At 38.2% G+C, this 916720-nt stretch overlaps 81 protein-coding genes, 1 long non-coding RNA gene and 16 other non-coding genes across 156 annotated transcripts; 46 read left to right on the top strand and 52 right to left on the bottom strand.

Moving 5' to 3' along the window:
* Positions 1-3328: 3328 nt before the first annotated feature.
* LOC123314316 (sortilin-related receptor-like) lies at positions 3329-16696 on the bottom strand. The gene is made up of 9 exons (XM_044899502.1): positions 16324-16696; positions 7722-7878; positions 7517-7648; positions 5321-5610; positions 4724-4898; positions 4416-4621; positions 4176-4359; positions 3823-4113; positions 3329-3574 (listed from the first exon to the last, which is right to left on the bottom strand). Exons 1-9 carry the CDS (start codon positions 16360-16362, stop codon positions 3540-3542), a joined length of 1509 nt encoding a protein of 502 aa, XP_044755437.1. The 5' UTR covers positions 16363-16696; the 3' UTR covers positions 3329-3539.
* A 5402-nt stretch (positions 16697-22098) lies between these two features.
* LOC123313850 (interferon-related developmental regulator 1) lies at positions 22099-25107 on the bottom strand. The gene is made up of 7 exons (XM_044898923.1): positions 24854-25107; positions 23613-23859; positions 23355-23556; positions 23034-23275; positions 22671-22911; positions 22385-22615; positions 22099-22327 (listed from the first exon to the last, which is right to left on the bottom strand). The coding sequence occupies exons 1-7, from the start codon at positions 24882-24884 to the stop codon at positions 22250-22252; spliced, it is 1272 nt and encodes a 423-aa protein (XP_044754858.1). The 5' UTR covers positions 24885-25107; the 3' UTR covers positions 22099-22249.
* A 1529-nt stretch (positions 25108-26636) lies between these two features.
* LOC123314552 (transcriptional enhancer factor TEF-1) lies at positions 26637-29920 on the bottom strand. The gene is made up of 2 exons (XM_044899901.1): positions 29695-29920; positions 26637-29632 (listed from the first exon to the last, which is right to left on the bottom strand). The coding sequence occupies exon 2, from the start codon at positions 29394-29396 to the stop codon at positions 28314-28316; it is 1083 nt and encodes a 360-aa protein (XP_044755836.1). The 5' UTR covers positions 29397-29632; positions 29695-29920; the 3' UTR covers positions 26637-28313.
* Positions 29921-30460: 540 nt separating this feature from the next.
* On the bottom strand, positions 30461-33146 carry LOC123314551 (arrestin domain-containing protein 3-like). Of its 2 annotated transcripts, none has more exons than XM_044899900.1 (5): positions 32954-33146; positions 32480-32767; positions 31943-32410; positions 31576-31884; positions 30461-31507 (listed from the first exon to the last, which is right to left on the bottom strand). In XM_044899900.1, the coding sequence occupies exons 2-5, from the start codon at positions 32754-32756 to the stop codon at positions 31263-31265; spliced, it is 1299 nt and encodes a 432-aa protein (XP_044755835.1). In that variant the 5' UTR covers positions 32757-32767; positions 32954-33146; the 3' UTR covers positions 30461-31262. The 2 variants fall into 2 exon arrangements, with proteins under 2 accessions (XP_044755835.1, XP_044755834.1); XM_044899899.1 differs by having other exon boundaries at positions 32958-33144.
* A 400-nt stretch (positions 33147-33546) lies between these two features.
* Positions 33547-34980, top strand: LOC123314553 (transmembrane emp24 domain-containing protein B). Its single transcript, XM_044899902.1, has 3 exons — positions 33547-33976; positions 34068-34334; positions 34474-34980. Exons 1-3 carry the CDS (start codon positions 33761-33763, stop codon positions 34699-34701), a joined length of 711 nt encoding a protein of 236 aa, XP_044755837.1. The 5' UTR covers positions 33547-33760; the 3' UTR covers positions 34702-34980.
* Positions 34981-35172: 192 nt separating this feature from the next.
* LOC123312852 (phosphatase and actin regulator 2) lies at positions 35173-61158 on the bottom strand. 6 transcript variants are annotated; one of them, XM_044897390.1, is made up of 13 exons: positions 60909-61158; positions 58580-58678; positions 56550-56582; positions 44493-44657; positions 43920-44021; positions 42832-43065; positions 40294-40464; positions 39247-39489; positions 38901-39186; positions 38721-38759; positions 37463-37821; positions 37132-37408; positions 35173-36924 (listed from the first exon to the last, which is right to left on the bottom strand). In XM_044897390.1, exons 1-13 carry the CDS (start codon positions 61006-61008, stop codon positions 36909-36911), a joined length of 2124 nt encoding a protein of 707 aa, XP_044753325.1. In that variant the 5' UTR covers positions 61009-61158; the 3' UTR covers positions 35173-36908. The 6 variants fall into 6 exon arrangements, with proteins under 6 accessions (XP_044753325.1, XP_044753330.1, XP_044753331.1 ...); XM_044897395.1 differs by lacking the exon at positions 60909-61158 and adding an exon at positions 59420-59480; XM_044897396.1 differs by lacking the exon at positions 58580-58678.
* Positions 59753-61225, bottom strand: LOC123312853 (F-box only protein 7-like). Of its 3 annotated transcripts, none has more exons than XM_044897397.1 (2): positions 61092-61225; positions 59753-60663 (listed from the first exon to the last, which is right to left on the bottom strand). In XM_044897397.1, the coding sequence occupies exon 2, from the start codon at positions 60659-60661 to the stop codon at positions 59831-59833; it is 831 nt and encodes a 276-aa protein (XP_044753332.1). In that variant the 5' UTR covers positions 60662-60663; positions 61092-61225; the 3' UTR covers positions 59753-59830. The 3 variants fall into 3 exon arrangements, with proteins under 3 accessions (XP_044753332.1, XP_044753334.1, XP_044753333.1); XM_044897399.1 differs by lacking the exon at positions 61092-61225 and adding an exon at positions 60790-60912; XM_044897398.1 differs by lacking the exon at positions 61092-61225 and adding an exon at positions 60785-60899.
* A 344-nt stretch (positions 61226-61569) lies between these two features.
* LOC123313539 (40S ribosomal protein S21) lies at positions 61570-62410 on the bottom strand. Its single transcript, XM_044898466.1, has 4 exons — positions 62268-62410; positions 62139-62208; positions 61887-62078; positions 61570-61636 (listed from the first exon to the last, which is right to left on the bottom strand). Exons 2-4 carry the CDS (start codon positions 62186-62188, stop codon positions 61627-61629), a joined length of 252 nt encoding a protein of 83 aa, XP_044754401.1. The 5' UTR covers positions 62189-62208; positions 62268-62410; the 3' UTR covers positions 61570-61626.
* Positions 62411-62517: 107 nt separating this feature from the next.
* On the top strand, positions 62518-63555 carry LOC123313538 (60S ribosomal protein L27). 2 transcript variants are annotated; one of them, XM_044898464.1, is made up of 3 exons: positions 62518-62677; positions 62959-63184; positions 63335-63555. In XM_044898464.1, exons 2-3 carry the CDS (start codon positions 62966-62968, stop codon positions 63521-63523), a joined length of 408 nt encoding a protein of 135 aa, XP_044754399.1. In that variant the 5' UTR covers positions 62518-62677; positions 62959-62965; the 3' UTR covers positions 63524-63555. The 2 variants fall into 2 exon arrangements, with proteins under 2 accessions (XP_044754399.1, XP_044754400.1); XM_044898465.1 differs by lacking the exon at positions 62518-62677 and adding an exon at positions 62710-62728.
* An 88-nt stretch (positions 63556-63643) lies between these two features.
* Positions 63644-66271, bottom strand: LOC123313537 (cell cycle control protein 50A). Of its 2 annotated transcripts, none has more exons than XM_044898461.1 (6): positions 66052-66271; positions 65433-65716; positions 65100-65289; positions 64681-65034; positions 64401-64566; positions 63644-64353 (listed from the first exon to the last, which is right to left on the bottom strand). In XM_044898461.1, exons 1-6 carry the CDS (start codon positions 66107-66109, stop codon positions 64311-64313), a joined length of 1095 nt encoding a protein of 364 aa, XP_044754396.1. In that variant the 5' UTR covers positions 66110-66271; the 3' UTR covers positions 63644-64310. The 2 variants fall into 2 exon arrangements, with proteins under 2 accessions (XP_044754396.1, XP_044754398.1); XM_044898463.1 differs by lacking the exon at positions 66052-66271 and adding an exon at positions 65783-65982.
* Positions 66272-66501: 230 nt separating this feature from the next.
* Positions 66502-68888, top strand: LOC123313027 (anaphase-promoting complex subunit 7). The gene is made up of 6 exons (XM_044897689.1): positions 66502-66688; positions 66743-67189; positions 67277-67510; positions 67564-68019; positions 68131-68411; positions 68496-68888. Exons 1-6 carry the CDS (start codon positions 66620-66622, stop codon positions 68695-68697), a joined length of 1689 nt encoding a protein of 562 aa, XP_044753624.1. The 5' UTR covers positions 66502-66619; the 3' UTR covers positions 68698-68888.
* Positions 68889-70214: 1326 nt separating this feature from the next.
* On the top strand, positions 70215-337833 carry LOC123313852 (myelin transcription factor 1). Of its 3 annotated transcripts, none has more exons than XM_044898928.1 (19): positions 70215-70264; positions 80595-80736; positions 207518-207581; positions 278431-278474; positions 297510-297553; positions 313276-314402; positions 318907-318979; positions 319063-319103; positions 320327-320518; positions 323073-323943; positions 325555-325732; positions 327137-327282; positions 329318-329439; positions 331339-331588; positions 331650-331844; positions 332948-333010; positions 333418-333689; positions 334280-334431; positions 336023-337833. In XM_044898928.1, the coding sequence occupies exons 1-19, from the start codon at positions 70218-70220 to the stop codon at positions 336290-336292; spliced, it is 4293 nt and encodes a 1430-aa protein (XP_044754863.1). In that variant the 5' UTR covers positions 70215-70217; the 3' UTR covers positions 336293-337833. The 3 variants fall into 3 exon arrangements, with proteins under 3 accessions (XP_044754863.1, XP_044754860.1, XP_044754862.1); XM_044898925.1 differs by having other exon boundaries at positions 329189-329439; XM_044898927.1 differs by lacking the exon at positions 332948-333010 and having other exon boundaries at positions 329189-329439.
* Positions 337834-338595: 762 nt separating this feature from the next.
* Positions 338596-344023, bottom strand: LOC123313715 (PR domain zinc finger protein 10-like). Its single transcript, XM_044898698.1, has 12 exons — positions 343675-344023; positions 343229-343625; positions 342868-343164; positions 342717-342812; positions 342492-342656; positions 342308-342438; positions 341906-342252; positions 341569-341836; positions 340907-341501; positions 340298-340770; positions 338987-339155; positions 338596-338933 (listed from the first exon to the last, which is right to left on the bottom strand). Exons 1-12 carry the CDS (start codon positions 343804-343806, stop codon positions 338914-338916), a joined length of 3090 nt encoding a protein of 1029 aa, XP_044754633.1. The 5' UTR covers positions 343807-344023; the 3' UTR covers positions 338596-338913.
* Positions 344024-344189: 166 nt separating this feature from the next.
* Positions 344190-348167, top strand: LOC123313648 (U4/U6.U5 tri-snRNP-associated protein 1). Its single transcript, XM_044898615.1, has 7 exons — positions 344190-344507; positions 344568-345028; positions 345871-346116; positions 346205-346646; positions 346722-346925; positions 346984-347238; positions 347623-348167. Exons 1-7 carry the CDS (start codon positions 344330-344332, stop codon positions 348093-348095), a joined length of 2259 nt encoding a protein of 752 aa, XP_044754550.1. The 5' UTR covers positions 344190-344329; the 3' UTR covers positions 348096-348167.
* On the bottom strand, positions 348157-348847 carry LOC123313650 (BET1 homolog). The gene has a single exon (XM_044898616.1). The coding sequence runs from the start codon at positions 348729-348731 to the stop codon at positions 348399-348401; it is 333 nt and encodes a 110-aa protein (XP_044754551.1). The 5' UTR covers positions 348732-348847; the 3' UTR covers positions 348157-348398.
* Positions 348848-349471: 624 nt separating this feature from the next.
* Positions 349472-369537, bottom strand: LOC123314454. Of its 5 annotated transcripts, XM_044899758.1 has the most exons (21): positions 369291-369536; positions 365903-366013; positions 365192-365823; positions 364365-365131; positions 363425-363651; positions 363118-363367; positions 362770-363059; positions 360130-360287; positions 359652-360071; positions 359316-359596; positions 357591-358057; positions 357339-357537; positions 357134-357282; positions 356859-357073; positions 356586-356802; positions 355186-355304; positions 354790-355125; positions 352917-353139; positions 352746-352856; positions 352053-352625; positions 349472-351472 (listed from the first exon to the last, which is right to left on the bottom strand). In XM_044899758.1, exons 2-21 carry the CDS (start codon positions 365916-365918, stop codon positions 351417-351419), a joined length of 5706 nt encoding a protein of 1901 aa, XP_044755693.1. In that variant the 5' UTR covers positions 365919-366013; positions 369291-369536; the 3' UTR covers positions 349472-351416. The 5 variants fall into 5 exon arrangements, with proteins under 5 accessions (XP_044755693.1, XP_044755689.1, XP_044755691.1 ...); XM_044899754.1 differs by having other exon boundaries at positions 363118-363651; XM_044899756.1 differs by having other exon boundaries at positions 357134-357279; positions 363118-363651.
* A 1206-nt stretch (positions 369538-370743) lies between these two features.
* Positions 370744-373552, top strand: LOC123313735 (coiled-coil domain-containing protein 191). The gene is made up of 2 exons (XM_044898723.1): positions 370744-371812; positions 373185-373552. Exons 1-2 carry the CDS (start codon positions 370811-370813, stop codon positions 373479-373481), a joined length of 1299 nt encoding a protein of 432 aa, XP_044754658.1. The 5' UTR covers positions 370744-370810; the 3' UTR covers positions 373482-373552.
* LOC123313734 (guanine nucleotide-binding protein-like 3 homolog) lies at positions 373521-376216 on the bottom strand. Its single transcript, XM_044898722.1, has 8 exons — positions 376056-376216; positions 375640-375926; positions 375327-375582; positions 374650-374977; positions 374349-374565; positions 374190-374290; positions 373911-374133; positions 373521-373827 (listed from the first exon to the last, which is right to left on the bottom strand). The coding sequence occupies exons 1-8, from the start codon at positions 376072-376074 to the stop codon at positions 373579-373581; spliced, it is 1680 nt and encodes a 559-aa protein (XP_044754657.1). The 5' UTR covers positions 376075-376216; the 3' UTR covers positions 373521-373578.
* A 438-nt stretch (positions 376217-376654) lies between these two features.
* On the top strand, positions 376655-381442 carry LOC123313736. 3 transcript variants are annotated; one of them, XM_044898725.1, is made up of 9 exons: positions 376655-377083; positions 377888-378093; positions 378514-379028; positions 379119-379218; positions 379528-379647; positions 379886-380038; positions 380185-380518; positions 381102-381307; positions 381365-381442. In XM_044898725.1, exons 2-7 carry the CDS (start codon positions 377914-377916, stop codon positions 380260-380262), a joined length of 1146 nt encoding a protein of 381 aa, XP_044754660.1. In that variant the 5' UTR covers positions 376655-377083; positions 377888-377913; the 3' UTR covers positions 380263-380518; positions 381102-381307; positions 381365-381442. The 3 variants fall into 3 exon arrangements, with proteins under 3 accessions (XP_044754660.1, XP_044754659.1, XP_044754661.1); XM_044898724.1 differs by lacking the exon at positions 376655-377083 and adding an exon at positions 377494-377631; XM_044898726.1 differs by lacking the exons at positions 376655-377083; positions 380185-380518; positions 381102-381307; positions 381365-381442 and adding an exon at positions 377494-377631 and having other exon boundaries at positions 379890-380032.
* Positions 381395-385174, top strand: LOC123314135. The gene is made up of 7 exons (XM_044899256.1): positions 381395-381879; positions 382068-382167; positions 382436-382555; positions 382616-382768; positions 383812-383911; positions 384391-384596; positions 384656-385174. The coding sequence occupies exons 1-7, from the start codon at positions 381395-381397 to the stop codon at positions 385172-385174; spliced, it is 1683 nt and encodes a 560-aa protein (XP_044755191.1).
* A 2094-nt stretch (positions 385175-387268) lies between these two features.
* LOC123314134 lies at positions 387269-388835 on the top strand. The gene is made up of 5 exons (XM_044899255.1): positions 387269-387753; positions 387871-387970; positions 388059-388178; positions 388539-388691; positions 388758-388835. The coding sequence occupies exons 1-5, from the start codon at positions 387269-387271 to the stop codon at positions 388833-388835; spliced, it is 936 nt and encodes a 311-aa protein (XP_044755190.1).
* A 242-nt stretch (positions 388836-389077) lies between these two features.
* Positions 389078-390325, bottom strand: LOC123313645. The gene is made up of 3 exons (XM_044898612.1): positions 389902-390325; positions 389531-389651; positions 389078-389424 (listed from the first exon to the last, which is right to left on the bottom strand). Exons 1-3 carry the CDS (start codon positions 389997-389999, stop codon positions 389230-389232), a joined length of 414 nt encoding a protein of 137 aa, XP_044754547.1. The 5' UTR covers positions 390000-390325; the 3' UTR covers positions 389078-389229.
* A 268-nt stretch (positions 390326-390593) lies between these two features.
* LOC123313644 lies at positions 390594-393819 on the bottom strand. The gene is made up of 6 exons (XM_044898611.1): positions 393576-393819; positions 392606-392811; positions 391797-392311; positions 391360-391459; positions 391171-391290; positions 390594-390977 (listed from the first exon to the last, which is right to left on the bottom strand). The coding sequence occupies exons 1-6, from the start codon at positions 393634-393636 to the stop codon at positions 390687-390689; spliced, it is 1293 nt and encodes a 430-aa protein (XP_044754546.1). The 5' UTR covers positions 393637-393819; the 3' UTR covers positions 390594-390686.
* Positions 393820-401933: 8114 nt separating this feature from the next.
* On the top strand, positions 401934-419661 carry LOC123312858 (probable chitinase 10). Its single transcript, XM_044897411.1, has 31 exons — positions 401934-402079; positions 404402-404502; positions 408392-408582; positions 408981-409420; positions 409550-409750; positions 410025-410518; positions 410586-410891; positions 410963-411086; positions 411139-411440; positions 411499-411667; positions 411726-411988; positions 412043-412270; positions 412339-412650; positions 412707-413370; positions 413424-413921; positions 414001-414137; positions 414193-414601; positions 414654-414865; positions 414935-415213; positions 415278-415663; positions 415723-416138; positions 416190-416401; positions 416480-416758; positions 416819-417004; positions 417061-417797; positions 418074-418207; positions 418264-418475; positions 418579-418857; positions 418921-419106; positions 419167-419292; positions 419346-419661. Exons 2-31 carry the CDS (start codon positions 404458-404460, stop codon positions 419508-419510), a joined length of 8592 nt encoding a protein of 2863 aa, XP_044753346.1. The 5' UTR covers positions 401934-402079; positions 404402-404457; the 3' UTR covers positions 419511-419661.
* Positions 419662-419864: 203 nt separating this feature from the next.
* LOC123313296 (ubiquitin thioesterase trabid) lies at positions 419865-425239 on the bottom strand. 6 transcript variants are annotated; one of them, XM_044898117.1, is made up of 11 exons: positions 424898-425239; positions 424444-424629; positions 423891-424318; positions 423628-423796; positions 423344-423572; positions 423086-423285; positions 422704-422974; positions 422207-422451; positions 421098-421327; positions 420881-421033; positions 419865-420725 (listed from the first exon to the last, which is right to left on the bottom strand). In XM_044898117.1, exons 3-10 carry the CDS (start codon positions 424311-424313, stop codon positions 420881-420883), a joined length of 1920 nt encoding a protein of 639 aa, XP_044754052.1. In that variant the 5' UTR covers positions 424314-424318; positions 424444-424629; positions 424898-425239; the 3' UTR covers positions 419865-420725. The 6 variants fall into 6 exon arrangements, with proteins under 6 accessions (XP_044754052.1, XP_044754054.1, XP_044754048.1 ...); XM_044898119.1 differs by having other exon boundaries at positions 419865-420721; XM_044898113.1 differs by having other exon boundaries at positions 420885-421033.
* Positions 425240-425290: 51 nt separating this feature from the next.
* Positions 425291-469175, top strand: LOC123313298 (tetratricopeptide repeat protein 8). Of its 3 annotated transcripts, none has more exons than XM_044898122.1 (6): positions 425291-425565; positions 467450-467736; positions 467798-468267; positions 468418-468652; positions 468710-468884; positions 468938-469175. In XM_044898122.1, exons 2-6 carry the CDS (start codon positions 467456-467458, stop codon positions 469145-469147), a joined length of 1371 nt encoding a protein of 456 aa, XP_044754057.1. In that variant the 5' UTR covers positions 425291-425565; positions 467450-467455; the 3' UTR covers positions 469148-469175. The 3 variants fall into 3 exon arrangements, with proteins under 3 accessions (XP_044754057.1, XP_044754056.1, XP_044754058.1); XM_044898121.1 differs by lacking the exon at positions 425291-425565 and adding an exon at positions 453944-454441; XM_044898123.1 differs by lacking the exon at positions 425291-425565 and adding an exon at positions 453949-454379.
* LOC123313295 (kelch-like protein 10) lies at positions 425680-430718 on the bottom strand. Its single transcript, XM_044898112.1, has 6 exons — positions 430567-430718; positions 430190-430412; positions 429201-429830; positions 428638-428889; positions 427512-427738; positions 425680-426608 (listed from the first exon to the last, which is right to left on the bottom strand). The coding sequence occupies exons 1-6, from the start codon at positions 430604-430606 to the stop codon at positions 425902-425904; spliced, it is 2079 nt and encodes a 692-aa protein (XP_044754047.1). The 5' UTR covers positions 430607-430718; the 3' UTR covers positions 425680-425901.
* Positions 431388-435718, bottom strand: LOC123313299 (mitochondrial basic amino acids transporter-like). Of its 2 annotated transcripts, none has more exons than XM_044898124.1 (3): positions 435561-435718; positions 432921-433111; positions 431388-432340 (listed from the first exon to the last, which is right to left on the bottom strand). In XM_044898124.1, exons 2-3 carry the CDS (start codon positions 432952-432954, stop codon positions 431478-431480), a joined length of 897 nt encoding a protein of 298 aa, XP_044754059.1. In that variant the 5' UTR covers positions 432955-433111; positions 435561-435718; the 3' UTR covers positions 431388-431477. The 2 variants fall into 2 exon arrangements, with proteins under 2 accessions (XP_044754059.1, XP_044754060.1); XM_044898125.1 differs by lacking the exon at positions 435561-435718 and adding an exon at positions 433785-433943.
* On the top strand, positions 436198-439168 carry LOC123313297 (maltase 1-like). The gene is made up of 3 exons (XM_044898120.1): positions 436198-436592; positions 437244-437380; positions 437435-439168. Exons 1-3 carry the CDS (start codon positions 436385-436387, stop codon positions 438956-438958), a joined length of 1869 nt encoding a protein of 622 aa, XP_044754055.1. The 5' UTR covers positions 436198-436384; the 3' UTR covers positions 438959-439168.
* LOC123313292 (protein expanded) lies at positions 439624-464173 on the bottom strand. The gene is made up of 4 exons (XM_044898110.1): positions 463896-464173; positions 452111-452374; positions 441956-443083; positions 439624-441858 (listed from the first exon to the last, which is right to left on the bottom strand). The coding sequence occupies exons 2-4, from the start codon at positions 452337-452339 to the stop codon at positions 440051-440053; spliced, it is 3165 nt and encodes a 1054-aa protein (XP_044754045.1). The 5' UTR covers positions 452340-452374; positions 463896-464173; the 3' UTR covers positions 439624-440050.
* Positions 469176-469612: 437 nt separating the features above from the next.
* On the top strand, positions 469613-473911 carry LOC123313293 (WD repeat-containing protein on Y chromosome-like). The gene is made up of 9 exons (XM_044898111.1): positions 469613-469948; positions 470007-470939; positions 471559-471828; positions 472107-472521; positions 472585-472857; positions 472907-473147; positions 473202-473373; positions 473452-473649; positions 473738-473911. Exons 1-9 carry the CDS (start codon positions 469763-469765, stop codon positions 473861-473863), a joined length of 2814 nt encoding a protein of 937 aa, XP_044754046.1. The 5' UTR covers positions 469613-469762; the 3' UTR covers positions 473864-473911.
* A 536-nt stretch (positions 473912-474447) lies between these two features.
* On the bottom strand, positions 474448-477244 carry LOC123312790 (probable E3 ubiquitin-protein ligase MGRN1). Its single transcript, XM_044897279.1, is given in 9 exon segments — positions 474448-474896; positions 474955-475111; positions 475168-475296; positions 475351-475557; positions 475690-475929; positions 475987-476138; positions 476188-476372; positions 476434-476869; positions 476930-477244. Coding segments are annotated over 9 exon segments (1833 nt in total). The 5' UTR covers positions 477018-477244; the 3' UTR covers positions 474448-474657.
* Positions 477245-477622: 378 nt separating this feature from the next.
* LOC123312792 (leucine-rich repeat flightless-interacting protein 2) lies at positions 477623-491865 on the top strand. 7 transcript variants are annotated; one of them, XM_044897288.1, is made up of 9 exons: positions 477623-477936; positions 479125-479240; positions 488985-489215; positions 489366-489475; positions 489529-489824; positions 489982-490146; positions 490201-490385; positions 490469-490613; positions 490702-491865. In XM_044897288.1, exons 2-8 carry the CDS (start codon positions 479157-479159, stop codon positions 490577-490579), a joined length of 1182 nt encoding a protein of 393 aa, XP_044753223.1. In that variant the 5' UTR covers positions 477623-477936; positions 479125-479156; the 3' UTR covers positions 490580-490613; positions 490702-491865. The 7 variants fall into 7 exon arrangements, with proteins under 7 accessions (XP_044753223.1, XP_044753224.1, XP_044753222.1 ...); XM_044897289.1 differs by lacking the exon at positions 479125-479240; XM_044897287.1 differs by lacking the exons at positions 477623-477936; positions 479125-479240 and adding an exon at positions 483567-483728.
* A 38-nt stretch (positions 491866-491903) lies between these two features.
* LOC123312791 (pancreatic triacylglycerol lipase-like) lies at positions 491904-503911 on the bottom strand. Of its 2 annotated transcripts, none has more exons than XM_044897281.1 (12): positions 503682-503911; positions 496559-496800; positions 495346-495500; positions 495095-495205; positions 494873-495025; positions 494572-494709; positions 494252-494339; positions 493726-493956; positions 493464-493664; positions 493187-493312; positions 492899-493103; positions 491904-492035 (listed from the first exon to the last, which is right to left on the bottom strand). In XM_044897281.1, exons 2-12 carry the CDS (start codon positions 496710-496712, stop codon positions 491927-491929), a joined length of 1671 nt encoding a protein of 556 aa, XP_044753216.1. In that variant the 5' UTR covers positions 496713-496800; positions 503682-503911; the 3' UTR covers positions 491904-491926. The 2 variants fall into 2 exon arrangements, with proteins under 2 accessions (XP_044753216.1, XP_044753217.1); XM_044897282.1 differs by having other exon boundaries at positions 493726-493938; positions 503682-503909.
* Positions 503912-505899: 1988 nt separating this feature from the next.
* Positions 505900-519608, top strand: LOC123313877 (coagulation factor VII). Of its 4 annotated transcripts, XM_044898963.1 has the most exons (7): positions 508822-509026; positions 509187-509781; positions 516506-516704; positions 517409-517622; positions 517682-518274; positions 518342-518868; positions 519251-519608. In XM_044898963.1, exons 3-7 carry the CDS (start codon positions 516506-516508, stop codon positions 519449-519451), a joined length of 1734 nt encoding a protein of 577 aa, XP_044754898.1. In that variant the 5' UTR covers positions 508822-509026; positions 509187-509781; the 3' UTR covers positions 519452-519608. The 4 variants fall into 4 exon arrangements, with proteins under 4 accessions (XP_044754900.1, XP_044754901.1, XP_044754899.1 ...); XM_044898965.1 differs by lacking the exons at positions 508822-509026; positions 509187-509781 and adding an exon at positions 505900-506054; XM_044898966.1 differs by lacking the exons at positions 508822-509026; positions 509187-509781 and adding an exon at positions 506231-506252.
* Positions 519609-519736: 128 nt separating this feature from the next.
* On the bottom strand, positions 519737-521344 carry LOC123313334 (replication factor C subunit 2). Its single transcript, XM_044898180.1, has 7 exons — positions 521175-521344; positions 521009-521120; positions 520749-520957; positions 520493-520688; positions 520140-520349; positions 519966-520079; positions 519737-519915 (listed from the first exon to the last, which is right to left on the bottom strand). Exons 1-7 carry the CDS (start codon positions 521285-521287, stop codon positions 519805-519807), a joined length of 1065 nt encoding a protein of 354 aa, XP_044754115.1. The 5' UTR covers positions 521288-521344; the 3' UTR covers positions 519737-519804.
* A 171-nt stretch (positions 521345-521515) lies between these two features.
* Positions 521516-524248, top strand: LOC123313793 (glyoxalase domain-containing protein 4). The gene is made up of 4 exons (XM_044898809.1): positions 521516-522140; positions 523053-523309; positions 523603-523758; positions 523838-524248. The coding sequence occupies exons 1-4, from the start codon at positions 521998-522000 to the stop codon at positions 524122-524124; spliced, it is 843 nt and encodes a 280-aa protein (XP_044754744.1). The 5' UTR covers positions 521516-521997; the 3' UTR covers positions 524125-524248.
* On the bottom strand, positions 524245-527105 carry LOC123313787 (peroxisomal acyl-coenzyme A oxidase 3-like). Its single transcript, XM_044898802.1, has 9 exons — positions 526758-527105; positions 526398-526703; positions 526020-526339; positions 525688-525967; positions 525392-525635; positions 525095-525328; positions 524879-525033; positions 524522-524812; positions 524245-524471 (listed from the first exon to the last, which is right to left on the bottom strand). Exons 1-9 carry the CDS (start codon positions 526878-526880, stop codon positions 524358-524360), a joined length of 2067 nt encoding a protein of 688 aa, XP_044754737.1. The 5' UTR covers positions 526881-527105; the 3' UTR covers positions 524245-524357.
* Positions 527106-527649: 544 nt separating this feature from the next.
* On the bottom strand, positions 527650-529043 carry LOC123313791 (retinol-binding protein pinta-like). Its single transcript, XM_044898807.1, has one exon. The coding sequence runs from the start codon at positions 528575-528577 to the stop codon at positions 527729-527731; it is 849 nt and encodes a 282-aa protein (XP_044754742.1). The 5' UTR covers positions 528578-529043; the 3' UTR covers positions 527650-527728.
* Positions 529044-529621: 578 nt separating this feature from the next.
* On the top strand, positions 529622-531509 carry LOC123313789 (retinol-binding protein pinta-like). The gene has a single exon (XM_044898804.1). The coding sequence runs from the start codon at positions 529965-529967 to the stop codon at positions 530862-530864; it is 900 nt and encodes a 299-aa protein (XP_044754739.1). The 5' UTR covers positions 529622-529964; the 3' UTR covers positions 530865-531509.
* A 136-nt stretch (positions 531510-531645) lies between these two features.
* LOC123313790 (retinol-binding protein pinta-like) lies at positions 531646-533433 on the top strand. Its single transcript, XM_044898806.1, has one exon. It carries the CDS (start codon positions 531973-531975, stop codon positions 532867-532869), a length of 897 nt encoding a protein of 298 aa, XP_044754741.1. The 5' UTR covers positions 531646-531972; the 3' UTR covers positions 532870-533433.
* Positions 533434-533871: 438 nt separating this feature from the next.
* On the top strand, positions 533872-535118 carry LOC123313792 (retinol-binding protein pinta-like). The gene has a single exon (XM_044898808.1). The coding sequence runs from the start codon at positions 534176-534178 to the stop codon at positions 535019-535021; it is 846 nt and encodes a 281-aa protein (XP_044754743.1). The 5' UTR covers positions 533872-534175; the 3' UTR covers positions 535022-535118.
* A 157-nt stretch (positions 535119-535275) lies between these two features.
* On the top strand, positions 535276-537726 carry LOC123313788 (A-kinase anchor protein 10, mitochondrial). Its single transcript, XM_044898803.1, has 3 exons — positions 535276-535486; positions 535550-535681; positions 535738-537726. Exons 1-3 carry the CDS (start codon positions 535462-535464, stop codon positions 537204-537206), a joined length of 1626 nt encoding a protein of 541 aa, XP_044754738.1. The 5' UTR covers positions 535276-535461; the 3' UTR covers positions 537207-537726.
* Positions 537727-537987: 261 nt separating this feature from the next.
* Positions 537988-539556, top strand: LOC123313724 (xylosylprotein 4-beta-galactosyltransferase). The gene is made up of 4 exons (XM_044898710.1): positions 537988-538308; positions 538367-538793; positions 538860-539006; positions 539060-539556. Exons 1-4 carry the CDS (start codon positions 538158-538160, stop codon positions 539328-539330), a joined length of 996 nt encoding a protein of 331 aa, XP_044754645.1. The 5' UTR covers positions 537988-538157; the 3' UTR covers positions 539331-539556.
* Positions 539557-539778: 222 nt separating this feature from the next.
* Positions 539779-542906, bottom strand: LOC123313725 (nicotinamide/nicotinic acid mononucleotide adenylyltransferase 3). 3 transcript variants are annotated; one of them, XM_044898712.1, is made up of 8 exons: positions 542725-542906; positions 542541-542629; positions 542259-542482; positions 541987-542169; positions 541795-541896; positions 541588-541742; positions 541171-541324; positions 539779-540195 (listed from the first exon to the last, which is right to left on the bottom strand). In XM_044898712.1, the coding sequence occupies exons 2-8, from the start codon at positions 542614-542616 to the stop codon at positions 540175-540177; spliced, it is 915 nt and encodes a 304-aa protein (XP_044754647.1). In that variant the 5' UTR covers positions 542617-542629; positions 542725-542906; the 3' UTR covers positions 539779-540174. The 3 variants fall into 3 exon arrangements, 2 of the variants coding, with proteins under 2 accessions (XP_044754647.1, XP_044754648.1); XR_006537765.1 differs by having other exon boundaries at positions 541171-541247; positions 542725-542904; XM_044898713.1 differs by lacking the exon at positions 541171-541324 and having other exon boundaries at positions 542725-542903.
* Positions 542907-543258: 352 nt separating this feature from the next.
* Positions 543259-547209, top strand: LOC123313706. Its single transcript, XM_044898689.1, has 10 exons — positions 543259-543630; positions 543740-543969; positions 544106-544372; positions 544427-544638; positions 544717-544902; positions 544957-545229; positions 545324-545577; positions 545634-545784; positions 545849-546172; positions 547038-547209. Exons 1-10 carry the CDS (start codon positions 543430-543432, stop codon positions 547169-547171), a joined length of 2232 nt encoding a protein of 743 aa, XP_044754624.1. The 5' UTR covers positions 543259-543429; the 3' UTR covers positions 547172-547209.
* On the top strand, positions 546284-546367 carry Trnal-uaa. The gene has a single exon. It is a non-coding gene; the product is annotated as a tRNA-Leu (tRNA).
* A 373-nt stretch (positions 547210-547582) lies between the features above and the next one.
* LOC123313676 (equilibrative nucleoside transporter 1) lies at positions 547583-560476 on the top strand. 3 transcript variants are annotated; one of them, XM_044898648.1, is made up of 10 exons: positions 547583-547740; positions 550198-550283; positions 557196-557425; positions 558187-558326; positions 558597-558745; positions 558804-559036; positions 559107-559284; positions 559345-559466; positions 559531-559733; positions 560104-560476. In XM_044898648.1, exons 2-10 carry the CDS (start codon positions 550232-550234, stop codon positions 560228-560230), a joined length of 1434 nt encoding a protein of 477 aa, XP_044754583.1. In that variant the 5' UTR covers positions 547583-547740; positions 550198-550231; the 3' UTR covers positions 560231-560476. The 3 variants fall into 3 exon arrangements, with proteins under 3 accessions (XP_044754583.1, XP_044754582.1, XP_044754584.1); XM_044898647.1 differs by having other exon boundaries at positions 557178-557425; XM_044898649.1 differs by lacking the exons at positions 547583-547740; positions 550198-550283 and adding an exon at positions 556913-557053.
* A 1124-nt stretch (positions 560477-561600) lies between these two features.
* On the bottom strand, positions 561601-564637 carry LOC123313867 (UDP-glucosyltransferase 2-like). Its single transcript, XM_044898948.1, has 4 exons — positions 564191-564637; positions 562467-563264; positions 562112-562331; positions 561601-561972 (listed from the first exon to the last, which is right to left on the bottom strand). The coding sequence occupies exons 1-4, from the start codon at positions 564420-564422 to the stop codon at positions 561693-561695; spliced, it is 1530 nt and encodes a 509-aa protein (XP_044754883.1). The 5' UTR covers positions 564423-564637; the 3' UTR covers positions 561601-561692.
* Positions 564638-565466: 829 nt separating this feature from the next.
* On the bottom strand, positions 565467-567073 carry LOC123313076 (E3 ubiquitin-protein ligase Hakai). Its single transcript, XM_044897771.1, has 4 exons — positions 566758-567073; positions 566520-566707; positions 566229-566468; positions 565467-566111 (listed from the first exon to the last, which is right to left on the bottom strand). Exons 1-4 carry the CDS (start codon positions 566966-566968, stop codon positions 565635-565637), a joined length of 1116 nt encoding a protein of 371 aa, XP_044753706.1. The 5' UTR covers positions 566969-567073; the 3' UTR covers positions 565467-565634.
* Positions 567074-568836: 1763 nt separating this feature from the next.
* On the top strand, positions 568837-570476 carry LOC123313434 (putative ankyrin repeat protein RF_0381). Its single transcript, XM_044898319.1, has one exon. The coding sequence runs from the start codon at positions 568893-568895 to the stop codon at positions 570144-570146; it is 1254 nt and encodes a 417-aa protein (XP_044754254.1). The 5' UTR covers positions 568837-568892; the 3' UTR covers positions 570147-570476.
* Positions 570477-570757: 281 nt separating this feature from the next.
* On the top strand, positions 570758-572967 carry LOC123313435. The gene is made up of 5 exons (XM_044898320.1): positions 570758-571183; positions 571239-571543; positions 571663-571861; positions 572095-572291; positions 572366-572967. The coding sequence occupies exons 1-5, from the start codon at positions 570984-570986 to the stop codon at positions 572731-572733; spliced, it is 1269 nt and encodes a 422-aa protein (XP_044754255.1). The 5' UTR covers positions 570758-570983; the 3' UTR covers positions 572734-572967.
* Positions 572968-575771: 2804 nt separating this feature from the next.
* Positions 575772-583377, bottom strand: LOC123313205 (integrator complex subunit 1). Its single transcript, XM_044897965.1, has 18 exons — positions 583032-583377; positions 582750-582979; positions 582410-582685; positions 582151-582343; positions 581763-582079; positions 581474-581707; positions 581087-581371; positions 580876-581032; positions 580367-580790; positions 579796-580113; positions 579448-579713; positions 578231-579306; positions 577772-578173; positions 577400-577657; positions 577103-577318; positions 576838-577048; positions 576487-576778; positions 575772-576412 (listed from the first exon to the last, which is right to left on the bottom strand). Exons 1-18 carry the CDS (start codon positions 583204-583206, stop codon positions 575854-575856), a joined length of 5889 nt encoding a protein of 1962 aa, XP_044753900.1. The 5' UTR covers positions 583207-583377; the 3' UTR covers positions 575772-575853.
* A 114-nt stretch (positions 583378-583491) lies between these two features.
* Positions 583492-586690, top strand: LOC123312901 (F-box only protein 21-like). 2 transcript variants are annotated; one of them, XM_044897478.1, is made up of 5 exons: positions 583492-583760; positions 583829-584101; positions 584153-584591; positions 584654-585097; positions 585483-586690. In XM_044897478.1, the coding sequence occupies exons 1-5, from the start codon at positions 583609-583611 to the stop codon at positions 585975-585977; spliced, it is 1803 nt and encodes a 600-aa protein (XP_044753413.1). In that variant the 5' UTR covers positions 583492-583608; the 3' UTR covers positions 585978-586690. The 2 variants fall into 2 exon arrangements, with proteins under 2 accessions (XP_044753413.1, XP_044753412.1); XM_044897477.1 differs by having other exon boundaries at positions 584147-584591.
* A 47-nt stretch (positions 586691-586737) lies between these two features.
* On the bottom strand, positions 586738-590390 carry LOC123312899 (protein white-like). Of its 3 annotated transcripts, XM_044897471.1 has the most exons (14): positions 590267-590390; positions 589945-590202; positions 589832-589870; positions 589464-589689; positions 589171-589409; positions 588947-589018; positions 588555-588892; positions 588317-588485; positions 588107-588265; positions 587884-588015; positions 587595-587823; positions 587433-587538; positions 587203-587371; positions 586738-587016 (listed from the first exon to the last, which is right to left on the bottom strand). In XM_044897471.1, exons 2-14 carry the CDS (start codon positions 590008-590010, stop codon positions 586915-586917), a joined length of 2046 nt encoding a protein of 681 aa, XP_044753406.1. In that variant the 5' UTR covers positions 590011-590202; positions 590267-590390; the 3' UTR covers positions 586738-586914. The 3 variants fall into 3 exon arrangements, with proteins under 3 accessions (XP_044753406.1, XP_044753405.1, XP_044753408.1); XM_044897470.1 differs by lacking the exon at positions 590267-590390 and having other exon boundaries at positions 589945-590246; XM_044897473.1 differs by lacking the exons at positions 589832-589870; positions 590267-590390 and having other exon boundaries at positions 589945-590246.
* Positions 590391-590902: 512 nt separating this feature from the next.
* Positions 590903-594331, bottom strand: LOC123312900 (protein white-like). Of its 3 annotated transcripts, XM_044897476.1 has the most exons (12): positions 593968-594331; positions 593553-593775; positions 593206-593444; positions 593073-593144; positions 592677-593014; positions 592405-592573; positions 592195-592353; positions 592011-592142; positions 591703-591931; positions 591424-591529; positions 591201-591372; positions 590903-591067 (listed from the first exon to the last, which is right to left on the bottom strand). In XM_044897476.1, the coding sequence occupies exons 1-12, from the start codon at positions 594022-594024 to the stop codon at positions 590966-590968; spliced, it is 1998 nt and encodes a 665-aa protein (XP_044753411.1). In that variant the 5' UTR covers positions 594025-594331; the 3' UTR covers positions 590903-590965. The 3 variants fall into 3 exon arrangements, with proteins under 3 accessions (XP_044753411.1, XP_044753410.1, XP_044753409.1); XM_044897475.1 differs by having other exon boundaries at positions 590903-591372; positions 592195-592350; XM_044897474.1 differs by having other exon boundaries at positions 590903-591372; positions 592195-592573.
* A 599-nt stretch (positions 594332-594930) lies between these two features.
* On the top strand, positions 594931-608918 carry LOC123314133 (ABC transporter G family member 42). Its single transcript, XM_044899254.1, has 26 exons — positions 594931-595182; positions 595886-596108; positions 596196-596434; positions 596703-596774; positions 596859-596938; positions 596991-597248; positions 597524-597692; positions 597748-597906; positions 597961-598092; positions 598249-598477; positions 598535-598640; positions 598700-598886; positions 600758-600926; positions 601112-601160; positions 601210-601259; positions 601323-601459; positions 601511-601681; positions 601885-602123; positions 602178-602370; positions 602677-602705; positions 602767-602872; positions 604993-605220; positions 608191-608326; positions 608377-608482; positions 608569-608669; positions 608727-608918. The coding sequence occupies exons 1-26, from the start codon at positions 595132-595134 to the stop codon at positions 608900-608902; spliced, it is 3795 nt and encodes a 1264-aa protein (XP_044755189.1). The 5' UTR covers positions 594931-595131; the 3' UTR covers positions 608903-608918.
* On the top strand, positions 599124-599195 carry Trnap-agg. Its single transcript has one exon. It is a non-coding gene; the product is annotated as a tRNA-Pro (tRNA).
* Trnap-agg lies at positions 599355-599426 on the bottom strand. The gene has a single exon. It is a non-coding gene; the product is annotated as a tRNA-Pro (tRNA).
* Positions 605249-605322, bottom strand: Trnan-guu. Its single transcript has one exon. It is a non-coding gene; the product is annotated as a tRNA-Asn (tRNA).
* A 1138-nt stretch (positions 608919-610056) lies between the features above and the next one.
* Positions 610057-739196, top strand: LOC123312832 (calmodulin-binding transcription activator 1). 5 transcript variants are annotated; one of them, XM_044897347.1, is made up of 25 exons: positions 610057-610314; positions 611132-611348; positions 650224-650256; positions 684481-684661; positions 686358-686704; positions 716804-716895; positions 727621-727688; positions 727748-727883; positions 729800-729871; positions 730052-730243; positions 730323-730664; positions 730790-731138; positions 731271-731903; positions 731990-732219; positions 732281-732556; positions 732648-732970; positions 733027-733278; positions 733350-733444; positions 733742-733825; positions 734533-734600; positions 734746-734912; positions 734964-735145; positions 735405-735732; positions 735920-735994; positions 736170-736334. In XM_044897347.1, the coding sequence occupies exons 4-25, from the start codon at positions 684492-684494 to the stop codon at positions 736246-736248; spliced, it is 4560 nt and encodes a 1519-aa protein (XP_044753282.1). In that variant the 5' UTR covers positions 610057-610314; positions 611132-611348; positions 650224-650256; positions 684481-684491; the 3' UTR covers positions 736249-736334. The 5 variants fall into 5 exon arrangements, with proteins under 5 accessions (XP_044753282.1, XP_044753283.1, XP_044753281.1 ...); XM_044897350.1 differs by lacking the exons at positions 611132-611348; positions 736170-736334 and adding exons at positions 736561-736668; positions 736728-739196 and having other exon boundaries at positions 610060-610314; XM_044897346.1 differs by lacking the exon at positions 611132-611348 and having other exon boundaries at positions 610058-610314; positions 736170-736333.
* Positions 612472-612543, top strand: Trnap-agg. Its single transcript has one exon. It is a non-coding gene; the product is annotated as a tRNA-Pro (tRNA).
* Positions 615249-615321, bottom strand: Trnak-uuu. The gene has a single exon. It is a non-coding gene; the product is annotated as a tRNA-Lys (tRNA).
* On the bottom strand, positions 622138-622210 carry Trnav-uac. Its single transcript has one exon. It is a non-coding gene; the product is annotated as a tRNA-Val (tRNA).
* Trnaa-agc lies at positions 646576-646648 on the bottom strand. The gene has a single exon. It is a non-coding gene; the product is annotated as a tRNA-Ala (tRNA).
* Trnaa-agc lies at positions 646739-646811 on the bottom strand. Its single transcript has one exon. It is a non-coding gene; the product is annotated as a tRNA-Ala (tRNA).
* Trnaa-agc lies at positions 646902-646974 on the bottom strand. Its single transcript has one exon. It is a non-coding gene; the product is annotated as a tRNA-Ala (tRNA).
* Trnaa-agc lies at positions 647065-647137 on the bottom strand. Its single transcript has one exon. It is a non-coding gene; the product is annotated as a tRNA-Ala (tRNA).
* On the bottom strand, positions 647228-647300 carry Trnaa-agc. Its single transcript has one exon. It is a non-coding gene; the product is annotated as a tRNA-Ala (tRNA).
* Trnaa-agc lies at positions 647391-647463 on the bottom strand. The gene has a single exon. It is a non-coding gene; the product is annotated as a tRNA-Ala (tRNA).
* On the bottom strand, positions 676638-676709 carry Trnap-agg. Its single transcript has one exon. It is a non-coding gene; the product is annotated as a tRNA-Pro (tRNA).
* Trnaa-agc lies at positions 682702-682774 on the bottom strand. The gene has a single exon. It is a non-coding gene; the product is annotated as a tRNA-Ala (tRNA).
* Trnak-uuu lies at positions 683998-684070 on the bottom strand. The gene has a single exon. It is a non-coding gene; the product is annotated as a tRNA-Lys (tRNA).
* LOC123312833 lies at positions 692119-692392 on the bottom strand. The gene is made up of 2 exons (XR_006537688.1): positions 692315-692392; positions 692119-692239 (listed from the first exon to the last, which is right to left on the bottom strand). It is a non-coding gene; the product is annotated as an uncharacterized LOC123312833 (long non-coding RNA).
* A 3704-nt stretch (positions 739197-742900) lies between the features above and the next one.
* On the top strand, positions 742901-767043 carry LOC123312811. 2 transcript variants are annotated; one of them, XM_044897311.1, is made up of 10 exons: positions 742901-743172; positions 745754-745978; positions 756324-756456; positions 757019-757337; positions 759064-759523; positions 761668-761821; positions 762402-762490; positions 764481-764601; positions 765355-765534; positions 765591-767043. In XM_044897311.1, the coding sequence occupies exons 2-10, from the start codon at positions 745918-745920 to the stop codon at positions 766930-766932; spliced, it is 2859 nt and encodes a 952-aa protein (XP_044753246.1). In that variant the 5' UTR covers positions 742901-743172; positions 745754-745917; the 3' UTR covers positions 766933-767043. The 2 variants fall into 2 exon arrangements, with proteins under 2 accessions (XP_044753246.1, XP_044753247.1); XM_044897312.1 differs by lacking the exon at positions 742901-743172 and adding an exon at positions 745638-745656.
* Positions 766929-801209, bottom strand: LOC123312813. 3 transcript variants are annotated; one of them, XM_044897313.1, is made up of 8 exons: positions 801109-801209; positions 779285-779567; positions 777451-777705; positions 776106-776493; positions 770950-771198; positions 770593-770895; positions 767994-768120; positions 766929-767177 (listed from the first exon to the last, which is right to left on the bottom strand). In XM_044897313.1, the coding sequence occupies exons 1-8, from the start codon at positions 801152-801154 to the stop codon at positions 767038-767040; spliced, it is 1791 nt and encodes a 596-aa protein (XP_044753248.1). In that variant the 5' UTR covers positions 801155-801209; the 3' UTR covers positions 766929-767037. The 3 variants fall into 3 exon arrangements, with proteins under 3 accessions (XP_044753248.1, XP_044753249.1, XP_044753250.1); XM_044897314.1 differs by having other exon boundaries at positions 767994-768114; XM_044897315.1 differs by lacking the exon at positions 801109-801209 and adding an exon at positions 786221-786370.
* On the top strand, positions 781642-782851 carry LOC123312815 (venom allergen 3-like). The gene is made up of 2 exons (XM_044897319.1): positions 781642-782061; positions 782125-782851. Exons 1-2 carry the CDS (start codon positions 781729-781731, stop codon positions 782803-782805), a joined length of 1014 nt encoding a protein of 337 aa, XP_044753254.1. The 5' UTR covers positions 781642-781728; the 3' UTR covers positions 782806-782851.
* Positions 786858-787820, top strand: LOC123312816. Its single transcript, XM_044897320.1, has 2 exons — positions 786858-787184; positions 787243-787820. The coding sequence occupies exons 1-2, from the start codon at positions 787170-787172 to the stop codon at positions 787768-787770; spliced, it is 543 nt and encodes a 180-aa protein (XP_044753255.1). The 5' UTR covers positions 786858-787169; the 3' UTR covers positions 787771-787820.
* Positions 789485-790297, top strand: LOC123312817. The gene is made up of 2 exons (XM_044897321.1): positions 789485-789622; positions 789844-790297. The coding sequence occupies exons 1-2, from the start codon at positions 789605-789607 to the stop codon at positions 790084-790086; spliced, it is 261 nt and encodes an 86-aa protein (XP_044753256.1). The 5' UTR covers positions 789485-789604; the 3' UTR covers positions 790087-790297.
* On the top strand, positions 791667-828336 carry LOC123312814 (tyramine/octopamine receptor-like). 2 transcript variants are annotated; one of them, XM_044897318.1, is made up of 7 exons: positions 791667-791805; positions 815939-816000; positions 822871-823158; positions 824556-824784; positions 826391-826574; positions 826639-826730; positions 827483-828336. In XM_044897318.1, the coding sequence occupies exons 3-7, from the start codon at positions 822873-822875 to the stop codon at positions 828003-828005; spliced, it is 1314 nt and encodes a 437-aa protein (XP_044753253.1). In that variant the 5' UTR covers positions 791667-791805; positions 815939-816000; positions 822871-822872; the 3' UTR covers positions 828006-828336. The 2 variants fall into 2 exon arrangements, with proteins under 2 accessions (XP_044753253.1, XP_044753251.1); XM_044897316.1 differs by having other exon boundaries at positions 822861-823158.
* A 1818-nt stretch (positions 828337-830154) lies between these two features.
* On the bottom strand, positions 830155-830667 carry LOC123314132. Its single transcript, XM_044899253.1, has one exon. It carries the CDS (start codon positions 830665-830667, stop codon positions 830155-830157), a length of 513 nt encoding a protein of 170 aa, XP_044755188.1.
* Positions 830668-830778: 111 nt separating this feature from the next.
* LOC123314131 lies at positions 830779-831291 on the top strand. The gene has a single exon (XM_044899252.1). It carries the CDS (start codon positions 830779-830781, stop codon positions 831289-831291), a length of 513 nt encoding a protein of 170 aa, XP_044755187.1.
* Positions 831292-832704: 1413 nt separating this feature from the next.
* LOC123313274 (E3 ubiquitin-protein ligase TM129) lies at positions 832705-835526 on the bottom strand. The gene is made up of 4 exons (XM_044898093.1): positions 835169-835526; positions 833728-833930; positions 833289-833673; positions 832705-833149 (listed from the first exon to the last, which is right to left on the bottom strand). Exons 1-4 carry the CDS (start codon positions 835409-835411, stop codon positions 832877-832879), a joined length of 1104 nt encoding a protein of 367 aa, XP_044754028.1. The 5' UTR covers positions 835412-835526; the 3' UTR covers positions 832705-832876.
* A 196-nt stretch (positions 835527-835722) lies between these two features.
* LOC123313275 (tetraspanin-33) lies at positions 835723-838348 on the top strand. Its single transcript, XM_044898094.1, has 5 exons — positions 835723-836121; positions 836180-836383; positions 836568-836741; positions 836801-836980; positions 837054-838348. The coding sequence occupies exons 1-5, from the start codon at positions 836011-836013 to the stop codon at positions 837240-837242; spliced, it is 858 nt and encodes a 285-aa protein (XP_044754029.1). The 5' UTR covers positions 835723-836010; the 3' UTR covers positions 837243-838348.
* On the bottom strand, positions 838161-840415 carry LOC123313276 (CD63 antigen-like). The gene is made up of 5 exons (XM_044898095.1): positions 840214-840415; positions 839776-839964; positions 839030-839188; positions 838726-838956; positions 838161-838624 (listed from the first exon to the last, which is right to left on the bottom strand). The coding sequence occupies exons 1-5, from the start codon at positions 840277-840279 to the stop codon at positions 838559-838561; spliced, it is 711 nt and encodes a 236-aa protein (XP_044754030.1). The 5' UTR covers positions 840280-840415; the 3' UTR covers positions 838161-838558.
* A 1217-nt stretch (positions 840416-841632) lies between these two features.
* LOC123313646 (leukocyte surface antigen CD53-like) lies at positions 841633-844296 on the bottom strand. Its single transcript, XM_044898613.1, has 5 exons — positions 843932-844296; positions 843059-843247; positions 842828-842998; positions 842101-842334; positions 841633-842023 (listed from the first exon to the last, which is right to left on the bottom strand). The coding sequence occupies exons 1-5, from the start codon at positions 843992-843994 to the stop codon at positions 841967-841969; spliced, it is 714 nt and encodes a 237-aa protein (XP_044754548.1). The 5' UTR covers positions 843995-844296; the 3' UTR covers positions 841633-841966.
* Positions 844297-845374: 1078 nt separating this feature from the next.
* Positions 845375-846509, top strand: LOC123313360. The gene is made up of 2 exons (XM_044898219.1): positions 845375-845618; positions 845730-846509. Exons 1-2 carry the CDS (start codon positions 845600-845602, stop codon positions 846296-846298), a joined length of 588 nt encoding a protein of 195 aa, XP_044754154.1. The 5' UTR covers positions 845375-845599; the 3' UTR covers positions 846299-846509.
* A 681-nt stretch (positions 846510-847190) lies between these two features.
* Positions 847191-852654, top strand: LOC123313671 (ATP-dependent RNA helicase DHX8). 2 transcript variants are annotated; one of them, XM_044898643.1, is made up of 15 exons: positions 847191-847367; positions 847426-848002; positions 848083-848263; positions 848321-848482; positions 848963-849214; positions 849294-849469; positions 849529-849686; positions 849746-849921; positions 850005-850252; positions 850327-850751; positions 850807-851048; positions 851120-851413; positions 851616-851941; positions 852082-852261; positions 852342-852654. In XM_044898643.1, exons 1-15 carry the CDS (start codon positions 847256-847258, stop codon positions 852562-852564), a joined length of 3732 nt encoding a protein of 1243 aa, XP_044754578.1. In that variant the 5' UTR covers positions 847191-847255; the 3' UTR covers positions 852565-852654. The 2 variants fall into 2 exon arrangements, with proteins under 2 accessions (XP_044754578.1, XP_044754576.1); XM_044898641.1 differs by having other exon boundaries at positions 847192-847367; positions 847426-848023.
* A 117-nt stretch (positions 852655-852771) lies between these two features.
* LOC123313711 (lethal(3)malignant brain tumor-like protein 4) lies at positions 852772-857520 on the bottom strand. Its single transcript, XM_044898694.1, has 7 exons — positions 857382-857520; positions 854965-857088; positions 854421-854652; positions 854036-854347; positions 853745-853964; positions 853160-853418; positions 852772-853100 (listed from the first exon to the last, which is right to left on the bottom strand). The coding sequence occupies exons 2-7, from the start codon at positions 857086-857088 to the stop codon at positions 852894-852896; spliced, it is 3354 nt and encodes a 1117-aa protein (XP_044754629.1). The 5' UTR covers positions 857382-857520; the 3' UTR covers positions 852772-852893.
* Positions 857521-858953: 1433 nt separating this feature from the next.
* On the top strand, positions 858954-865675 carry LOC123313468 (guanine nucleotide-binding protein subunit alpha homolog). Its single transcript, XM_044898364.1, has 2 exons — positions 858954-859541; positions 863675-865675. Exons 1-2 carry the CDS (start codon positions 858969-858971, stop codon positions 864299-864301), a joined length of 1200 nt encoding a protein of 399 aa, XP_044754299.1. The 5' UTR covers positions 858954-858968; the 3' UTR covers positions 864302-865675.
* A 2198-nt stretch (positions 865676-867873) lies between these two features.
* Positions 867874-878015, top strand: LOC123313428 (CAD protein). The gene is made up of 11 exons (XM_044898310.1): positions 867874-868036; positions 869960-870101; positions 870166-870442; positions 870660-870973; positions 871149-872118; positions 872180-874354; positions 874662-874766; positions 874826-875059; positions 875123-876832; positions 876966-877349; positions 877522-878015. The coding sequence occupies exons 1-11, from the start codon at positions 867937-867939 to the stop codon at positions 877750-877752; spliced, it is 6642 nt and encodes a 2213-aa protein (XP_044754245.1). The 5' UTR covers positions 867874-867936; the 3' UTR covers positions 877753-878015.
* Positions 878016-878938: 923 nt separating this feature from the next.
* On the top strand, positions 878939-880715 carry LOC123314287 (luciferin sulfotransferase). Its single transcript, XM_044899460.1, has 4 exons — positions 878939-879389; positions 879581-879680; positions 879895-880048; positions 880105-880715. The coding sequence occupies exons 1-4, from the start codon at positions 878972-878974 to the stop codon at positions 880618-880620; spliced, it is 1188 nt and encodes a 395-aa protein (XP_044755395.1). The 5' UTR covers positions 878939-878971; the 3' UTR covers positions 880621-880715.
* Positions 880716-880879: 164 nt separating this feature from the next.
* On the bottom strand, positions 880880-882124 carry LOC123314288. Its single transcript, XM_044899461.1, has 2 exons — positions 881627-882124; positions 880880-881573 (listed from the first exon to the last, which is right to left on the bottom strand). Exons 1-2 carry the CDS (start codon positions 881904-881906, stop codon positions 880987-880989), a joined length of 867 nt encoding a protein of 288 aa, XP_044755396.1. The 5' UTR covers positions 881907-882124; the 3' UTR covers positions 880880-880986.
* A 1209-nt stretch (positions 882125-883333) lies between these two features.
* On the top strand, positions 883334-885637 carry LOC123313289 (troponin C). The gene is made up of 6 exons (XM_044898107.1): positions 883334-883465; positions 883630-883657; positions 884673-884816; positions 884886-885005; positions 885065-885196; positions 885462-885637. Exons 1-6 carry the CDS (start codon positions 883463-883465, stop codon positions 885491-885493), a joined length of 459 nt encoding a protein of 152 aa, XP_044754042.1. The 5' UTR covers positions 883334-883462; the 3' UTR covers positions 885494-885637.
* A 342-nt stretch (positions 885638-885979) lies between these two features.
* Positions 885980-889002, bottom strand: LOC123313286 (NCK-interacting protein with SH3 domain). The gene is made up of 8 exons (XM_044898105.1): positions 888849-889002; positions 888091-888777; positions 887777-888030; positions 887405-887607; positions 887175-887278; positions 886898-887119; positions 886405-886577; positions 885980-886347 (listed from the first exon to the last, which is right to left on the bottom strand). The coding sequence occupies exons 1-8, from the start codon at positions 888871-888873 to the stop codon at positions 886159-886161; spliced, it is 1857 nt and encodes a 618-aa protein (XP_044754040.1). The 5' UTR covers positions 888874-889002; the 3' UTR covers positions 885980-886158.
* A 108-nt stretch (positions 889003-889110) lies between these two features.
* LOC123313288 (rRNA methyltransferase 3, mitochondrial) lies at positions 889111-890493 on the top strand. The gene is made up of 4 exons (XM_044898106.1): positions 889111-889518; positions 889572-889819; positions 889872-890018; positions 890075-890493. The coding sequence occupies exons 1-4, from the start codon at positions 889157-889159 to the stop codon at positions 890488-890490; spliced, it is 1173 nt and encodes a 390-aa protein (XP_044754041.1). The 5' UTR covers positions 889111-889156; the 3' UTR covers positions 890491-890493.
* Positions 890494-890568: 75 nt separating this feature from the next.
* On the bottom strand, positions 890569-892136 carry LOC123313359 (protein rogdi). The gene is made up of 7 exons (XM_044898218.1): positions 891922-892136; positions 891788-891859; positions 891593-891727; positions 891376-891539; positions 891203-891323; positions 890943-891152; positions 890569-890887 (listed from the first exon to the last, which is right to left on the bottom strand). Exons 1-7 carry the CDS (start codon positions 891955-891957, stop codon positions 890816-890818), a joined length of 810 nt encoding a protein of 269 aa, XP_044754153.1. The 5' UTR covers positions 891958-892136; the 3' UTR covers positions 890569-890815.
* Positions 892137-892774: 638 nt separating this feature from the next.
* On the top strand, positions 892775-909505 carry LOC123313632 (transcription factor RFX3). 5 transcript variants are annotated; one of them, XM_044898595.1, is made up of 15 exons: positions 892775-893036; positions 893202-893305; positions 893372-893496; positions 900763-900921; positions 901525-901693; positions 904966-905065; positions 905342-905555; positions 906215-906328; positions 906535-906716; positions 906772-907068; positions 907133-907279; positions 907341-907498; positions 907557-907977; positions 908200-908359; positions 908837-909505. In XM_044898595.1, the coding sequence occupies exons 4-15, from the start codon at positions 900796-900798 to the stop codon at positions 908957-908959; spliced, it is 2211 nt and encodes a 736-aa protein (XP_044754530.1). In that variant the 5' UTR covers positions 892775-893036; positions 893202-893305; positions 893372-893496; positions 900763-900795; the 3' UTR covers positions 908960-909505. The 5 variants fall into 5 exon arrangements, with proteins under 5 accessions (XP_044754530.1, XP_044754529.1, XP_044754531.1 ...); XM_044898594.1 differs by lacking the exon at positions 893202-893305; XM_044898597.1 differs by lacking the exon at positions 893202-893305 and having other exon boundaries at positions 892776-893036; positions 905354-905555.
* The last annotated feature ends 7215 nt before the right edge of the window (positions 909506-916720 follow it).

Genomic DNA, 916720 nt, shown 5'->3' with positions numbered 1-916720 from the left:
ATGGAGATGGCCACAATTGCATATGTAGAAAAGGTTAAAATAGTCTCTATCCATAGTGAACAATCGAATGAAAGCCAATTCTTGAACATTTTCAAACAAAAGATGCATAGAAGAAAAACTAGCAACTCTCAAATCATGTTTGTTCGAACTTAGTTCAGACTTTGCCAAATTTCACTCCTCCGGTAAGCGTATCGCATATTTTGGAATTAATATTTCGCATGTTGTTGAAACAGATGCATTTTCTAAAGCTGCCGAAACAGTTTTGGACCATATAGTTACGGGATAGTCACGAACGAGAAACAGGCTTGGTGCAGCAGCACTCCACAAAGAGGCAGCTGTCCTCCAGTTTTCATGGTTACGCCCATGTTTGGCCCGCTCAAGAGCATTAATTTATCCTTCAAAAAGGTTGCCTGACACCTGTTGTTTTCAGTTAGAGTATGGTTTTTATTGATGAGGAGCTAATGAAGCTGCTCCCAAGAATGCTATTTTTCATTATCTCCACGTCCCAACTGGTAGCAGAATTGATTTTGTGAAATTCTTCAATTTCAATCTGAATTATTCGCGGGTGACGTAAAATACTTTGGTGTGAATAACATAATATACAGTTGCGATAAATTGCAGTGTTTCCTTTCCATGCTATTTGTCTTCATCTAGCTGGAACCCTAGCTGGTTTAGAAGTCATAAAGTTACACCGTGAATGTGATTTATTACTTTATTGCCTCTCCGCCACAAAATCCTTTTGATGTCCTAAAATTCACCGATATGGGTTCGACTTCGACAGACTATGGCCTAATATAATATAAGGGTAACTGTCACCAGTTCCAAAGCGACATAAACATCCACAATTTACCTGCAAAAGCAAAACTACCTCGTGATTATTATGGTCGAAAATTGACGTATCCTCCCCATCAGAAGAACTGAGTGAATCAGACAAAGAATCGACCGAACGACGTCATTCTCAATTGGATATTTCTTATTATTAATTCAGAAAATTGATTTTAATTTCTGCATCGGTCGCTGATGCACCGATTCGATGAATGCAGCAGTTAATAAGTTCCCTCGAAGAAGCGGGTGGAATGGACTTTGAATGGAATATTTCAATACGGTAACCCATTTTTTTCTTTTCACACCGCGGTCATTATTTCGGAGGACTACTCATACCGCCCGCCTGTTTCCGTCCAAATGACTCCTAAAATATTCATTACGATACGTTCCGTAAAGGTAGTGGGCATCTTATCTTGTCTGAAATCTCCACTGAAACCGCGTCCTTTTATTATTTGTGGGATTTCAGATTCAAAAGCTGAGAATAACCTACATTCTTTGTGTTCAGTGGACCGGTTGTATTCATGAAATGTTTCTTACTAGAAAGTTTGTTGGTGTTGTAGCTACGTAAAAATCGATGTAGGCTCATTCTCTCTTTCGGCAGTTCATCAGAAAACTACGATGAAATCTCCGTGTTCAAGAGCACAAAAATTAATTTTTTTCTGAATGTTAGTGACATCTTTATTTTGTTATTATGATTCTTCCATCGATAGATATAATTCATCATTAACTTGAAGTGAACATTTTCATATTAAAAAATCTCAATCTCATATTATGTACTAACAAAAAGTGACGATGTCAATGGGATCCACATTTCTAAAAGAAATTGATTCTATTTTACTCTTTGCTAGTCACAGTTATTGTTGTACTGGGTTGACAAGAACTTTGATTGTCTCGTAAACATTTCGTTCCTACTTACTGAATTATTCCTCCAGTATTCAAAAACCTCAAGTGAAGACCTTTTGATCTCAAAAAATCAGTTCCTTACTTACTTTAATATTGAACATAGAAATACTCTAAAACAAGTTTTTTATCTTAATGGAATTTTGCTTCCACCAAACTTCTGAATAAGAAGTCTATGAGGGATTGGTGAAGGCAACCAAAAATACACAACCGTGTATCAAGGTATGCTCGAGAACAGGGTCGAACCAAGAGATGGCGCCACTAATAGGTTCAAACAAATTTGTGTTTTATGTCAGAGTATTAATCCTTTCAGCGAAATTCTGTTTGCATATTCGTAATCGACATCCTCGCTTCAGTAAATACTCCCATTTTGGTGGAAATCGGAGAGATCGAAAATTTTTCAAATTTCTTGTAAATCAAAAAAATTTTATTTTTCGAACGATTTCAACCCGGGTCATTTTTTCGACTAATTCGAGCACGCAGATTACGAATATGCAATGAGATCTTTCCTAGGATCAGTACTTCGGGAAAAAAATCACTTTCAGTAGAAAATTTCGGAAAAATTGTTCAACTTTGAGGAGCTGTAGCAGCCAGAAAAGAGGCACTGCACATAAGCTGATTTCTTTGGTGATACAATGGTACATTGCGAATAGAAAAAACCGACTTTCATCCATCTACTGCGAACTGTTTTGATTTTATGATTTTTTCCCAGAAGGTCCAAAATTTCCGATTTTTCGTCGACCATAACTTTAAAACTAATCCTCTCAGCGAAATTCTGTTTGCATATTCGTAATCTGCGCCCTCGATTTAGTAAATACTTCAATTTTGGTGGAAATCGAGGAGATCAAAAATTTTTCAAATTTTCCATGCATATATTATGTATGGAAAAATTTCGATTTTTTGAAAAAAATTTTTGGTCTCCGATCAAAACCAAATTAATAGTGTACCCTAATTCGAGGGCGTAGAACACGAATATGCAAACAGATATTTTCAAAAAAAATTATTTCTCAAGTTATGGCCGATAGAAAATTCGAGATTTTGGACCTTCGCGTAAAAAATCATAAAAACTAAAGTGTTCGCGGTAGGTGAATGAAATATGGTTTTTTATTTTCGAAAAGAACCAATCTATGACCAAAAAAATCAGCATATGACAAGTGACTCTTTTCTGGCTGCTGCAGCTCCTCAAAGTTGACCAATTTTTTCGAATTTTCGATTTGGGATTTATTTCCCAAAATACTGATTCTACAAAAAATCTAATTGCATATTTGTGATTTAAGACCTCGAATTATTAAAATGACCCGGGTCGATATAGGTAAATGAATAAATTTTTTCCGCAAACGACATTTTTATAAATCAAAAATTTTTCGACGATTTCAACCCAGGTTGGATACTCAAAGGTTTTATAGAGGCTGGTCAATCGAAATCTTTACAAAACCAATACGAAGGTGATGCTATTATACATTCTACAAATGCTAGAGAAATTCATATATCAAACATCGAGGCTTCCAAGCGAAAACAATGGAAAAAAAGTAGTTATACAGCTCTCTTGATCGAGAAAGGAAAGGAAACCTGGATATATTGAAAAAGGTACTATAAAAAAACGTGAATGGAATGGATTTATTAACTAATCTACTTCAGATACTCCAGATCAAATATAAATATAAAATATAAATATAAAATACAATAGAATATTCTTGAGCATTACAGAATCTTAAATTATCAACTATCAAATACTAAAAATCACATAGGTACTGAAGAAAATGATATACACAAATTTTGGCATTCATTGTCGATTGATATCGATCCTTCTCGAACTATAATAGACCTCGTCCTTTAACAATTGGACACCCTGCAAAAGAAAAAAGTTTCAAGACACTCAAAATAAGGCGTTTTCCAAGTATATATATTATGAATTTGTGAAAAGGGGCTCTCAACGAGAAAATGAAAACCTCTTGAGTTATAGACATTGGAGAAAAAGTAATGTGCATGGATAGTTTAGTGTTGAAGAATGGTGACAGAAATAGATAGAGTTTTGAGGCAGTAGCAAATACGATGTTAGGTTGAAGTAGAACTTTTTGCAATGCAGCTTCTACTTACTACAGACTGAACATCTACGTTCATCAGTTCCATCTCCACAACCATCTCTTCCAGAACAAGCAACCGCGCTGGATCTGCATCTGCCATTTCCACACCTTAATGGGCAATATTCTGATAGCCTTCTTCTGGCCCTTCCCCTACAAATATGGGCAGGTTCATCGCTCCCATCGCTGCAACTTATAATGGCGTTGCAAAATTCGTATTCTGGCAGACATTTTCCATCGCCGCATTGGAAGGTGTCCGGAGGACATCCTTTCTTTCCTGAAGCCTGACAATCGGCCTCGTCCTCTCCTGCGAAGCAACGAAAACGCCATTGTAGAAAACACGACACCAACATGTCTATCAACACTCACCTTCTGGGCAGTCTTTGACTCCATCGCAACGTGTTGCTTTGGAAACGCATCGCCCTGTCGATTTGCAGAGGAAACTTTGGGCGGGACACTGTCCAAAGGAGCAGTCCTCGTCTGAACCATCGATGCAATCTTTTCGTCCATCGCAAACGAAGAACCAGCTGATGCAAGTGCCGCTGCTTTTACACTGGACAAGAGAATAAGAAATGGATTGACCGAAAGTTAACAGAAAATTCGGCATACCTGGAAGGTACCTGGCAGACATTTCGTGTTTCTGGCGGAGCAGGCTGAGGTTCTGTTGTACCTGAGGATGCAGTCGCACACTCCGTTCAGGCATTTGGAGAATGGGTCCGCTGCTTTACATTGAAGGTCTGTGACGCATGGAAGTCCAAGACTGACGCCTTCGCCATCGTCTAGACGGTTTCTGATTCCTGTCGTGAGTGACAACTCTGGAAAAAACAAATGTTATTCACGATTCATCAACGATTCCGTAGAAAATGGTGGAAACTCGTTTGTACTAAAATATTTCGGAACAAATCAAGAGTTCTCACTTGAAGTTGAGGATGAAACTGGTTCATATAGGGGAGAAGCTGTTGGTTCTAGCGATGTTGTTCTCATGGTTGATAATCTGGTTGTTGTATCGATTGGCTGTAACGTTCTTTCATCGATTGTGGTACTTGAAGGCGTCGTGGATGATTGCAAAAGTTGCGTTGTTATCGGTGGTTCCTGAAAATAACATGTGGGCATGTTAGAGGGAATCGAGGAGAAAATCGACGGTTTGAGGTGGTGAAACACAAATAGATTGATGAAAAAAACATCTCGTAATCTTATTCTCAGATTAGGCATCAGGAAACTCGCTAAAATATACCACTACAAGGTGAGGAGATGACAAACTGCGCAGAATGGCGGATGCGCTCAGATGAAATATCCCATTGCCCATGATGCAAAGCTACTGATATTTCCGCCAAATATATTTCCAGAAAGTTTAATCGGTACGAAAATAACAACCTCAGTTGATGTGGTGAACACGATTCAATTGTTTTCTAATGGTTTTTAGCGTCGACCACAAAAAAATGAAACTGCTGAGTTTTCGGGTGAAATTTGCAGTGTTTTCTTGTAACAATCGGGAAACCTGAGAAATTACTGACTTGTACAGTGCTGGCTTCGCCCTTCGGAGATTGTGCCACGGCGTTCTTATTGATTAAATTCACGCTTATGTCCAGCTCCGTACTGGACGGTACTTGCGAGGTTGTAGTGGCAGCTGTGGTGGTAGTTGAAGGTTGGAAAGCTTCCCTCACGCAGGAATCGCCGATCTGTTTCAGGGGCGAATTGCACTGGCATCTTCCGAACAGATTGGGTATCAGGAAGTCGCAGTGGCTGTCCACTGTCCATAGGCGACAATGGGCATTGCTGTAGCACACGTTACCAGGTCTTGCAGCTGCGGAAAGGAAAAATTTATCGATTTCATCGTAGCACTAAATGCGTGGACTTCAAACTGCTACAAAACTGGGTTATGAGGGACGGGAATACAAAAGTTTTCTATAAAATTGAAGCAAAATATAGAGTGAATTCAAGGCAAAAAATTAATGAGCGTAAATAGACTGATATTCTTGACAAAACGTAGAAGAAGAATTTTTTGCCGATGAGCTCGGAGATGGATTTCAAAATCCAGATACTTCTTGTATCTTGCAGTGTTAAAACTCCCAAAGAATTTGTTTTCTTCGACAAATTGTCAATAAAGTGTCAGAAGTTTTTTTATTTTCTTCCCCGTTTTTTCAATTTTCTACTGAATAACCACTGGTATATCTATGGGAGATGATTCCCCAATATAAGGGTCCTCTAGCGTTCCTCGAACAACTGAAGAATAGAAGAATCATCACTTGGAAGACTGGACCTGGTCGAAAGGCCCTCCCAGTCAAAAGCAAGTTTTGGCTATTATTAATTTGAGTACTGAAGGCATTTCTAACGACGAGGGTGATCCTCCACCAAGATCAGCAGAAGATTTTTGACGCAGAGATGATATTCCTCCCAATGCAATTGAAAAACAAGTTATGTACCTATGATTTTATTTATTTTTTTCTTCAGTCATCATCAAGTATTGAAATAAGTTTGGATGAAGGCTTTATTATTCGCCTTTTTTCTCGTTTTCTGCTCTGTTTCTTTGTTTCAGATATTATTCCGAAATGGAAAGAGGATGAAGAAATTTTTATGTCAATGGAAAGGAAGCCCTTCAGTATTTAAAGCTTATTCTGTAAACAAATTTGTTATCACTACACTTCTCACGGGGAGACAGGGTTTTTTTACTGAGGTTTTTCCCTAAGCTCTTGTATCATACTCTAAATTGTATGGTACCCCGTTACACTAACCTTTGCTAAAACTCATACATATGCTATATTGTTTGATAACTAAAAATGTATTGCTGACATTCAAAAGAATATATATATCCTGTATACGTTCCTTAATGTTTCAAATCGAGTTCTGAATCACCCTGTATATAAAGAACGAACAAAGTTCGGTTTAAAATACGGAGAGTCTCACTTAAAAGAGAGTAGTAACACGATATACTGTTTTTCCTTCAATGTCCGACGAAATTCCCTGGTAAATCATCGGTACCAATTATCACGTATCAATAGTATAGTGACGCCATAATAATAATAATGAACGACAATATCCGGCCCATAAAGAGAATATTCATGACCAACGGGACATCCATGGGACCGCGGCAAAATTCCCATCGAAAAGTGTGAACGAATGTGATACTTATAAGAATTAGAATATAATTTTTTATTTCTTCGCGGCGATGTTGATGGAATAATTCTAGCTAACGGCATCAAGAGCCATTCTAGTCCGTTGGGAATATCAAAAAGATGACACGGGCTTTGTGAATGATGGATTAGGTAACTGCGACTGTAGAGGAGCTATGGGAATCTTGAATTTTCGTCAAACACGAAAGAATTCTGATGTCATTCGCTGGAATGTGTTTCGGTTTAGATGTAAAACCGAGCTTTTTGAAGTACTTCCTTCGTTTTAATAAATCAGCCACTGAAATGGTTCGCTTGATGAATATAATTCAAGAATATGCAATTGAATTAGACGTTATTCAACAAGTAGTCGTTAAAGATTGTTCAAAACACGTAAAATGGATTTAATTTTCACTAAAGCCCAGAGATGTTTGCATTTTCAGCAGTATTTTTTCTTGGGCCAACCGCTACCTTCTGACTTATTCTTAGCAAGAGGCAGAGGTTGATAAGCAGTTTCGAGCATACAACAATCCATTTTACGACTGGTAGACAGGTTTGCTAAACCAACAAAAGCGCCTTAAACAATAATACGCGTTCACTCACGTCCAAGACAGGTATGCTTCCGGAATTGCAGGAAACCATCGACGCAACGACAGGAACCGTTTATGCAACTGCTGTTCGATACCTTCATCGAACATTGCTCGGGCACAACACAGTCGTAGCCCAATAAGGTCGCTGAAAAGATAATCTATCGTCAATAACCACTTCCATCGAGAATTTTGCTATTTTCGAAAATTCAAGTACTCACACTGTATACACGTCGTTTGGTTAACTCTAGCGTAGAAAGACTGGCAGGAACACCTTCCCCTGTTACACATTGATCCGGGTATGTTTTCTTTACATTCCCAATCGCTATTGCACTCATCTCCCAATAAAGTGGCATACGCTGAAAACTGATGACTTATCTGGAACGAAGAAAAAACGATCTCAAACTCTGGATATGTTTCAAAAACTGCCTTGGGATTCTCCCCAATACGGACTATATGAAAAAATTGATTATTTAAGATAGATTTGTTGTATTGGCATTACTGTTGAGTCAAAAATGTTATTTCCATGAAATTTATGGAAAGCTGTGGAAGCCATGAGTTTTTTAAATGAATATATCGTCCGTTTTGGGAAATCTCGTTGATGTAGTGTGGTTGATGATCTTGAATTTCTGCTAAGCATCATGTGATTTACAAATAATGGATCAATTGATGAGTTGTTCAACTGATGAGAAAAGATTTGAAAGAACCGTTTTATCCTTAATGATTTGGCCATTAAGGCGAATGGGTGATGAATTTCATTGTCTCCAGAGAATAATCCATAATTAATTCAATTGAAATGATTCACGAATTCGAGGAATTTTTTCGACTAAATAGAATAATGGGTTAATTTCGGGATAAATGTTTATTTTATCTGGAAAATCTTCATGATTAACTAGAATTCAGAGAAGGCAATGTCTCTTTTATTGTGCCATCTTGCAGTTTTAGTCGTATTAAGCTTTTTCAAGGTGAGAATAATCTTCAAAGACAATGATAAATAAAAATTCAACTATCACACGATTCAACCAACTTAGATCAAAGTTTCGACCATCTTTCGTTAGTTATTCCAGTTGAAAAAATATTATAATAAGCCCATATAAAATGATCGGTGACACGAAGAGGTAAGAAGAGAAAATCAGCAGATTTGGAGGGTTGGGTTGGGAAATCTCTATCTGTTTGCGAACCGCTGCATCTTGAGGGCTGCAGAAAATGCCAAATGAAAGACGAATAACCGGAACATGCCCAGAAAATTATCCCGAACAGGAAGCCAGATCGAAAATTAGAAAAAAGCTATCTATTTGAACTTTCACCATCATTTGAAAGACCATAATTCCAATACTAAGGCACTCACGTAAAAATGGACCAAATGAGCACGTGGATGAGTTAAGTGTGCAATTTCAATCGGCTAATTTAGACCTAATATCACGACTTGAACCGTGAAAATTCCAGAGGTCAGCAGAATTCAGAGTTTGGTTGGCAATTGCTCGATTCTGCACAAATTTTCCATTCTGTTAACTATCACCTACAAACCGATCGGATCTATTAGAGCACCAGAACCGTCCAGTTATATCAACATGATCCGGTGGTTATCTCTCGACTCTGAGGTGAAATGAACTTATTGGACGATATGATTGCATGGAGCTGGAATAAGGCACCACTTCCTGAACTGACTAATAACAGACAAGAGATCATTCAGTCTGCTTCGATCCGCGTCATAAATCAAATTCCGCAATCCTCTGGTTATCCTAACAAGATGATTGGACCCCGGTACGCCCACATTTTATTACTTTGCCGATTTGACCGATCGCCAATGTCAGAATACGACATGATGAACGTGATTTCATCCTGCCAAACACAGACGGCCGGTATGTCACTATTTCACAGGATATATTGAAAAATTCTCAGCCTACTATAGAATCAAACAAAATTTCAATATTTTATTACTCAACATATTCTCCTCTCAATTGGATATATTCATTACAGCGAACCTGCAACGTCTCTAGACGTTTCAAAAAAAATGTTTCTTCCTGCTCTTCAAACCAGATCTCCACAGCTTTTATTACCTCCTCGTTGGAAGAAAATTCACAACCTTTTGAACTTTTTTCAGTTGAGGAAAGAGAAGATAGTCGGGTGGAGCCAAATCTGGTGAATAAGGGAGGTGTTCTAGTGATTCAAACGCTAAATCACGAATTTTTTGCATGGCAACATGAGATTTGTGTGCAGGGGCGTTGTCCTGCAAAAACAAAACACCTTTGGATAGCTTTCCGCGTCTTTTCTCTTTAATTTTTACTCGTAGAGTGGTCGGTAATGTCGAATAGTAATCTCCGGTTATTGTTCTACCCTTATCCAAAAAATCAATCACGATTATTCCATGGCAATCCCAAAAAACTGAAGAACTTTTTCAGCTTCTTAGGTCTTGGAGAACCAGGGTGTCGCCATTCCATCGATTGTTGCTTTGTTTCTGGATCGTAGAAATGTACCCAAGTCTCATCCATAGTAACAATTCGGTTTAAGAAGTCTACATCGTTTTCAAATCGAGCACAGATCGAACGCGATGCTTCTTCCCTTGCACGCTTTTGGTCAACATTCAAACATTTGGGGATCCATTTTGCAGCAATTTTTCTCATGTTCAAAGTGACGTGAACTATATGATGAACGCGTTCGTATGAAATATTCAGTGCTTCAGATATCCGTTTTAGCCCAATTCGACGGTCTGATAAAATCATGTCATGAACTGGCCTTCTCGATCGGTCATCATCTTCAATGGAAAATTTACCTCTTTTGAAGCTTGCAGTCCAATTTTTCAAAGTCGCATATGAAGGACATTGATCACCAAGGGTATTAAGCATATCTTCGTAAATCTGCTCACCTCTAAACCGTTTTAAATTCAGGTACTCGATGATGGCTCGATACTCCAATTTTCACAATTTCGGTTCATCTTTTTCTTTTAATTTATTGCGTAACTTTGGTTTACTTTTTTAACCTTAAACTTCACATTGACACTTCTAATGAGTTATTGTTCTTTGGTAACGCAATACTTTTTTTTAGCATGTATGCATTGTCGCGTAAAATTGTTGTGAATAATCGTAGGAAGAAAACCGTACATTTTTCCTACCAGCTTACAGAACGTGTTCATATCTAGGCTGTAAAATCACTAGATGGACATGAAATTAATAATGAAGACGTAACAAATTGCAGACGAGCATAAAATGTGGTTCACTATGGTTAGGAACCGCTATTTTAACAGTTGTCTCGAAGGCCTCAGTCCGAACTGTACCATTTGTAGACGGCACAAAACTTGTTTACCTGCATTTCTAGCAGGAACGCTGTGTGCTACGTCTACTCAAATTCATACCGTCTGAAACTGGGTGAGGCTCCTAGTTAGCAGCAGGAAACGCTGCATCTTCAAGTTATTCTTAGGGGCGGGATAATGAGTGCTACTGAAAGATGGTACGTAGGAATTATAGAGCGTAACGTGTCGATTTCACGGGTTCCTTTCAAGGACGGTATTTTAAAACGACAGTTGTGTGTATCACAGTTTCTAACATTATTGATTCGCTGTAAAAATATCCACAGCCTCCTTTGTCATTATTCCACAGGTGGGCCCATAACCTATAGGTATTACACTCTCGATAATCCATCTGATCCATCGAGAATTATGGAGGTCCAGCGTAAGCCGCATTTTGTGGATTCAATCGGCCATTCCATTATAATGTACATTTTAAGCTCTATGGTAATCGTAGCTTTTATATCCTGGCTGTTGTTCACCTAAATTGCCCCCGAAAGATTAATTCGTGGTTGAAGCATCCTCGTTCAGTTATGAAGGTACAAGTGTAAGCATCTATTGAAAGAATTTTTGCGGGTATTCCGAAATTGTCTCTCAATGTTTCTGTGGATTTCTGCAATGAACTAAGAAGGCTTTGATAAGAGAATTTCCCTTTTAAATCTTTGGATCACTTTGAATTATCAACTTCTAAATCGCAACTATTCACAGAAAAATATTCTGTTCATTCATCGTTCAAGATTCTGTTAAAAAATTACTGGAGATAATTCGATGAAATATAGGTATACAAATACATATTTAAGGTACAATTTAGTCGCTTTTGGCATCGCTCGACCAAATAAAAAACATACAAATTGTCTAAATCGTAATCAATGACAACTATGAAGATTGAACTGCGTTAAATCTTTATTTCAATGGTTGTAATGCGAATCAATGGGAAACCATAATATTATACCAAACCTAAAATTCATGACCGACCATATAAAGTTTGAATCTCACAACGGCACTTTTGGGACATCATCATACAGATATTATATAATGTTTGATGAGCTTTTGCCAATCTACTCCTTAGTTAATAATTAAAGCAGTTTTCGAAGTAATTTTCGTTCCATATGTGGAGCATGAATAGCTTGATGAATAATTTCTATGTGGAATATAACCGAGATTACACTCGAAAAACAACAATTTGCTAGTTATGTTAAGGTTTGCCTAGTTTCATGAAGATGTTACTCAACTTAAGCGATACCATTTTGAGATTCTCACTTACTTAATCTTAATAATACCCTTGTTTATATGACAATTCATCATGGCCAAATGAACAATTCAGCAGCGTTTGATTATTACCAAAATTTTCGTAATGAATAAGGTCCAAAATATTAATCTCGGATCAGGGACGTTTCTCAAGCTGTATTCAAAATTACATTCCGCTAAAAATCGTGGGTTTGGTGATTTCATATTTCACAAAACCGAAAAAAGTGGTCACAGTTCATCGAACTCCCCATTTGCATATGAACTACTCAGATGGGACATTTATATTCAGATAATATTCTCCTCGAGTTGTACGTTATGTAACCACAGAAATATCTATCCTTGTTCAACAAACACCTTCCGAAAAATAACTGTATACTGAGCGGAAAAGAATTTAAGCGCCATATGGTTCGCAGGTAATCAAATTAGGGGAGCCAGCAACGTAATGTACAAGAAAATGGTGTTAATTTTGAGATAGTGAGAAATTACCTGGACAGGAAAACACTGAGCTCTTCTCGGTATGTTACTGAGGAGTTTCGAGCGTTTTTTGTTGATTAGGGGAAATAATGAACCCAAAATCGCAGTGAGAGAAGGTTTTTTTCATAAAGCACTGTCATAAAACACTTTTATGTGAAATATACTAGTTGGAAAATTTTCATCAATATTTCAGGGAAGAAAAACGAGACTAAGCTAATTTTTAGAGGCCTTTGAGAAAATTCATGAGTCGAATGACACGAATCAGGGTTGTTGATGGATATCGAAAGTGATTACCGATTCAATCTTGGGTAGACGATGGGAAAGAAATTGCTTTTTGTTCGTCAAAATTACGCGTGTCAAGAGCAGGCATTCTCCAACGCTTGGGGGACGTAAAATGCGGTTTACAGAACCGTGTTCGACGAAACTTATTCATAGACTTGGCTATCGTCCCTTCCAACCAAAAAAAAAAAAGAAAATTACAAGAAGGTCAGACTCAATTTTGTCCTAAAGGGTGGTGTTCTTTTTGTACCATCATATTTACGAAATACCACGCATGAATAAGACTTTGAGGGAAAAAATACTTGTAGATAGTGCCTGGCACTAACGTTAATTTTCAACATTTCTTAGCCTACTTTACAATTGCTAATTATACGAAGTTCATTCGCTTTTTGGGAGCAGCAATCTTGATTTTTGGCAAAGATTGAGCAGTGAACCAGGTAGTGCAGCATATCCCGCTGAAATTGGGTTCAAACTACCGTAGCGGATCTCATGCAACAATTAGTTTAGCAGAGAACGCAGTCTAAGCCATAATAATGCTTGAATATCAAATTAAGTGCATGTGGATGCCCCGTCTAGGTGCGAATCAAGATCTCATTGACTTCCTCGTGTGTACTCTTCTTCAGTCTTTGAACCCATGGCCGCCAGTCGATGAATGGAGGATGCTTCAGTTACCACCGACCGCGATGCAAATATCCCAAAGCACATGCATTGTATCGGAGATGAGAATATCAATTACGGTAACGGTCTCTGTGGATCCGATCGAACAGTTAACAAATTACTAACAACAGATCGTTTGATGGACGGATTGATTTCCGTACGTATTTGGGAGCTGACGTTTGCTAAGGCCTATTAGAATTCTGCTCCCAGCTCCAACGAGTTCAGAAAGGGTCCAGCACATGCAACACAATCCAACCTAACCCATCCTAACCTAACCTACTCACAGGGAAATAGACATAGACTCTATGTCTATGTATATACCAGAATGTCCTTTCCATTATACTCTATGTTTGCGTTGACAAACTGCTGGAAGAAGAAAAATTACGTTTGTGATCGTTCGAGTGATCAGAACTCACTCCATGGTTTACTCAGGTTCGCTATTGTTTACAGATGTAAATATTTGAGGCATTGAAATGAAAATTGACATATTTACTCTGGATTGTCAAGCCAACTCCAAAGAGTCATAGTTGCTTCTCCTTTTTTCAAGTAGAGCACGAATGTCATGACTTTTTGACGCAAGGAAACTATTGAAATCCGACAACAAATCAATTTCAGTTAATTTTTCCGTAAAAAGTGTGGGTAACAAATTAAGAATGAAGCATGATAAAGTTTTGATGAGTAGATTTGGACTTTTTCTGGATTTTCGCGATGTATGTACTTCTTCATTTTGTTGAAGAATAAATGCCAACCATAGAAAAATCCCAATTTTCCTCGTCATATTTGTCAGCAATTCTGTCGCTGCCCTAATCAGGGTGGACCCAACATTTGGCGCGTTATAAATCTCATGGGCATTGTGAATTTTCGGCGAAATAGACGAATCTTGCGGCCATTGTCCGAAACGCAATTGTCGGATGTTTATATGTAGAATACATTACGGTAATAACTACGCTCGATGGGGGATGGAGTGGAGTTAGGAGTGACACATGACTATGTCGACGCATCTGTTCATCCCTATTCAGGCTGATAACAGAATCGAATTTGATGTAAAATTAATTATAGATCGATTCTTTCGTGGGGCACGTTTGGCCGTGATGTTTACGGGCGGTTCGTGCTGTAGTTAATTTTGGGATAGAATTCATCAGATGATCCCAGATTTTAATGTTTTCTGGGGCATGCTGGATAATATAGTGTATCAGAGCATTAAACAGCTTAAACATCCAACAGAGGATCCTTATGTCTTCTAGATGACACATGATCACAGAACTAGATAATTTTTTCTGTGTATTCATTACAAAATATTGGTCATATAAGTTGAGTATACCATCAAAATGATAGGTAACTCTTCTCGTGGTGCAATAATGAGTCATAATTCAACAGAATCCTCTCAGTTGGCGGGAAGTTTTACCCCCATCTAGTAGATACTACCACTAGAGAGGAAATTACGTCTCAACTTCCATAAACACCCCTTTATCTAGTTATATGATCTAGAACTCCTCGTAAAAGTATTGCTACCCCTCATCGTGCTGAAGAAATATCGGAAATAAGCTTAATGAATAATCGATTGCAGATGTTGCAAGATCCAGTTCCATTTCGGTATCCTGTACAAGAAAATATTCGTTCATAAAGTGAATATTCCAGAATATTTAAAAAAATTTACATTTTAAGGTTTTTAATACAAAACTTAAAGACAAAACCTATATTAGCTGAATAGTGTTTGATTGGTTATCGACTCATACTACTAATGTTGGACAGAATGGTAGCGAAAGCTTAGGAATTCAATAAAGAGTAAAAGAAATTGTTAAAGGCCTTTAGGACTCCTATACCCGATAAAAACCTCCAATATTATATTAGCTGAAACAGGGAAAAAATTTAACTGTTCAATATACAATATACGATGCATATCTTGAGGAACTTTAATAGTGTTTCTTCCCTGGAAGAATAGGAAGGAGTTTATTCTCTTGCCAGTTTCCTCCCCTACCATCCATCCCTAAATAATCCGAGTTGAACTGTAATTGAAATAATCGTTATCCAATTGAAGGATATGAAAAATAAATTTTTTCGTCAGGAAAATCATAGAACTTGAAAAAACTAAAACTAGGTAAACATATCGATTATTTGGAATAATCCAATCGTTGAAGATTCTGCCTTGTAAAAAAATTTTACGTTCAAACTATAAAATATTGCGGTTCGTTCGATTCTTAAACGGAATTCCCCAAAAAGACAGCATCATAAATACTTGAATTATTCCTATAACCGTTGGATCTTTCCATCAAACCACTTCTGAATCATAAATACCAAAAGGATCATAAGCAATTCTTCTCTTATCTCTCGGATCCTCAGTATTGCAATGCCATTTCCAATTCATGAATATTTATGTGAATACTAATGTTGCGAATTGAATGTTAGCTCGTGAAAAAGAACCGCTAATATCCTTTTATGATCAAATTCACGAATAAACATGACACCTACGAATAATTTATTCAGACGATGTTATAACATTAAATTTTTATAGATAAAAAAACGAATTTTTATTCATTTTTTCCAGAATCATCAAGAAACTCTGCAAGTAGTATCACTAAGCTCCAAGAAAAAATACCTCCACAAATATCATTCAACATTTAATGATAGATTTTTTTCAAACAATCTTGAAACATGCAATTTTTTTGAGATGAATAGATCTTTTGACTCGATTGTTAATTCAGGATAAGTTTTCATCATTCTTCTCCTAACAAACATATCAAAAGTGCCATTTCTATGCGATATAATCAGAACAAAAATGAAGAAATTACTTTTGGAATCACAAAAATCTACAAATTTTTTGGCAAGGTCAAAAATCCATCTTTCACCTGAAAATCAAAGGAAAAATCTTCTGTAAAACTCACCGTCAGGACTGCACCGAAAACCAGGGTCAAATATTTCATCTTTCAATGCTAAACCTCCAGACAACCGAAGAACATTTATGATCGAGTGAGTACAGCTCGAAAAAAAAAATAAACAACTAACACGCGACAAGCCGAGAACAATTCGACGGTAGAAAAAGAACTGTTTTTATGCGAGTCTTTGAACTCGCACGCGAATGAATGAAAACACGCGCTGCCACAGAGCGAAGGAGACGTAGCCTACTACGATCTCTATTCTGAATCTGTGCAAACAAGGCCTGCTCAAATCGTGCTGCAATCATCAGCAGGAGAACGAGTAGAATAAACTAAGTGGCAAGTGGAGTTGTGTGCGGTTTATACTGTGTATAGCGGGCGAAGTAGCGGCACAAGTAGGGGTCTTGCTATTCTGTCACAGAGTCGGTCCCTATATTGAGCCGGTATAGCTTGGATATGTCTTCATCCTCGCCCACAGGTGCGGATTAGGATTTCTTCCTCTGGCAACGAGGGGAAATTTTGATTTCTGGCAACATCGCACTTTGGAAATTTTGACAGCTGACAGACCGTTTACACTCCCACCCATTCAGATTTCTGATGCAAAAATTATCAGGAGGACTCTCATACTCTCCCTCATGAGCTCATGAGAAAGTTTGTGGTCCATGAGAAACTAATTCGAACTAATCGAGCTCATAAGTAACTCATCGAGCTCGTAAGTAATTCATCGAGCTCATAAGTAACACATCGATCTCATAAGTAACTCGTCAATCTCATAAGTAACTCATTGAGCTCATAAGTAACTCATCGAGCTCATAAGTAACTCGTCAATCTCATGAGAACTGTCACTCCTATAACATTAGGCTCATAAGTAACTCATCGAGCTCATAAGTAACTCGTCAATCTCATGAGAACTGTCACTCCTATAACATTAGGCTCATAAGTAACTCATCGGGCTCATAAGTTACACATCGGGCTCATGAGTAGCTCATCGTGCTCATAGGGAACTTCGGTATCCTGAGGAACTCTTTGAAGCTCGTGGTGAAATCTTTTGAGAATCCAGAAGAACACTTTCGAGCTCATGAGGATTTTAGAGAACCCATGAAAATCACTTTCCTGCTTATAACGAACTCTTTCGGGCTTTGGGGAACTTTGTACGACTCATGAGAACGTTTTTCGAATCCTTGAGCACACGGGCAAACTTTTTTATGGCTTATAACGAACTCTTTCAGAGGATGAAGGACATTGTCACACAAGGAACTCTTTTTCGCACTTTAAGCTCTAGAGGAACTCTTCTTATGGCTCATAAGGAACTCTTTAGCACTCATAAGGGACATTTTTTCAGATTTTTGAGCTCTTGAGGAAATATTTCCGGCTCATGAGTCATGACGAACTCTTAAGAACTCACAAGAAACTTAGAGCTCATGAGGAATCATTTTTATGTCCCATAACGAGATTTTTCTGGCCGATGGACATTATTGAGCTCATGAGGGACTCTTCTTGACTCATGACCAAATCTGTCAAACTCATGAGGAACTCTTCTCATTCGCGACTTAAGATTTATAACTCAAGAGGATCATCTTATTCGGACTCATAACAAATTCTTTGAAAAAAGTCATGTCAAATCTGTCCAAATATGATAAAATCAATTATTTATAGACTGAACTCTTGTGAGGTGACTCAAATTAATACATTGCTTGATGTAACTTCAAAATGCTATTGAAATAACGGAAAAAAAACACGCATTAGTTATATCTACGGTACCCTGACCTCAACTGGCACCTTCACCATTTCGCAACCAAAAAGTAAGCTAGTAATTTGGTCTAAATATACCTACGACTTTTCACTTGATATTGAGGTTATTTTTTATGGATGCAGTCTTCAATAAGAAAGTTTTTGACACACATCTCCTTCGCTTTGAAAACTGTTAATTCAACAGTAGTTGCTCTTTGCGAATTTTATAGAATGGCCCTAAAAATTTAAAATATTTCGTTTTATACTTACCTTAGCAAATCTTTCATTGATCAAATTTATCTTGAAGCAGTTTTATAGTGTGTGACTAGTCTAGACCCATTGATGTCGATGAAAGGCAGTATTTAAGATGGATTATAGAAAAAATAAGGAACAAATACATACGTACATTATTTATAAAAACATTTATTAATCTGGGAACTCAATAAGACACGCAACATCCATCCCGAACAAAACATAGAATCATTTGTTGATGAAACTCGGTCCAGCAGGATTGAAAGGAATTATCCTGTGCGGTTCGTACAGACTCAACCTGGATATAATGGTCCTTATGACACAGTTGGCTCTACCAAGACATTCCTTTGGTGCCACCCTCAACCAGACCGACTTCCCCTTGGCCTGACCGTAGCAGCAGGACCTCAGCAGACACGGATCGCAAGTTCGGTGATATCCACATCCTGTGGGATTTCCCATATCGTTTGAAACACTGGAATTTTGAATTTATCGCCGGAGAAGGTTCGACACTTTGTAGTGTCAAATTCGAAATGTTTGACAATTATCTAGTTGTCGTTGAAATGGAGCACATTACAACTTGATATTCTTCGCTAGATACAGTTTTTTTATTTGAACAATGGAAAGGTTTTTTTAATACTTTCATTTATGAGCTTGAATTTTCAGTAACATCAGATACTTTCGAGGCTGACGAAACTCCTTGTGCGGTCACATATTTCAGATAGTTGGAATAAAAACTGACGACCGCCCTAATGAAAGATGTCTTGTAAAGATTCTAAAGCATAGCGTGCGAATACCTCATTCATCTTCTGGCATTCTGCTAATGGATAAAGTACCTACACTAATTCGGTCATTATAAAAGTGAATGCAGGTACTACACCACTTGGATGAAGGTAATTATGGAAGTGAAATATAATTCGCACTCATTTTCACTGCGTTGATCGTAACATTGTGTACTGTGTGAATTTTTTATCTGCATAAAGGGAGCTAGCGGAAAATTATGACTAGGTACACGTATTTTCATGAGAATGGCTCATTATTGGGTTCTAGTCTTTTTCTGGTCATTAAAATGTTTCAGTTGCAGGAATAATCACTGTTTCTTCAGTTACCACTTAATCGCAAAAAATCTGCGTTGTTTTGTCCAACCACTGTAAAACGATCTGAATTAAAATTCAAGAATGCTAGATCCTCTGCTACACAGTCTGCGTCATCAATGACATACAAGGTGTGCCCTTAGGACATGCTGATACTTAAGGGGGTGATTATTTGGCTCATTTTAAGAAAAAAGAGGAAAAAAAATTATCATCCTGTACCTCAGACGTTTAGGACGTTGGACTGAGTTAAATTTAGGGATTACTGGTGAAAATGGGCATAATTTTTGAGTAGTAGACTAGAACATTTCGCAGTCACCAACCCATCAGTTCTTAACCACCCAAAAACGGTATAACGTGCCTAAACAGGTTTTCACTTCAAAAACGCCCCTAAATCACGATTTCTCGTGTTACCACAAAAGTGTCACTTTTCCTTTTAAACGCCCAAAGGGGCTATAGAAATCCCGTCCGTCCAAACCGCCCATTCTTCGCCCCAATAGCGTTCTGGGTAAACCGGGAATAATCATGTTTCGCAGTTCATTCTCCCCAATTTCCCCCGTCTGAATAATATCGCCGCCAATACACCCAATAAATAACAATGCCGGTGGTGCGACAGGAAAGAAACAAACCACCACCGTCGTCTGCGACGCACCGTCGAACGGCAAGCGGGGCGAGATCGAAAGTGAAATGTCTATCGATCTGTTTCAAATTCAATTGTCATGTTGCACCGAAAAGTGGAGAGATGAGACATCCAATAAGGACGAAGAGAATTACTACGATGGTGCTATACGGCACAAAGGGCAGAGCCGGATTGGGGTTATTGGAGGCGGCGACGTTTCACCGTAGAATAGGGAGAAATATCAAAATTCATTCTTCAGGTCTAATTAAGCCCAAAAACGTTTCTTCAGAGTTGCAGTTGTTTGAAAACAAGTAAAGTTTGCGAATAATTTGAAAACTCCCGCGCGTCCACAGACCCTCATTCGTTGTCACAGTCACAGAACACTAATGTCAAAACTCTATGGTCAAAACCTCGGATATCATAGAATGGCATATTATGTAAAATCAAAGAAATTGGATCACAGAAATCTTGAGGAACAGTACAGAAACTGTTGCCAAGTGGGAAAAACTCTGAAACTTTTTTTTTTAATTATATTTGTCTTTCAATTCCCTAATCATTTAACCATCCTTGGGATATCTCCATGCATGAAATATTTTTCGCTTCATTTAATACGCATTAGGAACGATACAGAATATTTGGAAAAACACTTATTCTTTTTCTTCCTATGACCTGATGTCTACTAGGCCGTGTGATCAGGTGTATTATTGTTTTGATGGAAAAGTCTAGAGGATATCTGGATTTATTTCCACATCCCGATATCCGTCAAATGGGCTCCCTTCAATTTCAACTTTTGTTCTCCGTCTCTGTTTGATATTTTCTGTCTCCTTCCAATCATAGAGTGGAAATACAGATATTTTCTATCTCCGTGCGTTTTTACCTACTTCTCCGCACTCATTTCACTTTTGCGCACCGCAGTGCGCTCGGAAAATGGAAAAGTTAGGAAGTGAGTAAAACGCACCGGATAAGAAAACAATATTGCTGTTAGCAAATTGTCACTATACAAAGATATTATGTAATATCTTTGTCACTATATGTCAATGAGTTTGTCTGGTTAACGCAATTCAGCCTTAAAAAAATCATGATAGCAGAGACGGAAAATGCAGAGAAAAATAAGATATTTTCAAAATTTCTTTTTTATTTCAAAATATACTTCAACATTCACGGTCACTTGGGATACTTGAAAAAAAACTGGTTAAGACTTGTTCACTTGTTGCAAAAACACGGCCCCATAGGATTGAAGGGTATCTGGCGGTGCGGAGATTGCAGGTCTATCCTGGAAATGATCCTTTCGACGTAACTAGGACAATAATTGGGCGGTTGATGGTACCCTCTAGCCCACAACGTAGCTCGAGTCACCACTTTACCTTTGGGCTTCGGTAGGTAACAGCAAAACGGATTACATTCGGTCGTCACGTCATTGATACGAAGAGCAGGTCCTTTAAAATATCCACACAGAGGATGTTGAGGATAATACGGCCCACAGCCCGAACTGCCAACGCAACAGCCACCGAAGCATCCCATGTTGTGAAATTATTCGAATTGTATCACTAGAATTTGGAATCGTTGGGTCGAAATCGGCAGAGAGAAATTTATGACGTTTATTCGGGATTTATGATGACAGTTGTTTTTGGTTGAAGCAGATATGATCATCCGTCATGATAGTTGAATGTATCAATAGATTGCATTGTTGTATTATCGATCATGCGAAAGAAAATTTCCCTTTTTCAAACGACTTTCGAAGCAACAATTTGTCAAGATAATTCAGTTTGTCTATGAGATAATTTTTAAAGATCATAGAAATATTCAATGGCGTCCACAAATGGCACCTCTGACATACCATAGAACTAGTCTCTAGGTCTATGATTCAATCTTCGAATAAAGAAAAAGCTTTAAAAAGTATGCCTCTCTCTGTTACTTGTCAGTAAATATTAGGGCGAGTTCCGATATTGTTGGTGTTATTATTTTTGTTCTGTCTGTGGTGTTACTGGCCTCATTGAACTACTGCATAGTGTTCTGTGTCAATGACAGTATTTTTATGATATTAGTCAACTTCTATCAGGGGGAAACTGGGATAGACTACATAAAAAACACCTGAATTTTCCACACAATTTATTAATAAGAAGAATTGATTAAGATTATTTACATCTAAGATAAAAACAAGACGAAAATATCGAAAATATGTATTTGCCTTGTTTTTGGGCTAAGTTAAAATTAAATAATACATAATAACTATGTTGTTTCACTCTCAATATTCCAATCGTTTATCTCTGGTTGCTCTTCTGGCAATCGACCTCGCTTTGAAATTAGCTGCATTTTGTAGTTTCTGCAGAAAAAAATAACGAATTCAAAAACAAAACCACAAAGGACCAATCTGACATACCCTTCTGAATCTCTCCATTTGACTCTGAGCATGAAGGTTATTTGTTCCGGTTGTAATAAGAGGATCGGATATCTCGAATAATTCCCTGAGAAAATCGTTTTCTGCTAAATGGATATTAATGCCAGGACCCAAAATTGTACATAGAGTATCATATTGTTTTCTTTTGGTCCAGGAATCGAGTTCGAGTACTTCTTTGCCGAATTTTACTCGGACCTCTGGCAGAACATCTTCCTGGAATCGAACCACTAAATCAGATTTTCTACTCTTTCGTTATTCAAGAACTTACCTCAATATACATCAAGATATCTCTGAATGAAGCTCTTTGTTGCTTTCTGTCTTTCTTGGCCCTGTACTTGTGAGAATCAGTAGCCAAACCTTTCAAACTGGCTATGATTTCATCGAAGTCCTCACCGAAATCATCAGGTTCCATTTTACCAACTTCGTACAGTAGGGCAAGGACATCGCCTGCTGTCATTCTCACTTCCAAATGTTGAGATTCCAACAATTCCGCCAGCTTCTTGATGGATCTGCAACAAACTCAGTATCTTCAAACCGTTAAGGATTCATTTTTCACTCCTAAATTGAATGAGAACAAATACACCCAACATCTCAACCTAGCCTAAAATAAATGCACCTCAAGAACACTTACATCAAGGATTTGGTCTCTAACATCATGGATACAGAACTGGAATCTATGGTGGTGAGTAAAAGACCCCAGGCGCTCAGAGCTGCAGCGTGGAAATTAGCCTGCTCTGGAGTTACATTGTTGTTTGACCCATCCCCTTTGTGGTAGCTACCAGAGAAGAAACTTTCGAACTGACGCATCAAACTTAAAATATCGCCCACTTCAGAGTTTGCTAAGAAACTGATGAGACCAAGAGTGGCACAACACTGAAAATTAATGTTTTGTTTATTCTTCTTCGCAATGGTCTTCCAATTTTGTAAGGCAAATTTAGGAAGTTGTGTTTACCTTTCCTCTTACAGCCGGACTGACAGAATTATCTGCGGCGGTTGTCATCAAGACAGGTTTCAGAGCTTTGCAGACTTCTTCACAGCCAGATTCGGCACCTAACTGGACGCAGATAATAGAGGCCAATTCGCTGGCGGCGCTCCTTTCTGCCGTAGAACCTTTTTTCAAACATCTCTCGATACCGTCGCATAAGGTGAAATGTCTGAGAAAGAATATTTCAGTTGATCGAATTTCAAACCGAGAAAACGACCTACTAACCTATCTGACACAAATGCTGGAACATATTTCGATACCAGCGCTTTGGAGATGTTGAGCAAGCAGTTGGTTCTGCCTTGTGAAGATTTCTGGGTGAGTCCATCCATCAACTCAATCAGTTTTTCCTCGAACTGGTCTTGAAGAAATTCATCCTCACCATCGTCGCTCGCACTCTTGGTTTCTACACTGAATACTGAAGCATTGTCGCAAGACTCATCGTCAGAGTTTTGCATTGCATTCTCATAGCGCTCTAAAATGCGAACAAAGAATAATATCTCATTTTATACACCATTCTATCATTAAATAATTATAGTAGCGGATGTCAACATCTTGATCAAATAATTTTCATCGCCATACCGTGAATATTCTATTTAATATGACGCCTCATTTTAGATTCAAACCCTTCTCTACCTATATTTATTTTCCTCTCAAATCGATTTTATTCACTCTATTCACAGAACAAAAGAGTAAAGGAGGGATGAAGCAGGGGCATTTATGTCAATCACCCTGTACATTAATTTAGCTCTTAGTTCAATTATCGAGGTGAAAGTTTATATTAGCGCATACCTCAGATTTTTCTCATTGAAAACATTGAAAATGAGCTGAAGTGAACAATGATTTCTCTTTATGGAATATTTAATGAACGATAAATGGGCGATGGACATTCATTAAAGACATAAATCTGATTTATCTGCATTTGGATTGTACCATCCTGAAGTACCTATCGATATCAACTTGAATTCAAAGTTTTTTTGTCAGAAATTGTTCAACCTGCATAACCTGATCCCTGATCCTTTATCTGTCATTTCCAAAGGAGAAAGCACATGTCGCAAGATTTAAATGGTGGACTTCAAATCCCTAATCCCTTTAAGATACCGACATTATTGTGGATCCCTCGATAAACTTCCTGTATCTTAGAAATATAAATTGTTATCGTATTTCCTGCATTCTTCGATCATCTGATAAATTGAAACGTCCTTGAATTACACAATCGGAAATTTGTAAAAACTTGCGCAATTTCACCCAATATTAGAGATTGAAACATATGGAAACATGACTCAATAGAACAAAAATATGCAATTTTCATCTCTGATCAAAGGAAATTGTTGAATTCCGATAAGAAAAATTATTCGTATTGGCAGAAATAATCTGGAACTGTCATACAAGATTATAAGACATCAATATTTCAAATGTCTTATTTGGATCATTAATAAATAACAAGACAATAACGCTGAGGGGCTTACCAGATTTTGCTCGTCGTTTTCCTTTCGGCATATTGGAAAATAAACTTGAAGGTACTTTTAAATTTGCTAAACGAAACGGCTAATTTAACACTTGATCAAGAAGGTAAACTATTTCTTCTTTTGTCACTTATACTGCACTCTTGACATTGAACTATATTTAATTTATTGTAAAAGCTCAATATCATGATTTTTTCGGGCGACCCAAGTTTTCGTCAACTCACCGAAATGAGTTAGCAAGGACGTATGATCAAGTTTGACGTTTGATGTAGGCAATTTATATACGCGCATGTCGAACATAGACAATAATATTGTGACGTCAAGGAAATTAAATGCTTTTGAATTGAAGCATCTCCTAAAAATAAAAAGGATTTCAAATTCATATCAGCGTATTAGCCTCTAGTGCAGCAAGCAATCAAATCTAGATGAAAAACTGAGATTAACGACCCGATTGTTTCAAAAAAAGTGAATCGATTTTGCTGTTTTCGAGAATTTTCTTAAATTTACGTAAGCTACGCTGCTGGAAATTATGTAGATTTCCCAGACTTCTACAAATTTTTAAAAATCAATTTTCATTAGTGGAAAATCATTTTGGTCAGCGCTTCTTGTCGAAATGCGGTAGAATCTTTAGTTTCTGCTGATAGAGTGGGATTTCCGATTACAAATTCTTTCGTCACCATCAAATCAGTTTTAATTGCATAATTAACTGTATAAAATTATTCCTCTTGCGCTGTTGTTTTCCCTGACACTATTTGAATTTTTCGAATATACTTTTCCTTTTTCTCAGGTAATCCTATATAGGATTTGCAAGAAATTTGAAATTCTTCTCATAAAAAGCAGCTTCCTACCGTTGATTTGTAATTCAAATATATACAAATCAAATTATAAGCTTCAATATGCAAGTGCAAACAATATTGTTGAAGAATTATAAATCCATCATTAAACTGAAATATTGAACTTTGAACAGCTGCAGCTTGCTTTCAATAGACTTGCAAGCTTCAGTGGACGAGAAATACCTTTTGTTCCGCCCACGTACAGCTTCACCCCACAGCTGTCAGAGAAAAAATAGGGATAGCATTGACGTGAGTCAGAAGTTTTCGCGCGCCTGTTCAAATTCAGATATACCGAACTACCCTCATCAGAAAAACAATATATTTTCCTAATACTTCCGAAATTTTTTTAGTAATACCATATTCAAAAAATTTTGACAACCTTCCAAACTTGAATTCACGAGAACATAAATTGGCGTAAGACTCCAAAACTATCGTCTTAACCTGAAAATTTCAACTTTCCAGCTCTTTTTTTAAGAGTTCAGACTTTGATTTTTTCATTTCACTTCAGGATATAAATCCAGTCTCAAAAATGATTGACGAAATTTTTTTCCATAAAACTTTATTTGCAGCCACCTTTTTTTCGAGATATCAGGCATTTGCTATACAAATCACATGGCAATTTCCAAAAATCACTAATTTATTTTAATTACATTCAATTATCGAAATCAATATAACATTTAACCCAAGGGACAATTGAAAATAATTTTGGGCTCTTGATTATAACAATTGACTAAATTTTATATACACAACGAAATTGATCAATCTCATAACAAAGAAAAACTCAATGAACATTTTATAAAACTGCACACATTTCTTTGTTACAACAGCAGGTGGGTAAAGTGAAATTACAACTTCAGTCAGGTGCTATTTTACCATTGAAACATGTGTATTTATAAAAATTCATGGGGAAAAGTAATCTAGTCATCAATTTCATAATGGATTTTCATCAAGTATTGGCCACATCTATTCAATAAAACAAATTGATCATTCATGTTCATAAAACTTCCCATAGAAAAGAAAAACTGAAAGAAATAGATGTCTGAAATACCAATGAGACAATGGACTGTACTCTATCTCTCAAAAATGGAAATAATATTGATAATAACAATCACATACTGGTCCACTGTCTTCTGAAAACAATCATATTTTCTATGAGGAAATTTTTGAACTATATCATCATTTGAAATCTGAAATGGTATTTTTACGGTTAAGCCAGTTCGTGAAATACTTTTATTACCCAGATGTTTTATGAGATCAATTTAATATCATTGAATAAAATAATTTAAAATAAAGATAACTCTTAATTTCTATAGAAACCCTTGGGATGAATGTTTTCATATTGCAACATAGCCTAGGAAATAATAAAATTATAATGCACTCAAATAATTAAGTATGTATATTCGGATCCTTGGAGAAAGTACATGAATCTGAAAACGAAATTCACAGTCTTCTCTCAAAACTCCATATTTTTCTTATTGGATATGATTTTTTCAGGGATTGCATATAATAGCACCTTGAGATCACCCAACTCAATAAAAAATATGATGCATGTCATATACATTCTGATTACACATACATATTATCTATATATAAGGGATTTTTCCTAAAGACAGAAAAAGGCAAACTTATGAAGTCAGAATTAAACCTATTGGGTTAATATGATAAGATGTTATTGTCTAAAGCTATGAAGGTAAAAATATTGAATTCACCAAATAACTACACTCAAGACCAGAAAAAATCCCTTTTTTGAATTTAATGCATTTCCAAATGAAAAAACAGAAGTTTAACCATGAAAAAATGTCATGAATTAAGAATCCTTTCTTTTCAATACTGTACATTTCATCATAATATTATCAAGATGAGAATTATTGAAAAAATCACTGATTTGTATTGTTAGTATACATATAAGCTTAGATTTAGTTAGCTGCATTGTAGAAAAATCTACAGGCAAAAAATAAATAATATTAAAAATTATTCATTAAAACTCAAATATACAAATAAAATAAAGATCTCTAAGTATATAATAATAAAGATTACACACAAGGTAAAAATATAATTTTATAAATAACATCACTATTTAAAATACCTTTTTTTTTCAATAATTTGAAAATATAGTTGCAATTTCGTCAACATTCAAGTATACTTTGAGCCTATTGTCAACAATTAAGCATGTTTAAACTAAAACACCTGCTGCCTATCAACTATTTCTGAATAACTCTTGAGTTTCCTGTTCTTATTTGAATTTCAGTCGGTTTTTCATCAAAGAAAAATCTGCACTGGTTATCAGTTGGCAATAAAGCTTTAAGAGAGAAGACAAAAGGAATTCCATCCTCTGTTTAAAACTATACTTATGTTTACATTATTAATAATACTAGTTTAGTGTAGGCACTGAAGTGAATGGAGCATCTTTTTGATCAAAAGGAGCATCCCACACAATCTTTCAAAATTTCTAAGGTAGAAAATACTTCATAAAATAAATTTTAAAGGGGATTTTGTACATTACAATGGTTTTTTCCACTTAGCTACTCAATATTTTCAGATTTTCAGTATTTGGCTAAAAACCAAAGGAACAAAATTTTTAATACTTTCAGATTATGCAGGGATCTTAAGAGCCCCAAAGTTTTGGCCCCTCAATCTTTTATGAGTCTGTAGATATGGTGCTGGGCTCCATGTTCTGATGTGGACACTTCAAATACATAAGCTGTACAAAGGAGAGTCTCCTGAGTATCACGATTGCTCACCACTTGTAAAATTGTGAAGTTCTCCAAAACGCTGTTCATCATATATTTTTCTGGCAAGTGTTTCAGTTTATGAATGAAATTTATCATATATTCACACATTGGACTCCTATGAATCCTGTATACAAAACGGCCATTCTCAAATCTAGCATATTCTGTCTCGACCTTTTCAACAACCTGTTTCCCAAATGAACAAACTTTTGTAGAACATGTAATGATCATATTCTCATTACTTTCATATGAACTAGTCACACCATAAAAAGCACCAGCCTCATCTTGAAAATTAGAATTGAGATCAGCCCAAAATTTCACAAGGAAAAAGGCATTTTGAGGTCCTTTATCATATAATTCTTTCAGTCCTCCTTTTTTTTCTGGAAATTTGTCATATATTTGCCGAACATCAACAGCTTCTAATAAGGGATCTGAATATGATAAAGCGGGTCCACCTATGTGAACAAAGAGATGACGCTGATATGCTTCTTCTCTATTTTGAGACTCCATGAACGCAGAAAATTCAACAAGTCTTAATTTATGTGTAGCTATTGCACGACCTTCCCAAACTGGAGGTGGAGGCTCTTGAAGAGCACCAACTTCACCTGCAGACACAGCTGTTGCAGGTTTAGTTGGGTAAGCTGCCTGCGTGAAGGGTTTGACATCTTGTGATGTCCCTGGTTGTAAGCCAGGCTGCCAGAATTGCACTTTGAGTTTTGCTTGAATTTCACGTAATTTTCTCCGAGCTAATACCTGAATATGGGAACTAACCTGTTTTCGTGTTCTCGTTTTGCCAGTCCGAAGTTTTATGTACCTTGCAATCAGTTCATTTCTTCCATACATTTTTCCTTCATCTGATAGAATAATTTTTCTTCTACCACAAGGTGGGTATATAGCTAGAGCCTCTTGAAAACTTTGTTCAATATCTGGACTCCATACCCCCTCTGCATCAGCTGCAGCCAAATCTCTCTCATCATCACTCATATCTCCAACATCAAGGTTTTTTCCATCTGGGGCCCCCGCCTTTGTATCGGCGGGGCCGGTAACTGGAGTCCACGGAGACGAAATTTTGTTAGTTGCAGGTAGACAGGATGAAAAAACTTAATTGACCTTTAAGGATAAAGTGTAGCCTACTTTTGGTTCAGCAGTAGAATGGTTTAATATTCCTCCAGTATGAAATTTGATGCAGCAAGGCAAAATTCACTTTCAGCTTGCGAGAACTGAAATTTTTGAAACTTTTAAGTAAGAATTTCAGTCATCCAAAATGGTGCATTATACCTACCTAAGAATGCTAGGAATGCTGGATTACTAACATATCTTGAATATTTTCGCGAAAAATACACATCAACGTTGGACCCACATTTGATTCAAGTCTTCTTAGAAGTGCTATATTTACTGCTTAATATAGTTGGGCTTGCATTTCTTTATTTTTATCACAACTCTAAGCATAATATCGCAATCATGACGCGTTATCCAAAGACAAAAGTGAAAGCATCAAACAAATACTATGTTCCAGAATTAGATCTAAGCGCTGCTGATGTATTTCCGTCTTCTTCTAGTTCATTAGGTAAAACAAAGATGAAAATATCAACATGGCCTAAGGAATGCCAAGTATGCAAGTTTTAACCATAGAACGGCCATTGCTCATTCCAATCAAGTTTTAGCAAACTGTGAGATTCACGGTATAATGACAGGAAAAAACAAGAATACTTATTGGATCATTTCCAGATCTAATTAAATATCTGAATCGATCGTCTCGAATTATTCTCTTTTTAACAAAGGATTTCTCATATTCTTAAGTATTATGTAAAACAATAAATGATGCTCTAATTTTAGTACAAATACAGAAAACTACAATAAAATGTCATATCTGATATCAAAGAAGAAATCTTTTGTCGCTAAACTCCCCCTAACGACCATATTACTAATCTCGCATTTCAATGAGTTTTTCTTCTGCAAAATATGATTTCAGCAGAATGACGAAGGAATGGAATGTTTCTGATTTCAAAGATGTAGATTGAGAGGATATCTATCGATTCTGAGATGTATATATATATATATATTTATTTCATGAAAACATATTGAAAAAAACTGCCAAAAAAAAACATTGTTGAAGGAGTACATACATGCAAAATTATGTCGATGAAGCTTCTTATGCAATCAAAATCAAGTATCAATATTACAAAAAAGCCAACAAAGCTTTTTCGTTCGTTAAGATGTAAAAACTCATAAATTTGAGTCCAATCTCAATCATGAATGGTTTGCCTCCCCAAAGTGACGATACAAAATATACTTTACTCTTATCACATATACGTTTGAGTAGAAAAAATATTATATAACTACAATGTTTCTGCTAATTCTAGTATACAAAAGACAAAGAAATTTTAGGATTTTCTAGGAATCAGCAATTAACATCACTTTCGTCTTTATCTTTTTCAAACAAATTTTTTCAACATTGACAAGTTGAATGTGATGTGTCTAAAATAAATATAATCAAAATTTCGCAATCAACATTAAAATAAAACTTTCCAAAATGACAAACAAACAAAAATGAGTTAACAAGTCAAAACATCACTGGGATCAATTGAATCAAACATGAATAAAACCTGTATGAACTTGACATAATATCATCAAGATAACCTTAAAATATATTTGTTCTTATAGCACCGTTGTAAAATTTAAAAACTTGCAACATATCTAAATATGAGTTTTGTGCCAGTTATTTAAAATTCGAGTCAGATTCAGAATTAACAGTATAGGCACATCATATATATATATCAGTAATTGAAACGAATTAAATTCGAGAGAAATACATATCGTATAACTTGACTGGAATTCAGATTGAAAATTTTACTTATTCTCATTTTTAGATGCGTACTCATAAGATGGGGGAAGCTCATTAGTAGCTGGAGGTGCTGAAGGGGCCTGCTTGACTTCACCGAAAGCTTCTTGTTCTTTCAAGTTAGCAAACGATGGTGATTTTGGCGGACCTCCCGGATAAACTGATTGGTAGTCAGGAGGGTAGGCAGCTCCAGAACCAGAGCCGGTGGGGTATGGTGGACCAGTTGGTTGAGATATCTGAGGGTATGGGGCACCTGAAAATAGACCAAACCGACCAATGTATCAATTCAACTCGTAAAATATAATAAAGGCATTTTCTCACCTGCGTTAGGTCCTCCAATGATAGGCGCTGTAGGCTGGGAGGCTGTTGGATACGGATATGCTGGTGCAGTATTAGGATAAGGAGAAATGGTTCCTTCAGTCGGAGGTGGTGCATAAGACTCAGCAGTTTGGCTCTGATGTTGAATATGGCCGATTTCCACATTGAAACTAAGCTCCATGTTTGAATGGCAACCACTGATGACAGCACATATTTCTATGTCATAGGAAATTTCAAAGAGACTGCTTCGATTTAAGTTTGGATATGGGGCTGGAGCTGGGATAAGAAGTTCCATATCATACTTATTCTCACCTAAAATCAAATCGCAGCTCCTTAACCATGATTAAATTTTTTAATGTTTTTATCTCACCATGTGCTCCGACTCCAGACAAACTTTTGCGACTAAACTCAAACTTATCTTCCTTAAAATCATGCTTGGGAAGCTCAACTTTGCTTTTAAGGTACTGTTGAAATATTGCGTTAACTTCTTCCACATTTGAATTTGACATGTTCGTTAAAGTCAGAAACAACTTTACACTCTCTCCAGGTATAAAAGCAGTTTTATTGATATTTATATCAAGACTGATATCACCTTGCGAGCAACACCAGCAACAGACTGTTTTACTATCAGATCTAGAGACGGGTTGAAAACATTCCATTGGAAAAGTATTCAAGTCGATCGGAGAAACCAACTCAAAGTTCTGTGTGCTCTCATAGTCCAATCCCCAAGGAATATCAATAATACCTCTAACACCATAACGGATGTATCCGTGTTGATTGGTGAAGCTAGATGGTAGATTCGGAGGCAATTGGAATGAAAATGGATAGTTAAAAATTCCTAAAAGGAAAGTGTTGACTGCATCTTCAAAAATTTATATTAGAAAAAACTAAAAAAAAAACACATTACCAGGTCCTAAATAGGTTTCTCCACTACCACCAAAAAGCATAATTTCAAAATTAAACAAATTGTTGTCCCCAGTACAAGGATAAGAAACTGTTATATATTTTTTCAGGCTTTCATCATAATGGTTCTCGGTATCAATCCATTCTGTGTGCTCCTCTCCAATAGCACGTATTTTTATACCCCTGACTTTTTCAGATTTGTGAAAAGAACATTCAAGCCTGCCACGAACTTCTCCACCCGAATAATGGGGGCCGCCATCCAAGAAGACTGTACAAGACATTCTGATTTACCCTGTAAATAAAGTGGATCAAATTCATGATATTATATTATATAATTCTTCTAGATGATACTACTTTGATTCAACGTAATTGCGATAGAAAACTGAGCGAACAGCTAAACGTTATTTTATTGTAATTATAATATACACTGCAAGAGATTTTCAAATCTAATCTTAATCCTGTGAAGACGCAAATATACCTACGAATAATTATGCTCTGTTGATTTAGTTCAATGATAATACAATATTTTTTCAACTCTGAAACACTCAAAGCGAAAAGTTTTATCGTTTTATTTAAGCAGACTTCGATAAACAATTTTGGTAGGCGACTTTTTGGTTTTGGTACAGTGAAAAAATAATTTCAAGGTTATGAAAATACGAAGATCAGCGGAGGGCGGAGGCAAGAAGATATTTTATATCTTGTTTGGCAGGAGCTGCTTGCTGCTTCTGTATTTCATACTAATGATGTTTACATTTTTTTTTCATTTATTGAGTTTAAGTTACAATATAAAATATCTATAATAATTATAGACGTCCTCGTCATTAATCTCAATCGCTAATGCGATAATAACTAATCTAAATCTGAGAACGTTGCAATTTTCAAATGCATTTTTTGGGTTGAGTATCAATACAAGAAATACCAATTGTTGTTTTCATTTAATTTAGTTTTAATTAATTACTTAACCACAAAATATTGAGATGTTATGTTGATTGTTGTGTGAACCTGAAATGGACCTGATTCTGATTCTGAAGTGAAAGTTGTCAGATCAGAAAATTCAGAAAGTCAAGTCAACAGAAAATTACTGCGTGGCAGCGCAGCTGTGGGTTCATAACTCCGAGTTCAATTCGAAGTTTCAAATGAGCTGAGTTTCAACAAGAAATTTTTTGACTAATTTGTTTACCTAAATAAAACCATGCACGACCTTTCTGTTCTGTATCATTTATCCATTTAGTGAATTAGTGCACTGAATAAATCGAAATATCTTCCATTTTTTTTCCCGTGAAAAATGGCAAATATGTGTTCTTGGAGTGTTCACAACTTTGTGATATTTTTCTTCATTTTATGTATTTTCATTCAAACTGAAACGCAAGAAACTACCGTACCATGGTATGAAAACTTGCCTGCAGTTGCTATGGATTATAAAGTTCACATTGATCCAGGCAAAGAAGATTGTTATTATCAATATGTTAATCCTGGGGCAGCTTTTTACGTCAGTTTTCAAGTAGGTGTTATACATTTTGTGTTTTTCTCCAGTTTTCAATAACATGAAACAAATCCATTAGATTTTTAATCCAATCTGAATCGATCAACAGGTTGTTCGAGGGGGAGATGGAATGGCTGGTTTTGCAGTACGAAACCCCATTGGACAAATTGTACATCCTTACCAGTGGAAGCCTAGCAGTGAATATCAAGAGGAGAAATCAGTTACTGGGGGTTATTACTCAGTTTGCATCGATAACCAATTCTCTAGGTTTGCTGGTAAATTGGTGAATATTTATATGACTGTAGTCAGGTACAATTTATGGGAACAGTATACGAAAGAAGTGGAGGAGCTTAACGTCAACATGGAAAATTTCACAGTGAGTATATTTCCATAGATTTTTTACGTAAAGCCAAGTAGATGTGAATTTATCAGCTAAATTATGAAACAATAATTTAAAGCTTGAGTTAACTCCGAGCACTACTTCTTTCGGTGATTTCTCATTCATTTTCTTCCAGAATACCATTGTAACAGTTGAGAAAAACATAAATGATATGCTGCAATTCCAACATCACAGCAGGGGCCGTGAACAATGGGATCACAACATTCTGAAAGCCAACAATTCGTATGTTGTTGTTTGGTCCGTTGTTCAGATTGTTGTCATTCTCATAGCCTCCTCACTTCAAGTCTATTTTGTCAGAAAATTATTCGATATTAAAGTGGGAAGAGGCAAAATGGGGATATAAGACTGTACATATTTGAAATCATCCATTTATTTTTGCAATCATGAAGTGAAAAATTAAACTTTTTTTCATTTCCATATCGAGACAATGAATCAAGTTCAACCTATTCCTTGTATATGTCGGTAGAGTAGACATCGATGTATGTATGAGATTAAACAATCATTCAATATTTTTTTAAACATATGGACTTAAAATCCAGAAACAGTGCATTTATACTTTTTAAACCATGTCAAAAAACATGTAAACTGTTTTCCAAGACAATAAAATATTTATTTAATTGTTTCTCTTTCTTTTATTTTCCTTGCAATATTATCTGAAACTTTACAGTTTTACCAAATTTAAAAGATACCTACCAAAAGTTATAGTAGAAGCTAAACATTACCTTCAAGAGCAGAATACCAACTTTCAAAATTCCATAGCCTATTTGAGGAAGAATTTTTTTTGGACGCAGGTTTTTTAAGTGAACCAACAAAATAGGTAATGGAAAATTTTTATTTCAAGTATATGGGAACATATTTTTTAATACATTCTTCAAATGAGTGTAGAAAAATTTCAGTGTTCAGAGAAATATATACAAAATTCACCTATGTACAATACAGATATGGGTTCCTGAAAGAAAAACTAAAGAGTGCACAAAATTAAAAGCAATTATATTAAGAGGTCATCGGTGACTCTTCTGTTAATTTGTATATTATTATTGTATCATTTGGTTCTTGGATAAAATATTCAGAATATATTAGGTATTTTTATCTATACACATCAGTTTTATCCTTCAGGAAAGTATGAAAAAAAAATGGTGAAAATCATCTATTGAACATCTTCTTATTTTGAACTTTAATGCAGTAGTTTTTAACACTTATTTTCAATTGAAAATATCTAAACTATAGAGCAACATCAGAAAAACGGTAATCTCAAACAAGCTTGCTTGAACATTGGTGTTATTCATCATAGTCAAACTGCTATCGTGAGATTTACTTCTGACGATCTTCCTAAGATTTTCTAAGCTACTTTTTATCATGCAATTTAGAAATACTTCAAGTTGATTTTTTCACGTGTGACCTTTATTAAGCAACCAAGTTTACAAGAAATTTAGAAACAAGAAATGTTCAGATTATCCAATTCTTATAGTAGTTGTATGAAAATAGCTATTCCTTTGTACTTCCACTTTCGTGCAAACTTGGCAACAGGGTAACTTGGAAAAGTAATCAATTTAGAGCAGGGTTTTTGAGATCCATATTCTTATGTTTGTTAATCAAACAAACAATACAAAGTTAAAATTATTCACAAATTCATATAGCTTCAATGTATCACAGTTAACCTAGAAAAAATTAAAACCTGAAATATTCCTAACAAAATCTCAGTCAACATCACAGGGTTATGTCCTTAATTAAGATCATCATAAACTATTAACTCTGCTAGCGTTCTATCTGGGTGTCTTAAATTACTATTTAAATAATAGATGATATTCACAAATGAGTACACATTTCCTAAGATGCAAGATAAACCAGAAATAACTGAGACAAAAACAACTGTGGTACAATAACAATCAAATATAAAAATGTTTAAACAATTAACTTCATATAAAAAATTTTAAAATGTTCTCCGAAATATTCAGAGAAAATATACATAGGTTATGCCAAATATATTTTCTCAACTTTTTCCATGATATAAATACGAAATAATGATTTCATTATCAATTATCAGATCAAAATATTTTTTTTTTGTTATTTTTTAATGGTATACTTTTGATTTTTAATTATTTTCAGTTTTTCAATGTTGTAACTTATGGAAGATGAAGGATGAGAAATTACATTTGAGACACCATATAATATACAATTAAAGTATATCTCAATTTTCTCTGGACTGATTTTCGTATGCTACATTGCACATCAAAATGTATTTGACAATATAATACATGTTATGCACGTTCACATAAATTTGATCAATCATTTCTCTTCAGTAGAGATCATCCGATAACTAAAATAGATGTAATGAGTCACATGATCCGAGTAAAAAAACATCACTTATGTACAAAAATTAACAAATAAAACCTACACAATCACAGGCATACACAATGCAGTATTAAATCAATGGTACCGTGTTAATTAAACGTGGTTTTGTGACAGACGCAAACAAGGGGTATACTTGAAGATTGCTAATTCTATTTTCATCACAGTGTTTATAGAATTCTTCCTTAACTTTGTCAATTGTCAAGGCCTATGGAACCTGCAAGGGAAATCTGCATGAAATACTAAATTCTCGCCAGAGGAACAAGATGCTTCCATAAAAGTAACCGAAATTCCGGTAAAATAAAAAAACTACAGCTTCGAAGCAAAACAATTGCTTAACCTACCCTTTAGCCACCAGGTGGCTTGGAGATGACCTTGAATCGCCAAGAGGCGTGGCCTAGTGACATAATGACAATCGACTTACCTTGTCAAATGTCTACTTTCTTCATGGACAGCCATCTCGGCGCTCTTGAATTCGTTCAATTCTTTTCTTATAGCCGCTTTATCCTTCTGTGTCAATCTAGTCCAAGGTTTATCGGCCCTTCTATCGTAATCATGCGCTTGCGTCACTTCAATGTAATCGTTGAAGCGAATGATCTTCTTCTCCTTCAATTCCTCCACTGTAGGTCTGAAGCTCAGTTTACGCAAGAGGAATCTCTTCTTTTCTTCCTTCTCCTTCTTCAAATCCGCCGGTGTTTGAGCTGAAAGATGAAATAAGTAAATTCTGAACTGCCCAAAAAAAAAATAAAGCTCACTTTTAAGAATATTTCTGTCCACGAGTTCTTCAGCCGTTGGTCTCATACTCAATCTCCTAATCAGTCTGGCTCCAATTGCCTCCTTCGCTTCCAGCCTCTCATTCTCGCTTTGTACTTGTAGAATGTTCCTGTTTATGAGTTCTTGCCTGTCCGGCCTCAGGGACAACTTCAAGGAGAGGCTCTCCTTTCTGGCAATTTTCAAAGCCAGTCTATCGGCAGATGAGAGTTCGCTGTCATCCCTATAATTGATGGGGCCATCATTGGAATCGCTGTCGCTGTTGTCTTCAGTGATAATGATGGTGTTCTCTTTGTTCTCCAAGGTGCACGATAAACCGATCGAGAACTTCACAGGCTTCGTACTGTAATATATGGATAACGTGTAAGAGTCGATTGAAATGATGAAAACGACGAATCACGAACACAAAGACACATTCAGTGAAGTTCATATGAAAAAAAAAAAAGAAATATCAAGACCAAGTACCATCTTAGGCGAATTCATAATTTTATCATTATATACAACATAACCTTGAAGTATGTGTAATTATATCACCTAGGAAATCCCCATGAAGGTTTTATTTACATTAATAATAACTCATGCGAACTTTTTATACTGTATAATTATTCTTCCATTCTACAAAATGATGTGGAATGTAGGAATTGAAAGAGAATCAAAGCAGATCAGAAGATGATGTGTATGTCTTTTGTCGTTTATTCGAAATCTGGACCAGGGTGCATCAATATTTCACCCCTAATGAATCTTGTAATTTACCATTCTTCTCTTTAGCAGTAAGCAGTAAGCCTTTTATCACTTGATCAGTGAATATATCTTTTACGAGACGAGTTAGGGACTTTCGATGATGTAGCAAAAACTACCGACAATTTATTGATTCAGTCCACTTTATTACGATGGAAGACAGAATATTTCACTTTTCCATCAATCGGAAATACGTAAGAAAGACTATCGATATTGAACCATGCAAATGAAAAATAGTCACAATTTGCAACAGTCAACACATGGGATGAGAGTACAAGAAGCAGGTGAACTGATCGACTCGGTGACGTCGAATATTTTCAAATGAAAATGAATGGTGATATTCACAATCTGCATTTATGTGAAAGCACAAAATGGCGATTTCGGTGAGTCAAACTCAAAACCCTTCAAAGGTGTATGATGTAGCGGCATTGAATATGGTCTGATCTATAACTAAAATATCTACAAATGTCATTGAACTTCTGAAAAGAATGTTATAATAATTACCAGAATCGAATCCGAGCCCTCTGTTGCGACCCTCTAAAACTGACAATAAAAATACGTTTGAACAAATAGGTCAGGATAAAGTTCAGTAAGTTTTCTTCAAAAACACCAATGTGATGAAAAAAGTTTCACTAGCAATAATCGACGAAGGTTAATCGAAGATGAACGTGAGGTGCGACTTACCCAGAGCTTGAATCGCCCATGCCGTGCTTCAAAACAGATCTATTCTCCTGCGTTGGCGTGCTTAGGGGTGTACCGGTGGAGCCGCTGTTGCTCGGTTTCTTCTTGAGGGCGGATTTGAGGGGTACCGCGTTGAAGCGGGGCTCTTTCGCCGGTATCTCATCAATCCGATTCGTATCAATTGCGGGATCTGGCCTCGGCATACGGAACATATAGGAGACATGCTCCTCGGAGTCGTCATCTTCGTCGAAAACGGCGTTGTTGATGTCGTCCTCGTCGTCTTCCGCATCTGTTGTCGGTAATGAGTATAAAAAGGGGACTATTCAGTAAATATTTCAGGTGGTTTTACCTTCATAATCGTAGTCGATATGTTGGTTGATTATTGGCGGGGTTGTTACTTGTCTTCGGGGCATCGGACTCGGAGAACTGAACATAGGTGGGGGCGGTATGGGTCCAATCTCCGATAGCGGAATGGGAGGTTCAGGCAGCTCGGGCAGGATGAAGCCCGCCGATGAAGGAGGCGGCGGCAGATGCTCACCGTGGACATCCTGCTGCATGGGAGGGGTACACGTTTGCTGCTCTCTATCATTGACTGAAAACACAAGAAAACGTCCATAAAAAAATAGTCACATATACGCCGGGCTTGGGATCCTCAGTGAACCAAGGTCGAATTTATGCAAGTTTTTCCAACTTTGGAACACAAAATCTATGTTATTTGCATAGTAACATAACCTCATTGGACTTAACGATCTTAAATCGGTCCTAAACACCTATTTCTACCCCAAATATGAAGGCTATGTTCGGAGAATCGAGAAATGAATGGAATGAAAGGAACGAATAGCCCTGATTATATGTCGAATCTAAGGTCAGCCTATTGGGGTTAGACGACGAACATTCCAAAAGCCATTTACGACGAGTTTCGGGACCTAATAGAGGCGAGGGTCAAAAATATAACGACCGCAAATTGTTACGTTGGCATTCAGGACAGCCCCTGATGAATGCCTGTATCGGGGGAGATTACTACTCGGAAGTTGGAAGGCGCTGTTTATTTCCTTCGGTGAAGTTTCGAGTTGCCTGAATCATGGAGTTGACAAGCCGCGTTCTATATGGATTCTAGGCTGAAATGGGGGCTAATCAAAGATGGTAGGAGAGCAAAATTCACATGTTTTCCAAAATATATTAGCAACCCTATACCTTTCGGAAGTTTTCGTTGTCAACACTTCACTATGTTGCTGTTATTGCACATTCTTGTTGTGCTAGCTTATTTATTCGATTTGTATCAGCGGTTTTATGGTAAGTAGAGAGAAATAGTACTGACAGTATGGCAATAATGTTTTAAGAGCGATCCCTGACGTCACGCCATTGCTAAAACGAACAGACTATGTTAAATACTCACAATGTTCGCTATGGTAGCAAAGTAACCTTCTGGTGAGCTTTCCATGGCCCAGAGTGCTAGGCCTCTCTGGTTTATCTTCGAAGGAGGACTGTTGAACGTGCATCGGCATCTCTGAGCTCGGGGATAGGGCACCATTCTGGGTTAATCCATCAGTCTTTTCTTTTTTTGGTTCTGCAACAAATTGCCGATAGTAAGTCAAGAGATTATCGATCTTTCAGTGAAATTCAATCGATCTTATACGAAATATTAACCAATAGAAAGCGATGTTGATTGCGACGTTATACAGTTCCGCCAGTAAGGTTCGTTCGAAATGGACAAGTCGAAAAGGAAAAAAACAAAGAGACGCAAAATTCTAATTATATTTTTTCGTGGAACGTCCATCATAGTATGGCTGAAACTGTCAATTTGTTTGTTCCTCAAAGAATGGATGATGGGATTTTCTCTAAAACCGAGAAACTGCTAATTTCACAAGGGATAAGTTGGAAGGACCAACTCCAAGAGTTTTTGAAGTATGGTGCTCAATTATATACAGACTATATTACATTGAATGGTGGCGCAGAGGTCTCTCATTATTGAACCTTCACATAAAATCGTATATTGTTCAACGAGATTTACCAAACGAGACTGAGTAGATGCTTCATCCACCGTTGTGAAAAAATTCCGAAAATTTTGAGGCAGTCAATTTTATCTTACGAAGAGCCAACTTTGCCTCAGGCACATCATTTCGGCATGTAAGCTTCGCGTGTATTGACATCTTGAAAACATATGACCTTGTAACTCGGCATATCCGAATTCTCTCGAGCTTCAAGAAGTGAAACTACATACGGACTTGATTTTCTGCATAGAACGTATGAATCATGATGTTTACGTAACGGTTCTGGCCGAGACCCGAGTTATCGATCAGACGGCGTCACGACCAAGTCGAAAAAAAGGTACCTTTAAAGCATGTACAGCCCATAATATAGCCCATCATTGATGACTAGAGGACTGCACGGCCAAGGCCATGCGAACCCAGCTGGTTCGATGAGCAAAGATCGGGCTGTAGCCCCCATTCGTACTGGTGAATTAATCTTCAACGCCCCACACGCCTTTTATCGTCCGTCAGCATCGCGAAGGCGTCGAACACTACATCGCGACGCGATCGATCGACGACGGGGTTTTCCGATTATCGACGCCTAGAGACAGTAATCGGAAATTTGCTCTGGATTCGCCCAAAATTAAGGGTTCATCCTAGCGGAGAGAAGGGTGCTTTCGGGGCTCTGCCGACCGTGGAACTGCACGGAAAAGACGCGAAATCGTTTTCGGCGCATCGGCGCAGGTTCGTTGGCTCGCTTCTTGCTTCTTGCAGATGCCACAACCTGGTTCTATGGCTAATACGACAAGATTGTTAAGGCACTTTCGACGATTTCAATTAGGGTCGTGAACTACGAACTGGGGAAGTAATTTGACGGCCTTTCCACACAACAATAAGAAAAAACTTATCGTTCTACATAAATTCTTCGAAATATAACAAAATATTCATTTTACTAGAGCTCGCCTAGTGCTCGTTATCTAATGCTTTGTTTATGCTTCCTATTGGCAGATGGCCATCAAGGAAGGCTGTGTGAATCCACCATAAAATTCGCCAAAATCTCATCCTCTGGGTATGAGGGAAATTTTTGTCATCATATTGGCAACGTCGTCAAGTGTCATGAAGACCGCGAGCCAATAGAGTGAAAGTCTGAAGCTTCTATGTCCGGCTTATGTCGTTATCACCATAGTAACGTAGTTCCACGTTGCCAATCGAGGTTCACGAACGACGGAACGGAAATGTTTATATTTTTTGACTTTTTTTGGGTTTAAGGTCGGTTCTCATTAAATTTTGGCAGCAATATAGTACACGAGTGGGCAATTTAGAAAATACCATGGGATTTCATAATAGAACAGGGTGTAGGTGGAACACCGAAGACTTTCTTACAGCGTTGCCAATCAAAATGTCATGGCACAATCGTTGTGTGGATCCAACCTTGTTGGAGTCGAAACAAAGCCAACTTTGCCATATCCTTGAGATGGACATTTTTTTAAATTCATGGAGTACTTCAAATAATGACATGTAGAATGAGAAATGGGAAAAGCATCGACGTAAATTCAGAGCTTTTGTGCGCTCGTTAAATTCGCGAAGAGAGCGATCGCCCTTCCAGGTACTTAACTCGATCAAGATTGCTTTACTCTCAGGAAAAACTATTTTCCCAATATTTCCCAAAATACATATCCAGTTGAGTTGAAAACGAGTACTTGGCTGTAAAATAACGCTTTGAAGGTTACTCCAAAATTTAGGCGCAATCTGTAGATTAGTTTCTGGGTTAGTGAATTGTCGCTGTAACGCGCTCTGATGACGAGTTAATAATCCCGAAACCAGTCAGCCGACTGGTTTCGGGATTGGTTACTATCGATAATTCCGCCATTTCTGGAGTCACGTGGGTCGATTCATTATTGGATTAAGCTGTAGGAGACAATCTTCATTGCTCCGACACTCAAAATTTCTTGTTTTGGACTTACCGTTGCCGTTGTTGTTGGCGGCGTTCGCCTGCGCGAACTGTGGGTTCATGATCAGTTGCTGTTGCAGCAGCTGGTGGTTCATCTGCATGTGATGGTGCATGGCCAAGGGTGACATCGAATAGGCGGGTGGTGGTCCCTGAGGTACTGGTAAATTGCTACTGGTCACTGGGGCCGAATGAAGGGGTGGGGTTTGGGAGCTCTGCGTCGTATAGCAGGTGGATGAGACATTTTCTTCTAAAAAGAAAAAAATTAAATTGTGTTTATATTTTTCAAAGTATTAAACATAAGTGTGCAGAGAGAACAATATATCTGCCTGTGATAAAATTTGATATCCAGTTTTCTCGCAAAAAGATTGATCATTAATCTTTGGAGAATTCTGAGCATCCGCCAATAACCGACCGAAAATAAACAACCGTGAGGTGGCACGTTTCACTCCACTCAAAATCGTATTTTCTCACGCTACAAACAACAATTCACGTTCGTTTTCAGACTGTGGTTATTAGCGGACGAATATAAACAATTACGCAATTTTACCTTCGTCAAGAAACGATAATAAACACGGACCAGTACTTGTTTTATTCATGTACACGACGAGACAAAAGATAAACCGCCATTTTCAAATCTGAATTACACGGTCGTTAAAGAATTGTACCAGTTAAAACTTTTTCCTTCAATTATTGGTTTCGGAACGTTTTTTTCATTCTTAAACTTTAACCTTGAGGGTTAGATCGTCGAAAACGAAGGTGCGATCAAGATTAGGGAGATTTTTCCTGTTGTAATGTTAGATAATGGATAAATAATTCATTTAAGGGTTTAAAACTTTTCGTTCCTCAATCACTATCAATATTATTACAAGACCACTTCATATTCTTATGAGTAAAGCTGTGAAATATAAATAAGAAGAACTCCTCAAAGAAACAAAGATCCCTTTGAAATTAAAAGTTAGGATTTTCACTGAAATTAAAATAAAATGATATAGTTTTCCCCCGTGACACGTGTTTGAAATAATCATTTCCACTAAACTTGAGGCTGAGCTATCCAGTCCGCATTTAGGACATTTCCTTTTTACTGAATCGTGGAAAACTCACCTGGCTCGGATTTTATGGGGCTCAGAGGGCTTTCGGGTAGAAGAATTCCTTTCTGCACCAATTCATCCCTATTAGCTCGGACAGATATTTTTCTTTCTAAGGCTGGAAAAAAAATTAGACTTGCATTTTTCACAGTAACAACAGAAACTGAAGAGGAAGTTGGATTTCTAGGTTGGCACCTAGAGTTTTTGTTGGTTCTAATCTGTAGAAGCTGCGTTGACATATACCGAGTGATATTGAAATAAGAACAACTAGGAAAAGTTTGGAATATTCCAACAATTTTTGGTAGGCATGTTTCTTAGATTAAGATGATTAAGAAAAATCGTTCTGCAGACACAAAAATTAAGGTATACTCAGTAGAAATTTCAAATTTTCAACAGGGTTTTCGAGGGGGATAGATGTGCGGTGGTAAAAGAAGATTTTGTAGCTGTAGTGTTTATTTTATAAATCAGGGCATGAAATTTTCACATCATTTTCAATTCTTGAGTGATCCTAAAAGAATCACTGAAACTTCTTTCAGAATGAACCTTTGATGTTTTTGAATTCACAAGAAAACTACCGAAAATAACTTACTTCTAGATACTGCTTCCAACTTCTCTGACTTCTTTTTTCGCTTCCATTTCCACGGCCTCAGTAGTTTCGATATCGAAAATTTACTTTTTCTTTCTAAAGGAGGTGTCCTACCACCACCACTACCTAGGCTACTTGTCCGGAATGCTGAGCCATTCTGTTTTTTAGCTGAAAAAAAAAGTTGAATAAATTCAAAGCTCAAAATCAACCATGCTTTTTCTGATTATTTGTTGGAAACGCACTATCAAAGACCTTGAAATTTTCAGTTTAGACATGTACATTCCGAAAGGGTAAAAGACTTTTTACTATTTCCCAAAGTATATATCATTTTTCATAGAATATTTTCCATAAATCAAGGTTCTCAATTTTTGTAACCATGATTTAGCATCCGATCAACCGATATCAAGGACTGAAAATCGGTTCAGCCTTTCGGGCAACATTCATAGTTATATCAGACGAAGCATGAGTATTCTGCAGCTCTGTGTTGATGGGCGGGATTTGAGTAGAAGAGACAATAATATAATAATTGCAGGAATGAATAGAACGAGAAATCTCTCAGGCAACCATTACATGAATAATTTATGCTGTATGAATATGGATGTCTCTATCCGCATCTTGTGCGGATATTATTCGTTGAACCGTCTTTTCAAGCCTCTATGGAATTTATGAAAGCATTACCGATGCTAATGTTAGAGTTAGAGGCGTTAAGTTATTCCAGATATGCAACAAATGCCTCACAGATTATGAAAAAGTGCGTTCAATAGGAACTTTTTTCTGCCTATATTTCAATCCCTTTTGCAACTCCCAGTAAAATTATTGTAGGGCTTAATGTGAAGAATTCTAAAAGAGCAAGTCTTCAAACAAATTATCCGTTTTTAAGCTTGAGAAGAGGACTTTCTTATTCAGAAAGAGCGTGGGCTTGAAGGCCCATGAACACCCAAACCATAGGTCCTGATCTGTTGAACTTTCAACATTCAGCAATGGTATATTTGTTGCCTTCCTTTAAATGGGATGTTGTTTTGGAGTGAACGGTCGAATGAGTCATGTGATCATTGCAAATAATTACCAGTAGTTTTGAGCGATTACGTGAGTTGTTGTTCATCAATCTATTCGATGAATGTGATGACGTAACGAGTTATTAGTATTTTTTTCGACCATTTAGTCAATCAAGTCCACGACACTGCAAATACTCGCATGCAATTCGGCGACATTGAAATGACATTGGTACTGCTGTCAATTGCATCTGAATCTTGAATATTATATTTGGAGGTCTTGTCCAAATTTCAAGAGAATCAAAAACCCTCTCCGGTTGAAGAAAATCGACGTTACTTTAACATGAATCATAAAGTTATGTTGAAGATTGGAATATCCCATTGCTGATCTACAGGTGATGCTGTTCGAACACTATCTTGAACAGACATCCATTCAATCTTTCTGTACCTTCGAAATCAGTCAACCATTAACTGCACGCAAACAATAACAGTTAAAGCTTGTTTTATTTTATACATTATTCTATTTCCATCGGACATCGATAGAATATCTTGAAGGAAGTGATAATAACGGTTAAAATTGGTACACTAGGAAGAAACGCTGATTCTCCCAAAGATCTGATGATTTTTTGTAACGAATGTCTGATAGTTTTTCATGCTCAGTTAGTTACTACGTAAGCTTTAATTTTATATGAAACGATCATGTGATTTATTAGAGGATGAAAAATAATTCAAAATGTTTTATTCACGACCAAAACATATTTACAATTGTTGCTGGATTATGCGAATGACGTAACGTCTAATTGAAGATTGCGTTGCACGATGAAAAATATTATATCCTGAAGAAGGATACAACCAAAATTTCGAAGTTTTTTGGTATGCCCAATTTCCTCCACTTGAACGTGTCTCCAAGATATGTATTCAAATATATTCAACGCTTTACCACATTTACAAAGAGCTTCCAATGTATCTGTTATTAGATATATAGGGTATTTCACAATTCATTCAATATCGAAAATTGATCATAATATAGAAAGTTCTGAAACACATTAAAACTACTTATAGACGCCGATGTGTTCAGTTGGTATTTCGAAATTCACTGTTTAGAACGCCTCTGCTGGATTGCAAGGTATAAGTGGTTTTGTTGATGAATCAGGTCATCATGCCTTCGTTGTGATTTTTCTGGATACAGCACTGAAATTGTACCATTTCCGAGGCGAATGAAAAAATCAGATACCTAATCGAGAATCAGCGCGGAACCACGTTAAGAGATCGTTATTTCAAATGACTTGATTCGACCGGAAAATTGACCATGTTAAATTGCCTTCCTAACACTCTGCAAAATCAACGCTTCTATGTAATTGGAAGTGATTATGAAGGTGGAAGAAAGTAGGGTACATCGCTTAACGCCATCCTGAATTGTCATTTCTTCAAATTAAAAGCGAATTGCTCGATAACTACGTATCGGTAATGACGTTCATCCGTATTAGTTGACACGGATAGGTCTCAATTTGAAATATGATCCATTTAGAACCTCAATAACTTGCATGCATTTAATGATTTTCAATAGGATGACTTTCTTCGAAGTCAACTCGAAGATGAAAAGTGGAAAAACAAAAAAAATATTTTCTCCTAAACTGGGCCAGATATTTGAAAGTTTGGTATGAAAATATATGTTTTCGAACACGCTGAATCTATTGCGAGCAATTTCGAAAGCCTATCTCTCTTCGTTCGGATTTTCATCTCGGAAATGGCATTTTTCAAAAATGGCAATTTTCAATCTGCGATATCTCCTGTTATATTCGTCTGATCCAATTGGGATTTCCGGTTTTGTAATCAGCATTGCCACGGCTTCCACCCAAGCACGGAAAATCGATTTCGAAAATCTCGATTTTTTGGGTCAAAAATGAGCAAGGGGTTAGACCCCCCTAAAATGACATATTTGCTACTCTGTCTGAAAATCAGGATGTTCTATTACTGTCTTAGGCTATGGAGTACGTGGAATTTGTTTTGAAGATTCTAAAACACCAAACAGTTGATGATTTAATAGAGAATTGCACTCCAGAGAGCTCTTCTCTTCGAAGTCAACTCGAAAATGAAAAGTGGAAAAACAAAAATAATTATTTTCTCCCAAACTGGGCCAGATATTTGGAAATTTGGAATGGAATGGAATTTTCTAATACGCTGAATCTATTGCGAGCAATTTCGAAAGCCTATCCCCTTTCGTTTGAATTTTCATCTTGGAAATGGCAATTTTCAAAAATTGCGAATTTCACTTGAGAATTCATCAAGTCGATATAATTCATATCAGAATAGCTTCTTCAGTTTATTGAATATAATAATTATAATATTCAATCATACTTTCCATTTATTCAATTTCAACAAAAATCTCTTGGAGAAAAAAATAACTGGTAAAATCTTGACCCAAATTTTTTGAACAGAAATATGAAGTATTTTTCTGACTCACAAATCACCTTGTTTAGTTATGCCTCTCTCTTTCTATTCTATGAAAATTTTCAAGGAGATTGTTGAATTTGCATTTCAGACTGGGCACACCTTTGAAGGCTATTCCAGAAGAAATAAAGTGCCATAATGAATCAATCAATCGATTATTATCAATTTTTCTAGCTGCATCATATAACGTCAATATATTCCTAAACTTGAACTCATTAGGTGTGGACAATGTGTTAGCTACAAGCTAGGTAGTGATTTTTTCCACAACTGTCAAGATAAAATCATTATGCGTTTTTCCCAGCTTCATTTGCATTATTCCTAATGAAATTCTTGATCGAGTGGAGTCCACAAGTGTTTCAGCTGATGAGTCAAGACTATCTAATTGGGTTGTTCGGTTTACAATTTTTTTATTCAAACATTCCTGTGAAAGGAATAGTATTTATTCAAGACACACCATTTGTTCACATTTCAACAAGGAAATAAATCCAATTTGGTCGAGATACAAGATCCTTCCGTACATTCCACCAAGTTTGAACAAATTGGGCGACGCGTATTTGGTAGTACACACATCATAAACGCCAAGGAAATCCTTGCTTTCATCGAGATCTAAATATACGAAACGAGTTCTACCTCAATGTTTTCCGTCTCTATCTGGCTACATCAGAATCATTTTTTCACGTCCTATCCATTCAAATTTTTCAATGTTACCCATTCACCGACAAAATTGAAATACTTTCACTTTTATCACAGCGTCTTCCAACAGCTGCTTTGTGTTTCATTTTGGCAATGAACACCCGAACCTAATAGATTCGGAATGAATTGCTTATTATATATTAATTCGGAGAGTGCATTGAACACGAGAGAGTATATTGAAACGATTGAAGAAACTACGAGGACATAAATAAAGGCGTTTTAATGAGAGCGCTAGACTTGAATTTCGCGACAGTTTAGCCTCCATCATGACACATTGACAGATCGATAGGTGATATGGAAGTTTAACTCCTTTTTGGTGCGAATTGTGGTCTAAAGGAATTATTGGACAACCTTTGGACATTTTTTCACTGCTCAGTCAAATTTCCACACCCATCTGCGTTTCCAGCAATAACAAACATTTAAAAATTAATTTTCGTCGAAGAGACGAAAAGCATTTTTTCCAAGCGCTCATTGTCCCTTTGAAACCCCCTAATTGGCGTAAAGTTTGTCTTCCTGAAACTACGAACCGTAATTTTTCCTTTCTCGGAGGAAATAAGGGCAAGACATAAAAGTGGATGGAGAATCTGTTGCCCGTCTAATGGCGCCTGATTGCAAAAGTTTTCTCGAGTTAATTCCCTTCTAGTTGGTCGAATCCAGGTTCAGGTCACGTGCAAGCTCAATTTTTTCCACGGCCATCTCCGGTGTACATCGAAGATGAAATCGATTACGCCGAAACAAAATTGTGCGTAGAAATGCCAACCTGTACGGGTTTTCAACTGTAAAGGGTGGTCGAAATTGGACAAACACTGAAGTAAGATAATCAAGAGGGTATCTGTTAAACTCTTCGGGAATTTCAGCTATTTCACTCGATTTAAATCTGTCCCCAAATGGGGAATTGCCTAAAGGACAGCGTATACGCATTTCAGTTCCTTAAATAACCACTCCTTTCATGTTCATGTTCTGGAGATTTATATACGTCTTTCATGCCATTTGTTTTCATCGCTCAATCTAATTTTAAAAGTGGAAAAGAAAGGGCCTTCGGACAGTTTTTTTATTTCCGTTTCCTGCATGCCATTTGAAGCCAAGTACGGTTAACATTCTGTCAGTTTTTTATTTTTAACATGCTTAAGCGTAATTTTTAGCCCGATACTGTTGGATTGAAAAATATGAATTGATTTAGGTCCTGAATTTTAAGAAATCTGCATCCACTGCTTGTAGATATACACTGCTCAACACTTGATAGGGATCAAACCCAAAATTTTCAATTCATTTTCATTTATTTAGAGAAAAAAACAAGAATATCAACTGAATATTAATAGGTATTGGTCAGTGATCCCCATCAATTGTTGAGCATTGTATATGGTAAGGTTTGAAGTGCCGTGAGTTGTTTGGAATGTTTAAAAAAAGATCAGTCAAAAGTAGTGTACAGGGTGGGCAAAATTCGTTGTCTACTGAGGGTATCTCGAGAACTATAACTGCTAGAAGAAAATGGATGACACATTCTCTAGCTCTTTTTTCATGACTGATCCAAATCTGAAAGCAGAACTGGCCTATCTTTTCTAGACTTTAAGTTATAAACAAAAATTGGGATTTTCGAAAAGTTCTCATAAGTTTTTTGTGTTTGAAGTTACAGATCTGAAATTTGAACCATTTAAAAAAACGAAAGTTTCGAAATGAAAAAGTATTTGATGCTCGTCAGTGGATTCTAGATGAAAAAGGGCCTGAAGAATATTCAAGATTCAGATCTGTAACTTCACAGACAAAAAAGTTATGAGAACTTTTCGAAAAATTTCATTTTTTGCTAATAACTCAAAAACGGTTTTCACCATTCTTTGTTTCTCTGAAACAGAGCTGTGAAATGTGTCATCCGTTTTCTTCTAGCTCTTATAGTTCTCGAGATCCCCTCAGCAGACAACAAATTTTGCCCACCCTGTTCAAACTAAGTAGTGTGAGGTCGAAACTACACGAAAACAAGGAAACGGAAATAATATTGAAGGAAGATTTGTGCCAAACTCTATAAAAACTGGTAATTACATTAGAAGTGACTCTAAAAATCGTTGGAAATGATTCAAAAACGTGTAAACTGGACTCCGTAAGACCTGAAACTTTGGTGGTCGAAAAAACCGATAATTCCCACAGAAACGGCGATACTATCTACGGAGAAATTGAGGTAGTCAGACCATGAAATAATTTCCTACATCCATGAATAATAACCGCTCAATTCTACAACGTATCGGCTTATATTATATTAACGGTACACGCTTCATTTCCCGGACACGCTGAGGAATTCCGTAGATCTGGCAACGCCGCCAAGATTCCGTATTATGAGGTGAATTAGAAAAGAACTAATGGGAAATATCGCAGGACATTTAAAAGTTTCGAAGTAAACAGTCGTCCTTAAACACGGCACGATTTGATGGATCACGCCACTCCTCTCTGTATTCACGGATGCTGTGATAAAATCCGCTGGGCATAATGGCCATTGCCGAATCAGGTACAAAATACGTTATACGATACACCTGACCGAGGGCCGTTGTGGGAGAATGCAGCTAGGGGAGAACAGAGAACATAAAAAGAAGTACATAAAATGCACGAGGGGGGCTTCAGGTTGAATAATGAGGTAGCGAACAGTGGCGTGCACTCTGGATGCATCGTAGCCAGAGAGAAGACGAAAATCAATAATTCTGATACCAAACAAGCCAGACGTGGAGGCAATATGTGGCGTCAAAAAAGAGATGTGATTTATACTGAATCACGACGAAACCAAAGGGATCAAGTGTCTGTGATGCAAGATTTAACCTGAAATTTACGTTTCAAGACCCAAAAAGAGACAGATATTTTAGATCCTTTTTTTTTTCATACCACACAAAGTAAACTCGACGATTTGAGGTGTTTTTTCCGGGTTCGATTTCAACTGTTCATTGTTCGAAATAACGAACTGATTATTCCTACTCTGTGCGAAAACTTGCAATAGATCTCACTTGTTCACCTAATAATGGAATTACATGAGAAGAGTATTCCTTTATTTCCGGCTGAAACATTCCTCAGCTGTCATTCTACGAGAAAAAGTACTCTAGGTGGATTTTTCACCCATAACGTTTTTTTATTAATTATCTAAAATAATGAATAAATAATATCGAAAACATATGCGAGATATTCTTTCAATTTTCACGTTCTCATAAGGATCGGATTGCTCAATTCTGGACTACATATTATGTATTCAGATGAAAGCGTGAGATACATATTTACGTTTCCCTCGTCTGATCTAATCATCATTTTGACAGTTAAAATTCGAATTTTAATTTCAATTTCATTCGAATAGGTACCGAAAAATTGAATTTTACGACACGTTTCTACCAAGGATAATGAAAATACGTAATTCTAAACTGATTATATCCGTTCATTTAATAATTATCATCACGAACTGTAAAGAATCGGTTTTAGGTAACAATTAGGAACGATTTCATCGTTGCATCGATGAATCATTTGAATAATAGAACATTTTAACGCCATTCGATTCGATTAGCGATCGGAGACCATTTGCATATTGTTCAACAATTGTGTAACTCGAAAAATTAGCATCGAAATCTGGTCGGTATTAAAAAATGTTCTTATCGATATGGAATAATAATGTACTGGTGTGTTAGGTATGAGAATAACTTTCCTTTCACCTTGCAGGGTAACGTATATATGACATTTCGTTCAAATAATTGCTTCGAACACATAGATTCGAGTTTTTCTTATTGTTGGAGCGAGAATGGTCCAATGGTTGCAAGATTTTCTCAAGACTATTCTTTTTCTTGGTCGAAGGACCAAGAATGAATGTAAAATTGTATCAAATGAGAAATCTTCACAGGTGCCTTTGTATTCCTTCGAATGTGCAACATCTACCGAGTATTTTGAGAGAGCATCACTTAATGGGTTCTTTGATGTCGGGTAGACCATGAAAATTGATTGTTTCGGACATAAATATGCCGGAATTCCTCATGTACCTTTTGCAATATAGACTTCTCATCGGAATTGTATTGGCACACGTTCAATTTACGATTTTGAAGTCAAATTCCGAAAGATCGACTGAAATAGGCAAGTCAAGAAAAATCCACAGCATCTTTCGTGAAAAGCATGCTGAAAATTCCTCTGGAACAAGATTTTCAAGACGTGAGTACGTTAAATTGAGCTCACCTATGATCAGACTCGTAGTCTCCTTCAGTTCTTTCGATGCATCGGTACCGACGTTCAAAAAATCCGATATGGAGAGAGAAGAGGCTATCAGTTCCCTCTTCTCCTGGAAATTCAGATAATCCAGACTATTGCTGCGTTGTGGAGCCACTATGGCCACGGCCTTAGTTTTGACTTTGCAGGGAGACTGAGGGGGGCAGTCTTTGGTCATCATTTTTCCGCTTAAATCTCGCACTATTCGGTCCTCAGTTTCATCGCCGTGGACCGTAAGGGGTCTGCGGACACGCGGATGGCACTTATCGATTGACAACTTCACTCACACATCACGGAAGGAGAGGAAAACTCTGGCGGCCAGATTGACGGCGATCATCTGATGGAGCCGGAGTCAGATGAACGTGATGTACAGGACGACAGACGCCAGAATAGCTTGCGAGGCTTTGTTTGCTGTGGGAGATCGACTCGCAACTCGCTCAATTTGGAATATTCACGGAGTGCGGCGTTGCCGGCTCGTCAACGGAAATCCCGGACTCTTTTCCTGCGTTCCCCCGTCCTTACCGAACAAGGGCGCAACGCTGGGGGTTGCGAAAGGGTTGTTTCGTACGTGTACATTCATAAGAGCGATACTAGCTTGGTCGGATTTATTTATAATAAATTTCGAAAAAATCGGTCAGCTTTGAGGAGCTGTAGCAGCCAGAAAAGAGGCATTAGACATAAGCTGATTTTTTCGGTGATAGATTGGTTCTTTCCGAATGGAAGAAAACCACTTTCATTCATCTACCGCGAACTGTTTAGATTTTATGATTTTTTCCGCGAAGGTCCAAAATTTCCGATTTTCCATCGACCATAACTTGAAAACCAATCCTTTCAGCAAAATTCTGTTAGCATATTCGTAATCTACGCCCTCGATTTAGTGAACACTTCAATTTTGGTGAAAATCGGAGAGATCAAAAATTTTTCAAATTTTCCATACATATGTATGGAAAAATTGCGATTTTCAAAAAAATATTTTTGGTCTCCGATCAAAACCAAATTTATACTGTAACCTAAATCGAGGACGCAGAACACGAATATGCAAACGGATATTTTTTTAAAAATTTATTTTTCAAGTTATGGTCGATGGAAAATTCGAGATTTTGGACCTTCGCGGAAAAAATCATAAAATCTAAACTGTAAGTGGCAACTGAATGAAATGAGGATTATTCTATTCGCAAAGGATCAATCTATCACCAAAAAAATCAGCATATACCCAGTGCTATTTTTCTGGTTGCTAGAGCTTCTCAAAGGTGACCAATTTTTTCGAAATTTTGCACTAAAAGTGATTTATTTCCCAAATTACCCACTATCTAACCAAAGAAACCAAAGTATATATACGAACCATACCATATACACACATCTGTCACCAACAGTTCATAACTTGCTCGATTTAAATGTTGGGTAGAATACCCAACATACACTGCCGCGCGAAATTTGAATTTCGCTTAGTTTTCTTGATTTAACGATTTTCCTAATCAACTTTTCCGAATTTTTCCTCCGCAAAAACCGTCTACGAAGAACGAGGAAGGTTTCAAAGAAAAAATAAATAAAATGGTTCAACCGTTTCTACCAGATTCGATGACAACGCAAAACAAAGCTTCAATTTTATTTATAAAGAATATTTGATATTTGATAATCGAAATACGGAGACTTCGAAAAACTTCGTGTGATTTTTGTCTCGTATTTCACAAAATTCAGCTATTCCGAATATGTTTGAAGATCAGTTACATGATTTTGTCCCGATCCCTTCATGGAAGTAACATCAGAAAAATTGTTGTAGGAATTAAAAATTGGTCAAGTTAACTGGCTAATGCCCGTTTTTGAAAATTACACCATGGTGTTTCAGCTAGAAAGTGGGTCAGAGAACAAGAAAAACAACATTCTTCGATAAAGAAATATTGAGACATCTCGACGCAGATTACAAAAACAAGTGATTTTGTGTGTTGTTCTAAAAACAAGGAATGAGAAGAATACCTCAAGTATCTTTGCGATAGAGGTTCAAGAAGATAACATGAGTTATCTCTACAGGGATGACTAAGAAAGGCATTCCGTTTACCTGACCTGACAAGGTGATCATCCAACCTTAAAATCACGAATATTTTTGCAATAGCGGTTGTTTCGGAAGAGAAAAAAAGACACAGTGAAGTAAAGACCTGGATGAAATTCAGCACAAAAAATCGGATACAATAAACAACGAATCCCCTAAGTTCATGTCTCCAATCTGCTGATTACCGAATCGATTACAAGCTAATTATTGGCCGTGAAAACGCGATTTTCATAAATCACTGAACTTTTAATCATTATCACAGGTAGTAACAGTTGCGACAAACACAGATCGAAATCGATTTTTAATCCAAACTTATTCATATAATTGAAAAAAATTTAAATCAAAACTGTTATTCTGTAGACAGGCATATTTCGAGTATTTTCCCAGATGTTCAGATAAGATAACCTCATTAAACGAATTTCCTAATAAAGTCACACTTTTCAAAATAGTTATGATAAGAAATAATGAATTCAGGAATTAGGAACTCTCCAGCTTATGGCATATCTTGTTAATTTTATTCTTTATTTTTTTATTGCCATGCGGTATGGGCTCTACAAAATGAACTGCAAATAGCTGTTATGCTGAAAATCTCGAGAACTGTCGATAATTTCGAAAAAAAAATTCCAAAACTTGATGGAACCGTTGGCAGGTAAAATTCAATTCTGAGGAAGGTTATAAACATTTCATAAAAACTTCAAACGTATACCGGCGAATTCACCATTTTGTAAAATTGACAGATCTCGGTTATGTCAAAATTGGACGATTGAATTGCAAGAATTAATGAATATGACCAGTAACATATATGAATTCAATAAGTGGCATTATTCTGGGGTCTTTCTTCCTCCTCTTCCTAATCTTTCGATTTCCTGATAGAGTATTTCTAGTATATTACTAGTTTATTATGTAATTACCACAATTTTCCTAGTGAAACTCGATGGAATCAAACTCAATGATGAATGTTTACCTGGCATACTTATCCACAATATCGCATCATTCGTTCGTTCTATGATTCATAAATGTAGGTACACAGTCATTAATGTCTGATAAACGTAATGAATAAGTGCAAAACTATCTATATTTGCGAAAATCGATTGATACACGCGACCCAAATAGATTCGCAATCCTTTTGTATAGAGAGAAACTGAAAAAACTGCTCAGCTGTTTCCTGATGCCAAATCAGTCTTGATCATCAATGCTCAATATTCAAAATGAACATTTCTTCAATAAATCTTGTGGAATCGTCCTAGTTCAAAACTACTCCCGAAGCCAAAATTCTCGTTATTTTTTCCACCCTACACGAGCTGAAGAACAATGGGGGAAACCCATGTCTTGATCGGGTAAAGATCCATTGAATAAATTGAGTTCTATTAATAGAAACCTGTAACTTAACCAAGCGCGCTTCAATGGACAACTTGGGTCATTCATCTAAAACTTCGTAGTTATCAAAGTTCGTAACTAGGAATAGTACTCGGAGGACGAGATGAATATACGCCAAGGATGCAATCCGAGCAGTGGGATTATTAAAACTGACCTTTGCATATTGTCGTTCGCCTATAATATGTGAGCGACAGGATGCATCTATTTATACCCATATTGACTAACAAAACCCCAACAATAATAGGCTGAATGAATTACATTACGAGAATATTCAGTGGGAGGACTTACCATCATTATCTCTGCATTCATTTGACGGATTGTCTGCAAAAAACAGTTTGATTATTAGCGTCAAATTCATCCAAGTTAAATAGTTAAATGTTTTTGATCTTCATTGGATAATGCTCTGGGGAACACTGATTCAATAGAATTCAGGATTACAGAGGTCAAAATATAGAAAAACCCACATACACCATGTAGGGTGTTACAGCGCCTTCAGCATGACCCCCAAAAATATGTTTTCTCACTTAATTCTCAATCTTTTCCTCATAAACATTTAGCAGGGGTACAAGGGATCAAATAAGTGTTGTAATTCGTCCGACTCTATATCTGTCTATAAGCATGGTCGCTGTAATTTTCTCTGAATTACAGCGGCCATGTTCAAAGAGAGTTTAATATGTAGAATAAGGAGAAAAGTGTGAAATGGTTCCTAACTATCAGTTTTTCTTGAAAAACCGCTCGTTCAAAAACATCAATATATTTGTTTTTAGTCTGAATTTGAGTTGATGAACGAACTGAAATTATGACTTATGACAGGAATCACCTTTTTTCTGTATTATATGTATTGAATATGAATCGATAAAAGCATTATACTCTCTTTCGGCGTTAAAGGAAATTTTCGCTGTAATTCTTCATCGTATAGAGAAAAAATAGCGGTAATTGGTTATTAATTTGTATTCAATAGAAGTTCTTGAATTTGGGAATCAAAAATACGAAAGAAATAGTAGCTGTGATCTTCCATAGTCCAATACTCATCACAAAAATTACACTAAAACTGTATAATATATAACGATATATTTTCGCTGTAATTTTCGATCGCACTGTGAAATAATAGCGGTAATTCATGGGAAACTGTTTTTTAAGGAACTGAGTTTGGATTGAGAGGGAAATATGTGGTTTATTTCTTCATCGAGTACTTGCATTTCCGCCCTGAATCGAAAACTACATTTCCGATGAAGCAATTTTTGTGCACTAGGAAATATTCGCGGTAATTTTTCATGTGATTACTTGAAAATTAATATCTAGGAATGTGGTTTGGAGTAGCAGGGAAAATTGTTGTAATTTCTCATCATTTAGGGTAATTATAGCGGTAATTTACTGAAAAATGATACGTTTTCGAGGTATAAGATTTTCTCGTTGCCATTTTCACTGCGAAATTATCGCCCCATCTAGTGTTACCGCGACCGAACATCAAGTGGTCTCGAAACCCGAAAAAATACATACCCCCACCAACTTCTTCGCTCTTATCATCTTCACATCCACTCCGCAAATCAATCGAACTCTCAAGTTCACTCCCGTCTTTATCGGCCACAATTTCCCCATCACGAATCCTCAGGTTGTTCCTGCTGCGTGTCCAGGAAATTCTTCGGAAAAACGACGCCATCACCCAGCGGATCCTCTTAAAGGCTAAAACGTAGACATTTCGCACCCGGGGGCCAATACACTTTACGTCGAATGTTGTTCGTCCAGATTATTTTCAAGTAGTGGAATCTTATCGTCCTTATCTCCTGAGTAAACAGCGAATTATTTTTCTGTGTCGGCGGTGACGGTTCTCCTACGGTCTTTGAAGATTTCCCAGACATCGGGAAAACGATCCTGGAGAGATCCGTGTCGTGGGAAACGATAACCGGGAAAGCTGGCAGCTTTGAAAAAAATCAATCGGTTCGGTCGGTAAAATGAGATATACACCTAATCCCATTTGTTCCGTAAGGATTCGCGAGATTCGATTTAGACGCGCGCGAGGACAGGAAATCTCCACTTTTCCGGGAATCGATTGGTATGAACAACAGACGAAGCTGCACTTTCTCCTTATTCAACAATTTTTGGTTCATTATTACCAAAAATTATATAAAATAGGTATATTGTTCAATGAGTACGAAATGATACTTATTTCCTATGGGTATGAAGTGGGAAATGAACATTTCGAGGGAGAGGATCATAGCAATAGATACAAATACCCCAAAAAAAGATGTTTCTTCAAGATAAAAATGTTAAAAAAATCTTGGCTTCTCTGTTCGAATACCCAGCTATTAAACACTTACTTTTCTCTTTATTGAGTTTCGGAGAATTGAGTAGCCTTCCTGTTGTTCCTGTAGAAGTTGCCTGTGGAATTTCCACACGCTGGAAAAGCTGTTCATTTCCTGCAACAAGCAACATTGAACTCTTTTTCCTAAGGAGCATACGTTGACTTGATAGATGTTGGAAATTTTCGTTTAAAATTATAAAATTTTTGCATTTTTCCTGTTTTTTTACTACCATACCTTTTTTGATGGAAAAATTTTGCCGATCACTAAGCTATGACAATTTTACTGTCAATATTCAATGAATATCTATGTTCCAAGGTCTGAAAGTAGTGCTAGCATATTTCCCAAACTCTAGAGTCATTTTTAATTCATATATGAACTTTTCTAGAAGAAACTAGGTACAGGCTGATTCTTGAGTAATAAGTAGTTGATATCAAATCAGAATTTTGAAGTAAAATCTAAGCATGAGGTTCAAGCACAGAATAAAAAATTTTTGCAAACCCTGGTTGAAAATTTGCATGCAAATTTTTCTTCACCAGGACTTTAGGCTATCAAAAAATTATTAATAAATAATAGTAGTAAAATACCTTAAATATGAAGATAAATGTAGATAAAGCAACAACTACATCATGCTTCGAATTTTCATTTTCACAACACTCAAAACGATTCATAGACAAACCTTCGAATGCTAATCTTTAATTTCATAACATTATATGTAATTATTTATAACTACATCAGCTACAGCTCCGTTCAAACATTTTAATCATCTTATTACTATTGTAGTTTTGGAGAAAGAAAACTAACACCAAATTTTATACGAAAAATGCTTAGAACTTACATGCTTGAAGATTTTCTCACCTGTTGGGACCAGTGATAAGTATAATGAAGGGTTGAAACACTTCATTCCTCGATAAAAATAATTATTTTGGGGAAATGATTATATAGTGGGAATTGTTGGCATTTTCAACACTTGAAAAGTTAATTTTGGTCAAATTCAGAGAAAAGTTGCGCATTTGGCGCCATCTAGTGTAAAACAAGCGAATTAGCGATTCCATTTGCCTTAATTTCTAACTTGTCTTTATACCAAGTGAATAAACCTCAAGAAACTTTTCTTTCTAAACAAATCATATAATTTCAATCCAATTGTGTGACTACAGGAGGGATAGTGTGAATATATTAAATATTACTAGCTCAAATAAACATAAATGCATTTCCTCATAACAAGAAATAATATTCTCAAAAATTCCAAGTTTATTTCATAACCAACACTCAAAACAATGTATTCTCCGTTACTCGATAACTGTATCTTGATGTCCATACATCTTCTTGATCATTTTGTACTTTACGTCGCTGAGCGAGTCCATATTTTTCAAATAACTCTTTGTAATCATCTTTCTTCATACAAATATTGAAATCTCTCTTCAGAAGATATTCCCACAGCTTGGCTTCTTGCCTCAATACATAAAAACGCTTGCAGGTAGTAGTTAACCTGACTATATCAGTGCCATGGATGTATTTGAAGATGTAGTAGATAATTTCTAGGGGCAAATCTTCCAAACATGCATGCCTATGTCCCACTGTACGTAATATTGCATGTTTAATAGGATATGCAATTTGATCTTTAAATAATGCAGACATCGCTCTCAGATTCTGCATCCTTTTCACATCTGCTTCCATATTTACACCGTCAGTATAATATGTCAAAATATCAAGCATAACAGTACAATGGGCATCTTCAATGTTTCGCACAAAAGCATTAATAACTAAATCATCGCCCATTTTTATGCATGAAATTTTACAAACATATAACTGGTAGGGCACTAAGATAAATGATAAATTATAGTTAATTTCATCACATTTTTTCCATCCATGTACTGGAATAAGCTCTTCTATTCTTTTATAACAAAATTCGCTCTCATTGTAAGCATTTTCTTTTTCTTGAGGAATAAATCCATACTCCAACATTAAGACATATATACATCCTACCAAAAAATCACTCTTACTTGGTTTTATGCCTTGCTCTTCAAAAACTTTCATTAGTTTGATCAAATTGGTAGGAATGTTACTCCTATGAAAATCTTCCAAAAGTAATGGCTCCATCACTGAAATGAAAGGTCCATTTATGACTTTCAGAAATTTCAAGAAGGATATGCCCTTAATTAAGAAAATCTTTCCTCAAGAAGGCTGTTTACAAGGAAATGCATTCATGTATATGATTCATACCTAACCTCTAATTCTAATGATTTTCAAGTACGAATAAAATTAATACAATTCAAGGTATTCGGTGTTTTTATACACTTATCGGCAAACCTCTCAATTAAGCTAAAAAACAATAAAATGACAATACCTTCTTCAGTCTCAACTTCCTGACAACTAGGCACATCACTAGACTGTTTGGAACTACTATTAATATTTTTATTTACTTCACTAACAAAACATTCAGCCATTTTATTCTAAAAACATTGATGCAAACATGCATTAACAGAACAACATATAAGGTCCACACAAAAATGTAAATTTTAATATTTACATATTTACAAAAATGCAGTAAGGTTCATTCTTCCAGGATTTGACAATTGTTTGTTGTCGTGTTTTGACAAATTTGACGCACGGTTGCTTCTTTTTCTTGGTTTTCGGATAGATTTGAACATGTGGATAAAAATTACTCAAGTATCAAATATAAATTTAAAATTTAACAAAACAGGTACATATCACTCCAAGCTTAACAAAGATTAAGGGGTATTTCCGTGAATCTTTACCCTTACGAAATACCTGGCATACGTCAAATGTCACCTAACCTGCAAGATTCCCAAATATTTTTAATTTATTATAAATTAACGATGGATTAGAAAATAACTTGTATTTATTTATCTTTGAATTAATGATGACCAAAAACAGTCCAAATACTTTAGGCTAGAAACCATTCCCCAGATTGGGATTCACCTAAACGAAAATACTATTGAATCCCAATTCTGCCCATTAAATTTTGGTTTAATAAAAAACAAGGGTTTTACAAAATTTTTTATTATATTAATTTAATATTACATTCACTTAGCATGTTGTCCTTAGAAATTCCTGAAAACAAAAAAAAATGCTTAATCAACAAATAGCAACACAATCATTGTTTATAATTATCTCAAACCCCATAATAATCCATTCAGTTCCTCCTCATATAGCATAGATCAAATATTATATCATGTATATGCCATATGCACAGTTAAACAAAGATTCAAATACCAAGTGATGAGTTCAACTACATGTAAAGATACTTTAGAAAATTAAGCTGAGCACAAAAAACATCTTAAAAAACTTGCAAGCAACTTACTTAGCCAAAATACCGTCTTTTTTGCATAACCTGACGATGCAATCATCAGATTCACCCATACGTCTGATTGCCCCACACAGCGCATAACTTTTGAAAGTTTCGGTCATTCTTCCAGTTGCTGGATCAACATCAGCAATGCTCAACTGAATGGAGGCATGGTCTTTGGCGTGAATAATTCTGTTGCTTGCAGAGCTAGACAAAAATTTTGGCAAATTTAAATTTCAATCATTCTAAAATAATGTACTTCCTCACCATTTCCTTGGGCAGTACAGATCAACCTTTTCACCAGCGTCGTTTTCCATTTTGGATTATGAAATATCAACTAAAAAACAAATAACTTTAGAATTTTAGCCCTTGTGTATGTAAAATTATAAAACTTACAAAATTTCTGAGAACACGCGGCTGCGAAAGTAACCTCTCTAAAAAGAAGTTCAAAAAAGAACCACACAAGTCAAGTAATGGATCTTTCTTCTGTCACAGAAAATGTTTCTTTTTCTTGTCTTATCTGTAGTACAAAAAATTTTTAAATGAAAGAAAATGAGAATTTTTTGAAAGCACCAAGAAATAGAAAGTAATGAGAAAAATGGATATTCTGAATGATTTGTCCTTTGCTCCGCAGCTATTACAGACGGTACGGTACACAAACAGCAGAGAAACAGTAGAAAGAAGAAGTTTTTCGGCATGTCTTCTACAAAGAAGTTCAAATGAATTTTCACATGTTGTCTATGGTTCCAGCGATATTCTTTTACGTCGGGGACGGGTGATTGTTAAGGTTAAAAGTTGACGGAATCGTAAGTAAATCTAAAAATATTTGTACAATCTCAGTTAATTTCACTCAGAAGGTTTGAGGTTTTCTTTTCCCCTTTGCTAAACTTCTTTACCTCTAGATATTTTCATTTAATTTTGCCTAGAATTCAATTCCTGTCGATGACCAATTGTTGTTCTTCAGTCTACAACGTTGTGTAGGACCGTACTGTATTTTTGAAGATCTTATAAAATAGTCCATAACATACCCTATGATTGAAATGAAAGAGAACGTTTGATTATATTACTAATTGAATTTTTTTTTCAGATACAAGATGGGTAAAATAATGAAATCAGGTAAAGTCGTACTGGTCCTTGGAGGTCGGTACGCTGGCAGGAAAGCAGTTATTGTAAAAAACTACGACGAGGGCACTTCTGAAAAACCCTATGGACACTGCTTGGTTGCTGGTATTGATAGGTACCCAAGAAAAATCCATAGCCGAATGGGCAAAGGAAAGATGCACAAGAGGTCTAAAATTAAGCCTTTTGTTAAGGTGAGCATAACTATACCTTTGAGTCATGTTAATATTGATGGACTCTCTATGTTTTCACCTTTGTTAACTGTATTACCAGCCAAATAATTATAGTATAGATCTAGTGACTGTACGATATTATTGTATAATAAAGAATGTTTTTTTTTTCAGGTAATAAATTACAATCATGTTATGCCAACTAGATATAGTGTTGACATCATATCCGACTTGAAAGTCCTACCAAAAGACCTCAAGGACCCAATGAAGAGGAAGAAGGTTAGGTTTCAGACTAGAGTAAAGTTTGAAGAACGTTATAAGCAGGGAAAGAATAAGTGGTTCTTCCAAAAATTAAGGTTCTAGTTTGTTACATATAATAAAGCCAAGTAAAAATATTCGTTATTTGTTTCAATTTTCTTTGTCAATTACTATCCCTTGATATTTGTGGTATGGTAGAACAAAAATAAATGATAAGACTTCAGAAAAAAAGCAACACTTTATTTATGGTTTGCTACCCAATAATAGTGAAGAACAATGAATATACCGAAAGTTTGATCCTAAAATACCAGCTTATAAAATACAAATTTGAAGGCACTTGTAAAAAAAAATATAAATTCATTAAAATTGATTATGAAATGACCCTGTTGGGATGAAGGAGGTCTTGTACAATTGAAATATATTTCTAAAGTTAATAAAAATATCACAAATAAAACAGCAACTTTGCCACTTTGAAGAAGGTCGTCAAAGGATTCCATTGCAAACATTCCTTTACAGAGTTACCTGATGTGATGAATACATCTATTATAAAAATACTGTTGAATTACACGATATGGATATAAAATGTATACAGCAATTTTCACATCATCATAAAATATAACAAATATTTAACTTAGATGGATTATTGAAAGTATTTCTAGAGATGTTCTTTGGTTCACACTAGTTCCCTTTAAGAAAATGAATTGCATTAGTTTCTCAAGCTGAAATCAACGTCAATGAAGAAACAAATTCACAATCATTACTAATTTTATAATTTCAATAAATAGGTGTAGTTCTAATTCTATCCAGAACTAACAAACAACGACCGATAAATATTTTTAAGCTTAGCATAACACGAAGATCAACAACTGAAATTTTTTATCCTTCCGAAATATCAGTAGGGTGTCCTTGGGTTTACGTTTATCATCTCGCTAGTGCTGAAATTACTTCGTTAGTTATGAGTATTATTTTATCAAATCCTCACCTTTTTCCGCATTTTATATGTACGAACAGCAATATTATGCCCAAAAGTAGACATATACATCCTATCGCTATGTACGCAATCCCTAAAAATGGATTTTTTCCTCCAAGTAGTGAAGTTGTACTCAGTATCATCCGTTTCGTACCATCGAATTCCGAGACATCGTATGCTGCAAACATTGGTAAACTGTCAAATGCTGATTAAATTCATCTTGATAGATAGTAAAGCAAATATTCCATTTGCCTAGTCCCATTATTTTATTTCTCAATCAGTTGGTACTTACAATATTCTACCTCCAACTCATAGGTTCCCTTGATTAAACCATTAGCAAGTCCCGGTTGGCTGTGATTAACTCTTCTGTAAAGTTTCCGAAAAGTGGGCAGAGCTGCAGTTCTCATCCACACAATGAAGTCTTCGTTTTGAAATCCGTTATTGTCTGCATTTTTTAAATCCAGCTCATAAATATTCTGTTTCCAAGCTTTAGGCTTGGTGAATCCTTTGAAAGCTTCCTTTAAATCTCCTGGAGGATTCCTGAATTTGATGTTCTTATCAGAATCCCAAGCAATTCCCGTCCTCAACAATTCAATTTCTACTTTGTTGTTCTTATCATTCGTATGTCGGTACAAAGTGAATTTATCTGTAATATAGATCTCAAAATCAAGGAGCATGTTCAAAATTAATCTAAATGTACTTTTTACTTACCACTGAACATAGAATTAGCAATAGCCCCACACGGAGCAATAGGTATTCCATTATCTTTATGAAATGGCATACAATCAGTTGATACCGGATTTTCTAATCTTCCTAACAACTGATTATCATCCCTAGATTTTACATATCTCCTATGATTCTGATAGTAATTACTTAGTCCATAGTACATATAAACCTTCCCCTGAAATATACCAATTATAATTTCCTAGTGTTGTGCTATAATGAACGTTTATTAAAAAACTTTAGAGCATACAAACAAATGCAAACCTCTATAGAGGGACACCCTGTATATTATAAATGAACTGCAAATTAAAATGTACCTACTTCAAAGTTACTTTTCAAATCAAAGACTATATTACATCTGCATATATTGCTTGAATTCTGTTTCACAACATCAGCACAAATTTTTCCAGTTAAGTGGCCTGCCCCATCTGTTTCATTACAGAAGGTGTAGTCGATAACATGCTCCTTGACTTTATCAGAAAAGTATAGCAGTCCTATTCCTACTGGAATGAAGGCAATACCTATAACGAAAAAAGTTGGTAGGACTGTTCCTGCAGTAAGTATGGGTTGCCAAGCAGGAAGCTTTTGCTGTTTGAATGCACTGTCTGAAAAATAAATCTTGAAATTATTATATTAAGAAAATTGTATTATCATCATCAGTTCATACTCACATAACTTAACCATAATAAAGGATAAAAATAAAAATCAGATGAATAAAGAAGTGTGAGAGGAAAGTATGATGGTAAACGAAGATTACATTTTATTGACTTCATAATCAATATACTAAAATATTCAAAACTGATACCTTGAAACTATAAATTGATTTTATTCCATTTCCCAACGTAGGTGATTAACGAAATATCAATATATTTTCTTTGACACAGATATAAAAATTGATAATCAATAAATGGGTTATTGAAAGACACAGGGTGAATTTTACCTGCTGGTTTTTTAGTCTTTTGAGATTGAGACTCCGAAGACTCTGCATTGGTAGACATAATAGTGAATTATTTTGCTGTCTTTGAATTTTTAATTACTAGAAAAGATAAAAAGAAACATCAACTTTTAACTTTTTGTTGTGTTAATGTTTATCGATTTGTCTTTGGCATATTTTATTTTCATATTTGACAGTTAACATGTGATATGTGTCAACCATTGAAAAGAGTTGAAGCGAAAAGTTTCATCATTTTTCCGCAAACACAACAAATATTTATCACTTCAGATCACCGTCCCTAACTATATTTACTAAGTATTATTAGTACAACATTTTCCATTTCCAGATCTAATGTAATTTAATAGTAGTAATAGTAGTAATAACAATAAAGAAAAAAAGATAAACTCTTTGATTTTGTCAGACCTAACCAAAAAACCATCAAGATCTTCTATGCCGATCGAACGTAAAAATCAAAAACAAACAACCCCTTGATTGACTGGTAAAAAAATCAAGCAATTCGAGTACATGTATTTTTTTTAGAATAGAGGAAAAGATATATTCATACCATTTCGAAATGAATTCCATCAAGCAGAAGATTCAAATTTTATTCGAAAATGAACTATATTCCAACGTAGTGAAGATTGTAAGTTGAATAGCATTTATACTCAAAATTTCTAAATTTGATTCTCATTTTCAGTGCGATTTGATTCTCACATCTGGAGATAAAAAGCTTGATTATTTTGATGAACTGCTATTGAGTAGTTACCACGCAGATTCTTTATTTGCTCTTGGTCAATTTGTCAATGCCGAAAAGTATTTTAGAAAATGTATTACAATGAGAAAAAACATTTCTAGGAACAAGCATGTGAAATCCTCAGATAAATGCAATGAATTACCTAGAGATGTAGATTTGAAGTACAAGGTTCATTTATGTCTTTTATCAACCAAAAAGAAGAAAGAAGCTTTGGAAGTCTTACAAAGTATAAAGGGTAAGCATAGAACTGTCAAGATAAATATGGCTTTGGGTTCGTTATTGATGGAGGTTGGGAAAGATCGACTCGCTACGATAGCTTTCAAAGAAGTTTTAGAAGAATGTCCTTTTGCTATTGAAGCAGCTGAAAATTTACTGAAACTTGGTGTGAAGGTAGGGTTTAATCATTAATTTTATTTTAATTTTTATCGATGTTTTTCCACAGTAATATGATTTTTTATTGAATATTCTGAATTGTAGGGTGCTGATGTCAACTCTTTAACTGTAGAAGCAACAAATGATGTTGGCTGGTTACAAATATGGTTGAAAGCTCAGGCACAGCTGTATTCCAAAGATTTTTGGAATGCTATAGAAACTCTAGAACAATTAGATGTTCCACAGTATTTGAAAGACAATGTACATTTGTTAGTTACCATAGGATATTGTTACCATTATTTATGTGAGGACCAAAAAGCTATAGATGTCCTACAGAGAGTGAGTATTTCTTAAAATGATTTCACCTTGATAATTTCACAGACTTTTTTTAGGCATATAAGTTAGATTCAAATATGAGAAGAGGCTTAGATTTACTTTCAACATTATTAGTTGATACTGAAGATGAAACTCAATCCGATTTCTTAGAGAGTCTTATACCACAAACTGATATGAGTTCATGGTATCCCGAGCATTGGATTGTATTTGCTAATTATATGTGTAACTGTAAGAACTATGAAAAAGCAGGATTATTTGCACACAAGGCTTTGTTGGTAGGGGGAGAAAACAATATAGAGGTTTTATACGTGAAAGCATTTTGCTTTTTTAAAATGGGAAAATATAATGATGCTGCAGCACTGTGTTTGGAAGCACTCCAAATTTGCCCTTATCGACTAGATGTTTATAAGATTCTTGTTGATTGTTACTTGAAAATAAATAGGATCACAGATGCCGATGCGATGGCTTTGAATGCTTGTAAGCAGATGAATAATTCTCCCCACGCTTTGAAGGTGAGTTTAATTCTGAATGTGTGTGAGGTTGGCCTAGCATATCTCGATTTTTGAAGAAAAGAATTATTTCACATTGCAAATGTCAGCTTATCTTCCATAACCTTTTTTTAGCTTCATGCAAAAGTTCTGTTGAAAGACCCAGCAGCAAATGCTAAAGCCATAAAAAAAATCTTGGAAAAGGCAGTATCTGTGCCTCATCAGTCATCAACCAACACTGTGATCATTCTAGCGCTATTTTTGCAACAGCAGTCTCAATATGAATATGCTGAACAGCTATTATTGAAACAAATCAATTCACAACCATCTTCCCGATTATACCTTCTGCTTGGTGATTGCTACGTCAATTTATCGAAAGAAGAAGATGCATTTGAATGTTACACCACTGCTCTAAGGTAAAAATACTTACTCAACTTTTTGAATACTTGGAATCGAATTTTAGGCTTTACACAGAATATATTTTGTTTTTATCGTTTCAGGTTGGATCCGACAAATCAGAGAGCTGTGGAATGTCTGAATATGTTACTTCCTAATTTCTCCAATAACAAAAACGAAAGTTACTACACTACATGTGAAGGAGGGACATCTCACCCTTCTCAAAGTACTCTTGCCTCAGAAAGAGATGTGGAAAGCGATCCGGAATATTGGCCAAATAACTCAGAAATCATAACGATAGACTAGCCTGACTGTAATGTAGATACTCTACAACTTGTGATATTAGTTATATGATCTGGCTGTTTTAGAATAATTTGTATACAGTGTGGAATATGATAATATTTTCAGTGTTGAATTATTATTGTGATAATTTTTATTTTAATTGATTTTTTCATTGTGTGAAATGTACTGAATAATTTACTCAAGAAATGGAGAATATTTTTATTTTTCTTCCTTCCAACAAGCCCCTTTATTTAATAAAAAATAGCACAATGCGAACATGTTTGGTATTCTCTTAACGCCGAATGAAATTATAGAATGCGATGGAGAAAAGAATAATAAGAAGGTTAAAAAGAAATTCAGATTAGAAAATAAAATAAAATCCACAGATCCTTCAACGATTTGTTTGTCTATGGATGCAAAGAAGAAGAACGGCCCTTTGTCAGAATCATAGACAGTAATGCTCCTGATCATAGACATCTATCATAGAAATCACTGTTCAATGGCTTATGGTCAAAACATTGAGTACGATAAAGAATTGATTTCTTTATTGAATTGATTGACCCATATAATGGGTCAAGATAAAGTACAAAATGGGCAGGTTATCTCCTTCGGTACCGCAGGTACTACTTCCTTATAGCGAGGTCACCCAACCAACCTATAAGAACCAGGAAATCCCTTTCAGAAAACCTCTCTATTCCTGAAACCATACCGAAATACCAGAAATTCGCCAGGAAAAATTTAAAAACTGGCTAATATTGACAACTCTCCAGAACCCAGAATTAATTCGGTAATTTTTCGCTGGTTCTGGCAAAGAATAACAAATCTTGTTACTCTTTAGTTCTGGTCTGATTCAAGAAAAAAGTTTTAGCTCCTTTGGTTTGATGTTAACATTGAAATATTGTCAGATTTGAATCTTCCGAACATAATAATGGCACTGTAGCGTAATTCAAGATATTTTTCAGAGAAAACGGGGACAGGCAAAATCCGAAATGCGATCTTGCCACATTGCATAAAACTCGAAAGATAACAATTTGCACTGATTCGGTTTGTTTTGCTTTCTGGGGATAATGGAATGGAGTAGGGATGAGTTTTCTTTTCTTCAGTTCTCAGAATCATGGTTCAGAAATTGACAGGTCCTAGATATCCTGGATATTTCAAATTAATACGAATGAATTCTTACCATAGATCGGAATCTATGCTTCTTATGTCTTACGAATGTGTTGTGTTTTTAAGCGATCATTTGTGTGTGAAAATGTCTCAGATTCTAGAAAGAGTGTATGGAATTTTCATGTCTTGAGAATGTTGTTTGGTTTTCTGTGCGGACAGTCGAGATCTGCAGTTTAGAATTTGGAGTTGTTGAATTATCACCCATTGATGTTGGATTTGGATTCAAGATTCAAATCAACATCGAATATCCCCCCCCCCCGGTGAATATAATTTGTCCACAGAAGGGATTTTGATGATAGCATTGAGTATTAGTTTAATACTCAATGATGATAGAGAATTTATTTCGAAAGTGTTAAAATGTCTTCCGAGAAAATGATATGGTTCATTTGTTGATCCCGTTTATCGATCAAGATTACAGATGTAGGTGAGTACCTACATATATTTGTTTAAGTTTCTTGGGATAATATGAGTGTATATAATCTTGAAAGTTAAATATATTTCGTTCATTCATGGAATATCGGTGATCAGAAGAATGCCATACTTTACGTGAGGATAATTTTTTTAACGTATGTTGTAAGCTAAATTCTACGTTTAGACATCAAATTTCAAAACTCTTTTATTTCTTTCTACTTAAGCCTATTTAATACTTAGCCTACATGAGTAATCATATATTTCATAGCAGGGTATTTTTCGTGGATATGATCAAGCCAAAGAGTAGAAACGTCATACTCTTCGACCAAGCAGCCATTTTAATAACGTAGATACGGTACTTGCTATATATCTTCTTGCCTGAATCATTCCAAATTCTTACAATTCCCAAACAAGCTAGCATGTCTATTGCCCAGCCTGGCCATAGTGAAAATTCTAATCGGTAGAATTGCCTTTTAGTCCGTCTCGCTCCCAAGGTTCGCATCTCCCTTTTAAACTTCGAACAAGTCTTCAGGGAACCATAGAAGACACCGATAGAGACGTAGGTTTTCCTTCGATCGCCCCAGCAATTTATGAACAAACAAACGGAATATACGACATTATTTCGTCTATCCAGTTTCTCCTTTTCCAACAGTTTCCGGATCCCGGGACTGAGTTATGTGGCCGTTGTCGACTCCTCTCCTAGGTGACATTCCAATTGGATCAGACACCTGACTTGAATGGCTATGGGTCATTAAACTAACTTCATCTGTTTTATGGTCTCAATTTCGATGGATTTGTACTTTTTATGGGGACAACGTTCAAAACCCCTCGACTTCGAAAGAATTATTATACGGAAGGGGTGACACGAGCGGAATGCGGGGTCGGTGGGACACAAACGAGCAATAATTGTCACTTCAAGAGGGATAGTGAGTCTTTTAGTTGAGCTGAACTGATAAACAGTGTTTTTAGTCATAAAAAAATCCTTTTTTCAATTGGGTTGGCTCCTGAAATTCGAAGGATGAATTTCATGAATACCGAGGCCTAAAACACTACTCTTCACTATCGATGAGTTGACTCGGTACTACCCACCCCTGTCTGTGATCGGTGCTAACTTCACTCATCAGTTTTGCCAAAATGACAACTAACATAGATTTTTTGACTTTTTCGTTTCCTAAATGCCAAAAATTCTCGAATATTTGATTAAGGTTATAATCTATGTTCCGAAGCTCTTTTCCTATTCCCCGATTTGAAATATACAAATCGTATTCGATCAATTTCATCTTTGCTCCTGCGAGTTCTTTTTCCTTTAGGCTATCAATACCACGTAAGATTCAGTTTTGCGGAGACAAAACGGCCTTGTCACATCCACTCAACGCCCTTCCAATCGTGTGGGTCCCAGAAGAATCGAAGAAAGAGAAATAGTTGTATCAAAAGCGGACCCCGTGGGAAATATTCGTCCGGCCATTAGTTATCGACAAGGACGACATCACGTTCTGGTAGCCAACCCTAGCGACTCCTTTTCGTGACATGGAAAACACCTAAGTGGACACAGGATCGATCTTCCGATCCGCCGGAGGGCTAATACCCGGCATCAAAAGTGTCACCGGAGCGGACCCGGAGCTAAGTGGCCCCCATCAGAAAGATGGCCTTCCCGAAACGACGGAAAAGAATGAAACGAACAGTTTGATTTTTCCAGATGATTTCGGGGTCTCTGTAACAAGAGTTGGGTCACTGAAACAACGTATGAGAAATGTCTAGAAGCTTCTATGATTGTGTGGCGTTACAAAAACTCATGGAAATCGCGAAAAAAAACTGAATTATTTCAGTGACATTCGAATGACTGGAAACTTCTATGAACGTGTGACGTTCCAATCAAAGAACTGATCTGACTCTGTGAAACTCCAAGTTCTTTGTTCATAGACATAGAGACTTGTTTTTATGTCTATGTCTCTGATACACAGAACCATAAACATAAAGAATGTCTTTTCTATGTCTATGCACAGAGTATATGCCATGAGTGAGGAACATAGACTGATTGAACTGAGGTAATCTATGCGAAGGATGTGGCTTAGCTGACGCTTCCAGACGTATTTAAATATCCGAACAAAAATAGCGGCCCTTCCGAACGGAAAAAGGCCCTAACGACGAGGAATCGCCGTCGGGAAGGTTTACGCGCCAAAGTTTAAAACTAGGATTGCCCGGTCGATTCCCCCGGGATATCGCAATCCAATCACATTCAGATTTCTCCCGAGGAAATTCGTGAATACCTGATTTGATGCGGCCCGTGCTTTTCTATATGCATATTAGTTCAGACAGTTACAAATCCGCCCGGTCAGGACACATGCTCGTCATCTGCATGTGCCGGCCCGCGGGTCATCCGCTGTCCGTTTTTGGTTTTATTTCGTGGATATTTGCGGCCGACGAACGGGGGGGAGCTCTCCCCTTTTCTCCGAGACGTCCCCGAGGGCTAAAGGGTTCGAAGTTCGCAGGCTACGTGATGGATCGTCGCTTCCTGTACGATATTTTCGGTTATTTTTCCACTTTCGTCTTGGGGAGTTTCGCCCCCGTCGAAATTACTGAACCAAAGGGTTTTTCATCGTCAAGCGCGGTCGATGTTGAAATGGAATAAAACAAAGCGCGTGTGGGGTATTAACGACATCCTTTTTCTGCTCCCTAATTGTCGAGATTGCCCCAAATGCCTGTAATTTTCGAATTTCCAGCGGAAAATTGTAGAAATGCCAAAATTGACGTAACCATAGAGTCGAATAATTCAATAATTCTTCATTTTCATCCGAACCAGAGAAGTAGTCCGAACCAGAGAAGTAGGGTCATAGATAATGACTCAATTGAGCGATTTCATTTGAAAGAATTCACAATATGGGAATCTCAAACAAGCTATATCGTAAAAAAACAGTTAGTCTATCAGTACCAACCTTCTATCAACTGAGAAAAAAGGATTTGTTCGAAAAAAATCTCAAAACCCCCTTAAAAAAATGTCAAAAATTACTCTACTAATGATTTGGTTCGACTTATCATCCACATGGCGCTACAATCTACATTTGAATTCTCAATAGACGAGTTCAGTACCTGAATGAGTTTTCCTAGAAACGAGAGCATTATCAATGTTATCATTTATTGATACCATTGTTGGAAGAATGCGAAAAATCAGATGAAGAGAAGTTCACTGGAAGATTAAGAAGGACAATGAAAATTAGTCTAAATAGGAAGAATCTTAACGAGCGACTAATACCAAGGCTTGCTCACCACCGAGCAGTACTCATCCGGTATCATATCTTGGACCACCATCGATTTAGCAGCCCTACAGTGAAAAATAAGAAGAATGTTGACAAACATGGTAAAAAACACCCTAGAAGCAAAATAGAACGACATCTTGGTAGTTGAGGACTTCGAGAATATTTCCTGAACAATTTGATTTAGTCGTCATCGACCAAGTGCGTGTTTGTGAAGAAGTTCTGATTTCGTCCAATAGATTAACTTGTTAATTTTATACAGGAGTTTCATTCAAACTTTCTCCCAAGAAAATACAGAAATTAACTTCAAGACCTGTCCTTCGCGCGACGGGCTAAATCCCCAATATTCCCTTTCAGAGGAATCATCCCTTGTCCACTCTTCCATTTATATCGACACGGAGTACATTATCACATTGGTGACAGCGGTGGGATCAAGAAAGAACTAAACGAAATATATCACCAAGGATGCCTCGGAGGCTGATCATAGCTGTCGTTATAGATGTGCGACGTATGAAACCAGGAGACAAAGGAAGTTGGAAAAATATCAAGACCATCCCTACTGTCATTCCATCAACAGGCCAGATACCCAAGAAGCAAAATAAAACGACACCTTGGTAGTTGAGGACTTCGAGAACATTTCCTGAATAATTTGAGTTGATCGTCATCGACCGAGTGCGTGTTTGTGAAGAAGTTCTAATTTCTTCCAATAGATTTACTTGTTAATTTTATACAGAGAGTTTCATTCAAACTTTCTCCCAAGAAAATACAGAAATCAACTTCAAGACCTGTCCTTTGCGCGACGGGCCAAATCCACAATATTCCCTTTCAGAGGAATCATCCCTTGTCCACTATTCCATTTATATTGACACGGAGTATTACATTGGTGACAGCGGTGGGATCTAGAAAGAACTAAACGAAATATATCACCAAGGATGCCTCGGAGGCTGATCATAGCTGTCGTTATAGATGTGCGACGTATGAAACCAGGAGACAATGGAAGTTGGAAAAATATCAATACCATCCCTACTGTCATTCCATCAACAGGCCAGATACCCAAGAAGCAAAATAGAACGACATCTTGGTAGTTGAGGACTTCGAGAACATTTCCTGAACAATTTGAGTTGGTCGTCATCGACCGAGTGCGTGTTTGTGAAGAAGTTTTAATTTCTTCCAATAGATTTACTTGTTAATTTTATACATGAACTTCATTCAAACTTTCTCTCAAGAAAATACAGAAATCAACTTCAAGACCTGTCATTCGCGCGACGGGCCAAATCCACAATATTCACTTTCAGAGGAATCATCCCTTGCCCACTCTTCCATTTATATTGACACGGAGTACATTATTACATTGGTGACAGCGGTGGGATCAAGAAAGAACTAAACGAAATATATCGCCAAGGATGCCTCGGAGGCTGATCATAGCTGTCGTTATGGATGTGCGACGTATGAAACCAGGAGACAATGGAAGTTGTAAAAATATCAAGATCATCCCTACTGTCATTCCAAGAAGGGGATGTACCCAGGGAGTATGGGAGGCTAAAGTCATAATATGACTGAAATGTTCGATATGAGGGTGCACCTGTTGAGAAACGTCCAGTGCACTCTCCGCGCTCCAAAAGCGGGCTCATCCACGATGGATTTTTTCCGACGAATCCAAACGTCGACATTTTTCCGTCGAGACTTTCGTTCGGTGGTCCGTCACAGAAGCCGCGCACTCCAGGAAACTCTCCATCTCCACGCCCGAAGTTCCCAATTACAACTTCGCAAACTTCCCAAAGTACTTTTAATAAGGCATAAAAACTTTATCAAGCAAGTCATAAGATTATTGATTTTTAAGAGGGTTGCGCGGAAACCCTCCGCACGGTGCAACCCCCATATTGGATCATGCCCGCCAGTATGCCGATTCCGAAAGTTTTATACGTGTTTGAACACGGCGTTTGTTTCGTAAACTTTTTCTAACTGGACGAATATGAAAAACGCTCGGCCGGTGTGATTTTTCGAGGTGTCTGAGGGGTGCTGTGCGGTCCTAGTGTTCGAAAATCGGGGTGAGTTTTACTTTTCAAACTTTCAGAATGCATGCGCTCGCTCTGTTTATCATCTGTTCTTAAGTTGTTAGGTTAGGTTATGTTGTGTGACGTAGAGGAAATCCGAGCATATAGCGTAGACAAGTTGTCGATTTTCCTTGACTGTCTCTACTGAAAAAACTGGAGAAGAAAATTGCCTAAGGAATTTGTTACAAAAAAAATAGTGAAGGTTTAAAGTTGAATTCTTCGTTGTGGTGAATTAATGACAAGTTTTAGGCAGGTATCGCAGGACTGATGAATCACAAACAAACATTAGTTATCTCTCTCTCTTTCCATTTCTTCATACGAAAGTTCAACCTTGAAAAGTTTTTGATTTATTGGGATATTCTCAATGATTCTGATTTTCACCTTTGACGTTGTTGAAGATATGCAACTGGCCCTGAAAAATCATTAAATGAGTTCTGACATTACCTAACCTGATATTTTCATCTTTCTTGAAGGTGTTACCCATATGAAATTTGTTGTTATTTTTTTTTTTGTATACATTGAAATTTTCAGTTTTATTTACTTAAATTTTTTCTTTATTCGAAATATTTCGTCAGTGACAAATGGAACTTTAGTGGGATAAATATACAGGGTGTAAATATATTAATAGATGCGAAAAAAATTGTCAAATATGGATCTTTCACGTGAATTTTATTTAAAGCAGCTCCTAAAGATGGTACCTGACTAGCAATTCTTCAATTATAAATCAACTGAATTCATTTCGACAGTTTTTTTCTAAAAAAAATTGAGAGCTGACAATTTCATTAGGATACACTTCTAGTCAACTGGAACTGTATTTCATTTGGGAGATTTATAAAACAAACAACACTCAGAAAACATATTTATACACGTAAAAGAGTTAATCAAAATAATGATAATTTCATAAGCTTGTTGCTAATGCAGCAATAGAGGGAGAGGCAAAATTACAGATTTGAATAGGGAATTCGAAATTTCTTTTGAATTTCTCGTCCTCTACTAAATCTTTAGGTTTGTACATCCCTATGAGGATATGAAAAAAGCTTTCGATGACTTTGAAACTTTTCTGTGGCATAGAGAAATGCACGCAAAGCAATGAGGTACATTCTAGCAGAATCTTCCAGGGCTGTCAAAAAGTTCCTTAGGAAATCTAAGAAATACACTGCTCAACAAGTAGTACGGATCACTTATGAATTTCTCTTCATTTGTGACTCTTGTTGAGTTATCTGGAACATATGTTCTTTCAAGAAAAATTGAGATATTTCAAGTTGTTTTTACCATATTCGTTCTCTACTTTATGAAGCTGTTGCCCTCTGAAATCAATTGTAGAAGGCTACAGATGTTGGCTTTGGCTAAAAAAAACCATGCACGTTGTATCTGTTGCTAAACCTATTATGATGTGCAGAGATGCCTAAGCCTAGTCAACTGTCCACAACAATCTGGAGCAGTTTCTTACGCTTTTCTGGAGATTTGGACCCGTTTGTCCGAAAATTTCATAGACTGTCTCATCGAAAGTATGATAATAATCGTGTTGAACATCGTGAAGATGGAATTATCCGATCTCCATGAAATCTCCTTCCATACGAACCTTGGAAACAAACACGAGACTCCACTGCCGGAATTTTTCAACCCTTCGATTAATTAAAAGCGGGCAGGAAGTTCGAGATTCCAAACCGATGATTCCGGAAAAGGTAGGATAAATAGAAATTACCTCATCCGTTCTTGAGAACCGTGTAAACACGGCCGCGAACGTTAAATCTGTGGGACGGTGCGAGAAGTTAAGGATGGAGCCGCCGAGACGAGCAAACTTTACCAACTTTGCCGTCTATATATCAGGAGGAATAAACGGCCACAGCGCCGTTATAAAATAGAAGAGAGCTTCCGTTAAACGAATCTGGGGCAGAGTTATACTCTTCAGAGATAAGGTGTTTGGTATATTGAACCGGAAGAGGTTCGGAGGGAGGAAACTTTTTGGCTGTGGTTCAGTCTTAGGTACATTAGGAGGGATACGATAATATTTGCAAGAAACTAATAGAGTCATTCGGGACAACTGTGCGCACTTTTGCCTTTCAAGCCATACCCTGTTTCAAATGTTGAAGCTAGGAAAATTAAAACATATTCATAAGATAGAGAATTTTCTGATCTATAAGAAAACATCAAAAAGCAAACAAACAAAAACGTTTTCTTTTCGCAAAAAAGAATTTAATAGAGAAAGTCGGAGTGCGTTCACATGCCCCGTATTGCGGGTAAGTGTGCGCACCCTAACGGGGTAAGTGAACGCAGTGCTTAGTGAACCACACAATCAAAACAAACTACAAAATAATGTCATCAAAATGTTACAATATTAGAGAAATACTGTTTATTTTCAATACAGAAGCGCTTTTTTACAAGCAGTGCATTATTGTTCGTGCCACAATTCTTGGTGAACACAACACTTGATACATTCCCCTGTTGGTGGCTCTTCATATTTTTCTGAACAAATAGGACAATATATATCGAGTCTTAACCAAGAAAATCAACAATGTCATAATTTATTCCTCACTGAACTAATGCCCATATAATGAATCTATGCGCACACTTACCCGCGCACACTTTCCCCAGTAAGCCAAAATTTGAATTGACGTTCTTATAGAGTTAAGCAGCTAAGAGAACCTAAAATTTTTTATTATACATTTAGATTAATATGCCCATGATCGAATAAAATATTGTTTAACACTGTCGGACTCGGTACTTGGACCTGGCAGAATTTGCAGAGATGCTAAAAATTAACAAGAAAACTAGTGAATTTGATTGATTGCAAATAAAAAGTTAACGAAACGTCGCACGGCGCACTCCTATGAAAAACTAATTTGGGGATTCTGCGCCCTTGCTTCACCCAAATGAACCCCTCTTTCATACATTGCATAGTCGAGATATACGCACTGCGCACACTTACCCACTGCGCCCAGTTACCCCGAATGACTCTATGGTTTTGTGATTAAGTAGTTGGTAGCTTTAAGTTCACGTCTAGGCTGGCTTGTGCCATTGTGTGGACCAAAGTGGACAGTCTTTTCTACTCACAAGTTTGACTTTCGATATTCACCTATGCTTCTTGGAAAAACCATAGTTTGACTAGCAATATGGGGACTTGAGGTGTTTTTCTGATACGAGGATGTATTGATACCTAGTTAGCTTAGACCAGTTCCATGCATACAAAAAATATTGCGTTACCACAGCAACGATCAATAACTCATAAGAAGTGTCAGTGTGAAGTTTGAGGTCCAAAAAGTAAACCAGAGTTACGCAATGAATTAAAGGAAAGGAGATGTCCACCGAAATTATGAAAATCGAAAAATTGGAGTATTTAAAAGGGTTAAGAGGTGGGCAGATTTACGAAGATATGCTCAATACCCTTGGTGATGAATGTCCTTCGTATGCGACCGTGAAAAATTGGACTGCAAGCTTCAAAAGTGGTAAATTTTCCATTGAAGTTGATGACCGATCGGGGAGGCCAGTTTCTGTGTCAGTCCCCGAAAATATCGATGCAGTTCATGACATGATTTTATCAGACCGTCGAATTGGGCTAAAACGGATATCTGAAGCACTGAATATTTCATACGAACGCGTTCATCATATAGTTCACGTCAATTTGGACATGAGAAAAATTGCTGCAAAATGGATCCCCAAATGTTTGAATGTCGAACAAGAGCGTGCAAGGGTAGAAGCATCGCTTTCGATCTGTGCTCGATTTGAAAACGATGTAGACTTCTTAAACCGAATTTTTACTATGGATGAGACTTGGGTACATTTCTACGATCCAGAAACAAAGCAACAATCGATGGAATGGCGACACTCTGGTTCTACAAGACCTAAGAAATTTCGTGTCTAAAAATCTGCTGGAAAAGTTTTTGCTTCAGTTTTTTGGGATTGCCATGGAGTAATCATGATTGATTTTTTGGATAAGCGCAGAACAGTAACCGGAGATTACTATTTGACATTATTGACCACTCTACGGGAGAAGTTAAAGAGAAAAGACGCGGAAAGCTATCCAAAAGTGTTTTGTTTTTGCAGGACAACGCCCCTGCACACAAATCTCATGTTGCCAAGCAGAAAATTCGTGATTTAGGAATTGAATTACTAGAACACTCCCCTTATTCACCAGATTTGGCACTATCCGACTATCATCTCTTTTCTCAACAGAAAAAAAGTTTAAAAGGTCGTAAATTTTCTTCCAACGAGGAGGTAGTGAAAGCTGTGGAGGTCTGGTTTACTGAGCAAGAAGAATTATTTTTTTGAAAGGTATGGAGACGTTGCAGGTTCGCTGTAATAAATCTATCCAATCAGGAGGAGAATAAGTTGAGTAATAAAATATTTGGACATTGAAATTTCGTTTGGTTCTATAGTAGGCTAAGAATTTTTCAATATATAGAAGATATATGATGATATATAGGCCAGTCTAGGGCATGTAGATAAGGCAGACGAAACCATGGTCAGCATCTACTTTTTCTCGACGAAATGGTCTTTCTGTTGATACTTGAAAAACGTAGATATTGAAACTGATTTCTATATGTCTACATGACTTCCATGTGCCCTATGAGAATAGTTTACAGAATTGAAAACTCAATATACCTAGGTATTCAGGGCTCTTATTTTATCGAATTGATGAAAATAAAGAAAGAAGGCTCAAAAGGAAAGAAATTCTGTTATTCTTTCGCAATTCAGGCGGAAACAAGCACCAATGGCGAAAATAATAAATAAGCCAAAATTACACCATGTTCTCATAGACATAAAATCCGATTCCTTCGTCCCATTCGTCCAACACCAAGCGCACAAACAAGAAAGCGAAGACTATCCCACGACCCCGTTGAAATGACGGTGCTGCACAGCGTAGCCCTCAATCAGTATCGCCCTGTTTACAACGGTATCAGAAAGCTCTTATTTATAAGAGTTTTCGAACTGCCTCCAAACTTTCGTAATAAGGTATCGATTTTCAACTTGGGAAAGTCTCATCCTGCCCCAGCACGAGCATAATGAGCCCCACTCTCATTTCGTCTATTTCTTTCAGCGGCGAAAACTTCCTAGGAGATAGGATGGCGAATAGGCAGAAGAAGCAGATGCATACGATCGAGCATCTGTTGCAACTGCCGAGAACTGGCGCTAAGCGAGATGAAATTCTTGGTGATAGTCAAGGGAGGCCTCCGAAAAAGGTGAGTATCAACTTGTCGATTGGATGAAGGTTTAAAGAATACTGTGTTGAGTAGCTTGTTTGTTATTCGCTTTTTTTGGCATCCACAGGAAGATCGAAAAGAAAGTTATCCATTTGGCTTTTGCGTAAGGGGAATGTTTTGAATACTTCTATGACTCGAAAAGAGAGTTGACGTGAAGCTATAATTATGGAGTGGAAAAAATAGAAATAACTGTCTCCTGAAAATGAAATTTTTTACCCCATCTTTTGGCTACGCCTATGGACGTCCAGATAGGTGGAAAGAACAACTGAAAGAATAAAAACAATATCCGCATTTCATAATTTTTGAACCTAGAACTTCTTACCGGAAATATTCCACCAATATCACAAATCTTCAGGTTTATTTTTGCATAGGGTCATCATTGAATAGTTTTCGGGATGCGTAAATCATAGTCGAAGAACACAGAAGTAGGTACTTACTTATCGTAATAGATAATTAACGATAATCCTCAATTAACCCTCTAATACCCAAGTCCGCCTTGAGACTGGTTGCATATAAGTGGATACAAAATTATTCTGCCCATGTCCGCCTTCAGTATAGGTTCATTTTGTGAGTATACAGGTGTTAATGTAAATCAGTTAACTATTTGCGAAAAAAAGATGTAGATTACATAAGCTAATTTGAAACTATACGGAAATAATTTTAAAAAAGAAAAAAAAACTTGGGCATTAGAGGGTTAAGGGCTAGCACTACCCTTCGGAAAGGAATCTGCACATTTCGAAGGGTTTTCCGTTCCTTGTGGATAGAGGGACCTACCAGTATATCTTAGACGGGGAAAAATGGATAAGGGGTGCATTGTCCAATCTGAAAATGAGGATTTGACGGAATAACTACATTTCAAAAAATCATATACTTAGAGGAACTAGAATACTGAAATGAAAAAATGTTGCACTATTAAGGATACTTATTTCGGTGATGTAAATTCTGAACCCTTATGCTGGTGTAACTTGAATTTATTTTTTTCATGAATCGTCACGCGAACTTTGTCATTTTCAAAACGAAACGTTCAGATTTGACAACTGCCTTATTTTTTCAATATCTTCAATGCAGGATCCCATACTGCAATGTCTTCATCAAGATATCTGATCGATGAACTTATTGTAAATTCTCAAGAATTTGAATCTAGATCAAAGTGGTTCCCGAGAAACATTCCATTCTTTATCTCTGCAACGCAAAAAATTCTGATTGAAGATTAAGATTGACCTCTGCATCTCAGATTGGAAATTGCAATTTTCGAAAAATGCCATTTCCAAGATGAAAATCTGAACTAAGAGAATAGGCGTTCGAAATTGTTCGCAATAGATTGAGCATGTTCGAAAACCTACATTTGCTCACCAAACTTTCGTGTATCTAACACTGTTTACCAGAAAGTCAAATTTTTAATTTCTCCATTATTCAACTTTCGAGTTAGGTTGTATCTAGCAGAAAAATCATAGTAGATTTAAACGTGGTACATACTCTGAAAAAGCAACCTTTCTAGTGATAAATCTCGACATTTCATCCACCAACCGTTCGATCTTGAGGAAGTTTTAACTGAGCCCAACTTTTTGGGAATTTTTCGAAGGTCATCTTTAGAGTGATTTATCTTCCAGGAAAATTATCGTAGATCTAAACGTGATACATATTCTGAAAGAGCAACTCTTCTAGTAATAACTCTGAGATCTTCATCCATTTCTGTTCAAACGTTCGGTCTTGAGGATTTTGGAATTTTTCGAAGGTCATCTCAATGAATGTCATTCAAATTTTTTAGATTTCGATCTGAGGTTCAACTAGCGGAGGTAACGAGCTGGAAAGGATCTCCTCAATTTCAAAACCGTGTTTTGCCACCTCACGAAATGCATTTATTATGTAGCTACCGCGTTGAATGTTTGCTCGAGATTTATGGAACTCGTTTGCAAAGGGCACGTTAGATAATTATCATCGTAAAGTGGACTTTACGAGCACTCAGGGCCCACCGTGAAGAAATGCTTCATTCGGGACGACCCCACAGAAACACGGTTCAACAAATTGCTATCTAGAGCTCCTGTTCTTCGAAAATTAGTTTTGAGCTGGAACCATGGAAAATTTGAATGAATATCCTTTTTTGTCTTTCCTGGACCCGCTAGTTCTCTTTCTCATCCTAAAACATATGAAACATATTTGCTTTCCGGGCTAAGTGCATCCCTGGACGTCCCTTTTCGCCCACGTGACGCCGTTCTGGAAGAACTGAAGGCTCGCTACAGTGGCTTGCCCCAGGACTCCGGGCACCTAAAGTCATTATGGATGTGATGAATTCCGCTTCCTTTTAACTTTAATAAAGTTAAGCCCGTTTTTGTTCTGCTAAGCACTCGGAACAAGGATCAATTTAAATTTCGTCCGGTGTTGAGTTATAGTATATTCGGTGTAAGAAAGAAGGGTTTCTTTAATATCTACCCCTTTTAGGTATGAAAAACATTCTATTAAATTACGCCGTGGACCACGAATTTTGGACGTGAATCCAGATAATAGATGGTGGGAGTCGGGAGAGACGTTATTAAAATTTTCGCGATTGTTTTCGATGGAAGGAGTTGAGAGTTGTTGAATGAAATGCAGGTGTTCATGGGCGTCGTTTTCGTAGGGTGCTGTATTCTCTAGGATACGACTAGGAAGGAATTCTGATTGATGGTCCACTAGTTATTTCCAACAATATGTAGCCAGAGCACACATATCTGTAGAAAACATAGCTACTCTTGAGATTGTTTTTCTAGATCAGCTCATAACCCTCAATCATGATTTTCCTCCAAGATCCTGCGATCTTACACCATGTAATTTTTTCCCTTGGCTTCGTTTGGGGAATTCTATTTCTCAAATCCCTCTTTTTATTTGGATCTACTGCAGACCAGAATCATCGGGGATGATTCTTTCATTTTCGAATATTTTTCGGACGTCAATCACTGTCTTAGTGGAGGAGTTTGGGACCTGTTTCTCGGCAATACGGAGGCTGCCTATAAGCTTTCTTGAATTCGTCCGCATGCATTCGGGGTTCATTGAGGCGAAAATTCAAACACAGGCAAGTTTGCCTGCGAGTTGTTTCGTCCATACCAGCACTAGGTAACGAGGGAGTTATATTTGATTTATATAAACTTGCCGAACTCGGCATATTCCGATTCTGGGGGTCCTGTCTGCCGAGCCCGAAGAATTTTTGAGTGTTGTTCGTGCAGGTACGGTTTTCGTTTCCATAAATTATCGAGAAATTCAGAAGAATTGCAAGTTCTGCCTCACTTGACGACATAACCTCAAGATTATCATTGCTAAATCTCGTTACCGAGAATAAATCTACAAGAAGACTCAATATCCAAACTATCGGTGCTATCAAACTTATAATTTCTTAGGGGTACTTACGATTGTGTGCCCTCCTGTGACTGAAGAGACCCAACCGTGACCTACAGATCCTTCCACACTCCGGGCATGGATAGTCACCAACCAGGTCTGGCCGTCGCTGTATTCTTCTCGAGTCTCCTATATAACTGTGGACCAAAGACCGCCATTGTGACGCAGCCAAGACCCACATCAAGAGAATACAGGCCACTGAGAATAAACTCCTTAGAATGGCGATGGACGTACCCTGGTTTGTTAGGAACAAACAAATCTACAAGGACTTGGAATGGGAACCAGTTACAGAATTTATGAAGAGAAAGGCGGAAAGGATATTCGACAAAGCCAAACAACATCCAAATGAGGAACTACGAAGATTAGTCGACTACGATCCAACGGAAGAAGCTAGAAGGTCAAGAACCTACCACCGAAGACCGAGAGATCAGTTAAGGATTTAAATGTAACCAAGGAAGAGCTTAACCTATAAAAGCTATAGGCAGCATACAACTATCAACACGACTATGATCGTGTGAGAGTCCAGAAACCATAAGAGTCAACTGGTTAATAGGCAAAATGCCCGGAACCTATGAAGAAGCAGTTAAGGGTTTTTAGTGGGTCTCGAGCTCAGAGAGTGAGAATCCCCACACTGTTTCCCCTCAGCAGAGGGTGTATTCGTCTGTTTTGCAGATTTTCCCCCTGCTACACCAAAAAAAAAAAAAAAAATCCATTGTGATCTGCCTAACGCTAGTTGTTCCCAGTTATGATTGGCATTAACTGATTTTAGGGATTGATGCAGTATATCCTCAAACCGCTCATACTGGCCTCCTGGTTTCCGAGCTCGCTCTGTGAATTCGCCATGCAGAGCCATTTTGGGGAGTCTTGTGTCTTGCATCCTCAGAATGTGGCCGCTCCATCTGAGTCAGGCCCTCGTTATTTGAGTCTCAATTGTTGTACAACTCGCGCGTTGCAAGACTTCTGCATTTGAAACTTTGTGAAACCATCTGATGTGCATTATTTGTCTTAGATGACGTTGTTTCGTTTGTTCAAGCTGTTTAATGTGTCTCCTGTAGGGCGTCAAGCTTTCGCTTCCGTAAAGAAGCGTTGGGGGAACCACTGCTTTGCAAACAGCTGTCTTGGTCTTGATTTTGAAACACTCTGTTCTTTAGCTTCCAGAGTGCCCGTGTTGCTGATGCGGTTGTGTATTTCTGTGTCCCAGATCCATCCTACCTACGAAATAAGTAGATGTACAAAGAGGCTTCTGGGACAGAAGTTTAGTGACAGTTATAGCTTGCGGAATCTTATGCCAACCAGATTGATGATTGAGATCGAGAATTTTTCATGGTACCAATGTGCTATCTGAAAATTTTCGTTCATTTTTGAGGGCAACCTTTGTTCTCTGCTCTTCTACCCCCTGCTCTCCGCCAATGGACGAAACGGAGTGGTATGCTCGCGAAATTTGGCGTGGAACAGGGTGGTCCCGGTCCCGTTATTTTTTTTCCCGGATAGTGCGCCATAAACTGTTCGAAACTTTCATTAACGGATTTTATTCCTGCGCCCCGCTAAGTACCAGGAGAATACAGGGACGTGTCGTGGCCGTGGACGCGTAGCCGTTCCGGGGATAGTTGAATTCGACCCGTGGGGGCCGTAAGGGACCCAGACTCCGAGATTTATTCTTGCGCGCCACCGTGTCCTACTACACTGATGAAATATTGTATTCATAGTGAGTTTCTCTCCCAGCACCTTTTATCATCCCAGAAGACATGTGTTTATTACCGGACGTTTCCATTATGCAGTGACCGGAAGATTTTCCTTCGGTTGCGGAAATTCGAGCCACCGAAATGATGCGTTCTGAAAGAGCAACTTTTCGAGTAAAAAATTTGAAAATTTCATCCATTTCGGCACAACCGTTCGGTCTTGAGGAAGTTTCAACTGATACCATTTTTTTGGGAATTTTTCGATGGTCAAATTGCGAGTGGTTTTTCTTTCAAGAAAATTATCGCAAATCTGAAAGTGATACATACATATTCTGAAAAAGCAACTCTTTTAGTAAAAAATCTGAAAATTTCATTCATTTTGGCAAAACCGTTCGGTCTTGAGGAAGTTCCAACTGGCCCCATCTTTTTGGGAATTTTTCGATGGTCAACTTGCGAGTGAATTTTTTTCCAGGAAAATTATAGCAGATCTGAAAGTGATACATATTCTGAAAGAGCAACTTTTCTAGTCATAAATCTGAGAATTTCATCCATTTCGGCACAACCATTCGGTCTTGACGAATTCTCAAGTGAAATTCGCAATTTTTGAAAAATGCCATTTTCTAGATGAAAATCTCAACGAAGGGAGATAGGCTTTCGAAATTGGTTGTAATAAATTCAGCGTGTTGAAAAACTTATATTTTTTCTCCAAAATTTTAAATATCTGGCCCTGTTCAGGAGAAAATAATTTTTTTTGTTTTTCCACTCTTCATTTTCGAGTTGACTTCGAAGAGCTTTCTAGAGTGAAATTCTGTATTTGATCATCAACTGTTTGGTTCTCTAGAATCTTCAAAACAAATTCTATGCTCTCCATATCCTAAGACAGTAATAGAACATCCTGATTTTCAGACAGAATAGCAAATTGGTCATTTTAGGGGGGTCAAACCCCTTGCTTATTTTTGACCCAAAAAAATCGAGATTTTCGAAATCTAGTTCTTGTACTAGGGTGAAAGCCTTGGCAAGGCTGATTATAGAACTGGAAATCCTAATTGGATCAGACGAATATAACAGGAGATATCACAGATTGAAATTTGTAATTTAAAAAAAAATGCCATTTCAACGATGAAAATCTAAATGAGGGGGGATAGGCTCACGAAATTGCTTGGAATAGATTCAGCGTATGCGAAAACCTATATTTTCATACCAAACTTTCCGATATATAAGGATGTTTACGAGAAAATCGAATTTTTTTATTTTCCACTTTTCATTTTCGAGTTCACTTTGAAGGGTTCTATGAAGTGCAATTTTCCATGGAATCATGAACTGTTTGGTTTTCTGGAATATACAAATCAACTTTTATGCATTTCATATCCTAGGACAGTAGTAGAACACCCTGATTTTCAGACAGAGTAGCAAATAGGTCATTTTAGGGGGGTCTAACCCCTTGCTTATTTTTGACCCAAAAAATCGAGATTTTCGAAATCGAGTTTTCGTGCTTGGGTGAAAGCCTTGGCAACGCTGATTATAGAACTGGAAATCCCAATTGGATCAGACGAATATAACAGGAGATATCGCAGATTGAAATTTGCAATTTTTGAAAAAATGCCATTTCAACGATGAAAATCTAAACGAGGGGGGATAGGCTCACGAAATTGCTTGGAATAGATTAAGCGTATGCGAAAACCTATATTGTCATACTAAACTTTCCGATATATAACGATGTTTACGAGAAAATCGAATTTTTTTATTTTCCACTTTTCATTTTCGAGTTCACTTTGAAGGGCTTTCTGAGGTGCAATTCTCTAAGGAATCAGGAACTGTTTGGTTTTCTGGAATCCACAAAACAACTTCTATGCATTCCATATCCTAGGACAGTAGTAGGACACCCTGATTTTTAGACAGAGTAGGAAATAGGTCATTTTAGGGGGGTCTAACCCCTTGCTCATTTTTGACCCAAAAAATCGAGATTTTTCGAAATCGAGTTTTTGTGCCTGGAAGGAAGACTTGGCAATGCTGATTATAGAACCGGAAATCCCAATTGGATCAGACGAATATAACAGGAGATATCGAAGATTGAAATTTGCAAGTTTTAAAAAAATGCCATTTCAACGATGAAAATCTGAACGAGGGGGGATAGGTCACGAAATGGCTTGGAATAGATTCAGCGTATGCGAAAACCTATATTTTCATACCAAACTTACTGATATATAACGATGTTTACGAGAAAATCGAATTTTTTTATTTTCCACTTTTCATTTTCGAGTTCACTTTGAAGGGTTCTATGAAGTGCAATTTTCCATGGAATCATGAACTGTTTGGTTTTCTGGAATATACAAATCAACTTTTATGCATTTCATATCCTAGGACAGTAGTAGGACACCCTGATTTTCAGACAGAGTAGCAAATAGGTCATTTTAGGGGGGTCTAACCCCTTGCTTATTTTTGACCCAAAAAATCGAGATTTTCGAAATCGAGTTTTCGTGCTTGGATGAAAGCCTTGGCAACGCTGATTATAGAACTGGAAATCAGGAGATATCGCAGATTGAAAATGGCAATTTTTGAAAAATGCCATGTAAACGATGAAAATCTAGACGAAGACTGATATCTGACCCTGTTTACGACAAAAAAAATTTCCAATATGAATTCGTTCACTTCGAAAGGCTCATCGGAGTGCAATCGACGATCATTAACCGTTTTATTTTCGGGGAAACAACTGGGTCGCGGAAAATGAATCGGCAATTCCGGTCAGAACTCATTACATTCAAATTCGGTCGATCCGGGACCGGGACCGCTAATAAAAAGAAATTGAATTATTCCCAAGTTCTAAATACACGAATCGATGATATCGAAGGGGGCCCGCTTTGTTTGAGCGTCGGTCCTCTCGACAGCGCCGGGGAGCGACCCCTCGTTAAATATTAATATCTGTTTGCTGTGTCCACAAGCTGCGATTGATTCTGCGGTTTTATTATTTGCCCCCGATTCTATTTTACATTTCATTGTGGGGTTTCGCGGGGCGGGGGGAATCGAAATTCTTTTATTGGAAGCCGGACCGCTCCAACGTTTCAATATTTCAGTCGTCGGACGAAGGTAATAAAGCCGGAATTGACACAATTTCTACGGACGTTTTCGTTTTTGATTGCAGCATATACAGGGTCAGTTTTTGACTCGTATGAATATTTAACAGTAGATTCTTTAGGTCAAAATAAACACTTTATTCCCATACCATTTTTCCCGAATCGGCTCGGTTTAAAAGATACAGGGTGTTGGAAAACCAGAAAAATTTTTTTTAGCTCTATCTCCTAAACGGTTGTATCGAATCAAATGAATTTCGGAATATAGTTTTTTTATTACTGGATGAATCTTTTTCGAACACAAGATATCACCCACGTCTTCCAGTTTTCTCATTATGACCATTACGTACCATAAAAATACCAAAAATTCAAAGAACTCAAAACTTGAAACCAAGTTGGACCTTACCTGATGAATATTCGAACGTTTTATAAAATAAAAGTATTCTTCATATTTTCTCGTATAATTCGCCGTTTTCGGGTAATTTGATGAATCTGTGAAATTTGAAGAATTGGGTACTTTGGCTGCAAAATGGATCCCCAAATGTTGAATGTTGACCAAAAGCGTGCAAGGGTAGAAAGATCGCGTTCGGTCTGGGCTCGATTTGAAAACGATGTGACTTCTTAAACCGAATTGTTGCTATGGACGAGACTTGGGTACATTTCTACGATCCAGAAACAAAGCAACAATCGATGGAATGGTGACGCTCTGGTTCTCCAAGACCTAAGAGGTTTCGTGTCCAAAAATCTGCTGGAAAAGTTCTTGTTTCAGTTCTTTGGGATTATCATGGAGTAATCATGATTGATTTTTTTGGGTAAGGGTAGAACAATAACCGGAGATCACTATTTGACATTACTGACCACTGTACGGGAAAAAATTAAAAAGAAAAGACGCGGAAAGCTATCCAAAGGTGTTTTGTTTTAGCAGGACAACGCCCCTGCACACAAATTTCATGTTGGCATGCAAAAAATTAGTGATTTAGGGTTTGAATTACTAGAACACCCGCCTTATTCACCAGATTTGGCTCCATCCGACAATCATCTCTTTCCTCAACTGAAAAAAAGTTTAAAAGGTCGTAAATTTTCTTGTAACGAGGAGGTGATAAAAGCTGTGGAAGTCTGGTTTGCAGAGCAAGAAGAAACATTTTTTTTTGAAAGGTCTAGAGACGTTGCAGGTTCGCTGTAATAAATGTATCCAATTAAGAGGAGAATATGTTGAGTAATAAAATATTTTGACATTGAAATTCAGTTTGGTTCTATAGTAGGCTGAAAATGTTTCAATATATCCTCGTATGTGACAAGGAAACTGTTATTTAGCTCCTGAAACTCAATGTTGGTTTCTAATCGCTGTTTTCGTGAATCTTCATAATGAAAAACACCTGTTAACAGATGTTGGAAATGCAAACATCTCATATTGAGATTTTAGGTTTAGAAAAGGGTCTTGTATTTTTGGAATCGGTTTTCAAACTCTTCAAAAAGGCATTTCAAAGGCTGCTATCTTATTGTTTCCAGAGGAAGAAGGACTGCAAATGTTTGTAGTAGGCCGGGATCAAAAACTATGTTCTACAAACACGAAAAGTTGAGTTTGGTGTCATATTATAACACTGGAACCAACCTACCGACTCAAAACCCTCGAATGCCTTAATTGAACGAAACAGGGTGGCCATTAGAGATCGAATCCAGCCTTCCAAGGCTCCGCGTTCTCCCCAAGGAGCTTCTCATATTCCAATCATGCAGGGGAAGCTGCGGTTTCGGTGTCCGAGCATAAGAAATCCCGCTCAAAGGTGGTACAAAGTGCGTTAACAGACCTCGTGGCTCCAATTCCAACTTGTTCAAAGGAAGGGATCACGTCTACCTGATCACTATTCCGACCGCAGTCGCCTTGAGCCCGGCGTCTTAGCAAGTTAAGACTTGTCCGCCAGTTTCTGTGCGTTGCCTTTTCTTAAGCGCCCTGCCGCCCCCTTCGTCGAAGACGTGCCTCGGCAGACTGCATAAATACATGCGGGATGTGTCCTGCCTCCCGTCTCAGAAGTTTTCGCGGGGATAATGTATAGTGGAAATCAGCGGGTCCAAATGGAAACTGCAGGTTGGAATTCATGGGGTCTTGGGTGATTCGAACACGGAATCAGATATGTGAGAGACCAACTGGAAAAACGCCGCCAATTTTCCAAGAAAATTCTTTACTTTTCAAATATCCCGAACATACTCTCAAAGAAACGTTGCACCACATTAGAATTGCAGATTTAAAGTAAGTCAAACTTGGTATTTTTATGGTTCTAGTTTCCCCAATATGATTAAGTTAGTTTGTTCAATGAGTGTGAGATTTTTGATGCCCAACGTAGGGCCATTTAAACTATAGCAATAATCTGAATATGGAATCCAGAAGCAAGATTTCAGCTGGAGCAAAAGAAGAAAAAACGAGTACAAAAGAAAACACTGTCCCTACTATAGAACCAAACAAAATTTCAATGTCAAAATATTTTATTACTCAACATATTCTCCTCTTAATTGGATACATTTATTTCAGCGAACCTGCAACGTCTCTAGACCTTTCAAAAAAAATTTTTTCTTCTTGCTCTGCAAACCAGACCTCCACAGCTTTTATTACCTCCTCGTTGGAAGAGAATTTGCTACCTTTTAAACTTAGTTTCAGTTGAGGAAAGATATGATAGTCGGATGGAGCTAGATCTAGTAAATAAGAAGGGTATTCTAGTAATTCGAACCCTAAATCACGAATTTTTTACTTGGCAACATGAGATTTGTGTGCAGGGGCGTTGTCCTGCAAAAACAAAACACCTTTGGATAGCTTTCCGCGTCTTTGCTCTTTGATGTTTTCCATAGAGTGATCAGTATTGTAGAATAGTAATCTCCGGTTATTGTTCTACCCCTATCCAAAAAATCAATCATGATTACTCCATACCAATCCCGAAAAACTGAAGCAAGAACTTTTCCTGCAGACTTTTGGACCCGAAACTTCTTAGGTCTTAGAAAACCAGAGTGTCGCCATTCCATCGATTGTTGCTTTGTTTCTGGTTCGTAAAAATGTACCCAAGTCCATCGATAGTAACAATTCGGTTTAAGAAGTCTACATCGTTTTCAAATCGAGCACAGATCGAACGCGATGCTTCTACCCTTGCACGCTTTTGGTCAACATTCAAACATTTGGGGATCCATTTTGTAGCAATTCTCATGCCCAACTTGACGTGAACTATATGATATTCAGTGCTTCAGATATCCTTTTCAGCCCAATTCGACAGTCTGATAAAATCATGTCATGAACTGCATCGATATTTTCTGTGACTGACACAGAAACTGGCCTTCCCCATCGGTTATCATCTTCAACGGAATATTTAACTCTTTTGAAGCTTGCAGACCAATTTTTCACGGTCGCATACGAAGGACATTGATCACCAAGGGTATCAAGCATATCTTCGTAAATCTGCTTACCTCTTGAACCATTTAAATACAGGTAGATTGATGATGGCTCGCTACTCCAATTTTTCGATTTTCACAATTTCAGTTGACACCCCATTTCCTTTCCGAATATGTATATGCGAAGATTTTCAGTTTAGAATTATAAGATTTCAAAGAAATTTTGTATTCAAAGTCATGAAAAGACTTTTTTGTTTCTGGCTATGGTCTGTGTGCACCAAGGGCTTTATGCTGCTCGATTTGATTTAGGTTAGGGGTTCTTGAAGGTAATGCTGGATATGGATACTCTAGTTCTGTCATGCAGTAATCACCTGGTGAGTTATCAACTGATGTGTGAAATTGTGATAGTTCCACAAACATATTTGTGTGTTCTTGGTTCTTGAAATACTCATAAATTCCTTCCCCTGAAACTGTTTTTCGTAGGTACATTTTCCTAGTATCACCCTGTATAAACATAATGAAAACGAAACGATAAATCATAAGGAAGCCCCTTGAAGTATTCTTCCTACTATCCCCCGTGTTATTCCCGATATTTGACGGAAACTATTCACTTATCGAAAGCTGATCGCCGAGGGTGAAAGTATGCCACTACCGAAAGGTCTCTTCTTGTATCGAGATCAGAACCGAGGGGGGAAACGAGGACCCGTCGACCTCAGGAAATCCCATAAATAGAGGAGTTCATGAGCCGTTTTATAAGTTCCCGGAAAAAATCTCATACGCGACATAATTTGGGAGCGAATAAAATACTTTCGGATCCATTTTTTATTCACCCTCCTAGTTTATGAATAAGCGAGAAGGTTCGTATGTTTATTCCTTATTCAAGTTTCGCCCCGTTCGATATCGGATTGTTTCAATATTTGGCCGGTTTGGGAGTTTGTGTTTCATTCGTGAACGAAAATATCCTTTGGTAGTAGAAGAATTGCTATGAATCTATCAGAAAGTTTTTGAAGTCAACTCCATTTCCTTACTTGAAAAGAGGAGCCATGGTATGAACCTTGATTTGAACGATTCTCTCAGGAAGTTGGAAAAATAATTATTAATATTACTAGGTCTGCATGTCCAACTAAAAAACTTTGAATAGGGAAGATGTGGTTAGAAATACTCAATTTGAGAGGCCTTTCTATTCTAAGTTCAGCATATGTATTTAATTTTTTCCTCATTCAATCCACTCGTTTTTGAGATATTATATTCAAATTGGTTCAGAATTGGACATTTCGTTAAACATGCTAACATGTTACTCAGATTTTCAGTTTGAATATGGATTTTCATCAAGTATCGAACACTTTACGAGGATATATTGAAAAATTCTTAGCCTACTATAGAATCAAACAAATGTTCAATGTCAAAATATTTTATTATTCAACATATTCTCCTCTTAATTGGATACATTTATCACAGCGAACCTGCAACGTCTCTAGACCTTTCAAAAAAATGTTTCTTCTTGCTCTGCAAACCAGACCTCCACAGCTTTCATTACCTCCTCGTTGGAAGAAAATTTACGACATTTTAAACTTTTTTTCAGTTGAAGAAAGAGATGATAGTCGGATGGAGCCAAATCTGGTGAATAAGGGGGTATTCCAGTAATTCAAACCCTAAATCACAAATTTTTTTCATGGCAACATGAGATTTGTGTGCAGGGGCGTTGTTCTGCAGAAACAAAACACCTTTGGATAGCTTTCCGCGTCTTTTCTCTTTAATTTTTCTCCGTAGAGTGGTCAATAGTGGTCGAATAGTAATCTCCGGTTATTGTTCTATCCTTATCCAAAAAATCAATCATGATTACTCCATGGCAATCCCAAAAAACTGAAGCAAGAACTTTTCCAGAAGATTTGTAGACACGAAACTTCTTAGGTCTTGGAGAACCAGAGTGTCGCCATTCCATCGATTTTTGCTTTGTTTCTGGATCGTAGAAATGTACCCAAGTCTCATCCATAGTAACAATTCGGTTTGAGAAGTCTACATCGTTTTCAAATCGAGCACAGATCGAACGCGAAGCTTCTACCCTTGCTCGCTTTTGGTAAACATTCGAACATTTGGGGATCTATTTTGTAGCAATTTTTCTCATGAACGCGTTCGTATGAAATATTCAGTGGTTCAGATATCCGTTTTAGCCCAATTCGACGGTCTGATAAAATCATGTCATGAACTGCATCGATATTTTCGGGGACTGATACAGAAAGTGGCCTTCTCGATCGGTCATCATCTTCAATGGAAAATTTACCTCTTTTGAAGCTTGCAGTCCAATTTTTCACGGTTGCATACGAATGACATTGATCACCAAGGGTATTAAGCATATCTTCTTAAATCTGCTTACCTCGTAACCCTTGTAAATACAGGTACTTGATGATGGCTCGATACTCCAATTTTTCGATTTTCACAATTTCGGTGGACATCTTCTTTCTATTAATTAATTGCGTAACTGTGGTTTACTTTTTTGACCTCAAACTTCACACTGACACTTCTAATGAGTTATTGTTTGTTGCTGTGGTAACGCAATATTTTTTTATGCATGGAACTGGTCTAGGCTAACTAGATATCAATACATCCTCGTATTTTATGTCAATGGATGTTATGTATCTGAATTAATTCAGATAAAAAAGGGTTATCATTCAGACAGAGTAACGCACCGATGATTCACGCAGAAATAGGGCACGAGTGAACGATTTTCCACTCGTAGGAAGTTCGGGGATCCTCTGCCTGACTTATTGGCTGAAATTCCGAGTCGGCCTCAAAGCTAGTGTCAGAGGAAGAGCTCCAGTCCCGGAATAAAGAGCTGATAACATCGTTCCGTTCACCTTATCGTACTCGTTCGTTATTTCTATTGTCTCGGCTGAAATTCACGGACAAAGGGTTTACCACTACAGAAGTTTATCTGTCCGTCAAAGAACCCTCAGACGAATCATAGAATACGTGGCGTAGTGGGGGCCGAAACAAGAGAGCATCCCTTTCATTCCGCGATATTTTCGGCCAAACCTGAAATGTTTGAGGGTTCCACAAGAGTAACTTCATTCTCGTATTTTCCCTTCACAGAGGAGGCGCACATATTGTACTGGAATACTCTGATTGTTGCCCGGCTGATGTATGGAGGATAGGAAAAACAATAAAACCTCCAAGTGGGAGATAAAGGGCTTTCGGTCCCTTCAAAGAGCTTCATGTTCCGTTTCCGTGGGAGATTTCAAGATTTCCTAGATAAAGGAATTTATTTACGATTCATTGCTTTTTATTAGTTTGACGTTGTTTCGTTCTTTGATGCTGATCTGTTTCGATTTGATCGAATTTCCAAGTGGAAGACGACAATTTTGCTGGTGGGACACGAAGTTTCACTCTACAAAATAGGGAATTTTTGGAACTAACTTGCGTTCAGAAAACTTCTTTACCATTTTCCGATTCGCGTTTGATGAGAAGGTATAGTCATTTTAAGTTTTCATAATGAGCTATGCCACCCATGGAAAAACAAAATTACCATCAGAATGACTAGCTAAATCTGAGACACTACACATCTATGGATCTTTCAAAAAATTACTGATCCCAGCAAGAAAATTTGCATGTTAAATTTGCAGAACTAACTAAAAATTATCAAACGAGGAGCAAACAAATCTTCAGATACAAGAGAATACGTCTTGCTGCGTTTTTCAAAGAACGAACCTCGAATTTTCAGATAATTTATCCTTCTGGAAATTGGTGTTTCTTCCTAGTAACCTAAGACAGTAAAATGATGAAGATTCATTCAATCCGAGGAACGCAAACCTCTACCTTCCACGCAACGCGAATATTTCAATCTTCACGACAAGGTATGCCATAGGCCAGTATGTCAAACGAATAACTTTCAAACGATCGCCCGTTGTAATTCAATTGATTGCTTAGACAAACAGTGCACTCAAAGAGATCCAGGAACATGGTCATTCTGACATTCTACCGTCCAGTCAGACTTGCGAAAAGGCACAAAGGCATTCCTTCCCCAATCGTCATTAATTAAATTCAGGGATTTGTTTTTCTCCCTCTCCGCTCTCGTGCCAGCAACGTGCCATCGGATTTTGGGGTGGTCCAGAAATAGAATAAATGGTATTCTGGATTTCTTTCCAGCGAAGACTCCTTCCGTTGATATTACGATGATGTTCGACATTACATTTGTACAAACAAAATTGAATTACGGGGATGTATTGATATCTAGTTAGCCTAGACCAGCTCCATGCATAAAAAAAATATTGCGTTACCATAGCAACGAACAATGACTCATTAGAAGTGTCAGTGTGAAGTTTGAGGTCCAAAAAATTAACCAGAGTTAAGCAATTAATCAAAAGAAAAAAGATGTCCACCGAAATTTTGAAAATCGAAAAATTGCAGATTGTAGTATCGAGCCAAAGTTGTTTTGTTTTTGCAGGACCACGCCCCTGCACACAAATCTCATGTTGCCATGCAAAAATCGTGATTTAGGGTTTGACTTACTAGAACATCCCCCTTATGCTCCATCCGAGTATCATCTTTTTCTTCAACTGAAAAAAAGTTTAAAAGGTCTTCCAACGAGGAGGTAATAACAGCTGTGGAGGTCTGGTTTGCAGAGCAAGAAGAAACATTTTGAAAAGTTCTAGAGACGTTGCAGGTTCGCTGTAATAAATGTATCAAATTAAGAGGAGAATATGTTAAGTAATAAAATATTTTGACATTGAAATACTGCATTAGAAATAACCATCCCAACAATGGATGTAAAATGTTGCCGGCCTGCACTATCAAGAAGTTATCAGATCTCATGTAGAGCTTCTGTGACTTGGCGTGAGGCGAAAAGTTTAGTCATATATTTTGACCTAGGTGTAGAGTGAGGGCTCACTACCTTTCACCATTATTCCGAAATTATTTGAAGAATTCAATTCGTTTAGCACTTTTCACAAGCATCATCAAAACGTGTATCCAGTTTCCGGGAAGAAATTCATCCCTGGAACCTCCCAACCGATCTCAGCGTGGCAAATTCACATCCATTACCCAGAACCACGAATTCCAATCTGGAATGATCCAATTGTTCATCGGAATAAATGGCGGAATCCATATCCCCTGGCATATTCCTACCGAAACCCATAATTAGAGAAACGATAGGAGGCACTTAGCGTCGTTTATTGAAACAATATTCCCCCATTAATCCTTGGATATTGTCAGGTAATATCGTGGAGATCATTTTTATCGCATATTAGGAATTGTTCTGGACCGTTATCGTTCTCCGTTATATTGTGAGGATGATTAGTGGCGGAACATAAGCCGCGTATTCAGGAAATGGTCACGGTATACCTGTTGTGCAAACTTTGGCCCAAGTCTGCTCTGAATGAGATCCGAAGTTTGCCCCGTGTACCTGACAAGATTTCATTAAGAGTTGTTCCGGACGCGGCCGGCTATTAATTGAGTTTTCTATACCGAAAGATGATGAATGTGGGGTTGAGGTGGATTCTGCAGGATCAAAACCGTTGCGGACGAGGAAACAATAACGATTACGTTGTTTTTTCTGCAGGGATTGTGCCGGAACAATACTCACAGCCTACGATTCAAAACGGCAGACCATTTCGTTGTCAAAATCTTGTAAAACGGTGTCAATCGAATGAAACAGTAATCGAAAATGCGATCCATAACATCCTGCGCGGATAAATGATGACATACGCCTCTCCGAGTTCTTTTCTCATTCGCTGCATACCGAGGAAGTTGTGGAACTTCGATTGGGGAGAATGAACGGGAAACAGCATGAAGTATGTATTAAATGTAGCGGAAAATAATGACGAATCGATGCTGTCTCCTGCCCATAACAGCTAATATGGAAGTCGTTTATTAATTTCGAGAACTCCCCGAAGTTCCAAAGACTCCGAAGTTCATTAATATAAGTCTCACCTTGCACAATGGCCCTGGGAAATGACTGTCTGACGAACTGAAGTGTGTGATGTACATCTCGTGTGAAAAATAAATGTCAGATGCCAGAATAACTAACGAAAAGTTGGACTTAGGGTGCATCTGAAGGGATTTAATTTTGAGCTTCAGACATCTCGATAACACAACACTATTCCTGCATGAGGTGGCATAAAAACACAGGGGCAAAGCATCTCCAAACTCGTAGAAGTTTTATATTAAAAGCAGGATTAGCCTAAGCAACGAAAGCACAGAAAAAAATATAATAATTGCACCTTGAACCAAACTGCTTAGATCATACGTACAAAAAAAGTGAATGCCATTCGGAGGATTCACATTTCGTTCATAATCGTACCAAATTAGTAGGATTTCATGCTTGTTATGGAGGAATATAAATTTCAATCCTTGGCGAAACGTCAAGTTCAATGAAACGCCAATAAATCCACCGCAGCAGAGTCCCAGTTTTTCAAAGCCGCAAGCTTACATGACACTGTCATATTAATGCCTTTATAACGTGATATTTTTACCATCCCAGATACTGGGGCGGATCATAAATCGTAATAGAGTTCTCAAACAAACTCATTTAGCCGGTCTACAAATATACAGCAATCACGCATTCCCACTTTTTTATGTAAAGTTTGATTATGTCTTATTCCGACGTTTCAGAGAGGCGTGACTGAAGTTGTTCCCAGTCTTTCTTTATTGTTTCCATTTTAATCAAGTTATGTGGGACGCGGGAATTTTCTTCGGCGAAAAATAATTTTGTTGCGCCAGCCGAGGATCCATCAGTACTGGGTGGTTCATTTGGGAAATTGCTTTGCTCGGGAAGAAAGAGATTTTTATCGGAGCTTTCGTTGTTTCGTGAGCTGAACTTGTTTTTATTACGTACGAATAGAGATGGATTTTTTGTCTTGTATATCACTTTTGGCATAATCGATCAGAGCTTGATTATTATGGTACATACAGGGTGAGCCTTCGTTTCGAACAAATATTTTAAATACTGTCGTAAAAATTTTCTTCATTGAGTTATATTACTAGAATCTAAACAATCTGAGGACATTTGAAATATTTTTGGTAAAATTTCGACCCTGATTTTCATCTCTACTTGAAATCAATGTACGAATCCAGCGAAGCAAAGACAAACCGACGGAATATCCTGTATATGACCAGACAAAGGCCTGGAAGTCAGCTAGCACGCAGTCAGAATTGCAGCAGTTATCCATGCGGAAAAGACAAGATTGACGAACGATGTTCGGGATCGGCAAGCCAGACTTCCATTGTCACATATTAATGCTTCTTTCCGAGTGAAATGGCTCCTCTCGGTCGAATCAAAGATTCCTCCTTTCACGGTATATCGAGCGAAAAACGAAGCCGGCGTCTAATAAATATAAAAAGAGGACGAATTGAAACATTCACGGGGGGACGTATGAGAGAGGAATAATGCGGTTTATAACGGCGTTTTACTGCGGTTAAATGATAAATTGATTGAGTGACAGTCCGAGAAATTTGTCAGTGTCAGAGGTTGCGCGCTCTGTTTCCATATTCTCCGAGTAATCAGTGTTTTTTTTTCCGGTGTTTTTTGCGGAATTGCTTATGAATAACTTATTTTTCGAATTTAATTGGAAAACGGGGGAGGGGTGATTGATTCGTTTCGAATAGAATATGAAAAAAATCGTTATCTACTGAAATTTTAATTTTTCGTTTTTAGGCATGTGGATGTCGAAAAATTCGACAAATACACAGGCGTGAAGTGGCAATCTTTTGCCCCTTTGTTAAAATTTATAACCAAAGCGGTCACCCATTCATATACCGACCTCCCATAACGATGCTTAATGCCTCCCAAAGTCTTCTTAAACTTTTCCATTTCTAAAAATTGTTTTAACATCAAATTCAAACTAGTACTTGGCTCTTAAATAAGAAGGTTACAACTGAGAATAAAAGTAGGTACTTGTAGGTAATTTCTCGTAAATATTCAAGCTGGAGATTCAACATTCAACTGATCAAATTACGTATTTCCGCAGAAAAGTTGAAGGAGTATTCAATAATTTGAAAAAAAGAGACTTATATCTGAAAATTCTGGGATTTTCAGTGTTTTCTCGATGAGTATAAACATTAGGACATTTTAACAACAGTATTTCTGTTTCATAAACCTATAATGATCTTTAATGATCACTAAATTTTCTTTTTTCCATTTCAGGTAAGAATTCTTCATCAATATGAGTGAGTAATTAAATGTATAAGTCATATACCTAACCCAACCTAACCTAACATAAACTAACCTAACCTAACCTTGTGTACCTACGTAACTGAATTAGTTTGTTTAGTTAGTACCTATGTAGCTGAATGTCGAAAAACCACACTCTAAATGTTTTTAAGATAAGACATATTTGAAAAAAATGTGTCTTCATTAAAATCCGAAAAAGATCTAGCTTTGAATCGCATCATATACTTATCTTGACTAGAATTACGTTGCATTGTTAACATCCAGAGAGAGTTTCACGAAAGCAAAATCTAGAAAATGCCTAGAAAAAAAGCTTAACATAATGGTTTGAATTTCGTATATAAAACATAAGTAGGTACAAGTGATATTTTTCGAACGTATCTATTCCTAATGAAGACGGCGGAGAATCGACGAAACACAGGACGTTCACTCCCGAAAGATTAGCATAGTCCTGTTTCAGGACTACCATTAAACTAAGTTGTTCAGAAGTAAAAGTTATGGAGTAAGGGGTGGAACTTTTAAACAGTTTCCGGAAAGTATCTCAAGTAGGAGTTAGATCCTCCAGACAGACTGTTTTATATTTATGAAAGTGCAGAAATTATTTCTCGAAATTGCTCTTGTATTCCGCAGCTTAAGAAGTCTACATTGCTCGTCGGAAGGTCCATGTTAATTGTTGGAATTAACAGGTTGATTTCTTCGTTTTTGATAGGAACGCGTTTTGAAATTGGTAGATTAGGCTACAGGAATAGAAAAATATACTCATCCGCTGGAACATTTTTCAGAATATTTGGACGACCGTGAAAAATTGGGCTGAAAGCTTCAAAAGAGGTAAATTTTCTATCGAAGATGATGACCGATCGGGAAGGCCAGCTTCTGTATGGATGCTGTTCATGACATGATTTTATCAGACCGTCGAATTGGGCTAAAACGGATATGTGAAGCACTAAATATTTCATACGAACGCGTTCATCATATAGTTCACGTGAATTTGGACATGAAAAACATTGAGGCAAAATGGATCCCCAAATGTTTGAATGTTGACCAAAAGCGTGCAAGGGTTCGATCGCGTTCGATCTGTGCTCGATTTGAAAACAATGTAGACTTCTTAAACCGAATTGTTACTATGAATGAGACGTGGGTACATTTCTACGATCCAGAAACAAAGCAACAATCGATGGAATGGCGACAATCTGGTTCTCCAAGACCTAAGAGGTTTCGTGTCCAAAAATCTGCTGGAAAAGTTCTTGCTTCAGTTTTTTGGGATTGCCATGGAGTAATACTGATTGATTTTTTGGATAAGGGTAGAACAATAACCGGAGATCACTATTCGACATTACTGACCACTCTACGGGAAAAAATCAAAAAGAAAAGACGCGGAGAGCTATCCAAAGGTGTTTTGTTTTTGCAGGACAACGTACCTGCACACAAATCTCATGTTGCCATGCAAAAAGTTCGGGGTTTAGGGTTCGCTGTAATAAATGTATCAAATTAAGAGGAGAATATGTTGAGTAATAAAATATTTTAACATAGAAATTCTGTTTGGTTCTATAGTTGGTTGAGAATTCTTCAATATATCCTCGTAATCTTTAGCTTATCATGTGAATCTGTCTTTGGACCAAGCTTTCATCGAACTCTCGTTGTTCGAGAACTGGCTCTGCTCCTTGGAGAGTCTTTCGATCAGGTCCGGTCTTCCACGTGATGATTTTTGTGTTATTTAGGTGTTGGGGAATCATTTCTCCCCCACATATTTTGGTTGTGATTCATCAGAAGTGAATGGTAAAGTTGTTCAGTTGGATACAGCTATCGGATGATGGCGCAGCATCTTTCCAGGTCCAGAGGTCATCTTCGCCCACCAAGATCGCCTCCGTATGACGGATTTTTCTTCGCGATTGACCGTTGCCAACGGGAAACACGGCACCTCGGCTATTTTTTCGAGCGTCGCCTGCGTCGATGTGAACCGCCCAGACCTGCCGACGCCCGGCGTCATTGGCGTCCTCCGCGCCGCCTTCCGTCTCCCAGCCGACCGTCGACGAAACGTGGGTGTAATCCAGCACGGACGACGCCTCCCCGTGCACCTTCTGAACGTTTTTTCGAAAAATCGGAGAGGTCCGCGGTGCATCGCGAAAAAAATCCGCGTTTTTCCGACATTTTTCTAACGCTAAACGGCGAAATTCCCGAGTCCGAAACTGCTCGGTGCAGTTTTTGCCGAGTTCGCTCGAAGTTAATCGACCCCTCGGAAAGTTTGGGAAACTTTTTCAGCATTGAAATTTGTAGGGAAAGTTGGGCGAGCCGAAATGTTTGCCTGAATTTTTGCCGGGATAACTTGGATAATATTTTATTTCGTGATTAATATGAGGAGTACGTCGCGTTTTTGATCATCGTGGTGGCGTTTTTGTTTCGGCGTCGAAAAATTTTATTCGGCAGGTATCGATTTGGCATTAACCGAAATCCTGAATCGTAAAAAAATAACCAATTCTTCAAGGACGAAATGATTGCTGTTATGGTACTCAAACACGAAGTGAATTCGTCACAAATACTTTGTGTTGGCTGATGCAAAAAATTACACTTTTCGGATACAGCATCCTCGGCCAACTTCAGAATTTGGGATGAGATTCGAAACTATTCTGAAATATCGATGTTAGATAAGATTTTGAACTATAATCGCTATATCCATGTCTACAAGCCCGGTTGTACAGGGTGGGCAAAATTCGTTGTCTACTGTGGAGATCTCGAGAACTATAAGAGATCGAAGAAGACGGATGACACATTTCCGAACTTTTTTCAGAGAAACAAGGAATGGTGAAAATCGTAACCTCCTACGATTGTTCGTTTTTGAGTTATCAGCAAAATATGTGATTTTGACGATTTCGAAAAGTTCTCATAACTTTTTTGTTACAGATCTGAAACTTGAACCTTCTACTTTTTACGTAGAATCCACTGATTTGCTCAAAAGATTTTTCATTTCGACTCATTAGGCAAACTTTGTTAATAGATTCTCCGTTTAAAAGTATTTAAGAAGTTTCAGATCTGTGACTTCAAACACAAAAAAGTTATGAGAACTTTTCGGAATCACCAAAAACCCAATTTTTGCTGATTATCCAAAAACGGAGGATCGTAGGAGGCCACGGTTTTCAGCATTCTTTGTTTCTCTGAGAATTACCTAGGAAATGTGTCATCCGTTTTCTTTCAGCTCTTATAGTTCTCGAGATCAGCTTGAACTTGCACAGTGCAACTGGGCGTCAAAATCAGATGTCCATTCCATATCTGAGTGCATTATCGATGAAAATTTCCTATGGAATCTTGTCCTTATTCAATTTTTTCAGAGGGAGAAAGATAAACAAAGGAAATTTAGTAATTTTCGAATAGAGATACACCCAGAACCCAATTTTTCACTGATTGTCCATTGCCACAAGGGGCTGGAATCGGTAGCCTTTTTTTTATTTTCCACCATAACTTATCATTCGGGCTCATCGAAAAATATCTATTGAAATGACGATTTTTTTCTGAAGAGTTCATTGCCTTTTAACAGTGTGCGTAAGAGAATAAATTAGATCCTTTGGCAGGGCCGGCGCGAGTAATTTTGGCGCCTGAAGCAAAAAAATTTTTGTCGCCCCTGCCTAAAAAAGAATTTTTTCTTCCTTGAATGAGTGCGTAAAAAAATTAAACTCGAGTGAATGAGGAATATTGAAATGTGCTATTATATAATACATATTTCACTCAGTGTTTCCAAGGTTTTTGAATGTGATAAAACAGCAAAAAAGAAATCTAGTTTATTCATACATAATTAAAAAATATCGTACACATAATTTACAAAATAACAAAACAAAAAATTAGTTTATTTATAACAAAGCATGAAAAGTAAAACAAAATCACATTTGTTAATGAGATAGGAACTGTAAAAAAATCGTCATCACATAAGCATGTTTAAACCTACAAACATGAAATATGAAAAAGCACATGGAATTTGTAGAAACTAAATGCAATAAATGCATATAGCATTAAAATTTTATTAGGATTAGAACTAAGATGAATCACAGTATTTGTACCTTTCTAGATTTAATCCTGGAAAAATAATCTATAAAATATTTTCAAAATCTTTTTCTGAACTAATTGTGTGTTCAGAAGATATTATTGCCAGGCCTGAAAGTCTCTCCTGATGCATCGCGGAGCGCAAATAATTTTTTATAATTTTCAATTTAGAAAAAGAACGTTCTCCACTAGCTACAGTTACCGGCATTGTAATTAGTATCCGAAGAACAATAACTATATTAGGATAATTTTCAGATAGATTACCCCCCTCCAAATAATTCAGCAACTTGATAGGTGACATTTTAAATTCCAACGTGCTGCTCAAAAGAAGCAATTCTGTGCTGAAATTTCTGGGCTCAATGTCATTTCCTAATTGCTCGAAGAGTCCATTGCAATTTTGCATTATGTGCTCTGGTGATTTTGTAGCTGATGCCTTAACGTCGTATAAGCATTCAAACAATGAGCTATGTTCTTTCAGTTGTAGGAAGCGTTCATTCAAAGAGTTAATGCAAATATCTAATAAATAATTAAAAAAATCTATCTGAAATTTTTTTTGAGGGTCTGCTATCGTTGTATCTCTTCCTTCATATTGAAAAAGCCTTGTTTTCCTACGAATGCGGACTTCTCTCTCAGATTCAAATTCAGGGTTTATTTCCATATTATCTGCCATTTCTTTAGCAGAGCAAAGCATTTGCTCGAAACCATCAGCTCTCAAATTTGCCAAATATTCTGAGACTTTGTTCAGCTCGCTAACGCAAACATTTATTATCATACCTGGACTTTGCAATTGCTTGGAAACGTTATCGATACGAACTAAAACCTCGTACCAAGTAACTACTGAACAAATGAACTTGAAACATGAAATTTTCAAAGCCAAATTTTTGCTCTTCGCTGCTATTCCACAAAGAGCATCATATATTTCCCCTAACTGATACCTTAGCGGCGTAATAGCATTTATTCTACTTTCCCATCTAGTGGTACTGAGACCTTTCAGAGTTAGTGCTAAATTGTGTTTTTTCAAAATCCCCCACCTTTTAGTTGAACTAGAAAAAAATACGAAGATTTCTAGGACAATTGAAAAAAAATTTGATATTTCACCAGATTTACTAGTTGCATCGTTAATAACTAAATTCAAAGAATGACATGAACAAGGAACGAAGAAAGCTTTCGAGTTTTCATTGAGAATTCGTTTCTGCACGCCAGAGTGAACTCCTTTCATATTAAAGCCATTGTCATAACCCTGTCCCCGAATATTTTCCAAATCTAGGCCTAAAACTTCAAGTTCTCTTAGTATAATACTGGTTAGTTCCTCTCCGGTGGTTTTTTCTACTGGTAGGAATTCAATAAAATATTCTTTAGGTGTGAATTCTTCCCCAACTTCTTTTGTAACCATCCTAATCACTAAGGACATTTGTTCCGTACGACTCGTGTCAGGTGTGCAATCCAGTATTATACTGAAATATTTAGCTTCCTTGATTTTGCGCCTAAACAAACATCTGTTCCGCTGAATCTGAATACATCTGGCAGTAGCTTCGAATTCAAAATTGAAGTAATTTTCCATGTGTTAAATCTGTAAAAAACGGTTCCCAGAGCCAAACTGCCAAATAACTGGCAAGCGAAGGAAATTTTGATTCTTTGCAAAACAGCGATATACATATTTGTTTTTAAAAATTGAGGATGAAATTCCAAAAGGCGGCCGGTAAACTGAGCCGATATGCCGCCCCTCAGACAGTGGCGCCTGAAACAGTCGCTTCACTGTTTCACCCCTAACGCCGGCCCTGTCCTTTGGTCTGTTTGCATTCAGCCAAAATACCCAAATTCCGAATATCACAGATCTTCTTTATTTTTGAACATCAAATTACTAGAAAACGGCTCATTGTACGAGAAAATATTATGGTTTTATTTTACAAAACGTTCAAATATTCATTAGATAGTGTCCAATTCAGTTTCAAAAGTTGAGTTCTTTGAATTTTTGGTATTTTTGTGATACGTAATGGTCATAATGAGAAAACTGGAAGACGTGGGTGATCTTGTGTTCGAAAAAGATTCATCAAATGAATGAAAAACTCTATTCCGAAATTCATTTCTTTCGATAAAACCGTTTGTGAGATAGAACTGAAAATAAATTTTTTTCTGGAATTTCAACACCCTACATCTTTTAAACCGGGCCGAATTGGAAAAAATGGTATGGGAAAAAAGTGTTTCTTTCGACCTCAAGTATCTTCTGTTGAAATATTCCTACGAATCAAAAACTCACCCTGTATATGTCAACGACAGTTCCTTCGGTATGCCATCTCCTTTCTACCCTACCACTCCGAGCTTTCAGCACGAGGATCGATAAGTTTCAATCAATGCACCCCTCTTCACCTTCCAATTTGGGATATTTATTTATAGATATGGTAATTACCGCCTGGCTCTCCAAGGACCCGTGTCACAGCTTGGACAAAGAAACCTGAGGTCCAGCACCGAGCAATTAGGGTACGCTAATGTCTTGTCCGTTGAACACTTGGCAAGTATTTTCAGATTCGGGAAGGTTAATGACATTAGTGAATATCGGACGGACAAATTACTGCGCTAATGCTTTGCCGAGGTAGTTTTGGAAACCTAAACGGAATTGAATGACCGGATCGTGAGGCAAACATGGCGGTCGGGACGAGTAATTAGTTATGATTTTGAGTTGCCACGAAGCAACTTTGGTTCCTTCACTTATTTTCTTGTATATACAAGGTGAGTCTTTGACTCGCACGAATAATTCAACAGTAGATTCTTGAGGTCAAAAGGAACACTTTTTCCCATACTAATTTTTCAGATTCGGCCCTGATAAAAAGATTTAACCATTGTAAGTTCCCATAATGAGCAGTGCCACCCCTGAAAAAACCGAGCCATCATCAAGTACCTGTACTTAAAAGGGTTAAGAGGTGAGAAGATTTACGAAGATATGCTTTATACACTTGGTGATCAATATTCTTCGTATGCGACCGTGAAAAATTGGACTGCAAGCTTCAAAAGAGGTCAATTTTCCATTGAAGGTGATGATCGATCAGGAAGGCCAGTTTCTGTGTCAGTCCCCGAAAATATCGATGCAGTTCATGACATGATTTCATCAGACCGTCGAATTGGGCTAAAACGGATATCTGAAGCACTAAATATCATATAGTCCACGTCAATTTGGACATGAGAAAAATTGCTGCAAAATGGATCCCCAAATGTTCGAATGTTGACCAAAAGCGTGCAAGGGTTGAAGCATCGCGTTCGATCTGTGCTCGATTTGAAAACGATGTAGACTTCTTAAACCGAATTGTTGTTATGGATGAGACTTGGTTACATTTCTACGAACCAGAAACAAAGCAACAATCGATGGAATGGCGACACTCTGGTTCTCCAAGACCTAAGAAGTTTCGTGTCCAAAAATCTGCTGGAAAGTTTTTGCTTCAGTTTTTTGGGATTGCCAAAGGGAGTAATCATGATTGATTTTTTGGATAAGGGTAGAACAATAACCGGAGATTTCTATTCGACATTACTGACCACTCTACAGGAAAAATTTAAAGAGAAAAGACGCGGAAAGCTATCCAAATTGTTTTTGCACGACAACGCCACTCCACACAAATCTCATGTTGCCATGCAGAAAATTCGTGATTGAGGGTTTGAATTACTAGAACACCACCCTTATTCACCAGATTTGGCTCCATACGACTATCATCTCTTTCCTCAACTGAAAAAAAGGTTTAAAAGGAGGAGGTAATGAAAGCTGTGGAGGTCTGGTTTGCAGAACAAGAAGAATTTTGTTTGGTTCTATAGTAGGCTAAGAATTTTTCAATATATCCTCGTAAATACACCATATTCCACCAAATAAATGACCACTTAGGACATATATTCGCTGATATCGATCCTAACTTCCGAAGAAAACACATTCCATGACATAATTCTACACCCACCAATCGATAAAGTACCACCACCAGACCACACATCCAAACTTACCAACCCAAGAGTCCAATATCTATAATACAACGTGATGTACTGAAATTATAATGAATCCAGAAAGCATCCCATGTATCGCGTTGAATTTTTGATCCTCACCGAACTTTCTGGTCTTTACGCGATAAGGACAACTGACACATCCAAGGAACGGATGAAGTTGGCAGCAGGTCTTGGATCGGACGTTTTCTATCTATCTCATTATTCATATTGTGTACAGCATATTTCAATTAGCCAAGAAGGGCCGAAGAGAGGGGGATGCGTGATTCGGCGAGAATTTAAAACGCCCTGGAAATTATTCAAGAAGAAGGGTTAATTTTAACTTTTCGAATATCAGACGAGAGAGGTATTCGGTGTCCCGGCAGATTGAAAGCAGGATTTTCTCGTGGTGCGTGAGGATTAAAATATTCCATAGTATTACGTCTGAGGAATATTTAGGTTGGGAATGGATCTGACAACTTTTGATTTAATCGATCCTTCGCTTAGAATCGTAGCAACCCTTGAGGGCGTCCGTACAAAAATTCGCTCTCGGAAAGATCCTCGTCAAATTAAAAACGCGACGACCCAAAAATAATTAAAAATGATTACAAGTTCCCTCCTCAAACGATGCCCATTTATAACAATAGACGTCAACCTTAATTTCGATTGAGTTATTACGCGGGGAGAAAAATGAAAAATTGCCGGGACAATGGGGCAAGAGTTGAAAAACACCGTGTATTGCACCTTCAATTAGTACGTCGGCGAGGAATAAAAGACGGCGGCACGCCTCAAAGCGACGGGGTTCTCGCCGGAACAACGAAGAATAATTACCGGCGTCAAGTGGCCTGTGAAAAAAACAAACGAAAACACAAAACAAATGGTGCTTGATATTCCGCGGTGGTAAATTGATAATTTCGAGCGGGCAATGAGGAGAAAATCTGGGCCGTTATTGCTTTTGTTATCGCGCACGGGGCAGGTCCGTAACGAGCTGGATTTCGAGGGTGTATATTTGAACATACGAGGATATATTGAAAAATTCTTAGTCTACTATAGAAACAAACAAAATTTCAATGTCAGAATATTTTATTACTCAACATATTCCCTCTTAATTGGATACATTTATTACAGCGAACCTGCAACGTCTCTAGACCTTTCAAATAAAATGTTTCTTCTTGCTCTGCAAACCAGACCTCCACAGCTTTCATTACCTCCTCGTTGGAAGAAAATTTACTACCTTTTAAACTTTTTCCAGTTGAGGAAAGAGATGATAGTCGGATGGAGCCAAATCTGGTGAATAATGCTGGTGTTCTAGTAATTCAAACCCTAAACCACGAATTTTTTGCATGGCAACATGAGATTTGTGTGCAGGGGCGTTGTCCTGCAAAAACAAAACACTTTTGGGTAGCTTTCCGCGTCTTTTCTCCTTAATTTTTACCCGTAGAGTGGTCAGTAATGTCGAATAGTAATCTCCGGTTATTGTTCTACCCTTATCCAAAAAATCAATCATGATTACTCCATGGCAATCCCAAAAATCTGAAGCAAGAACTTTTCCAGCAGATTTTTGGACACGAAACTTCTTAGGTCTTGGAGAACCAGAGTGTCGCCATTCCATCGATTGTTGCTTTGTTTCTGGATCGTAGAACTGTACCCAAGTCTCATCCATTGCAATAATTCCGTTTAAGAAGTCTATATCGTTTTCAAATCGAGCACAGATCGAACGCTATGCTTCTACCCTTGCACGCTTTTGGTGAACATTCAAACATTTGGGGATCCATTATGCAGCAATTTCTCTAATGTCTAAATTGACGTGAACTATATGATGAACCCGTTCGTATGAAATATTCAGTGCTTCGGATATCCGTTTTAGCCGAATTCGACGGTCTGATAAAATCATGTCATGAACTGCATCGATATTTTCGAGGACTGACACAGAAACTGGCCTTTCCGATCGGTCATCATCTTCAATGGAAAATTTACCTCTTTTGAAGCTTGCAGTCCAATTTTTCATGTCGCATACGAAGGAAATCGATCACTTAGGGTATTAAGCATATCTTCGTAAATCTGCTTACCTCTTAAATACAGGCACTTGATGATGTCTCGATACTCAAATTTTTCGATTTTCACAATTTCGGTGGACATCTTCTTTCTTTTAATTTATTGCGTAACTATGGTATACTTTTTTGACCTCAAACTTCATACTGACACTTCTAATGAGTTATTATTCGTTGCTATGGTAACGCATTATGTTTTTATGCATGGAACTGGTCTAGGCTAACTAGATATCAATACATCTTCGTATAGTACTCCAAACCCAAATGAAAATGAGTGAAATATGATAATTACATCTGGTCCTCTCCATTTCAATGTCACTCGGTATATTTCGACTGCGATCCGGGGTCCCCTAACTGATATCTCATCGCACGAAGATCAAACATTTCCTTGGTTGCTAATTCCTTCAATGGGGAGACCTGATCATGCCATATTTCCCACTATGCATCTATTTGACGGGGCTAATCCTTAGTAACGAACTGAGAAAACCTTCAATCGTCCGTTGGGTCACGTTTGTGAATGTTAGATCGTTAAATATTCCGGATGGAGAACTTGTAGATTGAGTGGAAGTTCTGGAAAGGCAAGAGATTCGATTTTCTCATCATACGATATTCTAAAAGCTTGTGGTTCTTTGTCTTTGAGTTTTTTGGGGGTACAGAGATAGGCTTGTCTCCATTGCTGAAATCACAATACTTGTAGACCATTCCCTACATGATTCTAATCAGTTGAGGCATTGTCACCTTCTACAAACGTTGCAACTGCACATTTCTTCCAAGCAGAAGACTAAAACCTCCCACAAATGCTATTCAGTTAACACAACACATTAAAAATTGTGATTTATGTACAAAGGAACTGTCTATTTTATTCGATATCGATTGAAATTCAATCTAGGAAGACTCTGCATCTTCTGAAATTCGTTAGGGTTTTCACTGCCAGTCTCTGAAACAAAATAAATTAAAAAATTGAAATAATCGAATGGCTCCTGCCTAAATTCTTGCCTGGACTGAAGTCCAACCTATTTGAAACTACCAAAATCGGATGCTACCATGAGATATTGATGAGAGTCAAAGCAATTTTTCAACTCCAAGGGGGTTTATTACCCAAAATAATAAACCGAAATCCCTGGATTATTTATTATATTATCCGCATTCTTCCCGTCCACTAGAGCAAATGAAATATGTCTGGATGGCCCTCTGATTCGCATCTATATCGAACATATAAGTGCAATAAATCCATTGATGTCGAGGAACATCCCCCCAGGAAACATATCAATAAAGAACGTGTAAAACCTGACATAAATGCGGAAGCACCTCTTCGGTCAAGCAATAAATTTTATGGGCAAACATCCTGATTTTATCGAACTATAACCTGACCTTACAAAGTATGCGATGATTCCTCATATCCAGTTTGAATGTAACGTCAGACGATATTTCAGGTATGATGAACCCTGCTGAAATGCAACAAACTGAACCAGAAACTTGTTGTGAAACGACGATACTAACACTTGTGCACCATTTCCTGATCATCGTATCGCTAAAAATGAGGAAGAGTTGTCTTTCCTTGTATCTCAGAAGACATTTCCATTCAAACTTTACCAAAACACTTACAATTTATTTTCTTGGTAGTAAATCAGCTATGGGCAAATTCAACACATGGATAAGTGGCCATTATGGTTACGATTGAAATTTGAGCGTGCAGCACAGCAGACTCTTTCCATCTTTTTGGTGACTTTAGATTGCTCGTCACTTATGGTCTATGCTCGCACCCAATTTCTTCGAGCTCTAACAACATCCAGAAAACACTCCAAGAGTTCCCTTTCATCGAACCGCCTCCTTGCCGTCCGAGAATCCCTCCAGTTCTGCGAAATTACCTGCATCCTCTAATTACCAAATCAACATCGGTAAAGTTTGCAGTGTGCGGTCATTCATTAAACTTTAGGAACTTGGCAAGTTTCTCTGCCATCTCAGCTCCCTACCCGGCGAGCCCACCACATCATGCAAAATACTTTAGTAGGCAAGGTTCTCGCTCCGGTGCGTGAACTCCTCCAGGAGGTGTGTGTATAGATTTCGAATTTTCTCCAATTAGGCCATTAATCCGCTGGGAACTTCAACAAGGGGGCACAGAGGGCGATAAAAGGAGACATATTATTGATGTTATCCCCGAGTGTGGGGTAGCGCTTTGAAAAGAGCTGCAAGTTTCTCTGCTCTAACCCTAAATTGAGGAATATAAGTCGTAGACCTGCAGATTTCCTCCCTATAGACTCCAGTAATCCACGGTACTGCAAATTGCTGCAAAATGGATCCCCAAATCTTTGAATGTTGACCAAAAGCGTAAAAGGGTAGAAGCATTGCGTTCGATCTGTGCTCGATTTGACAACGATGTAGACTTCTTAAACAGAATTGTTACTATGGATGAGACTTGGGTACATTTCTACGATTCAGAAACAAAGCAACAATCGATGGAATGGCGACACTCTGGTTCTCCAAGACCTAAGAAGTTTCGTGTCCAAAAATCTGCTGGAAAAGTTCTTGCTTCAGTTTTTTAGGATTGCCATGGAGTAATCATGATTGATTTTCTGGATAAGGTTAGAACAATAACCGGAGATTACTATTCGACATTACTGACCACTCTACGGGAAAAATTAAAGAGAAAAGGCGCGGAAAGCTATCCAAACGTGTTCTGTTTTTGCAGGACAACGCTCCTGCATACAAATTCCATGTTGCCAAGCAGAAGCACCCCACTTATTCACCAGATTTGGCTCCATCCGAATATCATCTCTGAAAAAAAGTTTAAAGAAATTTTCTCCCAACGAGGAAGTAATAAAAGCTGTGGAGGTCTGGTTTGCAGAGCAAGAAGAAAGATTTTTTTGAAAGGTCTAGAGACGTCGCAGGTTCGCTGTAATAAATGTAACCAATTAAGAGGAGAATATGTTGAGTAATAAAATATTTTTAGATTGAAATTTTGTGTGGTTCTTTGGTAGGCTAAGAATTTTTCAATATATCCTCGTATTGTTGGAAAACTTGCATTCTTCAGTTCATCGAAGATATACTCCATCAAGACTAATTCCTAATAGACATATACACGAAGAATGGTTGCTACGTATAAGGCACCTAGAAAAAACTATGATCGTGCCAGTGCAACTCATTTGGATATCTGGACAGTCTAGCTTCAGAGACCTGTTCGAAATCTGTTATAAGACTTTTCAAATCTAGTGAAGAAGTGTAATATCACTTGAACGTAGCTTCTCTATCCTTATACTGCAGGTATAAAGCACATACTTATACCTAAGCATGATATCCTGGATTAAATCCTACACAAACTTCGTCTACACGAGTTGTGACTGAATTCTTCACGTCTGTGAAGTGTCTGTGTGTCAAGAATGGATTGCTTTGGTGTCTTCAGAAGATCCCAGGAATTTTTCACACCCTTTCCTTGAAAAATTGGATTGGAACTAGAGGGTGAGATTTAGCTGACAGGGCTTGTTAGCTGGTCACAATAGAGCGGCTGGTCTTGTTGTCTGATCTGTCGAGGAAAATCTAATGTATTGCTTCGAGAAATCAGTCACCCTTCATTAGGTATTTGTCTTTCTTATCTCTCAATAACCACAATAGGTTCACTTATATCTCCGGAATTCATTTCAAGTCTTCGGGATGATCTAATATAGGTTTTCCCATGACTTCCACTATTCCTATGCCCTTCTGTCCAATTTGGATCGATCTGCAGACCAATGAATCAGTGGTAGCAGAAACGAGGCTGTAGATTAGGTAGGGCATTAGCGATATCAATCTAGAAATGTCTTCCTCGAATCGCGCATTTCCATCTGCAAAAATGAGATTATCCGTTTGGGGCAAGAAGTCGAAAGTCTGCGGAAGGGTTGGATCGCAGATACGACGTCGGGGAAGCCTAATGCCTGCTCCTGCCGGTCGAATTAAAGATGCCCCAGCATCCAGCGGGGCTCAAAGCGGCCCCGGCTTAGTGCGGGGTTCCTGCGAATTGAATAATTAGATCAACTGAAACCGACTCGGGTTAATTCACATACGATGGCCGCCGGAAGAGCAAAGTTGAAGGGGTAATTATGTAAAAGAAAAGACCGGATTCAATTTCATGCCGACTGATGTACAGTGGAAACGTCACGACGTCACTCCAGACACCCGGCCAACTCGATTAAGGCGTCCTGACTGGACGGGAAATCTGAAAACCTCAAAGGACGCGCGGTTTGCTTTGGAACGGCGGAAATGCGTTTTATATTTTAATTAACCGGACTTTTAATTCGCCTGGGCTTGTCGTCCTGTACTTTTCGCATTTTTGCCGCGTCGACGGCTTTTTCTGTCGTCTGGAAACAGTGGTGAAAATCGGGAATTTTTCGATCCACGACGAAAAATTTAGGGAAGTTCGGAGGTGAGGGTATCACGGGTTGGCTGAAATTGAACATTCAGCATCGATTGATATATCAACTTCGAAATTATTTTCACAAACTATTCATGAACGATTCAAATTGATTTGCAACTTGACACTTTTTCAAGAGACCCTTCTAAAGGCTGTGTTTTTCCCTGAATATGGTTGAGATCACAAATTAATATGCACAGATTCTTTCAGAGACTAAATCACACTCTGGTTAAGTGATTAGTAACCCAATTATGTACAGGAACAAGAGACAATGTTATATAGCAGGTCCTCTTCTCGTAAAGTGCAAAATGACAATAGTTCGATGCCTTTTAGAATGTTATATTCTTCTCCCATTCGAACACGTAGAAACTTCCTGAGATACATGGGGTCTTGGAGAAATATGGCCCAAATATATGTAAGAATTCTCCTGTTTCTCGTTTCTATCACGTATCTTAGTCATATAGCCCCCTTTGTGGGGGATAACAAGGTGCCCGCCGCCGTAGCCATCTGAATGAAGAACTAAAATCAGATTTATGCATTCACAATTCCGTGGCCGAACCCGAATCTACATATATTTGCTGGAAAAGGTTCCCGAAAAAGGTTAGAAGCTGGTCTCCACATCCGAATTCTCTTCGTTATGAAGTTATTCATAGGAGCTCCCATTGCTCGGACTGAATTTCGAAAGCGTACGATGAAAATTGTGGAAGTGGGCCCAGTATTTGAGCTCGGTGGAGCGAAATATTGGTTTTTGGTAAATAGAGGGACAATGTTGGTCTACAGGATATTTTTCACCTTTTGTTCGGTAGAGTATGAAAAATATTGTGGAATGCTTATCGAGAACTCACCAGAGATTGTGTCAGTAAGTATTTACATCATATTCATATTTTTTCTCGAAGCATTTTTCGCTTTGGCTTGGAATGACGAGGCATTCTATCTCCAGGTGTTCTGGAATTTCATCCTCCTACTGTTAATCCCATTCTCATTAAGTGCTTCCTGAGGCTACAATGCATTATAAGAAATCCAGTGAGGATGTGAAGCTTATGCTTGCTCACAGTGTTGAAGTTTCTTCGAGACAGAAATGAATTTGACCACAACTTCTTCATTAGTTTCGACCCTAAAGTGTTGTTGGCATTTCAGGATTGGAGTAAATCAGTCTGCGTCTAAAATTTTCAGCTTTTCATCTCGCTGTTGTATCGAACATCGATCACAAGGCTCTGACTCACATCTTACATTTATGAATTTTCCCAGACATGCGTCAGCATCCTCTCCCGTCCCCATTTCAAAGTCAAATGAGGCCCAGAACGAGCCTCAGGCTGAATCCGGTATGTGAAACAATAAACCCGTGTGATAATTATTGTACGGAGGCATTCCGAGTAGCTGAAAGACGTGCAGGACATCGCGGCCAGCATTAATAGTAAGCCGTATAGAAAGTCAGGCGGCTAGGGGGCGGCGGGACCCCGCCGAGGGGATCTGATAGCACTAAGACCATCCCCAGTCATTAGAGTGCAACACATTAAGTCGAGGCGTGCGTAGCCCCGGATCAAGCGAGGCCAACGTTGATCCTAAGATGTACACCCTATTACATACTAATGCCTTCGGATGCAATTACTTGGAGATTTTCGGGAATTCTCGTTGAAATCCTCGGTACTCTCTCGTTCACTCTCGCTCTCGTCGAACGGTATTTTTATTATGCACTTACGGCAAAACTGACTGGAAGTTTTCGGTGAAGGGATTAACACTTGATTTAGTCGAGAAACATGAAAATATCCGGTTGAAGAGGGTTCGAGAGACTGAGAATCTCCTTGTTGATTGCTTTTTGCAACCTTATCGCTATATGCCTCTTCGGTATTTAGTGTAGAGTAGAATCAGATGTTTGTCTTGTCATCCGGCTCGAAGGACCAAATGCAGAATCAAATGTTTGTTATCCGGCTCGAAGGACCAAATGTAGAATCAGATGTTTGTCTTGTCATCCGGCTCGAAGGACCAAATGCAGAATCAGATATTTGTTATCCGGCTCGAAGGACCAAATGTAGAATTAGATGTTTGTCTTGTCATCCGGCTCGAAGGACCAAATGCAGAATCAGATATTTGTTATCCGGCTCGAAGGACCAAATGTAGAATCAGATATTTGTCTTGTCATCCGGCTCGAAGGACCAAATGTAGAATCAGATGTTTGCCTTGTCATCCGGCTCGAAGGACCAAATGCAGAATCAGATGTTTGTTGTCCGGCTCGAAGGACCAAATGTAGTATCAGATGCTTGTCTTGTCATCCGGCTCGAAGGACCAAATGCAGAATCAGATGTTTGTTATCCGGCTCGAAGGACCAAATGTAGAGCAGCGTTAGAAAATGAAAATATAGGTACTGTTACTCATCCGGATTGAGAGATTACAACGACTCTAACCATCCCATTTCCAGACGGCTCGAAACGCCATATCCGTCCACCAAGACCGCCATAAACGCATTTTTCGGCCGTCGTCGTCGGTCCAAGAAACTAATTAAAACAAACATTCCGCCGGGATGGAATAGCTTAACGAATCATCCGACCGTCCCTTTCGCTTGGCTGCAGTTTTCTGCCGCGTATCAGTCTCTTAAGACTTCGTAATTAGCAACCCGAAAGCAAATAGACACGGTCCAAGTGAATGGCCGACCGAAGTTTCCGAGATTCGCAGCCAGATGAAAAGGCATTCCGTTGCTCGTATCACGTGTTACGTGATTTGGGTCCGGACTTGGGGGGATGGTCGAACGTCTTGGCGTACTATCCGATCAATTTTGTCTATACTTGGCTATGGGACTAAGACGTTTTCGTCGTTCGCGAAACGACCAAGCATACTACACATGCCAAATCTATTGCGAGCAATTTCGAAAGCCTATCTCCCTTCGTTGAGATTTTCAAACAGGAAATGGCATTTTTCAAAAATTGCGAATTTCATTTGAGAACTCGTCAAGACCGAACGGTTGTGCCGAAATGGACGAAATTCTCAGATTTATTACTAGAAGAGTCGCTCTTTCAGAATATGTATCACATTTCTATCTACGGTTACTTTTATTGAGAGAAACTCGTAAACGACTCGAAAGCTGACCTTCGAAAAATCCTGAAAAATATGGGTTCAGTTAAAAATTCGTCAAGACCGAATGGTTGCGCCGAGATGGATGAAATTCTCAGATTTATTACTAGAAGAGTTGCTCTTTCAGAATATGTATCACATTTCTATCTACGGTTACTTTTATTGAAAAGAACTCCTAAACGACTCGAAAGCTGACCTTCGAAAAATCCTGAAAAATATGGGTTCAGTTAAAAATTCGTCAAGACCGAATGGTTGCGCCGAGATGGATGAAATTCTCAGATTTATTACTAGAAGAGTTGCTCTTTCAGAATATGTATCACATTTCCATCTACGGTCACTTTTATTGAGAGAAACTCGTAAACGACTCGAAAGCTGACCTTCGAAAAATCCTGAAAAATATGGGTTCAGTTAAAAATTCGTCAAGACCGAACGGTTGTGCCGAAATGGATGAAATTCTCAGATTTATTACTAGAAGAGTTGCTCTTTTAGAATATGTATCACATTTCCATCTACGGTCACTTTTATCGAGAGAAACTCGTAAACGACTCGAAAGCTGACCTTCGAAAAATCCTGAAAAATATGGGTTCAGTTAAAAATTCGTCAAGACCGAACGGTTGTGCCGAAATGGATGAAATTTTCAGATTTATTACTAGAAGAGTTGCTCTTTCAGAATATGTATCACGTTTAGATTTAGGATGATTTTTCGTTGATTGATTATGACGAGATGCTAGATATCTCGGGAGAATGAGTGAAAACTAGGGGCGTATCGCAGGAGATGACGACAAATGACGTTGTTAATTTCTTCAAGCGACTTTGTCTCAGTTTCTGGGTTGCTAGAACAGAGGGAACACGGGGAGTCGGGTACGGGCTTTATCCCCCGCATTATCCACCCTTTAACGCACAGCCACAATGTGGCGGAAGCGCCTGGCTGCATTGTGTCCAATAAGGTGCTGGTCTTTGTTTCGGACGAGAAAGCGGCCAAGCGTGACTACCGCTCCCAAGAATCCCGGGGAAATTGCTTCGAATGTAGCCGATATACAAAAGAAACGATGTTAATTAAAATTAAAATCTCCACCGACGTCGAATAATGAACCTTTATGAATAAGACCCCGCCTATGGAATTTATTAGGGGATTTCGAGGTATTAATGACGTCCAAGCAAGCTAACCCTTTATTACGGACACAAATGAACGCGAAATTTCTCGAGATTACACGGGAATGCTGCATATTCAATAAGAATAAATCAATTCGGCAGTTGGTACCTTTGAGAGTCGTGATTAATTCCGTTCTGCGGAATCTAATTGTCGGAATTTCCAATGTTACTAGGTACATTCACAATGGAACGGCGATTTACACATTCTGGCAACGGTGGAATTCGATAGTTTTCTTCGTAAATCAACGTCGAAGGTTCGATTCCGAAGGTAGGACTTGTCTAAATGGAAAAATTGCACCGAAAAACGCTCATATAAATTAACCAATATGGTGGGGCTCTCATCCGTCGAAGTCCAATGCGATTCCGTTAAATCACGAGTACGGGACTGCTTTTTACCGCGACAAACGCCACCCAATCAATGACACCAGAGGCAACGTCGCAAAATTTTGATTCATTCATTGCTGTATCTCGTTACCGAGAATAAATCTACAAAAAGACTCAAAAACCAAACTATTGGTGCAATCAAACTTCTAATTTCTTAGGGCTACTTGCTACTGTGTGCCCTCCAGTGACTGAAGAGACCCAACCGTGACCTACAGATCCTTCCACACTCCGGGCATGGATAGTCACCAACTAGATCTGGCCCCCACTGTATTCTTCTCGAGTCTCCATTATAACTGTGGACCAAAGACCTCCACTGTGATCTGTCTAACGCTAGTTGTTCCCAGTTATAATTGCCATCAACTGATTTAGGGTTTGATGCAGTATATCCTCAAACCGCTTATGCTGGCCTCCTGGTTTCCGAGCTCCCTCTGTGAATTCGCCATACAGAGCTATTCTGGGGAGTCTTGTGTCTTGCATCCTCAGAATGTGGCCGCTCCATCAGAGTCGGGCCCTCGTCACTTGAGTCTCAATTGCTGTACAACTCGCGTGCTGCGAGACATCTGCATTTGAAACTTTGTGGAACCATCTGATGTGCATTATTTGTCTTAGATGACGTTGTTGCGTTTCCTCAAGCTGTTTAATATGTCGCCTGTAGGACGTCCAGCTTTCGCTTCCGTAAAGAAGCTTTGGGAGGACCACTGCTTTGTAAACAGCTGTCTTGGTCTTCAGATTGAGGTCGTGATTTTGAAACACTCTGTCCTTTAGCTTCCAGAATGCCCGTGTTGCCGAATTGATACGGTTGTGTTACACTGATGGATCAGAAGCACAAACCCAAATTTTCTGAACAATTCTATGATCCCTTTTCCTTAAACGTCTAATAGGCCACCTGTATGGGATACCTGGTATGTTATAAATGTATCGTTTTAATTCCGGATTATGACTTTGGACGGCATTGTTGATGTATTTCTTCTTCGAAGATCCATCGATAGTAACCTTAACTTAAAGTACCTATCGTTGACGAATCATCTCTTGAAGAAGCACAAAATGGGGGAATGCCGGCACCTTGTAAAAGAACCTTCTTCCTGCACCCACGTACGCGAAGTGAACCGGAAAACCCGAAGATTCCGGTCGTACAACATTCGGGGCGTCGATGATTGCCCTCGGCTCGGAGTGCCCCAACAAAGCAACCCTGCCGAGCACAGAAAGGTGTATTTATTATGCGGCAAGTTATTCGCAGTCGTCAGTGATTAGTCTAGACGGGTACCTGGAAAGTTTAAGTGGTCAAAAGCAAGGAGTGTGGAATGGAAATGGCTCCATTCGAAATGAATCTGTCCGATCCAGCTGTTCCCGCACTTGGGAACCATTAAACTATCGCAGGTCTCGCTGGCCAAGGCGGACTAACTTATTTATTCGCCTATAATTACGTTGCAGAACGAACCTGTAACTTGTCCGAAGGGAAGGCTGTGATTGAATCGTGCGAGCGTTGCGAACTGCCGTTCGGATTTTATGTTTCGATTGAAAATTGGACGGAAATGCGAGGCAAACCCTTCAAATTAGGGATGTGTAGTTCGTTCAATTTCGAGGAACCAGATCGATCTAGATCCATTGCTGAGAAGACCCGGTTCAAAAGACCCGTTCAATTGACCCATTGGTTCTTTTAGGTAGTTGGGTTTTGGGTTGTGATCCAAACATTGCGCATGGTTCGAATTCGGATCCGTAGTCCCGTCTCGATCAGTTCACTGTTCTGTTAGGAATTTCAATTCAGTTCAATTCAGTTGAATTAAATTTTGATAGAATAGAATATGGATGCTTCTTTAGTTGCAAACAGCTGTGTTTTGTGGGCCATAATATTTTTGATCGGCTGAAAATAGTTAGTTGAGGTCCAATTCGTGAGAGAACCGAGAGAAATATTGACCCCAGTGTAGAAAAAATTCAAAAACCAAAAGTCTTTCGAAAGGAAATGGATATCGGACGATTCAAATTTTAAAATGGAGACGTCAATCATTGATATACAGGTTCGAAATTCGTGAGATCTAGTCTCATTAATTTCGTCAAAAACTGAAATTTTTGAAATCAAGATTATGTTATTGCTGCGAATCCAAATATTTTCCTCAAATTAATCTGAAAAAAAGCTGTAGAATTGACCAATCACTTAAAATTTACTTTCATCAATATAGCCATAATAATAGAAATATAAACTTGTAATTTCTAAATTTCTACTAGTCCTAGTTCCTAAATCTATCATACTTTCTTCAACAAGGATCCGTTGATTCACTTGCGAAATGCAAGTAATATAAGTTCATTTTATTACGATCGACTACCATCTGTTTCTTTTGGGTCAGTCTGAAACCCGTCTAACTATTCGGGTACCTGGGTAATGAAGAGACGGAATTATGAATCATTCTTTCGATTCCAGATCTTCCGATCTCCAGATCCCATATCGATTTTGTGGGTCGCATGGAGCCGTTTGGCTCATTCGACCCAGTTGAACGAACGGGTCATTTTTCGGGTGAAGAACTGAACGAACCATTGGTTCTAACGAACCGGGTCTTTTGATTCGTTCGTTCGTGAACGACACATCCCTACTTCAAATCACAATCGGACTCCATCGTGGAGGCATTATGAACCGAAAGCGTGATACAGGGTGTCTTTGACTAGTACAAATACACTGCGCAAAAAAATTAACGCACATTCTGAAAATCTCAATTTTAATGAAAGTCAACTCTACATTGACTTTATAACTTATTTTTTATGTTCCCTCGGGAAGGTTTTGAACGAAACAAGACACATTAAATGGAAGAAAAATTCAGGATTTCACCGAATCTTATGTGAAAGAAGAGAAATGAACAATTTTCAAAATACTGAAATGCTGATAAGTGATTTAATTCTTGGTATATCCACCCCTTGCGTTAATTACAGCTCGGCAACGACGGTTCATACTCAAAATGAATGATCTAAAAATGGTCTAATCTAATCCTTCCCAGATATCTCCGAGTTGGATTCCCAAGTCATTAAGAGTAGCTGGATGATTTTCTGAACTTCTCAGCCTTCTATTGAGGTTGTCCCAAACCTGCTCAATCGGATTGAGATCTGGACTTCTTGCTGGCCATTCCATTCGAGAGACTTCAACCTCTTCAAGGTACTCCTGAACGATGCGCGCACGATGGGGTCTGGCATTATCGTCCATAAAAATGAAATTTTCACCAATGTATGGGGCAAATGGCACTACATGCTCTTCAAGAATGTTCCTTATATACTTATCAGCATTCATAGTTCCATTATCAACGACCACTAGGTCTATGCGAGCAGTCAAAGATATTCCACTCCATACCATAATCGATCCTCCCCCGAAACCAGTAGTATTCAGGAAATTGCACTGAACATATCTTTCATGTGGACGTTTGTATACAAGGGAACGTCGATCACAATGGTGGAGGCAGAATCTAGACTTATCTGTGAAAAAAACTCTTTCCCAATCGGCCTCTTCCCAATGGATATGCTCTCTCGCAAAATCCAAACGCACCCTTCAATGGGCTGGGGTAAGAGCTGGGCCTCTTGCCGCGACACGAGGCCTTAAATCATATTCTCTGAGGCGATTTCTTATTGTCTGGGAGCTAATTTGCACCTCATGAGTTTGCTCAAGCTGAATTTGAAGGAGGCGAGCGGTTGCAAACCGTTGTCTCAACGAAGAAACTCTCAAGTAACGTTCTTGAATGGCAGTTGTTACCCGTGGTGTACCCTGTCCTGGTCTTCGGACATTCATACGTGTCTCCTTGAATCGCTGCAACATTCTGGACACACTTGTATGGGAAACTCCGAACCTTTCTGCAATTCTTGTGTATGTCCAGCCTTCTTCTCGCAAAACTACCGCTTGGGCACATTCCTCTTGGGTCAAATTGCGTATTTCGCGTTGCATAGCGATCCAGTGTAGAAAATCAAACGAAAGAAAAACTATTGATCACTAGAATTTATCGAGAACAACTGATTTTAGAATGGAGCCAATACATTCAAAATCTGATAATATCATCTCTTTTATTCCTGCTGGGAAAAAACATCTGTTTTGAAGAAAACCGTTGGAAGTGGATAACATATGCATGCATAAATCTGAAAAAAATAATTATCATTGAGAACACCTTCAGTTGTAGAATAAATTTGAGATTTCCATAATGTGCGTTAATATTTTTGCGCAGTGTATTTTAACAGTTTTAATAGTAGAAGCCAGCGATTGAGCATTGGGTTCGTTCATTTTTCTCTGAAATGAATACACTTTTGACCATCAAAAAACATACCGAACTGATCTGTACTCCCAATTAGGTCTATTTCTCTTTGATACAAGAAATCTGTTCCGTGCCATCAGGCTGAGAAATATAAGTAATATCATCCAGTACATCAGTATTACTCCATTTAGCAAATCGACCCAATACCGCCCGAAATGAAACAACTTCTGGTAGCGTCGGAAGCTTTTAGTATCACATGGTATACACGGCGGCGGCCGCAAAATGAAAGTTACCGAAGTCATTTACAAAGGGACACTTGGCAGTATCTTCCCTGATAATATTCGCGTCGTTGTGTAAAGTGGTGTTGGTCAAGTCGCCTGCTGTTGCAGCAAGATTTTCACGGACCACCCGGATCCATTTGTCTATCCGGCTAATGAAATTATAGTGGATGTCGGGCCTTCAACCGCAATCTTAACAATTTCTCTTCTGGACGTGCGAGATTACGAAATTACGGTCGATCCCAGCCTGTCAAATTTGTTTCTTCTGATGCTTGTTAGGTTACCTCATTTGTTTTGTCGGTGGGGTCGCTAATATTTCGTGAGATGGATTCGTGAATCAGCGTCTCATCCATAGTAACACTTTTGAAGCTTGCAGTCCAATTGTTCACGGTCGCATGCGAAGGACATTGATCACCAAGAGTATTAAGCATGTCCTCGTAAATCTGCTTACCTCTTAACCCTTTTAAATATAGGTACCTACTTGATGATGGCATGCGTTGATCAATGGTTCACACACCATCAAATGTCCATGGAAGATTTAGCTTGCAATCCATCTTTGAAATGGCCACATTGCCTAGAAAAAACTTCTTCAATTTAACACTTCGAACACAACGTTTTTACACGATTCTCCTCAACTATCAACCCTTACGTGAGCCAAAGACCTTCATGGTAGTGGGAACTAGTTTTCAAATAGACATTCTTGTTGATTTTAGCTCGAAATTCAAAGAATATCAAGTGATCTCAAGGAAAAAAAACACAAATGTCCTTTTGAATCGACCCATGCAAGGAACATCAAAAAGTATCCCCACTGGTTCAAGTTCACAACAAACTTCCCCGTCTCAGCGTTACGGGTGCCCAACTCCGAAGAAAGAAAAACACGGAAACGACACTTTCATTGTCTATCCTTCGCAATTTTCAATTTGAATAACGATGATTTTATTTATTTTATGGGGTCTAACGATTTATATCTCCCCCGCATGCGGAAATAAGATCGGTACGAAGTTAAACTCATGAATCTGTAATAAATCTGACTTTTTCGGCGGCACACACGCGGGATGGGATCCTGCTTGTTCCAATATAATGTAGATAATGCAATATGGGATCCGTATGCACACAATATGAATTTAAAAGGCTTTCGCAGACTCCGACCTTGTCGCCCGTTATTGGGGCTGTTCACTGAACCGCTCTCTCTGGGAGAGTTATGGGTGGCTTACGAGGTAACATGTGAATTTCTATTAGCCTGTTTGAGTTTGTATAGGCCGTTTCTCGCGGTTTCAACTCGAAGACTATAAAATTCGCATTACAAGCATCGGTTCATTTGTATCAATGGTTAACATAAAAAGTACCAGGATATATTGAAAAATTCTTAGCCTACTATAGTAATAAACAAAATTTCAATGTCAAAATATTTTATTACTCAATATATTCTCCTCTTAATTAGATACATTTATTACAGAAAACCTGCAACGTCTCTAGACCTTTCAAAAATAATGTTTCTTCTTGCTCTGCAAAACCAGACCTCCACAGCTTTTATTGCATCCTCGTTGGAAGAAAATTTACGACCTTTTAATTTTTTTTCAGTTGAGGAAGAAGATGATAGTCGGATGGAGCCAAATTTGGTGAATAAGGGGGGTGTTCTAGTAATTCAAACCCTAAATATCGAATTTTTTGCATGGCAATATGAGATTTGTGTGATGCGGCAGCTTTTCGTGTCTTTTCTCTTTAATTTTTCCCGCAGGGTGGTCAGTAATGTCGAATAGTAATCTCCGGTTATTGTTCTACCCTTATCCAAAAAATCAATCCTGATTACTCCATGGCAATCCCAAAGAACTGAAGCAAGAACTTTTCCAGCAGATTTTTGGTCACGAAACTTCTTAGGTCTTGGGGAACCAGAGTGTCGCCATTCCATCGATTGTTGCTTTGTTTGTGGATCGTAGAAATGTACCCAAGTGTCATCCATAGTAACAATTCGGTTTAAGTAGTCTACATAATTTTCAAATCGAGAACAGATCGAACGCGATGCTTCTACTCTTGCACGCTTTTGGTCAACATTCAAACATTTAGGGATCCATTTTGCAGCAATTTTTCTCATATCCAAATTGACGTGAACTATATGATGAACGCTTTCGTATGAAATATTCAATGCTTCAGATAAACGTTTTACCCAATTAGACGGTCTGATAAAATCATGTCATGAACTGCATCGATATTTTCGGGGACTGACACAGAAACTATCCTTCCCGATCGGTCATCATCTTCAATGGAAAATTTACCTCTTGCAGTCCAATGTTTCACAGTCGCATACGAAGGCCATTGATCACCAAGGGTATTAAGCATATCTTCGTAAATCTGCTTACCTCTGAACCCTTTCAAATAAGGGTACTTGATGATGGCTCGATACTCCAATTTTTCGATTTTCACAATTTCGGTGGACATCTTCTTTCTTTCAATTTATTGCGTAACTCTGCTTTACTTTATTGACCTCAAACTTCACACTGACACTTATAATGAGTTATTGTTCGTTTCTATGGTAACGCTATATTTTTTATGCATGGAACTGGCCTAGGCTAACTAGATATCAATATTTTTTGGATGTGAGATTTTCATGTGTGGCCAGCTTGCTTCGAACATGAATTTCTGCCTCGAAAAACTGACAATTGACCAGTTTGATACCTGATTGAATTTGGAAATAGTAAACTCATCTGTAGAATTCTGTTTTCTAACGTTGATCTCCCCGAATAGCCTCTTTAATCGCAGCCTTAATTCTGGCAATGAAACCAAAGTTTGCGCTGTGCACCGTTCACGCCTCGGGACGTCCCCGTGTCGGCAGTAGATCAAAGGGGGCAATAAGAGAGCCCGGGGCGTTCCGGGGGTATCATTAGCTGCCCAGTGGCCGGCGCTAAACGTTGGCCGTTTATCACCGGCCACCTTTACTCACAATTTGTCATCCCCTGTTCACGCTCCGGAGAGGTAAACACCGGTTAGATATATCGTTATGTTTACATCGGCATCCAGATTGTTGGCTAATATCCCCCTCAGACTCGGGATACGGAAATGATGAATATACTTTCGTTTCTAGTCCGGGGGACTAGACCGGACAGACCCACGTCGTATATCACACGTGCGTGGCCTTCGGAATTGATGGATGCGAACCCCGATTTAGGCCTTGAAATCTCGACTCATTCGAGCCAACTGCTGATGAGTTGGTTCCCCAACGTCCGGAACAAAAATCTGCTGTAGAACCTCAACTTTCGTTGAGAAATTAAGAAGATAAGATTTTCAAAAATAATCAGCGCATTCGCCAATTTGTTCCCCAACTAATAGTTGGGGAGCCGAAGAGGGAAACTCGGGATTTACTCGAGCGTGTCAGATTAATATATGGACCCTGTAGAGTACCTCTACCAAAAATTAGACCTGTATATAGGGGGAATTGTCTAGGACAGCCTGTCAGAATAGTAATAAAAAAACGATCGTTGTACATACTCGAGCGTGTCAGATTAAGATATATGTGGTTAATTACATGTTGAAAAGTATATATTCTCTTAATCTGTCAATCTAAGCGTTTCGAAAATGTGTGGGAGGGCGCCAAAGTTGCAAAAAAAACGTCACGTGTACATTCTCGAGCGCGGTGGCGTTTTTTCTTATTTTGTAGGTAATGATTCAAGAATAGCGGACAAAATATAATCTGGCAGTTTTAGCAAGCCGGAACAATAAAAATTGGCCATAAATGTTACAAAAATCAGTTTTTTTGAATTATCTCCTTCCCTGGGCTTCAAATCTTTTTCGCATTCATTATAAAAGTTGTAGAGCATAGCATTTTCTACAAACTTTGTCCCAAGCAATTTTTTCTACGTTCAAACGTTTCTGAGATATATGGCGATTAACGCGAGGTGTTTAGCGATACATGCTGAAGCGAAAATTCACTCGTTGGAAAATAGTACATTCTAAGGTTCAGTCACAGACAACACTAAAATTTTTGTGACTAATTTCGATATTGTCATCATAGAAATACCTTGTCATTTTGACAATTGTAGATAAGACTGGGATTCTACATTGACCTTGCCCTTTCGCATGTGTGGCTAAGCTTGTCGCCCTTATCGCCCTTTAACTCGAGAACTGTTAAGAGTATATAAAATTTATTCAGACAAAAGTTGTGTAAAATCTTATTATCTACAACTTTCATTATGAATACAAAAACGATTAGTGGTACAGGGAGGGAAATATTCGAAAAAAAGGGATTTTTATCATCTTCAATGGTCAGATTAAGAAAACCCCTCCTGATTAGTGTTCGATTAATGGGTCAACACGCCTACAGATTAACCATCTGTATGAAAATCTGACACGCTCGAGTATGATTTTTTTTTACATTTTCAAAGGACCGCTGTGACCTTGCGTCACGTCCAAATTGTTAGTCCCTTGAAAAGTAGCTTCCTTTGGGTCCAATCAACATATCCAACACGTAGAGCATATACAGTATCTTAATCTGACACCCTCGAGTATGTACAGCTGACGATTTTTTTTTACATCTTTGAGACCCTGCAGAAGCTTCCCCCACCGCTGAAAGTTCATACTTTACTCAGAACCTTTTTTCTTTCTACCATCTGATCTTCGAGATCCACTAGGTCTCCACGACGCTAAATGTAGGTCGAATAATATGGTTGTTTCTTATTCTTCGATAAAATGTTCACCCATAAATGAAAAAGTTTTTCTTTCGATATTGAGAGAAGGAAAAATTTAAGTTTCATCTCAGATATTCATAAGGTTTATCGTGTGGATGTTATCTCCAAAATTCTCCCCTTAAAACCACTACAAATTCATACTTAGATAACTTAGGAAATGGAGTTTCAACCCACTACTGGGTCAAACTTCATGATACGACGGTAAAGCTGAAAATTCAGCGAAGAAACCCGATATCTGTCGGTATTTTCTACCACACCAAAATCCCCCGTGCAATTACCCGACAAACTTCGCTTTCCTCATTATACGGGACGTGGAAACATAATACAAACATGATGAGTGCAGTATTAGAGTAATTTCCGGAAAAGATGACAAAACCAGTCGATTTTTATTCGTAGGCCAATTTCCACCTCGCCTCCGGCAACGGGACCACTTTAAATGACAAACGAGAGTGGCTTTTTCAAATTTCGACCCTCGTTCCTTAGGTATACACTGTCGCGGGGAGAGAAAAGAACGAATTATACGAAAAATAAAAAAGCCGGGGGAGGGTGCATGAAACAATGGCAGAGATCAGGGCGCGAAGGCAGCTCCATCTAGTCGCGGGCGTTGATTGCCGCGTGGGGGGTCCGCGGGGAGGGGGCAATGAACGGTGCTTCAACACCTACTAAAGAACCTGTTTAAAAAAGGTAGGGGCAGAGAGGGCGATTCGCAGAACAGCCCGGCTAAGAGGGTGTTTGTTTTTAACGAGATTTCAGCATAATCATTGCTGCCACGTTTTATGTACTTCGAATGCCTTTTTTCCGTATACAATGAGGAGGAAAGAAGGCAGGCATTAAGCGAAACATTATTATGGACTTCCAGTAGAGCTTGTTTATTCGCGATTCATTTGCAGGCATTAATTTAACGGGGCTTGAGTGTAAAGTACGCTTTTCGTACAATTAAAATTCGAGCGGTTTTAAGCCCGGGATACCCCGGCATTGTGTTCTCAGTTTTACCGCGAAAAGTTTTTTTTCAGACCATTATTCGCTCAAAGTTCGATATTTGAGAGCGCAGGAATAACTCCGCTTCCAACATAACAAATATACTCCATTCACTTTTATTTTAGCAGTCGGTTGGCCATGGAAATTTGACACATTTCACCCTGTATAGTACGAAAATGTGGGGTTATGACGCTTGTCAAAACATTTTTGGGTTTTAAATCAACGCTATGTTGCCCGTTCTACGTGAAAGTTTCTGTTATTACGTATTTTATCACAATGTCGAATCTCTTCGGAAAATATGTGACGAACATAATTGAAGTTTATACAAACTGATTGAAGGCAAACCAAATCCAGTTATTTTCATGGAAAAAACAAGAGATCAGTATAATATCATAATATGCACTAGCTTGAGGAGAGTTAATGTTTGTTATCTTCTTGGCTAAAGTTTGAATACGTTGCATCAGTTGTAGATTTCAAAAATATTAACCCGAAGATGAAGTGCAAATGATGCAGTGGTTGGGAATGGGTATCTCCCGAAGGAATTAACAGATAATTACAAGAATGTTGAATTCTTCAACAAAAATCATCTTGCATCAATATAAGTAAAAGAAATTAAAGGAAGTTTCAAGCCAAGATGAACTTCACATGAATAAATAATTAACAGGACAACTGGCGCGTATTTGTGGCCGTTCATTTTTATACATTGATATAATAATAATAATTAGGTATTTATTGGTACATTAAGACATTTACTATGTATAGGACATGTCAAATGAAAAATAGAAAAATCAATTTTTCGGGAACTTATTCTACGATGACATTCATCGAAAATCCTGTAGTAAACAGGCATAAACATAAAAACATAAAATTCTCATATGCCACCACTTTTTTGGGTCTCCCAATAAAAGGAAATTCTTTGTCATCCTCTTCATTCACAATCTTTCTGATTGTGGAAATATTCAGCTGAAATATAAGTCGTTTAGATTCAGATGAAACATTATGTATATAAATTCTCTTACATTGAATATGTTCGCTATTGTCTGACGTATTGTGGATTTTAGAATGTCAGGGTATAACTATTTGAATGAGCGGGCCTGAATTCTAAATAGCACTTCTTGAAACCCGGTCCCTTTTTTCAATCACTTTCGGCATTTTCGTAATATTAATTGATATAAGTTGTGGCAACGGCGTTATGACATTAACGACATTTCATGAGCGCCAACCTTACTCAGTTCTATTTACAAAAATTTGCTAAAATAAATGTGAATGCAGTATAGAATTGAAGACATACCATCAGTTTTGAACCAATTTTCCAACAATGTGGTAGATAGTAGAATTCAAATCCTTCGGAAATCCTTCGGAATTTTTAGTATAACACTGAAAGAACTTGGCTTTCACAGCCCTAGTGTTGCGAGCAAATTAGGCTGCGGATAAATTAATTAATTCTGGTTGTTCCGTTTTCTATGTCACTTAGTATACGATCGCGAGTGAACCGGCCACATGACGGTGTTTACATCATGAATTTCGAAGTATCTATCGCCGGCGAAGATTATTTCCATCATTCGATCAGAACTTCATCGGAAAGTGACGAATGTTTTTACGTGATCACATCGGCACCTCAATTATCCGACATCGAACTTATATCAACCTGCGGAGGGTCGAAAAATTGCGATTCCATTTTCCCTCGTCGCATTTCTAATTTATGTGGGAGTTATATTTGTCAAAATATTTGCTATTAATCAGGATAATCCGGAAAGAGGCACGGATGTGGAAACAGCCAGTCGCGACGAAGAACGAAAACAAATAAAGTAGCTTAATTGAATAGTAGGTATCAGCTACTTATGATGATTAAAACATCACACGTCTTGTAATGTAATTAAGTGCAGTGTCGTCAAAGGGAACTATTCGTATTCGGCGTATGCTCGCCGAAATGAGCAGTTGAATCGTTAAAGAAAAAAAACAACAAATCTCGTACCTACAATTTTAGATGAACGTACTGAAAATCATCGTAGATTGAGAGGGCGTCGTATGAGAAAGATTTCTACATGAGATTCATTTAGGACTAGGCTTTTTCAAATTGAAATAGATCTTCAGCAATTCCAATATTCATTTCATTCATTTCCAACCAGAAATGAAACCTAACCTAACCTAACCTAACCAGAAATGTGCACTAAACTTAAGCTAAATTTCTGTCAAAACGAACAGTACTATTTGTAAGTTCTGATTAAATAATTCTTCTTAGGTTTAGCGATATATAACAGGAGTTTTTGTAGAAAAGACAGTTTATTCATTATGAAAAGATTGAGTAAGGTTAATTGTTAATTTGGTCTGCATAAATGGTAATTTGTCACGTGATACTTCTTGAATGAGGATGCAAGACACAAGACTCCCCAAAATAGCTCTGTATGGCGAATTGACAGAGGGAGCCCGGAAACCAGGAGGCCAGTATAAGCTGTTCAAGAATATTCTGCATCAATCCTTAAAATCAGTTAATGACAATCATAACTGGGAACAACTAGCGTTAGACAGATCACAGTGGAGGTCTTTGGTCCACAGTTATAATGGAGACTCGAGAAGGATACAGCGGCGGCCAGATCTGGTTGGTGCATATCCACGCCCGGAGTGTGGAAGGATCTGTAGGTCACAAGAAGGCACACAGTCGCAAATAGCCCTAAGAAATTATAAGTTTGAACGCATCGATAGTTATGTTTTTGAGTCTTTTTGTAGATTAATTCTCGGTAACGAGATTCAGCAATGAATGACAAGTGTTATCCAGCCTCTGGATGAGAGAATCATCCGGCAGTATCATCCCTGCGCTTCTACTCTTCAGAATTAACCCTGTTTCCACCGTCGCCTTTTGTCCGTCGTGTAAACCGTCGGTAATCAATTGAAACCAATCCCGGATTCGAACCCGGTAAACAACGGGGCAACGCCATCAGCATTTCCATCAAAAACGGAGACCTCCGGATGAATTAGTACAATCTAACCGAAATCCCATAGTCGGGAGGGCTAATTAACGACGTCAAAACGATTCAGAGGCATCAACGCGACCGACGCTCGTCGGCTCATTGAAAAGGAGGCACCCAACGAAACTAACTCTTCGGCGACGCTTTGCGACAATGGCACTCCGCAGTGCCGTCGGACTAATTATGAAAATTTGACAAGAACACATTGCCGGCTAACGATAATTGATCACGAGGGACGCGCACCTCGCTTTTCTTCTTTTCATGGTGACTAGAGCCCTTGTGACGCGATACTGCCAATGCGAACAAATGCGTGGCCACAACTGTTCAACATTCGCCTGTTTTAGTCGAGCTGGAATACAGTGCTTGCGCTAGCATCTCAGATAGACAACGATATTTTCGTTTTTGAGAGTTCTGCATACGTTAGAAATTAATTACGTATACAGTTTCCACAGCTACACTATAAATAAAATATGGAAATTTGTCAGTTGAGAAGAAACAGCGCATTCACCATTTTGCAACGAAACTATGATATTTATTTACCTTGCTTCTACACTGAATAACTCGGTGAATGTTAGTTTTAGGTTTCGATGCAGAAAAAAGTAATATTTTAGTAAATAGTTTTCCCTGAAATTCGGCTGCATTATCAGAAATAATGAGCGAAAATCAGATATTTGTGTTATACTACCGGAGATTGTAATTTCCAATAATTGAACAACATCTATATGAAACTCTTGATAGTAATTGGTGTTAAATCCCATCCCATATAACCTACAAACTTGTAGTAATCCGATGAGAGCGTTTAACGAGATATAAGGACCTGCACACACGTCACGTCCTGTCGATCATAAAAACACCGTGATCACGGTTCGGATTACACATGTTACATATCGTCGGGTAAGTTAGAGCCAAGATATCACGCCGAGATTAGCTTATGTGACATCCAGTCGATCGAAGGAGGAAAACAGAACGGAGACATGGCAAGTTAACACGTCTGTACAAGTAATCTGCTGCGACAGCTGGAAGCGTGACCAGAAAGCATCATGGCAGTAACATAAACCAGCGAACTTATCGCATGTACTCGAATAATACTATTAATCATCTTGATGTGACGACGTGGATTCGCGAAGTATAAATTTCGGGGTTATTTACTCGAGAAGTCCTCATTTTATTGCTCATCGGGCTTGACTTCCAGGCATGCCACCGTCGTAGCCAGCTTAGGAAATCCGACACTGACGCGAATTTCATATCTTCAACTTCACAACTTCAACGGAAAAGATACTTGAAATTCAGAAATTGGAGTAGATTATTCGAGATCAAAATCAGAAAAAGGATGTTGCAATTTCGAACAATTTCTTTTTTGTGATCTACTTTTTGTGATCAGTCCCCGAAAATATCGATGCAGTTCATGACATGATTTTATCAGACCGTCGAATTGGGCTAAAACGGATATCTGAAGCACTGAATATTTCATACGAATGCGTTCATCATATAGTTCACGTCAATTTGTACATGAGAAAAATTGCTGCAAAATGTTTGAATGTTGACCAAGAGCATGCAAGGGTAGAAAGAAGCATCGCGTTCGATCTGTGCTCGATTTGAAAACGATGTAGACTTCTTAAACCGAATTGTTACTATGGAGAGACTTGGGTACATTTTTACGATCCAGAAACAAAGCAACAATCGATGGAATGGCGACACTCTGGTTTTCCAAGACCTTAGAAGTTTCGTGTCGAAAAATCTGCTGGAAAAGTTCCTGCTTCAGTTTTTCGGGATTGCCGTGGAGTGATCATGACTGATTTTTTGGATAAGGGTAGGACAATAACCTACCCTTAAATTAAACAGAAAAGACGCGGAAAGCTATCCAAAGTTGTTTTGTTTTTGCAGGATAACGCCCCTGCACACAAATCTCATGTTGCCATGCAGAAAATTCGTGATTTAGGGTTTGAATTAGTAGAACACCCACCTTATTCACCAGATTTGGCTCCATCCGACTATCATCTCTTTCCTCAACTGAAAAAAAGTTCGAAAGATCGTAAATTTTGTTCCAACCAGGAGGAGGTGCAGGTCTGGTTTGCAGGGCAAAAAGTTCTATAGTAGGCTAAGAATTTTCCATTATATCCTCGTATGTTTGTCTGTCTGACACGCAACAACTACAGCTCGCAGTCCCGCGAGATTTTCGACGTTTTAATGCCTGATTATGAACATAAACGCTGTCTCGTGTTTCGTCCTGATTGATTGGATAGATTCGGATTTACAGCTCGATTTCTCCATCGAGATATTCTGGTTGGATGTCGAACAGCATCCGACGCCCATACCTGCAACTGGCGCCCACCTCGAAAATCCTAATGAACCGAAACGACTCCATCCCGACCCCGAATCATTCCCGGCATATTTAGATGAATATTTCGGGATTTCCGTTGTCTTTAGACGTGGGTGCCACTGACATCTCCGCCGTCAGATGGGGGACGAAACAGCCCTGCGGTAAGAGGCAGCGATGAGGTACGAGGGGGAAATTTATTAAATTATATTCGGGAAAAAAGGATTTCGACGGGGATAGTTCTTTGCTTTCGCGGTTTCCGCGAGATTGAAAACGTGGATTGGCTTCGATTTCGATATAAGGAGTTGAGAGATCGTGTGAGAATTTTTTTTGAGAATCTCCCTTTCTTGGCTCTCCGCAGGGCAGTTATTTTATTTCGAACTTTATCGACCTGGGTCATTTTTTCGACTAACTCGAGGTCGTAGATTACGAATATGCAACTAGATTTTTCCTAAGATTATTATTTTAGAAAATAAATGACTTTTAGGGAAAATTTTCGGATATATTTGTCAACTTTGAGGAGGTGTAGCTGCCAGAAAAGAGGTACTGGACATATGTTGATTTTTTTTCTGATAGAGGATCCTTTGCGAATAGAAAATTCTAATTTTTATTGACCTACCGCGAATAGTTTATGTTTTAAGGATTTTTCCGCTAAGCTAAGAATTTTCGAATTTTTCATCGACCATAACTTGAAAAATAAATTTTTAAAAAATATCTGTTTCCATATTCTTCATCTTCATCCTCGAATTAGTCAACAGTATAAATTTGGTCTCGATCGGAGACGAAAAATTTTTTTCAAAAAATCGCAATTTTTCCATACTTGGATGATGACTTAAATCGAGGCCGTAGATTAAGAATATGCAAACAGAATTTTGCTGAAAGGATCAGTTCTCGAGTTACGGTCGATGGAAAATTCGAAATTTTGGAAATCATAAAATCTAAACTGTTCGCGATAGGTGAATGAAAGTTGAATGTTTTCATTCGAAAAGGATCAGTCTATCACCAAATAGGTCGTAGATTACGAATATGCAATTAGATTTTTACTAGGATCAGTATTTTGGGAAATAATTCACTTTTAGTGAAAAATTTCGAAAAAATTGGTCAAATTTGAGGAGCTGTAGCAGCCAGAAAAGAGGTACTGGACTTAGGCTGATTTTTTTTAACGATAGATTGATCCTTCGCGAATGAGAAAAATCCAACTTTCATTCACCTTTCGCAAGCAGTTCAGATTTTATGATTTTTTCCGCGAAGGTCCAAAATTCTCGATTTTCAATCGACCGTAACTTGAAAACTAATTCTTTCAGCAAAATTCTGTTTGCATATTCGTAATCTGAGCCCTCGATTCAGTTAATACTGCGATTTTGATGGAAATCGGGGAGATCAAAAATTTTTCAAATTTTCCATGCATATGTATGGAAAAATTGAGATTTTTTGAAAAAAATTTTTCGTCTCCGATCGAGTCCAAATTTTTACTGTTGACTAATTCGAGGGCGAAGATAACGAATATGCAAACAGATATTTTTGAAAAAATTTATTTTTTAAGTTATGGTCGATGAAAAATTGAAAAATTTGGACCTTCGTGGAAAAAACCCTAAAACCTAAACTGTTCGCGATAGATGAATAAAAATTGGAATTTTCTATTTGCAAAGGATCAACTCATCACCAAAAAATCAGCATATGTCCAATACCTCTTTTCTGGCTGCTACAACTTCTAAAAGTTGACAAATTTTTTCGAAATTTTTTTCTAAAACTAATTTATTTTCCAAAATACTGACCCTACAAAAAATCTAATTGCATATTCGTAATCTAGAATCTCAAATTAGTCAATGAAATGACCCGGGTCGATATATTTTGTACTATTTAATGAAACGGGACCGCACTGTTCTCACAACTGCTCCCTCTACAGCTCGCCTCAAGCTCCAGAGTCCCAATCAACTCCAGTATCTGATAGGGCTTCAAGGAGGCTCATTTCTTCTATAAGGCCAGGCGCAAATAGAAACGCAGGTTAGTGGGGTGAAGCATCGGAAGTTTTTGTAAAACATAGAAAAGAACAAGCCCGCGACAGTGACACAGATTACATCTCTATAATCGGTGCAGTGACTTGTCAGATAGTACGTGCAGCGCAGGAAAAAGCTGCGTCACCCTGCTTCACCTCCTCAACTAGCGTGTCTATTTGCGCCTGGCCTAATTTTCAAGTCCAAGAGATTTCTTCTTCAATGGCGAGGCATTCTATAACCAAGTGAATAGGAGTTTCCTCCTCTCTTCCACAGAATCTACACTCTTCAGTCTCTGATAAACCCATTCTCATGATGTGCCTTCTAAGGTGACAATGTCCTATGAGGAAGCCAAAGAGGAGGCGTAACTCAGATCCAAATCTTGCAGAGATCTTGGAGTCTTAAAATTCCGAAGGAATTTTTTGGAATGATCCTGGATTCCTGAAAGATTCCTCCAGAGTGTTTCTCTTGTGGTTTCTTCCTTCTCCAGAAACTCTTTCCTATACCACAGAAAGGCTCTGGGCTAGTGAGTGGCGTTTGTGTTCCCTTTATGGTTAGTGTGTTGGCTGCTTGATTTCCTCTGATTCCAGATTGACCCAGACTAAAGAGACCTTGTTGTTCTTGCCTATTTCACTCTGAGTTTCCTTCGGCACTCCCATGTCATCAGCATTGAGTCGATGGCATAGGAGTTGCTTCCTCGTTTCCTTTAACAGTTACTCGTTCCAGAAGAACACCCTGCTTCACCTCCTCAACTTGCGTTTCTATTTGCGTCTGGCCTAATTTTCAAGTCCAAGAGATTTCTTACACAGAGTCTTGCAATGGCGAGGCATTCTGTAACCAAGTGAATAGGAGTTTCCTCCTCTCTTCCACAGAATCTACACTCTTCAGTCTTTGATAAACCCATTCTCATGATGTGCCTTCTGAGGCGACAATGTCCTATGAGGAAGCCAAAGAGGAGGCGTAACTCAGATCCAAATATTGCAGAGATCTTGGAGACTTAAAATTTCGAAGGAATTTTTTGGAATGATCCTGGATTCCTGAAAGATTCCTCCAGAGTGTTTCTCTTGTGGTTTCTTCCTTCTCCAGAAACTCTTTCCTATACCACAGAAAGGCTCTGGGCTAGTGAGTGGCGTTTGTGTTCCCTTTATGTTTAGTGTGTTGGCTTCTTGATTTCCTCTGATTCCAGAGTGACCCAGACTAAAGAGACCTTGTTGTTCTTGCCTATCTCATTGAGTTTTCTTCAGCACTTCCATATCAGCTTTAAGTCGATGGCATAGGACTTCAGTTCATCCTCGTCTCCTTTAACAGTTACTCGTCTTCAGAAAACAAGGACTCCTATTTAAGTCCCAAACAATAGACCTGCGTCCAGCATTCTACGAAAACATCGCTCTATCGACTCGCCGCCTCACACCACCCCCCCCAGCCGACCAAATAACAGCGACCAATTTTCAAGTCCAAGAGATTTCTTACGCAGAGTCTTGCAATGGCGAGGCATTCTGTAACCAAGGGAATATAGGAGTTTTCTCCTCTCTTCTCTGGAAGAGATTCTGTGGAATCTACACTCTTCAGTCTCTGATAAGCCCATTCTCATGATATGTCTTCTAAGGCGACAATGTCCTTTGAGGAAACCAATGAGGAGGCGTAACTTATTCTTGCTCAGATCCAAATCTTGCAGAGATCTTGCAGTCTGAAAATTTCGTAGTATTTTTTTGGAATGATCCTGGATTCCTGGAAGATTCCTCCACAGTGTGTCTCTTATGCTGTCCTCCTTCTCCAGAAACTCCATTTCTCTATACCACAGAAAGGCTCTGCGCTAGTGACTGGCGTTTGTGTTCCCTTTATGGTGAGTGTGTTGGATTCTTGATTTCCCCTGATTCCAGAGTGACCCAGACTAAAAAGACCTTGTTGTTCTTGCCTATCTCATTGACTTTTCTTCAGCACTCCCATGTCAGCTTTAAGTCGATGGCATAGGACTTCAGTTCTTCCTCGTCTCCTTTAACAGTTACTCGTCTTCAGAAAACAAGGACTCCAATTTAAGTCCCAAACAATAGACCTGCTTCCAGCATTCTACGAAAACATCGCTCTATCGACTCGCCGCCTGCCACCAACCCCTCCAGCCGACCAAATTAACAGCGACCACCTAGAATCGTCCCCGAAAGATATATATATTCAAATATTCGTAGTCGGCCGGTTTTCTTAATTGAAATATCGGGCCGCCTCCGGAGTTTTGCGGCGCGGAAGGAGCGGTGCATTAATGGTCTGAAAGACAGCGGGTCCTCTTTTAAAATCCGTCGAACTTCTGCGTGTCTGGAGGGGCAGATCCGGGAGAGCGGCAACCACAGCGGCCCTCGCCGCCGTCTTCGGATCAGATGCAAACCGCCCGGTCGGGCCGGCGGCGTTTCATCCACGAGAACGGGCGAAGGTTATCGTGGGGACGGGCTGCCCTCGGGGCTAATGTGGCATCATAGCCCGTAATTAGCTGTTCAGACAAGATAATGTACTTCATCATCGGTGTCCAGGCTCTTCGATTTGGGGGCGGGCGGTCTGAGGGGTCGGGGGAGATGGATCCGAGATGGTAATCTACGAAAATTTGGTTGGATCAAGGATATACTGTGAAACGATGTCTTTTAACCTCCGATTTGTAGGAGGAGAGCTTCAAACAAAGAGAAACCCGATGGATTTGATCCCTTCGCAGCTCAAAAATACCTATTTGGTATGCTGTTCAATCTTTATACATTTTTTGAGGCCTGGAAATCGAAGGAACTTGATCCAGAGAGTTTCTGCGTAGAGAAAGAGGGTTTTTTGGCACACAGAACATAGAACACATGCTATTCTGTAGGAGATATCGTTTGGGAAGGTGATCTTTTGCGAGCCTTGTGTCTCCTTGTGATTTTTTAGGATCTGATGTTCTCAAATATCGTCCAATGACTCTGGATGATCCGAAGAGTTTACAGTTTATAGTTTGATGAGAGGGTAACGTTTCACTGCGACCTCTAGGTCTATTGTGCACTGTTCCCAAAACTGTACCTTCTTCAGCTCGCCCTCCAGCCCCAAGAAACTCAGAGGGCTTCAAGGAAGCAAAGTCCTCAGTCCTCCAATGAGTTTCTGGTCCAAGACTTTTCTTGCGCAGGCTTGCAATGGCGAATCTTGCAGTTTCAAAATCTCGAATGAACGTTTTGGAACATTCCTACAGAATTTAGTCTTCCTTTTCCAGAAACTCCTTCTCATATGCATTTCCCTGTTGGCTCCTTGGTTTTCTCTGCTCCAGAGTAAAGAGAACCTGCTGTTCTTGCATATTTCATTGAGTTTCCTTCGGCACTCTCATGTCAGCTTTGGGGGCGGGCGGTCTGAGGGGTCGGGAGAGATGGATTCGAGATGTTAATCTACGAAAATTTGGTTGGATCAAGGATGTTCTCTGAAACGATGTCTGTTAACCTCCAATTTGTAGCAGGAAAGCTTCAAACAAGGAGGAATCAGATAGATTTAATCCCTTCCCAGCTCAAAACTCCCTATTTGGTATGCAGTTCAATCTTTATACATTTTTTGAGGCTTGGAAATCGATGGAACATGATCCAGAGAGTTTCTGCGTAAAGCAAGAGGGTTTTTTGCCACACAGAACATAGTACACATGCTATTCTGTAGGAGATATCGTCTGGGAAGGTAATCTTTAGGTGATTCTTTAGGATCTGATGTTCTCAAATATCGTCCAATGACTCTGGATGATCCGAAGAGTTTATAGTTTATAGTTTGATGAGAGGGTAACGCTTCATTGCGACTTCTAGGTCTACTGTGCACTATTCCCAAAACTGTACCTTCTTCAGCTCGCCCTACAGCCCCAGAGTTCCAAGAAATTCTAGTATCTCAGAGGGCTTCATGAAAGCAAAGTCCTCAGTCCTCCAATGAACTTCTGATCCAAGACTTTTCTTGCGCAGGCTTGTAATGGAACATTCCTACAGAATTTAGTCTTCCTTCTCCAGAAACTCCCTCTCATAGGTGCATTTTCCTGTTAGCTCCCTGGTTTTCTCTGATTCCAGAGTGAACCAGACTAAAGAGAACCTGTTGTTCTTGCCTATTTCATTGAGTTTCCTTCGGCACTCCCATGCCAGCTTTGAGTCGATGAGTTCAGTGATTTGATCACCTTGACTATCATGTCACATCGTTGATAGTTTCTTTTCAGGTTTATGTCCACGCATCTTTCGATTTTAAGAATTTCTGCCTGAAAAACACTCGCAGGAGCCTAACCTAACCTATTTTTTTTTGCCCACGAGGTAGGGGGAAACCGATACCGGCTTCTCCGCAGCGGGCTGTACAATACTGCGCATTCGTGTGGGGCCAAAACCCCCTCCTCAGCAACGAAGTCGAGGTCTCAAACCTAACCTAACCAAATCTAACCTAACCAAACCTAACCTAACCAAACCTATCCTAACCTAACCTATCTTGGAGCTTGCCCTGTATATGTGAGTGCCAGCCCCTGCGGTTTTTGAACCATCAGTATGATCCGTGCAATGGAAGCAGGAATCCAACAGGTCTTTTTTGATACATGGCCATCATTTGAGAGTTCTCATCATAAGACATGGCTACGCTATACTATTAAATTTCTGGGGGGGATAGGTGGTCTAGAAATTTCTTCTGACATACCGTAATGCAGTCAGTCCATTTCTTCCTCTCAGCATTGGTTTTACATTCGTCTTATTGATGACTGGTTGTCAAACGCTATACAGGTTCAGTCATCATCTACTCCAGCTCCATTGTCCATGGGAACCGTCGATGGTGTTTTCTTAGAAGTTCTTAAATTTTGACGTTAACCAGAAATCACCCTCAAATAAGCCTTCAATCATCTTTGATGCTTCTTCGAAGAATAAATGCCATTACTTGCTCAATTTTTTTCGGACATAGGTAGGGTGAATTTTTACCACCACAAAAGGCCTCCAATGAAAGTTTGCAGGCATACAGGGGGCACAGAGTTTATCTATTCCTTCGATTGTAAACTAAGCAGACACTTGTTAATCTGTGCAAGTAGGCAAAAGGAGAAACCTTCCTCCAAGCAGGTGACAGTTTCCCCTGTAAACCAAATATGGATCGAACCTGTACAAATCATCCATCTTTTCGAATAACACATTCGAATTGCCCCTCAAGCTGGCTCAACAGAATTCTTCGACGACCATCCTCCGATAAATCAATAGCACCCGAAATGAGAGGAGAGTCCTATACGGAATCCCCTTCTCGTAAATCAGCCGTTTATATCGCTTGTTTGTTGTTTGTGCGTGGATTAAGTGACATCTCTACGACTTTTGCAATGATTCGTTTTATCTCTTTCGCTCGACACTATCACCGCGGAGCATGATAACATCCCCATGATCAGGGAGATAATGAATTGCCATACCGCGTTTCCGGCTTTCTGGAAATTGGCGAGATAAGGGCTTTGGGGCTAATCTCTGAACGCTAGGAGAGGAGGAGAGAGTGGGTTAGAGGAGGGCAACTGATTTTTAGGCTTATCTGATCTGAGCAGGACGAATTATCAGTTTAAATGAAAAGTCGATGTTTTGTGCCTGAATGTTCTTCCCTGTTCGAACCACGATTGAGATCAGATAAGATTATAGAAGGGGTAATAAGACCATACAAACCTTGACCTAAAGCCTTGTTGTGTTTACCAGTCAGTCAGCAGAAACTCTAAGAACTATGCCCCTGGGTGCTATATCTACCTCTTCTAGGGCCAATGTGTATGTTGTTTCCTGTGTTCTAATTTACTGAGCGAGATAGCCTTTTTGGGCCAGCTATTGAAGAACTTTGTGATGCTGTTCTGTGTGCCAACCTTACTCCGTTCTAGTTACAAAAACTTGAAAAAATCATTCCACCTTTATAAAAGTGATTGGGTCATACTTTGTCGTTAGCCCATTGATGGCGACTTGGGAAGTCAGAGTTAGGATCTAGAGGAGGCAGGTGCTTGGAAAATTGGCAAACTACTCAACATTGTTCGTTTTTGAAGATGTGAATGACATAAACCTTTTGTCCAATCTTCAATATGACATTTCCCTTGATGAATGACGAAAAAACAAATTGCTAGAGCATATTTAAAAAAGGAAACTCTCAGAAATAGACTAGAACATTTCTTTCTCATTCTGTGTCTTCGGCAGATCGACTTCAAAGGTGGAAATAGCTCCGGGACTGAAGCAAAAACTGCTGAGTGAACATTCCAACTATTAAAAACGGGGAACTTCTCGAAACTTGGCCAGTGACTGCGAGTTAATTTACGTCACAGCACCGGCACCAGAAACTAATATATCAGCCGATCTCAGACGGAGCTCTCCCCAATAAAATCTTTCCATATTAAGAACATAATCGGAAATTGAGACGCGAGTTTTCCCCGTGAACTTTTCTTTCCCCCCCGTGTTTGCCCGGTAGCCAGCGAAGCATTTCAATATACTCGCTTCCAAACGTCGCCATTCATCATAGATCTTTGATTCCTACAAGACCGATTCGATATCGAAACAAATATGCAGAAACTTCTCGCGCCCCGTTTCCTACCCCGATTTCAGATGCCGGAAGGATGCGGGGTCCGGGAAAAATGGCGGTTTTCACTATTCCGACTCATATTTGACGTCTGTATTTTTTCTCAAAGTGAAAGATTGCTTTTTCTTCCCCAGAATCGTCTTTGGAGCTCTTGTATATGATTATTTCTGACCTAAAAACATTTGTAAATAGTGTGACGAATGAGTAGTTGACTGGATGAATTAAAGGTGATCAAATTTCCAAGACTCGATTGCATTTTCCACCTTCGGAATAGAGAGAGATAAGTCAAGTCTAACGGAGATTTCCAGTTAATGTTAGGTTCTTGATTTCGTCTCATCCTCTGGACCTGAAGATGACCATGGTGAGGACCTGATTTGCATGAAATAACGAGCTCGAGGCCCCAATCACGGATGCTGTGTACACCTGACCCTATCCGCGATAACACGCCGATAAGACTCCTATCTATCCATGAGGACAAGAGGGTTCAGGGCCGGCTTACGATGGTTTCGACAACTTATGGATTTCGTTCAATATTTACTTGAAGATTGATTCCTTTATGAATCGCCGTTTTCATTGATGGTCCTACAAGCTTGAAATCAAAGATCCATTTGGATAGAGTGGAAATACTCTTTCATATTCGTCGAAACAGTCTGTACATGGAAAAATTTAGCGTGATCGGCCAGATATGTTCCTGGAAATAATCCGGAATGCTTTGTCGTGACGATGCAAGATAAACAAACTCAGGGTAGCGGTACCTGCCTAATTATATATGAATTTCTTTAATAGTCGGGACACCCCGGCATGTCACGTGAGTAAAAAGTTGCACGCATTGGATTTCCGAGCGAAATTGTTCACGAATTTCATTTTTTCCGGAAGAAACATACGAGGATCGATAACGCCGGAGATCTCCGCAAGGAAAAAATCATTTTTGGACTGTTCTTCAAGGGCTGAAAGTTTCAAGCCACTCAGGGGATACTGCAAGTTGAAATTGCCCGTTCTTCGAAATCAGAAGTATACCTATAGATATTGGCGAGCAATAACAACGTAGGACACTTTGATATTTCCGGCATTTTAAGTCCCACATTACTCTCACATATTTTTGTACTCCTACCCTTACAATTATATCAATGGAGACATGAAAAAAGTACCTACTCCATATCTCTGAAAGGATGCATATCTGATCTCATAGTTCTTCGCAAATTTGAGATGTTTTCGTCCAAGGATTCATTTCCTAATTTTTTTCCGCGCCTCGAGTGAACACCCTGTATACCGAGACCGCGAAAATCGCGACGGAGACCCGGAAGAAATTATAACCGAAGGCCCCGTCCTCCAGAGAGCGTACACAGGAAAAATATCGGCCCGATATAAAAAACTTTTCGGGGATTTTACTTGTTACTTCGGCGATTACATTCATAAATCTAAAAGAAAGAGATTGCGAGTCGTTGCCTCGCCTGGGGCAGAAAAATCCCCGAACTGGGGTCGGCGTTAACCGATCACTTACACGAGGATTTATGCAGGAAAATCCGGCAGGCTCCGGCAGGATGGAAAATCTCTCCATATAATTATTTTATTACGGGATATGACGGAGAGTGTCTTTCTCCCGTTTTTCTGGTTCATTAAGGGTCGGGTCTTGTCATGATTTAGGGCTGGGGGTCTGGAGAAGTATGACAAAGGGATTCGAAGTGTTCGGTTGTCCATATGACAACAAACTGCTGCAAACAGTAGGAAAAACACACGATAATTTATTTAACTAAATTATCTCTTCAAAAATTTCGCAGTTTGAAGTGAATTAGAGCTGACAATCGCTCATTTCTTGCACACGCAAGGAATAGAAGAAAATAATGGTAGAAACTTTGACACCGACTGGAAAAATTCACCAAAATTAATCTGAATTATTCATGCTCAAAGATATCATCATAAATTCGATATATGCACTTTCTTAGGTGGCGTAAAAATACGCTAGCCAAAGCTTTCATTTAAATTAACTCCACCTTAGAATCATACATAAGTCTATGCATGGAATTAAAGGAAAATGAGGGAGATTAACCAAATATCATTCTGGGTAGGGGAAAATCCTCCTATGGTGCAACATAATCTTCCTACAGAGTCGAATATCGAGAAGCTTCTCGCCGAGAGAAAAACCTCATAAGTTCTCCCCGTTATAAATCACCTATTTGTGAATTCACCTCAGCATCAGTCGCCAATTGTGGAGGTAACTAATTTTCAATTTGAATCTTTTCTTTTCTTATCGTGTCGGGGCCAGGAGAGACAGACTGTCGCGCGAAGACCCTACATTATTCATGAAAACTGCAGCCGAGCTCCACATTTATATCTCGTAAAGACTTGGCAGACTTCAAGGGTGCATTATAAAAGATACCACCGCATTCAATCATGTGCGGTGTTATTTTCGACGTCTGAAAAAACCGCCCAAGGGTCTCGGTCTGTTGATATTGCCATTTTTCGATAGGTTTTACTTATTTTTTCGTTAGGAATTTTATATTACAGGGAGAAGGAATATGGAATATATTCATGTGTTGACTATCAATTTTATTCCCTTATCATAATGATGCAAAGTCTGTTTTGATAACCCTCTCGCCCCTATAGAATATCAGCCCAATTTCTGGTTCCCAAGAAAAAATTTTGAAAATGACCCTTGATTTTTGTTTCACTATTTTCTTTCACTCCCTGTATAGCGATAGTACAAACTAGGAAATACTTTCATGCAAAGAATATCTCGCATAGAAACGCTTGAATTGCTTCAACTGCAACAAATACATTCATTTCGTCCAGAATTCTTCTGGAGAGCGTAGGTGGAATGAAAACATCTGTAAAATTTTAAGGCCATTCTTCGAACTACGAAGAGTTCCCTTCTCTCCTTCCCGACAGCTCGATAAGGACACCATCCTTGGAGCTATCGATTCGAAGAACTTTCCAAAGTTGGAAAACTTTCCAAGGAGGTTGTTGTTCCATTGCTCGATTCCCTTTTCCTTGCACATAGAAGATTTCGTGAGGACTGTTTTTAAGGTTGTGAAAATTAGATACGTTTTTCGTAACGATGAATTGACGTATGCTCCATTCACATTGATTTTAGCTGTCGGTTGGCCATGAAATAATTTTCTCAACTAAAACGGAGTAAGGTTGGCATGAAACGTTAATGTCATAACGCCGTTGCCACAAATAATATCAATTTTTTTTACGAAAATGCTGATTGAAAAAAGAGACAGGGTTTCAGGGAGTGCTATTCAGAATTCAGGTCCTCTCATTCAAATAGTTATACCCTGATATTCTAAATTCCACAATACGTCAGACAGTAGCGAACATATTCAATGTAAGAGAATTTATATAATGTTTCATCTCAATCTAAACGACTTATATTTCAGCTGAATATTTCCACAGTCAGAAATATTGTGAATGAAGGGGACGACAAAGAATTTCCTTCTATTGGGAGACCCAAAAAAGTGATGGCATTTGAGAATTTTATGTTTGAGTGAATTAATGCGAAAAGTTTAGTACAGGATTTTCGATGAATGTCATCGTAGAATAAGTTCCCGAAAATTGATTTTTCTATTTTTCATTTGACTTGTCCTATACATTGTTCCTGTTGTGAAATTTTTGTTCAAAGGTGAAGTTAATCTTCACTTGAAACTTCCTTTAATTTCTTTAACTTATATTGTTGCAAGATGATTTTTGCTGAAGAATTTAACATTCTTGTAATTATCTGTCAATTCCTTCGGGAGATACCCATTCCCAACCACTGCATCATATGCACTTCATCTCCGGGTTAATATTTTTGAAATCTACAACTGATGTAACGTATTCAAACTTTAGCCAAGAAGATAACGAACATTAACTCTCCTCAAGCTAGTGCATATTATGATATTATACTGATCTCTTGTATTTTCCATGCAAATAACTGGATTTGGTATGCCTTCAATCAGTTTGTATGAACTCCAATTATGTTCATCACATATTTTCGGAAGAGATTCAACATTGTGATAAAATACGTAATAACAGAAACTTTTACGTAGAGCGGGCAAACATAGCGTTGATTTAAAACCCAAAAATGTTTTGACAAGCGTCATAACCCCACATTTTCGTACTATAAAGAGTGAAATGTGTCAAATTTTCATGGCCAACCGAGGGATAAAATAAAAGTGAATGTATAGTATAGTTTCCTCAAACTATGCTGGAAAATTTCTATGAATATGCATAAAAATAGAGAGGCTTCTCAAGGTTTTGTTGAAAGTTTTTCTTTCGAATATCCACTTCAATTTTCGAGTAGTATATGAGGGGTTCATAGCTGAAATGAACCAAGTCCATGCAGCCTAGTTTTGAGATGAATGGCTTAGAAGTTGTTTATCACCAATTAATTCAAAAGTGACTTCTTTAGATTTAAAAAGTTTAGAATTTAAGAAGCTTACATTTGCTAACCTTTTAAAATCTAAAGAAGTCATTTTTGAATTGATCTCAAAACTGGGCTGCTATGAACCCCTCATATACAGGGTGAGTTTTTGATTCGTACGAATATTACAACAGGTGATTCTTGAGGTTGAAAGAAACACTTTTTTGATGATTATAACAATGAATGAACAATAAAAAAGTCCATCATTCCCTTCCTCTTCCGAGGAAACAACTAATAATTCTTCGACAACTAATATCGGGGAACAAACTCAATCTTCGGCATCCTTCTGGCGGCTTTCGATATATTACCCGAATGAAAACAGGCAGAACTTCAGGTGGAATCGCGGTAACAATTTGCCATGGTAACCCATACTTTATTATATAGACTAGTCTAGGGACTGCTCGCCTCAGTGTACTTTTAATGAAGCCGTGTTTATTAAACTTGATATTATTCGTGGAATAATAATATATGATACTTCAACAAATTTTCCCTTATGTCAAAACAATACTTATGAGCAATATTAGAAATCTGCCGGGAAGGTCGCAAATTACGAACGGTCGGATTATCCGAGATGCCTCATTGTGTGTGCTAGATATCAGGCATTAATTTTCCTCCTATCTTGTAGGTCTTCGTGTGCCCCTTTTTGGCGTTGTATCGACTCGCGTTGATGCATTATTTCGATGGTTTCGACCCAAAATCGAGAGAATTTCATTTTCAATTAGAGGAAAGGGAGAAAAGAAAAGAAACAGAAAAGTAAAAACTGCATAGTGATTTATTTCCCAAAATACTGATCCTAGAAATTGTTTTATTGCATATTCGTGATCTACGACCTTGTATTGATGAGTAAAATGGCCAGGGTCGATATAGCTAAATGAGTAATTTTTTGTTCAAGATAATTTTGGGTGGTGGAGCGCGGGTAAACACAAGTAGCAGATGAAATTATTCTAAATCCGAAAAAATTTTATTTTTCGAAATATATCGAACTGGGGTCATTTTTTTGACTAATTCGAGGTCGCTGATTACGAATATGCAATTTGATTTTTCCTTGGATTATTATTTCAAGAAATAAATCACTTTCAGTGAAAAATTTCGAAAAAATGGGTCAACTTTGAGGAGCTGTAGCAGCCAGAAATGAGGCACTGGTCATATGCCAATTTTTTTGGTGATGGATTGATCCTTTTTGAATGAAAAAATTCACTTTTCATCCACCTACCACGAATAGTTTAGATTTTCTGATTTTTTACGCGAAGGTCCAAAATTTCGAATTTTCCATCGACCATAACTTGAAAACTAATCCTTTTAGCAAAATTCTGTTTGCATTTTCGTGATCTACGCCCACGATATAGTGAATATTTCAATTTTGGTCGGAATCGAGAAAATCAAAAATTTTTCGAATTTTTCCATACATATGCATGGAAAAATTGCGATTTTTTGAAAAAATTTTTTTGTCTCCGATCGAAACCAAATTTATACTGTCGACTAATTCGAGGGTGTAGATAACGAATATGCAAACAGATATTTTTTTAAAAATTTATATTTCCAGTTATGGTCGATGAAAAATGGGAAATTTAGGACCTTCGCAGAAAAAATCATAAAATCTGAACTGTTCGCGGTAGATCAATGAAAATTGAAATTTTCTATTCGCAAAGGATCAATCTATCATAAAAAAAGGAATAGCTTACGAAATAATAAATTAAGTGGGGTGAGTCTTTGACTCATACAAATATTTTAACAGCAGATTCTTGAGGTCGAAAGAAACAGTTTTTTCCCTCATCATTTCATCCAAATCGGCTCGGTTTGAAAGAAACAGGCTATTGCAAAACCATAAAAAAATTTATTTTCAGTTCTCACATGTGTATTGTCACAGATCAAGCTAGTCATTCAGTGGGTGATTTTGTTTTTTTAGGAGTGGCACAGCTCATTATGAAAACTTAAAATGGCTATATCTTTTTTTCATTAATCTGAAGAATCTACCGTTGAGATATTTGTACGAGTGAAAGACTCATCCTGTGTATTACGGTTCTGCCGACCTACAGAGGCACTTTTTCGTTTTCAATCTATATGAAAGATTCGCACTATTCTATTTTGTTAACATCACTAGAGAAACCTCTATAACACTGCCTTCTCTGAGTATGAATCCATTTATTCCAAACACTGAGTTATGTACAATCGTTTTCAACAAAATACGAATTGCTTAAAATCATTTCTGGTTCTGTAGGATAAATGACGAAGGGTTAAAAAGGGATTAAGATTGAGGGATGTAATCGAAGAATCCTTGGGAACAGGGAGAAGTCACTTCGTCCCAACAGCTCTCCCTGGATTTAAAATTTGAACTGATTAGATTTCGATGCTGACATCATCTGATGAGAAAGATCAACTAATTCCTCTGTATGGAAACACTTGATTAGATAGATTTCCATTGAACTCTGTTGTAGGAAATTTTTTTGGAATAATTGGGGGACATCCCAATATTGAAATTTGCGGCCTATAATGATCATAATGAAAGTGAAAAGTCGAAACTTTCGGAAAAACAAACGAATCGAATCCAAAATCCGCCAAATTAGGGAGTCGACCTACCGTAATATTTGTCGTGGACAAACGCCGCGTTAGGGTTTGACTTATCGGATCTTATGTTCAACATGGCTGAGCTGAAAGGGTTGGGCAGCATCAGGAGCTTCTTGGCTTGAATCTATTAAGCGGATTAGGTCCCGATGAAGCCGTCATTCCGATGCCCCGCTCCCTTCCTGTGTGTATCTAAAGAGTTGGGCTTCTTCATTATCTGCGGTCGCAGGGCTACGCCGAGCGGGGGATATACCGTCTAATCGGCAGAAATATAAAACGAACAGTGACCTTAAATTAGAATAATACATTTACTGGGTAAATATTGCGGACTTCGTATCTGATTTGGGGGATTTTGTGCGAGAAAGTTCGCGACTAATTGACGCGTGTGTGGATGAAAGGGATTAGGCCGACAAGGAAATGAAAATGGATGGTCCATGTCGCTGATTGTATTCCGAAGCGTTTATGGTTCTTCGAGGAAGTTCTTTCCGATAATTGAGGAATCTTGATTTATTTGCAACGAACATTTCTGCTTCGAATCAATCCATTTCCGTCAATTCTTGCCATGGAGAAGTTAGACCACGAATTTCAATATTGGGATGTCCCCTAATTCTTCCAGAAAAATGTCCAACAGCAGAGGAATTAGTTGAGCTTTCTCATCAGATGATGTCAGCATCGAAATCTAATCAGTTCAAATTTTAATTCCGGGGAGAGCTGTTGAGACGAAGTGACTTTTCCCTGCTCCCAGGGATTCTTCGATTACATCCCTCAATCTTAATCCCTTTTTAACCCTTCGTCATTTATCCTACAGAACCGGAAATCATTCGAAGCAATTCTGATTTTGTTGAAAACGATTGTACAGAATTCAATGTTTGGAATGAATGGATTCATACTTAGAGAGGGCAGTATTATAGAGTTTCTTGTACAGATCGGCTCTGTAGGTCAGCAGAACCGTATTACACAGGATGAGTCGTTCACACGTACAAATATTTCAACAGTAGATTTTTGAGATCAAATGAAACATTTGTTTTCATACCATTTTTTCTGATTCGGCCCTGATAAAAAGGTATAGTCAGTTTAAGTTTTCATAATGAGCTGTGCCACTCCTAAAAAAACAAAATCACCCTCTGAATAACTAGCTTAATCTGTGACAATACACATGTGAGAACTGAAAATAAATTTTTTGATGGTTTTGAAACAGCCAGTATCTTTCAAACCGAGCCGATTTGGATGAAATGATGAAGGAAAAAACTATTTTTTTTTACCTCAAGAATCTGCTGTGAAAATATTTGTACAAGTCAAATACTCACCCTTATTATATTTTCTTATTCCGTAAGAGATTTCTTTTTTATGATAGATTGATCCTTTGCGAATGAAAATTTCCAATTTTCATTGATCTACCGCGAACAGTTTAGATTTTATGATTTTTTCTGCGAAGGTCCAAAATTTCCCATTTTTCATCGACCATAACTTGAAAACTAAATTTTTTAAAAAATATCTGTTTGCATATTCGTTCTCTACGCCCTCGAATTAGTCGATAGTTCGAATTTTGTTCTGATCGGGGACCAAAAATTTTTTTCCAAAAATCGCAATTTTTCCATACATATGTATGGAAAATTTGAAAAAAAATTTATCTTCCCATTTTCCACCAAAATTTGAGTATCCACTAAATCGAGAGTGTAGATCACGAAAATGCAAACAGAATTTTGCTGAAAGGATTAGTTTTCAAGTTACGGTCGATGAAAAATTCGAAATTTTGGACTTTCGCCTAAAAAATCATAAAATCTAAACTTTTCGCGGTAGGTGAATGAAAGTTGGATTTTTTCATTCGCAAAGAATCAATCAATCACCAAAAAAGTTATCATATATCCAGTGTCTTTTTTCTGGCTGCTACAGCTCCTCAAAGTTGACCAATTTTGTCGAAATTTTTCACTAAAAGTGATTCATTTCCTGAAATAATGATCCTAGGAAAAATCTAACTGCATATTCGTAATTCACGACCTCGAATTAGTCAAAAAAATTACCCGGGTCGATATATTTTGAAAATTTATGGATTCGGAATAATTTCGTCTGCTACTTGTGTTTACCCGCGCTCCACCAACTGTCATACACAAGGTTCTAAGGTATAAATGGTTCATTCATCGGCAGAAAGAGTTGAACTAAACGAAACATATGTTCGATAATTAAGTTCTTCCTTTTTTTCGTTTTAACTTTCCAATGTCTCTGGATATCCTTCAGGATTGGAGTATAGAGTCATTCGGGATAACTGAGCGCAGTGGGTAAGTGTGCGCAGTGCGTATATCTTGACTATGGAATGTATGAAAAAGGGGTTCATTTGGGTGAAGCAAGGGCGCAGAATCGCCATATTAGTTTTTTATAGGAGTGCGCCGTGCCACGTTTCTTTAACTTTTTATTTGCAATCAATCAAATTCACTAGTTTTTTGGTTAATTTTTAGCATCTCTGCACATTCTGCCAGGTCCAAGTTCCGAATCCCTCAGTGTTAAACAATATTTTATTCGATCATGGGCATATTAATCTAAATATATAATAAAATATTTTAGGTCCTCTTAGCTGCTCAACTCTATAAGAACGTCAATTCAAATTTTGGCTTACTGGGGAAAGAGTGCGCGGGTAAGTGTGCGCATAGATTCATTATATGGGCATTAGTTCAGTGAGGAATAAATTATGACATTGTTGATTTTCTTGGTTAAGACTCGATCAATATTATCCTATTTGTTCAGAAAAATATGAAGAGCCACCAACAGGGGAATGTATCAAGTGTTGTGTTCATCAAGAATTGTGGCACGAACAATAATGCACTGCTTGTAAAAAGGCGCTTCTGTATTGACAATAAACAGCATTTCTCTAATATTGTAACATTTTGATGACATTATTTTGTAATTTGTTTTGATTGTGTGGTTCACTAAGCACTGCGTTCACTTACCCCGTGAGGGTGCGCACACTTACCCGCAATACGGGGCATGTGAACGCACTCCGACTTTCTCTACTAAATTCTTTTTTGCGGAAAGAAAACGTTTTTGCTTGTTTTCTTATAGTTTAGAAAATTCTCTATCTTATGAATATGTTTTCATTTTCCTAGCTTCAACATTTGAAACAGGGTATAGCTTGAAAGGCAAAAGTGCGCACAGTTGCCCCGAATGACTCTATTGGAATTTCTGACAGGCGCATTCGCCAATTTGTTACCTATTTGATTCCGACACTAATCTTACCTAGAAAAACTGAGAAATACGAAATGAAACAAAACAGACATATAATTTCGACCCTTTCATTATTGAAACTCGAAGAATTAAGTGGAATTTTCAATTTTTTTCCCAATTTTCAACGCGCATTACCCCAATGAAGACATTATGATGTCGGGTGAAATTTTCCTGTCGACCGGCCTTCGAAAAACCCAGAAACGAATATCGAATAATGATCCAGGTGAAAATACGGACCCCGTCGAGTTTCCAGAGCCATCGCCGAGGCCCCGGCGACTACGACGCAGAGTTGGAAAATTGGAACAACAACTTTTTCGAACTTTGCGAAAGTTTTCCGAATCGATAGCCGGCGAGGAGAGGGCTGGTGGTCCTTGTCGGAGCGGGCGGGTCGTCATAGCGTCCACCCCACATCTCCTCCAAGATCCGCAAAGTGTGCTAGTCGTTTGCTACGTCCGGACGTCGCCGGCGTCGAAGTACCTCCTCTCCGGACGTTCGGCGCCCGTCGGCCCTGCTCGGTTCTGGAGTTTTCTCCCTACCAGGTCCGTGGTCGAGGTGCTGCCTCCGGATGCTCATGCCTAGAATTATCATCGCCAGGTAGGCTGGGATTTTTACTCTTGGGGTCGCTCTCCAAAAAAACAAAAATCACCCAAAATATTTTCCGAATTCAAATGATACGTGAAAAAAAAACACTTCCGTTAAGAGTACTCAGGATTCTCCCGTAACTGTTGCTGATTTTGGGGAAATTTCCTCCATTGTTCTCGAAATATATGTAGAGTTTTCGGTTGATGAAATGAGGCAACAATTCTTTGGAATTTTGAGGTCAATTACCAGGTTCTTTTACTTCCGTTCATGAGGAAGGGTATTTTAAGTCTCAGAATTTATAGAAACTAAACCTTCATTACCTCTGTTGGTGATCAAAATCGTGAATCACTACGAAACATTCAGCCATTTTGTATTTATCAATTTCCTATTCTAATGAGAAACCTACTTGTGCAAATGTCAACGAAAACATCTTTTTGGCCGATAATTACTCAACTTTTGTATCAAATTATACTGAAGAAATACGAATTATGAAAGGCCCTTCATTATCTAATGACCAAATTCAAACAATAACTGTTTTTTAAATATCTATATGATTTTTTCACCGAAATTGGAACTCAATCGTAATTTATACAATCGATTTATCCTACATAATGTATAATAAATTCGTTCATTTGATATATTTTATCATTGAACGTCGTTTGATTGGAATATTTTCTGAAACTTTCTTCGCTAAAATCTAATTTTTCAATTCTTCATTTCTTAGTCCAATATGGAAGGCCAATTCAATCATCAACTACTCAGTTTCAAGGGAATCTCAGAACCACTCCTATTTCTTCATATCCTTCCATAGAATGCTTTAGTAAAGGGAATCGAATATGTAGATTCAGGAAGGCCTAACCCCTAGCTCATTTTTGACCCAACATATCCTAACCTAATCACCAAATATTTCGTTTAACCTAACCTAACCCCTTGCTCATTTTGACCCAACATATGCTAACCTAACAACCAAATATTTCGTACCTAACCTAACCTATGCCCTTGCTCATTTTTGACCCAACATATCCTAACCTAATCACCAAATATTTCGTTTAACCTAACCTAACCCCTTGCTCATTTTGACCCAACATATGCTAACCTAACAACCAAATATTTCGTACCTAACCTAACCTAAGCCCTTGCTCATTTTTCACCCAACATATCCTAACCTAACAACCAAATATAGGGAACTCTAACGATTTGTCAAAATCAGCTAAGCGTTCGCTGTCGTGGGGCACACAAGCTTTTCCCTCCATTGATTAACATGCTGTTTTGGTCGAGTATTGTGTTTTGTGCATGTTTTTGGAAAAAATGTTCTTCCCTACGTTAAATTAGAGTGATTAGACTATAACTTTCTAAGAAATGCCTCTTTACACTGATAATAAAAAGCTTTGTGTGCCCCACGGTAATGAACGGTCAGCTGATTTTGACAAATCGTTAGAGTATTCTATTTCGTACCTAACCTATGCCCTTGCTCATTTTTGACCCAACATATCCTAACCTAATCACCAAATATTTCGTTTAACCTAACCTAACCTAACCCAACCCCTTCCTCATTTTTGACCCAACATATCCTAACCTAACGACCAAATATTTCGTACCTAACCTAACCTAAGCCCTTGCTCATTTTTGACCCAACATATCCTAACCTAATCACCAATATTTCTTTTTTCGAAACATGCAAACCAACTTATACATTCATGTCCTCAGACAATATGTTTTTGGCTAGAGTAGACCAGAGGAATTTTTTGAATTTTGATTTGAAATTCAATTTAGAACGAATATGGTATTCAAAATCTTTTTCAGTTAAGTAACTGCACCTTATATGGTGCTGGAATGAAATTCGAAACATAGAATAAATATTATGTCAAGTACCTGAAACAAAGACTTACAAGCGGTGGACGTATAATTTGTGTTTTTTCGAGAATTTGCCTTTTATATCGACTCACGGTGTGTGGTCTCTAGTTTTCGGAAAACTTTCAAACTACTGTTTTGTTTCTTGTGTAGCCATGCACAAATGAAATGTGTCTCGCACGTCCTCTAAATTTATGAAGATTCGTTCGAAACTTCTTCCGTAATGACTCAGTTTTTCGAAAAGTTTACTTGAACGCGACAGATCGATGGCAAACTCCAAGTTCAGGACAGTTCGATGGAAGTTTTTTGCTTAACTTCAAGGTTTTAATCGATTTCGCCTTCACTTTCCGCAGAGGCCAACTTTGGAGTAGAAATTCTTGAAATAGAAGCGGCCGAGCATTTTTTCCGAGGGGTAGGTTAGTTGAAACAATAACAAGATGTTGGGTAGATTTTTCTAGTTTTTGGAGTTGTTCATTTTTGGAATGATTTCAACTTATATGTTTCATGACTGGGATCATTCAGTAGGTATATATGCTCCATATATTTATTATTTTTGAGATGAAATGCAACAGCAGTATTTTCAAAGATTCATTTTTGGAAGAACGAAATGAAAAGTTTAAATATATGACAAATATAAGAATATTATAGAGATGTTCATTGAGTTCATACAATTCTGTGAGTTCATCAAATTGAATTCGCTCTTTATTTCTCAATCTTCAAGGATCAACCAAACAAGCTGTATCCTATCGGTGTGGAACCATCAGTGAGATATCACTAGATGGTATATCTGGATTAAATAATGTCTATTACCCCCTAACAGAGGCAGATAAGGAGATGATCTCTCACAGAATCGCTCACAATAAGCAACGTATGATGTTTATGTGGTTTAATTTCCCAGATGCCATTAAAATCCATGGCACGGCCATCTAATATGTCGAAGATCAGGGTGGGACGCATAAAATTGGCCTAACCGGGATAGGATCCAGATAGCAGACTCCGGAATCGAATCTGCTGATATATCAGCCCTGGGGAAGAATACTGTTATTGCCGGCATCGAATTGAAACATAATTTCTAAGGTCGACAATTATACTTCAACTTTCTAACAAGCCTCATCGGCGTTTTTGATTCCCAATCCCTTTCTTTATGATTCACTGTTGGTTCCTCTTCTGCAGGCAATATTTTCTTTTAGCGTAAACATTTCTAACTGGTAAAATTAACGTCCTGCTAGTGAGAAATTAGTTCTACAGTACCAGAACCTTATAATAATCAGTTTCGGATGGAAAAGTGATTAATTCTTCGTAATTTAACAACACTGCCTTTATTTTCATAATCCGCGCCTAGCAGCTGATGCAGATCGATATTGCAGATGTCGCAAATTACAATCAGGCATGAATTCACAGAATTCAACCCTTCCTTGATTCCTTCTATTCCTTCATCCCCGATTTGAATGGGGGGAGGGGTTAATATTGCGTTTCCGGATACAGATGATCGACTGCTTTCATATAACGAGGCAATATTTCCATTGTTGGAATTTTTGACGATTTCGATGGCAGTCCATTCGGAAAATTGCGAATTTCAAGTCTGATTCCTCGAAGGGACTTGATTGGTATCGAATTTGATTAATATTTTGAGCATTTGGATCGAATATTCGTGTATTATTTAAGATAATAGCATAAGTTGTCTTTTATTTTCATATTTAATTATTGCGATGAATCGAAAAACTGTTGTCCATTCGAGTTCGTCAGGAAAGTTCCATCGAACGAATGAATTCGCAATAAATTGGGTCAATCTCACTTGCAAATTGATATTCCCGTTTCGCGCAAATGGAATTGGACCAGAATATCTGCCCTCTTCGAGCGTTATCAAGTTTATTTCTTCCGCACATAGCACAAAATCGAATTAACGATGTTTTTACCTTGCAGAACCATTCGGCGAAGTGCATTTAATTGTTCCCCGTTTATCGAATTAACATCCTCTTAAATCACATTTATATAAAGTACTGCAGAAATGGAAGACAACGAGGAAGACTGATCTTGTTAACGGCTTTATTTACCAGAGATACAGGCACTAATTTGTATTAATTATTGCACTAACAATTGCCCTCTTTTATAAGGCAGCCTCTCTCCCCTTTTACGCCAACATCTCGACTAATCGAATTTCAAGGATCGACCTCTGATGTTTGGATCGAATATTCTCAGTTCTTTCCTGCCAAGAAAAACGGGATGAATATGAAGAAAATTGCATTGCATTGAAGAATATGAGACGATTATCTATTAATTACCCTTAAGTCTGTAAGCCTAGCACGTACACGCATTGGTACCCATATTACACATTTTTTTTAAAACTATTTCGTTATCGAAACATATAGAATATGTTTTGACAAAAAGATCGCGGGTTTCACAAGACCTTGGTTGTCGATACATCGTGAGAGTAGCTAGTGAGAATCATTTGATAGACGTATGTAGATCTACTGAGTGTTATTTCAATACTCGTAAGGTAGATTATAATTTGATGCAAGAGTCTGGATGATCATAGCAATAAGAGTTGACTCTTCGATCAAGCTTTAAGGGATCAAGATAATGTTGAAATAGGACATCTGACAATTTCCTCCACAAAAAATGGGGCATTTCGATCTAGACTAACCAATCACTCACCCAACCTAACTGAACCTTAGCCAACCTGACCTTTCTTGAACTAACATCAACCAACTTGACCTAACTCAACCCAACCTAACCTAACTCGACCTAAAACAAATTAACCAAGCCTAACCTAACCTGACCGAACCTAACCTTTACTGTCAGTTGTCAAACTGTCGTTTTATTTGACAGTTAATTCGAACATTACGTGAATTTTGTGATACCATGTGATACCATGTGTTTGATATATCAGAGAAAATCCCGAAACATCCAGTGAAAAGTTTAGCGTTAACTCTTTATTTCCAGTATTTCGCTTGAGAAGTGATTTTTTCCACTGAATTCTCTTGACGAAATTGTGTGAAATATTCCCGAACTGATCCTTTTGCATCCATTCTTCGTGAACCGTCTAATCCCTGCTCTCCAGAACGTATTGCAGATGTCAGAAATTGCAATTGGGGGCCCCCGCTTTCTAACCCTTTTCCCTCGCACTCCCTCCTCGCTTATTTCAACACATGCTTGCATAAAATTACGATTTTAACGACGCTACTGGGTACCCTAAGTCCTATACCTATCCATCGGATTTTGCAATTATATCGCACTCAGGCATATCAGCCGGTGGGACACTCTCGCAGGAATCTTCAATTTATTCGGGTTGTTCCAAGGGCCAAATTTCGATAGGTTGGGATCGATAAGATTCGGTGGAAAATTAAACTTGAAGATGACTCTTGGTATGGATGGATTCCTGTGGGTGAAATCGAGAATTTTCCGGGTGTTTTTTCAATCAATTTGGTGGTACGGAAGTTCGAGCCATGATTCGCAAGTTTCCAGATGCAGAATGCCTCCGCGGTGTTCTGCGTTTATTTGGAGTAACCTCATTTCCATCCGTTCCAGAGATGAAACTTTCCCGTTCTTATGCAAAGACCTAATCAAGCCGAAGAATGAAATGGAACTGAAAATTAAGGCCCTTCATAGAGCATCCGCCTGAAAATGATTAACTCCGCGATTGCTTGTCGATATTTTAAAGGGAAACTTTCTAGACTGTACGCCCGGATGCATACGGGCGTAAGGGAAAAGGCGAAAACCCTCAAAACGACGCGGAGCTGGTCTTACTCTAGCATTATGCTCCGTGCTAATTATATTTCCTTTCTAGTCTAGCCCGGCAACGATTTTCCGTCTTAACAATTATCAACTTTTCCGTTTATTTATACCGTATCTGACACGTTGCACATATACTTCTTCCAATTTTCATTACGTTCTCGTGTTTCCCGCGTTCTACGCTAGAGATAGAGGTGAGTCGGAATATTGTTAATTGAGATAAAACGGAGAAAATTTATGAGCTCGCGGAGTAGATCGGTTACACGAGTTCCATTTGTCTGATATCAGTTATGTTCCGAGGAATTGTGAATTCCTTTATTACATCTGATGCGCCTTTCCTTTATGAACTCCTATTTATCCCCATCTCTGTCGCTGGAAAGCGAGCTGATGGATAATTTTATCAGAAATCTTCAATGCACCTTTTTTCTTTGATTTTTGTTGTTGCTTTCTTTAGAGATTGTTAGAGTCAACGTATTCTGGAGTTGAATGAGTTTACAGACAATAAAGTAGGTACTTATTCAATACATTTGCCAGGAAAGGAGCATAAACTCCTCTCATTGTATCTGTGGTATAGGAAAATTTACCTGAAAGAAAGAGTTTCAAGAGAAGAACAAACTAAAAGAGAATAATACTCCAAATAGTTTCTTAACACCACTACGAGAAGTACCTGGATCTTAGCGACGGTATGCTACACCTTGTTGCCTCATGAAGTACCTAATAAGAATGGGTCTGGCATAAACTCATGAGTGCAGATTCTGTGAGGACGCAGAAGCCTAACCATTTCTAGCCTTGGACGAAAAACTTGTATCAATTCGGCATCGCGGCCACTCTGGAAGCTAAAGGACAGAGTGTTTCAAAAACAAGACCTCAATCTGAAGACCAAGACAGCTATTTACAAGGCAGTCGTCCTCCCAACGCTTCTTTACGGAAGCGAAAGCTGGACGCCCTACAGGCGACACATTAAAAAGCTTGAACAAACGCAACAACGTCATCTAAGACAAATAATGCACATGAGATGGTTCCACAAAGTTCCAAATGCAGAAGTCTTGCAGCGCGCGAGTTGTATAACAATTGAGATTTAAGTAACGAGAGCCCGACTCAGATGAAGCTGCCAGAGGATGCAAGACGCAAGACTCTCCAAAATCTGTTTGGCGAATTCACAGAGGGAGCTCAGAAACCAGGAATCCAGTATAAGCGGTTTAAGGATGTACTGCATCAATCCCTAAAATGAATTAATGCTAATCATAACTGGGAACAACTAGCGTTAGGCAGATCACAGTGGATGTCTTTGATCCACAGTTATAATGGAGACTCGAGAAGAATACAGCGGCGGCCAGATCTGGTTGGTGAACTATCCATGCCCAGAGTGTGGAAGGGTCTGTAGGTTACGGTTGGGTCTCTTCAGTCACAGGAGGGCACACAGTCGCAAGTAGCCCTAAGAAATTATAAGTTTGATCGCACCGATAGTTTGGTTTTTGAGTCTTTTCGTAGATTTACTCTCGGTAACGGGATACAGCATTAAATGAATGAATGAAGATTATGCCAAATTTCTTTCCTAGGGCTTTTCACTTCCTCCAGCTCGTAGCAAACCACCAGAAGAGTTAATTAACTCCGCCTTGGGGGTGATTTGTTTGGAGCAACGTCAACGGTTCACACAGCATCCCGACACATGTCAACCCGACGTAATACAACCCTGTCTCCAAGGCCCTGAGCGAGTCAAATGCTACCTTCGTGGCAGTCGAAACAATCAACAACCTCTCTTGCACCCCTTTCAGCGCCCCCCATGTTTCTGGAGCGTCCATCTATGTGGTGACGGGCCGTAAATTAGTTCCTAGGCTCCAATAAACATTCCTTGCATAAATTACCCACCTGTATTTTCGGATTAATTACGCACTGCACAACAACTTCTCCTCCAACTTAAGAAGTTGCGGATTTCTTACGTGGCAACGGAGTTAATTAACTAACTCGATATGGGGGCTGTAGTCTGGATGATTTCTTTGGTCTAATTTGTTTTTTTCTCAATTTGGGAATCTCTGTTTTATCGAATTTTTATTGAGATTGGAAAATAATGAAATTGAATCTTCGTATTTTATTATTTGGAAAAAATGTTGTTCGAGCTGGGAAAACCGCGGAAGGAACAAATACATCATCGAAAACAGGATTTTTTTCCTCCATCAACGGAAGAACCGGACAAGATACGAAGGGACATCCCACACAGATTAGCAGCTTCCGCGAAAAACAAGATCGTAACTCATCTCAACGATAGAGACAGACGCACTAGGCCTAATATACCTAATAATTTGGCGAGCTGATCAAATGGCTCGGATGATGCGTAGAAAATAACAAAATCTAATTTCGGAAACTGCGATAGATGTAGCCATGTTGTGTGACACATTAGGGAAAACTCGATCGGACATATGGTGCGTGCATCCTGCCAGAAGGCCCATACTAGATGAACGCACGATTTACCAGAGGTCCTAAATTATACATGAGCGGGCACGTAGTGGGGGAACGCGAAATATATTGGTTTTCTTAGGATGTGGAAGAAGTCACCGTGGTGGATTTCGTATGCCAATTCGTGGAATTGCTGAATTGGAGTGTGAGAAAGTGATAACTTTCATACAAAGGGTGAGTCTTCGACTCCTACAGATATTTTAACAGTAGATTCTTGAGGTCACAAGGAATACTTTTTTCCTTTACCATTTTTTCCCAATCAGCTCGATTTAGAAGATATAGGCTGTTGAAAAACTAGAAAAAAATGTTATTTCTATAGATCTATCTCACAAACGGTTTTTTCGAATGAAATGAATTTTGTAATATACGTATGAAATATTCAGTTCTTCAGATATCCGTTTCAGCCCAATTCGACGGTTATGAACTGCATCGATATTTTCGGGAACTGACACTGAAACTGGCCTTCCCGATCGGTCATCATCTTCAATGGAAAATTTACCTCTTTTGAAGCTTGCACTCCAATTTTTCACGGTCGCATACGAAGTACATTGATCCCCAAGGGTATTAAGCATATCTTCGTAAATCTGCTTACCTCTTTACCCTTTTAAATACAGGTACTTGATGATGGCTCGATACTCAAATTTTTCGATTTTCACAATTTCGGTGGACGTCTTCTTTCTTTCGATTTTTTGCGTGACTCTGGTTTACTTTTTGACTTCAAACTTCACACTGACACTTCTAATGAGTTATTGTTCGTTGCTATGGTAACGCAATATTTTTTTCATGCAAGGAACTGGTCTAGGCTAACTAGATATCAATACATCCTCGTATGATCAAATAAAGTTATCCTTCGAAGCGTTTTTTCCATAGCTGCCTCCTTCTTCCCATCTGACAGATGTCATTCAAGATCTAACATTTTCCGGTGCACCCCTTCCGGCGGGGTCGAAAGTTTCAGTTCTCCATCCCGGAGTTTCCCGGCTCAGAAATAAAATACCTCTTTGCGCATATTTGTGGATTATCCCGCAGAATACCTACAGGCACAATATGACGTCTACCGTCTTCAAATAATATTTAGTCAAAGGTTGTGCGGTCTAACCCGCTCAGAGTCTACGATCGATGCTGGTAAACAGCGCAAGAAGGCTCTGATGTGGTCTGTGGCGAACTTCATGAACCGCCTTTTACCCTGTCCGTCAACTAATTTCGAAGCCGGTTCCCATTTCGCGAACAAACAATAAAATCCGTATATTGTGGCGAGGTCGTGTCGCATAACGGATAGGTCCCCGTACCTCAGGGCTGTGTGGGGGTACTTGTTTGAAATTTCTACTTGACCCTTATTATTTGCGAACGGCATATGCGGTCGTTATTGGCGCTTTCTAGTCGAAGTTCCACGTCCTCGATTCGAAAATGAGAAACGTCGGTAGCTTTTTGAGCGGTCGCCCATCCAGATCCTCAACTGGACCGACACTGCTTGGACCTCTGAGGGCCATCCAATATATCCAAATATTTTCGAAACTACAGATCCGATCTAGTTGGGAACCACAGTTTGGCTCTGAAATAACGTTTCGAAAGTTCTACTGGAATTTGAGCATCATCCGGTGAGGCGATTTTGAAATACAGAATCATTGTAATTTTTTCCTATTTACAATCTTTTCAACAAGACCTAGCATTGAATCTCTACTTTACAGATAGGCACTTGGTACTCCTCAATTGGATTAGTATTTTTCAAAACATCAAGAATATTCTGCCCCGGATTGTCTGGAGTTTTTGAGGTTGTTTGGGTTGGTAAACAGACAGTTTGGGTGAAAGATCTGGGGTTTGGGGTGGCAACGATAACCAATCGATATCCTAGAATCCTTCCCTTCTGGAGTACTCTGCATTCTTCGAAGTCTAGTTCCAAATGTGGACCATGATCCTCCCTCTTGCAAGAGGAAAATGCCAGGGGTATCTAATCTGGCTAGAAGTATCCTCTCTAGTTGACCGAATACGCATCGCAATCCTATAAACATACCGAAAACGGCAAATACCCCTGAAAGGTCGAAGATGCCGCCCTCTACACCGACCCACAGTCGCCCCGTGCGATCTCTTCCCTTATTAATACCCTCCCAAAGTGCCACAGAGAGTCTACGTCCGACCTGTAACACACGTGAACTTCCCTGCCCTGCTGCATAGCGCTAATATCGGTGATACCCGGTGCCAGGGCGAACGCCACCCCCGCCCACCCCATCGGCTTATCCCTTCTGTCTAATTAACCCCGAACGATGCACATTATGCACTGCTGTCGTCGCGCTCGAAGGCATTAAAATTCGAAATGGCTGGTAATGTCCATACGTCTGCGAGGTGCTCGCTTCTTGCACGAAACGTCTCGATTTCCTTATCGAGCGACGCGTGGCGTTGCCGGGGCGTCCGATTACGAAGGTACAGGGTGTCCCATCAAGAAGTTTGTGTTTGATTGAGCCATGAAGTTGAGGGGGGTACTTTGGCCAAGAAAATAGCTGTTTTATGGCGTAGATAGGAAACTTTCTTCGAATACATTCATTTTAAGAATCTTTTAGGTTTGTTTTTATATCGCATGGTCTGTAAGTCCCTTTGTCTGTTCGTCTCTTTTTCCGTTTGTATCTTCATTTTGTTTGTTTCCCTCTTTGTCTGTTTAACCCTTTGTTCATTTCTTTTTTGGTTTATTTCCCATTTTAAATGTTTCATCTTTGTTTGTTTTGGTAAACTGAGTGAGTTCAGCTTCATCAAGTAGCTAAGAGCTGGACTCTTGAAAAAACAGACTTGTTCACCTATTTAGTGAGTTAACCTTCACTCACCTGACGATGCGATTGTGATAGCATAACACGCCTAGTGTTTCAAGAGTCGAGAAGATCTTAGCTGCGTAGTGAAGGTAAACTCACTCAATTTACCTTTAACATCTGAGTGCGTTTACCTTCACCCACCTAAAGATGGAAAACTAACTCAGTTTACCTTCACCCATTGAGAGAGTTTAACTTCATCCACCTGACGATGCTATTGTGATAGCTTTACAAGATTAGTATTTCAAGATTCGAGAAGATCTTAGCTGAATGGTGAGGGTAAACTCTAAACTCACTCAATTTAGTTTGGGTTCATATTATCATCCATCGTTATCGAATCAATAAAACTGATAATCCAAATACCTGATAATAGTTTTATTGATCACTCAATTTAATTTCACCGCATGAGTGAGTTCACGATCTTCAAGTCGGCGAAGGTAAACTCACTTATTTTACGTTCACCACTCGAGTTTGTTTGACTTCCCCTGATGATACTATGGTAATAGTAGTACACGGGTCGTATTTCAATATTCGGGTTGATTTTTGCTGCATGGTGAAAATAAACTGACTCATTTTTACCTTAACCACATGAGAGAGTTTACCATCTTCAGGTCGGTGAAGGTAAACTCACTAATTTTACCTTCACCCCTCGAGTTTGTTCGACTTTACTTGACGATAGCAGCACACGTCTCGTATTTCAATTTTCGAGTTGATTTTTGCTGCATGGTGAAGGTAAACTCACTCAGTTCACCTTAACCACTTGAGTGAGTTTACTATCTTCAGGTGGGTGAAGGTAAACTCGCTCATTTTACCTTCACCTCTCGTGCGTGTTTACCTTCACCAGACGATACTGTTGTAATAGCAAAGAAGTCTAGTGTTTCAATAGTCGATAATATTGTAATAGCAGCACACGTGTCGTATTTCAATATTAGAGTTGCTATTTGCTGCATGGTGAAGGTGAACTCACTCAGTTCACCTTAACCACTTGAGTGAGATTATCATCTTCAGATAGATGAATGTAAACTAACTGATTTTACCTTCACCACTCGAGTGCTTTTACCTTGACCCACATGACGTCTAGTTTTTCAATAAATGGCAAGATCTTATCTTTAGCTACGTGTTGAGAATGAAATCACTGCATGAGGTGAAAGTAAATTGAGTGAGTGTACCTTCACCCATTTGTTGGGAAATTTTAATGATCTTAACATGTTATCGTTTTGGTCGTTCCAATAGATAGCTTTTTAATTTGCCTCCTCTATATAAAGGCGTGATTCTGAAAAACCTTTAAAATTATTTTGAAGATGGGATCTACTGACATCGTGAAAACTACAGTTTGGTAGCAGGAGTATTCTTCCGCATACTGTGTGGCAGGAATGGAAGAACAATACCCCGAGGAACAAGTCTGAGAGCCCTATTTCGCGACGTTTCCAATAAGCCCGAATGTAATATCCCACGTTCCCCATTACAAAGACAACAGAGGTGGCAATCGCACATAACACATTGTCCCGATTGTACATAGGAAACGGAGCAAAGATCCAAATTAACTGCGCCCGAATCAACACCTTAGAAATTGTTATAAATTCAGCGATTGCTACGGGGATTACAAACTGAAGATGCGAATTTAACTGCTATTCAATTACGCGAACAAGTTGACACTTTAGCCTTTTCGCTGCGCTGTAACGTTTCCTATTTATCTCAGGCTCCTGCCTGATGAACGTGTGGGTGGGAGTTCAGGGATGTGACTTTTATTCGTACAGGTTGAAAAGATCCTTCGTATTCAGGACCCCCGTTTCGCGTTCCTGAATTGCTAATATGATGAAGTGTCTGAAATTTACATTTTTTTTTGTGTCACGTCGAAAAAATTAAGACGATTCGAAATAATAAATGTTTGGTTGGGTTTCATATGCATATCCCGTCCTGTAGTCATGGAAGGAAAGTTGCCTGAATGGTATCGAAGGCCTAAATGAGTCTACGAACTCCAAACAAAGTTTTGAACCATTACTTTTCACTACCCAACTTTTGGATTAGTTCGTACAAGAGTTTCGAACCCTGACCTAATTTTTCCCGACAACTTCATCAGAGTTGAGCATGCATTTCGTTCACTTCAAAATGCGATTTTTGAGACCCCCCCACCAACTAATGGGTTTTCCCAACTAGAGCCCTAATACAACATGAAAGATGCATAAAAAGATAGGTAGAATATCACTGCACGAATGTGTGGAATATATCGATATTTTTATGAATAGATATGGAACATTTCTTGAATTATTCACCCATGTGAAGGAACCCGGTGCTTCTATCCAGTATGTAATGATAACTTTCAATTTCCGAAATTATATAGGTAGGTTGTATATGAGCTCCATGCATGAATAAGTGAAGCGAAATGAATTCTACCCAGGAAACCACCTTTCGTTTATTAAACATATATAAGTCAACTTATTCCGACGTATAAATACGGTTTCATTAGACCAAAATCAGAAGGACAAATGTCCGCGTGGTAGACGTATAAAATCAATCCTGGATATACGTCTCCTATTCGTATTTTATATACGTCTGATACTCGTATTTCATATACGTCTTTTAGACTACTTAAGTAATTCAGAAATTACGTCGAAAACCAGTCGTCTATAAACGTTCACAACTCATATATTATAGACTATATTTCAACGACTTCAACGCACCAAAAATAGATGTTTAATAATCGTATTTTGTACTACAATTAAGTATCAGTAATAGACGTCTCTGAACAACGTTAGACCTACTGTTCATGTATACGAAATCCGACGATACGATGATCCGAAATTGCATTAATATGTTTTGATCGATGATTTCGAATATAATAAATTGAAAGAACAATAAATGCACTTTCGGATCATCGTTTATATTGTCGAATATCGTATGAATGAACATTAGGCTTATTTGTTGTTAGATATTACTGTTCTGAATATAATCTTCAACATTTATTATAACAATCTTACCCTCTTCCATACTTATCCTTTTCATAGTTTCGAATAAGACATAACGTAGTGTCAATCGGATTTTAGGAAAACTAAATTTTAAACTATTTAGGTCTCAAACCAATTTATTCAGAAAATAATAAAATAGTAGTTTTCAAAATTTAGGTATATACATTGAGCACACCCCTTTAAATAAATATAATGGTCTATTCCTATATTTTTAGATTGCTTCAATCAGATGTACCCACATCACTACGGCCTCTGCAAAATATTATTTCAGTTAGTTTTAGGAGAAAAAAACATTTCGAACAAAACATACCAAATATCTTTTTCATCATATTAGTAGACTTGAAAGTGGAGAGCTTTCTTCAAAATCGGTTATGTCATTTTGTTTTTTAGCAGATGTTTAAACATGTCCATCACTATGTTGAATCAGAATCCATTTCAATCACTCATGACAAAGTACAATTAATTTCCACCAGACAAAACAAACACAATAAACACACACAGCTTACGAAACTATTTCAAGATGGACGACAAGGAGAACGAACTACGAACAGCGCATGCCGCATAGTAACACGGCCGTGACTGCCACATGCGTGTATTGTAACGATAACTAATAATTCCCTATTGGCCGGTCGGGCCTGCGTAGATCCTCAATCCTCTGCCTACGTAAACATGGCACCAACGTTGCCAGGCTATTAAAAATGTAGTAGATCTTGAACATTCTCATAAATCTGCTAGGCTTGTTTCCTTGTTTGAATTAGAACTAGTAGACTGCAATTATATCAAGTGAATACTAATTGAAGAGGGCTCATTCAGTTTTCCAGATCACAAGTATAGACAGCAAAATCTTTGATGGTTGAAGCAATCAGTGTATGGACAGGACATTATTTCATTTCATGTGACAACGCTGTGAATTATCGAATTGGGGGACTTTTAATCAAAGATATTATATGTGTAATATCTTTGCTTTTAATTGGTTGACGACCATCAATCCGAATGAATTAAACTCCATTTGGCGAGGAAACTATAGAAAAATATGCGCATTTTTTTCGTTCAATGTATATATTTTTTTTTTCATTTATTGCACCTATGGTTGTACCCTCTATTCAAGAATATCTAGTATGAATGTTATACATATAAATTATTCCTGCCACGGTTCAATCATTTATATACAGCTATCATTTGAATGGTGATTTTTATGGAAAAAGATTAAGTTCGATGTGAGCTGATTAATTAGCTACCTGGTGAAATCAGTTCAAACAATTAAAGCAATTATATACTGAATCGCTTTTTCAACTTCAAAAAAACTTGAATGTTTGGAACTATATGTACTAGGTGTATAAAACTCAGAAACATCGATATGACAATAATGAATAAAGGACCAGTATTTTTTTTTCTCCCTGATAACTAGAAGTAATGTAGTAGGTATCTACATATGGCTTATAATAATAGTCATATTTGAAACCTTGCATATATTTGTCCAGTGTAGACCTCAATGATGAGTGTTAAAAAAATTCGCTAATAGACAGATTGAAAACCTACCATATATCCGTTTAAGATACCTTAGTTCATGGAGTAGGAAGGTAGGTTGAAATATGTACGACTTATAGTCGTATAATTTGTGGAACTTTATAGACCTAGTTTATAAATTATGAAAAATTATTAAAGCTGGGAAATAAGCGATATATATTGTAGGATGCATATTGTTCCAATCGTAAAAACACAACTGGGAGACAAAATAGACCTCATTATGTATATATGACTTCAACTTATAGACATTTCAAAAACCTATCACATATTCGTTTAATATAGGTATAGGAAGTACGTCGAAAAGTACAATATATTCGACGTATAATTCGGAGATCTTGTAGACTTCGTTAATAACTGATGAATATGACGAAGAGTTCAAAATAATTGAAGTATATAAACAAAAAATAATCTTCAGTTCTTGAAAAAACTATTGATAAGCAAAAAACATATAGTGTGGTATATATAGCTAACGCTAAAAGACGTTTTATAAACCTACTACAGAAAAAATGGTATAATATAGACGTAAAATACTTGTACTGTGATAGACCAAAACGAAAAATATACCATCAGGATGAATATTAGACGTATACTAAACCAAGGTGTGTTTCCTGGGTAGGTTCTCTCCGCTATCTTTTGGAAACATTTTTGGTATATATGTTCGATAATGCTTAGGGTAAAGTTTCTCCTCAAAGTATTCGGGTCGAGGGATCAGAAATAAGGTATCGAATGGTTTGTGAAAGCAAATGCAAGACGCAACCCTTAATATTTCTTAATGGCTTTTGGGGAACCAGCATAATTACCGGTATTTATCAATGTATTTCAGTAACGTTGTTGTGCGGTAACGACTAAATGAATTATAAATCGAGGAAGAGACTATTTGATCAACCGATCTATATAACGGCTCATTAAAAGGCATAAAGACCATACGACCCTCATCTTCCGAGCACGCAACCTGCAATTACCGCTACTGGAAATTAATTAGTGAATATTAAAAGCAGGAAAATTACCGGTTGAATCTTTCGAGTTGGATTTTGGATGCGAAGGAAGTCTGGGAAGAAAAACCTGGGCGTTTCAGTGAAAATCTCAAGGATGCGGCAGGACAATATGAAAAATTCAACCATACAGTTGATTTGAATGCGTATGTGTTCGAAGTATTCCTTGCATCCTGAAAAGGTTGCAGAACACATTGGATATTTGAGAAATATCGAAAAATAGAAGGCAACAAGAAATATCGATTTCAATTTATACTTTCAGCTGCCACTGTGAGTTCTAAAAAAGAAATAAGAGGATATATTGAGAAATTCTTAGCCTACTATAGAACCAAACAAAATTTCAATGTCAAAATATTTTATTACTCAACATATTGTCCTTTTAATTGGATACATTTATTACAGAGAACCTGCAACGTCCCTAGACCCTTAAAAAAAATGTTTCTTCTTGCTCTGCAATCCAGACCACCACAGATTTTATTACCTCCTCGTTGGAAGAAAATTTACGACCTTTTAAACTTTTTTTCAGTTGAGGAAAGAGATGATAGTCGGATGTAGCCAAATCTGGTGATAAGGGAGATGTTCTAGTAATTCGAACCCTAAATCACGAATTTTTTGCATGGAAACATGAGACTTGTGTGCAGGGGCGTTGTCCTGCAAAAACAGAACACCTTTGGATAGCTTTCCTCGTCTTTTCTCTTTAATTTTTTCCCACAGAGTGATTAGTAATGTCGAATAGTAATTTCCGGTTATTGTACTACCCTCATTCAAAAAATCAATCATGATTACTCCATGAAAATCACAAAAAAACTGAAGCAAGAACTTCTCCAACAGATTTTTGGACACGAAACTTCTTATAGGTCTCGGAGAACCAGAGTGCTGCTATCTATCGGTTGTTGCTTTGTATGGGTTGCTTTTGTAGGGTATTAAGCATATCTTCATAAATCTGCTAACCTCTTAACCCTTTTAAATACAGGTATTTTATGATCAATGATGGCTCGATACTCCAACTTTTCGATTTCCACAATTTCGATGGATATCTTCTTTCTTATAATTTATTGAGTAACTGTGGTTTACTTTTTTGACCTCAAACTTCACACTGACACTTCTAATGAGTTAATGTTCATGGCTATGTTAACGCAATATTTATTTATGCATGGTACTGGTCTAGGCTAACTAGATATGAATACATCCTAGTAAATAGTAGGTTCTTCTACTTCTACGTCTGTTCTGCAAAACTACCGAAGATTACTCGATGAATTTGATACCATTCTGCCGGCTCTTAGCTCCAATCGACCAATTTTAAGGGCAATTTAAAGTAATATTCCCCTCCCCGTCGAATAGCTGACGAGAAGATGCTATACGTCGAGTGGCGTAGGCACATTCTAGCCCCCGAATTACCAGCAATTACGTTCCCACAAATTTGGCATAATCACCATTAAATCAGTCATAAATCATTCAACCCCCGAGAGTCGTATTGACATATTAACTTTCTGAGCTCATTTATTATTGAACGTCTAGAAAGGACTCAAGGAACAAACCAGGTCTGCTCGACTTTCTCCCTTAATTATTAACGTTTTGGAGGGATGTACCATTGCGATCGAGTTTTTCGGAATTCTCAAACCAAAATCTGATATTTTGACGCGGAATTTCAGACCTTCCTATTGTATATTCAATTGTGCTCGAATCACGAAACAACTGCGCCTCTGGCCGGCCCTCCCGTATCTTAAACTTATTTCTCTTGACGATAACAAGGGCTCCAGATCCAGGCCCATACATGAACCTATTTATCTAGGCAAACCCCCTCATTGTTTATTGAAACGAAATAGCGCTGTTATGATTAATTAGTCGAGAATGAACCCACGGTTCTGGTCAGCTTGGCGAAGCACATTAGAGCTTTCGCAAACATTGAATCTGGTGTTAGTTATGGTCTGAATCCCCTGGATGGTTTTCTGTTTCACGCAATAAATCTGCCAGGGATAAGGCCGTGTCGGGATAATTTTCTTCACGTTATGGAAACGCTAATGAAATATGGAGGTGCCAGTTTAGTTAGTGGAGGAAATGCAATGTTTCTAATGCTTCAGGTAACTTGAAATATTCAGAATTTTCGCATTGAGCACAAGTCACAAAGCCAACGAACCTAATTAGTCCTTGAATAAGGATATTATTCGGATCTACAATGATTTCTCTGGAAGATATGTGACTCGAAAAGACCCCAAAAGATGGGGTCAGTTAAAAGTTCCTCGAGACCGAACGGTTGTGCTGAAATGGATGAAATTCTCAGATTTATTACTAGAAGAGTTGCTCTTTCAGAATATGTATCACTTTCAGATCTCCGATGATTTTCTTGGAAGAAAATCGACTCTAAATATGACCTTCGAAAAATTCCCAAAAAGATGGGTTCAGTCAAAACTTTCTCAAGACCAAACGGCTGTGCCGAAATGCATGAAATTCTCGGATTTATTACTAGAAGAGTTGCTCTTTTAGAATATGTATCACATTCAGAACTCCGATTATTTTCCTGGAAGAAAAACTACTCGAAAGTTGACCATCGAAAAATTCCCAAAAAGATGGGGTCAGTTCAAACTTCCTCAAGACCGAACGGTTATGCCCAAATGGATGAAATTCTCAGATTTTCTACTAGAAAAGTTGCTCTTTTAGAATATGTGTCATATTAAGACCTGCGATAATTTTCCTGTAAGAAAAACTACTCGCAAGTTGACCATCGAAAAATTCCCAAAAAGATGGGGTCAGTTGAAATTCCCTCAAAACCGAATGGTAGTGCTGAAATGGATGAAATTCTCAGATTTTTTACTAGAAAAGTTGCTCTTTTAGAATATGTATCACATTAAGACCTGCGATAATTTTCCTGTAAGAAAAACTACTCGCAAGTTGACCATCGAAAAATTCCCAAAAAGATGGGGTCAGTTGAAACTCCCTCAAAACCGAACGGTTGAGCTGAAATGGATGAAATTCTCAGATTTTTTACTAGAAGAGTTGCTCTTTTAGAATATGTATCATATTAAGACCTGCGATAATTTGCCTGAAAGAAAAACTACTCGCAATTTGACCATCGAAAAATTCCCAAAAAGATGGGGTCAGTTGAAACTCCCTCAAAACCGAACGGTTGAGCTGAAATGGATGAAATTCTCAGATTTTTTACTAGAAGAGTTGCTCTTTTAGAATATGTGTCATATTAAGACCTGCGATAATTTTCCTGTAAGAAAAACTACTCGCAAGTTGACCATCGAAAAATTCCCAAAAAGATGGGGTCAGTTGAAACTCCCTCAAAACCGAACGGTTGAGCTGAAATGGATGAAATTCTCAGATTTTTTACTAGAAAAGTTGCTCTTTTAGAATATGTATCACATTAAGACCTGCGATAATTTTCCTGTAAGAAAAACTACTCGCAAGTTGACCATCGAAAAATTCCCAAAAAGATGGGGTCAGTTGAAACTCCCTCAAAACCGAACGGTTGAGCTGAAATGGATGAAATTCTCAGATTTTTTACTAGAAAAGTTGCTCTTTTAGAATATGTATCAAATTAAGACCTGCGATAATTTTCCTGTAAGAAAAACTACTCGCAAGTTGACCATCGAAAAATTCCCAAAAAGATGGGGTCAGTTGAAACTCCCTCAAAACCGAACGGTTGAGCTGAAATGGATGAAATTCTCAGATTTTTTACTAGAAAAGTTGCTCTTTTAGAATATGTATCACATTAAGACCTGCGATAATTTTCCTGTAAGAAAAACTACTCGCAAGTTGACCATCGAAAAATTCCCAAAAAGATGGGGTCAGTTGAAACTCCCTCAAAACCGAACGGTTGAGCTGAAATGGATGAAATTCTCAGATTTTTTACTAGAAGAGTTGCTCTTTTAGAATATGTATCATATTAAGACCTGCGATAATTTGCCTGAAAGAAAAACTACTCGCAATTTGACCATCGAAAAATTCCCAAAAAGATGGGGTCAGTTGAAACTCCCTCAAAACCGAACGGTTGAGCTGAAATGGATGAAATTCTCAGATTTTTTACTAGAAAAGTTGCTCTTTTAGAATATGTGTCACATTAAGACCTGCGATAATTTTCCTGTAAGAAAAACTACTCGCAAGTTGACCATCGAAAAATTCCCAAAAAGATGGGGTCAGTTGAAACTCCCTCAAAACCGAACGGTTGAGCTGAAATGGATGAAATTCTCAGATTTTTTACTAGAAGAGTTGCTCTTTTAGAATATGTCTCACATTAAGACCTGCGATAATTTTCCTGTAAGAAAAACTACTCGCAAGTTGACCATCGAAAAATTCCCAAAAAGATGGGGTCAGTTGAAACTCCCTCAAAACCGAACGGTTGAGCTGAAATGGATGAAATTCTCAGATTTTTTACTAGAAAAGTTGCTCTTTTAGAATATGTCTCACATTAAGACCTGCGATAATTTTCCTGTAAGAAAAACTACTCGCAAGTTGACCATCGAAAAATTCCCAAAAAGATGGGGTCAGTTGAAACTCCCTCAAAACCGAACGGTTGAGCTGAAATGGATGAAATTCTCAGATTTTTTACTAGAAGAGTTGCTCTTTTAGAATATGTGTCATATTAAGACCTGCGATAATTTGCCTGAAAGAAAAACTACTCGCAAATTGACCATCGAAAAATTCCCACTTGAGAATTCGTCAGGACCGAACGGTTGTGCCGAGATGGATGAAATCTTGAGATTTATAACTAGAAGAGTTGCTCTTTCAATCTGAAAATATACACAATACTCACAGACAACTTGAATGTATCTTAACAAAACCATTTCACCATAATTGAAATCAGTTCTTGAATAATTCGCGTGAGAAGAAATCAAAACAAATCGAAAAGGAAATGTAGATGAGACGGTGAATTTTCACACAGCTATATTCCATTCCTGGCCTAGCAATATCCGAGTAGTCCTGCTTTCTAATAATATCAGGAGAAAACCCCGACGCTTGTCAGCTTTAATTAGTTGAAACCATGTATGCGAGGCGAGACAAGAAAGATTGTCGTAGACGCAGGGAGAAAACTGAAAGCAACAGCGATCAGAAGCAGGTTTGTTTTAATAAGTGCCTACTCCTGCGAACGAAGAACGAGGCAGCATGACACTCATCCCTTCTGCTTAAAGACGAGAGTGGGTTAGGATTAGGCCAATATTTACAGATGAAAATTGACTAAGAATGGGAAACGTAGAAAGCTTTTTCGGTCGGATTAGACGGCGAAACCCCCATCCGTTCGAGATTTATACACTTCTTGCCGGTCTTTCTACACTTCTGTCCCCCCTTTTCCACCCCCGCATGCGGGAGGGCGATGCAGGTGTAAGTTATACGTCTTTGGAAATAAAATACGAAATATGGTCGGAAACGTCTGCTTGTTTGATTTATTCGGTGGGTGTTCGTTAAATTCGGCTTGCTTTTCACTTGCCGCGGCGTTAGTGAGCTTCGTTATGTATTATCATTAAGAAATTTTACTGCCTCGGCTTTCTGAAGCAGATGCAGGGCGGATGGGGCGGTAAAAAATTCGCCCGTTCGAAATTTACGCGGTAGGATATCAGGTCTGCCACGGTCTGGATGAGGAATTATACCCGCGGTGCATGAGACAGCAGACGATGGAGATGGATCCTCAAATGTTTGAATGTTGACCAAAAGCGTGCAAGGGTAGAAACATCGCGTTCGATCTGTGCTCGATTTGAAAACGATGTAGACTTCTTAAACCGAATTGTTACTATGGATGAGACTTGGGTACATTTCTACGATCCAGAAACAAAGCAACAATCGATTGAATGGCGACACTCTGGCTCTCCAAGACCTAAGAAGTTACAGGTCCAAAAATCTGCTGAAAAAGTTCTTGCTTCAGTTTTTTGGGATTGCCATGGAGTAATCATGATTGATTTTTTGGATAAGGGTAGAACAATAACTGGAGATTACTATTCGACATTACTGGCCACTCTACGGGAAAAGAATTAAGAGAAAAGACACGGAAAGCTGTCCAAAGGTGTTTCGTTTTTGCCAGGACAAAGCCCCTGCACACAAATCTCATGTTGCCATGCAAAAAATTCGTGATTTAGGGTTTGAATTACTAGAACACCCCTTTTATTTACCAGATTTGGCTCCATCCGACTATCATCTCTCTTTCCTCAACCGAAAAAAAGTTTAAAAGGTCGTAAATTTTCTTCCAACGAGGTGGTAATAAAAGCAGTGGAGGCCTGGTTTGCAGAGCAATAAGAAACTTTTTTTTTGAAAGGTCTAGAGACGTTGCAGGTTCGTTAAAATAAATTAATCCAATTAAGAGGAGAATATGTTGAGTAATAAAATATTTTGACATCGAAATTTTGTTTGGTTCTATAGTAGGCTGAGAATTTTTCAATATATCGTCGTACTTAAGCATTTTCGAATATGTTTTTCGCAAATTTTGCCTTTCAACGTCTCAGTACTCTTAGTTCAATTTGCCTCTTAAGGAATCTCCCCTCTACGTTTGTACTTCCAATTTCTGGACACCCTGTATGTTACACAAGAAAAAACTTGAACTTTCCAAAGAGAATAAAGGATAAATTATATCATCAATATCAAATAGATCGAATTCCTTTTCAAACACAACTAAGAAGTCTGGAAATCTTCTCCAAAAGACTAGTAATGTCATTTCACAATCTGGCATCGCCCTGATTCTCGAATTTCCATCAGCGATCTTCGTATAAAAACGAATCTCGCGTCTTTTTTCCAAGACGAAACATTATTATTCAAGAAATCCAATATTTGTCGACCCCAATCGGAAGCCGTAACCCCAGACGGGGATGTCCGACCCGAAATTAATTAAAAAATGATCTGTCAAAACGCCATTAATTAGCTTGTAGACGACAACAATGTAAATGTTGACTCGAGCGATTCCTGGAAATTCAATTGGGTGATCTGGTCGGGACGGTGAATTTTAAAAATCTGTCTTCGATCCCGTCCGCGGTGGAGAGGGAGAGAGGGTGGTCTTCGCCCCTATAATGGGGAGCCTCTTGAAGATGAGGGTGAATCGGGAATAACTCTAACTCGACGTTAAATATTTAAAGACCCCCGGGGAATGATAACCGAATAGTTTCGAATGGAGGAGTTGGTCATTTCACTCGGTATCGATTGGGCAAATCAACGGCATCAACGTCACGTGGCTATTATGGAATTTCCAAAGTGGATTTGCTTGACTCGAAGAAAAATATTTTTAAAAGATAGCTTTCGTGAGAGGAGCCCATGTATACTCCATTCACTTTTATTTTAGCAGTCGCAGTCGGGTGGCCATGGAAATTTGACCCATTTCACTCTGTATAATACGAAACTGTGGGGTTTTGACGCTTGTCAAAACATTTTTGGCTTTTAAATCAACGCTATGTTGCCCTTTCTACTTAAAAGTTTCTGTTATTACGTATTTTATCAAATGTCGAATCTCTTCGAAAAATATGTGACGAACATAATTGAAGTTTGTACAAACTGATTGAAGGTATAGCAAATCCAGTTATTTGCACGGAAAATACAAGGGATCAGTATAATATCATAATATGCACTAGCTTGAGGAGAGTTAATGTTCGTTATCTTCTTTGGCTAAAGTTTGAATACGTTACATCAACTGTAGATTTCAAAAATATAAACCCGAAGATGAAATGCATATGATGCAGTGTTTGAGAATGGGTATCTCCCGAAGGAATTAACAGATAATTACAAAAATGTTAAATTCTTCAACAAAAATTATCTTCATCAATATGAATAAAAGAAATTAAAGGAAGTTTCAAGTCAAGATGAACTTCACCTTTGAACAAAAAAGACAACTGGAGCGTATTTGTGGCTGTTCATCTTAATACATTGATATAATAATAATAATTAGGTATCTACTGGTACCTTAAGACATTTACAATGTATAGGACAAGTCAAATGAAAAATGAAAAAATCTATTTTCGAGAACTTATTCTACGATGACATTCATTGAAAATCCTACAGTAAACTTTTCGCATTAATTCACTCAAACATAAAATTCTCAAATGCTACCACTTTTTTGGGTCTCCCGATAGAAGGGAATTCTTTGTCATCCTCTACATTCACAAACTTTCTGATTGTGGAAATATTCAACTGAAATATAAGTCGTTTAGATTCAGATGAAACATTGTATAAATTCTCTTACGTTGAATATGTTCGCTACCGTCTGACGTATTGTGGATTTTAGAATATCAGGGTATAACTATTTGAATGAGCGGACCTGAATTCTAAATAGCACTTCCTGAAACCCTGTCTCTTTTTGCAATCACTTTCGGCATTTTCGTAAAAAATATTGATATCGGTTATGGCAACGGCGTTATGACATTAACGACATTTCATGAGTGCCAAACATACTCCGTTCTAGTTACAAAAACTTGAGAAAATTATTTCATGGCCAACCGACTGCTAAAATAAATGTAAATGGTGTATATGTAGGTAGTTGCAAAAAATGCAAGGCTGATTACTTGTCATATACAGGATGAGTATTTGACACGTACAAATATTTAAACAGAAAATTTTGTTCTTCTTCAGGATAACTGAAATCCTTGGAGAAATACCATTCCGATATCAGTGATAGTCCTGGTCTGTTGTTCAGGTGTGAAAGTCTCTTAATGGATGTTGCCTGCAAATTATAATTCGAAGGAGAATAGGGGAATTAGCAACGTTTCGCGTTTATTCGGGTCGGTTTGTCTTGTTTGCTTTAATTGAACGAAAACCAGAACAGACGTCGGAAATCTCTAGGAGTTCATGTTCTGTAATGAACTCTAATGCTGATACCGACCGTCTGGGTTCGCAACCATCCTCCTACACGAATGTGAAGTAATATTCCCGCGTATATACAGGGTGCTCACCTTAATACAGGCTACCCTCAAACACTCTTTCAATCTTGAAAGTTATTGGACTGATCCTTCGGATTTCAAGAGATTTCAGTGGAAGAAGGAACCTCGATTAGGTTTTAGCATAATGGTTCGAAATTTCTAATTTGTATTAAAGGAACCGATCCTCTCGCAAATCTCAATTAGGTGACGACGTCGTCATTTTTTGTTCGCAACGTATAAAAAGGATGTTATCGAATTATCGCCCACATAAACTATAATTTATATTCGATTGCCAGGGTTTCCCGTCGAGTGCTTATCGAAATCTGGAATGGTTCATTTGCGAGGGTTATAAACAGGATTGGTCCCTTGAAGGTCGTAGTCTAATGTCGCCATCAACTATATTGCCCTTCTCTCGGCTAGACCTCTCTCTGTTGGTCCTTCTCATCCACTTCACAAAAACTTCTCCCCAACGGCGAGGCCTTTATGACAGCTCGGTGCTCAAATTCTTGATCCAGTCGAAAATTTTGAAACACAATTTTCTTCCGGGGTAAATTGTTTCAATGTGAATACAAAGAAAAACGTTTTCAACAATTTTTGCTCTCTCATTTTTCCAAATTTTCCCTTCTAAAAACTCAAAATTATCCCTGATATTCTCAATTTTATTATGTTACCGCGAATCGATAGTTCCGCTCTGCTCTGAGGTGTTCAGTATGCGAATCAACAAACTTCCGGGACACATACGGCAACTTTTTATCGAAACTTTCGTTATCTTACCACAATAAATATTACAGCGTTTAGAGCGTTTCTTACAATGTCGGTTCGGTTATCGGGCAAAACTGACAGGAGATAAAACGATAGAACCACACATAAATAGGCTGCCCGGGGCCCTGAATCTCTGTTTTTACTACGTTTTAACATAAGCCCGGGAAGTCAGTTTATTGGTTGTTCAGGGCGATGTTTTATTAGTATGTGCCTGCGGTAGGAAGTTCTTCGATGCTTTAATCATGCCCCTTGAAATGGCTAATAAACGCAAATCATCCTTAATATACCTCGCATTCGAAATAAGGCCGAAACTTTGCGATTTTCCTGAATATTTCGGGAAAAATTGATCAAGTCATTACAAATGACCAAACCTGCCTGCACGTGCATCTCTTGAAAGAGTTTACGACAAGCACCTGCCTAAGAAAATAAGGAGTAATAAATTCAATGAAGTGTCAGGACAATGGTAATTGAAAATTGCACAAATGCCAGGCAATCACATAAAAGTAGAGTGATATATGGACGGAAGAATGGTCAATAAATGTCCAATTTCTTCAAATCAAATCCATCTCACTGTTGAGATCATAAATATGTACAATTTTCAGAGTTTATTCTATACATACCAATGTCCTCTTGATCCATGTTCTTTCACACTGAAATTCGAACAAAAACAAGGATAATTTATCACATCTATCTTGAAGAAGGATAATATGAGGCAGTTCATTCCACGAAATAGGCAATAAACCACTCAGCCTAGTACTCGGATGAATTAATAAATGTCAGCGTTTTTCGTAATTTATTTAAAGTCGTAAAAGGGCAAAAAACTCAAGACAACTCAATTAAATCGTAGTATTTGTTGATCACCATCTGTCTCATCTTCACCGATGTCAACACCTGTTTTTATTTTTATTGAGCCCATTTCATGCATCGCTTAACAGGAGCGTTCAAATAGGTATGGTCCTTGCGTTTTTTACATCGAATAAATTATCGTTTGAATTCTTATGGCTTTCAACCTGTCCACTCGAACCTTTTTTTGCAGTAATAAAAAAGACCTCCGTCTGTCGACTAACGATGAAAAAACTTGTTTAGATTATCGTAAATAATGATCTAATGAGCTGCGGACATGTATATGGGTCGTAAATATTGTGAAGTAGGTTTTTTTTAATGGAATTGCTGATCTGTGAAATCAGGCGACTTGAGAAAGGAGATGTTCTGAATTTAATTTCCAGAAGATCTTTGTGAATGGAAAACAGATTTTTTTTCGGTTTCTACAAATGAAAATTTGAAATTTCAAGAATATCGTTTGAAATTTGAACGATGATATGAAAAAAGCAATGTACGTGATTTAAGCATCCACTTTTACCTAAACTTTTTCATTTTAATCTTCTATTTCCTTGAGATTTGATACACTGGTATTTTTGATGGAGCCCTTTGTCTCATTTTCCTCGATTCAAATGAGTGGCAACGAAAGTTGCAACATAAATGCCAACTTGGTGACATGAAGATGAATTTCTGGCCCATCAAATGTTGGTCCCGTCCTAATTTGATACGAAAGACGCTTTCTATGTAGATGAAGGAATTATATTTGTATTTAAGGTTCAAATATATCGCATTATAGTGTGATTAGCCTCTTCTTTTGTTGCCGAATAATCTCGAGCCGCGGGCTCGTCAGCTGTGTTGGATTTTAATACACGTTAAATTAAAATTTGGGGTCGATTTGCATCTTGTAATAGGAAAAAATGGGGAAGTTTTTTTAGGAACTCGGAGTGTCCTGTGTCGGATGATGGTAAATCAATTTTATCTGCGGATAGCGAAGTTTGTTGAGGAGAACTAAAAGAAAAATTTACGAGGTTTTGTTTCGTGCAAATTTATAGATTTTTATACTCATTTTGAATTGAATCCTTTGAAGCTATTAACCTCTAGGGAAGTCTCAAAAGACCACTTCATTGTACCCGACATGAATGAGGAAATTGTCAAAGACTACGTCTTGGTTTATTATAAATACTTGCTCGAAGTTTCTTCTGTATAGGAAGTTAAAGGGGATTTTATCAGCTTCATGCAAAGTTCCTTATATGTGACTCACAGACCATAGGAGATTTCTCCCTTATGTGGTTTCTCCCTTCTTTGATGAAGGTTTCTCATAAGATGCCTACGATTACGGAGTTTAATAAGGAAATGCTTCTTCGACTGAATACAGTGTGTTTCTCTGTCGATGACGGTCTGGATCAATATCATTCCCGTTTTCATCACTAAATGCAATTTGTGAAATTCTGATTTCATCATGATCAACAAATTGAAGCAGTTTTTCATGGGATATTATACGAGGATCATGAATTCGAATTGAATGTTGAAAAACAGGAAAGAAATTATAATTTAGGAATGATAATCAAGCAAAATGCTCCACAAAAGTTGAGGAAACTCAGAGTTTTCGTGACCGTTTTAAAAATTGTCGATTCGTGTTCACCAAATGTTCATTTATGAGTAATCAAATGCTCACTCTCTTATACCTGAACGTTTTCAGTTTTAGGCAAGTTCTTGTCAACGATTTTTGGATCAGTTTTAAGTTCTTACTTCGATTCGTAATCTGAATATTTTTTTGCAATAAGTAGAATGGGTAAGAAAAGTATCCATTCTGGAGAACATCAGGATTCATTCAACTGAAACTCTATGACAGCAATTAGTTATATGTAAGTGAGAGGTTAACGACAGAGTTGAGCTGGGAAATGAAATAACTGATTCAAATTGATGAGATGAGCATGATAAGACAATAAATCAGCATTTATTATTAAAGGGGAAGACATGAGAAAGTTTATTTCCATGTGAGAAACAGAGAGAGATCTGAAAATCTAGGATACGAGAATGTATTGATATCTAGTGAGCCTAGACCAGTTCCATGCATAAAAAAAATATTGCAACGAACCATAACTCATTAGAAGTGTTAGTGTGAAGTTTGAGGTCAAAAAAGTAAACCAGAGTTACGCAATAAATTAAAAGAAAGAAGATGTCCACCGAAATTGTGAAAATCGAAAAATTGGAGTATCGAGCCATCATCAAGTACCTGTATTTAAAAGGGTTAAAAGGTAAGCAGATTTACGAAGATATGCTTAATACCCTTGGTGATCAATGTCCTTCGTATGCGACCGTGAAAAATTGGACTGCAAGCTTCAAAAGAGGTAAATTTCCCATTGAAGATGATGACCGATCGGGAAGGTCAGTTTCTGTGTCCCCGAAAATATCGATGCAATTCATGACATGATTTTATCAGAACGTCGAATTGGGCTAAAACGAGGGCTAAAACGTATATCTGAAGCACAGAATATTTCATACGAACGCGTTCATCATATAGTTCACGTCAATTTGGACATGATAAATTGTTGCAAACTAGATCCCCAAATGTTTGAATGTTGACCAAAAGCGTGCAAGGGTAGAAGCATCGCGTTCGATCTGTGCTCGATTTGAAAACGATGTAGACTTCTTAAACCGAATTGTTACTATGGAGGCACATAAATCAATTGACTTGAGTGAACAATATGAATTGAGCAGTACTAGTATTAAGGATTATAAATCTGTTTGAAGATTCACACGTGGACGCATTTCGTACAGAATGATAGCATGAAGAAAACATGAAAATAGAGTAATTAATAGTTTTGAGAAGACTGAGAGTACATTACCTTTCGAGTAGAACCATAGTTAGCACCAGAATTGAACGAAATGACTTTAAAGAGGATTACTTTGATGAGATGAACTGATAGAGAATTTACACAATGAGCCATTAATTCATCAGCTGTTTTCGAAGAACCATAGAATAAACGTATAGTAATAAGTTGACATTTGGAACTAGGCAGTAGCGTGGACAAGAGCAATTTTGAACAGAGCTTTAAAAAAATACTTTTAAATGAGATGAAAGTAAGGTATTTCAGAATTAAGACAGTGACACCAACTTGAAGACATAAATTACAACAAAACGAATGGTATATTTACCAGTTCCCATGTTACCGAGATCGGTCGACTCATAACCGAGATCAGCCATCAAATTCGCCAGTTTTTCGTGATATCGAAGGACGTCGTTCTGCCCCCGAACCATCACAGCCGCCGCGTGTTAATTCAATCGATTGGAGATAATTGCAGCGTCCCGCAACTTGTCAGAGATCTTTACGGATCTGATGAATGGCGAAAAAAGGCGTCCTCCCCCGCATTATTGCGCTATTAAATATCACGAAGAGAGAAAGCCGTGGACCGGAGTCCTAATGAATTGAATTCAGTACTGGCGCTGAGTACGTGTCAGGATAAGGCTCCGGGAAAGTTGTTAGAGCACAGAAACGGCGTTCCCTTAATGGTCTGCCGGTAATTGATGTCGTATTGTGAGGAGACACGCAGTCCGGGATGTGTATGCACACAACGGACACACCCATCCACCTTTTCTTAACGCGGCGCGAACTTTGGCAACGGGCGTGATTTGTGTTTCAAGTTCTGTCGCCGCCGATGACATCAATAATATAACCTCGCCCGCAAGATGCCCGCAGATTGGGGAAGAATTCGTGGAGCTCCATATACTCCTAATTCCCCATTGTTTTCCCGTGCTCGATAAATAAGGCGCGATGAAAAGCGAATATAATATATTTCGATTGAGGCGGAAGACTCCACCTCTGCTGGATTCACAAAAATTTATTGCCGGAGCATTGTTCCAGCGTTTAACTTTGCCGTGAATGGGATGCGTGGTTTTGTTGTTAGTTTTCGAATACGGTGGTATTATTTATTCGTTCTTTCCTATAAATGAAGCCGAGGGTTTGAGAAAGGTCCTCGAGCAGAAGGGTCTAATGAACAAGGGACGTATAAAAGAGTGATATTGGGAGTAAAAATTTCTTCGGTGAGGTTTTTCATGATCAAAAATGCTTCAATTTCAGATCAAAATGATTGACTGATTGATTTGTCCCGTTTCCAGGCAATTTTCGAATTCTATCTCGAAAAAATGCCTCGCCTTCCGAGGCGATCCAAGTTGGCAGTCAATTTTCGATTTCCGCGAAAAAAGTGTGCCGCCGAATTGTCAAATCGTGCTACATTTGTTAGAGCAAACAGTAATCAGAAAGAGCACTGGCTGGATAATAGGGCTGCTGTGGTAAAATGTTCTATTCGAGCGTTTATGAATATTTTTTTGAAACTTTTGCGTTACTGAGTTTTCAATGTCTCACTGATCAGTTTGCCTTGTTTTAGAATGATTCTCAAGGATTTAAATTGTACGGAAACTGCTTGTTGAATCAGCCCACATTTGAGATGCAAGCGTAGGGGACGCTTGCATTTGACTTTGATCTTCATCGAATAAATTTTTGTCGTCTAGTTTTTCTGGCTGTCACCATAGTGACTCTTCTCAAACGCTCGAATCATCATTCTTGAAACGTCGAAAGCATTCCCGGCATGATTTATCAGTTGTAGCTTGTCACCAACATTTCAGATACACCTTCATTTCAATTAGAGCATGAAACTACACGTTTCGAAAATTGAAGTGTACCCTATATTCGAGAGATGACTTACTTTTTGCACTAGAATAAGATCTTCAGCATTGCTGTACATACAGAGTGAGTCTTTGACTTGTACTAATATTTCAACTGTGGATTTTTGAGGTCAAAAGAACCCCTTTTTTCCTTTATCATTTTTACCGAATCGGCTCTGTTCAAAAGATACAGGCTGTTGAAAAATCATAAAAAACTGTTATTTTTAGTTTTATCTTACAAACGGTTCTATCGAAGGAATGAATTTCGCAATATAGAGCATCCATTTACTTGATGAATCTTTTTCGAACACAAGATATCACCCACGTCTTCCAGTTTTCTCATTAAGACCATAACGTACCATAAAAATACCAAAAATTCAAAGAACCAAACTCGTGAAACTAAGTTGGACACTATCTAATGAATATTTGAACGTTTTGCAAAATAAAAGTATTCTTCATAAATTCTTGTACAATGCGCCCTTTTCGAGAAATTTGATGTTCGAAAATAAAAAATATCTGTTATATTCGGAAAATTAGGTACTTTGGCTGAATGCATCTCTGTTTGAAAGATCCACAGATGTGAAGTGTCACAGACATAGCTAGTTATTCTGAAGGGAATTTTGTTTTTCCAAGGGTGGCACAGCTCATTTTGAAAACTAAAAATAGCTATATCTTTTCATCAGGGCCGAATCTGAAAAAATGGTATAGGAAACAAGTGTTTTTGTTGAACTCAATCTACTGTTGAAATATGTGTACGAGTCAAAGATTCACCCTGTATACCATAAGTGGAAAGGCGTATTTATGCGTTTGACACACAACAAAATATGGTCCTCATGCGTCACTATTGCCACTTGGTGACTTACCGTTTACACATTCAATTTTCGAGCAGTGTTTATTCCTATTTCTGATAAATTCATTGATACTGGACGTTCTGATTTTTTATCCTCTTTGATACTTGATCATCCTGGGTGACAGTTTCTCCTGCATCGTTAGGTACTGTGACTCCCTAACCAATAATCTGTATATAAATGTGCATCCATTTACTTGATGAATCTTTTTCGAACACAAGTTATCACCCACATCTTCCAGTTTTCTCATTAAGACCATAACGTACCATAAAAATACCAAAAATTCAAAGAACCCAACTCCCGAAACCAAATTGGACGCTTTGTAATGAATATTTGAATGTTTTGTAAAATAAAGGTATTCCTCATATTTTCTCGTATAATGCTCCGTTTTAGAGTAATTTGATGTTCCAAATCCAAAGTGATTATTCGGAAAATTGGGTATACTTTGGCTGAATGCAACTCTGTTTAAAAAAGATACACAGATATGTAGTTTCGCAGATTTAGCTAGTTATTCTGAAGGGAATGTTGTTTTTACAGGGGTGGCATATCTCATTATGGAAACTAAAAATGACTATATGTTTTTATCAGGGCCGAATTGGAAAAAACGGTAAAGGAAAAAAGTTTTCCTTTTAACCTCTAGAATCTACTCTTAAACGATTTGTACGAAAGACTCATTTTGCACATCTGCACAACTGTTTTCTATGTCATTTAGTATATTTTCATTAGTTTTTCGTGTGCAAGTCAGCTTGTTCATCGACATTGGCATTGGCTCGCCTAATTTTCCAGCCGGATAAACTAAATACGATTAACGCTTCTACCTTACGTTACAGCCTCCATTTCGCCACATCTCGCGAAAGCGAACAACAATAAGAATAAGCATACGAAATTGCCGTCTTGCGAGGGGAAGTTTAAATAGAGCAAGAAATAATTTCGGAGCAGGAAACAAATTAGCAACTCCTCAAAGCGACCGCCAACTTGTTCAAAGGCAACAGTTCTGGTGGAGGTTCTGGCTCATTCTTACCAGCCAGTTAAGGCTGCGATAAGTAACACTTTGATATTTCTGTTTTCAGCCCCCGCTGGAAGATGTATGGTCGTATTGTTCGAAGAGTTTCGCGCGGTTATTAAGGTTCTAAAGTTCGGTGCGGCGGCAGGAGCATATAAATATTGTCGTCCGACACGAAAAACGGGCAGCAGAAGCTACAAAAATTTCTGAGGAGAATTGGTGCCTTTATTCGAATGTTTCAAATTTTGAGATCACGTTAAAGTTATTCCTTCTTGAAAGATGCACTTATCTTTCATTAAAATTGAATCACTCCAAAACTGTACATTTTTTGAGAAAACTCAAAGAATGTTTTGTTGAGACCCTTATATTCTCCTTCGATTTTTCCCTGAGTCTCTGTGGGTATTTGAGAAGTAGGTCCAACCCTTATCCCTTCCCTTATCCTACTTCGATCCCCGGATCATCCATCTAAATTTTAATCCGTCCCAATTTTCCCATCTTCCTCCGCATATTTATCACCATCGTCATCGCCAAATCCCCCCTAGCTCGCGTAAGAAATAGCCTCGCGGAGAAAATAAAGGAAACCGTCCCCCCCTGCTGAAGGTTGTCTATCACATATCTTAGCCCGCGGTATTGTTAATCCCATTAGTCGAGTTCAACCAAAAACCTTTGTTCGGTGCCATTGTGGATGTCTTCGAGGAGCAACGGTCGAACCAGGAGCGTGACGCCAGTAACACGTCGCTAACTTTGAATTATGCCACTGCTCCCGTTCCCGCTGCTCTGCTCCACCACCACGACTACCCACCGTACAGAAACTTTATTATCCCTATCCGAATGTAAAGAATAACCCCCAGACGAGATTTGCTCGTTCGGATCGACGAATCATGGTCAAAACGAAAGGGTGGATGGGAATAAACGTCCCAGATAGAAATTTGAGCGTTTGCTAGGGTATTCACAGGTCCCTCAATCAGTAATCTTCCATTTTTGTCCCATGATTCATTGGACTCGTTGCAATTGACCTCCAGTATAGACCATTAGCAGAATAACGTCGAAGCACCCTGTATATAGTAAGTTATATAGTTAACAGGACACCCAGTATTAACTTCTATGCACTCCTTCGATTAGGACACTAATAGAACACCCTGATTTTCAGACAGATGGCAAATAAGTCATTTCAGGAGGGTCTAATCTCTTGCTCATTTTTGACCCAAAATATTGAGTATTTTACTAGGGTGAGAGCCTTGCAATTTTTGAAAAATGCCATTTCCAAGATGAAAATCTAAACTAAGAGAAATAGGCTTTCGAAAACCTACATTTGCTTAACAAACTTTCCTACATCTAACACTGTTTACCAGAAAATAAAATTTTTGATATTTCCATTATTCAACTTTCGAGTTAGGTTGTATCTAGCAGAAAAATCATAGTAGATTTAAACCTTCTACATACTCTGAAAGAGTAACCATTCTAGTGATAAATCTTGACATTTCATCCACCAGGGCGCAATCTTTCGATCTTGAGGAAGTTTTAACTGAACCCAACCTTTTGGGAATTTTTCGTAGGTCATCTTTCAGGTGGATTATCTTCCAGGAAAATTATCGTAGATTTAAAATTGATACATATTCTGAAAGAGCAACTCTTTTAGTAAGAAACCTGCGAAATTCATCCATTTCGGCACATCCGTTCGGTCTTGACGAATTCTCAAATGAAATTCGCAATTTTTGAAAAATGCCATTTCCAAGATGAAAATCTAAACGAAGAGAGATAGGCTTCCGAAATTGCTCGCAACAGATTCAGCGTGTTCAAAAACCTATATTTTCATACCAAAATTTCAGATATCTGACCCACATTAGGAGAAAATAATTTTTTTTTTGTTTTTCCACTTTTCATTTTCGAAGTGACCTCGAAGGGCTCTTTGGAGTTCAATCCTCTATTGAATCATCAACTGTTTGGTTTTCTAGAATCTTCAAAACAAATTCTATGTACTCCATATCCTAAGACAGTAATAGAACATCCTGATTTTCAGACAGAGTAGAAAATAGAGATTGAAAATTGCAATTTTTGAAGAATGCCATTTCCGAAATGAAAATATAAACGAAAATAGATAGGCTTCCTTTTAGATTCACCGTTTTTCCATTCTTCATTTTCCACTTCACGTTGAAGGGCTCTTCTAGAGTGCAATTACCTATTGGTGCTCTAGAATCTACAAAACAACTTCTATGCACTCCTGCTTATCCTAGGATAGTACAAGTAATAGTATGCTCGTTGTCTACTGAGGGGATCTCGGGTATAAGAGTGCCTAAAAAGGTTCAAGTTTCAGATGTGTAAGTTCAAAGACAAAAAAGTTATGAGAACTTTTCTAAATCGTCAAAATCTCATTTTTTCGTAATAACTCAAAAACGAAGAATCGTAGGAGGCTACGGTTTTCACCATTCCTTGTTTCTCTGAAGAAGAGCTTGGAAATGTGTCATCCGTTTTCTTCTAGTTTTTATAGTTCTCGAGATCCCCTTAGTAGAGAACGAATTATGCCACCCTGTACAAGTAAAGGACAAGCCTTCATGTATCCACCTAGATTCAAATAAAATAAACCCAAAATCAACGTCCCCCTTCAAGAATTTCCCCAGATAAGTCTGCATCGTCGTTCGATAATGAATAGAAACCTCAGGCGAACTCCTTCCACCCATGTCCTTTCATCGGGTCCTGCATATGTATGCGGTTTCTTTTCAGGAGTGACAGCAGTTGCCGACACTGTCTCGTTTTTGAATATAGTCGAGTCTTTTTATGTTGGCCAAGCTGACGCCGACCTCTGTCCAGTATATGCAAATACGTCCCGGATTCGCGTATATATACGATGCCTTTCTTGACTTATAAAGCATCCCGTATCAAATTCGATATTATGTAAACCTATGCAAATGGTCCATTCCCATACTTTGGGGGTGTATTTAAATACTAAATGACGTACAGGGGGCAGGACGATCTGTATAGGAACTTTCGGCGTCTAGAATTTACGAGTTATTGGGAGAAACGGGACAATGCGGTTTTAAAACTGGATTGAATTGAAGGAATTGAAGATTGCTCAATATAGGCAACGTCATGAGCTGAAACTCTCTGGCGGTATTTTTCTAGTGTTTGTCTATGGTTTGCCTCGAGAAAGTTCAACTGACAACTAATGCCAGAATCATTAAAAGATGTCATAGAAGGGAAGTATGAAAATCTCTGATTCTGTCAGGGATGGGTACAAAAGAAGACGACGAATCTAGTTGCAGGATTAACTTGTCCTGCCATTTCAGGGCCCTGTTTAGAGTTTGAAATAAGAAAGATATACTCGAGATAAATTGCCTTTAAGTAAAACCAGTAGTGCCTGTGCGAACAACGTCCACCAACGAATTTCCATATACCATATTTTTATCCATTCTAAAACCGAATTTTCATCCGAGGAAAACGTACAGAAACGAAAACAAAAACTCCATTTCAATCCTAACGAATAGTTTTCGCAACGAACAACTACAGAAACGGGCCATTGTTAGCAGACGGGGGCAAGAAAACAAAACGAAATGACGTGAACAATCCGAAATTTAATTACGCTAATTGAAATCAATTGGCAGCGCAATTGAAAAAGTTCGAACTCTTTCGGTCCGTCGAAAGAAGTTGGAGGTATAGAGGGGTTCGGATGGGGGCCATAAGGATTCCGTCCGTTTTGAATAACACATAAAATTAAATCGAAAAGAGCATTTCTTTCCGACGCTTTTCAGGTACAATCGGGCGCGGCCGTTACGGAAGAAAAGAAATTTTAGGTAGGGTTGTGAAGTTCGTTCGAATTTTAAGTTTTGGGCATTTCACTAACTGAAGATTGAGAAATTGCTGGGAGTTTGGTGCATGCCGAATCAGAAGTGCGGATGAAATCTATGAAATTAGGAAATCAATACTGATAACCATAAAAATTTGCTCGCCATAGGGTAATTTTTGACTCGTACAAATATTTCAACAGCAGATTCTTGGGGTCAGAAGAAACACTTTTTTCCTTTACCATTTTTTCTGAATCGGCTCGGTTCAGAAGATACAGGCTGTTGAAGAACCATAAAAGAATGTTATTTTTAGTTTTATCTCCCAAACTTCGGAATATAGTTTTTCATTTATTTGATATTTATAACACAAGATATCACCCACGTCTTCCAGTTTTCCTAGTATGATAAGGGACACAATAGACCTTAAGATCGAAGTAAAATTCAACCCTCCCACCAAACCATAACAACCCTATTTATTCATTCTAAATGTTGCAGCATTCACTATCCTTCTAAAGAATAAAAAAATTCATGACCTCTTTAGAGTTTTGCGAGATAATTTCAAAACTAGACCTGGACTATCGATTCCATCAAAAACCTCCTAATTTGAAGTCGGAAATGCCCTTTTTCCCTCCTGTCCCTTGAGGATCATAGACACGGGCATTCCCTCTAGTTTCGTGCCGTGAAAGATCTTGATATGTCAACGAAAGAAAACCGTTATTTGTCACATTCTTCGAACTTTTCGCAGAAACAGAATTATGTCTGAATCAACCTTGATTACTGAGAGCTTGAAAATAATGCTGCTGGATGAAATGGAGTAAACGTAATAAACTCAACGTCTATAGATAATTGTTGACTCGTCAGACAAACTATATATTTGGAATTCAAATTGGTTGAGTTCGCTTCGTTGGAAGTTTTATTTTTCTACTATACTACAACTGAAAGAAAAGTATCCATGGCTGAAATGCATCATAGGCTTGAGGGAGATTATGGTGACAATGCCTCAACTGATAAATCATGCAACGAATGCTCTGGACGTTTCAAGAATGGTGATTTTTTCAACTGTGAAGACAAGACCCTACCTGGATAGCCTTAAACTGGAAGACAAAGAATTTGAAGCATTACTCCTGTACTTCCTGTGCAGTACATTTGGTGTTCTATTTTCCTTCCTCATTTCTCAATAAAATATTGTGAGATCGATGAAAAAATGTTTCGAAATCTGGTTAGCAAAGAAAAGATCTCGAATACGCTCAATGGATAGTGGAATTGAATCCTACGCGCATTCAAACGAAACCCCTCATCTCGTGTATTAAGCCAAGATTTTTCGAGAGCACAGGACGAACACTCACTCCCAGCTCGGACCGCATGAACAATGAACTCCTCAAAAGGGACGTGTTGGGTAGACGAGGGCTGTCACGATAAACATGAGTGGAACTATTATGAACGCAGCTACCTGCAAATAGCCGACGGCGTCCCAAGAGTGACCATCATGATCAGAAGGGAGTTTATTTCCCCATCTTTGCGACCTAACGAGACTCCTTTGTGTTCTGAGAACTCAGGAAGTGGTCAATGTTCCAGAGACGAACTATATATGCCGGAGAGCGCATTTGATTACGGTGAGATTCTTGAATTATTGAGATATGGAGAAGCTGGAACTTCTGGAGAAAGTGTTGGGAGATGGGGAAGGGAGGGTTTCGAGAAAGGTTAGCGGCTAGGATGAAATTGTCAGAGGGTTTTTGGTCTTGGGGATTGAAATTATCAATATAGACCTGTGTTTACACTTTAGGAGTGAAAATAGCTGTTTTTAATGGTCGAAAATGCCATTTATTTTGGAAGAAATGCCTCGTGGTTCGAGGGTGGCCAATTTTAGACTTCTGCGGAGGAGAAGAGTGGTATGCCACAGACTCTGACAAGTCTCAAGGACTGATGCCGATGTTTCAACTCGATCGAGCTCACGAGTTTCCTGGAATCGGTGAATGCTGAGAGGTTCTTGTTATTTTTTCGTATCTTGATGTTCAGGATGTTTCGTAGTGTTGAAAAAACCCATCGTGAGAGAAAACCAAGTAATTTAGCCCTTCAGCGAGTTGCTGAACGGCATAACCCTAAAGCGACTTTTCCCAATTCCGCATTAAAACCGAAATTGTTGCGAAATCACGAACATCTGAAGACCGCCATTCCCGCGAAATATAACCGTTCCTGATAAAACATATTGCCATACCCCGGGTCTCCGAAATTGCTACGCAAAACGCAGCAATCAACTAATTACCACAAAAATCACGTCCGTCGGAGCCGAAGTCACGAAAGATAAAGGATGATGGGGGAGGGTGTGCGGTGTGGGGCGGCCCAGGGGGAGAACGGTGGAATCGTAGATAGAAGGCAATATTATTCTCTAGGATTTAGTCATAACTTTGACGAAGTAATCCTCAGCTACTCAAGTCGGGAAGATTAAAGAGCTTTTCGGATATTCGGACGCGAAATAATGAGGCTGGAGAGCCAGAGATATGCCGATACTAACTCAAGTTGACATCCGAATTCGCAGACATGTGTTAGCTGCCCGTGTAAAATTATAATGGCGCCCGACCGGAAGATACATGGCCGACCGGGATCTGCTATCGGGCATTCCCGAAGTTTCGCCCGACAATGCACCTGTTCCTCATGCTCGCCGGGAAGTCGACGTCTTATGCTCCATACTCTGATTGAATTTTGATTTATCGCTTTAATAAGTGAGTGCCCCAAATCACCAATGAGAAACGTCTGACCCTCCACGAATAAAAACTTTTCGATTCAAGTTAACATTCGACTAATTCTGCACATTTATATACAGATTATTGGTTAGGGAGTCACAGTACCTAACGATGCAGGAGAAACTGTCACCCAGGATGATCAAGTATCAAAGAGGATAAAAAATCAGAACGTCCAGTATCAATGAATTTATCAGAAAAAGGAATAAACACTCCTGTAAAATTGAATGTATAAATAGTAAGTCATCAAGTGTCAATGGTGACGCATGAGGACCATATTTTGTTGTGTGTCAAAACGCATAAATACGCCTTTCCACGCATGGTATACAGGATGAATCTTTGACTCGTACAGATATTTCATCAGTAGATTGAGTTCAACAGAAACACTTTTTTCCTATACAATTTTTTCAGATTCGGCCCTGATAAAAAGATATAGCTTTTTTGTGTTTCCATAATGAGCTGTGCCACCCTTGGAAAAACAAAATTCCCTTCAGAATAACTAGCTAAGTCTGTGACAGTACACATCTGTGGATCTTTTAAACAGGAATTTATTCAGCCAAAGTACCTAATTTTCCGAATTTCACAGATATTTTTCATTTTCGAACATCAAATTTCTCGAAAACGGCGCATTGTACGAGAAATTATGAAGAATACTTTGATTTTGCAAAACGTTCAAATATTCATTAGATAGCGTCCAACTTAGTTTCAAGAGTTGGGATCTTTGAATTTTTGGTATTTTTATGGTACGTAATGGTCATAATGAGAAAACTGGAAGATGTGGGTGATATCTTGTGTTTGAAAAAGAGTCATCAAATAAATGAAAAACTGCATTCCGAAATTCATTTCGTTCGATGAAACTGTTTATGAGTTAGAATTAAAAATAATATTTTTCGATGGTCTAGTTATTTTTTAAACTGAGCCGATTCTGAAAAAATTACAGAGGAAAAAAGTGTTTCTTTCGACCTGAAGGCTCTAATGTTAGAATATTTGTACGAATCAAACACTCACCCTGTATATTAGGTTAGATTAGGTTAGGTTAGGTTTAGTCTAATTATCTTTTAAACTGAGCCGATTCTGAAAAAGTGACAGAGGAAAAAAGTGTTTCTTTTGACCTCAAGAATCTAATGTTAGAATATTAGTACGAATCAAACACTTACCCTGTATATACGGTTTGATTAGGTTAGGTTTAGTCTAGTTATCTTTTAAACTGAGCCGATTCTGAAAAAATGACAGAGGAAAAAAGTGTTTCTTTCGACCTGAAGGCTCTAATGTTAGAATATTTGTAAGAATCAAACACTCACCCTGTATATTAGGTTAGATTAGGTTAGGTTAGGTTTAGTCTAATTATCTTTTAAACTGAGCCGATTCTGAAAAAATGACAGAGGAAAAAAGTGTTTCTTTCGACCTGAAGGCTCTAATGTTTGTAAGAATCAAACACTCACCCTGTATATTAGGTTAGATTAGGTTAGGTTAGGTTTAGTCTAATTATCTTTTAAACTGAGCCGATTCTGAAAAAGTGACAGAGGAAAAAAGTGTTTCTTTTGACCTCAAGAATCTAATGTTAGAATATTAGTACGAATCAAACACTTACCCTGTATATACGGTTTGATTAGGTTAGGTTTAGTCTAGTTATCTTTTAAACTGAGCCGATTCTGAAAAAATGACAGAGGAAAAAAGTGTTTCTTTCGACCTGAAGGCTCTAATGTTAGAATATTTGTAAGAATCAAACACTCACCCTGTATATTAGGTTAGATTAGGTTAGGTTAGGTTTAGTCTAATTATCTTTTAAACTGAGCCGATTCTGAAAAAGTGACAGAGGAAAAAAGTGTTTCTTTTGACCTCAAGAATCTAATGTTAGAATATTAGTACGAATCAAACACTTACCCTGTATATACGGTTTGATTAGGTTAGGTTTAGTCTAGTTATCTTTTAAACTGAGCCGATTCTGAAGAAATGACAGAGGAAAAAAGTGTTTCTTTCGACCTGCAGGCTCTAATGTTAGAATATATGTACGAATCAAACACTCACCCTGTATATTAGGTTGAATGTGATGTGATGCTTGTCCTTTCTTCTAATTTCCGCGAGCAGGATAACCGAATAAATTCGCCAAGAAGGAAAGCCATCCTCGGCAGATGAACGAGCGTAGGGAAAATCATAAAGGAGTGCCCCCTGGAGTACTGCGGACCGGAGCAATCCGGGGGCAAAAGATATAAAACAATCCGGACGCGCGGCTCGAAGAATAAATTATCCTTCGGGCAAATTATCGGGTTATTAATGCGCATATTAAGAGCTGCTTAGCGGAGTATCGGGAGGTAGTTAATCAACCCCCTTTCGCCGTCCTAATTTGAAAAACCAATCCGCTTACCGTGTCTGCCGCCGAGCATAAGGCGGCCAACAATGGGACTAAGGTTCTCTCTTGTTCTCCACTTGTTTACATGAAAGTTTATGAACCGAGGATCGCCCCTGGCTATCTGGCCGGGAGGAGAGAGAACAAACCCAACCACCTCAACAGATGCTCACAATTTCATTACTTCAGGTCGGCTGGACGTAATAACATCGTCCCATGGCATATCCAGCACATTCGACGGGATACGCGCAAGAAACGGGGATTTGCGTGCCAAAAACTGAAGACTTTTCGGGGGATTTTTCGCGGTAGGTTAGGTCGATCTCGTTCATAACAATTTATATGATTTACCCACCCCTAGAATGTCATACCTTCCTTCTGTGACATATGTATGATGATCCACGTGTCTATGTTTCTGGCATCTGTTTTCTGTGGCTCTCTTACGTGAGTTTGATTGTATATTTTAAAGGAGGATGCGTTCATAGACATGGAGAAATGAACTGAGCATTCCCTTTCCATCTGTGCATGAAATTCGATATAAAAAAGTGACAGGGAGAGAATGAACATCAGGTTGGCTAGTTGATTGGTCCACACTCACGTCTATGTCAACAGAAAAGAGACAGGTACTGGCCTAACGATCATTTTTCTCTTTCTAAGAAGTAGGCAATTTCATTTCTCTATGTTTAGTGTCTCTGAGGTTAGAGCAGAACCACAGATTTTTCATATTGTTATAGAGTTCTATTCGATAAATTATTAGCTCGGATGTTCATAGAAATGAAGTTCTTCTGCCTAGGCAAAATAGGTGTCTACTTCTTCTAACATGGCAGTAAAAGTTAACCTTTCAACCTTGACGACCATCATACTGTCGAAATATTTGTACGAGTCAAAGACTCACCCAGTATAATTCGGTTCTGATGACCTACCTAGCCGCTGTTTCGTTGTTAATGGCCCACTCTGTATATTTTGGACTGTTCCTCTCATGGTTCCTTAAATTCGACGAAAATAATTTCGAAAAACCATAAAAACTATGATCGGTCGTATTTTTTACCCCATTGCGTATTTCCAAGTCCTAGAAACTATCCAAACCATTGAAGGTCCAACCAATAAATCCCCATCGATTGGTATTCATAGTTATTGTGAGCGACATCCTCTATCGCATGTGAAAAAGTCGGTCCAGTTCAGAGTTCCATTTCCATGAAAATATCGACGGAAATGCCTTGTAAATAATTCAGAGTGACCCCTAATAGAGGCTTCAGATCCCAATACTTATAAATTGTAGGCTATGCATCCCCTCAGATGCGACGTCCGCATTTACATACGGGGGGTAAACACGCCAATTTTTGTGACTTCTTCCCTGCTTCCGCTGATGCCGGACCTTCTGAAATAACGTGTCGCAGTGGTCTTAGAGGCTGTGTCTCCCGAAGCACGAAATTGAATATTGAATTGATAGGATGGACGTGTATCGGAAGGATATTAAGGGTTTGGTATGATGGATATTGGTTGATACTATATGACTAGGCGGGTGATTTCAATCGAAGAATTCGACTCAGAGAACTCCATCCATCCATTGCTGAATCTCAAATTTATAATTTCTTAGGGCTACTTGTGACTGTGTGCCCTCTTGTGACTGAAGAGACCCTACCGTGACCTACAGATCCTTCCACACTCCGGGCATGGATAGTCACCAACCAGATCTGGCCGCCGCTGTATTCTTCTAGAGTCTCCATTATAACTGTGGACCAAATACCTCCACTGTGATCTGTCTGACGCTATTTGTTTCCAGTTATGATTGGCATTAACTGATTTTAGGCATTGATATCCCTTAAACGCTTATACTGGCCTCTTGGTTTCCGAGCTCCCTCTGTGAATTCGCCATACAGAGCCATTTTGGGGAGTCTTGTGTCTTGCATCCTCAGAATGTGGCCGCTCCATCTGAGTCTGGCCCTCGTTACTTGAGTCTCAATTGTTGTACAACTCGCGCGCTGCAAGACTTCTGCATTTGAAACTTTGTGGAACCATCTGATGTGTATTATTTGTCTTAGATGACGTTCAAGATGTTTAATATGTCGCCTGCAAGGCGTCAAGCTTTCACTTCCGTAAAGAAGCGTTTGGAGGACTACTGCTTCGTGTTTACAGCTGTTTAGCTGTCTTGGTCTTCAGATTGAGGTCGTGATTTTGAAACACTCTGTCCTTTAGCTTCCAGAATGCCCGCGATGCCGATACGGTTGTGTATTTCCGATTTTGTGTTCGTGGAGCACCATAGTTTGTGACCAGAAGCTGAGTGAAGAATACTGACTGCTAGAAGCATGGTGGGAAATTTATTTTCGAACTCTGTGCAGCTCATTCTTTTCGGCGAGGTGCGTGACCTAGCCAACGCACCAATAGGTGGCGCCTCCGTCTGTATAGTATCTTAAAGGAGCCTTTCCATTTCAATGATATCGGGTTGCTTTTGTATATTATGTATGTGTTTGGCAGAAGGAACAAGGTGATTCCTTCAGGCAGTTCTGTGTTGAAACACTCGTATTATAAGAGGGAATTGTTCTCAGAAGGTTGCAGACACAGACAGAGTCAAATAGGTGATCTTTCTGTCGTTTTCCTGGTATCCAGCCATTCTACAAACCCTTAAAGCCACCAATATTGGACGTTGTTCAGACGCAAGTATCATCTTATCTTTCAAGCCAGGGTGTTTTAAAGCGATGAATATCCCATCAGAAGATCTTTCACACGTCCCCCATGTCCTCCTTCCAAACAAGTCCCTCACGCTCGTCCGTTTTTTCTCCGTGTCATCACGGTCCGTTAAAAATTAAATTTCATTGTGACAGCCATCGGAAACGACGACCGCACGTCGTCTGAATGCTAATGTCGGGGGAGTAGAGGCGGCGGGGGAGAAACAAAAAGAAGAGCGTCAGCCGCCAGAAGTGGACAATGGCCGATGGATCTTATTTGTCACGAAAGTTCTGGCAGTTTGACGCCACATGTTAGCATGTTTTCCCCCCCGCTTGTTTGTATACACACGAATTCCTCAAAAATTGAAAAATGGAGCGCCGTCCCCTAGCCGGCCGCCTGATTTATAAGGCAGGGCACGCACTTATATTGAAAAGATAAGTCCGGTTGTCAGATTTATATGTCCGGTCAGCGAGGCGGACGTACAGGCTCCCGAGGAATTATGTTTGGGCGGGGGCGATTCTGGAGAAATGTATCTGGGAGATATTGATGATAATCGATATCGAAAAATATGGACGATTTGCCGATGTGTCCATGTTATTTTCGGTTGACAAAGGAAACAATTCCAGCTTAATGTTAAGTGTTTAGGATATCCCATATCTTCCGTATCATCTTTAAATTTTTTCAAACAACTCAAACTTATAACGACTACCGGTTCATTGTGAAGCAAATTTTTATTCAGTTTAATAATTTTTGTTCGATGTGGGTCAGAAATGCCTCGCCTGCCTCGGCTACGTCTCGGCTTTTGAATGTTGACCTAAAGCGTCCAAGGGTAGAAGCATCGCGTTCGATCTGTGCTCGATTTGAAAACGATGTAGACTTCTTAAAACGAATTGTTACTATGGATGAGACTTGGGTACATTTCTACGATCCAGAAACCAAGCAACAATCGATGGAATGGCGGCACTCTGGTTCTCCAAGACCTAAGAAGTTTCGTGTACAAAAATCTGCTGGAAAAGTTCTTGCTTCAGTTTTTTGGGATTGCCATGAAGTAATCATGATTGATTTTTTGGATAAGGGTAGAACAATAACCAGAGATTACTATTCGACATTACTGATCACTCTACGGGAAAAAATAAAGAGAAAAGTTGCGGAAAGCTATCCAAATGTGTTTTGTTTTTGCAGGACAACAGCCCTGCACACAAATCTCATGTTGTCATGCAAAAAATTCGTGATTTAGGGTTTGAATTACCAGAACACCCTCCTTATGTATCAGATTTGGCTCCATCCGACTATCATCTCTTTCCTCAACTGAAGAAAAGTTTAAAAGCTCTTAAATTTTCTTCCAACGAGGAGGTAATAACAGCTGTGGAGGTCTGGTTTGCAGAGCGAGAAGAAATATTTTTTTTTGAAAGGTCTAGAGACGTTGCACGTTCGCTCTTATAAATTTATCCAATTAAGAGGAAAATATGTTGAGTAATAAAATATTTTGACCTTGTTTGGTTCTATAGTAGGCTAAGAATTTTTCAATATATCCTCGTATGATAGACTTAAGTCCTTAGTACATAAATAACTATTATTAATAATTGAGAAATTTTGTATCTTCTTCAATCAATATAGGGTAAAAAATTCTAGGAAAGTTCTCCGTTCTCCGTGTCTGGAAAAACGGATCGTCTGAGGTACCTACGTTCAATAGCGTACGTATCCAGGGATATTCCGGCAATTGGCGAGGAAAGCGCCAATCTGCTTTGAAACAACGCGAAAAATAAAACGAGACGTCTCGGTAAGCTGTTACCGAGCGAATTTTACACCTATTTAACTTCGAACGGCGCTAAGAGAAGGAACCGGTCCCGATCGGGGCCAGGATACACAGGACAATGGAAGGATATGGCGTGTCTGGGACCTGATCATGTTCGGAATTATTTCGGAACCATTTAACATTCTGTTTTTCGCAGTCACGAAAAAACTTCGTCGAACTCGATCGGAGGGACTTTTTTCTTCTTCTTACCGGGGAATCGATTGGTCGGGTGGTCCCTTTTCCCCACCCCCGGTGGTCCCCAGCGGATAGACGAGCGTTGTCGTGCTCGTCGCAAACTTTGGACGACGCCTCGCGTTCATTTTCGGCGTTCGCCTTATTTTCCACCCGCCGGCGCTAACTGATTTGACCAATTTCGTGGGGATTATTAAAAAGAATAACGGGATGGCGGGTCATCCTGGTCCTGTAGGTGATTGGACGGCAGGATATCTCCTCGGTGTGTGCCGAGGAACTTTTTCTTTATGTTCTATCGTTTCCGACAATTTCTGTTCAACATCTCGTATGGATATACGAGAATGTACTGATATCTAGTTAGCCTAGACCAGTTCCATGCATAGTGTGTCAGTGTGAAGTTTGAGGTTAAAAAAGTAAACCAGATTTGAGCAATAAATTAAAAGAAAGAAGATGTCCACCGAAATTGTGAAAAATTGGAGTATCGAGCCATCCTCAAATACCTACCTGTATTGAAATGAGTTAAGAGGTAAGCAGATTCACGAAGATATGCTTAATACCATTGGTGATCAATGTTCTTCGTATGCTACCGAGAAAAATTGGACTGCAAGCTTCAAAAGAGGTAAATTTTCCATTGAAGGCCAGTTTCTGTGTCAGTCCCCGAAAATATCGATGCAGTTCATGACATGATTGTATCAGACCTTCGAATTGAGCTAAAACGGATATCTGAATCACTGAATATTTCATACGAACGCGTTCATCATATGGTTCACGTCAATTTGGACATGAGAAAAATTGCTGCACAATGGATCCCCAAATGTTTGATTGTTGACCAAAAGCGTGCAAGGGTAGAAGCATCGCGTTCGATCTGTGGTCGATTTGATAACGATGTAGACTTCTTAAACCGAATTGTTACTATGGATGAGACATGGATACATTTCTACAATCCAGAAACAAAGCAACAATTGATGAAATGGCGACACTCTGGTTCTCCAAGTTTTGTGTCCAAAAATCTGCTGGAAAAGTTCTCGCTTCAGTTTTTTGGGATTGCCATGGAGTAATCATGTTTGATTTTTTGGATAAGGGTAGAAAAATAACCGAAGATTACTATTCGACATTACTGACCACTCTACGGAAAAAAATTAGAAGAGAAAAGACGCGGAAAACTATTCAAAGGTATTTTGTTCTTGCAGGACAACTCCCCTACACACAAATCTCCATGTTGCCATGCAAAAAATTCGTGATTTAGGGTCTGAGTTACTAGAACACCCCCCTTATTCCTCAGATTTGACTCCATCCGACTATCATCTCTTTCCTCAACTGAAAAAAGTTCAAAGGTTGTAAATTTTCTTCCAACGAGGCGTTAATAAAAGCTTTGGAGGTCTGGTTTGCAGAGCAAGAAGAAACATTTTTTTGAGAGGTCTAGAGACGTTGCAGGTTCGCTGTAATGAATGTATCTAATTAAGAGGAGAATATTTTGAGTAATAAAGATTTTGACATTAAAATTTTGTTTGGTTCTATAGTAGGCTAAGAATTTTTCGAATTTTTCAATATATCCTCGTATGTCCTTTGAAATAGGATTGGGGAACAAACAAAAATGGTCTACAAGAAGCAATCTCTCCTTTTCTCTGCTGTCCATAGAACCTTTTCTAACCCCACAGACTTCACCAGGTGGAATCTTTATTGTGTAAATTTCTCTTCTATGTGCTCGCTCTAAAGCAGTCTTCTCGTTTACTGTTGTCATTTCGGGCATCTGAATTTTTCAATCGAATCAGGGGAAGAGAAAGGATGGCAAACACATATCCAGAGAGAAGCGAGTCAATTAGACAAATGGAATATCTCAATAGAACCTCAAACGTGTCCGAATCCGCGAAAACAACTGAATCATTTCCGATCGCATCGACCGTAAAGGAAATAGATTAAATATATAGTGTAAACAAAAATAGGGCACCATAAAAACCCGTCGCGGGTATAAATCCGGCAGGATCCGGAGAAAAATAAAATAAAGTAGTATCATCGCGCGCCTCCCCATCACGTATAAATCTCCCCAAACATAACAATCACAGGTAATAATGCCATAAAACAGGCTCGTTTTCCGTTTAATGCCGCCCCCGTCCCGCCGAATAAAGAGAGAAAGGATAGACAGGCAGGCAGGAGGAGAGATTTCTGGGAGTAAACCCAATTTATTTGATGCGGCAACAAGAAGTCCTTTCGAGGCGACAAAATGGTGATGGCTTGGCGACTTGTGAAGCACTTGGCCCCATTACAATGCCATAAATCTGCTCAAGACGCCCCTTGGAAGGACCCGGCGAGAATGTCTACATTTCTCGCCTTCGCCCCAAGAGCTGGTTGCCTTCTTTAACATGTTTACACTGACGTATTACAAGGGCAAGAAACGCGGAGACAGAGCCCGTTTGCGACGACGTTCTGCATTCATGCGGCTAGATGTATTTCGGATCATTTGTATTCATCAAAGAGATATGAATTAATTTCGCAATTCACCCAGTTTTCACACAACTATACGAGGATGTATTGATATCTAGTTAGCCTAGACCAGTTTCATGCATAAAAAAATATTACTTTACCATAGCAACGAACAATAACTCATTAGAAGTGTCAGTGTGAAGTTTGAGGTCTAAAAAGTTACGCAATAAATTAAAAGAAAGATGTCCACCGAAATTGTGAAAATCGAAAAATTGGAGTATCGAGCCATCACCTGTATTTAACAGGGTTAAGAGGTAAGCAGATTTACGAAGATATGCTTAATACCTTTGGTGATCAATGTCCTTCATAAGCGACCGTGAAAAATTGGACTGCAAGGAGGAAAATTTTCTATCGAAGATGATGACCGATCGGGAAGGCCAGTTTCTGTGTCAGTCCCCGAAAACATCGATGCAGTTCATGACATGATTTTATCAGACTGTCGAATTGGGCTAAACGGATATCTGAAGTACTGAATATTTCATACGAACGCGCTCATCATATAGTTCATGTCAATCCCCAAATGTTTGAATGTTGACCAAAAGCGTGCAAGTGTAGAAGCATCGCGTTCGATCTGTGCTCGATTTGAAAACGATGCAGACTTCTTAAACCGAATTGTTACTATGGATGAGACTTGGGTACATTTCTACGATCCAGAAACAAAGCAACAATCGATGGAATGGCGACACTCTGGTTCTCCAAGACCTAAGAAGTTTCGTGTACAAAAATCTGCTGGAAAAGTTCTTGCTTAATGTTTTTGGGATTGCCATGGAGTTATCATGATGGATTTTTTGGATAAGGGTAGATTGTTGCAATTTCAGTTTTCAATAGCGAACCTTGTTCGGAAATCCGAACAGCCTATCTAACTCAATTTCCCTCTGCAGGCGTAATCACCGATCGCAGTGGAAAAAATCACTATTAGACCCGTATCCACCCCCTGCGCCACATATTAATGAAGTAATTTAGTTATATGACAAGATAAATACCAAGATCCCTACGAGTTGATCCCGATGCACTTCCCCGGAGGATATTGGGCCCGGAGACAAGGGACTCCTTCGGCTTCACGGCGGGCCTAAAAGGCTCGATCAAAAACAAATTAATTACTCAACGGGCGAAACCTTGTCGAAAACGAAGCTCCTTGTCGGCCCCAACGGGGAGTATGATTTGTGTGTTCCGTAATAGCCCATGTTCTGGAAAACGTAGCGTGGAGACTGCATGGTACAAGATGTCTAGCTGTGATATGTTGATAAAGCGTGAATAATGGCCGGGCCAGACTGCATAGAGACTGCCGATAATCGATTCCCGAACCACGGACGCGTTTCGTCGATTTTTGGCGGAACCACTTCGAATAGTCGGGTTTTTCGTGGATGAGCTACTCCCTGTGGAAATTGGCACTTAAGGAGCTATCATAACAAGATATGTATTTCACTTTGAACGCCCATTACGGACATAAATAGCATATCAGATATTACAAAATTTCTGTTAATTTTAACAACAACAAAATAAATATGAAATGTTTTGCATTTTTCCAAAAATTCTTGTCGAACCCATATAAGCTAAAATGAGCACTGATCCGTAAAACACATATCGATCACAGAACTGAAGTCAGCGATCTTGAAACAATCGTAACTTATCAGGATAGAATTTAAAGAGATGATAGTCGGATGGAGCCGAATTTGGTGAATAAGGGAGGTGTTCTAGTAATTCTAACCCTAAATCACGAATTTTTTGCATGGCAATATGAGATTAGTGTGCAGGGGCGTTGTCTTGCAAAAACAACACCTTTTGATAGCTTTCCGCCAAAAGATGGATTCAGTTAAAACTTCCTAAAGATCGAAGGGTTGTGGCCAAATGGATGAAATTCTCAGATTTATTACTAGAAGAGTTGCTCTTTCAGAATATGTATCACATTTAGACCTATGATAATTTTCCTGTAAGATAATCAACGAAAGATGACCTTCGAAAAATCCTCAAAAAGTTGGGTTCAGTTCAAACTTCCTCAACCTCAAGACTGAACGGTTGTGCCGAAATGGATGAAATTCTCAGATTTATTACTAGAAGAGTTGCTCTTTCAGAATATATATCACGTTTAGATCTACGATAATTTTTCTGAAAGATAATCACCTCGAAAGATGACCTTCGAAAAACTCCTAAAAAGTTGGGTTCAGTTAAAACTTCCTCAAGACCGATCGGTTGTGCCGAAATAGATGAAATTCTCAGATTTATCACTAGTAGTGTTTCTCTTTCAGAATATGTATCACGTTTACATCTACGATGAGTTTCCTGGCAGATAATCAACTCGAAAGATGACCTTCGAAAAATTTCCAAAAAGTTGGGTTCAGTTAAAACATCCTCAAGACCAAACGGTTGTGTCGAACTGCATGAAATTCTCAGATTTTGAACTAGAAAAGTTGCTCTTTCAGAATATGTATCACATCCAGATCTACGATCATTTTCATTATTCGTAGCTCATCGCTGAACGACCACCAGGAAATGTTTCACTCCAGAATTGCCCTTGAAGCCAATTCCTGTCTAGGAACTCCGCATGAATCTGTCCAAAGTAGATCATCGCCTACTTGCCAAGTCATAAGCATAGGAAAATTCAATTCTAATCCCATCATCTGCCGAATTTATGCCGGCATAGTCGAACGGAAGCGGGGGTGCGCCCCCAACCCCTCGCGGGAAAGGGTTGAAAGGAAGCATTGTGTGTCGTCGTCATCGTAGGCTCTTCCGAATGTTGCAAATTTCGCGGGAAGACCCCCTCCGATAGCCCGGGGCCCAGTACATCAACCACGAACAAGAGAACGGCTCTGCGGCGGGCTCCCCAAGCAGCCAGCAGGAGACGATAAGATAAGGTACCGCTAGGTTATGAAATGGCACTTTAATTACACTAATGGGAGAACCAAATGTTAATTAGAATTCAAAGTCGAAAAGAGAGGAGCTAGATCCCGATTTATGGGCGTCGCGACGCTACGCAGCGCCGTCCGTGCGAAGGGACGGAATTAGGAGCAGCTGCGTCCGTCAATATCGCTAATGGAATTTCTATGTTTTTCTTTCGGTTTTAGCGACTTTGTTTTCCGGGGCGCTGTACAAGATAGTCGCGGTATCGCCGGTTTAAATTTATTGACGAGATCGATCTTGCCGAATCCTGATGCGAAAGAGGAGGTTGATGTTTGGGATGTCAGGAGGAAAGATCAATCTTTGGATTTTTTGTCTTGACTAAGATCGGTGTTGACTGATAAATTGGCGTGAATAGTGTCTCATGGGGGAGTTCGTTGTTTCAGTTTTTGCATATTATTCATTGTTGACAATAGGAAGTTATCAACGAGACTATACTTTGAATATAAATTCAAATGGTTACGTAGGAAACTAGACAGAAGGACTTATGAATTCTATGGAAAATTCTATTGGAAGTATGAATTAGTTGGGTCCTTTTATATTCTGGTCAAAAATGCAGTTATTTTAGAACAAAATTGATAAATATACGAAGATGTATTGATATCTGTTTAGCCTAGACCACTTTCATGCATACAAAAAATATTCAATTCAATATTCAATTAACCAGGCAATCATCGACTCTAAAATAACTTTAATCGTTTCATGTTCTTAGGACAGTAAAATGATGCCATAATTTATCGAGATAGCTCCTGTCTTCAGTTATTGAACATATGATTTTTCTATAAATAATTGTTCATAGCTTCAAAATCGTACAAGATATGAAAATTTCAATTACACCATTTCCTTAGAATATTCTTCATATACAATATTATTGAGAAACTCTCATAAATCTACTCGTTATACATGGGTGATGAATCAATGAAACCCCTACGTAAAGGTTAACACTCAATCGGTAGCAAATTGATGTCAGAGTTCAAGCAAGGGTGAATGGTCCATGTTCTGTCCGATCGGTGTGAGCTTAGGGGGTGAAATGGAGAAGCACATGATATAGTCATTCAACAAGACGTCGAACAGATATTCACCGTCACAATCCATTGAGCTCAAAGGGTACAGGCATAATATTTCATTCGTAATGTGACTATACGGAATAGTTGTTTCAGAGGGAATGGAATTGAGTGTGAAATTGAAGATTCTGATCTGGATTGAATGTGTGAAATTATGAACTTTATGTTTTCCGAGACTTAACGCTTTAACTTTCCTTTCAGGTGTATCCTCGCGCCCGTATCTTCCAGCACCACGTCCAAGACGGCTCGTCTTCGAGAACAGAAGGTGAGTATTAAGCCATAGGGCGAAACACAATTTTTTCCGCATTATTGATTCCACCCTCGACGTACCTATTCTCGGATTCTTTCCCCTCTCTCCACCGTCCTCTCGTAATAGCATTAAGAGCTTATTTCGCATTCTCATTTCCAAACTTCATTTTTGCCTTGACTGAGGGATTACAAAAATCGAGAAAAGAATGTGTATACCTTCATTGTGAAATTTCATCTCGAAAGTTACGAAACTTTAGATAACAATCTTACTAAACAAGGAATGCCGTTATTTAAAAAGCTCGCCTGATGAGGCGTCTTACGTTCTCCGGCTTCGGATTCACCTTTGAATATTAAAATTCGAGATTGTTTACGAAAAATCTCTCCCGGATTCTTTTCGTTGGGTGGAGATGAATGGCAGTCGGAGACGGCATTCCGGATGCAAGATGAAAAGGATTACAGGGTTCTGTACGCGAGTTTCTTTGCGCGCTTCAGAACTGCACATTTTTAACGGTTGGTTCTGATATCTGCGATATTGGTGTGATATGAATACATCAAACTATAATTATAGCACAGTTTTAGCAGAGGTTAGCATAAACGGGGTACCATACAGTTTTCGTATAATACAAGAGCTTAGGGAAAAACCCCAGTAAAAAAAACCAGTGCAGTGGATTGTGAGCGATGAAATTGTTTAAAAATAATCTGAAATATTTCCTATTGCATCTCGCACTGCAAATATTGATCCTTTCCTCGAAGAAAAAGAACCAGGAAGCACCAAGTTACCATAAAATCTTATCTGAAATGAAAAAAACAAAAGCAGAAAAATGTAAGATAATAAAATTGACCTCTTTATGTCAGATTGAACTAAAATTCACAAACCAATTGTACAAAAAGATTGTATAGCCCCTCAACTATCCTCGAATTGATAAATGGGACAATGATTAACCGATGATTTATGGTTTCTTCTGGTTCCCCGCATTCACAACTAGGGCCCTCAACTGAATTCCTTCGGAAAAGCATACCATCGCAACGTCTGTTCTTAAACGATTCAGAATGCACCATATTTTCCCGGGATGATCTAAACCTTGTTCAAATTTTTGACAGATTAATATCAAAGTTGAATATTTTTCGAACGATTTCAACCCGGGTCATTTTTTTTAACTAATTCGAGGTCGTAGATTACGAATATGCAATTAGTTTTTCCCTAGGATCAATACTTTGGAAAAAAAATCACTTTTAGTGGAAAAATTGGGGAAAAAAAGGTCAATTTTGCGGAGTTGTAGCAGCCAGAAAAGAGGCACTAGACATAAGCTGATTTTTTTTCTGATAGATTTCTTTTTTGCAATTAGAAAAAACCAATTTTCATTCATTTACCGCGAATATTTTAGATTTCATGATTTTTTCCGCGAAGGTCCAAAATTTACGATGTTTCATCAACCCTAACTTGAAAACTGATCCCTTCAGCAAAATTCTGTTTACATATTCGTAATCTACGCCTCCGATTTGGTAGATGATCCAAATATGGCGGAAATTGGAGAGATCGAAAATTTCTCAAATTTTCCATGCATATGTATGGAAAAATTTCGATTTTTTGAAAAAAATTTTTGGTCTCCGATCAAAACCAAATTGATACTGCACACTAACTCGAGGGCGTAGAACACGAATATGGAAACAGATATTTTTTAAAAAAATTAATTTTCAAATTATGGTCGATGAAAAATTCGAGGTTTTGGACCATCGCGGAAAAAATCATAAAATCTGAAATGTTCGCGGAAGATTAATGAAAGTTGGTTTATTCTATTTGCAAAGAACCAATCTATCACCAAAGAAATCAGCTTATGTCTATTCTTATCTTTTTGGCTGCTACAGCTCCTCAAAGTTGGCCAATTTTTTCGAAATTTTCCACTAAATGTGATTTATTTCCAAAAACACCGATCTTGCAGAAGATCTAATTACATATTCATAATCTACGACCTCGAATTAGTCAGCAAAATGACCCAGGTCGATATAGCTAAATGAATACTTTTTTTTTTTGGTTGGATGATTTTTTCCGCGAAGGTACAAAATTCTCGATTTTCCATCGACCATAACTTGAAAACTAATCCTTTCAGCCGAATTCTGTTTGCATATTCGTAATCTACGCCCTCGATTTAGTAATCACGTCAATTATAGTGGAAATCGGAGAGATCGAAAATTTCTCAAATTTTCCATGCATATGTATGGAAAAATTTCGATTTTTTGAAAAAAATTTTTGGTCTCCGATCAAAACCAAATTGATACTGCACACTAACTCGAGGGCGTAGAACACGAATATGGAAACAGATATTTTTTAAAAAAATTAATTTTCAAATTATGGTCGATGAAAAATTCGAGGTTTTGGACCATCGCGGAAAAAATCATAAAATCTGAAATGTTCGCGGAAGATTAATGAAAGTTGGTTTATTCTATTTGCAAAGAACCAATCTATCACCAAAGAAATCAGCTTATGTCTATTCTTATCTTTTTGGCTGCTACAGCTCCTCAAAGTTGGCCAATTTTTTCGAAATTTTCCACTAAATGTGATTTATTTCCAAAAACACCGATCTTGCAGAAGATCTAATTACATATTCATAATCTACGACATCGAATTAGTCAGCAAAATGACCCAGGTCGATATAGCTAAATGAATACTTTTTTTTTTTGGTTGGATGATTTTTTCCGCGAAGGTACAAAATTCTCGATTTTCCATCGACCATAACTTGAAAACTAATCCTTTCAGCCGAATTCTGTTTGCATATTCGTAATCTACGCCCTCGATTTAGTAATCACGTCAATTATAGTGGAAATCGGAGAGATCGGAAATTTTTCAAATTTTCCATGCATATGTATGGAAAAATTTCGATTTTTTGAAAAAAATTTTTGGTCTCCGATCAGAACCAAATTCATACTATACACTAACCCGAGGGCGTAGAACACGAATATGCAAACAGATATTTTTAAAAAAATTTATTTTTCAAGTTATGGTCGATGAAAAATTCGAGATTTCGGACCTTCGCATAAAACATAAAATCTGAAATATTCGCGGAAAATGAATGAAAGGTGGTTTATTCTATTTGCAAAGAACCAATCTATCACGAAAAAAATCAACTTATGTCCAGTGCTTTTTTTCTGGCTGTTACAGCTCCTCAAAGTTGACCAATTTTTTCGAAATTTTTGACTCAAAGTGATTAATTTTCCAAAAAACTGACCCAACGAAAAATCTACTCACATATTCGTGATCTAAGATCTCTAATTAGTAAGTGAAATGACCCGGGTCGATATAGGTAAATGAATAAATTTTTTCGGAAGTCAGTTTTTATATTCCAGGCCATGGAGAGGGTGTTTACTAGAGATAAAATTTCCGAGCAAAAACAACTGTTTGTAGAGTATTATCACCTCAAAAGAGGAGCCATTTTTTCGAGATGGAATTCGTAAAGATATTGAGAATATTTTGAATCATCTATTTATTTATTTGGTTTTGAAACCAAGAGGAAAGTTTGATTTCAGATAAGTTGAGTGAAGGACCATCCAATAAGATTCTCTCTGTAAACAATGGAGAATAAGTGCTGGAATAACAGTTACAAATTATCAACAATGTCTTTAAATTAGTAATTCTGAAGACAATATCATTCGCGAAAGATCCATAATTTCAAAGTGTCGTTAGCAGACAGCGATATAGGAAGGGGAAAGCGATTTTCAATTCTCGAAACGAAACCAGCAGCAACTTAGCTAACGGAGTATAAGATTATAATCGTAACATAAAAATTAACGATGTTATTAATACGCTCTTATGGCAAAATAAGAGCAATCGGATGACAACGCCACAATAAACCGGCGATGAAGTAAACATTAAAATCGTAAAGTTCAGTGACAGAAAAAATACGCCATAAAGATAACTATAAAACGTAATAAAAGCCGGAGAAATTCGGCTGAACTCAATTAATCAATAAAACAGTAAAACGCTCCCCCGCCGCCGTTAAGAGTGTAGTGAGGGGGTGGGATGGGGTTAAAGGGGGTGGCTCGGGGGTTGAATGTGCGGTTTCGAGACGATGGCCTAGGAGAGAAGCAGCCAGCGCACGCGGGTTGCGGTCGTCGAGGAATCTCTCGTTATTATATTGAACACTGGCTCACTATTACTCCCGTTACGGAGGAGCTCAGCTCTGCCTGCCTGCCAGGGAGACTTATTTCCGGTATGCCACGCATACATGCCGGATAAGAGGAGGTGTGGGCAGCCCACGCAACGGATGGACACATGCCGATCCGTTTATTCATCCCCGATTATATGGGCTTTCTTCCCGTTCCCGAACATTCCAGGAACATTCTTCGACAGCGAAATTTCGGAATGCCACATGGCAACGAAAACAGCATATTCAATACGTAGTATCTCATTCTGACCTTGAGGCAATATCAACTAAGCGTCCAAAAATATCAATAATCGAAAGATTTTCGGCTTCTAATGTAAGATTTTGTGGTTACCCTCTTGATCTGCTAATAATACCTGTTATAGTTTGGGATTATTACACTGTGACTTCAAAGTCTACTGTGCCCCCATCATACGAGGATATATTGAAAAATTCTTAGCCTACTATAGAATCAAACAAAATTTCAATGTCAAACGATTTTATTACTCAACATATTCTACTATTAATTGGATACATTTATTACAGCAAACCTGCAACGTCTCTAGACCTTTCAAAAAAATGTATCTTCTTGCTCTGCAAACTAGACCTCCACAGCTTTTATTACCCCCTCGTTGGAAGAAAATTTACGACCTTTTAAACCTTTTTTTCAGTTGAGAAAACAGATGATAGTCGGATGGAGCCAAATCTGGTGAATAAGGGGGGTGTTCTAGTAATTCAAACCCTAAATCACGAATTTTTTGCATGGCAACATGAGATTTGTGTGTAGGGGCGTTGTCCTGCAAAAACAAAACACCTTTGGATAACTTTCCGCGTCTTTTCTCTTTTTTCCCGTAGAGTGGTCAGTATTGTCGAATAGTAATCTGCAGTTATTGTTCTACCCTTATCCAAAAAATCAATCATGATTACTCCATGGCAATCCCAAAAAACTGAAGCAAGAACTTTTCCAGCAGATTTTTGGACACGAAACTTCTTAGGTCTTGCAGAACCAGAATGTCGCCATTCCATCGATTGTTGTTTTGTTTCCGAATCGTAGAAATGTACCCAAGTCTCATCCATAGTAACAATTCGGTTTAAGAAGTCTACTTCGTTTTCAAATCGAGCACAGATCGAACGCGATGCTTCTACCCTTCCACGCTTTTGGTCAACATTCAAACATTTAGGGATCCATTTTGCAGCAATCTTTCTCATGTTCAAATTGACGAAACCATATGATGAACACGTTCGTATGAAATATTCAGTGCTCCAGATAGCCCAATTCGACGGTCTGATGAAATCATGTCATGAACTGCATCGATATTTTCGGGGACTGACACAGAAACTGGCCTTCCCGATCGGTCATCATCTTCAATGGAAAATTTACCTCTTTTGAAGCTTACAGTCCAATTTTTCACGGTCGCATACGAAGGACATTGATCACCAAGGGTATTGAGCATATCTTCGTAAATCTGCTTACCTCTTAACCTTTTTAAATATAGGTACTTGATGATGGCTCGATACTCCAATTTTTCGATTTTCACAATTTCGGTGGACATCTTCTTTCTTTTAATTTATTGCGTAACTCTGGTGCACTTTTTAACCTCAAACTTCACCCTGACACTGTAACTTTTCCTACCCTTGAAATCAAAGGGAAAGACCACCCATTTACACTATGTGTATTGGCATTTCCCACTTGATGACTAAGAAATCAAAACAATAAATAATATCAATATAGGAAGTCAAGTGATATCAACCCGAGGAAGAAAAACTGGAATACCCAACTGGAGAAACGTTTCCTTCAGACGTACGCTAAACGTCCCGCATATTTATGAGGGCGAGTAATATAATTTCGGCTTAATTTATGGCGCACCCAGAAGTGCCACACATAGCAATATGTCGACATGATTTAGATAGAAAACGCGACTTTCCTAGCTATTTATATCATCATCTGGCTTGTAGATATGAATAAATACATAGCGAACAGCCTTCGCGCTACAGGCGGTAAGGGTCGCGAAACGGGGGTGGATCAGGGGGGTGTCTTTCCATCCCAGCCCCCAGCTCACTCCCTCGCTCAGCCACAACGTACACACTCGGCAATTCCGTCTTAGAGGCGTATGCCCATTGCGTTCTCCAATTAAAATATTTGTTTTTCGTCTGACTCGGGCACCGACGAATTTCTTGATTATGGAAAAACAGAGTTTAGTCAAGGCGAAGTCTTCATTAACTCTGTGTGTATCCCGAGGACGAAGGATGTAAGCAATTTTTGTTTGTTTTGCGTTGGATACGGAGGTTCCGGGGCTCCGAAAGCAATGAAACAATGATTTTTACTCGCCGCGTGTTTGCGAGAAGGATTTCAGGCGAATTAGAGCTGGAATGATGACTATATTACATATATACAAGATGGTCCAGATCGTAACCAAAAAAATTTTAACCACGTATTCTACATGAAAAATAAGCCCTAGTATGTCATATAAACATATGTCGAAAAATGTTTCCTCTCCGAGATACGGGGTGTTAAAATTATAGAAAAAAAAATGTTTTTTATTAATAACTCTCCCACTGCTTGAAATATTTTTATGAAATTTGAGAAATAGGGTTTGAGCGTCGAGGAGTACTTTTTGCATAATATCATTTCTTTTTTATTTTACCAGTGGCGTCCATACTGCAGCGAGACTGAATATTTTCAGATAAAAAAATTATACGCCACTGGTTTTTCCGACAATAAAAATTACTGCTTAAATCCTTATTCAATTTGGAGCAAATTCGGTCTCTTGACTTTTTGCTGTACGAGGCACCGTTTCTGGTTAAAAAATAAAACACATTCTCATGCATGAAGAAATCGCCAAAATTTGATATGGTAGGTACACAAATAATAATAAGACTATTTTAGCTATATCAAATTTTGGCATGAGAATCGTGAAAACCGAGCCCAAGACTCATTTCAACGTACCAGAAACAGCCAAAATCCAACAATTTTGGATATTTTAGAAAATGTTAAACTTCAAGCTGACGATGGCAATACCAGTGTTGGTATTTCTCAATACGTAAATAGAAACCCTCGTAATTGACATCCTGACTGCATAACTGATCTGGCATTGATGAAATAATTACTTTTCGTTTTCCTAAAATTGATTTCGGCAACAAATATCCTTTTTTCCAATAGAGACCATGTGCCAATTGGGAAAATTCTACTAATTTCCAGAAGAAATGAACCGATCAAACCTCAACGAACGGATACCGATAACCACCGAAATATTATCCCTTGAAATCATGCAAAACCGCAACTTTTCCTGATGAAAAAAGTTGAGAAATCAGCAAATACGGTATTTTATTCAGGAATTTGTTTTGGGCTTGAAGCATCGATGACCGCACAAAGAATCTCGTGTAACTATGTTCGGAACATTTTTGTACGCATATATGGCTGAAACTTTATTTTTCTCGCTCAAAATGTAACGTATAGGTTATTCCAGGTGATTTTGATGAAATTTCGCAGGTAATTCGTCGAAAATTGTTTTCTGTTGGGGATAGCGTTCGTAGCAGTCGAATCATCGCTGCCTGGTCCGACCAAATTGAGCCAATTTCCGATACACAATCAATCATGTCTTTGGGTAATCAGGTGCTACTATCCGTCACTCGAATTATAAGCAGGCTGAGGGCGTCGGTAGGAAGAGGAACCCTTATGGCCTCAAGTAGTGGCTAGGAACCCACTGTTACGCCCGTAATGACTGTATTAATGTTGCCGGAGGCTCTCTGTAATTTCTTGCTGAAACTTTACCTAATTTATGCGTAAGATATTTCATGCTCTTAGCGACCAGGGGCTTTCGCAGGTCCACCGTAGTTGGATCTACAAATTTACCAACCTATAAGGGGTATCCCCCTATTTGTACATGCTTAGCTATGCCCGTAATATAACATTAGGGAATTTATTGCCGAGATTTTGAGTGTGGGGACTAATTCGCTGGGACTTTATTGATGTCTAACAGCAGTGACTGTTCTGAATTGAATGTCCTAGTCGTATGTTATATGTGCGAGATTTATTAGAACTGAACTGGATTAGTTATTCCTAATACAAGTGTAGAAGGCACTAATATATTCTCAAACAAGTTCAAAATCGGAAAAAATGGGCCACATAGTAGCTCCTCCTTCAAGGACAAGTATCATAATGGGTATCATCCGAAATATTGCCGATTCTAGTCCACCAAATATTCGAAATAGATGTTTACTCTCTAATATCTGAATGGTTCTTTTGCTCATCGTTTGAAAACTTTTTCAATTCCGAAAAGATCTTGTCGTTTGAGTTTCTGAGATTACTGTCACTTAGTCAACTTTGATTCGAACTCTGGTAGAAACGTGACCGAAAGATAAATGACGCCCAAGATCTGCCACTCTTGCACAAGATCCGTTTCTGACTGTGCCTACCCTGAGAAAGCTTTCGAGTTCTTGTCGAATCATGAAGCATCGGCTTTGAACGCTTCTGGTGATTTGGTTTCGATTGAATTTCGACGAATGCTTCAAAAGTATGAGTTGGGGCTCAGTTTCAAAACTACGGGATTTAAGATTTGGGAGGAAACGGTTCTCTACTCTGTTTTCTGCTTCCAACGGGTTTCCACGCCAGCCAGAAATCGTACTTCCAGCGAAGAGAAACCCAAAAGGATGAGTGAAAAGGGTGCACTATTGTTCACCACTCTGGTTTTTGCTTCCAACGGGTTTGCACACCAGCCAGAAAATCGTACTCCCAGAAGTGGTAGAACTAGGTAGGTTTAGGGGTTCAAACTGAGGTTCCCAAGTAGAAGTACGGAGTGCAGTCTTACCTCTGGACGGGGTCTACTGAAGTTGTCTCCGGCGGTTATTCTGGCACTAGTTATTGATTGAGCGGTTGTTATCACGGTGGCGCACCTCAACTCAAACGTTTGAATAAAAGCAACTTCAAGGATCACTCGTACTAGCAGCCCAGGGGATCCACAGATAATGCTGGACACCTATAAACATATATACGAAGCTTTAGGCCTTAGACTCAATATCGACAAAACCAAAATCCTGGTAAGTCCGCCAGAAAACCTTCAAACACATATCAGCCTGGAGGATGAAACTCTAGAACAGGTCAAGCAGTTCAAATACTTGGGGAGCTTCATGAATACTAGGGCTAACCTAGACACGGAAATACACAACCGTATCAATTCGGCATCACGGGCATTCTGAAAGCTAAAGCACAGAGTGTTTCAGAATCACGACCTCAATCTGAAGACCAAGACAGCTGTTTACAAAGCAGTCGTCCTCCCAACGCTTCTTTACGGAAGCGAAAGCTGGACGCCCTACAGGCGACATATTAGACAGCTTGAACAAACGCAACAACGTCATCTAAGACAAATAATGCACATCAGATGGTTCCACAAAGCTTCAAATGTAAAAGTCTTGCAGCGCCCGAGTTGTATAACAATTGAGACTTAAGTAACGAGGGCTCGACTCAGATGGAGCGGCCACATTCTGAGGATGGAAGATACAAGACTGCCCAAAATAGCTGTGTATGGCGAATTCACAGAGGGAGACAGAAAACCAGGAGGCCAGCATAAGCGGTTTGAGGATATACTACATCAATCCCGGAAATCAGTTAATGCCAATCATAACTGGGAACAACAGGTCACAGTGGAGGTCTTTGGTACACAGTTATAATGGAGACTCGAGAAGAATACAGCGGCGGCCAGATCTAATTGGTGACTATCCATGCCCTGAGTGTGGAAGGATGTGCTGGTCACGGTTGGGTCTTTTCAGTCACAAGAGGGCACACAGTCGCAATTAGCCTTAAGAAATCTCTGTCTCTGTCTGTTGGCATCGTTTTTTTTTGTCCTTTTGTAGATTTATTCCCGGGATACAGCAATGAATGAATGAGCCACTATACAGAATTCAGATTTAATTAGAATGAATATCAGAATTTGAATCGCTGATACGAAACCACTACTAATTACAGACTCTAATACTTACCATAAACTTAATCTAATGAATCAGAATTAACACTAGCTACCGCATGAATACTAGAGACAGAATGATGGACCAGTGGTGGACATTTTCTTTTGTACCCACTGGTGGGATGTGTGAACGGAATGTCCCCCATGTGCCGAAAGTCGGTTAGATTCCAGTCGATGAAAATGTCTTGACTCTGGATTGTCGGTATTGGGGAACAAAAACTCGGTAACCTGCCAACTCGGAATATTTTTCAAGTTGCTACATCGTTTTTCAGATCTGAAAAGGGATAAAAACGTGCCGAAATGACAAAATAAATCTGCATTTTTGTGAAAAAAAAAAGAAATGAACCTTCATTACAGTACTATCAAGAGTCCTCCTCTCAAACATCACAGACACCCATAAGTCAAAATGAGAAACCGACTGTTAATGCTCTCTCAATCCACTGAGGGTGCTCACGCCACACACGTAACAAAATTCAAGAAAGGAATTGAAATAAAGTGAGCATAAAGCACCAACATATGTCGGTTTTCTCCCGGAAAAACCCTCAGAAATTTATGTCATCCACTCCGCGCCCGAAATAATTTCCCGAGATATGTAACGCGAAAATTAAATGGTCTACGTGTGAGAACGTGGCAATCGCGGCCGCGCCGCCCCCTGAATGCGAAATAGCTCGCCGGAGAAAGAATATAAGAGGGCCCCTAAAAAATCCTATCTATGTCGAGGGCCACCTGTAGAACGTCCTTCCTGAAAAAGCGCGGGGTCGGAAAAGCCGACGACGGAAAATTCAATGGATATATCGCTCGTGTGAATGCGTGCGGAGCGTGTGGCGTAGCAGCGAGTGTTACGGGGGGTGAATGAGTGGAATCATTTGTAAAAATATTTGTCAGCTGCTAGTCCTTCCGATGGCGGCGTAGGCTTTCTCGCCATATATCTCGCAGCGCGCCCGGATTCTTTCCATTCCGCCGCAATAATGGATATGTTTCGTACGGTTTTCGATGCAGTTTTCAACCCTTTTTCCGCATGATTAATTCATCCGATTCCGACTTTGGTTTATTCATTAGCGGGGTGGTTTTCGACGATTCGCATACAGATACATCAGTTATGTATGTGTAACGGTCGTATTTACATATTGCCACTTCTGTGAGCAGTACTGGGGTTCAGAGGATCTCGATGTCAATTAGGTTGGGATCTTTTGAAGATCGCTATCATACCCTTGCTACTATTGGGAGTACCTACAAATTGTTCAGTCCTTTTTTATGGTCAAAATGAATATGAGGTCTTACTGTTTCATAGAGCATTCCATTTTGGCTCGTTTCTAAATGGTGCTCATGGATTTAAGCTGAACGAAAACTGTTTGTCAGTCAGCCCATATGATTCTGAATGTTGCGTTAGACATGGGACTCCATCCAGTAATGACTCCAATTCTTTGTCTTCGATGTTTTTTGTATATCCAAATAGGGACTCGTCTTCAATGCTGCAATCGCTGTTTTTGATATGTCGAAAGCTTTACTTACATGATCTATCAGTTGGAGCATTGTTATTATTCGATGCATTTCAGAAGAAAACTTTAATTCATTGCTGAATTAATCCACGAAAAAGAATAGAATTATAATTTCTTGGGGCTAATTGCGACTGTGTGCCCTCCTGTGACTGAAGAGACCCAACCGTGACCTACAGATCCTTCCACACTCAGGGCATGGATAGTCACCAACCAGATCCGGCCACCGCTGTATTCTTCTCGAGTCTCTATTATAACTGTGCGCCATAGACATCCACTGTGATCTGTATAACGCTAGTTGTTCCCAGTTATGATTGGCATTAATTGATTTTAGGGATTGATTTAGCATATCCTTAAACCGCTTATACTGGCCTAGTAGTTTCCGGGCTCCCTCTGTCAATTCGCCATACAGAGCTATTTTGGGGAGTCTTCTGTCATCCTTAGAATGTGGCCGCTCCATCTGAGTAGGGCCCTCGTTACTTGAGTCCCAATTGTTATACAACTCGCGCGCTGCAAGACTTTTGCATTTGAAACTTTGTGGAACTATGTGATGTGCATTATCTGTCTTAGATGACATTGTTGCGTTTGTTCAAGCTGTTCAGTAGGTCGCCTGTAGGGCGTCCAGATTTCGCTTCCGTAAAGAAGCGTTGGGAGGACGACTGCTTTGTAAACAGCTGTCTTGCTCTTCAGATTGAAGCATGGAATTCAGAGCGATATGAACTGAATATCATGGACCCTGAAGCCATCGAAGTTAGCTATCATTATGGCTATTCTTTTATGGGATCCAACTAAATTATACACTACCATAATACTTTTAGAGTCGATACAACTTCTAATTGATATTATTTTCATTTATTTCGAAAATTATGCTGGAAATTCAATTCATTGTCCTATTTACTCATTTCTTATCTTCAAAACTTGTGGTAGTAACCTTCAAAATTTTCTACTCCACTAACGAAGTTGAATTTCCACCCAGAAGGTGAAAGTTCGAGAACCTATAGTACTTGGTTATTTCAAATTGAATGGAATGGTCTTGGTTGGATAGAGTGTGTGAGTGCAAAATCAGAGACAACCCACAAGATGGTTAAACCGAGAGAAGATTTAATTAGATTAGATTATAGGCGGGTTATAAGGCCATAGAAACCTCCCAAACACCTTGACCAAACCAGCAAAATCTTCTTGAACTTCAGTACCTACATCCATCACTAGTTCTGGTTTCAAGAACCGCAGGCCAAGATACCGCAGCTCTTTATGATTGACAACCTCGCAAAGCCTTGCAAAACAGGTGTTCAATTGTTTCAGTTTCTTTTTGACAGAAGCGATAGGTTTAATCGAGAACCTTTTTCTAGTTCTGCAGGTGAATTCACAGGATAGAGTTCAGTGAGTATCATTCTTTCCCTCAGATCTAATTCTCTGAGGAGGGAATATTTTTGGTCCAGCTCAACGAGTGAGGAAGGCATTGTCCTTTGGGCATACACCAGAAAACTTTCTCTTTCGTTCCAATTTCTTAACTACTGCAGCTTGTCTTACCATGCACTCTAGAATGACCAGAGAAAGTTAACTTTTTCTGAACTAAATGGGAGTCAAGCGTTAGCTCTGCTGTCAGATACTTTGTACCTATATTTTTTCAGTTATTTACGTTTCTCACTAGAATACTGATAAAGGGAAAACCATTTGGTATGGCTGATTGGATATAAACCGGCCTCAACTCATCCATCCACGGTTTTCGAGCTATCAGGTACTGCAGGGTATATCACTTGGTCGTTAGCCCATTGATGGAGACATGAAACTTCACGTTGTTATGTCTTAGAGCTAGGCTATCTGTGACCACAACCATGATCTCCCCATGTACTTTTAAAATGAAAAGGTACCCAGTGTAGTCGCTAGTTTCCAGATCCCTCACGCCACAAAAGTATAAAATAGAGTTGGTGAACCTTACCCATAGATGAAGAGGTTTCTAGTCCTTAAAATATATATGAAAAACATCTGTGTTACACCCATTTCATCCTGGGATGAAATCAACTCAGCAATTCTGCGGTATCCACGAAAAGCCCCAAGATTACCCGATCCCACACAGGAGCGACATTAAAATACCAAATCCGTCTAATTCCGACCAATTTGTCATTTCTGCGTATGTGTGTGTGTGTGTGTTGTTAGATGCGGGGGCGGCTGGGGAGTATCTCTCTTTGACGGGAAACAGTCTGTCGCGGTCTGGTACATTCAGGCGCCTTCAATCAGCCAACAGATGCCGGTTTACCGCATCGCAAACCCGTCTGATACCGCTACCTGAGCCATTATATTCGGCGTGTCGTCCTCCATCATCACCTGATGAGTTAAAACGCCAACGTGTGCCGTCACCAGAGAGCGGGTGATATACAAACTGACAATCCCCCGTGCCGCTTGTCGAGCACGTCTTCCAGATTTCCTTGTTGTCTAATTGGGACGATAAACTATCTCATTTCGAGCCCGAATAGGCGCTAATGTCTTCGCGGATCTTGGATTCTGGGACGGGAGGGAGAGCGAAAGATAAAGGTACATGCAGCTGGTTCAATTGAGGTTTCCAAAGTTTGAACGAAGCCAAAATATCATGTTATATCGCGAGATTGGACATCCGGTAAAAGAATGAACTTTGACATATGAGTTTTGTATCTAATAAGCGCAATTTACAGAAAACTTGGATTCCCATTTACTATTCCTAACCTACGCTGTTGGCTGTGGGCATTATTCCTACTTAGAAATGAAGGGGACATATTCGGTTGGGCAAAATCGTTCTGACAGTCTCTATCTACGAGGATGCATTCATATCTAGTTAAAATTCCAAAGGTACAGGAAGGTTATAACGGCTCTCGTATCTAGGGAGAGAAAGAGCTTTGAAAAATTGTGCCGGAAATAATGGCTCCTTCACCATTTTGCAACCATGAATCGAACTGCCCGTTAGGCTTTGTTGCGACTAGGGACTTATTCATATTTATCGCGAAATACGAGGATGTATTGGTATCTAGTTATCCTAGACCAGTTCCATGCATACAAGAAATATTGCGTTACCGTAGCAACGAACAATAACTCATTAGAAGTGTCAGTGTGAAGTTTGAGGTCAAAAAGTAAACCAGAGTTACGCAATAAATTTAAAGAAAGAAGATGTCCACCGAAATTGTGAAAATCGAAAAATTGGAGTATCGAGCCATCATCAAGTACCTGGTTTAAAAAGGGTTAAGAGTTGAGCAGATTTACGAAAATATGCTTAATACCCTTGGTGATCAATGTCCTTCGTATGCGACCGTGAAAAATTGGACTGCAAGCTTCAAAAGAGGTAAATTTTCCATTGAAGATGATGAACGATTGAGAAGGCCAGTTTCTGTGTCAGTCCCCGAAAAAATCGATGCAGTTCATGACATGATTTTATCAAAATGTCGAATTGGGCTTAAACGGATATCTGAAGCACTGAATATTTCATACGAACGCGTTCATCATATTGTACACGTCAATTTGAATATGAGAAAAATTGCTGAAAATGGATCCCCAAATGTTTGAATGTGGATCAAAAGCATGCATGGGTAGAAGCATCGCGTTCGATCTGTGCTCGATTTGAAAACGATGTAGACTTCTCAAACCGAATTGTTACTATGGATGAGACTTGGCTACATTTCTACGATCCAGAAACAAAGCAACAATCGATGGAATGGCGACACTCTGGTTCTCCAAGACCTAAGAAGTTTCGTGTACAAAAATCTGCTGGAAAAGTTCTTGCTTCAGTTTTTTGGGACTGCCATGGAGTAATCATGATTGATTTTTCGGATAAAGGTAGAATAATATCCGGAGATTACTGTTCGACATTGCTGATCACTCAACGGGAAAATATTAAAGAGAAAAGTCGTGAGAAGCTATGCAAAAGTGTTCTGTTTTTGCAGTACCTACAACGCCCCTGCACACAAATCTCATGTTGCCATGCCAAAAATTCGTGATTTAGAGTTTGAATTACTAGAATACCCTCCTTATTTACCAGATTTGGCTGCATCTGACTATCATCTCTTTTCTCAACTGAAAAAAAGTTTAAAAGGTCGTAAATTTTCTTTCAACGAGGAGGTAATAAAAGCTGTGGATGTCTAGTTTGCAGAGCAAGAAGAAACATTTTTTTTGAAAGGTGTAGAGACGTTGCAGGTTCGCTGTAATAAATGTATCTAATTAAGAGGAGAATATGTTGAGTAATGAAATATTTTGACATTGAAATTTTGTTTGTTTCCATAGTAGGCTAAGAATTACAATTAGTCATCTTTGTGTTCAGTTTTGTCCAAAATACTCCCCCTCACCGCATCCCCAAACCGTAAAGGAAATTAATATCGTAAATAGGAAGTTGCCGCATTACTCACGGCCTTATATATGAATTTTTGCCCAAAAACGGCGCCCGCAAATTATCGCAAACACGTGGTCGTGGCTCCGGGCTGCGGATCCCAGATAATTTACTCCGTTTAGCCCGTATTTATGAACAGGTGAACACGGAAATAATGAATTTATATCTCTGATTTATAGTGAACGCTCGGAGGCGTCCAATAAATTGCATTTGTATGGAATCGCTTACCCCCGAAATCAGATCGCAACATCCTAATTATTTGCTCCGTATGCTCGTGTAGCCCCAACGCGGGCGGCGGCGGCTGGGGCGGTTTCAAGATAAAATTATCGAACCATCGCTATTTCCTACTACGCTGAGGGCTAACCCGGTCGGGTATGTATATATATCGCGTCATATCGGATCCAGGTTGTGGGGGTTCGTACCGGGGGATTTCGCGGTTGACGACATTAGCGAAATTGACGGATTTCTGGAGAATCTTGACTATGGGATTCTCCGCGAGATGCGAGGTGAAATTACGGGAATTCTGAAATATTCTTCGAGTGAGCTATGAAATATTGAATAGTGAAAACCACACCATCTCGTGGTCATCTCTCAGATTTGATACGAAACGTCAAGTTAGCATTCAGGATTTTGCAAGGACAAATCAGTTCGGTCCTTTGAAAAAATGGCTTTGGCAGCTCATTTTGGTGGGTTCAATTCATAGAGCATTGAATTTCGTATGACATAACAGCATTTGGAAAAAGTTTTGGTTTTCTACTTTGATTGAAAAAAAAGAGCAGCTGAAATGCATCGAATGCTCCTGGAAGTTCATTGTGAAGATGCTTCAATTAATAAATCATGTAGGGAATGCTTTCGACCTTTAAAAAAGGCGATTTCCTCGTGGAAGAAAAGAGTCTCTGTGGATACTCAAAAAAATCCTAAGGACAGACAATTGGAAGCAATACTCGACAAGTGCAGTACAAAATATATCGACCCGGGTCATTTCGTTGACTAATTCGAGATCGCAGATTACGAATATGCAATTAGATTTTTTGTAGGATCAGTATTTTAGAAGATTAATCACTATTAGTGAAAAATTTCAGCTTTGGGGAGCTGTAGTAGCCAGTAAAAGAGCATTGGACATATGCTGATTTTTTTGATGACAGATGGATCCTTTGCAAATGACAAAATCCAATTTTTATTCATTTATCGCGAATAGTTGAGATTTTATGATTTTTTCCGAGAAGGTCCAAAATTTCCGATTTTCCATCGACCATAACTTGAAAAATAAATTTTTAAAAAAATATCTGTTTGCATATTCGTGTTCTACGCCCTCGAATTAGTGAACAGTATAAATTTGGTTTTCATCGGAGACCAAAAATATTTTTCAAAAAATCGCATTTTTTCCATGCATATGTATGGAAAATTTGAAAAATTTTCGATTTCCCGGATTTCAATAAAAATTTAAGTATTTACTAAATCGAGGGCGTAGAATACGAATATGCAAACAGAATTTTGCGGAAAGGCTTAGTTTTCAAGTTATGCTCAATGGAAAATTCGAAATTTAGGACCTTCGCGTAAAAAACCATAAAATCTAAACTGTTCGCGATAGGTAAATGAAACTTGAATTTTTTCATTTGCAAAGGATCAATCTATCACCAAAAAATCAGCATATGACAAGGACCTCTTTTCTGACTGCTACATCATCTCAAAGTTGATCCATTTTTTCGAAATTTTTCACTAGAATTGATTTATTCTCTGAAATACTAATTCTAGAAAAAATATAATTGCATGTACGCAATCTACGACCTTGATTTAGTCAAAAAAATGACCCAGTTCGATATAGTTCGAACAGTTCCACAGATTTGAAGTGTCACACATTCAGCTAATTATTCCGAAGGTAATTTTGTTTTTCTAGTTTCTAGTTTTCTATTTTATAGAAAAAAAGTGTTCCTTTCATTTCAATTTCTCGTATAATCAACTTGTGAGCATTTATACAAAGTGATTTCGGAATTCACCGGATAAATTTGAAAATTCTATAAACGAAACTCCGGAAATGATGAATCGTCACTGTCTTCCAGGGAATATCCAGCAATTTGAAGAGGGCGCCCTCAGGATCGTTGGGTCGGGAGCACCCACCCACCTCTGCACGCTGCTCATCTTATTTCCATTTCCAAAGGGGGCCGCTCTCCGTTTTCTATAAGAGCGGAGGCACATAACACCTCGCGCCATTTGCATACTCGTCAGCTGTTACGCGTCAACTTTTCCAGGGATAAAGTTGAACTAAAAAGGTACTCAGAGAGATAAACTATCAGGCCAAATGTGATGCATTCGAAATATCCTTTACATATTCGCGTGTGCTACTCTGCTCGCAAGCTGCCAGTGTCGAACTCATTTTGTATGGATGAATATATCAGGGCAATCGGATGCAAAGATTTCACCACCCCATCCCCCGTATCCTTCGCGTCTTCCACCGTTCCGCTTTTGTTATTTTTCGCATATATTAATTATTATGGAGAATATTCGGAAAGATTATTCGTGAGTTGGTGGGTACACAGAATGTGGAATAAGTGGATTCTCGGCATAATGATGTGCCGAAAAATTGGATGGATTCGGATGTGAGGCGATTGGGGTTGTTTAGCGACAGATTGGGATGCGTTCCTCGAAATTTTTTCGCAGTGGGACGAAACGGGTCTCTACGCTTACTCTGTTTGAGATGATACTAAAGATGGACTGAAAATTGTACTTTTTATTCTGCCTGCCACTACTTCGTCCACTCAATTTGGATTATCATGCAGTTATTTCGAAGAGAGCAGAACTGAAAAATGTATGGATATGAAGATATAATCAGCTTATGTCTAGTGCCTTCTTTGTGGCTGCTACAGCTCCTCAAAGTAGACAAATTTTTTCGAAATTTTGATTTATATCCCGAAATACTGATCCTACAAAAAATCTTATTGCATTTTCGAGATCTACGACCTCATATTAGTAGGTAAAATGACCCGGTTCGATATAGGAAATTGAGTAAATTTTTCTTTATTCATGAAGCGCGGGTAACCATCGGTAAAAGACGAACAAAAATTTATTTTTTTAGCTATATCGACCCAGGTCATTTTACTTACTAATACGAGGTTGTAGTTCACGAATATGCAATTAGATTTCTTGTAGGATCAGTACTTTGGGAAAAAAATCCCTTTTGAATTGGGTCAACTTTGAGGAGTCGTAGCAGCCAGAAAAAAAAGGAACTGGACTTAAACTGATTTTTTTTGTGATAGTTTGGTTCCTTACGAATAAAACAAACTAACTTTCCATTTATCTACCGCGAACAGTTTAGATTTTATGATTTTTTCCACGAAGGTCCAAAATTTCCGATTTTCCATCGACCATAACTTGAAAACTAATCCTTTCAGCAGAATTCCGTTTGCAAATTCGTAATCAACGCCCTCGCCTTAGTGAATACTCCAATTTCGGAGGAAATCGGAGAGATCAAAAATTTTTCAAATTTTCCATGCATATGCATGGAAAAATTACGTTTTTTTGAAAAATATTTTTGGTCTGCGATCGGAACCAAATTTATACTGTACACTAATTCGAGGGCGTAGAACACAAATATGCAAACAGATAATTTTTTAAAAATTTATTTTTCAAGTTATGATCGATAGAAATTCGAGGTTTTGGACCTCGAAAAAACCATAAAATCTAAACTGTTTGCAATAGATGAATGAAATGTAATTTTTTCTTTTTGCAAAGAATCAACCTATCCCAAAAAAAATCAGCATATATTCAGTGATTTTTTTCTGGCTGTTACAGCTCCTCAAAGTTGATCAATTTTTCAGAATAATCCACTAAAAGTGATTTATTTCCCAAAATACTGATCTTACAGAAAATCTAATAACATATTCATAATCCACGACCTCGAATTAGTCAGCGAAATGACCCAGGTCGATAAAGCTAAGTGAATAATTATTTTTTTGGTTAGATGTTTTTTTCGGGAAAGTCCAAAATTCTCGATTTTCCATCTACCATAACTTGAAAACTAATCCTTTCAGCAAAATTCTGTTTGCGTATTCGTAATCTACCCCCTCCATTCAGTAAATATTCCAATTTTGGTGGAAATTAGGAAGATCGAATTTTCCATACATGTATTGAAGAAAATTGCGATTTTTTGAAAAATAATTTTGGTCTTCGATCAGAACCAAATTTATACTGTACACTAATTTGAGGGCGTAGAACACGAATATGCAAACAGATATTTTAAAAAAAATTTATATTTCACATTAGTCGATAGGAAATTGGAAATTTTGGACCTTCGCGGAAAAAATCATAAAAACTAAATTATTCTTGGAAAATAGATTAAATACGGTTTTTTCGGTTTGCAAAGAACCAATCTATCACCGAAAAAATCAGCCTATGTCCAGTGCCTTTTTTCGGGATGCTACAGCTCCCTACAGCAAACAGTTTTATTTATGACAAATATTTTAAAGAAGTAAAATATGGAACGTGTTTGGAGTAACTCATCATTTCAAAATATCTCTTCTTCACTCTTCATTATGGCTTCTGATGTTTTTAGCTTTTAGCTAATGCTGCATTTACTCAAGGGTGGTCCTAATGCCTAACAAGCCCCAGCATCCAACCGAACCGATATCGATATCTACCGATGAATTTTTCAGCATCTGATCCTTGGAGAAAATAACCGTCTTTATACACTCGGCGCAAATTGACACGGCCGGAAAAATTCCCTAATCGGCATTTATGATTCATGAAGTCGGCTTAGCGCTGAATATTTCCTAATTTCACGGGTGAGGAGGGCACCGGGGGAGGCAGGGAGAGGCGTCGGAGTGAAGCCGAATATTTAGCAAGTGGGGAGATTCTTCTACACAAACAGCGCTAATCAAGATACACGATTATGACTTCCCTCTGCGGCCGCGGGGACATGCAGTGTGAGGAGACATAAAATTTTCTTGGTTCGTTGCCGTTCTCCCACATTCGCCAGCTTTATTCTTTGCTGTTATGGGGTTTTACTGTACTAATGAACGAGAGGGGGATCGAGAAATCTCATCCCGATATTATCCAGACAAGAGTCCACAAATTCAGTGATTATGGTTGTGTATGGATCCGAAACTATATATGGTGATCTATGCGAACGATGTGGCGAATGTATGTGATTGGATCTGCTAACTATACAGAGTGAGCCTGAAAGAACTAACCTGATGATCAAATTCATTTTTTTTTGACGGAAATTCAACATGTGAGATACAAGGTGCCAAATTAGAGAATAATTTACTTTTAAGAGTTGAGTTCTTTGAATTTCTGGTGTTTTTATGGTATGCAATTGTCACCATGAAGAAACTGCAAGATGCGAGTGGAGGTCTGTGTTGGGAGAAGATATATCACATAAATGTAGAACATTATCTCATTCGATAGAATCGTTTGTGAAATATAACTCGAAATCAATTTTCCAGGTTTTCTACAGTCTATGTCTCTTGAACCCAGTCAAATTGGGAACAATGGTAAAAGTGTTTCTCTTGACCTCAGGATTCTTCTCGTACAAATATTTTAACAGTGAATTTTCGAGGTCGAAAGAATCACTTTTTTCATTTATCATTTTTTCCGAATCGGCTCGGTTTGAACCATATAGGTTGTTGAAAAGGAACTGGCATTAGCTGATTTTTTTGGTGGTAGATTGGTTCATAGCGAATAGAAATAACCACATTCTATTCATCTACCGCGAGCAGTTTAGATTTTATGATTTTTTCCGCGAAGGTCCAAAATTTCCGATTTTCTATCGACCATCACTTGAAATATAATTTTTTTTTTAAATATCTGTTCGTATATTCGTGTTCTACGCCCTCGAATTAGTGTACAGTATAAATTTGGTTTTGATCGGAGACCAAAAATATTTTTCGAAAAATCGCAATTTTTCCATACATATGCATGGAAAATTGGAAAAATTTTTGATCTCTCCGATTTCCGCCAAAATTGGAGTATTTACTGATTCGATGGTGTAGATTACGAATATGCAAACAGAATTCTGTTGAAAGGATTAGTTTTCAAGTTATGATCGATGGAAAATCGAGAAGTTTGGACCTTCGCGGAAAAAATCATCCAACCAAAAAAAAAAGTATTCATTTAGCTATATCGACCTGGGTCATTTTGCTGACTAATTCAAGGTCGTAAATTATGAATATGTAATGTAAGATTTTGCAAGATCAGTATTTTGGGAAATAAATCACTTTTAGTGGAAAATTTCGAAAAAATCGGTCAATTTTGAGGAGCTGTAGCAGCAAGAAAAAAACCACTGGACATATGCTGATTCTTTTGGTGATAAAATGATTCTTTGCGAATAGGAAATACTACATTTCATTCATCTATCGCTAACAGTTCAGATTTTATGATTTTTTCCGCGAAGGTCCAAAATCCCGAATTTTTCATCAACCATAACATGAAAAATTGATTTTTTAAAAAATATCTGTTTGCATATTCGTGTTCTACACCTTCGAGTTAGTGTACAGTATAATTTTGGTTTTGATCGGAGATAAAAAAATTTTTTCAAAAAATCGAAATTTTTCCATACATATGCATGGAAAATTAGAAAATTTTTCGATCTCCCCGATTTCCACCAAAATTGGAGTATTTAGTGAACCGAGGGCGTAGATTACGAATATGTGAACAGAATTTTGCTGGAAGGATTAGTTTTCAAGTTATGGTCGATGGAAAATGAAAAAATCAGTGGTTTTTTTTTCTATTCGCAAAGAATCAATCACCAAACAATCAGCTTATGTCCAGTGCCTTTTTTCTGGCTGCTACAGCTCCTCAAAATTGACCAATTTTTTTTCCAAAGTACTGATCCTCGGAAAACTTAAAATTTTTATGGTATAGAAAAAAGTGTTCCTTTGAACTCAAGAATCTACTGTTGAAATATCTGCTTGAGTCAAAGACTGACCTTGTATATGTACAAGTGAAACAAGCTCACCATGTAAACTATGGAATTTCATATGTCTGATCAAGCATGTGCAATACCCGATTATCCGGGTTAAACCAACCCCCTGTAGCCGTAAACAGAAACCGCGTTTTCTAAACGACTTGGCTCCGTTCACGGCGTAAATCAAGGAATGAAGAAGGAAACGGTAACGGTATTAGAAACTCGCAGATGAGCATCCGAGGAGGGCCGGTTAAGATTACACTTGAATTATGGGTACAAAGATATCTAATTGTAGCCTAAGGGCTGCGAGGGGGCGCAACTTGACCCCGCACTCACCCCTGCGTCAGGAACTGAGAGAGCGGTTTCGTCTCACACTCCTTACAGGCCATTTACCGCCTCACTACATTTGCCAAAACGGCAGCTCATTATTAACGCCACCGCCGCCACCATAGCTAAGTCAACGTTTGCTGAGGTGCGCTGCTTACTAATTTCAATAGATTAACCGTGCACATTTAACCCATTCGCCTAAATCGAGTTATTTGTAATTAACTGGCTTCTATTCGTGTTGCTCTCTCGCGTTTCCGCCTCCTTGCGGACCCGCGGCGAACGGCCTCGTCTTGCCGCAGCCGCAGATTAATGCTCATTACCGGAATATCGGCGGCGATGCTGCTTGCTGCATGTGCCCGGATCGGCAGATGTGGAGAAGGGCCACTCGGAGGTTTCGTTATTGACGCCGGGATCGATCTTGGGCGGTTTCGGGGGCCTAAAGTAGCGTCACTTCTGAAAACGCGCGAGGCAGTTTTTTGCCTCGCTGGTTTCGCAGTGCCAGAAGTAGCTTTTGGCTCTACGGAGAGGCTACACGTCCACAAGGTCAAGATTGCTGACTAAATCTGGGGATATCTTGTTTGGTTGACCATTTCCTTTTTTTTGTTTGACGAAAAACGATACAATACTTTGAAATGATTAAGAATCTATACTCCGCATTCACTTTCATTTTAGCACTCGGTTGGCCATGGAAATTTGACACATTTCACTCTGTATAGTACGAAAATGTGGGGTTATGACGCTTGTCAAAACATTTTTGGGTTTTATATCAACGCTATGTTGCCCGTTTTACGTAAAAGTTTCTGTTATTACGTATTTTATCACAATGTCGAATTTCTTCGGAAAATATGTGACGAACATAATTTAATTTCATACAGACTGATTGAAGGCATACCAAATCCAGTTATTTGCATGAAGAATACAAGGGATCAGTATAATATCATAATATGCACTAGCTTGAGGAGAGTTAATGTTCGTAACTTCCATTTGCTTGAATAGGTACGTTACATCAGATGTAGATTTCAAAAATTTTCACCCGAAAATGAAATGCATATGATGCAGGGGTTGCGAATGGGTATCTCCCGAAGGAATTAACAGATAATTACAAGAATGTTAAATTCTTCAACAAAAATCATTTGCATCAATGTAAGTAAAAGGAATTAAAGGAAGTTTCATGTCAAGATGAACTTCACCTTTGAACAAAAATTTCACATGAATAAACAATCAACAGGACAACTGGCGCGTATTTGTGGCTGTTCATCATTGATATAATAATAATAATTAGGTATTTATTGGTACCTTAAGACATTTACAATGTATAGGACAAGTCATATGAAAAATTGAAAAATCAATTTTCGGGAACTTATTCTACGATGACATTCATCGAAAATCCTGTAGCGAACTTTTCGCATTAATTCACTCAAACATAAAATTCTCAAATGCCACCACTTTTTTGGGTCTCCCAATAGAAGGAAATTCTTTGTCATCCTCTTCATTCACAATCTTTCTGATGGTGGAAATATTCAGCTGAAATATAAGTCGTTTAGATTCAGATGAAACATTATATGAATTCTCTTACCTTGAATATGTTCGCTACCGTCTGACGTATTGTGGATTTTAGAATATAGGGGTATAATTATTTGAATGAGCGGACCTGAATTTTTAATAGCACTTCCTGAAATCCTGTCTTCTTTTTCAATCACTTTCGGCATTTTCGTAATAAAAATTAATATTAGTTGTGGCAACGGCGTTATGACATTAACGACATTTCATTAGTGCCAACCTTACTCCGTTCTAGTTACAAAAACTTGAGAAAATTATTTCATAGCCAACCGACTGCTAAAATAAATGTGAATGGAGTATAGTCAGTAGTTCCAGAGAAATCCTTCAATATCTGGGATGGCTTGAAAGTTCATCATTCAACGCATTTGGAAGAGATTTTCCGAAGGAACACTGTTCTTTTCGCCTCAAATGATATGGTTGATCTTCGAAGGAGATTCATCGAATATGCAACAACGTTAACGAAGGACAGCATCCCTACTAACCCCTATTTTTTCCCCTTTGGTAACAGTTCCCCCGCTGTCATCGTATCGTAGCAATGTTGATAGAAGGAACCCTTCCGATATTTCTTTCGCGAACTTGAATACAAATTATTCATTTCATTGGAAAATTAACTTTTTCGCAGCCGATCCAATCGTTGCCGAATTATTACGCGCCAAGGTCTCAAGCACGTCGCCATGACGACGGCATAAAGGGGCATTTCCGGTCGGGTCCCAGTTAGCGGGCGGTTTTTCGAGATGCTAAAAATTAAAGTTGTGAAAAAGCCAAACGACGTTTTGCGACAGAAGCTTAATTAGGAAACGTTTTCGGGACTGCCTTAAATCACGGACCGTAGAATTAGTCGGATGAACGCATCAAAGCGAACCGGCGCGGTTGGGGGGTGCGAGAGGGGCGCTTTTCCACGGAACCGTCGGTATTTACCCTGGATGAATGTGAACTATTCAGTATACAACTTTTTTCGTCGACTGCTATTAGACAAAATTGTCCCATCAGTTTGGCGATCGGTTTTTCGTGCATAGCAGGATTTTTATGTTACACCCAATGAAAAGGGGTGGAAAATCATCGCTGATATCTCAAAGTCAGACATCCACTTAGAAATAATGTTAAATACGTTTCAGGGTTACTGTGAGTTACCGATCAAATCCAATCGTAGGAAGAAAAGGTGTCTTATGCTTTCAGAAACACGCAAAGGCATATATTCCTAAAGATGGTTGCTTTCCTCTTAAGGTATCTCATCCCTAGAAAATTAGTTTCTCTAGAATCTATAAAGAATGGGTAAACTGAGTAATTATGACGCCTTTCATAACTCAATGGAATTTTGGCGGTATGTGCTGGGGTGAGTTCACGCCATTTGAAGAATGGCGTGCTCTTGGGGTGATTGTTTCGTCCCACTGCTAGGGTCGGACTCATCAGGTAGGTTAATGAACCCTAGCAGCTACCTACGACAATCGCCGAAGCAGCGTAGTTTGTGCCTGCTATAAAAGCCGGTTACGTCGAGGGTATAGAGTGTTGCGTCGCCGGTGGCGCCATCGTTTGGCGTATGCTGCACCGCAATAGACGTATAATCTACCCTGTGATCGCAACCGTCGTGCGCAGTGATGCCATCGTTTGGCTACCCTTGGTACCATCATGGTGAGATGAAGTATTCCTCTACCATGGGTACAACTACGCCGCCACAGAATATTGATGATTAGTCCAGTATCAATTTCCAATAAGATGAAGCCAGATCACACATAGCTGCAGAAATCACTAAGTACTCTATAGTGAATGTATTTCGGACCACCTGAGGACTATTTAACTATAATTATCTGACTTTCTCAGATACTACGTTCTATAAACCAGTTGTATTATGTGTAGGGCTTGGCCTTACCTACAATAACTCAATCCTGAGCTTAATACACTATTTAAAGCATTTATGACCTGAAAATTTTCCTCGGCTAACATGGTGTTCTTATTCAAATGTCATATAGTGTAGTTCTCACGATGCTCCTCGCCATAAATCACAATTCCAGCAGGAACGTTGGAAGGTAGAGCTGCTCAGTTGTCTCGAGGCCCGAAATCATGGTAGGCAGTCACGAAATATGGAAAGGAGGCATAAATGGCCGTATAGAAAAGGCAAAATTCGCATTGTGTATCGCTGCCAGTGTTCGGCTCGCCTCGCTCCAGGAAATTGCATTAGTAGGCAGATCCATAATTTAATACTAAATAGCTCGGATTTGGCCCGATTCATCAACCCCTTCGGGGACACGGATATCAGTGATTACCCCCCGATTTTCTGATATATTCCTGTAGCTACACGGCTGATAGACCTTCTGGAAGAACCAGAGGCGTCGTACGCGACGTAGAAAAGTCAGAGGCAGCTAGAATTTTCCCATATCATTTGAAGGATCCCATGAGATTATCGAATTTTGTATTTGTTGTATTGACAGTCGAATAGTAGAGTATCTTATAAGTTAGACAGTTTCTTTCTAGGTTCAAATCCAAATCTGTCGATCCAAAATATTTCTGCCTCGAAAATTCTCTGATATTTGGTGTCATTCCATTGGCGGTACCATGCAATAAGAGTATTTCTTGGGACAATCTTCCTTTCCTTAGTTTTGAACTGAGTATGTAGTAGGTACTCTCAAATGTCTGATTTCTTCGATATATTTCCGCATTTTCGAATAAGATCAGCTGAAACTGGTAGTTTTAGCCCCTAGTTGCATGCTTCTGGAACGTTTCTAGTTATAAATTTTTTTTACCTTGAACTCAGAATAGTTTCAGCTTAATTCGGTGATGGGGGTGAATGTGAACCCTTGCCTGAAGAGATTGGATCTCTGGGAAGATTCAGCCTATAATATCGTGAACTTTCCCCATTTTTAGCGTGAAAAGTTTCTGATTAACGAACTCGTTCACCCTTAATTCAAGAAACGGAGATAACGGTTTAGCCACGAATATTGTTATATAATTTTTGAGAGAAAACAGTATTGGTCGAATGTGATATTCTTAATTACATTATCAAATTTGAATCTACCATGGTTTTTCTGGGAGGTACTATCGAAATATCCCGAAAAAGATGGGGTCAGTTAAAAATTCGTCAAGAACTGGAGTCGATGAAATTTCGGGATTTATTACTAGAAGAGTGGCTCTTTCAGGATAAATATCACTGGAATAAATTACTAGAAAAGTTAATCTTAAGCACTTGAGAGAAATACACTGCGCAAAAAAATCAACGCACATTATGGAAATCTCAAATTTATTCTACAACTGAAGGTGTTCTCAATGATAATTATTTTAATCAGAATTATGCATGCATATGTTATCCACTTTCAACGGTTTTCTTCAATACAGATGTTTTTTCCCAGCAGGAATAAAAAAAGATGATATTATCAGATTTTGAATGTATTGGCTCCATTCTAAAATCAGTTGTTCTCGATCAATTCTAGTGATCAATAGTTTTCCTTTCGTTTGATTTTCTACACTCGATCGCTATGCAACGCGAAACACGCAATTTGACCCAAGAGGAATGTGCCCAAGCGGTAGTTTTGCGAGAAGAAGGGTGGACATACACAAGAATTGCAGAAAGGTTTGGAGTTTCCCATACAAGTGTGTCCAGAATGTTGCAGCGATTCAGGGAGACAGGTATGAATGTCCGAAGACCAGGACAGGGTAGAGCACGGGTAACCACTGCCAATCAAGAACGTTACTTGAGAGTTTCTTCGTTGAGACAACGGTTTGCAACCGCTCGCCTCCTTCAAATTCAGCTTGAGCGAACTCATGAGGTGCAAATTAGCACTCAGACAATAAGAAATTGCCTCAGAGAATATGATGTAAGGCCAAAGGCCCAGCTTTTACCTCAACCCATCGAAGGGCATATCCATTAGGAAGAGGCCGATTGGGAAAGAGTTCTCTTCACAGATGAGTCCAGATTCTGCCTCTACCATTGTGATCGACGTTCCCTTGTATACAGACGTCCACATGAAAGATATGCTCAGTGCAATTTCCTGAATACTAGTGGTTTCAGGGGAAGGATCGATTATGGTATGGGGTGGAATATCTTTGACTGCTCGCACAGACCTATTGGTCGTTGATTATGGAGCTATGAATGCTGATAAGTATATAAGGAACATTCTTGAAGAGCATGTAGTGCCATTTGCCCCATACATTGATGAAAATTTCATTTTTATGGACGATAATGCCAGACCCCATCGTGCGCGCATCGTTCAGGAGTACCTTGAAGAGGTTGAAGTCTCTCGAATGGAATGCCCAGCAGGAATGCCAGATCTCAATTCGAACAGCAGATTTGGGACAACCTCAATAGAAGGCTGAGAAGTTCAGAAAATCATCCAGCTACTCTTAATGACTTAGGAATCCAACTCGGAGAAATCTGGGAAGGATTAGATAAGAACATTTTAAGATCACTCATTTTGAGTATGAACCGTCGTTGCCGAGCTGTAATTAACGCAAGGGGTGTAAATAACGAGTATTAAATCACTTATTTCAGTATTTTGAAAATTGTTCATTTCTCTTCTTTCACATAAGATTCGGCGAAATCCTGAATTTGTCTTTCATTTAATGTGTCTTGTTTCGTTCAAAACCTTCCCGAGAGAACATAAAAAATAAGTTATAAAGTCAATGTAGAGTTAACTTTCATTAAAATTGAGATTTTCAGAATGTGCGTTAATTTTGTGGCGCAGTGTATTTTGTCGAAACTTTTTATTCATCAATTAAATGATGATCATAATAATTTGTCATCTCAGAACCAGTGGAATGAAACATCCTGCTGTCTCTGCTGTTTTCTACATGGAATCTCCACGTAGCGTTCGGAAGGTGCGAAACCGAAAACGTCATTTTCTTATTACGCCGAGCGGCAGTTTCCTGCAGCAACGTCTGCCCATTTTGTATCCGAGTAATTACATTAAAAATTAAAACCGGGACGTGGCAGAAACAATGTTCGGGCGGTGGCGGCGCGTATGCGTTCTTTTATTAAAAGTGTGTGCCCACAGAGCCGCGACAGGATGAAGTTTTAATCACCAGATAAAGGAAATCTCAGGGCGGCGGTGAAAAACAAAAACCGGGAAAGCTGCGGGGGCCCGGAGCCATTCCGGAGACGCGGATTTAAATGCGGGGAGACGGAATTCACCTACAGCATTAGCATGGTGTCTTTCTCTAACCTTACTTAATTATAAAACGCGCCGGGCTAGCGACCATGTCGGGATATTACGACGCGGAGCTTTCTCGTCCTCTTTTTTTTTTTAAATTAATACGATTTCGCTCCAAGATGAAAAATAAATTTTCGAAGGGGGAGAACGACTCCCTCGCAGGTAGATACGTTGCCTTGTCACAAACAGCTTGACTTGTTGGCCCTGAAGGAGAGATATTTCAAGGCTCCTTTAGGTCTTGAGCTACGATTTTATCGTTCGGATAAGGAAAACATAACCTAGTTTTCTTTCTGTTCGCCTTACTTCCTATCCCAGTTATGCCTGACTTACGACTATCAGAGAAGTAATTCTCACATCGTTTTCCCACGCTTTTTCTTGTGACTTGAACACTATATCTTTATACCTATATCAGGATATTGTTGTTCAAGTTATTTGGAGTTGGAAAAGTCCTTTACAAGGATATATCGATTCTAGTTAGCCTAGACCATGCATTGCGTCACCATAGCAACAAATAATATCTTATTAGAAGTGTCAGTATGAAATTTGAGGTCAAAAAAGTAAACCAATGTTAAAATAAATTAAAAGAAAGAAGACGTCCACCGAAGTTGTGAAAATAGGAAAGTTGGAGTATCGAGCCATCATCAAGTACTTGTTTCTAAAAGTATTAAGAGGTATGCAGATTTACGAAGATATACTTAATACCCTTGATCATCAATGTCCTTCGTATGCGACCGTGAAAAATTGGACTGCAAGCTTCAAAAGAGGTAAATTTTCCATTGAAGATGATGACCGATCGGGAAGGCCAGTTTCTGTGTCAGTCCCCGAAAATATCGATGCAGTTCATGACATGATTTTATCAGATCGTCGAATTGGGCTAAAACGGATATCTGAAGCACTGAATATTTCATACGAACGCGTTCATCATATAGTTCACGTCTATTTGGACATGAGAAAAATTGCTGCATAATGGATCCCCAAATGTTTGAATGTTGACCAAAAGCGTGCAAGGGTAGAAGCATGGCGTTCGATCTGTGCTCGATTTGAAAACGATGTAGACTTCTTGAACCGAATTGTTATTATAGATGAGACTTGGGTACATTTCTACGATCCAAAAACAAAGCAACAATCGATGGAATGTCGACATTCTGGTTCTCCAAGACCTAAGAAGTTTCGTGTACAAAGATCTGCTGGAAAAGTTCTTGCTTCAGTTTTTTGGGATTGCCATGGAGTAATCATGATTGATTTTTTGGATAACGGTGGAACAATAACCGGAGATTACTATTCGACATTACTGAACATTCTACGGGAAAAAATTAAATAGAAAAGACGCGGAAAGCTATCCAAAGGTGTTTTGTTTTTGCAGGACAACGCCCCTGCACACGAATCTCATGTTGCCATGCAAAAAATTCGTGATTTAGGGTTTGAATTACTAGAACACCTCTCTTATTCAGCAGATTTGGCTCCATCCGACTATCATCTCTTTCCTCAACTGAAAAAAAGTTTAAAAGTTCGTAAATTTTCTTCCAACGAGGAGGTAATAAAAGCTATAGTGGCCTGGTTTGCAGAGCAAGAAGAAACATTTTTTTGAAAGATCTAGAGACGTTGCAGGTTCGCTGTAATAAATGTATCCAATTAAGAGGAGAATATGTTGAGTAATAAAATATTTCGACATTGAAATTCTGTTTGGTTCTATAGTAGGCTAAGAATTTTTCAATATATCCTCGTAATATTCCCAATAAAGAAGGGTATGAAGAACTTTCATTCAAAAATAGAGGTTCAATCGTCCCCTTCCGAGCTATAAAGCATTAGCAATCAGAGATCGGCATAACTATTTCATCGGGACCGTCATCCACCCCTTTCTGCGTTCGCAACGAACCGAAATAGGGCCGAAGAAATTGACGGTGGCGTACTTTCAAGAAAGGAGAAACGAGGGGAGTTTTGAATCAATATTTGATTGCGGGAATTAGTGCTTTATCGGGATTCAGCAGACCTCTTCGGCTTGATGAAGGTTTCTTGATTGTTTGACAGCGGCCATGTATACGCGTGAAGAATTAACGAGGGCCCCAAAGGTGGCCCCGGTCACTGCGGACGCCCCCTCGGTCATCCAGGAACAAGCTGGTCATTAACTATTCGATCTATTGACGCCACGAATAGATTGCCCACAAGAATCCAATTTCGCCTTCGACGGTTGCCACTGCGTGTCTGGAAAATTTGCCGCTACACGAATTGTTTGTTTGGGTTCCCTGACCTGAATGTATGGGGCGTCCATGGTAATCGGGGTCGTTAACAACGTTGCACCGATGCTCTTCTAGGAGGGCTCTAGACTCGACTCGTAGGCCTTTTTGATCAGGATGGATATGGGGAGGGCGTCGGACCTTTCGTCATTAAACTACGTTCTGGATGATCTTGCAGAATAGATCTTGGTTATCCCAGAAATAGCTTTATTCTTCTAGCACCGAAAGTCATTCTATTTAACCGAGATGTCTCTTGAATGAAATGGTCTGACTGAGATATCCTAGAAATATCCACAACAAATACCTGCTCAAGATCATTTTTGACGAAAGAAATGATTCTTGGATATCCCAGAAACGTACTACAAATGTCTCAAGTAAAAGTAACTATTTCTGGGACATTTCTGATTCCTGAGGGGCATTGGTGGTAGAGTACCCTTGGAGCAGGATATCCCTGGATAACTTTTTTCACTAGTGATTCCTAGGAGCCCTTTCAAAGGATATCACTTGTGTAGATTTTCGAGAAAACCCTGCAGTAACTTTAATGACCAGAACAATCCTAGGAGGCTTCATTTGGAAGTAACTGGGTTTTTTTGTAATCAAATGTTTGACTTCGACAAGAAAGTCTAAAAACAGAGACTTCCTGGAATATACCAATATACATGGTGATTTTTGAGGTCCAAGGAAACATTTTTACCTAAACCATTTCTTCCGATTCAGCCCTGATAAAAAGATTTAACTATCTTAAGTTTTCATGAGCTGTGCTTAAAAATGAATAGCTGAATCTGTGACACTACACATCTGTGAATTTCTAATTCAGCCTTGTACCCAATTTTTCAAATATCACAGATACTTTTTAATTTTTGAACATGAAATTACTCGAAAACGGCGTATTATACGAAAAAATATATGGAATACTTCGATTTTATAAAGGTTCAAATATTCATTAGATAGCGTCCAATTTAGTTTCAAGAATTTTTGGTATTTTCATGGTAAGTAATGGACATAATAAGAAAACTGGAAGACGTGAATGATTCTTGTGTTCGAAAAAGATTCATCAAACATATGAAAAACTATATTCCGAAATTCATTTCATTCGATGGAACCGTTTGTGAGTGAGAACTGAAAATAACATTTTCTATGGTTTTTCAACAGCCTGTATCTTTTGAACCGAGACGATTCGGAAAAAATGGTAGAGGAAAAAAGTGTTTCTTTTGACCTCAAGAATCCACTGTTGGAATATTAGTACGAGTCAAAGACTGGCCTACAAACTCAGATTTTACATGACTCCAATACAGCGCGGAACTCGCAATCATCAGACAAAACTCTCACGGATCTCTTCTTCGCTCGAAACTTTTCGCCGGGACATCTCACCCCCTCCCCTCCGCGGATTCTCAATCAGGATTCAATCTCCAGCTCGTTTGTATTCCGAAATAAGCGAGCGTTTTACGTGATCACACACAACGAATCGGTTGTGGCGGTTTCTTCATCTCCTGTATCAAACGTTGACACTTAATTTCCTTTCGCTTTCTAATTTCAAATCGCTGCTCCCGGGGGTTCATCATCCCCTTTCCCTGCATTCTGCGCCGTCTGCGCCACATTTGTCGAAAATATCTTCTTAAATGGAACTAGAGTATTTCATTCGACAGAAAAATTAGCTTTACGCCTTCGATGATACATACAGGGGAGCCTTTGATCCGTACAGATATTTTAGCATCAGAATTTCGAGGTCAAAAGAGACACTTTTTTCCTTTTCCATTTTTTACGAATCGGCACGGTTTAAAAGATAGAGGCACTTGAAAAACCGAAAAAATTTTTATTTTCAGTTCTAACTCACAAACGATTTTATCGAATGAAACGAATTTCTGAATACAGTTTTTCATTTATTCGAAGAAAAAAGCATATTGCATTTTCAATATGTAGCAACACTGCTTTTGAGCTCTCGGAAAAGATCTGTTCATAAAGAGAGCTCGAAGTTGAACAATTCTAAAAACTGCAATTTGTTGGTCCTTCGATGAGGATTTCACCGCCGACAATATCCCAAAATGGCCCTTGTCACACCTAAAGGCATGAATACAGAACGGCATCATTCCGGAATTACGGGCATCTGCAAGAAACTTTTCGAATTTTTCATTTTGTCGTCATACGTCGGGAGTTTCCACTCCAGGGACCGCGCGCCGGCAAATACGGCGGGCAACGTGGCGTGTGCACTGCGTGATATATTGACATTGAGAGGGTCCGCATAAAGGGCGAATAAAGTGACCGGAAGCTACACACAGAACCCGTTCGACCTGCAAATAAGATGTTCTACGACAGCGCGCGTCTTCCCCTGCGGATGTATATCGGCAAACATCAATAAGACGCTTATAGGTTACCTCAATATTGGCCTTTGACACACGAGAAGGGTTAATTGAATCAATGGATCGCCATAATGGTCTTTCTGAATTCGTAAGTAGCCGGATTGGCCGGACCGGCGGTCGTTAGGGTGTTTGCCGGATGTCTGATGGTGGTATGTAGAAGTTTTGGTTCGATTTCGACTTTGAGAAGGAAGAAATAACGCGTCTACGGAGTCGTCCTTGGAATATTCAGTGCTTCTATCTGACTTGAAACATCACTAACTAGTGAGGCAAGAAAAGAGGTGCTTTTTCCTGGTGGTTTTCCTGGAAGACTCAGATTTTAGACTGCCAGAAGTCTGTTGGAATGTATCGCTATGTTGCATTTCTTATAGTTTCATTCTAGGTTCATTTTCACTCATTTTTCGATCGCGCATACCTTTATGAGTTGAAAATCTTAAATCATTATTCCTTGGAGGCAAGCCTCTGTACCCCTATGTAATTAGGAGCCTAGTTTTACTAGGAGACTTCTGCACCATCATCGTGGCCTTCAGCTATCTCAATAACCCCATTTCAAAACAGCTTGCTGTCTAGGATAACTACAGATTTCCAGTCTACCCTATGATGTCTCCATTTAAGAGACGGTTTTCATAGTTGGGAGTTGCTTTTTCCAGGTAAATAGAATTGGAATTGGTTTGGTTAATGTTTAGCCCTACTGACAAACACCATCGTTCAATACTTCTGAGGACCCTCCACATTGAATCAGATAAGGTGCTCTCGAATTTTCATCTTACTTATAGAGCCTGGATTAAGATTTGATGGTGAAAATTATCGCGGAACTTCAATATGCAGACGACTGCGCACTTATAGCTAGCAGCCAGGGGGATTTACAGATAATGCTGGACACCTATAAATATATATACGAAGCTTTAGGCCTTAGACACAACATCGACAAAACCAAAATCCTGGTAAGTCCGCCAGACAACCTTCAAACAGACATCAGCCTGGAGAATGAAACTCTAGAACAGGTCGAGCAGTTCAAATACTTGGGAAGCTTCATGGATACTAGGGCTAACCTGGACAAGGAAACACACAAACGTATCAATTCGGCATCACGGGCATTCTGGAAGCTAAAGGTCAGAGTGTTTCAAAAACACTACCTCAATCTGAAGACCAAGACAACTGTTTACGAAGCAGTCGTCCTCCCAACGCTTCTTTACGGAAGCGAAAGCTGGACGCCCTACAGGTCACATTTCAAACAACTTGAACAAATGCAACAACGTCATCTAAGACAAATAATGCACATCAGATGGTTCCACAAAGTTTCGAATGCAGAAGTCTTGCAGCGCGCGATTTGTATAACAATTGAGACTCAAGTAACGAAGGCCCGACTCAGATGGAGCGGCCACATTCTGCGGATGCAAGACACAAGACTCCCCAAAATAGCTCTGTATGGCGAATTCACAGAGGGAGCTCGGAAACCAGGAGGCCAGTATAAGCGGTTTAAGGATATACTACATCAATACCTAAACTCAGTTAATGCCAATCATAACTGGGAACATCTAGCGTTAGACAGGTCACAGTGGAGGTCTATGGTGCACAGTTATAATGGAGACTCGAGAAGAATACAGCAGCGGCCAGATCTGGTTGGCGACTATCCATGCCCGGAATCTGGAAGGATCTGTAGGTCACGGTTGGGTCACTTCAGTCACAGGAGGGCACACAGTCGCAAGTAACCCTAAGAAATTATAAATTTGATAGCACCGATAGTCTGGTTTTTGGGTCTTTTTGTAGATTTATTCTTCGGTAACGAGATTTAGCAATGAATGGATGAATGGACGTCAGCATATCTAGAATGCTGAACAATATACAGGCCAAGTCTTTGACTCGTTCGAATACAGTACATATTATTGAGTTCCAAAGAAACTCCTCTTTTCCTGTAACTTTTTTTCCGAATCTGCTCGATTTAAAAGATGTAGGCTGTTGAAACACGAAAAGAAAAAATAACAAATTACTGGATATTAGGTGACTTATCTTGCGTTTATTCCTAATTTCAAAAAATACGAGTGTCATCGAGCGTCGCCGGGCGGTTCGTCGTTCAGAAATTGGAATTCGCAGGGCCGCGAACGATTCTTTCGGTCGCTTCCCGGGAGAAAAGCACCCGAATGAAAAATTTAGATTGCATTAGAGGGAATAAGACCCCTTGAGCCACTACAAATCAACTAATTAGCGTGCTAGCTGAGTGACTCCCCCTCTTCAACGTTTCCCGGGGCGCTGCTTGGTCGGATTCGATCGCCATTTTTCCGTTTCTGTCGCATTTTTTCCACAGGGCCCTTCGATGGGATCCGGGGACATTACCCGGGAGAAAAATGAATAAAATTAAACAGGATTGCTGGCCGCGTTTCGCCCGTGATCCGCGACGAGGACTCTGATTCTGCCGATAACCCTTTCGGCTTTTTTTAGAATTCCTCTCGGTGTTATCACGACGCTAAGAGGGGCGATAATTCTTAGGGACAATTCTTCGTCGGAATCCGGACTTGAGTGGTAATGTTAAAGATTCTTGAACAAATCTGGTCGGGAGAATTTAGAAAAATATGTGTAGCTTTTTTTTGGCCAACTTGGAGATCACAATTCACTGTGATCAATTGATCTACTATGTTCTTTTTGGCTTTCAGATGCATACAGGGTGAGACAAACGAAAAGGGGAGATTCCTTAAGTGAGTTTAAGAAAAAAAAGTCCCATAAACATGGGGTCGCAAATGTTTCGTTTTCGAGATACAGAGTGTTGAAGTTTGAATTTTTTTCAAGTTTTTTTCTCATAGTATCTACACTTCACAATATATTTAACTGAAATTTGGCATAGATATCACATTTTAGAGTTCTCACCACGTGATATGGCAATTTCGATAGAAGATCTACAGGGTGATATTTTTTCTGGAACACTGCCACCTGTTCTTCTGCAGAACTTTTTTTTGGTGAGCAACTGTTAATTTGAAACTAGCTAAATCTATGATCCTACACATGTTTGGATCTTTCAAACAGAGTTGCATTCGGTCAAAGTACCCAATTCATAAAATTTCACAGATACTTTTTAATTTTTGAACATCGAATTATTCGAAAACGGCGCATTTTACGAGAAAATGTGAGGAATACTTTTATTTCACAAAACGTTCAAACATTCATTAGATAGCGTTCAACTTAGTTTCAAGAGTTGGGTTCTTTGGATTTTTGGTATTTTTTTGGTACGTAATGGTCATAATGAGAAAACTGGAAGACGTGGTTGATATCTTGTGTTTGAAAAAGATTCATTGAATAAATGAGAAACTATATTTCGAAATTCATTTCATTCGATAAAACCGTTTGTGATTTCAAAAATAACATTTTTTATGGTTTTTCAACAGCTTGTATCTTCCAAACTGAGCCGATTCGGAAAAAATGGTATGGGAAAAAAGTTTTTTTTTACCTCAAGAATCTACTGTTGAAATATTCGTACGCGTCAAAGACTCACCCTGTATGGGTTTGATGAAATAAGCGGATTGATGAATATCCTTCGAAAAATCTCCGATGTAGACTCTTGCCTCGCGAAAATAATCGTGAACTCGAGAAGTTCCATCCGCGGACAATTCCCCAAAAATTAATTTCCAAAACAATGAAAATAATCCCATCCGAGGTGAAGTGCACTGAAGAGGAGGACTCTCTCCGGTTCAGTTTCTTGGTGAGGGGATTGTCGGGATCGAGTGTTTGTTCGGCAACCGGGAGCTGTTTTAAATATCAGCCGATAATTTAATTAAGCCAGTCCCTCTTAAACGTTTCTTTTTGTTCGAGTAAGCAAAAGAGCCGAAAGAATCTGCGGCAACGACTTTCATTGTATTTTTATTGGGGCACTCTTTGAGGGGAGCCTTTGTATCTGCCCGAACACGAATCACCTGATTTCCTTTGTTCAATCTGATATAAAAACAGCCTGTTTAAACTGTTTCCTCCAGGTGTTTTCCGTATTTATTACGGGGAAGGTGATGGTTTTATTAAATTTAACGTCGTCCATTGAGAGGACTTCGAGCAGGGGATTCAGGGCTCCTGACGTAAAATCTGGAGCTTTTGTGCTCTTGCATAACCAGAGAAGTTCATTCATTCATTCATTGCTGTATCCCGTTACCTGGAATAAATCTACAAAAAGAAGAAGAAAAAAATTTCGAACAGACTTGTAATTTCTTAGGGCTAGTTGCGACTGTGTGCCCTCCTGTGATTGAAGAGACCCAACTGTGACCTACAGATCCTTCCACACTCCGGGCATGGATAGTCACCAACCAGATCTGGCCACTGTCGTATTCTTCTCGAGTTTCCATTATAACTGTGTACCAAAGACCTCCACTGTAACCTGTCCAACGCAGTTGTTCCCAGTTATGATTGGCATTAACTGATTTTAGGGATTGATGCAGTATATCCTTGAACCGCTTATACTGGCCTCCTGGTTTCCGAGCTCCTTCTGTGAATTCGCCATACAGAGCTATTTTGGGGAGTCTTGTGTCTTGCATCCGCAGAATGTGGCCGCTCAATCTGAGCCGGGTCCTCGTTACTTGAGTCTCAATTGTTGTACAACTCGCGCGTTGCAAGACTTCTGCATTCGAAACTTTGTGGAATCATCTGATGTGCATTATCTGTCTTAGATGACGTTGTTGCGTTTGTTCAAGCTGTTTAATATGTCGCCTGTAGGTCGTCCAGCTTTCGCTTCCGTAAAGAAGCGTTAGGAGGACGACTGCTTTTCAAACAGCTGTCTTGGTCTTCAGATTGAGGTGGTGATTTTGAAACACTCTGACCTTTAGCTTCCAGAATGCCCGTAATGCCGAATTGATACGTTTGTGTGTTTCCTTGTCCAGGTTAGCCCTAGTATCCATGAAGTTTCCCAAGTATTTGAACTTCTCGACCTGTTCTAGAGTTTCATGCTCCAGGCTGATGTCTGCTTGAAGGTTGTCTGGCGGACTTGCCAGGATTTTGGTTTTGTCGATGTTGAATCTAAGGCCTAAAGCTTCGTATATATATTTATAGGTGTCCAGCATTATCTGTAGATCCTCTGGGCTGCTAGCTATAAGTGCGCATAACCAGAGAGATACTGAAATCAACGTTCCTGGCTAGTGAAAGGAGTTTGCGCTTAAATTTCACTTTTTATTCCTTTTGATTCCCGAGTCATCGAGAACCCAGGTTAAACAGACCTTGTAATTCTTCCTAATTCGCTGAGTTACTCCTTTATCGTCTTAAAATCGATGACTATCTCAATCTTTGGGTAGCAACCTGACGACTGTTAAATGCGAATCTAATCTTAAAATGACTATATCTGTTTATCAGGGCCGAATCGGGAAAAATGGTAAAGGAACAAAGTCTTTCGTTCTAGCTCAGGAATCCACTGTTGAAATAATTATACGAATCAGACCGAGACTCACCCTGTATAGTAGTAACGACAGTCCTGGATTTGTTTGAAATTTGAAACGAGCAGCATCGACGCCGATACGCCATCGAAGAACCAACGAAATCGAAGCTCCACTCCAGATTTAACTCGTTTAATCTTAATTCGATCTGCCGAAGTTTCGTTACTTAGCGTCTGGCGGTGATCCTCATTTATAACTTCGCAATATAATAATGAATCTTCATAGAGAAAGACGTCGCGCCGACCGAGAAAATTCCCGCAAGACGATCCATTGTTTAATGCTAGTTGGCGTTTTCCTAAAGTGAGAAGGCAAGCGCCTAGTCATTTTCATAAATCACAAATCATTCTCGCCTTAATTCTGCGGCGGCGGAGAGCGAGCATGGGGGGCACAGCGAGTGTGAAGTGAAGACCGAGCTAAGAACTCATATTGGCTACTTCCAGCTCCCCCGACACAGATTAAGCCGGCTCCGTTGTTAAATATTCATGCGCCAGAAGGGCCGATAAAAATAAAAACGGAGCACCGTCTAAGGAGCTCGAGCAGTTGGCGAGTAAACACCAGAGAATATGATAGGATAAGGTGACAACCTCGGGGGATGCCGATACCGGGAAAAATATACTAAATGTTGCAGGAGGCTGCGAACTTCCAGGCTCACTGAATGAAAATGAGCACTGCTTTCTAGATGTAGAGTCATTCGGGGCAACTGTGCGCACTTTTGCCTTTCAAGCCATACCCTGTTCCAAATGTTGAAGCTAGGAAAATTAAAACATATTCATAAGATAGAGAATTTTCTAATCTATAAGAAAATATCAAAAAGCAAACAAACAAAAACGTTTTCTTTCCGCAAAAAAGAATTTAATAGAGAAAGTCGGAGTGCGTTCACATGCCCCGTATTGCGGGTAAGTGTGCGCACCCTCACGGGGTAAGTGAACGCAGTGCTTAGTGAATCACACAATCAAAACAAATTACAAAATAATGTCATCAAAATGTTACAATATTAGAGAAATGCTGTTTATTGTCTATACAGGAGCGCCTTTTTACAAGCAGTGCATTATTGTTCGTGTCACAATTCTTGGTGAACACAACATTTGATACATTCCCCTGTTGGTGGCTCTTCATATTTTTCCGAACAAATAGGACAATATTGATCGAGTCTTAACCAAGAAAATCAACAATGTCATAATTCATACCTCACTGAACTAATGCCCATATAATGAATCTATGCGCACACTTACCCGCGCACACTTTCCCCAGTAAACTAAAATTTGAATTGACGTTCTTATAGAGTTGAGCAGCTGAGAGAACCTAAAATTTTTCATTATATATTTAGATTAATATGCCCATGATCGAATAAAATATTGTTTAACACTGTCGGACTCGGAACTTGGACCTGGCAGAATTTGCAAAGATGCTAAAAATTTACATGAAAACTAGTGAATTTTATTGATTGCAAATAAAAAGTTAACGAAACGTCGCACGGCGCACTCCTATGAAAAACTCATCTGGGGATTCTGCGCCCTTGCTTCACCCAAATGAACCCCTCTTTCATACATTGCATAGTCGAGATATACGCACTGCGCACACTTACCCACTGCGCTCAGTTACCCCGAATGACCTCGAACATGGGAAACCAACACTGCGTTTAGTGAATTGAAGGGTGATTCAGAAGAACATATCATCGTCTAATGAGTAAAAAAGGCGTGATTGCCCACCTGGAAACCTTTTTTTCGATCCAGAACGTATCCAGAATCCGAACAAGGCATTAAACCTGAAAAGATCATGTGACGTTTCTCAATGAAAGTCATGTGAGTGAGTCGGGATTGCTACCATTAATGGAAGCAATATTAAATGCTACAGCTGGCTCTACACATACAACCATAGCAACATTGTATGAAGACGTGGTTGTGATGGATCTAGCCATTCGACAGGGAAACTTTTGTACCATAGAAGGTATTATCTTTATACTGAAAGTAGATGAACAATGCAGGATCTAGACCACATTTTATGACTTTTAACTAGGAAAAGCTCAGCTTATGATTTTTGATACTCTTGTCGGAAATTTGTATAAATTAAGTCTGTATAAATAAGAATTCATCGTCTATTCCTCACAATATACAAATTTATCGATAACTAATCAATTTGAGACAGCAGCATCAATTATTTACTCACTAGGCAAGTTGCTACACTTTTAAATCGTCATCAACGTAAATAAACTATCGGTGTCAAATTCCTGACGTACGGCCTCATTGAAACAAAACGCATAAATGGGTCGGTCCTCTTGAAACCTTACACAAAAACCTAACCAATAGATCTAACGATGAATTATCCGAATCTTCAGCGCCTCCAGAGGTCTGATAGCCAATAGGAACAAGGTGAGGGATTTGTATAAAAACCAGTGGTCTTTATACAATGATGGCAACTAGAAGTGTCAGTGTAAAGTTTGGGGTCTTTCGTATGCAAGCTTCAAGAAAGCTAAATTTTCCATTGAAGATTATGATCAATCGGGAAGGCCAGTTTCTGTGTCAGTCCCCGAAAATATCGATGCAGTTCATGACATGATTTTATCAGACCGTTGAAATGGGGTAAAACGGATATCTGAAGTACTGAATATTTCATACGAACGCGTTTATCATATAGTTTACGTCAATTTGGACATGAGAAAAAATGGCTGCAAAATAGATCCCCAAATGTTTGAATGTTCACTAAAAGCGTTCGATCTATGCTCGATTTGAAAACGATGTAGACTTCTTAAACCGAATTGTTACTATGGATGAGGCTTGGGTACATTTCTACGATCCAGAAACAATGCAACAATCGATCTCTGGTTCTCCAAGACCTAAGAAGTTTCGTATCCAAAAATCTGCAGGAAAAGTTCTTGCTTCAGATTTTGGAATTGCTATGGAGTAATCATGACCGATTTTGTGGATAAGGGTAGAACAATAACCGGATATTACTATTCGACATTACTGACCACGCTACGTGGAAAAATTTAAGAGAAAAGACGCGGAAAGCTATCCAAAGGTGTTTTGTTTTTGCAGGACAACGCTCCTGCACACAAATCTCATGTTGTCATGCAAAAAATTCATGATTTAGGGTTTGAATTACTAGAACTCCCCCATTATTGCCCTGATTTGGCTCCATCCGACTATCATCTCTTTCCTCAACTGAAAAAAAGTTTAATAGGTCGTAAATTTTCTTCCAACGAGGAGGTAATAGAAGCTGTGGAAGTCTGGTTTGCAAAGCAAGAAGAAACATTTTTTTTGAAAGGTCTAGAGACGTTGCAGGTTCTCTGTAATAAATGTATCCAATTAAGAGGAGAATATGTTGAGTAATAAAATAATTTGACATTGAAATTCTGTTTGGTTCAATAGTAGGCTAAGAATTTTTCAATATATCCTCGTACAACTACAGTTACACATGAAACTACATATACTAGCAATACTAGGTCGTCTACAAGACGTTTCAGAGTCGTCCTGGTTAGTGTTGACCTCTTCGTTGTTGACTGTAGAAGCAGCTTTGTCTTCACCGTAGAAACAAACAAAGTTTCTGGTTTCAATTGGGTTTGGATTTCTGCAAATGGTTCAAATAAATGTGTTCGTTCAGGTTTTCCGAGAAATATCAAACCTACTGGTCCTCCTCTACCTCCCCTATCTACCAACAGCGTGATCGGCTAAACACAAGCATACGTTACTCTCTAACTCGCATCCAAACGGATATGCAGCTTCGAGAGACCTTTGGAATTCGCGGGGGAAAAATCATCGAAGGGAATATACGCGACTACGAGGGGTAGGAGGGAAACGGAGGTACTCGCTGTAAATTTCATAAGCCGCTTTCTTCCATATGAATTTGATAAACGGGCTCGCGTTAGCCATATCGGCAAAATAAATTCGAGTGACGCTTCCTGGACCTCAAAGCGTGGTTGCGGCCTCAAAGGATGAAAGTATTCAGCGCTGAAACGGGCACCGCTGAGAGGCGAGAGAATGATGTGGATTGCGTTTTTAGGCACTTATTCATTTTCTATGGATTCGACTGGTTTGATATGGACGGAGTCCTCATCGTTCGGTGAAAAAGAATCTAAACTAAAAAAATTAAAGGCTCTGGGTATATTCATCTGGAGAACGACCTCGTATAGAACTTCAGGCTCTCGTTCTGCAAATGAATTAGAAAAAATCATGACATATAGGATGAAGAAAGTGGTGGCCAGGTATTTTGGATATCCAATATGTTGTTTCGCCCATTGTTAGTCTTCTAAGGCAAAAGGAGGCTCTAATTTATGAGTCAGAAACTACATCTCTGAACATTCATCCACCATTTCGTAGATTTTAATAAAAATGGATAAAACTAACACTTTCAGAACTAAAAATTATACCCCCACCCTCTCAAAATCTTTGCTGGAACAGCCACTGCATTAGGAAAACAGCACATCAATTAGAGGACTGACATATAATCAGGAGAGTGCAATGAAAATAGAAGATAATCGTTGAAGAAGAAACAAATAACAAAAATGACTCATTTTTCCCCAGATTCTAAAGTTTAATTATAGGGTGTGTAAGAAACCCCATTCATTCGATTGCCTTTCACCCTCCAACGGAATATTTTCCGATATCAATCCCGGATCCTCATTGAAGTTCGTTTACTCGTTACGAAAAAGTCCATAAATTGTAAACAATCCTTCACAGGATGTAAATAAAAAAGCTCGGAGAACTTGAAAGGGCAGCATTTTAATTAAAGACCTTAATTATGATGCGCATTTTCTAATATAGGTTCGGCCGATCCCTCCTACACAAGGGGCATCCCTAACTAGTTTTCCCCTACTGTGGATCTCCTCCTAAAGTCAATAAGGCGTACCTTGCTCTCTTCCTTACGTATATTGAAAATGCAACATCCTCCCTACCTCCGCCAAATCTTCTCATTATTACTTTCGTAGGTCCAATGTTGGATGATTTGAAATCGAGTTTCAAAATTGGAATGGTTTCCCAAAATTGGAAAAAATTTGAACTGCCGGACTTTCGAGACTTCAAACTCAATTTTTAGCTACTTATATTCACTGAACTATAACTGGACGAGGCTGTGATTCTGAATAGGATCAAGGATCGATGTTGAAAGTTATGAATGGCTTCTTGTCTTATACGGCCCTGGAGAAGGGAGTAATTAACTAAATAAGCCAGAGGGACATTTAATTATCATAATTGCTTGCTTCTTAAAGCCGGAATGAGGCTATTGCGATGCTTAGTGTCTTTCACAGGTGTTCAAAATTAATGTTTCTTTGCTAGTTACTTTTCGTATTTTACTTACACTCATTGTTAGATTCAGACTGGCCTTTTTCTATGCTCAATACTAAGTGGAGAGAGTTTTATGTATGAGATGAATGCAGGGGTATTGCATAAGTGCGGTAATCAATCTAAATATACTAAGTTTCCCTAAAAATTTGAAGGGTGTCTCTTTTTTTGATTCTCTGAATTTGACCTAACCACGAAAAGATTCTGAACGAATAAACAGAGTTCTAACCTTTTTTCTGAACTACAAGTTTTGTTAACACCTAAAATTCAAAAATAATGAGTGTTGAATCAGTAAATCAAGAAAAATCAATAGCTCGTAATGTAGATCAGTGTGTTACCTTGAGAAATATCTCATTCCGAATACATTCCCTGATACTCATTCAGGCGAAAGGCAGAATGTGAAGGGGGATGACCGGGAAAACCGTGAAGAAAATGGATGTTTTCAATTAGTCAGCGGACCCTACGCAGGATGTGACAAAGTGCTCGTTTCACCGCCAAAAATATAAGCTGCCAAGTAGCGCCCAACTGTCTGGAGGGAAATATGCAAACATGATGGAAAGATCAAACTTTTTCTTCTTGAGGTGACAAATATGGAATTTGCATTTAAATAGGGTATTTCCATCTGTGATACGCGCATATTGTGCCTCTAGACCTTCCGCCGAGGAAACTCTTAACTTCCTGCCGCATCCTAAAAATTAAACATCTGGTTGAGGGAAGGATAATTCTGGGGGATATTTTCATCTGCTGTCCGCATATCCTTCTCGAATGTGAAATTTGAATATTCGATCGGAGGATTTCCGAAACGTTTTCTCATCTGTCGTCATGGGGAGAGTGATAAATTATAGAGAAAAAAGATTTTTCATCGCTGCATTCCAATCTTCATGCAAAATGACTTAATTTTTCTCACAACATCAGTGGTGAAGGTACTCCATCAAGTGTATCCACAATGAATTCATATGTTTCAGTAGTCGAGAGGTTATCCATAAGTTGATCTAGGTATGATCTTTGCTTAGAGCTGTTGGAGAAAATGTAGGTACCTGTAGTATCGAACTGATTGTCTCATGAAAAATCGAATGTTATCACGGGAAATAAACACTTATGTCCAACAACACTAAGAAAGAAGAAGTTTTCATGGCAATTCAGCCATGTTTCTGTGAATCCTGTTACATGAAAAATTCTACCTCTACAGATAAATCCTTTATTTCGGAAGACTTACATAAATCTTGAATTAAAATCAATTTCAAAACACCGTACCATGATAAAAATTATTCATGGATCTCAAATTACATCCTTGAATCCGGAAAATGAACTTCAGATTTCCCCAATTGAAAAACCGAATGATTATACGTTCCCTAATGATACATTTTCATCGGATCATTAGCATCGAACCCCCAATTCTTACTCCCTGTTAACAAACAGCCCAAAACTATCATTTGGTAAATTTTACGGAATGTACACAATATGTATCATAATGAAATTCCATTTTTACTTCATCAAATTGATGGTGTCACTGTTATTTCTCTTATCATTACCGACAATCTTGAGGGGGACAATTTGAAAGGTCGTTTTGATGATGAATACCAGGAAAAAGTGTATCTGTCTTCAATTCGTGAAATTGTTGATGTAATGACTGAGCTTCAAGTGAGTCTCAAGATTCATTTATGCTGAAATAGTTTGAATTTCAATTGGAATTCTTGAAATATGAATTAATTTCGAATTATTCCATCGGCAAGCAGTAGATCTCATCGCTCCACCGTATTTTCAGTGCTACACTAGATCAGACCCAATCAAATTTCAGCCATCCTTCTCCGCTCAACCAAGTGTTCATTTTACCTGTCCCGAAATATGATGGATTAGCTTGTATCGAAACGAGTATTTCAAACATTTTATCTGAAAGCCAGGAGCGGATAATTTCGAGTTTGTAAAGTTTACACTCGTGTCAAGTGGTGTCGATAGCGTAGGTGGAGGAGCGAGTTTACGCGTTCTGTTGACAAAGGGGATCAAATCTTAATATCCGAGCTCAGAATCTCGTGGCATTATAGTATGTTGTTGGATGAGCGGCTGGGAAAAATGAAAAATCACCGATTCATCCTTCACGGGAGGCAATTTTATCGATAGATGTGTAGACTGGGTTTAACGACAAACAAATGGGGAGAAAATGTGAGGGAATTCCGATAAGAAGAGAAGCTTCTTGTTGAGAAATTGTTACAACTTCATACAACAACCTTTCTGAAGTTTGTGGCCAACCCATTGCCTCCACAGGGAGTTTTGGTACTTGGTCTGAAACATAATGAGGCGATATCGAGGAGAGACTCTCTCAGTTTCTGAAACTGGCTAGTTTTCTAGCCTCAACAATGTCTCGTCGTTCAGACACTAAATCTTGTGATTTTCTACTGAGTGGAGAGACTAGGTTACTATTCTTCATTAATTTGCAGTTTCAATTACATATATTATGAAAGAAGAAGTTGTTAGGTACGTTTGGGTGCATCCTTGGACACAGGATAACATCAAACATCCTATAAGCTACTTGACGAAAACTCTCGAATTCATACGAGTGTATTTTTTACCAAGATTCTAAGAAGAACCCATTTCAAACCGGACCTAATAGAACGAGAGAAGCACTTTTATAATTCAAGGATTTCCGTAATTCTAATCTGATGAAAACGAAGTTATAATGGAGCAACTGCAAGTGAATAATAATGGTATTACTGGAGGAGCAAAAAGAGGTGAAACACGTCCGCCTTCAAATAAACATCGTTCTCCACTCACATACAAAACACCCGTATGCACTAATCTGGCTCCATTAGGGGTAACAGCGACACTCTAGCCAGAATAATCTAAGCCGAGACTTGACCTGAACGTAAAACATCAACTGATGGCCTTTTCTCCCTAACGAGTTTTGGAAAAGAAAGGGTGGATGGTAACGTGTGGAAAGGGATGGCTCGAGATGTTAGCTCTCGTATAGTTCGAAGAAATATCAGGAGTAAAAATGGATTTTTATCAAAAATTTCCTCACTCAAGTTATGTATGCCCACTTAAGCTTCGTTTGCAGGAGAACCCAATGTTAACGATGCATCTAAAGCTTTGCTGGAATGGTGCAAAGACTCCAATTTTTCTCACAATATGAAATCAAATGATGTTCCATTTCTGGAATTTATAGATTATCCATTCAACAGAGGAACACTATTTTGATGAATTCTGGATAGAAACCAAGGTCGTTTGAAGGGTCGTGATATTTCAGAGTGTGGAAAAAAGGATCTTTGGACCTAAATCTAGTCAGACATCTGACTAAAAGTGAATTTGCTGCCATCAGCAACATAGCCTTGCTACTTCAAAGTTTTTTCGAACTATTTCACGTAGAAGGTTTTAACCAATACTCAAAGCTTCAGTGATATTTCTTCTAGTATATATTCTTAAAGAAATCACCACTCAACAATATCTACGTAGGATATTCTTCCTTCTTAATTAGTGCGGGCAAATTTTTCCTCCAAAATATAACTTTCCGGATTTTTCGGGCAATATCAGCAGCCGCGGCTCTAAATCAGAAAGCTATATTATTCATGAGGGAGGAATTAAGGTAAGAGTGGCGTGGTCGTATCTTAAATCCCTACTTCGTTTCGCCCACAGCGCTCCTCCGTCGTTTCTTTAATATTTCAAGACATTGCTTACCTCCATTCATTCCTCATACTTCACATTGGGGCCAGAATGTTAATTAAGCGAAGCTAGATTCGAAATTAATTATTTGTTATTATTTATTGATAAAAGGGGTTCCATATAAAATCTCAACGCTTCGGTCGGCAAGAGTTCGGTGTTTTAATTCATCCGTTATGGAAGTTTATCGGAAGTATTTCACTTCCGAAACTGTCTGAGTGAAATCTGCGATGGTTAATCGATACGCGGGAAAAGGGAGTTAGTACCTGGATCAACGAGAGTGTTTGTTGCTTCATTGAGAACATATTTGAAAATTTTTATATGGATTTTTGATAGATCCTTTTGCCAACCTAAAAATTGTGGAAACGTTGCACATGTCACAAGATTTTGAAAAGAGACATCAACTTGTTTCTCTATGCAGTAACATGTAATCAGGAAATTGAAGTAGTTTATCGTAGAATGGCTTCCTGCCAGTGGCACTGAATATTTCATACGAACGCGTCCATCATATAGTTCACATCAATTTGGACATGAGAAAAATTGCTGCAAATTGGATCCCCAAATGTTTGAATGTGGACCAAGAGCATGCAAGGGTAGAAGCATCGCGTTCGATCTGTGCTCGATTTGAAAACGATGTAGACTTCTTAAACCGAATTGTTACTATGGATGTGACTTGGGTATATTTCTACGATCCAGAAACAAAGCAACAATCGATGGAATGGCGACACTGTGGTTCTCCAAGACCTAAGAAGTTTCGTGTACAAAAATCTGCTGGAAAAGTTCTTGCTTCAGTTTTTTGGGATTGCCATGGAGTAATCATGATTGATTTTTTGGATAACGGTAGAACAATAACCGGAGATTACTATTCGACATTACTGACCACTCTACGGGAAAAAATTTAAGAGAAAAGACGCGGAAAGCTATCCAAAGATGTTTTGTTTTTGCAGGACAACGCCCCTACACGAAATTCTCATGTTGAAAAAATGAAAAATGAATGAAAAAATTCGTGATTTAGGTTTGAATTACTAGAACACCTTCCTTATTCACCAGATTTGGCTCCATCCGACTATCATCTCTTCCCTCAACTGAAAAAAAGTTCTAGAGGTCGTAAATTTTCTTCCAACGAGGAGGTTATAAAAGCTGTGTACGTCTCTGGTTTGCAGACCGAGAAGAAACATTATTTTTTGAAAGGTCTAGAGACATTGCGGGTTCGCTGTAATAAATCTATCCAATCAAGAGGAGAATATGTTGAGTTATAAAATATTTTGACATTGAAATTTTGTTTGGTTCTATAGTAGGCTAAGAATTTTTCAGTATATCCTCGTATGTTGTCTTACTTAGGTTTATTTAATAAGAAAAATCTGTCAATATCAGGAGATATGACACAACTGTCAGACATCGAGAAAAGATCTTCAGAAATAAAATCTGGGGCTGTTGCAAACAAACTTCTGGATCTCCTGTGCGAACCAGTCAACTAGATCGATCAAAATCACGTCAAGTGGTCCGTTTTATTAGTGAATCTACTGCGTAAATTTCCTCACTTTGACAACAAAGACGGCGTGAAGCTTGATGTGTAGAGGAATACTCGTTACAACACGTTGAAAGCAAGGAATAAGGCAAGGGGTGTCGCTCCAGAGTGTCGACTTCACAGGGGATCGTCTTTCTTAAGGAGTATAATGAGATCACGTTTATCCCTCTTAGACGGGATCAGGAAGTCTTAACTCGCCATACTTTACTCCTTTTTCCTCTTTCTGCCGCAACGACGCTTGTCTCCGGGTATTTAGTAGCTCTCGGCGTGTTTTTTAACAGGACCGGATGGATACTCGATACTGTCCCGATTTAATCTCGATGAATCGAGATCGATACCTCGGTAAAAAAGTAAGGGAGTTTCGACCTTAAGGTCGAAGTGAATTGTGACTGGAATTTCATAACATTCCTAATACGGAGTAAGTGAGAAGTAACCCATAAAATCATATCTTTGTGAAGGTAAACCTTACCTCACCAGGTTCAACCTGAATTCACCGAGAAAAATGCCTCTTTGGCAGTCTCTGGAACATGGCCTCGCCATACACAATCAATGCATTTGCGTAGCGGAAATTTAAGACATTAGAAGCAGAAACACCAGTCTCAAGGCATTCGGAACGAAGTAATGGACTCCCTGATGTGAATCAATCCGGCAGCTGATTGCATCCAGTCGGTCCTGCTTAATGGGATAGAGAATCCACGATTTAGCGGCTGAGCCAGACGCAACCGATTCGATAATTTACTATCTCCCTGGATAACGCTCTTGCAAGATTGTTATTTTGGCTGTACGCGAAAATGGAGGAGACAGTTCATGCGGTCCCGTCGTTTGTGAGGCGGCTGAATGTGTGTACCTAGGCCAGGCGAAAAGTTAACCAACTGTTTCTGGTGGCTAATGTCCAAAATTTCTGGAGGGAACTATTTGTGGAATCACATGTACAAGGATATATTGAAAAATTCTTAGCCTACTATAGAACCCAACAAAATTTCAATGTCAAAATATTTTATCACTCAACATATTCTCCCCTTAATTGGATACAGTTATTACAAAGAACCTGCAACGACCTTTAAAAAAAAATTTTTCTTCTTGCTCTGCAAACCAGACCTCCACAGCTTTCATTACTTCCTCGTTGAAAGAAAATTTACGACCTTTTTTCAATTTGGGAAAGAGATGATAGTAGGATGGAGCCAAATCTGGTGAATAAGTGGGGTATTCTAGTAATTCAAACCCTAAATCACGAATTTTTTGCATGGCAACATGAGATTTGTGTGCAGTGGCGTTGTCCAGCAAAAACAAAACACCTTTGGATAGCTTTCTGCGTCTTTTCTCTTAAATTTTTTCCCGTAGAGTAGTCAGTAATGTCGAATAGTAATCTCCGGTTAGTTTTCTACCCTTACCTAAAAAATTAATCATAATTACTCCATGGCAATCCCAAAAAAACTGAAGCAAGAACTTTTCCAGCAGATTTTTTAACACGAAACTTCTTATGTCTTGGAGAACCAGAGTGTCGCCATTCCATAGATTGTTGCTTTGTTTCTGGATCGTACCCAAGTCTCATCCATAGTAACAATTCGGCTTGAGAAGTCTACCTCGTTTTCAAATCAAGCACAGATCGAACGCGATGCTTCTATCTGTCTATCGATCTATCGATTTTGGTCAACATTCAAACATTTAGGGATCCATTTTGTAGCAATATTTCTGATGTCCAAATTTGACGTGAACTATATGATGAACGCGTTCGTATGAAATATTCAGTGCTTCAGATATCCATTTTAGCCTAATTCGACGGTCTGATAGAATCATGTTATGAGCTGCATCGATATTTTCGGGAACTGACACAGAAACTGGCCTTCCCGATTGGTCCCTAGTCCCTAGTCACAACAAAGTCTAAAGGAAAGTTCGATTCGTGGTTGCAAAATGGCGAAGGAGCTAATATTTCCGGCAGAATTTTCCAAAGCTCTTTCTGCGCTCTCTCCCTAGAAACGAGAGCCGTCATAACCTTCCTGTCCCTTTGGAATTTCAAGCAAAAAAGGCTGATGAAATAGTCAAATTCTATTCCAAAGACCCTCATCATAAAGTGGAAGTGTGGAGTTAAATATCTGAGAATAACCCTAGATAGTAAGCTTCTGTGGATTGAGCATATTGAGATCGTATGATTCATGAGAGAGTTTCGATGATAAAAATATCTCCACGATGTTTCACTCACCTTTCTACCTTTTTGTAGAACATGATCCCGAGACTGTATAATTCAAAACAATCTTCCACCCCCTCCCCTTTCTCTCAAACATCCCCCGCCATATCAAATCTTGAATTCCCGAGGCGGAAACAATAAGAATAAACGGAATAAATGCCCATCCCGTATAAATTCTCTAAACGTCCCATTAAAAACGTCTCTAGCATAATTTTTCCCTTCCTGTAACGTGCGCCATTGTTGTAGAATAGATCTAAAGCTGAGAATAAGTAAATTAGAGGGTGTGATAACAATCTCCCCTTTTTTCAGAAAGGAATTAAGACTTCCGGTGATCCGCGTAAGCAGCCTATACGCTTTACAAGAGGTCCCGCGGAGCCTTCCATCTCGCCCTCTTTCTACTCGCGTTTTTTTAAGCGCGCCTTGGAGATATGAAGAGTCATTCGGATTTCCTTGAAATGCGCATTCAGACCGGGACCGGCTAATTGCACTTCAGTTTGTTTATCTTATTCGACGATTTTTATCCTCATCGAGGAGTTTTTTATCCCTCCTTAAGAGGATCACTTCTGATTAACGCAAAGTGGAGGTGTCGAGAAAGGGGATGTTGAGGGGTATTTTCACGAATTAAATCTGCGTAGTTTATGACTTTTTTCGATATATTTGGACGAATAGCTTATTCAACAAATTTAAATATTCGGAATTTATCATAGGAAAAGGTTGCTTCTTCTCTTTCAACTAGAAAAGTAGAAAAACAGATTTTTCTATTTCTATTAAAAAATGAGATACAGAGTGAGGCAGAATTTAAATATGGTACTTTCTGAAGGTTAAACCACATTTTTGATCAGTTTTGTGGAATTAACAGTTACTACAATCATTCCACTTTTACTTGGTGGTCGGGAGAACATATTTTTTTATACTTATTTTGACTGTCGAACTGCCACGACCAGCAACACACAAATGCGCGTATAATCCGGTGAAAATTGCCGAACTCGAAAATCAATTATCACCACCCCGCTAAGGACCGAATCGTATAATGGAGTATAAGGATTAAATATAAATATCGAATTCATTAACGGAATCAATGGGCGGCGGAACCAAGAAATTTTGTTCTCGCATCCTTTGAGATTGGAGAACTCCCGACATCCAATTCGAATTCCATTGTTCCTGCAATTTCTTTATTCGTCCCGTGGGTCCTGTTTCGCTGATCCGGGGCTGAAGAAATTGTGTCCTTAGACGGAATTCGCTCAAAGAGAGGACATCGATCGTTTTAATGGGAAATGTTCTTATATTGTCCCCATCTACTTAAAAAAATATATCAATATGACATTCATCATGTAGAATTCACCACAGTTTAACAAGAATTTGACCTCATATAATTATTTTTGTGACCACCTAACCAGCAGTAAAAAATTGAATTAAACTCTTGCAAATCTTGAAAATACTTCAGAAATGTTTCAGAATCGAAACGTCTTCTATTCAAATTATATTTGTGCCTGAACCACTTCACAATCTTTTGAACTGTGCTGGCTATAAAATACCAGTTGTATTATAGGAAAAGTTTTCAAAGTGAATTTTGACATGAAACTAATGAAACTAATAGGTGAGTATAGGTTAGGTTAGGTTTCGATAGGCTTGGTTAGGTTAGGTTTTGATAGGTTAGGTTAGGATAGATAAGAATAGATTAGGTTAGGATAGATAAGGATAGATTAGGTTAGAATCTATCCTAACCTATCAAAACTTAACCTAACCAAGCCTATCAAAACCTAACCTAACCCAACCCATCCTCACCTGAAAAACTACGTCAATAGACGAGTTCAAAAGCACCTTGTAAATACTCGATAAAACTCTCAAAATGGAAACATCGTTTCGTCAGACAACAACTACTGAAGTGTAAAAGTGTGTTATTGAAAATAGGGTTACTTCACATAGATGTGATATAAAGCTTCGAACACATAACACCTTAGTATTTTATGTTGGAACCATAAATGTAAGAACAGGACAAGAAAATTTCCCATGTCGGAACTTTGAATGAACTATAGATCTCTAATCTTATATCCACTTGCTGAGTTTAGAAGATAACCCTTAGAATAGAGCATCCCCGTTTAAAATTCCATGATAAAATACGATGGCATATTATTTTCATGCACCTTTCGTTGAAATCTAACATCGCACACCGATAATGACATTCCAAACACCCTCACCAGCGGTGAAAAATCCAGCGCGGAATATTTCGTTAACGAGAAACGCGGGGTGATTTATTTTAATTTCGGGGATACGCATTAGAAGTCGATAGATAGGATTGTGGGGTTGACATGAAAGCAGTTTTCTCGGAGAGTCATCCCGGCCTGCGAAAGCGGGTAAGAGCATTAAAAGGACGCTGATGCTCTCCCGCTTTCCTTTTCCCGTCAGCTACTTTGCCGATCCAACCCTTAAAAGCAACTCTCCCTCCCCATACAGGACGCACTTCATAATTTATAGTAATTTAACAATGCACAACAAGAACACGGACAGTCGGGAGTGCTTGTATTTTTGAACGCCGTCCGTCCTTCTCTGCCAACCGTGGGGGGTTGGAGAGGCTTCGGATTTTGCCGGTGTAACCGCGTAAAAATTATTTTTAAGAGGATTTGGGAAAATCTGGTCTCGTTAAGTTTGTACGCGCGATTTAAAAATGTTTTATTCAATGGAGCTTGGAAATGTTACAGAATGAATGACCCGTTTAATTCACCTTTTGTTCCGGTTTTTCTATAGGGTAGTACGTTCATCCCTTTCATGAAAATTTAGGATTTGCGCCCTCATGAAAACGTTCTCTTGAAGCTCTTTCTATGGACCTCTACGAGTAGGCAGAATGCGAGTTACTATTCAGAAAAGAAGGTTGATGCTATACAAGGTGATTCATTGGTAGATGGGTGTAAGCTGAGAGTAGATATAGGACAATGAGGAGAGTCAGAATAACCTTTCATTCATTTTTGGTATTTTCATGGTATACAATGGTCATAATGAGAAAACCGAAAGACGTGAGTGATATCTTTTTTTCGAAAAAGATTAATCGAATAAATAGAAAACTATAGTCCGAAATTCATTTCATTCGATAAAACTGTTTTTTCAACAGCCTGTATCTTTTAAACCGAGCCAATTGGGAAAAGAAAGTTAGTGGAAAATATCCTTTTTTTGAGCTCGAGAATCTACTGTTGAAATATTTGTACGACCCAAAGATTCACTCTCTACTTATAGGGTGGTTCGAAAGTTATGGAAGAAATTGGCAAAATCAGTAAAACACTCTGTATCTTGATTATAAAGAGAGATAGATCATTTAAACTAAGTTATTCTGACTCAACTCCGTGCCCTTCATCTACCCTCAGCTTTGAGCCATTTACCAATGAATAATTATGTATACTAAGTTACATAGAAAACAGAACAGAAGAGAAGAACAGAAAAATTCAGGCGAAAAAACTTTGTTCATCTTGACCGGTTGTATAGATAAAACAGATGGTACTTCCCCTCAATCAATGTTAATAAAATAATAACGAAATGTCACGGTTATTTGATAATTTATATCAGCACGCAGAAAAATTCGAATCAGGAGAAAAACAAGAATACTCTGGGGGTGAGCTCATCACCTTTCCGGGACGGGAGAAGCGTCTTCAATCACTCATCCGGGACGAAAACTTTTTAACGTCACCTCTCCGTTCCAGAAATTGGAATAATGAGATATGCCATAACAGGAGGAAGATCCTGAAGGAGGCGATGAGTGAAAGAGCGAAATCGGGGCCGTTTTCCTAGGCGGACGACGACGACGACGTTGGCGGTATGCAGATGAACAGATGGATGAGCTTGTAGCGGGGGAGGCAGGAAAAGGCGAATGGCAGAGGATGATTGATCGGACCGCTAATTGGATGATCGATGGCTCTAGTTCATCAAGTATCGCGCGCTCCACGGTCGGCATCCCCATCGGATGACTGAATGCTCTCCCCGGTTTTTACCGGGTCCATATGCGTCAAATCTCGCAATTTATTTGGCAAGTGGTGTTCACGTCCGTCCGCCACTCCCGTGACATAACTGTTCTCTAACTGACTTTCTGTGCTTCATTATCGGACTGTTTTACGTCCGCGCTTTCGGTTTATCGATGAACGACCCACAATCATTTTCTATTCTGTTAGGTACGAGGATGTATTGATATCTAGTTAGCTTAGACCAGTTCCATGCATAAAAAAAAATATTGCGTTAACATAGCAACGAACAATAACTCATTAGAAGTGTCAGTGTGAAGTTTGGATCAAAAAAGTAAACCACAGTTACGCAATTAATTGAAAAATAGAAGATGTCCACCGAAATTGCGAAATTCGAAAAATTTGAGTAGCGAGCCATCATCAAGTACCTGTATTTAAAAGGGTTCAGAGTTAAGCAGATTTACGAAGATATGCTTAATACTCTTGGTGATCAATGTTCTTCGTATGCGACCGTGGAAAATTGGACTGCAAGCTTCAAAATAGGTAAATTTTCCATTGAAGATGATGACCGATCGGGAAGGCCAGTTTCTGTGTCAGTCCCCGAAAATATCGATGCAGTTCATGACATGATTTTATCAGACCGTCGAATTGGGCTAAAACGGATATCTGAAGCACTGAATTTTTCATACGAATGCGTTCATCATATAGTTCACGTCAATTTGGACATGAGAAAAATTGCTGCAAAATAGATCCTCGAATGTTTGAATGTTGACCAAAAGCGTGCAGGGATAGAAGCATCGCGTTGGATCTGTGCTTGATTTGAAAGCGATGTAGACTTCTTAAACCGAATTGTTACTATCTATGAGACTTGGGTTCATTTCTACGATCCAGAAACCAAGTAACAATCGATGGAATGGCGACACTCTGGATCTTCAAGACCTAAGAAATTTCGTGTCCAAAAATCTGCTGGAAATGTTCTTACTTTAGTTTTTTGGGATTGCCATGGATTTTTTGGATATTCATCTCTTTCCTCAACTGAAAAAAAGTTTAAAAGGTCGTAAATTTTCTTCCAACGAGGAGGTCATGAAAGCTGTGGAGGTATGGTTTGCAGAGCAAGAAGAAACATTTTTTTTTGGAAGGTCTAGAGACGTTGCAGGTTCGCTGTAATGAATGTATCCAATTAAGAGGAGAATATGTTGAGTGATAAAATATTTTGACATTGAAATTTCGTTTGGTTCTATAGTAGGCTAAGAATTTTTCAATATATCCTCGTATGCAGGTTGAAATATTTCGTTAATCATGTCGGAAATAACGAACCTTGTGTAGAATATGCAACCTTTTTACCAGTATGGTATATATAGCTGGCTAGGAAGAGCAAAAAACGTAGGTGACAATAAAATCCCATCCTAAGGCCGTTTGAAATGAGAGAAACCCCCACGAAAGGGCGCAGGTTAGTTTATATCACTCCGGAAACGAAAGTGAAACATATACGTATCCGAGAAAATACAAGAAAAGCCCTGAGGTCTTCAGGGATGGTTTTACGGCCTTATATATGTCCCGCCGAAGCAACATTGGAATAATGGTCGTATTATGCATTCATGATGCCGAAAAGTGTCTAGCCCCGCGTTTTTCCCTCCCCCTGCTGTAAACTAAAGCAGGACAATAAAAATGTTCGAAGGTGATGAGTCCCGCTGTAGCCACATACTGAATAAATCCGAAAATTTGCAAGTTAAATGCCATAAACGGGCGCGGAAATAAATTCTTTGTTTCATTTTTTATCATTTCACGTGGAGACCCTCCGGTTCTTATCGTTCGTTTTCCTTCGCCCGGCGTCCGGATCCCTCCAAGATTTCCCATATCAACATCGCATTAGGTTTCTTTTATTTCCTCCTTTACTGGCAATCATATCAAACCGAAATAAAGTTGTTTGTAGTCTGGGGAGTAAACAGGATCGCGATGAATTGTGGGAGATAAATGACCCGGAAATTATGTGGTTAAATATATTTTCATCCGGTTGTATTTTATGCTTTTTCGATGCCGCACATTGTACGATGATACCCCCTATAGAATTCTTCGGTAAGTCATACACGAAAATGGCTTTTCAGTTTTCAGATTGAAAACCGGGTGACTAACATCTCTCACGTCTTCTCCGAGCATTTTTTCATAAATTGGTCTTTTCGTTGAGGCACTCAAACTTTAGAATTCTTCAGTTGATTCTTATACAAGAAGTCTAGGCTAAGTGGATATCAATACATCCTCGTAAATCTGAACCTAAGACCGTAGCTGCGAAACCGACAGTAAAAGGAAAAAAGCATTCACCAATGCAGGAAAATGGTTGGTACTAGTGGCAATACTGACAGAAAGAAATTCTCTTATTCTTTCGAAATTCAGGTGGACAAGTGTCTGCCAAAATAATAAATGAGTCAAAGATATCTTGTTGAAATCTTGGTATCGACATAAATTTCTCGTGTTGTCTTGAAATTCTGAAGTCACTTCATGATTTCAAGACAAGATCAAGACAAGAAATTTTCGAAAACTTTGCGTCTCCTGCTGGTTTTACCGAAACAAGTGTAGTAATTCGAACAACAATTCGTATAAGGGGCCGTATAACGTTATATGACGAATTGAATGGTTGTAGTATCTCGTCGTGGATTGTTCAGGAACGTTCGATCGAACAGACAACGAACTGTTGATGTAAATTTCACTGGATATCGATCCGAGTTCGTGTGGACTCAACGGCAAAACATTGGAAGTTTGGCGCTAGTCAAAATGTTACCGAGATTCGCACCGAACTACAGTAGTTTATAAGGACTTGCAGAAATTATGCCATAACTCCTGAACTATTCGTCGCAGAAGTTCAACTAGGTAACATCATTGAAAACTTTCGAGGTCAAATCCGTTGAAAACTCCACTGAACTTCTGCCGACTGTTAAGACAGATCCGCGAACGCGTATTCTCCCATGATTGAGCTGAAATTTGAATTGATTTCCACCGGAGGAGATTAGACTAGTCAAAATCTACCACGTACTTCGACCACGTAATTTGATGAAAATCGAGTTTGTGCAACACACAATGTTGAACAAATTCAGTCGATTTGATGAATTTCTGTGGAGTAAAATCCAGTGGTAGAAATTTCCAAAGACGGTCGATGTCCCAGAAGCCGTGCCTGTACGAATTCATTAGTCTCGACCAGTTGTGGACCCTCTTCATTAAAAATCTGATACGGTTCCCTAATAAGAGTTCCATTTAAAATCATATTAAGGGTTTATTTTCAACTCGAACGATAAGAGAAATACCCTCGATTTAATCTGGGAGAGTCTGGTGGAAGTAACTGCAAACAAAATTATTCTTCATCTCATTTCGATGTTGTTGAACACTAGGATCGGTGAAATTGAAGCAAAAACAAAATTCTAGGCAATTCACTTCACATAGCAAAGCACACAAACTTGTGGATATTGAGAGTTGGAAGATTTCCAAAAATAAAAGTAAATTTTATTGAAATTAGTGAAGATCCTGGTGTGGAAGTCATCCTCAAGAATAACTACATTTTTCCAGATGAATTGGCGAGGTATTCGATTCCATAAATTCAGTATTGCCAGCTTTTCGGGATTTGTTACATACACGGAAGACCGAGTCTCTGGCAATTTAATCGAAATAATATCCTATTGTTCATTTAATCGAATTCCTCGCCATCTAGAGGTCTTGATAGATTGTCCACAAGATGTCTGAGTAATATGTTCGACGGAACACCATACGGTCCACCAAACAGGGCAACAAATCCTGTCTTGAGGTTACCGAGGGGCATTTTGATTGAGAAATATCTTGTATATCATCGCTCGATTTATATATGTTGTCGTTTGGTTGAACGCTCTTAAAAAGAAGTCTGTGAGCATTTTTTCAAAGCGTCGATTGAGGGAAATCCAACAGTAGTTGGAAGTAGAGCTTTTTTTGAGCTGAATAGCTGGAAGAAATCTCTGGCTAACTAAAACTACAAAGAGTCTCAGAAAGCTTGAGATTTGCTTACTAGGACACAATGAAGATGTCCACAGTTATCTACACAAAAAACGGTTAGATTGAGTTTTTAAGCAGAATGGCTGTCATATCTATGGTGACTGACGTATCCATGTACCTGTTATTTCGAGAATTTTTGATATTTGTCGTCGTTCCATTGAAGATTCAAATGATTCCCCCCCTAGTTGAGCCCCAATCTGGAGTGAAATGAAACGAAAGTGTGCAAACAAGCCCGATCGGTAAATCGAGCTCAATTTTCTCATCGGTACCGGCTTAAACAGGATGTATAGTATCCCCATACGAGCTAATTTATCTGTAAAAGACGTTCTCCCTCGCTGCGGAACACACTTGTTGATTAATGATGGGAAAGGAAGAAGGCGCGCGAGGCAACACAATAAAAACGGAATTTCTTCCATGCGACTTATTAAGGAACCGGGCGTTTTTTCGTCCGCCCGGCTGCCTCTCGACGCCCCGTCGTGGCGCTTTTCTTTGATGAAAAGAAGTGAGAAAATCTGATTCCAAAAGGGTGTCACCGACACAAACACTTGATTCACTCGCCCCGTCTGCCAAGTCAACGTCATTTGTGGGTTATCACTTTAAATCTTTTTGATCTCTGTAGACATTAAGTTGATTCGATTTCGCCCTCTTTTTTTTCGGAGTAGCTCCTCCATTTGTTCTTGGTTTCGGGAATTTGTCGGGCCGGGGGGTTTATTGGGGGATGGATGGGTCATTTCCTTGATTGTGCTCAGTTCCAGTTCATTTTCTGGAAATTGGCCTGTGAGATACTCGATGCTAACTGGTACAGTGGCGGTTCCAGTTCTGTGAGGTGTTTGTTGATATAAAATAGGTACTTATATCTTTATAATTGTGATATATACTGTAGAATGCAAAACCAAATTTCTTTGAAACTTATTCTTATTTGAAGAGGGAAATTTCTAGTGATAAATCTTGAAGTTTCATCGAAGTCGGTGCAACCGTTCGATCTTGAGGAAGTTTTAACTGAACCCAACTTTTTGGGAATTTTTCGAAGGTCATCTTTCGAGTCGATTATTTTCCAGAAAAATCATCGTAGATCTAAATGTGATACATACTCTGAAAGAGCAACTCTTCTAGTAATAAATCTGAGAATTTCATCCATTTCGGCACAACCGTTCGGTCTTGAGGAAGTTTTAACTGAACCCAACTTTTTGGGAATTTTTCGAAGGTCAACTTGCGAGTCGATTTTCTTCCAGGAAAATTATCGTAGATTTTAGTGTGATACATATTCTAAAAGAACAACTCTATTTCGTAATAAATCTCTGAATTTAATAGAGTTAGATGCAACCATTTGATCTTGAAGATTTTTCAACTGACCCCCTATTTCTGCGTATTTTTCCGAAGTCAAATTTCGACACGTGTATTACCCAGAGAAATCATCGTAGATATGAATGTGATATACATTCTGAAAGAATGTAATAGATTTTGAAATTTCATCGACCTCAGTGTAACCGTATGGTCCCGACGTTTTTCTGAGTGACCTCATCTTTTTGTATCATGAATATTGTTCTTGTATTGGACTGTGTCTCATTAGGTGGAAATATATACCATTTAGTGATAGTTATGGACTGAAAGGAGGGACATCCCTAGTTCCTCGTCCGAAAGTAACTCCTGGGAAAACCCTCAAAAATGTTCTACCTAAAGTTCCCGAACGTGATTGCAATCCGGCAATGAATAGACCAGCCCTGGCAGTCGAGCAGACATAAAGCCTGGCAACTTATCATTCCGCCAACTCTAAAACTGTATCAATTCAACAGATCATACAGAACGGCATTCCTGGCAGCCGCAGCACCTGACAGAAATTCGAGCGAACGCTTAAAACGACATCGTAATATCTTGCGAAACATCGGCATATTCAGAATCGAATTCAATCATGGCAGAGGCATTGACTGAGTCCGGCAATCAACCAGCGCAGCAGCTATGGCTTCCATTCAGCCGATATGTGTGTGTGAAGTTGGTCACGTTGCAGCACGTCCATTGTGAACCGGTCTCTCTGCACTATCCTGAAAGGAACTAACTTTGCAGGTGTTTCGTGAATGCTTATTGGAAACAGACGCAGACGTCGTTTTCAGTGCAAAAAGGGCGCTGAAATTCCAGACACTCGAGCTTTCAGCCACTTCCGACAATTATTAACCATGCATACGATATCTAGTTAGCCTAGACCAGTTCCATGCATAAAAAAATATTGCGTTACCATAGCAACGAACAATAACTCATTAGAAGTGTCAGTGTGAAGTTTGAAGTCAAAAAGTAAACCAGAGTTACGCAATAAATTGAAAGAAAGATGTCCACCGAAATTGTGGAAAAATTGGAGTATCGAGCCATCATCAAGAGGTAAGCAGATTTACGAAGATATGCTCAAATGCCCTTGGTGATCAATGTCCAAAGGTGTTTTGTTTTTGCAGGACGACGCCTCTGTACACAAATCTCATGTTGCCATGCAAAAAATTCGTGATTTAGAGTTGGAATTACTAGAACACCCCCCTTATTCACCAGATTTGGCTCCATCCGACTATCATCTCTTTCCTCAACTGAAAAAAAGTTCGAAAGGCTGTGAATTTTCTTCCAACCAAGAGGTAATAAAAGCTGTGGAGGTCTGTTTTGCAGAGAAAGAAGAAAAATTTCTTTCGAAAGGTCTAGAGACGTTGCAGGTTCGCTGTAATAACTACATCCACATAAGAGAAGAATATGTTGAGTAATAAACGTTCGTTTACTGAAAAGTCAATGTCACTTATGGTAAAATAAGACAACCACTTTATGATAAATCAAGAGTAGGTATAGAAATAAGTTGCAATTAAGTTCGAAACTGATTGGAAGGGTTCAATTGACAGTACTGGTTTTCTACAAAATTGTACGTGATCATTTTTCTTTATCTCTCATAGTTTACCAAATGTCGGCCGTAAAAGCTAGAAATCACCAAAAATCGATATTTTTTTCAGCTCTTCAATATATAGGAATGAATTTCACACAATATGTTCATGAGTTGTAGCCTTAGTCTTAAATCCGATGCATGTACTATATCACTGTAAAGTTTCATTGAAATTCATTCAGTAGTTTCTGAGTGAAAGACTGACAAACATTCACATCTGTACAAATATTCACATTCATAATATCTATACAATTTAACTCTTATTGGAGGAAGTATTTATCACGATTCCTCATAGGAGTGAAAGAGTCTACTGGGTAGTTCGACAGTCTCCAACGTCGACACAAACCATGCAAAAGCCATTAAGAACCTCATGCCCCTTGGTCGGCAGTCCCTCGCTCTCGAGGGGTACGAAAGGAAAGAAAAATGCTCAATCTCGACAATCTGCATACCTCCATTATTGTCCCCTGCCCCCAGTACGTTTCGCAAACGAAAACAGAGCCTGGCCGTCGTTTATTTTCATTCGAAACGCAAATGCGATTTCGCGTATTAATGTGATATTTTAATAATGTTATCCCCAGAAACTGAAAATGAATCGTTCATAAATGAACAGCAGCCAGCAGCAGCAGTAGCGGCAAGTATCCGAACGTATATGAAAGCGGGGGTGAGATGGAGGGACTACGGGTTTAGGGGGCGATCTCCTGAAGTTGAGGGTCCTGCATATTGGTCTAGGGTCCCTTATGTGTGTCCGCCACAGATTCCAACTCCTAATTAAGACTGGGACGAGGGGGCCCAAGGAGGGATATTGATCAAGTCGGTTGAACCGACGGGCGGGAAAAAGAGAGATAGTGCCTTGGACGAGGACCGACGAGTTATTATTTGGCCGACCGCGCTCGTTCTGTTTGCATGCGCATGACTTTCTAGTGAGAAAATTAGCGCTGCCTCCGCGGAAGCCCGATCCCACGTCCAAGAAAGAAAATCACCATGTCCGGACCCGCAGATGTGCCAGATTCTAATTTGACACCGACCAACGGGTTCGGAACAATTTTCAGCCATCCTCGGTCGATATTGCTGGAGCTCATCCCTTTAAAATTCATCCAATATTGAGAAGGATTAAAATCCAATGTGTTAAATTGGCGTCGTGACCAGGACACGTTTCATTCGATCAACTGATGAAGCTTGAATTGAAATCGATTCGTTAGTCGTTCACTCACGTATAATATCTGACGTGGCAGATGTTGGCCAGCTACATTGAGCGAATCTTTAGTATCTGGTAGTAAAATGAAGGAGAAAAACTTGTGTAAGATTGGCAGGAAAAGCTTTTATTTTGAACTTTTTGTCAAAGAAATGGACCCAACATACACTTGCACGCGAAACTTGAATTTCGTTTAGTTTCTCAGCAACTCGGCAAGTTTTCTTACATGTAAACTTTCTACAAACTACGATGAAGGTTTCAAGGAAAAAGTGAACAAAATCGGTTCAGCCGTTTTCACGTGATGCTATAACAACGCAGTAAATCGAAAAAATATAGTAGATTTTATGCTTCTTGTTCGTTATATCAGAACCATGCAGCATAGCAATTTTTGCCGCGTCTCGTTTACGACACAAAACGTGATATTTCAACCCCAAGTAATTAACTCCATCCTGGAGATTTCAACGAACTTCAGGAAGACTTAGACGGGCTTAAAGTGAGTGAGGAGGATGTCGCGGACCTAGAGAGAGCAGCGGCAATTCGCACTCAGGAAACCACATCACGTAGGAATCTTCGTTTGCGGCCTTGACAACAGCCCTGTAGATGTCAGAAGGGATTTTAATTAACGTACTGTAAAAGTCGTCTACTATTTAATGGATAGGTTTTAAGTATGCCGGAATTGACTGTGATTTCTCAGGCAGTTTTGGGGACAGAAAAGATTCGAGAGAACATGCAAGTGTAGGCTTTATTCTTCTCACTAATTATCTCAACAAAAACTGTTTATTTTGACTGCTTTATAAAGAAAAATTCATAGTAGGAAAATACCCATATATTGCTGCCTAACAGAAAAGATATAAAAGAGCAAGTTTGAACCACAACGAAAGTTTATCTGCCAACTATGTGTTAGGTTAGATACCACACATCATAGACAAAGAGACATGGACGGAGCAATACTAGCATGAACTTTTTTATTTTTATTGAAATAGATGAATGTACGTCGGGTCATAACCTGCCTCTTTTCTTTTGATAAAAAAACTTATGATTTCTTAGGGCTACTTGCGACTGTGTGCCCTCCTGTGACTGAAGAGACCTAACCGTGATCTGCAGATCCTTCCACACTCCGGGCATGGATAGTCACCAACCAGATGTGGCCGCCGCTGTATTCTTCTCGAGTCTCCATTATAACTGTGTGCCAAAGACCTCCACTGTGACCTGTCTAACGCTAGTTGTTCCCAGTTATGATTGGCATTAACTGATTTTAGGGATTGATGTAGTGTATCCTTAAACCGCTTATACTGGCCTCCTGGTTTCCGGGCTCCCTCTGTCAATTCACCATACAGAGTTATTTTGGGGAGTCTTGTGTCTTGCATCCTCAGAATTTGGCCGCTCCATCTGAGTCGGGCCCTCGTTACTTGAGTCTCAATTGTTGTACAACTCGCACGTTGCAAGACTTCTGCATCCGAAACTTTGTGGAACCATCTGATGTGCATAATCTGTCTTAGATGACGTTGTTGCGTTTGTTCAAGCTGCTTAATGTATCGCTTGTAGGGAGTTCAGCTTTCATTTCCGTAAAGAAGCGTTTGGAGGACGACTGCTTTGGAAACAGCTGTCTTGGTCGTCAGATTGAGGTCGTGATTTTGAAACACTCTGACCTTTAGCTTCCAGAATGTCCGTGATGCCGAATTGATACGATTGTGTATTTCCGTGTCTAGGTTAGCCCTAGTATTTATGAAGCTTCCTAAGCATTTGGTGCACAGATAGAAAACTGAAGCCTCTCGCGAATGTTACAAAAAATTTGCATATGATGTATTCAACGCATAAAAAAACAAAGTTTTTGTATGAAATTCAAAGCCATATGAACTAAATATTATGGGAGGATGTCTTACTTCTCTGAATTCACCTTCCACTATGAGATAATATCAACAGTCAAAAAATGTATTCTCTCCAAGAGGGTTTTGATGACTTTTTCAATGGATTTTGATTGCAAGAGGTAACTTCGAGACTCATTTCGCATGTTCCGACTGATGGAATCAACAAAACGAACACGGGATTCTCCCACAAGTCTCGAATTTTTCCACACCGAATGAATTATTCAAAAACTAACCTCCCGCGCAATAATGGACCTGATTTCTTTTTTATTACGTCGACATCGCGGTAACACAACCGATGGCAAGGTATACACCGAATCACCGGCCCTTGGTAACCCTTTTACAGCCCATCTGGGACCTATGAAAGCGGGCTTAAGAGCTCCTGATAACTGCCGTACGCGTGGTATCATTTCCTCTGCGAAAATTCCGAAAACGATTCGATTATGGAAAGGTATCCGCTTCTTGAATCCGAAGTCGAGGTTTGTTTTTCCCCCGACAACATCCGGATCGTCGATTTGCGAAGGCTGATCGGCCTGGGGGGGTGAGGGGAGCCCCCTTCATTATGTAATTGACTCGAGCGGAATCGAAATGTCTCATTTGGCCGAGCGAGACGTAAAAAGCGGGAACGAATTTGAAAGTTATTTTATTTCCATGAGGGGCTTACGAACAGGTCGTTATTCATTCATGTTTTCCAGGTTTCCGTTGCGATACCCAATCAATTCGTTAATTTCCAGACGCCCCTATGGTCCTCGGAGATCAAATCAGAAAACGTCGATATGAAACATGACATACCTTTGATTGTTCGTGTCTTTATCTGATCCTTTGCCAGGTAAGGTAGAAATAGTATATTGGAAGAGCTGGTAAAATTCATTTTACTGTTTTTGTTACTGTATTTTCACGCCGGATGAGAATGATCTGCAGATGCCATCCTCAGGGGCAGATGCTGTTCGAAAAGATTCCTTCATTCATTCATTGCTGTATCCCGTTAGCGGGAATAAATCTAAGAAAACACTCAAATAAATCAAAACTATCGGTAAGATCAATCTTATAATTTCTTAGGGCTAATTGCGACTGTGTGCCCTCCTGTGACTGAAGAGATCCAACCGTGACCTGCAGATCCTTTCACACTCAGGGTATGGATAGTCACCAACCAGATCTGGCCGCCGCTGCATTCTTCTCGAGTCTCCATTATAGCTGTGTACCAAAGACCTCCACAGTGATCTGTCTAACGCTAGTTGTTCCCAGTTATGATTGCCATTAACTGATTTTAGGGATTGATGTTGTGTATCCTCAAACGGCTTATACTGGCCTCCTAGTTTCCGGGCTCCCTCTGTCAATTCACCATACAGAGTTATTTTGGGGAGTCTTCTGTCTTGCGTCCTCAGAATGTGGCCGCTCCATCTCGGGCCCTGGTTACTTGAGTCTCAATTGTTGTACAACTCGCGCGTTGCAAAACTTCTGCATTCGAAACTTTGTGGAACCATCTGATGTGCATTATTTGTCTTAGATGACGTTGTTGCGTTTGTTCAAGCTGTTTTATGTCGCCTGTAGGGCGTCCAGCTTTCGCTTCCGTAAAGAAGCGTTGGGAGGACCACTGCTTCGTAAACAACTGTCTTGGCCTTCAGGTTGAAGTCGTGATTTTGAAACACTCTGACCTTTAGCTTCCAGAATGCCCGTGATGTATTCGAAAAGAACGATTTATATGAAAGCTCCGTACTATTACCATTCATATACACCCTGTATTCATATCGGAACAGAGAGGGAATCAGCGATTGACGTTCTATGAATCCAATGCAGACGAATCCAGAGGGTTGAGGAAGTATCAGCACTTGAAGAGTTATCCGGAAATTTTAATTACGCAATCAAAACCTCAAGTTTCCCCGGGAAGAGGAATTTTAATGAAACAGGCGATGAGCCAAGGATCGCAGTTAATTACTACTGAATTTAAGAAATGATTAATCGACTCCTCCAAGAAATAACACTGGATGGGATGAAACTCGAAGATGTTCGACTCGGATCCTTTGAGTTTGAGTTTTCTATGCCCGAATTTGAAAAACTGCGTCTGATGTTTCCTACTGGAAGATGTACAACACTGTCCATCTGACTATTGCAGAAAAATCTAAGAATTTCGTTGAATATCATCCCAATTCAAGCGAAGTTTGGCAGTTTCCAACTTGATGCTATGATTGAAAAAGTAAGCATTGTGAAGAAATATATCATGATGCTTTGTGAAAGTGAGAAATGGGAAAAGGAATACACTACCCAGAATTTTTAAGTTAATACCATTAAATGGTGTACCTCGTGGTGTACTAATGGTTCAAAAACCACGACAGGGGCTGGTGCTGGAAGTGAACACTATCATTAGGCCTTTGCTGGAGTATTTTTCAGGCAGAAATACTTGGAATCGTGGCGTAGGAATAAACCTGGAAAGAAACTATCAAGGATGTGACATAGTGATCCACTCTGATAGTCAAGCCTCTATCAAAGCACTGAACTTCTGTGTCATCGACTCAAAGCTGACGTGGGAGTGCCGAAAGAAACTCAATGAACTGGTCAAAAACAACAAGGTCTCCTTAGTGTGGGTCCCAGGTCATTCTGGAATCAAAGACAAATAGGGAAGCCAACATACTAGCCACTTAGAGAGCACAATCTGAGGTATAGTAAAATGCACCTAGAGGAAAGAGTTTCTGCAGAAGGAAGAAACCAAAAGAGAAAAACTGAGGAGGAATCTTCCAGGAATGGAACATTCCAAGAAATTCCTCCGGAATTTTGAGACCGCCAGATCCAAGAAGTTTTTTGATCTGAGCATGAATAACTTACACCTCCTCACCGGCTTTCTTACAGGACATTGTCGCCTTAGAAGGCATTTGATAAAAATGGGGTTATCAGAATCTGAGGAGTGTAGATTCTGTGGAAGAGAGGAGGAAACATCTATTCACCTGGTTACAGAATGCCTCGCCATTTCAAGGAGGAATGAGAACTGAGGGTCCTTGAAGCCCTTTCAGATACTGGAGTTCATTGGGAGTCTGGAGCTGATGGCGAGCTGTTGAGGGAGAAGTTGTGGGAACATTTCAGATGGGAGGCACAGTTAAATATAGCCCCCTTACCAAACTATTAAGTAGCAAGAACTGCAACCATCGCAGAAGATAGGCTTATAGCTTTCTCCGCCAGTTTCTTTAATTTCTTCGGGTGGGTTTTGGAAGATATCGAGTACCATGCTTCTTAAGATAACAGAGTACTGAATTTACCGTGAATATTTTACTGGAAAATGTGAATCTATGAATATAGGAGTGCGAGTCTTCAACCCCCGGATCGTTTTTTCGAAATTCCCTCAAATATTCGGCGTTTACCGGGAAAAACGGCCAGTCATGGTCGGGAAGGGAGGATTTAATACACACTAGTAATGACGGACGGGGAGGTGAACCCCGCAATGGCAGGCATCTCGGTTCGGCTTCGTTAGTCTTCCGCGGAACTGACAGCTTCTTATTGAAAAATTGGCTGACACCCCGCCCGATGGCGAGTAATTAATTATTTTTGGCATTATCGAACGGGAAGGGCGCATTTTCCGTCCGCTTTCTTTCTCTAATTCATGAGCCGCGAACGACTAATAAAACATCAAACTCTCCTTATTTCTGATTTTCTCCCCGCTCGCTCGCTGGCTGGCTGCTCGCACACTCCATCGATTTAATTCGCTCGTGAATGCATAACTAGTGCGGAGTATTTGCAGCGCCCTTTCGAAACTGTTTAATTGCTCCTACCTCCGTCTAGGTTCGATTAGACAGTTTTAATTATACACAGGCCTCGGAATCCTTCCTTTCGTTCAGCGTTCTCGACGGAGCCGAGGGTGGTTGTTGCAGCTAAACACGAGCTACCGGTTCGTAAAAATAGAAACGCGAACTCCGTCATAAACTGAACTTTTTATGGTTCGAAACAACTCAGGCTGAAATAATGCCAGCTGCAAGGCATGCCAAGGTTGGTCTATCTATGAAGTGCACACGAGCATCAGGATTTCAAGAGTGGTTTCACTGACGATGCCATGGACCACATCAAATAAGAGACTCCGAAAGAAATCATTCCCTGAAGAAATATAGCGGTGCGAACGATTCTAAGTTCGGCCCTGTCTTCTCTGGAATACTCGAGCAGCTTCACCAATGATGCTGGGATCCTATACAGATATATCGTTGAGATTGCACCATGTGGTGGTCAGATTGGAAATACGTGAATAAATCTCGAAAATATTCACCTTTTCTCAATTTCTTGATCAAAATCTTTTAGTTTTTTGGAATCTATCGAACATCATGCATGTGCTAATTATAATATCGTTATTCACGCCCGATCATATGGTGTTTTTAGGTAATTTGGGAGACAGACAAATGTTTTTGTACACCAGGTACGCTACTTCTTGATCGAACAATTGTTTAATCTCGATTCCACATGAATGATTTCTGTTTGTTTCAGACTACAAGATAAGCAGCAGTTCGAAGTACGGAGAAGCTAGTAAAGTGAGTATTTTCCCAATTTAAGTAGAGGAAGGAGTTTTTAGTTTAAGCTTACAAGCTCACAGAATATCTTGTGAGTGTTTTTTACAGTCTCCAGTTGAAGAATGCAAGATCAAACTGCCACTAATGCTTTCTTTGGACATTCATGATTCATTCGATCTCAATCAAAGAGCTGATAAATATACGCCACGTGTATTTACGTCTCGTAAATTGAATTTTACAACAGTTTTCGATAGCTGAAACTTTGAAAATCCAAACGTGGAAATTCATCGAGTTCCATAAAAAAAATGGGGATCTCGACACCAATCCCAATACATTGGGAAGGTGAGCTTACTCATTTTAAACTCTGCAGCCTTTGATACTCATTATGTCTTTTTATCCTTTCTTTTTTTGACGATTTCGAGATTGACTTCAGTGATTAACTTGTTTTTTCTTCGTCGCAAATGTCAGTATGTAGTGTGCACTTCTTCCTTCAGGTTACAGTAGTTGGTTATCAGTCCAGTGATACATCTGATCTGATCTCTTCTAGACTCAATCTTAAGAGAAGCTTAATTGGTTCAGGATGTTTATTGATGTTGTTTCAGAACATGATAGAAAAACAAGACATTGAATTGAAGACCTTGATCTGAAACTATGATACTAAAAGTTTCAATGTTTTCTGGGATCCTATTTTTGGAATTATTGTTCTACATATAACAGTATAAATGATATTTGTTTTTTGGACCTCGAATCTACTAGGTAGCTCTTTGTCTTGTACAAATATTCCAACAGTAGAGTCTTATGGTCAAAGGAAACACTTCTTTCCTTTACCATTTTTTTCGAATCGGCTCGGTTCAAAAGATACGGGCTGTAGAAAAACCATAAAAAAAAGGTTTTTTTAGTTCCATCTCAGAAACGATTATATCGATTGAAATGAATTTCGGATTATAGTTTTTCATTTATTCGACGAATCTTTTTCGAACACAAGATATCATCCACGTCCTCCAGTTTTCTCATAATGACCATTAGGTACCATGAAAATATCAAAAACTCAAAGAACCTAACTCTTGAAACTAAGTTGGACGCTATGTAATGAATATTTGAACGATTTGTGAAATAAAAGTATTCCACATATTTTTTCGTATAATGCGCCGTTTTCGAGTAATTTGTGTTGAAAAATTAAAAAGTGTTTGTGTTATTTGACAAATTGGGCACTCTGGCTGAATATAACTCTGTTTAGAAGATACACAGATGTGCAGTGTCACAGATTCAGCTAGTTATTCTGAAGGTAATTTTGTTTTTCCAGGGGTGGCACAGCTCATTATGAAAACTTAAAGTGACTATATATTTTTATCAGAGCCGAATCGGAAAAAATGTTAAAGGAAAAAAATGTTTCTCTTGACCGCTAGAATCTACTGTTGAAATATTTTACGAGTCAAAGACTCCCCCTATATATGACAACATTCTCAGGTTGGTTTTCTTTAATGCCTCTTCTTGCCAACATTTACCCTAAATCTAGGTAAGATCCTAACCTGAGTTGTATCCCTTGACCCCAACGTGCTTGTTGCTGCTTAGTGGGTTAAGAGAACTCTCGGCATTCCTAGTTCTCTGATGACAGTGGAACTGAAGATTGAAAAGGTAGTGAAGGCTCAAGTCTAGAGCCCTGCGGTACACCACCATCAATCAATGGTCATCCATTAGAGTCGGCATCATTAACCGCCAACAACAAAACGTATCACAATTATCCCATTAGGGTTCGATACCACAGACATAAGTCGACCGAAATTACCTCGAGTGACCTAATATTCGAATGAGCCGTAACGACCTTTTAAGTATTAATACCCCCCCAGTGATGGCGGACGGAAAATCCACGACGGTACAAATGGCCATAAAATAAATAGGTAGCCGACGCGTTGTCAGCGTTTTATCGCAGCACAAACAATGACTTTTCTTGTCAATAAGGCTGAAAGGATTGCGGTAATGTACGTGTTGACTGAGAAAATGATCGAAGGCTATTAATTCCGCTCAATAGCTATCTGCCTTGGCGAGAATAATGGGGAAGTTGCGTGCCACAGGTGTTGCCTCTAATGACTGCGGCCTGACGGTCGCTTTTACCCGCTACGCCGGTTATAAAAATCGGAAATATCGGTTACGGTTTACGGGGGACCTGGAGATATTCGCGACGGTAATCGATTGACGTTGAAGGGCGACGACGGCAGCGTTCGAACGTTACTTTTTACGAGGACTGCAACGGAGAAATTAAGAACTTACGGCAACCGCTAAACTCCATGGTTCCTTCGAGCTTTGATCACTTGAAAAACATTATTTTGTGGTCCTAGCACGAATGATGTTGGCAAACTGTACTCTCTTTATGTCCTTTCAGTATGAACGGCCATTTTGGATGTCAAAAACTCTGGCAGATCGATGGTAGGCAGAAAAGATATAGGTTAGGTTAGAATCATTAGCTAGGTGCATTGACTAACCACCTGCACAATAAAATCACTGGGATTTCTCTTCTTTTTCTGGTGCAGGAGCACTGATGAAACTGTTGAACATATGGAGAGAGATACACGCCCAGCAAACCCAACATCAACTCATTAATTCGTTGCTGTATCCCGTTACCGAGAATAAATCTACAAAAAGACTCGAGAACAAAACTATCGGTGCGATCAAACTTTTTTCTTAGGGCTACTTGCAACTGTATGCCCTCCTGTGACTGATGAGACCAAACCGTGACCTACAGATCCTTCCACACTCCGGGAGTGGATAGTTACCAACCAGATCTGCCGCCGCTGTATTCTTCTCGAGTCTCCATTATAACTGTGGACCAGGGACCTCCACTGTGATCTGTCTAACGCTAGTTGTTCCCAGTTTAGATTGGCATTAACTGATTTTAGGAATTGATTCAGTATATCCTTAAACCGCTTGTACTGGCCTCCTGGTTTCCGAGCTCCCTCTGTGAATTCACCATACAGGGCTATTTTGGGAAGTCTTGTGTCTTGCATCCTCAGAATGTGGCCGCTCCATCTGAGTCGGGCCCTGGTTACTTGAGTCTCAATTGTTGTACAACTCGCGCGTTGCAAGACTTCTGCATTCGAAACTTTGTAGAACAATCTGATGTGCATTATCTGTCTTAGATGACGTTGTTGCGTTTGTTCAAGCTGTTCAATGTGTCGCCTGTAGGGCGTCCAGCTTTCGCTTCCGTAAAGAAGCGTTAGGAGGACGACTGCTTTTCAAACAGCTGTCTTGGTCCTCAGATTGAGGTCGTCATTTTGAAACACTCTGTCCTTTGGCTTCCAGAATGTATTTTTATGATAAGAGGAACTTCTCTCTGCCGATTTGTGGCATTTTTGTCAGCGTGTCTCAGGGTGTCTTTCCAACTGAATGCGGATGAAAAATCCGCTTTATGGACCAACAAAAGTGTTCTAATAATCTTGTCCAGCAAAATCGTCAGTCACCAAAAATTCCACCATGTCCAGCACCAATACCATCATGATGTTTTGTCTTTCAAGAAGAAAAAAACTTCCTGGCATCCCAAGATCTGTTTGGATAAAGTGCCTCTGCCTGATTTTCACAGAATACACGAATTTCAACCACCTTATCCTCCTGTTCTAGTGGATTTCTGCTTGGAATGTTGGTGTTCTGCATCCCAATAGATTCTCCATACTTAAAAGCCTCACAATTAATCCAACCTCAAGAATCTTGGACTGTTTTTAATCTGTCTGTATACCGGAAGAGTTCGCCAACTTGTTGTGGTTCTTCGTATTGTCCATCTCTCTGCTGATACATATTCACCATTTTCATACCAATCTGGCCGCAATTTATAAGTCTCACATTGGTTTTCCATGGAAGACGAATCGAATGGTTGAAGTTTGTTTCAGTTTCTCTGCTCTGGGAGCCTGAGAAACAGATCAACTTGCAGGATTTGTTGTATGTTGTTCTCTGCTAATCACTCCACTGCCATTTCAATCTTTTTTTTTCCTTCGGATAAGGGTACCTCTCTGCTTTGACCAAATGTTTCTCTTTGTCACAGCCTGATACCAATTCAAACATTGTCTCGATAATATATTAGTTTTCTTCCCACACAATGGAAAAGGGAGAAACAAAAGTAGGCAAAAATAGAAATGAGCCAGATATGAGGCTAGATATACAGGAAACTTACAATAATATAATGTTATCCATAGTAGAGATGATGGATAAATTTCGATAGGTGTAAATAAGGGTATATATTCTCTCCCCCGTATTCAAACGAGAGGTAGGAGGAGATTTGAGGGGCTAAATTTATACGGAACCCATAATGAAAGCACAATTTTCCGGCGCCTTGCGTACATCGTAAAAACGATAGATGGAAGATTAGCATATTAATATTTAAAATAAGCAGTATACACATCTCCGACAACTGTGTCGTCCCGACTCCTTCCTCATCTACATATGTTCTCGTCAGCTGCGCTTTGTTTCTCAAAAGGCTTATTACGAATGCAAAATTTCCCATTCATATTCAAAATTTTATATCCCGGTTTCGGCACTAATTTATTCAGATCCCCCCTCCTCCTCCTCCTCCCTTTCTTTCGTTTCGTCCTTCTTCGCGGAAACGTCTAATTTGTATCCGAAATTTAATAACCAAATCCAAATCAAATCATAATCTCCCGAAAGGCCCAGCTCCAAGCGGCAGGCAGCGCTTTGACAGTGGAAACCTTAGTGCGCGCCACTTTAAACCAACCGTTCATCCAACGATGGATGGATATATTTCCATTACGCGGAATAATGGCCTTTATTGCCGTCGAAAACAAAATGGGTTAGATCGTAATTGATTCGGGAAGAAAGGCCCCTTTTCGAATTCCGAAGGAGCAATTGTATTAACCTCATGAATATTCCCACGAAGAAGTACCACATTCATGGAGTCAGATCGGAGAAGGTTATCAATGTCAACAGGAACATCACTTGAATGTTGCGGGTGAAACCTTATAGAATTGAAATCTTGCTGATCTAGAAAGTAAGAAACTAGAAGGGATAAACCAGTACAAAACACACAGCCTCCAGCTGGCTAGCAGAGCAACACACTAAGGTATTTAACCACAATGATTTTGGTCTTTCATCTATGGCTACAAAATATATGATTGTTCTGAAACTTGCTGCTAGAGACTCAAACGCAAATCTTTGCCACTGCTCAATAAGCTCCTATCAGATTGCCTCGGTAAATGAGTGAAGATCTGGTCTTTGTCAATTTGGTAGCAGATGGCATGACAATTGGATTGTAGATTACGACTTGTGACACTTTTTTAACAAATTGTCTGTCCGCTATGGCATATTCACTATTAAGTCTGAGAGGAAGGGATGTTCACAGTGACTTCACAAGAAATTCATCACAGTTAATCCACACCAAACATCGACTCACAAATTTGAAGCATCCTTTGTGATACTTTCGAATCGACTGCCAAAATAGAATTCCTGCAGATCTGAACTCCACGAAGAATTGGCTCTTCAAGTGCCCAAAGCTTTTAACTCGTAAATTCTGGTCGTGTTAGATGTTTCATCTGCATAGAATCTTTCCAGTTAGTGGGAAAAGATGAAAGATTTTCGCACGTTTTACCTGAGCTACCACTACAACCAAACACTAACTCTATAAGCTGCATTTCAATCTTTAGACCAAACTTTTGGGAATGGAGATTATGCTGGAGAGTGAGCTTCTGCAGAGCATCAAACAAGTCAAGTCTAAGGCTGTCGGATGTTAAAAACAAAGAATCCGTACAATTTAGTTCATTGTTCCTTTAGACGAATTATTTTTTGGGTTTCATCAATGGTACCAAGTTTGTGAAGGTGTGCTTGGAGTCTGTGAAACAGTATTTCACAAGGACTAATGTTCTCAGCTTCTTCAGAAGGACAAAAATGGTTGGTATGATCAATTTTTCATTTCATCTGGAAATAATAAGACTTGTACATCAACCCGAAGACCTGATCCGGATCTAGCTAGACCGGAATAGGAAACCGATATCGCTGCAGAAGCAATTAGAAGAGGTGATATGGCATGTGCCGTCTTCGTGAGAGCGCAGCTTTTCCAAATAGATCCGAATAATTACAATTCCCGCGGGGGAAGGAAATTGAAGTAAATGTCGAATTTCTTAACGTGGCACTGAATGCAAGGGTGTTGAATTTCGTCCTTCCCCTCCAACCCCCCTGTCGCCATCCGTTGGCGGACTTGTGCGCGAGAACAAAGGCGCCCTTAATTAAGATTTCTTTATTTTGGTTAATCTCCGAAAGTTTCATTACGACTATAACGTCCTATGTCGAAATCTGTTCCGGAGTTCCGGTGAAAAAGGCGGTCCGGCGACGGGTCCCTGAGTCATTTCGATAATTGAAATTCCGAATTATATCTTGATGGAGAGATTTTCGACGAAGGTCTGGAGATGGAGTAGTCGTGGCATGTCAGGTCTAAGAATTGGTTTATGTGGATCTACAGAGGAGGAGTTATTCATCGAACTACCACCACATAGTTATAGTTTGATAAGGGGGTCACATGTCACCCTCCATCAGATCTGTTCTCAGCGCTCTCTGAAGCTCGCCCTCCAGCTCCAGAGTTCCAATGAACGTCAGCACCTGGGAGGTCCTCAAGGAGGCTAAGTCCTCATTCCTCGTATAATTCTCTCGTCCAAGACATTCCTTACGGAGGCTGGCAATGGCGAGGCATTCTGTAACCAAGTGAACAGGATTTTCCTCCTCTTTCTCACAGAATCTACACTAGTCAGTTTCTGATAATCATGTGCTTTCTAAGGCAACATAGTCCTTATAAGGAAGGCGTAACTTATTCTTGCTCAGATCCAAATACTTCTTGGATCTTGCTATCTTTCTTCGAATGATCTGGAAGATTCCTCCAGAGTGTTTCTCTTTTCTTTTCTTCCTTCTCCAGAAACTCTTTTCTATAAGTGCATTTCTCTATACCATAGAAAGGCTATGGGCTAGTGAGTGGCGTTTGTACTCCCTTTTTGGCGAGAGTGTAGACTTTCTCGTTTCCTTTGATTCCAGAGTGACCTGGAACCCAGACTAAAGAGACCTTTTTGCTCTTGCTGATTTTACTGAGTTTCCTTCTGCACTTCCATGTTAGCATTGAGTCGATTCCTCTTCTCATTCCTCTCTTTTACAAAGCATCGTGTAAAGTTCTTCTCAATGCTTACTTTTTAATCATAACATCACTAGGTAGGTTCGCTGATGAGATGCAGTTGTTTATAGAGGATCAGGCTCTCTGACTTTTAATGCTCTCATTACCTGTCTGTACCTTCCTTAGATATTCTAAAGATGGCCTCATGACCACCACCGCTCACCATCGATTACCATCTTGGGGGTTATAGTGGTAGGTTGTTAACCTGAAAATGGACAGATAACTAATCGACAAAAGCATCAACTTGCGAACGAATTTCGAAACGTTTTTTTTTTCAGCAAAGATCTAATAAAGCAGCGGTGGCCGAGTTGCGAATCTAGATGGGTGACAGCTCTTTTTTCAAGCGAGTAGAGCTTTTCAACTCACGTCAGAGCTTCTCTGATTTTTTCGTTAATTTTCACAATGAAATATTAGGTAGGATGTTAAGTTCATGGGGAGTTGCATCATAATGGAACCTCAAGCTACTCCATAGCTGTTATCACTCCTACGTCGTCTACAGCTGATCCTCCAGTTCTAGATGGCTTCAAGGAGTTTACTTCCTTGCTCTAAGAAGTTTCTCTTCGTAGGCTTTTACGCGTTGGTTTGTAATTTTGAAGCATTTCATCACCAGATAATTTCTCCTCCTCACAGAATCTGCACTCACCAGTTCTCGCTGGACCCATTCTTATCAGGTGCTTTCAGAGGCGCAGAAGCCTGTAAGGAAAGCAGAAATGAAGTGAGCTAAGATTCGGAGTGTTGAAGATTTAAAGGAACTTCTTGGAATGATCCAGCCTTTGAAGATACCCCAGAGTGTTAATCGTTAGGTATTTTCCTTGAAACATAGAAGGTTCAAGGCTATTGAGAGAAGTTCGTGCTCCTTCCCTAGCAAATGTGTTGGCCTTTGCATGAAGTGAGCTATGGATCATTCCATATATCAGTTATTTTTTACCTTTCATAGATGAAAACTCTCGATTGATAAAAGAGGACGAATCAATGGTCTCATGTTAGGTTAGTAACAGAAAGCATCCAAAAGCAGATATGGGCATACCGTCCCATGCTCGGAATCGGCTGACAGAACCATTCAACGCTGGAAAAAATGGAACAAACCCTCGTTCACCTTCGATAGACAATGCCGGACAAGATAATATCCATCCCGTCGGGTCGGACGGGGAAAACCACCCTCCGCGGTCGGAGCTCGTAACTTCCGAGAGCTCCCCGAACGCGCAAATACCTTTTTCGCCGTTTTAAATACATTATATTCAATGGTTAATTGAAAATCCACTTTAAAGTTACGGACGCCGTTCGCCCGGCTCCGCGAAATTGCAATCAACGATACAATTTCCACATTTTTAAATCTAATTTTAATGTAATGAGCGGATGCGGATACAAGAGGAATGGGGTAAGAGGGGGGGTTGGTGGGGGTGGATGGAAAAAAGAGGCACGTAAAATATAGGAAAGAATGCTAATTAATTATTCTGAAGAGCTGAGCTGCGGCAGTGATTAGCATTCAGAGCTGCCGGAGGTTTGGGTCGTTATTCCTGAAATTTTTCTTGCGATTCGAGCTCTGGTTTGGGGGAGGGAGGAAGGACCCCACTTGTAGTCGAATGATCCTATCGGATGTCTGCCACTGATATCGAGGATCTTGAAGGAAAACAGATAATTTGCGATTTATCAAATGCCAAGTTATATACTTCATTATATACACTGTATATATGTACTGAAGTAATAAATTAGGCGTCTACATACGGTTAAACTGCCTGTAGTAAGAGAAAGACTGGTTTAAACGACAACAAATTAAAAAAATAAACAAAATAAAGATTAAAAAAGGCATAAAAGAGGTCCTTCTGTTACGAAATCCTTGAAATCAGGGTTGAATATCGGGTGAGGCATTCTTTAATACTTCGTAGTGCTCTTAAGCATTGTTTCAATGAAATTATCATTAAATGTTTGGGGAATGTTTCGCGAAATGTCCACCAAGGCATTGTTGAGATGTTGTTATGTCTACGGTGGGTCAGGTAAGCGGTGTGATTGCTGTGATATTGCAGGCCAGACACGTCCAATACAATTTTGAACTCGGTGCAACCTAATTTTTCGAAGGTCAACTTTCGAGACGCATATATCCCATGAAAATTATCGTAGATCTTAATGTGATACATATTCTGAAAGAGCAGCTCTTCTTATGATAAATTTCAAGATTTCATCCATTTCGGCACAACTGTTCGGTCTTGAGGAAATTTGAACTGAACCCAACTTTTTGGGTATTTTTCGAAGGTCATCTTTTGAGTCGATTATCTTCCAGGAAAATTATCGTAGATCTAAAAGTGATACATATTCTGAAAGAGCAACTCTTGTAGTAAAAAATCTGAGAATTTCATCCATTTCTTCACAACTGTTGGGTCTTGAGGAAGTTTTAACTGACCCCATCTTTTTGGGAATTTTTCGAAGTTCACCTTTCGAGTCAATTTTCTTCCAGGAAAATTATCGTAGATATTAATGTGATACATACTGAGAAAGAGCAGCTCTTCTTGTAATGAATTTCAAGATTTCATCTATTTCGGCTCAACCGTTCGATCTTGAGAAAGTTTCAACTGACCCCATCTTTTTGGGAATTTTTCGAAGGTCAACTTGCGAGTAGTTTCTCTTTCAGGAAAAGTATCGTAGATTCAAATGTGATAAATTTTCTGGAAAGAGCAATTCTTCTAGTAATTAATTTGAGAATTTCATCCATTTCTTCACAACCTTTGGGTCTTGTGGAAGTTTTAACTGAACCCAAGTTTTTGGGAATTTTTCGAAGGTCACCTTTCGAGTCAATTTTCTTCCAGGAAAATTATCGTAGATCTAAATGTGATACATATTCTGAAAGAGCAACTTTTCTAGTAATAAATCTGATAATTTCAATCATCTTGGCACCACCGTTCGGTCTTGGGGAAGTTTTAACTGAACCCAACTTTTTGGGAGTTTTTCGAAGGTCATCTTTCGAGTCGACTAACTTCCAGGAAAATTATCTTAGATCTAAACGTGATACATATTCTGAAAGAGCAACTATTCTAGTATTAAATCTGAGAATTTCATCCATTTCGGCATAACCGTTCGGTCTTGAGAAAGTTTTGACTGAACCCATCTTTTTGGGAAATTTTCGATGGTCAACTTGCGAGTAGTTTTTCTTGCAGAAAAATTATCGTAGATTCAAATGTGATACATATTCTGAAAGAGCATTTCTTCTTGTTATAAATCTGAGAATTTCATCCATTTCGGCACAACCATTCGGTCTTGAGGAAGTTTCAACTGACCCCATCTTTTTGGGAATTTTTCGAAGGTCAACTTGCGAGTAGTTTCTCTTCCAGGAAAATTATCATAGATCTAAATGTGATGCATATTCTGAAAGAGCAACTCTTCTAGTAATAAATCTGGGAACTTCATCGAGCTCAGTGCAATCGTTCGGTCGTAACGATTTTTTAACTGACTGAGAGGTTGTAGTTTTATACAATTCGAAAGCTAGTCGTTAATAATGACATCCAACCGATTCTCCCGAACAAGAAAGCTTGTCGGATATATCGATCTATCGGAAAATTCCCCATGTCAAAACAGACATAATGCACACGACTTTTTTTCCGAACGCAATAATACACATTCGTCAATTTCCGACTCCAAACGCACGGATGACAGGACGCCGCCGCCGCGACGATCTAGCCATCCAAAAATGATAGGTCTGAAACACGCGAATATGCATTTCAAGCGATATACTTTTTGTCGACCCCCTTCCCTGTACTCGACCCCAACTAGTCCCTTTTATTATGTAGGAATCGAGTCCCGTGTAATGGCTATCATTCCGAGAAGTGGAGATGATACGAAATTCGAATTTGGGTAAAATACCCGTCTGTCGTTGAACGTCTCTATTATCGGCCACGCGGGACGATTGACGGCGTTCGTAAAAAATAATAATTTATAATATTAAATGTATTAAAGTTGCTAAACCGATGCTACCGTCTATGATTTAGGCGGCGGAATGATATTATTGGTTCTAGACACGACAGTTTTCGTTATTGTCGTTTAGCAGTTTTCACAGCAATTGCCTGGATTGTATTGCTACTTCCTTGGAGCTATTATCCGCATGATACCTGAGAAGTTTCGACTTTCTCGTCATTTTTCTAAGGCAACTCTTTAAAGTAGTGAATCTTCCCCTATTCCCACAAAAATTGGTCTAGTTTGAGGAGATGTAGCAGCCAGAAAAAAAGCACTGGACATATGCTGATTTTCTTAGTGATAGATTGATCTTTTGCGAATAGAAAAAACCAACTTTCATTCATCTACCTTGAACAGTTCAGATTTAATGAATTTTTTCCGCGAAGGTCCAAAATTTATGATTTTCCATCGACCATAACTTGAAAACTAATCCTTTTAGGAAAGTTCTTTTTGCGTATTCGTAATCTACGCCCTCGATTTAGTGAATACTCCAATTTTGGTTGAAATCGGGGAGATCGAAATTTTTTTTAATTTTCCATGGTAGTATGGAAAAATTGGGATTTTTCCGAAAAAATTTTTGGTCTTCGATCTGAACAAAATTTATACTGTATACTAATTCGAGGGCGTAGAACACGAATATGCGAACAGATATTTTTTTAAAAATTTATTCTTCAAGTTATGGTCGATGGAAAATTCGAGATTTTAGAGCTTCGCGGAAAAAATCATAAAATCTAAACTATTCACGGCAGATGAATAAAATCTAGTTTTTCCTATTCGCAAAGAACCAATCTATCATCAAAAAAATCAGCATATGTCCAGTGCTTTTTTACTGGCTGCTACAGCTCCTCAAAGTTGATCAATTTTTCAGAAATTTTCCACTAAAAGTGATTTATTTCCCAAAATAGTGATCTTACAAGAAATCCAATTGCATATTCATGATCTACGACCTCGAATCAGCCAGCGAAAAGACCCAGGTCGATAAAGCTAAATGAATAATTTTTTTTTGGGTTGGATGATTTTTTCTGCGAAAGTCCAAAATTCTCGATTTTCTATCGACCATAACTTGAAAACTAATCTTTTCAGCAAAATTTTGTTTGCATATTCTTAATGTACGCCCTCGATTCAGTGAATACTCCAATTTTGGTGGAAATCGAGGAGATCGAAAATTTTTCAAATTTTCCATGCATATGTATGGAAAAATAGCGATTTTTCCGAAAAAATTTTTGGTCTTCGATCGAAACAAAATTTATAATGTACACTAATTCGGGGGCGTAGAACACGAATATGCAAACAGATATTTTTTTTTTTCATTTATTTTTCAAGTTATGGTCGATGGAAAATTCGAGATTTTGGACCTTCGCGGAAAAAATCATAAAATCTAAACTGTACGCAGTACACGAACGAAATTAGATTTTTTCCAATTGCAAAGGATCAATCTACCACCAAAAAATCAACATAAGTCCAGTGTTTTTTTTTTTTTGACTCCTACAGCTTCTCAAAGTTGACCAATTTTTCAGGAATTTTCCACTAAAAGAGCTTCATTTCCCAGAATACAGATCTCACAAAAAATCTAATCGCATATTGGTGATCTACGATCTCAAATTAGTAAGTGAAATGGTCCGGGTCGATATAGCTACATGAATAATTTTTTTCAAATTTGGTGGAACGTTGGTGGAGCGCAGGTAAACACGATAGTTTCTGTATTAGAGACGCTTCTGAAACTTTCGTCTGCAGACTGGCTGTTAAAGTTGGGCAATCAATTAGTCGTATTGCTCTTCCCTAAATAGAATCCAAGAGTTGTAATGAACTCTATACTTGGGAGAAGTATTCGATGATGCTCAAAGGTGAACGACGATGATTTTTGGGTATATTCAATAGTATCGGACGATGTTCCAGCTTCATTAGACCTTCCTGGCCTCTCGCATACACCGAAGTAGTAATGGAAAAAATTGGTAATGATAACGATACTTCCATAATCCTCAGTAATTACGTTTATGCATGCCTATAACATGCGGTCATTACGATAAATAATATGTTTTATTTGTTCCGTTCCAGAGCAAGCTATTATTTTGTAATCCACGACGTCCGAGCGTTTCCAGTCAAGCATGATTGATAATCAATATAAATGACATATTAATATGAGTTTTCCACACCTCGTAACCAGCGTGGAGTAATACTGTTCACCTGTTTCCCAGGATTTTTCGATACCACAAATTCAATTCGACTAATTCAGCGAAGTATTGGGAGTTTGAAGACTGTGTTCTTGTATAAGGAGCTTTCTTAAGTCATTAGATTGTTCATATACACTGCTCAAAAAAATTAACGCACATTCTGAAAATCTCAATTTTAATGAAAGTTAACTATACATTGACTTTATAACTTATTTTTATGTTCTCTCGGGAAGGTTTTGAATGACACAAGACACATTAAATGGAAGAAAAATTCAGGATTTCACCGAATCTTATGTGAAAGAAGAGAAATGAACAATTTTCAGAATACTGAAATGCTGATAAGTGATTTAATACTTGGTATTTCCACCCCTTGCGTTAATTACAGCTCGGCAACGACGGTTCATACTCAAAATGTGTGATCTTAAAATGTTCTGATCTAATCCTTCCCAGATTTCTCCGAGTTGGATTCCTAAGTCATTAAGGGTAGCTGGATGATTTTCTGAACTTCTCAGCCTTCTATTGAGGTTGTCCCAAACCTGCTCAATCGGATTCAGATCTGGACTTCTTGCTGGCCATTCCATTCGAGAGACTTCAACCTCTTCAAGGTACTCCTGAACGATGCGCGCACGATGGGGTCTGGCATTATCGTCCATAAAAATGAAATTTTCAGCAATGTATGGGGGCAAATGGCACTACATGCTCTTCAAGAATGTTCCTTATATACTTATCAGCATTCATAGCTCCATTATCAATGACCACTAGGTCTGTGCGAGCAGTCAAAGATATTCCACCCCATACCACAATCGATCCTCCCCCGAAACCAGTAGTATTCAGGAAATTGCACTAAGCATATCTTTCATGGGGACGTCTGTATACAAGGGAACGTCGATCACAATAGAAGAAGCAGAATCTAGACTCATCTGTGAAGAGAACTCTTTCCCAATCGGCCTCTTCCCAATGGATACGCTCTCTCGCAAAATCCAAACGCGCCCTTCGATGGGCTGGGGTAAGAGCTGGGCCTCTTGCCGCGACACGAAGCCTCATTCTCTGAAGCGATTTCTTATTGTCTGAGTGCTAATTTGCACCTCATGAGTTTGCTCAAGCTGAATTCGAAGGAGGCGAGCTGTTGCAAACCGTTGTCTCAACGAAGAAACTCTCACTCTTGAATGGCAGTTACCCGTGGTCTACCCTGTCCTGGTCTTCGGACATTCATACCTGTCTCCCTGAATCGCTGCAACATTCTGGACACACCTGTATGGGAAACTCTAAACCTTTCTGCAATTCTTGTGTACGTCCACCCTTCTTCTTGGTTCAAATTGCGTGTTTCGCATTGCATAGCGATCGAGTGTAGAAAATCAAACGAAAGAAAAACTATTGATCACTAGAATTTATCGAGAATAACTGATTTTAGAATGGAGCCAATACATTCAAAATCTGATAATATCATCTTTTTTTATTCCTGCTGCGAAAAAACATCTGTATTGAAGAAAACCGTTGAAAGTGAATAACATATGCATGCATAATTCTGATAAAAATAATTATCATTGAGAACACCTTCAGTTGTAGAATAAATTTGAGATTTCCATAATGTGCGTTAATTTTTTTGCGCAGTGTATTAACCAGAGATCCTTGTTCTATGAACTAAAATCTCGAAAATTTTCACAATTCTCCTTTTATCGGCTTTGGATTTCCTGGAATCCAAACTGCACGACTTGGTGCTGTAAATCCGGTCGAAAAAGGTACAGAAGATCCCCGTCCACTCCCATTGTCTTATCGCGCGGTCGATGTTCGATTTGTCCCATCGCGCGTCTGTCTAAATTGTGATGGAGTGTGTGCTTCCAAGGTCCCAGACAAGCTCTCGGGGGCGATGAGGCTATCCGCTACCTCCTTGTCCGCCACAAAGCCAGTCTCGTGGTCCCTAATGCATCAGACAACCTGATGAAGACGACTCACACGCCAGGGACCCAGGTCTCGGCCATCGTTGCTTTCCTGTGTGCTGTGTACCGTAGAGCACGCCGGTTATATTAATGTTTATTCGCTTTTCCAGGTCCTACTACATTTTTTTTGTCTTTTGTTGGACAACTAGTGACCCTTTGTCGGAGACGTGGTTTGGGAATGAATTAATCGATGTCTATTCATCCAAAATGAAAGCACACACTTTGTTCTCTGTTTCTACTATAAAGGGTGACTCGTACTAATATTTGAGGTCAAAAGGAACACTTTTTTCCCATACCATTTTTTTGTAAAATTTTCTTCCAACGAGTATGTAATAAAAGCTGTGGAGGTCTGGTTTGCAGAGCAAGAAGAAACATTTTTTTTGAAAGGTCTAGAGATGTTGCAGGTTCTCTGTAAGAAATGTGTCCAATTAAGAGGAGAATATGTTGAGTAATAAAATATTTTAATATTGAAATTTTGTTCGCTTCTACAATAGTAGGCTAACAATTTTTCAATATATCCTCGTACATTTGTATTATTAGAAGTATATGCCACATCAATTCAAACGCTTCTCGAAAAAAGCCACCCACAGAAGAAAAGAAAACAATAATCCGGATTAACCGCAGATCGAGTGCCATTTTCCGACCCCAACAAAACCATCGAGAATGAAATCTGAGAGACAATCTGAGCCACAAGCTTGCCGTCAGCCACGAGCATAAAAATCAAACAGAATCGCCCGTGTTTACCTAATTCTAACAGCATGTTCTTGAACAATGGGATTGAATGAACACTTTGACGGTCCCTGACACAAAGCCCTCTGCTTCATTATTATTTAATGGCCGTTCTGAGGTGTTCCTTCTTTCATCTTCTCCTCGCGATTTCCACTTTTGTCGAAGATGTAATTGTGGCTAGGGCGCCGTTTTCTTGAATAGTGTCATTATCAACACCTGTTGAACCATTGTTATTCGATTAGGTGTACTTTATTTGGGTTGATGGACAGACCCTCAGAATTCAACGGTTGAATATAGCCTTCTTCGTCGAAACACAAGTCAAAATTGTGGTTTTCATCAATTAATATACATACTATACGGTGTGTCCCAAATTATATGTCCAAGGAGGGGTTTTTGTGAACTACATAGGCTCCTTTCCAAAGAAACAAAGAATGGTGAAAACCGTACCTCCTACTACCTGAGTTATTAGCAAAAAATGAGAATTAGACGATTCAGAAATATTCTCATAACTTTCTTGTCTTTGAAGTAACAGATCTGAAGCTCGAACCTTCTACAGGCACTTTTGGACGTTTCAGAATTCCCAATCAGTACAGAAATGATAATGAGTGGAACCAATTCTAATGTTTGACTATAACTACCGTTATTGTTTTTTCCTTCCCGAGTGGTACACCCTGTATGAGGGGGTCTCCTTAGATTTCGTTTTATTCCTCATGTCAGCTCGGCGTAATTCGAACATTTGCGCCTGGAAAAATTCATTTCCCCAGCCATTTATGGTCCTCAATAATCATTTGTCAGGAAAAGATTACATGCATACCTAAGTGTGTGATATTTCAACGTCTCCCGTATCTCGGCGTTATCGTTACGATCGTCATGTTCTCCTAATCCGACAAACCACAAGTGTGACATTCCCTCCTCATCTGTCTTGGCAGGCATAACTACGCGACATTTCCCCACCTATCAGTCACACGATTGATTTCGAGGCTCAGAAAAAGCAATGGGATAATTTGTCACTTTTTAGAGCTTCGCGGATACCCGATCAGTAGAGGAATTTTCGCAGGACTAGATTTCCTGTCTCATCCATACTAACAATTTGGTTTAATAAGTCTACATCGTTTTCAAATTGAGCACCGACTCACTTTCCATCGCGATAGATTCTTCTTCATTCAACTGGTACAATGATCTTTCAAACTCGTTTAATGTACGATCGGGTGAAAAGAGAGATTCTTTTTCAGTTCTTCCTTTGTAGTATCTTCGCTAAACGCTTCGTTTTCGGGTTGGGGATATACTGCTCGTCAAAAGTTGGGGATCTCATCCTTTTTTTAATAACATAAACGGCTGTAGAAACAGATGTACAGATTTTCCAGCAATGCACATATCAATGATTTTCTCTTGAAGCCTTCCTTGACACCAAACGGTTCTATTCAATTGAAAACGAATTTTCATTATGCCAAGACAAGTTTCCTCCTATGACCATGCCAACAGAGCAATTGAATGGCCCAAGCAGGTCGAACACATGTGCAAGTGCCAATTCATTCAATTTTAGTCAATGTCACATTCACTCTCACTGTACTTTACCACTGGAACTGTTCATCAAAGACTCAGAACTGCTACAAAGCCTGTAGAACTCTTTCGGTTGGAAGACAGCCTCTCAGAACTCGCAGAAGACGTCTTCATGAAGGCTGTTTCATCAGAACTTCATCGAGTAGTTTGTGATGCTTAGTTCTAATGTGGTCTGCAACAAGATCACTCGTCGAACATTCTGCAGAAAGCAAAATGCAAAACCGATTGACACCAGGACCAGGTCAAGCATGATTACGTCGACATATCTGCGTCAAACTTCTGGTTGACCTCAGGAAGGTTGTTTCCCGAGGCAGAGGGCTTCATAATTGCCATCCAGGAGATATCCAGGAGAGGATGTTCCTCTTGAGAGGATTGTGAAAGTAAAGAAAAGTCCTAAGGCTAACGTTACTTTAGTATCTCTACAGAACCTTCCAAACTAAACAGAATTTTTGATGTTTAAGCATGGCCAGATGGTTTATGTGATTTTCTTGACGTCTTTGGGTTATCCTAGGGGATCCAACCAAAAAATCAATCATGATTACTTCATGGCAATCCCAAAAAAATGAAGCAAGAACTTTTCCAGCAGATTTTTGGACACGAAACTTCTTAGGTCTTGGGGAACCAGAGTGTCGCCATTCCATCGATTGTTGCTTTGTTTCTGGATCGTATAAATGTACCCAAGTCTCATCCATAGTAACAATTCGGTTTAGTAAGTCGACATCGTTTTCAAATTGAGCACAGATCGAACGCGATGCTTCTACCCTTGCACGCTTTTGGTCAACATTCAAACATTTGGGGATCCATTTTGCAGCTATTTTTCTCATGTCCAAATCGACGTGAGCTATATGATGAACGCGTTCGTATGAAATATTCAGTGTTTCAGATATCCGTTTTAGCCCAATTCGACGGTCTGTTAAAATCATGTCATGAACTGCATCGGTATTTTCGGGGACTGACACAGAAACTGGCCTTCCCGATCGGTCATCATCTTCAATGGAAAATTTGCCTCTTTTGAAGCTTGCACTCCAATTTTTCACGTTCGCACACGAAGGACATTGATCACCAAGGGTATTAAGCATATCTTCGTAAATCTACTTACCTCTTAACCTTTTTAAATACAGGTACTTGATGATGGCTCGATACTCCAATTTTTCGATTTTAACAATTTCGGTGGACATCTTCTTCCTTTTAATTTATTACGTAACTCTGGTTTACTTTTTTGACCTCAAACTTCACACTGACACTTCTAATGAGTTATTGTTCGTTGCTATGGTAACGCAATATTTTTTTCATGCATGAAACTGGTGTAGGCTTACTAGATATCAATATATCCTCGTAATCCAAAAACAACTTACTCTCAAAAAGGTATTGAATATTTCACATTGAAATAATAGAGAAGACATATCATGATATCCTTCTCTAAAGATCCAGAGTACCTAGTTTCTTCATGACCCCTAAAAACTACTATTTTTGCTAGCATTCCATTGAATTGTGTGAGATATACTTACTGATTAAATCTGAACACCCTCTTGTTCTTGGAATAATGAGAAAATCTATCTTCTTACAGGTGGATACCGACAGGAACATCTGCAGAGATCCTGGACCATCCAGGTGAGTCGAAAAATGTATTTTCAATTCTGATATGCGATAATTCTTTACGTTTTCTAAGATTGTACAGTCTTAGATTAATTTTCAATCTCGCGTTTTCGACAACAGGAACAGGAGGTGAAACGAACAGTTCTGTCCCCTCCCTATTTTTCCGATATCAGCGATCTATCCAGTCCATCCAATATTTCGCTTCATAAATCTACTCGCGGCGGCGCCACGCTCACATAAGGAAGAAATCGGAAGGACCGATATGCTTTCCTTCTCGAAAAACCTCCTAAATCAAATAGGCTGAACGTTGAGTGACGTTTTCGTAATTAGAAAAGTCTGGCGGAGTGGAAAAGTGCCTTATTCGGTCACCGATAGTGAATAACTCCGGTAGGTAAATCCGGAAGGTCTATAAGGGACCAAGAGGGCATAAATCTGGTTATGTTCGGAAGCCAGTGGCGACGTGTGATTTCTGTGGGGGTTCCCTGAAGGTATTCTGCTATTTCTGAGCAACTTTCGGGGGTATCCTGCTCATCTGATAATAATTTTCTGAACACCTTGTTGATAAATGTCAAATACCAAAGGCATAAACTCAAACTTCAGTTGGATTTTTTTCAAATTTCGAAAGAATTGTTGTTTCAAATACATCTTAACAAATCTTTCGATGAAGAGCATTTTGTCCTTGTCCCTTATATTCGAATTAAAAAAAAAGTTGGACCATAGGTGTAGGATTACGCAACTTCAGACTTGGAATCGTATATTGTGGAATATAGGACAGAATTGGAGATGAGTCGGGAGAGGAGTGACATTTATTTAAGGAATTTATAACTATACTCTATCTAAGAAAATGTTGGAGTGTTGGAAAGAACTAGTAACCAACGAAGATGTGAAGATCTAATAGTTCCAGTAATTATTCTCGTAGAAAGAATTGTGTGCATCAATTTTTTGCATATGAGCACTATTAACCCAAACAAGGCAACAATATTCAGTAGCCAAAAAACCAAAGCTAAGGCTGCCGTAGTAGATGCATCAGCACCCCATGAAGTACCAGTTAATTTATGCAGGATATTATTCCTAGTTTTCGACTTCAGACGCAGATTTTCCAAATGCGGTTTAAATTCAGCTAGGAATCTAGCTAAACTCCTAGATATTTTGGATTGAAGTTATGTTCCAAAAGAGAATTTCCGAAAACTACGCTCAATTTCTATATTTTTGATGGTCATTCAAATGGAAACACGAAACCTCGGTTTTATTTGGGTTAGGACGCAAAAGCCACTCGAAAAAGTAATTCCTCGAAATGTCTAAATCTGTAGATAGATTATTCTCTATACATCTTAAATCAGAATGACTGAAAGCAAGGGCAATATCATCAGCGTATATAAATTTCTGAGAAAAAGTGGTAAAGGTATCTCACAGATATGAATTAAATATAAGAGGTGCTAAAACTGATCCTTGTGGAAGACCATTATTCAAAATTTTGAAATTACTACTATTATCATCAACAAAAACACGAAACCTTTTATCTGACGACATGTTTTTTAGTAAGTGAACCTTCTTTCCACACTTAAGATGTGTATAGAGTTTAAAAATCAAACCATTCTTCCATACTGTTTCATATGCTGTAGATAAACCCACAAATACTGTGCCTGTTTTTATTTTATCATTGAAACCTGCTTGAATGAAAGTGATGAGGCTTAGAACCTGATCACAGCAATTTCTATTTTTCCCCATCGACAATTTTGGAAAGTGTGTTCTAGAGTCGATTCAATCCTGAAAAGAATTAGCCTCTCTAAAATTTTGAAAGGAACACTCAATAAACTAATGGGTCGATGACTACTATCAGAGGAATCCTTTCCACGCTTTGAAATTCCTATGACTCTAGCCTTGCGGAACTTGGAAAGAAAATTTAAAGAATTAAGAATGTTATTATAAAATATAACAACCAAAACAAAGCTCTTTTGCCTAAATGCTTCATCAAGCATGTAGGACTCAGGATTTGGTGGATTTAATAGGAGTTGTTGTCTATGCCAGTAAGCTCATTTGGTTTTCGATTGTCCTAGTACTAGTACAATTGCAAAACAGCACTTTGAATGGAGAGAAATATTATTGAACAATTTTTGCGCTTTCGCCATTCTGCAACCAAGAATAAATTTCCTCAATAACAAGGCATAAAGCGAAGAAGTTACTTCTGGCACTCACTGCTGCAGCTTAAAGCACTCCGAACCCCCCAAATCCACTAACCCACTCTCAGTTTCGCCACTGCTCAGATCGGCCCCCAGATATCGGGGGCCATGCCGAATTTCTTCGAGATATATCTGGCCGTATATCACGGGGTATATCACGTTTTACCGATAAATCAGTGCCCTGCCATACCGTTCTCAGGGTCGCACAAACTGTAGTGACACGACGGGGTGGGAGCTTTTTGCCCCTCGTTTTTCCGGCGTTTTCTTACTACCGCCCTTAATTTAGTAGGCATATTTCATATTTGGGAATACTGCGGGGAGGGCCTCAAAGTGGCGCGGCCTAATCAAATCGTAAATTCTCTCACGGAAAAGCGCAGAGGGAAATCGAAGTATCATAGTTTTAGACCGGGGGATGTTTGGCCCCTACGTCAGGCCGATTTGGATTTAGAGAATCGACAGTTTCGGGGATATTTCATCTGTATTTTAACGTTTTACTGAAATTTTCCAAAGAAAAATCTATAATTCCAAAGCTGAAATGGACATTTGGAAGATTCGTTGTAATTGCTAATTCAGTTCATTCGAAAAATTTGGAAAAAATTGATTTCTCCATTCTTGAAACTTGTACGAACAACATATATGTATTTTAGGTGAAAAATTGGCAGGGAGAGTCTTTGACTCATACAAGTATTTCAACAGTAGATTCTTGGGGCCAAAAGAAACACTTTTTTCCCATACCATTTCTTCCGATTTGACCCTGATAAAAATATATAGCCATTTTAACTTTTCATAATGAGCTATGTCACTCCAGGAGAAAAAAAATTCCCTCCAGAATAACCAGCAGAATCTATGACACTACAGATCTCTGGGTCTTTTAAGGAGAGTTGTATTCAGCCAAAGTACCTAATTTCTCAAATTTCACAGATATTTTTTATTTTTGAACATCAAATTACTCAAAAACGGCGCATTATACGAGAAAATATGAGGTTCTTTGAATGTTTGGTATTTTTATGGTACGTAATGGTCATAATGAGAAAACTGGAAGACGTGGGTGATATCTTGTGTTCGAAAAAGATTCATCAAATAAATGATAAACTACATTCCGAAATTCATTTCATTCGATAAAACCGTTTGTGAGATAGAACTAAAAATAGAAATTTTATGGTTTTTCAACAGCCTGTATCTTTGAAACTGAGCCGACTCGAAAAAAATCGTAAGGATGAAAAGTGTTTCTTTTGAACTCAAGAATCTACTGTTAAAATACAAAAAGACTCACCCTGCATAGTTGAATCGACTAAAATTAATCGAAAATTCTCTTGTTTTTCATCAATTTTTCTATATCATCGTGATCTACCTTAAATTTAACTGGGCTTGTAGACTTTAGCCAGTTAACTATTCGATACTTCATCGATATTATCATAAAATAGACATTCAAATGAATTTTTTCGAAAGATTTTCGAAGATCACGATGTGAATACCTCATTTTTTTTCTATCCATCCTCAGCACTGTCCAACGATGTTCAAGTTATGATTGTAAACAGTATTGATTGCGCAAAATTCATGCTACTTCGGGGAAACTTCGATTCGATCCTGAACTGCCGTTAACTGAGTCAGAAACTTGACTGGGACAAACTTCGCAAGTCTTCCATCGGCTCTTTCTTTCTCGACCGTAGGAGGTAGGACTTTGAGAGAAACGTGAGGTAGGTCTCCGACCGAACGGGACGAATACAAATGAGAAAAACTTTTTAACGATACGATTCCAGCCGTAAATTCAATTCTTTCACCTACACTCCGATATAATCGATCGATTCTGATGCGACGCTTGAAATACCGAGAAAATAGGAAAAATATACGCTGATGAACTAGTATGAGATCGTCCAGTAGTATATTACAGGAAACATTGGCTCCTAAAGGAAGTTTTTTGTTATCCAAGAAAAATATGGCATCTCTCAATATTTTTCACAACCTGAATATCGATTAATTTACTCAAAACCAAATTTTTTTGAGAGTTCAGTCTATAAATGAGGACATTTGCTCCTCTTCTGATTGAGAGCCTGTAATTGCAGGACTTGAAACGTACCCACAAATGTATTCATCCACGAGGTGTGGATTTCGACGCAATTGTGAGAATGCCGCTCGAATCCCGAGTGAAGAATGAAGTCTAAATGGTCCTTAATTAGCGACTAAGCCGCGTTATTTTTAAAAAGATTAAATCGTGTGTTCGTGAAGCGCCCTAAGGCGAAATGACTGACACAACATCGTTGCGGTAAATGTGCCACGCGGAATAAGGGTGAAACGAAAATGCCAACTTATCAACCTTATATGCTTACCTTTTTTTCTCTTTTGTTCGTTCGAATTCAATTCAGCCGTTGGAGAAGTTAGGTTTTTGCAACTTTTAGAAGATAGATTTTGAGAATATGGACCAACGGTTTCATAGAATTTCGAGAAAATAGACTGCCGATTTCACTAAATGGATTCAATGAAAACCTGTATTTTCATACCAACTTTTTGGTACACTGAAACTGGTTGCGAATCTTCTATGCCTTCTATATCCTAGTACAGTTATAGAACACCCTTTCTAGTGATAAATCTCGATATTTCATCCATCTCGACACCACCGTTCGGTTTTCAGGAAGTTTCAACTGATCCCATCTTTTTGGGAATTTTTCGAAGGTCAATTTTCGAGTAGTTTTTCTTTCAGGAAAATTATCTAAGATCTAAATGTGATACATATTCTGAAAGAGCAAGTCTTCTAGTAACAAATCTGAGAATTTCATCCATTTCGACACAACCGTTCGGTCTTGAAAAAGTTTTAACTGAACCCAACTTTTTAGAAAATTTTCGAAGGTCATCTTTCGAGTGGTGAATCTTCCAGGAAAATCATTGTAGATCTGAATGTGATACATATTCTGAAAGAGCAACTCTTCTAGTAATAAATCTGAAAATTTCATTCATTTCGGCTCAACCGTTCGGTCTTGAGGAAGTTTCAACTGACCCCATCTTTTTGGGAATTTTTCGAAGGTCAACTTGCGAGTAGCCTCTCTTCCAGAAAAATCATCGTAGATTTAAATGTGATACATATTCTGAAAGAGCAACTCTTCTAGTAATAAATCTGAAAATTTCATCCATTTCGGCTCAACCGTTCGATCTTGACGAATTCTCAAGTAAAATTCGCAATTTTTGAAAAATGCCATTTCCAAGATGAAAATCAGAACGAAGGGAGATAGGCTTTCGAAGTTGCTCACAATAGATTCAGCGTGTACGAAAACCTATATTTCCGTACCAAACTTTCAGATCTCTGACACTTCCCAGGAGAAAATCAAACTTTTCACGTTTCCATTGCTCAATATATATCTTTCTGCAATTATTCCTTGTCTCAACAAATCTGACTGAATTCCACGAAACGCCAAAACCGAGGATGATGATGAAAACATCTCTGGATAATCGACGGTATGCCGGCCACGTCGTATTTTTAATGAAAATTTAATCAAAAGTACGAACTGTCAGTGCATGAAATTTGTGTGTGCGAGAGTATTCACAGTTCTCCCTGCGTTCGACGAGGGTCGTTCAAGGGTGGTGGCAACAAGAGGAATCATAACAGACTGGCCGACCGCAGACACTTTAAAATTATTACGTGTTCCTTTTTCTCCCAATTTTTACGCCGTTCTAACGAAAACAGACGTCTTTCATTTCGAGCGAGTGAGTGAGGGAGGTCGAGTAATGGACGGATGGGGTTGTTTGGTGAGTAATATGTTGTTGGCATCAGTTCGGATTTCAATTTTTGGGAAAAAATTGTCGATAAAAAGCAGGATTGGCTAATTATTTCCATCGGCTTTCGCTGTTGTCGAAAAATTCGTTGTTTTTACTGATAGGTTGCAGAATGGCGAATGCGCTCTTCACTTAGGACAAGTTTCATAATCGCTTTAAGCTTGAAGCTTCCTTTAGTCACATTTTTAGTAAGAGTGATGAAAGCTTCAGTATTAAAGGGACTTTAAGTTTAATCATGAAACTAGCCTTAAATTGTTAAAAGTAGGTTGTTTATTAAACATAGGGAGAATGTGTTTCGAATTCAAAGCATTTTTTTCGAATTCAATGGGGAATTCTTTCTGTCTATTCTCTGACATCATTACATAGAACGTTTTGTTCATAATAACATATAGTATGAAGGCACATAGTAACCCAATGAACAGGATTGGCTATTTATCTCCATCAGCTTTTGCTGTTCTCGAAAAATTCGTTGTTCCTAATGCTAGGTTGCAGAATGGCGAATGCGTTCTTCACTTAGGACAAGATTCATATAATCGCTTTAATCTTGAAGCATCCTTTAGTCTCATTTTTAGTAGGAGTGATGAAAGCTTCAAAATTAAAGGGATTTCAAGTTTAATTCTGAAACTAGCCTGAAATTGTTAAAAGTAGGTTGTTTATTAAAGATAGGGAGAATGTGTTTCAAATTCAAAGCATTTTTTTCGAATTCAGTGGGGAATTCGTTTTGTCTATTCTCTGACATCATTACATAGAACGTTTTGTTCATAATAACATATAGTATGAAGGCACATAGTAACCCAATGAACAGGATTGACTATTTATTTCCATCAGCTTTTGCTGTTCTCGAAAAATTCGTTGTTCTTACTGCTAGGTTGCAGAATGGCGAATGCGTTCTTCACTTAGGACAAGATTCATATAATCGCTTTAATCTTGAAGCTTCCTTTAGTCTTATTTTCAGTAGGAGTGATGAAAGCTTCAAAATTAAAGGGATTTCAAGTTTAATTCTGAAACTAGCCTGAAATTGTTAAAAGTAGGTTGTTTATTAAAGATAGGGAGAATGTGTTTCAAATTCAAAGCATTTTTTTCGAATTCAATGGGGAATTCTTTTTGTCCATTCTCTGACATCATTATATAGAACGTTTTGTTCATAATAACATATAGTATGAAGGCACATAGCAACCCAATGAACAGGATTGGCTATTTATCTCCATCAGCTTTTGCTGTTCTCGAAAAATTCGTTGTTCCTAATGCTAGGTTGCAGAATGGCGAATGCGTTATTCACTTAGGACAAGATTCATATAATCGCTTTAATCTTGAAGCATCCTTTAGTCTCATTTTTAGTAGGAGTGATGAAAGCTTCAAAATTAAAGGGATTTCAAGTTCAATTCTGAAACTAGCCTGAAATTGTTAAAAGTAGGTTGTTTATTAAAGATAGGGAGAATGAGTTTCAAATTCAAAGCATTTTTTTCGAATTCAATGGGGAATTCTTTTCGTCTATTCTCTCATTACATAGAACGTTTTGTTCATAATAACATATAGTTTGAAGGCACATAGTAACCCAATGAATTATCGGAATGAATCACATTTTTTCGAGTCATTATAGACATGAGTCGGTTCGGAAAATCCAAGGACCCAAACTAAAAAACAGAAAATGACATTTTCGACGAGGTAATTCAGGCCAGGAAAAAAACTAAAACTCAATTGAATCATGAGCTCGATCATCGCCATCGGGCTATGAAATAGGCGACGAATTTCATAAAGTGTCTCCGCGTTTTTGTCTGCGAAGTTTTGTTTTCGGCCGCAAGTGGGACAACTTCGGTAATTCGCTCAAAATTTTGGGAATCGCGAAAGTTCCGGTTGAAGTTCTCTCACTCTCTCTCCCCCGTCGTCTCGGAGTTTGAATAGTTAACTTTCCAAGGTTCCGTCACTTTCGCGGCCATGTTTCGGATAAAAACAGCACCGGTCGCAATTGGAAATTGAATGGTTTTGAAAATTGTCTAAACGATTTTCTTCCCTTCACGTATAATAGGGAATACTTCTTCTGACGAAAATGATGTATTTTTTATGAAATACCTTTGAAACATCACATTTTGAAATTAATTTTAAGCACTTAAAAATGGGTATTTAAAATGTAAAGCGTTTTGTGAGAATTGCGCAAGCTGGCAACATCGACTGAAATATGCCTTGATAATAAAGGACAACAAATGCATTATCTTGATGAGATAGACGAAGATGGCTGTCTATGAAGTCTGCGACGAACGAGAAAGGTCGTAAAATTTTATGGGATTTTTATGGCCGGTTGCAGTTGAAGCTCGCCAGTAAGTGTTATATTTTAATATTTGCTTCACTCTGTATTTAATAAAAGAGATTCACAAGTTCGTAACTCTATTTATTCAGCAACATTCATTTTATATTTTTATTATTGACAGATGTCAAAAAGCAAACTTGATCTTTTTCTGAAAGCTGACCAAACTTCCTACTTGATTTATATTTTGTCATTATCGAATCAAATTCAACACTCTCCCTTAATGACAAAATACTCAAATATAAAATTATTGAAATAGAAACAAATTTCCTCAATTCATAATACTGGCGAATACAATCTTTCTCTTGAAGTAATCAAACTTGGTACTCATCAGAGGTTTTGTCATGATATCAGCAACTTGTTCTTCTGTACTGCAATATTTTATTTGAAACCATCCTTCTTTGAATTGTTCACTAATGAAATGATAACGTACATCTATATGTTTACTATTGCGACTCATTTGACCAGATTTAATCAGTTTTATTGCGCTTTGATTATCGACATGCATTATGACTTGCATATCTGTGTTCAATAATTCTTCTATGACTGTTTTTAGATATTTGACTTCTTTGCAGCACTCTGCAGCAGCGATGTACTCCGCTTCTGTAGTTGATAAAGCCACAATACTCTGTTTTCTCGAGCACCATGATATTGGTCCACCAGCAAACATGATTACATATCCTGTTGTACTTTTTCTGTCTCTTTTATCACCAGCATAATCTGCATCGCAATAAGCTTGTATTTTTATATTGTCTTCTGTTCTTTCCGATGAGTAATGAATTGCTGTGTTAATAGTTCCTCTCAAATATCTCATTGTTCTTTTCACATTCTGAAAATCTTCATTGCTTGGATTTGCAGTAGCACGACTTTCATAATTTACTGCATAAGATATATCTGGTCTTGTTTTACATGTCAAATACAGCAAACTCCCTATTGCTTCATTGTATTGAAATTTATTTTCACAAGAACCTTCATCTTCTGCATGTCCTTGAACAACGAGAGGGGTTTTCATTGGTTTCGCTTTATCCATTCGGAATTTGTTCAAAATTTTCTTAGCATATTCAGCTTGACAAAGTTGTATTCCATCTTCATTCTTCTTTATTTCCATGCCCAAATAATTTTTAAAATCTGTTATAACTATTTTAAATTCTTGACTCAATTTTTTTATAAAATTTTGTATTTCATCATTTTGACCAACCATCATTCCATCATCTACATGGATTGCCAAATATAGGTTATTATTTTTCTTCTTGAATAAGCACTGATCAGATTTCAACTGAATCATTCCTTCATTTTTTAAGAAAGAAGTTAACCTTTTGTTCCACTGTAATGGAGCTTGTTTCAATCCATAAAGTGCTTTATTAAGTAAACACACTTTCCCTGGCATATCATATCCTTCTGGAACTTTCATATATACTTCATTGTCAATTTTTCCATTTAGAAATGCAGTTCTCACATCGAATGTCTGAATTTGAAGATTATTTTGAGCTGCAATTGCTAATAACAATCTTAGCGAACTACTTTCCACCATAGGACTGAAAATGTCTTTGAAATCCAATTTTGATTTTTGTTGACATCCTCTGACAACTAATCTTGCTTTATATCTTCCATCATCTTTAACTTTGAAAATCCATCTACTGGTTAAAATTTCTTTACCTTCTGCTTGATTTTCATCAACAAAATTCCATGTGTTATTCTCCTCAAGCGATTTTTTTCATCATTTATTGCTTGCAACCACTTATCTTTATTTTCATCATTGATACAGTCCTGATATGTCAAAAAACTTTCTTCATCATCTGATTCCATCAAATAGTCATCATATTTTGTGGGTTTCTTTATGTTTCTTCTGTCTCTCAGTCTGCTATTACATTCATTTTGGTCGTAATGTTCATTCGCTTCATCATAATGGTTATTTTCATCCTGATGATCTTTTACTGTTTCATCTTGATTATCTTCAACTAGTTCTTCTTCTTGACTTACAGTATCTTGATTCTCATTTTCATCTTCTTGAAAATTTTCTTCATTTATTCTCACAAATATTTCATCATTGTCTTCTTCTTGAATAGGAGTTCCTGTAGTAATTACCACATCCCTGTGAATAGATATTCTTCTCGTTGCTGGATCCCACAATCGATAACCATTGTCGGCATATCCAACAAAAACGTATTTCTTACTTCTTTGGTCCAATTTCTTTAGAGGTCCTAGTACTTTTGCATAGGCAATATTACCAAAAATTCTGAGTCTCGACATATTAGGTTTCTTTCCATACCATTTTTCAGAAGGAAGAAAATTTGTTGTAGTTGTTGGACTACGGTTTATAAGATATGTTGCTGTGTACACTGCTTCTCCCCACATCTCTTTATCTAGTTGTGAGTCAAACAACAGAGCCCTCGCTTTGTTCATGATTGTCTGATGCATTCTTTCACACGTTCCATTTAATTGTGGAGTATGAGGAATGGTAAAGTTTATCATGATTCCTTTCCGTCTTGTCCACTCCTTCAGGTCGTTACTTTTGAATTCACCACCATTATCACACCTTATTTTTGACACTTTTAGATTGAAATGTGTTTCTGCTCTATTAATATACTCCTTCAAATAGCTTTCTGCTTCATTCTTGTATTTAATAAAAGAGATTCACAAGTTCGTAACTCTATTTATTCAGCAACATTCATTTTATATTTTTATTATTGACAGATGTCAAAAAGCAAACTTGATCTTTTTCTGAAAGCTGACCAAACTTCCTACTTGATTTATATTTTGTCATTATCGAATCAAATTCAACAGTAAGTACGCGCTTGTAGATCAACAGCTGTTATTTTATAAACAAGCTGATCGGACATTGTTCTTTCCATTGTCTTGTATGCGCTGTTGCCAAATCATAAACTCCGCACAAAGCGATTTAAATTTTAAAACCCCATATTTAAAGGATGATTTTGAATAGTTTCCTCGGTGAATTTGAAAAAATCATGAATGAAACTCATAATTATTCAGTTTAAACTTGCATATGCAGTGATAACCCAAATTGAGGAGAATGAATCTTTACTATATTGCATCATATCTACTCTAATTCCTTAATCAGTCGCTTTCTGGAAGGGAAAGATAGAATCTGAAATGTAACATTTCACAAATCTAGATTATTCTTTTCCTTTAACAATGATATTATTCTTGATTATATTACATCATATTTACTCAAGATTCTAAGCCATTTTAACCATCTAAGATCCCCTTGGAGGGTAAACGGACTTTTAAAATACCAAAATGTAGAATTAGTATGATGAAACTCAATTCAGTCATACGCAATTGAAAATTTCATAGAAAGGAACGGGTTAGACAGTCAGGCAGGGTATGGATAAAGAAGGAAGAATATAAAGTACAATAATAGTAAAATTCACCTACAAGATAGAATTTCAGGAGAAGGAAAAACCTGAAGAGAAACACTCTGGATCTTTCCAAAAACTTCATCACTGTGAGATCTGGATCTCAGCAACAATCTGCTACACTTCCTTACCTCAAGAAGCACCTAATGAGAATAGGTTTAGCAGATCCTGTGTGGAGCAGGAAGAAAAGACAGATCATCTGATTGGGGTATGCCTCACAGTTGCAAAGCATCGCAAAAAAAGCTTTGGATGGAAAACTTGGAGGAGTTAACTTCCTTGAAACCATTCCAGATAATGAAGGGTGAGTTGTTGACGATGTAGTGGTGAGAATAGCTCTGATGTGAGCCACAATAGCTCTAAGGGTGGCCACAGACTGTGATGGTGTGGTCACTGTGTGAGTGTGAAGTCTGGTGGATGTATTTTGATGGGTAACTGCGGTCTGGAGCTACACTGATGGTACTGATGCACTTTTAAGCATAATAATAATGATCACGTGACGTTATAACAGTCTATTTCCACCTTGAAGATCACGGTGCAGTACAAACCTCCCAAAACCTTCAATCTAGGTTGCCAAACATCGCATTTTCCCAGCTTCTCTCAACACAGAACCCCAAAATATCAACCCCTCGTCGACGTCCGACCACCCCAGCGCCATCTATCCGTCCCGCCGGCCGAACGTTCGGAAAGGAAGGTGGTCCGAGCGCCCATCACGTCCTCTGAAGACGATTTTGCATTCTTGAAGAGTGCGCGCGCTTGCAGGCGTCGCGACGCGCCGGCTTTTCGGACGGAGGCAGAGGCGACTCCTGCAACGCTCGTCAGTTGCAGTTTAGTGCGTGTGCCGTTCACGCACCCTTTCCGAGTCGAGCATAACGCGCGAAATTGCGTGTGAGATGCGTGCAGTCCCGTAAGCGAAGAACTGACGATATCCGGCGTCTTTTTTTTTTTGGTCTGGAGGTTGTTGACGAGCGATGATCTGTGACTTTTGAAAGTTGGTTCGGATTCGGCAGTGCTGGTGCGTTCTGAGATGCTGGAGACGGTAGTCAGTAGGTAGGTGATGAATTTATGGATGCTGCGAGAAGTGACGCGAAATTTGCGTGGAAAGGGGCGTCGAATTTTCGTAGGAAAATATAATTTTTTACCATTAAAAAGGTGGCACATCATTCGGGATTCTTTTTTCATTAAATAGTTGTTACAAATAATTTGTGATCATTTTATGGCAACCAGAAAACTTCAACAAGTGCCAGTGAATAATCTCTTCATCATAATTAACTATATCATAACTGATTTTTTGCGTATTCTGATCGAGCATCATAAAATCGCGAAATGTATCACAACTCTCAAATTTCGAAAATTCCATTTACTTTTCAAGAGAAAGTGTGTGTTCTATTTCCCCGATTTTTTTTTCATCAAAAATTTTTCTCATTTTTCAGCAGCTCTGAAAGCCTCAAGTGTAGAGTGAAATCTTTTATTGGAGCAATCTGTTTTTTGCGATATTGTTCCAACAATTTACAACTCAATACTTAATATGATCTAAAGATACTTTATTCTAACTTATTCTTACAATGAACCTGGAAAATCTGTGATACATCAAAAATTTAAATGGCAATTGACGAAATAAAATTCGAAGAAAAACTCACTCAATTCATATCGTAGAATCTTCACTTTATTCAAAATGTAACACGTCCAAATGCACATTCACATCAACTTCGAATGTAGAAATGAAAAACTTTAAGAGAAGAATACGAGAAAATACTAAAAGTACTTATCTTTATCTTTTATTTTAAATTCATATAATACTCGAAATAACGAAAAAATTTTAAGTTTATCTTGGGCATGCTGAATATTCTGTATCATATTTTCCCAATAATTCCTTTGTTGTTAAAAGGCTATTAAAACCAAAATTATTTTCCAAAATTTTTGAGATACTTCAAAATTCGATCAAAGTTATATAATATAATAATAATAATAATAATGTCGCCTTTATTAGAATGAAATCATAAGATACACTCTGAAGATGTTAGGGACCCAACTGAAGCGAAGTTTAGTCTATGACTACTCTTACACTTAACTCCAGAGAGGCCCCAAAAAAAAAATTACATTGATAATGGTCCAAACCATAGTAATACAAGATGTAACAAGACCAGAAAAGAAAAACAAATCATATGTGAAAAACTTAACACTTATAGAAAGCAAAAGCAAAAAAATAGAATATGATAAAATAAACATCACTGAATCTGTCTCTGGAATAATATAGATCTCAAACGTGCCCTAAAATAAAAATAATATAAAACGAAAATACTCCTGGGAATTCTGCTGTATAAATAGTATTCATCACTTCTGTAATTTCTTCTTCACTCAGTTCAATTTTATCTGAAGAGTAGCGAATTTCCTTCGTTTCACAAATGAAAAATATAATATCAATAATTTCGAAAAATCTTTTCCATATTCATTCTGAACATCCTTGAATGACTTCAACTAAATATAAAAATTTCAATGAGAAGAATTTTATATAACTATTTATTTCAACTTCCCCAATTTCCTCAGAAAACGTGGGTATTTTCGAACTATTCTTATCAATGATTCAATCTTTACAAAGAGACTCGTCTTAAATGAGTTACAATAGAGGGACAAAAAGAATCTGTTCCTGATGAATCTCTCGTATAAATTCCAAACAAAAAATTTTCATTCAAATATTTTTAGCTTATCAGAAAACCATGAATGCTGTAGAAATGCATCCTTCTCGCGGAAAATTCAAAATATTATAGAATTCTCGAAACAGACTCGTCTGAGAGACGATGCAAGTAAGACTGAATTTCTTCCCCTCCGTCACCTAAGAGAAAACTTTCCGATATCGAATCCCGACAGATGAGGGATCGTTTTAAAGTCCGGAGTGTTTGATTTAGACAAGGATAAACCGGTTTATCCCTCTGCGAACTCCTGCCAGGCCCCGCTATCTGTAAAATCCTAGTTGGATTGTCTCGAAATTAATCCACCCACTCAAGGTGGTCAATTCTATCGGGGTAGGGGACTCCAGAAGGGTATTCAATTAAATCCGCGATTTCACCCTTCGTTTTGGGATCGATTACGGGCCGGAAAACTTCATCGGAATTATTAATTCGAATCCGATTCGACAGGAATGTTGTCTGAAATGTTTTCCAAAAGTTTCAGGCTCATTCTATATAGAATACAGGGTGAGTCTTTGACTCGTACAAATATTTTAACACTAGATACTTGAGGTCGAAATAAACACTTTTTTCTTATACCATTTTTTCTGAATCGGCTCGGTTCAAAAGATACAGGATGTTGAAAAACCATAAAAAAAATATTTTTAGTTCTATCTCAAAAACGGTTTTATCGAATGAAATGAATTTCGTAATGTAATTTTTCATTTATTTGATGAATCTTTTTCGAACACAAGATATCACCCACGTCTTCCAGTTTTCTCATTATGACCATTACGTACCATAAAAATACCAAAAATTTAAAGAAGCCAACTCTTGAAACTAAGTTGGGCGCTATCTGATGAATATTTAAACTTTTTGTAGTATAAAAGTATTCTTCGTATTTTCTCTTATAATGCGCCGTTTTTGAGTAATTTGATGTTCAAAAATTTGAAAAGTATCTGTGAAATTCGGAGAAATTGGGTACTTTGGCTGAATACAACTCTGTTTAAAAGATAACCAGATATGTAGTGTCACAGATTAACGGCCGGTTTCATAATCAAACCTAAAGTCACTTTAATTTTAAAGCTTCCTTTAACCCTACTAAAAATGACACAAAAGAAAGCTTTAAGCTTAAGTGTGACTTTAAATTTGTTTATGAAACTGGACGTAAGCCAGTTATTCTGAAGGTAATTTAGTTTTTCCAGGGTTGGCACAACCCATTATGAAGTCTTAAAATGGATCTTTTTATCAGGGCGGAATCGGAAAAAATGGTATAGGAAAAAGGGGTTTCTTTTGACTTCAAAAATCTACTGTTGAAATATTTGTAAGAGTCAAAGACTTACCCTGTGTAAAAGACAGGAATGTTAGTCTTAGCCTCATAAACACTCAAATATTCAGAAAAAACAAGTTGCTTTTGGCAATTTGAAATTAATTCCTTCTTAATTTCCAGGTCGAACCGGCAATATCCACTGGCGCAAGTGAAGAAAAGGAAGATAGAACCGGGAAACCTCTTCAACATGTCCACGACCGTCAAGTCCCCGCTGAAACAAGACCAGATCGAAGACAAGCGCAGGAAAAAGCTGGACGACGAATGCCTGAAACCCCTCATACTCCCGCAGAAAAAGAGGGCCCTCCCAGCGTCTTCCGCCAACAGCCCCGCGAAGAAACTCCAGAAGGTACCCTCGCAAAACTCATCGACCGACGAGAGCGTGGCCGACGAGAACCTGATAAGGGAGACGGAGGCTGCTCTGAAGAATTTGTCGGGTAGCTGGCCTGGACCTAGAGGATCCTCGTACGTCAAACAGGAAGAGCCAGCTTTTGAGAACCTCTTCGATGAGAACAAGGCCAACGTTAAGATGTCCCCGTCTTCTACGTCAAACAGCAGCTCAGACAACACTTCCTCCCTGAAAGACGTGATTACTTTGAGGGATCAACATGAGGAGGAACTTGGGGATAAGGGTGGAAAGGGTAGGGTGGAAAAGAAGATCAGGAGCGACAGCGACTGTTACAAACCTCCAGATTTCAACGAGTTGGTGGACGATTCGTCCAACGAGCTTGAGATAGACATGTCGGAATCTGCATCCGAGAAGAATGAAGTTAGGAACGACGCAAAGCCAAAATCGGATAAGGAGGGCGAAGATTTGAACCCGAAGACCTTCGAGGGTTTGGTCAAGACCACGCAGTCTTCACCCTTCTCCTCTACCTCGGCGTTTCGACCTCCCCACGCGACCAAAGGCAGCAACCTTGTCAATCTAGGGCCCTTTCCAGCGGAGGCCACTTTCGTGGGGTATCCGGAAGCCATGGGGGTACCATCGCCGAGCAACGAGGGCAAAGTACCGGTCTTGAAGCCGGCAGAGTTGGAGACCACGTCGACGAAATCGCCGGAGGGTGCCAACAAGCAGTACACGATTCTTCAGCCAGCCACCCTGGGATCTAGGGCGACCACCACCGCCGCGTTGCAGGAGAATCAGAAAGAAGGGAGGGCGACCGCCGTTAGCGGATCTTCGACGAGCAACCCCGCCGGGAAGGCCTTGACGGTTGCAGGGGGAGCCTGGTCGCCGAACAGCATCGGAAGAGGTGAGCGTAATTTGTTTCGCGAATGTTTATCGGAATTAGGGGGGAGTTTTTGCGATTGGGGTGGATGAGGAATGTTGAATTTGCGGTCCGGAGGTTCGGACGGGGATGTTCGGGAGTATTTTTGAAATTGCTGGTGGGTTTTGTCTAGAAATGTAATCGTAGATTCGTTTGGTTAGGATCGAAGTCAAATCTAGCCCTTCACTACAATGTTTTCCCCGATATTTCCGAAAGAACTGATCCAATAGACTTAAAAACTAACACCTGGCTCTGAAATATAGTTGTGAAGGTTCTCGTGAATTTTGATAAGAAAAGTTTCTGAAATGGGGAATTATTTTTAGAATTTTCCGTAGCATTTAGCATAAAGATCTCTTTAAAATCATTCACAAATCTGCGTATGAGTATTTCACAAGCCCTCATATCAATATTCTGAATCTTTTACTCTCGAGTATACCTGTATGTTCTTGACAGTCAAAGCGTCTCTTTCTTCTATCAAAATAATAAGAACTCATTATATACCATGGTGTGAGTCGAGGGTCACTAGCGTATTTTCTTGAAATTGCTAAAATGCACATTTCAGAAGATTTTAAAACTGATTAGGTGTACGATTTCCTCAAAAATGAGATTTTGATCCATCACACGTGTTTTTCTATCACGTATAGCGTAAATTTCTCTCCCTTCAAGGCTTTTCTTGGAAAACTAATGGTAACTTACCTAAACTAACCCAGCCTAACGTAACCAAACCTAACCTAACCTAAACTAACCCAGCCTAACGTAACCAAACCTAACCTAACCTAAACTAACCCAGCCTAACGTAACCAAACCTAACCTAACCCAAACTAACCCAGCCTAAAGTTACCAAACCTAACCTAACCTAAACTAAGCCAACCTAACGTAACCTAACATACTGTGCAAGAAATTTTGAATCGTAGACAATAAATTGAAGCAAATATCTCAAATTATATCCATCTGGCTTGAAATTCCCTTGTTTGAGAAAACGATGTCTTGAAATTTGATTTGAATCATTCGATAACTATCACATTGAAACCTAACTTCAATCGACAGATCTCAAAGTCTGAAAATGAAAAATAAAATATTGAAAAAAATGACCTGAACATAAACATCTGTAAAGTGTCCCCCAATTTTTGTTTCAGCAATTTTATTGCAAAGATGATTTATTCAATTCAATATGCAGCCAAAAAATATTATACATTTCCAATTTTTCGAGCGTTTTTGAAAGTAGGCACATTCCTCAGAACTTAAACAGTAAAATTCTAAAGCGACAATAATTTTTTTCATCGTCGATTCCAAGGATTATTAAAAATAAGGATTTTAACTGGAAAATTCGTCCTCTCCTAGCAGGATCGACGTAATAATACCCCCCATTAATAAAATGTGCTGCACCTCCGAAAATAAAAATATAATGGAGGAAGTCTTCACGTCAAACCCTAAACGCTGTATAACCTCAGATCTAGCCCCAATAAATTATGAAACCACAGTAACCAATGGCGCAATAAATTATGAAACACGTAGCTGTCACCTGTTTCATCGTCGCCACAACGTCTTCAGCATTACGACGCGGCTTTATTTGTAACAAGTTATAAGCCGTTTTAAGGATAACGTGACTAGGTTCCAAGACGAGATCTCAACGTTGTCAAACTTTACGGGGGAATTTGAAGTCCCTGGCAAACTCACAAAACGGTAAAAAAACGAAAAACTCCCAAAAATTTATTTTTTTCATCAATCTTTTCGCTATGAATGATACCTTGAAATTTCTGGAAAGAAAACTTTTCGAAAATAAGTGGGTGACCTCCATTCATAGGCTGTCTACTACCGAAACAAACCAGACAAACTATTCCAGAAGTCTTAAAAGTTGTGCTTCAACTTGGTCATCGCTGCGTTCAAAAAAGTTACTCCTGGAAGTTCAACTTTTTAATGGGAGTTGTTGATAAAGTGGGGAATGGGTAAATTTCCCAATGTTGGAACTTGAACTTGATTTTCAAAGTCCAACGACGTCTCCTATTGCGAATGTTGTTCTAATTACCATTTCTTCATTTGGCTCATCTTCGTTTTTATTCTGTTTAGTCCCTTATTCATTATTATAGTTTGAATTTTAATTATGTATATACGCTGATATTATGAGTACTCTACAGCACTTTAAAGGGGCAGAATCAAGTAATGAATACTTGTATTTTGGTCGTGGAGTCAACTTAGGTTTACCTGCAGTCACCTGAAGATGCTATTATAATACTGAAACATTACGAATTGAATTTTTCATTTTGTGATCGAGTACCAGCCACATATTCTAAATATGTACCTTCAATATGATGTTTTTCTGCGATATTTCGAGGAACATGTAGATACAATATTGTTGATTGTCTTCTGAGTAGGGGGAAGCTAAGCAGCTTGATGCATCCTTGAAAAAAATATTGATTCAAAAGACTTTTAAGTCATAAAGAATGAGACACAATTAACCAAAAACTGACAGAGATGCTGTGAGTGATGAATTGGATGAACTGCTCTGCTGATGCAAAACATTGGTACATTAAAGGACAAAGACAAGCTGAGCAACTTCCATAAGGAAATACAGAACCACTTTCGTGATTTCCAACAGGCAGAATAAGACAATGAAAAGTTTTACTCAACAGCAACTGCAATATGAGATACCACCAGCAGAAAATTCATTGAATACTTATTCTGGATGCGCAAAGCATTGGTACATAAATTAATATCAATGGTAGAGTTTGGACATGTAACATCGAATAATATACTCAAGTCGAAAAGATTTTCTGTACCCTAAATTGATATGGTTATCCATAGAATATGGAGGGATGAAGTAAAAAGGTATCGTTATATACGAAGTGAGTGAGCATCGAGTAAGAATAGTAGTCAGATCGGAAATAAGAAGAAAAGGCTTCTGAAATTCAAGATTTTTGGCATTTACCAATTGCAAATGTGAACAAGTCAATGTCAGTGAAGTTAGCAACGATCACAGACAGGGCTGAGTAGTACCGATTCGACGCATAGAGCAAAGATAAGTGTTTTTGGCCTTGGTCTTTGTGAAATTCATTTTATTATGGTTTTTTAAGGTGCATCAGCCTGAGAACACTGACCTCTTAGCTTGCCAGCCTAACATCTGAAGTACTATATCTTGGTAGCAGTCAAGAACGTTGTAAAAATGGCTGTTTTCTCACCACCAGAAAGACGCATCCCCCCTAAATTGAATCCCGTGTACCAAAAAGGGCGTAAATCGAAAATTCTCGCCGAAACTCCTCACGCCCACCTTTCCTCCGCGATGACCGTTCGATACGGGCGTCCGTGCTTTTTTTTCCGACGCGTCGACGACGTCGTCCGGCTACCGCCTCCGCCTTGGAGTGGGTGGCCTCCGGAGCCGGCGCCTACTCCGCAGGTGCGGTGACCGTCTGCGCGCACCCGCAGCGCCCTCCACTCACAGATGCGGTTCTTTTTTTCGAAAAAAAATATTTTTCTCCCGAGTCTCCACCCGTTATTGCAGGATAGGCTAATCGACCTGCAGGGCGGGGTTTTATTGCTCCGGAAACTCCGGGAAAGTTCGCGCGCAAGCTGAAACTTTATTTCGTCCTTTCGTCCGTCCTCTCTCGGCGTACGGCTCGGGCCACGGGAAACGTGTTCCGGAATTCGGAGTCGGACATTTTGGATGTTCGAGAAAAAAAAATGGGATCGTATAGGTGTGCCTTTCGAGAGAACCCTTTATTCGTCCGGCGTTCCGATCCGTACCCACCCCTATTTTCTCTTAAATATAGCGTCGTCGAGACGCAGGACTAAACACGTAATTTGAAAAGTTGGGAGTTGTTTTTTTTTCACGGTTGGTACGTCAAATCGACGGATTAATACGTCGAGCTTCCATAGAAATTCGAAGAGGCTATGAAATTTTGACAGACAGGAATATTTCAGCAAAAATCGTCGTTTAGAAGGCTTTGGGATTTTGAAGATTGATTTTCAAAACTTATACGTTAGTTTTCAGCTTCTATTCAATCAGTTTTGCAAGAATTCACTTGTACTCTTTGAATCATATCGAAAATTTCACCAGACCTCATTGTCATTGACGTGTTAAGCTGTCAAAATATCAGACATGAGACATCAACCTTCCAAAATTCCATATCCTACTTGATGATCAATTCATTCGAATGTTGGTTAAAATCTGTTGAAACTTTCTAGAGAAATACCAAATGGAAAACGTTTTCTGATGATGAAATTCTACGTTTTGCCTCCTCGAAAATGGAGCCTTATCATTTGCACCCATGAAATCTTTGGTGATGAATGACATCGACATAAAACCATAGAATGAAAAAAATTTCAGCCAGACGGCACTCCAATATTGTATGAACTTTGAAGGAGTTATATCCCAGCCAAATTTAGTTTTCGACTTGATCGGATTTTGTAAATGAAAAATCATTCTTAAAGACGCTCTGCAATTTATCCAACAGAAAAAATGTCACCAATTTTCACAAGTTGATTTCTTTTACAGAAGGAGTGAAATGTCCCACTCCTGGTTGTACAGGTCAAGGTCATGTCACAGGACTCTACTCCCATCACAGAAGGTATGTATTTTTTTACTATCTGCAAATTACAGAATAATTTGAATTAGTCCCGGAACCCAAACTTAACAATCTGAATTTAACAGTCTTTCCGGATGTCCTAGAAAGGATAAAGTAACACCAGAAAGTGAGTTTGAATGTAAATCGTGAATGGATGTGTATTTTTAAGTTTTTTATTGGACATCGAAGAAGCCAGTATTGACTGTGTTGAAGAATTTAGAACAAATCTTCAGTCACCGCTGTAAATTAATTTATTTTTACGATGATGCTTTGGAATTTTCCGGATAACTTACAACACTATGATTATTGATCGAAAAAACTGCAAGGGGAAAACTTTTTGATGAGAAAATCATCGATAATTTGGTATTTCCATAGAGAAATTATCGTCAAACGTTCGAGAATAGTGAGCAATGGGGAATTCTCCTCAATTTGGGTTATCACTGCATATGCAAGTTTAAACTGAATAATCATGAGTTTCATTCATGATTTTTTCAAATTCACGCGGAAACTATTCAAAATCATCCTTCAAATATAGGGTTTTAAAATTTAAATCGCTTTGTGCGGAGTTTACGATTTGGCAACAGCGCATACAAGACAATGAAAAGAACAATGTCCCATCAGATTGTTTATAAAATAACAGTGGCGAGCTTCAACCGCAACCGGCCAGAAAAATCCCATAAAATTTTACGACCTTCCTTGTTCGTCGCAGACTTCATAGACAGCCATCTTTGTCTATCTCATCAAGATAATTTATTTGTTGTCCTTTATTATCAAGGCATATTTCAGTCGATGTTGTCAACTGGTGCAATCCACATGAGACGCATTAAATTTTAAATACCCATTTTTATTTTTCATTTTTAAGTGCTTGAAATAATTTTTTTGGGAAAGGGATGAAATCTGATGAGTTAACTCATTGATTTTCAACCCTGTGGTAAAACAATTTTGTTGGTAAAAGAACTCATCTAATCATTGAGTTTTCTTCGGAAAATTCTGAAAGCTTTAAAGAAGATGGCCTCCATTTATAATTATTAATAGTATTTTGCTTATTTTCGCTTTTTTTGGCTTTTTTTCACGGGGTAGAGAGCATTATTTTTTGTTCAGCTTTGTAATGGCTTCAATACCACTGCTTAATATCGCACGTAAGATTCATGAATCACCTCTACAGTATAAATCACATTGAGTATAATACCCGATCAAGATGCATCATCCATTTCCAGACTCTCTACCCTCGAATTCTCCTCCCCGTTAAAAAAAAATTAAAAATAAAAAAAGTTAAAAAATTGAAATGATTCTTTGTTTGATTTGAGTCAGTCGTTATACTCAATATGATCTTCTGTTGATGTGATTCAGTCCTGGCAATGCATGAAACGATCCTCAAATGCCCCACGCCGGGATGCAACGGCCGGGGTCACGTGAGCACGAACCGGAACACGCACCGGAGCCTTTCCGGCTGCCCGATTGCGGCGGCCCATAAACAGGCGGCCCGAGAACAAAAATATCAATCCAATTTGTCCGGCAGCTCCAAATCTCCACCGCACTTTGGTGAGTATCACTGATTGTTTCCAGGTCCCACGCTAATTTGTTTCCCGTTGTTGTCCATGACGCCGCCACCACCCAAAAACGCACCCCTCGCGTCCCCCGTGGCATTTCCAATTTTCACTACAGAAAGGGGAATACGAGGTGGTCCAACTAAGACTTAAAACCTCGATTTTTCCACTTTGAAGGGAAGATGAGAACCCATCAATTTTTGATTCGAAGGGGGACAGCATTTCCGTTATTTCCATCCCCGTAACTTCAACCCCTAATCGAGTACTATCTGACCCTAAAATTTCGCTTAGAAATATCTATCGATAATGAAATAACAGCGAAAATAGTGAGAAAGGCAATGTGTAAATTTGCCGAATTTGACGCCACTGGTTCAGTCGGAAACAAAAAGAGGGTGCATGAAAGAGACGAAGCGAGGGACGTGGCTGTCTTTGGTCATGTAGCAATGGATCCCACCTTTAGTACTAGGAAATTGCCCGATGTATTTGCTGTTCCGAACACAACAATCATGAGAAGCTTTAAGCAACATAAAATTTCGTGCTTATAAGATACGATTGGAACTGAATCAGGATGATCCCGATCGCCGACTCCAGTTCTGTAAAGTGGTCCTAGTGAAATGATTTACTACATGTTCAATATCTGTTTTTAATATGAGTGCTCATTTGACCTTAACGGCATTGTAAACCGACATAACTGTCGGTATTGGTCAGATGAAAATCCAAGATTATTTCGTTAGGTACCTCCATACTCAGCTTCCCCAGAAATTAAATGTTTGGGAGGGTATTTATGGAAAACACATAATGGGCCCCTTCTTTTGACCTGGTAATCTCACTGGCCAAATTTATTTAGACCTATTGGAGAACGCTATTTGTCCAGCTCTCGCGTAAGTATTGGAAAACATATTAAGTGGCCACCCGGATCACCTGATCTGGCTCCACTGGCCTTTTTTCTATGAGGTCGCCTGAAATCCAAGATCTACGCTACCCAGCTTGAGTCACTGGCTGATTTGCGAACTCCTATCATTAATAAATGCCGTCAAAATGCACCAGAAATCTTGAGTTATCTTGGTGCCCATTTCCAGCATTCAATAAACACAAATACACAAATACACAAAAAATAACAAATGTAGGGGAGACTAGGGAGCATTGATACATGGGGAGGCTTGATACAGGCTTATATCCGCGATCTGTAGCCGTTTTCAAAAGTATTATACTAGTGAACACTATTCTTTGGCAGAGGGCATTGCGTGACGTTAATATGTAAGGCTAACAGTAGTTTGTTTGTGAAATATTCAACGAAGAGTATTTCGAGGTGAGAAATTGTAAGTTTTTACTCAAGTTACCTAAGGGTTTTATGATCATGCATTAATTCTTCGGCATAAACAAACATTTCACTGGGAAATATGCATAAAACTACTCAATTTACAGTTTTATTCGCTTTTCAAAATATATGGGTATAAGATGAAAACATAAATCACTTTAAAAATTGCTTTCAGGGAGGTTTGAGACATTTGTCGTGGAGAGGCCTGATACATGTATAATCTTCAAAAAATATTCCGTAGCTAGTTGGATAGGCCTACATGAAGGCGTCTTCACCATCCAACATATCAAAGGGATTTTTAAAAATCGTACAATCCCCATGTATTTAACGAGGCCGACTTTTCTTGTGTGGAAGTGACTAACTGACAATTTCCTGATTTTTCTACACCTATATGACCAAAGCAACCCAGTATCATTGCTGACCTACCTACTGAGCTGAATAATCCTCTCGATTACTCTCCCAGTACATCGTATCAATCCTCCCATATGTGGGGAGGCTTGAGACAGTTTGCATGTTTTTGTGTTCAACGTTCTGTACAGAATAAGATGTTTATGTTTTGCGACTTCTATATTTATTTTGTTGAACGATTAATTGAAGAATTATATAATATAAGAAAAGTCCTGCTTCTTCATATAATTCAGTTTCCAGAATAAAAATTCCAAAAAACGTATCAACCCTCCCCAGTCTCCCCTACTCTTTCACTATTTCACCTGTAATTTCGTTATCGATGGAAATTTAGAAACGAATTTTCAGGATCAGTTAGTACTCGATAGGATCTTCAACATGAGCTATCACAACACCCCTCAACCTTAATGAAAACCATGTGGTTGTGCTCACCCCAGTTAGGGGGTTGCAAAGGGAGTAAAAATTGTTTCCCTCGAATCAGAAATTGATGGGTCCGAGCGATTTTCCATATTTTTATCTTTTAAAGCCGGAAAATCGAGGTGTTAAGTTTTCGTTGAACCACACTGTATGTTGAAATGACAAGAATTCATATTGGCCGCATGCAATACGTTTGGTTACTGTCCAGATTTCCTACAGAGATCATTGTTATTCATCCAAACTTATCATCATCATCAATATATCGATCATTGATCATCGTTCTTTGGGTGAGGTACAAATTGTCAGTGCCACATGCATTTGGCATGAGCCAGTAAATCCTGGAGGAACTGTATCAAACCTCCCTCGACACACAAACGAATGTCTTCATCAGGCGCCCATCTCTTTTCAGACGACTTCTCCTCCACATCCTTCGAACCCAAGAAGCAGCCCATGGTGAACAGCGAGGACATCAAACCCGGCTACACGGTGGGCTACAACTCGAGCAGCCAAGACTCCTCTTCCACCAAACAGACATACGACCAGTTCTACAGCTCCTCCGAACTGAACCAGCTCAAACCCGAACTGAAGGTGCCAAAGAGCGAGGTGAACAGCAGCAGTTGCTGCGGCATGCAGGGTCAGTCGGAGCTGCTGGTCCCCAAAACGGAAAACCCGAGCAGTTGCTGCTCCCCGTCCTCCGGTCTGAGGATGGGCTACGAGCCCTACGTCAATCAAGACTCGAACTCGTCTTCCATATCCAGTATGGAGGCCTCGAACTCCAGGAACAACCCGCACCAGTTATCGCACCCTGTAGGGCCGCACCACAACCAGCAATCTCCGTATAACCTGGAGAACCACATGGCTCAGAGGTCGCCCTACCACCATCCCTCGTCCGAGGATATGTACCACAGGGAGCGGGCGTACGCGGACATGAACGATTCCATGACGGGTTCGACGGTGGCCAGGCCTATAGTTACGTATTCCAACGACATAATGAGGCCGTACGACTCGGGACTGATGAACTCGACGAGTCACAGGCCGTACGATCCGGGCACCGGCACTCCGACGGCCTTCGAACGCTACGAACCGAATCAGTGTGTACAGCAGCCTCTGCCGCAGAGGATTTCCTCCTCGCAGAATTTGTACAGCTATGGGGGCATCGGCGAGCAGCAGGAGCAGAGGTATCAGCAGGAGACGTCGTTGTCGCAGCAGCATATGGCGGCCGTTTCTCAGAGCATGATCAAGACGGAGGCTCAGGAACCGACCGTTCCGATATACCCAAGGTAAGGCACCATTATACCCTTAGGTTTTTCTTTCATTTCTGTGAGATAAACGTCTCGACAGTTGAAAATTCGTGAAGCCCGAAAGGGTGTACCAAGGTCGATGAAATTTCGAGATTTACTACTAGAAGAGTTGCTCTTTTAGAGTATATATCACATTTAGATAACCGATTATTTTTTTGGGAGATACGCGACTCGAAAGTTGAACTTCAAAAAATTCTGAAAAAGATGAGCTCACTAGAAAATTCATCAAGACCACAAGATTGTGCCGAGCTTGATGGAATTTCAAGATTTATCACTAGAAGAGTTGTGATTTTATTTCCTCCTTCAAATAAGAATAAGTTTCAAAGTAGTTTTTTTTCAAACAACCACTGATATAAACCTCCTCTCCATACATTGCCTCTATGGGGGCATTTCCATCATTCGCTACTATACTCCAGATCGTACCCAAGAAATTTCAACCACGTATTCTACATCAAAAATAAGCCCTAGTTTGTCATATAAACATATGTCGAGAAATGTTTCCTCTCCGAGATACGAGGTGTTAAAATTATAGAAAAAAAAAAGTTTTTTATTAATAACTCTCACACTGCTTAAAATATTTTTATGAAATTTGAGACATAGGTTTTGAGCGTCAAGGAGCACTTTTTGCATAATATCATTTCTTTTCTATTCTACCAGTGGCGTCCGTACTGCAGCGAGACTGAATATTTTCAGATAAAAAAATGATACGCCACTGGTTTTTCCGACAGTAAAAATTACTATTCAATTCCTTATTCAATTTGGAGCAAATTCGGTCTCTTGACTTTTTGCTGTATGAGGTACCGTTTCCGGTTAACAAAATAAAACACATTCTCAGGCATGAAGAAATCGTCAAAATTTGATATGGTAGATTTAGCTAGTTATTCTGAGGTTATTTTGTTCCTCCAGGGGTGGCACAGCTCATTATGAAAATTTTAAATGGCTATATCTTTTCATCAGGGCCGAATCAGAAAAAAAATGGTATAAAAAACCTGACAATGTGTTTTATTTTTTCAACCGAAAACGGTGCCTCGTACAGCAAAAAATCAAGGGACCGAATTTGCTCCAAATTAAATAATGATTTGAATAGTAATTTTTATTGTCGGAAAAATCAGTGGCGTATCATTTTTTTATCTGAAAAGTCAGTCTCGCTACAGTACGGACGCCACTGGTAGAATAAAAAAGAAAAGATATTATGCAAAAAGTGCTCCTTGACGTTCAAAACCTATTTCTCAAATTCCATAAAAAAATTCCAAGCAGTGTGAGAGTTATTAATAAAAAACACTTTTTTTTTCTATAATTTTAACACCCCGTATCTCGGAGAGGAAACATTTCTCGACATATATTTATATGACAAACTAGGGCTTATTTTCGATGTAGAATACGTGGTTAAAATTTCTTGGTTACGATTTGGACCACCCTTTTTCATCCCTGATAAATAAAACCGGCTAAGAAAATAAATCAATTATCTTCGGGGTCGAACCGTACAGTCCACCGGGGTAAAAGTTAATTTGTTGTCACCGCCAAAGAGACCGTTTTTCATCAGCATCGTGCCGTCGAACGAGAATGAAAATGGGCGAAATTAATTTGTAGGCCGATGTACCAGTACGAGCAGACATCGGGAGGTCCACTGCCCGTGGGATTTTCAGCCATCAACCTTTCGGTGAAATGTGTGACGACTCAGGCACAAATGAAGGGTGCTGGGCCCCACACGTCTCCTGGGGGTTCAGTTATCGATCTATCGACATCGAGCGTGACTACAAGTCCTCAGGTGAGTTACTTTTACGATTCATCCATTGCTGTATCTCGTTACCGAGAATAAATCTGCGAAAAGACTCAAAAACCAAACTATCGGTGCGATCAAACTTATAAATTCTTAGGGCTACTTGCGACTGTGTGCCCTCCTGTCACTGAAGAGACCCAACCGTAACCTATAGATCCTTCCACACTCCGGGCATGGATAGTCACCAACCAGATCTGGCCGCCGCTGTATTCTTCTCGAGTCTCCATTGTAACTGTGGACCAAAGACCTCCACTGTGACCTGTCTAACGCTAGTTGTTCCCAGCTATGATTGGCATTAACTGATTTTAAGGATTGATGCAGTAAATCCTTGAACAGCCTCCTGGTTTCCGAGCTCCCTCTATGAATTCGCCATACAGAGCTATTTTGGGGATTCTTGTGCGTTGCTATCTCAGAATGTGGCCTCTCCATCTGAGTCGGGCCCTCGTTACTTGAGTTATACAACTCGCGCGTTCAAGACTTCTGCATTTGAAACTTTGTAGAACCATCTGATGTGCATTATCTGTCTTAGATGACGTTGTTGCGTTTGTTCAAGCTGTTTAATGTGTCGCCTGTAGGGCGTCCAGCTTTCGCTTCCGTAAAGAAGCGTTGGGAGGACAACTGCTTTGTAAACAGCTGTCTTAGTCTTCATATTGAGGTCGTGATTTTGAATCACTGTGTCCTTTAGCTTCCAGAATGCCTGTGATGCCGAACTGATGCGGTTGTGTATTTCCGTGTCCAGGTTAGCCTTAGTATTTATGAAGCTGAAGTATTTGAACTGCTCGACCTGTTCTAGAGTTTCATCCTCCAGGCTGATATCTGTTTGAAGGTTTTCTGGCGGACTTACCAGGATTTTGGTTTTGTCGATATTGAGTCTACGGCCTAAAGGTTCGCATATATGTTTATAGGTCCAGCATTATCTATAGATCCTCTGGGCTGCTAGCTATAAGTGCGCAGTCGTCTGCATATTAGCATATTGAAGTTCCGTGATAAACTTTGTACGGGTTTTTGCTTTGAGGCGCTTCAGGGTTAAGCAGGCCTTTATGGAATCTTAATCTTATTCCAGCACCTCTTACAGGCATACTTTACAATATAACCGAAGGTTCTCGAAGTAAATTCTGGAACTTCTTCGGATAATTTTGCTCATCCAAAAACTCTTACATTTAGATCGTTCATCTCTTACAATTTTGACAGAGTTTTTGGGGAGACATGATCAAGAGCATCTGACTATTCAAAGAACCGGTTAGGTATGAGCTAACCCTATCGTAAAAGCCCCACCCAGCGGAAATAGATCAAATTCCACCCTCTACGCGAACCGGTCATAACGCGTTAGTTAATACTCCATAACTAGGGCCATATATAACGTTCAGCACACATAATCATCTTTGTCGGCAGGTGGCATATAACTCACCTCATTACGGCGGCCAACGAGTTGGCGGAAGTCCGCAAGCAGCGGCCAGTCCCCATCTGTCCGCCAGTCCCCAAGTTCCCAGTCCGCAGGGACAGACGCTGGACCTAAGCATCAGCCGGCTCTCCCACAGGTGAGTTGACCCCTCCCGTTATTTATTGTGGCACCGTTCCAAAGTTCATAACCGCATAAAACGGGACCGGGTTCAATTTGTATACACTTTGACGGTAGTTTGATAGTTGGGGGTGAGTATGCGTTTGTTGGGCGTGTTTCCGGGGTGTATTGGGACAATTAGAGTTTGTCCGGGGTTCGAGAGTCTGCATTTTGAGCATATTCATCTGTTGATGAATGAGGGGTGGTGCAGAAGCTTACAAGTTGTAGAAATTCTGTGAAATGACCTTTTTTCGAGTCGTTTTTGATGTGATCATGAAGAGATCTTCTCGAGTAGACGTTTTTCAAAGTTCACAGCTGAAGAAGTCTTATTGAGCGTTTCCTTCACCGAAAAGAATCAGTTTTTTGCACATGAGCACTATTAACCTAAAAGGGGCAACAATATAACAGCCGCAAACTAGGGCTGCAATTCGAAGAGTAGTTGCAGCAGCACCCCATGAAGTACCAGCTCATTTATGCTGGATATAATTCCTAGTTTTCAACTTCAGACTCCAATTCTCCGAATGCCCTTTGAAATTCAGCGAGAAATCCAGCTTATCTCCTAGATATTTTGAATTGAAGTTATTTTCCAGAATAGAGTTACCAAAAACTACGCTCAATTTTCTATATTTTCGATGATTATCCAAATGGTAACTCGAAACCTCGGTTTTATTTGGGTTAGGACGCAAAAGCTCGAAACTCGAAAAAGTAATTCCTCAAAATTTCTGAATCTGTATATAGATTATTCTCTATATATCTAAATTCAGAATTACGAAAAGCGAGGGCAATATCATCAGCATATATAAATTCCTCAGAAGAAATTGTAGGGATATCACGCAGATATAAATTGAAAGGAAGAAGTGCTAAAACTGATCCTTGTGGGACACCTTTATTCAAAATTTTTAAATTTCTACTATTATTATCAACAAAAACACTAAATCTTTTATCTGACAGCATGTTTTCTAGTAAGCGAACCATCTTTCTACCCTTCAGATGTGTATAAAGTATGAAAATCAAGCCATTCTTCCATACTGTTTCAAATGCTGCAGATAAATCCATAAATGCTATTTCTGTTTTTAGTGAGGCTCTGAACCTAATCACAAAAATTTCTATTTTTCCTGAAATTCCCTTGACAATTTCGCAAAGCTCTCGAATCAGACAAAAATGGATTCGGAATGTTAGAAAACCTACATGTAAAAGAAAATTCTTGACAAGCTTGCTAATTTTCCTTTTAACATCTGTTAAATTCTTATAGACATCGTCACAGAACCTATAAACTTGTAAGGAGCTTCTGCTCAGCACCTACATTCAGAAATTGTTCGTAAATTCCGATTTTCAAACCGCAACAGCAAAGACTTGAAAAAATCACTACTACTACCACCTTAAATCTCAGGATAAAAAAAAATTTCACCCTTCTGAAGGTTATAAGGGGGCTTTTTCACTAGTTAAGTAGGGTATGGAATTCCGAAGATTAGTTAATGCTCTTTGTCTGAACGAAATGCTTAGCTTTCACTTTTTAGCCAAAATATAAGGAAATCCTAAGCTAACTTGACATTTTCTATCGAATCAGAACAATAAGCAAACAGTCGAAGCTAAAAAACGAGTTCAAGCAAAGAATATCGACCTCTGATAACCTTAGCCTACTCAACCAATCTTCTTGAACGCTGTACATAACATTATCGAAGAGCCATTCGTATATTTCATCCCTTTTCAAAAAGGCTCAAGTAAAGAATCCAAATAGGCTCATTCTCTGGTTTTCGGCTTCTTTAATTCCCAAATCGTAGACTCGGCCCGCCTATCATGATCGAGGCGTTACCGTACGAGTCTTACGAAAAAAAAAAGAATGGTTTGGCGTCCTGAATCAAACTCGCAACTGTCCCGAATTGCAGCAACGCAAGTCCCCAGTACCAAACCAGAGAGGGGTCGATGCCGGTGCCCCCCGGCTTCATAGGTCCCCCCCGTGATGAACAGACAGAACCGGTCGATTTCTCAACGGCAAACGAACCCGTTAATTTCAGTGGCGTCCGACCGGTGGCTACGTTCGCCGGACCCATTCTGACCCCCGGCTCTGGATACAGCAGGGAGTCGTCGCCGGAGAGCGCCGGATCTCACTATATGGACGCCTACAGGGACTCCTCAGGTGAGAACTTTTCTTCTATCATCTTTCCCTTCAAACATCAAGGGCGTCGCCAGCCCTTGAGCTAGTTGGGGCCGAAGATTATAGAGTAGAATGATAGAAAACACCCTCATATCTCTAGTACTAAAAACCGTCTACATTTTGGTCAGTGAAAACACATTTGACAATCAGATGGCCCTGAAAACGTACTGTCAATACAGAAAACCTGTTTAGTAACAGTTTTCTGTTTTATAATTCAGGGGCGCGAAATTCGAATTCTATTCCAAAACGAAATCAATAAAACCTTTGCATTTCTGAATGTATTGAAGGAGTAGCAATTGAGAATCTTTGAATGGACGTATAGAGTCATAATTTTTCCTAAATTGGCCCTTCTTGCAAGGTATGCTTCCTGCATACAACAATTGACGTGGATGAACAGTTCTCAATCGACTTGCAGTAAAATGTTCATTGCACATGGTGTAGTCAGTAGTGTTTGCAGGCCTTTTCGCCCTGAAAATTTTATCATACCATACAATAATTTTCGAACGATATTTCGAGGTTTTCGCCAAGAAATTAGACAAAGATTTCAATAATTAGCAACTAGAACGAGCTTGATAAACAAAAGGCTATACGAGAATCGAAACATTCAAAACCTCCTTGATCAAAATGGCCATCTGACATCTCACAAAACTTCATTTGTCCCTCGAATTAATATTTTAACCAGTCTGAGGGCCTTAAAAACACATTTGAAACACAGATGGCGCTCACATCACTTTAGTCGTACAGTGACTCTATCAAACACAGTGGCGACAATTGGAAATTTAGCAAGAATATGGCGGCTTAGAAGCACAGATTTCAATTCTATGATCTCTAATTAGGAATGCGGATTGGCTCACGTCACGTCATGTGAACAAATCCGCCATATTCTTGCTAAAACGATGAAAAACGAGACCACAATTGTTGCCACTGTCTCGTTAGAGTCACTGTATTTAGTCGTACAGTGACTCTATCGAACACAGTGGCGACAATTGGAATTTTAGCAAGAATATGGCGGCTTAGAAGCACAGATTTCAATTCTATGATCTCTAATTAGGAATGCGGATTGGCTCACGTCACGTCATGTGAACAAATCCGCCATATTCTTGCTAAAACGATGAAAAACGAGACCACAATTGTTGCCACTGTCTCGTTAGAGTCACTGTATTTAGTCGTACAGTGACTCTATCGAACACAGTGGCGACAATTGGAATTTTAGCAAGAATATGGCGGCTTAGAAGCACAGATTTCAATGCTATGATCTCTAATTCGGAATGCGGATTGGCTCACGTCACGTCACGTGACCAAATCCGCCATATTCTTGCTAAAATGATGGAAAACGAGACCACAATTGTCGCCACTGTCTCCTTAAGCCCGTTTGTAACAGCCGAGAATTCTCTAGAAAATTTACTCGAGATTTCATGCGCCGTGAATTATGTTCCGTTACATACGCACTTTCGGTAGAATTCTCTGTTCAGTTGCGTACTAAATAGTCTCCGCCCTTTTCTTGCGAGAATTTTGTAGAGAATTCTCCAGAGAATTCTCGGCTGTTGCAAACGGGCTTTAGAGTCACTGTATTTAGTCGTCCAGTGACTCTATCAAACACAGTGGCGACAATTGGAAATTTAGCAAGAATATGGCGGCTTAGAAGCACAGATTTCAATGCTATGATCTCTAATTCGGAATGCGGATTGGCTCAAGTCACGTCACGTGACCAAATTCGCCATATTCTTGCTAAAATGATGGAAAACGAGACCACAATTGTCGCCACTGTCTCCTTAGAGTCACTGTATTTAGTCGCTTCGTTTCCTATCTTTCTACTCTATAATCTTTGGTTTGGGCGGCATTTCTCTCATCTACATCGCTTCAAAATCGACAAATTTCTAGGCTACACCCCAATGAGTCCGCACCCAGGCTACGGTATGACTTCGGTGGCCAGCGACTACCCATCCAACCCCTACACAGCGCCTTATCCAGGTCCAGGTGGATACGGATGTAGCACAGGCGGTTATCCCGGCTCTGTTACCACGGGATATCCTGTACCGCCAGGGGGTTACTCCCCGAACCCTTGCTACTCGATGCCCCCTCCTCAACACTCCCTATCGCAACACGAAAAGTCTTCGAGTAAGGACGGAAGGTGAGAGATTGCGAGATATGTCCGAATACACCTTTTTCTATACTGCCACAATTCTCTACAGCATTTCCGGTTGTCCCAGAACGGACAGGACACATATACAGGCCCATTCGCAGGAGCTTAAATGTCCAACGCCGGGCTGTGATGGTTCCGGCCACGTGACGGGGAACTATTCCTCGCACAGGAGTCTCTCGGGCTGTCCTAGAGCTAACAAGCCGAAGAGCAAACCGAGAGATGGACAAGACTCGGAACCCCTAAGGTAAAGGTCGAATTTTTCGGTTCTTTTTTATGTTGATTCTATCGCAGTATTACTCAAGCAACCAAAAAATACAGGGTGGTCCAGATCGTAACCAAGAAATTTTAACCACGTATTCTACATCAAAAATAAGCCCTATTTTGTCATACAAACATATGTCGAGAAATGTTTCCTTTCCGAGATACGGGGTGTTAAAATTATAGAAAAAAAAATGTTTTTTATTAATAACTCTCACACTGCTTGAAATAAAAACATAGGTTTTTAGCGTCAAGGAGCACTTTTTGCATAATATCATTTCTTTTTTATTTTACCAGTGGCGTCCGTACTGCAGCGAGATTGAATATTTTCGGATAAAAAATGATACGCTACTGGTTTTTCCGACAATAAAAATTACTATTCAAATCCTTATTCAATTTGAAGCAAATTCGGTCTTTTGACTTTTTGCTGTACGAGGCACCGTTTCCGGTTAAAAAAATAAAATAAATTTTGGCGATTTCTTCATGCATGAGAATGTGTTTTATTTTTTTAACCGGAAACGGTGCCTCGTACAGCAAAAAGTCAAGAAACCGAATTTGCTCCAAATCAAATATGGATTCAACTAGTAATTTTAATTGTCGGAAAAACACAGTGGCGTATCATTTTTTTATCTGAAAATATTCAATCTCGCTGCAGTACGGACGCCACTGGTAGAATAGAAATGAAATGATATTATGCAAAAAGTGCTCCTTGACGCTCAAAACCTATGCCTCAAATTTCATAAAAATATTTCAAGAAGTGTGAAAGTTATTAATAAAAAACATTTTTTTTTCTATAATTTCAACACCCCGTATTTCGGAAAGGAAACATTTCTCGACATATGTTTATATGACAAACTAGGGCTTATTTTTTATGTAGAATACGTGGTTGAAATTTCTTGGTTACGATCTGGACCACCCTGTATAATTTCACCATGCGAAACTACTGATTTCATCAAGACATTAGTTTCACGAAACCAAGCACACATAATCATTATAAATATTAGCATGCGCTTATTTGACATTTTTTCTTTTCTTAATTTCCAACTCTTTTCCCTCTTTTAAAATTTTCAACACTTTTCATGCTATCAGATGCCCTATTCCTGGTTGTGATGGATCTGGCCATGCGACAGGAAAATTTTTGTCCCATAGAAGGTAATATCTTTATGCAGGTGTTGATTACAGAAAATTTCCACCGAAATTCATAACGAAAGTAGATGAACAATACCGTTGCTAGACCACATTTTATAACTTTTAAATTGAAAAAGCTCAGCCTATAATTTTTGGTTCCCTTTTCGCATAAATTAGGATTGTATAAATAAAAATCCTTCGTCTATTCCTCACAATGTATAAATTTGTCGATAACTAATTAATTTGAGGCAGCAGCATCATTTATTTAGTCACTAAGGCAGTTGCTTCACTTTTAAATCGTGCTCCTGGCTCACTTCGTCAACGTCATCTAGAAATAAACTATCGGTGTCAAATCCGGGATGTACGGCACGCGATCTTATCGAAACAAAGTCCATAAATACGATCTAACGATGAATTGTCCGAATCTTCAGCGCCTCCGGATGTCCGATAGCCAACAGGAACAAGATGAGGGTCCTCGAGAGTGGCGGATCCGTGGACCAGCACAAGGCGGCCGTGGCGGCGGCGACCGTCATGAAATTCGAGGGGGTGAATTGTCCCACCCCCGGATGCGACGGCACTGGACACATAAACGGGTCCTTCCTGACCCACAGGTCCCTGAGCGGGTGTCCGGTTGCCGGGCAGGGGGTTAAAAAGTCCAAATACCCTGACGATATGTCTTCTTTTTACTCGAAGAATTATTCAGGTAAGAACCGATTCATTTGGAGGGTGAAAACGAGACGAATTCGATCGGAGTGCGTTCAAACCATAGACTTATAATGTCTATGGTTCAAACATGCCTTTAAGTCATAGATAAGGGTTAATCTATACTGTAAGTCCATAGACATAACCGGGTGTAGTCTATGTGTAAGTCACATTGTTTAGTTTTTCTTCTTCCTGTGATCAGTGATTTCTGGGTTCCAGAATTCGTTTCATTTTCACCCCTGTTGTTGTGAAGTTCCGATAAAAATGTAACAAAAGTAGTCATTTCGATTAATTTGTAGAGGAAATGCTGATTGATGATAATTTTAACTACTTCTCAAGATATTATGGAGAGAAAACATATAATTTGACTAAGATGGAGATGATTTGAAGTTGCCCTTAGAAAGAAAAAGAAAATGCAATTCCCGAGACAATTTTCAATTCGTGTTTTTAATTCTTCACTTCTTATTCTTATTGTGGCTGCTGACTTCAAAACGAAATCCAAATCATTTCCTCCGTAAAATAATCATTAGAAAAAAAAAACAACATAAAAGTTGAGAGTGCCTTGGAAACATTTGAGAATGGAATTTCCAGGCTTGGAAAACAATGGCAATAACGAGGATCTCATGACCTTGGAGGCGGAAATATCCGAACTGCAGAGAGAAAATGCAAGAGTTGAATCTCAAATGATCAGGCTGAAATCAGATATTAATGCCATGGAAAGCCAGCTCAACCACGGTGAAAAGGTAAGTTCTCATCTTAGAAAACAATTAGGAATTTCGACCCTCGAAAACCAGAGGATCTTTAGGAAAATTCAAAGGATTCTTACTCCATTAGGTACATATTTCCATTTTGTTCTTTCATGTCAGTCCTCTCAACATTCTTTCGGGAAAGTAAGAAATTTGTACAAATAAGAATGAAATTTATTTTCAATTTAAATTGAATTTGGAAGAACACTTGATGGAGTTCTATGATCATATGTCATTAAAGAGTCTCTGCCTCTGACAGTTGAAGTAACTTCTACTGGATTTCTGTGAACCAGTGAAAGTGATAGCGCGGGTTATTTCAAATTTGTCCTCACTTCAAGAAAAGAAAAACTCTTCTTCGAAAGCACTAACGTCTTTGTGTACCAGATTCTTCACTCTTTGAACAAAATATACCTATAAAATGATGAAAAGGTTTTTGCAAGTACAGATGGAGAAAGAATTCAAGTAGTGATAGTGATGAATTTGTTCCCCCTGTGTCCTGGATACCTCATTTCTAGACGACTATATGAAAAATAGCCAAAATTATAAATTTTTAAGGAAAAGAACGCCAGGTGTTGATCGAATGATGGATAAATACTTCAAATTTGAACCGATCATATTTTTACGACAGATTATTATTTCTGTGAACCACTCAAATGTCCTAAGCCATATTTTCGCGATTAAGACGCGTGAAGCGTCTGTAAGCGGTGCTATTCGAGCGAATAAGTCATGACGTCAGTCTTTAGCGGAACCTGGCGGTCTGTGGAGAGCGCCTGTGTCATAGAGTCATCTTGTCTCTGGCCTATGTCGTCTTAAGCGGAAAGAGGTAATATAAAGAAGAAGAGAGAATATGTTGTTTATATCGAATTTGATTTGAATTCCTACTAGGGAAGAGTGCTTTTATTGCCAATAATGCAGTTTCTGCATTATCATTTAGAATAAATAAATATTTTTCAAATAATAGCCAAAGAACAGAAATTGAAAAATTCACAATTCGATTCGCTGCCTAATGACAACGACAGATGACTCAACCATCAGCGATATTCTATTTTTGCGACAACAAAATTAATGACGTCACGCTTAAAGACGCTTTAAGACATCGATTAAGACGCTTAATCGCCAAAATATGGCTCTATTCCCATCATAGACATATAGACTCTCTCTATGTCTATGATTCCCATAGACATATGTACTCTATGTCTATGCTTATTCCGAAAAAGGCATAGACATAGAGACTCTATGTCTCTATGTCTATGGAAAAAGGAGGCCTCCTGTCAAAAATCTCATAGTTTTGTCTCGAGCATAGAAATATAAAACGAGATCAAATTTTGTTGCGTGAATTTCGGGATATTTTATAAATACTGCAAGATGAAAGCTATTGAAGTCGTAAAAAATAATGGGGTTCAAAGAAGAAAAATTGATTTTCACCAGAAATATGTACCCGGTTATGAATTCCACCGAATCTTTTCTTTTACATTCGGTAACGCAAACACCTAGTGTCCCATTGGTAGATCCGCCTAATTAGTTTCGTATTTACCAGCGGTTTCGTAAAAAAAGCAATTGGCCTACATCACTTACGATTTCCCATTAGGAAACCCAGGCGATGGCCCAGAGAAACAACAACCTGAACGAATATTACGAGAGTCTGAGAAACAACGTCATCACCCTCCTGGAGCACGTCCGCCTGCCCGGTGGCGGTCCGAACCCGGAGAAAATTGGACAGGAGAATTTCGATTCTTACCTCACCAAGCTGCAAACCCTCTGTACCCCCGAATCCTACTGTAACGAAGACAGTCGGCCCCTGTACGAAACTGTTAAATGTGCGTTGCAAGATTTCACAGTATTACCCACGCCGATCTAAGCTCTGTGTTCTCATCATTTTTTGTATCGACTGTCAGTTTTGACGAGGAACTGCTTCAGTAACAGAAGATTGAGAGAATTTTTCCGTTCGGTGAGTAACAAAAATTTTCAATAGCGCATCCACCAAATAATTGAATCGAATGCATCCACCAAATATTGATCGTCAATTTTCGATGGCTATCTAACCCTGCAATGATGAATATCTCGAATGCTGTCCTCCAAATTCTATCGAAATAGCTCTAAATACAAGGTCATGTTCAACACTGCGATTTTTACCGAAAATAAGAAATGGCGGAAGCATCTCATCCTAGTTGAACTATATTTGTATAGATGTCTCTGAAATCGTGTTGATTGTGACTGAATTTATAAAAAACAATAAATCTAGTTTCGAAATTCCTGTGATTTTAGTATCTTTCCTGGACTGTTGAGGTCCAATTTCGCATTCCTGGAATGTTTATTTAGATTTTTCCAAATTCAACGATCCAAGTGACATCTGCACGATTTTAGATGAACCGCTTTAAATGGAGGAAATGCATCCACCATTTCTTCCGAAAATCTCAGATTCCATTTTGAAATTTTACCATTTTGGAATGATTTCTCGAAGGGGAAGGGTTGCAATAATTATTTTGTTCTGTTCTCTCAAAGATAATGTATCAATAATTATTATCGCCCAGTACTGAAGCAATTCCTACTATTAATTTCGACATGAAGAAAAATCCTCAAATGGTTTAAATGAAGAACTTGTGCATTTGTATTTACCCTAAATGTGTTTTTGTTGATTACAACATGAACGTTTGGGTATTATTTGGAAGCAATGTTCGATGTTAGAATTACTAATTGTTGGAAACAAAGTTTCGAAGCAATTGATTCGAATATTCAGTTAGCATATTCGTTAGAATAACTCTTTGTACGTACTCATAAAATGTGATCTTTTGTAAATAGGTATGTACGGAAAAAGTGTAAAGAAAAATTACAACTCTGTTTTAGAATAATATTGTATATTTATATTGTAAATACTGTTTTCGTTTTGTTATGATTAAAGTGTAAGTATTTGAATTGTTTTTATTCAAATCATATAAAATGTCTCTCTGTTGATCAATTTGTACAGAATATGCTGATTAAGTCATATTGAATTGTTTGAATTATTCGATTAGTGCAATAAATATGTTCCTTTTTTATTCTGCGATAATTATACTTTGCTAGTGATATTAAAATTCTAGTGTTGTTTTGTGTTCCCTTACACAGTTTCATCATAAGAAAACACAGTGTTTGATGACTTCGTAAATTCACTAGTAGTTTGAACCCTTGTGCAATAATCCATCTTTCAGAGAATGAGTAGATCCCAAAATTCCGAAATTCGTTAATGAAATTGAGTCCCCAAACTGTGTTTTATGCTGAATGGAGATATTTATACATTCATGTAAATAATATTAATGAAAACGATTACAAATCATGATTATTTCGATTTGTTTCCACCAAACATAATATATGTTATATTAATGTGTTATTATGAATTCATTTAATAAAAAGAATGACTTTTAATCTTCCCTTTCATAATTTCATACACCTTGAAAAGAAACAGAATTCGAATTTAGATATTATCCAATAGGCACGAGAGCTTAAGAAACCGTAAGTACTATAGAAATTCTACAAAATTCCGTTCATGTCTCTTGTAAAGGGATGGCATAAAATAAAAAAAACATTTTATTTGGTGAAAGTCATTTATTTCTATCAATTATCACAAATAAGTTACATTTGGATGTCGAAATAAAAATCGAGGAGCAATTTGACCTCTGTAAATCCAATCCATCAAATCTGTGTTGTAACATCTCAAACCAAAATTATTTAAATATTCTTCATCCAATTGATATAAATTTCTCAACTTGACTTAGTTTTCAAACAAAACAAAACATTTTTATTCAACAGTTGATTCATCAAAAATTTCAACAAATGGTGTACATTTTAAGGGATGATCTTCCCTCAACCTCGAATTAAATTAGCAAATCACAACAATTCAAGTCAAAACTTTCGAAAAAATCATGTTCATTTTGTACTACTTGATATCGTCCTATTTTTATTCAGTTGCTTCAATTTTCAATCATTGGATAGGTAAAACTTACAATATTTCAATTTATGAAAAATATTACATCATCAAATCGAAGCTTAACTCGCTCAGTTAGACTAAAATGACCTAAAACCAGTTGGAAAAAATTCACATTATCAATTTCCTAATTTTCTGAAAATTCAACAACAGGCATATCGAAAAGTTTCCATCCTAAAGAGTTTCCACAAAAATCCAAAACAATTCTTCAAAACTATATTGGTATGATAAATTCTCACTGCCACTTATTTTTAGTGTCGATTCGATCAAAAAATCGAAAATCGTGGCAGAATCATTGCACTACATTTTTCAAGCATATCTAGCAAATTTCCGGAAGCAGTTCTCGATATTTCTGAGACACAGAATACACCCAAACGATAGAATGTCAATATAGGAAATCTTCGAATTTAATGCAACAATCTTTCTATTCTTTGGCATATTATGCAACCCCTCCATTATCATGGAACAATTTTCATTCTCCCTCAATTCGTGAGTGTCTCAAGTCTGATCCTACAAACTCCTCAACGTGGGGGCACCATATCTGGACGGGAAATTTCATTTAGAATCAACTTATACAATTGTTCAAAGACTTACTGTTGGCGTTTGTCAGAAGTCTGTATAAATGCGAATTCGGAAGGACGAAGGTCTCATTTTGGTTGAATACTTCATTATCAGCAATGTTCTGCAAATCATCGAAATGATTTTTGGGTTCGGGGTCATCTACGAACTCCTCAGCATTAGCATCGAATACTTCGTCTGTCACCTGAGAAGAAAACGCATTTGTGGGAGTGATCCTATCTAAAAAATCTAAAAAAGTTTCTTCCGATCCCCGTCTCGTCGTTCCAAGCGGAATGAAAGTATTAAAATAATTCCGCTAATCTTGCTAAAGAAAGTATTTATTGAAGGAATTTCTTCTTGTACATTCCTGATATTCGCTTGGTAGGGGCAGAATGTCGAAAAATAAACCAATAAACAGAGGTCTGAAATCACTTCTTGGAATATATGGTCAAAAATTATTATTAATATCCAAGAAAAGCGAATTTAATGAAATTTAGTCCTCATGTTCAATTACCAATATAAGAAGATAAACCCATTTATCTTTATGAATATCTCAGATAATGATATTCTCAGTAATCCCTGTCTTATATTTTGTGTTGAATAGTTCTCAGAATATCTTTTCTTGTTCAATTGCCATTTCCTTACCTACCTGAAATAGGTATTGAGAAAGTTAAATGACTTCTTACCTTCTAATACAATGAATAGACCTATATCAGGCAGGTAAGGAAATGGCAATTGAACAAGAAAAGATATTCTGAGAACTATTCAACATAAAATATAAGAATGATAGAGATTACTGAGAATAGCATTATCTGAGATATTCATAAAGATAAATGGGTTTATCTTCTGGTAATTAACATGAAAAGATTTTACGAGAACTAAATTTCATTGAATTCGCTCTTCTTAGATATTAATGATAATTTTGTGACCATATATTTCTTTTATCTTTACAATCATTACATCAAAAATGCAGCTTATTCCAAGAAAAGTGATTTCGGAGCTCTGTTCACTGAACTAATATAAATTTAAGACTTTCTCGATTTGAAAGTTCAAATTACGATTTGAAAATAATTTTTGACTGCCGATTGAAAATTTCAAAACATTTATCGAGAGCATAGAAAAAAGTTTGTGCTCCGACCAATCAGAAAGTATCACGTGAAATCCTTAGCAACGCATTCAAATAACATGGCAACGAGAAGAGCGAACGTCGTTTGTACCAATTTTCATGATTCTCTTCACCCAAAGTGATCCATTTGGACCACAACTTTTTTATAATACCGTATCGAAATATATGCTACGAAAAAAAACATAATAAATAGATCAAATCAAGCAATGAACCGTTCTTACCACGAAATCGCTCTGCTTGAAAATTTCAAATTCCTGCTCTTCGTTTCCCCTCATTTCACCGGAGACGTTCAGCTCCTTATTGGATTTATCCGCATCGCCTCCTTCTTGCTTCAAGCATCCGTTGTGTTCCTTCCTCTGATGATGCAACAACTTAGCCTTACTAGCGTATTGCTTATGGCACCATTTGCAGTTCTGCGGGGAGGTGGTAACGCTACCTACGGTCTGGGAGAACGACAGGTTGGGCAGACCGGCAACCTCCTGATAAACCCCCTGCTTTCTATTGCTCACCGGTAGAGCAGCCCCTGGGTGATTTTTCAGGATGTGCAACTTTCGTTTGGAGCTGCTCTTGTAAATTTTATCGCAATATTGACAATAGTAATCTTTGGTGGTCCTGAGTATTGGTAAATTGAGTTCCGGCACCGAATCCAGACTTATGTCAGGGTGACGTTTTGCCAAATGGTTCACGAGCATACCTAAAAAATTTGGAAAATTGGAATTTGCGGAAACTGTATCATCTGCACTATATTATTGATATTTATTGTTTTTTTCTTATTTTTTCGTTAATTTTTTGTTTGTTGGATAAAAAAGCTAAAATAGCAGCGCACTAACCTCTTCTCTTGAAACCGATCAGGCAAGGATGACATTTGTAGATAAATCGATGAAAATCAGTGGGCTCAGCCTTAGGAACGAATTTCTTCGAGTCGTTCTCCTCGCTCTGCATACCCTTGGGTTTATTGTTCTCCCTCTCTTCCGAATGCACCCTTTTACAGTGTTCGGTCAGCTTATCCTTCCTCTTGAACTGCTTTCCGCAATGCGAACACAGAAATTCCCTGTGATCCGAATATTTCAAGAGGTGGATCTTCAGTTTATCCATCGTGTGGAAAACTTTAGAACAGTGTTGACAGGTGTGCTTCTGTTCGCTGTGGAACGCCCGTATGTGTTTGCGTATAATACTGTAGGCCTTGAATTTTTTGTTGCAATGGGGGCAAGTGTATGTGTTGTTCACGCAATGCTTCTGAACGTGCAATTTCAGTTTCGGGACGTGTTCGAAACGATCTTTGCAAATCGGGCACTGGTATATACTTTCACCGGAAACGTGAGTCTTCAAGTGGCAAATCAACGCGGAGTTATTCATGAACCTTTTCTTGCATTCGTTGCACTGAAGCGGCTTCGATTCCTCAGGACCGTGGATGAGCATGTGTCTCTAAAAACGGAGGAAAATTTGAAATGGGGAAAACCGATAGAGGTCCTACTTTCGGAAAGAGATTTACCTGAAGTCGCTCCCTCAACGGATAAGACGTGTAACAATGAGGACATTGGAACCTTTCGGGGATTATTTTATATTTCGGCAAAGAATGGGTAGAAACGTGAGAAATCAATTGTCGTTGTGTTGGGAATTTCCTGTTACAAGCCGGACACATGTAACAATTTTCGTTTTCAAAATCATCGTCATTCTCGTCTTGATTATGCAGAAGATTATGGACTCTATAAAGGTTCTCAGTTTGAAAGACAAGATTACATTTGTCGCATTTATAATTCCTAAAAAAAAATTAATCGGCATCAAAAAGATAAAACTAATTCTTCATTTTAAAAATTTCATACACTTACCTTATCACCACAAAATTTTCTTCGATATTATCGTCAGGTCCGTTATGTTTCACCAGGTAATGTTGCTTAAGGGCACTAAGTTTAGGGGGGTTGAACACTTGATCGCAAATTTTACATTGCCAAGCTTCTGTGATAGAAACTTTCAAAAGTTTCTTTTTGCTCTTCCAATTTTTCTTCCGACACTTTGTGGGCTCGCCACTTTCATCGTGGATATTCAGATGATTCTGCAGCTCCTGAGAGGTAGGAAAATGCTCGTTGCATTCAAAACAAGGCCACTGCTCCTCTGTTAATTTTTTTTCCAAAACTGGCAAATTATATTGGTTTGCATACGTGAAGCTATAACCAACCTTTAAAAGGGATAGATGGAATAATATAACTGTTAAAATGATATAAGAGACTTACTTTGAGTTCCTGTTTAGGCAAAATGTTCCGTATAACAGTAAAATAAAGACTGTCCTCTAGTTGACTAACAACCATATTTTGCTCCTCATACGACTCAGCTTTCCTTATAAAACACATCCAATTCGATTGTTCTGAAATCATAGAAATTAAAAAAAAATCAATTTTATTCTTCAATTACTATTACCTTCATCTGATATATCTAAACCAAGAATTTTATCCTCCGCATCTTTCAATAAAAGTTCCAGTCTTTTAGACTGTGTGATAATTTCCTCCCTATTTTTCAGAATACCCTGAACAGGTCCAAATTGAGTCCTTTTCCTTATACATTTTTTGGCGAAAACTGCCCAATCTAGAAATTTCAAAATAAGCTATCAATTATAAATAACCACCAACGCAACCTGTACCATACCTTCCTCTACTTTCGTAATTTTCAAATAAGTTTCAGGTAAAGTCGCCCTTGCTCGAGATGGAATTGGCTTGTCAATAATATTGAAAACTTTTGATACTAAAAAAAATTCAATCTATGGCATTCTTCATCTGATGGAGTATGAATTACTTACATAACTTATCCTCACATTCTAACTCATCAGGCAACACTTTTTTTCTCAATTTTAAATATTCATCATCTTCAAATTCATCTTTCACGCCAGAAAAATCAGAGATAAAATTTGCAACAATGTTGTTACCATCACTGGTACTAACATTACCATTTATTAAATCATCAGGCAGATTATTTTTTAAGGTGCTTTCGTCTATTGTAAGCAAATCTGAATCCAACAATGGACCAGGGGATAAAGATTCTAAGAGTTCTTCCTGCTCTACTAATAACTCCTGAGTATTTACACTATAAGAAATTCCTAAAAAAAGAGTGGATAATTTCTGTCGATCACCCTCAAGGAATGCTGAACTCATTTCACTCACCTGTGGCTTGATCAGTTATTAGTATTTCAACACCTTGTTCTTTATCCACACTGGGTAAACTTTGAACACTAGGAATATTGGTAGAATTTTCTAACTGCAAATACTCTTCTCCAACACCGCTTATCGTAGTATCATACAACACTGTAGGAACACTTTCAAGAGCAGAATTGTTGTTTTGTGTGCTAACAAATGCACTGTTTTCTCCTATAGAATTTGCAGAGACCAAGTGATGAATTACAACTGGATTAAAATTGTTGGGTTCATTATAAACCGTACTATAATCGGCAAGGGAATTCATATTTGGATCATAAGAGCTCACATGTTGCAAATTCATAAAGTTCTCAGATGATATATTTGGGTTTGTTTCCCCCTTAAATTCATCCTTAACATACTCCACCTATAAAAAAAGGTCTTTGATTTTGTAACGAATGAAAATACCAACTTACGGCTATGTAGAGCAAAGTAGAGTTGTTTGGGTTTGAGGTCACTATGGAATTATGGGCCCATTCTGATTCATCTTTATTCAAGACATGCGACAATGTTTGTGATTGTAAACCACATTTTTCCAAGCTCTCCATATCGAATTGAGAAAGTTATTAGAAAGATCAATGTTTCACATAATAAATTCAAGGAAATCGATTTAATTTATTAATTCATAGTCTCTAATCAGACAACACAAAATTCGAAATCGCTTATTATGAAATCAATAAGCTTTACAAAAAACATTCAAAAATATCATTAGTTCAATGAATTATCAATCCAATTTTCTAAACAGATGATAAAACAACAAAGTGTTGACACTTTTGACAGGACAGAGGCCATGTTGTCATGTTCTTTTTCTTCTTCCTTCGAGGCAAGTTCTTCATTTGACATAAAGAAGAAGAATTCATAGACACTCTGTGTTACACTTTGCTCTATGCCTGAAGTTCTCCTATGATTATTTGTCAAATGTCAAATTAGTTCTGTGCTGGAAACGTCGTGTTTCGTTTCGTTTCTTGTTGATGAGTACGTTATTTATTTAAAATATTTTCATTACAAACATTCGTGAAGTTTGTTCGAACGGTCTTCGATACATACTTTTAGTGCACCACTTTATTGAAAATGGGTTCAAGCAGTAAAAAGCATAAGGATCGTGAATCTAGGAAAAAAAGACCTGCATCAGAGTTGGACGAAGTTGAGTCGCCTAGAGAAAAAAGGCACAAGCATCATCATAAACATAAGCATCGTAGGGACAAAGAAAAGAAAAGGGAAAAATCTAAACCAAACTACACAAGTGATGGTAAGACAATTATAAATTGTATAGTAAGTACATTTTCATAATTTGAATTGAATTTTTCAGATTCTGATGTAGTGGAAGTTCAAGTTGAACAGAATACAAGAAAATCATCACCTGAAAGGCCCAGTGTTAATGCAAGCAATTCTGAAGAAGCAAATAATGGTGCTTCTGTTGATAGCTTATCTATTGAAGAAACAAATAAACTAAGAGCCAAATTAGGATTGAAACCACTAGAAGTAGGTTCATCTTCCACATCACATAATTCTAGAGAACCAGGAGAAAGTGATGATAAATATAAAGATGATTGGGGTGAATTCCACCATAAGCCAGCAGAAAACTGGTCAGACAAAGCACAACAAGAAAAAATACGGGCCAAATTAGCTGAACAGAAAGAAAAAAGACGACTCCAGAGTCGATACTCAAAGGTTAAATCGCTTGGACAAAGTGATAGTGAAGAAGATGTTAATTCTTGGATCGATAAAAGTCGAAAGCTGGATCAGGTTAAAAGGGAAGCCGAAAGAAGGGTGAGTATTATTTTTTTTATTGTAATGTTTAATATTAAATAATATCTGTGTTAAGATGTGTGAGTTGGAAATATCACGGCCTTATTTGAGGAGACTAGTAAGGTGCCAGTAAGATAATGTGAGTTTCAAGGAATGGAATGGAAGGTAAGTGGGAATACAATTTAAAAACTAGAAATTGTTCTTGAAAAATAGTTTATGTATTGTTTCAACCAACATAAGAATTTTGGATGCGATTGAACTAATTTGATCAAAATAATTAGTTTCCTGAATTTCATAAACAAACTACAATTCATTCAAAATGAACTTCATACTTCGGTCTGTATAGAAAAGTCTCTGATTTTCAGAGACCATAACTTCAAATACACAAGGTAGTGAGTAATGAAATCAATCAGTTCTACAGGTACTCTGCCTAGTTCAAGGTGAAGAACAGTTATTTCCAGTTTTTTTTCTTATGGGGACAAAATTATGCATTCTCCTTTGACGAGGATGGTAAGAAAAAACTAACAACGGTCATATTTCAATAATGCTGGCAAACTGCCCCATCTAAGAATGGAAACTCTGTACTGTAACTATTGCCAGAAAGCCATTTTTTTTTTTTTCATAAAAACCTGAAATATATTAACAAAAAGCAAGTATAACATTCTAGTATATTAATATATGTGTTCAAAGGTCCATTATGAACGTTGGTACCATCTTACACAACTTATTATCAACTCAAATAACTGTGGAGCTAAGAAGTTATATGAACACATTTTTCACAGATATGTTTAATAATTGACATGTTATAAAAATTAAGTGCCAATAACGTGGCCATCCTTTAATAATTAGAAATTTTCTTTAAGGCTAAGGCTTTGGAAGAATTAGATGCTCAATTTGGAATCAATGAAATCATTGAATCTGAAGTGAGAGACAGAAAAAGACACCAGTACACGGCCAGAGACCTCAAAGGCTTAAAAGTGGATCATAACATTGATGATATTATAGAAGAAAAAAATGTTATTTTAACACTTAAGGATAAAGGTGTTTTGGAAGAAGAAGATGATGTTTTGGTGAATGTAAATATGGTGGATGACGAAAGGCACAAAAAGGTAATTTTTTTATTCTTTGGTGTTTCATTTGAATGAAGAGACACACGTTCACCTCTTTCAAACTGTGAAATAACTTATTCGTTTTCAGAATCTTGAGAACAGGAAAAAAAGCAGCGTTTATAACAAGTTCGAAGAAGAGTTCGATCAATTCGGCAATCCCATTGAAAAGTCGGTACTTTCTAAATACGACGAGGAAATACACGGCGAGAAGAAAGAAACCTTCACCCTCGGTTCAGACATATCGTTTGAAGCTAGGAAACAGCAGGCGATAAGCGAAGCTGAAAGAGCTAACCAAACAAAGAAGAAATTAGAGAAGATTGCCGAGAAAGAATTGAAATTGGCCTCGGAGTATTACGACGAGACGGAGATGGCCAAATTCAAGAAACCCAAGAAGAAGGTTAGGAAAATCAGACCCAAGGGAAAGCTGTTATCCGCAGATGACTTGGAAAACATGACTAGGGAAGCTAAAAATGTCGATTCGAAAAAATTTAATATCAAACTGGATGACTTGAATATAGATGACACACCTGGTATGTATATTAAATGAAGATTAAATCAAGAGAAGTTTCTTCTGAATGTGATTGCTAAATATTGTTCTCTTTCAGAAATTAGTGTTCCGACAGACTTCAGCATAGACGAAAAAGATGATGAACTCGAACAGGCCATACACAGGGCTAGGAAAATAAAACAAAGGGAAAATGTGGTTGCAGAACTCATTCAAAATACGGTCATCAAAACGGAAATCAAGGAAGAGCCCATCGACGGTAGTATCGTATTGAACACAACTGCAGAATTCTGTAGAACTTTGGGTAAGGATTTATAATTTTCCATTAATGATTTTTCCTATATTTGTCCTTATTATTTCAGGTGATATTCCAACTTACGGAAAAGCAGGTAACAGGGATGAAGCTGAAGAGTTGGACATGGACTTTGAAAGCAACGTGAAGGAAGATAATTCCGATGAAGACGTTGAAATAATCGAACCAACAGGTTGGAACAGCATCGATCCCAACGTGTCTGTTAAAGTTGCCGAAGTTAAACCTCAAGAGGTTCAAATTTTGGACGAAGAACCAGACGTTAGTAAGGGAATGGGAGCTGCCCTCAAAGTTGCCATGAGCAAAGGTATGTTGAGAACTAACCTTCAATTTTTTTTATTATTCTTATTACAGCTGAACTTGAGGGCTTTGTTTCTCAACAATGTGGTTGTGAAATGTATTTATAACTCATATCACAGTCAGCTTTGTTGAGTAATACAGCACCTCATTTCCTTCCCCGCAATATATTTCAGTTTCATCTGAGAAAATCGTGATTTTTGATTGAAATTGATGAAACTTGTATGTTCTTGGGTTCACCATCTGGATGTGGAATGTTGTTGACTCATATCACAGCCAGCTTTGTTGAACGCGAGTATATGCGAAAAATCTTCGTATTCCTGTAATTGAAGTTTTTTATAATATTTATTTTTGAGGTTTATGATCGAAATTTCAAGTCTCCATTTCTTTCTAGGTTACCTTGAAAAAGAAATCAAAAACCGGCCGAGCAATTCAAGGCTTGCTCACTTACAAGCCCAGCATTATTCAATCGAAGACAAAGTGTATGGGGAAGACGGTGAAAGGGGAGGCAGGAGAGGCGATCGTTATGCTGGACCAATACAAGATTTCAAGGAAAAAGATGGATTCAAACCCAATGTCAAGTTGGAATATATCGATGATGATGGAAGAATATTGAATTCAAAAGAAGCCTTCAGATATTTGTCACATAAATTCCATGGGAAAGGGCCAGGAAAGAATAAGGTCGAGAAGAGAATCAAAAAGAATGTACAAGAACAGTTGATGAAGAAGATGAGTTCTACTGATACACCATTAGGAACACTCAACATGTTGCAAGCAAAACAGAAAGAAAGCCAGTCCCCTTATGTGGTTCTTTCAGGAAATAAGCAGTCCCAAAGTACTATGATTTCGAAGATACCAAGGCACTAGATACAAAGCAATTGTATATTATAAATAGTAATTATTATAGTAGAAAGTAATAAAAACAATGTAATTGGGTAATTCATATTTATTTCAAATAAAATATCTATAACAAAAATACTTGGTCATTTCAACATGAGAATTGTAACATCTGTACATTCACAATTTCTGAACTTTATGTTTAATACAATAACATTTCAGAGCTTCCACTTTATACCATAAATACATCCCAAGAAACCGATAAAATAGTAAAGGGAGTCTATTATTTTTATCAAAGCTTATTTATTCACAACTTCCACGATGGTTGTATTATTACCTGAATTTCAGAACGATGTACAAAATGAAAAACAAGGTAACAGAAAAAAGAACAATATGGAGTATACTACAATTATGTGAATTCCTAGACAACTTCAATACATTATTCATGGTTTTTCCAAGAAATCCTCCAGTACGTTCCAAGTCATCGTCAATATCGTTCATTAATCTATCCTGATACCTCACTTCATTACCAATATCTATCGATAAAGACTTCAAAACATTAACTTTATCCCGCAATTCCTCTGTTAATTTATCGTTTTCGTCCTCGATTTCGTTGGACCTTTGGGGGAGAGGCTCATAACTGTAGCCAGCGTGATTTCTCCTCATTGCAGATTTAAACTGAGCCAGAATGAAGGAGTTTAATTATTTTTATTGAAGTTCTGCACTTACGTGGAAGGAATATTGTGATTAGGCCAAATGTCACATTCGTAATTGTTTATTGGTTAGGTCATAGAGTTCAATAATAACGTCATAAGCAGAACTACCAACCCCTGCGGCATGAAGTTAGCTTCCGGGTTTTTGAGATTGGCAACATTGTTGTATCTGTCATAGAAACAAAGAATAAGCAGAGACAATTCTCTATGGTTGTAAGTTCATATTTGATGTTCTGTGTCACAAAGTAAAGATGTTTTCAGATTTTTTTCTGTTTTCTTGTCTCTGGCTGTTTTCTGATGTTACTCTTTGCAAAGAGGAAAATCAAAGATTAATCTTTGAGGAAAATCTTTACCGAACAGAGTTTGATTTTAATCTTTGGTGCCATCACTCCTTGGCGCCCGCTTCCATTTTGTAAACGATTTATACAGGGGCAGGTAGAAAATATTTTCAACTGCAAGGTTTTTTTAGGTTTCAGCAGTTTTTTCGATTTTAAGCATCCAAAATATGCGTCGAATAACGATATCATTTTTTCCTTCAATTAAACTAGAGAATGAATTGCACGATTTTCACCAGAATTAGTTTTTTCATCATTACATGTAAAACGACTATTTAATTATGTAATTATTTTTAGTGCCACCTTAAAAAAAAATATACCTTGCCGAATATTGAGGAGAGGATAATGAAAGAGATTATTTAAATTATCTCAATTTATTATTAATTGTACGAAAGTTCGTACCAACATCAAATTATGTATTATATACAGCTGTATCATATATATATATATTAAAATATTCTATATCTTAATTTTATCGTTGAATGACACTTGATACTTTGAATGAACTGCGTCAATATTATTTTTATTATCGCCAAACTTAATAATCCAACAAATACTGATCAATTTAAATCTGGTTCAACCTAGGGGATGTAATCACCCTTCAAAAATTATATGCATCCCGATAATAAAATTAATATTTGACGCATTTTCAGACTCCGATTCTACATTTTACTTCCAGGTCAGATTTAAATTCTTTACAGCTCAAATGTGGCTCTCTCACCCTAGTACGAAAAGATATTTCTAACGGAAGTAAAAAAAGAATGAAATATTTACACACTTAAGAATCCTTCTGTTATTCCTTCATTAGTGAAGTAAAGAAATAAATAAATTAATACTAACAAAAACACTGGTATAACCTTGTTGTCAAGTAGTACGGTTGAATTTACAGCTTCATATATAAATATATTATATATTTACAATAATTATTTACACTGGGATCAACGACTTCCATAAAATTTTGTGATGTTCAGACAATTCCTTATCACTAATGAATAATTGAAACAAAACTCAATGTACTGGAACGATTGGAAGTATTTAATAGATTATTCTGAATAACCAACAGTAACTGAAATAAACACTGAATGATCTGAGTTACTTCATTTCGAAGGAAACTTATTAATCGAATTGCCCATAAACAGTTTAGGGAATTTATCTCGAAACAAAAACAACTTTTAAGAAGAGAAAGCACAACAAGATAAAATAAAACAAAATAATTCTTAAGCTGACACGATACAGGTGTAACCGTCATATCGATGAAAGAACGATATATTTAACTTAAATTTTGAATCAAACATTAATTCTATCGGAAACGAAAACAAGATGCCGAACAAAAATGAAATAGCTTCTGCTGAAAGAACGAAATAACATAATTCCCGCCTTGGTATAAAGTCGTGTGAACACCTGTTTTCCTAATAATACAAATAATTATTCTTTTAATTCTATCATTATAGAAAAAATAAAAAAGCTTCTACTCTTAAAAGACGAGATCAACTCTTAAACCAATTTTGTACTTTAAATTTATAACATGTATAAACAGTTATATACATGTTCCACAAGTGGCAAGAACTCTAAAATTTTATATACATTTTGAATGGCCAACTATCACTGGTTTAATTTCTCAAGATTGGAGGGTTTGGACGAAGATTCGTCCATGTTACACTCTTGCAAATTTAGTTTTACGTGTCCCAAATGATGTTCGAAAGGCGATTTCATCCAGAATTATAATTGTATCTTCAAAGTAGATTCTGGATTACCCACGTTTAAAACATCCAGTGGAAGTTATAGATAATTTTCTTGAGTCGAAAACGGATTCAACAAATATGTAACAGACTGTTAACTTAGTCGTCCATCCAAACCCCCCAACGAATAAATACATTTGTATATCATATACATTCCAACATAAATTTTGAAATAAATAAATAATAACATCAACAAAACAATAAATATTTCATGCCATTTGTGAAATGTTGTACCAAATTGAAACTAATTCCATAATTCTCCTTATTGGTTAAGGTTATTTACAAAGTTTACATTTCTTACATTATAATCTACAAAAATAAAGCAACTCGGTTAAAAAAAAAAAGAACAAAACGTACTCCTACATATTTCCTCAGTAGTCAGACCATAATATCTTTTAAGCAATTTCATCTTCACTTAAATATATTTAAAAAATAAATCTCCGAAAATAAAACAACTATATACAGTGCTCCCAAATCTCGACGATTCGGAACAAGTCTCGATTGCACACATCCACCTTTTCACATTGAAATTCTAGATTATTCTCAAGTTTCTACGTCATCCGACTATAAATGAGAAGGGGGCGGCGAAGGGTTGCGACCCTCGTACCGACCTTCCTCGTCTGAAAAGAAAAAAAGTAGAGGATGAATTCGGGTGCTGTGCAAATCAAATATTATCATCATGGATATGATCACTTCCGCTCTAGGTACTATTTCATATCGGTCGGAAACACTCTTCGCGTCTGGCCGCGTGCTAACCTCACTTTTGTCAAACTGACGTCAACCTGGAGAAATGTCAGACGTGAATTTTGTCTGCGATTCGATAAACGTCGAAAAATTTACATTTTTCAAGCTTTTTTCGGTCGTTTCCAATCCACTTTCGTTCGGTTCTTCTTCGGTTCTTCGTGATTTGATGACCGGCTGGATACTCCGCAAAAAAGGGAGGCGATTTTCTCGATAACTCCGCGCAACTTCCGACGCGGTAGAAACTCGACCTGGACGTCCACGAAAATTTCAATTTTCCCAGGCTCTTTTGGTCTTCTCCGATCTGGCCCCAGGGTCGTGAGCGTGAGCTGCGAACGGTCCGGTTCGTCGGCTTTCGTCCGGTTTCTTTCGCGGCCGGCGAGACGCAGCGGTTCAAATAAAGCAAATTCCGAATCTTCCCTGTACCGCGATACTAAGGAATACAGTTATGGAACTTACCGATAACAGAGGTGTAACTGATACTCGGATAAATGGGATTATTGAAGGGAGGTACGTAACTGACGCTCTCAGTTTCCGGAAACTCCTTTTCCTCAACCTCTTCCTCCTCTTCTTCTTCGTCGGGGGTGTAAAACAAATGAGGTTTCACTCCTTTCTCCCCGATTTCCGCCTCGTCGTCATCTTCTTCATCTTCTTCGGGGGCCTCCTCAAAGTCCATCACTTCTTCCGCGCTGGACGTCTCCTTATCGTCGACAATCTCTTTTTCGGGAATTTCCGTCATGACTACGTCTTCGGGTTGTCGTTCATCGGTGATTGGGGTGGTTCGTCCGTCGATCGTCTTATCGTCGACGACGGGAGAGTCTCTCTCCTGTTCCGTCATATTTGGCGACAGACCGGGACGGTCGGTCTGCGTCAGGATGGCGTGAAGTCGGGGAGAATTCAATGTGGATTTGTTCACGTCCGAGATTTCGCTGCCGGACGGGGTGGGGTAGCCGGGGCTGTCGAGAATGGTGAAAGATTTGATCAGGGGCGGCGCCGTTAACTCGCTCTTGAAAATTGAATCTCCGGTTATGGCTGGAAATTAAGATTTATCGTCATCAAAGGTTATCAATCGAATCGAAAAAGAAAAGGGTTTTCCAACGAGAACAGAGATTAAATTCCAATCGAAATGCTCAGTTTTACGATCGTATTTACCTGGCTTTTTGGGTTCAACGTCTATGGACAATCCGAATGCCTTCTTCAACCTCAAGCTCTGCATTTCTCTCTGCCTCTCCAGTTCCGTCGGTTCGGAATTGAATGCGGGCACTGGAATTTTACGAATTATGTTAGGATCGTTAATCGGGAATTTTACCAATGAAATTTTACCTTTTGCCGGTAATTCGGTAATCACAGACGTTTCGTCGTCCGAAGACGAGCTCGACGAACTGCTCGGACTGTTAGCCCTCGGACGTGCGGAAGACATCTGAAACGATTCCGAGGAGTTGTTCTCCTCGTTGACGCAGTCTTCCGCGTTGCCCGTCTCTTCGGATTTATCACATACTTCGTTGTTGTTCAGTTTCTTTCGCTGTCGGTATTCTGTTATGGACAACTGAAAAAAAAAAAAAAGAAAAACGTCAAAATAGCACTCAGATCAGTGGATTTGACTTTGTCGCCAAATGAATTTTGACTGAAGGCGAATTTATACAGGGAGAGTCTTTGACTGGTACAAATATTTCAAGAGTAGATTCTCGAGATCAAAATAAACACCTTTTTCCTTCACCATTTTTTCCGAATTTGCTCGGTTTAAAAGATACAGGCTGATGAAAAACCATAAAAAATGTTATTTTGAGTTCTGCCCCACAAACAGTCTTTGTCGAACACAAGATATTACCCACCTCTTCCAGTTTTCTCATTATGACCATTGCGTACCATAAAAGTACCAAAAATTCAAAGAACCCAACTCTTGAAACTAATTTGGACGCTATCCAATGAATATTTGAAATTTTTGTAAAATAAAAGTATTCTTCATATTTTCTCGTATAATGCGCCATTTTCGAGTAAATTGATGTGAAAAATTAAAAAATATCAGTGAAACTCGAAAAATTGGATACTTTGGCTGAATACAACTCTGTTTAAATGATCCACAGTTGTGTAGTGTCACAGATTCAGCTAGTTATTTTGAAGGTAATACTGTTTTCCAGGGTGACATAGCTCACTATGAAAACTAAAAATGGCTATATATTTCTATCAGGGAATCGGAAAAAATGGTATAAGAAAACAGTTTTTCGTTTGGCCTCAAGAATCCACAGTTAATGAATTTGTACGAGTCAAAGACTCACCCTGTATAACAGTAGTGCCTTAAGGTCAAACGATACACTTTTTTCCGATTCGGCCTAGATAAAGAAATATAGCCATTTTAAGTCTTCACAAGGAGCTATGCCATCCCTGGAACTTGACACCAAAGTTTTTCCAAGAATCGAATATAGCATGAAAACAAGCTTGAAAATCAGGCACAAACTCACTTTTTCCATTCCATTTAGTGAACGATAAATGAGTTACCGCAATTTCGTTGGCGATAAATATCGAATATTTCAGTGATTCAGCTTGCAACCACCCATATTAGCCCAGATATTCATCTCAAATCTGAATAGTTTATTATCACTTTTTACCAGAGTCACCAGATTCAAACGTAACCCATTTAACCTTTCATTTTCATATAAAAAAAATAAATATTTCTGTTCAAACGTTGCGAAGTTAACAGAGATCACTATAATGACAAAAAAATCCCCTTCAGAATGACAATCTGAATCAAGACTACATATCTGTAATGTTTCCTGAAACTTTTTAGGGTTCTCAATCCCAATCTCTGGAACAAAATCAATTAAAAAATCGAAATAAACAAATTAGTGCAAGAATTTACGCAGGAGCAAATCGTTTATTTCAATTTTTTAATTGATTTTGTTCCAGAAATTGGGAGTGAAAACCCTTAAAAGTTTCAGGAAATGCAGAATCCTCCAAGAATGAATTTTAATCGATAACATCTGCTATGTGTTATGTTTTAGGTTAAATCTCTCAAACAGAGTTGTATTCAGCCAGAGTACACAATTTCTTGAATTTCATTGATATTTTCACTATTCACCGGATTCAAACATTACCCATTATACGAAAAATTCTCGCATCTTCCAAAATGGTCAAATATTCAACACATTTTTAACAGTCAAAGACTAACCCCGCTTTAAATTCTTCATAATCAACTAACCTTTCGTCTTATCGGGGGAACCTCGGGCTTCCGTTCTTCGAATCCCAGGATGCTGAGGGTCTTCTCGACGGTGCCAACCAGGTGTTCGCTGTTGGCGAAATGGTGATTCCTCAACCTAGGATCCATCAGACATCCGAAAGACAGGGTGTCCGGTCTCTGATTGATCTCCGGCGTCGTCAGGGTCTTGCCGAATTCCTGTTTCATCTCCGCCGCCCTCTCCTTCAAAACGTGATCCGATTCCAGGGTCTCCTTCTGGCTATCGACGCAGTCTTCGTACAGGAGGTGGAAAGAGCGCGGTTCCTGCGAAGGGCCCCCGGCGGCCTCACAGTCCATCCTCTGAAAAGCGAACGGGTTAGAAATTGTAAGGGGCGAAGAGGAAAGGAGTCAATCACCTACATTTTCGGGGGGCACCAAACTCGTGGGGGTCGAGGGTGGGGTGTTGTCGTTTGATATGGATTCTCTCGGTAGACGTCTCTTCTTCGGCGGGGCCACCATGTCGCTGATTGGCGGAGATTCTGTAAAAAAATTATGATTAACGACCCGCGTTTTTATTTCGAGTCATTCTATAGTGCATTCAAATTTATTTCAGCAGTCGGTTGGCCATGAAATAATTTTCTCAAGTTTTTGTAACTAGAACGGAGTAAGGTTGGCACTCATGGAATGCCGTTAATGTCATAACGCCGTTGCCACAACTTATAACAATTTTTATTGCGAAAATGTCGAAAGTGATTGAAAAAAGAAGCAGGGTCTCAGGAAGTGCTATTTAGAATTCAGGTCCGCTCATTCAAATAGTTATACCCTGATATTCTAAAATCCACAATACGTCAGATGGTAGCGAACATATTCAATCTAAGAGAGAATTTATATAATCTTTCATCTAAATCTAAACGACTTATATTTCAGCTGAATATTTCCACAATCAGAAAGATTGTGAATGAAGAGGATGACGAAGAATTTCCTTCTTTTGGGAGACCCAAAAAAGTGGTGGCATTTGAGAATTTTATGTTTGAGTGAATTAATGCGAAAAGTTTACTACAGGATTTTCGATGAATGTCATCGTAGAATAAGTTCCCGAACATTGATTTTTCTATTTTTCATTTGATTTCTCCTATACGTTGTAAATGTCTTAAGGTACCAATAAATATCTAATTATTATTATTATATCAATGTATTAAGATGAACAGCCACAAATATGCGCCAGTTGTCCTGTTAATTGTTTATTCATGTGAAATTTTTGTTCAAAGATGAAGTTCATCTAGACTTGAAACTTCCTTTAATTCCTTTTACTTATATTGATGCAAAATGATTTTTGTTGAAAAATTTAACATTCTTGTAATTATCCGTTAATACCTTCGAGAGATACCCATTCCCAACCACTGCAACATATGCATTTCATCTTCGGGTTAATATTTTCGAAATCTACAACTGATGTAACGTATTCAAACTTTAGCCAAAGAAGATAACGAACATCAACTCTCCTCAAGCTAGTGCATATTATGATATTATACGGATCTCTTGTATTTTTCATGCAAATAACTGGATTTGGTATGCCTTCAATCAGTTTGTATAAACTTCAATTATGTTCGTCACATATTTTCCAAAGAGATTCGACATTGCGATAAAACACGTAATAACAGAAACTTTTACGTAGAAAGGGCAACATAGCGTTGATTTAAAACCCAAAAATGTTTTGACAAGCTTCATAACCCCACATTTTCGTACTATACAGAGTGAAATGTGTCAAATTTCCATGGCCAACCGAGCGCTAAAATAAAAGCGAATGTAGTATAGCGTACCTTGAGGACTGTCGCATTTGTCTTCGCTGATCGCCTGCCTGAGCCATCTTTTTTTAGCGCTTCCCTTGGGGGCGGATTCGCTGGCGACGATCTTCGACGGAGCGTTGAAATTGGCGTTCATCTCGGCTTCCGCGTTCTGGATATGTAACGACAAAGGACTGGAGGTGGCGGTCTGAACGGCTTCCGGCGTCTTGTTGAGCCATTCGTTCATCATGCCCTGAAAAAAATCACAAATTAATCCCGTTTAGAGACACCCTCGACCGAGTTTGGTACCTTCTTGGTTTTCGGAAACTTGAATCCGGACTCCAAGGGTTCGACGGCGGCCTGTACCAGGGAACAGGCCAGAGACAGCGGCGTTTCCGGCGAAGAATGGGCGGAATTCGAATTCGAGTCGTTCTCTCTGATCGGGGATTTGTCTCTCTTGCCGGTTTCGTCTTTGTTGGAGAAAGTTAACAGGAACCCTTCGTGTTTTCCCGATGTACTATCGTCTGGAACAACCGAAAAACGTTCAAGTACCTTCGGAAAATAGATTTTCCCAAAAGGCTTACCTGTTGTTTCATCGGCTTTCTTAGGGTGTATACCGTCGTTCGGGGACAGCATATTCTCGTCTCCGGACGTGAAATACGAATCGCCAGAATTCAATCTGTCCCTTCTCGTCGTGCTGTGTGTGCTCGTCGTCCTCGCTCTCCCTTTCCTTCTGGAAAAGATACTTCTGTTAGTTCGATTTTAAAAAATCGGGGTATGTTACATTACCGTTTCCTCTTTTGCTTAAGATCGGCGGTTTTCTCCTCCTCCTTGCTGTATGGAGACGGTTCGGATTCTCTCCTTTGTACATGTTTCGTTTGTTTGTGTTCTTGCTTTCTCTGATTGGCCTTTTCCATTTGTTCAATGGCCCTCAGGATCGCCTCTAATTTCCTCTCTTCACGACTCAGTTTCTTGTTCTTGCTTTTTTCTGAAAAATAACCTTCAGTAAACGAAAAAATACCAAGAATATCAATAACTTACCTTGTTTTGTAGCAGGCTTCTCATCGTCCTTCTCCTTTTCCCCTTTGTTCTGGGAGGACCTTCTAGTGGAAACGGAAACCGGGCTCTTTTTACACTCGTTCTCCTTCTCCTCTTTCTTCACGTCTTTCTCGTCAGATTCGGACGTTTCATCAGGTACTGGGGAGTCCTTTTCTTCGACCGGAGTCACGGGTCTTTCTTCCTTAACAGGTACCACTTCGGTTTCCTTAACGTCCAGGATTTCTTCCTTCACTTCAATGTCCTCTTCCGTTTTCACGTCGTTTTGGACCTCCTCTTCCATTTTTTCAACCTTGATCTTCACCGGGCTCGGAGAACGGGGAGCGGGCGCTTGCACCGCCGGGGGAGAAGGTTCGCAGACGGGAGCCTCCTCTTTCGGAGCAACGGGCGGCGTTTCAGGTTCGGAGGGCGTCGAGATGGACGCCGTCCTCCTGCCTCTCTTCTTTCTACACCTGCGAAAGTTGAATAAGTCTTAAAACTCTTCTTCTTCTATATACTAAAAGGTCTTGGAACATAGAATAGTTGAAAAACTAGGTGACGGCTACGCGTTATAGGGCGCCCACAGAGCGCCAGCAATCTCGAGCGCAGCGAGCGCACGAAGCCATTTATCGTACCGGGGACGGGCTATGTTTTGTCACAAAGGAACAAATGACTTGGTGTATATACTCTTGCCCACTTTTACAGCCCCAAAATTACCAAAACTTGCTTAAGAAAAAGGTGGAATTTTGGCAATTTCACATTTTTTCGTTTTCGTAGAAGGAAAACCACAGAGACTTTAATCCTGACAATTGTCATATATAAATAATTCACGCAATTTTCATTCGAAACGATCGGAAAATGAATAAAAATAGGTGAAAATCATTTGAATCACGTATTTATAGCCCCAAAAATGATGAATCGGGGTTTCAAGACGATAATTTCTATCCAAATATGTATGGATATGACAAACGTTGAAATTCTCATATCACTGGAAGGAACGAAACTAAACGGGAGAAATCTTATAGTTTTCGAATAAACTTGAGCACCTAGAGATGAGTACATGGGATTTCTATGCATTTCTCCTATAAATGATTTCTTTTTCAGGAGGATTTAGGTCATTTTGAACATCAATTGAATCATTAGAAGCGACAAACTGTCGTAAAAATATGAGATGGTATCGGTGGATGTGGTGGCTTCCAGAACACCCAGCAAACTCGGGAAAAGCAAGAATTGATATCTTCAAGAAATGCCCTTTCCGTTATCGTATAGAACGTCAAGATCGAAACATGAAAAGTCGCCTAAAATAATTTCCGAAAAAGTTCAATTCTGCCGTTGACAGCAAAAGGTAGAAAACAATTTGGATTAGGGAGATGGCACAAAGTCATTTATCGGACCGGGGACTGTCTATGTTTTGTCACGAACCACTGAATTATACTTATTAATCATTTTGAGCTCCTAAAACGACCCAGAAATACCCCAAAAATGCATAAGAAAAAGGTAGAATTTTTGACATTTCTCGAATTCATTTTTCCATTCGGTCTCGGTGTCAAAGGAAACCATCGAAGATCAATTGATTCAGATCATAGAACGGAGTGTTTTACATCGATCGGTTACATAGAACAATGTTTTTGGCCTCGGTATTTTCCAAAATTATGTTTATTCTATATATTTTTTTAAGCGAATCTGTTCAAATAGGCTTACTAGTCGGCTATCGAAAAGAAATTTACTTACACCTCCGCCACTGCCTCTCCGTTCCTTTTCACTGTAGTCTTGTTCACTTTACATTCGGCCGGGTTGCCGCAATAGCAAGAGATCTGAGTGGTACCGATGGCGGCCAAGTCGTGAGATTCGTGTTTTATCGTGATTTCAGCGCATTTTTCGATCCTGAAGATGGCCACTATGAACAGATGCAAAACGCCCTTCTCGATGCAGTGTCTCAGTTCCGCGTTGGGTTTGCAGGAACGTCTCACGAACCTTGCCACGTTTCCATAAGTCCTTGTATCGACACATACCTAGAAAAAACAATCATGATTTCTGTGTCCCCATTCGGGAAGCTTGGCGACTCACCTCTGTGTTATCTTTGTTGAGACGGTAAAAAAACAAGAACGGCCCAGGCCTCTGGGCGTGCTGTCGCGTGTTCAAGTTCCCTCCCGGATTCCGATGTTGAATGCTCAGCATGTATTTACCCCTCAGTTCGATGATCGAAGAGTCGGGCGATACATCTTCGGTAGCTACCAGATATTTCAGATCGGTCAAAGGTAGAGTGTGAACCCTGCACTTGTTCACTGAAGGATCGTACGGTACCGACGTGTCGATGTTCTGAGATCCGTTCACCCTGATGTTGGATATTCGAGCTCGTAGTTCGGGCGAATAGTGATTGGTGACGGCTTCCTCGTAATTCTCGATCCACTGCCTGAGTTGGGGCAGTTGCGTCATCGAGAGAGATTCGCGATTTTCGTCTTCTTCCTTTTTAGTTTGTAACTTACTCTGTGAAACAAACCAGAGATGATCCGACTGCGAAATATTTCGAAAGTTCAATGCTTACCTTTCTTCGTATCAACTTCCTTTCCCGTTTCTTGAAACTCTTTCTTTGCAAGTTCGATTCTTTCAGTTCCTTTTTTTGCTTGGTCAACGGTTTTTCCGTTTTTTTCCTTTGCGTCGTTGGCGTTCTCCCTTTAGTGTTGACTGTATTATTGTTATTTTCTGAAAAAAATGTTTAATATGCTGAAAATTTCAAATGGAACACGTCGACATCGACAACTGTGTGAAAGATCTACTGCTACTCTTTCCAATGGGTGTATGAAGTTTTAATTATTGTCACCTAATAAGAACATGGGTTAATCAGCAAAATACTAACAATAAGACACAATATAATAATCCAATGGAGACACCAACAAAGGGGTAAGGTGAGTCGATGGAGTCCCACTGTTACAATTATGATTGTACTATTGATGATTTCCATTTTTTTTTTTTTGATTTAACATCAGGTATGAGGATTACTAGATAACATTTCTACTAAACTAATTTTACCATCTGCTAGGTGTTAATAGTCACTTTATCTCAATTACATTTCAAACCAACAGAGAAATGAGATCTTCTTAGTATCTCCCCTACAATCCAACATTTTCTTGAAAGCAGTTGAGACATTAATTCAATGAATTCACAGAATGCTGAACCCGAGTCTTGAATACAGGGTGTCCCCCAAGGAGTGCCCATAAGAAGTTCATATATCGGATCTGTTTAAAATTTTGTACGAAAACGTTAGGCAGAGGAAGCTTCCTTTATAAAATATCTAGCGATTTCACGACCCAAAATGACGCGTTTCTCGAATGAAAATCACAGAATTCCGACGACCTCCTAAAAATAATAAGAGGACCACAGATGGTTTATGGCGTAAAAGCGACATACGAAAAAGGGAAATTCTTCTATATCCAGCAACCTTCAATCGATTAACGAGAATCAAACTCTTCTCGACGAACGGTACAACGATTTAAAATTACGTCCCTTCCTATTTTCGAGAGGAAAAATTCGAAAAAAACGTAATATACGAAATTCTGACGTCTTCTATTGCCAACATCAAAACCACAGAGTATAATTAATTCATCATGTTTGACAACTAAACAAGATTCTCAAAGGGAGAGAAGTGAACTTAGGGCATAGACATGGGCGTAACATTCGACGGGGCATTCACGATCGAAATTTCAAACAGATCTCCGTAATCACGAGAGCTCTCGGTGGTCACCCTGTATATAAAAAAAAAACTACTGAACCTATTTCCAACAACGAGTACTGAATGATAATCAGTCAATAATGCATATTGAGCTTGTTAAAATCTGGGAAAAATATCATGAAATGATAAACATAAAAAGGTGAAATTTGGAAGACATTTCAATTTCGATATCAAACTATCACTGCTTTGAAGGATCATTTCTCTGAATTTCTAATAGATATTTTCAAGAAACTAATTCATTTGTATAGATCAAAACTGCATTATAGATGGCGCCCAAGTCAATTACCTCCGCTCTTGACATCTTGTTTGGATCTGTCATAACTGTTGTGATTGTCCCTTACTGTATACAGAAGTGGGAGCTGGGCTTTTCATGTTCAATTTTGGCTGAAATGACCTAAATTGAAACACTCCTCTAGGTAATTTCTTTTATGCAGTCAGATTATCTGCTGAAAATTATCTATTAGAAGTTGACAATCTCCTTCAGATACTGCGTTCTTCGTCCAAATTACAAGAATGAGCAGGATGAATAAATTCTTCTCCATAAAAAACATTGAATTAGTTTTTTTGTTATCTGCAATTCCAGAAGTGTATTCGACAAAGTGTAAATATTCCAATGGTTATCAAAATTTTACTGTCTTTCGAAAATAATTTCCAGGTGAGATGATGACATTTTTTGTGATTTATTATTTTTAGGGAATGAACTTAATGCATGAACCAACGAAGTACCAGGTGTTAGCACTTTCAATTTTTCCGATACAAGTAGTTTCTACCAATAGATTTTTTTTTTCATAAAAAACCATAAATAAAAACCTAAATCAAAAATTCATTTTTCTCATGAATTATCTCAACCAATATACATAGAGCCTGCTCCTCAGTTCCATTGTGGCACCCTTGCTTAGTTCCAATCTGTGGTCTTTCTCCTGCGCCCTCTCTGAACTATAAATTTTGCGTCTAAAAATTTCACTTTTTGGGGTATTTTCAAGACAGGCACTTTGATGCCTAAAATATCAAAGGTACAATACAAATACGATTTTTTCTATACCTTATAAACTTTCCTGCTTTGTATTGTTCAACAGATTGTGCCACAGGAATACAAGAGTTTCAGATGCCTTAGTAGTAGCGAGGCGAGTTCTTGTACTCTGAGCTCACAAAATCCAGGTTTGACAGCCAGTGGAAAAACTTGGAGGTTTGTTAATGCCCCTAAGATTCAGTAGTTTTTTATTTACTGGTTTTAGAGGAGTGGCAGAATTACAATATCACAATAAATCAAAATGTTACCTGATAAAGCTGATGAGATAAAAAAAGAACTCATTAGAAAGAATGTTTGCAAATAAAAACTGACAACCCATTTATGAAATATCTCACTGAATATTTTTCTCCATTAATGAAAAATTACCACACAGAACGAGAAATGATATAAAACTAAATGGAAAAATAGGAATTTTTTACACTTACTCGGATTTTCCGCGTCTGAAGAATCAGTATCCGACGGGATTTCCTTCAACTTGGGATTCTCCTTCATTTTGATGTCTTTTTTGAAATTCTTCATCTCCGGTAGTTGTCTTTCCTTCAGCCACTGCTGTTGGATCATCCTGGCCTTTTGGGGATCGACTGGTTTCGACGGATTACACTTTTCACAAAGATACTCGTCTGGTACCTGTTTATTCTTAACAACGCATTGTACGTGCTGCCACACTTTACATTGATCACATTCCACCATGTAACCATCGTCATGTAAGAAACCGCTGTAAACGGAGAAAGAATTATAATTTATATTGTATAAATCACTAGAATAGTACCCACCATATACATCTAGTCACATAGTCTCCGTAATGATCGTAAAGCTCATCGTTATTGACGGCTTCAGCTTCTGGAGCAGTATCAGTTTCTTCGCCTTCTGTATCGTGTTTTCTATCTGAGCAATCGCTGATATCGGAAGCCGCATCGTCGTCTTGAAGGTTAACCAAAGATGTGCTATTGCTTGGCAACGAAGAAGAGATATTTGTCAAGCTGGAACTTGTGGATATCGTGTTTGAGCAAGAAAGTGTTCTTTCTAGAAAAGATCCACGTTTTAGATCTGATCCAGACGGCAACGGCTCGAGTATCTTACTTCGATCTGGCGGATATTTGTTCTTAGAACTGCCCCCTGGCGAATAAATCAGCATAGTGCCGGTCATACCATTGGGTTGCAATGGATTACTCGTCAGGGGAACAGTCCTAGTGGGAGAATCTGGCGGTAAGGTTGCATTATAGTTGTGATCAAGTAAAACGGCCTGACATATCAAGGATAAAGCGTCCAAACCAGACTTTGACTTATCCTCATATTTCATAGATTCCCTGAAATATTAAATTATATAGCTCCGAAAAATATAGCAAAAGATAATCATTTTGGAAAATGTTGAGTGATTGGGCGAGTTTAAGATGTGAAATGCCAAGATCTGAATTGAAAAAATTGTTTTCAACATGTGTTCTTTATATGCAACAATATTTATTTTATTAAATCAACAATGTGAAAAATACGAAAACCGGTCGAAAAATCACCTTCAAAATATGACATAAAACCATCTGTGACCAACATGCAATCTTCATGTTCTAATGCCGTTAGAATCGAGAAAAAAACCTTGAAATATGCGAAACCGACCCGTCTATGGTCATTTTCAATCGTTTTTCTGAATGATCAATCGGGAATCATCGACGTTAGTCGTATAACGTGAAGTTAGCCCTTGGAATATAAAACATATCTATGTTCCAAGAGTTAGCCGAACAAATTAAATTCTATGGTTACTTTTGATGACAGGTGAAATTTCGAAAATTGTCCATTTTCGCTATTTTTTTGAATAATTCCATTAATCTTCAGTTAAAAATGAAAACTTCGCCATTTTGTCGATAAGTATATGGGAATAAAGAGTAAAACAACCTACTAAAAAAAAATTTTTGAATGACTTTTCAGCAGTCAGACAAAATTTTGACATTTCAGAACGCCCTGACAACTACCAAAATAAGAAAAACGACCCAACCCTCAACTTTTCGCACAAAAAGGTACTACTCACAGTGTTTGCTCTTCGTAAGGTGTAGAATATCTGTTGGGCATTATTTCGTAGCCTTTACTACTCTGGTAGCTGGTGGTAGGTCCAGTTTTATTACCTAGAGTTTCTAAAATTTCAGCTGTCAAGGCTTGATTGAAGGCCAACTGTTTATTAGAATGAGCCGATGGGACACAGCTGTTGTAAAAAGCAGGCGCAGGCTGCTTTAGAGGTTTGTTAAAGCGATTTTGACCGTGTTTGATTTTTTGAGCCTGAACTGCATGTTTTCCGATATAGTTCAACTTGTTTGGAAGCTTAGGAGGCCTTTGAGGTGGTATCGTTCTTAAACCAGAACCTGTTCTCTGGACTTGAGCAGGAATATTCTTTGGCTGTTGAGAATTTAACGGTTTCATACTTGGCTTAGTCATATAATTGTTCATAGGCGGTAAAGTCTTGATTTGGCTCTTATGTGTAGGATACAAGAGTTTAGCTTGCTGCTGAGCCTTTTCCGTGTTCTGTTTTAAGTTACATACTGATTTTTGTTGCTGGCTGTTATTCGCCAATTTATTTATATACTTCGGTTGATTTCCATTAGGACCCAGGACTTTTTGCCTTGGAACTAATCTTTGCTGTTGTTGGGGTTGAGAGTTTGGTTTTGTCATAATTTGATTTGTTGATGGCTGGATATTCGAAGCACTTGTCATAGACGGTACCACTACATTACTCAATATCTTCAATTTACTTCTCTGATTATTAACTGCCTTTCCGCTTGTCGTTGGGATACTAGTCAATACCTGAAAGAGAAATGCGTTATTTTCTTCGTTAAAATCTAGATATTCATCTATATTACTTACGTTAGTTTGAGAAAAACTATTAGCAGTTAGAAATTTGTGTCCTTGTTGTACGTCAGATACGGAAGAATCTGAACAAGTATTTTTCACAAAAACATTGTGAGCTCTGTTTTCTATTATCGTGGACACATTCTGTGTACTCACAGAACAATTGGTATTGTCCAAAGGTTTGTTTTCGACATTTTGGGATTGAGGAGGAGTCATTTTCACAACAGTAACTGGGGTATTAAGTAATGTTATGGTTGGTGTCTTCCCGACTGCATTTGTTACAGTCAAAGATTGATTATTCACTAACGAGAAGTGTGGTGCACTAGAAACCCCTGATGTTACACATATTGTCTTCAATACTGTCAAAGGGCCTCCAGCGGAGTTTAGAACTGTTATCACTGGGGGATTCGATATTTTTTGTAAAACTGGAGTAACATTTCCAACAACTGATGTTTGATTCGAGACTAATAGCTTGGTAACAGTCTTTTTATTGAAAAATTGCTGATGCTGAGTATCATTTAATTCAATTGGACTAGATATTGGAGTAGTCGCTGTTGTCAGTATTGGAGCATTTTCATTTGGGGATTTTTCAGACAGTTGTATTGCAGATGATGTGCTCACCTGACTGGTGAGCACATTATTACCATCTGAAAAACAAAAATATTCATTCACACCTTCAACTTTATTCAAGTAGTCAATAATGAATTAGTTGAAACAATTTCTTACCTATACATAAACTCATGTTTTTAACATTTTGTGGATATATAAATAAATTGGTGGAAGAACCACCAACGCATTGGTTTAATTCGAATTGTGATGCCAGTTCTGCGAAGTTTACTGAAAAAAAAATTTATGGTTAGTGCAACAATTTGATTGATGTGAAGGAAAATTTGCAAGCTCGAGTATTCTTTACCTCTTCTTTTTAAATTCATACTATTTATTTTACACGCAAACAGTATATTTCTTGCAAAAGGTTTAAAAAAATAAGTGCACAACTTACAACTTATTTTAGGTTATACTATCAACCATCATCATAGAACTAGAGAGTTTAATAAACATCCACAACACTTATGAAATAATTAAGATATTTCCGATAGAAAATATAATTCTTCATGAAATTAACATAACTTTTCTGCCTACTTTGATATAATTCCACAATAAAAACGGCGGAAATTCAGCAAAGCTACACAATTAATTTTGTTTATAAAACGACTGCGCGAAATTCCGCTGACGCGCACGCGTGTTACTAACACATATATAGGAGGCCCATGAAAGGAGAACAAGCATATTAACTGCAATGCATCGTATCTTTGGGACGAGGAGCTAAATGCTCATACCCGTACCGACGTTGCCACGTCTGTCGTCTACTTTTTAAGCCACAGAACATTTGAAAACTGTCAACTGTTCATCTCTGACAGCCTGTCAACTCATTTCACATGTCTTATTTATTTTTATTTTGTTATCAGAGACCGTTTATTATTTACATTTTTCATTAATATTCTTTGTGAAATTGTGGTAATAGTTATATCAGAAAATCTGTATTGAATAGATGACCAATGCAACACAAATAACAGGGTTGCAATCACTTACAACATGACTAACAACAAGAAGTTTTGAGCGGAACGTTAAATTAAACTGATATATCTACATATAACAACATAAGGGTCCTGTAACGTTCCTCGAACAACTGAAGAACATTAGAATCATTACTTGGAAGACTGAACCTGGTCGAAAGATCCTCTCGGTCAAAACAAAGATTTGGACCATTATAGGCCCCTCCAACCTTCTAGCCTCACAAAAATTGTGGAGGCAAGCAAAAGCGTCATTACAAGTAAAACTCCTCACTTGACGAATATTTTCGTTGTTCCAAGGTATAAAAGAGTGGTATTTTACTTCATCTAGAACTCTAAGAATATTTATTTGGCAATCTGTAATAGATGAATAGATATATGAAAAGTAAGTTGATATTAAACTTTTGATATGATAACTATCATCATCATATATCAAGATTTCTGAATTAACTATAAATTTTCTTTCAGTGAATACAAAGAGTACCTAATTTATTGAAATTTTGAAAACAAATCAAGAAGTGGCGGATTTTATTCCCAGAAGATAAGCCAGATGTACGAAAGCATTCAGAGCGTAGCAGCCTACAAATACTTTATAATTAGCCTTTTACCTAGGTTACTCTATAAAATATTTGGAACAAAATATTCGAGGAAAGTGTTTCACAAAAGGGTTAGCACAGATGAATTGATGTATATTTAGAGAAGGAAATAATGACCAACCTGTAATAAAATACTGATATGAGGGTTGTGAAACTCTGGATCCATATGGAATGCGTCTGGTAGACCATTGTTCCTGGCCTTTATTTCTACAGCGTTTGTACGGGTAAAAAGAGATGGAATGAATATTTTCTCAAAATGTAAATACGTAATATTATGTAATTTAGTTGTATTAAATATTCTTGAAAAGATGCACTGCTTCATTGAAAAGGTGTATTCATTATAGGTATATATAAAACAGGAACACTATAGTAGTAGTAATAAACTTTATTGAAACAATGTTTCCAAGGGTTAACAACTCAGGTCTTCCTGCCCAGGAACACTATAAAAATATAATCGATACAAAATAGAACTAGTTAGAAAAACAGCATAAATATAATGAGTATAAATAATAATATAACTAGTATAAGTCAGCTCTCCTAATAATAGCAGTTTTGTTGTCTCCTCGTCAAGTAATTTAAGTGAAGCTTCTTATGCAGAAATACAGAAATTTCTTCCGGAATAGGAACAAAACTTAACACTGTTTCCTCGGCCTCCACATCCAACAACACAACGAGAAAATGGCATAATTATTCACCTCCTGCTAAAATACTGTGTGACTTTCCCAAGATATTGAATACTTTCATTACCATTACTGGCATTAATAACGCACATTTAACACTAAAGAATGACTAGGATTAACACCACCATCAAATTAAAAACAAAAATAATGCATTTCAATGTACGTATTTTAACTAAAAGTAAAATAATATTCCAAATTATGTGTTATTTTTGCCCACACAACACCTCACAATTTTATTTTGACATCTATCTGACAGCTGGTTGAAGTTTCAGTACCGAAGTTGACAGTTTCAGAATGAGAGGTAGACGTGGCAACGTCGGTACGGATATGAGCATTTAGCTCCTCGTATCTTTGGGGCAATAGTGACATTACGAAGTATCGATTGTTCTGTTCTTGTGGGCGTTTACGAAACTATTTAAAATAATAGTGAATTTAAAAATCTACTGCCCTACAAAAAATTCTAATGCAAAGAAAGGAAACGAAAGGAACTATGAAACCTTTTCTCACATAAAATTCGGCTGGAAATTTGCATCCTTGTTATGTAACATAATAAACAAATAGGTAATTCGAAGTACAAATTTTACACGACTTTTCAGAACAGATTATGGATATTTACTATTACAATGCTTTTTTCTATAACGTCATGAGATTCCGAATTAGGAAAAACGAAAAAGATCATAAAAAATGAAGAGGGAAATATTAATTCACCGTGCTTCAAAGATGAACCAAAACGTTGAGCAAACGTTTTCATACCAAACATTCTCTTAAACTTGGTTTCTACTAAATATACGTGATCTGATAAAAATAGATCCGAGAATCGAATTATTCAGTTTAAGAATATCGAGAACTTTTTCACGTATCCGTTAAAGCGATATCCATTTAGAATATTGGCAAATATGGACATCAACAAAATGAAATATATGTCGGGGAATAAACGTCGTATATATGATTTCAGTGATTGTACTAGCATTTCCTAAAGAGAAAAATCATTGGAAAATGCAATTTACATGAAAGCTGAGCAGATGGATTTTGTTTTCAGAAGGTTTCTAATCATTGAAACAATGTAAAACGGAATGGTTTAGATGATTTTTATTTTTTTAACCGGAATGAATTAGTGGTTCATATACACCGCGATGTTTCGAGTACCTTATTAGAATGACTCTCATGCTCATTAAGGGATATATAATGTTTTTTAAGTCTTTTGAAGTCAAAGTATGAAAAATTTGCAGAAATTCCGTCAAAATAGAAAATTGAAATGAGAATTTACCTTAAAATGACATCGAATGAAGGAAAGTTTCCAATCACCGATGTAAACAGTAACATTTCCCATAAAAGTATGGAAAGGTAACTGGAATTTCATCCTCCATTATGCAGAAACGAATAATTCGTAATATTCTCACTCAATTCACCCCTATTCAGCGTTATAACTACATTAATTCTTCACTAATCACCGATATCCATTTGAAAACAGACATCTAAACTAAATATGGCAGCCATATTCAATGCAAAACAAAGGAAACGTAGCTAAGAATCTCGTTCGATAATCTCGAACCCATATCCGTTTTCCTGTTCAGAGCTTCTATCACAATAAAAAGATGTCGCTTTCCACTTTATCGCTTCTTTTTCTTTGATAGAATTTATGCTGTTGTTGAAGAGGTGAATAAATAATTATTGAAAACTGTTAAATCAAGCAACGAATTGAATATTAAACTTTTCAATTAAATTTTAATCATACAAAATTAGAAAATGTTCTGGCAATGATAATAATAAAATATTAGTTTTCATCCATTTAGGCTTATTTACAATTGTTTCAACGCCTATCAATCGAAGTGTTATTATTAAATTATTGTTCCCTTAATTCCTCTGAAGTACCTGCTATACACAAATGATCTTAATATGCTGCCCTTAACAGCTTGCCGATACTCAATACGTGCAATAAACCTGTCAAAGATTATCTTGGTTTAGGTGTTTATTGTGAAGAGCAATAAACACCTAAACGGTAAAGTTGGGTTGGCTATATTATTCGTGATGATTATCTGTGAAGAGAACCGTTTGAAAAGCATTAGGCTCAATTTCAGACTCCTAGTCCCTACTCAAAGGTGTTAATTACCCCATTACTCCAAAATACTACCTTTTGCCTTTATGATGGAAATGAGTTCCTAGAAGTTATTCAATTATTATAGATTTTGCTTATGCTTACCCTCCATAGTTCTGCTTTTCAGTCCTTCGCCATATTTTCATTGTTTAGTATTCTGTGGTTGTAGCAATCTCCAGTTTCCTAAACTTGAAAATTCCTACATCTGCCCCGTCTCCTTTCCACTACTCTCATTCTATCAAAAAGTAACAAACTGTTGTTACCTTTCCCTGTGGGAATTTTTTATACATCAAAAATCTCTTCTTTCATTGATAAAATCCATTTGAAATCGATCATAGACGAATAATCTATTAGTTTTTCTATGAAATCGATCGAATCATCGAGTGGAGTTGCATGATGTGGGAGCATGTTCCACAACTCTGATATCTCAGCCCGGATTCATCAGATTTTTTTAACGACCGCTACTTCGAAAAATTTGACATGGTTTTTCTTTATATTAATGTTTTCAGGAAATTTTTAGGCGTTACATCCCGTTCGAGGATTAGTTCTGAAAACACGTGGCACATAACATTTTAAACTTAAATCTGTGGGCGTTGCTAGGATACGATTAGTTGACAGTGTCGAATGCACGAAAATATAAATTTAATAATTTTAGAAAAGAAACAGGGATCGATGAAAACATTTCTGAGAAAATGCTGGCTGTTGCTGGAAAGAATTCATTGATTCATAAAACTGAAACAGAATCTCCAAATTCTAAGGGTATCGGCTCATCAAATGTCGCTCCTAAATGCAAAAATATTGATATTGGTGTGAATGAAAGGATACATCAGCCAGCTTCAAATAATTTGAGTACCAGAGAAAAGGTCCAAAGGCTCATAGATTGCATGAAAAAAAGAAAAGAAACGAAGCCTGTCTCAGGAAAAAATGAGGAAAGCTCTCTTAAATCAAGAGGAGCATCATTCCAGAATCGTTTCTCAGCACAAAAAAAGATAATTGAAATGCAGAGATCTAGACTGATGGAACAGGAAAAAATAATCAATGAGCTTAAAATGGGAATATTATCAAAAGATGATATCCATAAGAATGATAAGTACGATATAAGTGAACTATTCCAGGATTGTAGGATTAAATTATTAGGGAAGGTTCCCCTAGAATATATTCCAAAAAACCAGGATCTTTTCGTGAAAACTCAGACTGTTCCTAAAATAATTCAAGAGTTGGAAAAACGAGCCTTGGAGAGAATGCAATATAGAGAAATTATTAAAGAAAGAAAAAAAATGTTGGAGGAAACTAGGAAACAACTGCAAGAGGAAAATCTGAGGAAGAAACATCAAATGGAAGAAGAGGAACGATTGAGACACCTAGAAATGCTAAACGAGAGGCATAGAAAAGAACAGGAAAAGATGAAATTGAGAAAAATAAACAAGGAAATATTTATGAAAAATATGAATAGGGCAGTACAGTTTCACGACAAAAAAATTCTAATAAAAATATTCTACATCTGGAAATATGAATATATCTCTTCCCTAAGTAAGCTGCAGATGAGCGAGGATTATTTCAAGAAAAAAGTTTTAAAAAAACATTTTATGATACTGTTAGAACTAGTTCATTACAAATATTCACTGAAATGTGTAATGGCGGACAGCTTTCAAAGGAATAAATTGCTCAGAAGGAGTTTTCGAAGTTTTAAAGAGGTATAGTGATATAATTTAATAGAGCTCGTTTCACAAATTAATCAGCACTATCACTAAACACTATTCTATTAAATCTGATTTTAAATAACGCACGTTTCCGCCTGTAACTTGAAATCGACATGTTGGTTCGTTTAGTCTAGTGAAAGTTTAAATATGAGTTGGCAGGTTTGTTTTTGTCCGAAATGAAGCGGATGTGATCTATACGATTATAGATACGCGATCTGATTATAGTACAAATCACTTAAGTTTGAATAACATGGTTTCAAGTTAAAACCAGCACCAGCAGACTTAAACTTGCTTAAACCTAGCACATGCGTTTATTTTCTATGGTCTAATGCCTAGGTCATTTACGTTTATCCACAGAATACTTATAATTTTCTTCTTTTTTTAAGAATAGTTATGTAGCTTTCACACAAATTTTGTGGAGGGTACCCCCATATTTAATGGCGTACTATGGAGGACCAAAAATATCTCTTTTCCTTGGCTAGCATTAAGTTTGCTTGCTAATTAATGTATGTACTACAGAAATACTATATATCTGTAGTACATGTACTACTACAAACACAATACACATGAAATATTGGAAGATAATATATCTTCTTCTATTGGTATTCTAAAGTTTCAGCTTGTTATAAAATTTTGTCTCTGTTAATAAATTGAACGGCCACAAGTATTTTAATGAGAAATTAATATAATTCTGATTTTCTAAATATGATTCAGGAAAACTATAAAAAAACAACATTTTTGGAGAATCTTTATTTTTCAAATTCCATTGTTGATGAAAATACATTTATCAGGTCAAATGGTGGAAAATACTTAAGATGGAATTTCATACACACTTGCGCTCATCAAAGCTGGCTGTGATATGCCTAAACTACATTTCACATCCAGATGATGAGCCCAAAGATGTACAAAAAAAAAAAGGTTAAAATCGATAGTAACGTTCCCAAGTAACACTCACCAAAGCTGGCTGTGATACGGATAAAAAATCTATCGTTTCACAACCAGTTTGATGTGTGCAACTGGAACATTTCAGTTATCGAAAGTGCTGGAATAAAATGGTAGTTAATAAATACAAAACACGAAGAGAAAACGAAATTGACAGATGAATAAAATGAAGTCGTGATTTTATACACACGTGCGCTCATCAAAGCTGGCTGTGATATGCTGAAACTACATTCCACATCCAGATGATGAGCCCAAGGATGTACATACTGTACATTTCCTGCCTCTCGATGAGATGCGAGATCGAAACTCTCATCAAAGCTGGCTGTGATATGATATAAAAGACATTTCACAACCTGTTGATGAGTGCCTCAACCCCCCCAATACGACCTGAAAGATTAAATTGTAAATACTTTCATTATTCCAGAACCGCATCGAAGGAATACGGTCATGGCAGGTGGCAGAAGATTTTAACGATTTTAGAATAGAACGAACATTTTTCAAGTGTCTATACAGCTTCACTTCCAAGGAAAAAATCCTCAGAGACATCAAAAATCAACAGGCCAATTATCATTACAGGAGGAAACTACTATTTTACTCTTTTTTCCACTGGAAGTCTCTGCCAATAGTTTTGAAAATGGAGAAAGTGAAGGAAGAGCGAAAACAGAAGTGGAGAAAAAAAGTACTTGAAATTTTACCCGATTTTTGTCCATCTGAAATGTAATTATCGATTTTGTGTAATTTTAAATTTTGTACGCTTGTATATTTGAATAAAACAATCTTTATTTAAACTGATTTGAATAAATAACAGAATAGAAGATTTAGGCATCAACATAATCGTCAAAAGAGTAATCTTCGTCGTTTGACTGTAATCCTACTTTTTTCATATGATCAGAGAGTGTTGTAGCGACTTTTTCAGCACGATTTCTCTTTTTCTTTTCTTTCTTGAATTTCAGTTTCACCAGTTTGTTCAGTTTTAGGTTTCCCTCTAGTTCCATTTCTTCATCTTTTTTTTGTTTTTCAGATGTTTTTTTCTTTTTCTTTTTGATTTGTATCACTTTATCGTCCAGCTGTAAATGAAAAATGTGATTGAAGACAGTTTTTTAGATGGTTCGTTTTAAACAAGTCGATTTGAATATAAAAGTTTACTTACCACTGGTCTACCATCTTCCTCCATTTTCTCATTCTCTGCCTGAATGAAGGCCATACTCTGAGCAAGAAAGCCTTTTCCTGTATCTCCTGGTTCAGTGAAATTCGTTTCCATTAATTCCAAACTGTCTATATCGAACTCTTTAGCTTCTTTTGACAATATTGCAGCACTAATATGTACATCTGAAGAATCCTCAGGTGGTAGTGTATGATACTTAATTTTTCCACTGCAATAAACAAAGTTAAGATATGTCAATTACCAAGCAGCAGATTTCAAACAAACCTATTCCAATCAGTCAGTAGCCCTTTTGCTGCAACCTCCAAATCGGGAATGCCGCCTTTCCTAAACTTACCATACCTGATGGCTTTCAAACTCAAAAATTCCTGTAAAGACAAGCCTATTAGTTCAATTAATATAATCTCATCGATTCCTAAATCTTACCTCAGGTGTATTGTATTCCAAAATATCATACAACTCCATCATTACATTCTTGGGAAATTTCTGGAGTAGAACTTTAGCAGGTGTGATAGGATCTTCTAGTGACGACACTTTAATTGCATTCTTTAAAGGGGCCGTTGAATCAGATCCTGATGCAAAAACTATACCAGGACAGTCAAGAAGGACAATTTTGGAGTCTAACTGTACATGCTGAATCGTTCTGAAAATAAAAAAGAATTCCAAAACCATAGAAACTAACACCAAAAATGTCAAATTAAGATTCCCCAACATTTTGAATACTCACTTGGTTACACCAGGAACAGCCCCTACATTACAAGCCTTCGACCTTTTCATACTATTAATTACCGAGCTCTTCCCTACATTTGGGAGCCCTACAACTCCAACCTTGATAGAAGTCTTGATGTCCTTATTTCGACAATAATTTGCCAAGCAATGCATCAATAACTCTGCACCTACACATGCAGATCCTTGTGTTCCTTTTTGATTTTTTGACATTTTTCTATGACCTAACCTCCTACTTTGATTTTGCGTTGAAGCTTTGAATGGGACAACGGCATAACTCTTTTTTAGATAGTTAACCCACTTATCTAATATTTCTCTTGGAATCAAATCTGAAATAGTTTGGAATATAACTCAACGTTTCACTGGTTTCCATCTTAACATTGCAAGTCTGCTCTTAAAATAGCTGAAAATGACGACTTGCAATATTCCCCAATGGTCAATATAAAAATATGAGATGTACCATTTTTTCCCTTTTCAGATCTGATGGGTTCGATAATACATACATAAAAACCATTATTTTGGTCCTTAAAGTGAAAGGTAATTAATAAATTGCTAATAAGAAAGCTTTTTTGGCTAAGAAGTTTGTAGAACAAACAGAGCCTAAGAGTTAAATTTCAAGATTATACTATAAACATGAAGATTATATGAGCTACCAAGTTCGAAATAAATGCAACTCACCCGCTTTGTTCAGGACGAGAAGCAATTTCTTGTCGCCTACAGCGTTGCGTACTGCTTCCTCCACATGTGCATTTTTAGTACCTAAAGGATCACGTGCATCAAGTACTTCTAAAATAACATCTGCTGCTTCAATAACTTTAGCAAATTCTTTGTGGAACTGTTTAAAAGACTGATCAAGTTTTTGATTCTTCCCCTCAGATTTGCCGTTTGTTACTGATTGTTCATGTAATTTAGCTTGCACTTCTGCTCTGTTCATCTGAGAAGAATAATCCATTCAGTTCAGTGTTTCAACATGTGAAGTTTATTAACTTACCATGCTTTCCAGGGTTTCTGCAGATTTCTCCAATTGTTTCAGCTCTTGTTTCTGTTTTAAAGCTTCAGCTCTTTTCTTTTCTAATTCTTCGGCTTTTTGTCTCTTCATTTCTTCTACTTCTTTCAATATATCTTCTTTGAAAGGGCATATATTGGGAACCTGGATAATTTTTTTTTTACCTTTATTCGGATTTTTCTTAGCCTCTTTTCGCAATTTTCTATTATGTTCTCTGACTTTCTTCTCAATTTTATATCTTTGACGAGCAGGCTGCCTTTTCGAGGGTTTTTCTTAAACATTAGAATACTCATGTTATAAATCGAAGTTACCAAAGCCAAGCGCGTGAAAATAAAACGCATTCCAGCATCCCAAGAAATATTAAATCAATCATAAATAAGATGAACTAAGGAAATACTTACTCAGTTTGAATTTGGCCATTTTCGGATATTAGTTTAACACATTAACTACTATTCACAGTTGAATTATTTACACGTGAAAAATATCAAGCACTCCTTGCATCAACATAACCTTAGTACATTCCAAAATGGAGGCTACCGCGTCCTTTTCATCGACCCCTTAACAGCGTTGCCAGACCATTCCCCACAAACGAATAAAGTTTTATTTATCAATTTATTTTTTACAATAAATTTCACAAAATTTGGCAATATAGAAATTTATTATGAAATAATTACTTATTACCGTTTTTCACTAGAAATTCAGGAGATGTATTCGAACACTTCATATATTATTATTATATACCCAAATGAATATTTTCTGAGCTCGAGTAATCGGAATAATGGATATATCTTTATGTGATTCTTTAACTCATCATTGAATTTCCAAAATATAATAATATGTACGTATTATTTCGATCAATAGAAATTCACATTCCACATTCCACATTCCTCCAATTTTGGGGAGCGTCAAGTTGAGACATGTGAACAAGAATATAACAATTAGTTATGAATAAACACTGCATTTGAATAAGAGACAAGGCCAAGATTATTGTTTCTTTCTTTATGTTTATGTGATAATATTTGCACCAAATTCTTATATTTCTGGAAATGAGTTATTAAAGGAAAAAGCTGGCAACATGCCTAATGTCAATACACATGCGTTTTACGTTGTTGAGGGTAGGATGTCCGACGTTACCTGTGGAGGGGGAAAACTGCGTAGTTTCATTGTATAGAATTTCATTCATTCATTCATTAATTCTTTATCAAACTTGATGACTTACTTCAAGTAATTCCGAAAAGTTACAATTTTTATTTTACTTTTTTTTTCCGCCAATACTAAATTAAAGTTCAACCTGAATAACCGAACAGAGTTGTGTGCGGTGTAATTTTAGGAATTTGCGTCTCTTCTCAGTCTCACACACATGCTTAAAGGACATTGACCTATGACGTCACGCATGTTTCAAGTAAAACGGAAATACTTGAATAAAAACGTAATTGTTCCCACAAGTATTACAAATCGCATTGAGAACTATTTTATCAATGAACCTCAAACTTTAAATTCTAGAACATATGTATTTTGAGATCTTAAAATTATTTCGGTAAAGTAGGAAGCTATATCTAAGTATAGATCTATGAGAAATTATACTCTATAAGATTCCACCCTATATAATCTGTCATTATATGAAAAATGATTTCATTGTTAGGCCTCTCCAAAAGATCTTCATTGCACAAATGACTTCCGATACCTACTTGTAATAAAAACTTTTCCAATTGCCTTCTATTGAATCTAAATGCGTAGTTTGCTACCTTTATTCAAATACATTACTTTCATTGGCAGTCTATTATGAACCTCACCAAGCACCAAAGTTGAACATTTTCATCTTTTAGTTTCGAGTAGGCATTCAACTTACGTTAATACTCACTGGTATAATACACAAAAATTCAGAAGCATTCTCTGTCGATTTTTCGGGTAGTATGACCATGACCTCAAATGAAAATGATGATTTAGAACTATACAGCAAACTGATTAGACTAAGAGGTATCTATATGTGCATATGCATTTATAGTTTTTTGATTAGTTCAGAAAATAGAAGAGAAGATTTTAGAAAGAACATTTTCGTCTTCAAAATTTGGACATTCTAAGCTCTTCGAAATATTTGTGTTAACTTTAATGCCTCTACCTTTCTCCATTCTCATATCCAAAACCATACACTGTACTATTCAGTGAAAAATAAAAATGGAAGTAGCATATCCAACAAATAAGAGAGAGTTAATGAAACTGTTATCTCTTCCAGAAATCAAGAAGAAGAGTAAAGATCGAATGGACCTTCTGATTCGTCTGACATTCGAGATGCTGACCTTTTCACCTATCAAAATGATCATCATATACGTTTTTTGTCAATATTCTTTCGCAACTCTTTTGACCATATACCATTTGCTGGATAGATTTGACACCAAAACTCTTTTGAAACACGGGTCTTTCTGCGGGATTCAAATATTTGTGAGTAGTAGGTACTGAGTGGGGAGAACTTACAGGGTGAAAGGTTCAATAAAATGATATATCATATTTAGAACTAAAATAAAGATGGATATCTTGGAAGCCCTCTGATAGGTTGATGTTGATGACCTCAATTTGCTCAATTTTCCTCGCATTGTGTTAATTTACAATGTATTTTTCAAAAAATCAAATTAAATGGCCCTTAGGTTCTCTGGATTCAACACCAACTGACTTTTTCTTGTAGGGTCATTTATAAAAGAATTCTTATAGTATTCTGGATGGGGGGAAAATGTAGAACAAATATTTTAGTACTGTTTGGATTTAAATAGCTTAGAATTCGAATTTCTCATTGATTGGATTCGTTCGAAAGACTATTTGTTAGGTTTGAATTAAACACATTTTCATCAGAAAACATTTATCCAGGTGCTGATCAATTTGGGATCAATAATTTTCATGGCCGATACGCTTTTCAAGTTACTGAAAAAGTATAAAATTGGTATACTTCCGTTAGAGTTGTTAAATGACGAAATCTTCAGGAAAACATTGCTGTTGGGCAACATGGTGAAAATAGTCTGTTTACTGAACTTCCTCTTCGCCATTATAGCAACACTTGGTTTTATAGCTGCACCAGAATACTTCAACGAGAAGACCTATCTATCGGTGTGGATACAAGAGACCTTTCCAGACTACTCAAATCTGATGCTTCTGGTCGTACATTGGTCTAGCCTACCAGTTGCTCTTGTTATGGTCGGAAGTTCCATCGGTTGGGCCTATGCTGGTACAACAGCAATATTTCAGATCTATGTTTTGAGAGAATTCATAGCAGCGATCCCGAAGACAAATTTTCCGAGGAAGATGAGGCTAGATTCGAAAGTATACCAAGAATCAATCAAGCAGAAATTCATAATAGCTATAATGGTCTACGAGTTCGCAGTGAGGTCAGTTTGAGAAGGGGGGTCACCCTGTATATCCGTTTCATTCAGTTAACACAATCACCCTCTAAATTATACTATTTTTTTTTATTTCAGTTTCGTCAGTACTGCTTGTGATATTCTAGAACCCGCTATGATTATGTTTTCTCTAGGCAGTGTGATATTGGGTGGATCGTTGATGATAGAATTTTTCAGTGTGAGTGAAACTCTGCTCAAATTAACAGCTAATTGCCATTATCAAGATCACGAGGAGTAGTTTTTGACTCGGTTTTAGTTGGGACGGTCTGTATATGTTTTTTCTCGAAGATGATGAAAATATTCATTTAAGAGGAAACCTATGATTATTATTGTGAGTGAATTCGGATTGAAACAGTTGTTGAGGCCTCTTGGATGTTTAATATGCAAAATTTCCAGAGGTGCATTCATGAAACAGAAAACTTTTGATGTCTTTGATGAAACAACTTTCATGTTCTGATGAATAATAATAATCTTTGCGATGTTTTAGAACCAAGAACAAAATTTTGGAGATCAGTATGCAATTTATGTTGGCATATTCTTTTTCGCTTTGGCTGGAATCATTTCTGGCAACCTGTACCTTTTGATTGGACAAGGTATGAAAGATGCGGTACGTATATGAGACTAACATCTGACATATCTCCCATTTTCGAATACATCCTCTATATATATATCGTTCCCTTTCTATTAATATCACATTTGGTAGGTTATATAAAGGGTGTGGGAAAATGATCTTTAGAAAAATGTTTTCATTTACACCCCGTATATTCTCTCCACTTGTTTCTATTCCTCTAATGCGAAAAACTAACTTCTACGACGTTTAAGGGTTGATGAAATATTTTTTTCAGTCAGAAGGTTGCAATTACATAATGAGACAATTTCCATGGTATTACATGAACGAAGAGAACAAACAGATATACTCAATTTTTCTTCATCGAACAGAGAAACCCCTTTGTCTATCCTGCAGTCTTATGCAAGTTGATTACTTCCTTCTCGTAAGGGTGAGTGTTTATTCTCATCTGTAGCGTAGCTGCTGCAGTTATGATTAAAACATGATGTAATTTTCACCCCTAAGACGTCACCACCAATAAGGGAAACAAACAGAGCTGCATAAGAGACTGAATCTGCATCATATTTTTATTTCCAGATTGTGAAATCATTGTACTCATTGGCTGCGGTTTTGGCGCAGTTTGTTTCTTCGCATGGACCCACAGATACTCAATAATAAAGCGAATAATATACATAAGATGAAGTACAAAATATGTTTCGATTGATTGATTATGTGCCTGATGTAAATTGAAGTTAAATAAAGTAATCTAAGTGAAGTCTTTTTTTCAATTCGTCTGTTGTATAAAAATTAACAGAAGTGTAAGCTGATGAAATGTGTTTACAGATGGAATGATTTCCTGAAGAGAAATAAACGTGAATTATTTTAATCATCAATTTCGAAAAGCCATATATAGAGCGGGAAATAAAATTAGGTATGCTATATTTGGGGATTAACAAGGTATAACTTCGATCTTGAAATTTTTACAACCCCTTTAAGGTTTCACTCTGTATAAATTGTCATAACATGAAAAATGTTAGGGAATATTTAGATCCTTCAAAAAACATCTCAACTTTATAAATTACTCTAAATACTTATTGCAATGAAAACTTTTTCATTCACCTTCATAACCAATCCAAATGGGTGGTCTGCTACCTTTATTCTCAAACACATTACCATTAATAGCAGTCGTTTATGAACCGCACTAAACGGAGAAGTTGGGGATTTTCAGTAAAATACACACAGAATTCAGAACCGTTTTATCTGGTACTTCGAGGAATATGTCCTCAAAGGGAAACGATGTAGAACTATATACCAAAATGATTAGGCTGAGAGGTATTACAGGTTTACTGAAAATTCTATACTACAGAATTATCACTAATTTTGGGGCCCCAACTTTCATCGTCTCTTCTATTCTCTTTTCCTATTCAAACTATACTGCACTACTTAGAAAAAGAAGCGAAGCAATACCAAACCGATAATACATAGAATGAACCAATCTCTGTCATCTATTTCAGAGATCAAGAGGAACAGTAAAGATCGTCTGAATCTTCTGATTCGTCTGACATTCGAGTTGATGGGCTTACCACCTATCAGATTGACAATAATATACGTTTTTTGTCAATATTCTTTCGCAACTCTCTTGACCATATACCATTTGCTGGATCGATTTGACACGAAGACTCTTCTGAAACATGGGTCGTTCTGCGGGATTCAAATATTTGTGAGTACGAAGCTACTTGAGAACAAGGCAAAAAACAACTGTTGTTCAAATTTTCAGGTGTTGATCAATTTGGGATCAATAATTTTCATGGCCGATACATTTTTCGTGTACTTGAAAAAGTATAAAATAGGCATACTTCCGATAGAGTTGTTGAATGAAGAAACTTTCAAGAGAGCAGTGCTCATGGGTAACATAGTGAAAATAGTCTGTTCACTCAATTTTCTCTTCGCCACCATAGCAGCCCTTGGTTTTATAACTGCACCAGAGTACTTCAACGAGAAGACCTATCTATCGGTGTGGATACAGGAGACATTTCCAGACTACTCCAATCTGATGCTTCTGGTCGTACATTGGACCAGTTTACCAGTAGCTCTTGTTATGGTCGGAAGTTCGATTGGTTGGGCCTATGCTGGGACCACAGCCATATTTCAGATTCATATATTGAGAGAATTCATTGGAGCGATCGCAAAGACATCTTTTCCAAGAAAGATGAGGCGAGAATCGAAATTGTATCAAGAATCAGTCAAGCAGAGGATGATCATAGCTATAACGGCCTATGAGGTTGCAGTCGGGTGAGTTTGAAAGGAACAGAGGAAAAGGGTTGATATACAACCTTAAAAGTTAAAAAAATAGTTTTTCTCTCATAGTATCTACACTTCACAAGATATTCAACGTTCACACCACGTGACATGCCAATTTCGATAGCTAATCTAGAGGGTTTTCCATAATTGTTTTATAACTAATATCATTTTTCTTTTAGTTTCCTCAATTTGGCTAATGATATTCTAGAACCACCTGTGATAATGTTTTCTATAGGCAGTGTTATTTTGGGTGGATCATTGATGATAGAATTTCTCAGTGTGAGTGAAGCTTTGTTCAAATTCTTGTGCAAAAACTTGAAAGGTAGCTTTGAATTGGGTTATTGTTTGGGACACCCTATGAATGTATTTTATCGAAGCAAAACTTTCCCAGAAAAGTATTGATTTGTTTTATTCTGAATGAATTCGGTAAGATGCAGTTGTCAAGATTTAGAGAAGGCCTAGGTACATGTATTAATTAGACTTAACTTTTGGTGCACACAATGAATCAGTTTTGAGGTTCTGATGAATATTCTTTACGATGTTTCAGAACCAAGAACAAAATTTTGGAGATCAGTATGCAATTTATGTTGGCATATTCTTTTTCGCTTTGGCTGGTATAATTTCTGGCAACCTGTACATTTTGATAGGACAGGCTATGAAAGATGAGGTAGGTGTGAATGTACAACCTCTTGCTACACCATTGACACTGAAACACTTTTGTTTTCAGTCAGAAGGTTGCAATTATATAATGAGACAATTTCCATGGTACTACCTGAATAAAGAGAACAAACAGATTTACTCAATTTTTTTGCGTCGAACAGAGAAACCTCTTTGCATTTCCTGCAGTCTTGTTCAAATAGATTACTTCCTTCTCATGAGGGTAAGTTTACTGATAGCAGGGTAAGTTTCCTGATAGCAGTAGTTCACTAGTTCAGTACTCAATAAACTGAGTCGCCACAACAAGAAATAAAGAGTAAGAGACGATTGTTTCTTCATGGATTTTATATTTCCAGATTGTGAAATCATTGTACTCACTGGCTGCAGTTTTGGCACAGTTTGTTTCTTCTCATGGACCATCAGATCCTCAATAATATCGATAATGTTCAATATATAAATACAATATATAAATACTTGATAAATACTATACGATTGTATTATTATGTTTAATGTGTATCGGAATTGAATAAATAATATATACTGTGAGGTCTTTATTCTTTCCCAGTCTGACATTTGTGCATTTCCTCTTTTATATATGGACTGTTGAAGATACAATAATACCCATATCTTATGAAATATAAGGACAAGCTGGTTGTAACCCATATAGATTGTGGAAGAGGTAGTGTAAAACAAAGTATCAAAAAGACAACAAAATTGAAGCTGTTTGATATATTACGTATAGGTATACACTAGGTATTCCTAATATTAGGTACTCTTTTTGACCATTTTGGTTGAGAATAAATACTACAGTTCAATACTGCAATAATAAGTAGATACATCCCTACTGAGTATTTCGTGTAGGTTGTTTAATACGTAAATTCAAGTTTAGTCAGATAAATTACGAGTATTTTTCACTTATGAACGTTATTAGAAGCAGACATCGATTCGAAAATCGCCCTGTATTCAGGTGTTCGATTTCAGTGTTGATTCCATTAGAAAACGAGGTAATTTAACCAGATATTGTCTATATAGTTTTTAAGAAGAGAAATGACTCCCATTGCAGAAATATCCTCTACTACCTACAAAAAGTTGAAAGAGCACTAAGTACTTATATTACGCTTTGTTTGCTTAAAAATATTGTCGAGTTCATTTGATATTTGATGTACTTTATCTAGGATCATTAGGCCTCGCACCAAACTTCAAATCGTTACCAAAATATTCATGACAGTTTTCTATAATCCTCCCTTGATTCACAACCGTCTATAGTATACTAGTAGACGGCTGTGTTTGATATTCATGAAAATGTCGGAAATTACAGCTGATGCAGAAGTGTTAGGAATATACGGAAAGTTGGTTGGATTGAAAGGTATAAAATGTTCATTTTTGGGCACCTATTACGTCATCGTTAGAGGAATTTATGCCTGTATTCCATACAGGAATACACAACACAACAGTATTTCAGCCAACTCAAGAGCTGTTTGGGGTTGAAATAAAAATCTATTCTGTATTTTTGTATCAGAGCAATGAAAGTAGCAGTCTATATAAAGAAAAATACAAAAAATTTAGGACTGCTCGTGGAAAATAGCATTATTCTCTGTTTCAAGAGGAAAATAATAGGTTCCTTATGTTTTCCACAGTTGAGCAAGCAGGAGCTTGCTAATTAGTGGTTTTACCTATATATTTTAAACAATAAAAACATGATATTGAACAAGAGACTTATATCAACAAATCTGGATTGACCAGAACCCCAAACTGATCTTGTCAAAGCGCGTTATGTGTTGTAGAATATAAGAGGAAAAATAACGAGGGCTGGATCAGCATTTGAACATACTGTGTGGTTTTTAGAGATGAAGAGAGGCAGTAAGGACCGACTTCAACTCCTGATACGTTTGACGTTCGGTGCAATGAACTTTCCGCCAATCAGAATCATCCTCATCTACGTTTTTTGCCAATATTCTTTCGCAACCATTTTGGCATTGTTCCATTTGCTCAGAAAATTCGATACGAAAACACTTCTGAGACACGGATCCTTTTGCGGCTTTCAAATTTTCGTAAGTATCCGCCAATTGATTGAAGATGGATCGAACACTGAAAATTCGATCTCTCCCAGGTTTTGATCAACTTGTGGGTGATACTTTTCTTGTCAGAAGATTTTTATAAGTACTTGAAGAAGTATGAAAAGGAGTGTCTTCCTGTGGAGATGCTGAAAGAAAATACTCTAAAAAGGGTGGAGATCATGAGTAACATACTCAAAGTGATATGTTGCCTCGACATGATATTCGCTACAATGGCTGCCATTGGCTTCATAACCGCTCCAGAGTACTTCAACGAAAAGACGTATTTGGCGGTATGGATACAGGAAACATTCCCTGAATATTCCACTTTTTTGCTTGTGGTGGTCCAATTGACCAGTTTACCAGTTGCTCTTGTTATGGCTGGTACTTCTATTTCATGGGCATACGCAGGCGCGAACACTTTGTTTCAGGTGTACATACTAAAAGAAATGCTACAAGGAATTTCGAAATCGAATATTTCAAGGAAAATGCGACTGGACTCGCAAATTTATCAAACTGAGGTCAGGGAGAAGCTGATAATGTCCATAATGGCTTTCGAGCTAGAATTTGAGTGAGACTCCTCAACTATTAACTGGATAATGAAAAGATTATCAATTGATAAGCTGGATTTTTGTTTCAGGTGTCAAGGTTTAGCAGCTGAAGTGCTTGAGGTCCCTCTGTGGTTGTTCTCTGTAGGAAGTATTATTTTGGGAGGATCATTGATGATTGAATTCCTCAGCGTATGTAAAAAGTCCTTTATCCATTGTAAAAAAACTAGCTATAATTTTTTTTTATTCAAGAATCAAGAACAAAACTTGGGGGATCAGTATGCGGTATATGTTGGCATCTTCTTCTTCAGCCTAGCCGGAACAATTTCTGCCAATTTGTATATTTTGATAGGGCAAGCTGTTAAAGAAGAGGTGGGTAGCTTGAAATATAGTAGTGGAAGTTGAAATTTAGCTCGGGGAGCTTCGTAGTTAGACACAATACCCCATATAAGTCACAGAGTAAATTAAATCTTGTATCTGTACCTCCATTTGATTACTGAATCATACATCTTCATCATATACATACAGATGATTTTCTTTTACAGTCTCAAGAATGTAATTTTCTACTGTGCCAACTTCCCTGGTATGACATGAATAAAGAAAATAGAACGATTTATTCGATTTTCTTGCGAAGAACTGAAAAATCTTTTTTGGTTTCTAACAGTCTGCTTCAATTAGATTATTCACTTCTTGTCAGAGTGAGTATGTTCTCCCAAAAATGTCCTTTTCTTACTGTGCTGCCGCATCTTTAATAAATGTCGTATATTTTCAGATTGTGAAAACTCTATATTCACTTGCTGCTGTTCTAGCCCAATTTGTTTCATCTAATGGTCCTACTGAAAGTTCATGAACAAGTAGAACTATATTCATTGTCACATTTCTTTCTGAATATATGTTTCAACAGTATATACTGCTTTTATTTACTGATGTTATTATACTATTCACAAGAATACTTATGAATAGTACCATTTCGTACTATTGAATTAAAAACTGAATAACACGATTTTCAATGATATGTCGTTGGTTGAGTAACTGAAAATTACGTTTTCGGACTATAAAAATTTCAAATTTGAAGATGAATAGAAGTTATATGATACATAATAGGATGCCTGTTATTGTACTTAGTTGCAAATTCCAATCGACTCATTTTGAGGCAATAAACAACAACAAAAAATCGGTAAGTACTGAAGTAGTTTACGTATTTTAAGCTCAATTTGGAGGAATGTTGGAAACAAAGGAAAAGGAAAAAAAAGCACTGTGAATATTTAATAGGTAAAATAAGAAATGAATTTAGTTTTACCTATAGACCTGTTTTCAAGAGAAAAATATTTTTCGTAGAAATATTCTTCAGTATAGCTATATAAGTGGAAAAACATTAAGTACTAAAGCTTTATTTGTTTTGAGAAACATTTCCGAGTACATTATCTAGGATGGGAGTTCATTACCTTGTGGTCATACCAAGTCGTCACGAAAATATTTGAGGTAGTTTCCTATAGATTTTCGTGAAAATGACAACTGATGATGAAGTGTTGGGAATATACAAAAAGTTTGTTGGTCTGAGAGGTATACATTGTTATATTTCACGCCAGAGCTAGGGTAAAATGGACGGACCTCGATTTCCTATATGTTTTAACTCTTTATAATATTGTTGTCTATTATTTTTTATTATTTTTCATACCTACTCAGATAGTGAACCCATATATTTTATACAGTGAGAATATGAATAATAGGCCTATTGTATCAATAAATCTGTTATGATGTTACGGGTTGCAGAATATAGGAGAAAAAAATCAAGAAGGGTTGATCAGTATTTGATCATATGTGGTTTTCAGAGATGAAGAGAGGCAGTAAAGACCGACTTCAACTTCTGATACGTATGACGTTTGAAACGATGAACTTTCCGCCAATCAGAATCATCCTCATCTACGTTTTTTGTCAATATTCTTTCGCAACCTTTCTGACTGTTTACCATTTGCTAGACAGATTTGATACAAGAACACTTCTGAGACACGGATCATTTTGCGGTATTCAAATTTTCGTAAGTACCATCAATTAGGTATAGGAAACACTGATGGAGTATATTTTTACCAGGTATTGTTCAATTTGGGAGTGATAATTTTCATGGTAGATGAGTTCTATCAGTACTTGAAGAATTACGAAAGGAACTGTCTCCCTGTGGAGATGTTGAACAGCGATACCCTGAAAAAAGTGGAGATTTATAGTAACATACTTAAAGTGATCTGTTGCTTCAACATGGTCTGCGCTACAGTTGCAGCCCTGGGCTTCATAACTGCACCAGAGTACTTCAACGAGAAGACCTATTTATCGGTGTGGATTCAGCAAACATTTCCTGAATATTCCAATTTTATGCTTTTGGTGGTTCATTGGACCAGTTTACCTGTTGCTCTTGTTATGGCTGGTACTTCCATAACTTGGGCATACGCGGGAGGCAATGCTATGTTTCAGGTGTACATATTCATAGAAATGCTAAAAGGAATTTCCAAAACGACTATCCCACAAAAGATGAGACGAGACTCAGAAGTTTACCAATCACTTATCAGGCAGAAGTTGATCATGTCCATAATGGCTTTCGAGCTCATAGTTAAGTAAGGCTCAACCTTAGAAGATAGAAGGTTTAAAAAATCGATCACATCCAAACAGCATCACAACCAAATCGATACAGGTGAAAGTTGTGCGAAGTCTTTGAAAGTTTTTTTTTCCAGATACCAAGATATTGCTTGCGATATACTAGAAGCCCCTTTGCTGCTGTTTTCTGTTGGAAGTATTATTTTGGGAGGGTCACTGATGATTGAATTTCTCAGCGTAAGTAAAACGTATTTCACCCAGTTGACTCCTTTGCAGCAAACCGAACAGAGACACTGTGAGCTAAAATTTCTTCTCCATTTTACAGAATCAAGAGCAGAACTTTGGAGATCAGTACGCGATATATGTTGGTATATTCTTTTTTGCCTTAGCTGGGATAATTTCAGCCAATCTGTATATTTTGTTCGGACAAGCCATTAAAGATGAGGTTGGTAGAAAATGAGAAATACTTGTCTTCAATAATAGTTGACTTTTCGATCGGAAATTTAGTACGCAAAATGTATATATAGTAATTGTCACAGGCACTTGTGTTTTCATCAAATGCTGGCTCTCGAAATTGTTTAAATCGCCACTCTAGCATCTGTAACTAAGCAAGGAACAGATGAGTGGACGTAAAGTGTTTAAGGACAAAAAGTGAATGCGGACGAAAAGTGAATGCGGACGAAATGTACTCGCCTTCAAAAATAGTCTAGTTTCTGTTCGGAAATTAGTTCATTTTTGGTTAGGTGGACGTAAAAATGATTTATGAAGACATTTTCATTCTGAGCCTCATAATTTTTTGTTGCAGTCCGAAAATTGTAATTCCCTACTGAGACAACTTCCTTGGTACGACATGAATAAGGAAAATAAAACAATTTATTCGATTTTCCTAAGAAGAACCGAAAAATCTCTATTGGTTTCTAATAGTCTGCTTCAGATAGATTATTCTCTTCTTGTCAGAGTGAGTGTACTTCTTTCTCAATGAGATTTTGTGGAATTAGACACACGTTACTATTTTTTTTTTCAGATTGTGAAAACACTGTACTCTCTTGCTGCTATTTTAGCGCAGTTCGTTTCATCTAATGGACCTACTGATAATAATTAATGAAAAATTAGATTTTTCTGCAAGGATTTACTTTTGGAATGTATTTTAATTATTAATTGTCATTGTTTAAATAACATCACTGAAGTAAGTATATGAATAAAGCTATTTATCGGAAAATACTGAAGATATATCGATGTAATTTGGATCATTCGGAAACAAATTCTTCCAGTTTTCAGTACACGATATTCTGGCCCCAATTTGGTGAAGATGAGAGGAATACAAAAGATGAGTAAGCACAGCAACTATTTAATACCCATTTATTTTATATACACGTTACAATAATTATAACAGAATAGAGAATTATATCACTATCCCGCATGTGTGGTTATAGAATATGTCGTTTAGTAAGTATAACAACTAATATTATGATTATAATGCTGATTTTGATTTTTTCTTATTTCCTTCCTTCCCTGTACATCCTCTGGGTTTCCTCGGACCGTATTATAGCGTTGGTAACCTCTGAGTTCCTTTTACCTTGAAGTGGCAAACGGTAGGGGATGACTGGAAGGTCCTTGATTACTGTTATTTCCTTGGGACGTCTTTGGGCAGTCAACCAACTTGCTAGCTGGTGAGCTCCGGGGCTTGAGTACTGCAAAACATACTTTCGATAAAATATTTCAAAGAGAATTAATATACGTGAGGTTACACGCTAAAAACAGAGAGAGAAAAGTGTCATCGACGTACTGTATACTCACTTCTTTTTCAGTCAATACATAGTCTTCTCCGGGGGATGGATAAGCTATGGTACAACCGAACAAAATTACCAGAACAAGGGGGCAGATGAAAGATAAACGCCATTCTTTAACTGATAACCACCTGAAAATTATACAAAATGAAATTCGGTTAATGAATTGTACTCGATTTCAGTTATACTCTTGAAATATCTTATATACAGAACGCTACAAAAGAGAAAATAATTCAAACATAGAAAAACAGATGAACGTACGAGAAATAATGAAGAAGATTTTATGGGAATCTTTCAAAGCACGCAACAATTTCACGAGAAATATATTAAATTATTCAAATTCAGTTTTTAGAAGATAATATCACGAATTTTTCTACTTACCACATGCTGACGAACAAATGCAACTGGATGATAGCTGTTTTCGATGCTGAACTGAATGAAAACAACCCAGATATACGTTTAAATACCCCTTGGTTCATCCCCAATCAGTCATGTGTTTTGGACAGTGACGTTTCTTCAGGAGATATCGCCCTGTTGAACGTATACGGAAATGCTAATATAATACCAATTAAATTGTCAATAAAATGCATATCTTCAGATTGAAATCTTATATTTTTCAATTAAGACGTTAATATTCCTCTCTACCCACTTTCCACGTTATGAAATGCTCATGACCTTGATGAGGGAAATGCGGAGATTTTTTTCGAGAAGAAGCTCAGTATTGAACCAAGTTTTTATTGTGCTATAGGTGGAATTCCTTAAGTTAATACGAGAAAAACTTACATAAAGGATAATTATGATATACTTTCATAAATGTAGAATTTCTCCGAAGAAAATGTAACGTCTATGTGTTTTCACAAATATCTGTTTATCTCCCTCTTATTCCAAAATATTTCCCTTCTATTTCTCTAGGGTTTTAATGAAATGTGAAGCTTTTATTGATGAAATGAAAGGGGCAGAATTGGAAAGTAGGAAAAATAGGTATATTGAAGATCACTAAAAGGTGGTATGTATTTAGATTTCTTTTATCGATTCATACAAAGTTCTGAGATTCATTTATTGTGGCTAGGAAATATAATGTGAAATATTTTATGTGATAAGAGGCATCTAAATTGCTTATAGATTTTCGAGACTCATCATATATGTGAAGAAGGATAATCTTATTTTTAAGCTCCATCATCTGGGGCGGCAAATTGTGCAAGAACTGCAGCCAAAGAATATAAGCCCTTGCAAATCTGAAAAACAAACAGGAGTTTAAACAATGAAGAATTCATACAAGCGACTAGATAAATTAAAACACCCACCCTCACTAAAAGTACAAAGTCAACTTGGACGAGGCTGTTTTGTATTGCCAGATTTTTCTGGGATCTGTCCAGAAATATAGAATAGATTTTTTTGTTGTCTTTGTCCATGTCATACCATGGAAGTTGGCAGAGTTTATAGTTGCAAGTTTCAGACTGAAAAAAGACATTTTAAAACATTTGGAACCACTGCAAGATAGGAGAAACCATCTCTCGTTGAAAAATCGAAAGAATTCAATCCCAACTATAAAAAGTGTGCTAAAACAGCACAGATGTTTGATCACATCATCAATTCGATTATGTAGCTCTCGAATAACAAAAGTATACGGATATTTCATTACTATCTCACCTCATCTTTGATCACCTGTCCAGTTATCAGATAAGTGTTAGCCGAAATGACACCAGCAACAGTAAAACAAAAAATACCAACGAATAGCTCGTACTGATCACCGAAATTTTGATCTTGATTCTGCAAAAATCATAAGATAGATAGAAATAATTGATAGAATCCAACTTATTCTTACAGTTTTATACTTACACTGAAGAATTCGATCATCAATGAACCTCCTAGAATCAAACTGCCCACCGAAACCATCAATATTGGTATTTCTATGATTTCTGAGGCTAATGACTGAAATCTGAAATTTGAATGAAGCGTGGGCTTTGGAATTTGAAAATAAATATATGCACTGTGCTTGATCGTGCTCAGTTTTTAGTTTGATTTTGTGGTTTTCTTTCAGAGCTGATATATAACTACCCTTAACCACTTGGTGATCCATTCTTACTTAAATAGGTTGCCCTGCATCCTCAACTTGTGTATGAGTGCCACATGTGAGCCTATTATCTTTCAAAATTTAGACCTCTAGTTCATACGTGAGTGTATAGAGGTAGAGAAAACGTTTCTTCACCTACTGAATCTACCACCTCTGAATTCCGGAAGTTTTTCTTCGTTCGAAATGGTCTGCAAGATCTTACCTCACTGTGTACTCGTGGGTCATGATGGACATGACCATTTTCTGCCTCACAGCTTCTTGGTACAATCTCGAATCTCGTCTCAATTTCTGCGGTAAGGAGCTGTTCGAGATACTGGCGATCATTTCGTGCAACATCAAGATTTGGCAGATGGAAATGAAACCTCCATAGGCCCAGCCAATGGAACAACCAGCTAGAGCTAGGGCAACCGGCAGGCTGGTCCAATGAACGACTCTCAGCATCCAAACCGAATAGTCCGGGAATGTTTCCTGTATCCATACACATAGGTAGGTCTTTTCGTCGAAGTACTCAGGGGCGGCTATGAAACCAGCTGCTGCCACGATGGCCAAGCATATATTGATGACGGATATCGCCTTGATAATTTTTATGAGGAAATAAATCTGCACGAGCAATTTATCGTTCAGCATATCGACGGGAAGGGTGGCGTCTCCGTATCTTTTCAAAAAACCGAGCAGGTCGTCCACCATGAAGATCATTGGTCCCAAATTAATCAGAACCTGGAAAAGACCCAACCAATTTTCACGGGACTTTGACTATGGAAAAGACGACTCTCCAAGGAAGGCTTTACAATAAAAAGAAGGAACACGAAGTGGAGTGGGGTGAAGTAAAGTAATAAAGCATAGTGGTGTATAGTCAAAGAGGAACATCTTTGGTAGAGTAGACTAGAGTAGAGAAGAGTAGGGTTGTGGAGGGTAGAGTAGAGGAGGATAGAGGGGAGTAATAGTGCCCATATCTAAAGTATCCCTTCTGATCTCGTATTTTAAACTTGATTTGATCATTGGAATACTCACAAAAATCTGGATTCCACAAAATGATCCATGCTTCAATAAGGTTTCTTGGTCGAACTTTCTTAGCAGGTGGAAGATGGTCAAAGAAGTAGCGAAGAAGTACTGGCAGAATACATAGAAGAAGCAAAACCAGACAGGTCGGTAGGTTAATGTTTGAAAAGTGTAACGAATTAAAGGCCTGAGGCGATCTTTGCATCTTTTTTTCCTTTCTGCGAAAAATTAACAAACGAAATGTTTGGTCGGCATGTTGTACAGGGTGAGTGTTTGATTCGTACAAATATTTCAACAGTAGATTCTTGGGGTCAAAAGAAACACTTTTTTCCTTAATCATTTTTTCCGAATCGGCTCGGTTCAAAAGATACAGGCTGTTGAAAAACTTCGAAAAAAATTATTTTTAGTTCTATCTCACAAACGGTTTTACCGAATGAAATGAATTTCGGAATTTAGTTTTTCTTTTGTTTGATGAATCTTTTTCGAACACAAGATATCAACAACGTCTTTTAGTTTTCTCGTTATGACCATTACGTACCATAAAAATACCAAAAATTCAAAGAACCCAACTGTTGAAACTAAGTTGGACGCTATCTAATCAATATTTGAACGTTTTGTAAAATAAAAGTATTCTTCGTATTTTCTCGTATAATGCACCGTTTTCAAGTAATTTGATGTTCAAAAATAAAAAAGTATCTGTGGAATTTGAAAAATTGGGTACTTTGAACGAATGCAACTCTGTTTAAAAGATCCACAGATGTGCAGTGTCACAGATTCAGCTAGTTATGCTGAAGGTAGCACAGCACAGCTCATTATAAAAACTCAAAATGGCATATCTTTTAATCAGGGGCGGTTCGAAAAAAATGGTATAGGAAAAGTGTTTCTTTTGACCTCAAGGATCTACTGTTAAAATATTTGTACCAGTCAAAGACTCGCCCTGTATAGGGTAATATGTTTCATCGCTATTCTTTCAAAGTCTCACCTCCCAATGTCGCCATCTTCCCATAAATTCCCAAAATGTCATTGGTTACCACATCCCCCATAACTTCTACGCCTATTTATTATTAAAACAAGGAAAATGAGCAGCAGCTTCGGAATACGAAATAAAAGTGACTATTTTAGTGTTGATACTTGTGCATCCTGAGAATTTCACTCCATTATGGCCAAAAATAAGGAATTGCAATTATGGACAAAGTTTTGTTTTGTGTGTAATGAAGATTTTGTAGAAAATGGTATCACTTTATCGAACCTCGTGAATAATGAATTGATGTTTTTTCTTCGATTCGAATATTGTTGATGGTTAGCCTTTTGGTGGAACATTGGAGCAAAACTGGTTTTTGTTTTATTATCGTTATTATTTGAACGTCTGTCGTTGACAATAACCTTTGTGTGGGTTATTAACGTAACTTAACCAAATGACAGGAAAAAAGGATCAAAGAAGAATCGGTATATCGAAATTGCATTGATTTCAGTCTACGTATATTTTCTATCTGCGAATGGATCGTTGAACCTTTATTATAGGACCTGGAAAATTGGCATTTTCACCGGTAAAAGCTCTGTGTAGTATGTAGATTAGATGGAATTATTAGACGAATAGGTCCAGGTGTATTGTCCCAACTGGAAGATCACAATATTTAATTGGTAATTATACCCGTTCCTTATTAAAGGTTTTTGACATGCCGCTGTTGGCTGCCTTCAAGGATATCGAGTGTGAATTTCTCGTTCAAATGTTCCACCGGTAGACACACCCTCCCCAGAAATTTATCTAAAAAGCATGGGCATAAAAATAGAGAATTTATTCGGAGCCAGTATTATCGGGTGGTCGACTGCTAAAATATGCGATACAGCATGGAAACATCGAGGATCGAGTTTGGTGTTAATATTTTTTTTTGCGATACGGATTGGGGAAAATCGTTGCACCTCAGATACAACTGTTCGGTTTTCTAGAATCTTCAAAACAATTTCAATGCACTCCATATCCTAGGATAGTAATAGAACATCCTGATTTTCAGACAGAGTAGCAAATAGGTCATTTTAGGGGGGTCTGAACCCTTGCTCATTTTTGACCCAAAATAATCGAGTTTTTCCAAATCGAGTTTTTGTGCTCGGGTTGAAGCCTTGTCAACGCTGATTATAGAACCGGTAATCCCATATCCCAATAGGATCAGATGAGTATAACAGGAGATATCGCAGATCGAAATTTGCAATTTTTGAAAAATGCCATTTCCGAGATGAAAATTTCAACGAAGGGAGATAGGCTTTCGAAATTGCTTGAAATAGATTCAGCTTGTTCGAAAACCTATATTTTCATACCCCAATTTCAAATGTCTAACACGATTTACGAGAAAATCGAATTTTTTGTTTTTCCACTTTTATTTTCGAGTTGACTTCGAAGAGCTCTCTGGAGTGCAATTCTCAATTGAATCATCAACTGTTTGGTTTTCTAAAATCTTCAAAACAAATTCTATGCACTCCATATCCTAAGACAGTAAAAGAACATCCAGATTTTCAGACAGAGTAGCAAATAGGTCATTTTAGGGGGGTCTAACCCCTTGCTCATTTTTGACCCAAAAAATCGAGATTTTCGAAATCGAGTTTTTCAACTAGGGTGGAAGTCTAGGCAACGCTGATTATATAACTGGAAATCCCAATTGGATAGGACGAATATAACAGGAGATATCGCAGATTGAAAATTGCGATTTTTGAAAAATGCCATTTCCAAGATGAAAATCTAAACGAATGGAGATAGGCTTTCGAAATTGCTCGCAATAGATTCAGCGTGTTCGAAAACCTATATTTTCATGCCAAACTCTCGAATATCTGACACTGTTTAGGAGAAAATAAATTTTTTTGTTTTTCCACTTTTCATTTTCGAGTTGACTTCGAAGAGCTCTCTGGATTACAATTCTCTAATGAATAATCAACTGTTTGGTTTTCTAGAATCTTCAAAACAAATTCTATGCACTCCATATCCTAGGACAGTAATAAAACATCCTCATTTTCAGACAGAGTAGCAAAAATGTCATTTTAGGGGGGTCTAACCCCTTGCTCATTTTTGACCCAAAAAATCGAGATATTCTAAATCGAGTTTTTGTGCTAGGGTGGAAGCCTAGGCAACGCTGATTATATAACTGGAAATCCCAATTGGATCAGACGAATATAACAGGAGATATGACAGATTGAAAATTTGCAATTTTCGAAAAATGCCATTTCGGAGATGAAAATCTAAACTGAGAGGAATGGGCTTTCGAAATTGCTCGCAATAGATTCAACGTATTCGAAAACCTATATTTTCATACCAAACTTTCGAATATCTGACACTGTTTAGGAGAAAAATAATTTTTTTGTTTTTCCACTTTTCATTTTCGAGTTGACTTCGAAGAGCTCTCTGGAGTGCAATTCTCTATTGAATCATGAACTGTTTGGTTTTCTAGAAACTTCAAAACAACTCCTATACATTCCATATCCTAGAACAGTAATAGAACATCTTGATTTTCAGACAGAGTAGCAAAACGGTCATTTTAGGGGGGTCCAACCCCTTGCTCATTTTTGACCCAAAAAATCGAGATTTTCGAAATCGAGTTTTTGTGCTAGGGTGGAAGCCTAGTCAACGTGGATTATATAACTGGAAATCCCAATTGGATCAGACGAATATAACAGGAGATATGACAGATTGAAAATTGCAGTTTTTGAAAAATGCCATTTCAACGATGAAAATCTAAACGAAGGGGATAGGCTATGGGCTCTCGAAATTGCCTGGAATAAAATTTTTTAACAATCACTCCTTCCAATAAGAATGGTCTCTAACTGAGAATTTTGATCCTATCATGTAAAATTATTGACTTAAAATAAATTCCTTTTCCAAAAACTATTCACGCTATATGTATATTGCTTTTATTTGTAACTTTCTGATGACCTTCTGAACATCCACACAAGGTGGATGGATTCCATTAGTCAAAATAGCAACTTGGAAAGGAGTAAGCTACAGGTAGGCATTTAGAAGTTGTTTTTTCCTGTCAGCGAATGAAAATTGATGGTGTCGTATTCATCAGATTTTAATACAGAAAATTATGGACCATAATAAAGGCGCAACGGGTTGGGACGCCAAAAACGAATCTCAAATTGTGCAGGCAAACAATTCAGAGAGTTTCTAGATTTTATTCGGCCATACCAAAAGTTTGACTCGACGATATGCATGACTTTATTTATGTGAATCATAATTAATTATTAGAAAATCAAATTTGAGGCTTCAAAAGGGAGTAAGACAGGATTGTACACTTCTTTCAATAGATCCAATTTCGGACATTCTTGAAGTCTGTTTTCAGCGTGGGTGGACCTGATAATATCGCTGTCTTTCAGTGAAATATCTGACTTTATCTGTGGATCAGTGAGTGCATTAGGTAATTATGATTTTGAGCCTATTCTAGATCACATTTACGAGTCACGATTCTGTACAAAAAAATACGACCTATTATACTATTTCGTAACATTTTTTTTCAAACTACACATTCGTATTTTCGAACTTGACATTAGCATGAAATATCCGTAAACTATTAACATGGTGATTTATTCGAGTCCAAGTATTTCCTCAGGCTATCAGAGCTATTCAGATTATCGGAAATATTAACAGTGTGTCAAACATCTTTGAAAAATGAGGTACAATTCTGTGACCCGTGTTCTTACAAGTGTTATTCGATTGTATCGGTGCTTTTGAACTACCGACGAAGGAGTTGTACAGAAGAATATTTCAATATAAGATATAACTTCATTCGATGAGTCCATGAATAAAATTTCATCTAACTGGAATGGAAATCTTGGACAATGATGAATGGTTATTACCATTTGTTGAGGTTTAGGTTCAAGAGATAAGTCAAAATAGTCAGCGTTTCCTGGAAACATACTGACGTAGAAAACAGAACACCCAGTATTAATGAATTTATTACAACAGTTTTTGGTGAAAGTCTGGGAAAAATCAATAATCAGTAATTCATATTGACACAACAATAAGATCTTTGTATCTGGCCCTGTACCCTATCACATAACGAGATGAAATATTTAATTATATATAGTTAAAATTTTCAGAATATTTTTGATTGAATAAAGGAAACCAATCTCTGACCTGTTTAGTAAGAAACCAACGATTTCGGATTATATTTCGAAATCACCAAGTCCTGAGTCATTGATGAATTTTTTCCTCTAATGTGGGTTGATTACAAAAAAATTCACCCGTTATTCTTTCAAAACGATGGGTTAATCAGGTGGGGCATTAAAAAATCCCACAAAATGATAAGCGATTAGTCGGTAAGTGACGATTTTTAATGGCAACTTTATGTTTTATTAATGGCTGGAATCAAGGATTGATGAGTTCAGTTAGAGAGGAATCTTACTTGTAGCGTCAAAGACACAAGTTGCAGAAAATATCTTGAGGTTGTTTAAATTATTCCTCGTGACTTGCAAGCGTCTGGTTTGACCATAAAGAGTGATAATAAATTACAGATCGGATGGAAGCTTGGAAATGTTTCTTCTGAACGTCTTCAGACCTATTGATGCTGTTTTATTTTTCCACACAGGACCTGTTTCATCAAGGCGAATGTTTCTGCATTTTTCAGTACAATTTTCCAACAGTTAATTTTCTTCCTACACTCATGTACTAGTTGATACTTGTATAACGAACCCTTGTTAGTGGCCAACTACTTGTTGGTCGATTCAGTTCTTGATACAATTCAGAAGAAATCTTCATCATACCAATGAACTTTACACACATAATCCGATAAGTTTTAATGTCAAGGAGAGCAGTACTTCATTCTTCACTTTATGCCGGTATTTCGCTGACAATTGACGTGATGAATTATATTCTGTCCCGGATTCTAGTCTATTGTAACATAAGAAAAATTGCTTCCGAAGAATAGACCTTAAGCTGAGCGTTTAACGCAATATCTGGTCAAATCAACCGAATGAACTTCATGTTCATACGATTATGTTCTCTTCATTCATAACATCCCAATTGTTAAGGAAGAAAAGGATGTTTTAGGTGAGGCGTTGAATACAAATTGGATAAAACAATAATGGCTGATATCGATCAGCTACCAATCTAGGTAGTAGTTTCTGTTTATTCCTCAAGTTTATGATCTTCCAATTTTGTTGCTCCTATCAGACGACAACCAACAATGATATATAAATTCGTGATAACTGTGAAAAGATTTACAAGTAGGCACAATGGCAAACGTTCTGCTGAAATTTTTTGGTGATGCATCAGGTGAGCCTTCTGTACCATGAGGTCAGAGGCGTAGCAAGCTCTTGTGACACCCGGGGCGGAATTTCAACATGTCGCCCCTCAACATTACATAACATTGTTGAGCCTTTTTTGTTTGTTAACAAAATTACAAGTTTTTATTTGAAGTGTGACATAGTGACAAGTGGGCATAGAGGTGTGAAGGGCAACACGTAAAATATTATATTTCAATGAAAAAAATCAGTTTTTTGCACAAATTCAACAACTCATCAGTTGTCTTATCAGCATCTTTTCTTTCAGAACTTCTTTTTTCTGACTTTGCTCTCTGCAAACTGAGAAATAGTCTCATCAAAGTCGATCCCTCTGGCTACACCATGCTCATTGGATAAAATAGACAAGCAAGATAGTCGAGCTTGGCTCATAGTAGATCTGAGATAACTTTGGATAAGCGTAGTTTCGGAAAAACTCAGAAACACATAATGTAAGGTAAACTCAAAGTGCTAACGTTAAATTTGGAACAGAATCTGGAAGCTCATACTCGACATTAAACTGCAATAGTCTCAAAGAACTCCACTTCAGAGCTTCTTCTTCAGGAACGCTAGCCGAACTTTTAAAAACCTCCTCAGACGTGGGATTTCTTTCAAAATGTCTTCTGAAGACATTTCTTCATAACTCCAAACTAAACTGCCAACTAATTCTAGCAATTCAGTTTCTGAACTCTTCAGCAAGTTCTTGGTCTGCAAGATAGCACACCTGAGTGATATCACTTCCATGCCTTGGCAACGAGTGTTTATTTTTTGTTGAAACGTTTCAATGCACCCTAACATGGATCGTCTGATATCTTTTTCTCCGGCATAGATTTCCTTCTTCTTAAGGTTCTTCTTTTGGCGGTAGGAATTTTCATCTCGTCACAAATACCTGTCGCAAATTCCATTGCCTTTTCCACAAGAATTTCCCTGTTTTCAATCAAAAAGGCCATTAAACTTCTCATTCTGATGAGGCACTTTTCGACACTGTAGGAATAAGTGCACTAGTGCACTATTCCATAGAATCAAATAGCACAAGAATGAAAAATCACATTCTGCAGTTAATAAAGTTTGAGCTGCTCTTCAAGTGTGGATAGTTTCTGAAGGGTCACAAAGTTCCTCAATGCTATATCGGCAATCTTCTTGGAACTTTGGAATACAGTCTTAACAGCTTCATACTGAGCACTCTACCTTGTCAGTCCTCCTGCTACTTCTCAACAGATCGACCTTCACTAAATTGCGAAAGTGTGCATATGTAGATCACCTACCTCTGCTCCTCATCCTATCACATTTCGAACTATCAAAACGCATGGGAAAACAAAACTCACCCAAATTCCTAAATAGCTGCCAAATCGAAGAGATAGAATAATCTGGACCACTGATTCAATATTTTATTTCTGTACGATTATACGTACACCACGGCACCAATAACAAAGCTAGTCTAGATTACCACAAAGAAGCACAAGCAATAAACGAGTAAACGGCGCTTGCGTATTATTGCAGTCGAATTTAGGAACTGACGCAGACGCACTGAGGATGAATGACGAAATTAAACTACTGGAAGAGGCAGGCGCAGTGGAAACATAATGGGTCATAAATCACTCCACCCGGACACTCGCTGCTCCTACTCTATTCAGCCCTTACTACAAGTTTCCTTCTCGACGCCATCGTACTCTTTGCTCACTGTTCCGCTCCTCGCTTAGTAGCCATTTTCAAAGATTAACCTTCCTCTTTGCCATTATACGATATAGATAATTATATTATTATTATTATATTATACCTAATAGATAATTGTACTTCACCCACAATTTTAGCGATCGTACGCAAACTATATTTAAAATCGATCCGACTTAGATGTACTTCTTTATTCTTTGCTAGGAGAATACGCTCTAATCAAATATAAGCCTCTCAAGATACATTTTTGTCACCCCCACAGGGCTGGCACCCGGGGCGGTCCGCCCCCTCCGCACCCCCCTTCCTACGCCTCTGCATGAGGTTGATTGTACCTTGAATGTGACAAGCGTCATAACCCCACATTTTCGTACTATAAAGAGTGAAATGTGTCAAATTTCCGTGGCCAACCGACTGCTAAAATAAACGTGAATGGAGTATACGTCTGAATGTTGTTGAATTCTTTCAAATACTTCTTTATTTTGTATACAATACTCACGAAATTTCTGGGTATCCGTACTTAACAACAAGTTACTGAGTTTCAATATGATTGGATGGATATTTGTTGAAGTATTTAAGAAATTCAGATGCTATAACCCGAAATCTATTGAGCAGATTTAACCTATTAACGTCCCAAACTGTCCCTAGCCCTTTGAAGTTCAAAATTCGAAAATTAATGACATTTTGGCTGAATGATAACAACCCCTCGTTCTCAAGAAGAAAACCCGATGAAGAATAATTCAATTACTCGAAAACTACACGAACTACACTCAGGCGGTGAAAGAGGGTTTATAAAAAATGAGATTAGCCATATATACTTCGAATTTCAAAACTTAAAACGAGTCGGTCTGAGCGAAAAGCTCAGCTAAGCTACCACCGGATTTTGCAGCTAGTTTCATCGAGTTTCTTTCAGTTGTTCGAGAAGAAATAGTAAATGGACGATTTTTCCAAATTTTGAAATCGTGTCTAAAGAAGAAAATTGTGGAAATTTCAGGGGAGATTTCAAGGTATTTCGTGCCAAATTGTAAATGTACGAGAACCAACCAAAATTACGCAATCAGTACACCATCAACCATGGTTCCAATTGTAGAATTACACAATTGTGTCTCTGAAAAATTCCTTGATACAGTTCAAGATCGAAGGCAATAGATTATTGAACACAACCAGTCCGGTAGCTCGAGATATTCAGGTTCAAGGTGATTCATTGCCATTCCGCTGAAAGATGCACACAGATGTAAATAAGGGATGCATTGATGTCAGAACATCGACGATCATTTTGCGATGGGGAGGACCCCCAAATCAAGCTCCCGTAGCCTGTGGTCGTCGACGTTTCTTGTTTTCCTCTTTTGCCGGGATGATTGAGCTTCTTTTTCTCGCCTCCCCCACTCCAAGCTTATAAGAAGGAGGACCAGGGAATCAAAATCCATTACATCTTTAGTGTCCCCCCTGGGCCCAGCTTTTTTTCGCTCACGTTTGGGCCGGTCGGATTAGTTTTGTTTTGTGATTTGGAGTTTAGGAGGAGGCGACGTATTGTTTTCTGTGATCAAATAATGAAAAGTGAGTTTATTTTTTTAATGGTTGAAAAAGTTGGAAAGATTCGAAAAACCCAATTCATGACAGAGTTTCCTTGCCAAATTATATATTCTCACCATTTTTTCGAGAAAGATTTTGAAAACAAAGATAAAAAATGTACCCACAAATATTTTCATTATGGTCGTTTTGAAAATTTTCACAATTCACTTGAGTACGATGAAATTTGCAACAAAATTGTGTCCGACAAAAATTCTCTCAGGTTATGGCACGAATTTCGAAAAATCATCAATTGAAGTACCTAATATTTCAGCCATAGATTCTTAGAAATTCTTCGGATTTAAGGCTTTAACCTAGGGAAGAAAAAAACAGCTATAAAGGTACTTGAGGTTGAATTTTTTAATTGACAAAATCTGTCCGATGGTTTCGGAGTTATAGACATAGAAAATTAGTTTTTTCACATTCAAAAAAACCGACTTTTCGAATTTCCTTTCGTTTAGTGAAATATCGAACTTGAATGAAATTGAAAGCTTCGGATAGATGAGGTGAGAGGAATCATGTACTCGATGAAGCAAAATAATTACTTCCTCAAGCTCGTTTAGCAGCTCATTTATGTGCTACCATAAAATGAAACGACCGAGATAAGTTTATAACTCTTCATTTAACGTTAATAATTTATGGTTTGTTTACAATAATTGCAGTTTTGGGATATCAAGGATCTCTGGCTACTTTCAAAATTTGATATTATTAAGACCTTTGCAAATTTTCAATTTTCTTATGGATTTAGACGAAGAATGAGAACTCCCTTTACGATGATCTGAAACTGAAGATGATATCTTCTTTTCAAATTGTTCAGGGAGCGAATCAATTTAAATTGAATTTTTCGAAGAAAGCAGTCAGTTTCTTAGCAATTCCTATAAATTTGTCTGTAGAATATCTCCAGGATCAAAGAGAGACTTAATGCGGACTTTTTCAAATTTTTCGAAAAAATAAACTAAATTATTTAGTTCCAGCAAACATAAGCCTTATAGAATGAAACAATGAGCTTGAGAATTGTGCATAAATGATGTCCTACCTGGTAGAATAACACCAAAGGTGCAATACTTCGATGAGAAATCTCCAATTTATTCCAAATTCGTCTTTATCTCCTTATTTATGTAGTGGATTAAGACGTTTATCTTGTTTTTCGATTTGTTCTTACTGCAAATGTTTGGGACTTTCGATTTTATGTAAATAATGAGGATGCTTTCAGTCGACGGACCTTTTCTTAATCGGGACTCGTTTTCGAACATGAGCGTTTCTGAGTCAAATTCCAAACAAGGCCGAAATACAGAGACGGATTTGGCCAACTCAGAAAAAATTATGGGGACAAATTGTTGTTGACCAGGAGCACCAGTTGAAAACGAATATTTTCAACGTCTAATAGGAGGCCTATCAAAGTTATTAGCAGAAAGCCTGTCTTGGCATTCCCATCCGAATGCCACCTTATTTTTTTCGAAGGTGTGCTCTTAATATTCATTATACCGTCGTATCTCCAGCATAACCGGTATCGGACTTCATTATAATAAAATAAACGAATGTGATGTCTACCTCCGACAAACATAATTTGCCCTTATACGAAATTGTGTACCAAACAAAGGAGTACATCCCAGATACGTTGCGTTCGAAGGATGGATGATAATAAATTGGATACCCTGTTGGATTGGTCGAAACGTTTATATCTGCTAACGACCCTACATTTTTATCGAGAAGATTACTTCGATGGAGTAAACAAATATTGGAGTCTTTTTCCTTTTTATCCAATGAAACGAGAAGGGTAAATGGATTGCTGGCAGATTTTATGTTTGAGGACTGAAATCGACGATTCAATTCTGAGGAATGCAAAGCTTAATTTTTTCTGGAAGTGATGTTGTTCTAAGGAGTCAGAAAAGGGCATTCACACATCGCCAACCAGCCTGTATATGAAGCTTCGTATCATGATATCACCATCTATATTTTCCTGCTCTGCCATTACATCATTTTCAGCGATATGAATATGACACTTATCTTTCAAGTCGGCACATCCCTGGTTTTCCAACCTTGCCGAGCCTTCTAAGGTTTTCCACATCAAATATCTGTCTGTTGATGATTCAAAGCGCGAACAAATAAAGGCCGAATCGCCTTATCCTTTTGTTTATCGATCAAGACCTCACATTACAATTTCTGGGTGTCAAAGTGAACGATAGACCCGACAAGAATGTTAATTGGATAGCGAAGACGATATTGGTCACTAGAACTCACGTATGATGGAAAATTCAGCTGGGAATTCAGTTACCTAACATTGCACTCAAAAGTTCTTTTCTGTTGCAGGCGGTTGGTGCGACGTTTTACCGAGATTTTCATAGTTTTCCAATGGTTTTCACCAGATGAAACCGGCCGAGTGTTCTGCAATAATGGGGCGTTGTGTGCTGGTGAGTAGTTGTGATTTTAAGTGGTTCAAGTTTGAAATTATGGAAGTTACCGCTATAAGCGACAGTTAGTCGCAATATTAGGACGAGTGTGTCAATTGAAGCCATAATTTTTCCTCATTTCGCAGGAGAAAGTGTATTTTTTTGAATTTTAAATGGTTCAAGAAAAAATATTTTCTATTCTCGACAAATGATTGTGATTTTCCTGAAAATCACTTGAAATCGCTTCAACTTGATAGTGATGTTCACGCTTCAAATAAAACTCAATGCACTTTTGTCTTTCCAGCGAATTGTACAAATTTTTCGCCTCATGATAAGAAAAGCTTGGCCCATAGATTATACAGGGTGAGTCTTTGACTCGTACAAATATTTCAACAGTAGATTCTTGAGGTCAAAAGAAACACTTTATTCCTATACCATTTCTTTAGATTCGGCACTGAAAAAAAGATATAGCCATTTCAAGTTTTCTTAATGGAACATCAAATTACTCGAAAACGGCGCATTATACGAGAAAATATGAGGAATACTTTTATTTTACACGTTCAAATATTTATTAGATAGCGTCCAACTTACTTTCAAGAGTTTGGTTCTTTGAATTTTTGGAATTTTCATGGTACGTAATGGTCATAATGAGAAAACTGGAAGACGTGGGTGATATCTTGTGTTCGAAAAAGATTCATCGAATGAATAAAAAACTATATTCCGAAATTAATTTCATTCGATAAAACCGTTTGTGAGATAGAACCAAAAATAACATTTTTTATGATTTTTCAGCAGCCTGTATCTTTTAAACCGAGCCGATTCGGAAAAAATGGTGAAGGAAAAAAGTGTTTCTCTTGACCTCAAGAATATACTGTCGAAATATTTTTACGAGTCAAAGACTCACCCTGTCAAGCATTATTTTATTATTTCCATTTAATCCGAACTGTTGTAATTCTCGAACGATCTATTGTTCAAAATTCTATTAGAAATGCTATCATCAATTCGTTACATGAATAGGTGAAAAGAATAAGAAACAAATTCGAAACTTGCCGGTTTTGTTATATGCCCGATTCCAAAACATTCAGATAAGGCGTAGGTTTCTAGCCAATAGTAGGTACCCTGTTTGGAGCTCTGAATATTCTCAAAATGTCCCCATTAAACGATATTCCGAATAACAAACCAAATTTTCTCATCGAAACAATGACATCTCGAAATGTGGGAATCGATATTTGCATCTTTGATTCGAGAGAATTATCTCAAATTCGATCCACTTCCTACACAAAGTAGGAATTCGAAGAATGTCCATGCTGTCAGATCACATCTCCAAACAGGGCGTCAGAAACCTCTCCAGACCAAACGAATCATATTTTTCCTATCGTAAATTCCGATTCCCATGAATCTTCAATCAAAAATATGGCCGAAATAACTTACGTTTGGCATTTAATTTTCTCCTATATTCCCCATCAGCGATAGCTATCGAATGATCGAAACCGCGAATCTTCATGAGTTGCTCGGAAGAGGTCAGAATGTATAATTTAACTGTCTTAACATCGATCAAAATAGTAATACATGATAATTGTATTCCGAACACTGACACCCATATATCATGAGAGTAACTAACTGTTTCCCATTAAACGCGTCTTATTAAAAATGCAAATTCTACAGATGAACGCCGCTTCAACTCAGGATCATTATCTGGGGAAATTACCTAATAAATCTCAATAAGGGGGATATATGACAAATTTCCGATGAGATTTTGCACTTGTCGATAATTATTCAATTATGTTGGGTGGAGGAGAGATATATTACCAGATCGATAACCGTTGATTATGAATTCAATTCCGCGAAGAACATTAGAAAGGTCATTATATCCAAGAACAAAGGCGAATGTCAACATTCGGATCCACGCATAATAGGATAGGTTTTATCAAAGAAAAATGTGACAGGACACGATAGGAGAACAATATTCGAATATATCTACGGCAGAGGTTTGGTGTCAAGAACGTCGTATGAAACGTAATAAAATTAATTCAAATGGTTTCACTTTGAATGGTTATCTTTATGTTTATCGAACTTTACATTAGCAATGGCGAACTAAATGTGTGAAATAAAGAATAAATTCATTTGTACAATTTGAAATGCTGACTGATTTGCCTCCTGAAATTGATTGTGGTGATAAATTTCGAGATTCCATTACTTGACAAATACTCGGGTTTGGTTAAGCCACAGCACTTTTAAAAGGTTGTTGCTAAACTCTTGCGGTATAAACGGAGACATTTTTGCAACATACAATCTTCCAGAATAAATGAAAATACTGAAACACCTCATAGAAGAGCTATTGGATGCTGTAACAAAATCTATGATCACGGTTACAAATAAATTAATGTTGAAATATTCAACATAGAATATACCAACAGATACACAGAGGACCGTATATAGCTCTCTTCATCTTTTAGAAAAAAATCACATTCTGAAATGTGATGATTTCGAATTATTACCAATAGTTTCCTCGACAGCCTAGACCTATCTGAAAAAGTGCAAAAAAGATACAATTTCAGGGGTTCTTGAACTTTTCTTATCCTTATAAAAGTGCAATAAACTCTGATCCGACAATTTTGAATAAATTCTAACGTGGGCGTATAGAGCTCTTTTCGAAACATAATACTGTTGAGTGACTGGCGAAATCTGACAACGGGATTAAGTCAATTTTCCTACGTCAATATGTCAACGTTAACTGTTCTTCTCAAAGAACCACTGATCAACACTTCTTTCATGTGGGCCTAGGACTCTTCATCGTACGATCAACTCTGTTCAAATACGAAATACTGATTTGGCAGATTAGAATTCGTGATATCGGATGGCAGACTGATGATGATGTTTGAATGTTGAAATTAAATCTGCAGAAATTTTACGCTAATGATATGCCATTGAACGCAAGAGAACTCTTTTGAGAGGTTAGCTTTCGGGTTGTTATTCTCAATGATGACTAAATCTTTGTAATCAAACACTGGAAAAATGAGTAGAGAAAATTTACGTCCACGTTTCGAAGAAATAAAACGTTCAATTCTAGACAAAATTAATTGACATACAATAGCGCTAGTTAAGAGACAATCAACGTCGTCAAAATAATCATATATTTAGTGATTTAACTCTCTATGAAAGCGCCATTGAAAATAGGTCTTTTTTCATAAGATTCTTGGGTATATCAAAACTTTAGACGGGACATATTTCAATTATTCAAACAAGACTGGAATATGTGTGCGATCTATCACTCTCAGAATGACCCCCCGTTGTCATTTGTCTGGTTACACTCGGTAGGAAGATATAAAGATTGAATTATGACTATTCGATAACATAAAATCGTGAATGAAAAACATAAATTAGCTAATAGAGATATCAATAACACCATTTGTCTCCCTGAAAAAAAAACAGGAATTCCTGGCCGCTCCTTTTATTTTACTGTCTATCCAAATTATTTATGGTTTAAGGAGAACTTAAACCACAGAATAACAGCTCTTGCTGTTAACTGTAATTGAAGTTTTTAAATTTAGTAAATGGAAAAGCTTTGACAATGAGGTCTTTTCATGGAAGCTGTATGTTCTTTTCTGTACACCGTTTGCAAGTTAAGAGTTCTGGGATGGTTATGTGAATTCCCAAAGAAATAGTCATAATGAAATTTAAGCCTCTGATCGGTTCAAACACGTGGAGAAAATTTCCTCACCAAATCTCTCTTGATATTTAAATCCAAGACAAGGTCTACAGACCTTGCAAATAAAAGGTAGTAGATTACGATTGAATACCCCTTTCCATTTACTCTGGAACTATAGTTCCTTTCCTTACACCTACCCTGATTTGAGTATGCTCGATATTTATTAAGGAACTAGGTAAATCATTTGATTTATCCCCACAGGTGCTCGTCCTTCTTGTCAGCTGTCAAAGTATCCATGGAAACGAGCATGAACCTCCCCCAGGAGCACCAGTTTTTCAAAGGACTGCGGTAGAAAAAGTTCCTATTTTAGAGAAGAAGTCAGCGTATGTGAGCGAGGAATTTGGGAGCAGATCGCTCCCATTGAGGACAGCGGTTGAAAACATTCCAGACTTGTAAGTCATCTTTGTTTTGGGGAGATCCAACCACGAATATTCGAATAGTCGGTTGTTTTACCTGCACTAATTCGATTTGATGCTACAACAATGACCTATTCGATTCTGAATCATTCCAGTATTCGAGATGACTAAAAAATTTGCATTTTGAAGCTTCGTTGTTTTTCCCCAACGAAAATAATATGGTACCTTCCACATAATTATGCCTCATCAGGGGAAATTATATATTTTACATAGGTCCATTTGAAAATTACTGATAAAGTAAAAATTGAATATGCTAAAAACAAATTAAAACATTCCAGTCTTTCCTGAAAGAACAGAGAGAAGTTTATACGTGATCCATATCAATTGTCGAGTATATTTAGTATATAAAATATCAAATATGTCCCCATTTCTAGAACCAAAACGCTGAAAAGACTTCCACTCAGAGATGCAGTGGAAAAAAGGCCAACACCAAATCCTTCCGAGGCAGAAATCTTGGAAGACCAGCCTTCCGACAGACCAGACTTGAATCAAAGGTTCCCAATAAAATACGGCTTGGACGGAAATGTCTTGAGAGCATTTCCCAATAGAAACAATCCCTATTACATCCCGAACAACCAACTATTATACAGCAATAACCTGCAAACCTTGAGCAATAACTTCCAGAAACCGCAGTATTTTGGGGTGACCTATTATTCCCCTATTCAGATATTCAGGACCTTAGTGAGCGATTACAGGGGAACTTCACCCTATAGAATCGACAACGGGTACCAGCAATTGTTGGTGCATCCAAATCAGTGGATTCAAGGGAGAAGCTTCGATGCTGGCACACAGAACAGGATTAAAAGTAGTAAAGGTATGGTCAGAGGAAATATTTGTTGTGAAGCGATTGCTGGCATACCAGTTATCGTTATCAAGTTTGTAAACTCCTATTTTAACACCACGATTCTGCCTTCATGAAGAGTCTCATTCCAACGTTTTTCAGCAGTTCTTGCCAATGACAATAATGGACAAAGGATCATATGTTACGTACAAGGGCAAGCAGTTTACAGAAGAGAACCTCAAACTTTCCGTCCCGAAGATCTCAATCCTATGGCTTGTACTCACGTGATTTATGCGTTTGCTGCTATGGACCCGCATTCATTTCAAATAACACCAAATGACGAAGAATACGACCTGATTCAAGGTGAGAATGAATACATATACATATATGGGGCGTACAAAAAGTCTTTCGCTTCGAATTGTTTCTGGTATACCTCGAGAGCAATGGCTTACTTTGCTGAACAATTACTTCAGTGCTCTTATGTCAAGGTACCACGACTTTTTGCACAAATTCTACAAGGTTCGATACCATCAATATTTCATACAGCGTATCAAATGGGATTGCGATTGCCAACTCGAATTAATCGTTGGGTTCGTCACGGGGATATTAATAAAAATTAATACCTTCATAACTTCAGGTGGATACACGGCTGTAACAGGATTAAAACGGCTCAACCCAAAACTGAAAGTGATGATATCAGTTGGTGGAGGAGAACAAAGTGCCCCGCACAGATTCGCAACCATGGTATCCAGCGCGACCAAAAGAAGAAACTTCATCAGGTCAGTCATCCAGTTCCTGAAGGTCCACAACTTCGACGGTTTGGACCTACACTGGCAATATCCAGGGGATCAAGACCTGGGAGGTCATACCTCGGACAAGGAGTATCTGCTGCTCCTGCTGGAAGAGTTGAACGAGCTGTTTCGTCCGAGAGAATGGCTGTTATCGATCGCAGCCCCCGCTTCTAGATTCAGGGTGGAAGATGGGTTCAATCCCGAGAGATTGGCCAATCTTGTGGACTTCGTGAATGTCCAAGCCTACAATTTCCACAGGGACAAGGAACCTGGCGCCGAACACCACGCCAATTTGAACGTCAGACCCGAAGATCAAGATTTAGACACGTTCTTCAACGTGGTGAGTAAGCCTGGTGCAGATTCAAAACTATTCAGCAACCTACCACATTAATTTCGTTGCTTTACAGGACTATGCCGTTAAGTATTGGCTGAAGAAAGGCTTACCAAGATCGAAACTAGTAGTTGGAATTCCATTTTTCGGTAGATCGTTTACCCTTCTAAACCCAAATGAAACTGCAATGGGGGCTCCAATAAAGGGACCAGGCAACGAAGGTTACTACACTCAGACTAAAGGATTCTTGGCGTATTTCGAAGTATGCGACTTGATGATGCACGAAGGCTGGGAATTGCATACTGCAGCTTCTGGGGCACCTTACATCGTCAATGGCGATCAGTGGATCGCTTTTGACAATACCGAGAGCATAAAGAGAAAGGTTTGTAAGAAATTGGGTGTTCCAGGGAAAAAGTGTTTTATGTTTAACAAGTATATTTATTACTTCCTTAGATAACCTATGTCAAGGATCTGGAGCTTGGTGGTGTCTTTGTGTGGTCTGCTGACATGGACGACTTCAAAGGCCTCTGCGGAGAAAAGTGGCCTCTTTTGGGAGCAGTCAATCAATTCCTCAAACGTGAGTATATAAATCCGGTGGAAAATTCAGCTAACTTCTCCCTTTCATCCAGGACATACTCTGGAGGAAATCGACTATTCCATGCCAAGTCGTCCATTCGGAACTTGTGAGAAATCTGGACTGTATTCGGACCCAAACAACTGTGCTGCTTATTACATCTGTAGACACGGCCTGAACTATCACCTATCGTGTCCTACCAACACGATTTTCGATCCAGAATCTGGAATATGCGGAAATTATCCAAGTACTAAGTGCCGTCCAGGAGATTCGATCTTTGTATCTAGCAGCATAAGAACGTCTTTTTTCCCCAATGGTGTTATGAGGAGTAGTCAGATTAACTATGACAAACCTAAGGTATATAGTTATGTCCTATCAGTCCTGGATATTGGTCATGAAATTTTCATGGTTTTAGGTGGTTTGCTACGTGACAAACTGGGCGTTTTACCGAAAAGCCGCAGGTAAATTCGTTCCAGAAAATATCGATCAGCAACTTTGCACCTACGTCGTTTATGCCTTCGCCAGTTTGGATCCAGAGAGTTTGATAATGAAGGCGTTCGATCCATGGGCTGATTTCGATAATAGTGAGTGATTTGTGCAACCGATTACGTGGTGTTTGAAATAACTGGATTTTTTTCACAGATCTTTATCAAAGAATAACAGCCTTGAAAGGTACGGTTCCTCTTCTATCCCTTGGAGGTTGGACGGATTCATCAGGTGATAAATATTCGAAATTGGTCGGTAGTACCTCATCCAGGAGAAAATTCGTGATTGCGACTATGGATTTCTTGAAAAAGTATGGTTTTAAGGGGCTACACTTCGACTGGAACTATCCAGTATGCTGGCAGAGTAACTGTAATAAAGGACCAGCACAAGATAAACAAAATTTCGGGAAACTCATAAGCGTAAGAATCTTCATATTCGCAGTTTCATTTTGAATGATTCTATTGCTGTTTTAGGAATTGAGAGCTGAGTTCGACAAGATGGAACCACCATTAGTTTTAGCAGCAGCAATATCAGGTTACAAGGAAGTGATAGACGTAGCCTATGATCTTCCACTTCTCGGTAAAAATTTAGACTTCATGTCGGTGATGACGTACGACTACCATGGAGCGTGGGAGAGACAAACTGGACATGTTAGTCCTTTATTCCATAGACCTGGGGACAGATATACTCAGTACAATAGTGTAAGTATCCTCAATATTATGAAAATGCATCATCTATCTTCATATGGGACCCTTATATCTTGATTTAGAACTTCACCATGGAATATCTGGCATCTAAAGGAGCACCAAGAAGAAAACTCCTGATGGGTATTCCATTTTACGGTCAAACCTTCACCCTGGCTAACCCTGGAGATTATGGACAAGGAGGACCATCGCTTGGTCCTGGAGAACCTGGCGAATACACCAAGCAACCTGGAATGCTAGCCTACTACGAAATATGCAACCGCATACGAAACAAAAGATGGATTATCAACAAAGAACCTACAGGAACTACGGGACCTTTTGCTTACAAGAAGGACCAATGGGTTGGGTTTGAGAACCCACAATCAGTCAGGGAAAAAGTAGGTCAATGATAATTTGGCTACGTCAATTTCGAACAATTTTGTCTTGCTTCCAGGCTAAATACATCAAGTTGAGTGGATTTGGCGGAGCAGTTGCTTGGACTATAGACTTGGACGACTTCTCGAACACCTGTTGCGAGGGAACTTTCCCCTTGTTGACGACGCTGAACCGTGAGTTAGGTTTGATCTCCGATCGACCAGTCCAAGAGGATTGCACTCAACCTACACCTCCATCGACGCCCCCACCTCCAATAACGACCACAGGGGTGGACACTGGGGCTGAACACACCACGTCTCACAATCACGAAGGCCATTACACCACGAGCAAAAAGCCTGTGACATGGTGGTCGACCACGATGTCGCCAACCACGCAAAAGACCACAACTAGGTCCACAACAGCGTGGTGGCAAACATCTTACAGTACGCAGACGTGGTGGACAACTTCGTCGACTACAACAAGGCAAACAACGACATCGTCGACTACAGAAGCTGAACCTTCATCTACCACACTCCCGACTCCAGCGATTGTGATGCCGGAGATGGATCGTCCGTCTGAACCTTGTCAAACGGGAGAGTACATACCAGATCCTGCCAATTGTAACGCCTACTACAGATGTATTCTCGGCGAGCTGAAGAGGCAGTATTGTGCTGGAGGTTTGCATTGGAACAAAGAACGGGGTATCTGTGACTGGCCAACTTCTGCTCGATGCAAGGAAGCAGGTAATATTTGCGATAAACGCTTTTATGTACATCCTAAATGAATCCCCTTGTAGGTGCTCAAAAACCAATGGCGACCAAACGTCCAACAACCCAAAAAACCACCACCATGTCCTGGTGGAAACCCCCATCCACCGCAGCTCAGCAAAAACCAATGGAAACCAAGCGTCCAACAACTCAGAGAACCACCACTATGTCATGGTGGAAGCCGCCATCGTCCACACAAAACTGGTGGGAGACTACCCCATCTTCTCAGAATTATTGGGAGACACCAAGTACAAGTCAAAGCTGGTGGACGACCACGAGAAAACCGGCTACGGAAGCGTCTCTTCAGGAAATTTCAGAAATTCCGTGCATGAATGGACAGTATTATCCTCACGAGAGCTGTAATAACTTCTACGTTTGCGATAACAATCAGCTTGTGGTCCAAAGCTGCGCACCTGGTTTGAACTGGAATATGGAGGCTCAAATGTGCGATTGGCCGTTCAAGGTGAAATGCGCCAACAGGAAAAAACTTGCTCAACCTTACACAGACCAAGAAAATTTGATAAACAGTAAGTCTTGAGCCATTTGTCTACTCAATGTCCGTAGAATTCTGCTTCAAATCTTTGATTGCTTCTCGATACTTTGCAGAAATCCACCCAGACCCATACACGACTTGCGTGGGTAATTCATTTGCTCCCTTCAAAGGAGATTGCAACAAATACATGCACTGTTTATGGGGTAAATATGAAATTTACGATTGCGCTCCTGGCTTGCACTGGAACAACGTAAGATTTTCAAAACAATCACTGAGAATCTCCCTTTAATTTCGTGAAATTTCAGGACAAACAACTGTGCGACTGGCCAGACAGTGCCAATTGCCAAGCAGATAACGACATAGAAGACAACCGGCCAGGAGAAAAACCTGACATCCCAATAGATCCCATTTATAAACCTACCATGCCGACAGAGAGGCCAACTTCCGGCTTCTACCCAGACTGGAGACCAACCCTACCTTCCACCACCTCTACGCAAGCGCCAGAGATGCAGGAACCTCTGAAACCACAATCGGGATATTTCAAGATCGTTTGCTACTTCACCAACTGGGCCTGGTACAGACAAGGATTCGGCAAATACCTACCAGAGGACATAGATCCAGATCTATGCACCCACATAGTGTATGGTTTCGCCGTTCTGGATTACGAGAATCTGATCATCAAAGCACACGATTCTTGGGCAGATTTCGATAACAGTGCGTGATTTTTTGAGTCGCAAATGAGTTTTTCTCAAACTAATCTTTTCAGAATTCTACCAACGGGTCACGGCATACAAGGCTAAGGGATTGAAGGTTTCCTTGGCTATTGGTGGATGGAATGATTCGCAAGGCGACAAATATTCGAGATTGGTGAACAATCCAGCAGCCAGAGCGAGATTCATCAGACACGTGTTGGAATTCTTGGAGAAGCACAACTTTGACGGCTTGGATTTGGATTGGGAGTATCCCAAATGTTGGCAGGTACGTTCTTGATATCAGCGATGTATGTGGAAGATAAGAAGGCAAAATTTGAGACTTAATTCTTCACAGGTGGATTGCAATAAAGGCCCAGATTCTGATAAGGCAGCTTTCGCATCATGGGTTTCGGAATTGAAGGAAGCCTTCAGACCTAGAGGTCTTTTGCTATCTGCTGCAGTATCACCAAGTAAGACTGTGATTGATGCAGGATATGATGTGGCATCGATTGGAAGGGATCTGGATTGGGTGGCGGTGATGACTTATGACTACCACGGACAATGGGACAAGAAGACTGGGCATGTAGCTCCTCTATACTACCACCCACAAGATGATGTCGCCTATTTCAACGCTGTAAGTAAAATCGGTTCGGAACAATTTTCCAGGAGGTCTATGAATATCTTAATAATTTTCGCAGAATTTCACGATACACTACTGGATATCAGAAGGTGTGCCAAGGAGGAAGATTGTAATGGGAATGCCACTCTATGGACAGTCGTTCCAACTGGCTAAAGAAAGTGAAAACGGTTTGAACGCCATGGCACCAGGTCCAGGACAGGCTGGACAGTTCACGAGAGCAAACGGTTTCTTGGCATATTACGAAATTTGCGACAACATCAAGAATAAGGGATGGACGGTGGTCCATGACGCCCAGAGAAGATTGGGACCGTATGCTTACAAAGGAAACCAATGGGTGTCATTTGACGACAAAGAGATGATCAGGCTTAAATCTGAATTCATTAGAAACATGGATCTAGGTGGTGGTATGATATGGGCTTTGGATCTGGATGACTTCAAAAATAGGTATCTAAATCAATCATTTTCGAATTGGGTGGTACTATAATATTTATTCGTTTCGATAGGTGCGGAGAAGGAAAACATCCTCTTCTGACAACCATAAGACAAGTCCTGGCTGAACCGGGGTCTGGAGCTCCAGTGACATCAACCCAACCGAACATACCAATCGAACCAGAGTTGCCAGCTTTTCCAGAAGAAGGACCAACTGACAGCACGAATCGACCAAGTGTTGTAACCCCTATTGTGGAACCAATTACAACAACAATAACGTCTGTATCCGAACCAACAGTAGACAGAGATTCCGAATTCAAGGTTGTCTGCTACTTCACGAACTGGGCTTGGTATAGACAGGGTGTCGGAAAGTACCTCCCAAGCGACATAGATCCTGACCTATGTACGCACATCGTATACGGTTTCGCAGTTCTCAATGGCGATCAACTGATCATCAAACCGCATGACACGTGGGCAGATTTCGATAATAGTGAGTAAGAACTCTTGACATTGAACAAATTTAATACAAATTCATCCGCAGAATTTTACGAGAAAGTCACGGCCCTGAAAGCGAAGGGAATCAAGGTTCTGATAGCTATTGGAGGCTGGAATGATTCGGCGGGTGACAAATACTCCAAACTGGTCAACAACCCTTCGGCTAGGAGAAGGTTTATCTCTCACGTTGTTGATTTCGTTGAACAGAACAACTTCGATGGTCTCGACCTGGATTGGGAATACCCGAAATGCTGGCAGGTATAGTGGTGTTCTACTCCATTTTAACCCTAAACTGAGAGAGCTGCTGAAATATCTCGATCTATATCAAATTTCTAGGTCGACTGCAACAAGGGTCCGGATTCTGATAAGGCAGGTTTCGCAGATTTCGTGAAAGAACTACATGCAGCATTCAAACCTAAGGGATGGCTGCTGTCCTCAGCAGTATCACCCAACAAGAGAGTCATAGACGAAGGATACGATGTACCGACCCTCTCCAAGTATTTGGATTGGATAGCCGTGATGTGTTACGACTACCACGGCCAATGGGATAAGATCACAGGTCACGTGGCCCCCATGTACGAACATCCGGAAGATGGGGATGCAACACTTAACTCTGTAAGTTGTGAATTATCCCTGTCGTCTTGGATGATGAGTTTATGACCTTCGGTTTTTCAGAATTTCACCATCAACTACTGGATCGAAAAAGGAGCGGATAGGAAGAAGTTGGTCATGGGGATGCCGATGTATGGACAGTCCTTTTCTCTGGCTGACAACAGTAATAATGGCTTGAACGCTCCAACTTACGGTGGTGGAGAGGCTGGAGAAGAAACCAGAGCTAGGGGTTTCTTGGCGTACTACGAAGTGAGTGGGATTTTTTAAGTGAACCTTGATCTTCTCTCAACCTTGATCACTTTCAGATATGCACCAATGTGATAAACAAAGGATGGACTGTGGTGCGGGACAAAAAAGGAAGAATAGGACCCTACGCATATTTGAGAGACCAATGGGTATCCTTCGATGACATAGGAATGATCAGGCACAAATCCCAATACATCAAGGCGATGGGTTTGGGAGGAGGAATGATATGGGCATTGGATCTGGACGATTTCAAGAACTTGTGCGGCTGCGAAGAATACCCCTTGCTCAGGACGATCAACAGGGTGCTCAGGAATTACTCCAAGCCCGCTCCGAAATGCGTACTCGGTAAAGGGCAGCAAACGGTCGACAAAAAACCGATGATAACGACAACTTCCACCCAAAAACCTTCGGTTCCTTCCTACTATCCAACGGAGCCCAGTATGTCTGGATATCCAAAAGAAATGCCTTGCAATGGGATGTTGTTCGCGGCGGACGAGACAAACTGTCAGAATTACTACATCTGCAATCAGGGTAAGCTCCAACTTCAGGCGTGTCCCCATGGTCTCTACTGGAATAAGGATCATTGCGACTGGCCAGAAAACACCGTCTGTCATCCGGATGGTACTACTTCCTCGCCATCCTCAACCGAAACTTATACAACGCAACCAGAAGAACATACATCGCCAACCGTTGAAACAACTACAGCCCCTTACTTTCCAGGAACAGAAACTCATCAGACTCCTTCAGAAGAGGGAATGAAAGTTGTATGCTACTTCACTAATTGGGCTTGGTACAGGTGAGAAGATTTGATTCCATTTGTTTTGAAATTTAAAGGGTGGCACAATGAAAATACTGCGCCTGAAGTAGTTCTTCCAGGTGAAAAAAAAATAAGTTGTTTCAAGCCTGGATTCAAGAATGTCACGTCAATCCTTTAAATAGTAAAGGCAAGATCTAGTGAATCAATAAATGTTTGTTCTTCGGTTCCTTGTGGAGCAAATCGACTCTTTGTACATTTTTAATGTTTCTCGCGGTTTATCGTTGGACATGCACTTAAAACACTTTCTCCAAACAGGCAAGGGGATGGCAAATACCTCCCAGATGATATAGACCCCACTTTATGCACCCACATCACATACGGTTTCGCAGTTTTGGACGCTAACTCCCTAACTATCAAACCGCACGATTCTTGGGCTGACATAGATAACAGTAGGTTACATAGGGGATCAATTTTGTATTGGAGTAATCATGCTATTCTTTCCTAGATTTCTACACCAAAGTGGTTGCGTACAAAGCTAAGGGATTGAAAGTTTTGATAGCTCTTGGTGGATGGAACGACTCCTTGGGTGATAAATATTCCAGATTGGTGAACGACCCTCAAGCCAGAGCAAGATTTATCTCACACGCCTTGCAGTTTATAGAGAAATGGGGCTTCGACGGCTTGGATTTAGACTGGGAATATCCTAAGTGCTGGCAGGTAATGTGCTTGTATACCTATAGAGCTTTCCATGGTTAAGAACATAAATATTGCTGGAACATAAAGGTATATCTCTTCTCCAATCGAATGACCTTTTATCCAGGTGGATTGCAACAAAGGTCCTGCATCGGATAAGGATGGTTTCGCTTCTTTAGTGAGAGAATTGAGCGCTCAATTCAGGCCAAAAGGACTCCTTTTGTCATCGGCAGTATCGCCCAGTAAAATGGTGATAGACGCTGGTTATGACGTTCCCGCTTTAAGCAGATATTTCGACTGGATTGCTGTGATGACCTACGATTTCCACGGAAATTGGGACAAGCAGACTGGACACGTGGCACCCCTTTATTATTATCCAGGCGATGTTTACGATTACTTCAATGCGGTAAGTGTATCAAGTGAAATAGGAATGCTCTTTTATTGTAGTTTTTTCCTGGGTAATTTTCAGAACTTCTCCATCAACTATTGGATGGAGAAAGGAGCTCCAGCCAAGAAACTCGTCATGGGAATGCCGATGTACGGCCAGAGTTTCTCTTTAGCTGACGCGTCTAATAATGGATTGAACGCACAATCCTACGGGCCTGGGGAGGCAGGAGAATTCACAAGAGCTGGAGGATTTATGGCCTTCTATGAGGTAACTATCATAAATAAACGATGGTCCCAGGAAATTGTGATAAAACTTTCATCCCTCTAGATCTGCGAGAGGGTAAAGAGGAGGAGTTGGAATGTAGTGAGAGATCCTCAAGGCCGTATGGGTCCGTACGCATACAGTGGCAACCAATGGGTTTCATACGATGATATAGCAGAAATCAAGAGAAAGGTAGAAGACTTTGAATCAGGCGATACATTTGTGGTTAATGTTTTCTTTTCTAGTCTCACTTGATAAAGGATCTAGGCTTGGCCGGTGGCATGATCTGGGCTTTGGATTTGGACGACTTCAGAAATAGGTGCGGCTGTGGGAAGCACCCATTGTTGAAGACTTTGAACAAAGAACTGAGACAGATTTCTTCGGATATCAATATACAAAACTGTACATAAAAGAACTGTCTGTAATATAGAAGAGTTATATTCCTCCTTCTTTTTCATGTTGGACAGATCCGAACGTATTAAAGGATGAGAAATATGCATTGTTTAGAATAAGTTCCGTTTTATACAAGACTATGCAACAATAAAATTTAAGTAATAATGATTTTTTGTATCAATGACTCAATACCCTTTTTTTCCTCCAACATACAAATTTTTACCCATGAATAATGTTTGACAACATGTTCATAGGTATTTATAAATGCTTTTTTTTGTCTCTGTGATTGAGTTTCGCTTTTTCAAATATAGCGTGAACACCCTTATTCCCAGTCTGAAATGTGCAACTAAATCGGGAATGAAAGTCCAATAAAGAATCGAATTCTTTATTTCAAATAATATAATTTCAACAGTGTTAACAATTAGATAGATATATATATTTATATATTGAAAGATCCTTGTTCAAAATAATTTCTTTGAAATAGTATTTTTCTACTTTAGCATTAGAAAAATTGTAATGAATTGACATTCAAATTGAAATTTTTCCATGGAAACAGTTTACTGAACTCAATTTGAAACGTTTCATTTCAAAAACAACAATTATCAACAGATAGAAATAACATCCCAACAAAAAATAATAAATAAGACAAAGTAATCAACAAACCTAAGTAACTATGTGTAAAAGGAGCATCGTAATGCTTAATAAACTCAATATTCAAGTATTCTTATGCTGTAGAAAGAACAATATCACTTTAAATGAATCCTAAAAAAATTCATTTTCTATTCGAAATATTGGACAATGGGACCGTTCGTTTGAAATTCACACAGTGAGTGAAAAACCGAAATATAACTTTTCATTAAACTTTCCTGTTTTGTACTACTTATTATATTCAACGAATTTAGGTCTTCTAAGAACACCCTTGTCAAGTATCAGAGAATATCAACTTAAATGTATGAATATATAAAATATTGTATTTATTGAATTAGAAATATTAATCTTCTGTGCAGAAACTATAAGTGTAGCATTTCAGCCAAAAACAGCCCTTATCTTCAAATTTATTGTTTATATCTAGTAATTACATATAGTTTCGGATTAAGGTTCTAAAGCTCAACTACCCAGCACTTGTGTCAAGTCGGGACACGCTCTGTTTGTGTTATTCATCGTCAGTATCTCCATCACTGGAATAGTCTTGTACAGGAATCGGACGTGGAAAGGGTGCACCTGTTACCTGACTTGTTGAAAAAAAATTGGTTTCACTGTCGTGTGTGATCATCACCGAAATGAAAGAAAAACGATTGGAAAAACATGGAATAGGTATACAAAATGAATCGGATTGGATAAGGGTAAGACAAAATGGTAAAACAATAAATAATGTGATCGCTCTTACTCACGCTAATCTTCGGTAATGATTCAGCCATTCCTCGACCATTTGAGCTACCAGGAGCGGTCTTTTATGTAGAAGTTGTTGAGCTACCAATATCCCACCTTCGGATTCACATACGTCCATCCATTGACGTAATATAGCTTCTTCTCTACCCATCTAAAAAAAAAACAGAAGTTCGGCGATGATCTTAATCCGTGACAATAACACTCAATCAACTAACCTCCGACTCTGTCAAGAAATGAATGGGTAATATCTTTCTTTCCCGGTCCATCAAAGGCAGAAATATACTCTGTAACTGGTCACTTCCTAGATTAGTTTTAGGTAATCTAGATTCATTACGGCTATAAGGCTCCATCGGAACCAGAGCTGAGAAATGTCCTCTGGTGTAACCCAGAGCGATTGGTGTTCTCACGCAGAAACTCTGTTCGCATAACAGTGGCAAATATACCCCTAGAATGAGAGGGCCCCTCAGAATACAGATAACACTATACATAATCAATTGACATTGACCAACTATTACAAATCATGTAGTCGCTTCAAAAATTTTTGTCATCGAAGATAAGCCGCTTTTTTGTCTGTTTTTGATTTTCGGTTTTTTTTTTCAAGTTGAAATAAATTTTCTGAGAAAATGTTCTTCAATGAATATTGTTCAACCCACCGTGGTGCGGTAACTAACTTTTATATCGAAAAAAAAACTAACTGCTCATGTTCACTCGGTAATGCCCCGTTGAATGTTACGCCCATGTCGATGCCTAAGTTCACTTTCCTCCCCCAGAGAATCTTATTCAAACATGATGAATTAATTATACTCTGTGGATGTAATGTTGGCAGTAGGAGACGTCAGAACAGACGGATATTACGTTTTTTTCGAACATTTCCTTTGGGAAAAAGAAAAAAGCGCGTCTTATAAATCGTTGTACCGTTCTTCGAGACAATTTTGTCGCTTATTGATCGATTGAATGTTGATTGATGATGATTTCTCATTTTCGTACACCGCTTTTACGCCCTAAACATTCTGTGGTCCTCTTAATATTATTAATTTGTCACTGAATTTCTATGATGTTCAGTCTTGAAACGATAAGCTTTCAAAGTTGATACAATAAATTTCTAAATTCGTTGGATTAAGCCAGACAAAAATCCAAATATCTTCATTCAACGCATAGACTTGTGTAATAGGTCCATGGGTCAGTGTTATTCTCAATACCAACTTCGAAATGTTACCAAACACGCTATTACCAACATAATTTTGGTTTTCTACCTCGAATGTCAATAAATTCTGATGCGATTACAGGTTTGTTTATTTTCCAAGATTCAATTTCCGAAACTAACCTTCAAATCTGGAATATCCCAAAGCTTCTCCTCGAAAACTTTTGACATACTTGACACCGTACACTATGATAGGTCTCCTCAATACATGAGCTAACGCAAATACATGAAGCATTTCTAGACTCGTCCCCGGTGAATTTGCCAACTGGAGCATACTCTGCCAATCGTCCTCCCATTGCCCTTCTTCCAGGGAATACTGAAGGAAAGAGGCGTGATTCTCCTCGTACTCCCTCCAACGTGGGTAGAATCTAGAAATATTGGTGTTAGAGCAAACCAATATCCGTTTCTTCAACATGGAAAATGGGTCAATTTGTTGGAGGGCCTTATTTGATAACACGAAATACAGCTGTCAACCAATGTTGACCAGAGAAATAGAGATATGATGGGATCTTCCAAAAAAAGCAGTATAATCCTTCACTCTTCTCTCCTGGTACGCTATAGAATCGATTACCACAGAAAAAAATTCATCCTGAAACTATTCTGTCAAACATTTGACTTACATGTCACTACCCCGATCTAGGCTCTCTGCCAAAGTGCTCCTCAGCTGATTGTCCCTGTCGAAGACGCCCCAGGTAGCCTGCATCACAGAATCCAATAGACAATCGCCGGCAGATCTATTCCATAAGGCGTGTAAACGTGATCCCAAGCGAACAGTCAGCTCTAAGGACCAATTGATGACCGCAGGCTCGGATTCTAATTGAGCCTGAGCATCTTTATCGAGGAGCTCTTCGAATAGCTGCTCTTGGACAGATCCAGGAAGCTCATCCACTTCTGTAAATCATAAGGAATATGCGTTGATGAAAACCAAGGAATATCTATGGAACCTGTCAGTGATGACAGATGACAATGAATGAAAGTGCATAGAACTTGTATGTTACTTACCAGCAGGCAATGCAAAAGTGGGAAATTCCGTCACAAAACTGTATGGAAAACTGGCTTTTCCATGACGAATTGTCGCTGCAAAATGTCTTCTAATATCAGCAGCTATATCAGGTGCAATGTAGCTTGGGACATTCTTCCTTCCGGAGCCTGATCCTCTTATTTGCGTTAGAAGTACTGCCAACAAGTCATCCCTCTGAAACCTATAAAAGAAACAAAAGAATTGGCGAAAACATCACAAAACCGCAATTTTTCACTCACCTTATAGCTAAATGAACTAAAGTATGACCTACATCAAAAGCAGAGCTTCTATTGAGTATTGCAACTTCTGAGGCAGTTAACGTTCTTGCAGGATCGCCACCCGATGATAGATAGTGTTCTACAGGTACAGGATTCCCCTCAATGACACCGATACAAGCATTCAACCAATTCCAATCGGCATTTCTCCTCATAAGTCTCAATTTTCTTTCGGCTTCACAATTGTTCTCCTCTGAAAACAAAAACATTAGAATACAAAAAGGGATGGTAGGGATGAAATTTTATACCCATTATATTTGACGGTGTTCTGTACAAGTCTTCCTGATTACTGACATCAATATTTTGATTTGAAGGGGAGATCAAGCGGCTTGAAGATGGGGGTCTCTGTGAAGTTTGGGGTGTATATCCACACATAGAACATTTAGTCGCTCTTGGCCAATTTTCATATGTACATATCTGTAAAATAACAGAATCCTTCATTAAGATCAACGTTTCAGAACCAGAATATAAATGTAAACAAAAAATTTGTATATTCGTCAAAATCACTAACCATACAGGTCCATTTTCCTAATGTCATCCTTTTACTATTCTCCACATTTGTTAAACTTGCTGGTGGGCTATTGTTTCGTGGTTGCGACAAGCTTTGAGCCAGATCTGAATGTTGGGTGATTTTCAATGGCTGCAAATAATCATGTAAATTACTCGCAGATACAAAAGGAGATCCGCACTGGGTACAGATTTGATCCTTAATATGATTAAAGAAGGTACAAGTTTCACACTGCCATGTGTTTATATTCGGTTTGGTATCACATGATCCTGCTGCAGAGTTTGTTTTGTCATCATTATTATGCAGACTGTATATATCTTCACTGATAAAGGGTCTAGGTCCTCTACACATGGTACATTTGAGTGCTGACGGATAGTTTTCGTAAGTGCAATATTCACAAGACCATTTCTTTTCTTTTCCACTCATCTTCACTGAAAGAAATCATGTCATTTTTCGAAAAATCTTTTAATTCAGATCTGATTTCAGTTTTTCTGTCATATTTACAACAGTGCCAAAACTAGGTTAGCTTGAATAACTCAAAAGATTTTTGGCTTACCAACAAATAATTTAATACTGTTGTATGATTAATACATAAACCAATCTCTTGGAGTATATTTCCCTGATGTGAAATAAAGGATTTTGATTCAAATAGCAATATATGTCATGAATTTATCATGTTTTATTTATGAAAGTTGTATTGTAAACTTCCAATCAACTCATAGTGTGATTTCAGTACTCATACCTACAAGAAAGTTAGTGAACATTATGGTAATGAAACAGATAAAATGAATACAACGAAATAATGAACTTATACTAATGTAACGTGTTTGCCACTTATCATTCCTCCTCATAATAGGGTTAAAAAAAATAACTGTTCCACTGCCAATGTCAGTTCTAAATTTATTCACAAGCAAACTCCAAACGAAATGAGGAATAATACATGCTACACTTTCTACGACTTGAAGGTGATTTTCCAAATACGTAAAAAGTTATTAGTTTTTTTACCTTACCTTCAAGTATTCGAACGAAAAAAATTATGAAGGCACATTGAATGCTATGTATTTAGGAAAACAAATAATTTAGATACCATTAGTGTGGCAATCGATTCACAAGATGTCAAAATAACAATTTCACAAATAAAAATGCGTCAAACGCAAAATAAACGTTTTCACTCTCTGCAATCCCGATAATTCACAACTTTTCCTTCCGCCTTCCACTTCTTAACGCAACCCATCACTTAAATTATAACATGTCCATGGGACGGATTTTGATTAGTAATGATGCCACAGAGGAAAACCAAATTATACCGAAGAAAATTCGAAATGGGGAAAATAGATCTCGTGCATCTGGTTCAGGAGAATTCACCTACCGTCAGGCTGCACAGTGCACATAGAGGAAACTCTTCTTTCCCAGTCAGGAAAAGTGGGAAAATTTTGCGTGGGTAGGCTATACAACATACAGCAATGGGTTTCGGAATTTATCTACAGTGGAAATCCATGAGGGGCATTCAATGAACTATTTATTTTCTCTATGATCATTCATCATCGCTACAGATTGTAGAAAATTACTTGAAGAATATTTTGTTCCTTGGTGCAAATAAAGTTTGGTTTGAGTTTGACTATGGTGATTGGAAGTGAAGTGTTATTCTGGACTGGATCCAGTTTGAGTTTTTGATGAAGTAAGTACCCACCGCAAGATTGACAAAATTTTCCTAAATTGCATTGTAATCTTTATCGGAGACTGAATAATTTCGATAAAATGATCGTTTGGTGATACTGCGTTCTAGGTAAAAAAAAATACAAACCAGATTTATTGTCAATAAAACAGTTGATAGTTGGAAAAATGAAACAAAGATGTCGATATTCGGAAATAATATTATAAAAGTATATGAATATACAGTAGATATATAAAAATGGATTACCTAATTACTCTAGTTATCAAAGCACAGTCACATTAGTAAGTCTTTTATTGAGTCATAAAAAATTTTCCCCGAAAGTACCGAAAAGGAACCATATTACAACAAGCCATCCTCATCGTTGTCGTCCACCTCCATCACCCCTCCGTCATCATGTTCAGGCAAGGTCGGGTTCACGTTCGCGTTCAATTGCTGCAGTATGTTCAGCTGCTGCATGTTAGCGTTCACCGCAGCCACGATGTTCTCCTGTTGGTTCACGTTGTTAGCATTGTTAGCCACCCCGGCCATCTGCCTTTGGTTCTCGATAGCTATGAGCTTTTGACGTTTCTCCTCCATCAGCCTGTCTCTGTGCTTATGGATGTAGTCGTTTACGTTTGGTAGTCCGTCGATCACGCAAGCCGAAAGAGCCGATCTATATATGTTCATATCGGTGGCTTCATACCATTCGTTCGTCTTCTCGTCATAGCATTCGACGTGGTAGATGGTAGTGACACCATTGAAGCCGCCTATGGCGAAAATCATATCGTCTATCACTTCGATCGCGAAGTTACTCCTAGGGTTGTACATGTCGGGGATCTGCGACCAGCTGTTGGCTTGTGGGTTGTATTTCTCACAGCTGCACATCCTGGATATCCCGTTGAAGCCTCCGATGACGTAGACGTGGCCGTGGTAGGCTATGCAGGAGACCCCCGATCTTCTGGAACGCATCGGGTTGATGAGGGTCCATTGGTTGGTTTCCGGATCGTAGACTTCCGCCGAATGCATGCATTCTTGCCCGTTGAATCCACCTGTGATGTATATCTTATCTGGAACAGAACGCGAGATGACTATATCTGGTGATTCCGGGCTTCTAGAGCGTGGTCTTCTGGGATATGCACGTAAAATTTGCTTTTTGGAACTCGAGCTACTTGTACTGGGTAAATTATTGTGGATAGAAGCCCACATCAGGTGCACTGGTTGTACACAGTCGTGTTGAAGCCAATGGAGGCCTTGGGCTAAGGCTTTTTGGTGTAGTGGCCCAAGACAATTCATAGGCAAGCTTCACTGACTGTCACATGACAGATCTATCCTGACAGCGTCTGTGGAATTAAGGTTAGGCCTAATAGGGTACTCTAACGATTTGTCAAAATCAGCTGACCGTCCGTTGCCGTGGGGCACCCAAAGCTTTTTATTATCACTATAAAGAGGCATTTCTGAGAAAGTTATAATTTTATCACTCTAATCTAACGTCGGAAAGAACATTTTTTCCAAAAACATGGACAAAACACAATACTCGACCAAAACAGCATGCGAATCAATGGAGGGAAAAGCTTGTGTGCCCCACGACAACGAACGCTTAGCTGATTTTGACAAATCGTTAGAGTTCCCTATTCATCTGGTTATGCACATCAGGATAGAGTTGCTCCTCTATAATAATAATAATGCTGTCAATTATTATGTGCAACGGCCTCAGAACAGTCAGAACCTCAGATTGTATCTCATAGGCACAATACTGTGATCTTAAGGCTGTATTTTACCTCCATTAGGCCACAGACTTAGTCTTGGCCTTTACTAGTTAGTTAGTTTCAAACTGTTTTTTGTGTTTTTCATTTGGTTTTATAACTTATTATATATATTTTTATAGGCATGATTTAAACTCTTTTCCCAAGCAAGGTACCAGTGTCGAATTGACGTAATTACTGATCGTAATCGCAATAAAAGTTAATTACCATTCAGCGTACACGCGCTCGCATCGGACCTCTGCATATTCATCGGCGCGATCAGCGACCACTGGTTGGTCGTGTGGTCGTATTTTTCGGATGTGTTCTGTCGGTGATGTCCATCGTAGCCACCCATGGCGTAAATTTTGCTCCTCAAGACGGCCGTGCTCACGTAACAACGTCGTACGTGCATCGGCGCTATTTCCTTCCACACTTTGTTCACCGCGTCGAAACACCTGAAAGCATTCCTTCTTTAATTTATTGCATGCGTCGCACAATTCTTCGCGGCTTTGGGGAATAGAAGGGTTTCGTTGGTATTCTTCGGACTTGGCATCGAAAAGATTTTTTATGGTCCTTCCATGATGTATATCCAGTCATCCACTTCTTGGATGGAGCGAGATGGACCAGAACCGAAGGATTTGTCCACGGCCAACCACCATTTAAGGCAAAACTAGTTTATCCTTAGTTCGTCAGGATATACTTGTTTGACCCAGGACAAAATGGTTTGGTCTGAAATCGGTTTTGGCCGATAACACTGCAGGCCGAACTATTTTGCCTTCTAGGCCAACCTACTTCCTCACTAGATAAACTAAGTTCGGCCTAGGACAAACTAGTTTGGTCTGAAATCAGGTTTGGCCGGTAACACTTTAGACCAAAGTATTTTATCGTCCTATAATAGGCCAAAACTGTTAATCCTGGCCCACTTAAGATGCACCAGTTCATCCTAGGACAATTTTATTTGGCCTGACATTGGGTTTGGCCGGTAACACTTCAGACCAACTATTTGGTCCCATAATAGGCCAAACTAGTTAATCCTGACCCACTTGGGATGAACCAGTTCGGCTTGGGACAATCTAATATGGTCTGAAATTGGGTTTAGCCGCTAACACTTCAGGCCAAATTAGTTTATACTGTCCTAGTTAGGCCTAGGAACACTATTTTGGCCTGAAATTTGGTTTGGCCAGTAACCTAGGCACTGGCATATTTTTTCATGTGTGACCACGGTTAACGGATATGAAGGGTAGAAGATGATACTAGCAAATGTGTTTTCCATAAGCTACCTCATCTTTATGCCATTCAACTTTAGAATGTCCTATCTTGTGATTGTCATACCTCATACCTACATATTAGTTACCTGCAAGAATTGAAGTAGTCCATTCCATCGAAACCGCCTATGACGTAAATGTTGTAACCGACCACAGCGGTACCGTGGTACGCCCTAGGACCAGTTGGATCGACCTCCTCCACGCGCACCCATCTGTCAGCTCTTGTGTCGTAAGTCTCGATGAAATTCGTGGGAGAACCCCCGCTCCATCCTCCAATCGCGAATAGTATCTCGTGTGGAATCCTCGGTCTGGCTATCTCTGGAGTTATCACTTCACCATCTCTAAGAAGAAGAGGACAATTCAGAATGGTGCAATATAACTTATTCCCAAGCCCCCTTAAACATATGCTTAGGACAAACAATCTCCAAAGTGGTACAAATTGAAGGCTAGGCTAGGGGAAAGAAACCTTTGGGCAGAGATTCTTAAAAGAGCCTTGCAGAATGGCTCTCATTCATTCTAATGCCCAGCTCGGTCTTCAGGATATCATCTAAGGCACTGACAAATCTAACGATGTCATTGGGAGCGTCTATTAGTTATACCATGGAGGTGACATACGTCTCTGCGATGGTAGATGATGTGGGTAGAAACTTACCGAGAAGTTATCATCTCCAAATCGTACAAAAACTTCAACGTCTCAATTATCATTGGCCGGCTCTCCTCGCAGGACGTAACGAACGGGTGATCCTTCACCCTTTCCAGGAAAAACTGGGTGTCGAGCAGTCCCAGTCTGATGCACTTCATGAGATCGACTATGTGGACCTTCCTGTTGTCCGACTCGTGGTTGATCCATTTGAGTATCGTCTCCCAGACCGTCTCCTCGCTCTTGACGTTCAAATAGTCCGCATTTATGATCTCCTGGAAGTCCTTGAGCGGCAGTTCCAGCAGCTCGTCGCTCTGGACGGCCAGTTGCGGGAAGTTCTTCATTATGAATTTCCAGGCCTTGTTTGCAAGTTCTCGACAAAAGTGATTTCTGGCGAAGAGCATGATCCCGATGCAATTTCTCGGTTTCAGTATGCTCTCCAGGTAGTCGCAGCAGATGTCCAAGACTCCCAGGATGCTGAGGTAGTCGGCGGTCATGAGGACGTCGTAGACGTTCTGGTCGTTGATGTCCAGTTTCCGTAAGTAGATGTACTCCAGTAGGGTCTGCATCATCTCCTTTGAAACTCCGGGCAGATGTACCCTACTCTTGTATTCGTTGTGCAGGGGAGTGGTAAAAAGGGCCCTGTAATCAATCGTTTGGGAATAACAACACGTGAAGCTAATCAAAAGAGCATCAACAACATCAACAAAGGGAGAAATTTCTCTATTCACTGTTCAACCATGTGGAATCGCTAATGAGTTACACTGCACACAAAAAAACCCAAGAACTTTCAAAGGATATGGCTAATTCTTCAGCTTTTTCTATAAACTAGACCACAGAGCACGTACTCACCGAGCTTCAGCTTTGTAAAGCTTAAAATTATATTGTGGATGCAAGGATTTTGAATTGATATTGATGTTAGATCTTGGATTTCTATTATGTTGAATAAAATCTGACATTGCACTATTTCTCTTCAGTATCTCCTCCCTAAAATGCCGTACCTGAAATACGAACTGCAAGCGCAAAAAACAGCTCTATGAACAGGAATTTCCGTGCCATCGTCCAGTACAATGGTAGCATCGCAAAGCTGGTGTTTCTCCCAGAATTCGAAGAGGGCTTGCATAGCCTGTATACTCATACACCTTCCATTGCCGACATTGAGGGCCCTGCCTCCACTATCAGGCTCGCCCATTTCATTGTTTTGCGCCAGATTGTTGAGATAAACTTGCAAAATTAAGGATTTAGTACACGAATAATTTAGGTATATTGGATGAAGTTTCAAAGTATGATGATGAAAAGTCAAAATTGATAGATCATAGATGAATTAATAAGTCTGTACTCAGATCGTTATGTTTGATGAAATGTGTACTTTTATTACTTTGAGTCAGGTACTTGGCAGCGTTAAGGATCTTCATCATCAATATCTACAATGTTGCGATGTCATCACTGAAATTTAACGTTAAACTTCGACAATAGATATTTATCACTTGGATATATGAAGTACGTTTTTTGTTTTGTCAAAGGCAACGCTCTCTACTTCAAAATTGATGTCAGGTTGACAATGCTTGTCAGTATTCTTGGCTTAAAATTCGAATCCCAGAAGAAGCAATCTGCAAAGAGGCAGAACTTGTTTCTTAGGGATACAAAGAAGAAGACAATCTAAAGGCAAATGTAGGAGTTATTCATTTTGGAAAGCAAAATACTTAATTGACCTTAAAATAAGATTAGCCAGTTTTTCATCAGCATCAAGATTGATCACCTTCAGGTGTAGTAGCCTAGCCTTGATTTTCCTCATGACGAAGATGTTTCAAAGTAGGTGGATGTTGAATTAGATAATCTCCAACCCAAAATATCTCATACCAACACTGAAAGCACTCCCAAGATACCTATTCTTGCGTATTCGGATATCATCTTGATGGAAAAGCAGATTACATCTAATGCCCACATGTTTCCTGGGTAGCAGTGTTGTCTCTTATGAGCAAAAGAAGCTGCTTTCATTGATCTTCGACTCTCTAACTCCACTGAAGGGCTTCATTTTGGGACGTAGGTTGATTAGAAGTTGACTTCCAGAATCACACCTTGCAACATACAAATATTGAAGCCATACATCTTTTAGATGTTTAGACAAACGGCAAGTTTTTGTTTCCTATGATGGTCAGTAATTGGGTAATGGGTGCAAGGTTGTAAGAAAGAGAAGTCTTTGATTTCAAATTGGTTTATTGAAAACTGTCGACTTACGATAAATAAATAATCAACTATATTAAGACCTAAACAGACTAGTATAAATAGTCAAATAATCTCTGGTTTTTGCATCGAGTTCAACATCATATTATCCACGAAATATTGGCTCTTCTTGACGCCTTGCGGTAACGTTATAGAATCGAAGAACCTCATGGTCCAGGTTACAACCGTGAAGATAGCAGCGTTAGTTGGGAAAGCCCTGATGAGGGTGGGAGAGAGTCCACGGGTCAGAACGCCGTACCCTTCTGAAGAAACGCTCTTCTTGAGGCAATCGAGGGCGTTCAGATATTTGGGCGTCGAGTTAAAACCGTCCAGTTGGATCCTGGTCTTGATGACATCCACTGGATAGGTCACTATCCAGGCAGCCATGCCGGCTGTACCACCCGCGAATATCATCATGGCAGTGCTGACGTTCGTCTTGTGGGATCTCGTGAGGTACTCGTAGGTGACGAAATAGGCTGCGAAGGACGGTACTTCCCTGGCTATGGTCATATTGAGGCCTCTGTACAACCCCCTTATACCGTCAGCCTCGTAAATGCCTTTGATGCATTTGGTGAGGCTGAGGTTGGGTTCAGACACTTGCAGCCTCGTTTTCGCCAGCTCCATGGGGCTACAGACGAAGCTCTGGAGGAATCCTGCTGCGCCTCCAGCGACGAAATGCGAGAATAAAGAGTCCTGGTCTTTGAATTTCTTGCGTGTTCCACCCTGGACCCCAAAAACGATAGCGTTGATGGCCGCAACTCCCAGCAAGGGGCTCGAGATTCCTTTATATATCCCTTTGAGGCCTTCTTTGACCACCAGTGTTCGAACCAAGTGCAAAGATCCCCTGTACTTGGGATTTTTGGCATTGTCGTTTTGCAGATGCACTTTTAGAGTGTCTAGAGGGTGGCCAACCACCAAGCCAGCGCAACCTGGAACAGATAAATGCAAATAGAAACTTCAACTTTTTGTTGAGTGTATTAGTGAAAGGTAATTTCGTTTTCTCGTGAATCTCGAGAAAGACAAGGTGTCTTAGAGTATACTTCGATCATAAATCGACGTTTCGGCCGGGATTTCAGGCATTCTTCAGGATTCTGTATTAGATTTAATAAGTTTGACTTGACGGGGTCAGATATAGAGGTATGTGGTAAGGAATGACGAAATTGTTATCATATTTTCGAAATTTTTTCTCATTGTTGACGTCAATAACAGTTTATTTGTGTTGTTATGCTGAATATCGATAAGAAATTTTATTAATAATCAGCAAACCGACCTAGGTAACAATTATCAACTAGCGTTTTCGCAATATTTATCTACCATTTCATAAGGGTCATAATATTTGTTGATATTGGTAAGTGTAGATGAAAGTTTTTTTTGGAAAACTGTATCTACTAAAAAAACATAAATGCGGCCAGAAATTATTATAAGACACTGTTTGAGAAAAAAGAACGGATACACGAAGTAAATAACAAAAATGGGAATTCGAAGATGACTTATTATTATTTCACTCACCTCCTACACATCCTGCTATGAATTCAAGAGACATCCCCTGGGCTTTCAATGTGGTATGTATCTACGAAAATAGGCGATTCTGAGGGATTCTTATTGAGTAGGTATTTTTCTGCGAGGAGATCCAAATTGTTCGTATTTCTTCTCAGTTCGTGTGACATTGACTCCATGTACTTCAGGAAAGCTCAATTTATCTGGAAAACGGAACAAAAATGTGAATAGGGAAAATATGAAATAAAATTTTCTATAGGTGCCTGCTAAATTTCACTTCAGAGTTTCGGCTTATTATCTATCCACAGATACATGCAACAAAAAGTCTGATGAAATCGATGATTATACTGTAATTACATGAATTCGTTATTATTGCATCAGTATTTTCCAGTTGCTGATAATTTTTCGAGCGTGGATGCTTTAAAAAAATTAGGATCGGCACATTTAACATATAGTTATCTATGTACTTCTTCAACTAATAACAAATCTTGGGAATTTTCCGTAGGAATTGAACAACAAACAATTTGAGCAATCATATTCTTACAAACCATAAATAGTTTTGGATTTTTTATGAAAGAAGAAGGAGTTTGTGATGAGATAAAAAGAGGATTCGGAAAAATGTGAAATATTTTTCAGAAAATCTGAAAAGATCAATCATTTTTTATAATTGGTTTAGGTTAGGTCGCTACTCAACTATTGAAGTTCACAGGTGGTCAGAAAATGGATATTGAATACTGATATCGAACTACTCTAAACCCAAGCTTGGGTCCAAGAGTTACCTAGCCTAGAGTGCAGATATTTTTTTTTAACAAAAGATGTATGAATAATTCAATATTAGTACTGATATATTCAAACATGAATGGAGCATTTTCTCACCTTAAAGGAAAATGCTACAACAAAATAACATGAGACCGTAATCACTCATAATAACAAAAAAACGAAATAGGGTCACTTTGATCGAGACTGAACGTAACATAAGATCCGCAAAGATACTGAGGAATCAAATTAAAATAAAGCATTTAAATCCGGTGGTATCTATCAATTTGACCTGGTTGACTTATTTCATTACACCAATATTTGTACATAGTCACGGATCATTATTGTAACGCATCGGTTTATTTTGGGAATATTCCTTTCATTGAAAGAATACACGCAGGGTCAGAGGTCAAGTTCGAGAAAGAGGTCAATATTTCTCTTGAATATTATATAGAGCGATCAGTTAATTTCTGAATTATACGACTGAGATTTTTCCTAATTTTCATTTATATTACTAAAAATAAGCTCAAAAGATAATCGATTTGTGGGAACTGAAAACTATACAGGGCGATCCATATCAGTACTCAGAAATTTCCTTGAAACTTCGTTCCATAATATATCCTACGAATGAAGATGTTTTCTCAAAGTCGCTTCATAATTGATATATCTCGAGCAATAAACAACATATGGCTTTTAATAGCAATTAATTTAATATTCTCAAGAAATGCATTTTTTCCGACCTTTATCTTTATCAACCGCCTTGTCTATTTCCTATTATTTGCATACCGCAATTCAAGGACGTTTTGATTGGAATAAAGAAACATGGGAACGTATAGGAAGAAGTTCTTTTCCGTTCAAAGTTCCATGCATCGGAAAGTGATTAATGAAGGAGAAAAATTCCACAAAGAACAAAATAGTTGATTCTGTAAAAACTCATTGAAGATCATCACTCATCAATTTTCTTCCTTGACAGTAAATACTAGTAAAAAGCGGCAAATTTTTTCTTTCTACTTCTTCAATATGGTCATCGCTTTTCGCTATGTAGAAAATTTGGCAATGACTTAATTTTGAAATATATGGTTTTATGTAGAGATTGCCATGAAAAATTGTCTCCTGGTGTCATCTGGGAACAAAAATTGATTCTTCTAGATTCTAGACTCAGGAATCTAGAGTATTATGTAACTGATAAAGAACCAAGAACGATGATAAGGATATTATTTGCGAATGCAAATTGACTGAGAGTTTTCACTCGATAATTTAAGTCATTTGGAATGATACAATGGAAAGTATTGTTATTTTATTCTTGGAAAAATATAATATATCTATAGAGAGGTAGGTGTTAAATAACAGTATTGAAGATTATGAACTGAGAATGAACGGTGTCTACTGTAAAATATGGATAAACTGGATGATATCAAATATCCCAATATTTTTTGAATAGGAAATACATTTGTATATTTAATCTTTCTTGATATTTCATGTAAGTAATAATTCACCAATGCAACTGTAAAGTGAAGACGATGATGATAGTCGATATACCGGATATAAACGAATAGTTGTGAAAAAAATGAAGCAGTGATTCCTTGTAAGAAAATATTGTTTTTTTTAAGCAGACCCTGCTCACATTAGGCTCCAAAAATGGATATTTCTTGACTTCATCAGGTTTTTGTTCAGTTCATTCTTTTTGATTCAAGAATTTGTGAATTTCTGAATATTTACGCAATTCAAAATATTTTTAAGGTAAATTCAGAATTAAGTTTTTGTAGAGAAACATTGAATGGTTTAAATATTACCAGCAGTATTATTTGTCATATCTGTAAAAATTTCGCATACTTTGAGGTGAACGAAATAAAGGTAATGGGATATATTTTTCAGCTTATAAAAATGTATACGTACATAGAGAGTTATCCTCTACATTCTACTCTCTCAATGAAAAACTTTATGGGCACAATTTTACGTCCTACATCCACCCACTACGGTCATTTCTGTAAAGACCACCAGCAACCAGACCTTTCTCCTATCTATATTTGTTTCTCTCATGAGTAACAAATATCGTTTCTTTCGCAAGATGAGTTATTTTTATCTTATATTATTTGATTATAAATGGAAAATTTCTAGTCGAATCAGGGCTAATTGAATAAACATTGTCCGAGATAACCCTTTACGAAATTCTAAACTATCCAAAAAAAATTTAGCCACCTATTTTTTGTGTGCTCTGTTTTTTTTATCTAGATTTTGGTAACTTTACGTGAAATAACGAATTTTCTGAACAACTTCGACCTCTACATATCCGAGTTATATATACCCTTATTATTCGGTAGAGAAGCAAATATGGGTCCAACCCCAAAAATTCAATATTTTCGAATGCGATTTAATACTTTGGTAAGGAAGTCTAAGCAATGCTGATTGAAAAATCAGTAGATAGGACATTTTAACATTCCATTTACACCCAAATAGTGAACACAACCACAAATATTTTGCCAGGAAGTATTTGAAACTTCCCGCCTTCGTCCGAATCGATATGCACCGTGTAGGCGTCGCGACGCCTCGTACACTCTACCCGATCAGCTGTTTTCTAAATCGAGACACTCAAACAATTGAACCAATTGCACCGAGTTAACCCAAAGTAATTCGAGTTGCGATCGTGATGGTGTAGTTTCAATTAATAATCGATCTAGTCGCATTTGTGACTTGTGGTTTCTTAACCTCATTGTGGAAGGATGGATTCGTTCCTCCAGGTTAACAGTGGTAACAATCTGTTGGGATCGCCGACCAGTGCTTGTATTCCAGACGATGTTTCTTCTATTTGTCCTTTGATAACGCCGTCACCTCCGACAAACGCTTTGGTGAATCCTTTACCTGAATCTCAGGATGCTGATGAGTACAACATCAGCAATGAGCTGGTGTGTAAGCTCCAGCAAATTAAAAGTAAGTATTCATAGTATTTTAATATGTTTAACACTAATGGCAGAATATGATTCCCCAACTGAAGAATGTTATATGCTTGAAATCTAATAAAATATGTAGGTATATTCAAATATATATAGTTAGTCGCTTTAATTCCCAAATGGATAAAATTTTCAGTATTGCAGTACATACATACCATAAGGAAAAGAGTATGTTTGCGTATTACACATACACAAAATATGGTCCTCATGGCTCTTGATAATAAAATGGCTTAATCAAAAAAAGAAACTCATTTACTGTAGGTGTATCAATTTTTGTGTGGTATCTCGATAATGGGCTTTTCCAACTCATTTGATGTGCATTTTTGAACAGTTTTATTCCACAGTGAAGGTAGTTCTGAACTAGGACTCTCATCAATTTTATGCTTTGAATCACAAAAACGATGAAAAAGTTAATTTTTCATTCATTCAAGCAGGTGTGATATCGTCAAATCAGTGTTCGATATTGAATTTTAAATCTCTAGAACTACATCAGCAATCTTGGACTTAACTATAATCTAGTTCTTGATGATAAATTTGTGTTGATATTTTGAAGAAAAGAGTTTGGGAATGATAATCCAAAATGTGTAAAATCTCCAGGGTTCTTATTATTTTGTTCCATTTCTTATTCCAGGTGGGAATAAGGAAGATGATTCGACATCCTCAAATTCCTCGAATTTGGCTGAGCCAGCCTGTGTGCAATTGCTCAATCATAAGAACAACTCCAGCAGTTTCCCCTTCATCATCAACGACGACGAGAATATAACTCAGGTGGGAAATCTCCCTGTATAAATTTGCAGTATTCATCTATACATTTTTTTTCAGGAATCCAATGGAAAATCCCAACCCTTGCAACTCACCTTCAGGAATCCACCAGACAACTATTTCTTCATGTCCTGGAATTGGCCCCTCATCCGTAAGATCTCCCTGTGGACCTTCCTAGCAGGTTTGGCCGCCATGGTAGCCTTGGTGGTGGCCATGATATACTCACTACCCAAAGTTTGCAACCCCCAGGTGGAATGGTACCAAGGCAGGGTATTCTACGAGGTATTTCCCGCCAGTTTCTACGACACCAATAACGGAATGACCGGCGATTTCAGGGGTATATCCAAGAACGCGGATTACATAGTGGCTCTAGGAGTCAGCGTTGTGAGGCTCAATTCCATTTTCGACACGCCCAGATATCCGGAAGATTACAAAAATGTGACCAGCCTCGTCAACATCGCCAAACCACTGGGGAACACTAACGATTTCGAGAGCATGGTCAACCATTTGAAATCGAAGAATTTGAGCGTAGTTCTCGATCTGCCAGTGTACCCACTGGTGAAAGAGTTGGCCTTCGATAAGAGAAATTTGGTGAGGAACCAAAGCTCGGAAGAATCCCAGATTGATCATCTAAGAGCCTCCAACCAGGGGGATCCGATAGAAGAGGCTCTCCTCCACTGGTCCAGATTGGGAGTTAGAGGTTTCTACTTGAAAGCCTTGGAGAATCTGGCCGACGAGCCAAATCTAGGATTTTACCTGAGAAAATGGAGGAGGTTGATTGGTTTCGATAGAATCCTCATCGTGAGCGAAGCCGTTTTGAGGAAAGCCCCATCGGAAGAAGTTAGAGATCTGGTGATGAACAACGTGAATTTAATAGATATAAAACTGGAGGTGGAGAAGGGCGCCAATGAAATCACCAAGAGAATCTACAACGTCGAGAACAGTACGTTGTTTACCAAAGCTGGAAACCCATGGATTCATTGGAGTGTAGGAGACGAAGACACCAAGCGTTTGGCGAATAGACTGCCACACGGCAACTCAACTCTAGGAGCCCTCCTGCTGAACCTGATGCTACCAGGGACTCCGTCCATATTCTACGGCGACGAAATAAGTCTACGCCAAATCTACGATCCACACGGTGATAGGGAGGATCTTAAACACGTCCACCAACTCACCCCCATGGCTTGGCCCAACCTGAAGCAGAGATCTTTTGCTTGGCTCCACGGGGAAAAGACCAGAGTCGATTTCGAGCAAGGGGGTCTTATATCCAAGATGGCGTCGTTGAGGAGCGGCTCGCCATCGATTTACATGAACTCTGTGTACAAGAACGAGGTGAATAAGGCCAACGCTGAAGTCAAGTACAGCAAGCAGGATCTGTTGGTTATACAGAGATGGTACCCGAGAAGGAAGTCCTACGTTATCGTTAGCAACCTTGGGAAGCATAAGATTGAAGCCGATTTGTCAACTTTGTTGTACAGGGGGGAGGTTATAGTGGGTCCTAGGCCCGATTCTTTGCCTGGCACGATTTCCTTCAAGGAAATCGTTTTGTGGCCTGGAGAATCTGTTGTGATAGAACTGGAGTAGGTAGATGAGTGATATTGAAATTTGAGGTTGTGGAGACTTAATATAATGATTTTCTTTACGACTTTCTTGTTATTTTCATATGAAATGAAATGTACCTAGTTTCCACGATGTCCAGGAAGCAAAAGAACTCTCTGACTGGAAATTATGAAATGATAGGGGAAGGTTTATTTATTTTTCTTGGTTGGAAATAAACTTAAAGTATTCTTTTTACCTTTTATTATCATTATGTAAGGGTCAGAACCTAATTATTATGGCCACACTCGCTAGAGAGGGAGCACAAACGCCATGTACTGGTCGAAAACTTTTCTGTGGTACAGGAAAATACAACTTAAGAAAGAGTTTCTGGAAAAGGAAGACACCAAAAGAGGAACACTCTGGAGGAATCTGGAGGATCATGTCAAAAAGTTCCTTCAGGATTCTGAAACTGTAATATCCAAGAAGTATTTGGATCTCATTGGAGTAATGAGGAGTTAGCCTCTTCGAAGCCCTCTCAGATACTTAACTCTGGAGCTGGAGGGCGAGCTATAGATGGCGCAGATGTGAAAAGAGCTCTGATAGGTGGCACAATAAATCTTGTATTCGTAGTGGAATGTAACCTCCTTACTTCGTCAAAGAACTTTTTGTAGTTGTTGGGAGGTTGTAGGAAAATCAAGACGATTTCACAATGAGTAATCAAGTATTTATTGCTCTTAATAAAAATGATGGCAGCACCATACACTTGAATGAAGCATGAACAATTTCGATGCAAAAATAAATAAAAAATTAAAACAATATAATGCAATATATAATCAGTTAAAGTCTAATGTAAGTTGAGCAAGTGTATTTATTTAATCTTCATAATTTTCATATTGTGAAAAACTAGTTGTAGTGGTAGAAAAAATAACTTTTATATACACGCAGGAATGGCTTCGAATTGTTGGCATTCCAGTAAATCAGCAACAAGATAAACGTCATAGTTTTACCAGAATGCCAAACGTACATGACTTGAATTATCATTAAAAATATATATACTGCAATGATGGCACCCTGAGTATTGACAATGAGTTGAGTTGATATTCCGGACCATCTTCTTCTGGTTGGAGGAGAAGATCGTCAAGAATGGGATTGCATAGTCTTATGCTTGGCTCTTGGATCTGTTAATACGTAATTGTTCGGAGTAGCCCTTGGGATCTCTGGCAGCTTGTCTCCCGGATGCCTATGGCTCACCATAGGTGTTTTCCTAGTTGTCTTGTTTATTTTCGAACTACTTAATCCTGATACAGGGTACTTTTGACGGGTAGTGCTGCAGCTAAAAGACTGTCGCGGTACTGAGTCACCCGGGTGTTTAGGCATAACAAATGCTTTAGTCTGTTTTATCAGTGACCTATCATTGCACAAGGCCGAAATCAACGGCAAGTCCATTTTCTTGCTCTTCTCTCTCAGAGTACGAATATCCAAAGCGGTCGGTTTATCCGTAGCAACTGTTAACGGCACTTCACATTTTCTTTCACTACTGCTAATCTTGCTAACGTTCAACTCCATTCTCCCTTCCCTCTTATCAGGCGCTGGAGGTGGTGGGGGAGGCAGCCTTCGAAACTTTGGCGGTTGGTTGTCCAAAGAGTTCAAGATGTTGTCGTCCGATTGAGTCCTCATGAATCTACTGGGTCTATTCGGAGGCAGAGGTGGTGGGGGTGGTTCTAAGCTCCCAGTAGACGATATGCTTGGTGCGCCATACACTGGCAGTTGAACGTAGGAATCGGATAAATTCTGACTCGATGAATACGTGCATAAGTACGGGGTACTCCTATAGAATACTGGTTGGTTCTGAGCCAAAGCTGCCAATATAGATCCTTGCTTAGCCTCTAGATACTCCTGCTTACTGATGGCAGGTTCTTTCAGTGGAAACACCACGAAATCAACATCGCTGTACATCTGTTGTTGGTACTGTTCGATTTGCGACCTAGAAAGCTGGCTGGTATAAACTGTGGCCACTGCCGAAGGTGGTGGAGGCGGTGGATGTCTTGGAGCAGGCGGTGGAGGCGGAAGAAAAGTACAAGGAACCAAGACATTAGCTTTACTAGCCGCGACATCCAAATAGTTGTTCGGAGAAATTATAGCGTTGATTTGGGACGTGGACCTAGGTACTTTAGGAGGTATTGGAGGCACCAAAGCACTCGGTTGTGAATAGCTGGGAGCTGCGTTAGAGCTGACAGCGCTGGTTTGCGCCGTTAAGATGCTTGGAGATCTCGTCGTTATCAACCTAGCGTTCGCCTCGCTGGAGGAAGGATAAACAGGTGGTGGAACAGGTATCGGATTGTCAGGGTAAGGAGGTGGGTGTCTAAGGCTCAAATCCAACCGGCAACTGGTATCGTTGAAATCTAACGAAGCGTTTTCCTTAGGCAGTTTGTTCAACTGTGCTGGATAAGGTGGAGGAGGTGGTCTGAATCTAGACTCCACACTGTCGATTCTCACAGGAGGCACGGGCAGGTACGACTTGTAATTAGATGGTAACGTGACGTAGTCCGAGTCTGAATCCAAGGTGTTGCTCACGTTCTTACAACTGGGATATTTCCCCTTCCCGACAATAAGATCCGACAGTTCCTCAGCTGACAGCAACGACTGTTGCTTGTCCGTGGGGTCGCTGCCGTCGCCGTGGAATGAACCCGAATTGCTCACGTTGGAATTCGACCTATCCCTGAACAGGCCGTCTATTTGATCTCCTTGGGTGCTGTATTGTTCGCTGGAACTCAGGGTGTAGACCCCGCTGGTGTGGCTGCTAGGAGCCGGCCCAGAGGTGTAGACCACTTCGCGGGTGTCCAACTCTATGCAAGTGGCGTCGCTCAAGACGGAGTTTTGGGCCGTGTGGGAATATCCGAGCTCGAGACTGCTACTCGTCGATAACCTCCGTCCAATCTTGGATTCTGAAACAAATTTAGGTTAGGAAACGATTGGGGCTAAGAGAGAGGTCTCTTTCATATTATATATCTAGTAGCATGCTAGTTATAGGAGATTACTCACTTGTTTGCTTCGGCGTGACAACAACAGTGCTGCAGGACGAGCTACATTGCGATCCTGGACACTTTCCGCTTGTCGTCTTGGTCGAACTCTCCGACCTTGGCGGCTTAGACATATCGTCCTCTTCTTCTTCTTTCAAAGCGAGAGACGCGAAGGCTGCCGTTGCCGAAGCTGCAGAAGTACGGCTACTAGCAGGCGCACTGTCCAGCAGGTGTGCTAGAGCCAAACTTTCCATCGATTGAGCAGGAGGACTAGTTATCATTATCTCCAGTTCATCTTCGGAATGAACCCTGTCACTGACAATTCCAGATGTCGTGTTGGAGGAGGTAGATGATATGACGGATATCCTCTGATTGCCCACCCATCTCTGTCTTTCTTCTTCCTCTTTCTTGGCCTCGTTTAGCCTTGGCGCGACAGCCATGCTGAATTGGTGGGTGGCTTTGCATAGAGCCAATAAGAGTCTACTTTTCTCGTCGCTGCTGGTGTACAGAGTGAGCTTCTCGTGGCCCGTCCTTATCTCGAATTTCTTCCTTTCGAAGCTGAGTTTCCCGATGGAGCTCCAGAGGAAAATGGATGGGGGGTTGTTGTCAGGGCAGACTCGAAGACCACGGGCACATACAGCTAACAGGATGGAACCTGGAGCGGACTCGACTTTGGAAGCTTTCAATCTAAAGACGTGTGCGTTCACTGGTTCCATCAGTTGGCATGCCTCTGCTATAAATTTGGTTCTGGCTTCCGCCTTCGAAAGACCACTGTGGCTGCGGTGAGTAGTCTCGATGGCGCGAAGGGCAGCTGGGCCTCGCATATTCGGCGGTAGATAGTCCTCCGGTCTGAAGCAGAGGGACTCGTGGTAGTCCCCGAAGTCCGCTTGTAGGGCCAATCCCGCCAGTTGGTTGGCCTTGTCCCCTGCGGCCCCAGAGGCAGCGTTGAGCCGCAGCTGCAGGTAGTAGTGGTGGCGAGTGATGTCATCTCGGAGGAGAAGAGGACTGTCCACGTAGAACTGCACCCGGAAATAGAAGGCAAGGGCTGGTCGACCATTAGCGTCCAGACCATGGCTGTGGGAGGATCTCCAACTCTTCGGGGCGTACTTGGATAGCTTGCTATCTGGTTCCGCAAAGAGGTATTCTCCATCTGGAACAAAAAGATACAGATCAAAATAATGTCCAGGCATTGACCACAGATTCCCAGAGAGAATTATGCACCGTACAGTCTGTCCAACCAACAAAGCTAAATTGCACATCGTCGACCAACAAAATCAATCTTATATATCATGTAATGATGCTCGTAAATTTGAAGGGTAAAAAGTACCAAATCCTTGTCCTAGTTAAACGTTCCTGCCTCGTCGAGGAATTCTAAAACGTTCGACAATGGCGTAGAGAATATTCCGAGCGCATAACTGAACCTCCCAATGACGAAAATTCGAAGTGTTACTTTTCTCGCCAGCTTTATTCAGTTCTCGACGATAAATCATTGATTTTGACCAATGTTTCGAGGCACGTCTGTATTCGGTTGCTTGAATACTTAATTCTCACATTTTCTGAATACAGAGGAATCTGCGGAGGTGATTATAATGTGGACTTATAAAATCTGCTTCTGGGCAAGGCCCTCACTGAAATTTTACAAAAAGGTGTGTGGAAAATTGAAGTTTGTGAAATATTTCGTAACTATTTCAAGGTTGGTCAGCTGGTTTCGAAATGAATTGTTTTTCTCGACAATCCACTTGGACCAGAACCAAGACTACTCTGTGATCTGTGACCAAAACTGCTTGGACCCACCCCTGTCCGTTATACTCTCGAAGATTCGGTAGTTCTTCGCGAGGTGAACGCAGATCGAACGTATCCCCAAATGGACAAGTGGCCTGTCTCTGCAACCCACACACCTGCAAGAATGCGAAGATTGTCTTCGGGTTTCAACATATTCTATTCATTCCTCACAGATTTCTCGGGAGGAATTATCCGATCGTTTCTCTGAATATCCATTGCACGCGCTCGAAACGAGACTGTTATTATTATTCGAAATAATAGGAACTAGAAGAGTGGAACGTGGAAAAATGCGAGTATAATTTGCGGTATCTGAATCGACGATGGTCGATAGACATGACTTACGATCTTGCCTCGCGTACATCAGACGATGCCACTAATGATAGACATCCAACTTATCGGGATCGTTCTAAGGAAGCCGGATTTCGGCAGATCTACAGCCTTCATATTCATGAAAATAACATAATATTAGTGTAACGGGTAATATAGGAGATTCGTCCATACTGACAGGTTGCGTAGATCCGTCGTGTGTCGATTTACCCACCCCTGACGGATACACAGATTCTCAAACCTCGGATCTATGACCTAAACTTTCTGGTTGGTTCATCTATGAACTAAAATTTATTGTCCATTATACTCTGTGCATCATATTCTATAAATACTAGCCACAGATTAATATAAAAAGTTCTTCATTATTAGTCTATGATGATAGGCCATATTGAAAAATCGTTCTGGATTAGGAATATGAATTATGCGGTAACTTGAGTTGTCTGCTGCATTGAAATCCGCATGCACGAGTTGCCTCCACTATCTGTTGATTCTTAAATGGACGAGTTCTTTCATCCAGAATTATTCAAGTTCCGATGATTGGTAATCGAGTTTTTCAACCTCTCTGATCCTCTGCTGGCAATTCATCTCCTCGTTGTGATTATGCAATGTCTAGAGGTCACATGAAGAATTTCTGAATGACGAATGGTCTCGGATGGTTGGCATCGAGAATTTTGAATTATTTATGAGCCAGCTTTTTGCAGCTTGAGCCTGTGGGTATTTGCAGTGTAAAATGCAAAATTTTTCACCATCGTCTATGATCTCAATGGAAAACGAATCATGATCGACTTTTCACCGGACTTCATGGACCTCTGTCCCGTTTTCGAGGGAAAATCTGGCTCATCATTACCAACTATTCACTCTTGCCAATTGAGAGCCATCTATGACTGCCCTACATGCCTTTTAAAATAGTCGTTTCAGTAAAGACGTCGCGATACAAACCTTTATCGACGTAAAGAATGGACATCCCTTCTGAATGACAATCTATGTTATCTATGACCGCCCTACAAGTAGGTAAGAGGGAATGGCGGCTCATGTCTACTCTTTCTATGTGAGCCTAGTTAACATTCTATGGTCGGTGATGACGACTGATCTTACGAAATCGTTAGAAAACGAATGCAATGATTCCTTCATGAAACGGGTCTCAAACGCCCTGGAACCATCGACATGCCATCTGCGCCCCACAATTCGTGTACTCAGTGTTGCCAATAGTACCAAAAAAAAACGAATTTCTTTTGTTGGTCCAGATGACGGAGATTATTCGAAATTCTGTGCCCGTATTCATATTAATTTGTCCATCTATATCAGGAGTGATTGTTGTGGTAGATAGTATCAGCATTGGAGGGGGGTTGACCGGCGGCGGAGGGCGGTGACGTGACTGACGAAGAGAGGAATGCGGTCCGACGATGCCACATTCTTTCCTACTGGCTCTCTGCTCTCCGCTCTTTCGAACCGTGTGCACTGTCTCTTTCTTTTCTGTGGTACTTTTGCCGGTACAGTCAGCGACGAAAACGACTCGCGGTCAGGATTTTACTACGTTTTCAGTGAATTTATTAAGGGATTTGGTGCATGTGCCGAAGATGAAGGCCGAAGTTCTTCATTCATATTGGTAGTTGAAGGATGATGCTGGCTGAATTGAAGGCCACAGAGACGTCTAAAGCTACTGGTTGAAGAAACTACATTTGTATGTCCTAGTGGGCGAGGAATTGGCTTATTATGAAAGTTATTCGAAGGAAAAATATCTTGTAGCTTCAGGGATTCTACAGGGAAATCTTCAAGGGCTACTTTTCTTTGCTGTCTAATTACGGATTGGGTTTTTGTGGCAAGCTGTTGGCACCTCTGTCCTAGAGAAATATTCTGTGTATTCTTTTCTTGAGCATTCTTATGATAGAGTTGATTCACGAAATAGATAATTCGCATCCCTCTTTGTATAGTTACGTATGTATATGATTTTGATGATGCTCAAAAGATTCAGCTACCCTAATGTGGATCAAACTAAGCTTAGTTGTCAAGCAATTGGGAATATCTCGCAATATGGGGATATCGCATGGAATTTTTCCGGAGCTGCTTCTCTTCACCAAGAAATCTTTCTATTAATTTCTGGATTTCTCGACAATCTAGGCTTTGGTTGACCTTGATGTTCTGGTTAGGAAGCTACAAGCTTTTGGGGCTACCCACCAGGTGGGGGGAGGAATATTTTCATTTGAAGGGGTGCCCCAAGGAAACACTTCAGGTCCAATTATTTTCAATGAATGACTGAGATGCAGAGGATTTAAGGATCAGTATCTTGCCATCATGAACCTCTGATCCATCAACCAAAGAGAATATTTTGAAAGTTTTAGGAATAGTATAGAGCATATGTTGCTTGGAACCTGATAATTTTAAAGGAAGAGGTTTCTAGTCAATATTCCAATGAATTTAAATCGTTTAGCTGTTCAGCGTCCGGTCTACAAAGATAACATTTACACTGCAGAAGATGAATAGATGAAAAGTGTCCTCTTATTTATGGATTTTTTGATCTGGGCCTAGAAAAGGAGCATGGACGATGATTTTCCATGTAGTACCAAGCGTTACCGTTTCCACAAACGGTTCAGTGACATAGTGTGGCGTGTCCTTCGCGCCTGATGATGAAGGAAGATCTGTTACCGCAGCCTACATACTTGCATGATCATTTCTCGGAATATAATAATTTATTCTTGCAGACTTCTCGGGAGAGAGAACACACTGCATGTCCAAATGAACTTCTTGGAAGCAATTTAAAATTTTGCCCCGATCATTTTTAGGAATACGAGGCCATAAATCCTTGATGACGGATGATGATAGGATGCAGGAATTCTTCTAATCAAGCAGCATGTAAACAAGATTTTTTTTCTGGGAGTTGATTGGGAACGAGCACTGCCAAAAGATCTCGTAACTTGTAATCATCAATTAGACCACGAAAAGAAATAAATATCACGGTTTTGTTGGTGCATGACGACGACTGTGGTTCTAATGAAGAGATGCTAGGTATAATTTGGTTGTTTTTCAAACTCGTGGTTTCAGGGTGATTGTAATTGGCTTCGGATATCATCGCAGGCTGGGTATTTTGTCTAATTTCGTGTTGAAATTCGAAGAATTCAGGAAACATCCGGTGTGAACAATCGCTGAATTATTCCAACTTCCGCTGACAAAGAGCCAAGGCGCCATTTGAAAAAAAAACAGAAAATGGGAGAGGATTTTCTTATCGCCCTCAGGATAAATACAAGCCAAGGCAAGGACAAGATTTTCCGATACATTACGTCCTTGTTATACTTCAAGAATGCTTGAGAAAAAGGTGTTAATTTTGACGTTTCTCCAAATTGATTTTTTTCCTGTTGAGCCAACAATGCTGAAACCTTTCGATCGAAAAATTTCGAAGGTTGTTCATCAAATATTGATCGCTCCAATAACAGACTGTGAAATACTTTTTACTGCACGATTTATGCCCAATTAGTTATTGAGTAATGAAAACTCGATTCTACGATTACAGTATTTATACCTCAAGTAGTAAGTTTATTTGGAAATTTTAGGTCGTTGATTTATAGCTCGTTACAGCGACGAAAATTTTATGTCATCTGGAGATCTTGAAAATTTAGCCTGAAATTTGCAACATTTCATTCATTTATTATTCAAAGCATGAATTCGACAGCCAATTTGTCCAACAATCGAGAACAATCTGAGAACATTCGAGCTTGAATATAGTGGGTCAGGTCAAAATGCCCGCGAAGATATTAGGAGTAGGCTTGGGGATATCAAAATTCAAGAATATCGATTAAAATCGGCAATGTAAAGGTCAAAATTCAACGGTGACACAAACAATTAATTTCTTATCTGTGTTTTTATGAATGCACGCAGTAGTTCGAGAACATCATGGTAGAAATTCCACCGTTGTCGCCTGATTTATCTCCTGTTGACTATGCCATTCTAACAAATTGAAATTCGAAGCTGATATGAGGGATTATCAGACGAGGGTGAAAAATTAGTGAACGGTCAGAAAAATAGGATAGCAAAGGCTGGTGGAATCAAATGATGAATAGACCAGAAAGATGATAGGAGCGTTATACGAATAGTTCGAATGTTTAGAATGTTACCGTTAATTTTGAATAGCGAACAGATCTTTATTATAATGTTACTGGCATGGGTATCAGTAGAGACTCACTTTCGTAATATAATTTTGCAATATAAGTTCAACAGAGGCGTAACTCGTTTCAAAATGGGTAAAAATTTTCAGTTCTCCCCATTCTCATATACAGGGTGAGTCTTTGACTCGTACAAATATTTTAACAGTAGATTCTTTATGGTTCTTCAACAGCCTGTATCTTTTAAACCGAGCCGACTGGGAAAAAATGGTATAAGAAAAAATTGTTTCTACTGACCTCAAGAATTTAGACTGTTTGAGGTCAAATTTTTTTGAACTCTCGTTGTAGACAACAGAGTTGGCTTCAAGGAGGAATTTGGAAGTTCTTACAAAACCGTTGTCGTTTTTCTCACATGTTACAGATCAAAATTCAGTGTCATCTCGAGCATGGTACCACATCGCAGTTGTGTTTTCGAAAATCCGAGTTCACTGGTGAATGATCGATTATAGAAAATTTTCGATACCTCTCTTATCGCGAAGTACGATCGCTGCCAGGAATTTCTAGTTACATGATACAAAATTAATGCCGTGTTGTCGGTGTCATCGCTGTGGCAATAAATATTTTCGTGCATGTAAAACGATATTATACAACATGTCAACATGTCATATTTCATGACAGCATGTGGCATTCCACAGTCGAATATTTAACGGATCCAGGTCAGGATTCGTTGGTTTCAGCATTCGAGACTTACTTATTATTTGCCAGAATGCTAGTCGCAGTAAAGGTCAAACGTACTCGCGTTTGAATAGAAGGGGTTGACGATGTGAATACTTGATATTTGATTGCCTCTCTGTTGGTCAATTTAAATTGACCAACTGATCGTGATAATCTAATTCTAATTTGGGGATAACCCGATTGGATTTTTCAAATCTTATGCCGGCTATCTAATCCAAATATAGGGTGGGTAAAATTCGTTGTCTACCAAGGGGATCTTGAGATCTATAAGAGCTAGAAAAAGACGGATGACGCATTTCCGAGCTCTTTATTAGCAAAAATGAGATTTTGACGATTTCAAAAAGTTCTCATAACTTTTCTGTCTTTGAAGTTACAGATCTGGAACTTGAAGCTTCTCAGACACTTTTACACGAAGAATCTACTGACAAAAGATGTTTTCCAATTCGAAAATAAGAAATTGAATAAAAGTTCGCCTAACGATTCGAAATAAAAAAATATTTTGAGCTCGTCAGTGGATTCTAGGTAAAAAGTGCCTGTAGAAGGTTCAAAAAAGGACGAAAAAGTTGTGAGAACTTTTCGAAAACGTCAAAATATCGGCTACGGTTTTCACCATTCTTAGTTTCTCTGAAAAAGAGCTTGGAAATTTCATCCGTTTCCTTCTAGCTTTTATAGTTCTCGAGATTCCCTCAGTAGACAATGAATTTTGCCCATCCTATACAAACAGGGTGTGGTAGAGCCAGTTGACGAGCTTCAAAGGGCTATAAATGGCAAATGTTGGCAAAAACGGTTTTACGCATTCGAATCAGTAGGAAATATAATTTTTGTACCCTAGATTTGAAAACGATATCGCTCATAAGGCGGCGATACACTGACGTAGTCGATTTCGTCAGTTTCCGACCGCTTTTGACCATGATTTCTTCGGTTATTCGCTGCTTGAGCTGTGGCAAGGTGTTTGGACGATGTTCAAGGACCTTATCTTCAAGGTAACCCCAAAGAAAGAAGTCGCAGATGCTCAAATCAGGTGTGCTTGCAGGCCACATCACACTCAGTCGCCCTGGGAACTTCTGTCTGAAAACAGCTAATGAAATTCGAGCTCTGTGGGCTGTAGCCCCATCCTATTGGGACCAGGTATCACCCAGATCGTGTTCTCCAGTAAGTTCTTCCAATTCAGGCTGATGGAAGTCGCCCAACCTCGCTGGGAAGTTTTCCTGCGCGGAAAAGTAAAGACCAATCACCCTGAATTGTGACACAGTACAACTTTGACTTTAGATGAGAGGACTAGTATTTCATGGAGTTGACAGGCTCCAAAACGCCTGTTGGGTGAACACAGAAAGTAAAACGTAGGAACAGTAAAGCCTCGATGCATTACGATCCAAATCATGGTACCTACTAAAATGCTTTCCCTAAGGAACACTTAGAGCCCTTTCCAGACCTCGGCTGTCTTCTCAGTGAGCAACCACCCTGCATCCTTCCAATCTAAACCAAACGAACGAAAGGTCAGGAGTGTCAGGACTCGATCAACCACAGAACCGAACGAACCTTTGAATAATTTATTCCTTCGCGTTTCGAGGCTGGATTTCTGAGATTTCGACCGTTTCACGAGATTCGTGCACGTCTATGCCGGAATGGCATCCGAGGCACGACCCCCTGCCTCTGCTCCGGACTGTACCGGAACGGGCGCATTCCCGGAGTATACAAATGATCTTGATCCCCCCCTCTTGAGCGGCCCACTCAGAGCACAGCTACCTGTCTTTACCGCGGCTCGCCGTGCACTTTTTTACTCGTTTGTTACCCGCAGGCTGTCTTCATTTTTTATTGACCTGGCCCGACTGAAGAGATGCTAAGGCGCGGGCCCGCAGATCGGACTTGGCTCACGCCGATTGAAAAACGTAAAAATTCGTTAATTCTCCTTCTCTGACGACCCATATTGACCCTAAAAATTGTGTTGAATGAGAAAAAGGGGTTGTTATATCGATTTCTGCTAAAAAATCGTTCAAAAACAGCGATAAAATCGTGAACAGAGATAGAATGAACACACCTTTTGCCTTGAGATTGTTTTACACTAGTTTTTCGTTGATGAATTCAGAAAAATGTTGAAATAACTCCAGAATATCATTTTTCAAAGTGATGCAAAAAGATTCCTAAACAAATATTGACAAAAAAGACATTCAATCGAAAACGATCTAGAAATAAAGCATTCATAAATTAAGCAGGCTTTTAACATACACAATACTTTTCTTCCCTATTCCCTTTGAAACCAATCAATTGTACAAAAAAGGAAGTATATTTTGATAGAATGAAAACATTCTCAGAGAAAACATACGAAAGCACTGCCTTGAAAAAAATAGGACCCATTGCAAAGCGGACTCAATAAATAGATCATTGATTAGAACGTGGATAAGAACTCTGTATTTATCGCGGTATAATTGTGTAAACAAACAATGAGCTGAATATCATCGAAATTCCGATGGAATCGGGTCCGGAGGATGCTGTAGTCCGGCCCGGACTTTAGAAATACCTTTGGTCAGCTGAAGTGGAGCTACCACTCTTGAAATAATTATTTTATCTACGGATGATGTCTGAAGAAGAATTATATGCCCAAACCCACCTAACTACCAAGTAGTTTGGTGTTTCTTGGCTTTTTTCCTTTTTCAATTTTTTTATCGTCGGACTTATTAATATGGCCCCTTATTTGGGAAGCGTTTTTTTTGGGACTACCAATCCTAGACGGGAAATTAACTTCTGAAATTCTGGGAAGATGCAATCAATGAAAAGTCCCGTAATGATATACCCAGGATCCACGTAGATTGCTGCTTGGTATTTTTATACAGGGCGAGACTTTGACTCGTACAAATATTTTAACAGTAGATTCTTGAGGTCAAAAGAAACACTTTTTTCCTTCACAATTTTTTTTGAATCGGTTCGGTTTAAAAAATACAGGCTGTTGAAAATCCGTAAAAAAATGTTATTTTTAGTCATATCTCACAAACGGTTGTATCGAATGAAATGAATTTCAGAATATAGTTTTTCATTTATTTGATGAATCTTTCTCAAACACAAGATATAACCAACGTCGTCCAGTTTTCTCATTATGACATCTTTGCAGGTGCTACCTTCAAAGAGCTACTATTTTTTTTAACAACAAATCACCCATTAATATTTTAGCAAATACATGTCATTTTTCGGCCAACATACATGCGATTTTCTACAGGGTGTTCGGAAGAAAAAGCTTTTCTCACCGCAAATCAGTGCAAGTCCGTACAGGTCCGTATCCAGCATGCCCTGTTGGGCGAAGTGGAGACATGTCTGCTGATAGAGCTCTCTGACCCTGGATTTGGCTTGGACGATGAAGTAAAGAGTCTGCTGGTGCAGCAGATGGAGTGCCAGGAACCTGGCCGAGGGGGGTAGCGCTGCTGCTGGGCTGCACGCGACTAGGGGTGCGCTCACCGTGCACAGGCCGGCACGCATGACCCACTCATCTCTTCAGAGGGGTGATCTCTCACCTGCAAAGGGAAAAACATGAGGAAAATACGTATTTGTCGATGTTTGAGTATGCTACACAGTAGATTTTTGGGGTCGAAAGAAACACTTTATTCCTTTACCATTTTTTCCGAATCGGCTTGGTTTGAAAGATACAGGCTGTTGAAAAACCATCGAAAAATGTTATTTTTAGTTGGATTCCTGCTATGAATATTCTCAAATAAATTATCATTAGAGCAAAATACTCTACTCATTCCCGAATCCAGGCTTAAACCTTCAGAAAATATTGTGTTCTCGTGAAGACAGAGGCGTACTTAGGGTAGTTCGTAACAATACAGGGTAAGGGTTTGACTCGTACAAATATTTTAACAGTACATTCTTGAGGTCAAAAGAAACACTTTTTTCCCTGACCAATTTTTCCGAATGGGCTCAGTTTTAAAGATACAGGCTGTTGAAAAACCATCGAAAAATGTTATTTTTAGTTGGATTCCTGCTATGAATATTCTCAAATAAATTACCATTAGATCAAAATGCTCTTCTCATTCCATAATGCAGGCTCAAACCTTCAGAAAATATTGTGTTCTCGTGAAGACAGGGGCGTACTTGGGGTAGTTCGTAACAATACAGGGGAGTGTTTGACTCGTACAAATATTTTAACAGTACATTCTTGAGGTCAAAAGAAACACTTTTTTCCCTGACCAATTTTTACGAATCGGCTCAGTTTTAAAGATATAGGCTGTTGAAAAATCATCGAAAAATGTTATTTTTAGTTGGATTCCTGCTATGAATATTCTCAAATAAATTACCATTAGAGCAAAATACTCTTCTCATTCCATAATGCAGGCTCAAACCTTCAGAAAATATTGTGTTCTCTTGAAGACAGGGGCGTACTTGGGGTAGTTCGTAACAATACAGGGTAAGGGTTTGACTCGTACAAATATTTTAACAGTACATTCTTGAGGTCAAAAGAAACACTTTTTTCCCATAACATTTTTTCCGAATCGGCTCGGTTTGAAAGATACAGGCTGTTGAAAAACCATAAAAAGATGCTATTTTTAGTTCTATCTCACAAACGGTTTTATCGAATGAAATGAATTTCGGAATATAGTTTTTTATTTATTTGATGAATCTTTTTCGAATACAAGATATCACCCACGTCTTCCAGTTTTCTCATTTTGACCATTACGTACCAAGAAAATACCAAAAATTCAGAGAATTAAACTCTTGAAACTAAATTGGGCACTATCTAATGAATATTTGAACGTTTTGTAAAATAGAAGTATTCTTCATGTTTTCTCATACGCCGTTTTCGAGTAATTTGATGTTAAAAAATCAAAAAGCATCTGTGAAATTCGAAAAATTGGCTACTTTGGCTGAGTACAACATAGATGTGTAGTCACAGATTCAGCTAGTTATTTTGAATTTTGTTTTTCCAGGTGTGGCACAGCTCATTATGAAAAATCAAAATGGCTATATCTTTTTATCAGGGCCGAATCGAGAAAAATGGTGTAGGAAAAAAGTGTTTCTTTTGACCTCAAGAACCTTCTGTTGAAATATTTGTATTTTTTGATCGGCATTTCTTGGTGTGGACGCGCCTTAACGTGGTCAATTTCTCTGTTTACCTCTGGCGCACGGATTCGAGAGACGGATGATTTCCGGTCAAGATAATTGAGTTTCAAAAATATCGCAGGAAATACCTGATATGGAAATCACGAAATTCCACGGCTCGTGAGATCTCCACGTTATATTGTTGAATATCAAGTTCTGACTCATTTTCATTCGCTCATTCGAAGACATTTGCGTAACTTGTTCGTCATTCATTAACTACGATAGAGCGAAATTGTGGGAGATATACACGACGACGACGGTCAGCGAGTGCTGCTCTAAGAAAATGACGCTAATTGATCGCATCCTGATTAAAACTGAATGGACAAGTGAATGACGTCGTATAATTGGACTACAAGAAAAAATATGGTGTATAATTAAAAATTAGGTATCATAATTTACAGCGGAAATAACAATCAAGAGGTATGGGCTCCATCCATAACTTTTTCGAAGAAGTATATGATCGATATGCAGTACAATACAGGGTGAGTCCTTGACTCGTACAAAAATTTCAATAGTAGAATCTTGAGGTCAAAAGAAATACTTTTTTTCCATATCATTTTTTCCGATTCGGCACTGATAAAGAGATATAGCCATTTTAAGTTTTCATAATGAGCTGTGCCACACCTGGAAAAAATAACTAGCCGAATCTGTGACACTACACATCTGTGGATCTTTTAAACACAGTTGTATTCAGCCAAAGTACCCAATTTTTTCAAATTTGACAGATACTTTTTAATTTTTGACGAGGAATCACCCCTTAAACCATTCAATTACACCCTGTACATTCGATTCTGGGGAATCTTCAACGAGACGAACGCGAGTGAAAACATGAACTGGAACAAATGAAAATTCCCGATTTTTTATACCCGCTAATGAAGCCTTCCAACATCCGTGTTCCAGCATAATTCAATGGGAATGATTAATATCGGTATTTCATTTATACGCTACAAACAATGAAACTCATTATCAATTAACATAATTATGGAGGAATGTTAATAATAACAGAAAAAAATTGATGACCTCAACTTCCAATTACTCGAGCTTAAATTGAACGTAGCTCATCGCTGATGGGTTGTTTTTGAACAATTTCGTGCGTTCTCTATTCACTGCTCAATATTTATAGAACATAATTTTATCCATAAATCATATTATGTTAGTGATTGATAACACTGAAATGATATATTGGCCGATTATTTTTCAGAAAATTTGATTTCTTCTTATAGACGTACTTAACAATAAACAACGTTTAAACATAGATTTTATATCAACTAAACGTGGTTTCAGAATTTAATGTATAATAATTATTTATACAGATCGATCATGCTGCATTTTTCATGAAATAACATCACAAATCTACCTTTCTTGAAATTTCTCGACAAGGCAATATAAGTCTGGCGAGAGAGAAGGCTTATCTCGAACGAATAACTGCGTTCGTGTGATAAGATCACCTTTCAACACCACCACGTTTCGCATGGAAAATCTGCGATAAAAAAAAACGTCAACCAGGTACAATTTCAATTACTTATCGCGAGACATTACTGTAATAGGCATTTACCGTACGAGATATACCTAGGAATTCAGGCAAGCTATTATTTTATCGGGCGCGACCTGCCTACATCGAAAAGATTTTCGAAGCATCCGTGAAACATGCATTTCCTCTCCGAAGTCGAACAAGTAGGTAAATATTTTTGAATGTAAGCAGCGTGTAGGCGCAATCTACGTTTCGCTATTATTATTGAGACGGCAATTTTCAGCGGAGATAAGGAAATGCCGTGTTCGCCTAGGAATGCAGGTTAAAACGTTGAATGTGGCCTATCGTAAATGTGCATGAATGACAGATACGGGTAACGTTGCAGCAATTCATAAGGTAATTGCGAAGAGAGGAGTAGTCGAATGTCGAATCTAGGTAACCTCTGAAAACTGCTGACCGTCGTTTCGGGCCTATTGACCCTCCTCAGAGTAGTGCAACTACGGTGTCTAAGTTTTTAAACATTTTTGTGTTTTGACCAGCCTCATGGTTAGAAGAAATCATATTGGCACGATTGCCATCGCACGTACGAGGATATATTGAAAAATTCTTTGCCTACTATAGAACCAAACAAAATTTCAATGTCAAAATATTTTATTACTCAACATATTCTCCTCTTAATTGGATACATTTATTACAGCGAACCTGCAACGTCCATAGACACTTAAAAAAAAATGTTTCTTCTTGCTATGCAAGCCAGACCTCCACAGCTTTCATTACCTCCTCGTTGGAAGAAAATTTACGACCTTTTAAACTTTTCTTCAGTTGTTTAAAGAGATGATAGTCAGATAGAGCCAAATCTGGTGAATAATGGGGGTTTTCTAGTAATTCAAACCTTAAATCACGAATTTTTTGTATGGCAACATGAGATTTGTGTGTAGGGGCGTTGTCCTGCAAAAACAAAACACCTTTGGATAGCTTTCCGCGTCTATTCTCTTTAATTTTTTCCCGTAGAGTGGTCAGTAATGTCGAATAGTGATCTCCGGTTATTGTTCTACCCCTATCCAAAAAATCAATCATGATTACTCCATGGCAATCCCAAAAAACTGAAGCAAGAACTTTTCCAGCAGATTTTTTGACACGAAACTTCTTAGGTCTTGGAGAACCAGAGTGTCGCCATCCCATCGATTGTTGCTTTGTTTATGTATCGTAGAAATGTGCCCAAGTCTCATCCATAGTAACAATTCGGTTTAAGAAGTCTACATCGTTTTCAAATCGAGCATAGATCGAACGCGATGCTTCTACCCTTGCACGCTTTTGGTCAACATTCAAACATTCAGGTATCCATTTTGCAGCAATTTTTCTCATGTCCAAATTGACGTGAACTATATGATGAACGCGTTCGTATGAAATATTCAGTGCTTCAGATATTAGTTTCAGCCCAATTCGACGGTCTGATAAAATCGTGTCATGAACTGCATCGATATTTTCGGGGACTGACACAGAAACTGGCCTTCCCGATCGGTCATCATCTTCAATGGAAAATTTATCTCTTTTGAAGCTTGCAGTCCAATTTTTCACGGTCGCATACGAAGGACATTGATTACCAAGGGTATTAAGCATATCTTCGTAAATCTGCTCAACTCTTAACCCTTTTAAATACAGGTACTTGATGATAGCTCGATACTACAATTTTTCGATTTTCACAATTTCGGTGGACATCTTCTTTCTTTTAATTAATTGCGTAACTGTGGTTTACTTTTTTAACCTCAAACTTCACACTGACACTTCTAATGAGTAATTGTTCGTTGCTATGTTAACGCAATATTTTTTTATGCATGGAACTGGTGTAGGCTAACTAGATATCAATACACCCTTGTACTTCGAAAAATTATTTTTTATGTATAGATATGGCCTTTTTTGATACCTTATCAATTGGCCAAACCCTTCAGTTTAGACAGATGATGGATTATTTCCGAAGAATCAGGCAGAGTTTTCTTTCAACCTTCATTCTCTGGCGACAAACCTCCGATATTACATCGTTATCTATCGGTATTGATTAATGTCGAAACCATGTTCTCTTCATCAACCTGATCGTAATTCAATACATATACTTTCCTGGCGGTTAACACTTGCGAAATCTAAAACGATCCTCGAATTTGTCAGGTCGTACTTACGTTTCGAAATTAACGCAGACGATTAGAACATTAGAAATGTTGACATTGCTCGCTCATTTGTGAAATATTCCTATTATTGGACTAACCGCATTACAACCTGAGGTATTCCAACGATTCACGCTATTCAGTTATCGATACGATAAACAAATATAAGGGAGTTGAAGTGCGCACAGAACGTTAGCCTGAACGTAAACGTTAACGGGACAAATAACGTGAAATATAACGTTTACGCGTTGTAATGAAATTTGAGTTGAAGTGCTGCCATCATGAAACGTCAGACGTTAAACATAACCTATCAATTTGGATTTTGATATCGTTTTGCTGGAACTCTCTTTTATCTAATATCTAATATTGAGCCTCGACAGCTGGAATAATATTTGGATTATTGATGTTCTAATGATTATATGCATAATAAAGAGAATTTTCAACTTGGAAGTATTTTATTATCAATGAAATGTTTAAGTGTTAGCCTCAAGTTGAATACTCAAAGGTGTTAGACACATGAGAATCGCAGTGGAGTTTCAGCATTTCCTTACTGAATGTAATCTGATAAGTTTCAAAACTTAATCCTTTTGATAACTTTAATATCAATGTTGATTTCCTATAACATTTGATTAATTATGGGAAAATACACAGGAAATGTAAACAATGACAGTTTGAGGTTATCGAGAATTGCATTTAACAATCAAAATTCGGCCATTCGCAAGACATCGGTGCTACTCGTTTAACGTTCGGTTAACGTACGTTGATGTTTAAGGTATGCGTGGGAGACCGCTAGTTTACGTAGGCCGTAAAGCTGACGCTAACGTTAACGTTAAAATCTGACGAAGGAGCATGCGTAGATGTCAATTATAACGTTAACGTTTACGTTCATGGCGGCACTTCAACTCTCTATAATCGAGGAGTATTTCCCCATACCGAAATGGTCCTATTCCACCGGATGGAGAGTCGTAAGAAGTGATTCACGTTGAAAAAAAATCAGAACCAGTGAATCATTGCGAAGCCATTATTTTAATATACGAAAATTCTTGTCATTCTTGAGACGTGCGTATTGCGGGGAAAATGTCTGTTCAACACTTTCACCCAACGCATGGTGATTTTTACATGCAAAGCGAGAAATCCCAGATGGTACCATTTGTTAGTATCACCGCTCTAACGATAAAAATCGTGTTTTCTCCACGACTTATTGGAATTCGTAGAGTTGAGGAATCACCAGTAGACTCGTTAAAAGAACGCTCGCTTGATGCTTCATGCAATCAAATCTGATTAGTACAAAAAAAAAATGGTAAAGGAAAAAAGTGTTTCTTTCGACCCCAAAAATCTTCTGTTAAAATATTTGTACGAGTTAAAGACTCAGCCTGTATATCAAGCGACTGTTTAGGGTGTCTTCTCTCTCTCTTGGCATGATAATCAAATTGAAGCAGCTTGAAGAAATGGACTGAAGAATTCACATTTTTAGGGTCCATAGGGATCATTGGAAAGCTTTACCTTTTGACATCCTTCCAACAGTTCAAAGCCACAAGATACAGATTCTGTTTGACGATAATATGGCAATTAAAACGCACCCATCGCTGCTGCTATTGCATAGTATACCTAATCATTCATTCATACTACTATATTTTACTCCTATGCATACTGTATGATGCGGAGAAAGTTGTTCTACTTCGTACGGTTTCAATAGTCCCAATTGAGTTCCATTCAATTTATTGAAATTTATGGATTTACCATTTACTGGATGTGGACGCGAATTCAAAACTTCTTCATTCCGCGATTTTCTTGGAAGTGAATTCTGTCCGAAATGTTGTGTTATTGCATAACTGAAATCTCGAAAACAATCCTCCAATTTAAATGACAGATGGCTTTCAGCTTGGCCAACTCTTTTGTTTTATTTCAATTTCTATTTTATTTGCTGTTAAAACTCTCTTATCAGACCGTCAAATTGGGCTAAAACAGATATCTGAAGCTCTGAATATTTCATACGAACGCGTTCATCATATAGTTCACGTCAATTTGGACATGAGAAAAATTGCTGCAAAATGGATCCCCAAATGTAGTAATTGTAAGTAATCATGATTGATCTTTTGGTTAGATCCCCTAGGATAACCCAAAGACGTCAAGAAAATCACATATATCATCTGGCCATGCTTCAACACCAAAAATTCTGTTGGGTTTGGTGGGCTCTGTAGAGATACTAAAGTGACTTTAGCCTTGGGACTTTTCTTTACTTTCACAATCCTCTCAAGAGGAGCATTCACTTATGCCAGATATCTCCTGGATGGCAATTATGAAGCCTCGGGAAACAACCTTCCTGAGGTCAACTAGAAGTTTGACGCAGATATGTCATATGTGTCAATCGGTTTCGCATTTTACTTTCTGCAGAATGTTCGACGAGTGATCTTGTTGCAGCCCACCTTAGAACTAAGCATCACAAACTACTTGATGAAGTTCTGATGAAACAGCCTTCATGAAGACGTCTTCTGCGAGTTCTGAGAGGCTGTCTTCCAACCGAAAGAGTTCTACAGGCTTTGTAGCAGTTCTGAGTCTTTGATGAACAGTTCCAGTGGTAAAGTACAGTGAGAGTAAATGTGACATTGACTAAAATTAAATGAATTGGCACTTGCACATGTGTTCGACCTGCTTGGGCCATTCAATTGCTCTGTTGGCATGGTCATCGGAGGAAACTTGTCTTGGCATAATGAAAATTCGTTTTCAATTGCATAGAAACGTTTGATGTCAAGGAAGGCTTCAAGAGAAAATCATTGATATGTGCATTGCTGGAAAATCTGTACATCTGTTTCTACAACCGTTTATGTTATTAAAAAAGGATGAGATCCCCAACTTTTGACGAGCAGTATATCCCCAAACCGAAAACGAAGCGTTTAGCGAAGATACAACAAAGGAAGAACTGAAAAAGAATCTCTCTTTTCTCCCGATCGTACATTAAACGAGTTTGAAAGATCATTGTACCAGTTGAATGAAGAAGAATCTATCGCGATGGAAAGTGAGTCGGTGCGAGCGTTTAGGAAACGCCTCGAAGTGAAGAAACAAGTCTAGAGAGGAATTTCCGTTGCCGATTCTCTCTCACAACGTAAAAAACATTCTAGACGTCCATCTTTGGAATCCCGTCAGGCGCAGAGGAAAATGGAGCATAATTTGCATTATTCAAAGTAACAAACTCAATTCGATGTGATGCAGGATGTCATCTATCAATTTGCATGAGGAGATTCCTGTGAGAATTTATATTTCGGTGGGGTTACACCAGAACTTGTTCTTCCTTATTTCGATCGATTATCAAGTTGGTTATTCAACAGTTTCCGCTAGAAGCTCTCAACTGATAAAGTTATAAGAGAATCATATAACAAGTTTCGCATTTTTTCATCTTTCTCTTCAGCTCAGTAACTGAAACATCCTATAAGCAAAACTGATCAAAGTAAAGATGAAATAAACAAGTAAAAAGTCTTTGTGTTACTATTTTTCCATTTACGAAGGGTAAGAGACTATATAGAAATATTGATGCCTGTTTGATTGCGGATAATGGTGTCAAGAATGATACAGTGGTAAAGCATCTATTGTTAAATTTCTGAGTCAAGGTCATCCTTTAATTCTTTTGTTGATACAGACTATAACAGCCATTATCAGCGACTATTAAAAGGAACAATAGTATCATTCCTTTTTTAGTTATGAATAAAGCAGGTATACCAAGGAATAATTTGAGGCATATTCAATTTCATGCATTTCGATTGCCGAATTATTCAATGATTGGTCAATATGTTCTGTGCATCCAATTTTAAAGAGCTGTTAGTGTGAACTGAAGAAAACACTTGCTAGATCGATTCAGATCATTAGTTGATTTGATTCAGACAGATCATGAGCCTAGAAGGAAAGTAATTTTATTGGTTAATACTTGAGATTTGAATTATGTGCTTCAATACTTCAAAAAATGTGGATCTCAATTCTTGATCTAAGTACCTATACAGCATGATGAGACTTTTATGGATCTTCAAATTTCTCGTCTTGTTTTCCTGTAATATATCTATTCTTTCCCTGCCAGACCTCGTACATAAAAAGCTCTTCAGCCTTGAAATAACCAATTCAAATGAGCTCCCCTGAAAGAGCCAATCCAGAAACGATTTCCATGCATTTTTCAAGATAATCATGTGTCACTCGTATTGTTTGAATAATTGGAGAGACTGAATGATGAATGTCTCTGAAATGCTTGAATACGTTATGGCAAGGCAGCTCTAACAACAGTGGTAATGATACGGTAATGAATCGATATCACACCTTCGAATACAATACAGGATGATTTGTTTTATTGATAAATTACTGGGAAAATAATTTGACGTCTACGGAGTGATGGTCCGGCTTCACGATAAGAATTTTGTTGGAGTAATTATGCTGTTATTGAAGCAACGGTGAATTGATGTTTCAGCAGTGTAATGATGGGTCAGCTTCCTTAATAAGGTATGGACATGAGGCCAAGCATGGCCAGAGAGTATTAAACTAATAGAATGATGTCCCTTGTGGATTTTAATCAATTGAATCGTTTCGTAACACATCACTGCTAACATAAACGACCTTGTAGTATCAATCTCTGATCCAGGAAAAAATGAATGCCCGAAATGGTGTTTATATTCACTACAGCCAAATTTGAGTCAAAGGAAGAGCTCTCGGAGATTTTGAATCAGACTATTAGCTTTGAGCACTTCAAAATAGCACCAAAAACAATTCGAACCTTTCTGTCGTACGAAAATTCATTCAATGAGAGGTTATTTTCGACTCCATAGTCCGCTGGAACTATTCTCACAGAACTCTAATCGTAAATTCGACAAATTCCATAGTTTACTCAACTACGAGTTTAAATTACAACTCAGTCCCCTTCTCGATGAATATAATGTATCATTATTGTACTATTTACTATAACTGTTATTTCCCTATTAATTTTCAGAGGCAGATTCCATCAACACACGATTGTCTAGCGCCAAAGAATTGATAACTTAACGAGATTTACGGGAAAAAAGACGCCGAAGAGAAAGGAATTCAAACCTATTCACAGGAGGTGCTATCAGCACCTATAAGAGGTTTAAGTGATAAATCGTTAGAGAAGTAACACATTATCACCTAAAATGTAGTAAATGTTCAAATTGACATGTTCACCATTCACTATCAGTGACGGCCAACTTTGGGGACAAAGCGGAGGTACTTCAAACGACAATGAGTGATTAGGAAGAGTCGTTTCGAACAAAAACTAATCTCTTTTCCTCGAGATAAAGCCATCCCGGCAAATTAATCCTTCCTGATGCCTTTAACAGCGTGAAGATGGTTTTTAGTCAATTTTCTTGGATTTCACGTTGTGAAGCAATATTTCATTTAGTCAATTTGGCTAATGCAGCCAAGTACCATCAATTCCAAACTTGTCATACTAGATGTCGAGTCCAAGGTCATGGTCAAGTGAATAAGCAGCAATTATGCATTTATTCGGAAAGAATACAAAACGTATTTCCTCAAGCAGTAATGGATGGAAATGAAGTGGGGAAATAATTCAGATCTCATGATCCTTCAACTGCATTTCAACGATAGCTGATATTCTTCATGTACAGACTGAAACGCTGCCAAGACATAGAGGGAAAACCAAAAATTTTTCATTTTCTAGGAGCAATCTACGAAATACTATCTTGATGATGAAAATATTAGAGGGAGAAGCAGTTTTAGATCAACCCTTGATCTTCTAATTGTAATCTGATATTCCAGAATTTAAGCAACTGATCAACATCTTCTAGAAATGAGCTCTAAATGCAGGTTTTTCAAGAGGAAATTCAATCGGGTCCTCATCTTCAACTTTTCTGTCAAAATTCACTCCACGTATAATCTAGAGGTGAAAATTTGAGGTGTAGCAAGATCAGAAAGGTGTTTTCTTTCGCTGCAGTCTTTACCAAGCGCGAGTTTATATGATTTAGAGGCTAGCCCATCTTGTATTAATTCAGCCAAGACCCCAACACCCCATCGGTCAAAAATCGGAATAATAAAACAAAATCGAGAGAGAATAATTAATTCCTTACTCAGAACAAAAACAAGTTTTTCGTTCTTATGAATTTTAATTGAGTTTTAAATATAGACGGTCAATATATACAATTTAAATTCGGCGTAAAGTTAAAAAAAGAAAAGCACCATAAATTTGCATGTTCGTTATCTTCTACGCGACTATTCCATAGGGATGGTGGAAAAATGTAGGTTTGATAGGAAAGGAAGGAAGAGTTGTCAAATCATCTAGTGTCGGTGAAGGAAACGTACCATGTAGTTAAATAAACCAATGGAGGAACTGGTTAATCCGCCGAATTGTGTGTAAATCCTTTATGGGCCAAGTGGAAATTGCGGAAAAACTGGAACCACTAGCACAACACACCAACACTTCTTAGTCCATAACTCCACGTGTTCCAAGTACTCTGAAGAGCGCGCATCAACCGGCAAAGGTGTTCTTCAACTAAATTTCCCATTTCAACTCTGGAGCGGTCAGGTACATTCTGAAGCAAAACATCGCTGGAATGCAGTGGACCAGTTTGAAGTTATTAATGATTTTTACCCGCTGCCTCATTCACATTCACCTCGTAGCTGTGCGACCGAATGGTACATTCTAGGGATTGGCCGAAGAAGTCGATGTGCGATGGTTCGCAGTCGATGGTACAAAAAAAAATGAAAAATTTTAAACCCACCAATAAATGAAGGGGATAACAAGCTTTCAGTCGACATGAGGTCCATGGTCTTCCGCTCAAACTGGACATTGCTCATTTCGTCTGCTAAAAATCCAAAGAGGCGTAAGCTCTTAAGCTGTATGTATCTATCTGCACAATTTACCACCACTTGTCACTTCTGTGACAATTTTCCTGCTAGGAAAATTCTCAAATAAATTACCATTAGAGCAAAATACTCTTCTAATTCCAGAATGCAGGCTCAAACCTTTCGAAAATATTGTGTTCTCGTGAAGACAGACGCGTACTTAGGGTAGTTCGTAACAATACAGGGTGAGTGTATGACTCGTGTAAATATGTTAACAGTACATTCTTGAAGTCAAAAGAAACACTTTTTTCCTTCATCATTTTTTCCGAATCGGCTCGGTTTGAAAGATACAGGATGTTGAAAAACCATAAAAAGATGCTATTTTCAGTTCTATCTCACAAACGGTTTTATCGAATGAAATGAATTTCAGAATATCGGTTCTCATTTATTTGATGAATCTTTTTCGAACACAAGATATCACCCACGTCTTCCAGTTTTCTCATTATGACCATATAACGTACCATAAAAATGCCAAAATTCAAGGAACCCAACTCTTGAAAGTAAGTTGGAAGCAATCTAATGAATATTTGAACATTTTTGTAAAATAAAAGTATTCCTCTTGTTTTCTCGTAAAATGCGTCGTTTTCGAGTAATTTGATGTTCAAAAATTAAAAAAAAATTTGTGAAATTTGAAAAATTGGGTATTATGGCTGAATACAACTCTGTTTAAGAGATCCACAGATCTATAGTGTCACAGATTTAGCTTGTTATTCTGAAGGTAATTTTGTTTTTCCAGGGGGTCTATATAATTTTATCAGGGCCGGCTCGGAAAAACTGGTATAGGAAAAAAGTGTTTCTTTTGACCTCAAGGATCTACTGTTGAAATATTTGTACGAGTCAAAGACGTCGTTTTTTTCTGGAAAAATTCCGGAGATTACTGAGGAATAATAAAACTTTTACTCCTCGCAACATTTCTCCAAAAACCCTTACCTATTTTAGTAAATGTGCCATTATTGAACAAACGTAAAAAACGCACAAAGAAATCTCCGTCAAGAAGGAAGTTAATAACGCATTTTCCACTCATTTTTCCGCCATCGATTTTGAAAAGCGTCGATGTCGACGAATCGCCCATCCCTGGTACATTCGGTCGAACAAGTACGGTTGGTATTCAGAGATCTAGAGGCTACGCCGTTCGTAGTAAATTTATGGAGGCGACTGTACGCAACTCAGGTGTGTATAGTACCTGGGTTGAGATTACATTCCTCGAGTTATGTGCTGCATTCCAGGCGGTGAAAATCCATGTAACCTCGAACAGGGGTCTTTGGCGCGTTCGTATTAAGTCGTACTCACACCAGAAGACGCGGCACACTGCCAAATATCGGCCTGGTACCGATGAAAAAACAAAAAAAATACCTCGAGAATCGAAATCGTTTTAGAAAAACGTAAATATCTCTGATTTCAAGAGTCTGGCTTCAACGCTTTAGGAAATGCGTTTTGCTCTTCAATTTTCAACCCTCAAAACGAGAGGATCGGAGCGACAAGCTGGGAGGATCATTGTAGGGTTGTACGCTATTTTTGTAAAAAATTTCATCGAGTTACCTCCAGAAATTTCGGAGAAAAAGCCTGGAAGGCTTTTAGTGGATGGATTTTTCTATTTTGATGTAAACATGCAGAGTGTTACACAGATACGTACCTACTTAATTTGTCCTTAGCTTCAGAACGTCTTCTATTGGCCTCTTCAACCCTTATCTGACTTTTCGTAGTCTGATGCCGCTAAAAACAAATCAGCAAGTTTCTGCGTCGAATCTGTTGTTTTAAGTGATAATCTGATTTACAGATCCAATTTGGCAGATCAAATCTGTATTCTGTATCTTTCATTATGTGCGTAAACATTCAGGTGAATCAAACTTTTGTAATTTTCAAATTTTTTCTGGTCTGGTGAGGGTGCCTAATAAGCTAACCTTCCTTCTGATGAGGATTTGAATGGAAGGCGATGCACCTGCCTCTTGGTGTGAATTCGGCTTTAGCCTGTAATGTTTATTAATCCATTCTTGTGGTCGGAGGTGGTGGGGGTAGAACAATCGACCTTGATCATGGTCAATTCCGAAAAAATGATGATTTATTGGAAGATATGAGCAGTGAGAATAGGTGTAATTTGGCCATGGGATTCGGATATTTTATCACGAATAGTTTAGAGTTCATATTCTGAGAAATATGTAATCTGTGGTTCGAATTAGATGGAGCCAGATCGAATTTCATATCAGGGAGCTTTATCATCATCAAATATGTTTCTACATCTTGAAGATATCCGATATCAGTGGATACTACAAAGTTGGGCCAAGATTTTCGGCACAAAATTAGGAGAACCCTTTTTTACTGCTCCCTGAATTTCGCCTTTTCTTTTTATCTCAGAATACGGTGATACGAAAATCACTGAATTTGGTACATAGGAGTTTTATGATATGCGAAACCTTAGTGCTATCTATTTTGTAAAATGGAGCCCCTTGAGACTGGGCCACATTACACATATGTGGATCTTTTAAACAAAATTGTATTCAGCCGAAGGACTCAATTCCTCAAATTTCACAATTACTTTTGAATTTTTGAACATCAAATTACTCGAAAACGGCGCATTATACGAGAAAATATGAAGATTACTTTTATTTTACAAAACCACAGCCTGTATCTTTTAAACCGAGCCGATTCGGAAAAATTGGTTAGGGAAAAAAGTGTTTCTTTTGACCTCAAAAGGTTACTAGGCGATCCTACCAATCAGAGAACCATTACGAAAGCCAATAGATGGCATATTCATAGAACCTAGAATTCTTATCCGAAGGACAGACAAATTTTTAAAAGCCATCAGGGCTTAACAGATTTTTCTATAAAGAACAAGTTCTCACCAGAAACGAAAGCACTTGAATTATGAATTCGTGAGCTTTCGTCTCGCAGGAACCAAATTGCAATAAAATCATTTACCTTCCTCGTTATTCACTGCTTGACAAGCCTTTATTTGTATCTTATGGTTGCCTGGTAACCACTTACGTAAATACACACCTCCAAATATTCACCAGTACAACATGGATCGCATGTACGAAGCCATCAGTTTGTTCCGTCGTAAAAAATACGATGAATGCATAGAAAAATGTACCGAAATCCTAGACTCCAATCCTCTGGATCAAGCCGCTTGGTGTTTGAAAATGCGCGCCATAACTCAGAGAGTTTACGTGGACGATATAGAAACGGAGGATGCTTTGGAAAGTGACATTTTCGATACTAACATCGTTGCCACAGCTCCCAGGCCAGGCACATCGCTGAAAACTTCTGTTGCATCGACTTCCTCAAACAATTTACCCTTCAGGTTAAGTATAAGATATTTTGTTCACAGTTATATCTCTTCCAACAATTCTTCTCGATTGTAGTGCCAGACCAAGGACCTCTACAGGTCGTCCCTTGACTGGTATTGTCCGTCCAGGAACCCAAAAACGACCAGGTTCAACTCTGGAATCCCTGAAAACCTCGCGACCACTCACAAGCCAATCTTCCCGAGCCATACGAATAGGCACAGCCGCTATGTTGTCCCAGAAAGATGGCCCTTTCATCCAAGTATCAAGGTTGAACATCAGCAAGTATGCAAGAGACCCCTGCTTATCAAAGCCACTCTTCGAATATCTCTTCTACTGCGAAGGGGACGTCAGGAATGCAATGGAGCTGGCGGTACTGGCCACTCAATATTGTGAATTCAAAGATTGGTGGTGGAAGGTTCAGCTGGCCAAATGCTACGTCGTACTAAGTTTACCCAGAGAGGCGGAAGAACAGTTACGAAGCGCCTTGAAACAGCAGAATCACGTGGAGACCTTTATCAGATTGAGCAGGATATATACCAGATTAGGTGACTCAGAAAAACCCAAAAAACGCCTTCAAAGTTCGTCGTGAAGTAGGCTATGGAGTTTTGACAGTTGTCATTTCATTCTGGTTCTATAGCCTACTAGACGAAGAATGCTCGTTACATGTATTATGTGATTATGATGGCTCGTTTCAGATCAACCATTGGCAGCTTTAGATGTATGCAAAACGGGTTTGGAGGTATTTCCCAACGATGTTACGCTTCTGGTGGAAATGGCAAGGCTGAATGAAAATCTGGAAAACAGCTCTATGTCCATCAGGTTCTACAGGAGCGCCGTCATCGAAGATGCAATGAACACTGAGTCGATAGCATGCATAGGCATGTATCATTTTTACAATAATCAACCTGAATTGGCTCTCAGGTATTACAGGTATGCTACGGATCTGTATTTACTGCCCATTTAATTTAATTTTGAATATTCTTCTAGACGAGTTTTGGCTATGGGGGCTCATTCAGCTGAGCTATACAACAATCTAGGTCTTTGCTGTTTGTATTCTCAGCAACTCGATTTGACGCTTTCCTGTTTCCAAAGGGCGCTAGATCTAGCGATAGATCCCTTGATCAAGGCTGAGGTCTGGTACAACCTAGCTCACACCGCCTTAGTAAGAGCAAAACAACATTTTTCGATATTTTTTACTTCCAACGAAAATTTCAGGCTGCTGGAGATCTAGAATTGGCAATACTCTGCCTCAATATATGCATAAATGCAGATCCTACACACGCTCCAGCTTTCAATAACTTGGCGGTTTTACACCAGAAAACTGGTCGGAAGGATTTGGCCAAGGTATATTTTCAATCTGCGAAGAATTTGCAGGAAGATATGGAGGAAGCCAATGCGAATTTGGAAATATTATTGAAAAAATAATGTAAATATAGGAGAGAATAAAAAGTGACTGATGGTTTTATTTCAAAGTGCATAGAATATGACTTTTCTTGAACGATTTTTTTAATTCCACCCTCTTGTGACAATTTTTGTCAATTCATACATCATCAGACTTTACGCCATCGTGTCATGGCTCAAAGCGAAGAGAAATCCCTACTGGAGCTGATAGATGAGCAGCAGCTCTTGAAAATTCAGGTTTTCTTCGATCGTGAAGAGGGAAGGCGTCTGGATGAGCAGAAACTAAAAGATGTATTGTGGAGAGTAGCAAAAGTTGATTACCCTGATGAAGAATTCACGATTCTCTTCAATAAAATCAACTTATCTAGGTGAGAATAGGAGGAAATCGGAAGCTAAGGAAGAAACTGATTGAACAACCATTTTGGCTGGATTCCATCTGCAAATTGATGAACATACTTTCAAATTTACAGCAGATTTAGCCTGGTGCATAAAGATTAAAAAAAATCTTCCTCGATTCCTTCCAGGGACGGCTTCGTAACCTGGGACGAATTCATATCCTTCCTGATCCTCACCTTCCAACAAAAGGAGATCCAAATCGGATACGAATCCTTGGAACCACCGATACCATCATCGCCCACGATGCTGAAGAGCATGCATCGCCATCCTGTCAACACGATCGCCTTCTCCCCGACCGTCAGGACCGACAGGACCATCAGCTGGAACGACGGGAGCGTCATGACGTGCAGCAAGGATGGCTGCATAAACTACTGGTCCTTGGACATGCAGCACGAGAGGCAGGTGCAGTCCTCTTGCATCCTGCTGAAGGTTAGTAATGGTGAACCTTGAAAAGAAGACAGTTAGTCGAAAGGATGCGATGTTTCAGGTATCCACGACTTGGGTGCTGGCAACAGTGGTTATGCCAGACGTCAGTATAGTGTGCACGGCTGGTAGCGAGCGAGACTTGAGATTCTACGATACCTCGGCCAGGAAATTCGAGTTGAGAGTGATGATTTCTTCCATTGACTACGCAGTCTGTGCGATGCACTACGTCTTCAGTCAGAACATCAACGAGGAATCCAAGCTGTTGATGGGTGACCTCCACGGGAACATAAGGGTTATTTACATCCAATCTGCTGGTAGGGGACCCTTCAAAAGCACCCCTGGCATCCCCTTACTCAGCGTACGTTTCGAGAAGATAGTACACAACCAAGTGGAAGGGTTTCGATACGTAGATTTCGGTAGGCAACACACGGACTTCGTGAGGCAGATCAGCTGGTACCCAACCCTGCACAGCATAGTGTCTTGCGCTTCCTGTCCAAAGATCGCGATGCTGATGAAGGACATAACGGGGACTAAGGAGAACTACACATACAAGATACCAAAAGGGGTTTGGTGTTTCACCGTTGTAGAAGGGATCCATCTGTTCGCCACCGGGGGTCCAGACTGTTTGGTTAGGTTGTGGAATCCCTTCGTCAGGAACAAACCGACGGCCATACTCTACGGCCACCACACCGGGATAGTGCACATGGTGCTGCAAGACGGCGGTAAACGATTGTATTCCCTGTCCAGGGACAAGTGCATCAAGGTGTGGGACGTGGCGAATCAGATATGTCTCCAGACGTATCTGGGTCTCCCGCCGGAGCTGGGGGAGTACAGCGATTTGGCAACGCTGTATAATCCAGAAAGCAGGCAGTGGATCATCGGGAGTCAGATGATAGCCATCATACCGTTGAGTCCTAAGCAGGACGGGGAACATACCGACGGTAACACGCATGTCGGTGGAGTATCCGTGGTACTTTATAATCCACTGTATAAGGTGAGTGAGCGTGCGGTGTTGTCGGATCGATAACAATGACGAAAAAGTCCCAAATTTTTGGGAATTTTTCAAAGGGTCAACTTGCGAGTAATTTATCTTCCAGAAAAATTATGGTAGATCTAAACGTGAAACATACTCTGAAAGAGCAACACTTCTAGTAATAAATCTGAGGATTTCATCCATTTCGGCACAACCGTTCGGTCTTGAGGAAGTTTCAACTGAACCGAACTTTTTGGAACTTTTTGGAGGGTCAACTTGCGAGTAATTTATCTTCCAGGAAAATTATCGTAGATCTAAACGTGATACTTATTCTGAAAGAGCAACTCTTCTAGTAATAAATCCGAGAATTTCAACCATTTCGGCACAACCGTTCGGTCTTGACGAATTCTCAAGTGAAATTCGCAATTTTCGAAAAATGCAATTTCCAAGATGAAAATCTGAACGAAGGGATATAGGAGCTCGAAATTGCTCGCGATGAATTCAGCGTGTCCGAAAACCTATATTTTCATACCAAAATTTCCAATATCTGACACTGTTTAGGAGAAAAAAAAATTTTTTGTTTTTCCGTCTTTGAAGGGCTCTCTGGAGTGCAATCTCTATTCACCTCATACCTTTCCAGCTGGTCGTCACCTGCGGCTTGGACAGCTACATCATCGTGTGGAATCCATGGGACGGTAGGCGCATGTGCGTGGTGAAAGATGCACACACCAAGTGCATGCACGGCGAAAACCTCCCCATCGAAATAACGGCGGCCGCCTTCGATCCAGGTTATCAGAGACTCCTCACAGCTGCCCATGATGGTACCTTGAAGGTTTGGAGCTTCAATACCGGCACCTGTCTGCGCAACATGAACGTTGGCTCTGGACAAGAGATCACATCTGTCGTTTGGGTGAGAGAAACCCTCTATTAAAAGGTATCCTTTCTCGTCGTGAAACAATCTTGGGTTTACTTTTTGATCAAACATTTACTTTCATCCTCGAGCAGCCTTTTCCAAGCATCCAGAAGACAGACAGAACTAAATATCCTCATACAAACTCTTACCTTGCCTCAAAACTCTTGGAAAAGGCATTATGGCTAGTATCTGAATGAATGCCAACCTTATAGTACTTCTTTTTTCCCTTTGGTCTTGGTCCATCCAATTGACATTAGCAATCGTATCTGAGTTAGGTGAAAGGCAGAATGATGGCCGTGGGCTGGAACAGGAGGGTGACAGAATTCGCTGACGGCACAGCAGCTGTGGGTCCCGGAGGAGTCTTCTGCAAGAACTGGGACCTGCGCCATAAGGAGGACATAAGCTCGGCCGTGGTAAGGGTGCCTCAAACCCTAGCCACCGCCACTTACAACGGGGAACTCATACTGTGGCGCTTAGAGACCGGACAAGCATACAAGCAGTTCAACGTTTCGGATCCGACCACAAGGATCAAGATCCAGTATAAGGTGGTGAAAGATAGGAAGAAGTCTGCCGTCTTGGCCACGGTGAGTAAGAAGGCCAGGAAGAGTGTGATACAAGCCAAGAAGGAATCTATGGTTACTGAAGATATGAAGATCAAAATGGCGAAACGGGGTACTATCATGGGAAGAAGTGAGTCTCAATTCACTATGTAACCGTTGTCACCACATACTGAGTTGTTAATTTCTCTTCCAGATATTCTAGGGGCTAAGAAGCTCTCCATGGTCATGGTACCAGAGGAATGCGTGCCGTTGAGGAAACTGGCAGTTCATTGTATGCTCTTCTTGGAATATAGAGAGCCCGAGCCAAACGTGGGAACTCTACTGGTATCTCTGGAGAATGGAAGTATCCAGGTTTGGTCGCACCACACTAACGGAAACTTCATAACCTCCTTCCAGGCTGTGCATAAAGCTGGCGATTATGTCATCTCCATGTGTTCTAGCAAAGACAACGAATACTTGTTCACAGGTAAGTCGTATTTTCCGAAGTTTGTGAAGTTTTCAGGATATTTTCGCAGGAACTTCTGTCGGATACGTGAAAATATGGCTGATAAAAAACTTCTGCACGCCCCACAAGCAGACAATCTTCATGCCTAGGTACAGACTAATATTTCCTTTTCTGTGGAGAGACGTGTTCATTGGAAGGGCAAAACGAGTAGTTTCACATCAGCCTGAACCTTTGCTGTTGAACAGCGTGAGATGTCACCGAATGTCTACCTCTGGTATAGTTTACATCGACGAGGCGAGCATATTCATAACGTAAATATCAAAGTGCACCATTTCAGGGACAAAGTATCGTTTTTTCTTTCGTAGTTGCAGTACTGATTGTAGCGCTAGAATGTGGACAATCGGCGGCCGCTACATCCAGACCATAGGCACGTTTAAGGAATGGAAAAAGCTTGAGGTCGGAGTGCCGCCACCGACTGATTTTGAATTTAGCGAACCTCCAGATATAAAGAGAGTGGCGAGCTCTACCACTTTCAGAGTTAGTAGTTTTTTAAGTACTTATCCCCGCACAGCATTACTTTTTTCGTGTAATAAATGCTTTCTTTGAAATTTAAAGGTGCTACGCGGTGGAACGTTGATCAAACAGCTGTCCAAGAAGAAGTTAGCTCAGTTAGCTGCTAGAGAGTTGACTGCTGTTGACTACACGAAAGTTTACGGTAAAAGACTGGAAGAACCAATATTGGGTCATCACTTTAAACTGCCAGATAGATCAGCTCTTCCTCCAGACATCAAATTTGATTCTTCTTTCGCCTACGTAAGTATATTATTGCGGTAGTGAGAAGAGTCACCGAATTTCAACAAGACCATCAACAGAATATGAATCATGAACATACTTGTTCCAGATTCCTGTTTATCAACACTTAATAATGCCACAACCAGTTTCCTTAGAACGACCAGCTACACCACCTGCTATTAAGGATATAATGTCTATCAAGATGGAAAAAGATAAACCCAAACACAAGCAGTAGTTTCTCCGCAAGTTACATAACTTTAAAGGAATAAATCTTGTTTTAACACTTCACTATACTCACTAAAAGAACCGAGAAGTTTTTCCAAGTCTGGGATTGTAAATGCGCCTCCGGCTGCGGGAAATGAAACAGATGAATGTATCGTCATTATTCACAATGGTTCAGTATATTCGAGACTATCTAAATAATTGCATCAGCTCATTTGAAACTTGATGTATTGGGTGAAACAAAACACGGCGTTGGGAAACGGGTCTCTACTTGGTTCTGCTTCCAACAGGTCTGCACGCCAGCCAGAAATCGTACTTCCACCGAAAAAAAAAAGCCCAAAAGGATAGAGGAAAAGGGTGCACAATTGTTCACCACTCTGGTTTCTGCTTCCAACGGGTTTGCACACCAGCCAGAAAATCGTACTCCCAGAAGTGGTAGAACTAGGTAGGATAAGGGGTTGAAACAGCGGTTTCTCTACATATTTGAGCATCCTCTTCAGAGGAGAGAATAAACTCCCAAATACGCGTATTATTAAGTCTCCGGACAAGAAATATGCGAATATTTCTCAGAAATAGGGGAATTCAATAAAACACAGCTTGAATAAAATAAATATAATAAAAGTTAAATCGTGAGTCTCATATAAAATCTATATAACAAATCAAGAAGCGTAAAAATAAATACTAAAATAAGCGGATCACAAATTAACCTACCTATAACAATATCTTGTTTAAACCTTAAAAATTCGAATAACCATGACTGAATAATTAAAATGCGCGTTCATAAACATACTTTGAACTTTAGATTATTTAAATGTGAATAGTTCCAGCCGATTTTTCGTCATCAACAACAACAGTGAGGAGACGTTTCGAACTGTTGGCACTACTGCAACTGTCCCCGCTGCTCCTGGTACTCGAATGAGAATGGGGAGTACCAGAATTTTTCTGAGGGGTGCTATTCAAAGAGTTGGATATGTTATGATCGTATGGGTTCGGTTCTTCTGGTGTGTAATAATCAGAGTCCTCACCGAGATTCTCCTCATTACGTCCTGCAATTTTGAGCGTTTGAACTTCGAACGAGACGAATAAATTGATTGAAGCACTTACCTTTTGGTTTATCAATTGACCTGCTAGGGATCCCCTGCTCGTTTTCAGTATCAAACATTTCTAAATCCGTCATTTCTAGCTGTGTTAAATTCTTAGAACTGTTGTTTCTTTCTAGCAGTGGTGATAATTTCTCACTTTCACTATCTTCGTCCATCGTCTAAAAAAATGACGGTTACATCAACGAATCCGAATCTCAACAAAATGCATATTTACAGCTTCCTTTTTAGATACTTTCTCGTTCACTTGTTTGACGCTATCACGTGAACGATAAGTTTTCCCAGTCTTATCGTAAAGGAACGGCATTTGTATTGGCTCTTTTCCGTTTTGTTCCAAACTCCCGTACTGTGGAAATAATGAATTTTAGAGTAAATCAACATTCATTGTCGCTCCTAATACCTCTGGACTTCCTAAATTTCTATTTCTAGAAGAACTCCTATCCACGCCGCGATTCAGGATTTGGGCCGCCTGAATGGCATTTTCACTTTCCGGAGTCTCAACCAGATCTGGAATCGCAGACGGTGGTTGTCTTTGTTGGCACGGTCCATTCAGTGCCTCAATGAGTGAAACTGCTTCATATCCGGGAGGGATGTTATCACAAACACCCTGATGAATGAAATTTTGCTCTTCTCAATATCAATTTGACAATTGATATTATTAACATAGCAATATTGAGGTTGTAACAGTAGAGGTAAAGACATAACCTCAAAATTTCAACAGAAAATATCTTTTACTTACTTCGGCTGGATTTATTGGAGCAAGTGTGGGATTTGAAGATTTGTGCAAGGCTCTTATTTGCAGAAGAGCTCTGAAAGGAGCTCGACATATAGGGCAGTTATTAGCTTGGTACCTCAGAGAATCAGCACACGAGTTACAGAGACACAAATGACGGCAAGGTAGTATCAATGTATCCCTCACATCACACATACATATCACACATTCTGAACCATTGTCCTCCATATCTTCATCTTGTGAGTGCTAATAAAATAAAATGAACACTTTTCCATCGGTTATATTGAGAAGCTTCGAATTTACCTTATCGTTATTCTTGTTCTCAATGCCATAGATTTCTTGTAGAAGATAGCATAAACCATCAACAAAAAGTTTCTGTTTCAAAGCTTTGAGTAAATATATTCCATCAGTGATTTTTTCCACTGTTGCTATGGTTGTATGGGATTGTTTGATATCTAAAAATTACACAATATCATACAATATAGATCAATAAGCATCCATTACCTTCAGAACCCTCAGCCACAATATGTATAGCAATGGGTATAACCTCTCTATCAACATCATATAGCAGCTCATCTTCAGAATATCCTGATGGATCAAATACATGACTCATTTGACAAAATTGCTGATTAGCCCCTTTTTTATAACGGTAGGTTTCAGATACTAGACTAGGATCTTTGGGTATATACCTAAATCAACAAAATATGAGTTGAAAGTAAGTAAAATTGCTCTCATTAAATTATTTCTTACGTCACTCCATTAGGCCCTAATTCTTCAGTACAGAAATAGTAGATGGTGATTGAACATCGAACATCACAATCAAAAGTAAATTCAATATTAACAGGTGCTCCTTTTCCAGACTCAATATCTCGTACATCTTTCTTCTGTTTATTTATAGGAAGTTTACCAGAATCCAAAGGGGCTCTAACAAATCTCAGAGATTCTTTACGTATATTCACCAAACATTTCAGTGTTTTTGTTGGTTCGTTTGGTTGAGGTGGAGGATATGGAAACTGAAATGATTCTATAATTGGTACAATCTATAATAATATTCTCTTCATACATACAGGTGTGGGCCTAGATCCTAAGAAATTCAAATCAGAATTTTCTCCAAATAAATACGACTCAGGTTGGGGAGTGTCGAATCTTTCACCACCCATTATAAAATGACTTCCGAAGTAGTTTCCTGATAGGAAAAAAAATGTATGCAATCAATAAATTCGTTCTTATCAGGGGGGAAAATTACCTGATCTTGGGGGATACTTATAAGCATGATTGGAAACTACGTCCACCTCTTCAACCCCAGCATGCTGCCTACTGGTAAACACCCCCATCTTCGAAAGTTTTCAAGAGGTTATTTAAAATTTGGTGTTGCCATTATTTTCCAAATTTTGACCAATCTACTATAGTCAGTGGACATTCTCCCAAGTACTTAGACCTTTTCTCGACATTTCATCTGAAAATTAATATCACTTTCAGATATTTTCTAGCAATTTAGGACAATAATCCACACTTGTTATTTATTTTGACATTCTTAAGAATCCGGTAGTGTCAGCAGCTGTTGTCACTCATGTCATGTCAAAAACCAAATGTTGGGTAGGTTTCGATATGTCAAACACGAACAATCAATTATCACCGTTTTTATGTGAATCATATCATTTAAAAACATAAATTGTAAATTGATACTGACATTCTCAAGAAAAATTTCGAGAAAAATCAGATAAGAATAAAAAAAGTTTGAGTTTTACTCTTCTATATATTCATTTCCACTCTTTCATTTGTTCATCAGTTTTCCCTGCTAGCTTTAAAATGTTTATATCAATAATTAATTATATCAACGCGATTAATTTCATTGCTTTCATATTTCCACATCATTTAGGTTGGCGAAAATGAAAGAGCACCTTGGGATTGATTATTTTTTATGTTGGCTACACCTTGAAGGAATAGAAATCAAAGTTTATTAGAAATGTCGTCAGTTTTACACATGTGAAAAATTTTGCAAAGAACTGTCAATATTAGTTTTTGTGATGAACTTTACATAACAAATTTTTAAAATTTTAACAAGAATTGTTCTGTGTGAATATTTGTTACGATAAGAAGTTATCTGTGAAATTGTGTTACCAAAGTATCTTTCATTCTCTGGCAAACGTCATAAGAAGATTTAGTACGAGAATCGCCAAATAATTTATTATTATGCTTCGTATGATGAATTACTCAAGAATAAATCTTTCCAAATGAATTTAATCAGTATAAGTAAGTATAATATGAAGATGAACCCTTTGAGTGAGCGAAAACTCAAATAAACGAGCACACCCATTGGCCACCTGCTGAATATTACAGGCCTCAGTTGTATGTTGTGAATTTTATTTGAATATTGTATTTGTTGTAAAACCTTATGCGGGTGTTCCTAGTATTTATCATATTTAATTGTGTGGAGTGCCAAAAACGTTTCACAATGGTACTGGATATCTGATAGTGAACTAGTTCTATTTTTAAAATAGAACTCCTGAATTAGTTGCGAAAATTCTTTTTTTTTCTTCACCACTTTGTCTCTCATAATAAGTATCGGTTCATTTAGTTCTTTGATCAGTCAAGGGAATATTATCTCTTTATATACTGTTTGCATTTGATTAGGTACGTATCGTTTCTTTTTTCGCATGTTTGAATCGAACTTGGCACTGAAAACAACTGTTTTTAACAGATCTATTTTGATTCTAATCAATCTCTCCTTGGCATATCAATTCAGCCGAGATTTTATTAGTGATCCAGCTCCGCGTCTAATATTGAAGTAAATCAATTATTTAGCACTGCCACCTTTCCACTATGCATTCAATTTGCAACCAACCAGATTTTGAGTATTTTTATTCGACTTCATGACTCACTGAACGCTGATATGAGGTCATTTCTATCGATCAAAAACATTGTTTTGTTTTCGTAACTTTTCAGCTAGATTCGGAAAGGAAATTGTATCCATCAATTAAATCGGAGCTTCAAACTGTCAATTTTGACCCAAAAAATTCCAAAAGTTTCAGGAAAAAATATTTTGAATTGTTTTTAATTTTTTTCTTAGAATATTCTTCTCTGAAAGTAACCAATCATTATGATAGATCAGAATCTGAGGTTATCTGAGAAAAATGAAAACAGCACAATAATAAACAATATCAATATTGTGTGACACATTGGATTCCCTCATAATGTTAACAAGATATGGAGAACTAGTATCATTTTTTTGCGAGTTTGGTGTTTTGTGTTCTTTATTCGTAATTCGAAAACCATGCTGGATTGTGAGGGAAAAAACTCTTCATTCTGTATATCGTAACCGTTCGTTTTTCATCTCGATCATCAGCTTAACGGTGTAGGGCGTTCATCAGAATTTTCTTAATTTTCCATTTTCCATTTGTTCTGCGTCTTGTGTTGTGTAATGTCTTTGTGCATGTCCAGGTTTGGTCACTGGAAATCCCTGGTAATTCCCTATGATGGATGGCATTGGCGGCAGAAGAAGACTGGCTGCCAAGTCCTCGGCTGAAGACCAGGCCCTCGACCAAATTGCAAAAGAGGTAAGTTCAGTGTGTCTGTGTGGTATGAGGATCATCATCTGGCTCACGGAATAACACGTGGATATTTCTGTTTTTCTTGAAGAAGAAGATCGTTGAGTGGCAATGGCTGAATCATTTCGTAACTAAATCTGCAATCAATGACCATCAATTGTGATCATAGCTTTATATTTTGTGAAATCAACGAAATCATCTTCTTGGAATAATGATATTCAGGAACCATAATACTGATATAAATATCCACAAATGTTACGATCTAAATCGAACTAGCTAACCACCATCACTGAGGATGCCGAAAGGGAGACTGTCCATCGAGGAAGAGTAGGTGCTGACCATAGTTTCGATCTTATTTGATCTCGTCAGAGCAATATAACTTTCATGAGCAATAATCTCTGTTTTGACGATCTACTGTGTGAGTTAAAATGATCTACGGCTAGATGGACACATCAATTACCTCTGCACACTCTGTCCAACAGGATTTGGGTGGTACGGTTGGGTTTTGGGTCATCATTCTCTTCAAATAACTCGTGAATTGATTCGATTCCTCTGATCAAAAGTTGGGGCCGATGAAGGACCTCCATTCAGAGATACGTACCTCTGGCGTGAGAGGTCCCGCCACCCTTTACCGAAAAAAAGAAACGTCTGCAGGCGTGGTGTCTTCGCTTTTTGATAAATTATGGGCTATTTTCGGATTTGAACCTTTAGACGGGAAGTCGGGGCCGCTTATGAAGAGGGTCTCAAACGATAGGTATTTATAATCTTACGCGTAAAATTGTGCTCCAGTCGGTGTCGGGAGTCTGGGCTCTTAGCCGTTTTCCATCAGCTTTCCGCGACCTATTTTCCACGGTAAATCGCGCGAGTGTAGTATAGTGTGATTTTTGTGCCGATTGTTGGAGAATGAGGAGTATGCGTCGAATTTTTTCGATTTCATTTCATCAGGGGCTTTGATAGTACGCGAATTGACGAAAATCTTAAGATGGTACCATGCCTGTGGTACTATAGGCCGAAGGCGCTCTCGAGAACTTCAGGCTATGCTTCTCTGTGAGCGTATATTCAATTTTGAGCTACATAATTTGATTAGATCTTCATTTTTGATGATGAGGCAAGAATCTGTCCATTGTCGTCAGTAATATCGTGAAAGCAACTGAAGAATTTGGACGTTACACCTATGTTAAAAAAAAGCCATTGCAACTAAACCTAAATAACGACTAATCGTGTTCTTCAATATTAAATATGTTTATCATGATGTCCCCTGTGTGAAAGTGCTTACTTTCCAGCGCTTCTGAGATCGGTTAGATGTATATTGGAAAATTTGATGAAAACCGTGAAGTGTGCGTGATGCTTTAGGTGCATTGTTCCAAAAGTGACGAACCCGGAACTCTGTTAGTATTTCGAGCTTGATCTGGTTCCTAAAATTGTACTCCATGTATTCATCTTCAGTTTAGGATAACTACAATACAGGGTGGGCCATCCCATAACTTTCCAACCCGAATTTCTCAACTCCTCTAGCCGCAACCCCTAACAGCTCTCATTTTTGAATAGGGAAAAGGGTTCGAGCAGCACCTTGTTGGAAAGGCAATTGAATTTCCTGCATGAGTGTATTTTTTTTCACCGCTTTATTATTATACAGAGGGACAGTATTCCATCAATAACTTTCACACGCCAAATTTGCATCTTTGAGATGGAAAAAACTCTCGGACGGGTTAAAAAATGAATTCGACATCACTACCCCTCTAGCCGCTACCACTTAAGAGCAATTCTGCAACTCTGCGCTAATAAACTCGTTTTGAGGGTCTAAATCGAGGTATGAAATAAAAATAAAAACCTGGGTATCCCTAAAAGGAGAAAATTCAAATGAAATTCAAAATGTGTATCGCTTTATTGATCATCCATATAGTGCCGGAATATCTCAACTGGATATTGAGATAACTTCCTTCCTAGTTCTTCAAACTAATTATACAGGGTGTCCCACTCGGTGGGTGGCCTATTCGACGTACACGAAGAACGGCTCATTGGATTGTTCTGAAAATTTGGATATTATGGTTTACGCTTATCCGTTATTTAAATTGGGACACCCTATTTATTAGTATAATTTTTTTCCTTCCTTCTCCCCATCTGAGTATGTCGTTTGGTATTTCTCTAATCCTAATCCTGATACTTTCGGAGATATTAGTGATATTTCACTGAAACAGGCGATCCAATGAAGCAGTCGTAGAAAAGACATTTCACGTTTTAGGAAGCTGAAATTTTGAAAATGGGTAACTGAGATCTTGAGGATGAAATTCGCGTAGGAAAAACTTGGTTCTTTATATAAAGGGTGTTCCAAAATCCTCCGTCTTGTCACTCTTCTTTCAGAGGAAATCAAAATACGCATCTAATCATGTTTCATCTTAAGATACGATAACCTCATGGTTTCGGAAAGTGAAATTTCTTTGAAAGTGAGGGTGCTAATAAATCTCGCTTTCGACGTTTCAACTGGAACATTTTACCACACCCCCTGTATCCCCCAGACACTGCTCCTTCTGATTATGGGTTGTTTCGACGGATGCAGCAGAATTTGACAGGTCTTCTTCTCTCTCGTTTCGGAAGAAATCGAATATTGCCTCAAACTTGGATCGCCTCGGAAGGCGAGGCATTTTTTCGACCATAGAAGACGAACTGAACTAATTTGTGCTCCGAATATATTTAGGAAAAGTCTTCAAATCAGTTGATGGCCTTTTCTTCTAATCCGTTCCATCTGGCGCCACGCTATTCTCCTATTGTTCTCTCGCACTTCCTGCCGGGTCGTAAAGTTCATTGCTATCCGTGATCCCGGCTCCCGTTTAGCTCCCTAAGTTTAAATCGGGGTTTCCGTATGTTCGACCATTCTTAAAATAAAGTCGCGATATCATTTAACACCTTAAATCTTTCCGGAACCGGAGGAATCACTTCCTCGGTAAATTTATCCGCTTCCCTTGTCTTTTTTTAGGCCTCGAGGTTCTTTATTATCTGCTGAATTCGTCGGGCGATATACGGGGTGCGAATGAATAGTGCGGGAAAATTTGAGGGGTTAAAAATGGTCAAAAAATGATGTGGGTCTTTCATATACATATAAAATTCGTCTTTTTGAGCAACCCCTTATAGGTGGAATCTGAATTAAATTGAAATACTCGTTTCTATGTCGCTAACTATGATGGCCGTCGAGCTGCGATCAATTACTTGTGATTTGAATAAAATATGCACCGTCTCTAACCCGTATCTGAAATACCAAGAGTCGACGAAATACCGCTGCGGTATCATTGGCCGGTATGTCGGCCGCAAATGAGGAAAAAAGCGTAGATTACCACGCAACTTAGGCCAAGAACAACCGAGACCGATTACGATCCACTTTCCTAATCAAGTACATACGGGTATGTATGCACCGTACATAGCACGACCTTCTCATGCAAATTTTTCTAACGCGCGTTACCGGCCGGTCATTGAATGGCGTCTGCTCGTTTTCTTCTCGTGAAATGCCGCTTAAACGACCCGACAATGTGCGTTCGACGCAGCCCTATGCAAAATTTTGAAAAAAAAAACAAAAGTTTGTCAAATGATTCGATATCTAGAACAGTAAAAGTTATTTGAAGTTCGTTGGTGGATTCTTCGTAAAAAAAGGCCAATAGAAGTTTCAAGTTTAGAATCTGTAACCTCAAAGACGAAAAAGTTATGAGAACTTTTCGAAATCGTCAAAATCTAATTTTTGGCTGATAACTCAAGAACGAAGGATCGTAGGAGGCTACTGTTTTCACCATTCTTTGTTCGCCTGAAAAAATAGCTCAGAAATGTGTCGTTGGTTTTGGTCTAGCTGCTATAGTTTTCGAGATCGAATTTGGGACACCCTGTATATGAGCATTCTAAGAGTTTACCTAATTTTCGTCAATGAGCCACCTTCTTAATTACTACTATAAAATTTTCGCTGTACAGAGTTGTTTTATATGATTCATGATAAGCAGTGCAATTATTAGAGTTATCGCAATTCGCAATATTTTGCAAATTCGTCGAAAAGATGTCGTATAGTTAATCAACATATTCATTCGAAGGAGGCTTAAAATTATGAGAAGGTCAATTGAGGCCTCCGATGAGATCAAAATCGTTTCACGTGGCGTAAAGGCGCGTCCACACCACATGATTTACCCGAAGGAAATCCTAAGGGTACCCGTACACTAGAACTCGTCGTTCGATGGTTATTATTTATCATTTCTAGTACATTCGTTTCGATTTAGCCCCTGTTGAAATGAGTCGATCTGTTCGGTTGTTCTCCGAGCGTTGAATTACAGCGGATTATTTTCAGTGACAAAGACCGTTTTTTCGTATTGCTTAAGAATGGCTCTGGTTTCACCCGATAACCAGAGGGGGACTTTCGATCTGCTGAGGAAACTGGCCAGAAATCCTTCGTTGGCGGATTGTTACGGGGATAAGTTGCAGCCCGATATTTTTCATGTGGCAACATTGGGCGTTTATAAGAGAAGCGTAAGTATATGAATAGAGTGTTTTACTAGTCAATATCGACGTTATCTGGTGAGATTATATATGATGTTTTCAGGAAATACATCTTGGTCTTTGAAGCAAAAATAAACAAAAATCTTCTTCCTTGAATGAGGCAACAGTTTATAGGTGGAGAAAATTTAAATTGATATTATTTTGAGTCAATGGAAATCATGAATTTTACTGATTAACATTCAATCATTTCTAGCACAATTAGACCCGTTTGCACCAAAGGCACTTAGTGTTAAGTGTCTCTTAAAACGAACCCTTAACTTAAATTACGTTGCACCAACTGTCAAGTGACATTTAAATGGCTAAAGCTAGCCTTAAATTTAAGCGCTTCTCTAATGACCACTTAAGGGCGGGATTCTAACCTAAAATAATTTGTTGAAATGGCTGCAGAACTTCCCATTTTTGATGGATTTTGAAAATTGAATAAATTCAGTACTGAATACCAAGCCTTTTCTTTTGCCTTTATTGTAATGCCATCATTCTTTTTCAATTTGGTGTCACAAATCATACTATAGTTAGCAACAAAGTCTTTTTTTTTCTGTTGAGAAGTTGAGTGCCCTTTGTAAATTACCACCACTTGCTTGGAAATCATTCACCGTTTACGTACTGACAAGGGCATTTTCTCCACGTTCCTCTTCAACATTAGTAAAACAAATTCACACAAGACCTTACAACGAAAGTGTTGTACTTATATAAACTCATTATCCTCATTAATATTAATGCTAATTCAACAACAAAAAGTTGTTACTCTTTGATAATATTAAAATAATATCCTTTTCACTGACTGACAGGACAATAAAGTTAGGTTAATGAAATGACAACCATCATCAGCAACCGGCCAACCAATGAAATGGCTTTATTGGACTAGGATGAAGTTGCACCAAAATAAAAAACTGAAATATCACTAGATATGAAAACTTAAGGGCCCCTTACTTAAGATTCTGTTAAACCACAGTCGTGCAACTGGGAATAAAATTTAGCGTCCATTAACTTTAAACGAGGCTTAATTAAGTACTCCTTTTAAGGGGGATTGGTGCAAACGGGCCTTACAACTGTTAATCAGAAAAAATACACGGTCATGTTATCGAACTTGAACATGGACTAAGAATCGTTTTAAATTGTATTGAAAAAATAATTTTTCCTTGTTGTAAATGTGGCACAAAGTATCCATGAGTGCGAATGAGATTGTATTTTCAGGGACTACCATTTGAAATTGAGAAAAAACAGAGTTAAGAGGAGTTTTCACCACGTATAAGGCGTAAAGGGGGAAAGACTACCAAAAAGTAGAAGTTACGAATCTTTTTCAATTTCACCAGGATACGAAATGTAGCCAATGGCGAGACTTTTCGAGAAATTTTCTCATGTGGAAATTCGTAGAAGAGATATTTTCACCTCGGAAAGTTAATAAAATGACTGAATATTTGTTCTTCAATGAAAAAAAAAATATCTTGTCTTCTGTTTGGACGAATACAAAAATTTCTGACTTTCCGAGATGACGAACTGATTTAATTGATTCATAATGAAAATCCCATATAAATTAGTGGTTTCTGACGTAAGATATTCATTTTCTACTTTTGAACTGAGCACTGAAACGTTGTAGACCCCTCTTAAGTTTGAAGACAATTAAATCTGACGACTGGACACGAAAAAAATCATTGTGTCGACGACAGACTCTCGACATTTAAGCAATGTGAAGTTTGATATAAGAAGAATTGCAACGTTTTTCATCGTAATAGTACATCCTAAGCTTCAAGGTTACTATGATGTGGCTTAACAATCGTTGGAATATTGATTAATGTGTATTTTCCTCAGAAGTTCAACGACACGTTCCACTTTCTGTGCAATCAAAATCACTTTCGATTAAACGCATTGATGATTTTAGTACATCCAATTAACAAAATCGCACTTACGTCGATGTGATGACACGTTGAACAACCGGCAAATCGATGACCATACCAAAAAAAAAATCGGCCTGTAAACGTTGCAATTTCCCCGTTTCGGGCCTTCGTTTCCAGTATCGTTTCCATCGTATTCGATTACCCGTATTCACGCGAGCACAATAAGGAGCTCGGTGACGATGTTTACCTTGTCGCGTCGCTGAAAACGCCCAATCAAACCTCCTCGTATATAAAATTATAAACAGATAAGCCGTATCTTTTCGATTTCCGTCTCCGATCCAACCGACATGAGTCGTACGCGGGGCGTTTTCCAGTGAACAATGGACTTTAACTCCTCCGACGCCGAAGACGTCGAGCTAGCCGCGGCCGCGTCCGGTTTTTCCGCGCGGTCCGTTTCCGGCAGCCTCAACGACGATCTCGACGGGCTGGACGACGGTTCCCTGAGCGAAAACGACGGTTTCGGCGATGATGACAGCGACGACGATGACATCATCTCGCAGTTCATGGAGGTCGCTTGCGGTGAGGTACGTTGAGAGATTTTTATGCTGAGAACCGATCGCGAAATTTGTTTATTCTAGATGGGATTCTTGGCCGATGATCGGTTGCGATGAGTGTTTTCCGCGTTTCAAGCCACGTCGCAGTTTTACGTCCTGATACTTTCGTGGTTTACGTTTAAAAAGTTGAAAATTCTGTAAAATAGGAAGGAAAATCCACCGTCCATGCTTCTTCCTCGAGACTGCTGAAGGAAAATCGAAAAAATTTGGTGTAATAGGTTATCTTCGTGTCGCCGACACGTCCAGTGGCGGCCCGTCAGGGAAGGAAGGCTACCAACCCAAGAAATATCGGCCAGCAAAGATGTAGATTCTTACTTGTGTGTCAAATTACCAAAATTGAATGGGGAATAGGGATTACTCCTTCTGACGAAAATGATGCATTTTTTATGGAATATCTTTCAAACGTCACATTTTGAAATAACCATTTCAACCGTTTCCCAAAAAAATTATTTTAAACGCTTAAAAATGAAAAATTAACATGGGTTTAAAGCGTTTTGTGAGAATTGCACAAGCTGGCAACATCGACTGAAATATGCCTTGATAATAAAGGACAACAAATCCTTTATCTTGATGAGATAGACAATGATGGCTGTCTATGAAGTCTGCGACGAACGAGGAAGGTCGTTAAATTTTATGGGATTTTTATGGCCGGTTGCAGTTGAAGCTCGCCAGTAAGTACGCGCCTGTAGATCAACAGCTGTTATTTTATAAACAAGCTGATCGGACATTGTTCTTCTCATTGTCTTGTATGCGCTGTTGCCAAATCGTAAACTCCGCACAAAACGATTTGAATTTTAAAACCCCATATTTGAAGGATGATTTTGAATAGTTTCCGCGATGAATTTGAAAAAATCATGAATGAAACTCATAATTATCCAGTTTAAACTTGCATATGCAGTGATAACCCAAATTGAGGAAAATTCCCCATTTTACTGCGCCCCTTCCTGATATGTATTTTCGCGGTTTACGTTCAGAAAGTTGAAGATTTTGTAAAATAGATGGGGAAATCCACCGTCCACCTTCTTCTTCGAGACTGCTGAAGGAAAATCGAAAAAATTCGGTGTAATAGGTTATCTTCGTGTCGCCGACACGTCCAGTGGCGGCCCGTCAGGGAAGGAAGGCTGCCAACCCAAAAAATATCAGCCAGCAAAGATGTAGATTCTCACTTGTGTGTCAAATTACCAAAATTGAATGGGGAATTCTCCTCAATTTGGGTTATAACAGCTTATGCAAGTTTAAACTGAATAATTACGAGTTTCATTTGTGAATTTTTCAAACGCACCGCGGAAACTATTCAAAATCGTTCTTCAAATATGAAGTTTCAATGGCTTGTTTATAAAATAACAGCTGTTGATTTATAGCCATCATAAGGCGCGTACTCACTGGTGAGCCTCAACGGCAACCAGCCATAAAAATCCCATAAAATTTTACGACCTTCCTCGTTCGTCGCAGACTTCATAGACAGCCATCTTTGTCTATCTCATCTAGATAGTGTATTTGTTGTCCTTTATCAACGCATATTTTAGTGGATGTTGCCAACTTTTGCAATAGAAACGAAACGCTTTAAATTTTGAATACCCATTTTTATTTTTCGTTTTTATGTACTTAAAATTATTTCGTTTTGGGGAACGGTTGAAATGGTTATTGATTGTGACATTTCAAAGATATTTCATAAAAAATACTTCATTTTCGTCACAAGGAGTATTCCCAATTGCTAATATACGTAATGTACAGAAATTCTAAACATTGTACAGAGTTAGTCTTTGACTCGTACGAATATTTCAAGAGTAGATTCTTGAGGTCAGAAGAAACACTTTTCCTATGCCATTTTTTCCAGTGCGGCCCTGATAAAAAGATACAGCCAATTCAAGTGTTCATAATGAGCTGTGCCACCCCTGGAAAAACAAAATTCCCTTCAGAATAACAAGCTAAATCTGTGACACTACTCATCTGTGGATCCTTTAAACAGAGTTGCATTCAGCCAAAGTACCCAATTTTTTAAATTTCACAGATTTTTTTTTAATTTTTGAACATCAAGTTATTCGAAAACGACGCATCATACGAGAAAATATGAAGAATAATTTTATTTTGCAAAACGTTCAAATATTCATTAGATAGCGTCCAACTTAGTTTCAAGAGTTGGGTTCTTTGAATTTTTGGTATTTTTATGATACGTTATGGTCATAATGAGAAAACTGGAAGACGTGGGTGATATATTGTGTTCGAAAAAGATTCATCAAATAAATGAAAAACTCTATTCCGAAATTCATTTCATTCGATAAAACCGTTTGTGAGATGAAAAATAATATTTTTTATGGTTTTCCAACAGCCTGTATCTTTCAAACCGAACCGATTTGGAAAAAATGGTGAAGAAAAAAAGTGTTTCTTTCGATCTCAAGAATCTAGTGTTTGATGTTGATTTTGAAACTGGAAGTAAACGCCTACCTCGCAGGGTAGGCAAAGACCCGATCTACCTACCCTATGATGCCTCGATTAGCTTTATATCGTTTGAGGCTAGAGATTATGTTTTCGTTTTTTTTTTGCTCGTAAAGGGTTTCCCCTAGAGTTGTTTTTTTACCCGGTCAAAATGTCCATCAGAAATCAGATTGAGAATTTGTTGTCTCTTGTCAAACTCCAGACGTAGGATGGGATCTTCTTGAAAAACATGCCAGACCTTGTCCGAAAACGAGTATTCTGGTGCAGAAGACATATAATACATATGGAAAATATTAAAAAATAGATCTGCCGCCACTGCTCACGTCCAATTTTTCCTTCAGGCTGAGGAGAGGCTCCGCGTGAAGAGGCAGGCCAGGGCTGAGGCGCGGGAGATCCGCATGAGAGAGCTGGAGAAGCAACAGAAAGAACAGGAGGAGAATGCCGACCGGCAGTTTGACATGCTCGCCGAGCCGGTGGCCAGGACCGCGAGGACGAGCATCAGCAGATACATGTCGAGCAGGAGGAGCTCGGAGGACTCCCTAGAGGACGGAGGCAGTCTCAGGGAATTGAGGGTGAGTGTAAAATGTCACCCTTAGAACCAAAGTTTACCCCTTTGCATGGGGACCAAGATATTAAAGGAAGTATAGTAATGTAAAGCTTTCCATCTCTTTAAATCTCAAAACCCTCGGCAGTATACCCTGACGGTACCATTTTGATTTCAGCACGAGCTCAGAGAGGTAGAGGACAAATTTAGGAAAGCCATGATAACAAATGCTCAACTGGATAACGAAAAAGCCGCTCTAACCTATCAAATAGAACTACTTAAAGATAAGTATGTGATTCACTGCGTTAATCTCACGACTCGGAATAATGAGCCAATTTCAGATTACAAGAATTGGAGGAAGAGCAGTCTCAGTTGAGAAGGGAGCATAAGGAAAAGTGTAGGGAACACGATCAGATGAAGAGGTTATGTACGAAGCTCAAGCACGACCTTGAAGTGACGAAAGCTGAGTTGGACGAACGGGATAAGCTCATAACGGAGCATGGCTTGGTGATAGTGTCCGAGGAAGCGGAAGAAACCAACGGTGATATTAGTATGAATAGTTTGGGTACTCCAAAAAAGTCATTAGTGAAGGTAGAAAATGCGAAGTTGTTAGAGAATGCCGGCGATGGCACATTAGGTAAAAAAACAGTCATATGCCCTCTGTTATCAAGATGCAGCCCTAAGAACTAAGACCAATCAATTAGATTGGTACCTTGGAACTTGGAAACCCTGCATCAATCCTCCATAACCTCAGTTTCCCTCATTAATTCCTAACAATTCATCTTTTTTTCCAGATGTGAGACTCTCGAGGTTCATCAAGGAGAAACGAGATCTCGAGGACGAGATAAACCATCTAAAATTAGAGTTAGAAGAAGAAAAAAGTAAAAAACGGAAATCGCATTCCGTCAGTAGTACCAACGGTCCGATAGCGGACTACGACGCGGACGGAGATGCGCAAAGTACGCATAATTTTCATCTCCATCGATTCCCATTGATGAATCGTTTTTTTCCAGGGGATGGAAGTAGCCTGTTGGCCGACTACAAATTCAGGGCTCAGAAGGCCGAACAGGACGTTGCCACCCTTCAAGCGACAGTTGCCAGGTTGGAAAGTCAGGTGGTTCGATATAAGGCCGCGTCCGAAGCTTCCGAGAAGTTGGAGGAAACTTTGAAGGCCGAAAAGAGGAAGCTTCAAAGGGAGGTGGGTGGTCCCGGTCACCGTCGCCATATTGAGTCTAATCTTTGTCGTCAACGGTATCATTGAGTTTGTGTTTTGTTTTTCAGGCTCGAGACGCAATTAATAGAGCCGAAGAGTTGGAGACATCGAATCTGCACTTGCTCAAACGATTGGATAAATTGAAGAACGCGAAGTCGACACTTTTGAAGGAACTCTGACAGAAGTAACTGAACTATTGTGGGTTCCTTAAAGGTTTGTTTTTCCCAGTAAGTTTCGAAATACTAGTTAAGGACTAATCGACTCATCATCGCAATTTATCCAGATTTTTCTTGATTTGCAGAGTAACACTGGAGACTTGTACATTTGCAACAGGAAGAATCATAAACAGTTCAATGAGCAATCACGACTTGAGATTATCCCATTCCATTTGAAAAATGTGCTTCATCTAATCCTATCAATTGATTTTATCGGCTTTCTTTGTTCTGAAGCGACGATAGTATTTTGGATCGACGCGACAATTAGATTATCCGAAGTCGATGTGAGAGTATCCTCATTTCAGCAGATCGTTCTGGAGAAAAATTAGATTTGGGTGATACTAGTAGAATTTCGAAGAAATAGGATAGGTTCAAACGTTATTTATGACTTGACTGCTTCGAGTAACTGTCACATACTAATAGTTCTTTCGATGAAAAAAAAAACTATCAAATCCTACCATTATGAACTGTGATATTAATTTAACAATCAAAAGGTGGGGGTGTGATGTCAGGTCATAATTTTAATTCAAATTGAAACTAACAATACACCATATAGGAAGCTTTTTATCGCAATAGAAAGGTCGATATTGTAGTTTTGGAAGCAACTTAGGTGATTTTCCTTGAGGAAAATTTTAATTCTCCCTCTTTCTCAACAGAACCTTAGGGTACATTGATGTCCTGAGGTTTTCATACTTTTTTTTCTGGACTAACATACTCAAACAAGAAAAATTGGATTCCAATGTCAGAGAAAGTAAAACACAGATTGTTTAAAACTTGCATAGCTCTTCATCAATTGTAAAAAAGGTCCATTAGTAACTAAGTGCCATTTTAAAGTATATATTCGTCAAATTTTCACGAAACTAGTTGCTTCCATGGAGAAATATACTCGTCATTGTTTATGATATATTTTAAACTTTTTTTGTTTTCAGTTTTATCTCGGCCTCTTGCAGTGTCTTAAATTTTATTATACACCCAAGTTATTTTTTTGTGTTTTATGGAATTTATTTATTATTGTAAAATACGAGTCCTTATTTATTGAAAAACTTTTTGTTAACTTTGTAAATATGTAAAGAAATAAGGAATTTTAAAGCCTCAGGTTGAAAAAAAGATCTAGCGACGTCCGTACTAATCGGAGAAGATTATCTCTGGTCAGGAAATTGCAAATCCGCTCAAAAACTGCAAAATTTCGATATTCATAAGAACAGAAGTATGTATTTAGCTGAGTAATCAATAAATTAATACATTAATAATTTTCTTGTCATTTCTATACAGCAAACACAATGATTTGTTTTCGATACTTTATTATTAAAACTATTTACAAGAATCTACAAGAACGCCTCTCCCTCTGTTTGGGATGTCGACGAAATCTTTTCGACCCTTCCTGGCACAAAGGGTGCTGGAGAACTGGATTTCACGCTTCCTGAAAAAATCGCAAGTATCAATAAATATTTCACTTTGGTTCAAAAATCAAACATCTTAACATACAGGATGTTTTCAAAGGGTACAAGTCATCAAAATAAGTCATTTTACCAAACATTGTCCATATAAAATATTCAAGATGGCTGAGCTAAAACCCCTAGAAATTCGACAAAATTTCACTGAATTTAAAGTACAGAACCGTGGAAGTTGACTTCAGCATCGGAAAAACGAAACAGAACATAAACAAATGACTGGACAATGTACATCCAAGTCTAACTGATTTCAAGGTCACTTGAAAAAATGGTGCGTTCGGGGTGAAAACAGAAAATTGAGACAATTTATTGAAAGTGCTTATTTTTGACAAAGTGCTATTATTGCTACCCTATTTCACCTCATTTTTACGACGATTTTTGGAGGGTTAGAACAAGAAGAAGATCGTGATGATCATTGTGAATAATTTAGACGACTTTTAAAGGTGAGATTTTGAATTGATATTGGAGACAATTTTTCGAATTGTCTAGTCATGAATCAACGAAGGATTTCCGGAGAGGCTAAAACATATAAACATAAACTTGTCCCTCGTCAGTACAGTGCAGTGTAACACATCTCGACCGGAGGATGGTGTCTTTAAGCAAGAAAAGGGGCCTGTTTTGTGGGATATTTCTCAGTCCTCTTGAAGACGCGCCATTTGTCCAACCAAGACTGAACCAATAAGCCTCACTCTCCATGACTACCAAACAATACCACGTTACTTTTGAGTTATGGACATCCATATGAAGACGAAGGGGCAATAATGATTATAAGAATGAAAAAATTTGATGCATTTGTCGGAATTTGATGAAATAATATGATCAGAGTCCTTACTCTCTATTCGGAAATTCCATCTCGTCTATGTAAACCTTCTTTATGTACAGGTGGTCATTACACCAGAGCAAGCACAACGTTCTTGGTTCCAGAACATTCATGTCGTATTCCCAATTCAGTTCGATTTTTTTAATGTTACCCCCTAAATCAGCTCGATGTGTCACCACCGTTGTGTAAGTTGTACCGTGCTCTAATTTGACGTCACCTACAATGAAAAATTAGAGGATTTTTAGGAGTTTAGAGAGTTGATTTGAACGCTAAATTAAGAAGGTAGGTACAAATATTTACCTGAAGGTGTTAAGTCTATTTGCATTATACCATTCGGACTGAGAATGAATGCTTTGAGGAATCCTTGCACCCATTTTTCAGCGATCGATGGCTTGGCTAATTCTATACTTATTCTATAAATACGATCTGGAAAAATAATTCGTTTTTAAGTAACATGTTATGGAAAAAATATAATAAAGAAAGAAACAAAGAAGATTGAAATGAAATTAGAGTAGAAATATAACAAAACGTGTAACTCTTAACCTTAACGAAAAGAATAAGTAACAAAAAAACTTACGACAAAAAGGGAACTCTTTCCCCGTGTTCAGATAATATTTGCTACCTATAGTATCGACGAAATGCCGTTCACTTATATCAGTCTCATCAAATATAGGACTAGAATCCAAATGATACCCCATCATCGCACATTGCGTCGTTCCTGGTTTGCAAATGAAACATTTGCCACCCATGAAGTCCTCGTAACTAGAACACTGATGTGCTGTAATGAATTCCGTGAAACTTTTCAAGTCGCCTATGTCTAATAGTCAACTGATAGCTACCTATGTATGGACACTGGCTTCCTATGCTATCAATGAATAGTTTAATGGATCGGATGTGGTTGCAAGCCACTAGAACCCTCGACGCTTCTTCTAATCCTTTCTTGATCAGCGTCAGGGGGACCAGCGGGCTCTGGGCTATCTCACAGCCGGGCTGCTCCTTGCCGTTGTTTGGGTAAAAGTCGAAATGGCCGCAAGGTTGGGACATGCCGTACCCTGAAAGTGGAAGGAAATCTAGTGATATTTAGACGTTATTCTTCAGTGTAATCTTCGAAATCCATTGGTACAGGGTCTTTATATGAGTCATTTTTAAAACTCTTCACTATTCAGCTCAAAATCCCCAAGACCCTGTACTTAAAGTAATAAAATAAATAGTAAAGATTGAAGAACTATTTCGAGATCAATTTTCCTCTGGCTCACTCTGTGAAAAATGATTTCCAAATGTACTAATAAGATGAACTTAAGGATCTTCTGAATGTGATCTCTCAAGAGACATGTTCATTTAAGAAAAACCTCGATGGTCACTTACCTAAAAGAAGGATACCTTTTCCATCCGTATGTATTACGTCCACCAACTTGGCATCGGTAGGATCCAAACGAACATGAGGTGGCATCCCCTTAAAAAAATTCTGATTAGGAATCATTCAATAATACTTTTCACGAATCGCAAAAGAAATTATTATAATTGGTATTTCACAATTAAAAATGATTCGTAAATTATTGCAGTAGTTTTAAAATAAAAAGAATCCACAAGTGAATGAAAACTTTTCTGTTTCAGAGTATTGAAATCTTAAACTTTTTATATTATGGAATTTGGCACTTGCGCAGAAGTATAAGAATGAGAAATACCTGAAAGTAGGGCTCGGCAGGATCCAGTCCTGTGATTCTCCCAATGTTAGGTATCATTGCGCCTGTGTATCCTGCCAAGTGTGCCCCTAAAGAATGTCCAATCAAATGGACGTCTTCAGCTCTCACATCCAAGGTTTTCTGAAATTTCATTTCATAATTCAGCTCATATTTCTGAAGAAACGCTGAAAAATACGGAACTAGCGGTATAATTTTCGCAAAAAATACTGAATAAATGGAAAAAGAAGAATTCTTCAGATATCTTTTCTATGAAGGAATTTGAGAGGAATTAGTTGAAACTTACTATTAAATAATTTAGTAAGTGAGCTAATTCTAATGCTACTAATCTTGTATTTGCGGTGGCTTGAGTGTACAATGGTAAACTTCCACCAGCCCAGTCAACAAGTATCACATTTACGTCGTCGTGCTTCAAAAGTTCGTCTTTCATATCTTTGACCTGCAAAAATCTTTGTCAGTTTTCTCAAGATACATAAAATTAGACATATTAAAACAAGTATATACTCACCCAGTTGGCTAGGATCGTATCAATAAACCCATGAATGATGACTTTTGTTTTTTTCTTGGGGTCGAAAATCACCTTAGCCAAAGTGTCCTCGTCAGCTTTTATTTGCGTACCCTGTAACATGATTACATCGGTGAACAATGACCATTTGAATTTTGGAAAGTGAATGAATTTTTGTATTCAACCGCAATTGGAAAACGCAAATTTGTCAAGCAATTTCGGAGAATGAATTTCGTAACCACCATTGAATTTACCTCTTTGGGATTCATTCGTGTATACAGAATGAATCTAGTGTTGATCACCATTCTAGGAAGAGGAAAAACGTTCAGTGGACGGTTTATCAGGTGATACCAACTTCTTGTGATGTTGAGACATCCGATTTCATCGTAACATCTTGTCTCGTTTTCGACTGTAAAAAAAACGCAGAAATTTAATATTTTCGAGTACCTACGCATTCACCAATTTGCTCTGGGTTGCTGTCACGGAATTTTGAAAAGTATTCTCTTCTGAGATTATTGATCAAAAGTGTGAGATGAAGAAATACTCATTTGAATCAGTATTTCGAATTATTAGCATTATTCTCCAGTTATTGAATGTTGAAAATCGTGAATCAATATAATTTTCAATTCCACAAGAAGAGTATCTGCAATATTCTCCTCATCGAATAGATTCTATCTATAGCATTACTTGTATTCGCATATTTCACAAGTTACTCAATATCGGAAATTCTTCTTCAAGCTTTGAAACCCAAATAAACAAGCTTTGTAGGTCATCGTTTGTTCGATAATCTTTCCGATCTAATCAGAATAGTAAATCAATTATTACATAAGCTTTATGCACCAGGTGTTCTACTCTACTTTGGGAACCATCTCTGAAGTAGACCATTTCTGATTAGTGTTTTTCTTAATATCTGGAATAATCATCCATTGCTACTACTTAAACTTTTCTCATTATATTATTCGAAGATTCAGGCATAAAATGAGTATGTTGAAGTTGAGTGATTAGAAAAACAACAGCGAAAGTTCATAGGAATAAATTTCAAATAGACGAGCTCTGCTGTAATCCTTTCTGATGTTGATATCTGAGTACTCTAATGATGAAATGAAAATGAGAGTAATCTATAGTTTTCACGGAATACATCAGGTGTTACGCATGAATCACTATCGGAAGTATTTATGGATAGCCAATTATTCAATCTCGAGAATTTTCTGGAATTACGCATGAAATGAATGCCTGTCTTCATTGTTGCATATGATGAATTTGAAGAACGTTGTTCGTTTGATTATTAATTGGAAAGTTAATTATGGTAGAATGAAGCAAATGTTGCATATTGATGGAACTATTGTTATTCAATACACGTGAAACCTTATATGCTCCAGCCTGTAAAACATGCGAACATTATCGGTTCTTTTCTCATGAGCACTTGTCGTTGCAAATATACTTTTCAAGTAAAAAAAAATCACTCACATGGCAACCAAGGAATGAATGGAAGAGAAGCGATCTCAATATTTATATTATCTGCCCTAGCCCAACTGAAAGGGTCTAAGAGTCCAGCCTCGCAGATATTTATAGAGACACTTAGCATCACTAGTATGAACAGGCATGTATATGATAAGCACATTATCACTCAAGTACACTTTCTTCACTTTATGCATATAGATGGACCACTTTAACTCCCCCAGAAGATATCTTCAGGAAAAGTCCATGCCCTGGAAAAAATGAAAAGGTTGAAATGGAATAAACGAATAAAATGAAGTAATTAGTAAGAGAATAAACAAAATTTTCATAAGACAAAGGGTCGTGAAGGTAAATTTAAGGATTCTTCGACAATTTTCGCAGAATTTAAGTTTTTTCTGGAATGATACTTGTATTTTTAATCAGCTGTTACTTTCATCTTTGAGAAAATTAGTTTATGTAAACAGGCAGCCTGAAAATTTCACTGGAATTTCCATTTGGAACAATAAAAGATGAACATTTAACTCAAAATGGCTTTATAAATTTCTTGATATTATATTTAGACAAAAATATTTCATACAGATGCCAAGTTTTTTTATTTCATATGCACGAGGAAGCATTTTATCGTGTACTTTCAGAATGGAATCAAAAATAGATAACAAATCATCATAATTCATCTTCCTTTATGGTCCTTCTGCAGTCTCCAATGAGGATACGAAAAATGATATTGAGTCACGGAATGTAAGGAAGTAGAAAGTGGAAATTACTATCGTGAAGTAATTCTTTACTTCCTTTTCGAATACAATTGTTGTATACCTCACATATCTTGAATATCAATCAGATTATGTGTGTGAATTTGATTTAATATTCTGACCAATTAAAGGGCTGCAGCATATTAAACGAAACATTCGTTACCAATTTCTAACAAACATAAACGTTTCATCCGCATTCAAAGGTGTTCCTCAGAGTACATAAATAATACCTGATCCAAATTTATTGGGGTTATTATGAACGCATACGTTTTTCTTTTCCTCAGTTTTTTCCTGGGAAATGTGCAAGCACCACGTACCATATACATACAGTGTGGCCCACATAAAATGCAGGTATATCTCCATTGAAAAATTTTTTCTGATCAAACTGGTCATTGGAGTCTTATAAACCTACGCCACCTGTATGTATAAAGTGACTCTATTCAACAAACAATAACAATAACCTCGTTCGTAAGTTCTGCGTCAAATTGAGTCGGTTGCAGCAAAATTTCTCCGATGGCCGGTGGAGAAATTATCGATAAGGAACGTGTTGTTCATTCGAATTATGTAATGATGAATTTCATAATAAAGGTGGTTCTGAATTTGTTTAACACACATTCGTTTGTGAATCAATCAGCGATGGCCTGGTTAACATACGTCCTTGCCGACAGCGGCGTAGAACAGGATGTCCTTGCAGGTTCAGATGAAGAAAGATTCCAAGGTTTTTCAAGAACTAAGGGTGGATCCATTCTGATGGGGTATAAAAAGGTTGAACGGGGAGTATCAACGGAATTCTTCTATTTGAAAGGCAAATATGAAGAAAATGAATGAGGTGAGATCCTGTTGCTCATATAAAACGCAATACACAGATTTTCTGCAGTAAATTTAAGAAGGGAATAAAAAAACCTACAAATAAATGGAATATATAGTGCTTCGATTCCGAAATCCATAGATTTCTTCTGCATCGCACAGATTCAGTTGTATTTGTTGCTGAATATTGAAATTTGGAATAAAAAAATCATAGAAGAGAACATATTATCAAAGAAAAATAAATTGCCGAATACCTTTTTATAAAATTTGGAGTGTTTATCATTTGTTCATTGAGGAGGACTATTTGAAGAAGAAGGTCATAACGGTAATAAAAAGGAGAAAATCAATCAATAACTTTGTGCTACTTCCTAAGATTTCAGTGCCGATTTCTTCAGGTCTCAAGGTTCACAATAATTTCACATATGAGAATTAAGATAAGAATGATTAACACCAGTGGCTAGATTGGACTTCTATGATATGATATGATCCATCATTTATATGAGACACTCGCATAATTTCTTCACCATCTGACATTTTCTCTTAATCCTCAAATCTTGAAGTAAAGGTGCAAAAATAGGACTTGTAAAAGGTCATGGGAAGGAATATACAGAAAGTCCCTTATTTATTACACGCAGTAAGGTTATCTGAGATTTGAAATTAAGCTGAAAATGTTCAAACGACAAATTATTTCTCTCTGACTTTTTTTTTAACGCGTTAAGGGTGTGAATCATGTGATTCAAGTATCATTATTAATTCAATCAAGTTTTCATCATATCTCTTCAGAGAAGCATTTGCATCACCTTTGTTATACAATTCACGATAATCTACACGAAACAGAACTCCAATTGAGCTTATATTATTCTCATACACACTCATCCAAGAATTGTTAAATAAATAGCTCCCTATTATTATTGTTGAATAACCATTATACTATATCGTATACGGAAATAGGTACTTCAGTAATTTGTAGAACAGTTGTTAGGAAAGGATTGATTATGCACATCATATTTACCCACTAGCGAGCTAAATCGTTCACTCGAAAAATGCAAAATACACCTATTTCTCCAACAGCATTCGTTGCAATTTTCAATTATTCGCCGTTCCAAACCATCCGTTAAATTGAAGAACCGCTGAAACGGTTCAAAATTTCATACAATAACGCTGTTTGACAACAATAAAACATCGAGAAAGTAAATACGGAGTGAATATATGAACCATTTCGAATTCATTGTCGTTTCTTTCTGATTAATGATATCGAGATTTAAATGATCCATGGAACAGTGCTCAAAATCGTTCTCAAGAAAATGGCTGTAATGCTTTCACATCTCCTCTACGTAAAACGAGTCATTTTCGTAGGAAAACCTGCCTTCTTCATCTGGAAATTCAAATATGCATATTTTACTGGTACATTTCACTATAGGAGACTCTCATTGATTGTTCTATGAAACTGATATCCAACACGCCTTGGGACACTGTTTCTGTAGAACGTTAAAGACGACGAATCTGAAAAAATGGTACCGGTTTCGAGTACAAGGCATTGCTTGAAAAGGAGCTCATTTTCGCCTTTAGTCTAGATCAGGGAGAGAAAGTAGGTTCTATGTCCAGCAGAAAGGCAATTTTTCTCCAAGACGGGAATGAAAGCTTCCACAGTTTCTCTCTACGTATCAAGATCTCACACAAATAAAGAGGACAATAGTCATAGGCTTAGGCAGACAAACTCTGCTCCATCTATACAGGGAGTTCCAAATGATATATCCCACCCCCTGTTGTAAATCGAACAAAATTTTCGTAAACCCTTGAAACTCCGTACAAATCAAAAGGATCCTTGTCCATAGCATAAGATGATCTGATGAATTTCGAAGATAACAGTTCGATAAAACTCCGAGACAAAAAATACGGAAATTTACATTGCTACTACGTGATCTGGTGAGCCACAAAAATGCCAGCAGACATAGCTTTCGAACAAATCCCAGTGATCTGTTATGTTACGTAAATCTTATTATAATGATCCATTTCCGAATGCGCAATATACAAATTACATTTACCAAGAGCTCGAATTGTGTAGCATTGCCGGACAATCAAATATAATTTCTCTAGGAGCAGAGTCAAGGAAAGCTATTGAACTGATATAGAAAGAATCTTCGTTGTTTTGAAACATATAAATCCAGTTTTAATGAGGGGAATTAGGAAGTATTTTGAGATGTTATTATGTAGAATTATTATTTATTTAGTTAATTCATGGTTCAACCGACTTCCTATTCGGTTTATTATTTTCGATAATGTTGTCTCAAGCTATAGAATAGGAATAATCTCATAGATTACATAGATAACCCTCACGTCTTCGTTTGCCAATGTTTCAACATGAATATGGAAAGACAAGAATCTTTGGCTCTAACTTAATCCTAGCTCTTAGAGCTCCAAAGCTTTGTCATTTGCAATCATCATTCCATCTTATCTGACTCTGTAGGTACTTATATTTTAATGTTCTGTGATGTATGGTCTACCTACAGTGTTATTCTCTGTAATCCATCTTCGAAAGCGTAGTGGGAGACGCTACAGAAATTCTGACAATTCAGATGAGAGGGGGTAGGTAAGCTGCCTTCATCTCTTCTGATTGGTTATACGCCTGTCACTTTAAGCTGGCTTTATGTTGTTCCCCCACTACACAAGGCATTCAAAACTACAAAGCCTTTAGATGGCTGGTTAGCAAAAGTTCTGCGATGCTGCAAACCAATCAGAATAGTTCACAGAGCATATCTGAGCGCATTGGTTGTAATTTTGTGAAATAAACTATTGTAGTTTCATTTTAAAGTGAGCCACAAGCACTGATTATCAAATCAAATTTGGGGTTGAATACTCAAATGTACAAAACGATGATTTGAAGTGAGGAAGAGTTAGTTTTTCTCTGTTATCAAAAAAAGAACATGACTTCTCCTTTATTGGGTGGTCATCCCCATAAAATTGTCGATATTCAGTGAAATCGATCGTTAGCATCCTTATAGCCAATTTCGCGCGTAACTGCGCGAGTTATTGATAAGAACTTATGCTAATTAAGCATCTTATATCGCTAATGAAGGGTGAATAAACGGTACTTTCTTGCATAAATTCAGACACCGTCTTGGTTTGAGGCAACTTTCCAAATCATTCTCGTATAGTTTGATACGCTTCTCCGTAGAAAATTCGTTTAATCTTAGGAGTTTCAAGATTATAAACATCGAAATAGAATTGAGCTTTCTCGGGGAAAACTCACTTCCGTATTGAAGTCAAGATTTCCTTTGAACAATGGCTGTAATCACCACAAAACGGTCGGCAAGAGTCAGGAAAAACATGAGAAATATAGCAGCTATTCTGTTGAACAAACTTGGGTGATGAATACCGTAAGACAATAACAGATGCATATGGAAATTTACCATTTTTCTAGGTCATCAAATTGACAGAGACTTACATCAAAGTTACCCGTATAACTTCGTTGAAAAATGAATGTCTCAATATAAATAATCATAAAAGGAGCTTGACCTTGAATGTCATCTAAAACTGTTTTGAAAAAAGAAGACATTTTTTTATACAGGACGAATTTAACTTGCATTAACTGGAAAGTAAGTGCTTGAAGGCGATGTGTGTTGAATAACATACCGACAATAAGGTGGTACGATAGATGGTTAGAAAGAAAAGTGGTATTGCAATAGATCATCTGATAAACCCATTATATCATATTCAAAGGAACTCGTGAATCAGAAAGGAGGAAGTGGTATTCTAGGCGCCATTCTACTTCTACAACAAATAACCATGGGGCATAAAACTAATTTTAGTGAATCGCTGACGGATTTGTTATTTTCGACCAGTGGTTTGGTAGTCTCAATACGAGTACATATTTCTAGAGAACAGTCAGTGCAATTTTCTTTCCTGTTTCACTTTTTTTCTAAATTTAATTCTTCACTAAAAACGGCTATTTAATGCTTCTAATGAATTGAGGCTGAATATAATGATTAAAATTAATATTTTTTATTGACGACTGCTCTAATTACAGAGGGTGTAGATGAAAAGTTACGAAAAAATGGTGATTTCCTGTCAAAAAATAGTGTGGGTCTTTCACAAAAATATTTCAGAATTGAAAAAAAATTCTACTTGTTTTCTTTTCATTGTACCAACAATCCTTATTCAAAATTCAAATCATATGCACATCATGGATAGCTCGTATGCAATTGACTTCCAAGACAATGGATGTACCTACTAATGCATACTTCATGCATAACTTCTCAGTGTGCGATGCAGAAAAATATCGTAGACAAACAATGTTGAACTCAGGTGACCGGCTTAGGATGATAATTACACTTATCCCATTAGTTCTTTGTGTTGAGAAATAGTTTTGGATACCTTATCCATAATAGAAAAGTCACTTTTATCATTCAGTTCTTCTACACTTTTTTTCTTTTAAAAATGATGTTGAACTGTTTTATATGACCTTCTTTCAATCTTGTTTGTCGCAAAAGTTCCTTTGTTTTCGATCAAGAAGCGTCCCAAGAATCTGGTATATTGATATATTTAGCTTCTTATAACGAAAACACAATATTTTGACGTCAGAAAATAATCTTCATATCTAGGAAAATAATTTCTATTTGATTCATCCATCAACGATGTCAAAATACTCAATAGAAATCAATGAACGATAATGAAGAATAATAATGAAATGATTATTCTCGATTTCATACAGAATTTATTGCTAAATATATCTTGATGACTCCAAATCCCAAATCATTTGATACATGATTATGTTATTACTCACTAAAACCAATTTATCTATTTACGTCAGTTCTAGGGATAGGAAGCTGGTATATGTCTTTTTTTCGTTGGATATCTTTGAGAATTATGAAAAAAACAGACGCGGAAACAATACTCGATAAACTATATATGGCATAAAGCCTCAAAAATCGATCATTATTTTTCACGCATACTACATATACATACTACATATCTACTATAAAGGACCTCAAGAATTAACTATTGAAATATTTGTACGAGTCAAAGATCCTGTATAGTTTAAGGATAAAGCTCATTTTACACATCAACTTATTTCTTGAATAAATTATAGCAAAATCAGTGATTTCAATTGACTAACCTGGCAATTGAAGTTCGAGGAGTATATTCACAAAATTGCCACTTTTCATTGAAAATCTAGACGGAATATTGGACATTTGTAGAAGTGGAAAAAGTTCGGTTGAGGCCTTTTTCGTGTTTGAATTTAGTTATATGCAAATAATTAAAAAAATTATAAATCTATGCGAATTATCCCCTTGAAATTCATTTCGCAAGCAGCCTAATAAATTTGATGCCTTCTACGAAGCTTGAAATCAAATGAGCGCTCAAAAAGGATAGGAATAAACTGAAAGGAATCCAAGAAAATAAAAGTTCCGCATTCTTCTAATATTTCCTGTGTTGGTGCAGGATCTGATGCATTTTACTAGGAAGTAAAAGTACGTACCACACACCATGAGACGAATATTCGTGTTATTCACTCGCACAAGTCAGAGTGCATCAACAAAAATTCTCCAGATGAAAATTTCTTCGTCTGAACTTACCAAGAACTGAAAAATCTCAATCACAAAAACGCCACTTTGGTAGGGAGTCTCCTTCGAATTTTCCCTATGGACCTATCGAAACGCTTTCAAAACAAGATGAGAACTCACTAAACGGACCGCAAACTCCGGACTTGAGATCCCGATGATCCGGTAAACAAAACAACGGTGTCAGTCTGAATCGCAATCAGCGAATGCCAAGGAATGCCCGACCATCACTAGTTGTTGTCCATGTTAACCTTTCCCAAGCACTTGGTGGTTCTTACACAAGATATAAACATTTGTTATGCAAGGAAGAAATAAGAAATTGAGTGAAAAGCTTTCACTATACTCTTGGTGGAGTGACTACGCTCATGTGTAGTGGTAGGTACCTACCTCCGTAGCCAGAGGTGAACCTGGGTACCTTCTAACACTTGAGGGAATTGCACATTCATCAAAAAATCATTCTGATCCACCAAAGTCCGGTCCTTGTAAATGATGAAAATGCGACTTGTCCCACTAGTCGTCAAATACACAAGATATAATCTGGAGAAATCATGATCCAGGGTGAAAATTTTGTTCATGTGGTCACCCACAATAAAAGTGTACTTGGTACGAAAAAATTTACGGAAAGTAAATCAGAATCTTTTTATTCCACCCTTTTTGTAGATTCCAATTTGAAATATGCTTCCATCCAGAGCAATATGAAGCGATTTCAGATTTTATTTAATTCATTACCTATTTACAATTTTTCAACAAGTTTTCTCTGTGCTAGTTCATTTTTTAACATCACTGGGAGGTGGGGAGATATCAAATTATACCCCAATAATCCTACGTATAAATTTGAGATCTATAAGTTATTCCTCATGAAGAAATGGTTAAATATTTTGCTATTGAGAAAATTAAACCTTTCATCAGACTCTTATTCCTTGAGCTACATAGGTGGGACTGATTGCTTTCAAAAACATGAATCACTAACCAGTTGTTCAATCAATTTGTGAAATAATAATTCATTCAGTCCTAAAATAATTGATGAAAATCAAATATTCCCAATACGTTCAACCTTCATCTGATTTTAAACGAATATTTTCAGACATTTAGATATTTTTTATCTAATAATTGGGTACGAACATTTTCGAACCTTTTATAAGATTCGTTGTGATGTTTCATTATTCTCCGTAATGAAATCTACATAAAATGGATTAAATGAACGCGGAACTATGAAACAGGAGATGCGGCAATTTTTTATTTAGAACTCACAATAGGATTACACGTTGAACAATGCGAAGAACAAATTGGATTGTATGAAAAGGATCAACAATGCATTATTTAAAAAGCGTACTACATAAGGTTTCATAATATTCCTTTAGGGGAATGTTAACCTTGCTGTCGCAACATTTCCAGATTGAGGAACCAGACTGTCAAGGATTGTTCCCAAGAAAGAAGCTTCAATGAGAAGATCGCATTCTGTGCATCATCAAAGTATTGCAATATTTTGAAAAAATGCTCCTAATGATTGCATAGAATATAAAAAAAAAACTGGTACGATTTTGATGAAAAATTGTAAAAATAATAAACATAATATACTGAAATTAATCAAAAAATATTATTAGAGTTCCCACGTTGATATTGCCATAGAAATCTGTAAAAAGCTAAAGAGATTTTCCGCAACTTTCATTCCGTGATATCTTCTCCTAAAATTAATCAACCACAGATTGAGGAAATGATTATATTTCATCGAAAGTGACGGATATGATCGAAGATGATGACTTGGTGAACTGAAGACCAAGTCATATTTGATTTACTCGGATCATCAGCGTCCAAAGTGAACTTTCTCTGAAATTATGAATAGATACTTCTGTGTGATGACAGCCTTACCAATAAACACTTGTTTCTATTCTTTATTTCATATTACAATTAATTACTATTATCATTTCTAATATTTTGGGTTATTTTACCCTCTTCATTCTAATACTGAACTTGGGTTGATTTGATGCATCCTTCATCTTTAATTTTTGACCGGAGAAATAGCTCAATATTTTTTCAAAAAATCACACAAAAATGAATTATTGTTGTTAAGTGAATTCTCGATTTTTCATCGAAAATCACTTCGATATTATATCTTCTAAGCATTGAAGAAGAAACAAACTTATATGTATTTCATTTGGGGCAATTGAAATGCAACATTCACACGTGATCCTGTATCTAATGAGCACACATGTATAAAATATTTAGTTTTGTCCCAATTCCAGTGACCTCTGCTCATCTGTAAAAGGTGCCAAACTCATGCTTCAATGACATGCATTTTAACAATCAATTAATACAGTTACACATGTTTCACAGTGCTGTAATCATCGGTGTTTAAAATATAAAATCTGTTCTAGAGCATTCGAACAGGTATGAGGTTATAAATAGTATATATGTGGATGTTATATACAAAAACACAAATATTTTATTATATTCATTCCATATAACAAACTGATTTTCATATTTCGAGTTATTGTTCTCCCCTTAAAGGTTTTCTTCATACCTCAATCAATAAATTTTTTCATTATACCATAGAGAATAGAGGAAACGAGAAAACACTGATATAAGGTAAAAAAATAAACCATTGTGTACAATTAGTAGCATTTTTGTATTCATTTCTTTCAACGGGTATAATTACGCCTAGACGTTTTCTTCTTGAAATACACAATAATGTTCAAGATATTGTAGGTAAATATACGACTCATAATGAAGGGAGAATTCAATCAGAATTCTAGTAGCACATTTTCGGCGACAAAACTTAAAAAGGAACGATTTTTATAATCGAAATATGCCCTTCAATATTCGATGAATTTCTTCAAAATCGTCAAAGTCAATGATTAGTCAAGGCCACACTGCTGACACAAATGTTTCCAGGAGCATCCACCATTTTTTGACTACAATATTCAAAGCATCCGCCATTCCCCACATCCAGAGCATTCACCATTTCTCGAAATCCATCTCACTCCCAGTCGGAGCATTCACCATTTTCATTCCTCAATTCTCCTTGAATCGTCACAGAGTCCTTCTTATTTAATACTTCTCTTGCATAAACCTCTCACTGCTTAAGCTCAGAATGTTTAGATCTATTTTAGTAATGTGAAACAGGATTCTGTACTTATTGCGGTAGGTATGGGTACTGCAGCTTCTCCACAAAAAACTCGGGTTCGAGACTTGTCTGGTTCGTTTTTTTCTTCACATTCTAATAAGAAATAGGTTTGAATTGCAGTGTCTCGGAAATTTGTCGAGAAATGTGTTGAGTGTCAAGTGTCGAGTGTCTAGTGTCAAGTGACGAGTGTGTGGCGTGTCTGTGTGTGTGAGAGGGATTTGTGGGGTGTGTGTGCGTGTGTGTGTGCGTGTGTGTGTGTGTGTGTGGGTGGGTGGGGTGTGTCTGTGAGCGTGTGTGTGTGTGTGTGTGTGTGTGTGTGTGTGTGTGTGTGTGTGTGTGTGTGTGTGTGTATACGTGCGTGAGTGCGCGTGGGTGTGCGTGTGTGTTTGTGTGTGTGTGTGTGTGTGTGTGTGTATACGTGCGTGTGTGTGTGTGTGTGTGTGTGTGTGTGTGTGTGTGTGTGTGTGTGTGTGTGTGTGTGTGTGTGTGTGTGTGTGTGTGTGTGTGTGCTGGGTGCAGGATGTGTGTTTCGAGTGTCGAGTGTCGTGTTTCGTATGTCGAGTGTCGAGTGTTGAGTGTTGAGTGTCAAGTGTCGAGTGTCGAGTGTCGAGTGTCAAGTGTCAAGTGTCGAGTGTCAAGTGTCGAGTGTCAAGTGTCGAGTGTCAAGTGTCGAGTGTCGAGTGTCAAGTGTCGAGTGTCGAGTGTCGAGTGTCGAGTGTCAAGTGTCAAGTGTCGAGTGTCGAGTGTCAAGTGTCGAGTGTCAAGTGTCGAGTGTTGAGTGTCAAGTGTCGAGTGTCGAGTGTCAAGTGTCGAGTGTCAAGTGTCAAGTGTCAAGTGTCGAGTGTCGAGTGTCGAGTGTCAAGTGTCAAGTGTCGAGTGTCAAGTGTCGAGTGTCGAGTGTCCAGTGTCGAGTGTCGAGTGTCAAGTGTCGAGTGTCAAGTGTCGAGTGTCGAGTGTCGAGTGTCAAGTGTCGAGTGTCGAGTGTCAAGTGTCGAGTGTCGAGTATCGAGTGTCGAGTGTCGAGTGTCAAGTGTCGAGTGTCGAGTGTCAAGTGTCAAGTGTCGAGTGTCGAGTGTCAAGTGTCGAGTGTCGAGTGTCAAGTGTCGAGTGTCAAGTGTCGAGTGTCGAGTGTCAAGTGTCGAGTGTCGAGTGTCAAGTGTCAAGTGTCGAGTGTCGAGTGTCAAGTGTCGAGTGTCAAGTGTCGAGTGTCGAGTGTCAAGTGTCGAGTGTCGAGTGTCAAGTGTCGAGTGTCGAGTGTCAAGTGTCGAGTGTCGAGTGTCAAGTGTCAAGTGTCGAGTGTCGAGTGTCAAGTGTCGAGTGTCGAGTGTCGAGTGTCAAGTGTCGAGTGTCAAGTGTCGAGTGTCGAGTATCGAGTGTCGAGTGTCGAGTGTCAAGTGTCGAGTGTCGAGTGTCGAGTGTCAAGTGTCGAGTGTCGAGTGTCGAGTGTCGAGTGTCGAGTGTCGAGTGTCAAGTGTCGAGTGTCGAGTGTCAAGTGTCGAGTGTCGAGTGTCGAGTGTCGAGTGTCTAGTGTCGAGTGTCTAGTGTCAAGTGACGAGTGTGTGGCGTGTCTGTGTGTGTGCGTGCGTGTGTGTGCGTGTGTGTGTGTGTGTGAGTGTGTGTGTGGTTGGGTGGGGTGTGTCTGTGAGCGTGTGCGTGTGTGTGTGTGTGTGTGTGTGTATACGTGCGTGCGTGAGTGTGCGTGGGTTTGCGTGAGTGCGCGTGGGTGTGCGTGTGTGTGTTTGTGTGCTTGTGTGTGTGTGTGTATGCGTGTGTGTGCGTGTGCGTGTGCGTGTGCGTGTGCGTGTGCGTGTGTGTGTGTGTGTGAGGGATTTGTGGGGGTGTGTGTGTGTGTGTGTGTGTGTGTGTGTGTGTGTGTGTGTGTGTGTGTGTGTGTGTGTGTGTGTGTGTGTGTGTGTTGGGTGCAGGATGTGTGTTTCGAGTGTCGAGTGTCGAGTGTTGAGTGTCAAGTGTCGAGTGTCGAGTGTCGAGTGTCGAGTGTCGAGTGTCGAGTGTCGAGTGTCGAGTGTCTAGTGTCGAGTGACGAGTGATGAGCACACATGTATAAAATATTTAGTTTTGTCCCAATTCTAGTGACCACTGCTCATCTGTAAAAGGTGCCAAACTCATTCTTCAATGACATGCATTTTAACAATCAATTAATACAGTTACACATGTTTCACAGTGCTGTAATCATCAGTGTCCAAAATATAAAATCTGTTCTAGAGCATTCGAACAGGTATGAGGTTATAAATAGTATATATGTGGATGTTATATACAAAAACACAAATATTTTATTATATTCATTCCATATAACAAACTGATTTTCATATTTCAAGTTATTGTTCTCCCCTTAAAGGTTTTCTTCATATCTCAATTAATAAATTTTTTCATTATAGCATAGAGAGAATGAATTCTAGGTTTGAATTGCAGTGTCTCGGAAATTTGGAAGGATCTATGTAGGTAATGAATTTTTGTAGAAATTTTACAAAATTTCAAGAGGTTCATAATTTATTTTCGTGTTGGATTCCAAAGATTCATGCACTGGAAATAATGAACCAGATCCGTTGTATCAAACCACAACCCCTTCAACGGTCGTTTCTTCATGCTTCCCTGCATTCGACCCATCTTTTTTTGCACCTGCTTCGAATCTTAGTTGAAAGGTCAGGAGTTTCTTCAACCCATCCAATTCTACGAAGGCCGCTGGTAGAAAAACGTCAATCGGATCTGGATACAAGCTCGCGCGCCCATCAGAGAAGATCAGATTGACCAAAAGGTAGACCACTGCAGTTCCAGGTGGGGAATGCCTAGACGTGTACCCAAGAAATGGTGTCAAGAAACGGACAACTCTTAATACCAAGTGAAAGAAAACATTCGCGCGCCCGCGACTGTACCATTCAATACTGACTATAGGTAGATATCCAGTGACAATGTGCTAAGTGCTTTAATTTGTTAACAATGTGAAGATATCGTCGTTTTCATCAAGCGAAAAAGGTGAGTTTCCAAAAGAGAGATAACATCATTCGTGAAACCCATCAGTTTGAATTCGAGAAAAAATTGTTTTCGGCATTATTTCATCTCAAAATTATCAGAGAACTTGCTCGAATACAAGACAGATAAGGAACTCAATCCTAATCTGTGGCATTGAAGTTTTTGATCATATAAAAGCTCCGATATCAAACCTTACTCAACCGACAAATGTTGTTCCACTGATTTACCACAAGGGGAAATTATTTAGCTCAAAAGGAACTGAGTAGGAATTGTTATTCTGCACCCCAATCTTCATTAATTGTTGCTCTCTGTTAAAATAATCGAAAGTGCAGGGGATATACCACAGATAACAGAGTGAAATACTCTCTCAACTGGTCATGGACCCAGACGAATGCTTTTCGTGGAGTTACTTCGAATCACAGATTACAGAGAATGTCATCTGTGCTTCAAATCTTGAAACCTTCATCCCTTAGAGTAGTTCAATGGCAAATAAGCGATATGTTGAACATTAAACTCAAACAAAAACCGAACCAATTTTACATTTGATAGATTAGTGTTATTATTGAATGGCAAAACGTTGTATGCGGCTTAAATCGAAGTATTCTGAGATGAAAAGGGAATATAAGGATGAGTGTCTATTAAAATGAATGGAGTTATATCGACACTTTCATCTTGACCGGCTATTAAGTCCATTCTTAATAGGATATCATTTGACACACTTTACAAACATCGATTATTCAGTTATGTATGACAGAGGTGAAAAGGCTTCTTGTTTTACCACAGAACAGATAACGTAGTATTAGAAACTATATTCTGGTATGTAAGATATCGACGAATTTTGTTGAGTTTATCGTGTGACACGAAGAACACAAAAAAATTGTAATATTTTCGCAATATACAAATGTCAAAACGTGGAAATTCTTCGTTATGGGCAAACAGAATAGAGAATTATATTAATTTCAGTCGTTAAGTTCTTCGGTTCAAAAATAATGAACCCTTGTTCAAATTTTGCATTCATTACAGAAGTAATGAATGCAAAATAGTAAGAATACAAGAATGTATTCTTCTATGTTTTAACAAGTTTTGATGCTTTCATTCTTTGCATTGTTAACTCAAATTGCGCTAAAAATATTGAAATTCGCACATTTCAACTCTTGTACTGGATAGATTCGCCATTAGAAATGACCTTTCTAATTATCTATCGATAATATTTTAATGATTCCCGAACGGAATTGAATAAAATTTTTATTGTTAGTGAGTATTTATGACAGTGATTTGTATTGACAACGTTTTTGGTGAATTTTCAACATGCCTTCGCCAGTTTTTTCGTCCAAACCACCTTCTGCTAAAGAGGAAAATAAAGTTGATTATTATTTGGAAGTTTTATTTTCGGATTTAACGATAGAATCACCTGTAAGTTAGTATTTGAGTTGCTCGACTATCACTGGATATAACCAAGAGAACATTTTTTGATAATAATTTTTCTTGAGTTAGGCAACGAATCATCAATCTGAGATTGTATATTCGACTAGGTACTAATAGTAATCAATTTTCAATCTTACCACGGTCAACTTTCTTAACGAGAATTATCAAATTATAAATTCACACACCCCACCACCATTCTCAAACAGTTCTTATTTCAAACCATTTCATTCCGAACAAGTTTGTTAGGGAAGTTAGAAAAGGAGATGCGTCTAGAAATTGAAAATTCAGAATCTAAAATTATTGACTCTGTAGGTATTCAATCAAAATCAAATACATGTTCTTCTTTCTTCGAGTTCTTGAATTCTAATTTCCCTCAGGCATTTTGTGAATTTTCTATGTGTAATCTCACCTGTTTGATCGTTTACGCAGTCATTAATTACCGATGTTATCTAAATACCTTAGGGACCCTACGACTTTCTGGAATTGAAACAATTAGAAGTAGATTGGGTAAGTTGGTACATCAACTTTTTCATCAATTTCGAAATATATATTAGGGATTCCTAAAAACTGCATATTTTTGAATCCTTATGATTCAATCCACCTGATCATATTGGAGTTGTACAGTGTTTACATAATTCCCTAATTACAAATACCCATATTCGGAACTTTTTTCATAACTTAAACGTCACGTAGATACAACTTATTTTGTCACGCCCATTATATAACAACCATTAAAAATCGCTGATCCGAGAAGTTCCTGAGGTCAATTGAAAATGGACCCCTTCAAAAGTACGTGACAAAGTATCCCCAGAAGATATTACGAAGCTAGATTTCAAAATAGGACAATTTGTGACGAATCGATGAAATTTTTTTTCCAAACTGTCACTTTCTTGTTTTTTGAAAGCAACTTCGCGCGCTAGCTAGTTCTCCATTATTTATTTTCAGATCCAATACTTGTCTCATAAAGTTCTTGGAGAACCTTTTCAAATCTTCAAAACCTCACTGCAAAACACAAACCATCCAGTATATTGAAGTAGCTGATTCGATTTGAGATGAAACCAATAACAATAATCACTCGTACTTTCTAAAGAATGATTCTGTGATCTAGATTTCAGATATTGTTCGGATTTAACAGACTGTAGGTACGTAAAATGTTACGTCCGTAACTATTTTGTATTCGTATCCGAAAGGTGCATTATTATTGTCGTAATTTATGCGTCAAAAGATCAGGTTAATGTTGTTCGTGACGAGGAAGTTGATTGCGATTGTACCTACAATACATTGACGACCGAAATCTCAGACCAAGCCCCTTTCTTTGAATGAAAAATGGCCTTGGACTTCCAAATATCCATAAAAAAATTCGGATACCTTTCAAAATTTCAACTTCTCTTGAATGATTTCTGTAATACCTTATAGAAATTATATTGACTGATTATTGATTTAGACCAGCTGGAAACCATGAAACGAAGAATTGAGAGAAATAAATTTGCGTCTGAATAATACATAAATAACTTCCGTTTGTTGCATTTCGCCAATTAGGATACTACTTAAACTGGCATAAACTATAATTTCCCATCCACATAATTAGGTCTCAGAGCAATAATAAGTTTCTCTAATTTTTCCATGGCAATTTTAACTGCTTCAGTTTACAAAAGGCTCCTCTGATTAAGAATGAGATTTGCGGAAAAACTCCCAGCTATTTATTGACAGTAAACAGAATAGGTAGTAAAGAGTTGAATGTTTCTCTCATGAACGCTATTCACAACAAACTGAAACGATGATGAAAAAGTGTCACTGTTAGATCCCAATTGGATGAACCATAAGCAAAAAATACCTATACGTTCAACAAATTAATTCTATTGCAGAAAATATTGATATAATCACTTCTGTGAGACTGAGAGAGAAAATGATACAAATGCGTTTCAGTTCCTCAACTAATCACCTCAGAAAATCAAGTTTATTATGAATCAATATATCTGTATCAAAAATTCTACAGTAAATCCTTGTAAAATATCGGTTTTAACGGTAATTACAAGTAATGACGTTAGAATTTGCAGTTAGCTACATTTGTTCGATACACTCACATCCACATAAATATGATTGAGAAATAATTTCATTTATTCAATACTCCTATATGAGTATTGCATAAGCAGAAACGGTATTTTTCAGGCAGTGAAGCTAACTTATAGTCTTTGAAGGTCTATAAGGTTCATAAGATAACGATTGAAAAAATCTGAATAGGAGTTTTAACTGTATCTATCGCCTGTAATTTTTTAATTTTCAATATGTCTCGGACTGATTGAGAAAGTTTGCTAAGGATCAATAGAAGGCTAAAAAAATTCAGTTATTTCTTCAAATACTTAATGTTTCACTACAGAGCAAAGTTATAGGTACAATTACTTTATATCTGTCATCTACGTATTGAAATCCATTCAGCTTGGGTGATATATTATGATTTCGCTTTTCATTCACTCTCGAGAAACTGTTTTCTAAGAGAAACTAGGAAACCGCATTTCTTCTTCCTCATCTCAATTATTTATCTATAATGAATAATCTTGAATTCGACTTATTCCAATGTTGAGCTCTTTTCTAAGTATAACAATCTCTCTTAGAAATTCAATCAAGCTTTCATTCGATAGAAATGTGATAAAGACGATTCGCAATTCTGAAACACTCTTAATCTCTTCAACAGAAATAAGAGTTATCAAAAATTCGTTCCTCACTTTCCCAAATGACAAGGTTATCTTGTTTGTCCCTGTTCATTCCTCTTACTGACTTAGCGATTAACACAGGTGCAAAATGCGGAAAGGTTAACCAGACTGATAGATATAAAGGGGATAAGAGAGTTGAAATTATTCAATATTCTACGTTCATTTTCAAAGAAAAATACTATTTCTATTGGTATTTTGGATATATGTACCTAAGGTAGTCGTGGAAATCAGAAATGGACTTAGAACATTGAAAAAATACTGTTAAGGATAAGATAGTCCAAGAGATATTAATCGGTGTAGAAGAGTTGGAGTATTATGAAGGTATACCTACCAATAAATGCGATCTCAAATCTCGATCATCTGCAGTGAATTAATTTCAATCTCGGAGAAAGGAATTCAGAGTGGAATGAAGGTTAGTGCCGTACCTTTTCGCAGTTCTCAACAATGGAAGAATATTTCCTTCTTTGAACTTTGGGTGTAAGAGATGTGAAGGTCGTATATTGCTGCATTTTACACTTGACGTCTGTCTATATCTCGCTTCTGGAAATAGTTTCGAGTGACATTAAAATAAGAACACGTAGTATGATCGAGAGATTTCAATGATTTTTGGTAAAAAATGATTATAAGGTCATGTTAAGTGTTTTCATACAAATCTATTCCCTAATTATGAAAAAACCATATGATTCGAAATATATTTCAATAATAAGAGTAATTAGGACTATGAGAAGTCAATTCTTGATATAAAACAAACAAACACTTCCAGTAGGAGCGTATAACTGTGCCCATACCCGTCCATATCAGATGGTGTTTCTCGCTTCGCCCATCGTTGAAGTCTCCCGATGCTTATCCGCTCAATTGTCTTGTCCGTTATATTTACTGAATGAAATTTGTAGCACATTGGAAATAGGATTATATTGCGGACTAGTTTCGATCCGCGTCGGCTGAGACCCAGTGACATCGTCTAGAAGGATTTGAATTGTTCTTTTTCGACGAGTCGGTGACCTAGAATAGGATATTCGTCGTTCAAACTCGAAAAAATGGACAATATTCAAGCACGTGAAGATAGTTCGCAGACGGGTGTGTATTTGGAGAGTTTTTCAAAAATTTCAATGGTTTTCATCCGGTGCATACGTGCTTATCCCATCTTTTTGGGAATTTTTTGATGGTCAAATTTCTACAAAGAAAATTTCTCCCAGAAAAATTGTAGATCTAAATGTAATATACATGTTCTAAAAGAGCAGCTTTTCTAGTATTAAATTTGAGAATTTCAACCATCTCGGCACTGCCTTTCGGTCTTGAGGAAGTTTCAACTGACCTCTTCTTTTTGGGAATATTTCGAAGATCAACTTTCGAGTCGATTATTTTCCAGGAAAATTATAGTAGATCTAAACGTGATATATATTCTGAAAGAGAAACTCTTCTAGTAATAAATCTGAGGATTTCATCTGTTTCGACACAACCGTTCGGTCTTGAGGAAGTTTTAACTGAACCCAACTTTTTGGGACTTTTTGGACGGTCAACTTGCGAGTAGCTTTTCTTCCAGGAAAATCATCGTAGATCTAAACGTGATACGTATTCTGAAAGAGCAACTCTTCTAGTAATAAATCTGAGAATTTCATCCATTTCGACACAAGCGTTCGATCTTGAGGAAGTTTTAACTGAATCTAACTAGTGATCCCTTTTAATTGTTGAACAGTGTATTTTGTTTCGCGATTCAATTATTTTTACAGATAGATCTTTTCGATTAATATTCGATAGTTGATTGCATCCAATTGACTCCATTCTCATCCGGCAAAAATAAACAATAGGAAGATCCACATTGTTCGTCGAGTTATAATGGATCGTTGAAATTTCCAGACAATCGAAGACCCACGTGAAGAACAAATAGTGAGAGATTGGCACGGTATATAATGTGTTCTGAAGTAGTACTTACATTGTGCTTTTATGCCATTCTTCAACACATTGCGCCGAGATGACAGATTCAGGAGATTCAAGTAGAACAAGAATGATTCTACGAGGAATACTTTGATGATTCTGGTTTTTCCTCTCAGTTCTTAAAAAGAACAAAATTAACAACCATTTCCGATACAAAATATCCAGAAAAATTGCACACAATTATTGCATTCATTTATTCCATTCAAGGAACAGGTAATGGCATTAATTTGATGATGAATTTCCTTTGCGGTTACGCGAATTGAAAATTTGTATCTGCGAGTGGGACTTATAGTTGCACATATCATGATTCATGGCTTTGTACGTTGTAGGATGAGATTTCTGCAATTTTCAGTCCATTTTCAGATCTAATGTAGGTCTAGGGTTATTGCAATTCATGATTTACATTATTCAGATTTTCAAGGTAGCCTCATACTATATAAGGCTGCTTCTTCAATGAAACTTGAAGATGAGCAAAGATCATAATGAGCAAAGCTACAGGATTTATTCAATTTTGTTTCTTACAACCGTTGCTGTAAATCACAAAAAATCGCCAAAAAACTTTTTTGCTGTTCCACATCATATGCTGCTTAGTTTAGTTATAAGAAAATCCAAAAATATCTCATGAAGTTAACAATCATTTCGCTTTCTCTTCGCAGATGTCATCATTAAGTTCGATAAGCAGCGACAGCACCAGGAACTTCAAGAGGGCCCATAGACGGTCGATGCTATCCTCAACAGGATCAGACATACAGTTCACCAGAAAAAAGCTCACCCATCAGTACAAATTAGGATGTATCATCATAGCCATTTTTCTCGTTTTGCTACTTTTCGCAGCAGGTGCAGTTTACGTCGGTTGTAAGTAGCGAAAATTTAGATTATTATCGCATTCGAGATTCTTCGACAAAAATTACTCGGTCTAAAGATGAAGTTAGGAACGATGAGTCTAATAGTTTTACCCATGACATGCTCGCTTGGCATAGATAACTTTCTAACTAATTATTACATCATTAGCAAGATCATCCACGAGTATATTGAATTAAAAATAGAGTAACGAAGCCTTTCATTAAAGGTGAGCTAAATATAACGACTTTTTTCATTTCAAATCATTAAAAAATTTAGGTAGGCATATAGTTTTGTACAGGGCCTATACAATATATAATACCGATGCAAGAAAATATTTCCATCACAGGCACGTTTTCGGTCTTATCTTATACACTCATCAGTGTATAAGATAAGTTTCTCACAACATAAAACCTTTTCTTTGCACTTATGGACAAAGCGTGGTTTTTCCCTTATTTTTTCTCAGACAATTATGCTTCAATACATCTCCAGAGGGTTTTTTCAAAATGTAGTGATGCACAGGGTCAGTCAGTAACTTTAGAAGTTGTGTCCAGCTGGATGACATTGTTGATTGTAAAAATACGACAGACACAGAGTTGAAAGTTAGCCAAGCTGGTGTTTATTAAATATAGAGAGGCCTTTTTGTGCTTTTACTCATTGAATACATTGGAGTGCTATGATGAAACCTATCGGAATTTTCATAATTGTGAATGTTTCAGTCAGCTACTATGCAGAACAATTTCCTGGACCACTGATATACCGGGGAACTTTCAAAATAACCGATGGGGACGTTTATACGAATGAATTAGCAGATACTAGCAGTAGAAAGTTCAAAGTGAGATCGAGGGATTACAGAGAAAGATTGAACCTTTTGTACAGGAGGAGTCCGATCAAACATGGCTTTGGAGGGACTGAAATATTGGCCCTAGATGGGTGAGTTGCAATGTAATTAAAATCATGAAATAATTCCATGAAAAACTGAACATTTTCAGTGTAGAAAACCAAGATTTAGTGATCCACTTCACGATAAACGTGGACCCGATGTACATCAAAGCTGTGGACGAAGAACTTCTGGAAAATATCATCCTCGACGACATCAGACACGGCGAAAGTATCATCTTCAAAGACCTAAAGATCGAGGAGAACAGCGTCAACATAATGCCGAACAACGACATATCCCAGCCATCGTCCCCATCTACGGTCATGTTGGTAGAAACCACCACCCAGATGCCAAGATTGCCGAAAGAATGCGTGCCAATAGACTTGCCATATTGCTCGAAGATGAGCTACAAGACCACGTCCTATCCTAACATTTTCGACCACGAAAACCTGAAAGACGTGGAGGAGAATTTGATACCGTTCAGGGAGCTGATAGACGCTGAGTGTTACAACCACACCTATCAGTTTGTCTGTAACGTTTTACAGCCCTACTGCTTGAAGGCTGATGTCAACGTGCTCCCTTGCAGGAGTTTCTGCAGATATTTCATGGCGGGATGTGGTGATAGGCTTCCCGAAAAATTGAGGCAGAAACTGGATTGCAACAATTTCTTGGAGTACGAAGGAGAAAACTGTCTGATTGAGCCAGGTAACTTGTGATTTCTTAACCATCTGCTCAGTTTTGGTCAAAAATTCTTCCCTCATTCCTCTTTCAGACTGTGGTGTTCAGAAGCTCCGAAGCACCCAAATCTTCACCAAAACGGCCAACATAGGGGACTGGCCGTGGCACGTAGCCCTCCTGAAGAACAACGTGCACATTTGCGATGGCACCCTTATATCCCCAAGTTGGATAGCAACCACTTCCTCCTGTTTTCAAGGTCAACCGAAGGCGGAATGGATGGCCAAACTGGGATCTGTCCGTCTGTCCTTAACGCATCCCTCTGAAGTCGAAAGAAGGGTGATAGGAATGGTGAAATCCCCAGTAGAGGGTAGCACCATCGCCCTAGTGAAGCTGGATCAGCCTATCATGATCACCGAGAATATAAGGCCCATCTGCCTTCCTCAAAGAGAGGTGGACATGTCCGAGACATGCGAATGCAATACTGTAGGGTGGTCCAGGGATACTGAACAGTTGAAGAGGATTCAAGTTAGGGTCACTTCGATGAAGAAATGTGAAAATATCAGCATAGCTAATCTGAACAGTATTTGCGCAGAGGTTGCTTATGGCCAAGAGAATTGTCATGTGAGTTTTTAAATCAACTCTTACATTAGAATAAGTAGGTATACCCTTAAAGTTTTCACCTACCAATCTCCAGCAAGCCCTCAAATACTAAAATTCGGAAATACTGTCTGTATACTTGAAATTCTAGCTGATAAAAACACCCTCAACATTTTGAGTGTCCCCTTTTTTTACTCAAAATAATTCAATATCATCATCTCAATCATTTTTATCGTCTTTGCTTCAAATATTCTACTTGGTTTGATCAAACTGTCCATTTAGAGAAGGGAATTGTATTTGGTCCTTCGAGCTGGATGCATGGGAAAATCGATCTCTTCCAGAACCTTGAGAAGATTTATTGAAGGACCACATCAGTGGCAGAAACATGATGATTTGATAATTACAGGAGGAAGAATTCGCAGGCAGCCCAGTGATGTGCATAAACCCCTCCACGTCGACTTGGAGCATAGTTGGCGTAACGAATTGGAGGATAGCGTGCTCAAGGAACGGAATGGTTCGACCCAGAATGTATGACAAGATTTCGTCGAATATTAACTGGATCCACGAAACCCTTAATTCGGACGAATACAGAAATGAGGATGTATGAATGGATAGGAAGTTGTGAAAAATTTCACTTGTGTGAACATAATGACTGTTTTTTATTTTTGTACATAAATTATTTTACATAAAGTTTTATTTTATTATTGTTATAAGATCGTACGAACAGTTAATCACTGGTTACCAAAATATATTGAGATTAATTCAATTTTTTACTACCCTTTTACATCGTCGCACCATTAGAAGAAGTCATTTAGTAATTACGAATTATGTTCATTGCGAACACGACTTCAGCCTTGCATGATATCAGGATTAAAAATAAAAAACTGCATTTATAAAAAATATATCATATTAATCTCAAAAAACACCAGCAACAAAATAATATCACTCAGATATTGATATTCATTCGATTTGTTGACTTTTGGCTGCAGAACACAACCTGGCCAGTAAACCTGACATTTGGATCAAACTACATAACCCGTCTGCAATTCTCATGTGAGTAACGCCAATCTCCTGAAAGAATACGGATTTATTGATGTTCGAACTCAGGTTTAATTACACACTTTTATAAACGATAACTTGAGAGCTTCTTCCATGTCCATAGTCTTTGTTACTTTGAATATATTTTTTATTATATCTTCTGCTGCATAACCTAAATTCCACAGATGCTCAATAACCTAAAAAACATGACAAATGACCAACATAACCTAAAACACATACCAGGAACATGGTCATACCTTGTAAGCCCGTCTAAGATCCCCTGCCATACAACTTTTGAGCATGTCTTTGATTAGCATTGGGTGTGGTTCATCGCAAACTTTGAATACATTCTGAGAATTTACTATTTCAAAACCGTTATGTGTTGACTGAAGATTGTTCAAGGCTTGCCTCATATCACCTTGAGCTGTGAATACTATAGCTTCTAGACCATCTTCTGTGTAATTAACCTTGGATAAATTAATTTCAGTTAATCGTTTATAGCATTCAAGTGGACCCTTTTCCACATTGAATTTCTCAAAATTCCAACAGCCTCTGATGGTTTCCCAACATGACCTCATTCATGGTATAGGATGAAATATGAATTACTTACATTCTCTTTTTGGCAAATTTGTAGGGTCCTGGCAAGTACTTGAGCATCAGATAGTTTCGAATATCTCAGTACAGCACATCTGGACTGAATGGGTTCTATAACTTTTTCACTATAATTACAGGCTAGAGCGAATCTTGTTGTATTGCTATATATCTCCATTGTACGCCTCAAAGCTTGCTGAGCTCCATCAGTCATACTAGTAAAAAAAAGGAGAACATTTATATTTTGAATCTAATGAGAAAAACTGTAAACCTACCTATCTACTTCATCTAGAATGATAATTTTGTGCCTTCCAGGAGGAAGAGTTACTTTTTGCTGTGCAAACATCTTGACTTTATTTCTTATAATATCGATGCCTCTATCATTTGATGCATTCAATTCCAGAACTGCATCTTTAAATGAAGATCCTAATAGAATTTTGGCCAAACATAAAATGGTTGTAGTTTTACCAACACCAGGTGGGCCCTACAAACAAGACCTCAGTAGAAATTCTTTTACAAGTCTAAACAAACACACAGCAACAATGATGTTTGGAACATTTCCTTTTCTGGCAAATATAGAAAGTCTCTGGATTGTATCTTCATTTCCTACAATTTCTTCGAATTTTTGGGGTCTATACTTTTCTATCCTGAAAAATGTTTGTTAATCACATTTATTCATTAGATGGTCATGGTATTTATACCAAGGTACATTATTGCTCTTTTTTACATTACTATCAGAGTTTGAACTTGTACCGGGTTGAGTATCAGTTATAATAACGTCCATTTCGACCATTTCTACATCAGTTTCAGACATTTTTCCTTTAATTCAACGACAATTCCTGAGGAGAAAATGTTTTTATTGGAATTAAAAATAAAAATTAAACGCACAAGGGTTATAATTCGCGGGAAATAATTTGATTTTTAGTTCAATAATCTGATACGAACGAACTACCAAAGAGTTCCTCTTTGGAACTACTTAGCGTATTCCTCTGTGACTGTATGTCAGTGTATGTCTGTGGTCTGTGTTGAAATCAATTCACAAAAATATTTTCCTCTACACGTAGAGGAAATCTTTGAAAATACGTGTTATATTTGTACTTTGTACCATTCCTCCAAATCAATAGTCTACATAGTGTAGTATGTAGGAGTTGAGTTTCATTTATAAATAAACTTGAAAAATGAAATGAGGAAAATATCTGGATATGTAGACAAATTCAATTGTATTAGGTTCAACATTGAATAGAAAATAGAAACGTCTTTCAAAAAAGCGTAATATTCCTTTTGAATTTTCGGTGGCATGTTGCATCATTCTTATCCTATGACCTTCCTCAATAAAAACGTAACAAAGCAGCGGCGAGCGACGGTGATTTTTTGTAATTAAATTCATTCAATCGTTAATCGACTACAAGTCACGTCACCGGTCCGCACTTCTCTCCTGTTCGGTACCTGAAACGTATTAGAAAACAATTTGTTTTTTATTTTTATTGTCCATAACATTCCTTCGTCATATTCTGTCCGAAAAATATGGGAGTTCACGGACGTGCTTTGCATTTTGTTTTCAAGGTACCCGATAGGGCCAAAACCGTAAAATTCTACCGGGATATCCTCGGCATGAAAGTTCTGCGACATGAAGAATTCTCTGAAGGTTGTGAGGCTTCTTGCAATGGGTAAGTGAAATGAGAACAAGAACCCACTGCGTATTTGTTTTTTTTTGTTATATTTGTACGCTTATTTATTCAGTATTGTCCTTTAATATTTCTGCGATGTTCCATTACAAAACCATACTATAAATGTGTTTGAGACGCCTGTGGTTTCATAGAATTCTGAATAAGAAGCGAGATACTAAATGTATGAATATTTTTTCCTTCCTAAGAATATGAAACAAAATCATTGTGACTCATGAGGAACATACAAAATGAATATGAATTTCCATATTATCAGTTTCCAAAAAGGATGAGTACATACGTATCTCAAGTACCTACTGGCACATTGTAGACGATCATGAGTGGATATAGAATTTTTATATAGATAACTAGGTCCGTAAAGAATGATTGGAATGTAATTCAACCAGCATCCTTATTTCCGAAAGAAATCATATTCAATTCACGTCATTATAAGCATTTCTCGTAGATCAAGTTTGAGAATGATGAATTATAATGATTATTGTGGCAATAAGGATTTCCCAGATATTGATATTATCGACTACTTCACTTCCTCTCGGATTTCAAGGATAAAGTAATTTAAAAGAATACATGTTCACCACATACACATTTTATAATACAATTATGTTTGTGAAGAGCAATATTTTAAATATGAAGTTACATTTTTAATGAATTCCTAGCTACTCAAAGTGGGGCCACGATCTTTGTTTTTACCGCCAAAACTTGGCATGGGATTTTGAAATTTCTCATAGATTTACCAATTTCTGGAGGAATCAGTTTTTTGTGAAATTATATTTTCGGCTTCCCACAATGAATTTACGTAGCGTTAAATGAAATTCAATCATCTGAAAAACGAATTTTTTTTTGGATCTGATAAATTGAACTTCATTTCAATTTCTACCATTCCAAATTTTACAGACCCTATGCAAATAGATGGAGCAAAACTATGATTGGCTACGGTCCTGAGGACAATCATTTTGTGGTAGAATTAACTTATAATTATGGAATAAAATCGTATGAAAAAGGAAACGATTTCATTTCCATGACTATCAAAAGTAGGGAAGCTTTGGAAAGGGCCAAAATGGAAAACTGGCCTGTCCTGCCGGACAACACACTTGAAGCTCCTGGGGGATACAAATTCAGGATACTTGATGAGCCACAACCCACAAATTCTGGTAATTAACTTGTAAAATAGTGAATTTTGTCGAAAATAATATTTGTAATCCTTCTACTGAAAGGTCTGGAAAACAATGCTATTTCCAGTGGCTATAATTAAGTTTAAATATTTGATGAGGAATTATACAGTATCTGTTCCTCTCTTTGTTTTCTGATTAATTCAAATCATCTTGAACACTTACAAACATATTCGGATAACTTGGAATTTGCTTCAAAATACTATTAAAAAATGAGGAAAACATTCAATTTTTTTCATGAAATTACGCAGTTATTTATGAAAAAAAAATTACAGATCCAGTGCAGAAAGTCACCTTGAGTTGTTCAGCTCTGCTCAAATCAATAACATTTTGGAACAATATCCTTGGTTTAACTATTTTCGAAAGAACTGACAAGACAGTATTATTGGGATTCAAGCAAGAAGAAGCCAAATTAGAATTAGTGCAAAGTGGTAAGTTCAAGGCAAGATTAAGAAGATTAGTATTTGTTTGTTGATCGATATGAAAAATGCCTATTTCAATTTTTTTCAGATGAACCCATAAATCGTGCGAAAGCATTTGGAAGAATAGCATTTTCTTGTCCCCACGGTGAACAAGAAGGGTTAGCGAAGAAAGTAGAGGAAAATAAAGTCAAAGTAATCCACCCTCTAACAGTTTTACCAACACCTGGAAAGGCTGATGTGCGAGTCTTGATTATAGCAGATCCAGATGACCATGAAATATGTTTTGTCGATGATGAAGGTTTCAGGGAGCTATCCAAGGTGGATCCGGAGGCGAATAAACTAGTCGAGAGATATATAAAAACTGATAAATCTTGATTGGTGTATCTACCTACGTAATGGAAGATTCAAAGTATGTACAATTTGTACAATCCATTTTATCAGATTTTTATTAAGAGTATTTTGGATTAAAAAAGTTTTTCAATAAAATTATGTTCATTTAGGGAGTCTTTTCTTATTCTTAACATTTATTTCAACATGTTTATATATAAAAACATTTTCCAACAGCACCATTAAAACAAGATTATACAAGTATATACTATATGTTTACATCAAAGTTTAGATTTAGGAACATACGATTCCATATTCGCCACTTCTTTCCACCATGATGGTCGGCTCATTCCATAGGCAGATTGCAACATTGAGGATTCAAGTCTTTGATAAACCTAAAAATCATAGGCTAGATTTGGATACCTCATTATTTAAAACAACTCACTTGACCATCTGAGGCTCCCAAGACGGAGTTCATTGCAAAATCGTGTGGAGCAATTGAATCGATAAGAGCAACAGCGTCGTCTTTCAGTTCGGCACACAATTTAAGTGTAGCATCCTGAATCAACTGTGCTGGTACTGAACCATTCGCGAATCTGCCCCTGTATAGGGTAGCCAAGTGATGCTTGTTCAGTGAGGTTATTGCGTAGAGGGCTAATAATCGAGACAGAACTTTTTTGATATTTTCGTCATTGGCTTCGTTGATGAAAATCAACATTCGTTCAAGGAATAAATGCTGAAATAATTTTGGTTAATCAATTTTATTCCATTTCAGCGCTATTTCTCGAGGAGTGAATCTAACCTGAGTAAACGCTACAGCTAAATCCCTGGCTAGGAACACTTGGTTGTTGTTTTTCGCCCAGAAAAGATCGATATCATTTTGGCCATACTGCTTCAATTTTTCATACGTTTCCTTGAGTAAATAACAAACTAACCATCGATAGGTGTGAATCAAAACTGAAAGATATTGAAACCTGATTCATGTCTTAATCCCATATTTTTTTTTTAAATCACTCACCCTCAGGTGAACATAATTTTTCAACACTGTCTGCGGTCCATTCGGTATTCAATATTCCTTTGGCATTGGTTAGAAAGTCGATAGAATTGAGGGGAGAAGATATATTGGAGCCTGATAAAATCAATGGCCAGGACTTAAGAAGCCAGTTGGCAGTTTGCTGGATGAGGACATGGTTTTCCCCCTCATATGTGCAATTAGCGTCATTGGAACTTAGTAATTCGCCCAACCCAGCGGCTGATGATTGAAAAAAGCAATATTCAAGAATAATATTACCCACCTATAAACACTTCTCATTACCTTTAAGATATCCATGACCACCACACGCCTCCCTACATTCTTGAATAGCATCCCTCATTGCCCAGCCAGCTAAGGGTTTACAACCAGACGAAATAGCATGGATTTCCACACCCCTATCTGGTAAACTTTCACTTTTAGGATTTATAATCGATTCCATCACAAATTCTATAAAAGCAGGTTGGAAATAGTCGCAGAAAATTCTGGTTACGTATACAGCCGCCAGATGGGGCAGGAGACGATGTTGCTGAATGAAAATCGAAGTAATTACGGACAACCCAATTATTTCTCCAACTTACATGTGTTTGATACTCTAAAATAGGTATTTCTTCTTTATCATCTGGCCCGAACTGCTTCCGAACAGCAGCATATCGTATGGCAATAGTTAGAGCTTTTATACCATAAGCACCAGCCATATTAGTGATGTTAACTCGTCCACCAGACAGGTTACCTAAAGAAGCCCCATGCCGTTTTTTTGGATCTTTAAAAGGGGTAACATAGTCTCCAGATTCAGTGACATCTCCAGTACGATTCAGGAGGTTTTCCCTCGGTATGCGATAGTTTTTAAACATGACAAAACTTCAAAAAATACAAATAATAAGGTATACAATTTCATCATACCTACACTCACCCATTGTCTAATCCATTCAGACCAATTTTCTCCCCCATATCTCCTATTATTATTCCAGGATATGGAATCAGCGTATGCTCATCTCTTAATGGTACCACGAAGCAATGTAAACCCTTTTTTTCCCCTTTAACAATCAACTGTGCAAAAACACATCCAACTGAAGCAGTTTGACCAAGGCCAGCAGCCCAACATTTTGCAGCTTCAAAATCTGGACTGTGCAATACAAATTCTTTAGTGCTTTCATCATATGTGGCTGTTGTTCTCATTCCTTTTGTATTGGTACCATGGCCTATTTCAGTCAAGCAGAAACAGCCATGGACCTTAAAAAGAATCATCCCGTTACAGGTCTTTACCATTAACAATAAACAGTGTTCTCACCTTTTGGTTTTGACTATCTGCAATATATTTGGAGTGTCTTTCTGTTCCCATAGTTTGTATAGCATTAGTAAATAGAAGCATTGAAACAGAATTTTTTATGTAAGCATCAGGATTTATTTGTAAAATCAATCTATTTGCCATGGGCATTTTCTTCAAATTGCCCACTAAATTTGTTAAGCTGAAGGATTCAATATTGGATAGTATATTGGCTTGCCTGTTACTAATTCTTCTTTTTTCATCTAATCCTTTGGGATAAAAATTCATTTGATAATCTGGATATTTCTCCAATTCTTTAACAATTTCATCCTGCAAAATCATAGTCACTTGATTGAAAAAATACACAATATTTGTACAACTTACTTGAAAGTCTACTAGCTCCTCAGAATCCAAAAGAACTTTCAACTTTTTCCAATCAAAACTAGCTCTTTTTCTGTAGAAGTCTAGAGGACCTGGTTTGAAATCTTTCAGGAGTTTTATGGACATTTTTGAGATTTCAGATTATCAGATTCAAATTGTGTCTCAACCAGGGAGCGCAATTTTTTTTCAATTCCTCAAATTGGATTCAATTGACTTTTCCTTAATTGAAGCGATGAATAAAAAAATGTATTAACATAAATACAAGAACAGGACGGAATTAATTGAAAATTAACACTTTTTTAATAACGAACTGGAAATGAAAAGCAAAAATTGTCTTTGTTATCGTCAATAGAGTCCGGGCCTGTTCCGATATTGCTGAACAGTACTGTCAGTATTTCAGAAACGATGCCTATTGGCCCAGTCGTTCGAGTTCTATTGTTATTCGATTGCGGGCCAGTACTAACAGCAATATCGGAACAGGCCCTCCATCGTCCAATGTCCGCACCCCCACTCCCTCTCAAAGAAAATTAGGGAAAGCAGAGGAACACCATGTTTTTTTCTACGTTAGAAAAAATAAATCAAACTATTGGATAAAAAAAAACTGCTGTATGAATTTTGGGATAAAAGGAATTTATATACCGCGATTTCGGGTTATGGTTAATTATGCATAGTTATTTACTAGAAAGAAAAAGCGCCAACCAGAGACAACCTGTCTCTGCTGTCTCTGGCGCCAATTTCAAATTATTTTCATAGAATACTAGTAATGAATCAGTGTTGCCACCGTATAGAAAGAATTGGACATTGGAAAAATTCAGGAAAAAACGAGGGTGAAAGTGAAATAAAAGGAAATCTTGATGTTACAAATTTGGCTAATGGTAATTAATTTCAGTTTGAGTTATTCAGAAATAGTTTAATGAAGCATTTCTCTAGTATACATCACAATTTAGTATAAAAAATTATCGATAATAAAATAATTAATCTGCTTTGTACTTCTCGTCTTCAAAAAACCACTCTTTATATGAATTCAATTTCTCAATCCAATGCAACCCTAATTCGCTCATTGTTTCTCTGTTACCTCCGTAATCTTGTGGCAGAATTGACGTATCAATAGAGTTTACAAGAGCAGAATTACCTTCATAGCTTACTTGAATTCTTTCTTTCAGTTTCTGTGTCATGAAGCTTTTGAAAATGTTCAATACGACATGAATGAACGTAGGAGCGTTGATAAAGAGGAGTTTCTTAGGTCTGCAATGGTAGTTTTGCCAAGCGTTAACGATATTTTTTATTCGTGTTGGGGTGTATTGCCTCACATGCCGAAAACCTGTATTTTTTAGATCTATTATAGCATACACCCCGTATATTTGTGCCAGTTCTTCTTCCATTACAGCAACATCCAGAATCATAGTGCCCGTTTTAATTATGGTATCCAAATCGTAAGTCGAAGGATCAGGCATTGTTGGTCTGACGATCATTACCAACTTGTTTTCAAAGGTTTCTTTGAGTACTATAAAAGTACCCATTTTGGTCAAATCCTGAATTTCCGACAAATGTGGGTTTCGATTGGTAAACCACTCTGGTACATCCCTGCGCATGGTGTAGAAATGTGTTAATTTTTCCTTGGTTTTCTCCACATCGAACTTGCAACCTCTCAGGAATGGAATGATATATTTTTCGTCGGTTCTGATATGCAAATTGGAATTCGCTGTCGCCCATTTCATCAATTCTTCCAAACCTTTCTGCCTGTTTTCTGTAGTTTCGTGAAGAATATTTTCCGCGTAGTGTTTTATGTCCACAGAAAATTCACTATCCACATTTTCCAACATCGTTCACCTTCGGCGAAAACAACTCAACACAGTGAAAATCGCGTGAAATTGGATGACCGATAACGTGAAGTCATAGAATTAATTTAAACTTCTGCTTGTGGTACCTTCGATGCTGGCTGAGTCAGGTTAGAAATTAATAATCGCTTTTCGTACGGAGGAGCTCAGTATCAGATGAGAAGTCCAGTTAAATAGCGGGAAGTGCTTTCACGGCTGTTGATGCGAGCATAACCATGAGGAAAATGATTAAATCGATATGCGTTCATTTAATGAAAACATAAATGTCCTTGGCGTTGAACCCGACGTTATTGAGCACGTACAACGAATTTCATCATTAACACGATGTGTATTTCCAGGGAAACATTGAATATAAATAAGTACTTGGACTATTCGAAATGATTTCTCGATTTTGTAGTTGAAGAAAATGTGCCCAATTACCCACGAGTGCACACATTCAGTCAATTATTCAGTTAAAGCATCAGTCTAGGAAAGATTAGATTAGCTCAATGTATATTTACTTTGTCATCATAGACTCAAAATAAAAACGTTTAAAAAAAATCTTTCTCGTCGTGTTTCTGGGTTATGTACACATACAGTTATGCAGTTTTAAAAACTACCCTTCCAGTTCGCATTTGTGTACCGATTAGAAGTACTTATTTATGTTACCAAAAACGTTAGATGAAACTTTGTGAATCAAATGTAGTGCTTCCTGCTGACAAGTCCTTCTATGCTATGTAAAGCCAGTCATAGATATCATAGAATGATCATAGAAAAACACATAGACAATGATTTCAACGTACAACATTCCTTCTGTAACATCGACAATATTTTCCTTTAGAACCTTTGATCGGAACTTGGTATCACCAATTAACCAAAGATTAAGTTGGTAGTTCAGCTAAAAAGATAATTTGAATATTGCAACTTAGGTAACATATATATTATGTTGAATAATAATAAACAACAATAGTCTGACCTTGAGCCGAGCAGAATTAAATAACTGTTACATCTGTGACCTTCAGAATTTGCAATACGGAGAGTGCAACGAATGCACTCGAACAAGTCGACAATTTTTATTGCATACTGTAAACAACGAACAACGTCGTCCTTTGTTCACAAAGATAATTTTCCCAAGTAGTATATCTACTCATATATGTTTCCTCTTTGTTCTTAATCATCACTCATCCGGGCATCACTTGGAGCCTGTCGAGCGGTCAAATTCATTGTTTTCGTGAATTTCAGGCACACAAAGTTCACCCACTGTCTTATCTATAAAATGCGTCTCACTAATCGCAGTAAATAGGTTCAAATGACTGTTTTCAATTGTACAATTGAAGAAGTTTCAACATAACGTGATAGTGGTGGATAGTGAATTGTTCAATTTGACAGTGTGATGTCTGCGAGCCAGTACATATGCCGGTTACCCGATGAAGTACAAAACTACGCCAAAGACGTTTTGGGAGAAACAGAAAGTAGCAGGAGGTACGGTTTGGAGGAACTGAAGAAATGGGCTGATGATAATCCTCATTTACACGTTCGATTAGAAGAAAAGTTCCTCTTACCCTTCCTCAGAGTGTCCAAGTTCGATTTGGAGAAGGCCAAAAGGAAACTCACCAATTTCTACACGATGCGGAGGGACAGGAAGGAATGGTTCACCAACAGAAATCCAAGATTATCTCAGATCCAGGAGTTGACAAAGATGGGCAGTTTTTTGGTTTTAAAGAAAACCTTCGAGAATCAGATTATCGTGATCGTGAAACCAACCATTCATGACCCTAAAATCTATCATTTGGACGACGTCATAAAAAGCGGACTGATGGTACTAGATGTTGCGGTGATGGAAGAAGAACTGGCTCAAATCTACGGCGTCATAGCCATCATCGACATGGTCAACGTTGGTTTCGGCCATCTGAAGTATCTTACACCTACTCGTATAAAGAATTTGGTGAACGCTTGGCAGAACTTCCACTGCAGACCTCAAAGGATAGAATTCGTTAACGCCCCCACTTTTATCAACGTAGTGCTGGACATCTTCAAGAAGTTCATGACTATGAAACTGAAACAGAGGACGCACATCTGTTACGATGGCTTCTCGTCCTTGGCCAAGTTCGTTGATAAGGAAATTTTACCGGAAGAATACGGAGGCGTTGAGGGGTCTTTGACGGAGTTGGGGGAGTACTGGAGCGAAAAATTGGTTTCTTACTCGGAATGGTTCGCAGAAGACGAGAAGTTCAAGGCGGAAGTGGAAACGAACAAAAGCAACTGGTTCACACTCAACCGTTCGAAACCTTGAAGATTTCGCCCGCATTCTTTATTTGTGTGATAAACGCTTTCAATTTGGTTCGTCTATCTATGGTCTATATTTGACAACCCGGATCAAAATCAATCAGAATTCTATTATTTATTATGTGATTTCAATATTTGAAGCGAAGGTTTATGTTTTCTTTATCGACTGACTAATACTTTATCATCCATTTCGTGCGATTCTTATCGAAAATCAGCAATTTCGAGTTCATGGTTAGTTTATGCAGAGATGAAAATGTGAAGAATTTATTGAAATTAGCTGATGAAGTTGCTTACTTGACATATAACCTCTGAAAGATAAACAAGAAATGGTAGGCACAGAACACTAAGATGGTAGGAGCCATAGACACAGAGAACTTTATGTCTATGTTAAACTCTATGTCTATGGTAGAAGCTAGTGTTCTGTGCAAGGCACTACCAACAAAGAGAAGTTGATTTTCGTTTTTGCTACTAATAAGAAGCTATAGAATATTCTTAATCTTCTTGGAGACTAATTCAACACTCCAATGGAAAATTAGTAATCAATATCAGAGCTTGCCATTTAAGTCGATTTGTATAAAAGCAAATACCAACAAATTGAAATTGAACTATGTACATACCCATATTTTCAATAAACAGACGAGTTAATTTACAACTATATCTTGAAATAACAAGCATATATCTCATATTCCTTTCTTCCACATATACATATGCTGAAAATTAATTTCACATCATATGTTTTGAGGTCTAAACGATTATTTTGGATTCTACAATCTGCATTGATTACTTTTTCGTCAATCTCATGCAGTAACAAATCACATCAACCCGCGTCTACGTCGAAAATGTTAAAAATACATAGATAAGTCCTATTTCCTCTTCGGCCGAGACAATCGTTGTCGGACAATCGCATTAATTGTTTTAATCAATTTCGAAAACAAAGTTCAGTCATCAATTCCGATTTATCACACTCGGTGAAAGTACGTATCTCGGACGATCCTAATTATCTGAAACAGATAGTTTGGAATTAATAGTCTTTAATTATACTATCGAGCATATTGGATGAGTGCGCCGAGACGTTAATAACAGAAAAGTTCGTTCAGAAACTGCTGCTAGTGGCGATGTCTTCGGTGCAGTATATCTGTCGATTATCAGAAGAAGCACAAACCTACGCCAAGGACGTTTTGAACGAAACCGAGTCCAGTAGAAGATGTGGATTGGAGGAATTGAAAAAATGGTCTGGAGAGAATCCAGCATTGCACGTAAGAACAGAGGATAAATACCTCCTACCCTTCCTGAGAGTGTCCAAGTTCGATTTGGAGAAGGCCAAAAAGAAACTGACCAATTTCTACACGATGCGTAGGGACAGAAAGGAATGGTTCACCAACAGAAATCCAAGCATTCCCAAGCTCCAGGAGTTGGTCAAAATGGGCAGTTTTTTGATTCTAGAAAAAACATTCAAGAATCAGATGATCATGATAATAAGACCAACAATCCACAATACTAAAATTCACCACATGGACGATTTTATCAAAATCGGACTGATGGTTCTTGACGTTGCGGTGATGGAAGAGGAACTGGCTCAGATATACGGCGTCATAGCCATCATAGATATGGTAAACGTGGGTTTCAGTCATTTAATGCAAATGTCGCCCAGTCTCATAAGAAATTTGGTGAACGCGTGGCAGAACTTTCACTGCAGGCCCCAAAGGATTGAATTCGTGAACGCACCCCCTTATGTCAACGTTGTTTTGGACGTATTCAAGAATTTCATGAGTGCCAAACTCAAACAAAGAACTCACGTCTGCCATGATGGATTTTCGTCTGTGGCCAAGTTTGTGGATGAGGATATTCTACCGATTGAATATGGGGGTAGCAACGGTACTTTGGAGGATTTGGGGAGGTATTGGAGTGAAAAATTAATCTCTTATTCGGAATGGTTTGCAGAGGATGAAAAGTATAAGGCAGAAAATGAAGTGAAGACTGGTTGGTTCTCTCTTTTTCGACCGAATCCTTGAATCGAAATTTAAATTCTATTCATCTTCTCAATCAGTGGTTAAAGTTCAATAATTTGAATAAGATTAATGAGTAAATCAAAACACTTCAATTTCACCTCTTTCGCAATTTGCAGATAAGTTTAAATAATTAACTGGCCTTTTGATGACTATGAATTTATCGAAGGTTATAAAATTAAATATCCATTTCTTTTAATTTTCACAACAGTTTCAAGTGAGCGGGATATTTTTGTCAATGACTGGAAAAAATTATAATTCCGTTACGATATCAATACCTTTGTTGGGGACAATGTAGAGATTATTATTGAAAAGATAGATAGGATTTGAAACAAAACAATACCGTACCGAGAATTTCAAAACTTGAGGATTTCATTTTCTAATCTCATTTATTTATAAATATTTCGTAACCTTTAATTTGGAGAGGAGATACACTCATCCCATTTAACATCCACTTCTGTTTTTATTTTATTTATTGAAATATTCAATCGATTTATAAAAAAAACGTATTTTAATATTATGAAGCCGATGTCTGTACATAACCCATATAAATAAAAGTTTTACATATTACACATGTCTTTCGCTACCACACTCTCACATCTCATATAATATAGGAGCTTGTTTGTGGTATCTTGTAATCCATCTATCCATCAACTATCATTTATACATCCTTTCGATAGTTGAATTGTCCCAGTTTGATCAGAAATGCTCATTTTGATAGGAAATGAAGAAAAAAGAAATAACCGACAATGCTTTCAAAATCGTCATGACCTCCCCTGAAAAAACTCCACCTTACTCTTATTTTCATAGAAAAAATACTCATTCTCTAACGGCACAACACGTGACACCTTTCCCAGAGCCAAAAGCTGGATCCGCCATTGACTTTTTTCCAATCTTGAATAAATAAAAAGTTGAATTCCGTTTAATATCGAAATACCCCTTTACCCCGTTCAAACGACGCCTCTGTTAAATATCGCAATCAATGCTAATGAACTTTTTGCGGTCTTATCAGCAGCTGCCATCACAATGGGAATATTGGATTGAATGTGTATATATTCATACGCATTATCATCAGTTGAAGAGAAATGAAATAATCAAATGATAATTCCTGAAACTGAACGAAGTTTTGATAGGTGATCTTTGTCTCCTACATAATCACTGTACTGACAATATTTATTGTGTATCTCCTCTCAGAGAAAAGCATAATGCCCTCATTTCTTAATGTCATCGATTCAAAACAAGGCTAAATTTGCATAGGAGTGGTAGAAATGATATTCTAACCTATCAACAGAGTGATACAAAGTGACCTAACATGGAAACATCGGACGATTCTAGTTCATCTTTGGAAATTGAAAACCCCACAACAACATCTCTGAATGAGAACAAGGAAAGTCTGGACAAGTCTCTGAGACACCTCAAAAAATGGGTTGAAGAAAACAAGAACCTTCACATCAGGAATGAGGACAAGTATATAGTGATTTTCCTCAGGTGTTGCAAATACGATTTGGCGAAGACCAAGAAGAAAATAGAAGATTTTTATCGGATGAAGAAGACAAGGCATCAGTTGTTCACCAACCGCGATCCATTCTCAGCAGAAGTCCAGGGCCTCATCAAGATGGGAACCTTTTTCGTGCTGAAAAATCCCCAGGGAAACTGCCCCGTAGTCATCATCAGGCCCTCCATAAGAGATCCTTCGATCTACAACATGGATCAAGTGTTGAAAAGCGGATCTATGGTCATGGACGTTTTGGCTATGGAAGATGAACTGGCGCAACTTTATGGAATCATCACAGTGGTAGACCTTACGAACACTGGTCTTTCGAATGTCACCGAATTGTCCGTTTCTCGGTTGAAGGATATGGTGTCTGTGTGGCAGAATTATTACTGTAGGCCACAGAAGATACTGTTCATAAACGTGCCCGCTTACATAAATGTGTTTTTGAAAATGGTCAAGAGTTTCATGACTGCTAAGATGCGAGGACGTGTTGAAGTAAATCGCGGTAGTGATGCTCTGACTGAAGTTTTGGATAAAAAAATTTTGCCGCCGGAGTACGGGGGAGAGGGTGAAACAATAGAAGAATTGTCGTGCTATTGGGCCAACAAATTGACTTCTTACTTTCAGTGGTTTAAAGAAGATGAAAAATTCAAAGCTATTTAACGCTCTCTTGTTATTTTTCCGCTGTTTTTAATCGTTAAAAAATTTCTATTTCTATGATATTGTTTTTGTTCCATTTAAAATAAAATTTTTATTACTATTTATATATTTTAATCTTTTTTGTCTGTGTATATTTACAAAAGTACTAATTAACAATTCTGGTCCGTGTGAACAATGGACATCATGAAAAAATATTCAATTATTTTTCACTACGTGTGAAACACACCTTATTAATGCGACGTGAACTAAATATTTTGACAACTGACAGCCCAATGTCAAAAGTCAAGATATGTTGACGTTTTTTCTATCGGAAAAACTACTAATCTAATGTTGAAAATAACTGTTCTGACTGAAATAATTAATTTCGAATTAACATTTCACTGATTTAGTTTTCAACATTATTATGAAGTGTTCTAAAAGTAACGCATGAACAAATATGAGCAATGTTACAATTTTGGAAGAAATCTGGTAAATATTTATGATTTCCAATCAGAGAAAACTAATATTAATTGAATTCGGACCATTTTGTAGGACAGAAAAATCGTGTTGGAACGAATTTACTAGGCTCAAACTATAACGAAAGCCTTCCACAATATGTCAGACCTTCAAAGACGACGGAAAATTTTGAATACGTACAAATATCGGAGGAAATTTTAGACTCAGGTAATGGAGCTTCACACCTCAGGAATTATAAGATTAATATGTAATATATATCACAGGAACTGAGGTGAATTTGAAGAAATCATCAATTGCAAGGACACTTCCAGAGATATTACAGGACAAGAATGCTGTCAACCACTTCATCCAATTCATGGAATCAAGAGAATCAGAGGCCTATGTCCTTTGTTGGTTAGATATAGAGACCTTCAAGGTAGACATCCCAAAAATATCCTCACCAATTTCATTGAGTGTTACAGAGCATGATAGTTTATCAGTAAGCACAGATTCTGACTCTATTATTTCAAGTGTGTCTAGCGAGTTTTCAGAAGGTAGAGGTTCAAATTTAGGTAAAAACCCCAACCACAATTGTGATAAAGAAAGCAGTGATATTAGCATTAGTCCAAAATCTTATAAGAATTTCAAAGAAAAAAATGATCTTGTAGATATGGATTTGTTGACCAGAAATGCTCTCATAATATTCAAAAAATACATAGCACAGGAAGCCATTTTGAACATTAAATGTAATGACAACATAAGAAAGGATTTAATAGAAAATATTTGTGATAATACGAAATTAATCTCGGAAAATTGTTTCTCAAAAGTACAAAATCATGTTTATAACATGATGGATAAAGAGTATTTTGAATCTTTTCTATTGAGTGATTTTTACTGTAAATATCAAATAGATGTACTGACCAGTGGGAATATAGTACTCTACGATATTTTAAGTAATGAAACAGCCTTATTTTACTTCATGGAATACTTAGAACAAGAAGATCAGAGACACCTGCTTGAATTTTGGATGGCTGCAACAAATTTTCAACAACAGTTGAAAAATCAAGGTGAATTCTTTGATCCTGTGGAGGCACAAAATGATGCTGTGGTTTTATATGATAAATATTTTTCCTTACAAGCTCTTTGTCCTTTAGGTTTAGGAGATAAAGTGAGACTTTCTCTAGAGCAAAAAATATGTGGAGAGAATGGTGTAACTTTGGACAGTTTCAATTTAGCCATCTCTATTGTAGAGAAAATACTTGAAAAATATTTCATTCAGCCATTTTTGGAATCGCAACTCTTCTATAAATTCCTGTCTGAATTGATTAATACTGTGCAATCTAATGGTTATGCAACTTCAATACAAAAACACAAAAGATCTCCGTCTGATGGGGACAGTGAACATAGTTTTGCTTCCAGTACATTTTTAGCTATGGAAATGAACCATAATCCAGTTAAAAAATATACGAAAGCCTCAGCAGATATGACTATTGACACTAGAGAACTATATGACCCAGACTCTTTGTGGAAACAGAGAAGAAAAAGTAGATTGCTTTGTGGTCATGTTAATGATTTAGGTAGATTCGAAACTGAATTTGAACCAGAACCTGATAGAGGTCAGTTTAATCTGAAAGATGTTGTTAGAAAGTTTGTTAGTTTGGAGGAAGAACAGAAACGGAAGGAGGAGATGGCTTGGCAAGTTGCAGAAATGATTGTGAGAGATATAACAAATATTACTTTGAACAATAATTGAATAGCTGTTTCATATTGAAGATTATTAGCTAGAATACTTATTTGACCTTGTATATTTTGAACTAAGCCAATACCAGTTGAACGTTCTCTAATAATATGTTGTCGCATGTGTATAGAACTTTATTTGATTCGTTTCAATAATACAGATTAGGTTCTAATTGAATATTGGTACAATTTGAATAACATATATTTGTAATTGCATCAAGTTACTAGTTATGGTTTTGTAATACAAAGCTCACATTGCTCTATCCGATTGTGTAATTTTTTGTTATTTCATTGTATATAAGTGTAACATATCAAAAATGACTCATAGAATTTGTAAAGTGAAATTTATATTTTTTGTATATAATGTAATAGATGAATTATTTCTTATTAACTACCTGTTCTGTTTGGTGCTTTGAATTTAACAGTATTATTATAATACCTATAACCCTTTTCCACACGACAAATTGACAACTACTTTATTCATTTTAGATGATATATTTTTACTCAACCGTTCTGCAATAAAGATCTAAGACATTCGTTCAGTCTATTTTTCTTCCTACCAGAATTTTTACACGATTTATTCATGTCAAATTTGTTTTTTCTTAATCGTATTTCCTATTCTATTGAACCCATTAAGCATTCATTGAGTTTTTTAAAGCAGGTTCTCAAGAGAATGAAAAGGTATGCCAGAGCAAAGTCCTGAATCTTTGGCAAAAGCATAGAGAAAGAAGGGGCAAAAGTATGAGAAAAACAGGTTTTCAAAAGAAAAAGAAGCATTGACCGTTGACGAATCTATGGTTCTTACATAACCTAAATTTTGTTTGGATTGTTAACAAAAATAAATTATTAATTTAAATCATTAATTCCGAAAATTCGATTGCTCGCAATGTTCGAATCCGCCTCATCTGATTCTGAGTATGCCTTCCTTACAAATAGATGAGTAAGTCGGACTAAAAAAGCGAATAGCATGAAGTTTAAAAGTAAAGCAAGACCATTTCTGTTACCCATTTATTTCCATAAAGAGAAGGCATGGAGCACCTTTTCTTTATTTATGGGAGGCATATTGATCATAATGTTTTTAATGACTGTAGTTTTGTCTATGAAACTTTTAAACGCTAGTAAGTTTGGAAGTAAATCTTATGTTACCTCTAATATTTGCTCATGTCGTTCTTACAGCTGACTGCAAATCTGATCAAATCATTATAAGATATGTTGCCAACAATATTCCTAACATAGAAAAAATTGATGCATCCTCTAAACACCGGTTGGGTATCATAGTTCCTTATAGGGATAGGTTCGAGGAATTACTTGAATTCATACCTTACATGCACAGTTTTCTGGAAAAACAACAAATATCTTACGATATTTTTGTTGTGAATCAAGTAGATAATTATCGATTCAATAGAGCCTCATTAATTAATGTGGGGTATCTGCAAATCAAATCAAATTATGATTATTTTGCAATGCATGATGTGGATCTGTTGCCACTGAATGAGAATTTGAGTTATGCATATCCTGAACAACCATATCATTTGGCAGCTCCAAATTTACATCCAAGATATCATTATGCTAAATTCATAGGTGGAATTTTTCTGATAAACAGGTAAGAGCTAGCAAACTCTCAAGCTGTAAATTGTTCTTAATAAATAATTATTCAAATTTTATGTAGAGAACATTTTGAAATGGTCAATGGCTTATCAAATCAGTATTGGGGTTGGGGATTGGAGGATGATGAATTTTATGTCAGGCTCAAGGAATCGAATTTGAAAATCGTAAGACCTGAAAATATCACCACTGGAATCAACAATACCTTTAGGTACAACCTTCAATTAATTTTAATAGGGTAGTCTATTGAAATATTTTTTCCAGACATATTCATAGCAAAGATAGAAAGAGAGATACAATAAAATGTTACAATCAACGGGAAGTTACCAGGAAACGAGATAGAAATACTGGACTACACAATGTAAATTATAAAATAATCAGTTGGAATAATTTGACTATCGACAACTTGCCATTTACCCTTATCAATGTAAAATTGCACTGTGATTTCAAAGTTACACCATGGTGTAACTGCACATCAACATCAAAGTCCCCTACTAACGAAAAAAATAAAGAACCTGGTAAAGTTGCATTGTGAGAGGACAATAACATATCATTGTATAGAAGCTGTTCTCTGAAAACCCATGTGAATCAATTTAACATTTTTCAATCCCTGAATATACTCTACTTCATGCAGAATCATTAAATACAATAATTGTTTCTGTCCATTTAAGTGTATTTATGTGATTCTAATATGTATTTGTGATATTATTTAAGAGATAGTGACTGATAACTTACATTTGTAATTAAATTATCTCAAGAAACTTTCGTATTTTTATATTATCCATTTAATTTCACACAACTGTATGCTGTGAAACACAGAGATTGTAAAAACAATTTATTTTCTTTGTCTAAAATATAGACAAATCATAGATGACAACAAATTTTCTGTAATGATAGGGTTCATAGGTTATTATTCAAATTCAGACATAGCCCATCATTCAGAACAATGGATTGGGGGAGAAATGATGAAATAAAAAATAAAATTCTTTAGTCATCCAATTATATATTTTTCAACAACTAATCGGAATGAAATATAAACATACCTCAAAAAAACTCAACAATTTTATCATAAATACATATATCCATTTCAAATAAACCCTAAATATGATTTTCAAGATTCATAACAAATAAAGAATATAAATTTAATCCCTAAAAACATTAAATAGCGTGATGTGTACGTGATTTCAGAAGAACTTTAGACCTTACAATTTCATTCAGTTTGCTTTTCAACTGTAGAAAAATATGAGAAAAATAAATACTATAAGTACATCTTTGGCAGAAAGATCCCATCAGGAAAAATTCTTGCAGACTAAGAATAGTATATGGTAAGCGCACATTTAAAGCTGCATATACTGGGAGCATTTACTTATGAAGTTGAATTAAAGAGGGCATGCAGGAGTCTGAAACAGAAAAACATGCTCTATTCAAAAGAAACTTGCGCTAACATAGCGTATGGTCCGTATATACACATTTGGTAACCGAAAGTTACTAGAGCGGTTACTCTGGTGACTGATATTGAACCGAATTGTCAGGAATTCGACATATACGGACCGCCCACTTACTAACCAGAAGAAACCAAAGTGTATATACGGACCACAGCCATAATAACAAGATCACTCATCATTCCCCAGACTATTTTTTTTTAATAAGGATGCAGAATATACTACAAATCTAATATAAGCTGCTTTCCAGTCAGGTACCCCGGGGCTCGGCGCACTGGAGCTTTTCGCCTGCGCAAACACACCCACACTCAACTGTCAAATCAAACTAACTAACCTAACCTAACTTTCTCTATGGTAAGGCTTCAATCAACGGTTGTAATTAGATACCATGCCATCCTTGATAAATAGCAGTAAATTCGAGTATTTTTATGTCTGGAAGACTTTAATTCTATAGTAACTTTGAATTCTACATGTAAACCTACAAACTATAGACAAACTTTCATCTACAGTCACAAAATTTTGTTGAACATTGAAATTCGTTAATTTTTCAAAAGCTGAGTTGAAAAACTCAGTGTATTCTCTAGATATTCTAGACATTTTTTTATTATCCGATAAAACAAACATAAAAATATCTGGAACTACCAAATACAAAATGTTACTTTTTCAAAGTTAGTATTGAGCAAAATATTTAGGAATACCATAAGTTTCAAATATTCACACAATAGTTTCAACATCACTTATAACTTCGATGCCATGCTTACTGAATATAAATTTGATAAGATTTTCATCGCAACTTTTGCAATTTTTCAAACTATCCTCGGACTTATAACTGGAAGAACTCTTATCTAAAGATGGGAAATCGTTGGTACTTTTGGCAGTTCTCAAGGAAGATTTTTTACCAGAATTTTCATTACTGCTGCTGGCACAACCTACCTTCTCCGATATCACTTCGTCAACAGTTCTTCGTACTGTCCTTACTTGTACAGCTTGTCCAGGATGTTTGTAATTAGCTGGAGAAACAGTAGTGTGATTTTTCTTTGATTTATCCACCGTATCTATGCTAGAGAAATTCTCATGCGATTGAAATCTGCTGAAGAGATTATTGTTGCATATGTTCATACAGTTTGCGAGTGTCGAAGGAGAAGTTTGATTTACGTCCATCAGAAGAGTTTCAGAGTTCATATTGAGGATAATGTTAGTGTTGTACTTACTGTTTCCATGAAGCATGAACAGAAATCTCGATTGAGAGGGGGATATATTGAGGATTAAAAAAAAATTTGCACAAGTTATGAGTAATCAACAAATAAATGCCATGTGTATAAATTCCATTCAAATTTTAAAATTACTCACTTATGTTTGAATCCATAAAGGCCTTTTTTCTGTATGTAGTCTATGACAGGGTCAGGGATTAAGTACTTAACTGACTCATTTCTTCTAATTGCTCTCCGTACTTTGGTAGAGCTGACTTCATTACCGATCCATTCAGTAACAATTGAGATGTTAGACTAGAATGGTACTAATCACAACAAAAATCTCCCGAAATTCAAAATCACTCACCATATATTTAGTCAGTACATCTGAATTGTAAATGAATTCCAATGGATTAGTTTTACTTCTTGTCACAACTACTAAACCATACTTTCCTACTATAGCTTCTATCTAAATGAAAAATGATCAATTAATACAAGAGGATGTAGTTCACCAACCTATAATACTATTATAGCAAGATCGCGACATGCTATTACTCACATCTTCATCTGACCAAAGGCCAGGAGTACCGAAAGACTCTAGCAAATCGGCTCCACAAAGCAATTTAACACCTACAGTTTCCAAACATCCATTTCTAACATTGTCAGGAAACCAATTGTATTCTTCATCGAAATTACTGTTATTATCATTCAGAGACGCTTGGAGAAGTTCATTCACATGATTCTACAAGAAATTATTATTTACTTGCGCTCAACTCAGCTCAAACAAATGAATAAACAGTAGTCATCATGGCATCATGGCCGACTCTTTACCTGATGATAATTAAGAACTTGTCTAGTCCTGCTCCAGGATTCTTGATTGCACTCCCAGTCAGATAATTTGATCCAGTCACTACTTCTCAATGCTAGCCTCACCATTTCTTTTCTATGTGTTGAGGATTCTAAATCATTTTTGGCATAGGCATCGTGAACTGGAGAAATTAGACCTCCAACAACTGAATGAGTACCCATTCGATGAAGATGATCCCTCGCGATTTCTGAAAAGTTCAAATTATTGCTTGAGCTCTTGACTATTCAGAAAAAACAGGATCTTACCGAACATCCTCAAATGCATGTTTGTAGGTGGATTGAAGGATCCACACGCCAATAAAACGATTTTGCTTGGCGGCATTCTGTTAATTCAACTGAAAATTTTTATTCGGAAATAAACATCAAGAAGAATTTCAAATTCAATACATTAGAGCATAGGTTTCGATTAATTTAATGAATCTCAACATACATATCTGTAACAAATCAAATATCCTTCAGTGTGACGAAATAATGCTTAGAGATTTATCAGGATTTTCTGATAAAAGTTAATTTTCCTTCCTTTTCGAGTATTTAAAGAGAGATATGATATCATTAAAGGTAACATTTCACCACTTCCAGTGTTTTTGTTTTGGTTGGATTGACGTTGACAATTTGTTGGTTATTTTTCTTGTTTTTTATTGTCTGATTCATAGATTTATTTGAAATTCAAAATTTAACACGTTCTCAATATGGAGGGTAGTCTCTCTACCCTCCATAGTAATCAACAAAAAAGAATGGAAAGATTCCAACTCAACAAAAATATATACTGCACTTTTTGCTAATTTGGTAATTCTTCGTAATCATAATCCTTGAGATAAAGTTACAAATATAATACCAATTTCTTATTTCAATTTTGAATGCATTTAAATCATATCTGGATGAAACATGTACTCAAAGAATGATGGCTTTTTAACATCCTGTGTAAAATTAAATTTTCCTCTTTCGTCCGCCACTATACAAAGGCAAACTTTTTCGTATTTCTTTGTATAATTAAAATTAAGCCAGATATTGAACCAAATCAAGAGAGCCATAACCATGGCGACATCATAACAATTCCTCAACCTGCATTATGATTGTTCTTATTTTTGAAAATGCTGTGTTACTTGAAAATGCATGAATAAAATCGTTGAATATAATGTCCAGGCACGTTGTAACATTGACCAAATGGATTCCTTTGGATATTTGCGATAAAAATGAGCTTTTCATCGGATGCAAAGAACTGAAAAGAGACGCATCCAATTTGCTTTATAGAATAAGCAATTTCTCGCAAAATATTCAATCCAAGAGCCATTCGAAAATGCTACAACATTTGATTGAACACGATTTAGATTTTCAAGTAGGTACTGAATGAATTGATTCTTCTTTCTGCGTATACATATGTATAGGTGGTTTTCATTTCACCTCTACTTTTCGATATAAATCTGAATTTCAAGTCTGCCTTGCAGGAGTTGGAAGATATTTGTGATACGATGGATGTGATCCAGGGAAAATACAGTAATATTTTCCCTCAACTGAATCGTGGCAGAGATAGTTTTATTGAGGAGAAAATGCATATTTGGAAAGATATATTGTGGAAATTGAAGCTGAAGATTTGTTATAACATACAGCAAGTTGTCGTAGATACTGGACACCTTTTCGTTTACTTTGGCAACAAGATTCTGGAACTAGTTATGAGGCGAGCATGATTTAGATTTGAAAGATGTTATATCGAAAATGAACATTTTGCATTGGTTGTTTCAAATAGTTAGATATTGAAAAGACAAAAGCAAACATATTTTATATGAGATATAAATTTATTCTACCTTTTTTAGACTCTGTAAAATTTACAACACTCTTTTAACGATGAATCAGAAATATTCCATGAGGAACGACATCAGTATCTGCGGAAATACCTGTCCAAAATTACTGTTTCCGTTGAAAAAAATGTCGGTTACAAGATTGCTGCAGATTTTGGCCATAAACAGGGCGGAAGTATGTTGTCACAAATTGATTGATTGCCTCTTGGAGACTTACAAAAATTTCGAAGGTTCCCTTGAGGAAGACGACGGTAGCGATAATTCCAGTATTGAAATTTACAGGTGAAAAAAAAGTGAATTTTTAAGATAATGGTGAACATGAATTCTTACTTCCAGGGCTTTGACCAAGCATATGTCGCTTCCTGAAGACGATAACAACGATAATAAGCATGAGAAGTTGGTGAATAGATGGAGCGACGAGACATTTCTGAATATGGAAAAATTATTATCGTACGAAGAAAAAAACGTAGAAGATTTACTGGAAACTGCTGCTTGCATTGTACCGTCGATGCTGGGGTCAGAAGGAATCCGAAAATCGAAAAATACAGGTGGTTTTTGTATTTCTCTTTTCGTTTCCTAATTTTTTGTTTTGCTTTTCTTCATTCAAGATTTCCTTCTTTCTACAGGGACATCCAAAATTAATAAGAAGGCGAAAGCCAAGGTACTGGAGTATTACGAGGAAATTTTATGGGGCGAGGTGGCCAATTACCTGGAGCACATTGTTTTGTGGTGGGCGCCAAGCCCACTGGCTCTGAGAGTTCCACATTCTAGCCAGCACCTGAGGGAGTGGATCTTGCAGTTCATTCCTACTGGTAAAATACATTTATTTGAAGAAGTCTGCAATATTTCATCATTAATCTTTCTAGCCGATATTCCCCCAGTCATATCTTCCGCCCTCACCAGTCTGGCCGACGCTTTAGGTGTTCACGTGACTTCTACATCCTGGGATCAAAATTTCCGATTGGGTTTAGTGGCTTCCGCTGGAAAGGATAATCTGGAGACGGGAGTATTGATGAAGGATACCTTGGAAGATCTGGTGGATTTATGCAATCAATGTGAAGCTACCCCAGACTGGATAGTCGGAGCTCCACTCGAAGAAATTCCGATTGTCGAACAAATTCCTGTGCTTCACAGGTTAGGTGAGTTCTGTGGTCGACTACGAAACATATGTCTATGGATTTCGCTTATTTGTCCTGGATTACAAGACACGCCATACTTGAAAGTATTTTCCAGATCACACAGTGCATACCATAAGATTATGGGCTATAAATGAGAGCAAAAAATACGCTCACAGCTGGAATGTCGCCGCATTCTTCAAGATAGTCTGTAAAGATATAGCTCTATGGCTTTCTCATCTGGATATACTCAGACTTCAAGATCACACGTTGACCATAGAAAAAGGGGGTCTTGGGGAACATGTACGAGTTTGCTCTCTTATGAGGGCCAAATTGGTTTCTGAAGTGAGAGAGAATATTCGGAAATTGAGGGTGAGGCAGTATGAAAATAAAAACATTTTCCACACTTGTTCTAATTTTTTTTCCAGAATACGACTGCAGAATGCATCGAAAACCTCGCTTCTATATGTCGTATAATCTGTTTGGCCATCTTGAAAATGATATTTCCTCCACCATCTTACTGGAGAAATGAGAAAACTCTACCTCCTGTAACAAGCAGATATGTCGATAAATATCTCAGTGAGTTCTAAAGGCCTCTGAAATTGTCATCTATCTTCGACGCCATAATGTTTTCCCTTTCCAGACCAGATAATGCTTCCTGTTTTGGTAGCATCGGACGATCACTTGGTCACAAATATGATATTGAAACTGGTATGCGAATCATGGCTGGATCATATCTACATGACCAAAATAATATTCTCTCATGGTGGCGCAATCCAGCTCCTTCAAGATTTCGCCCACGTGAAAATTTGGATTGATGGTTGCGCCATCATCGACAACAAAATGAAGAAGAGGATGGTGAAGAACGAGATTCTCCGGAGGTGCGAGGGTGTTGGTAAATTGTTGCTCAGAAGACCAGGAGAACACATAAAAATGAATGATAAGAAACATGAAAAACAGGACCGGAGTGAGTTTATATGGTTTATTCCAGTGGTTTTTGGTGAAGCGATGTTTTTTATAACAAGAATTAATAATTGATCCTTCCGCTTTGTCGGTTTCATCTGATATCTCCCGCAAGGTCAGGTTGGCCGAGCGGTCTAAGGCGCCAGATTTAAGCTCTGGTTCCCGAAAGGGAGCGTGGGTTCGAACCCCACACCTGACAGCGTCTCTTTTTCTTGTAGTGAATGAAATTGTTTTTGTTTCAAGAATTTATTTTTGGGGTTCATCTATCTGTATTTCAACATTTATTTGGAAATGGAAATTTTTACAGACCAAATCATTAAAAATTTCTTCATTCAAATAAATTTGAAATCTTGATATCTAACGTAGGGTTACATTTATGGCATCGATTCTCAGTTTTGACGAGCCAGACTTTGAGACTTGAGACTTCCCATTACCTGAAAAGTGAATTTTCTTGGGAATTATTGGAAAAGTTTACCGCTCGCATTTTAATTAGACACAAAGTTGAACTAATACCTGAGAAAAGCCGAGGACACTGGAATTTCCAGTTTGATATTAGGCAGAAACTTTTATTCTTGTTCCTACTTCGTGATTCTAAGGAATGTACTTCGAATATTTCGTTTCAGATGAAAAAACATGTCAGATATCCTTTGTGGAATTTGGGATACCTTCTCTTTTTTAAATTTGAGATGAAATCTATGTTATATGTGAATATTTTCTATCGTGAATTAGGACATTACAATGCCAGCATATTAAAAAAAAACGTGTATAGCAGTTTCATTGTTGTCTTAGAAAAAAACTGAACAAAAATATCTAAGTGAAAAAGCTCATCCACCAAATTGAATTGTCAACTGGATAATTTCATATTTCAGATCCACCTGAAAGCTCGGATTCTGAAAAAAATGTGATGATGCCACCAGAAATGTATGTACCAAATCAAGAACAATGGTTAGAACTAAGAGCAATGAAGAAAAAAATATTTTTACCAAAATTATGTTGCGAATGAATATAAGTACGGAAAGCTCACTACTGTATCTCCATAATGAAAATAAAGAAAGAAACATTAAAATCAGACTTTTTCCTTCCCAATACCACAAATTTCTAGATCCTGGAGATTCATTTCGCGCAGGCTATTTCATTTAAGAACACGAACTCTATGACCGTAATTCCTACGTAGCCGTTGTGTTCACGCTATCCGGTCTTTGAGGAAAGATTCAAAATCCCTGTTTCACCAAAGATTAACATCTTTGGTTTTACATTAAAAATTAGGAGATCCTATGCTGGATCACTCTATTCGAACATTGATTTCATAATATCAAAAAGCACTGGACAATTCGATCGAATCTAGGTCTATTGAACTTCCGACCCTTTTATTGGATTTCGGGGTAGGACTGTTCATTCCGGCAACATGGTTACCATTTATATCCCATTGCTGCAATATGGCAGTTCAGTAGCTGCACGGAGTGTGTCGTTTTTAATTGGCGGTATTTGTGAATGATGGTTTGTGACTGACAGTATACTCCAACTCTACTATTCTGACTTCTGAGCACGTGTTTTACTGTGTGGATATTGGCAGTAAGTGAACGTTTGTTTATTGCTAGACGCCCTAAGAATTCGGCTGTTGTCATAGGTTATCTTATTTTGATACAGTAAAAGGTGAAAAACCTAAAGGGCAAGGGATTGTTCAGCGACGGTCACGCTTTGTAACCGCATTTCTGATGCGGGAATGTTATTAATTCCTTGCCGAGTTATTGTTAATTACCCCAAACGCAACGTGTTGCTATGTCAGTGAATTTAAATGATAATAATCAATGTAAATATTTATTTTTCAATCATATTAATTGTATTCATTAAATCTTTACGAAATTGAAGCGTTGTTTTTGTTTATTTTTGCGCTTTAATTCAAGAATCTACTTAATTTTTAACCTAATTCCAGTTCTAAATCTTGAGTTGAAGCAAACTTGGGTTCAATTTTTGATTTGCTAATTTGATGTAGCAGGTGTATTTTAGTACAGGGTAGATTTAATGTTCTCAATTTTGTAGTATCAATTTCTTTCACAATATAACTGATGAATAAGAGCGATCTGATGAAGGTCTTTCAATTCATTAAACGAAAGGGTGAATGAATTTAAATTTTCACCAGAGGATGCTTAACAGTTTCGGAGCTACATGAAGGGACTTATTTCGGATTCGTTTGTCTATTTAAGAATATTAATTAATTGTAAAGCTTTGTCGTACCCTAGTAGTTTCAAGGAGCGACTGAAAGAATGAAAACAACTTTTTTTCATTGAAAAGTGTCCCCCTCTTTTTATGCGTTCCCCTCTAACTACGCCCATGCTTCACAGACTTGAAATTATAGATAATGGCAATTGCCTCCTAGACGCCAGGTATTCACAAGATTACATCTAGTCGATGACTTATCAGGCATCCCGGAATACCTGTCCCATAATGAGGAATGAGCTTTCAGGAAATAGTAATACATAATTTCATTTCCACGGTCAAACATAGATCAAAACATTATTCAAAGTAAACTCTGCCTGCGTTAAACATACAAATATGGTTTCTAATTTATATGCGCTTTTAATTAACTATAATTACCAGTAAAAACCAGCCGTTGTACTAGAGGGAGACAATACAAGTCTAACTTCGAGTTTCATTATCAAATTTAAAGACATCTAGTGCATATCTTTCATGGGAGGTAGTTCACCATTTTTCTTCATACATATCTCAAAAGTTTCTCAATATCGGCTACGTCCAACTTCTGCCAATAATTGATTCGTCAGTTGGAAAATTTTTCACATTCAATTACCGGGTACGCTCATAGGCGGAACGCGCAACAAGTTCGTACATGACAGATATCGGGCATTCGAATTACGTCCAAATTATAAACGAGTTTTACCGAATTCCCGAGTGTTTGCATAACGAAACATGTCAGGTGGAATTTTCGATCCATCTCCCGTCAAAGGATGTTAACCTCGAAAGGCAGGTTCTTCATCCGATAACAGGGAAGGGGCTCTAATACCCTTGGGAAATATGAGGGATATGGCAGACAGGGAAATGTGTACATATTGTTGTAGCTTCTATAGAATGCGTGTGAAAAACGTATAGGGATAGACCCTGGTTATATAGGTGTCCCGGAATCGAGTTAAAAAATGTATTAATTTGGGATATTTCTGAATAATGTACTGTTCAGAACCTTGCTGATGAATTTTAGTTGCACATTTTCATAATGTTCACGTATCAGGATCCTGAATCAAATATTATCAATTAAATTACATCCTTTTGTTCGCCCTAGACATAGAGACGTCTTTGTTAAACGGGCAAGGAATCCATCTCAGTAATTTGTAGTTGCAACACTGAGATAACGCGGAAGCTTCTTGTTGAGATAATTCGCTTGTCGTAGGAATTTTGTCGATAACGTTTTGAACTCAAAGCAAACATCAACAGCGAATCGTACCAAGCGAACATACTACGTTTCGGAGGCAATGAAGGGTTGGAAAGCCAGCGAAATACAAATTTATGGGGTGAGATTCCATCGATCAACTTTCGAGTGGCGTATCTTCCAGGAAAATCATCGTAGATCCGAATGTTATACATATTCTGAAAGAGCAACTCTTCTAGTAATAAATCTCGAGATTTCACCGACTTCGCTTTAACCGTTCGGTATTTTCGAATCTTTTTGGCAATTTTTCGTAGGTCAACTTCCCACACTCGTATCAGCCGTATCTCCCTGAAAAATCATAGTAGATCTAAATGTGATACGACAATCCTTTCATCATTTTTATTAACAATCCCGAATCTAGGGGAACGTGACTGAAAATCTAAACTTCTAAACTATCAAACTTTGATTGAGGCGATACGTATACATGACGATAATTTTATCAAGGTGAAAATAGGTTATGTGTGCGGTTGTTTTGAAAATTTCCTCTGGGGAAAAAAGACCATTTTTACTGCGATTCCATTCAACGAAAATTCATTCACAGTTACTTGTGGCGTTCCAGCGTATGTAAGCATTTTTTTTCGTTTTCGCAGAATGAGTTGAGGAGAACAAGAAGAAGTGGAAAAAATGACAAACTCAAGGTACAACGAGAGGAATGGATCTCAATACGCAGGCAGAGGTGAGTACATTCTGGAAATTCAAAAATGTGATAGTTACGAATAGACTAATCTATGGGGGAAAATGATTTTTTCCTACGTTGGTTTCTTCCTTTCGAAACGGTGTCGCTGGGACTCTATCAAGTCAGCTGAATATGATGGGTAATACGGTGTTGGTTTTGAATACGTGGATGAACGATGAATGGATTAAAAGTGGTTCTAAATCTGAACTAATTAACATGTGTTCTATAGAATTCGTTGTCAAGTCATGGAATTGTGAATGATATTCTGTGTCTCAACTTAATTCTCTGCTTCTGCTGTATCATTTTCCAGGTAAACTGTCAAATTAGTGTTCTGGATCGTTCCATTATCAGTAAATTATGATGGTTTATATAGACGCGAACGAGAAAAAAGCATTTGTTATTGAATCCAATACTTCGGAAATGGAAAGAAAATAGAAGGAAATATTCTCTAGATAAGTGTGTCAAGTTTCAACGACTTCAGGATCGGGTGTCCTAATAGTTGTCTCGGAATCATCGAAGAAAACTATTCTTCGTGGAAACTCCCATATACATTTTCAGGGCAATACCAACATAACGGTCCCCGCCTATGTAGTGCACCCGAACCGAACCTCCTAGAATTAAAGCTTTCATGTTTTCATCCCCCAGGGGATTTTTCGTTTCATTCCGAATCGAGAGTGCGTTATTTTTTTTTTTTTTTAGCTAGAGTATACCTCGTCCCGGTGATACATTCAAACTGCTCAGCACTTCCACATCATCCGCTTATCTTCTTAGGAGTTTCGTTTTAATGGAATCCTGCGGCGAGGCAGAGGAAACAAAATAAACGTATCTGACGTTTCTAGAAGAAACACAGAGAATTATGCCTCTTCTCGACCAAGCCCTCAATTTGGCTTTCGCAGATACGGGAAATTATTTTAAGCCGCATCTTTATCGACGTGGTTCAGAGGAGGGTTTGCTCGGAATTTGGAATTAATACTGAAACCTCAACGAAAATCATCAGTATGGTGAATTATTCACCACCATTCTCTGTTCTGGTTGTGAATATGGCGCAATTTCCTTTTTTATTCAATCGTCAAATATTCTCGACAGTTTCAAACGATGCGAAATGTCTTCTCGAGTAAATATTTACGTGGTGCGTTTTCTGAACGTGGAGCCATATTTCAGCATCACAGAAGAATCCTTCATCTCAATTTATTCATTGCTGTATCCCGTTACCGGGAATAAATCTACAAAAAGACAAAATAAAAGATTGAAGGTGCGAACAGACTCGTAATTTCTTAGGGCTAATTGCGACTGTGTGCCCTCCTGTGACTGAAGAGATCCAACCGTGACCTGCAGATCCTTCCACACTCAGGGTATGGATAGTCACCAACCAGATCTGGCCGCCGCTGTATTCTTCTCGAGTCTCCATTATAACTATGGACCAAAGACCTCCACTGTGATCTGTCTAATGCTAGTTGTTCCCAGTTATGATTGGCATTAACTGATTTTAGGGATTGATGCAGTCAATCCTTGAACCGCTCATACTGGCCTCCTGGTTTCCGAGCCCCCTCTGTGAATTCGGCGTACAGAACTATTTTGGGAAGTCTTGTTTCTGGCATACTCAGAATGTGGCCGCTCCATCTGAGTCGGGCCCTCGTTACTTGAGTCTCAATTGTTGTACAACTCGCAAGACTTCTGCATTCGAAACTTTGTGGAACCATCTGATATGCATTGTCTGTCTTAGATGACGTTGTTGCGTTTGTTCGAGCTGTTTAATATGTCGCCTGTAGGGCGTCCAGGCTTTCGCTTCCGCAAAGAAGCGTTGGGAGAACCACTGCTTCGTAAACAGCTGTCTTGGTCTTCAGATTGAGGTCGTGATTTTGAAACACTCTGACCTTTAGCTTCCAGAATGCCCGTGATGCTGAACTGATACAGTTGTTTATTTCCGTGTCTAGGTTAGCCCTAGTAGGTATTTATGGAGCTTCCCAAGTATTTGAACTGCTCGACCTGTTCTAGAGTTTCATTCTCCAGGCTGATATGTATTCGAAGGCTTTCTGGCGGACTTACCAGGATTTTGGTTTTGTCGATATTGAGTCTAAGGCCTAAAGCTTCGTATATATGTTTATAGGTGTCCAGCATTATCTGTAGATCCTCTGGGCTGCTAGCTATAAGTGCGCAGTCGTCTGCATATTGAAGTTCCGTGATAAACTTTGTAGGGGTTTCTGTTCTGAGGTGCTTCAGGTTAAATAGGCCTCCATCAAATCTGAATCTTATTCCAACACCTCTTGCAGGCATACTCACATCAGCAATTATCGAACAGTAAAGACGCTAACACGCAGCCTCGTTTTATTCTAGAGTTGGTTAAGAAATGGTCGGTTGTAGAGCCATTAGGCTGCATTGTAGGCTGTATAGATCCTTGATTGTTGTTCACGGGGATCTAGATCATCTAGACTTATTGCCTCATCACGATCTCACCACCTGAAAGCTCTACCCTCAATCTGCAAACCAACCCCTAGGGAAGATCGCACTCGAAATCAACTCATTTACGCTGTTTATCCCGATGCCGTAAAACCCCATCTAACCTAATTTAACCGCTACCTCCTGCCCCTTTGCCGCCGCCAACAACAAATTATCCCCCGATGAGTGAACTAATCATTCGTGATCGACGGCAGAACGCGACTGTCGGATGAAATTGAGCAAACGATGTCGTTGACACGTCCCGGGGATGTCGAGAGAGAAAAAAGGAAATCGAAGTCTGCCGCTCTATTTGCGAGCGAGCTGGAATTTATTCGGACCGGAGAAGGAGGATCCGCTAGAATTACTTTGCACAAAGGGTCGCGGAAAGTCTGAGCGAAATGCCGGCACGGGGTAAAGGGGTTTTTCGAGGGTTGGTGTGTGTCAGGCGGTAACGCAATCATCTACCCGTCTCGGCTAGGCCAATCCCCCTATCAAATACCGCTATTTTCGTTTGAATTCGAAGAAACGGACTGATGGATGGATAGTTGACTCTGGGGTCTTTTGTGGCCGCCGTCAGAGCTGTTCAGACCAGTTACAGAGTCTGTAACGAGGGGGTAGTTTTCAAACCTACCATCTTATTCCCTGTTGGAACTTCAGCTCCTATCATCACCACTCCTATGCCACAGTCTGAGTTCTACCCCTACTGTCATTAAAGTACCCTGCTGGTGTGGATACCCGGGAGGCACGGAAGGCACTTTGGGGTGACTCACCCTTTCCTCATTTCCCTTTTTTTTTATCTCGTTCCCGTGTTCACCCCTACGGTTAGGGAGGCACTCTGCTGGTGTGGATACCCGGGGAGTGCCGAACGCGTCTAAGGGTGAGCCGTCGTAATTCTGTGTCATTTGTCCTGGGAATAGGGAGCATGTCATTGACAATGTTGTGCCAAATTTTCAATTTCTAGACGATAACGCTAGACCGCACCGTGCAGCCATAGTTGAGAATGCGCGCGAGAAGCTTGGTATTCCACATTTACCAATACCTCCGCACTCACCAGATTTGAATTGCATAGAACATGCATGGGATATGCTCCAAAGAAGATTAGATAATCATCAACCTACCCCAGAATCCTTAAATGATCTGAGAGAGCTTCTGCCCCGTTTATGGAACAAAAAATGTTCAACAACCTCGTCTGTAGTATGCGAAGAAGATGTCAAGCTGTTATTGATGCTCGTGGAGGCCATACATTGTATTGATAGTCTTAAAATGCTTGAATTCTCTGGGAATAAAATTTCGTTATCCTTGGACCATTTTATAGTATTCTCTTTAAAATTTTGGGTAGTATATTCCTGATTTCATTCTTCTCTTTTACATATTTATTGTTTTTATGACCCTCAACCGAATTCCACATGAAAAAATCCTTTTGAATTCAGAGGCCTAGGTGGATCACTTTCAGACTTCATCAGAAGAATTCTCAATACGATATCACGAACAAGATACAAGTTCGGCCGCTCTGAAGGGTTCAAAAGTAATATTTCCTCCTTGAGAGCGGGAGAAACAAGCCACTCGAAGACGTCACAATAATTCCTCCGGTAAAGGAACTAATTTCCTAAAAGTTACGCAGAGGGTTCTTCGTTCGTCTAAAACTTCGCCGCAAAACCTTTCCAGACCTGTAATCTGTGCCGAACTGGAGAGAGAAGGCGCTTACAGGCTCGCTCCGCAACGTTTCGGTCTTTTTGTTACCTACGGGGATAAATTGTAATGTTACGCACGTGTCAAGTTGTAACTGATGTTCGTGCTGAAGGACTTTATGTGATTTTACGCGGGTAAAATAGAAGATGTATAACTTATGTCTTCGGGGAGAATTATAATAAACGCCCACTCCTTTTTCATGATCTTGGTGGAGTGAAACATCAACTCTACACCTTTTTTTTTTCATTTTGGATGAGAAAAAACATGCTTCCTTCAGAATTCATATAGCTCGACGAGCAAACGAACTGACAATCGTGTTTTTAAATGTATTGCTAGGAAATTTTCTATTGGGAAGTTGGATTTACCGTCCCACGAACGGAAAATCCCCAAACCTCAATTAAAAACTACGGAGATATGATCCAATTACTCTATAAATAACTTAACATAAGAAGAAATCAATGAATTCTATCGATTCGAAAAATTAAGTTTTGTTTTTGTCGGCGATGCGCCAATACCTCAAGAATTCTGTTACCGATATCCTCAGTTGTGTACTGCTTTCTCCAAAGAACACATAGATCCCAGACCAATTACGAACAATGGTTTAATTGATATGAGAAATGAATTCACTCATTGTAGAGTACTTGAAACTTACAATACATATGTGAAATTGTTGATGAGCGACATTACTTACTGCATAATTATTTGGCTGTTTCCAGTATCTATCTGGTTTTACATGGAAAAAAAAACAGAAAGATTATGGAAACAGCCCAAAGAATTATACAACGAACAGGATAAAACTCATTTCCTAAACAACGCTATTTTTAATTAATAATTGAATTGTCCTGCATGAGTTTTTCTCAACTAGTTCTCGAGTGCATCATGACATGTTTCAGTTTTTCAATCAGGAAAACATGTATAAAATTCGCCTTCATCTTGTCAATTACATTTCTCTTCAACTTCGTTGGAACAAATTGCCTCTTTGGCTCCATATTTATGACGCTTGGTTTTTTAAATAGTACTCATTTCCATGGTAAAAATGTCCCTGTCTATTTTCGATGTGGGTTAAGTTCAACGAACTCACAGTTAATCGATGCTTCACTTAAATAGAGGTGTTGTCGGAAATAGAAGTCAAATTGGTGATTTGTCTCCTTCTGTATTCAGCATCGTTAAGTGTGGGCACTTGAGACAATCTTTGACAAGATATCACAAGTCCACTTTCATATTAAGTTGTAAATTTCTTCTTTTTAGTATGATTCTATTCACATTTCCCAAGCCGGCAAATCTCTTCCACCTATTTATTCTACCTCCAGGTTCCCATCTCCAATTCCTTTTCTACGGAACAATTACGGCGTATTAAAGTATTGAAAGTCGCATCCTATCCAGCTCGGAGGACCAAATTCATCATCTCCTATTTACCGCGTCCCTGGAACGCAAAGCATCACGATAACTCCTCAGTTATGCCTATCAAGGTATCCTGAAATTGCTTCCCATCAGCATTCTCAGCATTCTGCAGATTCGACTTCGGGTTACTCCGGAAACTGGGTCGAAGGACAAGGTCGATTCGAATCATTGCGAAGAATTTTTTCAATTTATACTTATGACATACGTAAATGCAGTTAATACAAGTTGAGAATGGGTTATTATAAAAGTTGGAAGAAAACACTGTCTGGAAAAAACCTCACAGTGAATATGCTGAAGGCCATTACAGTTGAAGGAACTTCCCTAACCAATGAGCACTATCCAGATGGCGATTCAGAACACTGCAGGTGTCGCTCGAAGATTTCATATCTTCGAATTCCATCGAATAATCGCGGCTTACTTTTATTTACCTGGCGATTTTACTAGCCGGCCGTTTTTCGGAATTCAAATCGATTGCGACTCATACTCGCTTTCACGCTCGGGAAAGAGTTGACAAAGGAAAGCTCGAACAATGGTTCCGGCACTGTGGGGGGAAACGCTATCGGAAAATCAAGTTGGCCGGTCACACTACTGGAAATTCTTTCACGTGTGACGTGTTCCGTTGAAAAACGAGCTACCAGGTAACACCCAACGCGGTTTCGTTGGGGAAATGCCAGATTCGAGGAAAATTACACGTTTGGGCCATCTGTCACGTGAATTTTGTGCGTTGGTTTTTACTCGCCCTGTACGTCTTCTTGCAGTTTCAGATTGTATCTGGGATCTAAAGCGCATGCAATGTGAGCAATTCTGTTTAATCGCTATTGCTCCAACTTTCATTCATCAGTTTCCGAAACGTTCTTAGATAATTTGTACAAAGAGAGTCGTTCAACTCGTACAACAAATGGATTTTTGAGATAGAACGTCTTATCTGCCTTGAAAATAAACGGTTCACTCTTCGGTATCAATCGGTATTCGAGAGATTATGAATTCGGTGTGCGTGAGAATGGGTTCTTGATGATAATAAAGCCGATAAAATCTGACCCTAATGCTCGGATTCATTACCTAAGACGATCAGATAGGGCTGGACAATTATTATCGAATTGGGATGAAGTAGTCTAGGATTTGGTATGGCACTCGTGCCGGTCTCAGTGGAGTCAAATAATCTTGTGGTATCTCGGCTCTGAACTGGCCTCAGTTTGGTTCACTTCGTCGCTTTGTTCCTAGTATAATTATGTCCAGGCTTCCAGGTTAGTTTCCGTTATTCGTTATTGTCTTGTTCGTTTTGGGCTCTTTATTCCCTTTGAGTGATGGATCAGATTTTGATTTTAATACAAATTATTACAGTTTGCATTTATTTATGACTTTCAGTAGGTTTTCCCTCTTTTTCAGGCGATGAAGCTTCGGAAACGAGCAGGCTGCAGCAGCCGGTCAAACTCCACCCCTCCTGGGAGGAGAACAACCTGCCCGAGGATGAGCTGAATTTCAAGCACCTCACGATGGACCAAGCCAGCCTCGAAGTACACGCCCCAAGGGACAGATGGAATCTCATATACATCGTTTTTTTGGTGCACGGCATCGGTACCCTGACGCCTTGGAATATGTTCATCACTGCCGAAAAAGTGAGTTTTCGGCTCGTTCAATAAATTTGGAAACAGTAGATTCTTGAGGTCCAAAGAAACACTTTTTTTCTATATCATTTTTTCCGATACGGCCCTGATAAAAAGATATAGTCATTTAAAGTTTTCATAATTAGCTGTGCCACCCCGGGGATAAACAAAAGTACCTTCAGAATAACTAGGTAAATCTGTGACTCTACACAGCTGTGGATCTTTTAAACAGAGTTGTATTCAGCCAAAGTATCCAATTTCACAGATACTTTTTAATTTTTGAACATCAAATTACTCGAAAACGACGCATTATACGAGAGAGTATGAGGAATGCTTTTATTTTACAAAGCGTTCAAATATTCATTAGATCTCGTCCAACTTAGTTTCAATGGTTGATTTCTTTGAATTTTAGGTATTTTTATGGTACGTTATGATCATAATGAGAAAACTGGAAGACGTGGGAGATATCTTGTAATTGAAAAAAGTTCATCAAATGAATGAAAAACTATATTCCGAAATTCATTCCATTCGATAAAACCGTTTGTGAGATAGAACTAAAAATAAATTTTTTTTATGGTTTTTCAACAGCCTGTATCTTTTAAACCGAGCCGATTCGTAAGAAATGGTAAAAGAAAAAAGTGTTTCTTTTGACCCCAAGAATCTACAGTCAAAATATTTGTAAGAGCCTAAGACTTACACTATATAGACATTAATTGATTCATGGAAATTGCGGTTATTGCTTGGTTGAGTTTTGATGTTGATTTTTGTTTCAGTACTTTACAACGTATAAACTATCGGAATCCTACATCGGCTATGTATTCCCCTATGTATCTAATTTTATACAAATACTGACCTTTTGTTCTCAAGTTCCTAACGTAGCATTTAATTGGCTGAATATCTTCGTCCAAATCGGGTAAGTAATGATGGCTATTGAATTACCCTATTACTCATCTTATCAGCTCATCGATAAATAATCTCACTATAAGTTTATTAGTATTGTTTATTCATAATTCATCTGTAAACTTAATTAATATTTGTTTTGGTCAATAGGTACTGAAGTATTTTTTCATCGTCAGTAACTGAACTATGAAAAAAAACTTTCTTGCTTGCTTCAATGTCTGGAAATATCATCGATTTCGATATTGAATTGGAAGTTCCCTTGTAATTTTACCATTCGTTTCAGGGGTGGAGAATTAACTACAAGAATTGTGTATAGTATAGGCACCGTTGTTGTGTGCTTCTTAGTAACTGTGTTTTTAGCCATGATTGATACAGCCTCGTGGCCGGAGACGTTTTTCTGGATAACTATGATCTGCGTTGTAGTCTTGAATAGTAAGTTACCAGGAGGTTTACATTTCGGATGAAGGAATGATCGTTTTTTTTTTTACAGTGGCCAATGGCGTTTACCAAAATACGGTGTTTGGAATGGCCGCTAAACTGCCTGGAAAATACACTGGTGCTATAATATTGGGCAATAACATAAGCGGAACTTTCGTTTCGTTGGCGTCCATGCTTACCACTTATGTTTCGAATGATCAGCGCATAGCTGCCATTTATTATTTCATAACGGCCTTATTCGTACTCTTCATTTGTTTTGACACCTATTTTGCCTTGCCACTGAATGTGAGTATACCATCGTCATATTTATTATTTCTCCCTAATTTTTATCCTAATGATCAACTCGTATGTTTAGAGATACTACAGGCATCACGACTTAAAAGCTAAAAAGTTGGCCTTGGAAAAACAGGATGCCTCTGGCAGTCAGGAGAGGATTCCCTATTTGCAAATCATCAAAAAGAGCAGGGTTCAACTGTACAACGTTTTCTGCGTTCTTTTTGTCACTCTTGCCGTATTTCCATCTATACAATCAGGTGAGTGTCTGCGCTGAATTTGAAACAGCTGAAAATGATCGGATTTTTTTGAATTTCTAGGTGTTCAACCAAATGACCCCAACTTTTTCCTCAAACAGCCTTATTTCACACAAGTAACCTGCTTTTTAACATTCAACATTTTCGCGATGCTTGGAAGTCTGGTAGCTACAATGGTTCAGTGGGTGAGTTTGGAAATAATTCACGGTTGGAATTATAACGTATTCATTTGCACTGTTTTTTCTACAGCCGAAACCTAGGTTCCTTTGGATCCCTGTAACACTTAGGTTGTTTTATATCCCATACTATATATTCACAAACTATCAAGTTCAAGGAAATGTGAGGGTACTACCTGTATATTTCGAAAACGATTTAGTGTACTGGATAATTTCGATGACTTTTGCCTTTGGTTCTGGATATCTTTCATCCTTAGCTATGATGTTTACACCTCAGTAAGTACATTTAATATTTCTCCAAACATTTGGATATTGCTTCGTTCATCCTATAGATGGAAATATCAAAAAATTTAATATTATCGACCTTCCAACTAACATATACCCACACTTTTAGAATTCACCATATTCTTCCATGTTAAATATGATACTAACCATAGGTAACACTGACAAATTGTCAAAATCGTTGGTAACTGAGGGACAGACAATCTTTCACACACACACCGTCTCTAAAAAACACTGCCTGCCCCAACGATTTTTGACAATTCGTTAGAGTGCCACAATTTGTTAGGTTAGCTGTCATTTTTGGAGGTTGGCAGAACTTAGGTGCCACTGATTGCCGTTGCCTTATACGCCTTCCACTTTTCAGGTGTGCTGAACCCAAATACGCCGCGACGGCAGGTATGCTCGGCGGGGCCTTCTTGATATCAGGAATATTCACAGGAATCTTGGTGTCTTTCATTTGGCCCTGGGCAGTAACGCACATTGGCTACTAGCCAAAGTGTCTGGCGTACGATACGGAAACTGAGTTGATCATCAGATTCAAATAGTTTCCCGTCGTGCGCCGATTTGAAAATTTTTTATTACTGCCAGAACAGTCTAGTTTTTTACATAATGTTGTTTAGCAATCATTGTTCTTCCATTCTAAGAAGAATTCAATAAGGAGAAAAACGAATTCATGCCACAGAATATCAGATTACGCTTATATGAGTTTGTACAAAAATAAAGGAGTTTTAAAAGTTCTCGGAACTGAGCTATTTTCTGTTTTCTGTAGCATTTTTTCAAGATTCATGATTGCCGCCTTATTTTGGATCACCCTAATGATGGTGAGAGTTTGATTTTAGTTTATTCCGAATATTTTAATTTCTTATTGTTATTTCATTGGCTTTATTGAAATTTGTTATCTTCTTAACGTGTTTAATGGGTCATAAGCACAAATTTGAAAATTTAATTATTACTGTTAGTTATCCCCGAAAGAAACGTTTGATATTAGGCAAAATGTGCCGAATTCTTTTAAATTGCTCAAATTCTTTTTATAAGTTATCCTAACAAACACAATCTCGTTCTGTTTGAACATTTAGTTCACATATCGAGCTGGATTCAATATTTCCTCATTTTTAGATTGTTAAATGAGGTGAATAAAAAATTCTTTTAACCAAATTCGGTGGGACCATGGCCTTCAGCCATAAATTCGAGAGAACACTAGGACCAGCAATGAATATTTCTAAGTGTTTTGTTTTTTAAAGACTAGTTTATTTATTTTTATTCATAGGTAGGTGATCTAAATCAGAAGTTTAAATTTTATCGTTTTTATGCTTTTTTTTACTTCACGCTTTTGGCCATAATATTTTCGAGTAATGAAAAAAAAAATCCGTTTTTCTAGACCGATATCCTTTTATTGCGTGACAGGGGAAAAACAAACGGACTTATCGGAACTTTGATATAATTTTTTTCCTTTTCGAAAATTCACAAAAAATTGCAGCCTTCTTCATTCAATTTATTGAATCATATACACTTCAAATAGCTGATGAATCATTTTTTCGGATGTTGAGTTCAGCTACTATGTGAATCTGATGTATAAAACTTGTATAAAGTGCACCTTGTACAAAGAACAATTATAATACGGTCACATTGTAGTAATTATCTTTTAAACCCACAATTCTACTGAATTTCAAAGGAAGACTGATTATTTGTGAATTACACCTTTGAGAATCATTACGTTATTTCTGTAATTTACAGATTTTGTAATAAAAGGTAAAGAAAAATTCTTTTATTCTAACGAGATATACCTACCCTTTGCACAATCATCGACTACGTCTAGGTTATATGCTTAGTATCTATGGAAAGTGGATTTTATTGAATATTATTTTCGTTATACATCATTTTATTCAAAATACAAAAACGATTCAATACATTATACAATAAAATCTCGTTAATTTCATGATTATAAAATCCTCTTTACTGCTTTTTTTGTTTCGTTCTCTTCACAGGTGTTTTGTTGAAAACCACTTTTAAGGCGGTAATCAGTATGTAAATTAGAGTAAAAACGGTAAGTGTTATAATTGCGAGAACATCAAGCATTGATCGTTGATACCATTCCAAATCCAGAGCTGCAGAATGGAGATGATGTGCCCCTTTGTGACGGATAACGTATTCTATCCAGTAAATAGCTTTGTCTATGGGCTTCACTTGTTGGTCACGCATAATGGCCGACCTCCTCTTAGCATTTTCTTTGTACCTAGAAAAGAGTGAAAAAATTGGTCAAAAACGTAACCTCAAATATATCCGCCATTGTGAAAATGGGGATCTCATGTCCTTAAATAGGCATAAGTAGGTTTTTCTTAGAAAATATTAAGTAATAAGTTGGAAAAACTCACTTTGGATTATTTAAAATTTCGTTCAAAGCATATGTCAACTTTTCCTCTGTTATTTCGTCGAAGGGAACCTTGATTGCATAACCAAATTTCTCAGAAGCTGCTATGTTGAATTTTTGATCACTAAAGACTGGAATACCGATGGTCGGGATGCCGTGGTAAATAGTTTCGATGGTGCTCAAAAGCCCTCCGTGTGTTACGAAAAGTTTGACGTTGGGGTGAGCTGAAAGAAGAAAAGATGGCGTGGATCATACATTTTTACACTGTCCTCTACGACAAAATGTTCCCCGTTAAACAACTCGCATTACATTTCATTCATTCAGTGGTAGATCCTAGATACTTGGAGAAGATACCTTACCTAAAATTTCATTCTGCGGCGCCCACTTCAAGATTTTAACATTAGGAGGCAACCCTTCAATATCCACGTCGAACTTCCACAAAACGTCCTGTTTCAACTTGGAAAACGCCTGGATGAAGCATCTTCTCTTCTCCTCGGTCAAAACGTGGCTCTTCAATATGGACCCCATGGAGAAATATACCACTCCGTTCTTAGACTCGTTCAAGTACTTGTGAAGATCGTGCGGTAGTTTTTTGGGAGGAAGGACATGATAACCTCCTATCTCGATTATGTTCGCCATATGAGGGACAGGATCGCTGAAGCTGGGATGCGAATTCATCAAGAGAAGACTGGAGTTGTATAGGATCTCTTCGAAGGGAGGTGCGTTCGGGAAAAATTTCTCCATGATCCTCTTCTGAGCGGGTAGCTCGTCGTAATACTGATAGATGGTCATCATCGTGTCGTAATAGAAGTTCATCAGTCTTTCGGACAGGGTCATGTACTGGGTGAATGGAGCGAATAGGTTATGAACGTATGAGGATGGCGAAGGGTTTGCGAAGAGGTGATTGTTCAAAATCGAGCTAGGCATGGGCGATAAAAGCACCACCGGCGCTTTGAAATGGTGCCCTAATGCGAATTGCGCCTCGTTGAAGAAGTGCTCGATGAGGATCAAATCGAAGGTTTCGTTGGATTTCAGGAGATTTTGCACCTCCTCCGATGCCAGCCCTAGTTCGGTGAAGGCCCTCCCCATCTTGGACATGTACCGGAAGTTGTCGATCGGCGAGACATTTTCTAAGCGGAAAAGCTCCTTCTTCAATTCTGAAACGGAAAGGAACATTTGATAATTTTCAACTTTTCATTTCATTGCGTCATATTGCATAAGATTACCGGAAATGGACCGTTTTTCCAAGGGCCAACTTCAATGTTTATTACAAATTCACTTATTTGGAATCATTTTCTGACCCTTGCCAGATATGGGAATTTCTCAATATGTATTTTCGACATATACATAGGATATATCCAATATTAGCTACCCCATATTTTAACTGATAAGAAAATAGACCTGATCTGTCTATAATTAGGTAGATATAGGTAGGTACTCAAGTTCTGTAGATGTACAGTAGTCGAGTATCACACACTCAAATTCTGGAATGATAAAATTCCTGATAATGAATGTTAAATTTTTTCAAAAATAATTACTTGTTATTCATGACGTCTTAGGAAAGAGAGCAGAACCGCCGAGTCATGTTATGATTTATGATTTGATAAGGCAATGATTTGCATATATGCAAATCATTGAAGAATAATATATTATTGTTCAGAAAAAATATAACATCACTGGTGCATGTCTATCGTCCAAAATTGCTAAAAAATGTGTCATCAGTTTTACCGAAGATTATAGAGTAATAATCTTTGAGTTTTACTGTATGTATTTTGTTCACCTTCAACTTATCCAGCGAAACCACAATAATAAAAATCGAAATACATTTACAAATATCCTGATTTTATGTTCTTGTGTGAAACTGAGCTATAATCTTCTTCCTTTTAAGTTTTGAACAATCCATACCAGCTAAAGGCTATTTATCATAAGGCGCTTTATTACTTTCATATATAATATTTTCTTAGACGGTCATGTATTATATATTATTATACATCATCTGATTCTGCATGTCGAATATATTTACTTTTGTCTTTGGTAAATAGATATCTGCTTGACTACTTACATCGAAATTGTGGTTACTTACCGTCTAATGCTGGTTTTATGCTAGCTATCGATATGTCCCTCAGATTCTTCAGGGGTTTCTCTTGCGGATATGGACTTATAAAAGTAATCTCATGTCCCCTCTTGGCCATTTCTTGCAGTAAATTGAAGCCCAAAGTAAAGTGACTGTGAGAATGCATTGGAAAAATGGAAAGTACTTTGGCATTATGAACCGATCCCACGTAAACGCACAAAAACAAAACCAGGCACCTCATATTGATCTTACCGAACTAATAGCTTGCAGAAGATGAAAATAAATACATAGATAGTAAATATATCAGCTTTGTCGTAGATAATATAATTTGAGAATGATCGATCTCTTATATCATAATGTGTATTCAATTAATGGTTATGATCTGGATAAAGTTTATTAATATTTATAACTTCACGTACTATAATGATAGCAATTATAAAACTAGTTATCTGAGGAGAGGAATTAATGATAGTGATAACCTTTCTCCCAGTTTTCTTTGATTTGCTCAAACAGTGGCATCTGCTATTCATGTTGAATTGGACTTATAGAATTAATCGGTTTTTTTCCTAAGCATATTTGAGTTTTCCGAGCTCAATCTTATCAGCGTCTAAATAAGCTTCCGCGTTTATACAGGGTTCGGTAAAAGGTTTACTTACCTGTGTATCTGATCAAGAACAGAAGACCAGGGGAGATTAATTGCAAAAAATGGAAATGCATACAGGAGTTTACGAGATCATTCGAATTTCGAAGGGATTCAGTCAATTAAGACTCGAAGATCACAAATATGTAATAGTTTTTAACCGATGAGATGTTAGTCTCAAAAAATCGAACAACTCTTTTCGAATTTGACTCTGGAAGATCATCAAATGAGAACTGTTCAAAGAAATAGAAAGAGCACTTCCGTACTCCTGATGCCATTCTGCGTTTCATTCTATATAGTATGGTTGTCAAATCACGCGATCAAAGTTGGAAGAATTTTGATTGAAAATTGTCGTTTTTTTCATGACTCAAATTTCGCAAATATGTTATAATTTTTTCCACGTTTACACCATCTAGATTTTACGTTACGGAAAAGTAGAGCACCGACATTTTCTTGAAAAAGTTTTTGTCATCCAATTTTTCTGGTTGTACATTTCAATAAGCTCGCGAATTTTCCTGACCACACTTCCCTACTTTGTTTTAATAAGGATTGACTTTAGCACTTCACTTTTTCACTTTAGGGACAAAAAAACATAGTTTTGTATTATGATTGTAGATTTATTTTGATTCTAAAAATAAACAAATGTTATGGTTGTTAATTAATCTGTATTTTCCACACACTGACAACAAAATATTGCAAATAATAAATTCAAATTTATATACATCTCCATAATTAACAATAAATTGATAATAATGATCCTATCAGTCATTATAAATATTTAAAATTAATTGAAGGTAAACGATAAATAGTTTTCTACCTGTAATATTGTTGTGCATTGTTCCACTGAGGTGGGGGAGCTGTTGTATAATCGAACTGGGTTCCAGGTCTAGTTTGAACAGGAGTTGTCGAATAAGCTGGCGAAGGTTGGGGGGCTGTTACTACATACGGATAAGAGTGTTGTTGGGCTGGACTGTAAGCTGGTGGAGCGGTATAATATTGGTTTTGTTGAGGAGGTGGAATATGCATTGGCGGTAAAGATTGGCTGTAACTGTTAGCTTGTGGATACTGGTTATAAAATGCATGGGATGAAGGTGGAGTTTCGTGAATTTGAGTCTGAGAAGGTGCTGTATCTTGAATCGGCACTGTTATTAAATTGGTTCGTACTCCACTACTCTGTATGGGAGTTGGTCTGGATCTAGTCGAAGTTGGAATAACAATACCACCTCTCGGATCACTTTTAGACCTAGATTGTTGAGTTCGTTCAACCTCCTGTGTAACCTCCATCGCTTGCTGTGAAATGAAATCATTCAATATTCTTTGCTGATGATGATGAGTAGTAGTATAGTTTCAAACCCCCAATATTCAAACCTTTATTCATATTTGGGAAAACAAAAAAGCAAGACTTACCTGTGGCTGTTGGGTGACAATATTAGAAACATGACGATGATTTATGTGAGCCTGAAGATCTCGATGTGACAGGTAGGTTCTTCTACATCCAGAGGTTCCATAACGTGTGCCTCCATGAGTACACATAAAAACTGTGCCTAACCCAGTTTGCTCAACTCTTGAAACCTTTTCTAGACATCTTGGACATTGTTTCTGATCTTGTTTTCCACAAGCAAGACAAAATACGTGTTTACATGGAATCTATAAAAGATGTAGTATAAATATTTGTGTAATTGATAATGATCAACTCACCATTCTCCCATATATCAATATAGGTTTCAAGCACTTATCACAGCAATGGATCATAGGATTCAGAACCTTTTCACCCATCAAATTCACTTTATGATTCCAGTCCAGCCTGAGCATAGGTTCTGGTGGACCTCGATTAATTGTGGTGAATGTTGGAGCCTCCAGTTGTGATATATCAGCCTCCAAATCAACTAAAAATTATCATTTTAAAATTCATGAAATCACTACTGGAGAACTTTACTTTTAGGTGCCTCGTTTTCAGTGTTTTCATCTTGATTTTTTGTTTCGTCGTTAGTTTCTTCAGCTGGAGGCTGTTGTTGTTCTACCTCTTCATCGCTTTCTATAACTTTTACGGGTTTTTTACCTCTTCCTCTCCCACGACCCCTTCCTCTACCTCTTCCACGACCACCTCGGCCTCGTCCCCGACCTCTTTTAGGCGGCCCATCTTCCATATTTGGTAAAAAATATATTTCAATTTTATTCAATTTATTATAATTTTAATCAGTTTTGTTTGACGCATTTTGAGAGGTTAGGTGACAAAGACATAGATCACGAACATTCTTCTCCTTCTTGTTGCAAGAACCTACTACTTGTGCAGTGTTCTGTGGTTTTTGTGTTTGGTGATCTGCATAGAGAAAGGGAAAGAGTCTCTTGTGATTTATAGACTGGTAAAATAAATTCTAACAAAGATCTTCGATCCTACCCTACCTTCAAAATTCCAGTAAATCCACAACATTTATTCCGAATATTAAGAATTCATAAAGGCCTCAACAATAGATCTAGATATTTAATAATAAAATTGTAATACCTACATATTTCCACACATAGAAAAAGATAATGAATCTCCTCTTGCGCTCAAACTCTGTTTTCCGTTTCTGCGCAATCAAAGGCAACTAGACATTTTGAAAATTCGACAAAAGACGCTTTCCAGAACAACTTCAATCAGTAAACGCGAAAGTGAGTGGTGATGTATCCTGCACAGTTTCTAAGGCAAATAATTATTAATGTAAGTATACTGCATAAGGAAATGCTGCCAAAACTACTTTGAAGTAGTTTTGAAACGTTATGGCTGAAAATGCAGTCCTGACTAACGGTGCGTTCGATACAATATGAATATACTACCGGCTTGCTTGAGTTTTCTTCCCTTACCTTGAGTTTTCCCAAAAGACACAATGAACCTTGCCTCGTGGACAATCAGTATATGAAATCATAAGAATTTTCATTTCAGAAAGAATTCCTAAGAAGCATGGTGACCTCGAGGTCGAAGAAAAGAAATGATCGAAGGGTCTTAGAGAACAGTCTTGCTCCTTTTAGGACTGGGCTGCTAAGGGATCTCCCCGAAATCATTTCCAACTTTAGCCATCGATGGACCAAGAGCGAAACAGCAAGATATTAATCGTCAATGTGAGTTGTTTAAATTTTTCCTGTGATATGCATGAACTCCATGTCTTTGACCAGAGGGAGTCAACTATCGGGAGCGGCCTAGGCTAGCAACCTAGGCTTCTTTCAAAAATACACCTAATCCTTGAAAAGCCATTGAAAAAATTTAAGAATCAAAAGCACATCTTCATATTCAATTATTTATTTCGATACTTGTAATTATCAGAGGTTTCCTGCGTTTGAAAAAAAGTTTTTTTGGAATTTACATACAGATGCATGTGCAACGTAATATCGTAAGTTTGGATATCTGGTAGTATCTGCGTGGTAGCGTTCGGTCGAGATTCGATTCGTCAAAGAGACGTTTGTTTTGGTGTGGGCGAAATTAAAACGTTTTCAGTCGTTGGCAAATATTCCTTTTTGTCCTACTACTTTTACAGCCCCTGTAATTTTAGAACCGCCCAATTATCGGAACGGAAATTTTCATTATGAAACTAGGTAGTTCTGAAAAGAACTGATTGTGGAAAACTAATGAAATATCAGACAGGAATTAATGGAAAACCTTAGAACATAAATATATATCTATCTTCCAAGTGGAAAACAGCCAAAATTAGAGACAGTTGTCTATGGTTGTCTCTGGCCAAAGCCGGTTTATGGAGTTAACCTAACTCTTTGAGATAGAATTCTATGCTCTTTGACCAAAACAAAACGATCGATAGTGCACCGGCAACATAGCGCAGCTTTGCCATTGGCAAAGCTGCCAACTTAAATTCTGTAAAATTGTTCGTTTTTGTGCGGATTCCAAGGTGTTTAGTGTTGGCATGACTGATCCGCCGTTCATGACATTTCATTGCTTCAAAAAACCACCACCAAAGAGGAACTTCCTCTTTGCCACCACTTCACACTTCAGTTCAGAGACTCTACTCTGTAATCTGTGGACCACTTGTTAATTCGAATTGCCGAAGGTTGGTTATAAGTGAAATCAAGGTTCTTTGTACGATGAGTTCAATATTGTTACCGCCATATTTACCCTTTCATGATCTTGTTAAACACGAAGTGAACGTCTACAAAATAGTGAATGTATTACAGCAATACTTAAGAAGCAACAACATCGACGTCAACACCAAAGATCCTAATACCAAACAGGCTCTTGTGCATTATGCCTGCTACTCAAAGTCTTTGTCGTTCGGGAGTGTCTTTCTGGACACTTTTCACGAAGAAATCGATATCCATGCCAAAACCTCTAACAACGAAACTCCTCTTCATTTCGCCGTACAGAGGGGCAACAAAGGAACTGTCGAAACCTTGTTGAGACTTGGTGCTAAATCGAACGTCGGCCGAAGCAACGATGGCCAAACACCTATTCACCTAGCGTGTCGAAAAAAGGGATCAGTCGATATACTGAAAATGCTTCTTTTCGATCCGACTGTCGATATAAACGCCCAGGATAACAGAAAATGCACAGGCCTGCATCACGCCGTTTCCGAAAATGACATTTATATGGTGAAACTCTTATTGAAACACGGTGCGGATCCTAATGCTCGAGATAAATCGAATGCAACTCCTTTGCATATTGCAGCAAGACGCTCTTACAACCTAATCATTGACGAGCTGTTAACAAACCGTGCCTTGGTGAATGTCGCCGATATCTACGGTGTTACCCCTCTACATTTGGCAGTGACTACCAGTAATGAATACGCAGTTAGGAAATTCCTCGAATACGCCGGTGATCCCAACTTCAGTCCCAATGTGGAAAAGATAAATATTGTTCATTCAGCTTTGCTTCAAAATAATACGACGATCCTCTCTCTCATTCTGAAATACTCTGACAATATTGATGTCGTCGATGAAAAATCGTTAACACCTCTGGAAAAAGCTGTTGAGATTGGTGATGAGAAAAAAGTGAAAATTTTATTGAAATATACAACCAATCCGGAAGTCATGAGGAACTTGATTATGATATCCGTCTCCAAAGGTGATATGAAAATCACAAAATTACTTCTTGAATCCAAAGCAGTTGCTTTTATTAATACAATATCGAAGAATGGTAGTTTTCCCCTGCTAGAAGCAGTTAATTGGCGTAGAATTGATTATTTAGCGCTTTTACTGGCATACGGTGCTGATATTAATCTTAAAAGCAAAGATGGACATACCGCACTCACTAAAGCTTCTAAATACCGCTTTTATGAAATCGAACAGTTTTTATCACAACCCGAAAAATTTTCTTCCTACATAACTTCTTATATTGAGTGAGACATATCTAAAACATTACACCGTAATAAATTATATTTTAGAGTAAACGACTGAATATAAATTAAGGCGAATATTCAAAATAATGTACATAATATAAACGATTATGATAAAGTGTTCGATGAATATTTGTGTATGTGTATGTTTGTGTATGGTGCATTGAAGCAACTTCCATTTATTGTGAATATTATCACATGCTTTCCTAAAATTTATAATTAATAATAAAATTTGTAACTTATTTATACTTCAAATGGTAAAATCCTATTTATTTTATCATATCTTGGATAAACATGAAAATAGCATATTTTACCAATAAATATACAGTTTTTTATAGAGCTTTTCTCTCGTTATGTACTGGAAATAAAAATATGTTTCCGCTAAGGGGAGGTTTATGCTGTCCTTTAACCTAATCCCTAAATCTAGAAGTAAACTTGAAATTTGCAGGATTTTAGATGTTTAACTGCAATAAATACAAGCGAGTATAACGGCTGAGGTTACGGGCCAGGGGACCAGCAGAGATAAGCCTAATCTAAAATTTTTATATTGTTTAAAAATTCTTTTCAATACTGCCCTGTCCTTTCTTGTGCCGGTAACTCATGTCATGTGTCAAGTTTTAACTCAGTGGTTTTGTACCGAAATAAAAAGAAGAGGACGGCTTTGTAGAGCATAGAATTTTTTTGAACCCAACGGTCAATTTCATCGATTCAAATTAAATTCACAACTTTAACAGTCGAAATTTCAACTTGACTGTTGATTTCATATTAAATTATTTCACTCTTTCTTACTTCGGGCAATGTTTTAAAATTTTTAAGTGAGTTAATTATTGGCTGCAGTTAAACAATGGAGTACAAAAAAATTGAAAATTCAACGCCATCCTCCGGTAAAAATCGTCTTGTTGAAAAAGTACGTAATAGCAATATAAACTGTGATAGTCCATTCAGGTTGTTACCAAATATTTCCACTCCTCCTTCAAGAATGTTCACTGTAAGGAACCCATTTGAATCGCCTTTACTGGAGAGGTTGCATTTGCCAGTATGTAGGTAAGAATTTTCATATATCTTTTTTTCTCTATTTCTTATGATTACTGGTTTGTAGTCCTGGACTTTTTGCAAAATCAACCCCTAAAAAAGAAGAGAAGTTTATATGGTCTATATGTGATATATCTAATTTGAAACCCGCCGAAATAGATACAAACTGTTACCAAGAGAATACATGTACTAAACTAGATCCACAAAAAGAATCTTTGATTCAAGACAAAATATCAACATTCTTCAGGCACAATGCTATTGTTCCTAGTCCAGCACCAAGAGAAAATGAGAGAAAACTAGTAGCATTTTCGTCAGATTTAGACTGTCATGAAGTAAAAAAAGAATCGACGGTCAATAAAAAACTTCTTGAAGGTAAGATCCCAAATGAGTTTTTTTATCCTCGATTATTTTCAACTGAAACTGGTAATGAAATGTACAACATCCAACATATGCTCATTCTGCCTTGAACCTCTGGATACCTTTTTCTGCAGGACCTCATGTGATAGGTTTCAACAATAGTGCAATGGATATATCCAATGCTAGTGAGGATAAAGAGCAGTACCTACCTGAAGATGTATACTATAAAAAATTATTTGATTTTGAGTGTGAGACACCAAAACCATCTCCGTTAATATCGTTACTGGACTCACCAGTTCAGTTTTCACCCCCTGAAGAATTGAAAGTTAAAAGGTAATCGAAATTTACAGTTGGAAATATGAATGAATTGATATTTTCCCAAATTCACAATACTTTTCAATAACCTATTCGGAGAATTTTTGTCCCAAACACTGCAATGAAGTTGAGATGAGGAGAGTTATTTTTGGTGTTATGTGACTATAATATCTGTTTGAATTTGAACAACAAATTCAACTATTTGGCTTTTTCCAAGTTGGATTGCATTGCGTTACAGGGTTAAATTTTAGTTTCAGCGATGAAATGGATAAAAAAGTATTCAAAGAATGTGGTCTCTCTCCAATAACTCCTGAAAATGAGATGTCACATCGAGATAGTTCTAAAAACTCTACAAGAGAATTAAAATCTGTTTGTAGACTAGTCTTTTCAGAAAAGGGTTCAGATCATGAAAAAGATCTTGAGAAATCTTTTGACTTTGAAGGAAATGGTAAGTGGTAACTTGGATACAGCATAATTATCCTTTATAAAGTATTCTTTCACTTGATAACATTTTAATTACAGAGAATACTGTGAAAGAGTCTGGATTAGCATCTGATGATTTTTCTTATGGAAATTCAGGCATAATGTCTATTGATGAGGTATATCCAGACAGTGATAATGAAAAGATGGACATATCTCTAAGTAATACGCCTAAAACAGGAATTTTTTCGAGTCAACGTAAAAGACTGTCTGATAGTTTTAAAGATTTCCATAGTTCTTTCAGTCAGTCAGAGGAGTTGAGAGAACATAATACAAATGATATACCTACCAAATCTGAAGGTTCTTCTGATATGGGCTATTATTCTGAAAACATTGCTCCGTCCATGTCTGAAAAAACATGGAATAATTCACATGTGTTTTCGTCCACTCCAACTAAAAGAAAGAAGTGAAACACCGTCCCAAGTTTTGTTTCAGACTGGAACAAATAATTTCTCCTCCTGTTTCAGTTGTGTAAATAGCAATTTTGAGTTGATTGAATAGATATACGAGTTTTATCTTGCTAAATTTGATTTCTGAATACCGAATGTGTTCTGTAAATTTTAAATGTACTGATTTATTTTTGAATTGAGGGGGTTTTCCTTTCTACAGAAAACTGACAATCATTTTTGTGCCATTATTATTTTAACAAGGGGTATGTTTTCCTAATGTAACAATGGAACTGTGCAATTTTATGGAAATTTTCAGTTCTCAGATGTTTTATAATTTGTATTGAATAACTCTGACGACTCAGTGGTAGCTTTGTGAATGACGGTAATGAAGATAGATCTCAATATTATATATAGATTGAAAAATTTGAGAAACCTCATTATTAATTTCACCATGTGAATTTGATAGGTAATTGGGTACCTGACGTAATATCTTTTTTTTTATATAAAGAAGCACTGTATGATCCTCATTCAATTTCTAGTTTATTTGTTGTCTCACTGATACTGTATGCAAGATTTAAGATGAATAATTGTGACCTTCTTCAAAGAAATTAATCATAATTTGTCAGAAGATTGAAATGATAAATCTGTGAGACTGATCTCTAAAAGTGTATGTCACAACAAAATTTATATTTTATGATGAATTTTCAATGTTGACTGGAAATATTTTATTGATGTATCTACATGTTTTTAGGTTAAAAATATAAAGATACTGAAAGCTGTGGTTTTGTAAATATATTGGTTTTATAAAAAAAAAACATTTTTTATTTCAATTTTAATCTGGATACGAGGTGGTTGGTTGTGTTAAGACCGATAAATGTAGGAGTAATAGGAATTGCATGAGCGGATATAATCGTTGGGTCTAGGGTTCCTCCCAAACGCCAAAATCCTTTCGAATTCCTCATTGCTGAGTAGGCCATGTGGTGCGGAACTCTTTCCAAGATGTCAAACAAGGAAGAATCAGATAAGTTAGTCTTCTTCTTTTCTCAAACAAGCTCTCTCCCAGACAGGGAGGCTTGGGGCCTTTTCCGATATTGTTGGTTTTATTGGCCCGTAACCCAATTACAATAGAACTCGAACGACTGGGCCAATAGGCATCGTCTGTGAAATACTGACAATACTGTTCAGGAATATCTGAACAGACGGTTGAACTTAGAATCAAATCGGATGGGTTAGTTTGTGTATTGGTTTAGCAGCGACTGTGATACTGGTTCCTTCCAAACGCCAAAATCATTTCCAATTCCTCATGGCTGGGTGGGCCATGTGGTTCGGAGCTCATTCCAAAGATATCCAACAAGAAAGAATCGGATATGTTGATTTGTGTGTTGGAGTAGGCAGCGAATCTTAACACCAAAATCTCATGAAAATCTCTTCGAATTACTCGTCGCTGAGTTGGTCACTCCGAAGATGTCAAAAAAGGAAGAATCAGATAGGCTAGTTTTTGTTAGATTTTGGATTCAGCAGCGACTCTGGCTGGAATTTTATACCAACCCGAAGATTTTAGAGTTAGGTTAGGTGTTAGGTCACAGAACATCAAATAGAGGTTAGGTTACCTAACTCTTTGATCCCAAACGTCAAAATCCCTTCTGACGTACGGTGCTTCGATGGGGGGAGTTGATCGTGCGCGGCGTTGCCAAACTTATATTTCGATATTATTTATTCATCGGAATGAGAGAAAGAGAAATAATGAAATTTACTCATTATTTCGAAACCATCTTCTCTTGAAATTTGGTTTTAAGTAATTATTGCTGGTTCATGTGAAATGAATAATTTTTTTCGGACAATTTCGTTGGTGGAGCGGGGGTAAACACGATAAGCGAGGGCAGGTAGCAGACTAAATTCTTCTAAATCAAAATTTTTTTATTTTTCGAACGATATCAACCCTAGTAATGTGACTAATTTGAGGTCGTATATTACGAATAGGCAATTAAATTCTTTGGGAAAAAATCACTTTCAGTGCAAAATTTCGAAAAAATTGGTTAACTTTGAGTAGCTGTAGCAGCCAGAAAAAAGGCACTGGACATATACTCATTTTTTTGGTGATATATTGATCTTTCGCGAATGAAAAAAAAAACATGTTTCATTCAGCTGCCGCGAACAGTTCAGATTTTATGATTTTTTCCGTGAAGGTCTAAAATCTCGAATTTTTCGTCGACTATAACTTGGAAAATAAATTTTTTTAAAAATATCTGTTTGCATATTCGTGTTCTACGCCCTCGAATTAGTGAACAGAATAAATTTGGTTTTGATCGGAGACCAAAAATATTTTTCAAAAAATCGCAATTTTTTCCATACATATGTATGGAAAATTTGAAAAATTTTCGATCTCCCCGATTTCCAACAAAATTGGAGAGTTCACTAAATCGCGGGCGTAGATTACGAATATGCAAACAGAATTTTGCTGAAAGGATTATTTTTCAAGTTATGGTCGATGAAAAACTGGAAATTTTGGACCTTCGCGGAAAAAATCATAAAATCTGAACTGTTCGAGGCAGATGAATCAAATGTGGTTTTTTCTATTCGCAAAGAAGCAATCTATTACCAAAAAAATCAGCTCATGTCCAGTGCCTCTTTCCTGACTGCTACAGCTCGTCAAAGTTGATCAATTTTTTCGAAATTTTCCACTAAAAGTGATTTTTTTCCCAGAGTACAGATCCCACAAAAAATCTAAGTGCATATTCGTGATCTACCACCTCAAATTAGTCAACCAAATTACCCGGATTGATATCGTTCGAAAAATAAAAAAAAAAAATTCATCTTGAAGAACTTCGTTTGTTACCCGCGCTCGCTTATCGTGTTTACCCGCGCTTCGCCAATGAAATTATTCCAAGTCCAAAAAAATTATTCATTTCACATGAACAAGCAATAATTGCTTAGAAGCAAATGAATCGCTCAATTTTTTCTGTGCATGATGCAATTTGAAAAAAATCAAAACCACCCTCCTTAATATTTTCATCTATTCGCCAAAATAGAAAATAAATAAAACAATTATTACAAACATATAATTTAAACCTGATATATTCAACAAAAATTCGGAACAAAGTTTTAATCTTATCTTACAATATTTAACTCACTTTTAGAAGTTTAACATCCCGACTGCAAACATAACATATTAATACTGTCTTGAATAGTGGTCGTTGTATTAATTGTAGATTTCATTCCGAGTTTGAACACTCTAGTTAAGATGATCTTCGCGAATTCTTGCATAACGCATACGATTTCAGGTAATCTATCCAGAATGCTCGACACAATATCCCCATTATTGCTGTCCAAACTTGTTAGAATAAACGAGAGTGCTTCTTCGGATGCTTTAGGATTGAATCTTAACCATTTGAGAATCAGAGTAATGGCTAAGGATCTGATAGCGCCATTTGGCGATTTCAGATAATTGTAGAGAATATGAGAAACTTGTTTCAGCAGTTCGGGACGTTTAGTAGCCAGATGCTCAAGTTCGTGTAAAGCAGAAATGTTTTCAGATTCTTGTAGTGCCGCTAAAAGAATCGACCAATTCTGTGGGAGCGGCTCTATTACCCTTGGTGTAACTGTTCCTACCAATACTTCAGTTGAAGTGTTTTGCTGTGACGTTGGTAGTGAGACATTTGACAGAAGCGGTCTGATTGCTGGTTGGACAAATTGGATATCGCTGAAAAATACAATTTATTATTTCACTTTGCATGAAACACCCTGTGTATGAATTTATTTGGCGATTTTACTCACTTGATGATTGCTCCCCTATCTTGGAGATATTTCGATGCAACCTTTATATCCTTCAACATCCAGTTCTGTATAAAAACTACCAAACGATGAACCAGGCCATACAAATCCTTAGAATGACCATGGTATTGTAGCAGGAGGAAATATGAGTCCAGAAGGTCTCTCAAGGTTTCCGTCTGTTCAAATATCGTGGGTTGGAGCAATTCCATCAATCCAAATATTTGTCTGAAAAGATTCATGTGTCCTCTATTTTTCATGACATTCCAATCATATTGAGCCCTTCCTTTCAAACTACCTAAAAAGAACACCTATTATTGTCCAGTCTGAATATGTGACAAAGGCAAAAATTCCCACCTGCCAACATTGGTAGTTGCCTGAGTATCAATATCGGATGGGTGGAAGCCAGTTTTCTAGCACAAACATTCAAATCCATGCTCTTTCTGTTCCAGTCCTTAATACGAGGTGTCGAAGTAAGAGCACTCAATAGCGTATGAGACAGTCTATCAACAGCACTTGGGCAATTTCGTGAATACGCCTCATTCGATATATTCGATTTATCATTCACCTGAAATTTCTTTGAATTATTTCATTTCCTGAATTGTCAAAGGACTCAACTTACCAAACCTTGACCTGAAGCGGGAAGGGACATGTAAATCAACAACATCAGTTCTTGTGAATATTCATCGTCACATTCTATGAGAGTCTTGACAATTTTAGAAGAATGCGGTCCGATGCACTTCAGCAAAAGCTGAAGTCTGAATTCCATTTTTTTCTTCCAGTCACCCTCTTTTCCCAATTTAGCTTCTTCCAGAATGAATTTAACCACGATTGATAGCTTGAAACAATATTGTTTTTATCAAGCAAATTTTTCTCATTATAAGAGATATGATACATCTGCAATAGAAATTCAACTAACCTGGTTATAATCTAATTGTAAGACATCGTCGAATTGGTCATGCTTCGAAAAAGCCTTATCCCTTCCTTGCCACAGTTTGGGACTTTGACTGAGAGCAGTCAAATAATCCAGAGCCGAAATGGGACACAGTTTTGAAACATCTTCTTCGAATATGTGTTGCATAATATTATTCAGGTTTTGCCAGCTTGCTCTTTGGAGAATAAGGGACATGAAAAATGGCCGGAAAGAAATGTTTCTTCGTGAGAATAGGATTTTCATCTGAAAGTTAAATTTGGAATTGAAGACAACTTTTCATCAATAATATTATAAACCTTCCTTGGATAAGAGAACTGGTGCCAAAACTAATCTAAAATGCTTCTAAATCAATCTCACCTGTAATTTTCTATCATCTAAACTGCTGTTTTCAATTTCCAAAGAAGAGAACCATTCTGTTAATGCCTCATCATTTTCTGGTATATCCTCATTGAACAACTGCTCAATGGAACGCTCTCTGGGAGATACCTCAGTCTTTTCCTCTTTTATCTCCAGATTCAGGGACATTTTCAGAAATTGAGTGAGTACAACACCTATGGAGGAATTTTTTTTCGGGATACAATTCAGAAGAGTTGAGGCGAACTCGTATATTCCTGGTTGATTCGAATTATTCTTCAATAAAATTTTGAACAATATGGAAAGTGAATTCAAATCAATAGCTACCGGTAGAATGAAATGTGGTGATAAGGATTTAACGTAGTTGAAACAAATAATTGAAGACGTCTCACTTTGGGAAATAGCCTAAAAATAAGCGTAAAAATTTTTTTTTTCAATAATTCGACGGAAGTTATCAATTACCTTTATAACTTGAGAGATAATCTTGTTTTTATCTCCTGAGAATCTTGGATCAAATATACTGACACATAAATTGACAACTGCATTTCCACTCAATTGAGTAGATGGTCTCCTAGTAACGATAGGTAGCTGTTTCTTGGTTTCCAGATTTAAATCAACATCTGCGTCTTGTACAGGAGGCATAGCCATCTCTATGGCTTTAACGAACGTGTCTCCGCCCACTGCGCCTCTTTTATTCTGGACTTCTACCAGCTGAATCATGTATGCCTTATCCAAGACAGAATCCACGACCAATTTAGGATTCTGCAATGTAGTCTTATCCAATGTGCACAAGAGTTTGCTCATAGAATTAGTTGGTATACCGAAGGATTGAATGAATAGGATCAATTTTTGCGGTTCTAATTTTTCAATGGCCGCATCGACTAAATGTGAAACATTAGACCGGATCATTCTCAGTTTAATCCAATCCGGTAAATACGATGTATTTTCTGTTGTCTCCGGGTGGAAGGCTTTGGGATGTTCCGCCTCTTTAGGGAACCACATATTGAGCAATAAATCGAAAGCTTCGAAATCCTCGATAGGTCCGTAAGTTAAAAGAACTATAGCGGCATGAATAACTAAAATAAGCATAGCACACTGTTCGCCGGTGGGCCAAGTTACCAATACATACTCGTTAGTGGTGAAGTTTTGTAAAACGTTGAACGTTTCTTCCCGATACTCCACAGATTTTCTGATGTGGAGGTAGAATATCGAGATTAAATTTTTGATCGTTGGGTTACTGTCCCCGGACAAGACATAGGAGGCCACGCTGTGTCTTTCGATGATCACAGAAGATAGGTCAGCAACTAAATCGCTCAGTTCTGAGAACGGTTCTATGCAATCCTGCGTAGATAAGAAGTTTATGTAACTTGATACGCGAGCCGGATTGGTCTCACATTGCAATGCCTGTCGTAGGAATTGAATCAATACAGGTTTTATGATGAGGAAGTGGGGAAACTGATAAATGTATTGAGTGAGCCAAGTAGTGTTGTTTGTATTCACTTCAGAGTCTTCAGTTGGAGATAGGATTAAAATCAAACCTGGAAATGATTATTTTTGTAAATTGTTGCGGCTTATCCCATGCGTTGCATGCTAGCATTCCTGTTTGTACTGTCTCTCTACTAGCACAAGACCTGGACACAGCTTTATGGAATGTCTAGTGCCTAGATTTCTTCTCTTACCTTTGGTTGCCTGAGTTCTGCTAGCTCCATGATCTGAAGTTAAACGCCGGAAGAGGTATTCCAAAACCTCACAGGCCATCTGGGGGTCGTTACTGTTCACCACAGTCCTCAGGTGTGCCAACAGTTGCCCTTGTTTGGTTAGTTTTTCTGCAGGCGCAGTGGACAAAAGATACTCACAAAGACACTGTACTGGAAGATGAGCCATAGCACCTTCCGAACTATGTACCAATTCAGCCAACCAAGGCATATGTGCCGTACCCCCTTGTCTGCAAGTGAAAAAAAAGTTCAGAAAAAATCAACCCCACTTGCACTTGTTTGTCGATTGAATAGCATGGATTAACAATGTACCTCGACATTATATCCAGTAAAAAGTCCGGATTTCTCGATCTGCACAGCAGATGTCCTAATCGATGGCTGTTGTTCAGATTTTGAAGCTGCTCCAACACCTGAGTCGCAGGTCTTCTAACCTCTCCTTCAGGTCTCAGTTCCATCAACTGAGGTAGCAACAGACTGTTTTGCTCCGTTATTTCGACCTTGGTACTGGCCGCGGCTAGATGTGTTTCGAATTCTAGAATTTTCTGTTTTTCCAGGGTCAAAATCTGCTGTTCCCTATTTTGAAAGTCTTCCTCAGATACCACCATCGTAGGAGGGGGAAAAGAGAAGTAACTGTAAATAAATACTAGTTAGCCGGTAGATCTACCATTTTTATTGGGAGATACGCCTGTTCGATAGATAGGAGCTATCTTCACGTCCTTTCGAAAGCATTATCGGTTATCATGGGCGTTAGTCTTATAACGTGAAGTTAGCCGAACCACGTAAATCAACACGAATCAGTTCAATCTGGCAACAGTGGAAACCATGGACAATGATTAAAACACTGCAATACGAAGGTATAGGAGGACAGCAGTGTATAACTTACTTGGTAATACACATTTCCATCAACATTCTGAGAGTTGCATACTTTGTCCACGCTACGTTGCCAATGGTGGTAGGATTGTGAGCGGCCAAAGTCAGAAGAATCAGCCAAACCTTCCAGTACAGCACGGAAATCGCCAAACTTGGAGGAACATATCCGGGTGGCAAAACAATGTTCTCTGGGTAGTTGTAACTGCACAAGTTGAAGAAAATATCGAATATCTCCAACTTATTAATGCTTAAGGGGGGATCGAGATCGGAAGGGAGATTTGCAGCGCGCTTGATTAGTTGCTCGGCTATATCCAGTGCCTCCGTTGGGTGTACTACATTTTCTTTAGATATTCCGATCAATAGAATCCTTAACAGAGTGCCCTCGAGGAGGGGGACTTCACTTGCCAGTCTCAAAAATAAATTACGCTCATTTTCGCCTGGAAGAACAATCTCAGTTCAATAAATACCAACAGTCCAACAAGTATTCGATTTAGTTCTTGGAACACCTTAGGATGAACTCACCAGGCCAAGAATCCACTTTGTAGTAATGTTCCGCCTGTTCCAAGAAAAGAACCTTCAATAATACGTGATGATAATCATTTGCGCTAGGCCTAAACAGCCTCACCGCCGTGTCTTGAAGCCAAGAAACTGCCTCTTTTTGAATTTTACTAACTTGTGCCTAGAAATTTATATTTTTCATTTCAGATTTTTCATCGCGAAAATTTAGTCTCACCTGAAACGCTTTCAATACATTCGTATCTCTTTTAGCTTGAGTCACAGCATCTCTAACAGTCGGACTTACGCACAAAAGCATGCACATAGCCGCCAAATCTCCGAGTGACAGAAAGATACGATCTTTGAATTCCGAGTCTTTAATTTGTGCTGTATAGTCTCTCCTTTCTTTGAGCAAAGAGTGAACAACATTGTAAAGATTGAAATCATGTCTGAGTACTCTATTTATTTCTTTCAATAACGCTCTCAAAGAACGCAAATAATCGTCTTTATTCAATAATAGTTCCTGAAATGGAAAAAATAATATTTTGAATTCCTTCATTATGTATTTGAATTTGTATTTTTTCCAAATTGTTCTCAAGTATGGCCCATGGTTTTAACAACTCACCAAACAGATATCTGCAAATGCATCAGCACTGGCCTCGGGAGCAACCTGAAATAATGCCCCAACAACAACAAGATTGTTGCTATTCCTCGCATTTGAAAGTTCATTGTAAATCGTATACTTGAGCAGAGGATACAAATTGGCCGGTGATGAATAAACCATTTCTCTTAAGCAGTTATTGAAAAAAATAACCATAGGTTTGCTCTTCAAGCGTAATTTACTTAGTTGGGCAATAACCTAAAACAGATAATGGTGACATCAAACATTTTCAATATTAACTAATTAATATTACTTCTAAGTCACGTTGGGTACTCGCACAACAGTTGTAACATAAATATGCTAGAAGTTCTTGGGCTGATTTCATCAGCTTGTGATTGTGTAGCCATGTTTCGATTCTCGATACAGCTATTACTCTTATTTCAACAAGACCACAGGCAATACTAAGAAATCTAATAAAATTTTTGCTAATTGCTTCAGGCTGTTGTCTCCTATTCAGCTGTTCTTTTATTGCTTCTAGGACAATGTGTTCAACAATTTCTTGATTCTGACTGTATCTTGGATAAATTTTTGTGTTCCAACCGTCCACTATAACTTTGTGTTCACCAAATGCTGCAAAAAAAAAAGATTTCACAAGAGATTTCATGTTTACGAATTCAAGCATTAGAAATGATTAGATTTACCTTCTTCATCATCAATACTGTTTATAGTAAGAGGACTTGAAGTATCCCTAACAACCGAATTCCAATTTTCACAAAGTAAAAGAGATTTAGGTGGCAATTTTGTGCTGAAAGCTGTGATAATATTATCAACAAACGGTTTACAGTAAGGGTTGTCAATCCATATTCTGTCTCCTAGTGCGTCTTCTACGAAAATCTTGAAAAAACCAAAATGTATTCTTTATATGTTCAAATTTGGCAATGAGATTTTTTTGAAACTAACCCTGACAAAACTTTCTGGCCAATGGCCTATGTCAGAATAAGCATGTGCCAATAAATTTATCAGCAATATGTGAATGTAGGAGTTACTCTGTTTGGAAGCTTTATATCCCCCATTCACATCTCTTCTTATTACACTTATAATAGCTGCTAAAATATGTTCATTTGTGAAGGTTGCAGGTTTACATCCACATGTCAGTAATAAGCTACTATAAGTTATTTTGCATAATTTGAAACGTTGATTTTTAATAGACCTTATAGCTCCTAAGATGAATCCAATCTGCAATTGAAAAAAATATACAAAATTTATATTGTCTAAATTATTATGGATGTATTATTCTTACAGCTTTGTCGGCATTTCCAACATTCAAACTACTCATTACATTTTCAAAAAGATCTGATGATTCACATTCTAATGCTAAATTTTCCCATGGTTCTATGCCGACTTGGGTTCGTTCATTTGAGAGCAGTGTTGGAACTGAAGTTGACCTAGCCCCTGGTAAAGCGACTTTCATTTTTTTAGCAGGGACATTAGACAAGCTTGAGGAAGATGCTTCTCGTTTCAATTTTTCACCTACAACCATTCAATATTCCAGCCGAGTTAGCATTAAAAAAGAAAGTCTCACCAGAAGTCGATGGCATATGTGAGGTTGAAGGTTTAGACAAAGGAGCAGATCTTTTAGAATCGTCTCTTGATGAAGAGGATTGCTTAGCTCCCAGAGCAATAAACATATCTGGTGGTTGTTGAGTGATTTTTGCTTTAGGACCTCTGGTCCCTGTTATTGGTTTACTTCGATCCATTTCAATTGCAACTTATCCTTCCCTGAATACTCAAATTTCACACTCTGTATCTTTTGAAGACACTACCGTTTTCATTTCGTCAACGTTGCCAGTAAAATGAAATAATGACTATAATTTCTTTTACTGTTTACCAAATATTTACTAATTTCTAAACTTTGTGGTTATGCAAACGTCAAGTATCTCTGGTCAAGTGATGACAGCAGATCATAGAGTAATCTCAGATCAGGATTCTTGAAGAAAAGGATTAGTAGTTTTCTTTATGGTTTCGTTTTACCCCTCCACCCACTTGTCAAATGGCAAAGTTTTGAAATCAAAAGAAATTCCGCTCCCAATGGTTGTGTAAAATGTTTATGTAATTATAATTGTAGTTCAAGAAAGTAGTTTACGAAAATCGTGCTGAAAATGGAGCTGGTGCCCATGGAAATATTAGAATTAATTTTATCGAATCCAGTTTTGAGCATAAGGGATGTTATTAATTTTTCCACAACTTGTCATTATTACAGAGAATTGGTAGTATTTAACAACAGCCTGTGGAAACAGAAATTTAAGAGCGAGTATGTATTCCTTTTCTTTAACCTGCTGTTAGTCCTTATATAAATTGTCAAATAATTGTTAATTCAAGGTGGCCCGAAATTTTGGGTATGCTGGATAATGATTCACCGGACTACTACAAGGAAATAATTTATATTCATCAGTTGTACAAATACATTGAACAAAAATTAGAGTTGATGCCTAGTAAATTTTGTAAAAAATATGAAATATCTGAGTGTGAGTTGGAGGAATGGACACTTCTTTTGAGTGAAAAACGGGAGAACTATTATTATCTTGTTGACTACTTGATGAAGATTGTGAATAGTACCGAAGAAATCAATAGTGTTGATGTGGTACCCCTAAAGTAAGCTATTCATTGAAAGTCTCTCCAATTATTTAATATTTAAAGTTTTAGTACACCCGGTAATAAGACCCAACAATATTATGCAGGAAAAGTTTTGAGGCACATAAGGCAGGTATATTTATCCAAAGAATGGACAGTATTCAAATCTCTGAATCGAAGAGAGCAACTCTTAGAGGATGGTGCTATATTTGTTGCTCAGTGGTGTCAACCTCATCTTGAGATATCTCGTAAGACCATCTGTCCTAAACTTGATAAAATAGCAAATGCAGTTAAAAGAAAGTTGAAAATTGTCTATCCAAACCACAGAATTTTTAACGTAACTCAAGAAGTGTTGGAGAAGTGGAGAAAATATAATTTGGAATCGCATCAATGGACAACTCCTGAATGTCAACAGATTATGCAAGTTCTGAAGGAGGTGCTATTCGAGGATATGAGATTCAAGGGAAATAATATTGCCTATTATATGCCCCAGAATTCCTACATAAATGAGGTGTGTAAAATTTCTATTCTGAGTATAAGAAAATTCCAATAGTTATCAAGTTTTTTTACAAGGTTCTGGACTTCAAACAAGGTTTGCCTATCACTCTATCCATAATATATGAAGCAGTAGCAAGAAGACTTGGAATATTCTGCCAACCTATAAATTTTCCATCGCATTTTTTACTGCGATATTCAGAGAACGGCCAAGATTGGTACCTATTAGATGTTTACAATGGTGGAAAAATTATCAAAAGGCCAACAGGAAATCATGATTTGAATAATTTGATGACCAGTCCTGTGGAAGTTGTAGAAAGGATGGCGAATAACTTAGAAGTGTCCGCAAGACAGCATACTCAGGTTAATGGGAGAGTGACTAGACTGAGATCAAGTTTGGAACTTCTGAAATTAGTTAATCCTCGAGATATTTCATCTTTAGTCAGCTTATCTAGACTGTACATGCTTCACAGTATGGATACTCGTTCTCTAGAGACGTTTCTTCTTGGTGAAGGGTTTCAGGTAAGGTTTGTGCAGTAATTTGTACCATTTCCTAATTATGAGGAAATCATTTAATCTTTATATGGCTAGATTTCGAAACAATTCATTTTTAATTCTTTCTGATATGTCTGGAGATAAAGCGTAAGTATTTCATCAAATATTTGCTCATGATTTAGTGAACAATTTCAGGTAATACTCAGATTATGGACAACTAACTGAGGAACAATTGTTTTCATGCGAGTTTTTGGATTTACATTGTTTTTAAAAGCAAATATACCATTATTTATATACTTTAAGAATAAGCACCATAGGGTTAGAGTGGGAGGGCCAGCGAGGCACTTTCTGAAAAGAATCCTCCCATTGTAGAACTTCAAAGGATCATGTAATTTTTTTAAACGAATTTCAGGGATCGCAACAAGCTCAGAGACTTGTGCACATGCTCAGAAATCACGAATCCCACCCGTCCCGTTCGAGGAACGAGCAAACTGGTCCCGTGGTACCAGAAGAAAGGACGCCAGAGTTGAAATTCGCCGTGGGCATGATCATGACTCATCTGGCGTTGGATTACAAATGCGTCATTTACGATTGGGACAAGGAGTGTAAAGCTTCCGTGGATTGGCAGGAGCAGATGCACGTCGATCTCCTGCGTTACGGCAACAAACAGCCTTTCTACAACGTTCTAGTTGAAGATGGATCTCATAGATATGTAGCTCAGGAAAACCTCCAACCGACTTGTGAAACTGGATTCCTATACCTGAATGAGGACATCGGACGATATTTTTCGCATCATTATAAAACACACTATGTGCCAAACGCTAATAAAGAAAGTGAATATCCCTACGATAAAGAACTAAGGTTGAGATATCATGATGGATTCATGAATATGCAAATGGAGACGTGACTCTTGTGGAACCTGAAATCATTTGTGAGTTCGACTTTTGATGAATTCTCTTTGTTTTCTCCCTCTCGAGGATGTTTCATATATCCATATGTTTCCTAATCATTCACAGGAAGTGTACATTTTTTCTGCTGAAAGCAAATAGATTCTGATGAGTATGGGGCCATTTTAGGTTCTGTGGAGGCTTTTGTTTTGATGCACTTCAATACTCAAGAAAACATGAAATTTTTAGGAGGCATGTGGTATCCATGTAAACTAATGGCATAAACTTCATATATAAAGTCAAAGATTCACATTGAGTTTCACAAACTGCATTAAAAACCGAGTGATAATGAAAATTGCACAATGGTGCCGTGATAGTCAACATAACTATATTTATACATTTCCCTTAGAGTTCAGTTCATACATGCATTTTGATTTTGAAAATATAAATCGTGATAAAAAAATTCGGATTAACACTTTTGAAATGGTGGTAATCCTTTAGGTTAACCCTAGGGCTTTGAGAAATTTTTATGAATTAGTGGTTTTGGAATCAGCTGGAATTTTACTTTCCAGCTCAAGTAAATTTAAATTCAACAAATGTTGTATCGGTTTATATATTTTTATTACTATTTGTTCGTTTTGAAATGTTTTATAAACGTTGAAAGAAACAATTGCAAATTTTACATGTGTGAGCATTTTAATTGGTGATAATTCAATAAAAACTTTTTATTGTGTAGATTGTTTTATTTATCCTGCTTATGAATGTTTGAAATAGCGAAAACACTGATAATAATACTTTATTACATCATTTTCCAAATACCAATTGTGCTTAGTAATAATATAATTCACAAGTCCAACATTTCTTAAAGAAAATCAATTTTGAATATAAAGGAGATCCTGAATGTACAGAAAAGGGGAGAACATTCAAACTTTACTTAAAATGACGAACCACTTATCTCTATTCATAATAATAAGCTTTATAAAGAAGCGCGAAGAACGAGAGTATCCTGAAGAAAATCGCCAATCCAACGAGGGCGAGAAGAGAAGGTATTAGTTGATCCTGTGGAAAAAAGGTTGAACGTTATTTTGTGTGTATATTTTCCATCCGGTATACGCTTCTCATTTGAAGGGTCTACACGGGAACGAGAAGAGGCCCGAAGATAATTTTGTGGTAATTCCACTAATATTTTCATATCGTTGATGCTCTTAAATTATGGTCTAGTGAGTACAGAAAGACGGCACTTACCGGAGACACTCCTTCCGAGGCTAGCACCACTAGTCCATTTTTAGGACAAAAAGAGCTATCATCACAAATTATATGTTTCACATCAGACCACTGATTGATCAGTAAGGCTTGGTTACCATATTTGAACCAAGAGAGATCTGCTAGCCATTGCAAATACGGCGGAACCGAACTGAAAGAAAATGGGAAGTGACATATAGTACAAGACCCTAACCCTCAGTTCATATACTCACTTGATACTCAGGAACATACCACCAAAAATCAAGAATGGGGTAACAACAAAACTAACGAGCGTTTGTGCCATTTGTATGCTGGAGGATATGGTCGAAATGATGTAACCTTGAAGAAATATCTTGATTATAGTTATTGTCCTGAAAAACTCCCAAAATTAATACCTGCTCCCATGACTGCATAAGTGACCAATATGCAGGTGATGACGCAAGTAACGTATCTGCTGAATTCGTCATTGAGACCTATGGAAAAGTAGCAAATGGTCGTACCCATCGCATTTATGATCGCGTATATCGGTATATCTGCTATGATTTTGGCCAAGAAGTAAACGTCTGTCCGATACATCCCATTTTTGTGTTCTCGAAGAAACAGGGGCAGCTCACTGCAGAAGGTCTGTGGAGAAAAGGCGAAGGATGGAATTGAAAAAATATTCTCACCGAAAAACTAACTCACCAAAATAACACCCATTAGATTCAAGAACGTAGCGTTCGTTAAGAAGAGGAAGAGAGCTCCGTTGATGTTTTGAACACCGACCTGGTCGTACTTTTGTCTCCAGAAAAGGATACTGATCAAGACTGAAACAAACTTTGGGAAAAACTCATTTCAGAATTTCATTCACAAATGAAGAAAATGACTTTTGCTCTCCATTGTATCCAATTATATAGCCGATACTCACGAAAACTTGGTAAAATTTGACCCTCGTCAATCTGGGGTTTTTCTTGATGGCTAACCAACACCTCCAGGAGACCGCTCTGAACTGGGCCAGCCACGAGACTTTGTAGGGACTGAGGAGCTGCATCCGTTGAGACCAAGGGTCTTCCGTCGCTGAAGCTTTCTGGAAATCGGGAATTTTAAATCGGGTACCGAATAATTTTTTTTCACATACCGTTGCCGCGGTTGCTTTCTTTATTTTTATTCCTACAGAAGACGTTTCAAAGGCATCGCATATACTTTTCACGGCATTCTTGCAGGATTCCTCCCTTCCTGGGATTATGGATAGTATTTGGATGTAGTAATCGGCTGGGTTGAAATTTACCGGACATGGGGCTTGTAACCTTTGGATTTAAGAAAACAATCAGTAAATATTGATTGTGATTGCTAGGATATATTTTCGTGGTGCTCACTTCGTGAAGAATTTATCCGCCTCTGCCGGCGTTCCCAGAAAAGCAGTCCTTCCCTCAGCCATAAGCCCAATCTTATCGAACATTTGGAAAAGTTCCGAAGACGGCTGGTGCAGCGTGCAGATAACAGTTCTACCGGTCTGCGCCATCGCTTTGAGCATTTGCACGACGTTGAGCGACATGAAAGAGTCCAGCCCTGACGTGGGTTCGTCGCAGAAGAGCAGGGACGGGTTCGTCAATAGTTCAGCGGCGAGAGCTAGCCTCTTTCTTTCACCTCCAGAAATTCCCTTGAGCACCCCTGGTTCACCGATTGGAACGTTTTCGCATTTTTTGAGGGAAAGCTGAAAATTAATTTAGGATCAATTAAGTGGTTTTTGTTGAGAAAAGGTTAGTACCTCTCCCATAACTTCCTCGACTCTCTGCAGCCTCTCTTTGTATGTCAATTTTGCATCCATTCTCACCAACGACTGGAAATTAAACAATACTGTACTGTATGGGGCGAAAAATTTACGGAAAAACTATGTCTAGTGATCTTTCTGGTTCGTCAGTTCCATATTAATCTTTATTAATGAATTTTCATCAATGATTTAAGTTATTATAGAAGAATCGCTCAATATACCTGGAAAATCAGATGTTCTTTCACAGTCAAGAACCCAATAAACAGATCGTCCTGCTGTACGTAAGCCGATTGGGCGGCCAGTTGGGTCTGAGATACAGGCTGATCGTTGATGCAGACCAGACCTGAGATGGTTAACGATCTGAGGTTCCTGAAAGTCATACAGTTCATCAAGGTTGTTTTGCCCGCTCCACTAGATCCCATAAGCACCAGAAGCTCACCAGGATGGGCGACTCCACTGACTGAAAAATAAAAATTAATAAAGAAAATCCATCACCATGATATCATACGCTTACCATTCTTCAGGATGTGTTTCAAACCAACCTCTTGTTTACGGAAAAATGAAAGTACCTTGCTTTCATTTTGATCGGGTGGCTCTTGACCATAAGCGTTTATTTCACACCACGAGAAAGTGATTTGTTTCTTGACAGGTATCAATTCTTCGTTTCCCCTCAAAGCGCCGTAGTTGCTCTTCCACGCTCTGAGTTCTTGAGCAGATATCTCGTATGCATAATCGTCACTCTACCAGAAAATAAATTGAATACAAAGATGAATTTCTATTGAAAATTTCAACATCTCGAATAAAAGAACCCAACATTGGGCAACACAACAAAAGGGTCCAAGGAAACAAACACCACACACCTACATGAAACATATAACTCACGTTTTTCCTCAACAAGCGAGTTCTTTCATCGGCAATATTCTGTCGGAATTTGCGGTTCAGAAAAGTGCATTTACAAAAATAGATACATAGGTATGGAAAAAAACGAAACTTACATTTCCACTGGACGATGCACCGTTTCTATCGTCTGTTTCTAACAGTAACTTTGTTTCTTCAGACATTGCACATCAATCTGTCTATATACCCACTTTAAGTAATGAAGAGAAACTTTTCAATTGATAAATTGAATGAATTGCAAAGACTATTGATAAAAAATTGGACAACTGAAAAATGATTTCTCTTTCATTTGATGCACTAATTCCACTTCTACGTATTTTCAGTTACGTAAACGCACAAAATTCTAAGGGGGCCACCTGTCAAGAACAATGTTGGGATGAGATTTTCGTGAACAACTTTTTTACTAATCTAAACACATACCGAACATATGCCACCAGCCTTTATCGTCAATTTCTTCACGTACGAATTATTAGGACGTGATGCGAAGAAGAAAAATATGGATTTCCTAAGAGCGAAATTTTGAGTAATCGAAATTAACGAGTTTCTAAAAGCAGGATGTGAAAATTATTAATAATTATTTATTTTCCTAGTGGAAAAAGGATGCGGAATTATACAAACCTCAAGTTTTATTCGACTGTCGTGAACCACAATAGAAGATAATACGTTTTTGACCCTTACCGCTATTTGGAAGTCTATAAGTTAGCTTAAACGTTCATTTTTATGAAATTGGTAGAATTACATCGACTGATAATGTCATTTTCGAGTACATATAGGAAAACTTTCTGTACTTTGAAGACTGTTATGTTCATCGTTATAATATGCATTTAATTGAAAGCAGTCCAATTATTTTTATACGTAAATTTAACATTTGTTTTGTTTTCATCCTATTTATGTAGACCTAGACCCATCATATAAAAAGATGGTAAAATTTTGAAAAATATGGAAAACTCATTATCTAGGTATAGTAGTTGATAGGAAGTTTCAACCTTTCATGTTTGATCTAAGGAAAATATGATATGTAGCTTGAATAGGAAGAGGTGAAAGAGAAAGACAACATATTCTATATTCTTTATTTAACAATGACGTCTGGACATGTTTGGTGATTTTCGAATATTTATTTCATTCAAAATGGTACGCTTTGTACAAGAGAACCATGAAGGAGACAACCCGCAACAGCACTGTCAAAGCAATAAGACACAGGATGGACTGCAGGAAATCACCCTGTAAAAATTAACATGCTTGTGGAAATACGAACTAAACTGCAGCTTGAAAAATATGTTTAAATGAAAAAATTGCACCGTTCATCAAATTTGAAAAAAAATGGAGAAAATTCACAAAATATGTTTCTACTCACTCCGTTAACACCTAAAGATTCCAAAACCACTTCTCCATTATTCAAGCATGCTGAGGTATTGTTGTTACAGATAATATTTGTCACATTTGTCCATTGATTGATGAGAAGGGCTGAATTTCCATATTTAAACCAAGAAAAATCCGCCAGCCAAGTGAGATACGAGGGTATAGATCTTGAAATTTGGGAAATTAAAATATACGACAGGATTCGAGTGAAAACTCACCTCATACTCAAGAAAAATCCGCCGAAAATAAGAAATGGTGTAACTACCATTGTTACCATGCTGTTGGCAGTTGCTATGTTGGGCGCTACTGTCGATATAAAATAACCTGGAGAAATAAAAACAGCTGTTAAATATTTGAGTTGTCCCACACTATTGCATATTTCTATCTTGAATATTTGTTATGCAAAAAGAACGAACCCATGAAATTTCAATTTTTCTGAACTGGGAAACAATCTTTTTCTGTCCACACTATACATAAAACATTTGCAATTTATTCACCTGCACTCATTACGGTGTATACCACCAGCAACATGATTCCAACAGCATTCAGAACTTTCGGCCACTGAGGGTTCAATCCAATGCAAATGTAACAAATCGATGTCATCAGTACATTCAATATGGTGAAACTAGGAATGTCTGCCAGCATTTTCGATAGAAAATAGACGTCCGACCTATACATTCCATTCTTGTGCTCCCTGAGAAAAAGGGGCAACTCCCCACAAAAGGTCTAAACAAAAATAACTGTCATCAGAAACAGAAGACACTTGAAAAATATCGAAAATGGAGCAATTAGAGTTTTTTCTTACCGCTATCACACCAATTAGGTTCTGAAAAGTCGCGTTAGTCAGAAACAGAAACAAAACACCGTTGATGTTTTGCACACCGAATTGATCATACTTTTGCTGCCAGAACAAGAGGCTGAGCAGGGCTGTGACGAACTGAAAACGAATAGTGTCAAAATGCCGTTCAGTTTATGTTGAACTCACTTACCAGTACTTGCAGAAATCTAACTTTGGTCAGTCGAGGATTCCTCGTTATGGACAACCAGCACCTCCAAGAAACTGCCCTGAATTGGCAGAACCAGGATGCTTTGTATGGACTAACTTGGTGCTTGGTGATCAGCCAGATATTTTCAAAAACTGTTGCCTGCTGAAAATGGGAATAATCAGAATTTGGAAGGAAGTTAGATGGGGATCTTACTGGTAGAGATGTTTCTCTTAATATCCTTTGTCCAAATTCGGACGTTTCGAAGGAATCACAAATGGTTTTCACTGCTTGCCTGCAAGACTCTTCCCTTCCTGGTATTATTGACAATAACTGGATGTAGTAGTCTGCAGGATTGAAATTGACGGGACATGGAGCTCTAACTCTGGAAAAAGATGATTTTGATATGGTTCATTTGATTCGATTACCACCAAATGTCTTCAGGGAAACTACCTATAGATCATCTGGTGATTTCGTTTTCAACGTACCTTTCGAAAAAAGAATTGGCTTCCGTAGAATCGCCAAGAAAAGCTACCCTGCCTTCGGCCAGGAAGCATATTTTATCGAACATCTGGAAGAGCTCAGAAGAGGGTTGATGGAGTGTGCAAATCACTGTTCTCCCAGTTTTCGCCATCGTTTTGAGCATTTGCACTACGTTCAACGACATGAACGAATCAAGGCCTGATGTTGGCTCGTCACAGAAGAGCAGGGATGGATCTGTCAGCAGTTCTGCGGCAAGAGCCAATCGTTTCCTTTCACCCCCAGAAATTCCCTTGGTCACGCCAGGATATCCGATCTGCGTATCTCGACATTTCTTCAGGGAGAGCTATAAAACAACCCGAATATCAGTATCAGGAGGGACAACTGGAAATTTTATTCATAACCTCCCCTATGACGTTGTCCACTCGATGAACTCTTTCTTCGTAGGTATAACTGGTATCCATGCGTACTAAGGCCTAGGGAAATTAATGTTTAATGACTATAGGTGTTTAGGTTGGACAAACCATGAATAATCACCTGAAAAATGAGATGTTCCCTCACAGTCAACCAGCCGATGAACATGTCGTCCTGTTGAATGTACGCAGAATGGGCCGCTAATTGAGACTGCGTTACTGGTTCATTATTTATGCATATCTGACCAGTTATATCTAGGGATTTCACATTTCTGAAGGTCATGCAGTTCAGAAGGGTAGTTTTGCCGGCACCGCTTGATCCCATAAGTACCAGCAGCTCTCCTGGATAGGCCACTCCATTCACTATGGAAAATAGAAGGTTGTGCAGAAGAAAAAACGTGTATGATGGATTTAATGGAGTATTAATGTCCAGGAATTCATTTCAATCACTTCTACGTTGAATCTACTCACCATTTTTCAGTATATGCTTCTTGATCTTGCTTCTTCTACTCAGATATCTACTGAATGTCATCTGTTCCGATGGGTTTTTTTGCTCACCGTAGGCGTTGATATCGCACCATTTGAATACTAGCTGACTTTTGGGTGGTAACGAACAATGAGGTCTACAGGAGCCATAATCCATTCTCCAAGACTCTGTCTGTAAAGACCCAGCTTCTACACGGCTGTAATCATCCTGAAAAGCGCAACAATAATACAGTTTTCAATCATGCTAATAAATAGACAGAAATTCAATTATCCTGTAGAGTAGAAAAGCTACTGCAAGTGCACACATATCATTATTCAATTAGTAGCATTGAGAGAACGCATCGATTCAAATAAACTTGATATTTTTAATTTCATCATGGAGAACTTGAGTTTGACTTACCTTCTCACTAGAGCACCCTGGTTTGCTCTTGAAGTCGATGAGAGTTTGGGTTTCCATCGGTCCAGAGAAAAATCACAGAATCACACCAACTCATCAATACCGAATTTGACCTTTTGGATATGCTATCTCATTATGTAAAATGTGAAAATTCAGGTTGCTATGTTCGATTTGAGCATGTGAACTGTAAAGTGGTTCAGAATATCACTGAAAGTGATACCTCTTCTTGTGGATCGATAATGTTACTGGTATTACTGAGAGACCTTAGTTCAACGATCGTCTCAAATTTCTCCTTTCTATATCTACGTGTATTTCACTCGAATGTGTATTTCCGGACGAGGGCCATGAAAATTCTACGAAGCCGCAGGTTTTTCCCAATACGACTTAGAAAAAATGAATTGTACTGAATTTCTCTCTTCTGAAGTAGAGGACGATTTATTTGCCTCCTTCCCCACCTTCAATTATTTTTGTCACTGTGACGAAAAAAAATGTACAAAAGTTTTATAATTCACAAAGAATTAGTGAAAAAATTCTGGGTCAGAAAGTCTGTTTCTTTTTTCAAATGGATACTCGATTTTTTTTATTTGTGATACACATTCCGAAGGAGCAACCCTTCTAGTGATAAATATGAAAAGTACAGCGATCTCGAAGCAACCGTTCGGTCTTTGGGAATTTTTCGAAGGTCAACTTCCGAGTCTCGTATCTTCCAGAAAAATTATCGTAGATCTAAATGTGATACATATTCTGAAAGAGCAACTTTTCTAGTAATAAATCTGAGAATTTAATTTCATCCATCTCGGTACAACCGTTCGGTCTTGAGGAATTTTTAACTGTCTCCATCTTTTTGGGAATTTTTCGAACGTCAATTTTCGACAAGCGTATGTCTTTTTTTTTTATAATTTATCGCTCCTACTGTAAATTAATCGAATTCGGTTCGAACTCCCCATTTTATCGACTTGAAATCGATTTCCTGTTGGGTCTTCAGTGAAAAGAAAACTTTCCACGATAAGTTTCCTTCCTTGATCCACAATATGTGGGTCCAATTTGTTTTGAATGATAACGACATAGGGAAAAAAGTCATTTCCAATTACCGTGCAAATGTGATCGTTAGACGGGTAGTCCGTGTATAGAAATAAGTCTGTTGCAAATCGATTTTTGTGTTCAAAAATGAGTATCGAGTCGTATAGGTCGGATAGAACCGATAGAACCGATAGAACGGTAAGTATAGGTACATTTTTCAGGATTTTTCGATCCATATCGCAGCATATTTGAGTTATTCATCAATATCAATGTCTTCTGGGAATAAACCAAGTATGAACTATGTTTATACCTAGGACTCTTCTACTAAAAAACCTCTCTAACTAATTTCTGAGTTTTCTCACACTTTTTCAGAGCTAGGTTAACTAAAACACTCATAAATTTTGTTTTCCTCAATTCATTCAATCAGCGTTTGAAGATTTTGAATGTGGAATGTAGGGAGAGTGACACACATACTTCTTTGATCTGATTATTATGACAGAAAAAATTGACTAGCATTTTTTTCATCATTGGAAATCATTTACTGTCAAACTATTTCTTGAATCGACAAAAATGAATTATATTGTTTGCCATGTAGAGTTTTTACATATTCTATCATTGGAATTTTAGAAAATTATTGAAACGAAATGAAATAATTGTCTTTTTTCCATCACTGCAATCTAGTATGAAAGTGTAAAAACACAGGTTGAAAAAATCTATGTTATGTTGTGTCACTGGATGCTGGAGGAAGTAAGCTTGAAAAGTTAAACCTGGATCAAAATATGCCTCTCTTTCCTCAAAGTTTTTTGTTTAGAAGAGTTCAATTCTTCGAGTACCTACTTTTAAAAACAGTGCATCACCTGTACAATTCCTCTTAATATAATGTGATCAATTTCGACCGTAGGAAGATTATAATCCGAGCGAGGTTATAGATCAAAATCTATCAGAATGGAAGGAAGAGATGGTACAGAAAACCAACGAACTGATTCCCGTAAAGAAGCCCATCACCTTCAGTTGGTATGACATAACAGCCCACAGCATACATGAAGAAACTGAACATCCGCATAGACTCATGTGCTGGTGTTCAGCTGGTGAGAGACAGAGGAACAAGATGATCTTGAAAAACGGTACGATAAATATCCTAGTAACATCTTCAACAACCTAAGCAGTCTTTAATCCAATATTTGGAGTATTATCACTGTCGTTGTTTTCAGTGAGCGGAATTGCACATCCAGGGGAACTGTTTGTCTTGATGGGTTCCAGCGGAGCTGGCAAAACCACCCTCCTCAACTGCGTGACTTTCAGAAACATAAGAACCCTCAAGATCTCCGGATTGGTGAGAATTAACGATGTTCCGGTGAATCAGACAGAACTAGCAGGACAATCGGCTTATGTCCAACAGGATGATCTGTTTGTGCCATGTTTGACAGTCAGGGAGCACATGATATTTCAGGTATTCGAATAGAGTAGTGCTAAAGACCCTAAAGAATGATTAAAGTTATCAAACCAAGTAGTATCGGGGTTGGCAAGAGATGCTTACTATCCCTAGACCAGATAACCTGGCGACAGAATTGGAGTTTATGAGAACTCTGGAAGTACATACATTAGATCTACTGCCCTTAAAATCTAGAATCTGTTTCGGTCGAAATGAATGCAGACTGTATTTTAGACTTACAAATACGAATAAATAAACGTTTTTTTCAACTTGTTGACTCTTTTAGGCGAGGCTGAGAATGGACAGTTGCTTCACCTATGAGGATAAGCTACTACGTATCGAAGAATTACTCAATCAGGTAGGTTAGATCTCAATCTTCTGTATCACCAGGGGATCTTTTCTGAAGGCCTTGAATATTCTATTGTTCTCGTGCATTTTCCAGCTCTCTCTCACCAAATGCCAAAACGTTGTTATCGGTTTGCCAGGAGTGATAAAAGGAATTTCTGGCGGAGAACGCAAAAGGTACGTAACCAAACTAATTTCAACCCCAATTATCACCGACAACTGCTTTCAGGTTGGCCCTAGCTTCAGAACTGCTGATGAACCCCTCTCTACTTTTTTGCGACGAACCAACCACAGGTTTGGATTCGTTCATGGCTTTGAACGTCATGCAAACATTGAAAACCTTGGCCATAAGTGGCAGAACTGTGATTTGCACAGTTCATCAGCCATCTTCGGAACTGTTCGCTCTATTCGACAAGATTTGCCTGATGGCAGAAGGAAGAACTGCGTTTTTAGGAACGCAAAGGGAGGCTGAGGACTTCTTCACCAAGTGAGAATCGGCAGAACAACTTATCTTATGGGCTAGTGGGAAAATTAGGCATAATTTTTTCTATATATTTCCTAAAATCTCAACAGATGATGATCGCATTGGAAGTTATCCGATTTTCTAAGTGCAATGTGCTGAAAACTCAGCTTCTTTATATCTCATCTCAACACAGTATAGATTATCTGTTTTCACGCATGGTAGCTCTGAGAAAAAAAATTTTCCGACTAACCTACGTTTATTTTATCGAAAAAACTTCATTTTCAAAAGAATTCTTGCAGATTGAAGGCACCTTGTCCCGTCAACTTCAGCCCGGCAGATTACTACATCCAAATTTTGTCCATAATACCCGGCAAAGAGGATCACTGTAAAAAGAATGTCAATTGTATATCAGACGCGTTCGAAAAATCTTCCGGAGGCATAAAATTGAGGAAAGCTTGCAGATCTCTGGTATTTCGCGTCTTCTTTGCCAGTGCAGGCCTATTTGAATACTCGAAATTTTCAGACACATGAACCAAGCGGCGAACAGTGGGAAATCAGATCTTCTCCTATCAGCCCATATAAAGTGGGATGGTATGAACAGTTCCAAGCAGTGCTTTGGAGATGTTGGCTGGGTATAAGGAAAAATAAGAAGATCACAAGGCTGAAATTCTTGTCTTACTTGGTGAGATGACCGTGGGACTTCTTGATTTTTATGATTTCTTCTTGGATATTTCAGAGTGTGACCATTTTGATAAGTGCTCTCTATTACGATCAAACTTTGAATACAGAGGGAGTTCAGAACATTTGCGGTGCCATGTTTCTCTTTTTAACCAATTCTACATTCAAGAATCTTTCAGGGGTGATTGTGGTAAGTTAAGGTGCACCATTTTTAACCTTGTTTTGGCATTCATACAATGCTAAACATTCTGAGGTATTATTAAGTCAATGCAGGCGAATCTTCAGGGTTGGTTTAAGTTGTTCATGAATCAAATGATATTGGAGGTTGACTTCACAATTTTTTTAGACTTTCTGCTCGGAGCTACCTCTCTTTCTGAGGGAACACAAGAACGGGATGTATCGGACAGATGTATACTTTTTGTCGAAATCAATCGCGGACATCCCCTGGTTCAGTTTCTTGAACGTGATGTTCACAGGAACCTGTTACATATTCATAGGCATGAACCCTACAATTTGGAGGTTCCTAACGACCATTGGGATCACGTTGCTGGTGACTTACACGGTTTTAGGAGTAGGTAGGATTCATTTTCGGTTTGGATGAAGGCATTTTTTTATTCTTTTCGCCATTTTAGGGTATATATTGTCGGTGTCGACCCCCAACGTGCATATAGCGCAACAATTGGTTGGTGCTGTCGTAACACCTTTCTTGATATTGGGTGGATATTTCTTGGATATAAGGTGAATCTCCATCTTGAAATTAATTTGAGCAGACGATAAGACAGTTCTCGATCTTTCAGGTCCATACCTTTCTATATCACTTGGTTTTCGGATTTGTCGTGGTTCAAATGGGCCAATGAGGCTCTGTTGATCAACCAGTGGTCCAATATAAGGAATATTAGTTGCACTGAGCAACTAAGCGATTGCATGAGGAACGGATATCAGGTTCTGGAAGAATATGGGGTTGCCGGACCTTCTATCGGCCCTGTAAGAATACTATTTTTTGTTTTTGAAAGCTTTATTTTGAATTTTTATAAAACATCGAACATTGAGAAATTAAGAAAGGAAAATACTTCCACGTTTTTTCGTGTTTCACGACAGTTTTTGAAACATTCGGGCCTTCATCTTCATTCTGTACGGATATTTTTCGAAATTTGAGGTTAATCTTAAAAATATATGTCAATACGTCAATTGTCAATGTGTCATTAACAATTTTGTATCAATGGCTCGTTGGTCTAGGGGTATGATTTCCGCTTAGGGTGCGGGAGGTCCCGGGTTCAAATCCCGGACGAGCCCAAATATATTTTGTTGAAGACATTGAGGAATAACGTACTCATTTTTAGGTGAGAATCTATAAAAAAAGAAGATATCGTTTGTCTAGATATAGAAGACAAGTGTGGGAGAATTTTTTTAAATTTTCTTATTTCTGAAAATATTATCGTAGCAAAAAGTTTTGGGCTCGTCCGGGATTTGAACCCGGGACCTCCCGCACCCTAAGCGGAAATCATACCCCTAGACCAACGAGCCAGTTGATCAATGCAGCAGTTTTGATCAACAGGTTGCAGAGACTAGATAAGATAAAGCTTTACATACGCAATACAAATAATATGAGGATATAAGTCTGCAGGCTCGGATTTCGGTAGTATCGTGAATCTCTTTAGAAATAGTTTGTTGAATGGAAATACTGAATAAATTTTGAATTTTTTCTCAGTTCGATTTTTTAAAGTTACTGATAAATTCTGATACTATGATTATTTTCAGCCCCGGATGCAATTTTTCATTGCAGTTTCCATGTTGTTGGTTTTGTGTCTCGCAAGTAGGACTATTGCTTTCCTAATTCTATTGTACAAGGCTTACAATTATGACGGTTAAACTTTTATTAAACTATATTTTGTAACTGGATAATAAATGGATTTTGATTGCTTATTATTTTTGTTGTTTGATGTTTTTACTGTTATTATTGTTTTTTCACACATCATCCTGGCAATTATAACTATACCCTACTTATTCCATGAAATATTGATTTTGATATTTTACATCCTCATCTCAGTTTCTGCTACCGTGACAAATGTTGTGACTAGATACAAAACAAATAGGTTATTTTAGGGGGTCTAACTCCTTGCTCATTTTTGACCCGAAAAATCAGCATTTTCAAATTCGGTTTTATTTGCAAAATAACGCTTCTTCAGAATCTTCGGAGAACGTATTTCATTGATCGACTCAAGCCTCAGAATGAATTTCAGCTGTGAAAATCAAATTCCCTTCATGTCCTACTATAGGTACATAGTGTGGAACAAAAGAGAACCTTCATTCAGATACCGATATACTTATCCAATTCCGTTATTGTTTTTTGTCGAAATTATAGACTCAAGAATCGGCTTTTACATGGTGTAACATGAAACAACACTTTTCGGTTGATCGAGTTCATAATCATATGAAATCATGCATAGGCCTCAGGTGAGGTGTGACGTTCCCCCATGTAAACCAGGAAATGGATCTTTCTGTTTTATGTCTAAGGTTTCGTTTATCAATTCGATCTAATCCTCGCTCGAATTTCATCAGTTTGTGTTGTATCCCTCATTCCTTAACAACAACAACCCTTCACAGTTGGTTTCCGTGAATATTATCTCTCAAGTACTGTTTTCGTAATGTTATCGCAGAGGGCTGATTATGAGGTGAGCATAAAATTATTCTTTTTTTCTTACTTTGTAGTTTTGTTATTGTAATGCCGTTTGTCGTCTTATATCTCAATCTTTCTTTCTTTGGAAATGTTGTGCATTACTTTAAGATAATTTTATGACTTGGGAAATGGAGCAAGTACCATTGAATTTAATTATTTTGAGGGATGATTGTTTTAGGAATTAAGCGAGAGCTCGAAATTCTCTGAGTCCTTCAAATTGCGCACGAGATCCTACACAAGATGGTCGCCCACAGAAGAAGGAGTCACGTTGTCCTGGAATGACTTGAGCGTTTATACGACATTGAGGGAAAAGGGTGAATACAAATATAAGAGGATTATTAATGGGGGTGAGTTTCAAAGTGAAGAAAGATAATTCACCTATCCTTTTATGAACAATATCCTCAACTTTTCTCGAGCAGTTTATATAATCTTTTAATCGAAGAAAAGCTTATAGCTTGCATAATTAAAAAATTTATTCATACAAAACAAGATAAAAATGGTTTGAATATTATTTTTCTATCCTTTTCCATAGTGAACGGAGCAGTGAAATCTGGCAGTTTAGTTGCATTGATGGGGGCCAGGTGAGTTGTTTGTATTCATATATATTTTTCAACAACCTGCAAATTTCAGCGGTTCAGGAAAAAGCACCCTCATGATGGCTCTAGCTCACAGAAATTCAGGTAAATTCTTCTTTTAATCTTGAGATTTGAGGTAGAATTTAACGTCTCTGATCCATTCTTCAGGAGAAATCACTGTCGAAGGTGATATCCTGGTAAATGGAAGACAGCTGGGAGATTACATGAAACATATCAGTGGCTGCATGTATCAGGAAGATATATTCGTTGGTTCCTTGACTGTGTGGGAACACATGAACATAATGGTAAATGGGTGAGAGGTCTGAACATTGAGAAAATGAAAGTTTATGTTTCAGTCTCATCTTAAATTGGACAGGAGATTTTCCGTTCAAGATAGGCAATTGAAGATTCACAAGATTCTGAAGGATTTGGGACTTTATCATTGTTTGCATACCAGGATTGGGGCGATTGGAAGCAACAAGACACTGTCTGGGGGAGAAAAAAAGAGATTGTCATTCGCAACAGAGGTGAGTTGGCACCTGAAAAATTTTAGTAGTCTCTTCATGTTGAGAGCACTTGTCTTTTTGATAGTTCGAAGTTTTGTTCAGGTCTTGATTTTTCTTTCGTTTGAAATTTACGACACAGTGACAAATGAAAGGAAATATAATAGGGAAAATCTGGTAACTTGTGTCAGTTTTTTCTATATCGCTGCTAACACCGCACCTTTCAGCTTTTAACCGATCCCCCAATCTTATTCTGCGATGAGCCCACAACAGGTCTGGACTCATACTCAGCCCAAAACTTGGTTTCCATGATGAACCTGATGGCTACAGCTGGAAAAACCATACTATGCACCATCCATCAACCGTCATCCGAAATTTTCGCCATGTTCAGCCAGATCATTCTCTTGGCCGAAGGACGAATAGCCTACATGGGCTCGAGATCGGGAGCCTTGAATTTTTTCAATTTGTGAGTTACGTATCATCCTCTGTTTGAGGGAATAACTGAGTTCGAACTTTTCAGGATGGGGTATCCATGTCCGCCGACACACAATCCAGCTGATTATTTCATTAAGATCCTGGCTACCCCGCATGGATTCGAAGAGAATAGTAAGAACGTTGTCAAGAAAATCTGCGATAATTTTTCAGTGAGCGATTGTGCCAAGGAAGTGGACGTTGTTATCCAGTACGAATTCCATATGGGGAGAGCTGGAAAGGTGAGTCAATTTAGTTGACTTACGTCAAATGTCATTTGTCATTTGTCATATGTCATTTGTCATTTTATCAATGGTCACTTGTGGAATTGAATTCTACTTGGATTTTAGACCGGGGCTCTTTAAAAAGCGCTAGGTTATCCAAATTTGGAGGGTTCTCTCCAGGGCAAGACTTTCAAGAGCGATAAAAGTGTTCATGTTCCACGAGATCGAGAGACCTCTTCGAATGTCATAATTTTATGCATGACTTTATGGACTTATAAAGTTACGGGTCTCATTTGAATAATAATAATTATTCTTCTTTTCCAGTTTAACGAGTTCGAAGTTCGTTCCAAGTTGTAAGTGAAACGGGACAAAAAGAGAGACCAGAACGCAATTTGGTAATAAATTAATTTGCAGCAAAGAGGCCCGATGCCTGACGAAACTTTATTTTTTGATTTATCGCTGGTTCCTGGACATTTTGAGGGACCCGACCATTCAGATCCTTGGGATTATGCAGAAAGTGGTGAGATGGATTATTTATTCGTGGGGATAGGGTTTTGAATGGGAGGAATGCTGCAAAACGAAAAAATCCTCTTCAGAAGAAGGAAAGGGTGTAATGTGGTTGATTTTTTGTTTCCAGAGATATAAGAATAGAAAAAAAATGATGTGAAAAGATATTATTTTTCTATGTAAACCAATTTTTATCAAAAGTTTCCGCGCTCAGATATTTTAGATGTTGCGTCACTGTTCAAGCTCTTCCAGCCACTGCCACTCTCCTCATTACTCCTGTTCTTTCCTCTTATCTTCTTTACATTATCTTCTCTTTTTTCCTTTCTCTTCTGTTTTCTTTTCCCTTCTTTTTATATTTCAGTCCTTCTTTTCTCGTCTTAAATTTGTCTCCTTCTCTTCTCATGCTTTTTTTCTTTTTTTCTCTATTGGTTTCGATTCTTTGTTTTGAATTATTTTTCTCCTATTCTCCTATGTTGTTTTTCCTTAATCTGAGCCTCGCGATGCCTATTGTAGTCTTCTATTTACGTCTCCAAGATCGTCAGTGATAAATATTATGGTGATATTGCGTTCGTTCAGACCTCGAAGTTTTTTTTCCGTCCATAAATTGAAATTGCCTTTTTGAAATCGCATCGCCGGCGAATATTAACAAAGTTCGTGGCAAGTTTGCTCGAAAACATTCGCCGAAATAATTACGAATAATAATTCATCAGGTTCCTTTTTCAGTTTAGAATGAACGATACGAAACAATAGGAAGTTTCGCAGTCACGCAATTTGAGAGCTTCTGAAACGAGGAGGCGATGCCCGAAATGATTCATTTTTCTGAGGCACGCATTCGGAGATCAATGGGAATTATGCAGATTGGAGGCACCAATAAAGTTGCTTAATTATGCCTGTTACCGATTTTAGGCAACGTTCGTTGTCGGCTTGGTGACCCGATAAAGATCGTGTACTCTGTTAATAGACACACTTTGGTCGTTGGTTTGTCTCTTTCGGAATTTCAGGACAATTAGGAAAGGGGTTCGAAAGATTTCCTATACAGGGTGTCCCAGGATAACTGGGAATAAAATGTAAGGAAGGTTTTAGCGGCATGCAGACAGGAATTGAATTCTGAAAAAAGTACCACCCAGTGCAGGATTTGAACCTACGACCCCCCGATTACCGGTCAGGTACTCTCCCAACTGAGCTACCCGGGATGACGTGAGGATCCATGGATCCTCACATGGGTCGTAGGTTCGAATCCTGCTCTGGGTGGTACTTTTTTCAGAATTCAATTCCTGTCTGCATGCCGCTAAAACCTTCCTTACATTATATTTCCAGACACTAAAACTATCATTACACTGGGAATAAAGTTGGATATAGGTTTAGAACCTTAAAATAAGACTAAAGTTTACCATGGAGGCATGTTTGGGATTTCTTTGTTGAAGAGTTACGTTGCTGCAAAGATGAAGACTTGGTTATGGATTTATTGAAGTCTTCATCTTTGAAGCAACGTAACTCTTCAACGGAACGTTTCCGAGCATGACTCTTCAGGAACTTTTCATCTTATTTCGAGGTATCTACCTATATCCAAGCATAGTCTGTAGACAGGCCTATATATAGGGTCGATTAGACAAGAATTCTTGTCTTGATGACAAGTTTCTTGTATTGTCTTCCGAAAAAGTCAAAAAAAAACTTGTCTTGACGTTTTCTTGACCACAATTGTTCCCAGTGTCTTGTTAGAGTCACTGAAGGCCTATATACAGTGACTCTCTCTTGTTAGAGTCACTGTAGGCCTATACAGGTGAGTGCGCCACCTGTCGTCAGGTAGGTAGATTCTACACATGTCGTCTGTAGAACCACAGCCGCCTTTATAGACATATAAGTCGGTGGTAAAACCTTGATATACTGATAGATGCGCCCCTTTGTCAAGAGTCGTCACAGAGCTACTATTTTTCTCAATATTACCACCAGCATTCGGATACAAAATCGGTAAAATTCTTTCTGCAGGTTTTTTCGTATTAAAAAGAGAAAAAATGTGATGCCGATACGTAGTGACAAGAAATTTTTATGTTGTTACCATATGTCCAAACTTACGATATTACCTTTTAAACCTGATGATGTGAAATGAGATGAGAACTAATCATATTTTTGCAGGGTATTGGCCTGATGGTGGGCCTGTGCTATTCCAACGTAGACCCTCAATCGCAAGACGGAATCCAGGCAGTTCAGGGTATGGCCTTCCTCTTGATATCGGAAAATACATTTTCCCCAATGTACTCCGTCCTTGAAACATTCCCGAGAGATCACGCACTGTGTATCAGGGAATATCAGTCAGGATTGTACGCCCTATCGACCTACTACGTGTCAAAAATTTTGGCAACGGTAAGGAAAACTTGGAGCGAAAAAGTTTCGCCCCCGGGTGGGCTCGAACCACCAACCTTTCGGTTAACAGCCGAACGCGCTAGCCGATTGCGCCACGGAGGCTCCTTGGAGGTTATCAGAGATGAGTCGAATCAGTTCCACAGAGCTTTCGAAGGACCGCATTGAAAAATTAATAAAGCACACCCCTAAGAATTCCGTTATCGCATATCAATTTAACAAATTTGAAAAATTCAGCAGAAACTTATGAGAGAGTTTGAACATCAAAATGTCTGTTTTAGTTTCGAAAAAAAGACTCGGTTATCTTATAAGAATTCCGTTTCACCATCAAATAAACGGAAAAAAATCATCCTCACCAAATGAATGAAGATGAACCAATAATATCTATTAAAATAACGTAGTTTCACAGCTGAAGGTACTCAATACAAAAATGAACTCTATATTTATAGTGCTCAGACCATTCATTGGACAATACTGAAAAAAGCGGATACTCTCAACTTTTACTCTCGTTCTCAGCCTTAATTTTCCCGAAAAACTCCGTTTTTCCGGCCAGCACCTTATCTGCAGCCAAAACCATCATGGTGATGGCCGTCGTCGGCGACATATTCAAATTCTCTTTGATAGGATCGTTATTCAAAATTGCCGGGGAAGTTTTCTGTTCGTAACTTTTATCGATTATGTGATCGCTTACGTTCACTTTCACTTGACTATTTTTAAAACTTTTTTTCGGTTGTTTCTTGACGCTTATCTTCTTGGTGGTCTGTGTCGATCCAGATTCTTTCGATCTCTTCCGGTCCAAGGATTTGGTATCGGTCATCCTTATTTTCTTTTTGTTGGCGATCGTTTCCTCTTTCTTTGGTTCTATTGTTATGGTTATATCTTGGATTTTTTCTTTTTTGTTTGGGGGTTTCTTGTTCCGAACGTTGTCCTTGAATTTCTTCTCTAATTTGAGGGGATTCTTGTTGATCAACTCGAGGAGCTTATTGTTGAGGGGTTTCTCCTTGATCAGCTCGCCCATTATGTGGTCTTCTAATTCGTTGTTCACGTTGAATTCGTTCTCCAGCCTGGTGGAGCAGAAACTTCTGTTGGTGATCTCGGAGTTTCTCTTGTAGACTCCCTTGCTTCTTCTCACGAAGCGCGTGTAAATTCCAGGCAAATCCCTCTCGTCCCCTTTGAGTTTTTCGAAAATCGAGTGAGATTCCGGCTTTTGCTTGTTGCTGGACATCAATTTAGGATATTCCTCGAAGAATTCGTAAAGTTCTCTCTCTTTACCTCCCAAATAACCTTCCTTATTGGAATCTCGGTCCTTACCTTTCGCCTTGAACAAACTCTTGTTTTTTATCCTGGGTTCCGTTTGGAATTTCTCCATAACCCCTGAACTACTCAAGGATTCTTCGGACGCTTGATCACTATCCGCGAGTGACAGGTCAGATGTTCGGACGAAAGCGGAAGATATGTATTTAACCTCGAAAGATTGCTTGTTCGTTTTTGCCGATACCTTCTCGTAACAGATGCAAGATGGATTTTTACGGAGGAGCATGGAGTTTTTCCTGTTCAAGTATTGTTCGTAATCTCTGATCTCCCTTCGGGATTTCGCGTCCAACATGTATGGTCGGATTTTGCTTTTCTTAATTACGTTCGCTTCGGTTTGAGAGTGCGGAAAATTCTCCGTTGAGGGCTTAGGACCACTCTTCTCGTTCTTGGTCGGGTTAGGTTTCCTCTCTTGACGTATGCGGGAGTTTGGGTGGGATTTGGAAGTGACTGGAATTTTTTCTGCAGTTTTCCTCGTGTATTTCGATGTTGAAACGCCAGAAGAAGAGGCGAATCTGTTATCGTTGGTGTTATTGTCACATTTTTGTTTCTTCTGCTCCGGACGTTTTTTTCGCACCGGTTTATCCTTATTTTCTATCTCGAAAACCTCCTCGACTTTTATTTTTTTCTTGTTGGTTGGCCCCCGAAGGATCTGTATGATGTGAACGAGATCTTTTTCACTCAGTTTCAGTTCCCGGGCCGCGTCTATGTTTTCTTTTGGATCGGAGTGTTTCTCGAAGAATTTCCTATCCAAAGGAAGAGATATATCTTTGGTTATGTCGCGTTTGGATGAATGACGATTGATATTCATGGACACGCAAGATTCGATATCACCTTTTGTTTCTTTGGAGTTTTCGTCTTTGGAGGAGTAAGGGTTTTCTGGGTTTTTACCGTCATTTTCTATTTTTCCTGCCCTTATGGTTTCACAATCGGTTTCTGACAACATATCAACTGAGAATTTGAAATCGTTTTCAAGAATAACACCGATCGAAAAACGTCACTGTCGATTTTTTGTGACATTTTTTTGAGTGATCACAGAATGGTAATAACAATTCGGTATTATGTTTGAAAGGAAAGAAATATTCGATCGATGGACGCAATTTTACTGACGGTTTCATCATAGAAAAACTGTTAGAAAACTAAAGTTAGAAATTATTCATAGAATAAAAATACTCTACTGAAAGAGAAAATATTGAATCTTGTCATAGAGTTGATATAATTACAAACTTCTTCAATGACAGCACAACTATCGACATAGAAATTGAAAATTTCATTTGTATTTCGTATGGACCTCTTTCGTTTGATATTTAACACACATGACAAGTTATAAAATATTTTCCTCAAAAATTCTTCTGGAAATCAGTTCTTTCCACTGTGATTATACATGCTCAAATCCTCTAACTATATTATGTGAACCAAATTTCAACTTAAACTTCTGATAGAAAAGACGCTCATACACATACACAGAAAATTCGTAGGGTATTCTCGTTCCGGATTTCTGATTGGCTCAGTTTCAATGCTTACAGGAGAACCCTCCGTTTCTGAAATACTAAAAAGGGATGATTATTGGACGTTGCCCGTTTAGTTGGGCACATCGTCGCATTGAGAATCTAGTACTATGACAATATAGGTACTCGGTCCATTCGTTTGGTATATTTTCAGGTACCAGGATTGCTGATTGAACCAATCGTATACATTCTTATTGCTTATTGGTTAGCAGGACTTCAAGCCAACTTTTACTCGTTCTTTTTCACAGTTCTGGCTGCCGTATTGACTATGAACGTCTCATGCGCTTGTGGTTTGTATAACTTGCGTTTCTCCGTCAAAAAACTGATGGTATTCTTCTAGGTATATTTTTCTCTAGTGCTTTTGATACATCTGCTCTCGCGATGCAGTATTTGATACCGTTCGACTGTATTATGATGGTTACTTGTGGAATATTCATAAATTTGAGGTAAAATTACTTGAAAATATCGACTCCTGAGTCTATGTCTTCAGTTTTATTCGTTGACTTGTTGACTTTTTTCAAAATTTCCACAGCACCTTGTCTTCCATCATATCCTGGACAAAATATCTGTCTTGGATGATGTATTCCTACGAGGTCATCACGATAGTACAATGGAGCGATGTGAAGAATATAAGTGAGCTATACCGATGTTTCCACATCCTTTCCTCATACTGATTCTCCGTTATTTTAGCGTGCGATGCGAACTTCCAAGGAATGCCATGCCTATCAGATGGTCACCAGGTTTTGGAAAAGTTCAGCTTTTCCGAGGACAACCTAACAAAGAATCTGTTTGCTATGATTGCCCTCTGTATCGTCTTTTATGTGATCGGATTTTTGTGTTTGTGGAGAAAAATGCAAAAGAAATAAATTCCCGAATAGAGTAGTCTATTTAATTCCTGGCCGAATACATGCGATACTAATAGTTTTGTTGTTGTTGTTGTGAGAGGGACTTCTATACTTAGTGAAGAAATTTAGTCTTCTCGGGGGTACATAGCTACGCGGAAACCACTTTTCATGAAGGAAAAAATCCTATAGGATGTTTAGAAAAAAAGCTTGGCGAAAAAATTGTTGTCAGAATATCTATAGGTCACCAAAAAAAGGAATCAATCGTTAAATTTTAGGTTGGGATCGTCTGAAATCTATGACCACAATGGTCTCAGGAGTCTCTATGGGTACACATGTTCTGTGGCCCAGTCTCTTTGGAGGGAAAACAACAGGATGCTCGATTTTCAGTTCTGTCGATCTAAATTCTAAGGTGTGGGTAGTTTCTGGACAATCTTAAATGCCTTGAAATAATAGAGTGAGATCAGAAGATGTAGGCCCATGTTCTTCTTCTTCTGTCTGAGATACAAAACCATAGATTTTTATTATTATGCTCCATGAGAAGAAAACCTTTTGAAGGTAAACTTGAGAGAGACCTCACATAGCTTCAATGAAGAAGGATTGAGCATATAACTTGGTTGAATTATAATATGCGTGTTAGGAAGGTTTAGCGGCTTTCAATAATGGCACTTTTAATTTTTCATGAGGTCCAATTATTTCTATGCATCTTTGTTGTGTCAAAAGTTTTTATGTTATGTCATAGAAGGTAGAATAACATAGAAGATCCTTTTCTTTTCTGGTTTCTTCCAGTACCATTTAAAAGGATTAGTTATATAGAAAACGATAAGGGAATACTTCTAAACGGTTTGGGAACTTTTTGCGGTCAGATGTGACCCGATTTTCGCATACTCGGAAGACAAATTCCGGCAAACGCAACCCCTAAAATCCGCCCACGACCAAATATTCAATTCGCGTCTCCCCAACCTCCATTTTTCAAGATCGCACGTAGCTTAATCTCGCGATAACCCAAAAACCTGAGCGAACAAAACCCCAGATAAGGATTCGCCCAAAAACAATGCGATATTTACCTACGACGACCGTCCGACTAATTTCTCCATTCCGACCTTATCTGAATAACGATTAGCTCCAAAATAAGATAACCTTGCCTGAGTTCCCGCGAGCTGGCGGGCCGTCGCCCTGCGTGCGGCTCCCGCACCTGCGCACAGTCAGATCGAACTGTCATGGACTCCGTTTTGACAGGGCTCGGTGTTTTGCTTTCGAAAATTTCGGAAAAACAACGATTTTAATGGAATAATCGACATCGAAAAGTGACGAAATCGACGCGTAAGTGACTTTCCGCCAACTTTCCGACGTCTTTCTGTCATAACAACGCGAGAGAGTTACGCAGGAAGGAAAACAATGCCTATTCAGACTTGGAAACTCCGACTGGCTTGATGGTGAGTTTATTTTTGTGGGTTTACCCGGAAAAGCGGGTTGATTGGGACGGTTGACATTCCGAAATTCGAATTCAGTATCGATTTTCCATATCAGATATCACCTTGGGTAACCTCAAAACTTATCGTGATAATTTAATTGTTGCTAGGAACACAGAACTTGGAAACGATAATTTTCTCGGAATTCCGATGGAAAACCGTGGATTTTCCACCTGATTCTTCCTCCAATCAACGAATTATTCGTGAAAGTTCATCAAACCGCCAATATTAATGCATGTCCTACGATTAAACCTCGAAATAACTTTTTCGCGTATAGAATTTTACCCGAAAATGCTGACGCTTCCACAAATGAATTCACGACAAAAAGTTGGGCGAGTTGGAATCATGGGAAGGTCTGTTAGGGGTATCTAGGACCCGAGTCGGTTATGAGGGTATCATGGGAGGGAAATCCCGCCCAATATCGGCCAGATAGGGCAACCTGGGGATCAACTACCCCATTTGGAAGACCTACATTTTCAGATGAACAGAGTCGGCCTAGCTGAGGGTTTCCGCATATCTTTCATATGTGACAAATTAATCGACTCTCGGCGTTTCGCTTCTGTGAAAGAAGGAAATGAAAATTGCTTTTACCAACGATGTTTGGGGAAATTTTTTTCCGTTTTGCAGCTTCTTATCGTGAATCGTTGGGTACTTTTGATTTGTTATTTACTTGGTCATCTTCAGGATCTTTTATAAAGGCTCTTGTTACTAACCTTCTAGACTCCAGTACAAGAAAACATTGGCGAACATGTTCATCCTGATTTTTTAAATTGCTTTTCAGTAATCAGTATGCTGATATTACGAGAAGAAAAAAGATATTTTACGTGTTGGATACCAGCTCGAAGAGAACTTCTTCGTTCTGTTTTGAAAATTGCTGCATTTGCACTGAAAATGGTGGATGCGCCGATGTCTATTTTGACAATTGTTGGTGGAAAATGCATTCCTTCGTTTGCCATACCTTCAAAATGAATTTTACTGAAAAATGTTTGTGGTGACTGGTGAGTAGAACTATTTTGGAGTATTCAAAAACCGAGCGATCATATATTCTGAAAATGCATTATTTGGAATCATGTTTATCGGATGCAAACCGTATAACCGTATAAGAATCAATAATTCCGTGACATTTCGAATGTTATTACAGGGGATGATTTTATTATGACTCGTTAAAATAATGGAATCCACAGCGTTGCGAGGTACGCCAGGTCCAAACCCATTGGAGTAGACGTAATTTCGACGGGGAAATTACAAGTCTACTTCTCTCGGCGTTTGCCGATGCAGGCCCTCGTTTTCTCCGAGAAAATCCAAGGTCGGAAAAGCGCGATAAAATTCAAATTTCTCGATATCCACCCAACCCTAAACGATAATGTTCGTTTTAATATTATTCCATCGATTCCGCATTTCGATGATGCAGGGGATGCTCTGTTCTGAAGGGTCGAACGCTGGGGGTCAGGAGCTATAGGAGGAATATCCGTAGTTGCTTTTCCGAAATAGATCTTCGTTATCCCCAGGGATGATATAACATTATGAAGACTGGAGTCAATATACTGACGGCCGCCAAGATTGTACTATTTGATTACGTTGTTTTTTTTTTTGCTTCTCTAATTAATACGAGACATCATACCGAAATCCAATTTCATCGAAAATTCTTCGTGCGACGCGACGCCGGGCGTCGTAGGGCCGTCGTGGAATCGTCCATTTAGCGGAAAATATGGCAACGTCGTTCAGGTGCGCTCGGGCGTTTTTGACAAGCTAGACGCTCCTTCTAATTAACAGCGTCCATTCATCATATGCACGTGACGCCGCAATTTTTCATTCAGCACCGGCCTTTGTTAATGTTTCCCATTTTTAAATAGTTAGCTGTGCGCCCCATCTCGCGCTCTGTGTCTCTCATTGCGGGATAATTGCCAGGTTCGTGATATCGAAAATTCTGGTCGTAGTGAGATTTGGCTGAAACGTCGCGGAATTAACTCGTCTCGCAACTGGTGCGGAGGACGGAAGAATTAGATTCGGAGAATTCGTTGGGGAATTTTTCAAATTTTTCCCGTTGAAAATTGGACAGTTTTCGATGACGTTGGAAAGAAAAACGATGGTTGACTTTCGTTGTGAGATCAGCTTTCAACTGGCTCGTTGGTCTAGGGGTATGATTTCCGCTTAGGGTGCGGGAGGTCCCGGGTTCAAATCCCGGACGAGCCCAAAACTTTTTATGAAGCCGGGAGACTGATTTTCTATCGACAAATTTCAGTTTTCAGTTGAATTTATCGGTTTCTTCACGTTGCACGCATAATTATTGAGATTTCAGGTGGCTGCGGAAAGTCGAAATTATGTTGGTACAAATAGTTCATTCAGCGAGATTTTGAGAATTCAGATTGGTATTGGGAGTATAATATGGGAATACCCAATTTTGAGAGTCAACGTTTGCCATCATTGGAATTCCGAAAATGAAATGGCCCTTCTCTTAAAATTATACAGGGTGAGTCTTTGACTCGTACAAATATTTTAATAGCAGATTTTTGAGGTCAAAAGAAACACTTTTGCTCTTTACCATTTTTTCCGGTTCGTCCCTGATAAAAAGATACAGCCATGTTAAGTTTTCATAATGATTTGTGACACTACACATCTGTGGATCTTTTACACAGAGTTGTATTCAGCCAAAGTACCCAATTTTTCAAATTTCACAGATACTTTTCAATTTTTGGACATAAAATTACTCGAAAACGGCGCAATATACGAGAAAGCATGAAGAATACTTTCATTTCATAAAACGTTCAAATATTCATAAGATGGCATCCAACTTAGATTTGAGTTGGTTTCTTTGAATTTTTGGTATTTTTATGGTTCGTAATTGTCATAATGAGAAAACTGGAAGACGTGGTTGATATCTTGTGTTCGAAAAAGATTCCTCAACAAATTAAAACTATATTCCGACATTCATTTCATTCGATAAAACATTTTTTATGGTTTTTCAACAGTCTGTATCCTTTCAAACCAAGCCGATTCGGAAAAAATGTCGAAGGACAAAAAATGTTTCTTTTGACTTGAAGAATATACTGTTAAAGTATTCGTACGAGTCGTAGACTCACCCTCGAACTCACGCTGTATTAAAACGTCCATTTAATGGGTTGGCTCAAAAGATGAATTTTCACCCCCTAGTTTTCGTCGATTCGAAAATATCAGGGTTGCTATTACAATTAGATTCCAATTCAAAATAGTAATAAGATACTTTTTCTTTGCTTTTTGATAAGCACTCGGCATTATTGCAGCGTAAACAAATAGGAGTTGGTTGTGGCAACGCCGTTTTGACATAAATGTGTATCAAGTGTCAACCTTACTCCGTTCTACTGACAAAAACTCAAAAAAATCATTCTACGCCCAACCGACTGCTTTTGTGAAAGTGAATGGACTATACCGACGCTATAAAATCATCTGATATCGACAGGGACGGACTGCGTCCGGCATTTTTCCGATTCCCGGGATCCATCATCCTAAATTACATACCGGAACCCAATGTCAACCGGAACGAAACAAAACAAACTGGTTATTTCACATTGATACGAACCGAGAGGGCTCACAAACAATCCCCGTTCGTCTCCCCGATTCAATTAATGCGGTTCGTTGTTTTCTTTCGGTATCGGAAAGCCATTACCTCAATTATCGAGGAGCCGAGCGCCACTGCCGTTTCGAAGTTTCCCGATGGATAATTTCCATCGGGGGCGAGGCAAAAATGCCCGAGGGGTGATGAACGGACGGGAGAAAAAACCACCCGTTTTGTGTACGCGACCAAGGGAAATTCCGTATACGTTGGAGACGCGAGCCGTCCTCGAAAAATAAAGTACTAATTACATTCTTCCGAGCGGGTATGGCGTTTTTCGACGACGCGGAGTGAATGTGGAATTTTCCGGTAGGTAGAGGGAAATGACGCCAGTTGTAGTTTCGTCGAGTTTTTTCCCGCTTCGTTTCGGGTTCAATTTGTGCGTCGCGATCTGTTTCGTTTAAATTCGTTTTTTTATATTTCGTTAGTTTGACTTCGTCTTGGTAGGGTTCACAGAATTTCCAGAGGCATGACATGTAATGATTTCCATAAAAATCGAGGCTAAAAAGGGTCTTCTATGCGTCCGATCAATGCTAAACACCTCGATCTATGCCATCCCTACTTCCGTCAAAACTGACGTTTACTTATTTACTCTGACATCGGTTGTCAAAGCTGTGTAATTTTCTCTGATCATCGATGCATGTCAGGAAAGAAATCAATTCAGAGAAACGTCAAAATTTCGACCTCTTTCAAGCATTTCTGGATTTCGTGGATCACGAATACGAATTTCAGCGAATTTCCCCGCATATTCTCAATACTTGGAATATGAGCAACGATAAATTCAGATGCTGGCCGGTCCCGGTGCATTCACGTAAAAAAGATTTCGCAGACGACACTTATTGGCCTCGTGATAAATGATCCCTTGCTTTCATTCACTCATAAAATTCGGGGACATTCATCATGCCGGAGTAACGAGCGGACCGACGAGAGCTCCACCGAGGGCCTCTTCGAGAATATCGAGCCGTGGGTTTTTGCATATCGCGCCGTTTTTAAGATATCGAAGGACGCGGAGTTCGCCTATAGGCGTCGTTTTTGGACGGTGCTCATTTTGGAGGCTAATATTGAGCGTTTTCTTTCGTTAACGGAGGGTGGAAGTTTATCGATGAGTTGCAAAATACAGAGAAAGTAATTTGTTTTACGGAATATACTTGAAAGGTATGGAATTCAGAAGGTTTATTGATACGAACATTTCTTAGTACGACCCTGTTATTAGTCAACTATACGGCGGGATTGGAAGAAGGAAGAAGCACTAAACTATTCATTCAATCGAATCGATGATGATGACAATATTCAGTTCCAAAAAAGTTGCCGCCCGAGCAGGGACTTGAACCCTGGACCCTTGGATTAAAAGTCCAATGCTCTACCGACTGAGCTACCCGGGCTTCTGAAAAGTGTGCGACTTGAGCGCTCTATGATCACAGACAGATGCTTTCTATGGGGATATTCAGTGTTATAGTATTAGAATGTTTTCCTCGTACATTGGATTTGATTATTACTTATTTCTTATACATCATATCATTTGGAAACTTCCGAAATAAGGTAAGAACGTTTTTCAACCATCTTTGAGATATTCTCCTTTTGTCACTCACATAACAGATAATATACTCATTTTCGTTATATTTTCTGACTCCTTTGGCCTCTGGAAATGAATCAAATCTTGCACCATTTGCTGCATCGAAAATATTGGAGGAAACACGGAAACCATTTGATTTCAAAACGACTTAATTCTTCTTGGCCATCAAGATTGCTGTTCTGTTTCAGCTTTTAGCAATGATGACACCATAAAGCTTCGTCACCTCGACTATTTAAAGTCGCATATTATCCTCGTTATAATATAGGGACACACGAGTAGCATCTTTCCATTTTTTTTTGAGTACCTCGATTTGTATGCTCGAGTGGATCCGGCTTTTAATCTTATATTTTTCAGTGGTAACTCCCCATACGAAACTCTCGGGAAACCTTCGACTCACTCGACGAGAGATATACGTAAAGTCGATATGCGACGAATTGATCCCCCATTTCAATAATTCAGCGATCAGCGAGAAACCTTTGAATAATTAATAGGTCGGATTTGAACGGAACGCGACACTGTCATGGTTCAAGAATCCCAAATGGGACGTAGTCACATGTGCGTAGCTAATATATACATGGAATAGAGATCGTGCCCGAACTACCAAGGTTCATCTTCGGCCGTGTATGCGGAAGGATATCTGGAAGGAGGACGGATGAATTTTAAAGAGACGCCGTCATAATTCACAATTTCGATATCGGAACGATCGGTTTTGGCTTCTTTCGTTCGGGGACGTCATTACTGGCGTTCGCCGGAAGTAATATGGCCAGGACCAGTAACTGGTATCACTTTTGTCAAACTGACGGTGACTTGTTCAACAGTTACGCCCGAATAATGATTTTCTGTTTTTTTTTCTCTTATTTTAAGAGCCGAGATTGTTCTTGGTTATTCTGTTCTTCCACTCGTTATTCACGAATGGGAATGGAGAGTTTATGCAGACTAACTAAGAATTGATACCAAGGAAGCGACCAATCTCGAGGGTAGATGGCATACAGTGACTCTATCAAACACAGCGGCGACAATGGTGGTCTCGTTTTTCATCGTTTTAGCAAGAATATGGCGTATTTGGTCACATGACGTGACGTGAGCCAATCCGCATTCCGAATTAGAGATCATAGCAATGAAATCTGTGCTTCTAAGCCGCCATATTCTTGCTAAATATCCAATTGTCGCCACTGTGTTTGATAGAGTCACTGTAGATGGCAAACACGCGTACGCCATCTGCCAATTAGATTGGTCCCTCTCTTAGTTATTAGTTCTTGGTAACTCTGCTTAAACTCACCGAGTATAACAAAGTCTGTTTAGTCCTGGTTACTCAGAAGTTGAAGTAAATGAAGAGTGTGGTATAGGAATCTCGTTACCGAGAATAAATCTACAAGAAGACTATCGGTGCGATAAAACTAATTACTTAGGGCTACTTGCGACTGTGTGCCCTTCTGTGACTGAAGAGACCCAACCGTGACCAACAGATCCTTCCACACTCTGGGCATGGATAGTCACCAACCAGATCTGGCCGCCGCGGTATTCTTCTCGAGTCTCCATTATAGCTGTGGACCACAGACCTCCACTGTGATCTCTCTAACGCTAGTTGTTTCCAGTTATGATTGGCATTAACTGATTTTACAGATTGATGTAGTGTATCCTTAAACCGCTTATACTGGCCTCCTGGTTTCCGAGCTCCCTCTGTGAATTCGTCATACAGAGCTATTTTGGGAGTCTTGTGTCTTGCATCCTCAGAATGTGGCCGCTCCATCTGAGTCGGGCCGTCGGTACTTGAGTCTCAATTGTTATACAACTCGCGCGCTGCAAGAGTTCTGCATTTGAAACTTTGTGGAACCATCTGATGTGCATTATTTGTCTTAGATGACGTTGTTGCGTTTGTTCAAGCTGTTTTATGTGTCGCCTGTAAAGAGTCCAGCTTTGGCTTCCACAAAGAAGCGTTGGGAGGACCAGTGCTTTGTAAACAGCTGTCTTGGTCTTCAGATTGAGGTCGTGATTTTGAAACACTCTGTTATTTAACTTCCAGAATACCCTTGATGCTGAATTGATACGGTTGTGTGTTTCCTTGTCCTGGTTAGCCCTAGTATTTATGAAGCTTCCCAAGTGTTTGAACTACTCGACCTGTTCTAGAGTTTCATCCTCCAGGCTGATATCTGTTTGGAGGTTTTCTGGTGTACTTACCAGGATTTTGGTTTTATCAATATTGAGACTAAGGCCCAAAGCTTCGTATATATGTTTATAGGTGTCGTCTACATTATCTTTAGATCCTCTGGGCTGTCGTCTGTTGAGAAACAGAAGATGTACGTTGCGTACTGACGAGTGCAGATTCTGTTGGAACTCAACATCACCTGATGAGAGATTGTCTCGCCATGGCTGGTCGACGTAAAAAATGCTTTGGACTAGAAGCTTCCAGGAGTTAGGGGATGATCCCCTTCTCTAGAAGCTAGAGTCCCCTGAACAACTCCTGTTCTTCCTCGCGTCATATTTTCTGAACCTTCCTGAGTGGATCAGAGTATCCCATCAAAGATTCACCTCTATCCTCTTCGATCCTATCCAGTATGTAGGCACCTCTCGGGCGAATTCCTAAAGTCTTCCATAAACGACGACATTTACTCTCCGAACTGTGGCTCCGACATTTTTGTACCGCTACTTACCGATTTTTACGATTTACGATACCGGAAACCGTTCGCCGCGTTCGGTGGGGGGCGCCACGGCCTCCCGCCCCCCCCTGTGTTTCTACCCGGCTTCAGAGGGACGCCCGCAGGGGCGGCGAACCTCCTGGGGGTCTCGCATAAAATGCGGACGACGCCGGACCAGCGCGCGGGGGGCATTAAAAATGGAATTATTCCGGGAACGGCTGGCATTTCAGATTCCGTCCTCAGATATGGTATATGGACGAAAATGTATATCTCGAAATATAATTTGTTGCGAGGGCACATGAATATCTATATATCTCTATATACTCGCTTTTTCGCGATCTCCGATCGTTCGGAGTATACCAGAGGTATACGCGATCTCCGCGGGGACTCGAAAATTTAATTTGCCGGATATTCCTAATGTCGAGGCCACGATAAAAGACGCCGAAGTGGATGGTTTCAATCGAAATTTTTTTTTATTTCGGTATATGGATCGTTTTAGGTCAGTGTTTCAATGTGTTGCGGAGGCTATCGAAGGCGAAAGCATTCGTAGATAGAAATGTGATACATATTCTGAAAGAGCAACTCTTCTAGTAATAAATCTAAGAATTTCATCCATGTCGGCGCAACTGTTCGGTCTTTAGCTGAACCCATCTCTTTCGGGATTTTTCGAAAGTCAGCTTGCGAGTCGTTTATCTCCCAATAAAAGTAAACGTGGATGGAAATGTGATACATATTCTGAAAGAGCAACTCTTCTTGTTATGAATCTGAGAATTTCATCCATCTCGGCCTAACCGTTCGGTCTTGACGAGTTTTTAACTGAACCCATCTTTTTCAGGATTTTTCGAAGGTCAGCTTGCGAGCCATTTATCTCTCGATAAAAGGGTCCGTAGATGGAAATGTGATGAAATATTCTGAAAGAGCAACTCTTCTAGTTATGAATCTGAGAATTTCATCCATCTCGGCCTAACCGTTCGGTCTTGACGAATTTTAAGCTGAACCCATCTCTTTCGGGATTTTTCGAAGGTCAGCTTTCGAGTAGTTTATCTGTCAATAAAAGTAATCGTAGATGGAAATGTGATACATATTCTGAAAGAGCAACTCTTCTAGTTATGAATCTGAGAATTTCATCCATCTTGGCCTAACCGTTCGGTCTTGACGAGTTTTTAACTGAACCCATCTTTTTCAGGATTTTTCGAAGGTCAGCTTGCGAGCCATTTATCTCTCGATAAAAGTGTCCGTAGATGGAAATGTGATACATATTCTGAAAAAGCAACTCTTCTAGTTATGAATCTGAGAATTTCATCCATCTCGGCGCAATTGTTCGGTCTTGAAGAATTTTTAACTGAACCCATCTTTTTCAAGATTTTTCGAAGCTCGTTTGCGAGTCGTTCATCTCTCAATAAAAGTAAACGTAAATGGAAATGTGATACATATTCTCAAAGAGCAACTCTTCTAGTTATGAATCTGAGAATTTCATCCATCTCGGCGCAACCGTTCGGTCTTGACGAGTTTTTAACTGAACCCATCTTTTTCCGGATTTTTCGAAGGTCAGCTTGCGAGCCATTTATCTCTCGATAAAAGTAACCGTAGATGAAAATGTGATACATATTCTGAAAGAGCAACTCTTCTAGTTATGAATCTGAGAATTTCATCCATCTTGGCCTAACCGTTCGGTCTTGACGAGTTTTTAACTGAACCCATCTTTTTCAAGATTTTTCGAAGGTCAGCTTTCGAGTCTCCCAATAAAAGTAACCGTAGATGGAAATGTGATACATATTCTGAAAAAGCAACTGTTCTAGTAATAAATCTGAGAATTTCATCCATCTAGGTGCAACCGTTCGGTCTTGACGAATTTTTAACTGAACCCATCTTTTTCAGGATTTTTCGAAGGTCAGCTGGAAAACTTATATTATATATAAGAGTGCGATATGAATGTTTTATATCATATCACTCCCAAGGATTTTAAATTGATTTAGGAAACAAAAAGTCAAGAATATGTTAAAAAAAATGTTTCCTGTTTGTTTTTACATAGTTGGCGAGCGTTTCTGTAGTCGTGTATCAAGAAAAGCCAGTCTATGTCTTAATTACCACGTTGCCAACTTGTGAATTCGACGTTAGAACGCTATGGTATCAATGGCAATCAAAACCTGCGAAAAATCGAGGAATAAATTCCGCCGATACAATATCGATGACGCAAATTTCGCGCTAGACAGTGTCGTGCGGCGCCCCTGCGATGTTTTCGAAGGGCGTCCCGAAACGAACCCGTCCCGATCCCGCACCTGCCATATTTTCGCCACGTAGTCGTCGGATGTTTGATTAAAAACAGTAATTACGCGGCCCCATTGTTGCGAGAACAGAGACCCGGGCCTCATTGAATATTTCATGGGGGCAATTTGCATGCAGCCCTTATAAATATTTTATTGGCCCGTATTGACTGAGCGCGTGCCGTGCTCTCCCCCAGAGCGGGGCCCCGATGCGTGGCGGCGACGTAGGTACAATTCCCGCATCCCCCCCGAAGGACCTGAACGGTCGCGCGAGAACTTCGACTCCGGCCGTTTTGGGGGTTATGGGGCCCCGCCGGAAAACGAAGTTACGTTCGTAATATCGGCTTTTTCTCGCTTCCGTCCGGTCGGATTTTCCGGGTCCGAAGTTTGGGTGACACGTCGATACGGTAACGTTGTTATGTTGACGTACTGTCATACTGAAAATGTTCGTTTTACATGTTGGACATCTGATTCTGTACTTTGCAGTCGTTTTCTTTTCGTTGTTTCCCAAACGTTACGAAAGAATGGGTCAACACCATACAATGCATGAGATACGGAATAGATCATCCTCAGCAACCGAAGATCTATCCACATGACACAAAAAATCCCCCCTCTTAGAGAGGGCATTAAAAGCTGCTGAAATTGAGACAGAAATAACCTGTTCGAGCATTTTTGACCAATTTGGTACAAGCTATCAGCCTTATCGCTAAAATTCGCGAACGATGAAATTATTGGTGGATTTCCACACTTTCTAGCACGAAATTGCGAGCCGTTCTAGAAGGTCTCCTGCGAGAATCTAGAGCAAATTTTCGCTTTAAATTCTCCTTCCTCGTCTCGATAAGGGTAATAAAATCAATATATCATTCCCGGACATAAATTCAAAGTGGCAGGAAGCAGGTTGGATGATTTCAATATCAGTTTACTCAGCGAAGATCACTTTTGAACATGAATAAATTATCAAGCGGCACCACGTCGGATGTTTGGAGATCGGAGAAGAATGGAGATCCCATTATCGATTCCTCCAAGAATTTGAGGATCCTTGTCGGGTAGTCTTCTTTGTCGGTTCAGTCTTTCGCGAATAACCTCAGAGTTATTTGTCGAGTTGCTTTCAGCCACTGAACTCGTATAAGCTCAGGCACTGGTTCGTTTAAGATATGATTGATAAGAATATTCCAGAGATACAAATTAGTTTTTGAATCAAGATGACACCACTAGAAAGTTATGTCAGAGACTTTGTTAGTTTGATGTTGATTTTCTTCCATGGATACTATGATTTGATTTATTCGAACACATTCAATTAAGGTAGAATTCTTTCTGATACTCCCATCATTCATCCATAGTGATAATCGTGGTAATTTTAAGCCATAAATCGTTTTGATATACGGTGCAGGGACAGTGAAACTTGTCGTTAACAACGTCTTATAAGTGCAATCCTTTAATTAATCCTGTTAGGGGGCAGTACTGGGCAATACCAATTCACAGGGGACTGTGCTGTTGTTTGGAAGTTTCGTTTACGTGTAAATTTATAATTTTTCGAGACTCTTATACGAATTGCGGTGAGTACCTCATTCAATCATTTTTCTCGTGGTGAAGCTAGTGAAGTGACACTTTGTGCATCAACGAAGGAAACATTTCTCTTGAACTGGTGTCGATCTGAATCGTTCATTTATAGCACTGTACGTTCGAAGTTTCGAGTCAAATTTTGGAGAAATGACGAACAAAAGGTGGTTCCGCCCGGGATCGAACCGGGGACCTTCTGCGTGTAAAGCAGACGTGATAACCGCTACACTACGGAACCTCGTTATGTGTTTTAACACCAACTTTTCGATTTGTGGTTTCGTTTGAAGGAGTGAAAGGATTGGATTCCTACTATGTATTTCTAGAAGACTATCTTGTACTGCGCGTTGTTGTTCGATCAGTTCTACAATGTTTATATACCCCCAGAGTGGCGACAACGGGTCATAAAATTGTCAAAAGTCCGCCGTGTATTGTGAAGGACGTTGACAAGTAATCATAGAAATAATATTGATATAGGTTAGAAAATCTATGCAAATAACAGTCATTTTGACGACCGACAAAACGTGACGGATCAACTAATAGAAAATGAAACAGACATAAGTCACACTCTTGGAGGTACGTGTGTTTCATCCCAAAACTGCCTGAAGGAATCACCAAGAAGTTTGACCAGAGGCCCTATTGAGTGATATACGTACGAAGGCGCCACCTATCGCCGAATAGACAAATGTCACGTGTAAACCGCACATACCGTTTGTTGATCCCTGTCAAATGGATTTGAGGGCTAGGATGGAGAGTGACCACATAGTTAAAGCTCATTATTTTGACGTTCAGTAGACTTTCATCTTTCTGAAGCGATATTTTCGGTAGAAGTCCCTTCCCTGTTCGACCATCATCATTTCTATATTTCCAGCGGGATTTGGGCCCGGATTTTTGCCCATTTCGGAACGTGTACAGTAATGGCGTCGTTTCCAGCGATCAATTACAATCGGAATTGACGTATTCCCAGTCCATGAACTTCGAGAACAAAAAGCCATAAACCCAAAGTCGACAATGGCCCGTACCCGTCCTGTTGCAATATTTAACATATCATTTCCGTCCCGGCGAACGAATCACAATCGACGTCGCGGCGTCGAACAAACGCGGATCGCATAATGGGGCCCGCGCTCAAAACAAACTCAAATGTTTGAGCGATGAATTATTGGACGCTCGACCTCCTAGCCCCCCTGGCCCCCCCTCGAAAACGCGACGCGTCGCTAAATCATCGACTACATATTGTACGCACTTTCGATATAATGCCGATTCGTTCGATTTATCGGTTCTACTTGTTTGTTTTCCGGCACCGGGGAATTTGTTTTCTTTGTGAGGTTTTCGTGTTTCCATTGTCGGCCGGTCGGTCGGCCGCGGTCGGCGATGTTTTGTTTGTCGCGTTTCTGGCCGCGCGGTATGTAATTATGCCGGTTTCATTGGCCGGCATTGTTGGGCGATGTGAAAAGGGCGCGGGGAAAAAATTGATGAGTGATAGTTCGCGGGGAAGTCGACGGAAAACGAGAGTTTGGGAGGTCTCAGCTCCCGTAGATTTCGCTGAAAACATACCTGAAATGAAAACGAACGAAATGGTTTCGCTGATACGAGGAGATTTCGGACACCAGTTCGAAAAAATTGAGGATAAAATTGGTCTGGACCAATTTTGTTATTAACAGAATTCATTGGTGAGACACTGCTGTCCTGCCTCATAGGACGAGCCGCCTCTGTCCTCCATCACCGATTCTTTCGATAAAGAGCGTTACAATGGTAAAGGTACAGTTTGAGCAGAGGTTAACTTAATGGGGTACCATACAATTCTGCGTATTATACAAGAGTTTAAGGAAAAACACCAGTAAAGAACTCTTTCTCCTCCTGGGTGTACTGGATTGTAGGAGATGAAACTGTTCACAAAATAAGCTGAAATTTTTCATCTTGAAGGGCATCTGGCACTGCAAAAATTGATCCGTTTCTCGAAGGAAAAGAAAATCCATGGAGTCTTCTCCAAGTTACCAGAAATTCTATTTGAATTGCCATTGCCATTGCCAAGGCTTCAACCCAAGCACAAAAACTCGATTTCGAAAATCTCGATTTTTTGAGTCAAGAATGAGCAAGGGGTTAAACCCCCTTAAAATGACCTATTTGCTACTCTGTCTGAAAATCAGGGAGTTCTACTACTGTCCTAGGATATGGAGTGCATAGAATTTGTTTTGAAGATTCTAGAAAACCAAACAGTTGATAATTAAATAGAGAATCGCACTCCAGAGCGCTCTTCGAAGTCAACTGGGAAATGAAAAGTGGAAAAACAAAAAAAATATTTTCTCCTAAACTGGGACAGATATTTTTGAAATTTTGGTATGGAAATATAGGTTTTCGAACACGCTGAATCTATTGCGAGCAATTTCGAGCGCTTATCTCCCTTCGTTGAGATTTTCATCTAGGAAATGGCATTTTGCAAAAATTGCGAATTCCACTTTAGAATTCGTCAAGACCGAACGGTTATGCCGAGATGGATAAAATTCTCAGATTTATTACTAGAAGAGATGCTCTTTCAGAATATATATAATATTGGATCGACGATAATTTTCCTGGAAGATAACCGACTCGAAAGTTGACCATCGAAAATTCCCAAAAAGTTGGGTCCATTTTAAAACTTCCTCAAGACCAAACGGTTGTGCCGAAATGGATGAAGTTCTCAGATTTTCTACTAGAAGAGTTGCTCTTTCAGAATATGTATCACGTTTAGATCTACGATTATTTTCCTGGAAGATAAATTACTCTAAAGATGACCTTCAAAAATTCTGAGAGCGTATCCCCCTTTGTTTAGATTTTCATTTGTGAACGGCAGTTTACGAAAATTGCAAATTTCGACCTGCTATATCTCCTGTTATATTCCTCCGATTCTATAATCAGCGTTGCCAAGGCTTCTTCTATAACCTAGCACGAAAAATCGATTTCGAAAATCCCGATTTTTCGCTCGAATTAAACCAGGTCAAGATTTTTCTTAGATTTGAAAAGTCATAACAAAATTTCGATCACAAAACTCCATCAGCACACAACAACGTAACAAACTTCGTGTAAGATGGACACATCCAAATAGTTCGGGAAGAGATCGCTCATTAACCAACCATCACTCGCAAAATTAGCTTCCAACTCGACAAAACACCACCAGACATCTCAGCCATTGTCGTTTTTGCTCTCGGCCCACGTGAGCGTGAAGATACCCAAAGATCGTCGAATTAATTAGGTCCGAAATCGGCGGGGGGCTAAAACAAACCGGTGACAAACTATGAATGGCGGCATCGGAGGTTCCGTAGGAGAGTAGACGCGCGCGGTATGTTGTTCGTCGACGGTTAACAAGATATAATCATGGTTTGATTAATGGCCGGCCGTAATGCCTGGTGAGAGACTCGCAGTCTACGCGGATGATTAATTAATATATCGCCGTTTGCATGAGGCGAGAACGGAAAGAAGCGGGATGACGTGCGTCTGGAAGGCCGAGACGGGGGGTGGAAATAATGGTTTCGGTTTCTCCATTTTTCCAGAAGGATCATTCCCCGGTGATGGATGCGATTTTTTTCTCTGTGCAACGAGATGGGGGTCGGCGGATATGGTAACTTCGCCAAGGTGGATCCCGAGCTTTTTTGCATTTTTTCGAAGCGCAGTACATCGGCAAGTTTGCTGTTTAGTCATGCGAAAGATTATTGCATTCGTCATGGTGATCCCAACTACATCTTCTGAGAAATTCATAAACTGTAATGATTCTGTGGATAATCTATCTACAGATTTAGAAATTTTGAGAAATTACTTTTTCGAGTGGCGTGACTCTGAAACGACCTGTAGACGACCTAGTATAATATGTAGTTTCATGTGTAACTGTAGTTGTACGAGGATATATTGAAAAATTCTCAGCCTACTATAGAACCAAGCAAAATTTCAATGTCAAAATATTTCAATACTCAACATATTCTCCTCTTAATTGGATACACTTATTACAGCGAACCTGCAACGTCTCTAGACCTTAAAAAAATGTTTCTTCTTGTTCTGCAAACCAGACCTCCACAGCTTCAATAACTGCCCCTATGTTTTCCATATCCTAGGAAAGAAATAGAACCACCTGATTTTCAGACAGTGGAACAAAAGTGTCATTTTAGGGGGGTCTAACCCCTTGCTCATTTTCGACCCAAAAAATCGAGATTTTCGAAATCGAGTTTGGGTGCTTGGGTTGAAGCCTTGGGAATGCTGATTATAAAACCGGAAATCCCAATTAGATCGGACGAATATAACAGGAGATATCGCAGATTGAAAATTGCAATTTACGAAAAATGCCATTTCTAAGATGAAAATCTGAACAAAAGGAGATAGGCTTTCCAAATTGCTCGCAATAGATTCAGAGTGTTCGAAAACCTATATTTTCATACCAAAATTTCAAATATATGGCCTAGTTTAGGAGAAAATAATTTTTTTTGTTTTCCCACTTTTCATTTTCGAGTTGACTTCGAAGAGCTCTCTGGAGTGCAATTCTTTATCGAATCCCGAACTGTTTGGTTTTCTGTAATCTACGGAACAAATTCTATGCTTTCCATATCCTAGGAAAGTAATAGAACCACCTGATTTTTAGACAGAGGAACAAATATGTCATTTTAGGGGGGTCTAACCCCTTGCTCATTTTTGACCCAAAAAATCGAGATTTTCGAAATCGAGTTTTCGTGCTTGGGTTGAAGCCTTGGCAATGCTGATTATAAAACCGGAAATCCCAATTGGATCGGATGAATATAACAGGAGATATCGCAGATTGAAAATTGCAATTTACAAAAATTGCCATTTCCAAGATGAAAATCTGAATGAAAGGTGATAGGCTTTCCAAATTGCTCGCAATAGATTCAGAGTGTTCGAAAACCTATATTTTCATACCAAAATTTCAAATATATGGCCCAGTTTAGGAGAAAATAATTTTTTTTGTTTTTCCACTTTTCATTTTCGAGTTGACTTCGAAGAGCTCTCTGGAGTGCAAATCTCTATTGAATCATCAACTGTTTGGTTTTCTAGAATCTTCAAAACAAATTCTATGCACTCCATATCCTAGGAAAGTAATGGAACATCCTCATTTTCAGACAGAGTAGCAAATAGGTCATTTTAAGGGGGTCTAACCCCTTGCTCATTTTTGACCCAAAAAATCGAGATTTTCGAAATCGAGTTTTCGTGCTTGGGTTGAAGCCTTGGCAATGCTGATTATAAAACCGGAAATCCCAATTGGATCGGATGAATATAACAGGAGATATCGCAGATTGAAAATTGGAATTTTCGAAAAATGCCATTTCCAAGATGAAAATCTAAATCAAAGGAGATGGGCTCTCGAAATTGCTCGCAATAGATTCAGAGTGTTCGAAAACCTATATTTTCATACCAAAATTTTAAATATCCGGCCCAATTTAGGAGAAAATAATTTTTTTTGTTTTGCCACTTTTCATTTTCGAGTTGACTTCGAAGAGCTCTCTGGAGTGCAATTCTCTATTGAATCATCAACTGTTTGGTTTTCTAGAATCTTCAAAACAAATTCTATGCACTCTATATCTTAAGACAGTAATAGAACATCCTGATTTTCAGACAGAGTAGCAAATAGGTCATTTTAGGGGGGTCTAACCCCTTGCTCATTTTTGACCCAAAAAATCGAGATTTTCGAAATCGAGTTTTTGTGCTTGGGTTGAAGCCTTGGAAATGCTGATCATAAAACCGGAAATCCCAATTAGATCGGACGAATATAACAGGAGATATCGCAGATTGAAAATTGGAATTTTCGAAAAATGCCATTTCCAAGATGAAAATCTAAATCAAAGGAGATAGGCTCTCGAAATTGCTCGCAATAGATTCAGAGTGTTCGAAAACCTATATTATCATACCAAAATTTCAAATATATGGCCCAGTTTAGGATAAAATTATTTTTTTGTTTTTCCACTTTTCATTTTCGAGTTGACTTCGAAGAGCTCTCTGGAGTGCAATTCTCCATTGAATCATCAACTGTTTGGTTTTCTAGAATCTTCGGAACAACTTCAATGTACTCCATATCCTAGGATAGTGATAGAACATCCTGATTTTCAAACAGAATAGCAAATAGGTCATTTTAGGGGGGTCTAACCCCTTGCTCATTTTTGACCCAAAAAATCGAGATTTTCGAAATCGAGTTTTCGTGCTTGTGTTGAAGCCTTGGAAATGCTGATTATAAAACCGGAAATCCCAATTAGATCGGACGAATATAACAGGAGATATCGCAGATTGAAAATTGGAATTTTCGAAAAATGCCATTTCCAAGATGAAAATCTAAATGAAAGGCGATAGGCTTTCCAAATTGCTCGCAATAGATTCAGAGTGTTCGAAAACCTATATTTTCATACCAAAATTTCAAATATCCGGCCCAATTCAGGAGAAAACAATTTTTTATGTTTTTCCACTTTTCATTTTCGAGTTGACTTCGAAGAGCTCTCTGGAGTGCAAATCTCTACTGAATCATCAACTGTTTGGTTTTCTAGAATCTTCCAAACAAATTTTATGCACTCCATATCCTAAGACAGTGATAGAACATCCTGATTTTCAGACAGAGTAGCAAATAGGTCATTTTAGGGGGGTCTAACCCCTTGCTCATTTTTGACTCAAAAAATCGAGATTTTCGAAATCGAGTTTTTGTGCTCGGGTTGAAGCCTTAGCAATGCTGATTATGAAACCGGAAATCCCAATTGGATCAGATGAATATAACAGGAGATATGGCAGATTGAAAATTGCAATTTTCGAAAAATGCCATTTCCAAGATGAAAATCTAAATGAAAGGAGATAGGCTTTCGAAATTGCTCGCAATAGATTCAGAGTGTTCGAAAACCTATATTATCATACCAAAATTTCAAATATCCGGCCCAATTTAGGAGAAAACAATTTTTTATGTTTTTCCACTTTTCATTTTCGAGTTGACTTCGAAGAGCTCTCTGGGGTGCAATTGTCTATGGAATCATCAACTGTTTGGTTTTCTAGAATCTTCCAAACTAATTTTATGCACTCCATATCCTAAGACAGTGATAGAACATCCTGATTTTCAGACAGAGTAGCAAATAGGTCATTTTAGGGGGGTCTAACCCCTTGCCAATTTTTGACACAAAAAATCGAGATTTTCGAAATCGAGTTTTTGTGCTTGGGTTGAAGCCTTAGCAATGCTGATTATAAAACCGGAAATCCCAATTGGATCAGATGAATATAACAGGAGATATGGCAGATTGAAAATTGGAATTTTCGAAAAATGCCATTTCCAAGGTGAAAATCTAAATGAAAGGAGATAGGCTTTCGAAATTGCTCGCAATAGATTCAGAGTGTTCGAAAACCTATATTATCATACCAAAATTTCAAATTTATGGCCCAGTTTAGGATAAAATTATTTTTTTGTTTTTCCACTTTTCATTTTCGAGTTGACTTCGAAGAGCTCTCTGGGGTGCAATTGTCTATGGAATCATCAACTGTTTGGTTTTCTAGAATCTTCCAAACAAATTTTATGCACTCCATATTCTAAGACAGTGATAGAACATCCTGATTTTCAGACAGAGTAGCAAATAGGTGATTTTAGGGGGGTCTAACCCCTTGCCCATTTTTGACCCAAAAAATCGAGATTTTCGAAATCGAGTTTTTGTGCTTGGGTTGAAGCCTTGGCAATGCTGATTATAAAACCGGAAATCCCAATTGGATCAGACGAATAGAACAGGAGATATTGCGGATTGAAAATTGCAACTTTCGAAAAATGCCATTTCCAAGATGAAAATCTAAACGAAAGGAGATAGGTTTTCGAAATTGTTGGCAGTAGATTCAGCGTGTTCGAAAACCTATATTTTCATACCAAAATTTCAAATATCTGGCCCAGTTTAGGAGAAAATAATTTTTTTTCTTTTTCCACTTTTCATTTTCGAGTTGACTTCGAAGAGCTCTCTGGAGTGCAATTCTCTATTTAATCATCAACTGTTTGGTTTTCTAGAATCTTCAAAACAAATTCTATGCACTCCATATCCGAGGACAATAATAGAACGTCCTCATTTTCAGACAGAGTAGCAAATAGGTCATTTTAAGGGTGTCTAACCCCTTGCTCATTTTTGACCCAAAAAATCGAGATTTTCGAAATCGATTTTTCGTGCTCGGGTTGAAGCCTTGGAAATGCTGATTATAAAACCGGAAATCCCAATTAGATCGGAAGAATATAACAGGAGATATCGCAGATTGAAAATTGCAATTTACAAAAAATGCCATTTCCAAGATGAAAATCTAAACCAAAGGAGATAGGCTTTCGAAATTGCTGAGAATAGATTCAGCATGTTCGAAAACCTATATTTCCATACCTTACTTCCGGATCTCTAACATTGTTTGCTATATAAAAAATAAAATTTTTGTTTTTCATTTTTGGGTATTTTTTCAAACAACTCAGATTCTTTTCGTATCCTTGGAAAATATTATAATGCCCAAATTGTCACACAGGGAGAAGAGATAGATCGTTTCAGGACTGTTCAGGCTGTATCTTGTTCATTTTTGAACCAACCACACTTAACCTTCAAGCACGAACTCCTCTTCGAATTTCTAGCTTTTATCTCGCGACGCTTCCAGAGATAGGTACCAGAACGCCATCTCAACCCCCCCGGCGTCGATTACTTATTCATTCAAAAACATAAATTCCAACTGAGCCACATTGAATCAGATCCGTTTTTGATCGCCGTCAGGCCGAAACAATTGCGTAGCTTGCTTTCTATTCATTTCCTTCCACTTCCATTCAGATCGGAAAATATTACCTACAGGAAGGGGGGAAAGCTCTCGGCTCGTTTCGTTTTTTCGATATTCCAGAAATATTCGTCCGATCGTTGGCTAATATTTATTGTTGGGGAACGGTCTGGAATTGAACCGGCGTTCTTTGTGTACTCCGTCTTCGACTTACACAGGTTGATCTCAAGAGCGAGGCTTTGTTCGACGGAAGGTAGTCCTCCATAAAATAAACTGCTCCACATGAGTTAGGGATAATGACTTAAATTGCAAAAAAATATAGTTATAAAATAAGATTTTTCTGATGAAAATTCATATTAATATGATTTCAAGTTGCAATGTAATTTTAGCCTGTAGGTCTGCAGCGTATACAGGTTAAGAAAAATCGAGTAAAGTAACGAAATTTTATTCCCAGAGAATTCGAGCATTTTAAGACTATCAATACAATGTATAGCCTCCACGGGCATCAATAACAGCTTGACATCATCTTTGCATACTATACACGTGGTTGTTGAACATTTCTTACCTAATTACTACCTAATGAATATTAGGTAGTACATATATACCTAATGAATATTAGGTAGTATAATGAAAAGTGATAACGCCTAAACGGCAATGAATAAAATAATGAGGATAAATTCAGATGCATACCACCCCACGATATGAATATCGACAAGTGTTACGATCTGAATTGAGCTGGCCAATTTGCCATCGTCAAGGCCCCAAATGGGGTACGCTCCACCGAAGAAAACCATGGTCAGCATCTGCTTTTCTTCGGTGGAGCGTACTCCATTTGGGGCCTTGACGATGGCAAATTGGCTAGCTCAATTCAGATCGTAACACTTGTCGATATTCATATCGTCGGATGGTATGCATCTGAATTTATCCTTATTATTAGGTAGTATTCTTCATATTTTCTCGTATAATGAGCCGTTTTCGAGTAATTTAATGAATTCAAAAGTATCTGTGGAATTTGAAAAGTTTGTTGCTTTGGCTGAATACAATTTTGTTTCAAAGATCCACAGATGTGTAGTGTCACAGGTTCAGCTAGTTATTCTGAAGGAAATTTTGTTCTTCCAAGGGTGGCACAGCTCATTATGAAAACTTAAAATGGCCATATCTTCTTATCAGGGCAGAATCGGAAAAAATGGTACAGGAAAATAGTGTTTCTTTTGAACTCGAGAGACTCTTTAAATATCTGTACGAGTGTATAATCTAGAATCTGCTAGCCGTGTGGGTTGTTTTAGTTCGTAAACTATAAGCAAATTCGCATTCTGCCACCTGATGGTGTTTCATCGACCTGGTGCCGGAAACATCAGCTAGAGAATTCACCCGGATATCATTTTACCCCATCCGCGTCATCACCATAGCCTGGCTTATGTGCAATTACGTTCATCGCCTCCCGAAAATACACGTACGTAAAATGCACATCAAACAAGCCGCCCTCGTATTATCGCGGCAGTTTTTATTTTCCGAACAAACAGCGCTGGAAAAACAATAACGCGCCTCCGTGACGTTCCATTCGCAATATAGCGAGGACCCGGGAAGTGTGCTGTTAACAACTACGAATGAAACACTGTTACTGCCTTCCGATGGCCCTTTGAACGGCCGGCAGTTATTAAAAAGGTACTAGTGTTGTTTGTGCGCGTCGTTAACATTATCTGTTGTCGGCAACTCAAAGGTAAATTAATAATAAAACTTGGCGCTATGTGGAAAAACGGAATTATTGGGCGGAAGACTCGGCAAGCTGTTGCTCTCGTTTGAAACGCTTCACAAACGAAAAATACTTCACGACTGGGTCTATCGGTGCATAGTGGCACTCTGCCACTAGCCTTCCATCCAGAAGAGGAATGAGTGAATGAGTAAATTCACTAAATTCCCAGCGAACAAACAGATCCGAAGACGCAGAGCTTTCCCGCGGCCAAAGCATCGGAAAATGGTATATGGAGGCGGTCGAAGGCGCAATAATTCCGGAAAAACGAGGTCGAGTTGTCAGGGCGTGAAGTGGCCGAGGAACCCTCTCGAATTTGAGGCGACACGAGTAGGTGTTAAATCTGGAGAGCGTAATGGGACAAATGAGATGTGTGCGGCCAAACATGACAGCGGCTCGAAATCATCTGACCCAGACTCCCGTTCCCGGTTGGGACGACGCCAAACGACGATGCCCAATGATGGAGCACCGGTTTTCAAGGAAAAAATTGCGATGGCAGGTTCGACGTGAACTCCTTCAGATCCGGCTGAAAAAAGCTCTCGTTAACGATCAGTAGGTTGGACAATTTCGCCCAATAAATCGCTATACTGACATTTCGTCAATCTTCTCGCCTTTTTTCAGAAGTTTGGTACTTTGCATATGTTCGTGAATGTTCATATTTTGAAATGAAGTCAGTTTGTCAACGGCTTCGATTCAAAACGAGTTTTCTGAAAATGCCAAGACGTAAATTAACAAACGCTGAGGCTAATAGGGCTGTCGGAATGCTACAGGGTGGCCTAACTCAGGTTGTTGTAGCGGAAAGGCTCCAAGTCGGCCAAAGTGTCATATCTCGACTTTGGAATAGGTTCAGGGAGACAGGTTCCGTGTTGGAAAGACCAAGGCTTGGTGGGCGACGAAAAACAACACCTGCTCAGGATCGTTTCATCACCGTTTCGGCGAGAAGAAACCCTACATCTACGAGTAGAATGCTACGGAATAAAGCCATGGAAATTTGGCACATAATCACTCTGTATAGTACGAAAATGTGGGGTTATGAAGCTTGTCAAAACATTTTTGGGTTTTAAATCAACGCTATGTTGCCCGTTCTACGTAAAAGTTTGTGTTATTATGTATTTTATCACAATGTCAAATCTCTTCGAAAAATATGTGTCGAACATAATTGAAGGCATACCAACTCCAGTTATTTGCATGGAAAATACAAGAGTTGTATAGAATTTTATTATCTACAACTTTTATAATGAATATAAAAACGAGTGGAGGTACAGGAAGGGCGGTATTTGATGCATTTTCATCATCTTCAAACTGCCAGATCAAAGAATCCTCCTTGATAAGTGTCAAATTTATGTTGATAACGGCGTGAAGACAAATTATTGAATTCTGACAAAAAAAAACTCTCCGGATGGGACTCGAACCCGCGACTCCTCGATTGCCGGTCGAGTGCTTTTACCTCTGAGCTACCAGAGGACGGGAATTTCAACCGTCATCTCGGAGAACCGCTTCTCTTCAGAAGTATTCAAGTCTCGTGAAGAAGAATGAAGAAGTCTGGCGAGGATATTTCCTTGGTTTCGGGAAAAACACCTTGTTAAAAATTCATAGGGGAAAAAATTCATTTATCGCAATCCTTAAGGCTCTCCCTGTATACGCGAGTGGTTGAAACGTTCACGTGCTGCAGGATTTGGAGCCGGCACGGTTCTGCGTTAACGATCCCACAAATCGAGACCTATCGGTCCGTGGCACGATTGAAATGGACGACGACCGACCGACGGTACGTTATCGGATGACCCTCTCGATATGCTAAATCTAATCGCAAACGGCCGCGCTGACGGATGGTCGTTCGACGTGGCCGCGGTCCGCCGCAGCCGCCTCGATATTTCACCGTACACCTTTTCGTAATTCTCGCTTTTATAATTGCCCCGGAACGGCGATTGGGCCGTACGAGAGGGCGGTTATTTAAATTCGGCACGAGATCCGCCGGAAATTGAATGACCGCGGGGTGGCGTGTAACAAGACTCGGATCGCCGTCCCCGGTAGCTGTGGAAGGGACGCGATCCGAAAAAGAGCCTGGATAAACAGGGACCGGGATGGAATATCGTTGATGTACGATTATATGGATTCGGGCGATACGGATTGTCACCGGCTACGCTGGGAGGGAGTTTCCTTCCATTTCCATTTTATGGAAATAACCACTCAAACCTCAAACTTAGTCATTCGGGGCAACAGTGCGCACTTTTGCCTTTCAAGCCATACCCTGTTCCAAATGTTGAAGCTAGGAAAATTAAAACATATCCATAAGATAGAGAATTTTCTAATCTTTAAAAAAACATCAGAAAGCAAACAAACAAAAACGTTTTCTTTCCGCAAAAAAGAATTTAATAGAGAAAGTCGGAGTGCGTTCACATGCCCGTATTGCGGGTAAGTGTGCGCACCCTCACTGGGTAAGTGAACGCAGTGCTTAGTGAACCACACAATAAAAAAAAATCACAAAATAATGTCATCAAAATGTTACAATATCAAAGAAATGCTGTTTATTGTCAATACAGAAGCGCCTTTTTATAAGCACTGCATTATTGTTCGTGCCACAATTCCTGGTGAACACAACACTTGATACATTCCCCTGTTGGTGGCTCTTCATATTTTTCCGAACAAATAGGACAATATTGATCGAGTCTCAACCAAGAAAATCAACAATGTCATAATTTATTCCTCACTGAACTAATGCCCATATAATGAATCTATGCGCACACTTACCCGCGCACACTTTCCCCAGTAAGCCAAAATTTGAATTGACGTTCTTATAGAGTTGAGCAGCTAAGAGTACCTAAAATTTTTTATTATATATTTAGATTAATATGCCCATGATCGAATAAAATATTGTTTAACACTGTCGGACTCGGAACTTGGACCTGGCAGAATGTGCAGAGATGCTAAAAATTAACAAGAAAACTAGTGAATTTAATTGATTGCAAATAAAAAGTTAAAGAAACGTGGCACGGCGCACTCCTATGAAAAACTAATATGGCGATTCTGCGCCCTTGCTTCACCCAAATGAACCCCTCTTTCATACATTGCATAGTCGAGATATACGCACTGCACACACTTACCCACTGCGCTCAGTTACCCCGAATGACTCAACACTTTTTTGATTCATTATCTGAAAAGTTTTCATCCTCGACGAGAACGATTGTGGTATATGCTCAAAAAGTCCATCCTTATCGTGGAGTTTGTTTCGATTGTAGAATTAAGTCAAAAACCACAAACTCTCAGATATACAGGGTGAGTCTTTGTATGGTACAAATATTTTAACAGTAGATTCTTGAGGTTTGAAGAAACGTTTTTTTCCCTAACCATTTTACCCTAATCGACTCGGTTTGAAAGATACAGGCTGTTGAAAAACTATAAAATATTTTTAGTTCTCACAAACGGTTCTATCGAAGGAATATAGTTTTTCATTTATTTGATGAATCTTTCCAGTTTTCTCATTATGATCATTACGTACAAAAAAATACCAAAAATTCAAAAAACCCAACATTTGAAACTAAGTTGGACGCCATCCAATGAATATCCGAACCTTTTGTAAAATAGAAATATTCCTCGTATTTACTCGTATAATGCGCCGTTTTCGAGTAATTTTATGATCAAAAATCAAAAAGTATCTGTGAAATTTGAAAAATTGGATATTTTGACCGATTGCAACTCTTCTCAAAAGATCTACAGATGTGTTGTGTCACAGATTTAGCTAGTTACTCTTAAAGTAATTTTGTTTTTCCGTTGGTGGTACAACTCTTAAAATGGCTGTATCTTTTTGTCAGGGCTGAATCGGGAAAAATAGTATGAGAAAAAAGTGTTTCTTTTGACCTCAAGAATCTACTATTAAAAAATTTGTACGAGTCAAACACTCACTCTGTTTATAGATGAAGTTATCAACGAAGTAGAACCACAGTTTCACGCAGCTATTGGGGGAAATTTTCATTTTTCGGGATGATAACGCCCCATAGATCCCACCTTGTGATTATTGCTGGAAAAAACCGGGATCTTCTATTTTTAGTATAACTTCCATGACCCCCTGAACCTAATCCAATCGAGCACTCTGTGTGAAAATTGAAAAATAGTATGAGAAAAAAGTGTTTCTTTTGACCTCAAGAATCTACTATTAAAATATTTGTACGAGTCAAAGACTCACTCTGTTTATAGATGAAGTTATCAACGAAGTAGAACCACAGTTTCACGTAGCTATTGGGGGAAATTTTCATTTTTCGGGATGATAACGCCCCATATATCCCACCTTGTGATTATTGCTGAAAAAAACCGGGATCTTCTATTTTTAGTATAACTTCCAGCACCCCCTGAACTTAATCCAATTGAGCACTCTGTGTGACAAAAGCAAAGAGCCTTTAATGCCCAAACTACAGATCTAAACGCTTCAACAGCATCTTTCGCCACAACTTTGAAAATAAATTGAGCAGGACTTGCTCGATAAATTGCTAGGAAGCAATTGTTGATGCAATACTCAGTATTGGTAATATGTACTGCTAATATAAGCTTCACCTTTTCGGCAAAAGACTAAATTAGGTCATTACTAAAAATGAAGTTAAAATTTATACGGCATAAGAGCAATAATTTTGTCCCGGCGCATTCGCCACTTTGTCACCACTACTTGAAGGCTAGTGACGTCAGGTTTTGATATCAGAATGGCATTTCGAGTAAGACTAAATTGTATGCGCTACCGAAAATGGCATCAATATTCGCAGATTAAGTTAAAATTGAAAGAGTCCAACAAAAACTATTATATTTGCTCGTATATTGTAGCAATAATTATCTGATCTGAGTGCATTCGCCATTTTGTTATACTCGTTCGAAAGCCAATCATGTGTAACGTCATCTATCGACTTGGAAGATACCAAAACTAGCAAAACTTCAGATATGTAGCCTTCTCAAGGCAATATCTGCTATTAACATTTTTGCTCAGCTATAAACGCCATGAACTATCTACATCCAACTAGCAACCAGGTCGAAATTTCCCACAACGAGAGAAAAGAACGAATAACAAACATTCCAATTACGCCAACGCTTATTGTTCAAATTTGCATCGGTTCCCATGCGACACTGTACAAATTAAGTGTCAGTTGGCACAGACCCCCATCTATCCCTGGAAAACGTCGTGTATAAAAATTAATCGAGTATACAACATCCAGTTTCCCCTCTCGGAATTATGTCGAGGAGGCAGGTATCTCATCTCTTGTTTTTTTTTTCGGTTCCCTCACCATAGAGCTACGCGAACACTTCGTGCTTAGCCTTATCTCGAAAAACATCGGTCTATCAATTTGAGTTTGGCGGATATTCGTATGTGTTTTGAGTGGAATAGAAGGTGAGTATTTCTAGTTCTAGTTCTAGTTTCTAGATATCATAAGAAATTTCAATTTTCAATGACGATCTTCGAACGCGTAGCGCGCCATTAAATTCGAGCGGTGGCTGTCAGTGCAAGGGGTCGGGCTTTTTGTGCTTTCGTCGAAAATGTTTTATGGCCGCTACCGGGCGGTTTATCGACTGAGCGAAGCGGAAAATGGACGCTGGACACAAGAAATGAACGATTTTTTAAATTAGGAAACCAGGGCATCTTGAAATTTCTAGATGTGGAAAACAGGTGGGTATTCTCACGTGTTCGTAACTATACTTAGCGACATGAAACAACACAATCGATCCAGGTGGCAGAAAATTTGGGGATGTAACCCAAAAATGATGGCGAGATCAATGATTACTTAATCAGAAAACCCTCTAAGACGCAGCTGATTCGACAGATATTTTGTTCGTTTTTGGGGGGTGGGAACACCCCACATGTTGACATCTGAACGTTTGACAGAATGGGCTCGTACCGTAACAACTTCTAGAATCCATCAAAACGACGATCCTCGAACGATATGGACAACAAATGGGCGTCAGATGAAATTAGTGTATACGAGGTGGGTAAAATCCACTCAGTCCGAAATAATTGAGTAGGCCGCGTTAAATCAAAACACAATCGACGTGACGTCAGCCATTGCCACTGATCACGCTAAGCTGCCCTAGATTAACCCGACGAATATATGAACGTTGAATGGTTTCATCATTTGCCAGAGGTGGATCGAAGGTGGAATTCGCCGAGGAAGTTTTGTTGTTATTCGACTGGAGCAACTTCAGCGATGAGACGACAACAAAACGCAAAAAAATATGTACACTCCAACTATACTCCATTCACTTTTATTTTAGCACTCGGTTGGCCATGGAAATTTGACACATTTCACTCTGTATAGTACGAAAATGTGGGGTTATGACGCTTGTCAAACCTTTTTAGGGTTTTAAATCAACGCTATGTTGCCCGTTCTACGTAAAAGTTTCTGTTATTACGTATTTTATCACAATGTCGAATCTCTTCGGAAAATATGTGACGAACATAATTGAAGTTTATACAAACTAATTGATGGCATACCAAATCCAGTTATTTGCATGGAAAATACAAGAGATCAGTATAATATCATAATATGCACTAGCATGAGGAGAGTTTATGTTCATTATCTTCTTTGGCTAAAGTTTGGATACGTTACATCAGTTGTAGATTTCAAAAATATTAACCCGAAGATGAAATGCATATGATGCAGTGGTTGGGAATGGGTGAGAAATTAACGGATACTCACAAGAATGTTAAATTCTTCAACTAAAATCATCTTGCATCAATATAAGTGAAAGGAATCAAAGGAAAGTTTCAAGTCAAGATGAACTTCACTTTTGAACAAAAATTTCACATGAATAAACAATTAACAGGACAACAGGTGCGTATTGGTGGCTTCTCATCTTGATACATTGATATAATAATAATAATAAGGTATTTATCGGTACCTTAAGACATTTACAGTGTATAGGACAAGTAAAATGAAAAATAGAAAAATCAATTTTCGGGAACTTATTCTACGATGACATTCATCGAAAACCCTGTACTAAACTTTTCGCATTAATTCACTCAACATAAAATAAAATTCTCAAATGCCACCACTTTTTTGGGTCTCCCAATAGGAGGAAATTCTTTGTCATCCTCTTCATTCACAATCTTTCTGATTGTGGAAATATTCATCAGAAATATAAGTCCTTTAGATTGAGGTGAAACATTATATAAATTCTGTTACATTGAATATGTTCGCTACCGTCTGACGTATTGTGGATTTTAGAATATCAGGGTATGACTATTTGAATGAGCGAACCTGAATTCTAAATAGCACTTCCTGAAACCCTGTCTCTTTTTTCAATCACTTTCGGCATTTTCGTAATAAAAATTGATATCAGTTGTGGCAACGGCGTTATGACATTAACGACATTTCATGAGTGTCAACCTTACTCCGTTCTAGTTAGAAAAACTTGAGAAAATTATTTCATGGCCAACCGACTGCTAAAATAAATGTGAATGGAGTATATAGATTGTTTGGAGGAACTAATAGTCCAATGAGAAACAAAACAATATAAAAATATATTCTGGTAACACCCCACATTCTGGTAGTCTTTCCCTCTCTATGCCTTATACGGATCCCGTGGTATAAACCCCTCTTGTGCCCAAGTTTCTGGTGCCTGGATTTATTCAACACTTAATGAAGGAATCGCTTCTCTTTCTTGTTTCAATCATTCAGGGTTGATAATATTTTTTATTGGTTGAAAAGATCATTCAACGACAATACCCATGTGTGCCTCCAGCAGTTCGGAACAATACCGTTGCTGTCCGGCCCTGACCAACCCATAGGCCTCGGGCATCAGCGTGATCCATATATGAAACCGGCCATATATACAAATTATCCTCGCCTCCTGATTATCCTGACCGATCGCTGCAAATCATGCAAACTATCAGTTTGGCGGCTCGTTACTCCACCTTGGAATTCAGCCTTCCTATAACGGCGGATATGGGGCTATCTGCCGTCGGAACAGGCGTCGGATTATACGATATCCCGCCGAATTGGGTCGGGGATTAGAACGCGCGGTCCAAATCGTCTTATACGCGCCGATTCCCGACGTCTGTTAATTGGGGATGCGATCTTGCGGTTCCGGCGACGTTGACAGGCCAGCATGTTCTTCGAGGCTATTGCGAACAGCATATTTATGGCACCAGACGGGTTGAAGTCTAGGACCACGGGAAAATGGAGTGCTTTCGAATATTTCTCGACATATTCTCCACTATTTTGTTATTTGAAGCCCGTTTGTAACAGCCAAAGATTCTCTGGAGAATTCTCTACAGAATTTTGGCAAAAAAATTGTACTATCGAAAGTGGAAGACGTATGTTATGTGTATTAAGAGTAGCTGGATGATTTTCTGAACTTCTCAGCCTTCTATTGAGGTTGTCCCAAACCTGCTCAATCGGATTGAGATCTGGACTTCTTGCTGGCCATTCCATTCGGGAGACTTCAACCTCTTCAAGGTACTCCTGAACGATGCGCGCACGATGGTTCCATAAAAATGAAATTTTCACCAATGTATGGGGCAAATGGCACTACATGCTCTTCAAGAATGTTCCTTATATACTTATCAGCATTCATAGCTCCATCATCAACGACCACTAGGTCTGTGCGAGCAGTCAAAGATATTCCACCCCATACCATAATCGATCCTACCCCGAAACCAGTAGTATTCAGGAAATTGCACTGAGCATATCTTTCATGTGGACGTCTGTATACGAGGGAACGTCGATCACAATGGTAGAGGCAGAATCTAGACTCATCTGTGAAGGGAACTCTTTCCCAATCGGCCTCTTCCCAATGGATATGCTCTCTCGCAAAATCCAAACGCGCCCTTCGATGGACTGGGGTAAGAGCTGGGCCTCTTGCCGCGACACGAGGCCTTAAATCATATTCTCTGAGATGATTTCTTATTGTCTGAGTGCTAATTTGCACCTCATGAGTTCGCTCAAGCTGAATTTGAAGGAGGCGAGCGGTTGCAAACCGTTGTCTCAACGAAGAAACTCTCAAGTAACGTTCTTGAATGGTGGTTGTTACCCTTGTTCTACCCTGTCCTGGTCTTCGGACATTCATACCTGTCTCCCTGAATCGCTGCAACATTCTGGATACACTTGTATGGGAAACTCCAAACCTTTCTGCAATTCTTGTGTATGTCCACCCTTTTTCTCGCAAAACTACCGCTTGGGCACATTCCTCTTGGGTCAAATTGCGTGTTTCGCGTTGCATAGCGATCGAGTGTAGAAAATCAAACGAAAGAAAAACAATTGATCACTAGAATTGATCGAGAACAACTGATTTTAGAATGGAGCCAATACATTCAAAACCTGATAATATCATCTTTTTTATTCCTGCTGGGAAAAAACATCTGTATTGAAGAAAACCGTTGAAAGTGGATAACATATGCATGCATAATTCTGATAAAAATAATTATCATTGAGAACACCTTCAGTTGTAGAATAAATTTGAGATTTCCATAATGTACGTTAATTTTTTTGCGCAGTGTATTTGTACCAGTCAAAGACTCAGCGCGTATAAGTCGCCGAAACGGGCATTTTCGGATATCATATTTATGAGTAGAAGGCCTCGTATGTGGAGCGAACAAACAGTCACGAAAATCTGTCATCCTCCCGAGCGAGTTCAAGGTCCATCCCCTGTCCGAACGTACCCTATATTTCCCAACGTTTTTCCAAGCGAATTGAGGGAAAAACCGCCGCTCGGTCGAGGGACAGGTATGCGGAATGCCGGGCCGCAGATAGCGGCGGGGGCGTGCACAAAAAGAAAAATAACCGTCCGGGCAAAAAGTATCCGTTCGTTTTAAAATTGAGCGGCATTAACTCCGCCGAAAAAATGTGTCGCTAATTAGTCGTTAGTCACGGCCTCGCTGGCGCAAATGGCGGCGATGAATAAGCCGGGTGGGACGGCACATCGACGAGGTGCGAAGCCTGACTGATGGCCCACCTAATTCTCCGCCGGGTTTTTTTTTTGTCGTCGTCGGGGGCCGGACCGTTCGGGGGAGCCGCGGAAAAAAGCGGACTCGCGACGGTTGAAATACGGCCGGGTGGACAAGGATTTCGGTTTTCGCCGTTCGGGGGGCGCGCGCTGGGGGATGATGGAGGTTCGATGTTCGGGGTTGAATTGCGAGTTTCCGCCCCGAGAGTGTGGATCTATTAGGTCCCGCGATTCGGGGTGACAAATACGTTGAAATACGATTGAAGGTTGAGTTCTCGTGATAATTTAACTTTTTGGATTGAATTTTTGCAAATTTTAATATTGTTGAAGTGAAGTTCATTCACTTTCATAAGAGCAGTCGGTTGGCCTTGGAAATTCGACACGTTCCACACTGTAGGGGATGAAATTGTGAGGTTAGGGCGCTTGTCAAAACATTTTTGAGTTTTTGAACGTTATGTTGCTCGTTCTATAAAGGGTGAGTCTTTGACTCGTACAAATATTTCAACAGTAGATTCTTGAGGTCAAAAGAAACACTCTTTTCCTATACCATTTTTTCCGATTCGGCCCTGATAAAAAGATATAGCCATTTTAAATTTTCATAATGGGCTGTTCCACCCCTGGAAAAACAAAATTACCTTCTGAATAACTAGCTAAATCTGTGACACTACACATCTGTGGATCTTTCAAACAGAGTTGTATTCAGCCAAAGTACGCAATTTTTCGAATTTCACAGATATTGTTTTATTTTTAAACATCAAATTACTCGAAAACGGAGCATTATACGAGAAAATATGAAGAATACTTTTATTTTACAAAACGTTCAAATATTCATTAGATAGCGTTCAACTTAGTATCAAGAGTTGGGTTCTTTGAATTTTTGGTATTTTTTTTTAATGTTACGTAATGGTCATAATGAAAAAACTGGATGACGTGGGTGATATATCTTGCGTTCGAAAAAGATTCATCAAATAAATGAAAAACTGTATTCCGAAATTCATTTCATTCGATGAAACAGTTTGTGAGATAGAACTAAAAATAAAATTTTTTATGGTTTTTCAACAGCCTGTATCTTTTGAACCGAGCCGATTCGGAAAAAAATGGTTAAGGAAAAAAGTGTTTCTTTTGAGCTCAAGAATCTACTGTTGAAATATTTGTACGAGTCAAACACTCACCCTGTCTTACATCTTCAAGGTAAAATTCGTATAAGAGTGAAATAACCACTGTCGAATATAAAAAATGGACACCAAGATGGGGAATTCTCCTCAATTTGGGTTATCACAGCATATTCAAGCTTAAACTGAATAATTATGAGTTTCATTCATGAATTTTTCAAATGCTCCGCGGAAACTATTCAAAATCATTCTTCAAATATGAGGTTTTAAAATTTAAATCGTTTCGTTCCTAGTTTACGATTTGGCAACAGCGCCTACCAGAAAATAAAAAGAACAATGGCTTGTTTACAAAATAACAGCTGTTGATTCAGCCATCATAAGGCTCGTACTCACTGGCGAGCCTCAACAGCAACCGGCCATAAAAATCCCATAAAATTTTAGGAATTCCTCGTACGTCACAGACTTCATAGACAGCCGTCTTTGTCTATCTCATCAAGATAGTGTGTTTGTTGTCCTTTATTATCAACGCATTTTTCAGTCGATGTTGCCAACTTGTGTGACGTTTCAAAGATATTTGATAAAAAATACATCATTTTCATCAGATGGAGTATTCCTCATTCAAATCATTTTTTTCAATGGATTTTCAACAGCCAGTATATTTTCAACCGAGCTGAATTGGAAAACATGGTTTAGAGAAAAGTGTTTGTTTTGACCTCAGAAATCTTCTGTTAAACAGTTGGTATAGGCGCTGCAATTTAAAAAATAGGTCTTGTTGGTGTTCATACCCTTTCAATTCAGAATGATTAAAGCTGAATTTCGTCTCCTGAAAAAATCATGGCGGTATTCGCAGACCACGCAGTGTCTGCACGCATCACGGGTCGGTTGGCTGTTCATCACCCTCTAGATCTAGAGTTCGCATTGCGCGGAATAAGAGGTAAATCATCGTGGGCAACTTATTAGGAACAATGTATCACAAAGCGAATGCGATAATGGGATGTTTGGAATACCGGCGAAACCATCCCACCTGGAATGCCTCTCATACTTCCGAGGCTTTGTGCCTCGTCAAAATAGGTAAAGTATCTATCGCTCATCTTCGGCGGCATACCGGGCATTACTGCCAGACGATGCCGGTCGAATTCGATAAACTATGCACCTGGTAGGTACGAACAAAAGTATATCGTGTTTTCAGAATAAGTTCGACTTTTAAATTGATTTAAGATACTGGAAAACAATTTGCCTTATTCGGAACAAATACTATGCAGATTTAATTCAATCCATACTCGACGAATTCGTATGCTCTCGAAAGAGTGTGGTAAAGACATTTCTAGTACATGACGTTTGACAGTTACGCTCTAACAACGAAGTGTTAGGGGGATGCGCACGCCTCTTGCCATTTTCCGTTTTCCCACATTGGAATATAACGCTAATATCGGGTTATTGCGAGCGGTAAACGTGTTTCGTCGAATACGCCCTCCTTTCCCTCTTGAATTTGAGGAGTAAACGAGAAAAGTTTGCGTTTTCTCAATTGTATCCCCGCGTAATGTTCCGAATTTTGTTTGGGGTGAACGGGAAGATGGCCGCAGGCCTTTGGCGAATGCACGAGGTCGTCAACTTTTGCGGGGTTGATGGCATTTTTATCTTCGACGCATACACGGAATTCGAAAATTGGTGGGAAGGAGTAGTAGCCAGTAGAGGTGGGAGTTCTAGTTCACTCAGAGGATATAGTTCACTAGTTCTCGTTCACGATGGTGAATAGTTCACATGAATCGTTCACTAGTTCACAATCGTTCACTTCCATTATGAATCATGGAACGATTGACGGTTATTGGTATGCTATGAATTAGTGATATGCAGTCGTTCTTTCATGTCTGGAACTGGACTAACGTTGAATTGAAACTGAACTCTGATACGGATTTCACGAGAAAACAAGTGGAAGTGTACATTATTTCAAGCCTTATGCTTTTTGCTGGGTTCTGGGATTTGTTTCGAGAATAAAAGAAACAAGATCAATAAAACGAAATATATTGAGGTCAATATATAAAATAAAAAATACAGTGAGATTCGATGAACTTTTTAGGGTGAGGGAGATACGAAAACGTTGCGAACTCATCGATCGTTTCTGTCATTCAGGGAACGAGTGAACTATACTTCGAACTATTCGTGAACTAGTTCCTTTCGTTCCTTACACGGAATAGTTCAATTGAACTAGTTCGTTCACGAACTACACACCTCTAGTAGCCAGCGATGGATCGTACATTGAATAACCTATTCGTTCATTTTGTTCTTATATAAATCGCGATTAGTCGAAAGGAGTCAAGAACTGTTTTCTTTCGGTACTCGATTTTGTATAAAATTTCATCGATTCTTGACGCGTGTAACTTTTTTTCCTCCTCCTCCCCATGAAGAGGGAATCTATTGTTTACCTATACATAATTTGAGACATTATAATCAGAAACCAAGGGAGTGAGGAAGGCACATCAGCATTTACACTCCTTTCATCGAAAGATTTATAGGAAACGAGACGCAAATGACTGACGAATCATTTATCCTCATTCCCCGATTCACCTGACAAATTATAGACGGCTTTCATAGCCGTAACTTCGCTCGTAAAATCGAAAATGTTAATCAGTCTTTCGGGATAATTGCTCCGGCGGCGCAGCCTAGATTCTGGCATCGAAGGCAGTCACACTAGAAAAAATATCCGAATAACGAAACTTAAATGGGATTTAACGAGCTACGTGCATGACTTAGAACAGATTAGATCTCACCGTTAACAAATGCGAATCGCAGTTTTGTTAATTAGCTTTGTTAGAAAACATTAATTTGTTTCTGGTTTTGTCCGTGGGCCTCTATTCATCACGAGGGCGTTGGCGAACGTGCCGCGCCACAAAAAGCCATTAATGGACTTGATATCCTCAGATTTACATGGTTGAAATTAGGGACTTTGTGATTATGGGAGCTGGACGCTGAGATGCATTTGATTTTGAGCGTTTCCTTATATAATAATCGTGGATTGGTAATCCCTCGAAGAGTTAAGCCAGAAATGAGTGGAAAAAACTTGTTGACCCAGTTAAAACAGGTTATGAAAATCGTTCATTTCCCCAAAAATGATGGAGGCGCCGGGCATCGATCCCGGTACCTCTCGCATGCTAAGCGAGCGCTCTACCATCTGAGCTACGCCCCCTGATATCGATAAAAGTGATCCAGTTGTCGAAAAACAATTGCTGACCCAGTTAAAACAGGTTATGAAAATCGTTCATTTCACCAAAAATGATGGAGGCGCCGGGCATCGATCCCGGTACCTCTCGCATGCTAAGCGAGCGCTCTACCATCTGAGCTACGCCCCCTGATATCGATAAAAGTGATCCAGTTGTCGAAAAACAATCGCTGACCCAGTTAAAACAGGTTATGAAAATCGTTCATTTCCCCAAAAATGATGGAGGCGCCGGGCATCGATCCCGGTACCTCTCGCATGCTAAGCGAGCGCTCTACCATCTGAGCTACGCCCCCTGATATCGATAAAAGTGATCCAGTTACCGAAAAACAATCGCTGACCCAGTTAAAACAGGTTATGAAAATCGTCAATTTCCCCAAAAATGATGGAGGCGCCGGGCATCGATCCCGGTACCTCTCGCATGCTAAGCGAGCGCTCTACCATCTGAGCTACGCCCCCTGATATCGATAAAAGTGATCCAGTTACCGAAAAACAATCGCTGACCCAGTTAAAACAGGTTATGAAAATCGTCAATTTCCCCAAAAATGATGGAGGCGCCGGGCATCGATCCCGGTACCTCTCGCATGCTAAGCGAGCGCTCTACCATCTGAGCTACGCCCCCTGATATCGATAAAAGTGATCCAGTTACCGAAAAACAATCGCTGACCCAGTTAAAACAGGTTATGAAAATCGTCAATTTCCCCAAAAATGATGGAGGCGCCGGGCATCGATCCCGGTACCTCTCGCATGCTAAGCGAGCGCTCTACCATCTGAGCTACGCCCCCTGATATTGGTAAACGGTGATCAAATAATGGAAAAACAATTGTTGACCTGAATACCACAAGAGAAAACCGGTCCATATTCGATAGTTCAACAACAATGAGAGCGAAAGTTGACTGAAACTGCAATGTTTATGAGCACTACTTCAGTACTTCGGCAGTGGCACCTGTAAAAGGCCGACTCAGGTTGTTCAGGATGCTTTAAACAATGAAACAAGCAATTCAAATCCCGAAAATTTGGAATGAATGACGATACGGCTTCCAGAAATGAAGAATTTCGGAGTGTAAAACCTCCAGGAATCTTTATAAATAAAAATATAGCCCTGTTTTGCTTTGTCATCCGATCACGTGAAAAGGGTTGAAAGGATTTCATTCTCTTTCGTTTCGAAACTTTCCTCATACTTTCTTGAAGGTTTTAAAAGAAGAAAAATTTCCCTGGGGAAATCACGAAAACTAAATTAAATTTCAAATTCACGTGCAAGTGTATGTTGGGTAGTCTGCCTTTATTTCCAATTATTAAATATTCCCTCACTTTGGTAGGACTATGTCTGTTTGGTGTGGTGAGCTAATTGTAAATGAACATTTTTTGTGGATCAACTATGTAATTCCAATAGACTCGGTGGAGAAAGTACATTCCTTGTAGAATTTTGAAATCGCCACAGTTATCGTGCTCGAAAGACGAAATATCTTTTATGCTTTATAAAAATATCAACATTTTGACGGGGTCACATCCGCGGCCCGGCACACAATCCAATCAAAAGAGAAGTGGATTCCATCATTCCATTCCAGGTACGAACCAGATTACTTCATTTTCTAATGAAAGCAAGTCCGAAACGGGCTACGGACCGGGTACGTGTGGACGTTATTTATTTTCCGGTTGTATAACATAGCCCAACAATTTCGAAATCGCCGGAGATTTTGTTTGTTCAGGAACGGAGAAGTGGGAACTAGGCCAAGCCGTTTAATTTCGCCTCGTCGGTCACGGAACAAAGGAGCGTTTTTTGCCCCCCTATACGGCAGAGGGTTCCGCCGAGAAAAATTCGGAATTTGTCCGTTACCGCCTTTAGGAAATTCCGTTGGGGACGTCATACACATGAATGGGTGTAATTTTCTGGATCTATTGGCGAGACGCAGCCTCGCTTGCCTCATCGGGAAGGAAGCGTTCGGATCAACATTGACATCTCAGACGATCTATATATCAATAATCTTTTTTGATGTTCATCGCGCCAAGTAGGTCTCGATAGGTCCGGTCTGTTATGGTCCGGTCGCAAATGAGTTTCAACCGGATTAAACGTGACGTGCCGCGTGTCCTCCAGGGGCTTTATGTCGGTTTCAATTTGCGTCAATCAAACATCGGCGCGTCGCACTAGCAATTGTTTCGCTCCGACGCCTACTTGAGCGACGTCCCCACGTGGACGGCCGCTTATACTTGATGCTAATTACCGACCGCAATTTATGATCGGCCCGATGTATAACCGTTTGTTTGGACGGACGAGTGTCATTATGGGCGATCGACCATGTGGATGGATGATGAAGTGGTCGTTGAAGGGAGAAACTCTGTGATTTGACGTCGGAGGAATGACGTCAGAAAGCACCGTTAGGATTTAATTCACACTGTACACTAATTCGAGCAAATATGCAAACAGATATTTAAAAAAAATATATTTTTCAAGTTATGGTCGATAGGAAATGGGAAATTTTGGACCTTCGCGGAAAAAATCATTAGATTCTTCCTAGGATCAGTACTTTGGAAAACAAAAAACAATTTTAGTGAAAAATTTCGAACAAATCGATCAACTTTGAGGAGCTGTAGCAGCTAGAAAAAACGCACTGGACATAAGCTGATTTTTTCGGTGATAGATCAGTTCTTTGTGAATAGAAAAAACCGTCCTCCTTCATATACCACGAACAGTTTAGTTTTTATGATTTTTTCCGCGAGGGTCCAAAATTTCAAATTTTCCATCGACCATAACTTGAAAACTAATCCCTTCAGCAAAATTTTGTTTGCATATTCGTAATCTACGCTCTCGATTTAGTAAATACTACAATTTTGGTGGAAATCGCAGAGATCGAAAATTTTCCAAATTTTCCATGCATGTATGGAAAAAAATTGCGATTTTTTGAAAAATATTTTTGGTCTCCGATCAAAATCAAATTTATACTGTACACTAATTCGAGGGCGTAGAACACGAATATGCAAACGGATATTTTTAAAAAAATTTATTTTTCAAGTTATGGTCGATAGAAAATCGGAGATTTTGGACCTTCACGGAAAAAGTCCTAAAATCTGAATTGTTCGCTGTAGATGGATGAAATGTGGTTCTTTCTATTCGCAAAAAATCAATTCATCCCTAAAAAAATCAGCTCATGTCCAGTGCCTTTTTTCTGGCTGCGACAGCTCCTCAAAGTTGACCAATTTTTTTGGAAATTTAGCACTAAAAGTGATTTATTTCCCAAAATACTGATCCTTCAAAAAATCTTATTGCATATTCGTGATCTACGACCTCGAATTAGTAAGAAAATACTATAAATATCAATAGATTCGCGTATTGTTCATATTTCCAAGATATAACACTACTACTGCTGAATTATAACACTACTATCTACAATCGACGAAAGTACAACTATCTGTCAAAAGACTGCAGGAGAGTTCAATATCCTTCACTTTTTACCATAATTTTATTTTCTTGTTGAAGAGCATAATGCCATATCGTCCAGTAAATCCTGGAACTCGATAAGATATTAATTTGTGTGATTTTTTTGCAGCAACTCGGTGAATTCAACCACTGAAAAAGATTGGTAAGTAGAAAAATATATTACTTGAAATCATTTTACCATTGTGCGAATATAGGAAATTATTGAGTTCGATGAAATATACAAATTTGACGTATAATTTCTCACCGAAACGATCGAGGTTTATCTCTCAATAAAAGTAACCGTAGATGGAAACGTGATACATATTCTGAAAGAGCAATTCTTCTAGTAATAAATCTGAGAATTTCATCCATTTCGGCGCAACCGTTCGGTCTTGACGAAGTTTTAACTGAACCCAAGACTCTGTGCCTGCGAACTTCTGGCATCCCTCGGTGATGTGTTGGATGGTTTCATGTGTAGTACCGTAAACCGGGGTTACTTTGAACCACGTGGCTACTTTGAACAAAAAATAAATTTCGTTATATTGACTCATATTGAAATAATCATTAGGTTTAGCGACATCTAGTTTTCACCACTCAATTCGTCACACATTTAAGAATGGTATGGCAACACTGGTATGAAACTTATTTCTATGAAGTAGGCAATCTCGGCATTTCATTTCTAATCTAAAAAAGTAACGTTCGAAAAGGTGTGCAAACTTCTGTTGCTGCAGCCGTAAGTATTTACACTAAATGTTCACAAAATATATTTGCTACAACAATACATTTTCATAGCAGAGCTATATTGAAACAATTTGAAATATTTCAACTTACTTTTTTTGTATGAATTTTTTATTACAACAATGAGGTTAGACATCGTTTTCGGGGTTACTTTGAACCGTGTTCAATGAAGCCCTAGCACGTGATCAATGAAGCCCCAGTTACGAATTCGCTCTATTATTATCTTGCAGAAAATAGTCCGCTCTTATAAAAGAAAAATTGGAGCAAGAAAATATGCCAACTTCACACCAGAAGCGTTAGAGAAAGCTCTAAGTGAAATAAAATCAAAAAAAGAAGTCTTTGCGTGAAGCGTCCAGAACATATGGAATCTCATTAGGGACGCTTAGTCATAAACTGCGCGGAAAGCATGTAAACAATATTGGCCACCACCTTGCCCTGACAGAAGAGGAGGAAATTAATATAGTAAAAAGCGTCCAGATCCTGGGGGAGTGGGGTTTTCCTTTAGATTTGAGGGACACAAGAAAATGTGTCTTTTATTACCTGTCCAAGTCTGGAAAAAACATTCCTCAGTTTAAAAATTATTATCCATCTAAGGAGTGGGCGTTGGGTTTTTTGAAGAGACACAAGAACCATATAACTTTACGAAATTGCCAAAATATAAAGAAAACAGATCCGCCGTTTCAGCAGAAATGGTGGCGAAGTTTTTTGTAAATTTGAAAGAAACTATTCAGGGCGTTGAGCGAAAGAACATATTCAATTACGATGAGACAAACCTGTCGGACAATCCAGGAGTAAAAAAATCATCTTCGCTCTTACCTGAAAAGTTTGAAATAGATAGCTTTCAAACAGTGCAACAGTGCCAAATATAAGTTTAGTTCCTTTCATTTTTTATTATGTTAGAATTCTGTTGTTGATAATAAAATACCTTGTTTTATGTAAATTGTGTATTTCTGTTGAATAATTTTTTTTTCTTCCGAAAACAAGAAGTTTCTAGTTTTGAAGTGTTCAAAGAAACCTTATCTGTGGAGTTACATTGAAATTGCATGGTTTCATTATATGCTTTCAAAGTAACCCCGACTGCGGGGTTACTTTGAACAGCCACAAATTAATTAAAAAAAAAATGTTATTGATCGTTTTAAGATCTCATTTTTTTGTCATTAGAAAGGTCGAACTGACGCCCGTAACATATATTTTTTTGGAATTTTTCATTCACTGTCTTACTGGAGATATATAGATTCAAAACAAAAAACCGTTCAAAGTAACCCCATTTTACGGTAGCACTGCCATAACGATAGTTAGCGTCCGTCACTTAGGTATACTGGGCGACATAAATATGTCATTTAGTTGCTTGTTGGAATTACTTGATCTTGGATGGAAATGATAAAGCACGTAAGCATGTAATCATGGTTGACTTCAAGTAAAGATTTGCCAATCAGTTTATGCATTTTGCTTCCTGCAGAGTGTTCCACGATCTCTAAGTGGTCCTATTGCAGCTTTAGCGGAGTAGAAGTGTCAGTATCACAAACTACTAGAAGTAGTTCTGATGAAACCTTCAATTCCCGAGACATACTGTTGGATAAATTTACAATTCCTGGATCTCCAAGATGTTGTGGCAGATTTGTTCGTTTTATTGAGCTTTTAGGATGATGATTATGACATTTCGTCAGCATTGTTCTTATTTTTCTCTGTGGAGCTGCTAAATCAACACTCATTTCTACCGAAGGAGTTGCTCGGTGCTGTGAAAGCGTAGATATTAATAATTACTATTATTATCATAAGGATAAATTCAGATACATACCACCCGACGATATGAATATCAACAAGTGTTACGATCTGAATTGAAGTAGCCAATTTGCCATCGTCAAGGCCCCAAATGGAGTACGCTCCACCGAAAAAAAGCAGATGCTGACCATGGTTTCGGCCTGATTTGACCTCATCAGAGCAACATAGCATTTTTCTACGGTGGAGAACGTTTGGAATTGATGGAACTTTATTCAATATTGGCATGTTCTACTGGGTACTATACATTTACCCAGAGCGCCACCCAATATGAAACGGTGTCCGATTCAATCCCCTCCAGATAGAAACCAGGACGAAGACAGTAGCATATGTCCCATATTTTCCCTAATTTAGTACGCCGATTCGCTTTGCGAACAACAGACGTATGACGAAACGAGAAGTCTGGGACGCGTTCAGATCACGGCAGAAATGATGCCAGCGGTATAATAATAAAGTATGATCATCATTAGGGAAAATATGGGACATATGCAACTGTCTTCGTCTTGGTTTCTGTCTGGAGTGAATTGATTTGGACACCGTTACATATTGGGTGGCGCTCTGGGTAAATGTATAGTACCCAGTAGAACATGGCAATATTGAATAAAGTTCCATCAATTCTAAACGTTCTCTACCGTAGAAAAATGCTATGTTGCTCTGATGAGGCCAAATGAGGCCGAAACCATGGTCAGCATCTGCTTTTCTTCGGTGGAGCGTACTCCATTTGGGGCCTTGACGATGGCAAATTGGCTACTTCAATTCAGATCGTAACACTTGTGGATATTCATATCGTCGGGTGGTATACATCTGAATTTATCCTTATTATTGTATTCATTGCCTCCCTGTTAATAGGCGTGATCATTCTTTACTATTATTATCATTAATTAGCGGATTTTCCAAGGTGTATAACGGAATTCTATCGAGAAACGGTCGTTACAGTCAGAAGCATCTTCAGACTCCGACGTTTAACCTCGTTCCATAATCCCACTCGAAATTTCGCACAGAAAACAAATCTATCTTCCGAAACAATCAGCATAATCGAAAAAATTCCCGAACAACAGAGGTAGAAATATCCCAACCTCCTAGGGCCAAATAAACACATCTCGTAGACTGCAGCAGCAGCGTGCATCCAATCGCCCCTCTATCGGCATCAGACATCTTCGCGAAGTCACCGGAACGTAAAGTCTCCGCCGTCCGGTCTTCCAGACTTGTATTTTCCAATTCCGGCATCGTCGTTCGCGAGATGATCGGCCGCCGCCGCCCCATTCGAATTCCGTCGGCGGCGATAACGCTGATTGTCCGAACAAAGCGGAGGCGTATTTGACAGGTCGACTGCATAAAGGGCCCCCGGTACGTGACGATCCGGACCGGGTTTTCAGGTCCGACGTTCGCCGCCGGATTATTGATGGTCGGGGCGGCGGGATGGACGCTTGAATGCCCGACTCCGGGCCCTATCTATGCCGTTTGCCAACCGCTGGAAATCTTTGACGTTGGGGGGGCGAGGTATTCACGGTGTCACCAGAAATAATAGATTTTTGAAGTCGCCACTCAATCAGCTCCCTCATGGGTGGATTCCAAGAGTTGCAATGAATGTACAAGAGGTATTCAAGACTTGGTCCGACCTAGACCTCGTAAACTAGAAGAATCTGATCTGATGAGAAATATTTCGTAGTGTCTAACAGATAGCCCAGCTCATTTACCGAAGATTTCGCATTCTGGGCTTTATATTCCTCCCAACAGACCAAAGACTCGACTGCCAGGCCAAGGACATCCACATGCAGTGCTTGGATCAAAGCACCGCATCATAAAGTGGGGTTGTTTCGGTCTTCAAAGCATCGAATGACAACCTTTCGTTCATTTTTTGAGATATTGGTTCGAGGAATCGATTTGCTAGCATCTTCGAAGGCAGAATACAACAGGGCTTAAAGATTAACGAAACCATCAAGATGTTAACAAATGCTGTTCTAAGTTTAACTGAAAAGAATATTTGTATGGATCATACGGAAGGTGAGTGAAAAAGCGAGCCTTGAGGCACTCCAACGTTCACATTGAAATCAAACTTTCACAGCCACATGGAGGCTTCAATTGATTCATTCACTAGTACAGGTTCTTGAAAAACACCTTCAGAGGATGGCTCATACAGAAGAGCCTGATGCCAAACATTATTGAAGGCCTTAGATACGTCCAAGGCACCCTGTTGACTGAAGAAGTGAGACGTGGTTCCAAATGGTAGTGCTCAACCCTTTCTCACTGAACTTTACGAATTCTCAAATCCTTCAGCTACCGAGTGGTGTGATAACATTTTTGAGATGAAGGATAGATATGTAGCTTTTTCTTCTCCGTGTGGTGCCTCCAGCGAGGCCTTGAGCCACGAGTCAAAGAAGTAGTGAATTCCAAGAGTTGCAATGAATGTACAACAGGTATTCAAGACTTGGTCTGATCTAGACCTTGTAAACTAGGAGAATCTGATCTGACGAGAAATATTTCTTAGTGTCAAACAGATAGCCCAGCTCATTTACCGAAGATTTCGCATTCTGGGCTTTATATTCCTCCCAACAGACCAAAGGCTCGACTGCCAGGCCAAGGACTTCCACATGCAGTGCTTAGATCAAAGCACCGCATCATAAAGTGGAGTTGTTTCGGTCTTCAAAGCATTGAATGACAACCTTTCGTTAACAAATGCGAAGCTGTTCTAAGTTTAACTGAAAAGAATATACAGAAGGTGAGTGAAAAAGCGAGCCTTGAGGCACACCAACGTTCACATTGAAACCAACCGAATTGACATCTTTCACAGCCACATGGATTCTTCAATTGATTCATTCACTAGTACAGGTTCTTGAAAAACACCTTCAGAGTATGGCTCATTCGGAAGAGCCTGATGCCAAACATTATTGAAGGCCTTAGATACGGCCAAAGCACCCTGTTGACTGAAGAGGGACTATTCCCTGTCAACTCGTCGCATTTTTGTCAGCGTATCTCAGTGTGTGAGTTTCTCGATCTTCATGCTTATGATCCATGGGCCACAAGGCCTCACTTCATCAGTCATTGCACGTAGAAGGAGATGACGACGCCATCCATCGTAAAAATCAACGGCACCTTGGCTATGAAAACCGAAAAGAGCGATGAGAAGTAGTTTATTGAGACTTTGCTGACTGACTCAATCATCAATATTGCTGAGACTCTTCTAAACCGTATGAGATCTTTATATTCTGCTAAGTCAAATGTGAAACGTGGTTCCAAATAGTTGTGCTCAACCCTTTCTCACTGAACTTTACGAATTATTAAATCCTTCAGCTATCGAGTGGTGTGATAACATTTTTGAGATGAAGGATAGATATGTAGCTTTTTCTACTCCGTGTGGTGCCTCCAGCGAGGCCTTGAGCCACGAGTCAAAGAAGTAGTGAATTCCAAGAGTTGCAATGAATGTACAAGAGGTATTCAAGACTTGGTCCGACCTGGACCTCGTAAACTAGTTGAATCTGACCTGATGAGAAATATTTCGTAGTGTCAAACAGATAGCCCAGCTCATTTACTGAAAATTTCGCATTCTGGGCTTTATATTCCTCCCAACAGACCAAAGACTCGACTGCCAGGCCAAGGACATCCGCATGCAGTGCTTAGATCAAAGCACCGCATCGAAAAGTGGAGTTGTTTCGGTCTTCGAAGCATCGAATGATAACCTTTCGTTCATTTTTTGAGATATTGGTTCGAGGAATCGATTTGCTAGCATCTTCGAAGGCAGAATACAACAGGGCTTAAAGATCAACGAAACCATCAAGATGTTAACAAATGCGAAGCTGTTCTAAGTTTAACTGAAAAAAATATTTGTATGGATCATACGGAAGGTGAGTGAAAAAGCGAGCCTTGAGGCACTCCAAGGTTCACATTGAAACCAACCGAATTGACACCTTTCACAGCCACATGGAGGCTTCAATTGATTCATTCACTAGTACAGGTTCTTGAAAAACACCTTCAGAGGATGGCTCATACAGAAGAGCCTGATGCCAAACATTATTGAAGGCCTTAGATACGTCCAAAGCACCCTGTTGACTGAAGAGGAACAATTCCCTGTCAACTCGTCGCATTTTTCTAAGTCAAATGTGAAACGTGGTTCCAAATGGTAGTGCTCAACCCTGCATAGGTGAGGTTAGGTTAGAAGAGAATAGAATTCTTTCACATTCATAGGTCTCCAGGTTTAACCCTTCGGGTTGGTTTGATTCTTGCAAACTCAGCACATACTCTGAGAGGTCATTTTGATTCAAGCATAGGATTGGGCAAGAAAATTACGAGGGAGGCCTCGTAGCATCTTCAGTGCAGCGGAAGCTGTAGAAAATGAGTCTGTGGATAACTTAATCACTGTACAACGAGAAATTCTTAAAATTTTATATGCTAGATGTCAATCAATGGGTGAAAGTTTCGATCAATGGGCTGTGGGACCTCCGTTTAGCCTAGACGTATGAAGAAGATGATATGGAGGTAGTTTAGTAGCATCTCCATGGCGTCCAACGTGGAGCCTCGAAAATCTTGCCATCAGGACGAGAAGGACGATGATACGACCAGGTTCTCCTACTCCACCTCGATCCTAGGGCCTCTAGATCCTAGGAGATGTTTCGCTTAACGAAAAAACCTCGGAGGACCACATCGGCCGGATTCGGATTACGAAAAACCGGAAGTTTTTTAGGAACTATGGGCGATCGAATTTATTCGACTTTTTACGGCGAGAAAAGAGGCAACCCCGAAGATGAATTATTTCGGTCATGACCGGCAACGGCAATTAAATCAGAAACGAGGTTGGTCGGCCGAAAATCCCCCCGACGACGGGCCCGTTCCGTATGACGGACACGTAGGTCAGAAATTGCAGCGTCCGGTGGTGGTGCTGCTGCTGCTGCCGCCCAGGGCGCGTTATTCCGCTCCGCCAGCAGCGGCGGCGTCTCCTACGTAAACACCGGGGCTGATTGCTCGCTAATTGCTAATCGTCGGTGGTTTTCCCCAGGTTGATTTTCCTCCTTTCTGCCTTCGAAAGGCACTTCGGACCCTTTTGGATTTATCGGTTTTTCTTTCGGTGGATCGCGGATGCCAGTTGCGTTCCGGGTACGGAGGTAATCTAATGATGTGTATTGCAAGCGAGGGGCCGGACTTAACCTCAAATCTATCCAGCAACGTTCACTATTTTCAATTATTCTCCATAATGAAACCATGAACAATACACTTCAACATTCACTATTCAATCGACATTAATCTAATCATAACAAACATAAACAGATTTGTGTTACGATCTAAATCAACTGTTGTTCGATTTGATGGACCTTTATTAGATGCTGGTGGATCCTAGGAAGTATTATCATACCCTAGCGCCATCTGTAATAAAGGATACTCAACTCCTTCTTCACTCTCAGAGTGAAGATGGCAGCATGCTTCCTTGTGCTCTATACTCTCAAGGGGATTTTTTTCAGCCGTGCGAATAGCATCTTCATAGCGTTCACTCATCGAATAAAACATGTTTTGATGTTTCGACTTCTGCCATTTATAGAAAATTTAGGTAATCGAAACCGTTGCAATGAAATGCAGATTTGGAGAAAATGCTGCTTATAAAAAATCTTTTAATTTAGAGGACTTTGCAGATAGGGCATGCGCTTCACAGTATCCAAAATAAGTACTCTGCTGAAAGACGCAGGTATATCGGATACAAGTACAGAGTACTTAATTGAAAATGAACCCAAAACAGATTGAAAGAAATATACAGGTATTTCTTTTGACCTCAAGAATTTGGTGTTAAAATATTTGTACGAGTCAAGACTCACCCTATGTGCACAGTGAACCTTACGCTTTTATACTAAATGCAACTGTGTATATCATATTCTATCGAAATACATATGTTGAAACCTTTCCATTTGCTATATATGTATAACGGTCATTTTTAAATCCTGGATTTCAATAACCGACCCAATCTGTAAAGTTCACCTTGTGTACACACACATACACACACAAATGTCAACCAAAATGTATTTAATTGAATCTATAATTTCCATTCGTATCCACTGAATCGCGTATCCACTGCACAGAATTTGGGGCCTGCACATAAATTATATTCGTGTTTGCCTATGAAATTATTTTACACGCCTGTGTAAACCGGACCATTTTTCAATATGCGAACTAACGGCGGTTTTCAATAAGTATAAATAGTGAATTGTCGATGGGTTACGATCGGTCAGTTTGAAAATTCTCGAAGAACATAATTTTATTCATTAGTAGACCTTCAACTCAACCACAAGAAATTATTTTTGTCTGAGGATAGTGGAAGAGTTTCGTTTCATGTTGCTTAGAGCTTACAGCATGTCATTCTTCCAGAAAAATTCGTGAAAATAATGAACGCATCTGGAAATATGGTTCGGTTTTTAATACAGGTCGGAGATTGAGTTAACTTGGCTTAAGACAGTAATTGCGATCACGTGGGTTAGCAGGATAATTTCGGAATGAACAACTGCGAACTGAATCATTCAAACACAATTTGTGTTCGTACTAGACCACGGAAGATTTAATACGACATTTCTGGAAGATTTCTCGTCTAATTAGGTGTGATTCTCATTAATTGAATGTTCCTGGCGTTAAGTTATATGCGCTATTATAAAATATCTCATGCGACTAGAACCTGGGGATATCCAAGTTATATTTTTGAGGAGTATTGGATATGGTGAAGGGAATAAGCATCTCTGCCTTCGGAATAGAGAGACGAATATAATTGGCTCTGGGGATTCATTTGTTTCAGTGGCTATTAGCTATTGGCAAGAGAAGATAGAACAACCTAATCCTGAGAAAACTTTCAGTATGGAGGGGAGTATGTTTGCATATAACCCACATACAAAATATGGTCCTCATGACCCTGAATGAAAGGGGTTTTCTTCCTTGGTAGTTCAGCTGAGATAGAGTTTGGCATAGTTTCAGGTCGTTGGCCAGCTTGAGTAATATATGAAGAGAAAGTCTAGCTCAATGCTCGAGGTACGCTAACAAACCTCTTGACAGTCTTGACGAGCAATGAGCAATAGAGCCAAGAGCTGTCAGATCCGAAAAAACTTTCCAGAAACCACATTTCATGCCGGATCGTGCGGAAAGAAACATTCTCACGAAGTTGGGGAATTTTAGGATATTGTTTCCGGGCCTCCGTTCCCCCTCTCGCGCATCAGCTCATTCGTGAATTCGAACACGCGAACAGCCGCTAGCTAATAAACAACCGAAAAACGATTAACAAAATAACAAGTTTTCAGGCTCGCCCGTATGTTTGAGGAAGTCATAAAACCGAACCGGGAGATACACGGAAATACGATCCGTCGAGGGAGGGTGAGCAGGGGGTGGAAGAAAGAGCACCCCCGTCTCTAATTAACGTGATGCATCGACTGGATGCTAATTGTAGTTTTTAGTCCCGTGCCGTGCCGTCTCCGGCGTGCCCCTCCGATAGACGGGGATCAGGCCGAAGGCCGCGACAGTGAAGAGGAAGAAAAGCGGCGCAGAGTTATTAATTAGCGTCGCGGGGTGAAATTTATTCGATTCGGTGCTTTATTTCAGGACAAAGCGCGGGAAATTTATGTCGAGTGACTCTCGATGCTTCCTTCGGCATGGAATCGCGGTGGAAAATAATCAGCGTCTCCTGCTTGGAGTTGTTTATAGAGCGGGCCCATCGGAAGGGAGGGGAAACTTGGCATCAGGTTATCTCTGCCGATCCGATGCCAGAGGGGAGGTGAATTATGACTGTTGTCCAGGGATTTCCGGGTCAATCCGATGGTACTAAAATTCCACTCGGGCAAACAAATGGCTACGGTGGTTTATCGAGTAGCTCGAATCGCTACAGCTCGGTAATGAAATTCTTCTGTTCGATCAGGAAACGAGTCACTCAAGTGGCATTGAAATTTGAGCCAGTTCTGATCGTGAACTTCGAAGTTAATGCTTTTTCCACTGGGAGGCAATTCAGTTGATGATAAGGGAATCACATACAGTAATACAGTTGGTTGTTGGTTGCAGAAATATTTCTATCTGTAGATATGTGTGTTCCAGATGAACTGTTCTTGTTTGCACGAAGAGGTTATTCAGGGAAACACATCGGTCTCTGGAAGTCGAGGCTCCTCCTTGAGAGACCGTACTGTAAGGCTGAGGCTTTTGATAGGAAACAGCTGAGTCTGTTGACTGGTCAACTGTTCAATAAAATAGGACTTACTTGTTGTCCTTTTTGCCTGTTGAACATATTCTGTTAACCTTACAGAGTTATGGACAACCTATCCTTGAGGTGACTGGAACTCCACTTCTTCATTGACTCGTGGCTCAAAGCCTCACATGCTGGAGGCACCACACGGAGAAGAAAAAGCTGCATAGTCCTATGGGGATGGTATCCTTCGATAAGTTATCTAACAGTTCGCAGCTTTTTCCCAATAGTGATAGAATTGATCACTGACCAGGCTGATTTCAACCCGAGGTTGAATGTTCAGTGATCAGCTTCATTGTGCTTGCAAAAAGTCGAGTTTCGTAAATTTTCGAGGATGGTTACAGTGTATGTTAAATCCAACACAATAACTTTAAGGGGAGATGAATACCTTCAATACTGTGGATCGTGAATTCGGTTGCCTGACTCGGGTTTGCCACGCGTTTTTTGACCCAGTTGCTGGCGATACCTTGCGGGCAGGAAACAAAACCCTTCGTCTGTCCACTTGCGACCAATTATATATCTACAGAGAAATACTTCGTTGATTCTATTCCGCTGAAATTCGAGCAACGTGTCTATTTACTTTATGAAAGAATTATCACCAACATAAAGAACAAAACCTCAAATCTATTCCATATTTCCATAAATGAAATCTATCGGAATCAACCGAACGATTGAAAGTATCGTTCCTCATTTTACCACCACAAAATACATATCGAACCATCTCCATATTACACTGTTACATTATCTTCCGTTATTATTGACATGCAGAGGCGTGGGTGTCATCGCATCTCTGACAGCTGACTGATCAAATGTAGAAGTCGATTTTCCTCCGGGGTTACCTATCGGCTGCGATGTGACCAAATATTCCATCATTTCAATCATTCAACTAGTGGATTGGCCGCTCCGAGCGTACATTTCCTTGATTGAAAACCATGATTATCATATATGCGATGATTGATTTTGTGCCTTGTACGCCGCTCATTCGAGCTGTACACGAATATACGCATCGCGAAAATTAACGGTTTGGTTTGGGAAAGCATTCGACGAAAAAAGAGGAGTTTCTGCATAATATATAGTCATTTATGCAACAAAGAAGGTTAGAGTCGGTTGGAACTTGTCTTGAATAAATAAAAATTGGATTTTCAATCACAAGATATAAAAATGAAGATATTCGATGAAAACTTGCTTTACGATAAACCAGAAGACGTTTCTGTCATCGTTTAGAGATGACACGGAAAACTTGAATATCCTTAAATTCCGACGAGCAGTTTATTCTTCTAATCGACATATCTTCCCTTGGGGAATTCTCCTCGATTTGGGTTATCACTGCATATGTAAGTTTAAACTAAATTATGAGTTTCATTCACGTTTTTTTCCAAATTCACCGCGGAAACTATTCAAAATCATTCTTCATATTGGGTTTTAAACCTTAAATCGCTTGGTTCCGAGTTTACGATTTGGCAACAGCGTCTACAAGACAATGAAAAGAACAATTCAAATGATTAAATGGTGGTATCAGGATCAAGAACAGGAAAATGATACTATGTCAGTATTTTCCTGTTCTTGATCCTGATACCACCATTTAATCATTTGAATATACATAATTTGGATCACCAATTTGAATTTGAAGAAAAGAACAATGTCCGATCAGCTTGTTTATAAAATATCAGCTGTTGATCTACAGGCGCCTACTTACTGGCGAGCATCAACTGCAACCGGCCATAAAAATCCCATAAAATTTTACGACCTTCCTCGTTCGTCGCAGACTTCATAGACAGTCATCTTTGTCTATCTCATCTAGATAGTGTTTTTGTTGTCCTTTATTATCAAGGCATATTTCAGTCGATGTTGCCAGCTTGTACAATTCTCACAATAGACTTTAAACTTTAAATACCCATTTTTATTTTTCATTTTTATGTGCTTATAATAATTTTTTTTGGGAAACGGTTGAAATTGTTATTTCAAAATGTGACGTTTCAAAGATATTTCATGAAAAATACATCATTTTCGTCAGAAGGAGTATTCCCTATTGGATAAACTAATTACAACGAAGCTGCAACGCATCCAAACTTCAGATACAAATTTTTATCTTACTCTGTAATCACCTCTCCTGTGGAACAGAATTTCACGAATATTTCAACCTTTTTTCAGCCGTGGAACCAAAAAAATCAACGCCCCGATAAGGCACGAGAACTGATCATTTACTTACCATAATAAAAGTTACATAACTACCCGAAATCGTAAGATCTTTCAGATTTAAAAGCGTGTTCACATATTGATGTGAGAGTGAGTCTTTGACACGTACAAATATTTCAACAGTAGATTATTGAGGTCAAAAAATCACTTTTTATGGTTTTTAACAGCCTGTATCTTTTGAAACGAGCCGATTCGGAAAAAAAGGTTAAAGGAAAAAGTGTTTCTTTTGACTTCATGAATCTAGTGTTAGTAGAGTCACAGAACTCCTGATTTCTCTTTTCGATTCTAACTGTTCCTATCGGTATTCTATCATAGAGAACCAACGGACGCTGCCACCTACTCCGCAGAATCCCCATCGAAAATAACAACCCGAAAGATCGGTTCATACATATTTCATCGAGCCCGACATTAATTTGCAACGACATAAATCCAACCCATCTCCCGATGTAGTATTAAGTTAAGTGCAACGATAATCCACGAAAGGAGTGGTTGGGGTTTAGGGAACATTATTGTTCCGTATTAACAAAGGGAGGAAAACTCACGGGTAGTAATTAGTGAACGACGACCTCATTAGGACGAGCCGTTCAGTTCGCCGAAGACAGGATAACTGAGACCGGATCCTTTAGGGGCTTCATCGAACACAACGGGAATTAACGCCGTTTTCGCTCGAACAAAACTAGATCAGAAAAATAGTTGAGAATTTTGACCATCCGTACTGATGCAAGACCTTAGATCATATCAGCGCAGACAAGCCATATTTTTCGTACCTATTTGTGTCAATTCTTGAGCGGTTTATTTCCCAAAAAAGTCATAAATTGTCTTGGCCAATATCACAACAGACACAAAATCCAAGAACCACAAATCCGACACGGTTGACTGCCACCACGTTCCATAGAATACCGACACCAGAAGGCAGGCTTGACGTTTCATTGCACGACCATCTGATAGGACGGTTTTCGACATCCTCGGTCGATTCCGGTCGAACCTCCTTTTCGGGCCGGTTATTAATAAACGTTGTGTGTTCTCGCGTCTTAATCAGATTTCAAACTCCAACTACCAGGACCTGCCCGCCCCACGCCAAAATTCCCGGAGTTCGAAGTTGTTCGCTCAGAATAATTACTGGTAACGATGTTCGACTGCGGTCTGCTCTACTCGTGGATATTCACGCCGATTTACTCATCCGGCAGACAATGCAGATAGGCGGACGCGGTCCCTTGAATAAGACGAACACGAGCATCGAAATTTATTAATACCTTATAATAAGTATATTCGGTAAATAACTGCACTAGTACGAAAATTGGAAAGATCGGAAAGTGATAGGAGTAGAGCCCGATGGCCTATGGTAGGAGGTCCTTTGTCCCAACACCTTATTGGCCCGGGGGCCTATGTCTCGACAGCCTATGGCCCGCGGGCCTATGTCTCAAGAATCAATGGCCCGGGGGCCTATGTCTCGAGAGTCTTCGGTCAAGGGCCTATGTCTCGATCTTTGGTGATGGGCCTATGTCTCGAGAGCCCGGGGGCCTATGTCTCGACAGTTTATGCCCCCTCCCCGATGTCCTATGACTCAATAGCCTACCTGTATAATATATATCATATTATCAACTCATTACAGAATCTCTCGCATTTTATTTGAGGCTCAATCAATAGGTATAGAAGAGTTAAAATGCTCTAAATATAATTTGATAGGCATCGACTGAAGAAGCTGCCACACTTCACCGTGCACCTTGAAGGAATGTACTGTCACCTGCCATCTTTCTCGTCTGAATCATCAACCGCACAAGAGACATTTTCATTCTTGATCTAGTAATGAGAAAATCATATTTTGTTGGTCGATTCATTATCCAGATATTCTGGTACGTTGCGAAAAAGAATCATTAGGTCCACATTCATGAAGTCCCACTTGAAATTCATGCATTTCGATGCGCGCACACACATACATAAACACACAAGTCGCACGAAAAAGTGGCAATCAGTCTTTGGGTGTGACGTGACAAAAGTCGGTTAGTTCCTGGTGAATAATGGACCGATGTTAGGATGTTTGAATGCGGTACGGCCGTTTGAGTAATGCCCGGATCCAGCTGCCTCCCTCAAAAATTTATTTATCGCCAGAACTTCACGAGTACATAAGCGACGCGTCATTTTTCAGCTTTTTGTCGTTTCGGAGTTTCCGTGTGTCGTGTGTATAGTTCGGTGGGAGATCACAGATAGGGTCGCGAAATTCTACCAGTAGCAATGAATTACCCAGATTGATATTCCTTCTCAAGGAGAGGGTTCTTTAGCACGATACGATATCGCTTTGGATCGGTTAGGATTCGTCGGGATTCTTTTGATTGGAAAATAGCGAATAGATTAAAAACCAATCCGGAATGGATGCATGCAATTATTATGATCACAAGCATTGGCTTAATTGTTTCTAATCTCAAAAATTTTTCTCCGTGGTGATTCGAATTTTTCGAAACGGTGAACTAATAGATCATAATATTGTGCTGAAAATTGTAAGGTCGGCGTTATCGAGAATGAACTTCTCCCTTGAATATTTTTAGTCCTCTGCAACTTAGTAATCGTAAGATTTGATCGCAATTTCAACAATATACTTCCTACTCCTTGGTAAAAACTCAACTGTTTATGGGTAAATATGAATGTGAAACGATAGGGCCTACTTTTTTCAATAATTCTGCCGGAGAAAAAATCCTCACCACTTTCAATTCTTCCCTCATAGACTACAATTCAAAACCTATATCTCTTATTGTTTCAGCTGATTCTACATACAGAAGAGGGGGGTTACCTGAATGAACTCTTCCTTCAGAATTATCGAAGAAAAACTTGAAATAAGGAAACACAGGCATTTAGAACTGATTGATAAGTCTGAGGCTCCAGAAAACCACAGAAGGGCACTAAAAATCGATGTTTCGATGAATGATTCTGACATTTCATGAATTGTATCTAATGAACAGTTAGTCCAGGAACAATTCATGAAATTTCGAAGTCATCTATCGGAACATCGAATTTTAGTCTCTTTCTGTGCTTTCCGAAAGAGTTATCAAGCAATCCGAAACTGACGTAAAAAAAATACGGTGGAAAGGTGGAAATAAGAAATATTTCCAATGTTTTCCTAGGTAACCTCCCTCTCTTTACGTTGATTGAAATAATAGAAAATGTAGGTTGTACTTTGATAATATCGAATTTTGATGAATTAGAATTGTCCAACTTGATGATCTTCTCATGTTTTGACACCCTTTACATTTAAGGTGAAAACAGCAAACAGAGCTATATATATTCTTTTGAATGTCAGCAATACATTTTAGTTATCAAACAATATAGCATATGTATGAGTTTTAGCAAAGGTTAGTGTAACGGGGTATCATACAATTTGGAGTATGATACAGGAGCTTAGGGAAAAACCTCAGTAAAAAAAACCCTGTCTCCCCGTGAGTAGTGTTATGATGACAAATTTGTTTACAGAATAAGCTTTTAATACTGAAGGCTTCCTTTCCATTGACATAAAAATTTCTTCATCCTCTTTCCATTTCGAAATAATATTGAAACAAAGAAACAGAGCAGAAAACGAGAAAAAAGTGAATAATAAAGCCTTCATCCAAATTTATTCCAAGACTTGATGATGAAGAAAGAAAAAAATAAATAATCATAGGTATATAACTTGTTTTTCAATTGCATTGGGAGGAATATCATCTCTGCGTCAAAAATCTTCTGCTGATCTTAGTGGAGGATCACCCTCGTCGTTAGAAATGCCTTCAGTATTCAAATTAATAATAGCCAAATCTTGCTTTTGACTGGGAGGGTCTTTCGACCAGGTCCAGTCTTCCAAGTGATGATTCTTCTATTCTTCAGTTGTTCGAGGAACGCTACAGGACCCTTATATTGGGGAATCATCTCCCATAGATATACCAGTGGTTATTCAGTAGAATATTGAAAAAACGGGGAAGAAATTCAAAAAACTTCTGACACTTTATTGACAATTTGTCATAATAATATAGTTTATTCTGAAAACTACAGGATAAACATCTTTCACAGAGGCGTAAGCCTGTACGTGAGAAACATTTCAACCAAAATAATTTACAGTATCCTCAATAATGTTAGACTAACTTGGAAAAGTTTCTGAGCGTCGTTTAAAGATATTGTTCTATTTTGTGGGTGATCAAAATTTTGTCTTCATTTACTGCTTACTTTGTTGTGATATCATTGTTGTTTTATAAACATGTCAAAGAAGCTTCTTCCTTTTTCGAATATCCACTTCTTCATTTCTTTCTTATGACTATAGGAGTTCTTAATTGTTCTCAGTTTTTCAGGAGTGATGGAATGTAGGCGGGGTCCTAGATACGTATAACATCTTTGTCCTATGCGTTTCTCGGCTCTAGGAACAAGATATTGATTTATTTTATTTCTTGTCCCATAATCATGTTGATGTTTCGAAATATGTAGTTTCCCTGACCTTATAATGAGAAGCATCTCTAGGGCAAACAATTGATGGGGGTCCATAATTCTGGACATCTTGTATAGTTCGTCCGATGGAAAGAGAAGTGGCCTTTCGTAAATGATTCGCAATATCCACTTTTGGATAACCTCAATTCTTTTGATTTGGTTGTCATATGCTCCTCCCCATCCAATTATTCCGTATTTTATTTGTGATTGGCATAGGGCGAAGTAGATCTGTCTTAAGTTTGCTATATTCAAATATTTTTTGAGGTATCTGAACTTAGGAAGTAAATATCTTAGTTTCTTTACCAAGTTTTCAATGTGTTTGTCCCATAATAATACTTCATAATGGAAAAATTTGAAATGGCGAAGTTTTTCTTGAGCAAAAAGCCCCTCTAGCAGAAATATTCCACAAGAATCCCAATAACTCATAAACCGATCAGTTTTTACCCAATACTCTTGAAATGGCCATCAAATCAGCTATCCATCTATGCAAATATATACTGGGTGTGCCATTTAAAATGAGAAAATGAGACTTGTAATCAGTTTTCCCGGTGAATCATCCTGTGTTGCCTCATTTGCGGAACAATCCCGAACCTTCATACATACATACTAATAAAGGTCGGAAAAACGGTATCCTTTTTTGATGAAGGAGTTGTGAAAAATTGATGGCCCCCGTCCGTTACCAGCATGTCGAAGATAAACGAGCCGTTCCTGCCGAAACAACTAATTATGATCGATGCGATCCCGTTTCGTTAGTAAACAGAAAAAGGCCACGAAAATAACGAAGCCTCTTTTCCGGGGACGGGAGCGGCCTGGTCTTGGCTGGCTGCCACTCGCACCACCCGGATCGCTTTTGTTTCTTTATGTTTAATTTCTGTCGTAAAACTGTTTTGCCGCTTGATTAATTTTCCGAATTTATTATGGGAAAAATGCCGCTACGCTCCCAACATGCGAATACATATAGCTGTGTATGTATATATACGCGATATTTTCCGAGTGCGGAAATAGATTTCTCTTCTGTTCATTTTTCCTGGGTCGAGACGCATAAACCTCAACAACCAATAAATAACGGACGAGGAATTGGACGACATTTTATTACGGAAATGTGCAACTATCAGATCTATTGGTGAATTATCGGCATTCTAGACTCTGGAGCTTGGGATTGTTCGATGAGTACGGCGTAGGAAAAAAAAACGATGATTTAGTAGTTTGGGTTCATTTGTAAATGAAAATTCGGGATTGTAGCAGAGGAAATTGACCCGCGTCATTTTATTAAGTAATTCGAGATCGTAGTTTACGAATATGCAATTAGATTTCTTACAGGATCAGTATTTTAGGAAATAAATCACTTCAAGTGGAAAATTTCGAAAAAATTGGTCAATTTTGAGTACCTAGCTGTAGCAGCCAGAAAAGAGGAACTGGATATTAACTGCTTTTTTTGGTGATAGATTGATCCTTTGCGAATGAAAAAAAAAACAGGTTTCATTCATCTGCCGCTAACAGTTCAGATTTCATGATTTTTTCCGGGAAGGTCCAAAATCTCGACTTTCCATCGACCATAACTTGAAAAATAAATTTTTTTATAAAATATCTGTTTGCATATTCGTGTTCTACGCCTTCGAATTAGTGAACAGTATAAATTTGGTTTTGATCGGAGACCAAAAATATTTTTCAAAAAATCGCAAATTTTTCCAATATGTATGGAAAATTCGAAAAATTTTCGATATCTCCGATTTCAACCAAAATTGAAGTATTCACTAAATCGTGGGCGTAGATCACAAATATGCAAACAGAATTTTGCTGAAAGGATTAGTTTTCAAGTTATGGTCAATGAAAAATCGGAAATTTCGGACCTTCGCGGGAAAAATCATAAAATCCAAACTGTTAGCGCCAGATCAATGAAATGTGGTTTTTTTTATTCGCAAAGGATCAATCTATCACCAAAAAAATCAGTATATGTCCAGTGACTTTTTTCTGGTTGCAACAGGTCCTCAAAATTGACACATTTTTTCGAAATTTTCCATTAAAAGTGATTTATTTCCTAAAATAATCCCAGGAAGCATTGTTATTTCGCCGATGACTTCAACAAGAATGAGTGTGAAAGGCCGATAAGCTCCAGTGATACAACCACAGGCTAGCCTTCGTATTCTATCAAAGGTTTTCCTCGTACAGTTGTCCCTGGTCTCTCATTCATGACGTACATCCATCGCAGCATTTTTGCATGCCCACTACCTTAAAATGAAGGTCACATGGCACGTTGCATTGCGCTCGTCCGTAGGCTTCTCATCACAAAACCAACGGATCCTTCCCGGAACTCGAAGAAAAAAACGCGGGCCGAATTCATCGAAGCGTGTGAGTTTGATCATTTTCCCGATGCAAATAGCAAGCTGTGAGATTTCATCTTTTCCGTCACATTATGGAGAGTAGAGAGAAGGAGAACGATCGCCGTACTAAAAATGTGTCTCCAAAAACGGGGAAAATAGGTGTCGCTGCGATTACAGCGGGTATCGATAAGGAGTGGGGATTCAAGAGTCAATTTGAAATGAACAGCCTTCATTTTATTTAAGGTTATGTGTCATCGTGGTTTTTCTGATGATTTTTCAAATACCTTTCTTCAAATCTATATTGAATATGAGTTCTCTGAATTATATGCAATAAAATGCAAGTCGAAATCAATGAAATTCAAAAGAAATCACTGATCAAAAAAATTGTACCTACTTTTGTTTATCATTGTTTATTGAAAGCAGCTATGTTAGTTGGTTTACTAATCTTCAAAATTATATAAATCCGTAGTGAGGAGCAGTACACATCAAGACAACAAAAGGTAGCAGTCTCAGATTTATCACTTAGGTATTAGAGTAGATTCTTTTGCCAATACTCAGCTGAGAACCGATATAAACCATATATTATGTTATGCCAACAAAATTCTTCAAGAATATTTACTTCTGAACCATGTAGTTTTATTGGTTAAATATTCTTATTCAGAAGAGTCAACTTCTCACGAGGGATGACAATTTCGATTTCGTTTATAATGAATCCATCATCTTTTTGATATCTTCATCGCAAAAGTGCTCTTGACACACAAATTGATTGGGAGTTGATTCTTGAGATAAGGTTTTTTCCAATTTTCTCTCAAAAATGCTCTCGGAAATTTTATCTCTTCTCCTTTTCTTTCCGATGCCAAAACACTCTTATACTAGCGCACGCTTCAACATTTCATGGTCATATGTTGTTCTCTTATCAAAAATCGACAATAATAATATTCCTATCATCTGTCACCAGGGAAACAGTTCACTCAGCCAACGAGCCAACTACAATTTGATTTGTGTAAACAAAATTTCGCACTCTCGTGATGGCCAGCGCGACTGTTGGCAAAAACATGAACTACTACTATTGGTCAGTGTTGCCAATGGTAATTTAAGGAAAAATCCGAAATATCTGACAAAAAATCCGAAAAAATCCGATGCTTCCGTAATTTAATCCGAAAAAAATCCGCTCGTTCATCGAACAATTAAATAATTAAGAAAACGGATAAACAATTTTCTATTTTCAATATTCCAATCATTTTTTCAATGTGAAAAATCTTCACTAGCCTTTTTGAGCTGCGAATATGCTGCCCTCTAGTGGTAGCTGAATTTTGTACCAGGTCTAGAACACCGAATACGTTATTTATTTCATTACCTGAACATAAACAAATACTTTTCCAAAAATCCTCAAGAAACTTTGCAGATCGTACAATTCTTCACAAAAAAAATATTCTATTCGTGAGAAAGTCGTATTTTAAATTACACGCACACAATTTCTCTGGTTTCTCCAGTTCCCAATAGGAATATTCCACGATATATTTCGACCAATAAACATTGAACTAAAGAAAGTTCAATGCCAATAAATTATAACGGGACATCTAGTGGACGAAGCCTCTACTATTGATTTGAATTATTCAATCATCTAGTGGCAAGAGCCTCAATAATTGATTTGAATAATTCAATTTCTTCAGAAATTCTTTGAAACTGTAGAACATAAAAAAAATCCGAAAATATCCGAAATATTTTTAAATCCGAAAAAAATCCGCGAGAGCTAAAAAAATCCGCAATTCGGATAAAAATCCGCCGATTAGCAACACTGCTATTGGTACATATTTTAGGGGACAAAAAATCTGTGGTCTCAAAGCAGCGATCGTTCTCCTTCTCTCTACTCTCCATACGTCACATCAAGAAGCGATCTATCACCGAGAGGGGGGGGACTGCTTGGCCATTCCGGGGATATTAGACATGAAAGAGAATCTCACGGATGAAAATACGCCCGCCTGTCAGATTCGAACGTATGCGGTATAAAATATTACTTTCAACGCCGAATCTGATTTAGCATTCATTGTTGCTCAGACGGCGGCTTTCGCGCCGCCACCGTCGGTTCTCCCTTAAAAAATCGTGTCTCCCCCTCCAATTATTGTTTTTTTTTCGCCGGATTTCTCGGGACAAAGATGCCCGACGGCGGGGTCGTTTATTTTCCGACCCATTTGCGTCCGTTCCGGGCTGTTTTTCATGCTGATACCTCTGAAGGCTCGGCGCATAATTTTCATATACTGGAGTATCCTCACGGAGCTAATAAATGGATTGGATGGGAGAAAGTTTGCACAGGTTCACATGGAATGAACGAAACAAAAACGCGAGATAATGAAAACAGAATTGAGCACATATTTATGTAGTTTGAAAAGGAAGAATACTCCGGTTGGTCGGATTGGGAGAATATAGGGCAAGTCTTTGACTCGAGCAAATATTTCAACAGTAGATAATTTAGGTCGAAAGAAACACTTTTTTCCTATACCTTTTTTCGAATCGGCTCGGTTTAAAAGGATACATTTCCTTCTACGGTTACTTTTATTGAGAGATAAACGACTGGACGGCTGACCTTTGATGCCAGAAGTTCGCAGGCGCAGAGTAGAAGAATAGACATGTCGAAAGTTGACCTCCGCAAAATTCCCAAAAATCTGGGTTCAGTTGAAAATTCGTCAAGACCGAACGGTTGCGCCGAGATGGATGAAATTCTCAGATTTATTACTAGAAGAGTTGCTCTTTCAGGATATGTATCACATTTAGATCTACGATGATTTTCCTGGAAGATAATCGACTCCAAAGATGACCTTCGAAAAATTCCCAAAGTTGGGTTCAGTTAAAACTTCCTCAAGACCGAACGGTTGTGCAGAGATGGATGAATTTCTCAGGTTCATTACTAGAATAGTTGCTCTTTCAGTTCAGAATATGTATCACGTTTGAATCTACTATAAATATCCTAGAAGACCTAGAAGAAAAACTATTCGCAAATTGATCGTCCAAAAAGTCCCAACAATTTGGGTTCAGTTAAAACTTCCTCAAGACCGAACGGTTGTGCCGAAATGGATGAAATCCTCAGATTTATTACTAGAAGAGTTGCTCTTTCAGAATATTTATCACATTTAGATATACGATGATTTTCCTGGAAGATAATCGACTCCAAAGATGACCTTCGAAAAATTCCCAAAAAGTTGGGTTCAGTTAAAACTTCCTCAAGCCCGAACTGTTGCGCCAAGGTGAATGAAATGTCGAGATTTATCACTAGAAAGGTTGCTCCTTCATAGTTTGTATCACGTTTAAATCTACTATGATTTTTCTGCTAGATACCACCTAACTCGAAAGTTGGAAAATGGATAAATTAAAAATTTGATTTTATGGTAAACAGTGTTAGATATCCGAAAGTTAGATGAGCAAATATAGGTTTTCTAACAGGCAAAATCTATTCCGAGCAATTCCGCCTAAATTTGTCGGCGATCGATTGGCCTCCAATCCGCCCCCGACGATCTCCAACCGTCGGACGATATTTCATTCGGGGAACGTGTAAAGGAGCGGGATCTCGTGACGCTACATAAGAGGCGTCGCGACGTTTCGATTGAGCCGGCCGAATTACGACGTTGATTGATACAAAGCGCCACTTCGGCGAACAATTTTTCCGACCCGATTCAATTCGGAGGTGAAAGGAACCGGACCTAATGCCCGGATTACCGGGCCACAAAGGGGATCTCGCGTCTCCGGAAAGCCGACCGGATCGATCAACAATTATTCCTGGCGAAATCCCCTCATTACGGAGTCTCTTTTGAGGGCACGAAAAGACGAAATGCTGCGGTTTTTGAATTAGAAAAGAGCCGGAGGACGATAAATAACGAGAATGGCCGTTTCGTGGTGGGTAATTTGTTGGGGCGCGTTCTTTATCGAGAACTTATTTCGGCGTTCGCATTGACAAATAACTTTTTGTTTTTGTTATCGGGAAAAACTGGGATGAATTCCTCATAGTTGGGGAGCCGACGATGCTACAGGGTGACCACGGGAAGTATTTACATTTTGAGAACAGCAAAACGGTGTTAATTTTTTAAATAAAAAATTTATTTTCTTTTCTGACATGTTTGTTAAGATATGCCATTCAATTTAACTTGCAAAAATAATGTCAGGAAGGTGACGGCCGTCTTCTCTGATGCAGTTTTCAATTCTGTTGAGGAAGCTCTGCCATACTAGCTGTAGTGTCTCCTCGATGATTAGTGTCACCTCTTCACGAATTGCCTCCTTCAAATCTTCCAAATTACGAAGTTTGCGTTGAAAAACTTTCTCCTTCAAATGTCCCCACAAAAAAAAATCGCAGATGTTGAGGTCGGGAGAACGAGGAGGCCAGGGCACATCTCCAAATGACCTGGAAACAAGTGCCCTGGCCTCCTCGTTCTCCCGACCTCAACATCTGCGAGTTTTTTTTTGTGGGGACATTTGAAGGAGAATTTGGAAGATTTGAAGGAGGCAATTCGTGAAAAAGTGGCACTAATCATCGAGGAGACACTACAGCTAGTATGGCAGAGCTTCCTCAACAGAATTGAAAACTGCATCAGAGAAGACGGCCGTCACCTTCCTGACATTATTTTTGCAAGTTAAATTAAATGGCATATCTTAACGAACATGTCAGAAAAAAAAATAGATTTTTTATTTAAAAAATTAACACCGTTTTGCTGTTCTCAAAATGTAAATACTGCCCGTGGTCACCCTGTATATCGGAATTTACTCGAGCGTCGTGGAGATTTTGAAGATTAGATGGTTGAAAGAAAAAAAGGTTCTATGGTGTATGCACTTTCAGCGGTGGGGAAAGCGTCTGCAGGGTCTCAGAGATGTAAAAAAAATCGTCAGGTGTACATACTCGAGCGTGTCAGATTAAGATACTGTATAAGCTCTACGTGTCTCTGATTATGCATTCATGCTTATCTGACAGTTTGCGCGGTGGGACTGGCCGTACTGAAGAGTTGAAAATGGTAAAAAAATAAAAATTGTTCCAGCGTGTCAGATTTTTGGAGGATATGTTAATTGGACCCAAAGGAAGCTACTTTTCGAAGGACTGACAATTTGGACGTGACGCAAGGTCACAACGGTCCTTTAAAAATGTAAAAAAATCGTTACTTGTACATACTCGAGCGTGTCAGATTTTCATACAGATGGTTAATCTGGGTGCTGTAGACTTGTTGACCCATTAATCTGACACTAATCAGGGGGGGTTTTCTTAATCTAACACTTTGAAGATGATAAAAATCCCTTTTTTTCGAATATTTCGCTCCCTGTACCTCTAATCGTTTTTGTATTCATTATGAAAGTTGTAGATAATAAAATTCTACACAACTTTTGTCTCAAGCAATTTTACATACTCTTAACCGTTCTCGAGTTAGAGGGCGATAAGGGCGAGAAGCTTAGCCACACATGCGAAAGGGCAAGGTCAATGTAAAATCCCAGTCTAATCTACAATTGTCGAAATGACACGGTATTTCTATGATGACAATTTCGAAATTAGTCACGAAAATTTTAGTGTTATCTCTGACTGAACCTTAGAATGTACTATTTTCCAACGAGTGAATTTTCGCTTCAGCATGTATCGCTTAACACCTCGCATTAATCGCCATATATCTCAAAAACGTTTGAACGTAGAAAAAATTGCTTGGGACAGAATTTGTAGAAAATGTTATGCTCTACAACTTTCATAATGAATGCGAAAAAGACTTGAAGCCCAGGGAAGGAGATAATTCAAAAATACTGATTTTTGTGACCTTTATGGCCAATTTTTATTGTTTCGGCTCGCTAAAACTGTTAGATTATATTTTTTCCGTTATTCTTGAATCATTAGCTTCAAAATAAGAAAAAACGCCACCGCGCTCGTGAATGTACACGTGACGTTTTTTTTTTGCAACTTTGGCGCCCTCCCACACATTTTCGACACACTAAAATTGTCAGTTCAAGAGAATATATACTTTTCAACATGTAATTAACCACATATATCTTAATCTGACTCGCTCGAGTATGTACAATGATCGTTTGTTTTTTTTACTCTTCTGACAGGCTGTCCTAGACAATTCCCCCCTATATACAGGTCTAATTTTTGCTAGAGGTACTCTACAGGGTCCAAGGTATGTACCCTTATATTAATCTGACACGCTCCAGTAAATCCCGAATTTCCCTCTTCGGCTCCCCAACTATCATGACGCAAGGGGGATTTGAATTGAGAAAATTTACACGGTGTAAATAGTTGCGAAAAGATGGAAAGCTGCCGACAATTATTTTCTTCATAAATCTGTTCATATTGCTTGTCTTCCTTGGTGAATCAAAGAATCTAGTTCACTGATAGACACAATAATTTGTAGGATATTGCCACTATGAAAATGAGCGCCTCTAAAATTAGAAAGCGTATGTATACATTATTTCCACCCAACCCAGTGAAAAAACCGTTATATATGAGCCCAATCTGCATTTTATATCCAAATTTCTTCGGCAAACCTTGGATTTCATTATTATTTTGGCAACTGTACATCTCGGCGAACAGTAAACACGCTATAAAATAAATAATTCTGTTCCGAAATTCCTTTTTTTCCGTTTCGACGATAAAATTCAGCAAACATGAATGCGCAAACTTTCCGCTGTTTCTCGAAAGTGGGATACGGCCCACTTCCTATTCAAGTACAAATAAAAAGGTCATGAATTCTGTTTTAGTGTTGGCCGAGCCGGTTATCCGGGCCAATTGACTGATGCGAAATCTATGAAGCCTATTCCAGTTGGAAACTTCGGATCGGATTACGCTTTTCGTTTGCTTTCACCGGACAGAATCGACTTTATCGGATCAGCCGTATTGTGATGTCGATATTGAGTGCAAAAAGTTTTGGGCTCGTCCGGGATTTGAACCCGGGACCTCCCGCACCCTAAGCGGAAATCATACCCCTAGACCAACGAGCCAGTTGATTACTACGGACCAAATATGTCAATACTGATCTTTTATTACTACCTGTTAGTCCTAAATATTCTCGTATCTTCATTGAAACGGTTCCATTCCAAACATCGTCAGATTTTATTCACGGTCTTTTACTGAAATGTAAATGGAACAGATTTTATCACGAATGATCGTAGAGCTTTGACTGCTTTGAGAAAGAGAGCACTCACATCTTGTTAATTAATGAAAATTCATTCAAAACAGGGTCGCGCATTGTTAATTCAGCCCTGCAAAAAAGAGAGCATTCGAACAGACTCGTTCCAAACACATAAAAAATTAATTTCCCCCCCGAAACGACCAAGATGGGGGGCCCTGTGAAGTAAACACGAATCAATTATTCAGATGTTTGCTGGTAGTGAATTACTGGCTTATCAGGCTCGGAAACAAGAACAGCTAGATCAGCAGCATCTGATTCACAACCTCTGTCCTCTGGATTCAATGGAAACGAATGGAAAAAGTGGGCTCAAAGTGAATGAAACGGAATTATTAATTCTATTGTTGTGTTCTGCACTGATTTTTGGAGGTTGCTGGGGTAGTTTTCTGTTTTTCATGTTAACACGACGTTTTTGGGTTACCATTCCAGGATTTAGATCATAGAATGGAGCATTTGAGTGGTCAAATTCGATTTTAGAAACTCTATATTCCATAACAGACTTGTAGAGAAACTTTCTGTGATCCGATTTGGTTGTCAATCTAATTCAGTTTCTAGAAACATGATTTTCGAGTTCGAATTTCTTATTCAAAACAAACAGAAATGAATGTGACGATTCAATCAGATCTGTTACCGGCAAAATGAGAAGATACAACAAGAAAAAGTACGAACTCCTTGGTGAACGTTTTGATGGCGTTTCTGGCAATTGAGGTAGGAGGATAATTATTAGATATTCGTCATTTGCATAAACAGTGTTCAAAATACCATATTAATTTATTGATCATAACTGTTTATCTAATTGTTCACATTTGAGATTCTCTTCAGATTCGGTTCTTCCAAAATATCCAAAATTTAATGGATTTTTTCTTGATTTCACTTGGATAGATAAATCATGGTCTCTTATAGTTCGAGTATTTCGGTATTGGTCAGGAACCATGAGGAAAAACATTTCATTAGGTTGATTTAACTTAACAAACCACAATGAAATGAATATTATAAAACAAAAACACAACCTTCTCTCCCTTTTATGATTTTAATCGAAATTATTCAGTAGGTATATACCAATTACCTACTATTATTGCTTTTTCCAACAAATCTTTTGGATCATAGAGTAGAATATTGATTGGTCAAATTCGATTTTAGAAACTCTATATTCCATAACAGACTTGGAAAAACCCTCTGTGATCTGATTTGGCTGTCAATTTAATTCAGTTTCTGGAAACATTTTCGTTTTCGAGTTCAAAATTGTTATTCGAAACAAACAGAAATGGATGTCTGTGTCTATTCAATCAGATCTGTTACCTCCAAAATGAAGAAGTACGCACATTTTAAGTGGAAAATGAAGTGAGACTATAATTTTTTTTTGGTGAACGTTTTGATGTCGTTTCTGGCAATTGAGGTAGGAGTAGAAATATAAGATATTCATCATTTGCATTTTAATTTATTGATCATCACTGTCAATATGATACATTTGTTAATTGTTTACATTTGAGATATTCTTCAGATCCTGTTGTTCTTCCAAAATTTAATGGTTTTCTTCTTGATTCAACTTGAATAGTATTGGATAAAACATTTCCTGAAACCTGAAAAGAAAACACTAGATTATGGGGAACCTGAAAAATAACCGTAAAATGGCATATAGTACAAGCTAAATGCTACTCTCATACACGAAATATGACTCGTCAAACTTTTATAGCCTACTTGTTGACGTATTCTGTTGATCGGTCGTTTCATATTAATGTTATTAAATCGATTGTATCGAACAACGATAAAACCCTATTGCAATCTTTCTTAGCTACTGAAATTAGCCGAGATCGATCTACGAGGAGCAAACGTTTCTAGCATAAAAAATGAATTATTCATTCATCTCGAAGCGTGCATAATTCGACATCGATTACGACACTGTATTATATTATAACGGATGAATTCATCAATCTAAGCCAGAGTCTTGTTCGCACAAATTACACAGTTCGAAACACTGGTTAACTGTTCCATTTCAGTTCGGCAGAATTGAGATCTGATAAGGTAATAAGGCGGATCGGGAGAGAAATGGCTGAAAGGCGCGCGTATGCGACCTATTCAACTGGTACTCGGGTATCATTATTGGACATTCCAATTTGTTATGCGATTCGAAGTGTAATTTCGCGATCGAGATAGGGAATCTGGGCTAGTTGGGACACGCGATCGTATATCCGGATCTGATCTCGGCGAGGAGAAAGGTCCGCTTTTTTTTCTCCAACCCCTCATTGTGCTGGAAGTTCATTGGCTACGCTACACCCACTCATAGACGTTTTACCTGCCATGATTGTCACCTGAAATGTACCTGGTCGGATAACTGGAAGATTGGAAAGCATCGACATGAAATATGTTGAGCCTTTCTGCGTTTGTTGAAATTCGTCACTAAAGCGATTTTAAAAATTTCATTTCCGTTATATTTTCAAAAATGCAGTTGAAAACTTATCCCTAAAATATCATTTCGAGGGTTCTCGTTATTGCCGTGGAATTGGCGCATCTGTTTTTATACAAACATTCACATGCCCCACATGTGCCGTATACCGCGTGAAAATTCACCCTCTCAGTGTTGAATCGAAGGTATCTAACCGTTACAGCCAATCGATCCTCCCGTGGTATCGACAGGGTGACAGGGTAGATCGGGCTGTTTCCGCTAGACCAAGTCGAAATTAAATTCTCCTCGAGAAATGGGATACCGACCCTCGGATAGGCTTCGATTTACATCCGCTCCTTGACGTTGTTCGTCGTAAGACACTCAAATCGCGGATTTCAACCAGTCAACATTATCGGATTTCTTTTCCTCTTGTGTTCGCCGTACGATCTCCAACAGTCTGAACGGTATACGTTGGCCTCTCGTCGATTTGACTGTGCCTTTGAATGAATGAGGAAGAACAGCATTCTTCTGGTAGAAATACGATCAGATTATTCGAAGAATTGATTGTCAGCTCACGTGAAGATTGTAGATTTTAAGGGAGGTTGCGTTGCACTGCGACCTTCATCATGAACTTCAGTCCCATTTCTGATAGCTCATTTCGAACCATCTTTATGCTCAGCATCGTAGTGAATGTTTTCTCGATGCTCGATGCCACACAAGATAAAGATTTGTGATATCTGTAATGAACTCCAGTGCCCTAGTTTCGCACTTTCTGATAGCTCCTACGAGCTCAATCTGAAGACCAAGACGGCTGTTTACTGAGCAGTGGTCCTTCCAACGCTTCTTTACGGAAATGAAAGCAGAACTCCCTACAGGCGGCACATTAAGCAGCTTGAACAAACGCAACAACGTCATCTAATACAAATATTGCACATCAGATGGTTCCACAAAGTTTCGAATGCAGAAGTCTTGCAACGCGCGAGCTGTACGACAATTGAGATTCAAGTAACGAGGGCCCGACTCAGATGGAGCGGCCACGTTCTGAAGATGCAAGACACAAGACTCCTCAAAATAGCTCTGTACGGCGAATTCACAGAGAGAGCTCGGAAACCAGGAGGCTGTTCAAGGATTTACTGCATCAATCCCTAAAATCAGTTACTGCAAATCATAACTGGTAACAACTAGCGTTAGACAGGTCACAGTGGAGGTCTTTGGTACATAGTTATAATGGAGACTCGAGAAGGATACAGCGGCGGCCAGATCTGGTTGGTGACTATCCATGCCCTGAGTGTGGAAGGATCTGCAGGTCACGGTTGGGTCTCTTCAGTCACAGGAGGGCACAGTCGCAAGTAGCCCTAAGAAATCATAAATTTGATCGCACCGATAGACTTTTTGTAGATTTATTCTCGGTAACGAGATTCAGCAATGAATGAATGAATGAATAGAGCTCCATTGATGTAAACACAAAGACGAAAATAAGGATTACGTATATCACGGAGTATGAACTTCGATAAACTGCCCCAAACTTCGGAGCCAACATCTCGGATCCTTTTCATCCAGCAGGACAACTCTGGGGTGGGTGAAACGAAAAACGTTCCGAGCGAACATCATCCCAGATTTCGGGTCTGGGAAGACTCACGATCACGGGGTAGAAAGGGGGAATCTGCGTTGAAATGTATTGGCTTCCGGGCGAAGGCGCCTCGCATATTTCAGTCTCCGATCGTCGAATATTTGATTCCGGTCTAGAATGGCGGGTTATCATGGCAGCCCGAAGAGGTGCATTCGCCACGATCCGTGTATCTGATCGTAGAACGGCAATGTCATCAGCTTGTTGAATGCTTCCTCGACATTTCCAATTCTTCTCTGTCGGTTTTGAGATGCGGGGAAATAATGACATTGTACTTCTGTATATATTTGCTTCAATTTATATTCGGAGGGAATGGTCGATTTTCTCGAAATCGAAGAGAGGAACGCCTTGTCCCTTTTTCTCTTTTCTTCGTGAAAATTGTATATTTTCAGTTCTGTTTCAATACATAGGTGATTAAATTCTTCTGTCTGCGAAACTTCGTTTCGCATTCAATAATCATCGCGGAGTGTTGATCTGAGTTTTACCTGGATCGATGCAAATGAAATATTTCCCCTGACAGAGATATTTATGCGCCGGTTTCGACTCTGCAAATAAAATAAATCTTGGGCATCATAAATTCCGTGGAACTTTTAGAATTCTTGGCAATATTGTGAACCGACTGAGAGTAATGGCTTTTATACTTCTTCTAACAGGTGCATAAAAATGCATGATTATACTGACGTTCTTCGTTTTTCTTCCGTGCTTTGTTCAACTACCTGTTTATTTATGTCTGTACTTCATCATTCGCGAAAATGAATGGCGAAAAGTGTACAAGCGCATTTGTTCGATCTGATTAAATTGAAGGATAATTTTTCTTCGAGTAGTCCAATTACAACTAACTGACCGTGAAATTTGGCCAACTTCTGTCTGTTTGGAGGTCGGTACTAGTATTAAACTCAATCAATACCCACTGGTACTACCCAGAGATCACGTGGGTCTATCAACAATGTTTCCATACATGTGTCAGATCTGGAACTTATGTGATGTAGTATCATTTGTCGCAACATTGTTTTTCCTTGTTTTAAACTCATGAAAATTGGGATTTTCCCTAATTTTTCAGTAGAAAGTAAACAGATCCGTTCAAGCAAAAACGCGGTTCGTGAATTTTTCAATGGTGCTGCAGTTCCATTGACTGTTAAGCGATTCCTTGAATGCATTCTTTAAAAACAGAATGTGGAGACTATACCAGACAAGCTGAGATAGGTTTTCCCAAAAGTTTACCATCAAACTTTCATGTTACTTCGACTGTCGAAGCAATGAAGCGTGTACGGCGCCATATTAGAATTTTCTGCTTTTGTCGAAATACCCCTAGTCTTTCTGGCAACGTTTGCGGTAAGATCCGGAAATTGGTGCGAGGCTTAATGTTCGGCAAGTTATATCAACTGTAATTAAATAACTTAAGCTTGAATTTAGAGTGAATCGTAGCCAAACAGATTTACATTCAATTATAAGCGATTCCCTTTGGAGCGTGCACTATTACTCCACAAATTCGGGTAAGCTCCCCCCATTGTTATGTGCACTGGTTGTTCCTCGGGGACACTTTCAATTCTGTTCGTTCGTTCTTGCGTCTATGGGTCGAGACTGACATCGAGAGGTCCTGACGTTGGACGTTTTTAATTCAGAGGGATTCACGACAGAAATTGGTTTCCTGGTATATTTTCTAATCCATATAAGAGTTTTTCGCTCAGCTTCATTGTCAGACATTGTAAACAAGCGTAATTGAAAAAATTATTTCAGAAGTAGTTATTTGAAAGTTTTCACAAAATTGATCATTTGAAATTTTGTTAAAAATTTTGGAGGCGCCGGGCATCGATCCCGGTACCTCTCGCATGCTAAGCGAGCGCTCTACCATCTGAGCTACGCCCCCTGATATTGGAAAAGACAGTTGCTTTCTTCAAAAAATGGCCCAGATAAAACAGAACGAAACCGGACTAAATGGTCTCTGTCCGGAAATCACGCCTACCCCAGAAATTTGAACAGCAATATTGTCAGTATCGATATTGAAACGGCGATGTTTATAACCACTCCTTCAGAATTTTTTTCGATCGACTGTTTGTGAGTAGATTCGTTTAGATATTTAAGCTGAATACATAGTTCATTATACTTGGAATCGTTCAGACTGTTGACTGATGGATAAGAGAATAGTTTGATACTTGGGGTAAGATTTGGGTATTGTTCAATCGAAAATATATACCGACAAAAAAAAGTACAGTGCAACTCTCTGTACGAGAAGAGCAACGAAATTTGCACATTCCTTTGCAGAAATTAATATCAGCATCCGTGCAACGGGACTCTCGAATTAAATCGGGAAGACCGGGTCGGGAATTCACGGGGAGCGTGGAAAAGATACAACAAAACGTCCGAAACGTGTATCTGTCCCTTTAACTCGCAATTTCAACGACCCGTTCATAAACTCGCATCCCATTTAATGAAATTTTTTTGCCAACGTTTCAACAATAAAACAAGTTCAAATTCAAACTAGGTGTGTAATGAAATTTTATGCTGGACCCGGCCCAATTCGCTTAGATTGGTTAGATACGTATTTCGTGTCTAGTGGTTGTTGAAAACGCCTGGTTTTCGTGAGCCGACACGAATTTTTTTTTTCGCCTGCCTTTTTGATTCACCTGGTTCGCTGTGGAATAGACCACTATCTGTATACGCAAGAATATTTAAAACTCTGAATTCATGCACCACGAATGCACAAATTATCCGGTTCCGAAAAACGGCCAGTAGGTATACATTAATTTACATAAATTTTCGATAACTTTCTATTTGTAATCGAAGTAAATATATGACATTTGCACGCGAAGAACACTTATGGTGGGTTAACGAGTTTCTAAGTACTAAGACCTTCCTTTCTTAGGAAACTGCGTTAACCCCCATCAGTGCCATAATGCATTGAATGGATGTAAAAGACTAAAGCATACTTCAATATGATAGTCAACTTATAAGTTTTATTTTACACTTATTTATCATATATTTTGATAATACCGCTTTAACATGACCTCTTTCACACTAATTCGCAACAGTTTTTCAATCTGAGTTATTCCAATTAATTATCAAGAATTGATGATTCCCATACAAAACGTTCGCCCGAGCAGGGACTTGAACCCTGGACCCTTGGATTAAAAGTCCAATGCTCTACCGACTGAGCTACCCGGGCTTCGATAAACTCGTCATTCATGGCCAACCATGCTGTCATGGAAATATGGGCAAATTCAAAAAAATGTGAATCTTCTCCGACGACGTGTAGACTGTTTCAACTCCCGTTGGAGACGCCACCCCAGAAAATAAAGCCAATATTGTGAAAATTCGCCCCTCGTTTCGCTCCCAATCGATGATAATTAGCATCACTTGTTTCTCGATCATGGAACAAATTGAAATTCCCGAAGATCGCGGAGTTAATTACCGTCGATGAACGAGGGAGCAGAGTGGAATTTCGAGAACGTGTCAGAATTAAATTCGATCATTGTTCGAAGACTTATTCATCTCGCCATCCGGTGAATATTAATTTCCGGGTAGACGAAGGCGTAGTTTTTGAAAAATTTGAAAGAATGCATTTTTCCGTTTCAGATAACGTCAAAATGCACAACACCAACGGCAAAATTGTACGGGCTCTGACCACCACCAGCTTAGGCCAGCACGGTTCCCAGGAATTGGGACGAAACATTATACTCATAAGGAGCTCCAAAGCATCGGATTCTGGCCAAATATTGTTGAGAACGAACGAACCACTGAGGAGCTCAAAAACAAAGTGAGTATCCTACAAAAACCCAAAGTTATGCAGCATATACACTGCGCAAAAAAATTAACGCACATTCTGAAAATCTCAATTTTAATGAAAGTTAACTGTAGATTGACTTTCAAACTTATTTTTTATATTCTCTCGGGAAGGTTTTGAACGAAATAAGACACATTAAATGGGAGAAAAATTCAGGATTTCACCGAATCTTATGTGACAGAGGAGAAATTAACAATTTTCAAAATACTGAAATGCTGATAAGTGATTTAATACTTGGTATTTCCACCCCTTGCGTTAATTACAGCTCGGTAACGACAGATCATACTCAAAATGAGTGATCTTAAAATGTTTTGATCTAATCCTTCCCAGATTTCTCCGAGTTGGATTCCTAAGTCATTAAGAGTAGTTGAATGATTTTCTGAACTTCTCAGCCTTCTATTGAGGTTGTCCCAAACCTGCTCAATCGGATTGAGATCTGGACTTCTTGCTGGCAATTCCATTCGAGAGACTTCAACCTCTTCAAGGTACTCCTGAACGATGCGCGCACGATGGGGTCTGGCATTACCGTCCATAAAAATGAAATTTTCACCAATGTATGGGGCAAATGGCACTACATGCTCTTCAAGAATGTTTCTTATATACTTATCAGCATTCATAGCTCCATGATCAACGACCACTAGGTCTGTACGAGCAGTCAAAGATATTCCACCCCATACCATAATCGATCGTCCCCCGAAACCAGTAGTATTCAGGAAATTGCACTGAGCATATCTTTCATGTGGACGTCTGTATACAAGGGAACGTCGATCACAATGGTAGAGGCAGATTCTAGACTCATCTGTGAAGAGAACTCTTTCCCAATCGGCCTCTTCCCAATGGATATGCTCTCTCGCAAAATCCAAACGCGCCCTTCGATGGGCTGGAGTAAGAGCTGGGCCTCTTGCCGCGACACGAGGCCTTGAATCATATTCTCTGAGAAGATTTCTTCTTGCCTGAGTGCTAATTTACACCTCATAAGTTTGATCAAGCTGAATTTGAAGGAGGCGAGCGGTTGCAAACCGTTGTCTCAACGAAGAAACTCTCAAGTAACGTTCTTGAATGGCAGTTGCTACCCTGTCCTGGTCTTCGGACATTCATACCTTTTCTCCCTGAATCGCTGCAACATTCTGGACACACTTGTATGGGAAACTCCAAACCTTTCTGCAATTCTTGTGTATGTCCACCCTTCTTCTCGCAAAACTACCGCTTGGGCACATTCCTCTTGGGTCAAATTGCGTGTTCGGCGTTGCATAGCGATCTAGTGTAGAAAATCAAACGAAAGAAAAACTATTGATCACTAGAATTGATCGAGAACAACTGATTTTAGAATGGAGCCAATACATTCAAAATCTGATAATATCATCTCTTTTTATTCCTGCTGGGAAAAAACATCTGTATTGAAGAAAACCGTTGAAAGTGAATAACATATGCATGCATAATTCTGATAAAAATAATTATCATTGAGAACACCTTCAGTTGTAGAATAAATTTGAGATTTCCATAATGTGCGTTAATTTTTTTGCGCGCAGTGTATATGATTCTTAGGCTAAGATAGTAAATACTCGGAAATCGGACTGCTAGAATCAAGATTTTTCAACAACGCGTCAGTTCTCCACAGAGAATCGTTAGTTTTTCATCAATTTAGATTACTTCATTCTTTTCTTTTCAGCTTGTTGGTGGAAGACGGCGGTAACAGTCAGACCAAACAGCGTCACATCCTGATCCAGCAGAACGACCTCACCGAAGGGGTCCTCGTCCAGTCCGTCAAACGGTTGACGTCCGGCACTCCGATCCTTCTCCTTGGAGGGGGGGAAGGTACGAACGGTCACATCCTGATCCAGACGGGCCCGTCTCCCGCCGAAGAGGCCCGCGTGAACGAGGGCTCGTCGATTGCGGACGAATCGTCGAACAGCGACAACATCTTGGTGCGGGCTTTCGAGGGGATCCACGACGGCGACCCTGGCAAAAACGCGAACGGTTCCTGCATCAAGAGCAGCTCCACGCCGATCGGATCCGGTGAGTTTTTTTTTTTTTAAGATCGTTCCGTTTTCGTTTATCGTCGGGGTCGGAGTTTCGTTAATCTGATGAGAAAGAATAAGTCCGAAACTACATTTTTTCTATCTCGGTAAATTTTATGTCGACGCAATGATTTTGTTCAATTATTCTACAGGGTGAGATTTTGACTCGTACAAATATTTTTACAGTAGATTATTGATGGCGAAAGAAACATTTTTTCCCCATACCATTTTTTCCGATTCGGCCCTGATAAAAAGATATAGCCATTTTAAGTTTTCCTAATGAGCTGTGTCACCCCTGGAAAAACAAAATTACCTTCAGAATAACAAGCTTAATCTATGACACTACACATCTTCGGATCTTTTAAACAGAGTTGTATTCAGCAAAAGTACCCAATTTTTCGAATTTCACAGATACTTTTTAATTTTTGAACATCAAATTACTCGAAAACGGCGCATTATTCGAGAAAATATGAGGAATACTTTCATTTTACAAAACATTCAAATATTCCTTAGATAGCGTCGAAAGTAGTTTCAAGAGTTGGATTATTTGAATTTTTGTTATTTTCATGGTACGCAATGATCATAATGAGAAAACTGGAAGACGTGGGTGATATCTTGTGTTCGAAAAAGATTCATCAAATAAATGAAAGACTAAATTCATTTCATTCGATAAAACCGTTTGTGAGATAAAACTAAGAAAATCTTCTTCTATCTTTCAACAGCCTGTATCTTTTAAAGAGAGCCGATTCGGAAAAAATGGTATAGGAAAAAAGTGTTTCTTCTGACCTCAGGAATCTACTCTTGAAATATTTGTACGAGTCAAAGACTCATCCTGTATAATTGAGTGATTCCCACTTTAAAATGTTGTTGTAAATATTTGATCTTTTTTTTTTGTAAATATGCTTGGGCAGGGCGATTAGTATTTTAAGCTGTGGGCTCTTTGATGAAAGGAAATGTACAGCGTGTCCTAAAATTCTAGATATGACGTCATCGATATATTTTTTTCAATGCCAATCCTAAATTCCGATTTTCTGACACTCTTCGTTTCTTTCAAAACTCACAAACTAATAGATATCCTCTTAAATCTTTTCTCTATGCGATTTTACTCTCTTTACCTCAAATGAGTTGATCAAATCTTTACAGAATAACCAGATAGGTCGCAAGACCGACATATACAGCGCACAGAATAAACACTATACAAAGAAAACGGTTTTGTTGAATTGATATGGCCGATACTTGATGAAAATCCATAATTGGATTAAAAAATAACGAAGCATCTAACTCTACTACTGAAAATCTAGATGGGGGGTGTGATGACAGTTCCAGAACATTCAGAGTAATTTCAGAGCAGGTACCAATCGAAGGATCGGTCGTTAAGTACAAAAGAAGCTTCTCTTAGTGCTAAATGAAATCTGTATTACTCCATAGTATCGAAAAGTATCATCATCCCTTAGATTTAAACGTTTTCTGATTCTTTCACATGCAGTTTTTATAAAAAAAATAGCCAGCAAACAAATCGAGGAAACTGCCAGTAGTTTATAATTAGTAAATTCTTATTTTTGTGGATTTAGCTGCGTGTTTTCCTTAAGGCGAAAACACAGAAGATAGGATAAATTTATTCCGACCGGAGCGCGTAATCCGTCACAAACAATAACGGCGGTGGCTCGGACGTCCGAGATTATATCTCCAGTTCCGGAATATATCGATGTCGGCCTCCTCCTCCAAACCAAACCCCTCCATTTGTTCCGGGATGTATTTCCAGACGCACAGAGCGGCGAACGTTCCGACAGCCGATAAGACGGGCTCCAATCCTTCGGAATCCTAAAGAGCCAACCTGTCTGGACTCGAACTCCGGGGATTACTGTTTCGGATTTTTCATCCTCGCCTCCGGGGAGATTAATCGCCGCCGCTCTCCTCTCCCCGCCGATCACATATCTAATGATTCTATTTTTTTTTTCTTTCTTCGGCCCTTCGAACGCTCGCAGATTGTGGATGAAAAGGGCCAACAGAGAGCAAGAACGTACGAGAGTCCAAATCAGCGTTGTTTAAATGAACGAAATGGGAGAAATTAAAGGGATAATCTATACAGGGTGAGACTTTGACTCGTACAGATATTTCAACAGAAGATTCTTTAGGTCAAAAGGAACACTTTTTTCCCATAGAATTTTTTCAGATTCGGCCCTGATAAAAAGATATAGTCATTGTAAGTTATCATAATGACCTGTGCCACCCCTGGAACAACAAAATTACACATCTTTTAAACAGGGTTGTATTCAGCCAAGTACCCAATTCTTCAAATTTCACAGATACTTTTTAATTTTTGAACATCAAATACTAATAATCTTCTTTTCCATTGATATGAAAATTTCTTCATCCTCTTTCCATTTCGAAATAATATTAAGACAAAAAAAAGAGCAGAAAACGAGAAAGAAAGTGAATAATAAAGCTTTCATCAAAACTTATTCAAAGACTTGATGATCAATGAAGAAAAAAATAAATAATCATAGGTACATAACTTGTCCTTTAATTGCACTTTGAGGAATATCATCTCTGCGTCAAAAATCTTCTGCTGATCTTGGTGGAGGATCATCCTCGTCGTTAGAAATGCCTTCAGTACTCAAAATAATAATAGTCAAATCTTGCTTTTGAGTGGGAGGGTCTATCGACCAGGTCCAGTCTTCCAAGTGATGATTCTTCTTTTCTTCAGTTGTTCGAGGAACGTTACAGGACCCTTATGTTGGGGAATCATCTCCCATAGATATACCAGTGGTTATTCAGTAGAAAATTGAAAAAACGAGAAAGAAATTCAAAATACTTCTGACACTTTATTGACAATTTGTCAATAATATTTTTTCATGGTTTCTAAACCGAGCCGATTCGGAAAAAATAGTAAAGGGAAAAAGTGTTTCTTTTGACCTCAAGAATCTACTGTTGAAATATTTGTTCGACAGTTAACATGGCCTACTAAATCGCGGCCTGGCGGATCTTCATGCCCTTAAATTGAAGCCATGCAACCTATTTCGGATTGTTTGGTCATAAGCTATCCTACCGGTATCTTATTGGAATGAGCTATTGGTTCGGGATGCTGTGAAGAAGAGATTTCATCGGGTAATCAACTGTCTTAGCCGATCCGTGACCGATTCTAAACCATCCTGCTCCTCCACCCCCAAGTGTATATGGAGCATATACTACGATACCGATTTCACGCCCTATATACATACAAAACACCAAATGAGTTGAAACATCCCAATATCCCACATACGAACCACACAAAAATATTAATCACCTAGGTTTCTGGTAATTTTATTCAAATTAAGCCATTAAGTGTCATGAGGATCACAATTTGTGTGTGTGTAATACGCAAACGTACGCATCATCACATGGTATGCACAGCAGTACTGAAAATTTGACAGTGCAAAAAACAAGTCTTCCCTCGAACAACCTCTTCAATTTATGAGCGGTGTACTTTCGCTTATGAGCAAATTCTCCATCGTCCCTACACTCGTGAACGTCTAGACGAAGGCGTTTGGGGACCCCATTAACGAATTCCATCAAGGCGCTGTTTGCCCCCCTCGCGCCGGACCAACTGCCGGTGGCCCACATCGACTCGGGAATCTCTTACGACCCTTTAAAATTACCGTGCCGTCGCAGATTTCTGTCCTACACAAACATCGGGACATGTTTATGTGTTTATTGTCGAAACGCAACAACAGCAAGTTAATTGGATAAGTTTCTCCTGCGCCTGTAAATCCGGCGGTGCCCGGAGATGTATACAAGCGTGTCGCGAGAACCGCTGCCCCCTTTGATCTATCCGGACCTGTCGCTGATTAAACACTAAAACCGACCAATTTAAGTTTGTTCGTTGGGGGTCTTCCTCTCGGAACGCCGATCCCTAATTAATACTATCAGTTATCCTGATACAGCAGCATCCAGAGGTTAGAAACAGCGTGGCATCCATTCCGGGAAATACCCAATGGTGAAGATATTGCTGGAAAAGTGTTGTAGAATATTCCAGACCAACTTTCAATAATCTAGAACTCCAAGGTTATTCAGAACAGTTCGAAGAAAATCCTGTATAGAATACAAAGGCTGGCTAGTTCTTTGGGAACTACTCAGCAAGATCTAATCAACAATCTACTACACCTCCTTACAGGGCATTGTCCCCTCAGGAAGCAACTGATCTGAAAGGGTCTAGTAGAAGCTGATACTGTGGGGACAAGGATGAAACTCCAGATCACCTGATGGAGGTTTGTCTGGCTTTTGCAAGCCATAGCAAAAAATGATTTGGACGAGAAACTTTCAGGGGCGAAGAGGTGGTCTCCTTGAAGCCATCACAGATAGTGGGGGAAACTGGATGGCGATCTTTAGAAGACACAGCTGCGAAAACAACTCTGATTGGGGGCACAGTAGATCTTAAGATCTCAGGATATCGAAACCTTCCTTGAAATCTTCAATCCACTGGCAGCGTTGATAACCCTACGCTAATATCCTTGCTGGAAGAAAAGGTTAGAGCTTGTAGAAAAAGTGTCGAATCCCTGAAAACATTCAGGTGCCAGGACATCAGATATTCAAAACAGCGAACAAGCTAATCATATGCATCATAGCTCAGATCACTTTTGCAGATATACAAAGAAAAATATGATTGTGAAGGACACAACTGTGAACAGTCCGAGCCACGGTTTCCCACTCACGTAAAGCTCATCCACATCTGATGCTCAATGTGGAAGCTTACACTGCAGTTTCTGCAATAAAAGATCCCACTTCGAATTTGGCATTCGTTATATCTCGGAAAAAAGCTCCGTCGATAAATATTTCCCGTCGAGTTACCTTTATCACTCAATCCATTCTATCCGAGTCCCCCGAAAAGATGCAATCGGACAAAGTGAACCAGGACTTGGAGGGATAACGCCATCTCCACGTGTATCCTGCCTTGGAAAACGACTTGCCCGAATCGGTGGCCCAATAACGGTCAGATTATGCGGCAGTCTGTCGATTATATTGCTGTGTCAACGTCTCTTTGCAGAGAAGCGCTGATCCAGACCGGATGTAACACCAGATATATATTGATACTTATTTCTAACGGATCCGATGGACTCGAAGACGTAATTGCTTTTATGAAGACGCAGGACGAGTCACCTGGAAGTTAACGGACGTGAAGTTGGATATAGAGGGCGGTATGAATCCGGGGTGTAATTTATGGGCGCTCTTTAGGCGTCGTTTCACTTGCGCGATTTGAAGTAATGAGTTGAGAGGAGTGGGTCTTCGAATGGTCGAAAAGTAGGTATTGAGAATTGGTTCGATTGAAAGGATTGAATAAAAATACTTACCTCGCTATACATTTTGCATCACAAACGGAATTTCTTCTGCGGAGAGGCTGAAATCGTTGTTGTACCAATGAGTGGTCCACCACCCGGTCACTAACGTCTGTTACTTTTCCTCGATGTCCAAGCACCTGTAGATCGTTCCCTAAAGCTGGAGATCACGCTGCTCTGTTTTTAATTGCTTCTAAAACTGTCGTAATTTTCTCAATGTCCTCATGAAATCAGCAATGCCAATGAATCGTTCATAGAGCTATATACCAATTAATTCGTTGAAAGATTTATTTTACCTGTTATTTATTTTAATTTTCACGAAATATGCCTTACTGGCACAGATGAAAATGCATTTCCCTGCTTTCTTGGAGCGTAATCAGGAACGGGACAAATAAATGAAATGACGGATTTAAATATTCCTTTCGTTTCCCCATTGTGGTAATGAAATTATGTTGACGCCGTAAAATTTTTACGTAGCCAGGATATGAATTCGTTCCGCTGGAATTTCTTGTGGACGATTGAATTCATGTCCCTCGCTAAACTACTGGAACGGCGGTCATTTTGATTAGGAAAAAACAAACAATAAACATAAGTATACGTTGACTTTCGTATTATTGAATTCGGATAACATATATTTACGACTGGGAAATATGCAAAACATCAAAGCTCCATTTGTGATAGCGATAAAATCTAAGTAATTTTTGCCTTGGAAAAGTAATGTACTGACATAAGAGCAATAAAAAAAAATAAAACGACCGTAGCGAAAGCGGTTAATTATAAATTTCAACGATTTGAATCCTGCAGGTTTCTCTTTCGGGTAGAAGATGTTTCCAGGGCCTTCTGCAACGTATATGAGAATGATAATTTGGAACATTGAACAAACTTTCGTTATAAGTAACACATCACTCAATATGACTTCTGTGTGTGTTTTTGCTCTCAAAATAGACCTCAGTTTCGGCAATCACATTTGAGACAGATTTCTTTTCCTGGATCACCTTTTTCCTATAGGTATGCCAAAATCCAGATGTCCCTGGGAGAGTACTGTGTGTATGGCACCAATTCAAAGCTTGATTCATCGAATTAAACTGTTGTTTTCATTCACTCAACAGAGGGAATTGTCCTGGTGAACAGCACTCTTTCGTTTGTATATGGGGCATGATATTTTACATCATTTTGTTCTAGCAACTCCTTGTATGTAGTTAGTTGGATATTTCAAGGAAAGTTCGTGAGTTTTCAAAAGCATAGAACATTCAGCCTATTCCTTTTGTTGGCGAGCTATATATAATTTTTTTCGCTGGCGGTTATTCATTTAACTCCCTGGAAATAACTGCGAGAGGAGAGAGAGGGAGTATAGAGCGCCAGAACATAATTCCCTGAAAGGCAGGGTCTCCCACAGTCTTATGCCGACCGAGTCTATGAATTACGAGGAGGAGCGAGTATACCAACACAATGGCCCAAGTCCTGCAGGTGAAATTGGCCGAGGGGCCCTCGGCCATTAGATTTAATTAACAGCGCTTGAACGTTTTACGACCTCCGCTCCGCGGTCCTGAACACCTCCACAATCACTGGTTTGTTTTTCTTGAGAAGCACTTTCCTTGTCGCGTAGTATCGGTCAGTATACTTTTCGATATTTTTTTGAAACTGTTATTATTAAACTTCGTGACTGTTTAAATTTGGAATTAAAAAGGTTGCGACCTATTCGTTCGCGAGATTTGCTATATTTCCTGGACTAGGAGCATCGGGAAAGAATCTACAGTCCCTGGGGACCTCGTTGCGTCCGCTGCCAAATATCCCCGGAAGACGTATACAGTCTCACCGAGAAAATAATAAATATTTCTCAATTTCCAAATTCCGTGCACTCAAGTAAAGCCCGTTCACGTGAGGACAATCTCCGTCTCAAAATCCTGCCATAAATAGTCTGAAGTCGAAGTGGATTATTGAAATAAAAGCTGGTCTCCCCATTGGCCGCCGGGCCCCGCTCTGAATGAAGAGCGTTTATTGCGAAATGGTCCGTTTTATTAAATCCCGGGCATCGATCAGGACGTTAGTAGCCGGATATCCGGTCGGTGAGGTAGGTGTCTGGAAGGAGGAGCCCAGCGACCTGATGTACTTGCACTATTCTTCCGGTTTTATTAGTCGATGGAGTTCGTACGTCGAAAAGGGAGGATTTATTTTTTCGGAATCCTTGAGGATAATTGTCCATGAAAACTAATCTTAGAAGTATTGGGTGTCGGAATCATCCATTAATGACTCCTATTAATGCCCGTTTGCTTATTAATGCATGATCCTTGAGTTATTCTGATAATGTCGTGACTTTCACAATTGAATTTATTTCTGAAATATAGGCGATAAGTTCTCAGTGAAACTGCCATTCCTCATATTTAACATATTTTGTTGAAAGTGAAAGATTTTCACGATTCAGAGTGTCCATGATGCTTATCAAGCTACTGTTCGACTTTTTCGTCAAACAATAAACAATGTTTGATCAGCATATGAAATGTTCGAAGAGCTGAAGTGCCACACAGAACAAAAATTCCAAATGTACAACTACGACTTGCAAGTCGGAATTCTGAGATACATGTCAGAATTCTGAGTTACAAGTAGGAATTCTGAGAGACAAGTCGGAATTTCGACTTGCAAGTCGGAATTCTGAGTTACAATTCGGAATTCTGAGATACAAGTCGGAATTCTGACATACAAGTCGGAATTTTGAGATGCAAGGCAGGAGGAGGGCTAAAATAGTTCTAATGACTTTTGTTTTTTTTTTGGTGGATGAAATGATATTCTATTTTTCTCTTTGGTTGCACCATAGCTGAGCTGTCCCAAAGCTTCGTGCTCAGTGTATTTTTGTACTGCCGAGAATTATGCTCCTGGGAACTTTTCGAATCTTTCTTACTGCTTAGTGATTCGAGCACTTTATCGAAATTCCTACATCCAGTTTCATAATCAAGTTCAAAGTCACTTTAAGTTTCGTTTAGTGTCAGTTTCGGTAGGGTTAAAGAAAAGCTTTAAAATTGCAGGGGCTTTAAGTTTGATTATGAAACTGGTCGTTAGTCCTTAGTAATCCCTATAAAGTGCTCGCGAGAGGCCTTCGGAAATTGTGTCAAAACACGAAGAAGCCATCGACTTATTGTCATTCTATGAGCATATATGGATACTACAGATATATTAGATATTATCATATTATCCTGATTCGTAACGACGAACCCCTCAGAAGCTCTGTGAGCTTGTCAGAATCAATAACGTCTGTTAAAACTTTTGAAAGAAAAGAGGTAGGGGTAGGCGTAGGTAAAGGGTCCAAATGTGCCTATACATGCCTTAAATGAGACAAATTCGTCTACGGAGGGCATTTTGCTCAAATGATTCGGCAACAATCGAATGCAAGAAAGCATTCGACCAATTCTAGCCCCACTACTGTCTTGCATCTCAGAATTCCGACTTGTAAGTCAGAATTCTTACTTGTACCTCTCAGAATTCCGACTAATGTCTCAGAATTCCTATTTGTAACTCAGAATTCTGACATGTATCTCAGAATTCTGACTTGTAACTCTCAGAATTCCGACTAATTTCTCAGAATTCCTACTTGTAACTCAGAATTTTGACTTGCAATTCGGAATTCCGACTTGTAACTCAGAATTCTGACATGTATCTCAGAATTCTAACTTGTAACTCTCAGAATTCCGACTTATATCTCAGAATTCCTACTTGTAACTCAGAATTTCGACTTGCAATTCGGAATTCCGACTTGTAACTCAGAATTCCGATTTGCAAAATGTACATTTGGAATTTTTTTTGTGTGGCACTTCAGCGCTTTCGTACATTTCGAATGGGGTCACTAAAACCGTCTTAACTGACCGTCAGAATGCCACGAAATATCGACCTGTTCTATTTGAAGGTCAGTACTACCTAGGAATCACCTGGGTCTGTCAACAATGGAACACAAAGCTTTCACAATTTGGGATGTTCAATAATAATAGGAATAAAACGTTTATTGTCTAAAAAACTTGTTAATTACTTGAAGATTTTGATTTGAGGTTCACTTAAACCATGAATTCCATTTCTTTCAGTTATTGTATTGAATCTGTTGCGTTTATTTCTGAAGTTTGATTATGAAGAAAGCACGGCCGACTCGGAATCGGTTTCAATCCTTCGTTACGGTCCTGTCCGCCGCGTTTCCCAAATTTCGCGTGGCCATTTTTCTCGGCCCCTCGCCCTGGTACGAGATGTCGCAACTCCGACGTCGGTCGGCTGTTTGGGGCCTCTCTTCCGCCGCCGTCGCCGACACGCAACCTCGGACCGCCACCTTCACTGCCGTTGTGTGGTCTCGGCTTGCATAATTCGCCGCATTTTTCGTGCCCGGTACCGGAGTTTTTCGCCCCGTTAAACCCGATTACCCTCTCGCGTTCACGACCGTCGTAGTCGGGCGATTCGGAAAAATTGCCGGAAAATCGCTGTTTCTGATCTCGTCTACACGCGCTAATCAGACACTCTGACACACGGTTACGTTGCGATATTTTCGCCACGATTTTCCGGTTTTTCCGAACGCGAGCGTGCTGCCACAGTTACCGATTGCTTTTTAGACGCATTCCACTCGGATCGGCGTCTTTTTACGTAGTGAACGTCGAACACGAATCGTAATATCGAAACTTCAGTAGGGAATCGATAAATTGGACATGGAAATATCGATATTTGCATCTTCCGGGAAGTTCGACAGGTGGCTATCTTAAAGATACCACTAGAACAAACAGTAGGCGCATAATCTTATCTTTCATTGTAAATATGAGAATGTTTGACAGGCCATTTTTCAAAATAAGGGCATATCAGACCAGGTATTTCTTCACGAATCATTTTCCAACAAGGAATCATCTCTTGTATTTTCCACTGGGAATACGGAATAGGTATAGTTTGAAGAGGACGTTTTGGATCTTATCTTTTCAGAGTGGTGAAGTCCTGGAGGATTTTTCTTTCAAAACCTATCTTATCAACGCACGAAATAACTTTCTATTCATTTTCATGAAAATAACAAAGTTGGGATCACAACTCTAGCCTGTAAACTAACGGTCAGAATGCCATGAAATTTTGACAAGTATCGTTTGAAGGTCAGTACTACCCATCAGAATTCACTGGGGTATGTCAACAAACTTGCTATTTATATATGTCAGACACATGTAGATGTGTTTGGATGTACAACATTTGAGAGCTTACAGTGAGCGGAAGGAAAGAAATATTCCTGCTGTGTAAATGGCGGTACGAAATGGGAATTTCACGTGGAATGATTCATTCCGCGTAATCAAACTGGACGTATAACGTTCACATAAAATGCATTTTCTTAGTTGGCGTACCCGTCGGCGAAATTGTCTACAGTTCCGTATAATAAAGTAATTTCATTTGCTTATGGAAATATGCGTGCTCCGCGAAACTGCATTACCTAAACGAATGACCGTCGAAAGTTGAGAGAAACGGCGCGTCCAGCTAATAAAATACGGTTCACCTATTCAAGTTTCGAATACACCCTGCTCGCTCTATTCCACATACCGGAACGTGGGGGGGTCATAAAAAATTCGTACGCCGAAAATAGACGAATATTATGAAAGTGGAGCGTTTTCGCGATATGTAAAACTCCCATATCTGGCATACGCCATTGGCGGGAATCTAGGGGTGTGAATGATTAATCGATATATCGCGAATTGTGGGAAAGGAGGTCAGATTTTCATCAAAATAATCGATAAGATAAGATAAGAATTATTCATCATGTCATATTGGATAATTCCAATCTTTCGTTTCTAATTGTTTTTAAGGCTATGGGTTAACAATGTTTAAGTGAAAAGTTTTTTGTTGGATAGGACCTTCTGAAGTATAAGCCAATGGAGAGATTCCCTCAGTTATAGCAGAAAAGAAAAAGCAGATATAGGGAATGACGGGCGCTTCAGCTCTAGGCATTATTCACACAAATTCGATACCAACCTTTAAGCTTCAACCTTCCACTTTCTCTATACAGCCTCGGAAACTTAAAATAATTCAGAAATTTTAGGATAATCGTCGATATCGATACATGTTTCCACCCCTAGAAACGAGGCGAGATATACGATCTGGAATCCTCGCAACGAACGGCTCAAATCGTACGAAAGATGCCATGTTGAGACACAATTTATCCAAATCAATTCAGCGAAACCGGGAACAAAGGGAGGAGGACTGTCGTGAGAACGAGCTCGTAAACGGCTGTGGCATTGCTTAATTATGTCTCGAACTCACATGTTTTCGCGCACTTTCTCAGGATTAATTTATGCCCGAAACATCCAGCCGACCTCGTTCATACCGTGTACCCTCTCTCTGAATTTAATGCGCCCGATATCAGGTCCCCGCGAGGCCTAAAACGTGAAATACGAATTCGTTGGAAATTATCCGCTATATACAGAACTGGAATAGAAGAATCAGTTCTCTGGAAAAAGTGTTGTGGCTCATCTATTGTTTGTTCTTGTGGAAAAGCGACAGGGTTGAGTATAGTTTGGCGATTGAAACAGACTTTTGAGTCCAATGAGCACGTGAATTGGATCACTGGGGATCTGTACTGTTCAAAGATGGCTGGTATGCGTGTTCGGCTGTCCAAAAATCGCAGATCAGTTCAGGAAGTTCATTCGTTCAGAAGTTGCTATAGGTCCCCCAGTAAACGTCTCCATGAAGACAATTTAACATCGAGACGCTTGGCAAGGAGAGTTCCACTCGCACAAGTCCCAAAAATTTCAGTTGGCAATTGGTGGTTAACGCTTAACATTGTAGCATCTTGAGAGATGACAACTGTGTTTTAGTTCAAATTTATAGTACTTTCACCTACATCATTTCATAGTTTTCTCCGTGAGTAATAAATACGAGTCAATTATACGAAATTTTGTAGTGCACAGCTGCCAAATTCGCTACCTCAATCAGCCGTCGCTAGGGGATGCGGGAAGATTGGCTTTTTCCGCGCGTCTGGTAACGATCACGGATTTCCCCCCAGAAAACCCGATACCGAATTGTTTCTCCCCAACCCGGTACAACGCGTTTTTCTCCCCTTCGCCCTCTGGAGGTACAAGACGGTCTGGATATATCATTTTCCGGTTAAGATGTATGCAGGTCGTGCCTCCGGTTAACCACTTGTTTCCGCGAGGCGCTGAAAAATCTAATTTAATCGTAAGAATTACGAGACGCGTTGAACACGACGAGGGCGAGGGTAAGATTTGTCGGGTTACGCGTGACTCGATTAGCGCCCCGGTATGTCTCCATCGGGCTGACAGCTCATTTCTCGGAGATGCTGTTGCTTCTGCTTCTTCATACCACGGTTTGCATATGATGTCTCGCGAGAGCATCCTCGTGTGTGCCTGCGATGAATCGGAATGTATGCTTTTCGAAAAATTGGAACGGAAAAGGGGGTGATATACAGCGGTTAGTTTGGAGTTAAGGGTTGTCGAGTCCGTGTTGGTGGAGACTAAAGGATGATGATGTAGGGTTCAACGTGTTTACGGAGATATTAAACCGGAGAAAAATGCAAAATTTTTGTTGAAATGCGCCTCCATAGCTCACAATATTGCCTATGATACAAGAGCTTAGGGAGAAACCCCAGTCAAAGAACCGTTTCTCCCGTAGTGGATTGTAAGAGATGAAACTGTTTATAAAATAAGCTGAAGGACATCTCGCACTCCAAAAATTGATCCTTTCCTCGAAGAAAAAACAAGATTCAGGCAGTCTTCCCCAAGTAACCACAAAATTTTATCTGAAATAATAAAAAGCAGAAAAATGTGAGATCATCATTTGTCATCACAAAGAATGCTTTCAGCAACGAATTTTTTCGATCGAACATTATCTCCAGTGCTCGAAATGCGATTCGAAGTTTACAGAACCTGCTGTCAGCCTCTATCTCCAAGCGAATAAGAACAAACTGTAGCGTCCAGATTAAGATAAGTCATAATGAACTCGGGAGATTAATTTGCATGAAAAAGATCGAGAGGACTACAGGAGGAGGGACACGGGACCTAATCGGATAAGAATCAAACAATCGACTAATTAAGTCTTTCAGTACTTGTCCGGAACCGAAGAGCCGGTAGTGGAATTGAGTCAATTAAGATTCTACCGACGAATTTCACGAATTCCAAGCGGGCGGCCGACAAAAATTCCAAGTCAGCTCTCCATTGTTTCCGGGTACGGTGTCGGAATGGTAAAAACCGAAATTGAATTGTTATTGAAATAGAGAGGAAGCATTTTTCGTTGATTAACTTTTATGTCCGCGTTAATCTCTCTTCGTTCTGTCAGAATTAAGAGGAGGAGAGTTTATGGATTGGCCAGCTGGCGGATTACGTTGGGTTTATTTCCATGCCAGTCCGCAGACACTAAACATTCCGCAGGCGATACGATTTTTTATGACGTTCTTGATTTTTTTTTCTCGTTTTACGACGTTTATGATTTAGGACATAATTCGTATTCACCTGGTTTATAGGGAAGAATTAGGTCGTTGAATAGTCGTTATATATGTACTAATGGAGGTTTCTGATTGGGATTTTTGTTGCTGTCGTTATGTACGTATTTAACGGTTGAGGAATGATTGACGAATCACTATTTGAGGTATGGTATGGCTCTATTATAGATGGAGAACACACGTTTGAAATTTATCAATTTGCAAGGCTTCAAATGCAAGGCTTTTTTCTAAACACTGATCTATACGACGTCGATAAACCGGCATTGATTACCTGCAATAAACGTGCTCCATAAAGTGTTCCGGAATTACCTGCTCAAAACTTTAGAAATCGAATCAGTTTACGAGTCCATCTTAAATCCTTCAACCTCGTAAAACGAAAAATACCAATTTAACCTTCCTGATTTTACTATGGTGGTTTGCGTAAAATAAACTGCATCAGTTGAGAAGAATGCAACTGGAAGTGAGACGCGCAGCTGCCATATTCGTTGAATGAAATATTCGATATATCTTGAGATTCATAAGGTTTTAGCCTTTAGCACTATTCCCCGACACTTTCCTATGGGGTCGACCAAAAATTTTACGGACAAATGTAAATCAAGAAAAAACCATCACTCATAGCATTTTTCTATAGAACTAATAGCAGAGTGAGGCTATTTCATCTTAAAAAAAAACTGACTAATCCGAAAACTACAACCGGAAAACTTGTGAGCCTAAAATATCGATCTAGCACTCGAAACTGATAATTCTTCCGGTAGGAACTTTTTATTTTCGCCTGGGATCGGAGTAAGTAGTCAAGCCTGCCTTACGCCGCCATTTTCATGACCCACTCGGTTTTACGGCCGTCTTCAATCGTAAATCAGCTCGATGTGATCTTCTTCCGGTCTACGGACTACGCAAAGACGCTTCGCCCTAAATAATTTATCGTTTTCTCATATCGACGGAGACACCGGAGATCCGAATTGCTTCGGACCACTCGAAAATCGAATCGCCATCGCCATTTTTCATCCAGATCGACGTGTGTTCTATCAGAATAGGCTAATTCGCTAGATTATAGAGTGGTGAAACATAAAATCTGCAGAATGGATATGCTATACTTGCGAGATTCATTATTTCCAATAAGGAACCCCAACTGTGAACAAAGAATTATATTTCCCTTTAAAAATCTCGAAAATATTGATCGAATTTCACTCAGTTTGATACGGTCCAACGCATGGCTTCAGCTCAGTTAGTTGTTGAGTTATGAAATATTAAATTTCGTATCACACAATTCATAAATACGATTTGCCCTTATTATATGGGGACAACATATAATCTATTGGATTATGCGGTGTTAACTGCTGGCGTGAAAACTGATTAGATCGAGCCAAATGACCATTTCGTTATAGAACACATGTTTAATTTTGTACGATAGGTGTAGAACGAAGGAATAAAATCTGAACTTCAATTATGAATAATTTACCAAATGCCACCAACTATGTAAACTTAATCTACGAGAGTAATTCATCATTAATGCTCCTAAAAATTAACCAAACTCTAATTAGGGGTTCCAACCGACGAAACAACCCTCCAGAAAGTTGCCTCTAGCTTTTCGTTGTTGTTCATGATGTTTAGGTTTATAAGATGTTGTCGAATTCAAGGTGCTTATTATTCCTGAATGTGTGATGTTATGGGTTTGTTGGGGTAACCGGTATTTAATTATAATATTTGTAATAGCTTGGAAACGTCTGTGAAGTTAGAGGTGAATTGAATATTTTTCAGTGAACCTTGCCGAGATTTTTGGTTCTGATACATAAGGTTATGGTTGATATTTGTCATGATTTCCTCAAGTTCTCGAGAAGCAATTCTTCCAGTAATAAGTCTCGGAGTTTCATTGATCTCGGTGCAACCGTTCGGTCTTGACGAATTTTTAAACTACCTCATCTTTTTAAGATTTTTTCTGAATTCAACTTTCGACATGCGTAACTCTCAAAAAAATCATGGTAGATCTGAATGTGATACATATACTCAAAGAGCAACCCCTTCTTGAAGTAAATATTCGAAAAATACCTACAGCTTTACAGTGGCCACTTGAAAACAGTTCTATCCTGATCTGATAATATGACTTTTTTTCACACCAGTACATCGTCATCGAGTCCGACCCTGTTTCAGTATGAAGCACGAAGAACTAGCGGGGGATCACCCACTATGCGGTTGTTATTATCATCGTTTTCGTGTTGAAATATCCGGATAATTGAATTTCCTGAGAAAATAACGACCAGACGGCACTAAATAAGAGAAAATCACGGTCCGGTGACAAAATAATGAGCTTCACGAAATAGGGGATGACCGGAAATGTCTGAAATGAAATAGTTCCTTATTTAAAAACAATTTGCGGTTCCGGCCGCGTCTGAGGGGGCATGCTTGAAATTATACACGTCGTCGACGTCTAAAAATGCTTCCCCGTTTTTGGGTGCTTTACGATCCTGATCAGCGTGTATAATTTGCATAACTTAGAGCGATCATTTTCGGTAATTTCAGTGTCCGTGAGTGTTTTTCTTTGACGACCGCATATCGTGGATATAATATTGGGCCGCGGATGTAATTTTGTTTTTTTTTTTTGTAGATTTTTTTCAGGGAGAAATTATTGTTTTCCGGTTGTGCTACTTTTTTTCAGTATACTTTGACGAAGTTGGAACTTTGTCTCGAGTTTACCTCACTGTGGAATGGGTTGTGTGAATCATGGTTTATCATGACCCCTGAAAAGAATAATCCATAAAAATATTTGGTGAGAATTAACTGTCGAAAAAACCAAACGGCCCGAAAGATTCGATTAATTTACATTGGAAGGTTTCATTATTTCCGATTATGAATGAATTTAGCAGTAAAAGCTGATAACATTTTTACAAACAGCTAACAAATCTACTCATGTTTTCTTCAATAGTATCCGAGAATTACCTTGTTTATATAAATGTGTGAGTCTAGAAATAGAACGACTTCAAATAGGTGCCTCTTTTCCGCTCTATTATTGTATTGCATCTTATTCATTCTAATTTTAGAGGACCTGTTCCAAAAAGGAACAGTGTCTACCGTTCCAGTAAACCCTGTAACCTTCCGATCGAAAATAGATTTCCAATTAATTAATGTAACTCTACGTGCATTTGGCAACCGATCAAGTTGTTCGATCTATCGGGGATTACCTTGGTTTTGGTACAGTTCGTAGTTCATCGAGATAACAGATGTTTTCCGTGTGAAAGGTTTAGTTATGATGAAAATAAAAGTCTATTGTGCCTTCCACCATCTATAGGTCCATCCTACAGTGCCAGAGTTGTATCGAGGAGAGGTTACTTTCTCTCTTCGTCCATTATTATGTAATTTGGAGTTTCTTTCACCTCCCTACAGAATCTGAACTCGTCAGTTTCTGTTTTTTTTTTTTCATTAGGTGTTTCTTGAAGAGTAGGTTTGTGGTATGATTGAAAATGATTCATTATTTCACAGTTTCTATGTGAGCCATTTGAAATAATGTCAAACAATTACATTTTTCAACCGACAAACAAGGTCAAATCCTTCTCCCTTTACGAACAAAACAGTTAAAATATTCGGTTAATGTGTTTTTCGTTCAATCCGGCGCTACCTTCAAAATGATCCTTCCGTTCGACCCCATGCAGGGCCGTTTTCGATTCGGGGGTCCGCTTCCGGCAAGTTCAAAGCGTGTCAGTAGACCTTCGACAAGTCGAAATGTTGTGCGAGTCCAGGTGCCTCCGTCATGACCGGGAGGGTGCGCACCACGAGGCCCTCCCGTCGACGGCGTCTCCAGAAGGACGCCAGTCGTCGCTACGCCGCTCTCGCATACGGAAGCGCCGCGATATCCGGCCAGACCAAGCACGTGATCGTCCACGATACCTTGCGTCCATCGGAACATTCTCGATTTTTTTTTATCTGATTGTGATGCGAACAGTCGATTTTTTCGACGTTGTGACAAGTTCTTGTAGGCTCTTCGATATTCGCGTTACTTTTTTCGTTGAACAGCAGTGAAAGCTGGTAAATTTTCGGATTCAGCTATTCTCATAAGAGATCGCTATAAAGTGGCTTCTGAATTAGATTGATAAAAATTTTTACCGCATTTTTCATTCAAGGGTGAAGACTGCTCATCTCGTTTATAGCTCATTTACGATTCGTCTGAGGACCATTTACGAAATCTGAATCCTATCAAAAATACTAGGCAGAGAAACATACACATACAGGGTAGTGTAAAAGATTTGAAACGGAATTCGTAAGGATTGAGAGCTTCTCCTTAAATTGTAGGCAGCTAATGACAAAATTTTTTAGCGGGACCCGAAAGTCGAAAAATTATTGTTTATCTTATTAACTTTTTCAAAATAAACTGGGCCCTTCCTCATTATTATGACTTCTTTATATTCTCAATGAATCATGAACGAGTTTCGAGAACCTAAATGTTGAAATTGCATTCTGCAACTGAAATTTTCTCAAATTTACTTATTTATTTTTAGTTTTTCTCTATCTTTTTTCACTTTGAGTCAGAATATTGTATTATAAATTGAAAGAAGAATAGCTGTTTCGCAGGCTCTTCGTTTATTCCGGATAAAACATTTTTTCGAACGATTTGTCGTGACTTGAAAGAGTGTAGAGTAGACAATAAAGAATCATTATAAGAGTTGAGGAAATCGACAATCATTAGTATTGATTATCATAAAGTTTTTACATCGGTGTTCAAAATAAAGAAACAAAATATTCGCAGGAGAGAAATAATAATTTCTGTGAAATCGATTGCTTTTATTCATACAGACACTACATATACAAAAGAAATTAAACAAATATATGTTTTATCATCATCTAGACGTCCCTCGATAACTCCTGAAAAATAAAATTGATTGGCAGAAAGAAATATATTTTTTCATTTGGAATTATAGTTTCAAAAGTAGAAGAAATTTATTCATCAATTATGTTCTGTTGTAACACGTGTATGCCGCAGTTTGTTTTGAAACATTCGTCTTTGTAGTTCGTTGAGATATATATGTAATTTTTGTGAGAGTAAAAAGAAATACATACTTTTCAATCAGAAAATTATTGGAATTAGGGTAGGAATAAATCAGTAATGTTCTTAAATCTTGATTTACATCGATGTGCATAAGTATATGCTATCGAATAGTATTTCATTATGCACAATTCCATTCATATTCTTACGAGAATTCAGAAGCTACATTTATTACTTTCTAAAAAAAAAAATAATTCGTAAATGCACTGCATTTTTGAGGATCTATCGGTTTGCTCGTGGATCCTATAAAATGCAGAAATATGTCCAAATATTAACAATGGAAAATTTAGGAATGAGAGAGTGAGCATATTAAGTATCTTAAACAAAAGCTAAATCCGTCCGTGATGTTCTACAATAGGGCCGTTATTACGCAGTGAAGTTCGATATATTACGCAGTGGCGGGGTACAGGGGGCAACACCCGGGGGCCACCGGTCACCATGTGCTTTACCATGGTCCTGCGGGGAATTATCAGCAAATCGGGAGGGCCATGCAGGGGCCTCAGCATCACCATCATCACCACGTGTCTTCCATGCAACAACCGCAACTTTCGGCGATACCTCTCAATGCAAGTAAGTTGAACGGAAAAAATCTGATGTATTCCTGTTTTTTTTCCAACTAACAAGAGTTGTTTGACTATCACAGTGGCATCTTCAAGTGTAGGTGAAGATAAACTGAAAGTGTCACTGTGATAGCTAAACACCTGTCACGGTCAAACAACTCTTGTTGATGTTATATACAATTCTGAATTTCAAGTATCGGCCAAATCCATTTTTGACGCCAATAATAATAATAATAATAATAAATATAATAATAATATAGTTTATTCTGTGAAATACAGGTATAAACAGTAATCACGGAGGCGTGAGCCTGTACATGATTTGAGTAAGATACATGCATAATAAGAATAGCCAATATTCAAACTTAACATAAATATTAGTATTCTTTGGCTCGTTTAGAATGCATTGAAGTTTAGTCAAGTCTTCAATCTGAAACTGTCTCCAACCGCTGAATAAACTCATCATTTCGGATTTTATTGAACGAATACCGAAACTGTATTATGCATAAGGGAAGAATTCAATTCCAAAGTCATTGAAAAGAAAAAAAAAAGGAATTTCAGACAGACAGAATTTTTCATTACCGTACATTTTTCGTTATTGTAATTCTTATTTGAAAGTATTTATATGCCGAATCGTACAAATAGTAATTTATGTAGATTTAAAAATGCTTTCAACTTTCATTAAATCCTCGACATTTGTTCCGTATCCGATCAATGTCCCATTAAGAAAAATGTGGAAATGCAGCGCTTATTCATACTCGGAGAAAAATGCGTGGTTGCTTGTCCTTATTCGAGCTTAATTACACTTGACTATAATTATTCTTAACTAAGAACAAACTATATTTGCACTAATGACCAAGACCCGGCATTGTATTACTCTTGTTACAAATGAGTTATGCGTGTTCCTATATCCATTCGTAATGCCCCATATTAAATGATTAAGGGCATGGGAAGGAATGTAAATAAAAAGAATTTGCACTCGGTTGGTAGAATATTTATTCGAATGTGAAAATTGGGGCATACAACCCCAACAAGAAGTTACCTGGTTAAACCATGCGATGAGAAAGTGTCTGTCTGTATGGAATTTCTTTTTCCTCCTTTCAAAGTTCCGTAAGAGAATGCACATTAATCTGCAGAAAAGAACAAAAAATAAAATTATACTTCATTATTCTATGACGACTGTCAGCTTTACTCTCTTTATATTGTCTATTTTTCTCAAAGTGCTTACGTTTTGCTTATGTATTTTTAAGGTATTTGCGGGCGGTTTTTAGGCATGAGGGTTGTTTTAAACGTGGTCGGTTCTTTCGAGTTCATTTCAACCTGCTGCCGTAGAAAGACCTTTCCCCTATCTGATACAAGGCTGATTTTTTGTATAAGAAGGTAGATACTCTACTCGGATCAAGGGTAGGAAGTAACATCCCTTCATATTTATTTGAAAAATTCTCATATGCCTTTTTGTGTTGAACTACATTGTGTAGTCTACCTGCAACTTATCGGAAATGCCGATGGTCGTAATATTCAGCCGCATCTTCGCGATCACATAACAAAAACTAAGAACAAAGTTCCTCGAGATAGTTCACATATTTCCGAAACATCTAAACACCGAACAAAGGCTCCTGTAAAGTTTCAGGATTGAATGAACATCAAAGCGGACTCGGAAAGTAAACAAAAGATAGCCCGGGTTTTTTTAAGGCGTCGTGAGATGTAGCCGACGACGTCGTGTTCCAGTTATCGATAACCCGTTTTTCCGCCGGGATCTTCGCCGCTTCAACAGCTCATTGGCTATGTTTACAACGGGAAATTTATTCGCCGTTCATGAATAGATTCAGTCCGACTTTGATGTTTCTTACTGCCATTGTTCATTGCGGAACTCGTACGGGGGCGGAAGGTATCAGATTACTTTTTTACTTCTAGTTCCCGAGAGAAGCTCAGGATAAGGCTAGAAGATAGTGGTGTAAGGAGTCTGATTCTATAATTTCCTTGGATCAACAAGATCCCTTTCGAAAAAAGCGTTTACCCATTTCTTGTTTTGCTGAAATGAAGTGGTTTTGAAAATTATTACAACATTGGGGTACCATATATCCCTTCTGATAGTAGCACCTTTGAAAAAAATAGCGTCGGATGATGGAAAATATCGATATAAACACCATTCCATGATATGAACTGTTTTGTGATGATGAACTTCGTCGACAGTGTTCTTTCTCGTCGTGTTTGAAAAAATTGATTGTTTTGTTTTCTGTGTCGGTTAGTATACTTGTAGCCTCTCTATAGCTATCGGTGATCTGTCACAATCACATTTCTTCCTTCCGACGAATCAACCCGGACAGCAATCAGGTTAATTGGCCGTCGCCGAAATGCGTAAGCGAAAAGTTCACACCGGTAGTTTCAATTTGGTCTCGAAAGTAATCAGGGTGAATAGCTGAACGGCGCTAAATTTAGCGGGCTTAATGAGGCCACACTACTGGACGCCCGTCACCTTTTGCACCGCAATTTATGCATGGAACAAGTGCCGCAAGGGTCACCTGTATCGGGCTAATTAACCTGGCGGAATCGTTCATTTACAACGACCGGCGTTCAATTGGAGATACGTTGTTGTTTCTGCAGTCTATTTGCTCTACCGGTGCATTTCTGGATGGACGGAGCTTCAGGTTTTAAGATTTTAGAATCCGTTTTTGTTTCAGATTTTAAAGTTCAAATTATTGTATAATCCCAAAAACATCTTGTCAAAAATGCGAGGAGATGTAGAAAGAGAATCGAAACTTGCTCGACTCTACATTATGCCCAACATATAGACCATACATAGTCACATAAAGTGATCGTTCCCTTAGCCGACCATTCAGATAATTTCGAGTTCTGATAAACTGAAACAGTTTGTCGGAATTTTTCCGGTCCATTTCGTGAGCATCAATCTGGAAAACTGTATTCCGTAGAAAATGAAGTGCAGCCTCTTCCATAAGTCACTTTCAATACCACTCCCAGACGCTCTGCCTGGGATGAATCGTTTCTTCTCGTACAATACCGCGTGAACGCCCCTAAAAAAAATTAATGGTGTGTCCCGAGGAATCGATGTATTATTCAGGCTGCGGAACGGCCAGACCGAAAAGCCCCAACTTGGACACGTAATTTCGGCCATCATTTTTCCGGATCTCTTATTCGTTTCACAGTAAAACTTTGTTTAGTTGTTGATTTATTGAGGCGGAATGTTCCCATCGCGCTGATAAAAGGAAAATCTGTAAAAAAGTTGCGAGGTAACTTCAGCAGAAGTAACATAAAGAATCCAGTAGTTTTTCCTGGTATATTAACTCGACTAGTTTGGAATTCAGAAGTGTCATTTGGGAGTTCCGTCGTGAAAAGTTAAATAGTCGAGAATTTGTAATAAGTTGAGCAAACTGCTCGCTAACTAAAATAAAGCGCCCTTGGCGGGACTGTTTGTGCGGCAAACAGACGATTAAAAACTACGTTAAATATTACATCTAATTAGGAACAGGACCCTTCTAGCCAGAAGGATCTCGACGCCAGATCACTCTCCGGGGACGCCGCGACGGATGCATCCTTCGAATTATAACTTTTGTCAGAAAACATTACCGGGAAGACGTTTCGCGTTACTCTCTCCCGGTTCTTCGTGAGATAAACGTTACATCGGCCGTCACAAAAACGTCAACGACACGAGCCTGTATACGTTTTATCCCGTCTACGTCTTAACTGTTTGAACAACTGTTTTCCTAAGGGTTACATTTGGATGAACCATATTTTCATTTATAATTATCATCAACTCCTTTTGAATTCAAATATTTAAATACATAATTTTTTTTCCTAAATTTTGATCTCTTAATCACCCAGTCCTAAGTCATATGTGTACGAAACATTGTTGTGATAAATTCAATAAACTGTATTCCATTTATGTCAATCGCTATGTTCAAATGCAGAACGAAATGGACAAATTCGAACCATTCTCGAAATACAGACGCCGAGCCTTGGCAACATGAAAACAATCATTTTAATCCATAAAACTTTTCAAATTCACGTGAGGATCGCATCGATCTTCGCGTTTTTCATTCACTCCGGTTCGTTTCACGCAATCAACTCGGATTCCGAATCCATATCTCTGCCATCGAAATGAAAAAAAAAATCGTAACGCTCGGGTCATTAGAGCCAATCGTGGCAAAAGTCGATACGGATGTCAATTCGCCGTGTGGGACATAATATATTGTGATTATTTGTTCGGAACGTGCAAAAACGCGTACAGATTAGCATCCGTTCGATTTTCGACGTTCCCCACGCCGAACTGTCAGTGAAAAACGACGGGTTTGATCCATTTCCGGCGCTATTTATAGCAGATTTCCGTGACGAGTCAAGAAGTCGTTTCAGTGTCACCGACTGTCGGTTCCACCTACCAATCGGGTTTTGAAATTTTTCTTTTAAGGGAATTTCCCTCAACACATAACGCTGTGCGATTCAACCTCAATAAGTACGAAAATATTACAATTCACAAATGCATCTGTCAAATCGGATGTCTCAAAGGAGACATTTTGGCGAATCGCTAATAACACCGCTGAAGCTCTCATAATTATTCGCATAAAAACCATCCATTCTTCCCTCGGATCCGGTAGACGTCTTGAACCTTCGCATAATTGTTGAATTTCCATGAAAAGCTTTTAGTAGCCGGTCCTCTTGTCGCGGAACTGTTATTTCGGGTATTATGTCGCATTTGGGTTCAGGAAATTAGGGAGCTATTGTGAAAGAGCAATAATGTTTCTGCGTTCCCGATAACAGCTGAATGTATGACTCTCAGGATGCTCAACTGCCGTTTATCGGACCCGGAGCCCCATTTCGCCCGCTAAGTAGTCCTGGGAGTCCTTATGCAGGTTATGATTAGCATTCTGCGTTCGCCCGCGATCGCTCGAATTGGAAATATGAATGATAGTCACGCCATTCCGAAAGCTGTTAAAAGTTCTGCCGTCCCGAATGGATCATTTTTTTAACGAGGGGCTGTCATTCGATTTCAGTTCGTTGTTGAGAAAAAAAATTAATTTTCGTATTTCGATTTCGAAATAACCCAATAATTATAATTTATCTGAGTATTTATCGTTCGATTTAATTTTATCTAGAGATCATATCTTGAAAACAGTTCGAGATAAAGATGTGGCAAGTTGAAGCAATACGCCACTTATTTATCATCCACGACATAACCGATAGGTTCATTTCGGAGATGGTTGCTTCATCACGTATCCCCAAAGTCAGGTCTCGGCTATTTGTTATGGAAAATCGCACCGATAAAAGGCATCGAGGGTGGTGTGCAAGTGTGCGTTATGGTCTTCTCACAGCTTGCGGCCTAAGTTTCAACCCCAAACTTGGATTTCTATTCTACGGGGGGCGATCCCACGGCGTTTTATTGAATTGAATGCGATTTTTTTTTCGTTTACATTGAAAATGATTTTATTACTATCCACATTAATTGCAAACTCACGCGATATCTTTTCACTATCGTCATATTCCTCATGAAAAGTGAAAAGACAGGAATGAAATAAACATCGACCTCTCCCGGTGAGAACAAGGAGAGCTGACATATTAACGTTTGCGATCTCACGCAATACGCGTTTTAAATACCGAGGCGTCACGACACACTTGGTTTAAAATTTCGAAGGCGTCGACATAATTCAGTAATGAAAACAAACAACATTTTTAATTCGGGTTGTAAATGATGTAGGCGTAATTCCCGAGGCCTGGAAAAACGCTGGAAAATCTCTGATTTCAGATTTACGCGTAGGGAGCGTGACACGCTATTGGGGTGGTTTATTATGTCCGGAGAACTGACCTTATTTCTTTGATTTCGCCGGAGGAAACGCTGCGTAAATCTGTTGGTTGTTTGATGCTGCAATTGAAGAATTAACTGTTCTTATCGCTGCAGTTAATCGAATTTTTTTCCAAATCAATCTATAAGGCGTTATTTGTGTATACAGTCCGGTTCTTTGTCTTGGAATGAATTCAGTAAATCGAAGACATCGACCATTTTATGTCGTACTCACTAACAGTAAGAAGGCGGATTAATTCATTAACATCGATACTAAAGTTAAACGTACCGAAACGAAAATTTCTCCGCTGCGAATAGCCGAAATATCTCCACGAATGTATCTTTTTCTAATCGGAGTGCGAGATGTATCTCCGTCCCGTTTCAGCGGGGAACTTTGCGCTTTTCATGATCTCGGCATAATCCCCCCCGATCGCGCTAATTATCTTAGTGGAGTCTAAATAATTTATTCTGCGATAAATGGAGATAATTCCGTGAAGCGTGCCAAATTTCCGACAGTAAAGGAGCGCCCGCTTATAAATACGATCTTACATAAGGAACAATAGATCACGGCTAGAATCGCTGTGGAAATTGCACTTTCAGGAACTTGATGTTGCCAGTCTGCAACGTCTCACCAAACTCGGAATGTTCGGTCCCTGGGCTACTGTTATTTAGAATTTATGCAGTCTGGGATTATACTAGGTGAAACGGTTTAAAAGCGATAATTCATCGAGAATCTACGTTTAGGAGGATCTTCTGGGTGTAGTAGTGAGCTTTCGTCAGTAAGAATGTTTCTGTTGGTCGTAACACCGATCCACTAAAGTGTACTCCCAATATAACACATATTAAGATAAGGAGTGCTGTGGAAAATAGGGGTTCTTAAACTCTTGAAGTGAAACAGTTTATCCCACCCGCTGTATTCTTCAGACATTGCCCCTTCTAATTGTTAGTTGCTCCGATGGGTGTAACGCGATTTGGCCTGTCAAAGGACAGGGTATTTTTCGAAATGGAATTCGAAAATGGTTAGAAGGGTTCATTTATTTTGTTCTGAAATCATTAACTAATTCGTACTAAGAATTGTTTCAAACTCTTATCTGATATTCCAAAAAACATCTCCTTTGAAATTTTCAGAATGAATATTTAAGAGCCAGCATATCCCGACTCAGCTGATTTCCCAAGTAACTCTCGCTGCTGGTTTTTGAATCGTGAAATGAGCCAACTAGAATTCAAGATAATCCGGTTTTCTCGAACTATCCAGAGTTAATCAAGTAATAGTGCAATTCGAGCGGTTACAGAAAACTTGCTGAGTCTAGATACGTTCGTCCAGATTTGCTCCGAGGAATAACTTCTGCCGTTCATTAGATTTAGTTTCGGATTAGCTTATTTCCGACGAGATGGTATTGGCAGATTCAGTTTGCGTTTAGATGGATCGCATCAAGGAAGTGTTTAATCTAATGTAAATTGAGTGAGCCCGTCAAGATGAAAATTGTAGGTTGTACTATGTACAAAAAGTCTTCAGAAAAGATGGATCTGACTGACCTAAAAATAATTCAATACTGAATGTGCTTAAAGTGTCGTAGGCCGCTTTGGATTTTTCCAATGAACCTGTAAAAGCGATAAACTAGTGTTCATATACAATCCTCACATTTCCATCTTTCCGTTGGGACGTTCGGCGTTTCAATATGGGGCATAAGAAAAAAATCTGCCGGTCCAATTTATTCACGACGTATAGCCGCTGTCGTTGACCCTCCAACGGCGGAGATAACAACGTCCCATAGTTCCGTGATTTTATTTGTACCCTCCGCACAATAGGAAACTTTTCGCAATATGATATTCCGCTAAGTATATTGAATATTCAGGGACACATGTAAATTCGGTCCCGTAACGATGGGAATAGTCCGGGAGAGAGGCGCCTAGAGAATCGACTTATAAGAATAGTAATAACACGGACCCGCTGGAAGTTCCGGTTTGGATCGAGTGCCGCTACGAATCAGCGATTTTCGATGCTTATTGGGTCGTTCGTTCCTTCCCCCCGTCCCATGTTTCGACCCCTTTCCCGTTTTCCTTTCATCTAGCCGACTCGTCCGGGGGTCGCCTCGCATTGTTTCCGTACGGAATCAAAATATGTTATTTATCTGGATTGCGGATGGGGGTGGGTTGTCTTTTGTTGTTCCGTTCCGGATCCGATGCACGGTATTGAGGAAATGCTCGAGCGAATAATTGTGCTACGGATGCGAAACACAAAAACCGAAAATTGGCAACGAGCCTCCTTGTTTTTTCGTTAGAAAAAAGATATTATATGATTATTTGTTTCTATCTCGAAGTAGACTGAAAACTACATCGCATGATGAATTTCTTCAATACTTTTTTCTAATCTACTGATGTACTCTACCGTAATTTAATTTTTGTAGAGCAATCATTCCATTGCTGCACCGAATTTATGTTATTCTCCCACCTATTCACATCTGGAATAGAACAATCAGTCCTCTCTATTCGAAAATATTAGCGAACGAACTTTGTGAAATAAAAAAATTCCCGGTTACTCTAAAAATAACGAAGCGTTATCATTTTTTCCAACTCTTTAATCACGAAATGCATCGTCCACGACCACTTGGCTATGCGCATTCAGCTAATGATATAATTCTGTTGTTATAAAGGGTCCGGCAGAGGAGCAGAGGGAAAGGGTGGTGAATTAGGTTGTGAAGGCTAAACTGGATATGCACTCAGGAGTTAAGCGCGGGATAAGCAGAAACCGTCATGGAAATCTGAGCGCATGTGATGTAATGAGAAATTATGGTAATTACATGTATGCATTCCGGTTACCAAACAGATTGTGATTCAGGGGTAAAAGGGATTGAGCGCGGTAAGATGGGGAAAAATGCGTTTTCCTCTTGGAATTAGAATTATCTTGAAGTCTTTCGTTTCAGACTTAGATTTTGTCAAGTCGCGTCAAGTCAATCTAGCATCGAGACGCTTGTCGAAAAGGGAGATAATTAATTCAATATCCTAACGAGCAGTTTATTATATCTCACAACCTTCTGCTTCGAAGTAACTGCTTGAAGAAAAACGATACAGCCTCCGTTCGGAGAAATCCTGTAGAGGTCCTTTGTTGGAAGTGTCTTTTGGATGTCTAAGGCAGTCCAATTAAACATCCCAGTCCATTTTCCTCTTGAATCGGGATCGATCGATTCCCTCGGAACTCCATTGAAATTTTATACCCGAAAGAGGAATCAGGCAAGATAACAAACAAGATCACACTCGCGCTCCTTTCATCAGACCGGAGATAAAAAGACCAAGCTCCCGACTTACTCCGGTTGATAGATGCGAAACCGGGCCAACAATGGAAATAATTATTTTATCGGTCGGTCCGCCGTTCGGAGATGGTCATAAATTTCGGCAGATTCAGCCTACACGCCGACAGCATTTCGATATTTACAATGATCCGACCGAACGGGCATAAAATATAAAAAAAAGACCATAAATCGTGAATCGTTACAGGAAGGGGAAAAAAGTAAGATGCTCCCGATAAATAAGTAGGCATTTCGGTAGACCGTGCTCAATGTTCGGCAAATAGGAATCCCGAGAGGGGGGAAACCTATCCCAGGAAATTCGGCATCCCACAGAGGAGGAGTATGTGATATTTCGTGGGATGCCACATCCGTTATACATTCTGGAAATATTAAACGACGCGGGCAACGAATCTGCTTCGTTGTTGAACCTATAGGAGGTGAATGAGGCTGATTTGTGTGTTGGTAATCTGGGGCAAAGATAGGGTTGAATTGAAAAATACAATGAATCTGTACATTAAAGTGCCATCAGATCTACCCTGAGAGAGCCGAGGTTGGGCATATTTTTGATCAGATATATTTAGTCAAGAAAGCATCAAAAGAAAACAATCATGTCATTGTGTTCAAAGCTCACATCATTGACCCGGATCTGAAGAGGGAGAGGAGAATGCGTTGTTCGATCAGAACCGAGATATGAGAAAGAAATGTCGGTGCGAGGTTAGGCGAAGGGGATGATTTGGTGTGAGTTACAGCTTTTGAAGGGCCCCATTTGGGAGCTGCATCAGCACATCCTCGGACCGTGAAATGGTCTCGTATAAGGTCCCTTCGAGGGTCGCCGGACATTGATTGGCCCCCTGAAATATCATCTGAAATATCGCCACGACGCGAGGGAACTCGTAACTCATAGGTTTTTGCGGGAGCCGGTATCACGGAAGGGTTCATCGTTATACCGGATAAGTCTTCGTTAGGAACTTTTTTTCTATAATATACGACTGTGTACGAATGGATTTCCCAGAAGCGTGCTGTTGGGGTTTAGTGGACAATTAGTTCTTCTGCGTCGTATGTTGGGGGTCACTTTTCCATACATTTTATGTTGATTCTGCTTTTTCCCGCAAATTTTTTCGTTTGGAGCTGAGATAAAAGAACATAACATTACGTTGCCATCAATACGTCGATGCATCGCGCATTCGCCAATTTGTAACTTTTGTGCCCACGGAGAAAAACTATTTGGATCGTGAAATAGCAGATCAGATTGATGTCGAAAATGCTTGAAAATAATCTCAATAGAATCAATTTTACTTTAGAGATTGAGCTTTGAAATATATGAACCTGATTTAGAGCTACGACGCCACAGGTGTTGAAAATTGGAAGATCATTATGTAAAAGTGAGAAATCTGATAATTTGTACCTCCTAGCTGTGTTCGACTGTTGACACCGCAGGTCTAGCATTCCTTCTTTTATCAACTAATGCGCAAAATTGGTTTCTGTTGCTCTTTCAGTAAAATCTAATGTGTGTTCGGCCAAGATATGTCCAGACAGTCAAAGATATAATCGATTTTTGGAAATGTTACTTTAGCCAATTGGAAATATTAGAGTTACTGGTCTTACCAACGTTAATCATTCCTCATAAACTCGAAAATGATCTACTAACGCATGCATTCTTCTTTTGTTACAGACGGCGAGCCGATCAAGTTACCGGAGAACCTGGAGAGCCTCCCCAGAGCTGACCACTTTCCCACGCAGCGCCACCGCTGGAACACTAACGAGGTAACTTCGCAGCTCTCCCTCTCTTCCTTCTCGCCTCCGGAGCCCGATTTTCCCGTCAGGCGTCCCTAATGCGCCCGTACAACTTTCGGATTAAATACTTATTCGAACTTTCCAAGCGAAAATTCCATTCATAATTGAAAACCGACCGGATACTTGGCAGCGCTGAAACAATCGATCCCGTCGCGCTCCACTCTGGATCGTTTCCCGCCGAAAAAATAACGCGGAAGGAATTTTATCTCCCAACTTGATTTCTCTTAAGTATTATAGAGGGCGCTTATTACGCCCGGGTGCCCTTTCGGTGGTACCGTCCGCCTATTACGATTTTGGAGCGGGTGCGTCGAATTAAGTGAGAGGCTGGAATCTTCGTGAAACTTGGATACCTTAATAGGTAGTGACGGAATTCGATTTTAACAAAGTTTATGAGTTCGTGAGCTCGTTTTGGATGCATGGGTGGCTCTTCCTAGATAGGGAAGAGTTGGCGAATACTCGTATGTTTTTTAAAATTCTTTTGAATAAGCCACACACACAAAATGTTTTTTCTCACTTTCAAGAGCTCCTTTAACAGTAACACGTAGACCTTAAGCTTAACTCGAGGCTGATGCAGGGGCTTCTTGGAGAAGGATTATGAAGATTCCAGGAGTATTTTGCTTGTACAAGTTCGTTTGTGTTTTCTAATAGAACTGCCAAATAGTTGCCCTATTCCACAGCAGGCTTTGGTACCAGTAGATGTTATCTGAGATGCCGTTTTCTCAAGTTCACAAATTGTTCATTTCCCCGAATACCTCAATGCCTTGACTACCATAGGCTGTTGACTCCGGCCAATTTTCCTGTAGTATCAGGTCACATACAACAATATTATCTATATTTTTCATTTCACAATCCTAACGTTCAACTGGATAACTACCCTGTTTATACGATAGGGCATTTTGCCCATCCCGATATAGAAAATAAAGTTCACGGTTGACGAAATCGAAAAAAAATTTCGGAATCGTCCCGATTCTTTTTATCGGCCGAAATCAGTATTCATGGTCTGGTGTGATCGCGAAGCGTCGAATTCCGAAGTGCGCATAAAGTGCACAGGTTTCAAAATTTTATGCCTCCCCTTATCCGGACGTGAATATTTCCGAGCGAAATGTAAATATCACTGATACTATTCATTTTATTCCTAACAAATGGAGAACGTGTGCCCCGACAAATTGCAACGGCCCGCGAATTTTGATGTCGATAAATAAATAGGCGGTTGTGACGTTCACTGGCGACATCGGAACTCGCAGATGTCTGGAGTCGCCCGTTGAATTCTTATTAGGGGATTCTCCGGAGAAGGGCTGAGATGGCGGTTTTTTCTAACTCCATCTGGAGTATTCGGAGTTGAATAAAAAAAATTCAGTGAATATGAGATGAATCGAACTTAAACTCCAGAGAGAAATGAAACAGCGACAAGGAGATTTTTGGATATGATGTAGGAAATCAGAAGCGTGGGAGCATCACTGCGTTCATGAAATTAACAGAGAGCTCTTTTTGGGCTATATCACTTAGGTTTTCATAAACTATTCACTTCGTGAAATCCGATCACTTATATTTGACTGATCGCCTTCAACCTTCAACCTTTTTCGCAATAATTCCTATATTTCATAGAAAATGGTCGAAACTGCGTGATATTACGTCCAGATGACACCATACATCGTAGCCTAACCACCATATCCGAAATATTTCACTCCAACACTTGTGAATTCCATATCTTCAAACTAGCTCGTCAAGTTCAGCAAAATTGAATGCTGCCTATGTTCCAGTATAGCATTATTCACAGCAAACTTCACCGTTTCATTATTACTCTTCTAAGCCGGAATCTATGCCGGCGATCCAGCAGAGGGTGGAAGGCACAGGGTAACAGGCAACAGTCAACATGCCCGTATCGGAGCTGTTCTGTCGCTACGAAACGTGTCGCGTACACGGTACATAGTGCGTATTGTTGTTAACAGGGTCGTTTGGCCATAATCGGGTTGCTGCATTCGTTGGGCCTCGCAAGTAGCCCCATTTACAAGCGAGGTCGTGTCTGATAATGCAGGCTATCCGATCCATCGGCGTGTCCTGCGAAAAAGAGGAGAAAAGATCGGGAACGGTTGGTGGGAGGCGGTTCCTGTTGTCATTTGCCATCGCCACCCACGATGGGCTCAACATTTCTGTTCGTTATTCCTTCTTATCAACTTTTGTATTGGGTATGGAAAATACTCTATAAAATTCGAATTCCGTATTTTAGTTCAACATAGTTTATCTGATTCGAACCCAACAAAAAACTCAATGTTGCACTTACTAAATAAATTGAGGGTTGAGAGTTCGATATTTCGCTACAAACCTAAGGTATTAATTTCTTTCCATCGCACGCGAACGTAGACCTAGTGAGGAGCAAAAAAGTCAAATAGTTCAACCGTGCGATTTAATAACTACCTAATGCAATGATTGAGTTTCCTTTCGAACTGTTAAGGCGTTCATAATTTGTAATCTGAGGTGTGATTTATGGCTGCTATTCGTACCTTCCCAATGTCGCGAGATAACTGGCGTCTTTGCCGTATGTTCCATGTCGACGGAAAGATCCTTACCGCTCGCAATTAGTTTTTCCATTGTTCGACTCGAAGTAATTTAATCTCGCCAAAAAATTGGGTTAACTCCGATCGAGGCAGTTTTCAACGTTGCCGAACATGCAATTCCGTCCACAAAAAATCCTAATCGAGTTGCATAAATTGAGCCTTTATCTGGGTCTTTAAAACGGGCCCCGGCGATAGCGCTCGCCCCGGCGGTGGGCCGTGTCGATAATTTTAATGCTCGAATTTTAACACAAAGGTGCAGCCCAAACGTGCCTCTAATTGCGAATAATTTTTCACGACATGCCACCTTGGCCGGAGACCCGTACGACTAACAGCCGAAAACGTCCACTTTCAGCCACATTTCATGCATAATGGCGAACACATTCGCTCTGCCAGTTCGTGCGTCCAAGTTTCAGTCATTTTTTTTTCTAACACTTGTGGAGCCCGCTCCGAAAGGATGTTATCGATCGGTTATAAATATAACAATTTGTGTTTTCGTTTGGGGAAATTTGATCCTAATGAATTGATAAGAACGCGCCCTGGGTTTGTGGCCAGGAGGAGAAGTTGATGTGGCCATTAAAGTATAATGAAAAATGTCGTTTTTGTCTCGGGCTATGTAAATCAGAAACGATTCGTGTTTTTTAACGTGCTGGAGAGTTCGGCTGAGGGTTTGGGTTTTCACTGATTAAGACGTCATTGATTCTTGAGATGTCTCCATTTTTTCATATAATATCTATGGAGAAATGAGAGAGTAGTAGTAGGTGATCATTAACTTCGGGTCCCTGGGTCCAAGAAGGCCCAGAAAGAAAGGAGGAGCAGCAAGAGATCTCAGGACCTCTGGGGAGTACGAACATTGACACAGCTAATTAGGTTTGACCTGGTCACGTGATACGTCATCACCCTTTCAATCGGAATCAATTCGGTCTATTTTGTATATCTTCTTGCCTGGTTCCACTTAAACCTGAGAAACTATTAAAAGAATGTATAATAAAGTGATACTTCTTCCGCCATTTGCTGCAACTCTTTTCGAAACAAGACAGCTGGGTGCACTTCCAGCTGAACGAACACGGCGCTTGTACTTTTTCGTGCCGCAACAAAACACATCTCTCTGGGAAGTTATTCACGATCATTATACTCCAACGTTTATTCTTGAAAACCGAGCACGGCTCCTACCGGTCTTTATCACAATGTTTTGTCGTGAAACTAGACCAGAATCGTCCCTATCTCTCAGCAGAGAGACGATTATTATTCGTGCGAACAATCTTCCGTGAGGATGCCATTCGTGCAAAGAAGCGCCATTAAAAGTTGGAAGCGTCGACCTTCGCGTCCCGTATTTGTCCCCTCTTAGCTGGGCGTATGTATGCCGAACGTCATAAAGTCTCCACGCAGCGCATTAATTTCGGATTCAGCGTCGTCTGTTTGCATACTTTGGTCTTACTTCCAGCTAATTTAACTTCTGGATACGGCCCGGACGACCCTTTGTTGAACGTTCGGGATCTTGCCCTCCTCCGTTGTCCCGGGCGTCGCGTCGGTCGTCGCCGTGGCATTCTCTCCCAAGTTCGGCAACTTTGTTGTAGGATACGTGTGATTTACTGTGTTGATGATTCGCGGACACGCTTTGGGTATTAGAGGAGGGACAGGAAAGGGTTAGAGGTAGGAAGTTATTCGTAAGGTATGGGAAAATGGGTCGAGCATGCGAGGAAGGCTTTGTGGGACAATCTGTAGGTACCACCAGACTCATACTGAAGAAACTCAAGGCAACCTCATACGAATTTCGGCGAAGTTGATGTAATTTAGTGAAAATGAAAGTTATGACCAAATAGGCTACCATCGATTCATACGACCATTAAATTACAAGAAGAACGGCCGTAATATGAGCAAAGACATGACAATGGTTATTTTTCTCCATGAAAAGCTCAGTCTCATCTCGCAAAAGTCGTAAAAATATTTGGAAGTGTGGATTATTTTACTTCACCCCTCGGTTCATTTCTCGTTTGGTATCCCACTGACGCCAAAAAAAAGTAAGAATTCCCTAATTCTCCTCCAGATTCCGGTGCCTAACCCTCGTTCATTCGTTTCGTATATAGGAGACCGGTCATCTCCCGCCATTTAATGAATCATAATCGGAAATTGGACCGGCCAGTTGGCTTCAATCTCAATTTCTTAATTGAATTCAGTGAATGGGCACGCTTTGAGGATTACGAGCCGAGAAACCTCGCTGAAAGCAACGGAACGAGGGACAACAAGAAGTCCGAACGTTCCGGGCGCGCTGTGGGTTCCGGCGGGGACCGGAACGGCGTTTAAGGGTCCCTCGGGTAGCCGAGCTCGCTTTTGTCGGATTAATTGAATACATTCAACCGACCCGGTTCGGACGGAGAACACACACAATAATAAAAATGAAACTGAACGGGATGAAAAACGGGAAATTAAATGCAAATTTCCCATATTTAATTACGTCCGCGTAGTGAAAGATCTGTTTGCTGTTTAGTTGCATCTTTGTTTTTCAACGCCTTCACCAGGATGCACCAAAGGAAGATTTCTGTACGTGAACTCCTCTTGTTGCCCTCGAACCTTTCTGCGGTACCTACAAGAAAGAGTTTCAGGAGAAGGAAAACATATGAAGTTGCAGAATTCTTTATTCGATGCAATATTATTTATGAAAGCTTCACTATAGGAAAGAACATTCCAAATTATCATAAAAGCAACTTCGTACGATCGGTAGGTTTTAGTGAATGGAATATTCCTCGAAATGGGGCGTTCAAACACTACCAACCAACAGAAGCCATTCGAAAACGGCAATTCTCCGCATGTTATAACAACCCGGTTCCTCTCGCGCATCAATAAGATTGGAACAAATAATAACGCTTTTAGCGGTTAAACAACAATCCGCCGCGCGGGAACGGTTTCACATCATGCGAGATGGCAATTATTCAAACAATCTCGAACAATAAGCGTCCATTTATTGCCCTTCGATCAGATGATATCAGCGATCCCATCGGCATCCGATAATTCGTTCCGATTGCGCAAATAAATCCGTTAGTGCCGGAACGTAGATATTTCCGTGATGGCTCTCGTGATTCGTCTGCTCAGCTGAGGGTAACCGGCATAAATCAGCGCCCCCGAATTGCGGCCACCTCGGATTAATATTTCAGGTCGATCTTCGCCTTTCGGATAGTTCGCCAGCCGTGCAAATTAAAGCCTGGATATTTCATGCACTCCACCGCGCGGATCGTTCTGTTGATTCCATTATCGCATTTTTGCTTGAATACGGGATGAAGTTTGAGGTTGATTTCCGGGTAACGTTTGGATAAGGACGGATAAGCGCGAGGAGAACAGGATATTATAGTATTGCGTGGTTTCAGGGAGCTTGATCCTAGAGATATTACATCCATTCATATATAAATCAACAAATTCCTCCGAGTGATGGTGATTGCTGGCTAGTGATCGAAATAGATCAAATAATTAACAGTTTCAATAATGGACCATAAAAAAATTCATGTCTTGTTTGAGTCATCCAAATGTAATATTCGAAATCGACTTGAGGCAGTTTTCAATAAACTATATAGTTTCAGTTACTGACTATAGAGAAAGCTATTCTAAAACGTATCTACATAATAGATCATAGAAACGACATCACATGGTTTTTCTTTTTTCATTAACTGAAACGATTGATAGATAAGCTAATCGAAAAGAAAAATTGAATATTGAATATTTCGGAATATAGTATTTTACGAAACAAATATTTCAGAAATTTCAATTGTGTGCCTGAATTTGCAAATTTTTCTCATGTCACGTAGTATATGTGTATCATTCCTTTATCGGTAGAACCGATACATGCCCCCAAAGTACCTACACTACATCAGCTACTCCTGAAATTAAGCCACTTACAGTGAATTTTCCTCTGACACAGAACCCATTAGAAGTTCTGAGTGTTTGCTACAATTCCGAGACGCGTTCAAAGAACATACGATAGCAAAGCGCCGTGCTGGACCGCAGTTTTAGCCGTCTAGGGTTGCGGTGATGCTACTCTATGATTTACTGCCCGAAATTCGGACGTATAAACCGGCCACTTTGCGCCCCCTTTCCAATTTTCCACATTAGCCGCTGACAATAAATTCACGACTTATTTAAGTGGACTTAACTAAATTAAAACGTAATCCGCCACCGGGGAAATTTATCGTCTTTGTACAGACCGAAACGCCGGTAAAAACCTTCTCCGGACTTCTTGGGAATTCACGAGAGGGTCCTTCGAAGGTGATTATTTGTCGGTTGTCTAAGGAGCGACGGAAAAGTGTCCTCTCTTGTTTCGTCGAGAATTAATTGCGTGTAATGTTCTTTTTAGCCAATCTTGCCGATGGGGAAAGGATCAGTTTGGTATAAAGACATAACACGGAAGAGTATGTGTCCTCCTTAACTCTCAATCGAAATCGAGTTTCATAAGGTGAGAGTCACTAATGAGCGGTTGTCAACCTTTAGCGACGGAGTTCCCGGTCGCTGAATATTTATCATAATGAGAGAACCCTTGGCAATTTAAAGACGACGAAATTATTAGGCGGGACCTTTCGACCCTCTTCTCGAAATACCACTAGCGCTTTAATTGTTAGCAGCCAACCGACTCGTGGCTTTCATTATTCGCCCCAACTGTGACCTTAATAAACACAACGCCAAGTCTTGCGATACGAGAGGGGAGATTCTTCTTTTGATTCTGTTATTGGGTTCGATATACTTGGGAAACGCTACCTCAGTGGCGTTCTGCCTTACACAATAGAAACCATTGTTCCTTATTCACAGTAAGACCAACTAAATCCTGGATGAATTTGAGTTTCTCATACCTCATATAGGTACTAAATATTCCAGATGTACCTAATATCAAAGAAACAATAACGCAAGGACAATTATGAATAAAAGACCAAATAATTCAACGTATGAAGAGTTCGAACAATGCATATAGCACCTTCCGCGACAGAAGTGACGTCATGTGTAGCCCCATAACGTGTAAAAAATTAATTGACTGCACCTAACGACCTCTCACAAAACTATATGTCTTCCAGGTTATAAACTGGACAATCTTCTCGAGAATTGTGCCTCATAAGCGGAAGATGCTCATTAAAAGTTCGAGCCGAGCAAACTGATGATCTGGCGTCGCAACTAGTAATGGCGGAATTTATTTCGATTGGTGCTGCTATTATTCCGCGTCAAATTAGTTAATGACTGCCCGGACCTAGATTGAGGCTATCCATTTACGGCCCGTCGTACAGGACCAATTATTACGCTATTCTATTACCTTCATTCATTTTGGAATAACAAAATCGCATCAAAATCGATTTTCTAAGTGAATTGAATGACATATATTTCCGGTATTCATGAATCAGTATGTAGATCTATGTAGGATCTTGAAATAGACAATGAAATGCAGATTTTTTTCAGAAAAGAAACCATAACCAAAAAATACATCGACCAATTTTTTGACCAAAAAAATCTACACAGGTCAGACATAAATACCGCGAATCAATGGGTTTTGATTTATAAGCGTAATCAATTCTTCATAAATATTACTAAATGCATTATTTTCATTCCTGCAATTCCAGAATTGAATGAATCCGGAATCGTAAAATACTTCATTGTGAAACAAAGCAAACAAGCCATTATACGTCCTCGGTAATGTTTATAAATATGTATGTTTCTGTGAAATAGAGCTTGTTAGGAAAGTTTACTCGAACTTTGGTTCTCGAAGTTGTTTGGCGTTGTTTATATGATTTTTTTTCTGGCTCCGTATTTTTTCCAGAAAACATTTCACATTAGATTGTTTTTATTGTTTTCATATCGGTACATGAATCATTTATAGGATTCTGCGGAGATTTGCTGGAGCAAGGGATGTATTTTTTTCTAACATATAATGATATCTCATGGTTTGTTGTTCATTGTACTTTTTGTTGTCGCCTGAATGTTCAATCAATTTATGGTTGTGAGGATTTCGTGTAGGAATGCATTCATCTGATGACGATTCACGATTCCTACATGCCGTGTAATTTTTTTCGAGTAGAATTTTTTTGGTGAAGTGAATGTCGCAAAAGAAATCTTCACGTGACGCCAAAATTTTCTAATAAATGTTAAATCCATAGACCTTATAGAAGGCTTAATTAAGCCTTCCATAAGGTCGTCAGTGAACCAATTTTGTTTAGTGGATTCACGAGTTATGCATTTATTAGGATTATAAAATCACAAATTTTATCATTCTGTAAGATTATCCTGGAACTCCAAAAGAGAAATGGTATAATTTGAATTGATTGTCTGTATATAGAGGACGAACTAGGAGCATTTAGTAATTATGGAATTCATATGAACGAAAATTTCTTTTAGAATGGTTCTTTGTAATTCATAGAGGGCGATCAATAACTTCACAAGAGAAAATTTTTCAATCTGAATCGCCCCTAATGAGCACAATAATTGAAATAGAAAGACAACGATGGATCAGTAGAAAGAATGGAACACGTCCGTTGGCGGAACGAAAATAAAGTAGCAAATCAAAAGGCGACAGTCTCCTTATTAAAAGCATGTTAGTTCTGTAGGCGAGGAAAATTGGCTCTTTCCAACTAGCTGGGCACTCTTTCGGTGGAACGTCCAACAAAACAAACGATCTATTTACGTCTGGTTCCCTCAAAATTACGAGAGCTTTTGCCCTTGGGCCGGCAAGGAAAGCCGGAATAACAGACCGCTGTGACTGTCTATATCTATCCACTCGAGTTGGGAAACTTCGGGAAAGTCAGACGGAAATTCGGCTTTGATGTGCCGTCGACGAGGGAAGAATAATTTATTTCGGAACTCCAAAGGGGATAACATCCATCACTTAGGGTGGGAATATTGATTCTGAAGGCTTTTGCGGGCCAAGAACTGCATTTTAATACGTTTATCAACTTGGCGAATATTTTATTCTGTTTACACAATGAAATGGCATGAATACGTAAGACGGCTAAGAGGGTCCTTCTTGAAAAATTTAAACGCTTCGGTTTTCTCCTGGTTTTGGTATTGAGGTGAAATCGTTTCCAAAAATTTTTATGAGATGGAAGATCTATGAAAACCATTATGCGTTGTTGCGAAATGGCGGAGGTATGGTTGCAAACTGGCGAATGCACTTGGTCCAACAATGAATAGTACCTATGAAAATTGAAACCGGATTCATTCGGAATTGAACGCAGATAACGGAAAGTTATGTTAGAAAATGATCGAATTTTCAGTGCGAGTAACAGTTAGACATCTTTTTCTAAAAATTCACTTAGAAAATTACGCTTCCGATCAATGCTCTTGAAATTTCACTTATCTCGTCATCATTTTCATGCATTATGAATTTCACACCATCAAGCACAAATTGTTATTATTCCTGCGTTCATAATCCATCATAAATCTCTGGAATAATCAACACAGAAATCATATAGGTATAAGAAAATATAAATAATGCATTTCTGCAGTTCATTTCTGGTAAATTCGCATTAAATCCGTTCCGAGTGCATAACAAATTATCCGTATAATATGCAGAAATAATCTGAACGAGAATCGATCGACCCTTTATCCTTAAATCGTAGTGATCGATCTCTATTCGGCCTCACATCTAATGCCATATGGAATTTATATACGGAAACGGTTGAATATGCAAAGAGTTAGATTTATTTAGCGGTTAATTAGCGATTTGCATTGCAAATCTTCGAGTCGGGCCGCAGATCGCGGTCGGCCGATATTTCGTTTTTCGATAAGGTCCCTTACACGACAAGGTCTAACGTGACAGATTTCGTTGCAACCGTTTCTGCCCCCGGAATTTCTGCACAATAATCGCGTATTGAATTAACGTAACGAGCCTGCTTTCGATCTAGATCCCGACGACAAGATTGTAGGGCTCTAGATCGAGCCAAACGCGGTTTACAACTGTTTCTGTGGGTCTGATTTATTTATGCAGCGTTCCTAAGAAATAAGGCCTAGGAAAGGAACCTATCTAAGAGTGGGCTTACGCAGAGTTCTTAAGACCTAAGAAAGGAACAATTTCATTAGCAGATGGCGTTCACAAATTAGATTGTGATCTTGCTAAAATGCATTTGAAATCTTCACCGAATTTTCGTATATGATTGCAATAATTTATCTTTTTTTTTTTAAGGAAATCGCTGCCACACTTATCAGCTTCGAACGACACGCGGAATGGCAGAGCAAGGAGGTCAAGATCAGGTTCGTAACAATTCTCACACTCTTTCGAGGATTCTGGAAAACGATAGATTATCTTTCAGGCCGAAAAGCGGTTCGATGCTGCTGTACAGCAGAAAGAAGGTGCGATACCGTAGAGACGGTTACTGTTGGAAGAAACGTAAAGATGGTAAAACCACGCGGGAGGATCACATGAAGTTGAAGGTGCAGGGGACTGAGGTGAGAATTAGAAATTTTTTTGTTTCGTTCGATTTCTTCGATCACGGAGATATGATATATTAACGTATTCAATACACAGAACTTACTCGACATTTCAGATTCACCTTGTATACTGAATATGTTGGGATCGTTGCAAAAAGAAAAACTAATAAACAACGGCTGATGGCCGTTCACGTGAACTGATTATTACGTGATTACCGTTTCGAAAATTTCAATCATCCTGATTAATTCGTCCCATATTATTTCGATCATGTCCAAACCGCGTCCGCTTATAACTGAATTTTCCAATTTATTTCCCGTTTGTTGACGAACGTTACCGCGCGCGAATTTCAATCAAAGTGCGGTCACATTCGTCGCTATCGCACGCCCGCCCGTCCGCCCGCCCGTCCGCCCGCCTGCCGACCGTGTCGATCCGACTCGTTCGATACAATTCATGTTTACAACTTGCATAAAAATACGGCGACGTCGATTACAAACGGAATTATAATTCGTTCCGCAACTGTTGCACGAAACGGAATGGATTATTTTCGGTTGTCTTTCGAATCTTTTTCGATTCGTCATTTTCGATAATGGACCTCGACTCGTGATAGCTACCAAAACCCTAAATGGAAATGTGGATGTCTAGTACATACATAGAAAATCAACAAATGTTACTATCCTTATTGATGATTGAGAACTCCAAATGCATTCTCCAAAAGAGTATCAAACATACGTCTCCAGAGATAAGGTATATTATACCCACCTTATTCTAACCATCAATATTAAAAGCATCTCATAAACCAATCGAGTAGGTACTCAATATCTGCTGGAATTCGATAAGTCGGTGAAATATTAATGCGAAATAAAGTGTCACGAAATATAGAGTCACGACAATACTGTTACCTAAAACTATTTTCATGTGCATCACGAGTTTTCATTATGATTCGTTATTATATCGATTACATACTGATAAGACCCCTATTTTGTTACACGAGGGCGAAGCCAAAAGCTCTAAGAAAATATAGTGGTATTCGATGAAGTAGGATTATAGAGATATATATTCAAAATATTTCCCTAAAACTAATTCAAATATAGACCGCTTTCTCATAAGAATTACTTAAATAACTCGAAATTTTTCAACTTCAATTGACCACGAAACCAAATATGCCGAATATATAATATTAAGAATAATAAACCGAATTTAAAAAAAATTCATCTGTTGGAGAATTCCAACCTTCTGATTTTTAAATCATTCCGAACGTCAATGAGTGATTGCTTCCTGCATGAAAACAATGAAAGCTAAGCCTACCAGCTTTACGTTGAACGTTAACGGTTTAATTATCCCACTTTTTTCGAGGCAACATAGCGGGGTAATAAAAATTCACCCCCTAAATATATTGCGTCCGACACAAATGCCACGTAATCCGGAAAACCGTTGTTTGAAAAACGGTGAGCATCTTCCGAGCCCGCGAAATACAATTAACGCCTCGTCGTCGGCTCAACTTTTTTTTTTGTCGGCGACTGCAACCGTTTCGTTGCAATCGATTCGAACAGAATTAATTAAAAACAGCGATGGTCTTCGTGGGAGTGAAGGCGTTGAGTTTGCTAATTCTTCACGGGGCACTTATCTTCCTATTTGGGAAAGAGGAGGAAGATTGCTTCTGCAGCGCAGCGGAAAAAGTTTGAATGTTTCTTTCGAAATTATACGAGGGGAATTGGAAAGTTGCTTTCGATTACAGTTTTGTCAGAAGTTCTATCCAAGTTTTCGTTTCTTAATGTCATTTCATGAATCTCCATAATTTTCCATGTAGTGTAAGGTGAATATGACAAATTTATTTTCCTTCTCTCGGCGGATCAATTATTTTCATCGTGTGACAATTTAATAATAAAAAATATTGCTTTGATATTTAGCTTGATTTCATCATATGTTCTTGCAGTGTATATATGGCTGCTACGTCCATTCTGCTATACTTCCAACCTTCCATAGAAGATGCTATTGGCTTCTTCAGGTAAATACAGACATGATTACTCTCATTTCCGATGCCTCAGATGATATATACAGTTTTATGTGGCTTGATAAGAAATCATATTCTGAAATTCGTTGTGAAAAGCAATTTTTTCGCTTCGTCTTAGTTTCCTATTGCGTATCTCATGAACGAAAGTCTAGCAGCAAAATTCTTCATTTTCAGAATCCAGACATAGTACTAGTTCACTACCTGAACGTTCCATACCCCGACGACAACAAATTGGCTGTGATAACTCCTAGCATATCGCTATGGGCTGACAAAAAAGAATGGACAAAGGAAGAACTAGTCTCGCAACTGAAACCGATGTTCTTCAGCGAGGAAGAGCCAGACCTGAACAACGAATTAGAGATTTCGGTGAGTGGAAAAGTATATGAATTTTCAGAAAGTTTAACCTCACAGGATTACCAATGTTTTATTCCAATCCTGTTTTCAGACTGCCGAGACAGTGGAAGCGATCGTGAGTCAGTTGATGGAAAAACAGAGGGTCGCACGTCAAGCTGCGTTGGTCAAGCAGCTAGAGTGCGGATGTCCAGACTCGACCTGTGCAGATGGGAAGAGCTGCTCTCATCCGACAAGAAGACAGACACACCGTCCTGGACCCGCAAACAGCAGGCCGCCAAGCCGTCAAGACAACAATCAGGTATCATCGACCACAGGTTCCGGGTCGATCCATACCAATGGTCAACCACCTCGGGTATATTCCAGGGAGATTCGAGGGCAGCAGATCATCCAAAAAACCACGCACGCTACGAACTCTGCCAACACCCCTCCTTTGGTAAGAAGAAAAGTAGACCCATTCTGTACTAGATTTTATATTGAATATGAAACCATCAAGCATTTCTATCCAACGATCAATTTCCATAAAGCCACACATGATATCGGCCTATTTTTTTGTTACAGGTCCTCAGTTTATCGCAAATCCAAGGAGGCGGCGGTCTTCTGATTCTGAACAACAATTCTTCCCAACAACATCAGAATCACCAATCGTTGACGCAGTTTGCAATCACCAACAATCCCAACCATAGGCAGAACAAAAACGAGCACGTCATGAAGCAGGAAGCTATGGATACTTCTTGCAGAAGGGAGGCGAAAATGGAAGTGAGCGACGGACTACAGCAGGCCATGCTGGAATTCAATCGACAGCACGAAGTGATAATGACCAGTGCCCCTCCAACTCCAACAAAACGTTTGGACAATCAACGTACCAACGAGTACAAGCGTCAAGAGTACGAAAACGTCGTTATGCTAGGTAAGTTTCGTTCCCTCTTTGACTTTTTAACGTCATGAAGGAATTGACAATTTTGTGTTACTCAGAAAGACGGCTGTGGATCACTTGGCTAGGAGATGAGTTTAAAAACTGAAACAAACCTTTTTTCCGCAGGATTCGACAACAGAGGACAGCAAATGAACAAACACAACGGAATTCCATCCAATACAATCAACGGTCATTTCAACGAAACCCTAGATCTATCCCAGGAAGATATCCAGAGGACGCTATCGGCAAACATGCCCTTATGCTCGAGCAATCTCAACGTTCAGCAGAGGCATAGAGAAGAGAAGAACGAATCCAACAATTGTCAGATACAGCAACACACCATAGAACATTCCGTGAACACCGAGATAAATCCCATGGATTTCATCAATACCTGCGACGTTGTTGGATCTCCGACGCACGCCGTGGACGATGATGTGTTTGTTAATCTAGACGCCTTCGATATGCTAGGAGAGTTCCCGGATTTGGAGGTGTTGGAATCGACCCACAACGGGATTCTCGATATGAATACTTCGGAGATGCAGCGCAATCAAAAACACCAGGTTGATCAGCTGCATAATACCGTCGAAGGCACAGCTAAGATCACTGACTACTCGCCTGAGTGGGCTTATCCCGAAGGAGGAGTTAAAGTGTTGGTCACCGGACCTTGGCAAACTAATAGGACGTATAGTGTTCTTTTCGATACATTCCCCGTTCCTACAACTTTGGTGCAAAGTGGGGTTTTAAGGTGCTACTGTCCAGGTAATTCATATATATCTCAACATTTGGAAAAATGGGTCTGTTGCCTAATGTAGCAAAGATAGGATATGCCTTATTTTAAATTTCAGCCCACGAAGCAGGCTTAGCTAATTTACAAGTTGCCTGCGAGGGTTACGTCATCTCCAACACTGTGATTTTCGAGTACAAACTTCCACCGAGGGAACAACAAATAACGGCGCCAGAAATGAAATTAGAGAAATCAACAGACAATCTTCTGAAGTTTACCCTTCTCCAGAGACTCGAAGCGATGGACGATCGACTTCAGATCAAGGAGGAGCCTGCCGACGGTTCTGATGTGGCAAGTATTCCTATTCGAGATGATCTTCTGATGTAATCCAGTTTTCCTCATACACTTTCAGGTGGAAGATACCGCACTCTTCACACAATCAAATTTTGAAGACCGGCTGGTGAGCTTCTGCCAAACCATGACCACGAGGACCAGCAGGCATAACGAAGAACTTTGTTCCGCTTGGTTCCCCAGCCATAGAGGCATGACCCTTATGCATCTAGCAGCAGCTCTGGGCTATTCGCGCTTGCTTTCTGCCCTCCTGAATTGGAGGGCTGAGAATTCTTCGTTGTTTCTTGAAACAGAGATGGACGCTTTGAGCAGAGACGATGATGGTTATACTCCTCTGGTGAGTGAATCAATTTCAGAATTTCAAATCAACTTTCAGGTCTTGAGTGAAAAAATAAGTTATTTTTGATATCGTTTTATACCCTTGCCAGATGTGGGCTTGTAGTAGGGGCCACAAAGCGGCAGCAATATTGTTATATAAATGGAATCACGTAGCACTGAACGTGAAAAACGAACAAAATCAGACAGCTCTGGAATGCGCCAGGGGAAACAATCACTCTCAACTAATTCGTGAAATAGAGGCTTTGGAGAGTCGGAGAGAGAAGATCGGCATGACAGTCCACAAATTGGGAACCTCTTTCGATAATTCTACGAACGTCATCTCGCCGGCTGAGTCGCTAAATTCTTTGGTATCCATAGCATCCACCAGTAGATCTCACGACGGTGTTTTTCTCAGGCCTGGAGCTGTAACTAGGTAAGATCAAGTATTCATCACATGATTCACGATCGAACCTTCGGATCTCCTTTCAGAAGCGAAACCAACAAGTACAGAATTCTCAATCTCGACATCGAGTCCGATTCCTCTTTGGATTGCAATAAGATTCTGGGCTCTAGCCCTAGTCCAATGCTATCGGACTACTCTTCGAGCACTAGATCTAATGGGAGCTTCCAGAAACTCGTCAAGAGACCTTCCATGGATAGTGGAATCAATCTGACGGGCATTTTCGAGAGACCCAAAACATCCAAGAGCGCAATGTCGAGGGAAATGTCCAAATTGTCGAAGTGAGTATATTCACTGCTCTTATTGATTTAGACAATCGTATTTTTTTTCATCCTAAATCGTTCGATTTCAGGTACGACCGCAGTCTATCTCTACCATTGAGCAAAGCGAACGACGTCCTGGACGATCTGACTGATGCGAACGGAAAGAAGATGGATTTCGTTTTGTGTAAGTTTACCACTACATTTAACCTCACGCTGGGGTAAACTTGAATTTCGGTAAGTGATTCGATCGAACCTGACCACGTGTCGAAGACAACCTTCACCTCCTTGAGGAGGAGGCGTTTATGGAATGGCATGATCTGATCGCGTGATATTGATTTTATTATTTCTGCACTTATGCGCTTTTCACCGTTTTATTAAGATTTATATTTTTTTGTTCTCATCGATCGATTTTTTTCTATTTGTGGAATGGTGTGTATCCCCGCAATCTTCAACGATGGATAAATTTATCTGATGTTATTAGGCGACGGTGCAAGAAGTCCGATCATAGACGTAGAGGCAGTATCAGACGACGAGGTGTCAGAAATCCATGCCGCTGCTGCCGTAGGTCAGTGCGACCCCAGAACCAAGGAAACGCCACTGCTTTTCACCAGTTTTTTTTTATTAGAATTTTTTCGATATATTCAATTATTATTTTTGTTCAAAGATGAACTGGCTAAAGCAGATGACGTTATCCGATATAAATGGTACATGTTGTCTAATTTATGTTGTTTCAATGTTACATCAATGTTTCTTGTTCCTTCATAAGCGATACATAACTAACTTAGTCTAGTCTGCACCTACTGACAATTCGATCAGGTATTTCCAACAATCTCAAATCTTTGAAATCTAATCTGTATAGCGTTTAATGGATCTCGTGGTTCTTGAGTAACTAGACTGAAATTTAGCCTTCTTTCTTTTTCGCTGCCTTGACTTTTGTGGCTGTCGATATTCAGCATGGCTTTCTTTTGTTGCATATTCCTGTTTTCTTCAGATGAATAATAGAATTGATCTGATTCAAACGAATTAGTCGTGTTTTAAGGTTCATATTGGGGCTATTCGAAAAACTCCTGTTTTCTTTCGCAATTCTGAAGGTTAATTTGTCAAAACAAGGAATATGCACAAATCATGCTTGAAATTAGTCTTATAGTATCTCACCGCAATAGCTTCCTTTTTGCATGTAAATCCTTAACTCACCTCACAATTTTGGTATTAGCTAAATAATTCGATCGATCACTAATCGGATAAGCTCGAACTGATCAGTCGTGGTTTCAGGGGACCAAGATGCAAGAGTTCTCACCTTGGCCGAGCAAATAATAGCAGCTATGCCCGATCGAATAAAGGTAACCCATTCAAATAAAAATAATCGCAGAAATAATGCCGCACTTTTGCTCATGCATATCGTATACATGTATAAATCTGTCTGCAACCGAAATTTATCATTGTGATTTGTGCGAACCGATAGACTTTCAACGCATCATATTGCAGAATGAGAGTCAATGCGAGGAGATGATATTAGGCAACAGTCCTGGACCCCCCGACAAACTTTCTGGCGATACGTTACAAGATACATTCATGGAACCCCTATTCGATCAATCGTCGTGTAGCTTCGAATCGAATGAATTCAATTTTGAGTTTTCAGACAACAACTATCGGTGAGTCTCATCATTCAGCACTTCAGCAGCTGCTTAAAGTCTTCCTTTCAGGTACTATGACGTTAGCACGCCTTGTTCCAGTTTGAGTCCAGCTTCGTCCAGTTGTTTGCAGTCACCCTCGTCCTTCATCCTGGATTCTCCCTCTCCTCCACCGACAACGGCGGATTTTTGCGAATTCTTTCAGGCATCAGGAAGCGTGTTCGAGAAGGATTTCTCCAATCTGACGTTGTCTGGTAGGTAAACTCTTGACATCGTTATTTAACAATATTACACGAGATTTGAAGTCGTAGACAAGATGACTTTAGGGTCATAGGTGGTTCTAAGCACATATTTGAAATTGTCAACTTGGAGAGTTTTTGTCATATATGAAAGGTGTGCTAATAGGCGTGGGTGCATCGATAATAGACGAATCTACTCACACGGTAGATCTGTCAATAAAGGCCAATCTGTCCGCATAGGTTAATCCATTTCGATTTATGGTCATCATTTCAGATCGGGAGCAGAGGGAGCTCTACGAAGCTGCTAAAGTTATACAGAAGGCATATCGTTCTTACAAAGGAAGGCAACAACGGGAACAAGAGAAAGAACGGGCAGCCGCTATCGTTATCCAGAACTATTATCGCCGTTACAAGCAATTCGCGTGGTGCAAACAAGCTACACGTGCCGCCACTGTGATACAAAATGGCTTTCGTTCGTATCGCGAGAACAAGCGTTTGAAGAAGAGCCAGCAGGCTGCCGTCTGCATCCAGACCTACTACCGCAGCTATAAGGAGCAAGAGGGGCGACAAGTTAGGGGCGAACCTCAATCTACCGGATTCAGGTTAGTTTTAATTTCCATTTATTAAGAGTTTCGAAAAACTCTAAGGAGAATAACGCGCGTATTGAATTGAACCGGTTGTTTGATATTGTTTCCCTACCCTCAATCATTTAACCCCTATTTTAAATATTTCTCACATCATAAGAGATTCGATTAATCTGTAAATTCCTGAATTTATTTGATTTTTCAGACGGACAATTTCGCAAAGAAGACAAAATCAGGCAGCCAGAAAAATTCAACAGTTCATGAGACAATCAAAGAATAAGTAAGTGAAATTTCTTTTGAATTACTCATATAGTTAAATCCACAAATAAGACTCGCAAATCATAGTCATACTATTTTGTAAACACAAAGCATAAATGTCCACCAAAACCTTATTCAAAGTTTCGCTAATTTCATTCATTAATGCTTACATTAAATGGTCTTGTTATTGCTATCAGTTTATGGGAAGATGATATTGGCTGCATGGTAAGTTTCCTCAATTCATTCATGAAAGCGGGTTTTTCTTCATTTGAATAGCGGGATTACTCATTGCAAATCCCAGTCGGAAAATTTATTACGAACTGTATAATTCTAGATTCCAAAATGCAGAGTCGAAATAAATAAAAAAATTGTAGATTGAGCATTCTGGCAGTTATACGATTTTAAATATTCTGAAATGAAAAAAGTACTTTGAGGACAATTAAAGGATTTTCAAGGATGAATAAGCTCAACAGGCATAATTTGAACCATAACATAAAAGCCAAAAAATCCTTAGAATAATTTAGAAAAACTCCAATATATCCAAAAAGATTGGATATATAATGTTCTGTAAGTTAATTGAACTGATAGGTTACAGAGAGAACGAGCCGAAAAAGAGAAGCTGGGGGCCCTGTCAGTGGATGTCCCTCAAAGATAACAATTTCCAGAAGTGTTCTGCTGCATCGGCCTAAATAGCAGGTGGTAAAATGTCGAAATAATACGAAAGGAAATTTTTCACTAAATAACGATGTTTTCAGTTAAGAAAGTACAAAATAATTTAACCGAGCAGGCGCTTTTCAAGTAGAGGGACTGTGTTATACGAGTAAACTTCCTTGCCGAGCACAATGAAAGCGAAATGGAGTTCATAATTCAATTAATTTTCTTGAATTTTCAAACTTGAATGGAATTGGTTGGATCATATTTCTGACCGAACAGAAACAACATTTGAAAAAGCGAAGTAAATTTCAATTATTGACAACTCGACGACAAGGCTGAGGGATGAAAGAAAAACTTACATCAATTGAAATTTTAGATTTATCGTTTTCTTTTAAGTCTAAAAATTTTGGGAGAGAAAAGCTGTACACATTTCATCGTAAATGGTTCGAAATTTCATCAATTTGAATTTACAAAATATTCTACTGGAGAATGTAGCAAAAGATTGACAAAAAAGTGAGATGACTTCAGAAACTATACTGTTTTAAGCTGTGATTGTAGTTTGGCAACACATTTCGAATACGAATTGGAAGACCTTTTTCTTTCCACATATTGAACGATTTTTCGCCTCGATATACCACTTGATTCCATCGAAAATTGAATCTTTAAAAAGAAATGTGTTACCGATTTGTATATAATTTTAGCTCTTATTAGTTTGGTGTAGGTAGATGGTCTTACTTATTTCGAGTTGGTTTGAGGAAATTCAACGTGATTCGGAAATTTTATATATTCAGTTTTGGGGATGTTGAATTTGCTACGAGACCTCTCCCTTGTAACTTAATCTATGTTTTAGATCATTTTGTTCGACTGATTTCACTGCCATCACTGTAGACTAGACAAATCAGAAGTAATTGCAGTATAGCAGACTAACAAACACTGACTATTTCGATTTTTTTTCCAATTTGAGTGTCCAGTTAGTTGAACAACGTAAAAGTTTGCTCATACATATCATTGTAGTTAATATTTTAATACGTAATGTACAGATATAGACTCATATTATTGTACAATGAAAAGGTATGTACATAATCTGTTGATAGATTAGTTTGTGTATTGCCTAACTCGAGGTATTGGTGCTCAACATTGAAAATTATTTAGCACAAAAGTATTATGTTTTTCGAGACTAGTCAATTACAAGTGAAAGTCATTCGATTTCCACTTTGAAAAAGAAACACACGTACCTGCTGACGGGATTGAATACTATCCACGTGATTTTATTCAAATCCTTGTACATAAAGTTGATTAGCTGTACTTATTTTATTCATTCGTTTCGAATTATCATTTCACTAGGTAAGTGAAGTATTTTTGTGTTCGAAATTGCTCTGTATCGATTGCGACGACAATGGTTTGTACTGGAAAATACTTAGAGCATATTATACGATTCAAAAACATTTTCAATCAGTACCTACTTGGAAACACCTTGTATAGTATGGAAGTCTAAGAGAGAACTTGTCATATAAGGGTGGTTTGTGTAGAACAGCGCGCCAAGAAAAAAAAATTAGATAGTCGAAAGAGTCAAGTTGATATATGTTCAGTTGAATGCCTGTTCAAAAGTCTACATTCCGAAAACCTGACATTTTAATCGCGCGAAAGGGGACAGGAGAGCATCAAACTTGCAAAAAAGAATCATTCTCTTATTCTCATTTGAAAATAATCATAATCTCCAACGCTACACAGCTGCGTGAAATATTTCTGAACCTTCTATACCGCAACCAAAAATAATTCTGAAATACTTCAGTACATTGAAAATGTTATTGAATCTTCCTTAGGATCCTTTTGCATATTCTTTCAGGTTGAAAAATCAACTAACTATGATTTTTATTCAGCTATGTTGAGGTAACCTATACCTAATGATACTTGAAATGAAATTTCAATTTAACATTTGATCGTTGATTACTCAAATCAAATATATGTTTTTGTGAATAATTGTTGATCTTGAAAATTTTATCTATTTATTCACTTATAGTTCATGATAATTCTCGATGTTCGTGAATTTTTCATATTAGGCATTTTCGAATTCTCTTTACATAAATATATATGATATATAAGACGTAGATTTAAAATTCCTTCTATATTCATGCAGTATATCACCAATGGTGGTAAAACTTGTTTGGTATTATAGTAGCAAAGATAGTTGCAAACATTCCAACGATTTTTTTCGTATAGAAATAGATGAAAACATAGTATTAGGATTTTTTTTTCAAAGAAAGAACCACTTCATCAATGTATATATATATATATATTATTCGCAATTATTTTCGTGAAGTTCTTTCATCTGTAGCTATCCATTCCGTTATGAGTTTTTCATGGATACCAACGAATCCAGATGAAAAAGATTCTTTTCTCAATTTTACGACTAGAACTGAAATATGAATTTCCGAATAAAAATTCATGATATACGGAATGGACATTCAATATAAGATAAGACATCAAATGCGAATATTCCACAGCTATTCATGGTACTCATTTTTCGTTTGTTGTATAAATAGGATGGTCCATTCGATTTTAATACGATATTCTTTTAATACGATATTCATTCACTTTAAAGAGAAATATTGAAAACAGTGTTGAACTAGGTCTGTTTTCTGAAGGCCAATTTCAATATAGCTCATAAAAATGTTTGGGCAGAATATCAACACTGATTATTTATTAGATTATGAAACCCCGTAGATAGAGGAAAGAGAAGATACCGCATTGCGCAGCTACGAAGGAGAGCTCTCTGTGTCCAACATCAACTTGTTTTTGTTTACGTTTACCCCAATCCGAATCTATCGTTTTCGGCATATTTTCCACAAATTACACAATTTCCTGGCATGTCAACACCGAAATTCTTGATACTCAAGTCTTAAAACGCACGAAACACTATTACATCGAACACAAATACGATAATAAACATTCAAATATTGGGGTAAACGTAAACAAACATGGAGTAGATGCACAGTAAATGTCAACAAAAACATAGAGATGTTGGACACACTTTTCTTGTTGTTTACGTTATCTTCCCCTTCCTCTATCTACGTGAAACCCACATATGAAAAACCTGCTATGATGGCCTGAATCCATTGATTTGATTACGAATTCAATCTAATTTCTCATGATAAAGTGGTTTTTTCGCAGAGTCAGTTCATAAAGGACTTGTAAATTCGGAAAAGATACTAACACCAACTATTGAAAAATATCGAAATATGTAAATTTGTATTCAACAGTTCAAAATTTATGAATAGCGTTAAAATATTCGAATGTAAGGACATATATTCAAATCAAGAATTTAAATTTTTATAAATATAGATACCAAAGTCGCTTATGTATTTGATAATACTGATAGCAGAAATTATTTTGAAATATGCATACGTACTATTTATATTGGAACATATTCCATCTTCCATAATCAATGAAACGATTTCAAATTTGTAGTGTTTCCAATAGATTTTCAACTTATTGAACACGATGAAGTACCGGATTTTTCGACCAATCACTCGCGTTGAGCACTTAGAGTGAATAAACGAAGAATTATGGTGCTGGCTATTCCTGCAAGTATAATTGCACATACAGTACCTCTCTAACCATTAACTTGTTCATAATCTTTAGACTATACTACACTTTTACAAAGCCTCTTTTGCCACAATATATGAAATTCTATCATCAATTACTAAGTCGAATTGAGACTCGAGCTGAAAATCTTGAGCATTTTCAACGAAGGGCATACCCAATTCCTGCTTGGAACACTGCATTCGCATATTATCTGCGGCTTTTGTATAGTTTGTTAATGGGGTCGGTTACTGAGTCAAAATCAGATTTTTCTCGGTTTCGCGAAGATGATCTCTAACGTAAAACGAAAAAATGAATCATCGACTTCAAACGTCTACAAATTTATCACGTCTTCAAGTACGCTTTCGAAACCATACTAGAAATTAAATTGTCAGGCATATTCTAATTCCAGAAAGAAGCAAATATCCGATCGAATTTGTCTGGTTTGACTCGTTAATCACCCTATAACTATCCCATCAAAATGTTACAATTATTTCTGTTGTTGTTGAATACGATTTTGTCACTGTATTTTCATGTGCAAATCTGTTTTTGCATTCCATAAATTGTTCGATTTAGTTTTACAATTTTTAATGTATACTATTTAATATTTATGTTTTTGTTATACAGAGTGCAGTCTCGAACTATATTATTGTTATAATATTATATATTATACTCTATTAAAATTTTTCTGAAATAATAAATGACAATTTCATTGCACATTGCCACCCCCCATTATTATTTTTTCATTTCTCATTTTGTTTTCCGAAGCCAAATCAAGATAAATCGAAGAGCATAGAGAATTTATAAGGATCATAAGCGGCTAATTTCATTTTTTCATCTTGCTCTCCTTAAATCGTCTGTAGAATATGAAAAATGTTTTTGTTTCAAGAAATTCATGAAAATCTAGGAATGAAAAATATTATTTTCTCACGCATGATGAACGTTTGACGGATAAACCTGTATATTTATCAACATTTCATTAGTCGAACATAAAATGATACTAAACATAAAGAAAAGAACATATTTTCCTTGATGGTTCGATTCGGCAATTCTAATTACACACAAATTATATTTTAATGACCAGAAAAAATATTGTTGAGACAACAGTAACCCCAGCATAATAATATACAAAACCGATTGCGTCAGTTTTTCATGCTCGCTGAATAGAAAAAAATATCGAACGTTATTACCAATTAAAAAGAATGAGATCCAATTAACACAAGCGTTGCATTACCTATAAAAATTAGATTAAATTTCTATTCTTGCTTTTCGCGAATTCATTCGAGATCTTGTATGTTATGTGGAAACTGCTAGATGTTACCGAAATATTCAATTATTCCCTAAATGTTCAGTTGTTCATTAACTCGGTACTCGGAATCTCCTCTTGCCACTTCTTTCTGACGAGGAAATACCATAGAAAGGTAAAAGTTTTCCAAGATACCTACTCCAGAGTGAGTTTGAGGACAATCAAGTGCTACTTTTTGTCACTCGCACAAGTCAGTCACGAAAGCAATACTTCAATAAACAAGTTTATCCATTAATATCTAATCCATCTACCTTAGTACATAGATTCTCAACAATAAACAAAAATATTTTTCCTCATTATTATCTTCGAATGAATTTGCGAGATATGAATCAATGAGATTCACTGCTTTTCTATAGATATTTATTCAAAAAAATTCGGAGATCACTGAACTTGATTGTAGGTATCGGTTTAAGAGAACGGCATTGACAGTGAAAGCTACTACACTTTCAAGAACGTAGGCAAATAGACAGTCTAGAAAGTGGCTTCTGCAATAATATCATGAGAATGGTCTGTTCATATGAATACTCATATTCTGTATAAATAGATGGATATCTGCTATACGAGAGAATGAATAAACCCACATTTTCTATTAAATAATTATTTGAAATACAAATGGATATAAACAATTACTAAGGACCTATATATCTGAGAATTAGCTGACCTAACCCAACATCGACTCGAGAAAGCCTAAGAATAAAAATAATCTGTCGATATATCATTAGTGTGTTCATTTGAAGCCACTACAAATGCAGATTCCCACAAAACATAAATGATGGTTTGCTGATGTTCATATTAGACGAAATGCTATCAGAATGTCAAAGTTATGAGTAAGAATTGAGAAAATTGATTTTTTACGAGAAATGTAAGAAAATTCTCAAAAAGATGGGCTCACTTGAAAAATCGTCAAGACCGAACGGTTGCACCGATGTCGATGAAATTACGAGATTTGTCATTGAAAGAATTGCACTTTCAGAATTTGTATCACATTTTTCTGAGAGATGCGCGTGTCGAAAGTTGACCCTCGAAATATTCCGAAAAATATAGGGTTAATTGAAAAATCGTCAAAACCGAACGATTGCACCAAGCTCGACAGAATTCAGAGAATTATTACTAGAAGCGCTGCTCTTCGAGAACTCGAAGGGAATATTGGTGAAGGAAGAGTCTTTTTTCGAGTAAGAAGTCCGAAAAACTGAAAAAGATGGAATAAAATTCTGAATTGCAGCAATCGCAGACCATAGTCTTGACTCTTGAAAGATGATAACTGCTTGTTACGGATGTAAACATTGAACAAGATCGGTAGTACCCGTTCTTCTTTCTTCACCTCCTCTATCTTAGCTAGAAGATACTGAATTATCCACTCAACTCTACATTGGGGTCATCAGTCGTTATTGGAAACTCGTATTTGTAGGCCATGGTACCACTCTCTTCGTCCAACAGACGTTCTGTCGGTACCAGCATAGGCTAGTACCAACGATTGTCTTGCATACAGCGGTGTACCATAGCGAAGGGAGTGCAGTAAATGGTATTACGTACTCGGCACCAAACCGTGTGTGATTTGTGTTTTAATTTTGTTGACAGTCAGTGAACACACACGTGAGTGCTACCAACTCAACTGGAATAGCAGTTTATCAATCCATGCGAATCGTTTTCTACTGAAAGTAAGTAGGAGAAGAATTTTTGGTGAAAAAATTTTCAGATTTAATGTTGAGGACATGAAAATCGCATGTTATCAAAACCTCAGGCACTCAACATTCTCTGGAAGCAATTCACTGCAAAAGGATTTTCTTTCGGTATGAATTTAACTTCTTGTAACTTAATTCTCATTTGAATACAGAACATAAGAAGATCCAAATGTTAATATCGAAAAGATCACGAATATTTTTGAAGTCATATAATCGGGAAGATTCATTCAATAATGTCGTAACATATCATTCGAACAATATCGAGTGAAACACAATTGTAGTATGAAGATAATGTTTCATAATATCCAAGGTTTTCCATCTCATCTCTTGAACATTTGGGTTGGATCAAATGGCAATTATTCATTTCGTAAATTTTCACGTTATAAAAAAACTGTCAGGGGCAACCACCTTAAAACGATTCTCTTCATTGTGTAAAATATGGGAATTATGTATAATGGGCATCCAATGAATTATTATCAACCACAAACTGGATCGAACAATATACGCTAGCATGATTTCCAGTCAATTTAATTTGGCGAACCGCTAATTCTATTTGGCTATTTCAATGGGATCTCCAGGTGGATAAAAATGATTTGAAAATGGTATTCGAATAGTGGAAAAAGTCGTTTGAATTTAGAAAATTATACTTTCTTAATTAAATCGAGTTTTTTCAATTATTGAAACAAACTTCATGAAAATATATTGAAAAGACGTGAAAGATACCTGAAATAATAGCTGATTCTTCTGGATATTCACGGTCGTTTGGAAATGGTCAATTGTATCCTAGTAAGGAATAGGTCAAGAGCATATAACGGATGAAAAATTCCCAATTTTTGTTTATTATTCCAGCGTAGACTTGCGATAAAATGGAACGCGTTTCTACATCATTTCCTTCCTTCACTATCGATTCATTTTATCCCTATGGCAGTAAGTGCGCTCAAAATGAAAAATTTTATGTTCGTACCGGTAACTATCAGTTCCAGAGGGTCCACAATGTGTCATCAATTTAAACGAATTGGTGAAATATCTTCTCATATTACACGCCTCAAAAACTTGTGAGATGGAGAAAAATTCTCTGTAGAAAATCTCTGCTCAGGAGCATGAGGGATTCTGTAAAGGTTATACAAGAACATACCATATGATAGTTTTTAATTATAAGTGACTAGATAATCTTCTCATAAATTATTATTCAGTAAAATGTTTCGACATGACAAAAGAACGGAGCAGAAGAATAGATAAATAAACCCCTATAGAGATCTTGAAAATTCGATGATGCAAATATAAGCACTAGAAAGTTGATGATGAATCAATATTATTAAATCCCATAAATCAAGCTCAAACAACCATAAACAACTGATGATACGACACAATTTTTTCGTTTTTTGAATTCGAATTAATGAATATAATTATGAAATATAAAATATAAAACTTGTTGGGTGAGTTTTAGAAGTCAAAATGTGTGAAATATTTGTTGCGAAAACGATTTGATTTCGAAAAAAAGATGTCATAAATAAGAAATTATTGGGGAATGATAACCCATTCAAATTCTTTATTATTATGATCACCTCTATCCCTGGTGTTGGCGAAACAATCGGTCCGAATATTGATAAAGGTTATGGAAATTCAATTAATAAGTAGCTATTCTTCATTCGAGATCACGAAATATGTATATTCTAGATAATATTCATCAGTTTTGTATGAATCCATGCAGTGCTATATTCAGGTGCATCAAGAACCTTTGGAGTCGAACGTGAACTGAAATTATTATACTGGGTGAAAATAAATAGTCGCCTAAAACTTTGAGGGGGCATTGAGTAGAACAATACCAGAATTTTTTCGATTTCCCTTAATTATTTTCGCAACTATATATTTAGACCCTGAACAAGGAAGCAGATCCAGCATCAATTGACATTTTCGAAAAACAACTCATCTGACTTTCGAATTATAAAGGCCTATTTCAGTTGAAATATTATTAACATTATAAAATGATTATAAAAAAAAAAATTCCACCGAACTCTTAATAATAGCACTGTTTAACATACACGAAATTAGCCGTTAATGAACTCTTTTATTGGTTAATTCGATCGGCAACATAAATATCAACATTCCGATATGAACATAGAAAATTTATGAAATGTCAAATTTGACTAGGTATCGATTGGAAATTTTTTGCAATCAAGAATTCCCATTCAATTCAAAATGTGGTCGACGGAAAAATCTTGTAATCAACTCTTTTATTAATTAAGCGATTAATGATCTCAAACATAATCTCAATCATTAATCGCTGCCATTAATAACCTAGATGATTAAATAACTATTTTTGGGTTGCCAGGCTCCGACTCAAACAAATAATTCAAATTCAAGTTGATTTCTGAGCAATTTCAAATACTTCCGTATCCCTTGATACACCGTTGAAATACTACGCTGCTGATGAATTGGTTCACTTTTTACACAGCGAAGGTGAAAGTTGAATTTATCATTCATTACAGCTTATGAATAATTATTCCACCTCCGAAGATATGCGTTTAACTAATAGTCAACCATTATCATTTTACAGGTGCAACTCGTCTTGGCAGTGTGACGGCAGGAAAATCTTGCCCAGCTGTCAGTGTGACCCAGTTGTGTCAGAAAATTGTGATTTTCGAAGAAATGTGAACTTTCGTGTAATCACCATTCCTCCAAGTCGATACAAATGATTATCGGAAGTGATTCAATGGAACTATGTTGTTCTGTAAGCTGATAGCAGTATGTGTGTGCACTTTGACTGTTCACCTTCAAACGGGTGAGTGAAAATATCCATTAATGGAAAATGGGTCGGTTTTAAGTTGAAAAAAGGGAACTTTTCTATATTCAGTTTATGTTTCAAAATACTCAAGATTATTATTCACTTCGATGGATGCTTTGTTAAGTTATCTATACGATTACAGAAAAGTTTAAGTCGCTGAAAAACGAAAAACGATTCCACTCAATATTTTTATGGAAACTGATGTTCAATATGCTGTGAATTTAATTATGGACCTCTTCAACAATAATATGCTTTACAAACTGCACGGAGTTAAAGCTATGGTACCAGATAAAGTTTGCGTAAAATCCAAGGAGAAACGAAGAAAACTGAAACAAGCAGCGAGCATGATCAAAGCCAATTTTTTTATTTTCAAAATTGCGGTCGACAACTACTAAATAGATGCTCATCGAATTCCTTGGAGGTCAAATGACTACAGCTTTCATCTCTCGATTTGAGCCTTGTTCATATTCACGATCAATTTCTATTGTTTTCAAAATTCTAAACGCTATACAAAATGAAGCTGACGTTCTGTGAATTAAGGATTCGACGGCCATGAAAACCCTACCCAACTAAGGGAACGGTTATTAGAATTTCTGGAGCTCATGAGAATAATGGAATTGTCAGGTAGTTTGCACATTTCCCACTTTGTTACCAATGCAATACCTTTCTAACAAGTGTTCATGGACGTTCCGATTCAATAATTGAAGTAAGGCTGCTTCTAGATACAAGAAAATCACAGATGCCCTGCTAATTTCGATATGTCAATTAACATTTATGATCGTTTTATATCAAAATAAATAACCACAATAAACTCCATTCGTAAGGTACAACATGTGTTCACCTAGATTATAACCTAGATAACTAGTGTCTTCATTAGATAACTTAATTAATCGAAACGTGTTTGATTCTTTTACGACCATACCTGATATAAATTCTCGAAACAAGTAGGATAATGAACTGAAAGTATCGTTTAGCGGAAAAAAACCAGATGTCCCAACTGTTAGACCACAATGTGGTCAGAAATTTAATGATATTCGAACGGTTCTTGAATACAATATTGATTTACAACCTTGCATAACTACCAACGAACCGCTCTAGTATTACGCCCAAACTATACCGGTTGTCGAAAAAAAAAAACAGATACTGCATTCATGGATAAAAGGTGAAAATCATGAAATGTTGATTGTACCAAAAACTTACGCAGGTAAATAGTTGAATCTCTCGTGAAGCGTTTAGGGAAAAAGCAATTAGATACTGTAATGACTACTCAACCGATATGTGAATTCCATCGCGTCCAGTTTCAACATTCTGTACTAATTTATCTGGTGTCACCATGAGATAGATGATTCCACTATCGTTGTATCGTTGTTTTTGCTCATAAGCAATATGAGGATAAGTTTATACTTCAGTCGTTAATCTAAGCACTACCACGAATGGAAAATGAAAATTTTGTACCCTACTTCCTCTTTTAATTCAGTTAGTTCGTTTCATGGGCGATTTTCATAATTTCAGTTAGGGTCATCCCGTGAAACTGACAAATATACAGTTAATTTAATTTACTTCCTCTCGCATAACTGAAGATGTAAGCACGTGTCTGACACGCTCAATAATTATTGTGGATCGTTTTGTAACCGAGACTGTGAAGATATTGTACACTATTAAAATATCATCATAACGTGATTCTCAGCTTTGAATTCGACGGAGTTGAAAAGTGAAATATGTAAATGGACTAATGAGCTTAAAGATAAATTGATAGAATAGGAGATAATATGTTAATTCAATTGGAATATAATTGTTCTTCTCATGAATACATTTCAATTTGAAGCATCATCCAAACTGTACATCGTTTCAAGCAATCAAATAAAATTACCTACTGAGGTAGAAATTGAATATGAAACCATTGGATTCATGAAATCAATGTGATAATTAATTTAAACTGGAAGGCTCAGGACCAAAATAGTTCTTTGGTTATAAAATGAAGTGATCTTCAACAGAAGTCACATCTAAACAAGAATATTTCTTGTACTCAAGAGGAAAACGAACACCGTTCATTCCACATTTCGAATCTCATAGGTCATCCTAAATAATATTTCAAAATTCTTTTACCCGAATATTTCAATCGAAAAGCTAACCAAGCAAAACGATCAAGGCTTCAAATTTTCGAAATATTGTTGGCTTATAATGATCTGTTTTTCCTGTTGCTTTTCGCTTTATGCTATGAATTCGATTCAATGATGAAAGTAGATCTAGGTCTAAGCCATCAAGATGGCTGAGATAACGAATGCGAAGTTGCAACATGTTTAGAAGAATAACCTTGAAGAATTATCGGTAAATCTCGAGCAGGAAGGAATGTCTTCATCCATAAGATAAAATCAGTTGTTTTTTTATATTTTCTTGTATGTGGAATCTGGGAAAGGTTTCATTTCTAGGAGATGTTGATTCAAGATATTTAATACAATACAACAAACCACAGAAGATATTATGCTCATGCTTTGATTTTAAACTTTCAGGAGAAAATGAAATAACATCCCCAATCACTAATCCAGTGGCCTCTTTATCTCTTCATACATCAATTAATTTCAAGAATTCCTCGAAGAGTTTTTTTCTACATAACAATAAGGTTGGCAATAAAAGAGCAAGAATCCCTTTCAATTTTCAGACCGGAAAATATCTACTCTGTGACATAGATTATATTCGGATTTTCAGCGCCGAGGAAATAGGAAAAAACTGTTATGCCCGGAAAACGTAATGGTACTAAATTTCCATCAACTCCTTCATCCTGAAAAATGGGTCTTTTACAGCACGCGCGGGTTAGATCGATGCTGTCCGATATCAGAGTATTCGTATTCTTGCACTGCGAAGGTTCAATTCGCAAACTATTCGACTCTCGAGATGTCAGCATCGAGATTTTTTTATGATTCAACTGGCCGTCCAAGAATGTTCAAGAATGATTTCAGTACCGAGAAATATTACTGTCTTTTCGAAATATTCTTAATGAGACACTAGATTCCTATAGGCTTTCTACAGCAACTTGTGACTTAAATTCCCTATTTACTATTCACTGATTGATTTCTATTCACTAAGGATGAATAATACTCAGGAACGAACTGAGAACAAAGCTCAATTAAAAGACCAAAACATTTTCTACGTCTGTGTTTGTTTGTGATAATTATGTATTAAAAAAAAACAGGAAACACAAGATGTATAGTCTCAAAACTCCACATGTAATGGGTAATAAAACTGTCTGGCATGAATAAATGTTTATGTGATAACGTTCTGTGGGCTTATGAGAGCTTTTTCATGAAAAGTGTCATAATTATGTGAAAATTCCATCTTTTTGCTCCTGGGTATTGGACACATTTCGAAACTTACGCAATGTGACACTCTAACAATGAAAAAGGAGGAAAAACATATGTAAGACGTATATAAATCTGTGATTTTTCGCACATGGAACTGTTATTCAGGTCATGGGAAAAATTATAATGAATTAAGCAAGATTAATCCTACATCTCTGTGAATAACTCAAATCAAAGTACTTATTTTTCACGTGAAATGGTGTGAACTGTCAGAAAAAACTAATGAAAAGGAATTAATGAATTATAAATCACGATTGCAGTTTATCATACATTCTCCTTCTCTATGTTTTCGTTGTTTCATCTGCTTCGGATCAATATACCGATCAGGTGGTAGAAAATATAGAATTGAATCGCTCAGATGAAGACAGCATCCATTATAAGCTCAGACCAACATGGCTCGATGGCTCGTTCCTATTTCCGTATGCAAATTTTTTCGGTGACCCTTGAACTGAATTCCAATTCGTGAAACGTAATTCAAAGTATCGAGAGGGACCAGAGCGTAACGTTCACGCCACAGAGACAAACGAAATTCCTTTAATTAAATCTTAAAGAGAGAGCAGACTCGACTCCGAAAGCTATAGAGAAACTGACGGTTTTATTCTGCGTTTCCAGGAACAAATCATTTATGAGACAAATAACTTCATTGTTCTCATGATGAATTGCGAAGTTTTATCGGAGTAAATAAGGAGTATTGAAGATATATTTTGCCACAAAGCACGGGGTATTCTGTCAACGAACAGAATACTTCCCTCAAACACTATCATATCTTGGAATTAACACCAGGTGGTGTCACAGAAATCCTCACTGTCTCAAAGTATTGGAATAAAGATAATTGAATAAGTTGATACTCATGGAAGATATATGCTATGAATTTTCTTTCCTGTTCATAAGAGTTATTCCAAAGTTACTTCACGACTCTTTGATATAGTCTGGGATCCATTTATTCATTTTTCGTGTATATGTTACGGGCAATGTAATTATTTAGGTCAGTATTCATAATGCTTGGTTATTATGAATAATGACCATTAAAATCAGGCAATTTGATAAATTTGAATTACTTTACAATAATTTCTCACATTGCCCGGTCATTATAAATACCGCTATTATTTCTTTGGGCACTTTGATTAATTGACACCAAAGGGACAACCTATGTGAAAAGAATGGCGAAGATATTCCACAGATAGAGATTTAACTAAGAGAATGTGCAAGATTGTCATCCAAGACAGGCTATAGTCGATGTGGCTGTAAAGGTAGCTGTAAATCCGTCGAGCGCAAGTGTCGTAAAGAAAAAAGCTATGTAACTCGAAATGTCACCAAAGTGGAAGCTGCTCTAATGAATAGAGCCTGTATTGGCCTGTATTGCTACGTATTGACATTTTGTGTGAATATAAATTTGAAAGTACGTACATATCTAATACTTTAGTTTTATTTGGACTTACGTTTTGTTTGTACTTATTTCATCCCAACAGTTTATTTGTCAGCATGTGAAATTTTATTTGTTATGTTTTGTTTGTTACTTTGTCAGTCAGGTATGCAAAAATTTGTTATTTTTTATAAGAAATATGAATAATATATAATTTTCAAATTGCCCACCTGATTTTTAGCATTATACATAATAACCGGGCAATGTAATATTTGCAACATAATTTATCATTTTGTCATATCCTTTTGGGCACTTTTTAAATTGCCCGGGCATTATAAACAATGCCCAATTATTTACATTGCCCGTAACATATATAAGTCGTGTCATTTTTGCAGCACCATTCACAATCTTTCAGGCATAGCCACGAAACTGTACGTACTGCAACTAATTAAAATTCTAGGATTGTTGAATCATTTTGTTGAAGTAATTACACTGAAGGAAACTTGATTAGGTAACAATTTTTCATTCGAGTTCTTCACCCACAGAATTTTAATGAGTTTTCCGTGAGGATTATTAGTGATGCTCCAGATATAGCTGACGCGGTAAGTGGGGAGGTTAATAGCGGAATATTCTCCTGTTTGCACACCGCGAAAAAAATTTCAGAGTATTCGGTTTTCCCGTATTTCGGAAAACAACAGCTGACGGTGGTTTTCTAATATTGAATTGGTGTTATCGATAATCAAACAAGAAACAGAACTACAAATTTTCATTCTGTTCTCTGAGGGAATTATTCCGAGACTGAAAACTTTGAGAATTTCTGACGTTTTTATAATGAGGAATCGTGTGAGTGTAAGTTCGACCACTCTAAACTCGTCTAATGAAGCGTGCAGCCAGTTCAGATCAACTCCATTGTGATCGCCCATTTCAGAATGAAATTCCATCGAGAGTAACGATATTCTATTTATACTTCGGAGAAAGTTGAACCGACTTATTAATTATTCATCGATTAACATACTGATGTTTATGTTGCTCTTTCGACGATAAATGCCCATACCCAGAATGCCGTCGTCACAAACGCGCTCTGGGTTAGAGTTCTCAAGAACTGGTCTGAGTATTTAGTGAAAAGGAAGTGTCTGCTGACCCACATATGACTCACCTTCAGAAAGAGCTTAACAGTGTTTATCTTGATGTTTATATGCGGATTTTGGAAAAGGTTGAGCAGCAACAACTAATTATACAGATGTTGTTTTCTCATTTCGAATGGATCTCTCTTTTGTATTGTTTCTCTTTCACATCTTGTAGGAAAGACGAATGGAAATAATGCAAATTACGAGGAAAATTGATTCAATTGTGAGGAATCTGTCCGCGGGAATTTTAAAGTTAGTTACTATCAGAATTCTTTCACAAACAAGCTATTCGACCTAAAATAAAAGTACAATTGCATTTGTTGTATCCGTTTGTGCTCAAGGATTGGAAGAAATTGAAAGAAAAATTTTCAGAAGAAGATGCATGTGATATCGAACATCATATCTCTTGCAGTCGTTGAAACTTGATCAATTTCGATGGGAAAATCTATACTCTATATTGGAGAGATGATTTTCCCACAGTTGCGACATTTTCTAACCAATAACGTCAATTCTACTAGAGCCAGTAGAGCCTAATCTGTAACACAATAATTTCAGATCGTGGGAGAATTCCATTTGACGTAGACAATAGAATCCGTAGATCATAAATCGATAGACAAAACGAAAATTATCACCACAAGAATACGATATTTTTTTATGCACGTACAATAGAGGTTTCATATATTATCTGGTCAGCTGATCGTCTATGATTATTGTATTTTTTCCCTTTATGAATCTTCGGATGTAATGAATGAAGCGTGACCACAACTCACGTATCAGCTATAAATTTGTGGGTTATTTGAGTTCATTTCCAAACTCCGTCAAGAAAAAACTATAAATTAAATAACTAGCAAATCTCAACTTGATAGTTTCGAGAGTTTTTCCATTTTCTTTCAGTTCATCCCAAATGGAAACTTGGACAGTTTCCAAAAGTTAGTTGATATACTTCGGATTATGGGATTATATTGTTCTGTTTTTTCCATGTTCCAAGGTTTGTTACGAAGGGAAACTAAAAAAACACATAAATTCTCCCCAACCGTCAATATTTTCATCGTAATTTCATCATTTTCAAGATCGCTACTGTCTGTAGTAGATATTCCAGGAATTCCAACATCCACCATTCGTTCCCGAAGCTTAAATTTCTAGAAATTATAAAACGAGGAGGAAAATGTAGTATGGTAATTCATTAGCCGGACCACAAAACGAACACAATTAGACAAGAGTTGAAGATGCAATTAGCGAGTCTAGAACGTTGCAATGCTCTGAATATTCATGAACAGTTAAAGAAGTATTATCTTCATCAATTTTCATGCCTTCATCGCGAAATAATTCTCGTCGGAATCATTATTTGTCAACAGGAGAAAACGTCGGCCTCCTGAAATGAACAATTGGTTTACTCAGTAGCTTCATTAATTCTTAGATAATTGAATGAACTTCGCTTTAATCACTATCATATTTCACAAAACCCAGATTCGGATGGGTTCCCTTGTCGGTCAAATCTTATGGCTCGCGGTAATGGAACGTGAGAAGTGGACAATGGACTTCACTGGATGATTATTACAGACGACATATTTAGAAATCATATACCTATATCGAGTTTGTCACCGTTGCAGAATTATTGACTGAACTAACTCGATTTTCTCACAATCTTTTTCCTCTGTGAGATTTGGACAGTGATAGCTTGAAATAATTAATAAGTATACTCCATTCACATTTATTTTAGCAGCCGGTTGGAGTATATTTGAAATTTTCCTCTCAATGAAATAAATTGTTAGTTCAAAATATGAAAATTTTTGGATTATATTTGTTTCACATAGGTAAGATTATCTGGGAACAAATTCATGTGGAAGTAAGTCTCTAAATCGATTCGAAAGTACTTTCCCTGGAGAATAGGGAAGATAAATTTCGATAAATAAGAATGCAGAGATTTCATTCGAGATTATAACCGTCTATTGGATTATAACTATCCAATATTTCTCGGATGAATGTAGACACGTATTTCAACCCCCGCAAACCCTACTGATCCCTCAACAAATTGGGATAGTCCAAGTCCCTTGTTATTTCGAGACATAAATCTAATGGAAGAGAATTTCAGCATACGTAGTCTCTAATCATTCCGATAGTCGGATAGTGTGACTATTAGAGTTGTTCGGATGAGTTGAACCTTGATTAAAATCCAATTAAGTCCGCCGATGTCCACTACATGTCATCTATTATGAAATTCTACGACATTGGGTTCTTTCATTGAGAAACCCATTGTATAACTTCACGGTGGCCATTATGCATATAAAGGGTTGATTTCTCTGCGAAGCATGCGTTAAAACTTTGCCATCTAGACATATTCAGAAATATTCACTGTAGAAAAACGCTATGAGATCAAGAAGTTACCTAATTTTGCACGAGGAATGTTAACGCCAAATACGAATAAAAATTTTTGAGAAATAATAGCTTATTTTCGAGAAAAAAAATGTGCGAAGGAAGAAAGGCATATATAATTGATTCCACTGTATTCTTTATTTATTTGCCGCGTTTCTGTGTTCATTACCAATCTTGTAACGTACGCGAATTACGAGATTGGGTGTCATCATTAGAACTATAATACAATCGATACCTATCCAAAAAGGCTCGTCTTCAACAGCACGAATACGGAACTACATACTTTATTCATCGCGTATAATCATTTCATATCGAGCGAGTGTTATGGAAAGTGAAAATTGGGGAAAGTTAATTGAAGGTGTCGCTTAAGCGAGAGACCAACGAATAAGCGATTCCTACGACTATTTATTACAATAAGAGCACTGCTACTTTTCGCGTTAAAGTATATTTCCGGTGCTTTGGCGTGCCTTGAGAAGCCGTATTTTTTTTAAGTTGACGTGTATGGCGTTCGCAGTAGTAAAGGAAGTGTATTAATGCGAGGCGAGCGCGTCTGTTGTGTATAAAAAAGTCTTCCGTGAGTTGAAGATACTTTCATCTCAAGATCAAGAGACAGTGGCGTAGTTAGGGAAATTCCCAACCGTTGGAGGTTGTTCTACAAGTACTTTCCCACGAAAGGTGAAATGGACCCATATACAGCCCCCAACATTTTCAAATTTTTGTGATGCCTCCACCCTCACCATATGTGTGTAATTCTGAGGCCAGTTGTCTTAAAATTCATGTATGCTTTTTCGTCCTTTGCCATCTCTTTATTTCACATGGAAATCGTAATACTTAACACGATTTTTGTTATCTACATGGAGTTTTTATATAAACCAATCAAAAAAGAATACAAGGTTGAAGCATATCCCAATACTGTTCAAATAAGTTACTAGGAAAGAATGCTCATTTTCCGCTCCTATAATTTACAGTATCAACTCGTGCTTGTTGCACGATTCTTATATATACACAGGGTGTGTCCACTAAAAGTGTCTGGATATCATTCTCTCAAATATTCTCGACTCGGAGCATAACTTAGTTATCTCCATAACCTTAAGGTTTGGTATGGAAAAATTCGAATGAAGTTAAAATTTTATGAAGAATCCGAAAATGTTATAAAATATATATTTGAATAGAATAGATCCCGGCCATTCATTATGAGTTTATGGGCCTCTAGATATTGAACATTTTGCGTTTAACAATAAATTGGCGAATGCGCGAGTTCAATGTGTTCTTCATAGCTGATTTTGCCAGGTCACTTGCTCATATTCTGGAGGTCAAGATTATTATGCCCACAACTGAGAATTTCACGATTTTTATTATTAAAAATCAACAAGCGAAACCCATTTATCGTATATCGATTGAAATTTATTTTGGGAGGATTTTGCATCTCTTCATAAACTTTTTAGGGTTTTCACTCCCAATCTCTGAAACAAAATCAATTAAAAATGAAATCAACGATTTGCTCCTGCGTAAATTCTTGCACTAATTTGTCAGGAGCAACTTAACTAGAAAAAATTGTTGCCTGACAATGAACTCAAAATAAATAACGTTGAAATTATAATTCTTTGTAACGTTTCGAAGTCTATATCAGACTCCTTCATCAGACGAAAAAATCTACTTTTGAAAATCTGAATTGTCGCTGTTTGTCTGACATTAATTGTCAACACACAGAAACAGAGACTGCACAGAAACGTTGATTCATTTAATTTTGAAATTACCGGATGACAGTTCCTTCTTTAGTAAATTGATCCAAATATGATCTATTCCTATCGAACAATTTGCCAAATTATTATCTTGATCTAATAGAATACACGTAGACTCTTTAATTTTTCGTTTTAAATGGTCTGGTTCTGTCATTAAAATTTTAGTGTTGTCCCAATCCATTTATCGTAGTTCAGTATCGAATGAAGCTTCGAAAAAGATACACATTCACATTCTGAACCAGAAACAACGAACCTTTGATAGCGAATTTCCAACTCGACCCAAATATTCATAGAGCGACATGTGGGATCGAACCCTGATCAACTGTTCATCATGTTACGCCAATCGGATTATCAATACTAACGAATATGTCACCGTTCCAGCCTCGGCCAACATATGGGCAGATCCAGATTTGGAATTATTAGATGAGGTTCATGATGCCGAGATCTATCAGGCAGTCGTTACGTCCGTGGAAGAATGGAGGAGAAAGAGGGAGTTGAAAAAATTACACAGCAGGTGAGTTTCAATATTGCCCCGAAAACTTTTAATGATCCACATTGGCTATATGTATTCCATTGAGGATCGGTGAATAAATTGGAAATTCCCCTTTCTGCTCCCTCATTATCATATGATTGAATGCCGAAAGAATCGTAAGCGAGAACTCGCGGTTTTCGGAGAACGAAAATCGAAAACGCCGCCGGAATAATCCCCTATTCAGAATGACACAATTGCTTAACGAACTGGAGGTGTAAGTTCCGACTCAACAGGAAATTTTCCGAACGAATCGAATCAGCAGACGAGACCTTTTCCAAATATGTACAATAAAATGCTTCCCTCGATATTCAGATAAAATAACTATTTTCCTCGATCTCGGAAATAAGGAGCCAGTTTAATATACGGGAAATCATCCATTAATGACACTTATTAATGCTCGATTTCCCATTAATGCAGCCGAATATAGAAGAATACGTAATTTATCCTAATAATCCCAATAATATTTTTTTATTTATATCCTGTATAATATGGAACTAGTTGATTAAATAATTCTTACAGTCAGAGATGAAATTTTTCGTTGCAGAATAAAGAGGGATGACGTCCAGAGCGTCTGTTATCCAGAGATCGGATGCTTCGACTCCTCCGGTCCGTTCAGCTACTTGGACATGTTGCCGTCGAAACCGGAGGAAATTGGTACCAAATTTCTTCTCTATCCGGGCAGGAGCCGAGGGAGAAGTGGGACGCCACCGGCCGAGGTGCCCTTTCACAACATTTCGGACGCCTTCGATTGGGCGAAGCAGGGCTTCAACAACAGTCTGCCTACCAAAGTACTGATCCACGGTTTCGGGAGCGGGTGCACCCATATATGGGTGTACGAGATGAGGAGTGCCCTGATGGCTGTGGTAAGTTATACCGTCACCCAAACTGCCGGTCAAAAGTTGAGAAAATTGAAATGATTCATGATACGAGGATCGTGTTACGAGGATATATTGAAAAATTCTTAGCCTATTATAGCACCAAACAAAATTTCAGTGTCAAAACATTTTATTGATCATCAAATTCTCCTCTTAATTGGATACATTTATTACAGCAACCCTGCAACGTCCCTAGGCCTTTCAAAAAAATGTTTCTTGCTGCTCTGCGAACCAGACCTACACAGCTTTTATAACCTCCTCGTTGGAAGAAAATTTGCGACCTTTTAAACTTTTTTTCAGTTGAGGAAAGAGATGATAGTCGGATGGAGCCAAATCTGGTGGAAAAGGGGGGGTTCTAGTTATTCAAACACTAAATCACGAATTTTTTGCATGGCAACAAGATTTGTGTGCAGGGACGTTGTCCTGCAAAACACTTTTGGATAGCTTTCCGCGTCTTTTCTTTTTAATTTTTTCCCTTAGAGTGGTCAGTAATGTCGAATAATAATCTCCAGTTATTGTTCTATCCTTATCCACAAAATCAATCATGATTACTCTATGGCAATCCCAAAATACTGAAGCAAGAACTTTTCCAGCAGATTTTTGGACACGAAACTTCTTAGGTCTTGGAGAACCAGAGTGTCGCCATTCCATCGATTGTTGCTTTGTTTCTGGATCGTAGAAATGTACCCAAGTCTCATCCATAGTAACAATTCGGTTCAAGAAGTCTACATCGTTTTCAAATCGAGCACAGATCGAACGCGATGCTTCTACCCTTGCACGCTTATGGTCAACATTCAAACATTTGGGGATCCATTTTGCATCAATTTTTCTCATGTCCAAATTGACGTGAACTATATGATGAACGCGTTCGTATGAAATATTCAGTGCTTCAGATATCCGTTTTAGCCCAATTCGACGGTCTGATGAAATCTTGTCATGAACTGCATCGATATTTTGGGGACTGACACAGAAACTGGCCTTCCCGATCGGTCATCATCTTCAATGAAGAATTTACCTCTTTTGAAGCTTGCAGTCCAATTTTTCACGGTAGCATACGAAGGACATTGATCACCAAGACTATTAAGCATATCTTCGTGAATCTGCTCACCTCTTAACTCTTTTGAAAACAGGTACTTGATGATGGCTCGATACTCCAATTTTTCGATTTTCACAATTTCCGTAGACATCTTCTTTCTTTTAATTAATTGCGTAACTCTGGTTTACTTTTTTGACCTCAAACTTTACACTGACACTTCTAATGAGTTATTGTTCGTTGCTATGGTAACGCAATATTTTTTTTTATGCATGGAACTGGTCTAGGCTAACTAGATATCAATACATCCTCGTGAAAGTACCTTGGACATCTCGAAGACTTCGACATGCCATTCTGAAAGAGCTGAGAAGTTATTTTCTCACTTAAAGAGTAAAAAACAGTCTTCGACATTCTTATATTAAATGAAGCCGAAAGCCTCTGTTGGCACCCTCAATAGATAAAAATCGTCTGGGCCTGAAAAAATTCGATTTTTCATTGCGTTAAACAGCAAACGAAATACCAACTCAACTTCTAACCAACAGTTTATTATAATTCCATCTCATTCGAATCAAACGGCGCCTGTCGGCCGATGTCGGTGGCGTGGTCGGTCGCCGACTCCGGCCGACGTTTACCCTCCGATTCGAATCGTCCCTTACCGTAACTTTTTTTTATATCCTGCAGGAAGAGATAAACGTCATCTGCGTCGACTGGGAGAACGGCGCCACCCTGCCCAACTACGTGAAGGCGACGGCGAACACCAGATTAGTGGGGAAGCAGCTGGCGATGCTCCTTCAGGGCCTCGTGAAACACAACGGCCTCTCCCTCCAGAACACCCACCTGATTGGCTTCAGTTTGGGGGCCCATGTCGCCGGATTTGCCGGGTCGGAGATCGGGAATCTATCGAGGATCACCGGATTAGACCCGGCGGGACCCCTGTTCGAATCGCAGGACCCGAGAGCGAGGCTCGATCAGAACGACGCCGAGTTCGTCGATGTCATTCATAGCAACGGGGAGAATTTGATCCTCGGCGGCCTGGGATCTTATCAGCCGATGGGCCACGTGGACTTCTACCCGAACGGCGGAAGGATGCAGAAGGGATGTAGCAATTTGTTCGTTGGCGCGGTCAGCGACATAATCTGGTGTAAGTATGAGGTCGCTGGGGGCGATCTTTCGATTGATCGATTGCGAAATTTTGGTCCCAGGAGTTCTAAAATGCGAAAATTACCGATTTTGATTCTATACTATGTAACTAGAACGGAATAAGGTTGGCACTCATCAAATGTCGTTAATATCATAACGCCGTTGCCACAACTAATATCAATTTTTATTACGAAAATGCCGAAAGTGATTAAAAATAAAGAGACAGGGTTTCAGGAAGTGCTATTTAGAATTCAGGTCCGCTCATTCAAATAGATATACCCTGATATTCTAAAATCCACAATACGTCAGACGGTAGCGAACATATTCAATGTAAGAGAATTCATATAATGTTTCATCTGAATCTAAACGACTTATATTTCAGCTGAATATTTCCACAATCAAAAAGATTGTGAATGAAGAGGATGACAAAGAATTTCCTTCTATTGGGAGACTCAAAAAAGTGGTGGCATTTGAGAATTTTATGTTTGAGTGATTTTATGCGAAAAGTTCACTACAGGATTTTCGATGAATGTTATCGGAGAATAAGTTCCCTGAAATGGATTTTTCTATTTTTCATTTGACTTGTTCTATACAATGTAAATGTCCAATAAATACCCAATTCTTATTATTATATCAACTTATTAAGATGAACAGCCACAAATACGCGCAAGTTGCCCTGTTACCTGTTTATTCAAGTGAAATTTTTGTTCAAAGGTTCACTTAACTTGAAACTTCCTTTAATTCCTTTTACTTATATTGATGCAAGATGATTTTGTTGAAGAATTTAACAGTCTTGTAATTATCTGTTAATTCCTTCGGGAGATACCCCTTCCCAAACACTGCATCATATGCATTTCATCTTCGGGTTAATATTTTTGAAATCTACAACTGTAGCGTACCTAAACTTTAGCCAAAGAAGATACATTAACACTCCTCAAGCTAGTTCATATTATGATATTATACTAATCTTTTGTATTTTCCATACAAATAACTGGATTTGGTATGCCTTCAATCAGTTTGTATAAACTTCAATTATGTTCGTCACATATTTTCTGAAGAGATTCGACATTGTGATAAAGTACGTAATAACAGAAACTTTTACATAGAACGGGCAACATAGCGTTGATTTAAAACCCAAAAATGTTTTGACAAGCTTCATAACCACACATTTTCGTACTATACAGAGTGAAATGTGTCAAATTTCCATGGCCAACCGACTGCTAAAATAAAAGCGAATGGAGTATAGTTGACCCAGCAATTTGATGATGCATCCAGTGATTTATATTCCCAACTTCAATTGATGTAAATTTTATACGAATGTTTTTCATCACACACTACTCAATACGAACACAATTGTTTGTCGTGATGAAAATTCATTTCCCTAATAAGCTTCTGAAGGAAAATTGAAATGTCATCGCTGGTGACTAATACTTCCTAGACATGCAAAGGTCATATCTTTGTAATACGAACAATAAAGAACATTTCAACGGAAAAATTCCGCTAGCCAACTAACAATCGATAGACTATTCCTTCCCTTTTTTGGATTTCTAAATTTCGGCTCTTTCCAATGGCTGCGATCTGAAAAAATTTAGTTCCTTCTTATTTGCCTGCTTTTTTTTCTAGCTTCTCAATATTCTCTGCAGAATATCGGAAAACTATTAGAAACTCTATCTGAACCATAAAATTTGCATAGAAAATACGGAATATCCCTAAGCTATACAGAATGAAACTAGTAGAAGAAAAGCATGTGATATACAGGGTGTAAATGAATAGTTGCGAAAGAATTCAAGGGGATATTTCTTGTCAAAAATTAGAGTATCAAAAATTTGTCGAGTTTATTCGCAATTCTTCTAAAAATCTCTTCTCCTTCATTTGATTGTTCGTCCCATGAAAAAACCACATGAAGATTGAAAATTTTTCATTCCTCCATCTCACCCAACCCGCAACAATGCGTCCCCGCATTCCGGAGGAGCTTTTCGAATTTTTTATTCATAGTTTTCCACGTTAGATTCCAAATTTCGAATTAACTCCTGAACTCGCGAAACGCAACCTCCCCAAACTTATACAATCAAAGTTTTCGCGCAGATTTTTCCAGGTATAAATTTTTACGCTTCGGCATAAACTAAAGTGGGTTATTACTTTCAGCATCTGCTGTCGAGGGACGATCGCTGTGCAACCACAGGAGAGCTTATAAGTTTTTCACGGATTCAGTATCGCCAAGATGCCATTTCCCAGCGTTTCCCTGTAATTCCTATGAAGACTTCCTGGCGGGAAAATGTTTTCCTTGTACGGACGAAAGGTAAACATCGTTTTATACAGAGCGGTGGGAAAAAAACGCGTAGGGTCATCGGGGTGATAAACAGCCCTATAAAGGGAAATATATAGGTTATGTGAGGTTAGGGATCGTCGTTGGGAAAGAGGGATGAGTTTCAATCAAGAGTCATGAGAATTCAGTCGAAAAACAGAGGGCTTGGAAATATACGGGGTGAATATTTGTCGGGCGTATAATTCCGGAGAAATGAGAAAAAATTCGATGAATTTCAACAAGTGTGATTTAAGGAAGTGGAATCTGAACGAAATGTGAAGGAAGAAAGTGTTTCTAAGGATTTTAGAAATACAGGGCGATTCCGATGGCCTATTAGAATTTTGTGCTGAAAATTTGCATGTTGGGATTTTCGACAATGAACTTTTTTCCTTCTATATTACCAGATCTCTGCTACTACCTACTCTTTTTTTATTGGAAAGGGGCAAACTCTAAAATTTAATTCATTCATTCATTCATCGATTCATTCAAGATGTCGTGTGGTCTCTTGAACCTACACAAATCATCCCGCATAGGGGACTGCAGTAACAGAATATGTTTCCGATTTGATTCGCAGAAAATGCGGAAATATGGGCTATTATGCTGACAGATCCAAAGGCAGGGGCCAGCTGTATCTCATAACCAGGGATGAAGAACCTTTCTGCGGTGAGTTCCTACCAGCTCTATATACATTACAAACATGAATGAAATATTTATGAATATTGTGTAACGCTCTTATGGGGAATGCGAAACGTAACGCGTTAGATTTACGGTCGAGAGTGGTCTACTTCTCGACTTCTCGAGGATGCTCTCCTAGCGATCTTCGTTTCGAATATACAGGGTAGGGTAGACACGTGGAAACGATAATAGTGAGAAATAAAAAAGAAGCTACGTCTAGATTATACAAAGAGTCGGTACACTAGGTTAGTTAGATTCTTAAATTCTACAAATTTGTATTTGTAGCTGATCAAAATGTCATGATACCTAGAAAACTAATGAATAAAATAATGATACGAATGGGGAATTCTCCTCAATTTGGTTTATCATAGTATATGCAAGTTTAAACTGAATAATTATGAGTTTCATTCATGAATTTTTCAAATGCACCGCGGAACTATTCAAAATCATTCTTCAAATATTAGGTTTTAATATTTAAATAGCTTCGTTTCTAGTTTACGATTTGGCAATAGCGCCTACTAGAAAGTAGAAAGAACAATGGCTTGTTTATAAAATAACAACTGTTAATTCAGCCATCATAAGGCGCGTACTCACTGTCGAGCCTCAACAACAACCGGCAATAAAAATCCCATGAAATTTAACAACCTTCCTCGTTCGCCGCAGACTTCATAGACAGCCATCTTTGTCTATCTCATCAAGATAGTGTATTTGTTGTCCTTTATTATCAACGCATATTTCAGTCGATGTTGCCAACTTGTGCAATAGAAACGAAAAGCTTTAAATTTTAAATACCCATTTTTATTTTTCGTTTTTAAGTACTCAAAATATTTTTTTTGGGAAACGGCTGAAATGGTTATTTCAAAGTATGACGTTTCAAAGATATTTCATAAAAAATACATCATTTTCGTCAGAAGGGGTTCAGGGTGGGCAAAATTCGTTGTCTACTGAGGGGATCTCGAGAACTATAGCAGCTAGAAGAAAACGGACGGCACATTCTCGAGCTCTTTTTTCTTGACTAATCCAAAACTGAAAACAGATCCAGCCTAACGTTCATAGATTTTGAGTTGTGAAAGAAAATTAAGAAATTGTCATGTTTAATGAAGCTGAATAACTCGCTTATTTGAACTCGTATTCGAAATCTATTTTTATATTCTACAGGCACTTTTTTATGAGGAATTCGAATATGATCAATAAATTTTTTGATCCAGTCATTTTCGAGATAGGACAGGGATTTCTGATTTTCTAAATGTAAACTATAATTGAAAGTTCTTTCATCCTGCAGCTATTTTTTTGCTAATTTCAAAAATGTATCGAATACGAGTTCAAATAAGTGAGTTATTCAGCTTCAATGAAAATGACAATTTGTCAATTTTCGTTCATAACTCAAAATCTATGACCGTTAGGCTGGATCTGTTTTCAGATTTGGAATTGTAAGGAAAATCCGTTTTCTTCTAGTTGCTATAGTTCTCGAGTTCCCTTAAGTAGACAACGAATTTGTACTCCCTATTGGGTGGACAATCAAAATTATGCAGGGTCTTCCAATTAAAAAATGAACTTTCACGCTCCACAACTTTGTGAGCGTCCCTGTATATTTCAGCTCAGTGACAGATATAAAATTTTTAACAGCCCTACGATAATGTCATTCCCATAATTGCCTACTCGCATTTTGAATATTTTAAGGCTTCTTACAACGCTGAGATCGAAGGAACACAACCCAATAAACATTTAAACATATAACGAACATTAAGCATCGATAGTTTCTATTAATTTCACTCACCAAACTTGCTTTGGACCTTATCCATGGTGATTGGGGGGTGTTTTTTCTTTGATAGGAGGTTAAAGTACCGAGGTTGATGAAAACAGACAGTTTTTCTATATTTTCATCTTCAATTCGTACAATTGGGTTTCACTTCTTTTTCACCACCGTGTATTCGAAAAAAGGCTCAGTTAAGAGAGTACAATTTTATTCTGTTCACAGCGCACCAGTACCACGTCAAACTTGAAACGTCTACGAGTCCGGTAAATCTGGTCAGCTACGGAAAAATTCAAATCACCCTGATCGGAGACTCACTGTTGAACGAAACATTTGTGCTCACCAGGTGAGTAATTCGTCATCACCATTCATGGCAAAGATTATAGAGTCGAAAGATAGGAAACGAAGCGACTGAAGTGATGTGAGCGCCATCTGTGTATCAAATGTGTTTTTAAGGCCCTAAGACTAGTTAAAATATTAATTCGAGGGACATACGAAATTTTTGTCTAATTTCTTGGCGAAAACCCCAAAATAACCCCAAAAAGTTTATTAATTCAAAACAACGTATTGCACAGAAATAACACCTTTGACGTATAGCAGATCACCATATACTTTTGTGTCCTAGTCAAAGCTCTATTCGTTGTCCATAGTTTCAAATTTTTGTAAATTTTTTATAAATTTCAAATAAAAATATAGTACATCCGACAGCGTGTTTCATTGATATCAATTGATCCCAAACAATGTTCAGATGAAAACTAACATTCTGATAGCAAAACAAAACCATACTTTTGTTTTGTTGCTCTGGACGTTTGTTTTACGGTCTCAACAAAATCGATATTGAAATTCAAAATAAGGAATAGAATTTAAATTTCGCGCCGCTCTATTATAAAACAGAAAACTGATACTAAACTGGTTTTCCCTATTGACAGTACGTTTTCAGCGCCATCTCATTGTGAAATGTGTTTTCACTGGTCAAAATGTAGTCGGCTTTTAATACTAGAGATACGAGGGCGTCTCCTATCTTTCTACTCTGTAATCATTGATTTATGGTATATGAATCGTTGTGAAAATTCCTTGTGTCTATTTACCGAATTCCCAGGAAAGAAGACGAGGAAATGGTACTGGGCCAGTCGATATCCAAGATACTCGTACCTCATCCGATCCTGGCGGAACCGACAGCGATCCAGGTCCTCTACACGGCCTACAGCGGTTGGCTGTCCTCCGGATTGACCCAATGGAGGATGGACAAAGTCACCCTCAGCGACAGCTTCGGTAAAATGTGAGTTGAACGCTTTACAACGATCCAGTTCAATTAGCTCAACGTTCTCATTGCAGCTCGTCGGTATGCAAGAAAAACCTGGTCCTGGATTCCGGCATCCCCGTCACGTTACCGCTATACCCCGGAGAATGCAACGTGCCGAGGGACGTTTACTACGAGGAGGGAAAAAATAACGTGTACGAATCCAACGATTCGCATCCGTCGGAAGCGAGCAATTTCATACCGACCCAGGTCGTCAGGGCCGGCGAGGAAAGCGCCAAGAACAAGAATCTGCCGGACAGGTACTCGTCCATGTTCAGGGACGCCATAGATTTCCTGCACATCCCCTGGAGCAGGGAGAGAGAGAACAACCTGATAGACAACGAGCCGAACGAGACCGGAAGGGCCCTGAACGCCAGGATAATAAAGATAAGTAACGAGACCGAGAACGTGGTTCGGGAAATCGTCGAGCCGATCCTGAAACCTCAGTCGGTGAAAAACGCCAGGTCGCACGACCCGAACAAGGAGAAACCGGAAATAACGGAGCCCATCCTGCGTCCCACCACCACGAGGACCAGGTCGACCAAGTCGGATCCCATCTTCAAGAACGATTTCATCTCGAAACTGGCCAACGATCGCAAGGAGATCCAGTACAATTTTTACGACATCGAGGACGAGATCTCTTGGAGTCCGCCGCGAAACATGATCATCGACGAGAAGAACGACAAGAAGAAGAGGCAAGAGGGCGACGTTGGGAATTTGGGCTTGAACAAGCTGGTCTCTCCGCCTCCCGGGAATCCGATAGAGGCGATAGTGACTACTGTTCAATTCCTCCCCAGGAGACTGGCCAGGATGTTCGAGCAAGCGGAGAAATACGCCAGGGAGACTATACTCCCTCTGGTCAGCACCTACACCCCCAAATTCCTCTCGGAGATCATCGCCCCCAAGCCGAAGGCTCAACCGAAATACGTACCGTTAGCCTTCGACGAAGAGGTGCAGAAAACTTCGGCGTCCGTCAAAATTTCCGTGGTCGAGGGTAAGAACCAAACGGGCGACGAGAAAAACGGAAAATTCGATTCGTCGTCGAATAGAACCGATGCAAATAAACTGACCACGCCGTACACCCACATCCAGAAGATCCATAGGAAGGGCCAAAAGTTCGAATTCGTATTTCCCGACATAGCGTTCAAACCAGAGAACAAGACGGAAACGTCACGAAAGGCGAGGCACGATCCTTCGGTCGACACGAAAAACTCCAAAGTACCTGCGAAAGGAGGGGAAGATTCGATGAAGAGGTCCCTGGAAGCGAAGAGCGAAGAAGACAAAGGCATCTACATCGACCTGCCGGTCTTCGAAACAACGCAGAAGACGAAATATATACCGTTGTCGTTCGATAGCTCAAATAACGATAAAAATTAGATTTATTTATATTTATTTAAAAATATTATGTATGTAGAAACTTTGTAAATAACCTGTGACAGAATGATGTTGTGAATTTTTACAGAATAAACAGCCGTTGACGTTCTAAAATGCGCTGTTATCTGGCGTGCCGCAGTTATCCAAAAATCTTTCCAGGTCCTCCAGTCTCCTGACCTCCTGTTGTATATGTTTGAAATGACCCCATCGTAATTCTTTCAGTTGTTTGATGTAGGGCGGTTCTTCCTCTGAAATTTTTCATGGAAGGTTTCAGTAAAATTCAGGGAAGAACACTGGCTCATCCCCTACGATTCTGTATGGATATAGATAGCTACATACGATCAAATCGACGAAAAATCCGACTAAATTGGATAAATGAGATCAATTCACAGATCTAAATACAACAAGTCAACCACCATCACTCGGAGAATCAACACAACTTCAACATCGACGAAAATGGGGAAGGAAATAATGGCCCTTTTACTCGATGCGAGTAGTCACTACGGTGTAGGAATACACCCTAACGCCATCTGGCAATAAACGATGTCCAACTCATGTATCCATTTGCTCAAACTCTCAGTTCGGAAGCTCGGAAACGTTCGAATTAATAATAAGAATAAATTCAGATGCATACCACCCGACGATATGAATATCGACAAGTGGTACGATCTGAATTGAGCTAGCCAATTTGCCATCGTCGAGAAAATGCCATTGCCATCGTCCCCAAATGGAGTACGCAAATTGGCAAATTGGCTAGTTCAATTCAGATCGTAACACTTGTCGATATTCATATCGTCGGGTGGTATGCATCTGAATTTATCCTTATTATTTTATTCATTGCCGTTTAGGCGTTATCATTCTTCATTGTTCGAATTAATGTTCGTAGATGTGCGGACTGAAACAAATGTCGGCATCTAATCTTTCTCGACGCAGTGGTCTTTTTGTTGATACTTTGAGCGATGGTGATTAGCTAGTTCGATTCAGATCGTAACATGTAATGCATCCGTATTGATTTCTTTTGAAGGCGTTATTCATTCTATTATTTCCTCGATGTTGACACCTACCTTTCGCACATGAAGATGAAGGTTCGCATTCGAGGTCGGTAATATTTCTTGTTCTAACACTGCAAGATTCAGTTCTTTTATTCCTCTCTATACGCCTGACGGCTTTCATGGGATTCAGATCCTGAAACTTGGGGAATTTTCCAATGAGACGATTTGTTCAGGGAATTATGTTCCCCTAAGCTCTGTTAAATTCAAGATTCCAATATTATTGATTTGATACTACTGAAACCACGTTCAAGTCCTCAAATCGGTCATCTTATGATCTTATAATTCGTAAGAATTTTTTGATAGTGTTCATTTCGATACGTTTTACCCGCTGACAGAATAAAACCTAAACCACAACTTTAAAAACTAGATTAATAGATGAGAAATTCACCATTAGAATTGCCCAACGTAAAAATGGGGTAATAGCAATAAGTCAACACAAGCATAAGCACTTTCAATATAGTGCTTCAAATTTTCTACACCGTTTTCACGATACGAAAACTTCATCGAATTATTGAGATAAACTCGAATGTACAGGCTGGGCAAAATTCGTTGTCTACTGAGGGGATCTCGAGAACTATAGCAGAAAACAGATGACACATTCTCTAGCTCTTTTTTCATGACTAATCCAAATCTGAAAACAGAATCGGCCTATCATTTTTAGATTTCGAGTTATGAACAAAAAAAGAGATTTTTACGATTCCGAAAAATTCTCTTTTTTGTCTTTGAAGTTACAGATCTTCTTAGGCACTTTCATACGTAGAATCTACTGATTTCTAATCTAAGATTTTATTTTCAATTCAAAAATAACAAATTCAATAAAAGTTTGCATTTAAAAAAATGAAAGTTCACCTAATATTTCGAAATGAAAGAATATTTTGAGCTCATCAGTGGATTCTACCTAAAAAAGTGCCTCTAGAAGGTTCAGATTTGTAACTTCAAAGACAAATAAGTTGAGAATTTTACGAAATGTCAAACCCAAAAATGAAGTATCGTAGCAGGCTGCGGTTTTCACCATTCTTTGTTTCTACGAAAAAGAGCTCGGAAATGTGTCATCCATTTTCTTCTAGCTGCTAAAGTTTTCGTGACTCTCTCAGTAGACAACGAATTTTGCCCACCCTGTACTGAACCATTGTAAACAATGACGGTCCTGTTTCATCTTGTACAGAGCCGTACTTGAAATTTAAAGAAATCGCATCGTGATTCATGGGATGATAAATTCACCATCCTGAATATTCTTGATGAAATTATTTATTTCCAAGAATTTAACCATGTGTCAAGAATCACATTTTGTATTTAGACACTTAGGATTGGCGTCGTGCGTGTGAAGAAGCCCCATAGCAGGCCTGTGTGAGTAACCAATCCGCGGCTATAGATGAAACGGTATCAAAACGCGATAAAACCGACTTTGATCGTTCTCAGCTTTCGCTTACATCCCTTATCGAATCTCCCCTGATTGAACCTCGTAGAAGCCACATATGACACGTAAGAAAATACCCACGCCCACGACGACGTTGCTATCTCTCGGCGGATCACGCATTCCCTGTCATATTTATGCGGACCCGACGCACCCGAAGGCACTCAGACATCGAAGACGCAAACATAAAAATTCATTATTCAGAATGCGGAAATCAATGAGACGAACCCAATCGCGTTACGGAGAACACGATGTTACTGAGTAGGTACTCGGCGGATGTTTTCCACCTCGTAAAGACGCGGCGGGGAAAACAACTTGGAGAACTTCGAGAGCCGAAAAATAATATTAAATTTTCATTCGTTTTTTATTTGGAGCGCGCGGGTGAGTTCGAGGCGTAGATAGGCGGAAGAAATAAAACGATACGCTTTTCGCGGTTCATTCCTCAAAGCCCAAGGTGGCGTAGATCGCTTTCTCCGCGCGTTCGACGATCCGCGAGATAAGTTTCGCCGATCCTATTTGTCGATGTGAGATTTCCATTCGAAACTCGGGGAAAAAGAGTCTCAGATTGACGCGCGAATCACACCGTATACAAAGATTGAAGTGGATAATTCGCGTAGAAGTTTAATAAATAAATATGTTAGTTGCCGAGCTGTTTTGATGTGTGCGGTGGGTCAAGTAAGCGGTGTAATTGCTGTGACCTTGCAGACCAGACGTGTTCAATACAATTTTGGTCCAGATAAGGCCAATATTTTCATTTAACAGGGGTCTACACCATTTCAGTGGTCAGTTTAAAAAGCGAAACGGTTTATCTCAAGTCATAAATCGCTAATTTATATAGGGTTTTCATTATAACTCAATTCAATCAATTCGTCATCTCGGAAAGTCAGAAATTTTTTCGTTCGTCAAACGGAAAAAAAATTGAAACATTTTTTCATCGAAGAACAAAATGCTCATTCACGTTGTTGACTTTCCGAGGTAGAATGATTTTTTCAATGAATTTGCACATAAAAAAATTTCTCGAAAAGTCTCGCGATTGCCTGAAATTCGAATCCTGCTAAAATTGAAAAGAAACGTTCGTTAAGTGCTACCATCTTTTTTGGAAAGCGGAATCTATTGTGATATGCGCACTGATCGTTCAAGTGTTAAACGCCTAGAATATGTCGAAATCTAATCCAAGAAAAAAAATGTCCTATTTACCTTCTCTTGTTTTTCATTCGCAACGGTGCCAAGTTCCTTGCTGAGGGCCCTGTCGATCAAATTCACTATGTAACTCTTCGAACGATGCAAATCCAAGGCCGAGGTGTCGTCCAGCGTTGCACCTCTAGAAGCACTCTTACTCTCGAAACCCGAAGACTCATCTTCCATGGTATCATCAGATCTCACGACTGGAACCTGCGAATCCTCGACCTTCTCCTCCTCTTTCTCCAACTTCGTTTCTTCGCCGGTCATCGCCAACTTCTCGGATATCTCCCTGAGGTTGAATATCTCGTCCTTGATATCCTGAAACCGTAAAAGAGTCCAGCGAACGCCTAGGATAAAACCTAAAACACTCACCTTTTTCGAGCTCGACTCTTCCGACGTCCGAGACTCTTTGTTACTCGTCGAAAATCTCGACTTTACGGCGTTCAGCGAAGTCTCGCAGCTCTCGAGCTGATTCAGGATGCTGTCCAGGGATTTCCTGAACGAAATTTGAAATTTTTCGGCTTGGCTCCTTTTTCCGTCCGCTGCCTCGGCGTTCGCCGTGGTCGACTCCGACCACTTTATCGTTTTTTTCTCCTTGAGGGACTGCACTGAGCTCGGGATCTGAAACGTGAGGGAAGATCGTGAACATTCACTGGGAACAGCCGAGATTCGATGGAAAAATGGGAAAAAGCCGATAACTCGGGATGAAACATACAATTTACCGAATTAACATGAGAAATGGAAATATTCATTTTGTAGACTTCGATGAGGAAGGGCCTGGATACATATTATATTCGTTATTCAAAAATATCTTGATAGATCTTGAAAAAACAATTTATAACTTGAGTAATAATTACCCCAAAATTACATCTGCACTAATTCGAGGATATTTCGCTTGATAAACAGTGGGAATATTAGAATTTTTCATTATACCGATAAAATTCATCTGACAGTTCGAAGAAAATCGAAGAATGAACATGGCGGCGACTGCATAGAAACGCTCCGACGTCTATTTCTCTGTCCACATTTCTGTGATGTTCTCTCTTATTTGAAGCTTGGAACATAGATACATTATGTTCCGAACTTATAATATGAAATCTAATTCTATGTCATGAGATTTTTCAAGCCACAGAACTGAAAAGATGTGTACGCACAAAGTGATTGAAATATTCTCGCTTCTTATTCAGATGTCGCTCGGTAAATTCCGACAGAATTGAGCAGGATCGCGCGAGCTTTTTACGAGACCGTATTTTCCAAATATTGGTCCTGGAAAGTTTCGCGAATATATCTCTCCGGATCCATAACGTTTTTCAGCCCTTTTTTTTTGCTCTCCATCGTACACCAAAGCTGGAAGTGTCGTTTTCATTGTATACGTTTCGGTATTATACGGCTCCGGTAAATTTTCATCGAACGCTGTGCAACGTTCTCGTTCGCCCGGATGAAAATCCCCCGGAATATTCACTTCGCACGATGGATAAAGTGACGCAGATGTTTTTGATGAGGAAACCTATTATCCTTCTTGTAGGCCAGGTCGTAATAAGTAATTTTCGCTCAGATCTTCAACAACGAACGTGTCGGATCGGAGCGACTTAACCTCCTTTCTGAGCGAAACGGAAACGGTAATTTGAACGGTATGACTTAAATATTCATGAATACACCATAATGTAACTATCATATATAACCGTTGAAATTTACCAGATTTTAGAATAGTTTTCGACAACAACAGAGACGTTCGATCTAGAGTGAGTTTTCATTTAGTTATGACACTGACAAAAGCGTTTCGTCTCCTTCAGACCCCATCAGTGTAGGATAATTTTTAAACATCGTTAGAATGAACGGAGATCAGAATTTTTTTTCGATGTTCTAATAGCTGTAGATTGAACAAAATCGCCGCCTGTATTTTCTTATTATACGGGGTGTAAATGTATATTTGTGAGAAAATTCAGGGGGTTCAGTTAGCCTATCATAAAATTTTTCTTCCCTCCTCAGATCTAGCTCCTTCAAGATGAACCTGAAAGCAATTTTCAATTTTTTTCTTAAGAACCATAAAACTGGGGTGCCCACGATGCTGAATCGGGATTTACAAGACGCTCATGGAGACCTAGTAGATTCTGAAGATTATATGGTTTCAGTGATGGAGAAAACGTCTGCAGGTTTTCAAAGATATGAAGAAAAATCGTCAGATACATACTCGAGCGTGTCCGATTAAGATAATGTATGTCTCTGGTAATAAATTCATGTTAATTTGACAGTTTGCGTGGTGGGGCTGGCTGTACGGAGTTTAAAATGGTGAAAAATATTTCTTTCGAACAAGTCAGATTTTCAGGGGATATGTTAATTGGGGACAAAGGATGCTGCTTTTCAAGAGACTGACAATTCGACAAAAAAAATCGTCGCTTGTATATACGCGTCAGATTTTCATACAGATGGTTTAACTCGGTGTTGCAGACATGCCAACCCTTTTTTTTCTCATCTAACAGTTTGAAGATGATCAACGCTTATTTTTTGAAATATCTCACTTCCTGTACCTCTAATCGTTTTTATATTCATTATAAAAGTTGTAGATAATAAAATTCTATATAACTTTTGTCTGAAGTAATTTTTCACACCCTTAACCGTTTCAGAGCTAGAGGGTGATGAGTGCGAGGAGCTTAGCCATATATGCGGAAGGGCAAGGTCAATCTTCCCTGTCTAATGTGCCATCAAGGCCATATATCTCAATAATTTTTGAACTTAGAAGGAATTTCTTCCAACGAAATTCGTAGAAAATGTTCTGCTCTGCAACTTTCATAAATTTCGACTTGCTGAAACTGCAAGTTTATATTTTTCCTTTATTCTTGAATCATTAGCTTTAAATTGAGAAAAAAAGCCACCGCGCTCGAGAATCTACACTTGACGTTTTTTTTGCAAGTTTGGCGCCCTCCTACACATTTTCGTCACGCTTAAATTGCCAGATTAACAGAATGTATGCTTTTCAAAATGGTCTCTTGTAATTTCTTGCGGAAAGTAACGGTTTTTGAGAAAAAAAATAATTTATCAACAGGTAAGTAGCGTGAGTCGTAAGGCCTGGTATTTTCTTCAACTTAAATTAGTTATCGGATATTTTTTGACCATAAATCACCCTCAAATTTTTTCGCAACTATGCATTCACACTCTGTATACAACGAATATCGGATTTTTTTACTCTTCGTATTCTGGAATCCGAACCGAACGGTTCCGTAAGCGAATATGTATCTATCTCACACATAACATCATCCCCTTTATCGGACGGCATTCCGAAATAATTTCTCAGGGATATGAACGTAGTATAGCAAGAGGCACAAGCGCGAAGAAAAGGTCACGTTGTTTGCTGGTCCACTTATTGTGAAAGGAATGGAAAATGGCTTTTATCCGAGTCTCACGTGATTGCTTTTGGAGAAAAAGAGACAGGCACATCTTCGTACCTCGAGGGTCTTTTTCATATTCGAATAAAATATGGAATTTCCTGATAACGAAGATAAGTTCATAAGTTGGGGTCGTTTTTCCTCCTTTCAAGGGAGGAGGGTATTTCGGTACTGTGTAATCAATGATGTTCGGCATTCTTCAGGAAGGGAATAGAGTGCAGACTTTTCAAGACTTTTTCAAACGGTTATCGTGGCGTTTACGACACCGCACATGAGAAAAATCTGGAATAGATCGAGAGTCTATTAGCGTATTCTACCCCAGAGGTGCATCCGCGGAACCGATGCAGTTAAGGCTGCCAAGATGGTCGTTATGATTGATTTCGTTCGCGAAAAAACACTTCCAGATGCTTTCGTAGAAACCCATGCCTTGATTCCGTTTTATCTCTGTGTGGTATCATTTTCGATACCGCAACTACAGAAAGCCCCGAAGCAAGAATCGATATTCTGCTGACTCAAATGCTTAAGCACGTTTGAACTTTGATATATTGATAGGGAAGCTGTCAAATGTTGTAATGAGGTAGGAATAATCCAGAAGTGAGGGTTCGATACGGATTCACGATGAGGGGATTAGACAAAATCATCCACTACATATTCTGAGGATTGATATGAAGAATAACTTATAATTTTGTTATAAATTCGCAACTGCTAAATAGAGGGAGAGATCTCAGTCAAAACATTTTTCCACTAAAAACCAGCTCATTGGGAGCTCCAATAACTTTTGTGATATCATGAAGAACATGTTTTTATACGATATGCTTTACTTGTTCAACCCCTGACATTGCCTCATTTGCTGTTATAGATTTTAATCTTTCAGAGTTGTGATTCAATTGAGAATGCTGCAGTTGAAAATCAATAACGATTTATGGAGCATTTTTGGGGGAAATTTATAGGCACGTGTATTACGTGCCCCCCAACCAAAGCCACTGACAGATATTATTTCCCCGGAACTTTATTCGGTGTCAAAATATCATACCGACGAGAACACGTTCATCGGAAATTCAATAAAATGCCTTTCCATATCCTGATTGACTCTATCTGCTGGAAAGAATACGAATGTACGAGTGAAGACGAGCTAGCCATGTTCCATACTCGTCGCCAATCGAATAAGTATTAATCTCATACATGGTGAAAAAGTTGGGGGAGGAAATTCCCCTATTATTTTGTCATTGGCAAGTGGCTGGCAGAGAACAGAGATAAGAATGAAGCTTCATTCGATTATATGTCGGTTTTCCCACTTTCGGAGAAATATGGAGGATTTCTGAATCGAGCCAAGATAAATCTTGTATTGACCTTGGAATTTTGGCACGAAAGATCAGAGAAACATTAGATTGAAGGTTGTCCTCGGAGAAACTGCAGATTTTTTAATTGTAATAGCACCTCGTCATTTTAAATGTGGCAAAATAATGATTCTCCAATCAGGATGATGATGATTTAGAACTTCCCCAAATTTGCTGCTATTTTATTAATAATTTGTGAAATACACAGGGGAATCTTTGACCCGTACAACTATTGAAGTGAAGTGTTCGCCAGCCAGAACCTAAGACGCACACTTAACGGACAGGTATCGGACTTCAGCTAGGTTAGGGGATGAAACAAGACGGCACAGATTCCCAACAGCTCACCCTTAGATGCGTTCTTCACCTCCTGAGTATCCACGCCAGCGGAGTTCTTCGATAACAGCAGTGGTGAGCGTCGGACAAACGAGCGAGGAAAGAGGGTTAGCCTCTGTTTCTTTTGACCTCAAGAATCTACTCTTTAAATATTTGTACGAGTCAAAGACTCACCCTGTATATCCCACTCCCAGGATTTCATCGACAAAATGTGAGACGAGTTGTGGTCTTATATGGTGGAATGGACATACAAACCAATCGATGATAGAACGACCAAGATTTCCTTTCACACTCCTCTACCCATCGATGCACCTTTCGCATCGAATCAATGATTTTCCCGCCTTCCCTCCGAAGCTAAAATTGGAATGATAATAATAATCGTCATTTCGATCAACCCGCCGACGGAAATCCGGTTTTCGAATTACCATATCGTTCCGGAACACAACCTGACGAACAAAAAAAAAAAAAACCTTACCCTCGGTATCAGAAACTTGGACATCTCCTTAATTTCCATCTTCTGCTTGTCGCTCAATTTTTCCGCGTCCTCGACGTCCAGCGTCGCCGCGATCCTCCCTATGGTATCCAGCTCGTCGACGTTCGCGTATCCAGTGGCGTCCCCCTCGGAATTCATCTTCTTCACCTCGCCCTCGCACTCGACGATCACCGGATGGCTCTTGCACTTCAAGGATTCGGTTTTGTGGTGAACCTCAGCTTTGTTAGGCTCTTGGGGTGCGTTGCCTCCAGAGAGATACTGCGTCCGATAGGGCATCCTTCGCGAATCTCTGCCTTGGTAGTTGGTGGCTGGTTCCGAGGTGCAAGCCATGTTTTGTCTCGGTGCGGTCGCGTCGGGTTGTCCTGGAGGCCTAAAATGGAGGTTGTTCAATCGTGTCAAACCTTTGAATACAGCTCATCATTAAAATCTCTATTTTTTTGGTATAGTCCATTCACTTTTATGGAAGCAGTCGGTTGGCCTTGGAAATTTGACGTGATTTGATGTGATGAACATAATTAATGTTTATGTAAAATGATTGAGTGGATCCCTTATTTGCAGGAAGTCAATAATGAGAATTTCCAAAAAATAAAACTCCTCAGTACAAATTTCTTTTATTCAATCTTAAAATATCAGCAGTATACCCAACTCGAAAATGTAATTTCTTCTGCTTAGAATACGTAAATGTAAAATATCCTTCGAAATTTATACGTCGCGCATCTACGTGTTTGTGCACAATTCCTACTTTAACAAGTTCTAAATGTGCCATATTTCACCTTGTTTTGAATTAAGGACAAATTAAATTATATGCCATGTAGTATTCCAGTTTCAAACTCGTCTCAGCGGGGAGAAGCAGCAAATCTGTATTCAGGAGAGGGATTAAAGATTTACGATTCTCTCCAGTTAATCTGTACAGACTGATATCTAGATTTAAGAGATTCCTTTTATGGCTAATTACTCATCGTTCAGTCGAAATGTGATCAAACTTTATCTTGATACAAGTATTATGGTCCGAGATTAATTTTACTCGTTCTGAGTTTCACATTCTGTTATGAACAGGAATAAACGCTGAAAATTTTTATCAGACTAAGCTTCCAAATGTGTCTGCGTCTACGTCTAGATGATCAAATATTGTGATCATTGAATATGATCTTGGGAGTTTTCCATTTTCGATTTTCTTGAATTAGGCCCGATAGAGTAAATGGTATCTGGTGTATTTTCTGATGCAAAATGGAAATGGGTTAATAATTTCATCACATCGTTAGAGAATGCGGTTTTTAGTAGGCACCTACACTCTATACTCTATACCTATATATTCCACGTTACTCACCTCGTCTGATAGGCGCACGGGTATCCTTTAGCGTAATCTTTGGGAACCGCAAACCTAGACCCAACGGATATTATGGGGGAGCTTCTGAACGACATCCCGTTGTCTCTTTTGTTCGGCATGTACATCCTGGACTGGTTTCTAGCAGAGCACGCACGCCGAGGAAGGGATGAGGAAGGTTCCTGCGGTACGGTCGAACACCCTTTCGTAGAGTTCTTCATGTGGGGTGGCGGGCGAGGTTTGAGATCGTAGACATATCTGGAAAGAAAGTTTATTTTTTCGAGTATTCCCTTGTTCGTTAAATCTCACACGTCACCACTTGATGATCCCTCAAGGAACTACAACATCACCACCATCTGATGATGCGCCATTTTTTATGGGCTCTCACTAAAAGTATGGAAAAATCAACTCTGAACTTTCTCTGAGCAATTCCGCACTGAGGAGTTCATGAAATGATGGACGGTTTCCAAGAACTAAAACCTTAGAGCTAACCTAACCTCAAATTTACTCAGGAGTTCCAATGATACGAGGATATATTGAAAAATTCTTAGCCTACTATGGAACCAAACAAAATTTCAGTGTCAAAATATTCAACAAATTCTCCTCTTAATAGGATACATTTATTACAGCTAACCTGCAACGTCTGTAGACCTTTGAAAAGAAGATTCTTCTTGCTCTACAAACCAGACCTCCACAGCTATTATTACCTCCTCGTTGGGAGAAAATTTACGACCTTTTAAACTTTTTTTTTCAGTTGAAGGAAGAGATGATAGACGGATGGAGCCAAATCTGGAGAATAAAGGGAGTGTTCTTATAATTCAAACCCTGAATCACGAATTTTTTGCATGGCAACATAAGATTTGTGTGCAGGGGCGTTGTCCTGGAAAAACAAAACATAGCTTTCCGCATCTTTCCTCTTAAATTTTTTCCTGTTGAGTGGTCAGTAATGTCGAATAGTAATTTCCGTTAATCTACCCTTATCCAAAAAATCAATCATGATCACTCCATGGCAATCGTAAAAACCTGGAGCAAGAACTTTTCCAGCAGGTTTTTGGACACGAAACTTCTTAGGTCTTGCAGAACCAGAGTGACGCCATTCCATCGATTGTTGCTTTGTTTCTGGCTCGTAGAAATATACCCAAGTCTCATCCATAGTAACAATTCGGTTCAAGAAGTCTGCATCGTTTTCAAATCGAGCACAGATCGAACGCGATGCTTCTACCCTTGCACGCTTTTGGTCAACACTCAAACATTTGGGGATCCGTTTTACAGCAATTTTTCTCATGTCCAAATTGACGTGAACCATATGATGAACGCCTTCGTGTAAAATATTCAGTCCTTCAGATATCCGTTTTAGCCCAATTCGACGGTCTGATAAAATCATGTCATGAACTGAATCAATATTTTCGGGGACTGACATAGAAACTGGCCTTCCCGAACGGTCATCATGGAAAATTTACCTCTTTTGAAGCTTTTAGTCCAATTTTTCACGGTCGCATAGGCATACGAAGGACATTGATCACCAAGGGTATTGAGCATATCTTCGTAAATCTGCTTACCTCTTAACCCTTTTTAATGCAGGTACTTGATGATGGCTCCAATTTTTCGATTGTCACAATTTCGGTGGACATCTTATTTCTTTTAACTTATTGCGTAACTCTGACCTCAAACTTCACACTGACGCTTCTAATGATATATTGTTCGTTGCTATGGTAACGCAATATTTTGTTTATGCATGGAACTGGTCTAGGCTAACTAGATATCAATACATCCTCGTTCAGCGTCTACCGCATTGGAAACTAACCTAACACCTATCCTAACCTAACCTAAAACTTACTCAGGAGTGAAACCATGCTGTCCATTCATGCAGCGTCTACCGCGCTGCGAAACGGGCAACACCTGGCTGGCCGTCGCCATAGGTTTCCTAATGTACAGCTCCTGGATATCGTACGAGGGCACGGAGCGAACCATCGGAAAACCGATGAAACCGTCACTTTCGGAATAGCTCACGGTGTCGATGAAAGAATCCTCGGCCTCGTCGATATATTCGGGATTCTCGTAGAAGATTTGTTGGCCGTAAAAATGCGGCTGCGGCTGCAAGACCTTCTGGTAATTCATGTCTGAAAACGTAATGGGGGTGGTTGAGGGAGGAAGGACATTCGTCTTGGCATTTTTTTTCGTTCGGGCGCGAAACGGACTACTCTGAATAAATTTACTAGATTGCCGGGGAATATTTCCACGATAATTGTTGGGGGCTGTTGCTTTTCAAATATATGAATATTTCAGGAGATGGAAGGGAATTTTCTGGAGGGACTCAGAAACGTTAACTGTGAGAATTCCAGGGAGAAATATAGAATCTTTTCAGTCCTGCTGTCGAACCTTCATAATTGGAAATGGTGAATCGAAAATACCAACCAGGGGACTAATTGGAAATTGAAAAATTAAATCAACAGGCTCTACTGCCTTCAATCACGTCGTCGATCTAAAATCATGAAAGTTTTAAGCGTTGCTCAAACTAACCGAAGTTTCAATATCTTCTAGAGTCTTAATATACGTAGTATGCAACATGAGGGATTCAAATAAGAGACTATGGATCAAATTAAGCAAGATAAAAAATCTGCGGCTTATCGACCCAGAGAACCTCTCTCTATAGACTGAGGATCGAACCCTGGAGCCCATTCCAAGCCCCGCTGTATGTTTCCTCTTAGACAACATTAAAATCGACCCTTTGCGGTTGAAGGGATGTATCATCCATGCCGAAATGTTGATGAAATTTTGCAGGTATTCGTTGCATTAGGCGAAGGGACAATAACTCGTATCCGATCTATTATTTAGGAATGCAGGATGCGGACTTCGAACAATTCCTGGTGTTTTCATATACGACATTGTGTTCAGGTAAGCCGGCATTCCAAAATTGTCGTGATATATTATTTACTTAATATCGCCGCCCAAAAATAAACAAGTAGACCTCCCCACATCGCGTGGATTGTACATGTAATGTGCCCTTCTACTCGGTCTTGGTTTATCCGAAGGCGTTTTCGATATATTACTATACGAAATGGCAACATGTGAGTTCATCTCATTCATAGAGAACAGAGATTATAGAGTAGAAAGATAGAAAACGCCCTCATATCTCTAGTACTGAAAACCGACTACATTTTGGTCAGTGAAAACACATTTGACAATGAGATGGCGCTGAAAACGTACTGTCAATACAGAAAACCTGTTTTCTGCTTTATAATAGAGCGACGCGAAATTTGAATTCTATTCCTTGTTTTGAATTTCAATATCGACTTTGTTGAGACCATAAAACAAACATCCTGAGCAACAAAACAAAAGTATGGTTTTGTTTTGTGATCAGAATGTCATCAAAACATTCTTCGGAATCAATTAATATCAATGAAACATGCTGTCGGATGTACTACAAAAAAAAGCTTCATTGAGGTATCCAAGAACTGTATATTATGCCCGTCAGTAGAGTTTCTTTATAATTCCTTTATGATATGGTCCCTTTATGACACTATATACGAATTGATCAATGAATGAACGAAACACTCACAGCAGGTTTCATAGAACTTTGACTTTCCAAACAACAATTTGACAGTTCCTCGACACCCAAAACGAAATCAATAAAACCTTTGCATTTCTGAATATATTGAAGGAGTAGCAATTGAGAATCTTTATATGGACGTATAAAAGTCATAATTTCTCTTTAATTGGTCCTTCTTGCAAGGTATGCTTCCTGCATATAACAATTTACGTAGATGAACAGTTCTCAATCGACTAGCAGTTAAATGTTCATTGCACATGGTGTAGTCAGTAGTGTTTGCAGGCCTTTACGCCCTAAAATTTTTATCCACTTCGTAGCAATGAACATAAAAGTCAATGAATGACCAAGTTACATGTTACCAGTTTTAATACTTACATTCCCATTTTCCTTAGTAAAATTCGTTTTATTTGATCCACAGTTCTTCACCATACCAAGAAATCAGACGAAAATTTCAATAATCAGCAACTAGAAAGAGCTTGATAAAAAAAAGTCGATACGAGAATCAAAACATTCAAAACCTCTTTGATCGAAATGGCCATCTGACACCTCACAAAGTTTCATTTGTCCCTCGAATTAATATTTTAACCAGTCTTAGGGCCTTAAAAACGCATTTGAAACACAGATGGCGCTCACATCACTTTAGTCGCTTCGTTTCCTATATTTCTACTCTATAATCTTTGATAGAGAAGTTTGTACGCATTCGATGATGAAATGAACACGAGAATGTTTCTATGCACTTTCACTTTGACAATCAGCGTCAAAAATCGAACATGAAGTTCCTGCCGTTCCTCGGAATGCTGAGTTCGACGAGGTTGATCGTCGCCAACGAGTACTGTCACATCTGCCAGTCGCACACCATGTGCAGATACAAGGAGAACGTCATACCGGACGACTGCATGGAATACAGAAAAATCGAACTGACCATAGACAACAAGACGGACATCGTCGACATCCACAACAACCTGAGAAACTTCGTGGCGTCCGGAGGTTACATCAACGAATCGGACATCCATTTGCCCGAGGCCTCGGCCATGATGTACCTGAGGTGGAGCGATGAACTGGCCGTAAGTTTTCCCACTCAAACAATCTGCTGCCTCCCCTAGAGGCTCAACTCCGTCATTTTCCAGGTGATGGCCCAGCGATGGGCCGACCAATGCCTCGCCGACGAGAACCGCGACCAGTGCAGGGACACCGAGGAGTTCTCCGTGGGCCAAACAGTGATAACCGAGCCTATCGCCACCCCCGAGAAACCTCCCCCGTTCCCCGAGCTCTTCATGGCCCGGTGGGGCGTCAATTTCCAATATTTCAGCTCCAAGGACGTGCTGGAATTCGACGCCTCCAAGTCGGAGGATATAGGCAAGTACTCGCAGCTCATCTGGGACACCACCGAATACGTGGGATGCGGACTGATGACCTTCAAGTACCCGTACGCCGAAGACCAGAGCCCCGATCACATGATCAGGCTGGTGTGCAACTACGGGCCGGCCGGTAACATCGAGAGCGCGCCCATCTACAAGATCGGCCAGCCGTGCTCGTTGTGCATCTCGAAGAGGTGCCATCCGAAGTACAGGGCCCTGTGCCTGTCCGACTGGAAGACCCAGATGACCTACGAGAAGAACAAGCTGAAGGAGGACATCAGGAAAATAATGATGGAGAGGTACAACATGTTCAGGAACGGCGAGGAGTGCTTCTGCGAGGATAAATACGAGGTCGACCACGCGGCCTCGCATGGCCCGCCTTACCTTCGGATTTTAGTACCGTTCGTTTTTATAGTTCGATGTTGCCTTGTTGAGATTTCGTTGAGTTGAAGTTTTGTAGTGATCTGCAGTATATGTGTTTTAAGACAAGCGTTTAAATAAATGAGCATCAACAATAACAATGTTTTACGTCAGGGGGGCACAATGGATCTTTATACATCATTATTATATCTTCCATCGATACGCAATATTAGCTTGCATTTGAAAATGAACCCTTTCCTTCGCCACAAAGTATTTTTTTGTCCATTAGAGAGGCGGAGATATTAATAATTGCTTCTTCGAATGAAAAATCGATCCCAACGATGGCAGATTCCGAGTCTATCTCTGAAACATGCTTCGATGGACCGAATAAAGAACTTTTTTAAACGGGCGAGTATCGTTTCAGTTTGTCGATCTATTCATTCATCGTAATTTAGCTTATGGGGCGTTTTATAACTAGATGGATACCGCGGAGTTGTTTGTTTGTGGAATGGAAATTTTTCCATGTAGATTTTTCTTGGAGGTTTTATTTGAATGAGACGAACGGAAAAACTGAATTCCATCAGTTATTGAACGCGTTTAATCTCAGCGAATTGGTATTGATGATCGAGGATGGACAATCCTTATGCCAATCGTTGAACTGATTAAAATTTTCGATAAGCAATCTTGATAAGCAACTTTCCGCAATATTCTAATGGGATTCAATTTCTTGTCTCCTTAAACCCTGTCAGGGTATCCCCTAACAATCGATTATTTGTTTCCATTTCATTGTCGTCCTACGTATTCAATTTCAAATGTATTATTCATGTTCTTTCTAGCCGGTAGTATCTTGAGTGCATCCAACTGGCGGATAATGGTGGATTGTTATCAAATATATCGCTTTCGACCTTTATTACCGACATTGTAAGTGGAACATGGCTGCTGTTCAGTATCATCCACATCCATTAGAGAAAAATTCTATCGCAACAGAAATGGGTTACACAAAGGGGATTTCAGGGAGTAGAAGGAATATCCCCAGAAAGGATCAATAGGATTGATACTTCCCTGTGGCGGTTCCAGAAGTGATTTTGTGGGAGGGGGCTTAATTTTATATCTGAAATTTTTTTGTCAAGCTTATCTCCGGGAAAAATCCTCGTACATTCAAATGTTATCGATATGCGGAAAGAGCAACTCTTCTAGAAATGAATCTCGAAATTTCATCCAGCTCGATGCAACCGTCCGGTTTTTACGATTTTTTAACTGGCCCCATTTTGGGAGTTTAAAGGTCAACTTTCTACATGCGCATCTGCCAGAAAAATCACCGTAGATCTAAATTGATATTGAAAATTAATCAACCTATAAGAAGAATTCACTGGAACCATTCTAACTGAATAATATACAGGCTGGGCAAAATTCGTTGTCTACTGAGGGGAACTCGAGAGCTATAGCAGCTAGTAGAAAACAGATAACACATTCTCGAGCTCTTTTTTCGTGACTAATCCAAATCTGAAAACAGAATCGGCCTTTCATTTTTAGATTTCGAGTTATAAATAAATGTAAAAATTGAGATTTTCACGATTCCGACAAGTTCTTATATTTTTTTTGTCTTTGAAGTTACAGATCTGAAACTTGGAACTTCTCAGGAACTTTCATTCGTAGAATCTACTACTGGAAAAAAAAGTCATTCATTCCATCGAACACAACCAAGCAATGAAATCATCGTTCAATGTAGGATAGAATATAACCTACTCGACCCCATTCCATTAGAGCACTCACACAAATTTGTCAAATAAGCATGAGCCGAAATTATAATTCATGCATCATAATTAACTCATCCTCTCCAATTACAGGAAGCTTAGAAATCACAAAATTTGCTGCGAATTAGATTCCATTGTGGGAAACTCCCATTAACAAACACTATCATTCAAAATTAGCTCTTACATTTATGACAATCTACGTGTGTCTTATACTTAATAAAAACTGGTTTACGTGTGGTATTTGAGGAGGGGAAAAATGAAATTCTCCTCAAACTTCTTCTATTTCAACCAACACTAAACAAATTGACTAGAGCATATTTCGAATGATAACCAAAATGTTCACCTAATTACTTCTTCCCAATCTAGACAATGAGAAACATAAATTCGAATCCCTCTGAAATGCAGGTACGTGAAAAGTTCCAAATGCCCTACGCTAAGCGTCCACCGCTTTGTGATTTCCGAGAAAGAGATAAACCACTGTATGGAGAGCGCACAAAAAACGTGTTCGTTGTTGAAACTACAGTTCCCGGACACCGTGTTTACGATGAAAAGGTGACGCAATGATACTTATGCTCATTACTGAGATTTTGCCCTTTGTTAACGTTGCGTAAAATAACCCTCCGGAATTTGATATCGTTCGTTAAACGTGGTAGGACTTAATCAGAATAATGTTAAGGAACGTGCTGAAAAACTGTTCACGTTCGGACCGGATATCCGGTTGTGGAAAATGAATATACCCTCCCTCCGTTCCCGACGAGGCCAGGGGTGGAAAATTTCCAGAAACGACGTTAGGGAGCATCGATAATAATGTATTTAGTTGGGGAGGTTCGAATATCGTCAATAAATTCCTAACAATCGATCGATAGGGTGTCTGGGTAAATTCAAAGTTCGTGAATATGCTTTTTTCGATTTGTTTAATCATTCACTTTTCGGGGAAATTTTTTCACCGAGGTACGATTCTTGGTTAAGTCGTTTGACTTCATTTTCATGACGAAAATTAACTCAAACTATTGTTCACTGTCATTTCATGAAGTTTCATGAAAATGTATACATTTATGTTGATAACTGAAGTATTTTATATATCACCAAGATGGCAACTCGAAGAGAGATCCTTTTTCCTAGCCTACTCGGCGATATACCGATATGTGGGTACTTCATTCACATCCCTGCGCGTCAGGTATTGTCGCCCCTAATACGATGCTAGTATCCACGTGAAAATTCAAAATTCAGACGTGTCCTGATTATTTGATTCCATCTTGTCCTAGCGACCGGATGAAAAGTCAACCCATGTCTCCTTGGGTTATTTCCTTTCGATCAGAAATTGAAATCGGTGAGAACGGTGAGGAAATTTGCCTCTTTTTAGGGCGTAGGATGAAATTTGATATATATCTGGGAATTTCCTGTCTCTTCCCCCCCAGGGACAAACGCACTACAACACACGTGGTGTAAAAGGAGAAAAAAGGACCTCGACACTTTCAACGTACAGTACCGTACCATAGACCGGAATATCGTAGGTTGAGATTCATCCGAGGTACACAATATTAGTTCTGATTTCAACTTTATTGAATATAATCATCATTGTTTGAATGAATACCACAACTTGTTTGAATTTCAAGTCGACATCGAATTGTTCAAAAATGATCGTAACCGTAGAGTCAGATTCCTAAAGTGATGCTAATCGTCACTTATTTGAATTGGGAATCAGATGGATCGTAGTCAAGAAATGCTCGGAATGAACAAGAGCTACTCACCTTTTTAGTCTTCACTCGTCACACAGATTCGTTGCTGTGTTGAATAACTTAAAAACACTACAACATAAATATATAAATGAAAATTGCGGTTTGTTCGAAAACACTGACGTAAATAATTTAGTTTGACGGTCGAAATGACCTGTGTCAACTTCATTCCGTGACCAGAAAACTTTTTGACAGTTCAGAATGCGTTCTATTTGACGATGAGGGATCAGTATCGATGACTGCTCATTTCTGTTCGTAATGGCTATGAAAAACGAAACGAAACATGCAATTTTCTTTACACGTCCGCTAATTTCCCAGATGAAGCGGCTCTAGCTGTCAGGATGCGTGTAATAGGGTTGCAGAGTGGCTAAGATTTCAATCTCAGAGTGAAGCCCGATCTTGACATGAGTTACAGCTATAATTAATAAATAGAAAGCCGATAGGATTCCAGACTGACGCATTCGCCAATTTGTCTCGAACTAAAGCCTTGTAGTCTTCAATCTTCTGACTGGAAATAGTCTATTGCAAAATAAGACCTTGAAAAATTATTGGGTTCATTTGAGAATAAATAAAAACACCAGCAGACAATGAAATGTTTCCCACGTTGAAACTGTTAAACAGATAATAATTCGTTTCGGTGTGTCTTCTGTAATATTCATAATTCCTTCCAGTCCAACTTAATAGATATCCTTCGACTAATGTTCGCTTGATTGAATAATCATTCGTAGTATTGTACTACCTTCCACGTCCTTTTATGTAAAACTCGAACGACAGTATGCAAATTTAGAATATTCAATCACTATCACTTTCGATCGAATTGGTATCGAATGAAGTAACTAAGACACGTACGATTCCTAATAAAATTCACCAATTTCACTTCCCATTGGCGAAACACCCAGTACAAATTATAAATATCGTTCGATTTGCAGTCACTATCAGGTCGACAGTGAAACGAGCATCAACCATGTCATCTACCAAGGTATAAAAATAACATTTCTATCTCAATTGTTCATCTTGAATAATTCTATTTGTTCCAGGTTATTCTGTCAATATTGGTCATCTACCTGTCGTCTGTGAGATGTTCAGTGGCGCCTGCTGTAGCTCTTGCGCAACCTCCAATCACATACGCTAGATTTGCTCCACCAAGCACGATTCCATTCGCTGCAAGTGTAAGCACTTTCACCAAGGGACTCAATGTTTACGCAGCACCATATGCAGCTGGAGTGTCTCCTTACCCTTATTTCACAAAATCGCTCTATCCTTCAGCGCCAGGTTACCCCGCAGCTTATTCACCAAACTTCTTCCCTGCTGGAGTACCAGCCCCTGGTGTAGTTACACCAAACGCTGTAGTTCCTTCCCCCCTCTACCCAAACTCGTTTAGAGTATCACCAAATTTCCTCACGAGAGCAGTACCAGTTCCTAACTATCCAGGTGCTTTTGGAGTGCCAGCAGCCGCACCTGGTGTCGCAGTTCCTTCATCGCTTCTACCAGCACCGTTTGGTGTGGAGGGTAGGTCGGTCCACGCTGTTGGGCAGGCAGTTCCTGTCGCACCTAACTACGGTTGAGGAAACTTGCAGTATTTATTGCAGACGCGTGATGATTGAGAGTTACTATTCCTGAAATTATTTTTACACTTATGTGATATTAATAAAGCATTCCAAATGAATAATTTTTGTTTTTTTTTTCTGGTTGGCTTGTCAATTCGTTTTAAATCGAATAAAAATTCGATTACTCCTGAAGTTGACAACGAACACGGTGAATAACAAAAATTAAAATCAACGAAAGTTGAAAAATCCATAATTATTCCACAATCTGCAGGGTGGGCAAAATTCGTAGTCTACTGAGGGTATCTCGAGAACTATGAGAGCTAGAAGAAAACAGATGACACATTCTCGAACACTTTTTTCCCGAATAATCCAAATCTGAAAACAGAATCAGACTATCATTTCTAGATTTTGAGTTATGAACAAAAATTGAGAAATTGCCATTTTTAATGATGTTGAATTACACGTTTGCTTCAACCCGTACTCGAAAATCATTATAATATTCAAGAGGCACTTTTTCATGAGTAATTCCAACATGATTTTATTAAATTTCTCGATCCAGCCCTTTTCAAGATTCTGATTTTTCAAATGTTAACTATATAGTTGCAAATTCTTTCAACTTGCTGCAAATTTCAAGAATGTATTATATTTAACTATTCCCCTGAATATTTCATGAGAAAAAAATATTAACTTTTTCCTGCTTCCCCCAGAAACATACAGGGTGATTTTCGAATTTCGTTGAAATACTGAATGCATGAATACATGAAAGCCAAACTTATCGATGGAATTCATTGAAAAATGGGAGCTTATTGGCACATGCTGAGATCGAGAAGAGCGATAACAAGTTTTTCAATATTCCAGGGCTGGACTCATAAATCCTTTTTTAAAGTGTTAAGGGTAAAAATATCACTTTATATTTCGATTTTCAATCTTCTTGAAAAACTCAATGAAGGAAGGAAGGTATAGAAAATGTTAATACCTTGCTAATATATCAAGTAGTTCATTAGTGAATCAACAACGAGAGGCAGAAATAATATAATTTATATATTTTTCCTCCAAGATAACATATGAATATATCTCTGTCTCCTTCTTAACATGTAGCAATAACTTCTCAAGTTTCAATAAATTTCGAAAAGTTTGGCTTTCATGAAGATCTCAATACTCACACGAATTTTGAAAATCACCCTGTAGCTTTCTAGGGAAAGCCAGAAATTAGTTTTTTATAGCCAATTCGTACTCAGCTAGTCTTGCTCTATCTCTGATAAGTGCAGTTACTCTCGGAACACCTGTATATCTATTTGAGAAAAATATCCAGCATTCAATCATAAACAAATTGTGTTCCTGTACATTTCCTTCGCCTAAAAATTCTCCACATAAATTCACACACAACAAAGATGTCGATAAAATGGAAACTTTCCAAATAACTGAAACGCAGTCGGATGAAGTTGGTCTTCCATAACAAATTTTTTCGAATATAAAACTCGCGGATGTGAAAATCCATTTTTGATTTACGAATGAGGAAACTCCACATTTCATAATCCAGGTACCTACGCCGAATCCCCAGATTCAATGGAAGTAAACCAATCCACTATCCCAAATGAATACATGCATCAGTCATAACAGAGTTCGAACTGAAAGTTTGGACACATCCAGAATATGTAAGTACGTACAAAACCACGTTTAATATTCATCAATCAAGACTATTGCTGCATCTGTCCACGTTTGGCAACGAAGTCACGCACATGGCATTACTGCCATAGCCCACCACCTCCTTATACACAATTCGGCCGTGTATAAAACGCCGAAAAAAATTCGATAACGTCAGAGTACCTCCGACAAGTACTAAACAAGCAAGATGGTAGCTAAATATTTGGTAAGTCGTCAAAATAACCAATTCGAATTTCTTCGTAGTTCCAATATTGAAAATTGTAATGCATGTCGAGGCTTTGTAAGATTTTTGTCTTGCCAACTTCTTCAGAATACCGATTCCTTGTCAAGAAGTCCCACGATTACTTCAACCGAACTAAAATATGTGTCATAAGGGTGTGGAGGATGCGAGAGATGAATAACCTATTTCTTTCTTTGTTTTTTCAGATCGTCATGTGTGTGGCCATCCACTGCTGCTTGGGAGGCGTAGTTCCCGCAGTCCCAGCAGTTGCTGCTGTTCCTGCCGCTTATTCAGTGCCCTACGCATCGTCCTACAGTGCTAGCGTCGTCAACCATGCCATCGCCGCACCAGTAGCTCAGCCACTGGTTGCTGCCCCATCATTTGCTCAGTACGCCGCCTACAGCGCTCTGCCATATGCATACGCTCCTGCACCTTTGATCGCCGGATAGGAATTCTACCGATAGGAACTCTCATCTTTGGCCACTACCTTGCTCAAATAACACGCCACTCCAAAACTGTGCATGGGAATCATAAGAACTTAAATCAATAGTTTCGCTCATATTTTTTTCAAAAAGTTTCCTGTTTTTCCAATTTATGATTTCCATAGTTGCAGGTTTTTGTACATTCGAATTCTTCTTTCATTTAATTAAATTTGATGAATCTGAGACAACTGTTTTTTTTTTAATACATTCTTCGCATCAAAGGAAAGGAGCCAAGAAAAACGATACATATTTTCCATTGAGTTAATTCTCCTTGTCCATTTCTAACTTTTCAAGTCAGCCTTAAAAATAAGGAAACATTGAGTGAGAATAGTTTCTTTCTCGAACTCTAGACATTCATTGAGCAGCTAATTATATCATGCAATTTTTTCTGCACCTAATTCTTTCAGGAACATAGTTAATTTTATACTGAACATACCATGAAAACTCGTTAGGAGAACGATTTTATCCAAGTGCGATTTTATAATCTGATAAACCCTGCATGTGGGCTAATTCACACCCTGAAAAACCACAAGATAAACTCTATATTGAAACGATGAAGAACTCGTTCACACTGCTAAATTTAATGCATTTCCTAGGAAGAAATATTTCGTAGAAAGGTATTATTGGATATTTTTCGGAGGAAACGAAACTCATTGTTAATTGATTCTTTTGAATTCAAACATCCATTGTGTTCATCGTCGTATTCAAACCAACGAGATTGTGTTTGTGGTATTCACTAAAGCTAACAAACAATTTGAAATGATGACAATTTTTTCACAAGCGTTTATTTATCTTGCTCTGTACCTACGCTACAAGGTCCATTCGAAATTCTCGAATGCTGGCACAGATTGATACTTTATGAAGAAGTGAAGGTTGAGAGTTTGTAGGAAGTAATTTTGAGGATTCTTTCATTATAAGGAAGCTACATTCTCCCTGAGTAATTTTATCTGCTTATGCCTCTTTGATTCTTCTGAATGTATATTTTCATCAGTTTTTTCAGATAAAATACCTACTTGTTAAATTAATATTCTTCGAAAAGTTTTCAGAAAAAAGTACTGTTGATATATCAACCATAAACAAACCATTTGTCAGTTATTTGAATTTAGGATATATATCTTAGCCCTTTGAGGGTATAACATTAGCAAGGTCAACCAAATTTACGACCAGTACCTCATGATTATCAAACATTGTTCCACTGACCAGAAGGGATGAAATAAGTTGCGACTTAAAAATAAATTGAAACCAAACTTTCATTAAAAAAATTGCAATTTTAATTCATACCTACGACACCTCTTCTTCTAACCTAACCTAAGTTCGCAAACTTGAGTGAGCCTTGCATTCTTCACGTCAAGTTAGAAAATATAAATTTAGTCTCAGGTTTGATAATCTAGGATCGGTCTTAGTTATTCGCCAAATTTTCGTACATTTTCCATGTGAAGAAATTCATCGGCATCACCGACAATGTTGCGAAATTAAACACGCAAGGGCGCTTCTGTGGCGTCCCGAGCGTCGCCTGAATGAAGTCAGTCGACGGCGCTCAACTGTTCTGATCGGGCGCGACGCTACGTAGTCAAAAAAGCGCTAATCGCTTGTGGTACAATCCGCTACGGCTTAAGTGACATTAACCCAATCGGCCGAAGAGGCTTTTTCTGGATTTTTTCTCGATAAATTGCCTGATAATTTGGGGTGAGTTTCCGATACTTGGTAACTTTGTTGAAGTATAAATAAAAGCGAGTTTTTGGGTTCGCAACGCCAGATGCAGAAAAATTATTTGAAGGCTAACGAATCCTGAAAAATCGAAAAATGATTTGAAAAAAATTTACGGTTGAATAAAATAAAAATTTTTGAAATCCCAAAAATAATTAATTATGAAGAAAAACGGAAAAAAAAGGTTAAGGGGTAATGTTGTAAAATGTATTGAGCTCTTTTAAAGCTCCTCAATATATTACAATAAATTTTTTCAATGAAGTATTTTCAACGAAAGCTTGTTTTGATTTTTACATTCTTGCAATCTGTTCGTTAACTTCATTACGTTTTCATACCAACTCAATCATTCATCAAAAAAGCTCTTTGACATAATTATATTGCATTTTCTTGTCATACGGTTGACAAGTGCAAAAGTATACCATATCAGCGCAATAGCTCAGCAAGTAATGAAAAATGGTTTGCGAATTTTGAACAGATGCATATTCAATCTTTTCATATTTTCTTCAACATTCAAAATGAATTTTCCCAAAAAGAATTTTCCCACCAAGCTTCTAAGAATTTCAGTTTTTTCGATTTGTTATCCATGTAAAATTCCGAAAATATCCCGAAAATATATGATACACTGTAGCCGAACATAATAGAACCGAAGCTCATCATCATATATCCGATAACAATCTCAATCATTTTCCATTCAAATTATGAAGCCATTCATCCGAAAACGATCTTATGTTCGTTTATATTCCTGCCAATTTTTCGCATAGTTTAGGTTCTGCAGATAAACAGCCAGAGAGCCTGTTTACATCAGAAGGTTACGTGTTTCATAACCGTTAACATGCACAAGTATCAGGATAGGAATCGTAAATTAAGAAAATTAGAATATACACGATCAAACAATTACATAGATAACAGTTAAGGATCCTCTTTTTTTCGTAGTCATAACCGAAACAATTTCAATCCATCATAATTATCTTCGAGAAGTTTCTTTGTAAATATTCACAGTTCACAATCTCGAGGGAAAATAAAATAACACCACACCTGATCCCCTCACTATATTCAACAGATGGTATTCTAGACTATATTTTAAAATCATTAAAATTAGGCTGCGAAGGAAAATACATGCATCAACGAGAATTATCACCATTTATCTGGCTATGAAGCACATATTCAATATCGATAAATTGCTCATTATGGAGTGCATATTATTCATGCTGAAACATTATATTGGGGATCTAATGATTTACGGCATATATATGAGTATTTGGTGCCCGAAAATCTTTACTTCCATTGTCTGACATCTGACATCTTTTGTTACTCCAGGACGAGATATACGATACTAGACATTGCAAATTCTCGAATTGCATGCTAATTTATGAAGCATCGAAAGTGGATACTGTTACCAGCTGCTAATTAAACTCAACCCCTGGGGTATGCGAATTATTCTGCACCATCAATTGCTATTGAACTCAACACGTGAACCTAAGAGAACACCCAGTTAGCTAATGACCAGTTGGATTAAACATCGATCAATTAATTTCAGTCATCTTCAGGTGCTCGAATACTCATTCAATTTTTATTTGTTCCCTCGCCTGATGAAGTTTAGAATGATTGATTATAAGAAAACTCTTCGAAATTTACCTAATCAATACCCCACAATTCTCTAGCTCCTTTTCAGATATCTCGGAATGTACCTAACAGCTAAAACTACCAAGAAAATGTGGAAGATGGTACTTTGAAAAATGCTGTTACTTCTTCGTCAAACCAATGCTGAAGCCACTTTTATTTCTGTTTACACCTGAGCAACAAACTTGGCAGAACTCGAATTGGAGGTTCAGTAACCATTAGAACTTCGAAAGGTCTATTATTTCAGATGATAACCATAAAACAAAGAGCGAATGGTCCCCTGTTCAAAGTTGCGAGTCATCCTTGAGCAGTTCAAGTTTGAAAACTTCTGTTCCCAAAGGGACCCTGATTAATTGAAAATTTCTCGAGGCCAAACAACAATTATCATTCGAAGGACATTATTCAAGAAGAATGTTGTCAGAATCATTCGAGAATGATTAATACAATATCATAACGTCGGTATAAAATCACTGGAATTATAACCTTAAAACTTTAAACGCGAGATCTTTAATGCCCACTTGGTTGCCATTCCTTATTCGTTAACTTTGCTCTAATTGAATTTTCTTGAACTGTGCCCTGCCAGATGTACTAGTTGGGGCTCAAGTTTCCCTCTTCGTTGTCAGATAACTTTTCAGTTGTTCCAATGATCGTGAATTCATATGCGGAAAATGCATTTCAGTTCTGTACAGATTCGAAATATTCGTTTTCTACGTTGGACTTATCTCAACATGTCTGCAAGCAACTCTTCATTGTTCTGAGTGAGTGCCTCAGACATGAGAGTGGTTTCTCTGTTAACAGCAATTCGATAAGTTGAATAGGAAAAATTTGCTTTCCATTCACGCACGAATTTCTTTCGAGTTGGTCCCGTAAATTATAATTCCATTAAAGATTCATTTGCTTGACCTGCTAATGATTTTCTTCAGCATTCCGTGAACCAAAGAAATATTGGATTGAAGGGGGGGAAAATTCTCGGGAGAAAAAATAAGCAACAGCTTCGACTGTCCTCCTATCAGAAGAAGTTCGAAGTTTTCGATGAAAGTTCAGAATTAGTTGGAATAAGAGTGGGCAACTTTGTCATCAGGATTCGTTCGTTGTGTCATTAAGGTTCTGGTTGAAATTAGTTCAACTGAAATCTTTTCCATGTATCTTTGATCTATCTGCTATATCGAGCGTCCATAGGAATTCTTCGTATTAGGCTGCTAAACTTATAGTAATTGAAAAATATAGAAGCTAAGCTTCCTTTTCAAATGACTTACAAATAACATTACATAACCTACTCGACGATGAATTTCAATTTTCGAAATTGAATCCTTCCTTGTTTTTCTCTTTGATGAATTCAAAAAAAATTCGAACCACATTAAACATTGAAAAGAGTGCCAAACTCAGACGTTATGATGATTTTTAATTTACTGCGACAATAGAATAACCGCGTCGCATGAAGAACGAAAATTTCACTAACATGTAATGTCCAATATTCAAGTATACTGTGATCAATTTAGCCCGGCGAGGGTTGCAAGAATCATTAATTCTTTCTCATTACGTTCAAAGCAGCAATTTCAATTTCACAATATATGAACAATGTGCTTCAGAAAATTACGTGAATTTTTTTTGCATAGAAAGTTCAGACTCCCCTAAAGTCGTCTACCGTTTCACTTTATATAGAAATATCGAAATGAAATTTGGTTATTTATTTTGATTTGATACTTTTTGTTTGATACTTGATTAAAATCTATTATTACTATGATGATGAGTTATTAAGCCATTAGATACAAGTGTTTCGCTATCACAGTGCAGCATCTTCTGGTGAAGAACACAATTGTAATATCGATTGATCAATTTTCTCTCACTCAATAATTTGAGTGAGTCTTTGTCTAGAGTGTACAGCTTATAAAGAAAAAATCATAGAGTTTTAGGCCAGCCTGTTTATTAGCATCGGGAATGTGATAAATAATATCATAAATGTAAAATCCGCATGTTTGGTTGAAATAACACTCGAGATGCATGATGGTCCGGTGGTTTCATTCATTTGATCGCTCATATAGATAATTTTACTAGGTGTGCAATTGCATTTAGATAGTATCTGATTGTATCGAATGTCTCTCAATGTAATATTAGAATTAAATGAGCTGAATTCGATCTTCATAGAAGTCCTTACTCCTTACCTACGTAAAATACAAAACTGTTTAATGGCCAGTTTCATAATCAAACTTGGAGTCCCTTTAATTGAAAAGCTTCCTTTAACCCTACTAAAAATAACCCTAAAGTAAGCTGTAAGCTTGAAGTGGTTTTAAATTGGATAATGAATCTGGAAGTAAAAGAATTACAAGTATGAGGATACTGTAGTGTTCATCCAACAACTTGAATTAGAGAACAGAGGAGTCATTGCTTGGAAGACACTCCCAGTCAGAGACCAAGATTTCCAGATCATAAATTTCACTATTGAGAGGATTATCGAAGACAAAAATAACTGTTCATTGTAACTGCAACTGAAGAACAACAATGTGAAATGAGCAGTGCTCAAAAATTGATGACATATCAACAAGAAAGGCTTCAATGAAAAACTCGATCCCGAACTTTTAAGGAGCTCTCCCAACTTTCTGACAAGTGATTCCAGAACCCATCCCCTGATTCAATGAGGTTTAATTTCCAATTTTGAAATCCGATCCCTCAACTGACTCGCGAAATTTATCGTTAGTTCTGATCACCCCTCGAACTTTAGTTATCCAACAACTCGGTTGAAACATTCCAAATTCGTCCGGATCATTTCGGTCACTCGATATTGAAAATTTCCCTGTAGAAATTGAATTTTAAGTGGGCCATTAGAAATAGGAAAAGAAGCCGCCTGAAAATTGGGGATATTCAACTTTGTCGACGTCGGGGAATTTGAAGTTTGGAAAGGGTGGAATTTGGTCGATTTCGCCTTTGAAGTAGGTGATTTTGTGATTGAATAGTGAAGGGTAAAAAGCCATCAACAGTTGGAAGCGAAGAATCCTTTGATGCTATAGACAGCTGTAACTGTAATCAATTACATCAAAGTTTCTACTTTCCTTGAAGGAATTCACAATTGCTTCGTGAAGACGGTTTAGATATGATTTCTAGAGGTGGGTTAACAGTCTATCAAAGAATCATGGTATTAGATACAACGTTCATCTCGAAATATCCTCGAGATTAAATAGAAACTAGAACTATTTTAAGAAAACTTTTTTATCTGTCGGATCAATGACGTTATAACTTATTATTTAATACATACTATCTGAAAAAATTATTGAAAGAGCTTCGAATGCCCACTATTTCTTACCTCTCCCAAAACATCATTACCTAGGTTATTATTATGAGTGCGAAAAAAATCGATCAAATAATAATGAAGCCCCACCTGAATAAACATACTTTAACTGATTGCAGAATCAGATAACCGTAATGAATTGAATAATTAAACAAATACATGGCACTGTTATATGAATTTCTATATGAGAAGATTATTGATGAAAGCTTAATCAATTTATCTAGAAAATCCGTACAGATTGACTGAGCACATTGTGTTTGTGGAAATAGAAGGCTATCTGAGATACCTTCCGCATTTCTTCCTCACCATTTTCATGCAATTTTTTTGCTGAATGGCATTCGCTATAGTATGATCTTGAAAACACCAGTAGCTCCTCCAAAATAACGAGAAATAATTGTCAATATGTGTTGATTGGTTCTTGAGGTTTCTGATCTCATCAAGATAAATCATTCTGTTTAATACCCTCGATTACCGTGATCCTTAATTGCAACATGTGGAGCCTGGATGGATTTCCACCTAGTTACTACTGATAACTACTACGACGCAGTTGAATTCGTAATTATTATGCGTTTTCCTAGGCACATGCTGGATAGAACGGTTTAACAGTTAATAACGCACAACTGTTTTAGGTGGAACATTTGCCCCAAAACGATATATTTCACCACGCAACAGGATTACGTCTAGCTTTAACTGATTCCAGACCTAAAACTCCTCTCTAGTGATAAATTATGGATAGGATGTGTTTCGTTAGGTTTGGTACGGCACGTGCATAATACAAAAAAAAAGTTTGGAGTGTACATATGTAAGAGTCCTGAACAAACCGGACATTTTACCGTTACGTTAGATATCTGTTGAATATGCGAGTGCAAAGTATAAATATACATGTAATTAATCGCCATACAATATTGTTTAGCAGCGAGGATTTTGGTTCGAATGAAACAAAGACCTGGTTGGAGAATGGGGTTTTACAAATATGCTAAACTGAGCAGGAGTAATTCCGTGACTAAAACGTGGGAGTTATTGGGTTATTTCTACCTGGAAGAATATAAATGAACTGTATTTCGATAATATGTCCAATATTTATCCAGGCAGAGAAATAGAATTTTCAATGGTCTGACGATATAAACCGAAATTTCGAAATTTTCAAATTCGATTTTATATTCTGAGGGAAAGCTTGAGCTTGCTGATTATAAATCGGAAAGTTTAATTCAGATCCAATGCCTATACTAGGAGGACCCACCCATTGAAAGTGCAGTTGATTTTCAGACAAAGGAACAAAGAGGTCATTTTAGGGGGGTCTAACCTCTTGCTCATTTTTGACCCAAAAAATCGAGATTTTCGATATCGATTTTCTGTGCAAGGGTGAGAGTCTTATCAACTCTGATTACAGAATTGAAAATCACAATTGGATCAGAAGAATATAACAGAAGATATCGCAGATTGAAATTTGCAATTTTTGAAAAATGCCATTTCTAAAATGAAAATCTAAACGATGGGAGATAGGCTCAAAAAATTGCTTGAAATAGATTTAGCATATTCGAAAACCTATATTTTCATACCAAACATTCGGATATCTAACACTGTTTATGAGAAAATCGAATTTTTTGTTTTTCCACTTTTAATTTTCGAGTTCACTTTGAAGGGCTCCCTCGAGCACAATTCTATATTGAATTCCGAACTATTTGGTTTTCTGGAATTAAGTAATAGAACCACTTGATTTTTAGACAGAGGAACAAATATGTCATTTTTGGGGGTCTAACCCTTTGCTCATTTTTTACCCAAAAAATCGAGATTTTCGAAATCGAGTTTTAGTGCTAGGGTGGAAGCCCCGGCAACGCTGATTATAGAACCGGAAATCTCAATTGGATCAGACGAATATAACAGGAGATATCGAAGCTTGAAATTTGCAATTTTTGAAAAATTTTTATTTCCGAGATGAAAATCTAAATGAAAGGAGATAGGCTTTTGAAATTGCAGGCAATAGATTCAGCGTGTTCGAAAATCTATATTTTCATACCAAAATTTCGAATATCTGGCCCTGTTTGATAGAAAATAAATTTTTTCACTTTTCATATCGACTTGAATTCGAAGAGCTCTCTAGAGTGCAATTCTCTATTGAATCATCAATTGTTTGGCACTCTAGAATCTTCAAAACAAATTCTATGCACTCAGTATCCATATCCATAGGTCAGTAATTGAACATCCTCTTTTTTAGACAGAATAGCAAATAGGTCATTTTAGGAGGGTCTAACCCCTTGCTCATTTTGACCTAAAAAATCGAGATTTTTGAAATCGAGTTTTTGTTCTAGGATGGAAGCCTAGGCAACGCTGATTATATAACCGGAAATCCCAATTTGATCAGACGAATATAACAGAAGATATCGCAGATTGAAATTTGCAATTTTGGAAAAATGACATTTCAATGATATAAATCTAAGCGAAGGGAGATAGGCTTGAAATATCAAACTTTCGGATATCTAACAATGTTTACGAGAAAATCGATTTTTTTTTCCATTTTTCATCTTCGAGTTCACTTTGGGCTCCCTAGTGTGTAATTTTATATTGAATCACGAACTGTTTGGTTTTTCTGGAATCTACGAAACAACTTCTATGCTTTCCATATCCTTAGACATTAATAGAACAACCTGACTTTTAGACAGAGGAGCAGGTCTAGCCCCCTGCTCATTTCCTGTTGATATTTCAGAATTCAGAAGATATGTTATATCAGAAGATATCAGTTTGATCGTACAAATATGAGACTCCTCTCATATATCCATATAGATCAGGGTATGAACGTATGAAAATATAGGTATTCGAATAGTTGAATGCTTAGAATATGTTCTAAGGTTGAATGTGTTTCAAGTAATATCGAAAGTTTATTCTTCTTCGTTCACATTTTTAGTCGGAATGGGATTTTTCGATAATTGCTCAATTTATTCTGCGATATCTCCTGTTATATTTGTACTTTCCAATTCTTTGATCAGCTCTACTGAAGCTTCGACATGTTGAATGGAACAGTGCAAACACTTCCTCCGTCACTTTGTATATTGTATTGAATAAAACACCAATCTATTGAAACATTTATGCCTCACAATTTGCCGCCGAAACCACGTATCGACCTGTAGAAACCACAACCAAAATGCCGAACAAAACGATTCCTACACTATATATTCTAATTCGTACGTATTTTTTCTGTGCCAGCGACGGATATTGAGATTTATCGGACGTCGGTTTTTCCTGTCAACACATCGCTGTCGGAATACAAATCACCGAATCACAAAAGGGACTTCGTATCGGTAATTCCGCTGAAAGAAATAAATGATTTCGATTCTTCGACGTTTCAGGGGGCCCTTCTGGGAACTGGTGACATACAGTCAACTGTTTTGTGTGCTTTTTCGCGATGGACTCTCCGATTGTCTCTTTCTTTTCACTTCACGCGGAAAAAATGCAGGAGGTGATTTCTTGTCCGCAAACAAACATTTCGAGAAGAAGCTGAGGTCCAATAACCTCAAGGTCTATTGTGCCCCACATCAAAGTTGTTCTCGCCACTAGAGTTGTCACTGCTCGCCACTACGTAGTCACCAGTTCCTGGGATGGCTTCAAGGAGTTTCTCGAAAAAGCTTTTTTGTGCTTTGGCTAACGAAAGCGAGTCATTCCGTCATCAATGCTAGATGTCTGTTTTCTATATCACAAAAATGTTTAAAAATGCGTCAGAATCTTCTCTACTTTCAGGACATCCTTCTTGAAAACGGTTTCGTCAACGACAATGGGGGAAACTAATGAGATGTTTTCGAATTTTGTAGCATCTAGTGAACACCGAATAAAATCTTCCGGTTTTATCGTAGTAGTGAGATATTGCCAAGTTGTTTACCCCATAAAACTATTTATATTTATTTCACTAAATAGATGACTCCTTGGTCGATTCGATAGATGATTTATAAGCAACAGATTGTTGTCTCTCGCAAACATTTCTTGACACATATTTCATGTACTATTTCGGGAAATAAGTAAGTATTTCAATTTAAAATCCGTAACGCGAGTATTCGCCACGTACCTACTAATATTCTTGCTATTATTTTTCTATATATGCTTATTTTCTTTCTCAAAAGATTCAGCAAAATCTCATTATGACCATAAATGATTCTGACCAAATTCGTAATATTCGCAACCTGAAACTTCCAAATATTCACATCTGAACCATCTGGCAGGACCCATAGCGATTAAATATAATAGATCCTGAAGGGTATCGAACGTGAAGCCTTACGAAATAATGAATTATGTACTTATTACACCTGACGCTTATTAAAAATCCACCCCTTATAATTCATATTGAAAGTGTGGGTGAAAATCTCATAAATGCTCTTTAACTCCTGCCTTACCTTGAGGGCCTTGTGGGGGCGTTTCTTGTCGATGAAGTAGATGCATGAGTCACCATATCGATCGATGATTACAATCTACAATAGCTACGCCATCCTCCTAGAATAATAGATAATATTTATCAGCATGAAGGAATGCTCTGAAGTCAGGCAATATTTTGAAATAATGGTTTCCACCAGAATTTTCGTTATCACACGGAAAAACTGATCTCTCCAATAAGCATTGATTTCTACATCTCATAAACCCAAATTAGTCAAAATGAGATGAAGCATTTCCGGTTGAAATTAGTTTCATTCATATGTCCTTTTGAGAATTATTAGAACCCTTCAAAATGTCCACTATTTTCCATGGTATCGAACAGGAAAAAAATACATTTTGAAATGTCCGTATTCCCAAAAATGAATAAAACACTGATGGTCTCTCATATCTGGAGTCTATACCAGGATTTTCACTTATCTCCTGGTGATAATATTTACAGAACGCTCCCACTGATCCAGGCCAATATTTCATCGATTGTCCATAAAATTGCTATGAAAGGAAATAAAGATAAGGGTTGCATATTGTCATGCGATGTATTTGAAAGTGACGTCTGCCCTATCGTAAATGTAGGTGGGCGATAGGCACTATAAAATCCACATAAATATCCGTCATTTATGCCATGAAGTTTTGAATTGAAGATAATACATACAGCCAACTGAAACCCTCCCGTCAATTTTGAAGAAAACAAGAGTTCTGCTGTGAATGTAAACCTCGTTTGTACCTCTGAAAATCAGCAATCTGCAGCTCTCGGCAATATGGAAATCGCTACGAACAAATTTTCAAAAAAAAATCCGAGTAGGTAACTAAAAACATGTTTCTCGAAGTAACAGTTGGAAAGCATCTCGCTTCATCCAAAAAAGAGCATCCTACAAGAGGATTCCCGTGGGAGTTCAATCACTACTCCATTTCACGATTCGAATGAATTCAAAACTTTCAGATCTCAGATGCCAGGCTGTGTACTGACCCGTTGAAGAAGCGGGAGCTTAGGTTGTTCTCCAAGGATTTCCAGATAACGGGGAAACGCGTATATGGATTGCCCCAACGTGTCTGTCCAATTGGGTGGATCAGAAATAATTAGGGATTACTCGATGGTGGAGGATTTCATGTACGAGGAAGTGTTGAAAATTTTTCAGTCTACTAAAGAAACGAGAAATGTTTCAAAAAATATTTTATTCGATATATTTCAAGGCACCCAAATACTATACAGGGTGAGTCTTTGACTCGTATAGATTTTTAACAGTATCGGCTCAGTTTAAAAGATACAGGCTGTTGAAAAATCATAAATCTTACAAACCGTTTCATCGAATGAAATGAATTTCGGAATATAGTTTTTCATTTATTTGATGAATCTTTTTCGAACATAGGATATCACCCACGTTTTCCAGTTTTCTCATCATGATCATTTCGTAACATAAAAATACCAAAACTTCCAAGAACCCAACTCTTGAAACGTTGAAACTAAGTTGTACGCTAACAAATGAATATTCTAGCGTTTTGTGAAATGAAAGTATTCTTCATATTTCCTCGTATCATGTGCAGTTTTCGAGTAATTCGATGTGAGTGGATTGAAAAACATAAGATATTTCATTAAACTCCATACCCTGTATTGAAATTTCCCCAATAGGAACAAAACCTCCAACGGGGGATGTAGAATGATTCATGTAAGCCATTTCCTGATAAAACTCTCACAAAATTGTACCCATTACCCTACAGACGACTCGGATAAAATACATTTCGCGTACTATATAACTTCGGCATTCAGACATAGACGCGTCAAGATTGACGACAGTACGAACGATTTTCGATAATATATATCCATTTTCAGTTGGATGAGTCTGACTCCAGACGTATTCCGTTTGAATAAATTCTTACGCACAAGTTCATATGCACAAAAGAGAGATGAATCTACTCCGATATAACTGTGCTCGAAAATTGGATGCATATCTATATGCTCGTCCCGATGGATTCATCCCTTCAAACTTATAATGGCGTATAGGTATAGATTATAGATTGCAGAATTTAAGCATCACAATGGGGGCAGAGTTTGCAATCATGACACTGCTTTCTATATTAATTATACCCTGATCCAAGGATCTCTTACCTTCATAGAAGGTTTGGATTACGTTGCTTCGCTTTGAACGATTGTTATGAGTTCAACAGGAAAGAGTATATGGAAGGAAGGTTCTTGTCTGTTGTAACACAAGCTGCACAGTGTTTCATCTCTGTGTATGATATCACGTAGAGGACCTTAATCCATTTACCTGCTATCATCTTTATAACTAGCTGAGAATTTCGATAAAACAACAATCCAGAACACTAACTAGACAGTTACCTGGAAGAGGTAACATCGACCCTCAAAATTCCATAGCCTACTTGATATCTCGAGAACAATTATTTTTAAACGCACGCTATTTTTACCGCTGATACTGCAATGAGTAGGGGAGACTAGGGAGCATTGATACATGGGGAGGCTTGATACAGGCTTATATCCGCGGTCTGTAGCCGTTTTCAAAAGTAATATACTGGTGAACACAATTCTCTGGCAGAAAGCACTACATGACCTTAATCTGTAAGGCTAACAGTAGTTCGTTCGTGAAATATTCAACAAATAGTGTTTCGAGGTGAGAAATTGTAAGTATTTACTTACGTTACCTAAGGGTTTTATGATCATGCATTAATTTTTCAGCATAAACAAACATTTGACTGGGAAATATGCATAAACCTACTTAATTTACTGTTTTATTAGGTTGCCAAAATGTATGGGTATAAAATGAAAACATAAATTACTTTAAAACTTGCTTTCAGGGAGGTTTGAGACATTTAGGGTGGGGAGGCCTGATATATGTATCATCTTAAAAAAATATTCCGGAGCTGGTTGGACAGGCCTACATAAAGGCGTTTTTACCATCCAACCTACCTTCTGAACATGTTTCTGCACCTACGGGACCAAAGCAAACCAGTATCATTGCTGACCTACCTACTGATCTAGTAATTCTGGATCAGGCGTCAGGTGTGCTCGCAATGGTGCCAAGAAGAATGTGACCGTGTTAGAAATGGCACAAAAATGTTTATATGTGACATTTGCAAGTGATAACAATGGGGCTTATATTTTCAGTTTATGTGTCTCATGCCTCCCAGTACACCGTATCAATCCTCCCATATGTGGGGAGGCTTGAGACATTTTGCATGTTTTTGTGTTCAACGTTTTGTACAGAATAGGATGTTTATATTTTGAGAATTCTATATTTATTTCGTTGAACGATTAATCGAAGAATTATATAATGTTATAAAAGTCCTGTTTCTTCATATAATTCATTTTAGAAAAATAAATATTCCAAAAACGTATCAACCCTCCCCAGTCTCCCCTATTTGTATCCTTATAATCGGTATTTCTCCATGACTGTTGATAAGGTTTTCGGTTTATATCGATTCCAATTCTAAGAATATCGCACTCAAGATCTAAAAACTAGATAGCCTGTCCTATGCGTGTTGGAGAAATATCCTTTCTCCCGTAATACCAGGGGCTATGGACGTAGAGGAGAATATTAATTAGCTCGAATTAGCCCCTGGTTAAATGTCAGACAATTTATTAGGCTGCGGCAACCCAAAAATGTCAATCTTTTCCAAGCAAAAAAAAGTAAAATTGGGGTAGATATGGAATCGAAGGATGAGAAACAGAAATTTCGAAGCTTTTTAATCGGCAAACATAATTGTTTGGGAATCTAAATTTCCTAATTCATAAAACTATCAATAAGGTTTTGTTATTTGTTTTTATGGGCCAAATTAAATTAAGAAGTATTTGTTTTCCGTCAATAATTTTCGAATTTCGCGGTGATTGCAAGTTACACCACGAAAACATCCGCAACTGCTGTTTTTTCGGACATATGTGGAATCAGTATTGTTCTTACGGCCGAACTAGAGAGTACTCTCGCTCGATAAATTATTATTAATATTTACTACGACAATCAGAAAATACGATCCATTGCTGTGATCCATAGCTACACGACTCCGAACATCCAGGAATCAAGAAAATAACGAGGTAAGCAGTTGCCCTATTTTTTTTTCTCTTCGAGGTGTACTTGCTCGTATATTGTTTCATAATTATTCTCTTTCTTTTTTTTAACCAGCATTCATTCCTACGTTGACATTGGTCCTTCGAGCCGGATTGTTTCCTTCAGAAAAATTCATTCATAATTTAATTTGGCCAAAATTTACCTTTTTTCATTTATTTTTTGCGACATACTTCTCTTGTGAAAATCATTTCATTTCACGGGCAGACCGGTTCAAGGTCAGGGTCACAGCGCGCATGGTGCATTTTCATCTTTTTTTACAACGGGAATTATAAAACGAATGTTTTCAATTTGTCTTCATCTTTTATAATATCTCTTCATTCAAACAGTGGATGCTATTTTGATGACAAATTCAATATTTTCAATTATTCAGTTCAACATTTTGTTGCGGTCGCTGTATTTTGCCTTCGGGAGCTGTTTGAAGTGTATTATTTACATACTTTTCAACTTATCTTTACTTCCTTTCGAATATTATTACTTGCTTTTGATATCAATCGTAATTACTGGGTAACAATTTTCGAATATCATTCATTATTGACCCATATTTACTGCAATTCATCACGTACTTACACCAGATTTCATTTACTATTGTACATTTTGAAAATTTGTAGATCATATTGTATTATTCAACTGTCGACCATATCTTCTGAAGTAAACGCTAGTTTTCCTTTTCCACACATTTATTAATACACGTTTCATAAATCTAGCAATCGATTTACATTGTTCAGTTTTTTATTACCTCGGATATTTATTATATCAGATTATTATATTATATTGATTCATAATGTCCAGCAAATTAACTAGAGCTAATTTACTGCGCCAAACAGCCTATTCGCGTTTAAAGGAAGCTCAAGAAATAGGCATTCAGGCATCAACAAATGAATCTTATAAATCGCAGTTTTTAGCCAGAGCTGATGAAATAGAAGGCGCTTATGAGGATTTTCGATCATCACACAATACAATCATTGGTTTAATTTCAGATGAAGAATTTTCAGAGTACGATAAACTCAGAATCGCGGCTGATCAGGCATATTACTACGTGAAATCAATTAAACATGATTTGTTATTGAAAAATTCTGCGGGAACCTCTTCAAACACTTCATCAAAAACTAGTTTACAACCTTGCAAGCCTTCAGCCAGAATTCCCAAGCTTTCTATTCCAACATTTTCAGGCAATTTTCGAGATTGGCCTAGCTTTTTCGACTTATTCAAGAGCATCATTCATGAAAATACTGATTTGTCTGATGTTGAAAAGTTTCGTTATCTTTTAACATCCCTTAGTCACGAACCTTTAGCACTTATTAAAGGCATTCCTCTCATTGATGCAAATTATAAAATTGCATACGAAATTTTAGAGAAAAGATACCAAAATAAAAGAATACTTGCCAGTCAGTATTATAATGATATTTTCAATGCCCAACCAGTACAGAAACCGACATCTGTGAAATTAAGACATCTTTTAAATATATTTACGGAAAATGTTGCCGCTTTACGTGTTCTCGATTTCCCTGTCGATCATTGGGATTTCTTATTATTTAATATGCTTATGAACAAATTAGATGTTAAAACACGTACTGACTTCGAGTTAGAAAATAGTGTAAATCATGAGATTCCTACTTATCGACAGTTGGTTACCTTTTTAGAGAGACAATGTACAGCTTTGGAATCTGTACAATTCACTACTTCCAATTTGCAATATGCAAACAGTGGGATCCCTCAGCGGGTTTCCCGAGCCCCTAGTAGAGGGCCTGTGGCTAGCTTCGTTGCTTCCGAGTCCCAGCCTGGTCCATCTGGCCAAAGCACTAAGTGTTTTTTATGTTCGTCTTCTCATCCCTTATACAAATGTCAATCATTTCTAGCCAAAACTCCCCAAGAACGTTTTTCTTTGGTCAAACAACATAATCTATGCGTTAATTGTTTGATTTCTCCTCATTCTGTCAGAAATTGTAGTTCTAGTCATAAATGTAGAATTTGCAAATTACCACATCATACTACTCTGCATTTCGATAAATCATCAAAAGGTTCAAGTCCTTCACTTCAGCCATCCAATCAGAGTGAACCCGTCAACTCGGTGGGGGAAACTCAATCTATTGTTCCAACATCTCTCGTCAGTACAAACTCTTCTACGGCTTCAACATTAACAACGATTTTATTATCTACTTGTGTGATACATGTTAAGGATTTCAACGGAAATTTCCAGAAAATTCGCATACTTTTGGATACAGGGTCTATGGCAAACTTTATTTCCGACACTTGTGTTAGACGTTTGGGACTTCCTCGAAGAAGGATATCAATACCTGTGGAAGGGCTAAATGGGATGACATCATCCACCACTCAGGGTACAACTTCTTGCCTTATCAAGCCCTGTGATCAGTCTGGTCCAACTTTCTCTCTTGAAGCCATTATCATACCCAAGGTTTGTTCGAACCAACCCAAATTTCATATTAATCCTCGAGATTTGACTCATATTCATGGGCTCAAATTAGCGGACCCTAAATTTTATCAACCAGGTCCTATAGATATGCTTATAGGAGCTGAGTTAGTTCCTTTCCTTTTGAGGTCCAAACGAATTTTTGGTGGACCCAATCAACCGGTAGCCTTGGAGACCATCTATGGATACGTTCTTCAAGGACGAACCTCTACATCTCCTCAAAAATGCCATTTGACATCTCTTCATTCGTCTGTGGATTTAAATGTGGATCATATTTTGCGAAGGTTTTGGGAGGTCGAAAATGTCCCTCAACCTCCTTGTGTATCACCTGAGGATGAAATTTGCGAGAAAATTTATTCTTCCTTGACTTTTCGGGAGCCTACAGGCAGATTCTCAGTTCCTCTTCCTTTCCGAATACAGAATCCGTCTTTCTGTGATACCTACACTCAGGCCTATAGAAGATTTTGTATGCTTGAAAATCGATTCCTGAAAAATCCAAACCTCAAAGGAAAATACGTGGAATTCATGACAGATTATATCAACAGAGAGCATATGAGTCCAGTCCCAACATCAGAATTTAAATCCCCTACTTCATACTATATTTCACATCATGCAATTTTCAAAGAACAAATTGAAAATTCTTCCGTTATTTACAAAATTCGAGTAGTATTCGACGCCAGTTTACGTGACGTTCAAGGTGTTTCTCTGAATGATACTCTGTATACTGGACCCAAGCTTCAAAAAGATATATCTTGTCTCCTACTTAATTTTCGCTACTTTCGTTACTGCTTTACTTGCGATATCAAACAAATGTACCGCCAAATCAATGTAAATAAAGAGTTTTGGCAATTTCAGAAAATAATTTGGCGATCTGATCCTTCTGAGCCTTTAAGGGAATATTATTTACGAACAGTCACTTACGGTGTTTCGTGTTCACCGTATCTTGCTTTGAAAACGTTACAGGAGTTAGCCAAGTCCGAAAAGGCACGCTTTCCCAAAGCAGCCAAAGCCTTAGAAGAGAATTTTTATATTGATGACGGGCTCCTCGGTAGCGATTCCGTCGAAGATACTCGCGCTCTTCAATTGGAGCTCATTAATCTTTTAAGAGAAGGTGGTTTCGAACTGGGCAAATGGGCCGGTAATCATCCCAGTCTTATTCAAGATTTTGGGTCCGATGTGTTGACCGACTGCACATTCGATAAAGATGAACCTTCTTTCATCAAAGTCCTAGGTCTTAAATGGAATCCCAAGGCGGATGTATTTTCATATTCATACTATCCTCTCAACAAAACCTGTAGCAAACGGTCGATTCTTTCCGAGGTTAGTAGAATATTTGACCCTTTGGGTTTCGTTTCTCCATGCTTGCTGCTTGCAAAGCAGCTTCTCCAAAAGTTGTGGCAATCCCACGTATCTTGGGACGAAGAGCTTCCTGAACACATACAGCGAGTGTGGCAACAATTCAAGGTAGAACTACCCGGTCTCGGTAATATAAAGATACCACGATACTTTGGCTTCGATAGGACTTCTGAAGTACAAATTCACGGTTTTTGTGATGCGTCCGAAATTGGCTATGCCAGTGTGGTATATCTCAGGTTCTGGAATTCCAATAGTTTTAAAACCACCCTTGTTTGCGCCAAATGTAGAGTATCTCCTCTGAAAACTCAATCAATCGCAAGATTGGAACTCCTAGCAGCTCTTTTACTTGCTAATCTCATAGCATTCGTGATAGAAAGTTTCAAAGGCATATTCACTTTCAATGACATATATGTCTGGTCAGATTCCATGATTGTTCTCACTTGGGTTACTTCGTCTCCGCATAGATGGAAAACATTTATTGCCAATCGCGTGAGACATATCCAAGAAATAATCTCCATTTCATCTTGGCATCATGTGCCTTCCCATCTGAACCCGGCAGATTGTGCAAGTCGTGGTTTATCACCGGCGCAACTTTCGCAGTTTTCCCTGTGGTGGGATGGTCCAGAATTTTTGTTGAAATCTGAAGAGCATTGGCCTACTCAGAATAACTTTCATTCTTCAAATGGTGTTGAAATTCCGGAAGAAAGAGCGCCCACTGTTTTGTTGTCAAAACTCATTACCACGGAAAATGTTATTCTCTGTTTGCTTTCAAGATTCTCATCTCTTCCAAAAATACAGAGAATAACAGCATATATTTTGCGCTTTGTATCAAACGGATTGAAAAGGAATGATATCTCAATGTTTAACCTTTCTATTAGTCCTCAAGAAAGTGATAATGCGCTAAAGTATCTCATTAGGGTGGTTCAGAATGATGTTTTCGCCGAAATTAGGCTGAAGATTAAACAAAATGAGGTTTTACCAAAACCAATACGCAAGCTTGCTCCATTCATTGATCAATATGGTCTTTTAAGAGTTGGGGGACGATTGCAAAAATCACCATTTTCGTTCGACGTTAAGCATCCTTTACTTTTACCTAAAGTCCATAGACTCACGGATCTAATTATTGAATGGACTCATCAAACTTCTTTACACCCGGGCTTAAAGACAATGCAGTATTTATTACTTCAACGCTTCTGGATTCTTTCCCCTAGAAGTGCGATTTACAGATGTTTGTCAAAATGCATTCGTTGTTTTCGATGCAAACCCAAATCCTATAATCCATTCATGGGAAATTTACCGAGTGTAAGAGTAACTCCCTTACGCGCTTTCACCTCAGTTTGTCTCGACTTTGCCGGACCTTTTCCCTTACTGATGAGTAAGACTAGAGGTGCAAAAACGTACAAGGGCTACGTTTGTGTTTTCGTGTGTTGTAGCACAAGAGCCATTCATTTCGAGGTAACTTCCGACCTCAGTTCCGATACATTTTTGGCGGCATTTAGGAGATTCATATCTCGACGCGGACAATGTTTGTCAATTAGAAGTGATCAAGGCACCAATTTTAAAGGAGCTTATAATGAAATGATCAACCTAGCTCAAGTCACTGCTGAAACCCTCTCAATTACTTGGGATTTCAACCCACCAAGCGCACCACACTTTAACGGCTTAGCTGAAGCTGCGGTAAAATCTTTCAAAACCCACTTTTATAAGGTCATCGGTACCCAAGTTTTGAGTTATGAAGAATTTTACACCCTTATGACTCAGATAGAGGCTGTGTTGAATTCTCGCCCTCTTTGTGCGGTTAGCACAGACCCAAATGACCTCCAAGCTCTAACCCCAGGTCATTTTTTGGTTTTTGAGCCACTGGTCAGCTCCATTCCAAATCCTGACCTGAGCTCTTTAAATATAAATCGACTAAATCGTTGGCAGTTAATCCAACGCATTCAAGGCGATTTTTGGAAAAGGTGGTCCAGAGAATATATTCATTCGCTCCAAGAAAGATCAAAATGGTCTACATCCAACCCCTCACTTAATGAAAATTCGTTGGTTCTGATAAAAGACGACCAACAACCTCCTCTTCGTTGGCCTTTGGCCCGAATCATGAAATTACATCATGGTGATGATGGTGTTGCACGGGTTGTTACACTGAAAACAGCGTCCGGCGGCACTATGCAGCGTCCAGTGGTCAAAGTATGTCCACTGCCTGTTCATTAATCTGGACATTCCTTTATTTCTGAAAAATTAGTTATTTTTCATTATTTGTTTCGTGATTGTATTCATTTTTCGTTGAATTTGGGATAAAAACATTCGTTTTTGGTGGGGGAGAATGTTTGGGAATCTAAATTTCCTAATTCATAAAACTATCAATAAGGTTTTGTTATTTGTTTTTATGGGCCAAATTAAATTAAGAAGTATTTGTTTTCCGTCAATAATTTTCGAATTTCGCGGTGATTGCAAGTTACACCACGAAAACATCCGCAACTGCTGTTTTTTCGGACATATGTGGAATCAGTATTGTTCTTACGGCCGAACTAGAGAGTACTCTCGCTCGATAAATTATTATTAATATTTACTACGACAATCAGAAAATACGATCCATTGCTGTGATCCATAGCTACACGACTCCGAACATCCAGGAATCAAGAAAATAACGAGGTAAGCAGTTGCCCTATTTTTTTTTCTCTTCGAGGTGTACTTGCTCGTATATTGTTTCATAATTATTCTCTTTCTTTTTTTTAACCAGCATTCATTCCTACGTTGACATAATTATGATTGTTGCGTCAGATGGATTGGAAATATTCGGAATAACTCAATATTTGTAGACGTCTGTCCGAGCCTATTTTGGCAGAATCCAATCTCGAACAGAAATTGTCCCGTCTAGGAGAAAGCACCAAGAGAATTGCTTCCGTTTCAATTTTCTTCGAGACCACACATTTTTTTTACGGTTCGGTGACACAAGAAGCTAGTCGATCTGAACCCTTTCCATAATGAGGGGAAAGAAATAGTCGAATTTCTCGACGTGCCAAAAAATCCAATTTGTAGACTCCATACGATTCGCCTGATTGGATTTATCGGTATCGGTTTGGAAGTGTCGAAATGCCGCCGCTACTTATACCGGGTGGTTCTTCGAGGTTTAAAAAACTTCAGGTTCTCGGGGTTCTAAAATGAACTCTGAGATCTGGGATGGCTTCAAGGATGTACATTTAGCAAAAAAATTAACGCACATTCTGAAAATCTCAATTTTAATGAAAGTTAACTCTACATTGACTTTATAACTTATTTTTTATGTTCTCTCGGGAAGGTTTTGAACGAAACAAGACAAATTAAATGGAAGAAAAATTCAGGATTTCACCGAATCTTATGTGAAAGAAGAAAAATGAACAATTTCGAAAATACTGAAATGCTGATAAGTGATTCAATACTTGGTATTTCCACCCCTTGCGTTAATTACAGCTCGGCAACGACGGTTCATACTCAAAATGAGTGATCTTAAAATGTTCTGATCTAATCCTTCCCAGATTTCTCCGAGTTGGATTCCTAAGTCATCAAGAGTAGCTGGATGATTTTCTGAACTTATCAGCCTTCTATTGAGGTTGTCCCAAACCTGCTCAATCGGATTGAGATCTGGACTTCCTGCTGGCCATTCCATTCGAGAGACTTCAACCTCTTCAAGGTACTCCTGAACGATGCGCGCACGATGGGGTCTGGCATTATCGTCCATAAAAATGAAATTTTCACCAATGTATGGGGCAAATGGCACTACATGCTCTTCAAGAATGTTCCTTATATACTTATCAGCATTCATAGCTCCATTATCAACGACCACTAGGTCTGTGCGAGCAGCTAAAGATATTCCACCCCATACCATAATCGATCCTCCCGCGAAACCAGTAGTATTCAGGAAATTGCACTGAGCATATCTTTCATGTGGACGTCTGTATACAAGGGAACGTCGATCACAATGGTAGAGGCAGAAAATCTAGACTCATCTGTGAAGAGAACTCTTTTCCAATCGGCCTCTTCCCAATGGATATGTTCTCTCGCAAAATCCAAACGCGCCCTTCGATGGGCTGGTGGAGAGCTGGGCCTCTTGTCGCGACACGAGGCCTTAAATCATATTCTCTGAGGCGATTTCTTATTGTCTGAGTGCTAATTTGCACCTCATGAGTTTGCTCAAGCTGAATTTGAAGGAGGCGAGAGGTTGCAAACCGTTGTCTCAACGAAGAAACTCTCAAGTAACGTTCTTGAATGGCAGTTGTTACCCGTGGTCTACCCTGTCCTGGTCTTCGGACATTCATACCTGTCTCCCTGAATCGCTGCAACATTCTGTGCACACTTGTATGGGAAACTCCAAACCTTTCTGCAATTCGTGTGTATGTCCACCCTTCTTCTCGCAAAACTACCGCTTGGGCACATTCCTCTTGGGTCAAATTGCGTGTTTCGAGTTGCATAGCGATCGAGTGTAGAAAATCAAACGAAAGAAAAACTATTGATCGCTAGAATTGATCGATAACAACTGATTTTAGAATGGAGCCAATACATTCAAAATCTGATAATATCATCTTTTTTTATTCCTGCTGGGAAAAAACATCTGTATTGAAGAAAACCGTTGAAAGTTGATAACATATGCATGCATAATTCTGATAAAAATAATTATCATTGAGAACATCTCCAGTTGTAGAATAAATTTGAGATTTCCATAATGTGCGTTAATTATTTTGCGCAGTGTATTTCACATCACAACTAATCGAAAGTCTATAAATCGAATACTTTCGACATTCTGGATCATCAAATGACATGTGGCTGCCCTGAAAAACAATTTGCATATCCCCCATATCCTTTGATGGATATTACTGTTCGCTCTTACACCAAATCCGTGATAATCCAGAATTTTCGATCAGAAAAATCATTCGGGCGTCGATGAATCCCCGTCGAGGCTTCCACGAAAAATCCCCCAGCGCCCCTGATACAGAACTAATTTGAATGGGACAAAGGGGAAACACGAGCACGAATCAACACAAGGCAAAATTAAATGGTAAAGTTCAGTCCAGTTCACGCCGCGCATTTGAATCTACATGACATCTCGTGTATAAATAGAAACGGAGAACAACGACTTTAGGATGATACCGTTAAAGACCCCGTCACATTCTTTTCCACAATTTCCTCGAATTCCGGGTTGGCCAGCCTCAGCAACGAACAGTTGTAACACGGAATTAATTAAGCTTTTCAGTGCCCGTTTCAGGAAATACGCCGTACGAAAAAACTCATCCGCTAATGAAATGTTCATACGAAGGGGTGTGTGATACTCTTTGCATCATTCATCATGGAATTTTTCAGAAGTTGTCGGGCGTGAACTAATTTTCGGTGGCCTGTAAGTTCGCAGACCAATATTATGTATGGGTGCCTCCCTGTCTGGGCACACATACGAACGAGGCACAGAAGAATGCCTAGGTATTTACTCATAACTTTTCATTAAGGAAAACGGAGATAGGGACACAGGATTTTTACATGGATTTTGGTTCACCATATCTTGATTCTATCAAAGTTCTCGATCAATTCTAGTGATCAATAGTTTTTCTTTCGTGTGAACACTGTGATCTACTTTGCTCAGTCATAAACCTACTATCACCTGTGTAGCCTATTTTCATTTCCACATTTTCTAAATCTAGAGAACGAAACCGAAACGAAACTACCAAACTAGAGCCCTGATAAAGACTTGAGATTGAAGTAGAAACCACTTGGCATCATTTTATGAGTTAGTTTTCGTAAACTGAAACACTTACCTAATATCATAATATCAATATAAATCTTAACATTATTATAGTGCATGGCTTAGTATATTGCTACTTCAATCATATTATTGTTACCTTTGAATGCAAAAACAGGAATCTTCTATAAACAGATCGATATGGCCATGTCCTCAGGCAGAAAACAGAAGGCTCTATCACAGCAGAACGGCATGGAAAGGGTTGTATTATAATTCAGCGCAGAGCTTTGGTAGAGTACGTTTGAATGGGATTCAATTAACCAACAGTGATATATATTAGGTGGTAGGATGGAAAATACATATTTCAAGGTACCGTGACGTGGTGGTTGTACGTTGGGATCACATACAGAGATAAATGCTCACCTCCCCATCCGCACCGATTACACGGTGTCCTGATGAAGCAAAACTTCAACTGGGGCCGAAAAAACAGCCCCTATTTTAGAACATAATTAGCCAATTGAAACAAATACTCATAGTATTCGTATACTATTGATTCCGCTACAGAATTTTGTCTACTGTGTGACTTTTACGTAGGTACATCGTTCTGCTTGCCCGAATTTGACATATGGGGTCGTCAAATTACTCTGTCGTTTGGTTAGCTTCAACTCTACCATTTCAAGGTCGACGTGAATTGTCAATTGAAGATTAGAGTTTGAAGAAGATTCAGTATATGAGCATAAAACTGAGTTCGCGTAAAAATAAAAATGAGATGCGATAAAATTTAATATTATTCCCACATTGAACTATGTGGGGTGATTTGAAATATAATATCATCGGAATGCAATTGATTTTCAGAGCACTCCACCCCTCTCGGTAAACAAATGCTTTATGATCAGTAACTGCAACGGAAATTTAATATGACAATGATCGAATATCCATCCGTACAGAACTTTATGTGACAATCGGAAACCATTAATCGATTATGTGTCAACACTTATGGAAATGAATACACGATTTGAATTAGCTTTCTCGTTCATGCCATTTCAGCAACCGATAGCATGCCCTTCTACAAGAAAACTGTCAATATCGAATATTTCATTTCTGAGGCACATTCATGAAAATCCACTGTCCCTAACAATTGGCACTTTCATCGAACAAAACAAACATTTGAGAATTGAATGATTACCAATCTAATCTTGTGTTCAAATAAATAATAATGATATATTTTTCAGGATCTTAGATTGGAGGTAAAAATCAATATGCAAACTCCTAGTTTGACATCCATTGTGGAAAGGTGAGTTATGAAATTCCTTATTGCTCAATGAAATACCTACTCGTACTTCAGCACAATACAGACAATGAAAATATTCACTGTAATGTATTTATCTCTCAGATCATTTACCAATATGCGAGAAAGAATATAAAAATCAATTTTTCCGAATTTTCCCTTCTTGTGCGAATACACCATCTTGATACTAAACCTCAAACAGGGTATCTAATAAAATTGATTCAACCACCCCAGAAGTTTAACCACTCGTTTAATCCCCACTATGCCGCCGTCACAGGGTGAGATAGAATTTCATTTGGGTCAATCATTAGGTTTCGATTTGGAACTCCTTTATCACTCGGCTTCTAAGCAGATTATGATAAGTCTATCGAATGCTCTCCTTGGGCGTTATCAGCTAGGTTCGGTATTCACCCAATAAACGGGACCTTCATCAAAATCTCCTAGAAATTTTGGTAGAGTAATGATCTGTCATCAGTCTATTCAATACAAAGCATTTTCCGTCTTCCTTCATGACATGTTCAACGACAATTCGATGTGAAATCTTTTTGGAGACGGAATATACAGGGTGTTCCTAAATTTGATGTGACAAAACTAATAAACCTTTAACCACAGATTATTAATAACTGGCGTTTAGGATTCTTCTGAAGATTTTAATTCTTTTTTCTCTAAATCGGTAGCAGATACGATGCAACTACAAGAGACCATAAAATTTGGTAAAACAACAGAACTTCTTCTTCATTTTTTTCAAATTAACAGTGGCTCACTGAAGAAAAGTTCTGGAGGAAAACAGTGGACACTGTTCCAGAAGAAATATCATCCTGTAGATTTGAAATCGAAATTGGCATGTCACATGGTGTGATTGTGTGACTTTCCAAATTCAAATGAAGAGAGCATTCACATTTGTAACTTGGAATATGACTAGAAAACGCTAAAATTGATAGAATATATGTAAATGTCTTCAATATGATCATATTTTTGCGGAATAGAAATTTAGGAACGAAAATCTATCTATTCATCCTCAATTTGGATAAACTATTCTCTCTTCGTTAACTGCCCAAGATTATTCTGTTGCCATTTCAGGATTAGAACTGAATACCCTTTCGCTTGCATTAGGGGGGTGATATATTAATTTCTGAATTCTGTATTGTATATCCATAGTGTACAGAGCATCATATTTCACGTTATTATAGTGTAATGGCCTGGAAAATTCGCACGCCCAGAGTGTGAATCATTCTCGTTTGGTTTGGATAATCGATGTCCTGAATAGTCGGTTAATAGATGATTTCGATGAAAATGGACCGAGCCAAAAATATAACGGGAAAATGGTAGAAACATTGACCTTTAGTCAGAAACTGCAATTCATATAAAAGAAGCCCACAAGTTTTTATGATTCACACATAACTACATTAAAATTTATGATCGATTCAAGAGAATTGGTTGTGATAGTGCATCAAACAACTTCACCGAAGTTCATTCTACTCACAATAATAGCTGGGAGGTTTTTCAGTCTAATTAATGATGTCTAACCTGCATTTATCGCGAGTCACCTCAAACAAGGCTTCACACGTTTGCCGAAAGCTCTGATATGTGGCTTTTCCACCAGAATATGGTGAAAAAGGACTTCAGCAGGCATTATATTTCCGGGCTGACAGTTTTGGTCACACATTTCCCGTTTATCGTGTTGAAACATTCTGGTTTCCCGACCTTCCGTACTTGAAGTGAGATACCGACGAATCCATTCATCAATTGAATTCAACTTAGAGGAAAAATTTATCTGTGAAAATGGAGTGAGTGGGACAAGATTAGATGAAATACGTTTTGGCGTCAGCGGGGGAATCCCAGACCTATTCTCGAGCAATCGCTGGGACAGCTTCACATAACTCTTCGTCCATGTTAATGTGAAAGCTACTAGGAATGAGACGCAGGAATTCAGAAGTTGCCAAAGTTGGAAGAAAACGTGAAAAATCAGAAAATTCGGAATTCACAAAAAAAATACGAATTTGCAGATGAAAGATTGAATCCAGCCTCTCATAATTCATTTTAGCTTCCTGAAAAAGCCTGAAACACATCCGAGCTCACACTTCTTGATGCACCAGAGACTAACGACGTCATATAAACCTCCGAGCAATGATCCAGGGCTCCATACAAATCAACGAACGTTTGTCGATGGAGTGGAGGATTACCCACCTCACAGTCCTCTATTTGGAAGACTGTGTGATAACATTGAATAGTTTCCAAATGACATAAATTTAAAAAAAAACCACTACTACACTGAAAGGAACATACGATTCAGTTTTAGGCCTATTGACTTGACGAATGATTTGAAGTAACGAAAAAAAGAATAGTTAGATCCTCCAGTCGATTCATTGAATACTCTGCAAGTAACAAATTGATTTGTTGTTGAGCCTTCCTAAAGTTTAATCCGAGAGGGTTAGCTAGTAGAATGACAATTATAGAATTGAATAGGTATCTGACACAATCAGTGAAGGTCCCTCAATTGATTGTGGATTAACAAGGAGAACTTGAAGGGTACAGACGGGGTGTTGTCGGTTCTTCACAGTTCCCTCTCATCTTTATTCTAAGAGCTGACTATAATAGGGTGCTCAATTATCTAAATCTGACAGGGGTTCAATCCTCTGCCAACGAACAGGTCGAATATCGGAATAATAACTAGCTAATTCGGTTTAATAGGATGTAATATGATAAATGTCTGCTTGAGAAAATAGAATACCATGGAAAACACTCTGACCTACAGGTATCGCATGGAAGTTACATCACATGACATAGAGTAACATATTTTCTATTACACATAATAACAACACGAACGTCCTTTGAAAAAAAATCGACGTCATGCAGACTATAGGAATTTGAAGATTCAACAATTACTTAATCCACTCCTAACACTAACATTTAGAGCGATTCCCAGAAAAAAAGGAACAATTTTAGTGAAGAGTGGGACGAGAGAATCCATCGAGATTTACGGGCAATGAAAAAGCGTTTTGAAGGAGATTGGGACTCTTTTACGATGACCGCCTACCGTTGGAGCTTGCAACGAGAGGTCCTTCATTCAAGGAAATCCCGAAAAAGATGGGATCAGTTGAAAATTTAAGACTGAACAGTATAACGCACAGGTCGATGAGTTAACCTTCGAAAAATAAAAAATATGGGGCGATATTACTTACTGGAAGAGTTTCTCTTCCAGAATATGAATCACATTTAAATCAATGATGATTTTTCTAGGAGATACGCCTGTTGAAAAGTGACCATCGAAAAATCCCAAAAAAAAGATGGGGTCACTAAAAAATTCATCAAGCCTGAACCGACATCGATGAAATTTCACGATTTATTACTAGAAGAGCTGCTCTTTCAGAATATGTAACACATTTAGATCTACAATGATTTTCCTGGGAGATACGCGTATCGAAAATGACTACACTATAATAATGGACATATCAAAGTCAAATATAAGCAGAATTATGATTCACATTTTTTCTTTCGAACCCATTGGATGAAAGACTCCGCACTGAACATACTACGGGACAAGATACGTATATGTCATCCCATGTTGTAATTTCCCCCGCACGCTATTATAGTTCGGTAGCATCAAAAACCTCACATTATTCAAACGATAATGTCAAAACGTCACGGGAGCAATATTTAACAGAACGAATGAAATCACGAACAGGTTGTACATAACTCATGGATTTCGAAATCGTATCCGACATTTTTCACACTCAACTCGATGAACGACGTGAAATATTATCGTTAAATTTGGTAGGACGTTGCACGGATTAATTCAGTTAATTGTGAGTTATTCACTCAGTAAAATTGCCTCGACAATAAAGAACGAAAGATAATAATCGTATTTCATAACTTACATAGGTTTTTTCCGCTAATTCTCCCTCACAAAACACCAGAATATGACAGAAAAGAAGTTTGCGTTGCAAAATGGCGAAGGGGGCGGTTCATAAAGATACTCTATGAAAGATTTGACTTACACTTACTTGCAACTCACAGAGAAAAACATCAAAAAATGATGTAGACATAAAATAACCATAGACATAGACTCTATGTCTATAGAAAATAACATCATTGGGTGATGTCAATCCATAGACATACATAGAGACTCTATGTGAATGGATGAATTTCTATTCGATGTAAATCAGTCTTGGCAAAGAACAGAAAAATGTTTCGAAATATTCGCTCAACATTATTTATGTATATAAACCATGATTGTTGTGAAAATTGATGATAAATGTAACTACCGATCAAAATACAAGGGAACTTTATATTTCTTGATTAAACAGCATGGAAAGTGTGAAAAGAATACAAATTCTACTGTCGACTTCGTATCGCTTCTCCGTCAACCTCGATTAGCATCAACCCTCTGTTAATTAAGATTAATAATTGTATCCGGTATCAGGTTATTCTTGTTATGTCACGATTCGTGATGAGTATTATCAGGCCATCCATCAATGTGGAACATTCTATTCGTAACACCCGATGTAATCAAATTAAATAGGACGGGGAGGTGCTTCCGTATCAATGATTCTTCCCTTCCTTGTCAGTAAATACAGGGTGTTTCTAAACTGATGCGGAAAATTTAAAAGGGCAATTTTCTAGCCAAAAATTCGAAAATAATTTATGCCAAAAGTCAAATACTTAATGAATTCGAAACTCTTGCAAATGATCCAGGAGTAACTAATGAGCACAGGCATAATAATCCTTCATTCTGAAAGACCATTTAGTCTCACCTACGAATCACAGTTCCATTCAATAAAATGCCTCGCCATGTATCCCCTCATAAAAATGAAATTGATTGATGAAATAGTCGAAGTGATTCCTATATAAAAAAAAACTGATTTATGATGCTCTGTCTCCGCCCGAGTATTATGAAATAATATAGATGATGCAGCAAGTTCTCTCTGGTTTATTCCAGCGTTATTCCTGGAATAGATTGGAATATGCAGCAGGCCTCATTGAAAATTCCTGGGAATATTGCATATGGAATAGGTTCACTATCATTTCGAAGGATGAGTTGAAAAAATTCGATGGATAAAAGCGGATTTTGATGATTTTCAGGCTATGAGGAATCCCAAAAATAATCCGTTGATTTCCATAACTATAAGATACAGTTTAAATGCGGTGAAAATATGGGAAAACGTCTGCAATATAAATGCGTTAAAAAAAAGTGGAATTCGGATATGAGCAACATCATTTTCTACCCTGGTTGTTCCTACCATAAACTTGAAAAAATTAAGTGGCCATCCCAGTAGGGTCCTTTCAGTTCAAGAGTCCTCGAATCATGGTTCTGGCAGAGATAGAGCCTTTGTCGTTTACACCTAGGGAATCATACGCATGAAAAGTTTACATTTCGGTGGAAGCTGCATTGGCTTGGAACCGGGGCGCTGGAATGAAACGTGGGTGGACCGTATATTATCGTAGAAAACAGTTCAATTAATAATGAATTCCCGAATGAATGTGCATTAGGAGATATAGTATGCCGAGTATGCGTGACGGTGTAGAATTTATGTTACCGTGAAGTTTGCGCTGGATGAAATAACAGAACAAACAGGAAAAGCCTTTTTATTCCGATTATGATTTAATTATGATCGTTGCCTAAACTTGGTTAATTGTTTGGAATACCTTTGCCAACAGGCACTGAGTCATGGTGTGGCTGCGTGGTTGTTATCATGGGCGTACGTATCGAGATAAAATTGTACCGAAATTTTCTTCCTTGAAAAATTTAATATTCTTAAGGGAGTTTCAATATGATATTTATTGGCCTCCAAGCCTGTGTTTGCTTATGTATCATTATATCTATCAACAACATGTTATTACTGCAGCGTCTAATTTTACCTATTAGTGAGTAATTTCAAGAAAAAAAGTCTCATACAATTGGGACCGCAAACGATTCGTTTTCGAGATACGGGGTGTTCAAGTTAAAAAAGTGTTTCTCTTAGATACAGTATCTATATAGATATTGAACAGAAATTGGCATAAATATTATAATTGATAGTTCACACCATGTGACATGCCGATTTCGATAGCAAATCTGCAGGGTGATATTTTTTCAAGAACACTGTCCCCAGTTTCCTTTTCTTTAGTGAGCCACTGTTAATTTGAAAAAATTGAAATAGAAGCTTTGTTGTTATACTAAACTTCATGGTCTTCTGTAGTTTCGACGCATCAAATTATACTCGGTATTTCTGATAATGAATGTGTTTTCACAACTTGTTGTGATACCAATCCAAGATTCAAACTTTAACACCCCGTATCTCGAAAACGAAACGTTTGCCATCCCATGTTTATGGGACTTTTTTTCTTGAATTACTCAAGAAATCTCCTCTCTTCGTTTGTACCTAAAATTCAGGAACACTCTGTGTAGAAATCTCCAGAGTCTGCAGTTGTGTTGGAGGAAGTTGAGCAGACTGTTTCAACACAGCTTCACAAAGCTTCAGTTGTCTGCCTCGCTTTGTTCAGTACAGCTCCAGCCCCAGAGTGTGGTGGAGTATGGACCTTATGAATCCATACATACTAGAGGTATCTGTTTAGCTGATTGAACATTCCATAAAGGCTTAATCGAGACAGCTCAAACTTTTGGCATTTAAATAATGATGTTCGACAGTAGAGACCATCCATCTTTGTTTTCTCCCATACCTAAATCGTCCTATGGTTGTCTGCACAAACAAATCAATGAAAACTCATCAAAACTCTCCACAGACATTCTGTTTTTCGATCTCGAAAGCGAAGACCTGAGGTCAATATTTTATCCACTTGAAAATGAGTGTAATTCAATTGAGTCCTTTCATGCGTTCATCAGTGAATCTTCCCAATTAACTCTTTCCTGTATCTTATTGCCGCAGAAATGATTAGGTATGACAACGAACGTCTCCAACTCGAGTATACCAGATGATCTCCTCTACAACAGCCAACCGTCTATCTTGGATGATTCAACTAAAGAATTCCAGAAGATAGCGCTTGCCATCCTTCTGAGCATAGTGATAGTTATAGTGATTTTGGGGAATACGCTGGTCATACTGGCGGTCATAACGACTAGGAGGTTGAGGACGGTGACGAATTGCTTCGTTATGTCCCTCGCCATCGCCGATTGGCTCGTTGGCACGTGTGTGATGCCTCCAGCTGTCGCCAATGCTCTCATGGGTAAGTTATCCTCCTCAATTCATAACATTATGATCATACCTATTGATGCTGGTGTATACGACAATACAAATTCTGAAGACATTGTGAGGTTAGGAAACTGAAGTACTCAAAGTTTTCCCAATGTACACATCAAATACTTAATGATTGCGACAAAGTTCAGGTTGTAACTGGTTATAAACTCAATGAACTATGTTGTCGACTAAATCAGCCAGACAAGCAATACTCTCGGCATATATTCTGAAAGATTAACTTAGGATATAACATAATCCATCGAGGAAGATATACTTATAAATAGTTTCATGTAAATCTCGTCCTTATTTTAGCTTAAAATATGAATTCGGCAATTCAAGGTGGTCAAAAGATATCAAAGACAAAATATTTCCTTCATTCTCCATTCTCAAAAATGATAACATAGACCTAGCCTTATACTCCAATTTTCCAGCAGAAGCAGAACATACGCAGCTAATTTCCGTCAAAGTTAACAGTTCTTTTATAGTAATTTTCCCACTATTCGTTAGAAAAACAGGATAAGGAGTACTTCAAGAGGTAGAAAAGGTCTCAATTCCGCCTAAAAACTAGACTTTTCCCGAGACTTTCACCATGTGAAGAGCGCCGACAATTTGTTATTTTCCCACAAATCTTCTTTACCACTCCTTTCCTTTCCCGATTACTTTTCCGGCAAAGACAGAAAGCCGTGAAACATGTTGTTCCCTTATTTTAGCGAGTGGTTCAACGCAGAAGGAAAAATTACAGTGCAGAGTCGTAGCAATTGTGCGTTCTCTTAGCTCCTCAGAGAAAAGAATGGGAATGGCGGTCATCATTTAACATCTGTTTCATTATTAAATCCGAGGAAGCGCCTTCGGTATCAAAGAGAATGGCCTTTTGGGTGGTTTGCCAGTTTTTGTATGGAATTTCCAAGAATTACCCTCTCTTAATTGAAGTAATGATGCTCTGAAAGGAACTGAGTGGGAATTTTGAGCGTTCGACTGCAAAATTTGGAAATTTTATTAATGTGTAACGTGTACCAATTCATGGTCATCGATATTTAGCTTAGTTTTCACGTAGCTTTACTTCTTATGTAATATAAATTGTCAATTTTTGAACAAAAATAGTTATGAAGCATTCAAAAACTGCCGCTCTCTTATATAAAGCCTCCAAATCTTTAGGTACATGTAAAAATTTCAATATTCGATTCATCTGCGATCATAGGGTTGATATTACACCATATCAGCAATCCACATTTCGCCAGCAACTTTCCCTTTCAACTCCGAAAACATGCGGTGAGCGGTTTAATATTGAAAACAAACACGGATGATCGATCGGTGAAAAACAAACTGAATTCGACCGTGCCACGCTGATTTCCAGGTGAAACTCATACGTTCAACCCGATATTACAGGATCATGGGAGCTGGGATGGATTCTGTGCGATATATGGGTGTCTCTGGACATCCTTCTTTGTACGGCTTCCATCTTGAGTCTGTGTGCCATCAGCGTCGACCGTTATTTGGCCGTCACTCAGCCTCTGACGTACTCAAGACGGCGGAGATCCAAGAGATTGGCTCTGGGGATGATCTTGATAGTCTGGCTCAGCTCAGCGCTCATCACTTGTCCGCCAATGTTCGGATGGTGAGTAAGTCTGTGTCCTCATTCATTCGTATGTGGCTATTAAAATCCAAATCCACCTCATTCGTTTTGGGCAATCCGTAATTTGTCACAATATATTGCTATTTAAGTCTTCACTAAGACGAGTCATAAAAAGCATAGCGACTAAATAAAACAGGTTAGTGGGATCCACATCAGTTAGATAACGATAGAAATCATCCGGTATTATACGAGGCATTTCGAATGGGAACAATGCGAAACAGAATTTAGACTAGTGACTAGTTTGTTTTCTTCCCTGGCTTCTTTGATACAGATTTCATTATTTAATTCTATTAATCCTTGAAGCTTGAAGGCTTTACCTTCTGATCAAGATATTTGTTCCGTTCATGTTCACAGTTGCAGGAAGAAATGAATTTCTGGACTTGATATGTAAAATATACCTATGTGACTTCGGAAAGGCGATTTTCTTAATCATTGGCAGAAAGGATTTCTATAATTTATTTGTTTCTCAAAATTGATCAGTGTGTAAACCGTACCTACATCAGATTTATCCCCGGAGTTGTAAAATAAATGAGTGAAAATTCGATTAATTTACACAGGCATGCTTGAAGGGAAAAACCAATCTTGGTTTAAACTCGAATGTGACTACATATTCCGAAAACGAATGGAAAGGCCTAAGGTATCACTTATTCTATCTTCCCCATTCAAAATCTAGGGGTTGGGGTTGCCACACCAAAGGTTTAAGCGATACGATTTTGAATTTTATCTCAAAAGTTGTCTTCCTGGAATCAAAGATGAACCTATCCCAATTCTGTTCTGCCAAGGTCCCACTCTGTATATTCGTTACAAAATGAAATATACGCAGATCCACCACGAGGAAATGAGCATATCTGTCTAGGCGGATTCAACTGAAACGGAATTCCCTCGGAGTGAACAACATCACTGCCGTGTTGTGGAGTTCAGGTGGTGCAACACTTGGATTTACTTCGGTAAATTGGAAACCCAGGGATGAAATGTGACAACCGCAGCTCCAGGCTTAGGAAGACAAATAGGAGGGGGCCGAGCCGAACAAAGAGGGTACTTAGGGTTCGGTGGAAAATAAAAAGCCGGCTTATTCATCGTTCATTGGACCTCTGCTTATCCTACTGTCAATCATCATTCCGGGAAATTATTGACAACTAAATGTACCCGCTTATCCTTGAACACTGAAATAATGCAAAAACCAGTTGCATTGTTACTTCGACTCTGAATGGATGATCTCTCACATCTTACGTCGATCATATCTATTTCGTTGCACAAAGGTACTACTGAAAACTGCTTTTCTCCCTCACATGTCGGAAATTTGATGGATCTTGCTGACGTTATACCCTCAAAAGGCGAGCCTATCTATATTTGATGTTAAATGTCAATTCACTATCTGAAAACGGACGAAAAACATACATTCAGAAAAGAATTACTCATCCCTTGATAACTACCTTAATGATTCCGAAGAACCAAGGAGGCATAAGCAAATAAAATCCCTAGGTATCTTCAAATAAAACCCACGAATAAACTGACTCACCCTCAAGATTATGTTAACATTTTTGGACATCAATTTTGGCCTTAGTTGATCTGGATATCAAATTTTCAGGTATGAACCCGGACGACATGAAGACAAAACATGTAGATACAACAAGAATACCGGTTATGTAATCTTTTCTGCGATGGGTTCTTTCTTCATCCCCATGGTGGTGATGCTTTACGTTTACATGCGTATTTCATGCGTTGTGGCGCAGCGACATGACAAACTGGAACATATTGATGTCCACTCCAAGGTGGGTATTTTCGATTAATTAATTTCGTACCTAATTCGTTTCCATTTTTCTTTTCTCCTTCCAGAAAAATCACAAATTAGTTTTACAATCGCGAGAGGAATCAGACCCGGACAGGGGATCATCAGAAGGTGAAGAAATATGTCTTAGGACAGCTAGGTAAGCATCATGTGTGAACTGTGAGCTCTTTGGTTAAAATTTTCGAGAAAAATGGTCCTCTCTCAGCTTTTTGCTTCGATGTGCTACGTTTTAAGGGAAGAATTGAGCAGTGGATAAAACAAAAATCATATACAGCTCTCCTACACACGTTCCTTCTATTTGCTGCACTTCTCTCTCAACAGCAAAGGCTATTCATGAAGTTGCCTGGGGTTATTTGGTGCCTAGCAGTACCTATACACTTTTGTAGAATCCTGGAGTTCGCACTATTCGTTGAGTCATTGGTCATGACCTCATGAACTTGCCCTTCAACCATTGAACTTCCGAGTTCAATGCCTTCAACGTCATCATTTTGGACCACAGACGACCGAAGGTTACCATAAACAAGTGTTGGGTTAAATAACTTCTAGTTATTAAAGTGAGCTTACCAATTACAATGGTAATTGCGGGTTATTCACTTGAAATCGATTATTGAATGCATAGACATAGAGACATGGACTGAGCAAAGTCAGCATGACATTGGCTTTTTTATAGAAAAAGAGAAATGATCATCGGGCATTTACCTGTCTCTTCTTTGTACACAAAGACAACCTACCCCATCCAGGATACCTACACTCAAGGTCATCGAAACGCAACTGGCCAACAGAGTGAATCTTGTAGAAAAGACTCTTTCTTTTGGTTCCATTGATTGCCATAAGTCACCTTGTTCTTGAATGGAGCGTTCATTCTCAATTTAACGAAATATTTGTCCGCAGTTTACCGCAAGCGAACGAAAGAAACTACAATTACAACGACAGGAGGATCAAATCCTTCAGGAGCAAAACCAAATCGATCAGATCCACCAACAGCTCGTTCAACGAGGACAAACTGTCATCTTCCAGAGGCGCCAGTTTCTACAAATCCACAGTGACCGGCTCCAGATCGCAGCCGGATTCCGTCAACTTGGACGCTGGCGCCATCTTGAAATTCGAACCGGCTTCCAGAGTGTCTTCCTTCAGGCGGGAGACCAAGACCGCCCAAACCCTGAGCATCGTTATGGGAGGTTTCATCGCCTGCTGGCTCCCTTTCTTCATCTTCTACCTCCTGACGCCCTTCATGCCGAGCAATGATATCAACGCGCTGATCATGTCTTATCTCACGTGGTTGGGGTGGTTCAATTCCGGGATAAACCCGTTCATTTACGCTTTTTACAGTCCGGATTTCAGGATAGCCTTCTGGAGACTGACAGTGAAGCATTTCACCAAGGAGAGAAAGCCAGACATCTCCTTCCATAAATGAGGACATGGATGTTAGATTTATTGACGTCTTTCACTAGGAATATTTACGGGGGAAGAGAGATCTCTGTAGTTGGGAAGTTTACTTGCTCTGGTGATTTCGAGTTTCAGATCCGGACAACAATAGAAATGGAGGAAACAGAGCCGGAAGCTAAGTGAGCGTTTACTCAGTTGCGGCTTCCCAAGAAACTCCGAAATAAACAATTCTCGCTCGTCAATAGGGGAGTTTAATAATTTTTCGGAAGTATTCAACGATAATACCTACTGGGTGATTGTTTCAACAAGTCCATTAGAAGTATGGAGAGAGCAGGTCCGCATTTTATTTATTTTAACTCCAAATCTCCGAGTGAAGCTTTTAATGACGTTTTTGGTACTTTTAATTTGAATTCATAGCAATTCTATTCGAAATCAGAAAAAATATTATGTTAAACAAGTTGGGAAACACTATTTTTCGTATTTCGCGTATTGCGCTCATTACGAATGAGTGATTTTCCCAGCTGGTTGCACAAATAACCATTCCGTTGGAGAGATCATGTTTCGTTTCATTTCCCGAGGTCTACCCTCTGACAAGACGATACTTACATATTATCAGTATGAAGAAACAGAAAAAAACCAAAAAACTCACCAATGAAATCGGTCCAAGTCTTCATCACTTGCACTGCATTGCATTTTCAATACCTTATCGCCATTTTTCTACATTTTGAACATAGACCTATTATTATACATATCCATTAGTCTATGATTTTGGCCTTCCTTTCATGATTCACCAAGAATTTTCAGAATTCGTGTCTCGCTTTCTACCATTGGAGATATTATCCAGCAGGATTCTATCGAATAAACTACTACATTTGGGATGCACTCACCATTTATCAAAATCATATCAAGTTCAAGATTTGAATAAATGCTTATTTCAGCACACCAAAGACAAAAAAATAACAACAATCACAAAGTGGTAGGTACTGTTGATTCGGTGTACTGTCATCAGCTTTCACCGAATCTCTGTTTGTTACTTTCCGTAGTGATTGAAATTTTACACAATTCCATTCAGTTAGGGGAAATGATATCTCCGCAATCTTGAAAATTCAATACAGGCGATTTCTGATGAAATTATTTATTTTGGATGAGTTCTATGTCTGCCAAAAAGACTCACCTTTGGAATAATCTCCTACAGGTACTTCTAATAGACTGTTTCAAACAGTCATCCTGTATAATGTGATTTTGTCTTGCTGGAACACGAACAATTCGTCTAGAAAACGTTTATCTTGGAATCATCAGATGGACGTTAACGTAGGACTGGACGAACAAAGAAAATCTGTCAATGACGAGGTATGAGATCAGTGGTCAAGTAGAGTTAGCGAAAACTAGATGAAGATTTCACACAATGATCTGCCAATTATTTATCGTCTTATCATCTTGCCAAATATAATATAGTCATGTTCATTATCATATGCATGTTTTCATCTATACTGTGTGTAACACTCAAAAACAAGGAGACATAGATTCCTATATCTCCTTGACTCAAAAAGGAACGTGGTTTATTTTTGTTCTATGTGTGCTCAATGCTCGTAGTTTTCAAAATACGAAATAAAAGATTTATTTTAAACTTTCTGGGGGATGAAATGAAAGAATATTGGGATTCTTGGACTAATTTTATTTATTGTTCTTCAATACAACGCCGACGTTTCGAAACGACTTGTTTCTTTTTCAAGGCTAAAAATTTAAACACATTAAAATTTTCATTCGAGATCATTCGCACATACAATTACCTAGTATTCTGAACAATATCGTCGATATAGATTTAAGTTTGGTTTCATATTTCAAAGAGATCTAATTTTTGAAAAAACTTTTAATGTTGTTTCAGGAAGACGCGGAATATTGGCTACGACAGATGACGTCGTTGTTGGCATGTGACATAGAAATTTTTGACGTTCGTCGAGTTCGTGTTCATCTGTCGCCGCCACTAGTCTTTGTCAGGGGTGTACTCTTCTATATCGGGAAATTCTGTATCGACTGATCAATGAAGGTTAAACACAAAAACATACAAAAATATGCAAGGACATGTAAAAAACTTCTCAATTATACGGTGTAAATCACAGACTCATCAATAAAACTTCAGTAACGTGTACTATTTTAGTTGAATTCCTGCCATCTATTTAGTCATCCATTAAGTTGCTGTAGATGATACTTAAGTGTTCAACGTCTTCTCGGTGGTTTACGGTGTTGTTGCGTCTGATCTGTATCATCTCGCTTATGTTCCTTCTGTATCCGTTCTTCTCTCTATCTAGGATCTCTACGTTATCAAAATCAAACTTGTGGCCGGTAGTCATCTGGTGGTGTGTAACCGCTGTTTTGTTGTAGTTGGCCACGTCTTCACAGTCCCTCTTATGTTGTCTTATCCTTTCCTTCAGGTATTGTTTAGTCTGACCCACGTAGCACTTGTGACAGTTTTGGCAGGCTATCTTGTATACTACTTCAGATTCAAGTGTACTGGGTGTTTTGTGCTTGAGTTGAGTAAAGAATCTTTTAGTAGTACTTAAATTGTAGTAGGCGCATCCACTTTTTAGATTTTTGAATAGTCTGCTAACACGATGGGATAGGTGTGGTATATACGGGAACTTGAACCTTGAGATCACATTGTTGGGAGTGTTGTGGTCGTTGTCAGTCATATTTTGAGTGTGTACCCTTATCGCTCTATTTATTATGTATGTTACATAATACATATAATAATAATATAAACATACATAATAAATAGAGCGATAAGGGTACACACTCAAAATATGACTGACAACGACCACAACACTCCCAACAATGTGATCTCAAGGTTCAAGTTCCCGTATATACCACACCTATCCCATCGTGTTAGCAGACTATTCAAAAATCTAAAAAATGGATGCGCCTACTACAATTTAAGTACTACTAAAAGATTCTTTACTCAACTCAAGCACAAAACACCCAGTACACTTGAATCTGAAGTAGTATACAAGATAGCCTGCCAAAACTGTCACAAGTGCTACGTGGGTCAGACTAAACAATACCTGAAGGAAAGGATAAGACAACATAAGAGGGACTGTGAAGACGTGGCCAACTACAACAAAACAGCGGTTACACACCACCAGATGACTACCGGCCACAAGTTTGATTTTGATAACGTAGAGATCCTAGATAGAGAGAAGAACGGATACAGAAGGAACATAAGCGAGATGATACAGATCAGACGCAACAACACCGTAAACCACCGAGAAGACGTTGAACACTTAAGTATCATCTACAGCAACTTAATGGATGACTAAATAGATGGCAGGAATTCAACTAAAATAGTACACGTTACTGAAGTTTTATTGATGAGTCTGTGATTTACACCGTATAATTGAGAAGTTTTTTACATGTCCTTGCATATTTTTGTATGTTTTTGTGTTTAACCTTCATTGATCAGTCGATACAGAATTTCCCGATATAGAAGAGTACACCCCTGACAAAGACTAGTGGCGGCGACAGATGAACACGAACTCGACGAACGTCAAAAATTTCTATGTCACATGCCAACAACGACGTCATCTGTCGTAGCCAATATTCCGCGTCTTCCTGAAACAACATTAAAATTTGTTTCAAAAATTAGATCTCTTTGAAATATGAAACCAAACTTAAATCTATATCGACGATATTGTTCAGAATACTAGGTAATTGTATGTGCGAATGATCTCGAATGAAAATTTTAATGTGTTTAAATTTTTAGCCTTGAAAAAGAAACAAGTCGTTTCGAAACGTCGGCGTTGTATTGAAGAACAATAAATAAAATTAGTCCAAGAATCCCAATATTCTTTCATTTCATCTAACTAAATGGACGATAACCTAAGATCAATTTCTGGGGGATGTTTAAATTTAAGTTTTCTCCTGTTTTCATCAGTATTACACATTACACGTAAGTTTTGATTTATTATCCTTATGAACATAAAACAGACATAATTCTTCTGATTCAGAGTTTATTCAGCAACAAAATTGGGTGATTTGTTTATTTTTGTTGTTTGACAATGTGTGACCTTTCATTATACTTTTTTCTATTTTGTTTTTTACTTACCTATTTTCTGTATGAATATGTGATTCCAACAAAGAATAAATCGATAGAAAAACAACAAGAATCTGTTCCTTTTTTCAATTATATTTTCGATCAGGTGTACAGTCCGAAATTCAAGTATAGGTATATTTCAATTTCCTGTTCCTATAGTACTGCAAGAGAAAACTCACACTTGAAATAAGCCGTGCATATTCAAAGGAACAATGTAATAGAAAATTTGTTTTTATATTATACCATTGTCAATAAAGTTGTTTTTACATTTTGTTCATTTAATAATATATCCTAAACTATTTTGTTCCAATAGGATCCAATAATAAACCAAGCCTAGATACCTATAAAACATATTTCCCCTCCAGCTCAGCTCTTAAAACTATTTTGGTAACCTATTTTGGTACAAAATGAGAGGAAGCACATCATTATGAGTTGGTGAAGGTAAAAATCAATATGTTAAATTTGTAAAGTTTTTATTTCCATATATTGGGACGAATTACATGAGTTTTCATATAAATAAAAGTTATCTTAATAATTACAGTAATTATAAGAAAATATGCTCTTCAGGTAATTTATACTCTTCATATTGGAATAACTGGAGTTATCGTTATATGATTATTTTTTACGTGGTCCTTTTTTTATCTATTATCTATATACAAAATACTTTTAATTAATTTCCTTAATATTGTACTCGATGTTAACGACTTAACATATTAGCATTATTTCGTGAATGATACTTGTTGACTAGTTGGGATATTTTCATTCGATTTGAAGCGTAACTAAAGATTGGAGTTCCGAACAAATCGACAATTTCAATCTTCATTATCAACGGAACTTAAGTAGCAAACGTCCAATAAACAGAACTTTGCCCTGCACATGGGACAAGTACACTTGGAGGACAACCAGCTGGATGGGGTATTATGATCCTGCCTCGATGCAAACCACTTTGCCATGCAGTCTACACACCACATTGGCCGGCAGTAGCAAGAGGTACATGGTTCGGAGGATTCCACAGGCTCTGTGCACATTTTTTGTATTTTGATGTTCGGCCTATTTTCCATACACCCCATGCAATTCTCGAAAGCCTTCAAAAGATGAGAAAATAAAATACGATATTGAAATGAATAATGGATTTATGAAAATGTTTTCTCAAAACTCTTTCACTTTTCTGCTTGTTATATTATTATACAAACCTTATTAACGCAAATTAAATAAGAAACTTACCTGATTCGACTCATATTTCGGATTGTCTTTTATCGTTTCCTTGAAGACGTCCACAAATCGCTCAAGAATATTCTTGTGGAACTTCACATGTGGCATGACATTGATCGTCCTCGTCAGTCTATTCTGCAAGTTCTGGAAATTTTCAGAATTTATTCTTATGACAAAAGGATCCACTCCTTGACGGCTCGATTTGACTTCAATGTTCAAGTATTGAATTTCACCGTAGGTTTCGGGGGCCAAGGTATAGGTCTCGGACGTCTTCACGGTAACAGTAACATCGGATTGATGCGCAAGATGGATGGTTAGGGGTGTTATTTTCAATATCCAGTTCTCGGTGATGGCAATATGGGACAACGGGCTAGTTTTCGTATACATTTTCTCCGGCCTGAAATGTTAAGTATAAGAGAAGACTTTGAGAGTTTGTGGTCACGGATTTCACCTTCGAAATTCTATATCGATATTCGTTTGGACGCTTCTCCAATTCATATCGTTGTTGCAGAATTTGCTCAAGCTTTTCGCAATAGGGTGTTCCTGATAGTTGTTGTCGGTCCAAATTTTAACTTGGTATAATGCTGCAATTGGTAACATCAGACTTAGAGTAAGGTAGATGTTCCCATAAAGGCTATTTGTGAAGAGTTCGAGCTGTAACGTCAACCCCATATCTTATTTTTCACGATTAAACATTCAGAGGATTAGTAAAAGCATTTATGGATACTTTCAAGAATGCTCATTATACCACTTTATAAGCATATACTTTGAAGTATCCCAATTGCAAGAGGGAAATTAAATTTAAACAGATTCGATGATTTAGGTACGTCTCCTAAGAAGAGATGAAGCAATATTTTTGAAATTTTAGTGTCTATGTTGGAGACACATTACCACTTTCTTTATCGAGTAATAACTGTATTGCTAGTACCCTAGAATTGTGCGAAAATAAAACAACTTGCTGGATTATAATGTCTTTTTATTCAACTGCTCTTTTATATACTTAACGTTGTGTCCGCAGCACGCAATGCAGACACCTGTAATGTGGGTTGCTGAAATATGGAAGTCTTCTTGAAATTTGGAAATCCTCATATGTGATAAAAATGTTAACCTTTTTTTCGGCTCATAAAAAGTAGCGGCATAGGAATTATACACATATAATAATCAATTCGCATCGAGAACCCGCCACGTTGATTATACTTGGCATTTTTCGCATTCCCCATTGACTTTTAGTGAAAAGTTCACATTTTAATAACTATTGAAAAGTTGTAATAACTGATAGAGACAGTATTTAGGCTAAGTTAGTTTCAAGTGAATCGGCAGTTACGTGCCCCCGACTGGTGTGCCTTCATCGAGGGATACCTCCAGGACTGAGCAAAAGGAAAGCCTCCAACATCGTCAGCAATTGGAGATAAGATAAGACTTTTATACTCAGTTTCTTACTGACAGGAATTCTGTAAATTGTGTCTGCAATTTTGTCGCAACATCCTCTGTACTGAATAAATACAGTCCACACTTTCTCACTGTTTATAATAGGGTAAAGCGCTAAAATTTGTGGGAACCCAAAATTGGTTCTCAGGATACAAATAAGTTGATCAGTAGCGCTCATGATTACTAAACACAATCTAGTTGTTATCTAGAACTTTTCAGACCACACTTAGACATAGTTTCCATGAGACCACTTATTGCTCTCAGTCTCGGGAATGGCGTTTCATTTGGCAATGTAGAAGCAAGAAACAATTCAAATCATATTTTTGAGAAATGTTGGCAGACAATTTTGAATCAAAATTTCTGAATAATTTTCATAGACCTAATTTTCCTAGGCCCTAGAACAATCAAATATTTGCAGAATAAGCAATAGGGTTAATAAAAGCCACTACATCAAAAAAACCTACCATCTCCAAATTCCCAAATAGAATGGTGGTCAATATGTAACCGAAAGGAAGTAAAGAGTATGTCATCAACGTTATCGAGGAACGTTTGAGATGGAAATGAACAAAAGACTCATTTTCGGATCCCAAATACTTCGAGAAAAGAACTGGTATTGTGAAACCAGCACTGACGAATTCTGCAGGGGGATATATTATACAAGCACAAAGCAGAACATATAAAATTGAATATATTAAGTCCTGCTCCATCGTACACTAATTATAGAACCACAATTTCAATAACATAACACCCTTGTTCATTCAAATAAAATTTTATAAACACGACTTAATGACAGATTTTTGGCACATCACCTGTCTGGTCTGGTTAGGTAGGTTAGGTGAAATCACAGAAGATAGAACCAAAAAAAAGATTACACTTTCATTGACCTATGCAGGAATTACCCCGTTTCTGATTAAGATTCAGGAAAAACTTTTATCAATAGTAAGAGGATCAAACCGAAAAACAGATGTAATCAGAGACTCTGGATGTAATGTGACATGAAAAATCTGCAGAGATCTCTGGTTATCTGTTTTTGTTTTTGAATTCTATGAGCTGTGTTTGTTTTCCTTCATGTATGACTTTTTGACGTTTGTGTTGTAAATTTGTGATTCACGATAAAATATTGTAATTAACAAAGGACTTTATATCTTTTTCAAGCTTAAAATTTTCACAAAATGAAATTTTCTAAAATAAAATAAGTATGCAAATGATTCTAACTTGAGTAAGCTATTTCTCTGGGCTCTAGTAATTAGGTACATTGAAAAGTTAGAGTAGTGTTGACAACTGTTCATTAATCCAAAAACTTGAAATGACTCCTCATCGAAGACCTCAGGGTTACAGAAGACCACCAATTAGTAATTTCACCTACATAAGCTCTTGTGTGAAGTACCTCATCTTTGTTTTGAATTTCATATTTTGGGTAAGCTTCCATCATCTGTCTGATTATTCATCGATGATACTCATTAATAATTTCACAGTTATTCGGAGGTCTGTTGATTGGTATTGGTTCGTTTGCTTTCATTGAAAAATGGCAAATTACTGGATGGGTCAAAATAGATACAGTTTACGATGTGGTTCTGAATATTTCCCTAGTGATGATTATCATGGGGGTTGTTGTATTTGTTGTGAGTTTTGCCGGATGTGTGGGAGCTTTACGTGAAAATACTTGTCTCCTTAAATTCGTAAGTATTCATTTCCATGTAGCATAAAATAGATGTAGACTTATAAAAAGTCAATAAAAAATATTATTTATTCATAAATTCAAATGTACTAATTCTTTCATGCAAACAGAAGTTGATTGACTGGATATTCTTTATCTGAAATTTACGCCCAACCCCCTGCTTTCAATGAATTAATATGTTTCAGTACTCCCTGTGTCTTCTAATTTTCTTTCTTCTGGAGATGGGTGTGGCAATTGTTGGTTTTGTTTTCCCACATTCAATGCAGTCGATGCTCGAAGAAAATTTCACGGATAAGATTATTCATACATATAGGGACGATTTGGATCTACAAAACTTTATTGATTTTGCTCAACAGGAGGTAATGAATTAATTAATTCAAAATTATATTCAAGGTATGTGAATATGGTTGTTTTATAGTTCCAATGTTGCGGTCTGAGTTCAGAAGGTTATATGGACTGGTCAAAGAATGAATATTTCAACTGTTCTTCGCCCAGTGTGGAGCATTGTGGTGTTCCATTCTCTTGTTGTATGAATGCTACAGACATAAGCTCAGGATTGGTCAATATCATGTGTGGATATGGAGTTCAAAATCTTTCTGTAAGTGCTATATTGAATCCTTTTTTTCTTAATCTAGTTTGGATGGTATTTTATGAGTCGTGACTTTGTTTAGGTGGCTGAGGCTAATAAGAAAGTATGGACTTCAGGTTGTATAGAGATAGTGCGTGTTTGGGCAGAACGCAACTTATACACCATAGCTGGTATCGCTTTGGGTGTTGCGCTTTCCCAGTTACTTGTGATATACCTTGCTAAAACACTAGAAAGCCAAATTGAACTTCAAAAATCCAGATGGGTTAGTTGAAACATAGGTTATATTTGTAAATATGATGTACTGCCATTTTAAATCTTTACATGTTATGTTTGTAAAATATCCATATTTTGTAAGCTTCCCCCTGTTCTCCAAGTGATAGCTTTATGTACATCCTGAGCTTCAGTTCTGTTCTGTCTATGTTCAAAGATTCATTTTGACCAAAAAAATACTCCCTAGATCAACCATTGTAGATCTCTCTTGAAATTCGATATGATCAATCCAGTTATAAAGTGCAATTTTTGTTGAGATCATTTATGGTGATCGATTTTCATCTAAATTAACCATGACACGTCGACTTGAATAATCTACTTAATAGATCTTGAGAACATCAAGTTAGAAATGTATATTTGTACCCATAAGTGTATAATTCCATAAGAGATTAAGAGTACCAAAGTTATTTTAGGGTTTAAAGTATACATTGTTTCTGGATATGTGGAAATAAATGTTCATTGTTGTGTGTAAATGTTGAGCGATTCTGAAAGTAGTTATGTGTAACTTTTCGAATTATATTCTTCCTTCACTTCCAAGTTTTGCTATATTTCAATTGAAGTGTGGTGAAATAATTAGAAAACGTCAAATTTTCGATCTGTTAATCGATGATCACTTCAAAATTGACCCGTCCAATTCAGATTTTTCATCGTAAACCATAAAGCAATTGATATAATTTCTAGAGATAATTCGAACAATGTAGATGAATTTCATGGCAGCGTTTCTCTCTCTTAGTTCGAAGTTGAATATTTTTTGCTCTTCTAATTAGTCTCAGATAGGTTTATGTACCTACCAATATTTCCAGAAAGACTATTTGAATGTTATACGGTGATGAAGTATCTGTTCAGGGACAATAAAAAATTTTTACAAAATTACACTGAGCTCAACAACCCTTCTGATCTGATTTTCATCAATCTCAAACTTGTAAGATACATTTATTTTATGAATGGAAAAATGTAAAATATAGTATTACTTGATATATCACAAAAATGAGTATAGTGTTTAGAGAATCAAAATTTCTATTTTGATATATGTTGAAATCAAGTTGTTGACTGAAATTTCAAGAATTCTCATTTATATTTAGATATACAATATATTCTTATCCTTGATGCTGTTTTCTTTTTCTACTTAATTTCAGGTTGAGGAGTACATGTTGTTTCTTGGTTCCTATATTGATCAGTAGTGAAATGACAAAGATGCTGAATGATATTTTTACAGAAATCGCTATGATCCATGGATTGAGCCAGATTATTCCATGAATAAAAATGATTAAATTAAAATAAATGCACTCAATACATCAATTAATCAAATATTGAGGATTATTTATCCACTCCCTCTTTTTTTATGGTGCAAGCCAACCAACAGGAGAGGAATATACCAATGACCTGCAAAAAATTAAATATATTACAGCTACCGTGGATAAAGTATGTTAATTGTTTGTCACTCTGTGCTCAAGAACAACGCAATTTTCCGCTTTTCGACTCACCTCCACCAAGGCTATGCCAATACCGACAGCAATCAAAATTTTCGAATTTGACTTGACCCCCATTCTGAGTTTCTCAACGCAACCCTCATTATACATGAATTTGCCGAAGGCCTGATCTGAGCAATACTTGGATGGAGCTTGGGACTTCTCGCTGTCGCTGTCGTAACAACAACTTTTCGGAACGTTTTGCCCCTGCCAGCTGATCGGTCCATCAATGCCACAGCATTTCAGCTGAAAGAAAGAAAATTTGGCATCAGAAAGGTTTAATAAATATGATTGATTAATGACTAATCGAATGTCTCACCTCTTTTTGAATGGTATCCCAGTTTTCCCTGTCATTTTCATTCTTTCCGTAATTTACTATGGTTTCATTGAGCCCTTGCACGAAGTCGTCTTGGTAAACAGCTGAGGTCACTCCAACAGCGAGCTCTATCATGATTATGATAATGAGGCAAACCGAAAACTAGACAAAAAATTATTAGAAATCTTGCAGGTTGTTCGTGTTGATTAATTATTTACAATAACTCCCAACTAAGTTATCGATTGAGAACCCTCGAAGAAAACATCCTCGGATAGTTAGGAACCATTCAAAAATTACCGCGCTTTAATTAGTCGTTTTACCTCTCAGTACAGTGAACTCTGACCTTAAATCGATTTCCATGGACTATTCTCCTATTTGCATTGAATAAAGGACCTTGCAGTCCACTGGATTGGCTTCAGTAAGGACTATATAGATTAGGTGGTCCATAATTCTGATGAGACAGAGAAGGAAATCTGCGATACTGACGGGAGTTGGGTCGTTTGAAATTTTGTGAGCGAAACAATATGGTTCTCATTATTTTCTTCCTTGTTACGTTGAAAACTTTCTTGTTAAGTAATATTTCAGGTACCATATACAGAGAGGGGGACTACAGGGATATCGAAAACCGTTAGAAATACAGAGTGGCTTGAATCACAAAAAAGTTGCGTTATTTAAGGATGAGTGGGTTGGTGTAAACAGTTCATTTTTTCTTCATAACTCATTTGTTTTATTCATAAGGTACAACTTACCGTAATAAGAAGACAGTAGGATTCTCGAATAGCACCGAAACATCCCATTGAAGCTATTAGAAATACTATTGAACCTACCACAATCATTATTATGCATAAGGCAAGAACTGCTGGATCGAGAAAATGATTGTAGTCATTTGTGCCCACTATGACTACAACTCCAGCTGCTATTATCGCTATCCCAGTTAGCTGCAAAGAAAATAATTAGCAACATTTAATGTGCAACTCAGAAAAAAACTTTTAAGGAAAGACCACACTATTTAAAAAAAAATAACCATTTCAGTTGTTTCACAACATCGCAAGTATTCATTTACACCCTGTATAATTGAGAATATATACCCTCCAAACCTAGCAGAGGGCGCACGAAAAATTTCTCAATCATACGCAAAAAGTTGCCTATACGAAAAGCTTCAACTCCAAAATAAATCGCCAACTTACCGCAAATATCAAATTAAAAATAAAGAAAGCATATTTCACAGTTTTCATTCCGCAGGAGTCTATCATGTTTGATGTTTCCAGTCCCCTAATAACATTCAAACTCGCCCTCGTGAGTACTGTCCTATATGCAAGTGAAAAATCATTATTTTATATTGCTTATTGCAAGTGTTTGTCACTACATAGTAACGATGTGTGTATATACAACTGGACAGTAAGTAGTTACAGATATTCAGGTCGCTAATGATATGTGCCACATATATATCCCTTTCATCCTTTCAAATGTTGAATGTTGCTCGGATATACCGAGTGGCTCAAACTTAGCCAAACCATATTACTGATGGAGCTCCTACAATGAAAGAAAAAACCAAAAATTTTATCCACTTTGATGATAGGCCTCAAATGGTTGGAGTTCTTCACACACACACAACATCAACAATAATATTTGTGTAGGTATATATTGATTTCTATCACAAAAAATATCGGAATTTTTGGTCCGGAATGACAGAAAAACCTCCATATTTATTTCAGTCATCATTTAACCAGTTAACTGATGACCAATTATTGAATTGATGTAAAAATCCATAACTGAACTCAATGTTCAAGTTCAATTATGGATTTCCATCAAGTATGGGCCACATATCAATTCAATATTTGAAGAAAGCTGAAACCAGCTTTTTGGCCACCTGGTATTACCTTCACCCACCTGAAGATGCTATTGTGATAGCGGAACACGTGTCGTGGTTTAAAAAATCAAGTTTTGATGACCAATTTTCGGGACCGCTGTATATCGTTGCCATAAATCATTCGTGTATCACAACAAAAACGCTGTTGGTATCATGTGAAGAATATTGATGGAATTTTCAAATGAGCGGAAACAACGTAGTTGGATTACCTCTAGATTAGTCTAGAACCCTTTGTTATTTAGGGTCTATATTTAATTAGGGGTATAAAACATCGCTCTTATGAAGAGAAGAGACCCTGTATTGCCATATTTCATTTCAGGCCTTGGCAAAACCAAATCGATGAATGAAAATGTGAGTTCAAAATGACTACAACAGTCGGAGATTTTATTTCATGACAACTTGGATATCGTATATAGGATCATGAGGGAAGTGAGTAGATGAATTTATTCTACAATACGAAATGAATAAAACACAAACTATTAATGGCATATCTATATATTTTGTCGCATTTCTTAGGCGTATATATAATCAACATGTAATATAGTTTCTATATTCGTTACAATATAAATATTTTCTCATATCTGATTAAAATATTCTAAATTTCAACACGAAATATAATCGATCTCATATTATAAGTTCAACAAAATAAACTCAACAAAGGTATAATTAATATAATACTTTGTATAAGAAAACGGCTGTTAACTGTGATATAGAATGAAAATAGGTAAAGAATGAAAAAAAAATAGTTGGGTCATAGAGATAAAGAGAGCTTGATGTCTTATATTCACCTAACATGTTAGTAAGTAGAGTAGTGCCAACGTTACAAAAGCATTATCATTTGAAGACATTTGGAAGCCTAAACCACTATTTAACACTACAAATAATACAAATATTTTGTTATAAAAGCCTATAATAATGAGAAGAAATTTTTCCATTTTTGTACAATCCAAATTCACGAAGTAACGTGTAGGTGAAATGAGACGATTTCAGGCGTATTTGTACCTATAGTATGATGAAACAATTACTCCATAATCAATGCGCAACTCGACGCATATTTCAAGAAGACCTTTTTATTCCTTATTTTTTATCGCTGACGCCAACCAACAAGCCAGAAGGATTCCGATCACCTAAAACGGAAGAATAAGGATGATGAAGAACGGTTGAGTTTATCAGCGAAAAGCTCATTTTGAAGGGAGGTACCTACCTCGACAAAAGCAATCCCTATGCCGACTCCCATGAGAACATTGGCTGACGATTCAGCTTTCATTTTCAGCTCGCCAAAACAACCGTTGGAGTAGAGAATCTCATCTTTCGGTTGTGCATCTCTGCAGTGGAAATCCTGAGGTGGTGGTGATCCTTCCCTGATTGCGTGACAACAACTCAAAGGCCTCGTTTTCTCCGGCCAATCTGTAGGTCCAGTCACGCCGCAGCAATGTAACTAAAATAGTAATTCCAAAATGCACGAGGATGTATTGATATCTAGTTAGCCTAGACCAGTTCCATGCATAAAAAAATATTGCGTTACCATAGCAACGAACAATAACTCATTTGAAGTGTCAGTGTAAAGTTTGAGGTCAAAAAAGTAAACCAGAGTTACGCAATGAACCAAAAGAAAGAAGATGTCCACTGAAATTGTGAAAATCGAAAAATTGGAGTATCGAGCCATCATCAAGTGTATTTAGAAGGGTTAAGAGGTAAGCAGATTTACGAAGATATGCTTAATACCCTTGGTGATTAATGTCCTTCGTATGCGACCGTGAAAAATTGTACTGCAAGCTTCAAAAGAGGTAAATTTTCTATTGAAGATGATGACCGATCGGGAAGGCCAGTTTCTGTGTCAGTCCCCGAAAATATCGATGCAGTTAATTTATGGAGTCTCTCTGCCGTACATATAGCTTGAATATTGCTATCACTATGAAAAATAAACTCACTTTGCTTTGAATATTATCCCAAGCAACTTTATCTGAATGAGTCTCGTTATAAGAATGCAGAGAATCTTTCATGATATTCTTCATGGCTGTCTCGAAATCACCCTTATAAACAGCGGCAACAATACCAATTGACAATTCGGCAATCAGTATCACGAGCAAGCACAGGGCGAACTGAAAAAATTGAAATATCATATACGGTCTTTCAGATCACATTGAAAAAATTCTACTTACCGCCATGAGCAAAGTACAAGATTCTCTTATAGCGCCATAGCAACCTAAGGAAGCAACAAAAAAGACTATACAACCAACAACTATCAAGACAACTGGGGGTGTTAGAAGTCGCCCTTCTAAAAAGTGGCTGAATTCGCCCACATCTGCCAAAACGCACGCTCCAGCAACTATGAGACCAACTCCTGATAGCTGAAAACAATAACTCAAATTAAAATCACAATAATTGCTTCGCCAGATTTATCGATCGCTTTCATTTGGATTTACCACATAAAAGAGAACGAAAGTTTTCATGAAAGATAACGCAAAAAATATCCAGGAATCAGGAATCAGTTTGGCGAGTTTCACATTTGTAGGGAATATTTGGGTATAGTGGAACAAAAAGGTCATTTTAATTCTTTAAAGAACCAAACGTTTGTACATAGGGTGTTAGTGAATAGGTGCGACCAACTTCAGGGGGTGATTCTGTATATGAAAAAATAATGGCTTTGTCGAATGCTTCGTTTTCGAGATGGGGTATTAACTTTTTCCTAAAATATGACTATTTTTTCATTTATAACTCTGCATAAACCAGCCGAAATGTGCACATGAAATTTGGTGGGTTTTAAAAGTGGTAGTTTTTGATGCGCATATAGGTACGCGTAATTTCTTATAACAATGGTACGCCACAGAGATATTTCAAACTGAAAATTATTTTTGAATTCCTGCTGAATGATACTAAAGTCTGTATAATAGAGTATGAGAATTTGTTTCTGTTCAATTGAATCCTGACTGAAATCAGTGAACTCAGTTCGAGAACTTGATAGATTCGGATGAAATAACGTAACAGGAACTATAACTGTATTAATTCTTTCAAATGGCAATATGGGGACTCACCGCAAAAACCAAGTTGAACACGAAAAGAATATATTTGATGATGCTCAGCTCGCAGGCCTTCATTTTTTTAGGTGTGCGTTTCTTTCAAAGGTCACCTATGAGTCTGAACTTAATGCTGAGTTCATTTCTTAAAATTAGCGGACGGGGTTCGAAGAAATTCCATTCATTGGTCAATGCGTGGTGTTACAAACGACGGTCGTCCTGGTGACGAGAACAATAAACTCTTAAGTTCAAGAGATTGTATCTTTCAACGAAATCGATGATTTTTTCAGATTCAGTTAGACTGGAAAATGGATATTTCAATCCATATTCTTGTAGGTTTTCGCGCATTGACATCTGAATTCGTTATGAAATATAGATGAGGTCAATTTAGTGGATGGATGGATACACCGGACTAATATTTGCTATAGTATATTATTCAACGAGCACAAATGATTGCTATTTTTCAAGAGGGTGAAAAATTGTAATTTTGTGCGAGTAGAATACTATACTTTGTCGACGACGTATAGGATGTATAACAGCTGAAAATTATGAAAAAAGTATCCAAGGAGAACGAAAGGAAAAGCCAGAACATTTTTTTGTGATGGCTGAATGTGCTACCTGCATAACCGACTAGGATATCGGCCGGCATTTAGCCCAATATTTTAAAAGGAGTAAGCACCGGCCGAAGACATTCGTAAGGTTGGCTGTATTCGCGATGTGGAGAGGAATGAGGATGGATCGTCAAGACGTTCGGGATACCTTAAATAACGCCAGGAATGTAAATGTGATTTTATCATCATTTTATGGGGTAAACGAATCGATAAAAGGGCTTGTGGTTCAGAAACACAAGGTGTTTCTGCTGAAGCACTTCAGGGGGGTGGCTGGGATTGCCGAGAATGACGAGTCGGCAGTGTCGGCACTGTCGGCAATCAACTCATTCTTGACGCATCTCAGCCAAATCACATCCAAAAATCTAGACGCCCTCTGCCGACCAGGGGGGTGAAACTTCGCATCAAAGATTATAGAGTTAGGTTAGTTAGGTTAGTTAGGTAACTCTATAATCTTTGCTTCGCATTCTGTGATCAATGCAAATTGCAAAAACATGGCGGCTTTGACATATCAGAGATAGCCGACGTTTTGATTTGGCACCTTTCACCTTTCACATTCATTATTATTGGGAATTCAAAACAAGCGATACGCCCTCTGGTGGCTATTTTTGTAAATAAAAAGTTAAGGCACTTTTGTCATTTGTTTGTTTACATCATAGACCTAATAAAATAAAATGTATTATTAGGTCTATGGTTTACATCGAGGAACGTAGAACAATGACGTAAAGGCATTAACTTTTTACTTCGAACTGTCACCACTATGTCGCTGCAATCTACATTTGAATTCCCAATTGGTATCAAAGATTGGATCTATTGATTAATATTATTAATCATTTTGCTTTTAAATAATACACACAAAATCAAATCTGCAAGTTGCATGAAATAATTTTCGGTTTTAAGGTGCCACAAAAATCAAAATCAGCAAAACAGGTCTTTTGTGTTCTGTCTCTGATAGTGACAGCTGACAGTAAGCCCTAAGTTGTTTACCAACTTTCTACTGAATATCTGTGTTGTTTACTTATCTGTTGAAATCCAAGATTCATTTCTGAATAAAAAAAATCTAACATCATACATCAACATGAAGGTGAAACAGAAAGGTTAGTAAGCTAGGAACCCTTATTCTTCTGTCTCGAGCTGTTTGTCACAAATGAAGTTTTCAACAGTGCTCCAAATGAATGAACTTCAACTGAACAATATTAAAATTGCAGTATCTCACGTGGGAATTGATGATGCATTGAATGGTCTTCATCTTTCCAATCCTCAAAAAAACAAGAGAAGATTGTCTGGTATTGGAAAAAGTTCAGTACCATCAATAGATAGGTCTGCAGAGACTGATAAAAGTCATCCTTCCACTTCTGAAGACCATCAACCGACAATGGATAGCAGCAAGGAAGAGCAAGAACCTGTTATACGAAGAACCACTAGGAAGAAATCTGCCCCAGTTAGGTGGGATCCCCAAAATTCTGTGATAAAGAAGAAAACATTGGACACATCTGATGAAGCAGAGGTTCAGAAGTATTATCTCAATAAAAATTTCAAAAAAGTAGCGGCATCATTAGAAACTATTTATGAAGAAGGAGCTCAAATGGAAAACTCCCATAAAATAATGGGAAATAAGAAATTCAGGAGGTTCCTTCAGTTTGAGAAAGTAACTAAAGGAAAAATTAAGAAAAGAAAAGAGAAAGCACAAAAATTTTGTCTGAAAAAAAAAACTATTAAAGCAACCCTTAATGAGTTGTATAAAAAACTTTCTTTTCTTGAAGGGGAAGACTGCTAATATTATACCGTTTTATATGTTTTAGTTAGAGACTTTTTTATTTAACTTCATTTTGTCAAGTATTCGAATTCTGTGAATTTATCCCTAATCTACAAGGAATTATCTTGTAACAATTCCTTTTTGATAAAATGAGTTTGTTTACACCGAGTATATGGTGAGATCAAGACTTACTGTAAAATATTATAGTTCTACTTGAAGAATAAGATAAATATATATAGACATCATCAGAAAAAACCTCTCAAACATTCCATTTCATGAAGAACCTTTGCCATTGCCACCAGACCGTTTATTTGTAGAGGCACGATTTGAGAAGAACTCCACAGCATTCCTGTGATCAAACCCAATATGTGTCTGGATCCAGACAGATCCTGCCGTCCTCAGGCAGGGCTATACAAAAATTTATAAAGTGTACAAAAAAAATCACGAGCTTGGTATATAAAAATTATTCTTTTGAAAAACCGGACTCTTTGTTTGCTTATTCTCATTTTGAATTAGTTTAATCTCAATTTGAAGTTGGAGAAGTATAGTTCTGATTGAAATTTTGCGATTCCTGGCGAACATTCGGGGAATCCCCTCAGCATTGTCTGCCTGATGTGAAAAGCTTCTATAACAGGTTGTATCTATTATATAAGCTTCTTAACAATCAACAGATGGCAGCACTAGTGAGCTGCCTTAAAGGAAATAAATACAATATTAAATAATGTGAGCTGCCTTAGGGTGGATACATACAAATACAATATTGAATATAAATATTTTTACTCCAAAAAACCCCAGTGAAAAATTTAAACTCCCAACAAATGTTGTCCTCCAAATTTTCCCAGTGTTCTAAAATCCCCCAAATTTGGGGGAAAATACCCCAACATGGCAACCCTGGTCAACTAGGCTGAGGCCAAACATTTAACTAACCTCAAAAACGTAAATTTTGACAAAAAATTTATTTATTATCAATGAAATACTATGAATAAGCAGGAGAAAATGGATGAATTAGAAAAACTAGAATATCTTTCATTGGTTTCCAAAGTCTGCACAGAGCTAGAAAATCATTTGGGTTTGAACGACAAAGATGTTGGTGAGTTAAATTCATCAAAGCTTTTGATAAATAAGTGGATTCAATGCATTCATTTCAGCTGAATTCATCATACATCTATCTGAAGAGCATGAAACATTTCCTGCTTTCAAGAAGGCCCTCACGGAAATTGAGGCAGAATTCTCAGACTCCTTAATAAAGAACCTCCTCCGAATAATTCAACACATGAGACCGAAAAAAAAGAAATCTTCATTAGGGCCTTCTAATTCCCTAGAAAAGGAGGAATTAGCAGAGAAATTTCCAGGTTTAGCTTTGCCCAACAGTGATCCTATTGGAGCGGATATACTGGAGGTGGGAGAAAATGAACCTAAAGCTGATCCCCCCAATAAAGAAGATGAAAATGTTGTTGCTGATTTGATGGCTTTCTTCGAGGCAGATGCTCCTTCTAATAAAATGGATGAAAATGGAGATACCAAGGCTAGCACAGATAAAATGGAGAGTAAGTCTCATTCAAAACTTAGAGATTCAAAAAGAAAAAGATCAAGGTCTAGAAATAGGAGGTCCAGATCAAAAGAAAAGAAGAGGAGGTCTAGGTCTAGAGATAAGCGATCAAGATCAAGGGGGAGGAGATCTAGATCTAGAGGAAGAAGATCAAGGTCTAGAGGAAGGAGATCAAGGTCTAGAGGAAGGAGATCAAGGTTGTTATTTCTACTATACTTTTGCTTGGAAAGTAGAAAGATTTATTTTAAACTTTCAGGTCTCAAGGAAAAGACAAGATCAGAAATAAAAATAGAGATTCTAGAAGTAGATCAAGAGGAAGAAGACAGAAAGAGAGATATAGAAGTAATTCTAGAGATAAAAAATATAAAAGAGATATAGATGATTCCAAAAGGAATAGGGATACTGCTGATTTAGATGATGATCCAGTTCCTGGTAAAGTAGGTTTTTATCAATCCCAATTTTCTTCAAAATAAATCATTTAATGAATATTTCAGATTTATAATGGAAAAGTGGCTAATATCGTTAATTTTGGTTGCTTTGTACAATTAGAAGGCTTGAGAAAAAGATGGGAAGGTTTAGTACATATTTCCCAACTTAGAGCACAAGGTAGAGTTAGTGAAGTTTCTGAGGTTGTTTCACGAGGGATGAAAATAAAGGTGAGAAGATTAACAAAAACCCCAAAAAGAAATACTTGTTAATTAATTTCAAAATATTCACAAAAGTATGCAATATACAAAATTTCATTATCAGAAGAAATTATGGTGTTCGTCTTATTTCATGTTATACAATAAAGTCCATAATAACCGATTATGCTTTTGTAATAATGTGAAGATAGCTCAAGAATGGCACAGAAATGAGTGTTACATTCTACTGGACTTTCACGATTGAAAATCTCCGATGTACTGTCATTTTTGCATCTTTCAAGGTTTGATTCTGATTCTAATGGATTTTATCACTTTTTTTGGAGGAAACGAAATAGGGATTGTATGATGATCTTAGATGGTATACATTAAAGGGGATTTTTGTAATTTTTTAAATTGGCTGAACCAAATTTATGTGTTTTCCTCATGAAAAAATATCTTCTGATATGGTGGATGGCCAACTATTTAGAACTAATATTTCCTCATCATTGATAGGTCAAAGTGCTATCATTGAATGGCCAAAAAGTATCTTTATCTATGAAGGAAGTGGATCAAACTACCGGTGAAGATTTGAATCCAACTTCACACAAACAAGTAGAAAGAGTGGACAGGGATAGAAATCCTGATCGACCTTTAAATAACAGTACGTCTGTATTAAGACTTCCTGTAGGAATTGATGAAGGGGAAGAGGACTCTAGAAAACGAGTGACGAGAATCTCTAGTCCTGAACGTTGGGAAATTAAGCAGGTAATTCAAAACAAATGGCCAATCTCAAACTTGCAGCAGGTCAAGAATTTTTTTCGATTCTGTATTCATGATGTTTCAGATGATATCTTCTGGGTGCATAGACAAAAGTGAACTTCCCGAATTTGACGAAGAAACTGGATTGTTACCCAGGGAAGAGGAAGATGGGGAGGCTGATATTGAAATTGAATTGGTTGAAGATGAGGCGCCATTTTTACAAGGCCACGGCCGAGCTTTACATGATTTAAGCCCAGTGAAGTAATGTTGAAAGACATTTTAAACTTCACACAAATATTGAAACTTTAATATAATTTCAGAATTGTGAAAAATCCTGATGGTTCCCTTGCACAGGCAGCTATGATGCAATCAGCCTTAGCGAAAGAAAGGAGGGAGCAGAAAATGTTGCAAAGGGAGCAGGAAACTGACTCGCAATCATCTGTTAAGGGCAAAAATTGGATTGATCCTTTGCCTTCAGGTATGAGATGTTTTTAATGCTAGAGATTAGAAAAAAAATTCATATTTTACTGCTTGCAGATGAACCTGAATCTCAGGTAATAAGAGGTATTGGATTGCAATCCCAAGATCTGCCTGAATGGAAGAAACATGTTATTGGTGGAAAAAAGTCATCCTTTGGGAAGAAAACAAATCTGAGTATCATCCAGCAGAGGGAATCATTGCCAATTTATAAGTTGAAGGATGAACTTCGTAAGGTATGTATTAAGTGCTTATTTCAGTAAGGCTCGAAAATATTCTATCATTAGCTGTAATAATTCAATTTATTATCATGTTTCAGGCAGTGAATGATAATCAAATACTAATCGTTATTGGAGAAACAGGCTCTGGAAAAACAACACAAATAACTCAATATTTAGCAGAGGCAGGTTTGACAGCAAGAGGTAAGATTGGTTGTACCCAACCTCGTCGAGTGGCGGCCATGTCCGTGGCCAAAAGAGTATCAGAAGAGTTCGGATGTAGACTGGGACAAGAAGTTGGATACACAATTCGTTTCGAAGACTGCACAAGTCCCGAAACTCTCATAAAGTAAGTTGAAATAAACCGATGAAGTTTTTCCATTTCACAGGCTCGGGTTTCTCATGAAATAATGTCTCTTTCAGGTACATGACGGACGGTATGTTGCTGAGGGAGTGTTTGATGGATTTAGATTTGAAGAGTTATTCCGTCATCATGTTGGACGAGGCTCACGAAAGGACAATTCACACGGACGTCCTTTTTGGTTTGCTCAAACAGGCGGTAACCAAAAGACCCGAGTTAAAACTCATCGTCACTTCTGCAACGTTAGATGCCGTTAAATTTTCCCAATATTTCTTTGAAGCCCCCATCTTCACAATACCCGGAAGGACATTCCCAGTAGAAGTATTGTATACGAAGGAACCAGAAACAGATTATTTGGATGCCAGTTTGATCACCGTTATGCAAATTCATTTGCGGGAACCTCCTGGTGATATTTTACTTTTTTTGACTGGTCAAGAAGAAATCGACACGGCTTGTGAAATTCTCTATGAGAGGATGAAATCTTTAGGTATATTGATCTTGAAAAGTATTCGATATAAGGATTTATATGGATTAAATTTCAGGACCTGATGTGCCGGAGCTCATAATTCTACCGGTATATTCTGCTTTACCCTCTGAAATGCAGACAAGAATATTTGAACCGGCCCCTCCAGGTAGCAGGAAAGTTGTCATTGCCACCAATATAGCAGAAACATCGTTGACCATTGATGGTATATTTTATGTTGTCGACCCTGGATTCGTTAAGCAAAAAGTTTACAATTCCAAGACCGGCATGGATTCTCTAGTAGTGACACCTATTTCACAGGTATAATTTTAGTTTCTTTTTTTTTTGAAATTGTGCCATTCCTTCCTTTTACTGATTGATATTTTTTTCAGGCTCAAGCTAAACAGAGGGCCGGAAGAGCAGGAAGAACCGGACCCGGGAAATGTTACCGATTATATACAGAGAGGGCTTATCGTGATGAAATGTTGCCAACGCCGGTACCAGAGATACAAAGAACCAACCTGGCTACAACCGTTTTACAGTTGAAGACTATGGGCATCAATGATCTTCTGCATTTTGATTTCATGGATGCGCCGCCTGTGGAATCTCTAATCATGGCCTTGGAACAGTTACATTCTTTGTCAGCATTGGACGATGAGGGCTTGTTGACAAGGCTCGGAAGAAGAGTGAGTATTATTTCGATTTGTTTCATCGTCATGTTATTGACGAAGAAAAAAAATTTAATCTGATATAAAAATTTAACAAACTACAGAAAATTCGTCAATTCGATGACAGATAATGGAATTTAGGTTAGGTTAGGATCGTACTTCAAGAACCTAACCTTCAAAGTAACCATCAATTATTGTGATTAAATGGAGTTTTTTCCAGATGGCCGAGTTCCCCTTGGAGCCGAATCTTTCAAAGATGCTCATAATGTCGGTAGCGCTCCAATGTTCGGACGAAATTTTAACCATCGTGAGCATGCTCTCTGTACAGAATGTATTTTATCGTCCGAAAGACAAACAAGCTCTAGCGGATCAGAAGAAAGCTAAATTCAATCAGCCCGAGGGAGATCACTTGACGTTATTGGCCGTTTACAACAGCTGGAAAAATAACAAATTTTCCAACACGTGGTGTTACGATAATTTCGTTCAAATTAGGACATTGAAGAGGGCTCAGGACGTCAGAAAACAATTATTGGGAATTATGGACAGGTAAGGGTAGATTTGATCTGAAAATACCATGAGTTGGAGAAACCATAGATATGTCATCAGTCATCTGTCAAATTTTTTCTGACAGCTGTCACTCCATCCATGTTATAACCTCTTTTTATGAATATAATTTTGTTTCCCAGGCATAGGTTAGATGTGGTATCAGCAGAGAAAAATACGGTGAGGGTGCAAAAAGCTGTTTGTTCAGGTTTCTTCAGAAACGCAGCTAAAAAAGATCCCCAAGAAGGATACAGAACTCTTGTGGATAGCCAGGTTGTCTACATACATCCTTCTAGTGCTTTATTCAATCGCCAACCCGAATGGTAAGTTTTTGAGGTCTTCAAAATATCAAACATTTTTTTCTATCTGACACAGAAATACTAATTTGTTCGACATTTTCCAGGGTAATATATCATGAACTGGTCCAAACAACAAAGGAATACATGAGGGAGGTAACCACCATCGATCCAAAATGGCTGGTTGAATTTGCACCGGCTTTCTTCAAATTTTCTGATCCCACTAAACTCAGTAAATTCAAGAAAAATCAACGTTTGGAACCTTTGTACAACAAGTATGAAGAACCTAATTCCTGGAGAATATCGAGAGTTCGGAGAAGAAGAAATTGAGGCATTTAGATTTGAAAAATTTGTAAAGAGAATTTTTTTGTATATATTTTTTTTATCTTGGAATGACTTGTAAATAAAGACTGAACTGTATCAAGGTGTTATGTTTTTGTTTAAAGATAGTTTTTTTTTCATATTAAGTTTCCATTTGATGGAAATATAGGATAAGATTTGGTTTGATTAATTCAAGAAGGAAAATCAAACAAACGATTGGAAACAATAAAAAATTTATTTCGAAAACAAACTAAAAGTAAAATATAATAAATATCGATCCCGATAATTTATACAACTATATACACAAGATTTATGATCACATGTATAATTCAATTTCGTTATTCTTCCTTAAAAACATCGTAGGTTTTTTTCCTCAACAACACTATACTATTATATAGTTTAATAGCAGGCCCAAGTTTAATCTTCAGAACATCGACAATATCATTTTGGGTAATCAATAACAGAGCTTCTCCATCAATCATGTGCTTCCTGAATACTTCAGAATAATCACTTCCTGTAGGTAAGGACTGTATAAAATTTGCCACCTAAAATAAAAATGAATTCAGACATTATGTAATAAAGAGGGTAAGACATCTCTAGTTACCTCTGTTATCGTCCAAGAGTTTGGATCAGTTTCTATGTTTGTATACGACAAAAGAAACTTGGAATGTAAAGCCAGCGAATCTTTTTCTGCTTTGATAACGGCTGTATCCTGAATGTAGTTCATTATTCTATCCTCCATGGATTGATCTACATCATTCAATCTACGAATCTTTTTATGATCCATTTCTTCATAATCATCTTTTTGTTCCTGTTTCATTTCTGTATATGACCGTTTTCTAGGTCTTCCAAGCCTGGCTTTCCTGAAAATCAGATAGTTGGATGAAATAGTGCATACTGGGTGGTCAAGAAATTAAGATAGTTTCAAATTTGGGAAAAAAATAGTCCCAAAATCAGTTCCAGATGAGGTAGATTCAGAATCTGCCCGAAAATATGATTTTGTGTGTAAAGCTTCATTGTGAAGGCTTCGATGAATCTCTGCACATATGAAGTGTGACAAAGCCTATTAATTCAGGTTTCAGGTTCCTATTTGTGATTTTTTGCTCGCCACTTGTCAAATTTTGTGACTTGGGTTGGCTGTTTTTTGACATTGAGAAATAGATGATATTTTTTTGGGTTAAACACTTACGCTTTCTCCTTAGGCTCCCTCGAAACTGGTACGACAGACTCAACAGACCTTCCTGGACTCAACAATCTATCTGGTAATTTTTTTTCAGACAACAAATTTTGATCAGACAGTGGGCAATGTTCCACCGACGAATGGGTGGAGTATTTCGGTCCTAAAGCGTTTCCAATCCCTTTGCAGCCAATCGTCGGACAATCAAGAAATTCGTAAAAATCGTCAGGAGCTGCAATAAATTTGAATTGTTAGACCACATGATCAGATGAAATAATATAAGCATATCTTGGTAGTACTTACTCAGGGGCGGTTCTAAGGGATGGTTGGTTTTTTGACACCAAGAAGCTGGGTGAATATCTGGAGAGTCATCTTCGATCCAGTAACTGTACTTGTCTTGCCAACCATCAAACTGTATTCGGATCTGATGACCCTTGACATCTACAACGGTGGCAACTCTGATCAGTTGAGGTATCCTTCTATCCACACATTCTAGCTTCATCCCTTTCTTGAAGCCGGAAGCGGCTTTCTGTTTGAACGCTCTCACCGGAGCTGGCAAAGAGTTGGTTTCCTTAAGATACACATCCCAACTGAAGTCCTCTGGGTTTGGATAATCTGAGGAAAACAAGGATTTAAAATGCTGATCTGTAACATTTGAAGGTAATCGAAAGGTAAAATTCTAACTCACCATTAGGCGGCGTTAAGGAGTGGCCAAATTTATCACACCAACCAATGGGATGAATGTATGGAGATGAAGGATCTGCCCAATAGTCATATATGTCATCCCAACTGTCAAAATGAACCAAAATCCTATTTTCCAGAATATCTCTTACTGTGGCAACGCAAACCATCGAAGTATTGTTCTTCATGTCCACAGCTTCTAACTTCATGCCTATTCTGAATCCTATTGGACAGATGCCCTACAAATAAAATATACAAAATCAGTAATGAAAGACTTCCTCACTGTTCAAAGTACAACAAGTATCTAGAGGAATTGAATTTTATTCTGAAAATTTGTGGATCACAAGCCAAACATTGCTGCTTCAAATAGGACACTCTATATTTTTTCACATTTCTGGATTCTCTACAAACTTTCGACTATGGTTTCTTTGAACTCCACATACCCAAAAACCAAGGAGATACAAAAAACACTCTCCAGATTCTACTTGTTGTCTGAGTTAATCCAAATATTTCTCTAGATAATATTTTGTGTGTATATGGGTGTTACTTACATTACGGCTTCGGTCTGGAAAAGCACTTTTTGGGGCTGCCAGTGATCTGGTTTCTTTCACATACTGTACCCAGTTGAAATCCTTGTCGGCATATTCGGGTGGTGGATTGAGATACCTTCCGTTTTTCTCACACCAACCCAAAGGGAAAATATCGTTGCTGTCGGCATTCACCCAGAAATCGTAATCCTTAGAATATCCGTCAAAGTGAAGCCGCATCCTATATCCTTGGACCTCTACTACTGTTAGGATACAGAAATGGGAAGGATGGTGAGGGTCAATTCCTTCTAATTTCATCCCGGGTTTGAATTTATTTCGAGAATAGGGAAAGGGATCAGCAAAAAGTTTGACAGGAGCAGATTGGGACTTGGTGAATTCCAAGTATTTTGCCCATGAAAATTCCTTATTTTTACATTTCCAGAAGTATGGAATTCTAGAATTGTACGAATTCTCTACAGAAGATTCTGACTCTTCATCATTTTTATTCTCTTCTATTTCACGCTTCTTTATCTTCTTTTTCTTTTTATGCTTCATTTCTTTCTCTTTGATTATCTCTTTCCGCTTTTCCTTGCAAGAAAAACTGCAATACTTTGGACTGATAAAATCGGACAGCAAACCATAACACCCACACTGAATGCATCTTATATCTTCTTCCTTTATTTTGTCCTTTGGTTTGGCAGTTTTGGATACCACCATTTCTTCATAATCAGAGTTGGTGATAAACTCCACCATCTCAAATTCATTCAAAATGAATTTCAAATCAGTACCAGGAAGTTTTCCTACTCCATTTTCCCATATGATCATTTTGTCGAAATCTGTACTGATTTTTGGACTTGATTCTCTCTTTACAGATTCGATTAAATTTATTTCCACATCATCTTCCTCATTCCTTTCATAAGAAACTACTTCATTAGTTTCAGCTCTAGTCAAAGATATGCCATTATCCTGTAGAGATTTCTGCAAGTCCACCGCGTCATCTAAGAACTGAATGGAATCATCGAAATCCTTACGGAAACAGAAGCTCGATTTCCTCCTTCCTGATTTTTGGGTAACTACAGGCGTCACTTTAGGCTCTGATGAAACAGAGACCCTTTCTTCTACTTCTGAATTCGATGTAGATACATCTACATCTTTACTAATTGGCAAAGCTGAAACTGAATCAGAAATCATCAATTGCTTGGGAGCATAGTTGAAATTATCCCTGGTGAATGCTATACTTTTCTTCAAAATAGAAACACCATGTTGAGAAAATTTCAATTCTTTCGGTTTCTTAACAGGTTTCTCCAACACATCTGGCAAACTGTTGATCATGATATCACTACTCGGAGATTGCTCTTCCTTAACTGGACTATCTAAATCAATAATTTCTGAGCAAATCAATTTATTTTCATTATTCTCAGAGCTGCTACTGTTGGAATCGCACAACACATTTATTGGAGAACTGGAAGGCCTTAATTTTCTGTCCGCTATTTGGAAACTCAACATTGAAGGGTTCATGATTTTGAAAGTATTTGTTGAGTTTTCAGTAGTATTAGATGGTACAGTCAATGGCAATATTGTCAAATTCGACTGAACTGGATTGGCAACGGTCAAACTGGTAGCTTTAGGAAGAGACGCTAAAACAAACTTAGGGGCAACAGGTTTTTGAAGATATGAAGTAGTTGTTGCCGTTATGTGTATCTTGTTTCCATGATGTACATTTTCACTGTAACTTCCAAGGTTGACAACTGGTTTGATAACAAAGGTTCCTCCTTTCTGTATTAGAATTTGGGGTTTTATTGTATTGTTTTTATTGGGTAACAATACACTTTGATTAGAAGGAACAGGCAGACCCGAAATGGGTTTATGAGATGAAGGGCTAGGTTTTGCAATAGGAACAGATGGAGATGTTTTGACAAATGCATTTGGAGAATTGGGGGTAACATAGAGGGAACTTGTAGGATGATGGACATAAACAAAAGGGGTCGCCGTGGGTATTTGAGTTTGAAACCTTGAAGTACTCATATCCAAAGTTGAATCTATTCTGGAAACTTTATTCTGGATTCTAAAATTGGATGGAACATTGTTTGATGATTCCAAATCGCTATTTCTGTCACTTGAACTTGATGCGGTTGGAGACGAAATCATCTGAAATCGTCGTTGAGTAAGAAGTTAGATGTGCAAAAAATATATTGGAGTAAAAGCATGCAAACTCAATGTGAATTTAGAGCGTGAATATCAAATATACTGAAAGTCTCACAAGATTATTCACATTCAAAAGATTACTCACACTACTTATCAGAAATTTCGAGCGAAATCGTTAAAAATGTAAAATCTACAGTAGCCTCATAGTTTTCAATATAGGACATTTAGAAAACGAAATAACACTTGAACCACATACTTTAATAAATTCTGATTATATTTCATGAACAAAAACATACCTCGTTATTACATAGAAGGCACTATAATGCAGCTAAACTTTCAGCATTCTCGATAAAACTTTAAAATACAACAATACTTTTCTGAATTTCCGATATTCCTTAAACCATAGAAAATCAAATGGGTAGTTAACGTCCCCGATTGAGCATGCGCCTAATGGACAGAACAGAATTTGCAGGTTTGCCAAACTGGGAATCTAGAAAGATAGAAGAGGAAAAGTTGAAATCAGATACAGCTAGGTAAAATTTTAAATTTTCAACTTTTATCCAAACGATAATTTTTGTCTACCTTCATACCAAATATCAAAACGGAGAGTATCCCCTGAATAATCCTTCCAAAGGTAAACCTCTTTCCGTCTGCCCAGTTCAAAAACTGAAAGTCTTACTGAATCTCACAAAAAAAGCTACTAAACATTTCGAATTCCAAATCATAGTTTGTGGCAAGAACAAACTCTATTAGCTTTTAGAAAATGATCAAGAATAAAAAAAAACGATAATATGGATCCAACAAACATGTTTTTGATTACTCGATATCTAGATTTAGAGAACGCTTTCATGTAAAAAATACAACCGTAAATATCTTGTTGTTTCTTTAATAATAATACTTAATTTACCAGAATATTTCAATTTAAAATGGCAATAAAATTTAGAAATAAAGATGTGAAATTTCTTAATTGAGAAATGCAGTTAAAAGATATAAGAAAATAAGAAAAATTTTGTAGTTTGTAGAAGTTTATTACTCATCACAACAATATATGAATAATTCCAGTGGCCATTTTGTACTAATTTTTGAGCAATGGCGATGAAGAATATCAAAAGTCATTTGAAAATGATTTCGTTTGTTCCGAATCACTCTATCAAAGATAATAGTCGTTGGCTGTCGTTGCCCTAAACAATTTATTGAATTGAACCATGCTTATAGCAAAAAATATACTGAAACGGTTGAAACGGCCCTTACGAATATAAGTAAACAAAACGTGATTACCGAGATAAAATCGAAGCTAATTTTCATAAAATGCATTTTAATGGCGGCAAAGACAAACTACTGTCACTGACGGAGGTAAAATTTGAAAATTTTCTGTACACTTTTGACACTTCATTTCAACCAAAATGGCGATGACGTAAAAATAAAGTTGTAGAATTTCTAAATTGGGAAATACAGTTAAAATGTATAAGACAAATTTTGTTAAGTTAATCATACATCAAAACTCTTTATGTGTAATTTCAGATGCCAATATGTATATAATAGGTAAATAGGTACTAATTTTTGAGCAATTGCCATGAGGAATATCAAAAGTGTTTCGTGAAATGATTTCAATTCCGATAAATGTCACTTTCAAAGATCGGAATATCCGAATATTCTTAGGAATATAAGTAGGCAAAATGTTATTGACTGAGATAAAATCAGAGCTAAAAAAAATGCGTTTTAATGGCGGCAAAGACAAACTTCTATCACTGATGGAGGTAGAGTTTGCGCCTGTTCCGATTTGAAATTTGGAAATAACACCACTCTCAACAAATTTGGGTACCACGGTACAATGAAACTTGGCAACAGTGTTAAAAGATAACTTATTTTACCACCTCTACTAAATGTCGGAATCGGTCAATCAGAGCTTATTTTCCTCTGAAAATCCGAAGTATGTAGTGACTAGTGATGTTGATCATCAGCCCTTAGTGCCTTTTTCGACGATGTCCACTTCAATGTGTTCGTGCTGTTTACGCTTCAAATTCAGCCCAGAGGAAATTGAGCAGCGGCATAAAAGTCAAGAAATCGACAAAATGCTTGAAAAAGATAAACAAACACTAAAGAGACAGGTGAAGCTCCTTTTGCTGGGTGCTGGTGAGAGTGGAAAATCCACATTTTTGAAACAAATGAGGATAATTCATGGTGTGAAATTCGACAGTGATTATCTCAAAGAATATCAACAAGTGATATACCAAAATGTCGTAAGGGGGATGCAAGTTTTAGTAGACGCCAGGGCCAAATTGGATATTCCTTGGGGTGATCCTGCGAACGCAAGTGCTGGGAAGGAATTACTCCTTTTCAACAATGTGATGCATTTAGATTCTAAATTATTCCTAAATTACACACCTCTTCTTTCAAAATTGTGGACTGACAGTGGTATTCGAAGAGCATTTGATAGAAGAAGAGAGTTTCAAATGGTGAGTACCTGCCAATTTTTATAGGTTATATTGATAAGTGTCATTCATCTCGGTGAATCATTATAACTTGAGATCATCAATTATTTAATCTGCAAAGGATGTGACAATATACTATCTGTGTAAAACTGTTAAGTCATATGATCTACTTAAATATTTGAAGTATAATATAATATCCTTTCAGAGCTTGGGGAGTTTTTTAGATTGTATGCATCTACAAATATCCTGTGCTCACTACATGAAGCATAATTTATTATTATAAGTTTCCAAGATATTCTGGATATTTATGAATAGAAGCTTCCAGTATGAGTTACATCCTACTTATGTTTTATAACCCATATTGCGCTAAATCTATCAAAAATGTTCTTTAGTTTTTGAAGCTCAATACCAAGCAGATATCACAAATTTGGCCAAAACAAATTTTAATTTCGATATGAGTTAGAGACTCCAAAATTGCACAATATCTTTCTCAAATTGGGAACTTGAAGAACCGAATCAGCAATTGGCATTTAATGTTTTGATTTTAATATAATTATTCATATATTTTATGCATTTGTCAGTATGATTTGTAGACATACGAAGGTGGTAATTCTAAGGGTTATTCCAAATTATTTGCCATCTAGATTTCTATATTTTGTCACTTTGTTCATGATTATAGATTTTTTCCTTTTCCATAAAGTTGGTCCTTCTTGTTCTAGAATGAATAGGTATCTCGTGATTTTTGTTCCAACGAAACAAGATCACATTCGAAAGAACTGATAGAGATAAGAATAATTAATTACGTCGCAAATTTATTTGTGCTTTGTACCGTCCGAATCCTGTTATATTGTGATGTTATACAATACGAATCCGTCATTATTGATAATACCAAAAACAACAGCAATTATTATGTAGAATGCGGGAATTTCAACCAAATAATTGGCCGATAAGATTGAACCAATCATTTTTTCCTCTCTTTTGTTCAACCCAATGTCTGATTTTCATCGAGTTTCATAAACGGTAGGATGTCGTCAAAGTGATTATAATTGACCATTGGATAATATTGACACGAATTATCCATTATCTTGAAGTAGTTCAGAAATAAGTGTGTCATTCAAAACCAGCAAAAATCGTTGTCCGCTTAGGTCAAGGTCGATCTATTGTTTTGTTTCTCACGTAAGAATGTCGATACATATTTCGTTTGGAGGAATGCATAAAGATGAAAAGGTTGTTTAACTTGAAAATAATAGCGTGAAATTGATGCTAACAGAGTTGACACTCGGAGAAGTTCCTTTTTTTGAATACAACACCCTGTATTTTACTGAGAAGTTGAAATGAATCACAGTAAATAAAAGAACATCTATAATGTGATGAAAATTTCTTGCATCAAGATACCAATCGAATCCTCTATGACAGTTCAAGCTCTGCCTATTTATGTAGGTGTGATGGAGGGTAATTGAATGCTAATTGCAAATCCATTGAAATCATACAAGAAATGAATAAGGCGTCGCGTCAGTAATGTGTCTATTTTCATATAACGTTTGAAGAACTTCCCGTTCCAAACAGAGTTATCCTTTTCTCATGTTTCGGTTCATTACTTTTAGTTTTCAGCCAGTATTTTCATCCGTTTTCCATGTACAAGAAAAATTAGGGTGCACTGGGAATTTGAGGTCTCCACGATCGATCTGCAAGTTTTTCGGATAAAAATTTCTTTGATGAGGTGCTAATATTTGGAAGCCGGTTTATGACCGGAAATAAAAAACTGTAAACACGCTTTTAAATTTCTATTTCGGTTTCGTTATGCGTTTTTGCTTTACACAACCTTCTACTTTATTGGATATTACATCTTCTCTAATTTTTCGCTCTTCTAGTCGAATTCAGACCATTTTTTACTGAGCCCTACTTAATCATAGGAACAATAAATGTTTTCCTAGATAACTTTGTTTTATCTGTCTTTCATTCCTATCTCAATAAATATTTATTCGATTGTTCTGGTTTCAACACGGGATAAACGCGTAAGTGGGATTGCTGCTACCATTCACGAATACATCGGTGAAAAATATAAAAATGTAATGAAAACGTTGCATTTTTATGCTCACTAATTCGGCAATTATAATTGAATCGAAATCTAAAAATACTCGCTTTAAAATGATGTGTTTTTCGACCTACATTGTCCATTCAATAACTTGAGAGGATATCTTTGATCACTTCGGGTATGAAATTGAAAAAGTGGTACATATTTTCATCTAACAGTTAACTAACTACTTCCTCCATACCGCCATAAATGAAGAATAAAAAATAATTTGTTATGTCTGATATACAGGGTGTAAATGAATAGTTTCGAAAAAATTTAAGGGGTGATTCCTCTTCCCTCTTATCTGACGCCCAATGTGCGAGTATTGAGCTCAGGTAATTGGGTTCATTGTGTCTATTATCATTCAAATATATATTCTTGTCGGTCTGTCTGCCTGTGAGTCTGGACACGTGTACAAATTTTTATTGTTCTAAATGGCGATGAGTATTTTGATATATAAACTTGTTTCCTTAATCTTCTTTACGGAACGAACGTCAAATTGCATCACCTTTTGAAATAGCCGATCTAGGAATATTACTTCCGGACTACCCCCTTAAAAAAGTAGGACTCCTATCAGGCCATATTCGAAACGAAGGCTTGAAGTTTAATTTTATTCTCCTTGAAACGCAACTGAAAATTTAAGAAGAAAACAGTATACTGAACAAATTTTGATACAACATTTGTAGAATACACTACAAAAAATACACATTTGATGAGGTGAATTACGTAGCTTCTTTAGGTTTTGTGCGATAAATAACTGGGGAGGTATCTTTCGGCAAGTATTCTCTCAGTCTTGGAGAAGAAGCAGTTCACGAAAAAAATGTTAACCCTAGGTTCAGCGCCATGAACGTGAGATAAGTTTATCTGTCTAAACGCACACATTTAGACAATCGATTCAACAAAACTAATATCGTACAATAATTAAATGTAAACAAGATTCTGGGACGAATTCAGAAATTGAATATTATGGACGAATGACGAATTTATTATTTTAGATAACGATCTCTTCAAACCTACCAGTCAACGAACATTCCACTCAGTACTGGTTTATTACGCTCAATAATCTTTGGAATCGATGAACAATTTCAAACAGAAATTTCAGAATTCGCTCGTACTCCCAACAGTTCTATTGAACCATTGTCCATTTTGAACAGATGGTGCGGAACCTTCTTGGAAATACAGAAAATCCTTTCTGTCAATGAACGGCAACGTTTTGTTCGTTATCTCCACTCGTTGGGTTTATGGATAAGATATTTTCAGCAAAATTTTATCGTTTTATTATACGGGTACCTAACACCCAAAAACCCATTGGTTTTTACAGCACGTTATCTCGGTTTACTGGGATTATAAACGAACCATTAGAATTTAGCACCGTCGGGATTGTTTGCAGATTTCGTCGAAAATATTCAAATAGAAATTTGCAGCAATTCCGAAAACCGAGCTCAGGTAAAAAGGACTTGCTTTTGGGTGGAATTATTTTCGGTTTTGCAGAGGTCTGCAAAGGCAGCCGACAGTGATAAATATTAATGGGTATATCTATAAACCCCACCTTTGGGATTACAAACTATTTCTACCTCATTGAACGAAACTTAATGCCAAGTGAAAGCAATAACAAAAAAAGTAGAATCCAATTTTATTTATTAGTACCTATAGAGTATACCGGAGATGAAACCGAAAAAACTTATGGGGTTAGAGTATGGGACTCCTAATATGATTGCTAATTGGCATGCTTCAATCAAACAAGCAGCCTGTAGATGTAGAGTATAGATTAAACCTGACACATGAATGTCTGAGATTCTTCTTTAACCTTCTGTTAAAATATTTGATTGAAGTAGCCGATACTTGATGAAAATCCATAATTTAACTCGAAATAGATTCGAAGATTTTCACCAAAATGGGTTCTTGAACCACGACACGTGTTTCGCTATCACGTGTACTGAAGTTTACCTCCACCCACCTGAAGACGCTATCGTGATAACGAAACGTCGTGATTTCAAAACTCATTTTTGTGAAAATCGTCTAATCTGTCTTAAGTTCTTCTGCTCGAATTCGTGTAAAAGTAATTCTATCTTTTTTTTTTCAGAGCGATTCAGTGGAATATTTTCTGAACCACCTAGAACGTCTGGCGAAACCAGACTACATTCCAACTCATTCCGACATTCTATTCAGCAGGAAGGCAACGAAAGGGATCACAGAATTCGTGATTCCAATCAATAACATCCCCTTTCTTTTCGTCGACGTCGGTGGTCAGAGAAGCCAGCGGAGGAAATGGTTTCCCTGCTTTGATTCCGTAACTTCGATATTGTTCCTGGTGTCCTCTTCCGAATTCGACCAGGTCCTGTTGGAGGACCGCAAGACGAACAGACTCGAGGAATCCAGAGATATCTTCGACACCATCATCAACAACAGGATATTCGCCAGTGTGTCCATCATTTTGTTCTTGAACAAGTACGACCTGTTAGCGAAGAAGGTCTCTAACCCTGAAACAGATATTCGCTGGTATTTTCCCCAATTTAAAGGAAACTCCCATTCCTTACAAGACGTGCAGAGTTTCATCCTGACGATGTTCACAGGAGTGAAGAGAGATCCTAAGAAGGCGCTCTATCACCACTTCACAACGGCTGTAGATACTGAAAATATTAAAGTTGTATTCAACTCTGTTAAGGATACGATACTTCATCGAAACCTCAACATATTGATGTTGGAGTGAGAGGTGATAACAGATTGTGGCGGAAAATGACATGGCTGTGTGAACATTAAATTAATTTTCATGTTTTTTGAACAAGACTGACAAAGTTAACGTGTCAATCTAGATTCAGGTTTGATCCCTGAGTGTACGTGATATGAAAAAAAATTGGGAAAAGATAATGTGGCCTCTTCTTCCAATGAGGAATTAACGAATTTTTTATTGTTCTTTCAGAATTTTTTATTGAAATATTTTTCGAATATTCCTCCTTGGGTAGCATGGAATTTGGCCTGGATGAACATTTTATTATTTGAAGGCAGCATTTTTAGAAATTTGAAATTTTTGTGATATTAATTCGATTGTAGTCTTCATTCAAGGATTTTATTCTGTCAACAAACATTTTATTCCCAAAATTCATAAATGTCTCTTTATGGATATGTACAATAGAACTGAGAAGTACCAAAAAGCTCATATTTAATTGTAATATACTGCCGAACTGGTGCTATAATAATATTTATTGCATTTATTGGGTTAACAATTACTACAATTAATCATCTTCGATGTGTTGGAAAATTGAATCGTCTGAATAAATTGTATGAATAATGTAAATCGGTTTAATTTTTCGATTATGACCTAAATTATCCATGGAAAAGCAGAAAACCAAAGGAATTATTAGTTAACAGACTAACATTTGATTCAACATAAAACACATTGCATAAGTAGGGAAGTTTGAGTCCTAGTGGTAAAACAATATTTATGAAGTTATAAAAGTGTTCAACGTGTAAATAATCTACGGAAAAAATAAATGTATATTGTAATACAAAGTCTATTAAGAATATATCTTCAGTCTGTGTAAGAAATGATGATTTTAACTATTTTTGATGTCCTTATTGTGATTTTATATATTTTCCATATTTGTATTGATATGTATATATGTCCTTCAACAAAATGATTATATAATTATCTATAAATCAGTGTTATTGTGGAATCAGATGTACCTTCCATATTTTGTTCTCAGTATTTTACACCTAGAATTGAAAAAAAAATGGAAATATTGTGAACACTGATTTTTTCAAGACTTATATTTCTTATTTTAAGCGAATCTGAGCATATCCAGCAGTCGCAATGTTTGTTACAGTAAAGTTTCCACAAAACAAACAGCAGACATCTTCAGTATACAATACATCCTCTGAAGGTGCCTACCACAGTTTTGTAGAAACAAATACCTAATGAATTAATAGTTCTCATCTGCAATATCTTACAGAATATTTGTGAAAACCAATGTTTAAGTGCCTTTTGAACACAAAAGCGTGTATAATATATGGTGATGAAAAAAAGAGCTATTTTATATGTAAATATTTTTGTATGATTGTTACAAATACAAGATATTTCATTCGATTGAATTATTTTAATCTTCCTTCCAAATAAAAAAATTATCACCCTAGAACCCACTTGCTGAACAATATTAAGGCTGAAAGTATATAACAGCAGGATGCAATAATCTTATAGATTTGTTGTTCCTACATACCTATCATAGTAGGTATGTACCTATTGTTCAAGTATTTACACGTATATGTGCATATTACAGAATATATTCATTGAACTCAATATTATTTATATTTCGTTTATTTATTGACTTCAATGTATATACCAGTAAGAAGTAGGAGGGTAGACTCAAAGATTAAATTATCTATAATCTTTGGGTAGACTAAACTGGTAGAGAGATCCTATCTACGTCCATAGCAGAGTTTCTGTCCATAGTAAGTTTGACATAGGAAATAGATATGGTCCACCTATTAACAATGTTCGAGACTAGTTGCAGGTATCTGTAAACGAAAGGCATGAAATTTTTCAGGAACCTGCAGTATAGTGACGTTATGTTTCCACTTAATTCGACAGGTGGCGCAAATCTAAACGAAGAGAAGATAGGCTTTCGACATCGCTTGCTTCATAGACAAACTACTGAAGAAAATAAATTTTTTCGTTTATCCATTTTTCATTTTCAAGTTCACTTTGAAGGGCTCTCTGGAGTGCAATTCTCTATTGAACATTCAACAATCTGGTTTTTATGAATCTATAAAACAACTCTTATGCACTCCATATCCTAGGATAGTAATAGTGGTTATCAGGAAGATGAGCAAATAGCAAATAGGCCATTTTAGGGTGTCTAACCCCTTGCTCATTTTTGGCCCAAGAAAATCGAGATTTTCGAAATCGAATTGCAATTCTTAAAAATGCCATTTCCACGATGAAAATCAGAACGAAGGGAGATAGGCTTTTGGAATTGCTCGCAATAGATTGAGCGTGTTTGAAAATCTGTATCTAACACTGTTTACGAGAAAATCGAATATTTGTTTTTTCCACTTTTCCTTTTACTTCTAAACGGTCTTTGTAGTGTAGTTGTCAATTGTCTCTAAGAGCAATTAAGATAAAGTGATGATTCCGAAAACAAATCTTGACTCTAATTGAATGCTATTACGTCATATGATTGAGTCCATTCAGGTCTCATTGAGTTGAAGAAAAAAACATGTAGGTAAATTACGATCAATTGCACTTCCATTTCCTATTCTGATCATATGTTTGTACCTTTACAATGTAGAAAAAAATTTACTTCATTGTGTTTTTGAAAACCGCTGAATTTACCTGCTACCCCACGAAAGAAAGTGAATCAAACCCTTGTCAACAAAAACGTGTTTGGACATGAAAGAAGCCAATAAATATTTCTATCTCTCCCTATTCGTTCCTTTCAAACAGGTACAAAATATTTCAGAATTAGATAAAGCCGGCCTTTATTCAACGTTTCCTACAAATCCACTCACAGAGTGGTCGAATGAAAATGCAAACTAAGTAGAGCTTGCTTCAGGAACTTCGTCAATGCTCAGAACCGTCTGATTTTGGTACTCCGCCACTTTTATTTACACACTTGATACTTCAAGACCAAAAAGAAGACAATAACAGATTTGTGTATTATCTAGTATGACACCAATAAGAAGTCAAAGGTATGAATGATAATATTATACAAGTATTCATCGTGATTTCCGACTTGATGCAAATTTCTATTAAACAGAAGATATCATTTAAATTCCGAGATACGAAATGCTTCATTTTAATAATTAAAGTTAGGTATGTAAACAATCTGGTACAATCTGCAGCCTAATTATCGAAATTTTGCTATCCGATAATACCATTTGGATTCCAGAGGTTGTCAGGAACTTTCTATTAAGATATGACGTAATTATCCCTAATGTTATTTTCTGATATCTTCATCTTGCCGAAGAAATTAGCAAAAACTTCAGAGGCGTTCAAACTGGGGACATGTCAAATCATATACCTAAACTGTGTCCCACCGAAGCCTCAAAACAAATTCGTATGTAGTGTGAAATGCATTTCTCAGAAAAAGAAGAGAACTTTGAGTTATGAAATTTTCCAGAGGCAGGTCAAATATCACACCTTCAAAGTTTAAATTAACCGACTACGCCACTGGACGAATAATTAATAAGGCGACGAGTGGAACTGACGAAGAAAACGACAAATAGGTACTTAAGAAACTACGAGCATGCGCTATCGAACTACCGGTACCAATAAAAGCAACTATCATCCCGATTTGGGCGACTTGACTTAAATCAAGTGGCCGGGTAATGTAAATAAGTGTAACAATCATGAAAAATTCACCCGTGCCTTGCTATTTAGTATTAGAAGATGGGGAGATCATCGAGGGAAAATCTTTTGGGTCAAAGAAAGAGACAAACGGGGAAGTCGGTGAGTCTTGTTGTATTTTCTATGATAAGACGGAGAAAATTATAAATGCATATTTCGAAAATTATTAGAGCATTTAAGTGGTTAACTGGTTAAGGTAGATTCATTTCAAACCTCGATTTTACGGTTATAATTATGTCTTTTGTTGTTGTTTGTGGAAAACGTGCAACCGGTTTTATGCTTGTTTACAATACCTGTTTTACTAGATTTTCCGGTATGGTGTATTGTCAAACATACCAAAAATTAATTTTAACGAACTAAAAATTAAATATATTCGAACTATACAAAAAAATTACTTGAAGGAGGAGAGTTTTTATCAACACGTGTCATCGCAATAGCTCTTCCGGTATATGGATTATATACCGGCCATATCATTTCGATATACATAAATGGATATCTGATGAATTTCGAATCGGTATCGATATTTTATACGATTGAAATGATTCCTTCAATGTTACAACTGAGATACCAAATGTTATCCCTTTTTACCCTTCTATCAACTTCTCGAAAAAAAAAAATGTTATGGTTCTTAAAACAATTTGAGAACTTAGATGGAAATGCTGCAAAATCTAAACGAATGTTCATTATTTCCAATGGTTGCGAGATATTTTTTTCAAAAGTTAGGCTGAAATTTTTCGATGATGTTGGAAGTAATGAACCTCCTTGTGAAATTTCCAGAGTTTTTGTTCGTTCTCCGAAATCTATGTCTTAAATTGTCCCTTCTGAGTTTTATCGGAATTCCAACAGATTTCGTTTTAACAGGAACCATAGATAACCTAATAGGAACTGCCAAAAAAAAAAGATAGCATAATGTAACAAAATTTCGTCTTGGATAATTGATACCATATCTGTCGGACGATACAGGAGTTGTTGGAAGAGGAGTGCTACGACCTCAACCTTATCGAAATTTGTTCAATAAATTGATTAAATAGCGAATTTTTGATTAAGGGGAATGAATGAGATGAAAGAATTAGTGACACATCTTTTATTTGTGAAGCATTCAATTTCAAGGTCACCTACTGATAATATTTGTTACATACGATATACGTTCTGGGGTATATCACAATAGATAAACGAAAACATCGCCGTAATTGAAGGCTACAAAAAATTATGAAACCGCTCTTCGAAAAACTTCAAACAATCGTTATAGTACCTACTAGAACATACAGGGTGTCCCACTATGGATGGCCTATTAGACTAATCACAATGTTGTGCTGAAGATTTGCATGTTGGGTTTTTTGACAGACTATTTTCTTATTTCATATGGCCATCGCGGTATATCTCTGCATCGTTAGATGATAGTTGATTTAATGGCAATTTCAAGAGTATGCCATACCTTGGGTAAAAGATGAACGGTGTGGGACAGTGTGGGTTATAATATAAGGGCTCCTATGAAAAGAGATGAAAACGGGAGGTGTCACACTTTTTTTAATATTTCTGCTGGGGCGGATTTTTTCGAAAAAATCCATTTTCAATTTTGCCAGTATGCAGTATCATGACACTATTTGCTGTTTGGGCCGAAAATGTAAAGGGTATTTATGAGATAATCTTCAAGTTGGACAAAGCGAATTCATAAAAAACTCACTATTTTCAAATTACAATCTATATCTTTTATTATTTCAGTCGATTCTACGTAAAAAAGGAGGTGGGTCACTGAACCTCAATAACTCATAAACAGTTGACTTTCTACGCAATGTATGGCATACTGACATGAGAAGATATACTGGATGTATCGATAGCAAAAAAAAATGGATTATGCAATTTTGATTCTCAAAATGAGGTTTTATTTCGTGTGAAAGGTGCAGCGTTTTCAGCTTTTCAGTGTTTATTCATGACAAACAATAAAAATTATATGGTTTATCATCAACTTTCAGTAGAGGGACCCCCATTTGTGACAAATTTAAACGAAAAATTCAATTTTTTCAGTATTTCAAACTGGAATGGTGGGATATCCTGAGTCGCTGACGGACCCCAGTTACAATAAACAAATTCTCATCCTCACATACCCCATAATAGGCAACTATGGTGTTCCCGATCAAGAAATCAAAGATGATTATGGCATCCCTTGGTAAATATCGATTTTCCAATTTTTTGTTGAGAATGCTTTGATGGATTTCGAATTTTATTTGCAGTTTTTTCGAATCGTCCAAAATCTGGTCGGTCGCTCTGGTAGTGGGGGAGTACTGCGATCACCCAAGCCATTGGAGAAATCACCAGACACTATCAGAATGGATGGAAAAGGAAGATATACCCGGTATTCAAGGGGTGGATACCAGAGCCTTGGTGAAGAAAATAAGGGAAAAAGGAAGCTGTCTCGGTAAAATAGTTTACAACCTGCCGGTAAAGACAGAAAAGTTGTCCTTCGAGAATCCGAATTTGTACAATTTGGTAGCAGAAGTTTCCGTATCTGTGAGTATATCATATTATTCGAGATTTGAATCATTGGTAGTACAAATAAGTTATCGCTTCAAACATGTCAGATATAAATCGTGAGTTTGATGGGCATCTGGTGATAAATTACTCTGAAGAATGAGTCAATCCGTGTCAGCATCACATAAAATTTGAAAATCAAACACAAATTCTAAAAATTTTATTGATAAATAATGGTTTTTCATGTTTTCTACAGAAACCAATCACGTACAACAAAAATGGCTCTCCAAGAATTTGTGCTGTGGACTGCGGTTTAAAATACAACCAAATCAGGTGCCTACTGAGTAGAGGTGCCAGGGTGGATGTAGTACCATGGAATCACAAATTAGATGTAGACGAATATGACGGTCTCTTCCTCAGCAATGGACCCGGAGATCCTGTTATGTGCAAAGCAACTATAGAAAATTTAAAAGCGGTACTCAAATCTCCGAAAATCAAACCGATTTTTGGTATATGTCTGGGGCATCAACTATTAGCTTCAGCCATAGGATGCAGAACTTTTAAAATGAGGTACGTACCTAAAAGATACAGAGAGGAGGCGCCTACGCATTGGCGTAGGTCAGCTTTGACCTGGCCACCCAATACGTCATCACCTTTCCAATCGGCTCTCAACCGAATTGCGCCTCCTTTCCATATCTTCTCGATCCGTACCCTCTCCTGAAATCGCTCATCTCTTTTTCCTCAGATATGGTAACCGAGGTCACAACCAACCGTGCGTACATACACAAACTGGACGATGTTATATGACGTCACAAAACCACGGTTTCGCTGTGGATCCACAGAGTTTGCCCCAGAACTGGGAACCGTTATTCGTCAACGCCAACGATAAAACGAACGAAGGAATAGTACATACCAAGCTACCGTACTACAGCGTACAATTTCATCCGGAACATACTGCCGGACCAGAAGATTTGGAATGTTTGTTCGATGTATTCTTGAATCTCGTCACGAGTCACGAAAAAGATGAGATCACTGCTTTCGAGAGCATCAAAAGAAAGTTGGAATTCAAAGAAAAACCGGAATACATAGCCAGGCCTAAGAAGGTTCTAATAATAGGTTCAGGTGGATTATCCATAGGTCAAGCAGGGGAATTCGATTATTCAGGTTCGCAAGCCATTAAAGCCCTTCGAGAAGAAAACATTCAAACGGTTCTCATAAACCCCAATATCGCCACCGTGCAAACCTCGAAAGGTTTAGCTGATAAGGTATACTTCCTACCACTTGTAGCCGAGTATGTGGAGCAAGTTATCAAGGTCGAACGTCCAGATGGGGCTCTATTGACATTCGGCGGTCAAACAGGTCTAAACTGCGGCATTGAGCTCGATAAAAAGGGCGTTTTCGAAAAATACAACGTCAAAATATTAGGGACGCCTATCCGATCGATTATCGATACTGAAGACAGAAAGATTTTCAGTGAAAAGATAAGCTCCATTGGGGAGAAAGTCGCCCCAAGTTTAGCCGCACACTCAGTAGATGAAGCCTTAGAGGCTGCCGAGAAACTTGGTTACCCTGTAATGACGAGGGCTGCGTTTTCCCTGGGAGGTTTAGGATCTGGGTTCGCCAACAACAGAGATGAATTGAAAGTACTGGCTATCAAAGGTTTAGCCCATTCAGCTCAGCTAATCATTGACAAGTCCCTCAAAGGATGGAAAGAAGTAAGTTTTGTAGCTTTATCGATTTCGAAGATGCATCAAATATTTCTTTTATTGTTTCCAGGTTGAATATGAAGTCGTTCGAGATGCCTATGATAACTGCATCACAGTGTGCAATATGGAGAACGTGGATCCTCTAGGAATACACACAGGGGAATCTATTGTAGTCGCGCCTAGTCAAACGTTGAGCGATAGGGAATACAACATGCTTCGAACAACCGCCATTAAGGTCATCAAACATTTCGGAATAGTCGGAGAATGCAACATTCAATATGCTCTGAATCCTGATTCTGAAGAATACTACATAATAGAAGTGAATGCGAGGCTTTCACGAAGTTCAGCATTAGCCAGCAAGGCAACGGGTTATCCACTAGCTTACGTAGCAGCCAAATTAGGTTTGGGAATCGCACTTCCAGACATTAAAAACTCCGTAACAGGAGACACTACAGCCTGCTTCGAACCAAGCTTGGATTACTGCGTTGTCAAAATTCCCAGATGGGATCTACACAAATTCCAAAGAGTCAGTACAAAAATAGGCAGCTCAATGAAGAGTGTCGGAGAGGTCATGTCGATTGGCAGAAAATTCGAGGAAGCTTTCCAAAAGGCGCTCCGAATGGTCGACGAAAACGTTTCTGGGTTCGATCCCTACGTGAAACAAGTTGAAGACGAAGAACTGGAGCAACCCACAGATAAAAGGATGTTTGTGATAGCTGCTGCGCTCAAGAGCGGCTACACTGTCGATAAACTCTACGAGCTCACCAAAATCGACAGGTGGTTCTTGCAGAAGATGAAGAACATCATCGACTGGCACACTTATCTGGAATCTTTAAACCAAGAAGGAGTTACCCACGACATACTTCTAAAATCGAAACAGAAAGGTTTCTGCGACAAGCAGATAGCTGAAGCTGTGAAAAGTACAGAACAAGCTGTACGTAACATGAGGGAAGAATTGAATGTGAAACCATTCGTTAAGCAAATCGATACAGTTGCTGCTGAATGGCCAGCAACAACCAACTATTTGTATTTAACTTACAACGCGGACTCCCACGATATCAAGTTCGGTGAAGAACACGTAATGGTGCTAGGTTCAGGGGTTTACAGGATTGGAAGTTCGGTAGAGTTTGATTGGTGTGCTGTCGGATGCATCAGGGAACTTAGGAAATTGAACAGAAAAACTATAATGGTGAATTACAACCCAGAGACGGTCAGTACAGATTACGACATGTCCGATAGGTTATATTTCGAAGAAATTTCTTACGAAGTGGTGATGGATATTTACAACATTGAAAATCCCACCGGTATCATCCTATCGATGGGCGGTCAGCTGCCCAATAATATAGCCATGGATTTGTACCATCAACAGGCTAGAATTTTGGGAACATCCCCGAAATCCATAGACGAGGCCGAGAATAGATTCAAATTCTCTAGGGCGTTGGACAGGATTGGAATCAAACAACCAAGATGGAAGGAATTGACGAATCTGAAGTCGGCAATCGAATTTTGCGATGAAGTCGAATACCCTTGCCTAGTACGCCCCTCTTATGTCCTTAGCGGAGCTGCGATGAATGTTGCTCATTCGAACAGAGACTTAGAGACGTACCTCAAAGCCGCAAGCGATGTCAGCAAAGAACACCCTGTAGTCATCTCGAAATTCGAGGTTAACGCCAAGGAAATAGATGTGGACGCTGTAGCTAGAAACGGTGAGATTCTATGTATGGCAGTTTCTGAACACGTTGAAAACGCAGGGGTGCATTCCGGAGATGCAACCCTAGTGACACCCCCACAGGATATCAACTCGAAGACCTTGTCCAAGATAAAAGCGATTACCAAGGCAATCGCCGTTGAATTAGACGTTACAGGCCCCTTCAACATGCAGTTGATAGCCAAGAATGATGAACTGAAGGTCATCGAATGTAACGTGAGAGTCTCGAGATCCTTTCCTTTCGTCTCTAAAACACTAGATCACGATTTTGTCGCCATGGCTACTAAGGTTATAATAGGAGAACCATGCGATGAGATCAAAGTATTACATGGCGTTGGAAAAGTAGGGGTGAAGGTTCCTCAGTTTTCCTTCTCAAGATTAGCTGGTGCAGATTTCATGTTGGGCGTGGAGATGGCGTCAACTGGCGAAGTGGCAGCCTTTGGTGAAAACAGGTACGAGGCTTATATCAAGGCACTGATGAGTACTGGAATCAGTATGCCGCAGAAATCAATATTCTTGTCGATCGGAAGATACGAGGTAAGTTAGAATCGTAATTAGTGAAAAATTGCTGCAAATTTTACCTTTCCTTTTTCGCGAATTGCTAAAAGCTCTTTCAAGCCGTGGATTTTCATCTGAACATCAATTCCAGGCGGTCTTAAATATTTTTTTAATTCATTTATGTACGAGGAGTCTCAGCCTCCTCAGCTACAATCATACACAACTATACTGAATGCTACAATATTGGAGGTTAGAAATAATTAACGTTTGTGTGAAATTTGCAGCGTTTTCCTCGATGAAAATGATACATCTTGAATATCGATGAAAATTCAACGATTTCTTTCAGCATAAAAATGAATTATTGCCAAGTGTGAAGTCCCTAGCAGAAATGGGATTCAAGCTTTATGGAAGTCCAAGTACTGCTGACTTCTATTCATCCAATAACGTCAAGGTAGGGCAGATCCATATCTTAATATGTGCGCGTTCTCACCAATATGATTCGTATTTCAGATTGAATTAGTCGAATATCACAACGTAGATGATATAACCAGTCAGGAACTAGGGAACTTGGCAGAATTCTTATCGAAAAAACAATTCGATCTGGTGATCAATCTTCCGAGGAGAGATGGTGGAGCAAGAAGAGTGTCATCATTCATAACACCGGGATATAAAACTAGACGATTAGCGATTGATTTTTCTGTTCCATTAATAACCGACATAAAATGTGCGAAACTGTTAGTAGAGGTGGGTAGATGAATTTTAAATTTTTTTGGAATTAGGTGTGTGAACGACATGATTTTTTTTTAGGCCCTCAAATTGATCGGTCCTGCGCCACCAATGAAGACCCACACAGACTGTTTAACATCAAAAACATTGATTAGACTGCCAGGTTTCATAGACACGCATGTGCATGTTAGGGAACCAGGAGCCACCCACAAGGAAGATTATGATACTTGCACTGCTGCTGCGCTTGCTGGCGGCATTACCATGATTTGTGCCATGCCCAACACAAATCCTGCAGTTATAGACGAGGAATCGGTACTGCTGGTTAAGAAATTAGCTAAAGAGAAAGCCAGGTGCGACTATGCAGTTTTCCTAGGAGCGTCCTCAGAAAATTATACTACAGCTGCTGAATTAGCCCATGAGGTAGCTGGATTGAAGATGTACTTGAATGATACTTTCACAACGCTCAAACTTAATGATTTGAATGTGTGGTCGAAGCATCTTGCCAGTTGGCCCAAAAGGGCACCTCTTTGCGTTCATGCCGAAGGACAAACCACGGCTGCCATCTTATTCTTAGCGAATATACACAACAGACCTGTCCACATTTGCCATGTAGCTAGGAAAGAAGAAATATTAGTGATTAAAGCTGCCAAAGAAAAAGGTATCAAGGTAACCTGCGAAGTCTGTCCACATCACTTATTCTTTTCAACAGAAGACGTTGAGAAAATCGGAGCTGATAAAGCTCAAGTTAGACCTATGTTGGTAAGTCCCGAAGACCAACAATCTCTATGGGAAAATCTACATATCATAGATTGTTTTGCGACTGACCATGCCCCTCACACTCTTCAAGAAAAAACTTCTGAAAACCCTCCACCTGGTTTTCCTGGTCTTGAAACTATATTGCCGCTTTTACTCAATGCAGTGAATGAAGGTAGAATGACCCTTGATGACATTATAAGCAAATTCCATAAGAACCCCAAGAAGATATTCAATTTACCCGAGCAGTTCAATACTTACGTCGAAGTTGATTTAGACGAAGAATGGACAATTCCTGAGAAAACAACATACAGCAAGGCCAAATGGACGCCATTCGCTGGAAAAACAGTTAAGGGAGCCGTGCACAGGGTTGTACTGAGAGGTGAAGTTGCCTATATGGAAGGACAAGTACTGGTTCCACCAGGTTACGGCAAGGATGTGAAAGAATGGGATATAAGGAAGTCTATGTTGAGCATAGAGGGAAGACCATCGTCTGCCTTGAACCGTCCAGTCTCACCAATTCCCTGCGTGTATAATTCGATTGAAGACTCCGATACAGAAACCAACGAAATAATCTCCAAATTGTTGGAGCCTTCGAACGCCAGACTATCACCCATTCCATTCAACGTTCCGAAAATTCTCGAGACCCACGCTAACCACACGATGGGCGATTCCCAGATAATACATAATCTGCAATCTCTCCACGGAAAACACATACTGGCAGTCGATATGTTCACCAAAGATCAGCTTAATACGATATTCACGTTGGCTGAATCGTTCAGAAATTGCATATCCAAAGATGAGGCGCTGGATCATCTCATGAAGGGAAAAGTGATGGCTTCCATCTTCTACGAGGTGAGCACAAGGACCAGCTGTAGCTTCTCGGCGGCGATGCAACGTTTGGGCGGCACGGTTATACACATGGATGAGACCACTTCTTCTGTGAAGAAGGGGGAAACTTTGGAAGATTCTGTGGCCGTTATGGCGGGATATTCAGATGTTGTGGTTCTGAGACATCCGCTGCCCGGTTCTGTGCAAGTATGTATCTATTTGAATCACTCAATGATTGTATAATTCCATTATCAATTTCTCAAAGTTAAATCAATGCAAATTAGTTGTATTACCTTCATTTATGAAGAAAAAGTGTTCAGTACGAAATTTTCGTTTCCAGAAAGCCTCGAAGGTCAGCAGAAAGCCCATAATAAATGCTGGAGATGGGGTTGGCGAGCACCCTACCCAAGCCCTCCTAGATATTTTCGCCATACGAGAAGAAATAGGAACGGTTAATGGACTGGTCATAACGCTGGTTGGCGATTTGAAAAATGGAAGAACTGTTCATTCCCTAGCTCGCCTCCTCACTTTGTACAATGTACAATTGAATTACGTCAGTCCGGCCAGTTTGAAGATGCCGAAACACATAGTGAAATATGTGGAATCAAAGGGTGTACCTCAAACTGAGTACGAAACCTTAGAATCGGTGCTACCGCACACTGATGTTTTATACATGACAAGGATCCAGAGGGAAAGATTTGAAACCCAAGAAGATTATGACAGGGTAGGTAGCATCAAAATCAACAAGAGTTGGTTCATATACAGCATTACTAAGACCTAAGAAAGGGAACTATTACGTCTTTGTCTCTCCCTCTAGCTGTGTATGGACCCACCATAAGATATTGGTTTCAGTTCTTTTCTCAAATATAACAAATTTCAAATTTTTAACCTTGCAGGCTTGTGGTCATTACATAATAACACCTCACATGATGACGAGTGCCAAGAAGAAGATGATTGTTCTTCATCCTCTCCCCAGAGTCTTCGAAATAAGTCCAGAATTCGATACGGATCCTAGAGCTGCTTATTTCAGACAAGCAGAGGGGGGAATGTACATAAGAATGGCCTTACTGGCGGCAGTCACCGGAAAATCCCATCAATTGATCAAATACATGGGTCCATTCGTTTGACATATGATCAGCTCTGTACGGGTGAAACATTCCATGAATTAATTCACAACAATAATAATGTATTACTTTACATTCCAATCTAAATATTCCGTAGATAGTATCTATCTAAATCCAATTCGCCAAAAAATTATGTTTGGTATTATGTGATATTCAATGAATGCTCAATAAATTTTATGTACATACATTTATCTGTGAACAATTGTATAATAGTACTTTTTATGTATATGTACAAAGGTTTCAATAAAGACTAGCATATTCCTATCGTTCGATCCAATTTATTCTCGCATCTTAATGCACCCCAAATTTCAAAAGTTTTCCATGCATGCTGTCGTGCATCTGCTAGTCTGCTACGAACCAACGAGTCTTAGAATTATGAATTTATTCGATGACATCCATCCCATCAACCGGCTGGTTTTTACTACATACTTTTCTCTTAAAAACATCCGGAAATACATCGAAGCCACTGATTAAAATTCAAACTTTTTTCGGTACAACTTTCACCCAATAATTTCTGTAAATTATAGACATATAGAAGAGTTGAAATATAATTCCCACTTTACCTCTATGATTTGAAATAACTTATGCAGGGGATAAATGAATAGTTTCGAAAAAATTTGAATTGAATTTGAAGGGTGATAACAGTGGGGTCTTTCCTTTACTTTTTTTTAGCGCCGCCAGTGCTTAGAGAGATGGTATATGAAAAGCAACTTATGAATTCAAGTGAAAGACCCACGTATGGATAATAATCTGCCTTTTGCACCCGTGTTACATCTATTCTGTATTCAAATTCACAATATACATTACCTACTACTGAATCTCATTTCTAATACAACAAACCTACATGTTTTCCAATATAATGTGTGCCTGTTTTTATATTGAACTATAACTCGTAAGAAGTTTAAACGAAAGCGAACGTTCCACGTAAAACCAAACCAGTTTGAAGAGAGGAAAGTGGATTCCATATCATACGTTTTCATTGAGCGAACATCATCGAAACAGCGCCAACATTACTGATATTTTCACAAACATTATGAAATTCTGCTGTATTCCGGGTCATGTCCCAACTAACATACAAATACATTTCAACCGATGGGTTTTCCACAATCCTTCACCAATTTCCTCTAGTGGCCTCACATTTTAGTTCTTGGAACAAAACTGGTGTGCTTCTAAGATTGTTGGAAAATTTCCACGCGGCGTTCAAAACATTCCGAAATTATTCATGATAAACAAAATTGCCCATAACTTGCGACATTCTCCTGAACTTGACATAGAAAGCGAGACCTCAACTTTCGCACCAGGAAGAAAATTGGAAACATGCGAGATTCGAGAGAGGGACCAGCATCTCGCGTGTAGAAGAGAAACTCTCATCTCCGTTGAATTTCACCGAAAGAATTACGTTCAGTTTCAGTATACCGAGGAACACTATTACGATCGGTCGACGATGAGTTTTACGGTGAAACCTATCGAGGGAGAGTACGCGGAAAAGCTGGACAGGGCGTTCGGTGTGAAAAACGCGGTTTTCGAGTACAACCCCGGAAAATGCCTCATGCCCATCTATTTTTCCGAAATAGCGCAACAAGTGTTAGACGCTCCCATCAGAGAGGATGACGTTTGGTTGATCAGCTTTCCTAGAACTGGTGAGTATCTCAAATTTGAGATCTTCTTAAATCCAAGAAGCCTTGGGCTTACTCAGTATCTGGATGGTTGACCGTCCTGGTTATAACTTGAAACAAGAATTCAAGTCACACTCAATGTGTTCCTTAAAAATTGCATATGTGTGTTCTATTCATGGACTCGAAATTATCACTTATAATTTCTGTTCTTTCAGGATCTACGTGGTGCCAAGAAATGATATGGGCTATTGGAAATAATTTCGATTTTGAGACAGCAAAGAACACAGTGCAGCAAATAAGAGCGCCGTTGATAGAGTAAGCATGTGGATAATTCAATTTGTTCGAAATCTGTTCATCTAATCTGGATCTTTTGTCCAGGTCTCAGTGGCTAAAGGACATAAATGATTCAAAAGCATCTCTCTCTCTCTCTCTCTCTCTCTCCAGTGCATAGCACATTGCATCTATGTTTTTTCCACTATATGAAAGCCATATTATTCTCTTTTTTTCGAACTTTTTTGTCCTTTTTCAGGTTGTCCACTGCTCTAGCCGAATATTACGACACGTTAGGAGCCCTCATTGGAAATTCCGTTGAATATGTCGCTAACCAGCCGTCTCCACGATACATCAAAAGCCACTTACCATTCCCATTACTGCCAACACAACTGGACAAGATAAAACCAAAAGTAGGAATATCATAAAACCGTTTCCAAAGACCACCATCTAATGAATTATTTTTTAGATTATCTACACTGCCAGAAACCCGAAGGACCTGTGCGTCTCCTATTTCCATCACTGCAAGATGTTCCACAACCTCAATACGACATTCGAAGAATTCTGCGACCTCTTCATCAACGATCACACCCCTCTGGGCTCTATCTGGACTCACTATCTACCTTTCTGGAACAAGCGACACGAAACGAACATACTATTCTTGAAGTACGAGGATATGAAGAAAGATTTCAGAGGAACTGTTCGAAAACTGGCAGATTTCATGGAGAAATCTATAACGGAAGAACAGATTGACAGTCTTGAAGATTTCTTGAGTGTCGATAAAATGAGGGAGAATAAGGGGTGCAATTTGCAAATTTTGATAGACACGAAACGTGGAAAAGACTACTACAAAAAATCTGGACAACATTTCATAAGAAAAGGTGAAGTTGGTGATCATATAAATCATATGAGCCCAGAAATGATCAAGAAGTTCGATGACTGGATAGCTCTCAATACAAAAGGAACGGGTTTAACCTTTGATTAATTTATATATTTTTTTAATTTGACCTGGAAATGACGTTACTTTTGATTTTACTTGTATTCATCATCACTTGATCATTAGTGAAGTACAAATTTTCTTATGTGAAATTATTCTTGTTTATTATAATATAATTTTTATTACTAGCCTTTCCATAAACTTTCTATCAGTGGAAGAACCAAAGAACCAACTCAACTCTTGGCACAATTTGGTTCACTTACCTGTTTTGAAAATGAAAATTTGCAAGGGAATTGAAACATGAACATTCTTATATAAACAAAAATAAATTTTATTCTATAAAATCATGTGAGAACTAAAAATCAAATTCCATAGGAAATATACTCAGTTGACAACTTGAAAAAAGTAAAGATTCTAAGAATGTTCAATGGAGGGAACAAAATCATAAGGGTATTGATCAAATTCTTCAAAAATCTCTTCCATGAAAGCGATATAGCTATTGATACTCTTAGGCCTAGAAAGTTTCTTGATAAATATATAACGATTGTCTTTATAGGCAGACACATTTCCTAAAACCCAAACTCTATCCCCAACATCGATTTTGCTGAACGTTGGTGAAATATATTCACTTTCTTTGGCTTCTTCTTTAAAGTATTGGAACATTTCAGAGAAAGGGCCATCATCATCACTACTATCAGAATTTTCTTCAACTTCTTCAACATCATCATTGATATGATCTTCCATATAGCACCTTATTTGACCTGTTCCATCATCAATCAATAGCGAATTTTTCTTGTTACTTACTTTGACCTCTGTTACTGTTCCGTAGATCATTACCGTTTTGAAAATGTAACCACCAAGTTGGAGACACCTTTTATGCTCTTCAGCCAAAAAGACGTGGACAATGAATAATTGCATGACCCTACCATTATCTCCATCTTCTAAGTTGCTCTCCCAATCGTCCATTTCCTCATCGAAATCAAGTTGCAATAGAACCTCATCTAAAATAGTACTGTTGTTACTTTAACGAAACCAAATAATTTAAACAGTATACCTTCATTTCTTTCAGTATCTAATTCAATAGTGGCATCATAGTCTCCTACATAAAACTGTTCACCTTCTGCAAGTGGAACCACAAGTGAAGAGTCTTCCCTTCCATCCAACCATTCAAAACTTGTCGATGCTGCAGGATTATCATGATCCATTTCAGTATTGTCACAGATTTCGTTAGTCATTTTTCGCATCTTGATCACAGTCTCTTCAGTTTCACACAAAATCCACGATCCGTCGCTCATCCATTTGTTCAATGAATCCTCTGGGTTTTCTGCACTCATTCCGGCAAATTTAAAAGTTGACCGTTATGTTGGGATGAGCGGATGAGGTTAGAACAAACATAACCCAAAGATATCTTTGACATAACCTCCCTTCAACCTCAACGAGAGGAGAGTATGCAACCGGTAAAACGGGGATTGTTATACTACCGCCTACTATTGGTTGCATACACTTACCGTTGTATAAGGAATTATAAAGAATATTTTCCCTTCGTAACATAACCCAAAGATATCTTCGACATAACCTCCCTTCAACCTCGACGAGAGGAGAGTATGCAACCGGTAAAACGGGGATTGTTATCCTACCGCCTACTATTGGTTGCATTCACTTACCGTTGTATAAGGAATTAAAAAGAATATTTTCCCTTCGTACCTTGTCGATATTGTAATAATTTAAAAGTTTCAAATTATTACAATATCGCTGAGGAAGAAACTGTTTCATCCTATTTGATATTATTTCTTATTTCAACGTTTCCTGTTTGTTTTTCTTTTAAATGTATCTCTGTTGTGGACTTATAACACATGGGTAAATAGTTCACCGAAATAAATGGTGTACAAGGTCATACAAGGTATTTTACCTAATGATTCTATAGGAAATTCGCACCAAAAAAGTTCATATACAGTATATATGAATATCTTGAAAACTATTATCGAAATCGAAAATTTTTTCATGCGTGTACTTTCAATGAATTTTGATTAAGATGTTTTCAAATTATGTTATGTTTTTAGTGGGAAAATTATGAAACCTTCAAAATATAACATTTTAGAGAATACTTTTGGACCAAACTGATAGGAACTTTATTTGTGTTGCAAATTATATGCCTGTAGATTCAATGAAAATTGACCATAGGTAATATGGCTTGATATGGTTACAAATTTATTTTTTATGGTAGGATTTTTTGCCTAGGAGTTTCATAATATTTGAGATGATATACCTACGGAAGATTTTCAACGTAATGTTATGCCGAAAATATATGAGATTGAAATGGAGAAGCTTCTGCGTGTTATTTTCTGATTCGTATAGTTCCAGAGGATGTGAATGCTTCCTTATAGCTTTTTGTGAGTCCGATTCAGCACAATTCGAGATGAAACATAATACTCCAGCACCTACAACGGAGTTTTTCTCGATATAGTGCCAGAAAAGCAACGGTCGATTTCACAGGCAGACGAACTGTATTATAGACTTATAAATAAACCAGAAAATTATCGTGTAAATATGAGAATTTTGTGAAACGGGTTAAATAGTCGCTTGGTGCGATCTCTCAACCGGGGTTCTAAAAATAAGGTGAAACCTCTTGGAATTGCAGCCGTTTTCCATGGCGACGTCCGTTTTCATTGGTGGAAAAACGGTAAACATTGGATTTACGACGGATGTGGTTCTGCCCAGATTCGAAAAACATCCTCGCTCGAGCGTGGGCGCGGTTTGAATTGTAGAAATCCACTATAATGCGAAATGGTTCATATTGAGGGAGTGGAGGCGCCTAATTTTCAGTTCGTCTAGAGACCGCTTGATTTGAACGTAAATTTTTGTACGCGACTAGTCAAGACATAATATCAACATGGTACGTACACAAATACGTAGTTATATTCAAAATCAAAGGGAATTAACTTCTATTTGAATTATATTATATAGGAACTATCATGTTGAGAATTGAAGAAAAAGAGGTTTTTTTATATAGAAGGGATTTAATTTTTGATAGCGTAATAAGTGCAAGTTTTTTTGCAGGATGAACTCCCTCCAGAACAGATCGCTGGTAAGTTTTTTCAGATATTATTGAATTTAAACTGACTGATCTTCATAAGCGCCTATTTTATCGTTTTTGCTTATTGTTATATGAATTTCTAATGATAATATGCAGATATAAAAAAATCATTTAAATTTAGCAGCTTTTACACCATAAAGTACCTACACCTACTCGTTTCATAAAGAAACATTAGCTTTGTGGGTATTCAATGTTTAATATTAATATTCCCACAAATTCACTAGATTTTTTCTTTAAATTCAGTCTCCAAAATTGATACCTGTTCACATTATTTTTCTCATAACTCGAAGCATCAACAGAAGATCTAGAGTTCCATTATTGAAAGCGAAAAGCTTCTTTTCGACCGCAATAAATGTTTCGATTCAGAAAATGTTACTCTTTCTGCTTTTCTTGGTATATCTCGGATTTCATCGGATACAAAATAATATTGACACAAAATCAACCTTCTAATTGATAAAGATGCTTCACACTACCAATAAATCAACAATATATATCTCGTTTTAAATTGCACCCATGCATCGGCATTTCTTCAACATTGTATCGCAAGCCAGACATATCTGCGTATTTGGCACAAGCTGTATATCTTCTGAATCACAGCTACGAACTATTTAATTTTACTGTCAAAAGAGAATGCAAGATAAATGCAAAAGGTGGGTGGTTCTATGTGGAAAATTTAGTTGAAATATCATAAATAGCAACTGTTGCTCCATTCAACATCTATTTTGGTACGGAACAAGGTGTAAACACAGCCGTGCAATATCATGTTACTGTTTACTCCCGCACTGCCATAGATATACAGGCCGTGACTCCAGGTTTTCAAAGAAAGCTACGTAGGAAAACGGCGCATATTGAAATAGAAAAATTTTTGATCCGTAGATATGATGCAGTTTTAGTTCGATTATTTTTTCATTATATTTTGATGGAGGACTTTTGAATCAGTCAGAAATTCATTAAAAATATTTCGATAATCAAACAAATCCTGGTTTCAATGTCGAAAAACTTACAGTCCTCCGTAAGGCTTTTGAAGCTTTCGACAACCAAAAATCTGGCAGCATTCCCTGTGACATGGTTGCTGACATTCTCCGTCTGATGGGTCAACCCTTCGACAAGAAAATCCTAGAGGAACTTATCGAAGAAGTAGATGCCGACAGTGAGTATTACAAAATTCCCCGAGTGCGAAGCTATCAATAATAACGAAACTTCTTAAATTCTTTCTTAGAATCTGGAAGGCTGGAATTCGAAGAATTCGTCACCCTAGCAGCCAAATTCATCGTTGAAGAAGACGATGAAGCTATGCAGAAGGAACTGAAGGAAGCATTCAGGCTTTACGACAAAGAAGGTCGGATCTATCGGAGCTCGAAATCGAATTCTAGACTAAATTAATTTTTTTTCAAACAGGAAATGGATACATCCCGACTACTTGCTTGAAGGAAATTTTGAGGGAACTGGACGACCAACTGACAGACAGGGAATTACAACTGATGATTGAAGAAATTGATACTGACGGTTCAGGAACTGTTGATTTTGATGGTAAATCGTTTATTTTTTAGAAAATATCTCTACGATTCACTTTACCAATTTTTTTATAACGCGCCTTGCGAAATTGTATGATAATACTTTGTTTACACTGTCAATTCACGTGAGTCCTACAGCCTGAAATAAAAAAAGGAGGAAGTCCTTCGAATAAATCAACTTGGAACAGCATAACCACGAGTATATTTGAAATTTAAATATTCAGATAGATAACAATGATATTTTGATGTCACAATATTTGTAACCTTATAATTTGTTTCAGAATTCATGGAAATGATGACAGGAGAAGTTTAAGCAGCCAATTTTTTACATACATATATATATGAAATATATATTTCAGTACCTTGAATCTTGTTAAGTTTCAAAAAACCAAATAATATTTATGTACGTTAAATATTTATATCTTATTTATTTATGAAAATAAAGAATCAAATATGAGTATATTTTTCAATTAAAAAAAAATCATTGTGACCCTTTTGTATTCGAAGGTTTTCTTGGTGCTCCTTGAATAATTAGAAAATTGCTATAATATCATTATTTGTACTTCGAGTTCATAAGAGAGTTGCAACTGAAATAACGAAGAGATCATGTATTTGTGCATTATTTAATTAAGGTAATAGTGGAAAAAAATTGATCACTGATAACGATAACATGCGTTACAATATCTTAACATTCATATATAGTTTTTAGAATATTCTCAATAATGTTTGGCATACGTATAAAATAATTTTGAATTTCAGCCAATGGAAAACTGGAATCGAATGTAAATTGAAATCGCGTTGTTTTGAAGAAGTTTTTTCTGTTATATTTTCATTTTATTTAAATATTTCATCTAAATAATATATAAAAAATATAGAATCACATGCTATTGCATCGAAATGGAAATAAATGTCTACTTAAAGCTAATATGGCCATGTAAAGTCGGTAACATAATTATATAGATATAAAAACTTTGGAATTCATTTGAAATACTGTGGAAATTCGTTTGAGATCTCTCGGACCAATTTTTGATCTTTGGCACTAACCCTACCTTCCTCACAGAATATTCTAGTGAAACACTTTGAAATCTCGTCGATCCTGTGCCTGTGTTCCTCGTAGTTAGTATTTTTCATTATCAACCTGCACAATTGTAGGTATTGCGTTCTTCGCTAAAGTATAGAACGAAGCATAAATAAACATAATTTAAGGAATTTTTAGGTACTTACCACATCATCGGGAGATAAATCCGAGATATTTCTGACTACAATATCAATTAAAACCTTGATGTCGTTTGTGTAGAACAAATTAGCTGTCTCTTCGCTATTGAATAAGTCGATGAAGAGTTTCAGCAGTGAATGGGGTGGAGCGGGAGTATGATCAAATATTCGGATTGGATCTTCTGCAAAATGGAACAATAATTTATAGAAGAATCTAAATACACGGTGTTTCACCACAAAGAGTCGTGAGATCACGAACAACATTTTTGCTGAAACCAAATATTTTGTAGAATTAAGAAAAAAAATCCGAAAAGTTCACGAGTTTTTCTCAGGGTTGCCAAATGGGATTTCATTCTTTGAATATATTCTAAAGTTGTGGTCGAGTGTATTGAAGAAATTAAATATAATAAGGCAACAATGCTTCTCACGATCTCATTTACATGACTATGTATAATTTATTCAGCTTATGGTGAAACACCCTACCACCCCCACCAAAAGTTACCTTCTCTATTCAATAATAATAACAGTTTCTCCGTGAAAAATTTAGCTATATTTCTTTGAGACAAAGCGACCATGACAGGATTCTCATCATACTCTTGAAATTGCAGGTTGAAAGATATCACGAAATTCAAGAAAAGATCGGGTATTTGGTCGTCCACATCAGTATCGGGGGGATTTTCAATATTATCCAGTATGAAATTGAGAAACTGAACCCCAAGAAGATCTGAAAAGAGGGCGATTAATCACGAGATAATTTTGATATTGTTCGTTCTATTTACCTAGATTTGTTACAGGCATTGGAAGACCCATTGAGAAAATCATTGTTAATAGTAAACACGAATAATTTAATTTCGGTATATTCCTAGAGTTCATAACCATATCCCTGAAATTTAATATAAGTTAATGGAAAATGGAAACTTTTTACTCATTTAATTTTTATCCCACCATAAAATAGTTAATTTGAATTTCATACGTTCATTCTTTGTTGCAATTTGAAGATTCTATTCACCTTGCAAGTTCTCCAGGTAGAACAGAGTTCAACATAATATCCACAACCGTCTTATCAAGACTACACAACACACCAAATGCTTGTAAGAGGAGTTGTCTTATGGACCATCGAATTTCCATTTGATAATACTGAATTAACGTTGTGATGCAGTGATACTGATCATATGAAATAACATGTCGTGAAATACTGGCATCCGCATTTGACTAAAATATGGCAGTAATTTGCATTTTCATTCATAAGTTTTAGAACAACAACGAAAAAAAGAGCTAAAGTAAACTACATATATTAAATTTTGCTACTTGAAATGTAGGAAGAGAAAGTGAATTCATTTTCCAGATGACTTCGACTGAATAAACAAAAATTGTATCTTACCAGAATCGAGATAAGTTCTTTTATATACTCAGTAATAGTTCCCTCATCCTCATGTAACATCCAGCTTCTTTGTTGGGAATCTTCTTTACAAGAAGTAAGTTCGTTGAAAATCAATCTTAACCTACTGGCATCGTGTGTCTGTTCAATTTGAACATCATCCACCACGAGTGGTGTTTCAATATGAGACTGAATGGTACTAAGGTAAGGAAAAACCGATGCAGGCAACAATTCATGTAATCCTTGAATGACTGTACCTATAAAAGTACTCAATATCAGACCAAACAAAACCTTCCCATTTTCAAGGATTTATATACCTACTGCTATCTTCGACATTTCATGGGACAATTCTGTATTGATTCTTACACTTTCAACTAGATCATAGACACTTTGATGCGTTATAGCAGGTGAGATGCTGTAACAATTGCTTGTTAGAGATTTCCTTCGTTGTGTGGATAGACTATCCGACTTAGAGTCGTGTAAATTCTCCAAGGACTTTCTCATATTTTCTCTACTCAACATTCTGTTCACCACAGGTTTGGCACAGTCTTCCTCTAAGTTTTTATCGAAACTACAATTCGATTCCACATTCATTTCAAGCTGACCATCAGAATTTTGAAATATTAAAGGTGGCATATCACCCTGGGATCCAACTGTACTCTTTTGTATTTCAGGTAGCTGCTCAAGTTGTTTTTTGATCTCTGTTAATTTTTTAATGGTCTTTTTTCTATCGGTAGTGGTACTTAAAGCACAATCCTCATTTCTAGACAGGGAATCTAAACAGCTCTCCACAAAATGCAAGTAGAATGAGGGATTAACTGTTAATGTTTCAACATAATTGGAGGGAATGTAACCTGTTTCGCCCTTGCCATTTATCACTTCCCACCAATTTTTCTTTCTCGTATTAACCTGATTTAGAATGAAGTATTCATTATTTCTAAAGCTTAGCGTTCTGGGATATGTAGCCTTAAAATCGTAGAGGCTGTGGAGCATATCTAAATTGCCTGAATAAAAGAGTGGTCATCATTTTATCTAATTTACACTTAATTATTGAGTTCTGTAATTTGAACTTTACCTTCCAAGACTATATTTTCAGACATTTTTTGTGTCTTTTTCCCTGTGAAGTAATATTTCAAGGTAAATTATAAAAATTTCTACTAGAATACTTAAATGTTTTCAAATCGCAAAATCCAATACATGTTGTCGCCCTTGTCAAAACAACAATCAAAACAATAATTTTTTAAATTAACGACACAGAGAGGTCACTGATGAATTGCATAAGAAGGAAACTGTGATTTTTCATATTTATAGGTTATTATTTTGAAATTTCCATTTCCATACACCACTACACTAGGCCAGGCATATTTCAATTTTAAAATAAAAATGTTTATTTTCAAGTTGGTCGTTAGTGAAAATGTTCAAAAACTCGCTAATTTCCAACAAATACGATATATGCCAAGGTGGTCAAGTAGAACACCTAAAAGAGTGTATTATCCTGAAGAAATGGAAAAAGATGTTGAGATGGAATTAATTCCTAGCAAAGATAAAAAGGAACCACCACAAAAGTCTGATTATCCCATTAGTTTTAGTTTCAACTCCAAACAAATGAAATCTGAACAAAGAATGCCTACCCTACGAAAAATGAAGAAACAAAAAGAATCCACAACGGATATGTTAGAAACCATAATAGATGGTGATGGTAATATTATATTCACGAAAATGAAAGATAATGACCCCAGGGTTGCGTATGTATAGCAAAACTAACTCTGCAATAACTTGATCCCCAAAATGTTTTCAGGAGGGTGCTATCAAATTTGAAGTCAGCAAAATCTCTTAAAAAACAAGAATCTTTCCTTGTGGAAGGGAAAAGACTCATAAGTGAAGCTCTCAAATCCGGTTGTAAATTGCAATATATATTGTTCAGTAGAAAAGATGATGTCGATGAAATAAAACCTGATTTGCCTAAATTAGGTGCTCAACTCTATAAAATGCCATATAATGAAATGCAGATGTGGTCAGAGTTGACAACTAGTCCAGGAATAATGGGTACTTATGAATTCATGATACTTAGAGATTGATTCATTGTTTTATTTCATAGGAGTGTTCAAAATACCTGATGTGGGGGAAACTAAATACTCTCTACCTGTGAATATTATTTGTGATAATATACGGGAACCTGGAAATCTAGGCTCCATTTTGAGAACATGTGCAGCAGTAGGATGTAAAAGTGTCATTTTAACCAAAGGTAACTACTTGTTATATTTTTATCTGAGCTGATGCTAACTTATTGTTCCAATGTAGGTTGTTGTGATGTCTGGAATAGCAAAGTATTGAGAGGAGCAATGGGGGCCCATTTCAAAATAAAAATCGAAAAATTGGACTGGAAAGAGATAGAACAAAATGTAAACACCACCTCTTGGTTTATAGCAGACAATAGTTTAGTAAAAACATCTAAAAACTCATCTATGATCTTGGATACAATAAACGAGATTCCTATGGAAGCCTATGATGAGCTAAAATACATAGGCACGCAAGAAATGTCCTTGATTATTGGGGGTGAAACTGAAGGAGTAAGCCAAGAGGCTTATTCTCTTGTGCATTCTAAAGGTGGCTTAAGAATAAACATACCGTTGGGAAATAATGTTGAAAGTTTGAATAGCAGTACTGCCTTGGGTGTGTTATTATTTGAAATGAGGAGACAAATAAAGACTTCATGATAACTTGTAATTTTTTCTACCATAATCTTTTTGTTCCACATAAAAATATCATACTATAATTAAGTCAAACATAAAACATTTTTGCTGTGGAGTGCTTTATTCAAGTAACCACATCTCAACATGGATAGAGCAAGCATAATATTCGAGAAAAATCTCTAATAAATAGAAATACTAATATTGTCATTACATGTTTCATAATATGAAAATAAATATAATACTTTAAATCCTATCACTAATTGAACATAACCGAAGAACTGGAAATATTAAGTAGTATGAATACTTATAAGATTTTTGAATTGACATCAAAGAGTTCTTAGTAAACCCTTCAAATTCCTGGACCAGGACTGGAAGGTCTAGAACCCACAGTGAAATCCTTGTATTGCGAAAAAACACATATCTGAAATGAGGGCAAGAATTTATTTGAAGAGAAAGTAGATGACCTGAAATAATACCTTATCTTTCAATTGTTGGCAGAGCTGTAATCCAACTGTAAACAATACCAGAACTTCATTCAACCAAGGTACAGGGTACTCTGCATGACTCGAATCATAGCTTATATTCCCATGTATATTCGTTAGTTGATATGTAGCGAATATTAATTTGTGACTTTGTATGTAAAATGAGATTGCTGTATCCTCAGGAATATTTGGATTTAGAGCTTTCTATAAAAATAAAAATGTATAATTTGAAACTCTAAAAATCTTAATCCTACCATGTTTCTGCTATTCATCAACTCATCTATAGCTTTCTTCTTAGGAACTATCAAACTTGTTCGCCCCCTCTGTAGACTTCCCAAAATATTCCCTAAAATATGTAGAACTTCATCAGATGACCTGAAATTGAAATGTTTTAGTTATTGCAACTTGTTGCTTTGTAGTGTCTAACTTGAATTTATAATTTTTTCCCACATCATCTATATGATATATAGCTTGCTGGAGATGATTGGCAGCATCTTGAACTTGTTGCAATTTCCATGGGTGATCATTGTGTATAGCAGTATGAACCATCACCGGATTATTAGTTTGTCTAGTCACTTTGAAGTTAATATCCTGAAATAATTGTTCATCGATTTCTGATCACTGTTTTTTCGATTTATACTTACAGCATGTGTAATACTGTCTCCGGTGAGTGTTACAAGACACTTCAATTGGTCTGATGGAACAGAAAGAACAAATTTTTCCTGTTTGCTTGAATTGTCATGTCCATACAACTGTACAGGAAAACGTCTAGCACATTCCTTAAAAAGATCATTACGTTTAGATCAGTTTTTACTACCAACTCATATCTTTCAACTTACAACTAATATTTGATGTACTTGGTCCAACCCTTTGTGAATTTCTTGATTCAAAACCCACTCGAATTCGTGTTGCTACAATTCATGATAATCGGCAATAATTATCTATCAAGAAACAGCAATTATTCAAAACTTACCAAATTTAAAGCTTCAGCCCTTTCACAATCAACCATTTTACTCGATATAACGCACTACTCGAAATTATTCCTTTTCCGAATGAGGATTGTATATGGTAATGTGTAAATTGAACAATGATTATCGATTTGAATTTATATGAAGGACAAGTTTTTAAAATGCAGTGTTAATTGGGTCGAATTTCAAATTATTTTCATTTTCATCAATAATTTCTATGGTACTGCAAGTTTCTATGGCACTGTGACATGTGTCTCAAGGGGGCGGCAAATTTAAAATATAATTCCTCTCCGTATAATTTGAATAGAAGATATATATACGCATAATTCGACGTTATTACTAAATATCTGATTTGTAATATGCCTATTTGGGGAACATTAGAACTACAATACTCTAGATAATTTCTATTGATCAATTTTTCAGCAATTGATCCTTATAAAATGAAAATGAATTACTTATTGTAACGCTAATATTGAAAAATTCCGGATTAGGAAAAAAAGTTCAAGTCTTGCTCAATAGCATGAAAAACATTAGTATTTTTTGTCGTCCTATAAATATGAGGGCTTCATGATATCATAGTTTGGTTGATTTTGAACGGAAACATAATATTTCACAGAAATGTAGAATTTTATTCAATTTCATTTCTCTCCGTGTCAAAAGGGTTGATGGCGAAGAAAAAGTATCAAGTTATTTACTAGTGAAATTAAATTAGAAATATTTTTGTTACAAGATTTGATATCAATGAATGTAAGTATTTGATTAAGATATGATTCCCATTTGATTGTCTCATTTATAAGAGAAAATTTGAATTTTCCCGCAATATCAAACACAAGGAGAACAGAAGTTACAGTTTTCATTATTATCGGCATTCGTTCTGAATTTGAGGTGTCTTGTCGTATTCGCGGAGAATAATCAATAATTTGCAGTTCCTTCTCAATTTCTTGAAATTGTATTAAGCCAATACTTTTCAAGAACATACCCTACAATGGCATTGGAATTATAGAATTTTCTTCTACGTAGCCATTATTTCCTCATTATTAGTAGCTGTCAAAAAGTAGGAATTCACCTCGTATCCTTGGTGACTACCTTAGCAACCAATACAACAACATAGCAACATTAGGTAAATGTTAATTTTATTTAAATTTTTCAATATTTTTGCACGATTGTTATCCGAATTAGATATTCTGTTTGTTGTGTTTCATAAATGTATTTTATTACGATAAATTATGCTTTATATTTATTGATTACTTTTTATTTTCATTGATTTGCAAATGGCCTCCATTAGGGTTGGAATATTAGAATTTTCTGATCTATTAAGATACTTCAAATATAACTTCCTTTTCGGATGATAATGTGATTATGACAACATATTCATGGAATACAAGAAATGTAAGATTGACAGCAAGAAAGTTTAATTGGAAAATAAATTAGTTTCTTTCTCACTGTCCTTTTCAGAGGGGTTTCAAATTAGGGGTGGAAGTTTGAATTGATCTCTCCCCTTTTTCGAACGATCAAAGAGATGATTGGATAATTACCTGGCACATTTGTGGAATATGCTTCTTTTGAAGATTACCTAAACGGTGAGTTGCAATCAAAAGTTATATCTGAGGATAGATCTGCCAAAGAACTTTCATCATTCATTCATAATAATATTCAAGTATTTTTAGAAAATGTGTTTCATAACAGAATAACCAGCACCCCTAGTGCTTATTACTCATACATATTATATAAGGAATAAGTATGTGGTTTCTTGTAGCATGTCTATCTAAATATTATTTACTATGGTCTAGTCCAAAAGAATTCTATCAATATATTTGAAGAGTTTCAGTAAAATAAGGACGCTCATAAGCAAACTATTAAAAAACATATGCATCCTATCCATATCGAGCATTGTTTTCGACATGTTGTTCTGTTTGATACACAGATCACAATAGACCATTTCAAAAAGATACCCTTCCATTGCAGTGGAATAATAAAGACAGACCTTCCTACTCAGTGTTTTGAATTACCCTCAGATACAATTATAGAGTCAGAATCAATCTACAAAAATTAAATATCATTCATATTCATGGTAAAATTGAAAAATACTTCAATTTGCCCACTATCAAATGATGTTCTTTCAGCAATTTCCTCTTTATAAATATATTCCAGCTATATTTTACTACACCACTGACTGAGTTTCGTGCTAGGGGCATGGGCGATATCTCTCCCTTCCGTTGCCATGGCTGGTATCCATAGGAATCACTTTCTCGTTGTAGGTCTCTGCCTCCAACTTCACCTGTCCAATTATCTGAGCTTAGTATTGAACTTCATAATTAGAAATTCCTCGAGATTTATCCATTATTACTAACCTGATTTTGCCAAGAACCGAGTTTCACTTTCTGATTATTAGTATTTTTCGATCCCACTCACGTAATAGGTCATTTGTCAGTATTGTATTTGTTTCATTCTCATTGATTGATTGGCATTATTTTCGCCTCTTGAGGGAATGAAAAAAATTTCTGATTGCCTTATTGTATTGTTTCAGTGGATATCATCTTATTTATTTTGTTTGAGAGGGGAATTGGTTTTTAACTGAGGAAAATTGTGGAACTAATAGAAATCAATGAATTTTTATGGTTGTGTATTGGGTATTGCAATTTGAAATACCATTTGGAAAAAATACAGGGCTATTCAGTAGTTGTAATAACTCATTGCAAGGGTGGTGGCATAAACTTCTTCAGGTGGTTGATTTTGGGAACTTGCAGCAATTTCAAGTCATGTTTCTTGCGATAGGGCAATAGCATATGAGTTGAAGATGAATATTATTCTTGTATTTATTGTTATGAACGTCAGTTGATACCTTACCACGTGCCAATAAACCCTCATCTAACATTACTACATTTATTTCTCTGTAGTGTGGATGATATGATAGCATAAGGGGGTCTTCTCAATATTCATGTGAGGTTAAAAAACTCAGATTTTCTAATCTTGGGAGAATATTGTCAATAATGTTAATTATGTAAGGGCAATGATAATGAAAGTACTTGGTGACAAAAATTTCACATAGCCTAATAGATGCCTGTTTTCATGGGTAAACTGTTTATCTTCACCCACCTGAAGATACTTTTGTATTAGCTAAAAACGCGTCGTGGTTTGAAAACTCATAGAAGAAAATGTGTAGTCTGTTTTCAGTTGAATATTTTCGATTTCTGTTCCTCTGCCACTTCTTTAATTTGCTTGTAACGCTTTTAGTGACACTAGTAATTTTTTCTGATAAAAGTACAAATCAACTGATGCTTCTGCAAAGCATCTTTATTTGAGACAGTTTTGATGCTTAGATTCGACGATTCGAGAATGAAAATGAATCCCTATTGCGGCATGAACTTTCGCTGTTTGATAGACTTTCGAAAACATAAATAAAAGTGAGTGTCTCTATAACAACAAACATCTCCTTGACAATTTGATTTTGATCCAACAAAGTACAACCAGTCTGAGGGTAGAACTCGCTAGATTAGCAGTCTCGATTTTAGTCTCGACAATCGACGTCAATTCATTCTCGTCAATAACTTGAAAATGACGGGATCAGTTTTATGCACCCCTAGAGGTAATTCCTAGTTTTAAGAGAATCGGTCGGTAGAAAGCAATCCTTTTCTTAGATAGGCCACCTGGAAGTTAAATTTTTGATTTATCATGTTGGAGCTTTTCCTGTCTATGTAGAATTGCTTGGTATTTGATTGTGCGATGGAGCCGCTTTATGACTGCATTACCTTGCATGATTTAACTTGTTCGTCGCACATTTCTGAAGTCCCCCTTAACGATCGAAAGTCGTGCCATGCTGTACCTACCTCTGATAAGTTAACAGGAAGGGTGCAGATTCTCTATTTCATGAGAAACGACGCTTTCAGGCTTGAAGTTATTGGTGATAAACTTTCTGCGATGTTTCATCATGTAATTTTCTCCCTTCGATTTGTATTTATATTTTTTGGTTGCTGTCTTCAATGATGAATTACCTTCGGAATCCACCGCAAAAAATAACCCCCTCCCCTGCGTCTTTTACCAGTTTTTAAGACGTGTTGATTTCAATAAACAAAATTCATTGCTAAGTCTACGTCAAAGCTTATCGTTATTCTAACGATACGAGTCCTTAATGCTTCTTACTTTTGTTAGATTCATTTCGAGGGTAGAAAATTGAGAAGTACTCACACTTCTGTAAGTAGGCGGGTATAAATGAATAGAATTTGAGTGTTGAATTCTATATTTTTTTTGAACGTCCCCTCCTTATATGTATACAGCAAATTTCTGCGAATGGATAGGTTATAGCTCATAATCCGAAGAAAAAAATCAACACGCGCCTCATTTCGCTCAATGGTCGCATAATATGTACGTCAAAGTGGATTGACGCTGATCATTAAAATTTTCACATGTTCAGTAACGATTGAATAATCGAAACCGCGGATTTGTTATCGAATCGCGATGCAGCCTGTCGACCCAGATGTCCCACGGATTTGTTCCACTTACATAAATGAGAAAATTGTCGCTGATTGGGATGATTTTCCCCAAGAGGATTATGGTGCTGGTGGTCCTGGGAGGGTCTGGTAAACTTAGCTTCGAAAATTAACGCGGTGTAAAGGAATAGTTGCGAGAAAATTCAAGGGGTATTCATTTTCAAAAAATAGTTTACATAATTTTTTTGAGCAACCCCTCCTTTTTTTCTCAGAACCAGAAAACTTACGACAATGAAAATTATTTTCGCGGTGCGAGGGGTAGAAAAATCCACCCCTTCAATTTTTTCACGAGAAACATTTTTTCTCATTCAAATTGCACCATTGAAAAATTAATTTTTGATAGCTTGATTCATTGTGAACAAATAAGTTCTCTTGTAGTTGCTGAAAGTAACGGTTTTGAGAAAAAATATACTATTTTAACAGTTGAGTAGCGTGAGTTGTATAGATTGGAATTTCTCCAATATTGATTTTGAATTTTCTATGGGTAATTTTGGATAAAATTGCTGAAATAAGTATCACAGTAATATTTAATTCAGATATTCGATAAAATTTACTGAGCATTAGGAAAATGCGAGCAAAATATGATATACAAGAAAAATTTTGCAATTTTCTGGGATACCAAAAGTTGAAATGAATATAAAAATGATCAGAAATTGGGTTTTTATCATTTAATTTCGAAAACCAGTCCGTAACTATGTAAATAAATGAGAAAATTTCATGCATCAAGATCATTGTATGCCAATACATATTTTGGCTTTCATACTGATAGCATCAACACTTTTTTTTCTCATTTAATTATTCCAATTTCAACTCTCAAAATGAAACGAGTGCTGTGAGAGGCATTTTCAGATATTACCCTAGTTTTTTACCAATTTCATCGATTGTTCTTCTGTATTTTCTGAGAAAACGACTCGAGACTTCATTTTCAACCGTTTTTTTTTCAAATCGGCATTCACAAATTGGAATACGTTGTTTTTATACGATAATATGGCCAGAGCAATGGATGCCATTCAAAAAATCGTGTGTAGTGTCGAATAATACCCGAACCTTTCATTTTTTAGTCATAGCTTTTGCCTCTGGGTCGAAAAAGAGATCAGTAGTAATTAAAATACTTCTCCTGCCTGATCTGCATTCTCAGGAAAAGCCAAAAAGTACGGTAAAGTTGTTTCGGGATCCATAGGTCACTTATTTCCCTCAGTCCGATAAAAAACCACCCCCAGTGTTATATACATAACGAATTCGGCGTAATTTCCCGGATTCTAGCCGCACCCCCGTGCATCACCTGCTCCAGCCGCATTTTTCCCAAAAAACGACCCCGTCGGACGGGATCAGACCCTGTGCCATCCCGTACCTGCCTCGCAGTCCGCACCCCAACGGGGAAGAAAAATGCGCGGTTCCCTCGGCTCGCAGAGCCGGCAGTTGCACGCGGTCCGAGGCATCGCGACCGTCGTTCACCGTACCGTGACTCACCTACACGACAATACTTATCCTTCATCCAGGTGTATCCAGGCGGACAGGGTCGGACTCGGTGCAGAGAGTCCAGAGGGCCTATCGATTCGAACAGCTCGCCAGAGCTCAAGGTGGTTGAATCAAACTCCAATTTTCCGTTGAAATATGTATACAGAGTGGGCCATTGAAAAAGAAACGGCGAATTATGTATATGTCGATTTTTTATTCCGAGGGGACAACTTTTAAGATTTTGAGTGGGGAAGATGGGGTAAGTGATACCTCGCTTGGCCTTTCTAATCTGAGTTCACCACAGTTAATTTTTCTTCATTCAATCCATTCGTTTTCGAAATATTCACGTTTGAATTTTAAACAATGTTGGTTTTCCCTTCAAGCATGCTGTGTAAATCAATCGAATTTTCACTCATTCATTCTGCAATGATTTCTGTCAATAAATACCTTAATTGTTATTAAAAGAAATAAACAGTCATATTTTGATGTCTAGTATATGTATTCTGTACAATATTCAAATTTGAATATCCCAAAATGGATGGTTTGAATGAAAAAAAATTAAATATGCTCAGAATAGATAGTCATTTCAAATGAGGTTTGAATGGCCCACTCGGTATACTGTTTTTCTGTTTTTTCTTCAGATTTGGTAGAAGCCGTTGAATTTTGCTGGAATCTGCTTGTATTTTTCTCAAGCCGTTCATTTATAACAAAAATTTCCCTATAGGTAACTGTCATTGGCACTTCATATTTTCACAAATAATATGGTGCTTTCGAACATGTTCAAGTAGACTAGAATTAGATCGCTTTCTTTCTTAGGTCTCGGTTCTTAGGACGCCAGCATAACTTCACCATCATAGCTAGATAAGAAATATTTTATGGTCCAACTAAAAAACGCCAACCTCTATAATGAGCCCCACGATTGGTTTTCCCAAAATCTCCCGGACTATCATTTTCCGTAAAATTTAACTTCCTTGACTTCATCTCTCTAGATTCGAAAATTAACCCACTTAATAGGGTTGTAGTCCTTTTTAACCTTTCAACTTGAAGATGTGACCAGATTTCTGACAGCTGATTTGAGCGATTCGTATATCGGAAAACCCCCTTCAACCCTTTCCCCAAGGTCCGTCCCTGCCTCGCGATAATTAGAAATAGGAAAATTCACCCTTACGCCTCCGAACGGAGGCACCCGCGTATAGCACGTGTCTAGCTCTACCAGGTGCCCCAATCAACATGAAAGATACCAATTCAACGTAACCGGCAGTATTAAAAAACTTGCCGCTTCAGGAAGTTTTGTTGTTCTCCCTTGAACGGAAGCCCCATCGGGTGGTTTTTCGCGCACCTCCGTATCCAGGGTGGCTCAGTAACTATCGTTTGTTCCTTGGTAGTGGCGATTTGAATATAAAAGGAAGCGTTAGTAGTTAATGAGAGTGCACGAGTGCGGATTATGTCCACCTGATTTGTTGGGGTCCTCGATCTTCATTCTTCGCCGATTCAATTATTTTTCTCTCTGGTGAGTTACCCTTCACGTATGATGTGAATAGCACTTTTAGGGTTGTTGATAAACACCTTATTTGACGTTTGTCAGGGATGCTGATTGAGGTTCTGAAGTTTCGATCAATGACTGTTGTTCTAAAATAGGTACATAAGGTGTTTTTTGTGCGGTATTTGGTAAAGTTCAAGGGTAATTGATAGTCCAAAGGGCTATCCTTCAATAGTTTCGACACTTGTTGATTTTATCTTATGATTCGGCAAACCCTGAGAATTTAGGTGATCTAGAGATCGTCATAACACAACTGACCTCATGAATCTGGAATAGTCACTCGAAGTATTCGTTCAAGTTATTCAGAACAGTCTCCAAAAGATTGCAAGGTAGCTGTTTTCCAGTAAAAATGCGGTTACCCGGCAAGGAAGAGATTCAAACTAGATTGTCGTCCAAATTTCATCCAATTGAACAATCTGCTGAAAAATATTCTTATCCCGTGTGGATTCTGTCGAAATTCCACATAATAATTCGAGACTTGACCTAAAAGTAACCGCAAAAATTTTGTCTCATCTATTTTTATCTTTCCAGAAAATTTATCATAATTTTCAGAAATATTCTTGTCTAGCAAATATTCATAACGATGTATAAGTATGGAAAATGTATGGATTTTTCATGATATAGTTATAGCTCCCCTCTATCTTCTTTCCATTGATTGAATTAATTCATCTACCTATTTAAAATTAATGAATTTTGCTTTCTAGAATCCAAATTACTTGCAGTATCAAATAAAAACACGAAAATATCAGTTAAAGGTGGCATTTCGAAGAAGTAAATTTTTTTGCAGCATTGTTATCAAGATATATATTAGCTATTGTTGATGGAATCCCAAATCTGATTCTCATAAATTTATGTTTTGATGAATAATGATCTATTCGGTCTTTTAATTGAGTATATTTTTGTTAGGTTTGTTCTCTGCTGAAGTTCAATTAAGATTTCAGAAGGATTAATGTACACTCTTGACGAATATGGATACCAAAAAATTCTTGAGCCAATTTATGTGTGTACATTTCTATACAACTTTTTTCCAGCTTCAAAAAACTACGAATGCCAGGATAAAATAGAAATTCCCTATTAATGATTATCTGATTTGGAACATCCCATACCCCGAGGTCAGCAATTATGATCTGAGCATACGTAAAAAGTTGTACAGTTGTACAGTTTCCATTTTTCTGTTATCCCTAAAAACTGTTTGCAAACTCGGAATACGTCCTTTATCCAGGGGCTCTATTGCCGACTCCTTCAATCTCCCCACAAAAAATTGTTGTTGTCGATGTACAAAACATACCGATGCTCATCCGATAAGTAGGAGAGCAATCAGTATTTTGTAGCCTGTGCTGAATTTCTATTGGTTGTTGCAGGAAGGAGATCTGAGATAGCCTTGGAGACGAGTCATGGCAACAGCAGCTCGTTTCACAGCTGGAGGAGGCAGCAGCCCTCCCACCCCAGCTCCAGCGACTACTCCTCCGGTCCAGCCCCAGACCACCCAGCTAATCGTGCTGCCTGCCAGTTTGCATCAGGTATCTTTTACTACCATTTGGAAGTCATCCAGTATTGATTATATGTAGAGTGTCAGTTTTTGTGGTGACAGTTCAGGGTTGTGAGCTTGGGGATGATTTGATGTGATCGTACGTACTCAATCTGACCAAAAAGGGGGCATCAAATAGTGATACCCATGTTACAGATCGAAAAAAGTGTGATTCCCCTTATTAATACAATATAATCTTAGTAATAGTCAATTGATATTCAGTTTATCCTAGATGTGTTCAATAATTTCGTTCAGATACATTTGTTCATTCAAACGGAATTGAATCTTGAGTCGAAATCACTGATGAACTGATTCATGGTTAAAATAACTCACTTTAACAGTTGGGGGTTGATTGGATCATTTATGTCTCTCAAATGCTGATATAAACAGGTTTTGCCTTCATATATGCATGAAAGATTGAGCCAATTGAATTTTATTTCTATTCAATTCGAACTAGTTGAAGAAATGGCAAAAATTTCAACCAGCAAAGGAAACCAAAGTTGTATTTGAGATTTTTTTAAATTTTACTAGTTTTTCTCGTTACCCTTGCGTCACTTCAAGGGAGTAGTTATTCTATATTCCTTATTCCTGTTAGGCTGGTGCCACTGGTACTATAGTGAATGGTGTACCGGTTATTGATGTGTCTGCCTTAGAACAAGCAGCAGAATCAAGCAACGAAAGCACTGCAACTGGTGAACATCAAGGTGAATCTCACGAAACGGACCCCATTGGGCAAAGCTCACCGCATTTTATAACTGTAACAGGTAAGTTCCCAATATACACCCTTAAAGCTTGATAAATTAGTGTGATTTCGACTTTGTTGAACAGAATAATGGATACATGTACACTCCGAAAAAACTGCATGAGATCGATTATTATTCAGTCACTAGAATATCAGGATATAAGACGTCATTTCAGAAGAATATTCAGAAATTTCCATATTTCTATTTTCCAATTTATCATAATCAGGAACTTTCATTTGTTAGAATAAGCAAAGCACAAATTTGTCAATACAAATATGCATGAATATGCTAGTATGTTGGTTTTTGATTAATCAATATGGATACAATTTTCTGTAGCTTTGAAAATTTGTTGTCCCTTCTTTTCACTGAGAAGTGGTTGAGTTGTTATTTTTTATTCAGTGAATTATCAAAGTATACTCCACTTTCTTATATTGTGTTAATTTTTGGTGGAATCTCTTAGCGATAATACATTCTCATTCAGTTATTGTTCAAAGAATTGCTCTCTGGTAATTGTCTTCTTACGATTCAAGGATTTGCAACACTTTTTAATGCATGATACGCCATTTCGTTTTTCAAGGAACTGAATGAGGCATTGTTTTACATAAGATTGAAAAATCTTCAGATCTTTGAACTCACCGGAATATAAAGCTCGAAAAACCAGGTACTGGCAATAAAAAATTAAGTATTGAAATACAAACTCTTTCAATTTCATATGATACTAAATTATACAGGGTGTAACATAAGAACTAACACTAAGTGTTGCTAGTGGAATAAATGTTGAAGTTAGGTAGAAAGAGAAAATATTCCAAATATAACAGCTCAATACTTCTCGTTGATAAATAATTGATTTAATTTGTTATTGTCCCATTTGGCATAACGTACGATCGACTTTTTTCCATCTTTGTAAGCTCTACACTGCAGGTAGTGAAAGGAAAATTATTATCAGAGTTATCTGTGAACAGTTTTATCTCATACTTAGCTTAGTTACTCGAGTTCATGATGACTCTTACTAACTTATGGTACTTGATGCTATTTTTTAATGCAAACGTCAGAAGCAGCCTCTAGATCATATGCTTCTTTAACACCAGTTCAGCCTGCAGTAGGTAAGAGCACCAAATACGTTTCTCGCTTGTGCATGCGAAGCGACCGGAAGTAAAAATACTCCTCTTGATGCCGAATTTTCAGAAGGGCCCGTTCAGATGAGAAACGCGAAGTCGAGAAAAATTTAAATTCGCAATGAACCATCCTTTTTATTCCCATAATCGAGTCAAAATATAAAAACGATGCACAATGCTCAAATAATATTCGTTTGGCGTGACTTCCCAGTGACTTTGACGTGACTTTTGAGCGACTTTAATGTGACTTCCGAGCGTCTTCGGCGTGACTTTTGAGCTACTTTGAGGTGACTTTCGGAAGGCTTTGACGTGATTTCTGGAGTACCCAAATTTCTAGGAGCAGAATATTATTTTCGGCAGCAAAAGTTTATACGAACTCAGCTCACAAAATTAGACATTGCAGCAGAAATTGATAAAGCCTAGTTATGAGCTTGCAAAAAGAACCATAATTCAGCAGCTTTTCAACATATTCCCGAGAAATTTTTGAGGAATGTCGTTTGATGAAATTCGCTGAGTTGCCGAGGTATCAGACCTTCTGACATCATTTCGGAGTGTCATTTGATTCCCGACAATCTCCCGTGATTACATGTAGGAAGAAAACGATACACCCTAACATATATCCTCATCTCCTAACTCGATCAGCGTCGGTCGGACTTGTTGCGCGCACGTGCGCAGCCACACGCCACCTGTACGTCAGATTAAAGGTGCGTCACGTAAGCGTCCCCCTGTCCCGTTATCTATCCTCAAATAATGGATGATACACAATAACATGATCTCCCCCTATGGCGGACACCCGACGTTTCGCGTACTTACGTCTTGCGGACCTTCCATTGTGACATCGGACAGGTGAGGGTGGATTACGCTAAGTTGTACCGACGCCGTTACTTCCGCATGGTCGAACGCATACGGAAAAATAATCGCGACGGTCAGCGGTAGGTGCGCGAGTAGGGCTCGATTACACGGGTATTTAATGAAGTAGGCATTATTAACTCGATAGGAGGGTCACTAATTGAAGGACGAGAAGAGCTTAATTTCCAGGGGGTTGGATTTTAATGACGAACGATGTGTCGATATCGGGTTTGAAGGCTGTCATATTGACGAGACCGAGAGAGATGGGGATTGGCGCTTGGGCATTCGGTAAAAGGGGCTTAATGTCGAAAATCTGGCAAAATGTGATTCTATGTGATTAATAAGCTCCTTACAGTATTGTTGGGATTTACTCAGATAAATGTAGCAATTATACCATCAAAACGAGGAAAACTTGACGCCATATTCAGTTTATGATGTTTTGGAAGAAAATCATGAACTCTTTATGAAATTCTCATAAGTTATGTTTTCAGGGGTATTCAAATGGAACCTCCGCATATTGAATTTCATTTGTCAAGTGTTTGTTGCCAAATTTATACAATACGGTCTAGAATCCTGAATTACTTTCTGCAATATTATATCAGCTCAAATTGCGGACACCCTGTATAAACGTGACGCCCCAGTGAAAACACTTGACACTGACACAACTGTAATTAATTCGAGGTACATGCAAATTCAATATAGAATGTTATTTAATTTGGGTAAAACTTCTTCTGGAGAAGAACACACAGAGAAATCTAGTTCGTTGGTTATGAACCACCAAGAAGATTGACAGTTGACAGATCTGCCGGACTTCTTTCAACCAATTAGAGTACTCCATATATGCATGCCGAACTTGATATATCAGGGAATTTTCAATGGACTTCTTTCTTGAGATGAAAAAAAAAACAGTATTTGTCACAATGAAAAACCATTGTTTTGGCTTCATCGTGAGAACCCCAGGTATGAGGAAATATTCGATTTCATTCGGATAGTGTTGACAATTCGGGCCCACTCTCTGACAAACGAACTGTATCAAGGTATATCATCGTCCGTCGGAAGATCCTTTGAACTTATCAAAAATATCGAAGTAGGGGGGTTGGGTTCCACCCCCTGTCGCGAGCTTAGGGCAGGTACTTCCCCCGCTCGCGGGTCAGTCAGAAAAAGCCGCGGCGAGCGACAGTAACAGAGGGATGTTCTGCAGGTTCGGCCATCATCAGGGTTACCAAGGTAGCGCGTCCAACATATACGGACTTGTATCTCAACCGTACACACACGCGGCGCGATTCGCCCGTCGTATCATCATATCTGATCTTTTTTTTTCTCGTACAGTTGCAGAGGGAGACGCGGTGGCCTCTCATCAGGGTTACCATATCCAGTATGTGGAGCCGGAGATATACGCCACGCAGACCAACGGCGGCCAGGCACAAATGTGAGTAGTTTTTTAAATCCAGGCGATTTTCATCCTAGGATTTTGATTTTTTTATATTTATTCCTGTTTGTTCTTCAATTGGACTATTTCGGTGCAGAATTCATTACGATTTTTCAAATTTTCTTATGTTTATGTCTTCCCGACGCTTACGTTCCAAATGCATCGACCTTAACCTCTTTCCGTCACTTTATCTGTCATCCTATCGCCACCCTTTCGTTCTTGACGATACTACGTCTTTTCATATTGCACGAACACCGAGTTTTATCCCTGAATCAGGTTGTATTCCAGGGCGTATCCGGTTTATACCGTAGGAGAATCCGGGACGTTGTATTCGGCAGGTCAGAACCAGTACTACGCGGCTACGAACACGGCTACGGCGGCTCCAACGGCCACGGTGGGCTACACGACTGGCGGACATTACGTCGTGCAGCAGACCGTAGACGCAGAGAGCCTCATAGCCTCGAGAAACTCGCCCCAAACCAGCGGAGCGGTAAGTGAATCTGCCTGCTGATAGTTAAACTACAGTTTATGGGCGTGGACTCGGATTTTCTTGTCCTGCGGTTCAATACGGAACGAAAGTAATATTGAATCGTTAATCTGACATGTAGTATGCCACTCTTCTATAGATCTCTTATGTTTATGAAGTTTTCAGGAAAAGAAACGAAGTCCAGGCTCTGTACACTGATTCATTGAACATGTTACAATTTAAAATGATAGAAATAGGCTTATATCTGGGTAGTATAGCTTAGTTTTGATGGATGGGGTCAAGGGATAATAATTGATGGTTTAGTTTCATCACGAATATCTTTCTGCCCACAATATGCAATGAAAGCAGTTTATAGTCCACTAGAATTATCGGTCACTCCAACTCAATGTTTGAGAAGATATAAAGACCTTCACCTCATCCACCTATTTTCAATTAGCTTCCGGCATCTTTGAACAACAATTCCTAAACCTGTATTGATTATTTTCCTGGTTAATGACCTTCAGTTAAGAGTACATTGAGTTCGGTAAGTTCGTCTCCAATTTTAGCAATTTTGGATTGTTGTTCGAATGATTGAGGAAGTGGCATAAGATGTCGCTGAGAAAAATTGCAGTGCTTTGAATTTTGCCATATGGTTAATTATACTGATTACTAACATGGTGTAGGAAACTACTTATGTGGCAACAGCCACTGTGCATGCTTCTCAGTCTTCAAATCAAGTATCTACTGAGGACATTGGATCAGGTATTGGGCATGCTACCAGAGTTTCTCCAGCTACAGTAAGTGATAGAAAGTCTTCTAGACTAATTTTTCCCATTGCATAGATATCTAGGTTAGTTGTTGATATTGAGTACTCGATACTATTTTAACTTCATACTTACTTTCGATCTAAGCTCATAGGTGATCTTGGTTCTGTATCGGTTGATGTATATACATTTTTTGAAATTTCATTACGCATCACACAATGGATCAAATCTGCCCTTAGGTGCAATGGTTGCTCGAAAATTACGAGACGGCAGAAGGAGTTTCGTTGCCCAGGTCGACTTTATACGCTCATTATCTCCGACACTGCGGCGATCACAAACTGGAGCCAGTCAACGCTGCCTCTTTCGGAAAGTTGATACGTTCCGTGTTCTTGGGTCTGCGTACTCGAAGACTGGGGACGAGGTGAGAGAAACACCGCGATGACTTCGAGAAAAACGCTAAACTTTCTAATTCTCAGGGGAAATTCGAAGTATCACTACTACGGCATACGGGTGAAACCTGGTTCGTCTCTGGTGAACGTCGACGATTCCGGGAATCGCATTCCCGTACCGTCGACGTCCGCTGGAAAGCCCCAGACTACGATAAGACCTTTCAAGAGGAGCGGCGAGTCCACCGAGGCTACCGTTTCGTTGATGCTCTCCCAGCATATAGCCTATCTCGGCGACGGAAGCAACGCCATACCGGCCTTTCCCGATATGATCTTCAACGAACAGCTTCCGGACGAATGCAGCTTCGACGACGTGGACACGCTCAAGTAAGATCATCGTTGGTTCTCGTGCTCCGAATCAGAAGATAACATCAATTATTCGCTTTTTCAGGTCTATTTATCGTGAGCATTTAGAAGCCTTTCTAGATGCCGTGTTGAGTTTGGAATTCACCACTGTAGAGTCTCTCTGGAGGGAATTCTGGAGATCCCAATACAACAACAACGGCGACGAATGCGAGGAAGAGAAATATCTATCAAAGTACGTATACGCTAAGAAAAATGTGGAATTTTGACCCATTGATATTTTTTCTGAACTTCAGATCGAAACTGTTCAGTCTGTGCTCGATGGAACCGGTGCAGAACTTCATGAAGCAGGTGGATCTCATGTTCTACCAAAATCTGATCCAGGTCCTCGTCCCGGACGTCCTCAAGCCGATCCCGGCCACTCTGACCCAGTCCATCAGGAATTTCGCCAAAAGTAAGCGACTTCAGCGCTCGTTCCTTCCACGTTTCACTTTCGAACCACTCGTTTTCAGACCTGGAGAACTGGCTGACGAGCGCGATGAGCGGCGCGCCGCCCACGATGCTGACGGTGAAGCTTTCCGCCGTGTCGGCGTTCAGTTCCAGCCTACGCCGTTACACGTCGCTCAACCATCTGGCCCAGGCCGCCAGGGCCGTACTGCACAACACCACCCAGATCTCGCAGATGCTGGCCGATCTCAACAGGGTGGACTTCAACAGCGTCCGGGAGCAGGCCTCCTGGGTGTGCCAGTGCGAGAACGACATCCTCGGCAGATTCGAGAGCGATTTCAAACTGACGCTGCAGCAGCAGAATTCGCTGGAGCAGTGGGCGTCTTGGCTCAAGGTCGTCGTGAAGAAGGCCCTCAAGCCGTACGAGGGGAAACCTTCGTTTTCGAAGGCCGCCAGGCAGTTTCTGTTGAAATGGAGTTTTTACAGGTAATGAGGGGGATTGGTTGAACCGCGCAACTATGTCCTTGAAAGAGGTGGAACCTTTTGAAGTGAACCGGCCGTCCAAATTTGTCCGATTGGATACTTTTCAAGGTTATTTTCAGCTAGTGTTATATAAAAGTATCATTTGGTCTGAATTTCCACTGTGGTTTCACTTCGAAAGGGACGATGAATAATAATAAGGTTTTTGTGACGAAATATCTCTTTCAGCTCAATGGTAATTAGGGATCTCACCCTCAGGTCTGCAGCAAGTTTCGGTTCTTTCCATCTTATCCGCTTACTCTACGACGAATACATGTTTTATCTGATAGAACATCAGGTGGCAGAAGCTACAGGCTGCGTTCCTATAGCTGTGATTAGCGAAGGGATAGTAAGTAATGAGGAACAGCAATTTTTATGGGAGATACGACGTCCAATGCATAAGAAAGATAGAAAATCAGCTTTGTAAGGGTAGAAGCTTCCCCTTCCTTATAACGTCACGCTACGGTAATAGAGTCAAAGAGAAATTAGTGAACTCAACTGAGCTGAGACCTAGAAGTGGTCCCTGCTTCGTCGCCTGATGTAGCAATCCTACACCTTACTCTTTCGAGTTTAGCGCTTTCTTTCTTACGCGTTGGAAACCGCATCTTTCGCAAATCTTTTCCCGAACCTAATATACCTTAGGCTAAATTTTTCGCCGTGTCTGTTCGGTTTCTATTGACGAAAATCGTTCCTTTATAGTTTTTCCATAAATCTTTGTAATTTCACCAAAAATTTTCGTAATCGTATTCGTTTTGATCAGAACGGCGCGGAACAGTATAATCACAACAAAAAATTCGCTTTTCTCAATATTCCACTAACCTTCCAGAAGCAGGATATCATGCAGAACAACATGAGTATGTTCCCGGGCGACGGAATGTGCAATGGGATGGTCAACACGAAACTGGGATGCCAAAGTCCGTCAGACTCCAAGAGGCAGAAAATTAGCTAGCTTCCGAAAGAAGCGGGTTTTATCGTCGCAATACAGTGATGAGTGTGTACGTTAGTCATTCTTGTTTGAAATTAGTAAGTTTATTATTTTGGGAAACGGTTCTCTTCTCGTATTGTTCAGTTACGTCCATTCCACTTTGTTTTAAATAGTTTCTTAATTAATTGTGCAATTAATTGATAATTCACAGCGTTAATTATTTGTATGACAAATAACTGAGTATACTATAAGATGTGAGTGTATATAATATTGGGTAACAAATTAATTATTTATGCTATCACTATTATCTAATTGGAAATGGATATTTATATCGGGTTCAAATTACGAAAATATCCATTTTCTCGCAATCAATATCTCCAGAATTTCTGCTCGATTTGACGTGTGTTCGTTTTGTATTTTTTCTTTTTTTTGATTATAGATTTTAATTAATGAATATAATGAAGTTTGAAGTATTTATTGGGACAAGAGTGGAAGTTCTGGGGATTGGTGACTGAGTTTTGTTGTGATTCATCTAATTTATTGTTTTTTCAATATATGTTATTGATGTTATTTTTTATTTCTTTTTTGTTTTGCGGTTCAAAGAGAGCGAAATATATTAATGGTTGGTTCTAAAAAACGAGTTCTCACTTCGGAACTCGTTTTTTCCGACGATTAAAAGGTTTATTGCTCAAAAGTGCAATCCATCCAATAAATAAGTAGTATAAAAGACGAATAGTTATACGCAGGGTAAAAATATTCCTCTAATCAGTACAAGTAAATGTTCAATATTAATCTTTACCAAATTCGTGTTTGTTGAGACCTCGGAAACTCGTCTGATTTTCGTCGAGAAACGATGCATGGTATTTCGTAATCCCTCTTTCATTCTCGCCTTGAAGGGATAGTCTACGTTCACTTTATTCGGATGAGGGGTATTTTTTATAGATCACGTAATCTCCAGTTGTCAATAAGGGCTTCAATTTGTTTTATTTCAAGTTTTTTTTATTTCTTTTTAATTTTATTTCAATTTATTTATTTTTTTATTCAATTTCATCGTTTGTATGGGTTTTGGACGCTTCGTTATGTGGATGTTCTGCAAATTGAGTTAGTTCGGAGCTAAGAGGAGACTTTATTTTTATCAAAAAGGAGTTCTGTGTTTTTATCTGAACAATTGTTAAAAATGAAAGAATGATAACGCATTAACAGGGAGGCGATGAATATAACAATAAGAATTAATTCAGATGCATACCAGCCGCCGATATGAATATCAACAAGTGTTGCGATCTAAATTCAACTAGCCAATTTGCCATCGCCAGGACAACTAAATGGAGAACGTTTCACCGAAGAAGAGCAGATGCCGACCATGGTTTTGGTCAGCGGCGGGTGTTATGCATCTGAATTAATTCTTATTGTTGTTAAAAATGTTCTGAAAGTTTTAGTCTATCGTATGTGTTCTTAAAAAATAAACCTCATTCGAAAAAGAGTCTGGTAGGGCTGAAAAGTCGTGAGAGAGCGATATTATAGCAGTGTTGATAATACAGGGTAAAAGAAGTTAAGCAATTGAACCTGTTGATTATTATTGAAATGGAATAATGGCGATATAATGTCAGAAAATATTTGACTATTTGAATCTCGAATTTTCCAACTTATACTATTCTGGGAGGTTCATTCAATATGAAATTTAACAAGCATTTATAAAATTTTGCAGTCAAGTTTGCTGTGATATTTGACAGTTGATATTTACAAATTGTTATCACAATTTGTAGTACTTTCAAAATTCTACAGCCTTCTTGAGATCGCAATCTGAATGCTAGTAATTTTCAATCTATCGCCTTACACTAATATCATTAACGTATTGTTTTAAGAAAAACTAAACCACCTTCGAATGTATTGGGGAAAAAGCATTCTCTTGCTTTATCATAAAACGCTTGATTCGGCAGTGGTGCGCGTATAAAGTTTACTGCAAGGTTTTGTTTCAAAAGGTTATATCTCAGGTTTAGAAACTATAAAACACATGACTAATAAATGTGGAAATTCATGTTGCACTGCATGGTGAGAATCATGGATCTTGTTTGAAAACAAGGCTAACCCTGTAGGTACTTAATATTATAACGTCCGAATCGGGTTGGGTTTTTTATGTGCTTGGTGCAAATGACGCATTTTATTCATAAAATATATGAGATATTCAGTGACAGAATAATAGAAAAAAATTTCGTTCATTTCACGACAAGGAATCGTTTGGAAATAAGGTACTGGTACTCAAACGATTCTTATAATTTTCATTTTATTATCTATCACTGAGTCATCCAAATATCTAGAAGAATTGATGTATTTTTATAGATGTTAAAACCACGAAGATCAACTGGTTTTTTACCTTTGTTGTTGAATTGATATAATTGTGCCCTTATTGATTTCCACATTATATATGCTCAGCCATTTTCGTTTTTCTCCATATGGTTTACGTTAAGTCTTCTCAAATGGGAAAAACGAAAAGTTATGTGCTTATAGATGAAGAGTTAACAAACTACTAATAAAATATATAAACTATATTTTGTACATCTTGAATTAAAAATACTTATACATATGTGTAATAATCTAGAATTTGGCTTGAGTAGCCAATATAACAGCTTGCATAATTAGGTAGTATGGATGATATAATGTGTAACTTAAAGTTCCAGTTTTGTTGGAAGCGAAATTCTTATATTTTCAATACTTTGTATTAACAACCGCGGTTAAATAAATACTAGTCTTGTGTTGTTATTCTGTGTTTTATTGATCGTGTAGTTTCCTATGAATTTTTAACCCCAGGCTTACAACCTGGGGCATTTTTATATTTGAAATTCTGAAAGGTGTTTGTTGATATAAAATAGGAGAATAGAGAATTTTTCGAAGGTCAGCTTTCGAGTAGTTTTTCTTCCAGGATAATTATCGTTGATCTGAATGTGATTCATATTCTGATAGAACAATTCTTTTGGTGATAAGTCTGAGAATTTCATTCGTTTCGGCACAACCGTTGGGTCTTGACGAATTCTCAAGTGAAAAATTACATTTTCGAGATGAAAATCTAAACGAAGAGAGATAGACTTTGGAAATTGCACGCAATAGATTCAGCGTGTTCGAAAACCTATATTTTCATACCACAATTTTAAATATCTGGCCCAGCTTAGGAGAAAATACATTTTTGTTTTTCCACTTTTCATTTTCGAGTTGACTTCGAAGAGCTCTCTGGAGTGCAATTCTCTATTGAATCATCAACTGTTTAATTTTCTAGAATCTTCAAAACAAATTCTGTGCACTCCATATCCTAAGACAGTAATAGAACATCCTGATTTTCAGACAGAGTAGCAAATAGGTCATTTTAGGGGGTCCAACCCCTTGCTCATTTTTGACCCAAAAAATATCGAGATTTTCGAAATCGAGTTTTTGTGCTAGGGTAGAAGCCTAGGCAACGCTGATTATATAACCGGAAATCCCAATTCGATCAGACGAATATAACAGGAGATATCGCAGATTGAAAATTGCCAATTTTGAAAAATGTCATTCCGCCCATTTCCATGATGAAAATCTAAACGGAGGGAGATAAGCTTTCGAAATTGCTCGCAATAGATTCAGCGTGTTCGAAAACCTATATTTTCATACCAAACTTCTCGATATCTAACACTGTTTTCGAGAAAATCGAATTTTTTTTCCACTTTTCAGCAATTACAGGGCTCACCTGACCCACCGCAAACATTTAACTTAAGGGATATTTGACAAAACATTCCTCAAAGTTTCATTACAATGATTCCAATGAGTTCAGAATGTAGAGTCATCATCCTACAGTCCACTCATCTAATCTATTCTATCTAACGGAATGAAAGTTTCATCTCTGTTCATATTTTATTGTAAAATCACAAAGAATAAATCTAAAATCTCATAATAATATATTGAGTTTGATATAGATATAATATGTATTTGAGTACATGATATAGATGTCATCAATTCAACTAAAATTAATATTGAATTCTTCTAAACACAACATTATCAAATGAACTGGCCGTTCACTCTTTCCGTTTTCTTTTATTCTAAATACTTACAGTTGGCACCTGAAGTTGATATGGAAAATTTTCCAAACAGAATAACTAGATCTTTTTTCTATTATGTATATCACAGAATAAAATAAACAGTGAAAAGATCGGATAGATTCACATTTTCCAGAAATTAAAATATTTCATTAAATCATCTGTACAATAAAACTATGACTTTTTCGAACAATATAGCTTGAAAATGTATCTATTTCATTTTGTGATATTGTGAAACTATAAGACGGCCACCACTAGAACACATTTTCAATCTGTAAATCATCTATAATATAAGGTCTGCGACGTGCAAAAAGAGTTTTAACATTTGTTTATTTTAATAATTCAAATTGTGCCCATAGTTTAAGCTAGTTGATATATTATCCTACATTATTCTAATCAGTTTATCTAATTGAATAGTGAATAAGTAATATGCAGATAGACTAGAAATACACGTAGCTATGCAAGAGTTATACGCCATTTTAAATGCAATTTTTTATAGATATTGTATTCATGATTTGTTTCAAGTTGATCCCACGGTCCGGCAACTGTGCCATAGCGCTTTTTTGCTCATTTTGCGTGTGCCAGTTCACGCTTAGAAATCGATCACATCGCTGAGACACCTTGCAAATAACGATTATGAAATATTCGTCGAAAAAATCGAACAGAATGGTCTTGGTGAAATATTGTAACTTTGTAACTGTGAATTATGCTACATCCCATTTCGAGCCTTTGGCAATGGAGAACACTCCCAATGAAACATCTTCAAAACTTCCCATTTAACGGGCTTCGTTTCAATTTCTCCATTTGGCAACATCGGCTACTGATAACGTAGACAATCAAGGACAACAGACTAGTTACGTTGATTAGATAAACGAAGAGGGCTTCTTGAGAATAGACATCTGTTATTTGGTAAACAAGACATATACCTCCTTCTTTGATAGTTGTATGTTCCCAGGGTAGTTCCAGCTCATTCAGTAGTGTCAGTCCTGTCAATTCAAGGGGCGCTGTTGCCAAGTTGTGTTCGAGAAACGAAGCTATTTAAAATACGAATTGTCAAATTCACTTATGAAACTCACAACCATCGAGTTTTTAAATTACATTTGCAAATTCAGGAGAATTCCCCAATGACCGCAGCTTGACATTTGTCTTGAAAGTCGTTCCCCTTTCCGAATCGTTATTTGCGATGAATCTCAGCATTATCACCCTGAAAAGACTTGAAAAAAAAAAAAGAAAACTCAAAAAATCGAATGAAAAATTTAATCAAAATAGAAGGAGTAGAAAGGAAGCTGAAAATAAAAGAACTAATATAACTAATTACTCATATAGCGATAGAGATAAATAATAAAAGTTGAGTTGCCACATTTGACTAAGGAACAAACGCAGATGCAAGTCATCAAACAGTTGGTAATGAACATGAGTAACATTTATAAAAAAATACTATCACCACCTAATTTGTTCCTTGCGAATGGGAGCTGCTTTGAATGGGAAAAAAGAAAAGAAATAAAGGACGAGTACGACTGGGATATCATTATGAAAGACACCTTGTGCGCATAATAAAATGACAAATTATTTCTAAAAAAATAGATCTTCGAAACACATTTACAATTACATGATTTTATCATAGATATTGACTTCGAGATTTAGCAAAATGCCTGCAATCCTTGTGCTGCGCATATTGTTTCAATAATTCTAATATGAGATTCCGAAAAAAGTCAGATCACGCTTCCTCTTTCAGCAATTTGCAAAAGTATGATTTTATGATTGTCAGAGTATAGTAGTATATAGATAGAGAAATATATATTAATTACATAATTATTGTATAAGGGTGATCGAAGTCGCATAACGGATTCATTTATTAGGTACTTGTTTCTTTTTCTAGTTTAAATATCAATTAATATTTCAAAAATATATATTTATTTTCTTTTTCTTCACACCAACGATATAAATTCGATTCATATTACAGGCCGTATTTAACACTTCAAGAATTTAGAGAAGTAGCCAGCAACTACGAGTTCTTTCGCAATAAACGAGTTCAGAAACGTTTTTCACCCTTGTAATAACTCGAAAAAACTTATATGGTGTTTTCAAGGAAAATATTGCATTACTTGAGAACAGTTTTTTCTCATTTTGCTCTAACATTTATGGTTTAGCCACAGAGAACTATCATTCTTCTGTAGTTCTGTGACGAAACTGTCAATGTCAGGAACAAAATAATCCCAAATAACCTCAAAAAACTTTGAAAACGTTTTTATACCCCTATGCGTTTCAACCATCAGGTTTCCACACTCGTTCAATTTTCGAAAGTGCCACTTTACCGCACTTGTGTGCGAGAAAGTGAATTTTTGCTCTGCTATTGGCGAAATGACTTTTTCCAGCACTAGTGCGGAAAGTGGCACTTTCGAAACTTGAATGAATGAAGGGAAATGGAGAAAAAGAGTCGCAGAAAAAAGTATTCCCAACTCATGCATGAAGCGTCTTCGCCTCGGTTGGTCAACGATCTCGCTCGGAAAATATGACTTTTCCGCACTCTTTTCAATTTCGACACTGTCACATTCCCTGACTAGTGCTGATGAGTGAATTTCTCCCTTGCTCTTGGCGGAAAGATACCTTTTTGTCATTGGCGGAAAGTAATGCTTTCACGCACTAGCGCGGAAAAGTGATATTTTGGAAACTGAAGTGGGCGACGGAATACGGAGAACAAAAGGTCGTAGAAAAAATCGTCCCCTAACCTATAAGTGAAGTATCTTTCCCACACTCGATTCGTTCGATCGACGGCTGTCGCGTGAGGGAAATTTTCATTTCCCACGCACGTCAGGAAAATACCTATTTCATTGTAACTTGTTTTCGAGTATTCTCAAGGTTGTCGGATGTTTCTAAACTCGTCCATTTCAGTTCAGTAGAAATGAACAGGGCCGAGAGGCGAAAATTCATTTTTCTACTTCTGCGCTTTTGTTCTTTCCCGCACTAGCGCGGAAAAGTGATATTTCAGAAACTGGTTGAAGATGAACGCAGAGAACAGTTATTTTCTCAACAAGTGCAGTAAAGATACTTTACGCTGGAGTTGTTAAAATAATTCTGCTTTTCCTTCATAATTTTCAGCTTTAGAAATATCATTTTCCCGCACTAGTGTGGGAGCCAATACCCGGGGAGAAATTCACATTCACGCACTAGTGCGAGAAAGTGACACTTTCGAAAACTGACACGAAAGGTATAACGTCCAAGGGTGTAGAAAAATTAATGTTCCCAACTCACGCGTAAAGTGTCTTTTCTGCACTTGTTAGGAAAATAACTATTATGCGTTTATCTCGATCCCGGTTGGCGGAAACCCTCGACTCGGCCCTGGAAATGAATTTACAGCTTCAGACCGATCACGTCCCCCTATCAATCCCCACAAAGTCGATATAAGAATCGGAAAAATAGACTCAAGTCAGCGGGAAAGGAACGAAGACTTAACATGTGCATATGTTGATGCGCAAGTTTAAAAATGGCGTTATGCGACTCCGAGACCGTCCTACGTGTGAAGGTGTGCAACATCGAGAACCGTTTGACGTTGCCCCGAAATGAAAACAAGAGAATAATACGTGAGAGATGAGTCACTCCCAGACAATATGAGATGAGGGAATCGTCCATATTTCTAGGGTACACAGCTACACCCTGTCGTTATCCTAGACTAATCACTGGCTATAGGTCTATCAAATACACTAACTTACAGTATTAATTTCTTCTT

This window comes from Coccinella septempunctata, chromosome 5, assembly GCF_907165205.1.
Source record: "Coccinella septempunctata chromosome 5, icCocSept1.1, whole genome shotgun sequence".
Taxonomy (NCBI): domain Eukaryota; kingdom Metazoa; phylum Arthropoda; class Insecta; order Coleoptera; family Coccinellidae; genus Coccinella; species Coccinella septempunctata.
The sequence above is the reverse complement of the archived record's forward strand: the minus strand, read 5'-3'. Positions and strand labels throughout refer to the sequence as shown.

Coding starts and splice junctions, on each gene's coding strand:
- LOC123313286 (XM_044898105.1), bottom strand. CDS start 888,873: ATGTCTGAAAATATAGTCTTGGAAG. Junction 888,031..888,090: donor AATGTCGAAGATAGCAGTAG/GTATATAAATCC, acceptor GTACTTTTATAG/GTACAGTCATTCAAGGATTA. Junction 886,348..886,404: donor ATTTATCTCCCGATGATGTG/GTAAGTACCTAA, acceptor TCTATACTTTAG/CGAAGAACGCAATACCTACA.
- LOC123314316 (XM_044899502.1), bottom strand. CDS start 16,362: ATGAAATATTTGACCCTGGTTTTCGGTGCAGTCCTGACG. Junction 7,879..16,323: donor TTTTCGGTGCAGTCCTGACG/GTGAGTTTTACA, acceptor TCTTCGTTCCAG/ATAAGTCATCAGTTTTCAGC. Junction 4,622..4,723: donor AGTTTCATCCTCAACTTCAA/GTGAGAACTCTT, acceptor TGTTTTTTCCAG/AGTTGTCACTCACGACAGGA.
- LOC123313706 (XM_044898689.1), top strand. CDS start 543,430: ATGTCCAGGCACGTTGTAACATTGACCAAATGGATTCCTTTGGATATT. Junction 545,578..545,633: donor AGAATATTCGGAAATTGAGG/GTGAGGCAGTAT, acceptor TTTTTTTTCCAG/AATACGACTGCAGAATGCAT. Junction 546,173..547,037: donor ACATGAAAAACAGGACCGGA/GTGAGTTTATAT, acceptor TTCATATTTCAG/ATCCACCTGAAAGCTCGGAT.
- LOC123314551 (XM_044899900.1), bottom strand. CDS start 32,756: ATGTCTTGTACAGTCTTCTTGGATGGCGGCCCCCATTATTCGGGTGGA. Junction 32,411..32,479: donor AGAAACCTATTTAGGACCTG/GTAATGTGTTTT, acceptor CTTTCCTTTTAG/GAATTTTTAACTATCCATTT. Junction 31,508..31,575: donor CATTGGAGGACCTAACGCAG/GTGAGAAAATGC, acceptor GTCTATTTTCAG/GTGCCCCATACCCTCAGATA.
- LOC123313715 (XM_044898698.1), bottom strand. CDS start 343,806: ATGGAGAGCTTGGAAAAATGTGGTTTACAATCACAAACATTGTCGCAT. Junction 342,813..342,867: donor AGAATGTGAGGATAAGTTAT/GTAAGTAATTCA, acceptor AATTTTTTTTAG/TATCAAAAGTTTTCAATATT. Junction 341,502..341,568: donor CGTTGAGGGAGCGACTTCAG/GTAAATCTCTTT, acceptor CTCCGTTTTTAG/AGACACATGCTCATCCACGG.
- LOC123312791 (XM_044897281.1), bottom strand. CDS start 496,712: ATGTGCTTATCATATACATGCCTGTTCATACTAGTGATGCTAAGTGTC. Junction 495,501..496,558: donor ATTCATTCCTTGGTTGCCAT/GTGAGTGATTTT, acceptor TTTTTTTTACAG/TCGAAAACGAGACAAGATGT. Junction 494,340..494,571: donor CTGCCGAGCCCTACTTTCAG/GTATTTCTCATT, acceptor AATTTTTTTAAG/GGGATGCCACCTCATGTTCG.
- LOC123312814 (XM_044897318.1), top strand. CDS start 822,873: ATGACAACGAACGTCTCCAACTCGAGTATACCAGATGATCTCCTCTAC. Junction 826,575..826,638: donor ATATTGATGTCCACTCCAAG/GTGGGTATTTTC, acceptor TTCTCCTTCCAG/AAAAATCACAAATTAGTTTT. Junction 826,731..827,482: donor ATATGTCTTAGGACAGCTAG/GTAAGCATCATG, acceptor ATTTGTCCGCAG/TTTACCGCAAGCGAACGAAA.
- LOC123312901 (XM_044897477.1), top strand. CDS start 583,609: ATGGAGCTGGTGCCCATGGAAATATTAGAATTAATTTTATCGAATCCA. Junction 583,761..583,828: donor AAACAGAAATTTAAGAGCGA/GTATGTATTCCT, acceptor TGTTAATTCAAG/GTGGCCCGAAATTTTGGGTA. Junction 584,592..584,653: donor AGAATTCCTACATAAATGAG/GTGTGTAAAATT, acceptor TTTTTTTACAAG/GTTCTGGACTTCAAACAAGG.
- LOC123313537 (XM_044898461.1), bottom strand. CDS start 66,109: ATGTCTACCAATGCAGAGTCTTCGGAGTCTCAATCTCAAAAGACTAAA. Junction 65,290..65,432: donor ATTTGAAAAGTAACTTTGAA/GTAGGTACATTT, acceptor GGTATATTTCAG/GGGAAGGTTTATATGTACTA. Junction 64,567..64,680: donor TGAGTTGGAGGTAGAATATT/GTAAGTACCAAC, acceptor CAATGTTTGCAG/CATACGATGTCTCGGAATTC.
- LOC123313736 (XM_044898724.1), top strand. CDS start 377,568: ATGACCATGACCTCAAATGAAAATGATGATTTAGAACTATACAGCAAA. Junction 378,094..378,513: donor TCTGCGGGATTCAAATATTT/GTGAGTAGTAGG, acceptor ACATTTATCCAG/GTGCTGATCAATTTGGGATC. Junction 379,219..379,527: donor TGATGATAGAATTTTTCAGT/GTGAGTGAAACT, acceptor GCGATGTTTTAG/AACCAAGAACAAAATTTTGG.
- LOC123313648 (XM_044898615.1), top strand. CDS start 344,330: ATGGGTTCAAGCAGTAAAAAGCATAAGGATCGTGAATCTAGGAAAAAA. Junction 346,926..346,983: donor AGAATTCTGTAGAACTTTGG/GTAAGGATTTAT, acceptor TTATTATTTCAG/GTGATATTCCAACTTACGGA. Junction 347,239..347,622: donor CAAAGTTGCCATGAGCAAAG/GTATGTTGAGAA, acceptor ATTTCTTTCTAG/GTTACCTTGAAAAAGAAATC.
- LOC123312811 (XM_044897311.1), top strand. CDS start 745,918: ATGTTGTTCTGTAAGCTGATAGCAGTATGTGTGTGCACTTTGACTGTT. Junction 757,338..759,063: donor GGAGTGCCCTGATGGCTGTG/GTAAGTTATACC, acceptor TATATCCTGCAG/GAAGAGATAAACGTCATCTG. Junction 762,491..764,480: donor GGATGAAGAACCTTTCTGCG/GTGAGTTCCTAC, acceptor TTCTGTTCACAG/CGCACCAGTACCACGTCAAA.
- LOC123313298 (XM_044898121.1), top strand. CDS start 454,382: ATGGGCTCCATCCATAACTTTTTCGAAGAAGTATATGATCGATATGCA. Junction 454,442..467,449: donor GATATGCAGTACAATACAGG/GTGAGTCCTTGA, acceptor AATATTCACCAG/TACAACATGGATCGCATGTA. Junction 468,885..468,937: donor ACCTAGCTCACACCGCCTTA/GTAAGAGCAAAA, acceptor CGAAAATTTCAG/GCTGCTGGAGATCTAGAATT.
- LOC123312792 (XM_044897286.1), top strand. CDS start 485,974: ATGGACTTTAACTCCTCCGACGCCGAAGACGTCGAGCTAGCCGCGGCC. Junction 486,178..488,984: donor TGGAGGTCGCTTGCGGTGAG/GTACGTTGAGAG, acceptor TTTTTCCTTCAG/GCTGAGGAGAGGCTCCGCGT. Junction 490,147..490,200: donor CGCGGACGGAGATGCGCAAA/GTACGCATAATT, acceptor GTTTTTTTCCAG/GGGATGGAAGTAGCCTGTTG.
- LOC123313296 (XM_044898113.1), bottom strand. CDS start 424,313: ATGAGTGGAAAAGAAAAGAAATGGTCTTGTGAATATTGCACTTACGAA. Junction 421,034..421,097: donor ATTTCTTGACAGAGTCGGAG/GTTAGTTGATTG, acceptor TTTTTTTTTTAG/ATGGGTAGAGAAGAAGCTAT. Junction 420,726..420,884: donor AATCATTACCGAAGATTAGC/GTGAGTAAGAGC, acceptor TTTTTCAACAAG/TCAGGTAACAGGTGCACCCT.
- LOC123312853 (XM_044897397.1), bottom strand. CDS start 60,661: ATGGAGCCATTACTTTTGGAAGATTTTCATAGGAGTAACATTCCTACC.
- LOC123313852 (XM_044898925.1), top strand. CDS start 70,218: ATGGTTCATTTGTTGATCCCGTTTATCGATCAAGATTACAGATGTAG. Junction 325,733..327,136: donor GCGTGACTACAAGTCCTCAG/GTGAGTTACTTT, acceptor CTTTGTCGGCAG/GTGGCATATAACTCACCTCA. Junction 333,011..333,417: donor AAATTTTTGTCCCATAGAAG/GTAATATCTTTA, acceptor CCGAATCTTCAG/CGCCTCCGGATGTCCGATAG.
- LOC123313711 (XM_044898694.1), bottom strand. CDS start 857,088: ATGATTTCGTCTCCAACCGCATCAAGTTCAAGTGACAGAAATAGCGAT. Junction 854,348..854,420: donor CTCCTTAACGCCGCCTAATG/GTGAGTTAGAAT, acceptor TGTTTTCCTCAG/ATTATCCAAACCCAGAGGAC. Junction 853,419..853,744: donor AGGGAGCCTAAGGAGAAAGC/GTAAGTGTTTAA, acceptor TCTGATTTTCAG/GAAAGCCAGGCTTGGAAGAC.
- LOC123314134 (XM_044899255.1), top strand. CDS start 387,269: ATGGTAGATGAGTTCTATCAGTACTTGAAGAATTACGAAAGGAACTGT. Junction 387,971..388,058: donor TGATGATTGAATTTCTCAGC/GTAAGTAAAACG, acceptor TCCATTTTACAG/AATCAAGAGCAGAACTTTGG. Junction 388,692..388,757: donor ATTATTCTCTTCTTGTCAGA/GTGAGTGTACTT, acceptor TTTTTTTTTCAG/ATTGTGAAAACACTGTACTC.
- LOC123314553 (XM_044899902.1), top strand. CDS start 33,761: ATGGCAAATATGTGTTCTTGGAGTGTTCACAACTTTGTGATATTTTTC. Junction 33,977..34,067: donor CTTTTTACGTCAGTTTTCAA/GTAGGTGTTATA, acceptor ATCGATCAACAG/GTTGTTCGAGGGGGAGATGG. Junction 34,335..34,473: donor TCAACATGGAAAATTTCACA/GTGAGTATATTT, acceptor ATTTTCTTCCAG/AATACCATTGTAACAGTTGA.
- LOC123313468 (XM_044898364.1), top strand. CDS start 858,969: ATGTCGGAATCGGTCAATCAGAGCTTATTTTCCTCTGAAAATCCGAAG. Junction 859,542..863,674: donor GAAGAAGAGAGTTTCAAATG/GTGAGTACCTGC, acceptor TTTTTTTTTCAG/AGCGATTCAGTGGAATATTT.
- LOC123313027 (XM_044897689.1), top strand. CDS start 66,620: ATGAATTCCATCAAGCAGAAGATTCAAATTTTATTCGAAAATGAACTA. Junction 67,511..67,563: donor CTATAGATGTCCTACAGAGA/GTGAGTATTTCT, acceptor GACTTTTTTTAG/GCATATAAGTTAGATTCAAA. Junction 68,020..68,130: donor ATTCTCCCCACGCTTTGAAG/GTGAGTTTAATT, acceptor ACCTTTTTTTAG/CTTCATGCAAAAGTTCTGTT.
- LOC123313791 (XM_044898807.1), bottom strand. CDS start 528,577: ATGTTGGAAAATGTGGATAGTGAATTTTCTGTGGACATAAAACACTAC.
- LOC123312858 (XM_044897411.1), top strand. CDS start 404,458: ATGAAACCGGCCGAGTGTTCTGCAATAATGGGGCGTTGTGTGCTG. Junction 411,441..411,498: donor TTAACTATGACAAACCTAAG/GTATATAGTTAT, acceptor TCATGGTTTTAG/GTGGTTTGCTACGTGACAAA. Junction 416,402..416,479: donor AATACCCGAAATGCTGGCAG/GTATAGTGGTGT, acceptor TCAAATTTCTAG/GTCGACTGCAACAAGGGTCC.
- LOC123313788 (XM_044898803.1), top strand. CDS start 535,462: ATGTTACAATTTTGGAAGAAATCTG. Junction 535,487..535,549: donor ACAATTTTGGAAGAAATCTG/GTAAATATTTAT, acceptor ACCATTTTGTAG/GACAGAAAAATCGTGTTGGA. Junction 535,682..535,737: donor GGAGGAAATTTTAGACTCAG/GTAATGGAGCTT, acceptor TATATATCACAG/GAACTGAGGTGAATTTGAAG.
- LOC123314131 (XM_044899252.1), top strand. CDS start 830,779: ATGACTGACAACGACCACAACACTCCCAACAATGTGATCTCAAGGTTC.
- LOC123314287 (XM_044899460.1), top strand. CDS start 878,972: ATGATAAACAAAATTGCCCATAACTTGCGACATTCTCCTGAACTTGAC. Junction 879,390..879,580: donor GATCAGCTTTCCTAGAACTG/GTGAGTATCTCA, acceptor CTGTTCTTTCAG/GATCTACGTGGTGCCAAGAA. Junction 879,681..879,894: donor ATAAGAGCGCCGTTGATAGA/GTAAGCATGTGG, acceptor GTCCTTTTTCAG/GTTGTCCACTGCTCTAGCCG.
- LOC123313428 (XM_044898310.1), top strand. CDS start 867,937: ATGAAAAATTCACCCGTGCCTTGCTATTTAGTATTAGAAGATGGGGAG. Junction 870,102..870,165: donor GATGATTATGGCATCCCTTG/GTAAATATCGAT, acceptor TTTTATTTGCAG/TTTTTTCGAATCGTCCAAAA. Junction 870,443..870,659: donor TAGCAGAAGTTTCCGTATCT/GTGAGTATATCA, acceptor TGTTTTCTACAG/AAACCAATCACGTACAACAA.
- LOC123312815 (XM_044897319.1), top strand. CDS start 781,729: ATGCACTTTCACTTTGACAATCAGCGTCAAAAATCGAACATGAAGTTC. Junction 782,062..782,124: donor GGTGGAGCGATGAACTGGCC/GTAAGTTTTCCC, acceptor GTCATTTTCCAG/GTGATGGCCCAGCGATGGGC.
- LOC123313359 (XM_044898218.1), bottom strand. CDS start 891,957: ATGGTTGATTGTGAAAGGGCTGAAGCTTTAAATTTG. Junction 891,860..891,921: donor GGGCTGAAGCTTTAAATTTG/GTAAGTTTTGAA, acceptor CATGAATTGTAG/CAACACGAATTCGAGTGGGT. Junction 891,153..891,202: donor TGATGAATAGCAGAAACATG/GTAGGATTAAGA, acceptor TTATTTTTATAG/AAAGCTCTAAATCCAAATAT.
- LOC123313334 (XM_044898180.1), bottom strand. CDS start 521,287: ATGTCTGAAACTGATGTAGAAATGGTCGAAATGGACGTTATTATAACT. Junction 521,121..521,174: donor AAGAGCAATAATGTACCTTG/GTATAAATACCA, acceptor AACATTTTTCAG/GATAGAAAAGTATAGACCCC. Junction 520,689..520,748: donor ATTCTAGATGAAGTAGATAG/GTAGGTTTACAG, acceptor TTTTTTTACTAG/TATGACTGATGGAGCTCAGC.
- LOC123313850 (XM_044898923.1), bottom strand. CDS start 24,884: ATGCCGAAAGGAAAACGACGAGCAAAATCTG. Junction 22,616..22,670: donor ATATCTTGATGTATATTGAG/GTAAGTTCTTGA, acceptor GTTCGATTCCAG/GAAGATGTTCTGCCAGAGGT. Junction 22,328..22,384: donor AAATGGAGAGATTCAGAAGG/GTATGTCAGATT, acceptor TTTTTTCTGCAG/AAACTACAAAATGCAGCTAA.
- LOC123314288 (XM_044899461.1), bottom strand. CDS start 881,906: ATGAGTGCAGAAAACCCAGAGGATTCATTGAACAAATGGATGAGCGAC. Junction 881,574..881,626: donor AGATACTGAAAGAAATGAAG/GTATACTGTTTA, acceptor GTACTATTTTAG/ATGAGGTTCTATTGCAACTT.
- LOC123312899 (XM_044897471.1), bottom strand. CDS start 590,010: ATGTCTGAAGAAACAAAGTTACTGTTAGAAACAGACGATAGAAACGGT. Junction 588,486..588,554: donor GCGGATAAATTCTTCACGAA/GTGAGCACCACG, acceptor TTAAATCCAAAG/GTTACAAGCCCCATGTCCGG. Junction 588,266..588,316: donor AGAAAGCAACCGCGGCAACG/GTATGTGAAAAA, acceptor CCCGATTTCCAG/AAAGCTTCAGCGACGGAAGA.
- LOC123313671 (XM_044898641.1), top strand. CDS start 847,256: ATGAATAAGCAGGAGAAAATGGATGAATTAGAAAAACTAGAATATCTT. Junction 848,264..848,320: donor ATGATCCAGTTCCTGGTAAA/GTAGGTTTTTAT, acceptor TGAATATTTCAG/ATTTATAATGGAAAAGTGGC. Junction 850,752..850,806: donor TGAGAGGATGAAATCTTTAG/GTATATTGATCT, acceptor ATTAAATTTCAG/GACCTGATGTGCCGGAGCTC.
- LOC123313274 (XM_044898093.1), bottom strand. CDS start 835,411: ATGGAGCAGGACTTAATATATTCAATTTTATATGTTCTGCTTTGTGCT. Junction 833,931..835,168: donor TATTTGGGAATTTGGAGATG/GTAGGTTTTTTT, acceptor TTGACGTTACAG/CTCGAACTCTTCACAAATAG. Junction 833,150..833,288: donor CGAAATATGAGTCGAATCAG/GTAAGTTTCTTA, acceptor CATCTTTTGAAG/GCTTTCGAGAATTGCATGGG.
- LOC123313539 (XM_044898466.1), bottom strand. CDS start 62,188: ATGGAAAACGACGCTGGTGAAAAGGTTGATCTGTACTGCCCAAGGAAA. Junction 62,079..62,138: donor CTGTACTGCCCAAGGAAATG/GTGAGGAAGTAC, acceptor ATTTTTGTCTAG/CTCTGCAAGCAACAGAATTA.
- LOC123313295 (XM_044898112.1), bottom strand. CDS start 430,606: ATGATGAAGATCCTTAACGCTGCCAAGTACCTGACTCAAA. Junction 430,413..430,566: donor TGCCAAGTACCTGACTCAAA/GTAATAAAAGTA, acceptor TAATTTTGCAAG/TTTATCTCAACAATCTGGCG. Junction 427,739..428,637: donor GACTACTTCAATTCTTGCAG/GTAACTAATATG, acceptor GAATGCTTTCAG/GTGTTTCGACGCGGTGAACA.
- LOC123313293 (XM_044898111.1), top strand. CDS start 469,763: ATGCTGAAGAGCATGCATCGCCATCCTGTCAACACGATCGCCTTCTCC. Junction 469,949..470,006: donor CCTCTTGCATCCTGCTGAAG/GTTAGTAATGGT, acceptor GCGATGTTTCAG/GTATCCACGACTTGGGTGCT. Junction 473,650..473,737: donor TTGATTCTTCTTTCGCCTAC/GTAAGTATATTA, acceptor TACTTGTTCCAG/ATTCCTGTTTATCAACACTT.
- LOC123312813 (XM_044897313.1), bottom strand. CDS start 801,154: ATGCATCTACTTCATCGACAAGAAACGCCCCCACAAGGCCCTCAAG. Junction 776,494..777,450: donor CCGTGCGCCTATCAGACGAG/GTGAGTAACGTG, acceptor CCTCCATTTTAG/GCCTCCAGGACAACCCGACG. Junction 767,178..767,993: donor TTCATCTTCATGTGCGAAAG/GTAGGTGTCAAC, acceptor GAAAAATTTCAG/AGGAAGAACCGCCCTACATC.
- LOC123313292 (XM_044898110.1), bottom strand. CDS start 452,339: ATGCGTGCCGGCCTGTGCACGGTGAGCGCACCCCTAGTCGCGTGCAGC. Junction 443,084..452,110: donor CGGACTTGCACTGATTTGCG/GTGAGAAAAGCT, acceptor TTTTTGTTCCAG/ATGGAGAATACCTCTTTGCG. Junction 441,859..441,955: donor TGTCACGCCGAAGCAAACAA/GTGAGTAATCTC, acceptor AATTTGTTTCAG/AATCCAAGATTGGACGGAGG.
- LOC123314132 (XM_044899253.1), bottom strand. CDS start 830,667: ATGACTGACAACGACCACAACACTCCCAACAATGTGATCTCAAGGTTC.
- LOC123313734 (XM_044898722.1), bottom strand. Junction 375,583..375,639: donor CAGAAACCCTGGAAAGCATG/GTAAGTTAATAA, acceptor TATTCTTCTCAG/ATGAACAGAGCAGAAGTGCA. Junction 374,134..374,189: donor CTACTGACTGATTGGAATAG/GTTTGTTTGAAA, acceptor TGTTTATTGCAG/TGGAAAAATTAAGTATCATA.
- LOC123313676 (XM_044898647.1), top strand. CDS start 550,232: ATGACAAACTCAAGGTACAACGAGAGGAATGGATCTCAATACGCAGGC. Junction 550,284..557,177: donor ATCTCAATACGCAGGCAGAG/GTGAGTACATTC, acceptor GACTTTCAGTAG/GTTTTCCCTCTTTTTCAGGC. Junction 557,426..558,186: donor TGTTCATCACTGCCGAAAAA/GTGAGTTTTCGG, acceptor TTTTTGTTTCAG/TACTTTACAACGTATAAACT.
- LOC123313646 (XM_044898613.1), bottom strand. CDS start 843,994: ATGAAGGCCTGCGAGCTGAGCATCATCAAATATATTCTTTTCGTGTTC. Junction 842,999..843,058: donor CTTGTACTTTGCTCATGGCG/GTAAGTAGAATT, acceptor CAATTTTTTCAG/TTCGCCCTGTGCTTGCTCGT. Junction 842,024..842,100: donor TAGGGATTGCTTTTGTCGAG/GTAGGTACCTCC, acceptor CTTCCGTTTTAG/GTGATCGGAATCCTTCTGGC.
- LOC123313299 (XM_044898124.1), bottom strand. CDS start 432,954: ATGTCTCTTGAATTCATAGCAGGATGTGTAGGAG. Junction 432,341..432,920: donor CATAGCAGGATGTGTAGGAG/GTGAGTGAAATA, acceptor TATCTGTTCCAG/GTTGCGCTGGCTTGGTGGTT.
- LOC123312832 (XM_044897348.1), top strand. CDS start 684,492: ATGCACAACACCAACGGCAAAATTGTACGGGCTCTGACCACCACCAGC. Junction 686,705..716,803: donor CTCCACGCCGATCGGATCCG/GTGAGTTTTTTT, acceptor CTTTTGTTACAG/ACGGCGAGCCGATCAAGTTA. Junction 733,279..733,349: donor GAAATGTCCAAATTGTCGAA/GTGAGTATATTC, acceptor GTTCGATTTCAG/GTACGACCGCAGTCTATCTC.
- LOC123313725 (XM_044898712.1), bottom strand. CDS start 542,616: ATGCCGCCAAGCAAAATCGTTTTATTGGCGTGTGGATCCTTCAATCCA. Junction 542,483..542,540: donor CATGCATTTGAGGATGTTCG/GTAAGATCCTGT, acceptor TGAACTTTTCAG/AAATCGCGAGGGATCATCTT. Junction 541,897..541,986: donor GCCTTTGGTCAGATGAAGAT/GTGAGTAATAGC, acceptor TTTTTCATTTAG/ATAGAAGCTATAGTAGGAAA.
- LOC123312900 (XM_044897474.1), bottom strand. CDS start 594,024: ATGGAAACCCAAACTCTCATCGACTTCAAGAGCAAACCAGGGTGCTCT. Junction 591,932..592,010: donor ACCTAATTGGTGTGATAGCG/GTAAGAAAAAAC, acceptor ATTTTTGTTTAG/ACCTTTTGTGGGGAGTTGCC. Junction 591,530..591,702: donor ATACACCGTAATGAGTGCAG/GTGAATAAATTG, acceptor TTATTTCTCCAG/GTTATTTTATATCGACAGTA.
- LOC123313645 (XM_044898612.1), bottom strand. CDS start 389,999: ATGAACCAAGGGGTATTTAAACGTATATCTGGGTTGTTTTCATTCAGT. Junction 389,652..389,901: donor CATTTGTTCGTCAGCATGTG/GTAAGTAGAAAA, acceptor TATAATTTTCAG/GTGGTTATCAGTTAAAGAAT. Junction 389,425..389,530: donor ATGTATTGACTGAAAAAGAA/GTGAGTATACAG, acceptor TATGTTTTGCAG/TACTCAAGCCCCGGAGCTCA.
- LOC123313297 (XM_044898120.1), top strand. CDS start 436,385: ATGGATTCGTTCCTCCAGGTTAACAGTGGTAACAATCTGTTGGGATCG. Junction 436,593..437,243: donor TAAGCTCCAGCAAATTAAAA/GTAAGTATTCAT, acceptor TTCTTATTCCAG/GTGGGAATAAGGAAGATGAT. Junction 437,381..437,434: donor ACGACGAGAATATAACTCAG/GTGGGAAATCTC, acceptor ATTTTTTTTCAG/GAATCCAATGGAAAATCCCA.
- LOC123313288 (XM_044898106.1), top strand. CDS start 889,157: ATGTTTATTTTCAAGTTGGTCGTTAGTGAAAATGTTCAAAAACTCGCT. Junction 889,519..889,571: donor GATAATGACCCCAGGGTTGC/GTATGTATAGCA, acceptor AAATGTTTTCAG/GAGGGTGCTATCAAATTTGA. Junction 889,820..889,871: donor AACTAGTCCAGGAATAATGG/GTACTTATGAAT, acceptor TTTATTTCATAG/GAGTGTTCAAAATACCTGAT.
- LOC123313793 (XM_044898809.1), top strand. CDS start 521,998: ATGGGAGTTCACGGACGTGCTTTGCATTTTGTTTTCAAGGTACCCGAT. Junction 522,141..523,052: donor TGTGAGGCTTCTTGCAATGG/GTAAGTGAAATG, acceptor CAAATTTTACAG/ACCCTATGCAAATAGATGGA. Junction 523,310..523,602: donor GCCACAACCCACAAATTCTG/GTAATTAACTTG, acceptor AAAAAATTACAG/ATCCAGTGCAGAAAGTCACC.
- LOC123313289 (XM_044898107.1), top strand. Junction 884,817..884,885: donor CGAAGAAGTAGATGCCGACA/GTGAGTATTACA, acceptor ATTCTTTCTTAG/AATCTGGAAGGCTGGAATTC. Junction 885,197..885,461: donor AGGAACTGTTGATTTTGATG/GTAAATCGTTTA, acceptor AATTTGTTTCAG/AATTCATGGAAATGATGACA.
- LOC123313789 (XM_044898804.1), top strand. CDS start 529,965: ATGTCTGCGAGCCAGTACATATGCCGGTTACCCGATGAAGTACAAAAC.
- LOC123314454 (XM_044899754.1), bottom strand. Junction 363,652..364,364: donor CCTTACGAAGAGCAAACACT/GTGAGTAGTACC, acceptor TTAATATTTCAG/GGAATCTATGAAATATGAGG. Junction 358,058..359,315: donor GGAGAGGCAGTGGCGGAGGT/GTAAGTAAATTT, acceptor CAACTTTCGCAG/GTGTAGAAAGAAGAGAGGCA.
- LOC123313205 (XM_044897965.1), bottom strand. CDS start 583,206: ATGGATCGAAGTAAACCAATAACAGGGACCAGAGGTCCTAAAGCAAAA. Junction 579,307..579,447: donor CAGAACTCAGGCAACCAAAG/GTAAGAGAAGAA, acceptor AATCATTTCCAG/GTTTGATTTTAATCCTATCT. Junction 577,319..577,399: donor TACAATTAGATTATAACCAG/GTTAGTTGAATT, acceptor TATTGTTTCAAG/CTATCAATCGTGGTTAAATT.
- LOC123313435 (XM_044898320.1), top strand. CDS start 570,984: ATGGAGTACAAAAAAATTGAAAATTCAACGCCATCCTCCGGTAAAAAT. Junction 571,862..572,094: donor GAAGAATTGAAAGTTAAAAG/GTAATCGAAATT, acceptor GTTAAATTTTAG/TTTCAGCGATGAAATGGATA. Junction 572,292..572,365: donor TTTTGACTTTGAAGGAAATG/GTAAGTGGTAAC, acceptor TTTTAATTACAG/AGAATACTGTGAAAGAGTCT.
- LOC123313434 (XM_044898319.1), top strand. CDS start 568,893: ATGAGTTCAATATTGTTACCGCCATATTTACCCTTTCATGATCTTGTT.
- LOC123313790 (XM_044898806.1), top strand. CDS start 531,973: ATGTCTTCGGTGCAGTATATCTGTCGATTATCAGAAGAAGCACAAACC.
- LOC123313724 (XM_044898710.1), top strand. CDS start 538,158: ATGAAGTTTAAAAGTAAAGCAAGACCATTTCTGTTACCCATTTATTTC. Junction 538,309..538,366: donor TATGAAACTTTTAAACGCTA/GTAAGTTTGGAA, acceptor TCGTTCTTACAG/CTGACTGCAAATCTGATCAA. Junction 539,007..539,059: donor GGAATCAACAATACCTTTAG/GTACAACCTTCA, acceptor TATTTTTTCCAG/ACATATTCATAGCAAAGATA.
- LOC123314135 (XM_044899256.1), top strand. CDS start 381,395: ATGGCCGATACATTTTTCGTGTACTTGAAAAAGTATAAAATAGGCATA. Junction 381,880..382,067: donor GCCTATGAGGTTGCAGTCGG/GTGAGTTTGAAA, acceptor TTTTTCTTTTAG/TTTCCTCAATTTGGCTAATG. Junction 382,769..383,811: donor ATTACTTCCTTCTCATGAGG/GTAAGTTTACTG, acceptor AACCGTCTATAG/TATACTAGTAGACGGCTGTG.
- LOC123313076 (XM_044897771.1), bottom strand. CDS start 566,968: ATGGAAGATGGGCCGCCTAAAAGAGGTCGGGGACGAGGCCGAGGTGGT. Junction 566,469..566,519: donor TATTGATATATGGGAGAATG/GTGAGTTGATCA, acceptor CATCTTTTATAG/ATTCCATGTAAACACGTATT. Junction 566,112..566,228: donor TTGTCACCCAACAGCCACAG/GTAAGTCTTGCT, acceptor TTCATTTCACAG/CAAGCGATGGAGGTTACACA.
- LOC123313650 (XM_044898616.1), bottom strand. CDS start 348,731: ATGAGGAGAAATCACGCTGGCTACAGTTATGAGCCTCTCCCCCAAAGG.
- LOC123313275 (XM_044898094.1), top strand. CDS start 836,011: ATGACTCCTCATCGAAGACCTCAGGGTTACAGAAGACCACCAATTAGT. Junction 836,122..836,179: donor TTTTGAATTTCATATTTTGG/GTAAGCTTCCAT, acceptor ATAATTTCACAG/TTATTCGGAGGTCTGTTGAT. Junction 836,384..836,567: donor ATACTTGTCTCCTTAAATTC/GTAAGTATTCAT, acceptor AATATGTTTCAG/TACTCCCTGTGTCTTCTAAT.
- LOC123313632 (XM_044898596.1), top strand. CDS start 900,796: ATGGCAACAGCAGCTCGTTTCACAGCTGGAGGAGGCAGCAGCCCTCCC. Junction 907,499..907,556: donor CATCAGGAATTTCGCCAAAA/GTAAGCGACTTC, acceptor ACTCGTTTTCAG/ACCTGGAGAACTGGCTGACG. Junction 907,978..908,199: donor TTGAAATGGAGTTTTTACAG/GTAATGAGGGGG, acceptor TATCTCTTTCAG/CTCAATGGTAATTAGGGATC.
- LOC123313538 (XM_044898464.1), top strand. CDS start 62,966: ATGGGTAAAATAATGAAATCAGGTAAAGTCGTACTGGTCCTTGGAGGT. Junction 63,185..63,334: donor AAATTAAGCCTTTTGTTAAG/GTGAGCATAACT, acceptor TTTTTTTTTCAG/GTAATAAATTACAATCATGT.
- LOC123313644 (XM_044898611.1), bottom strand. CDS start 393,636: ATGGGGGATGTGGTAACCAATGACATTTTGGGAATTTATGGGAAGATG. Junction 391,460..391,796: donor ACCCACGAGTACACAGTGAG/GTAAGATCTTGC, acceptor TTCAAATTTCAG/ATTTCAGTCATTAGCCTCAG. Junction 390,978..391,170: donor GACAGGTGATCAAAGATGAG/GTGAGATAGTAA, acceptor GTCTTTTTTCAG/TCTGAAACTTGCAACTATAA.
- LOC123313787 (XM_044898802.1), bottom strand. CDS start 526,880: ATGTCCATAAAACTCCTGAAAGATTTCAAACCAGGTCCTCTAGACTTC. Junction 525,636..525,687: donor TTTTAGAGTATCAAACACAT/GTAAGTTGGAGA, acceptor ATTTTCATTCAG/CAACATCGTCTCCTGCCCCA. Junction 524,813..524,878: donor TAGCTGTAGCGTTTACTCAG/GTTAGATTCACT, acceptor AAATTATTTCAG/CATTTATTCCTTGAACGAAT.
- LOC123314552 (XM_044899901.1), bottom strand. CDS start 29,396: ATGAGTGATGATGAGAGAGATTTGGCTGCAGCTGATGCAGAGGGGGTA.
- LOC123313877 (XM_044898965.1), top strand. CDS start 516,506: ATGTCATCATTAAGTTCGATAAGCAGCGACAGCACCAGGAACTTCAAG. Junction 516,705..517,408: donor AGGTGCAGTTTACGTCGGTT/GTAAGTAGCGAA, acceptor TGAATGTTTCAG/TCAGCTACTATGCAGAACAA. Junction 518,275..518,341: donor AAACTGTCTGATTGAGCCAG/GTAACTTGTGAT, acceptor TTCCTCTTTCAG/ACTGTGGTGTTCAGAAGCTC.
- LOC123313867 (XM_044898948.1), bottom strand. CDS start 564,422: ATGAGGTGCCTGGTTTTGTTTTTGTGCGTTTACGTGGGATCGGTTCAT. Junction 562,332..562,466: donor GCCGCAGAATGAAATTTTAG/GTAAGGTATCTT, acceptor TTCTTCTTTCAG/CTCACCCCAACGTCAAACTT. Junction 561,973..562,111: donor GAAATTTTAAATAATCCAAA/GTGAGTTTTTCC, acceptor ACTCTTTTCTAG/GTACAAAGAAAATGCTAAGA.
- LOC123314133 (XM_044899254.1), top strand. CDS start 595,132: ATGAGTATCGAGTCGTATAGGTCGGATAGAACCGATAGAACCGATAGA. Junction 596,775..596,858: donor TCGAAGAATTACTCAATCAG/GTAGGTTAGATC, acceptor TGCATTTTCCAG/CTCTCTCTCACCAAATGCCA. Junction 601,161..601,209: donor GTTGCATTGATGGGGGCCAG/GTGAGTTGTTTG, acceptor TGCAAATTTCAG/CGGTTCAGGAAAAAGCACCC.
- LOC123312852 (XM_044897390.1), bottom strand. CDS start 61,008: ATGGCTGAATGTTTTGTTAGTGAAGTAAATAAAAATATTAATAGTAGT. Junction 56,583..58,579: donor GAAACTCAATAAAGAGAAAA/GTAAGTGTTTAA, acceptor TGTTTTTTGCAG/ACAATCCGTCAAATGAATGC. Junction 37,409..37,462: donor GGACAGAAATATTCTTAAAA/GTGAGCTTTATT, acceptor TTCATCTTTCAG/CTCAAACACCGGCGGATTTG.
- LOC123313276 (XM_044898095.1), bottom strand. CDS start 840,279: ATGATAGACTCCTGCGGAATGAAAACTGTGAAATATGCTTTCTTTATT. Junction 839,965..840,213: donor TTTTTAATTTGATATTTGCG/GTAAGTTGGCGA, acceptor TTTTCTTTGCAG/CTAACTGGGATAGCGATAAT. Junction 839,189..839,775: donor CCTACTGTCTTCTTATTACG/GTAAGTTGTACC, acceptor TTTTTTGTCTAG/TTTTCGGTTTGCCTCATTAT.
- LOC123313792 (XM_044898808.1), top strand. CDS start 534,176: ATGGAAACATCGGACGATTCTAGTTCATCTTTGGAAATTGAAAACCCC.
- LOC123313735 (XM_044898723.1), top strand. CDS start 370,811: ATGCTGGCTGTTGCTGGAAAGAATTCATTGATTCATAAAACTGAAACA. Junction 371,813..373,184: donor GTTTTCGAAGTTTTAAAGAG/GTATAGTGATAT, acceptor TCATTATTCCAG/AACCGCATCGAAGGAATACG.